The 881,531-nt window shown below is 51.4% G+C and overlaps 268 protein-coding genes and 1 non-coding gene across 269 annotated transcripts; 135 read left to right on the top strand and 134 right to left on the bottom strand.

The window, feature by feature from the left end:
* Positions 1 to 5,890: 5,890 nt before the first annotated feature.
* Positions 5,891 to 6,931, top strand: J4E93_001443 (uncharacterized protein; the record flags this gene model as incomplete). The annotated part of the gene is made up of 1 exon (XM_049339394.1): positions 5,891 to 6,931. The coding sequence occupies one exon, from the start codon at positions 5,891 to 5,893 to the stop codon at positions 6,929 to 6,931; it is 1,041 nt and encodes a 346-aa protein (XP_049203351.1).
* A 204-nt stretch (positions 6,932 to 7,135) lies between these two features.
* On the bottom strand, positions 7,136 to 8,811 carry J4E93_001442 (uncharacterized protein; the record flags this gene model as incomplete). The annotated part of the gene is made up of 2 exons (XM_049339393.1): positions 7,136 to 7,390; positions 7,444 to 8,811. The coding sequence occupies 2 exons, from the start codon at positions 8,809 to 8,811 to the stop codon at positions 7,136 to 7,138; spliced, it is 1,623 nt and encodes a 540-aa protein (XP_049203350.1).
* A 492-nt stretch (positions 8,812 to 9,303) lies between these two features.
* J4E93_001441 (uncharacterized protein) lies at positions 9,304 to 13,178 on the bottom strand (the record flags this gene model as incomplete). The annotated part of the gene is made up of 4 exons (XM_049339392.1): positions 9,304 to 9,977; positions 10,027 to 12,801; positions 12,854 to 12,941; positions 12,987 to 13,178. The coding sequence occupies 4 exons, from the start codon at positions 13,176 to 13,178 to the stop codon at positions 9,304 to 9,306; spliced, it is 3,729 nt and encodes a 1,242-aa protein (XP_049203349.1).
* A 262-nt stretch (positions 13,179 to 13,440) lies between these two features.
* On the bottom strand, positions 13,441 to 16,670 carry J4E93_001440 (uncharacterized protein; the record flags this gene model as incomplete). Its single annotated transcript, XM_049339391.1, has 6 exons — positions 13,441 to 14,470; positions 15,087 to 15,214; positions 15,266 to 15,483; positions 15,533 to 15,818; positions 15,863 to 15,942; positions 16,013 to 16,670. 6 exons carry the CDS (start codon positions 16,668 to 16,670, stop codon positions 13,441 to 13,443), a joined length of 2,400 nt encoding a protein of 799 aa, XP_049203348.1.
* Positions 16,671 to 19,259: 2,589 nt separating this feature from the next.
* J4E93_001439 (uncharacterized protein) lies at positions 19,260 to 20,777 on the top strand (the record flags this gene model as incomplete). The annotated part of the gene is made up of 1 exon (XM_049339390.1): positions 19,260 to 20,777. The coding sequence occupies one exon, from the start codon at positions 19,260 to 19,262 to the stop codon at positions 20,775 to 20,777; it is 1,518 nt and encodes a 505-aa protein (XP_049203347.1).
* A 778-nt stretch (positions 20,778 to 21,555) lies between these two features.
* On the top strand, positions 21,556 to 22,371 carry J4E93_001438 (uncharacterized protein; the record flags this gene model as incomplete). The annotated part of the gene is made up of 3 exons (XM_049339389.1): positions 21,556 to 21,697; positions 21,759 to 22,028; positions 22,088 to 22,371. The coding sequence occupies 3 exons, from the start codon at positions 21,556 to 21,558 to the stop codon at positions 22,369 to 22,371; spliced, it is 696 nt and encodes a 231-aa protein (XP_049203346.1).
* Positions 22,372 to 22,560: 189 nt separating this feature from the next.
* On the bottom strand, positions 22,561 to 24,304 carry J4E93_001437 (uncharacterized protein; the record flags this gene model as incomplete). Its single annotated transcript, XM_049339388.1, has 2 exons — positions 22,561 to 23,522; positions 23,845 to 24,304. The coding sequence occupies 2 exons, from the start codon at positions 24,302 to 24,304 to the stop codon at positions 22,561 to 22,563; spliced, it is 1,422 nt and encodes a 473-aa protein (XP_049203345.1).
* A 694-nt stretch (positions 24,305 to 24,998) lies between these two features.
* J4E93_001436 (uncharacterized protein) lies at positions 24,999 to 26,701 on the top strand (the record flags this gene model as incomplete). Its single annotated transcript, XM_049339387.1, has 4 exons — positions 24,999 to 25,078; positions 25,128 to 25,154; positions 25,220 to 25,731; positions 25,779 to 26,701. The coding sequence occupies 4 exons, from the start codon at positions 24,999 to 25,001 to the stop codon at positions 26,699 to 26,701; spliced, it is 1,542 nt and encodes a 513-aa protein (XP_049203344.1).
* Positions 26,702 to 26,906: 205 nt separating this feature from the next.
* J4E93_001435 (uncharacterized protein) lies at positions 26,907 to 27,848 on the bottom strand (the record flags this gene model as incomplete). Its single annotated transcript, XM_049339386.1, has 2 exons — positions 26,907 to 27,197; positions 27,252 to 27,848. The coding sequence occupies 2 exons, from the start codon at positions 27,846 to 27,848 to the stop codon at positions 26,907 to 26,909; spliced, it is 888 nt and encodes a 295-aa protein (XP_049203343.1).
* Positions 27,849 to 28,227: 379 nt separating this feature from the next.
* Positions 28,228 to 30,035, bottom strand: J4E93_001434 (uncharacterized protein; the record flags this gene model as incomplete). The annotated part of the gene is made up of 3 exons (XM_049339385.1): positions 28,228 to 28,239; positions 28,291 to 29,920; positions 29,992 to 30,035. The coding sequence occupies 3 exons, from the start codon at positions 30,033 to 30,035 to the stop codon at positions 28,228 to 28,230; spliced, it is 1,686 nt and encodes a 561-aa protein (XP_049203342.1).
* A 32,561-nt stretch (positions 30,036 to 62,596) lies between these two features.
* J4E93_001433 (uncharacterized protein) lies at positions 62,597 to 63,820 on the bottom strand (the record flags this gene model as incomplete). Its single annotated transcript, XM_049339384.1, has 1 exon — positions 62,597 to 63,820. The coding sequence occupies one exon, from the start codon at positions 63,818 to 63,820 to the stop codon at positions 62,597 to 62,599; it is 1,224 nt and encodes a 407-aa protein (XP_049203341.1).
* A 775-nt stretch (positions 63,821 to 64,595) lies between these two features.
* Positions 64,596 to 65,156, top strand: J4E93_001432 (uncharacterized protein; the record flags this gene model as incomplete). Its single annotated transcript, XM_049339383.1, has 1 exon — positions 64,596 to 65,156. The coding sequence occupies one exon, from the start codon at positions 64,596 to 64,598 to the stop codon at positions 65,154 to 65,156; it is 561 nt and encodes a 186-aa protein (XP_049203340.1).
* A 489-nt stretch (positions 65,157 to 65,645) lies between these two features.
* Positions 65,646 to 67,547, top strand: J4E93_001431 (uncharacterized protein; the record flags this gene model as incomplete). The annotated part of the gene is made up of 3 exons (XM_049339382.1): positions 65,646 to 65,857; positions 65,906 to 66,304; positions 66,359 to 67,547. 3 exons carry the CDS (start codon positions 65,646 to 65,648, stop codon positions 67,545 to 67,547), a joined length of 1,800 nt encoding a protein of 599 aa, XP_049203339.1.
* A 259-nt stretch (positions 67,548 to 67,806) lies between these two features.
* J4E93_001430 (uncharacterized protein) lies at positions 67,807 to 68,667 on the bottom strand (the record flags this gene model as incomplete). Its single annotated transcript, XM_049339381.1, has 1 exon — positions 67,807 to 68,667. One exon carries the CDS (start codon positions 68,665 to 68,667, stop codon positions 67,807 to 67,809), a length of 861 nt encoding a protein of 286 aa, XP_049203338.1.
* A 625-nt stretch (positions 68,668 to 69,292) lies between these two features.
* Positions 69,293 to 70,491, top strand: J4E93_001429 (uncharacterized protein; the record flags this gene model as incomplete). The annotated part of the gene is made up of 2 exons (XM_049339380.1): positions 69,293 to 69,297; positions 69,519 to 70,491. 2 exons carry the CDS (start codon positions 69,293 to 69,295, stop codon positions 70,489 to 70,491), a joined length of 978 nt encoding a protein of 325 aa, XP_049203337.1.
* A 16-nt stretch (positions 70,492 to 70,507) lies between these two features.
* Positions 70,508 to 72,072, top strand: J4E93_001428 (uncharacterized protein; the record flags this gene model as incomplete). The annotated part of the gene is made up of 2 exons (XM_049339379.1): positions 70,508 to 70,512; positions 70,560 to 72,072. 2 exons carry the CDS (start codon positions 70,508 to 70,510, stop codon positions 72,070 to 72,072), a joined length of 1,518 nt encoding a protein of 505 aa, XP_049203336.1.
* An 836-nt stretch (positions 72,073 to 72,908) lies between these two features.
* J4E93_001427 (uncharacterized protein) lies at positions 72,909 to 74,676 on the top strand (the record flags this gene model as incomplete). The annotated part of the gene is made up of 4 exons (XM_049339378.1): positions 72,909 to 72,990; positions 73,046 to 73,551; positions 73,605 to 74,126; positions 74,182 to 74,676. The coding sequence occupies 4 exons, from the start codon at positions 72,909 to 72,911 to the stop codon at positions 74,674 to 74,676; spliced, it is 1,605 nt and encodes a 534-aa protein (XP_049203335.1).
* Positions 74,677 to 74,976: 300 nt separating this feature from the next.
* Positions 74,977 to 76,526, bottom strand: J4E93_001426 (uncharacterized protein; the record flags this gene model as incomplete). Its single annotated transcript, XM_049339377.1, has 2 exons — positions 74,977 to 76,059; positions 76,110 to 76,526. 2 exons carry the CDS (start codon positions 76,524 to 76,526, stop codon positions 74,977 to 74,979), a joined length of 1,500 nt encoding a protein of 499 aa, XP_049203334.1.
* Positions 76,527 to 76,864: 338 nt separating this feature from the next.
* On the top strand, positions 76,865 to 80,102 carry J4E93_001425 (uncharacterized protein; the record flags this gene model as incomplete). The annotated part of the gene is made up of 3 exons (XM_049339376.1): positions 76,865 to 77,170; positions 77,947 to 78,895; positions 78,952 to 80,102. 3 exons carry the CDS (start codon positions 76,865 to 76,867, stop codon positions 80,100 to 80,102), a joined length of 2,406 nt encoding a protein of 801 aa, XP_049203333.1.
* Positions 80,103 to 80,647: 545 nt separating this feature from the next.
* On the bottom strand, positions 80,648 to 81,883 carry J4E93_001424 (uncharacterized protein; the record flags this gene model as incomplete). The annotated part of the gene is made up of 2 exons (XM_049339375.1): positions 80,648 to 81,155; positions 81,204 to 81,883. 2 exons carry the CDS (start codon positions 81,881 to 81,883, stop codon positions 80,648 to 80,650), a joined length of 1,188 nt encoding a protein of 395 aa, XP_049203332.1.
* Positions 81,884 to 82,807: 924 nt separating this feature from the next.
* J4E93_001423 (uncharacterized protein) lies at positions 82,808 to 83,469 on the bottom strand (the record flags this gene model as incomplete). Its single annotated transcript, XM_049339374.1, has 5 exons — positions 82,808 to 82,902; positions 82,953 to 83,027; positions 83,082 to 83,102; positions 83,156 to 83,385; positions 83,447 to 83,469. The coding sequence occupies 5 exons, from the start codon at positions 83,467 to 83,469 to the stop codon at positions 82,808 to 82,810; spliced, it is 444 nt and encodes a 147-aa protein (XP_049203331.1).
* Positions 83,470 to 84,407: 938 nt separating this feature from the next.
* J4E93_001422 (uncharacterized protein) lies at positions 84,408 to 85,998 on the top strand (the record flags this gene model as incomplete). Its single annotated transcript, XM_049339373.1, has 2 exons — positions 84,408 to 85,147; positions 85,458 to 85,998. The coding sequence occupies 2 exons, from the start codon at positions 84,408 to 84,410 to the stop codon at positions 85,996 to 85,998; spliced, it is 1,281 nt and encodes a 426-aa protein (XP_049203330.1).
* Positions 85,999 to 86,468: 470 nt separating this feature from the next.
* J4E93_001421 (uncharacterized protein) lies at positions 86,469 to 87,317 on the bottom strand (the record flags this gene model as incomplete). Its single annotated transcript, XM_049339372.1, has 2 exons — positions 86,469 to 87,275; positions 87,312 to 87,317. 2 exons carry the CDS (start codon positions 87,315 to 87,317, stop codon positions 86,469 to 86,471), a joined length of 813 nt encoding a protein of 270 aa, XP_049203329.1.
* A 736-nt stretch (positions 87,318 to 88,053) lies between these two features.
* On the top strand, positions 88,054 to 90,538 carry J4E93_001420 (uncharacterized protein; the record flags this gene model as incomplete). Its single annotated transcript, XM_049339371.1, has 2 exons — positions 88,054 to 88,763; positions 88,810 to 90,538. The coding sequence occupies 2 exons, from the start codon at positions 88,054 to 88,056 to the stop codon at positions 90,536 to 90,538; spliced, it is 2,439 nt and encodes an 812-aa protein (XP_049203328.1).
* Positions 90,539 to 90,909: 371 nt separating this feature from the next.
* J4E93_001419 (uncharacterized protein) lies at positions 90,910 to 91,809 on the top strand (the record flags this gene model as incomplete). Its single annotated transcript, XM_049339370.1, has 1 exon — positions 90,910 to 91,809. One exon carries the CDS (start codon positions 90,910 to 90,912, stop codon positions 91,807 to 91,809), a length of 900 nt encoding a protein of 299 aa, XP_049203327.1.
* A 341-nt stretch (positions 91,810 to 92,150) lies between these two features.
* Positions 92,151 to 94,724, bottom strand: J4E93_001418 (uncharacterized protein; the record flags this gene model as incomplete). Its single annotated transcript, XM_049339369.1, has 3 exons — positions 92,151 to 93,522; positions 93,573 to 94,420; positions 94,476 to 94,724. 3 exons carry the CDS (start codon positions 94,722 to 94,724, stop codon positions 92,151 to 92,153), a joined length of 2,469 nt encoding a protein of 822 aa, XP_049203326.1.
* Positions 94,725 to 95,920: 1,196 nt separating this feature from the next.
* J4E93_001417 (uncharacterized protein) lies at positions 95,921 to 97,195 on the bottom strand (the record flags this gene model as incomplete). The annotated part of the gene is made up of 1 exon (XM_049339368.1): positions 95,921 to 97,195. One exon carries the CDS (start codon positions 97,193 to 97,195, stop codon positions 95,921 to 95,923), a length of 1,275 nt encoding a protein of 424 aa, XP_049203325.1.
* Positions 97,196 to 98,378: 1,183 nt separating this feature from the next.
* Positions 98,379 to 99,688, top strand: J4E93_001416 (uncharacterized protein; the record flags this gene model as incomplete). Its single annotated transcript, XM_049339367.1, has 4 exons — positions 98,379 to 98,406; positions 98,477 to 98,539; positions 98,595 to 99,346; positions 99,395 to 99,688. The coding sequence occupies 4 exons, from the start codon at positions 98,379 to 98,381 to the stop codon at positions 99,686 to 99,688; spliced, it is 1,137 nt and encodes a 378-aa protein (XP_049203324.1).
* Positions 99,689 to 100,270: 582 nt separating this feature from the next.
* Positions 100,271 to 100,774, top strand: J4E93_001415 (uncharacterized protein; the record flags this gene model as incomplete). Its single annotated transcript, XM_049339366.1, has 1 exon — positions 100,271 to 100,774. One exon carries the CDS (start codon positions 100,271 to 100,273, stop codon positions 100,772 to 100,774), a length of 504 nt encoding a protein of 167 aa, XP_049203323.1.
* A 760-nt stretch (positions 100,775 to 101,534) lies between these two features.
* Positions 101,535 to 103,241, top strand: J4E93_001414 (uncharacterized protein; the record flags this gene model as incomplete). The annotated part of the gene is made up of 3 exons (XM_049339365.1): positions 101,535 to 101,766; positions 101,816 to 102,196; positions 102,253 to 103,241. 3 exons carry the CDS (start codon positions 101,535 to 101,537, stop codon positions 103,239 to 103,241), a joined length of 1,602 nt encoding a protein of 533 aa, XP_049203322.1.
* A 652-nt stretch (positions 103,242 to 103,893) lies between these two features.
* J4E93_001413 (uncharacterized protein) lies at positions 103,894 to 106,296 on the top strand (the record flags this gene model as incomplete). Its single annotated transcript, XM_049339364.1, has 1 exon — positions 103,894 to 106,296. One exon carries the CDS (start codon positions 103,894 to 103,896, stop codon positions 106,294 to 106,296), a length of 2,403 nt encoding a protein of 800 aa, XP_049203321.1.
* Positions 106,297 to 106,687: 391 nt separating this feature from the next.
* On the bottom strand, positions 106,688 to 107,147 carry J4E93_001412 (uncharacterized protein; the record flags this gene model as incomplete). Its single annotated transcript, XM_049339363.1, has 3 exons — positions 106,688 to 106,977; positions 107,030 to 107,069; positions 107,142 to 107,147. 3 exons carry the CDS (start codon positions 107,145 to 107,147, stop codon positions 106,688 to 106,690), a joined length of 336 nt encoding a protein of 111 aa, XP_049203320.1.
* Positions 107,148 to 108,328: 1,181 nt separating this feature from the next.
* J4E93_001411 (uncharacterized protein) lies at positions 108,329 to 110,151 on the top strand (the record flags this gene model as incomplete). The annotated part of the gene is made up of 4 exons (XM_049339362.1): positions 108,329 to 108,339; positions 108,480 to 109,718; positions 109,766 to 109,847; positions 109,900 to 110,151. The coding sequence occupies 4 exons, from the start codon at positions 108,329 to 108,331 to the stop codon at positions 110,149 to 110,151; spliced, it is 1,584 nt and encodes a 527-aa protein (XP_049203319.1).
* Positions 110,152 to 110,492: 341 nt separating this feature from the next.
* Positions 110,493 to 111,809, top strand: J4E93_001410 (uncharacterized protein; the record flags this gene model as incomplete). Its single annotated transcript, XM_049339361.1, has 1 exon — positions 110,493 to 111,809. The coding sequence occupies one exon, from the start codon at positions 110,493 to 110,495 to the stop codon at positions 111,807 to 111,809; it is 1,317 nt and encodes a 438-aa protein (XP_049203318.1).
* Positions 111,810 to 112,612: 803 nt separating this feature from the next.
* J4E93_001409 (uncharacterized protein) lies at positions 112,613 to 116,183 on the top strand (the record flags this gene model as incomplete). Its single annotated transcript, XM_049339360.1, has 4 exons — positions 112,613 to 112,752; positions 112,833 to 113,002; positions 113,116 to 115,871; positions 115,923 to 116,183. 4 exons carry the CDS (start codon positions 112,613 to 112,615, stop codon positions 116,181 to 116,183), a joined length of 3,327 nt encoding a protein of 1,108 aa, XP_049203317.1.
* Positions 116,184 to 123,531: 7,348 nt separating this feature from the next.
* On the bottom strand, positions 123,532 to 124,749 carry J4E93_001408 (uncharacterized protein; the record flags this gene model as incomplete). Its single annotated transcript, XM_049339359.1, has 1 exon — positions 123,532 to 124,749. One exon carries the CDS (start codon positions 124,747 to 124,749, stop codon positions 123,532 to 123,534), a length of 1,218 nt encoding a protein of 405 aa, XP_049203316.1.
* Positions 124,750 to 130,491: 5,742 nt separating this feature from the next.
* On the top strand, positions 130,492 to 133,262 carry J4E93_001407 (uncharacterized protein; the record flags this gene model as incomplete). Its single annotated transcript, XM_049339358.1, has 2 exons — positions 130,492 to 131,527; positions 131,578 to 133,262. 2 exons carry the CDS (start codon positions 130,492 to 130,494, stop codon positions 133,260 to 133,262), a joined length of 2,721 nt encoding a protein of 906 aa, XP_049203315.1.
* Positions 133,263 to 133,826: 564 nt separating this feature from the next.
* Positions 133,827 to 134,916, bottom strand: J4E93_001406 (uncharacterized protein; the record flags this gene model as incomplete). The annotated part of the gene is made up of 3 exons (XM_049339357.1): positions 133,827 to 134,204; positions 134,262 to 134,711; positions 134,761 to 134,916. The coding sequence occupies 3 exons, from the start codon at positions 134,914 to 134,916 to the stop codon at positions 133,827 to 133,829; spliced, it is 984 nt and encodes a 327-aa protein (XP_049203314.1).
* A 2,037-nt stretch (positions 134,917 to 136,953) lies between these two features.
* J4E93_001405 (uncharacterized protein) lies at positions 136,954 to 138,337 on the bottom strand (the record flags this gene model as incomplete). Its single annotated transcript, XM_049339356.1, has 2 exons — positions 136,954 to 137,393; positions 137,446 to 138,337. 2 exons carry the CDS (start codon positions 138,335 to 138,337, stop codon positions 136,954 to 136,956), a joined length of 1,332 nt encoding a protein of 443 aa, XP_049203313.1.
* Positions 138,338 to 140,854: 2,517 nt separating this feature from the next.
* J4E93_001404 (uncharacterized protein) lies at positions 140,855 to 143,874 on the bottom strand (the record flags this gene model as incomplete). The annotated part of the gene is made up of 5 exons (XM_049339355.1): positions 140,855 to 142,300; positions 142,347 to 142,909; positions 142,957 to 143,056; positions 143,110 to 143,526; positions 143,740 to 143,874. 5 exons carry the CDS (start codon positions 143,872 to 143,874, stop codon positions 140,855 to 140,857), a joined length of 2,661 nt encoding a protein of 886 aa, XP_049203312.1.
* Positions 143,875 to 144,970: 1,096 nt separating this feature from the next.
* Positions 144,971 to 145,731, bottom strand: J4E93_001403 (uncharacterized protein; the record flags this gene model as incomplete). The annotated part of the gene is made up of 2 exons (XM_049339354.1): positions 144,971 to 145,409; positions 145,463 to 145,731. 2 exons carry the CDS (start codon positions 145,729 to 145,731, stop codon positions 144,971 to 144,973), a joined length of 708 nt encoding a protein of 235 aa, XP_049203311.1.
* A 777-nt stretch (positions 145,732 to 146,508) lies between these two features.
* On the bottom strand, positions 146,509 to 147,561 carry J4E93_001402 (uncharacterized protein; the record flags this gene model as incomplete). The annotated part of the gene is made up of 3 exons (XM_049339353.1): positions 146,509 to 146,871; positions 146,921 to 147,384; positions 147,435 to 147,561. The coding sequence occupies 3 exons, from the start codon at positions 147,559 to 147,561 to the stop codon at positions 146,509 to 146,511; spliced, it is 954 nt and encodes a 317-aa protein (XP_049203310.1).
* Positions 147,562 to 148,296: 735 nt separating this feature from the next.
* On the bottom strand, positions 148,297 to 149,863 carry J4E93_001401 (uncharacterized protein; the record flags this gene model as incomplete). Its single annotated transcript, XM_049339352.1, has 3 exons — positions 148,297 to 148,529; positions 148,577 to 149,626; positions 149,671 to 149,863. 3 exons carry the CDS (start codon positions 149,861 to 149,863, stop codon positions 148,297 to 148,299), a joined length of 1,476 nt encoding a protein of 491 aa, XP_049203309.1.
* Positions 149,864 to 150,249: 386 nt separating this feature from the next.
* On the top strand, positions 150,250 to 151,305 carry J4E93_001400 (uncharacterized protein; the record flags this gene model as incomplete). The annotated part of the gene is made up of 1 exon (XM_049339351.1): positions 150,250 to 151,305. The coding sequence occupies one exon, from the start codon at positions 150,250 to 150,252 to the stop codon at positions 151,303 to 151,305; it is 1,056 nt and encodes a 351-aa protein (XP_049203308.1).
* A 1,739-nt stretch (positions 151,306 to 153,044) lies between these two features.
* J4E93_001399 (uncharacterized protein) lies at positions 153,045 to 154,178 on the bottom strand (the record flags this gene model as incomplete). Its single annotated transcript, XM_049339350.1, has 1 exon — positions 153,045 to 154,178. One exon carries the CDS (start codon positions 154,176 to 154,178, stop codon positions 153,045 to 153,047), a length of 1,134 nt encoding a protein of 377 aa, XP_049203307.1.
* A 264-nt stretch (positions 154,179 to 154,442) lies between these two features.
* On the bottom strand, positions 154,443 to 155,165 carry J4E93_001398 (uncharacterized protein; the record flags this gene model as incomplete). Its single annotated transcript, XM_049339349.1, has 1 exon — positions 154,443 to 155,165. The coding sequence occupies one exon, from the start codon at positions 155,163 to 155,165 to the stop codon at positions 154,443 to 154,445; it is 723 nt and encodes a 240-aa protein (XP_049203306.1).
* Positions 155,166 to 159,383: 4,218 nt separating this feature from the next.
* On the top strand, positions 159,384 to 160,752 carry J4E93_001397 (uncharacterized protein; the record flags this gene model as incomplete). Its single annotated transcript, XM_049339348.1, has 2 exons — positions 159,384 to 159,448; positions 159,501 to 160,752. 2 exons carry the CDS (start codon positions 159,384 to 159,386, stop codon positions 160,750 to 160,752), a joined length of 1,317 nt encoding a protein of 438 aa, XP_049203305.1.
* Positions 160,753 to 161,392: 640 nt separating this feature from the next.
* J4E93_001396 (uncharacterized protein) lies at positions 161,393 to 163,401 on the bottom strand (the record flags this gene model as incomplete). Its single annotated transcript, XM_049339347.1, has 3 exons — positions 161,393 to 161,762; positions 161,811 to 161,900; positions 163,097 to 163,401. 3 exons carry the CDS (start codon positions 163,399 to 163,401, stop codon positions 161,393 to 161,395), a joined length of 765 nt encoding a protein of 254 aa, XP_049203304.1.
* Positions 163,402 to 163,973: 572 nt separating this feature from the next.
* On the top strand, positions 163,974 to 164,057 carry J4E93_001395. Its single transcript has one exon. It is a non-coding gene; the product is annotated as a tRNA-Val (tRNA).
* A 1,576-nt stretch (positions 164,058 to 165,633) lies between these two features.
* On the bottom strand, positions 165,634 to 167,001 carry J4E93_001394 (uncharacterized protein; the record flags this gene model as incomplete). Its single annotated transcript, XM_049339346.1, has 2 exons — positions 165,634 to 166,538; positions 166,587 to 167,001. The coding sequence occupies 2 exons, from the start codon at positions 166,999 to 167,001 to the stop codon at positions 165,634 to 165,636; spliced, it is 1,320 nt and encodes a 439-aa protein (XP_049203303.1).
* A 1,497-nt stretch (positions 167,002 to 168,498) lies between these two features.
* On the top strand, positions 168,499 to 169,889 carry J4E93_001393 (uncharacterized protein; the record flags this gene model as incomplete). The annotated part of the gene is made up of 2 exons (XM_049339345.1): positions 168,499 to 168,535; positions 168,592 to 169,889. 2 exons carry the CDS (start codon positions 168,499 to 168,501, stop codon positions 169,887 to 169,889), a joined length of 1,335 nt encoding a protein of 444 aa, XP_049203302.1.
* Positions 169,890 to 170,075: 186 nt separating this feature from the next.
* Positions 170,076 to 171,670, bottom strand: J4E93_001392 (uncharacterized protein; the record flags this gene model as incomplete). The annotated part of the gene is made up of 2 exons (XM_049339344.1): positions 170,076 to 171,407; positions 171,458 to 171,670. 2 exons carry the CDS (start codon positions 171,668 to 171,670, stop codon positions 170,076 to 170,078), a joined length of 1,545 nt encoding a protein of 514 aa, XP_049203301.1.
* An 820-nt stretch (positions 171,671 to 172,490) lies between these two features.
* Positions 172,491 to 174,136, bottom strand: J4E93_001391 (uncharacterized protein; the record flags this gene model as incomplete). Its single annotated transcript, XM_049339343.1, has 2 exons — positions 172,491 to 172,613; positions 172,676 to 174,136. The coding sequence occupies 2 exons, from the start codon at positions 174,134 to 174,136 to the stop codon at positions 172,491 to 172,493; spliced, it is 1,584 nt and encodes a 527-aa protein (XP_049203300.1).
* A 4,769-nt stretch (positions 174,137 to 178,905) lies between these two features.
* Positions 178,906 to 179,670, bottom strand: J4E93_001390 (uncharacterized protein; the record flags this gene model as incomplete). Its single annotated transcript, XM_049339342.1, has 1 exon — positions 178,906 to 179,670. One exon carries the CDS (start codon positions 179,668 to 179,670, stop codon positions 178,906 to 178,908), a length of 765 nt encoding a protein of 254 aa, XP_049203299.1.
* Positions 179,671 to 181,795: 2,125 nt separating this feature from the next.
* On the top strand, positions 181,796 to 182,742 carry J4E93_001389 (uncharacterized protein; the record flags this gene model as incomplete). Its single annotated transcript, XM_049339341.1, has 2 exons — positions 181,796 to 182,357; positions 182,417 to 182,742. 2 exons carry the CDS (start codon positions 181,796 to 181,798, stop codon positions 182,740 to 182,742), a joined length of 888 nt encoding a protein of 295 aa, XP_049203298.1.
* Positions 182,743 to 182,815: 73 nt separating this feature from the next.
* On the bottom strand, positions 182,816 to 183,400 carry J4E93_001388 (uncharacterized protein; the record flags this gene model as incomplete). The annotated part of the gene is made up of 1 exon (XM_049339340.1): positions 182,816 to 183,400. The coding sequence occupies one exon, from the start codon at positions 183,398 to 183,400 to the stop codon at positions 182,816 to 182,818; it is 585 nt and encodes a 194-aa protein (XP_049203297.1).
* A 1,210-nt stretch (positions 183,401 to 184,610) lies between these two features.
* Positions 184,611 to 188,948, bottom strand: J4E93_001387 (uncharacterized protein; the record flags this gene model as incomplete). Its single annotated transcript, XM_049339339.1, has 2 exons — positions 184,611 to 188,500; positions 188,558 to 188,948. The coding sequence occupies 2 exons, from the start codon at positions 188,946 to 188,948 to the stop codon at positions 184,611 to 184,613; spliced, it is 4,281 nt and encodes a 1,426-aa protein (XP_049203296.1).
* Positions 188,949 to 189,496: 548 nt separating this feature from the next.
* On the top strand, positions 189,497 to 191,143 carry ECM14 (putative metallocarboxypeptidase ecm14; the record flags this gene model as incomplete). The annotated part of the gene is made up of 1 exon (XM_049339338.1): positions 189,497 to 191,143. The coding sequence occupies one exon, from the start codon at positions 189,497 to 189,499 to the stop codon at positions 191,141 to 191,143; it is 1,647 nt and encodes a 548-aa protein (XP_049203295.1).
* Positions 191,144 to 191,615: 472 nt separating this feature from the next.
* J4E93_001385 (uncharacterized protein) lies at positions 191,616 to 193,216 on the top strand (the record flags this gene model as incomplete). Its single annotated transcript, XM_049339337.1, has 2 exons — positions 191,616 to 193,070; positions 193,121 to 193,216. 2 exons carry the CDS (start codon positions 191,616 to 191,618, stop codon positions 193,214 to 193,216), a joined length of 1,551 nt encoding a protein of 516 aa, XP_049203294.1.
* Positions 193,217 to 197,513: 4,297 nt separating this feature from the next.
* J4E93_001384 (uncharacterized protein) lies at positions 197,514 to 198,331 on the top strand (the record flags this gene model as incomplete). Its single annotated transcript, XM_049339336.1, has 2 exons — positions 197,514 to 197,989; positions 198,046 to 198,331. 2 exons carry the CDS (start codon positions 197,514 to 197,516, stop codon positions 198,329 to 198,331), a joined length of 762 nt encoding a protein of 253 aa, XP_049203293.1.
* Positions 198,332 to 202,274: 3,943 nt separating this feature from the next.
* ATG3 (E2-like enzyme) lies at positions 202,275 to 203,439 on the top strand (the record flags this gene model as incomplete). The annotated part of the gene is made up of 3 exons (XM_049339335.1): positions 202,275 to 202,798; positions 202,859 to 203,347; positions 203,397 to 203,439. 3 exons carry the CDS (start codon positions 202,275 to 202,277, stop codon positions 203,437 to 203,439), a joined length of 1,056 nt encoding a protein of 351 aa, XP_049203292.1.
* Positions 203,440 to 203,642: 203 nt separating this feature from the next.
* J4E93_001382 (uncharacterized protein) lies at positions 203,643 to 204,152 on the bottom strand (the record flags this gene model as incomplete). Its single annotated transcript, XM_049339334.1, has 2 exons — positions 203,643 to 203,990; positions 204,045 to 204,152. 2 exons carry the CDS (start codon positions 204,150 to 204,152, stop codon positions 203,643 to 203,645), a joined length of 456 nt encoding a protein of 151 aa, XP_049203291.1.
* A 1,202-nt stretch (positions 204,153 to 205,354) lies between these two features.
* J4E93_001381 (uncharacterized protein) lies at positions 205,355 to 207,466 on the top strand (the record flags this gene model as incomplete). Its single annotated transcript, XM_049339333.1, has 1 exon — positions 205,355 to 207,466. The coding sequence occupies one exon, from the start codon at positions 205,355 to 205,357 to the stop codon at positions 207,464 to 207,466; it is 2,112 nt and encodes a 703-aa protein (XP_049203290.1).
* Positions 207,467 to 207,665: 199 nt separating this feature from the next.
* On the top strand, positions 207,666 to 208,751 carry J4E93_001380 (uncharacterized protein; the record flags this gene model as incomplete). Its single annotated transcript, XM_049339332.1, has 2 exons — positions 207,666 to 208,373; positions 208,455 to 208,751. The coding sequence occupies 2 exons, from the start codon at positions 207,666 to 207,668 to the stop codon at positions 208,749 to 208,751; spliced, it is 1,005 nt and encodes a 334-aa protein (XP_049203289.1).
* Positions 208,752 to 208,969: 218 nt separating this feature from the next.
* Positions 208,970 to 209,902, bottom strand: J4E93_001379 (uncharacterized protein; the record flags this gene model as incomplete). The annotated part of the gene is made up of 3 exons (XM_049339331.1): positions 208,970 to 209,542; positions 209,598 to 209,713; positions 209,767 to 209,902. The coding sequence occupies 3 exons, from the start codon at positions 209,900 to 209,902 to the stop codon at positions 208,970 to 208,972; spliced, it is 825 nt and encodes a 274-aa protein (XP_049203288.1).
* A 783-nt stretch (positions 209,903 to 210,685) lies between these two features.
* Positions 210,686 to 211,662, bottom strand: J4E93_001378 (uncharacterized protein; the record flags this gene model as incomplete). Its single annotated transcript, XM_049339330.1, has 3 exons — positions 210,686 to 211,277; positions 211,332 to 211,451; positions 211,499 to 211,662. The coding sequence occupies 3 exons, from the start codon at positions 211,660 to 211,662 to the stop codon at positions 210,686 to 210,688; spliced, it is 876 nt and encodes a 291-aa protein (XP_049203287.1).
* A 237-nt stretch (positions 211,663 to 211,899) lies between these two features.
* On the top strand, positions 211,900 to 212,711 carry CWC15 (complexed with cef1p; the record flags this gene model as incomplete). The annotated part of the gene is made up of 3 exons (XM_049339329.1): positions 211,900 to 212,294; positions 212,345 to 212,642; positions 212,694 to 212,711. The coding sequence occupies 3 exons, from the start codon at positions 211,900 to 211,902 to the stop codon at positions 212,709 to 212,711; spliced, it is 711 nt and encodes a 236-aa protein (XP_049203286.1).
* An 806-nt stretch (positions 212,712 to 213,517) lies between these two features.
* Positions 213,518 to 214,006, top strand: J4E93_001376 (uncharacterized protein; the record flags this gene model as incomplete). The annotated part of the gene is made up of 2 exons (XM_049339328.1): positions 213,518 to 213,674; positions 213,726 to 214,006. 2 exons carry the CDS (start codon positions 213,518 to 213,520, stop codon positions 214,004 to 214,006), a joined length of 438 nt encoding a protein of 145 aa, XP_049203285.1.
* A 303-nt stretch (positions 214,007 to 214,309) lies between these two features.
* Positions 214,310 to 215,023, bottom strand: J4E93_001375 (uncharacterized protein; the record flags this gene model as incomplete). The annotated part of the gene is made up of 2 exons (XM_049339327.1): positions 214,310 to 214,969; positions 215,015 to 215,023. The coding sequence occupies 2 exons, from the start codon at positions 215,021 to 215,023 to the stop codon at positions 214,310 to 214,312; spliced, it is 669 nt and encodes a 222-aa protein (XP_049203284.1).
* A 3,013-nt stretch (positions 215,024 to 218,036) lies between these two features.
* J4E93_001374 (uncharacterized protein) lies at positions 218,037 to 218,413 on the bottom strand (the record flags this gene model as incomplete). Its single annotated transcript, XM_049339326.1, has 2 exons — positions 218,037 to 218,346; positions 218,397 to 218,413. The coding sequence occupies 2 exons, from the start codon at positions 218,411 to 218,413 to the stop codon at positions 218,037 to 218,039; spliced, it is 327 nt and encodes a 108-aa protein (XP_049203283.1).
* A 310-nt stretch (positions 218,414 to 218,723) lies between these two features.
* J4E93_001373 (uncharacterized protein) lies at positions 218,724 to 219,777 on the top strand (the record flags this gene model as incomplete). The annotated part of the gene is made up of 3 exons (XM_049339325.1): positions 218,724 to 219,149; positions 219,204 to 219,272; positions 219,325 to 219,777. 3 exons carry the CDS (start codon positions 218,724 to 218,726, stop codon positions 219,775 to 219,777), a joined length of 948 nt encoding a protein of 315 aa, XP_049203282.1.
* Positions 219,778 to 220,651: 874 nt separating this feature from the next.
* J4E93_001372 (uncharacterized protein) lies at positions 220,652 to 222,375 on the top strand (the record flags this gene model as incomplete). Its single annotated transcript, XM_049339324.1, has 7 exons — positions 220,652 to 220,783; positions 220,896 to 221,003; positions 221,061 to 221,182; positions 221,239 to 221,271; positions 221,328 to 221,625; positions 221,943 to 221,994; positions 222,089 to 222,375. 7 exons carry the CDS (start codon positions 220,652 to 220,654, stop codon positions 222,373 to 222,375), a joined length of 1,032 nt encoding a protein of 343 aa, XP_049203281.1.
* Positions 222,376 to 226,365: 3,990 nt separating this feature from the next.
* On the top strand, positions 226,366 to 227,754 carry J4E93_001371 (uncharacterized protein; the record flags this gene model as incomplete). Its single annotated transcript, XM_049339323.1, has 4 exons — positions 226,366 to 226,473; positions 226,576 to 226,946; positions 227,000 to 227,414; positions 227,464 to 227,754. 4 exons carry the CDS (start codon positions 226,366 to 226,368, stop codon positions 227,752 to 227,754), a joined length of 1,185 nt encoding a protein of 394 aa, XP_049203280.1.
* A 568-nt stretch (positions 227,755 to 228,322) lies between these two features.
* On the top strand, positions 228,323 to 229,726 carry J4E93_001370 (uncharacterized protein; the record flags this gene model as incomplete). Its single annotated transcript, XM_049339322.1, has 3 exons — positions 228,323 to 228,599; positions 228,659 to 229,201; positions 229,257 to 229,726. 3 exons carry the CDS (start codon positions 228,323 to 228,325, stop codon positions 229,724 to 229,726), a joined length of 1,290 nt encoding a protein of 429 aa, XP_049203279.1.
* A 589-nt stretch (positions 229,727 to 230,315) lies between these two features.
* Positions 230,316 to 231,545, bottom strand: J4E93_001369 (uncharacterized protein; the record flags this gene model as incomplete). Its single annotated transcript, XM_049339321.1, has 2 exons — positions 230,316 to 231,424; positions 231,539 to 231,545. 2 exons carry the CDS (start codon positions 231,543 to 231,545, stop codon positions 230,316 to 230,318), a joined length of 1,116 nt encoding a protein of 371 aa, XP_049203278.1.
* Positions 231,546 to 232,728: 1,183 nt separating this feature from the next.
* J4E93_001368 (uncharacterized protein) lies at positions 232,729 to 234,583 on the bottom strand (the record flags this gene model as incomplete). The annotated part of the gene is made up of 2 exons (XM_049339320.1): positions 232,729 to 234,480; positions 234,545 to 234,583. The coding sequence occupies 2 exons, from the start codon at positions 234,581 to 234,583 to the stop codon at positions 232,729 to 232,731; spliced, it is 1,791 nt and encodes a 596-aa protein (XP_049203277.1).
* Positions 234,584 to 238,239: 3,656 nt separating this feature from the next.
* Positions 238,240 to 240,172, top strand: J4E93_001367 (uncharacterized protein; the record flags this gene model as incomplete). The annotated part of the gene is made up of 4 exons (XM_049339319.1): positions 238,240 to 238,330; positions 238,378 to 238,580; positions 238,635 to 238,953; positions 239,004 to 240,172. The coding sequence occupies 4 exons, from the start codon at positions 238,240 to 238,242 to the stop codon at positions 240,170 to 240,172; spliced, it is 1,782 nt and encodes a 593-aa protein (XP_049203276.1).
* Positions 240,173 to 240,271: 99 nt separating this feature from the next.
* J4E93_001366 (uncharacterized protein) lies at positions 240,272 to 241,828 on the bottom strand (the record flags this gene model as incomplete). Its single annotated transcript, XM_049339318.1, has 3 exons — positions 240,272 to 240,758; positions 240,810 to 241,278; positions 241,327 to 241,828. 3 exons carry the CDS (start codon positions 241,826 to 241,828, stop codon positions 240,272 to 240,274), a joined length of 1,458 nt encoding a protein of 485 aa, XP_049203275.1.
* Positions 241,829 to 243,075: 1,247 nt separating this feature from the next.
* On the bottom strand, positions 243,076 to 244,200 carry J4E93_001365 (uncharacterized protein; the record flags this gene model as incomplete). The annotated part of the gene is made up of 3 exons (XM_049339317.1): positions 243,076 to 243,404; positions 243,451 to 244,051; positions 244,195 to 244,200. The coding sequence occupies 3 exons, from the start codon at positions 244,198 to 244,200 to the stop codon at positions 243,076 to 243,078; spliced, it is 936 nt and encodes a 311-aa protein (XP_049203274.1).
* Positions 244,201 to 244,785: 585 nt separating this feature from the next.
* Positions 244,786 to 246,390, bottom strand: J4E93_001364 (uncharacterized protein; the record flags this gene model as incomplete). Its single annotated transcript, XM_049339316.1, has 1 exon — positions 244,786 to 246,390. The coding sequence occupies one exon, from the start codon at positions 246,388 to 246,390 to the stop codon at positions 244,786 to 244,788; it is 1,605 nt and encodes a 534-aa protein (XP_049203273.1).
* A 3,840-nt stretch (positions 246,391 to 250,230) lies between these two features.
* On the bottom strand, positions 250,231 to 252,274 carry J4E93_001363 (uncharacterized protein; the record flags this gene model as incomplete). The annotated part of the gene is made up of 2 exons (XM_049339315.1): positions 250,231 to 251,526; positions 251,585 to 252,274. 2 exons carry the CDS (start codon positions 252,272 to 252,274, stop codon positions 250,231 to 250,233), a joined length of 1,986 nt encoding a protein of 661 aa, XP_049203272.1.
* Positions 252,275 to 252,656: 382 nt separating this feature from the next.
* On the bottom strand, positions 252,657 to 255,465 carry J4E93_001362 (uncharacterized protein; the record flags this gene model as incomplete). The annotated part of the gene is made up of 3 exons (XM_049339314.1): positions 252,657 to 255,216; positions 255,272 to 255,358; positions 255,404 to 255,465. 3 exons carry the CDS (start codon positions 255,463 to 255,465, stop codon positions 252,657 to 252,659), a joined length of 2,709 nt encoding a protein of 902 aa, XP_049203271.1.
* Positions 255,466 to 256,030: 565 nt separating this feature from the next.
* J4E93_001361 (uncharacterized protein) lies at positions 256,031 to 257,320 on the top strand (the record flags this gene model as incomplete). The annotated part of the gene is made up of 2 exons (XM_049339313.1): positions 256,031 to 256,409; positions 256,461 to 257,320. The coding sequence occupies 2 exons, from the start codon at positions 256,031 to 256,033 to the stop codon at positions 257,318 to 257,320; spliced, it is 1,239 nt and encodes a 412-aa protein (XP_049203270.1).
* A 2,986-nt stretch (positions 257,321 to 260,306) lies between these two features.
* J4E93_001360 (uncharacterized protein) lies at positions 260,307 to 262,205 on the top strand (the record flags this gene model as incomplete). Its single annotated transcript, XM_049339312.1, has 3 exons — positions 260,307 to 260,753; positions 260,804 to 261,037; positions 261,087 to 262,205. The coding sequence occupies 3 exons, from the start codon at positions 260,307 to 260,309 to the stop codon at positions 262,203 to 262,205; spliced, it is 1,800 nt and encodes a 599-aa protein (XP_049203269.1).
* A 2,686-nt stretch (positions 262,206 to 264,891) lies between these two features.
* J4E93_001359 (uncharacterized protein) lies at positions 264,892 to 266,149 on the top strand (the record flags this gene model as incomplete). Its single annotated transcript, XM_049339311.1, has 2 exons — positions 264,892 to 265,151; positions 265,204 to 266,149. The coding sequence occupies 2 exons, from the start codon at positions 264,892 to 264,894 to the stop codon at positions 266,147 to 266,149; spliced, it is 1,206 nt and encodes a 401-aa protein (XP_049203268.1).
* A 1,525-nt stretch (positions 266,150 to 267,674) lies between these two features.
* Positions 267,675 to 268,116, top strand: J4E93_001358 (uncharacterized protein; the record flags this gene model as incomplete). The annotated part of the gene is made up of 2 exons (XM_049339310.1): positions 267,675 to 267,921; positions 267,983 to 268,116. 2 exons carry the CDS (start codon positions 267,675 to 267,677, stop codon positions 268,114 to 268,116), a joined length of 381 nt encoding a protein of 126 aa, XP_049203267.1.
* Positions 268,117 to 268,298: 182 nt separating this feature from the next.
* Positions 268,299 to 270,132, bottom strand: J4E93_001357 (uncharacterized protein; the record flags this gene model as incomplete). Its single annotated transcript, XM_049339309.1, has 3 exons — positions 268,299 to 269,272; positions 269,325 to 270,020; positions 270,072 to 270,132. The coding sequence occupies 3 exons, from the start codon at positions 270,130 to 270,132 to the stop codon at positions 268,299 to 268,301; spliced, it is 1,731 nt and encodes a 576-aa protein (XP_049203266.1).
* A 1,148-nt stretch (positions 270,133 to 271,280) lies between these two features.
* Positions 271,281 to 272,633, bottom strand: J4E93_001356 (uncharacterized protein; the record flags this gene model as incomplete). The annotated part of the gene is made up of 3 exons (XM_049339308.1): positions 271,281 to 271,396; positions 271,489 to 272,093; positions 272,143 to 272,633. 3 exons carry the CDS (start codon positions 272,631 to 272,633, stop codon positions 271,281 to 271,283), a joined length of 1,212 nt encoding a protein of 403 aa, XP_049203265.1.
* Positions 272,634 to 273,582: 949 nt separating this feature from the next.
* Positions 273,583 to 273,948, top strand: J4E93_001355 (uncharacterized protein; the record flags this gene model as incomplete). Its single annotated transcript, XM_049339307.1, has 4 exons — positions 273,583 to 273,608; positions 273,662 to 273,714; positions 273,764 to 273,826; positions 273,881 to 273,948. The coding sequence occupies 4 exons, from the start codon at positions 273,583 to 273,585 to the stop codon at positions 273,946 to 273,948; spliced, it is 210 nt and encodes a 69-aa protein (XP_049203264.1).
* A 415-nt stretch (positions 273,949 to 274,363) lies between these two features.
* J4E93_001354 (uncharacterized protein) lies at positions 274,364 to 276,653 on the bottom strand (the record flags this gene model as incomplete). Its single annotated transcript, XM_049339306.1, has 5 exons — positions 274,364 to 274,566; positions 274,619 to 275,387; positions 275,436 to 275,633; positions 275,683 to 276,413; positions 276,470 to 276,653. 5 exons carry the CDS (start codon positions 276,651 to 276,653, stop codon positions 274,364 to 274,366), a joined length of 2,085 nt encoding a protein of 694 aa, XP_049203263.1.
* Positions 276,654 to 276,956: 303 nt separating this feature from the next.
* J4E93_001353 (uncharacterized protein) lies at positions 276,957 to 278,405 on the bottom strand (the record flags this gene model as incomplete). The annotated part of the gene is made up of 1 exon (XM_049339305.1): positions 276,957 to 278,405. One exon carries the CDS (start codon positions 278,403 to 278,405, stop codon positions 276,957 to 276,959), a length of 1,449 nt encoding a protein of 482 aa, XP_049203262.1.
* A 666-nt stretch (positions 278,406 to 279,071) lies between these two features.
* RPS2 (40S ribosomal protein) lies at positions 279,072 to 279,962 on the top strand (the record flags this gene model as incomplete). Its single annotated transcript, XM_049339304.1, has 3 exons — positions 279,072 to 279,185; positions 279,244 to 279,317; positions 279,368 to 279,962. The coding sequence occupies 3 exons, from the start codon at positions 279,072 to 279,074 to the stop codon at positions 279,960 to 279,962; spliced, it is 783 nt and encodes a 260-aa protein (XP_049203261.1).
* A 3,902-nt stretch (positions 279,963 to 283,864) lies between these two features.
* J4E93_001351 (uncharacterized protein) lies at positions 283,865 to 284,761 on the bottom strand (the record flags this gene model as incomplete). The annotated part of the gene is made up of 2 exons (XM_049339303.1): positions 283,865 to 284,700; positions 284,758 to 284,761. 2 exons carry the CDS (start codon positions 284,759 to 284,761, stop codon positions 283,865 to 283,867), a joined length of 840 nt encoding a protein of 279 aa, XP_049203260.1.
* A 4,186-nt stretch (positions 284,762 to 288,947) lies between these two features.
* On the bottom strand, positions 288,948 to 291,254 carry J4E93_001350 (uncharacterized protein; the record flags this gene model as incomplete). The annotated part of the gene is made up of 5 exons (XM_049339302.1): positions 288,948 to 289,156; positions 289,209 to 289,550; positions 289,601 to 289,763; positions 289,824 to 291,017; positions 291,078 to 291,254. 5 exons carry the CDS (start codon positions 291,252 to 291,254, stop codon positions 288,948 to 288,950), a joined length of 2,085 nt encoding a protein of 694 aa, XP_049203259.1.
* A 1,618-nt stretch (positions 291,255 to 292,872) lies between these two features.
* On the top strand, positions 292,873 to 294,767 carry J4E93_001349 (uncharacterized protein; the record flags this gene model as incomplete). The annotated part of the gene is made up of 4 exons (XM_049339301.1): positions 292,873 to 293,164; positions 293,211 to 294,354; positions 294,410 to 294,644; positions 294,693 to 294,767. 4 exons carry the CDS (start codon positions 292,873 to 292,875, stop codon positions 294,765 to 294,767), a joined length of 1,746 nt encoding a protein of 581 aa, XP_049203258.1.
* Positions 294,768 to 296,142: 1,375 nt separating this feature from the next.
* On the bottom strand, positions 296,143 to 297,888 carry J4E93_001348 (uncharacterized protein; the record flags this gene model as incomplete). The annotated part of the gene is made up of 3 exons (XM_049339300.1): positions 296,143 to 297,536; positions 297,604 to 297,759; positions 297,834 to 297,888. The coding sequence occupies 3 exons, from the start codon at positions 297,886 to 297,888 to the stop codon at positions 296,143 to 296,145; spliced, it is 1,605 nt and encodes a 534-aa protein (XP_049203257.1).
* Positions 297,889 to 299,025: 1,137 nt separating this feature from the next.
* J4E93_001347 (uncharacterized protein) lies at positions 299,026 to 302,299 on the top strand (the record flags this gene model as incomplete). The annotated part of the gene is made up of 2 exons (XM_049339299.1): positions 299,026 to 300,990; positions 301,043 to 302,299. The coding sequence occupies 2 exons, from the start codon at positions 299,026 to 299,028 to the stop codon at positions 302,297 to 302,299; spliced, it is 3,222 nt and encodes a 1,073-aa protein (XP_049203256.1).
* Positions 302,300 to 303,296: 997 nt separating this feature from the next.
* On the bottom strand, positions 303,297 to 304,515 carry J4E93_001346 (uncharacterized protein; the record flags this gene model as incomplete). Its single annotated transcript, XM_049339298.1, has 2 exons — positions 303,297 to 304,301; positions 304,354 to 304,515. 2 exons carry the CDS (start codon positions 304,513 to 304,515, stop codon positions 303,297 to 303,299), a joined length of 1,167 nt encoding a protein of 388 aa, XP_049203255.1.
* Positions 304,516 to 304,946: 431 nt separating this feature from the next.
* J4E93_001345 (uncharacterized protein) lies at positions 304,947 to 305,883 on the top strand (the record flags this gene model as incomplete). Its single annotated transcript, XM_049339297.1, has 2 exons — positions 304,947 to 305,805; positions 305,855 to 305,883. 2 exons carry the CDS (start codon positions 304,947 to 304,949, stop codon positions 305,881 to 305,883), a joined length of 888 nt encoding a protein of 295 aa, XP_049203254.1.
* A 944-nt stretch (positions 305,884 to 306,827) lies between these two features.
* Positions 306,828 to 307,751, top strand: J4E93_001344 (uncharacterized protein; the record flags this gene model as incomplete). Its single annotated transcript, XM_049339296.1, has 3 exons — positions 306,828 to 307,050; positions 307,102 to 307,601; positions 307,719 to 307,751. The coding sequence occupies 3 exons, from the start codon at positions 306,828 to 306,830 to the stop codon at positions 307,749 to 307,751; spliced, it is 756 nt and encodes a 251-aa protein (XP_049203253.1).
* Positions 307,752 to 309,235: 1,484 nt separating this feature from the next.
* Positions 309,236 to 310,497, bottom strand: J4E93_001343 (uncharacterized protein; the record flags this gene model as incomplete). The annotated part of the gene is made up of 2 exons (XM_049339295.1): positions 309,236 to 310,405; positions 310,465 to 310,497. 2 exons carry the CDS (start codon positions 310,495 to 310,497, stop codon positions 309,236 to 309,238), a joined length of 1,203 nt encoding a protein of 400 aa, XP_049203252.1.
* Positions 310,498 to 311,115: 618 nt separating this feature from the next.
* J4E93_001342 (uncharacterized protein) lies at positions 311,116 to 314,538 on the top strand (the record flags this gene model as incomplete). Its single annotated transcript, XM_049339294.1, has 3 exons — positions 311,116 to 311,677; positions 311,724 to 314,242; positions 314,302 to 314,538. The coding sequence occupies 3 exons, from the start codon at positions 311,116 to 311,118 to the stop codon at positions 314,536 to 314,538; spliced, it is 3,318 nt and encodes a 1,105-aa protein (XP_049203251.1).
* Positions 314,539 to 315,742: 1,204 nt separating this feature from the next.
* Positions 315,743 to 317,106, top strand: J4E93_001341 (uncharacterized protein; the record flags this gene model as incomplete). Its single annotated transcript, XM_049339293.1, has 2 exons — positions 315,743 to 315,940; positions 316,150 to 317,106. 2 exons carry the CDS (start codon positions 315,743 to 315,745, stop codon positions 317,104 to 317,106), a joined length of 1,155 nt encoding a protein of 384 aa, XP_049203250.1.
* A 7,600-nt stretch (positions 317,107 to 324,706) lies between these two features.
* On the top strand, positions 324,707 to 325,627 carry J4E93_001340 (uncharacterized protein; the record flags this gene model as incomplete). Its single annotated transcript, XM_049339292.1, has 1 exon — positions 324,707 to 325,627. The coding sequence occupies one exon, from the start codon at positions 324,707 to 324,709 to the stop codon at positions 325,625 to 325,627; it is 921 nt and encodes a 306-aa protein (XP_049203249.1).
* Positions 325,628 to 334,768: 9,141 nt separating this feature from the next.
* J4E93_001339 (uncharacterized protein) lies at positions 334,769 to 335,831 on the bottom strand (the record flags this gene model as incomplete). Its single annotated transcript, XM_049339291.1, has 2 exons — positions 334,769 to 335,540; positions 335,590 to 335,831. 2 exons carry the CDS (start codon positions 335,829 to 335,831, stop codon positions 334,769 to 334,771), a joined length of 1,014 nt encoding a protein of 337 aa, XP_049203248.1.
* A 395-nt stretch (positions 335,832 to 336,226) lies between these two features.
* RCF1 (Respiratory supercomplex factor 1, mitochondrial) lies at positions 336,227 to 336,804 on the top strand (the record flags this gene model as incomplete). Its single annotated transcript, XM_049339290.1, has 2 exons — positions 336,227 to 336,282; positions 336,357 to 336,804. The coding sequence occupies 2 exons, from the start codon at positions 336,227 to 336,229 to the stop codon at positions 336,802 to 336,804; spliced, it is 504 nt and encodes a 167-aa protein (XP_049203247.1).
* A 1,823-nt stretch (positions 336,805 to 338,627) lies between these two features.
* Positions 338,628 to 339,596, top strand: J4E93_001337 (uncharacterized protein; the record flags this gene model as incomplete). Its single annotated transcript, XM_049339289.1, has 3 exons — positions 338,628 to 338,770; positions 338,824 to 339,022; positions 339,069 to 339,596. The coding sequence occupies 3 exons, from the start codon at positions 338,628 to 338,630 to the stop codon at positions 339,594 to 339,596; spliced, it is 870 nt and encodes a 289-aa protein (XP_049203246.1).
* Positions 339,597 to 342,427: 2,831 nt separating this feature from the next.
* Positions 342,428 to 344,119, bottom strand: J4E93_001336 (uncharacterized protein; the record flags this gene model as incomplete). The annotated part of the gene is made up of 2 exons (XM_049339288.1): positions 342,428 to 343,844; positions 343,893 to 344,119. 2 exons carry the CDS (start codon positions 344,117 to 344,119, stop codon positions 342,428 to 342,430), a joined length of 1,644 nt encoding a protein of 547 aa, XP_049203245.1.
* A 323-nt stretch (positions 344,120 to 344,442) lies between these two features.
* J4E93_001335 (uncharacterized protein) lies at positions 344,443 to 344,851 on the bottom strand (the record flags this gene model as incomplete). The annotated part of the gene is made up of 2 exons (XM_049339287.1): positions 344,443 to 344,607; positions 344,654 to 344,851. The coding sequence occupies 2 exons, from the start codon at positions 344,849 to 344,851 to the stop codon at positions 344,443 to 344,445; spliced, it is 363 nt and encodes a 120-aa protein (XP_049203244.1).
* Positions 344,852 to 349,990: 5,139 nt separating this feature from the next.
* Positions 349,991 to 353,110, top strand: J4E93_001334 (uncharacterized protein; the record flags this gene model as incomplete). Its single annotated transcript, XM_049339286.1, has 1 exon — positions 349,991 to 353,110. One exon carries the CDS (start codon positions 349,991 to 349,993, stop codon positions 353,108 to 353,110), a length of 3,120 nt encoding a protein of 1,039 aa, XP_049203243.1.
* Positions 353,111 to 355,329: 2,219 nt separating this feature from the next.
* Positions 355,330 to 356,119, bottom strand: J4E93_001333 (uncharacterized protein; the record flags this gene model as incomplete). Its single annotated transcript, XM_049339285.1, has 2 exons — positions 355,330 to 355,653; positions 355,856 to 356,119. The coding sequence occupies 2 exons, from the start codon at positions 356,117 to 356,119 to the stop codon at positions 355,330 to 355,332; spliced, it is 588 nt and encodes a 195-aa protein (XP_049203242.1).
* A 1,487-nt stretch (positions 356,120 to 357,606) lies between these two features.
* Positions 357,607 to 359,168, top strand: J4E93_001332 (uncharacterized protein; the record flags this gene model as incomplete). The annotated part of the gene is made up of 4 exons (XM_049339284.1): positions 357,607 to 357,891; positions 357,946 to 358,280; positions 358,306 to 358,752; positions 358,820 to 359,168. 4 exons carry the CDS (start codon positions 357,607 to 357,609, stop codon positions 359,166 to 359,168), a joined length of 1,416 nt encoding a protein of 471 aa, XP_049203241.1.
* Positions 359,169 to 359,613: 445 nt separating this feature from the next.
* J4E93_001331 (uncharacterized protein) lies at positions 359,614 to 360,879 on the top strand (the record flags this gene model as incomplete). The annotated part of the gene is made up of 2 exons (XM_049339283.1): positions 359,614 to 359,762; positions 359,982 to 360,879. The coding sequence occupies 2 exons, from the start codon at positions 359,614 to 359,616 to the stop codon at positions 360,877 to 360,879; spliced, it is 1,047 nt and encodes a 348-aa protein (XP_049203240.1).
* A 134-nt stretch (positions 360,880 to 361,013) lies between these two features.
* J4E93_001330 (uncharacterized protein) lies at positions 361,014 to 361,895 on the bottom strand (the record flags this gene model as incomplete). The annotated part of the gene is made up of 1 exon (XM_049339282.1): positions 361,014 to 361,895. One exon carries the CDS (start codon positions 361,893 to 361,895, stop codon positions 361,014 to 361,016), a length of 882 nt encoding a protein of 293 aa, XP_049203239.1.
* Positions 361,896 to 362,487: 592 nt separating this feature from the next.
* On the top strand, positions 362,488 to 364,135 carry J4E93_001329 (uncharacterized protein; the record flags this gene model as incomplete). The annotated part of the gene is made up of 4 exons (XM_049339281.1): positions 362,488 to 362,615; positions 362,661 to 363,410; positions 363,458 to 364,052; positions 364,103 to 364,135. The coding sequence occupies 4 exons, from the start codon at positions 362,488 to 362,490 to the stop codon at positions 364,133 to 364,135; spliced, it is 1,506 nt and encodes a 501-aa protein (XP_049203238.1).
* A 1,529-nt stretch (positions 364,136 to 365,664) lies between these two features.
* Positions 365,665 to 367,894, top strand: J4E93_001328 (uncharacterized protein; the record flags this gene model as incomplete). The annotated part of the gene is made up of 3 exons (XM_049339280.1): positions 365,665 to 367,068; positions 367,119 to 367,271; positions 367,406 to 367,894. 3 exons carry the CDS (start codon positions 365,665 to 365,667, stop codon positions 367,892 to 367,894), a joined length of 2,046 nt encoding a protein of 681 aa, XP_049203237.1.
* A 412-nt stretch (positions 367,895 to 368,306) lies between these two features.
* J4E93_001327 (uncharacterized protein) lies at positions 368,307 to 370,593 on the bottom strand (the record flags this gene model as incomplete). The annotated part of the gene is made up of 3 exons (XM_049339279.1): positions 368,307 to 368,618; positions 368,682 to 370,533; positions 370,586 to 370,593. The coding sequence occupies 3 exons, from the start codon at positions 370,591 to 370,593 to the stop codon at positions 368,307 to 368,309; spliced, it is 2,172 nt and encodes a 723-aa protein (XP_049203236.1).
* Positions 370,594 to 372,650: 2,057 nt separating this feature from the next.
* J4E93_001326 (uncharacterized protein) lies at positions 372,651 to 374,471 on the top strand (the record flags this gene model as incomplete). Its single annotated transcript, XM_049339278.1, has 4 exons — positions 372,651 to 372,777; positions 372,830 to 373,134; positions 373,184 to 373,610; positions 373,663 to 374,471. The coding sequence occupies 4 exons, from the start codon at positions 372,651 to 372,653 to the stop codon at positions 374,469 to 374,471; spliced, it is 1,668 nt and encodes a 555-aa protein (XP_049203235.1).
* Positions 374,472 to 375,495: 1,024 nt separating this feature from the next.
* On the top strand, positions 375,496 to 376,658 carry J4E93_001325 (uncharacterized protein; the record flags this gene model as incomplete). The annotated part of the gene is made up of 2 exons (XM_049339277.1): positions 375,496 to 375,785; positions 375,842 to 376,658. 2 exons carry the CDS (start codon positions 375,496 to 375,498, stop codon positions 376,656 to 376,658), a joined length of 1,107 nt encoding a protein of 368 aa, XP_049203234.1.
* Positions 376,659 to 377,394: 736 nt separating this feature from the next.
* J4E93_001324 (uncharacterized protein) lies at positions 377,395 to 379,455 on the top strand (the record flags this gene model as incomplete). Its single annotated transcript, XM_049339276.1, has 5 exons — positions 377,395 to 377,424; positions 377,472 to 377,661; positions 377,715 to 378,338; positions 378,387 to 378,522; positions 378,576 to 379,455. The coding sequence occupies 5 exons, from the start codon at positions 377,395 to 377,397 to the stop codon at positions 379,453 to 379,455; spliced, it is 1,860 nt and encodes a 619-aa protein (XP_049203233.1).
* A 1,229-nt stretch (positions 379,456 to 380,684) lies between these two features.
* Positions 380,685 to 381,291, top strand: J4E93_001323 (uncharacterized protein; the record flags this gene model as incomplete). Its single annotated transcript, XM_049339275.1, has 2 exons — positions 380,685 to 380,954; positions 381,028 to 381,291. The coding sequence occupies 2 exons, from the start codon at positions 380,685 to 380,687 to the stop codon at positions 381,289 to 381,291; spliced, it is 534 nt and encodes a 177-aa protein (XP_049203232.1).
* A 3,112-nt stretch (positions 381,292 to 384,403) lies between these two features.
* Positions 384,404 to 385,228, bottom strand: J4E93_001322 (uncharacterized protein; the record flags this gene model as incomplete). Its single annotated transcript, XM_049339274.1, has 1 exon — positions 384,404 to 385,228. One exon carries the CDS (start codon positions 385,226 to 385,228, stop codon positions 384,404 to 384,406), a length of 825 nt encoding a protein of 274 aa, XP_049203231.1.
* Positions 385,229 to 389,694: 4,466 nt separating this feature from the next.
* Positions 389,695 to 396,198, bottom strand: J4E93_001321 (uncharacterized protein; the record flags this gene model as incomplete). The annotated part of the gene is made up of 8 exons (XM_049339273.1): positions 389,695 to 390,744; positions 390,809 to 390,896; positions 390,957 to 391,063; positions 391,128 to 391,370; positions 391,450 to 391,779; positions 392,226 to 392,939; positions 392,991 to 396,115; positions 396,168 to 396,198. The coding sequence occupies 8 exons, from the start codon at positions 396,196 to 396,198 to the stop codon at positions 389,695 to 389,697; spliced, it is 5,688 nt and encodes a 1,895-aa protein (XP_049203230.1).
* A 591-nt stretch (positions 396,199 to 396,789) lies between these two features.
* J4E93_001320 (uncharacterized protein) lies at positions 396,790 to 398,441 on the top strand (the record flags this gene model as incomplete). The annotated part of the gene is made up of 2 exons (XM_049339272.1): positions 396,790 to 397,721; positions 397,769 to 398,441. The coding sequence occupies 2 exons, from the start codon at positions 396,790 to 396,792 to the stop codon at positions 398,439 to 398,441; spliced, it is 1,605 nt and encodes a 534-aa protein (XP_049203229.1).
* A 1,311-nt stretch (positions 398,442 to 399,752) lies between these two features.
* J4E93_001319 (uncharacterized protein) lies at positions 399,753 to 400,999 on the bottom strand (the record flags this gene model as incomplete). The annotated part of the gene is made up of 4 exons (XM_049339271.1): positions 399,753 to 400,057; positions 400,134 to 400,367; positions 400,455 to 400,770; positions 400,838 to 400,999. 4 exons carry the CDS (start codon positions 400,997 to 400,999, stop codon positions 399,753 to 399,755), a joined length of 1,017 nt encoding a protein of 338 aa, XP_049203228.1.
* Positions 401,000 to 401,518: 519 nt separating this feature from the next.
* J4E93_001318 (uncharacterized protein) lies at positions 401,519 to 403,321 on the bottom strand (the record flags this gene model as incomplete). Its single annotated transcript, XM_049339270.1, has 2 exons — positions 401,519 to 403,212; positions 403,261 to 403,321. The coding sequence occupies 2 exons, from the start codon at positions 403,319 to 403,321 to the stop codon at positions 401,519 to 401,521; spliced, it is 1,755 nt and encodes a 584-aa protein (XP_049203227.1).
* A 344-nt stretch (positions 403,322 to 403,665) lies between these two features.
* Positions 403,666 to 404,820, bottom strand: J4E93_001317 (uncharacterized protein; the record flags this gene model as incomplete). The annotated part of the gene is made up of 1 exon (XM_049339269.1): positions 403,666 to 404,820. The coding sequence occupies one exon, from the start codon at positions 404,818 to 404,820 to the stop codon at positions 403,666 to 403,668; it is 1,155 nt and encodes a 384-aa protein (XP_049203226.1).
* A 1,652-nt stretch (positions 404,821 to 406,472) lies between these two features.
* J4E93_001316 (uncharacterized protein) lies at positions 406,473 to 413,036 on the bottom strand (the record flags this gene model as incomplete). The annotated part of the gene is made up of 2 exons (XM_049339268.1): positions 406,473 to 409,764; positions 409,816 to 413,036. The coding sequence occupies 2 exons, from the start codon at positions 413,034 to 413,036 to the stop codon at positions 406,473 to 406,475; spliced, it is 6,513 nt and encodes a 2,170-aa protein (XP_049203225.1).
* Positions 413,037 to 417,668: 4,632 nt separating this feature from the next.
* J4E93_001315 (uncharacterized protein) lies at positions 417,669 to 419,117 on the top strand (the record flags this gene model as incomplete). The annotated part of the gene is made up of 3 exons (XM_049339267.1): positions 417,669 to 418,036; positions 418,101 to 418,290; positions 418,353 to 419,117. The coding sequence occupies 3 exons, from the start codon at positions 417,669 to 417,671 to the stop codon at positions 419,115 to 419,117; spliced, it is 1,323 nt and encodes a 440-aa protein (XP_049203224.1).
* Positions 419,118 to 420,840: 1,723 nt separating this feature from the next.
* RPL21A (60S ribosomal protein L21A) lies at positions 420,841 to 421,497 on the bottom strand (the record flags this gene model as incomplete). The annotated part of the gene is made up of 3 exons (XM_049339266.1): positions 420,841 to 421,187; positions 421,246 to 421,340; positions 421,457 to 421,497. 3 exons carry the CDS (start codon positions 421,495 to 421,497, stop codon positions 420,841 to 420,843), a joined length of 483 nt encoding a protein of 160 aa, XP_049203223.1.
* Positions 421,498 to 421,719: 222 nt separating this feature from the next.
* RPS9 (40S ribosomal protein S9) lies at positions 421,720 to 422,503 on the top strand (the record flags this gene model as incomplete). Its single annotated transcript, XM_049339265.1, has 4 exons — positions 421,720 to 421,787; positions 421,863 to 421,961; positions 422,037 to 422,270; positions 422,323 to 422,503. The coding sequence occupies 4 exons, from the start codon at positions 421,720 to 421,722 to the stop codon at positions 422,501 to 422,503; spliced, it is 582 nt and encodes a 193-aa protein (XP_049203222.1).
* A 721-nt stretch (positions 422,504 to 423,224) lies between these two features.
* J4E93_001312 (uncharacterized protein) lies at positions 423,225 to 424,542 on the bottom strand (the record flags this gene model as incomplete). Its single annotated transcript, XM_049339264.1, has 2 exons — positions 423,225 to 424,031; positions 424,159 to 424,542. 2 exons carry the CDS (start codon positions 424,540 to 424,542, stop codon positions 423,225 to 423,227), a joined length of 1,191 nt encoding a protein of 396 aa, XP_049203221.1.
* A 974-nt stretch (positions 424,543 to 425,516) lies between these two features.
* On the bottom strand, positions 425,517 to 425,723 carry CRP6 (40S ribosomal protein S27; the record flags this gene model as incomplete). The annotated part of the gene is made up of 2 exons (XM_049339263.1): positions 425,517 to 425,577; positions 425,632 to 425,723. 2 exons carry the CDS (start codon positions 425,721 to 425,723, stop codon positions 425,517 to 425,519), a joined length of 153 nt encoding a protein of 50 aa, XP_049203220.1.
* Positions 425,724 to 427,141: 1,418 nt separating this feature from the next.
* Positions 427,142 to 428,053, top strand: J4E93_001310 (uncharacterized protein; the record flags this gene model as incomplete). The annotated part of the gene is made up of 2 exons (XM_049339262.1): positions 427,142 to 427,242; positions 427,459 to 428,053. 2 exons carry the CDS (start codon positions 427,142 to 427,144, stop codon positions 428,051 to 428,053), a joined length of 696 nt encoding a protein of 231 aa, XP_049203219.1.
* Positions 428,054 to 428,653: 600 nt separating this feature from the next.
* J4E93_001309 (uncharacterized protein) lies at positions 428,654 to 429,644 on the bottom strand (the record flags this gene model as incomplete). Its single annotated transcript, XM_049339261.1, has 8 exons — positions 428,654 to 428,766; positions 428,816 to 429,032; positions 429,083 to 429,204; positions 429,257 to 429,271; positions 429,322 to 429,338; positions 429,393 to 429,410; positions 429,463 to 429,513; positions 429,595 to 429,644. 8 exons carry the CDS (start codon positions 429,642 to 429,644, stop codon positions 428,654 to 428,656), a joined length of 603 nt encoding a protein of 200 aa, XP_049203218.1.
* Positions 429,645 to 430,886: 1,242 nt separating this feature from the next.
* Positions 430,887 to 432,625, top strand: J4E93_001308 (uncharacterized protein; the record flags this gene model as incomplete). The annotated part of the gene is made up of 6 exons (XM_049339260.1): positions 430,887 to 430,930; positions 430,978 to 431,136; positions 431,188 to 431,248; positions 431,295 to 431,690; positions 431,744 to 431,843; positions 431,892 to 432,625. The coding sequence occupies 6 exons, from the start codon at positions 430,887 to 430,889 to the stop codon at positions 432,623 to 432,625; spliced, it is 1,494 nt and encodes a 497-aa protein (XP_049203217.1).
* Positions 432,626 to 434,504: 1,879 nt separating this feature from the next.
* J4E93_001307 (uncharacterized protein) lies at positions 434,505 to 436,214 on the top strand (the record flags this gene model as incomplete). Its single annotated transcript, XM_049339259.1, has 6 exons — positions 434,505 to 434,579; positions 434,628 to 434,778; positions 434,830 to 435,098; positions 435,148 to 435,443; positions 435,493 to 436,050; positions 436,100 to 436,214. The coding sequence occupies 6 exons, from the start codon at positions 434,505 to 434,507 to the stop codon at positions 436,212 to 436,214; spliced, it is 1,464 nt and encodes a 487-aa protein (XP_049203216.1).
* A 2,845-nt stretch (positions 436,215 to 439,059) lies between these two features.
* J4E93_001306 (uncharacterized protein) lies at positions 439,060 to 440,783 on the bottom strand (the record flags this gene model as incomplete). Its single annotated transcript, XM_049339258.1, has 2 exons — positions 439,060 to 440,385; positions 440,445 to 440,783. The coding sequence occupies 2 exons, from the start codon at positions 440,781 to 440,783 to the stop codon at positions 439,060 to 439,062; spliced, it is 1,665 nt and encodes a 554-aa protein (XP_049203215.1).
* A 1,151-nt stretch (positions 440,784 to 441,934) lies between these two features.
* J4E93_001305 (uncharacterized protein) lies at positions 441,935 to 444,049 on the top strand (the record flags this gene model as incomplete). The annotated part of the gene is made up of 4 exons (XM_049339257.1): positions 441,935 to 441,968; positions 442,098 to 442,291; positions 442,339 to 443,094; positions 443,144 to 444,049. The coding sequence occupies 4 exons, from the start codon at positions 441,935 to 441,937 to the stop codon at positions 444,047 to 444,049; spliced, it is 1,890 nt and encodes a 629-aa protein (XP_049203214.1).
* A 622-nt stretch (positions 444,050 to 444,671) lies between these two features.
* On the top strand, positions 444,672 to 445,858 carry J4E93_001304 (uncharacterized protein; the record flags this gene model as incomplete). Its single annotated transcript, XM_049339256.1, has 2 exons — positions 444,672 to 445,315; positions 445,372 to 445,858. The coding sequence occupies 2 exons, from the start codon at positions 444,672 to 444,674 to the stop codon at positions 445,856 to 445,858; spliced, it is 1,131 nt and encodes a 376-aa protein (XP_049203213.1).
* Positions 445,859 to 446,005: 147 nt separating this feature from the next.
* On the bottom strand, positions 446,006 to 449,041 carry J4E93_001303 (uncharacterized protein; the record flags this gene model as incomplete). The annotated part of the gene is made up of 6 exons (XM_049339255.1): positions 446,006 to 446,802; positions 446,851 to 447,249; positions 447,302 to 448,635; positions 448,703 to 448,709; positions 448,743 to 448,751; positions 449,038 to 449,041. The coding sequence occupies 6 exons, from the start codon at positions 449,039 to 449,041 to the stop codon at positions 446,006 to 446,008; spliced, it is 2,550 nt and encodes an 849-aa protein (XP_049203212.1).
* Positions 449,042 to 449,301: 260 nt separating this feature from the next.
* On the bottom strand, positions 449,302 to 452,943 carry J4E93_001302 (uncharacterized protein; the record flags this gene model as incomplete). Its single annotated transcript, XM_049339254.1, has 1 exon — positions 449,302 to 452,943. One exon carries the CDS (start codon positions 452,941 to 452,943, stop codon positions 449,302 to 449,304), a length of 3,642 nt encoding a protein of 1,213 aa, XP_049203211.1.
* A 3,011-nt stretch (positions 452,944 to 455,954) lies between these two features.
* On the top strand, positions 455,955 to 456,686 carry J4E93_001301 (uncharacterized protein; the record flags this gene model as incomplete). The annotated part of the gene is made up of 1 exon (XM_049339253.1): positions 455,955 to 456,686. One exon carries the CDS (start codon positions 455,955 to 455,957, stop codon positions 456,684 to 456,686), a length of 732 nt encoding a protein of 243 aa, XP_049203210.1.
* Positions 456,687 to 457,703: 1,017 nt separating this feature from the next.
* On the top strand, positions 457,704 to 459,130 carry J4E93_001300 (uncharacterized protein; the record flags this gene model as incomplete). Its single annotated transcript, XM_049339252.1, has 2 exons — positions 457,704 to 458,026; positions 458,077 to 459,130. 2 exons carry the CDS (start codon positions 457,704 to 457,706, stop codon positions 459,128 to 459,130), a joined length of 1,377 nt encoding a protein of 458 aa, XP_049203209.1.
* A 3,666-nt stretch (positions 459,131 to 462,796) lies between these two features.
* Positions 462,797 to 465,414, top strand: J4E93_001299 (uncharacterized protein; the record flags this gene model as incomplete). Its single annotated transcript, XM_049339251.1, has 5 exons — positions 462,797 to 463,092; positions 463,149 to 464,035; positions 464,087 to 464,237; positions 464,297 to 464,711; positions 464,767 to 465,414. The coding sequence occupies 5 exons, from the start codon at positions 462,797 to 462,799 to the stop codon at positions 465,412 to 465,414; spliced, it is 2,397 nt and encodes a 798-aa protein (XP_049203208.1).
* A 490-nt stretch (positions 465,415 to 465,904) lies between these two features.
* On the top strand, positions 465,905 to 466,558 carry J4E93_001298 (uncharacterized protein; the record flags this gene model as incomplete). Its single annotated transcript, XM_049339250.1, has 2 exons — positions 465,905 to 466,073; positions 466,146 to 466,558. 2 exons carry the CDS (start codon positions 465,905 to 465,907, stop codon positions 466,556 to 466,558), a joined length of 582 nt encoding a protein of 193 aa, XP_049203207.1.
* Positions 466,559 to 468,191: 1,633 nt separating this feature from the next.
* Positions 468,192 to 469,625, top strand: J4E93_001297 (uncharacterized protein; the record flags this gene model as incomplete). Its single annotated transcript, XM_049339249.1, has 1 exon — positions 468,192 to 469,625. One exon carries the CDS (start codon positions 468,192 to 468,194, stop codon positions 469,623 to 469,625), a length of 1,434 nt encoding a protein of 477 aa, XP_049203206.1.
* Positions 469,626 to 469,767: 142 nt separating this feature from the next.
* On the bottom strand, positions 469,768 to 471,216 carry J4E93_001296 (uncharacterized protein; the record flags this gene model as incomplete). Its single annotated transcript, XM_049339248.1, has 4 exons — positions 469,768 to 469,848; positions 469,905 to 470,505; positions 470,553 to 470,857; positions 470,908 to 471,216. The coding sequence occupies 4 exons, from the start codon at positions 471,214 to 471,216 to the stop codon at positions 469,768 to 469,770; spliced, it is 1,296 nt and encodes a 431-aa protein (XP_049203205.1).
* A 1,344-nt stretch (positions 471,217 to 472,560) lies between these two features.
* Positions 472,561 to 473,385, top strand: J4E93_001295 (uncharacterized protein; the record flags this gene model as incomplete). Its single annotated transcript, XM_049339247.1, has 1 exon — positions 472,561 to 473,385. One exon carries the CDS (start codon positions 472,561 to 472,563, stop codon positions 473,383 to 473,385), a length of 825 nt encoding a protein of 274 aa, XP_049203204.1.
* A 968-nt stretch (positions 473,386 to 474,353) lies between these two features.
* On the top strand, positions 474,354 to 475,435 carry J4E93_001294 (uncharacterized protein; the record flags this gene model as incomplete). Its single annotated transcript, XM_049339246.1, has 4 exons — positions 474,354 to 474,441; positions 474,491 to 474,527; positions 474,913 to 475,095; positions 475,147 to 475,435. The coding sequence occupies 4 exons, from the start codon at positions 474,354 to 474,356 to the stop codon at positions 475,433 to 475,435; spliced, it is 597 nt and encodes a 198-aa protein (XP_049203203.1).
* An 882-nt stretch (positions 475,436 to 476,317) lies between these two features.
* Positions 476,318 to 478,168, top strand: J4E93_001293 (uncharacterized protein; the record flags this gene model as incomplete). The annotated part of the gene is made up of 2 exons (XM_049339245.1): positions 476,318 to 476,675; positions 477,294 to 478,168. The coding sequence occupies 2 exons, from the start codon at positions 476,318 to 476,320 to the stop codon at positions 478,166 to 478,168; spliced, it is 1,233 nt and encodes a 410-aa protein (XP_049203202.1).
* A 590-nt stretch (positions 478,169 to 478,758) lies between these two features.
* J4E93_001292 (uncharacterized protein) lies at positions 478,759 to 481,154 on the top strand (the record flags this gene model as incomplete). Its single annotated transcript, XM_049339244.1, has 3 exons — positions 478,759 to 478,767; positions 478,810 to 480,048; positions 480,099 to 481,154. 3 exons carry the CDS (start codon positions 478,759 to 478,761, stop codon positions 481,152 to 481,154), a joined length of 2,304 nt encoding a protein of 767 aa, XP_049203201.1.
* Positions 481,155 to 481,567: 413 nt separating this feature from the next.
* J4E93_001291 (uncharacterized protein) lies at positions 481,568 to 483,126 on the bottom strand (the record flags this gene model as incomplete). The annotated part of the gene is made up of 4 exons (XM_049339243.1): positions 481,568 to 482,578; positions 482,629 to 482,909; positions 482,963 to 483,007; positions 483,057 to 483,126. The coding sequence occupies 4 exons, from the start codon at positions 483,124 to 483,126 to the stop codon at positions 481,568 to 481,570; spliced, it is 1,407 nt and encodes a 468-aa protein (XP_049203200.1).
* A 1,287-nt stretch (positions 483,127 to 484,413) lies between these two features.
* On the bottom strand, positions 484,414 to 486,658 carry J4E93_001290 (uncharacterized protein; the record flags this gene model as incomplete). Its single annotated transcript, XM_049339242.1, has 3 exons — positions 484,414 to 484,797; positions 484,978 to 485,900; positions 486,196 to 486,658. The coding sequence occupies 3 exons, from the start codon at positions 486,656 to 486,658 to the stop codon at positions 484,414 to 484,416; spliced, it is 1,770 nt and encodes a 589-aa protein (XP_049203199.1).
* A 5,744-nt stretch (positions 486,659 to 492,402) lies between these two features.
* Positions 492,403 to 494,061, bottom strand: J4E93_001289 (uncharacterized protein; the record flags this gene model as incomplete). The annotated part of the gene is made up of 1 exon (XM_049339241.1): positions 492,403 to 494,061. The coding sequence occupies one exon, from the start codon at positions 494,059 to 494,061 to the stop codon at positions 492,403 to 492,405; it is 1,659 nt and encodes a 552-aa protein (XP_049203198.1).
* A 2,961-nt stretch (positions 494,062 to 497,022) lies between these two features.
* Positions 497,023 to 498,206, top strand: J4E93_001288 (uncharacterized protein; the record flags this gene model as incomplete). The annotated part of the gene is made up of 4 exons (XM_049339240.1): positions 497,023 to 497,233; positions 497,285 to 497,510; positions 497,574 to 498,111; positions 498,165 to 498,206. 4 exons carry the CDS (start codon positions 497,023 to 497,025, stop codon positions 498,204 to 498,206), a joined length of 1,017 nt encoding a protein of 338 aa, XP_049203197.1.
* A 208-nt stretch (positions 498,207 to 498,414) lies between these two features.
* On the bottom strand, positions 498,415 to 499,755 carry J4E93_001287 (uncharacterized protein; the record flags this gene model as incomplete). Its single annotated transcript, XM_049339239.1, has 1 exon — positions 498,415 to 499,755. The coding sequence occupies one exon, from the start codon at positions 499,753 to 499,755 to the stop codon at positions 498,415 to 498,417; it is 1,341 nt and encodes a 446-aa protein (XP_049203196.1).
* Positions 499,756 to 500,343: 588 nt separating this feature from the next.
* J4E93_001286 (uncharacterized protein) lies at positions 500,344 to 501,246 on the top strand (the record flags this gene model as incomplete). The annotated part of the gene is made up of 1 exon (XM_049339238.1): positions 500,344 to 501,246. The coding sequence occupies one exon, from the start codon at positions 500,344 to 500,346 to the stop codon at positions 501,244 to 501,246; it is 903 nt and encodes a 300-aa protein (XP_049203195.1).
* A 281-nt stretch (positions 501,247 to 501,527) lies between these two features.
* On the top strand, positions 501,528 to 502,607 carry J4E93_001285 (uncharacterized protein; the record flags this gene model as incomplete). Its single annotated transcript, XM_049339237.1, has 1 exon — positions 501,528 to 502,607. The coding sequence occupies one exon, from the start codon at positions 501,528 to 501,530 to the stop codon at positions 502,605 to 502,607; it is 1,080 nt and encodes a 359-aa protein (XP_049203194.1).
* Positions 502,608 to 505,417: 2,810 nt separating this feature from the next.
* On the top strand, positions 505,418 to 507,556 carry J4E93_001284 (uncharacterized protein; the record flags this gene model as incomplete). The annotated part of the gene is made up of 2 exons (XM_049339236.1): positions 505,418 to 505,426; positions 505,703 to 507,556. The coding sequence occupies 2 exons, from the start codon at positions 505,418 to 505,420 to the stop codon at positions 507,554 to 507,556; spliced, it is 1,863 nt and encodes a 620-aa protein (XP_049203193.1).
* Positions 507,557 to 510,373: 2,817 nt separating this feature from the next.
* J4E93_001283 (uncharacterized protein) lies at positions 510,374 to 511,283 on the top strand (the record flags this gene model as incomplete). Its single annotated transcript, XM_049339235.1, has 3 exons — positions 510,374 to 510,494; positions 510,554 to 510,921; positions 510,972 to 511,283. The coding sequence occupies 3 exons, from the start codon at positions 510,374 to 510,376 to the stop codon at positions 511,281 to 511,283; spliced, it is 801 nt and encodes a 266-aa protein (XP_049203192.1).
* A 4,483-nt stretch (positions 511,284 to 515,766) lies between these two features.
* On the top strand, positions 515,767 to 516,232 carry J4E93_001282 (uncharacterized protein; the record flags this gene model as incomplete). Its single annotated transcript, XM_049339234.1, has 2 exons — positions 515,767 to 515,918; positions 516,001 to 516,232. 2 exons carry the CDS (start codon positions 515,767 to 515,769, stop codon positions 516,230 to 516,232), a joined length of 384 nt encoding a protein of 127 aa, XP_049203191.1.
* Positions 516,233 to 516,963: 731 nt separating this feature from the next.
* On the bottom strand, positions 516,964 to 518,280 carry J4E93_001281 (uncharacterized protein; the record flags this gene model as incomplete). The annotated part of the gene is made up of 2 exons (XM_049339233.1): positions 516,964 to 517,648; positions 517,700 to 518,280. 2 exons carry the CDS (start codon positions 518,278 to 518,280, stop codon positions 516,964 to 516,966), a joined length of 1,266 nt encoding a protein of 421 aa, XP_049203190.1.
* Positions 518,281 to 524,711: 6,431 nt separating this feature from the next.
* J4E93_001280 (uncharacterized protein) lies at positions 524,712 to 529,700 on the bottom strand (the record flags this gene model as incomplete). The annotated part of the gene is made up of 3 exons (XM_049339232.1): positions 524,712 to 525,169; positions 525,254 to 528,710; positions 528,759 to 529,700. The coding sequence occupies 3 exons, from the start codon at positions 529,698 to 529,700 to the stop codon at positions 524,712 to 524,714; spliced, it is 4,857 nt and encodes a 1,618-aa protein (XP_049203189.1).
* A 1,934-nt stretch (positions 529,701 to 531,634) lies between these two features.
* Positions 531,635 to 533,285, top strand: J4E93_001279 (uncharacterized protein; the record flags this gene model as incomplete). Its single annotated transcript, XM_049339231.1, has 4 exons — positions 531,635 to 531,655; positions 531,715 to 531,802; positions 531,850 to 532,219; positions 532,268 to 533,285. The coding sequence occupies 4 exons, from the start codon at positions 531,635 to 531,637 to the stop codon at positions 533,283 to 533,285; spliced, it is 1,497 nt and encodes a 498-aa protein (XP_049203188.1).
* Positions 533,286 to 534,184: 899 nt separating this feature from the next.
* On the top strand, positions 534,185 to 535,077 carry J4E93_001278 (uncharacterized protein; the record flags this gene model as incomplete). Its single annotated transcript, XM_049339230.1, has 2 exons — positions 534,185 to 534,188; positions 534,305 to 535,077. 2 exons carry the CDS (start codon positions 534,185 to 534,187, stop codon positions 535,075 to 535,077), a joined length of 777 nt encoding a protein of 258 aa, XP_049203187.1.
* A 454-nt stretch (positions 535,078 to 535,531) lies between these two features.
* J4E93_001277 (uncharacterized protein) lies at positions 535,532 to 536,224 on the top strand (the record flags this gene model as incomplete). The annotated part of the gene is made up of 1 exon (XM_049339229.1): positions 535,532 to 536,224. The coding sequence occupies one exon, from the start codon at positions 535,532 to 535,534 to the stop codon at positions 536,222 to 536,224; it is 693 nt and encodes a 230-aa protein (XP_049203186.1).
* Positions 536,225 to 537,313: 1,089 nt separating this feature from the next.
* On the top strand, positions 537,314 to 538,274 carry J4E93_001276 (uncharacterized protein; the record flags this gene model as incomplete). Its single annotated transcript, XM_049339228.1, has 2 exons — positions 537,314 to 537,318; positions 537,347 to 538,274. 2 exons carry the CDS (start codon positions 537,314 to 537,316, stop codon positions 538,272 to 538,274), a joined length of 933 nt encoding a protein of 310 aa, XP_049203185.1.
* Positions 538,275 to 539,022: 748 nt separating this feature from the next.
* J4E93_001275 (uncharacterized protein) lies at positions 539,023 to 540,846 on the top strand (the record flags this gene model as incomplete). Its single annotated transcript, XM_049339227.1, has 1 exon — positions 539,023 to 540,846. One exon carries the CDS (start codon positions 539,023 to 539,025, stop codon positions 540,844 to 540,846), a length of 1,824 nt encoding a protein of 607 aa, XP_049203184.1.
* An 846-nt stretch (positions 540,847 to 541,692) lies between these two features.
* On the top strand, positions 541,693 to 543,382 carry J4E93_001274 (uncharacterized protein; the record flags this gene model as incomplete). Its single annotated transcript, XM_049339226.1, has 5 exons — positions 541,693 to 541,779; positions 541,830 to 541,886; positions 541,937 to 542,173; positions 542,224 to 542,712; positions 542,765 to 543,382. 5 exons carry the CDS (start codon positions 541,693 to 541,695, stop codon positions 543,380 to 543,382), a joined length of 1,488 nt encoding a protein of 495 aa, XP_049203183.1.
* A 529-nt stretch (positions 543,383 to 543,911) lies between these two features.
* J4E93_001273 (uncharacterized protein) lies at positions 543,912 to 547,605 on the top strand (the record flags this gene model as incomplete). Its single annotated transcript, XM_049339225.1, has 2 exons — positions 543,912 to 544,274; positions 544,330 to 547,605. The coding sequence occupies 2 exons, from the start codon at positions 543,912 to 543,914 to the stop codon at positions 547,603 to 547,605; spliced, it is 3,639 nt and encodes a 1,212-aa protein (XP_049203182.1).
* Positions 547,606 to 548,151: 546 nt separating this feature from the next.
* On the bottom strand, positions 548,152 to 548,731 carry J4E93_001272 (uncharacterized protein; the record flags this gene model as incomplete). Its single annotated transcript, XM_049339224.1, has 2 exons — positions 548,152 to 548,643; positions 548,726 to 548,731. 2 exons carry the CDS (start codon positions 548,729 to 548,731, stop codon positions 548,152 to 548,154), a joined length of 498 nt encoding a protein of 165 aa, XP_049203181.1.
* A 616-nt stretch (positions 548,732 to 549,347) lies between these two features.
* Positions 549,348 to 550,763, bottom strand: J4E93_001271 (uncharacterized protein; the record flags this gene model as incomplete). The annotated part of the gene is made up of 4 exons (XM_049339223.1): positions 549,348 to 549,586; positions 549,637 to 550,256; positions 550,304 to 550,571; positions 550,619 to 550,763. 4 exons carry the CDS (start codon positions 550,761 to 550,763, stop codon positions 549,348 to 549,350), a joined length of 1,272 nt encoding a protein of 423 aa, XP_049203180.1.
* Positions 550,764 to 550,969: 206 nt separating this feature from the next.
* NOP7 (mRNA-binding ribosome synthesis protein nop7) lies at positions 550,970 to 553,037 on the top strand (the record flags this gene model as incomplete). Its single annotated transcript, XM_049339222.1, has 2 exons — positions 550,970 to 550,994; positions 551,047 to 553,037. 2 exons carry the CDS (start codon positions 550,970 to 550,972, stop codon positions 553,035 to 553,037), a joined length of 2,016 nt encoding a protein of 671 aa, XP_049203179.1.
* A 2,393-nt stretch (positions 553,038 to 555,430) lies between these two features.
* On the bottom strand, positions 555,431 to 557,287 carry J4E93_001269 (uncharacterized protein; the record flags this gene model as incomplete). The annotated part of the gene is made up of 5 exons (XM_049339221.1): positions 555,431 to 555,689; positions 555,742 to 555,841; positions 555,890 to 556,750; positions 556,808 to 556,969; positions 557,029 to 557,287. The coding sequence occupies 5 exons, from the start codon at positions 557,285 to 557,287 to the stop codon at positions 555,431 to 555,433; spliced, it is 1,641 nt and encodes a 546-aa protein (XP_049203178.1).
* Positions 557,288 to 558,189: 902 nt separating this feature from the next.
* J4E93_001268 (uncharacterized protein) lies at positions 558,190 to 559,829 on the bottom strand (the record flags this gene model as incomplete). The annotated part of the gene is made up of 3 exons (XM_049339220.1): positions 558,190 to 559,578; positions 559,632 to 559,763; positions 559,809 to 559,829. 3 exons carry the CDS (start codon positions 559,827 to 559,829, stop codon positions 558,190 to 558,192), a joined length of 1,542 nt encoding a protein of 513 aa, XP_049203177.1.
* Positions 559,830 to 560,820: 991 nt separating this feature from the next.
* J4E93_001267 (uncharacterized protein) lies at positions 560,821 to 561,687 on the top strand (the record flags this gene model as incomplete). Its single annotated transcript, XM_049339219.1, has 1 exon — positions 560,821 to 561,687. One exon carries the CDS (start codon positions 560,821 to 560,823, stop codon positions 561,685 to 561,687), a length of 867 nt encoding a protein of 288 aa, XP_049203176.1.
* Positions 561,688 to 562,909: 1,222 nt separating this feature from the next.
* On the top strand, positions 562,910 to 564,520 carry J4E93_001266 (uncharacterized protein; the record flags this gene model as incomplete). The annotated part of the gene is made up of 4 exons (XM_049339218.1): positions 562,910 to 563,178; positions 563,244 to 563,617; positions 563,682 to 564,173; positions 564,234 to 564,520. The coding sequence occupies 4 exons, from the start codon at positions 562,910 to 562,912 to the stop codon at positions 564,518 to 564,520; spliced, it is 1,422 nt and encodes a 473-aa protein (XP_049203175.1).
* Positions 564,521 to 566,822: 2,302 nt separating this feature from the next.
* On the bottom strand, positions 566,823 to 567,808 carry J4E93_001265 (uncharacterized protein; the record flags this gene model as incomplete). Its single annotated transcript, XM_049339217.1, has 2 exons — positions 566,823 to 567,520; positions 567,574 to 567,808. The coding sequence occupies 2 exons, from the start codon at positions 567,806 to 567,808 to the stop codon at positions 566,823 to 566,825; spliced, it is 933 nt and encodes a 310-aa protein (XP_049203174.1).
* A 1,056-nt stretch (positions 567,809 to 568,864) lies between these two features.
* On the bottom strand, positions 568,865 to 570,320 carry J4E93_001264 (uncharacterized protein; the record flags this gene model as incomplete). The annotated part of the gene is made up of 2 exons (XM_049339216.1): positions 568,865 to 570,211; positions 570,261 to 570,320. The coding sequence occupies 2 exons, from the start codon at positions 570,318 to 570,320 to the stop codon at positions 568,865 to 568,867; spliced, it is 1,407 nt and encodes a 468-aa protein (XP_049203173.1).
* Positions 570,321 to 570,412: 92 nt separating this feature from the next.
* On the top strand, positions 570,413 to 572,334 carry J4E93_001263 (uncharacterized protein; the record flags this gene model as incomplete). Its single annotated transcript, XM_049339215.1, has 3 exons — positions 570,413 to 570,415; positions 570,608 to 570,948; positions 571,005 to 572,334. The coding sequence occupies 3 exons, from the start codon at positions 570,413 to 570,415 to the stop codon at positions 572,332 to 572,334; spliced, it is 1,674 nt and encodes a 557-aa protein (XP_049203172.1).
* Positions 572,335 to 575,814: 3,480 nt separating this feature from the next.
* J4E93_001262 (uncharacterized protein) lies at positions 575,815 to 578,253 on the bottom strand (the record flags this gene model as incomplete). The annotated part of the gene is made up of 4 exons (XM_049339214.1): positions 575,815 to 576,458; positions 576,506 to 577,075; positions 577,124 to 577,585; positions 577,653 to 578,253. 4 exons carry the CDS (start codon positions 578,251 to 578,253, stop codon positions 575,815 to 575,817), a joined length of 2,277 nt encoding a protein of 758 aa, XP_049203171.1.
* A 1,014-nt stretch (positions 578,254 to 579,267) lies between these two features.
* J4E93_001261 (uncharacterized protein) lies at positions 579,268 to 581,008 on the bottom strand (the record flags this gene model as incomplete). Its single annotated transcript, XM_049339213.1, has 4 exons — positions 579,268 to 579,540; positions 579,589 to 580,599; positions 580,650 to 580,724; positions 580,784 to 581,008. The coding sequence occupies 4 exons, from the start codon at positions 581,006 to 581,008 to the stop codon at positions 579,268 to 579,270; spliced, it is 1,584 nt and encodes a 527-aa protein (XP_049203170.1).
* A 1,191-nt stretch (positions 581,009 to 582,199) lies between these two features.
* J4E93_001260 (uncharacterized protein) lies at positions 582,200 to 583,611 on the top strand (the record flags this gene model as incomplete). The annotated part of the gene is made up of 2 exons (XM_049339212.1): positions 582,200 to 583,031; positions 583,088 to 583,611. The coding sequence occupies 2 exons, from the start codon at positions 582,200 to 582,202 to the stop codon at positions 583,609 to 583,611; spliced, it is 1,356 nt and encodes a 451-aa protein (XP_049203169.1).
* A 1,973-nt stretch (positions 583,612 to 585,584) lies between these two features.
* On the top strand, positions 585,585 to 587,308 carry J4E93_001259 (uncharacterized protein; the record flags this gene model as incomplete). The annotated part of the gene is made up of 3 exons (XM_049339211.1): positions 585,585 to 585,879; positions 585,941 to 586,562; positions 586,837 to 587,308. 3 exons carry the CDS (start codon positions 585,585 to 585,587, stop codon positions 587,306 to 587,308), a joined length of 1,389 nt encoding a protein of 462 aa, XP_049203168.1.
* A 2,098-nt stretch (positions 587,309 to 589,406) lies between these two features.
* J4E93_001258 (uncharacterized protein) lies at positions 589,407 to 592,540 on the top strand (the record flags this gene model as incomplete). Its single annotated transcript, XM_049339210.1, has 3 exons — positions 589,407 to 589,658; positions 589,706 to 591,180; positions 591,229 to 592,540. 3 exons carry the CDS (start codon positions 589,407 to 589,409, stop codon positions 592,538 to 592,540), a joined length of 3,039 nt encoding a protein of 1,012 aa, XP_049203167.1.
* A 796-nt stretch (positions 592,541 to 593,336) lies between these two features.
* J4E93_001257 (uncharacterized protein) lies at positions 593,337 to 594,380 on the bottom strand (the record flags this gene model as incomplete). The annotated part of the gene is made up of 3 exons (XM_049339209.1): positions 593,337 to 593,384; positions 593,446 to 594,125; positions 594,182 to 594,380. 3 exons carry the CDS (start codon positions 594,378 to 594,380, stop codon positions 593,337 to 593,339), a joined length of 927 nt encoding a protein of 308 aa, XP_049203166.1.
* A 2,877-nt stretch (positions 594,381 to 597,257) lies between these two features.
* On the bottom strand, positions 597,258 to 600,383 carry J4E93_001256 (uncharacterized protein; the record flags this gene model as incomplete). Its single annotated transcript, XM_049339208.1, has 4 exons — positions 597,258 to 598,847; positions 598,901 to 599,635; positions 599,682 to 600,236; positions 600,303 to 600,383. 4 exons carry the CDS (start codon positions 600,381 to 600,383, stop codon positions 597,258 to 597,260), a joined length of 2,961 nt encoding a protein of 986 aa, XP_049203165.1.
* A 1,307-nt stretch (positions 600,384 to 601,690) lies between these two features.
* Positions 601,691 to 603,529, bottom strand: J4E93_001255 (uncharacterized protein; the record flags this gene model as incomplete). The annotated part of the gene is made up of 6 exons (XM_049339207.1): positions 601,691 to 601,837; positions 601,888 to 602,980; positions 603,045 to 603,099; positions 603,155 to 603,248; positions 603,328 to 603,371; positions 603,424 to 603,529. The coding sequence occupies 6 exons, from the start codon at positions 603,527 to 603,529 to the stop codon at positions 601,691 to 601,693; spliced, it is 1,539 nt and encodes a 512-aa protein (XP_049203164.1).
* Positions 603,530 to 604,110: 581 nt separating this feature from the next.
* Positions 604,111 to 604,983, bottom strand: J4E93_001254 (uncharacterized protein; the record flags this gene model as incomplete). The annotated part of the gene is made up of 3 exons (XM_049339206.1): positions 604,111 to 604,581; positions 604,632 to 604,703; positions 604,756 to 604,983. 3 exons carry the CDS (start codon positions 604,981 to 604,983, stop codon positions 604,111 to 604,113), a joined length of 771 nt encoding a protein of 256 aa, XP_049203163.1.
* An 841-nt stretch (positions 604,984 to 605,824) lies between these two features.
* Positions 605,825 to 607,453, bottom strand: ERG6_2 (Delta(24)-sterol C-methyltransferase; the record flags this gene model as incomplete). The annotated part of the gene is made up of 4 exons (XM_049339205.1): positions 605,825 to 605,977; positions 606,024 to 606,200; positions 606,250 to 607,306; positions 607,386 to 607,453. The coding sequence occupies 4 exons, from the start codon at positions 607,451 to 607,453 to the stop codon at positions 605,825 to 605,827; spliced, it is 1,455 nt and encodes a 484-aa protein (XP_049203162.1).
* A 1,347-nt stretch (positions 607,454 to 608,800) lies between these two features.
* Positions 608,801 to 609,143, top strand: J4E93_001252 (uncharacterized protein; the record flags this gene model as incomplete). The annotated part of the gene is made up of 2 exons (XM_049339204.1): positions 608,801 to 608,882; positions 608,938 to 609,143. 2 exons carry the CDS (start codon positions 608,801 to 608,803, stop codon positions 609,141 to 609,143), a joined length of 288 nt encoding a protein of 95 aa, XP_049203161.1.
* A 252-nt stretch (positions 609,144 to 609,395) lies between these two features.
* Positions 609,396 to 610,780, bottom strand: J4E93_001251 (uncharacterized protein; the record flags this gene model as incomplete). Its single annotated transcript, XM_049339203.1, has 2 exons — positions 609,396 to 610,448; positions 610,499 to 610,780. 2 exons carry the CDS (start codon positions 610,778 to 610,780, stop codon positions 609,396 to 609,398), a joined length of 1,335 nt encoding a protein of 444 aa, XP_049203160.1.
* Positions 610,781 to 614,184: 3,404 nt separating this feature from the next.
* J4E93_001250 (uncharacterized protein) lies at positions 614,185 to 616,395 on the top strand (the record flags this gene model as incomplete). The annotated part of the gene is made up of 2 exons (XM_049339202.1): positions 614,185 to 614,220; positions 614,269 to 616,395. The coding sequence occupies 2 exons, from the start codon at positions 614,185 to 614,187 to the stop codon at positions 616,393 to 616,395; spliced, it is 2,163 nt and encodes a 720-aa protein (XP_049203159.1).
* A 1,842-nt stretch (positions 616,396 to 618,237) lies between these two features.
* J4E93_001249 (uncharacterized protein) lies at positions 618,238 to 618,762 on the top strand (the record flags this gene model as incomplete). Its single annotated transcript, XM_049339201.1, has 1 exon — positions 618,238 to 618,762. The coding sequence occupies one exon, from the start codon at positions 618,238 to 618,240 to the stop codon at positions 618,760 to 618,762; it is 525 nt and encodes a 174-aa protein (XP_049203158.1).
* A 4,169-nt stretch (positions 618,763 to 622,931) lies between these two features.
* Positions 622,932 to 624,365, bottom strand: J4E93_001248 (uncharacterized protein; the record flags this gene model as incomplete). The annotated part of the gene is made up of 1 exon (XM_049339200.1): positions 622,932 to 624,365. One exon carries the CDS (start codon positions 624,363 to 624,365, stop codon positions 622,932 to 622,934), a length of 1,434 nt encoding a protein of 477 aa, XP_049203157.1.
* A 1,301-nt stretch (positions 624,366 to 625,666) lies between these two features.
* Positions 625,667 to 627,545, bottom strand: J4E93_001247 (uncharacterized protein; the record flags this gene model as incomplete). The annotated part of the gene is made up of 7 exons (XM_049339199.1): positions 625,667 to 625,851; positions 625,903 to 626,093; positions 626,157 to 626,355; positions 626,415 to 626,727; positions 626,790 to 627,230; positions 627,282 to 627,309; positions 627,376 to 627,545. The coding sequence occupies 7 exons, from the start codon at positions 627,543 to 627,545 to the stop codon at positions 625,667 to 625,669; spliced, it is 1,527 nt and encodes a 508-aa protein (XP_049203156.1).
* Positions 627,546 to 628,842: 1,297 nt separating this feature from the next.
* Positions 628,843 to 630,078, bottom strand: J4E93_001246 (uncharacterized protein; the record flags this gene model as incomplete). The annotated part of the gene is made up of 1 exon (XM_049339198.1): positions 628,843 to 630,078. One exon carries the CDS (start codon positions 630,076 to 630,078, stop codon positions 628,843 to 628,845), a length of 1,236 nt encoding a protein of 411 aa, XP_049203155.1.
* Positions 630,079 to 630,347: 269 nt separating this feature from the next.
* J4E93_001245 (uncharacterized protein) lies at positions 630,348 to 632,615 on the top strand (the record flags this gene model as incomplete). Its single annotated transcript, XM_049339197.1, has 3 exons — positions 630,348 to 630,426; positions 630,491 to 632,023; positions 632,071 to 632,615. 3 exons carry the CDS (start codon positions 630,348 to 630,350, stop codon positions 632,613 to 632,615), a joined length of 2,157 nt encoding a protein of 718 aa, XP_049203154.1.
* Positions 632,616 to 632,932: 317 nt separating this feature from the next.
* On the bottom strand, positions 632,933 to 635,830 carry J4E93_001244 (uncharacterized protein; the record flags this gene model as incomplete). The annotated part of the gene is made up of 5 exons (XM_049339196.1): positions 632,933 to 633,138; positions 633,245 to 635,324; positions 635,412 to 635,528; positions 635,580 to 635,711; positions 635,762 to 635,830. 5 exons carry the CDS (start codon positions 635,828 to 635,830, stop codon positions 632,933 to 632,935), a joined length of 2,604 nt encoding a protein of 867 aa, XP_049203153.1.
* A 515-nt stretch (positions 635,831 to 636,345) lies between these two features.
* Positions 636,346 to 638,134, top strand: J4E93_001243 (uncharacterized protein; the record flags this gene model as incomplete). Its single annotated transcript, XM_049339195.1, has 5 exons — positions 636,346 to 636,392; positions 636,441 to 636,594; positions 636,644 to 636,930; positions 636,977 to 637,325; positions 637,376 to 638,134. 5 exons carry the CDS (start codon positions 636,346 to 636,348, stop codon positions 638,132 to 638,134), a joined length of 1,596 nt encoding a protein of 531 aa, XP_049203152.1.
* Positions 638,135 to 642,357: 4,223 nt separating this feature from the next.
* J4E93_001242 (uncharacterized protein) lies at positions 642,358 to 644,973 on the top strand (the record flags this gene model as incomplete). Its single annotated transcript, XM_049339194.1, has 1 exon — positions 642,358 to 644,973. The coding sequence occupies one exon, from the start codon at positions 642,358 to 642,360 to the stop codon at positions 644,971 to 644,973; it is 2,616 nt and encodes an 871-aa protein (XP_049203151.1).
* Positions 644,974 to 646,434: 1,461 nt separating this feature from the next.
* Positions 646,435 to 648,297, top strand: J4E93_001241 (uncharacterized protein; the record flags this gene model as incomplete). Its single annotated transcript, XM_049339193.1, is given in 2 exon segments — positions 646,435 to 646,440; positions 646,459 to 648,297. 2 exon segments carry the CDS (start codon positions 646,435 to 646,437, stop codon positions 648,295 to 648,297), a joined length of 1,845 nt encoding a protein of 614 aa, XP_049203150.1.
* Positions 648,298 to 649,351: 1,054 nt separating this feature from the next.
* On the top strand, positions 649,352 to 651,123 carry J4E93_001240 (uncharacterized protein; the record flags this gene model as incomplete). Its single annotated transcript, XM_049339192.1, has 3 exons — positions 649,352 to 650,043; positions 650,090 to 650,879; positions 650,926 to 651,123. 3 exons carry the CDS (start codon positions 649,352 to 649,354, stop codon positions 651,121 to 651,123), a joined length of 1,680 nt encoding a protein of 559 aa, XP_049203149.1.
* Positions 651,124 to 651,912: 789 nt separating this feature from the next.
* Positions 651,913 to 655,011, top strand: J4E93_001239 (uncharacterized protein; the record flags this gene model as incomplete). The annotated part of the gene is made up of 1 exon (XM_049339191.1): positions 651,913 to 655,011. One exon carries the CDS (start codon positions 651,913 to 651,915, stop codon positions 655,009 to 655,011), a length of 3,099 nt encoding a protein of 1,032 aa, XP_049203148.1.
* Positions 655,012 to 655,489: 478 nt separating this feature from the next.
* Positions 655,490 to 657,447, top strand: RTC5 (Restriction of telomere capping protein 5; the record flags this gene model as incomplete). Its single annotated transcript, XM_049339190.1, has 2 exons — positions 655,490 to 655,493; positions 655,625 to 657,447. The coding sequence occupies 2 exons, from the start codon at positions 655,490 to 655,492 to the stop codon at positions 657,445 to 657,447; spliced, it is 1,827 nt and encodes a 608-aa protein (XP_049203147.1).
* Positions 657,448 to 662,846: 5,399 nt separating this feature from the next.
* J4E93_001237 (uncharacterized protein) lies at positions 662,847 to 664,246 on the bottom strand (the record flags this gene model as incomplete). Its single annotated transcript, XM_049339189.1, has 2 exons — positions 662,847 to 663,791; positions 663,845 to 664,246. The coding sequence occupies 2 exons, from the start codon at positions 664,244 to 664,246 to the stop codon at positions 662,847 to 662,849; spliced, it is 1,347 nt and encodes a 448-aa protein (XP_049203146.1).
* A 5,314-nt stretch (positions 664,247 to 669,560) lies between these two features.
* On the bottom strand, positions 669,561 to 670,570 carry J4E93_001236 (uncharacterized protein; the record flags this gene model as incomplete). The annotated part of the gene is made up of 2 exons (XM_049339188.1): positions 669,561 to 670,256; positions 670,307 to 670,570. The coding sequence occupies 2 exons, from the start codon at positions 670,568 to 670,570 to the stop codon at positions 669,561 to 669,563; spliced, it is 960 nt and encodes a 319-aa protein (XP_049203145.1).
* A 1,358-nt stretch (positions 670,571 to 671,928) lies between these two features.
* J4E93_001235 (uncharacterized protein) lies at positions 671,929 to 672,753 on the bottom strand (the record flags this gene model as incomplete). The annotated part of the gene is made up of 1 exon (XM_049339187.1): positions 671,929 to 672,753. One exon carries the CDS (start codon positions 672,751 to 672,753, stop codon positions 671,929 to 671,931), a length of 825 nt encoding a protein of 274 aa, XP_049203144.1.
* A 555-nt stretch (positions 672,754 to 673,308) lies between these two features.
* Positions 673,309 to 674,280, bottom strand: J4E93_001234 (uncharacterized protein; the record flags this gene model as incomplete). Its single annotated transcript, XM_049339186.1, has 1 exon — positions 673,309 to 674,280. The coding sequence occupies one exon, from the start codon at positions 674,278 to 674,280 to the stop codon at positions 673,309 to 673,311; it is 972 nt and encodes a 323-aa protein (XP_049203143.1).
* Positions 674,281 to 675,069: 789 nt separating this feature from the next.
* On the top strand, positions 675,070 to 678,581 carry J4E93_001233 (uncharacterized protein; the record flags this gene model as incomplete). Its single annotated transcript, XM_049339185.1, has 4 exons — positions 675,070 to 675,752; positions 675,800 to 676,588; positions 676,637 to 676,903; positions 677,351 to 678,581. 4 exons carry the CDS (start codon positions 675,070 to 675,072, stop codon positions 678,579 to 678,581), a joined length of 2,970 nt encoding a protein of 989 aa, XP_049203142.1.
* Positions 678,582 to 678,777: 196 nt separating this feature from the next.
* Positions 678,778 to 679,446, bottom strand: J4E93_001232 (uncharacterized protein; the record flags this gene model as incomplete). Its single annotated transcript, XM_049339184.1, has 1 exon — positions 678,778 to 679,446. One exon carries the CDS (start codon positions 679,444 to 679,446, stop codon positions 678,778 to 678,780), a length of 669 nt encoding a protein of 222 aa, XP_049203141.1.
* A 2,704-nt stretch (positions 679,447 to 682,150) lies between these two features.
* J4E93_001231 (uncharacterized protein) lies at positions 682,151 to 682,855 on the bottom strand (the record flags this gene model as incomplete). The annotated part of the gene is made up of 3 exons (XM_049339183.1): positions 682,151 to 682,239; positions 682,307 to 682,757; positions 682,811 to 682,855. The coding sequence occupies 3 exons, from the start codon at positions 682,853 to 682,855 to the stop codon at positions 682,151 to 682,153; spliced, it is 585 nt and encodes a 194-aa protein (XP_049203140.1).
* Positions 682,856 to 684,158: 1,303 nt separating this feature from the next.
* J4E93_001230 (uncharacterized protein) lies at positions 684,159 to 685,373 on the bottom strand (the record flags this gene model as incomplete). Its single annotated transcript, XM_049339182.1, has 5 exons — positions 684,159 to 684,505; positions 684,557 to 684,712; positions 684,769 to 684,871; positions 684,941 to 685,285; positions 685,341 to 685,373. 5 exons carry the CDS (start codon positions 685,371 to 685,373, stop codon positions 684,159 to 684,161), a joined length of 984 nt encoding a protein of 327 aa, XP_049203139.1.
* Positions 685,374 to 687,610: 2,237 nt separating this feature from the next.
* J4E93_001229 (uncharacterized protein) lies at positions 687,611 to 688,957 on the bottom strand (the record flags this gene model as incomplete). The annotated part of the gene is made up of 4 exons (XM_049339181.1): positions 687,611 to 687,763; positions 687,817 to 687,991; positions 688,061 to 688,875; positions 688,931 to 688,957. The coding sequence occupies 4 exons, from the start codon at positions 688,955 to 688,957 to the stop codon at positions 687,611 to 687,613; spliced, it is 1,170 nt and encodes a 389-aa protein (XP_049203138.1).
* Positions 688,958 to 689,593: 636 nt separating this feature from the next.
* On the bottom strand, positions 689,594 to 691,277 carry J4E93_001228 (uncharacterized protein; the record flags this gene model as incomplete). The annotated part of the gene is made up of 3 exons (XM_049339180.1): positions 689,594 to 690,628; positions 690,681 to 690,995; positions 691,167 to 691,277. 3 exons carry the CDS (start codon positions 691,275 to 691,277, stop codon positions 689,594 to 689,596), a joined length of 1,461 nt encoding a protein of 486 aa, XP_049203137.1.
* Positions 691,278 to 691,942: 665 nt separating this feature from the next.
* On the top strand, positions 691,943 to 694,405 carry J4E93_001227 (uncharacterized protein; the record flags this gene model as incomplete). Its single annotated transcript, XM_049339179.1, has 1 exon — positions 691,943 to 694,405. One exon carries the CDS (start codon positions 691,943 to 691,945, stop codon positions 694,403 to 694,405), a length of 2,463 nt encoding a protein of 820 aa, XP_049203136.1.
* A 1,637-nt stretch (positions 694,406 to 696,042) lies between these two features.
* On the bottom strand, positions 696,043 to 699,191 carry J4E93_001226 (uncharacterized protein; the record flags this gene model as incomplete). The annotated part of the gene is made up of 4 exons (XM_049339178.1): positions 696,043 to 696,213; positions 696,263 to 697,884; positions 697,956 to 699,114; positions 699,168 to 699,191. The coding sequence occupies 4 exons, from the start codon at positions 699,189 to 699,191 to the stop codon at positions 696,043 to 696,045; spliced, it is 2,976 nt and encodes a 991-aa protein (XP_049203135.1).
* A 4,334-nt stretch (positions 699,192 to 703,525) lies between these two features.
* J4E93_001225 (uncharacterized protein) lies at positions 703,526 to 703,927 on the bottom strand (the record flags this gene model as incomplete). The annotated part of the gene is made up of 1 exon (XM_049339177.1): positions 703,526 to 703,927. One exon carries the CDS (start codon positions 703,925 to 703,927, stop codon positions 703,526 to 703,528), a length of 402 nt encoding a protein of 133 aa, XP_049203134.1.
* A 149-nt stretch (positions 703,928 to 704,076) lies between these two features.
* Positions 704,077 to 705,912, bottom strand: J4E93_001224 (uncharacterized protein; the record flags this gene model as incomplete). Its single annotated transcript, XM_049339176.1, has 1 exon — positions 704,077 to 705,912. One exon carries the CDS (start codon positions 705,910 to 705,912, stop codon positions 704,077 to 704,079), a length of 1,836 nt encoding a protein of 611 aa, XP_049203133.1.
* Positions 705,913 to 706,966: 1,054 nt separating this feature from the next.
* On the top strand, positions 706,967 to 707,979 carry J4E93_001223 (uncharacterized protein; the record flags this gene model as incomplete). The annotated part of the gene is made up of 2 exons (XM_049339175.1): positions 706,967 to 707,507; positions 707,627 to 707,979. 2 exons carry the CDS (start codon positions 706,967 to 706,969, stop codon positions 707,977 to 707,979), a joined length of 894 nt encoding a protein of 297 aa, XP_049203132.1.
* A 225-nt stretch (positions 707,980 to 708,204) lies between these two features.
* Positions 708,205 to 710,030, bottom strand: J4E93_001222 (uncharacterized protein; the record flags this gene model as incomplete). Its single annotated transcript, XM_049339174.1, has 2 exons — positions 708,205 to 709,882; positions 710,026 to 710,030. 2 exons carry the CDS (start codon positions 710,028 to 710,030, stop codon positions 708,205 to 708,207), a joined length of 1,683 nt encoding a protein of 560 aa, XP_049203131.1.
* A 4,858-nt stretch (positions 710,031 to 714,888) lies between these two features.
* On the bottom strand, positions 714,889 to 716,791 carry J4E93_001221 (uncharacterized protein; the record flags this gene model as incomplete). The annotated part of the gene is made up of 2 exons (XM_049339173.1): positions 714,889 to 716,519; positions 716,575 to 716,791. The coding sequence occupies 2 exons, from the start codon at positions 716,789 to 716,791 to the stop codon at positions 714,889 to 714,891; spliced, it is 1,848 nt and encodes a 615-aa protein (XP_049203130.1).
* Positions 716,792 to 719,724: 2,933 nt separating this feature from the next.
* J4E93_001220 (uncharacterized protein) lies at positions 719,725 to 720,909 on the top strand (the record flags this gene model as incomplete). Its single annotated transcript, XM_049339172.1, has 3 exons — positions 719,725 to 720,223; positions 720,272 to 720,511; positions 720,563 to 720,909. The coding sequence occupies 3 exons, from the start codon at positions 719,725 to 719,727 to the stop codon at positions 720,907 to 720,909; spliced, it is 1,086 nt and encodes a 361-aa protein (XP_049203129.1).
* A 4,749-nt stretch (positions 720,910 to 725,658) lies between these two features.
* Positions 725,659 to 727,892, top strand: J4E93_001219 (uncharacterized protein; the record flags this gene model as incomplete). Its single annotated transcript, XM_049339171.1, has 5 exons — positions 725,659 to 726,183; positions 726,240 to 726,604; positions 726,782 to 726,852; positions 726,901 to 727,377; positions 727,426 to 727,892. 5 exons carry the CDS (start codon positions 725,659 to 725,661, stop codon positions 727,890 to 727,892), a joined length of 1,905 nt encoding a protein of 634 aa, XP_049203128.1.
* Positions 727,893 to 728,142: 250 nt separating this feature from the next.
* J4E93_001218 (uncharacterized protein) lies at positions 728,143 to 728,728 on the bottom strand (the record flags this gene model as incomplete). The annotated part of the gene is made up of 2 exons (XM_049339170.1): positions 728,143 to 728,177; positions 728,233 to 728,728. 2 exons carry the CDS (start codon positions 728,726 to 728,728, stop codon positions 728,143 to 728,145), a joined length of 531 nt encoding a protein of 176 aa, XP_049203127.1.
* A 2,653-nt stretch (positions 728,729 to 731,381) lies between these two features.
* Positions 731,382 to 732,480, bottom strand: J4E93_001217 (uncharacterized protein; the record flags this gene model as incomplete). Its single annotated transcript, XM_049339169.1, has 2 exons — positions 731,382 to 731,893; positions 731,949 to 732,480. 2 exons carry the CDS (start codon positions 732,478 to 732,480, stop codon positions 731,382 to 731,384), a joined length of 1,044 nt encoding a protein of 347 aa, XP_049203126.1.
* Positions 732,481 to 733,378: 898 nt separating this feature from the next.
* On the top strand, positions 733,379 to 734,263 carry J4E93_001216 (uncharacterized protein; the record flags this gene model as incomplete). Its single annotated transcript, XM_049339168.1, has 2 exons — positions 733,379 to 733,522; positions 733,595 to 734,263. The coding sequence occupies 2 exons, from the start codon at positions 733,379 to 733,381 to the stop codon at positions 734,261 to 734,263; spliced, it is 813 nt and encodes a 270-aa protein (XP_049203125.1).
* A 152-nt stretch (positions 734,264 to 734,415) lies between these two features.
* Positions 734,416 to 735,453, bottom strand: J4E93_001215 (uncharacterized protein; the record flags this gene model as incomplete). The annotated part of the gene is made up of 2 exons (XM_049339167.1): positions 734,416 to 735,385; positions 735,434 to 735,453. 2 exons carry the CDS (start codon positions 735,451 to 735,453, stop codon positions 734,416 to 734,418), a joined length of 990 nt encoding a protein of 329 aa, XP_049203124.1.
* Positions 735,454 to 737,033: 1,580 nt separating this feature from the next.
* On the top strand, positions 737,034 to 738,368 carry J4E93_001214 (uncharacterized protein; the record flags this gene model as incomplete). The annotated part of the gene is made up of 1 exon (XM_049339166.1): positions 737,034 to 738,368. The coding sequence occupies one exon, from the start codon at positions 737,034 to 737,036 to the stop codon at positions 738,366 to 738,368; it is 1,335 nt and encodes a 444-aa protein (XP_049203123.1).
* A 733-nt stretch (positions 738,369 to 739,101) lies between these two features.
* On the top strand, positions 739,102 to 740,514 carry J4E93_001213 (uncharacterized protein; the record flags this gene model as incomplete). Its single annotated transcript, XM_049339165.1, has 1 exon — positions 739,102 to 740,514. The coding sequence occupies one exon, from the start codon at positions 739,102 to 739,104 to the stop codon at positions 740,512 to 740,514; it is 1,413 nt and encodes a 470-aa protein (XP_049203122.1).
* A 915-nt stretch (positions 740,515 to 741,429) lies between these two features.
* On the bottom strand, positions 741,430 to 742,139 carry J4E93_001212 (uncharacterized protein; the record flags this gene model as incomplete). Its single annotated transcript, XM_049339164.1, has 2 exons — positions 741,430 to 741,857; positions 741,905 to 742,139. The coding sequence occupies 2 exons, from the start codon at positions 742,137 to 742,139 to the stop codon at positions 741,430 to 741,432; spliced, it is 663 nt and encodes a 220-aa protein (XP_049203121.1).
* A 2,405-nt stretch (positions 742,140 to 744,544) lies between these two features.
* Positions 744,545 to 745,393, bottom strand: J4E93_001211 (uncharacterized protein; the record flags this gene model as incomplete). The annotated part of the gene is made up of 1 exon (XM_049339163.1): positions 744,545 to 745,393. The coding sequence occupies one exon, from the start codon at positions 745,391 to 745,393 to the stop codon at positions 744,545 to 744,547; it is 849 nt and encodes a 282-aa protein (XP_049203120.1).
* Positions 745,394 to 746,009: 616 nt separating this feature from the next.
* Positions 746,010 to 747,370, top strand: J4E93_001210 (uncharacterized protein; the record flags this gene model as incomplete). The annotated part of the gene is made up of 2 exons (XM_049339162.1): positions 746,010 to 746,658; positions 746,712 to 747,370. 2 exons carry the CDS (start codon positions 746,010 to 746,012, stop codon positions 747,368 to 747,370), a joined length of 1,308 nt encoding a protein of 435 aa, XP_049203119.1.
* A 1,777-nt stretch (positions 747,371 to 749,147) lies between these two features.
* Positions 749,148 to 749,663, bottom strand: J4E93_001209 (uncharacterized protein; the record flags this gene model as incomplete). Its single annotated transcript, XM_049339161.1, has 1 exon — positions 749,148 to 749,663. One exon carries the CDS (start codon positions 749,661 to 749,663, stop codon positions 749,148 to 749,150), a length of 516 nt encoding a protein of 171 aa, XP_049203118.1.
* A 672-nt stretch (positions 749,664 to 750,335) lies between these two features.
* Positions 750,336 to 751,388, bottom strand: J4E93_001208 (uncharacterized protein; the record flags this gene model as incomplete). The annotated part of the gene is made up of 2 exons (XM_049339160.1): positions 750,336 to 750,644; positions 750,936 to 751,388. 2 exons carry the CDS (start codon positions 751,386 to 751,388, stop codon positions 750,336 to 750,338), a joined length of 762 nt encoding a protein of 253 aa, XP_049203117.1.
* Positions 751,389 to 754,082: 2,694 nt separating this feature from the next.
* Positions 754,083 to 756,759, top strand: J4E93_001207 (uncharacterized protein; the record flags this gene model as incomplete). The annotated part of the gene is made up of 3 exons (XM_049339159.1): positions 754,083 to 756,258; positions 756,306 to 756,368; positions 756,614 to 756,759. 3 exons carry the CDS (start codon positions 754,083 to 754,085, stop codon positions 756,757 to 756,759), a joined length of 2,385 nt encoding a protein of 794 aa, XP_049203116.1.
* Positions 756,760 to 757,630: 871 nt separating this feature from the next.
* J4E93_001206 (uncharacterized protein) lies at positions 757,631 to 760,849 on the bottom strand (the record flags this gene model as incomplete). Its single annotated transcript, XM_049339158.1, has 4 exons — positions 757,631 to 760,147; positions 760,194 to 760,474; positions 760,526 to 760,610; positions 760,667 to 760,849. The coding sequence occupies 4 exons, from the start codon at positions 760,847 to 760,849 to the stop codon at positions 757,631 to 757,633; spliced, it is 3,066 nt and encodes a 1,021-aa protein (XP_049203115.1).
* Positions 760,850 to 761,266: 417 nt separating this feature from the next.
* On the top strand, positions 761,267 to 762,546 carry J4E93_001205 (uncharacterized protein; the record flags this gene model as incomplete). The annotated part of the gene is made up of 2 exons (XM_049339157.1): positions 761,267 to 761,634; positions 761,682 to 762,546. The coding sequence occupies 2 exons, from the start codon at positions 761,267 to 761,269 to the stop codon at positions 762,544 to 762,546; spliced, it is 1,233 nt and encodes a 410-aa protein (XP_049203114.1).
* A 1,495-nt stretch (positions 762,547 to 764,041) lies between these two features.
* J4E93_001204 (uncharacterized protein) lies at positions 764,042 to 767,083 on the bottom strand (the record flags this gene model as incomplete). Its single annotated transcript, XM_049339156.1, has 1 exon — positions 764,042 to 767,083. One exon carries the CDS (start codon positions 767,081 to 767,083, stop codon positions 764,042 to 764,044), a length of 3,042 nt encoding a protein of 1,013 aa, XP_049203113.1.
* An 840-nt stretch (positions 767,084 to 767,923) lies between these two features.
* Positions 767,924 to 769,072, top strand: J4E93_001203 (uncharacterized protein; the record flags this gene model as incomplete). Its single annotated transcript, XM_049339155.1, has 1 exon — positions 767,924 to 769,072. The coding sequence occupies one exon, from the start codon at positions 767,924 to 767,926 to the stop codon at positions 769,070 to 769,072; it is 1,149 nt and encodes a 382-aa protein (XP_049203112.1).
* A 1,559-nt stretch (positions 769,073 to 770,631) lies between these two features.
* Positions 770,632 to 771,625, bottom strand: J4E93_001202 (uncharacterized protein; the record flags this gene model as incomplete). The annotated part of the gene is made up of 2 exons (XM_049339154.1): positions 770,632 to 771,234; positions 771,287 to 771,625. The coding sequence occupies 2 exons, from the start codon at positions 771,623 to 771,625 to the stop codon at positions 770,632 to 770,634; spliced, it is 942 nt and encodes a 313-aa protein (XP_049203111.1).
* A 4,553-nt stretch (positions 771,626 to 776,178) lies between these two features.
* Positions 776,179 to 779,555, bottom strand: J4E93_001201 (uncharacterized protein; the record flags this gene model as incomplete). The annotated part of the gene is made up of 4 exons (XM_049339153.1): positions 776,179 to 776,421; positions 776,476 to 777,280; positions 777,522 to 778,845; positions 778,901 to 779,555. 4 exons carry the CDS (start codon positions 779,553 to 779,555, stop codon positions 776,179 to 776,181), a joined length of 3,027 nt encoding a protein of 1,008 aa, XP_049203110.1.
* A 4,620-nt stretch (positions 779,556 to 784,175) lies between these two features.
* Positions 784,176 to 785,087, bottom strand: J4E93_001200 (uncharacterized protein; the record flags this gene model as incomplete). Its single annotated transcript, XM_049339152.1, has 1 exon — positions 784,176 to 785,087. One exon carries the CDS (start codon positions 785,085 to 785,087, stop codon positions 784,176 to 784,178), a length of 912 nt encoding a protein of 303 aa, XP_049203109.1.
* A 1,694-nt stretch (positions 785,088 to 786,781) lies between these two features.
* Positions 786,782 to 788,290, bottom strand: J4E93_001199 (uncharacterized protein; the record flags this gene model as incomplete). Its single annotated transcript, XM_049339151.1, has 1 exon — positions 786,782 to 788,290. The coding sequence occupies one exon, from the start codon at positions 788,288 to 788,290 to the stop codon at positions 786,782 to 786,784; it is 1,509 nt and encodes a 502-aa protein (XP_049203108.1).
* Positions 788,291 to 789,231: 941 nt separating this feature from the next.
* Positions 789,232 to 790,044, bottom strand: J4E93_001198 (uncharacterized protein; the record flags this gene model as incomplete). Its single annotated transcript, XM_049339150.1, has 2 exons — positions 789,232 to 789,822; positions 789,892 to 790,044. The coding sequence occupies 2 exons, from the start codon at positions 790,042 to 790,044 to the stop codon at positions 789,232 to 789,234; spliced, it is 744 nt and encodes a 247-aa protein (XP_049203107.1).
* A 3,479-nt stretch (positions 790,045 to 793,523) lies between these two features.
* J4E93_001197 (uncharacterized protein) lies at positions 793,524 to 798,325 on the bottom strand (the record flags this gene model as incomplete). The annotated part of the gene is made up of 3 exons (XM_049339149.1): positions 793,524 to 798,000; positions 798,054 to 798,119; positions 798,174 to 798,325. The coding sequence occupies 3 exons, from the start codon at positions 798,323 to 798,325 to the stop codon at positions 793,524 to 793,526; spliced, it is 4,695 nt and encodes a 1,564-aa protein (XP_049203106.1).
* Positions 798,326 to 799,987: 1,662 nt separating this feature from the next.
* On the bottom strand, positions 799,988 to 807,610 carry J4E93_001196 (uncharacterized protein; the record flags this gene model as incomplete). Its single annotated transcript, XM_049339148.1, has 6 exons — positions 799,988 to 800,904; positions 800,957 to 806,024; positions 806,081 to 806,695; positions 806,758 to 806,995; positions 807,045 to 807,220; positions 807,266 to 807,610. 6 exons carry the CDS (start codon positions 807,608 to 807,610, stop codon positions 799,988 to 799,990), a joined length of 7,359 nt encoding a protein of 2,452 aa, XP_049203105.1.
* Positions 807,611 to 808,884: 1,274 nt separating this feature from the next.
* Positions 808,885 to 809,658, top strand: J4E93_001195 (uncharacterized protein; the record flags this gene model as incomplete). The annotated part of the gene is made up of 1 exon (XM_049339147.1): positions 808,885 to 809,658. The coding sequence occupies one exon, from the start codon at positions 808,885 to 808,887 to the stop codon at positions 809,656 to 809,658; it is 774 nt and encodes a 257-aa protein (XP_049203104.1).
* A 2,079-nt stretch (positions 809,659 to 811,737) lies between these two features.
* On the bottom strand, positions 811,738 to 813,069 carry J4E93_001194 (uncharacterized protein; the record flags this gene model as incomplete). Its single annotated transcript, XM_049339146.1, has 1 exon — positions 811,738 to 813,069. The coding sequence occupies one exon, from the start codon at positions 813,067 to 813,069 to the stop codon at positions 811,738 to 811,740; it is 1,332 nt and encodes a 443-aa protein (XP_049203103.1).
* A 454-nt stretch (positions 813,070 to 813,523) lies between these two features.
* On the top strand, positions 813,524 to 814,453 carry J4E93_001193 (uncharacterized protein; the record flags this gene model as incomplete). The annotated part of the gene is made up of 1 exon (XM_049339145.1): positions 813,524 to 814,453. The coding sequence occupies one exon, from the start codon at positions 813,524 to 813,526 to the stop codon at positions 814,451 to 814,453; it is 930 nt and encodes a 309-aa protein (XP_049203102.1).
* Positions 814,454 to 818,582: 4,129 nt separating this feature from the next.
* J4E93_001192 (uncharacterized protein) lies at positions 818,583 to 819,628 on the top strand (the record flags this gene model as incomplete). The annotated part of the gene is made up of 2 exons (XM_049339144.1): positions 818,583 to 818,589; positions 818,694 to 819,628. The coding sequence occupies 2 exons, from the start codon at positions 818,583 to 818,585 to the stop codon at positions 819,626 to 819,628; spliced, it is 942 nt and encodes a 313-aa protein (XP_049203101.1).
* Positions 819,629 to 821,722: 2,094 nt separating this feature from the next.
* On the bottom strand, positions 821,723 to 822,828 carry J4E93_001191 (uncharacterized protein; the record flags this gene model as incomplete). The annotated part of the gene is made up of 2 exons (XM_049339143.1): positions 821,723 to 821,904; positions 821,961 to 822,828. The coding sequence occupies 2 exons, from the start codon at positions 822,826 to 822,828 to the stop codon at positions 821,723 to 821,725; spliced, it is 1,050 nt and encodes a 349-aa protein (XP_049203100.1).
* A 761-nt stretch (positions 822,829 to 823,589) lies between these two features.
* Positions 823,590 to 824,940, top strand: JIP5 (WD repeat-containing protein jip5; the record flags this gene model as incomplete). The annotated part of the gene is made up of 2 exons (XM_049339142.1): positions 823,590 to 823,978; positions 824,028 to 824,940. The coding sequence occupies 2 exons, from the start codon at positions 823,590 to 823,592 to the stop codon at positions 824,938 to 824,940; spliced, it is 1,302 nt and encodes a 433-aa protein (XP_049203099.1).
* A 347-nt stretch (positions 824,941 to 825,287) lies between these two features.
* Positions 825,288 to 827,547, top strand: J4E93_001189 (uncharacterized protein; the record flags this gene model as incomplete). The annotated part of the gene is made up of 2 exons (XM_049339141.1): positions 825,288 to 825,360; positions 825,422 to 827,547. The coding sequence occupies 2 exons, from the start codon at positions 825,288 to 825,290 to the stop codon at positions 827,545 to 827,547; spliced, it is 2,199 nt and encodes a 732-aa protein (XP_049203098.1).
* A 559-nt stretch (positions 827,548 to 828,106) lies between these two features.
* Positions 828,107 to 828,858, top strand: J4E93_001188 (uncharacterized protein; the record flags this gene model as incomplete). The annotated part of the gene is made up of 2 exons (XM_049339140.1): positions 828,107 to 828,229; positions 828,283 to 828,858. 2 exons carry the CDS (start codon positions 828,107 to 828,109, stop codon positions 828,856 to 828,858), a joined length of 699 nt encoding a protein of 232 aa, XP_049203097.1.
* A 161-nt stretch (positions 828,859 to 829,019) lies between these two features.
* On the bottom strand, positions 829,020 to 829,897 carry J4E93_001187 (uncharacterized protein; the record flags this gene model as incomplete). Its single annotated transcript, XM_049339139.1, has 3 exons — positions 829,020 to 829,268; positions 829,668 to 829,808; positions 829,889 to 829,897. 3 exons carry the CDS (start codon positions 829,895 to 829,897, stop codon positions 829,020 to 829,022), a joined length of 399 nt encoding a protein of 132 aa, XP_049203096.1.
* A 3,572-nt stretch (positions 829,898 to 833,469) lies between these two features.
* Positions 833,470 to 834,561, bottom strand: J4E93_001186 (uncharacterized protein; the record flags this gene model as incomplete). Its single annotated transcript, XM_049339138.1, has 1 exon — positions 833,470 to 834,561. One exon carries the CDS (start codon positions 834,559 to 834,561, stop codon positions 833,470 to 833,472), a length of 1,092 nt encoding a protein of 363 aa, XP_049203095.1.
* A 359-nt stretch (positions 834,562 to 834,920) lies between these two features.
* Positions 834,921 to 836,276, top strand: J4E93_001185 (uncharacterized protein; the record flags this gene model as incomplete). Its single annotated transcript, XM_049339137.1, has 2 exons — positions 834,921 to 835,102; positions 835,334 to 836,276. 2 exons carry the CDS (start codon positions 834,921 to 834,923, stop codon positions 836,274 to 836,276), a joined length of 1,125 nt encoding a protein of 374 aa, XP_049203094.1.
* A 226-nt stretch (positions 836,277 to 836,502) lies between these two features.
* On the bottom strand, positions 836,503 to 838,779 carry NOG2 (GTPase required for pre-60S ribosomal subunit nuclear export and maturation; the record flags this gene model as incomplete). Its single annotated transcript, XM_049339136.1, has 4 exons — positions 836,503 to 837,501; positions 837,820 to 837,978; positions 838,028 to 838,619; positions 838,682 to 838,779. The coding sequence occupies 4 exons, from the start codon at positions 838,777 to 838,779 to the stop codon at positions 836,503 to 836,505; spliced, it is 1,848 nt and encodes a 615-aa protein (XP_049203093.1).
* Positions 838,780 to 838,981: 202 nt separating this feature from the next.
* On the top strand, positions 838,982 to 839,911 carry J4E93_001183 (uncharacterized protein; the record flags this gene model as incomplete). Its single annotated transcript, XM_049339135.1, has 1 exon — positions 838,982 to 839,911. The coding sequence occupies one exon, from the start codon at positions 838,982 to 838,984 to the stop codon at positions 839,909 to 839,911; it is 930 nt and encodes a 309-aa protein (XP_049203092.1).
* Positions 839,912 to 840,567: 656 nt separating this feature from the next.
* On the top strand, positions 840,568 to 841,680 carry J4E93_001182 (uncharacterized protein; the record flags this gene model as incomplete). Its single annotated transcript, XM_049339134.1, has 3 exons — positions 840,568 to 840,965; positions 841,033 to 841,245; positions 841,317 to 841,680. 3 exons carry the CDS (start codon positions 840,568 to 840,570, stop codon positions 841,678 to 841,680), a joined length of 975 nt encoding a protein of 324 aa, XP_049203091.1.
* Positions 841,681 to 841,841: 161 nt separating this feature from the next.
* On the bottom strand, positions 841,842 to 843,077 carry J4E93_001181 (uncharacterized protein; the record flags this gene model as incomplete). The annotated part of the gene is made up of 2 exons (XM_049339133.1): positions 841,842 to 842,865; positions 842,923 to 843,077. The coding sequence occupies 2 exons, from the start codon at positions 843,075 to 843,077 to the stop codon at positions 841,842 to 841,844; spliced, it is 1,179 nt and encodes a 392-aa protein (XP_049203090.1).
* A 4,101-nt stretch (positions 843,078 to 847,178) lies between these two features.
* Positions 847,179 to 848,041, top strand: SOD2 (Superoxide dismutase [Mn], mitochondrial; the record flags this gene model as incomplete). Its single annotated transcript, XM_049339132.1, has 3 exons — positions 847,179 to 847,322; positions 847,381 to 847,839; positions 847,895 to 848,041. The coding sequence occupies 3 exons, from the start codon at positions 847,179 to 847,181 to the stop codon at positions 848,039 to 848,041; spliced, it is 750 nt and encodes a 249-aa protein (XP_049203089.1).
* Positions 848,042 to 851,194: 3,153 nt separating this feature from the next.
* J4E93_001179 (uncharacterized protein) lies at positions 851,195 to 852,748 on the bottom strand (the record flags this gene model as incomplete). The annotated part of the gene is made up of 1 exon (XM_049339131.1): positions 851,195 to 852,748. One exon carries the CDS (start codon positions 852,746 to 852,748, stop codon positions 851,195 to 851,197), a length of 1,554 nt encoding a protein of 517 aa, XP_049203088.1.
* Positions 852,749 to 855,965: 3,217 nt separating this feature from the next.
* J4E93_001178 (uncharacterized protein) lies at positions 855,966 to 857,938 on the top strand (the record flags this gene model as incomplete). The annotated part of the gene is made up of 5 exons (XM_049339130.1): positions 855,966 to 856,173; positions 856,227 to 857,029; positions 857,090 to 857,210; positions 857,263 to 857,690; positions 857,747 to 857,938. 5 exons carry the CDS (start codon positions 855,966 to 855,968, stop codon positions 857,936 to 857,938), a joined length of 1,752 nt encoding a protein of 583 aa, XP_049203087.1.
* A 132-nt stretch (positions 857,939 to 858,070) lies between these two features.
* J4E93_001177 (uncharacterized protein) lies at positions 858,071 to 859,121 on the bottom strand (the record flags this gene model as incomplete). The annotated part of the gene is made up of 2 exons (XM_049339129.1): positions 858,071 to 858,708; positions 859,016 to 859,121. The coding sequence occupies 2 exons, from the start codon at positions 859,119 to 859,121 to the stop codon at positions 858,071 to 858,073; spliced, it is 744 nt and encodes a 247-aa protein (XP_049203086.1).
* Positions 859,122 to 859,880: 759 nt separating this feature from the next.
* Positions 859,881 to 861,091, top strand: J4E93_001176 (uncharacterized protein; the record flags this gene model as incomplete). Its single annotated transcript, XM_049339128.1, has 2 exons — positions 859,881 to 860,482; positions 860,533 to 861,091. The coding sequence occupies 2 exons, from the start codon at positions 859,881 to 859,883 to the stop codon at positions 861,089 to 861,091; spliced, it is 1,161 nt and encodes a 386-aa protein (XP_049203085.1).
* A 20-nt stretch (positions 861,092 to 861,111) lies between these two features.
* Positions 861,112 to 863,546, top strand: J4E93_001175 (uncharacterized protein; the record flags this gene model as incomplete). The annotated part of the gene is made up of 2 exons (XM_049339127.1): positions 861,112 to 861,117; positions 861,441 to 863,546. The coding sequence occupies 2 exons, from the start codon at positions 861,112 to 861,114 to the stop codon at positions 863,544 to 863,546; spliced, it is 2,112 nt and encodes a 703-aa protein (XP_049203084.1).
* Between the last annotated feature and the right edge of the window lie 17,985 nt (positions 863,547 to 881,531).

Raw genomic sequence — 881,531 nt, 5'->3', positions numbered from 1 at the left:
GATCTACTGCATGTGTCTCGTGCTCCAGAATCATAAAGAGGAGTTACTCGCAGGCACAAGAGCGTGCTGCGTCGCACAGAGTATAAGGCAGATGTTCGCTCTGTCTTCGTCGTGCTAGACAAGGCAGCTGAAGCTGCTTGGTAATGCAGAAAGCGCGTGCTCGCTTAGCGGCAAAAAGAGAGATAGAGGCAAAAAGAAGACAGGAGCAGGAAGTCATGTACATAGCAGAGCAAAAAGGAAAAACAAAAAGTTCAGATCATCGCTAATCGATGATCCTAATCTTTCTTTCACCTCTTGGCCGAAGCCGAACCTCTTTGTTGCCGAACCTCTGTGTTAGTGACCTCAAATGAAAAACAGGACGTACCTTAGCCCACCATATTTATATACCGCCTGATGGGTGGCGGTGAGGATCGAACCTTGGTATGAACCACGGAAAGAGGTGAGGTGCCTTTTCCATTACGCTATGCGTCTTCACCGCGGAGGTGGGATAATGGAATATAGTACAATCCAGGCCTTTATATCTTGATAGGACCTCAGATTGGGTATATCTGGTGTAGAAGTTGGTGAGACTTTGTGGGATCTTAGCGAGAGAGTTGTGCGGCGATGACGACGACGAGGCGGCAGCGTTGCGGGGATTGTATGCACACAGGGTCCAGTTTGTTTGGCCTTTGGCCCTGGCAACGGCAACAGCAATGGGACGTGTCAGCAGGCGTGTGACTCCCTTGCCAGCGTCTCCTTTCTACTCCCATGCCTCGACGAGCATCCAGGAGCTCATGAGCACTTCATGTCCCATAGAGTATGAGGTCTTGAGCTCTCTGAGTCCAGTAATGCATCTGAGATGGACTCGACTGATGCTAAGACCCATTGCAAAGGCTCAATGCAATGTCTGATGTTCATTGGCAGCACTTAGGGGTTGGCCACCTGAAATCATGAGCTTGCAAAGGGCCGTGCAGCATTGCAGCAAGCTTGCAGCGCCTCAATGCTTGTTGTGAAGCGATTCTGAAATCTCATGATGATCCTCGCAGACCACAACAACCCTTTGCCTCGACCAACAACAGACCGCAAGCTGTAACTCCTCAATGTCGATGAAGAATCACTGCGGCGCTGCTGCGGAGCTCCTATTGAGGGACAAGGCTTTCACAATGCGAGGTACTTCCAGATCATGTTCTTGTCCTTTGCCGCCTCTGTGGCCATGGTGTTGAGCCTGGCGCTGGCTTTGGTCTCCTCCGCGGCCTCAACACCATCTCCAGACCACCACGATCACCGCAACCAGCACCACCAACCCGACAACGGCAGAGCTACTGACCACCGCAGATAAGCTCTTATGATGCTGGAGCAGGTCTCAAGAGCCTTGCTCTCGCTGACTTCGAGACTGGCCAGGCCGCTGGAAGCGCTCCCTTAACAGCGGACCTCTTGTGACAGCAGTACCATCGCACGACGGGCGCGCCTAGACAGCAACACCATCGAGCAGCCTTTGCGCAACATGGCCTCCTTCCTCGCGAGCCGCATGACCCCTGGAGCCTTGCCATCGAAGCGGAGGTGTCTGCTCAACGACTTTATCGCATCCCCGAAGGCATCCCCGCAGCGCCCGACAACTGTCTATACCGGCGGCGACGACAGGGTAACGCAATGAAGTGGCTTGACGGAGACCTTCAGGCAATTCGCAGAGAGGAACGTGTGGGTATGAGGCGGCCGCCTTTACCTCCCCTCGGGGGCCGCGCCTGGAAACATCCTGAGAGCAACGAGCGGGCATCAAGCGAGGCAGGAACAGCAAGCTCGGGAACCATCTTCTCTGCTTCTGCGGCAGTGCTTAGAGACTCAGACGATTGTCCTTCTCCTCATATCGCAGCGCCTCTCCGAGCAAGAAACACCCGAAGCCCGAGTCGCCAGTAGCGCCCCACCAGCATGTCTGCACGGACAACGAAGCAGCGCCTCGAACAATGAATCATCAAAGACCTTGCAATGCAATGGACTTTCGCCTTCGCAGCTCATCGAAGGGAGCCAGACTACACGACAAACCCTCGACCGATCGGCTCTGACGAAGCGACATGGCTACAACGACCACAATGTCGCGTCTTAACATTGAGACATAAACCGGTTGAGGAATACAGAGCGCTGAGATGATCTCGAGGACATCGCCTATGGACGACTGGGACGAGGGTAGACGACCAAGCCAAGCCCCTTAGGATACCGGTCATCAGCCTGCTCGACCTGAACGAAGTAGACAAGCGGCGGCGGCGTATGCTAAGCCTGGCGACAGACCGGGTGATTTCGAGTATGGGATACCCTCAACCCGCGGCGACGCATCTCAAATCCAAGCTTGGGCGGCGTCGCGTTGCCTGCCTATGAACATCACCCAGGCGTACAGGGTTGGGCAAATCTGAGTGGACTCGACACAACCGGCCTCGATAAAAGGCAACACGATGGAGACTTCGTTGAAGTTTGTCGATGATGTTTGCTGTATCCTCCGGAGCTGCGTTACAGCAGAACTTGGCGCAATTCCATACTGGGATTTAGGATGAAGGCCGCTGTCGGTCGGCCTGTCCTGGAACATTCCGCTGTCGACCCCAACGTCCCGTTGACGTTGATGACCCGTCTTCATCCATCTCTTGCTTGACATGGTATCCCTGGCGACAGATAGAAGGACATTACTTCACAATCATCTATCATCCATGACGAAGATTGTCAACTCCTGTATGTCTTGCGGACCATCTCCTTGCACGGACGCACTAGACCTCGCAAGTACCCTCGCTGGCGCTTGAGAGTGAGAAGACCGTTGTCAAGCATGGCTGTGGACGTTCATGACCGGGAAGGCACACATGATTGGCCATCTCGTCGACGACGAGATCCAGATACCAACTGTCATCGTCGGAAGGCTAAAAGACCCATCGTCGAGACCAAGAACGCGAAGAATCCTCTCAGCTGATCATTAGACGGGGCGATCCGACATTCCTAGATACCGGCACTGAGAGAAGCTTGCAGCCTTGGCGGACGTGCCATGCTGCTGTTGTACATGGCCGGTCCGATCAGATCGACCAGTGGCCCGACACAACGCCAGACGTTGTTGCTAGCCTGAGCAGTCAAGCAGATGAACGCTTGTTCTTGCAATGTCCGGGGTTGAAGACATCCTCCTGGTGTTCTTACTGCTGGCCTCATACTCTGACCTTGGTTCATCAGCATCAAAACCCTGGGTCTACCGTGGCCGTCCGGAGGTATCTTGTCATCGTCGTTCGCGGCAGTGCCGTTCGCGCGCGCTCTTGGCTGGCGGTCACAGCATTCGACCTCCGCTACGGTATCGAGTAGAACAAGGGGACCTGTCGTATTGCGTGGGTGTCGATGCTCGATCCACGCAGTCTTGACGAGGGGCGCAGATCATAGATCATACCGCCGGCTTCCCATTAAGGTACTGCGAGCTTCAGGTGTATCCCGGACTCCTTGTGGTAGTAGTGGATGCCGTCTTTGCATGGGGTGGGAGTTGTCGCGGCGCATGCGGCGGGCCTGTCTGGAGAGGCGGTACAGACATCGCGCTGAAGTCGCAAGTAAGAGACGACCAGCGCTGAGCCTGCCCGCATTACCACCGTATCATGGTAAAGGTCGACCGTGATCCCAACTGAGGGGTGTACATCGAAAGCGAGCTCCTCGCCGTGTCGTCGGTAGTCCGCCGCGGGGGCAGACTCTTCGCTCGAGGCGTTGCAATGCGACCACACATCGATGTTGCTATCACTGTCATCACCTGCTGCCGATAGGATGAAGGCCCAGTCGAAAGCTGGTTGCGCGATCGATAGGTGGGGTGCGTATGATGGTTTGCTCGACGTGGTAGAGAGGAGGTAGAGGCGAAGACGGGTAGCTGTATGTCAGACTCGCGAGAGCATTCTAGCCGCAAGTAAAGGGAAGCTGCCATCATTCGCAGTCGCTGGAAACCAGCTCTCTTGACCTTGATCGCTCTGGTGGTGTCGCTGGTGGTGTCATGGCCGCGGAGATGCCTTAGGGACTCTGTCCGCCGCCGCTATCGATGTCGCAACTTGCGGCTGGTGCTGCAAATGGACTGGGGAGCTCTTCAATGTCCAAGTCACCCTTTTCAGGCCTCCTCTGCCTTGTATGATCGTCGTGGCGGTGGCGCGGGGATTGTAGAGTCCTGTGTCTGCGGCGGGCATCCGAACGAAGCTGCGGCGGCCTGTGAACGGGCGGGAATTTGCTACCTCGAGCATCAGATCGACGGTCTCGCGAAGACGTACCAGCAGAGAGCCGACTGCTTGTAGATGATGCTGTCGTGGCCGTGAAAGCGGTGGTGTGGATGTCGTTGGTGGGGGGGAAATTGCAGCGGCGATGAGGGAAGCCACGAAGCTGTCGTTTAGCGGCGCCGCGAACATCGATGCGAATGAGCGAGCACTGCAAGACAGCAGACCACACTGGCTGCATGCATAGCAGACCACCAACGCGTGTCTCGTGAGAGCGCGATGAGCAAGACAGCGGCGGACGAGCGAGGAGGGAGCAGAGTCGCCCTTTCTCACCCCCGAGAAGGCCGTACTATGAGCATACGCTTGATGCATCTGTAATTATCAGCGGCCGAACGTGGGCACTTCGCTCGCTTGCATGCTGCTGCTGCTGCTATGGGCGAAAGAACTGCTTGCGTGCAGTCTCCGCGTCGCCGTAAGGCGTGGGGGCCTTGAAGGCCTTCAGGAGGCGCATATGCATCTTTGACGCAAGCTGCAACACCGCGACGAGAGTTCTCAAGCCTCAAACAGATGGATCTTGATGCGATAATGATGGAAATGCCACCTCTAAGGCATGCAACGACGTCGAAAATGCACTGACGTAAACTTCGCCCTTCCCCGTTGAGGCATGGCTTCCGACATGATTCGCGCGCCATCTCGAACTTCATCCCATCTTTCTTCCTTCATCCTCGTGGAATTCTATCAGCAGCAGCGGCACGACGAACCACCTCAGGGACTCAGCATGTTTTCTGAATCGCATCCTCTGGTCACCATGATGTTGCTCGTAAGGAGATTGCCACGCACGGTCCGCACACATGGGATTTCGACCTCCAGCCCACCAAGCCCTTCACCACAACAATGCCCTGGATATATAAGTCTACTATTTTCCAGTTACTTCGCCTTCGGGCATCTGGCATTTTGAAACGATACAGAGAAGCTTAGCATGGCCCCTGCACTAGGATGACACGCTCAAAGCAAAGAGAAGAAACCATTTTTTTGCAATTTTTTAGGCTCAAGAGTTCGATACCAGCGACCGACCATTACGATCGCCCGGCGTATTGCAAATTACTCTTTTCGGCAACGCGGCGACGCAGGTGTGCAAGGAGCGGTGCACTGCCGACTCAGTTTTCTGCCAAAGTCTAGACGATTCTTCAAGCACCTGAGGCCAACCCATTGGCATCGTGGAGCGGGCCACTCCTCGATGTTCTGGTACAGCTTAGATCCTACGATGGGATATTGGCAGCCTTGCGTCAGAGCATATAGCAGTCTCAGGCATTTCATGCATGTACAAGAGGCTCAATCCTGTGAGACTCAGGAGCTGAGGAGCTGACATGTGTCTTCGCACCAAGAGCCGACAGTCACCGTACACATCGCAGGTGCTTGGAGAGCTTGAGAAGACACTGGATATACACCTCTGCTGCTACGTATGCGGCAAGCTCTCCTAGTCCTGTCGTTGTGTCGTTGCTGCCCGAGGACATGTATGGTGTGGTGGTCCCAGCGCGCCCAAGGCCTTTGTTTGTATGCAATTTCTCGCCTTTCCCCAACGATAGCTTTGACCGCACACTCACATCCCCGCGCTCCCAAAAATTCAGACTGTACAGACCTGCCACCACATCTTCTCATCTTTTCATACCACACACACACAGCGTCTATCAGCAAGTCGCAAGTCATACACAATGTCACAAGCATCCTCCCTCCTTCCGCCCTGGGCAAGCCGCGAGTACTGGTTCCCGTCAGAGGGCGCGCGCGATCACTTCGCTTCGCAGTATGGAGAGTTCATCATCAAGATGCTGAAGAGCGAAAACTGGGACGAGTTTGATAGCAGGGACGCGGTCGTCCGCATGGCTAAAGCGTACATCAAGGAGATGTATGAGGATCCATACTACGACGTTCCCGCCCCCAGGGTATACGACCCCGCGACCTTGACCGAAGCCCATTTCGTCTTCTGGGCACATACCTCGTCAGGGAGACAGGAGGTCGAGAAGTGGAGAGACCTCCGAGGAATCGTCTACAAGGCCTTCGCAGCTCCCCGTTTCCTCCGCGAAATCCTCACCAGAGGTACTCGACTACACTCCGAGTGGTCGAGTGGAGGAGTCCGACTCACCGCCGCCCAGGATTTGGCGACAATAATGCTGCGATCTGAGACGGTCGTTCTCACGGAGAGGGACATTTCTGACTGCATATGGTGGGGCTACCGATTCCATGAAAGACAGGACAAGATCGATGAATATGTCTTCAAAGTACAAGACAATTTCGACCAGGACTTCCCTGTCACCGGGATGGATTTCCGTGGCAAAACCCAATTCACCATGCGGCCCGGACAGGAGAACAAGATCTTCGCCCCATGGTACGATCTTGGCCAGATCGGATACCAGGACATCCCCGACTGGCCCGCAAATTCGAACATCGCTTCGAGATTGATGACCGACCTGCCCGCCGAGCTCATGCTCATCGTTCTTGAAAACCTCTTCAAGTTCGATCAAGACATCCACATTGTCTTCGACCACGACGAAGACGAATATATCTTCATTGTGGAGCGGGAGCACCACCTGAAGGAGTACCCGCAAGGGCTCCAGGGTGTAGCGATGCCAATGGGCAATTTCTGGAAGCTGCCATACTGTCACGAATTCTTCGCCTTTGGGGCGACTGGAGCGGCGAACCGCGCGATGATGATGGGTGTGTTCCACAGGAACAAGTTCATCCTACATGATGACTAGCCCTAGTCCGTGGGGACCTTCAAAGGTCAAACCGAGGGCGAGGGAGACGGTATAGGTATGTCGGGCGGATACGCGGGCTGGGGAGGTAGAGCGGTGTCGCTGTGGTGAGGATGGAGGACCTCCTGGGGGCTGTATGATAGTTTGAAATTTGATTTTTCGTGTACGCCTGACGTATACCACACCACTACCTCTACATGATGTTGCTCACACGGGAACCCTCTGAGATACACCAGCCCAGTACTTACACCTCTCCTCTAGCAGGTCGATGCCTCCTTGTCGTAGCCCACTCGCAGTAACCAGGAATTGTTTTCCCTCTTCCACATCCGGCACGCCTGGTATGCTCGAATTCGTCACCTTGTGCGCATTCGGATCGCCAGTCTGAATGAATGAACCCATGGCACCAGCATATCCTTGGTAAGTCAGAGCATCTGTTTGCTGGATTGAACCGATCGTATTCCACTAAACAAAGTCAGTACCCGGCATCAATACGACAGAGACAGTAGATAACTTACATATTGCACATCACTCGCATGTTTAGCCGGCGAGATAGTGTACTCGACCAACCACCCCTTCTCTGCCTTCTTCGAAAGCCAATACGACGGACATGCCAGTACGAGGTCGCGGTACAACAATCCAGCGCGAATATACGTCGAGTTCCAGCTAATTTCCTCCGCCGTACCCACCGCCGGATACAACCTCTTTACCTCCTCCCGATCTCCATCCGTGAAGTCCGGCAGAAAACCCCTCAACCACCCATCGAAAGACGTCGCCGACGCGTTAAAACCATCGCTCCCCGTCTTGGCATTCGCAAACCCAGGTGGAATAAAGTTCTCCCCCTCATGCAAATTATAACTCGTCAACACCATCTCCGCGTTAAGCCTGCCCTTCTCCACCACACTACTCAACTCCTCCGTAAGAAACCCATCGTCAATCACCGGTCCATACGTAAAAGAAGCAGTAGTATACTGCTGACTCGTACTCAACCTTAACGCACTATCCCTCAGTTTCTGCACATCCACCTCTTTCAAACACCTAATCTCATCTTCCACACCCGCACAGCCAACATCGCTCAGCGTCTGACTGTACAGATCCTCCGCCCACGCGCTATCGTACCGGTACGTCTTCGGCCAAAACGGACTACTCGCCAACGCTTTCGTGAATAATCCCTTCCTTCGATTGCCCGTAGCGATCGTCTGTGCAACGACACTGCCACCGCCCGCTGACTGACCCCAGATCGTCACGTTCCGTTTATCGCCGCCAAAATGGTGGATATACTTTTGTATCCACTTCAACGCAGCCTGCTGATCCAGTAGACCGGGGTTGAGATCGACATCCGGATGCTCGGCGATCTTCGAGCCTGGCAGGAAGCCGAAGACGTTGGTACGGTAGTTGGAGTACACGACTATGTAGTCGTTGGAGGAGGAGACGTTGAGCACGGGGTAGCCTGAGGGCGGGATGCTGAAGCTGGCGCTGCCGCGGATGAAGCCGCCGCCGTAGAAGGTTAGGAGGACGGGTCGCAGGTCTTGCTTTTTGGTCCAGGGTCGGGAGTAGAGGCCGAGGTAGAGGCAGTCTTCTGAGCCGTTCACGGTGCGCTGAGGGCACATGTCGAAGGCTTGGTCGGTGTCGTATGTGCCATTGGTGATGGGGAGTGGAGGTTGAGGCGCGCGAAATCGGTTCTCGCCTGCTGTGGACGCTGCGAAGGGGATTTTACGGTAGTATGTAAGGTTGTACTGGGAAGATGATGCGCCGCGGAAGGTACCGTAGTCGAGATGGACAATGGGATTAGATGCATTTTGATGGGGATACTGGGTTGGTGATGCAGAAACGGATGTACCGCCTGCCACGAAGGCGAGGACCACAGAAGCGACGGAGAGTAACATCGCAACCAATGTCTTTTGACGAAACTCACGATCTTAAAAGTGCGGTTGCATGTACATATACAGAATTGGAGATACCAGTCTAATGCCATATTAGCCCCTTCTCCGCAAATTACAGCAACTCATTCCCGGCGCCCGGATTGCGGGGACGGCTAAAACCAGGATAGCATGGACTGAACGTCAACAACAGACGTCCATGAGTCGCGACATTCGGTATATTTTGTGCCGAGCATTTGCGGCGGGAATTGGGCTAGGCTCGACGCTGGAGATGTTCCGTATGGCGTCGATCATGAGTTTCTCCGGCTGATATGACTAGAGCAGATGTGGCATGGTGGGTGTCGCGACACTCGAATAACCTCATGTTCAAGAAGCGATGATTGAAGATTACTGAAGAATGCATTTCCCAGGTGAAGCTTAAGCTATCTTACTCTAAACGCCGTCGTGATCCATAAGCTAAGTCGTAATCATCATAATGCCAACTGGCACGCGTCAGGCCTACTTCCTCTCGCCCTTCCTTCCGGTCTTCTTCAACCTTGCAGCAAGATCCATCATGCCGTCTGCCCAGACAGACATTTCCCTTTCTCCTTTGATCTCGTTCCCACAGAAGTCGCGCAAGAACGCACCCATCTTCTCCTCGCCATATTTCTCACCATAGACAACCTCAGCTCTCATATTGACGTCGGTCTCGATGCCCTCCTTGCCTAGACTAACACCGACTTCAAAGGTAGCCTTGACCTTTGTTTGAAGGCTCGGCAACAACATGTTTGCAGAGATTGCCATGCGCTCGTCCGAGAGGATGAACTCTTCGGTGATGTAGCTGTGCTCAAGCCAACGGACGCCCTCGGCGACTGCAATAGCGGTAGCCCAGCTATTCTTGACAAGAGAGAGGAGCGAGGAAATACGGGTCTGCGACTGAGGGATACCATGAAGGTGCGCGCGGATAAGCTGGAGGAAGAAGCGCTTGCTTGTCGTCAACGCACGAGGATGTGGCGTTGCTGAATCACCGATGTAGGCCAGCGAGATGGATCCGTTGGGTGTGTTGGAGCCGGTGGCGAAAGCAGAAGGTACGAAATAAAGTTCAAGGTCGTTCATGTGTGTCATCGTGATGCTGTTAGAGGAAGCGGATGTTATGCTCCATCCGTAGGCTTGTTCAAGAGCAGTGAGTTTCGCTAGTGTGCTGTTAGTGTAGTTCGCATTCAGGGAATGAGCATTACATACCTCTCAGACTGCTGACTTCGCTTGTAGACCAGCCGCGGCATTCCTCTCGTACACGTTCCGCTGCTTTGATCTCTTGGATGCATTCTACTTTGCGGTCCTTAGCTGCCTCGATGCGTGTCTCCTTGTCGGCAAGCTCTTGTTGCAGCTGGGCAAGAAGCAGCTTCTTCTCTTCCAACTCGGCATCAGTAGCAGTAAGCTTCTCTCTCGTCTGCTCAAGCTCTTCCCGGTCACAGCTGTTGAGTTCATCATGACGCTGCTGTAGTTGCTTACACTCAGTGAACAGACGTTCCTTCTTCTCAACTAGAGGAGGCAATGTCTCGTCAAGAAGGCGCTCCTGTTTGATTAGTGTGGATTCGTCGTGGTTGAAACCGTCCATGGTGTGGAGGAGACCAGCTTTGAGATCGTGCAGCAGCGTGCTTCGCCATGTATACCACTCTCCACGGGCCTCGAGGCGCGCATTTGTCTTGAGGTTCTTGAACTGATTGTCCATGACAGCGCGCTGATCCGGGGGTGCAGTGAGGTACTCGCTGAACAGCAGTGGATTCTCTTCTAGTACGTTGGCCTCCATTGTACGGACGAAGTGGCGACCGTCCGAGATGTACTTCTTCATCTCGTGGCATGCATGCTGATACAGTTCGTACTCAGGCAAGGTGCACGCTCCAGCCACAACGTAGCGATCCAGAGATTCTTCCTTCTCCTCTACTTCCACATCATGAAAAGCGGAAGGAGCAGCAGTATGGCGTCGCTTGGTCGTACTAAGATCCATGAAGCGAATCTTGGTCATGTCGAGGAAGTCTTGTAACGAGATTCGTTCAACTTCCGACATGTCTTCTGCCACATCACCGTCATCGTTAGTCTCTTCCTCTGGCTCTTCACCAAAAGCGACGCGCTTCATTGGGCTCACGCTTTGCCTAGGAGTCGCCTTCTTGGGTGTCGGTGTCGGCTGCTTTGGCGTTGGCTGCTTTTGAGGAGTCTGTGACTTCTTGGGCGTCATCCCTTTCTTCACTGGTGACATTAATGTCTGCTTTCGTGGGGTAGATAACAGCTTGATACTATTGCTCAGAAGTGCTGTGCTTTTGAGTGTAGGCTCCTGGCGTGGTGCATTCAGAGGGCTGAATTGTACAGCAGACAAGGACGAACGTCGTCGGTCAAGTATCGTAGCTGCAATCGGGTCCTCAGGAATCATCATGGGTGTCCTCTGCGGCGTAGGGTTTGAAGGGGTCGCAACAGCTTCCTTCTCTTTGGTCGCACTCAGCGGAGTCCGGCGCACAAACGGCGAAGGCTCGACTTCCTCAATATCCTTCTGCCTGACGATTTCTGGCGTACCAGGGTCAAGGGTGGGATATGCCACATCGCCCGTCGTACTGGGAGTGTTGTCTTGCAGGACCTGAGGCGCTGATTCGGTCTCGGCCCCCAGAATGGAGCTCCCTCTTCGCCCAGGCGACTTCTTCGGCGACTTTCGCGGTGTCGGTGTCTTGGTTGCTGAAGCGGGTATGTCGTCTACGGGTGTTTGTGGCGTCGTTGTTGAGCTGCCGGCACGCCTAATACCAGGTCCAACGATTTTTGTGAACTCCATGGAAAGGTCTTCATCTTCAACCTCCTCTTCCTGGTCTTCCTGTGCTTGATGTTTGCCATTCTTAATGCTGCCCACTGCCAATGTGAAGTCCATCGTCGCATCATCAGCGACGCTTCCAACACTAGCACGTCTAGCTGGCTCCGGCTGTGGCGCTTTCTTAATCGCTCCAATTGCCATTGTGAGGTCCATGGTAGCGTCTTCTTCGCCGTGTTCTTCGGATTGTCGACGCTGTCGCAAACTGGTACGCCGGCTTGCAGTGCGCTTTGCAGGGCTGCCTTGGTTTTCCTCGAGCAGTGAGACCCTCCTCTTAAGACTCTTCCTCCTGTTCGCTGGTTTGTAAGATGCCGCCATCGCCTGTATGCTTCCAAGTGGCATAGTAAGGTCCATGGTCATGTCATCGTCGTCGACATCTGAGCTCGCTGCGTCTGCGCGCTGTTGTTGCTGTTGCTCCGGCTGCTTTTGTTGTGGTGGCGGAGGTACGATGCGGCCTACTGCGCGCGTAATGTCCATACTCATGTCGTCGTCCTCGCCTGCTACAGTGCGTGCCGGGGAGAAAAGAGGGCTTGCATTCTCCTTGTCATATTGTGCAACGAAGCTCTTCTTTGCCCAGGGCTTGAAAGATGCGGTGACTTCATCTTGCGCGATCTCCATGCTCATGTCTCCGTCATCCTCGTCGAAATCCAGCTTCTGGGTGCCTGCCAAGTTTGCAGCCTCGCGCAGCGCAGCATCCAGTCGAGCGCTGCTCTGCGATGAGTCCTCAACATCAGGTGAAACTCCTAGACTTTCTGTGGCATCGTCGATATCCATATCCTCAGAGTCGCTGCTCCCGTCATCGTTTCCACCAGGCGAAGCATTGTCCCCACTTAGCGGGCTTGAAGAGTAGACGTCGTCGGGGTTGTTGAAGTTCATCGGCGGTATGCCTGAACTCCGACGGTTCTTCTTTTGGTGTTGCGCGCGTTGGCTCTCAGGTGACGAACTAGGCTCTGGTTGAGGCTCTTCGGCTTGTTCTGGTGGTGTAGACGGGGGTTCGGCGGGGTCCGATGGAGGGGCAGGCGATGCCGGTGTGGATGCTTGTGAGACGTTCGAGGCTCTGCGTGTGGCCTCCGATGAGGCGGACGACGTGGTCGCATCGCGCATGTACTCGACTACGTCCCATGTGTGTAGAGTGGCTTCTGGGGCGAAAGACACGCGTCGCCTTGCTAAATAATTGTTAGTCAACCTACAGGTCGATTTCACGCCCGAAACACGTACCCAGGGACTTGCGGCGCGCTTCGCGCCGCTTCTTCTCATCTTCATCGTTTGAGGCTAGAATGGACTTGACGGCGGGGATAAACGCAGACTATTTGGTCAGCATTAATTTTTACAATCGCGTGTACAAGCATACTTTTCTGCGGTTTCCGAAACTCTCCTTGAGAGGAGGCGCTTCCAATTCCCCCAGACCTCCAGGGCCGATACTCTTACTACGCGTCTTTTTCTTTGGTGATAATGCTGCTTTCTTCAGAGGCTGCGTAGACGCCTTGAAGGAGCCATTCGCGATGAGGCCGTCAGCAATGTTCTCTTTGCCTGCTTGCGCCATAGTGGAGTCGCGATTTGGTATGTGGTGGTGGTGTTCGGGATGACAGCGCTCATGTAAACATGGAAGGCGCCAACCCAAACAATGGGGTAGGGGGTCCGTGCGCATTCGCCTGGTCTTGTGACAGCGCTGCCCGCGTCGTGCATTGCATTAAGAGCTGCATGTTCCATTCTTGGTCTATCGTCTACTAGTAGTCTACCTGAACGCCTCGCTTCTATATAGATATCAATGCTCTCATGACGCTTGAATCTGTCGGCCCTCAACTTTAAAACGGCACATCCATATCCTCAACACTTTCCTCTTCCTTCTTGCCACCACCCTGCTGTTCGTGCAAGACTTCTTTGATGAACCCAATCAACGCATTGACGCTGGCCTTCTGCGTGCTTGGTAGAAAGTGACCCCCAGGGTGATACACAACGTACTTCTCCTCGCTATGTTCGCAAGCCTGGACCAATGCCAGACTCCGCGCCTCCTCAACCACGACATCCTGCGTTCCCAAGAAATGTAGCATCGGTGTCTTGATCTTAGGCTCATAGAACGCGTGATAAGGGTTCTTCCCACGCGCTGCGAAACCACTATAACTGACCGCGAACTTCAGTGGCGGATGTATTGTGCCCTCCATGTACCCAGTGTCCTCTTCGAAAGACTCTGGGAACCTCATGCCGCCCTCAGGGTACAGCTTCTCAAAGGCGGCGCGACGGCCTGGCTCGAGCAAACTCGCGACCATAGCTGCCGCTGCTCCTCCCTGTGAGAAACCCACGACACCGTCAAAAGGACCTTGTTCTTTCAACACGCTTGCGATGCGCTCCAACCCTTGCTCCATGCCTTCGTAAGTGTATGGCTCTCCTGTGCCTTTCCGCCTCCACCACGCCCATGCATCAATTTCTTGCTCCTCTCCGTCTTTTGCATCTTTACCCTCGCCATCTTTACTTGTATTTCCTGCTAGGAACGATTCGTCGGCGGGTGTTAATCGTATCGGCGCAGTAGGGTATACGAGCTCGATGCCCTTGGGAAAGGCTTTCTGTAGTGTTTTGCGCAGTGCACCAGTCTTGGCCTGGAATAGTGACCCTGATTGTGTGTAGCCATGGAGCATGAGTAGCTTTATCGGGCGATCTGGGGGCGGAGCGGCGGCCATGGTGCGCCAATGGGAGCGGACGCGGAAGTTGGCGAGCGTGTAAAGACGTGGGTCTGAGAGGGCGAGGAAGTGTTTGAAGCGCATGTACAGAATGCGCGTGGAAGATAGGGTGCGAAATTGATAAAGGAGCGTGTAGAAGGCGCGATGCTTATGAAGTTTTCTGTGTTGCCTCGGAATGATACCGATTCTCGGGATGCCGATTGCGTCATGGGCTAGCGGGAGAACACCTCCGCAAATACTCACGGCGCGAAGACACTTTGCGAGCTACACAGGATAGATGCAGATATAAGTAGTCAAATGTGTGTATACAACAGATTGACGATGATCGCAACTGCATCAGAGCAGAGAGCTTAATGGTCGCAAGGGCAGCGAGGAACAACAAGCCCTTTTATCTAGAGAAGTCGCACCTTTTCATACACTTCTTCTTGCGTCTAGCTTGATATCTACACATACATCCTCAGTCAAAGTGGCTTGGAGAACGAGATGACCTAGACACACTATCGACTCCGATATCCTCCGCCGCATTCATGTATTTTCGATATGGATTCGTGGATTTCGAAGTCCGTGAAGCCACGGAAGACGGCACTGATGACCTTCTCGATACCTCAAATCGGGGAACAAGGAAGTTGTTGACATCTCCAATATCTGAATGATCCGCATCCGAGGCAGCGGAACTTGGACTCTTCTTGCCTCGCCTCTCTGTATCTGTGTCGTCGCAGACAGTGGAGTTCTCACCCGAGTACACGGAAGGTACGGAGTGCACTGATGGCGCATACGTTGCCGGGTAGGCACTCAAGGGTAATTCAGGGTCTTTATCGAAATGCCATTGTAGCTGTCGGTGTAGTCGCCGATAGTTGTTTTCCCTTATGAGGAACGACCGTTCAATCAGATTCTCGATGTCGTTCTACAAAGCATCAGTATGAACTTTGTACTAGCAAGTATTCAAGTTCCTTACATATGACAGACTGCCGTCGAGGATATATAATCCCATGTCGTTGACTTGGAATTCGAAGCCCATCTCGATCAGCGCATACTCATCCAGGAGAGCTTTCTGAATAGTGATCGACTCTTTGCCTGGTGCTGTCTCAGATAGGCAGAACTGGGGTTCGTAATCAGGGTCGAAGAAGTAAGTATGTACCGGTTGGCTTCCGAGATAGTGAGTCTGACCTTTCTCTAGACAGTGTTAGCACATTGGTACCAGACTTTAGCAAGGAATCATTACCTGATATGCGAGTGTAACTCGGTCTCCATCCGGCTTGCCTCATAGTCAGCAGAAGCTCGCTTCCTAGTTTGAGCGCGGGTGATTCCCAGAATATAGTACTCTTGACAACCTGAACATTCGTGTTGTCGTATTCATACTGTATAAGTTGACGGTTGTGGAGTGGATGCGCGTCTTCGACGTCTTCAAAGGCAGACTCGATGCCAAAACCAGCTAGCGATCTCTGTAGTTCACCCATCCTCTGGGAGCGTCTGTCGGCTTTGGCGGGGAAGACGATCAACTGCTGACACTGTGGAATACTGTCCAAAGTCTTTGTGCTCCCCAACGAAGTACGAGAAGCATGTATTGAGGCCGCGCAGCTGTGAAAGCTGTCTCGACGGGAAGTTCTATGAGCGTGGTTGTGATGGCTCGGCCTCATATAGAAGCGCGTGAAACTCTCCAAGAACGAGGTGGAAGATGATGTCGCAAGTGGAGCTCCTCTACTTGTCGCATATTCTGTTACGTCCTCACTGCGATTGCCCTCCGCAACGCGAGTCCGTCTTATAGTCTGGTTGCTGTCTTGCTCTGAGTTCAGCTGCTGCTCTTGTATCTCACGAAGTAGCTCTTCGTAGCGCTGCAATTGCAACCTGTGGACTTCGTCGGTTCGTTGTCTTTCCGCTATGACCATGGCGTCAGCTTTTCTTCGTGCCTCTCTCTCGGCTTCCAGCCTCTCAGCATTGAGAGCTGTTTGAGCTGTTTCTTTGGCCAACTGTGCCGCTGCAATTTCTTTCGCTGCCAGGTCTCTCACTTCTCGAGCATGTTTGGCGGCTTTTACTTCCATGCTCTTCCTTTCTTCCTCCCACATGACTTCCATGCGCTTTTGCTCTGCCCTTTGAGCTGCTACCAGATTTTCGAGTTGTTTCATTTTCGCCTCGTCCTTTTCATGGGCATCCTGCATCTGCTTCATGTACACCTCAGCTGTTGCATTGGCTCGTTCCCGTTCGCTTTGGACTTCTTGCTCCTTGAATATCTTCGCCAGTTTCGAAAACGGTGAGTCTTCGTACTCAATGCGGGGTTCTTGATTGCGCTTCTGGAGTAGTGTCTCTACCCGAGCAAGAACTGCGTTCTCTCTGGCCTCATCCTCGGCCGTTCTTGTTTGCATCTCCACGGGTGGAGCAGGTGGCGGGGGTGGAGGAGGAGGCATCGGTAGAGCTGGAGCTTGAGCAGGAGACGGCGGTGAAGATTCAACGACTGGCTGATGACTTGAAGGGTATTTTGGGTATGAATCAGATGCATATGCCTGTCTCGGCGGCTCGGGAGGTGGTGGCACGTGTGGTGTCTCCTGCCATGGCGGACTGTATGCATAATTGACGAGGGGCGGAATGTGACCAGGCCTGAAGGGATTCGAATACCCCGATCTGGGTTCCTTTTGAGGATCGCGAATGTTGACCCAGTCATGGTTTGGGGCATTGAAAGCTACATCCGTTTGATCACTATGAATCGTGCGAACTCTGGACGAAGGCCGTCTGGTTCCAGCCTCTGCGCGTGGCGGCTTCACGCTAGGCTTCCTTTCTTTAGATCCACGTCGACGTGGACGACTGGTTGAAGATTTTCCAAAGGTCACATGTTGTTCACCAGGCTTTCGCCTGGGCGACGGGGGATCGTTGTAGACTGGCGACGATCCGTATGCATAACGATCATGCGGACTGAAGCTAGACGTCCCTGCGCTCCTCGCACGAGCTTGTTGGGTGTTGCGGCGGAAGTTGTACGGAGGTGCATTTGCATCGAACGTGCTGTCTTCCTCGGCACTCTTGAATGCTTCGTCGTCGGACCCGACGGGCTCATTCTCCTCTTCCCACTCGTCCAGAGATACGTCATCATCCATCTTTGCTTCCTCCAATTTTCTCAGAATGTCTTCCCTCCAGGCATCATCCTCAACAACACCCTCAACACCGTGTTGACGAGTTGAGCTGAGACTAATTTGGTTGGGCGAAAGCGTGGTCCATGAGGAGAGCAGTCGATTTACTACTAGATCGGGTTCTGTCTGTCTGCTCCACAAGATCATAGCCTTCTCATCTGGACTCGAAGGCCGCCTCGTAGGTACCGTGACAGGCTCAGAAGAAGGTATGTGGCTACTTCTTGTGGCTGTTTCAACGCTTTCATCAACCACGGATGCTTGGTGGAGTTGACGTGTTTGTGGGTATGGAGGCGGGGGGCTTGTGTCGCCAGCGCTAAATACCATCTGAAAGAGCCAGGGCGCAGTGTCCGAAGAAGCGCTCTTCCATAGGTCTATTTCAGCCGAGGAGTGTCGTTCCGTGCCTGCCTCGAGCTTTTCGTCTTCCTGCTGTGCACTCTCTACAACGTGCCTGCCCGCCTGAACAGCGCTTTCCACAATCCTACGGAACCGATTGAATCCTGGTCTACCATGGCTTTGACCGTTCGAGTCGAAGTTGGGAGATCTGATTACGTGAGTGACCACAAATCTTCGAAGACAACATTGATAATGCTTACGGCCGATTAGCCTCTTCTCCAGCGAGGCGGATCACACTTAGCTCCAGAACCAATAGCGTCTTGATTCCCTCGATCTTCTTCAAAAGACCCTTCGCTTTCACCTTGTTTGACAGCCACTTGAGCCTCACCAAGCTTCGTCGTTGATTAATTAGCAGTCGTATCTCCGCAGCGACACCTTCGTATCTCGATATGATAGCGCGAGTATTTGCGAAGAATGCCGGCTTGCATAGATTCTGGTGAGTACCAAGGATCTCTCCAAGAGTCTGCAGACTTCCAGCAAGTAGAGATATCTCATCGGCTAGTTTAATTGAGTATGTTATGCGCTGAAAGCGGAGCAGACTGCCTACCGATATCCGCTATCTCTGCAGGTGCATTTTTAAGTGTCTGGACTACGCTGGAGAGAGCAAGCGAAAGTTGGGCTGCGCTTGCACCGATGGTGATCGCCGACGCGATGATGCTAATAGGATCCATTTGAACGTAGACGATGCGAACGACAGTTCAGCGGACGCGGGGAGCGATGCGCTGGCAATAGAAATCAGAGCACGTAGCCTTGTGGCTTACACAGCCTCTTTCATGCTCTTCTCCAGGTATTACATAGCCTCGCCGCTTTGCTGCAGGCTGACGACCATCCATTGGCTGTCGGGCCCATGCAAGTTACACGGAATTGTGTTGACAGTTTTGAGCTGAACGTGTGGGGGCCATGCTGCATCTACAAGCCGGGGGCAGCAATGCGGCTAGGACGGGTACGAACGATGTTATACGGGTCTGCATCGAACAGTTGGACGTGCATGGCAAAATGGTGTGAAGCTCCGATCCGATTCCAGGATTACTCAAGAGTTGACTTGGTTCTAGGGCCCTATGCTGAACTTTGCCTACATGTTTGCGGCGTAATCATATCATGGAGCATCCGAGGCATCGCGTATTGTAGCTGCTGTGCTATTCGGCATCGCCTCCAGCTCGGAAGAGCTCCATGCCAGTCCGCTGATGCCTGGTCGGATTATTGCAAAAAAGCGACTCAATTTTTTTTTTTTGCAGCCTTGCGATTTCCGGTGACGAGCGCAGATAAGTGCTGACGGTTGTCGCTTATCAAGACGTGGTGAGGCTGAGAAGGAGACGGGGTGAGTGTGGAGTAGAAATGCGGGATGTCTGAATGGCTAGCGCGCCTCGGCTCTTGGCAGGTGCAATCCAAAAGTTATCGCTCTCAAGTCGACTGCCCGCTGGAGCTCAACCTCATGCCGCCATGAGCTTTCGACCAATACTGCCGCGGCCAATTGCAGTGCGGAATACGAACACACTATGTCCACGATGTTGGCGCAGACTCGCAAAAGTGCCGCTGCAGTCCCGGAGACCGATTTCTTTCAACCCGTCATATAGAGACGACGCCATAGTAGCCGGACGACGCGGTACTGCTTTCGGAAAGGACTACTTCCGAGCGAACCCACTACTAAAGGACACATTCTGGAGGTCAGGGCCAGAGTTACAGAGCTCGATTCTGTCCATCAAATCGGCGAATGCAAGCGGGCAGCAAGCGGCGAAGGAGGATGGCACAACGAGCACAGAAGAAGTGTTACCGCATAGGCGGCGGAAGAAAGCAAAAGAGCAGGCAGTAGAGAATTCGGAGGCGGCATATCCAATACCACACGATGCGTCATCGAAACTCGCACACATATCCTCGAGCCTCCCGCAGCAGTCGCTCAAGCGCATGATGACTACATACCTCTCGCTCTCGAAACCGCGCCTCTCCTTCCTTGTCGTCCTCACTGCGACCGCCGCATACTCGCTATACCCCGTGCCCGGTCTGCTTGCCCCGGCAGCGACAGCCACTCCTTCCCTCTCGACCCTTACACTCTTCTTCCTCACATCGGGCACGGCGTTGTGCTCGGCGTCCGCGAATGCCTTCAACATGATTATGGAGCCCGCGCACGATGCCAAGATGAGTCGTACGCGCAACAGGCCTCTCGTCCGGAAGCTCATAAGCCCACGAGGCGCCATCATCTTCGCTGTCGCATGCGGGGTGTTTGGCACCGGCGCCCTCTACTACGGTGTCAACCCCACGACCGCGTTTCTTGGCGCCGCCAACATCTTTCTATATGCGGGCGTGTACACACCCATGAAGCGCATGCATATACTGAACACATGGGTTGGCGCAATCGTGGGAGGTATTCCGCCGCTCATGGGTTGGACGGCTGCAGCGAGTCAGTACGCCCATGATGGAACTTGGGAAGAACTGCTGTTCGGTGAGGGTTCAGCTGGTGGATGGCTGTGCGCTGCGCTCTTGTACGCCTGGCAGTTCCCCCACTTCAACGCGTTGAGCTGGGCTATCCGCGACGAATACAAGAACGCGGGCTACCGCATGACAGCTTGGGTGAACCCTGGAATGAATGGACGAGTCGCACTGCGATACTCTATTCTGATGTTCCCTGTTTGCATCGGTCTGTCATACTGCGGCGTGACCGACTGGAGCTACGTAGCCACGAGCAGCGTCGTCAACGGCTGGATGGCACTCAAAGCCTGGCAGTTCTGGAAGGCCGAGGGACAGAAGGGAACTGCTAGAGGTCTGTTCTGGGCTAGCATCTGGCACCTTCCCATCGTCATGGTGCTCGCCATGGCCCAGAAGAAGGGACTTGGAGAACGTATTTACCGCAGCATTTTCGGCTATGCCGACATTGACGAAGAGGATCTGTACTACGAAGCCGGCGAATTTGAAGCAGAGGAACAGAAGCAATTGGCCCTCGTCGAGAGCAGACGAAACGCATGAGATTGGCGTACCTGGGAGACCCACATTGCATGCTCGCTGTCAGGCAAGCACATTCACCGTTCCCGCTCACCCGTTGACGATCGCTCGATCAACAGGTACATGTTTCCATACCCCACTGTATCATATGTCGTTATCACGCATCTAGAAGGTCGCGATCGGATTTAACGAAAACAAGCTTCATGTCCATAGTGTTTCGCATCTTCGTCCCGGGTTTTCTTCAAGTCCTTCCATGCCGCCACGATACTGCAACCCACACGATCAATATATTCTAGCAGCCACTGTGCATCGCTTCGAGTAGTCGCCTCGAATCGAACGTACGCTTGTGGTGCAACTAAAGACGCCATTCAATCTACCAGGATGGCAAAGCCGCTGTCGCAATATCGGACGCGGGTCATGTGTTTCGACTACCGGACAGGGGGACGTTGCTTGCCGACCAATGACTAGACATTAGCGCCACTAACCTCATCTAAACATCCATATGTTTCCCATGAATTAATTGTACTGGGTCTCGCGTTTCAACACCTCGGTTCGGCAACGCCCCATCGCCTACCATCTCTTTTACCCGCCGGAACATTATCGACCTACTCGTGCGCAAGGCGGCGAAAAAATGAAGTACCACACGCCTGAGTCTGGGGCGCATAGTACTGCAATATAAAGAAACCTGGATGTGTGACGGCTCCACCAAGCCATCAGGATGGTTGTATATATAGAGGGGGCTTTGGTACTTCGTATAGACATCAAGATACCCATCATCACATCTTCTTCACAGTAACCAACCATGAAGTGCTCCGTCCTCACCACCCTTCTCGCTGTCGCCAGCACGGCCAGCGCTCACTACACCTTCCCCGAGCTCGTCGTTAAGGGCCAGAAGACTGGTCTGTGGCAATACGTCCGCAAGACCGCCAACTACCAATCCAACGGTACGACTCCCAATCCATACCCATCACTGCCCTTCCAAACACTCATCTAACACCTCCACAGGTCCCACAACAGACGTAACCGCCGATGCCATCCGTTGCTACGAACTCTCCCCCGGCACAGGCTCAAAGACCTACACCGTCAACGCCGGCGACTCCGTCGGCTTCACAGCCGCATCCAGCATCTCGCACCCGGGTCCTCTTCAATTCTACCTCGCCAAGGTCCCCGAGGGCAAGACTGCTGCTACCTGGGACGGAAGCGGCGATGTGTGGTTCAAGATCTTCAGCCAGGGCGCTACCTTTTCTGGTGGTCAGATGAACTGGCCGAGCAACGGTATGTTTCCTCCTCTTTCCCTCCTCAACGAACATCCCACTAACATGATCATTTCACAGGCAAGCAAGAAGTCGACGTCACGCTCCCCAAATCCCTCCCTTCCGGCGAATACCTCATGCGCGTTGAGCACATTGCTGTGCACTCTGCGTCCACCATCGGTGGTGCGCAGTTCTACATCTCGTGCGCGCAGTTGAAGGTTGAGAACGGTGGCAACGGTACTCCGGGACCCAAGGTTGCTTTCCCGGGTGCTTACAAGGCGGACGACAAGGGCATTCAGCTCAACATCTACTACCCTGTTCCTACTAGCTACACTCCTCCTGGCCCCGCTGTGTGGAGTGGTTAGATGGGCGAAAGGTGAGGGAGAGATGGAGAGGATTTGGTTTCGTGTATATACTTGAGAATGAAACTTCAATGTCACATACTTTTAGCTTTGAGGAATCCGAGTCGCATGTAAGCGTTGTGAAATTGTTCTTATTGTATATTCTTGTACATTCTTTGGCCTCGTAAACCATCTCAATACTGGGCTTCAGTCCTATTTCGCGCTAGAGCCAGCGTGTGAGCTTCCGTGCTTCCTCCGACTCGAGCTCTTCTTCTCCTTATCCTTCTTATCCTTCTTTTCTTTCTCAGCCTTCTCGGGCTTCTCGGGCTTCGGGTCCTTTTCAGGCACCTCAGGCGCTACCTCCTGTACCTCCCTAACCTCCTCGGGCTTACTACCAACCCTTCTTACGGCCCTGACAATGTCATCTGCCCGCTCGATGGCGACTTCGTGGCCTACACCGTCAAGTACCTTGACCCTGACGTTTTCTTCACCCAACACTTCTCTTGCGTCCTCGGTGACTTCGTCGGCGTTGATAACGGGATCCGTTTCGCCGAGGATGAGCCAGACTTCCTTTAGTGGGCCAGCGCGGTTCTCGATGTTCTCGCGGATGACGGCCCAACGCTCTTGTTGGCTGTGGATGGGCGCGTGGCGGATAGTCGATATAAAGGCTGGTACGAAGCCCTTGTGGTTTTGTATCTGCCAATCTACAACGGAAGACACGGTAGAGTGCGGGTTCCCGGGCAGGAGCATTTGATTGCTGCTCAGGAATGTCTTGTCTCCTTCGCTCGCAGCCGTGGTGGTTTCGGCATTCTCTACCGCTTCAGGATCGCTCTCTACTACCTTGCGACCGGTCCACAATTTGCTCGCGACCAGCTTGCACACCATCCATTCAGGCATCCAAGAGCTGTTGTACAGTATTTTGCTGGAAATGGAGATGCGGTTCTTGCGGATGAGACCACCAGGAGCAACGAGGACGAGCCCGCGGACCAGCGAGGGGAAGTACGATGTGAAGTCTGCAGCGATGGCGCCGCCTAGAGAGTAGCCGACTATGGTGAAAACCGACCAGTGGATAGGCGAAGATTGTAGAGCGAGCAAGATTTGGCTGGTGAAGAGGTTGGAATCATAGTTGGTTGTGTCCGGGTTAGGGCCATCAGAGTAACCGCGACCAAACAGGTCTGTTGATATTGTTAGTATGATTATTTTGTAGCATAGCACGGACTGTTCACGATGCAGTTCGGTAATCGCATCTGCAGTGCACGTGGTTCACCGTTGGTAGGGCTGGCGGGCCGCTTGCCGAAACGGGCAAAGCAAGGAACCCCATGACACAGTCCTACGCCCGGTTCAACGTGGGGCATGCAGATGTGGCGATCATAGAAGCTGCACAGAAAAACCATCTTCTATATGTTCAGGAAGACGGTGTTTGGTTTCACGGCTTTGAAACAGCGAGGAGGAAAGTGATGGGGCAAAAGACTAGCAGTGACAGCAAGGAGGACCCACCAAAAAGCATGACACGTCGTCCCCTGCCAACCAGCTTGTGTGCCAGGTCAGTCAAGGCAATGCTCGGGGTCGAGATGCCATGGATGAGCAAAACTTTTTCTCCATCTCTGGGGCCGAACTCATACACGCGGATAGTACCCCAGGGTGAATCGACATCGCGGGCTCCGGGCAGTGCAGCTGGATGGTATGGAAGTTCTGCAGCATCCTCGGGAGACAGGTCCGGTAGCAGGGAATCCCTGGGAGAAGGAATCGGAGGCCGTCTGGCAGACTTTGAAGATGAAGTCAAAGCCCATAGGATGGATAGTCCGCCAACAGAGGCAGCGCCTATGATGGCATAGCGCTGGACCTTGGGAAGGCGCTCGAAGCGGGAGAGCTGGGTGGCGGTGATGTTGGAAACCCTCTGGATGGCAACCTCGGCGGCTTTGGGCTGCGGCTTCTCGCTGGCGAATAAGGAAAACATGGCGATACAGGAATAGATGTAGAGAGTCGGACCCTGAGGCGGTGACAAAATAAGCTGATCGCCATGGCGCTAAGGCGATCGCCGCTTCCGCTGGATGCGCCACATGGAACAGGCGCATTGTTGCCATACCGTATTTCTTTTACAGCTCGGTTCGGATGCCATCGCCTGCCGTGCATGCGGCCGGCCTTACTAGACACGCTGCCGCATGCATATCACACGAACCTTATCGCGACGTAACGTGAAATAATGCTCCGCGTACCAAGGCCGAGTTGAATTGGCGCTGATCTCGAGGCGGCTAGCCCTGCGGTTGTGGAGTGAGCCAAGTCTGGGAGCGCGTCAGCTCCATCCTCACAGCCACAAGCTGAGCACGGAGACGCTGCGTAGTCGGCCCTGCACTTCTACACATCCTCCCTGCCCACGGCGTTGCTGACCCGGGGACAAACCACTGCATTCTGACCAACCCCACTGTCTTTTATCTTCTCGCTGACCTTGCATTTCCCTTTCCTTCTCCTCTCCGCCCCTGCGCCATCCCCCAGGAGGGTCGCATGTCTGGTGCCGTCGTTTGCGGACCCCCGAGAACATTCACGCCTATATTTTCGCATAGTTCAATACTACGATACTCGAGCAGTCGACTGCCATTGAGTCTGAGAACAGCAACGAAGCATCCGCGATTGGCTGGGTCCTGTAGCGCATCATGGACGACTGGACGTCGAAACAGCTCCCTGAGCGCCTTCCCTTCTCCAAGAAGCGCCTTCCCAAGAAGGTCATCTTCTCGTGCGTACAACTGTGCATGCATAAGAGTAGTAGAAACTAACCAGCACAGATATATTGGCGACTACCTCATCATACTGCAAGACCGCCCTCTCCGCGTCACACGACCTCCTTCCCAGCTCGATCCGGCTAACAAGGCCATAGTGTTCTCATGATAACCTTCACCATTGTCGACAAGATCCCGCCCTTCCACCAGCACTTCGCCCTCGAAAACTACACCCTGCACTACCCATTCGCCGAACATGAGCGCGTACCCGTCCCATGGCTATGCGTCTACGTTATCCTTGCTCCCGCTGCGGTTATCGCACTCTACACAATGGTCATTGATGGGCTCTTCTCACACCAGACAACAATGCCCGCGGGTAGGGCTGGCATCAAGCGCCTATCAGGAAGATATCGATTCAAGGATCGGTTGTGGGAGTTGAACTGTGGCATCCTTGGCCTTGGCTTGAGCATTGGCGCCGCCTTCACCATCACAGGAGCGCTGAAGAACGCCATTGGCAAGCCGCGACCCGATCTCATCAGCCGCTGCCTCGTTGATGAAGCCAAGATCAACCCTGCGAAATACGCACTACAGACCATCGACATCTGCACGCAGACCGACAATTACATTCTTCAAGATGGTTTCAAGAGCTTTCCCTCTGGACACAGCAGCGGTATGCCATATCTTCGCTCGAGTAAAGCATGTACTAACGCCTATCAGTCTCGTTCGCCGGTCTATTCTATCTCTCCATCTACCTCGCTGGAAAGCTACACGTTCTCGATGCTAAGGGCGAGGTCTGGAGATCATTCCTCGTCATGGTTCCTGCACTTGGAGCTGCTCTGATCACAGGAACCCGTATTATGGATGCCCGTCACCACCCATTCGACGTCCTGTCTGGCGCCCTACTCGGCATACTCGTGTCCTGGGGTTCCTACCGCCAATACTTCCCTCCCGTCTCCGAGACATGGCGCAAGGGACGCGCATACCCAATTCGAGCCTGGGGTCAGGCGTCGCGCGCACCGCCGCAGCCTACGACCATGGTCGACGACGATGTACAACCGCTGCAGCGCATGGCCAAGCCGGTGGACGAGGAACGCGGAGAGGCGTCTGGTTACTCTTCTACAACGGCAGTGCCTGAAGGTAGCGGCGAACACACGGGCAACGTCTTCCGTCAACAGATCCACAACTCGCAACGCAGACGCCAAGAATCAGGATCGCAGTATGGCGTTGATCGCAGCGATACAGCAGCATCAAGCAACTACCGAACCGGCACGATGGGCTCCACCATGACGTCGAAAGTGCACACGTACCAGAACCAATTGCCAGCTACGAATCCCTTCGCAGTGGATGTCGCGCGCCAACGTCAAATGGACACTTACGACTACTCGTCTTCAGAAGATGACGACAACTACGAGTTGCAAGCAAGGACTGGCGTGTACAACCCAGTATCTGGGAGGCTGACAGACACTGGATACCACCCGCCAGTGGGTCTCTCCCCAGTACCCACACCACCGCCTCCAGCCAACACCATCATACCAAACCAGCCGAGGACGATGTCACCTACGGGAGATTTGGCGGATAGGAGAGGGGCTCCACCAATGCCTCCGCCACATGCTATAAGTACGGCGCCTCAACAGATATGATAGGAATTCGAAAAGCCTTGTTTAGCAGAACGCCCGGAGTTGTTTTTCTAGACATGCGATCAAGCATATGTTAGCATGTTAGTGTATTGAATATACGTGTAATCTTCACCCAAGCATAGTCAAGACATCATGCAAGTGAAGTCTGTATTACAACTACTATTCCAACAGCCCACATCCCCAAGAAAGAAGCAACAAAGGGATAAGCCTATCCCCTGCGTCTTGTGCTTGGACTCTTGCCCGCGGCATTCGCATAGGAAGGCGTAGCACCGCTCGAGACAGCGCGCGCCATTTCCTTCCTGTCGGCCGCGATTGGCTTTTCCAACTTCTTCGACTCCGTCTTCTTGGACGCGGGCGCGTTCCAGTAGTACACGACCTGGCAGAAGAGGATAGCGTTGAGGGCGAAACCAGCGATGAAGCCGTAGAGGATGAGCGGGTCGTCGACTTCCTGGAGAGTTGTAAAGATGCGTGAAAGTGATCCGAGGAGGTAGTTGACAACCTGATAGCCATGTTAGCACACCATCTCCCGTAATGTAGAAACATGAGAACTTACAGCAAAAGCGCTCAACTGGCCCGTCCCACCCTCACTCCAGACAGTGAGAATCTGGGGCACCTTACTCGCAACACCGAGCACACCAGCCGTCGCCTGGAACAAGCTCAACTTCTCATTATCAACCCACTGGTCATTGAACAGCGCCGCGCCTGCCGCAGCCAATCCTCCAATCCATCCCGCAACGCCCACACCCCGTCCACTGTATTTCAACACCAAACTCGCAATAGCAATATTCTGCACGAGAATAAGCGCCGTCTCGCCATACGTGCTAAACGGGAATCCGTGGCGGACGTTGTACGCGAGGCTGATGAGGTAGGAGCTCGATTCGAGGAGGTAGGACAAGAACGAGAGGCCCTCGGCGGACTGCGAGTTGAGCAGTTTGAGGAGCTGCGGGATCTTGACGATGGAGGAGGCGCCGATGATGCCGATGCCGAGGCCTTTAGAGATGGCGAGTTTGACGCATTCCGTGGCGGTGATGTCGACGTTGTAGATGAGCGTTTTGTAGCATTTGGGGCCGAGGAGCGAGATGCCTACGTCGGCGATGGGCTGGGGGAGGTTGTGCGTTATCGGTTGGATGGCGGATTTGAGGGCGTCCATGGTGGGTGGTGGTGCGCTGGGGGGACTGGAACGAGTTGTTGGGTTGTGAGGGGAGGACACTTTGCGAATACGAAGGTTGAGGGTCCAACTTTTTGGCCCGCACGCACGCTGACGCAAGGCTTGGCGCTTGTAGGGGTTCGCGTGTTTACAGAGAGATCCGTGGGAGCATCGTGTCACGTCATTTTCTGTGCTAATTGCTACATCATACATTACTACTGCCATTACTGCCATTACAACCATTACAATGCTATCCCGCCCTAGCCACGACCGTCGAAATGCGAGAAGAATGCTATGGTATACTACAAAATGGTCCGTCGAGCAAAAGGTGTCCGAAGACTCGCGAGATGGTAAAAGATCAAAGCGACGGTCCGGTATGTACTTAAAACACGTACTGCAGATATGTTAGCATCGATTCAGTCAAGACGCGAAATGTTGAACTTACCGGAATGAACAGATAAGGCACCTGCCTCTCATATTCCTTCCATGCCTCACCGTACTTCTCACGGCACTTCTCAATATCTCTCAGCGCCCTGTGGATGATCATACCCGCGAAGAACACGGAATAGAACCATGGGAACGGGCTGCTGAAGCCGGTAATGAGACCCCAGCTGATGGCGAAGAACAAATCGCAAGTGTAGTGAATCTTACGCGCCTTGCCGTACCAGCCGTCAGCCAAAATCTTGTTGCCGTGGGATGTCTGGATGGTCTTGGGGTTGGCGATGCGTCCGTACTTGAAGTAAGGGAATGTAGTGCGCTCGTCGACAACACCACGTTCTTCTTGACGGAACTGGTTCTTTTGCGAGTTGGTCGTGTCCCAGATGTAGTAGACGCCAAGGTATGCGAGGGTGAGGAGAGCGGTAAACCAGGTTGGGAGCTGGTATTCGGAAGGGTGGTGGTTGGCGATGAACAGGGTGCAGTGGCAGTACGACAGAGGTACACCAGCCATGTTCCAGAAGATAAGCATGAAGCCGAGTTTCTCGTAGTACATATCCCAGGTTGTTATGATGAGGTGCTCTCCCTTTGCGCAGGCGCCGGCGTACAGGTAGTGTGCGAAGAGCAGAAAGATGGCTTCTACAGATACGTAGCCGTACTGTTCGTACTGCTTCAAGCACGTGCCGAGCGAAAGGAAGAAGAGGATGAACCACGGAATGCGGACCTCGAGGAACATCTTGAAGTCCAGAATACCGAACAGTCTAGGGTTGAGTTCCGCGCCGAGGAAGAAGTCGACAATGGGGTTGTCAGTCATCCGAACGGTAGCGCCGCGGACGCGAGCTGAGACGTATGCGATTGTCGAGCAGAGGAAGCCTGAAAGAATGGCTACGCTCATGATGTGACCGAACTCATCGACAAGAGTGTACAGCTTGAAGACACCAGTGAAGTGGAGGGTCAGCATGATGACAACGCTGGAGTAGAAAGACCACATGGCCGAGCAGTAGTAGTCCAACTGCTTTCCACCAAGATGAGGCAGCGCCTTGCCCTTGCGGTAGACACCCGGCATGAACATGTAGAACGCCATCTGCATGAGTCCGAAGAACCAGTAGATCTGCCACGCTTTGTTGTTCGGGAACGCCTCCGTCTTTACCAGGTACCACATGTGCCCAAAGAAATCTCCGTAGCTCTGGCCCGCGGTCGGTGTAGGAAATTTGCCGTCGTAGAAGGTGGCTCCAATCCACATGTAGTACATGAGCGCTGGGAAGCAGATCATCATACTGCTCATGCCAATGGCGCCTCCGAACTCGTGTAGACCGGACTTGTCCTTTGGTGAGAAGAACTTTTCCGCCTCCATCTTGTAGTCCAGCTCGACGATCTCCTTTTCGCTCTTTGTGCGCCCGTTCGCGTTGCCATTGGCGTGTCCATTGGTGTATCCGTTGGCGTGTCCATTTCCGTTGGCATGGCCATTGCTCTTTTCCTCGACTTCGTGCTTCACATCGCTGTCGCCAGATCGGAGAGGCTTCAAAAAGTTCTCTGGCTCGGGCGTTGATTCGTATTCGCCGTCGACATCGGATGCAAGCGACTTGCGTTGCGACTTTCTGCGCCCAGGGGTCTCGACAAAGCCAGGACGGTCAGGCTTTCTGCATTATGCATGTCAGCAACTAATGCACATGTCTGCACAGTATGCACGCGCGACCTGGCATTCACTCACTGGGGCGTCTTGCCGGCCTGCGACCGCGTCACTCGCATTGACATGGCTACTGTAGGTGCGGGTGTGGCGACGCGCTGTTTCAAGGGGTTCAGACTCGAAAAAGATGAAGCCAAATTTTTGGCAAAGATGACAAGATATGAAGTAGAAGAACTGCCGCTGAAAAAGGTACAAATGCCGTCACAGCACGATCATAAAGGCTATGGACACCGCGCGAATCACCAATGGCACAAAAAGCGGCGGTGAAGTCTTTTTGTTTGTTGACAAGTAGTATGAATTCGGGGAGTTGCTCAGGGCTAGGGGTAATTTGCGCCAATCGGAGCGCATGGGGCCCGAGTCCGTGACATCAACATGGGACGCTACTGGTAATTACGGTCTATACGGATGTCATTTTGCAGTAGAGTGCCTGACGTCGTGACATAGACTTTGGAAGAGTGTACAATAGTAACAGGCAAAAGTAATGTACAGTAGGGCGATTAGAGGTCCTCTAACCTAGCTAATACACTATAGAATAGTTTAATACTTAGTATAGCTGCTCTTAGCATTAATAACTACTTAACACCTTTCTCTTATACTATTTACTATAGAGAAGAGGTACTTAGAAGTTATCTTATTCTAAGCCTCTTTTATAATTTTACGCAGCTACTTATATAATTACTACTTTCTATTTAGAAGATTTAAGTAGTAAATTTTAATTTAATTCTTTATCTTATTCTATATATTCTTAATAGAGTTAAGATTTAAAGAGAATAAAAACTAGAATATTATAAGTACCTTTCTTAATAGAATCTTATAGAGAGTATCTTTTCAAGTATAAGCTAGAGCGTTATTTTATATAAATACTAACTTAGAATATATCTTAAGCTACTTTTCTACTAGAAGAATAATTTTCTTATAATAAAACTTTATTTTTATTAACTTTTAATTCTTTTTCTAGAATAAATAAAAACTTTTTTTACTTCTAGTAAAATAACTCTAAAATATCTACTCTCTTTTTTACTAAATTTTATCTACTAAATAAGTTTCTTTAAGAGCTTTCTTAAGTAAATAAGTAACTTAAGTTCTTTTATACTAACTTCTAGTTACTTAAGTTTTATTACTTTAAAAAATACTATTTTACTATTTAAGTATTTAATTTACGTAATTCTTAGCCTAAAGCTACTTTTTAGTATAATTTACCTCTATAAGTAGTAGTTTAAAGAAAGTAATTTTTCTAGTATACTTAGTATTATAAAGAGTATAGTAAATATAATATTTTTCTATATACTAATCTAGAAAGTAGAGAAATAGAGCTAAGTAGCTTATCTAGTAAGTCTTTTTAAATAATTAGATAAATTAGATAAGTTCTTCTACCTATTTTTAGCTAAGTAAAAAAAGTCTACTAAATCTTTTTTTTAGAGTAAAAGAGCTAGATTTAATATATTTTACTTATAATAGGCTACGCCTAGAAAAGTTCTTAGCTAGAAATCTTAGAAACTTAGTCTAGTTTTAGCTAAGCTTAGAAAACTTTTCTAAAGTATATAGCTATTTAGAAAGCTTTTCTTTCTAGACTATTAAATTTATTTATTACTTTTCTAGTACTTACTTTTAGAGTTAGCTTTTTATAATTAAATTTAATTAATACTCTAAAAAAGTTTATAAAAACTTTTTTATTATAGATATAACTTTATATACTTTAGTAAAGAATATAGTTTAGTATACTATTACTCTAGTAAAGTAGAGCTATAGCTAAGAGTATATTACTTAGTAACTCTAGTCTATATTAAACGTAGAAATAGATATAAATAAAAGATAGACTAAACTTTAGCTAGTTAAAAAGATACTAAAGATATAAACTAAATAGATATTAGTTTTTCTTTTCTTAGATATATCTAATACTAACTAATTTATAAAAAATAATACTACTTTTCTAAAACTACTTATAGAACTAGTAATTACTTAAGAGATACTAAACTTTTTTTATTATAGAATTATGTAACTTAAAAATAGTATATAATATAACTCTTTTTTCTTAAATATACTTACTTTCTTTTCTTCTTTTACTCTAACTAATATATACGCTATAAAAGCTAAATAAGCTAAAGCTAAACTTTTTAGGCTATAAAATACTTAAGCTAACTTATTATAATTTATTAAAATTCTAAACCTTTACTTATTTACTAAAAACTAAAGTAAGTACTAAAGATTTAAACTTTAAATAGTAAATAAGCTATAATATAATAAAAAGAGACTAAAAAGTTAACTAAAGTATATTTTCTCTAGGTTAATAAATAGAGTAGTAAGTATTACACTATCTTAAATAAGTTACTTTAAGAAATCTAGTAATATAAATATATTTTAGAAGTTTCTAGACTAGTAGTTCTTAAATAATATATTAAAGAAAAAATTATAAAAAAAGTTAATAATATTTAAGTAAAGTAGTAAAGTACGCTTAAATAAATTTAATATAGTCTTTATAAAGCTTACCTTTAATACTAAAGAGTTCTATAATAAGTACTTTAAGATATAGTACTTTAGTACTTTAAAACTAGACTTTAAGTAGCTTATAATACTTATTATTATTCTAAATAACTAAACTATTACTTAACTAATAAATTATATAAGAATTATAAAAAAAAACTAGTACTACGTAAAGCTAAAGTAAAACTTTAATAAGTTTTAAACTAGATAGTTAATAAGTAGAAGTAATACTATAAACTAAAAGCCTACTAAAGTATATATAGAAAAAGTTAGTAGTAACTTTTTAGATAAGTTACGCGTAAAATAAGTAACTAATAAAAAGTAAGCGCGCTAAAGAAAAAAGCGCTTATATATATACTATAGTAAAAATAAGTACTATACTATATAGTATTTCTTTTTACTAGCTATAAACTTTTTAAGCTCTACTTATATTAAGATAGTAAGTATACTACGCGCTAAAGTAGAAAAGAATAGTAGTAATTAAAAAGTTTTTAATTTAGAAAACTAAACTTTTCTATCTAAAATTATAGATAGAAAAATAAAAAGTTAAAAAAAGTAGAAAGACTAGTAAAGTTTTAAAAAAAATAGCCTAATAAAACTTTAATACTAATATACTTACTAATTAATACTACTAAAGTTATATATACTAGAATTAATACTAGTTATTTTATATTTAAAATAGTCTCTACTAAGTTTATAAAGTAAGCTAACTTAATATATATAGAAGTCTCTTAATATTCTATAATTAGAATTAGAAGTAAAGTAAAATAGATAACTTATATAGCGTAAGTATCTATAGATATTAATAGATATAAGAAAAATACTTATTTATAGAAGATTAAAAGCAAGAATAAATATAATATTATTCTTAGTTACTTTTAGATAGATAGAAATAATATAGTTTTAGCTCTAGCTAAGAAATTATTTTTTATATACTTAAGTAGTACTTAAGTTTATAGTAAGAAAGAAAGAAAACTATATAATATATCTTCTTCTATTTCTACTAGTGCCTTTATAATATAGATATAAAGATTAAAAAAAGATAAAGTAGTATAAGTATAGGTAGCCTTACTAGCTAATATATAAAAAGTTCTAAATAGAAAACTAAAAGAAAACTTTAGAGATAAGCTACTTAATTACTTATAATTAGAGTTTTATATATTTATAAAAAAAGAAGTAGATAAGCTAGCGCCTTTATATAAACCTTTTATTAATTATATAATTAAAATTATAAAGAAAAATAAAAAAAATATATAAGAGACTAACTCTAAGAGTAGATACTAGAAAAGTAATAGATAAATTTAATAGCCTAGAAAAGAGAGCTTTCTAGATAGCTATATACTTTAGAAGAGTTTTTTAAGCTTAGCTAAAACTAGACTAAATTTCTAAGGTTCTTAGCTAAGAACTTTTCTAAGCGCAGCTTATTATAATAGCTTTCTTCTCTTCTAAGCGTTATATTATGTAGCTATAAAATCTATAGTTATATAATTTTCTAAGTATAAATACTATAAAATCTTCTATCTAAGCGCTGTGTTTTAGCGCCTTAGCTAGAAAAAATTAAGTAAGCTATACTATAATAAGAATCTACCTATTATACTTATTCTCTATCTTTATTATATATAAAATTAGTAACTTTACCTATAATACTTTCTATATTTATTCTTATGCGTTACTATCTTTATTACTCTCTTTCTTACTTACTCTACCTCTACTATACTTTCTAGGCTTAATACTACTATTACACTCTACTACTTACGTTATAGCGCTAGTAAGGTTAGTAAATTTCTTAGCGTATTAGTAAGTCTCTCTACTCTTTTACCTTTACTTATAAGCTTTACTAATCTATATAATAGCTTACTAAGTTAGTAAAGTATCTATATTATAACTTCTCTATTAATAAAGTTATACTACTTAATACTAATAGTAATCTAGAGAATATTAGTAAGAAGCTAATAGTCTCTAAAGTTTATATTTACTATATTTATTTCTTTAAAGAAGAGAATAATAAGTATATAGTCTATATCTTTAATAAGTCTAATAATAAGACTTATAACTAGTATAAAGTAAAGTAGCTCTAATATACTATAGTAAGTCTTTTCTTTCTTTACCTTTTTTAGGTATAGCTAACTTCTTAAAGTACTTCTTAAGCTTAAGAATACTATTTACTAGTTTTATTAATTAGTATATAATAATTCTATACTTTTATATCTTATAAGAGACTTAGTCTATAACTTTTTACTACCTCTTTTTAATAAGTACTTAAAGAAGCTACTTAAGAGTTTAAAGCAGAGCTATATTAATAAGCTCTTTCTAGTCTTAACTAAGACTCTTCTTACTAAGCTTATTTCTATTATAAAGTTTATCTAGACTTTATCTAAGAAGAATACGCAGCTTATAAAATCTCTAGTAAGTTTCTTTACTCTCTTTTTAGTATTTTTCTTACTAACTTATATATAGCTTCTTACCTTTAAGACTTTTACTAATATATCTAGTATTTAGCTCTATATAATTACTTTCTCTACTATCTTTAATACTAATTATCTCTATAATATTATTTACGCTTCTAAGTATATTATAATAATAACTCTAAGTAAGTATCTATATAAGAATTATAATCTAAAGAATAAGTACTATAATATTTTTATATTTACTAAGTTTTTAGAGTAGTAAAAGTTTTATACTACTTCTAAGAAGTCTTATACTCTTAAGAAGAAGTATAATAATACTAAGAAGAAGAAGGCTTAGGCGCGTTATAATAAGTAGTTAGATCTTAATAGTCTAAGTTAGAGCTTTAATAATTATAAGTTTAGTAATTAAGGTATTATTAGTGTCTTTAGTTAGTTATCTAGGTTAGTATTTTATTTATTAGTTACTTTACTATAAGTTTATCTTTCTATAGAGTTTTATTTTATTATAATACTCTCTACTTTTAGGTAATAAATAATTTTCTATTTTTTTCTTATCTTTATTCTTCTACTTCTATAATATTATCTTTTCTCTTTAGTATACTATTTTATTTACTAAAAGTATATACTCTATTACTTTAATAATAATAAATTTAGTTATACTACTTTTAGTAGCGTAGTTCTTTAAAGTTTTCTTTTCTAAAGTCTATTAAAAGAAATCTATCTACCTTCTTAGTATACGCTAAGAAGGTTTTCTAATCTATTAGAGTAACTATTTTACTTATAGCTATAGCTAGTTTCTATAAGAGCTTATAGTACTTAGTCTATCTTATAAAGTATTCTAGCTTTATTTTTTATTCTACTCTTCTCTATCTCTTACTAATAATCTTGTTAATGTAGTATATAGTTTATAGCTCTTTATTTACTACTTTTATTAAGGCTTCTAGCTATAGATTATCTACTACTTATCTAGGTAGTAGGTTCTATAAGTTAAGTCTTAACTAGCTAATATAGAAGATAGAATATATTCTAGATAGCGTATTAAGCTTTATATTAAATAGTAAGATTACTTCTATAACTTTATACTAGCTATTCTTCTAGTCTAGCTTTATACTAGAATGTTTATTTATAAAGTTAAGCCTATATTAGAGCTATACTCTATCTTTTACTTATAGCTGCGGCGCTTCTTATCTATAGTAGTTAGCTTATCTTTTCTATCTCTACTATACTTTAGCTATTCTAGTCTAGACGTATTTAAATACCTTCTTAAACTTATTAGTTATAGTAATAGTAGATACTTTAGAAGCTAGCATGCTATAAGCTAGCTTATTAGAGTTATTCTTCTAGATTAGGTCTATATTATACCTATATTATAGAAAGAAAGAGCTTACTTCTATAGAGGTAGCGTTTCTTCTCTTAATTATAATCTATATAATTAGATATAGCTTTACTTAGTTATTCTAGTTCTAGTTAATATATATTCTAAGATATATTTTAATAGTACTATTTATATACTCTATTAAGCTATTAGTTTAGAGGTAGTAGACTATTAAAATTCTATATTTAATTTCTAGTTTTGCGTATATTATTATCTAGAATCTACTAATAAACTAGCTACTTTAGTTAGAAACTATAGCGCTTAGAAGCTAATAGTATATAACTACTTTCTTAATATATACTTAGAAGATAGTTTCTACGCTAATATCTTTAAGTAGAATAAGAATAATATTCTTACTTAGGTAGTTAGTAATAACTATAAGATTAGTGTAGCTATTACTTTTAGATAGGCCTATAATAAAATCTATAGAGACTTTCTTCTAGATTTTGTTAGATAGTAGTAATAAATAAAAAAAGCTTTATTTTATCTCTCTCTAGAGCTTTACATAGCTATATTAAGTATAATTCTAGATATATATTTATACGTTAGTAGATATTTTTAGCTAGAAGTAATTACGTATAAGTATAAAGTAAGTAATCTTCTAACCTAAATAGCTACTTACTAGAGATTTATAGACTTCTAAGATAAGTCTTATATAAAGAAAAGAGTTTTCTAGTACTTATTTTCTCTCTTAGTATTAGAGAAGCTCTTTCTTATTTATAAAGTATTCTACTAGAGAAACTTTTAAGTTTAAGTCTAGAGAGAACTTATATTAACTACTTATAATAGCTTTATATATAATATAGTAAGTTTTATTCTTATAAGTAGCTACTTTCTATTTATTCTCTAATAAGGCTTTTTCTTCTTTTTCTTCTTTAGCTGCTATATCTTCTCTCTCTTTATTATCTCTAGTAAAAGCTAAGTAAATTATAGCTAGTTGTAGTAGTCTCTTAGTCTTAGATAGCTTCTTTTTAGTATTTATAGAGTTATTTATCTATAAAGAGAAGTAAGCTTCTCTTTTACTATATTTACGTTTCTACTACTACGTTTTACTAGACTAGTTATATCTAGGTTATAGTAATAGTAACTCTCTTAGAGAAGAACTACTATTATTTACTTACGCGCTTTATAACTACTTATTTAGATCTAAGTTATTTAACTCTAGTAGTAGCTAACTACGTTACCTCTTTAGCTTAGAGGTAGCTAGCTTTAGTAGTAGCTAACTATATTAACTTTTCTTAGGTTTAGAGGTAGTAGTAAATCTTTTATTAAGAAGAATTACTTTTAGACCTTAAGCGTTAAAGTACTATAATACTTCTACTTTTATCTTTTTCTTATTAGAAAGAGCGTTACTAGTAAAGTTAATAAGTTAAAGTAGTTAGAAACGCTTTAAGACTTTTCTTTTATCTACTATACTTACTAGAGCGTCTTTATTCTTTCTTAATAATATATCTACTCTACTATTAACTACTCTAAAGTAGTACTTAAAAGTTAAGTTATACTTACTTAAGATCTCTACCTAGTAGACGTATCTTTCTAATAGAAGTATTATAGTAGTAGCTAGTAAGAAGTGCTAAGAGCTGCGCTGTACTCTAATTAGCTGCATAGATTTTAGGTAGCTAGCTAGCTCGCCTAAAATCTATAACACTAAAATTTCTACGTAGACGCGTTCTATTAGAAGCTCTTTAAGCTACGTTCTTGTCTTAGCTTAACTTTATACTATTAGCAATATATAGTAAATATACTAATTATATATACCTATTCTTCTCTACCTACTACTTTTATAATATTATATAGTTTCTACTTATAAGTACCTATCTCTATAAAGCCTACTATAGATTACTTTAAACCTTTTATAAACTTAGACTTAGCTAAAGCTCTTATAGCTAAGGTATAGAGAGACTCTAATTTCTAGCTACTATACTTATATAATAATTATTAGTACTTATAAAGCCTTAAGAACTACCTAAGTAATACGCGCGCTACTAAGTAAGAACTCTAGATCTTTATTACTAAGCGTAATAGAATTATCTACTACTAGAAAGAGTAACTTACTACTAACTAAAGGTAGATTACCTAGTTTAAGGTTAAGAAGTCTTACCTTACTACTACTATAAGCTCTACTATATAGACTCTCTATAAAGCTACTACTCTATCTCTCTAAGCTATAGCTAAAGCTTATATAGATAACTTAATAAGACTACTTACGCCTACTACTTCTCTATATTCTAGAACTACTAGCTTTAGTAAGAAGATATCTAACCTAAAGAAGTTTAATAGAACTTACAGCAACCTTTAGTAGTTTATCTAATAGATATATAGTAAAATAAATATAAACGCTAACTATTTTTTATTAGCTACTAACTAAATAACTTACGTTATAGGCTATTTTATAAGCAGCGCGTACGTGCTAATACTACTTAAGATTTAATATAGTATCTCTTAGTTTATTAACTACTTATAAATACTAGAATACTTAGAGTAGATGTTTAGAGACCTAGATTATACTTAGAATACCTAGAATAAGCTCTTCTAACTATAGTAGAAAAACTTTAATTTTAGTACCTACTTTTCTAAATTCTAGTAACTAGCTCTAAAAAAAGATATGCTAAAAAGCGCACTTATACTCTTACTATTTTAAGAAATATTCTAGAAATTATAGAATATACTACTTTATAACTTAGCTCTATTTTAAGAGTTCTCTACTTATACTAGCTACTTATAAAAGCTTAATAACTATTACTAATAGTACTAGTAGTAGGTTACCTATAACTACTAGGCCTTACTTATTAAAACTTTTCTAGTAAGCTACGCCTTTACTATAAAGCCTGCTTTTAGCCTAAATACGCAGAATAGATAAGTAAACTCTTTCTATCTAGTAGCGCTAAATACTATACTTATATATAAACTTATAAATCTTAGCTTATAAAAAACCTCTATACTAAATAGCTACTAAGAAAGAGGTAAGTGTTTTTACTATAGCTTAAAGAGCTATTAAGTAGCGTACTATCTAAAACTTAATACTTACCTCTTTATACTTTACTAATTTTCTAGTTTCTCTACTACTTACTAGTCTCTCTGTATATTCTTACTCTAGATTACCTACTCTATTAGCTTCTTATATTCTTCTACCTACTAAATAGCTAGTCTACTATCTAGCCTAAGCTACCTATTAAATAGAATAAGCTTAAACTAAGTTACGTTTAAGCTCTAAAGTTATATAACTAAAGCTAGTAGCTCTTAGTTTACCTCTCTAAAGTATCTATTAAGAGACTCTTAGTATATAAGAAAAGTAACTAGAGGTCTAATATAATAATTCTGCCTATCTTACTAGAGATAGAAGAGAAGATAATACTAACGTATATAATAATAGACTCTAGTATAGAGAGTAAGAAGTTTATAGACTAAAGCTAGGCTAAAAGCTATAAGCTACCTCTATAAAAACTAAAGAATCTTTTTAGTATTATAATATTTAATAGAGACTTATTAGAGTAGAGTACTATTACGTACTATATTAAAGCTACTATAAGAATAGAAGACTATATAGAAACTATCTACCTAAATATAATATAGCTAGCGCACTACTTTATAATTCTTAGAATACTCTAGCTAAAATAGTATAATTTAAGAATTAGCTTTACTAGCTATACTCTAATATTTAAAAGTAAATACTACTAGAGACACTATAATATTCTAGAGAAACTAAACAAGATCTACACTTTATACTAAGTCTTGTCTAAGTTCTACTCTATTAACTTACTAGACTACTTAAAACTACTATAGAACTAAGATATTATAAAAGTATTACTTAAAGCCTACGCTACGTATACGCAAAGAAACTACTATATATTTATAGTTACTATTAAATAGATTAACTTCTACCTATTTTAAGCTAACTAAACTAAACTACTAAACTCTAAGACTCTACTACTACCTAAAATAAGAAACTTCTAGAATATTTTCTTACCTAAGAAGGTAGAGAAGCTTCTACTATACTACTTATATAACTATAATATCTGCCTACTAAAGAGTAAAACTCTACTTTTTAGACTACTATACTTAATATTCTAAGAAGAACTTAAAGCCTTAAAGAAATAGCTTAAAAAGAATCTCTAGAAGAGGTTTATCTAGCTAAGCTTCTTATCTACTACCTTACCTATTTTATTTATTAAGAAATCTAATAAAAGCCTCTAGTTCTGTATAGACTACTAGAAGTTAAATAATATATCTATAAAAGACTACTACCTACTTCTACTTATAAAGAAAAGTCTAAATAATTTAAAAGAGATAAAGTACTTCTCTAAGATTAATATTATTGCTGTCTTTAATAATATATATATAAAGAAAAGCTAGAAGTATTTAACTATATTTTAAACCTAATTTAGCCTATATAAAAGCTTAGTAATACTATTTAGCTTATTAGAAGTACTAGCTACCTTTTAGAAGTTTATTAATAATACTCTAAGAGAATACTTAGATATTTTCTATACTACTTATCTAGATAATATTCTAATTTATAGCTAAACCTAAAGAGAATATAAGAACTATCTATAACTAGTACTTACTACTCTATAAGAAGCTAAGTTATACTCTAAGATTTAGAAGTATAAATTTTTTAAGAAAGAGATAATATTTCTTAGTATTATTATAGAATGTAAAGGTATCTATATAAACCTAAAGAAGATCTAGATAATCTAAGAATAGAATACTCTATTCTACTTAACTAATGTATAAGCGTTTATTAGATTTAGTAACTTCTACTACTAGTTTATTTAAGACTTCTTAAAGATTATTACTCTGCTAGTTACTTTTATAAGAAAAAGTGTTAACTTTACCTAGAGTAATAACTACTAAAAAGCTTTTAACTATCTAAAGACTACGTTTACTAAAGCTCTAATTCTAGCTCTATTTAACTAGAAAAGAGATATTATTCTAGAGATAAATGCGTCTAACTACGTCTCTGTAGAAGTACTATTCTAGTATAGAGATAATAGAATACTATAACCTATAGCGTTCTTCTCTAAGAAATACTCTATAATAGAGTATAACTATAAGATTTATAATAAGAAACTACTTACAATTATACGCTACTTTAAAAAATAAAGACTTAAGCTAAAGAGAACTCTATTACTAATTAAAGTTATTATAAACTATTATAACTTTAAATACTTTACTACTATAAAGCTACTAAACTAATAATAGGCCTACTAGTCTAAATTTCTATTTTATTTTAACTTTTAGATTATATACTACTCTAGAAAGCTAGACGTAAAGTCTAACACGCTAACTAGAAAGTTAGAAAACCTACTTAAAGAGAGAGATAAACGCCTATAGTACTAGAGCTAAGTTATACTAAAGAAGAAGAACTTTAACTAGCTTCTAACTCTACTAGATACGCCTACTATAATACCTATTCTAGCTACTACCTACCTTAGAAATATACTACTAATACTACTAGCGTCTCTAAAATCTAAAAAGAGAGTCTACTTTACTATTAACTACTTTATCTACCTATTCTCTATTACGTGCGCTAGAGCTATAGAAAGCCTAGAGCTAGCAGCGCTAGAACTAGCCTATCTAATACTACTACCTAATAGAACTGCACTCTTACTACTACTAACTATAAGAGACTTAGTAATAAAAAAATACTAGAATAATAAGAAACTAAATTCTATTCTAGAAGCTCTCTACACTAGTTAAAGCTATTATAAGAGAATTATACTTACTAAGTATATAGAGTATAAAGACTATCTATATTACTAAGATTACTTATACGTGCCTAATAACTCTAAGCTATATACTAAGCTACTATGTATATACTATAAGAGCTCTATAGCTAGCTATATAGGCTAATTCTAAACCTATAAGGTACTATTCTAGAAGTACTACTAGCCTAGAATACTAGACTACGTTAAATAATAGACTTAGAACTACTATACTTATAGATAAGTAACTACTTTATAAGAAGTAAAGTAAGAAGTTCTAAGACTATTACTAATACCTAACTAAGTCTAGCAAGACCTATCTATAGACTTTATTACGTACCTATCTAAGAGTAGTAGATTTAACACTATCTTAGTTATAGTAGATAGACTTACTAAGATAAAGTACTTTATTGCCTATAATAGTATCTATAATATAGAAAAAGTAGTATAACTATTTATAAAGTATATCTAGAAACTATATAGCCTACCTAAGATAATTATATTAGACTAAGAGCTATAATTTATATCTAAATTCTAGAGCTACTTAACCTAACGCCTAGAGATATAGTCTCTCTTATTAACTATATACTATCTAGAGACTAATAAGTAAACAGAGAGAGTAAACTTTTTTCTAGAATAATACTTATAAAGTTAAGTCTTATACCTATAAAATAACTAAGTAAGATAGCTACTACTAGCTAAATTTATAGTAAATAATACTAATAATAAGAGTACCTATACTACGCTATTCTTTATAAACTATAGCTTCTACTCTTATCTTAGATTTAAACTAGTAGAACTTAGCTAATAACCTACTACTTAAGACGCTAAAGACTTAGCTCTAAAAATAAAAACTATTTATAAATACTTATAATTAGAGATCTATATTATATAAGCTTAGTATAAGAAGTATGCTAATAAAAAACGTACGCCTGTCTACTAGTTCTTTAAGAATAATATAGTCTAGTTAAATACTTAGAATATTAAGACTACTTATCTATAGAAGAAGCTTAACTAAAAATTTCTAGGCCTCTTTAAGATTACTAAAGTTATTAGCCTATATATATACTAACTAGAGCTATCTACCTCTATAAGAATTTACTCTATATTCTACGTTAGCTTTTTCTACCTAGCTACTATAAACCTATTACTAGAATAGTACTAAGAGCTACTCTCTTCTATTTAAGTTAAGAGAGTTAAGAAGTAGAAAGTTAAGAATATTCTAGACTTCTACTAGAACTACTATAGCTATAGAAGCTGCCTTTAGCTAAAGTATACTATAAAATAAGCTAGCTATAATAAGCTTACTAAGGTGCTAGCTAACTATATTAAGAACGCCTAGAAAGTTATAAAGAACTTCTACTACTACTACTTATATAAGCTTAGTTAACTACGTTATTAGAGCTCTACCTAGAGAGAGAAGTACTATTATAGTAGTAGCTAGTAAGAAGCGCTAAGAGCTGCGCTATACTCTAATTAGCTATATAGATTTTAGGTAGCTAGCTAGCTCGCCTAAAATCTATAACACTAAAATTTCTACGTAGATGTATTTTGTTAGAAGCTCTTTAAGCTACGTTCTTATCTTAGCTTAACTCTATACTATTAGTAATACGTAGTAAATATACTAATTATATATATCTATTCTTCTCTACCTACTACTTCTATAACAAGAAGTTTTATTTTATAAAAGTACTCTAAGTTCTTATAGTTTATAATTACTATAAAGACTTTAGCCTTCTTTAAATCTATATTAAAGTATTTAAGACACTTTATAACTACTAGTAGTTTCTTATTATAAATTATATAATTAGACTCTATAGTAGTATACTTAGTAGAGAAGTATTCTACTACTTAGAGTACTCTATTAGAATAGTACTAGAAAAGTACTCTTTCTACTATAAATCTAGAAGCGTTATACTTTAGTACTATCTCTAAGTTCTTATTAAAGTTTACTAGCGCTAGGTTAATAATAAATAAGGTCTTAAGTTTCTTAAATACCTCTTATTATTCTAGTTTCTATTAGAACGCGCTTTCTTTTCTAGTAAGCTTAGTAAGTAGAGCTATAATTAAGAAAAAGTTTTTAATAAACTATTAATAAAAGTTTATAAAACTTATAAAGCTCTAGATTCTCTTTATTAATATAAGCAGCGCCTAATTCTTAATAGCTTTAACCTTTTTAGAGTCTATGCTAATACCTTTATCTACTTTAATAATAAATTCTAAGTACTTAGTCTTCTTTACGCTAAACTTACTCTTATCTATATCTAAGTATAGACTAGCAGCGCCTAGTTTCTAAATAATAATCTTTACCTTCTACTTATAGTTCTTTCTTAAACTAGAAGACTATATTAGTATATTATTTAAGTACGTAGAGTACTATTTATTTAGATACTCTCTTAGCGTATAGTTAATATATCTTTAGAAAGTGCTTAGCGCGTTTATAAGTCTAAATAGTATTACTAGCTATTTATAAAGGCTAAATCTTATATAGAAAGCTATTTTCTATTTATTACTTTTAGCTATATAGATCTTATAGAAGACCTAAATAATATCTACTTTTATAAACTATTTAGCTTCTAAGATTTAGAAGAGCGTCTTATAGATTAAGAGAAGAGAATATTAGTTCTTCTTTATTATTATATTAAGTGTATAATAATCTACGTAAAAGTAAAAGTCTTTTTCTAGCTTTTTTATAAATAATACTAAAGTAGTAGTACTAGATCTACTTACTCTAATAAACTTCTAGTCTAAGTGTATAGTTAACTTCTTTCTTAAAATAAGAAGTTTCTCTCTACTTATACTATATAGTAGACTTTATAAAATCTCTACTATTCTTCTATCTTTTTCTATAATTTTAATTATATAATTAATAGAGAGCCTACGTAGAGGCGTTAGCTTATCTACTTCTTTCTTTATAAATATATAGAACTCTAATTATAAGTAATTAAGTAGCTTATCTCTAGAGTTCTCTTTTAGTTTTCTATTTAGAGCCTTCTATATATTAGCTAGTAAGGCTACTTATACTTATACTACTTTATTCTTTCTTAATCTTTATGTCTATACTGTAAAGGCACTAGTAGAAATAGAGAAAAATATATTATATAGTTTTCTTTCTTTCTTACTATAAACTTAAGTACTACTTAAGTGTATAAAAAATAATTTCTTAGCTAGAGCTAGAACTACGTTATTTCTATCTATCTAGAGGCAACTAAGAATAATATTATATTTATTCTTACTCTTAATCTTCTATAACTAAGTATCTTTCTTATACTTATTAATATCTATAGATACTTACGCTATATAAGTTATCTATTCTACTTTACCTTTAATTCTAATTATAGAATATTAGAGAACTTCTATATATATTAGGTTAGCTTACTTTATAAACTTAGTAAAGACTATTCTAAATATAAAATAACTAGTGTTAATTATAGTATATATAACTTTAGTAGTATTAATTAGTAAGTATATTATTATTAGAGTTCTATTAAGCTATTTTCTTTAAAACTCTACTAGTCTCTCTACTTTTTCTAACTTCTTATTCTTCTATTTATAATTTTAGGTAGAAGAGTCTAGTTTTCTAAGTTAGAAACTTCTTTATTACTACTATCTTCTTCTACTTTAGCGCGTAGCGCGCTTACTATCTTAATATAAGTAGAGCCTAAGAGGTTTATAGCTAGTAGTAAAAGATATTATATAGCGTAATATCTATCTTTACTATAGTATATATATAAGCGCTCTTTTCTTTAGCGCGCTTACTTTTTATTAGTTACTTATTTTACGCATAATTTATCTAAAGAGTTTCTACTAACTCTTTCTATATATACTTTAGTAGACTTCTAATCTATAGCGTTATAAAGGTTGTTCTAAGATAACCTAAGAGTTAGTTCTTAGAGAGTAAGTAAGTAAGGTAGAATAGGTTAGTGTACTAGTATAATTAGAAGATTAATGTAATAGTATAAGAGTATAATAGTACGTTTAGTAGAATAATATAATATTATAAAAAGTTAAGAAAGAAGTATAATTCTTAGATTAAATACTAGAGTCTTATATAAAGTTAAATATACTAAGCTATAAGAGTTTAGTATCTAAGCTATATACTTAATAAGTATAGTTCTACTTAGTAGTACTTAGTTATGCTAAGAGTACTAAGCACTAAGCAGTTCTATAGTCTAATTAGTATTACTTAGTTATACTAAGAGTACTAAGCACTAAGTAAGTTACGTAACTACTTATAGCTATTAAGTTAGCGTTTTAGGTACGCTAATACCTATAGAACTTTAGTTTCTAAGTTTCTTCTTTAAATTATAATACTATTCTCTCTTTTTATAGTAAGTTATTCTTAAGTTATATAATAGTAGTAAAGCCTAGCTTATAACTAGAGTAGCTCTACGTTATAAGTAGCGTTAGCTACTTTATTTCTTATCTTACTATACTTAAGTAGAAACCTCTTACTAGTACTAACTATTATTACTATCTCTGTAACTTTATTAATTTCTTTAGAGAAGCTATAGTTTAGAAATATTCTACTTATACGTATAATAAGCGCGTGTATAAGGTTTATATTTATTTAGAGAAGTGTAGTAAGTATCTATAGCGTAGCTAGTAGTATAATATCTATATTATAGAGTTAGAATTTAAGCGCTTAGTAGTAAAAAAGAAAAAGTTATATACTTATATTAAAGAAAGTTATAAGGCGTAAAATATAGTAATAAAGGCGCATAAAAAGGCTTTAGAAGAGTTACGCGTATAGCGCGCCTATAAGAAGTAGCTAAGGCTATAGATAGATTTATTAGACTATTACGCTAAGAATATAATAGTAGTTAAGTTCTATAAGATTAAAGAGTTAGAACGTAAGAAGACTAAGTAGATACTAGAGTTCTTAGAGTTAACTAAGAGTTTATTATTAAATCTATTACCTAGTACCTAGAGCGCCTTTAAAGAGTTACTACTTAATTATTAGAAGTCTTTTAACGTTAGTAGTATTTTATAAGATATTAATAGTAGTTTATAAAGTTTGTGTCTAGTTTCTATATATTATTACTATTATTATATTCTAACTATTTAACTAAGTACTCTATTCTATTATTACGTTATTAATGTTTAAGAATTTATTTAACCTTAAAGATATTATCTTCTTTTATTTTAAAATAAAAGGGTTTCTAGAGTAGTATTTTAGAGTCTACTAGTTCTAATATACTAATATAGAATTATAGGTAGATTTTTATATTAAGTAGAAGATTAAGTATAAACGTAACTAGCCTCTTCTAGTTATAAATTAAAAATAGTCTAACCTTAACGTTGTTAAGTCTTTTATTAAGTTGCTTAGTACAAAGATTCTTTATAAGTAAATAAACTTTATCTCTCTTCTTTAGCTAAGGTACTATTTTTTGTTTTTTATTAATATATAAAATATTCTAGCGTTATACCTTCTTAAGTGTTACTTTAAGTAACTTATATACTATCTTTAGCTTATTAGTAGTAGTAATAGCTACTTCTATCTTCTAACTAGAAAAAGTACGTATAAAAAGATTTAGGTGTCTTCTATAGTTTACGTAGAACAGAGTCTATTCTATAGACTTAGAAAGCTTATTATTATACGCTATTTATACTATAAGTAGTAATAATACCTAGTTATTCTATTATTTATTAATATAGATACGTAGATAGGCTTTTATTATATAATTTATTTACTTAGTCTATCTATCTATCTACAGATAATAAGCTGTTAATAGCTTTCTCTTAGTTCTAATAGTAGCTAACAAAGTAGTCTAGAAGTTTAAAGTAAAGAGCTTATCTCTATTACTAATAATTAACTTTAGAATGCTATAGTATTAGATAATATAATTATTAATAATATATATAAGCTATACTACTATAAAGTTCTTATAAAAGGTAATATACTTAGCTTACTTTATAAAATAATCTACTACTATAAGAATAGTATTATAGAATACTTATATTATAGAGTCTCTTAAGACTAGTAAACCTATAATAAAGTCTATAGAGATATCTAACTAAGGCTAGTTAGGTAGCTCTATTACCTGCATTTCTCTATAGAGTATGTAGGTACTATACTTATTCTTCTAATAGTCTACGTACTTAGTAATAAAGGCTATAATTCTATTTTTTATATATAGAAACTTATAGTTATATTAAATAAGTTCTATAGTTTTAGTAATACTAGAGTAACTATATATAGAGTTATTATAGTATTATTTAATAATTACTTCTTATAATTCTTCTAGTACGTTGCTAGTAACTTATAGTATTAAGTTTAGTGTCTTAGCTAGTTCTAATAACCTATTATTATTAACCTTAAGTATTACAGTATCTATAATAGATTTAGTTTTAGTAATGTTGTATCTACAGCTAAAAGCATCTACTCTACTATTATCTTTTCTAGGTGTATATATAATCTTAAACTTATACTAGCTTAATTTCTCTAACTATTAAACTTATTAGTAGTTAAGTTTCTTAGTAGTTATAAAGTTAACTAAGTTCTTATAATCTATAAATATTATAAGTTCTAAGTAGCTTTTAGTATATACTCTCTAATATTCTAGGCATATAATAATAGCTAGAAGCTTCTTATTATAAATATTATATTATTTTTTAGACTTTAAGAACTTATATAAGTAGTAAGTAATAGAATACTATTTACCTTTATGTAGCTAGCTAGCGCAGCCTCTAAGTATAAGGTCTAATATATTAGTTTTAAAATGTAATAGTTATTCTAATTAGAATATATAGAAGTATAGTAGTATAATACTTATATTCTTAAGTGTTTAGAATACGTCTTCTACTTTCTTACTCTATATAAAAGGCGTATTTTTTTATATTAGCTTAGTTAGAGAAATAGTAATCTTAAAGTAGTTTTTAATAAACTATTAGTTAAAGTTTAGAAATTCTAAGAAGAACTATATCTTCTTAACTATAGTTAGTTAGAGCTATTTCTTAATAAGCTTAATTTTTTCTTTACTTATTTATACTCTATTAATACCTATAATATAGCCTAAGAAGAGTACTTCTATTACGTAGAATATACACTTCTTTAGCTTAACCTATAAGTTATACTAGTCTAGGCACCTTAGTACTATGTAGATATATTTAATATAGTTTTCTTTATTCTTAGAGTAGATAAGAATATTATCTAAGTAAGTAATAATAAAGATATCTAAGTATATTCTTAATATATTATTAATAAGTACTTAAAATGTTACTAGAGCGTTTATAAGCCTAAATAGTATAATAGTATATTTATAGTATCTATACTATATATAGAATACTATCTTCTATTCTTTACTTTTCTTTATTCTAATAAGGTAGTAGCTGTCTCTAAGATCTATTACTATAAAGATCTTAGCTTTTAATAGTTAATTCTATAATTCTATAATATTTAGTAGAGAGTATTAATTCTTAACTATAATATTATTAAGCTTCTAATAGTTAACGCATATTCTTAGTAGTTCTTCTTTCTTCTTTAGAATAAAGAGTATTAGAAATTCTACTAGTAAAGTAGAGAGTCTAATATAGCCTTTCTTTAAGTTATCTACTAGCTTTTTCTTAAGAATATTAAGTTCTATTTTTAATAAGAAATAAATTAGTCTAAAGAGTAGTTTTTTTTCTTTTTCTAGAACAATCTTATAGTTCTAATCTTAGTACTTTAGTAAAGTATTACTATTTACTACTTCTATAAAGAGATATTTAAATTCTTTATACTCTTTTAGAATACTAGAAGTTATATATTTCTTTTAAACTTTAACTTTATAATTAGGTAATTCTTTTTCTATATCTATTAAGTTAAACCTTTATTTCTTAAAGACGTTTTTAGTTAAGATTAGTTACTTTACTATAATTATATTAATCTCTCTCTTATCTACTATTAGCTTTGTATAATACGTAGGTATACTTATAGTTACGTCTAATCTATAGTAGTTAAATAAAAACTCTCTTAACTTCTAGTTAATTTATAGGTTATATTTTTATAACTAAAGTAGGCCTAATATAATATTATAAGTAGCTAATCTAAAGACGTCTAGGTCTAGCTTCTTCTAATATCTATAGATATTAAGCGTTACTCTAGTAACCTTATAGGTAATTTTTGTTTTACCTAGTATAGGTTGCTTATTAGCAATAAATAAAGTATAACTCTTCTTCTTTCTACGTAGTTTAAGCTCTACTTAAGATACTATTTATATAGAGATATAGCTTACTTAAGCTTTTAAGTCTATAAATACTTTTATTTATACTCTATTAAGCTTTACTAGAAGTCTAATAAGCTCTAAGAAGTTTATGCTATTAATCTTCTTACTAGCTCTTTTTATTAGAAGTTTTAGTCTAAAAAAGCCTTTCTAAATCTATAGAAATCTTTAGTAATTATATATTTATTATAGTTAGAGTGTAGATAGAGGTACTAGTTATTTTAGTTATACTCTAATACTAATTATTCTCTAATATTTTTCTTAAATACTAATTACATTTAAAGAATCTTTTATAGGTTAACGTATTTAAGAAAATAAAAGGTAGTTTACTTATTTTATAAGTGTACTAGGCACTTATCTATAGTATATTTAAACTAAGACTATTTATACTTTAGCGTTATCTTATTTAGTCTAGAGTTCTATTCTACTTTATTCTTATTACTATAGTAGATTAGATAGAAGTTTATAATATATATTATTTATAAAAGTTTATTATATAAGAAGTTTCTATAGTCTATCTAGTACTTAACTTTAGTAAGACGCCTCTTTATAGATTACTTCTTCTTAAACTTTAGAAGTACTATTCTAGCTTTCTCTTATTCTTTATCTAAGAGATAATATATAGATTAGTTCTTTTATAATACTATAGTATTTATAGTCTACTTATATATCTTCTTACTATTATAGCTTATCTTCTTAAGTTTCTCTAGAAGATTATAGTATTTATTAAACTTTTTAAACTTATTAAAGAAGTTTTTTAGTTTAGAGAATTCTTTTAGTAGTCTTTCTAAGTATATAAGTAGCGTATTAATCTTAAAATCTAATTCTTTAGAGTATTAGATAATAACTTTATTATTACTAATTATAGAGTTCTTGTAGTTCTTAATAGCTTACTAGACCTAGTTTAGTTATTTAGAGGTAGGAATAATATTAATAATATATAGTAGAAGGTTCTTCTTATCTTCTATTACTTATTAGAAGAGGTAATAATAGTTCTCTTATATCTTAGCTATAATATCTAGAGTTTTATAGGCATACTTAATATTAGGTTTATTAAGATATTATAGTAGTTAGTTAATTTATAATAAGAGTTAGATTATCTAGTCTTCTTAAATATATAGTGTAAGTAGTCTATTATTATTCTTAAATAGCTCTATTTTTCTAAACTTAGTCTAGTTAATTTCTATAACCTTTTTAGATTTCTTAAATTCTTCTTTAAAGGTACTATACTTATCTAAAAAGATATCTTTTTAAGTAGTTTTATTAGAGGTTATAATAGATATACTACTTAGTCTACTAGTTAGGCTTTGCAGCTACTTATATTAAAAATAGTAGTTAATACTCTATTCTACTCTCTAGTTATTAGAATTTATAAGTTGTAAAATATTTAGCTATTATACTACTTTACCTTAGCTTTTATAGTTTTATACTATATAACTTAGCTTACTATAGGCGTAGTAGTTAAAGTTCTTTTTCTTTTTCTACTTTTTATTATAAAACTTAGGTTACTTAAGTTCTTTATTAAGGTTATTAAAGTATATAGGTTTATAGCTATTAGTAGCGTATAATTCTAGAATTCTAAGTATATAGCTTTATTAACGTTCTTAGTCTAAGTATAAATAGTAAGGTTCAGAGTAAACTTAGGTATTTTTATTTATATTCTTTAGTGCTTACGTTCTTTATATAAATAGTTATTCTTCTAGCTTTAGTTTATAGAGTTTATTATTAATATAGATAGCTTTATTCTTAAGTTTCTAAAGTATACTAATACTAGATCTACTTCTTATAAGTTCTACGCGTACCTAGAGTTTAAGACCTTACTTATATATCTATATTAAAGCGTTATTATTTTATTTAATAACTACCTAGTACTATTAGAATAGAGTAGTATAGTTAGTAGTAGACTACGTTTAGCGTAGTTATTAAATTTTCTACTTAGTAATTACCTTCTTCTAGTAGAGTAAAAAGACTTTACGCATTCTAATCTTAAAAGCGTTCTAGTCTTTAACTAAGTATTTATTATTATTATTTTTAATAGCGTTATCTATATATTAATAAATAATTAGCCTAGTCTACTCTCTAGCGTTACCTTATAGAAATATAGTAGCCTAGATAACTATATTATTATTATTAACTTTATTACTCTTAAGGTAGAAGTAATAGTTAACCTAAAGTAGCTAATCTTTAAGCTTATAGCGTTCTCTATTATAGATATTAAGTTTATTACTTTTACTAGTAACCTTTATTACGTAGAAAGTAGAGGTATCTATCTTAGTATTACTTATCTTAAGAGTGTTTAAAGTGTAAAGGTTATTTTAAGATAACTTAAGAGTTAGTTCTTAGAGAGTAAGTAAGTAAGGTAGAATAAGTTAGTATACTAGTATAATTAGAAGATTAATGTAATAGTATAAGAGTGTAATAGTACGTTTAGTAGAATAATATAATATTATAAGAAGTTAAGAAAGAAGTATAATCTTTAGATTAAATACTAGAGTCTTATATAAAGTTAAATATACTAAGCTATAAGAGTTTAGTATCTAAGCTATATACTTAATAAGTGTAGTTCTACTTAGTAGTACTTAGTTATACTAAGAGTACTAAGTACTAAGTAGTTTTGTAGTCTAATTAGTGTTACTTAGTTATGCTAAGAGTACTAAGTACTAAGTAAGTTACGTAACTACTTATAGCTATTAGGTTAGCGTTTTAGGTGCGCTAATGCCTATAGAACTTTAGTTTCTAAGTTTCTTCTTTAAATTGTAATAAGCGTTACCTCTACTTATTAACTATCTAGTTTAGAACTTATTAAAGTTTTGCTCTAGCTTTATATAGTACTAGTTTTTCTTAATAATTCTTATATAATTTATTAGTTATATAATAGTTTAGTTATTTAGAATAACTATAAGTATTATAAGCTACCTAAAGTCTAGTCTTAAGGCACTAAGATACTATATTTTAAAGTACTTATTACAAAATTCTTTAGTATTAAAAGTAAGCTTTATAAAGACTACGTTAAATTTATCTAAGCGTACTTTACTACTTTACTTAAATATTATTAACTTTCTTTATAATCTCTTCTCTAATATATTATCTAAGAACTACTAGTCTAGAAACTTCTAGAATATATTTGCGTTACTAGACTTCTTAAAATAACTTATCTAAAATAGCGTAATACTTACTACTCTATCTATTAATCTAGAGAAAATATACTTTAGTTAGCTTTCTAGCCTTTCTCTATTATATTATAGCTTATTTACTATTTAGAGTTTAAACCTTTAGTAGTTACTTTAGTTTCTAGTAAAAGAGTAGAAGTCTAAAATCTTAATAAATTATAATAAGTTAGCTTAGACGTTTTGCAGTCTAAGAAGTTTAGCTTTAGCTTATTTAGCTCTTATAGTATATATATTAGCTAGAGTAGAAGAGAAAAAGAAAGTAAGTATATTTAGAGAAAAAAAGTTATATTATATATTATTCTTAAGTTGCGTAATTCTATAATAGAAGAGGTTTAGCATTTTTTAAGTAATTACTAGTTCTATAAGTAGTTCTAGAGAAGTAGTATTATTCTCTATAAGTTAGTTAGTGTTAGATATATCTAAAGAGAGAAAGACTAAAGTCTATTTAGTTTATATTCTTAGTATCTCTTTAACTAGCTAAAGTTTAGTCTATCTCTTATTAGTGTCTATCTCTATATCTAATATAAACTAAAGTTACTAAGTAATATACTCTTAGCTATTACTCTACTCTACTAGAGTAATAGTATACTAGACTATATTCTCTACTAAAGTATATAAAGTTATATCTATAATAAGAGAGTTTCTATAAACCTCTTTAGAGTATTAATTAAATTTAATTATAAGAGGCTAACTCTAAGAGTAGGTACTAAAAAAGTAATAGATAAATTTAATAGCCTAGAAAGAAAAGCTTTCTAAGTAGCTATATACTTTAGAAGAGTTTTCTAAGCTTAGCTAAAACTAGACTAGATTTCTAAGGTTTCTAGCTAAGAACTTTTCTAGGCGCAGCCTATTACAAAATAGTAAAAATTCTATAAAGTCTACTATATAGTATAAGTAAAGAGAAACTTTTTATTTTAAGAAAAAAGTTAACTATATACTTAAACTAAAGGTTTATTAGAGTAAGTAGATCTAGTGCTACTACTTTAGTATTATTTATAAAAAAGCTAAAAGAAAGCTTTTACTTTTATATAAATTATTATACACTTAATATAATAATAAAGAAAAACTAATATTCTCTTCTCTTAATTTATAAAACGCTTTTCTAAATCTTAAAAGCTAAATAGTTTATAAAAGTAGATATTATTTAAGCTTTTTATAAAATTTATATAGCTAAAGATAATAAATAGAAAATAGCTTTCTATATAAGATTTAGCCTTTATAAATAACTAGTAATACTATTTAAACTTATAAACGCGCTAAGCACTTTCTAAAGATATATTAACTATACGCTAAAAGAGTACCTAGATAAATAGTACTCTATATACCTAAATAATATACTAATATAGTTTTCTAGTTTAAGAAAAAACTATAAGTAAAAAGTAAAGATTATTATCTAAAAACTAGGCGCTACTAGTCTATATCTAGATATAGATAAAAGTAAGTTTAGTGTAAAAAAAACTAAGTACTTAAAATTTATTATTAAAGTAGGTAAAGATATTAGTATAAACTTAAAAAAGGTTAAAGCTATTAAGAATTAAGCGCTACCTATATTAATAAAAAAAATTTAGAGCTTTATAAGTTTTATAAACTTCTATTAATAGTTTATTAAAAACTTTTTTTTAATTATAGCTTTACTTACTAAGCTTACTAAAAAAAAAAAGTATATTCTAATAAAGACTAGAATAATAAAAAGTATTTAAGAAACTTAAAACTTTATTTATTATTAACCTAGCGCTAGTAAACTTTAATAAAAACTTAGAGATAGTACTAAAGTATAACACTTCTAGATTTATAGTAAAAAAAGTACTCTTTTAGTACTATTTTAATAAAGTACTCTAAGTAGTAGAATACTTCTCTACTAAGTATACTACTATAAAGTCTAATTATATAATCTATAATAAGAAGCTACTAGTAGTTATAAAGTATTTTAAATACTTTAATATAGATTTAAAAAAGGCTATAGCCTTTATAGTAATTATAAATTATAAAAACTTAGAGTACTTTTATAAAATAAAACTTCTATTAAAAAGATATATTTACTAGGTAGAAATTTTAAGTAAATATAACTTAACTTTTAAGTACTACTCTAGAGTAGTTAATAGTAGAGTAGATATATTATTAAGAAAGAATAAAAATACTTTAGTAAGTATAGTAAATAAAAGAAAAGTTTTAAAGCGTTTCTAACTACTTTAACCTATTAACTCTACTAGTAATACTTTTTTTAATAAAAAGAAAGTAGAAGTAGAAGTATTATAGTACTTTAACACTTAAAGTCTAAAAGTAATTTCTCTTAAAAGAAAACCTACTACTACCTTAAAACTTAAGAAGAAAGGTTAATATAGTTAGCTACTACTAGAACTAGATAATTTAGATCTAAATAAGTAGTTATAAAGTATATAAGTAAATAATAGTAGAGCTACTCTAAAGAAATTACTACTTTTATAACCTAGATATAACTAGTTTAGCTAAAGGTAGTAGTAGAAATATAGATAAAGTAAGTAAGAAGTAGACTTATTCTCTAAGATAAATAACTACCTTCTAGAGCTCTCTCTATAAATAATATCTAATAGACTAGAAATAGCTAAAAATAACTTTACGTAAAACTTTATAAACGCCTAGAAGAAACTACTAGAAGCTAAGAGACTATAGTAGTAAGTTATAATTTACCTAACCTTTACTAGAGATAGTAAAGAAGAAAAAATTATAGTAGTTAAAAAAGAGAAGAAAGCCTTACTAGAAAATAAATAAAAAGTAGCTACTTATAAAAATAAAACTTATTATATTATATATAAAGCTATTATAAGTAGTTAATATAAGTTCTCTCTAAATCTAAACTTAAAAGTTTCTTTAGTAGAATACTTTATAAATAAGAAAAAACTTCTCTAATATTAAAAGAGAAAATAAATACTAAAAGACTTCTTTTTTTATATAAAGCTTATTTTAGAAATTTAGAAATTTCTAGTAAGTAGCTATTTAGGTTAAAAAATTACCTACTCTATACTTATACGTAATTACTTCTAGCTAAAAATATCTTTTAATATATAGATATATATCTAGAATTATATATAATATAGCTACGTAAAGCTCTAAAAAGATATAAAATAAGGCTTTCTTTATCTATTACTACTACCTAATAAAATCTAAAAAAAGTTTTTATAAATTTTGTTATAAGCTTATTTAAATGTAATAGCTATACTAATCTTATAGTTATTACTAACTATCTAAGTAAGAATATTATTTTTATTCTACTTAAAAATATTAGCGTAAAAACTATCTTCTAAGTATATATTAAAAGAGTAGTTACTTACTATTAGCTTTTAAGCGCTATAGTTTCTAACTAAAAGAGCTAGTTTATTAGTAGATTCTAGATAATAATATACGTAAAACTAGAGATTAAATATAAAATTTTAATAGCTTACTACCTCTAAACTAATAGCTTAATAGAATATATAAATAGTACTATTAAAATATATTATAAAATATATATTAACTAGAACTAGAATAACTAAGTAAAGCTATATCTAATTATATAGATTATAATTAAAGAAAAAAACGCTACCTCTATAGAAGTAAGCCTCTTCTTTCTATAGTATAGATATAATATAAACCTAATCTAGAAAAATAACTCTAATAAGCTAGCCTATAGTATACTAGCTTCTAAAGCTTTTACTATTACTATAACTAATAAGTTTAAGAAAGTATTTAAATATATCTAGGCTAGAATAGCTAAAGCGTAGTAGAAATAAAAAAAATAAACTAACTACTATAAATAAAAAGCGCTATAGCTATAAGTAAAAAATAGAGTATAGCTTTAATATAGACTTAACTTTATAAATAGGTATTCTAGTATAAAGCTAGACTAGAAGAATAGCTAGTATAAAGTTATAGAAGTAATCTTACTATTTAATATAAAGCTTAATACGCTACTTAGAATATATTCTATCTTTTATATTAACTAATTAAAACTTAACTTATAGAACTTACTACCTAGATAAGTAGTAGATAATCTATAGCTAGAAGCTCTAATAGAAGTAGTAAATAAAGAGCTATAAACTATATACTATATTAATAAAATTATTAGTAAGAGATAAAAAAGAGTAGAATAAGAAATAAAGCTAGAATACCTTATAAAATAGACTAAATACTATAAGCTCTTATAAAAACTAGCTATAGCTATAAGTAAAATAGTTACTCTAATAAATTAAGAAACCTTTTTAGCGTATACTAGAAAGATAGATAAATCTCTTTTAATAGACTTTAGAAAAGAAAACTTTAAAGAACTACGCTACTAAAAGTAGTATAACTAAATTTATTATTATTAAAGTAATAGAGTATATACTTTTAGTAAACAAAATAGTATACTAAAGAGAAAAGATAATATTATAGAAGTAGAAGAATAAAGATAAGAAAAAAATAGAAAATTATTTATTACCTAAAAGTAGAGAGTATTATAATAAAATAAAACTCTATAGAAAGATAAACTTATAGTAAAGTAACTAATAAATAAAATACTAACTTAGATAACTAACTAAAAACGCTAATAATACCTTAATTACTAGACTTATAACTATTAAGGCCTTAACTTAAAATATTAAGACTTAACTACTTATTATAACACGCCTAAGCTTTCTTTTTTTTAGTAATATTATACTTTTTCTTAAAAGTATAATACCTCTTAGAAGTAGTATAAAACTTTTACTACTTTAAAGAATTAGTAAATATAGAGATATTATAGTACTTATTCTCTAAATTATAATTCTTATATAGATACTTACTTAAAGTTATTATTATAATATACTTAAAGGTATAGATAATATTATAGAGATAATTAGTATTAAAGATAGTAAAGAAAGTAATTACGTAAAGCTAAATACTAAATATATTAGTAGAAGTCTTAAAGATAAAAAGCTATATATAAGTTAGTAAAAAAAATACTAAAAAAAAAGTAAAGAAACTTACTAAAAATTTTATAAGCTATATATTCTTCTTAGATAAAGTCTAAATAAACTTTATAATAGAGATAAGCTTAGTAAAAAGAGTCTTAGTTAAGACTAGAAAAAGCTTATTAATATAGCTCTGCTTTAAACCTTTAAGTAGCTTTTTTAAGTACTTATTAAAAAAAAGTAAAAAAAAGTTATAGACTAGCTCTTTTATAAAATATAAATATATAAAATTATTATATACTAATTAATAGAACTAGTAGATAGTATTCTTAAGCTTAGAAAATACCTTAAGAAGTTAGCTATACTTAAGAAAAGTAAAAAAAGAAAAAACTTACTATAGTATATTAGAGCTACTTTACCTTATACTAGTTATAAGTTTTATTATTAAACTTATTAAAGATATAAACTATATACTTTTTTTTTTTTTTAAAGAAATAAATATAGTAAATATAAACTTTAGAGATTATTAGCTTCTTACTAATATTCTCTAGATTACTATTAGTATTAAGTAGCTTAACTTTATTAATAAAAAAGTTATAATATAAATACTTTACTAACTTAGTAAGCTATTATATAAATTAGTAAAGCTTATAAGTAAAGATAAAAAAGTAAAAAGATTTACTAATACGCTAGAGAATATATTACTAAGCTTACTAGCGCTATAATATAAGTAGTAGAGTATAATAGTAGTATTAAGCTTAAAAAATATAGTAAAGGTAGAGTAAGTAAAAAAAGAGTAATAAAAATAGTAATACGTAAAAAATAAATATAGAAAGTATTATAAGTAAAGTTACTAATCTTATATATAATAGAGATAGAAAATAAGTATAATAAGTAGATTCTTATTATAGTGTAGCTTACTTAATTTTTTCTAGCTAAAACACTAGAATATAGCACTTAGATAGAAGATTTTATAGCGTTTATACTTAAAAAATTATATAACTATAGATTTTATAGCTATATAATATAATACTTAAAGAAGAAGAAAGCTATTATAATAAGCTATACCTAGAAAAGTTTTTAGCTAAAAACCTTAGAAACCTAGTCTAGTTTTAGCTAAGCTTAGAAAACTTTTCTAAAGTATATAGCTACTTAGAAAGCTTTTTTTTCTAGGCTATTAAATTTATCTATTACTTTTTTAGTACCTACTTTTAGAGTTAGCCTCTTATATTACTTACTTATAAGTAAAGCTTAGGTAGGTAGAAGTCTAGAATTATATATAGCTAGTAGTAAGAAGTGTCTATACTATAAGTCTCTTATCTCTAGTTAGTTGCTTTCTATACTTTAGAGTACTAGGCTTATTTATAGTAGCACTAGTAAAAAGAGAAAAGCTCTATAATCTATGTAAAAAGTAGAAAATAAGAGCTTTTTAGATTAGATAGAAATTTATCTAAAGTAGTACTAAATATAAGCTTGGCGGCTCTACTGTATAAAACTTTTGCCTACTACTACTGTAATAACGTTGTATTTGTTGCAAAGTACCCAGAATGCTAAATGATGCTGGAAAGTTTCCCAGGACCGCTATGTGCTTAGCGAAAGTACAAGGTTCGCTACAAAATCCCTCCGCCATCCACCGCTACACCAGTCTTCCTGTGTGGTACTTGCATGTCGTGGTATGGGCCGAGTTGCCCACTCGCCTGACGTTGTTGTAGTTGCAAAGACAGATCCAGCAAAACTCAAAGCGGCATTTCGAACCTACGAAGTCAGCAAACGATCATTGTCGTCTAAAGCAACGCGAAACTTACAGGTCATGTGGTCGCAACCATCGTTCTTCTCAATATTCCAAGTACATCCGGGACCAGGGCACTTCTTGGTCAGCTTCCCGATGGCTTGGAGACTCGCTTCTTCTTGCGCTCTCTGGTCTCGCTCCTTCCGACCAGAAGATCGATACTCAAACTCCTCGCAAGTTTCGCCTTCATGCCATGTGTTCTCGTGGATGATGCAGACTTTATGCCCACATGCTACACATGTGAAGATGTTGCCTTCGACACCGCTCATGTGGATCTGGCCGGAGTCGCATGCTCGACACCATCGAAAGTTGGCTGTATCATTGTCAGCTGTCAATATACAAAAGGGTTGTGATACGACTTACGATCTTCGCTGAAAGCTGCTCGGGCGATGAATGTATCGTATTGCTGGAATGTCTCCGGTGGCGCGTACAGCCGAATTTCGTGATATGACAGCACAGTCTTGCATTTGTTCCCTGGACATTTGGCTTCGCGCCAGCTACTGCTTTGAAGCTGCGCGTTTATCCATCCTGAGTAACAGTCCGCACACGTCTCTGGTCGATGATCACATTCAGCAAGAGAGGGTAGGTCAACAACGTGAACGCTGTCACCGCAGACAACGCAGTCACGACTCCGCAGATGCGTCCTCCCATCTGCGTAGCTGCCCGCAGTCTGTGGCGCATCGACAGGCCTCGCGTCGTACTGATGAAAAGGCGACACACCATCGATATCCATAGGCTCTCCGTACAGCGCCACATAGTCTTGCATTCGCGCTCTTTCGGGCACAACAACTTTGGGCTCGTCGGAGTCGGATTCTAGATCGATAGGATGTTCTCGTGTGCCAATGTTGGTAATGGCTCGCCGCAAACTAGCCAATCGTCCACTTTTTTGAGACGATACCCGAGGAGACGCACCTCGAGGTGCGGATGACTCAGGCTCTTCCGTAACGCGCGATGCAGTCGTATGGTAAGTCGCGTTCTCTTGCATCTGCAGGTGTTCAGCAAGCAGACGGTCCTGCTCTTCTTGAGCTCCGCGGTCTGTATCTCCATGGCGAGAACCCAGTCCGTGTGTACATCTAGTAGCTCGCGTTGAGTTTTCGTCTTCGATTTGCGCAACACGAGCTGCAAGGTCAAACTCCAGACTATCCGAGCTGTCCGAGCTATCGGGTGTTAGCGTACCCTCAGAGCTATCGCTCGATGTATCAGGACTTCGACTCCGGTGGTCAGGCCTTGTCCGTAAGAACCTCGCCTTTCGAGTTCGTCGTCGGTTCAACGATTGGCGTGATAATCCGCCCGATTGGAAAAAATTGGTGTTCTCGAAATTGCTTGTAGGGCGGTTGTAGTCTGCAGCCGCATCAAGTTCACTATCATCGTCGATCATTATGGGATCTCTATTCGTCTGGCCCTGACGAGGGTGGTCTACACCCGGCTGTGTCGTTTGTATAAACGGGTCCTCTCGAAAGCTCGGCAAGATGGGATTTGAGACCGCCATCCTGTTCCATGCTGCTTTGACGGCTACGGTCTTCGTTGAGCTGGAAGATTGGAGGGGAAGTGAAAAGTTTGTTGCACTACTAGACGTTGGCAAGTCGCCAGATACTAGTGGGACGTTCGACGTTCGCAACTTCCCTAGTCGTTCTACGAGCGCGTCTCTCACTGTCAATTGTGGGGGCTCTTTCCTATGCAGCCGGGGCACATCGCCTTGTTCAACCGACTGTATAGGATCGTAAGAAGAAGGTTGTGCGGAGATCGGGTATACAAGGTGCGGCTCGGGAAGTACGAGCGAAGCGATGCTGAGACTTCGCACAGGCTGGATGACTTCGCTTTGTTGTGTTTGTGGACGGGTCTTTAGAAGCGATCGTGGGGCAGGCTGTGACGTAATCCGGCGCGTGCGCACGTGGTCAGCGATATGCAATCCTCGCGCACACGACACTGAGAGTGCGACTGGAGGGTAGTTGGTACCAGGCGTGACGGGTGAAGACTCGGTGATCGATTGCTTAGGTTTTCCTTTCTTGGGCTTGAACTTGTGCGATAGACGTTTCCCGAACGCGAGTTTCGACGCTCGATCCGGTAGGTCAGTTGGAAAGAATCTGGATAGGATGTCAACACTTGTTCCTAACATGCAGTGTTTCTGGAAAGTTTGTGTTCACTTACTCTGCCATGGTTGCGGTTGCTGTGTCTACGCAGCGTTCAAAGCTGGCTCAGCCCTGCAGATGGTTAGGCTGTGCGCGAAGCACATGTGTAACAGCTTCTCTTGGCCCTCGAGTGGTTGAGAAATTGCAATGGGTTGAGAAGAATTCACGCAGAGTTGAGGGTGCAATGTCTGAGAGCGTCAAGAAGTGTGATGAAAGCTGAAACTCGAGGAAGGACTACGTGCGAGAAAGCTCACGAGGCTGGGATTTGCGTGGCTAGAGATATTTAGTGTCCAACGTGCAAGCCCCAAAGGACCGAAGATTCATTGGAAGGCTTGAATTCAATGATCTCTCTGGTGGTTGTATGCAGCCACTCGCATCTGTACCACGCTTGCCGACCAATTGTCGACTAGGGCGCAACCCAACCACTGGTCAACCCACCCACAATGTTAACCACGATTGCTCAGCCTACTTGCATCCGAGAGTTCTTAAACCTTCCGGGCGGGCTTCACGGTGCCAACACATACTCCAAACCCGACACCAGTGCTTCCATCTCCAACAACCCCTGTGTAGCGTACCTCGTCCCCATCATTGAGGTAGCGTAGCTCAGAGCCGTCGCTCAGTTTGCTGGGGGCTTTACCGTTCTTCGTCAGTTCGAGCAAACACCCGTGCTCGTGCTCCTGTTCGCCCGAAACTGTCCCGCTAGCTACCAGATCTCCTGTCCGTAGCCCACAGCCACCGATAGTGTGGTGCGCTAACATATGCCTGAATGTCCAGTACATCGTCTCGAAGCCAACCTTGCAGGTCGTGGTCTGTGTACCGTTTCGGATGATCTGACCTTCGAGCTGGATGTTGTAGTTGATGCTGTTGGGGTCGTCCATGAAAGAAGCTACAGGCTCCATGCGAGGTGGGGCCGAGACCTCGTGGGGCTTCAATGCTTCTAGTGTAACGACCCAAGGGGTGATTGAAGTCATGAAGTTCTTTCCGTTGAAAGGCCCCAGCGGATTCATCTCTAAGCCTTGGATATCTCTCGCGCTCCAATCATTCAGCAGAACTAGTCCGAAGATATGGTCATCCGCATCCTTGGCGTTGAGATACGTTCCAGCTTGGACGGGTTTGCCAATGACTGCTGCGATTTCCATCTCGTAGTCCAAGCCCCGTGACGGACCAAATATGATCTTCTTCTCTGGAAGAGTGTAGTCCTCGATGAACTGACCCAGAGGCCTTGTAACGGGTGCCCCTGAGACTGTGATTGAACTTGACCGGCCTGCGTAGCCCACGGGGTATTTCATAAAAGCAGGTGGGTAGGCACGAACTCCTTGCACCGCTTCTCCTGCATTCAGCACATGGTTCGCTGAAGCGCTGTAGTCCGTGAAGTCTCCGACACTGACTGGCATATGGAGCGTAACATCGCTGATGTTCTCTGAAAAATTGGCGTGTGACTTGCTCTTGTATGCTTCTTGTATCGCAGAGCGTACTTGAGTTTGTATGTCTTTTCCCAGCGCGGCAAATGTGTTCAACGTGGATTCGCGGAAGATGGAGGATAGCGGTGATGAGATGGCTTTGAGGGAGTTATGCTCCGCGAGCTCTGCGAGGAAGATGACCTCGTCACCGATGCGTGTGGCACACTGTGGTGCAGAGCGCTTCGACGAGCTTGCGATACCGTACGGGATGTTGTTGACACCGAAGTGCGAAGCGTAATTGTCTGCCATTGTGTCGTGAGTCTTAGGTATCCCTGTGTCAAGATAATCGGTCAACTTGTTAGCAAAGAACGATACACGATATCCAATTCGCAATACTCAGAATCCAGACTACAGTTACCAACATTAACCCGAACCTAAGCTCGCGAGACAGTGTGTAGGTGGGGATTACCATCTCGGATACAGCTCCTCCACATCCCATCAACTCCTATGAGCTAATATGCCCGGAGCTGGACACGGGAATGGTCTCGAGTGCGCATTGAGAGTGGAGACTGAGCGTTCCATGGTTATCCGGCTGACGTTGATGCAGCTATTGATCGCGTCCTAAACTTCGCGGGACAACCTTCGGCACGCGTTCGATCTAGTATGGAAGTAGGCAAGCGCGTTCGTTAATCGATAAGCGTGACACGCGTCACCTTCGCTCCCAAGCAGCGGCAGCCTGTGTCGCTGGCTCACATCTGACTCCAAACCGAAGATCTTCGTATATTCACATCCAACAGCTCTATTCAAAACAGTTGGAGAAGCTTGTGTACTATGCAGGACCCCGCACGGGATTTACCGAGTCTGCGCCGGCAGATGGCGGACGACGCAGGGTCTCCGCCCTCCACATCGGGAGCCTGTGTATGAGTTCACCCGTAGACGGGTCCCGCGCGACGCGTTTTGGATGTTCTTGATCATCAGGTCTTGTATCTTCTTTCAAACTACACGAAGTGTCTGTATTCGTACACTATAATTCAAAAGTCTTCACGCTCAGTTAGCTCTCTATACTCCCAGATTACCTCCAAACATGGCCTCCAAACCTCAAGTCGTTAATGACCTTCCAAAGGTTAACCGCTTCATCACAACCCACGATCCCACCACCAAGAAAGCCATATTCTCCGACGCAGTCCCAGAAGAAGCCAAAGTCGACCACATTCCCAATGCCGACTTTCGGCTTGGGTACGTTACCAAGGGATTTCCCGTCGATCTGAACAAAGACGCCGACCTCGCGGTTTACAAGCCTTACCTCGAGTCATCTCCAGGTCTGGTCGTTGGGGGAGGAACAGTGCTACGCTTTGTAGACGTAGCACCTGGTCATCTTTCACCTATGCATCGCACAGTCTCTCTTGACTACGGTGTCGTGCTGGAAGGTGAGATGGAGTTGGTGCTGGATTCGGGGGAGACAAGGTTGATGAAGAGGGGAGACGTCGCAATTCAAAGGGGCACAATGCACGCTTGGAGAAACACCAGCACCACATCTTGGGGACGCATGATGTATGTGCTACAAGAATGCAAACCAGTAGAGGTCGGTGGTGAGATTCTGAAGGAGGACTACGGAAACATGCAGGGTGTTCCAGCATCGTCGTAGTCGCAGTACTACATATAGATACATGAAGCCATCGCATCATCGCGCATATACACCATCTTGCTCTGAATCGTGCTGTGTCGTATGTAGCTTCAACCAAATGTTTTCTGACATCGTGTGAGGGTAGCATACGATTGTCCTTCATGGCCCAAGCTGGAATGGCATTGCTAGTGCAGATAACGAAAGCTAGCCTGACGCCGGCTGATTAATTATCCCAAGGCAACAAAAGGTGAAGAGCTCGTACGAGTTCAGACCGGGTGCCAGATGTTGGGTCTGTAAGAAGACGTGTTCCACCTGTTCGCGTGTCTGTAGGTAACGCGCCAATTGAAGGGTGGCACCTCCACATTCCGAATGTGCCCCTCGAACACTGCCGCCGCACCTTACCAGCGGCGCGTTGTCGGCACAAGCATCCACTACGCGTCGCAATATGATGTATATATCCAAATGCTGGATGAGGTATGTTTCTTTCTTCCTAAGTACCAAATACACAAAATGTCTGATCAGCTAGAAATCAAAGATGCTTACTCGATCGACGAGTCGTCGTTTCCCTACCTGTACGAGCAGAATGTCGCAGTGCCGCTGAAGACATCCTCAAAAGGCATCATCCGATGCAACGTGTACCGGCCAAAGTCCACGAAAGAGGGCACGAAGCTTCCTGTGCTGGTGACGTACGGACCATATGGAAAGGATATCCACTACAAGGAGTAAGTAAAAATGGACGTTCTCGGCCGTGCATTAGCTAACACCTTCAGCTTTCACGGGAAGTCGTTCGCAGAAGTCAACCCCGACCATCATTCTGATCACTCAGCATGGGAGACGCCAGACCCAGGTTTCTGGACGAAGCATGACTACATCATTGTGCGCGCCGACGAACGTGGCTTGGGCCAGTCTCCAGGCTTTCTAGACACCATGTCGCGAGGAACAAGCGAGGCTTTCTTCGATGTCGTCGAGTGGGCCGCTGAGCAGCCATGGTCGTCTGGAAAGGTCGGCCTACTCGGTATCAGCTACTATGCTGGATCCCAGTGGCGCGTGGCAGCGCGCAAGCCCAAGGGACTCGCTGCAGTCATTCCATGGGAGGGCATGAGCGATTACTACCGTGATCGATGCCGTCACGGAGGTATCTTGAGCAACAAGTTCATCGATTTCTGGTGGTAAGTATTCCTCGTAACCTGCTATGTATCGGATGCTAACTTGACATTGACCAGGAATCGCCAGGTCATCACCAACCAGTATGGTCGCCCAGGTCGCGCCGAGCGCAACTGGGGACCAGACACCGTCGACGGTAACCTCTCAGAAGAAGTGCGCGCGAAGAACCGACAAGACCAGACAATCGATACCGCCAAGTTCAAATGCCGCGACGAACTATACTATGCAAGCAAAGAGTACGACATGAGCGACATTGAAGTGCCGCTCCTCTCTGTCGGTAACTGGGGCGGTATTCTGCTCCATCTCCGTGGAAACATCGAAGGCTACGCACATGCCGGTTCTGAGTTCAAGTACCTACGAATGATCACGGGAAGGCACGACTTGCCATTCTACTACAAGGAAGAAGTAGAGATACAGCGAAGCTTCCTCGATGCTTTCCTCAAGGGCGATGACAGAGTTGGGTGGTCGGTCAAGGGCAAGCTTCCTCCTGTTGACATGGTCCTGCGCAAAGGCGACATTGGCTTCAACGACGCGGAGAAAGAAAAGGTGTATGAGAGACGAACGGAGAACGAGTGGCCCATTGCACGAACTCGTTATTCGAAGTTCTACCTGGCGCCATCCCAAACTTTGACGCAAGTCCAGCCCATCACCAACAGGCCGCAGAAGCTATCATACGAGGCGCTCGGCACCCTTGACAACCCCAAGCTTCTCCAGTTCACTACCGCGCCATTCGAGGAGGAGACTGAGATCACAGGTCACATCGTCGCACACCTGAACGTCTCACTCTCGGCTCACTCCAACGGCGTAACGCCTTCCGATATCGACCTCTTCCTCACACTACGCTACATCTCGCCCGAAGGCAAAGAAGTCTACTACACCGGTACCGCAGGCGACCCCATTCCCCTCGCCAAGGGCTGGCTGCGCGTCAGCTTCCGCAAGACCAACCCAGACCACCCGAAGCACCGCGAATACCTCCCATGGAGAGACTACTTCAGCACTGATGTGCAGCCCGTCATACCCGGCGACGTATACGCCGTGGATGTGGAGGTCTGGCCGACCAACGTCATTGTTGAGAAGGGTGGCAAGATCGTGTTTGAGGTTAGCAGCGGTGATACGCAAGGAAGTGGTATTTTCCAACACAACCATCCTGAGGACAGGAGCGAGGAGAAGTTTGCGGGATGGAACCATTTGCATTTTAGCGAGAAGGCTGTGAACTACGTCACACTGCCTATTGTGCCGCCCAAATAGATCATTAGATATGTTGTTGGAATCAAACTTCAGATATCGTCACATCAACTTGTCTTTACCATTACCGCAGTCTCATGTGTTCATCCTGAGTCGCATAAGCACAGCCACCCATTGCGAGACACCGATCATGAAGAATAACGATGATTCAAGTCTTAAGTATGGCAAGATGTGAAATCGCACATTTCTTGGGAGTGACAATGTCGTGCGATAGTCATAGATGCAACGAAAAGGAATTGGATATATGTACTACTCAAAATCTCTACTCCCATCTTCCGACAGTAAACTGGCTGTTGCACATGTTCACCAACTCCCAATCCTCGGCACCAAGCACACACTCGTCGCCGTCCCTCTTGCTCCCGTCAACCACCCCAGCCACAAAGCACGCCGCCATATAATGATCGTCCGTGGCATGCGCATCCCTGAACATGGGATGTTTCATCAACCTTGTAATACCACGAGTCAGACTACCCTTCTTCGCATCCTTCCTGCAGCAGCGAACAAAGACGTCCTCAACACTCTGACGGAACTCCAACATCGGGGCCTCTGGTGGGTAGGGCTGGGCAAAGTTGTCCGAGTATCTCAGCATCTGTGCCCAGTGGTTCCTGTACAGGTTGTGCACCGCGCCACCCGTGCCGATAATCAGGTAGCCCTCGTCTCGGAACTTGGCCAAGATATTACCCACACGCGCGTGCAGATGCGGGTCGAATCGCGAGTTCATACTGATGATCGTGGTCGGTGGGCATTTCTCAGGGAACATCCGAATGAGAATCAGATATGTGTCGTGGATCCAGTCGAAGGTCTCGTTTGGTCGCGCATCGATGCCCTTTTCCCGCAGCGCTGCTATGCACTTCTTCCCGCTCTCGAGATCGGGGACGAGCTCGTAGTCTTTGTATTTGCGGGGGTGGACGTATGCGACGGGGGATTTGATGGGCTTGGGGTTCATGGCTACGTCGATGCGGTTCACGCCGCGGGCGTCCCAATGCGCGCCCATCATAATCACGCCTTTGAAGCCGTGGGAGAGGGCTTCGTCGCCGCAAGCGTTCCAGTAGGTGGCGGACTGCGACTCCTCGCCCAGCATCATTGTTGAGCCATGGGAGAAGAAGTGTACGGGTGGAGCCATTGTGATGTGTTGTTTCAGCCGAAGCCTGAGTTGGAAGGGATGTCCAAGATAGTAGATGATCAGGTTAGATGTCCGTGTTACGAGGTCGTGGCGGCGTTGCTGCGATATTGATATTACACGGCCAAATTGGCAAACATCGTGTCCAACACGCGGCTTCACTGGAAGCTTTACCCATTATGATCAACGCTGTATAGGTAATCCCAGGTGCTTACGGCGGCAAAAGTCGTGATGTGGGGAGGGTTGGAGGAGAGGCCGAGCGTCTAGCCGAGGGGAAGAAGGCACGCCCGTGTCCTGTCGATCTCCGCATTCCTCTCCACCCACAACCTTATCTCCAGCTTCCCTCCACTTTCCTCTGTCCCTCCGTCCCGATGCCATCGTTCTTCGAAGCCACCCGATAGCACCTCAGCATGCAGACTGCCCCGACATCAGCAAATGTCCAGCTAGCCAGTGCAGAAGCCGAACCACCACGCCTATTCCAGTGTAGCACCTGCAAACGGTCCTTCACGAGAGCGGATCACCTTACGAGACACGTGAGGGCGCGTAAGTGCTTTTAGAATTAGTGAACAATGTGGTCCCGTCAGATGTGTGCCTGACTACTTGCAATTGAAGCTAGTTGGCCGTCATAATGGCGTCAGACGCGTTCGCGTTGTTGACTCGCGCCGAAAGAACTGCTTCTTCGCGTCGTTAGCATCTTGTGCGCATATGATGTTCACCATGTCCCATTCCATGCTAATCCAGCACCGACAGATACAAAATCTAAGCCTTACATCTGCCCCGTATGCTCTAAAGGCTTTGCGCGAATGTGAGTGCTTTATTGCATGCAAAAGTGATACTCCGCTGACATGTCGCAGAGATCTACTCAAAAGACATGTAACAAATCACGACACAGAGCCTGCAAGCAAGCGACAAAAGCGCGAGATCGCTCGCGACACCAGAGTCGTTCAGGCCTGTGAAGCTTGCTCTCAAAGCCATCTCCGCTGCGAAGACGAGAAGCCATGCAGTCGATGCAAGAAGAAGAAGATGCCCTGTCGGGTGCCTGAAACCCCGGTTACAGACGAAAACGACATACATGAGATTGATGCAGTTCATGCGGCGCAGGATCTGCTCGATTTGTCGAATGGCTTCGATTACCCCTCATCGCTGCCGGCTCACGGCGGCAGCGTCAATACATCTGCATCGACGACCTCAGAGACTCCAGAGCCATTTCACAACCACGCGACCCTAGTCGTTACCGACGCGAATACAATGCACCGACACTCCATAGCTTCTGGCGACCTCGAGACAAGGACAGCAGGCATGGGCGACATGCAGCCACCACCACCCAACAACGGCGGCGGCCTTGTCGCGATGAACCAAAATTACGAAGACCCGAGCGCATCTATGCCTTTCTTCGATAATTCGATTGCGCACTTTGATAGCACACCAGGGCACAATCCTTTCTTGCCCGACTACTTCCGCAGCATGCCGCCGTTTGAAGCCTTCCTCTCTGGCCAGGCCACTCCACGAGGTATCATGGACCTCAGTTTCGATCTAGATGTTGGCTTGACCGACCTCGATCTCGGTCTCCTTGACCAATACAACTTCCAGGTCCCGTTCGCTGCTGATACACCATCTACGGACGCCCATGGCGCTGAGCAACCCCCACCCGAGACGGATACCGCGCCAGTAAGGGCGGAAGCCTTCAAGCAGAGCATCTGGCGTTATCTTCCACAACGTTCCAGGAACCCCACTGCGGAACAAGTCAACTTGGCTGTCCCGGATACAGAGAAGGACAGTTATAGACGATCAAACTTCACACACCGCCGCGTTGTGGCAGAGAAGTAGGTCTAACTCAGCGATCATGGCGTACAATACACCTATACTGACGTTACTTCTAGACTACCACGTGCCAGCCGCGACCGGTTGATGGCTCTGGTTCTCGACACATGTAGCCGAGAGAACGTCAAACGTATTGCATCGGCATTTCCTAGCATGGAACTACTGGACGGCCTGATTCAGTATTTCCTCTCTTCGCCATCGATAGACGCGCCAACGTGGTTTCACCTTCCCACGTTCTCACCTTCAAAGTTGAACCCGGAGTTGCTTGCTTCTGTCGTGTCTGCTGGAGCTGCCACTCTTCCCGACATATCCTTGCGAAAGCTGGGTTACGCTCTACATGAGGCTTCCAGGTTAGGGCAGTCGAAATCATTTGAAGAGGACAACACAGCTATCAGGGATCTTCAACATCTGCAGACGTTCCTGCTGCAACTCAAAGTTGGCATGTGGAGTGGCATCAGCCGGAAGATGGAGATTGCAGAGAGCTTTCTCCAGCCGCTGATGACGATGCTTCGCCGTGGTGGTCGGTTTCGTCGTTCGACTTGGAAGGAGATTAGTCCGTCTCCTGACGATCAAGGCTCTGTTTTGGAAGACAAATGGCTGAGTTGGGTTAACCAAGAGTCCTTTCTTCGCTTGGTTCATCGCGCCTTCGAGTTCGATCGGCAGTCGTCGATGGCATTGCTTAAGCCACCACTGCTTTCCTACGCGGAGATGCAATTACCCTTGCCGAGTCCGAACTCATTATGGCAAGCCAAATCCGCGGCAAACTGGAAGATGGCGTACCTGGATAACGCATCGGCAACTGTGAAGCGACCATCAGCGACTGAATGCCTACTTGATCTGGAGCACCTCACTCAACACGACTATGCCAGTTCGACTTATCTTTACCTAATGTGGGGTCCAATATGGGAATATCGTCAAATGTGCGCCTTGACATCTAGGTCACAGTCGCTGTCAACCAACAGCCTCATTCTGTCATCGCGCTACCAAGAGCTCACAAAGCAGCTGGAAGATTTCAGGCTCAGCACACCTCCCATGACTAAGAGTGTTGAGATAACACTGGAGATGTTGCTAGTTCATCTCAACGCACCTCTCGATGACATTCAGCTCTTTGCGGGTATCGAAGGGCAAGAAGAAGCACGCAGTGCGTATCCCGGCCTTCGAGACTGGGCAAAGACTCCCTCAGCGCGTCAAGCGCTGTGGCACGCTGGTCAGATCCTGCGCGCCGCTGAGGTGCTACCAAAAGCTCTGCTCAGTAACTTCAACGCCATCGCTGTGTATCATGCGGGGCTCATACTATGGGTCTATGGCTTTCTCAGACGATCTGTAACAACCGAACAGATTGACACGGCTGTTGTGCTCAATGGGGACGACTCGCTGAGCGCCCGCAAGTTCATCACCCTAGATCGCGGTATACCAGCGATCAAGAACTCCGGATCACAACACCCTACCCAACTAAGCGATGTTTGTGGGGTCATAGACGGTTTGACACAACTGCTTCGAGCGCACCATGACGCGTCAGAACCTTCTCCGCCGCTGGTCGGCAACTTGGTGCAATTGCTGGAAGGCTTGCGATCTGCCATCAAATGAGCATGTCAGCATTTATGGTGGTAATTTGGACTCGCATGTACGACTATATGTAGGATTTCATGAAGCGCCGGCGCATTGCTACACTTCATCAACATTTGGTAATAATCGTATCCCATCCATGAGACGTTGGGTTTAATTCAACGCGCGAGAGCCAGGCCATGTGAGTGGACGACACTTGCTTCAAGCCTTTGAATAGCGATCAAGACCATCAACACTTTGTGCCGACCTCGAGCCCAGCACTCTGCACGGTTCTCTCGATGCACGTATATGCCCAATGCTTGCTCATCACGCCAAGGCAATACTGTCACAGTACACATGCAGCAAAGCCGCGCACGTTCCCCACCCGTTCTCCACATGCCAATGCATCTCGCTGCATCCTTCCAACGCACAGCCGGAAAATGTCAGATCCAAGGATTACAAACTCGATCTCGCGCCGTCATACTAACTTCTCCCTTGCGCAATCCGCTGCAACTAGCTTTCTCTAGATGCAAACCCCGCAAATCTTGGCTGTATCCAGAATGGTCTTGGTCGCCTCCACATTCCGACTTACCCCATGGGCAAGCCAGACTGGGGATGCGACGGAGTCCAAGCGTCCAATGAGAGTGTTGTGAGGCGTTTTGAAGCCTGTCTGATTTGTCGACGGCGAGATGCCAGGCGTAACACACCGACATGCCTTGCAAAGGCGTGTTGTTCAACGGTTCGACCGTGCGGTCTATTTAGATTGGAGGACTATGGCCATAAACATCACTGTTGTTGGATATTGTTGGCATCGCAGAATCATCTCCGCGACTCTCTGGCTTGGCTTTTGATTCATCAGGCTGCTACTGATTATTGCGATGGCTTCTCTAAAACAGGCGTTCGGCATCTCGAAAGAGGAGGTGAGGAATGCCCGACCGCCAGGAACCGCGACGCTCGTTGGTAAGATGTCACCAAATTTCCTGAACGTCTTTCTTGCTAACGAAGCTACCATCAGAACATCTCGAATGGACAGCATCGCAAACAGGTCACGATGAAATCCGCCTCGTGCCTCAGCCATCCGCCGACCCAGCGGATCCTCTCAACCTGCCCATGTGGCGCAAGATAGCAGTTCTGGCCGTCATGTCGATACATCCGTTCGTTGTGAACTTCACCAGTGCCTCCATCTCGAGCGCATTGCCCATCTACGCGTCCACGGGCGTGTTTGGCTTTCCGCCGAAGACGTTCTCACAGTTGACGTACTTCATCGCGTGTAACATTCTCATGCTAGGCGCGTCGAACCTGTGGTGGGTGCCGTTGGCGAACACGTTCGGGCGCCGTCCGGTTGTTCTGGGCAGCTTGTTGCTCCTGGTCTTCTCGAGTATGTGGGCTGGTCTTGCGACTAGCTTCAACAGTCTGGTGGCTGCGAGGATCTTCATGGGTATTGGAGGTGGTCCGGCTGATGCTGTGAGCCCGGATGTTGTTGGCGAGATATTCTTCGTGCACCAGCGTGGACGCGCTTTGGTAAGTCTCTTTCCCAAATACTTCGAGTGGAACGGGTCTGACAGAACTCACAGGCCATCTACACAGTCATGTTGTCCTTCGGCTCCCTCGTAGGCGCCGTCGCAGGTGGCTATATCGTCGCCGACATGGGTCTTTCCTGGCTCCACTGGATGAACGTGCTCCTCTCCGCCATCACATTCGTCCTGTGCCTATTCTTCCAAGCCGAAACCCTCTACGACCGCAAATCCACCACCGTCACTTTCTCCGACGACCCCGACAAGCAAACCGTCGAGACCAAGGAGCGAGTCGTCGTCGCAGATGCCGCTTCCCCGTCTTCTTACCCGTCTTACTCATACGCCAAGTCTCTTCGACTCTGGTCCTACCGCCCCGGCCTCGTGCAAAACTTTCTCGCTCCGTACAAGACCCTCAGACTACCAGGTGTTTGGCTAGTATCAGGATGGTACGCCGGACTCGTTGGCCTCATCGTCACCATGTCGAGTGTGGGACCTCAACTCGTTGCCGCACCGCCTTATCTATGGGGAAAGAACGTCGGACTAATCAACATCGGCGGTATCTTCGGCGCTCTTCTCGGATGCGTAAGTCCCTACAATCCTACCATCAGCGTTAACGTTTGCTAATACATACACTCAGGTATACACCTACCTCATTGCCGACTTCGCAACCAAGCGCCTCGCAAAGAAAGACCTCCACGGCTTCTCAGAACCCGAATCTCGTCTCGTTACTGCACTTCCCGCGCTCGCGCTCGCCACAATCGGCGCTCTCATCTTCGGCTTCGTAGCGCAGAACCCCTCGCCTACTGGCTGGGTCGGTCTTCAGTTCGGTTTCGGACTCGTCGCTCTTGGGCTCATGCAAGCGCCCTCCGTTGGCTTCAACTACCTGATTGAATCCTATGGGGTACTCGCTGGTGACTGCTTCGTTGCTGTTACGTGTGTGAGGGCTATTATCAGTTTTGCGTGGACGTTCTTTGTGGGCGAGTGGGTTACGCATCAGGGTGCTGCTGAGCCGTTTGGCATCTTTGGTATGTTGATGGGTGTATTTGGCTTGTTGACAATCCCCATGTTGATCTGGGGGAAGCGGTTGAGGATCTGGACTGCTAAGTGGGTTCCTGAAGGCGCGGGTTTGTAGTGAGATATGCGGACTTGGGGTACCCATTGCTGAGTAGCTCCGTTAGTGCTCACTGTATTCCGTTGTGTACAATCTCGGATTAATGTCTTCATTCAACGTGTCCTCTCTGGCTTTCCTCTTGATGTTCAAGTGAACCGTAATTCTAGCTCTTTCTCCCAAGTCTGCCGCCCGTGTTCTTGAAGAACAGTGAGCACCGTGCTGCCATCTTTATAGTTAGCGCATCACGACAATCACGCAACACGCGGACCTAGCTCTCTGTAAGAATGCACAATACCATTCGATCTATGTTACACCCCAATCTCAAACAAACGCCCACCTCCTCAATCCCGCCCTCACACCAAAGAAAAGGGCCGAGCCAATACATGTCAAGATAGGAATACCGTATACACCCAAGCCAATGAAGATACCTTGCTCAAAGTAGCCAATCGCGATCGACTCAGCGCGCTTCTTCTCTTTAATCTCTTGTGTCGCGTTGCTAAGGAGCTCAGCCGCCGCCTTCTTCGAATCCTTACCCGAAAGGACCTTCGACATTGTCGCTTGCGAAGCAGGCGCTGCGATATATGCGGGCGAGATGCGGGTGAAATGCTGGGCTGTGTACCGCTTCTCTACATCGATAGGCTGGAAAGACGGAGCAGCCGGGCCTAGAAGCAGACGGAAGGGGATGTTGTTCGTGAATGACGCGTCGGCGTTGACGAATTGTGAGAGGTATTTGCCCGTAGACGGGGTGCCGAAGTGGTATGCAGCTAGCAGACTTTGCTGGGGGTCTAGGTCGTCCTCGACGAGACTGATGGCATGCTCGAGCGATGTGATTGCTGAGACGCAGAAGACGGGCTGTTGGGACTTGGAGGGTAAGGATGAGAGGTTGGAGAGTTCGACGACAGCGCCGTTGTCGCCTTGTGTTATGGTGTTCAGCTTCCATGACTTGCTGTCTGTGAGCGCTTGGAAGGTCTCTGCTACACGCGACGACTTCTTGTGCTCTCTTGCGTTGGTGGAGCCGTTTGACACGCCACTAGATCCGGCGAGGAAGGGAAGAGCGTGTCTCAGAACATGCTCGAGGAACTCCTTCTTGATGAATTCGTTGACGAGGACTACATCGGGCGCATATGGTGATGTTTCACCGAATGCGAAGCGTGCTGTTACCAGTTGCTCGGCAGCTGATGCGAGATCTGCTGTGCGGTCTACAACTGCGACGACTTTGTTTCGTGGTGATACGAGTTGTGTGTATGTTGGCGAGCTGACTTGCGTCTCTTGGAATACTTGTAGACAGGCTGATAGTGAGTCTGAAGGAGGGTCGGATGAGATGACAGCAAAGGTATCTGATTCGAGGGCTTCGGTAAGTAGCTTTCGGAGCAGAGAGGGAAGTGCGCGAAGGTTGTTTTCGAGCTGCAATATCGTTATGTGATGTTTCATATTGAATTTTGCAGAGAACTGACCTTCAGTGCTATGCAGCTGCCGGTTGCAAGACCAGCGCTCAAAGGTGCAATGACTGAGAAGAAAGGCGTATGACTTCTTTGAGGCTCAATATACGCCACACCCCAAGGTTCCCTCTTATCACTAGCATCTTTGCCATTGGTGATCCTGTACTCGGCTTCCAACTCTTTGGCCGCGTCAATCGAGCCATAGTGCTCTTTGACCACATCCAGGGCAAGCGCAACCTCGGTGATTGCCTCTTCATCCGACACATGCGTATCTTGCTTCAGGGCATCTGCGATTGCATTGCTGTTGTTGCGCAGCGCATCGTGCAGCGATTTCAGTTGTTTGAGACGGAAGTGGGCGTTGTGGCAGCGGACAGTAAGCGCAGTCGCCTGCAGATTGGCCAGCGCAGCTTCGGGGGTGATTGGCGACGACATTGCGAATGGCAGGAACAGATTGATCAACGAGCACCAAATCTTCTAGAAGATATGTCCTCCAGACTGCGATATGTAATGTAAGCTCTAGGAAGCGTACGGATATTCTGACACGGCAGTCAGCCCATTTGCGCCGGCAATGCTGCCGACAGTACGCGGGCGCGACGAACCCCCCACATTCCGACGACTGCGACCCCTGCCCCAGCTTCTCCGCGCGTCTCCAACTTTCGGACCACGAGGGACGCGTACTTCCATCTCACGTCTCTCGGGGTAGTAATATCGTTAATTCCATACACGTCGTTGCCCAACTTTGTCCCACCAAGTCCACTACTGCTGTCAAAATGTCAGTAACAACCACCGCCAACCCGATCCACTACAACCTCGAGGCCACCCTCGCAGACTACGATCTCCATCACAGTGGGGAACAAACTGAGGGTCTCGATACAAGCCTTAATGCGCATCCCGCACCGAATACTTCGTCAACGCAATCGCAGCAGAATCCTAGCGACTGGCCGACGGAACATCGCCGTGTGCCCGCGTACCGCCCGATCAACCACGAACTCGATCAGAGCGAGCGGAGGGTCTATCTGAACGGCATTGAACAAGCATTTGTTGGAGTCATGTTCACAGGTGTGTTCCTGGAATCTGTGAGTATCTCGAGATCAATCAGGAGGTCATGCATGCTAACAATTATGCGCAGACAATGTCCAAAGCGTGGCGGAATACTCTGGGGCGATTCTGGAATGTTGGATACAAGATTGGTGGGGAGTGGTGAGGAGACATGGTGTATATAGAACAATACTTTTCCGGCGCTCGCAATGCTCAATTCAATTCTCCAACTATCATCCAGCTGCAATCTGTTATGAAATGTTTCGCAGTACTTTGTAATTCATTTCAAAGCATAAAACCCAACGCGCATGTCGATCTCGTTCAGGCATCCCTCATGACATACATGCAGCAACACCACACATGCGCATCCTCGGCTCAGTCAGCATGCGCCACCAACAACCACCCACATCGCATTTAGCCTGCGAACTGCGACGGTTCACTCCGCAGATAGTAATCTCTCTTCGGACCCCGAGCAGCGCGTTCGCAGTGCCCTGCATCATTCTACACCAACCCACCCATACTAACCCGCACATCGCGTCGCCCACAGTCGCGGGAAGTGGAGGGCCTATCCCCATCTTGAACCGATGATCAAGGCAACACGATTTGGCTTGCCGGCAGAAGTGAAGTGCGCCTAGTAGTAATCGTCGTCTAGAAAGATTTCTCGAAATACACTGTTCACCCCGTTTCTGTACAGTCCTGTTGCAACCTCAAGCATCCTGCAACGCTCCTCACACCTCTCCCATCCATCATGGACTTCACAAACGGTACCAACGGTACCAATGGTATCAACGGGCATACTTACCCATCCTCACAGCCCCTCAAGATAACAATATGCGGCGCTGGCATCGGCGGACTCAGCGCAGCCATCTTCCTGCGTCAACGCGGACACACAGTCACCCTCCTCGAAGCCTCTCGTTTCGCCAACGAACTCGGTGCAGCCGTGCACCTCGCACCCAATGCCAACGGCCTTCTCCGCCGCATGGGCTTGATCCCAGAAGCCCATGGTGCGGTAGCGTGTCGTCTGATGACGCAACTGCTGCCGAATGGCAAGGAGCTGTTTACCGTGCCGCTCGAGCACGATGCAGCGAGGTGGCAGCATCCCTGGCAGCTTGCGCATCGTGTGAGTTTGCACAGTGAGTTGAAGAGGTTGGCTACGTGTGAAGAGGGGGAGGGGAAGCCGGCTGTTCTTAGGCTGAGGGCGAAGGTCGTGGATGTTGATGCTAAGGCGGGTGTTGTTGTGCTAGAAGACGGGGAGAAGATCCAGAGCGACGTTGTTGTTGGCGCGGACGGCGTGCATTCCAAGACAAGACCGCGTATTCCTGGCGCGGAGAACATCAAGACTTTTGGAAGTGGGAAGAGCGCGTTCCGTTTCCTGATCCCCAGACAGCGAGCCTTGGACGATGAGATGACGCGCAAGTTTGCGGAGAAGGAAGGTCATCTCGTTATGATCTTCGCGCGGGATCGCAGGGTGGTTGTGTACCCGACTTCTGACAATACGTTGTTGAACTTTGTTTGTATTCATCCGACATCTGAGAGTCAGATTGATCCGAAGGAGCCGGGTAGCAGTGACTGGCAGAACCAGGGTAACTTGAACAAGATGTTGGAGGTGTACAAGGACTTTGAGCCTGCGGTGCTCAAGTTGCTGGGTATGGCGGATGAGGAGACGTTGAAGGTGTGGGAGTTGCTGGATATGGAGCAATTGCCGACTTGGACAGATGAGAAGCTGGTGCTTATCGGTGATGCTGCACATCCCTTTACACCTCGTAAGTGCCGTCCTCGCTTCATCATCGTAACGGGAGTCAAGCTGACCACATTACAGACCAAGGACAAGGCGCAGGCCAAGCCATCGAAGACGCCGCCTCCCTCGCCGTCATGCTCCCCCTAGGCACACCCCTCGACTCCATCCCCGCACGCCTCAAGCTGTACGAAAAGTGCAGATACGAGCGCGCGTCCATCATCCAAGAGTACTCCCGCGTATCAGGCAAAGACCTCGGTAGCGGACCACCCGTCGACCCCCAAAAGTTCACAAACTACAACTTCGGCCACGACGAATGGGACTTTTCCAGCCAAATGCTCCGTAAATGGGAGTGGGAGAACAAGAAAGGTCTGTTCTGGCGGATGCCTACGACTTTTGGTCCGATGCCGGGGCCAAGACAGGACTTCGCAGGACGGCCGAGAGATGGATCGAAGGCTACGTTTAAGACTGCTAGTATCAAGTTCAAGACGAGCCGGACTGTGTTGGAGAACCTCTTGCCGACGGAGAAGTTGAAGTTTGCTGCCGCTGACACGACTTGCTATGCGAGTTTCGCGGTAACGCAGCTAGACAACCTCGAGTGGCTTGGTGGTAGAGGATACAGCCATTTCGGACTGTACATCCACGGTATCCAGCACACGAAAGCGAATGGCGAGACAGTGACGGGCACATACCTACCCGTCCTCTTCGAGAATCTGGCTGATCCCATACTGAGCGGAAGGGAGGAACTAGGCTTCCCCAAGCTTTTCGCCGAGCTCGATGTCAAGAAAGATGACAGCAAGTGGACGCTCGACGCAGGCTGGATGTCATCCAAGTTCTGCAGCATGTCACTGTCCGGTCTGCAAGAACATTCCGCAACGAACGGTGAGGCGCCAAGAATTTCTCCTCCTCTTCCAAAAGACGAGGGCCTTTTGTTGCACAAGTATGTACCGGCTACTGGTAGCATGGGTAGCAAGGAGCGCGGGCAGGCTGATGTGGAGTACACCGCTTTTCTGCCGGGCGAGGAGGATGCGAAGACGGTGGAGAAGAAGGTCGAGCGGACGTTGAAGGCGAGCTCAGCTGAGATCTCTTTTGATGCTTTGGATTGGAAGGCGCTGCCGACGCTGCATCACATCGTCGAGAGGTTGAAGGAGGTCCCTGTATACGAGGTTGTTGAGGCGAGGGTCGTCGAGGGCACTGGTGTAAGCGACGTGAGCTCGATCCGGAAGCTAGCCTGAGCTGTATCATCTGTAGCTGTTATCAAATTTCATAGTCAGCATTATCCCACCAACTACAACTTCAAGAGCGTCCTCCCACCTGCAATACTGTAAAGCCTTTCATTCTTCATCTATCAAAAGGCCCCCAACTCCTACAAATGAGACAAGCGCTTGTCCTGAAGCTATAGATATAAATGGGGTATTACCAGGTCTCCATCTATCGGTTGCCGCCGCCAAAAACACCTTACTGCCATGCCATATCAATGCAACAAATGTAACATAGGAAAAAGAAGTGATGGTTCAATGCATCTCATCCGAAGAGTTTGGGAACATCGAGTCTGTGCTAGTTTGTTGAGTCGGCTTCTTGGGCGCCGCCTTTACTGGAGTGCAGTCAGACCAGTCTGAGTCTGCCGGCGGTTCCGGCACTGTACTGGCGGAGGCAGGATGCCAAGAAGGGCGAATATATGCCGCGTCGTCCGGGACATCCGCGCCTGTACTGGGTCAGTCGGAAGTCCTGCAGAAGACTCGCCGAGGCAGAACAGCCCAGGGAGACACGCAGGGAGGTTCTACGCACTCGCCACGCCCAGACCCTCGCAGAGCCTCTTCCTCCATTGCCCGCAGACATCCTCAAACCCATCCAGCACATTCGCACATGCCCGTTTCGCCTCCCTCTCTTTGAGCCGCCGATCCCAGTCCCCATGCTCAATGTATTCCTGTCCCTCTTGCGTCTTTTCGTTGTCGCGTTTCCAGTCTTGCAGCTGTTCTTTGCTGACCTTTAGCCGTCTGGCTGCATTTGCGGTGGTTTGTCGTGACATGTGGAGAGTATCGCTGACGTTTGAGAGGTGTTGGATGAGTTCGCGGCTGGAGTGGGTAAGGTGGGAGATGGCGACGAGCGGATCGGCGGAGGGGTGGGGTAGCAGCTCCAGGGTAGTCTGTATGATGGGGAGAAGTTCGTCGATATCCTCCGGGTCGGGGAGGATGGCGAAGGGACCTGAAAAGGATACGGCGATGGATGTAAGGGTACGCGATTGGTGCGTCAGATGCGTTGTCAGAGCCTCGTGCGCAGTCTTCAGTCTGGGTTTTGTTAGCGATGACTGGACATGGCTGCGAATTGGAACATACCTCGTCGCTCCGTTCTCCATCGCAATCTGGCTGCCAAGATCTCGGAGTTGTTGCGTGACCCTCTTCACCACCTCGTCAGATGGGCTTCCGTTCTCCTCCATGCCTCTCCGTGCCAGACTCTCGATAGCCGCCATCCGCGCGTCGAGCGCGGGCGAAATGCCCTCATTTTCCAGGTCAGAGTCGTCACCGTAGTCGGAGCCATCGTACAGCGAGCGTTGCCTTGTGTGCTTTTTCGTCTTAACGGCGGATCCTGGACTGAGGCGCGCCGGAGACGAGTCCTGCATGGCAACCCCACTATCCCGTACACCGTTGACACTAGCTGCACTGTCGACTCCATAAGAGCCGTCGTGTTCTACAGCCGTGCCGATGTTCTCGTCCTGTGCTTCGTCCAGTTCCTCGCCGTATTCGCCCTCCATGCCCTCGTCGTCATCGTCGTACATCTCGCCGAGCTCGTCGGCCAAGTTGCCCAAGCCATTGCCGTCTCCTCCGCCGTCGAATTGGTGCGCGGGGCTGTGTTCGAAGTCTTGCGATGAGCGCGGCGTTATGGGCGAGTAGCCAGAGTTGCGGCGGGTGAAGGACTGCCGTCTCGATGAGGTGTTGAGTGACATGTCTAGGCTGGAGGGATGTCGGCGGTGCGAAGACGCAGGGCGTTGGGTGGGAGTGCTGGGAGGAGACGACATGGTGTTGTCGTGGTATTGCGATAGTCGCCGGTGTTCCGAACACGTCGAAGGCTCGTGAAGTCGCGGAAATGAACAAAGGCGGACCGCATTAGGAGTCCCCAGTCGGAGATCTACGCGGGAGTGAACCGTGATCTAGGGCGCGCACTGCGCGTCAGCCTCGCAGCACCTGCACGACGCGGCTCTGCCCTAACAAGCCGCCAAAAGTCTATGTAATTGCGCTGGGATAGGAGGTCTGTGGCGGGGTATCGGCGTGTTGACGGCCTCAGGACTGCAGCGATGGTGCGGCCTTGGCTGTGGCTGCGGAGATGCGCCTCAGGTACCAAGTGCTATGATGCGTGATGATAAGTGGCTTGTGCCGCTTAGCGATAGAGCGCGAGCAATGAAGGCGTGCGAAATAACAACGATGAAGCCTCGGTTGCTGTCCAACCGTCGAGCCTGGTGTTTGTTGACGCTTGCCCGGTGTTTGGAATTAGTGGCTTGCGCGAAGGCTTGTGGACCCTTCTTTGCACAAGACGTGAGTGAAAGGGGTATGGGTATCCCGGTAGCAGGTGACCTTGATACGATGACGCTCGTATTTCACTCATATACTAGTATGCAGCAGTTGTGTCTGATGTAGTAACGACTGTGGATTCTTTATAGCTGATGATGCATTTTGACTCAGACACATGTCAGACAATACGACCTTTTGCATCCGAACGCTCTCCAATGCTGTGTAACCTCAACCCCAAACACTTTCAAGATGGGTATCGCGTGCGATCATCCTAAGCTGGGCCGAAACACGCTCACAAACTCCTAGACGCCTGAACATGACCTTACTCATGCCGCTATAGGTACTGCCATATAGCACCCATGCAATTCAATGCCCACAGAACTCCTGTAATGCCCCCATAATGCCGCTGAAATGGATATCGGGTGTGTATGCGATTATTGCGCGGGTTTGGTCTGCTCGAGACTGGCGATCTGCTTCTTCAGCTGTGTGAAGAAGTCCTGGCCGGTCGGCATGAGGTGTGTCATGGTGCCTCGTCTCGGTCAGTATGCCAGCCTCATTGGTGGTTCGATGACGCCTTACCTCCTTTGCCCCATGCGCCAGTGCTTCGGGTCGGAACAGAGTCGCCGGGGACCTTGTGGTATACTGAGGGTTGGTCTGAAAGCATGTTAATCCTCTAGACATGCGCGCGGGTGACGGAGTGGTTCATACTGGCTGTGCTCTCAAGGTATTCTGCAATCGATTAGCTCATGCCATATCATGTTCCAGCAATGCCATCGACGTACTCTTCTTGAGGAAATCCCTGACCTCGTTCGCATTGAACTCCTTCACAGGTACGTGCTGGTCGGGCTGCGCTTGAGCTGGTGCAGCCGCGGGACCTGGTCCTTTCCCCTGCTTGGCTCCCCATACGTTCCCCGTGGGCGCTGGCATGGCCTGCTGCCGGCCTGCATTGTCCTTGGTGGGGGTGTTTGCGCCCGAGTTGGAGTTGCGGTTGGCTTGACCCTGCCGCCGCCAGCTGTACCAGTCGTCAGTATCTTAGGCTCCCACAGCTCCGCGTGCGCATTGCTCAGACGTACCGGTTTTCTCCCGGGCCACTCATGTTCAGTATGGAGCAACGGTGGGATGTGTGGAGGGGTCGGGTCAAGATATAAAATGGTGGAAGCTCTCCAATCGCTCATGCAGCGCGCGAACTGCGTCTGTGCTGCAACGTCTAAACCAATAGGCGCCCGATGACATATTATAGCTGCGACCTCTTTCGGCCAGCTCACCAGTGCTAGCCGCTTTCAGGCCTATTTCAACACTATTCACAGCCATTATCCAACGACTGGATGGCAATTTTTGGAGCTTTCTAATCCGCGCCGATGTGTTGTACATCACGTGTCCTGTCCTCCAATGGCAGGAGCCACCGGACGTGTCCAGCCTACGCTAGCTACAGGGTTCTCAAGGCCTCCATCCATGCATGAACCACGGCAACGGCTCCTAATGGACGAACATGTTCTTTGTTTCCCATCTTTACTCACCGTCATTGTTCATGACCCGTCTCGGGATCGATTCGGCCGGCTTGAGAAAGGAAGAGGCTGGTATGTTGTGTCATCAGCCCGAACAACATTAATCGTCCAGGCCGTACACCGAGAAAGACTAATTTCCTCGGGTTGTGCAATGAGATCTCAGACGGATCAAAGGTCATGGTATGAGGACGTTTACATGGACAAGCGCAAGTCTTATCGAACGTCATACACCAAGCTCCCAGGATGGCAGGCGTAATGGTTTACAGATTGTACATGCAGATGGCTATCACCTCTGAGGCTCAACTTTCGTATCTCATCTTATTATATGCGTCGGTAAGAGAGACACAGACAAGAGCGGACCCTTAGTTTCTTCCGTATTAACGTATGAAAGCCCGCTTGCTGACTTCTTGGGTCTTTCTTTCCAACTCGATCGCCACATTAGCTATCCTGAAGATCATCAACTATCTTCTGACTTGATTACCTTTCGGCACTCAGGTTGATTCTCTGCAATAAGAGCAAGGCATCGAACATGCGAGCCTTCCTCGTCAAGTCTGCGGGCCTTGCGCTCTACGTTCATGACCTACAATCAGGAACTCTTACATTGACACACGAGCGAGCCAACAAGGAGCCGAAGGTACATATACTAGATGAAGAAGACTTCGATGACGGCGCAGACGAATTCGATATCGCGATCCTTCAAAAGCTGGAATCCGGCCTCGAAACCAGCGCAGTAGGGCTCAGCCTACGCTTGGTCAAGAACGATGGAGTGCTCAAGATAGCCTATCGAGGTAAGGGCGGTGGAGTCGTGGATTGGAAACTACAGGGTTTAGACGATGGCAAGATGGTGGCATCTGCTTCTACGCAGACTGATCCCCAAATTCCACCGGGCCAAGGGGACATGAAGACCGTGCTACCGAGATTGTCCATCAGTATGATTCAGAGGACGACAACAAATCCCACGCCAGAACGCATAGAGACCCCAGTACCGAGACTGTTCGTCAGTAAGCTTCAGACGATGACAACCACACCCACGTCGGAACGTGTTGTTCAGCCTCCACTTTCAGGACTCAGCATCATCTCAACTATAGAAACTCACCCCGTTGGAGTCTCTTTCAAGCGCCGAAAACAAATACCGGCATCCCACGCAACCGGAATGAGAAAGAGCGACCCCAAGCACCGCCTGATCCAAGTTTCATCCCAGCCCATCAACCGCAAGCTCGCAAGAGATCCAGAAAATCTCACACCGTGGCCAAATCACCTCTTCATGGCGTGTTGTCGCACACAACCCATTCACAAAGGCGAGGTCGGAGTATTACACATAGATCTAACGGAAGGCTCAGTATGGTTCGAGGGTTGGTTTGGCAGAGCACATATCAACCAACGAACTTATATAAGGAAGGAAGTCGATCTTCGGAATGCCTCAAGTGAGTTTCTAACAAGCAATCTCTGGCATTCAAGCCCTCACACAATTCCGAGTACGATCTGGATGCTAACTCATGCAATTAGCAAGCGTGCACTACGTTCCCTATACCAGATGGGTCGGAAGAGATTACTCCACCCACCAACTCAAACTCTCTAGAGTCAACACGAACCAAGAGAGAATTGTCTTCTTTGCTGCAGACTGCTCGGCTCCCGGATATCAGATATGGGGCTCAGATATCTACCAGAGCCTCGATCCTATTGGGCACTATAGTTCGGGACCACACAAATCAATAAGCATTCCGACCCTACCAGCTGAGACGACCATGCGCTTTACGTCGCCTTCCGTCATCATCCGCGCACTCCGCGACTGCATCAACCGCGCATCTCCGTGCACAACAGTCAGTGAGCCGATTGCCGAGCCTGATCTACTCGAGGTTGTTGAGCGGGGTCTGCGATACCAGAGCGTGGGGTCTCTGAATACAGCAGGTATGGTGAAGTGGATAACTGCCATTCAGGAGATGAAGAAGAGGGAGGCGTTGAAGAGGAAAGCAAAGCTTGCGAAGGAAGAGAACGGAAATGTGTCTCTCAAGAGAGGACTGGATGTCGTGGAAGAGGAGAGGGAAGACAAGAAAGTTAAAGTTGAGAGTGGCGTTGCGGATGAGATGAAGCTGGACAGTAAGTGGTTGGAGGAAGTTTAAGAGTCGTTGCTGGGCTATATCAAGATCGAGCTCGGTCAAAAGTGATTGATTTGCCTGCTGTCGCGAGCCTGGAAAAATGGTCGATTGAATGAGTTCATCGTCCAGATACTATGAGCATAAGGGATCGTGGGTCTGGTCCACAGTCAACAAGAGCTCATTAGCATCAGGGTGGTTAGGTACTCATTCAAGAACACGCGGTTGGGTCCAGTGAAGTGCGTGCACATAGCAAGACGCTCTATTCTTCTTTATCTATCGATCATGCACTGCAACCCAGACACAGAGCCACTCACAGACTATACTATCTCAATGACACATACAGGAAAATATACTATCGTATTAGAGAACAACAAGCGCTGCTCGTGCATAAATCAATACTCATTGGTATACATAAGACCGCACTTGCCTGTGCAAAAAGCCAAAATCCCAACTCAAAACCAGAACCCAATTGCACTTGCCGCGCATGGATAGATCTACGCCGGCGCAGCTGCACCCTCGCCATTCTCGCCACCATTACCATTCCCACCCGTAAGACTAGCCATAAACTCCTGATATCTAAACACCTCCGTCCTGTTGCCCAAACTCTTCCCTCCCTTAGCGAAAGCTCTCCGTCCACTGAACCCCTCAATGGCCATATCAATCTCCCGCTCCGTCAACTTCCTCTCTCCAGCCTCAGGCGCAGTATGCAACAAGGCATCTTTCAACTCCGCCAGATCAATCTGCCCATCGTCATTATCGTCGAAGGCCTCGAACGCAGCGGTCAGTTCGTTTTGGTGGGAGAGGTTGCCGAGGAGGTCGGACAGCGTTGTCAGGTAGGTGGCTAGGTTGATGGATTGCGCGCCGTTGAAGTAGGTGGAGAGTTGGGAGGGGGTCGCCGAGAGACCGAGTTGGGAGAGCATGTCTGCGACGTCGGCGGAGTTGACGTGGCCGTCGTCGTCGCGGTCCATGACGCTGAAGGACTCGCGCATGCTGTGGAGGAGGGGTGGCGGGAGTTTGGAGAGGGCGTCGGAAGAGGCCATTCGCTGCATGGGTGCTGGTCGTGCTGTGCGCTCTACTGGCTTGTATGTCTCGACGGGTTTGAAGGTCTCGACCGGCTTATAAGTTTCGACTGGTTTATACGTCTCGACTGGCTTGTATGTCTCCGCCGGCTTAGGCTCCTCAACCGGGGTGTAAGTCTCGGCTGGCTTGAGGCTCTCAATTGGCTCGGTATTCTCAACAGGCGGTGACTTCTTCCTACTGAACAGAGGCGGTGGTGCGTCGTCCCTCCCAGCGGCCTCAAACTTAGCCGCGATTGATGATGTACTTAGAGGGCGCACCGTCATCTGTGAAGAAGAGGAAACATTTCGCGTGGGTGATACATTGCGTCCAGGTGAGAGATTTCGAGAAGGCGAATTGGGCGCTTCTGGGGTGCCCGTCGTTCCCCGTGTGTTCAGCCAGGATGGCGGGTTTTGCGATGGGTTGCCCCCGATGGATAGACGGTTGGGTGTTTGCGCGGGAGATGTGGGAGTCTCTTTTGGTTTGAGAGGCGAACTGTTCGGCGTCGATGGTCGCAGAGTAGACGGTGAGCTCTCTCTGATGGAGCCTGGTCTCCGGAAGGGCGACTGGCGCGGGCTGTTGAAGGAGAGGGGCGAGGGCTTGTAGGGTGTTGGTGTTGTAGACTGCATGTTATCATTAGTATTATTCACGTAGTTCCCAAGGGTCCAGCATACCATGGTGTGTACATTCGTTTTGGTGATGTCGCTGGTCGTCGCGTTGTTTGGTGTTGTTAATGGGATGGCCTAGCAACGAGCCTATCGATAAGCTGACATGGGTAATTGGCGTGGGCATGCAGGGTTCATTCACCCTCTGCGGGCAGCATAGCGGGTCACACGCATAGTCACAGCTCCGGATACTATGCGGTAGCCATTCACGCTCCCAGATCCACGGCCTGCTGGACCAACTCCCCATCTCCGCCAGCTACAGCGCGTCATGTTGTTTCGGAACGGTTACATTAGGCTCCCCTAGCGCCGTCGATCGATAATGTAGCATCCGAGTCGCCAGGTGCCCGTACAGAAGAAGATGGAGACACTCATGGCTGAAGTAATCGCACAGCGGCCAAGCGGGCCCAATGCCGCTCAGCCTGTTTCCCTGCAGCGCCAGCCCTCCTTCTCCTCGTTCCCTCCCTCGCGATCGCCCTCTACCCGCAATGGCCACCATCCGAAAGCTCGCTCCCCGCAACCCCCCATGCTCCGCGAGGGCGACGAAGACGACTCAATCCAGTCCTCGCACGACGAGTCGTATCAGTCCTCCATGGCCGCCATTCCCAGAGGAACCGCCAAGTTGCGCTCGCAGTATCCCGCCGATGCGGTTGAGAACCATGTCGAGTACATCCTGGTCGCCTCGTTCGACATTGACCGCGGCTCCATCATGGAGCACCAGTACCCGGCGGCTATCAGTGGAGACGAGACTATGCTAGCAGAGCTCATGTTGCCCGATCAGGCCCACGTGCGCAGTCAAGACTGGACCATCTTCTTCCTGCACAAGGACACCACAGCCGAAGAGGAGGAGCGCGAAGCACGGAGAGAGCGCAGGAGGAGGAGACGCCGGCGGAAAGAGGGTCTGGAAGATGAAGGCGACAACGACGCGACTGCCGGTACCGAGGAGCAAGACGACGAATACGATGACGGCGACGACGACACAGAAAGCGAAGGGGAGCCAGACCCTGACGGGCCCCCATTGGTCTATGTCTTGAACCTGGTCAACACCAAGCAGGACAATACAGTGAAGAGGTAGGAAGAACATCTCCGTATACTTGGCAAGACTGACACTACACAGAGGCGCCATCGTCAAGGCCATGGCTATATGCACGCGCCATCCCTTCCTGCACATATACAAGCCCTTATTACTGTTGGCTCTCGAGGAATACTTCAGGGCGCCTGTCTTGGAGACCCTCGAATCTCTATACAACGCGCTCAATGCCATGGATCTCTCACTTCTCCCAAGGCTATCTCCCCTGGAGAACTTCGTGCTTGGTGCCAGCGATGCCAAAGACATGTTTGTGGAGAAGTTTGAGCTCATGGTCCGGCAGCGGAAGAAGCTCGACGCTGCAAGAGACTCCGTCGAAACCTCGTCGGATCCTCAGTCGCGGAAGAAGACGTACACTGTCCCGCGAGACACGCACGAGTTCGAGTCCAAGATCAACTACAACGGCATACCTGTCCCCGTCAAGATACCGACCGCTCTGAGTCCAGAGACTGTGGGCGACTTCTCTTTGATCAAGCTCATCCAAACCTTCTCCGCGCCTCATGCGGCGCAACCGCAGCCCTTCGCTTTACACCCGCATCTGACCACGAGCGGCGCATTCACCCATCCCATCATCGTCCTCGTCAACGCCCTCCTCACACAGAAGCGCATCATCTTCATCGGACATAATCGCCCCTCAGGCGAGGTCGCCGAAGCCGTGCTGGCAGCATGTGCCCTGGCCTCTGGTGGCATTCTCCGTGGCTTCGTTCGCCATGCGTTCCCATATACCGATCTTACCAAAGTAGATGACCTGCTGAAGGTTCCTGGTTTCATTGCTGGTGTTACCAACCCCGCCTTCTCTTACAAGCCCGAGTGGTGGGATCTGCTTTGCGATCTGCCGACCGGTCGTATGAAGATTAGCAACCGCATTGAGACGGCGTCACCCACAGAGGGGTCCATGTTCTTCCAGCAACAGGGCCTACCACTGAACGGACCAGGTGCACCACCAGCCTTTGATGGCAAAGGGGGCGGCGTCGACCCGACCGGCGACACCCAATTCATGGACAGACTTCTCGAGAGTATCGCTAACCGTCACGGCGAGAATGCTATCCGAGCGAAGTGGCGTTCGTGGGTGCTCAAGTTCACTCGCATCGCGGCCGCTTTTGAAGAGACGGTCTATGGCGCTTCGGCCTTGTACATTGGCTCCCATGAGACCGACGTTGGCGCATATGGTGTCTCTGGGCATGGCTACGTCTGGCCAGACGAGAACCATAAGCTACGCGAGCTCGCTGCAAATGTACACCGTATCGAGGGCTGGCGCAACACAAGGAGTTATTACAGTTGCGTTCAAGATCTAGCGAGACATTGGAAAAAGAGACCTGTGCGAGGTCTTGATATGGCCCACCAGCACGACAAGCTGCGATGCTTGAAACTTACGCACGATCAATCTGCGGGCATCTATCTTGCACTCGCGCGGTGCGTTGAAGAAGCGGGTTCACCACCTAGTGAGAGTGCGAATGCTTCTTCGAGTGATTTGTCGTCCATGGCCCAGTCACTTTCCATCACCAATGACTCTGAGCGCAAGGCGAATTCGCAGCTCCAGTACGACACCATTCTGCAGCTACTTTGTGTAATCCCAGATGCTGGTCTTTTCTATCTTAGTCTAGGCTTGTTTCATCCCCGACAGGATGTCAGGATGGCGGTCGTGAGATTACTAGAGAGAATCATGGACCACTCTGCTGGTCGGCACTACTGGGGTCAATTAGGACGTTTCGCCAAACTCGCCTTCTTCAGAGTGAAGAGGGAAGAAGCGCAGAAGTAGTTGCGATACGATAAGGCGTTGAAGGTGTTGGATCGCACCTCCGGTATAGTGGTGTCATGGAGTTTGTAAATGCTGTAACGTAGATATCTGAATGAATGAAATGAAGTACACATGGAGTGCCTAGCTACCCTCATGCAAACTAGTCGCCATGCAGCAAAGTCACGTCTGTCCCCAGACACGCTACGAACCGTTGGATGCGCGCGCATCCCTGCATCGCATCTCATCTCCGCCTAAATCATACTCGCCCAAAATTTCCCGCTTCACCCCTCGAATGCGCCCGCCCTAGTCGCCGTGTCGCAACGCCCATTCCGTCCTCCCTACACTTTCAGACACTTTGCGCACACAGTCCATGTGCCAATTGAATAGCGACAATGGCATCACCACCACCAAGCGAACCCCCAGCGGTTAAGAAACGCGGTCGCCCGAAGAAAGTCGTAGCCGAGGATGCGGGGGCAATACCAGCGGTCGAAGCGAGCAAGGCGGCTGTAAAGAAGGTGGCCGCGAAGCCTGCTGGAAAGGCGAAACCGGTGGAAGTCAAGAAAGAGAAGAAGGCGGTTGCGAAAAGTGCAAAGACGGTTGCTCCTGCTGCTACTCTTGCCGCGAAGAAAGATGCGCCCCAATCGACAGTTGCCCCCGAACAACCCACACCCGTTGCACCGTCTACAAGCAAGATATTAGAGGAGGTACAAGCGAAAGGGACGTTGAAGAAGGCACAGGCTGCGAAGGTCATGGAGAAAGTAGTGTCGAGTACAGACAAGAAGACTGCGCCGCCACAACCTCAGGCCCAAGAACCGACAACAAAGTCAGCGTCTTCGCCGTCAAGACCAACACCAGCAGCAGCATCCACGACGCCTCCTCCTCCAAAACCGACTACGACTCCCACCACTCCACGCCCAACAACAATCCCCCTCCCCTCACACCCCACAAAAGCGCCATCGCCCGTCTCCCCACCTCCAAACCCATACCCACGCCTCTCAAAACCCACACCATCCACGCGTCACATACCACCGAACCCCTATCCAACAAGCATCCGTCCCTCAAACCAACCACCACCTCCATCCCCACCACACCGACAACACCCCACGCGCCTCATCGAGCCCACACCCGACATCAGGCTACCACCCAAATACAAACCCGCGTCGCGCCGGGTCACAGCGATAATGGTGAGCTTGCCGATTGTGTTGGTGTTTGGGTATGAGTTGTTCGAGCGGTGGAGGGGGAAGGAAGTCAAGCAGGTTTTCAGGGAGCCAGAGAAGGAACTGAGTGAATGATTTAACAGCGGGCAGGCAACGAACGGCAGCTTGGTAATGATGATGACGATGAGTAATGCTGGGTTGATTGTGTATTTATACTATATATATGGTCTGGTCTCTGCTGCCTCTTATGTATGTTTATAGAGATACGGTACACGGAAGGGGTATCACTACTCTTGTGTGCTGTTGATATTCCAGTCTACTCTCTTGAATCGAGTGGCGACCTATCTGATCCACGGTCCATGCTGGTTGAACAAAAGAAAAAGTGTGGTGAAGAAGGTAAAAAAGGCGAATAGAATATGAAAGACTATGTATAAGAAGGGTAATCGCGAAAAGGATATCAAGCTCAATCATCCATGCTACATGTAACTCTTCTTCCTCAGGAGCATACCACGAGTCCCTGAGGGATCAATTGGCAGACCCGATACACTGCCGCGGCGGCTACCAGGTCTACTGGCAGACGGGGAACGTGTTGTGTTAATGGGTTCTACATCCAGTATCGGTGGGCCTACACTGACATCGGGTGTGGCAGGCCCTGGGGGGTGGAATAGGCGCTTGTACCGCAGCTCTGGTGAGCTCGGTACGTTTGGGTTGGAGGAGGACCTTGCGGCCGAGGTCATGGTGAGGTTAAACAGCGTATTGGTGCGACGACTGAGTGGACTTTGAGTTGGCTGTGGCGTAGGCTGTGGCATGGGCTGTGGGGCGGCTTGCATCGTGGCTTGAGGAGTTGAAGGCCAGAGGGTAGGACCGGTGAACGTGGGTGATGTAGAAGGCGAGGGTGACGAGAGCCTATCCGTGGTATCTGACTCGGGGTCGGCAAAGTAGTCGTGGTCGGAAGTATCGTTCGTGGATGACATTGGATCGAGTTGAATGGTCTCAGTCCATTCGCGCCTTGCATTATTTGCGCCGTGAGCCTGCTTCGCCACGGAAAGCGGTTGTGAGGACGCTCTCAAGGCTGCGCGAGACAAGAGAGGACTGGTGGGTGCAGACTTCCGCAGCACGGGGCTAGGAGGCTCCGTCCTGAGCTCGAAGCGCGTCATCTTATGCGTCGATTTCGCTCGCTTTCTTTGAGCGAGATCGGTATCTTGAGAGCTGGTTCGCCTAATGCTGATGTCTTGCTGTGGTGTAAAGACAAGCCGTCCCTTGAGCTTCTGGATCGTATCGTCCAGCGCGAGCTCAATGGCGACATGGTTTTGTATCCGCGAGAGCTTCGGCCATGTAGCTCGCTGTCCAGTCAGCATGCATCCGACCATGAACTCGGGCGTGGGATTGCTCAAGACTCTAGGGAAGTCCGCGTAGTTGATCTTGGGGAAGATGTTGATGTCGCCTGAGTATCGCTGGCTGAGCACCGAACGTCCTTTTGTGACAAGGTTTGGGAGGAACCCAGTATCCGCTAGCTGCTGGAGGCGGTGCATTACTTCGCCCTTACAAAGACTAGCTGAGAGACTCATCCAACTGGGACCAGTGACGGCATCTTGCTGGGCTTCTGCAGCGACAATCTCCTCCTCTTTCGCCAGAAAGGGAACAACGTGCGGGTTGACCTGCGAGACAATGAAGTGATTCACGTTGAACATCTCGGCCAACCGGGTCATCGGTAGATCGTTGTCTACCGAGCCATCGATCCATGTCGCGTCAGGGTTTGGATCCCAAGGTACTTCCAGGCCGGTCTTCGGGTCCTTGGCCAGCAGAGATGCCTTCTTGTAGACCAGCGGAACTGAGCAAGACGTGCATCTACGTAGGGTCAACACAGACACGAAGCTTCATCGGTTTCGTGAACTTACACTGCAGACCAGATCATCACATTGGGCGCTGTGATGTAGTTCAAGAGTCTGGGCAATTCGTAGAGCGACGAAGTCGAAACAGGAATGTTCAAGATACGTCGAGTCCGGTTGTATGCTTCTTGAAAGGTCAAGTCGCCAAGCAGATCACGCATAACTCTCATGAGATGTGCAATGTCAAAAAGAGCTCCGGACTTCATCAAGCGCATTGCTTTGTTGATCATGCCTTCTGGGTGATCCGGGCTTTCAAATACGTTCAGATCTCCGAAGCAAAATTGGTGCATAACCTCCGGGATCTCTGCATCAGTCTTTGCGCATAGAACTGCGCTGACGATGCTTCCCGCAGAGGCTCCCGATATGATGCGTGGAAGAAGACGAGCGTCCCAAAGACCCTTAACGACGCCGATGTGATTCATCCCAAAGGTTCCACCGCCTGAGAGTAACAATGCGCTCCTACCGAATGATTGGCGTGTCTGAAGCAATTGGTCGACTAGTCGCCGCGGCTCGATAGGACATTGATCTCCCTGTTTCTCCGAGACGTCCAGCAAAGCGGCCATAGTTTGCTGGGCCGACTCAATGTACCTCTCGATCAGACGCTTGGTTCCGATGTGCGAGTGCTTGTACAGACGCAGGTCGCCCATGTCGCCCAAACCGCGTGTGAGGGTAGTCCTGATCAAGAACAGCATCCGCTTCACATCGCAGCTCATGCGAGCATCGTCCAGCTCTTTCAGCCGGGCAGCAACCAGATCCACATTGTATTCCGGAGTGTCGTCCTCTTCTTTCCAGGCTTCGTTTCCTTCTAGGATATCGAGCTCGGTCGCGGCGGCTTTCCATTGGTCGTAGGTCTCGGCCTGCGTGGCGATCTCGTCAGCATGTGAAAGGGCACGACCAATCTGAGGAACCCACGTCTTTCATGTGCAGGTACAGGACCTGCCTACGATTTGCTTCCGCAGCATCCACGGCTAGTTCAGGAACATGGTAGTCGCCCACTGGGTCGCCCAGAGTCCCCAACGGATTCCTGGCCAGCTGCACCAGGGGTCCGAGGAAGCCACCATGGCTCTTGCTCTTCCTTATGGATTTCTGCCCATTTTGTCCTCCTCTTACGTGCAGTCGCGTACTGCCGCCTGTGAAAATGGTGTCAGACAGCAATGACATCGAGCGCCGGTACACGCCATGCGCGAATCCTACGAAGCCTGGCTTAGCCGGTGGTAGGAGGATCGGTAGATCGAGTGGTTGTGAAGGCAGCTTGCGGTGTTGTCAAAGTAGGGGAGTCGGTATCCGGGGAGTCTGTCGCGATCGAGGGAGTCTGTAGCCTAGTAATAGTGCTTTTCGAGAAGACGCGGTGTAGGGTGGCCGGAGATGGTCAACTGCGGGTGGTCATGCGCCTCGGTCGCGCAAGTCGCGGAAGGTGCGTCACAGGCTTGCCGCTTCAATACTTTTGCAATGTTGTCGCCGGACGACGAAACGAGCGCGAGAAGGGTCGGCATTGACGCCTTTGAAGTATTCGATGCGTGCAGCGCATGCTAGGGAGCGTGGGGACATGCGCATGGTACATCGTCATCGGCAAGGATCAACTAAACAAAGCCGGCGAGGGTGTCGCGTCGGCAGTAGTCGTCAACCGACGCTGATACGACACGCAGCTTCCACCTGTACCTGCAGGTCCCGTGTTGGCAGACTACTGCACATGCACCATGCATCATCTGTCTTACGTGTAGCTGGCATCAAAGGCCGAGTCTCCTCTGACCACTTGTTGCTGTGCTCACGTCCCAAGAACTCTTTATTGTGAACTGTGGGCACGCAGCATTAGTTCGGAAAGGCCGTGTAGCGCCGCGAATAGTTGCTCGTCCGAAATCGCGATCCCGCGCTGCACACGGCAGATCTGGAGAAAGCTGCAGACGTGGGGCAGCCATCCCTACCTGTTTTGACCGCCATCTTCGATCTTGTGAGTCCACGAGGCTCTATGCATAAGACAATGCACCCTCAAAAAGAATATGGGTGTGACACAGTCAGTCGTGGCCACCCGGACATTCTCACGGGGGACCGGCTTACAGCTGGCGCCTCTTTCACATGTCAGACTTACTGACCCAACCGACCCAACACTCCATGGGCGTGCAAAAAAGGAAAGAAGCGAGGCAGTTGTCCATGCAAATGATCGCCTCTGTTCTGAGAATCTATTTCAAGCTACCAGATGGATATTGGCTTTGGCCATGAAATGGTGGGTATGTAGCTGGATCGTAACGTCGTTGCCGTGTCGGGTATCATGCAACCGATGAGTAGAAAATGCCAGATAGTCGCGCCGAAACTCCTCAACGCCCTCATAGGCAAACTCATGCTTTCATGCCTGCCTCAAACTACTTCACGATTCTTGCAAGTCTCGGCTTCTCGCCTTGAGTACGCACTACACGGTACCACCCCTTAGGTTTTCCCTCCTGTGTGACTCCTAGATACACCTTGCTGACGTTGCACAAGCGGGCAAGTGCGTTCGGTCCCGGTAGCTCATCCGGTAGTATAAGCTCGGTGAAGGTTTCGAGATGCTCGCGACGCAGGCGGTCCTCCATGAACAAGAAGTTGAACATGATGCTATACGAGTCAAAAGCGATTAGGTTGAGGCTATAAGGCAGCGTCGCTGTTTCCTGGTACATCTGACGGCAGACACTATTGAGCAAGGTAAACGCCGTTGAACTCTTGACCCAGGGCTGGGATGTCGTCTTAAAGGGATTCTGCCGAACATCGTATACTGTGCACTGGTACTTGAAGATGGGTGTAACCCGCTTTACCTTTGTGGGCTTTGTGGGGTCAAACGTAAGGTGATAGGTCTGGTAGCCGATATTGATAGTCCTACCACCAAGTGCATAAGTGTAGATGAGATTCCTCACGTTTTCGGGGAGCTGCAGGAGAGGCGAGTCGGTCTGGTTCATCTTGAATCTGATACAGTCAGTTGTGTGCGTAAGGTGAGTGTTGTCTGAGACATACTTGCGGGCTTGGTCTGAACTTCTAGACAGACGTTCCCCCATTATAGTTCGCCGTGGTGCTGCAATCTCCTCAGCTTTGTATGTCTTGGGCTGATATGGCTCTTTCGGCTGCTCATTCTTAATGACACGCTCAAAGAGCCGCGATGTCTGGTTTGGCGCCGTAGGTGATGTCTTTAGTGTCGCGGGGTCGCCCCTGTTAGTTATCCCTTTGTACCGCGCGAAATTCTCATCTCTCCGCGCTTGCTGGTGGGCTTTCTTCTGGGCCTCCGCTGGTGGCGTTGGCAGAGAGCTGTTCCTCGCCCAGCTATTCTGTTCTCTCGACTTGTGGCCCGTCTTCATAAGGCCTTTGAAGTTCTCACGGTCACCCTGGACACTGCGCTGATGCGGCTTCGGGGCTTGGTGCTTCTTGTTTTCGAGAACCTTGTCAAATATGGAGCGCGGAGGGTTCATGTCGTCATCAGGAATGGAGACGGGACCGTTGAACCAGGACTTCTTCCCTCGTCGGCTTGAGGGTGGTGTTGGTAGCCGCGATCCATTTGGCTCGGCATTTGCTTTCGACCGCTTGTGTCGGTCGTCGTTCTTGTCTGCTGGATCGCGGTCGTCGGGCGCGCGGCGTTTGTTGGGGCGCCGTGAATAAGTGACTTTTCCCGCCATCTTGCGGAAGAAGTTGATGACTTTTGAGAGAAGTGCGGAAATGGCGAGTTTGGATTGGGGAGAGCAAGGTTCCCTCGCCGCAACCGAAGAAAGTGCGAGGCTGTAATTGTGGAAGGTGCAGTTTGGCCCACCTATTACCAATCAAGGGTAGCGATTCCTCAAATGAAATAGTGACGAAACGTGGAAAGAGAGTGAAGCTGGTCGCCGAGATTCAGTGTGTGTGCTTTCGCAGCCTTGAGCAGCTTACCACGCGCAACAGACGCTGCAGGTGGCTAAGCAAGCAAACCCAGGGCGTGAGTACGGCGCGTAGGAGCGATTGCGTTCCCTGACCCGTCGAACGATGCCTACGCGAAATCCCAAAGCCCAACGAACCTGTGTGCACGACGATCGGATGTAGAAATAGATCTCCGCTTGTCGCGGTCTCACGTGGGATAGTAGTAGTCATCAGAGATGGATTCGGTTAGCGGCCGGTTCTTAGTGCCACCGCTTCTGACGCAGCACAAACCTCGATGGCAACAGAGACGTAGGTAGAGATGCATTACTTTTAGGTCGCGGGCGCGACGTTTGAGCGTTGCGACGAACATCCCTCGTTGTCTTCAATCTCACCTTCGTCATGGCCTCCGCTTGGGTCTGATAAGGACAAGAAGAAGGTGTTTCAATCACTCTATACATGCGAAGCTCTGGTATCTCACAAGAGCATATCTTTAATCGGATATACTCTGCGAATTCAAGTATGCGATGTTCCGGTGAGAGACGCCGTTGCCCTGTGACGTGGCTTTACTCTTCCCAGTCCTGCCTCCTCTTCTATTCTCTAGTCTTCAGATCATCTTGTCATGTCGCCTTTCCGAGCACATCATTTTTCACGTACAGCAATATTCAGCTCTTCCATCGCATAGCTACTGTCTTGTCCGAGTGTGCCTTTCAATTGAGTCCCGCTCCTACCTGGTGATCTTTCGAAATTAGCAAGTCAACGGTTATTGCGTGGTCACCCAGCAAACGTTTCAGCTGCAGTTGCTCCAGGCTGCTGCTTCCGCTTCGGGAAGTCGCGCTCACCTCGAATCCGATCGGCGGCAAGAGCTAGCCGGCTACCTCGTCAACAACCTTGACCGCACTTCTTCTTCTATACCTGGTCTCAACATCTGCGAACTCAGTATCTCTTAGCACTCGCGCTCGCAACGTGAGCATGCCGTTCATCACACCCAAGAAGACAAGTGAGCTTTCCCACGACGCTGCAGGTCAATCTGCTGCTGTATTGACCTGACAACGCTGACCGATGTGTAGCGATCGCCGCCCCCGCCCTTGTATGGGATGCCTTTCCTCCGCCGCCCCCAGAGGCTGAGACGTGTATGCAATCCCAGACATGAATACCCTTGTCACGCACGCTGACGTAGCGATATAGGGGAACCGGATGCGGACAGCATCGCTAGGCCTGGACGTCTTCCGGACCCGCGGTTCAATCGCGATCCGGAACACAACCGCCGCAGTAAGTCGTTCCGACGGGAAGCGAAGATGCTTGCCACAAACCAACTGAGTGCCTCATCTTCACCCCCAAACGGAAGCTCTCTGGGGCGCGGAATCGGACAGTGGCCAGCTCCAGCTGCACGTAGCACCAGCTTGCCTCGAGACGTGATTCAAAGTGCTGGTCCCGCTTCGCCTCCAGCGGACGCTGTCAAGGAACAAGTTCAAACCTCAAGGCCCAGGCTAGCTGCGACCAAGCCAGTCGCACGCGTCACTGGTCCTCCCAAGGGAACGATGGAATCAATGTTTGTGCCATACACTCGCCGTCCAGAGATCCCAGCGATATCGAAGGCCTCGACGAACTCAGTCTCACCCACCAAGAGTCAACCGCCGGATTGGGCGGCCGCTATTGAGAAAGCCATCCAAGAAGGCGCCAGACAGGATACATTGACTGCTAGTACAAAGAGCCCTCGCCCTGAGAGCATACGCAAGAAGTCAATACCTCCTCATTTGAGGACCAAGACCGACGATCTCGTCCAAGCTCACAAACAGCTCAGCTCGCTAGACCTGAACCCGAACGCGAAAGTGTTCGAGGCGCCAGTCAAGGTCGTTCAGGGACAGGACAACGCCACGAGCGAGGCTTTGGCCTGGAAGGTGGCCATGTCAGAAACCGGTATCGATCATGCTGAACAAGTGAGTATCAACACATACATACAATGCATTTTCACTAACATATTATAGGGCTTACGCGTGCAGCAAGAGCTACTTGATGCGTGCATTGCCAAGAAGTCTACCACGTCTAGCATTCCACCTACGCCCGTCGCTACCACCAACAACACCAAGTACTGCGCTCCTCTCGATCACGAAGCCAAGAAGAATATCATGCTCATACGTGCAATGGAGCATGAGATGGATCTTGAGAAGGTGGCACCTGAGCGCGAGCTCATGGTTATGCAGCGCGCCGAGCTTGACAGATACTTTGTCAAGGTCTGCTCTGCTCACCAGCAGTGGTGGGAGGCTATGGGACCGGCATGAAGCGTATCACATCCCGAGTGTGCATTCGAACAAGCGGCTTATGTGGTATGCATATCCTTCCTTTCCTGGCAGGTCGACGCTGATCATAAACACATACAGGCTCTCACTTCACGAGCGGACATCGGTCCGCCACCATCCAAGGCTCGGTGCTGTTTTAGGAGTCGGAGTTTTAGGGAAGGATTATCTTGATCATTAGTATGCCCATCTTCTTGGCTGCTATGGTCAAAGTGGAAGGACTCTGCTACTCGATGGGGTAGGACACATTGGTGAACATCTTTGCACAGCAGAAGCGACGTCAGAGACTGGTCCACACCCATACCGTAACCATCAGTGGAAACAATACATGACATGAATACCATTGCGCATCTAGACACCTCATGCACTGTGAAGTCTCGCGGCAAATCCTTTGACATCACTCATTGTGGGTGGTTTGCTGATTACCGGACAATGAGCGTTTGTCTCCGAACAGAAAGACATGCGACTGACTGCTTGCTTGTGACGTTTCAAATTGCGTTTGTGATGCGTATAGAAATGACACAACTCTTCATTTCATGCTGATGATAGCTAAGTCTCACCACTGACATGTCAACGCAACGCCAAGATTCGCAGCACGAAGCAGATCCACAGGGCACCATCAGTACCAAAGTGGGAGATAGCGACTCATCGATGACCTACGAATACGCAAAGTATATGAATAACACCGAAAGAAGTGTCCCCATGCCAGACACAAAGACGCTCGAGATGGAACGAGACGGCAAACCGTGCATCGCCCTCTCGTCCTATGACTGCGACTCCACTTCTTGTAACCCAGTCGAATACAGGCCCCTGGTACATCTCTTCAAGCCCGTCAGCGAACATGAGATACGCAACCATACGACCCACCTGACTTCGACAGCCCGTGCCGAGGAAGAAAAGGCGGCACCTACGCAGTTGAGGGCAGATTTGGACGCGCACTTCCAGGTCCTACAGCGCGAATTTGAGTGCAAAAGGGGAGTCAGCTGGACACCCTTGCGGCCATGGGTTAACGAAGAGTGGGAGTGGAGTGACGATGGCAGTGAGGGGGATGATGGGTTTGACTGGTCCTGAGAATCACATGCGCGGCTGGGGAGGCGGAGCATCGTGAGGTGGTGATGAGGTATCGCTCATGTGACTTGCACATTCGCTCAGGCCAATGGGGGTCGATGTAGATAGAGTGTGGAGAGCATACGAGAGGATTTTGCTCACGTGCCTCTCAGGATGGCTAAGAATGGTAAACTGGTACGCTAATCTTGAGCAAGGGTCTCGGTCCATGATGTACCTGCGTGATTGTAGTGGTAATGCTTCCCCGCGCTGTTCCGAACCAGACTTTTGTTCTTGGGGAGGGGTTGGTGTGCATGAACTAAGGTCTGCCGGGCAGGAGGTGTTGCGAGATGTTTTTGATGCCACTCTAGGCTGGGAGCGCCTCTGCTTGCGTCCATGTATGAGCCAAATTATGGTCGCATTGGATCGAAGGAAATGATACTGGTGATCGCGAGCAAATATGCGCGGACGCGTTCGAGAACCTTGGTAGCGGGGGCGGGCCGTCTCGCGCTTCCGTCAACGGGGTCCACTACATCGAGGTGTATTGCATATGTGCTGACCTTTGTCAGCGATGGACAGTAACCGTAGTCAGTATAGAGCTGGGACTCTCGTCCCAAGTTCCATCGTCGTGCATGCCAGCCATAAGATCTGTCGTCTCCCCGCACTCTCCGTCTTTTAACCCTCACACTCCCAGATTTACCACTGATTGCACTCTGCCTTATCTAGAGTTCAGTGTCTTACAGGCCGTTCAACTTCCTCGACTGAACTTACTGATAACATCCGAATCATGACGACCCACGTTAGGAACGACAGCGATGCCAGTTCCGGTGGCTCTGGCCCCCGCAACAAGCAAGCTGCAGATGCGATAGAGATGGTCGCGACACACAGCCGTCAAGCCCAACCCAGCGGCCCCCTGGAGCTCAACGAAGTGAACGCATATGGAAAGACCGGGTATGCGTTCTCAAACAAGAAGAAATGGGCGATTTTGACTGTCGTTGGACTCTGCCAAACCAGCATGAGTAAGTGGCCTTGCCAACCATCTAGTCATACCAGGCTAACAGGCGACAGATTATAACGCAGCGGTCTACTCCAACGCAATAGGGCCACTCAACGAGCACTACCATCTCGGTAGCAATCATTTCACCAACGCCAGAGCGGGTATGGCTTGGTTTTTGATCCTATACGGTATTGGGTGCGAACTATGGGCACCCTGGTCTGAGGAGTACGGACGTTGGCCAATTATGCAATTATCCCTCTTCACCGTCAACATCTGGCAGATCATGGCCGGTGCCAGTACGTCCTGGGGTCATGTGCTGGCTGCGCGTCTGCTCGGCGGTATCTGCTCTGCCGGTGGCTCCGTCACACTCGGAATGGTTGCGGACATGTTCGACCCCGAAGATCAGCAGCTCCCTATCCTCTGGGTCAGCTTGTGGAGCTGTCTAGGTTCAGGTATGTAAACCTCATGCCGTAGAATGTCTGAGGAATGGAATGCTAACTGTCTCCAGTAATCGGCGGCATCTGTGGAGGTCCTATCGAGCAATTCCTTCACTGGCGATGGAACTTCTGGATCCAGCTTATCCTAGGCGCCACTGTCCAGATCGTTCACTTCTGCTTCGTGCCGGAGACTAGGTCGACAATCATGCTTAACAAGGTAGCCAAGAAGCAACGCAAGCAGAACCCAGATGCCAATGTCGTCGGTCCGACCGAGACGGAGAAGCTGAACTTCAAGAAATGTCTCAAGATCATGGGTCGACCATACAAGATGCTAGTCTGCGAACCGATCGTTGGCTTCCTGTCGCTGCTCAGTGGATTCAGCGACGCCCTCATCTTCAGTTTCCTCGAGTCATACGGCTACGTGTTCGGCAAGGAGGGATGGGGCTTCACTCCTAGTCAGCTAGGGCTCGCCTTGTTCGCTCTCTTCATCGGCTACTGGCTAGCAGCAGTGCTATACGTACCCGTCATCCGAAAACACAATCAGCAGCGCAGCAACGGGAAAGTGCTGAGTCCCGAGAGCCGACTATCAGCCCTCCGCTGGATCGTCCTGCTCCTGCCGATCGGCCTATTCGGGTCAGCGTTTGTAGTAACTGGCCCACCCCTTCCCTGGATCGCACCCCTCATCTTCGCGGTCCTGATCGGATGCGCAAATCTCGCCATCTACTTCGCCACGATCGACTACATGGTTGCCGCGTACGGAGGCACCTATTCCGCTTCAGCCACAGGTGGCAATGGCTTCGCCCGAGACGTCCTTGCCGGTATTTGCTCCTTCTACACCGGTCCGATGTACAAGAAGCTCGGCGTCACGAATTCGACTTGGGTCTTGTTCGCCATCTCCGCTCTCGTTTGCGCCCCGGTCTTCTTCATCTACAAATGGGGTCCTACCATGAGAGCTAAGAGTCTGTATGCTGAGCGAATCCAGCAGGAGAGAGAAAAGAACGCCGCTGCCAAACAAGCAATGCGGGAAGCTTCAGAGAATGTGTCTGAGGTGCAGGCATGAAATGGGATGGAAGAAGATGTTGTGTTGTCGCTATTTTTAGGTCCATCGCTCGTCTGCTGTTCGTTTTGTGATACCCAAGAGGGTCATAGTTTTGGATTGCGCGAGTTGCTGGTAGAATACTGTAGATATCCCAATGGACATTTTACCTTCATCGCGTCACCAGTGAATGGCTACTCGCTCATCGAGAACAAGTGTCTCTGGGGATCTTCTGGATGCCTAGGAAGAGTTTCGGCATTGGAGATTGAGTATCATAGGTGGTTACGGGTGGGGTGGGGATACTTGGACAGGTTGATAATTGCAATCGCGAAGCTCTAAAGTTGCAATTGTGGTGCATGCAAAGACGTCAAGCTTAGTGCAATAGCATGGTACCTTGGAAGAGTGACTTTGTAGTTTAGTGTGGCGCTAAAATCAGTGATGAATGATGCCTGATCGTGATTGCTGGGAGCGTGAAGAGGAAGCAGGAGCGCTAGCGTCTCACCTGACACCGCGACATCGCGCGCATGGACTCGGCGCACTTCAGCCTAGAGTCGTGAACACAGCAACGACCGCACGAGACCATTGCGCGCGCAGTCTCACCGCGAGCACAACAATGCGCATCCCACCCGCCGCCTCTCTACCCATCTTGTAGCCGTCTCGTACCGACGCCTCCGCAATGTGGTTCCTGGAGCACGAGAGCCTCTTCGGAGGCAAGCGCGTCTGGCTCCGCCCCGGATCACAGCAACTGTTCGGTCGCACCAAGTCAGACGATAAAGATGGCCCACAAGGAAAGAATTGGAAAATCGACAACAAGGCGGTCTCGCGCAAGCATGTTATGCTGAAGGTGTATGACGCAGCACCAGAAGACGGCACAAAGCTGCACAAGAGGTCACAGATTGAGGTGACCGATCTGAGTTGCAGGCAGGGAGTCACAATCGACGAGAAAACTACATTGAAGAGCCAGAAGGCCTCCGATGGGTCGATAGAATACAGCCACGAGACCCTGAAAGGCACCGAACATACCATTAGATTGGCTGCCAGCTATGCGCCGTTCAAGATCGTCTGGCGCCCAGTCGTCTTTACATATGCTTCGAAGGAATCAAAAGAGAGCAAAGCCCGCAGCGCGCAACTACACACCCTAGACATGAAGACGACAACCGATTTCGTATTCGACAAGACCACCCACGTCGTATCCGCGAAACGGAACCTTCCCAAAGTCCTCTCGGGTCTGACTTCAGCCAAATACATCGTCACTACAGAGTTCCTCGATAAAGTCCTCGTTGTGGCTACTCCATCGGTCGATGAAGAGAACAACTACCTGCCTTCGAAGCTGGAAGAGGACTTTGATGCATGGTGGCCGGCGGAGAAGGAATATATACCAGCAGCCAGCAGCGAACCAGTTACTCGGCCACATGAGATGTTGCTACCTGATTCATCGCGGTCAGAAGTCTTCTCTGGCCTGACCTTCGTATTCCTGAGCCAAAGCCAACACGATAGTCTGCTGGATCCCGTCACTGGTGGAGGTGGCAAGGCATTGCTATATGACCTACGCCCTGGTGAGACAACGGTAGAGGAGTACGTTACTTACGTCCACAACGTGGCAGGAAAGAAGCGACGCGGCAAACCTGGCGACAGGCTCCCCGTCATAACGGTGCGCTTAAATGTACTAGCAAAGGATGAGGATGAATGGACTAAGAGCTTTCGGACCGGCGTCGATCAGGCACTTGGGCAACGCTCAATTGAACAGAAGGAGTTTCTCGACGTGATTATCACGGGGGACCGTGCTCCAATACAAAGCCCACCCGAAGAAGTGATTGCTACTGTACCACCAGATGTTGCAAGCGCTCGCCTTTCTATACGTCAACCAACACCAATGTCTGAATCTAGAGCACCGTCGCAGGCTCCCGAGGACAACGAACCTCCAGCGGAGGAGCCCGCAAAGATCAATCCTCGAAAGCGCATTCACCGGCCAAAGACGAGCCGCTTCACGGGCTTTGATGATGACGAGCCCATCCCAAAGAAGAAGCTGAAGGTCGAAAATCCTCCAGTAGAAGATGTCCAGCAGTCTGCACCACCACCAGGACCATCGACGACAGCTTCGCAAGCACGCAATGCATCAGGTACACCAAGTCAACCTTCTCCGCCATCAAACGCCCGAAAGACAATCGAGAAAGAAGAGCAAATGGATACCCTGTTCCCGACGGCCGCCAAAATGAGGGCACAAAGAGCGGCTACGCGTGCGCCATCTGCTTCTGTCGAGCCCGAAGAAGGGGGCCCAGTGAAGAGAGCGTCCACTATAGCAGCTGCTCGGGAGCGACTCAACTTGGCAAAAGACAAGTCCGAAAAGGAAATCAATATCCGCGAGCATACTCGTAAGCGCATCAAAGAAGAAGAGGAGCGTCGCAAGGCAGACGAGGAGAGCTTGCGAGAAGCGCTGGAAGGTATCGACATCACTGAGCTGAAGAACCTGGCCCAAATAGAAGAGATGGACGTTCTACCTCGGCAGAACAGAGGCCCTTCGCGCAATCAAAGTCAAACCAACAACGAGCGCTGGAACGCTGAGTGGAATGGTCGCAAGAACTTTAAGAAGTTCCGTCGCCGTGGTGCCGAACAAGGCATGCAAACCCACAAAGTCATCGTCACGCTTGAAGAAGCACCAGCCAAGAAGGGCTTCGGCCTCACTGACGCCTTCTTCCTCGAAGACACCGAGCCCTCTTTCCGTTCACGCGATAGCCGGCGCGGTCGCAACGCAGCAGCGGACGATTCGTCAGAGCCAGAAGTCGGTGGCTTCACTCGTCGGAAACGGACCACGCAGTCTCAGGCGCAGCAAGAAGTGATTAATGTTGAAGACAGCGGACCGGACGACGAGGAGATTCCGGAACAACGAACGCAGAAGAGTAGTGGGCGGACGCAGAGGGTTGTGGAGACACAGCTTGAGGGTACGCAAACGCAGAGGGGGAAGAAGAGGGGATCGGACGCTGCGAGTGGGCAGCCTGCTAGTAAGAAGGGGAGATTCAGCAGAAGAGACGACGATAGCGATGATGAGGAGACTGGGTTTAGGTTCAAACGGAGAACATGAGAGTAGGGTCATCAGTCTATTTTCTCGGTTTATACATAAACGCGTATGATACCCTGCATGGAGTGCGCAGCGATAGCCAAATAAGCCTGAACTCATCGATAAAGAAAAGACGACATGTTGGAATAATTTGCATTCGTAATCTCATAGACAATGGTTTCGCCGCAACGCCGTCTGCCTGCTAATCGAGAGGGAAACTCGACGCCGTGCTCTTCATCCAACTTCCATACCGACATGGTATCGCCAAGCTGTGCCCAACGCACCACGACTCATCTAGCCAGCCCCAGCTGCCAGAGCTTCTAGTCGCCCGCCTCGTGTAGCGTTTCATCTTCCGCACATCTGCAGATCACACATTCGCCGTGACTTCGTCGCTGATTGTGGGTATACAACGCATCTATCGCTTGCGCTCAAAGTAGGAACTGGAACCGAAGAAGGCGACGCTTTGGTCCATGACGGTCTCGCCGACCCAGAGGTAGCTCTCGAACCATTTCTGGGCGCTGGGGTTTTCGCCGAAAGTATCTGGCTTCACACTGGGTCTGGGTTTAGCTTTAGCTCCGATCTTGTAGTTTTGCGCGGCTCGAAACGGGGGGTTGTGGAGGGGTGGGTTGGGTGGCGCTTGGGAGGGATTGATGGGGACATACGTGAGGCCAGTTGAGCGGCGGACGCCGGCGAGGAAGGCGGATACTGGGGTGCTGTTAGCGATGGGTACAGTAGGTGTGAGAGCGAGGGTGCGTACTTAATACCGCATCGAAGGCGTAATGTGCGACTTTGCCGAGCTGTTACTTGTGTGAGTTACGGAGCATGCGACTCGGTGGTCCACAAACGCAGTAGTAGAGTAGTAGACATACGACCATGATGGGCGACGTGGGAGGTGGCGGATGGATGTGAGGCTACGTGAGGCTGCTTGGGGAGAGCGTGGCGACTGGGATTCAGGAGGTTCGGTGGGTGTGGGTGTTGTTGTTGAGTGCAGGATGCGGGATGCGGTGTAGAGTGGAGGTGTGGCTGGTGCCCTTCCTTAGTCACTTGTCTGCATGTGATTGCGCTGGCACACGACCTCAGGGTTCCCTAGTTTAGGGTCTAGAGTACTATGTGACATGTGCACCAGTTGGTCAAGTTCACAGATGGGCAGATCCGTCGCGGGACTATCTCTCTCGACTGCCTATGCGCGTGTCCGCGATGTCCTACAGGCTCAGATGCGCAGAACGGTCCCCACTAATATGGAACTGGACCGTATTGTCGCATCAATGGGACCTTCCCTTTGACCTCGGGCAAGCATGCGGAGCAGCTGCGGGTGATTTAGGAGCGGACCCTACGACAGGTGCGCCTGCTATATAACAAGGGCCTGCCGCGACGATGTCTTGCTCTTGACCCCATGAAACCTCCAAGACACGACCATCTCCGCGCGGGTAACCCACTGAAAAATCCATTACACGCCAGCAGCCGGCCGCGCACCAGCACAACCGCCCACTAGCCGGATACGCCCAGAGCGAAGGCGCCGAGATTTTTCAATCGCTTTGCAAATACGCGTCGGATGGCTGGCTTATCTGGGCGGGATGTTCAAGGGCAATGAGGCGACAACGTGGGCGGAGTGGAAGAAGCAAATGGGCGTCACGACAGTCAACCATGGGACGTGTCCAGCAGGCAGTCGGCCCAGGGTTCGGCGCATAACGAAAGACTCTTATTCAACCAAACCGTCTCCAGACCATTTTCTGACTGCAATCTGTTTCCAATTCTCATATCCAAACCGCCGCAGGGTGCAGCAGCCCCACGTACTAAGCAGCATACTAGCGCGCTACTAACTGCCCCTCCAAAACACGCTCAACAGCCAACAAAACTTCTAGCCCGTCGCAGCACAAGATAAACCCGTCGACCGCCATTTTCCAGAGAGCAGCTTGTTCTTCTCTCTTCCTCCCATCCCCCAGCCGTCGCGCATTCAATTGGAGTCCCTCATACAGACTCTCTAACCGGCCCCGCACTCCGCGACAGCGACTCAGACTTTCAGCTTCACAGCCCTCTTCTGAATACTATAGCAGAAATGGCGAACGCGTACGTATAGAATATTCTCTTAAAACAGAACACCAGCAGTTCTTCACAGAAGCTCCAGCTGTTGAGCCCAGATCTTCACGCGTTGCAAGTCGCTTCTACATAGAAGCATCCAACTCCAACACTCACTGACAGCAACACAGTCTAGACCACCTCAACTCCGGCAGGACCAGGATCGAGTGGCTCAGCCAGCTCAACACTGAGTACACACCTGCCAAGGAGTACCGAAGAACCTCCATCATCTGCACCATCGGTCCCAAGACAAACTCCGCGGAGAAGATCAACTCCCTCCGCAAAGTCGGTCTCAATGTCGTTCGCATGAACTTCTCCCACGGCTCCTACGAGTACCACCAGTCCGTCATCGACCATGCGCGCGAGGCGGAGAGGACACAGCCCGGCCGGCCTCTGGCTATTGCCCTTGACACCAAGGGCCCAGAGATCCGAACTGGTAACACAGTGGGCGATGCCGACATTCCCATCAAGGCTGGCTCCATCATAAACATCACCACCGATGACCAATATGCCACGGCATGCGACGACAAGAACATGTACGTCGACTACAAGAACATCACCAAGGTCATCGCACCTGGTCGCATAATCTACGTCGACGACGGTGTCCTCTCATTTGAGGTCCTCGAGATCACAGACGACCAGACACTCAAGTGCAAGTGTGTCAACAACGGCAAGATCTCGTCCAGGAAGGGTGTCAACCTGCCCAAGACCGACATTGACCTTCCCCCGCTATCCGAGAAGGACAAGGCCGATCTCAAGTTCGGTGTCAAGAACAAGGTCGACATGGTCTTCGCCTCGTTCATCCGCCGTGGCAGCGACATCACTGCCATCCGTGAGGTGCTCGGCGAGGAGGGCAAGGACATCCAGATCATCGCCAAGGTCGAGAACCAGCAAGGTGTGAACAACTTCGACGAGATCCTGAGGGAGACCGACGGTGTCATGGTCGCCCGTGGTGACCTTGGTATCGAGATCCCGCCCAGCCAGGTCTTCATCGCCCAGAAGATGATGATTACCAAGTGCAACATTGCCGGAAAGCCCGTCATCTGCGCAACTCAAATGCTCGAGTCCATGACCTACAACCCGCGCCCAACTCGTGCTGAAGTCAGCGATGTCGGTAATGCTGTTCTCGACGGTGCCGACTGCGTCATGTTGTCTGGAGAGACCGCCAAGGGTGACTACCCCGTCGAGGCCGTCACCATGATGCACGAGACCTGCCTGCTCGCCGAGGTCGCTATCCCATATGTCAACGCATTCGATGAGCTGAGGAAGCTGGCTCCCGTCCCATGCCCTACTACCGAGACCTGTGCCATGGCTGCCGTCAGTGCCAGTCTCGAGCAGAACGCTGGCGCCATCTTGGTCCTGACCACGAGGTGAGTCTCCCAGCATGTTGTACATTTGTGATTCTAACGTGCATTAGTGGTACCACCGCCCGCCTCGTCTCCAAGTACCGCCCCGTCTGCCCCATCATCATGGTTACCCGCAACGAGATGGCTGCTAGGGTAAGTTTTGCTTTTTCCAATGCACAGGGATTCCCATGGCTAATTTGAGTAGTATTCACACCTGTACCGCGGCGTCTACCCATTCTACTTCCCCGAGAAGAAGCCCGACTTCAAGACGGAGCCATGGCAGGAGGATGTTGACCGCCGTTTGAAGTGGGGAATCATGAACGCCATCAAGCTCGGTGTTCTCAGCAAGGGAGATCCAGTTATTTGCGTACAGGGCTGGAGAGGAGGAATGGGACACACCAACACACTCCGCATTGTCCCAGCACAGGAGGACCTTGGCCTCGACCAAGACGCGTGAAGGTAGCGTCGGAGCGGACGTTTGGTTGTTTAGATAGAAGGTGTGGAGTGCGCTGCACAGGAGGCGCATATACATGACTCGTTTGCGCAAATGACGGTCTGGCGCATAGGGACACAAGATTTGGTGTAAACACTAGCGGATCAAGCAAACTCTTTAATGATTACCTCTTCGCACAAGTTCCAAGTGATGGTCGCATGCTAGATAGGCAGTAGCTACCTAGGTACCTGAGGCGGCACAACGTTGGAACAAAGGAGGCCCAGAGTGGAATCGTCCGTGCGCCAGCAACACTAGGCATCTGTACACGATGGTGAGTCCGCCGCACAACCCTACCACAACCCACGATGGACATATCTGCGCTAGTAAATCACGATGGGGAAGCATCGGTGCTACCGCGCCGTTCACTCTCCCACCCCCATTCCCTTCCCGCATCCTCCCCTGTCACTCCCGCCGCAAAGATACCGACGCCTAAACCCAGCCAACAGCAGATGTCGCTGAAACGGAAGCGCCATGACCCCAAGCCCATATGGGCGTATCGCGAAGGCGAACAACTTCCGCCTGAGCTCAGACAGCTACAAGAGCAACAACGTCAACAGTCACGGCCCCCTCCGCCTGTTGTAGTCCCCCAGGCCCACTCACGCGCGCAACCTGCGCTTCCATCGCACCCTCCTCCGCCGCGACCTCAGCCGTCTCCGAAAGCCGAACGAAATGGACACGCGCCCAGCGATACCGGCGCGCCTCCTTCAGTAGCCACTGCATCTGGACTCTCTCGCTTCGTGCGGCCAATGTTCCACGATGCGCAACTCTACGACGTCGTCGCGCACGAAGTATGCGAATTCATCTGGTCCACAGCCGTTAACAACGAGGCGGTACGAAACGCGATCGCAGATCCAAAGGTGCAACTGGAAGTCGAAGCGCGCTGGGGTCAGATCCTAGAAAAGCAGACCGACCAGCGACTGCGCGGGTTCTGGAGAACAGAATGCGTTATCAATACTGAGGCCTTGGATGTCAAGTTCGAGAGCACTATGACTGCTCTTCAACACAAGCGCATGAACCACGCCCTCAACGCTCAGGTCCAGCAGTCGAAGATACCCGGTGCTCCGCGCCCGCCGATCGATTACCGACATACCTACGAGACGGACATGTTCTACGAACTCGACCAGGAAGGCTTTTCCATGTTGAATCCTATAGTTCAACGTCTCATCAGCGCATCCGGCACCCGACAGAAGGTCCGCGTGACCCGCGACAAGAATACGGGCGAATTCGTGCGAGCCATGATAAAGCACCGGATAGGGAACCTCGAGATCAGCTCTCCCAAGACAGAGTGGGACTACCGCATCGGTATCAACCTCGAAATTGACTTCCCAGGCCCGATTGAAAGTCTCAAGGCCGCGCTCGAGCCGGGAAAGACGCTGGAAAGTATGCAGCGACAAAAAGACCGCATGTCATATTCATGGCTGGGCGCATACCAAATTGATCTCACACAGGTCACACAAGGGACTAGCAAGAATCATGAGCTGGAGTTGGAGTTGGATTCTGATATTCTCATCGCTGAGGCAGACAAGGTTAGGCTCAAGCAGCCTACTGAGTTTGAGGACATAATCAGCGGAATGATGAACAATCTGCGGGTTGCGTCACGCATAATCACGCATCCCGCTTAGAAAAGGGGGAAACCCGAACCCCGTGAAGCCTGCATTGATGCTAGATTCTCAATCACGCTCATCTTTGTCTCAGTGTAGGCGTCAAGCTTGTTCGTCTTCTGCCTTGTATGAGGTGCTTTGTATTATTATTATCATCTGATCTCTTCGGCGTTTTACATATCCAGAGGCACAAGGAACATGGGATCAGCAGCATTATACGGAGTTTAGTCTTTAAATCAAGATACCCAGTTTCACCTACCTTCTACGAAGCATCGCGCGCAAGACAGACCTAGGAGACTACATTGCCTTGGGACGTTAGTGAACTCATGGGTTTATACTGATCTGGACTTCAAAGTACCTGTTAAATGGGATGACTCGTTTTCATCTCTGTTTGTACCATGCAGACTGCCATCCAAGTGCATGCTCAAAGTGACGTGGAAGTCCGGAGCTTATCGTAGGAGTGATGCGCCGGTAGCGTATTATGTCATGCTCAAAGTGGACCAGGGTCGCCGCTTCCGAAACTCACGAGCTACTGTTTAGACCATCACGTACACGATTCCCCGAACACCACAAGGGCGCCACGCCATCCCCCATCAACCACCCACCCTCCATCTTCCCGTCCCTCTTTCACTGCGACCGTCCCCATAGAGTTCGCCGCAGCACCGCCTCAGATTATCCTTTGACCTCAGGCAAGCCGCAGGCGCCACAGCGCAGCTCCATACGCTTCTACCCACTTCCGCAACAACAGCTCCCTCCCTCACCACCAACGCGGACGGCCGTCCCACTACACGAAGCCATACATTGCTCCCGCAAGCCACACTACAATGGTTGGCCTCACGTCCGCCGCCGGTGTCGTCGGCTTCCTCTCGGAACCCGATCCGGCCCTGCGCTCGTTCGCCCTCCAGCGGCTGAACGAGGAGATCGACCTGCTGTGGCCAGAGGTCGCGGGGTCTGTCAGTCAAATGTAAGGAATTCAGATGAGCTACTACGCGCTCTCGTCGCTATATCGCCATCAAAACAGCTGCTAACATGGGTGCGTCATAGTGAGGCGCTCTACGAAGACGACTCGTTCCCCGAGCGAGAGCTGGCCGCTCTGGTAGCCGCCAAGGTGTACTACCAGCTGCAAGAGTACAATGAGAGCATGGTCTTCGCCCTGGGCGCAGGAAAGCTCTTCGACATCCACAAGGCAGCCGAGTTCGAGGAGACAATACTGGGTAAGACACCACGGGCAACTGAGCTTCCTATTCAGCTCATGTTTATCTCATCATGAGCTGAAACATCGGGTTCCTCATACTTCGAGCACAGTTTGCTAACTTGCTTCTTCCAGCCAAATGCTTAGACACGTACATCGCGCTGTCCGTCATGCACAACCCCCCGACACCGGTCAGCAAGGCGAGCCAGGCCCCTCCTCAACTGAGCACATCCTTCTCCGGAAACGCGGCAGGAGGTGCCAGCACTGCAGCCAGTCTTGCTTCGCCGATAACGCCCTTCTCCCAGTCCGCGTTACCCTCCAAGTCGCTTCTCTCCAGGGAAGACTCGTCGACGTTCGATCCTACACTCCCCGGAGGAGGCAATGCCGGCGTACCAGGAGCCCACCCCACCCCGATGGTATTGCAGCGAAACGTGCAGAAGAACCTCCACAGCACTGTACGGCGGATATTCGAGAGCTGCTACGAGAGCGGCAACTACAAGCAGGTCGTTGGAATCGCCATCGAGGCGCGGAATCTCGATGTTCTGCGCGAGTCGATTGTCCGCGCAAGCCAGGACGGAAAGAAGCAGGGCAAGAAGCCCGCCCAGCCCTCCGCACAGAGCGAGGACTTGATGGAATACGTTCTCGATATCTGCATGAACGTGGTACAAGAGCGAGGCCTGAGGAACGAGATCCTCCGCCTGATTCTGGATCTCCTCAACGATGACCAGATCCCGAACCCCGATTACTTCTCCATCGCCAAGTGTGTCGTATACCTCAACCAGCACTCGCTGGCTTCGAAGCTCATCCGGCAGCTGATTGAGCGAGGAGACGACAAGTCTCGCGCAGTCGCATACCAGATCTCCTTCGACCTTTACGAGAACGGCACCCAAGAGTTCCTCACAAAGATTATGGAAGAGCTGCCGGAAGCTGATAAGGAAGACGCGCAGAAACCCTCGGATGCAGGCGAGTCGGACTCTCTGCTCGCAGACGTAGATACCAGCAACTCAAAGGGGGACCAGGCGAGCGAAGATCAGATCAAGGTCTACAACAACGTCCGCTACATTCTCCGAGGAACCAAGAGCATCGAACTGAACCTCGAGTTCCTATACAGGAACAACCGCACAGACAAGGCTGTGCTCAACAAGGTCCGCGACAGCTTGGAGGCTAGGAACTCCATCTTCCACTCCAGTGTTACCTTCGCAAACGCCTTCATGAATGCTGGCACTACCAATGACACATTCTTCCGCGAGAACCTGGAATGGCTAGGAAAGGCAGTCAACTGGTCCAAGTTCTCCGCGACCGCTGCTCTGGGTGTCATCCACCGCGGCAACATCACACAAGGGCAGAAGCTTCTTGAGCCTTACCTGCCCAAGGACAGTGTCTCATCGGGCTCTCACTACGAGCAGGGTGGATCACTATACGCTCTTGGTTTGATCTACGCGAACCACGGATCCAACGTTCTCGATCTCCTCCTGAAGCAGTTCCAGAACGCATCTGAAGAGGTCATCCAGCATGGCGGTGCGCTCGGCCTGGGTGTTGCTGGTATGGCCACTGGCTCCGAGGAGATTTTCGAGGCCTTCAAGAACGTTCTGTACACAGACTCTGCCATCAACGGTGAGGCCGTCGGTCTCTCCATGGGTCTTGTCATGCTCGGCACTGGCAACATCAAGGCACTCGAAGACATGATCCAGTACGCGCACGACACACAGCACGAGAAGATTGTTCGTGGTCTAGCTATGGGCATGGCACTCATCATGTACGGTCGACAAGAGGCTGCTGACGAGCTCATCAACGGTCTCCTCGACGACCCAGACCCAACCCTGCGATACGGAGGTATCATGACTATCGCTCTTGCGTACTGTGGCACAGGCAGCAACAAGGCCGTCAGAAGGTTACTCCACGTTGCCGTCAGTGACGTCAGCGATGATGTACGAAGAGTAGCAGTCATGAGCTTGGGTTTCATCCTCTTCAGGAAGCCAGGCAGTGTTCCCCGCATGGTTGAGCTTCTCGCAGAGTCATACAACCCACATGTGCGATACGGAGCCACCATGGCCCTTGGTATTGCTTGCGCAGGAACCGGTCTCCCAGAGGCCGTAGATCTGTTGGAGCCAATGATGAAGGACTCAACCGACTTCGTCCGACAAGGTGCTCTGATTGCGCTGTCCATGATCATGGTTCAGCAAAACGAGGCAATGAACCCCAAGGTAGCGTCTATCCGAAAGCAGCTCGCCAAGGTGGTGAGCGATCGCCACGAGGATGCTATGGCCAAGTTCGGTGCTGCTCTAGCCTTGGGTATCATCGATGCCGGAGGTAGGAATTGCACAATCGGTCTGCAGACGCCGACTGGCAACCTGAACATGGCGGCCATCGTCGGTATGGCCGTCTTCACCCAGTACTGGTACTGGTTCCCTCTGACTCACTTCCTCTCGCTGAGTTTCACGTCTACTGCCGTCATTGGTCTAGACCAGGAGTTGGAGATCCCTTCGTTCAAGTTCCACAGCAACACTAGGCCCAGCATGTTCGATTACCCGCCAGACGCAGAGGTCAAGGCAGAAGAGGCGCCCGAGAAGATCAAGACCGCAGTCCTATCGACCACCGCTCAAGATAAGCGACGACGGATGGTTAAGGAGCGTCAAAAGCGCAGGGAAAGCATGGATGTAGACCACACTCCTACCACACCCAAGCCTGCGGACGACGACAAGATGGACGTTGACGAGGACCCTAAGAAGGAAGATGGCGAGAAGGCTGACGGTGCACAAAACGTGGAGTCTTCAAAGAAGAAGGTTGAGAAGGAGAAGGTTGGCTACGAGCTGGAGAACATGTCGCGTGTACTGCCGCCGCAAGTGAAGTACATCAGCTTCCCCAGCGAACGATATGTACCAGTGAAGAAGGTTAGTCATTCACCCACCACGCCGAAGATCCTTAAGCTAACCCATCACCAGCCAACACTCGGTGTCATTCTTCTCACAGACACGAAGCCTTCAGAACCGAAGACGCTCCTAGAGCTCAAGGTAAAGAAGGCCGTGCCTGCTCCTGCCCCTGGCGCGTCAGGCTCCTCAGGAGATCAAGGACCAGAAGGCATATCAGTAACAACTGCTGCAGCGCCGGTCAGCGATAATATGGTGGATGAGGGCGAGGCCGAGGCTTCGACTCCGGGTGAATTTATCTACGAGTCCGACACGAACCCGGACGACGACGAGTAAACGACGTCGTCGGACCTGAGCGTGAGCAGTGTGTTTCTGTACTATCAGCCTATTGGCGGTTGGACGTCGCAGTGGAGGACGGTAGCTTTTGCATTCATCATAGGTTATAGGGAGGCTTGTAGAGCCACCTTTCCCCGTCGCCTTTTAGACTAGGATGCATGTATAATAGCCAGAGGGTTTATCTTTGATATTAATGACTCCAGCGTGCGCAAGTGGTGATGTAATGCGAGAGACATGTATTGGCTTCCAGAACCCGGAAGAGGTATGCGGGATCACACGACACGAAGATCCCTGGTCTTTCAGGAACCACTGGCATACTATGTCGGACGTGGAGGTGGATCTCAATATGTGTAAATTAAGAGGCCGAGCAGTGGCGAGCGGGGCTGGCATGCAGCATCAAGATTGCAGATGAATGTAGCTTGCTGAAAGAGCACTGTTAGCTGTAGGTGATGTTCTCGTGAGCGTAAAGTGTTACTCGGTGCAATTGTCGCAAAGAAAAGCTGAAGACGGCTCGAGTGTTCTGGACAGCGGGTCGCACCTCCCTGCGTTCCCCGGATTGTTCGGTCCGCTAGCTCGGTCTGCGGGTGGAGGGCGGCAGGGCCGTCTTCTAGACTTCATCTTTCGCAAACATCAACATTAGCAACCATTCTTGAACGACAGCATTAAATAAAACGCAGACTGCCAAACGTCACTCTCGCCGTCGACACTGCAGCTCAGCGGCCCAGGTCTCACAAGGGAGTGTAATGACGCCTGCATCTGCCCTGTGTCAGAACGCCTGGCAGTCGCGAAGCGAAGGATTGCGGCATGGTACGAATGGGTGGCCTCGGTGGCTTCCTTGATTCTTCCATGCTTCCGCGAGGTCTCAGTCTCTGAAACTGAATACTTCCATTCGGTACAAAGGATTTTCCACCAACATGCGGGATGCGCCTCCACCAACACCAACTGACACACAGTCAGAAAGCTGTCGCATAAGCTACATGTCCTTGAGCAGCATGTGAAATGGCCACCGCAGTCTCAAGCCTCTCATCTTACCCATCAAGCCAGACTCCAACCATTGCCGTCTCTCCAGACTTAAGCGAATCCGCAGGTCTGCAAATACCCGGTCATCATGCGCTACACGGGCCCTTGCGACCCCCCTGCACTGTGCCACATACATGCGAGGCTGCGCTTTAGGGACGGGGATGTATAGCCCACGTTGTTCTTACTGGCGAGACGATCTGGATTCCTTGGTCGCGTGGATGGGCGACGGAATATATTACTGTGCCTTGCGTCCGCACTCGCAGCTCCGCGATGTTCCTGTCTGTCGAGTGCTGATGCATGGGCCATGCTGTCCATCACTTCGGGCTTGAGGACGACTTCATTGTTCAATTCATTTCAACAATCGTATTGTTTTTCCCGTGGTCGACATGGATTACCGCCACAAGAGGGATGTGCACACTTCGCATACCGAGCGCAGCAGCTCGACACAGATTCGCCAGGTGCAGAATGTTGCTTTCGCCGATGCAACAGCCAAGGCTAATGTCCGGCCATGGACAAAGGCCATGTTCAAGGTATTATGACAGAATCGTTGTTCCAGGATGTTGTTGACGGTGTAACAGCTGTATCTCTGTCTCTTAATCGCCACACTCAACTCGTGTATCAACGGATACGATGGTTCGCTCATGGGGGCCATCAACAGTTACCCTCAGTACCGTTCCTATTTCAAATTCGACGAGACCGAGGGAACTCCTACTACCGGAATCGTCTATGCCATCTACACTATTGGGAATCTAGTTGGATCATTCGTTGCTGGCCCTGCAACAGACTTTAGAGGAAGAAAATGGGGGATGTGCATTGGTACCTCGATTATCATAATCGGCGCCTGCATCCAAGCATCATGCCACAACCTAGGAGGTTTCATGGGCGGTCGCTTCGTCCTCGGTTTTGGCGTTGCTATTACTTCGACCGCTGGTCCCGCTTATGTGTCTGAGATGGCACACCCATCCTACCGCGGCATTTGCACTGGAATTTTCAATACGTTCTGGTACGTCGGCGGAATCCCAGGCACGTTTGTTCCGTATGGGACTAGCAAAATAGAAGGATCACAGTCCTGGCGTTTTCCAATATGGCTTCAGATGATATTCGCTGGTATTGTGTTTGTGAGCTCGCCGTTCCTGCCAGAAACGCCTAGATGGCTCATCGCAAATGACCGACATGAGGAAGCCCTGGATACCATGGCACGCTTTCATGGCGAGGGTAACCGCGATTCGCCTATCGTCAAGCTGGAGTACAAAGAGATGGTCGAGGATATCAGCGTTACTGGATCAGATAAGAGATGGTGGGATTACCGAGAACTCTTCAATTCACGAGAAGCTCGGTACAGGACTATGTTAGTAGTCTGCATGGCGTTCTTCGGGCAGTGGTCGGGGAATGGCCCTGTATCCTATTACTACCCGACTATACTCCAAGGTGCTGGCATAGCCAACAATCGCACACGACTGCTTTATAACGGCATGCAGAACGTTGTTTCATTTGCCGGCGCAGTTTTTGGAGCCGTCTACACTGACTCTTGGGGCCGCCGACCCCAACTCCTCGTATCCACGGGCCTACTCGTCGGCATCCTCACTATTGTCTGCGCCCTGGTTGCCACCAATCTGAAAAAGGGACCAGATGGAAAGACAATCTACGATGCCGCAACTAATACACCGGAAATCAAGAGGATCGGGCAGGCAAGAGCTGTAATCGCGTTCTTCTTCATCTTTGGGTTTGTCTATTCGACGGGTTACACGCCGTTGCAGCAGCTGTATCCGGTCGAATGTCTACGGTATGAATCCAGAGCCAAAGGGATGGCGTTTTACAACTTCTGGGTGAACATTGCAAACTTCTACAATACCTTTGTTACTGGAATTGCGTTTTCAAAGGCGGGATGGAAGGTATGTCTGATCATCTTGTCAGCCCCACAAACCCCACTGACCTTTTTCTCGCAGTACTACTTCCTATTTATCTTCTGGGACATCTTTGAATTCATCGTCATCTACTTCTTCTTCGTCGAAACACGTCGCCGCACCCTCGAGGAAATCAGCGACATCTTCAACGCAAAACAGCCAGTCAAACACTCCCTGAACAAGACCCGTATCATTGTCCATGGTAATGGAAGAGGTGTAACAGCGATGCTTGACAAAGAGGAGATGGTCATGGAGAGAGATTTTGGCAACGATATGGATGGCGCCGGGGCAAGAGTCATGGCGAGGAGGGAGAGGGATTCAGCCGGGAGTGAAGGCAGGCTTGTGAGTCATGACTCTATAAGAGACTCTCTGAGGGACAGGGTTATGGATCCGAGGAGGGGGAGTGGAGAGAGCGAGGGCATGTCCGGTCGGTATGAGATGAGTAGTTGGATGGACAATGGGGCGAAGTATACAACCACTTAGTCGACCATCTTTGTAGATATGTTTTCTTCCAATGTACATGATTCTACTATCCATGACAGTTCTTGAACAATCTAAGTGCGCAATCGCGTGAAAATAGTAAATGCACAAATGTACAGCCCCTAGAAGCAGTCAGTATGCTTCCTAACAAATATGAATGTTCACTCACACAAGACACCACATACGGAAACCCCAGTCCCGCACCTCCCCATTCGATAGCCTTAACCCACAGCACAGTCATAAATGGCGCGCCAACCAAAGATCCAAGCGTCTTAGTCAACATGACGATACTGAAGTCCCGCGCATCAGAATGCTCCAGTGCGACAAGCGACGACTTAACCAGCGACATGGTGAATACTGGCAGAGCAGAGCCCAGGGCATATATAACAAGCGCTAGAATTATCAGCTCACTTTATCCACAAGTCGCCAATATGCAAGATGAAAACATACCAGTAAGCAACATCCAGAACTTCCCCGCCACAGCTATACAAAGCACACCCAGCACCGACACCGCAATACTTACCCTCGCGCCCATCACGTTCAACCTAACATCATCGCCCCTCACACCTTTTGCCGAAATCGACGTGCGGATGAGTCGGGGGACGACTACAACAAGCAGCGTAAGGTTTACGAGTGCTTTGGCTGAGAGGAGGTATCCCGCTTGTGCGAAGGTCCAGTTGTAGCGTTTGGATATGTATTGGACGAGGAGCTTTGTGTCGGAACTTGCTAGTGCGGTGAAGAAGAAAGTCACCAAGAGAACTTGGAAGTTATGTCTCCCGAGCACTAGATCACGTAGTCGATAGAGGGTCTGAGTGATGGTATGGTAGATGGTGGGTGGGGTTTTGAAAGCGGTGCTGTAGCGGGTTGCGCTGGTATCTGTGTTCTCGAGTAAGGGCCCGGCTTCCTCTATTTGCTCCACGGGTTCAGACGTAGGGTTTCGGGTAGTGTATGGACGACTCGTGGTGTTGGGAAGTAAGCTAATCGTTGGTATTGCGCAGAGTAGGAGGGCGATGTTGAGCCAGAAGGGCAGCCAGAGGTTCTTGCTCATGGTGAAGGCTGCTAGGGTTGGGCCCATGAAGGAGACAATGTATGATGTCGAGCTAATGTAGGAGAAGTAGGATGCACTGTAGGTACTTAGTGGTTTTCTCTATATGGACGGATGTCTACTCACCGCTGAACATACTCGTTCGTCAAAGCCGAAGTAAGTGTGAAGATTGTTGACTGGAAGACGCACTCGCCTCCTAAGATATTGAAGATCGGACCTGCAAGTATGGCTTCGGTTGGTAGGAGTTGTGGAAGGTGTCCTGAAATAGTTTAGAGACTGGATCACGGTATTGCACCAAAATATTTGATTGTAATGGAGCATCGCAATCGAATAATACGTATTGGATCGATACGTACCGACAACAACAGCCCATGCACTCATCACAATCCGTGGGACAAGGTTGCACCATAGTACAGTTCTGACACCCCACTTCTCTGCGATGAAGCTGAAAGGTATGGTCACAACGAAGTCTGAAATAAATGGTATCAGCACGCAAGGCCATTGCAAACTCATGTATCACGTACCAAACACAACACTCATCGTCTCCATACTACCCTGCAACCACGCCAGCTTCCTCTGAACATCCTTGATTTTACACAACAGCTCTGATATTGAGCCATCAGGTTGAATGACAGATACATCATGTTTTTGGTAATGTTCTTGACACAATCGCAACTCTATCACTCGATTGAGTGGTAACGTGTACAAAACAGAGGACAACTGGACCAAGAGGAGAAGAAGCACAAGGGGCCATATTGCACGTTTGCGAGAGGGAAACGGCATTAGGGATGGACTGCGCGGTGACGGCAAGGGCGGTGTCGTGATGCTTGTGAGCAGTGGCGCGCTGCTGTCGACGTTAGACATAGATTCAAAGCTCAGACAAGATCATGGTATAGCACTCTTTGCATCGCTGAATATTTGGTCAAGAGTGAGATTATGGTGTGCTATTGGTGTCTTCTAACGTGCGGTATCGCGATGTTGCGATAAGATAGGCTTCACGTGAGCAGCGATAGTGAACCTCAGAAGGATATCCACAACACAACATCATTGAATTAATCCCATCGCATCTTAGACTGAACTTAGGTTCACTGATTTCTCGAACCTGTGCTCTATATGCTCGTAGCCGCGTGACTGTGTTTCTGAATGCATTGCCGGACTTTATCCCGTGGTCCTGTAGGGCTACCCCAGCCACTACATGCCGCCAACGCATCGCAATCTGCAACACACCAAATCGCGTCCCGGTGAGCTGATCCGCCTCAACACTAAGCGTACCGCGTTGATCCCTTGTCGTTCAACGACCCGTCTGACATACAGCGCACCTTCCTTTGTCGCCCAAAGCTGTTATTTGCCTCTTCCTGCGGAGACGTGGCTGGCTGTGTCAAGGGGCCTTCCTTGCACGGGATAAGTCGTCGGGTACTCCGGACAACGCCACAGCCACTGGTATCCTGACGATGCGTATGCCGAAACGGCGAGGCTGGGAGATAATCGTCGATTTCCTGTTTTCGAGTTTGCGTAATGATTTTCCCATCTGCCGTCTCTCGGTATGCATGATCATGCAGTGTCTGTGCTGGAATTGCTTTTCCCATGCTTAATTGTCATGTATCCACCTAGCGCGCAACCAGCTACAAGCAAAGTGAGGAGGAAAAGTAGCACCATAGCGCGAACTTTGTTCCTCATCCATCGACTCCGTAGTGTATTGCCGCTTTGCCTTCCATGGTCATCCAGGGATATGTAGCCTCTCCGCCAAGGTATGCTGTCCAATATTTCGAAGGACTCGACGGACGCAGGGGACGGCGGCGCAGACGTGGGGTCAGACTCGGCATAACGCGGACAGAGCGTGTTGTGTGCGAACGTAGTATCATTGTCGGTATAGGGTGAGAGCAGTTTGTAGCCTGCTTTGGACGAGTTTGCGGTAGTAATAGAGATCTGGGGCGGTTAGTAGCTGGAAGCGCTGATAGGCCCCTACAGGCGCCGTGTAATACTTACCAGAGGCATACTCGCCAGCGTTTGCAGTTGAGTAAAGGAGGGTCTACATGCTTCGATGAGCAGAGCAGGGCAATCTTAAGCAACTGAGATCGCATTGCTGGCTGTGAAACATGCGGCGAGCGGGTGTACCCTGCGGCGCGGACTGTATAGCATCCACTCGCCCAACATATATCACCAAGAATATCGCATGATGAAACACAGAAACAACGGGATACCAGGGCGAAAGCGAGCATGGAAGACCAATTCCTCAATTTTGGGCGACCGTTTCTATACTATTGACGCTCTTCGTAGCTCTTCCAGCCCGGCTGTCCAGTAACATTCTGATGAGCTTGCAACAACACGCCCGCATCACTCCTCAACACTTTTTCACCATTCCACCGCACATGCAAAAGAAAAGCAGACGACCATGAACAAATGAGGTGTCCGAAAAAAGTTTTGGATTGAGAAAGGAAGGGTATCTCGGCTCGCGTAAGCAAACAACAGTTGCGAGTGAGCCTGGTTGTGCTGGCTTGTGTATTTCCAATTTCAGCCTGTAGCCGCTTATCCTCCCCACATGCTGCAGAACAGATCAAACAACCCGTATTAGATGGACTTTATATCCAAGAAGAAAGGGTGCTCGACTTGATCTGGGCTCCACTAGCCACCGCAGGCTAAGCCGTGCGAATGGCAGCAGACGACCGGTAAATTTTGGTCGGACCTAACAAAAGAAATGCTCGAAACAGAAAAGTGACGTCTTTGATATCGCAATATAACAGTAACAAGACGCTTGTAAATGCTGGAAGAAATGACCTGCTATGACGCTCATACGAGTATTTTTGGTACAACGGAGCGCGATGGATGTGATCATGACAGTCCATGGCAGTTGAGTTTTTCGACAGCGGTAAGAATGGCCACTGCCTGGCGCGGTGGTGTTTTAAACATGGAGGTATTGGTTGTGGAAGTATTGACCCTGATGTTGCATCGTGGACTGATGTTCCGGAGTGGGTGTCGTGGGATACATTGATTGAGGCTGTGACTTGACAACATGACCATACGTGAAGTGCTCACCGTCAGGCGTGATCGGTGGGGTGGGGCATCCGTTCTGCATGACAGAGCTGTATGGGTTCTTGTTTGGCGTCTGCGGGTAAGCGTTGACATTGGGCACGGGCTTGGGCTCCTCGATGGTGACGGTCGGGGGTGGCGTAGGAGGGGCAGCCTGGCGGCGCGCAATCTGCGCTTGTCTTTGCAGGAACTCTTCGACGGTGGCGGACACAGTGGACAGATGCATGGAGGCATACTTGCGGGAAAGTACCGGGGATGGCTGATACAGGTGGTTGGACAGACCGATGACTGTTTGGGGGTCGTAAGCACCAGACCAGTCAGTGTTGCGTGCTTGGGGTCGGGACAGGACGCATCTCGCGAGGGCAAGGGCGGATCGGGCGAGGACAGATGGCCGGGTGGAGACAAACTCCTTGTGGAAGAGAGCAATCTCGGCGATGTAGAGAGCCATGTGCTCAACCTCGGCATCGTATGGGGCTTCCGAGAGGGCGATCTGGAGGAATGCGTCGACCGTGGTGTGGCCGATCATCCAGTTCAGGGTCTGCAGAACGTGCCATTCCATCTGAGTGAACATCTCGTCATCGTAGAGAGAGCAGCACATAGACTTCAACTCCCGTACGGTGGGTACGCGGTCCTTTTTGTCACCGTACTTGGCGGCAATGAGGAGGGCTGCGCAACCAACGAGCTGGTAGTGACGCTTGTAGACAACGCGGCGGGAGCAGTAGCGGTCGAGGAGGTTGACAGCCAGGAAGAGGGTCTCGGGCAACAGCTGGAAGGCAGCGTGGGCTTCAACCAAGAAGTCGAGGAGGTAGGGGCGCATGAACCACTGGATCTCGGTCTGGATGTCAATGGAGTTGACGTCTGGCAGGGTTTGTCCTTCCATGTGGATCATGTGTTGCATAATGTCTTCTTGGTATTCATCAGCGGTCTGCCTTGATAGCTCTTCGGCGATGGCTCGTTGTTGCATCTTGGAAACAGCTCGGTGGCGTTCTCTGGCCTCAGCTCGCATGGCATAGATGCCATCGTCGTGTGACTCTACAAAGTAGGAGTCGCACTGGCCGTAGCGGGATTGTTGTTGTTGGTGGTACGCCATGTTGATGTGTTCGGTATGTATCGGGTAGTATCGTCAGGTCTCCGGGATAGACGTGGTCGGGTGTAAGGGGTTTAGTGAGTGGACAGCTTCGAATGATGAGCCGGATTAGAGAGTGGCAGCCTGAAAGGCAACAGGTACAAAGAGTGTGATTAGCTGGTATGTAAAAGAAGGTCTGTAGTCGGCGATCCTCTAGTGCTGAGAGTCGGATGTGTTGTTACAGAACTGGACAAAGTTAGTGGAAGTTCTCCATCCGGAAGCTGACAGGAGTCCATACCTTTGCAGAATTAATACAATTAGTGTAGTGAGCGAATGGAGTGTACAAAAACACGAGCGGAAAAGGTCGAAGAAGGCGCAGATTTCATCCAGAAGACTGATTGACGCGGTCTCGTATATCCCTTAGTAAAAAGGGATGTCGTAGGGCAGAGCACGAGCTAACGAGTCCGCCGGGCTAGAGGTATATCGTCGAGGGTACTGGCGACTGAGATCTAGGCTGATGTGTGAGCCTTGGGTCGAGAGATGGCGATGACGATGGTGAGTACGAACAGGTACAGCTAGTAGTAGACAATCTATGAGGAAGACATGTTAGCGATTGATCAGAACGAAAAGTTATGCCCTGAGTAGTGGGTCAGACCCGTTTAGGTAAGGGTCCTGGTCGCTAGTCGGATTGAGGCCATAGCGAGGACGGGACGAGGCGGTGAACGACGGTGAAGAACTGTGGAGATCTGGCGGAAAGGTGTATAGCGACGTCTGAGCTGTCACGATAACGAAGCCAAGCTGCCAAGGGGCATACGACTGTTATATCGGCCACTGCTGCACTCCATATCCACATCCATTGTTCATCCACATGAGTGAAAGAGCAGACGTCACAGGACTTCGGGATCCGAGATTGCGCAATACTGGGGTGAAGCGTGGCAGTTCCGACGAGACGGGTTCTTTACGAGGTTGCTGAGGCAGTGGTCCGATGGTTGGGTTCGTGGCTGAACGCCCTTTGTCCGTAACCCTTCTTCGCCCACACACACGCCCGACCCTCAAATCAATGCTGTCCTTGCATGTCGTCCTCGTCCCATTCTCCCGCCTATACCCGCAATGTTTCTAATATCATCCCAATGTTCTTCGATGGTTGTGCCTTTTTTGTCGAGTCCAGTGGTCCGGGGGTTCTTCGGGTGAGTACATCCAGCATCGGTGGAAAACGCCGGAATCAAGAAACAAGGAACAAGTGACCTACCGAGATGATGCTCAATCGTCACACACGAGGCTGATGGTACAGGTATCGGGTGGATAGCTGTGTAGAGAGCGAAGGACTAGAGTACAGCGAGTTCGTGTTCTCAGCTATCTCTACGTCCAGCGAGAGACGAGGTAGGAGGGCGGCGGATGAATGAGGGCGGAAGGTACAGGGAGTCTGGACTCTTCACGATCCTATTCGAGGAGAGACGGCGGTCGGGTTTAGGGGACCGAGAGCAGGAGATGGGGAGTTTTATGGAAAGATAGGAGCCGAAACACTCAGCACCACATCAGATCCAAAGTTTCTCCGTGCTCGACCGTGGTGAAAGAGAGATATGAGAAGAGGGAGAGAGGGTGAGAGGAGAGCACGATACAGACGGACGTAGCTTGGAGAAAACGACTGGGCGAGCAAAGCCCTAGGAGGTTGGCGCTAACCGCATCTGACACACGGCAACTCGCACAGCATGGGAACAGGGAACTTGATACGCCCACAGCGCCCAGCCAGCCGATGCGTATTCCGCCGCCGTCGTGCCCCATTGTGGATCAACTATGGCGTTTTTGCGTCTGGGAAGCTTCGGCCAGGAACACGCTCATTGAACGCGTCCTAGTCCCGTGTCTTCCGCAACCATCACCACCACGCCCAGCCCCGGTGCGGTGCTGCTCCCGTCGCGGTCGCGCGCACCCGCTGCTGTGCCCGCCGTGCTGCACACCGGGCCTGACTGCAGCGTAGGACTGACTACACTCTGCTCGCACCAATACTCGCTGCTGCACTCGCTCTGCACTTGCTTTTCTCAACGCGGCACCGACGCTCTGAGCAGCGCCGTGGCTGTAATCTTCGCCTGGCCCCGCTCGAATTAGAGCCCTGCCAGGGCGCCGGTGAGGCCACTCATGCAGCTATACAAGGTTGCAGGATAGCCTACGATCGCTGTCCAATGTCGCCCTCGCCTGCGCACAGGAAACAACTTGCTTTGCACACGGCCAAGACCTGCATAGGGCGTTGTGGCCGCCGCTCTCGCTGCTTGCATCCCAAACATGCCTGCGCCAGAGTCGTGGTTCCCCTGGCATGCTATAGGAAGCTGAGGTCATGTCATAATTAGCCCATCTTCAGCCTCTCCTTTGTTGGAGCGCATCAACGCTGCAGACGACGCCTGTCGGCACGCTGCATCCTTGTCACGCGTCGCACCGCCATCACCGCCCAAGGTCGCCTCAGTCGCGTCCTCGACATGCGCATCACGGCTCCACATGGCAAATCTCAGAAACTCAGGAGTAAATTCTGGAGACTCGTGAGCCTTGGCCGACACCGCACTCTGCTCACCATTCTCTGCATGGCAGATTACTCAATAGGGGACCCTGGCACGACATGTACTGTGCGACACAGACCCCATACCGAAGCCGCCAGCCTGACCGTTGGACTCATCGTTTCGTAATGCCCTTGGTGTTTCGACGATAGTAGTTGCTAGTGCCTCTGCCCGATGATCCACGTGTTTAGTAGCATCAGCTAGCAACGCGTGTCGGAGCCTAAGTTAGCTGCTGAGATTGCCAATTCTCCTAACTCGCTGTGCGCAGGTCCGTGGGTTTGGCAAGCCTCCACCGCATAGTTTCTAGAAATCAGCCATAGCCCGGACTTGACCTTCCCTTGCTAACCAGCGGGATTATGGCGGGGTTTGCTTATACGACCGTCCTCCTATTACGAGGTCGGTTGTGCCGCATGCAAACGAGTCACTTCCTGCAGCGCTTCGATGTTGCAAAAGCGCGTTGACGCAAACATGTGCGCAGACGCGTTCATGCATGTACGATCTTGAGTAAGGAAGGTGCGCCTCAGACTTAGCGAGCCTCAGCTCTGCGCGGCCGCATCACAAAGTAACAACCGTCTCCACGTCGTGCAAGCATATACGGCCGAACTCCACAACTGACGTGAGGATCGCGAGAACGGCGAGGTCTATCGACATGATGATGCCGCGGATAGTTTACCTGCCAAACCTATCTAGCTCCGCCGTCCAACTGCATCATCACAATCCACGGCCGTTTCGCAACTCCCTTCGCACGCGTGCTGTGATTCGGCTTCGGTTATTGACAGGCGGCTGGGCCCATCATCTCGCGACGACGGATCTTAGCGTGATCTTTCGCGTTCATCATCTGAGTAAAAAAGGAAGATCCTAACCCGGCAACTCCGCATTGAAGCCTGCTCTAACATAGTGCTTCACGTCGTTGCTGCAGCTAGTGGCCAGCCGACATCCGCAACTGTACCATCGCCAGCCACCAATGCACCTCAGCACGTCCGGCTTCCAGGCATTATGTCACAGTCGCGAAGAAACGCGTCTTAAAGTACCTGAGCTGTGCGCACGCGACAAACCCAGGCTATTTTCTGATCCTACTCCGTGCACGCCTGCCTCGGTCGGACGCTCTCACGGCGCTGGACAGCCTTCAAGTGGGCCGATCCTCACATCCAGCTCATTGTCAGCAAATTTGCTCCGACTTTTCTTTCAAGAAGCGGACCTGGTGAGGAGAAAGATTGTCGGTATGACCAAATGTCAAGCGCTTTCCGCAGCAACGCTGCGCCGAGGCCCGCAGAACTGTGACCCGGTGCTGCGTGCAGCTCGTCATGGAGGCATGCTAATCTGGAGCTTCATCGCTTAAAGGCGTTACCCGGACACCGCATGCACTTGTCAAAAGATCTGTGCATGCTTGCACGACGGCGACGAGCAAACTTTTCAACGTCTCTGGATGTGGCTGCGGGACCACACTGCATGTTTCAATACTCAACATCCGCTCTTCTGCATCAAGCACCATGAGCAGTAACGGATCCAGACGGTTGCAACCAGTCTTTTCGCACGGAGTAACTGACTTGCGTTCCACGGACGATGAGGCCCGCCGCAATAACGACATACCCCGCCGGACGGTCCAAGCTCTCGCCTTGAAATTTCCAAGGTTCGACTTCTGCTTCATCGCGAGATCATCCCGATATTTGCTTCTCAGCGCGTCTTGGGTCTTGCAAAGCCCCTTGGGCGTTCACGCGTCACACGTTTAACGCGTACCGTGTGCGCGCCGTCTTCCACCATTGTCATGGACCATGAAACCCTGGGAAAGACTAGGCCTGAAGGTCGTCTTGACTCAGCCCAGTACCTGGGTCTAGGCGGAGTTGCCATCTCAAGCCAGCCCCTGGAGATCCTTATGTTACTATTATTGCGCAACTTATGTGAACAAGTCAAGCCATGTATCAAAGCTTCGCCAATAACTCAACCAAAAAGAAACCTCAACGTCGTTGCGGCGCAACAATGCAGCCTCCACCCGTACGAAGGGATGCATTTTCCCGATGAGCGTTAACGTGCCAACGCTTCTGCAAACGGTTTTGTCGTGACGTGAGCATGAAGACATTGAGTTTGGTCCGCACATGGCCCGGCAAAGCTAGTTTTGACTCGCGCAATATTGCCGGAGCAATCTCCAACATACGACTTGTCAGAAGACTTGAGGCGGTTTTGAACCACCGGAACATTAGTTCAACGTTGTCAGCAAGCCACATGCAACACTCACGCGTTGATCAAGAATCCAACGTATCTTGATTTGTCGCAAGGTCACAATCTACGATAGATGATTAAAAATGCATAGAGTCAACAGATGAACATCTGCTTGTTGAGGTCGTTCACACCTGCGTAGAAGAAAAAGCTCGTCCTACATTAGTTGTATCCAACACATAACAACTGTCTTCAAGGTATACACTGTGCTTTGTTTTCAAGACAAGAGTGTAGGGCTCAACGTGCAGGTACCTCTAAGATATGTCTTGATGCTTGGGGATACCACCCACAGAATAAGCTCCTTTCACATTATGGTACTACCACAGAGACCCGTGTTCACCAGAAATCCATCCTCTGCACATTGCTTAATTATCTCCGCATCGTGTTCGTCCTTCTGTGATACCAGCGGCGAAGGCTTGTAGCAACATCTGTTATGCTCCGTCCCCGAGCGGTAGCCGCCTCTACACCTAGCAGCCCCTGGAGGTATAGGCAGCCTAGTTTGCGGTTCGCAACCGCATGCAAGGTAGCGAGACCTGTATATCGCCCGTTGTCTTCATCCACCGCCTCATTGCATCAAATGCATTCTTGTAGGCAGGAGGATTCGGTTCTGGCGTTGGACAAGGGCGGATCGGAGCGTGTGGTACGAGGACGCCGGGCGTCGGACTCGGCAAGGTTTTAGGGACCTAATCGTGATCAATCATCTCTTGGTATGTATGTGAACGACCAAACGCTTTCTGTGAGAGGCGTTGAGCCAACAGAAGCCGTTCGAGTTGAAAGCATCGTGATGCAGTTGCGGAGTTGATGCGGAGGTCGTCGGCGTTAAGGAGGAATGTTTCTCCGTGCTCTGGACCCACCGAAAAGTCAAAGTCGGCTCGCCAAGAGTTCGAGAGAAGTTCGCGACTGAGCTCTTCCGTCACAATGAGTGTAGTATCGTAATGCCAGCGCTCTTCCATAAACGTACGCGCAGCTTCACAAATCCCCAGGCTTGATCAAGCCCTCGAAATTCACCATGGACATCCATCGATCTCGCTTCGTGCCCTACCCGCCATCTGCGATCAACGCGCTCGCCTTCTCGCACCCGGAAGCTGAACATGGACAGCAGGATCCTGTTTCTCTGAGACTGGCGATTGGACGCGCAAACGGAAATATCGAGATATGGAACCCTGCAAGAGGCTCCTGGCTCCAAGAGAAGGTCTTCTATGGCGGCAAAGACAGGAGTGTTGAAGGCCTGGCATGGACCCAAGAGCCAGATACGCGCGATGCGCATGGAAAGGTGGTGCCTGGCCGCCTGCGTCTCTTCAGCATCGGGTACTCAAGCAGCGTCACAGAGTGGGATCTCACTACAGGCCTTCCGGCGCGCCATTCGAACGGTAACCACAGCGAGGTCTGGTGCTTTGCTGCACAGCCAAGGAAGAGCGCGGCCAAGGGTGCTTCGAACGAGCAGAGCGGTTCGTGCCAGAAGCTTGTGGCAGGCTGTGCTGACGGCACAATTGTTCTTCTATCTACCGACGATAACGATCTCACCTTCGAGCGCTTCGTCTCCCGCGCGACGAATAAGAAGGCGCGTGCCTTGAGCATCACATACAAGGACCAGCATACAGTACTGGCTGGTTTCGCGGACAGCATGATCCGGGTCTTTGACACAAGGAGTGGAAATGTGATTCGGAACATCTCTCTGGGAAGTGGCCCCCATGGCGGGCCAAAGGAAATCCTAGTATGGAAGGTCAAATGTCTGTCAAACGGCGACTTCGTGTCGGGAGACTCTACTGGTGACATCCGAATCTACAGCGGCAAGAACTACAGTCAAACTCAGAGGATCTCTGGACACGAAGCCGACGTGCTCGATCTCGCCGTTACCCGCGATGGAACCAGCATCTTCAGTGCAGGCATGGACCGCCGCACCTGTTTCTACACAAGCAAGAAGGGTCAGGCTCAAGGACAGAGCGGAAAATGGCGAAAGGTATCACACCAGAGGCACCACGAGCACGATGTCAAGGCCATGACAACCTACGAGGGCAACAAGCTGAGCGTGGTGGTCACAGGAGGTACGAGAACTTGATCATTCTGCTCAGCTCACAACTAACATGCATATTAGGTATCGACACCCAGCCCATCGTCGTTCCAATCCGCACATTTGGCAAGGAGCTTAGTCGAGGTCTTCCAGCATTGCCCCCTACACCCCCGTTAACGAGCGCCCCGGATGCAAGATTACTAGTCAGCTGGTGGAGCACCGAAGTGCGGATATGGCGCGTCAAGCCTCAAGATGATGGTACGGAGAAGCCCAAGGTGGTTGCACGCCTTGCTCTGCAGGGAGAGGAGAACATTATCTCTGTGTCTATCTCCAGAGATGGTGGACTTCTCGCCGTGGCGACAGCCAGCACGGTGAAGCTGTTCCACCTATTGCAGCACGCAGGAGCCGTGCGTGTACGCAGGCTAGAGATGCCTTCTATCTCTGGCGCAAAGACTCTCAAGTTGTCATCCAACGGCAAATGGCTCGCAGCGGTCATGGCGACAGACGAAATTCAGCTGGTCCGAATTGTGCGAACAGACGATCCCGCAGATGCACCTCGCGCGCTTGAGAAAGTACAGCCCCTCTACCGACTTGATCGCGACATGTCTACACAGAGTCCTCTCAGCGGGCCCTCGGGGGCTTACGAACGATCCATTGCACATGCCGACTTCTCCAAGGACGGTAACGTCTTCGCTGTCGTTGACTTGGCTGGCTACGTCGATACATGGGTGATGGAAGGGAACGAAGACACAACTGCACCAGAGATTGACATTGACGACACTACACCTGCTGCCAATGACGATGATGACTCCGATGACGAGGAAGAATCACGGGAACAAATAACCTACCTGGGTCAGCATTGGATACGGAACCCATCTGGTCATTTGCTTCCCCGACTCGATTCAACGCCTGTCTTGCTCTCCTTCCAGCCCAGCTCTGACGCCTCCAACCGACCAGAGCCGAATGGCAATCCTGCGGTGCACCCAACCAGACACAACCCTCATCCCCACTCGCACGAGCTGCCTACAGCAGACTACCGACTTCTGCTGGTCTCTGCCGAGCACCAGCTCTACCTCTTTGACGTCATGTCCGGCCGGCTATCAGAATGGTCAAGACGAAATCCACCCTCCAGCTATCCCCACGAGTACAAACAAGTCGACCTACCCGCAAAGGGCTGCATCTGGGACGTAACAGAATCCCAACAACGGCTATGGCTGTATGGTGAGAAGTGGCTGTTCATGTTCGACCTGACCAAAGACTTCACAATCTCAGATACCGACCACGCAGGCAAGAAGCGGAAGCGCGACGCTCTCAAGAACAACAGCGGTGCCGGTGACGCAGTTCCTCAGAAGGAAGCACCCGTCACCAAGATGCGCAAGTTCCAGAGCGACGACGCAGACAAAGCTGGAAGACAGAAGTGGATGGACGTCAACGCCATACGTCGCAAGCCCGATGCCGAAGACGACGATGATGTGGAGAACACCAGCCAACCCCTCACCATCCTACGGAGAGCAAACACCCAGGAAGGGGCTGAGCAAACAAACGGCGAGACAGGAGAGGAACTAATGAATGGTGGAGGAGAAGTCGGAGCAGTCGAGCAAAGCAAGCGGAATGAGCCGTGGTGGCACACATTCAAGTACCGTCCCATACTCGGCATTGTTCCCATCAGCGGTGATGATAGCTTCCACGCGCCCGAGGTGGTGCTTGTGGAACGGCCGAGTTGGGATTTGGATCTTCCTCCGAGGTTTGTGGGTACGCATGAGCAGTAAGGGGCGTGTGTGTTAGGATAGTTGGTGGATTTACAAGAGGGGTAGATGTACAAAGAGATACCTAATCTGATGCGATGAATTGGCTATTTTGTTTTTGTCATTTTCGCTTCTCTATGCTTAGTCTGCTGCGTTCTTGACCATGGTGATGCTCGTTTCTCGTGGATAGCGATGCAGTTATGCTAAAATACAAATGCTCAAATTCAGTGCATTGTCTTGCTGGAAGATGTAGAATTGACAGGAAAGGCACGTAGCGAGGGTACAGTTTGAGGAACAACTCTACTTGACGTGACTGACCATTACACCTTACAAAGACAATATAACAACGAAGATATTTGACTTAATATTGATGTAAATGGTATTTGATGCTATCCATTCCAATATGTCAAAGCGACCCAAACCCCAAAGCCACATTGGGCCAAATCACGATAATGCTATAGTAAACGCCATGGGGTATACAAGTAACCCAGAAAGATTCCCACAAGATGGTCGTACATGTCGTCAAAGAACCAGCGTCCTCACTCCTACAACATTCCCTCAACCTAATTTTCCAAAGCTTCCCACCACTTAGACGCGCGATCTAAACGGCTCATAAGCGGTAGGCTGACCCGTAGGCGGCGTCTGCTTCTGGCTGCTAGGCCACTGCTGCATCTGATGACCCTGCTGGCCGAACGCCGGCGACGCAACCCTCTCGTAGGTGTATGGGGTCTTCTCCACCACCATCTTCTTGTGGCTGCTCTTTCCGCTGCAGCAGCATACGCTGATAAGCCAGAAAAAGCCAGAACCGATGGAGAAGGCGACTGCGAGCCAGAGAACCGAGAGCATCTGGCTACCCATGGAAGCCTTGATGTTGTAGGGCTCGAGGACCGTCTTGAAGACGCCGGTTATGGTGCCGTAGATGGCTGTCGCGGTTCCGGCGGCGGCGATGGCGAAAAGGGTTTGTGCCTGAGGAGGTTGTTAGTATGGAGATTATGTGGGGAGTTGGGCTTGGGGAAGACGTACGGTAGATACGACAGTAGTAACAAGACTGCCCCATCTCGAGAAGATGGCGAAGAAACCAATGACAAACTCGACAGCCGTGAGCACAATCGTGATGACAAAAGCCCAGTTCATCCAGCCAGCAGCCTTCTTGTACGCGTTCATGCCGCTGTCGTACTTGTCGCCGAGGACCTCTTGAATGTTGGTGCCGTTCATCCCCCAGATAGCGAGAGGATCGAAGTGGAACTGGAACTTGCGCGCTGAGCAGTATGTGATGGTCTCCTTGCCGGATTCCGCATCCTTCTCGCCCTCGCAGTAGGAGAAGAGGCCGACCTGGTAGAAGTCCTTGAGTTCCTTGGCGTCCATCTTGCCTCGGAGGGCGTCGAGGAATTTTTCCGCAGCGTCGGGGGTGATGCCGTCGGGGATCTTGTCCAAAAAGTTCTCGGGGTTCTCGACTAATTTACTCGTGTCTGCCTGTCAGGGTGTTAGTTGTATTCATGCGCAAGGCTGGGAGAAGACGTACCTTGAAGAAGTAGAGATCGCGCCCCAAGGCTGTTGCTGGGGCGTTGTTGCCAGACCATGGCGTTTGGCCCAGCATGACGATAATGAAGCATATTAAAGAAGCGAGGGTAAGGCACATAGGCGTGAGGATACACGCGAAGCGCCCGACTTTGCCCATGTTTGCGGTTGCGGTTGCGGTTGTTGTTGTTGATTTGGTGTTTAGTGGTAACCGAGTAAGGCTGACTGATGTCACTCAGGAAACAGAGTCAAAAGGCTGGCAGTAGCGATCGTGAATCCGCGGTTGCAGTGGAGTCACCCGTGGATGTGATTATGGTGAACAAGGCTAAACGTCAAACGACAGAACGATGAGTGCGACAATCCAGTGGGCCGCCACAAGCTTTTGTACAAACTACCTCAAACGCGGAGCTGAAATGCGCAAGGCAAAGTGCCCAGCCGAAGGGGGCTGAGCGGCCACACAGCTTGGGGTCATAGGGTCTGTGCGCAGCGGGGCCAAAAGTGGCTGATCCTGGGTTAGTCTTCACCAGCCTCAGTGGGCTTGCGACTGAGGTGGATTGTGACGGCCTTGGATTGCTGACACAACTCTGCTGCGGAGGATAGTGCGTGTACTGTTGGCATTCGCAAAGCACTGCCGGCGAGAGTGCGTGTTGCCAGGCCTGGGTACGGTGCTATATCGGTGCCGAGTGCCACGAAGGTGTCTTCTGATCAGTTGAAGCATGAACAAATGGCAATGTGCCTCGTTCACTACAGCATGCACAGTTGCGATGCCAAAGTTGCATTCCTGACTTATCCAACACTCCAAACATATACTTGATTATCAAGGACGAAACCTGATATAGTCGTTTCAGCCCTCCCAGCTACCGTCAGCTCGGCCAAACGCTACCCGACAAGACAGCAGTCGGAAGAACGACGGCAGTACCTCGCACAATTACCAACCACCACTGCCTTGGGTCCGCGCCTAAACTGCCCTTAGTCGACAAAACTTTGCAGAGGCACAGCGACAGAGCCTCACAACTCCTCGTCACTGAACTTTGAGAATCACTTGGCGTAGGGCCTGACGGTCATCACACACTTGGATTCCTTTGTTATTTTTAGACATTTTCTCTGCACAGCATCGCGCTCTAGCCTCTCTAGGAAAGAGCTGGAGAAACGAACGGCCCGCCTGTCACGATGCTGATCGTGCATGATTCGTGCCATCGCTCGTTCTCGCTGGAGTGAGATGTTCGAGAGAATGACTGCCATGAGACATGACGTTTGCTTTCTTGCATCATGGTTTCTTCCTCGGTTTGACGTGTGTGGAAGGCATGTTTCAATGTCGAAGGGTGGACCCTGGAGATCACTTGCCATGTTCCTGACCCAGCCTGCGTACTCTTAACGCGCGTCCCCGCAAATCTTTCACATACCTAGGTACCGACTTTGATCAGCTTCCGCCCTAGTCGCGCACAATGTCACAATCACGCAAGTTGTTGAGATGAAGTGTTCATGTGGTTTGCAGAAACATGGCCAATCTGGCTCTGATTTTCTATCTTGCATCCACCGCCCTAATGCTGCAGTAAGCTCTGCATCTTGGGCGGGACGCGCGTCGACCCCTCGTACACCGTACACATCAGCTCTCTGCCACGGATCCCCACCGCGCCCGTGTACAACACCTCCAATTCTCAAAACTGTGCAGTGCGACGAATACCTAAACGTGAAGCTCATACGTCGTGCGTACAAGTGCCAAAATGCTCGTAAACATACAGAAAAGACATAGGAGATATCGCAAGTCGTAATCCAAAATGGCAAAATGGTATAAACAGTGCCGCAAAACCCCGCGTGCACACGGAAAGATGAAGTGAAGAATGCAGTAAAGCAGTGAAATCGGTCGCCAAAGTGATGCGGGAACAATAGAAAAGCCTCTGCCGAGGTGGGTGCAGACATTAAAAGATATCGCATGTCTCTTGCGTGCTGCTCCTGGAACGCCGGCGCAAATGAATCGAAATGACCAAGAATCAAAGACTCTGTGTTATACAAGCGGGAGTGTCGTCCGCGTAACGAATGTTGCGGGGGTATGTCGGAAGGGTATCTCGTCGTCTATCGGGCTCTACATGCTCGAGAGCTAGGTGCAGCGCACCCTGCTGACTCGGCTTACGTTGTAGGCATGGCGCGATGGAAAGATACCGGGAGTGGTGAATGGAAGGTGGGATGGCGGATGCGTTCAGCGCGGGTGCTGGTTTCGAGGGTCTTGCTGGTTCTGTTGACCCTGTCCACCCTCGCCGCGCGCTCGTATCCATTGGGCGTTGCCGCTCATGCGGCCCTCCAATGCCTTCTGGGCATCGGGGTCTAGGCGGCGGGTGACTTGAGCGTTGATAATGTCTTCGGGCTTGAGTTTGCTGACAGCGTGTGCAATGGATGAGATGACGCTCTGGCGGAGCTCTTTGGCTTCGCGGATGTCTTCACCCTGCAGACGGAACTTGTCCTGCTTGGACATGTTGGCGCGGCGTGTTGCTCGGATTTCGTCCATGATGTGGAGGAGGACTGCCTCTGGTGCGCGGTTGCGCTCAGCAGCGTGCTTAGCGTCGCGGACGTAGCGACGGGTGACGTCCATGGCACCATCAGCTGAGAAGGCGATGCAGTAGGAGAGCTTCTTGCCCCAGCCTGAGAAGATGATTAGCAGATGAAAGGTGTGAGTGTGGAAGAAGCAACTTACCATCAGTGTATAACCGGGGCTTGTCCCATGCCTCTTCGCAAGCGTCTACGTGTACCCATCGCTTGCGGTGTACAGAGTAGACTTCGGTCCAGACGTGGTCCTCTGCGTTCCAGACCCAGCGTACTCTTGAGCCGACGGCGCGGCAGAGCATGCTGAAGCAATTGGCCCACTCGCCACATCGGCCTTTGCGTGTTTGCAGCAGGACGAATGCGTCGTTGTATCGTGGGAAGCGCTCGTAGTTTTTGCAGGCCTCGTGTGAGCATTGGTAAGCCTCTACTTGGTTGGCGCCACGTGCTTGCTCGTCGGGTAGTGGTGGAGTGATGCCAACGGCAACGGTTGGTGAGTAGCATCGCGAGCACGGCGGGTTGTTGACCCACGAGAAGAAGGATCGCTTGAACCATCGGAGGAGTGCGCGGACAACGCAGTCCTGGTAGCCCCAAGCGGCCTTCTTGCCGGCAGCCATGCTCTCAGCTTCGGCTTGCAGTATTTGGCTCTCCTCCTCGGCCTCGTTGTAGATCTGCTCGAGCGGGATGACGCGAAGGGCCTCATCGAGGAGTCCGGGGTTCTCCCATCGAACGGGCATGTTGGAGAGTGAGTGCAGCATGTTCTTGAAGCGGAGAGAGCGCGCATCGCGAGGCGCCTCAGGGACGAGGGGGATGTTCCTGATGGAAGCGTACGTGGGCGGGGCAGACTGCGATGGCGGCGGCTGTGGAGTGCCGAAATCCCTCGGTGCGGGCGATGAGGAGCGCGATTGAGATGAGCGTGATGTGAGTTCGTTCATGCGCTTGGTGCTGAGGACCTGACGAAACTGCTCCGTCATGTCGGCCGCCAGCCGGTCGGTGTCGACGTGCTGGGGCTGGTGAGCGCGGTGGGCGCTGTTGTGGTGTTCCATCGTGGGCGGGTGCGAGCTGCAGTCGCAATGTCGTTGTGCGCGGTGATGGCGGGTCAGGAAGGTCGTGGGCGGGTGACGGGTGTCGTGGGTGTATAGCGTGGTCGAGCGGCTGCGGATTGGCAGTGCACAGCCCGATGATGCGGCGGCGCAGCAACGAGACAGCCACAGGCAGATATTCTGGGAATTCTGCGGTTCGTGGGCGCGAAGAGAGCTGGGAGTCTCTTTCTCTCGTGCAGGCGGCTCGACAGCGCTGGAGGACGGGTGTGGGCGTCGATAGGTGGTGGAGTCGTGGGTTGGACAGGTGCGGACGAGGGTAATTGATTGAGGGATGGGGCAAGACGACGACGACTCGCGCTTACCGCTTTGGGCCGTGTTGACGCGGCCCTGTCGCGGCTTCCTCATGTCTAGAACCACAACACCCACCACCCGCACGCAGGCCCTGCGACCACGCAACCACCGTCAGATCAGCGTAGCATTGCTCCCGCTGGCCTGTCCAGGGTATCCTCCGCCCTATCTGACTTTCTGTTGCGCATGCCGCGTATCTACAATCTCTATCGCTATCCTCCTTTGCTTCTCACGCTGCTTCCACTGCACCCACTTGTTCCACGCAGGGGCAGACGCTTCGCTAAGCGTGGCAGCGACGCACTACAGTTGCGCAATCTTTGGTGAACCACTTTACCCTCTAGAATCGCCGCTCTTGGCATCAGCGTCGCAATCACCACCCGTCGACTGCTTCTCCAGCTCCGACGCTCTGGTGTGTCGCGCCAAGCAGGCCCTGCCCGGTCTCGAAGCTACTCAAGCTTTGCTGGTTGTATTGCTCGTCGAGCTTCAACTGCACTACACCAGTTTGCGATGCAGCTGCTCACTGAATTTGCCCTCACGTCGCCATGACGCGCCTTGTCCACATTACGTTATCGCTTGCAGTGGGCTCCAGCGCTTCCTCAGGCCCGCCCGTGACAAGACCTGCGTTGGCGCGACACGTCTCCCATATACAATGGGTACGCACTCATCTCGCAAGCTTTCTCAACTGCACGCGAACGCGACGACTCCATCTTCAATCTCCCCTGTCCCTCGTTGCTTCCTCTTGGGGTTACCTTTGCGGCACGCCCTAGTGGACTGGTGGGGACGTTGATCTTCGCTAGCCACGCGTCCGTCTACACGACGACTCCACCCGAACACTGACCACGACCGTTGGACATGAATTTCTGCACCAATTCGCGGAGAATTGCCAGCAGCGCCTCGACCACTTCTACTAGCATCGTCAACTTTTCCATCCTTTTTCAAAATCCCCGTGTCCTGGTCACATGGTTCGCCTTCTACAGCCCCCTGTGAGGCGCATGCGCGGCACGGGGCTTCTCGGTGGCGTATCTTTCGGGATCGACTGCAAGTCATAACCCGATTACGACGTGTGCGACAGAGCATTGCCTGCCTCATCATTGGATTCCGTACGTGCATAGGATCTTCCAGAACTAACTGTTCCACATCTTCGCAATCCTACTCATGCGCAGGGCTGAGCAGTTGCACTCTGCAGTCATACACCGTTCGTGTTGGCTCGTGCACACGCAAGAAAAGCCTACCAGAACATCTCGTACTCATTTACACTGGCATGCAAATGCACTGCAGGTACTCAAGTTTACGCGGCTGGGCTCGGAGGAACCTGAGGCACCATTTAGTAATTCTGGACACCCACAATATCTGTATCTACTGTGGAAAGCTGATAACGACTCGACCCACAACTGCTTTTTCGTTCGATGGCTTTCTAGCCACCTGTCACCGCTTCTTCCTCATCTACTCCGAGCTTGTCCGTTGATCCAACGTACGGAAGTTTCTTCATCCTCACCTCCACATCACGACATCTCTGCCTTTACCGTGGCCTATCATGAGTAAGAAAAACGTCACAACAGACCAATGATCCACGATCTCCCTCGAGGATCTTCCGCTGGCACGCTCATCAACGTCAAACTGTCGATGAATGATGAGTCACTGGGTTGCGACGGTTGAAGAACAGCCGCAGCACGACCGGGGAAGGTGACGTGGACCGTGGTTTAGATACACACCCCACGTAGCACCGAGTACGTACACGGAGATTGGTAAGGGCACGTGTACCGTGAGCATACGCCCTGCATGCGACGGTCGTGCGGAAGCCCGTACTGTACGCGTACGCGGTCAGGCGTCAACGGTGAGTTGAGACCGGTCAACACGTACAAGTCTACTCGTAGATTGCCACACGTTGCTTGCGGAGCCGCATCACGTCTATGATCTCAGGACAAGCCATGAACTCAACAAAAGAGCGCAGACATGCAGAAAAGAGCGAAAATCGGCATGAGACATGGCACCTTGTCGCTGATCACGGACAGTGCAACGGGTGGGACCGAGTTTCAGCGTTGGATTACGCAAGCATGAAGCAACCTTCATTTAGCCAAGAGGTATCTCAGTAACGACTTCGTAACACATTCCAATCCAATGGTATCCTTCCATATCCATATCCAAGCGCCTTGAACGCCAGCTATACCATCATCACAATCCTGCCTTGACAACGAGCACGCTAGCTCCCAGTCTGCCCTCCCAGACCTTCTCAGCAAGCACACCCAGTGTTGCTGCTGCACTCGAGCTACTCCTTATCTCATCTGTTGTACTCTCCTTCTCCAATGCACTGTTCCTCGCTACGTTCCTACCCAGCACGATGAGATCACCAGCGTTCCTTGGCGACTGCCCAACCTCAATGCTCGCGCGGGCAATGACATCCTGAACAGGCGCAGTGGAAGCCATAGTTTCAAAGACGACACGGCTTGCTAGATCGACAGGTAGTGAGGCGCGGAGCGAAGCGAAGAAGGCTGCATCCTGCTCGCGGGATGTGGTCGTCGTTGTGACTACTTCTCCGGCCTTTCCTAGAACCGTTGACGAAACCGGTGAAGCTTGGCCGATGACGGATTCCGGAACATCAAAGTAGACGACGGTGACAGTGACTTGAGGGTTCTCAGCTAACTGGAGAACTAAACGTAGTGCAGTCCGGTCGTCGTTTCCACCAAAGAAGGGGAAGAAGACGTGGTGGCTTCGATCCGCGATGGGTGCTGTGACCGCCTTGTCCCTGGCGCTAGACAGGCTAACGCTGCTGTACGTCCTCGTAAGCTTCAGCCGCTGCTTCTGCTCTTTGTTCTTGCTGCCGCCAAAGTTCTTGTTGATCAGCACTGCTACGGGAATACTGGCTTGTTCGAGTGTGTCGTGCACAAACGTGTTGTACGTCGAAGCAGCTAGCTTGTTCTTCGTTCCCTTATCTTCGATGATGGCTTGCTCCGACATACCGCCTGTCTCGCTCCAAGGCAGGACTAGGAAGTTGGAGTCAGACGCACGGGTAGCAAGGGTCTCTGCGAAAGACGATTCTGGTACAACAAGCACTTCGCCGCTGACGGCAAGGTTGTGGAGACGGCCAAAGGTGCGGAACGTGTTCACGACTGGGTCGTAGGCTGTGTAGGATTCTAGCTCCGAGACCTGCATGACGGAGGAGCCACGGTCGGTTAGGTTGAGTAGTCGGAGACCGTAGGCTTCTACTGGTCGTGATGGTGCTGTCTCAACGAGTGACGTTTCGCCTGTCTCTTTGCTTGTGCTGATGTCTTTGGATGGATGTGTCTTGGGTGCTGGCTTGTCCGCGTTTCCACCGAAGAGCGAGGTGAAGGCCAACAGGTTAGGCATGCTGTCCAGACGGAGATAGATGGTCATCCTCTGGATCTTCTCGGCGGCCATCTTCTCGTAGTTCACTCCATCGGCGCCTTCTTCTGAGCCGTCGAGAGGTTTGCCAGTGTCCCAGTCAATCTCGCCGCGACGCCATGCCTCGACCTTCTTCTGGTACCATGGTGGGTAGAAGTACATTGTCAACGGAGACGATGCAAAGGTAGTAACGAGGGCCATGACGACGAAGATGGTGAAGGTTCGAGTGCTGAGAATCTTGGCATTCAGTCCGATGTTCTGTAACAGTTAGTACTGGCCTTATGCTGTGAGTATGGTTACTTACCAAGACGATAAGCTCTACCAATCCCTTACAACTCATCAAAGACCCGACAGCGAAGCATTCTCGCCACAGCATCTTACTCCCACGAGCTGCAAGGGTTGCACTGAGGAACTTGGAGAAGAACGCGACAGCGCAGACGCCGATGACGTACGCCCACACAATACCAGAGTCCAGGAGACCGATGTTGGTGTTCAATCCCGAGAGAGTGAAGTAAAGCGGGAGGAAGAGTGCTCCAATCAGATCCTCAATCTTTTCAGCGACTTTGATGGCAAAACCTCCCTCGTGGGGACAGATCAGCCCCGCCATGAATGCTCCGAAAATGGGATGAACGCCGATGATACCGGTGAAGAAGGCGGAACCCAGAGCGATGAGCAAGGTCAGACTGATGATACCTTGACTGGGGCCATCTTGGAGTGCGCGAGATCGACGCAGGACGTAGACGAAGACTGGTCGGACGGCGTACACGAGGAACAGCATGTATCCAGCGCAAGTGAGGAGGACCCACAGTGCTGAGAGGCCTGAACCAGCGTTGACGAGGGCTACGCAGAGAGCGAGAAGGATCCATCCTGTAGAATGTTAGTCGAAATACTAGCGGAGAAGCTGTGCGACTTACCAACAACGTCATTCCCAACACCCGCTGAAAGGACAATAACACCAACCGGCGTCATGAGCAGTTTCAATTCCGTCAAGATACGACATAGCACCGGAAAAGCCTAGAAACACAATTAGCACAAGGACGAACCCCCTCAAATCCCACAAAACTCACAGTAATAGCCATAGCCACACCAATAAACAGCATAAAAATCGCAAAATCAATCTGCACCGTTCCAGGCTCATCCTTGAACTCATTATACAACCCCACCGCAATCGCACAACCCAGTCCAAACGGCACCGCCATGCTTGCCAGGCCAACATTGAGTGCAGGCCGCCAATTGCTGAGCAAGAAGCGTAGATCGACTTCCAACCCGATGATGAAGAGGAATAAGGTCAGACCGAGGTTGGCGACGAGGTTCAAGTTGGTCATGGACTCGGTTGGGAAGATGGAAGTTTGGAAGCCGGGGATGCGGCCCATTACTGAGGGACCGAGGATGATGCCGCCGATGATTTCGGATATCACGCGTGGTTGCCGGATTTTGGAGAGCGGCCAGTTGAGGGCGCGGCAGAAGATGATGATTATGCCTGCCTGTTGCGTACATTGTCAGTATGCTTCTCTTTGAAGATTTTGGTAGATAGGCAGGAGCGACTCCAGCTGAAGTTCTCAATTGGAGACGTAGAGCAGCGATATGGTATTGGGGTCGCGCAGACATTGAGATATGGTCGTAGTACTAGATCGGTGAAGCGTCTCACCAAGCCAAACCCTCCACACCCGATGTTTGGGGTAGTAAAGACAACATACCTGAACGATAAACAGAATAATCGGATGATTCTTGTCAAAATGCACTGGATTGACACCCTCGAGAATGCCCGCTTGCGGTGGAGCCTTGATAGGCTCCGTGGGCGCTGCACTCGCGGATGCCATAACAGAAGACATGTCGAACGAGCTCGAACCGGTGGGTCTGGTATGGTCGTAGTAGCAAGCAAGGCTGAGAAACAACGCAGAACACACCCCCACAAAAGGTTCACTACCCCAGAGTACTTGAACGTGTGAAGGAAATAGCGAATACCCCAGGCTAACATATACTGTCGTTAATATTCCAGCGAACGGCCCCAGCCCAATGCCCCGAACCTTCTAGGTCGCAAGCGGCATGGAGCGTCAGCCCAGGGTCTAGGCGTGTCTTCGCACGGCGTCTTGGACCTTTGAACTTCTGTCCGCTGCGGCGCGGGCTGCGGAAGCTAAGCAGCAAGACCTTGAAATGCCACTTGTGGAGTGAATAACGTGCTGCTGTGATTTGCGTTACCTTGCCCATGTGATGGTGAAAGTGCGTCCTCGTGCTGAACATCGCGAGCTACCCATGCTGCAGCGACATTGGCATGCCGACTTGGAAGTGCGCGCATGGCCCTTCACCGCCCACGCCCGTGTGTCTACATTGGTGGTGAGGCAGGGTCGCAGGGTTTGTGGCGTCGGCTTGGGGTTCGCCAAGCGGCGTTGTCGTCAGCCTATCTACAACAATGCGCGATCAGGCGATACCGTCGCGATCGAGCAGGGTGCATTGCAGGTTGCGATGTGATTATCTGTCAGGCAAAGATGTTGCGCCAAGGGGTGCAGCCGGTCCTTTGGTGGAGTGGAATGTGTTCAGATGACATGTGGTGAGGGAATTTAGGAGATTGGGGAGTTTCCCCGCGGTTCTGGGGTTGGTTCGTGGCACCTACCTGGCGGCGGAGCGGGCGGAAGTCACAGGGGAGTTGTGTCACGATGACTGCAATCGCGGGTTTCTGGCGCTTGGACGGGAAGGTTCGACGATGTTGGAGAAGCGTGTTGTTTATGTGGAGAGACATCTGGCGTTTGTTGATGTAGTTTCATCATACTGAGACCATGCAGACGCTTCTGCATCTTCCAGAGCCTTCACTCTCAAGTCGAACGATACTTCCGCATGGAGTAACCTTTAGTTCAATATCTACAAGCCTGAAGTTCACTATGTACAAGTCCTAGCCCTGATGCATCTCAACCATGCTTGGCACGTCCCCATCTAACACCCAATCCTCTTCCCACTAACAACAACATCATCATACCAAATCGTATTGGTATCACCACCATAGCTCTCCCACCCAAAGTAAGCGCCCGTAATCTTCGGCTTGACTGAACTCCTCGTCCACTGCCCCGCATTCGCATTCGTCGCGCCGTTGCCCACCGTCAGTCCCGGTATCGTCGCATTGTTCAACCACGTCTCTACACTGCCATCGGTGCCGAGATGGTACTCAAAGCACGTCCAGGCATTTGTAGGTAGCGCCTTTGAAGATGCGATGCCTTGTGGGCTGAGGTCGGGGAGCGTCGCGTCATCGGTTTCGCGGTTGTACATGAGGATCTTGGATTGGCCGCCTATGCGGAGGTGTTTCTTTGCACCTTGGGCGGAGTCCGGCATGGTGATGAAGGTTACGTGGGAGTCGGTTAGGGGTTTGGATGCTTTGCTGTAGATACGTTAGTACTTGTTCTTTCTCCGATAAGTCAAAGGAAGGCTTACAGGTACGTCCGTACGTAAACATCTCCAGCAGGAATCTTACTCGTGCCGACGAAGATGTGGCCGCAGAATCCTCCTGCACCGTCAACGCGGATGCTGTTCTTGCCTGTGTGCGCCGTCGTGCTGTCTAGGGTGACTTTTCCGCCTTGCGAACAGTCTGGGGCGTAGGTTGGCCATGCGGTTTGGTCCCAGCCGTTCTCGAAGCCTTCGGTGACTTGGGAGAGGGCTGGTGCCGCGAGGGCTAGAGCGAAGAGTGCGGTTTGACCGAACATGGCTTCTGTTGATATGGTGGATTTGAAGTGCTGATCTCCAAGACGGCGGCCAAGTGCTATTCCTTTATACTCTTCATTTCACAGCCCAAGCTTTTCCCTCCGTTGCTCAAGAGGTATAGTGCCATGCTTGTTACGTGCTTGTTTCCAAAATATATGAGTTCGCGATTTAGTGGACGCCAGAGTGGTTAAAGTGTCGGTAGATCGTGCGCCTTACCCCAGGTAATTGTTCGGCTTGTGCCATTTAGATTGCTTCGAAATTTAGCGTGGTACATGTTTATATTACAACGTCACCTGAGAGAAGGTTTCGCCGCCATTTCTCATACAGATTGATTGTGGCATGCAAATTCATATTGCGTCGGACCGGTGCGTGGGGCGGTGAAGTCGAGGACCGTGGCAATGCAAACACCATTGCGCATCGCGCCGAAAAGGACGTGTTTGACACTCTTTCATTCGATAGCTCGTAAGCTAGCCTCTAAAACAGTTGTATATAAGTAACCCGCAAATGCAATTCGGCCAGCGCTACAGAAACAGCTTGAAGTTGCTGAGAATAGAGGACGCCAGAGGCGCCTACAAAAGAGACCAATTTTCCTAACCAATGGAAGAGATGACAGGAGAGTTGGGGTATGTATGTCCACCGTGGGGGTATTACATATTGTACGGACCAGCCTTTGGGAAAAGACTAATGAAGAAGAGACGGTGGATGTAGTGGTGGAATGCGAGACGCGGCTGTATAGCGATCTCTCAATGCTGGAGGAATAGACTCGGCTGACTTGTCGATTACGCGACGGTGTTGGCGGCGGCCTTGTTGACTTGTGTGACAACCACAGCAATGACAACAACGACGATGATGATGAGCAGGAGAACGAGCAGGCACCACCACTTCTTGCGGTTGCGGCTGCGGGCCTTGACAATGGCACCGTCGATCTCCACGTTGGCGGCCTTGACGTTGTCGTGGATCTCCTCGCCCTTTTGCTCGATGTTGGCGACAAGTGGCTCTTGCTCCTGAACGATCTGGTCGAGGTCCTGGAATAGCTGGGCAAGCTCCACCATTTGACGTTCTATGTTCTGGATGGCTTCGTGACGCTCCTTGACGTTGCGCAGGGTGGATGAGGCTTGGCCGCGGCGGTCTGAGTTAAGGAGCTGGGGCAGTGTTAGCAAAATGATGTGATTGATGAATTGAGCTACTTACAGCCTGCTGGAAGATGGGCGCATCGGGATCTGATACTGCATCGCGGACCTCCTGTTCGGTAGCATCTGGGCGCACAATGCGGTATTGGCGCTCGGCAGCTGCTTGTGAATCCCTTCGGAAATCCGACTCGAGTTGTTGGTACTTGTTGATGGTCGCCTTGAGTCTTCGGTCGACCTTGCCGACTTGCGGAGCGTTCCTTGGGTGGCCAGAGTCGGGCTTCGACTTGATGGCCTTGACGCGGCCGACGAGGCCACGGTAGCCGGTCATGATCTGCGAGCTGAGGTTGTTGATCTCGCCCGAGGGCATGTCTGGGCGCGCCAATGACTGCTTGAAGACACGGTCGAGGTTGCTGAGCTGGGCATCGAGGTCGTCGAGGGCGCGGTCGACTTCGCGGCATTCGTCGAGAATGGCATTGGGGTTCGCGCTGGCGCCACCGCCGGGGTAGTTTTGCATCTCTACATCGCCTGCACTGTGTTAGAGATAGCCGTTGGGGTGTGGCGCATCGAAGACGTACCATAGCCGCCCTGATTGTAGTTGTTGTAGCCAGCAGGGCTGGCGTCGCGTGCGTCGTAGGGGTTACCGCCATACGATCCTATCTGGCCGTAGCCCTTGTTTCCGTACTGTTCGTCCGCAGCAGCCATGGTCAGCGTGTGTAAATGTGTAGTGTAGTGGAGTGGATGGTGTTGTAGGAGGGCACAGTCAAGCGGGTACGCTGACAGAGAGGGAACTTACGCTCATTCTGAAACAGGCCCTGTGTGGTCTGAGTGGACGTGAAGACTCCTGAGACAGCCGACTGCAAACGCGGGAAGCGGCACTAGAGTAGCGGTGGGCTCGTGACTAGGCGAAGGGTGAATTGGGTCAAACGCGCTTGAGCTCGAATCAATGTTGTCAATGCTGTACAAAGGCTGGCGACAGAAGATAAATGTGTTTCAGCTCTGCGATGTTTCCTGGGGCTGAGTGGCAGAGTGGACCGCGCATGCAGGAGGCGCTGGGCTAGCTCCATGGGGCTGGTAAGCAGCGGCGCGTCGTTGACCCGCAGCGGCGAAGAACCTCACTCTAATTTTGGCACACGCACATGCTTCGGCGTCTAGAAGCACTAAAAGCTCTTTGGGCTGCAAACTTGCTATTCGCTTGCACTACTTTCGCATTCACTCTTGACTTTCGCCTCATCTCGTAAAGTGTCTCCGAGCCGGCCACCAAGCGCTGACGCAGCTTCACGGTCATCGCAGGAAGGTCTGCGCTAGACTCAGCCTTGCAGACCGCATCTCAGCTTATGAACGCCTCCACTTCTTGGTTGGACTCCACGTCTCTGCAGCTTGGGAGCTCAAGTCTAGCCAACATATACGCCCCACCGGATGAGATGCACACCGCACATACTAAGTGGCTGGCGCGCCTGCAGTCCCCCAGCGCGTCTTCTCATCACCCCCAGCCCACGACTTCTCCTGGTAGCCTAGTCGCTGCTTGACTTCATCTACTGTCGCCTTGTCTCCTGTGTTCTTGCCAATGTTGTCGCTAATCTTGACGGCGTAACGCCCCGCAGCCGAGGCGATCTTGATCACAATGTTGAGGGGCACAGACTTGTTGCCTGTTGTTTGCTCGACAAAATCATCTGTCATGGTCAGCCATGTCTTGCATCATTTCTATTCGCGCACTCACTTGTCAGGAATGTTCCAACACCGAAAGTGGGCTGGAACCCTGCTGCTTCCGCTGCAGCCTTGTATTTGAAGCACAGCTCAAGGTTCAAAGAGTCGGAGAATACGATGGTCTTTTTATCCTTGATGCCTTCCTGGTCGTAGAAGTCGCGCATCATCTTGATGAACTCCAACGGATCTCCAGAGTCCTGTCGCACACCTGCAAACACCTCGGCATAAGTCTGTCGCGATCCTAGATTTCCATCATATGGTGCTTGGATCGGCGGGTTGGTTGACGCCATTGTCTCCACGGCATCGTTGTTGGTGGTTTGGCCAGCTGACGCCAGCGTTGTGCCACCGCCTGGGATAGCCGTGGTAACGCGAGGAATCTGCTTCTTGAAGGCTCCTAGGAAGGTCGGTGTGCCGAAGGTATCCGTGAGTGCGATGCTCAAGACGCCTGCGCCAAACGTCGCTGTCCAGTATTCCAGGGCAATCTCGTTTGCGCTCTCGTAGTTGTTGGTAATGGCAGCCACACCCATGAACCACTCATGCGCGACGGTGCCCACAGGAATAAGGCCGTGCTTCATGGCGAAGTGGACATTGCTCGTCCCTGAGAGTTTGCCTTTCCACCCTGCCTTGTCGCCCTCGTCAGCTGCCCGGCGCAAGCCCTGCAGCACTAGATCCTGAGTGTGGTAGTCGCGACGTCTCCGCGAGCCGAACTCGGAGAAGATGCATCCTCCTTCCAGCAGACTGCGCCCCTTCTGGTATGCCTTTTCGACCTGACCCGCATGGCTCCAGTCTGTCTCGACGAACTTGAAGTATGCCTCGCTGACCAGCGCGAGTAATGGAATCTCGTACAGGATGGTATCTAGCCAGAGGCCCTCGGTGTGGATGTGGAAGTCGCCGCTGTCGCTATCTGATCCGGTGTCATTGGCGGGTTGGAAAGATAGCTTAAGCTGTTTAGAGGGCTTGAGGCGGAACGTGGAGAGGAAATGGAGGTATTGCGCGTTCAGGTAGGGGCAGGTGTTCTTGAGAAAGTTGATTTCGGCGTCGGACACGGTTATATTCTCGAGTTCTGGAGGGTCAGCAGTTATCGCATAGGAGAGGAAGAAGACATACTATCTACTTGCGCTTGTAACCATTTGAAGGCTGCGCGATTCAGCTTCTTGTCGGGCGTGCGGTTTGTGAAGCCGTAGGTGACTGAGACATCTGGGAAGAACTTGAGTATGCAACATTGCATAGTCAGCTTGTAGAGATCGGTATCTAAGAGGGAAATGATGCCCTCAGGCAGGTTGGCTGTTTCCGCGGCCATGGTTGTGTGTGGGTGTATTGCGCGATTGTGTGATTCAGCCTCAGGGTTGCACTGCGATCGCGATAGATGGAGGGGTGGTGGGGCAGGCGCGAGGTTATAAGGGCGCGTAGAGTGGGTCGCGCGTAACCGTGGTTGAGAATGAGAAACCTCGTGCGATTGTAAATTGGTGGGACAATCGTCAATGCTAAACGTGTGCCTTCACCAGACAGAATATGTTCCGAGCAGTGACGGCATGCGGCGCGTGAAGTCATCGAAGGCTAGCGCCGATTGCCGTCAGCCCTACCAGTCAAGAAACCCTGGAGGCGCATGAAGCCTGGACTCGTTCCGCTCTTCACACGCCTCAGGGTCCAGCAACCGTCGCTCCTTACCTCGCATAGACCCAAGAGATGCTCGTTGCCGTCTCGATTCTGGCACTCTCGCTGTCTTTCCTCGTCTACCAGCGCCCGCCCTCGACATGGCTCGCCTTCATTACTCGCTTCACCCGCTCTGGCGCGTCGTCGATACCTGAGAAGTCGCAGCATGGCGAGACAGACCACAGCACCCCCGCGGCGGAGCAGCGCATAGAGCTGCAGACTCCAACAAAGCATGAAGATACTAGAGTGAACGCAAAGAGCCCATCTCCCGAATCCACACCAAAAGCTGCGCCGGTTCCTGAAAAGGATGCGCCTGCAGTACCTACCTTTACGCTCAACGAGCACGAGAGCTCCGACGAGGATGAAGAAGACAATCTCCCACCGCCCTCTTTCCCAGCCATGAACTCCGCCCAGCGAGCCTCGAAGCCGCCCTCGCTATCCGCCATGCCCCCTCCCTCCACCATGGCTCCACCCAGCAAGCCCTCGCTCATGGCCCCGCCACCAAAGCCCACAACCTCGCTCATGCCGCCACCCCGAGTCGCAGCTTCAAACCTGCGCGCCCCCCCCAACACCTCCACCCAGTCAATGCGCGTACCCACAACCGGGCCCCTTCCGAACCGCGGCCCGCTACCCAATCGCGGCCCACCGACCTCAAACGGCAGCCTGGGGCTACCACCGACCGCAGGCGCCTCACTCAAGACACCAAATGCGCGAGGCAAGGTACTCCTGTCGCCCGGCCACTCGCCACTCGACTGGGCCTATCTGCAAAAGTCAGGCAAGAACTTGTCGGGTGTGGACTCGATGATACGCGTCACACCCGCTATGCTCAAGGAGAAGAACGGCCGGAAGGGGAAGCCCGCGTGGTCGAGCTATCAGGGGAAAGTGTATAACATCTCGCCCTATCTGCCGTTTCATCCCGGTGGAGAGGGCGAGCTGAAGAGAGCGGCGGGCAAGGACGGGACGAAGCTGTTCATGGAAGTGCATCCGTGGGTGAATTGGGAGAATATGCTCGGCGAGTGTATGGTGGGTATTATGGTTAGTGAAGAGCAGGTGCCGAGTGATGCTGGTGGATTAGAGGATATGGATTGATACCCTATAGTACTCTGAAGACGCATCGAACGATGAGTACGCGTCAAACGACGAAGACGCATCGAACAATAAAGACGCATTGGACGATAGAGACACATCGAACGATACGATGATAGAGCCAACCCAAACAAAAGCAGTTGCAGGGCATGATAAGAGCTTCAGTGGGCAAGATTGGCTTCCCGACTCCAAGCAGAGCGCCGATGGCTTCTTTCGTAGCCTATATGGGAGAACTACTGCGAGAAGTATACTCTTTCCCATGGCCGATACATTGATGTTAGTGATAGGTGATGTTCTGATCGCTGCAGGTCTATTAGAACCGCTTCTAGAGCCAGGCCTGGTGCGCCTTCGATGGCAATGCGTATGTATCCCTACTAGAGTGAAATGCCTACGAGATCTTTAGATGTTGAGAATCTAGCAGGCCTGTGGCGAATCTCTTCACAGTGACGTTTTAGAGTTTCGTGAGGGAGGTATAAACGAGCTCATCGACCACATGCAGCGTACCTCCGGTGCAAGAGTGCGCGCATCGCCTCATAGCCATCAGTCTAGAAACCAGCAGTATATTACACCGCATCCTGTTCAGTGGATCCGAAAGGCTGTCACATCGATTTTCGGAAGCTCAAGAAATAACTCGTCATCATGTCTTCCCCAGCACAACACACCAAGCACTGCTACCGCCGCTGCCAACAGCCCACAGCCTCAACAATTGATTCTCCATCTACTGGCTTGCATGCATCGCAACCGGCTCCGAAAGGTCTTACAGCAGGATCGAATCGAAGATGTTACTACTGATCGGGCATTACTGAGCTTCTTGCGAAAGCAATACCTAAGCCACCGCGGTCGCTTCCTCCACATACTCTCCCTGAAGAGCGTCAAAGGAATCTCCTTCGTCAAATTTCGGCTTCCGATCGGTGGCAGCGTAGATGTGCGACACCACGACCCATGTTGTGTTACCAACACGATAGGATACACAACCTGTGAATGTATATCACCTAAATCCAAAGTCGAGCCTTCACCAGGGGCGGAGTATCGCTGCATTCCTGGCCCGCCAGCTACATACCCACCGATCCCACCAGTCTACCTTGCGAATCTATTCACGTGTCCCACAGACGTCCACGAAAAGGACACATGGATATTAGATCAGGTCCCCAAGCGCACATGTGGTGAGCTGCGCGGTCAGATAGGGCAGCCTGCTGAGGGGTGGGGTATCTACTACGATGAAGGCTTGGATCGCGATACGCTTGCGCTGACTATCCTTGTGGTGTTTCTTATCGCCAGTCTGCTTTTTGGTGTCCTTTGGTCGCGGTTTCAGTATGATGTTCAAGGAGCTTTTGGCGTGAGTGCGTATATGATTGCATGTTACGCTGTTCTGCTCCCTGTTATTGTCACGCGGCTAGAGAACAAGAGTTAGCCTAATGAGATTTGGTACCCGTTATGGGATTAGGAAAAAGTTGCGGCTGCTCGTACCAGAGTATTGGTAGTTCATAGCCATGGTTTCACGAGAAGTGAGTGTTGCATAGGCAAGAGCTCACACATGGTTCTCAGCTAATACACGAACAGTACAACGAACACTCAAGCTGAATAAGGGTACGTGGCAAATAAGGACAGTATTTTGTCATTCAATCTTATCACAAAATGCTAGTCGTATGCATCAGTTCAAAAAGGTAGAATGTGCGGACAAAGAATACTTCAAGTACTTTCATGGTACCGAGCCAGCCATCCCTCTCTCCTGCGAACAGATATCACTCTTTCGGCTCTTCCTCTTCGTCAAAGAGCGCGGCGATATCTGGATCGTCCGTCTCCACCATGCCTACAGCGTCCTCTGCCTCGAGGTCTTCCCATACCTCTCCCAAAATAGCAGGGTCGATCCCTGATAGATCGGTATTCGCCAACTGCACTCCCTTCCGAAACATCACGCGGAGATCCGCAGACGCCTCGGCGCGCAAGTCCTTCACTTGTCCCAGAACTTGGGCCAGACGCTTCTCCAATACCTCCACGGTTTCTGAATCCAAGCCGACGACAAGAGATTCTTGTGGCCTAGCTTCATCAATCCCCTGAACTACCACAGGCAACGGTGAGGTTGGCTGTGGTGGCAGGTTCTCTTCCTGAGAAGACGGCCGCCCAACCCTACTTGATGGACGAACGCCAGGTGACTGGGATTCTTCACCACTGAGTTCAACGGGCACTACATCGTGATTTCGATGCGCATTTCCGTCTTCCTCTTCCTCTGCCTCCTCAAGTCCAGCGGGCACTACATCGCTATTTCGATGCGCACTCCCGTCTTCCTCTTCAGCCGCACCGACGTGTTGTGCGTCTCCACGACGTAGAACACTCGAGCGCTGCATACTAGACGGCGGCGGCGGCATGAGCATATCCGAAGATGGATGTCTCCCTTGTCGCAACTGAAATGCTTGCCTGTCCATACCCATAGTGGGTCCCCCTCGGCCTCTTCCAGCTCTGTTTGAATTGACCTGGTAGTTGGGCCTTCGTTCCACCGGATAAGGGGTTTCGGGAGTCTGCGCGCATGGCCCATTGGCACGTTCTTGTCCACTCGGTGGCGTCACCGCGCGGTCTTGATTTGACCTGATCGGTGGGCCCATGGCAGCAATTCGGCGCTGGAGATTGTTACCACCCTGTTCAGGAGCTTGCACTGCACTCCGAATTGTCTCTGTTGGCACTGGGGCGTGGCGAATCCTTCCTTCCATCATGCCGGTCATCCGTCTACGGCTCACATGCCCGCTGGCCGTGACAGGCGTTTCGCCATCGGATGGGAAATCGGCGTCCCAGAAACTTGGAGTGGGCGCGATCTTCACCATCTTCTCACGCGGTACATAGTCGCTAGGCGCCTCTTCGTCTTTGCGCTTCTTCGGCGTCATTGTAGTGGTTGGAGGTGGAGTGTTGAGTGAGTGAAGATTTCCAGGGAAGAAGTGAGACTTCAGTCGTGCCTTCCTCACAACACGCCCCACTTATACTTAGCTCCGGCCACCGTGACCAAGGCAGGTATAACTACTGATCACATGTTAGGCGAAGCAAAAGTTGTAAGAACAAAGATTTCATGTCATAATACTAGTGGCAGAATAGCTACTTCACATAGCATTCAGTGCCATCGCGGGACTGCACCATAGGAACTAACTCCTCGCTCAACATCCGTAAACAATCCTGAACCCTTGTACCGGGAACGCGGGAGGCGCCACGTTCGAGAACTCCCAGTAGTTCGGCGCAGACGGGCTGTCGTACATCATTGCCATCATGAATGACATTGTCTCGTTACAAGCCGTCTCGTCGACAGCTGCAACGCCGCCGACACTCCTTGTCCTCTCAAGCGCCTGGCTTTCGCCGTTGACCGTACCGAACAACAAGGCGTTCTTCTCCGCCTCGTATGTATTCCATGTAGCGATCGCACCGGCTTCGCGCTCGACTTGGTATACGTGAAAGCTTGGGTTCGGGCCAGAGATCTTCTGGAGCTCAAGGCGGGGGAGGACGAATTCGAGACGGCAGGTGTAGTTCGACGTGCTGTTCGGTAGGCCTTGAAACTGTACACGTGTGGCAATTTCTCCAGCATCTTTGACCTGACGACGTAGCATGAAGAACTGCTTTGCTTGGTGTAGGTGGTCGACGTCGTAATCGGGGTAGCGCGCGTTGATGACCGAGAGATCGGTCGGGTAAACTTCGTGGCATACGTATTCTCCCGAACCGAGGGGAGGAGGGTTGACGGCGTTGGGATCGCCTTCGCAAAAGCGGACGGTGGAGTTACAAATTGTGTTGTTCGCGAGCGATGTCGAGTTTGGCTGTGGGTATGGTACGCCAGAAGCGTGTTGCGAGAAGAGTGCAGCGAAGCATAGAAGAGCGGCGCGGAACATCATCTTTGGATGGGAGCGTGCCGTGAATCGTCTCGTAAGGGCTGTCTTGGTAGCTGAAGTGTAGGCTTGTTGGAGCACTGAACAGGAGTGTCAGAGTATGACTAGAATCTTAGGTAGTGTGCGATCAGTAGGAAGAAATGGGTGATAGAAGGAGTGTCTTGAGTGTTGAGGGTGAGTAGCTATATATGCCAGACACGTTGTATTGTCCACCTATCGAGCTTTCCTCCACCTCGCATGTCTGGCATGAGTAGCCCTCCATGTGGAAAGCGAGATACGCTGCGTGGGTTGAGGGAACAAACTGGTAAGCTCGACAGAATCTTGGTAACTCGCTGCTACTCCGCCAAAATGCGTCTCGAAGCACGCTTGCCGTACCTAAGGCGCAATTCTCGACAATTGCCAATCCGAGAAACAGCTTTGGAGTGTTGGTGAAGGTCGTCCCATCGCGTTCAAGCCGCGTGCTGATGACGGTTATGAGCCATCATAAGCGACACCATCTTGGCCTTTGGCTGGCGATCATAAGAGCTCGGAGATATGGGAACTCCTCCGCCAACGCGACGTTGTTGGCGTTGTGTGTGTGCGAGCGGATGTACAAGGCGAGTTGGGTTGCGATTGCCGATCGTGAGAGAAGGAGCCTGGACATGACGGATGTGGGCTTAGTCAGCTGGCACTAGTCCGCGACGCGATACTGACGCGACCAGCGTGCAACTTCTATTACCCGCTCACGTACACACCATACCCGTACCAAGAACAGTCCATCGCGCCTGCATCTACCATTTCTCGAAAGAGCTATGGTAATGGCTCAAGTCATTGCCATCAGTCAACCAGGAATAATTTCGAGGCTGTTCATCACCCGATACGAAGGTGTGACAGAGTGACGGCTACTTTCGTCCGACGACAATTCTCTTCTGATCGGGTCGAACGGGAGCTCGGAAACGATGGAGCTTCTAGGTGGCGCAATGGGCCGAATTGGGCCCTGTGGCATGCCCAGCACCCTCACGCCCGAATAGACGACATGGCCGCGTCCATCCACCGCGATGATCTCCAGGGCATCTTGCTGCTCTTCTATCATGATCGAGATTGTTGAAGATCCGGTATTGTTGCTCTGCAGCTCGACTTCCCATGTTGTTGTGTGGGCAGCGGAGCATGTCAAGCCACCCCCAAGTGCACCCTGAAGTGTCAGCAGCTTCATCTTGTCTCTATTCCTCTCCCTTTCTACAACCACTAGAAACCTGCCGTTGAAGCTCGCAACTCCAGCGACAACGCTCGTGCTGACTACCCTATCAGAAATGGGCCTTATTGGTTGACGGAGAATGTGTGGATCGAAGCCAAGAGTGTCGATTGCCACGAGGAAGGTCGCTGGGAGGTGTGAACGTGGTTGGTGGTCGACGGTGCAGAGGATGTAAGGCCGACCGTTTGGAGAGATGGTAAAAGCCGCGTTCGTTATCTCATCGCGATACGCCTGCCTGGAGTCAGCTTTGCGCCGGGTCTTAGAACATGCCACTTACGCGTTCATTGCTTCTCGCATTACAGTCAACGTGCCAGCAAGGATCCAGGCGAGTGATAACCCAACAATACAAGTGATTGCCTGTTGTCAAAGCAAACACCATTGGCCCATATATGGCATCACTTCGACAGGGCGAGAACCCAACAATCTTGACAGCACCGTTGTTTTGAGGACACTTCAGGACTACATGGTCGCCCTGAACGTTCCAGGCCGGCATGTACCTGTATGTGAAGATCTTCACTGCACTCACTCCCTCTCCACCCACTGCGATGCTCGCCGTTGCTCCTCCCTCGGCAGACTGGCGTCCAAGTTGTGAGATCGACACGGATCTCGGGGTCCAGTTTCCGTCCTGGTCAATTCGCTCTTCTCTCACGAGGCTAGGCACATGGCCGTTGTTTGTGCGATACTCGTCATACACCAGCAATCGATTGTGGGTGATCACTGCGAGTAGATCCTCTGAGAGAGCAATTCCACGGATCTCTTCATCTTTCAGAATCATCGAAATATTCAAGACGGCTTTGGGCTGGATAGTCCGACTTTTGTTCGCGCTCTTCACGTCGTATAATCGTATCTGCTTCGATGAGCATGTTGCCACCCATCCTAACGATGAGATCGACGTTGCGACATCGGGCGCATTCAGAAACGACAGCCGCCTTGGTCGTTGTAGCAGATTACTCGACTGCGATCCTGATGAGGCTGAATACACCTGGAAGTAGTCCATCGCCAACGACGAGCGACGCGCCGAAGGGCCGGTAGAGCTGCTGGATATGGACATCGTCAATGCACTCTAACTGCAATCATCACTGGGAAACCGTTAGCTGGGAGTTAACCAAAGCTTCATCCCTGGAGAGCCTCGAATGTATGTAGGTCAAGGACGTAACACTATCTGACATACTCTCAGCTCGCGATCTTGTCCGCATGCGGCGTACTCGTTATCAGCTGCATTGGCAATATCCTGCTTGTATTGCACAGGAAGTCCACACAGAACGCACGCCCAGAGGAAAGCAATATCCACTATGAGGAACGTTGTCTCCACAATGTAGTTCGGCCCTATCAATTACCAGAGTTGTCGCCTAGCTGCAACACGTAGCCTGAAATGTACACCGGAACGCGACTAAAGCGCGGCTGAGAGGACGTCCTGCACCATCCACCAATGTTTGTCGACCGTGGCGCACTTAGTTTGGCCTAGCAACCTTGTGCATACGAGCATGTGCGACCTTGGTTATCTTTCCCCGATATCCCGCCTTTCTGACCAATCACAGCAATACCAAGTCGCGTGCCCATGTACCGTCCTCATCACGAAGCCTATCTCTCCAGTCACTCTGGCGTTGGTGGGCAACACGCGAGGCAGACAGGGAGGCCGACCGGTATGGTCTAAGCCCCGCCACAGGTGGTTTGGGGAGTGAAGCTGAAGACGTGCCGAATGGAGGCCAAATAGTCACGAAGGTTTGCATTTGTCGCGCAAGCATCTTTTTCTAGTCCAAGGCCGCAGTCAACCTTCATTATTAGTTCGCAAACATCCTCAGCCTGACGAGGTCGTACTTCGGTACGGATTCGCCGGGGAATCCCACGCAAAATGGCTGAAGAAAAGCGTCCCCTTGACAGATCGCCATACTATGTGACCCATTCAGAACATCTTGACCGTGTTCTCAGTAGGCCTCAACTGGCAGGTAAGCGCGAAAGGAGTGAATCAACAAGTACGCTGGTTGCTAACTCCCCAGGCATTGGCATATCCGGTTGCATAGGTGGAGGCATCTTCATTACATCTGGTGCACTGATCGCTACCACTGGATCTTTAGGGGCAGCTATCAGCTATGTAGTTGCAGGTGGTATCGTCGCTTGCGTCATGTATACTATCACTGAGATGGTTGCATGTCGACCGTTGACCGGAGCTCTCATTGATCTGCCTCACACGTTCTTAGACCCAGCCTGCGGTTTCGCTATCGCATCTATGTACGGGTGAGTATCGATAGAAAACTTCTGAAAGGCGTCGCTGACGACCATTAGGCTAGGCAAGATTTGTGCGATGGCTACTCTTACAGCGAGTTCGGCGGAGCTGACTGCGCTTCTGAAAAGCGACCCAAAACCGCATTCTGCCGGTGCTGAGGCAGCTATCAATATCGCGTTCATCGCCCTGACTACCCTTTCCCATTGCCTCGGCGTCAAGGTAAGCTATGCCCTTGCACAACGGCGGACTTGGCTAACGTTGTATTAGCTGTATGGCAAGATCGAACGAGTACGTTACCTTGAGCAAAACAGCACTAGGGGTAGTTCCGACCCGTGCCGCATTTTACAAAATCATCACTAAGCTAGAAGTATACGTTAGCTTAGAGGGTGTTCACTTGCTAAGAGTTAGCAATCTGTATGCGGCAACATGCGACACGGATTCGATCACCCTGGTGACGGCTCTCGATACGAACAGCGAACTGACGATCACTTAGGTCGTCATGTGGTTCAAACTGAGCTTACTGGTCCTTGTATGTGTTATGGGTGTGGTCTTGAACTTCTCCGGTATGCTTCCGCGCTTCAATGCAACATAGCCATGTGTCTAACGCTACCAAGGCGGCGGCCCGAGACAAGGAGAATACCATTCGAGTACGTTCAACAACTTCAGGCTACGTGTGGCAACGCTGACCAATGCAGATTATACGACCTTCGGATTCACATCGGACTGGAAGCCAATTGGCCACAATACTACCACTCCTGTCTCTCTCAAGATGGCTGGCGTTCCTGATGAAGCTTTCGGTATATCCGGCCCCGGAGGCACACTGTTCGCTCTCATGTGGGTTTCTAGCATGCCTCCAGATACCGCAGAGAGCTAACATCTTGTGAAGCACTTCAATCGTCCTAGCCATGTTTTCTTGCTTCGGAGCAGACCTTGTCGCTATGACTGTCGGTGAAGCAAAGAACCCTTGGAGGGACGTGCCCATCACCATGTCGTTCGTCTACATCGTTCCGCTCAGCATATACCCATTCGCGATGCTAGCTGCTGGAGCGAATGTCAACTACGCCGACCCGCAGCTTCCGAAGATATGGGCGAGAGGCGACTACGCTACGAAGTCAGCGTTCGTAATCGCGGCCGAAGAGTCTTCTATCCACGCGCTACCGAAGGTTTTGAACGGGTTGTTCATTATATCGGCATATACTACAGCCAATACCGATCTCTACGCCGCATCTCGTAGTGTGTTTATGCTCTCACAGCAGTACCTCCCAAGGAATATCGCAAAGATCTTTGGTCGGACTAACAATGGGCATACACCTTTGGCGGCCATTTTGCTGTGCTCAGCACTCGGGTTCTTGTCTCTGATAGGCTTGGCGGACAAGACTGGTTCACAGCCGCGTATCACACTCTCCGAACTGTACACAGGCACTGCGGCATGCATCTATCTCACTCTTTGCATCACTTTTCTGCGCTTTAAAGCTGGCCTTGACCGCTTAGCGAGGCGGCAGATCTTCGGTCGCAATCATCCACTCTACATGTCACGCCTGTTCAAGTCCAGATGGCAACCACTGCCTGCATATATCGGGATCTTCGGAAGCGCGTTCGTTCTCGTATGGTCTGGCGTTCCACCACTGGTCATTCTTGTTGCGAAAGGCAGCCTCACTTCCACGGACAACCTGAAATCTACCATCAGCCTGGCTTTCGACGTTCTTGGTGCATACATTGGCCCCTTCTTGTTCGGATCTCTGTACCTCTCGTACAAGTACATATATCCCCGAACACCCAGAGTTGACCTCCGCAACCTCACGGTGGAAGACTACGTCCTGGAAGATCTTTCCAGCATCGAGCTCGAAGGTCCAGTCTCAGCACCTCCAGTGCCGCGACATCGGTTCGGTTCGTACGAGATGGACGCTCAGCATGACGGCATCGTGAGTCCTCTGAGCACATTTGAAGACCCGTTCAAGCAGGAACAGGTGCATCTTAGTGTGAGCATGGACCCCATGATGCAGGAGGAGATGGAAGCGGAGGCTTCGAGGAATAACGAAAGAGCGCGGATAGAGCAGATTTTAGAGAGAAGACCAGCGCGGTTGGCACGTGGAGTGTGGCGAGAGATCTGGAGCTTTGTAATTACAGATAAGGACTAAGCGCAAGGAGACAGGCATAGATAGCGCGTTATCGACTCTCTTGAATCTCTGAGAACTCTCATCTCCAGAGTGAGCCTAACTTGGACAAAGTCAGTAGTTGTCGCGACATATATCACGGCGCTGTTCGGCCCTTTTCCACAATGACATTCGTATCTCGACGTCGGAATGTGGAGTACCCAAGCGCGGACATGGTGTTGTGATGGAGCGCGGCCGCCGGGAGAACTCGGGTCGGATCACGTGTCGGGCGTCGGACAATTTCGAGCGACGAGATGCACCGAGCAGCGAACAAGGCTAGCATCGGCTGGAAAGTGAGGAACGAGAATATTGTGTGTTTGACACAGTAAATTGGTATTGATGATGTTGGTATAGTACGAAATCGTAGCCCTTTGTCGGGGTCTGTTACGAGTTGCTAAAACGCTAAATGCTGAGACAAAAGTGAAATGCGTGTTCCTCCATCACTTCTCGAGGTACACGAGCAAGACACCCTGAGTTGATGTCGGTGTCTGCTCGTGACCTGGCGGTGTGGCTCTCGCGGCATTCAGCGCGCGGCTTCATCCTTCTCTTCTTCGTAGTGTGTATGCGCTCCAAGGCGCGAAGCTGGTGTTCTGCTCTTCGGGTTCTCCACCCTTCCTTGCTTCATTCACTGCACCTCGTACAGCTCCATGGCCCTCTGGAGGTCCTCAAGGCTGGCCTTGTCGCCATAAGCCTCTTCCAAGATCCTGTTCCTGTCCTTCTGGGTGGTCATCTTGGCCTCGAGTCCAGCAATTGCCCGCTCCATGTCCTCCAAGCTTGAGCGCTCGCCGTAAGAGTCCATGAGCATCTGGTTCTTTTGTTCTTGAGTGAGCTCAAGCGCAGAGTGTACTTTGCGGTTGGCCTCGTTGAGTGCATTGGTCACGCCAAAGCCTATGTTGGCATTAGCATCACCGAGCGTAAGGGGTCGGCGAGGCTGTGATGCGGTCTTGGGAAGGTAGATCATACCAATGGCTACCGCCGCCATGGTCGGGAGATACCTGGTCTTTGTTAGTGGTGATAGGAATCATATAGAGGGAGAAACGTACCATCGTGCTACCCTTCCGAGCCTTGGGACGACACTCGCACCAGGGGTGGATGTCATCTGTGCTGCGGCGGCATCTTCCATGGAGATGGCACTGCGAGCACGTGTTGAAGTGGTGAAGAGCCTCTGGCGGACCAGGGTAGATGTGCGGAGGAGGAAAGACATGTTGATGATTGTGTGGTAGTGGCGAAAGTAGTGCCGAGTATGGTGATGGTTCCTCGAGATGGTAGTTCTGGCGCGACTTATATCTTGTCGCTTGGTGTGCCCAGGTGTGGTTGTGTTTGACGTTGGTAGGTGTGATGGCCAAGACGTGTGAAAGTATCGGCCGCGGTTTGACTTCGGTAGTGTGGTGTTTGATTGATGGCTTGCTACGTGTAATGTGTTCCGGTGAGACGTCCCAAGCGCGGCGTATGCGGACTGTATATACGACAGCCTTGTGCGGGGAAATGCAGGTCACAAGTAGGCTGTGCACTCATGTCTCTCCACCACACCCGTACATCATACGACGAATCACAGCACTTGACATCACCGGGCTCCGTGACGCAAATGGACTGATGAGCTTAGTCCGACGCATTCTCGCGTCGCGTCCCCAGACCGAAAGGCCGCTGACGTACCAGGTCGTTGGGTGCTCCCCTTCAAAGGGTTTCCCGGCCGCGCATGTATCGCGGCTTCTCCTGGCGTGCCGCCTGGAAAGGGTTCGGCTGGTGAAACGGCTGCCACCGAGATCCTATCGGACGCTGAGACGACGGGACTGGGCCATGTGGGGTTAGTGGTGTGCTGATCGTGGTTAGATGGCAGTCTTTCGATTGTGGGGTGAGCACGCGCATCGCGTGGCTGGCCGAGGTTCCCGCGACGCTGATGTCAGCGTGCAGCTCCGCAACCTGTTCGTCCTGCCCAGGTGTGGAGTGACCACAGCGTCAACACCACCAGCTTCATCAGCATCTGCATCGTCATTAATGCCCACAATGATTTATTGAAAGAAAATTATCGCGATCTAGACCATGACCGCATCGCAGCCGACCATGACTCTCCAACGTCTCGACTGTCAACAATGAGCACACGCCCCACTCCGGATCTAAGAATTTCAGGCTGGTAATTTGACTTTACGGTGCAAGCACTGTTGCACCTGCTTGCGTTGCAATACGCGAAACTCACTCACGAAGCAATACCATTGGGAAGGCTTGGTACTCCTTTCGAACCACTGACTAGTTACTCGGACCTTCAAAGTTTCTACTACCGTGCGCTGGCACGACCTCAGGGCAGTGTGCGTCCACCTGTCTGATTGCATACCTGGTCCACTGTCGCTTGAGCCCCGAACCATGATCAATTATGGCCAGACCGCCCGTCTTTTCGACGCCATCAATATTCATACCGGGGATGTACTTGAGATCCACGCCACCGATCAACATGAGTCCCTCCAGTTCTGAAGCCACAAGTCTTCGCAAATCACGTTCCGCGTCTACCATTTCCAACCGTGGATCATTAACGATTTTGACAGTCCTCTTGTCGTCACGGTCCATATCGGCTGTGATCATAGCCATACCATCTTGTCCAGCGTAGAAGGGATTGGCCACCATATGCCAGATGACGCCCATGTCGGTGATGAATGGATACGTGACTGGATCGCAAAACGGCAGAGATGCAACACGGATAGTTGGAGTGTCAGCAACCGCATCGGTGCTGCGAATGACGATAAAGACTGAGACTGTGGGCATATTGTGTTATCTTGTGTAAAGAGGTCGAGATGAAGGGCTACTTTCACGAAGACCACCGCAGTCCATATATACGGGGTTAGCTTGCTACCTCAGCAAGCAGTCGGTCGTGCGTGCTCGCAATAGGCCATGTGACCAGAATGGGTGAACCTGTGAGTAGAACCAGAATGACCCTTTGGGAGAATGACCTGGTGTGTTGAGTGACGACGGAATCAGCCACTCTAAACTCATCAAAAGACTTGAAATACCGTCATGAGAAAGAGCTATTTGCATGATATCCGCTGCTTCTCGTCGCTACTCCTTGCTCCTCCTTGCTCCTGCCACTGCTCGTCCGTCGCTTCCTCAGTCCATACACTTCATAACTGCAAACTATCTTCCTGAAGCTTGAGCAGTCTTGGAGCGGCCGCTCATACCTACATAGTCTTTCGGGATTCTTGTATAGCCAAACAGAAGAAGCTGCAATGGTCTAGTGGTTATGACATTCGCCTCACACAAATAGTGCGCGCGAAGGGTCCCCAGTTCGACCCTGGGTTGCAGCATTGTTTTTGCTATTCGCAGTATTGAGCTTGGTAGTTTTTGGAAACTTGTGACGGAGTCTTCCAGTGCGGATGGAGGCCATTTGGTACTTGTTCGGCTGTCCACGATGAGCACGCACGACTGAAAGCTGACCTGATGTAGCAAGCCCGCAATTTGTATATTACTTCCGACCATTCTCATGGATGTGTTCGCGCTACTTCCCACCCCCTTCACGAGATACTTAATATGTCCATCCCAGTCTACATGGTTACTCGCACCACAAACCAGAGTGAGGACCTGATTCCGCTTGTTCGGGTTCGGTCTCAGCGGTTCCAAAATCTGGAGGAGCGCCAGTTCTTTGCCAATCAAAACATCAACTGGAATTGCGTGCTTAACCCTTACTTCAATGGAGATAAGAGCATGGCTATGATCACGGCAGAAATAGCCCGTGACGTCGAGACAACAGTTATGATAGTTAGGAACCCAAGACGGCAGATCATGGAGGCCGAACAGGATCTGCGCGAGGTGGTAGCAGCAAGTGTGCAGGAGCTCATGCCACGTGGCAACCTGACTTTAGACTTCAATGCTGGCAATGGCTGGGCTGATAGAATAGCTATTATTCGTTATGGTTTGGGGTTCCAGCGTTATCACGTCAGATTCCAGATCCATAGTGTGAACGCACACACCGCATGAGGCCGTGCAGGTAGACAGTAGAAGATATTTGGCACAGGTCGCATCAATGGAGCATCACGCACTTATGTCTTTCATCCTTTTGCGTATAGATACCATATCTAGATGTTCATATCGGCACCTGAAGCTATCATCAGAGAATAGCATGATCAAGCTGAGTGGTAGTGTCACCCGGGTCTGACCAACTTACTCTTTGGCAAACACCGAGCCTATAAGTCAACTCCCCCCTCGCGGATTACGCTGTCAACGTCTTCAACATGGCACCCAAAGGCCCCTACAAGGTAGATGAAAAGTACTACGTGATCGTCCGCTACGTAACCCCAAAAGACATCCCAGCTAAACCCAACATCCACGTCGGCTTCTCTCTCTACCCGACAACCTACAAAGGCGACGTGGAGACTTACGATCATCTATCAACGCAGAAACGACCAGGTTTTACGTACATAAAAACTCAGACTCCTCGCTATGATGACGCCGGAAACATGTTCGCACTAATAGCCAGGATTCCCACTATGCCACAAGAAGAAGTTGCTATTCACTATTCGGTTGCTGCGGGAAGCGATACTAGTGAACAAGAGGAATGTAGACATGAGGTTGCTAAACAAGACTTAGTACGGGTAATCGAGAGTTATCTTCCGGCAGGTGAGGAAGCAGAATTCGCTACTTTGGAGGGTGAAGTCAGATTCGAGCAAAGGGATGGGCGACATGTATGGTTTGGAGTTCTTGAGGTGGATGTGAAGTATACGAATCTCGTTGGTGACACGAGGCCGGCGCCTGGAAGTGGAGGATAGGTATGGTAGTCATTGGAGCCTCTCATAATTCAACATACGCATCACAACTGAGATCTACGACATGGGTACCATGTCTCTTCTTACGACACGCCCTATCTACATTGCATCCAGTGCCTGCTCACTCTAACTTTTCGTTTCCTTCTCTAATAGCCTGTCCGTAATCTCCCGCATTTGGTGTTCTCACAATGGTATGCGTGTGGTACTTTGCAGGTTCCTTGTTAGTCAGAAAGACACCAGAGTGGTGGTCAAATTCGACCAAGATAACCGGGCTCTGAATACGGAAGTAGAACGCATCGTCTTCGCCGAAACCTCCGATCCAGCAAAAGTAGGTCTCGCTCAAGTGTTGTTTGATCTGATCGAGCTTGTGTTGGCGCGCCTTCGTGGGATGATATAGCAGGAACTCTTCACATATGGCGAGGACGAGTTCTTGCTGTGACGAGTCGAGAGAAGAAACCAGAACGCCCTCGTAGGGTACGATGCGGTTGTCGCGGAAGGCACCGCATCGATGGCGCTGGTCGTCTGGCCCCCAAGTATCGGTAATGAGCTCATCTCGCTTAGTCTCATCATTATTTGAGTTGCCGTAGACTTGCTTCATGCCTTCATCTCTCATCTTCTTGAAGATCTGTGCCTTTTGTTGTTGCTCGTGGCTGAGACTCTGCATCAGCTTCCAACCCAGACTGCCTTCTTTGTGTAATATCTTGGTACCCTTCCATTCTCCGTCATCGATGATGTTGGGCTCGGCTCCTGTGAACGATGGACTCATGATAACCTGGCTTCCCTTGTAGAAGCAGGAAATATCGAGATGATGGCCATAGAGGAGCCAGCCCCAAGGAGAAGAAGCGGAGGTAGAAGGCGTACCAAACAGCAGGAAGTTATAAGAGTACTTGTTTAAGATGTTGGGTAGCTTGACAACCTCGCCTAAGAAATGGTTCACCCGCATGGCCGCGACAGCCTTTTCGTAGCCTTCTGGGGAAAGAGATGCCTCTACTACTGCGAGTATTGACTGCGCGATACTCTCCGGGACTGTAGCAGTTAGCCCAAGGTCGTAGCGTTGGTAAACTTGAGACTTACCTTCTTCGAGTCTGAGCCCGAATGGCCGCAGTAAGAACTCTGGGTTACTCCATGCCCTCCACTCTCTGGCATTGATCGGGTATGAAATCTTGCCCTTCTGCTCGCTAGTCAGAGCTGCGAGGAGCTCTTCCGCCTTCTTGACCGGGCCATCAACATTTACACCTTCGTCTCGTGCTTGATATAGACCATCCCTTACAGTGCCGTCATTCGTGATGCCTTTGTACGGCTCTTCCAATAGCTTCTCCCATACTTTAGTCAGATCGTACAGCCATGGTGGGGCGCGGTTGTCTTGCATTGACTGGACATATTCGTAGATGTTTTGCTTTGCGGCCGTCGTGAAGCGCGGACTACTGAGGTCTGGTAGATGAGCCCGAAAGCCGGCTGATGCTTGATCGAATGAGCTTCGTCGAGCCATTATGGGAAGTGGCTGTGTTTGGGTTTGTGAAATCCTTTTCGTCCTGAAGTTGGTGTCCGCAGAGTATGCTGGGCCAAAGGGAGAAGCCTTTTCCGCGTAGCTACTGTTCTAGATCACCACTACAGAGGTAGCAAGATCCAGGTGATTTATCTGGCTCCGAAGGTCACGTTGTCTTCAGGCTTGCCTTCCAATCGTGTTCTGGAGATCAAAGAGAGTTTCGGGTGAACCCTTTTCCTCTACGTGAGCTTCGCGACACGTAATGATGAGGTATTTGTTCGTCTTTGCTCACAGATCCAATGATCACACAGCGGTCGTCCGTTAAATTCTCGACAAATAAGCTGTTCTCGTCGTTGAAGTCGCGAAAGATGAGAAATTCTCAGTCTACTCGTGAGATGATTCGGGAAGTCACCCCACATCCTACCCTGAGCTAGCGCGGGGTATGCAGCCCCCCATCGCGTATCCACGGGACTGAAGTAGACTTGCGGCTCGATGTAGACTTCCCAGCCCTAGTGAATCGTGTCGCGACGCATGAAACGAATAGCAAATAATACAATGTGTTCATGCGCTTCTGGTCGGAGGCTTTTCTACACGTGTCGTTGCGACATGCGTTGGAGAGAACGCTCACAAGAGACTGTCGACACAGCTTCGAGTAGGCGACAAGGCCTATCAGGCATATGATGTTCGAGCGAAAACATTGGTATCATGTTGGCCAGGTTGCAAACTGCTTAAGTCATCGAGTGCGACGCTCGATTGATGCTTTCCAGGAATTGCAGCATCGATCCATGTCCTTGGGGTCGCGGAGTGAGAGCGACCTGGCGTCGGAGCACATACGCATCTTCAACATCTTTTGCAAGGTGGGTTCAGCGTCTTGAGATTACCTCAAGATCCTGCAATCACGACCGATGCGATGGTAAGATGTAAGAACGGCTCACCCACACTCCGCGACTCCGCATTTGCCGGATCTTGCGCGTTCATTGATGGCGGTGGGGCGCTGAGATGGAAAGACGCTAACCGTTGCCCCGCCACGGTGGGGTGTGCAGCCCGTAGCTGACAACCTTGGAACAGCAAGCTCCCCAGGCGTGGACGTATTCGGGCCGACAGCTTCCCCGATATATGTTTATCGAAGAAGTGCTTACTGAGTTGACTTAGATAAACTTCGGCTATTGCGACTGAGAGTGACGTGTAGTGCTTTCCAAGGTCCGGAGGCAGCTTCGGAGGTCCTGGTAGGAACATTCCGGCTAAGCTATCTTCCGGTGGCTGAACATTACGCGCGGGAAGGAGCTCGGAAGTTGTGGAGGGATTGAAGCAAAAGCAAGAGACCGGAATATAGAAACGTTTGAGCAGAATCTTAAGAGCTGTCGGGACGTTCTCTGCTTGTCTTCGGCAAAACCAACTCGACAACTACCAGCAACCACATTGCATCAGCAGCGCTCCATCCTTATCATACCAGCCGATATTGTACAATAAGTGGCGAGACAGAGACGCAGTATTCCTAGGATGGCAGAGAATACTAGGATAGCGATTGTTGGAGCAGGTAGACATCCCCAACATGAGATCGCCCATTCCATCATGATAGCTAACGCACCTCAGGCATGGGTGGCCTAGCAGCAGCGCTATCTCTCGCAAAAGCTGGTCACAAAAACATTACGATATACGAGAACGCAACAAACATGGGCTTTGTAGGCGCCGGCATCCAACTCGCACCAAACATGGCTCGCATCCTTGACCGATTAGGTTGCTGGGGACCGATCCGCGACGAGGCAGTTCAATGCGCGAATACATCAATTCGGGAAGGCTCGACGGACAAAGAGCTAGGGTACGTAGATTTGGGCTACGTGCGAGAAAAGTATGGCTACCCACACATGGTTGGCCACCGAGCGAGTTTGGCAAACGGCCTATACGAGGGTTGTAAGAAGGAAAGCGGCATCACATTCAAGCTGGGCTGCAATATATCCAACGTACAGTTTAGTGCGAAGCCAAAGTTCACCATTACACCAGCTCAGGGCAACGGAGAGCCCCAACAAGTCGAATGCGACATCCTGCTCGGTGCGGACGGCGTTAAGAGCTCTACTCGCGTCGCCATGCTCAAGGAACTCGGTCACACCGGCGCAGCTTGCGACTCAGGTCAAGCTGCATACCGCATCATGTTGACTCGAGACCAAATGGAGAACGATCCCGAGCTACTGAAACTGATCGAGTCCGACACGGTAACACGCTGGATCGGCGAGAAGAAACACATCATCGCCTACCCGATCCACAACAAGCAGATCTACAACATCTCCACCGCACAGCCTGATATCAATTTCGCCGGAGCACCAGACGCGCAATATACGACCAAAGGCAGCAAGAAGGCCATGTTGGACGTTTACGGCGATTTTTGTCCGATGATACATCGCATGTTGAACCTGGTGCCAGAAGGCGAAGTCGTGGAGTGGAAGTTGAGAGTTCACGATCCGTTGGTAACGTGGGTGCATGGTACAGCCGCCTTGGTCGGCGACGCTTGCCATCCTACGCTCCCACACATGGCCCAAGGTGCTGCTCAGGCGATTGAAGACGGCGCTGTGCTGGGTGTCGTGCTTTCCCCCAAGCGCATCGCAGACGGGAAGCCGCAGACTATCGAGCACGCACTTCGTTTGTATGAGAAGCTGAGGAAGCCGAGAGCGGAAGCACTCGTTGAGCTCGCGGCGCAGAACGGGAGAGACATGCATCTTGGTGCTGGCAAGGCAAAGGAGGAGCGCGATAAGATCTTTGCGGCGCTGAAGTCTGGATCTGGGAAGGTGCCGGATAAGTGGGCTGACGCAGATATTCAGGCGCAAGTTTATGGTGTTGATGTTGTGGCTGAGGCAGAAGAGCTGTGTCAGAAGGAGGGGTTGGAAGCGAAGTTGTAGGTTGAAAATTGTGCAAGTACTATAGTGCCTTTACTATCGCATTCAATCCAAAAATTCCACAAGGGATCAGCTGGAGATGCGCGTGCTTTTCATGATGTTCAGGTTATCATCAACGTGTTCGTACGCTACCCAAAGACGCGTAGCTCTTCATTGGACACAATGGCAAGGAGATATGTCCAACTGGTCTTACATCCTCTCCGACATATGACCTCTCATCGTATGGCCCTTCCAATGAGTGAACATGACAGGGATCAAGCTAACGCCTACCAGCAATGCCGCGACAATGCCAGCACTGTTCGCGATACCTACATTCTCAAACATAGGAGGAAACCAGAATGGACCGAGGAAACCCCAAATTTGCCTCACAAAAGTAACAAACACGCCAATACTACCAGCTTCTTCAGGGTAGCAATCGACCGCATATGTGATCAGAACAGTAGTAACGATCTGGTTACCTGCTGCACCTATGCCTGCACCGACGATTGGCGTCACATTCCAGTGCAGATCGGGGGCTTGCTCGATGCGAACGAGAAAGACAACCACGCCACAGATGGTGAGAAGGATGCCGAAGTAGCTCAGCCAGAGACGGAACTCTGGAGCAGGGCGGAGAGGAGTCATCTTCTTTGCGCGCCATCGCATCCAGAGATCACTCGAATGTCCACCAATTTGCTCGCCGATGATCGTACCAATAATAACACCCACGAACTGTAAGCCGATCTGCTGTGCGTTGAAGTGGAACTTCTCGCCGAAGAGTTGCGGAATCTCAACAGTCGCGAGGACCGAAGCGAAGAGAAACACCATTGCATACGCGCATGCAGGGATGACCACGCATGGGTACTTGAATAGTCGAAGTGGTGATATGAACTCCGAGGCGGTGATGGGTGTAGGATCGATGCGTCGGAACTTGAGATACATCTCTTTGTAGGCCGCAAACCCGAACTGCGCGTGTTGTGCGTTGTTGTGTCGGATGAAGCGCGTTTCGGGCCCAAAGAGCGTGTACAGGATGAGTTGAACGCCGTTGACGATTGCGAGGATCCAGTATATCCAGCGATAGCCGACGTTGTAGGTCACAAAGCCGAAAATTAGGGGCGCCAAAGGTATACCCAAGGTGATCATCACCGTCCAGATACCCATAAACTTCGCTCTTTCCCTTTTGAAGAACGTCTCGACCACAACGGCACTGCCGATCGCATTCGGGGGTGAGATGAAGAAGCTTTGGAGAGCTCGGCAAGCAGCCATGGCAGCGTATGTTTGACTCTTCGCGCAGCCAACGTTGAAGACTAGACTGCCAATCAAAGATATGATGAAGATGGGTCGACGTCCGTATCGTGTGGAGAGCGGCCGCCAGAACAGTGGAGCACCCCCGAGGATAGCGATTTGTAGAGACGTAAGATACGATGCTCTTTGGAGGCTGACACCTAGGTCTTCGGATATGTTCTCATAGGCTGGAATGATTGCAGCAGCAGGAAACGCGCACATCATGGCGTGGAAGGCGACAAAGAGGAGGTTCATCACTTTCTATTCCCATTGTCAGTAGACCTCAAACTGATAAATGCGTGATGACCTACCTTCCACTGAGGCCAGTTGTATGGATCGGCCGTGCCCATGGTGGGTATGGGGTCAAGCTCAAGCGTGCCATGTCTTTCCAACAGATACTGTCGATGCTCCTCGGAAAGGTGAGATACTTCGTCATTGTCGAGATACGTGCCATGAGTGTTTGCATGCTCTAGATCCTCACTAGTCATCGGCTTATCTGAGATGGCCTCTTTGTCGTTCTCCATGACTGTGACGTGGTCTTGGTGGTACAGCCCTAGGCGTGAGTTGCGGAATGAGTAGCAAGAAAGAGAAAGACCAGCAATCTCGAGTGCGCACGCCTCGGGGTGGCAACCCCATACTGTGTACCCGTCCTTCCCCATACTAATACCTGCGGAAGAAGACTTTCGCGGAGACCCCCAGTGGAGACCCCAGATGGTAGGATTATTGGCTGGACCCCAGCCCATTTAGTTTCAGGCAGGGGTTGCGAACCGTCGTCGTCACGGTGTCGTCGTCGCTAAGTTTCGTCATCCTATCATTTAGCGAACGGAAGCAGACTTCGGCAGCAGCACACCGAGGTTTAACGTCTTCGTCAAATACCGACGAGCGGGCATCGCCGCGCTACAGTGAACCTTTGGTATGCGCTAGGTATGCGTTGAGCACGACGGAAAAAGTCATCGGCATGTGATGAGGAACAAGTGCCCGGAACTTTCAGGCTCGCAATGTTTAGGATGCAGAATGTATCCACGCGTGTCGTGCGCGTCGAAAGTCGAGGCTCGAAGCAACGCCATCCGTGCTCAAGCTTTCGGGGAAAGCTTGGCCGGTGCCGGCGCCGTCTTCCCTCTTTCGGATCCACCCGGTCAACGCCGCGCAGCCCGCAACGCGTCAGACTCAGCAGCCACCAGCAGCGTCGACCTAGAGCTACCTAACCCAACGCAACTGTTCATATGGGATATGAATCCAAGCCAAATTTCATATATCGACTCTCTCCTACGATACGCGTTCGCGGTCCTAAACCAACGCCACAGGAAGCCACCCCACTCATCCTGCGCCGATACGATCAAGACACTAACGGTAGGGTATCCGAAACGGATGCGCTTCAGTATTAAAGACAAAATCGTCCAAGCTGACTACATCGTGGTCGCTAAAGATGAGATAGAAATATTTGAGGGTCTCGGCCAACCAAAAGCTCTGCGGAGGTGAAGAGATAAAGTCAGCGTTTGTTTCGGAAGCATCGCATTTCTAAAACTTACCTCCATGCTGTCACTCTTTGGTGGCGGGGTCGACATAATGTCTTGGAGCGCGGCGTTGCCAAATTCAGTCTTTGTATTCGCCTCGATGGCCTGGAACATCTCCCACGCGATCTCTTGATACTTGGTCTCACCCGTGAGCCGGAACATGTAGAAGATCGACTCGATTGCTTCTGGCCGGAGAATATAACGGCCATCGTGGACTGCGCTGAATGGCTTTGCGCCTGGTGTGTAATCGCACTCTGACCACGACGGACACGGGGTCATCGAAAACACTTCAGGCATAATGCCGTTCGGTGCATTTTTATACGTCCACGCGCAACCGTCAGAGATCTTCCGTCCGACGTCGAGATGGGTCTGGTTGTCGAAGAGCCGCCCACCAAGCGCCAGCATACCACCAGCGTAGCACACCAGGTGCTGCCCAGTGTTGTCTCTTTGTCCATCAGGGCCATCATGTTTCGCGGTTGCGATCAAGATGTCTGCTTTGTCTTCCACCATGGGTCGAAACATGGTGTGCGTTATCGCCGTATCCATCGCGTATTCGTACATCTTGCGATACTGACCAGCCGGCTCATTCCCGTTGAGCAACTGATACATCTTCGGTAGATACTCAAATGCCGAGTCGGCCATAGCACCCAGCCCAAAGAAAGCGTCGAAAGTCAGGTTCGGCGTTCTCATGTCTACACTGATCGGCCACATTCCAGGGAGCTTCGTGGATCCTTGCTGTGCATCAAGTACATCCGTAACCCTGGAGATGGCGTCGAAATATCGCATATCGCCTGTAATTTGGGAGAGACGAGTGAACTCCACACTAGCGGAAGCGGCTTCAGCTATGAGTACCGAGAGAGCTGGCAGCTGCTCTTCGCCGTCCGCCGCCTTCCCGGGTTTCCATCTCGACACAGGCATCCGGTTAGGCGTGTCGAAGGTCGCATAAGCCATGTCTGCTACTTCGAGAGCCTTGTTCAGAAGACGGGTGTCGTGGCAGCCAGAAACGTCATAAGCGCCTATGAAGCCTCCCAGATAGCGTATAATGATCTCGAACATGTTGATCTCACTCTCGCGATCATCGCTTGGTTTGAAGTCGATCTTCAGAGCTGCTTCGACGGCTTCGGCGAACTCGTCTTCCATCCCCATGATTGACAAAGTGTCTAGTGAGTCGACTAACGTAGCTCCCCAGCCACCAAATTGGGTATCTCGAGGCTGGCCCGACATGGGTGCCAGTTCGTCTTTCATCCATGCGCGTTCTTTGTAAGACTTCCAGCATCGTTGAAAGGTCTCCTTGACAGCCGCTCGTCTACCAGTAATCGCTTCGGCACCTGGCGACTTTGGATGCTGAGATCTTTGCAAAGTGCTCCTGGACAAGGGCTTTTGTGAGGATAGCTGCGCATACTCATCAACTGGGTGTCGGATCGAGATTGCTCTCCAGTTGAAGCGATCTCCAGTATCTGGAGTTATTGCTGGCATGGGCGGTCTTGTTGGACACGCATGCGAGCTCGGAGCATGTTCATGGTGGCCTGATGGGAAGATGGAAGTCCTCGATGGGGTGAAAGGAGCGGAAAAAGAGGTGATGGTTACAAGAAAAACGAAAGCCACCAGGAGCATCACACTCCATCTCCATTTTCTGAGAAACATGATTAATCTCTCATAGGTGCAGGCGCGAGAACTCGACGCGAAACTCATGGAAGGAGGAAGAGGAGTTGAGCAGAAACTTGACGCGCACCGTGCCATACCTTGCAGCTTGCAATGCTATTATAGTGCTCGGACTGTTTCGTGTTACGGCGCGTAAGACACCTCTTACCTGTGCCGCAAACGGTTCTAGGGGCCGTGTTACGCCCCAATCGCCTGAAAGAACATCGGCGCTTATGGTGAGTCCCCATGTCGTTTCTTACATTGATAACGCCAATTTAAAATGACATTATCGAGCGCCACAGCATTACCTCCTGGTATAAACCAGCGTTGACGACTTTGCGGTGTGCTACGCGCTGCGCGAAACGCTCGGATTCCGACTTCTGCAAGGTTGTGGCGTAGTTGATTCCTGATCGCAACAGATGCGCTTATTGGTCAAGTTCTATCACAATACGTCCGCCATGAATCCTCTTGGTAATTCCAAAACCTGTAACTTCCCTCATATGCGCTGCTAGCCCCTGATTCAGCTGCACTGTCTCGTCTTTTGGGTGTTCGGAGGCAATATACCCAGGCGATCACCATTGCGCCGAGAAGAAGCGTCTTTGCAAGTTTCTCATCTACCATTGCGCGACTTCGTGTGCTCATACCCTGCGCGAAGATGGCTCTACAATTAGCGCTGCTCCTCTTGTACACTAATCTCATCTTTGGAGCATGGTGTCAAACCATACAGGACAGCTGGACTGCGCCTGCGACTCCAAACGGATCTACGAGCTTGCAAAGTGGTGCACCATTCACTATACGCTGGAAGTCCGAGCTTCAATATGCATTCAACACGTACTGTACTTCGTGCGATGTCAAGAAGCTCGACTTTTGGGTCACAAGCTTCATGGATCAGAGCTACAAGTTCAAGATCGCTGGTGAGTGATGTCGCAGTAACTAAGTCAAAGGTTATGTAGGAAGCGTTGATATAACCAGCACTACATCGTTTCAGTGGGATGTCAACATACCTTCTTCCGCACTGATAGCCAACGACTACTGGGTGTTACGTTTCACACCCGTTGGCGCAGAAGACCCGTTCACGGAACAGATATCGTCGTCGGGATTCTATATTAGCGGGCCGCCTGAACCATCTACCATCTTTAATACAGTCACAGCTAGACCGAGCAGTAAGTCATGAGTAGCTTCGAGCGAAGTCTGTCAGCTAAACCTGGGTGTAGGTACGTCAAGTTTAACGTTCGAGTCTTCGACCACTCCAAGCAACACGAGTACAATCGCAACGCCATCTTCAGTAACAACAGACATACCATCAGCTCAAGACCCAGATTCTTCGAGTAAAAGCTGGATAGCTGGCGCGGTCGTTGGGCCGATTGTTGGGATAGCAATAGTTGGGGCGCTGTTATGGGTTTTGTTCAAAAGAAAACGGAAGAATGTCAGCACGGAACAAGTGGATGCGGATGTTGGACAAGATAAATACGTTTACCACCCGGCAGATTCCACGTACCAGGATGGAGAAGCAAAGTACGCTCAGACGATCGTGCGCCCCGCACCGTCAACGCACGTCTCCGAAATGGCTGGTGACTGGCAACATTCAGCAGATGGCCAAGATCACAGCCCTGCAGAGATGCCTGGCAGTGCTTCAGATCGTAGCCCGGCAGAGCTTTGGCAAGGGAACTATCAGTCTAGGCCCAAGTTTGTCTGTATTTCTGGCCATATGCCATTTCGGGGGTAGTCTACAAATTGGATCAGTCACACTGCCGTTGGATCTTGCAGGCACACCAAAGTAGCCCTGATCCTAGTAGTCCATTAACCAAACAACATCCCCCAAAGTGAAGGGCTCGATGAAGTAAGCCCAAGAACTACGTATCTCGACAGCCTGGCTTTCGGGTGCACGTCATACAACGACTCGCAAGATCTTTAGCGTTCACAGATCGTGCTGGCGGTGATCTGTGAATGTCGAAGCAACGCAAGCAGACAGCGCGAGCTCTGGTACGTCCCAAGGGTCCCGAATCACGTTCTCGTTCCCATTACTGTAGCATAGAAATCTAATACCCACACACAGAAGTTCTGTCTCTAAGCCTGGCAGCGCTTCAATTCATATGTGCAGCACTTGATCGAACCCACATAATATCTCTGTCGCACCTGTTGTCCATACTATCTCAACGAGACTGAACCTCACATCCTCTGAGATCGCAGGAAAGACCGCATGCAGATCATGGGAAATATTGCAAGCAATGCAAACCCAGACGCTACTTACAGCTGGTGCTGTCATCACTGTATGTTGCCTTTATGGTACGCATCGAGGCTTGCTAATCTTACCAGGTGATAAAATATGGTCGTTCGCACGCGCCGGAAACAAATGCCCAAACTGTGGGCATCGGAAGTGTTGGAGAAGGTGCGCCGTCATGGGCCTCGCGAGGACGGATGAACTTTGGACGGAGAGAACTGGATCGAAGAGGTTGAGCAAACGGACGAGGTCGCTCGTCGTGGAGAACTTTTGACTCTCTTGCCTTTATGGCACGATGGCGAGGGGTGGCACTTGCAGTGGGCATGAAGGTGGCTGGGTGCTGCGCTTGTGCCTTCCACATCGGTGATGACGTCATCGGCGCCGCTAGCTACGGAGAAACGCCCGAGGTCCTCTGCATCTGGCATCCACGACCTGCACATGTACGTAGGAGCATCGGATTCATCGCAAGCCTTCCAGCATGACACTATTTCTCATATCGGGCATGTTTTTCGGCGTGCTCGTCTCATTCGGGTACCGCCTGACGCCATTGTTGTTCAGCCCAAGAAGAGTCACTCTGGCATTTTCCCCAGCCTCGCTTCGCATGGGGGAGGTCGTGCTAGCGATCCTGTCAATGATAGCAAAATCAATTTTTTACGCAATTCCCGGGTTTCCGCGCATCAAGCTTTCAGCATTAGAGCTTGACTCCCCATTCACTCTAGATGCAGACGATGTTGTTCGGTATCAAGCAGCAGTTGGAGGAACAAGCAACTCAGGAGAAGAGCTCTCAGCACCGCAACTCATGCTGTTCCTTTCAGCCATGACCGAGCCGGCAATGCTACTTCTACTCGCCAGTCCCTGGTGTCCCATCAATCCACTAGGCGCAGTCAACGTGCGCAATAGGTTCGAGATATTACGCCCCGACCTATGCGACCTGTCGAGACTCGTGGATCTACGAACAGCCCGTCTGAAGGCGATTACAAGTAACCACCCAAGACCAGCAAGACGAGGCATCGAGTGGGATCTGGAGGTCGTGATCACCACTCCCACTGGTAGGAAGGATGGAACTATGGATATCATCTTTCGCCAGATCTTCACCATGCTAGAATTAAGAAAGTCACAGTCCAAGGAAATCCGGAACAGTTTACATGAGACCAGGTCTAGCATGGCGATACCACAGTTGTCTGAGAGCACCACACAGGTATCGATGTCAGTCGACGACCCGCTGAAATGGGCTGCGATCTGCAAGGACTACAACTTCATCCACCTATCGGGAGCGGCGGCGAAGGCCTTTGGTCTACCTGGAAAGATTGCGCACGGAAATCATGCAGTCGCTAAAGCTTTGCATCGACTGAAGGACTCGAGAAGCTCGCAGTCACCGTTCAGCACTTCCTCCTGGATGGAAGTGCAATTCAGAAGACCGATGGTCGTACCCGGTGTCTTCGATATCAGTTTACGCGAGTCTAGCCAACCTAGCAAGATATTCAGAGTTTCTCTTCAGGGAAAAGACTGTGCGACTGCGGAGTTTGGGAGCCTTCGGCAGTGAATATGCCGAGATGATATTCGGCTGCCGTCTGAAACCATTCTGGAGTGGCTGCAATGTGTGTCGCATTCTACCAAACTGTTATCCAAGTTTATGAGAAGTATACCTGCATTGTTGGTTCATTTCAACTAGCTTCAACAGCCCTTTGTTCCACTGTCTCGATCAGTGCGGCCAGAGCACGCTGATCCTCCTCCTCGAGATCTGTCTCTTGCCCACGCTGACCTTCTTCATCATCTTCAGGCCTATGAAATTCCCATTCGGGTTGTGGCGAATCCATTGACATCGAGCGACAGTCAAGGGAACAGTAACCAGCCATGGGGAGATCGGACGGGGTGTTGTAGCGGCTATCGAAAGGATAGTCCTCCGAATAGCCCAACTTGAAGTACCGAAGACGTCGGAGGCCAACTCGGAAGCGTTCGAATATTTGATGCCAACGAATATCCGGTGCAACTTTTCGACTGCCTCCAACAGGATAACCGAATTCGCTAAGCTCGTCGTCACCCTCATCATCACTCTCGGCCTCCTCCGGATGTGGAAGTAGCTGAGGAAAGTTCGCCAAAATTCCTCTTCCGAACAAGTGTACTCGACGAACAACACCGCAGCCATAAAGGAGTAGAGTCTCCAGCGTAGCTTCATGCGCAATGATCCAGTCGACCTGCCAGTCATGCGCGATAGTCCAACTGCCAAAACACAGCGACTTGAGATGTGGAAATGGTTCGACCTCTCGGAGGTCCATGAATGGCCAGACTCCCCAGAAGCAGTCGCAATCGAGCGTAAGACTAAATGTTTATTTGCAAACTCAGAACATGGCTTGCATATAGCTCGGAGCTTGTATAGGAAGACTTACCGTGTGAGTTGATTGGTGGTGGGCTTCAACCAGTACTTTGGGAGAAAACGTCTGAGACCATTGTGCGCCGCGTCTGCATAGGTGCTCTTTTGATCTTCCGGTTCCTCGTGGTACCTCAAGATTCTCAGTTGCAATTCTGTTAAGCGCGCTCTGACGGCCACGAAGTTTTCAGATTCCATGATATCCTGAGGCATTGCATCTTGTAAGTTCTGAATTGCAAGACTCTCGAAGCTCTCGCTCTTCGCTAAAGCTTGGAAACAAAGGCTCTGGATCTTTGCCCGGAAAGATTCATCCTCTTCAACCTCCGCCATAGTATTATTGAATCTGGTCTCAATATAATCGTCTACGGTGCAAAGGCTCGAGAACTTTAGCTCTACTCGTCTCAGTCTCTCCAGCTGTGCAAGTCGTGCGATGGCATCGCTGAAGGTACGGAGAATTTTGCCCTCTTCATCCACATATTTCCCGTCGTCATCGTCGTCGTCATCGTCGTCTTCTTCGTCTTCTTCGTCCTTGTACTCGTCGGGATGGTCGGAAGTATTGATGATGGCATGACGTACATGCTTTCGTAAAGAGGAATGGAAGATATTTAAGAATCTTTCTGGGTTGTTTTCGACGTTCGTGAAGGATACTGTGCGGAACAGACTCTCGGAAGCTAATTCGTGGATTCCTTTGTTCACCAGGCGAAGGGCCTTGAGTGTCGCCAAATCGTCGGAAAGGAGATCGATGCATCCCCGTTGGAGTTCGACAGGTAGTTGGATCATTGCGCTTACCTACCTGGGTGAGCAGCAAGTGTTTTGACTATAACCATGGTGGACGCGAGTGGCCCTTTTGTACCTAGGTAATTACCTAGGCGCAGCACAACACGTCATTTCGCCTTGCATGAAGCTGCAGCATTCGATAAGAGGTACATATCGCTACAGCCCAATTTAGGTATAATGTAAGTCATCTGTCAGACGTGCAAGTCTAAGGATCTTGGTTGCCTAATCATAGGTACGGTTGGGACCACGCTAGAGCCTTATAGGTATAGCTGCAGGCTACATCGCCTTTTCTTCTCGAGTTATGAGGGACACCACTTTCTCTTCACGACACTACTACCACTTCTAGCCTCTCTTAATGAACACTTTCCAGACTTTACCGATCACAATCCGTGAGCAGGTTTATCACGAGCTCTTGACCTACACTCCAGCTGGATACAACGATCCGTATCATTCAAATGCCGAGACGAGAAGTGTAGCTCGAAGAACCCGCCGCTTAGATGTACCTCCCCAGGCGTCTGCACCCTCATCGCCATTATGTAAGCTGCTCACATTGAGCCGACAAATCAACGCAGAGATCTTCCAGTTTTTAAGACGTCAACTGTGCGTGGTTGTTAAGAGTAATCACCCATGGTTTCTTCGGAGCATGTTCGACAAAACAATACCCGCGCTACCCGGGTGTCCAAGGTATTCCAGCGGCCGCCGGGTGAATTGCCCGCGCGTACCACTTATCTCACAGCTGCAATCCTGCGATGAGATTGTTAAGAAGGACTTTTCAGGTTTTCCTGTGGCAATGGAACTCGAATTTCACACGACCGGCAACCGCAACCCCAATCCTATGGAGAATACATCGTGTTTCTTGCTGCCAGCCTCGAGCCTGCCGATCTTGATCCGTATTGGCAAAGGTCATCAAAATCGGTGAGTAATTGCAGTTCTCATTATACCATGAAGGCGGATCTTAACCTGCGTCAGGTCTGGAAGCACTTCCCTATATGTGTCGCTTTTTGAGACGTTCTCACACACGCTTGAACGAGCCCAAGAGATCCTCATTGAACCTCTGCTGCTTCCCATTTCGAAGGCCCGCCTTAGATTTCACATTGTGAGCACCAATGACATGATCACTTCTCCTTGGGCCATGAAGTTAAGAGAGCACTTGATGAGAGAGTGGCCTGCTGTTTACTATCTTGACCATCTGGATAATATGAAGCATGCTCGTATGGCCTATGTATATCTTTTCGACTACATACGCAACGATACGTCGAGGGACGGGGTTCTTGAATTATGGCTCCGGACTTGCGAAATCGCTGCAGGGGAAATAAAAGCCCTCTGCCATCGCGCAGGTATATTGGAGTCGAAAGAGGAAGACCCAGCTGGTTCATCCGACAGTGTGGCATTGCTCCAGAAAGCGCGCAAGGAGGCTGAAGACGCGATCAGTTTCTTATCTGATCAGCCCATGTGTGCGAAGGAAGCGTCGCTAGTTTCAAAAAAATGGCAGCTTGAAGTTGGCAAGCTCAAATCTCTGTTGAGCTTCAGGGCACATGTCGTTTGCAAAGCACTTGGGGATATAGACGCTGCCATTGGATACCTCGAGGAAGCGATCAAGTATGACCCCAACTGTGCAGAGAACCCAGAGGACCGACCCCCAAAGCCAGTCTTTGGTGTTGGTCACTTTGAAAATCCTTGGCGCGTCTCCAGCCGAATGCCACTCGGTAATGTATACCTCGTAAGGAACCCAGTAGAGATGCTAGACAAACTGAAAGCCGAGTGTGGAACAAGCCGCGAAGAGGACGCCTCCGGAGTGGTACGATGGGAGGTCCGTATGTAAAGACGTTCCAGAATCAGATTATTGCGGGCTAAGTGCAGATCGAAGAAAACGTACCGATATCTCGACTGGTCACAGTGGAGTTCGCAAGTGACGCTAGCACCCCGCAAACAGCCTCAAGATGCCGAGGTCCATGCCATCTCTCCACCACAGCTCTGCCGACATGGCTGAATCGACCTTGACGCGTCCGCGCATCTCTGTGCATATACACATACCTCCTTGAAGCTTGCCTAAAGTCGATCGACCTCACCTCTACACCAATTTCCACCTCAGCCACCCCACAACCCTCCATCCACACCACCACCCACCATGACGCACGCCGCCTCCAAAGACGACCTGCGCGTCAGCACGCTCTTCGACTACACCTCGCACGTCGTCCTCGTGACAGGCGGCGCCACCGGCCTCGGCGAAATGGCCGCGCAAGCCTTCATCCAAAACGGCGCGCGCGTCTTCATCGCGTCGCGCAAAGAATCCGAACTCGCCTCCACAACCACCCGCCTCAACGCCCTCGGCCCCGGAAAATGCTCCTACATCGTCGCAGACCTAAAAGACAAAGCCGGCTGCCTCGCCCTCTGCACGGAGCTGAAGAAGCAGACGGACCGCCTGACGGTGCTGGTGAACAACACGGGCGCGAGCTGGGGCGATGATTACTACAACTATCCGGAACATGCGTGGGATAAGCTGTATGCGTTGAATGTGAAGAGTATATTTTATATGACGGTTGAGTGTGAGGGGTTGTTGGCAAAGGGAGCGGATGCGCATAATCCAAGCAGGGTTATTAATATTGCTAGTATGGCGGGTATTACGACTGTGGATGTTACGACTGGAGAGGGCGGGGGGTTGAGTAATCCGGGGACTGGGACTTACAGCTGTATGTTTATTGTTATTCCCTTTTTTTTTGCAGACGATCCTTATTAACGAAATGTCTAGATGGCCCAGCAAAGGCAGCATGCATCCACCTCACAAAGATGCAAGCCTCGAAACTCGCCCCGAAGAATATCATGGTCAACGTCATTTGCCCTGGCGTATTCCCCTCGCGCATGACGAACTTCGGACTGGAGAAATTCGCAGATGCGTTGACGGCGGGACAGCCGACGGGCCGTATTGGCAAGCCGAGTGACTTTGGTGGGCTGGTCTTGTTCCTGAGTAGTAAGGCGAGTGCGCATATCACGGGCAACGCAGTGGAGATGGATGGCGGAGCTACCTTGACGGGCTGGAGAGGGAAGGTCGGTGGCAGTGGGGAGAGCAAGTTGTGAATAAAAGGTGACGGGTATCATGTGATTAATTGATGGTTTGGCTACATATTTGCTGGTGTTGTTCATGTCGAATTTAAGAGAGCTGAGTAGCCAACTGAGTAACCTGATCCATAACCGCTTGATCCTCCCTGATGTTGTTCTCAATAACCTTGTCCCTCAAGTGTTCGACCGTCTGAGCCGGGTCTGTAGGAGGCTGGCCCCTCGCAGTCTGGATCCTCGAAATCTGCATCTCGAGGAAGAACTTGGGCGCCTTGATGATACCGAAGTTGCCTCCTGAGCTACGCAGACCAGCCTCAGTGGCCAGGTAAACGTTGAGCGCATCTTGGAAAGCTTCGAGGTTGGAGTCGGCGAGTGGTACAGCGGTGAAGAAGGTGCTGGTGGCGAATTCCATGGGTTTCTGGCCAGAGGCGGCGAAGTTGATCTGGGAGAAGGTTTGGCCGCCTGAGGTCACGTCGGGGACGTTTTCGATTGTTTTCGCGTTGGGGTCGCAGGTGACCTTGTCCTGGATTTGTTGGACGACAGTGGCCGTCTCGCCTGGAAGGACTTCGTTGCCGATGATGAAGCAGGCGTTGCCTTGACGGGGTATGATGTTGGCAGTAGGAGCAGCAATGACTAGGCCGCTGAGAAGCGTAAGGGCGGTGAAGGCGTGGGCGTACATCTTCGTTCTCGCTTTTGAAGGTTCCGTTATATGTATACGGCAAGAATATGAAAAATGTAACAATGTTGAATGGGTATAGCGATAATCAACGAACGTTCAATAAAAGCAGGTAAAGTACCCTAACCGGAGGGCAAGCAAAAGAACGAAAAGAGAACGTAAGTGTAAAGACTGACTGGGGCGACCGAAACCGACGAAAGATCGATACTCGAAAACCACAACGGCGGCCTCACCCTTCTCTTATAAAAAGCACAACCACCATCGTGAGATCATACCTTCAGGCGCGTAAACGGCAATAAGGCACACCTCCCTGTATCACCAGTTCACGACCAAACACTTCGCGACATTTCTGACAGGGCTGTCACGTCCACCTGGTAGGGGCCGTCGCGACGTTTCTGGTTTGAGATGATCTCTACCGTCTTCGCTTAGGCCCAAGGCGGCTGCCGAGCTCCGAAAACCTCACTGTTTCTACCAATAGCAGGTGGGTCGCTATTGTACCTCGTGGAGTGGGGCCTGGTTTTTGGCGGACATGCGAAACGCGGTTTGGCTGTTGGAGGGCATGCAGGATAGCTTCAGGAGCGTATGCAGGATGGCTTCAGGAGGGCAGGAAGGAGTTGTTCAATGCCGCTTTGCCCGAGGTGAGGGGATTGAGGCGCAGGGCGGGCGGGTTTCTGCAGACATGTGGGTGCGCGATTGAGCGCAGTCATGTAACGCGGTCATGCATACCAGTTGAGGTGTGGTGGAGGAGTCGGTACTGGTAACGGGAAACGATTCTGGAAGGCAGGGTGACTAATCGATACTAGCGCCATCATCACGGAGCCGGCACAACGGCACTGAACACCATAACACCACGCATATAAGTCGGTAGTTCGATTTTTGATCCACAATGGGGATATCGTAATCCACATACAAACAGCAGCAACACTGGTATCGACCGTATGCCCTGACACCAAGCCCTACTTTGCTTTCCCTCAATCCTAATCTCGAGCAAACGCCAGTCCGAGAGTCCGTCTATGCATGTATAAGAGCGCCCCCGTCGCGTTTCCAATTCAATGCCCGCATGCGCCATGCTTTGTGCGTACAAGGTCCGAAGAAGAGTATGTAGAATAGACAAAGGAGAAACAGAAGCCGCTCAAGCGATGCTGGTATGACCATAAATCCACTTTTGAAATCCAGAATGCGAATGAAATAAAGGAAAGGAGAGGAGTTGGTACTAGGCTGGTGAGGCCTCGAGATTATGTATAGGCCGTTCCACGTGTTCGGTAACAGGGTCTTTGCCCTTCATCGTTGGCTGGTCGTCGGACGTTCGTTGCGTCTCTTCGGCAATGTCGCTCATGTCAGACTCGCTGTCAGAGTCGGATTGTTCTATTCTAAAGGACTCGCGAAAGTTTGCTGGAGTGATCGTCTGAGACGATACATGTCGCTGCTTTGTGGTGCCTGCGGATAATTTTCGAGGAGGAAACGGGTCATTGTATTCGCTTCCTGGCGAAAGCGCGGCTGTGGTGCCATCCCGCTCGTCGGCAGAGATCGCTTCGGCAGCCTCCTGGAGTTGTTTCTTCGCCGCCAAGCGCTCTTCGGCTGTGGTGTTGTGCCAGTCCGAGCCGAATTGGATCACAGACGCCTTCTTGCCATGGACTGTAAAGCTGCCCTTGCCGCGCGCCAGTCCCTCGCTCTCGGTGTTATCGCTCGCGAGTGTGATTGTCGACGACGAGTCTCTGCTTTTGTGGCTGCGGCGGTGAGAAGAGCTGCCACGGGACTCTCGAAGAGTGCGCTGTAGACTTCTTCTTTGCTTTGTGTGAGACCTGGGCGATCCTGTCAAAGCAGCAAGGGATTGTTCGTAGTCAGAATCAATGACAGGCTCTGGTCGGGGGCTCTCTCCAGGTGTCGGCTCTGGTGACATGGGCTCTAAATCACCCGCCTCGCCTGGAGGCGGGGTCGCGTACCGAGACCCGTCCTCAGAGTCAGAGTCAGAATCGGAGCCTAAGGTGCCATCGCCAGTCGTCGATATTGAGGGTCTGTGATCGGAGGGATACATCCTCGGTGAATGTGCTGAAGAGCTCGCAAATGAGCTTCGACGATCAGATGAGCCAGGGCCAAATATAGGCCCAGGTTGAAATTGAGCTGATGGATCCCTGGGACTTGACTGCCGGGATGTCTCCGGTGGTGTCTTGAATGCTTCATCTCCACCAAATTCAGTATCCCTGGAGGACTTGGTCCCTGGACGGCCCGGTGAGGTAGGAGACAGTGGGGCCTGCTTGTTTCCACTGTTCATCGAGCTGGTCTTGGAAGTCAACCGCGCTAGTCCACTGACTTTTGACGCTCTGTGCGACAGCTGTTGTGGCGAAACTTGCGGCTGTTGTTGAGTAAACTCCGTGGGTTGGTCATCTTGCGCTTGTTTATCTGCGAGGCCTTTCCTCTCGTCTTCCAATTCTTGGGCAAGGATGTCACGATGACATTTCATCCTCCAGATATCGATACGGGTCCACTTAAGCTTGGCTGATAACCGACCGGCAGCGTGTATGACTAGTTCGCGAGTTTTGGGTTGAATGGGCGCAAGAATCTGGAGATGTCTTGCATCTCGTAAGCGTGCTTCCAACTCTTTGATAGCACTGGTGAGCTTGTCCTCGGACTCTGTAATGCGCACCTGCATGAGATCTTTCCTAGCGTTCATCATCTGCTGTGCAAACTGATTGTCGATCTTGCCACTTGTGATGGTGACTTCGCCAGTGGCCGTTGGTATCGTCTTGGTCGAGTGGGATGACTCCAGGCGCCGCATGCCACGGTTCTTCTGGCCTTCGTATAGCCCGCCAATCATGCCTCTTGACCGAACACCCAGTGTCTCAAATGCAGCAGTGTAATTGAGCACACCCAGCCACTCGTTCAGGTCCTTCTCGTTATCGGCCAAAAATGTCTCCTCGCCTGCCTTCGAGAACATGACAAACGCATTCTTATGTTTCTTGTATGTGGCGTCGACAAGCGCAACCGCACCGTCCATCGGGATGATGTGGTCTTGCTTAAAGTCGGGTAGGGCAGGCTGGAATATGACCGGGCCTGTGTCGCCGCGTTTGAGATGTTGCTCGTGCTGGCTCATCAAGTTCTTCGTCCAAGTAGAGTTCCGGAATAGCGACAATCCCGATCGAGTGAGAACGGCGCCCCATTCCTGCCATGGCGAACGGGCCTTCTTCTTCTTCGTGTCCTTTCTCCACAAAACTCCCACTTTTGTCACTGGCATTTCAACGATGCCGACCGAGGTGCCGAAGGGGTTCTCTTGGGCGGCTTCGGACATGAAGGCTTCCGGTCTCGATCGCGAGGATACAATCTGTATCACGCCGTATTTGGAGAACAGCTTGTAGATATTCTTGGTGTCCAGCGTCGCGGTCGTGCCAGTGTAGTTGTACGGGTCGTCCAGTTGCATAACGTCTCGTATCGTGGGTCGGAGTGCGTCCAGCTTGCCTTCGAAGATCAGAGTGTACGGATCGATGGGCTCCTTCGCAGCTTTTCGCGCCGGATCGTTCATCGGTCCTTTCAAGACCGCGACTCTCTTGCTTTTCTTCGAGGTGATGTTCTTCAGATCAACCTCGTCTTCAATGTGAATGAATGGAGTGTAGACAATGTTGTCGTAGAAACAGCCGAGGACGTCAGCCGAGACGCCATCGCAGGACGAGTTCTTGATGTAGTCGGGTCTTTGCATTTTCCGTTTGTTGTTCTTGTTGAAGACGTCCGTGTGAAGAATGATAATGGAGAAAGATATAAAGTAGGCTTTGTCAGTGTTGATGTAAATACCTGGGTTGCATTCGTGATACCGGTCGGCGAAGCCCTGAAGGACACGGTCAATTTGTTGTGTCTCTTTGGGCAGTTCAACCTGCATGAGCAACTTGCGGATGGCCATGTCGATTGGGTCGCCAAAGAATGCAAACTTCCGCATGTAACTTCTAAGTACGGCGAGCAGGAAGGGGTCGTCGGTCTTGCTGAGATAGCTGGCAACGACGCTCTTATCGAAGTTATTCGCCTCGATTCGTTCCAGGTATCGTCCAGGTGTCTCGCCTTCTTCACGCTCTGGTAGAATGAGTGTTTCCCTACTGATGTTCATCGAGTTCTGGTGCGATGACAAGCCTGAGCTTCCTAGAAACCCGTGAGCAGGTGAACCATGCCGGGGTGAATGGGGCTCGGAGTTCTGACGAAATCTTGAACTCAAGCCAAACAGATTGCTGAAGCTACTCCTTCCTGCCGTGGAGGTCGAAGTCCTTCCGCTGGGCCCGCCAGGTGGTGTTGGCGAGCCTGCGCCGTCGGATCGCCCGCCCAAAGATCCCATAGTGGATGAGCGCCCCCTAAGACCCATCCGTGCAGGACCATTGTTGTTTGGCGAGGAGCGAGCGGATCGGCTTGACCGGTACGAGTCGTTGCGAAAGAGAGTACCTGAACCGGGTGAGGCCAAATTCAGAGCACCAGCAGCAAAAGCAACTTGCGATGCAGAAGGGACTGGTGGCGTCTGTGTCCCAGGTTCTCCATAGTTGAGACGACGCGCGGTCAGGGGTGGACTCTCGGTGATTGAGTGATCGGTCGAGGCAGAACTCCTCGCGCCCGTAGACGCACGTGGTGTAGCAGGCGCCGTGTCGGGGAATTGCGGAGGCTCGATCTTCATAGGGAGTGGGAATAAGGATGCGCGTTGTTTTCGACGCCCAAAGCCAAATCGTGAAGAGCCAACGCGGGCCGGATGCGAGGGCCGCGAGGTAGTTTCGAAAGAAATGTGTCCGCCGGAGCTTCCATCTGATCGTGACGACTCGGAGGCCCTGGTGGCAGGCGGCGCCAGCGAGCTCGCGCTTTCCACAGACTCGCGCGAATCGGCAAGCACGTCCGGCCGGCGATGGCTGCTCGTCGAAGCACGCTCCTTCTCGTCCAAGAGGTCCCCAGTGCTCTTCTTGAAGCCTAGCGGCTTGCGCTTCTTGTCCATCGACTTTCGCAGCGTCGTCGGCTTTTCGAACGTCGTCGGGTCGAAGGAGCGCCTGCGCAGGGCGAATTGCTGCATCCTGCTCCGCCTGGGCGCGATCTTGGCCTCGTCGTCGTGGTCTGCTACCGTTGGTGCAGTGGTGATGATGGCGGGCGCTATATGGCTTCACGTCAGTACGACAGACCCATACAACATTCAACACGCATACGTACGCGCAGGAGTGCCCGGCACGCGAGGGACCGGCGGTGCATCGTCGTCCCTTGCGGCGTGTTCCTTTGCCTTGGCGGAGAGCTGGGGGTCCGAGGCATGGCGGAAGCGCATCAGACTGAAGCGCTTGGTGTTGGGCGTGTGTTCCTGTACGGGCGGAGAAGGCGGGGAGTCGTCATCATCATCATGGCCGGTCGAGGGCCGCGCCGTGTCGGTGGACGTGGGGCGGAAGCCATCCTCAGAGGCGGCAATGCGACTGGCGTCGAGGTTCTCCTGCGACCTGTCGAAGCGCGTGTCCTTGTCGGCGCGGCGGTGGAAGAAGCCGGCAGGGTCGAGGGTGCTCCGTCGCTTGAGGTCTCGTTCGCTGCGGCCGGGGCGGAGGGAGCGCAGAGGCATGGCTGCTCGCGCCGACTAGCAGCTCATGAAGGCAGATACGGGGTCACGGTGCGGTACATGGCACAGCGGAGAGGGGCAGCGAAGGGCGTGTCTGGGACTCTTAGGATGGCTCGGATGCGGCACGCCTGTAAGGCTGAGGGAGTGCTGCTAGGATTAGTCGGGGAGGTGAGATCAGATATCGATGGCGCGGGCCCGGCACGGCGTCAGACACGTAGTTGGGATAGAGCAGGCAGGCGACGTCACAGTGTCTCGGGACGTATAGGGGGAGGATAGCAGGTCGCAGGCCTTAGGGTAGCAGATCAGCTGTCACCAAGGCACTGACGAGCGCACTGGTCCTCTTTGCTGTGCAGTGGAGGCCTCCTAGCGCTCGTTGGCGTAAACCTTGGCCTGGCCGCGCGCCTCTCCAGCTCCACCAGCCACACCACGCCCACGTTTCTTCCAAGCATCGCCAGGCACACGACACCTTCTCCACCCCTTCCCGGCGCTTGCTGGCCACGACCGCCCATCGCACACTCGGCCCACCGCCCGTTTGGCTTTCCACTGCCAGAATGCGCCAGCCCGTTTGCGCGCTGCTGAGCCTGCTGCTCCTCGCGCCCTCGCTCGCAGCCGCCGCCCCGCACGATGCAGCGCCGTCCCCGTACGATGCAGGAACATTTGCTACGACCCACAATGCGTCGCCGCGACCATGGCGCAGGCTCTCCGACGCGATAATCCGCCGGATATGGAAGCTGCCAGAGGACCAGAAGAGCCTGAACGGGGAGAACACGCAGACTGTTGTCGATGCGCTGGGGGACAAGCTGGTCGCGCAGTACAGTGAAGATGTCGTCTTGCGGTTCAAGATACGCACGGCTGAGGAGGCCTCGGCGCTGTCGGATGCAGCAGACGTCCTCTTTCTTGATGTCTGGGAGTTCATTGAAGACTGGGCAGACCTGCGCGTATCCAAGGACGTCGTGCCTTCCTTGCTCGGACTGCTGCCTCCGTCGCTCAAGGACGCCCACGAACCGCTCCTCCAAGACCTCGGCCTCGCACAGGCAATCTTCAACACCTACCCGTCCACCGAGACTACACCCGTTCCCGACGACGATCGCTTCTCTTCGAATCTCCGACCGTCCCCGCGCTCAGGCAAGGGCAACATCTTCTTCCAAGACTACCAACCCCTCTCCGTCATCAACCCCTGGATGAGCCTCATGGCCTCCATGTTCACCACCCACGTCCGCCGCATAAACATCGGGATAAGCTACGAAGGCCGTGACATTCCCGCTCTGCGTGTTGGCGTGCACCCCACGAACAACGAAGAGCCGTCCAAGCCCCGGAAAACCATCCTTGTCACCGGCGGCATTCACGCCCGTGAGTGGATATCCACAAGTACCGTCAACTACCTGGCCTGGAGCTTCATCAACGCATACGGCAAGGACCGTGAGATGACGCGTCTGATGGAGGAGTTCGATTTCGTCTTCATCCCGACCCTGAACCCAGACGGATACGTCTACAGCTGGGAGACCGACCGTCTGTGGCGCAAGAACCGCCAACCCACCAGTTTACGTTTCTGCCGCGGCATCGACCTCGACCGCAGCTACTCGTATAAGTGGGACGGCGATGCTTCCCAGTCGAACCCCTGCAGTGAATCTTTCCCCGGCAACACCCCCTTTGACGGCGCGGAATCAGCGCGCTTTGCCGAATGGGCCAAGAACGAGACTGAAAACAACGTCGACATTATTGGCTTCTTAGATCTGCACTCATACTCGCAACAGATTTTGTACCCATACAGCTACTCATGCGACGAGGAGCCTCCATCAATCGAGGATCTCGAAGAGCTTGCCATGGGTCTAGCCAAAGCTATTCGCGTCTCCCGCAAAGGCCAAACATACAAGGTCACGTCAGCTTGCGAGGGCAACGTAGCCATTGCTGGCCAGAAAAAGTCCATTTTCCCGCGTATAGAATCGAGCGGCGGCAGTGCATTAGACTTTTTCTACCACGAATTGAAAGTCCGGTACTCTTACCAGATCAAATTGCGAGACACGGGCAGCTACGGATTCCTGCTGCCCAAGGAGAACATTATACCCACCGGAGAGGAGATGTTGGACGCGTTGTTGTACTTTGGGCGTTTTATGTTGGGAGAAGTTGGCATTGTCAACCAGGAGCAGCCTGCTCAAATTGTTAAGCCTTCGCTCGAGGCCGAGATCATCGAGTTGTAGCTGTACTCTACTTAATACATTTCTCAATACTGGACTACGCACATTGCGTAAAGTCATACCCGATTTCATGCATTAGTGCCCGTATGCAGATCCTTTGGAAGCGAACGCATCCATGGATGCCAACTTTGTACAAACTCGCACAAGCGCGAAGGCGTTAAAAACAACCTTGACAGTCGCACAGCGGCCAGGTTCCTGGATGTTGGTTTTTAACGGCCGCCATGCAGGCGTTCTCTTGCACGTGGGAGGCCCGTGCTGAGACCGTTAGTCCAAGCATAGATCCTTACAACGTCATGGCTCGAAGTCTCGTCGACACAAACAGCTTACGCGCCTGTCACCCACCGCATCCACTAACGCCCGTCTATGGCGCCGACTGAACTCCGCGGCATCTGCGACTGTGACATTCTCTCTTTCTAGCGACACTTTCACCTTCGCTGTTGATTCGCACCATCGTTGAATTGGCCGAACAGCCGCCATGGCGTCTAGCTCCACCGAAACGACTCCCTTGGTCTCGTCCATGTCGAGCTCAAGCCGAGCGATACCCCCGAAGCCACAGCGCACCGTCACCTTCAACCCAACCGTCACATCTACCAGTCCTAAACCACCAGCGTCGCGATCGATATCGCACAGTGCCTCATCTTCCGGCCATGCTGCCACCACCCAGGGCGGGCAGCCAATGCTGTCGACGCTGAATAGTAAGCTGCGGAGAAGGAACAGCTCTGGTGCTCCTGCCAGGATACCTCCCGCGCCGGTGCCCAAGATTGGACCGCAGCGAACGACGAGAACTGCGCAGAAGCTCAAGCTGCTTCCTGACCCGGCCGCGGATGAAGCCGAAGACGAAGAGAGTGGACGCGATGTCTATGTACAATACACCAGGATCAAGGACCCCACTGCGCGAAGAGATGCTGCCCGTCTCGGCAAGGCAGACAGAGAGCGGTTGCCCAGGGTGACGGCATACTGTACCGCGGCCTCGTACAAGCTCGATGAAATGATGCGATTCTTGAAAGGAAAGCAGAAGATCAGAGGAGCGGCGCCCAAGCGCTTCGACGAATGCATATACTCGCCCTACAACTACGGATCGACGAAAGGCCCAGAAGACGTCAGTAGCACTGCCGTACTCGACGGCTTCACGGAAGAGAGACCGAGACGGTTCTCAGACAGTGCCATTGAGGTGGAACACGAGAACGAGAGGAGAAGACAGGATCTCATCGACTTGCACGACGATGGTGACGCGCCGGATATCGCCAACGAACAAGCCATCGGCCCCAGACGGCCGTCGATCACCCACGCCGACTCTGACCCCCAAATGGACGCGCCCGACTTCGATACACGCGTCCATACGCCTGAGGTATTCCTGTTCGAGTACGGCACTGTTGTAATCTGGGGCATGACACTGCAAGAGGAGAAGAAGTTCCTGAAGGAGATCGCCAAGTTTGAAGTGGACAAGCTCGGCAAAGATGAGATTGAGACGGAAGAGTTCAACTTCTACTACACGCGCGAGTACCAAGCCCGGATATACAACGACTTCATCAGTCTGCGCGACAAGAAGAACTACATGATCAAGCTGGCGATTAGTCACGGTCTTTCCCAGAGTGTCAAGACGTCGCTGTTCGAGGACCTGGTCGACAACACTATCGACGAGACGAAGGACATTCCGGCTGAAATCGCCAGCTCTGGCAAGATCAACCTGAACAAGAAGCAGATCAACATGCAGATTGGAGAATTGTTCATTCTCCGGATTAGTATCCATCTGCAAGGATCGGTTCTTGATGCGCCCGAGCTCATGTGGGCAGAGCCGCAGCTAGACCCGGTATATCAAGCTGTGAGAAGCTATCTGGAGATGGACCAGAGAGTCAGTCTCTTAACTGAGCGACTAAATGTTATCGGAGACTTGCTTGCTGTCTTGAAGGATCAGCTAACCGTCACTCACGTGAGTATCTGAATTATGCTTTTTTGCCGTACATCCGCTGACCAACACAGGGCGAATTGCTTGAATGGATCGTTATCATTCTCATTTTTGCTGAAGTTTTGGTGGCTGCCATCAACATCTTTGTCGACCTGCACGCTGCGGACTAGATTGCGCGTGTGTTGTATATATTTCCCCGGTGTACGATATGTTGTTCACTGCGCGCGAGGGTTGGGCTTATTCAAAAAGTCAAATGCACGGCGTTGGCTGCGGGTATCTGTTTATTGCTGCAGGATTATTCCTTATCACGAAGGCGGGATGTATTTTGAGGCTGTTGGCAGGAATGAGTGAAAGCAGTAGTGGATAGTGGAGTAATACAGTGGATGTCGCATTGCTAAGCTATCTATCACGCACGCGGCGGAGATGAGCAGCTCCGCCCGCTGAACCCTGTCGCGCCCCATCTTTCCGTATGCGACCCTTTTGAGCATTTCACCGCATGCCGTCGCCCTCCACCCGTCCTGAGCCCCAATGAGCCGTCCCAGATGAGTTGGAATCTGCTAGAGCGCTTTATAGAATCTGAGCACTTCAACCAAGATCCGAGCCTCGCAGTAGCATACCTTGCGTGAGTCCCCGTCCCCATCCCATGTTCCCCGAAGCCACCGTTGCCCGCAGCACCGCCGCACGCAGCGCCCTTCACCGACACCCGTGCTGACCATCGCCATGACCGCAGCCGGTATGCAGACCACGTCGGAATCCACTATGTGCTCTGTTCGAAGCTGCGCCAGTTCGCCTACGAGGAGCTCGAGTTCTTCCTCCCGCAGTACGTCGCCGCCTGCCCACCACGACGAGACATGGACAGCTAGCTTACACACGCGGGGCACAGGCTATGCCACCTGCTCATCAGCATCGACAACGAGTCCATGGCCCTGGAGGAATTCATAATCGACCTGTGCGAGGAGTCGGTCAACGGCGCGCTTCTGGTGGGCTTCCGGATACCGTGTCTTGTTAGCCGCTGCGCCTGCTAACCCCCCCTCTAGACCTTCTGGCTGTTCCAGACCTACCTGCACGACCTCGCCAGCGCGCCCAACTCAATTGCCTTCAAGACATGTCGGAGGATATACAACCGCGTCCAGCGCATCGTCTTCGGGTCTGCCGAGCCTCAGCGCCGCGAGAAGATCAAGGAGAACGTCCTGCCCGTCACGGTGCTCTCGAGTCTGGTCCTGGCGAGCATAGCGGCGCCCTTTCTCCCAGTCCACGCGGGACCACTGGCCATTGCGCAGGCGCGGAAGCCGCGGCCCGTCGAGGACATCATCTCGGACAATGTGCAGACGGCCAAGGTCGGGAGGAGCAAGACCGTCACGGGAAGTTCCTCGCGGTCCAAGGAGAAGAGGGTAGCGCAGCAGCACTCCGACCCTGAAGATGGGCGATCCGTCAAGGCTTCGTCTTCGCGGCCTCGTGAACCCAAGGACCTGCGGAAGGCAGCTGTACGACCGCCGGCTACTTCACGGACCCCCTCGATGCAGCACCGTCCTTCGTTGCTGTCGATAGCCTCAGAGGCCCGGCTCAGCTCGTCGTCATTACCCGACTTCCGAGACCAAACGTCGTCGCCCCTGCCCACGCCCCCCGCAACTGCTGGCCTCGGTCCAGGCCCACTCCAACATGGTTCCCGTAAGCACCCCGGGCTGCCACCGAGGCCCCTTTCACCCACCGCCTTATCCCGCGCGCAGAAGATACGGCTCCTGCGATCCAACTACTTCCGGAACGAAACCCAGTTTCTCAGCGCGCTCGAGGACATTTCAAACCGCCTGGTCGTTGTGCCGAAGCCCGCGCGGCTGAGTGCTCTGAGAGCTGAACTAGCGTTGATCGCCCAGGACTTGCCCGCTGAAGTTGATATACCCCTATTATCGCCTCCGACTCTCAAGGATGGGATTCCGTCGCAGAGCCAGCATCATCGCATCGTGCGCATCAACCCCGCGGAAGCGACCAGTCTAAACAGTGCAGAGCGAGTACCGTATCTGCTCATGGTTGAGGTCTTGGAGGAGGACTTTGACTTTGATCCGGACACTGAACAGAATCAGCAGCTGCTGGAGAAACTGATGCTAGAGAAGGGCACCTCCAGGAGACGATTATTCGACATCACTCATGCTGAGTATTCCGCCTTCGACCGCACGCCGCCTAATGGATCAGACAGCGTGTTCGAACCTGCCACTGGAGACCTGGGCAGTACCTCGCTCATCAAGGACATGGATGATACCGACCTTGCTTCCGGCATGGCACGCGTGACACTACCTGCTGCAAGTGCTAATGGGAAAGCGACAGCCCCCAGATCGTCTAGTGGAGCAAACACACTGTCCTCCGTGGCCACCTTGTCTACACCACGAACTTCTGACTCGCAGATCAGCAGGTCAAACAGTCCCGGTCCAATCAGGCGAATGACCATTCCTGCGAATTTGAACCAGCGGAATCAATCAGCTGATCAACCAGACTTCTCCGCCCTTGCGACTCACATGCGCACCGCTGCCCAGATGCTTGCACAGCTCGAGGCAAGTGGTGCGAAACGGCCAAAGGGCGAAGTAGCTGCGATCAAGGCCAAGATCATCGCAAGTATGCAAAGCTTGGAAGAGCAAAACTTCTTGAACGAGGACCAGGGCCCTACGTTTGACACTATCATGGCTGAGTCGGATCCAGCTGCAATCAGTGGCGAGCCAGAAGAGCTCGAAGATGGTCTGCCCGTTGCTACCAACACCAGTGCGGGTGCAGCTCGCATGGAGAACGATCTCAAGACTGGCGGTATGAAGCGGAAGGGTGATCGTGATGATCCCAGCGCCGCGACATTTGGTGAAGAATGGAGCGCCAAGCGAGAACGAATACGGCGATCCTCTCCATATGGAAATATGAAGAATTGGGATCTGATCAGTGTCATTGTCAAGACCGGAGCCGACTTGCGTCAAGAAGCATTTGCGTGCCAGCTCATCGAAGTGTGTACCAAGATATGGGAAGAAGCAAATGTGCCGGTCTGGACAAAACGGATGCGCATCCTGGTCACCGGCGAATCCTGTGGACTCATCGAGACCATCACCAACGGTGTCTCCCTTCACTCTTTGAAACGAAGCTTGACGCTTGCCAGTATAGCAGCAGGCACGAACCCCCGGAAACGCATCGCAACGCTAAAAGACCACTGGCTCAAGACGTTTGGCGAGCCAGACTCGGAAGCCTACATTGCTGGTGTAGGTTGCTTCGCGCGCTCCCTAGCCGCCTATAGCATGATATGCTACGTTCTGCAGCTGAAAGATCGTCATAACGGCAACCTCCTCATCGACAACATGGGCCACATAATCCACATCGACTTTGGCTTCATGCTCTCCAACAGCCCCGGCTCCATGGGCTTCGAAGCCGCGCCCTTCAAACTAACGCAAGACTACGTCGATGTCCTAGGCGGTGTAACATCCCCGGCGTTCGACGAGTTCAAAACGCTGTGCAAGAAGGCGTTCCAAGCGTTGAGAAAAGATGCGGAGAGACTTATCATGCTGGTGGATCTGATGAGCAAGCAGAGCAGTATGCCATGTTTTGCTGCTGGTGCGGCGAGCGTGACGAATAGTCTGAGGGCTCGTTTGATGTTGCATTTGAGTAGGGAGGAGGCGGAAGGGTTTGTTGAGGAACTCGTTGCGAAGAGTGTGGGAAGTTATTATACCCGACTGTAAGTTTGAGTCTTGCCCTACGACTGAAGCCTCCATGTACTGACGACGTTTCACAGTTACGATACTTTCCAGTACCGCACACAAGGCATATATTGAGTTTGTTGGTCGCTGCTTTGCATTTGTGGGACTTGTTATAGGGCTATGGATGGGAAGAATGCATGGGGAACACTTTGGCAGGCATTGCATTCCATGGAGTACTCTTACTGCGAGTGGTCCGTGTTGCGCTCTGTGAATAGATGGACTGCTAGACGTGTGGAAAGCAAGATACTACACAATCCAACGTTCCCTGATTCTAGCATAGTGAATGTCGTTCTTTGATGTCGATCGATCTGGTCTTCGGAACATACCGAGCTCTACCTAGGTCCCCCGCATGTGCCGAGTTTGACATCCGGTCACACTAGCATATATGAAGCTTCATAAGGTTAAATACACCACACAAAGTGAACCGGCCCTACTACCTCGACCGTGACTTATACATCCATGTCAATAATTCGTTTGTACCTCGTCTGGAGGCTGACGGACCGGTAGTGAGGCTACTCCGATATGGATTAGTTTCTGTGCCATGACGCCTCGTTGATCATCGCGCTTGTCAACTGATCGGACAATTACACGATCTCATATGGAGCGGCTGAAGTGCATCCGAGGCTCTGTTTCTTGGGCTTGGGCTACGTGTAGATCTAGTATAAATCAACCATGAGACTGTGTATGCTGTGATTACTGATCTCAGATATCCTGTTACATCTTACTGTACAGATCCTGTCAGATCACCATGAGACTCCTCATCGCTCTATCCGCCGGTCTATTGACCGGCGCTTCAGCCACTCCAGTCGGCACACCCACCATCAACAACCGCGACGCAACCTCCGTCCAAGAAACCATCAGCCTCTGCACTCAATACGCCTACCACTCCGCCAACGGCTACGAAATCCTCAACAACCTCTGGGGCAAAGACCAAGCCACTTCCGGCTCCCAATGCACCTACTATGAGGGCAGCACCGGAAACGGAATCAAATGGAGTACCGATTGGGTGTGGAACGGCGGCCAGGACCAAGTAAAGAGCTATGCCTATGCGGGTAAGATCTTGACGAAAGGGCAGAAGATATCGCAGATTACTAGTATGCCAACGCAGGTGGAGTGGTCTTACAATCAAACTAGCAATGTGAGGGCGAATGTGGCGTACGATGTCTTTACCGCTGCGGATCCAAACCATGTTAATAGTAGTGGAGATTATGAGCTCATGGTCTGGTACGTTCTTAGCACATGCGATAACGATTCCATAAAGCGAGACTAACGTGGAGAAGGCTCGGTCGGCTGGGAGGCGTATGGCCCATCTCGCAAGCTGGAGCCCCAGTGGCTACCGTGACCATCGCTGGATACACCTTCGATCTCTACACCGGCTACAACGGATCGATGCGCGTGTACAGTTTTGTGCGGGCGGGTAATAGTGATATCAAGAGCTTCAGCGCGGATATCAAGTTGTTCTTCAACTATCTGGAGCAGACTCAGCAATTTCCTGCGAGCACGCAGAACCTGATTGGTAGGTTTTCCGATGCGAATGGAGCGTACTTGATGCTGATATGTGAGTAGTCTATCAGATCGGCACGGAGGCTTTCACGGGTGGGCCGGCGAGGTGGTCGGCTTCGAACTTCAGTCTCGATGTCAAGGTTTAAGATGTTGGATGGGTTGACAGGTTCCACTCATCTCGCTTTCGAGTGCATGTTGGGACATGGTTCGAGCAATGATTGGAGAGGAGCCTAGATGGTTAATGAACGTGACAACGATAGCAATTCTCCAGTTCCGTGTGAAAGACGAAAATGCTTGAGACTAATGTTGCTTCGAAGAGTGCGTCGTAAGATGTGTGAGAAGCTCAATCCATTCTTGACAGATGAAAGGTCTGAAACTCGCTTGAACTGCCACCGCCTGCGGCCTTCAAACGCCACTGCAACGGACTGCAGTTGCACATATGCCACACAATTGCAACAATCGTAAGCGTATCACGGTCTCAGCCGCTAGCCACATTCCTACTCTTCTAGTTAGTGTGGTACAGGGCCTCTGCTATTTCCATTGCTTTGGATTAGTATCGTAATTTTATACCCGCGTGTCGGGGCTAGTGATGCTGCCCTTGAACGACAGGAACCGCAAGATGTGGCTATGATTGGAGTTTCATCGTTGTTGTCGTCGCGGTGACTGACCTATTCTCGAATTATCTCGACACGGAGAAAGGCGAGTGTCAGGACGTTTTCCTCGATTGCGAATTTGCAGCTCACAGCATCCTCGTTGCCTGCCGAAGTCGGCTCCGATACGAATTTCCGCATGTCGCATAGTAACGTCGCCAAACAAGAAGCGGATGCTGTACGCGCGGGAGTAACAAGATGATTGGAGAGGTGCGGGAATCATCTAGTGCTCATTTCTCGACCAGAGAATGCGAGAGCCAATCGTTGTTTTCGGCACTCCCCACCGAAGTGCAAAGCGCAATCATGTGCTTCATGGTATTGTGGCAGAATGCCCATCTGCCCGTGTTCGTGTTACTGGTGAGCGTTGCGCGGAGCGGGAATGCTAGGAGCCTGGCGACACGACAGGTCTCCAACCGCAGCAAGGGAAGGTACCACTTTGCATGTTCCTTGACTTAGAATACACACAGGTTGAAAGGTGTTATATTGCTCATTCCTCTGAGTAACTTCATGGTAAAGACGCGGCTGGATAGAGTACAATGTATGCAAATCTTGGAGCGACTGTACATGCAGCTTGCTTTTGTGCAGAAGAAGATACCGGAGCCTTGGAAATCAACCATGTGCCACCATTCAACGCAAAGCTGGAGAATGGAAAATGAGCACCGCATTTACTGGCCGGGTGTTGGCGAGGATGTTACCATAGTGTTTGGTGCTCCTTCTGTTGAGCGGATGGCGAATGGCATGATAGATTCGTCAAGTGCTGAAGATATCGCTACCCATATGTCCGTGTAGCGCGTGGATCAAATCATCGAAGATTCCCAAGCCTGTGTTTCGCAACATTGTGTCAGCGAGATCGACTTTCATAATATCGATATCGTCCTGATGCATACTTGGATCTGAGCGTTGTACTTCGTCGGCGTCAACCTCCACATCGCGGCTGCGAAGGATCGTTTACTGTACTAGGATCCGTCATTGTAATAATGATAGCTTGTGAGAAGCGGTATGTATGTTCGAAATTTCGGAACGGCGTCGGTCAGGTCGAATAATGAATGAATATGCTGCTCGTGAATTGGATCAGGAATAATTGTAATTTCGTTGTCATCAGATGAAGCAAACTCAGCTCGCTGTCGAGCATGGGGCCTTTATAGACAGAGGGAGACGCTTGAGGCGACACGACACTAGACCAACGATACAGTCTCAATAGATGCACCAAGTGGCTCACATCGACCAGGCGCTATTTCTTCATGCCACAAGTGTTGATAATTTTGTGGTTAGCACTGAAGCTTTGGTAAAGACGCCGTACATCATTGTCTCCTGAGATATGCTGTGGGTGCGTTCGTTGGCAGCACAGCGTTGACGCTTCGCGACTGGCTCCGCTTTTGGGCGTGAGGATTTGTGGGTATCATGCCGCCGTGACCATCCCCTCCCTTTGAGAGCATATTTCTTCTGAGGGTGTATCGGTCACTGTAACTTTGGTGACTCAGTGGTACAGACATACGAGGATCGCCGGCCGATAGTACTTCTTATGGTCTTGGCTTGCAATCGATGCGACAGGCATGGATAGTCTGCGATATGGTACAAAACTCTTTGACATTCCCGCGTGCTTGACATTGCATTTGGAATGAGTGTGGTTGAAAGACTTCTCCCAAACGTGCAAAGGCACCCAGCTGTTGCTACTGTGGGTACGGGGCCACAAGCGGAAGTCGCGGATAGATCTGTTACACATGCTGGAATTCAGTATAGCCATAGCGGCTGTTGAGTGCTGATCTAATGGCCTCGTCGGTAAGGATACGCTTTCTGTAGCCCGAGCTCGTATGTGAACATGTGGGGCTGTTCAGGGTTGACTGTGGGCCGGCTGTGGGTTGCCGTAGATCAACTGAACCTAACCTCGATGGATATGTCAGTGAGCATACATGTTGTAGTCTCTCAAAACCCACGTTTATGCGCGTAACGCACTAGTATCATAGCAAAGACAATATGAACTCTCTTTGAAGTTGCACCAAAGAGAGAAGTGACTATGAAAGCCGATGCAACATTTGGCAGCAGACAAGGATTTGTCGTATGTTTGAAGGTCGAAAAGGGTGCGTTCGAAGCAATTGAATGCGGTGAGCGCCAAACGGGGTTAGGAGGGCTTGGGTGAACATGTGGTCCATTCTCTTTGCCTTGTAATTCCGCATTGATCGTTTTTGGACAAAATTTACCTACGAAGCATGGTGGCATCGCTTTACTTCAGCTCGATAAATTGACAGATCAGAACGAATAGTCGTACGTATCTGTTAGGTGGGCCCATCTAGGAGAGATATGACGTTCAAGTTAGCCCTAGATTCGAGGCTAGGGGCAATGTCAGGGGGATCCTCCGTTGCATTCAGGCAACGGCGTACGACAGTGCGCAGACATGGAGCACGCCCTTCATTGTCGACACTAACGCCCCCCTGTCGAGGAACGAGCATAAAGCTAGGCAATCTGTCGAGTTTGGGTAACACGAGCGCGCTTGGTCATGGAGTTGTCGCTCAAGAGGTAACATAACCGAATCGAGGGCGTGTCTTGCTGTGCTGCGACAAGGTTTTGCCTTGTTGCTCCGTCGACTATTTATGTCATTGCCACAATTCGTAACGATATCTGCCGTGAGTGTTACGAGTTCCAGGTGCTCGCACACGAGCGTGGGTGTCCTGACACCTGTCTGTGTTTCTGTGTGTCTTCCCAGCTCAAGGCAGTAGGTCGACGCAAACGAGGTTCGCCCGGGCAGATAGCAGACCGATCTGGTATGCGGAATTAGATTCCAATCTTAGGGATACCTGCAGACGGTACTACGGATATCGACAGTCCAAGTGCACGCACCCTCCGGATGACTATGGATTAGTTGGGCTCTCCAAGCGCAGCCGCATCGAGGCACGGTGTGAGCTCCGAACCTATCGCATGTAGGCGGGAAGTAGCATGCTGGTTTGTAGTCATGCCATCACTGACGTCATATTCGATGAGGCTTGAGGGCTGGTCTCTGTTGTGCAGCGTATAGTTCGAGCGCTAGGGAGCTCTGCGCCACTGTATCACGGCGAAGGCGGGTGCGTGACGATCTCGGACCCTGAGTGCGCCATCATCATGTGAAATCGAAGCGTGATGAAGTATTGTGAAGGCCGGGGGCGGATGACGGTGATGAATGTTGGGTGTTGTCGGCTGACAAGTGGGGGTGAGGAGCGTCGGCTTGGGATGATGGTGGAGGCTGCGCGGGACCGATGCGGCGCAAGGCAGCCTTCACCCCGCGCCCCTCCAGGTACCTTACAGATACACGACACAACATCGCTACCCGCTCAACCACGGCCTTGAACTCCGCAAGCAAATCAGACCAACCACGAGCAATCAACATGGCCTACAACTTTGTCAGGTCGTACATCGACACTTTCCGGGAGCGGACCGCCGCCATCAGCCACACATCGACTTTCCGCGAGACGGGTCAGATCACACCCGAGGAGTTTGTCCTCGCTGGCGACTTCCTCGTCTTCAAGTTCCCCTCGTGGCAGTGGGCCGACGCGTCATCGCCGGCAAAGCGCGTGTCGTACCTGCCTGAAGGCAAGCAGTTCCTAGTAACGCGCGGCGTGCCCTGCCACCGACGGCTCGACGACAACTTTGCGGGAGAGGCGGGCCAGGATGAGACCATAGTGAGGGACGGATTCGCTGCTGGGGAAGGCGCGACCGACGATGACGGCTGGCTCAGGACCGGCGGTATGGCAGCAAGTCAGGAAGCCAAGGTGCGCGACGTGCGGACAGTCGATGAGAGCGGCAACCTAGGCGCGGCGGAGGAGGATGACGAGATACCCGACATGGAGGATATCGAAGACGACGAGGAGGCGATCATAAGAGACCCCAAAGCCGACTCAAATACAAAGGCGTGAGTCTGACCATCTTCTCGTGGCGGCCAGCGCTGTGTGGACTGACTGATACCCAATAGGCCCCTCCGAACATACACCCTCTACATCACATACTCCGCCCACTACCGAACACCGCGATTATACCTTTCGGGCTACGGATCCACATCCGTTCCACTCAAACCACAAGAGATGATGGAGGACATCGTCGGAGACTACAAGGACAAGACCGTCACCATCGAGGACTTCCCCTTCTTCGAGAACCCTCTCAAGACTGCCTCAGTACATCCCTGCAAACACGCATCCGTTATGAAAGTGCTGCTTGATCGCGCCGATGCTGCTCTCAAGCTACGACTCGCCAAGCTCAAAGCTGGCAAGGACGTTAGCAAGCTCGATAGCGGCATGGAGGCGCTGGTTGATGATACACGGCTCCTTAAGCTTACTGAGCAAGCAAAGAACAAGGACGGCGATGAGGGCAAGGACGACTGGGAGGTTCTTAGCGAGGGTGGCGATGAAGAGGTAGCTATTCGCGTGGACCAGTATCTTGTCGTCTTCCTCAAGTTCATGGCCAGGTAAGCTCACTCCATACTCCAGAAGAGAGCATCATCTAACAACTCACAGTGTAACTCCGGGTATAGAACATGATTTCACCATGGGTGTCTAATCATCGACACGTCTTTTGGGGAACTAGTCAGGCGCTTGTGGATTGGCGGCATTGTTTTGGATTATTACTTAACTCAGCGGGCGCGAACATCATTTGGGTAGGTGGGCTATAGGCTTTGGGATCACCACGGATTCAATTAGGAATATACCAGTCGTCTCGTTCAGGATCATATGGGGTGAAGTGATGAAAACTTGGATTGCACTCTATCGTCGGAATCCTCCATAAGATCGCTTCCAGTCTCTCACACCTCCAGGTCGACGCACATCAAGCTCCTTGCCTTCGTACCCCAAGCTGCTCTCCGCGCGGTGGAAGATGGCGCATAGGCGGTCGAAGAGACTGTCTTCCTCTGAAGCCTTGGGGAGGACTTGGGGCGCTTCCACAGATCCCGGTGCCACATCTCCAGAGAAGTCCTCTTGGTCGTCGTCATAAGAGGCTTCTTCTTCGTCGGTTGGTGTTGGGTCAAAGAGGGCATGGAACTTGTGGTTCAGTCGAGTGCGCCATGGGTCAACCTCTGATGATGCGGAAGATGAGAGAAGTTCGGCAATTTCAAACTATGACAGTTAGTCACGATGTCCTTCTCATGATCGACGGCGCGCGCAACATACCTCTCTCAGTCCTTGTAGGCGATACTGCTCAGCTCGCTTTTGGAGGCGGGGCGCCGAAGGTGATATGGGCATGGCAGACGCAAAAGCGAACAGGGCCACGATGGCCATGATGATGAAAGAGCGCATTTTTGGTATGGTAAACGAAGGAATCTCCGGTTGGTGGTGTAGATGTTCAGTGAGATCGAAATGGGTTGCTGTCAAAGCTGAATGGGCGTAGTCTAGCTACAGTGAGAGACCAGCGCTCTTGTCAAAAGTAGCGAAATGAATGAAGAAAAGAATGTCGAAAGCACGAGTAAGTGTGCAACAAGGTGAGATAAAGCACGTTAATGAGTGGCGATCCAGATGTATATCCGCTGCAAGAACGGCCGGGGTAGTAGCGAACGAAGACCGGTTCGTCCAAAGTGCATCATCACCCGCAGCTTATCCAGACAAGCTCACTATATATCCACCAACCGGTAGGTGACTGGGCTGTCAGAGGTTACGTCTCCCTGTCAATTATTCCGAAACAGCGGTCCGCGCACCAAGAGAAACGATCAACAGCAGGGAGGGGATGTTCGCGCAATCTTTAGCCCGTGGTGTTGGCGCAACTGTGACCGCATTGAACACGCTGGTGCGGGTTCATCGAACCATTGCATAACTTCTAGACGCTGGGGCCCCGTGTGAGTGAAGGACCTGCCCGATGTAGTTGGAAGGAGCCAGAGATCCGTTGAGGGGAGCCAGACGTGCATCAGCGCCCTCAGCCTGTAGCCTTGACTACTCGGCTGATGTTTCCCCAACTTCTAGATCTAGATCAGTGTGTTTCGATCGCCGGCTTTGCGGCTAGGCGTGCTGTTTCGACTCGCATGATGCCTGGGATGCCATCGTCATGCCAAGTTGTCTGCGGATGTCAAGTCTGATACAGGCACGCCGGGCGGTTGAACTGGAGGATTCCGGAGATTTAGCCTGGAAGACGTTGGGCTGGACATGATGAAACGAATGTAGCAGATGGATTGCGCGTCATAACGCGGGCGCTAAGGCTAGCGTGACGCTATCGAGTGCACGGACGCGCAAGAGCGATCGAAGGCAAACAGAGCAAACACTCCCAGCCTCCACATCACGCGGACGTCATCACCGTCGCGCGACGTTGGGAACATTCTACACTCACTTGGACAGTTACCTAGACATCACATAACATCGCGCTTATCTTGGCATTTTCAAACAATGATCAGCTGGACATCTCAACTAGACAGCCGAAGGCACAGAACGCGTCTCTTGGACACGTCTTGACAACCCCTGCTTGGAGGAATCGGTTCAGCATAAAATACCCCGATATGGACGATCATGAACACTCTTCCCAGACAATACGCCCAGGATCGCAATCACCAACATCCACGATATCCGTACAGGCCCTCGACCTGAGCAGACTCCCGCCAATTGCAATCTTCAATGCGCATCTGAAGGACGAGGAAGTGAAGCTGTTCAAGGAAACGTTGCGCCAGTACGACGCACCGCTGACTACCGATGTCTCCAGGGCAAAGGTCTTCATTGGGAAGGTGGGTACCAAAAGAAGGGCCGAGTTCGAATTGAGGGCTCGAAAGCTGGTTGCTCAAGAGATTGTTGCCCCTAAACGGCCAGCTAGTCCTGTGAAGGCACAGGATCACTCGAGCAAGAGACGGAAAGTTGGTAGAGCCTCAGGTCGGTTACCCGCGGATGAGCGAGACTCTACGACTGAAGATGAGGCTGGCAACGGCTCTGAGACTGAGCAGCACCACGTTCCTCTCTCGTCCCCTTCGAGATCCGAAAATGGTTCACACCTTGCACAACTCTTCGAAACTTCAACTGAAGATATCATCTGGGTTGTCAAGTTCGACTGGGTTGAAGCTTGTGTGACTGCAGGTCACCTTCTTCCTTTGGGAGACAACCTGGTCTATACGGGCAGAGTCTCGGAAAGACCCAAGTCACTGAATAAAAAGTCCATCAAAGACATTTTCGGCGCGCACACAAAAGTAGCGTCGGCATCTCAGACACTCTTGGCAACACGACCGCATCCGGCGCAAGACATCTTAGACCGCGCAAAATTAGACGTGAAGACGATCACGAAGACAAGTACCTACAGGCCGCAAAGATTCGGGAACCACGCTTCTAATCGCTTTGATGGGAAGGCTTTTGCCCCCTCTTCCAAGCCTGCCAGTCATTCGTACGCTTCACAAGCCGCGCATTTACTGCAGCAAACGACAAGTGAGTACGAAGGCGAGGATAGCGATATTCCTGCAGCACCAGAATGGGTGAAGAAGGGCGTCAAGTACTCATGTCAGCGCTTCACACCTGGTAACGGACCCAATGAGGACTTCCTCGACCAGCTCAAGAAGATAAGAACTGCTCGAACCTTGATCGACGATGATATAGGTGTTCGTGCTTACTCAACTATCATCGCATCTATTGCTGCATATCCGTACAGACTCAGCCACCCCCGAGAGATCGCTCAACTACCTGGCTGTGACGAGAAAACTGAAGTTCTCTTTGTAGAGTGGAAGAACACCGGCAAGATTCAGGCGGTCGAAGACTTTGAGGCTGACGAATCAATGAAGGTCTTGCGTTCTTTCTACAACATCTGGGGCGTTGGAGCCAAGACCGCGCGCCACTTCTACTACAATAACCACTGGACTGAGTTGGATGATATCATCGAGTTTGGTTGGAACGACCTGGACAGAGTGCAGCAAATCGGCGTCAAGTACTACGATGAGTTCTTGGACCCGATTCCGCGTCCTGAAGTTGAGCAAATCGCCGCAGTTGTTCGCGAACACGCTGTGAAGCTGCGCGACGAACGCATTACTGTCACAATCGTAGGTGGATACAGACGTGGCAAGGCAGAGTCTGGTGACGTGGACTTGATCGTGTCGCACCCGGAGCTCGAGAGTACAGCAGGCTTGGTTCGAGGGATTGTTGAGTCATTGGAGGAATCCGAGTGGATTACTCACACTCTTACGATGAGCTTGAAGAACACTAATCGCGGTCAACATGCGCTGCCTCTTCGATCTGCGAAGGGAGCTGGCGCGGGCTTTGATACGCTTGACAAAGCACTCGTTGTGTGGCAAGATCCAGCGTGGCCGACTCGTGAGGAGGATCTTGCGGAGAACCCAAGAGCGAAGAACCCTGCTATCCACCGCCGAGTTGACATCATTATCGCGCCTTGGTGGACGGTTGGTTGCGCAGTCTTGGGTTGGAGTGGCGGTACCACGTTTCAGCGTGATCTGAGGCGGTATGCCAAGGCTATCAAAGGCTGGAAGTTTGATAGCAGCGGTATCCGAAGTCGAAGTACTGGCGAAGCCATAATGCTGGAAGGGTCCAATGGAGTTGACGGGACGCCAGAAGATGCTGAGAAGAGGGTCTTTGAAGGGCTGGGTCTGGAATACATACCACCTGAGTATAGGATAACGTATTGATGGGGCACATCACACGGTTTAGCACCGTGAAGACTGCCCTTCTACTTCACCAGTTTTCTCCCACGAAGTTCCTTTCAGGCTTCGTCACAAGGAGCCTTCACACAACCGTGCTACTTGCTGAGATATTTCCTACGTCTTACAACATCGCCAACATGTGCGAAACTTTAGCAGCTATCCCCGAATACGATCGCCTACCATCATGCAGCCTGACCGGCTGATCAAGGCCCTCACCATCACCATACAGATCCTCATCAGCCTTGTCCTCTTCGCCATCGTACTCCCCTTCTTCATCCTGTGGCGTGCCCCAATAAGCCTCCTCTACTTCACCAAGAACGAAAAGCCACAGGAAAAGAACGCAGACCAAGAGAAAGAAAGGCTACAAGGCCTGCCAGCAGACCACGAGGAAGAAGAGCCGAAACTACCCCCACCACCAGACCTCCACGAGCGCGCCCTCGCATCTTACACAGAACGCTGGACAGCCTTCAAATCCCGCCCCATCAACAAGCCCCTCGTAACCCACTGGTCGCGCGTAGCATGCCTCTCCCTTCTCACAATACAAACCATGCTTACCCTTGCTCTCCTCGAAAAGTCACTCGTGTACCACATCCCTTGGTTCGTCACACACCTCTCAGATACGCAGTACAAGACCGAGAGGAAGAAGCTCTGGTTGAACGACCTCTTGCTGCATGTAGCCTGGCTACTTATGACGTGTGCACCTGTTGTGGGTTTACTGGGCGTAGGCCTGGGTATTGCGTATTACATGTCTAAAGCGGCAAGGTACGGCAAGTTCAAGAAGGGTATGGAGAGGAAGAAGGGAGGGAGGGGATATGAGGACCCGAACAAGGCGAGGGAGGGAGAAGAGAAGAATGGGGAGGCCCATGGGGTTAAAGAGGCGGTTATGGGGGCTGTGGATCACGTTATGCATCCCCATGTTCCGCAGCTACATCTACCGCATCCACATATGCATCTTCATCACCCGCATGAACAGCGCGAGCCGGAAGCTTCGCCGTATGGGTATCCGGGGTATAGTGAGGATATCCTCTTCGAGCAGCCTGGGGACAAGGTGGGTGGATACCAAGATACGGTTCAGCAGCCGCCGCCAGTGGTGGTTCAGCCTCTGGCACCAACGGCGCGGTTCGATAAGAACCCTTATACGTTGGCTGGTATCGCGTCGATTTGGACCGGGCAGAAGGAGAAGATGAAGGGTGGGTATGATGGGAGAGACGTCAGGAAGCAGAACTTCGCTGACGACATTGAGATGGCGGATTGGGTGGGTAGGAAGTAGGCGATAGTATAAATTAGGAACTCGATGGATAGGCGAAGAGCTCTTGTTGTTGTGGCCGTACAGTCTTGCTGGCAAGGACAGAGTTAATAGCATGTTTGTATTACAATTAATAATGAAACTACCTCTCTCCATCATCTGGTATCATCGCCCATCTGCCTCAACGCCGCGCTTCGACTCGCTATGCACAACCTCAACGCCCCCTTCGTCTATCAACACACTCAAGTACTCTTCTTGCCCTGCGCGGCAGCATCCAAATGCCACCTCATAACCTTCTCAAAGATACCCTTGCCATCACCTTCCATGACATCTCCGTGGCAGGGAATAATCCTGTTGAACCCCCACTTGTTGATTCTCTCCATACTAGCCGAGAAACCCTTCCTATCGCTCGCACTAGTTCCATACCAAATAGTACGCTGCTGCCACTTCGCATCGCCCTTTGTACTCTGCAGCGCGACAAAGATCTTCGTCAAAATTCCGCTGTTCGGATCAACCCCCGATTTGCTGAACTGTTCGGTAGCAGGCAGGTTGAACATGAGATCAGCTGTTATGAGACTGCGGGTGGGGCGGTGGTGGAAGACGAGTTCCTTGTTGACGTGCGAGGGGACGTATTCCCAATCGAACTCTGCGTCGAATTCGGGCGAGATGGACTCGACGGGCTTGGAGGCGCCGAAGAGGACCGAGAAGGGGACTTTTTCATCGTTCTGCTTTGCGCGCTTTTCGGGGAGGACGTCGGGGCCCATGACTTGCGCGTTGGGGTATTCTTTGTGCCAGGGGCCGAGGAAGATGTGGTGCTGTTACGTAGAGTGTTAGCGATGATGTAGGTGTTCTGGTGGGCTTGGTACGTACTTCTGCGTCTAGGGCGGCGATGTACTTTACTTCGCCCATCTCGGACACTTTCTGTTTGACATCCTCGGTCAATGCGACGGGAGAGAAGACGGCGAGAGAACCGGATTCGAGGCGCACTGTTCTTGCGCATTAGCAGTTGCATGTGAAGCGGTCGTTGGGCACAGCATACCAATCGTTCCTCTTCCGCCAATCTTCACGCGACCGAATCTCCAGAAGGGCACTGACAGTGTGGTGATTACGCGCGGAACAACGTCGCGAATCACCATAACGCTGGCGGGGTCGGAAGGTACGAGTTTCGACGACATGCTGGGCTATGTGAATTGTAGAAAGTCTGAGTGAAGAAGCTCAGTGTGGAGAGAAGAAACGTTGTGAGGATGCGCCGGATGCTTGGTATCTAAGATAGAAGACGTAATGCGGCGAGACCCTTGATGACGCAATGTTAGAGATTTGAGTGAAGCGATTCTGAAATTGCGATGCAGCCATCGTGTCGGATCATAGCCTATATATCATTGCAGATGTCTCGGTCCGCATGAAGGATGACAATTTGTCCGCTCGTAATGAGCGTGTGGAGAGATGTCAATCGAGTAAGGTGTTGGTGTGTCGCGTGGAAATGCAGGGAGCGTGAGCCGAGGTGTCGCGCGACGCGGTTGGGCTTTGTCAGCTACGTCACCGCTTTGTGAACTCCAAAATCTAGAACTTTGGGTTTGAAGATGGCAGCATAGTTCGCGGTTGCAGGTTGAGATGCAATTCAATAAGTAGAGTTCATGATGAACTGGATTCCACAGCGGTATATAGATCATTATCCTAATATGGACTCTCGATCCGTCGCCACATTCGCATGATACTTCTAAATTCGCATCTCGCGATTTGGTCTTCGGTGTTCCCGTAGTGTTTCCAGGGGCCGCCGACCACCGACCCACATCATCAGTGGGCTCGCGGTGCGTCCTGTTCTAGAAACTTTCCTTTTAGATGGAATGCTCGGACGAACTTGAGCGGCGCCCAATATGCGAGTATTTGGAAGCGTCGCAGACTGATTTGTTGGCCAGACTTGTCGTCTTTGGTAAGGTGATTCTGCTTCGTGCGAGGTCTCATCTGGCATTCTGAGCGCTAAGCTCTGCGATCAGTCCTCCAGCATCCCTCTCTTTGGCATCTTCATCAAGCCTCTTCTGAATAAATGCGTTCATCTCCTTGACTTTCTGCAAAGCAACATTCGTGCAATTCAGCAGAGCCAGCGGGTTTATTGTCGCTCCTCCGTACTTCGCAATCTGACACAGTTCGCCGTGCTTATTCATTGTGAGGATGACCTCTCCCTGCCTCACTTGCTCTTCAGCCAAGTTTGCGTCCACCAAAAATATCTCTCCCTCAAAGTATGAAAAGGTAACACAGAGCGGCTGGTGTAGAATCGACAACGATATTGGTTCGCGCTCGCGTACACTGAGAATGGTCGCCTTCTCGCCTTCCACTTGTACGTCTGGTCTTCGGAAGTGTTGTAACGCAGCCATGACGGCTATGCACGATGCATCGATCAGCCCGCCGTCATGGTCGATGATGTGCACGTCGGCGCGGAGAGCGAAGCACTTTAAGCCAGCGATGATGCAAAGCGATTCGGTGTCAAGAGCGTTGGAGCGACGGATGGCTTTCTCGAGGATGCGCGAGAGGATGACTTCAGCGTCTGTGGGACTGATTTCTCGGTCAGATACACTTAATATCTAGTATGGGATGAAAATAACATACCGACCAACTTCAAAAGCTGGAGAGGCCATTGGAGAGAATTCTGTGACTATTTGGAAAATGCCATCGAACTTGCGCTCCGGTAGTGGTGTCGTCACATCTACTGATATGCGCGCAATCACCCTGAGAAGTATTAGCTTGCGCATATGGCCTCCCAGTAGATCATGTACCTTGTCTTGCCTAATTGTACATCTGCGACACCATACTCTTCTCCAAATGTGAGCTCGAGTGGGCGGAAGGCATCGAATGCGCGTCGATCGATTCGGATTTGTTCCTGCAGCGCTTGCTTGATAAACTCGCGCTCATTGAGCGATATCTCAGCTTCTCGAGGCATCTTGACCCCCTGCAACGAATACGTGAGGTTGTTGTTGGTGAAATGGTAGTTGTTGTAACAGCCATAGAAAATGCGGCGGCGGGGAATTGCAATCGCCGGCCTCTAGCGCGATTTACGAGTTCAAGCTTCTGTGCACCAATTCTTCTACACATCACCTACTCACCACGTCAACCACGCGCAAGACTTCCGAAACCCGTACCGGCCCATCGCAAAGTTGGAAAATAATAGAACGACACAATGACGACCGCCCACAGACCGACGTTCGATCCCGCGCGCGGTAAAGAAGCCCAGCGAGGACCCGCCTACCACCAGCGGCTACTCCCAGCGCACACAACACTCAAGCATAGACAGCCCGGACAGGGCGGTGATGCCGACATACAGCGCGATCTTCGCGCCGAACTTTTGGAGGCCGAGGCGCGTCACATCGCGAAGAAGAACGGCACCTACGTCGAGCCGGAGGCAGCAGCAGAGTCTGGCAATGCGCACAAACGTCAGATCGATGCTGTGCCAGCAGCTGAAGAGGGGGAGGAGGATGAAGCAGCTCAAAAACGGCGGCGCATAGAAGTCTTGGAGAAGTTCAGAGATGTGGATGCCGACGATAGCAGTAGTGAGAGCGAGAGCAGCGACGACGAGTAAGTTGACGTACATTCGATACCGAATTCATTGACTAACGATATCCCAGCGACGAAGACGAAGAAGATGAAACCGCGGCTCTCATGCGCGAGCTGGAGAAGATTAAGAAGGAGCGCGCCGCAGCCAAAGCCAAAGAGGAGGCAGAACGCGCCGCAGAAGAGGAACAACAACGCGAAATCGATGTCGCCCGAGGTAACCCCTTACTCAACGCAAAAGACTTCACCATGAAGCGACGTTGGGACGACGATGTCGTGTTCAAGAACCAAGCACGCGGTACCGAAGACAGGAACAAGAAGAAGGAATTCATCAACGACATGCTGCGGTCCGACTTCCACAAGAAATTTATGGTATGTGCCCCTTGATTGAGCCTCAAGTAACCTTCTAACACCACGCGACAGTCCAAATATATCCGATGAGGTCATTACCTTCAGCTATTCGTCCTTTCTGATTCTCGATTATCATGCATTGCACTGCTGGCGTTAAACACCTTGGCGTACAGGTTCTGGATCTTTCAGGTGGGCTTTAGGGAGTGTGGGATACCCCAGATCTTGGCGGACACGGAGTAGCCAGTGACGGAACAGCACCTAGCGGGACTCTTATCGCTATCATGGATCAGCGGCGACGACCACCATTTCTGGATGTCAGCTTTATCTCTGGCCTCAATCTTTACAACGAATCGATCCAATGAGTGCCGACCTACAAGTCCCGACGACGCGTTCAAGGCGTAAAAAAGGAACCATCGTGAAGTTGAACCCGGCGCCTCGTCCGATCCGAAAATACCCAAGGATCTATCAAAAGCGATCCCGGTATCGCAAACTTGCATAGCATCGACAGCTGCACGTAGGATCAGTTTAGCCACTATCTCCTCCGACCCACATAAGCGGAACTTAGCGTACTACAAGGAATACCAAGCACACCTTGGCCGGGTCTTCCACCCTCTTATAGAGCTTCTGATCGCATGATCTACGCCTCCCCCAGCAAGGTGACCTCATAAGGCTTTTTGAATTCTTAACACATGCCAATTATGCTAAGGTCAGCACACGGCAGATAGTAAAGGAAGGGTGCATGAACGATATATAGTCAACGATGGATGTCCGCGTACCTGTGGTAATAAAACACAGCCTACTACCTACCACTCATACTTCCCATCTTCGAGTACCCCAATCTCAACAACCCAAGCATACACGCAGATACTCAAACCTACCCGTAATCGCAAGCAAACATGGCAGGCTATGGAAACCGCACAGCTCCAGACTACACCGCAGAAGACCTCCAAGACCAACACAGCACCACGCGTCTCGGTCTCGTAGACTCTCACACCCCGTACCATAACCCCCACGAAAAACACGGTTCAGGAATAACAGGCGGCGCAGGATTTGGTAATTTCCCCTTTCTCTCCCTCCCACATCCCTAACACGTCCTCTCAACAGGAAACAAACGCTCCTCATCCACTCCCGATACCGACGGCTCTGAATTTCGCTTCGGCAGCCACTCCGACACAGCGCCGTACTCGCACGGGACAGCTATGGGCAGCGGGTCGACAGGCGGCGCGGGCTATGGGAATAAGACGGGGGAGATGAGCGGACCGGAACCAGATTCTCTCTTGGGGAAGGTGGTGGAGAAGGTGGGTGGTATGGTCAAGAATGATAAGATCGAGGCGAAGGGCAGGGGTATGAGGGAGAAGGAGGGATTTGGGAGGGTGGTTGAGTGAGTTGATTGGGCAATGGATTGCAGCTGCGTGTGCTTTCGAATGAAGCTTCGATTCTTTTCGCACCGGAACACAAGGTTCCAAGGTTTTGTTTGATCGCTAATCGCTTTTTTATTCATACTATGTCACTATTCCAAGTACATGAGTGAGACAAAAGGAGTGTAGACATGGCTGTATAAAGCAAGCCGCCTGAACCGAATCCATGATAGTCGTGAAATGAATGTAGTAAGAACTCCAAAGCGGTACAAATATATCTTGCAGTTTCCTATCTGTCCTTACGAACTTTCATATCTTCCGATGCCGAAATTAGAGTCCAATGCCCGGGAGGATGGGCGTAAGGATGGGTGTCGTGACTGGTGCAACAATGGAGAGTGCTGGGTTGAGGATGGGTGTTGCCGCTGGTACTACGACGGAGAGTACTGGGTCAACGATGGGTGTTGCCACTGGCGCTACGATGGAAACCACGTTGGTAACCACAGGCGCTACAACGGAAGCCACATCGGTAACCACAGGTGCTACGACAGAGACAACGCCGGAAACCACTGGCGCTACGACCGAGATCACATCAGTGACTACAGGTGCGACGATGGAAACCACGTTGGAGACGACTGGTGGAATCGCTGAAGCCACAGGCGGGACGGCAGAAAGCACGCCGGAGACGACTGGTGGGATGGCAGAGGCGACAGGTGGAATGGCGGAAACCACCCCAGAAACAATCGGCGGGATGGCAGAAGCCACGGGCGGGATGACAGGTGGAAGAGAGACCACGGGTGGGATGGTCGGAGTAGTAGGTGTAGTAGGAGCGACACATTTGAGTCCGCTGACCTTGATCTTGGAGCCGATACCAGAGGTAGTGGAGCAGCACTTCATTGTGCCACCGCAAGGGGTACCCAAAATCTGAACCGTGCCGAGGATGTTGCCGAGGAGTGTGTTGATGATGTTGAACAATCCAGCGGGCAAGCAGATCTGCTTGTAGCTCCCAGCAGGGCATGTTGGAGCTGCTCTTGGTACAAGTTCCATAGTGGGCACTGCTGAGACAGTGGCGACCACAGTGAAGACGGAGAGGATGGTGGAAGGCTTCATCTTGGTGTTGGGATGAAGATGAGGTTTGGGTTGTAAAAGATGATGGAATGATGAGAAGAAAGGTGCTCAGTAGTTGTGATGTTGTGAGTTGTTCTGATGATGATGATGGCTATGGGCGAAAGGTAAAACGTATTATATAGACACTCCAGCCTGCTCAGGTGAAGCGCTTCCTCTATCCTCTGCTCTCACGACTTGTCGCTTCCCCCGATCGAGATCATGTCTGCCCAGGCTACACCAAGCATAGCTGAACTCACTCCAGCTCGTCTGGATGCAAGAAGCCCCTCGGTAAAACGTACGAAACCTGGCACTGCTGGTGGTTGAGGTCATCGTAAGTCTCAAGCGCAAGCCTCGTTCCAAGATGTCACTTCGTCCATCGCATGATGATGGCGTGTTCAATGATAAGAGAGTACGCCACAGTTCGAAGCGAACCTTAGGGTGATGGTCTGGAGTCGTGATACCTGATTCTCAAAGAGGTCACTATCTACAGTAGTCTGCTTGAGAGAAGGAACTAATCCAGGTCTGTCGACGATCAGCACAAACATAGCGGCAAATCCGCTGTCACTCGAAGCCACCTCTACCAAGACCTCCTGTAGCAACATTCAAATTCGGACGTGATAGTTGCTACAATCACGTGGACTTGCTGTTTTTGAATATCCTCCGGCACTTGAGACTGATCCAACGCCGAATTCGGATGGCTACTGTTAATTTCCTGGCCTACGGATGCAGGTTAGCGGAACAACTGGGGATCGTACGCTCCGGGCAAAAGCAAAAGGGACTTAGTGAAAGGTACCAAGATACATGAGGCTGGGGGTTTTAGTGTTGGATCAACAGCATCTAGCTCTAGGCTCGTGTGTCATCGCGCTTAAAACGCGTGAATTGAGCCACTGACGATACAGTGCCAAAGACACCATTAGTAGCATCGTTCACCAAGGTCCGGGAGTATAGACGCCCATCTAGAGCGAACTCTACCCCTCTGACTACGACTGCTCGGCTATATCCAAGTTTTGATATGCTGATTTTTGGGCTCCACATTCTCTTGGATCATAACAAGTCCACGGGGTAGGTGTGGCCGAGACCTGGAGTTCTTGGCAACAACTGTAGGTCACTGCTCCGTGATTGTTTTTATTGGTACGGACATTTCGTCTCCAACTGTGATGAACAGGTTAACTTGTGCATGAATGTATCTGCGTATCGGCTAGCGGTGTTCCGATGGTCCCGGTAGACGTGTATCGAGGTACCCAGGCGCTTTTCAGCGCTTCGCGGCTGTAAAATGTGTGAGTTGTGTAGCTTTGCAGTGAGAACAAAAGCCACAGGCGTGGCGAGACTAAAGAAGGGTCGGGTCGATAGCGTACCGAGCCTTCTCGTTTCCATGCCTTGCCCGTCTTCCTCGGACAGCGAGACCTTCGCCCACTCCCTATCCTGTCTTTCCCCTCTTAGACATTTACACCACACATCCCCCTGGTTGCTTCCCCGCACAGCTTAGTGTATGCACTACCGTTTTCCGCTGCGTGATATGGTCAGACGGTATAGTGCAGGAAATAGCAAACCTAAGCGGACCTCATTCTTCAACACCATGAAGCCTGACGTTCTGGACCGCGGGATGGTTCTCGACATCGCTCTCACCGGACCCAGGATACCGGAAGCGAAGCAGAGCCCTGCGCTCAATTATTCCGGAAAAGCAAAGTAGTCTCGCATGAACTATCGACCTCGGATGTCTCCAGCTTGGCTGCACTGCCACTCCTTACACCAAAGGGTCTGAATAGGCCTGGAGCCTATACTCACGTTAGGTCCCCTACTTTGTGGGATTTTATGTCGATGTAGGCTGCAGACCTGTTCAAATTCGTCCCAAGATGATGGGCTGCCGTTGTCGTACCTTCCTTCCTTGCGGGTGGTGACGTCTCTCAAGGCCCATCTTCGCGCCAGCCCCTTCCGCGTAACGAAACTCGTTGTCAAGGCAGTGACGGGTTCGCTCCTTCCTAAGTATGCGCCAAAGCCGTCAACGAGGCAGAAGAGTGACACAACGGCCTGGGAGCGGGAAGACCAGACTGTGTAGAATCTCTGTTATCGTGATGGTAGTGGCTTCTATAGCAGAGCGATTAATGAAGCTGTTAGCTATCACATTGTAACAAGCGTGGGTTGGGAACGGTGTTGTCGTCCTTGCGAGGCAGACGCTGTTTCGACCTTGGGCACCCGATTCCATTCACTCAGACTCCTTCAGCTGGATACGTCATGAGCGAAGTACGGTGGGTTCATTTTGTTCCGAGAGGCGCTTGAGTGGTTGGTGTTTCATCTTAGGTTTGTATCGAGTATATGACCCATTTCATCGCCCATTCTTCCACATACGACCATAGGACAATGAGAATTAGGCTTCCCGTCCGCTCAGCCATATACAAGCATTGTACCGGCGCATTAGTACTCGGGTGGGTGACCACCGGGGAATACGCGCCGTTGTATGTTTTTGTCCTTTTTGACATGATGATTTTTTCTTTCGAACCTATGCCGAACAGGGGAAGGCGCCGGCGAGGATAGTGGAGACACCGAGGTAGCCTGGGTTGGATCATACAGTATGGACGTGGATAAGGGATTAGGAACGCAATGTATAGGCGGATAGGAAGTTGTATCTTGCAAAAGCCGCTGTATCAACAAACACGCATGGCCGGTATACCCTAGAACAGAGAAGAGATCAATCTTGCGGGCTTGTCAGCAACGCTACTAGGTAGAGGAAGTGGTAAAAGTACCATTGATAGATCGTTGAGGTATCTTTGAACGCCGTAACCCATTTTTGTCTACATCGCGGCGCTTGAGGATGCTGCCGCGACGCCCAAACTCCATGCTTCTTCCCATGCTATTCCGTGTACACTCTCCCATGTAACCGAGATCCAGATGTTCCTGTAGATTCTGCCATTCTCCGAACGCATGTGATGCGCCCAGAGCAGCGACTGAAGCCACCTCAATGATTCCTGAAGTTCTTCTTCTGGTAGAACAGATCCGTTCTACTACTACCCAGATTTATAATCTTCGGACATCCATCCCGGTCCTTCTCCAGGCGCGTACACTCGAAGCAGTAGAAGGCGTCTGAGATACCCTCGCCACCGCATACGACGCATTTGTTCTGGTAGTTGCCGAAGGAGCATTCGTCGCAGATACGGGCGAGGGTGGTCGGGCGCACGTAGGAGTCGCAAACGGGGCATTTGCCGTCGCACTTGTCGCAGAGGCGGCCGATGGAGATGCCGGACTGCTTGCGGCACATGACGAGATCGCTGCGACAGGTGTTAGTATGCGCGACTCTTTGAAGTGAGAGGGCACTTACGGATGATGGCGAGACATGGCGGAAGGTTATAGGTGTGGTGACAAATATGGACGTGTTATAGTATCTCGGGTCTGGTAGGAAAGGTTTCTCGTCGTGACGGAGGCGTGGGTATGGTGGTGGCGCGTAGACGGTGACAGAAAGTCAGTCGTGAAAGTCAGCTTCGGTGGTCCGCTGCTAGCGTGAACTGAACCCATGCTCCGTGCGCGAAGCTTCCATCGCGAGATCCCTGGGCCACCTATACCAATGACACCCACGCGTGCTTCTCTGATACTGCTAAACACATATTAGAAACGTCCAGAAACCCCCTAGACGACGCGCGACATTGTTATGGACGGACCCATTGCATCGGCTGTAGTCCTTCCGGATGAACTATCACTGCCAGCCTCACCCCCGGTAAACGGCCACAAGAGACGACAAGAATCACTATCAGAAGACGCCGCAAAGCGACCGCGACTCGAGAATGACACTGCAACCCAAGAAAGACGTGATTCTACCACCAAAGACACAAAAGACGACAAGCCCGCCCCTGTGCGACGCGAGAGAGGACGAGAGCGCAGATTATTCGGCGCCGCCTTGGGTGCACTCTCACAGAACTCTGCTACTACAGGACAGAAACGTCGCGCCGAGATCGAGAAGCGACAGCTAGCCCAGCGCAAACAAGACGACCAAGAGAGCGAACAGAGGAAGGCAGAGCGTGCAGCCAGGCGCAAAGAGCAGCGATGGAAGGAGCACAAGCTTCTCGAGAGAGATCAGGTATGCTCTGTCACTTCACATTTGATACCCTGACCAAGCGCTTACAATTCTTAGATGCGGATACGTCACGCAAATCTACTGGCCATGGCGCACTTCCTCCAGACCAAGTCAGAGCCACACCTCGTACGTTACCTTCCATCTAATCACCCTGGTTCACAGCTGACCGTGTTCACAGTACTACAAACCCTGGGAAACTAGTCCCGACGAAGAAGACCGCATACGTGACCAAATAGCCGGAGCCGAAGAAACCGTCAAACGCGAGATAGAAGAGTACGAGGCTCGCCAACAACCGGATAATTTGCGGAGACGGCGTGCTTCCGCGGAAGCAAAGGGTGATGCAGAGGGTGCTGAAATCGGTAAGAACCATGATGCAGATGCACCTCAAGAAACAACCACCACCAATGGCGAGACTAATGGTAGCGCCATCTCCCCCAAGGACCTGGACATGAAGGACCACCAGCCCGATATCCCTGATACCAATGCAAAAGTCGGGCGCGCCACTGAGGACATGCAGAATAGCCACGGTGCAACTCACGAGACCGTAGCTGACACAACCATCAAGGAAGATGACGACGAGAATGGAGAGGATGTCGTCGAAGAAGCTGCCGAGGACACCGTCATCTACTGAGCATCACCCGGAGGCCCATACCTTCTTGCCTTTACCCAGGACCGGCCCGATAGATCGCTGTTGGCGAGTCTCGATTGAAGTTATCCGCAATATCACCCTTGGTCCTGTCCCAATTTCTGCCAACCGATCGCGTTAACTTACGGGGTCTGGTCTTTCCACCTTGGATATGCGACCGTATCGTCATCAAAGTTCAAGCAGCGATAGCCACAGTGCTTCGCAGATTAATCAAAATTTGGCCAATTGTGCCACATGACTCCTGCCATGTCACGACTGCTGCATTATCCATCGATTATACATCCAGGGTATAGCTTGTGTATGCGCTCAGAGCAGTACTGTACTCCTTCCGAACATCTGGGTCACGCATAAGCCTCTGCATATACCGTTACGGCACGGACGCCGGCAAACAACAACAACTTACAGTACTCGCTTACGGTTGTGCTCGCCTCGTCCTGCATGCACACCTACTTACCTAGAATCCGGATTGTTAGATTGGACCCCACGGCGCGTGGGATTATCCGACAATCGCCCATCTCCGAGCATACCATAGTAATATACATGCAACACTATCTTCAATACAAGGAACACTAACTTGACGCTTCACGTGCAGAACCTACGCGTTGTGTAAACAACAACGAGTATCATGAAAGTGATGTCAGGGCCGAATCGATCACATACCCCACAATTGGGGTACCTCGGCATATCCGAATCTAGCAACCATCATCATGAATCTACGGCTTCGTCGCCAGAAACGACTCGCTTGCTCACCGCCATCAACACCCAAGGTTATCCTGACTATCGCTGGTATAACCTGAAATTCCAACCACCCTCGTCGCAATATATTTTCCTTTACCCTTTGTCGCACAGACATCACGTCATGCCCGTCCAACCAATTGACCCCGTGTCAGACCCTCGCGTCGAGCACAAAACTGCGAAGCTTAACGGACAGACATATCATTACCTGTATGCGGTACCCCAGTCTGGCGAGTATACGCATACCGTATTCTTGGTAGGTGATGGTTGTTGGCTGGCGTACGTCGGCGGCAAATCCCCGATCTTTCTTTGGAAAGAGACAAGGTAGTTCGGAGTACGCAACGTGATGATACTGACGATTTTGAAAGATTCATGGTTGGCCCGATCTATCGATGGGATGGAGGTATCAAATCCCGCTTTTAGTCAATATGGGGATGCGAGTGGTTGCGCCGGACATGATGGGATATGGTGGAACGGTAAGGCGAATGCAAAGGTCACGACTCGGGGAAATGTACCGAAGCTGAGACGTTCAGGATGCTCCAAAAGTGCCGCCAAACTCCATCAAACTGTATGGAATCAAGAGGGCATCAGATGACATTGCTGCGCTGGCTAAAGAAGTCAATGCGCCGCAGATTATCCTCGGTGGTCATGACTGGTATGCATCTACTGTGCGTATGCATCGAGAGATTGGTCTACTAATGTCTTGCTCAGGGGAGGTTTCGTCGTCTGGCGAGCTGCTCAGTGGTAAGTCCCCGGGCATCTTGACTACCATATACGGTACCAACTCACCACCCCCACAGGTACCCCAAGCTCATTACACACGTCTTCTCAGTTTGCACACCATACACCGCTCCTTCCGACAAGTATTTCTCCACAGAAGATCTGGTCAAAGGTCCGTTACCCCAATTCGCCTACCAGGTCCATCTCGCTTCGGGCGAAGTGGAAAAGAGCGTCAACGATGAGCAGTCGATCAGACAATTTCTGAGTGGCATGTATGGGGCCAAGGGACCAAATGGCGAGGTCACGTTCGTTCCCGAGAAGGGGATACTGGTCGAAAACTTGCCAAAGATCGGTGAGAGCAGGATTCTGAATGGAAAGGTACGTGATGATCTCTTATGCTGGAACGCGTGTCGAGTGCGGGATCGAAGGGAAACAAGAATGCATGATTGCCGTGAGAGACAAATGCGTTACCTTTTGAGGGAATGCTATGGGGTGGCTACGTCGCTCGACAGAAGCATTACCACTTCCGACACATCATGCATGAGGCGGAAAAGGGTGCCAGAAGATCGACTCGGCTCGACATCAAGATCGTCCCGCGCGAAGGACATGTCGAGATCGATCCATTGCATCACCTTGTTTCAGAAAGACAGCTGAAGGATTTACCAACAAGCGATGGTGTACTAACAGCGAATCAGTACCTAGACTACTACGTCAAGCAGTATCTCAACCACGGGGTCCACCCCACATGTGAGTTCTCCCTCCCCAACCTACCACTCATTCACCATACATCTACCCATGTCTACACACCACTTCAAGCTCAACCACTAACCCCTCAACCCAGTAAACTGGTATCGCCAACGCCGCACGAACTGGGAAGAAGACCAAGCGCTGCTCGACAAGAAGATAATCAATCAGCCTGTCCTCTTCATCCAAGCCAAGCATGACGGCGTGCTAAAGCCCGCAATGGCAAAGAGCATGGACAATTTCATTCCTAAGCTTACGAAGGGAGAGGTGGCGGCTGCGCATTGGGCGTTGATCCAGAAGCCAGAGGAGACGAATGCTATTATCCGCCAATGGCTTGAAGCGGAGGGGTTGGTGGGGAAGAAGAAGCGGGAGAGTAGTTTGTAGGAGGGGATAATAGATGATCCATTTGTTGAGGAAGTTCATCTAGCTTGAAGTACCAAAATCTCACTGAGGTGCCCAGCAAGCGGTGTATGCATGCCTGATTACTTTCTCCTGCCCGTCGACCGAGAACGGCATATCATAGTTTACCGGGTACGAACTGACAGGCGATGGAGATTGCGGCTCTATCCGCTATGGTGGCCTGACACGTGCTTCATGGCTTCCTTGTCTATGCAGCGATATCGGTATCGCATTGCGCTAGACAAGCACACGGAATCCTTTGAACTTCGCCGATGTGGAGTATATGCTGACCGTTGAGTCTTGACTATAGCTTGACCAAGATAGCGCATCTTGATACAAGCTCGACGGTTGCTAGAGACGGCACTTGATCGGTAAACGCACGTATGCGTCAGCGCACAGATACTTTGTCTCGTTGAGATATGTCTTGACGCCAATACTCATCATCGACTACAAAGGATGCCGTGGCGGCACGTTGTGTGGACACATGATCTGCATCTCTTGCCTGGAACCCAGGTACCTGCAGCCCATCAGCACACCACCGACTCAGCCCTTTTTCTTCGTTTCACATAGTTCTGCTTCGCTTACGACCAACGGCAATTGTCAAGTACCTGTAGCTCGAAAGTGAAGCGTGAGATGTGTGGTGGTATCTCGGTATCCCCGGAGGTTCTAACCATAAAAGTACCGGCAAAAGTAGTAGTAGATACGCCGCCTTGGAATTTTGGCACCGGGTTGTTCCTCTGGATTCTTGTCCCGCCTTGACTCAGGTCTGCGGATTAGCGCTGCTCGACATTCTTCCACGCGAACTTCATGGGCAAGAAGATACACTGGTGACGGAGTGCTCGAGACTTTCCTGGTAAACTGTTTGGAGATTATGGCGGATGCAGGTCCCCTCCGTCCGTGCGCAATCCGGAGTTCTGGTACCCACTGCGTATTATAACCAGTCAGGAAGCGGCGTTGTGCATTGTGGCAACCTCGTGGTCCTGAGTAGGTTGCGACATGCAATGCTTTTTTTGCGACACGATGTCGATACGGAGAGGGGCTTCCGCAGACTCCGCAGCTTGTTTTGGGCGGGGTGCTGCGATAGGGGAAACGGTACCTCTACATCCGACAGACCGCCTGTCTGAGGACTACGTATCCTTAAGCCCGGGGTCATGGTGGTTGGATGCTGTGGCGTAGACAGCTTTGCGGAAAGCGAGTAAGGTGAAATTGCTCACCGCCGCGGCACCGTCGTGCAAGCGCCTGAGATATATTCGACGTAGATCGCGAAAACGTGCTCAGGTTGACAAAGGGTTACGGAATACTGTCAAACTGGGTATGATGGTCTTCACTCACCGCCTACTGCTTTCAGAGGGCCATGCATGAGGGTCGTGGAATCGGTCGCTTGGTGGAATGACATCCCGGCGTTCTTTTACGTTCACGGACAGGGTCTATAGTAGCGTTGAATATACCTGGGGCGTTGAGGTAGACGCATGCGCAGTGCGAACGAGAAGTACCTTGCTTATCAGTAGGGCCATTATTCTATTACATCTCGTAGCTCGTCGCGCCGGAGCTGGGAGCGCACTGGCTGGATAGGTACATTAGGTATATTCGTTAGTTGCCCGAGGCTCAGTCATATCCAGATTATGGTGGTCACATAGGTGGATGCCTATTAGTGAGGACACATCTCGGCAAACCTCGTCTCCAGACACCTAGCCACATTCGCCTATCCTCAAAAAGACTTAATCGCTAGCCCCCCCTGACTTCTCTATCCTACCTAACACTACTTTAAACACACTACTGCAACCTAAGCTAAGCTACTAATATGCAGTAGCTACTTACAATTATCTACAACATCGTCTACAGCAAGCTACGTTGCTAGCCCCCCTGCATCCCTCTACGCAATAATGTAGGCCTAGTAAGTCTTCTTCCTTACTAAGGTTTCTTTTACTAACTACACAGGGCAAAGTCTGCACCGCCTGCAAGAACTACCTCGCCCGCCCTAACTATAAAGACATCGCACTAGCGTGCACTAAACGTTACCCTCTCCGCCCGTTTATGTGCGCACAAGCACAGTACAGCATGCACAACGTAAGTCTAAGAGGGGATTACTAGGCATAGTAGAAGATAGAGGGATTAGATATTAAGGACTAGCACTCTAAGATCCTTTACTGTAGACTCTAGTATTAGTCAGCATTACCTATAAGCAAATAGAATGATTAAGAGGCCGAGGGCCCTGCAACTCTTTGCCATGAGTCGAGTCCTGGGCGCATCCTGGTGTGCGAAGAAGTTAATCTCAACACTGCTGGGCATGCTCGGATCCACCATGGTGCTCTGCCGTGCAACGTTTGATGGAACAGAGAACGAGTGGTCGTTAATGTTTGTTTTGCCGTCCCGCTGCTGCAGTTTGCTCGGCAGCGTGCCAGAGGACAGTGGTTGTCGAATGGGAGAGCAGGTCGGGCGGTCGGAGAGATACGTAAACGCTTGTTGCGGGTCGGCTTAGTAACGACATCTCATCTTGCTCGTGGCCGCTTCCCTGTCAAGTGCTGGGCCTGCCATGTACCCGCGATCACCGTTGTTCCTCCGAATCCTTCACGACCGACACTCGACCTCATTTCTCGGTCGAGATGGTAGATCTGGGACGGCATTGCAGCGCGCTACCGGTGCTTCTTCGCCATTGTCATGCAGATGCTGGCACATGTCAATTTCCATGGCTTCTTGGTGGCCACACCTCGGTCAAAGGTGCAGCTGTTGACTATTAGCTATCCCTTGGGCCAGTCGTTCGTGCAGTTGGCGTTGAGGTCGCTCCGATAAGAGGCCCATGTACTTTCTTGTCCCGGCAGTTCGGTCGCGCGTAGGACGAATTTCGTCAATGGGCTGCTCGGTAGCCAAACCATGACCCATGCTCACCCTCCAACCGACATTCAGCCAACGGGTCTGCTACCACACACACCACAGTTGCCCCAGGAGGATCCCGCTAAGGGGCCGCACTACGGGACTGCTACCATGATCCCCAGAGTAGTCCAGTCTGGAGGCGCACCGTTGGGCGTGAGCCGTTCGCACATGGGCAATATATCCGGGATTTTATATTGCAAAAGTGACTTCGGGAAGTCTTCTGGAAAATCAGCCAGATACGCTAGCCAGTCAGCGGTCGAATTTTCCCGTCGGTGTGCAGGCCCTAAGGATCCAAGATTGATGATGCACCGGGGGCAGAGGACGACTTATGGTTTGAGCTTTGGCTTAGCGGTAACGACATGCTAACGCCGAGACAGGACAGCCTGCATATCAGGCTGATGTTTCGCGCGTCCTGCTCAGGGATCTGTGGTTCTGCAGGGCCACTACAACCGACAGGTTCGCTGCCGTAAATCCCAACACAACCTTTGGCAGCGGGCTCCACAGCCGTGCAGTCTGCCTTATCGCTGTTTCACAACGCCGGCGGGTTTCCGATAGACGGCCACTACACAAGACAAGACGTGTTCAAGATACACACTGCATTATGACATTGCTCCTATATCGCATCTTGCGTGTGCACGTCCCGGAGCTATACGGTGTTGATCCGGCAAAACGAGTCTAAGAATGCTTGAGTCCCTAGATACTAGCTCGCTGGGCGAATAACAAGAGCTCCCGGTCGTGTACCCACAAGAAGATCTAGCCTCATATATACACACAGAGTAACGGGATAAAGAAAAGACTACGCGAGGCCTACCGTACCAAGTAGCTCTGGTCGCGCATCCCTATCCATGCTCGTCCCGCCAGTTTGATACGCCTAGCAAATGACGTGGAACCTTTGGATCTTCCCTCATGCGATGCCATTATCTCGCCGATGCACCAACCTGAGGCAAGCCCAGCTTGTGCCAGGCCACCGTTGATCGAAATGGGCCTTCTCAACAACTATATCAGCCTCCACGCTCCCGTGGGGTGGGCTTCTGTTAGCTATCTCTTCCTCACCTCTTCCCGCTCCATTGCCACCATCCCCCATACTACCAAATTTTTCTCGTAATGGCTCCCTCAGCTCTCGCAGATATCTATCCAATCCCAACGAGGCACTACTCCAAGTCCTCGACTGTCGTAGCTTCGGTCTTACATGGGCCAAGGGATTTGCGGCTGGTATGCCTTCCAATTTCGTTACACATCCCACGTCTACCCACAACTCGTGGGGGTTTTGGTGTATATCGAGCATCTGAACGTGAAGCTAACGAATCCAATTAGGAAACTCGTACCATTACGGACCCCGCCGCCAATGAACTCCAGATCGCTATCAAGGCCACTGGACTGTGCGGGAGCGATTGTTCCTACTACAGCAAGTTCTGCAACGGTGATCTGCAGGCTTGCGAGCCGTTGTCACTAGGCCACGAATCTGCTGGGGTTGTGGTTGCCATCGGCCAGAGTGTTACCGGTTACCAGATTGGCGACCGTGTTGCTCTGGAGGTAGGTGTGCCGTGCGACAACTGCAGGTCATGCCAACGGGGACGCTACAACCTCTGCCCGAAGATGAGGTTTCGGAGTAGCGCCAAATCTGTGCCTCATTTCCAGGGAACGCTTCAGGAACGCATCAACCATCCCGCAAAATGGTGCCACAAGTATGTCGTGCATGATCGACCCGAAGCCGAACCTAGCTGACAACTTAAATCAGACTACCTTCACACGTCTCCATGGAGTCGGCTGCGCTTCTGGAGCCTCTTTCTGTGGCGATCCATGCAACAAGAAGAGCCCAGATCGAGCAGGGTGACACGGCCATTGTTTTTGGCGCAGGCACAGTCGGCCTTCTGACAGCTGCGATGGCCAAGGTGTCTGGCGCCACAACCGTTGTCATCGCAGACATCGACTACGGCCGTATCAACTACGCCTTGGCTAACGGCTTTGCGCACAAAGGATATATCGTGACCCCACAGAAAGGTGGCAACGAGGCTGCTGAAAAGTTTCCTGTAGCCAAAGAGTTGGCTGCCGATGTTATGCAGATTGCATCCCAGAACGAGCCAGACTTTGAAGGTGCTGATGTCACTTTTGACTGCACTGGAAAGGAAATCTGCATGCAAGCTGGGTTATACGTAAGTCTTTTTGGGAAACACTTGCGAACTTGATTCTGATCTCTTGCAGGCGACAAGGCCTGGCGGCAAGCTCATCATGGTCGGAATGGGTACACCGATCCAGACACTACCCATGTCAGCATCTCATCTGAAGGAAGTCGACATTATCGGCATCTTCCGCTATGCCAATACCTACCCGACCGGTATCAAGATCTTGTCTGCCGGTGTACTTCCAAGTCTTGACAACATGATCACCCACCGATTCCACGGACTGACATCGACGAAAGAAGCATTCGAGCTCGCTGGCAAGACGGTCGACGAAGACGGCAAGCTTGTTCTCAAAGTCCTCGTCGAGATGTAGAGAAGCAAACAGGCCACGAAACCACCAATATGTACACTCACTTTTGTGGCATTCATAACGACACGATAGAAACGACATAGAGAGATCGTCCGAAAGGCGGCGATCGCGGTCAGGCGTTTTGAAAGTCTGGATCAAGACTAAGATACCATTCGCTTTTGGGTTGGATTCGGTCAGGAGTTTTGGGGCGTATTTGGCGATTGATGCAAAGATCTGGAGGTTAGGCCGAACTATGAATCATAATGCCATAATCGTACTCCGGATACGAATGCTCGCCTCGGTTCGTCATGCTTGTCTCTGAAATCTGAGAACGTTGAGTGTTGTGAAAGCCAGACGATGACGGGTCTCTCCCAAGGAAAGCGCGTCGCGCTGCAGTCGCGTTGACACTAACGCTGGAAGAGTAGCGCCTTGGCACGACCCCACGAATTGTGGCAGCTGCAGCCTAAGCAAGCTCCCCACCAAGACCATATCATAGCAATTGCCTTGCTGCTCGACTGCCACTCCGACTTCCTATCACTATCTCGACCATCGAGAATCTCCGAACGCGACACCAGATTATACTGCAGCAAACATGGCCGAATCATCAGGGAATCCACTCGTTTCGACCACCCGCGCCTCTGACGCAAGTCCGACAGTACAACTTCACCCGCTGGTACTCCTCACAATAACAGACTGCGTAACACGGCACACACTACGGCAGCAGACAGGACCCGTAGTTGGAGCCATACTAGGCGCGCAGGATGGTCAGAATATCACGATGGAGGTTGCTTTCCAAGCAAAGCTCCAGTCAAACCCAGACGGGGAGACGGTACTAGACGACGAGTGGTTCAGCAAGCGTATTGAAGACTGTAAGTTTCTCGTCTATATCTCCCATGTACACTTTCGAACGAAGCTTACGTTACTGTAGTCAAGGACGTACACAAGGAGCCACAATTAGACATTGTAGGCTGGTTTACCCTCGGTCCCGCCTCCGGCCCAGAACCCCACATCCTTCCTATCCATTCGCGCATATCAGAAGTCTACACCGAGTCCCCGCTACTCGTACTCTTCCACCCAGAAAATGCCTTCTCCAAAGAGACTGCCGCTGGAAAGCTACCTCTCACCGTCTACGAGTCTCTGTCCGTCAATACAACGAGTGATCCGAATGATAAGGCTATGGACATTGACGGCGCTGTGCAAGCAAAGTCGACCAAGTTTAGAGAGCTAGTCTACTCGATTGAGACTGGCGAGGCGGAAATGATCTCTGTCGATTTTGTCGCGCGGGGTGGTGGCAACGCTACTGCAGTGGAAGGCACAACAAACGTAGCAGGTGCAGCGCCTGAGCCTTCAAGAACCGACGAGGTTACTGGGAAGCGAAACACACGCGGAAAGCAAAAGGAGAAGGAAAAGGAGAAAGAGAAGGATGCGCCCATCGACGAGTCGGTGATCCTGAACGCAGACGATGAAGAAGGTGGGTTCAGCGACCTCAAATCCCACTTGGTACAGACATACTAACCTTTGCCCAGTGCTCTCTTCTCTCACAGCCAAGATGAACGCTATTCGCATGCTCAGCCGACGAATCATGCTCCTGCGCGCATACATCGACTCGCTCCCAGCATCGTACCTCTCCGACCCGTCGCTACCCGTCAACGCCGCGCCAGACGCGCAACATCCCCTGCCTCTAGACCACTCGATCCTCCGCAGTGTATCCGCCATGCTCGCCCGTTTGAATATACTCGGCCCGCCAGACTCAGCCGCTTTCTCGCTCGAATCCCAGCAAGAAGCATCTGATGTGCAGCTAGTCAACCTGCTATCCTCGATTACAAACTCCGTCTCTCTAGCGAAGGATCTCGGCCGCAAGAGTTCCATCGTTGAACACGCCAAGACCCAGGGCAAGAACCGCATGGGCGGGTATGGCGGAGGTGGCAACTACGGCGGCGACGCCAACTTCTTCAATACTGTCATGAGCGGAGATTCTGGTGGCGACAGGTGGTGATCCCTGTCGCTCCACCAGCATGAATGAACGGGTACGCTGGAGTCTACATTAGTCTAGAAACGAACATCCTGAGCTAACGTAGACTTCTAGGTTATTCACGTCGCTGATGGTGCTCTAGATCGGCAAGGCGACGGAGCTTATGCGCGATGACTGACGGCCGTCATCCCCATGCGCTGTTTGATCCAGACGATATTCCTGACGACTTCGAGGACTTTGTCAACCAATGGTATCATGCCGTGTTCGCGATTCTCAGCATGGGGCCAGCTTATCTGCTCTTGTTTATAGTGAGCCCAATCATGTTCCCACTGATCATACTGGGGCTATGTTACTGGACAGGGTGGGGGGCGTATCGGACCGTACGCAGATTGGGTCTGGCGACATTACACATGCTGTGGGCTGTTTTACCTGCTTTACGTGATCTGATGCGTTTAGCTCGGCGATGAGATATATGCATAGCGTTCGGCGCTTGAATGGGATTTGATAGACATGGGTATGAATGGCAGTGCGTAATGGTACTGCCAGTACATGAGTAATGAAGAAAGGCACATCCGTACATAAGCTAATGCCTCTGCCCTTGAACTTTGCATCCTTACTGAAACCACCCGTTCCCCCTTCCACCACATGCTCTCACCATCTGGGGATCAGCAATAAACCTCCCCTCTGGTCCTTCAAATGCCCTCGCCTCGAATCGCGAAACAAGGAGCAAGTCACTGTAGTACTTGTCTTCGTTAGCATCTTCTTGGAGTCGCTTCTTGAGGAACTTGCGTTGTTTGTTGTAAGCTGTGCGTGTTGAGTTGGGACTTGGTGGTGTTACGGGTCGATCAGGTGTCGATGGTGGAGTATGGGGGGCGTCCGCGGGACCATCTACCCACATGTGAGGTGACTTGGTCGGCGTGCAAGGAGTTGAGGGAGCTGTACTGGACTGAAAGATGTCTAGGCTGCGAAGGATCACATTCAGATCCTCTATCTTGGAGTCTGATTGTCTTTGTGGCTCCGTGGACTCATTCACGACTACCCAGAATGCATCGATTATGAGTTCTTTCTGCTCCTTCGCACGCTTTTGTTCCACGCTGAGACCATCCATGCTGATTTTCGAAAGCATGGAGGACGCGGAAGCTTCCGGCCCCCACGCGGTGAGATCGTCATCGCCGGTCTGTGACGTAGTGTTCTCTTCTTGAGATTTAGCAATCATAGGCGTTCCGCCCTTCTCGCTGTCGCTGTCGCTGTCGTTGACATTATCGTTGTTGTCCCAACTCCATCCGCTCTGATCGAAGTTTAGATCTCCGGCCGCAGACTCCATCTCTTCAGGCGAGAAGTGATTGAGTATCCAGCTACCGTCGTCATCGTCGAGAGGATGCGAGTAATCGGTACTGACTGGGTGAATTGGATCGGTGCTCGCAACGTAGTCGCCATCGTAGTCGTCTTCATCCATTTCCGTCCAGTCCTTCATGTGCTTCTTGGGGTCAACGACGTCTTCCGGTCGTACCTCCTGGGTCAGGGGCGAGCGAGCTGTCTGATGGTAGGTTATGCTTACCCGCGCCACGCTTTTCTTAAAAGAGTGTGAAGGTATCTGCATATTTCTTGCGTCCCAGGAAGCCACGTAGTATTGCTCGTCAAGTTCTCGGACCAGAGTCGATATCTCATCGACACCAGGCATCCGCTTCTCAGTCAGCTTAGCTAAGAACAATCTCGCTCGCCCTATTTTGGCTTCCCAATGGCTCTCCCATAGCTTGTGTTCACAGGAACTGCAGTCGGTCTGAGCGTACACAGTAAGGAAGGACTCCGCTGTACAAGCAGCTTTGATACTTGTACGCGTCATTTTATGTTTAGTCCCTTTGCAGCGCGATCTTCGTAGACGTAGTAGATGCTGGCATTTGAAGAAAAAATGAATGACGTTACACATGTCCGGCGAGTATTGTGACGGAAGACGGGGACTTGATTTCGTATACAAACGAGTCGAGTTGGGAATTTGTGTGGATGTAGCGTTCAGAAAGGCATAATGATGGAGGCGTTCTGGTGGGGGAAATAGAACTTGAACACCTCGGTGTTAGCTCTTTTGCACAATCTTATTGGAGGCATGGCTCTCACATGGTCGGTCGTGATATGTCGATAAATCCAACCGGAACTGCAAAAGCGATGGTGTATGTGATGCGCCGCCAACCTCGGAGCGGGTAGTTTGCAACGGCCACTTGATTGTGGTGCTTGGTATTGGGATCACAAGTATCGTCAGAATCTCCACACGATAGCTTGTGTACTCAATTGCCGACCGGTGCGCGTCCGCAGTCGCGTGGTGTCGATATAAGGCCGAAGAAGAATACTAGCGGTCAGTTGTACGATGTTGCCATAGCTACCACTCAGACACCTTACATGCTATATCTCAAAGCGACGTGGGAAAGCGGGGACCTTCAGGTAAAGGTGAGGGCGTTGCTGATATGTAGTTAGTCGCTGTCGCGAAGGGAAGCCGGCTTTCATACCCATGGTGACGGCCTGTAGAATGCAGTGCGCAATATGGGGGTTGGAAAGAGACGCTTGCTAAGTTGTTGAACGTAGATAGGTGTTCTGATTGTAGCCAGGGAAGGAGCACCCAATCTAACGCGACACCTACACTTCACGAAGCGCAGTCACATGTGCAGCGCCAATAGACAGCCTGGCCTAATTCTATACTCAAAGACAGGACGAAGGAAAAATTGTGGAACTCATGCGATTTTGACATTGCAAGCATCGGGATCGTGCACAAATTTTAAGAAACACCAGAAATCTCATTCTATTACCACAATCCTATACCATTATGCAGGAAGAAAAGAAAATGCATCGTACTGATGACGGCGCAGCCGGATGTACAAACCTTAGAAAACCCCGAGAAGAAATGAAAAGTGGCGTTGCGTCGTTGCACGTTACGCGTGAGCGTCATTACATGTATACAAATACCCCAATCCGGTGTATGACGCATCCAAAACGGAAGGCACGATCCAGACCGATACCTAGACGGCAGCGAAGCGAGATTAGTAGCGCACCACAGGCGACGCGCTTGTGCTGCCGTCCTGCACTAGGACACCCTCCCTGACACCCTCCTTCTCCATTTTATGCATCCAGTCCTCCTTCTTGTCCTTCTTGTGCATCCAGCCGCTAAAGATCTTCTTCAATTTGGACTTTTGCTCTTCTCGGCCTGGAGTCTTGGGCTCGTTGGAGACGGTCTTCTGAGCCGTGGTATCCAGACTCATCTTACGAGAGAAGGTAGACGCTTCGGCACTCTGGTTGCTAGCAGAGAGGCTATCTCCGCTTCGTTGGCGAGTGTGGTTGCTGGAGCCTGCTTCGAGGCGCTGGTCTAGATTACTAGTAGAGGACCAGCCAGTCATCGTGTTTCCGGGGTGTGTTGGGCTGCCTGGATTGGTCCTTGTGGGCTTAGTATCCTGCTTGCGGGACGACTTCCGTGCAGGAAACGAATCGTTGAATTGCATGGCCAACGTATCGGATCCGCTCTTCCTGTGTTTCTTCGCTGCCGGAGAGCGCTCTTGATGCTGTTCCTGCGAGCGCATCATGCTTGCAATGTGTGTTGCGGCGGTTGGCGATGTGGGAGATTTCATCGACACTGTTATTTCCTCCTCCTGGGAAGGTTCTTGGTGGTCCTTCCATGTGTCCAGACCTGGTAGTGGGGGTAGCTCTCTGTTCAAGTTGATGCCGTTGGACTCGGACTTCCTGGGCTGAGCTTCCTCCGGTTTTCCTTTCGAGGTTCCTGGTCTGCTGTTGCTTCTTGAACTCAAGCGGCGGGGGATGCCCCAACTACGCCACCCTGAATTCGAGCCACTGCGTGAGAGACCTGGGTCGTCGTTGTCGGCTGCTGGACGAAGAGAGTCTTTGGACTGCGCGCGGCTCAGAGCCCGACTACGGGAGCCCGGGAAGATGTATTCTTTGACGCTTTCCTTGACGCTGGTAGCACGACTAGGTGGGCGGACCGAAGTCGATGACCGACCACGGTGGCCCTCTGATGCTTCTTGCTGCCGCTTCTTCTCCAGCTCTCGACGCATCCATTCGGCGGCTTGTGCATCTGCAACTGCTGCTGGGTTATCGGATTGGTGGGACAGTCTGTTTGTACTCCTGCTGTGGAGGAACGATGCGGAAGTGGGCACCGACGACGACATCTTGGCGTTGGCGAGAGTAGATGTGACTGCTACGGGGAGGGTCACGTCTTCATCCGAGTCATTGCGGTAGACGTTGGATCGCGGTACGTCGATGGAAGTCTTGCCGTATGACCTCAACTTCTCCTCCCTCTCCGCGTCCCGTTCGTCAAGCCATCCGAAGTCAGCTCGCTTGCGACTGCTATTCGCGCGTGCAGGCATATCTCCATATGTCCTTGCTCTTATCTCTTGGTCTGCCTTGGCGCGTGAGCGTGTCTTGGTGCTGGGTTTGCGCATCATGAATGACGTCGAAGTCGCCGACAGCTCTGGGGGCGCGCCAGTAGGCATGCGGACAGTGACCTCAGCGGCCTGTGGTTTACTCTCCTTGCGTCGGCCGAGGCCACCAAAGTCGAGCTTGGGGTCGGTGTTCTCCATGCCATGGTCGGACGGCTTGAAGTTCTGCAGGATTTCGCGACATGCTAGGCGCAGTTCGAGATCGGTATGTTCGTCGAGAACGCGGCGGTTGATGTAGGGCGATTGGTCGCATATGCTGTCTTTGGAGGTATGTCTCTTGTGTGACGACGAGGGAGTCGGCTCTGTCGCAGGCTTGTCGGAGAGGTCTGACTTGGAGGCAATCTTCTACATTGGCGGTGAGTTACCGTTGGGATGCGACTGCGGATAAAGGACTGGGGATAGTACGTACGACTGGCGCCAGATTGAACGAAAACTTGCGTTGCTTCATGGTTGATTAGAGTATGCTGTATTAGGCCGAAGGCAGGATTTCGAGTAGAGTGCGGTTGCAGAGCGCGTATATGTGATGCAGGTGCGCGACGAGGAAATGGATGCGCGCGCGGAAAGCTGGTAGAGTATGGTCGGCTAGGAATGGCTAGACAAAGCTACTGGCGACTACTGCATGCATGGGTGACCTTGGATGATATGGCGGGAGAATCGTGGTGATGCGCCGTGGGTTGGCCTGCATCGAATAGTGCAGTGCAGCGGGACCAGGAGCGAAGAACTCCCAGGCAGGACGGGACAGGACGATAGGTATACTGCGCGTCGTGGTGTGCGCCGGCCCGACCAGGAGGTGTTGGAGTTTCAGAGTGGCAGCTAGCATTAGACAGGACGCAGCCGACCACCAGCCTGGAGTCTCGATGCCTCGTAGAATAGTAATGCAGCCAATCAGCCGGATGGGCGCCTGAAGCCTCGACAGCGGCCAAATCTGCCACTCGTCAATCAAACCCACTGTCGCCCACCCGCACGCGCCTCCTGAAGACGCCCAACAGCCACAACCCGCCATGACCTGCCCTCGCAGTCCTCCAGCCAGCCCTGGACATCGGCGGAAGGAGCGATCGTGTGCCCCTTCCCAGCAGGACCAGACTATCGAAACTTAGCGGCGCTGCGGCCCCACGAATAGCAGCCAAGAAGGGCCGCGGACATGCGCTCGATCCGGCTACCGCTTTCCAGATCTCCATACACACGACCGCACTCCAGTAAACACGAGCATGCTCCTTTTGTTCGCGGGCCTGCACTCAGCACGCCAATCGCGCTGCGTCCTTTGCTGACATCTTCCTGGCCGAGCGAACGACGGCTGGACATGCGGGGGCGAGTTTCACATCGCAAAACATTCGCCATTCATCCATCACTGCTGCCATGTCCACCACTGCAATACTGTTCAACCTTTAATAGCAGGGGTGAGAGAAGCTTCCGCCGGCGAGAAGAAACTTCTGTCTGCCGACCCTGGCTGGAAACTTCCGTGAGAATATCCTGGGAATAACCCGACGGGCTATTGTTGTGCTGCCGTAGCGCACTGGCTTCTGGACAGGCCTCTTAACGGTCGCTTCATCCCTCCATTCCTTCTGCTTGAGCCCCCTCATCGTCATGGCATGCGTCATCCAAGCACTTCGTTTTGCGTTTCAGTGCTCCGTTATCAAGGACGGTGAACCAAGATCCGAGCCTGCTCAGCCAGCTGGTTCATGTGCGGGTCCCCTCTATGAAGTGCGTCGGCTAAAGCTACCAATACTCGCCGCCCAAGCTGGCACAAGATTCGCTCAACTCTCACAAACCCTCGCGGCCTTGTCACTCGCTAGGCGCGTAGATCGCAGATCGTAGATCCACCTGTTATTGTCGCTAGGGACGGTATCGTGCGACCATGGTGCGATATCGAAATAAGTCAACACTTAACCACTGCATCGGGTGGGTACATGAGCCTCCAATGCCCTAGGCCGGCACCATTCAACGGCCTCACTACCCGTGGATGAGCACTGCGCGAACATGGATTTCATCAGCAAGGCTCATTTGATGCCTGGTGCGAGACGTCTAAGCATGCGACTACTGCTGCACGCTTTTCATCACGCACACAATCACGATTGCCTCAGAGTCGTGGTGCCAAACTTTCGATCCGACGAAATTGCGCGGCGATCCCAGTGATGTTAAAAGTTATTGCTGCTGAATGCATGCTTGCCTTGGTGGTGTCCAGGCGATCGAGATTGCTCGAAACAAAGGGCCGCCGCGAAACTTTGGAAGTCCGGCACTGCGACCCCTCTAGAGTATAATTGACCGGCATACGTAGTCGCTGACCAGATTCATCTTACGCAGCCCCTATGCCTTAGTGAGCGGCCCCTCCCGTTGACATCAATCGCACACATTACAACCTTGGAATCTTGTAAAAGGTTCACGGAGGTCCCGGCAACGCCTCAACTTGTAACACTCATCTCAACAGTGATCTCACTGCAGCAAGCTTTCGAGCTTGGACTGTTGGCTTTTGGCGATGGTTATAGCTTCCACGTCAACTGACGAAGTCAGAGTCACCCACAAGCTATGGCGTCAACAGCACATACTCACACGACTGCAATGAATCAATAATGCATCGCGCTTGTAGATTGGGCTCCATGGGCTTTACACGCCATTGAGATGAAGAACTCTAATTTGCATACATCGGGAGGATCAAACTCGAAAACTCCAAGAAACCCAACGAGTACGGGAGCCACCGTCGTTCAGTACTCTGTCCTCCTGTACCTTGCACTCAAACACATTCTACACGACGATCCGCGGCATCTTCAATACAGCGAGAAAGTCAAGCAAAGTCGATACTTGGCAGCAAGCACCGAACGCAATCAAACACCGTCCACCAGATCAAGACAGGAGCGCGAAGCACAATCTCAGAACGGTACCAAAAGCGAAGATACCCCTGACGCAGGGTATAGCCTTTCGAAAGACAAGCAAGCGACAGCGCCCGACGAGCTTTCCTGTCGACCACATGCACAGAAACAACGCAGTCTCCAAGCTGATCAGGCCTGTTTGATCGAGACTAGGCCTAGAGACCCTGCACTACATGTCTCCAAGACACAGATGAGCGAAGCATGGTCTCGAATACGCGCAGTTTCTAGGTCACCAGAGAGCTCTGTTGGCCCGCATTCAAGAAGGGACAAAGGGAAGCAGCGAGACAAGAATTTACGATGGGGGGTGGTGCAGACCCACCAGTTCGAGTCGGATGAAGAAGCACATGGCAGAGAGCTATCCTCTCGGGGGAGTCTCGTAGAAGGGACGTCGAAGAGAGAGACACGGGCCACACGCAATTTTCGAGCGTCTTTCGCGGCAGAAGGAGATCGTGGTCTGTGGGAAGCTGCAGAGGGAAGAAACCGATAAATTGAGCGATTCATACACCAACTAGTCCTTGATGCCAAGTTTAAGTTCATTTTTATTGTCCGCACCACACTACATGTTATAGACAGGTGGTGATCTGGTGACAGCAATGTGGTAAATTAGTCATAGCAAACAATCCAAAAGTAATAGCCAACGCGACTCGCCAGGCTTGCACCCCATTATTTAGCTTTGAACGTTAAATCAAATGAGTCGATCTGGTCGACTCGACAGTGGCGTGGCTGCTGTTCCAAAAGCGTTAGAGCTGCCGGCTAAGCCCTTTCCCCACACTCAGTCGTCACCCTTGTCAACCGCCACTCATCCCCGCCCTGCATCACGCCCGTAATGCTCCCCCATGGGCTGAACGAGGCTTACAGAAGTATCAAGCAATACGGCCGCAATGGTCACCTAAGTTCACATTCACCCCGGGCAGTGTGACGACTGCACGTATGAATCAGGCCGATGTTGTACTACCTCGGGTCAGGATGCTCGGGTGGGTAATCACTGAGGGGAAGGGGACTTGAACTACTTCGGACCGGGAAGCTATCGACGCGATCATTCGCTGGATGGCAATGATGGTACTACACCATGCCATTTGATCGTCGGAAAGAAACCCCTGCGGCGGGTCCTTGGGGTAGGCTTTATCTCGTGGCTCCACTCGTCCTTTCGCCCATCTCCAACATTTCTAGTTCCAGTTCAGTTCCGTGATTAAACACTTTCCTTTGGCACAGACCTTCGAAAGAAGCTATACTCGTCAGGATGGGAGGATCGCAGCCATGGCCACAGGTCCCAGTGGGAAACAAAGATCACACTGATGCTGCAGTTGTCATTATCGGAGCAGGTATCTCTGGTAAGTATTCTAACAACTATATGGTTTCTATAGCTAATATCACCAAGGAATGTGCATGGCAATCGACCTCATCAAGCGAAACCAATGTCACAACTTCATCATCGTGGAGAAGAGCTCTAGTGTCGGCGGCACATGGCATGACAACAAGTACCCCGGGTGCTGCTGCGACGTTTGGAGTATGCTGTACAGTTATTCCTTCGAACAAAACCCAGATTGGACGAGAGAGTATCCCGGACAAGAAGAGATACTTGTAAGTTTTCCTCTCATATCTACCCTACATTACAGACACTAACGTTTGCTGCAGGACTATCTCCGCAACGTAGCCCGCAAGTACAACCTATACAAATACATTCGTTTCAACACCTCCGTCGAAGCCGCAACGTGGGACGACTCGAAGAACCGCTGGAAGGTCGACGTGAATGTGACTGGCGGCAAAGATGCAGAGTTCAACCCTGCTTACAGCATCGAGTGCGACTTCTTGGTCTCAGCTGTCGGTCAGCTCAACCAGCCACAATACCCGGATATCGAAGGTTTGGAGAACTTCAAGGGCAAGATCATGCATTCAGCGCGCTGGGACTGGAGCCACAGGCTTGAGGGCAAGAGTGTGGGCATCATCGGCAACGGTATGTGCAACACTATGTGTTTGGAGCAATGGATACTGACAAAGCCACAGGTGCCACGGCTGCTCAGATCATTCCAGAGATCCTACCACAAACCTCTTCTCTGACCATCTACCAACGATCCCCGAACTGGGTCATTCCGCGTCTCGACGGCCCCGTTAGCGCTCTCAAACGTGCCGTATTGCGCTACCTACCTCCCGTTCGCTGGCGCATACGCAGTTCCATGATGGATTTCCGAGAATCTTTCCACGACGCCGTCACGGATAGCAAGAGCGAGTTCGCAGAAGTAATTCGAAGCAGCTGCATGGAAATGATGAAGACACAAATTCCCGACCAGCCCCAACTGTGGGAGAAGCTCACACCAAACTACAGCCCAGGCTGCAAACGGGTCATCATATCTGACGACTACTATCCCGCCGTAGCCAACCCGAAGACTACCCTCGAGACCAACAAGATCCGTCGCATCACAGAAACCGGCATCAAGCTCGAAGACGGCACACATCACGAGCACGACACCATCGTACTTGCTACCGGCTTCCGGACAGTCGAATTCCTCCACCCCATCAAAGTCACTGGAGCCAATTCGCGCCCTTTGGCAGACATCTGGTCCTCTGGCGCTACAGCCCTCTACGGCACCACCATTCCTTCCCTACCCAACTTCGGTCTTTTCTACGGCCCCAACACAAATCTAGGCCACAACTCCATCATTCTGATGATCGAAGCACAGTCTCGCTACCTCAACACCCTCGTTTCTGCAGTCCTTGACGCGCGAAACCGCGGCCAGAGAATGGGCATCATGCCCAAAGAAGACAGGACGCACGAGTGGAACGAAGGCATTCAGCAAATTTTGAAGAACAGTAGCTTTGCCGACCCGAACTGCATGTCGTGGTATAAGAACAAAGAGGGGCGGATTACCAACAACTGGTCCGGGACGGTCGTCGAGTACCAGGAGCAGCTTGCCAAGATCGACTGGGAGGATTTCGAGACGACGGCTACTACTGATGAGGGAGAGAAGGATGCGAGTGCGACTGCTACTGGCGGTGTTAGTGCGAGTAAAGTTGTTTTCGGGACGGGGAAGCAGGAGACGAAGATTGGTAGGGTGCGCGAGGAGACGATGGTGAGTAACACTACGTTGGTGCTTGGAACGCTGAGTGCGGTTGCTGCGGGTGCGGCGTGGGTTTATCGGGGTAAGCTGCCTAAGAGACTTGGTCTGCGAACCTGAAAGCGCGATCTGGAATATGTTGGCTATGTACAAGTAAGATCAGAGTAACATGCGGGATATGCGATTGCCTTCTTCATCCGACCTTAGATCGTCGCTGCCTCAAAACCCTTGTCTCTCCCTCCACTTCCCCTCCCACCCCTCAAACCAAGGACTCTCATCCAGAGTCTGGGGCTCCCAATTCTCACCCACCAACCCTTTCTCAACTTGCTCTCTATGCCACTCTTCCAACTTCGGCTTAACAACATGCTCAACATGCCATGTCCCCTTGTACTCCATCAACTCCTTCTTCCCCTCGTTCAGCACTTTGAGCAACAACCCTGGTACACATTTCTCCTCCCTAAACTCCTCGATCGGGGTAAACAATGCTTTGAAGTTGAATACGACGGCGCCTGACAACGGTAGCCGACGCAGCGTCTGCCAGTCTACGCGGAGGTGAATGCGGGATGTGGAGAGTTCAGAGGCTGGAAGTTGTTGGTTGCGGAGGGCTTCATGGGGGTCGCCCGGGGGCATGTAAAGGGGCGTGTCGATTTCTAGACCCCAGGAGCCGCGTTGGATGGGCTTTTCGGTCGGCTTTTTGGCGAAGTATCTGTGGTGTTAGGGTTAGCGTGAGATGGTGGGGAGTGTTAATGGAACGCACCTGTCCATAGAGAACTGCATCTTCTCTTTGTAGTCTGGAATGGGCTTATGTATGTCGGCGAGTTCGAGACCGATCTTCGAGCCTACGTTCCAACCGAGCGCACTGCATATGATGCCTGCTCGGAAGACGTATAGTCCTGTTTTCTCGTTTCGTAGCATGATGGCGAAGTCTTCGGGGATATTGTTGAGAAGGACGTGTAAGGGTGACGTGGTGGTGAGATCGGTGTCTGTCTTCAAGATGCCGTTGTGGAAAGTCTTGTTGTCTGCTGATAAGTGGAAGTAATGCGGGTACCTGGCGCACACGAATTGCAGGACCATTTCCATCAGTTCTTTGCAGGCGAGCTCTGACCCTGGTAGAGCTTGAAGGACTGCTTCTCTATGCTTTTCGAAAAGGTCACGACGTTGCTTGATGCGTTCTTCATACGTGTTTTCGAGCTCGATCCACCAGTCGGGCTGCATCTTGGTGATTGCTGCCTTTGATAAGCGTAGTACGGGGTGTAGCTAGCATGACTACTCACACATCGTTTGATGGTAAGACCATCGGAACGGTCTATATGGTCGCGGCAGTGCTTTCTTGATGTCGAATTCTGGATATGGCTCTGGGTGAGGTACGCCGCTGAGTGTAGCATAGTCCGGGAAATCACCGAGGGCTTTGATCTCTTTCACGGAGAAGCCACATGGGAGATATGTAGAGTCGTCAGCGTCCAGGTATGATGTTTCCATGGGTAAGGCATTCTTCTGCCAGTCTGGTGACACTTCTTCAACCTTGTCTGTCTTTGCGATATCAACCAAAGCGCAGCGTCGTGATGGTGGGAAAGTGCTGGCGTGATCAATCTGAGAAATGGACGCTGCCCTCTTCTCTGGAGACAAAGACCTTGGAGGAGTCTTTGCGCCCGATACCCTTCGTCCGCCGCTACGAAGCCGTTGTATGATGATGTTGCGCCTTCCCCGCTTGATCAGCAGGAAGACAGAACTGAGCAGAAAAGCTGCTCCCAACAGCAATGAAAGGTTGGTAGCCATATTGAGTGGCCGTGAGGTGTTTGACAGGATAAAGATACACAATCAGCGATTGATCTGGCGCTCTTCCTTCTTCTCAATACAAGCAGTGTGGGTGGAGATGGACGACGATGAACGCCGAGTCAATGACGGCAGCGATAACTTAGCTTCGGAAATATTGTGATAGTTGAGATGAGCGAGGCTTCACCCGAGACATATTGCAATCGGAAATGAGGTCTGCATGTCTTATCGTCACGATGCGGGGAGGGGCGACTGCTGCATAGATGTGCGAACCGACCTGTGAGACTACCCTAAACAAGTAATGACAGCGCCACGATTGAACGCAAGCGAACAGCACGATGATGTCTCTCATCAGAAGGATGGGCCGTAACTCCCAGGTTGGGATGGCTGTACGCACATCACTACCATGATTGTGGTGGGGCCTATCACCGTAGATCGCCCGCTGTAACGCAACGACCCTAACCATGTATAGTATTGGAACCCCAAACATCTTGGCGTAGGGCGCGAGGGTAGACATGGCTCTCGTCCAGTGGTTTATCGTCCGACATGTTGCCAGTTCAAGCGTTGCATACGGCGCCTCTCGGGGCGGCTCTAGAATTTCCCCGCTGTCGGTAATGCAGTCGCTATCGATACCCCGGACGCGCTGATACCGCTTGTGGTGAAGAAGTCCCATGGCTTGCCTTTCTCTCGGGTACGGCTGTCTTAGCACTTTGATGGCGTGATGCCAGGATGCAATTCGATTCGATGGACTATTGGGGTTGACGTCGGATCAGTTCGGTGTGTAATCATGCAATGCGCGTGACTTTTGTTCAGTCTATGGATCGGCTTTGACAAGAGCGGTCGAAGCGTAGTAACCTACTGCCATGATAATGTAGATTTGACTTGATTCTTAGAGTCCGTGATGTATTTCGCCGCCATGCACTCGTAGAGCTCTGAAGTCTCCAGGCGAACATCAAGAGTTCGCATCGAGGAGATGACGTGGAGGGATCGAAGATGGCATACACACCGGACGAATGAGCAGCCGCTGTGAAAGCCAGATACCCTGGCTGCTAGATCTTAGCGTGGGTGAAAGTGTCAATAGTTGTGGGAAGGTTGTAAGTAACGACTGGAGATTTGGCATTCTGCGCTAGGTGCACGAGCCATGAGCCCCACAAAGATAACAGTCCCACTCGTTATCGCCTGGCCTCACGCAGCGACACAGGCTCATCGTTCCTCGACAGACAAGCGCTCCGTTGGGTGGATGCGCAAACTCACAAAACGGAGCTGTAGTCATCCCCCTTCAAATACTCTTCCATGGACGTGTACTTCACGTCGATGTCCAGATCCCACGGAAACACGACATCGGGATTGCCCCCTTCGAAGCCAAACTTGTCGAAGTACTCGTACATGTCGGCAATCTCGGGACCGTATACGGGTCCCATCGCTTTTTCCATGGCTTCTCGGGGTATCTTCTTGAAGACACATTTCACATTGTTCACCTTCCCGAAGATGTCGCACCACTCATCAAACGATATGAACGATCCAGCGCCGCTCAGAAGTGTTCCTGGTGGCAACTCAACGAGTGCTTTCGTGAAACGCCCTGGGGCTGTCAGCAGGTGGCTATGTCGAAGACGAATGAAACTGACCAGTGTCTGCAACTGGATCGACCATGGGGATCTTCCTGTCTCCACTCATGGGTAGACTAAGAACAAAGGAGCCGTCTTCCTGCTTCTCCGGTTTCCAGTTGTTTGCATAGGAGCCCAAGTGCAGCAAGCTCGTCTTGGCGGAAAGCTCCGGGTATGTCTCTTTCAGGTAGTTCTCGGTTTCAGCCTTTGCATCGAAGTGCAAGTTCCACTTGATGGTACCGTTGCTCCATTTCCTAGCTTCAGAAAGCGTGGACAATACGAAACGGTCCAGAGTACCGACATGAGCCGCTGCTGCATCGACGATAGCCTTGGCTTGAGCAACTTCTCGGTCATATGCCACTTCGTTTGCTGTACGTTTCTGTTCGGCTGCAAGCTTATGTGTCGCAGGATCATTCAGGTGACCCCAGAAGTCAGTGTTGCCGAAGATGACATTTGCACCCTTGAACCCATTCTTCAGCGACTCGAGGTCATCGAGGTTACCTGCTACGACTTCAACGCCTTGAGATGACAACTCCGTGGCGGACGCTTTGGAAGTGTCGCGAGTGATGCCGCGAACTTTCCACTCGGGCTCGTTCAGGAACGCGCGAGCAACTGACCCACCCTAGACTCAGTCAGTGTCGTGTTTATCTGGAGTGGTTGTTGATATGTTGGCGCATACCTGATTTCCGGTGACCCCAATAACGGCAATTAACTTAGTCATGACTCCACGAAGCTATTCCTGGGTCTATACTAACAAGGAGTAACTTCCATTGAGAAGTCATGGATATAGAGCTTTATAGCCTCTCGGGCCGCCATATGAAGCGTGAGATTCGCAGTCCTTGACCGGAAAGTGACGAACGAGTCGCTCCTGTTCCAGGCGTCCATTCGAATTACAGACAACAGGCTATCAGATCGGTACGACAGCTCTGCTAAAATCTTACACACGCTGCGAACCAAGAGTAGTAAGCCAATCGCATCTTCAAGCATTACAGAGAAGCGTTGGTCATTGGTCCTGGCTTACGACGTCATTGTACATTTGGGCTGTGTGTTGCCGCCGGGCGTACGAAACCCCGCACTCCTTCAAGGCCTCCATCAGCAATCAATACAAATCTGCAGACTTGGGTGAAGAGAGGGGCGGACAAGATATTGCTCCTTTAGGAAGTCAGTCATCGGCCCCAGGGTGTAGAGTTGCATAGCCAACGCTAGGACCGGTTAGGAAGGTCTCGGCACTCATAAAGCATGTAGTCGAAGGCAGGGTTTCCTCTCACTGTCTTAAGATGGAGCGATTTGTAAGTTCCTGCATCAAAGCGGGTTCATAATCATCCACAGTAGCTATCTCACATACTGCCCAGCCACTCACTCCACAGCCTTGACCTTACGATCAGCTCCATCCCCATGCGCATACGCATAAGCATCGATACTATGTTTCGCAAACGCCCTCGCAGGCAATCCCTCCGCAAACATAATATCCAACTCCTCATACGTCCTGCCCTTCGTCTCCGGAAGACGGAAGAACGTCCAGACGAAAAAGATCAACGCGCCGCCACCCCAGAAAAAGCCCGTCTTGCCCTTCCAATCACCCGCCGTGGGGTTCAACATATACGGATTGATAACATTGGTGAGAATCTGCGCGATGTAGTAGCTAATGCGAGCTAGACACACACTCTTACTGCGCAGACGTGTGGAGGAGACTTCTCCGACAATGGCATAGCAGATGGGTCCGACGGTCATGTAGTACCAAAAGAGCCAGATGATCATCATAGCGGCTTGGGCGTAGTTACCGCCGGAGGAATCACCCGCGCCTACGCTGATGAAACCGACGATAAAGAGGATGGCTGCTAGACCGCCGAGACCCCAGAGGTAAAGCTTTCGGCGGCCGACGTAGCTCATGAGGACCCAGGAGATTAGTGTGCCGACGGATGCCATGCCGAGACCACCGACCGACATCTTGAAGGAGATTGAGGTGGAGACTCCTGCTTGGACGAAGAAATACGTGGGTGTGCCGCCCATGACGGAGCCGCAGATGGGTTGGGCTGCGAAAACCATGCAGGCGATTTCTGTGCGGCGGCGGTCGATGCCTTTGAAGCATTGGAGGTAGGATGTGTTTTCCTCAAGCGACTTCTCCAGTTCGTTTGTCCGAACCATCATCGCCACTTTTTGCTTAGCCATGTCTCGTTGAGAGACAGATCCAAGGCGTATGAGCATCTTCTCGGCCAGTTCGAGGTTGCCAGTACGGACGTGGTACCATGGGGACTCGGGTGCCATCCAGAGGATTGCAAAGAGTGGGATAGGCCATGCCCATTGGATGGCAAAGGGTATGCGGTACGCCCATTGTGTGTTGTTGCCTGAGAATGCTGATTGTACTCCAGCGGAGATGAGTTGTCCGAATGCCCAACAAAGATTGACGTATACGGTGAGGTAACCTCGCAGAGCTAATGGACACACCTCACTGGCGTAGGCAGGCGCCATCGTTGCGAAGACACCCCAGGGTATACCACAAAGGAACTGACCGACGAGGAGAACGGGTGCGTTTGGCGCGAAGAAAGAGATGAAGATCAACGCGCAAATAGACGCGAGTGACACCAGCAGGACAGGACGGTAACCGAAGCGATGAATAAAGTACCCATTCGCAAACGCGCCGATGATGGTGCCCACGCTCACAGCATTGCTGAGTCCATTCTGCCATGATGCCGTTATCTCATACGTCTGAGTGCGTTGGTTGAACTCTCCGTATTTGCGCGAGAAGGACGGCTGTGCGAAGAAGGAGCTCATCAAGACGATGTCGTATCCTTCCATGATGATGCAGGTGGACAGCAACACCGACCAGAGAACGGCTCTAGGGTACTTGCGAATGGCTTGCATCAACGTCATCTCGTGCTCCTCGTCGGCTGCCGCTTTGGCCTGGTCGAACGTGACCTCATGGTGTTCCATGGTTGCGGCCTTCTCGTCCATGTCTGCCATGATGGGTCGGATTGGATCGGTGCGTGCACCAGGTATGTAGAAGCAGTAACAAGACGGTAAACCAAAGGACCCGGAATGCTGGTCTCAAGAGCTGTTGGTCGTGGTGAGGTATGTGGATCTGCGGACACGTCCACGGTATATACATAGTCGGTCATCCTACACCAAGCCGCTCAATCATCCATGCATCGAACATGGTTGCTACCCCAGGTTTTCTCCACCGGAACGCAACTACCCCATGGGGTGCATGTCAGGCTTGGCCTGTTCCTGCAAAGGCCACACTCCGGTGGAGATGTTCCTAGACGCGGCATTTTCCAGCAAGACGCGTGCGGGGCGTGACCAGTCCGCCGGTAGCGTGGATCCTTCACTAAGGCCCCCGATGGAGAAGCGCCGTGAGGCTCCGGCGTCTATTGTGCCGAAGAATACGAGAACTTGGCTGTTGTCGGTTATGGTGCATGGTACCGTGATCACGCATTTGTTGGCAGGGCCGAGGTATTGTGAGGGTGATGACACGCCAAGCGGAAGCTGTCAAGAACATGTTTCAAGGAAGTGCTCATCCGATGAGATAATATGAGAGCTCAAAGGTAGAGTCTTTGCATGGTTCACACCGTATGACATTCGCGTTATCGCTCTTTCGCAAGAAGACGAAGCAGATTTGTATAAGACCGCTCGATGCCCCATGTGTAACACGCGTCTTGGGCAGAAGACGATGGACCGTGGGCCGGATTTGACAACAGTCGAGATCCTTTGGCCAGAATCGATATACCTTCTTTCGCAATCCGTTCCGGGGCTGCTTCGTGTTCAAGACTGCCGACGTTGGCAATGTATGCGGACATCTTATGACCCATGCGCACATACGTCTGTACTAGCTCGTCGTCCAATGGCCGGTCAAGATGGAGAAACGATGGTTCTGGTTCCTCGTCTGACTCAGAACCGATGGCTTCAACGGCTTCGGGAAGATGCATGCAGACGCAGAAAGCCCAAAGGATAAGAGTCGCGATGTATATCGCGTATGGCTCGAACAGACTGCTACAACTATACCTGCGGACGTGCCAGAAGAGAGCCCCACAGTGCACCAGACACAGTCTAGCTTTGCAATGATCTCGTATTACCCACTGTAGGACCTGGATTCGCGCCATAGCGAACGACTGTCCGTCTTCCGCATCGACTAGTGCGGTTTCGTTGGATGCAGACCCCGATGCGAACCGCTGTATGGCGCTAGTGGGCGCAAGTATGATCAGGCGAGCTAGATGCAGCTGGAGAATAGTGTGATGCTCGAAACCCGAGTGGCGTGCGACCTTACTATTCGCGGGCCAATGCAGGACGTCTAAGCTATCGCAGGCGCTGTTGCGCCACTTGATGGAAGACCGCGTTGTCGGCAACCAGTCTTGTTGTATAGGTGGTGGCATATCGCTACGTCGCTGTGGCGTAGATGTTGGTGTCCACGAGTTGAGACGAATGCGATCTCGGGCTACAACATCCCTTGTATGGCGATAGATGGCACTGACAAGTAGGCCCATGCTGAACTCTCCGAGATCGACGGGTAGCCGCTTTTCCACGTACATCATCTCTAGTGCTTCCGTAAATGTAGCATTCGAGAGGCGGCTTTGATTCTGTGAAACCAAGCTTGGATCCTCCCAAATATCTTCGTGACATGGCAGGACAGCGTCAATGTCGTCAAACTGGATGAGAGGCTTGGTCTGAAACTCATATACGAACATTGTATCGAGTGTCTACTGCAATTAGCTACACGTCTTTGAGAACTGTAAGAACAAATTACCCAGATCATCATCCCAGTACGAACCATTGCCTCTCTAGACAGCCATTCGCGAGGGCTGGGGTTTTGCTCAGGATCAGCCGTCCTTGTCAGATCATGAGACTTCGTCGTCTGAACAAGCAGACGTAGTGTGTGGCACGCCTCGACTAGGTAGTGTCGTTCTATATGGGCACGTTCGACCAGAACTTTCTTGCCCGAATGCAACATGCAAGCAATGTTTAGAATTCCAGCTTGAAGAACACGCAGATCTGGGCGAGCAATGACTAGAGCACAGCTCGGGCTATAGTCAACATCCTCTGTACCTGCCGAACCTTGCGAGCCCAGACCATACTTACTCCGGGTGAGGATAGTACTCAGCAGACCAGATAGATGTTCGGTTCTTTGCGGATGCTGCGATAGCCATGAGTATTTTGAGCCGACAATTGAGACGGCGAGTAGCAAGAGCCAACTCTCAGAAGCATCTTGTGCAAAGGAAGATCTCCGCAGGAACGGAAAGACTGGGTGGAAATTGTCGAAGTATTGGCGGACAGAAGTGATGACTTGCTCATACGTGGGAAAGTCCGAAGCGCTCATCTCGCTGAGGTAATTGCGGCTTTCAACAGCAATCCCCTCCAAGAGAGTTTGGTAGGCTGCGTATGGGCATAATATGCCTTCATCAGCGGTATGAAGTGGCGCAGAGGCATCGTTGGCTTCCGCATCTTGCAAGTCGATGTTTTCTTCTGAGCAAATCGAGTGTTGCGGTTTGCCACCAAACGGGGCTCTGGCACCTGCCCCATCAACGTAGTATCTGTTCTCCGATGTCGATGTAGAAATAACAGATGCAGTATCCTTTGGTTGTTGTGCTATATCAGGTATGGTCCTACCTGGATCTGATAAGTGCGATGTTGTGGTGATCGCAGGTATTGAGGGTGTTGTTGCCGCGATGGAACAAGTCCAGTGCTCCACGGTGCCATTAGCTTGGCCTCCGAAGTTTGCGAGTAGTGCATCGAGGTCGATGGGACCTGAGTATTGTGGCGACAACCAGTTCACGTCTGACAGACTCAAACCAGGCATACCGAATGGGTCAGAGGCGAGCAAATTGTTGTCCACGTTGCTATTCCACGCCCATGCATTAACAGAGGGAGGTCCTATTGCATCGTTGAAGTCCGCTGTTCTGAAGTCGCCATTGTTGTCGCGATTGATATTGTCTGGCTGCAGGCCTTCCGTACTGAAGGCACCTATGGACTCATCCGCGCCCGAATCCGCCGTTCTGCCTCGCGTGCTGCGGAGTGTCGGATATTCGCAGGTATAGCCGCGTTGTAAGCATCTCCGGCATCTTTGACCGCGCGAACATTTGACGCGATCTGAAGCGCATCGAAAACACGCGCGTGATGCGGGAAGCTGAGTCGCAATGTCGCTGTGGTCATTGTGCGCTGCAATGTGACGACTGAGCACATCGCGACGTGAGAAAGACTTGTGGCAGGAAGGGCAGGGGTAGGGTCGTTCGCGCGTGTGGATCCTCATATGCCGTACGAGGTGCTCTTGCTTCCCGAAACCGCGACCGCATATTGAACATGCTGCATTCGACCGCTCCTGCGCTCCAGGAGAGGTCATCGTCCGGAAAGGTAGAAGCAGGTATTGTGCGGAGAGAGCGTAAATATATGCCCAGGCAGTTCAAGTTCGAGGTCAGACGAAGGGCAGGCCATCCCGGTCATCATGGTCACCCAGCCAAAATGTATGCGGGGGCAGGAGCGATGGGATTTAGTGGCAGGAGGGGATGGCGTGGCCCATAAACTGGGAAGTCATCACGAGACTGGAAGGGTGGGGCTCGCACGGGCTGCAAACATCGAGGCCACCTTCGAGATGGCAACGTCTAGGACTGACGTCGAGGAATGAAGTGCGCCTTTGACTCAGAACAAGGCCTGCTCTTGGTTTGGGGCAGTACCTGTCATGGTACTTTGGTATACGGTAAGACTGCGATAGCTTTGATGCAACTAGAACCGACAATGAAGAAGAGAATGCGCGTTGGAGTCAACTAGGCCCTAATTAAGGACTATACTAATCATTTGGATTATGTCGACATCGTCCTAAACGCGCTCAAACACAGGCATAACCTCCAACGGGCTATCAACCTCAACATCCTTCCCACCATCCCACGTCTCCGCACCCCAGTAGCTCTTCCACTTCTTCCCCGCCTCCAACTTCGGAAGATAAACCCTCGTCTTCGTCTGGCCCTTCGCCAGCACCGGACAAATCAGATACTTATCACCATACATATACTGCTCTTCCACCTCCCAAGCCCTAGCATCCTGCGGAAACACATAGAAAAGCGCCCTCATTACCGGCGACCCCTTCTGATGCGCCTCCTCCATGAGCTTCCTCGTATACTCACGTAGATCCTCACGGATACCCATGTACTTCTTGCAAATCTCATAGACAGCGGGGCCGTACGACCAAACTTCGTTGTCTGCGCCGCTGCGGCAGGAAGGGCTGTCTGCGGTCTTGGGCTGGCGTGGCTCGCGGTCGCCGTGAAGGCGCATGACGGGGCAGAAGGTACCCCATTGGAACCAGCGGACGAAGAGTTCGCGGAACGCTTCGTCGTCGGGGTTGCCGCCGTGGAAACCTCCTATGTCGGTTGTCCACCATGGTAGACCCGAGAGACCCATGTTGAGGCCTGCGGCGAGTTGGTTGCGGAATGTACCCCAGGAAGAGGAGATGTCGCCGCTCCATACGAGGGCGCCGTAGCGTTGGCTGCCGGCCCAGGCGCAGCGGACCAAATTGACGATGTTCTTTTGGCCTTCGGCTTCCATGCCTTCGTAGAATGCGCGAGAGTATTCGCGGGGGTAGATGTTGCCAATTTGTACGTTGGGGCCGAGGTGGTAGCGGTAGTTGTCGAAGTCGTAGTGTCGGTACTCTGGCTCTGCTTCGTCTAGCCAGAACACTTTGATGCCTTTCTTGTAGTAGTTCTGCTTCGCCTTGTTCCACACATACTCCCGTGCAGCAGGGTTTGTTGAATCGAAATGGATCGTCTGGCCTTGGAAGGTCATGGCCGTTCGTACACCACGCTCAGTCCGGATGAGCAGACCCTTCTCTACCATTTCCTCGTAGTTTTCTGATCGCCGGTCGACAGTTGGCCAGATGGATATCATGAGCTCGATCTTGAGCTCCTCGAGTTCTTTGACCATGGCATCGGGGTCGGGCCAGTACTTTGGATCGAACTTCCAGTCACCTTGCATGGTCCAGTGGAAGAAGTCGATTACGATGAGATCAATAGGGAGATTCCGTTTCCGATACTCTCGTGCAACTTGGAGGAGTTCTTCTTGGGTCTGGTAGCGCAGCTTGCATTGCCAGAAGCCTAGACCGTATTCTGGCATCATTGGTACCTGAAATAGCATATGTTTAGCTCCTTACTCACCTCATGGCATGAACATTGGGACTTACCTTCCCAGTGGCATCGGCATACGACTCGACAATCTGCGCTGGCGTGTCACCAGCCACGACCCAGTAGTCCAGGACTTTGGTCGACAACGCCTCGAAACTCATAATGTTCTTGCCAAACACCACATTGCCAATCGATGGGTTGTTCCACAAGAAGCCATACCCAAGCGATGAGACAGCAAAAGGTACGCTAGCTTGGGAGTTCCGGTGCGCAAGTTCCAGTTGTGTGCCTTTGATATCAAGGTAAGGTTGCTGATACTGTCCCATTCCGTAGATCTTCTCTTTGGGATCCAGACTTTCGAACCGGGCAGTAAGCTTGTAATCGCCTCCATGAATAGGATAGAATTCCCGGGCTTCGACTTCCAGCGCGCTGCATTTGGGGTCGACAATATCGCGGCGGTTACGGGCGTATTCTTCTAAGAGAACTTTGCCATTGGTGTTTGAGATGGTGATCTTGCCTCGCTTGCTGATGGTGGCTTTGACGAGGCCATTGGTCAGGGTTGCTGACTCGTCGTTGCTGGCAATGTCGATGTTGGCAGAGACCTTGGGTTGGGGAAGGAGCGCCCAGTCTTCCTGTGGCATGGTGGGCATCTTGGTGGCGCGCACGCGGACTGCGTTTTGGCCCCAGGGCTCGATCCATAGTTGTTCAGCATCGTATGTGAAAACGAGGCGGTTGTCCTTGGATGTGAACATGATGATTTTATCTGAGTAGCCGTGCAAGCCTACGGATACGTGTAACTGCCCCGGACATGGAGGGGCATAGACACGTCTTTTACATTGTAGCAGCTCCACGTACGCTTACCGATGCTGCGGGTACTCGCGATTGGGAAACCCGCCATTTGCATTCCTCCGGTGGCACGTTTCGTGAGTGAAGTCATACAACATCCAAAGTGTGTGGAGAGGGGCTTCTCCATCGGAGTCTCCACCGGGATACGCGCCGTGTGCTAGCCCTGGAGACGTCGATCTGGCGGGGTTAGCCTTGGCACTGGGGATGCCTCACTATCAAACAAAGGCATGTGCATGGATCCCTACATCAAGGGGACAGCTCCACCTATCGTGCTTATTGTTGTCTGGTTTACTTCCGCCAATAGGTCTGAACAAACTCATGTGCCCAGTCAATTACCCCGGCCTTCCAATCACCCAATGATTCCTCCACGAGCCCTTCCCATTCTCTCGCTGCCTCGTCTTCACCCTTGGCACCACCGACACCCTTTCCTAACCACATACGCTCTTGGACCTTTCTTACGCTACCCTCCCTCTCAACCTTAATATCCGGGATGTTGGCTCCCTGCATGAGAGCGAACAGGTTGAGGATGAGGTTTGACGACTTGCGCAAGGTAGACCATGCCGTGTAGGAGTACTCTTTGAAGACAAGATAGTTCGGGTGCTGCACTCCGCCCATACCTTCAATCATCTCGCGACAAAGCTTCATGGCTGGTGCAAAGGGCTTCGGGTCCCGTCCGAGAATGTATCCAAAGTCTACGTGGAAGAATGCACCCGATGGAGCGAGCAGGAGATTGTCGAGATGGCGGTCGCCGACACCCAGGAGGTACGTTATTACACAGTAACCAGCGCAGGACTTGATATAAGTGTCCATTGCCTCCTTCCGAACGCCGAGTGGGGCGCTGTCGTCGGGGTTATTAGCGCGTAGGTAGGCAAGTAGGGAGCCTTTGTGCTTCTGGCACGCTGCTGCAATACTCATCGACGGGACAAATTGGAAGGCGCCTGCGGAGGTGGAAGTAGCTAGAATACGGTAGGGTGTTAGCTTGAGATCCAGATTCTCTTTGCGAAGAAGTCGATCCATCAGTGTGATGATTTGAATGACGAGTTGATCCTGCCGTAGATCATCGCCAGTCTTGAATATGATCGGATATGGGTTTGATGTGGTCGTTTTGAAGGATAGTACCATGGGCAGTAACGAAGATTTCAGAACATTGCAGTCTTCTGTCGATATCCCGGTAATGTATACGGAAGGATCGAGAGGCAGAGGTAGTGGGTCGAAGTTCGTGAGCTCGTTCTTCGGGTCAGCAATCGCCTTCTTGAGACGGGCAAGCTTGGTAGGTCGATCTCCTCCACCAAAGCGCACGTCTTTTGATATTTTGGCCAAGATGGTGAGAAGCTCGCCCTGACGCTGGAAGGTCTTACGGGTCTCAACACCTTCAGGCGTCTTCTCCAGCTCGACCATAAAGTCGTATTCGACCTTAGCGAAGAGTTCACGATGTTCTGGCTCCTGGTCGGTGCTGAAGTCGCTGATCTCCACCATGAGATACCAATGTAGGAAGTTGCCCAGTGTGAAGCTGTTGGCTGCGCGAGTAACCAGAAAACGCGCTAGTGACGAATCATCACCTTCGCCCGGTGCTTCATATTTGAGTGCTTGCACCAGTTGTAGAAGGTAGAGCTGGAGCTCTTCGTCGTCGGCTTTCTTCAAGCGCTCGACAGCGTAGCTTCGTACTACGGGGTGGTCGAAGTGGGGTCCAAGGAGTTCGAGCGCGTCGTCGACATCTATTTCTGCCCATTTATCGAGCAAGGGTGCAGCTTGCCGGGCTTCTCGCGGGTTCTTCCAGTTCACGCACTTGACGAACTTGGTCAAGGCCCGCTTGTCGCGTAGCAAGAAGTATCGGAACTTCCAAATATCGTCTCGCTCGTGTGATGTGATCTCCTCGAGCGGTCCCTTGGAGAGCAGCAGGTTGAGCTTATCTCGAACGTGTACGTTGGGCTTGCGGTCGCGGTCGAGTGAATCGGTCTGCTGGCTGCGCATCAACTCGCGATGCTTGTCTTCGGCAGGGTTCACTCGTCGGCCGACTTCAGGGTCGTAGATCTTGATGAGCCTTCCTGCATCTGCATCGCCATATCCGATACCGTCGATGTCAATACCTGGCCCGAACGACACCTCAGGTGGAGGACGCAACCTCACGTCGGCCTCAGCAGGCAATCGCAAGTCTGATACGGGGGGCGGTGGGTACTCGACGTCGGAGAAGACAATCGCGTGGTCGAAACGGGGCAGTTCGATGTCGAGATAGAAGAGTTCCTGGTCTTCGCCGTCTGCAGAGCCGTTCGTTCCGTTCGTCTTGCTCTGGCGGTTCAAAGCCGCAGCCTCGGCCTTGAGCGCCTCTTTCCGTATTTGCATCATCTTCTTGTATACCAGGCCGTCTAGCCAGTTGTTGGTCGGCAGATCGCCCATCTCCTGCTTCTTCAGCAAGCCTTCCAGCTTCTCCATCTCGGCGACCTGCTCGTCCACGGTATCCTCAACCACCTGCGCTTTCCTGCTTTTGCGCGCCGGCGGTATTACCCACGGCGTTGTAGTATTGGTGAGGCCATCTGCTGCTTTGAAGCGGTGTATGCGACAGCGTTGCCTACCCTTGTGGAGCGTGTTGTCGTTGTCGAAGAGAGGTATTGTCGTGCCACCAAAGGGCACCGCATGGAGACTTGAGTCGGTATCCTCGGCGGGTGATAGGTCCCATATCGTAATGGCTATCTGGGCGGAGGCGGGGAGGTTCGCATACGTCACGGGTAGCTGCAGCCATTCGTTCCAGATGCGCGCGTTCTTGAAGGACTTGTAGGCGGTTTGGACGGGCACAGTGAGGGGCTTGCTATCTGCCCATATCTGCGCGGTGACGTACAGCTCGAAGTTTGGGCTACACTCTGGTCAGTACTTCACTTTCCTCTCTCACCAGGTGAGAGGCGACCCACTTGATATTTGAAGCTCGGTGCCTAAGGTCCGGCCTCTTCAACAACACCGAGTACGGGATGGGCTTCTGATTCCCATCAAGACGATCTCTGCATTACTCAGCACATATCCAGTTATACTACGAGGCTGCCTACATTCGGACATGAACCGACAACTCGGTCAGGTCAAGAGACGTCGCAAAGTTGAAGGCCTCCATCGTGCGCGGTGGGGAAGCTGATGGCTAGGGCATGCCATGGGTGTGAGGCTTGTGAAAGTCTTATCACCTACCAGCACATGACAGGTTTCGAGGTGGCTAGCGGGAACGCCCGTTCATGGCATCGTCTGGCGGGGTGAAGGAGAGACACTTGCACTGCGCACTGGATGAAGCCATGCGGGTCAGAAGCTCCACAAGCCGACGCGCATGCAGGGGTCCGCGAATGGAAAGAGCCCTTTCGCGTGCTGCACGGCTTGGCTGACGAGGCGCGGTCGCACTTGCCTCTAGCAAAGTCGCGCTAGAGCCTGTGCACTTTCGGCAACCGCGTCCCAGGCACAGGACATCGCCCGCATCACCACCACCATTGACCCGGCATACCCCTCCACCACGCCCTTAGTCCCTTTCACTTTCACGACGCGGGATGGCGCGTCTCAACACACACCTCTCGGCTACCCCCCAGACGCGCGCTTCCACCGTCGACTCTCTTTATCGCGACCCCTCCGTGGCGCCCCGAAACGATAGCAATGCGCGCACCACATCTTATTCCGTCCTCAGCCCGACGCGCTCAATGAACTCGGACAAAGAGAATGAACAGCCTGAGACACGCGCAAACACCCCGCGACGAGGCAAGGCTGGCGGCATGCGCAGCGCGTCGGTGCGTATGCCGACCCCCGACTCAGGCTCAACAACTGGGCACGGCGGTAAGAGGCGGCGAACCGATAACTACGCAATGGCTCAGCAGCAAATTTACGAGGATGGAAATGACGAGCACGAAGAGGATGAGGAAGAAGAGGAAGAAGAGGACATGCACGCAGTGGAAACGCCCTCACAGCCCCCACCTGAATCAGACGAGGAAGGCGACCAGAAGTACTACAACCCAAACCAGAATCCCGAGCAGCGAAGGAGACTGCGAGCGAACATGCGCGATAACCATCGCATGCTGGAAGGTAAGTCGAGCAACTTGGTGCACGTCGCATGAATATTACTGACCATAGCAGATAATCGCGATGACTATGTCAAATCACGCGACAGCGGACTCCTCGATGCTATCAAGACACAAAACAGCTTGTTCGGCAAGGTGCGACAAACGGCTGATGCTACGGTTGACTCCCGCTTTCTGGTCAGCGCCAGCGACCTAGCAGGCAAGAAGCTCAACAACAGCTTAGGCAATTCTGGTGTAGGCATCGATCTGGATCAATTCGTTTCAAAATGCATATACTTTATGAAATCTGGCGGTCACATTGCAGGCGAGGAAGACGCGCCCGCAATAGCCGTAGGCGATGATGACGAGGAAGATCCAGATGGGCTCGACTGGGCATTACTAGGTCGGCGAGCATGCTTCCCGCGTAACAGGCGACCGCCAACATCAAGTTTCCTGCTTGGCCCACTCTCAGTTCAGAGGCGCGTTCGTGTGACTCAAAAGAAAGCACGATCGCAACGGCAACCTCTCGGTCCAGCAACTCGACCCCAGGAGATTCAAACCGGTGACATTCAGCAAAATGAGAGTAACAACTTGACGACTTTGGTTAGAGGTATCAGGTCACGCTTGGAACAGCATATCACAGTTTCCCAGACGTTGGTTCAAGAAGAAATCGACGCAATGCCAGACGATGAGTATACTGACGACGCTCCAACCGCTGCCCTTAGACGCCACAGAATCGCCATGACCACCGAAGAGGAACCCGCAGTCAACCTGCTCGATTTCGCGATAAACCCTCACGACTTTGGGCAGACGGTCGAGAACCTTTTCTACATCAGTTTCTTGGTGAAGGAAGGAAATGCCAAGATAGTCAAAGACGCACATGGACTTCCGCTACTTTGTAAGTCTGCGAGTTCAATGGAGTCGTACATATACTAACTACTACCAGTACCTGCAGCACCCAGTGGCGTCTCAGAACACCGAGAGAGAGACGTACAAAAACATCAGGCCGTGTTCAGCCTCGACTTCCCATCTTGGCGGATGTTCATCGAAGCATACGATATCACAACACCGCTGATACCTCAACGCCAAGTAGAAGAGGCAACAGTTGGCGCCAACGGTTGGTACAATGGCTAAGTCTTCAATGCTCAGTCATCCATGGTATCCGTTTCGCTTCTACGTTCTATCTTCAACCTGGACGGTTCCCACACATTCGCCCAAGAGGGCGACATTTTGGTGTTTTTCACTGTTCACAACGTGTCTGCACGAGGCACCTCTCCTAAGCGGCGTTCAATCGAGTCAGACATGATGTACGATGATGGGCGGCATTTGTACCGTACCTTTTCTTTTGGTTTTCACATCTGCTTTGGCTTCGCCGACATCTCTTTTTACGCTTTAGTTCTAGCACCTGATACCCCAAGATTTTTACCCGGATCTTCTAAAGGCATCGTTATGTAGTTGGAGTCAAACCATGGCCATTTCAAAAGGAATATCCCAAGAAACTCTGTTGCTGATTTTACCCGTACAGCCTGATTGATCATGTCATGATAAGAGCGGAGAGCGGTCTCCGAGATCCGGTGGTTTCTTCGGAGGCATATACCCCAAGCCCATCCATATTGATATTGATCTTCATTCCTGCATGCCAATTTTCGTGCTACCGCAGCAGTCTTCATCCTCATTCGGAAGGAACTTACGGCTATAACCCATTTCAATCCTCATACGGTATTTACCATTCTCGATTGCTTCCGCGCCCTCCCGGAGTCTTGTCTTGGTACTGTGATGGGGGAGACGATGTGCTTCCTGGTTGCAAGGAGTTGAGTAAGATAATGGCCTTGTGACTGTCAGCTTGTTTCACACCAACTGTATGCAGAATGCAAGTATTGCTACGGCCATGCACTCGGACGAAGACTATCGCTTGAACGCAACCCTGGGGCTGACTGGCTGATCTTTAGCATAACCTATCGAAACCGCTATCGTTTCTGTGACTCCCACTACACTGGTGGAAACACATCGCCTGAAGCCACAACACATGATTACATATGAACTCAAGAACAAAATGTTAATCTTCATAATCGATAATTGCAAAACTCCTGTGGCGTGCGTAACGTGCGTAATCGAGATTGCTCGTCGGAGTTAACTCCAGTCGTCCAACCTAGCCGCCCAGTGTCCGCAGCAAACAACAGACACAGCCTCGTGAAGCTTTCGCAACCAAAGCAAGGCTTTCGGGTCTACCAAGCAATGCGGAGCGTCCCAAGCTCAAGTAGTCTCTTCCTTCGATCCCCAAGTAGGCAGGTGATGATCGACATGATTAGCAACGATGGTGGTTGGGTATCGATTTTGCAATTTCAAACAAACCCAGCCTCAAGTCAGTCAGCACAGCAGATGAGTAATAGCCTTGGCTCGCCTTGTCCTCTTTGGTAAGTCAGTAGTCAGCAAGCGTCCGTTGAAGATGACTGGAGGGGAGCTTCATTCTTTTGTGACAGGCGGGCTCGGGCCGACATAACGTTTCTAGCGTCCGCACGTCTGGTTGCAGTACTTGTAGCCTAGAGCTTATTTGGCACGCCAAACGTAAATGTTGTTGGTGGAAGTTAGGGATAAGGGGGTTCGGGGGGTCTTCTGCTTCGCGGTGGCCTTGGCGACTGTCCGGACGAATTGATGTCGTGATGCTTGGCAGCCATTTACTCAAAATTCTGAGTGTGCCAGATGTGGCAGGCTGCGGGATGTTCCAGGGCTTTAGCGCTAGCTAACGGTTTCGCTGCCCGGCGATGTCGTTCGATCTCTCCGAGTTCCTCTGGGTTTCAGCGCCATCCTCTCCGCATGGTTTGCGAGGCCCTCGAACAGCGTGATTTCGTAAGCATTGAGTTGGGCGCGCCTTGTCGAGATTGCAAACGCCTGTTCGGCTGATCATTGCACGTGGTGTGGGACCCTTGGTCAATAGCGCGCCCCTTAGCTGGCCAAGTCTCCAACGTTCACCAGCCTCATCTTACAAATTCTCCGCTGCACGCATGCGGTCGTTGTACGTATGCTTGATCGACAAGCTTTTCTTGGTTGCATAGGTTTCGAGGTCTTCGCAGTTGCGGTGAGAAGGATTACGTGGAGCTCGCTTCCCCGGATCTTCGCAGGTATAGCACCGAGGACGCTCGGTATCCGTAAACACCGTCAGGCCATGATCTTGTCGTTCGCATGATCAGCATACTCACATATACGCTTACTAGCCACATATCAAACATAACGATGTTTTAGCCCAGACCTCGGGACTGTTGTTCGCAGACCTTTCCTTGAGGCTCCGAAACGCGTCGATGGACGGCGAATAGCAGTCATCGGTCATTCTCCGGACACGGTGCACTGGCAGCCGTTGAGTGCCGCTGTCACTCATCCTGAATCAGCACGGCAGGTGAAACGCTATGGTACCGCGGATTGGCCGTAGCCTTGCCCGTTCCCTTGGAAGATCACGTTGTTGTTTGAGGCCCAACATGAGTCCCCAGGCCACTGGGGTCGTGATAATCGATCAGACCAATCGGCCGATTTCAGGCATCTCCCGGGCTCGCGCACGCTGCTCGAACCGGTACGAGGATCTGCATCTTGCGCACGAAGCGTTGAAGTTATGCCGATGCGTCCTTGCTCGTCTTTGCGCTCGGTGTGATGCGGTGGCTTTGGCGAGCTTCAGATGGAGGAGACAGGAGCTTATACTTTCTTTCCAAGCCTCAACTCTAGATGGGATCGACAGTAGTGCGGTCACACCCGCCAACGCCGAAAAGCGCGAGCCTCGAGTATTTGTGGATATAGATCGTAGCGACCGCCACGCTTTCCAGGTTCCCAATCCTTCAGAGTCGTTCCTTTGTTTCCTTGTTCCGTCCGTTCACGATCCACTTGTGTGGTGACTCGTGTCGCTACTCTTTCCTTATCCTCTCTTATCATGGAAATCATGATGTCCGAAACATACTCCAACGGGAGGTCTTCTTCCTCGTTGGAAGATCCGCACCCAATGGTGGAGCTGGCTCCACCACTCAACTCTCCTCCAGTCTCAGAACCACATCCCATATACGCACCTCTCACTGGAGATGCATCCGGCAAGAGGCCATCCGTGCCTTCCATTATGGGGTACCGTTCTAGGTCAACAACCCCAGGCACATCAGACCCCTCGAAGCGCGAATCATACAACCTCGCCGGCAGCACTTTTCTCATCACAAACGATGGCAGGACGCTCAAACTGCCTATGCCATCAAATTCCAAGGCCGATCCTTTGAACTGGGGCAGATGGAAGACAGCCGGGGCCTTATTCGCCGTAGCGCTCTATTCTGTTGTCTGTCTCACTGCAGCTCAAGCGGCGTCAGTCATACTCAACAGCATCCAGAAAGAGTTCCAGGACGAGGTAAGCTCCGACGTGACTACTCGACATGACTATCGCTCACATACTTCTAGGACATACCTCAATGGCAGATCAAAGCGTTGGTGACAGGCCCGACCATGCTCATGGGTATTGGATGCTTGCTGTGGGTGCCAGTGTCAATCGGGTTGGGTCGTCGGCCTACGATCCTGATAGCGACCATGGTCGTACTGGCCGCTATGGTATGGGCCGGTCAAGCACAAACTTTCTGTTCGCTCGTCGCCGCAGTCTGTTTCCTCGGTTTGGGAGAAGGGCTTGCTTTGTCTCTAGTAAGCAACACCACAGTGCAACTACGGTGCCATTCGCTAACAACAACAGGCCTTCTTGATGGTCATTGACCTCACATACATCAACCAGAGATCGATAGGAATAGCCCTCATGTGGTGCATGGCAGGCTGCTTTGGCACCTCTGGCGTTGCACTTGTACCCCTCCTAGCCGACCACGGCAACAACTGGCGTCGATTCTACCACTACTGGACCATTCCCGTCGTCGTCTCGCTCGTCGTCACCTTCTTCCTCTACCCCGAGACATACTTCAAGAGGCCAACAGTAGCTTTCAACGGACTCATCCTGCTGCAGAGTGCCACCGAGAAGCTGACCGTCTACGAAGACCGCGAGAAAGACTCTGAGATCTATCGCGACCTCCCCGAATACCCACTGCGCACCGGATTCGCGGGTTTCCGTGACCGCGTTGGGCTATCACGCTCACCCTTCGCGTCATGGGCTTCGGCGGGACGGTGCGTTATCCAAATGGGTTACTGTGCCGTCAACCCACTCATCTTCTGGGTCTTCGTTGCCTCTGCCTTCAACTCGGCAAGCATGATCTTCATCGGCGCAACGTACGCAAAGATCCTTATCGCACCACCTTACAACATACCACCCGGCCTTGTTGGCACAGTCAACGTCGCATCCGGTATCGGAGCCCTATGCGGCCTGCCCATCTTCGCCATCCTTTTCGGCAAGGTGCTCAAACGTCTATCAAGCCGCAACAAAGGTGTCCTAGAAGCTGAACACTACCTCGTCAGCTACATCCTCCCCGTCCTCACCGGCGCACTAAGCTCTCTCATCTACGGCCTCGCAGTGCAGTACCAATGGATGGCGTCTGCTTTCTACTTCGCATACGGAATCAACGGCTTCTCTTTCATAACGATGATGATTGCGAACACGCTTTGGGTTACCGAAGCCTTCCCACGGTGGGCAGCTCCTGCCATCGCTGTTGTTTTTGGAGGTTGCTACTTCCTCACTTGGGCTATGAGCTTTGCGCTTGTGCCCTGGATTGAATCACATGGATACGTGTGGGTTGGTATTGAACTCATGATTTTCCAGATTGTGGGTGGGTTGGTTGCTATGCCGGTGGCATTTTGGGGGAAGAGTACACGACAGGCCATCGCTGGTAGGTGGGCTGAAGATAGGAGTGGTGCACTTCGGCCGCTGTGAAGCGGTGGGCTGTTAAGCTGTAGTTGGGTGTCTTTCTTTACTCAGGGCATTATGTCTTGGGTATGGATTGGTGCGGATAATTTATAATCTTGAACTGCCGCTCAGTGCTTACTTCAATGCTCGTGTATCAGTGCACTGTTGTTTGAAGATAATCTCAACGCTACCAAATGTCGATAGTCGCGTACTTCATTGACCATGGTTGAGAGCTTGAACCACATGCAGGGCACTCATGGTCCAGCCCTGCTCTGTGAAGATAGCATTGTCCAACAAAAATGTACTGTGCTTCCCCGTCTTGGGCCCTGCGACGCAAAACGACGGGTACATCGAGCCCTTCTATAGCCCAGATTGTATCCCCTGTTTTTACTGTCCTCAATCGCTGGGGTTCTGATGATTGATGAATAGATGTAAATAAGACGAATCCGATCGATTGTTCTGTCAGAAATGCTTGTTTTCTTCCGGGAAGCTTCGCCGGGACTTTGGTGAATTGTTCTAGTTGCCACACTTGATAATAGTGATGCTTGTCGGATGGGGCACCGCCACAAGCTCTCTCTGCCAGGTTCTCGTTACAAGATCGACATAAGCTCGAATGGAGAAAAGGCGTGCCTGTCGGGTCGACTCGCAACCGCTGTGCGAGCCTGCCGTTCTCGAAACGAGGCATGTTGTAGGTATGCGTAGTGACCTCGTCTAGAAGATAGCCTCGAACCCGCAAACACGGGGGCGCCTCGAATCTTTGGGCGGTAACTTCGATACTTGTCGAATGATGATCATGGAATTTAGCATTCCGGTACCGGTAACATAGTAAAGAGTCGTTCTGTTCAGGGCTGAACTTCGTCTGCTGAGTCCTCTGTTCAACCCGTGCTATTGTTGGTCGCGTTCCGATGTTTGACAAAGCTTTCATTGGCGCTGGACCGGGACCGATCATTGCAAACCTTTCGATCTGTGAAGCTGTGAACTTTGGAAGCTCCACGTCGACAAAGTGCCTTGCACTCCATTCTGGTACCCAACTGGGCATTACTTCAGGATCCAGAGGCTGATAGGGAGATACATGCTTCAATACATCTAGTCGTCTTGTAGTGGACACCAAGTATTCTGCGACCTTCAAATAGACTTCTTCAGCGCCTATGGCATAGTTCACTGGAACAGCTTCTCGGAAGTATAGGGGAAGGAAACCGTAAAGAGCGAAAACTTTGTCCCTCGGATCTGTGGCCATGCAGCAGCGAGCTCGATGCAACAGTTCTAAACAGTCGTATTCGTTTCTGTGAGTCGCAGGAAGCCAGTGCAGAGCACCTGGAGAATCGTAGTTCAAACTCTGGCAATGCGAGATGAGCTCCTGAACGGTGCGTGCATCCCAATATATAGTGTGATCATCCGTGTGTAAAACGACAAGCTTCGCCAGCGATATCTCCTGAAGTACCCAGACCCTGTTAAAGTATGGGTGTTGTAGGAAATCCTCCAGCCAAGTCCTCTCGATCCTAGGATGTCCGGTGATGATGCCTCGAGCTCGTTTGTCAAGGTAGACCAAGAACGCCGACATTGTCACGGGATCGTGGAAGCCCAGGTATATTAGTACCTGCGAGGCTTTCGAATAGACTTCATCCATTAAGCCAACTTGGTGGTTTCTTTCCATTGTGCTCTCTTGGTCTATACATCTAATTCATGGTCTCATCAGCCACTTCATGCTATACAAAGCTTGCACGGGCAACCTACATTGCATCAATCCACAAGACACGAACATGATTTCGCCTTCTGAGGCATCGAATGGCCGCTTCACAATTCTTCGTGATTGCCAGTCTCTTCCCATGACAGACGATAGACCGAGAGAGGGATGCATCGCCGTCCGTTGTTGCCCAAGTATAAGAAACCGCTTCGTAAACGGGAACGTGTGCGGCTGCTAGATTGATCTGGACAAGTTCGCATACGATAGCATCATGCGTTTGTCCCGGATGTACGCGTACTAGCCGGATAAGTTGCTCGTTTTCGTATTCGAGCGGTTTGTACTTGTAGTGTAACTCAGCAATAGCCGACGACGCCGGCTCTGTAATGAGGCTGCCGCAAGATATGCAACAAAGGAATGAATCGAAGACCTGGACGTCAGGGTGCCGACACGTTTTTGACGTTTCGTCCATCGCATGAGTCGGTCGTCTATCACATGGGGCAGCCTCGTGCAAAGACAGGCAGTCGATATGAGTGCGCTAGTGCCGTCGGATCCAACTGGAAGACGTCGAAGGTTAGTCGCTACCTTAGGCCCAACAGCGGAGAGCTTGTCGTAGTTACGTATACCAGCCCTCGCTCGCTTGCGCGAAGACTGACATGCACAGCCCGAGGCATCGCCTTTATCCTAGCTGCTGTCAACGCTTGGAAGCACTACGACACTTCAATGATACCTGGGTATAGAGAATGAATTGCATGTGATTTGACCTGAATTGGACCTTTTATTGTAACACAGGACTGTGCATTATGGATGTTGTTGTCTGTGCCAACGCGTCTCGACACATCGTCGCACGGGCCCCGCGATCAGCGGAACGCTCTCCGCAACTCTGAGCCAACCCCACGGTCTTGCACAGCCGCATAGTAAGACCATTCTGCATTGTGCATTGTGCATATAGTCTTATCGGCTACTGCCTAGCATCATCATCTTTCGAAGATGCAATGAGCACTGCAGCTGGGTCTCGATTCGGCCCAGAAGATGCGCCGCCCACCGGAAGCTCATTACAGCTTCACGATACCGTCGATACACGATGACACGACACTCGATTGCCGCATATACCATCCAGATACCCTGACCAAGCCGAAAGACTCGGCCGATATCGCGCAATGGAGGAAGAGGGGTATCGTCATGGCACACCCATACGCGCCAATGGGTGGTAGCTATGACGATCGTGTAGTTGGCATCGTGGTAGAAGAGTTCTTGCATGCTGGGTGGATGGTGGGCACGTTCAACTTCAGGTACTTTCATAACAGAACTTCACTGTAGCAGTTTGTAGCTAATAAGGACTAGAGGTGCTCACGGGTCCAAGGGACGCACTAGCTGGTCTGGAAGACCCGAACTAGACGACTATACATCCTTCGCCGCATTCTTCATGCACTATATATCCTGCCTTCGACCACGTCTTACCTCCGATCTTACCTTCGCGCCCGATCAGGCTCCGATACTGTCGAATCAAGGCGATGTAGCGCCGACCCATGACGATGAATCTCCCATAGTCATACTAGGCGGCTATTCGTATGGCTCTCTCATGCTTAGACACCTACCGCCCGTACCAACCATACTACAACCCTTCTCCGCTCCAGTGGCAGGCACTGCGGCCGATGAGATAGTTCTGCGCGCTCGCAAGCTAGCAGACCAGAGCAATCTGGAATGGATCAACCTAGCTCGGGATGAAACCAGAGCTAGGCGGAAGAGCCGAGCAGGAAACGAACCGCGACCTCAGGTTACAATGGGTGGGGAAGAGACAAGTCCAGAGAAGCGCCGGAGTAGCAGAGACGTCCGAAGAAGTCTAGAGGGCGGTTCGCGGCTCGAAATCCGAACGAGGTTAAGAAGCCTCAGTCACAGGCGACGGCACGAAAGCCACGAACCGATACCGCAGCCAGAGAAGAAGAGCCCGACGGCTACAATGCCAGATGTACGCTATCTCCTCATCTCACCGCTTACGCCGCCAACCTCTACACTTGCTGCACCGGCCCTGATACACAAGTTTTGGAGCAGGTCTAAAGACGACTGTCAGGAAGTGATTGGAAAGCATATAACCCTAGCCATCTATGGCGATCAAGATATCTTCGCTTCGTCAAAGAAAATCCGGGATTGGTCAGAGCAGCTCAAGGCCGAGCCGAATTCACGCTTTACCAGTGTTGAGGTCGCAGGCGCGGGGCACTTTTGGCATGAGAACGGCGTTGAAGTAAGACTGAGGTCTGCGCTGAAGGAATGGGAGGCTGCGATACAATAACAGAATATCATGTTTTCAGGCTATCGCTTGTCTTCTTATCACCCTCTGACTACACTTCGTCCGTGTCCTCTGCACACATCCATCGTCAGCACTTACTCGCCCCAGGCTGGTTATAGTATATATGACGCTCTCTCATGGGATGAGTATCAAATTTAAACACCGACGTTGCTGCTGGGCAGCCCCGGGGTCTAGTCCTTCGTAAGCGGTGGGTGACAATGACAAAGCTTCATGAGATTACCACCCTAAGTTTTTAATCTACTCGACCACCACCACCAACATCGAATGCCTCTTCAATACAAACGCACGGTGCTAGAGACGTCTCAATGATCTGATGCGACGAGTTCGTAACAGTTGTACGATTTTCCTGGAAGAGACTGTTCCGATGCTACTTCTATCGTTCAATATCAACCATCCACAAATTTGACTCTTTTTTAGAACTTTCAACCAACGATTCGTCCAACGGCTATTCACTCGAGTAAGTTGCTTTAGGCTTGTATGAAATGTCCTGATGGTCGCATTACAGGGCTCCTGCTACGCGGAGTCAATGGCTGCTTAAGGCAATTGATAAATGCTCGAGAAAGAAAATCAAAGCAACAATACGAACGCATGAAGTCGAAGTGATCGACCGCTAGCATCCCGGTTCAGCGGCAACGGCCAGGTTGTCTTGACACAATGCTGGTCGGTTGTGGAATCGTCTCTTGGTGAGCCTCGCATCGTCATTATCAGCGCACGCACATATCAAACGCTACGATATCGTGCCGTGCCTGACTGGCGCTCGTGTTCTCGGCGTGAAAAGCTTGTTCCGGTTTGACGGCGCCACAGTAGCATTGTAGCTCGGAGATTTTCCTCTCCACTTCCTCTTCCATGCTTACGGGCGATTCATCCGGTGGGTGAAGACCTCGGGAAGCTCAGACTCTTTCCTCACCAAAACCACGAAGTCGAGATGGCGATAAGAAGTAAATGACCATCAGTAAGAAACCTGAACAATGCGCAAACTCATAATTAAGTCTTCAAAGGTTCTTGGAGTGTCAGATGTTAGTATCGTCGATACCTAGGTAACGGTCGCATGTTTTGACGTCAGCCTCATCTTACGACAAGACCAGAGCTTGTACCTTTCTAAAAATAAGCCAACTAACGCATCGAAAAGGAGAAGCGCAAAACCAGTGCGCTCGCGAGTATTGAGAACCCAGGGCTACAGTACCTCGGTGCCCTGTATGGGGAACATACGGACGATCAGTGCGAAAGAGGTAGGCAACTCCACACCGCTAGGTCCAGGATACACCTCGCATTACAACGTGAAAATAGATGCTTTCTGTAGCTCTCGTACTCGTACTCCGTAATCACGAGCAACGTGCATTTCGGTGGTACTCGGCAGCTACGGCTTTGCGTATATAATTTCGGTATTCCACTCAGCTAGACAGACATCATCAACAACATCCATCACTTCCTCGCCACTACTACTACTACTCCTACTACCGATATTCCCATTTACCAACCAACCACTTTCAACACCATCACCACCAAGATGCAGTTCACCACCGCCCTCCTCGCTCTCGTAGCCAGCACCGCCTCCGCCGCCGTCCTCCCCCGCGACAACCAAGGAGAGTGGAACGTCGAGATTACCGTCGGACCCGACGTTGGCCAAATCTACCTCCACGCCGAGTTCTCAAACGACCAGTACGCCGAGCTGAGGAACACCTGCGTCGAGGCTCAGGACCCTTACCTCCACGGCTGCGACCAGTTGACATTCGACTTCACCTACGACGGAAAGCGTACGTTTACATCTCCATATGCCAGTCTGATAGCTTCGAACTAACTTTTTTTGCCTTGTAGTCGTTACCCTTCAGGAGACTCTGCCCAGCGGTGTTGTCGTCTACGGAGAGGCTGCTATCGAGGTTACCACCGACATTGGTGGCGGCCGTAAGCGGGACGACATCGTCATCCCTGTTTCCCGCGCCGTCGTCTAAGCTGGATAGGTTTGGTGACGATGTCCTTTTGGCATACTTTCGCTCTGCAGAGAGTAGTGTATATATTTTGATCGTAATGCTATTTATTGAGTCAACGGTGGTTGAGATCAGCATATCATGAACTTTATCACTATCTGAACTATGACTCGTCACAGTACGCCAGGTTCTAACCCTTACTTCTTTCAAACAGTAACAGTGTACTCCACCGCATTCCCTGGCTCCCTAGGATAAAACTCAATCATAAAGGTCGCAGCCTGACCCGAGGCCCTCACAGCATCCAAAGCCGCTGCCTTGATAATAACACCCTGCGCAGTCCAATCCCACTGGTTACCATACGTCGCGCGCCCTTGCTGTAAGATGGGTAAGTACTGAGTCCAGTCATCAACCAGATACGTTCCATCGGCTTTGGTAGCCTTGACAGCAGCAGGCCTGTTCTGGCCAGACCATGTAATCGGGATGAGCAGGTCTTGGCCGGCTGCCGGCGCGGGTCCGGAGGTGCTGGACAGGACTGGCGTGGTGTACTGGAGGACGTTGACTTGGAGTGCGGCGCCACGGTTGAAAGTCAAAGTTAGATTTGCCAGGCTGCCGGTGGGCGAGCTAGGTGTGATGATCGACTTGAGGTATGCAGCTGAGAAGGTGATCTTCTCGCCTGAGACGGTATAGTCTTTGCCCTTGGCTAGTTGCCTGCTTCCTTTGCTAATCTTGCTGAGTGTGTTGCCGTTGAACATGAAGCCCAACGTGGCGTCTCCCACGGTCTCATTCTTGCGGTGGTAGATGTACGCAGAGCTAGATTGCGTTGTTGCAGAACCGTCTGTAGTACTTTCTGGCAGTGCATTGGGAATGCCTTTCACCGCGTTACGGTAGATGTCTAGGGACACCTCGTCGCGCCAAACATGTGTTGCGCGATCAAGGAAGTCGGCTCCGTTGTCCCAGAGGATGGTCGAAGTGTTGTATTTTGCTGCTGTGCGGAGGAAGAAGTCGAAGTATCGCCAGCGCGCTGCTGTTTCAGTGGCGACGGGTGATACGGCCCATTCGCCTATCACGAGAGGGATGTCGGTGAAGTTGCCGCGGACGGCGGCGAGGTCGGCTTCGAGTGCAGCTTTATCGGCGTCAGAGCCCCATGTGGTTTTGCCCCAGGCTTGGAAGACGTAGTCGTCTACGGCATTGTTAGCTATGACACCCCTTTTGGTAAAAGAATGGTTGCTTACAAGGTGAGTAGTAGTGATACTGTATGCCCCAGGGGTTCTTGAATTTCGGATCAGGCTTCTTAAACCACTGTGACGTCTTCACTCCATCTTCGCCAGCTCCAACGAGCGTAACAACACGCTTCGGGTTGTGACCTCCGGCATCATTGATAGCCTTGAGAAAGATATCGTTGAGCCTGTTGACCTCAGCGCCATGCTCAGCCGTAGTACCTGGAATCTCATTAATCGTCTCGAAAGCAACCTTCTCACTCTTGCAAGCGAGCTTCTTGCCAATCTGCTCCCAAAGCTTTCCAAGTCTCTCTTCAACGGCCGTGACATTCGTGTTCGCTACTGTCAAATCGGCCCAAGTCCAAGAATCGTGGTGCACGTTGACAATGGCGTACAATCCGCGGTCTGTGACCATGTCTACGACATCTGATACACGCTGTAGCCATACAGGATCGACGGTCCAGTCCGGTGATTGGGAGGTGAAGTGGTACGCCCAGGTAATGGGAATTCGAATGCTCTTGAACCCGGCTCTTTTCGCATCATCAAATGTGCTTCCGACAACTGGTGGGTTGTTCCAGCTACCTTCGGTCTCCACAGCATCGAGAGTATTGCCAACATTCCATCCGGGGTTAAGCTTTGCGAAGAAAGTACCGGCTGAGATCGATGCGAACTTTGAATTCGAAGGACATTTTACGCCAGTGCCATTCGTCGCTGCCATGTATTAGCCATCTTCTTGCGCCTCGAGATCGTGGGGAAACGCACATTGCGCGACAGCAAAAGCGCTGTTTAGCAGCACTGCTACGCTTGCATAGGAGGTTCTCATTGTGATGCTTGAGAGCTCTGGCCGAATGTCTCTCAAAGAGGCCAGTAATAAGAGAAAGATGTACCATCTCTTATGTTCATCTGGTTCGATTAACCCACCCCATTACCATTTTCTTCCATATAGCCCGACCCACTCCCCATCGCCACCTCTCTATAACTCTCGCATGTTAATTAGGTTGTTACCCCAGGATGTCGCCTCTTGCGGCTAGCGCAACAATCAAGCTTCCCACTTCATTTGCTTATATTGGACAGCCGCCTTCTTACCCGGTTTTGCAGCGCACAAGCAGAACGATGGAAGGCGCCTGGAAGGAGATGGCGAGGTCCATTGAGAAGCTTTCATTGTTCGTTACTGTTTTCGGTATGGGATCGCGTCCTATCGATATTGTAGACCCCAGTCTGGATTCATATGCAGGTCCTTGCGGGCCTGAATCCAAATTAGCCTGGGAAGCGACATTTCTCCACCAAGGACTATGGCGCCCCGATGATTGCGCTCTGGTCTCCGGCCTCCGAGGTAAGTAGCTCACATGCGAACGCAAAAGACACTGATCTCCAAAAGTGGTAATACAGTTATTCCGTATCCAAAACAGTTTGGCGAGAATGCGACGTGACAGCTGCTGACAGAGTGTAAAGTACTCAAGTCACCACACGTGTAATCAGTGCATACACGCGCAACATCTCCGATACTCAAAAGGCAGACAAGACCCCCAGTAAAAGATCTAAGACAACGATGTACCAAAAGGTGAAGGCCTCCGAGTACCATCAGCGTACAGTATGCCATTGGGGGAAACAAGAGAGAGAGTTAGCAAAACAACTGAAGAAGAGATTGATTCCTGGAAGACGTCCCGACCGCCCTAAGAACGCCGAAAAAGAAGAGAAAGACCAGGTACTAAGAAGGTCATTAACCCACAGTGTCGCATGAGACACGAAATGTATTCAAGGAAAAACGCCGCATATGATTTGGTCCAAGGTCTTATCAGACATCTCGTCTGCGGAAGGGCGGCCATGCGACTCGCGATGACGTTTGTACTCCATCGCGGCAAAATGGCGTTCGCGCATCTTGACATAATAGACTCTCCGTTCCTCTGACGAAATGTTATGCGGCTTGCATAGCTGTCTTGGTACGTGGAATTCATGCTCGCGCTCGGAGCCCTACTCGGGGCGGGGCCTCTTAGCACCGTGCGGGTTCTGCCAGCTGCCATCGTTGCCGCCTTGGTTGCCTTGGAAGAATCCTGGGTTGAATGCTGGGTTGCCGCCGAAACCGCCTCCTGTAGTCCCAGTGTTAGCGATCATCCAAGCGAAGGACCAAGAAGTATGGGGGTTAAGTCACTAGTCGGAGGATGAAAGTTTCTCGACGTACCCATTCCTCCCATCATGCCCATGTTGCCACCACCCATACCCATCATGTTGGCTCCCATGCCCATCATGTTACCGCCCATAGGCATGTTCATGCCACCCATGGGGTTTCCGCCCATAGGGTTCATGCCCATGTTGCCGCCACGACCACGATTGCCCATACCACCACGCATGTTACCGCCCATCATACCACCGCGATTGAAGCCGCCTCCGAAGTTGTTCATGCCGCCCATAGGGTTGCCGAAGTTGCCCATCGGTGCTTGAGCCCCGTAGCCTCCCATGTTGCCGCCCATGTTACCGCCAGCAGGAGAAAAGTTACGGTTATTTTGGTAGCCCATGCCTCCTCTGTTAAAGTTGCCACGGTTGTTGTTGTATCCGCCCCTGTTGTTGTATCCACCTTGGTTGCCGTAGTTGCCGGAAGTAGCGCGATCGTTCCTACCCTTGTCTCGCGCGGGAACATCCTTTGGTAGTGTCTTAAACGGATTGACGTGTGGAGGACTAAAGATCGCGGTCGGCTTCTTCGTGTGGGCTTGGTCTCTGAAGAGGTTCTCGATCTGGTGCTTCAAAGCAGTGGCTGCTTGGGGTGAATTCAACAGAGCGAAGACTTGACTGCGTGAGTGATTAGCCTGGTGTGCCTCAAAGCAATAGAGCGACTAACCCTTTGCTCTTTCCGTTGACCTTGTGCTCGTTGAATGTTACCTCGACAAGTTCGTCTTCGCAACCACTCTGATTAGCCCATCCGCGGATGTCTTCTTCGCTAATCCACCAGTTTACGTCGTTGATCATAAGCGCTGCGGTCGCGCCGGGATCGGTCGGGCGATCATCGTCTTCACCCTGCTTGCGCTTTGTACCCTGTTGCTGAGGTGCTTGTTTGTGAACGTCGAGGCCAGCCGCACCCCCTGTGGATGCTATCTGTTGGGTGCTCTGGTCGTGATGGCCATCCCCGTTTGTTGCGTCCTCTGTGGACTCTTTGATCGCTTGATCGCCGTTTTCCGCCTTCGTGGTATCCGGTGCGTTGTTTGATGTCGCAGCGTTCGCATCTGTGTTGGGGGTGTTGGCGTCGGTTACGGTGGTGTCTTGCTGCGCGGCCGAGTCTTGGTAGGAGTCATCGCCGTAGATGTCGATATCGAAGTTGTCGTCGTCAGCCATATCTGCTGTGGTATGTCAAGTCAACTGCAGTAAGCGATGAGGTTTGTTCCGGTATTCTTTCTTCAATTCGCTTTTAGGTACTTGATGTGCTAGTATCAATAGCGAAAGTACATGCAATTCTGTGATTGGCATACAAATCAGCATGATGAGATAGAGGTGTGATAACAGAAAGTATGCGTTTGCGATCCGGTGCAATGCGAAAGCGAGAGAAAAGACAAACAGCGTAGAGTGTAAGGCCATACGTACAGTGCCGCTGTCGGCGCGTGGTGACAAAGTCCAGAAAGACAGCTCAGTGCAAGACGGGGTAGTCCGATCGCCCCTGGCAGATGCGGAGATGTAAAAGGTACAGGATGTGGTGTGAGAGATGTGTGTGTGAAGCCTCAGCCTGCCTCCTGCGCTTGCTATTGCTAGCTTCCAGTACAGTGTGCGCGAAGCGAAGTTGCTGTATACAATGTCCCTTCGAATTGATGCGGCGCTGAATCGTGCGCTACCAGTAATATGAAGAAATGGAGAGCAACGAGGACGAGCTCGAGTCAAATGCCAAACACGTTCCCCTTCAACCCTTGACTCTGCGCGTGAGTCGACGTAAGCAAGCGGGTCGCAGTCGCGTGTCTCGTGGGCGGCTCTGCTGCGTAGTGAGTGACTGCGTTGAGTGACAAACCTGGGGAAGCGGATAGAGTCGACTTGTCGGCGCGAGCACGAGTGATGGTGAGCGACAGACGAGGACGCGGATGCGATAGCTCGAAGTTAGCGTCGCCGCTTAGCGTGCTTGGCGCAACACCTACCCCTGTCGGGTTTCTCCGCAAGGCCAGATTGCGTCCGTCTGGTAATTTGGCAGCTACTACCCTGAGTTCGCGACTTCTCCAGCAACCCGCGATACGTTCAACTCGACAATTCACTCACGACAACTCCACACACCCCACGAACCAACAGTCACACGCCAGTCGCCATGGAGAACGTCAAGGAATTCGCTGAGTAAGCCCGACGGCAATCGCACGATGAGGGAGTAATGGCTAACCTCCGCGCAGTATGCCCGCTGAGTTCCTCAGGGAGGGTACTCTGTTCATGAACCGCTGCACCAGTACGACCGCCTCTGCCAACCGATAACGACGTATCTAACACAACCACAGAGCCCGACAAGAAGGAGTTCATCAGGATATCGCAAGCAGTAGGAATCGGTTTCCTGATTATGGGTTAGTGACAGGTCGCATGTCCGCTCTAGATCCATCAGACTGACCATTTTGCAGGAGTCATCGGCTACGTCGTCAAGCTGGTCCACATCCCCGTAAACAACATCCTCGTCGGCGGCTCATAGACGGTCCGCGCCACAACACATCGATTCTCTTCCCTTTGCATCTTCGACCACGACACCGGTCCGTTCATCATATCATCTTGTATTAGGGGCATTGGGAGTGGAAAGACCGGCCTTTACCTTGCGGGCTCCATAGAGGACATATGGCATACTCAAAATGGCTGTACAGTACAGAGGTTGGGCCAGCGGGAGTTTGATTATATCCAAATTTAGGCATGCGCAACATTCACGTTGATCGAGTTTGCGGGCCACTTGACGTGATGTAAACTGAATTCGTGGGCCAGAGTCGACTGATTCAGAACCGAAAGTCCCCGCGTATATACGATAACCTTCCGAACTCCATCCTAGATCCCTATATACAATGCCTACGTTCGCCCGTTCATCGGAAGTCTGGGAGGGTCAGCTGATGCAGGAGCTTTCACTCCTCATTCATCATGTCTTCGTACCACATAGGATGCCTTCTCGACCTGCCCTCGGTATTGTAGAGCCGCTCATCATGGTGCAACATGTGATTGACCCGCCTTCCAATCTTCGGCTCCGCCTCATCTTCTTCAAGGCCGTCATTCCATGTGTGGACTGTGCAAGTTCCCTGTGAAGTTCCCCAGCCATTCCATGAAGTCGCTAGAGACGGTCAGCAAAAGAACCGAGGATATAAGGATATATAGATGCTTACCAGCTATCATGGGCGCATTGGGATGCCAGCTTGCATCTCGAACACAGGTCTGCCATCTGCCCTCATTCCTACCCCAGTGATCGTACATGCCAGAGAGAAGATCTGTCTCACGTGGCCTTGAGTTTCTGGTCGCTTTGAGAACATCGACTTTGCCAGCAAGAGTCGCATCCAGGTTCCAGATATAGACCGATCCATCGTAGCTGCCGGAGTAGACATATCGGGAGTCTGTGCTTCCGGGTGGTGAGAAGTGACATCGGATAAGCGTCTTCAAGACCTTGTGCCCTCGGAAGGTGACAAGCGAGCAGTCGTGTGGATGTGGGCGATAGTCGTCGAAGTCGTACGCGTTGGATCGGTACTCAAAGCGGTTGGTGTATGCGTTGGGATCAATGCGATCGGCCTTCTCTTTCGACATCATTTTCCTCAGATCCCAAAGCTTAGCGGTTTGGTCCTTGCCGTTGCTAAGTACGTATCGACCATCACCCTTGCTGTCGACATACGTTAGTCCCTCGGTGTGACCGAGGAAAACACCAGCTTCTCGGCCATCGCCCATACTTCTTCGGTCCCAGACCTTGAGTGTAGTATCGTCTGAACCAGAGTAGAGAATATGAGGCGAATTAGTGTCACCAAAGCAGACCGCATTCACGTCGTCCTGATGACCTGGTATGCGCAGTACAGACTGACGACGCTCTATGTCATACACATAGACAGAGCTGTCTCCTGTTCCTGCTACAATCTCACGTCCATCGCCAGAAAACCTTATGGACCAAATCTGGAACGGTCAGTTGCGAAGTCGAATCTGATGTGTGTATTATCTTACACCAAAGTATCCGCGGAACCCACGCGGGGTTGGTCGACCCAGGTCAGAAAAATCGAGGTAATGGGGCTCAGAATCGTCACTGGGGTCGGTGTGTGCCAGCGCGACGATACTTCTAATCGAGCTGTATGCCAGGAAGCGGTTGTCTGGACTTAATGACGCATCCGTGATAGTCCATTGACCGCCATCGTACCTGACCGTCTGCGAGAGGTCAGCTTTGCAGAGCTTGAAGTTTAAGAACATTGCTTACCTTGTAATACTTCCAGTCATATGGATTTGACGTGTCGTACATGCGCACTTTGAAGTCCTGCGCGCACGAGAAGAAGAAATTACCATCGTCAGAAAACTGTCCCGAATAACATCGCGCATTGTAGTGTATGATGGTGTCCGCCACAGACTCGGGTATCATGTCTTGCCTCAACAGCTTCGTGGAATTCTTTTGGCGACCATCACTACCGATGCCTAGCTCTCGTCGCATGATGTTGTACGCTAGCCTCTTTTTCCTCTGGAGTGTATCCTCTGGTCGTGGGTTCGTTCCGAAGTTGCCACCTTGCATCAATTCCTGGCCCTGCTCGCTGGGTACCTTTTCAAACAAGTCTCTGCCTCGTGGCCCTCGCCTTCTGCCAGAAGATCTTGTGCCAATAGGGTCATAGCCGGTGCCTGCATTGCTATCCTCTTCGTCTTCCTCTTCATCATCGTTGAGCCTTCGTCTCCGGAGCCCAGATCGTGGTATTAAGTCGGTGGCGAAAATTCGTCCTAGTCCGGCATGCCCAAGTAACTGCATTATCTGCTCACGTGTGATCATAACTGGCTGGCGAGGGTCGTCTGGATCATCGTCATCTTCGTCTTCGTCTTCTTCCTCGTCCTCATCTTCATCATCCTCGTCGTCGTCATCTTCTTCGTCGTCATCTTCGTCGTTATCGTCGGTGTATTCGAATGCGATCTCCACTCCGCTGAGGTTACTCAATCGCTCGGCAGCATCTTGCGACAATGTCAGTAATTAGACCATGAGCCATGCAGGACTGATTGAAATATACCATGAAAGCTTAGTTCGCCTTCACCATCCTCATTGTCGTCGGTCCCCTCTTCTGCAGGCACAAAGTCCATGTCGTCATCATCATCTTCAGTATCGCGCCAGAACGGATCGTTTGGATCGTAGACGATGGTTCTTGCGGTGTCTTCCTCGGTAGGTGGGCTAGTCGGGGCGTGCGAAGAACTCATATTTGCGAAAAGCTGTCCAGCAGATGTCGCAAGTTGTACCGAGGTGATTATGATGGTGATGCTCGTAACGGGCGGGAGCTTTGTTAGTAGTCACGGTAATAAGACGGGCTATCTCCGATTTCTCCACTCTTATCGATAGATTGAGCCACGCCCGCGGGCAGCACGGTGTCCACATGACGACGTTACTGGGATGAGTGAGTATATGAGCATGTCGTGTACAGTAATTCATTCATTAAAAAAGCGTGGGTACACAAAAGGGTATCTAATCGCGAACAATAGTATGACAACAACCCCGCGTCGAGCTCAGTCAGTATCTGTATCCTGATGCGAGATCATGAGTTCAGGATCGGGATCATCGTCTTCAGAGTCAAAGTACGTCTGTCTAGGCGACGCAGCCTTCTTCGGCGGGGACCGACTGATCCTGATAGCAGATCCCGTCATCTCCTCTGGCTCCCTAGCCTCAAACCCATCATGATCTATCAATGGTTCTGTAGCTCGTTCCTTGCCCTTTCGTTTCGACCCAAGAGTCTCTTCCAGCATATCCTTGCCTTGTGTGAACGCTTCGAGCTCGGCACCGATTGCGCAAACCAGTAGGTTCCAACTTCGCGACGAAGCAAACTCTAGCTTCTCTTCCAGATAGGCGATTATTGCATCCATTTGCTCGAGAAGCTTAGTAGGTTCGGGGGCACTTCTCTGCGTCGTGGGCCGCATAGAGTCTTGTAGGGTTGTTTCGTAGTCTGCCACCTTTTTCATGACGTCGGTCCACAACACTGCACCCTCGTCAAGCGCACCGCGATCTCTATCGACCTCTTCGCACCTTTCAGCCAGCCTTGTGTACTCGTCTTGCCAGTATTCGCGCGCCATTTCAAGCGTCCGTCGCTTCGCGGGTAGTGTGAGAAACGGAGAAGACGACATTGGTACGTGGTCCGCGTTTGGAGGTCGCGCAAGGAAGTTGGAAACCTCCCGATCTAATAGTGACAGCGATGTCTTGTACGATGCCAATTTTGCTTCCACAGAGTTTTCCGTGTCAGCCAGCTCGTCCAAAACTCGCCGGTGTTGTCTCTTCAGCGCCCATAGTTCTTCCTCCTTCTGTCGAATCTCCTGTTCTAGCTTCGAGGCTTCGGTTTGTAAGGTTTGTGCTCTTGCGCCAGCGTCTTCTCTCTCTATATCCCTAATCTTCTTCGCGAGCCGTACACGCTTTTGGCTCCACGCATCGGTCTTCTCCACTGTGCTCTGCAATTTCCTCAGATCCTCATCTAAGAGGTCTAGTTCCTCAGCCTTGATACTGGCAAGTTGCCTTATCCGTTTCGATATGCCTTGTCTTGCTGTGTTTAGTCCCACTTTCTTGCTCCGTGTTGCGCTGTGGCCGTTTCCGCTGTCCTCGCCTCGGTCGCTGGACCGAACACTGCTAACAGTTGGTGTGGTGCTTCCATTCGATACGCGACCGTCTCTTGCGCCAAGGCTGCCCATCAGGCCATCAGCTTGTGCGTCAAGTAGCTCTTGCAGCTGTTGTTCGAGATGTCTAGCTCGCCGTTGCAAAGCTAGTAGGTCGTCGGGAACGCGCGGCGGCGGAGAAAGGCTGGATCTTGGAGCGTTCCATAATACGGAGGAAGTTACGGGCGGTGGTATTCGAGGAGAAGGCGGAGAGTTGTAAAGTGGTAGTTCGTGTTCGCGCGCGTGAGGGTCTTCGAAGGACTTTCTGAAACGCTGCGGGGGTGAGAGCGAGCCGAGGACAGAATTAAAGATAGACATTACGATTAACCATGAGATTGCTATGCGCTCTATGGTATATTTGAAGAAGCGTTGGTGAGAAGGAGTCGTGTATGTGGTAGCGTTGGTACCTCGCGCATGTGAACGAGTCAGGCGCGCTCCGAAAGCTCTTAGTCAGCCACGTCATCCCAGACAGCTTGGGAGCATGAGACACGCAACAATAATGGGCAAAACGATCAAGCAGAGCACGGGGTGCGATCAGTCATGAGGCTTCTTCGTGAGGTGTGAGCTGCGCTGGCCATCTAAGGACGCACTGTCGTACTTGCAAGGCTCGCGTGAAGTACGTGGCAAATGACCTCGGATTGTTGCATCTTAGGGTATGAAAGACTCTATCGATACAGAGAGGTAATCACTTGGCTAAACGCAGCAACAAATTCTACAAGAATTGCGCCTTGCAGGTTGTGGTGATCACCCGTGGACTATTCACTTGGGCATCCCACATGCAGCCTGGTTGCGCCAAGCCATATACGGCTAGCCTCATCCACGACCTAAGCGAGCATTTCAATATCGAAAGTTGCAAGTGCGACCGCGACAACAGCACGCACTAATTCCCAGGAACTCCAAATCGTACGCTCTCCCACCTCTCCTCATCCTCTCAACTGTCGCTAATCGCAAATTCAGCAGCCGTATACCCCACCAACATACATCATGGCTGACGCTCCTGCCCCCGCTCGCGGCGGATTCGGTTCTCGTGGAGACCGCGGTGGTGACCGTGGACGTGGTCGCGGACGTGGCCGTGGCCGCCGTGGCGGAAAGACCGAAGTACGCATACAAAATAACTTGGAGGCATAAAGTGCGGGAAAATTGACAATTGGCATAGGAGAAGGAATGGCAGCCCGTTACCAAGCTCGGCCGTCTCGTAAAGGCCGGCAAGATCAAGAGCATGGAGGAGATGTACGTTCCGATGCGACATTGGGCAGGGAACATTCACTGACTGCGGGCAGCTACCTCCACTCTCTCCCCATCAAGGAGTACCAGGTCGTCGACTTCTTCCTCCCCAAGCTCAAGGACGAGGTCATGAAGATCAAGCCCGTCCAGAAGCAGACCCGTGCCGGTCAGCGTACCCGCTTCAAGGCCATCGTCGTCATCGGTGACTCCGAGGGTCACATTGGTCTCGGTATCAAGACCTCCAAGGAAGTCGCAACCGCCATCCGCGCCGCCATCATCATCGCCAAGCTCTCCGTCGTCCCCATCCGAAGAGGTTACTGGGGTACCAACCTTGGTGAGCCTCACTCGCTCCCCACCAAGGAGAGCGGAAAGTGCGGTTCCGTCACTGTCCGTCTCATTCCCGCTCCCCGTGGTACTGGCCTTGTCGCATCGCCCGCCGTCAAGCGTCTCTTGCAATTGGCTGGTGTCGCCGACATCTACACTGCCTCTTCCGGTTCCACCAAGACCCTTGAGAACACCCTGAAGGCTACCTTCGTCGCCGTCGCACATACCTACGGTTTCCTCACCCCCAACCTGTGGGCGGAGAAGAAGCTCACACCATCCCCGCTTGAGGAGTACAGCGACATCCTCCGTGAGGGTAAGAGGTACTAGAGGGTGTTTCTGCATGGGTTCTTTTTAGCATTCAGGGTTATGGCGCGGGGTATTACATTCAGGACCTCACGTATGTATCCAACGATAGTGCTGGGTACACCGGCATGAAAATGAACAACTTTCAATGATGACCTTGAAGTCATGACACTCCATGTGCCTGTCTCGCGAAATCGCGTTTACTCCGAAATGACGGGACTATGCGTGCAAAAGGATACACCAATACATGTGGCAAGTGTAGCCCGTTGTGAGGTCATTCCAACACCTAGGCGGGTGTAATTTTCACAGATGCGCGTAAATTGCTGCATGGTTCATCGTCTACCCTAAGAAGAATCTCGTCGTCGACCAGTCGTATCTAATACGTGCAGTCTACCCTGAACATGTACACTACGTTGTGTTTTCTGGTATTGATCCCGAACGCAGAGTATACCTTCACGGTAAAGTATGACTCGATTGAAAAGAGCTTCGTTGTACGAGCACGTCGACGAAGCACCCAAGGATGATATTGGAGTGACCAAGTTATGAGGCTACACGCATCGACATGAGGGTTCTGATACGTAATGCCATTGGGTATCGAACATATTCTCAACTATCCGTACGAAGCCATGAACCGCCAATACGATACTAATTATATACAGGAAAAGAAGTTATACTACGTGTTTTGTCACCACTGCAGCCTCGAAGATAAGCACAGTAGTATCGCCACGATGCGACAAACTACGACTGCAACAGCAGCATGTCCTTCCCATGCAACACAAACTGACCAGGCCACAATGAGCTCATCATCTCGTTGACCTGGTGTAACGCGTGGTTCACCAGAGCCGGACCGGCCAGTTTAGCGTAGGGCATGTTCTCGAGTGAAAGAGGCATGCAGCCTGGCGGAGCCGGAGGTAGTACTATTTCGTGGTTCTTCTTTAGAGTTATCGTGTCCATGCCACTGAGGAAACAGCGTACGTTGACCCCAAGAGCTCCCAGCATGTTGTTGACTTGTTCCAGGGCACTGTATACTAAAGCTGGACCGAAAAACTTTTCGTACTGGAGAGGGTCGAGACCGTAGGGTTGACGGGCTTGTTGAGGTGCTGAGGGTTGAACTTGCGGTGGTGCTGCTGGTGCGGTCATGGGAGGCGCCTGCTGGTAATGTTGCGTGACAGGTGCTGGCGCGGTTCTCATGGGCGCCGGCGTAGATACGACTGCCCTGTCGTTGAAACTTCTCACGTCGGCATTACGACGAGGACCTGATTTCGCTGCCTGAATGCGCCTCTGAAGGTCAGCCACCCGTTGTCTCTGGGTCTTACACATGCCCTCGCGCATCCAGGCTGGAAGCTGGCTTCTGATGTCGACTTTCGCCTGCCTGCCACTCAAAATTCTCGCCGCTTTTCTTTCCATCTCTCTCAGGAGATTAGCCTCGGCCAGTGTCGGTTGGCGGACGCTAGAGTGTGGTATGCATAGACGGAAAAGGTCGATATACTCGGGAGTTGAGACAGGAGTTTGCGAGTCAGTAAGCTGCGTTGCTGTTGGTCCTGCAGTTGCCCGGCTTATACTTGGTGAATTGGACTGAGCTGGCGTGAGCAGGGTATGGTTCGCCGGCGGGATCACAGCGAGGTTACTTGGTGCATCATCGGTGGGTTCAGCCTTGATGACTGGCTCTCTATCGATGATGTCTTGACCCACGACTGACCGTTCTGGCGTATCTTCAGGTTCAGAGTCCATAAGTTGATCCTGTCTATCCCTCATGTTGTCGTTGATAAGCGCCCATTCGTATCTGTCGTAAGGGCTGGGAAGTATTTGAGGAATTGCCGTACTACGGTCACCCGTGGACTCGCGACTGTGCGTGGTACGCATGCGTTTCGTTGAGCGCTCAGCCTGAAATCCCGATGGCTGTCCATTCTCTTCCTCGACATGTCGACGTTTCCCCGAGTTGACGTTTGCTGCGTATGCAGCGAACGGTGTAGTGGAACTTGATGCTTGTGTCAGTGTTGCATCTGGGACAACCGCATACTTGCTTGCAGAGAGCCCGCCAGGGCGGATAGCCTTATAACTTGTAGAGGATTCGTTCGATTGGTTCGAGGTCGACGGGGCTGGAATTGACGGCTGAGCAGTTTCGGTTTGTGATGGGAGTCCCCCGGATGCCGATTGGGCTGGGGTGAATGTAATGTTAGGTTCCGTATTTGTAGGCACCGATGAAGAGTGGCCGGGGCGAATTGATGTTGGAACGTAGCATACGCCGGCCAAGGAGATTGCTGGGTTATTTACAGGAAGCGTCGAGTTCTGGCTGGCATGATCGAAAGCCGGCATGGCTGAGTAAACCGCATGACTGTCTTCTGTCGCTTGTGAAGTGGCAGTCTCCTGTACAGCAGCAGTGTCTTGTACAGCAGCAGTCTCCTGTACAGCAGCAGTCTCCTGTACAGCAGCAGTCTCCTGTGCAGCAGCAGTCTCCTGTACAGCGACAGTCTGTCCTGGAGCGACAGCCTCTTCTGAAGCGACAGTACCTCGCAGAGACTCAGTCATCTCAACCGCCGGCTCTCGATTGTCAACTCCCACTGCCGTCTCGTCTGGGAGAGTTTGGAAGATGCCCTGCTGCGGCACCTCCATCTCACCCAACGAGACGTGACTCTCGCCGTCCTGAGTGTGAGGGACGACGTGCTGCGGCACCTCAACCTCACCCGCCGAGACGTGACTCTCGTCCGTGTTCTCCAGATCCTGTAACATCTGTGCTTCGTCGGCGGCACTGAATTCCGGGTGTGGTGGTGTTGATGTCAGAGGTGCATCTATGATCGAGGCGATTGACATCGGGTCTGGCGTGGCTTCCTTTGCCGCGTCGAAGAAGCCCTCGCTCTTCCTCGATTGCGTGCGCGTGGACCGTCGCAGGGGAGTCGCTGCCTTCGCGGGCGATGCTTTGGCAGGAGCGCTCTTCTTGGATTTGGCTGCAGCACGGCGTGGGGCGTTGCGCAACGGCTTCTTTGAGGTCTCAACCTCATCCTCTGCGCCCTCGGTATGGACGTTGTCTGATGCCATTGGCATGACATTTTCTTTCCCAATTCCTTCCTCTGCGCCAGGCGTTCCTGCCGCCGTGCTGCCTCTGAGCCAGCGCATCATGACGTGTGTTGTGAGGCGATTGCCGAATGTAAGTTAAGGTGGAAGGTGCGACCGCTGGACGCTCGGAAAGGGCACCGGAAGCCGGAAGTCGATGGAATTGCTTTTCTGTTTATCGGCACTCGTTTCAGTACCTCTCGCGATTGTGCGCGCGTCACTCAGAGTCGACGGGTGACGGTGCTGGACATATGCGACGAGTTGCGAACGGTGGGTTGCGGATGCGCGTTGTGCCCTGGTAAACTTCGGTCGCGAGTGCAACGCGCTAGCAGCTCACACAGACTGTGAGGAGATGTGCAACTATTGGGAAAATTGATGGGAATGGTTTTCGAATCGATTTGTTTCAGTTAACATTGGTTGACACTACAAGGCCTGATATTCTAGGTTGGTATCTATGACCCCAGAATGGTCACAGCGACAAATCGCTTTCCCCTGGGTTGTGCGGGGACGATGACGTTGGGCATTTATGCTGCATGCGCGTTGCGCCACACATAGTCCGGTGTTTCTAACACAGACTACAATTTCTACGAAGATCGGCCTACTCGCCGAGGGTGTGTAAGACCTTTGTCCCTATGGCTAGTTCCTGGGCGTAGATTACTTATAATTCACAGACATGGCCGCAGAGGGGCGATAGTGATTTACGTTCAGCACGCTGTTCAACACAATCTACATAGCATAACAACTGAGCTAGACTCGCACTAGCTGAACGGAACGAGTGTTATCTAAACGTGCAGCCACGATCTCTTTCAAATAAGGACTTAACCCTTAGTACTGTTTTCTCGTGAACTTGTTCCGAGTAGAAGTATGACCAAGCTTCAATTCATTGTGTAGTCAATACAATCATAGTAGTCAGAATCATACCCTGAGTACCACTGCTTAAACTCTTCGCACCAACGTCCCTCTTCTTCGACTCTATGCTTTGCTTTCTCGAAATCCTTCGGACCCTTTGGCTGGCCGGCGTTCATGCGAGATGCTTCGCGCTCAGGAGCTCTGGACACGGATATGAATCCGGTGGGGTGTTGCGGTAGTGGAGATGACGCTGGCATTAAACGGCTCGTATCTTGTAAGGCCTTCGATGGAGCGTGAATCTGAGCTGATTTGTGTGTTTGCCGCCGTTTCTCTCGCTGTCCCTGTCTATGAGCCTGAACTCTAAACCGCCGCATCGCAGCCGAAGCTTCCAATTCGGCATCGACAGTCAATTGCCCTTTCCCGAAGTTGATCCTTCTCCACCGGACATTCATCTCGAGCTGCTCTTGTGCCACTGTAATCGCAGCGTCTTGTTGCGGTGGCAAGTTCAGACTGCGTAGGGGGACGCTCTTCGCAATGTTGACACCAGGCCCAAGGCCACATAGTGCTGCGTCGATCCTTTCCTGCGCCCTGAATATTTTCGCTCGTTCTTTTCGGGTAAGTTTTCTGGTGGGTGGGTTGCACAGACGGAAAAGCCAGATATCAGGGACTGGTGGACAGGTGTTGGGAGTTGGTTGTCGGTTGGTATCGGTGTCGCCAGTTTGGTTGTGTTTCGTGATGGGCATGCCGACGGGCTTGTTCCCCAGCTCAGTGTCGGTTCTGTACATGTCTGGAGATTCTTGCTTCATTGAAGGCATAGTAGGTTTTGTGTCTTTCATGTTGGTAATGTGCGTGGCAGCAAATCCTGGAGCCGTGTTATACTGTAGTGCTGAGGGTATCAGCCGATCCTGGTTAACGTCACCCATGATGCGCTGCGTTCAGCGTCAATGGTGATAATCATCCAGTTGTTGAAAATCATAACTTGTTTACTACATGGTATGCGCGTTGCCATCGAGATAATCGTGATAAGCGCACCCGTTAGAAGATCCGTGCACCACCATCCACCCCCTTCATGTCCTTTTCGGACTGCACGGTATTTGATCAAGTCCCATACGATCTCTACAGGTACGTCAAACAACAAATCAAGTGAACAGTATGTGTTGGAAAGAGATTACTATACTAACGATTATAGTAAGCCAAGGGTAAATTCGCTTGAAGTAGAACAAATCGAGCGAAGATCGAGCGAAGGATAGAAGCTGAAGAAAAGTAAGATGCTCAATAGGATTACAAGAATTCGTAACCGTCCCTCGCCCTAAAAGGCGGGTTTGCCTGCGCCTCCCAATCCTGCCTCCCAGTACGCCCCCGCTCCGGTAACGCCAAAGCATCGCTAAGCGCCAGAAGAAGAGGGAAAGAAGAAGAAAGAGAAGTGAAGGGAGTTGCCGAGACGAGAAACGAATTGGATGGCGTTTTGATGCCGCTCGAGGGAAATTGAGCGCTGCTGAAGGATGAAGTAGGGGGATGGTTTCAGTGACCAGAGTCGCTCACACGTCTTCTCCGCCCTCGGCTACCGCCTTCAGGCCGCTGAGCGAGGACGTCTCGAAGTTGTGGGTCGTCTTTATCTTTATCGGTGTGGTGTACGCGCACATGTCTACAATCTCAATTAGCTCTGCAAACGTTGAAGTCCAAGCGTGAGTGCCCACCTCTGCAGATTATCCGGCCTTGGATATTTGTGTTCGCGATCCGGACAAAACGGGCACACGTAGCCGGGCGATTGATGCACCAGCCCGTGCCGTATCATCTCGTTCTTTCGTTTGAAGCCCTTGCCGCCCTCGCCTCGGGGACAATCTTTTACTGGACAGTAGTGTGGGCGGTTCGAGGAATGCACGTTGGTGTGAGAACTGCAAAAGTCAGCAAGTGAGACTTTACGATACTGAGAAAGTTCGAGTCTGGCTTACTTAAGAAGGTACTGCGTCTGAAAAGGAAGAGCAGTGCACCCGGGATAATCGCACTTGAAGGATCCAACGATATGCTGAGTCACATTTTGCTGTAGACCAGAGTTGAGTGGTGGCGGCAGGACTCTCGACGCAAGCGCGCCATCTAAACTCATATGTCGCGGTCGTTGTTCAATCGGCGTTTGTTGTGTACCAGGGCTGATACCCTCCGAGCTCGGGTAACTGTCGCTGGTCGATGCTGAGTGCAATGTCGCCGTGTAGGGACTGTTGTCTGACGCGGCATGCGAAGGTCTGCGAGCATCCGTGCTGAAAGCGCTTCCTCCTGAAGTGCGAAGGAAAAGATCGACACGATGTGGTAAATCGTGAGCACTCATTGGCGAAGACGCACTCAGAGGAGGGAATTGTGTTGCTGGAGAATGAGAGCTCATGGACAGTTGGCGAACCATCGATGTTGGTGATGCTCCTACAGAAGAAATTGATTGTCGATGGGGAAAGCTGATGCTATTTGCTCTTGTTGCTTCGTGATCACTCGTCGCTGATCTCGCGATGTCATCTATATGACGGAATGAGGGTAGCTGCTGACTAGGCGAAGTAGCTGCTCCATCACCCGCAGGGGAGGGCGCTTGTAACGCAGGCAGTGTGTCTGGCCCTCTCTGTTGCGGGATCGTAAGTTGTCGTAGACTGGGGACTGTTGCTGAATCATTCTCTTGGGAATGGCCATTGGGCAAGCCCCGAGCTGGCTGGCTTGGTGGTTGCAATGATGTGGCCGACAAGGCGGACGATATAGATAGTGTTCGATCGAATCCATTTGTATTCGGATGTACGCCATTCGGTGCTACATGAACTGCTGATGCTTGAGATGTGCGCCTATCTGCTGCAAATCCAAAAGGCCTAGTAGTTTCGTCTTCGATCACTGAGTCCCTGTGGGTAGCTGTCGCTTTTGGGTCGGGTGCTGAGCTGAGAACTTCTTGTAGAGTTGGTGCCGAATTGGCAGGACGAGCATTTGGTGGTACTGGCTGACCATTGCTAAGAGCGGACGGTGCCGTTGTCATGTCGGAAGAGTCGGCATCAGGCATGTCGTCATCCCCAGAGCCTTGCGAATCAGAGTCGGAGTTCAAGGCCTGCTCGCTTGCTTTTTGTGCAATGTCTGGCCGATTTGGGTCCATCTCACGAATGAGCACCCAGTCCCCTTGGGTGGGGCGAGTTCGAGGCTTGTGTTTATTAGGCCTTTTCCGATTTCGAGATTGGGGAGGACTGACACTCTGTCGATTGGGTAGGTGACGGATGACTGGTGTTATGTGTGGCTGCGGCGTCGGGGATGGTGTTGCCTTTACCACACGAGCTTCCAAGAGTGGTGATTTCGAGAAATGGTCGTCGTCCTGGTAGTATTCCACTGGTTCCACGGATTGGATGGCGTCGAGCACCTGCATCTGGACAGCGGGTTTTGCGGATAGGAAGATGGTAGTTAATTAGGTGGAATTAACTGGCGATTATCCCAACGATCGTTCAGCAAAGGCTCCCAGAGAAAGGCCCAGGCGGCGGTGAAGAGAGCGGGTGGCACAGCAAGACCAGTCTTGAATAGCTGTCTGGAGGAGAGTCAGCATGACCATGGGCTGCATTCTTCTCGCAACAATGGAGGCGGAAAGTGCTGGGGCTGCGTGTGTGTGGGATAGTGACAGAAGTGAGAAAAGCTGCGGTGCCGTCGGATGCGAGTTGGGCTAGGTGCGCTCGGGTCGAGCGACTGGGGCAGGGCAGGGGTGACAGTGTGGAAAGGACGGGTTGTTGGTCATCGGGGTGGAGATGCAGCGAGCAGAATCATGAATCGCGAATTATATGTGGAGATATGATGCAAAGTAGCGACGCCAACGGTGAAGCGGCTCTGCGCGGTGGAAAACATACCCGAGGGTGCCAGTGCGACGGCTCTTTTTCAGCCTCAAGGCGGTGTCGAAGGGGCCTGCCGATCGCAAACATCAACTCGCGCAGGCGCAGATGGGACGGGCGTGCGGTCACGGATAGCATAGAGGTGGGTAGCAGTGTGCGAGCCTCGTCTGCCCTTACAGCATCGAGGAGAGGAGGGACGGCTGGCCTTGGAGGGACTGCGGCGGATGAGGAGGCTGACTTGCGGGGGCTTGTTGGCTGGACGGCCCTGATGCGGTGCTGGAACAGGCGGAAGTCGGGGTGCTAGGTCAGCGTGCAAGATACAGCAACAGGTGACAAGAGGCAGCTGGGCAGCGAGGATGGAGGGCAGTGTGTGCAAGGCAATGGATCGAGCCAGAACCAGAGTCGCTGTGCTGCCGTCGCGCCAGTCGCCCTCCCCCAAGCTCCTGCGAGGCGCAGCCCCAGCTTACCTACAGCGCGCGAGGCTCTAATCCAATCCAGTTTTCATGAGGCTCCCACCGAAGTTTGCCATCCCCGCACCGAGCGCCGCTAGCTGCTCTGGGACCCCACAGGCCTCCAGGGCTCCAGAGCTACTCCACGGGGACCGAGCCCAGCCCCGCCTCAACGCACGCCCAAGCACGAGAAGCCTCCATCGGCCCTATTGCGAACCTGCAGCTGCCCTAACATGAACTTGCAGTTTAACCCATGGCCTGCAATAGCCTCCCGAGGTCGCTGCTATTTCTTCCGCTGCGTGGCATTTGTCAGTTTGGATATTCGCGGCACGACGTGCGTGCGGCGTGGTGCGTTGCCCTGCTGCGGCTTCACCTTCGCTTCACGCCTCGACAGGCCGCACTTGGATGGAGCGAGACGCTTAGATTAACTGCCCAGTTGCACGCCAGGCCATGCTGGTAATCCTCCTGTTCTATCGACTACAGGTGCATGCGTGTCCAGCGACCGCATGCACTGCATCCGTCTTCCCCTCTCCGCCCGCTGTCAAATGCCACCGACCGCCTATCGTACAGTCTTATGCTGCATGCGCTCTTGTCTACTACTGTGCCGCTGAGAAATGCTCCAACAGAAATGTGACAGACACGCCCACCCCCACAGTCACGGGCAACTGGCGAGTAAAAACATGCTCCTCGGTAGATCAACGCCCAAAAACAAATCGTGGCTGATAGAGCTGTTGTTGGCGCCAGAAACGGTATCCCACCCATAAATCGTCCAATCCCATTTTATCCTCGCCCGCAATAACGCACATCGGCTAAGCACGTGCATGGCCCCATCACGCTTCCGGCTTCTTGCCAAATCCAGGGATTCCACTAAACCTGGTGCCAGCGGGAAGCTTGGGTCGACCAAAGTTCTCGTCGAGGTCGAGAATCACCTTGAGCGCGTTGCGGCTGCGCAGGTACGGCAGCGGCGCCGTCGCCTCTTCGAGGCCGACAGATGGCTCCAAGCTTGCCGAATCGTGGCTAGAGCCCGGCATCGGGAGAGCTGCGGACATGTTAGTGGCCCATGTGCGCATACGGTGCGATGCAAGACTTACCTCGCTGTAGAACCTCATAGCCAGCCAGTGTGAAACCGAATTGTGGTGACGAGCGCATGATACGGGCGGGACCACCCTTGAAGAAGGCCTTGAAGCCTTCCTCCTTCCAGATGGTCGACGCTGCGTGGCGCAGGCCAGTGTATGCGACTTCGCCCTTGCGCGCCTCTACTTGTAACCTGGTCTTGATAACGTCGCACGGTGTGGTCAGGTACGCCGCAGGCATACCCGCGATGGCACCAGCGCTCAGCATTTGTAGGACACCGAGCGACTTTTGCGGGCTCTCGCCGAAGAGATCTCTCTTCAGATGGCTGTAGGTGGGGAAGTAGATGGCAGAGAAGGGGACTGTACAGGCCGTCAGCGACATTCGGAAGGCGAGAGTGGACAGAGCATACCATCACGCAAAAGACATGCGCTCGCTCCCTTGTAGAGACCGACAAGACCCAAGTTGCGGACGATCCACATAGCAGACCGCCTGGGAACACCCTCGACGTTCTTGGACAGTTCACCCTGAATCTGTAACCGAATCTTGACAATCTCGAGAGGGTTGGTGAAGACCTAGAACAGTGGGTTAGTACTCGCTGTCGATTGATGAAGTCGAAACAGGTAGTGACATACAACTTGACAAGCACCCGCAGATCCACCCGCCAACATCTCAGCAGTGAACTTGATCTGGCCCGTTGACTTGTCTGTCATCTTGCCGCGTACAAGATCGTTGACTGTGAGCTTGATGGCCTTCTCGGGCGCTACACCGACAAGCTGGGGCAGGACACCGGAGTAGAGTCCCTTGAAACCCTCGTTCTTGATGACCTTCTTTGCGCAGTCGAGCGAGTTCTTGTACAGGACGTGTCCGACGCCTGAGCTCCTCTGGTTCTGCATTCTTGTCTTGACCAGATCGATGGGGTAGACCATGAAGGCACCAAACGCACCAGCCAACGAACCGAGGGCGAAGTGGTGGACTGACTCTAGGATGTCGTGCCATATCGACTTGGTGGTCGCAAAGACCTTTTGGCCAGCCTCGGAGATACCCTGAGCTGCCAATGATCCTGCCCTGTGCCAGGATGGATCGAGCACACGGGCAAAGTCTCGCAGACCGAGCCGCCCAGACGCCTCGTCGAGACCGGCGAAGTGGAAGAGGATGTCTGCCTCCATGGGTGTGTAGAGGTTGAAGCGACTTATCCGGGCGGCCTCGTTGAGGAAATCTGTGCGGGTGATCTTGCCGTCCGAGCTCTTCTGTGTGGCATTGCGGATGATAAGCTCTATCATGTCCATCTGCTGGATGACATTCTGGAAGGCGCGCACGTTGGCGTAGGAGATCTTGCTGCCAACCGAGATGTTGCAGAGGGTGGGCAGGTTCTCGAGGAGGTAGTCGGAGAGCTTGTGGCTCGCAGTCTCGCGTATTATGCGCTGGAAGTCCTCGGGCTCGATGAAGCCGTCCTTGTTCTTGTCAAAGTAGGTGAAGCCCTGGCGCACCCGCTCGCCCTGCAGCCCTCGCAGCAGCTGGGCGAACTGGGGGTAGGTCATCGTGTGCCTGTGCTTCTTGGAGCCAATGTACAGCGAGGCCCAGCCGCCCTCCCAGTCGAAGGGCAGGCTGTCCTCGGTCTTGTGCGCCTTCCATGTCTCGTAGAAGTCGTCAAAGTTGATGTAGCCGGTGCGCTGCTTGTCGAAGAAGCGGAAGACGACCTCGTACTCGGCGTCGGGTTTGGCGAGCAGGTTCTGGAAGACGGACCAGTCGTGCATGCTGACCTTGCCCTTCTGGTCGCGGTCGGCGACCTGGAAGAGGATGCCATACTGGAACCGCTTGATCTTGTGCTGGAGGCGGGCACGTCATTAGCTTGCTTTATTCGACACATTGCAGACAGCCCTGCTTACGAAGTCCTCGCCCTCGGGCGCGACCGCTGTGATAAACTGGTCCTGGTCGAGGTAGTAGTCGCCTGACTCGTCCTTCTGGGCGTGCTTCATAAAGGCGGCGCGCGTGAGCTGCGACAGCTGGGGCTCGTCGGTGGTGCCCAGCAGCACCTCGCGTACTTCTTCCGTGACGGTCGCCATAGTGAGAGGATGACAGCAGCCCGGGAAGCAAACGTTGGTTGCAATTGACCGGGTTGAGGCCAGGTGTTAGTGAGGGAGGGTGTAGCGACTCGGATGGGGTGAGTCGGCCTCCACGCCGTCGACGACAGCTCGCGGCTGGCAGCGAGCTCGGAGGTAAGCTAATTTTTAATTGCGAGCCATTGGCGGGGGTCGGAGAAAGCGTGGGGAAGGCACGGCTGCGAACAACAACCCGAGTGCAACTACTCACGGTCTAAGGGAATCTTGAGTTTAATGAATTGACTCCTGATTCTGAAAACCTGATTGCTTCCATTCACCCTGTGGCTTACTGTGCGCAGAGGCTCTTGCCGCTGTTTCCTTGTTGTCTGCTTCCCGAGCTCGCCTCATCACTACAGCCCCTGTCAGATTCTATATAGAGAACACTCTAGAAATGAGCCTCAGTCGCGCACCGTTGCGCACCGATCCATGAACCGCTCTCCGGGAATAGGTAATCAACGCGGCGCATGGACATCGTCGGTATCGCTGCAACTGCCGGTCCCCATGAGGCTCTGTGTCGCTGGCTATGGCCCTTTACCCCGGATCGGTGCGCTGTCAAGCTTTAGCGTTACCATCGCCCAGGCACACGCGACCTTAAAACCAATTCTTATGGTACCTGAAGCACCGGCGCAGGGCGGCTGTCATCTATCTGCAGATCAGGCGCAGGTGTTACCATGGCTATCCAGACGCCTTCCTCTGCTGTGCGACATCGCCTTCGCACCTTCTGCGTGCCTGCCTCGATTCGGCTCTCGGACCACTAGTCTGATGCACCCGGAAACCATGGCCCAGAAGAGTCAAAAGATGAGTGAAAGACGACTACTTTGTCGCGCGCATCTTCAAAGCAGGTGAACATTTTTCAGAAATACTTCGAAACTGCGCGAAGCATTGCAATGGGATTCTCTGCAGAAAGAGCCATGCGGCTGCGTCAGCTGTGACGCCATCGCGAGGGTCATTCCACCGACTCCACCTTTCCTCCAGGCGTGCAAACGCATCCAGCAACCACCCATATACATCGCAATGTCGCCTGTCGCCAGCGATTCGATGCCACTTCTCCCTGTATTATTATGGGCCATGCCTCTGGTGGCGCCTTCCGCTGTGCCAGAACACGGCCGCTCCCAACAGCTACTCTGATTGATCCCACAGCTGCAATCTCAAGACAAGGCCCCGTAGCCATCTCGGAGCACGCGCGGTCTTGATAGCCAACTGCTTCAATGCGTGTCTCAGTCGTACAAGCCCATTGGCTGAAAAGTCTTGCAGCTTGGGGGCCCTCCAAGGCGGAGACAAGACAGCGGAATCTCTGGGCAAGTCTCATGCACTTGGCGGAGCCTCACCATCAGCAAGAACATGGTGGTAACACCGCGCCCCAGTGGCTGAAATTCATATATGTGCGATCCCAGCCGTCGCCAGACACTCGGCGCCTACCTTGCCATATCTTGTCTTCTGGGCAACTCTGGTCACCCCAAGCTCGGCATCAAGCCGACGCCCTGCACTGCCATGTGCTACATGTACTCTGATCATATAAGACTAGCCATGGTCCCAGGAACCAGGGTTCTGTCAAACACAGCTCTGCAACTGCATACTCAAGATGGCGTCTCCAGTCACAGCCAAGTACGATTGGATTCTTGCAATCACCACCATTGCCTTTGTGTTCTCCGCCTTCGGAAACGGCGCCAACGATGTCGCCAACGCGTATGCCACTTCGGTCGCCGCCCGTACCCTGACTATGGTCCAGGTTGGACCTCTTGCTGTGGTCACGGAGTTCATTGGCGCTGTTGCACTCGGAGCACGTGTGACCTCAACCATCAAGAACGGCATCATCTCGATCGACCGCTTCGAGGGCAACCCGGGTACGCTCATGTTGGCCATGGGATGTGCTGGTAAGTTTCCCGATTCATGTCGAAAGACTGAGCTAACAATGAGCAGAGGTTGGCAGTGCTTTCTGGTTGATGCTAGCCACACACTGGGGAATGCCAGTCTCAACCACGCAGACTGTGGTAGGCGCTCTCATCGGAGTGGGATTTGCTAGCCAGGCCCCTGTCAAATGGGCGTGGGAGTCTGGTTCGGTGTCACAGGTTGCAGCTTCTTGGGGTATTGCACCTCTGATTGCTGGTGCCTTTTCCGCCATCATCTTTGGCACCGTCAAGTACTCGGTTCTTGAACGCAAAGACCCTTTCAAGCACGCCATGCGCCTCATCCCCGTCTACTTCGCCATGACAGGAGCTATCTTGGCTCTGTTTATCGTCGTCGAGGCGCCTACTGCCCCTTCCCTTGAAGAGTTTGGCGCTGGCAAGGCTGCTGGCATCATCTTGGGAGTGTTCTTTGGATGCTTGGCAATCTGCTACATCTTCTTTATCCCGTTCTTCAAGCGCAAGCTCATCATGAAGGACCCCCGCGTCCGGATCTGGCACGTCATCTTGGGCCCTCTACTCCTCAAAGAGAGCACTACTCTGTTCTGGCCAGGCAAAGGCAACGAATACGTCACCGATTACTACGAGGATGCCTACGGCGAAGTCCACGCTGGAACGAACGCAAAGCACAATGTCTCCGGCTCCACCAACGATGATGAAATCAAGAAAGTGGATGCTGGATCGCCTTCCGGCTCCACCAAGGACGGTGGCGTCCTTCCCAGCGACCCCGAAAAGACACGCGTCGAAGAAAGCACCACTGCACCTACTCGCAAACTGAAGACGCCAGAGCCTTACGAGCGCTGGATCGTCCCTGTTCAGCATCTTTCATGGGTCAACCCTCAGAAGTGGTGGGCGTTCGCCAAGTTCGGTTTCCTCAGGGGTGTAACTTGCGACGTTATTACACACGACAACGATCTCTTGCGCGCTATTCACTCCAAGGCTATCCGTTACGACGTTCGTGTCGAGCATCTGTGGACGTACTGTCAAGTTGTGTCAGCTATGATGATGTCCATCGCTCACGGCTCCAACGACGTAGCCAACGCTGTCGGACCATGGGCTGCCGTCTATCAGACATACCTGGCCGGAGAGGTGGCCACTCGTTCGCCTACTCCCGTTTGGTTCTTGGTTGTAGCCGGTCTTCTACTTGGTCTCGGTTTCTGGTAAGTAAAGTCCTTGTGCGAACAGCTTGTGAAAGATATACTAACACTACACTAGGTTCTACGGATACCACATCGTTCGTGCCCTTGGTAACAAGATCACTCAGATGTCGCCTACCCGTGGTTTCTCCGTCGAACTGGGCGCTGCTGTTACCGTCTTGCTGGCTTCTCGACTCGGTCTTCCAGTATCAACTACCCAGTGTCTGACTGGTTCAGCGGTTGGTGTGGCTTTGATGAACTATGATCTTGGTGCTGTCAACTGGCGCCAACTCGCTTTCATCTTCATGGGTTGGGTAAGTTATATCCCTAATTCTTTAGCTCTTCGTGTCTAACAGATTCAGGTCATGACCCTGCCCGCCGCCGGTCTCGTCTCTGGCCTCCTGTGCGTCATGGCGCTCAACGCCCCTAGCTTCTAATCGACTCTATGATGGGGTGACTTCTTCACTTTCGACTTTTCTGAGAGCACAGTCTTGTAAAATAAATTGCAAACGTGCGGGCAATTTTCCGCCGACGTACAGCATCTGCTAGTTCAATCATTAATTTTTGTTCCTCGCAAGTATGTTCATATATACCATGTCACTTGTTCAATCGGATTATTCTAGAGATTGATGCTGGCTTGCTGTCCAAGGTGCCGGGAAACATGTGATATACCAACAAGATGACTCCTATCACACCAACAACACTCATCCATTCTCTCCCCTCTAGACTCAATCACATAAACCCCGGGATCCAGCGCCACCTCACCCTCCTCACATACGCCAAATACTCCCCTCTAACCCCCTCCTCCGTCTCCTCCCCACTTACAATACCCTCATCCCTCAAAAACTGCTCTTCCTCCAACACCGCCCCAGTCCTATACAACCACAAAAGCATCAACACCACACACACCAGCCCCACACTCCTCATCGGCATGGATATCCATGCGCCACTTACATCCTTTCCATGAAGCAAGTAGTCCGGCAGCCACACTACCAAAATATACACCACAGCGCCCACCCATCCCAACGCATAAGCCACATACGTCGGATGCCGGATATAGTTGAACGGTCCCGTATCAATAACGTATCGCGGTGTCACACGGCCGTAGATGACGGAGAATGCCCCCGGGCGCGTTGTTAGCGCCATCCATGTGAATAGTAGGATGCTGCTGAGGAGGAAAGTGGATGCGAGTGTTGTTCCTATGTTTGTGGATGTTGAGGTTGGCGTTGGGGATGATGTCGCAAATAATAGCGGTATAGCGGATAATTGTCCTGCGACATACGAGAAGAGCGCGAGTAGGTGGATGGAGTATGGATATACGAGGCCGGAGGGTGGGTGTGAGAAGTGGATGGTTAGTGCGTAGAATTGGGTGGCTATGAAGGTGAGGTAGAGGGTTCGCAGGAGGAGTACGTCCATGTTTTTGGTGATTGGTTAGGGTGTGAGATTGTGGGATTGACAAAAGTTGCGCTGGGGTATTCTGGTGGATAAAAACATATGAGGAAACCTTGAGCTAGAACTTCATACTGGTGTGAATTCCCTTTAGAGATAGGCGGGGTCTTTCCTCCGCGTTGAATCTGGATGTGTAGGCTTGCAGGGTCATGGTTGCACAGCATTGGCTATCTTTAGCGATGTATCAATAGCCATCTTCAAGAGACATGATTGTTTCAGAGAGAGTATGTCTGATTGAGTCGCATTGGTAAGGTGATATTCAAACATTACTTTACGGTACTTAGATACAATACAACACGCTTTGACGCGATAAATCTACTTTCACTTGTTTTCCAAATCCTCGTTCCTCATACAACTCGTCGCTCAACCCATGCGACTATTACGATGCGCCTCCATCCTTGCTTCTCCCTCTTCCTGCATTTGGTCATTCATACGCGACTCTCGTCTCCTGTTCATCTCATCTTCGATAGCCTGATTTGGGCCTGGTACCAAGCCCCAAGGTCCTTTGCCGATTTTAGCACCTCTGTATTTGACGGCCAAGCCAACGCACACGGGCCCAATGATCGTGTTCAGCAGGATAGCCCATATTGCTGTGATAAAGCCCTCCGCAGAGACATAAGGCGTATTGTTGTAGCCGATTTCCACGATCAGTAGACCGATCTCTCCACGGGCGACCATGGCCATGCCCAACAGGAGCATGGGCGAGACAGCGGATTGTACCGCGGCTTTGCGGGTGGGTGAGTAAGGTGAAGAGGTCACCTTCTCCAGAGTGTTTCCATTCTGAGCCGCGGATGCTTCGTTTTCTGCTTCTTGTGCTTTCTTGGGATCGTGCGTTGCGGCGCCCCAGATAGGGATCCAAACACCGACGAGAGCCTTTCCCACCAGCATGAGTAGGGTGTATACAACGCCTTTCCAGATAGCTTCTCCAGTCCAAAGATCCAAGAAGGGAATCGCGAATCCAATGCTCGCAAAGAAAAGAGGTCCAAGTACATACTGCTGCGCGTCTAAACAGTATACCTCAAAGGTGTGCACAAATGTCGGAGATTTATCCTTGGAGCGCTCGCCTTCTTCGCGGCTCATAACCACAAAGGGCCCTTCTGGGTGCGTAGAAGGGAGATACGTCAAGAAGGCGCCGGCGAGGAAAGCTCCGAATAGAATCGAGGTTCCTGCGAAGGCTGCAATTGAGATGAAGGCTGACAACACCAAAATCATCAGCATAATGTTCGACAAGTGGTCGAACTTGTGAAAGTGCCTTTCGACGTATCTCCGGAAGAGAGGCGCAAAGACCCATTTGGTGAGGACTGGGGTGAGTATTGCCATGGCCGCAGATGCGAGGATAGGCCGGCCGATCAACCATCCCAAGTTGACGTTTCCACCGGACGCGACATCACCCAGGTCGTGGATGACACTTGACATGACAAGACCTGTCACATCGTCAATGACTGCAGCGCTGACAAGCACCGCGCCAACTTTGGTCTGGCTGAGATCGACATCCTTGGAGGCGCTTGAGATAACGGCAAAGGTGGTGCCCAGACTTGTCGTGCTCAGAGCAGCGCCGATGATGAAGGTCTCGACGGCGCCATAGCCGAACCCAAGATACAGCAGCAGGTAGCTGAAACCTATTGGACACAGTACACCTGTAGCAGCCCCACAGATCGACAGCGTGAAGTTGGCCTTGAGCAGGTCAAGGCGAGTGCTCAAACCGCCCTCGAAGATAATCAAGATCAAGCCAATGTAGCCAAGATATAGAAACGTCTCTAAATACCGGGGCACAGAGTCAGTAAATGTCGCACAGGGGGCCTCTTCTGCAGCAGGGACGCGTACCAGCCCAATCATGTTCGAGTATATTCGCCAACGGCTCGCCATATATGATGCCAACCGCAATCGGACCAATGATGCCGGCACGGATAACCTTGGCCGAAACATACTCCGAGAGCCATAAGAAGGTGAAGAAAGATACCAGGATAAGAATTTCGACGACTTAAGCTTGCGTTAGTTGAGATCGACGTTTCGGGGTATGCAGGTGCTGAACGATTGTGACAAGGAGCGCTTACTTTCGGGCTCGTGATACTGCAAGAACGGCGCGGCGTCGGGATTTGAGGACGACATGCTACACAGACAGGGTGACACCGTGTCTGGATTGGAGGCTGGGGGAGCAGCAAGCAATAGCTAAGCCCGTGAGAAGGCTGGGCTCGAGAACACAAGCGGCGGACCCTGGCGTGCCATGACGACGTCATGTTGGAGCCGCGGCCATCACGGCGTAGAACTCTTTCGAGCCACGGCGCTATCAATCACCTCAACGGCCAAGCCCACGTGCAGGGCCCATGGAGACATCTCGCCCAGTATTTCGCCCAGTTCGCAGTGTATCTACACGCGGCTCCGGCATGTCGCTCCACACATTTCTTCACCACGAGGTCCGTGCACCGGGGAATCTCCGCTGGATCTCGACTCCGCCAGGCTGCACGATGCTCCGCATACGACCATTCACAACGCGTCAAGACAAGGCTTAGGCAAGGCTTGACTGTGCGAAACGCCTATCGTCTGCTCCACCGCGGTGTTGAAACGGAAAGTTCTGCAGGTGACGAGTCGAAGAGGCAGGTTCAAGAAGATCCTGAGGCCTGCCAAGTCCAAGGCCAAGGCCAGGAATGCCGCATACCCGATTTCCCTGCAAACGTGATGAGCACTCAATGGCTGTCTGCACTGCCAAGGGTGGAGAAGTTTTTTGGTCGCTAGCCCGGCATTCGCCTCCAGAATCGCGACGTAGTGTGCTTGGCGGGAACGGCAGCCCTTGGCACGTCTCTGGAGAGCCGATAATCCTACACCGACATCCCCACTACTCAACATATATCTTCACGACGCCTGAGACCTTTCCTTCTCTTCCTCACCACCTGTTGTCGGTACCACCTCCTTCTCGTTTGACGTTTGCTCCAAACTTGCCAACTCCTTCCCTCGTCACTTCCAATTTCAAACCCACCCTCACAAACCCCACAACTCGCCAATCACGGCGTAATTCTGGAGGAGTCTGACCCCCGCCCCCTCCTGAGGTCCTCTATGTATACTACAGTCAACACCCATTTCAACAAACCTTTCCACGTGGCTATAGTCCACGGGGCCAGAATTCGCAGAAGACTAGAGCGCTGATTGCTGTCTTGACTTGCCGATATCCGTATCACATCTACCCAATTTTAAACCCGAACACCGAACATCCAAAAACCAACTCTTTTGATTCCCTAAACACCCACAATCATGGGGAAGAAAGAAACGACCCTTGAGGGTCATGTCAGTGGACAATGCAACAAGCCTATGTCCGCGCCCGCTCACAGCCTTACGCTGGAGCAAGTCAAGACCGAGCTGAAGACCGATGAATGGCATGGTCTTGATGACTCTGAAGCCAAGCGTCGTGTCGACGACTATGGCGCCAACGAACTTGGAGAAGCTGAGAGCGTCTCCCCAGTCAAGATTCTCATCGCGCAGGTCGCCAACGCTATGACACTAGTCCTCATTATGGCCATGGCTGTCAGTTTCGGTATCAAGTCCTGGATCGAAGGTGGTGTCGTTGCCTTCGTTATTGGTCTCAACATCGTCGTCGGTTTCTTCCAGGAATGGTCTGCTGAGAAGACCATGGACTCCCTACGCTCTCTCAGTTCGCCTACTGCCCGTCTTATCCGTGGCGGCCAGCAAGTCACCATCCCTTCCGCCGACGTAGTCCCTGGAGATGTCATTGAGGTCAAGGTTGGAGACACCATCCCTGCCGATATGCGTGTCTTTGACGCCGTCAACTTCGAGACCGACGAGGCCCTGCTTACCGGAGAGTCTCTGCCTGTCCGTAAGCAAGAGGATGCCACTTTCGAAGAGAAGACTGGTCCCGGAGATCGTCTCAACGTCGCCTACAGCTCTTCCTCGGTCACCAAGGGCCGAGCTAAGGGAATTGTCTTTGCAACCGGTGCCTACACCGAAATCGGTGCCATCGCTGCCCAGCTCCGCGAGACCAAGTCCAAGGTCCGACCCGTCAAGCGAAAGGAGAACGGAAAGGCAAAGCCTCACCGTTACCTCGAGGCTTACACGCTTACCACTACCGACGCTATCGGTCGCTTTTTGGGTCTCAATGTCGGAACTCCTCTCCAGAAGAAGCTTTCCAAGCTGGCTGTGTTGCTCTTTTTCATCGCCGTCGTGTGTGCCATCATCGTCCTTGCAGCCAACGAGTTCAGTTCTCGCCAGGAAGTCATCATTTACGCTGTCGCCACCGGCTTGTCCATGATCCCCGCTAGTTTGGTCGTCGTGCTCACGATTACCATGGCAGCTGGTACCAAGTCCATGGTTAAGCGCAATGTTATTGTCCGAAACCTGAAGTCCCTCGAGGCTCTCGGTGGTGTTACCGACATCTGCTCTGACAAGACCGGAACGCTTACGCAGGGTAAAATGATTGCCCGTGGTGCTTGGATCCCAGGTGTTGGAACCTACACCATCGAAGATTCCACTGCTCCTCAGGACCCCACCGCTGGTCACGTGCGTTTCGGCTCCGCTGCTCCTAGCCAGATGGACCTCAAGTCCGGAGGCGAGGCTTGCGGTGAGCGTCTCGGTGCTGAGAAGCTTGAAGGCCACAACATCGAAGGCTTCGGTGAATTCCTCAAGGTCGCGTCTTTGGCCAACTTGGCTGCTGTCAAGCAGAACAACGAAGGCGCCTGGGAGGCTCATGGTGATCCCACCGAAATCGCTATCCAGGTTTTCGCCTCCCGGTTCGGCATGAATCGCAGCCATCTCGTCAAGGGCGACTCTGCTACCTGGGAGGATCTCGTTGAGCTTCCATTCGACTCAGACGTCAAGCGCATGTCAGTCATCATGAAGCATGCCTCAGGCAATTACGCTTTCACCAAGGGTGCCGTCGAGCGCGTTATCCAGAGCTGTACCACGTACCTCGCTGATGGCAAGGAGCAATCCCAGCCCATTACCGACGAGTTCCGTGAGGAGATCCTTTCGCACATGCAAGCTCTCGCCAGTCTCGGTCTCCGTGTCTTGGCTTTGGCCAGCAAGAAGTACCCCGGCGAAGTCGAGAAGGGTGCTGAAGTCGCCCGTACCTCTGTCGAATCCGACCTTGTCTTCCGTGGTCTCATCGGTCTGTACGATCCTCCTCGTCCCGAATCCGCTGTCGCTGTCCGCCAATGCCACGAGGCTGGTATTGAGGTCCACATGTTGACTGGTGACCATCCTGAGGTAAGTCTTGACTACAAAACGCATTTGAAACATATACTGACCCTTTGTGTAGACAGCAAAGGCCATTGCCATTGAAGTTCACATCCTGCCATCAGCCGACCGCTACAAGAAGATTTCTGCCGATATCGCCAAGTCGCTGGTTATGACTGCTTCTGAATTCGATGAACTCACTGACGACCAAGTCGATGAGCTCCCTGTCCTGCCATTGGTCGTAGCCCGTTGTGCGCCTAGCACAAAGGTTCGCATGATCGAAGCTCTTCATCGCCGCGGCCGTTTCTGCGCCATGACTGGTGACGGTGTCAACGATTCTCCCTCGCTGAAGCGTGCCGACGTTGGTATTGCCATGGGTCAAGCCGGTTCCGACGTCGCCAAGGAAGCCTCCGATATTGTGCTCACAGACGACAACTTCGCATCCATTCTCGCTGCCATTGAAGAAGGTCGCCGTATCTTTGACAACATCCAGAAGTTCGTGCTGCACGTCTTGGCCGAGAACGTCGCTCAGGCTGGTACGCTCCTCGTTGGTCTTGCCTTCAAAGACAGGACTGGTCTCTCCGTGTTCCCTCTCGCGCCCGTCCAGGTTGTCTGGATTATCATGGCCACATCTGGATTGCCTGACATGGGTCTCGGTTTCGAACGTGCTGTCCCTGATATTCTGAACCGCCCGCCCCAGTCCCTCAAGACGGGTATCTTCACCATGGAGTTCCTCGTCGACATGGTTGTCTATGGTCTCTGGATCACGCTTCTCTGTTTAGCCAGTTTCGTGCTCGTCGTCTTCGGATTCGGTGACGGAGAACTCGGCCAGGGTTGCAACGAGACCTATTCCGAGCAGTGCGAGTTGGTTTTCCGTGCCCGCGCCTGCACATTCGCCTGTCTGACATGGTTCGCTCTCTTCCTCGCCTGGGAGATGATCGACATGCGCCGCTCCTTCTTCCGCATGCAGCCAGGCAGCAAGCGCTACTTTACCCAGTGGATGCTCGATGTGTGGAGGAACCAGTTCCTCTTCTGGGCCATCATGATCGGCTTCGTCCTCCTCTTCCCGCTCATCTACATCCCTGTTCTCAACACGGTTGTGTTCAAGCACGCGCCCATCGACTGGGAGTGGGGTATCGTCTTCATCGAGACTGGTATCTTCTTTGCTGGTATCGAGTTCTGGAAGTGGTGCAAGCGCATCTACTTCCGTCGTATGGCGGCTAAGCACGGTAATGGAAAGGTCGACAAGAATATGGAGATTGAGGACCGTGTCTTTGGTCGCTACTACAGCCGCGACTCTTCTGTCGCTGGTAGCGAGAACATGCAGGAGAAGGCTTAGAGCCAAAACGATGGAGGAACTGTATAAAGTTGGTATGGCAGGAGTGGAAGGCTCTGCTAAGGGCATGCAAGGAGGCGTTCTTGCTCTCTACGAGCAAATTACCTGCCTAGCACAAAAGTTAGTTACATAGAATGTTTAGACACGATCATGACAACGTGCATTACGATCCTTAGATATAATAAAGAAGATTACCACATCATACATTTTGCCTGCTCCATCTTTTCGAACTGCAGTGCGTGACGTCCAGTAAAGCCGATGGAATTCCCTTCTGGCGCTCGGGCTTCCATGAGACCCATCGTGCTAACCGCTTCGGGCCTGACGGTCAGCATCAACTGTGTGCATGAGAAAAAGAACAAATCCAAGATCTTGTTACAATTCAGTTTTCTGGGCGGTCTGTCTATGTATACACCTAGAGCGAGGCGCAGCCGCCGAAGTAGACTGCGGTATTTTGCATTGGTGCGACGCGGTAGCTTTGCGGCATTTTACTTTACCCCGACACCTTACCTACAAACACTCCGCACCAGGCCGGCAGGAGATGAGATCGTCGAGAACACCATGAGCGCAGCGAATCGCGGGATATGATGGAAACAAGAAGGGTGTGTACATGGGTAGCTTGAGTTCTCTATGGGAAGTACCGCCCGATGAGCTACAGCCCTGGAGAGCGAATCCGCGTATGACCTCTAAACTTTGAGGGATGGGCTGATCATGGGGACAGAAGGTGCATGGAGGTATTTACGAGAGGAACAAGTATAAAGAATTCGTCTAAAATTTGGCATTCGTCATGGAAGTGGGAATGGCTACCTGCCGGTACCTCTACCCTTCAAATAGGTAGGTAGAGATGCATCTCATACAAGAAAGAAAACTGAACAGATCTGCAGACTACATGAGGCCAAAAACTTGCAAAGTAGTTGACCCAACGTCAACGTAGGCTCCAGGCTGTTCAGTTTTTCCTAGGTTGACGTGGATAATATGATACAAATCGCGCAATGATCTTCACCTAGACGACTAATCGCCCTGGCTCAGCCTCGAGCACCGCCTTGACGCGCTCGAGGAAGACGCGACCGCGCTTCTCGTCGCCCTTGAGTACGCTCACGCTGAAGACGTTGAGAGGTCCCGCGACATCTGCGGCGCCTGAAACGGACTTCTTGGCAGAGGACTTCTTGCCAGCTAGCATATCGAGGATGTCCGACTTGGGTGCTGGGGCGCGCTTGCTGGGCATGGCGGTGGGTGGTAGCGCGGTGACTTCTGGGATGAAGTTGCCCCGCGAGTACTTCGATGATACCTTGTCTAGACCTAGAACGGCGTTGAATAGTTCGTCAGCGGTCGGCTTTGCGACCTTGGAGCGAGGGAGGTCTTCGTTGGCAAGCTCGGCGGCGCGCGCAACGAAGGTTGAGAGGGGTAAGAAGACACCTATTGAGTCCTTGACGCGCTTCTGGCACTCCATCACTGCGGTGAGGGAGACGGGTAGTGCTACCTCGATAGGGAGGTCCTCTACGACTGCTGGAGCTTCGGCTGCTAGCTTCTTTGGTGCCTCCTTCTTGGGCATGGGCTTGATGTTGGAGAGGTCGAGATGCGATAGCTTAGTGAAGCGGCTCGCCAGCTCCGAAGGGTATGAGTTCTCGATCTGACCAACGTATGCGAGGACATCTCCCTTCAGCAGCCTGCCACCAGGACCGGTCGCGGGTATCTTATCAGCCTCCTCCTTTGGCAAGCCATTGACTTCGAGCAAGTGTTGTACGGAGGGGTATAGCGGGTATGTTTGCTTGGAGGCCTTGCCGCTGGAGGCTTTCTTCGAGGCATCGGATTTGGCAGTCGGGGCAGAGGTACGCTCCTCCTTTGGTACTGGCGCAGGCTCTTTCTTAGACTCCTTGGGCGCTTCAGCCTCTTTCTTAGGTGCAGGGCTCTCTTCTGCGGGTATCTCGAGGGTGGACAGATCGTCGCCGGGCTCTGCTGTGACGGCTATCCGTGTGCCGACCTGGACTGCTTTGGAACCGTCTTGGACCTGGACTTCTCATTAGCCATGCCATGATCCAAGAAGATGTCTCCCCACGTACAGTAATCTTTGCCAAGATACCATCATCCTGCGCTTCGACGTCCATCTGCGCCTTATCCGTCTCGATCTCGAGCAGCACGTCGCCGGCGGAGAAAGAGTCTCCCTCTTTGATCTTCCAGCTCGCAATGTTGCCCTCGGTCATGGTCGGTGAAAGCGCGGGCATGTTGAAGTTTTGCGCAGCGAGCGACGCCTGACTTGAGTGAAGTCCTGGCCATCATGTCAACAAATTGTCCATTCTCCGGTGTTTCGAGCCTTCTCTTGCATACCTCTCCGGGCGCCATGGCTGCGCAGCTGCTGCGAGGCAGCCCGCGCCGAGACCCTACATACCGCGGCGAGCGAAGCCATGGGAAATCAATTGACGGGCGGGGACAATGGCAGTGGGAGGGTGTTTGGCGACGGTGCTGATCTGCTGGCGGGAAATGTTGGGCGGAATAAGCTTCGGAGGTGTCGAGCGGGACGCGCTTGGGCCGCTTCTAGTTGGACTTTTTCCCGACATGTCGCGACGGCATCCACGCCCACATACTGCCGCATTGACTTGCTGGAGTATGCTTGGTGTATAGCGCTACATCGAACACACATATCACTACACTCACAATGCCCGCCTTCTCCCGGGGCTTCGATGCCTTCATGCGCCAACACACCCTCCGCCTCCCCTCATCCCTCCGCGCCGCCCTCTTCGGAACACGAGAATCATTCTTCACACCCTCCACGATACGCACGATACGGCAGAATCGCTCCTTCACCTCATCCATACTTCGCCGCTACCAATATCCCAAGACCAGCGTAGTCGCACCGAGACCCAGCTCATTCGTGAGCAACGACCCAGTCCTCCGCCAAGTCGTCCAAACCCGCCAACCAGTCCTCCTCTACCAAGCGCCCAAGAACAAGTGGTATTATCTAAAGGTGTACGGAACGGGAGCATTGTGGATCGGTGTTGGAGCATTCTCGATCAAGTTCAATGACGACATCAAAGACAATGGACTATCCTTCTTCGTCCGACCAACCTATGTCGTGGTAGGAGTGGGCTTCATCATCATCGGCTGCTACATCTGCACCGCGCCCAGCAATCGCATGCGCGCACTCGAGGTTCTTCCCAGTTTACAAGGCGGGCCGATGCAATTGCGCATGACAGTCAAGCCCGTGCCGTGGCTGAAAGAGCGCGTCATATACACAGATTTGGGGAGAGCGACAATAAGTGAGAAGACGGAGCCCATGGTGGCTGAGTTGCTCGAGGCGGAGCGGTTCAGGCGCCAGAAACTTTGGGATGACTTGGGACACATGAACATTGCGGCGCGTGTGTGGGAGGGTTCTGCGCGCTGGGTGCATCAGAAGTGGACGAACTTCTTTTTGAAGTTCAAGTTCGCTGTTCTGAGGTTCGGTATTGCGAAGGTCAAGGTGAGGGGAGACGAGTGGAAGATTGACTGCTCGGGCTACTTGCTCGAGAACGGCAAAGGTATGGCTATCTGGTCTTATTCTCGAGGTCAATACTAAACGAGGCGCAGCTGTCGACCGAATCATTCCTGAGGAATAAGTCTCGCGTACACGCACAAGGGCAATACTCCAAGTCGCTTTGAGCAAGTCATGCCTTGTCATCACTACGAGCTCGCTGAGATCACAGAAGCGCTAGTAGCATCACGGGTGGCGACAACTCCTGCTAAGCGTCCGCTGTCGATACAACGAAACTGCCCACGATCTACTACGATCCGTAGTAGAACACCGTGTACACGATATGTATATATAACGGCAGGTAACTGTAAACTACTGTAAGATACTGGTCCGGCACGAGTCTCAAAGGGCAATGCTGTCGGTACGACTCCAATATACGGATTGCGCATTGAAACGCAGCATCGACTGCTTCTTGTCGCCCGCTTGGCAGTTGCTTTCAATGTGTCACAAGAGGCGGGAACGCTGATGATGAGTGACTAGGTGCACGCTTTCGCTCCTGTCCGATTCTTCTACAGCTTACTTTCTTCCTACTTGTCCACATTCTCTCCGCTGGTTTTTGCGTGTAGGCTCTGGCCTAGATCTGCTCACAGGGCTGAAACAGGTTCTTGCGTCCTAGTTTTCCCAGCTGACCAGCCTGCAGCGTGACTGCATACAACGAATAGGAGATCTAGGACTGAACCAGCCCCCTGTGCAAAGCCACAGCGCCAATGCCGACTGACGTAGATCATGGTTCTATAGCCATGGAGCACCGAGCAAACACAGGGCGGGTAGTCGAACCGTCGACCCGATTTGACAAACAGCTTCAGCTCTTGTAATGGGAGCATCACACTGGACGACCGAAAGAAGTCACGCTCAACAGGGACATACTTTGCAGTGCCTTCTTGGTCCGTCGCGTGACCAATACCCCGAATACCAGCAGACAGCCCCTCTAGCCTGGCATATAAGGCGTTGCACACAGTCTCTCCCTCTTCACTGTTTCTTCGTCCGCCCACAACTGACGTCAAACGCGATCGACCTCGCTCCCCACGCATGCGATCGTCTCGCTCCGTATCGCACCCGAGCCCAAGGGCCTCCTCCGTCCCGGGTAGAGGCCCAAAAACAAACAAGGACAATAGTAGGCCCGCGGCCTCGAAGGAGTTGGAGGCTTGGGAGCTCATCGCGAATGGGCCACGGACTGAGGCATTGGTCAAGAAAAGTCTTCGACTCCATGTGGACGAGGCCCAGTACAAAGATGCAAACGGAGATTACCGATGTAAGTGACTACAGCTGACAAAGTGGGAACATCGCTAATGAATTCAAATAGCCGTTGCCAAGCTTGAGATACTGGATGAGCACAATCACGAGTTCGATGCCTCTGGAGTCCTCATAGGACTCGACCTAGTTCTTACCGCGGCACATAACGTTCGACATTATGGTGGAGAGAACAGTGTCTCTCGAGCAGTGTCTATCAAAGTATACATTGGATACCACCGTCAAGGCTCCTCGTTCAAAGGAACTGGTGTTCAACAGCGTTTCGGGAAAACCGCCATAGTGCTTCAAGAATGGAAACGCTCTGAGTTCGCTTCACAAAACGACATGGCTCTCATCAAGCTCGAGAGCAAGTTTACGCAGGTCCAGCCAGCTTTATACCAGGCGCCATTGTTACCGGTGGAAACAAGAGTGCTCGTCGTAGGCTATCCTGGCGAAAATAAAACACAAGTCCGCGGTTCATGTCCAGATTGTCAGACAGCTGGATGCATGTACGAAGTCGCGGGCGAGGCTACGCAGGCGACCAAAAAGCTCTTAGAGTATAAGCTATCGACCGTGAGCGGTAAGTGCCAACCCTGAAAGACATCTAGGCTTTGGAACAATGCTAACAGGAAGACACAGGCAACTCTGGAGGTCCCATCTTTCTCGACAAGATGCCAAGAACAGTCATAGCTACTCATACCTGCGCTGTCCTCAATCGAGTAGGAATTAATCGCGCCACTTCAGTGGACATGGACTTCATCGAAGCAACCAAGGCTTTCCTGAGTATACCACATTCATGTTCTCATCGACATGTCTGGATGCTCCGGCAAGGTGGTGGCCGCTTCTGGAGTATATCTTTGTCAATAGAGGTTATACCCGGTATCACTGTGCCCAGGCCTGCCCGTACAACGAGGAAAAAGCGCTCGACATAGTCTCAGTCGGGTATCAGCCAGTACACTGCATCTGAAGCTCACGAATTCAACACACGTCGGTAAAGCCTTCGACTACCATGACAGCGTTCAACACTCTGCATCACGTCGCGATCATATACAGCAATCAGCAAGCTCACGTACTCGGTTTTCGGTTATCACAGGTTGTTCTCATACTGTTACGTTTCATTCCCTTCACATTATACCCCTTGTAGATGTCATGAGCATCACTGCATATTACGATACCCCTTTGTCCGTCCTTCTCATTGTTTCTACGTGGACTATATCGAGGTGAAAGATCAGGCTTCCTAATGGATGACAAATGTTCAATGGAACGTTTCTCAGATTCGCGAGGGAACCGATATCGAAGTCTAAATTGTTCAACAGTCAAATCGCAGAGCATGTTCATTTTCTTATGCCACCCTCATTTATCCAATGATCATGAAATCAACCCCAGTATTCCACACTCTCAAAACCCCACATCCAACCAATACCCCGTACTCCCCTTCCCCTTATAAAACTGCGTGAACGCACCTACTGCCGACCTATCGTCCTCCATGTTAGCAGACGCCACCAAGTATACCAGTCGTAATCACGTACCCCTGCAACTGCTCCTTATCCTTGGCCTTCTGCCAATCCTTCCATCGCTCCTTCTCAGGCAGCGTCGCATCGCGCCAGCGCTCTTTACCCGGTTCAACGGATTTGGAACGCGGGGAACTGGAATGGATGTGCAGTTTTGAACGCCAGGAATGGGAGGAGGAGGGGCGGTCTGGTGTTGATGTTGGGGGTTTTGAGGAGGATGTGGATGTGGATGTGGATGTTGAGGTGGAGGTTGTGGATGCGCTTGTTACGTTTACGAGAGGGGTTGTGGGGTTGCTATTCTCATTCTCGGTGGAAGGGCCTGGGACTTGGAGTTTGGATGGGTCTGTCATTGTAAGAATGATGTGTATGTAATTGGAGGGGAGAGGTGTGGAGAAGGAGTGATCGGGACAGTGTGGAGGGTATGGTGGGATAAGGGGAGAACAGGTTTTATTGTATCACAGCGCTTACTATTTACTTATCATCGGTGAGGTAGAACCTGTTGATCACTGGTCGGGGCTGTGAAGTCGCACCGTCAGACTTTCCATGAGACGGGCGTAAGGCGTCCAGGGCTGAGTCCACTAGCCGCCCCCAATCCTGTGGCCAGTGTGGCGCAAAGGCTGTGGCTGTTTCGGACCGACAGCGATCTGCAAACTGTATGCGCTTCGTGTAAAGCTTTCCCATTGATCGTACAATACTCTATTCTGCTAGTTCCACCTCATCAAGATTCTTCCGTATAAACTTCGTCACAGCATCCAACCCCTCTTTCACGATATCCGTCTGATTGACGAATCCGATCCTGACGTATCCCTTGAACTCCTCACCGAAACAAGTACTGCCAGGCACAAACATGACGCCAGTAGCCTCCAGTAACTTCTTGCAAAAGTCCACAGAATCCACCGGCTTACCTTCTCGGTGAAACTTGACAAAAGCCGTAGTACCAGCCACAGGCTTCACCCACTCGCACTCATCCTCGTTCTTGAGTTGGAACTTCTCCAGAAGAGCCAGGTTGGTCCTCGCGAGTTGGATGTTGCGGGCTAGTAGGCTGTGCACTGTTGATGAGTGGAGAGCATAAGCGGCAATGGCTTCGTCGAAGTAGGACACGGAGATTGTGGTGTAGTGCCGTGCTGAAGCGATCTTCTCGATGATTTCAGAGCTGCGAGATGCTATCCAGCCAATGCGGATACCGGCGAGGGAGTAGGCTTTGGACATGGAACCTGTGACGATGACGTTCTTGTAGCCCATGGATAGGAGGGAAGGCGGGAATTCTTTGTCTATGGGGATGATAGAGTGGAATAGAGGGCGGTAGACTTCGTCGCTCATGATGGTGATGTCCTTTTCGGTCGCGATGTCGATGAGTTCTTGGAGGAAGGTCTTTCCCAGGATGGCTCCGGTAGGGTTGTTGGGGTTGTTAATGATGATGAGCTTGGTGTTGGGCTTGATAAGCGCCTTCAAGTCGTCGATCTTTGGTACCCATTTGTTCTCTGGGGTTGCTTTCCACAGGTCGACTTCGGCACCCAGTTGCTTGGGTACCTCGTAGAGGGACTGGTAGGTGGGGTAGTGGCAGACGACATGGTCTCCAGGTCCAACAAGGGAGTAGGCAGTCAGGTAGTTTGCTTGGATGGCACCGGGAGTGATGAGGATGTTGTCTGGAGAGAGAGGGTTGGTGACCTTGGCAGAATATAGTCGTGCAAGGTTGTTGCGTAGGTCGTCACTGCCTCTGATGGCACCATAGGTCAGGACACGTGAGGTGTCGAAAACCGGCTGATCTTTGTTCTCTGACAGCTCGCGTAGCTGATCGACGGAAATTGAGGCGCAACACGTCTCGGCGATGTTGTACTTGCATTTCGTCTCGTACGCGTCCATCCACTGGGCATGTTAGTTAGTCATCTCCCCACGTGGAGTGCGAGATGCGGGGAATGACATACGGACTCGACGGCGAATTCTTCAATCTTGACCATCTTGGCTCGCAAATTAGAAAATGCTTTGTGACGAGCGGAAGAGTGCAAAGAAAAATTCTGTTATATAGTTTGGAAGTCTCAAGGTCGCTATGGGGATTGACATAGGGCGCACATGATAGCCTCTCGAGGTTCCGCTGAAGCGGGCGAGCTAGTAGCTAGAGCGCTCCGACGGCTAGGTTTGGCTGGCAAGAGCGCGTCGCCGCTGATGGCGCGCGATCACGTTGATCAGCGCGTTGCCAGCGACGAGGCTGCCAGTCGCGTGATGTATATCCATATCTTGCGCTTCTGCATGTTGTGCCAGATATCGATGATGACGAGGACGATGCTGCCTGTTGGCGTGTGCCTCGGTCTAGCGGTCCGCCGTGGTGCTTGGCTGGAGACAGCCCAGCCTCCACGAATCAGCGTCTCCACAGGCCGATGATAGCAGCACTGCCATCATCTGGCCACCACCCATCGCCGCCTGTTGTGTTCCGTCACTACCACGAGCTGCCTAGCTCTTGCCGTTCCTTTGACTTTGGCAGCCACCTTCCGTCTCGTCACGTTACTCTCGAAAGAAGCAGGCACACGACAATCTAGGTAGCTATCGCATAGCTCATCCCGCGCCGCAAACAAGACGCGATGCGCCAACGAACCTGGGCGACGTCGCTCGCCGCCGTGCTGGGCCTGGCATCGACGGCGACAGCCCACAAGACGTTCGCCAACTACACCCTCGCCGATTCGCCACAGGATCTCTTCTCCATCTACGGCGACCGACCCGATGGCTGTCCGCCATGCTTCAACTGCAACCTGGAAGACTTCAAGTGCAAGCAGTTTGCCGACTGCAGCAAGGCGAACGGGAGATGTAACTGTGGACCTGGATTTGGTGGCGAAGACTGTTCAGAGCCCCTCTGCGGCGCCCTGCCCGATGGCAAGAACCGCTCACCACGCGGAGGCGCAAAGGAGTGCGAATGCTCAGAGGGCTGGTCTGGCATCAACTGCAACGTCTGCCAGACCAACGATGCCTGCAACGCCATGATGCCCGATGGAGAAGGCGGCGTCTGCTACAAGGACGGTCAGCTGGTCAAGGAGAACTTCCAGATCTGCGACATCACCAACCGGAAGATCCTCGACACGTTGAAGGAGAAGAAACCGCAGGCGACCTTCTCTTGCAACGCCGAGTCAGAGGAGTGCAACTTCCAATGTAAGCTCCATACCCTCCATCCATCTTTCATATCTAACCATTGCAGTCTGGGTCGACCAGAGAGAATCCTTCTACTGCGCCCTCGACACGTGCTCCTCCCATTTCACCGCCGAATCCGACCGCAACATCACGAAATACCGATGCGAAAACATCAAGTGCGAGTGTGTCCCTGACAGGATGCTCTGTGGAGAAGATGGCTCCGTTGACATTGGTGACTTCTTGAAGGAGTCCATCAAAGGTCCTGCTGAATTCAGAGGCATCTCCGCTATCAACAGCAAGGACAGTGGAAGTATTTTCTCGGAGCCTGCCATGAACGACCTGATCTCGAGCATTTTCGGCGACGAAAGCATCTTCCTACAATGTGACACGGGCGAGTGTCTATACCAGACTGAAGTGCCAGGTTACGAGAGACCCATCAAGAAGATCAACACTCCGTTGATCGCTGGTGTCATTGCAGGAATCGCGCTATTCATTGTGGCGGCTATCTTGGCCATCTGGTACATTACCCACCGCGCTGAGAGCCATCGATACGGTCCTATCCACCTGTCGGACGATGAGGAGGACGAGGATGCGAAGTTGCTCGCCGACCACAAGCCAGCTTCCTTCCTCTTCGAGAACGTCGCCTACAACCTGAAAGGGAAGCAGATTTTGTCTGGCATCTCTGGTGCTGTCCATCCCGGAGAGCTCCTGGCTATCATGGGTGCCTCGGGTGCTGGAAAGACTACGTTCCTTGATATCCTGGCTCGAAAGAAGAAGATTGGAACCGACAGTGGCGATTTCTATATCAATGGCGAGAAGGTCCGCGATGACGAGTTCAGAAGCGTGATCGGTTTCGTCGACCAGGAAGACACCCTTTTGCCTACCTTGACTGTTCACGAGACGATTCTCGACTCTGCATTATTGCGCCTGCCCAAGGAGATGAGTCGCATTTCCAAGGAGCAAAAGGTTGAAGACGTCGAACGCCAACTCGGTATCTACCACATCCGCAATCAGAAGATTGGCTCTGAGGAAAGCGGTCGTGGAATCTCCGGTGGTGAGAAGCGCCGTGTCGGTATTGCTTGCGAACTTGTCACCTCGCCCAGCATCCTTTTCTTGGACGAGCCCACAAGTGGCCTGGACGCCTACAATGCTTTCAACGTCGTCGAGTGCCTTGTCAACCTGGTCAAGAACTACAATCGTACTGTTGTCTTCACTATTCACCAGCCACGCTCGAACATCGTCGCCCTCTTTGACCAACTGATTCTGCTTGCGAAGGGCAGGGCTGTCTACTCTGGACCATTCGAGAACTGCCAAAACTACTTCGACGAGCTCGGCTACACTTGCCCGCCTGGTTTCAACATCGCCGATTACATCGTGGATCTTACCATGCACGCGAGCACAGCACGGAAGCCCATCGACGAAGACAGCTCACTTTTCAACCGTGACCTCAACCGCGACGGACTCACTACAAGCGCAAGCAGTGCAATCGCTGTCAAGTCCATTCCCAGCATCAACACGTCGGAGCTTGAACGCGACATTGCTGGTAGTCCCAGCAATTCTAGCATATTGCGACCCAAGAGCAAGAGAAGGACTTCGATCAAACAGCAGCAAGAACGCGAGCTATTTACGAGGAAAAAGAACACTGCTTCTGTTAACGACGGTGCAATGTCTCCCAAGACTGATGACGAAGCTCCCTACGATCGCCGAGGCGCCATCAAAGCCCAATGGATGAAACTCACTCGTCAACAAGGTGGCGTGCCTCCTCAGATACTCGAAGACCCAGACGAGCTCCCGCCTCCTGCGAACGGCGCCACTGGAACAAACTTGGACCTCCTGATCAACGCTTACGCCTCTTCCGACATCGCAGCTAGGATCCGCGACGACATTGCTAGCTCAGTAGCCAGCGCAAACCAAGCCAACGGCACCAATGGAGTACAACAACCAAACGGTTTCGTTGCCGCAGGAAAGCTCAAGGGCTTCAGGAAGGTTGGTCTCTTTGGCCAGTTCAGAATCTTGTCCCGACGAACCTGGCGTAACCTTTACCGCAACCCTATGCTCATGCTTACCCACTACGCTATCGCCATTGTCCTTGCAGTCTTCCTCGGCTTCCTCTTCTACGGCCTCACAGACGACATCAAGGGTTTCCAGAACCGCCTCGGTCTTTTCCTGTTCGTCCTGTCGCTTTTCGGCTTCAGCAGCTTGACCATCCTCACCGTCTTCGCTCCCGAACGACTTCTCTTCACCCGCGAGCGTGCCAAGGGCTACTACTCCCCACCCGCCTACTTCGCCGCCAAGGTCATCTTCGACATCATCCCTCTGCGCCTGCTTCCACCCATTATCCTCGGTATCATTGTGTACCCCATGACTGGTCTCATCCCCGCATGGCCCAACTTCCTCAAATTCACACTCTTCCTCGTCCTATTCAACCTCGCAGCCGCTGCCATCTTCCTCTTCATTGGCATCGTATTCCGCAACTCCGGCGTAGCCAACCTGATCGGCGTGTTGGTCATGCTGTTCAGTCTCCTCTTCTCTGGCTTCTTCCTCAACAAGGAGAGTATCCCTGCTATAGCCAAGTGGCTGCAATCGGTAAGCCCAACCATCCCACCCCATTGTCCGAGTTCAGCCTTGCTAACAAATACTCCCAGCTCTCAATCTTCCACTACGCCTTCGAAGGCCTCATCGTCAACGAAGTCAAATACCTCTCCCTCATCGACCACAAATACGGCCTCGACATTGAAGTCCCTGGCTCCGCTATCCTCAGCTCGTTTGGTTTCAACACGCAGGCGCTGTGGAAGGATTGTATTGGGCTGGGTGTGTTTGCGGGTGCGTTTGTGGTGCTTGCGTATGCGGCTATGCATTTGTTGCTTGTGGAGAAGAGATAGTGGGAGGCTTGGAAAGTGCTGTTTGAAACTTTTTCTTTTCTTTCTATCTAGGGGATAAGTGGAAGGCGCATAGTATTCGACTTGCATATGTGGCGTTTGGTCATTGGGACCCTTTTTTTATTGGATAGCAGACAGTAGAGTACACATTGATCATGTGCAGATGACCAGTTCCACATCCGCAGCACATGATACAGTCTCACGATCTCCCTTATGGTGTCTCTACGTCATGCTGAAGCAGCACTGATGTAGGTAAATCAGTCCACTGCTGCTTCGGATAGATGTACATGCGTCTCAACCGTTACCTGCAATTTCGGTCGAGCGCAAGAGGACTTCCGATGTTGGAAGTTGTTGAGAACGCTCGCCAATGCATTGACAACATGATGCTTATCGAATCCGAATTTGTTGATATCTGGACGTCCAGCGAAACGGAGAAAAGGCCGACTTTAGATTGATGCTGACAGACTTTTCGTTGGAGGGAAAGAGGTACCGCAGGTCCTCCCGCGCAGCGTCTCCAAAACCCCAACTCTGTAGGCACGTGCAACAGACTGTAAGCAGACAAAAAAGGCCAGATCTCCTACAAGCGACAAGCCCCTCAGCAATCAATTAGAGAATTCCAATGAAGTTCCAGAAGACGCGTGACAACGGCAGCCGTGTCGAGATTAGCCCAGTTCAGCCGGAACAAAGATACAACACTCCCGCAGCAATCGTCGAACGAGCTTCTTCCTGTAGGCGGTGGCGGACCGATTAGCCGGCGGAATATCGTTATCATCGCCTCATCAAACGCTACATTCTATCAGCACTGAGCAATACCGCTCACTATACTGCTTCTGTACCCGTTTCTGCCAGATAATGCTCCTGCTGAAAGGCGCAGCGGAGGTCAGGGCGCGCTTCAGGGCGACCGCACGAACGGCAGCGACCCTTTGCGGTGGTGCAAGGAGATGTCGGTGCTGTACAGTACCCAACATATGTACTCATCAGTTCCGTGATTAATGGATATGTTTCTTGTTTGCTCCAGGTCTAATAGCATTAATACTATGCGACTCTTCGATTTTCTCTAGTATAACTCATAGACATTGACAAACGTTGCGTATTCGTGCTGAAGCGGAAGGAGTACTCAACGCGGGAGCCGTCCAAAAAATTAGTGGAGCAAGAGCAACGGTCTTCCTAGCCTCATTGGCGGCTCATCGGGACGTCATAACGGAAAATGGGAGCGACGCTATCCAAATTGTGGTCCTCGATCAGGGCCGCCGTGACGGGCGCTTCGGGAAAGAACAACAATACACTACAACATCAACAAGCCAGCAACCAACAAAAGGGCGAAGAGAGCGACACTCCTACATCAAACCAGGCTCCAGAGACTTTTGCAGCGATGTCTGGAATCAAGAAGTATGAGATTACAGAGGTACGTGGATTTGGTTTCCTTGGGGTGCCTTCTTTGAGGTGGCGTAGGAGGGGTACTTGGGTGGCCCAGCCCCGCTGAGGTCATACAGCCGTGTCTTGAGCATCGCAACACTACCCTTTATGTTTGGCCTGTCGCTTCTAAGACGCATAAGGGCGACGCGACACCCATTCTCATTTTCGAGAGGAATACACTCACTAACAATTACCCAGCCATGGCTCAAGACATACTACTCCCTAGGCGAAGGCCCCTTCTGGGAAGAGGAGACAAACACAATTCGTTTCATGGACATTGAAAAGAAGAAGCTACTCCGCGTGGACGTGGCCAAAGGCCCCTCCAGTCTGACCACTGTCAAGGACTACGACATATGCGTATGCGCCACCGCAGACATTGAAGGCAACGACTCAGAGTTCATCTTCGGCGGCAAATACGGCTTTGGCATTGCCAACAAGAAGACCGGCGATTACCGATGGATCAAGAAAGTCTGGTCCGAGGACGAAATCTCAGCTAACAAACACGAAAACTTCCGCGGCAATGACGGCGCTGTCGACTCTGCAGGCCGCTTCTGGTGCGGCTTCATGTTCGATCCCATGGTATCTGAGTGGCGCGAAGACGGCGCCGTATTCCGGTTAAACCCCGATGGCAGTCTCGATCGCCCGATGAGCAACATCGTGATCCCGAACGGAACAACGTGGAACAAGAAGGACGACACCATGTACTTTGCCGACAGCCCTACGAAGACAATCTGGCAGTTCGACTTTGACCCCAAGACAGGCGAGATTAGCAACAAGCGTCCGTACTTCACCATGCCAGAGGACGAGCGCTATGGAAAGGGTGCTGTGCCTGATGGTCATTGCCTTGATGAGGAGGGCTACATGTGGACAGCTCTTCACGGCGGATGGCATGTACTGAGGATCTCGCCGCAAGGTGAGATTGTGGCGGAGATCAAGGTGCCTACCAGTCAACCCACGTGCCCCTGCTTTGTTGGCGAAGAGCTCTTCATTACTAGCTCTGGTGGTACGAGCGGAGAGAATGGAGGCCCGGTTGATGAGCACGCTGGTAGCTGTTTCAAGATCAATGTTGGTGTGCGGGGTCTGAAGAGGTTCAAGTTCAAGGGTGGAGCGGCTGTTGAGGGTGGAAAGGAGAATGGGCAAGTTGTTGCAGAGTAGGATGGTGTGAAAATGCCGCACAGATGGATGAGCGTGATGAGGAGCACATCTCGAAGCGATGCATCCTTCCAAACATAGCAGATGTAGATCAACATCGGAAGCATTTGGAATACGGCCTACTCCGAAGCCCTCGATGATCGAAATCGCCTACATACGAGATTCACCGATTACTGATCGCTTCTCGATGCAACATGACCGATATGGTGATATCTGCATGATGTAGCAGATATGCAGATACGAGAGGATTCGAGTTGCAGCTGAGGTCACTCGATCGCAGTACGCTAAGCTAAGTCTGGGTGAGGAAGGAGTTAACGACCGGTGGTGATCGAGACGTTATCGCTTGCCCCTGCAATACCACCATGACGTCGACTGAAGGACAGAGAGAATGACGAACAATGGCAGATCTGAAAATCTGCGGCTTTAACGCCATCCTATGGCAGCTGTAGCTTTGATAGTGAAGCAAGCTCAGAGCAGCGGTGGAGCCCAACGACAACACTCAGGTAAAGCTCAATGTAGTTTGGGACGTCGTCAAACACACTCACCGTATTAGGCATTATCTGGCAGTTTATCAACAGCGTATTACCTCTTTTCGGCCAGCTTCGAGCTCGACTAAGCCAGATACGATCTTCCGACACCCGGGTCCAAGGGATCTGAGGGCCTTTCTCATGACGACCACCCCTTGAACCTTGCTTTGACAGCCATAACAGCCTACAAGATATATCTCTTTTGAACTAGTCATGCGGCGCGACTTTCCTATCGCAGATGCTACCAAGCGCAGGTGACATCTACTTTGCGCTCTCCTTACCACAACGAGTACGTACTCAACCCAGTCCTCAGCCTGACACGTATGTCTGCGGCGCAGTAGTCCCCACGCTCCTTTGACGTCCCTCTCGCCTCCTCTTGCCCTCGCTCCTCTACGCAAGCCTATTCGTCGTCTAGGGTAGGCGAAGAGGCCCGCTTCTATCCCAGATTGAGAGATCCGCGCAGCGGGACGTTTTGAAAGCATGGCGTACGACACGTTCCGGCACCGACAGCCGATCGAAAGAAAAGATAGGCTCGTGGCGTGCATGTGAGCGTTACCTGCATGCTCCGGAAGGAGATATGTTTGCTGCACGTCGCTTGACGCGGCAACGTACGTACCCCCCAAGTCGACACAAAACGGGGCTTGGAAGGATTCGAAGGATGGAAGGATGGGAGGAAGCGCGGGGATCGCGAGATGCTGATAGGAAGCGCGCGTCTATGCATAACGCTAACCCCCGGTCATTATATCAGCCCTTTGGAAGGGCCTGTTTGTATAAGGTCATTGTCTGTGTGGTGGTAGACCGGTTCTTGGGTAGCGAGTTGCTCGGTGGAGAGGTCTCCTTGCGTAAGGGTATGCGGCACAGTTCGCGTATTTGGTTCCGCCAATCGCTTGCTAGAGGATGGGGGTTGATGAGGGATTTCAGCTCAAAACATGGTAGATGTGCAATTCTCGTTACGTTGCGACATGGTGTTTGGCTCTGATGTGCATTGTCCTGGCCGAAGCCCATCCTGCGCGCTTCTCGCTTATGTAGCGTGTATACCGCTTGTGCGCTTGGCTTGACGTGACGCGAGACGACTGTATACAGGCTAGTGGAAATCCAAGGATATAGGATGATGGATGATGGAGTGGAGTGTGGAGCGAAGGATTTCGTAACGGTTCGATGAGAAGGAATTCGTTCCGAGGATCCTGATGACGAATTTTGTGGATACGGGTCGAGGACGAGAGAACGAAGGATGCTGCGTCCCTCCGGTGCGCAACTACATCGGCTAGCTGCTATCCAACGTGACAGACTGCCCTTGGTTGTGAAGACCTGTGTGATCTGTGGAACTTTCACATGGGATGTTCGACAAAGGAAAGTAACCCAGTGCAATTTGTACACTCATCCCGAAATGGATAAAACGCCGTTATGTTGGAACTATATCCCCCTCTTTGATCAACACTTTCGGACGTCGCATCCACATTTGGCAGACATGCGTGAATTTGCTCGTGCCAGATCATCTGCAGGTCTTGAGTTGGGATGAACGTGGTTTGCTTTGCATGAGGTTCGGACATGACAAATAAATTATGCCCCACCGAATGATAGAGAGATAGAAGATACCTGTTAGTGTTCGGATTCGGATCCTCTCAGTATCCTCTCAGTGCGGAGGTGTACCTATCTTGGAGACTGTATGATGAATGTTGAGAACTCGTTGCTAGGTTCATGCCATCGCCGTCGGTGTCCCACCCAAGCGCTGACTCAGGTGCGGTAGGGCTCATTAAGCGGTGGCTTAAACAAACGGTAGGGGTTCGTATGAGACGTGAAGCGATGAAAATTCAGAAGCATGGTCTGAATCCTCATTAACAATTCCTTCTCGTGTGAAAAAGAGTTGATGTGTGATCTCGTTGAAGCATCTCGCGTTGATCTCGATAAGAGAATCCTAACGAGATGCGAAAGCCAAAAAAGGACAAAGTTCGATCCCCATGTTCATGTCGGTCGACAGAACAGGCAGCTCGATCTGGGGGAGCTGTTACCGTACTCTCGGAGACGCAAATGTTGTTGAATAGGGCCGAAAGATCATCGCTGACCGATTCGTTGTGAACAGGGTCGTGAGACTAATAAGCATCGGCCATCGCGGTCAGGCCGACCACGGCTATCCGGAACTTTTATGCAGCATCTAGCGTTTGTTCAGGGTGCAGGGCAGTTCGGAGTACTGATCTACTAATGTCGATCAAGTATCTTGCATGCATGAGTCGACTCCAAGTAGGCCTTATCACGACGTTACTGTGTACTGTAGTTGACCTGCATGCAATCTTTTGCTACCAGGAATGTTGCATCAGCCTTAGGGTATGGTGAGTCATGAGAAGATTGGGATGAGCAAACTGTTATTTGGGTTGGTATGGCGTCCTTCCAAAGGGAGTTGTGTGTGCGAGCGATACCTCGCGACTTGCTTTGACAGCGACAAAGTCAAGACCTTGTCACCTGAATACCGTAATGTATCTACCAATCTACGCCTTGGTAGCTGACGCGGTCATGTCTCGATCTGAGCCGGTCCGCACACTGGCTGGCAAGGGCATCCGAGGAATCTGCGCTTGCGCAACAAAAGAGACATCGTGATCAGGAGGACAATCAGAAGGCGCGGGTTGGTGTGTAAGGTAGTGAGCCTGACGCAGAAGATAGTTTAGCGAATGACCAACCCATGTTGGCCCAGGCAGGGTCTCGAGGTGATATTATTGTTCTGCTCACTGTAGTGGCTGGCGGCGATGTAGACCGAGCCAGAGGGTCGTTTGAGATTGCAGAGACGAAGGGCTTTCCGATCGAGCATCAAGCAACCCGTTTGGTACCTGTATACATTAGCCCCCGCCTCATATGTTATGCGTTGCAGGGTAAGAAACGTCATCTCCCGCTTCCGGGATATATAATTGATAATATCAGCCGATACGAGTAATGAACTGGCGATGCTGAGCCTTGTGCAGGCGGCTGAAAGTGTTCTCGGTTGTGGATGTTTCCTTGTGTAACAGAGAACGTCTGAAGCGAGTCCCGCAATACATCCTTCGACACGAATCTGCCACAGATGTCCGGTGCTGCTTGTTCATTCTGACGTTATCTCGGGACAACACGAATTACGGATCATGGCGTCAACAAGGGTGGGCGAGGCGTTGCAAGCGCACAAAGCTGTGTAGCAAGGCCAAACAAAAGACTGCCGCACCTCGTTCAGTTGGTTGCAGGATGGACCTCGCTTGCGTCGAATACATGCCACCTTCATCCGTGCTGGAGTTTTATGTATACTGTGAGGATCTGTGACATGATAGCAACGTCGTTTGTCTTGTTGTAATTGCTGAACAGAATTGGGCAGGCGCATTGAAGAGGCCCAAACGCCCGTGCAGAAGCTTGGGCCGTGTGTTCTATGTCAAAATGCATCCGCGGACCGTCCACTCGTTCGATGCCTCCATCAGGGTCTCCCTTCCGCTTCGACACAACCAGACGCCTGCCCAAACGAAGCATCGTGGAGAAATGGTCAAGTGCCGAAGCATCCATCGCTGCGACGAGCACGCGCCTGCCGCCACTTCCCAATGCTGGAGCTTCACACCACCTCAACCAAGGCAGTTCGATGTCGACACGCCGCGGAGGGCAGCGGCAGTTGTGCCGCCGCTATTGTATGTGGTAATGAGTGGGGTTGGGAAACTGAAAAGTGGACACAGAGAGTACCCAGCTTCACCGGACACGCGATGTACTAACTCGTGAACTGCACCGAGACTACGAGTCAGTCTACCACCCCATCTCTTCTGAATCAGTCCTCTAGGTTGATCTGGCGATACCGTCCGGCAGGTTGGAACAGGAACCAACGCTTCTCGCGGCTGTGCGGTGTACATACACTGTGATTAGCTCAGAAGGTGTGACGTGACCTCACAATCTGGTGCGGTCTCCCCTGAACTATCGCCTTGGCTGCGCAACCGACAGTCTGGAGCCGGAAACTGGTGGAGAGGATCAACCAACCGATGGCTGAGATCCATCAGTGGCGCCGTGTGGACCACGCTGTTGGTCGCAAGCTATGACGCTTTTGGTCCATATCCCTGATCATGGCCCTCACGAGGGCGTCCAGCTTGCGCCGAGGCAGGCTGCCCTGACTCCAGCTACTAATCCTGTCTCTCAAAGTCAGCGCGCACGAGGGCTCACTGAACGCTCCAGATCTTCAAAGGCTGCCCAAAAATGCCGTGAAGCCGCACACGGCTTTCACAGAGTTTGATGCGCTCCTACTCGGGCTACATATACTTTTCAGCTTCTCGCAAGCGTCCAGTCCATCTCGATGCAACTCCAGAAGGAATGACATGCGCGGCATTGAGATCGTCTCATGTCCTGCAACGTGTACGCCGTTACCGGCCCTCTGGGAATGAATTGTCATGGAAAAGGTTCGAGAAGCAGGAAATGTACATGGATTAACGCCAGCTACCAGTCGCAACGAAACTTGAGCTAGCCTTGTTCTAACCGGCGTGCGCCTGTGGGATCAAAAGGATCAAAAGGCCGACACCTGACGTGATTTGCAATGTGACAGGGGTACGGAATTGAAGCCCAACCTACTGATCTGTTTCGCCTGGCGCAAACTCCACGCTACGTTGCACACAGATACTCGCACAGAGGATGCCGCAAATTGCGCAATACAGGACTGACTTGTGTATGGAAACTGATCACTGGCGATCTGTCCGATCACAAGTCTCGTGCTGGGACACATCTGCAGCTCCACAAGCTAATTACCCCCACGACAGCGCGGGGAACTGTCACCCAAACCCTGGCGATATCGATTACTATTATCGCGACGGCAGGGCGAGGGCCTCCCTTGTTACTGATTCGATCGAGTTTCAGAGGCTCGTCATACAAATCAACAGACTGAGATCTCTATCATGCCGTCTCATCAACTTGTCGCTACCCCCACATGGCCACTGCAACACGTCCACATGCACGTTATCGACACGCACGTTTTCCAAGGCGGAAGCGATCGCTCCTCGGTGGCTGCATGGCGTGGGCATGCTAATTTCTTCTGTCATCCGCAGCGAGACGAGGCGTTGCCGCCGCTGACCGTCCCGAGACGTTAGTGGTGCTGGCCGCGGAAATGCAGGTGTACTGGACAAGAAGCAACCCACTGAAGCGATGAGGCGCCCAGTGCTCCTATCGATGTCTTGGGCCACAATGATGGTTATGCCGATCGATAGACTACCCTTTCTGCTCAACGCTGTGGCTCGCCTTTTGTGCAGTGCGTAGCGCGCGAGGCATATGCAGCACAGAGGCGAGCGTCGGGGATTTTAAATGCGCGATGGACAGCCAATGAGGCGCCCAGCAAAGCAAAATGAGGTGCACAATTCATTGCACAGCGAGCGGCAAGGAAAGGATGGCCTGGGGCACATGATGAGACACGGTCGTGCGCATCACGCACACGCTGCTACCGCAACCGCTGGCTTGACCGGCCCTAGCAGCGGTCGAGGACATGCGTGCGAGCCAGCCACGGCTCGCCATTGAGGTGCAGGAGGGCCGCCGGCAAGCTGCAGATGAGATGACAGGACGTCTTTCCGGACAGTCTCCCGCAGGTCAGTGCTGGGGGCTGCAGGGCGCGGCCGCCAAAGTGCGCTTGTGTCAGTTTGGGCCACCAGGCCACCTCGACGTCGTTGCTTGGCCGCCAGCTGCGCGTTGTTGCGGTGGGGGGCTTAGTGTGTATTCCGCTTCCGCGTATCTTCACTGTCGAACATGCAGTAGCGCGCAAGACGTGCGCAAGTAGCTTGCCAGCGTATCCCAGCAAGCCCAAGGCACCGCCTAGCGCGTCGTCAAAGCCGCCGACAAGGCATGATGTACTTGCTGCCCTTCTTCGCGCGACATGGACCAGGCGCGACAGGGGCACAATGCATCCTCGATGGTTTGCTGCCCGGCCAGCCATCCTCCGACTATTACACCGCAAATTCTTATATCACACCCGGTCCTGGCGCGACCTGTGCCGATTGCGGGCGTGACAGATCTCGACCCCCAGACTCTTTAGCAGTTCCCCCGACGCTGCCTCGCAGCTTCATTTCCTCATCGCTTCACTTTGCTACTGATCTCCAGTCCTCGTTCCTGCAGCCTTGGTCGCTTACCCCCAGTATAGCATGGCCGTCAGCCCCACACTGCCTCAACTGCCCTACTAGGAAACCCATCCACGCCTCGTGCTGCCACTACACCGTTGGGACTGCCACCACATTGTCTGATCCACCATCCTTTTCGCCTCCTTCGACACTACATTACCTCCGCGTATCTTGGGTTGTCTTCTAGGCGACCCAACCAACGTTGTCACCCTGGCTACTCAGACTCTCCCCGCTATTCGGGCCCCTCTCCCTCATTATCCACGACGTTTTCAGAACTCGTTAACTCCGCCGTACCACAACGATCCAAAGCCCGACGGCCCATGGTCGGGTCAGGGCGGCCAAGGGGGCTCTGACGAAATCTATCCCATGTCAAACCCACCGGCAGGAGAAACTCGTTCAGCGCGAACAACCCCACAGATGTCGCCCATCCAGTCTTATCCTCCAATGCAGCCTCCTTATAGGAGCCCGCGAGAAGCTCCGGCAAACCCTCCCGTTTCCCTGCCACCTCTTCGCCATCTTTCCAGGACCCCACCCACGCCCTCGGATCGAAGATATGGGAACCCTTTCGGAGTCCACTCCATTCTTAATCCCCAAGCCGAGTTGGTGGAACAGCAACGAAGTCTGAAGCGTAGCAACTCTCAAATGGATTCGCCGTCACCCGTTGATACACAGAACTCACAAAGCCTGCCCTCCATCAGTCGACCCAATAGTGTGGACTCCACTCAATCCACGCAGGAAGGACAACAGCATACTAGGCCATTCCAGCCTCCGGGACGACCGTCGATCCGGCCACCATATCCTGAGAAATCGATCAGGAATCATGGCCTGGGCAGATTAAATCCACCTACAGGTACGATCGATGCCCAGCAGTCACCTTTCTTGACGGCAAGCACCCGTCCCACGGAATCAATGACAATCCAGCCGGCTTTACCTACACCTCCTGCTGGCGGCCGCCCTCATTATTTCCCTCCTACGGCTCCTACTCCCCCGCCGAACATGATGCGTACTGAGATCCGTCGACCAAGCGTCAACTTCCCTCAATCCGGTAGTGCCAGTCCAATCGCACAGTATTCACCTTACAGCCAGCCAGCCTCTGTTGCGTCGAGCCAATACGACAACCACAGTACTCAAGGACCATACGGCCAAATGCGAAGACACACCCCAGTGCACGATTCCCGTCAGGGGTCTGTGTCCATGGAGAGCGAACGCAATAGCATGATAGCCATGGCCCCATCCAACCAGAGCAGTGTTCAGCTCATGACCATCCAGAGCCAGGACGGGTCATTGCACAACATTCAAGTGGAAACACAAACCGCATCCAAAGGCGCCGATGAGAAGAGGAGGCGTAATGCTGGCGCATCAGCACGTTTCCGTGCGAGAAGGAAGGAAAAAGAGCGTGAAGCTTCAATGAGCATATCAAGATTGGAACAGAGCGTCCGCGACTCGAACGAGGATGCCGAGTATTATCGTTCTGAGAGGGACTACTGGAGATCGATTGCCATGCAAGCTCATCCGGAACGCCACATCACCCGACCGCCGTCGCCTCGGTTGAGGCGTGTTTCGGCAGCACCGTCACGCGCACCATCTTCTACAACCGGACATGGCTCAGAGGCTTCGTATGACGACTACGAAGAGGAACTTCGCGAGGAAGAGCGCAACGTCCGAAGGAGAACCAGTAGCTATCATCCAGCTGTCGGTCCTCACCACGCCGAGGCGCCTTCCAGCCACGACTCACATGGCTATCCAGCATCCACCTTTGCACCTGTAAACCACTCTGCACAGCACACTACCCAGCCGCATCAGTACCCACAGCACCAACAGGCGCAAACCACAGGCCCTCACCATCCTGCGCCTAAACAAGCTGCTTATCGCGACTCCTTCCCTTCTGAGGCCCGTCGCTACGAGCACCGCGCATGAACAATTGGTCATACCTTAAGGAAGAGGCACTAGTGCATTGATCAGCCTACACCATCATCACCCGTCTTGCGCCCGCACGTCGATCACTCCATTTCTATTTACATTCTTCCACAAGCATGTGTCAACGATGCATGTATATCGCTTGGGTGGTTTTTTCCAGCTTCTGCAATTTTGCGAGCACATATCTGCGTTATACCCTAGCTCTTTTCGTTCTTTGTCCATCATCGGTCTTCACCAAATTGCATATAGAATCTCTTGTCCTCACGGACAATTCTCATCGCTGTCATCAAATCAAGATTGATATTCGTCGCTTTTATCATGTACAGTACTACCTCATATGCGCGATTCAGTAAACGACATGGTGGATGTGAGTGCCTGCTCACAGACACCACGGACAATCGAAACACATCTCTTTGCTGCGAAATGCCCGTACCAATTCGCAACATCTGCCATCATGACGGTCCCTTGGGGTGTTGTTCCGTCACAAGCCGGGATCAACCGCCGCTTAGGAACTGCTTCCACACGAATGGTACTAGCCATGGTAGCATTCATTTAATCGCCGTTCTCTTCGGGATCTTGCAGGCGAGACAGCCGGCACGTCTGAACCCTAATGCGACGTTCACGCCCAATGTATCACAGACCGCCTAACCGATGCAACTCGACTGTTATGTTCCCCGAAATCAGGCGACAATCAAAATTGAGTTTCGGATACGGCATGACGAACTGGGTAATGCCGCCGTTCACCTCCAGAATCTAAAAGTCCCCATCCGGCTGTCGCCTTAGCGAACGAGGCCGACGCCATACCAAGTGCAGCCTCAATTTCACAGGCGTCGCTGACCACTAAATGGTCTTCGGACAGGCGCCATCACATCATACCAGCTGCATCACTCTTGTCGCATCTTGGTGAAGACACCCGTCGAAAGTTTAAAACTCACTCTAGGTAAGCGATCCGAAGTGGCGGATGTTGAGTTCGAGACTACCATAGTAGTAGGACGGCGGTCTTCTCCGGTCTCCAGCGCTCCACGTGAGTGTACCCGAGTGTGTCATTGTGTTTTCCACGGTTTCATGGAAGGCTCCACCCTGTTAACAAGCGTCCGGCGACGATAGTGCACCTACAGTGTCACCAGACGCGACACGTTGGTGCTGCATACTCACCGCAAAGACTACCACAAGGCGCACAGACACGTGTATGACTAGAGCCTCGTGCTCGCAACACCTTTACGAATCAGTTTAGGCAGAGTCTCCAAAATCCCGTCAGACAGGTTGGTAGCCACATGACCATTGTACTGGAAAGCAGGAAGATGTGAGTTGGCCAAAGTTTAAGTTCCGTGTTTCGCTTGTCAGCTAACGGAGACGCCTCCGGCGCGGTCCGTTGGCTTGTTTGGCGCCATATCTCGAGCTTGCCCGGAACTTTATGTACGGCATTATAGCGCCCTTTGGAGAATTTCTTTTCTCGTCATCTGGGAGGTCTATTGACAGCCCGTCACTGTTGGTCACTAGGTCCAAACTCCAACAGACGCCCGTGTTTCTGTCAACTTAAACACTAGACCGCAGGCTCTGGGTGGACTGGGCATAGGATCGATATCGACAACGCTGCGTTGGACCTCTCCCGTGGTCGATTATACCACACCACAATACTTCCCAAATCGCAGTAGTCTGAACCTTCCTGAAAACGGTCCGAATAACAACATCCCATCCGCACGGTCCAGCCATCAACTATCCTGCTCTTGTGCACGTCTTTCTGTACGCACAGCGATCAAGGGACGAACATACCGCCTTCGGCCAAATTGTGGTTCTCATCGTTTTCCAGAAGCCGCTCCAAGCTGACAGAAGACGGCTTGCCATAGATTGCCTCGATGGGGAAGTCTCCGGAGAAATACAATATCGACGGCGTTCTCCCCGACACTAGAGACTGAGATGCTGCTGACAGTGTCTGTCCAGGCAGTAACATTTTGTCGTGCCCCGGTGCTTGCATGGCATGTAAGGACATGCGAGCAGCAACATCAAGCTGGTTGTCGCAAACACCGCGACTGATTACTAGCCCTGTACCAGGACCACACAACAACAGGAAAGATGTCGCAATCGAATTGTTCAAAGCGCTACTCATTGGACTCTTCACTTAGGAGTCTGGACCAATCATCACAATGACATACTTAGGGACTAGCTGTTGTGCCGCTGTATGCACGACATGGCCCTTGATCACCACCCTCGTCATCGGGCCTAATCTCAGATTTGCCGGGCCCCCGAAGCGCGCACGCAACACCTTCACCGCCATCTCTCCACTTTCGATGCCATCACATCCGCGAACGCTATATCTACCAGCATCCGGTGTAATACTGACTCGCAATGATGATGCGGGTGGACGTGCAAAGAGTAGCACTAAAAATCACTCCAAGCTGCAGCATGCGTTGCAAGGATGCAACCTAGCCTACCCACGAGCCAGCCGCTTGACCCGTGATCCTACGCATCTGGAAGAACTACCTAGGCAGAGCCGCCGTCGTACAAGGGTGTTGATTGATGACATGCCGCGACCGGGGACAAAGATCCACCCAATCACGCCGGCTTCTGTGTCTGGGATCAGCACTTGCTCACCGTTTACCTCTGCGGCGGGTGACAAGGCTGTAAGACTGCACATGTTGCAGCGGTTCCGGCTCATGATCTTCTTTTGCTGGGCTTACCCGAATACTTCTCGCTACTCGGGCCGACCGCGAAAGACTGGGCAGATGCCTCGGGTTTTGTCAGCACGTTTCGGTCGCTTGCAACTGCCGATGCGTGCTTTCGTTTTTCTGCTTCAGCATCACGGCACAAGAAACCTCATGTTGCTGGTTGCAGAGTCCATGGGGGCATCTGGGATTCACTTTCCGGATGAACTTCCCCATTTTGCATCCCTTGCAGCTGGTATCTTTTTGACTTGCATAATGGGTCCATTCATGTGGGAGTACAGTACATCCGCGGTTTAGAGGGACTCCACACACATCCAGATGACCGACTCTCGACACGTGTACCTATAGTTCACACCGCATATTCCTGCCATGTCGATACAACGCCATAGGGGCTGTCTCCATGGGACTGGATCTGCACAGCGCCAAAGTCGTTTCTCTCGGACTTATTTGTGCGCCTCTATCGATTCATCTTGTCACGCGATGACATCGCGCTCCTCCGCCTGCATGTAATATTTGCTTTACTGCACGACGATGCTGTTCCATATAGCGGGCCATGGGCGGAATTCTCACCGGATCGTACGACTGAGTCAATGACCTTGTATATCTGGCGCATAGGAAGGTTACATGGTCTTTTCGCCTTACGTTGCAGGACGACAAAGCAAATATCGCACGGCGCTCCTTTCAAACTGAATTTTGAGCACCTGCCGAATGTGTTCGCGATAAACCCCTTACACGTTCTTTGACTCGAGAAGATACGGCGATCCCGCTGCGCAAAATTGATCTTCGCAACTAGAATACGCCTAGGAATCTGCAAAACTGTGGGGCAAGACTTGCACACCCCACTCCATTACATGCATGATCGTGAGCACTTGCGCTTCGACACGAGTTCCCTAACCGTCATCGGTAGCACATATTGAAGGCAGCTTGCAACCGATATGAATCCCATTACATCAAGATTCGTTGTCAACGTACGCATGGAGTCTGGCGCAAATACCAACAACCTCAAGCGGCGGCATGCAATATGCAGCGCGTCGTGTCAGACATAACTAAACCCGTCCACTCAGGTGTCTCAGCTCCACGAGAGCCGGCGGAGCGGGTCAAGTGCCTAGGTATGGTAAAGCCGCAACGAGTCCAGCATCGCATCTTGCATCGCATGTCGCGCATCGCGTATGGCACGCTCGCCAGTTCTATAATCCCGCACGTACCCACCCTCCATGCTGCAGCTAGCCCAAACGCCGAACCGCTCTGTCGGGTCACGTATGCATCACACCAGCATAATCCTTGTCAGAAATGTGCATCGCTTTCCCCAGGACGCTGAACTCAGAGCCCAACCATGCACGCCACGCGGTGCAACACGCCGTGGCCCATGCATGTCAGCAATGACAAAGCCCTGTAAAGGAGTGACAAGTAAGCGAGCCCTGGAACCAGTCACGTGAGCAGGCTAACTCCTTTTGCGAGCATGCAACACGCAACAAGGAACGGGGATGCAGCCCAGTCGGCCCACGCGCTGCATATCATAAGATGTCAAATCACTTGCTTACTCGCACCCTCGCAAGGAAGGCAACCCAACCAATCAGAAAAATTCAAGACAAAGTTTCGCATTTGCTCACAAGGCAGGTTAAGCTTCCGCCAATCGTTGAGCTCCCCACACGCATCATCAAGAGGTGGGACCATGTGGTGGCATACTATTCTTGGCGCCGTGTGGGTGCATGTCGAGGCGAATAAACCATGAAAGGGATTTGGGTTTCGGTGCGTCGTTCGACGTTCCGATCTGTGCTTCCGTTATAACCCGCCCGTTGACCGGGCGCGCGTCATCCGCGAGCATGTGGTGCGGTTGCGAATGAGATGAGGGAGTAACGTTCGACGACCTTTCGTGCAATCGGGGACGCAAACGCAGAGTTCGGGCACGACTGAAGACTCAGCCATCCTTCTCTGTTTCACTACCTTGTACATTATGCTATTCATCCCACGCAGCTTCGCGTCGCGGCAGCCGAAGTACAAAGGTCCTTTTCCCGATCCGAGACGACTTTGAGAATCGAAGGAATGCGAGCAAAACGCGGCTCGCGCGAACCGCTGCAAAAGGGCCTCCGAGACGAACTGGCCATGCAGGGTCCTCCAAAAGCTGCTCCATAGTATGATTTGTTATTCCTACCTTCCATGTTTGCCATGTGGAAATGAAGGTGGGTGGATACCTAGGTATAGGTGGGTGACACAACGCACGTGTAGTTGCTTTGAGATAAAGGCGCGATAGGCGACAGCACGTATTGGTGGACGACAACTGTACTTTCCGACGTGTCGAGTCTGACTATTCCTGCTTTCGCAACCAGGTTTCGCGTGGCCATCCCGCGAGCGAGATCCATCCATCTCGGGAAGCAATAGACCACTCCGTATACAGCGTACCATCACACGCAGCCCCTCCCCCCTGCGCGGGAGAGCACTCACGCCACGTTTGCGCAAGCAATGTAAGTCTTGCAGCCGACACCTGGTTCTGCAGCAGAGCGGCACTGGCTACCCGTAAGATCTCGCATGCTGTGCATGTCGGCACGACCGCTTAAATCTGCCGTAAGACGGAACCTCGATATTGGACAGCACACAACGCTGAGCGTCGAATGGAGGCCCCAATCTCGCCCCCAAAAACGGAGATTGGCGAGACAACCGACTCTTCGCCACTGGTAGGACGGCTGACGACGTCGGGCGGTATGGGGCGGTTGGTAAACGGGCGCTCGGCGCTGCCGTCATCGGTGTGCGATGCTGGGGAGATGGGCGCATGCTGACGTTACATTTGCTATGGGATTGATTTGGGTGAATGCGGAGATGATCTGATGCATGCAGGTGAGTCAGGCGCGCGGTATGGTGTAAGGCTCGCATGCGCACCTGTCGTCGAAGCTCCCCCAGAGCGGGCGTTGCCTTACCAAGATTACTGTTCTGCTCGTATAAGCCAGTGATTTGAGTAGATGGCTTGCATGAGGTAGGTGAGTTTAATGCAGCTTAGCGTCTTGCAGAACAGTGCAGAGGACAATTCTCGACACACCTCTATCGCTACTTACCCAACCCCCTCAATGTTGTTATACAATCCAAGTCCCGAGCCAACCTGATGATTTTGAGTATCATGTATGGCTGGTCTGAGGAAATCTCACTACAAAGAGACCTGCTATTGTAGAATCGAAGACGCAGTGGCGACGCATCTCTTCTATACGCACAAACATGCAGAATGCTATCCATAGACCTTCATTTCGTCGGGAACGATTTCTCAGCTACAACGAAGATCCGACAAACATCATCGCACGCTCGATGAATGAGGCGGAGAGCCTGGCAGCATCCAAATTCGAAAAGCATGCCCGGAAGTGTACACACTGTCGTAGTCTTCGCAAAATGCCTCGTGATCACGAGGAGCTGTGTGCATCAGGACATCATCTAGCACAGGATATATTGAGGTAATTTGACGGCCCTAGAGACACGAATGTAGCTAGGCTGACATTGTGGCTCATAGATGTATGCACATGGGACCCGATGGCAGGGTGTACAGTACAGTCAACGAACATGACGAACCGGTCCCTATTAGGTTCCCTGCTCCGAAAGCACAGGTGTTCATTCTCCTAAGGGCTGAACGAACATCGCGCTCGGGATTACAGAGACCCTCCGTGCCTATGAATAGTTCTGACGTAGGTCTTTTGCGATCGTTTTCGAATACTGGAGGGAAGACGAAGGTTCTTCGGCCCAGGAGAAGATCAAGTTGCATTACTGCATCAACATCGGAACATCCGTATTCTATCATACCGCATGATGCTACTAAGAGCAGGCGCTGGAGATCAACACCAGAGCTTGACTCTCCGATGCGCGCCAGCAAGCGCATCAATTGGGGGTCTACCTCGTCGCTTCAACAAAACCCATCTAAGCAAGGCTTTTCCGGAGAAGACTACAGTGCCAGTGCAAGTAGACGGAGAATGTCGGAGCCTTTCACTGGCCTTCGCATCCCGAGGGCCCAGAGAGACTTCGCTATTGACATCGAAGACTCTTTTCATCTGGATCCGTGCTCGGACTCGTCTTCAACTTACTCTACAGACTCGGAACACGAAGGTGAAGGCGCTGTAGAGAGAAGACCCATGTCCCGCCTTTGGACACAGCCAGCGCCTCCGAACGAACCAGGCTCAAAAGAGACTGAGATACGACCAGAAGAACCTATGATCCCGCCCTACATTGATCTCAACTTTCAGAAGATGGTACAAAGGGTTGTAAGCCGAGACTGCATTGATATACTCAAACAGGAGTATCCTTTTCGCCATTTACATATCTATGCTCTAGCGACCTTAGGGCAAGATCGTTTTGTTACTGAGTACTCTAATATATTGCCTCGCTGCTATGGCGTTTCTGATAAAACCAACGATAGCATCGTCGGACCGCGAGGAGGATTCCATGTTCAGCCACTGTCTGATTGGAATCCCGTGGCTTCGGACGTTGCGAGATACTTGCGAGCCGTTGGTACTGACAGCAAGAGCTGGACGCCGAACACGCCAACAGGACCAAGCTTTATCCAAGAGTCGTTGGCCCGAGAAAATGAATCCCATAATCCCAAAGCTCTAGAGGTGCTTGCCAGAGACCTCGCACTGTTGACCCTACGCAGATCGTTACAGGAGATGGTCTCATCCACTACTTTATGTGCCATCGAGCTATCATCTGTGAACGATGCGTCCTTTGTGAACAATATCCAGACCTTGATCGAGGACTATACGACGGTAGAATGGGATTGGTGGCCTCTAGCTCCTTGCGTACCACATGTCGCGCCTGGAGTGCCTGAAGAGTGTCGTATTCAGTGGAAGGTACGTATGATGCCCTTAACAACAAACTTTACATGCGGTGAAGGGTCCTAACACGTACAGCTTGGTGGAGTTCCTCTGTACGAGATTGTGTCTTCAGTAGAAAAGAACGTGATTTGGTGGGTCATGCGCTCATATCCGCATGATAAGAAACAATGCTCTCACTGTCGTACCGATAGCTCTGGAAAGGTCTCAAGGCCTTGGAACATTTCAGCGGCATGGTTCAGGGCAGCTGCTGGTGGATCCTCGAGAGCGAGTCAACGCTATACTCCCATGAGCACTTCCGCAACTTCAGCACCAGTGGCCAGTTCTCAAACAGCTGGGGGAGTCAACAACAATCCTTCGGCGCCTGGTAGTGCTAGTTCACCACTGCAAGTTCTCGGTCAGCCAACCGCTGTACCGTCGAACACTGTCCCAGACCCATCATTGCGCGTCCTTTTCGGTGTGCAAGGCTCGCGATGGTCTCTTGAAGTCGAACAAATCAGTATCACGGCTGCACTGAAAGATCCGGCCTTTTTCCGCGAGCTGAAAACACGATATAGGAAGCATCGAAGTTGGATCAAAAGACTCATTTCGCCATTCCGCTTTCGATTCTGCCGCTTCGTCAAACTTGAAAAGTTCGACACTGAACGCGTCCTATCCCAAGGCGACGATCTTCCCAATCACCCCGGCTTCGAGAACGACTACGAATACGCCCCGAAACCAGGCACGATTCCCATGATATCCCCTAAGATATTCGCAGTCTGCCTCAAGGCTTGCGACATGAATTGCGGGTGGCGATTGCTCAACCCATGGCATGACTGCGTAAGTCTACCATGTCGCCCGTACAGACTAAGCTGTATACCAAAGAAGAAAAGCGAGTTCGATATACAATCCGACGACGCCATCGCCGTTGCTTGGGGACTAGAAGCTGACCATGCAATCTCCTTCGCTTTCATGGCAGTCTATCACCTCGTCCCATTACTTGCCGCATTCGGCTTCTGGATCTATTGGCTGATCAAGTTCCCTGGCGATTGGCAAAACGCAGCTGTGCCAGTGCTGACTGTATTGGCAATCTTTGCAGTATTGTGGGTGCCTTTTGGCAAACATCTTGGGATAGTCTAGCTCTGACCAACTATCCCGCCTTGCTATAACCCAGTTCACTCCAATCGCTTGAGACTAGGTAGATATTCGCTGTCTAATAGAGCGCTATGATACGAGGAATGGCATAGAGTAATTGTCGGGAATCTCAAGCGACATTGGCATCATGCGCACCTGGTGAGGGATCGCAATACAGTGATATTTCCACCGCACAAGCCCCTTACGGATCTGCTCTAGGCCCGTTCATGCACACAAAGACCATGGTGATCAGTTCGATGTACCGCCACAACTAAGCGATCACACAACCGCGCGTCGCATAATGTTACTGGGGTAGTCCAAGCCCAGCGCCACCAATGCTTGCAACAAAGCCATCTCAGCCGTCTTACAACGGGAAACGAACGCGTGGGGGCACCCGAGCCGAACGTGCATGAGCCAGGCGTACACGGTGGCTTTGTGTGCTGCATGCAATAATTCATTGGGACAAGGTGCATGGCATGTCACAGCAGTGTCACCGCGGAGATGGTTAGAAACACGTGCATCGGAGCAAGGCGATGATAAGATAACGTCTTACTTCCAAGGTTGCTTCACCCGCCACCCACGCCGAAACGAGTTCGCAAAGTATTGAGCCGCCGCAGCGTTTCCGGCATGTCGTTATTGCCGCTCTCGGTGCGCGTTAATCGGTAAGCCGCGTAATCTCGGTTTTCTTGGAGCAGGGTGTCGATGAGGGTGAAGTCGCCAATCACGCATTGACCCGAACTGAGAAGCTCCATAGCGTCGGCATGGCCAGATTCGGAGGATGATGGTAGTAGGGCGTCTTCTTCGTTTTCGGGATCCATGCCAAAGTCTGACAGCGTATCGGTTCGGTGTAACACACCTCGCTCCTCATCATCGGCATCCTGATCTCGGTTCGCATTATCATTCGTCGCGGCTGCCGTCGCTGTCGGTGCCGAGTCTGACGTGGCTCGGGTGGTAGTGGTGTTTGGTGCACCCCCACCAGCTGACAGTTTGGCCAGTTTCTTCTTCAGCTCCCGCCTCTTGACGTGTACCGAGACCATGACAAGCTGCAGGAACAGGATGCATATGTCGAGCGCCCCAAGCTTCCACTTGCTCGTGGGCCCCTGCTGCCCGATGAAATCTATCATCAAGCCGCCGTGCAGATAGCCTCGGGTGTCTTCGCCAGCCGACGGCGCGGGATATGTAAGATGTAAGAGGAAATTTACTCCAAACGATATCAGTAGCAGCGGGAGGAAGGGCCTCGGTTCGTCTGGTGGGCGGGTGACGGTCGCGGTGTCGGGGATGGGCGTCAGCAGGAAGGCATGCGTAAAGGCCTTAAACAGAAGCCAGAAGAACGAGCAGCTGCGGACTTGATTAGCGCAATGTAGCGATATGTAAACAGTAAGCGTACTCCAGGTGGTAGAGTGTAATGAGTTCCAAGTAGACGATCATGTCCAATTCCCGCAACAGCTCGCCCAGCATCTGTATGCGCTTCCTCTTCGCATCCAATTTCCTCTGCTTAATCTGCTTCTGCTTCTCTTGCTCTTCTGCCTCTTCAAAGCGGGCCAGCGCATCCTCTAAATCGGCCAAGTGGGATGCCGCGGTATTGTCATGGCGCTGAGTAGCTCGAGACGACTCGGCCTCATCGTTCATGGCGCAGCGAGGGGAGTTTGCCTGTCGCCTCGTCTCTCATTGAAGGCGACGTTGTGGTTTGGAGTGGTTAGAGATGCTTGACCCGGGCTGTCGTGGTTCGCGCAGCTCTGGTGATGTAGTTGTAGGCACCACTCGCGCGCATCGGGCCTGGAACATCAGGAAGGGCCGATGGCCGAAGTGGTGAGATAATCGATTGCTCCGCATCTTGAAGCCATACACAACCCACTCTATACCTGTTATAGCGCTTCCAGGGCTTCTGTATAGCTTCAATCTGCGCATTCAGAGCTAGCGCTATCTTCTCAATCTGCGGGTTCATGTAACGACCCTGTCATTGTGCACTTCTACCCACGCGACACTTCCGCCGCCTCCGCATCTGCATCTGCATACTACCCGCCATGTCTTTCGGACCACCAAACAGCGCGCCGCTGCCGTCTTCTTTCGACGAGAATGCGTATGTAGACCCAATCTCTCATTTAGCCAATCTCGAGGATTACATAAGATACATGTACTAACTACGTCATCCAGCGACTTCTACAATGAGAACACCCTCGACAAGATATGGCGTCGCTTCCGCGAAGAGCCCCTCGTCCCCCTCGGCTGCGGCCTAACCGTCTGGGCCATTATCGGCGCAACCCGCTCGATGCGAAAAGGCGACCACAAGGCGACCAACATGTACTTCCGCCGACGTCTATATGCCCAAGCCTTCACAATCGCCGTACTAGTAGCAGGAAACATGTACTGGCAAAAGGATCGCGTGAAGAGGAAGGAGTACGAGAAGCAGGTTGCACAGAAGGAGCGCATGGACAAGAGAGACAGGTGGCTGAGGGAGTTGGAGATGCGAGACGAGGAAGACAAGGCCTGGAAGGACAGAATGGCTAAGAAGGCGAGGGGAGTGGGAGAGGAGGCCAAGGGTGTGACTGATATGGTCGCTGAGAAGACGAAGGAGTTGAAAGATAAGACTGTCGGAAAATAAATCCACAAAGTCACGGAGAACTTGACTACCATGAGGAACCTTTCGATCAAGAGAAGGGACCGTGAAGAGATGCACTGGGCTTCTTGTTACGATTTGGACGACACACCTTCGTTGTATATACACCACATATTGTACGAGCATGACCTGGGAATTTGGAAGTAGTCCGTCTGTCACTACACGAACACCTGCGCTTCACGCGCTACGAGGCTGTGGTATTAGCCACAGGTGCAACCTTTTGTAACATAAAACGATATAACATACCCATCGAATATTTCAGGAGTTAGTATTATGTCATTCACCACTTCGAAATCACATTCAACACTTCACTTCCACAGAATCAAGCGTGGCAAGCACCAGTCATGATTTGTTCATCACTTTATCTGACGAGGCAGATCGTGCAAGGCATGGAGTTCAAGATTGCTCTTCATTCAACGCGCTTGAAGTGTTCGTCAGTCTATTTATCTGCCTTCCACCACGACCTCTAGTATCTTCCCCAAGACTGCTGAAATCCTAGATAGCCATGTCCACTACCCCAGCAAACAACCACCCCTGCTGCACGCAGTGCTCCACACCCCGAACCTACACACAATTCCTCGCACACCACACATCCACCAAGCAGCTAGACCTATTCTCAGAACAAGACACATGCGCCATCTGCCAGCTCCCCTACGGCAGCTCGAACCTCGCCCTCCAAATGATCGACAAACCGCTCGCCATCACAAACCTCTCCGGCTGCACGCACATCCTCGGATCCGCTTGTATCCACCAAATGAGCCTCGACACCTCATCCGGGTCTTCGCGGCGCTGTCCCCTCTGCCGAACAGAATGGTGGAAACAACCAGATTACTATTCCGACAACGTCAGCGAGAGGGATAAACACGATATCTCAGAAGCCATAGCCAGATGTTGGCAAACGGATTATAGTACTGCGAGGTACCATATTTATGGGGAGCCGGAGTATGCTGACGTGTATCCGCCACGCGCGCTAGATGAGCTGCAGCAGAAATTGGATTTTAAGAGGAGGATTGGTCATGCTGTTAGGACGGAGTTGATTGAGAAGAGGATACAGGATTTGAGGAAAGAGTCGGCTGTTGAGTTGGGTGATTTAACTTATGATCCGTATAAGGTTCTGAGGGGTAACGTGATGGTCGATCCGTTTATGTTTAACAATTACCACTTGCGAGTACCGGATTTGGGATTCGCTGTCTTCAGGACGCTAGTTTCGACACGGGGGATTCGGTTTCTGGAGATGTATCGCGATGCGACGCGCGGGAAGCATAAGATTGGGGATGTTTCTAGTTTGCTGGCTGTTGAGAACGAATGGATGAAGATGTTTCCGAAGGATGAAAGGGATTGGGTTAGACTGATACTTCATGTGCTGTGGATAGCGGATCTGGATGATCCAGAGGATATAGAGGACCCAGAGCTTATAGAAGATCCAGAGGTTGTAGTGGATCCAGAAGTTGAGGTTCCAAAGACCAAGCGGAGATGGAGGATGCTGTTGCGCAGGAGAAAGGTCCGTTAGTATGGCTGCTTGCATGTGTAAGTCTTCCAAGGTTGCAGAGAGACGCAATGATCAAAGTATTTTCATCATTGTGAGTATGCTTATCGACTACGGCTCAATATGACCTCGAGACTGATACATGATAATCAGTTGTGAATCTAGGGATGTCGCTCTCCACGCGTGTGAGTTGAGTCGACGAGGGAAGGCATGGGCAACTAGCGCCGGAACATGCCGGTCGAAGTCTTGGCAAAGGACACGCTTACGTCTGTGTCGGCGCAACATTGACAGTTCCGCGTTCACTCTCTCCGAATCAGCAACGATGAGGGTTCTTCAAGGCTTCGTTTCCTCCCTTTTGCTTTCGAGCGCGGCTATTGTCTCCGCAGCTTCTTCATGGAGCTTTGAGGATGCCACCGTGACTATTACCAGCAAAGGTGCTGGTGTTGGCGGAGGTTCAAAGGACAAGTGAGCTTAAGCTTGTGTTATGTGCAATTATTGCAGGGCTAATTGGCGTCTAGACTGAGTCCTTCGACACCGCTGGGCAAATCTGTATCGTTTGGCGCAACGGATACATTGAAGCTTGTCCTCACAACCCTCGATGGAACCACCGCGAAGCGACCTCATCAGGCATTCCTTACTCTGACTGAACCGACGACGGGCTTGGAAGAGTCTTTTGTATTCAATGTGAAGGATAGTGGCAAGGGAAAGGTCGATTTGGTAGGCTGAGCGTTGCAATGGCTGCCAGCACAGCTAACACACCCAGTCTCACAAAGACCTACCCCACCAATTCCTGACATCCGAGAAACCAATCGTCGCATCGATTGTTCTTGGATCATTCGGCTCTTCTGCGCCATACAAGAGCAAAGCGTTTGACCTCGCCGTTTCCCGCGACCCCAGCGTCCCTCTCAGCGTCCCCGAGCCGCCCGTCCGCTACGCCGCCGAGTCTGAGATCCACCACATCTTCAAGGATGACCCCAAGTCTCCACCCAAGATTATAACGATTGTGTTCGCGGCTGCTGTTGCCGCTGTGCTGCCCATCCTTCTCGGTGTATGGGCTACGCTGGGCGCGAATGCCAGCCACCTGAGCAAGGCGCTGGGCAACGCACCCGTGTCGCATGGGCTGTTCTATGGTTCCATACTGGCGATGGAGGGCATTTTCTTCCTGTACTACACCACCTGGAACCTCTTCCAGACTCTGCCGGCTGCTGCCGTTGTAGGAGTTGTTGCTTTCCTGAGTGGTAGCCGGGCTTTGTCTGAGGTCCAAGAGCGGAGGCTAGCTGGGCAAAGATAAGTAGAGCCAACTTTGGGTATGTTCACTTACATCGAATACAAAACCTCACGGCTATGAGGGAAAACAAGAGGGGCAAAATATCACTGTAAGATCTAAGGATGCGCGATGGTGTAGAGAAGACTATAGCATGTATTTGCAGTCATCCGCCATAGGAAATATAGGCTGTGGCCATTGCAACACTGGAAAATCTATGCGTGATTGCTAACTTACTCTCGTATTGTCCCCTAACCTCGTATAGGTTCGCTGAAATCATAGCCTCAAATTTGGGGGCCGTATGTAAATACTTAGTGCGATTGGCTGCCGTGTTTTCCATGTGCAGCCTCCTTTTCGCAGCGGCTTGGAGAAGGCGCAGCTCTGCTCAGCCGCAACCTGCACCTGCGTCCCCCATCACTACAACACATCGATGTTACCTACAGCCAGCTTTTTCGAGCTCACCACATACATCTTCCTGTAATCGCATCTTGCGGCGTTCCAGTGGCCATGGACACTGTTGATGATGTACACACAGGAGCACAAGAGACGCAAGGCTGGGACAACACGTCGACCTCTCTTTATGCGGACGAGACACTTGTTGAGCATATAGCACCCTCCAGCAGAGATCAGGTCAATATCCAGGATTGGTCTAAATTGGACAGGGGATCTCATATCGACTTCGGCGACGAAGAGACTGTTCCTATTGTACAAGGTAAGTACATATGCAGGGCTTTCTTGGTACCAGGACCCTAACTCGAGCATGATCAGGACGATTCCTCGGCCGAGGAGCAATGAGCGACGTTTATGAGACGACTATTCAAGGCTACAAAGTCGCTCACAAGAGGACACTCTTCAGACGACGTATTGGAGAGAGAGAAAGAAAAGAGGTCGAAATACTAAAGCGATTGTCTCACGTGCACATCGTGCAGCTCATCGGAACATACGTCCAGCGAAAGCATTTGGGTATTCTCCTGTACCCGGTGGCTACATGCGACTTACATACCTTCTTCGAAGATGTCGAGGCTTGGTCCAAGGTTGTAGCTGCGGATGAGAGTGGATCATCTGGGACGCGACGTGGCTCTCTCGACTCCGACGTGAAAACTCGATTAGAAGCTCTCCATTATGATTTCCCAGAAAGTGGCGGAGGTAGCTGGGCGTCCATCGTTTATTCCAGGATCGGCTGCCTTGTGTCCGCAATCGCCTATTTGCACGATAAGCAGATTAGACACAAGGATCTGAAACCATCTAACATACTTCTTTCGGCAGGTCGATTGTGGTTGACAGACTTCGGTAGTTCAACAGACTTTACACTGCTTTCGCAGAGCGCGACGGACAATGAACGCGGAACCCCCCGTTATTTTGCTCCAGAGTAAGCTTATCGACACCGCATCTTATCCAGCAAGTACTGATCAGACCGTTAGAGTAGCTGCATGGAAGCCGAGTGGACGAGCAGCAGACATGTTCTCTTTGGGTTGTGTTCTCCTCGAAATCCTCTCCGTGCATAGAAGAGGCTCGCTACAGCTCTTAAGAACACATCGAGGAGTCGACCCTGCCTTCCATGCAAACACAAAGCATAAGTCAACGTGGCTGGAAACTGACAGTGAAGATTGCACCCGCAGAGAAGACTATTTGGAATACGCGATCAGCCGCATGCTTTCAACGAGACCCAAACGCCGACCAAAAGCTATCGAGCTTCTGCATGGCATCGTAGCCTACGATTCGTACCGAAGTGAAGGATCAACGCCATCTGTCTTTGGCCACTGTTGTAAGAGGACATTGGTTGCACGAAACCTTTATCATGACATGGTAATAGATGCTGCAAGAGCTGCAAAGCGGATAGGAGAGCTCGAAAGACAGCTGGCTGAGGCTAAGAAAAACAAGACTGGATATGAGCCGCAAAGAGACGACGTACTGAAAGCATTACATTTATCACATCAAAGGGAGCTGGAAAGAGAGCAAAAAGAGCAGGTTCGCCTGAGGCGTGCATGGCATGGCCATTTTGCGCAGTTGCAAGCAAACCAAGAAGTTGATTTCATGCAATGTCGAAAAGAGCTTGAAAAGGAAATGCGTCTTCGTGACAAGGTTGAGGCGCAACTGTGGGGAGAACTAAAGCAACGTCGAGAGAAAGAAGACATGCGTGTTGATAAGGTACGAGCGCAGATTGCAACGTTTCCAGATTCAAACGAATCCGAAAGCCACACCTCGAACGCAGAAATTGTGGATGCCGCCGAGACAGGGCTCGAGAAGAATTACGATGGGCCCAGCGGGAACGATTCGATAAATCAGTGGACTGAATACAAACCGACCTCTACGGCTCGCAGGGATGCGAATTGGTTTGCGGTTAAATGGGTAAGCAAACAAGCCATAGTTTCCGATGACCTTCCGGCAAGCCATGACACAACACTCCCTGAAGGAAATGAACGAGGCACCATACCAGACATACTGAAGTTTCAGCGCGAACTCAAGGAGGACCTCCACCAAGTGGAAACCATCGCTGGTATCCATAATGATGTGGATCATGCTTCGACACGTGTAATGTCGGGTGTGCCTAAGAAGCTGCGGAGGCGCCCAGTGCCAGAAATTCGAGTCACGTACGATATGCACAATCTCAGTACAGACAAACTTTCAACCCAAAGTAAGATGACTGAAGCGGGTAACGCTTCTAGTGACAGTCAAACACCTAAAGAAGTGTCACGTCGTGGTCCTGAGAGACGCGAAGAGCGTAGAAAGATGAGCAGTGCCAGTGGTACCGTGCAAGCTGGTCAGATAAGCCATACTGGGGATTGAGAGGTCTCAACTGCATACGATTTTGTTAAGACGCATCCATACTTACTGCGTCTCACGCTGATATCTCTTCCCTACATCCAGCTCAGCAATCCCTCAACATTCTCCCGCCCAACAATGCCCTCATCGACCATCTGCTCCAAAACTTTCGGTACATCCGCAGTCCTACCCTTCCAAGTATCCTTCGTCATCTCCGAGCCACTCGCCACCGCCTTCAGTATCTCCGCTACAACCGCTTTGGCATCCGCTGTGCTGCGCACTCCAGCCGCACCAGCTTTATCCGCATAGCTCCTCCCTCCTCGGTAGAAGACACCAGCATTGGAGGCCAGAGTCGGTCCGCTCTTCGCCCAAGCAGGCTTTGCACCCTCGAAGAGCGAGATGCGAAAGCGGAAGAGATCGGTGTCACCTCTTGCTATGAAGACATCGGCCAGTCGCGATGGAGATAGAATGGAAGTGTAGGGTGCGCCGGATAGTTTGGTGAGCAGATTCTGGGTCTGCGTGAGAGCTGTCCATTGGATATCGACGTCTGTGCGAAATGTGGGTTCTGATGGTGTATATTGGGCTCCATCTGCTAGTGCTGAAGCGAGATCCATGAGCGCATCCGCATATGCGGACTGTACGTTGATTCCCGCGAGATCGGGACTCGCGTTCTGCGTCGCGGTTTGTACTAGACTGCTGAATATCCGCTCTACAGTTCCCGCGTACTCTGTCGAAGTGGTTCTGTCACTGCGGTATTGCATCTCCGCGACGCTAGCTTGGAAATTCGCAGCCGCGAGTATTGCATCGTCTTTGGGTGTTGTGGTTGCGTCTTCTGGGGCGGATATGGACAGTGTAGGACCTGCTTTGGGCTCATCGACAGCTTTGGGATCGGGCGACTTTTCGATGAGGTCGATGAGTGTTGGGATCTTGTTAGTAGCTGTATCTATCCCGTCCTGCGCTTTCTTCTCTATACTTGATAGATCTGTAGCGGGGTTGTATAGCCCTAGTAATGTCGTCAAGGCACTGAGCTGCGCTGTGCATGTCTCTAGGATGCTTGTCGGTGTTAGAGGTTCTTCAACAGTAGCCCAGTCTCCCGGTGTTTCAGAAGCCCCTGATTCGGTCTCCATGTCTTGTTCCTGAGTCTCCGCTGGCTGTTGACGTTCACCCTCCCAGGCATCCTTGTACTCTCCTGAGGCCTCGATTTTGGCAATTTCGGCCTGCATCTGAGAGTACTCTTGCTGCTGGCTCTCTAAGCATTTCGTGAGGATACCAAACGCCTCTTCAAGCAGCGGTCTCGCGTCTTGCTTTCCGGCTGCCGGTGAGCTGGCTTCCAAACCGGCCTCTGCTAATGAGGTAAGTACTTGCGCAGCGTTGAAAAGAATGTCGGTGTTTGTGGGATTCAGTGAGATTGCGTAGCGATGCGACATCAAAGTCTCCTCTAGCAGCGCAGTTCTGTTTCCGAAATGTGGAACAATGCGCTCATCTTCTGAGATGGTGTACTGCAGGTTCGCTCTAGTACTGTTAGCATTGCGCGAATGAGCGAAAAGGACGACCGCTCACTTGTTGTATGCAAGATCGAATGACTGGGGATGACGTTTCAAGCCCTCATTGTATGCGTCTATCGCTCGATTGAAGAAGCGAACGGCTTTCGCGGCGTCTCCTGCACGCCATTTCCCTGCCGCCTGTTCGAATTCGTCCGCAGCTTCGAGGAAGTCGTTCTCTGTCTCCGGCTCCGGCGGCTTGACCTTGCCCTTTGGCTTCGGCTTCAAGAATTTCTTCGGCGGCATACTGATGATCGAGTGTAGTAGTGAAGAAGTTGATGAGCAATAATCTAGAAAGTGGTGTTGTCATAAACTCAGATATGCGTAGGTAACCGATGTTCAAGTGGCAAATTTGCGCAATCGCGTTTGACGATTGCTAAGCAAATGCAGTGTGGTGCGCAGAAGACGACTTCCAATGTTTTGCGCAAGCCTTGAGAGAACAGCACCTGCCACCAATGCATTCCTTCCCGCTATGTTGGCTGCACCAAAACTTTCTGATTGATCGCCCCGCCCCCACTTGCCTCAGCCTCGCGAACGCGACTTTCCACGCTTCCACACCTCCATCACCATTACCTTAACTTTTCCACGTCAAAGTCATCCCACAACAATGTCTTATCGGCCAAGAACCCATCTGCGTTGAACAAGACCCCTTCTTCTTTCAGCAGCTGCAACTTTGAATCTTGGTTCTGCCCACTGGGCGCTTTCTCCCAGTCGCCCTTGTACCCGCCAACGAACTGTCAAATCAGTGCTAGACCTCTCATATGGATTTGACACACGTACACCAGTACTGGCGATACACCGATGGCATGGTACCTCTGGACAAAACGGGTTGACGCGCAGCGCACCACCCACTGCGCGAGGGGAGCTGTTCAAAGCCTTTGAAATGGCGGCATACGTTGTGACGCGACCCTCTGGGATCATCTGGAGGGCCGTGTAAACCCGCTCTTGATATTGAGTAACCTTCTGCTGTTTTGACATGTTGACAGTTGAGATGTAGCTCCATCGACGCGTCCTTCAGCGATGTTGATTTGGCGCGCGATCACGTGACGTGCTGTCAAACTGACCAGTTATGTGTCAGGATATGTCAGCTACCCAAATCAGGTGTTGTACGCATCTTTGAAGTAGAAGAGGTGGTAAAGCAGGCGGCAACTACAGCGAGCTTACAATACAAGAACTCTTCCCACCGCAGGCGGCTCCGTCGGAAGCTCTTGTGAGCACTCCAAGACGAGCAGAGGTGCGTCGAAGCGTACTGTAGAAAAAGAAAAAGAGATCTAACAAAAAAAATGCCCATAAGACGCGTCACGCGCATGCCAGAGACTGGTACTACTGGACATATCCCTGGCTGTTGTCTCAGTGCCTACGATCGCTAGCATTACGACCAAGGTAGTCCCCGTCACATCCCGGACTTCCAGCTCTCCAAGAGAATTTCTGTGATCAAGAGACACAAGACATACGCAATGAGTCAACGCCGGCATCGGAGCCTTCTCTGAGGATGATGTAGGGCATACCAACGAAATGTGTGGACTCACCCGTGTGATCGGCCTCCTCACTTCGCACGACACACTTCAAAAGGATACACGCCCGATGAACTGCGACTAGCAGTGTTGCGAGGCGTCAATAATAAGAGTCACACCCGACAACTGCCCTATGGTCTCACAAGTGTCTCCGAACGGCTCAACGACCAGCCCGGTCCAGCATCTTTAAGTTTCGCACTAGACAATCATCATCACTCTCGCACGGGCACTTCGCAACGACTTGCTCAAGATTGGTACCGCAGCGGGCCGAGCTCCACCACAGCTCACAGGGCTATACAGCACTTACGCCAGATGATTCGCAGAGGTAGAAGTGACCGCGCCGTGCCGCCCTCCCTTACCTTCTCTGCTCGATTCAACTAACGGGTGCGGCCAAAGCATGAACCTGGACGGGGTCACCGTGGGCCCGCAGTGGTCACTGCCTTACAAACGCGGACTGTCAACGAAATATCTCATATCTTTGATAAGTCGGCGGCTATCAACAGCTGGTGTTTGGATCGCAACCAGTAGCCTAGGTGACTAGGACGGACCTAGATGCCAGTCATTGCGACATGAGAAACTAGTAACGTCAAAGTATGTCTGGCACTGAATAGGTTTTGTCCGGATGTTCTAGACTCGACGACGCTGACGTATGTGTGGAAGTAAGCAATATCTCTTGGGGTCCACCAACAGCACCACGACAACCCTTCAGATGCAGTGAACAGGATACCAGCATCTATGCTGATTAGGATCATCGGAAAATCACATCGGTCAGGCTTCGTGTCGTAATCACGAATGGTTAAATGGTTTGCGCGGATGAGGCCTCTGAACCCCCCCTGCTTGTAGCCGCTGCAAGTGACAGCGTCGAAAGCCGGATCCGTTCTCTCATTGGCAGTCGTCCTTCACCAGACTCTTCTCTATTCAGTAAAGCGTCGTCACATGACCGTCAAGTGCGGTGGCTACCCGTTTTTCTCACATTTCTCACATTGATGGCGTGCGAATGAGCGTGCAGAACAGGGATCACCAGGTGTAGTGGGATTAAGCGCGACCTGGGCAGTGGGACATGGCCGACACAAAGCGGCCCTTCTCCCGGATCGTGGATGAGACTGTTGCTATTAGCAGAAGATGGTATTTTCGCCATCGTAGAGAAAGGACAACTTGTAATGTTCCTGATGGCTCGCGACCTACGAGGCTTTTGATGCGTTGTCAATGTGGCGAGGGCGATCGGCTGCTCAGCCTCAAACTAAGAGCCGAGTCGATGCACTTAGCCACATCTCAGCTTGCCAGAAACGGGCCTTCCGGCTGGACGGCATAATGCCACAACCCCATGAGCGCATCTGCAGGATTTTTCGCCAATGCATGAAAGTGGTCACGAGAATAGCAACAAGAGTTGCAGGAACCGTTGGACGTGCATTCGCGAAAATCGCTCAGAGCAGCATATGACTCTTCCGCATGGGCAAGCCGCCTGTTGCCCTGCGGGTCCTGATTGAACAGTCAGACAACCCTCGACGGTGGAAGGCTTCTCAACGAATGTGCTCTCTGTCCTGTTCAAGACAGGTGCATGCGAGCTCCGAGTGCCTGTATCGGTCCTTTTCGAGTGCGATAGAATATTCGATGGCTGATCATCGCGTGGTTTGGAACAGCTGAGGATGGTTGGAGGCATACTATTGCAGCTGGAAGCGCAGTTTTACAAACGAGTGTCGTCGCGACTTGATGGCCACACATATAGGCCCTTCGCTAAGCTTGCAGCCTCAGCTTCCCATGATGCCAGCCCTGTCACGAGACGAGCGTGAAAAATTGATAGCAAACACGAGGCTTCTGGTAAGGGTTGCTGAGTATCTGAAACGGCATCAAGTTGGTGGGTAAACGACGAGTAGGGGTAACCTGACAGCCAATTGGGCATGCCGCTTGGCTGGCGCCGCACAAGGTCTGTCTACGAATCGTCACCCACCATGGCCATCCAGCAACTCAACTGGCTGCCTTCTTTCATCAAGCCAGAGGCCTCCACCCGCCTATCCAAGCGCAAGCGCCCGTAATAGCCCACCATGTCTCCGTGCCGGACAAGCCCAACTTCGCAAGGCCGCCGGCGCCGGTTCTTTGCGATCAAGTCTACGCGTCGTGATGCGTCCGTCGCGACGTTATACATATGCAAGCCTACGCACCCCGCAACCGCAACAAGCGTCGAATCGCTCCTAACCAACAGATTGCGACGTTGAGCCTGCCAGAAACACTACACTATCGCATCAGCCAGGCCTACCTCGTTTGAGCATCTGGACTGGTCCTCCGTTCTCGACACGGCTCACCCGCGAAAGCCCCACTGAGGCGACTTAGGGTGCAAGCCCCGCGCTTGGACAGTCGACCCTGAGGGAGGAATAGGCGGGACGCGCGAGTTGCCGTTGGAAGCACGAGTATAATATCACTCGTCGTCTCGTTGCTCCTTGTACGCATCGTTGTCGATTTTCCTGGTCCCAATTGCGAATCCCTGCACAGCCCCATCTCGGGCTTTGCCGCTGCGCCACACCCTACGATCTCGGTCCCGCCGATAGATGTGGCACACGAGAAAGAGTCGCAACAACTCACCGTAACTCTGCACGGGGACGTAGGACTGCATGTACCTTGTGGCTGGATGACTTATATTCATGGACTTGCAAACTCACGTCTTTGTAATATTTCCGAATCGCCACCTCCGTCCCGTTACTCTAGCCCTCCCGCCATCAGCCGCTCGTACCATCACGGCTTCCCGAGCTGAAACTGCTGACGGTCCCAAACCTTCGACTGTCAGGTTACCCCACGTCAAAGCCATCGATTTCCAGGGTCTCATAGGTGGATAAGCACATGCTTTCATGAATTTCTCGGCGTACACAGGGTTCCGTTGCACATCTACCCGGGCTACACAAGGTTACCCGAAATGGCTTCCTATAAGTCACACTACCCTCCCCCAAGGAGGACAGAGGACCGGGCGCCAACTACTCGGTTGCCTCAACGATCTGTCACTCCTACCACAACCACTTCACAACTACCCACCCCAGGCCAATCTAAGCTGCAAAAGAGGAGGCCTTCAAGAGACGACGAAGTGAACGCCAAAGTCTCGACGAGTCAACCAGGTCCCGCACCAGCACTTAGCTCGCGTCAAAGGAAGACCAGCCGGTCTACGCCTATGTTCCCTCAACACCCAAGTATCGCAAACTCGAAACCCTCACAACAAACGTCGACATCCCGGCTACCAAAGCTTGAAGTTCCCCCAAGCATACGCACACCCTCGCTCGCCTCAGGCTCGTCTGCCTCAACCATTGAGAGTCCTCGGTCGAATGTGCTCAGAAGAAAACAAACGAGCGTTGGGTCTGCAACCGGCAGGCAGGTTACGCGGATAAGAGACGGGTCAATATCATCTCAAGATGATAGGCAATTAATGGAAGGAATACCCGGGGGATATAAGGATCCTTTCTCTGAGACAGTCCTGGGCATTTCGATACCGCCATCATCCAACGTCTTCGCTCGTTCAGAGGCTCAGGTCGATTCCTACAGTAACCCACTCTACGACTATGAGATCGGCCCCACAGACATACTCCCCCTCCCAACACCGCAGTATGCTCTCTCTGCAACACCTTCGTCTCGCTACACGGATTCCCCTGGACCTTTCAGTGTATCATCAACTCCTACATCAATGTCGTCTTACTCTCCCGGTACAACGCTATCGAGAGCCTCGAATCGAACACGGCAGGCGAGCCCTCTGCAGAGCAGACCGCCAGTCACTCGACACAAGACTCCGGACGAAGTCAGCACTCGCCATCCCCACACACTATCCACCGTCAGAGAGTCTTCTACCTCATCATCATCAGCAGCATCCACTGTTGTTACTGATGGCGCCAAATACAAGGACGTCCAGTCACCCAATGGTCTCGCTACTCTACCACAGAGTCCTCGGACGTCTGATGTAATTCCAAGAGCAGAAGAACGACCTCGCATGCAGGCGCCCCCTGAGTTTGCTCATCTCGCCGATCAGTCGCCCGCGTCAATGCCAACATCAAGGCGACCGTCAAGACCCAGCAGAGATGGTACACCGGAAATATCGGGGCTCCGTGGCCCATCACCAATCATCCAGAGCAATATGCTCAACTTTCCATCTCAACACAAAAGAACCGCTTCATCGGAATCTAGAAATGGACTTACTGCTGGAAGATCTAAAATTAGCATGCCAACGAAACCTTCTTCCCGCAACCCTTCGCCAAATCCTTCCTCAACATTGCCAGCAGCTACCAAAGGCCCAGTTCGTGGATCGACACCCGACGTTCAGCAAGATCGGAAGCCACGAAGGACCAGCACCGGACCAGCACCAGCACCTGCGCCCGCTCCAAGCCCAAGTAAGACTTCTCGATTTGGGTTCTTCACGCGTCGTACCAAGACCGAGCCTACCCCATCAGCGAAGTCTGAAAGCAAGCTTCACAGGAGAGGGCCAGCTGCAGGCACCGGTCACGAAGGCTATGGAAGATACGCAGTGAGAGGTCGAAGTGGAAGCTCAGTCAGTACAAACAGCATTGGACGATCCGCCAGCGCCGGAACTACTTCTGAGAGCTTGGACAAAACCCCCTCAACTCGCAAAAGCAGCATGACTAGCACCACCAGCGGCGAGATGGATGACTTCTTCCTCAATCGCCTCGCTCCTGTCGTCATCCGAGGTACTGGCACTAGCTCAGAGCTGTCACGAAGTCCCGAGCCGATGCACTCCACCAGCAGTCTAGACGTCTCAGTTGGTCATGGTTTGGAACTGAACAAGACAGTGAGCAACACATCGCAGTCAGCCCTAGAGAAGAACAGGCCAACATTGCTGCCTTCCGCTATGCCGGACAGTTCACGCAACGGATCCCCGATGAAGAAGATGACTATGGGATTGCGAAGACCTTCCGAGAGTGATGATGATACTAAGAGGTCCTTTCTACCTTCCATGGCCTCGAAACGGACCTCACGAGCTCTACAAACCGCACAGGGCCCTAGCGCACCGTCAGGATCGAACAGTCGGATCACTGGGAAGATTCGAAAGAACTCGATAAGCGAGACTGCCGCTGAGATCAAAGAGGGCTCTTGGTTGAAGTCGTCAAAGAAAGGCAAAGCCGAGAAGGAGGCACCGAAGCCTTCAAAAAGGTGGAACTTCTTTCAACGTGCCCATGCTGGCCCACGCGCCCCAACACCAGCTGCCCCTACCGCCAACCCTTCAAACCAAGCAACAGTCTCTCGCTCCGTCGCACATTACGCGTTGATGGACCAGTCCGGGCTTGAATTGGACGACATTGAGCAGCTGATGCAGGAGGTTGATGAGGGGACTGAAAGCGCTCTCTCCGATGACGAGCCGGGAAGGAAAGAGCGAATGCAGTCCATGCTGCTGCCGCCTAAGCCAGTGTTGCCATCTACCCTGGCAGCACCCCGCTCGGCTTCGCCCAAGGTCTTTCTGCGCCCAGAAGCACAACAGCAACAACCGGAACAACAACAGAGCAAACTGAGTATCGATACGAATGTTCGATCGGCTTCCCGCAACTCGGAGCGTTACTCGCTGGGTGACCTGACTCCTGTTACGGACCTCTCTCGACCCTCATCACCGTTCCATGAACCTTCGCCGATGCGCGATGAAAGCTCTGCGCCGCCAATGGATGTAGCAGTTCCCTCTCGCATGCCCGAGCCTGAACAAGAGTCGGTTCACGATGCACCTGCTGAAGAAGAATTTGTCCTACCTCAGAATCTTCCCTCGCCTGGCCCGCCGCCTACAAGCCCACCCCCTCGACCAAGTCGCTTGGCGCAAGTTGGTCGTATCCCTCAGGTTGTCTCTAGCCGTCGTCAGGCACCTCGTCCGTCTTCGCGTTCATTTTCTCGTCCCTTTGTGTCGAACCAACCTCGTCCAGCAGCTCCTCCACGAACGTCTTTCGATTCCATTGGATCTGTTGTCGCAAGTGCTGGTCCGGTGGAGCCATATCCTATTCTGCACGGTCTAACCGCTCTGACCCACGGATCGGCTATCGCTACCATTAGCCCTATGGAAGATGAGGCCAACCGTCGAAGCGAATTTTTCAAGTTCCCACCTCGTAAAGACTCCGAGGTATCCTACTCAAGTAGCTCAGGTATCTGGAGCTTTGCACCCGCTGCCGGTACTGCTGTCGTGCCCAGTCCTAGTGCGCCTCTGTCAGATGATGAACTCTGGAACGAGTATGACGACCTGATCGACCAGGTGCTCTCGCCTGTCACCTCTCGCACGAAGGAAGAGAACAACAGCCTTCGCAGTCACCCTTCTCTCGAGCCAATGCCTTTGAGACCCAAAGCGCCACGCAACATGTCAGGATCAGAGAACGATGAGGTTGCCAATCCCTCACTTCATCTTCGTCGCTCTCGTCTGCTTGCTGTTCTACACTCAACACAGTCACCTACTTCGTCGATCTCTTTCTCGGAATTCATCTCTGACTACGGCGAGCGCAAGATCAGCGTCATTGACCCCGTTACTGGCAGACTGAGCTTGCCCTCTAGTCCTCAGCTATCGGCAGGGACTGCCACAAAGCGTTCAACTCGCTCCAGTCTCCCAGCCTCGTTGTCGCAGAGTGCTCGACAGTCCAAAGCCACCATTGCTTCAAAGTCCAGCAAAGATCGCGACAGTGCCAGCACCACTCATTACCGCGACACGCGTATGATGGACATTGCCGAAAGCCAGGCGGACGGGCTCTTGTCGATGGCAAACCTTCGATTTGGCGCTCTCATGACAAGCAAGTGGCTCTCGTTCGGACGCGTCTTGTTCAGCCCCGTGCACTTTGAATTGGAAGACCCAAGCGAGGACCGCGTACTTGTCATCGATGGTCTTGGCAAAGACTGGTCTTACTACTGCGCACTCACATACCCTGAAGCGACTGTCTATGATATGGGCCCCGATCCATCGCCCACTGCATCAACCGAAGGCGCTTCTGAGCCATTGTCAACACTCAGCAATCACCGTCACATCTACCACCCGTCCCTCGGCAAGGCTTTCCCGTTTCCCATGCACTTCTTTGCCTGCGTCGTGCTTCGCTTTCCGACTGCGCTTCCCTCATCGGAACACCGCTTCATCCTTTCTGAATCCAAGCGCGTCCTTAGACCTGGTGGTTACCTTGAGTTCTCAGTCCTTGACATGGACCTGGTCAACATGGGCAACCGCGCTCGTCGCGCTGTCCGTGGGCTCAAGATGAGGATGCAAGTAGCAGATGAGAGCATTTCGCTTCGCAACATCAGTGACGAAGTCATGGCTGGTATCGGGCGCAAGGGTTTTGTTGAGTGCAATCGTTGCGTTGTTGGTGTTCCGGTTGCCGGCAAGCTCCCCAACCTCGATGACGTCAAGCAGAACATCACGAAGAGGAAGGGCAGCACGGCCAGCTCTTCCAGCAAGACAAACAACATGCCCGCGCCGAAAGGACCCAAGCCTGAAGTATCCTTCTCCGATCTTCTCAACGCCACCTCGTCCTCCGAGTCAAATGATACTGGCATCACCGATATGGTGGCGCGCGTAGGCAGATGGTGGTACTCTCGCTGTTACGAGTCGCTCGTCCTTCCCGAAGCCGGCCAACCTGGCGCCGCTACTTCCGGCAATCTTCTAGAGACCAGTATCTGGCGCGATCAAAGCCTCATCAACGAGTGCGAGAAGCGCGGAACTAGCTTCAAACTCCTCATCGGCTACGCGAAGAAGCCCGAGGTAGGCGTCCGACGAACCGTCAGCGTCTAAACATCTTCCATTCTTCCGAGCTGCGCTCTCACAGTCCTGGTGGCTATTTCCTTCACTACTACTCATAATGAGTTTCTTGTATTTATGGGTTTCACTGGCGTTCTGCTGCGTTCAAGCGTTTGACTTTCCCTTATACCCTCGTTCTGTTCTTCTTTCACTCAGCTTGCATAGCAAAATGGCGGCTTAGCATTACAACAACAACTACAAAGAACGGCGCAAGCCTGGACGCATCATCACGACAACGACACGCACACATCTATGTAATATCTTCTTCGACTGCTTTGGTACATGCTGGCATTGGACAACGTTCGGGAGGAATTGAAAGCGAAGGGTGGTTTGGTGGAAATAATACCCAGGGATGTCGATATGATATGAAGCGCTATGTAGATACGAAATCACGGTCGCTGCTCAATACGAAGAATGAACACTATCCAAGCTCTACATCTCATATGTAACTAACAGTGACTATGTCGACGCTGCCTAAAAACGTATCAATTTAGATGCAAGGCCTCCACCAGAGGACGATACACATCTTCCAACCCTATCCTATCATCCTGCTTGTTCGGGTCCCAATATCTGCACATCACCCGTAAGATCGCCAGTTGCCGTAGTCGCAGTTACATGAATGCCAAAACCTTCCCAGGGTCCTTCACCATTGAACATTCCCACCGCCCCTCCACGTTGCCAGTTGCCCATGACTTCCCTGCCATCTGCTGACCACTGGAGGGGTAAGCCGAATCCAGATTTGCCGGCACCGCGCGAGAACCATCTGTACGTTATCGTTCGGATACCGCTGGGTACGCTGAGATTGTAGATGCGGACGCAGAGATTTTGGTTGATGCCGATTGGCGGGCAGGGGGTTTCGAGCCAGCACTGTGTTGAGTCCATTCGTTCCGGGTGGTAGTGTTCGAGTTTGGTTTGGTGGAGGACGATCATTTTGTTCGGTTGGGTGGTTGGGTGCAGTGAGTGCTCAAGGAGACAGATGTTGGGAATGATGAGTTGGATTCTAGCTGGGGAGTTTGGACGATTAAATAGTATTAGTTGACCAAATGGCTGTCTACACCAGCGGGTGGATGCATAGCTCCTCATGGCCGTATGAGCGACTCGTCGTCCCCCACACCAACAGCAAAAGGCTGTATCAACGATAATTCCAAATTGGAAGCCTTCAGCTGGACCTCTGTAGGTATCAGCCAGCCATCATTCCTGGTTGATCGAACTACGGCGATCAGACATCAACACTTGTGCTAACCTGAGGGTGTGCGGGCATCAGGTAGCCACAGTATTGCAAGAGTGGTATCGCTAGACCAATGTTGGTGACGACAGCCGACAGTGCGGATGATGCAGCTCTAGTGCGACATGGACATTTGTCTAGACCAAGGCACATATCCAGGCGATCGAGTAGGTTTACCACATGTCTTGCTTGTCATTGACATGGGTGGCGACTCCGATGGCGCGCTATTCAGCTGGATTGAATTGTGACTGAATAGTGAAGTTTTTCGGTAGAATTGATGATTGATCCACAGGATCTGAAAGAGTGGAGGACTGTTTCAAAGAAGAACTGTTCAAATTGCCTACTTCGCATACTAAACTATATCAGAGAGCGAAGCCAACAATATTGGATACGTATCCGCGCCAGTCTGACTGAAGTACATGTCCTTGTTCTGCTCGTCCTGTTGGAATGAATACCTCAAAGACGCAATGAAACTTCTGCGATCTGCCTCAGACACGAAAGCTGGAAACGTTATTTCCATGCGCAGACCCCAAGCCAGAAGCAATTTTGTCGTTTTACAAATTGGTTCTCGCAAGTACGATGGCGCATCCTCCGACAGCTTACCCAGGTCACGAAAGTTTTGGTTCCACAGTCCTCTTTCCACATCGAGAGCTACGGGAGCTGTGGAACCACCTATAAACCACAGCTGTATGCCGATTATCTTGTATAGGCCCATTGTACTGGAGCTTATGTCGAGTGGCTTTGCTTGGTCGAGGTCTGGATGACCAAGCCCTGCCCACGTTAGAGTATCCACCTCCGCCATATGAACATCGTGAGGCCCATGTAACTTTTTGGATTGGCTGAGCCACGCCGTGTACTGTCGTTCATAGTCGCTGAGGGAATGCTGGGGACGGTAAAAGATATCCTTGGTATCTACTTGTAGGGGCGTTGGTAATGCGACTTGATCTTGGCTCAGAGCAATACAAGGCATGGTATTACTAACGAAAAGTTAGCCAGGTTTTATAGAAAACAATTGAAGGGCAAGTACAGACCTCTTTTTGTATAACAGTCGGTCGTTTGCAGACTTCATGATATCGAGCTGCTTCAGCATGTCTTCCATTTCGGGTGTTTGCAGAGACTTGTACTCGTCATACCGCTGTTGCTCGATCTCCCATGCATCCAGATACGCTTTGTTGTGACTCAATGCATCCACGAAAGACGTTGCGCCCGTGGGCGTATAGTCGCGCAGGGCGGCTCTCCACGCCACTTCCTTCTTCGCTTCTGCGTCAAATAACGCCTCTCGAGAGTTACATATATCCGGGGTCTCGGCACCCTGAGTCATTTCAGTAGCTGTCCCTGGTGTTGTATCGGCTTTTAGTGACGAGTCTGACGTACAGCTGTAGCATAACGGAGGTACCTGCGTGATGTGAGTCTCGGCACAGGTGGAAGGCGAACGTGAAGCGTTACCTGTAGACAAGCTCAAAGTACGATCGCCCATTAGACGCGGAGTATGACGGGCGATTGATGGTTTGTACTACATCTGATTTGATGAAGATTTGGTAGTTCGTCACTTCTTGAGGTAGCGTCCTTCCTTCCGGGATGCCAGGCTGGCCTTGCGCAGCCACAAACATTGCCTGCCCCTCATCTTCGAGGCTGCCAGTCCCTCCGGCCAGGATGGGTAGGAAGGTGTATGATAGTGCCTTCCAAAAGCGCGACGGTTGCACGCTAGGTTTTCGGGGTAAGCCGTCAACAAGTGAGAAGGAGAAGTTATCTTGGAACTCGAAAGCTTGAGTGTCCATGCCTTGAAGCTGAGCTATTCGCTGGTCGTTCAGTAAGGGATAGGAAGGAAAACATTGACGCAGTATCTATGTAGAGCATGCAAATCAATGCAAATCATGACTACATCTCGAGGTCACATTTCGAGCTGAGCCCGAATACGGCCTGTGATGCATAGTCGTGCAAAGCGCTGCATGGGACGAGAAGCATTAGCAGCGCGGCCGCCGTTCTGGACCAGATGAGGGGTGAGGATGATGCTCGCCTGCAGTATGTGGCGCAGCTGAAATGGCAATAATTCGAAATCAACAGCCTGCGTTGGTCATTCTCGTGCAGTGGTGTATTTTGCAGGAGGCCTCAAGCTGGAGGGGTTCTCGGGATACTAATGCACTGGTGGGGAAGCTAGTTCCTGCACTCCGCTCATCACATCCGCACCTGCAGTCCGGACGATGATCCGCAAGGCAGGCTTGCTCAGCCTTACCCGCCGAGATATCGCCTAATGCGTATCCGTCCTGTGCGAAGGTGACATCGTGCAGCACACACGCATTACCCAGCTCAGCCATCTTGCCAGACCAAGCTGATTAGATTACGCACCGTTCCTGGCCATCTCTCAATCTGCATCTTCCAGTGGTTGATAGCTAACTGGAATGAATAGCGGGTATCATTCGGGCGGACCGATGTAAAGCACTACAGACCTGATCTCAGCTATATTCCATCAAAACAAAATGCGCCACGGCCTCGGAACTATGGATCGCGGAGCTGTGAAGCATACCTAGGTCACAGCACCGGACTGTAAGTCCACATCACGAGAAAAGAGGGGGTCAATTGCGCGAACACTGGACAGTCTCATCGGTGCTTGCAGCCAGTCGCAATGTATTCTTTCCCGACTCGTGGATGTTTGCAACAGACAAGTTCTGTGCAAATGCTGGAACCACATGCCAATTCCGATTCTGACAGTATTTGCAGATTCACGTGAATGCACTTGTGGCAACTTTTTCTAGAGAACGCGTCCTTCTGACTTCGCTCAAGCCCAGCTCTCCCACACCATTGCTAATCAAGCTCAGACATACCTATGTCACATGTTCGAAGTTTAGGCTTTCGATCTGGCCGGTTGCATGAAGCTATACACCACCGACGCAATCAAACTCAGCGTGTCGAAACGGCGCCTCTCGATGCGACGTCCTATACTCGCTGTACCTACGCGGTGTGACTCTGCGACTTCTCATAATTGTGGCGCTAACGGATCAGACAGGAGCTGCGTCTTCAGCCAGCCTCTTGACTCCTTTGCGTAATCTGCGGAGGACTCTGGACAGAACTGACCATCGTTACAGCACCTAAAAATGTATGCACAAAATGGCACTAGTCTACTTTGGCCAACTCTCAAAGGTCAATTACATATATAGTTCCATTGTAATCACAAGAAAACAGCAACATCCTCGAAATCAAATCATCACTGTACCTTATATCTTACTATACACCCACTTTTCCAAGTCTCTAAATCTTGCTATCAATCATGTCTCAAGACCAGGCCAACAAGTCGTTTTGGCTTGCATACTGCGATGCCATCAAATCTCAACTTGGAGACAAGACTGGCGAGCATACATCCTACTTCTTCAGCACCAGAGCTCAGCGTGGACCACCCGCTGGACCGGCGAGTCTGATCGATCCGATGTACGCCAACATGGGTATCTACGAGATCGGCGATAGTCAACTGTACACCGACAACTTGTTCTACGCCCCTACCAAGTCGAAGTCATACTCTCGTGCGCTCCTGGCATACATGGAACATGTTGACCTTGTAAGTACTGAGATCGCCTGCATTAAAGAGACGAAGACTCATATGAGGAATTAGGGCGATGCACCCACTTCTACTAACAAGCTGAACTTGGCCACAGCAATGCTCAACCAGACGTCAGCGAAAGAAGCATTTGATGCCGCAACAGAGAAGGCACAAGCAAAGTGGGACAAACTCAAGGAGAAACCAGAGTTCATGGTTCCCGGTGACACATGGTTCACCTGGAAGAGCCGTGAGCAAAAGCAGCTCAACGCGCTAGAGTCGAAGTACAACAGCTCCGTATCTGCTTTCGACTCTGCTACTCGAGAAGTCTTCGGTGACATGGCAAACTCGTACATCCAGGACAAGCAGCGAATTCGAGACGCTATATACGGTGTTACACCGTCCCCAGGGTGAGTTGAATAACGTATCAATAAGACCTTCAGGACCTGACAGCCCATTCAGCATTAACATGCCCGTTACGACGCTTGGAGCTCAGGATGCCGACGCCATTGTGAGGCAACTTGAGAAGGACGGCGTCGTGGCACCACCCAAACATGACTACTACGTCCCACTGTACTCCGCCTCAGACTACGCCGGGCAAGTGGCAGATTGGTTGGGCATGGCGAAGAAGGAGAACAAGCCGCGCGGTGAAGCAACCATCGACTTCAACAAAGGCAACAAGGTCGACGAGAAGAGCTTCACGCATACCAGTGGAGGCGGTGGCGTGTCAGTTGACTACGTTCCCTGGATCTCACTGGGTGTCAACGCCAGCGTGGACAATAAAGAGAGCTCCATGTTCACTCACGAGGACCAACTCAAGACTACCCTCACTATGTCTTGGGACGACCAGTTCCGAGCGATCAACGTTAACCCAGGTTCATGGTGCGTGTATCCCATTGCCTCCGTTTCCTTTCAACATATTACCCAGACAGCCACTTACCAGATACAGGGACATTCGAGGCAAAGATGCCTACAAGCTCAAGAGCGGCGCCCCAGAGGAAGTCAAGGGCCTGGCTCGCGTCGTACAGTTCGTCATCGTCTCGAACCTCGCCTTCGAAGTCCAGTTCTCCGGCAACACGATCAAGGAGTTTGACAAGCAGGTCTCAAGCGCTGCATCCGGCGGCGGAAGTATTCGTCTCTTCGGCATCCCCATTGGCATCAATGCGCATGGATCGAAGGATAAGAGTGACACTACACACACGGCCGATTGGGACTCCGCCTCGGGAAAGCTTTCTATCAAGCCTACACCCGACGGAGGCTTCGCTAGCATCATTGCAGTGATTGGAGAGAAGGTTTGATGAGTGAATGCGGTGGTTGGAAGCTGAGGGGAGAAGGGACGGAGGGGATCATCGGGGCGGCAGGTGCTTCTTTTGCCATGTATTCAGATTTGCTCCCAGAAACTTGCCTGTCATTACCGGTAATACAATGTTGTTTATTTCGCACTCAGCTAGACGACGCGAAGCCGCGTGTGTACCAATGCGCATGCTCTGATGGAGGAACGCAAACAGGTCGTCCTTTGCCCAAGCTTCCTTGCACGCCAAGCACACTAATCCCAAATCCTACAAGCGCCACGTGCTAAAGCCGCATTCATCAACCAATCACTCCAACCATCCTCAAGCACCTCCACATCTTCACATCAGCTTTCGTTCCCTTCCAAGCACTCTGCATTCGCGCGAACCTAGGTCGATTCTCAGTGTAAAAGAGTTGGAAATTAAGGTCAAGAGCTGGGAACCACAGGTCATAATGAATCAAAACTTCCAGGGTGCGCCCGATCGGGAGGACATCAGGCTGTTGGACCAGCTGCGCAGTCAGTTGATGCCGATGATTAAGGGTATGGATCGGTTGCAGGCTGAGATGCAGTATAAGATGAGTCGAGGCGAGGTTGTAGATTGGTAAGTGAGCGGGTGGTAGTGAGTTCACGTTGGGATGCGGGCGTGTTTGTTATGTAGCTTTGTCTCGTACACGCGTCTTTTGGTGGAATAACTTCGCGTCTCATTTGTTGACTAAGCGCGATGAGATCTCCGTTTATCGCATCTTTCTCAAGCCGGCCTTGAAGTGTGGAACTTGGACTATCACCGTACCCAGCGAGACACGTGCTGACGAGATGCTAGGCCACAAATCCAGCAAACAACCCGGACAGTAACGTCCTACCTCAACTCAATCCATCTCCTCATTAACGGCGGCTACCGCCACCAATCCAAGCTCGTCACCCAAAAACATCACATCCCCTCAAAAGATGCCGCCGGCAACCCCGTGGTCGACATCGCCGGCAATGCAGTCCTCGTTGAGCGCGACGTGCGACGGAGAATGACTAGCATCCAAGCTCTACCAACCAACACAGCAAAATTCGAAGCTCTTCATCCATTTCCCAACCCCTCTTTCCCGATGAATGCCGGAGGCGGTATGGCAGCAGGAATGGCAGGCACGTTACTACGAAAGAGGCTCGAGCCCATGGAAGAAGGCTGGGTCGAAGAGCGAATTCGAAAAGCGTCAGAATGGTGTTTTGTACCCGAAGAATGGGGTATCGCACCACGGAAGCCAGACACTACCACCACTGCCACAGAGGAGGAAGACGACGAAGACGCTGTGCCTGAGTCGGAACGACTAGATTCTGAAGCTATACCTACTACACGCGTCAAGAACGTGCTCTCCGCGGATGAGATTGTGGACCTCTGGAAACATGCGCATCAGGAGGTCTTCGATATCAAGTATCTCAGGCAGAAGTATCCGGCTAGTTACCCGGATCCTGGCGCGCAGGGTGCGGATGACGGCGAGGAAGAAGGAGAGGAAGGCGACGAGGACGAAGAAGAAGAAGAAGAGGAAGAGGAGTTTGAAGATGTCATGGATACGTCTGGGGGAGCGGAGACGGAAGAAAAGGATGCTGCGAAACCGAAGGTGGTGAAAAAGAAGGTCACGGTAGGGAAGTTGCCGGTGCATGAACCTGTGGATGGGGTACCGGTGCTTTCGCTTGGGTTTGCCCATAAGTTTGCGGAGATTGGTGAGGTATAGGAACATGGCGGTTTTGACATCATAAGAGATTAGTACAAGCATGTCAATAGCGTTCATTCTAATAAAGACGCCTGGGGTATCATGATTCCTGCGCCTGACACCCTAGCCCGCTAACACAAGGACTATCTATACGTCTACTCAGGTCTGAGCGCATACATTCTGACCGGGAACAACTCCCTAGGCATTCCTCTTTGTTGCTCCGTCGCCACGATTTTCAGTCCTGCTTCCTGGAACAGAGCCCTGAACTTCTTATCTGACCGCGTGACGCTCGAGTCTTCATCGTCGTAGATGTCCTTGTGATGGATGTCGGTCGACATGTTCTCCTTGACTACAATCCAGCTCCGACTTGTCGCATCGCCCTCTGCCTTCTTCAAGCCTTCGCCACACCTCCGCATGTAGACAACGAACTGGGCGTCTGTCAAATGTCCTACACACCATTGGTTCCAGATCACATCGTATGCGCCCGGCTCTGGTATCCAATCTTGCAGCCCCAGGTTTATGACTTCTCCCACCTGGCCCTTGCCAGATTTTGCGTCTCCGTCTCCGGCATACTCGCCATTCCCTAGACTTTGTACCAGCTCATCTGTGAACTTCTTCACTGGCTCTACTATATCCACTTGTCTACTGACGCCCAACAATAAACCTTTCGTTATACGTCCAATACCCGCGCCACAGTCCGCAACACGCTCCAGAGGCGGCAGCGGCTCTTTCGAACCCTGCGCCTTGCCCCGGCGCAATTTTGTGAGGAAATTTGAAGAACCCTGCAAATCGATGCGCGAAGTCTGAGGAAACCCGCCGAGCATGCCATTGACGTCTGGCGAGACATTATTCCAGTATTCGAGCGCGTGGGCAACGTCTATCGAGGCATCGGGGCGTTCGGCTTCAGGGGTAACGGGGAGCGTCGCTTCTTCCACCATGTCTACGGTGGGGTCTGCGAGGGCAAGAGGGAGCGCGGCGAGTGTCTGCGGCAGTCTGAGTAAGTGGGTTTGTATCTTTGTGGTGCTGCCTCGCGACATTGTGTGACAAACGTTGGATTGCGGCCGGTGTGTAGTCGGTGGGGAGTTGTTGATTCGCGCAGGATCGGGAATAAGGAAGTTGTTGGATGCGCGCGCGAGGTTTCTCGTGGTGGTGGTGGGGTAGCGACAGGGCTGTTGCCGACTCTGGACGCCGACGCGTCGCGCGACGACTGCCCAGCCCGCTTTGCCTACTCACATGACGGCACGCGTCTGTTCAGCCCGTGGACCTCGGGGACGTGTTGCATCAATAACCGTGGTTGATAAAGCAGATGAGAGAGGCCGATACTGGGAAGACGGGCGTCTGAAAGAGGCAGTTGCATGCGGATAAGCTAGGTACGGGCATCGATGGCGGGGTCCACACTATCAAGGGAAGCTACGGCTGTCCCGCGGGTCGTCATCAGCGTCCTACATGTCTGCAGCCTATAGATAGCTAGCTGTCTCCTCGCCGGCCAAGGAGATGTCCTGTCTCTACTCCGCCCTCACTCGCGCTTCACTTCGCTCCAAACCATCTGTTCCCTTTCAAACTTCCATACACAGAGCTCCTACAAGTTGTTACCGTCCCTTGTGGAGACACTACAGTACTCAAACCAACATGTCTGACCTCTTCGTTGAGCTTGCTGCGCCGAATGGTCGCAAGTACCAGCAGCCAAGGGGTCTCTTCATCAACAATGAATTCGTCAAGTCAAAGTCCGGCGAGACCATCACTTCGATCAACCCGAGGTACGCTTGCTGCCTTCATCGGTAGCTATGACTAACATGGTACAGTGATGAGAGCGAGATCGTCTCCGTCTATGCCGCTGGACCCGAAGATGTGGACATTGCCGTAGCAGCTGCGCGGAAAGCGTTCAAGAACCCGGACTGGCGGGACATGGACACTAATGCCCGAGCTGACCTTCTCTACAAGTTTGCCCAGCTGATTGAAGAGCACAAGGAAACGCTTGCCACGATCGAGACATGGGACAACGGAAAGCCTTACTCTGTCTCGCTGAACGACGACTTGGGTGAGGTTGTTGGCACTATCAAGTACTACGCAGGATATGCCAACAAGATCCACGGCACGGTCATTGACACCTCGCCTCTCAAGTTGGCTTACACAGTCCGTGAGCCTCTTGGTGTCTGTGGTCAGATCATCCCATGGAATTTCCCTCTTGCGATGGCGGCCTGGAAGCTAGGACCTGCTCTCTGCACTGGTAACACAGTAGTCTTGAAAGCAGCTGAACAAACGCCCCTGTCTATCCTGTATCTCGGAAACCTGGTCAAGGAAGCTGGCTTCCCGCCCGGTGTCATCAACTTCATCAACGGCGAGGGAAGGAAGGCTGGTGCAGCATTGGCCCAACACCTCGACGTCGACAAGATTGCATTCACAGGATCCACAGCCACTGGAAAGGAGATCATGAAAATGGCAGCTGTCAACATGAAGAACATCACTCTCGAAACAGGTGGTAAATCACCTTTGGTAGTCTTTGACGACGCAGACCTTGACCAAGCGGTCAAGTGGAGTCACGTTGGTATCATGTAAGTCGTGTGTACGTTCGCCTTCAAATTGAGCTAACACGATGTAGGTACAACCAAGGTCAAGTCTGCACGGCAACATCAAGAATCCTGGTGCAAGAAGGCATCTACGACAAGTTTGTCGAAGCTTTCAAGGAGCATGTGAAGACCACTTCTGTGGTTGGCGACCCCTTCAAGGACGACACATTCCAGGGTCCGCAGGTTACCAAGACGCAATTCGACCGCGTCTTGTCATACATCGAGTCTGGCAAGTCGGAGGGCGCCACTCTCATCGCTGGTGGAGAAGCGTACAAGAATGTTGGCGGCAAGGGCTTCTTCGTCTCGCCCACTATCTTCACCAATGTCAAAGACAACATGAAGATCTACCGCGAGGAGGTGTTTGGTCCTTTCGTCGTCATCAGCTCGTTCAAGGAAGAGGAGGAGGCGATCAACCGTGCCAATGACACAACATACGGTCTTGGTGCAGCCGTCTTCACTGAGAACATCACTAAGGCTCATCGTGTTGCCAGACGTATTGAAGCGGGCATGGTCTGGATCAACTCGAGCAACGATTCCGATATCCGTATTCCATTCGGGGGTGTGAAACAGTCTGGTATTGGCAGAGAGCTGGGCGAGGCTGGTCTGGAGGCATATACCAACAAGAAGGTACGTTACGCTAGTAAACACACATGCAGGTCGCGCTAACATATAAATAGGCCATCCACGTCAACCTAGGAAACAAGCTATAGCGGACTTGCACGGGTGCGATGTCAAGATGCTATTGATAATACTGGAGACGGCGGCGATGCATGTGGCGTCTTGCATACACCAGTCTGGTCACATGTGCACCCAAGATATCCGCCCTTGGCGCCACGGCTTGGACAGTTGACGTGATGGAGAAGGTGGAGAAGACTACCTCATGTTCAAAATGCAAACTTCAAATGTCGGTGTAAAGCATGATTGATGAGGCTTTTACTTCCATGCCACGTGTGACGTCGTGCAGCACGCGCTCAATTACCCCTTGGGCAGCAGGAGAATAAATGTCGCAACAGCGGGATTTCTGCAGTGGCCTTGGGCGCATGGGTAACTGTGTATCTGTGCCGCACAGCGGAACAGGAATGCTTGCGTAAGCTCTCGAACGTGACTGGCGGAGCGGTGGGTTCCGAGGAGCGTTGTAACTGCAGCAGCTTCGTTTATTCCCATAGCTTGGGCGAACTGCTGGCAGTGGGCCCATGGTGATGCCGTTCGTGGGGTCAGTGGGAGTGGTTTTCTAAACGTGACGCGTGATTTGCAAGTGACATCTATGGATCGTGGGCGCCTGACGGTCAGCCGTGAGGCGTGTCAACTGGCCATGCCGGCATCCGTGATGTGTCGCTCCAGGACGTGGTCGGATATACCGAGAGAGGCGGCGGTTCGCTTTGTGTGCCCAGTCGTCATCCTTGTCGGCTTGTCCTTGCCTTGGCAGCCTCTCGTCTCCAACTTCGCTACCGTCTGCAGTGCTCTCTCTCCGCAGCCTTTGCCCCTCTCACGATAGCCGTTCCAGCAGTCGCGCATCGCTGTGATCTCCGTGTTTTTGCCATCTGGGTCGTGTACAGCCTCAACGCTGGGGTTGTCTGGGCTTCTGCTAGTTTCCCCCATTGATTGCGCTAGTGAGCTTCCAACGCTGCTATTCACCGGTCCGCAGAGCCCGAAGGACGCCAGCTCGCCCACCAGCGTCACTGCCCATGTCCTGGCTCCAACTAAGGTTTGCGGCTGACATCGCAACTAAATCCCCGCTCTGCTCGCGTAGAGGTTGATATCACCGCTGCCACCACGACGCCCGCACGCAGACGCTTCAGCACTGCCCGAACGTAGTGAGCCTGCCCGACCCGCTCACAGCCCGCATACCATCGATCTGGCGCGCACGCTGGAAGACGATCGCTCCCCCGTCGCCTCGCCCAGCCTCGCCTGCCAGTCTCCGAGGCAGATAACGACAGCGCCGACGGAGGCACGCTTCCTTGCTTTTCTCGCCCGCCTCTACCGGCCGCCCTAACATTGTCTCTGCGCGCTGCCTACCTACTTCCTCACACATCACCTGAGAGCGTGTTTGCACGTGGCGTCATCGCTCCGAGACATCCTGGGAAGGCGCCAGGGCTACCATCGGCTCGTGCTTTCACTTTCCAACCCAACCCGCCGCCGCCGCTTCCCCAGGCTGTGAGACAGGACACCACTGCTCTCACCAGGCATACACACATTCCATACTCTTCTCCACACGCTCGCTTAGTCCGCAACCCGCATCATGGGTAACCAGCAGTCGAGCGGCAAGGACAAGAAGGGCGAGAAGGGCGGTGCTGACGGCGTACCTCTCGGCCGCGAGTACTACCGCTCTTTCGAGAGATCCGACACCAAAGACTCTACCCGCTCCCTTCGCAACTCATTGCGCAACAAGATCCCCGGCACCGGCAAATCCGACAGCCCACGGAACTCTATCGCGGCCCTCAACGACTCCAACGGAAAAGCTGACAAGTCAGATGCTGCTTCCACCAAATCAAGAGGCTCGCGACGGGGCTCGGTCGCTTCAGCTTCAGCGACCGCTCCCACGGATTTAACTCCAGAAGCCGCTGATAAGGCCGAATCAGACCAAGACGAACCGCAAGCGCCGCCCTCGCCCGTCCACGGCGCGACACTCGGAACGGGACATGAAGGTGTGAGCAAGGCACAGAAAACCGGCGAAGTCGACCACGTCTCGGACGTGCCGCCGACGGGAGCAGCACAGCCTTTGGCCTCTGCTCAGCCGGGAGAATCAATCCTACAGAAGAAGGACCAACCCATACCCAGGCTTCCAGAGCCTCCCGCGCCCACCGATGGTTCAGGTTCTCCCATGGAGCTCACTGCGCTCAAGACCATGGACCTTGACGACATGATCCAGCGACTCTTGGACGCAGCCTACGCTGGAAAGGTCACCAAGACGGTCAGCTTGAAGAACGCTGAGATCTTCGCCATTTGCTCTGCTGCCCGCGAAGTCTTTCTGAGTCAGCCCGCGCTGCTTGAGCTCGCTCCGCCTGTCAAGATTGTTGGCGACATCCATGGCCAGTACACCGATTTGATCCGCATGTTCGAGATGTGCGGATTTCCTCCCAACTCGAATTACCTGTTCCTCGGCGACTACGTAGACCGCGGCAAGCAGAGTCTGGAAACCATCCTACTCCTGCTCTGCTATAAGCTCAAGTTCCCCGAGAACTTCTTCCTCCTCCGCGGCAACCACGAATGCGCCAACGTTACACGTGTGTACGGCTTCTACGATGAATGCAAGAGGAGATGCAATATCAAAGTCTGGAAGGCTTTTGTGGATACATTCAACACACTCCCTATTGCAGCTATTGTCGCGCAGAAGATTTTCTGTGTTCATGGTGGACTGTCTCCAAGCTTGTCGCATATGGATGACATTAGGCAAATTGCGCGACCTACCGATGTCCCCGACTATGGCTTGTTGAACGACCTCCTATGGAGTGATCCTGCGGATATGGAAAACGACTGGGAGTCTAATGAGAGAGGCGTTAGTTATTGTTTTGGAAAGAAGGTCATCATGGAGTTCCTCGCAAGACATGACTTCGACCTTGTTTGCAGAGCTCACATGGTCGTAGAAGATGGTTATGAGTTCTTCACTGATCGAGTGTTGGTCACTGTGTTTTCAGCGCCAAACGTAAGTGATTCTACGAATCTCGCAACTGAACTCATGCTAACTCTATCCAGTACTGCGGCGAATTTGACAACTGGGGTGCCGTCATGTCGGTTTCGGGAGAACTGCTCTGCAGTTTCGAGCTACTCAAACCTCTCGATTCGAGCGCGCTCAAGAGCCATATCAAGAAGAGCAGGAATAAGCGTCAAAGCATGCTCAACTCACCAGTACGTATCACAACTGAGCTTACTGAATTCTTGTTTAATTCAGGGCTATCTATTGCATTCATAGCAGGACTGACTTTGGCTTGTAGCCCGCACACTACGCACCTCAAAGTTACTAATTTTGTACTTTGGTGTAGGATGTCCAAGACATTCCCTCCCCTGGATCTCCGATCATCGCGAAGACGGCAACGATACAAATCGAGGAAGATATTCAGGAGCGCGCAGATGCTGTTGAGACAACGGGCGAATCAGTGAGACGAGGCCTATCCCAGAGATTGCGACGCGTACGGAGGAGGCCTGGATTGGAACAACTTGGCAGTCAAGACGACGGTGCTCCCGCAACTGTCCCACGGAAATACGGTCACAACAGAGCGAACACGTGGGCCCACGAATGGAGTCCTTTTCCTACACTACCCACGAGCCGTAGCGCACCACTGCTTTTACAGCGTAGACAACGAACTGACGCGGGGACCGCGGATGCAGAGAGACGAAAACAGAAACTTGAAGAACAGCGGGCCTTGTGGGAATCAACCCTTCCTCGGATCATGTCAGACCATGTTGGTTACTTCTCAACCGGGCATCATCTCGATTACGTTCATCCTGAGGAGACGCCACCGCCGTCGTAAAAAATCATTGTGTCCGGCTGTTGTTTGGGAAAAGGTCTTGGTCACTTGGATCTTATCGGCTTGTCACGCGCCATAACGCTACCTGCTTCGTTTCAAAGACACCACGCAGCTTTTTCGATATTCTCATCTCTTTACTTTACTTCACTTTATCTGTTTGCGCATTGACAGGCGTCGGCGTACAGTGGCATGCTGCATTGCAGGCTTTTGGACTACCAAATTACGACTGATTGGATCGAGATGTATATTTTCTCTGTATGCTCTGGTTGCGAGAGTGAGGGGTGTGGATAGCATACTGATGGCACATCACCGTCTTTTGAGTAATATTATTCTCAACACTACCTATTCAGGCTAGTTCATCGGTGAGAACAACAATCATGCATGTGCCGTTGACGCGGATGTGACTAACGAAATTCTATGTCGAAGCTGGACTAGGGGGTAGATCTCCTGTCGCCCAGTGACTTGGACTACTTCCCATGACATACTCCATGGTACCTCCATTCTCAAAGACATCTTCCCAAGCTACCCATGCTTTGTCCCAAGTTTCGCCATTGACCTTCAGGCTCTGTACGTACGGCGCGGTATTCCGATCGCCCCCATCGCTGAAAGCAGTAGTAACAGTAAGCGTCTTCCCATTCCCAAGATCGAGCACAAGTTCCGAAAACCAAGGCGACAGAACAAGAAACGTAGTCTGCCCCGTCACCGGGTAAAGACCAATCATCTGCCACTACACGTACTGTTAGCCATCATCTCCAGCAACCATCAAAATGAGAATGAAGAGATTACTTACGAGTAAATTCGCCTCCATAGCCCCCGCATCCGAATTCCCAGGCAACCCCTCCACCCCCTCATTATACAAGTCCGACACACCCCTACTCCTCTCCACACTCCTCCACTGCTCCCCCCTGACGAAATTATAAAGATACGGCGTAATAAAACTAGGTTCATTCCCGGCATCAAAAAACCCCAACTCGAAGATCTTGTTCAAACGATCCACAAACTTTTCGTCGCCGCCTACCCGCCTTATCAACTCGGCGACGTCGTGGATGGCGTTCATACTGTAGATCCAACTATTGTCTTCATAGTACGCGTCGGGCCAGTAGCAGCCACCGCAGTCGGCGGGGTCTTGTTGTAGAAACTCGCCGTTTGCGAGGCGGGGGACGAGGAAACCGGTGTGGTTGTGAGATGAGGCGGAGGGGTCCCATTGGTTACGCCAGTTACGGGAGCGGTTTACATAGGTTTCTGCGTCGGAGGTTTTGCCGAGGCCGGCGGCGACGACGTGCACGGCGTAGTCGTTGGTTGAGTATTCCACGGCACGCGATACGGCGCGGGTGAAGGCTGGTGTTATGTATCCGTACTCGAGCCAGTCTGGAAGTGCGCCTCGTCCTTCCTTGGTTGAGGAATCAGGGGCTTGGGGGTCGAAGTTGTTGGGTGGGACGACTTCAGCGTCTGTACGCATAGCGGAGAAACCATCGTCCCAGTTTATCGCGCCCCGGACGCCTTTGATATAAGCGTCTGCGAGTACGTTGTCGGCGTTCGATCCACCTTGTACGCGGCCGTTGTAGTTTGACGAGCGCGCGTCGGGGAGGAAGCCGTCGTGGCGCCAGATGTCGATTAGAGAGCGGAGGAACTCTTCGTAGGCGGTGGGTTGGAGGATGTGGAAGAGGGAGGTGTGGCAGCGGTGCGTGTCCCAGAAAGTGAAGATGTCGTCGTAGTAGGGTTCGGTGGACGTCCAGGATGGGTTTTCGCCCGTTCGGTTCGAGGGGATGAGGAAGGCGCCGTAGAGGGCGCTGTAGATGAGGGATAGGTCGGACGTGTCGAAAGAGGAGGTTTTCACCTTGCTAAGGATTTCGGTGTTCCATCTGTTCTTTGCGGCGGTGACGAGGGTGGTGAGGGAGGTGTCTGAGGTTATTTCTTCTAGGTTTGAACAAGCCTGAGAGGAAGAGATGAAGGAGATGCCGACTCGAGATGTTACTTCCGGTCCCGTGAACGTGAACACGCCACCGAGACGAGCGGTCCCTGATACCGGGGTGCTTGATGCATTGGCATTTCCTTTGAAAGTTCTCGATCGTAGGGGTTGCTGGTTGAACTTGCCACAGAAATAGATCGTCCAATCTGGCGACAAGTTCCAACCGTTGTTGTAGACACCGTATCCTTCGTAGTGCCCATCTTCTTCGATCCTGAAGCCACCACCCGAATAGTGTTGTTCCCAACCAAGACCCCTAAAACTGGGAAGTACGTGCGAAACATCGACCACAATAGATGACGATGTGCCGTTTGGGAAAGAGTAAGAGTAAAGCCCGGCATGCTCGGTAGCACCAAGCTCTACTGAAATGCCGTTCGCCAGCGATGACTTGTAATATCCAAGACTCCCTTGATCTGGTGATGCTCGTGGTTGTGACAGATCTGCAAGGGGGTCCGGCACCTCACCGACCACTGGCATCTGACTTACGACGCCGTATTTTGGCGCTCCTCCCGTACCAGACTCGTGCATCATACTAAAGCCAAAGATGTTGCCTTCGGGGAGATAGCCAGAGTATGCGTCGGTGTTCATGTTCTGAACGTCAGGTCCAAGCTTGACCATGGCGAAGGGTGCGGCCACGACCCCAGGAAATCTATTTCCACCGCCCTGAGTTCCTTGACTGGGTTTTGTGAGTGGAGTACAAATAGTATAGAACGTGGTACTTACAAGACATTGACATGTTTGCTGTAGTCCAGTTGTGCCTGCACAGATCCGGTTGAGATTAGTATGGAAAAAGTACAAATGCCTGCGAAGAAAGACGATCTCGTAGGAGACGACATCTCTGCAGTCGCAATGCAGAGTATGCCAAAATGTAAGATAAAGATGGTGCTTTAAACGTAGAAGTAAACAGTACACGAGAGTGTGGCGCTAGGTGTGTTGCTAAGTATGGATCACCACCATACCAACGTTCTCGGTACCGCCAAATCAGTACTCAAAGACGCGCACCTCAGGGAGTTCGGATTCCAATGAAAGCTTACTCCCTTTGCGTGGGAGTATGGCGCAGTCTTTGGTGTGGCTCAACTGTGGCTAATACGTGCCGTGGGTGCCGTGAATGCCGATCGGTCCGGACGGGTCAAGCAATATAGGGGGCTGAGACGGTGAGAGTAATGAAAGAACTGGAATGAAAGCGGCTAAAACTCGATTATAAGCCATGCATCTTGCCATCTACCGGGCAATGTATGCTGTACCATGAATATTGGGGCGTTGTAACGAGATGGCCTGCTGACCAATGAGAGCTCATGATACCAACATGTGAGCGACAAGTCGCCAGTGTGTTATCGACACCTGCAGCACCGCTTAGACAAGCGGGCATGTCTGACGTAGATATATGCTTGAAGGCCTTGTATATGATGCAGATTTCCCGTTTTGCTGTGATAACAAATAGCAGATGGTCAGTTTCACCGTAATCATTCGACATAGATGGGCCGAATGCGACTAATCAACAATCAACATATGAGATGACTGTTTGCATCGGTACCTATGATTCGGTTCCGCAACGGTAATGATCTGTGTGTCGTGCTCGGAGAGGGGTTCTTGACATGGTCTGCGCTGGCAAACTACTCAGTCTTTTGACCAAGCCTCGAGGTTCTGAACAACAGGGCTTCTGCCACCCCTTGTGATAATCCAAACAACATCCTCATCGCTGTCGTTGACCTCTTGGTGCTCTGCATACGCTGGTATAAGTGCAAAATCCCCTGGTGCTAGCTCTTGTCTTTTACTGCCGTTCGATCCGCTGACTAGGGCGCCATGACCCTTCGCGGCGTACACGATGGTATCTGCCAAGATCTCAGGTACCACTCGTACAATATTACGAAATCGCTCGAGCGCGTATGAATGGGTGCACGGGTGCAATACAGGACGTACCCTCATCGCCGTGGTGGTGGATCGCAGAAGCTGTATGGGGTTTGGCGATCATGACTGCTAACGTCAGTAGTCGAAGTCTTGATGATCACATCAGTCCTACCAGTTCCACAGATCTGGTCCGACATGTCTACAATTGCGGGCATGCGAATCATGCCATCGGTTTGGGGGCCATCTGGGGCTTGGAAGTCAGACCCCTTCTTCACCTGGACTTGTCGAGACATCCTGTATTATACATGCGCTGAGTTACGAATAAGAGGTGAGAGGTAGTCTCCATGGCTGAACTTGACTGCGCATCGAGTTCTTGAAGGCGACCTCGGGACGAAGAATGACGCGGTCGTGATGCGGAGACCCCACGAAACGCGTTGGAAGGACGCGCCATAGCTTCATGGTACTCCTCACTCGACGGCATGGGGCGTTCCGTGCGTTTGACTAGGTGTCAAAGTAATCAATGCGACAACTCGCTGAGCATCTGAATGTCAGCCTCTTCTGTTCGGCATGTGAAGACTGACATGTCGACACGTGAGCGTCCCAATGCGGCATACCTCGGCATTTGCGCGTATGACGTGAAGCTCCAAACAGCAAGTCACCCGGTCCGTGACGGCAACGACCAATTGCAGCGCTCGCATTCCAACGCACGAGATCATCAGACAGCGGCTTGCTGCACTCCAGAACGCGCTATGGGCGGCCGACTTTCAGCAGCTGGCGGGTTCCCCGGATTGCCTTGGCGTGGAGTAGTTCCTGGCATGTGAAGACGTCCCGAAACTTGCTAAGCCTCTTATAAGTCAGTAAGGGTTGTCCTGTGATTAGCGACACCTCATCCGTCTGCTCTCCTTACTACACCTACCCCTCTTGCATATTGACACCTAGAGCAACATGTCGAAGCGCTTCTCAACCGCTGATGTCGCGTCGCACAAGACAGCGAGCGACTTGTGGATCATCGTAGATGAAGACGTCTATGATCTCACGAACTTCCAGGAGGAGCACCCAGGAGGCAAGAAGAGTATGTCAAACCTCGATGCACGAATATCATTCGCGAAGCTGACAACAACAAGTCCTCCAACGCGTCGCCGGAAAGGACGCCTCGAAGCAGTTCTGGAAGTACCACAATGACAGCATTCTCAAGAAGTACCAGAAGCAGCTCCAGGTCGGATCGCTAGACAGCAAAGCCGCGCCTCCAGCTCCTCCAGCTACCGCTGCGCCCGAGCAGAAGAAGGCGCCGAAGAAGGATGTGGTCAAGCCAGAGGCCAACTCTGGTGTTATCGCGCCACAGCCAACCGAGGCTGCTGCTGAGGAGTCGGAGCCTTTCGATGCCTACGGCGATCTTATCCCATACGCAGACCCGTCATGGTACCAAACAGTAAGCCCGCCTACAAATCGCGCATTGGCATCGCTGACACCAGATCCAGTACCACTCGCCCTACTACAACGATACCCACGTAGCCCTCCGCGATGAAGTCCGCCAATGGGTCGAGGAGAAACTCATGCCCAACGTAACCGAATGGGACGAAGCGAAGAAGGTGCCCGACGAAATCTTCCAGGAAATGGGCGAGCGCGGATACCTCGCCGGTATGCTCGGCATGCACTTCCCTACAGAATACACAGACAAGCGGGTCCAATGTGTGCCCACAGAGAAGTGGGATCACTTCCACGAGATGATCATCACCGATGAGCTGTCAAGGACAGGCAGCGGTGGTCTCGTCTGGGGTCTGATCGGAGGATACGGCATTGGCGGACCTCCTCTGTTCAAGTTCGGCAAGAAGGAGCTCGTCCAGCGCATTGGTCCAGACCTTTTGAGCGGAAAGAAGAGGATCTGTCTCGCCATCACCGAGCCTGGTAAGTTCATTCATCCCTTCCGCACAACGTGACCGAATACTGACTGCAACAGATGCCGGTAGCGACGTCGCGAACCTGACCTGCGAAGCCAAGCTCTCCGAAGACGGCAAACACTACATCGTAAACGGCGAGAAGAAGTGGATCACCAACGGTATCTGGTCCGACTACTTCACAACCGCTGTCCGCACTGGCGGAGAGGGCATGAACGGTGTCTCCGTGCTCCTGATCGAGCGCAGCGCCGGTGGCGTCTCCACTCGCAAGATGGACTGCCAAGGTGTATGGAGCAGCGGCACTACCTACGTTACCTTCGAGGACGTCAAGGTCCCCGTCGAGAACCTCATTGGCAAGGAGAACCAGGGTTTCAAGGTTGTCATGACAAACTTCAACCACGAGCGTATCGGTATCATCATCCAATGTCTGCGCTTCGCCCGCGTCTGCTACGAGGAGAGCGTGAAGTACGCACACAAGCGCAGGACTTTCGGCAAGCGCCTCATCGACCACCCCGTCATTCGCCTCAAGCTCGCGCACATGGCACGCCAGATCGAGGCAAGCTACAACTGGATGGAGAACCTCATCTACCAGTGCCAGAAGATGGACGAGATGGAGGCCATGTTGAAGCTTGGTGGTGCTATTGCCAGTTTGAAGGCGCAAAGTACCACGACATTCGAGTTCTGTGCTAGGGAAGCCAGCCAGATCTTCGGTGGTCTGAGTTACAGTCGTGGTGGACAAGGCGCGAAGGTCGAGAGACTGTACAGGGATGTCAGGGCTTACGCTATTCCTGGTGGCTCGGAAGAGATCATGCTTGACCTGAGTATCAGGCAAGCGCTGCGGGTACACAAGGTGCTGGGTATGAAGCTATAAATTGCTTTAGCGACGTGTTTAGTTATCTGTAAAAATATCATATATCATATTCCGTTTTGAATCTTGTGGTCGTTCGGTCTTGTGGATGTTGAGAATTGGAAAAATGCATGGCTTGCTAGTCGCGCGCACGTGGCTGGGAGATGATTCCGATCTTGACTTGCCAGCTCCTTCGTCGCGAAAGCACGACGCGTCGCCTACCCAGACGCCTCGTTCGCGACCCCTGTCAGTGGCCATCACATATATTTGCGATCATTTAAGCTACACGCACAGCTCAAACTGGGCCATTCGTGACATGTTGCCAGCCTCGAGTTCAGGATGCCCAGGTGTTTACCCCCGCGGAAGCCCCACCAGTTACAGCTTCATTTACGGCAGTTACTGCCCAGCTGCCGACAATATGTTCGATACAGCCTGTGACCGCATCAAGATTACAACCCATGACCTTACTGGTGGTCTCGCAGAGGCAAAGGATCCCACTACGCCATCCCTAGGCATCGACTCAAGTGTCCTGATCTCAGGTTTTACCCATACAAAGGATAGATGACAGATGTGCAGGGTGCAGCGACCCCACGTGTATACTTTACACTTACTGATGAGACACGTGTGTGCGGAGGGCTCAGTAATCCCACGTATGGACAAGCTGATCAGGTGTTCAGCCGCAGTACAACAGGCAGCCCTTGCTGTGGCACTCCAACTGATTTAATATGCCGACCTCGCGGCGGTCCTCATAGCTGCACAAGATGCGGGGTACGAAACAATACACTTGAAATCCGGGACAGACAGAAACCCAACTCAATCTATGATCATCTCGAGATCTTGGAAGGCAACAGATCATGTATCATCGAGATGAAGGCCAATTAACATGTCAACAGGGAGTGCATCCCGACTCGTGTCTGATGAACGCGCGAGAGGTTGCTATAAAGCATGAAACCAACGTTGAAGAATGCGCAGTACGGTATAACACAGCCCCGACACAATCAGAGAACACGGCATCTTCATCACAACTACCATCACATCCATCATCAACATGGCTCCAGTGACCGAAGTACCCCGAAGGGTCGAATGGAACGGAAAGCAGGTCCCAGTCTACCCCATGGAGACCATCGACTTCTCTGCCATCCTTTCGCAAGAGCCCGCTGAGCTTGAGAAGCTTCTCGAGTGCTGCAAGAAAGAAGGATTCTTCTACTTGGACCTCAACAATGTCGATGGACGTCGGTTCATCGATGACCACCAGGAGTTGCTGAAGGTCATGCACCGTTTCTTCGAGTCTCCTATTGAGATCAAGAACGAGTATGGACTGATCGCACCTCACCTTGGGTGAGTTACAAAGCACAGCATGCCTCAATGTTCATGCGAGTACTGAAATTTCTCAGATACGAGCCTGTTGGCTCACGCAACGGTTCGCTGGAAGGCAAGCGAGACGGCTACGAGATGGTCAAGATCTCTCGCGATGAGATCCAACGCGAGTCGCCCCACATTCCTCGCAACATCAAGAACAGCTCCGATCTCAAGGTCATCGAGAATGCCATTTCTGGCAATAACATCATGGGCAAGGCCATTCTGGCAGCTTTGTCAACAGCGTTCGGCCTCACGGGTGGTGCGCGTTTCGAGAACTTGCACCGCAACCACCGCCCTTCCACAAGCACATTGTCCATGATGCACTACATCCCTTCGCACCCCGTCAAGGACGGCAACGTCGGCCACCAAAAGCACACCGACATCAGCTCACTGACAGTACTCTTCACCGAGCAGTGGGGTCTCCAGATTCGCCCACCGGGCAGTAAGGAGTTCGGTTTCGTAGAGCCCAAGAAGGGCCAAGCCATCATCAACGTTGGCGACTCTCTTCGCTTCGCCAGCGGCCACACCTTCCAGTCTTGCATCCACCGTGTTGTACCATACGACTACACCGAGCATCGCTACTCGGTTGCATACTTCCTCCGCGCTGAGGACGAGACTATGTTCCAGGACAGCGAAGGTCGATACGTCACCTCGCGCCAGTGGCACGACGAGAAGTTCCTCGCTTTCCTTGCGTCGCCTGCGGATCAGGCGGCTGCTCCCAGCTCTTTGCTCTTGGGTGGTATGCAGGAGGATGAGACTGATGTCTACGGTCTTCCTCAGGCGAAGCCTGTCGCTGTTAACGCAGCGAAGAGCTCTGGCGTTGAAGTGAGTGCTGTCGAGGTCAGCGCTTAGTGGAAGCTCTGGGCGATAAGATGGCTTGCGAAGGGTGTTCTCTGTAGCTTCAAATAAATTGTATATAGCTATCAACACGCTTCGCATAAGAATGCTCAAGAACCCGCTACCCTTGTCTTCCGCCAACCTCAGATCACTTGCGTATGACACTGCCCATCCGACGAGAAGATCATATGTAGCGTTACATCATACCTTGTTTACATAAGAGCGCTACCGCCATAAAGATGAACATACCCTCAATACCCCACAAATTCGAATAAGAACATAAATTGCATCGACTGGGATCGAACTAAAACTAACCTGAATGTTGGCTAAAGCGGTGCATTTGCCGCCACTTGGCACTATATGAACATTCCTCGACCTGGATAACCCTTCGATATCATCACCTCCGAATGATTCATGGTATTAACCACGATGCTGTTCATTTTAGCTTTGTTTTACTCCAGAAGTGTTCTTGCATGCGATAAAGAGCATCACTACCGGCATCATGATCGTCACTTACAACGGCGCGATACGTCCCCCATATTTCCTCCAACATTGACGCCAAACGAAGAGCTTTTGGTCTCGTCTTTCGAGAACACGTCTATAGCGTCTTGGTCAAGTTATTACTGTAACAATCTACTCGCTAACCCTCATTTCGACGGTGACTGCTAATGACCTACCATAGCACACAAGCGAAATCTAGCAGGCGAGAGTGACACGGTTCCAAAATGGACTGCTGAACGATGGGCGGAGCATGGCTTCGAAACAAGACTGGACAGTTACCGTAAGTTATTCAAAGTATCGATTCAGTTACGAAAACTGACTAAAGAGAAAGACGTCTACCTTGACTACCCAGTTCACCGAGCTTTGTCACTTGACTATGGCAACGGTAGCACATATCACGCAACGCTCGAAGAAGAAGTTCTTGAAGAAGACGAAACTACGGGTGATGCTGACAGGGTTCCTGCATTTCATGGGTATTCCGGCTCAGGTAACGCGTCAGCTGAGTACGTCTACGTCGGTATGTATTCTCCGTTTCAGAAGGTATGCAATATCAGGTGCTAAATGTACTAGGCCGAGCTTCTCAAGAAGACTTCAAGCGACTGCTTGACCTAAACATCAAACTTCACGGCAAGATCGCCCTGGCCAAATACGGCGGCCCATTTCGCGGTCTCAAAGTGAAGAACGCGCAGGCTTTCGGTATGATCGGCGCTGTAATCTTCACAGATCCCGGGGACGACAGAACCATGACTGCTAAGAACTTTGCCACGTATCCGGACGGGCCTGCTAGAAACCCAACAAGCATCCAAAGAGGTAGTGTTATGGATTTGAGCACGTACCCTGGAGACCCATCAACGCCGGGATACCCGTCTAAAGAGGGTGTGGAGAGGAAGGAAAAGAAGACTGTGCCTACAATTCCAAGTTTACCGATTTCGTGGATTGAAGCGAAACCGTTGTTGGTCGCGTTGAATGGTCTTGGTTTTGATGCGAAGACTGTTAATCGATCGCACTGGATAGGTGGTATAGACGGTGTTGAGTACAGTTCTGGGCCGTCAAAAGCTGTGCTATCAATGAGCAACATTATGAGGGATGAGATCAATTGGATTCATAATGCTATTGGTATTGTCAACGGTACAATTGAGGACGAGGTTGTTATCGTTGGTAATCATCATGACTCTTGGATGATCGGCGGAGCAGGTAAGTTGGGAACGCAAGTTGGTTTTGGAACAAGACTGACGTCTACAGCTGATCCGCATTCAGGTTCGGCGATTCTCATCGAGTTGGCTAAAGCAATCGGTGCTTTAATGAGGACAGGTTGGAAGCCAAAGCGGACGATCGTGCTATGCAGCTGGGATGCTGAGGAATACGGCCTGGTTGGAAGGTAAGCCACCGAAGTTGGACCAACGATGATCACTCCAGCTAAGAAAGTCACAGCACGGAGTGGGTAGAAGAATACCTACCCTGGCTGAAAGCATCCGCAGTATCCTACCTGAACATCGATGTTGGCATAGCAGGTACCATCCCAGATTTCGGCGCCACTCCCGATCTCCATACCCTCACTACGTCCACAGCACGGAAAGTCATCTGGCCGCATGGCTCAAACCGCACCCTATACGATGAGTGGGAGGAAAAGACCGGCGAGATCGACACTCTGGGTGCACAGAGTGACTATGCAGCTTTCGTTCATGGCGTCGGCATCTCTGCTATCGATATGGGCACCACACGAGCGCCACTTGACCCGATTTATCACACGCATTCGAACTTCGATTCCTACCACTGGATGACCAAGTTTGCGGATCCGGGGTTCGTGATGCACAAGGCGATCGGTCAGTTCTTGACCTTGATGTTGTATCAATTGGTCGATGGAGAGGTTGTACCGCTTGAGCCCGCGAATTATGGGGTCGAGATGCGGGCGTGGCTTGAAGATCTGAAGGGCGTTATCGGGGCTGCAAATGCGACGGCTGCAGTAGAAATTGGAGAGCTTGAGAGTGCAATTGCGACATTTGAGGATTCAGCGCAGCAATTCAATGCTGCTCGTGGATTGGCCGCGAGCTCGAATAGTTCGCTTCTGATCAGACAGCTCAACCACAAGGCGCGCGATTTTGGGCGCGGGTTCGTCAGCCAGGGCGGGCTTCCGGGCAGAGAGTTCTATCGACATCTTGTCTTTGCTCCTGGGGTCGATACTGGTTATGCGCCTGTTACTTATCCTGGAGTGACAGAGGCTGTTGTTGCGGGCGATCTTGTTCTAGCAGGGGACTTTGTCGGGAGGACGGCAAAGGCGATCTTGGCTGCTGCAGCCATTCTCACACCGTAGATGCATGTTAGTTGTAGCATGTCAGACAATGTTGGAGATGAGGTGGCGATAAGCTTACTGCAGTCGGTGCAGCGTCCTTTCGTACGTCATCCTGTGTCTTTCTTCGCTATGGCAGGAGCAGACGGAGCCGTGACGTCACGCGGCTAGACATTCATGCCAACATTAGATCCTGACGACTGTCGTCCAGACCTGCAGATGAGCGGTGCGAGTTGATACAATTCGAGATGCAGACGTCGGTAAGCGTAGCGGGAGGCTGGAGCCCAGAATAGATTCCCACTTCGCGACGCGTCCTCATTGGTCGAGCTGAGCACAGCCACAAAGGCCATGGTGACGAGCACACTTTCCCGCATGTCTCTGACACTTCACTGTCGAGATTATAGGCCCGGGTAATAAAGGATGTATGTATGCACCCAGCCTCGCGTGAGCTGTCGCCTTGCACGATGTTCTCTGAGACAGGCTACACATTGACCGGTGAAAATTTCCAGATACGGCCCCCAATGCCAGGGCGCCTGATGCATTGACAACCATAGCCTTTGACAGTCGCTGACATCCATACATTGCAATGCTGTCCAGTAATGAGCTTATAGCTGATCATGCGAGATGTGGTTGGACAGAGTTCGTGTGGTCTCCAGCTCGACATACTCCACGCTTTGATGTCGCTACAGACGGGTACAAGCCGCTGCCTAGGTAGGGCAAGGCTTCTATCACGACTGTGAATGTGAGTCACAGTACTAAACTTGAATTCTATCGGCGAGGTATACACAATATCGGTCTAACCCCATCAACATCAGTCAGGCCGAATGCAGCAAACTCTCCGATTCAACCCCAGGCAACCACCCGTATCCGTAGATCCCTTTACCACAGCAGGGCTGGCCCCCAAATGGACCCATACATGTGGTACGAATCTGACAGCCATAGGGCTGCGCCGCCAATGTGTCTGCCTTGGACGCCGCGCGACGACTTGAAACTGCTCTTGCCAATGTGAAGGTGGCACAGACGAGGAGGGCAAGGCCAATAGCCAATGACGTGGGTGTACAAACGAGCGCAAACACGTAAATAGTGAGGTGGTACCCGTCGCGACTTCTCTTTCTCTTCACCTCTCACTCCAATTAATACGCGCCGGGAAAACCTTTCCTCTTACAAACGAAACCGATACCACCACTGCTGTCGCAGCGACCCATCATTCACCACCATCCGCACACGGCTCTCTGCACATACGAATCAACAACATGGCGATCGCGAACCCACTTCTCAACTTTGTCGTTCGCGGCTTCCAGGCTCTTTTCGGTATCGTCGTACTCGGAATATCAGTGTCACTCATTCGCGGCCACCACTGGGGTGGTCTCCCCGCTAGTCTAGGCTTCTCAGCCTTTGTCGGTGGCGTCACGATCCTAGGAGCAGCGATTGGAGTCGCAGGACTGTTCTTCAGCTTCTTGGATGGTATGATTGGATTGATAGTCGACGGCGTTGTTGCTGTCATCAACGCGGCAGGTGGTATCGTAAGTGCTAGCCCGAGTTCTGAAGGACCTCTGAGAATTACGCAATTGGATATTTCGGCTGACAAAGATACAGGTTCTCGCTCTCAAGATCTCTGGTGTGGATTGCGATGCCGACACAAGTTTCGAGAACGCCGCCAAGCTCGTTCTCAACGACATCTTTAATGGCGGCTGCATAGCCGATGGCAAATGCTGGTACTTTTACCAGGAAAACGACCCCAACACCATGAAATCTAGGTGCAAGTCGACCCAAGCCGACTGCGTCTTCATGTTCCTCACCGTCATTGTCCTCGCGGTGACTGCCTTGCTGGCTTTCTTGCGCATGAAGAAGGGCTACTAGATTCGGAGAAGCACGATGGTGAGTGTTTCTTAATTGACTCATCTAGTCTCGTTTCGCTAATTCTAACAGCGACCACCAAGCATTGTAGCGATGATCCAACTTAACCACACTTGACGTAGTGTTGCGCATGTCTCTGGAGGATTTCACGACGGTCTCTTTCTCGTATCACGATACCCTACTATAAGCGATTTAATCATCTGTGCATTTTGTCACATGGAGAAGCGTTTCGACGCTCTTCGTAGTTTCTCACTAAGCAAGGTACACTCCTTATGATAGTCGATGCAGTCCAGACACGGCCTATGTGCGACACACGCCGTTCATGAACACGAAGTAATGAAAGACGAAGTTGTGCCCACTCTTGAGCCGTTCCTGTGCGACTGTGCTGTTAAAATTGTTAAAGCCAAGGCGGATGAACGGTGGTACGGTTGCGAAGAGCACCGAGTAGTAAGTCTTGCCGTGCCCTGTGAAGCCGGTATTCTACAGGTCTGCTTCAGGAGAATCTGCCCTTCTTCTGCTTGAGGTCGTCTCTTCTGATTCACCCATATCTCCGACGCTTCAGCCAGCGGACGTCATATCGACTGCGATGCACAGGTCCTCGTTCCTTCCCTTTCTGATTGCACGCGGGCTCCAAGCGACCTTCAGTGCCACCGTATTCGTAATCACTATCTGGTTGATCATTGGCTCAGTCCACGAAAACATGTCTTTTCCGGCCATTCTGGGGTTTTCAGCCGGGGTGAGCTTTTCGAGCTTGATTGCTTCGCTGTTCCTGATGGTAGCGGGCCTGCGGGGGTCCTTACACCCATGGATCAGAAGCACGATCGATGGTGGTTTTCTATCGTTATATATGGCTATCGGAGCTGTAAGTACATTCAGCTACTGCGCAATGCTTCTCTACAGGAGGTTGGTCCATCTTTCTAACGCCCTGGTGATAGATGATAGCGTCTGAAGTAGCAGGTCAGTCTTGTGAAGAGGCTATGGGCTATTGGATGTCCGAAAACGAGGTCATATGCGGAGGATTTGGTAAAAACGGGTATGGTAGCCATAGGTGCTTCTATGACTACTGGGCCGAATTCACTCCCCTGAGGGTTCGCTGCATTCTCTATCAGTGTGACGCTGCGTTCATGTTCTTGAACGTGGTAGTAATAATAGTCACCTGTGCGATGATATACGCAAGAACCGATGAAGGCTGGAGGATCGGCAGATGGAGTATTGAAAAGGTACGCAGTTCATATGAGCCTCTTGGCGCACATAATGCAATACCCTTGGTAGCGATTTCAAATAGGGCACGTTGGTATGGCAGAAAATGAGTGTTGCACACAAAGAAATAGTACGGAGAGCTCTACCCAGAAGGTACGAAATTGTGATGCACGCACCCTTGGTGTGACTGTACAACATTGTCGTCGCAGAACATGTCGCAGGAACCCGCAAGGCTGTGTAGACATCCTGTCAACCTGTTTGTATCATATGCCTGACTTTCCCGCTTGTTCCTTTCTCTCATCCCAAATCCACTGAAGACTAGCAGCATTATCATCAGCGTCATCAGCATCAACCTCCTCCTACTTCGTCCTCGATATCTTTTCACAATGGCCTTCACCAAGACCCTTATACCTTCGTCCATCCTCCGAGGCCTTCAAGCCCTCCTCGCGATCGTAACCCTAGGCTTGAGCGTAACCCTCATCAAAGGTCACGACCCTGGTCACCATAAGGAAGTATCAGGCGTACCGAAACTCCTTTTCCTCGCAGCGTGCATCGGCGGTCTCACTCTTGCCGGAGCCATCACTGGTTTTGTGTTGGCATGCACAGAGTTTCTGCGAGGCTACTTCGAGGTACTCATCGATATTGTAGTCTTATTGGCAAATCTTGTTGGTGGCGTAGTGAGTTTTGCTGCCAAAGGCATCACATCAAAAAATTAAGCTGACGACTGCTAGCTCCTAGCCATCCGGCTTCAAGGCAAAAATTGTGCGGACACTAGTGACTGGAATCGGTATGAAGACGGCTCCGGTAAATACGGGCTTGTGGGTATCGACATTTTGAGTGGCGGCTGCAATGAAAACGGATGCATATACTGGTCCCCAAAAGAAGCATGGCATCTCAATACCCGATGCAAGCAAAGTCAAGCAGACTCGGTCTTCATGATCCTGACGGTCGTGGTGCTATTCGTAGCACTAGCTCTGACTTACCTGCGTATCAAGAGGACGCATTGAAGCGAGGCTGAGCGGGCTGGATGAGAGGTGGTGAGACCTAAGCAAGAAAGAGCAACGAGGACAGGCAAGCAAGGAAAAGCGCATGTAGCCAGAGCAGATTCGCAGAAACGAAAAAGCCCATGTAATGTAACGCAGAGACGAGAAACCCATGTAATGTAATATCGTGTTTCAATTCAATTACTCACTAAACGTGCCCACTACCTCCCAGACTCCTGTTCCCTCATCTGCAGCCGCATCAACGCCTCGCACGTCCGTTCAGCCTTCGGGTATCCGCGTCACCAAACCACACAACTACGCCAACCCATAAAAACACAATGTTCCTGACTTAGACTGGGCATGACTGCAGCGCAAATTAGCTATGTTCTGCCTACGAAATGTCGCTCCAGTATCTTACGCTGCCGCAAGATCCACAGGTCTTGGCATCGCCGCTAATAGTAGAGCCGCACTTTGGGCAGTCGCTGTGGAAGTTGACAAGTTCGATTGTGGACTGCATATTGAATGTTTGTCGTGCCTCTGCTGAGTTTCTTTCGTGTAGAGTGTTGCGATGTAGTCGAGTGATGGAATGCTGATAGATGATAGAAGTTGGAGGGGTAAAGTGGGGTTGATATACAGAGCTTCTGCAGGGCCAGGCAGCTACTTCAAGCCGAGGCGGCTAGTGCACATGCCGTCAGATGACTGGCACGCGGTAAATGCGGTGGACCTCGCGATTGGAGGTAAATGAGACGCGTGGGATGGGTGTTTCGCCATACGGGCGGCAAGGTAGACGGCTCCGTCCGATAGGAAGCAAGTAAGTGGAGTAGGTTAAGAAAGACCGAGGACCTTGAGGCATGATTCGCGTCTCCTTCATTCGATGGGAGGAAAGGCCGAGGAGAAACTCTAGGCAGGCTTCTGATTATTACCTTTAGATCCTACCTAACATGGCAGATGACCTGTCCGTTGATAACAGCGAACCAGCCTTCTTCCTTCTTCTCCATCTCTCTCCATGTCGCTGCGATCTCTTCTAGATCTTGCTCCGTCGCATATCCACTGTCCAGAGCCCGCTGTTTGTAGTCGCTTTGCACCGTTCTATCGGCCCAGAGTCCGCACCACCATTCTCTCTCATCTGGTGTGCTGAATGTCCAGGCGGCTACGCTAGCCTCGATATCGCTCCTTGGAAAGCCCGCTTGCAACGCTATCGCATGCACGTATCTGCCCATGTTCGGATGTGCCTTGAGTCCAAACGCGATCTTGATGTATAGTTCCTTCCACTTTTGCATTCCTGGGTGCTCGGGGTACCAGTCCATTGCGCTGTAGTTGCACTCTCGGACTGCGACGATGCCGCCTGGCTTCGTCAAGCGCTTCATCTCTTTCATGGCACCTAGCGGATCTTGTAGATGCTGCAGCACTTGATGCGCATGTACAATATCGAAGCCTGCCTCCTCTATGCCATCGAGCTTGTTCCACTCATGTATATCTCCAGCCTCGAACCGTATATTTGTAATGCCCTTTTCCTCCGCGTGTTTTCGCGCCTTCTCGATGACTTCGGCGGAGGGATCGATGGCATAGACGAAGCCTTGTGGGACGCGCGCAGCAAGGTCAACGCTGATGGTTCCTGGACCGCAGCCCACGTCGAGGATCTTGAGCGAAGGGTTGTTGAGGTAAGGAAGGAGGTGAGGACACGAGTTCTCGACAGTGCGCCAGCTGTGGGAGCGGAGGACGGACGCGTGATGGCCGTGAAGGTATGGTCCGGACATTGTTGCTAATTGAGGTAATCGTGATAATCGTGTCCAAGCTGTAGTAAGTAGTCAATTGAGGGTATGATGAGCAGCTCTAGCAACGGAGAATAAGAGTCTTGTTATACGAACAGTCGTTCCTGCAGCCTGGGTTAGTCGCGGAGTTAGTTGGACATATCGCGCGTATGGTCGGAAATAACGTGTATAAGTATTTTATACTCCGAAGTCGGTACTAGGACACTCTGTCTTTACTTCGAAGTGTTCGAGAGCCAGGATGAGGTGACAATGGAAGGGATGGTTGACAGGCCACACCAGGGCATCTCCAAGTCCGAGCATCGGCCATCTCGGTACCATCGCTTAGTCACCCATCCGATCAGCCACCTCCATACCTCCACCATCTACTCCAACATCTCAAAGGCCAAGTCGCGCATTGCCAGAATGCGTACAAGGCACATCACGTACCCAGCATGAGTACCACAGTCCAATCTGACCCTACCCAACCCTGCCGACCACCCCAGCCACCTGAGCACCCACCAAAACACCAACCACCCTAGTCCCAAAACAGACAATGGTAAACCCTCCCAAAACCTCACAACCAAGATATTACCCACACATTACACACGCGCGCGCATGCTGCCGTGCCCCAAAACCTCATCCTCGGGTCAACTCGGTCCCACTGCTTGCTCACTCTCATCCTGAATATACCGCATCGAGTAGGTCTTCGCACAAACCGTGGATTGCGGGAAACGTGCATTGTCCGTTTTGGATGTGGTCGGCATGTATGTTTCGGGTAGCGCTGCATGTGGGCATGCAGGGAGTGGTGAGTTTGTGGTTGGGCATGCAGGTTTGAGTGGTGCGGGATGGATGAATGGATGGATGGCTGATGGGGCGAGGCGACGGATGGGGTAATGGGGAGCGAGAGGACAGGGGGTGGCTGAGGGTATGTAGGGACTGGGATATATATTGGAGAGTGGTAGGCTAATTGGTTTGTGCAGTTGTATCTTGGTTTCTGCGGCTGAGGTTGTGAGATGAGGCAATTGTACAGAATGGTAATGCGTATGCTAAGCTAATCGCAAGAAGAACGATGATAGTATAAAGCGGGAAACGTATTTTTCGTACCAAAAGAGGTGAGGGTGGTAGTACAAGCCCAAGCGAACCACAAGGAGAACAAAGAAAGACCCAAGCAATGCCGCACTACCCATCAAACCAGCAGAACACCAACTCGCGAAATATGCGACTACCTCCTCGAAAATCTACCATCAAATGAATCAGCCTCGCGATCATACCCAGACAGACTCTTTCGTCTCCGTCCGCCCTCCGCTAAACTAGCGCTCCTCCGACTCCCCTTACTTCTCACCGAAGTAGAATATCCAATCCCGCTGTCCCTACGACTACCCGGCTGTTCGATAACCTCCACAATATCCTCTTCGTGCTTGAGCTGCCTGGTATCGTGATCATCCGAGAGATGTTTGATAAGAGCCTTGACATCTCCGCAAATAGTATCCGAGTCCGCGTACTTGGAGCAAATGACACAGCAGTATTGGCCGTCAGGTCCGTCACGATGACACTTGACGACGAAGCGGTTCTGGACCTGGAAAGTTCGTTCTGTGTCGTCGGCCCATTTGGAGATTTCCCATGCTTTCCCTGGTGAGAGGTGGAGTTCGCCTTTGCAGTGTGGACAGTAGGGGTCCCGGTCTGATAGTATGCTGTTGGCAAGTTGTTGGGTTGGGTTCCGTTGGAGATCGTATGCGTATGCACAGTATAGGTTGTTGGAACTTGAGATCATGGTGGGCCCGGTTACGGAGGTGGCGTCAGTGACGGATTGTTCTGGCTCGACGTTGTCTCGCCATGCTAGCACTGTTGTGTTGACAGGGCTGCTACTTCGTACGTGTGAACTCCGCGATCGTGGTTCCGGGTACTTCATGAGAGCCGTGGATGCTGAACTCATACTAGCGCCAGATTGAGGCAGTGTTAGTGCGCGAGATGGTGCATGTGATTGCACGTGCGAAGGCATATGTGAAGGTGCCTGGGACATGACGTGGGATGGCGCGTAAGACGGTGCGTGGGATCCTATCAAAGACTTCGCACGAGATCGCGTACGGGATGTCACATGTGACGGTACATGCGATGGCGCATGGGAGGTATGATGGGATGAGACGTGTGATGGCGCATGAGAAGCATGGTGGGATGGCGCATGCGAAGGCGGGCGCGATGTATGATGTGACGATAAATGTGAAGGCGCATGCGATGTATGAAGGGTCATTGCTTGTGATGGCGCATGAGACGGGCTCGAACGTGCCGTGAACGAGTGCATCGACCTCGGTGTAAGTGGCCTCTCATCTTGTTGACGTTCCTGCAACGCAGCCAATATCTCGACCGACGTTGCAGCTGCTACTCTGGATGCCGCGTTGATATTGGCTAGCTGATGCGCGATGGTGTCGCCGGAGGTGGGTCCGTACAGGAAGGTGGTGACCAGCACGCTTTGGAGGGTAATGATCTGTGACTGGAGGGCTGTATGCGCGGTTACTGGTAGTGTGTTGTTAGCTGATGGGGTCGCATGGGGTTCAGAAGAGGAAGAGCGCGCATACCATCGCCCATGGCAAACTCGGCCCCCAGAGTTTCACATCCAATATCCATCTGCCTCATGACCACAGCTTTGTCCGTCACGATAGCCTCATCACTACCCAATCGGTCATCCTTCACGTACTCGATCCGCCTCGAAGCAGGGTATCCTTTGCTGCGCAGATTTTGTTCATAGTCTCTTTGCTCTTTCGCCGTGAGCGTTCCGTAAAGATCCCTCGTGGCATCAAAGACATCCAAGAGTGTGTTCACGAGCGACTGCACGACATTCGCCGGATCTTCGGAAGGGTTCTGGAGTCGGTCGTCAGTACGCCCATTCATCAAACAACATGCCTTGCTTGCATATATACGGGCCGAATAGGAGGTATGCTTACTATGATAGCGACGCTCATGATCACACTTCGCTGTTTTTACTTGTTGTCGTTTCCGTTCCTGCTTCCTGCCGCACCGTACTTCCCTGATATGTATAAGACAGAAACAAACCTGACTCGCAATCAAAAGGGGAGCTGAGACAGGCGGATCTAAAGTAGCTTAAAACTAAGAGTTGAGGCCCTAAGAAGTCACGTTCTAGGCACCACCGCAAAGGGGTCCTCAGTTACCTATACAAAACGTCCCACGCTCTCCAACCCACAGACCCCTTTGAATAAGCTCCGCAACGGATTGCTTCCCCACTCAAGCCCTACTTTGTTATGAATCGCCTCATGCTTGATGATGGCTTGGACAGCTGGCAGGGCGCCATTGGTGCTGAGCGCACTTTTGATTGGAACATCCACCGCTACGGGCCGCGCCAGGAACGCGTCCGCATGAAGCTTGACGTCATTCTCCAAACGTAGCGCCACGCCGATGGGAATTGTGGGTGTGACTTGAGTGCCAGTGCGCGGGGTGGATGCGTCGTATTACTTCTCTGGGTCGCGGTGGAGGTGATAAGACCCAAATGCGGGTATAACGCCTTGTGTCATACTCAAACGGGTCCATTGTACGGGTGGGTTCTGCCCACGGTCTCGACGTTTCTGAGTTTTCCCGACATGCAACATGATATAGAGTGGGAGCGGTCTGGGGAGTCGCAAACTATTGAAGTGACTGTATCGTGCATGTCGCTCGGGAGCTGGCATTGGGACGCGCTGGTTGCGCTTGGGGAATGCGGTGTCGGAACACGTCATCGGGCGCGAGCAAAAGCGCAAAACGCGACCTAGCTATGTACGCGCCTCCCGCGACGATGCTTCTCGGGTATGGATGAGAACGGTCCTTTTTGGATCGAGGCTCTGTTTTGGGCGCCATCGTGTGATCGGGTGCGAGAGTAACAGTGACACTAGGGGTAGGGATCGTGGCAGGCTCTCGATCATCGCCGTGGTTAGCGTGGCACTAGCGCTTGATGGTCGTGCTGCCGGCCTCACAACATCGGGGTCAGACACCGGAAGCTATAATGTCCATACGAATTAACATGCAAATGAATACAGTATTAAGTTTGTGACCGGAAGATCTAGTTTGCACATAACGGTAACCCGCGGGTCGGGACTGTCAAAGATTCACCTAGTACGAATACAGTCAGCTAATACCTCAGGGAGAACAGCCAAGGAGTGTGACTAAGCTATCATATTCACACGACCGGCATGTAAGCCTCGAATATCCGTCTGTTGAGTCCTAAGACACTGTCGTGTAAAGGACGCACTACTGCGATACATAGTCATGCTTGCCCAGCACGAGCGGTGAGTCTAGGACAGCCAGATCCCAACACCATCAAAGACACCGAGAAGGTACCACATGCCTCTTCTACCACCTCCAAAAATGCCAGGGACGGTATAGATGTGCGTCTAGTTGCATCATCTAGCTCTTCCGAAGACGAGCAGAGAGAGATTGTTGCCATCCCAGTGACGCTCTCGGAGGCCTCCGACTCCCATAACCTTGCTTCACTCTGCAGATTCCTCCGGCTCAATACTCCTACTCTTGCTATCTTCGAGGCTCTTCTCTTTGATAAACCACGCAAAGATGGCGCTCCCTGCAACAAGCACAATGCCTACACACAATGCGGCCCTAGTAGCTCTTCCGTAACACTCCCGGACGATGCTCTTGAGTGCCGGATCCAGACCCCTGTAGTAAGCCAATCCAGCCCTGACACGCTCCGCAATCTCAGCCGCATCGTCACCCTGCAGCCTTTCCTGGAGAGATTTGCGGAGTGTCTGGTTAAACGCCGTAGCGCACATGGAAACACCGAAGACAGACCCGAGAGAGCGGAATAGGTAGGAACAGGCGGTGGCAACGGCTTGGTCGGTGTGTGAGGCATTCGCGATGAGGCCGATGAGTGTCGTCGTTACTCCTGTGCCGTTGCTAAAAGAGCATACGCATGTAGCCACCACCATCACGGGTAAGCTCTCGGTTAATAGGCCAGCGAATAGGAGGATGAATGAGAGCCCGATTGTGAGGTTCGTATACGCCATGACGGTGACCCAATAGTACTTCGCTGTACGCCTCATGTAAAAGCCGCTGAAAAGCGAGCCGCTAACACCGAAGATGATGGAAGGGACAAGGAACAGTCCGGCTTTGGAAGCGCTGTAGTCGCCCATGACCTGCCAGTAGAGCGGTATGAAGAATAAGGCAGCCAACCATCCCCCGAAAGAGAAGAAGTTGCAAAGATAGCATGCGAAGAGCGTCTTATTGAGGATGATCCGGCCGGGGGCGAAAGGATGGCTTGCGACATACTTCTCGACTAAGACGAAGACGACGAATAGCGGCGTAGAAGCAAGACCGACGATGGTAACCGGGTTGTTCCAGGACACGTTGGAGCCACGATCAAGACCGACAAGTAAACCGAAGACGGCAAAGATCAGGATGACGGCGCCCAGAAAGTCTATTCTCTTGATCTTCTCCTTCCAGTGCGAGTGGTCTTGCTCTGGGAGATCAAGCACCAATGACACAGCAATGAAGGCAGCAGCGCACATTGGACCTTGCGCCAGGAATGCCTAAACGTAGGTGTATGAAGTCAGTACATGTCTCACATGCAGTTCGTACAGCGATATTTCTTACCCATCGCCATCCAATGCTATCCGCGAGTAACCCGCCGAGGGGCGCCCCAGCCGAAGCACCGAAAGCGTAGACCAAGTTAACATAACCCCTAAACGTGCGCATAATCATCAGTCTCCATCTCACAAACACTTCATACCTCGCCACTTACTGCCACTGCCCCCTCTCTCTCAACCCCACAATATCACTCAGCAAAATACTCGTGCACACACTCATCCCACCACCCCCTATCCCCGCAAAGGCCCTCGCAGCAACCAACTAAAAAGGTAAGGATACAAAGTCAGTGTATGTATCACATCCAGTTCGTACGGCCACAGCTTACCTCACCGATGGTCCTCGCGAGTCCACAACCTACACTTCCGATTCCAAAGATGAGATACGCAGACAATAGACATTGTTTGCGGCCAAAGATATCAGAGAGCTTGCCATAGAGAGGCTGGAACGCAGATAACGTGAGGAAATACCCCGTCGCGATCCATGATGTAGAGGATAGGGCGTGTAGATCCGTGCCGATGGTGCCGTAGGTGGTTATGACGAGGGTTTGGTCTGCGGAGGATAGGAAGACCTGTTAATCCACTCATTAGTATGAAGAACTTTTGGACGGGGACATGCAGGTATGAAGATAGGACAGGAGGCATACTTACACCAATAGCAATAGCAGGAAATATATACTTCATCCTCTTCCTGACTTCAGGCAAGCCCTGGTGTTTGAACGCGTCGCCATGGCTGACTTGGCGCTCGATGTCTCCTCCATCTTCTGCGTGTAGCCCTTCTGGCGCGATACCAGTTTCTACGACGGTTGTAGGCGCGTCGTTCGTGGGGTTTGGCAGGAGTGGGGTGGTTTCATGCGCAGGGACATGCTCGTCGCGTGGAGGGTTCGGCGTCATCGCGGCGGGGTCAGGGTCGGGATGGCTTGCAACGTCGAGACGCTGGATACTGCTCAAGACATGGAGGAGTGTGAAAGCGAGCTTTAGCTATATGTCTTTGACGCGCAAGTATGACTCTTCAAAGTTGTCATAGCGATGATCGGTAAGCTTCACGCGTTGTTGCTGGGACAAGTTCTTGAGTCCGCGTTATGTCCGTAGGGCGTAGTGGGGCGGGCTGGATGAGATAGGCAGGTCGTTGGATGGATCACGGGAAGTCGCGATGACACGAACGCGTTCACAGATAAAGGAGATGCAGCTGCAGAAACCGTGAGGTCGCTAATGTACACGTAGACTACAGTAACTATAATATTTCCGCAGACCGGTCCATGCATGGGAAAGGCAACAAGGTACAAAATGCACACTTCATAACAGACGATTATCATTAATCGCAGCGCGTTTATAGTATTACCCGAACGCATCAAGCGGTTTGGTATCTCCTCAGCTGTGGTGAAGTTAGCGAATGTTCTTATGTTCACATGAAGGGAGCAACTTACATCCAGACTCAAGTATTTGCTCGTCATCTTGCCCTGGTCCCGCATGACGCCCACCAGCGTCTCACTCTCTTGGAAGAAACCTGCCTTCAAAGAGATAACGATGAATTGCATACCGGGGCTAGCATGCTCGCGCACGTACTTGGCCACTCTGCTAACGTTGACGTTGTCCAGTGCTGCATCGACTTCATCGAGAACGAAGAACGGCGAGGGCTGGTAGCTGTGAATGGCGAACAGCAGAGCAAGCGCGGCAATTGTCTTCTCACCACCAGAAAGATGCTCCATGTCGCGGAAACGCTTGAGCGGCGGCATGGCGTGGTATTTGAGACCTGCGAGGTACGGCTCCGAGCTGTCTTCCATATCGAGATACGCCTGTCCTCCAAGCGGGAACTGTGGCGACTTGGTCAGGTCCTTGTAAGTACCACCAATGTTCTCGGATATATGGTTGAAAGCCTTCATGAAGAGATCGTAGCGCTTGGTCTTCACTTCCTCGAAAGCTTTCTTCGCTGCTGCTGCGCGCTTGCGCGTCTCTGCGAATGCTTCGTCGACGGCTTTGAGACGCGCTTCTGTTGCAACGAGACGTTCAGCAGCGCGCATGTTGGGTGTAGCCTTGTTGATGTCGGTTTCGAGGTTCGTAATCACATCATTCAACTTGGCTTCAGCGGCCTTGAGCAGATTGCTAGCTTGCGATTGCACGCGCTCATCTGGGTCGTCCTCCTGCGCGGTGTTAGTACATTTCATGAGAAACACTTCAAACCTGGAACTTACACTCTCAAGTATTTCAACAACCTCCGTCTTCAACTCATCGTCGAGCTGGTCAAAGTCGACCTCGATGCCATAGTCATCCACCTCCGCGGCCTGTATCTGGGTCGAATCAGGGTCCTCGTCAACGTCCATAGCGTCTTCATCTGCGTCTGGCCGCGGCATATCAGTCATCGGTAAGGACGCCAGTGGTTTAGAGTCTTCCGTGAGTGGAATCTTAATCTCGTTGACACGGCACTCCTTGAGCACATTGTAGCGGTTCGTCGCGCTCGACTTGATCTTTGCATCCTCCTGGTCGACCTCCTTCAGCACATTCTTGACCTTTTCATTGCGCTGATCTAGAGTGCGTCGTGCCTCCTTGACAGCTGCAACGCGTTCAGCCAGTTTCTCCTCCAACCGCTGTCGGTGATCCTGCAGCGTTTCCAGCTCAGCCTGAAGTACGTCACGGGCGCTTTGCAGCTCTTCCCGCTTGGCTTCGAGCTCGGTGATGTCAGCAGTCTTGCGCTTAATCTCCTCCTCGGCTTGCTTCAGGCGTTCCTCTACACCTCGGGCCGATGAGTCGACCTGCTTCATCAGATATTGAAGTCTGCTACGCTGTTTGCTGAACTCCAGACGCTTTTCAGCTGCTTCCTGCTGCACAGTACCCTGTTGAGCTTCGTAGTCGCGAATGGACTCATAGCCGAGCCGTTGGCAGAACGCGGCGAAGACCTGGTCATTGACCTGATTCACCGTGTCTTGGTAGGTTTGGAGTTCTTCTTCCCGGTCCTGCAGCCGTTGTGCCTGCTTCTCGTAGTTGGGTCGAACACCCTTCAACTCGCTCTTGTGATGTGCTAGCTCCTTCTTAACGCTCTCAATGTTGCGACCAAGCGCTTTGGCTTCTTCCTTGGCTCGGAAAATTTGCTCCTGTAGATCGAGCAACTCGACTTCGAGAGCCTGTTCCTGGGTGTACTGGCGGTCTTGTTTAGGGAGCGCACGGAGCTCTTCTTCATACCTGTTCTTCTTGTCTACAAGCGTCTGGTAGGACCGCTCGTCCCATTGTTGCTCGCTTGAATCGTCGTCGCGGTCAAGCTCACCACCCGTCTGTGTACCGCCTTTGCCGATTACACGACCATCCAGGGTGACTGCCTTGACTTCGATGCGCCTTGTATATCTGAGCTCTTTCGCAAGCTTCTCCGTGTTACAGATCATGGTGTTGCCACATGCCGCAGTCATAGCGCGCTCGTGTTTGGGCTCATAGTTGATACAGTCGATAGCAAGTCGCATGCCCTCGTGCATACCCTTCAGTTGGGGATCTACCGCCTGAATCTGAATTGAGTCTAGCGGATTGAAAGACATGACACCGATGCGTTCTGCCTTGAGATATTCGATGCATGACTTGGCGGTGGTTTCGGTGTCGACAATGACAGTATCCATCTGGTGTCCGAGTACGCGACCGATAGCCTTACGGTATTTCTGCATCTTGGGAGTGATGAGATCCTTGTATCGGCCGTGCACTTTCTCAGATCCAAAGCGGGTCTTCAAGCGATCAATGGTTCTGCGGGCCTCCTGTTGCTTCCTTGACTCCCGACGGCTGCCTTCGACGATGCTGAGTTGCTTCAAGACTTCTTGCAGTAACTGGTTCTTCTCGTAGTATTGCATCTCGATCTGCTTTCGGTCGGCTCGGAGTCTGTCGAGCTCCTGCTGTTTGGCGACTCTTGCGCTTTCCAGATCCTTGACTTGCGTCTTGGAAGCCTTCTGGCGCTCCTCGAGCTGGCTGATGTCGGCATTCAGCCTCTCGACAGCCTTTTCGTGGTTGTCGACGCTCTGCTGGAGGTTCTTGACATGGTCGCGGTCGGTCTCAACCTCGCGCTTGAGCTTGTCTATCTGCATTTGGTCTCCGTGGGTGCGCTTTGTAACGTCGCTACGTAGTCGGCCGTATTCTTGAAGGTCCTGCTCGGAAAGCTCGCGGCCCTGGTTCTGGGCAGCCGCCTTGAAGTCATCCTCCCACTTCTTCTCGGCCTTTTGGACCAGATCGAGGTCCTTCTGGCACTTCTCGACAGCCTTCTTCTCAGCGTCGCGCTTCTTGCGGAGCTCCTCGAGTCTGCTCTCGTATTTCCGACGGGTGTCGTTGGAAAGGCGGATCTTCTCTTCGATAGGAGCGAGCTCGTTGGAGGCGTCCTCGATCTCCTTCTCCTTGGCCTTGGTATTCCGGTCAGTCTTGGTCAGATCTCGCCTGATCTTGGCCTCGGCCTGCCTCTCCGCCTCGTGGCGCTGGTGGTATTTCTCGACGCTGCGCTTGTGTTCCTTAAGCTCTTCCTGGTGGCTGGCGATCTTGTTCCGCGCCTTCTCCATAATCTGCTGGTCTAGGTAGAGCTTCCACAGGTTCTTTGTGACAACAGCTTCGTCGCGCTCGGCGAGCTTCTTCTCGTATTCGTCGGCCTCGGCCTTTTGCTCCTGATATGTCTTGAGCTCTCCGTTGATGCCGCGACGCTCGTGCAGATGTTTCGCGTTGTCTTCGGTGGCGTTCTCGGACTCTTCCTTGAGGCGGTCGTATTCGGCCTTTTGTTCCAGACTGCCAGAGATGCGCTCGACCTGTAGTGTCAGCTGTTCGGGCGCGGTCGTCGCAAGTTTCTCCACGTCTCCCTGGAAGACGAGGAAATTCCTCGCCTTGACCAAGATGCTGTGCTCCTCCAGCGCCTCGCCGTACTGCTTCTGGGTGACGATGCGGTTGTTGATTCGGTACTCGCTGGAGCCGGAGCTGGTGATGGCGCGCTGCCACTCGTGTGTCTGCTCGGCATCGTCCTCGAAGACGGCCTTGACCCAGGCGTTCTGGGGATCGTTGCGCTGCGAGCTGGTTTGCGAGTCGCCGTTGTCCTGTGTGTCGCCATTGGACTGGCCGTTCGCGTCGCCATTCGCATCGCCGTCGGCTTCGGTGACGGTGCCATCGGCGTTGATTCTCGCTTCCTGGATGATCCTGCCGCGGTAGACCATGTCCTTCAACTTCTCGGAGCGCAGATGGGACGACCGGACTCCCAGGACGAAGGAGATGGCGTCCATGCTGTTCGACTTGCCCGAGCCATTGGGGCCGATGATGGAGGTGAAGTACGAGTCGCCAAAGAGGAGCGTATGGCGTCCGCGGTACGACTTGAAGTCTGCGCATGTTTAGTCTGTGGTTGCAAGCAATTGCGCGTCGGGGGTGCCTACTGTAGATCTCGAGCCGCACGAGTTTTCCCATGATGGCGGTGGGGTTGCGCGACACCTAAAATGGCGATTGCGCTGTGGGAGGGTCGTGTTGGGCGGGTGGAGAGTCGCGGGGCGGGCTGCCCGTGATAATCGTCGTGTTGTCGCGCGTAGTCGCGTTGACGGCCAAAGCGCGCTAGTGGCTCGACGTGCATGGTGGCCCGCAGTGACGAAAGCGTGGCCGCAGGCAGGGGAGCTCTACGCCGGCCCTGCTTGTCTACCTACATTTTCCTATATTCGCTGCAGTCTCGGGGAACCTGCGCCGTCTTTCTGAACCCTCTGTTCATCTTGCCTCCCCTCGTGACCTCTCCCATCTCGCATGCCACGGGTGCCTGCGATGACGTTGTGAAGCTTGCCAATCACCAGCTTGCATTCACCCACGACCTCTCCCCCAGAAGCCCCGAAGTTCTGAGAGGAGCACGATTCTCGACCCCCGCACATCACTCGCCTTGTCATGAGAGCATAGGGTCTGATTAGATCTGATCTAAGCCGCCCCTTCCCACTGTACGCCCTCTTCTATGATATACCGCCTCTGCCCTAAACATGGACCGGGGGCACTCCTAGCAAGATACAGCAGCTAACAGCGATGACGGCTGCAGGTTCCCCCCCGCGTCCTTTCAAGAGACCCCTCCACCGCCGAACGCCCTCTAGCCTCGAAATCGTTCAAGAGGAACTCCCCACCATGGCGACCCCGGAAGATGCAGACATAGGCGGTATTCCCAAATCCAGGTCGGAACCGCAGCTGGGAGTCTCTGAGCTTTCGGCCCGTCCGACTCCAGGCGACTCTGCGCTGCTGGATGAGCCTGTATCCTCCGCAAACCAGCCACTGTCCACGCCTGGTCTCTCCCGCTCTGCCTCTTTCTCCAACAGCTCCTACCACGATGACTCCGACGTCGAAGATGCCGCCTTCTTCCCGCCCGTCGAAAAGCTCACCATGTTCGACTTTGTCGAGAACCTCGCCCTGTCGCAGCGCATCGAGAAGATCCAGAGTTCCATCGCCTCCCAGACGGAGAAGATCAAGAACCAAGCGAAGAACCGGGGCATCACAAAAGATCGCGTTGTGGAAGAATGGCGGCGCAGAGTGCCGTCGGAAGCGGAGCAGCTCGAGAAGTACAAGAGGCGCATGCGCCATTCGGTCGACCGTCTGAACCGCCGCTGGAACGAATCGCTCACCGTCACTGCGCGCGAAAAGGCTTCCTTCATCGCCGCCGTCATGAACATATTCGTCTCAGGATACCTCGTGGGCTGCCACCCCGACCTGTTCCCACACTGGTACACCGCTCAGCTGCTCTACTTTATGCCTATCCGCTTCATGACCTACCACAAGAAGGGCTACCACTACTTCCTGGCCGATCTGTGCTACTTCGTCAACATACTACTGGTTCTGAGTGTGTGGGTCTTCCCGCAGTCTAAGCGCCTGTTCATCGCGACATACTGCCTCTGCATGGGAAACAACGCCGTCGCTATTGTCATGTGGCGTAACTCGCTCGTCTTCCACAGCATGGACAAAGTCGTTAGGTAAGTCGCACATTCCTCTAACATCAGTCATCTACTAACCTGCCTAGTCTCTTCATCCACATCATGCCCTGCGTCACGCTGCACTGCCTTGTTCACCTGCTGCCCCCGGAATACCAGCAAGAGAAATATCCCGCCATCTACGACATCCGCCACTCGGACCCAACCTCGCCTCACCACTACAACCTACTGCAAATGATGGTCTGGGCTACTTGCCCATATGCTGTCTGGCAAGTCGCCTACCACCTCCTCATCACAGTACGACGCCGCGACAAGATCGCCGCTGGCCGGCCTACGAGCTTCACATGGTTGCGCAAGTCGTACGCCAAAACGTGGATCGGCAAAATCGTTCTCTCGCTACCCGACTTCATGCAAGAGCCAGCCTTCATGTTCATCCAATACAGCTATGCTGTCCTCACGATGCTACCATGCCCTGTCTGGTTCTGGTACCGCTGGCCCAGTGGTTTGTTCCTCACCATCGTCTTCATCTGGAGTGTCTACAACGGCGCAACCTATTACATCGACGTCTTCGGTAACCGCTTCCAAAAAGAGTTGGAACAGCTGAAGAAGGACATGGCGAAATGGCAGGCATCGCCCGAAGGTGGTTTCACGCCCTTCACGCCAATGGAAGGGGGCAACGAGAAGCAATTAGGTTACATCCCTCCTCTCGAAGGCAGCACCAGCGTCAAGCCAGTGGACGGAGAGACAAGGGAGAGGAAGTAGCTTGCTAACAAGCCTTTTCATTTACAGATTCACGACGACCATGTACCTGCGCAAGTCCTGTTTTACGTACTGTCTACACGATTCCAGAATGAGACGATCTAGGCGTTTGATTTGCTCCAAGTAGTTTTCTTTCCGTACTTGCGTTTGAGGGCTGCATCCGCGCGCGCGTTTGATTTGTTGCATTGCGTAGACTGGTTGGTTGGTTGATATACCCCCTTTCCTTCGCTAAGTCTCGTCACTCTTCGTTATAGCTATACTTAATCCTCAAGCTTCTATCGATATTTCAGTCTGATATTTCACAACATCTTTATATACGCTACCATCGTCCTTGTCTATACCGAATGTATACTAACGACACAGCATCCACTGGGCTATCTATCCAGGATTACTGTATTTCGTCCCATCATACCAGAATATGTCTCCTCTTTGACGGCCCAGGGTTCATATACGTCTCGCCAGCCGTCATGTCCCTACTCAAAAGATCGATCCCAACACGCCCCTTCAGTCTTTAAGATACGTACAAAGACCGTTGCAATGGTCAAAATCGCAATGGTGGTACTCTTCCGCAGCGGGTGGAGGCGAAGGACGAGGCTCTTGCTCTTCACCCCTTGTCTCACCGCGGTGTTCACGCTGGTCTTCAAGTCGCCGAACTAGAGCTTGGAACGCATTCCAGGTCTCTTCTCGTCCCCGTCTCTCCCTCTCTACATCACTGGTCAATCCGAGTGCGTGCCGCCGCATGGTTCGCATAGTGTATTGGAATGCTTCTCGGATTTCTCGCGCCTGCTGGGCCGCGGCTCTACTCGCTGCTGCTGCAGCTAGCGCCTGCTCTGCGGCCTGTTCTGCAAGTTGAGCTTGAGCTTGAGCATAAGCATAAGCTTGAGCCGCTATCGCAGCTTGTGCCTGAGCATTCCTCGCAGCTTGGGCTTGGACATGTGCCGCGGTTTGGGCTTCGGCTTCAGCTTCTCGTGTCCGTGTCTTCGCAATAACGGCGTTGATGGTGTTGGTCGTGGCATCCTCGATGGATGTTTGGAGGCGGGATGGTGATGGCATGTTTGGTGTGCTGCTGTCTTGCTTTGAGTGGGTGGATGTTATTGGGGTTGCGTGGAGCGACAAACCATTTAGTAAAGGAAGTATTTCTCCATTCTTTTATCTGCTCGAGGAGCACCAGATGCTGTTCACCATCTACAATCCACCCGAAAGAGGCTGACACTCCTTCACAGTACACTTTCCCGCCTGCGAAACGCTGACTCACGGAGCTGTCCCCCATATTCTACCGCATTTCACCCCCTCTCCCCCTCCCTCTCCCCCAATCTAGTGAAAGTACTTCCAAGTCATCCCCCTCGTCACCTTCCACCCTTCATCCAACACCTTCACAACCCCCTCATCCGACGGCCCCTTCTCAAAGTCCCTAAGATTCATCTCCAACTGCCCCTTACTACTCGCCCCAATAATAACCTTGTCTCCAAACTCTTTCTTCAGCTGACTATGATGCATCATCCACCTGAGCGCCGTTTCACTCTCCGTCTGGCCTTCAGGTAGTTCAGATCGCAGGCTTTCGATCGCGGTGAAGAACTCGTCGTTCCAGTAGCGTGCGCGGTACATTTTGCCTTGCATGCCTGTGGGGTATCAGTATTAGCTCCGAATTTTGCGACATGGTATAAAGGGGAAGATCGAGGAAAAGTATTGACCTACGGTTCGCATCAAACCGACTTCCGGCTTCAAGAGCATCATTCTGCGTCTCGCGCTTGTACCGCGAGGTCAACCACCCGCCCGCCAATGGATTGAACGCATAAAACGACATATTGTATTTGCGCAGACAGGGGAGGAGTTCGTGTTCGATGCTGCGGTGGAGGGCGTTGTATACGCCTTGGTATACGCTGGGTAACTGGTACCCGTTTGCTTTGCAGATCTCGCAGATCGCAGCGACTATGGTCGACTGTTAGCCTGGGATCTAGGATGCGAAACGTAGGAGGGTTGCAAGAGACGAATGGACTGGACTGGACACAGACATACCCTCCCAAGCCATAAAATTACTAACCCCCCACCTCTTAAACCTCTTCCCCCCTCCCTCCTCAAACAACTCATGCACCGCCCTCGCCGTCTCCTCAAGCGGCACACTCCGATCCGGCGCATGCAAATACCACAGATCCACTCCTTCCGCCCCAAGCGCAGTAAGACTCTCCTCCAAACTCTTGCCCATATCCGCTTTCTTAGAGTGCGTAGGCGTCCGCCCGAAAAGTCCATGGACGTTGGGGAAGAACTTCGTGTCCATTACTAGACCGCGCTTTTGCCAGGAGAGTTGGGCGAGGTATTCTTCGGATGTGCCGTCCTGGGTTTGGTTGTTAGCGGTGGGAAATGAGGGATGGGAATATGGAGAGGGGAATGGGTGTGCGTACGCCGTAGAAACGACTCGTGTCTACTTCGTTATGGCCGTGGGATTGGAAGGTATCGAGGATAGCTGCGCAGTCGGATAGGTCCGAGGTGCGGACTTGTTCTTCGCCTTCGCGGCCGAAGGTCATGCAGCCGAAGACGATGTCGAGGGGGGTTTTGGAAGCCATGGCTGGTATCTTGGGTGAATATTCTGGTGTTGCGAAGTTGGTGCTGGTGTGCAAATCATTGGAGTCCGAGAGTACTTATATTTCTAGCGACCCCATCATTACACATCTTCCATGTGGAGCTGTGGAGATAAGTGGTCATGATATGCAGGGTCTTGGCGGAGTTTGACGGAGTTAACGCGGGTTGCAACTCGGGACTGAAGGCAAGACTCTACGATGTCGATCGGCACTGCGTCCTCTTCAAACGATAGGTTTGGTGCTTCATACACGCTTGTTTAACTATTGTCGCTGTAGAGCTGATACGACCTTCTGGGACGGAGTTAGGCTTCGTTGATCAACGAGGCGGTGCGAATGAAGTCAGGTTTTCGTGACCATGTTGACAAAATTTCGGGATGGGGAAGAAATAGAGTAGTGGTATCTGTTAACTTATGGGTATTAGAAGTAATACTAACAAAGCTACATCCACCCCCAATGCATCACACCCTTCCCCATCATCCCTCCCAAACTCTACCATTAGAAAGTTTACCTTGACCCAGCATTAGTAGGATACTGATACGTAACCGGCTCACCCTTGATATCATTCTCCTCCCTCCACTGCAACCGATCGATCTCACTCACACCAGGACCCCTATAAACACTCCCATAAAGCCCACTAGCCCAGTCCTTGCCAGGCCCCTCCTTCGTCTCCTTCGTCGCCTTACGGCTATACCACTTTCCATAAGCCAACAGATAGTACAACCTAAAGCTCAAGAAAGCAAACTTGTCGCGCTCGAGATCAGCAGGGTACTGCGCACCGAGATCAACAGCCGCAGCGATACCGCTCATGACAGCGACTTCGTGAGCGTTGATGAGCGTCCATGCTGCTGCAAAGCGAGTGTGCTTTCGGCCTTGGAGGAGCCACATCCATGGTACTACGAAGACGTAATGGGTCCAGGAGTGGCAGAGCTGGTGCCACCAGTCCTTGCGGATGATCTTGTCTTTGTTGATTTCGTCGATGCTCCATAGATGGCCGTCGCGCGCCTTGTTCAGGTAGATGGTCTGGAAAATGTGCTTGTCGAAGGGGACGTCAGGCGGGAATTGACTTTGGTAGTTTGTGCAGTCGAAGCACATTTCTAGTTTTGATCGGTCTTGCGGGTACATCTTGATGTAGTACATGGGCTTGAAGTTCTTCTCGGCGTATTGGTTGCGGGCGGTTTGGTCGGCGCCGGAGAGTTCTTTGGCGGACTTTTCTGGGTCGTAGAAGTTCTCGTAGTGCTTGTGCATGTAGTCGCTGTCCCAGTGCGTGACGGTGATGTCGTCAGAGAATTTGGCGGAGCCGAGGACTTTCTTCTCGCGGAACGAGGCGGTGGGTTCCAGGATGCGCTTTGCGGTGTCGGCGAGTACGCAGAGAATGATTTCGTCATAGTGCTCTTCCTTTTCTTGCGCGTCCGCATCGGCGTTGTGCTCGTCGTCGTAGGGTACGTGGACACTGTTCGGGTTGTGCGAATCAGGCATGGGCGTGCGCTTGATCAGCCTGACAGTAACACCAGTATTGTCTCGCTTTACAATCCGAGTAATCTCCGTCGATAGCCTGACATTGACGCCTCTCTTGAGCAGATCCTGCCTCCAGCGCTCGTAGAACTCGCTGAACTTCGGGAAAACGACCATAGGCGGCAAATTGCTAGCAATGCTACGTTTGTCTACCGGATACCACATGCCATACGTTGGACTGGTGCAAAGGCGTTCTAGGATGATGCTGGGTACATTTGGCGTCTCGTTACCAGTTCCAAGGAAAAGTGCAATCATAGGCATGGCGACGGTGTTGGTGAACTCTTCGGAAAACCAGAACATTTTGAAAAGAATCTTGATCGGGATCAATGCGAAGAAGATCTCAAACCAACGGACAATCTTGATCATGGTATGGAATCTGCGAATCTCCTTCTGGTGGCGCGCAAGAAGCTCCGTGGGGAAGACGTTGGTCCAGAAGATGTCGTCCTTGCCGAAAGAAACTTGGAGGTTGACCGGGTCTGCGTGGTGGCCTTGTCTCGCGAACATTGTCATGGTGTGGTGGAAGATGTAGCTTCCTCCCTGGACACCCTGGTTTAGCCATTCGGCGCCATGGCGCTCTTTGTCGACTCCAATGGAAAAGGCCTGGCCACCACAGTAATCTACTGCGTCGATAAGGGTAACATCGAATTTGTCGGGGTGTTCAGAAAGATGGTGGGCACACGACATTCCTGCCTCAAATCAACCACAATACGTCTCAAAATACGCGTTCAACATACCAGCCGCTCCAGCTCCTACCACCAGCACCTTCTTCTTTCCATCCTTGTTACCGCCTGCCATATTCGTGGTGGGCAGAATAGGCGTTCTGTCAGTTGAATGTGGCATCGAAGTAAAAGGCTCAGCACTTATGCGACGCACGCTGCAGCAACGCAAGCTACTGCGGGCCTGTATTTGTCTGCAGCTGTCACGACATCAACCTCGAACAAATGCGTCATGAAATCTCAAAGCGGCATGGTCCGATCTTGACTGGCTGCGGCTATCGGTCGATCGTGCATCGCCAAGCGCTCACCAAACTTCAACACCACGCTAGATGATGATGTCATCCAAATTTGCGATTATTTTACATGACGGCAACATAGATATCTCGGTGCAATTTCCCTAGTCCCCAACGCGTGACCTCGTGTCTACAGCGTGTGCATTCCCTTTAGCGCCCTATCCGTCCAATCGTCCACCACGTCACCTGTCTGGTCGCCCGTGTTTTCAGAACGCGTCGGCGGATCCATAATGGGGAATGACACTGGATGTGTCGCCTGACTCAGGTCGAAGAAGTCTAATCCCAAATCGGCCGTCGCGTCTGTATACCAATCGTTTCCTATGTCGAGTATGTCGGCGTTATCCGTTCTTTCATCGGCCGCCATGTCTACCACATAGTCCAGAGACCCCTCCTGTGGCACATCCGGTACTGTTGGCGAATCGTTATTCTGAGTAACACCAGTTATCGTGGCAAATTGCAACGCAATGCGGCCAAGAGTTTTGTATGTAGGTGCGAGCTTCTGCATTCCGCGGACCTGGTCGAGCACAGTCCGCACCGTCGCTTTACGTTCAACGTCCCTCGGTGAATCTGTTTGGCCCTTGGGTCGCGCAAGAAAGTCTGCACATACAATCAAGACAGCGTGGAATACGAAGAAGAAGTCTAGCCAGGAGTAACCGATAATCTCGAATATCCCCAGCTCGATGCCGATGGTGATGCATTGGAGGCTTTTGTGTACTGATTCAACACAGTCCTCCGCCAGAATGAGGGTCGTAGACCAGTCTTCTGAAGTTGGGGGCGGTTTGTTCTCCAGGAAGCAGACGTTGCTTTCCACTTTCTGTATGAGGAAGTCTCGGGAGATGACACAACGCGTATAGTAATAGTACACGTGCAGCAATAATGTCATTGCTTTCAGATCTGGGTGCCCTGGCATATGATCTATCGACATGTGCGGAGGTATCTTTGCGAAGAAGTTGTCGCACTCCCGAAGTAGGGCCATGGCGACAGCGATGGTCGGGGATCGTTCTTCGGCAGAAGTTTTGTCGAAATAGGCACGTTGTCGAATGCGGTACGATGTGGACACTAGGTCGGAACAGAGATTCATGAATGCTGCGGTGATGCGCGTCTGCTCTAGCATTGGTGCGTCTGGCACTTTCATCGACATCTCTCGGTCATCAATCACTGTTGGGCGGCCCAATATGCCACACAGCGTCTTTTCGAATATGTAGAGGGACCACCAGACTTGTCGGCGGGTGTTGCATTCGATAGGTTCAAACTGTACGTTCGTACTATCTCGGTGCATTCCCATAGTAATGGCCTGATATGTGTTAGCAGAGCATGGGTGTCCTGTAAAGCATATAACGTACCATACGTGCAGCAAGACCTATCAGTAACCACGAGCTGCTCTTCTGCCCGATGTTATGGTGATGCATGTTGAGAAGAACGAGTGCTTGGACATTGTCCAGACGTGTCGATGTCAGAAGCGTCCGAAAGTAGGTTTTGGCGAAGGCGAGAAACTTGTGGCGCAGTGCATTCATTTGCTCGACATCATTTGCTTTTGATTTCTGGCAGCCAAACGACAACACCAAGGCCAAGGAGACTAGCCACCCCATATCCTTGCACTCTTCGAACAACTGCGTCTTCCGGGAGTACGTAGCCTCCAGTCGGATCTGAAACGTAGTTCTATTGAAAAGGGGAAAGTACACATGTATGTGATCGAAGTAGACTGCTACTAGAGCGTCGGCGACATGCTTTGGAGGTATCAAATCACCAATAGTATCTAGACGTGATGAGTGATCATCATGTTGCGACGGATCGTTTGATGCCTCCATCTCGGTCCTAGATCTCTTGCGGCTTCCATGGCTGGAACCTGGACGCTGACTGTATGATGGTGGAGCGAATTCGTCTTCAGACGGATTCGTGCTGCTGCGTTTGAGAGCTGACCCCGATCGGCTCGAGGGGTTTGAGGTGAATGATCGGAGGCCAGGAAAGTCGGCGCCTGATACGGCCTTCCATCGGGACGCGAGCGTGCGGATAGTGGATGCAAGTCGGAAACTACTCGACGGCCCGAAATAGTGTGAGGCACCACGATTCGTACGAATGATCTCGTCAGTCTGGGAAGATACTTGTTGCGTTATGGGCTGACGAAGGCGTTCTTTGCTTGTGGACAAGGCAGTAGTGCGCCGAGCAGAGTGCAGGGGATACGTGGTAGTCTGCGAGCCCAAGTATGCAGACGGGACAACTGGCGATGGCTGCAATGAGTGTTGCTGTTGTTGTTGCTGATCCAGCGAGGAAGTCTGTCTATCGCTACTGCTACTGCTGAAGATGTCTGCGGGAGTAAAGTCGTCGCTTGCTGGCATAGCAATGTTCCTGGTCGTGGCGATCTTGAACAGGGTCTCTGTGTCCTGAACATTCTCATCCGGAAAGAGGCCTTTGACTAGCGACTCAAGGGCTCTGTAGCGTAAGCTGAGGGTCTCCACACTGCCATAGACCCTCTGTTTACGTGGAAGCTTCGATTCACACACCACGCCATTCGCCTTGCAGTCTGCACATGGCACCTCGGCATTTTCGCGTATGCACCGTGCCCGTCGGATTTTGCAGCGGTCGCAGCTCACGAGGGCTCGCTTTCGTGATGACCCTGATTTGGCCGGGCGTTCGGCCATGGCTTCGACTTCGTCGCGAACAAGACCGGAAAGTGTAGCGGGCGTATTGACGCGCGAGAGATTGTGGAGTTCCGAGATGCGAAGATCGTATGATCACGTCGTCGCGCCCGCTGACAGCAGACCGTGGCCCTCATGCCGCCGACCAGGCCATCGGAGTTGCTTCCGTACCAAAGTTTACGCGCGTCACAATAAGGTTTACTGAGCGCGACCCAACTGGAAGGACCTTCTTTTGTGCTTATTAGAACTATCGCTCTATGCGTTCATTATTTATGCCGTGGTCTTGCCAGACCTCACTGCGCTAGTCTAGATACACCGGAATCCCGTATACAACTGCTGCAGCCCCGTTCAGGTACTTCAGGTAGCAGGCCTTTCTCGCATCCCGCACTGCCTCGTCTAACCCAACGCCCTTCTGCGACATCCGACCCGCGTTCGGACGATCATCCACCAATTTGCCGGACTTCTTTCCCTTCTTTGCACTATCTGAGCCTCTTGCAATCTCGACTTCCTCGGCCAATTGCGCAACTCGACCCTTGCCCTTCGCCTTCTTCGCGGGGGTTTTTGCGGGCGCTTTGGATGGTGGCGTATCTTCCTGTGCCTCTGGCCATAGTCCCCATAGTTCGCCCGCTCTGACGGCAAAACGATCGCAATCCTTGTCAGTGACATCCCACAGCATGCCGAGTACTGCTGGTGCGCCCGCAGTGAGATATGCTGCAAGCATACCCGAAGGCTCGAAAATGCCGTTTTCAGTCAGATGTACAGACGAACAGCCGAAGAGGAGAGTGGTCGCACAGCCAGGTCTTCTGTCCCCTTCATCTTGCTCGCCAGGATAGAGACGTCGCACTGATTTCGACTTGACGTACTGTGCACCACTGCCGTGACCAAAATACAACACCAAATCTTTCTCGCGCAGTGAATCTTCGAACTCTTTCTCGGACGGTGCGCGGTTGGCGATATGATTCCAGGGGCCTGCAAGCTCGTCCAGATGCGGTTTGATGGTTTTCGAAGTATGGGACAAGTCTCCGGATGGATTCAGCATGCTTGTACCTCCCGTACATGTGGCTATGTAATGTCCCGGAGCAGCGTCCTGCTGAGTTGTGGAGGACCGTGCGGAGAGTATGCGTTCGCGAAGGGCAGCAAGCGAAGGTAGCCGCGAGATAGAAAGCGGTTCCAGGCAAGGCAGCGACTCCCACGGGAACGCATGCAAGTTGTTGTCCAAGATGAGTATCGTGTGACGAGAAGCAGCGTCAGTCCTGTGAGACGCGCTGTGATAGGCGCGTAGTGCTTCGTACGTCTCCACGACCATGGCATCGAAATCGAGCTCGTCGTACGCGTTGCGCTCACCATTGAACTGAAGGATGTCTACAACGAAGTATATGAGATCCATTAGTGCTTCGTCCAAATCGAGGTCCTCATTGGTAGCGTCGCCCAGCCCAATGAACAACTCCAGTACTCTTGTATCCAAGACTGGTCGCTTTTGAGTGCTCTTCTTCTTACGCGAAGGCAGGTGCTCGTTGAGGATGTCTTCCAAAGCCTTACGGAATTTGGCAAGGAGAGCTGGCTGTCGCTCGTGTTGTGAGAAGATGCCCTTGAAGCCACCCAGCCAGATGTTTTCCATGTTGATAAGAAGCTCACGAAGTCGGGTGTCCAGAGCTTCGCGTTCAGCCCACCACTGGTGTCTTGCTTCCCTAGAGGTCATGTCCTTGGCAGATCGCGTACTGAAATCGCTGAGTTCGATGATTTCATCAAAATCCCTCTTGCCATCCTCGAAAGAGAACTCTTCCTCGTCCATCTCGCGCGAAGCGTGGCGAGCCAACGGTAGGCGCAATACGAAAGGAGACAAGCCACGCTCAAACCGGGTGATGAACAGCTCATCGCGGGCCTCACTAAGTGCCAGAGATACAGCAGACCAAGTTTCCGGAATGATGTCAACGTACTCCTTCTGAAAGCTGGAAACTGAGCTGAAGGCGAAATGCGATGAATCAGCGGCTGGCCATCGCAGGCAGTCATCCCGCGACAGTTGTTGCTTCTCTGCCTCTGTTGACTCTTGCACGAGGCGCAAGGCGTTGACTTTGGGGAGCTCGCTCATGTAGGCTGCGTATAGAGGGTGGAGAGATCCTGGCAGTTCGGTCCCCGAGACAGCCGACATCAAAACGGTGACATGTCCTAGCGCCATGGACGTTTGGCGGAAAAGGTGATTAGACCCATTGCTAGCACACAGGCTGTGTGCTTCGACGAGTCGCGCACGTGCTTCGCGAAGCGTATCCATAAAGTCTACCTTGGCTTGCTTCTTCGCTCGACCAGTCTTAGTAGTTGCTGAAGACCCCACAGTTGCCTTCTTGGTGGTGGTGACGTCCGAGAGCTCTTTGAGACCGAACGCAGGAAAAGCGATGGTCGATTCTGGCAGAGTGTTCACCGTGAAGTCTTCAGCAATCTGCTTCGCACTTTGTGCGAGCTTTGCTTTGAAGATAGCCCACATGTGCGACACCTCTTGACTCAGTCCGGTCTGAAGTTGCTCTGCCTCATCAAGAATGCTCAGGGCTTTATCGAGATCGTCGTGAAGGAGGCTAGCAAGGACAGCTCGGTCTCTCATGCTCGCCTGAAAAGCGCACAGCGCGGAGCACTGTTCGGCAATACTGGAAACTTCAGGTACTACAGCCTTCCCTATTTGACGTTTGGTCGTTGTGACAGCCTTCGCAGCTGCCCCAGTGGCCTTGGCCCTAGCGCCAGCGGTGGATCTTGCAGCCGCTCGCGGTGCAGCTTTGGCTGCGGGTTTACGGCCTCTCGTGGCTGGCTTCGCCTTGACACTCTCCGTAGTCTCCAAAGTCATGGAAGAGACCTGATCTGCAAGTGCGTCAACCGAGGGTGAGGAGGATTCCAACGTCTTGATGTACGATGGCAAGCTCAGCTCCTGAAGAAGCTTCTCCATGTGATCATAAGACTGGATCTCTTCCTCGTATTGACCGTTCCAGTGGTGCATCCTGGCCACGGCCGAATGGTAACCTGCAGTTGACAGGCACTTGCGGGACAAGTCAGGCTTAAGGGCACTGAGAATCGTCTCGGCTTTGTCGGGTCTTCCACTCTGGGCCCAACAGTCAGCGCGCCAACTAGCATTGTCCGTGATGAGAGTTGCAGATCCTGTAGCCGCAGCGACCTTTTCAGCCTGTTCAGCGACGTGAATAGCTTCATGTAACAGGCCTTGATGGGCGAAGATCTGAGACTGTTGCATCAAAGCTCGGTATAATGCGGGAACCAAGGACCAGAAATCAGGCCCATTGAGAGCGTCATGCGTTACAGACATGACGAGAGGCGCAATAGGTTCTTTGCTGTCCACGGGTGTCGTTTTCTTCGCATTGGCCCGTGATTCGAGGGCGGCCCAGATGCGACGATTGATTGTGACGCACTGTCTTGCATGCTGAGCCGCTGCCTTGTATGAGCCAGTAGCTGAGGCGAGAAGCGACTGGACATAGGATGCAGCCGCCACTATCTTGTTGAATCGTAGTCTGCCGGAGAGAGTTGTTGTTGACTTTGCGAGATCCATGAATTGTCGATCGTTGAGCGCAAGGGATTGTGCATTCGTCATCATGGTCAGACTGCCAGATGGTTAGTATTGCGGTATCAAAGCTATGCACTTCTCCACATACCATTTGGTGGTGTTTCCGATACCCACAAGATACTCAGCATATGCCATGTGCCATTGCAATCTAACCTCTACAGAGGGACCATGGCGTTCGATCAACGCCTCAGCCTTGGCCAAGGATAAACCCGCCTTGCCAGTATAACCAAGGTGGAGAAACTGCAGACCGAGGGCACACAGCGTGGTGATCAGCTCGGATGCATCAGAATCGTTCCGTAGCTCCAAAACTCTGACCAAAAGATGCAGGAGTGGTAGAGCGGCATACTCCTCTCCTTTCGCGTTCAGGAATTCAAGACAAGCTTGGAGATCTTGCAACCAGGTCTCCGTATTGTCGACTCTATCCGTGAGTACTTCCCAGGAGGAAGTAGAGCCGACGAGCGACTCCCATGCCGCAAAGCACTGCTGGAATGTTTCTGTTAGAGGAGAGGCCTGCTGCATCAATGTCTTGAGATCGCGATGCGCTTTTAGGTGAGCCTCGTAGTGCTTGAGTCCTCTGTCTTCACTATCTGCTGTCTGCACGCTGTTGTTGTCTGTGGCATCGAATGAGGTCGGGTGCTGAGACAAGATCTGCGGGTCCTGTTGGGAAAGTTGAAGAAGTGTGACAGAGAGCCTGAGATGCCGAATCGGGTACGTCCCTGGTACGTAAAGCTGTTGCAATCTTTCCACCAGAGTACATATCGACTTGTTGAGATTGGAGTCCCACTGTCGATTCTTGGACAACGTTCGTAGGTAGAGACCAAGCTGCAGTTCCAGGATGGCTCCTCTCGCTCCAGGTTCCAACTCACCATTGTCGTAGAAGGCTAGCTCATCTGGCTCTTGAGGACCAAACCTAATGAATGAGTGATGGAGCGTTTTCAACACCCGGACAAGAGCGTCGAAAGATCCCTCAGCGCTGAAAGCCTTGTGCAGGGATGATGTAGATGTCTCCTTGGAAAGTTGCTGTAACGTATCGACAGTGAGATGATTTTGTATACATTCTTGGAAAGCCTTGCGAGAACGGTCGACGTGGTTCAGATCCTGCAAGGCTTCACCTAGATGCTCCAACTTCATTGAAAGAAGCCCATTTTCTCGCTCGGAAGGAGACCGGGGCTGCAAAAGATCAATCGAACGCTGCATGGCTACAACAAGGGCTTCGGTATTACATCGTGCTCTTCGTAGTTGTGAGTATAGAGACCAATATGCATTTGACAGTTTGACCAGGTATGCACCGACGAGAGGAGTGTTCTCCTCTGCCGGAAGAGTACCATGTTCGATCTCTTCATCAAATCGGCGTACGATATGCGAACATTCCTGAAGAATGGTATCAAGCTCTTGCCATTGGTCTTGCGTCTTTATCGTCTGCTTGCAACATGCCATCAAAGAGTCAATAGTGCTCTTCGCACATTTCCAGGCCAGACCAATTCGTTCAGTGTGCCGGTTCTGCGATTTCGTGTCTGATTCACTCGATGATGCAGTACCGAGAAACCTGGCAAAAAAATGCACGGTTGCTGCAATAATGGGTACAGCACGCTGTTCGATCGGAGTTCTTTCCGTACTTTCTGAAGTCTTCGGCGTACTTGCGATGAGTAATCGTGTCGCAGCGCGTCGCAGAGCATTCACTTCGGCAAACAAAGTTTCCAGATCGGACACTGATCCACCTAAGCCTCCATGCAAGACATCAAGTGCAGTGGCAATGGTTTCCTCTAGGTCCGACTTCTTCTCGCCCTTCACATACGCTTCAAGATTGATGATAGCGATCCGTATCGCTCTTGTTGTTTGCTTTGCCGCGGACGTATCAAGGCTCGAAGCCTCCTTTGACGACCCTAGCCACCGAAGGGCCTGATCAGACAAGCCTGCACCTTGAGCAAGAGAGGAAAGAGTCTTGTTGGATGCGGCCGGTGTAGCGGAATCGGTCGGGAGACCTGCCAGATCGATGTACAAGGTTTCGGCGAGTTTGAACTTCTTGCTAGGCGTGAGTTTTGATCTGCGAGCGAAAGCAACCAAACACTTTGTAAATGGTTCCAAGAGTTCCCGATCAACGTTGCCTTGATGCTTGGCCAGGCCCCACCACTTCTTTCGAGTACTGAAGGCCAAATGCTGTAGAAGAAGTGTCGTCTCGGCGGATGGTTGTAGGTTGTTACCGTCTTCTGCGCTCGATATACTCGGACATAGGGACAAGATCGTCTGTGCCAGGGACTCCAGTTGTCTCGCCGCCTTCGCTTGGCCGCTCGAGGTCTTCGCAGTGTGCAAGAGCAGATTAACAGGTGACGAAGGGTTGGTCATTTTCAGGTATTCCCACGTGGCTTCGATAGTCCGAGGCCTCTTCAGCTTCGCAATGATGCGCAATGTGTATATCTGAAAGTTCGCTACCAATGACACAGCAGGACTCTTCGGGTCGATCGTCGCAAAATCGAGAAGTAATGCCATGCTCTCTTTCTCTGCAGTTCCCTGCTGCGGTGGGCCAGACTTGGGCTCGTCCTTTGCTGGGTCCTGACCAAGATATTTATCCAGCTTCTTCTTCAGCCCTCTCAGTTCTTTGACCGCCATGTTGTCTAGGCCCAGCGCGACAAGCTTGCCAATAAGCACGAGCACGCCGTTCTCGTACTGCAATTCTTGTGCGTCCTTGCCCAGTACCCTCTGTGCCTCTGGTGTACCCAAGTATGCAAACGCTGTTCTTGCGCACTCTGCTGTTGCTAGAAGACCAGGGTCTGGGCCTGGTGCGAGGAAGGACGAATACGACGACGACCGACGCGGAGCACGTTTTTGGGGCGAGTTGTTGAGCTGAGAAATGGAGCGTTCTCCAAGAGGCTTTTGAGACATGGATGAGCTTGTCGTATGACCGAGTCGCGGTCTTGCCGGCTTGCGCGCATCGTCGGCGGTTGTTGGCTTCGATTTGGTAGGGAGGCGCGCGGCGACTGCGGGCAGCGGGTTCTTCAGCGCATCGGCGAGTGTCTGAAGAGTCGTGTTGGCAACTTCAGTTGCTAGTACGTATTTCTCCTTTGGCGCAAGAGTCGAGTTCTTCTGCTTAGTGATATCCGCTGTCGCTGTGGCCGTTGCCGTCGCGCCTCTCCGCCGTGCCGTAGCCTGCACTTTGACTCTTATATTCTCCTTTTGTGGTACATCCTCCTCTTTTCCGGACAGTAAGTCCTGGAGCGCGGCTACTGTGGTGTTTGCGCATGTCGTAGTAGACCGCAAGTCTGCCTTGATTCGGTCGATGCGCGCGCGTGTCGTCTCGTCTTTGGTTGCCATTTTCGGCGGCTCGGCAGTTTTATCGTATGCGCAAAGTTTCAAAAGGTCCGTAGATTATACATTATTAAGAAGACGGGTGGGCTGGTAGGTATGGTGTCGTTCAATGTCGTCGCGGACGTCACCCACAGACCGCGCCCAAACATCTCGAAAACACGCTACCGCATCTGGCTAGCGTTGGGCCCCCTCAGCCCTATCTTTGAGAAGGCGCGACCGTTGAGCCGCAATGCATGCGGCTTCCATTTTTATACACGAGCCATTCCAACTCTCACAGTACTCTTGGAGTCTCTACCATCGCCTTTATCGTCTAGGTACAACTTTGTTGCGGACATCCGTCACTGACCTCGACAGACCTTGGCTTCGAGCAACCCGCGCAAGATGCGGCGTGAAGCACACCCGCATTTGGACAACAGCCAATATTATGCGAATCGTTAGGCAGAACATTGGCTCATTTCGCACAGCACATATCTATGTCAAGCGACTATCGTAGGAAGCTAGGCAATGACACTGTCAGCAACGACCTCCAGGCAGCGGTGTGCATACGCTATTGGGAAGTCACGAGGATGCTTCTACACTCCCCTCCCTTGTACGGGTGCCTAGCGTTGTTTTCTCTGTTCTCAAATTCTGATTTGCTAAACCCTTGTGCGTGGCCTTTGCCACCCTTGCGAGGAGGCCAGAGGGGCTTCGCTGTTGGCTCGGCAAGAACCTCAAAAACCACGCCAGGCACCCGTACAAGGGGGGGGAGTGTACGTGTTGGATGCATCAACAAGAGCCCCCTTTGAGCTCTACACAAAGATCCTAGGAGCACAGACTGCAACAGACTTGAAGACCAGTCTCGATACCTATTATGGGCAACGTGTATTGGCTATAGTGACATGTCAACATCTTCACACCGATGGTTGTACAGTTCCAGCCTGTTGGTAGTATTGAACATCCGACCAGTCGGTCGTGGATGAGATAGGGATATACAAATTGAGGTCATGATCGACTTCGCGTAGACGAATGTTTGTTTCCACCCCGGCGGAATCACGCCACAGCAATGCAGACTGTGCGCCGTTGAACTACGTCTTCCTGACTGAACCTTATTCCAACTATATCACTCGACGTTTGATATAGCTGCTGCGCAGAATGTAACAGTGTGGGGAACGAGTTCTCGTCGTTTGTTGGTGGGGCATCTATGGTGATCTCAATTGGTGCTTAGCAACGTTGGAACACTCTCACTCAGACGTACCTCCGTAGCGAGCTCCTGTGACCTCAGCTATCTGACTACATCACCGACGCCTTGGTAGTAACAGGGCGTACCTGTAGCAAATAATGGTGAGCAGACTCTTCTTGAAACCTTGACCGCCTCTCGCTTGCTCTACACCGGCTTAAGTTTGAGTTGTACTCAACGAGAGTTGCTGTACGAGTATGCTTCCCGCGATAAGAGAGAGCCAAGGTCCAAACAAGGGAGTCGCCGGCGATGAAGTGATGCTGCGGTCGATACGAAGAGGAAACCTGTATCTCACTTTCAGCTCCGGACTGCCACGGCGCTGCGTAGTAGAAGGATCGTGCCTAAAGTCACCTTGGCTTGGTCCTTGGTCTTGAAGCCGAGGCCTCTTAGCTAGCCTGGCTCCTCGCTACTCCGCCGTTACATAATGTTAGCAAAACGGTGCTTGTGACCATCGGGTATCGAGTAGTAGCGCCATCGATCTTAGACGGATGACCGATGATAGCGAAAACGACTTGGCTTGTGCGCCTCTGGTGTTCATTCCCTACGGACAGGTAGCAGACATTCATTTCACACTTTCAGATCTAGAGAATTCAGACAACCGGGTCTGCTGCTCGGCAGTGTGCGTAAACGTTAATGATCAGTAAACGACGCCTAGGCGACACGGTCTCTTACACTGTCCTCATATCTGGGTGCATCAGGGCTATAAGCAGGCCACTTGGCGCCATGCCAGATCTTGAGCCACGGCCGTTGTATCTGGATGTTGTTAATGTGGCTTGCAGATACGAGAGATGCCTTTAAAGAGAGATTGGCTGACCGGCTAATGTTGTACTACTTGTTGGAGGCTGGGATTTCTTCGGCTCACCAATCTCTACCAGGCTACGACTATGACCAGACGGAAAATTCAAGTTGTCGTGTCAAGCCTCGTCGCCTTCCATCCAAGGTTCCAAGGTTTCAAGATTTGCTGATGGTTCAACACAGTCAGCTCTTCCGTTCGCGTATCGAAGCCGCGGTCCTGTTCGGCGACGGGCGCGGAGTCGCTTCACAAACTATAATTGCCGTTGATATAGCCTTTATCCCACTACGATTGGTGTGGCAGACGGGACGCGTTGCAGGTTTCCAGGTATCGCGCATCGTTCCACGATGTACTAGGGCCAAAGAGGGAGACGGCCCCGCCGTCGTTCGGCTTGCGGGGTAAACTCAAGTCCTCCTGGTACCTCGCGTGTACCTCAAGCCTCCTTGCCCAGGTGGTCTCGACGCTGGTTATATTAAATGGTACCGGTCCTACGGGCCATCTGGATCGAGCGCGGATGGAGAGTGGAACTCGGTCGTATATCCAAGTACGCTCTCTGCCATCATGCATCTTCTTGGTACGGAGAAGCCAAGTCTGGGGTATTATGAATCGACTCTGTTAGTACCTTTGCAGACCCTGTTGTCAGTACTCAGACGCGCTGCGTAGCATCCCGAGAACCCGTCCAACAATGGAACCCTGCCGTCCTCACCATTTAGACGCCTTGGTAGTGGATGTAGAATGCATCAGCTGTAGACTAGATACGCCACTCATACGATGATGACAGAGCTACTCTGCGCGCAGGTAGCGGTTCATGCGTACGAGCTTCCTGCAGGAACGCTGTTTCACCACCGCAAAACAATTGCACGTGGCGATCGAGTAAGAGATGTGTAAACCTGTCTATCGTCATCCAACAATAGATGATCGTTCCGCGGCACAGCATGACGCCGGAAACTTCTGGAACGCGTCAAGGCGGTCCACGTAACAGCACGCTTGCTTTTCTGACCAACAGGGCGGTACATTTTGGCGCCTCAGAACTGCAAGTTTTGATTGCGGACGAGTATGCATGCGGACGCAACTCAGCGCTTCGACCGCGTCGGCCTGCAAGCCTGGTATTCGGGATGGCGCAAGTAGTTCTCATGTCTCCCGTCGTCCGTGATGGTACGAACCACGGTAGTTGCTGCCCGGTGGTAATCTGGAGGCGGCAGTCAGCATCCGCGCGACTCGTAGGCTCAGCGAACGCATTTTGAATAACGGTGTGTCAAATGAACCCACCGGCATATGCCAGTTCGGCCCGCGCAACGAATACCAAGGGGTGAACATTTCTCCAACAATCAACCCCCTGGCTAACAGCAGCCTGGCGCACATGCGGTTAGCAGCAGTGTGCCTGGCATCGCATCCTCCGCAGTCGCCTAATTGCCCAGCCAGACCCTCCCCCGCAACTGACCACGGCAAAAGCAGACGCCAATGTCGCATTCGACTCAGCGGAGGTTGGACGACTCGTCGAAAAGGAATCCGGACCGCACAAGCTGCGGCGCAGTTGGCAGAGGCGAACGTCTCATCAAAGACCAACCATGGCGTTCGAGCAACAAATTGCGCAAAACTATGCGAATACGCATCAGCACGGCGAGACCGCGGATGGCACCGCTTTGTGGCACTGCAAATCTTTGTCGCATCCGGCCTCGTCGCAGGCATTGCTGACCCTGAAGACCATTCGGAAGTCAGAACAGGGGCGTGCTCCACGTGGTGGCGGCGCATTGTTGTTGTTCTTTTCCGTCCTTTGCCGCTTGAAACTCACACGCGACAGCATTTTTGTCTGTGTCTACCCAGGTACACAGTAAAAGTTACTGTACCCTGACAAGGAGCACCCAGCCTGTCTTCGCTGAAGCAGTGGAGTCGCCCGGCGGGCCCGAGTACGACACGCCTCTCGAGTCGTCTCCCTGTATCAGAGGGGCACCTGAAGCCAATATTGGGCGTCCGCTCGGCTGGCAATACACTCGCTGATTGACAGGGGACGGAAGCTACCTGGACGCAATGGCCCATGTCAAACTTACTCTCATCAACCCTGCAACTGTAGCGTGCTGAGAAGCTTAGCGATCGTCTAGGACCCGTCCACGCCGTCCAACATGCCGCGTCTGGGGCACCTGCATTTCCGTTTGGCCCGGTACAGAAGTCAGTTGGACGATCTCCTTCCTTTCAAGTGTTCGGTCCATATCAGGGCACACTGCTCCACCCAGACTAGTTGTTGGCATCTATTGACATTATCTCCTTATATCCTTCGCACATGCCCTAAGCTGTGGATCTTTCTCGCGGAGAATACCTTTAGTGTTGACACCCCTCTTGTGCATACAACACAGCCAAGCCGCAGCCCACCTGACCTACGCAACTTGTCTGACCGTTCAACAACGTCCTGTCACACGGTAGCCTCCTGATTGGCGTTCGACAGATCGTGGGGTGATCACTGGATCTCACAGGGCACGAGACCGAAATTGCTTCGTTACAGGCGCAATTCGACGTTTTGCTGCTTGCCGACCATGATCTCTTGATGAGCTGAGAACAGAACTACGTCCGGCCATCTTATCGGGCCGCTCCCACTCGCAAACGACGATCTGTTGCAACTATGGCGCCCTACGATATGGCTATTATAACCTCTGCCCTGGAAGACCGTTCTCTCGACAAGCCATACTCCACAGCCTCGGACAGCATGGATCCGCTCAGCTCCGTCTACAGGGCGGGGCTTATTCCCCTCGGCATATTCGCCATGATGAGTTTATTATCAGTTACGGCCTTGCTCGGATTTATCACTCAACGAATGATTTCATGGCGGAGACATTACAGACAATACGTCGGATACAACCAATACGTTATCCTCATCTACAACCTCCTAATCGCGGATCTGCAACAATCAATCGCATTCTCGATATCCTTCCATTGGCTCCGAATCGGCAAGATCGTAGCACCCACTGGCGCATGTTTCCTCCAGGCGTGGTTCCTGCAAATTGGGTAAGCATCATCCTCATAAGACGTATATGTGAGATAGATTCTGACTCTGTACTCCTGTGTCTAGAGATGTCGCCAGCGGTTTCTTCGTCCTCGCAATCGCGATACACACCTGGTTGGGCGTGGTGAAGGGATACAAATTGCCATACTTCTGGTTTGTGGTGTCAATCCTCTCGATCTGGTTCTTCGCATTGATCCTCACGATAATTGGACCTGCGATGTACCAGGAGCGATACTTCGCTCGTGCTGCAGGATGGGTACGCATTCCTCTCTCTGAACCACCTTGTGTCAGAGAACTGATTGGACTAATTCTGATTAGTGCTGGGTGTCCCACAACTACCAAGAGGAAAGGCTTTGGCTACACTACCTCTGGATCTTCATTGTCGAATTCGGCACAATAATCATCTACGCCCATGTCTTCTTCCACCTGCGCGGCCGTATCCGGAGTATCATGGCGAACGACACTAGCAAGCTCACGCGAGCGACCAAGTTTATGGTCATGTACCCTTTCGTATACGTCCTACTTACATTGCCCATCGCCGTGGGCCGCATGGTAGCGATGACCGGTCATCCAATGCCAGATCTTTTCTACATCATCGCTGGCTCGCTCCTCACATCGTGCGGCTGGATCGATGCGCTCTTGTACACCTTGACACGGCGAGTTCTAGTCTCCGGAGACTTGAGCACAGGGCACTACAACAGGACCGTTACGGCGACTCTCACCAACGCGGCACGACCAGGCGACGCCGATCATTACGGCCTACATTCGATGAGCAACAAAGAACCCACTGCCCGTACCGTCACCATAGTAGGTGGCAGCAACAGGCTATCGCGAATAGTCGACCACCGCCGCGGGCGCAGTTACACAACGCGGTCACGACTCGAAGACACGCTACACGAGGACGATAGTCCAACGCGAGCAGGATCACAAGATTCGATAATCAAGAACACACCCACGGGGCACGGCATCAGTATTGTCACAGAGACAAGTGTACAGGTGGAGACCGCTGAGGACAAAGAGTTCGAAGCCGGAAGGCCGCGGTCGAAAGACTGGAACGACGACTACAATCGAAGGTCGTCATGAGAAGGGTATACTCTACATACCCCTGGCCTGGTCCTCAATGAAGTGATCACGTCCGTATGCTCGCAGAAACAACTGCGCTACACACTGACCCCTTTGTCATTACCTTGACTCGATACTACTTGTACACTATCGTTTGTTCAGCACGAAAAGCGTAGGCGTTGGACTGGCGCGACTTCCTGTTTCCTTTGTTTCTAAGCTCTGTTGTACTACACAGTCTACCAAGAGGTAGCATTGAGATACCCGAATACAAATAACAACTACAATTCCAAAAATAACGTGCACTCTCCAACTTCGTCCACCACTCCATAGTGTCTCCGTGTCCGAGAGTGATGTAATATCGCAGTACTGTCTACGCTGTTATAAGACAGTAGTACTACATTCATCACAACCGACCGTCAGCCCTGACTGTACTACCCAGTCTTCACGTAAAACCACAGTCATCAATCCCACACATCCAAACAAAACAAGACCGGTCAATCCAACATCCGTTCCACGTTTCACGTTATCGAAAGTACTAACCTTGCGAAGTTCTTAGCAGATACTCGGAGTGCGGTGCGAGGCTCCTCGCGAAACCTTACGCCTAGTGTATCCCGACGAACGACGGAGTGCTCACCGAAATCCAGGACAGCGTTACGCTAAGCAGTACCGAGGTCCAGATCGATTGAATCGTATCGTATCGTTCGTATCACGGGCGTGCTTCCTGTGTTGCACGAGATGAACGCCGACTTAAAGGGCGCTGAATTTGGCTTTGTAGAGACGAGAATCACTCCAGTCGGGGAGGAAATTGGACATTCGCCTACAGGAATTGCAGAAGTGGATGACCTGAAGCTCTACGTTGCATTGATGATCTGCTATTTTTCGTCGCAGCACTAATCTATCCTACAGACGTCTTTTCAGTTTCATCCTTGATCGGGGTGAGGAAGGGTGTGTCTTGGGAAGTGTTTGCAGTGGTCCGGGTTGTCATGCCGACAAAACAAAGGATACCTAGGTATTATGTCAAGCGAGCGAGAGAAAGCATACTGATCGCTTACCTTACATAACACGTACCATCTATCGCCCAGACGTACAGGATTAAGCTATGCTGGTACGCGTGGTTCATGATGGCGATCGCAATAGCTGGAAATCTGACGGTACGTTGCTTGATGAGATTTCGCATGTAGAGGAGGCGAGACTGGAGGAGTATGTCATAGCGCGCTTCTAGCACTCAGTAAGGATGGCAATGGCAGGCGTTGGCTATAGAAGTGAGCTTTCATGGTGACAATGTTGGGAACATAGTAGGAAACTGAACGGGTGTACCAGTCTACATTCCTACCAAACAGAACGTTCATAAACTGCTGAGGCAATGTAGACCTGTTCGTTATTCTTGATTGACATTACCCCCCATGTGCGTAGATACACGCCCAAGTCGTTCCGTGAACGGTTTGGTCTCGACTGGAGACTGCAGATGGTAGAAGTTGGTGGAGCGACTCGTGCGGCGATTACAGTAGGACTTCACACTTCAACACAAGACACTGCATGTACTGGGATTGGAGGATGATGTTTATTGGCGTGAGGGGTCACTCAAAGCCATTTTGGCACACCACTGTGTCTGCACCATGATATCGCCGGTTTCCATGCGTAAGAAAGTGCAGAAGGAGAATAATCGAGAAGTCCGAGAAACCACGCCGTTAACCATCCGTATCCCATTTTGCCAGCCAATCCACCCGGAGCCACTTCTCCACGTCTAGATGTAGGTCTCGTAAGGTACGGGTGTGATGTTCTCCGGCTTCTGCTCCTTGAGGGAGACAATGTGCTCGGCGCGGGGCTGTGCGGGCTGGCGCTTCATCTGTTGGGGCTCGCCAGTCTCCTTGGCCTTTTGTTGCTTGGCGAAGTTGAGCTTGACGCGCTTGAGGAAGTCCTCTCGTGAGCGGGAGTGGCGGACATGCTCGATGCGGACGTTGATGCGCTTCTCCATGTATCGGTTGCCGACTTGCTTCTGGAGGATGACACCGACGGCGGACTTGGTGACGTTGTAGACGATACCGGTCTTGCCGTGATAGACCTTGTAGGGCATACCCTTCTGGACGGCACCTGTTTTGCATAAGTCCTCCGCTTCAACCGCTTTCGCTGTGGATCTGAGGTTTCGTACCGTTGGCTACGACATCGACAATATCACCGACCTTGTACTGCTTGAGGTAGGTCGAGAGCGGGATCATTCCCTTCTTCTTGAAATCGCGCGAGAAACTGTCGCAGCGTCAGTAATCGTCCGAATGAATAGAGTGCGCCTTGGACTCAGACTGCGGTCTGGTCCTTCGGTCGCATGGGGAGTCGCATGGGGAGTCGCAATCATTCCAACTTACGCATAGCGCGTACCCGCGCGGAGACCGGCTGCGTGACCCATTGTGTGTTTGAAGTTGGGCTGGTGGTTAGTAGCTGAGCTGGTAGAGAACAAAGATGTTCAATATTGGAAGAAACGAGGCAGTGTGCGGTGGTCCGACCGCTTGTCGCGCATTCGACCAATCGGGTGCTCTTGGCAAAGACCCACATACGCCCACCACCGGCTGCCGAATTATGAAAATCATCTGCTCGTTCTCTATCGCAGACTCAACCATCGACAACCACAATGGCGCCTCCCCGATCCTACTCCAAGACGTACAGCGTCCCCCGTCGTCCTTTCGAGTCCGCTCGTCTGTATGTGCAACCCCATGGCCACTGAGCGAGAGCGTGCTCCGCTTATGTCTGGGACACAAGTTAATGTTGGGTTAGGGATACTGAGCTCAAGCTCGTCGGCGAGTATGGTCTCCGCAACAAGCGCGAGGTCTGGCGTGTCCAGTTGACTCTGTCCAAGATCCGTCGTGCCGCTCGGTGAGTGCTCATTGTCCTCGTCTGCGCGCAATTGATGCGCAGTCTGTGAGATGCGAATTCGCTAACATTCCGCAGTTCGCTTCTTACTCTTGACGAGAAGGACCCCAAGCGTCTCTTCGAGGGTAACGCTCTCATTCGCCGTCTCGTACGTGTCGGTGTCCTTGACGAGTCCCGCATGAAGCTCGATTACGTCTTGGCCCTCAAGATTGAGGACTTCTTGGAGCGCCGTCTCCAGACCTGCGTCTACAAGCTCGGTCTCGCCAAGTCCATCCACCACGCCCGTGTCTTGATCCGCCAGCGCCACATCCGGTATGCATTCGCCCACACTCGCTCAAGAAGCGCGCGACTAACAGTATCACAGTGTCGGCAAGCAGATCGTCAACGTCCCCTCCTTCATGGTCCGCCTCGACTCCCAGAAGCACATCGACTTCGCTCTGACCTCGCCATTCGGTGGCGGCCGCCCTGGCCGTGTCAGGAGGAAGAAGGCCAAGGCCGCCGAGAAGGGTGGTGACGAGGACGCCGGCGAGGAGGACGAGGAGTAGACTTGACGCCAAAAGGAATGATTCATGGACGACAGGCGTTAGGCACGATGGGATGAATCTCTTTGATAGTCATCCTGTCCTGGAAAGCACTATATCCCTTGTGGGTCTCGGCTGGTGGATGATCTACATATACTTCACGTAGACACTGCCCAAAAATTTTCAACTGCCATCGTCTGTCTTAGTTCACTTACAATGCCCGTGAGAATGTAAATGATGCTTGTCCACGTACAGTTTGTAGGATCTCACAACACCCTGGAGCCTACATTGATGCTACGTCTTATCATTTACTCGTTGTTGTCCTAGTGTAGGCTGCAGGCCTACTCAGTTCTTTCTTGTATGAGGTGCCAGTCTCACCTCATTCATGGAAAAATCCGAACACTGTGGAGCCTACATCAAGATAAAAACATGCAAAGTAGGTGACCTAACGTTAATGTAGGCTCCCGACCTGTTTAGTTTTCTTCTTGTATGAGGTGGTCTGACTGATGATCTTGCAACGATGTCTGCCCTGTGGCTATGTTGTTGGCAAAGCCCAAGCTATTTGCATAACGTTTGATCAGCTCGCTGCATTTTGTACAAAAATATTGACGATCCTAATACTGCGCGTGTCTTTATCCTACAGCATGCACACATTGCAACTAAGCAATCAACAGGTGTAGATACGTTCTCACAACGCAAGCTTTCGATCAATATGCCTCAATGTACTCTTTCCTATTGAACGATTCTAGTACTCAGAGTCATCAGTATACAACCGCGTCTGCGGACTAGGTCTCTTCCCCTCCAACGACAGCCCAGCCGCAACCCTCTCCTCACCCACCTTGGCCCGCGCCTCCTGCATAATCCACAACCCAGAACTAGTTCCCAGCCTCGTCGCGCCAGCCTCCAGCATCTTGACTGCCGTGTCCAGGTCCCTGACTCCACCACTCGCCTTGACCTCCATCTTCTTCTTGCCTATTTTGGCCGATGCGAGGTACTCTGCCGCGGCTACCATGAGCTGCACGTTGGGCAGGTTAGCGCCCGGTCCGTTGAAGCCAGTAGATGTCTTGATGAAGTCGAAGCTAGCTGCTGCAGCAAGATGAGATGCAGCGAGGATTTGCGCGGAGGTCAATTGCGAAGTTTCGAGGATCAGTTTGAGTGTTGTGGGGGCAGGGCAGAGGCTTCTTATGCTGGCCAATTCTCTGTAAATGGCGCTGTAGTCTGGGATATCGTCTGTGTCTTCCTCGCTAAAGTCGCTGGCTGAGCTGCTTCCGGCATTCTTGGCCGTGTTGGCAGCGGTGATGCTGTCGATTGCTGAGTCACGAGCACGCTCTAACGGTGGAGAATTACGTCGGTTGTGCTTGGTGAGGAGGGAGTAGTTGAGGACGACATCGAGTTCCCTTGCGCCCGCTGCTACGGCGGCACGAGCTTCTTGCAGCTTGTATAACGTGTCTTGAGTTCCTTCGTGGAAGCCTACAACACAAGCTACGAGCACGTCTGTGCCCTTGAGGTTGGAGACACAGCGTTGGACGTAGTTCAGGCGCACACAGACAGACTGGGAATCTCGTCAGCTTGGTTTTCTCGGGGGCGATGAAGTGAAGCACGTGTCCCAGCTCCAAACTCTAAGGGTGCGACTGTGCCTCATCCCGAATAAACACCCTCAAACCTGCGGTAACACATACCTTGAAGTTCTCCGTCCTTGCCTCGGCGCAAAGCCCATCGATCGTCTTTGTCGTCGCGTCCAACTTGAGTACCGTGTGATCCACCGTCTTAGCCAACTCCTTCAGCGCCTCATCTCCATTCCTCATCCGCGGGCCCTCGTAAACCTTCTTCGCCCTCTCTCCACTCTCCACCTCTTTCAAGACATCCTTAATCGTCTGATCAATTTGCGCTTTCCATTCCTGGTTCGTAAAACGATCCGTCATTATCTCGATGGGGTTCGATTTATCGTCGCAGAGATCCGGGTTGGCGGCGAGGAAACCGCGGATCAAAACTTCGGATTCCGTCAGAGGGATGGGGTGGGGGTTGGTTGGAGCTGCCGCGCCTGCGGTGGATGAGGTGGGCATTTTGAACGACGCGCTTGCAAATGTTTATTTATTGATCTTGTGATTGTCCACTGATTTATTTTAGTGGCTGTCGAACCGTGAGCCGCGGATGCGCGAGCGAACGAGAAGGCGAGTGGAAGTATTGACGATGACGTGGGGTGGCTTGCTCTCGACTCGTGTCCAATCGTTAATTGAAATAAGCACTTTAGGCGAACGGTTATGCAGCGGCGTTGTCTCCTGGTCTTTAAGACAAAGTGGCTGTATCGACGACTATTATGTAGGAATCTTGAAGTTGGCGGAGGTCGGCGTTTTGCTCGTCATGTGGCTGCTTGTAGGGAAGGTGCTATGAACTGGGTAGGGGTCTCGGCCATACTTCCCCACTTGGAGAGCAGAATCATTCTGCCAAGAATGATGTCCTTCTTCTCTAGGTAAGAAGCAAGTCTCTTTGCGATACTAGTAAGTTGTGACCGTTCCATTCCACGCGGGGTGGTACAGTACCCGTATACGACCTGGTGTTTAGTGTAGACGGAACGTAATAAAGTCAGTGTATAATACACAGACATGGCCCTGCGTGTACACGTTGTTCACAAGATAGGTTTGAATCACTTGTTCGTACGCCAAACGAATGTGAGGAATTGACGCTTGATTTACAAAGGACCGCTAGCATGCGTAGGTATCCTCGATTGCAAGCCGGTCCTCACCTCGGACGACTGATCCAAAGGCTCTGAAATGCTATCTCTCCTCCCACATGCATGTACATGAAAGCTGAAAGACCATGCCGAACAAAAGGAAATAGATTCGAGGAAAAGGGTGGTCCATCAGCGCTGAGATATCCGGAACTCCCGTTTTTGTGACTTTTGCATTGACTCGAGTCGAAAGATCCCTCTTCTATCCTGCGGTCGAGTCGATCGGCGCCAATGAGATCTACACCCCTAAGCCATGATAGTCGTCATCGTAACCCATCAATCCCCGCTGTCATCACATCGACGAATCGTCTACTTCCTTCGGAAAGAGCAGCCCTCGGTCAACCGCGCCTTGCCACCAGTGGGCTGGCACCTGTGAATGCGTTAGCCCATGCCCTGTATCCATATCCATTTGTCCCAAACTTACAGGACCTGCGAGCAGCCCTGGCAGACGACGACTGTGTTGGCGTGCGAGAAGACGGTGGTGATGGTGAAGCATCCGGGGCACTTGACGTCCATGAAGAAGGAGCGGGGAGCGGGCACGAGGGTCTTGAGCTTGTGCTTGCGGGCCTCACTATATGCTTGTCAGTCGCAGGTCGGAGGCGAAAGGGCGGGAATGTATGCGTACGCGGCCGGGGAGGGGTTGAGAAGGTCAACTGCGAGAACCTGGGATACTGTTAGTCCAGAGTCCTCATTGAGATAACTTTTGCGCAGGGCGAGGCGGCGAGAGGCTGCGAATTGAAGATGCTGTGGCAAACTCCGGGCATCTCGTGTGCCTGCTCAGAATCCTCTCGCGCGGCCCTCCAGACCCTCGGGAACTCGAACTCACCATTTTGACGATTTATGGAGAGTCTTTTGGTTTGGTTGATTGTCGTTGATGGCTTGTCGATGAATCGGGCGCGAAAGTCACGTAGTAGAAGGGGGGGTTGCTCGGAATTCTCAATCGACCATTGTGCACCAAGCGAGCTGCGCTAGTGGATCTTGGCGGCCCGTGCACACTCCAGAGGACTTCCATACCTTTTCACTTCCCCGGATCAACATAGTTTCACGATGCTTTGCAAAATTTTAGTCTTTTCTTGCACACTGCTGTTCTTTCATTGCACTACGGAACATTGGTGTTGTTGTGCTGCGTGTTGTCCAGTCTATGACGAAAGCTCGCCCCAGAGCGGCAAAATAAATGTCCACGTGAACTAAGCATAAGCAGACCGCCATTAGGGGTGGCTACAATTCATGATGCATTGTACAAAGAGTGTGTAAGAGTAGACGTATACACTACCTTCGACGCTATCCACTTGTTAAGATCAATACTATGTATTCTGCAATATGCGACGCACACTCAAGCCACCCGTGCGTGGACCTTGGCCGCTCATCCTCAAGTATAGTTAAGCAGCTAATTGCTGACAAACCCTTTCTTCAGGACCTTTTTTCAATTTACAACGTCGAAATGAAGTGAACAGGTGCAATTGGCCTGCATGCAGCTACCGTACCGTCAACCTTCCACCTCCGACTAGCAGAGTGCACCTCCAAAACCACAAGTAAACGGTCATGTCCCAATCGGACCGATTCCGGGTATGATGTATCCAAGCACACGACACAAAGGAGCTGCCCAAGGCAAAAGTTCGGGAGAGCTCTGACTGGTCAGAAGTCGTGCCGTCAAATCTGTGGAGCACTCTGCTTTTGACCAGGGATGTGAGAACAGCAATCGCAGACTTTCTGTGTGGTCATTTGGTCCAGCTGAGCTCGACTGAGCGCTAAAGTGCGAGGTATTGCCCCATTGCATCTGGGGTGACTTCCCTTTTACCCCACTTAGCGTCATTTCCAAGCTCTCGTCGTACGTCGTATAGCTGGAAGCTGCGACTACTATAAGTACGACGAGGAAACAACAAAGAGTGAAGAACAAGTAATTCATTCAATTCACTGAAAATCTGTGTCTTAATATGGCGGCACAACAAAAGAACACACAAGAGATAGAGAAGGCGAAGAAGCTCAACCATGTACCCTGGGATGAGGAGTACGAGAAGATGATCTCGGGCATGCTGTATGTATACACATTCTACTGTCTACGATCAGTTCAAACTACCTGAATGCAATATTTTCAAGAGGTCAACATCCACCCTATCAAAGAAAAAGACTAGAAATCATGAAGCCTACATCAACACCAGGTCTTCCCACTTACTCATTGTTATCCTAATGCAGTCTGCAAGCCTGTATAAGGTGCATCTGCTTCTATACCACAAACCCCTAACACAACTAGCTACAACGCCTTCACCCCCTCCCTAAACGCCGCCCGCTTCAAAGCCCGCGCCTTCGCCCACAAATACAACACCTGGTTCCCCGACCCCGCCACCACCGACTCAAGCAAAGGCTTCGACATCCTCGCCGCCGAACGCCTGAAGATGCTCAAACAGATCATCGGCCATGTAGCCGACGATGAGATCTTCATCGAACCCCCCTTCAACATCGACTACGGCTGCAACATTTCCCTAGGCAAACGTTTCTACGCAAACTTCAACCTGACTATTCTGGATTGCTCGCTCGTTACGATTGGGAATCGGTGCATGTTTGGGCCTAATGTGTCGATTTTTGCGGCGACGCATGAGACTGAGGTGCAGTCGCGAAGGGACAATATTGAGTATGGGAAGCCGGTTGTGATTGGTGATGATTGTTGGATTGGAGGTAATGTGGTTATTCTACCTGGAGTTACGATTGGCAGGGGAGTCACAGTAGGGGCTATGAGCGTGGTGACGAAGGATGTACCCGATTTCTGTGTCGTCATGGGACAGCCAGCGAAGGTGGTTAAGAAGGTGGCAGAGATTTCGGCGGAGGAGGGCGATGTTATGGCTTCTTAGCAGCTTGAGATCCGACAAAGGAAATACATCTTTCAACGAGCACAGCATCACTTAGGTTGAACGATAGAACTGTGAAGAGCGTGAGCTGTTGATTGTGTTCTATCCAAAGTGACACCCAACTCGCCCTGAAAGTTCAGTAAACTCGGCTCATCTATTCAAGAAGCTCTCGCTGCCGGGAGCATAGCCGCATGTAGACCCCGCCAAACCAAAGGAAAGAAGTGAAGAAAGTCAGCGCCGAAGCTAGACCGGAGCAAACATGTACAATAAAAGTATAAGAGCGTCGAAGCAGTATGAAGGGGTTCGAGGGGAAGGTCTATGCAGAGAGCACTACTCGCCAATCCGCGCTCCCGTCCTGAATATGCGTCCTATCCAACCGGACTTGGACCAGCACCAAACAGTTTGCCACCTTTTCCCAGAAGCGAAGAACTAGCAGTAGGTGAAGATATGAAGGATGTAAACGATGCGAGTCTGAGGACGGAAGTGCGATCACAAGAATGGTGGGATGTTGCGCGTCTATCCAGAGATGATGTAGCGTTCGATTTGGCCGAGAAGTCCGTGGCAGAATGCGGTCGGGGACGATGGCGGAAGTGTTGTAATAGCTTAAAGGATTGTGCAACCGCCGCTCTTGTCTTTGCTGGTCTTGACTTGCAGAGCGACGCGGGCGGCTTCAGTGAAGGCTTCGTTGACACCTCTGTTCTTCATGGCAGAACATTCTAAAGCGGTCAGATAACTGTCATGATTCCGAGAAGTAACTTGACTTACCCAAGTACCGGAGAGCCTTGATCTTCTCCGCGACGCGCAGACCCTCGTTGTAGTCGATGCAAGGCTTCTCGGGCTGCTGGTCATCGGCGTCGTCGTCCTCCTTCTTCCGCAGATCACACTTGAGTGCCACAAGAACGAGCTTAACGCCGGGGCAGTTTTCGGCTATTTCTCCGACCCATTTCGTTTCTACGTTCTCGAGCGAGTCCGGCGAGTCGACCTGTGCTGTGTAAGTTGCGAGCCAGATAGAATGGTGTCGGATGATTGTACCGAAAAGCAGAGCATGATCGCGTGCGTGTCATCGTAGCTCAATGATCGTAGCCTATCGAATTCTTCTTGTCCGGCAGTGTCCCATAAGCTGAGCTCAACGTGTGTGTTGTCGATGTAGATGTCTGTCGCACCATGTCAATCGTGTTTGTAGAACTTGCAGATAGGCGCACAAACCGTGTACATAGTTCTCTAGAGTAATTGTTAGCGATGTGTATAGATAGTGTGAGGCGCGCCCTTACCGAATACTGTGGGCTCGCTGAGAGGGCCTCATTAGCCTCGTTCGTATCTCAATACCAGGCACAATACTCACTATACTGTTGGAAAGTAGCTACCAGAAAGTCAGCAAGCTGCGGAGATGGCGCAATGGTGATGTTACATACCCTCTTGTGAAGACGTTAAGTAATGAGGTCTTGCCGCATGCACCGTCACCGCTGGAGGTACGTTAGCTTGTTCTGTCGCATCATGCCTCGGTCGCGCGAACAAAGAGGCATCCCCGCCCATAGCAGACGTACAGAAGCACCAGCTTGCGCTGCACAGACTTTGTTCCACCGCACATAGGCATCGTGAAGGTCGGAGGGAGAGTCGGCGATTGGGTCGTGTCGTCGGCTCAGGGACGAGAGGCGCGCGCGCGTTGGTGCAACAAAGGACGACGGTCGCGGTCGTGGCAGCGGATGTGGTGAGGACGAGAGCGAGAGTCGCACCGGAGACTGGTAACGGATGACGATAAGGATGTGTGAGGTAAGAGGGAAGCCGGGAGGGATCCAGATGCTGGGTTGGAGATGCAAGCGATGGATGGATGGAGTTGAAGATCCACACGTCGCTAAGACTAAGCCCGAAAGGTCGATTGGCACTGCTCACCTCCGCGACCACTCCACGGCTTTGACGCTATCCATTTGGCAACCAACACGGACGCGAGGCGATGTGTTTGCCGGCTGAGCCAAACAAATATTCGCCCAAAGTCATCTTAGAGAGCTGTCAAACTTATTAGTGTCCCTGGGGAAACGGCCGCGAGCAAGTGCCAGCGACAGAACCTCGGTGCACAACCAGCAAGGAAGAATTGATCGATGAGACTAAGAAGACGGCCAGGACCGTGAACCGAGTTAAGGGATCTGCTAGTGACGGCGAGTGGTTGAGAATGGATCTGGGATTCTGGGATAAGAATGCCCGGGGTCTGAGCCTTCTCCACAGCTGGAAGCCGGACCGAAAAAAGAAGGTCGCGAACTTAGCATATGCCGTCTAATGCCTCAGTCGCAGGCCTACTGCACGCCACTATACTCGAATATTGCACAGCCTCGTCCAGACTCTGTGCGACTTTGAGGCTTCATAACTGTTCGTGTTCACAACCGGAGATTTACTCAAATGTCGGAGTGTTATATTCATCATTGCGTCAGTGCGCCGGGAGATGAGATGGAGGAGCCGGGAAATGGCTTGGAGCCGATTGCTGTAGGAACCAAATCGATCGTAAGTACAGATCGTAATGACGTAGTTGTGCAATGTTGGTAGGAGATTCGAACGCGCAGCCTCAAGACCGCCTGATACATTCCTTCAGAGAGAATGGAGTGAATGTTGCGATGCATGTCAAGGATACTGCAGCTGGCTGCGTCTGGGAGCTTAGCCCCGCGAAAGTGGGGCTCTTCCGCAGGCACCTACCGCCGCCTCACGTAGGCAAACAAGTCGCGAGAGCTCCAGACAACACCACACCGCAAATACCTCGATCCACCGAATTAATAGCACAACGCACGCGTCTCACTCCAACTTGAGAATACGACTGCGATCCAACTAAACCATCACCCACGCCACAACCATGTCTGACGATGACGACTTCATGCAAGACTCCGGCGAGGAGGAGTAAGTCGCCATGACATCCTGGCAATATCCCGTCTAACAAGCTGTAGGTACGACTTCGAGTACGAGGACGACGATGACGAGCAAAGCGGCGATGTCGATATCGAGAACAAATACTACAATGCGAAGCAGCTAAAGGCCGACGACCCCGAGGCAGCCATAGACGAATTCCTGGGGATGCCCGCGCTAGAAGAAGAGAAGTCGGACTGGTAGGTAACATGCAGATCTGGGGGAACGAATGCGTGCTGACGGATGCGCAGGGGCTTCAAAGGACTCAAGCAGGCAATAAAGCTCGAGTTCAAGCTTGCCCGCTACGACAAGGTAGATATTGCCATCACCGAGTAAGACCTCTAGCTGACATGTACAGGCTGTCGAGCACTACAAAGAGCTTCTTACATACGTCAAGTCGGCCGTCACGCGCAATTACTCGGAGAAGTCCATCAACAACATGCTCGACTTTATAGAAAAGGCCGCAGAAGACGCCGACGCATATCGCTGCATGGAGAACTTTTACGCCCTGACCCTCGACATCTTCCAAAGCACCAACAACGAGCGGCTCTGGCTAAAGACAAATATCAAGCTCGCGAGGCTGTGGTTGGATAGGAAAGACTACCGTCAGCTTACGGAGAAGCTCCGGGAGTTGCACAAGGCCTGTCAGAGGGAGGATGGAACAGATGACCCGAGCAAAGGCACATATTCATTGGAGGTCTACTCGTTGGAAATTCTCATGTATGCAGAGACCCGGAACAACAAGCGGCTAAAGGTAAGGCCCATCCACATTGAGCTTTGCCTGCATTATCTCTAACATTATGATAGGCACTATACCAGCGAGCGCTCAAGGTCAAGTCTGCAGTTCCGCACCCCAAGATTATGGGCATCATCCGTGAATGTGGTGGCAAGATGCACATGAGCGAAGGCAAGTAGTATCGGCCGAAGACATCGAGTCAGTACTGACCAATTGCAGAGAACTGGAAAGGCGCGCAAAGTGACTTCTTCGAGAGTTTCAAGAATTACGATGAGGCTGGATCGCTCCAACGAATACAGGTCCTGAAGTACCTGGTTCTTGCGACCATGCTGTCGGGTTCAGACATCAATCCGTTTGATTCGCAGGAGACCAAGCCCTACCAGAACGACCCGCGCATCTCCACTATGACGGATCTAGTCAACGCCTATCAGCTAGAGGACATTCACGGCTATGAGAAGATCCTGCAGAACAACCAGGATCTGCTCCAAGATCCGTTCATCGCCGAGAACATTGACGAAGTTACGCGTAATGTGCGCACCAAGGCGGTCGTCAAGCTTGTCGCACCCTACACCCGCTTCACACTAGCCTTTATCTCGAAGCAGCTCAAGATCTCTCTTGCCGAAGTGCAGGAAATCGTAGGCTTCTTAATCGTTGACAAGCGGTTGCGCGGCAAGATCAACCAGCAGAACGGAACGGTGGAGATTGAGAGTAGCACAGACATGGACAGGGTGCAAGCGATGAAGGAGTGGAGCAGCGCCATCGGAGCCCTATGGCAGACGGTGCTGAACGAGGGCGATGGTTTCAAGTCGGACGAGAGCGGTTCGCAGTTCACGCCTGGTGGTGGCGGGCCTCAAAGCATGAGCGGCTGGAACTCAAGCTCGATGGGGGGCAAGTCTGGTCGAGGCAAAGGCAAGGGTCCAGGACGCCTCCCGGGGGTAGTGAGCAAAGGATGACTTGCAGCATCGGTCGCGCGCGGTCCACAAGACGACCTGTAACTGGGTTTCCGGGCAGGGCACGGAGAGTGGGAGTTGCACAGTACCGTCACCGAGGCGTTTCTGACCTGAAATAATTGAGACATGCGGTCAGGTTGCTCAAGAGGGAGATGTGGGTTGGTTCGTCGGGTAGCACCGGGCAAGAGTTCCCGTGCACATGAGCGGTAGGCGACTCAACATAGTAGGCGGGCGACGGACATGTTCGGTCACGCAATCGAGTGCAATTACCCACAGGTCAGCAGCGGTGCGAAGTCCTCTGTATGTAACATGGCCTCGTTTTCTCACGGCACCTAGCCAAGGTCCCGATTGCGCGGTCATGGCGGTAGCCTGCCGCCAACTAACGCCTCGCCATCTCGATGCCTATCGGCCGTGAATCGACTATCGATGTGACGCATGGTGATCTGAAGCTTCACTGCACTCGTACATAGACGCATCACAGGCGGGTTTCCCAGCCATGGCACTGCGCGCCGGGGAAGCGGGCACAGACGAGGAGAGGGGTTGCAAGCGAGCCTCTCAGCTAATGGCAGCGCCCACGCCGTGTCCGCCCTGACTCGCACGCGGCGTGGGATCGGTAACTTGACAAGAGTTTATCTCGGGTGTGCGGGCACTTGTTTTTTCTGTCGCAGAAGCGCCACCAGCCACGGAGCGGCAGAGCGAATCATGCCATGCAGGCGGCCACTGCAACAATACGCCAGAGGGTCGTCTTGGCATGTTGCTCGACGCCATGGGTGCCTCGATGCTGCTGTGTTGAGTGCACTCGACGACGTGATACAGCCTCTGCTCGTCGGCGCATGCAACGCCAGCCCTGGGCTTGCAATTGTTCCGGTTGGCGGCGCTGCTCGAGGGCTTGCTACGCCTGGCGAGAGGTCCCATGTCGTCATGCCTGCTGTCTCGTGACTCTGATTCTTCCGCGGCTCTTTGCTCGGCGATTCCATGTTTGATGTGACGGAGCATCAAGAGTGCACTTCAATCTCCAGATGCTAACCCATGAAGACTAGTGGGCGCGGAAATCGATATCACACCCCGGTGTTGGTGGGCAAGCCTAGCCAGGTCGTCTTGGAGCATGTAGCAGGCCTCTGTCGAGCATCTCATAGTACTTGCTTTTGCGCGATGCTCCCTGGCGCTGATTATGTGGAGTGGCATTCCTCTTGTACGCCCTCGCGCCCTGCCATGTCTCCCCTCGCAGGTATCCGGTGCAACTGAAATTGGCCGTTTCAGAGCGGCTGGACCAGAGTGTTGCAGACTGTTTTGGTGCCTGGCAGCTTCAATTGCACTGGCACGCGCGAAGATCCCCTCCTGTCTCTCCCATATATTGGCGTGTGCCCCTGGACGCCCGTGAGTATCACAGCAACGACCACAGCCTCCAGCCCTCCGCCGCCGGCCTCTGCACCTACTAAAGACGCTGCTGCCCTCGCCAGCAGCCCGCCGGCGAATTGTTGCTGAGATCGTTTGCGCATTGCCGAATCTGTCGTGGAATCCTTCCATCCAATTACTAGCCACTGAGGCCAGTCACGCCCACGGCCATCCAGGAGCCAACGGAGCGCACACGGCGGGGAACGGACGGTGCCGGCAATCTACACACAATCGCACACACACTCCCAAACACGCATAATAGCAGGACGAGATGAGCAGACAGTCGGTGTTGACGGGCTACCACCCTCACAGCCAGCATCACCCGCATGCACACCTACACCAGGGCCACTATGGAGTTCCGGCTCAGAACCACTACCAAGGTGGCCTAGCGTTTGCTATCCGCGCGCCGGTCCTTGCTCCCGGGAGCTATAATCATCACACTGGCCACCATCACCCAGGCCACCAGCATCGCAACCCCCACCTCAACATGGCCGCGTATCCCTCCGACGACGAATATGCCCACCTGCAGAAGCTGTCGAGCGAGTACGAGCCCGAAGCCACTGTGAGTTGAACTGCGACAATATTCGCCCAAGCGCGCTGACCGCCCAAGGGCCCACTGGTGAGCGAACGCCAAAGCAGCGCTGCCATCACGACGCAATATGCCACCGCAGATCCCGTCTTCCAGGTCAAGACCGCTGCGTTGCCCGCCAAATATGCCTACTTCCGCACATGCCGTGGCGATGGCCACTGTGGATGGCGGGGTGAGTGCCCATCGCTTTCCTAGTGCTGCTTGCCCGTGCTAACAAGAACAGCAATCGCCTTCACCTACTTTGAGGCCTTGCTGCATGTGGGCGACGTGAGCAAGCTGGACCATGAAAAAGGCCGCCTCAACTCGCTGGGCAACTTGCTCTCAAATATCGGCTACTCGCGCGATATTTGGATTGACTTTGCCGAAGAGGCGTTCGAGCTCATGAACAGGCTCGCCGAATCGCTGCGCGCTATGAATGGCCAAGCCGATAGCATTCTACTGCGTACTTTCAACGACCCGGGCGAGTCCATGGCAATCATCACCTACGTCAAGGTTTGTATCCTACATCTCTCATAATTCGAATCGCTAATTCCCCCTCCAGCTCCTAGCCAGTGCATGGGTGCAGACGCACGCAGATGATTTCATGCATTTTGTAGACAACGGCGACGTCAAAACATACTGTTCCAACTTCATCGAACCCACTCAGTGCGAAGCCGACAACGTTGGTATTGCCGCCCTCGCCGAAGCGCTGATCAAGCCTGCTGGGTTTGGTCTCGAAGTATGGTATCTGGACCGCTCACCAGGCGAAGAGATCAACCGCAGCTTCTACTCAGAACCAACAGACGCCCACCATCGCCCCATCCCCGGTGCGCCCATGTTAAGACTGCTTTACAGGCCGTAAGTACACCTTGCATGGCACTATCTTTCGTCTACTAATTCTACCCAGTGGCCACTACGACATCCTATACAAGGCTGGAGACATACCACAAGTCCAGCACCAGCCTGTTCCCCAACAGCAACCACTTCATGTTGCCCTAGCCAACTACACTGACGAATTCATACCGACCGCTACAAATGTCGGCGACGTCATGAACATGATCCCGGGAATGTACCCCTCTGGTGTCGGTCTAGGCCAGCGATGGCCTTCACTTTCGTACGACTTCAGCCCCAGTCCCACATCTCATCCTCAGGTTACGCCTGTCCAGCCATACGCCCCGACGCCGACGCCTGTAACGCCGGTTAGCACTTCCCACTTGGACTTTGTTACACCACTCCATTCTAGCAACGCAAGCCAGTACAACCCGCCGAGCCACCACAGCATACATCTCGACCAACCTCCTGTGACACTCCCCATACACCCCCCACCGCCACCTGTGAGCATCGACCGAGGAGCTCCCATGGGCGTTGAGAGAGGCGGTCCTTTCCGGCCTTCAATGTACGAGTTGGAACCAGGGTTTGGCTCTTCGATGCAAGTCCAGCCGTTTCAAACGTCCATCTTTCGCAAGTGAGTATCGGCCCGATAATGCCTGTTGACCTAGACTGACGTGCACGAGTTCCCACTTCAACACTGCGCATTTCATGAATCCCGACTTTGAACCCGAGCAATGGTGTCCGGACGGCGAGTACTCCATAGGGAGTAAAGGTCGCCACAAGTCCCACTCATCCTGAACACTTTCCTACGCCCGAACTCGATCCCCGCGCTCCACTGGTGGCCCTTTCCCGATATCTTAGCGACTACTAGCGTGGCGTTCATCGAGCTTGCTCTACTTTCTCGGCATCTTGCATCATCCTTCCACGGCCTCAGCACACTTACGACGAATGACGACCGATACCATATTTAACCTGTTTCGGAATATCACCAAGTACCTCTACACATGCAAAAGCGACGGTACTCACAGTGCCTACATTCGGGCTATATGGCCACACGCAGATGCTTCCAATCTAGCATCCATCCACGATCTATTTCCATCAAGCGAGGGCGGAGTACTGTACCTTCTTTCTTCCTTACAAGCCAAACCCGCAAGGATCTACGACCGTGACGAATACCAAAGACTATCTGCCTCAGGGTGATCGACTTTAGAGTTGAACATCTTTATTGGTTTCTGTCTGTTCTCTTCTCCCATGGCATTATTAGCGATCACTGATCACCTTCGACATATTTTAACCATACACCTTCTCTCAGTTTAATACAAACACTATTCGGTATGCGCGGTCTTCCCATGACTGTGATTGCCGCGCCCCACTACACTGGAAAACCCATGATCGCGGCACAGAACCCGTCTGCGTCTGCCCCTCAATCCCTTGGCCTGAACGAACTGTTGCAAGCCCCCACGAATACCTTCGTTGAGAAACCTACAACTTCAGGATGTACCTCGGCCTGCGTGCGATCAGGATATGGCAAGCTCAGGCTGCAGGAACCCATGTCCCAGAAGCTACACACAGTAGCCATGGCCAAGGACAAGGTACCTCTATCACTTTGCAGATGGCTTTGTCGCTGCTGGCATCACAATGGACAAGGAGGACCGTTAAAAAACAAACCAATATAAACCCAGGTATCCCACTTACCGAACATGACGACGTGATGGATATGTGACTCCACTATGACATGGACCCTGAACAAGGAAGCCCACCCTGCGTGCCGCAGAAGCAATTCGCATAGCAGGAAGAGATCCGAGGCCATGCAACCTCATCACACTATAGTGTATCCCGCCAGTCTGGCTCTTTGCAACGCTCAACCCCGTCGTCGGCGAACAAATCTCAAACCATTCCTTCCCAATCCCAAGCCAATATACCGAATCATTATTCCCAACAAGATCCAGCCCCCACGTTGCATCTCTCACGCCTCGGCACGCATAAGATCGGCGGGTGGAAAATTATCTCCACTCCCTTTTCTCCTGCCCCCAATCCATCGGACGATCATGCCCTACACTGCAGTACTCTGATCCTTTGCATGTTATAAACGGTCTAAACGCCCGTCTCCGCGTCCACCCATCCCATTCCCATCGCAGCAAGATCGAACCATTATGCATGTGCTCGCAGGGATCGCGCAACGCGCGTTGCCCCATACGCGACTAGCCTGGTATAACTTGTGTGTGTGACGTTGATTACTCATACAAGTACAGTTTTGCTTTTTCGGGGAGATGGGAGAAGCGAGGCAGAGAGAGTCTCTAGAAAGTTCAATGGAGGGGGAGTGAGTGAAGCTAACAAAAGGTGCAGAGAAGAGTCATGTTTACGATCTCGGAAGCGAGTGGCGGGGGTTCAATGCAAGATACGCGGTTCGCTGGATGAAGCGAGTAGGTGAGGCAGGGGTTTTTGTAATATTGAACTCGTTCTATTGTCTATGTGTGTGCGTGTGTGGTGTACAGCATTTAACAGTACAGGGGCAGCGAGCATATGGGAAGCACATAGCGCTATTCGTTCACCGTCTTTTCTGTACGCCTTTTCCCCACCACCGGGGAAGAAAGTGTGTGTGTGTGTTCGTTGAAACAAACAGGATTGCGTTGGCGGCATCTTGGAACGGCTGTTCGCAGGATCGGTGGGAGGGTGGGTAGTAGTTCGATAGTCGGCTGGTTTGGCCCTTGCGAGTCAGGTGTGCAGCAGGAACCACGCTCCACACTATAGCGGGACGGCTGGTATAGGGCCCGCGCGAGGTCACACATTATGCGAGTATACTCACACCGCTCGAGACATGCCTTGACTCTTGCTCTGTTTCGTCGACGGAGAAAAGTGAAGCTTGCGGCTCACGCACAGCGAAAGGCGAGGTTTTGCAATTGCCGGCCGGATGATGAGGTCGTGTCTCACGGCAGCCAACTACATTGCCTCCACCTTTCATCCAAAGGCTGCTCATTAACAGAGAGAGGTCCGTGGAATGAAGCATGAACCTGCGGCGTAAGCCGAACAGTAGCACAGCAGGACGGGTTGAAGAGCTGCGTGATCGAAAACCGGCCGCAGCCTCTGAACTTGGCTTTTCGTCCCGCGGTGCAGCTGACGTTGATCCAAGCGTGACATTGAAGACACGGCGTCGTGCTTGCGCAGTACAATCATGTTCGTCAATAGTAGCACAATTGCGAAGAGGAAACCTGCACGGGCTACCCCGCTCCGTGTGATGACGGCTTGAAGAGGGCTTGGCTAGGTGTTCAAGAACTTTGACCTGGGCGTGTTTGTGGTTTTCGCGATACAGTAGCAAGTCCGTGGATACGAATATTCGTCTTGGTGGTCTGAGATGAGCAGTCTCGGAGTTCACCGGCTGGGAAACGTAGGCGAAGGATATCAATGCCGCGGTTTTCCGATGTGGTGTTTCGGACTCTTGCCATGTCGTGATGTACCTGCTAGGCGATGAAGACACTAGACGCGTAAACGTACTACATATCGAAGTCTAGTGCTGCGCTTGTACCAAGACTGCGGGCGCAAGCATGTGCAGCATCTATTCCATTCTATGCCGCAGGAGCCGCCTTATCGCGAGGGACCTTTGTCGGTATCGTGGCCTTGTACGCAGTCCCGCTATCGTCGGTGCTCAGGACTCGTCAGCTGCATCGGTATCATCCGATTCAGACCCGGAAGTGGCGTCTGTGCCGTCGTTCATCTCCACATCCCCGTTGGTCTGCTTGCGAGTTGCGCCGTTAGCACCCATTCTCCTCTTCGCTTGTGCTTTGGTGCGTTCGGCCCTCTTCTTTTCTTGGCCCTTGAAGTAGTCGTTCTCCTCGCGCAGTTCTGAAAGTTGCGAGAATGTAACTTTTTGGATGCGTTGCAGACTTGCAAGCTGCTTCTTCAACTCCTTTACCTCGGCTTGCTGAGCGTTGCCTGAGGGATCAGAAGCAGTGACACTACCTTCGTCCAGCGCCATGAAGTCGGCTGTCGAGGCTGAAGCGCCCTTGGGCTGAGCAGCCCACGAGTCCAGCTCTGCTAAGCTCTCCTCCAACATACTGGCGGGGAAACTGGAGTGCGTAAGAGCTTCCTCGAAGGCGCTTCTTCCCGCAGATCTCTTCTCAGTGGCAGAAACGTGGGTGCTGCGCAGCCGACCCGTCAGCTGCAGGTTCAAGGTATAGTTTGGCGGAATCAGGCCATTTGTGCTGCTCGTCAGCCCTGCATCTTGTTTCGGCTTGACAATAGCCTGGATCTTAAAAGTCGGTTCCGGTGCGTTGGGAAAGCCAGTCGGCGGGAGGAATCGAAGGTTTGAGACAGGACCAGGAAGATTGGCAGGGGTAGAAAGATAGTTGGACTTTGCAGTATCCCAGAGCGCTATCTTGCCGCTGGCATGGCCCGAGATGATTGTTGTGCCGTCCCAGCTAAGGCTCAGACAGAGGGCCCCGCCGAGCTTCTGCGACTCTGCATTGAACCGGCTCTTCGGCGGCGGCTGAATTGGCCGGTGAGACGAGGCACTATCTCGAAGGACGTCTGTTGAAGTAGTCTTCTGGACGTCATCGTAGAAGTCGATGGTTTGTAAGCTGCCGTCAGCGTACGCCACATAGAATGCCCGGTCCGCAGGATCAAGAGTGACTGCAGTCGGTATCTCAGGCAGCAGATATGTCCGCAGAGCTTGCCCATTGTGGTAGTCCCATACTATAGCAGACTTGTCTTCTGATATTGACACGGCGATGTTGGCAGTGCTCGAGCTGTGCCCGCAAGCGATAGACGATATGGGACCGCGGTGGGTGGAGAGGGTTTGGAACGGCGAACGCGAGGCGTCGGGAGAGAATGATAGTATCGTGGGGAGCGCCCACACGTGAATCATGGCATCCGAGGAGCCTGAGAGGAAGAAGTTGGAAGACGGGTCGACAACAATACTCGTGATTGGCTGGAGATGGGACGTGGACGTGGAGACAAGACGGCCTGAGCAGACCTGAGATATGTATTAGAGAAGTTGCACACTACACCTAGCATTCCAAACTCATGACTGACCTCCCAAGCTAATATGCGCCCGCTCTCAGTCCCCAGCAAGAGCACGCTGTCCTGCGCCGCGAGCGCGATGCTGTGTATCCTCTCTGGGAAGGGCACGAGGGCCTCCTGATTGCCCTTTTCTCTGCTGTAGACATGGACGATCGCCTTCTCCGACTGCGCAGCGAAGATATGTGAGGCGCTCACAGCTATGCCATTTGGCGCAGACGCGCTCTTCTTGAGAGCCTGTCTTTGGGCAACGAGTGGCTGGAACTCGTGGACGAAAATACCCGCATCTTTGGTGACGCCCGTGTTCGGCTTAGTCGATGCCGATATGGCGGCGACGAATTGTTCGGTAAGCATGGCCGGACGTAGTTGCGGAAGATCGTTGTCGCAAGTCGAAAGTTGCAGCTCTAGAAACTTTTTGGTGGAGCATCCGAAGACTGAGGGTCTGTGCACCTAGCCGCGGCATCGTCCCAATCGGGCAACTTGTCGAAAGCCGTCGATTGCGTGTGTCTAGATAATTACCACGGCTGTCTGAACCTACTCGTCACATCGGTAGTAGCTCTGAACACCACACCCGTGCAAGAGATGCAGCGCTCTATATCGGAATTTTTCTGCACATTTCTCTGCATAAGTCAAATTCCCCGATGCACTCCTTCAATGAGTTGAGCGACGCGTTGCACCTGCGGGGCCGTTTCGCTGCTGCGTTGGCAATGCCTCCATCCCGCCAATGCCCTGCGTCGCCATCTGCTATCACGAGGCCGAGACAACGCCCAAAAAAGCCCTCAAAGCTACCCCGCGTACGATCAGGCTAACTTCTTAGCCACATGTAAGGGCTTACATAGGGCTGTTCAGCCGCTCACCAAGTGGATTCTGCTGCGTCAGCTCGTCGCTTTCTCGTAACATCACGACTTATGGAGTAAGGTGAACCTTCGTGCGGAGCTGAACCTTGCTCATATTGGCGCTGGTTCGATTAGCATGTGTGATGTGATGCGATGCGAGTGTATATATGCACACAGCTTACGAATGATGGATCCTCCCCTAGATACGACCACGGGTAGGCCGACAAAGAACTACCCCGCGTGAACCCATCGCCAATCTAGATCCCCACACGGACGTCTCAAAGAACAACCACGAAGGCTAATGCATTGCTCGGCCCATCCGTTAGGTATCGCCGTTTGCCCAGTAATGACTGGATGCCTGGAGCAAGCTGGCACGAGGTCCATCGGTGTACTCTCGCCTATTACAACTGTATGTGGCTACGATCTGGAGGATTTTCGGACATGGTCCTCAAACAAGCTTCGTGGCGGCCCAGAATTCAGCACTGCCTGTGAAAGGCACAGTAGTGCGCAGCCCCGCGCAGCTATCAGCCTTGACTTCACACTCCAGACCTTTGTAAAGTACCCTATATCAAGAAGCACTGCTCCAGTACTGAAGTACGCGATCATATATAACCTGTCTCATTCCTGCAGTCTTTGGGCTTTCTGAAGCATTACAGGTATTGACCCAATATGTCTCTCGCGGAATTGACAAGCAAGTCATATGGTATGTACACCTTCCTTTGCTCTTAGAAAGATTGAAAGTGTTCTTCACTTCATCTGCATGAATTGCATCTGAAAGGCTCCCTGGACGTCTGGTCAGTATATGTCGTTACTAACTATTCGATACTTGCAGACTACATCGTTGTTGGAGGTGGCACCGCGGGCTTGGTCATCGCAGCTCGTCTCACAGAGGACCCCAATGTTTCTGTAGCTATTCTCGAAGCTGGCGGCAATGGACTGAACGACCTCTTGATCGATGCGCCGAACATGTTCACACAGCTCTGGGGCAAACCACAATATGATTGGGATTACAAGACTGTCCCTCAGGTAAGTACATAATGTGCCGCAATTGGCTCCATCTTACAATCTGGCAGGAGGGAACAGTCGGTCGGGTGCACGGCTGGGCACGAGGCAAAGTCCTCGGTGGAAGCTCGGCTATCAATTACAACATGTTCAGTATGGCCTCCAAGCAAGATCTGGACAACTGGGCAGAGTTGGGCAACAAAGGCTGGTCCTTTGACGATATGAAGGCCTACTACAAGAAGTTCGAAACGTATCACCCAGCATCAGAGACCTTCGGAAAGGGCATCGACAACAAATACCTCGACAAATCACTTCGTGGAACCACTGGGCCAATTCATATCAGCTTCCCAGAAACAGATGTAACCTGGGGTCAGGACGTTTGGCCGAAGACTGTAGTAAACGCTGGATACTCACCCGCGAAGGACCCTCGTACCGGTTCGGCGATTGGCGGCTTCAATCAGCTCAACACTATTGACCCCAAGCACAACAGACGAAGTTATGCTGCAAGAGACTACTATGAGCCCAACGCGGACAGGTCAAACCTGACTCTGGTCACCCATGCGCTGGTCTCTAAAATCGAGCTTGACAAGACCGCCGAGAGCGTCAAGGCCACCGGTGTTCAATTCACCGTTGATGGCACTACGCACACAATGAAGGCGAGCAAAGAGGTCATAGTCTGCGGCGGGGTTGTCAACTCTCCCCAGATTCTAGAACTCTCCGGAATCGGGTCATCTACTGTACTTGAGAAGGCTGGTATCGACGTCCTCGTTGATCTTCCAGGCGTTGGGGAGAATTTGTCCGATCATACAGCCACTGGCCTCGTGCTGGTAAGTGTATATGTTGCTTTGCTTGATTCCATACACTGACCTTCTCCAGGGTGTGAAAGATGAATACCCAACCGCCGAAGCTCTCGTCCAGAACCCAGCTGTCATGCAGCAAGCCCTAGAAGCATATATTACCCACAAAGCCGGTCCATTTGCAGGAGCGCCCACAACAACAGGCTTCGCCTCTCTTGCAAAGATTGAACCCGACTTTCCAAACGCAGAGTCGCACATCCAATCTCTCCTCGAAGACTTCCGCAGTAAGCATCCCGATGCCGATCCTGCAGGTCGGGATCCCCTCCTCGGTCGCCAGCTCCTCGATCCCAAAGAAGCAGTTTGTCAAATCGTCATGCTACCCACAGGCGCGCAGATGCAAAACCCAGAGTCAGCTGCCAAATTATTTCCATCCGTGGAAGAGGGTATGTGGTGCACAATTGGCGTATGCAGCACGCGCTCTCTGTCCCGTGGTACCATTCACATTAACAGCTCCGACCCAACTGCGCATCCTATAATCGACCCAGCGTATTTCTCTCATCCCCTCGATCTCGACATGATGGCCCGAGCGCTCCTTCATTGCATCTCTTTCACATCCGTAGAGCCGCTTGCCTCAACCCTCCGCCGAGACACCGATGGCAATCTCATCACGTCTAAAACCGCCGGCCCAGTGCCGAAAACACTGAAAGAAGCCAAGACCTTTGTGCAGAATAGTACGGTGACGGAGTACCATCCCGTTGGTACTTGTGCCATGTTGCCGAAGGAGAAAGGCGGTGTTGTAGATGCGGAGCTAAAAGTTCACGGCGTCGAGGGACTGAGGGTGGTGGATGCTAGTATCTTCCCGACCCATGTACAAGGAAATATTGTCAGCTTGGTGTATGCTGTTGCGGAGAAGGCGGCGGATTTGATCAAGGGTGTGGATGGCATGGATGTTGTGGAAAGGATAGACAGTCTGCGCGTTGACTAAACATGGAAGTTCATTGCAATTTTGAGGAAATGCAATTGATTCCCACGATAAGAAAGAAGCAGCAGCATCCTAAGGTATGCCAGTTGACTTAACTCATTGCGCGCCTAAACTAGGCTCAATGTACATAGTGTCCGTGTTAGTACTTGCAGGACTGGTGAACGCCAAAACGCACAGGTAAGAGAGAAACCACTTTATCGAGAATTACATCGACAACAACCTCCTGAATTGTGGTATCGGCCTCTTGCACTAGGCAGATACATTATCGCAAACACGGCAACCAAAACATGGTTTTCGCAGCACGATCGTCGCAATGACGTAGCGCCTAATCTTACAACCGCTCCTGCGTAAGTCCAAGCGCTCCTTTGAACTTGCCCAATCCGATTCGGCAGGAACACTGCAACTTGAAACCTGCTTTGTCGTTTCTTGTTGCAAGACGCGAGAGATTACGGTAGTCGTCGATCTATAAACAATTTCGATTCTTCACTCACTTTCTCGTCTTTCCGGAAAATTTACTTCAACCTTCACTCTCGACGGAATCTCTTAACAACCATCTCCGGTTTGACGACTTATTTCCTCTCGAGTCCAGAATATCCAAATAACAACCACCACATCACGAACGAAAATGTCAACACGCAAATCCAGCCGCGCAACCAAAGCGGTGAAATACACCTCCGCATCTGAAGGCTCGGATTTCGAGGACAAGAAGCGAAAGCCCAGAAAGACTTCCACTGCTACCCCCAAAAAACCTGGACCCACAAAAAGGACAAAAGCAGCACCAAACGCGACCACCGTATCAGGAAAGAAGGCCCCCATGAACCCCAAGCGCACCGCCGAATCCGACAACGACGACGACGACGTTTCCACCACCGAAACCGCCCCCAAACCCAAGCGCCAAAAGAAAGACCCCGAGACCCTCGCCCAGGAAGCTCGCGAGAAGCAAGCCAAAGCCGACAAAGCGCTTTACAAGCAGAACTGGCAGGACTGGCTCGCATCCCACACCGTCGAAGGCGAGATGCTAGAGGAGGAACCCGACAAGGAAGAGGCCATCACGCAGACCGATGCGCTGAAGCAATATGGGCTCAAGAAAGAGGAACTAATGTCTTTGCCGCGGTACGAGAAGAAGAACCCGTTGTACGGCGGGACGATGAAGTTGTTCCTCGAGGAGAACGTGAAAGAGTTGGGGTTCAGGAAACTGGCGATCTTGGAGGGAGTGGAGGGGGGTGGTGAGGAAGTGGTTAGGAGGGGAATGGAGATTTGGGAAGCAGAGTGAGTTTGACTGTGAGATATTTGATAGAGAGGATGTGGCTAACAGGACCTCTTAGGCATAAATACGATCCTGAGTCTGAGAATGAAGAGAAGCCAATGAAGCCAGTGAAGAACGACAAGTCCGCGCCGACAAAAGAGAAGAAAGACACCTCAGCCAAACCCGAGAAAACGAAGAAGGAAGCACCAACCAAAGAAAAAACACTCAAACAGAAATGGTCCGCATACATATCCGCACACACCATCGCCACTGACGATAACCTCACCGAAGAGCCATCCGACGTCATCAACCAAACAGAGTGCAAGAACAAGTACAGTCTCACGCCTCAGGACCTAGCTTGTCTGCCGTTCTTCCCCAAGAAGAACCCTGTGTACGGGAAGATTATGAAGTTGTTTGAAGAGAGCGAGGTGAAGAAGTTGGCGTATGTGAAGACTGCTGTTCTGGCTGGGGTGGAGGATGATGGTGAGGATGATGAGGCGTTGGTGAAGGAGGGGCAGAAGATTTTTGAGGAGCAGCGAGAGGGCGAAGAAGATGACGAAGAGTAGGGGTTGATTGGTACGCGGTCACGACTGATGTCGTCTGCAGCGACATGCAACAGCAGTATTCGTGAATTTACGAGATTACCATCCTGAATTTTCTCTTTGCATACGCTTTTACTACCCTAACTCCAGTCTCACCCACTCCTCATGCCCTCACCACTTAATAGCCTTCTTGAACACAGGGACCTCCTCGAAATTATCCACACTCCACTTCAACTTCCCATCCCCCGTGATCCAAGCACCCTGATCGGTAGCCTTCAGTCCCGTCTTCTCGTTCTCGCTAATCTCGTGCTTACTCGCGCCAATACTGTCCTTTGCCAACCAAACAACCGGCGTCTTACTCGTGAAAGCAGGGTTCAGGTAGGCTTTCTTCAGGTCCTCGTCGCTGTATTGAGGTTCCTCGTCTTCGTCAAAGTCGCCGTCGCGCAACCAAGCCTTCAGGGCAGTGTAGCTACCGAAGACGTGTGGTTGTAAGAAACGAGCGACAGGCGAAACGACCTTGGACGGCACACGCGTACGTTCGCTCACGCGATCGATCCTTGACTCGGCATGCTGAAGAGCTTCAGATTCGCCTTCCTCTGCCGAAGACAGTAGTGGTGCCTGCACACCGTCTTCAGAGTCGAGCGCGAGATCCGCGGGTAGATATCGTTCGAGTGGAGCGAAGTAACGGTTCGTGATATAGTTGAAGATGGCGGTGGCGAAAAGTAGAACGACAAGCATGATTAGAGGACCAGTCGCTTCGCGTAAACCGAAGAGACCGATAAGGCACAGCTCGGCGATGTAGATTCCAGTGAGAAGATGCTGCAGAGAAAGCGTGTACGCATGTCCTTTAGTGTCGATTTTCGGTGTCGCGGTATACAACAGCTGGTACTGGTAGCACCAGTAGAAGATCACAAGACCGATAGCAGCGACGCCAAGAACGAGAGGCGCGATACAGGAGTAAACGATCGCTGCGAAAGATCAGTAACAGGTTGTCTGTGACTTCTGAGATGACTTACCGATGACGACAAAGTTGCCGTACTTCGGGAATAGCTTACCCCAAGCCATACCTCTCATTGTGATGAAGCTAGTGTACTTCTGACGGGGGGTCTTATCGAAGAATCTGTCGAAAAAAACATACGACAGCACGTCGGTGTAGTTCAGTATGTTACTTGGGGCATTGGTCAAAGCCTGGACGATAAAGTACGCGAGATAGGTGTTTGATGCTCTCGGCAAACGCTCCGCGAGTTGCTGTGGTACTCGGCTTGGGTCTTTGACGATTTGCGATACTACCGCTGCAGCACCTGAAGCGAGTGTGGTGACAAGGAAGACCTGCAGTACTTGGAAGACAAAGTACCACTTGAGCACCTTCAGCTCAATGACAGTCTTAGTCGGCTCTCCGAATTTTGTAAAGATGTCTGCATTATGTCAGCCCGAAGGTAGCAATATAGGTCAAAGGAGGACACTTACACCTAAAGATTTTAGGTACGTAGCTAGCCAACGCGCTCAAGGCCAGTGAAGGTAGGAGACCACTAAGTAGGCTCATAAGTCCGGATGGAAGCTTGTTGAGGAACGCGAGCCATTTAAAATTTTCGGCGAGATATTCAACGTTTGACAATGCACCGACTACTCCAACTGGAATGGACCAAAGTATGATGACAGCGACGACTAGGGTGATGGCGACTCCACTCTGAGATATCCGACGCGCAGGTGCTAGGTTCAGGTTGGCCCAGATAACTTCATTGGGCGTAGTACCGACAAAGCGAGGGGTGAGAGACAGAATGTCAGACGATGCGATCTGTTGGTAGGCTCTCTGAGCCGCGGGCTGGGTGCGAAACTCAACGAAGACCGCCGCAGCTCCACCAAGACTCTCAGCTGTCTCGTTCGATTCGCGAGCCTTCTCGATGTCATTCTCTTTCTCCTTAATCTGGTCTCGGAAATAGCTGATGCTGTCAACTTCCTTGCCAACGACTGGTGTCTTGGACTTGTGTGTAGGTCGTAGGGACTTCTTCATCTGCTTGGGAAGCTGTTCATATTTGATGTTCCGATTGTGGCTCTTCCCAACTTCCTTGTTGACATTCAAGATCAAGGACATTTCAGCGCCCTCCAGCTCCTCGACTTTCGAGTTCCTCTCTGAAACGAGCGACACAAGCTTCTCGCCTTTGGTAACTGGCCAGATCCTGACTGCATCATCGCCGAAGAACCGCTGCATGTTGCCTTCGTCGAGAGCCGCGGTAGGTGCCGAGAGGTAGAGCACAGTGCGTGAAGACAGCCTCTTCGCGTTCGGCTTTGACAGATTCCATGCTTGTCGCAGTCCGATGAGCCATAGGCGTTCTCGTGCAACAGTGAACATGACAAAACTGAAGAATATCCATGCCACAACGGCATGCGCATAGAGATGGTCCTTGTTCTTCACATTGCCAATACCAACGCGATTGAGTTCCTTGGAATTGCCGCCACCAGTATAATTGGCAGGCAGAAGGATAGGCCAGGTAATGACAGCACCACCGACGCAGATGAATATCAGAGTCCTCATAAACCGCAGGAACAAGTACGAATCAAGCGACTGGTGGTAAAGCATAAACTTGTCGGGAACGGTCCTCATGGTGTGGACCCATTCGAAGTAGCCTGGCGATTTCGAACATGGCGTACGATCCTTTTCCGGTACTGTGCCGATGAACGTGCGTGGTGAGTAAATCTTGGGGAAGCGGCGCCAGATGAGGACAAACGCGACCATGTACAAAGTCGCAATCACGGCCGTGGGCACGAAAGCCGCAGCGAGTGACGCGAACGAAGAAGGGCCGCTAGACTTCGTGACAGGGGATGTTAGTACACGCGTTTTGAGTAAAGTCGGGGTGTGGACGCAGGTACGTACCGACTGGACATGGCTGGTGCCATGGTCTTTGGCGACGAACACCGTCTGAAGATCCATGCCGGGCGTCTGTTGTGGGGCAAGAACTGATTAGCAATGCCTCATAGCCGATGCAGGACGAGAAATTGCAGATTGGCAAAGCGGAAGAGGTTGTGACGGAGGCTTTGCGCGCTTCTGCCTGTGTTGACTAGTGTTGCGGAGAACGATGGGTGAAGCCTGTCAAGCAAGGACGCCGATGACGTAGACGCGTCAGTGGCGCGGATTCATGCAGGTCACGTGCGACTCACTTTGAGACAGCAAACCAACATCACCGGCCCCAGGCCCATCCAATCACACATTGGAGATGTTCAGAAAACCTAAGGCGTCCAGTACAATTAATGCGCTCATGCTGAACCCGGTCAACATCATTACAATTTTATATGTACGCCTACGTAACCAAGAAAGCCCCATCCAATATTCGTACAACAGTCTATAACGCGCGGTATCGCAGTATACAAGCCTGTTACCCACTATCCAAAACGCCCACAAAGGAAAGATCCCGACAAAATACTCAACGCCGTCGTATGCAAGAAAACAAACTGAGTAGTACTGGGCACACCTAGAGCCACAGCAGCCATCTGATCACTCCAACCCCCATACCAAATACTCTCTTGACAGATCCAACGAGCACGACGATAAGCCAAAGACACCACATGAGCGCAACGAGAGCCCATTCAACAAGCATCCATCCGAACCCTCGGATCCAGCGCATCCTGCGTTTGCGCGTGCGAATCATACGGTCAATTTCGTCGGTGATCTGTTTTACCTGCAGGGGGCCTTGTCCGGAAACCTCACTCGTGATGCGCACAGCTTGGTCTCCGCTTTCTAGGATACGCGGCATGAGGTCCGAGTCAACCGTAGATTGCAAAGCCGAGATCTGGTTGGTGAGTTGCTGAATGGCTTTATCGCGGAAACATTCAAGTGAGGACTGTAATGCCTTGGTTGATGACTCCAGATCCTTGACCAACATACGTGCAGCGAGAACGTGCTCTTCTTTGCGCGGAACAGGGTAGAGTCGCATCTTTGATGTGGCGGCAGCGCGAGTTAGGAATTCGGGTGGCGGATCTCTTACGCTGTGCGCGCGTCGGTCGATTTCCGTTGCTTTGACACCTGAGCACAGGAATAGAGCGCGCACCCGAGCAATGTCCGCTTGGGTAACAACATTTGCATTCTTGTTACGATCAGCAGCATTGTCATCGCCGTCGGCAATGCTCCAATGTCTCCCGTTAAGCCCAGGTCGAGAAGCACTACGTTGCCTATGCGAGCCCTGTGCGTTTCGAAGTCCAGTGGGAGGGAGGCCCACCATGTCACCCCCAGGTCGAGCGAGCACTTCGTTGATTCGCTCCTGGCTATGGCTTTGGGTAAGAGTAAGATCTCCCGTGGAAGAGTTCCCGGAGATCGTACCAAGATCCATGCGAGGTGGTAAGAGCCGATCGATTCGAGGTGAGCGACTGTTCTTTTGCTCTCGCGCCTGACGTGAGATATGATGCTCATAATCTGATTCCTCATCTGGGATTGTGTGAATTGGCCGGAACGATGGTAGATCAAGATGATTACGGTCCTTGCCGGTAAGACTACCGTCTGTCCCTGCAGTGACGGTCCGACTCATCGGTGGCCGTTTGGTTTGCCTGGCTTTGACAGTGCCATAGTCGTCAAAATCCACAGAGTTGCGGTCAGAAACAGTGTCTGCATCCGAGTCGTCGGCTCGGTCTCTTCTGAAGATGATATCACCAACTTTGGTGCCCTCATTCTTCACGCCCTTGAAGAACCTTGTGACAGCTGAATGCGGCTCCTGGGTGTCCCTGCGACGTAGCTTATCCGGGCTAGGCAAGCTACTGACGCTATCATTCTTGCGGTGACCGAGTAGGCTCATCACAGCACCAGGAGCTGCAAGGATGGCTGTTCCGATGTGTTTGTCCTCTTTGTCGTCTGGAGTTTCCTCACTGGTCTGCCGAGATCTGGCCTTCCTGTCTGTTCCAGCAGAGTCTGGGCGGAATTCATGTTTGTGATCATCACTATGGTCATGCGAATGGAAAATGCTGTTGAACTTGCCCCGTTTCGCTTTCCTCGTCTGTGAGTTTGATCGACTGGGAGGTGACGAGAGATCGCCTCCAATGTGTGGGAAACGTTTCGCGTGTGGGGTGTTTGGAGCTGAGCTGTCTTGGTCGTCGAAAGACGAACGAGGCTCATTATCGTCAATGGAAAGAGAAAGATTTGTACGAGCCTTCGGTGGCATCTTGAAGTTGCGCCGCTCCTTCATGTATGCGAAGCCGTTCGTGGGTCGAGGGACTTCCAGCGAGGCTCTAGATGGCCTGCTGTCTGATGTGATCTCTTCATTCCGCCCCCATTTGTTCGGTGTATCTGGCGTGAAGTCAGGGGTTGACTTGGGCTGTGACTCTCGAGCTTGTTGCTCAAGTAGCAAAGCCAAAGGCCCGGTGTTGTGATCTGGGTCGGTGACTATACGAGTCTTTCGTTTGCGAGTATCTGATTCTGACTCTGAGCTGGAGCTATCGTCGTGGCTGCGCAGCCGTGAACCCCGTCTGGAATGCTTGCCGCCTCTGGGGCTATCAGTTCGCAGCGCCGGAAGCAACCTTCGCTTGCGGCCACGTTCGCTGCCCTTGTCGCTCTCGTCACCTGTCGTGTGGTCGACTGCGATGCTGGGCAAGCCATCAATCCAGCTCTTCCTCCGGTTGTCAGGGTAGTCTTTGCTTGCGCGTGGTGAAAGGAAGTCTTTTGGCTGCACTTCCTTGGGAGGCGGGAATACCTTCCGACCGTAGCGATTCTCCACAAGCAGCTTGTTGTCGCCTTGTTCCAGCCAGTGCGCGTCCGCAAGTAACTCTTGTGGGCTGAAGATCCAGCCTTTGTGAGGCCTCGCAGGCTTGCTCGGGGCAGGTCCGACTTCATGATCGTGGTGTATCTTGGGCAGCTGTACTGCATCGTTCTGACGGTAGCCGGCTCGCTTCGCATGCTGCTCAACGCGATCCACCCATTCGCGTACCTGCTCAACGTCGTCGAATTCTTCCGAAGAGTGGTCGAGCGTCACTCGCTCCCGAGCCCTGCTCCGGCGGTTTCGTATGTATTGGAGAGGGTTGTACGGTCGGCCGAGTTCGTGCTGTTTGCCAGCGTGAGACGGCACACGGGTGAGCTGTGCCTGGGGACTGCCTGGAACACTGTTGGAGGAAAAGACAAAGTTGCCTGGGTTATTAGCATCGGGCTTAAGAGGCGGTAGGAATTCCAAGAGCCGAAGATACTCCATGCGAAGCTCGATGTACGCGCGCGCTTTCTCGACTCGAGCAAGCGTGGCAGGAGAAGGGTTTATATTCTGCGAGCCTGGAAATGCGATGGATGCGCTTCTCTGCATGGAGGTAGACATGTGGCGGGTCGGAGAGCTCTGGCCGCCCATTGGGGATATGTTGCGTGAAGTCCGCCGTTGCTCGTTGAGATACTGCTTGAGACTGCCGCCGGCACCATAGTTGGAAAAGCTGCCCTCTCGCTGTGAAGCAGAGGGAGCCCGTGACTGGGATGCCAGAAGCTGCCCACTGCTGATGTGTCTCCGTCGACTCTCGCTCAGGTTCAGCGCCATGTGTACCAGCTGGTTCGGGTCAATGGCCTGCCGTGGCTGCGCGGTGTTGGGCGAGGGGTCGCGATCACGGGCTGGAGGCTGCATGTTGTATGCGCTCCTCCTCGTCTTGCCCATCTGTATGCGCTCGTCGTGGCGGTCTTGGGAGTTGGTGAAGTCGATGCGGGATGCTGCACCCGGGGCAGGACTGGGGCCATCTCTTTGTACCTCTCGCGACAAAGGCGAGCTGGATACATCCTTCTCGTGTGTGCCATTGTGTCGCGAGCTGCGCTTGCCCTTTGCATCCTCCCGGTGAGCCTCGTGGTTGCCATGCCGCTGCCGTGGCCCGCTTGGGAAATTCGAATCTAGAAGGAAGCCGCCAGATCTGCGAACGCGCTGCTTTCGGCGCGCAAAGTCTTCCTCATGCACCGAGTCCCTAGCCAACAGGCTGCCCGATGCTGAGCTGCCTGCGTCGTTGGTTGCGCCTGTGCCGGGTCTGAAATCTTGGCTCCGCCGCGGGGAAGAGCTCCCTTCGCCGTAGTCGGTGTATGCGCCCGAGTTGCTGGCGATGTATGTGTGCGAGGATGTCGTCCAGCGGTCCGAGTCTCCCGACGGCCGGCCATGGCTGGAGCTTGCTGACATTTCTGGTGATGGCGCCTATGTCACCTCGAAGGGCCAGGGGGGCGCATGGCGGATGCCGACGGCTGCGCGAGCAGAGGTGCGGCCGTGTCCGGGGTATCGCGACCAGGCGATGTTGCGATGCGATGCCTACGTAGCAGCGTATGAAATCATATGTGGGGTGGGCGGCTCGATGCTGTCTGGAGGATGGCCTCGGTAGGAGAAGCATGATCGCCTGCACCCCTGTTTCTAATCCAAACGTCAAGAGTGGGCCCGTGTGCAACAGCTCCTTCACATGCTATTTTGTCTTCACACTCACCAGGCCATCCGACTTTCTCATAAGACACATCGGAATCTGTGTGCTGACTGTCATTTTGAGCTGCTTGACGGGTATGGAAGGTCAATTTTCGTCCTAATGGGGATGGTCAGGAAACCTAGCCACGAACACCTGGGCATCAAACAGCCAGGTCGTCTTCAATAACACCTTCCTTTGCATCGAAGCCACATGATACATAGACTGGCCTTGCCAGACGTTCTAGCCCATTTGACCACATCGAACAACTTCAGGCGTCCAGCAATACCGGCACTATGGTAGCGACTTGTCTTTCCCGTCTTAGTATCAGCGGCAGAATCTAGGGTAGGCTAATGTGTTCGTCGGGTAGTTCGCATGTGCAAAGAAGATCAGACACAGCCGTCCACCTCATACAAAGAAGAAACTACACGGACCTGCAGCCTACACTAAAGTACAACAAGCAAGTTAAGACACCTAGCGTCAATGTAGGCTTGAAGGTGGACCTCTTCACACCCATAGCGAGACGATAGGCAGCGGGTACCTTCCCCGAACACCACACTGCTTTGTGCGGAGAGCACAGATAACGATCTGCTAATAGGCTCTCCTGTACTACTGCCGCTCGGCCACGGCATGTACCCGAGATATCCTACAGATCGACAGAGAGCCTGCTCCAAAGGAAGCCAGCTGCCAGCTTTGCAGACTCTGGTCAAGTATACGTAGATATGTTTTGGCGGATGTCTGCACACATTGTTGGGGCCCAGTGTGAGTATGTTTGCGTACTGCTCCAGTGGGCTGAAAACATCTCAAGAGGTTGACTACATGTTCAGCTCTGCTCCGAACAACTGACAGTCGGTTGCACTGCCTTCAAAAGACGGAACAGATGAGGTACAGTCCGCATCCGTCGTATTAGAGGCATTGTACTCGCATCTGCAGCGTGAGGCTGAGGAAAAAGCACAGTTGGCCCGGAGAGAGGGGCAGAGCCGAAGCTGACGGGCTAGTACGACTGCGCATAATGAGTGTAAGGGTAAACAATGTGAGCCATGTGGTTGAACCTGTGAGCCGGGAAGCAATCTCCTCAACAAGGCATCGGCAGGGCATGTATGGCTCATCGATTCGCAAACGTGGTTTTTCCTGTACTTTGCAAAAATGACGAGTATCTCGAGACATGAAACGTCGGCCCAGCCCTATGCAGGCTAGGAGGCTTACGAATCGATAAGCGTTACTCACACCCTTTCCCTCCGCAGGGCGCGCGTGCTTCAGCGCTGGGCGGAAAGGCTGACATGTTGCGCGCTGGAGCCTATCAGGGTCGCATCGGAACGGTGTCAGAGCTGCATCATCGCGATGGTATGCCACAAGTCAGGCAGATCGAATGTGGTATTCATGCAACAGAGGATGCATGGTGTTTTGCGACCAATGCTCGAATAGGGCAAGAGGGGTACCACGCCCGCGGTAGGGTCCTTTGATGCTAATCGGTGGATAAGGTTTCGTGGCCGCTGGACGTCAGCCTCGGGCCATCTGTCGACCGATCTTACATCTAGTGCCCATATACCGCATATCGGACGACGGAGAGGTGGCCTAGTCTGACTTCAGCAAGGCGAAGGATCAGGGCCAAACTCCGTGTCTTCGTACAGTCTGATTGCGCCCCACCCGACAGACTCGCAAGATGGAGAGCGCAGGATCAACACCGGCCGAGCTGAAGAAGGCTGCAGCCGATCGCGAATGACGGAGACGTCGTGCTTCCTAGGTGCAAGCCATGCCTCTGCAGCTGGACTCGAGGCTTGCTGGAGACACCAATTGGCTCCTTGGATCGGCGACCCTTCGTAAAGCAAGCAAATTCCCACGCTCGCTGATTCGTCCAGAGCCTCGGCTCCGCTTGGGCCAGCCAAAGGCGTCTTCCGGTACAGGCCCGGAGCAAGGCTGAACAAGGAAATAACTTGAGACCAGTGCTGCGAATGCTGATGCTGCCTTGCCAGAAGCATCTAGAGGGTGTCGTGATGTCGGGTGATGATGCGATGTGAATTGTCAAGGTCCAGGTTACTCCCAGGCTGCGAAAGTCGGTCGCGAGCCGGAACATCGAATTAGGAAAAGCATGACCAAGCCATGAACCACAATGCTCGCTCGCCCTAGCCAGCCCGCAACCCTCCGCTTTCTTGGACGTGCAGTTCGTTGCGAGACGGAATGATCCGAGCAGGGTTTGGACGGCAATCCTTCGTTCCTTTTGATTATCTGGCCCAACTGGCCCAGAAACCGGCCCAGCTCAAGCAGGCTGCGTCACCTGATTCGCCATGGGCTCAGCACACGTCGTTCAGCCTGAGGCAGAAGACCCAATAAGCACTCAGCTCGCCAGCTTGCCGTTTGTAGCGTGGCTTGCAGCTCAAGGCTCGTCCACTCACCTTGGGAAACGAGGCTGACTGCGCCATTCCAGCCTCGTGCGCACTCCACTGGGCCCAGCGAAAATCGGGATATCTTGCTGCCTGGCCCCCCGCCCTTTCTAGATCGACTTGGAAACACATCACACGTCCCTAGTACCCCAGGACTACACCTGCCATTCTCTGAACCTGTCGGTTTTAGCTGCCGTTAGAGCGACAGGACGCGCCCCACCAAGCGAGCCTCCCCAACACTCAGCTGTATCGGACCGTGTGACGGAATTGCACAGCACTACTGTATTTCAGCCTGGTCGGAACCTACCTGGACTTCATCTGGCGCCATCAAGTTGATGCCTCCTACAAGAACCAGAGCCAGGATGAAAGAAGATGCGGCGACCACTACCCCTACCGTCACGGATACCAAGGCTAGCGAACCAATAGAGCCCACTCCAGCACCAAGGGAGACCATTGTGACAGCACCCAGCATTCAGACGACGCCTGCTACTTCGCCCACCTTTGAAGCAAATTCCAAGCCTCCATCTCGCAAAGTATTGCGACTCAAGTGTCCCCTCTGCGCGGACTATCCCGATGGCTTCCGCAGTGAGCATGAGCTGCGACGTCATACCAACCGTGTCCACAAAAAGGCACGTAAAGTCTGGGTGACAATCGACACGTCGCCCGACAAGTCGTTCCTAGCCAACTGTAAGGCATGCCAGACTGGAAAGAGGTACAACGAATGCTACAATGCCGCAAGCCACCTTCGGCGCATGCATTTCCACCCCCACAAACGCGGTGAAAGGAAGATGACTGCAGCGGAGGCTCGACGCGGCGGGAAGCCTGGCGACTTGGATCCTCCCATGGAGGTCCTCAAGGCCAACTGGCTGCGGGAAGTGGACGAGATACTTGGAGACGACAATGAACCTACCGAGGAGGACGCAGCTTCTACATCCTTATCGCCGACTCAGACTATGCCGCCGCAGATACAGCCACAACTGCAGGCGCAGATTACTCCAAACAAGTCAGAAATAAAGGCACCACCGACACCAACTACACCTTCCACTCGGTCGATGGCGATAGATAGCATAGTTGAAAAGCAGAACGCTGCATGACGCGGGCGCATACTAGACGGCGTGTGGAAGGAAACGTCGATCTGCATTCTCATGTAGGCAGCTGAGTCGTTGTTCAACAGAGGAGAGTCTGACAAATGGACTCGATCAATCTGCATTCTCTGGCACTGCTCTTTCTGCGGATGCGCCAACTCTTTCGCCCGACAGCGCTCGGAAAGCCAGGAGTCGGAACAACGGTCGTCTACGAAGAATGCCGATCATTACTGATTGCGCAAGGTTGATCTTGGAGGAAACTCGGAGCGGTAAAATTATTTGGCGTTGACGGGGTTGACGTTGGATGGCGGCAGGCTGGCATAGATGCGCAGCAACTGCACAGCAGTTGGGTTGGATTTTAGGCGGGGGCAACGTTTCAGTTTGACGGCGCCGTCACGATTAATCAGATGGATGTGGGAGGGTGTGTTCTTCTTCTTAGACCCGCATTATGGGCTGTTCGATGCTGCGTTTATAGTGGCGATCTTGTAGTACATACATAGTATGAACAAATGACTTTGAAGGAGAAGTGTACGAAACGTAGAAATTCTTCGACAGAATTAGTTGCAAAGAGAAGAGAGGAGTGAAGGAGGTCCGAATAGGATGTGAGGTGCAATTAAGATACATGCCGATCAACGAAGGGGTGGCGGAACGGTACACCCGACTCAAACGGCTCGTGCGCAGCAATTTGAGTGCTGCATCGTGAATCCTTCGCAGCCACCACACCACCGTTGCAGCCACCACGAGGTATGTCGCTGACGTGTCTACCATGCCACTCTCTACATGAGGCTGATTGTCCTGTCTAGCCGCATATTCCTCCGTGCGTACGCCATCGCCTATTATGCGCTTCCTCGCTCTCCGATAGCCTTAGCCTTGCCCGCGGAGTCTTAGATCTGGCCATGGCTGTGTCGCCTACACACGCTCACGTATCACGACTCGTTACCGCCGCAGAGACAGTGCGTGCCACTCGCGACACATAGTGTAGAACACAAGGTAGGGCTCGGGGCATAGCACCCACATCGGCGGACTATGGCCTTCCGCCGCGCATACGGTAACCTGAGGAGTCTATACAGCATCCCGCCCCCGGGCGCTGGGCCTTCGTTTGGGTTGACTAGACCGCAGTATAATTCTGTAAATCTGGGCAGCCTCTACGCCCGCAGCAAGTTTAAGTTCCCGACTGGATGGGCATACTTTGAGGATGGGTCTGTTTTCATACTTCCCTTTGCGTGGTTCCCTCACGACATCTTCGAAGCGCGCATGAAGATAGCTGCGCAGTTCATAAGTGGGCCGACGCCGAAGATGCAGGAGATACAGCGAGAGAATCCGCACATGAAGCGCTTCATCATTATCAAGTGAGTACCACGGCTTGCAGTCTGGATGTATGTGCTAACAACCACACCAGTAAGGACACAAGACAGTTACGCGAGAACACATTCCGCATTCTAGCTCGTAACGCCCAAGATGGGCAGAGAGTGTCTGTCGCCGACCCGCCCTTCGAAAATGTCGAACTGACCCTCGACCCCACCGAAAGCCGCCCGATATCCGCACGCTTCAACGACGCCCCCCAATTGAAATTCAAACACAGATTACGGAACAGCGAGGCTCTGGAGACGTTTCGCGGTACATTGGTCGATGGCGTTCTACAGCCAAACGTCCGCCTGGGAAATGGTCTGCGCTTGTCCAACAACCCGGAGATGCTGAAGCCTCAATTGACAGCAAAGAGGCGGGCGCGAAACCACGAGGCTGCTAGGCTTCGCGAAAGTGTCGGCTTGCCTCCAAAGGCACCTGCAAAGCTGCTGAATGGGCTGGATGTGCGGTCTTTAAGAGACCGACCTCTGCCCACGAGCTCGGACAGGCCTAAGCCATTCCCTCAAACACCGCCTCGAGACCGCGACATAGAGCTTCGAGAAGCCCAATTGGCTGAAAGGGAGCGCGATCTCATTAGATTACAGCAACAGCTCCTGCGGCAGACGATGCGCCTCCAGAACTCTCCGCCGCGTCGAGAGCGACATGCTCGGTCTCAGCCCCGCGACGACAATTACACAAACACGTACCGAACACGCGAACCCATCGATGCACGCACGTACACGGAGTCGGATACCACCGTTGCAGATATCGAATCAAGGAGAAAGGCACTCGAACAAGAAGAAGAGCTCCTCAGATACAAGCGCAAGGCATGGCTTCTTGAACAGAAACTTGCCCAGACCACAGCACGTCCTCCGCGTAGACGCCCAGCTCGCCAGTATGATGACGAAGCCCAAGACTACGACGACACGAAAAATTCTTCTGAGGTCCCGCCCGAACAAGAAGACATACCCGATGCGCAACATCACGGTGACGCTTTGTCCGGTCACGACCTAGACAATGCGTCGCCGACTGAAGCGCTCCAGAATTTGCGATCTCGCATTCAGCTTCCTACGAGGCAAACGATGCGGTCACATCGGTCGTCCCGCTGAATGAGCATCAAGTCTCTTGAGCATCAGACCTTTACTCTGACAAGTCCAACTACGAAACGATTCCAGCTGTGAACGCAACGCGAACCAACAACATAACACTTCAATAACCGAAGGAACGACTCTCATACGATGAGCACGCATACTGCTACATCAATGTACTATACGTAACCAGCACACGATACCCTGTACGAACGACGATAGATCCAACGATAGATAGACTTGTTAAAACATACTTCACTCCCATCTCTTCTTCGGCGTACTGGGACGTACTCCCCTCAACAAATTCCAGAGCACCAGGAATGCACCGCTTCTAAGATTAGTAATCTTCGTCGTTTTCATAAAGTCACTGATGTTACTGTGCCTGTTGAATGTCCGACATTTGACGATCGTGTCGGTTCGGGTACGGTATCCCCTAGACCTGGATGCCTATCTCAATCTCTTCTACCCCGAGAACAGGGTCTTGGGACTAAAACTTCCACTAGGTGTGAGTTTTGGGTTGTTCAACTCGTAATGCAACGAGTGTGTTCAGTGTGGCAGCGAAGGCAGGTGTCTGTTTGGGTTGCTCGAGTGGTAATTTCAAATGCTAGCGAAGGCAGCTGAACCATGAGCGCGAGTCCCGTGATGCCTAAAGACTCCAGGAACACATTTGCCGTCACTATGAACGTCATCACGTCCAAACCGATGACGCTTCGCCGAGGACCATAACGGGCAACCGACGCGCCAACAGGGAACCATCATGTCCGTTCTACGCACTATGTCCGCCAGGTACGATAGAACGCCGCTCGGATGCAGACGGGGCCGTCGTACTAAGAATGAGACATGTCAGGGTATCCCTTGCGATCGAACGGCATGGCAGGGGACCAGCGAGTGAACCACGTCAGGGCAGTGATCCAAGCATCCTGTTCAAGGGAAAACATTGAACATTTAGCTTGCATACACGGCGATGCTTCGGATGTAGCTGGAGTACGTTTTCAAATCTTGCAGGTATCTCGACTTCACAACCTCCGTCATTAACGTGCCCGAGGGGAGAGGAGCATATGATCCACTTGGAAAGACTTTTGCAAAACTCTTGTACTATCGAGCGGTGCCACAGCCCGCCACAGTCACTTGGCCCTCCGTAGAGTCGCCGAATCCGTGTTCTTGTCTTCGCCGACGTACTCTTCACAAAAAGCTTGTAGCTTGCTCCACCTACATTGAACCTTCAGGATGCGCGTGCCTGACAAGATAATGTTTCACAGGACGGCGGGCGCATCACAAGTATCACCAAGAAATGAAGTGGTGATCAGTATAAAGAAACATAAATCCATTTCCACTTCATCTTGGGTTTCAAAACACTTTGTGTTTAAAGACATAAACCTACCAATATATTCGTGGTCTTGCAATATATTGTCTTTATAGCAGGACCGAAGCGCGATATTGTTCGCCAATTGAAGTTGACGGACTCTTCACCGGGAAGCATGGGAATAAGAACCGAGGAACAATGGGCTATGCTCTGAACGTTGCCTGACAGTGACAGAAGACAATCAAAGCTAAAATCATGTGACTGACAAAACGAGGAATCAATGTCGCGATTGGTAGGAATGCCAGAGTGACAGAGTGACCAATGCACGTGGCGGTCTGGGGTTCAGGACAGAAGGTTTGATCTAAGGTATATCGGCTGCTACCGACATCTATCTAGGGATCTGAACTAAGATGACGGAATCGCAATACCTGACTAGGACACAGCCGATGGTTGGTAGCCCGTCACCCCGTACACCCACCCGAGCTGTCGAAGGTTTCCCAAGTTTCCCAAGATTCAGGGGAATTCATCGATTCCCTTCGCGACAAAGCTAAATGCGCGGGCATCTAGATTTCGGATCTAGGCGCACCTCTTCGTTGGCCTGCATTTCGGCGGGGTTGGCCGTTGATTGGCTGCTCACGTGGTGCAGGAGAAACAATAGGCTTCCAAGGTTCATTGCGAATCTAGTGAACATTAGCATGTACAGTCGACCATGAGCGCATGACGCTTGCCCACGCGAAGTTGTCTGCACAGCTCCAGCCCACATTTCAGATTGCATGCGACAGCGTCGCCCCACGACACGTGCCGTCTGGACACCGCAGCTTGGCTCCACTGCCCGCAAAAAGGAACAAAAAGCTGTTCGGACAATATCCCAAAAGCAATCGACTCCCATCGGGCATTATCTCCCTGCATCGACACGTCGAGTCGAGGCCACCCACGGCTACCGTGGATCCACTGTGCCATACACGTCATGCTGTAACGTTGTCGGCTCGGTTGCAGTAGTGGATAACAGAGAAGGTTATTACGCCGCTGATACGCCGTGGAGTTCAACACCAGGGCAACCTCTGCTGGAGTGGAGTTTCGCACCCATGTTCCAAGAAACCCACTGAATGCGACTGACTTCCTAAAACGAAGATCTGCGTTGCGAGTAATGCACCGCACTCATCTGCCATGTCGAGTCAGAAAACTCCACAATCCGAAAGCGACATCATACCATCCAAGTGGAGTCCCTCTTCGGACATGAGCATCTGGAGAGGGAATTGAGGGTGGTAAGCCGGGGATTCACTCCCGTCTTCTCTAGCGCAAAGTTTGCGGGAAGCGCGTCAAGTTGACAACTGACAGCTGAAGAGGAAGACCAGGGCAGTCGGAAGAGCATCCCTTAGGCTGGTTAACTACCCCGAGGTTGTTGTTATACGGAGCACGGGCGGCTGCAAACCTTTGCCAGCACAGATCACGGCTGCAGACAGCTAGACCCAAACCCTGGAGTTCCTCCAACGGGGACACGTCCAGGATTATGACAGTTCGACGTGTCGGATGTTAAGACCGACCACACACAGGAAACACATCACGATTGCAGATTCTCTTTAGCCATGGCGGTCTGCAGATTTGCACAGGGATCAGGCGTCGATGTAAGGTATGCCGCGAGGTGCACAAAAATGTACTCGTGGCTGATGCGGGGGGCTGGTTATGCGACGCCCAACCCCCCAGCTTTGTTTCGACTGCGACAACATCGAATTGTTGGACCTGTCAGCATCGTGAAGTATTCCATCGTAGATCTCAGCTTACAGCGCCGATAGCCGGCAGATAATCGATAGCACCCGCAACCCCTGTCTTAGGTCGACTCCCTATTTGAGCTCACCAAGCCTCAATCCTTCGATCATCTGCCGCGGGAGGCAAATCTCACGATCGCCGACATCTCATTGTGCCTTGCATTAGCCCACACTATCGGCGCAATCGGCATCCTTGCGGCCGGAACATTAGCCTACCAGACTAAAGCGATCTTTGTGGTGCCCAAAGCAGACGCCGGCGAGTCGACGTCGTAGCACCACCAGCCAGGCACGCCAGGCGACCGACTAGTACCTAGCTATTCAGAGACAAGGGACCTATAACGTGTCAGCGGTTTTTGGCTTCTCCGGTATGTTTACCCTACAGAAATTCTCTCTTCGTCATCGATCTACGTCTCCCCTTCCCCAACACGCTGTGCCGCCCCCAGTTATCAAACTTTCCCACTTGTCCCATTTGCTTTTTTGACGGCCGCAACGTGGTAGCGTTCCACGAATACAATGGCCCTGTTTAAGAACAAGATGCGATCAGCTCACGGAGTGTTCTCTTCCAAACGGCCTACTGATCCTGCCAGGACGTCGAATACCACTATCAATTCAGCCAAAATGGGGAGCTCAACCGAGTTGGCCCCAGCGTATGTCGATAGCGTCATGGCACCCGATACGGATGCCCACCCCAATGTCACCAACGGCAGTGGCGGTGCGTTTAATGAACCACTGGTCCTGGACTTTGCAACCATGCAAGATGCTTCTGATTCAAATGCAAGGAGTGCCCCTCTTTCACCCGTCACTAGACCGGCTGATCCCGAACGAAGAGAAAGTTGGCTTTCGGATGACGATACTGCTCCCGCTCCACAGATAGACTTTACAAGAAAGGATATCCATATCCCTTCCCGCACCAGGTAACCCCCTCTTCTCCCCCCTCGTTTCTTCCTTCCTTTTACTCATTCCCTCCAAGTTCCAGCACTCCTCAGGCCAACAAGAAGCGCATATCATTGCAACGGCGACTGAGTGCTGAGCCTTCATCACCTAATAACGGACGTGTAACGCCTAACAACGGACGTGCAACGCCAGACATGCAACAGACGCGTACCCGAAGTATGTCACGCACGTCAAGTGCCGTGCCACAGAACATACTGTCTTCACGAATTCCCATGAACGAACAGCCGACCACGATACGAAGCTCAGCCGACTCAGTCATATCATATGAGTCTACCGCGCCGTCTTTCGCAACGCGACAACTGGGTCCTCTCCAACAGAAAGCTGATATCATCGAGGACGGAGACCGGCTATCGCCATTACTGGAAGATGATCCCCAGTCATTCGACCTTGTCAGCGGACCCATCGAGAACTCGCGATCACAATATTCTCTCGAGACTAGATCCGAGCAACTCTTTTCGAAGGAACATCTGAAGGCCATCTTCGCCGACACTGCATCGCTACTCCGATTTACGTCATTCCTGAGCATCGCCCGGCCCAACTCGCTTCCCACTCTCATCTACTACCTCGACGCTCTGAAAGCGCTACGAGCCATCAGCTATGCCAATGCCGTCGCCGAAGCCCTGGAACCCATTCCGGGCTTGGACTTCACCGAGACTCCAGCGCGGACGACCATGAACGCAGTGTTGGAGGAAAAAGCCAATCGGGCCTTTGACGTCCTGGTTCGCGACGATCTTCCGGCTTTCATAACCCACGTCTTCATTCAAGTGGTTAGCGTGAGCATTGCGAAACGCGTAACGGGGAATTTACCTCCGATGCTTCGTGAGGCTAGCGAGGGTCTGGCCGAAGTATTCTGCCTGACAGACCCATCTAGGACTGACAACCCGATTATCTTCGCGTCGGAAGGTTAGTTTACCGTTGCGCTACGAGACAGACCGTTTGTTAACCTGAAACTAGAATTTCACCGCACGACTCAGTATGGTGTTGGCTACGCTATCGGGCGCAACTGTCGCTTTCTCCAAGGCCCGAAAACGAACCGGGCCAGTGTTGAGCGCTTTGGCATCGCGGCCCGGGAAGGCAAAGACCACAGTGAGGTGTTCCTGAACTAGTAAGTGCCTCGGTCACTCTTGCGATTCCATTGGTGAGCATTTGTTGACTTCAACACAGTCGCCGTGATGGATCGCCATTTATGAACCTTTTGATGATTGCGCCTCTTCTTGATTCGCGCGGAACCCTACGATACTTTATTGGCGCGCAAATCGACATTTCTGGTCTCGTAAAGGACAGCACCGATCTTGAGGCTTTCCGGCGCATGCTCGATGAGGAGGAGGGTCAGAAAGAGAAGGAGCCACAGAAAGATGAATTCCAGGCGCTCAGTGAGATGTTCAATAACACCGAGTTGGACACCGTGCGCAAGTACGGCGGCAATATGCATAGGGAACATCTGGAAGAGCAGGACGATGTGAGCATGCAGCATAAGCCCAGACTGCTGATCCAGGACCAGTCTACCTATGACGTTGACAGGGCGGAGAAGCCAGCGATCAACAAGGCAGACGGCAGATTGTCCGGCCCATACAAACACGTAAGTGGACTGTCGTTTCTACATGTGACGATGCGGGGAGACTGACATAATTTAGTACCTCGTTGTGCGCCCGGCACCTTCCCTGCGTATTCTCTTCACATCCCCATCTCTCCGTGTCCCCGGCATTCTCCAGTCGCGTTTCCTCGATCGCATTGGTGGAAGCAACCGTGTCCGAGACTCCCTCAGCGACGCGCTTGCAGATGGGTCCCGCGGTGTCACAGCGAAGATCCGCTGGCTACCGCACGCCGTGTCGGACCTTGAAGACTCGTACGAAGAGGGCCGACCTCGGTGGATACACTGCACTCCTCTGCTCGGACAGAACGGGTCCGTGGGCGTCTGGATGGTGGTCCTCGTCGACGAGAAGGAGCACTCTGCACCGCATCGCCGATTCCGCCAAGCACCGCCCATCCCCAACGATATCCGCGGCAACAGCCTAGCGGGAGAAAGGCGACCTTACCAGACTCCGCGATTCGATGAGTATGGCAACGATACCAGCAGTCAGTATAGCAACTCACGCGGGGCATCTCCGTACACGAACGGTAACGGCGTATCCCGTCACTACGAGAACTTGCGCAACCCTTCGACCCCGACTCGAGCGCAAAGCCCGATGACTTATGACCAGCGCGGAATCCGATCAGGCGCGTCGTCGGTCAAAGACTATGTCAATGGGGCACAGGCTAGTGTTGATTCTTTCCGCATCTAGCACTGCTGATTCCCTTTCAGGAAGAGGAAGAGGAAGAAGCAGCGCTGGGAACGGCAACACCAGTCCGCATGGAGATAAGAGACGGCGCAACAAGAATATACTGAGAGAAACATGTCATGAAGAGTGTTGAGACCAAGCATGAGATCATCGCATTAAAAAAAAGATGAAGGATATATAGACCGGGTGGTCGGGCTGTACTGCGCTGTTGTTCATCTGCTCTATACCCATTCTGTAAACGTAACTTAAGCATAGCATCGATAGCGGCGTTCATTTTCATATGTCCATAATTCTTAATATATATCACCAACAAAATCAAGTCAATGGGCAAGTGATAGAGCGCATTTGCGCAAGAGCAGGCCAGCGAGTCTAAGCGAGTCTTCGCCGCGGGAGTGCCGCCTTGCATCATCCCTCCAACACCTCGCATCAACAACAACCCCACCACCACCCCCGACGTGTCGCTGCGTGCCAAAACACGCCCCCTTCTCCCACCATGGCGACAATTCGACCAATGCGACCAACCGACCTCCTCCGAATCTCCTCCACCAACCTCGACCACCTCACAGAAACATACAACATCGGTTTCTACCTCGAGTACCTGACAAAATGGCCCGAGCTATGCCAGATAATAGAAGGCATGGACGGCGAGATTGAAGGCTACAGTAAGACCCCAATCAGGCATCATACCAAATGCCGCATATAAAGACGCGCAACACCAACTAACACCCCCCAAGTCCTAGGCAAACTCGAATCCTCGCCCTTCGACCCCCCGATAAAACCCTACGCGCCCTCCACAACCGGCATCCAATACCCCAACTACCTCCCCTACCACGGCCACATAACCGCGCTCACCGTCGCCCCCTCCGCGCGCCGCCTCGGCTACGCAACCGCTCTGTCGTCTGCCCTCGAACAATCGTCCGACGCGGCCAACGCGTGGTTTGTGGATTTGTTTGTCAGACGCAGCAATGAGATTGCCAAGGAGCTGTATCGCAAGATGGGGTATAGTGTGTATAGGGTTGTGAAGGATTATTATAATGATGGCGAGGATGCGTTGGATATGCGGAAGAGTTGTAGTAGGGATGTTGGGGGGGAGTGTGTTAGGGGGGATGGGGAGGAGTGGGAGGTTGGGGCTGAGGATGTTTGGTGAGGCTGTGGAGGGAGGAGCTATATTTTTGAAGGGCAAGGAAGGTGGTGCGGGATGGGAAGGAGGATGCTGTATATACCCTGGTGCTGTGGAATTGAACGGCGGATGAGGCATGGTGGATGCATTGATATCATTGATATCAGTTATGGTATAGATGATGTGAGTGAGAAGGGCATGCATCTATTGCGGCTGCTGACAAGAACTCAGTCCGAACAACTGTGAGAGGATAGCCTCAACGAAGCATAACATCAAATTGTTAGCGTCGGAATGGGAAGCTTCCGCTCCTGTCCATCAAAAACCCCTCGACATAATGCTTTCCACAGCCCACAACACACCCTTCCAGCAAGCCTGCTCACATGCTTTCCCGCTCACTCACCAATCCACCACAGCCAAATACCTCAAACCCAAATTCTACCTCCCTCATGAACCGCTCCTCACTACTTCCCTCCATCCGCCACGGCCCCACCCTCTCAGACCAGCGATCCCGATCCCCAAACTCAGACTGGATGTAACGTGCCACAACCAGGAAGAGGATCGGTCACACGGGATCTCGGCAGCCGGGATGCAACCGTCAGCGTCAAACGGAATTCCCGTTCCCGCGAATACGAGTCTCGGGGTAGACGAGAAAACGGAAGGGAGATTGCGTTTGCAGGGCCGCTGGCAGAGTAGTATCGGTGGGGTTTGTGGAAGGGGTCTGCTGGATTGTAGGAATCGATAGAATGGTATCCGAGGATATTGTTGAGGGGCCTGTTGTTGTCTGACTAGGCATGGGCGTTACGAATGTGCGCGCAGTGGGGCGTCGGCTTCGTGATGCATGTTTCCGTCGCAAGACACTCTTGGATGTGTAACCTTGGATGGGCGTACAAACGAAGGACCGGTCGGTCCGTGCTAGGTGAGCAATCATATCGTAGCAGTAGTCGTCTGATGACGATGGGCATCGGTAGTGAGCGCTATAGTAAGAATATTTGCTGTGGGGAGTTGTCGAGAGAGAGAGAGACTGAGGGCAAGAAGTTGAGACCAGATGACAGTAACATCTCAGACATTTCGGCACCTGCTTGTCGCAATACTATATGTAATCAAATGAAGGATGAAACTGTTTTCAATCTGTTGTTCACAGAGCACGGTACCGAATGCTATTGTAATCCATAATTCATCTAGGTGGCTACATTACATCAACACACAATAGAAATGTAGAAACCGTGCAATGTATGCGCCTATTGAACTATTTGCACTCCTCCCAGCACAATGACTATTCGGGATAATCGGTCATATGCCACTTATCTTTACTGGCGTATTAAGACAATACCAATATTTTCCCTCTCACTTCATACCTATTGTGCGGCGCGAGTAGATGCCTGAGGTCTAGCGTTGTTCCCATGAACTTCTCTCACTTTTGACTCCACCTCAATACTTATTCCCATATCCACACCGCCGGTATCCACACCGCCGAGCCTCTGGTGGATATAAGATCTCAGAGTTGTAGCATCCTTCTACCTTCATCCTTCTACCTACAACCCTCTACCTTCAACCTTCAACCTTCAACCTTCAACCTTCAACCTCGCGCCTCATACATTGCAGCCACTTCCCACGACGCCCACTCGACTACCAATTGCTGATGCCTCATTGCCACATCAAAATGAGCTTCAGTATCAACTTCTCGCCAAGCGCATGGCAAGATCCTCCCTCCCTTCATCATCCATTCCTCATTCAGATCCGCGAGGCCGCGTCCAAGTACCGCCTTCAATCCGCCGCACACTTCAACATACCAATCGACGTATGCCAGGCGACTCACGACTCAAATCCAGACCGTTTCGCCGATATCGACGGAGACTTCCAAATCTGCGTAGGGTTCTACAACTTTGGCACCGACCCTGTCTTCGCCGTCTGCCGTCCCAAGGTCGCGAAACGTGGAAGGAACAAGGGCAAAGTTGTCAAGGGTGCCGTTCAGGTATGGATGAGGACCAAGTTCGTACCGGTGGGGCGATTCTTCGAGGCTGAGTTCTCGCCGTTGAATGGGCCTGTCGCCGACGAAATCATGTTCCAATGGTGGAATGCCAACGGCCGGACCTTCAATTGGACTGGCCTACCCACTGAGGTAAAAGAGCGTGTCCTAATGTTCTGCCTGCACCAATCTCCTCCGCTACCAATTCAGAAGAAGTCTCGAGGCCGCATCCGCCAGGTCACGCAAGGCGCACCAGAAGTCATCGGTCAGCTGGGAAAATGGGCATCTCTCCTCACAGTCTCCCATCAAGTACGCGCGATCAGCCTGCGCCTGTGCTTTGCGGGAAACAGTGACCTCGAGTTCGGCGATGGGCTTTGTATAGTGGCTGAGAGCGTGCTCAGCTTCCAGCGCAGCATCCGGAGACTAGACAAACATCGTCAGTTGACCGCTGTGAACAGTCTCCCGTCCGATGAGAAGGCCAGGGAGTTGGAAACACTATACAAAGCGTTCCCAAAGCTCTATCCGCACTTGGACCGATTCGCGACCTTCAGTCATGGCATCCGCAAAATCTACTTACAGCTGTCTTTCATCGACGCGCTTTGTTTCTTCAAAGTCACTGCTGGATCATTCGCACAGCACTGGATGCCACATAAGCCAAACTTCGAAGTCCTCGAGAAGCTTCCACACCTGAATGAGTTGATCTTCCAACTACCAGATGCCACTGGGTATCTCGAGGACGATTTGAGAAAGCTACCAGTCAGCATCTTCTACGGCGAACCATTCAATTGTCCCCGTACGTTACATCGCTTGATCTACGAGAGCGCCGCCGAGGTCCTAGCTCCATACAAAGTTGTCAAGCTTCATGGCTTCATGGACGAGGAAGAGGAAATCAGGTTCTTGAGCCTTCGCGACTTTGCGAAGAAAGATCTAAAGATTACTACTGAGGAGCTCCAAGAGCTATACGAGGAAGACGAGGGTGGTATAGAGTTGGAGAAAAATGTTATTCCTGGTGTTAAGAAGGAAGAGACGTATGGAGAGAAGCAAGAGATCGTCCCCGATGAGTTCTGGCCGCCCAAGTGCCGGTGCGAGACACCGTGCCGGGAGGTTCTCCATCCGAGCTCTGGCTGAGGACGAGACGTGATGAAGAGGGCTTTAAGCGACTGTTCTAGTCTTTGTGCAGGTGGTATAGAGAGCGGATGTCGGTCTCGATCCCCAATGTCATCAACTTTGTCCAGAATGATTCTCCCACTTTACTAAGATGGCGATATGCCTACAACTTGCTGAGTAGGACTTTGTCATGAAACAGCCGGCTGATGAACATGAAAGCCGATCCGATGAGGAGAGCGGCACCCTGTTGATGGTCAGTAAATGCATGGGCTATCTGCTCATAAGTAGCAGGTAGCTTACCGAAAATACTATCAACCATCTATACCCGTCCTTAGTGTCATGATTTGTGATGAGTGCACCGCCAATCGGTGTACCGACAAGACTAGCTATAGCAATGACGCTGTAGAAAGCTCCGATGCGCGCACCTAACTTGTCATTGGGTGTGAGGTCGCCAATTATGGAGGGCGGAAGAGCGGTAACATTGCTGGTCAAGAAGCCGTATACGCAGACGAAGAAAATCAGAGTAGCCATGGAGTTGCCAAGTAGCCAAAGGAAGAGACAAAGGCAACCAGAGACGAGGGTAATGGGCCAGAGTAGATTCAGTCTACCGATTCGATCTCCGATGAAGCCTCCCAAAGTTGCGCCGATGATGCTGGAGCCGTTCAGCATGCACAAGAAGTAGTCGCTAACTTTGTTACCGGGGTATACCGTGTTTGCGTATGGCTTGAGATAGTACGCGGGGATCCAAAGGCCCAGTATAGCAAACCACGTTCCAACGCATAGTACAGCATAGCGTGTATCGACGAATCCCTTGAAGTCGATAAGCGAAGTTAGCCCTTTGCGACTTGGTTTGCCACTGGGCTTGCTTGTAGAGATATACAAAGCGATCAAGTAGCAAACACTGAGACAGTTAGCTGATGGAAGACTGACGCGGCGGCTGTTACATACGCTATCTTGACAGCAGCAAGACGTAGCGAGTTTGGGAAGCCCAATCTCGGCAGGAGCTTATCGAACATTAGCGGGAAGCCGATGCCGCCCAGGGCCGATCCTGTAGACACTAGCCCCATAGCCAAAGCACGTCGCTCTTTGAAGTGCTGACCAACTACCGTGACTGCTGGCTGTACACCGAAAGCAATGGTAAGACCCATCAGCAAGCCTTGTGTCATCAGCACTAACCAAAACTGTCCAGGATGTATGAAGGACAGTATGATGAGGGCCAGCACAGTACCAGCGCCTGAGCCAAGGTAAAGGTTCTGATTATGGCGTCAGTCTTCTTCTATGAGTGACGGGAGCGAGTACTAACCTGAACGCCATATCGATCGCAAAGAGCACCAGAAAGAGCAGCCAGTAAGTTCATGAGCGCCATTTGAACCGTCCCAATGAATGCGATAGTCGATGGTGGCGTGTTTTTCAGGAAGTCGCTGCTATAGTAGTTCTGGAAGAAACCGAAGCTGTTCATAACCCCAAAGGAGGCATAGTACACCAGTATGGAGCCGAAAACCGTAAGCCATGCCGCACGCCCACCCTCGCGCTCCTGAACCTTGCACGATTCGGAATCCGTGCTGCTCTCGGTATCATGACGTCCAAGGGTGTCGATGGTCTTTTCGGTCATTGCGTAGACTTCGAGAATGGCGAGCTCGAGGTAAAGATAGAGGTTGATCTACAATCTTCACCGGTTCTTCGTCCAGCACTATATATAGGCTTCGTTAACCTCCCACGCAATTCATCAACATAACGAGGTCTAGTGGAAGCCGAGCTTGCCAGGTCATAAGAGTACGTCGGAAGGGAAGTACCGTTTACGTTAGCCGTTTTACCCATAGCCCCAGTATACGCTCTTTCTGTTGGCTTGGTATGTACGTGATCGTCATGAACCATGTTGGAAATGTGGGTTCGTGAACCTTGAACTCATTGAAAGGTTGGCATGATCGTCATGAAGCCAAACGCTGTCATTATCGACGGGTCGGTGATCGATTTGAGCATGGCTGTTGGCGACGTAGCAAGAGAACTGGTGGATACGTACAGCTCGGATGTAGCCCGAGACGTTACGTGCGGAGTGCTTTCAGGCCCACTGGCAATGACGCCTTCGACGACAGTAGACATGTCATCTCGGCTGCGGTATGCCCCTGGTGAATATGACTCCAACGAACATGCTAGCCGCTTTGTGCTACACATGACGGAATGCGATTGGAGTACTTGAAGCACAGCTCCACATGTGTATTGACTGATGATTCCCAAGAAGCCGGTCGTTCCTGACAAATAAGTAAGCTTGCAAGGTCAAGATATCGTGCATCGTGCATCGTGCATCTGGCAAAATGGTCGCGGCGTTCGATTCCTGTACGTCGTTCGTGAGCAACATGCCAAACCCGTGTCTTCCGTTCAGTTGCACAAAAAGGTCATATGTAAAGCTCTTCTCAGTATGAGGACTTGGTCGGCACTGTAATCAGCAGACCCGGCCACATAGGGATGTTGGGAGGCTGTTGCTATGTCGCAAGCCACACGTTGATCATTATCCGACCAGGTCGTTGGTATGTAGAAAGATCTCAACAGGATCATGATATATTTTCATAACGGCTCCGAAGAACTAGTTTTGCTGAGTCGACATGCTTTAGCCTTCCAAGGATCTCGTGGCTTCCAGGGCTTGCACCACTGCAGACAGTACGCGACTTCAGAATCGTCAAGAACGTCCGCCTGTTTAATAGTACCAAAGAAGAAGGGTATGATTGCGAGTGATTTGGTGAGTTAATTCGGTCTCTCCAAGGGTGGTCGGCGTTGCACTTGCGGGGAGCGGGCTGTGAGTCCGGATGGAATCAGGGGATGAAGGTGGATGGTTCACGGGTCGGGCACGGAAATAACAATTAGCGCGGCGCTAGTACGGAAGTACAGCAAACCAACCGTGCCTGCCCAGGTGCCGACATCACTATCGCATCTCACGAAAGCCGGTACGGTACATATCACGATGACCGACATCAAAGATCCCGAGAAAGCGATGCCTGCTTGGTTCGAACAAAACCCTTCAAACGACAATATCCCTCCCGAGACCCAGCGGCTTCTCGAATCGTGGAGTGGAATCCCATCAGATGACGTATTTGATCATGTTGTCCGACTTCGTGAGAAAGCCTGGAAGGTGCATCCATATCCTTGCATCGGGCAGTTTCGGTTTCTCGACCCCAGTTTCTCCGAGCTCCCAGACGAGCGCAAAGAGATTGTTGAACGCCTACACAAAGGTCAAAAGCTGCTAGACATGGCTTGCTGCGTTGGCCAGACTATTCGTACGCTTGCGAACGATGGAGCACCGACTGAGAACCTATACGGTTGCGATCTACAGCCAGACTTCATCGACCTGGGTTACGAGTTGTTTCGCGATCGAGAGAAGCTCAAGACGAGGTTCTTGATAGCAGATATTTTCGACCCTCAATCAGCGCTCACGAATCTCCAAGGCCAGATGGACATGGTTTATGCCGGATCTTTCTTCCATCTGTGGGGATATGAGAAACAACTCGAAGTCTCCAAAGCCGTTGTCGCGTTGCTACGCCCTCAACCAGGCTCTATGATACTCGGTCGACAGGTCGGAGCCACCGAGCCCCTCGAGAAGGACGGTCCTACAGGCACAATGTATCGACACAACGTTGAAAGCTTTCAGAAGATGTGGGAAGAGATAGGCAAGGATCTCGGCATCAAGTTCACCGTGGATGCCAAGCTCAAGCCGCTGGGTAAAGACCACCTCAAATTCCATCTGGACGACACTACAAGGCGGCTGTGGTTTGTCGTACGCCGTGGATAGCGCGCTTCATCTCTACACACCGTTCAAGGAAAGCATTAGACGCCGATTATCAATACATGACCTAAAAGTCTACATTGTCTTGGGGTTTCAGCAGCTTTCGTCGTTGCACTAATGTAGACTACAGACTACAGCGCACCTGTTCACTCTCTTCCTCGCATAATTTGGTTGCTTCCTGGACCGTTCATGAGAACACTCAAACCGAACTTTCCTAAACCTTCCTATGCACCGCTGTCGGTGCGTCCGCCTCGGTCCGTACCTGATCAGGCATAAACTTTAGGTTATTCGAAGTGTCTGGCCCGCATCTTCTAGTACAAAGCCGTACAAATGGCGTGGATTCAGGAAGTCAGATCAGATCTATATGCATCTTAGCGAAGAGGTCTAATGCAACATTCCGCACCAAGTGGACACTGTCACTATTTTTGCGCTGCAGCACTCACATATTCGCTCAACGCAGTCCGATTTTGCCGGGCTGCGTAGGGATAAAGGGTCCAACTACGGCAGCCCTGTCCGCACTTTTACTTTAAGCCTAATTCCCCATACTTTTCGATATTTCGCCCTCAATTTCGAGCAGGTTGCTGATTGGTCAATTCACTCTCGGACCGTAACATCGGGAAAGCCACCTGCCTGGCTGCAGGAAGAAGTGCAAACTTCTGCTCGGTAAACATCAGTCGATCAACATCTGCCGGCGGGAGACGGTCACGTTCTCGTGTTCATTTATGGCGGTAGCAGGAATGTACGCGTTCTAGCCCATCTTGTCTGAGCCAGAACACCGAGGCAGGCAAGGGGTCTGTGGTTCATCTATCCAAATGAAATGCGAGATGCAATACTCAGCTCAGCCGCTTCGTTAGTGGGAAATTGTTGCAGTCGTAGGTATAGATATTGTCTATAAGACATGGACGTCCAGCATCAATCCCGGTACCAGCTCATCCCTCCGAAGTCGACTTTTAGCCAAGGCCAGAAACGACATTATGAAGTTTTCCATAGGTTTGGCGGTAGCGCTCACTGCGAGTGTAGGAGCGTCTAGTCGCATAAAGAGGCAGTTCGGATATCCTGATGGTATGAACTCGTTTCGCACAATGACAAAGCAGTCTAACACCATCATTAGTGGAAGACTGCGGATTGGACGCGTTTGATGGGCATACGTCTGAAGCGGCACTCTTCTGTAGCAACATCCTTCGTTCGGGGACGGCAACTTCTACCATAACCAGTGGCGTCACATCCACGACTACTACCACTCGGAAGACCACAGTAACTGTGCGCCCGACGCCTACTTCTACTCCGACGCCAAGTGCTACCCCTAAGCCAACGCCATCGTCTACGCCGAGGCCTACATCGTCGTCGACTCCAACACCGTCTTCGTCTTCGACGCCCAAGCCGTCTTCCTCTTCAACACCCAAGCCATCCTCTTCGCCCACTCCTATACAGCCTTCCTCCACGATCGTATCCTCAACTCTCGTCTCGAGCCCATCTCCGTACGTCCATATAGCACAAAATTCCACACACTACATAGAGCTGACATCTCCACAGCACGCCCACAGGCACACCCAGCTGCGGCATCGTCGCATACGTCAAGACCACGCCAGCCTACTACTTCGAGTCCAGCGGTACAAAGAACACGTTCCAAGCTTGCAGCGCGCTCTGCAAGGCCGATAGCAAGTGCCTGAGCTTCGGTTATGGAGAAGCGAACTGCATGCTTTTCGATGTAACCGCGTAAGCCCACTCCTTTCACTTATCCCAATCTCTTGCTGACTGTATCCCTAGTATCGACAACACCAACTACAATCCCATGAGCCCGTACACATTCTACGACGCCGCATGCCCCGCAGAGCTACCCGTACGTAAGCGCCAACTGGATATCTCGCTTGGTGGGCCAGGTGGCATTCACATCTCGCTTGGTCTCGGTAGTGGCGAGATCTCTTCTGCTTGCTCGTGCTTCATTACGAGGGGCCCTGCTAGTACGACAGTTACAAGGACAGTTTCCAGCGCGGTTGTTAGGACGAGTACTGTGATCAGCACTGTCACTAGAACGAGGGCAGCTGGTGCTGAGTAAACTAGACCATGAGGAGGGAGGGAAAGCTGTTGACGAAAAGACTGAGATAGTGTTGCATATTTACTTCATTGTTCATTGCGTGTCCCCTCCCTGTGCGTCTTTACACAAGCTGCTTTGATAAACGGATTGGACATCGTATAGCCCAGCACGTCGCGCTCTGCATACTAAGACTTTCATTACAATCATGTTGTGTTTCCCCCGTCGTCCCAACGATAGCCCTTTGTATGCTAGCCAAAAGCAACTAATTTCGTATGTTCGCAGAACGGCGGTCTCAGGATTGTGGAGGACGACGCACTCGACGTGGTAATTGGCCGCTATGGGATACGGCTGGGATTTTCCTGGAATAGCCGGTCTAATTGAGACTATCGCGCGCGCGATATGTTCGCTATTGGAGGGTTGGCGATCGAGGAAGGCTTCGGTGAAAGCGATAGACTACGTTCTTAGCTGTAGCTTGTCAGCGACTGTACATGTAGACGCGGTGTTCTATATGACATACCCTGTGTATGTTATTAGTATCGCAGCTGATACTCAGCGAGGACATGCCTCTGGCGATGTCTCTTCTCATTGTCCAACGCGCTCTGTAGAGAAGTCGCGCTTCGTCGCGAAAGGGGACGCGTCAAATGGCTTCACGTATCGCGATCGCAGCCTACCTGCAGCAATGTCAATTCAATAAAGGATCCATTGGTCCCCCAGTTTCGGTTTGGGGTCTGTCGCGCCAGAGATCGGCCAAACGATCATCGCATGGTGTAGACTTGGTAGAGGCGTGGATCCCCGCGTGGATGAGGGGCGACGAACACGAACAAAAGCTTAGCTCAGCTCCAGATCTACAGTACATACAACCTTCACACAACCAACCCACCACAAACCCAACAAACCCCCACAATGGCGCATTTCTCCCAAATCACAAACCTAGCCGAATACGCCGCCTGCATCAAAGCCACAGCCGGCAAAACCGTCCTCCTAGCCTACTGGCCCGAAGACGAAACCACTAACGAGGTAGCCACGGCCCTGCAAAAGCTGCTCCCATCAACATCCTACGAACAGTACGATGTAGTCGACATATACTGCTTCGACATGTACTCACTGCCTGATCTGGGCAATATGCTAGATGTGAGCTTTGTGCCGACGCTGATGTGGTTCATGGATGGGGTTATGGATGCGATTGTTTGGCATGAGGGGTGTGCGATTGAGGGGGAGAGTGTGGAGAGGGGGGTTAAGAGGGTGGTGGATAGAATTAAGGGTGGGGATATTGCGGGGGAGGATAGTGATGATGATTGGTAGATTGGTGGGGGGTGGAAGAGGAGGATGATGACTTCATCATGTTGAAACCTGTGGCTTGGAGAAGCATGGAGAGGTCTGCGGAAGGAGGTTGTGAGTACTGAGCACCGGCTTGAGAGTAACCTCTCTCGACTCCGTTCCTATTTCTGGGAGCGGGATGGCTCGACATGGGGAGTCGGCCAGTGCGGCTGCCTTCGGACTTATGCTATGGAGTTCTAGAAAATGGCCTCTGTTCGATTGACGTCTGTCGACTGATATTCATCACTGGAAAACAACACATGTTAGTACGTCCTCATTCCAGCCAGCTCTTTCTATCAGCTTTCTTACAGACTCCAAGCCAGTCGAGCCTAGCTTGCTCCTCTCTACAGTATCAATACTAGCAAAAGCCGCAGCTACCATTCTACTGTTGAACCAATCTACGACAGGAAAGAAAATAGCGTCAATTTCGCGCTCTCTAACCTTTTGGTAACTCCACCTTTTTGACTCACGCTAGCCTTCGCAAAACTTTAGAAAGTACTACTCTCTGCTCCAGCTCCGCGATAAACTGTCCCATCAAGCGGTTTGCTTTACAAAGTTCTAGAAATATGCGATCTGGACCCATTTGAAACCATACAAATACCAGCCCCCCTGCTCTACTTCTACTTAAATATCGATCCTTTGCTTAGTATTACCCCGATATTCGCCTTTCCTACACCAGGTACCCAAACGACAATGGCGGGAGTCAACAGGGAACAAGTACTGATCGATGCTTTGATCCAGGAGATACGGCAGAAAGATGAAGAGATTGAGGCCATGCGAAAGCAGAAGCGCGACGACGACTTAGCCCTCCATATCGCCCGAGGGAGGATTGCTCAGCTTGAGAGGCAGATAAACTTGAGACCACAGCCCTGGGCAAGTGCGTCTGAGACTGGTCGAGGAGAGCACAACAACGATGAGTCTAGCCGTCCTTTCGCTGGTAAGGTAAAGTCTACTGCTGCCGCTGCCACTGGTAAGGCGCTCAAGGGCAAACAGCCAGTCATGCCGACTACAAAAGCATCGCTTTCGTCCGAGAAGTTTCAAATCCCCGGAAAGAAAAGGAAAAAACACTGGTACAATTCCTGGCTGAAGACCAACATGAAGATAGACTACAGCAACGACAGGGTTTACGAGATGAAGCTCCCGTGTTTCGACCCCGATTTCGCCCATGTAGGCATTGCACGTCCAGTAGAGAACCCTGAAGATCGGCACAAAGAGTGCTACCATTGCCTTCAATCGTATGAACTCAAGGATTTGTGGGATCACTTGGATGTCTGCTGGGCTTTCTGGAAACTTGCCGTGCGCTGTGGGCATTGTGACAAGATCTTCAAACTCAACGATGCGTTCTTCCTTCAGCACGAGCGTGAGTGCCTGTCGCATTTGGATCCTACTGAGATGTGTAAGGGCCATTTCACGCTGGCGGCGGATGCTAGGGTATGACGCGGAAATCAGGAATTGCGGGCTTAGACCTCGTAGTGTCGATGTTTGAGGACCTTACCAGGATAGGAGGGATTGCGAAGTCAGTAGAATGAAACAAACACACGGTTCTCTCAATATTGACATGTGGTTGCTATGTGATATTGTGATTTGGAATGAACAACGCCACATGGCGCAGGTGTGCAGATACCTGGAATGCTCACCCACACGTTGAACAAAAGAAAAAACATAAGTAGTTCTCTGACGCGTTCCCACATAGAGTATCCACAGCATGGCAAGCGACGCGATGTCAACCTAGAGAATCATGCAGGTTCGGGTTGTATGATGCGTCATCGGACTAGGCACGCTCCGATGCCTACACCCGTGCTTTGATGGCGTCGTAGAGTATCTAGACGCGGTGAAGCTCTAGACTACTACCATCTAAACTCTGATACTTCCCGCCATGCCTACGCGCCTCTAGCACGTCTTCGGCATCCGTCAGTCTCGCCATGAAGTGTTGATGATCGCGTCTAGGGCTCTCGCCAAGACTTGCACGGTACCGGGAGACGGCTATCTCAAAAGCTCCTTATTCACTACCCCGGGTGGCTCCACTCATGGCCGCCGTCCATGCTCAACCCACGAGTGCACACGATGCCAACGACCAGGCTCTATGGCCTCAAGCCCCCGTGCAGCTCCAAAGAGGGCGGCAGCCAAAGGACTCGCAGGCCAAGATCGTGGCATTTGGGCCAGTCCGCTCTCTCGACCAATTCGAGACGTCATTGCGCGAATACCTGAGGAGTCCCCCCAAGGAGCCTGAGCACACCGAGGCCCAATTCGCCTTCGATATCGACACGTCCTTCGTAGTCCCGTCGGCGACTAAGCAGACGCCGTCCCAGCAGCCTCAGCAGGCAACTCAGCCGCCGCCGCAACAACAACACCAACTACCCCACCTCGCACATCAATACAACCATGCACCACCTGGCTACCAGTCTGCGCACTTCCCCGCGCAGTACCACTCCCTCTCGGACCCAACTGTCGCGCTGGGGCACAGCTATGCCGAGTCTATTGAACCCAACAATGGCGCGTCCAAGACGGCGGAGCAGAAAGTCGCATTGAGCGTCAGAGAGGCGTTGCAGCCGACGCCGGACGCCAAGGAGAAGATGCGCAAGCAGAGGGCTGTAGCCAAGTGCTGCGTGGACAGAATACAGAGGATCGACGGATACCGCTACAGCTTCCACAACTGCTGGAACAGCAGGGAGGACGACAGCTACCGCTTCTCCTACTACTGCAACGACTCGCTGCTCAACAAGGACCGCGCTGCGAATGGCAAGGGCGCGAAGCAGGGAAAGCGCGCCACGAAGCCTGTCTACGACTGCAAAGGCGTCTTGTCCATCAAGTTCTCGGCCACCAAACAGACGCTCGACGTCTTCTACAAGCATGTGCCTATACACAAGACATACGAAGAGCGCGCCCCACCGCCACGAAAGGACTCGAAGCGCCGCAAGTATCTTGAGGAGAACGACCCAGAAGCGCTTGCCAGGCTCGCAAGCCGCTCGAGGCAGCTGAGCAGCGAAGACCCCGACACGCCCAGGGTGTTGAAGAAGAAGCGATCCGACCCTCCACCAGAGCCCCCGAGGCCGTTCAACACAATCGAGAGCGATTTGAGGCAACAGAGTCTGCGTTCGTTGTTGGAGCTGATCCAGCCACCTGCAGAGTCACATCATACGATTATCGAAACTCCTCCACCTCCTCCACCTCTTCCGCCGCCGCCCCAGCGTCCCCCTCCGCAAAGACCTCACCCAGGACCACGCCCCACACTACACGTCGAAACGCAAGCCATAGCAGCAACACAACGGAAGCGTCCAAGGAACAGTTGCGACGTCTGCAAGACAAAAAAGACCAAGGTAGGACATCGCCCATGGCATGTTCAAGTAACAGAAGCTGACATACACAGTGCGATGGCATAAGACCTTCCTGTTCGACCTGTAACGACAAGAAACGAGTGTGCTTCTACTCTGAGCCAGCCAACGGCGAGGATCAGCGCCCACCCATCAATACCCCCGAACCCGCACGTCAATCTACGAACAATGGCATGTCCGAGCTCGAGATGCTGAAGAAACAGCTTGAGGAAGCAAAGGCCAAGATACGAGAGTTTGAAGAGGAGAAGCGGGCTTCGACTACTCCTGTTCAGACGCCGCAGATGGGACCGCGGCCTCGATCGCAGCAAGCCAAAGCCCACCAGCCGCCACCGCAACCCACACCACAACCACAACAAGTACATATGCAGCAGCAGCAGCCACAGCAGATGCAGGTCCCACCACAGCCTCGCCATCGGCCACATGTCGCTCAAGCACAGGCCATGCCTCATGCTTCCCAGCAGCTCCAGCGTCAACAGTCGATTCCGAACCACCGCCAACAACTGCAGCAACTCAACCAGGGCCTACCGCACGGCATAAGAAGCCCACAGCAGCAACTGGCCTACAAGATAGGTAGTCAATCACCTCAACAACGCCTACCGAACGCACCGCAACAACCCCAGCAGACGCAGCCACAACAGCTCGGGGCTCAGCAACAACCTCTAACACCCCAACAACAGTTCCAAGCAGCAGCAGCACAGCAGATGCAAACCACGCAGCTCCAAACACACCCAAACTACTTCACCGCCAACCACTCCACCCACTCTCCGTACGGCACCCTCCACCGAACCATGCCGCAAAACGCACTGCCGGTCAACACCATGGCTACTCAGCCCATGGTGGCCCAGAACAGCATTTCGGCACAGACGAACGCACACCTCCCGCAGACGCAACCGCAACAGCCACCCGCACCTACCATCGATACGAACAATGCGTTTGGCCGCGGTGACTTTGCATGGGCGCCGAATGGATACTATGGGTACCAGAATGCTGGACCGCAGCAGCAGCAGCAACATAATCAACAGAATCAACAACAACAACAGCAGCAACAGGATCAGTGGGCTGCGGCAAGAGGGCCAGCGGTGTTCAGATGAGCACCGCGTAGCCCGATTCCTTTCAGAGAAGCGGCTGAATACTATTTTACGACAAATATTGCAGTTACCTTAGCGAGTTATCATGATCTAGCAAGTTTGGCGTTGAGCAAGGATATATACATACAGATACCAGATACCCAGGATATACGAATATGAATGAAGGAATGATCACGCACTGCATACCACACATACAGAAGAAGTAGAACGGTGAACATGTGTCTTGATAAACGTGTTGATTCGTCCGTCAAACTGCGTCATGTATTGATTCCAACGCCAGAATGCCGCTTAATGGCCTTTCTCCCAGAGCCTGTATATGTACGCCATGCCGCTCCCAAAACGCCTTGCAAATGCTAGCCGCCGCGCCGTCTTCCTTCAGTAGCATGGGCCGGAGTGGTCTTGTCATGAATGGTCTACTAGAACCCAATCTTTTGACCTATACCGCGGAACGTGTCGCTGATGCCACCGCCCATGCCAGACGACTTATCGTTCATCTTCTGAGACGAGATTTCCATGCCCGCTGCCTGCATGTTGAGACGCGTCAATCGGAGACGCAGGGTGTGGTCGTATGCTTCAGCCATTTTGAGCGCGTCGGCGTGTACGTCGTGGCGGGGATCGGTGGGTGGGCAGATGAGCAGGCGGTCGACGAGGTCTATCCGCGCATTGAGAAGGCGTTGGTTGATCATTTCCTCCAAGTCCTCGTCGATGGTCCGGCCCTGTGCTGGCGGGAACTTGGAGGCCATCTCATCGAGCGTGACGCAGCTGAAGGGTATGAAGTACTGGACAATGCTCTTCCTCCGAATTCTGCTGTAGATTGTGTTGAGCATCTTGGAAAGGTAAAGGTCGAGGAGGTAGTCGTTGCGGTAGCCTTCGAGCACTTCGAGACAGGCGCTGTACTTGGAGTTGCAGAAGAGGTTGATGGCGCGGCGGATGTGTGGTTCCAGCTCGAGGAAGTTGCGGAACTCGCTGTTTGCTAGCACCTTGTTTTGTAAGTCGGTACGGTCCATGTAGGCAAGCGCGCAGAGACCGCCATACACGGCGATGTCGTTGCCTGAGATGACCTCCTTCTGCCATGTGATGTTTGCTGCTGGTTCTGCAGTCAAGTATGCCGCTGAGGTGCCGAGGAAAGCTGTCGCAGCTTCGCGGTAGTTGCCAGTAGCCATGTGACATAGACCGCTGCAAGCAGAGATGATGGGCTCCAGCTTGGCCTTCTCGTCGCCCTTGAGCTGTGTGGCCTCGGACTTAGCGAGGTTGGCTAGTACAGTCGTCCATGACTTCTGTGCGATACTAACGTATACGAGGCGGAGGGTCATATCGGCAAGGTGCTTGGGCGAGGTGCAGTGTTCGCGCATCTTCATGTAGGCCTTGTGTGCGCTACTGAAGTCGCCGGTGTCGTAGTAGAAGTGACCGAGGTCTTCATTGCCCATCTGCAGAGTGTGAGTATATCGACACCTGTTTCCCCCCTGTCTCCACTTACTCGTATGCTCTCCTTGATCAGGTTGTTCTTGTATGACTTCAACTCGTGCTCTAGCCGGTCGTGCTCCTCGCGCACCATCCTCGTTTGCCTCTCAACCCATGTCGTGTCGACCACGGAAGCAGGATCTTGTGGTGCTATGCGACTGTATTCTTCTACCAAGCCTTTGTATAGATCAACATTCTTGCCCTTCTTTGCCTCAGCGATGGCAAGGTGGTATGCGTCGGCGGCGAGGTATGGCGAGTGCGCGCCGATGTGGTGGAGGCGGTCGATTCGTGTGTACCCTACAAGAGGAATTAGTATACAGATAGCTAGAGAGGCATTGTGAGAGACGTACCGCTGTAGTTGGCAATGTATGATTCCAGGTCAAACTTGGGAGGGTCTATCGGAGTTAGCGAACATGCGCCATTGTTGTATTGATTATGTCATACCCTTGACCACGATTTCGCCCTTTGACCTCTGGTCCTGGAAGAAAGGCGATTGCTCGATATTCGAAGCCATGGTGGCAGTGTTGTGAGAGGGAGAGAAGGCGTGGTTGCGGCGTACTGCTGGGAGTTGATGGAGCTACAAGCTGTCTAGGTCGCTGCTGCCTTCCCACCGCGGGGAACTGAGCACGGACCTTCACTCGCCGCTCTGCCCACTTTCATCACGACGCGCAGTCACGGGGGCGCTTGTGGCCTTTCCCTTCTCCCACCTGCAAAATGGAATGAGCAGACCAAGCAGGGCGCGACATTATGGCCGCGGAGTTGTCCAGACATCTTAAGCGTTGTTTCTGAAGACGACACCGCATATGCATCTAGACTCGACAATAGCCAGGACGAGGCCGCGAGAATACATATCGTTGAAACACGGCCATGCAGGCACTCGATGCTTGCTTATGGCTCCAATGCCTAGGTCTGCAAGCCTCTAGACTCACCCTCTCGCAGAACCTCTCTAGCTACGAAAACAAATCCAGTTCAATGCCCTCCCTACGCGCTGGCACCGCTTCCCCCACGAGCACAAACCCGCAGACCCTCCACGCCACCGCAATAACCAAACATACCCCCATCAAAAACAACCCTTCGTTCAATGCATCCTCCACGCTTGAACGGACCCGATATTCCGGTATCGAAAAATGACCAGCCGTCCGTCCCATACTTTATCCACACACAAGGTCAGCTGTGGCTGAGGCTGAATCCAGGCCAACGCAACGGGTAACGCCCTGCTGCTTGCCCTGGATAAACCGGTCATCGGAAAGTTGTGGCAGCTTACATTTGAGTAACGGGAACGAGAGCCGAAATTCCCAGAGACCGTACTCTGGGGATGATCTACGACGCAGGTCCGGGGCGTGGTTGATGTCAGCTCCTTCTGCGCCCTGGGGTAGTTGCACCTCCTCAGAGCTTGGGTTGTGTGGGTAGTCGGTTTTGAGGTGGTGAGGATGTAGAAGTTACGTGTAGTCAAGCAATGAAGTGTTTGACGCAGTCACAGATCATGTGTGTGTGCAAATATAATGATGATAATAGTCAATAGATTCAGATACTATGTCTTCGCGTCCAGCACGTCCATTACATCTCGCTCGCAAGCGCAAACTCCAAAAGCCCGAAAGCAAAGCTCCAGTGGTATCGATCAAGAAAAGTACAAGAATACAAAAGCTACAAGCTTGGTATTACAGCAAAGAAGTTCGTTGGGGGTGTTCGTTCATCCATCATGCCGTGTCTGTGTACGGGCTGTCTTGCAACCTTTTGTAGATCCCATCCGTATCGCTCAAAACGCTCGCAGCAAAAGCAAATGTCGTATCGCTATTCGTACTCAGAGAGCCCACTCTAGTGGTGCTGTCTCCATGCTCACACCGTTGAGGCCGCCGACGATATTGTCGGGCACCCAAGGTCCTCTCTCCTCCCTCGTCGCGGAATGCAGGGCATCTGCGCGGTTGAAGGTCTGCACGTCCAGATCTGTGACGTAAGACTTGCCGTCAGGCAGCTTCATGCGCACTTCAAACTCTTGGTCGAGCATCATGTCGTCTTTCCATAGCCTTCTCTGGCCGTCGTATACGCACAAGACGCGCTTCTTCATCTTCATCTTGTCGGTTGCGCAGCCCCAGGACACGGGGTAGTTCTTGCGCTTCTTGCGTCCAGAGCCGGTGATGGCTACGCCACCTTTGGAGAAGGTAAGGCCGGCGCGAGGACCCGACTTCTGGACGCGAGAGGAGGATTGGTGGTTTGGTAGGTGGTTGCCACCCCCGACGTGCTGCGTTGCGCCGACACCTCGGGGATGTGTTAATTGTCAATGTTGTTTGGAGGACTTGATTGCGCCTTTGCCGGAGCGGGCGCGACGAGAGCCGTAAGTGGCATCTTCGTGGTCGTCATTGTCGACCTCGTCTTCTTCGAAGTCATCCTCTTCGTCTTCGTCGTAGTTGGGGACAGTGTACTCAATGCTCTTGGACAGACCATTGCGATCAAGCGTCTCGGTGACATCTGGGTCCTCTGCAACCGATGTGAGCAGGCGTTGGTTGATAGCCTCGCTGGGGTCGGTTTGCTGAACAACGCGGAGCACACAGTCGTCCAAGTGCTCGTAGAACTCTTGCGCGTTGGCAAAGGTGACCGAGCAAGTGGAACAAGTACCAGCAACACTGGGCTGCGAACCACCGAAAGCCTTGCGGCCAGATGGGCTCTTCTTGCGGCTGTTGGGAGGGTTCTGCTCGACACCGTGAACAGATGTAAGATGCCTCTTGAAGACATCAGCGCGGTTGAACGACTTCTCAGCCGCTGAACCGCTACCTGGACAGAAGCCGCAGACCATTGTACCCTTGTAGTGTGTGAGTGTGTGGCGGTTCTTGTCATACTTCCTTGCGAAACCTTTCGAGTAGTATTCGCAGGTCGCGATAGGGCATTTCTCTGGTCGTTCAGCACGATGTGTGAGCATGTGCGCCTTCAAGTCTTTGAAGACGCGTCCACACTCGGGCAGTGGGCACATGCCCTTTTCGCGGGTCTCATCTTTGTCGTAGCTACTTGTGCTCTTGCGGCTGGTGCCTGAGTTTTGTGATTGGACAGAGACGACGGAGCCTCGCCGTTGTCCGCCAGGTTGAGGGTAAGGCTGATATCGTTGAGTGTGTAGGTATGGGCTGGCGCTACTCCTCCCGATGGTTGCCGAACTGGGACGCTGGCTCTGCGATGAGGGCTGAGAGAGAGCTGGCGAAGGCGGCTGCTCAATAATGGGGAAGTAAGGAGATGGAGTAGTCCTGATCTCAGGGTATGGGCTCTGAGGTGCGAATGGGAAGGGCTGAATGAGATTAGGATCTGCTTGAGTTGCGTTAGTTGTTGTTGCATGCAGCACTGGAAGGCAACCAACAAGACTGAAAAGGATGAAAAGAATGCGGAACTGAAGTGACTGAAGGAGAATTGACTGATGGAATACTGGGTGTTGTGACCCTGTCCGGTAGAAGAGAGTTCCTCCGCCCATTTGATCTGGACGACCATTTGGCTGAAGCTGGAGTCATAGGCGTCTTGAATACATGTCGCGTAATGATTGGCGATGAAGGAAATGTAATGAAAGAAGCAGGTGAGGTTTTCGGTAGAGGAACAGTTGACTTACCCACATACGACTTATCAGTCGCTACCATCCCCGAATAATCATAGCCAGAAGAGGCTCCGAGTCCCATGTTGGACCAGGAATCATTGTACCGCGGAACAAGCGATGGGGAGCCCATCGCAGAAGACGACACTGAAGCGCCAGATTCGGAAGACGCCGAAAGCACAGGGGGGATTTCGTGGAATGAATGTGAAGTGGAATGTGGAGAGCCTGCTGGGGTTTGGTACTGATATGGCCTGACACCTTGTGCGATGGCATCGTAATGGTATTGTAGATCTTGTGGCCGTTGGAGGTCTGCAAGAGGAGCCATTGGGTCAAAGGGGGCACTGAAGGCGTGCTCCATGGCATATGTTGAGGCAGGCACATAGGGTTGGTTGTGGTGAAACTCTAGATGCTGATCTTGAGGGTTGGAGTAGAGCTCGAAGTCGTGAGACATGTTCGGTGTATATTGGGCGTAGTCAACCATGATGAAGAATGTGGTAGGTGGAGCAATGCAGGTTGCAGCAGATAGGAATTGAACTGCAGCCGATGCCTATATCCGTAAACGGAGTCAGCATAAGCACTGAGTAGGTGCGATCGGATCGATGGTGTTTGGTTGGTAGGGCTAGCGCAAATTATAAGTGACCGACAGGGGAAAGCTTACCTTCCCGGAGGAAGTGCCGATCAAATCCTAAGGTTGTCGTATGAGTCGGCGAATAGTCAAAGGGCGTCGAAACTCTGCTGATCTTTTACTGCATGTGGGTACGGGAGTGACAGCGCGTAGTCCCTCTCCGTTGAGTAGTCCTGGAGGCGGCTGGCTGAAGCGAAGGACAAGTCAGAAGCCGGAAGGACTATGATCCTGAAGGGTAATCCACAGCGTCGGATAGGGTCTGGATGAAGCAGTGTTTGCGTTGATCATAGGCCTGGATGGAGGACGATGCCTTGGGGGGCGAAGTTGGTTTATACATAAGGCCCAAGACAAGACCGCAATGGCCCCCAGCGGGAAACAGTGCACGAAGCTATACGACGGCAGGCCAGGCCCCTGTCCTGGAGGCTTTACTGCCCTATGCGCTTGGGCCTCTGGCATGATGTGGTAGATTAGGAAACGGTCAGGCCACGCTAGGAAAAATAAAAAGAAGGCAGAAGTTACCGGCCGCCGTCAATTCACGTCCCCGCCTCGATCGCGCGCTCCGGCCTCCCAGTGGTAGCACTAACCCCTTGGGAGTCGCGGTGTGCCCGACCCCTGTCCACGCAAGTCGACGCACCAACAGAGCAAGCCATGCCGAAAGTGACGAGGGGTAGATGGACGTCAGCGAGTAGGCGAGCAGCGCGTGGGAGCCTTCATGCTGCATCTGGGAAAGACAAGCGCAATAGGGATAGACCCTGCTGGAAACGCACGCTTGATCACCGCTTCGGTCGGGGAGCCATGGGGGGACTGGGAAGCTGTCCTGCCATTCCGCACGCCTGGTGGCCCTTAGCGCATCTGATACGCGATCCTCTCGCTTTGCCCGGACCGCTGTGGCTGGTGACGCTAGCATGCGGCTGTGCAGATGGTATGACGTCTCATTGGACGTGGGGCGCTGCTAATCTTAGACCATTGCCCTTAATCGGGTCCTTAAGCGAATCCTCGTGGGGCTCGTCGCTGCACTGCCTCTTCAACAGGCCCTGTATCGCGCTGACCTCACCGAGTTTCTCATCGTCACATCGTCACTGCGGGACTGACTCCAGCATGCCCACTCTTCATGACTAACCAGCCTTTGATGTCGCGGTGCGTCATGGCACAGTGTGACCGCCTACATCGCAAGGCTACTGTGGCATGGCGTGACATGGTCGTCTGAATAATCTTGGTTGCGATTCGAAGTATGGGCGCGGTGGACAGCTATCGCATGTGACTGCGCTTGCGCTGGGCGTTGTCTGGTCGCGAGCAAACACGCTTGCCCTACAACCGTAACCGTTTCGTAGCCTTGGACCGGGTGTGGGGAGCCAAGTCAGAGCAATCTCGCTCTGGGACCTTGCGCTGCCACGGCACGCCATGTGCACACGCCCTGTGTCTTTGACCAAAGGCTCCCGAGGACTAGCTGTCATACACGGACCTCATGTTCCGTACCATACTAACGCGGCATCTGGTAGTCAGCGTGACATCTTGTTCCGCGTGGCCCCTGGACCCTCCTGGCCCGACGAAATGGATAAGGTTGTGGAAGGCGTCAACCGCACCCTCGCTGGTACGAGCCCTCCTATCAGCAACGCCGCCTGGTTTTTGCCAAGTATACCGGCCGCAGTGCAACTGGCACCTGTTCATTGACTGCGTTGCAACACCTTGACCATGGAATGTAACAGCGCTGTTCAACATCGGCTTCGTACCCGTCTGACGCCATCAGCAATATTCCATGCGTCAGTATATCATGTCGCCATGGGCGCAACACTAATCATTCCACCTGGTGTATAACAGAGAGGCCGCTCATGGTGGCTTTGAAAAGCTAGTGATGGCATATGCGGGGTGAACAGCCTTGGAATCCGTGCCACTTGGTCAGTTGAGACTACTTTAGTCGCAGATGCTACTCTTGTCAAGCAGTCCTCGACCCACGCCCTCAACGCGGTAGTGGAGCCGTGTATTTTGACAGGGCATGAATCCCCAAAGTAGTATGTGGCTGACGCACGTCAGTACAGCGAGCGATCGTGGTTGCAAGATGCAAGGCCAGAACCTATTTGGGTTTTGCCGCAGGATTATGATCCGAGCCTCGCGGGATGTTCGAATTCAGAGTACGCAATCGATTTAGCTATGCGCCCGCTCCAGAACCACAGTTGAGCCATGCATGAGCCAGCCAGACAGCATGTTTCGGGGTTGTGATAGCGCACTGCCGCAGATCAGTACTCGGGCAGGCAAACGACATCGTCCACGCCGACTGTTGAGATTCCGTGGTCTCGAGTCGACAAGAACGCATACTGCAGTATCCAAAGAGCTTGTTAAAAATGCAAAAAGTATGGGAAGTCGCACCGCCACAAATTGTTGCAATGGCCAGAACGTCCAGCGCACGGCATTGACCCTGCTTGTCTTGCGTGCTTGGGTATGGGCATGCGGAACACAGCGATGAGAAGGGCCGACACAAGACAAGCTATAGCGTAAAGGGCCTGTTTCGCGAAGATCCTGGTCGACCTCTTGTTGTGTGTTGCACATTCAACTCCGAACAATTATTGACCAGGTCGTGATTGTACCCGCCTGTATGCAAGACGTGTTTCATTTTCTGTTAATGGTGTTCGAAGGCATATGTCCTATTGGTGTGCTGGCAGGTCTGCAGAGGCTTTGGCGACCTCCGGAATATTGACAAGCGATTCCTGTCGAAGGATAAGCGTGGAGAGGCTTTCCATCGCTACCACCAGCTCCTAAACATACGATCACCCCCAAATGACACGGCGGGTTGAAGTGGGCTTGGAATAGTCAACACACCGTTTAGACCTGGGGCCGGGACGGCGATGGCGCGACGTTCTCTTGCGTCGTTGACTAGCCACGCGATGTAGACTCGGGCGTTTCTTCAGTAGTCTTACTTTCTTCGCTTGTATCAACACCTGATTCGACCAAGGTTGAATCGAGCCTTCGTCTGTAATGGGGTACGGTGCTAGATTCACTAAGCGGTATACCCGCTTCTGGAAGGCCACACAAACATGCAACAGCAACAGCCCATGGACAGACACTTGGAACGCCCAAAGCCACTGCGACGGGTGATCAGCACAGGATTACTTGCTACTGAGTACCAATAGTTCGGAACCCTAGTTAAGATATCACGATCTTAGGGTTCCATGCCATGCGAACGATGCTAGAACGAATGGCAAGCCTGTATCCTCGGCGGGCTGTAATCATGCTTGACTGATAGCGCTGTGCGCCATCGTACACCAAGTCGTGCGAGCTCGGGAGCCAAATTTGGGCTCGTTACGATCGTACACCTCGCATTGCGAATGCACAGTTCCGAGGAGAAAACTGCGAGTGTGGGCGGCATGGCCCGTTACAGGGCCTAAAGCGCCATATTGATTATGGACTGCCGCCGGCCGGGCTCACCGTGAGGGAGTAGCGAGGCGTGAGAGGTAATTCGTTGGCGTCGGTCTCGCCTATGCACGCGCAACCCCGCAAGCAAGCCACAAACCCAATTAGGAGGGTGAAAACACCGGCCAGATGGTTGATCATCCTTCCCGCGCACCGTGAGCCGTGCCATGCTGTGTTGGGACGCGACACACATGACGGCCCGAAAGCGAACAAGGATGCGGAGTAAACGTACGAGGAGTTCTGCTGTCGCTGCCCGCGCATGCTTTTCTCGTCACCCATGCGTGTGTCCAGACCGTGGCTTCGGCTGATAGATTACCTTCCATGAGCAGAGCCTCATGATCATCGCAACCCTGCTGCAGCATGCGTATGGCTGGATCCTCTCTCAGGCCTCTGAGTGTCGGGGCAGACACTGGAGATGTCCACACAGTGCTGAGAAGTGGTAACTGCCGGATTTCTCAAGGTAGTCGAGAGCGGAACAGAGCTGACCGCGTATCTTCATTCTTCAATGGAAGCGCCCATAATACAGTTTGTTGTTCTTGAGTGCGCCTTATTGTTGACTTGCGCAATGGAGCCCGCTAAACGTGTCGCTGGGCTTGACTGTGACTGCTATCCAGCAAGCACGGTTACGGTACCAGAAGGTTTTGCTTGCCTGGCGCCGCCCCGTATCTGCAGGCTGGAGCGACTGCCTCACGGTGCACATGGGCGCCCTGGGCTGGCGAATTTCCGCCGTCGCAGTGGGGTTGAAGGGGTTGAGAGGGCTAAGGCCGAGCAGACCCTGACCAAATGTAATCAGACCACCTGGCATCTGAGCAAAAGCAATTCTGCGCTGGGAGGGGGACTTGTGGGACCATGAGATAGCAGAGCTAATCTACCCTTCTTCAGCACGGTACGTTGCTGGAGGACGCGAGAGCGAAGGACTTGATTGGCGCCAACCTTGGAGTCCTCCTTTAGCACGCTGACACGTTCTGGCCCCCATTCTTCGCCAACCCCAGTCCTGCAGGAGAGTATCAAACCAAGCGATACACTCCCCCATGCGCGCGCGATTCCATAAGCTGGTGAAGAATCTTGGCTGTGAGGGTCCAGGGTGTCTGCACATGGACCGAATTGTCCTCCTTGGTGATCCGGCATACGATATCACAGTGCCTGCTCGCCGACCATTCTATAGACCCTCGCTCACAAGGGTACTATTTCGAGAGCGGTAGTCCTCTGAGCGTGGCTTTGGATCGGCAGGATCAGCGGGATCGAAGGATGCGCTGCGCGTGTTGCAGCCCTCTCAGGGCCCAAGGTACCGACCAGTGTGCCATCGTTCCATGCGGAGGACGTGAAGATTTATGTAATGTAGAAGAACCAGAGAAGAGATGTAGTTGAAGTAGAGTTGATGTGGAGCGAAGGGTCCCAACACGTCGGGTCTCCTTCAGCTCTGGTGGAGGAAGGTACGAATGAGGCAATTGCGCCTAGTGCTCGAACGCCATTCCCATCGAGGCTACGGAGACTACTCTGCCGATATTGCGCGTACCATATCGTAGTTGAGGCATGTTATGCGCACTGTTTTGCTGTGGAAAATGAGGTACCTGCTGACCTCAAAATGGGCATGACGTATTCGATGGGCCCACATAAAATCTTCACTTCCGGATATCATTGGCAGCGACGGAGTGTCAGCAACACGTCGCAACAAGAAGTCGCATAATACATTCAGCGCCGATCTTTCGTTCCAATACTTATAAAGTTTTGTTGCATTGCGACAATGATTGCGTCGCATTTGGGCTACCAGGCCCTAGCGGGGAGCTGTAATCTTCCCTAGCAATTACTTACCAGCGCGGCACGAGAATGATCATCCGCCAGACTGCGACATCATCTAAGTGGAGCATGTTGGTTCGCAGCACGAAGTCAAGATATGAGCGTCTTCTTAATGAAAACAAGTTGCAAATTTCTATCCTGGTAATGCATACACATTCCAATCATGAATATCAACGCTGAGCTACTTCGAATCAAAGCCGGGGTATCGAAAACAACAAACGCCCATTGGAAACGAAAGAGATATTGTCTGACTCGACTATTTCATCGCACCGACCTCCGTACTGGCGTTGATTGACGAATAACGAGGCGCAAAGGTTGGCTTGCACCGGTAGCCGTCAATGTGGCGAAATGGTTTATGTTGTCCAGTGTTTTGGAGAACGTCAGCTAGCCCTATTAGCCTATCCCTTCGCTCGGCTTATGATGATATCTTTATTTTGCTCGCGTAGGATGGCGCCTGCATCTTTTTCTGCCTTCTTCACGTCCCTCCCAGACCAATCATTCTTCCAGCAGCTAATCGCTGTGTACAGCTTGAGCCAGGAATGGTAGTAACCGAACAAAGGGTAAGCCGGAATGACAAAGAACAGAAGGAAGTCAAGAGGATGCTCTCGAAACCATCGCCAAGTCTTGACGAGCTTAGTCGCCCATATAGCCAGGATCAGGCAGACAAGTCGTGCGTTGCCATTCGAGGAGTTCTGATACAGTCCGGATCGCCAAAAGTTGAAGATGGCCAGACCATCCCAGACAACCGCGAAGTTGTACATCCACGGGAAGTACACTGTCCACACTCCGATGGGCCATTTCCACCAGATGGTCCGATCTGAAAAGAGCGCGATGGGATTTTGTCGGAAGGTCGTACGGCTCCAGCGTTCACATTGATCCACGTACTTGAAGATCTCCACGCTTCCCAATCTCGTCATCACAGTGGCCTCTGGCGAAGATTGGACCTTGATGTTCCATCCACGGTTGATGACCCACCGAGTAATGAAGTTGTCATCGTCCGCAAGGAGGGGCCCGATACCCTTGTTGGTTAGACCTTTTCCTTCGAAAAATTTGAGGAGGTAGCCAGCGGGTGCTATGTGCCAGCTTTTGAGGTAGCTCAACCACTCGGAGACCCACGTAAGGACGTATTCCTCCACAAACTCTGCCCTAAATTTTGGATCCTTCGTTATAGCGGTCAAGATGGCGAGCGTACGACCGGAAATGGCAAACACGGCGCCATCACCAGCATTTGATGCCCTGATCTCATAGCTATGGCGATCAAGATACTGCGCACCAACGGTGTTCCAAAAGCCAGAGCGATACCAGCTTAACCAAAACCGCATGCGACTTCTTCCCTTGTGTGCGTCTTCAGTGTGAGAAGGGCGTATGTATTGCACCCGCTTGCGTGTTCCAACGAGACCAACTTTTGGATCGTTAAAAGCTGGTAGAGTCGCTTCCAGGAATTTCGGATGCCATACAGCAGTGTCATCGACCATGATAGTGATATCTGTATCTACCATCCCGATAGCTGTATCAGTCTGCTTGCGCTTGTTGGATTGAACGATGTTTTCGTACTCGATCTTTGTTTTACCTTTCCAATTGAATATTGGCACTACGGCATCCCATATCTTTTCGTAGCCGCTGTCTCCTTTTGTGAAGGCTTCTGTTACTGCTTCAACCTTTCCTTTGATAAGATCTCTCGCTTCTTTATTATTTGCAACAAAAATAAGTCGCCCAGGCTTGTTCCGAAGTATGCCTTCAACCATCAATGCGAACACCGGATTGTTCGCTGGGCCGACTGTGGGTACAATCACTGTACAATGTTTTGGCTTGTACTTCAATTTATCGTATGGCACGTCGGCTGCCTTGTATTGAGTATAGAAGAACCGGGTAACGATAGCGCGCCAGTATCGAAAGACTACCAAGGCTGAGAACCAGAGGAGACCCTTGTCCTTAACCGACATGCTCTTGTTGATCGTAACGTGGAGGAGTAACATCGGTACGATATGGAGGAGGTTCCATAACACATTGGGCTTTTCTCCAGGCGTGTTCTTTCGATTCGACTCTTCGTCTCTCATTGTGTAGTAAACTATCCAAAAGGACCAAGCTCCTAGTATGAGGAGGTTGAATAAGCTGTAGGGACGCCACCACGATGCGTTTGACCCAACACTAGGGTTGTCTTCTAGCATCCACAGCCATGAGGCCCAACCGAAGGATATGGCACCGAAGATACAGGCAAGTTTATGCATGTTCTCCGTAAGACTCGGATCGGGAGATGTGGGTGGGCCAGATGAAGGCGTTTTGCTCGTAGTAGCCGTATCCGTGGACGTGGGTGGGCCAGGAGAAGCCATTTCGCTCGTAGGATTCGCACCCGAAGCGGTGGGCGGGCTGGATGAAGCCATATTGCTTGTATTATGGATGTAATTCTGGTTGCAGTTTTTCTCTTGTTGCGTTCTGCTGCTGTGTGAGAAGTAAACACCTGCAGGACTTTGTTCATATAGTTCAACAGAGTCATTGTACCACCAGGAGTAATGAGTGAAAGTCGTGGGCCATGGTGGTTGATGAGTCCTTCACAGCGCCCTCAATGACTGTCATGATAAACCCTCTCCGCAAGTGTAAGAGGGTGAACTGCCACCACGCTGATCACAGTGTGACTGGTATGGGTAAACACCTATGCGAGTGTACACTGCACAAGTATTTGGCAGTGAAACAGTCAGAACTTTGAGTAAAATCGAATTTATCGCAATCTTGACTGATCTATTGTGTAGATATGTTCATTTTGGTATATTGTTGTCGATGGCTGTCTCTCGTTTAGATAACAGTGAGTACCCTGAGCGGCTGAGCCGCAGTGAGGTTGGCTCGATAACTCCATCAGATATTTGATCCAGTGTGTATCTCAGCGAAATTGTTCATCAATTTACATTTTTGCTATACACCACGCGAATATTACGTGGACAAGATACCTAAACGAAGGTTTGAGCCGCTGGAAGTGGACGCTGATGAATTATTCATAGAAGATGCGGCTGTCATGTTCCCCGCAGGACTTTCTAGGCATACATAGATCGGAACATCCTCACGAGTCATCCAACACCTGGGCATCGAGCGCTCAAACTACTACATCAGCACGTTCCTCAAGTGTGAGCAAGAACACCATAGCATATATGTAACGAATACAGTCAAAACCTAGCGCATCTTTGAGAATGTATTCACAGCGCATGGCTGCTATAGTATACTAATACAAACATTAAACCATCTAGATTCCAATGACAATTCCTGGTAAGCTTTTTGACGTGTATATGCTTCACCACGGTTCACTCATTTTCTTGGCCTTCCATGCCTCGTGCGCACAATGTCATGTATATATTGATAGAACCCATGCACCATATAGCCCTCGCCATACTCGGCAATCATGACTCGGAACTCACTACTTACATCCTTCATACACATAGCGCAGTAATTATGGTGACTGGTTATTTGCACATGGACAGACGGATACTTATCTCAGCCATCAGTGACACCAACTGCTAGCTACTTCAATACATATGACTGGAGTCCATGCCTTCATCGGTAGACACCCTATTGGATGCAACAGAAAGCACGGATATGTGTCTAACAGCGGGAGGGTTATATCATTTCTTTGTTCCCTCAAGCCGTGCGTGAAGACATGCCGTGTCCCAACACAGTGCCGTGTAAACGCGCCAATAGCAGTGAGCTCAGTACACCTGGCGAATGAATGATAATAGTAGCGTTCAGATAGCAAAATGGCTCCAGCTGTGACGATGACATGTATTCTCCGTGCAGATCTTGACGATAGCATCTATGCTTACGGGAAAGCCGCTCCCGCACTCGCGGCTGCAACCGACCTCGGGACTCAGCAGCTTCTCCTACTCACAGAGCGCACCTATCTTTCCTTTCCCAACGATTTGATCGTTATTGACTCACGAGCAGGTAGTCAACAAGTCCGTTGAGCGGTGAAGGACTGTCGCAGGAGACCAAAGGACCAGGCGCTTCGCACTTCTAGTCGACCCAAGCAGTGCTACCTCGAACCACGCGAGCTCCCCGCATGGGATGAGAATCCGGGGTCGAGACTCAGACACCGATGAACCTGCCGTAGAGAGCGCTTGTGTGGCGTGGGAACAAGCCAGTGTGACCTCCAACATCAGATGCCTCGTCCATGGGGATAAACCTTGCGGGGTCTGTACTACGACACACCAAAAACTCATCTAAATCTCGTCCTTACCGTTCACAAGTCGACTATTTCTTGTCCCGAGACTCTCTGGAATGTTTCTAGTTCTGGAATGCAGATGTGGTCGGGCAAAACAGGCAGTCGCGGGGTGAACGCGCTATTCCCGAAAGAACATCGGGAAGGTATGTCGACGCGCCACGTGAACGTCTGGAGAAGGGAAACAGTGACCTTGGCCGCACCCGACTCCTTTTCACACGTTTCTGTTTGTCACATTTCACATCTCCATGTTACTTTTCCCCCGTTTTGCTGTCGCTTCGCGATGCGGTCCGCGGGAACAAGACCAGTTTGATGAACTGGCGATGGCTCTCCACCACTCACGAGCGCCAGAAGCCGTTTACCAGCAAAACTACTGAAACCGCCCAACGACCAGCGAGTCTAACCGCCACTACTTCTACCACGAGGCTACAAGTGTCTAGACTCCCATCATGCGGCACGTCCACGTTTTCTGGGGTCAATTTCGAACTGCTCAACTAGGCGAATTACCCGCGAACCGCTCGAACCTTGCACCTTCGTCCCTACAAGTGCTGCAACATCGCGAGGCTTTTGTCCCTAATCTGATCATCGCGCCCAATGGTATGTGTATACAGCGAGCCAGTAGGTCATGCAATCTCCAACGAGGATCCCCCTCTGCTAAGTGCAGCCGACCTAGATGCATCTTTGACGGTGAGCAAGGGGTATGGCAGCATGCTCATCTTGGTCGCGAAGAAGGTGCGCATGGCTATAAGTATATCACGAAATCCTGGTTTTGATATCTATCTGTACGACAATATATCTTGATCACACATACGATACCATGTCTCTCAAATCTCTCCTGCTATCTCTCCCCATCCTGTGGCGCGGTGCCACTGCACTACCAGCCGGACCTGGCTTTTGGGCCAACGGTTCATCATATGTCTACTCCTCAGACGATATCCATGCTTCGGCTGCATACAATCTGATCGACACGTACGATGCCAGTAACTGGGTAAACAAGTTCGACGTCCAGGATATCGGTGATCCTACGCGTATGTACACTGGCTATTCATTCAAGCCACTTGTGTCTGACATCCATCTAGATGGCTTCGTAGACTACGTTAATGGGCAGCAAGCTCAACAGCTTGGCTTGCTAAAGACCCAAAACGGCCAGGTTTACATGGGTGTGGACTCTACAACGCACCTTGACCCCAACGGCCCTGGCCGAAAGAGTGTACGCGTGCAGAGCAAGACAGCCTACAACCGCGCGCTTGTGATCGCAGACTTCGCACACGTGCCAGGTAGCGCATGTGGCTCGTGGCCTGCCTTGTAAGTTCCTGGCCTGCGTATTCTCGTCTTCCATGCTGCACAACACTAACCATGTACCTCTAGTTGGATGGTTGGTCCCAACTGGCCTAACCAAGGCGAGATCGACATCTACGAAGGCGTTCACAAGGCCCCCACCAACCAAGTCACTCTTCATACCTCACCTGGCTGCAACCCAGGGATCGGCTCAGGAGGTGAGACAGGAAGCCGCGGAGGCGGGGACTGTGGTGCCGGCGGCGGCTTCAACGGCTGCGGCATCTCCGCCAACAATCCCGTCACGTATGGCTCACAGTTCAACGCCAACGGCGGTGGTGTATATGCCACACTATGGACAGATGGTGGAATCAAGGTGTGGTATTTTGCTACCCGCGACATCCCAGCAAACATCCGGAGCGGAAACCCCGATCCTGGAACCTGGGGTACCCCAATCGCGAACTTCGGTGGAGGATGTGACTACAATGCCAAGTTCAGGGACTTGAACATCGTGTTCGACATTACCTTCTGTGGAGACTGGGCTGGGGGTGTTTGGGGCTCGAACCAATGCTCCCAGCTTAACCCCAGTTGCAATGCTTATGTGGCCAACCAGCCCCAAGCCTTTGGTGATGTAAGTCTTACTCTTCTGGTGTTATTGAAAATGGATATACTAACGATAACTAGACATACTGGCTCATCAACTCCGTGAAGGTCTACAGCGTCTAGATACCCACGACTCCGCCTTCTTTTCCCATCCTCCAGCTTCGCCTTGATGGCAATCGCATTCGTTCGATGTAAATACTTTTGCTTTTGACCCCTTGCTGCTTTGGAGGATCACGCATCTTGGACAGTCGCTCTATACCACTCTCGTCTTTATCAAGTTATCATTCTTGTAAATACCTATACCTACCTTCTATCAGATATCCCATAGTTTCTACTGCAACTCAATAGCTTGCTTCAACGCTTCAACTTCGCCTTTCTGCCACTCAGTGATCTTGCCTTGCCACTTCTCGCCCTTGCCGCCTCCCTTCGCCGTGCTTACAACCTCCTTCACCTTCGCCGCCATCTTCTCTACCAAGTCTGGTTTGCCGAACACGACGATAGATCCAGAGCTCTTGACCTCGCCCGAAGATAGGACTACGACAGCATCTCGTTCCTTCACAACATCTTTGACTTCGAAAAGAACAAGGTTGATGAAGTCAAGGCCATCTGTTGCGCGATGCATGAATGCCATATCGTGATTTTGAAGATGGTTCTTGATGCGATCGCCCTCGAATGCAGCTATCTCGGCTAACAATTTCTTCTCCTTCTTCTGTCCTTCAGAAATTTGGTCGCTCATCCTCTGTACTTTTGCCGCAACATCCGCAGGTGCTGAACCAGATGACAACGATATAGCGATGGAGCGAAGGCCACTGATCGACTCCGTAGCCATATTGATTGCGCGATCTCCAGCTGTGAAAAAGAGTCGACAGTTGGTGCCTCGTACCGACTGCATATGATGTAGCAGAATGACATTGATGTGAGACGAGTTCTGCAAATGCGTCCCGCAACAAGCATTGTAGTCCATATCCCCAATCTTGATAAAGCGGACGACTCCTTTCTCTTTGTCGTAGTCTTCAGGCAGGCTATCGCTTCCTTTGCCTTCTGGTGTTTCCACAGTGATCGGCATGCTCTCTCTAATCTTGGCATTGCAGTTCTTCTGGATAGTCTGGAGTTCCTCTTCCGATGGTTTCCGTGGCAATTCTACGTAGTTCATTTCTCCGGGCTGACCCATGCTCCAGCCCAGCGTAGGCAAGTCCATGGAGTCCATAACGGCTGAGAGGAGATGTTGGCCAGTGTGTTGTTGCATGAGGTCCCAGCGGCGGGCGAAATCGACGGTTTGACGGACTGGTGTACCAGGCTCAAGAGGCGTTGGAGAGAAGTGAATACAGCGTAGACCATGGCGTTGTATGCTTCTTATTGGAACTTCTTCCTTGTTTTCGTCTTTCAATGTTGTGAGGACGCCGTAGTCGGTATGCTGGCCACCGCCTTCCGGGAATAGCACTGAGTCTGCGAGCTCGATAAGCCATGTCTTGCCGGATGCTGCGTCTCCGTTCTCAAGACCTTTGGTGGGGTCTGTGGACTTCTTGGTCTTCGATTTTCCGTTCTGTTGTGACTTGGGTGGCACGTATTCTTCGCATGATACTACCTCCGTCTCGAGCGTCTGGAGATAAGAATTCTTTTGGCATTGCAAAGCGCCGACAATGGCGGGAATGGGGGCCGCAGTGACGCCCATCGTGATAAATCTGTAGGATCGGAATGTAGAATGAGGATGTCGGATGGAAGTTGCAGTATGACTGGACGACGAATGTACCCTGGAGCGAAAGATAGAGAAGCCGAGGGAAATAGTGCGTTTAGTCAGAGCGTTGACTACAGACATGGAATGTCACTGTTTTGAGCCTTTCAATGTGTATCAATCTGCTCAAAAACAAGATGGAAATTCTAAGGTCCTCTTCGGGCTGCATAGTCGTCAATCAATATGATGAAGATACCAATGGTGATAGAGAGGCCGTATTAGAGACTAGACTGCAACGGGACTAGTCTCTTTCTTCCCGATCAGCGCGCTCCAGGGCTACCCGTCACGATACCCCTCTGGACTGTACATCGTCGCATCGCGCATCGAACACGGCCTTCGAAAACTTTTCCTTATATGTTGACGTATTCATGGCGGTAATGAGCGTGATGGGAACGACGGCGGGGCCTGCACACCCACCGCTTCACGGTTTAGAAGCGATGATGACGTACTTGAAGCCAAAAGTCGCGAAGCTTTCGAAAGACTTCCTGATCACTACTAATGAACAGACTACTGACCTCTCTTCTTCAAATGTCGCGACCGAAGAAGCCCACGCACGCAGCCGTAACGCGATTCGTTGAGACGTTCCTACCGCTGAAGGAAAACGATGTCCAGCGACTCTACCACACACCCCGAAACCCTCGATACGACCCCGAGACCGCCGTGGTCGAGCAGATTGTATTGAGCGTCACCCCTACGCCAGGGGTATACTCGTTGATTGGCTACCCACTAGACGAGAGCACCATTGGCGCAACGACGCTCCTCCCAAAGATATACCCCCGGCCGCCGCGAACACTATGCTTTCTGCACCGACCTTTCCAACTCGATAGGCGCAGCGTGCGCAAAGGGACACTTGTCCTTTCGAGCCATACATCTTTCGATGAAGTGCTCACTGTTGGATGGAACACGGTGCTGGCGGAGCGCCTGGGCATGGCGACGGCGGACTGCCTCTGCGTGCAAGGCTACAAAGGAGATCCAGAGAGAAAGATTGGAATCATCGGCCAGGTCTCTAAACCTCTGGATGCGGTGTTAAGCCAAATACAGTATGAGTTTGGGGCATCGGAGCTCGCGCACGAAGGGTCCTCGGACGAGATACGCATCATTGCGATCATGAACGCCTTCAACGAGGACGAGGTGCATCGTGTTCTAGCAATGACTCAGGAGCGCGGTTGGATAACGGAGGGTGAAGACGGCGGACACTTGCTTTACCTGACCGGTCAACCCAGAGTCAGCGGCATGGAAGCGGCCAAAGCGCTGGGCATGTTAGTAGCCTGCGTAGGACATCGGCAAGGGGAAGATTGGGGCATTCGCTTCCTGGGCCAAGAGCTTAGGAAAGCGTTCCCTGGTGCGCGTGTGGAAGAAGTGTATGAGGAGGAGATACAAGTTGTAAGAGAGAAGAAAGTGCCTGTGACACAAGATACCGCGCCGCAATGAGTCACCTGGCAGATGATTCCAACAAACTGTCCACGGGTCCCAACTGTCTCTTACCTTACAAGTTTTCGGTCTTTTACCGCAAGTGCTGCCCTCATGCCGTTTCCGTGCAAACGGGGTAGTCGCGGTGATGCGTACCTTTCCATTTTTAAAGACTGCGGTAGCCTCGCGTACTTCAACTACCATGTCTTGAGCCACCCCCTCCACCATTTCCTCACGCTGTCACTTTATTCCCAATCGTTTGAATTGATCTCATTGATTTCCCTGGGTTTTTGGCACTGCAAATGCAGCTTCTCAGGATGCCCTTTCCTTACTTTGACAACATCAGCACGGACTTCACCGGTGTATGGACAAGCCCACGAAAGCGAAAGGCCCCATCGCCCGAGCGAGAGCTTCTGGAGTTACCTCCATTGAAGCGCAAGTCGAGCGCGGCATTATGTCCTCACTCCATGACCATTATTCGAGCCACCAGGCAGCTGTCCGCAGAGAAGGCGCAATGTTCAATCTGTCTCGAAGACTACCTCAGCACCCCAGACGGCCGCGAAAAGGTGATACCAGTCAAGATTGGGTGTTCTCATATCTTCTGCCGAGAGTGTATTGAGACGCACCTCTCTTCGAGTACGAAGTGCCCACTACCTTGGTGCGAGGTGCATCTTCCGTTACGACCAGACGCATGTGAGCTATGCGCAGCATGGGCTAGAGAGAATGTGGCTGCTGGATCACTCGTGGTGACAGTACGTGCTAGAGAGATGCTCGGCAGTATCAAGGATGCGCTTCGGCAGCTCGCTCAAGACGATGACGCCTATACACTACCAAAGCAAGCAGAGAAACGACTCCTCGCTCACGTTCGCACCACCCTGAAGCGATACGAATGGCAGTTCCATACTGGTATCGATCTTGCTGAGCTGCTCGACCCCTTCCTGCTTGCCATTAACATCGAAGATGCGCGCCAACACTATGGTACAGAGCTCAGCGCGCCCAAACTCGAGCGTACCCACTTTCCACCCCGCGAGCACGATCCCGACGACTACCCACCTGGCGAAGAACCCTGGATTGCGGCCTTCTTCAGGCAATGGGCGTTGGACTACGAGAAGGAGAACGGAGAGATGAAGGAGGGCTGGGGCGTCTGGTCTATGAAGGCAGATGATGAGGAAAGTTGGGAGTGGCCATACAAGCGGATACAGGCACACGAGACTGGCAGTGATGGGCATATTGAGTACCTTGTCAAATGGATAGGGCAGCGTCACTTGGCGTCTTGGGTCAAGAGCGAGCAGCTGGTCGTTGAGGCTCGCGACATCTACGACAAGGCGCATGGGGTATCTCATCGCTCGGAGGAAAATGATGGTTCAGATACCCTTCAGTAGCTTGACATGTCGATGACATAGCGGGAAGCGATTGACATCACTGCTAAACTTCCTGTACTTTCATCACTTCCAATACTCTAATTGTCATATTGATGAAGCTTGGGCATGCCGGAATTTGTAGCGCATTATGAGCCTATGAACGAGCCATGTCACGAATCTCTACCATATACTCTCAGTTGAAGCATACACATTCTTGTATAATATTCATCTACACGGTTTCGATGCTATGTAGGCAGCACCAACTCTATTATGCTCTAGTGCTTTGTTACCCTGCGATGACGTGGTTTTTGCTAGTAATAAGGTTTCCTTTTCCTTCTAGCCTCCTTGCCCAATGTACTCGAGTCATTGTGCGGCTACGCACATGTCGTTCCTTCCAGCCGTGAGTCGCTGTCGTCTAGGAAGGATCGTGTTATCAAGGAGTTGTATCGTAATAGCATCGCACTGAGAAGTTATGTTTTCGAGTTCTCTATCGTAGAATCGAGCGTAGAATCCCAGGGTCTAGTGTACCAACGTAGCGGATTGGCCGTCTTCTTGAACATCTACGAATCCCTCGGTCAGCAAGACATCTGCTTAATACACGGCGTCGTAAATACGACGTATATCGGACTCGCATTATAATCATGTTGACTCAAGAGCGCGCTGAGAGTGTCTAGCCTCCGATTGGAAAACAATGACGACGGTGCTAGAGGCCGAGAAGCAACGTTTCGGCACAGTCTACTACTACTGCATCTATTCCAGCCCGTTCTTTTCGGCACAGTCCGATGCACTACCGGAACGTCTTCGACTACTGCATTCACGCTTTCCAAATAATTCCTTGGGTTCAGCCTCACCGATCATCCGATATGAAGACACCTAGACGGGCCTGCTAAGCTAACAGCGCCTCTAATATTGAGCATACGACTCTTGATTTGTCGCCCGGCATTCCCTGCGCTAATTTGTTTTGGCGACCGTGCTTAAACGTTGATGAGATACCTCTGCAAGCCTCGTCAAGGAAAAGGTTACGACGCCCTTGCATTCCGAGAGTTGCGTGTCGCACGTTGACCTTTGCTATTTGCCGTTGCTGCCTGTGGTCTCAGAGGTGCCCAACGGCTTTTCGTCTCGAGTTTCAGCCTATCTTCTCATCTCGGATCCCGCCCCGCACCCGGCCGTCGCCTGGTTTCTCCTTCAGGGCTGCAACTTGTTTCACCCACAAGAACGCCTCCAGTTTTCAGGTGCTGCAGCTGCATCGACGGCGCTCGACGTTAGAGACGCCCAACATTGTTTCCTTGCTAGCGACCTGCAGGCACCTGAGACTGACGATTTACGCCAAGCCTCTAGGCTACATCCGGCATAGAGCGCTCCACAGAACCTCGCTCAGGCTTGCTGTCATCTCTGTATCGCGCGGGCCCTGAAGTTCAGCAAGACGACGCGTTGTCTTCCTTCTCTGCATACGTCTACCCTTCCCCTGGGTCTCATCTTCCCCGCTCCTAAGTGTAGCCTCCTAAGTGTGGCGCTCACCCTCAAGTAAGACCTGTCTTCCTTTTATAAGCTTGCACCCCTCACTCTCTTTCGTCTGGATGACTTCCAGCCACTGCTGCGTGCAGCCAGTGTCAACATGTATCCGAATCCTCTACCTGCAAAAGCTGGAATTTTTTCCTTGTCCTACCCTAAGGCGCATTTGTACCACCGTAGCAAGTCGCACTACCTGCAGCAAAATCCTCTTCCCTCATGTGTAAACATAGCTTTCCCATCTGGGTCAGTGAGATTTGCTGGTAGCCCGGCCCTGCTGGTAACTTGGGAACATTTCAAAACTGTGGCGATTCCTTCTCTTTCAGTATTACTTTCTCGGATCCTGCAGACCCAACGCTAACATGTCATTACCATTAGGCCTTTCTTACCCATCCATCGGTTCTAGTACCGAGCCATTGGGTGACACCTCTTCGTTTTGGAAAAAGTCTAGAAGATTACACATCAAGCAAATCTTATCGAAGAAGAGAAGATCTGTCGACTCCACGGGCTTTGCTTCCAGCGCATATCGCAGGATCCAATCGGAAAACACACCCGAATCCGGTCGTCCTCCGACCTTGTCGCACGTGCCCATTGTCTATGATCAGATTGTAACACCCGAAAGTCCTTGTACGAATATTGATTATAGCCCTTCGCGATCGAGTGGCAATCCTAGCCTCGCTGGCTCTCCATTGCCGAGCGACAAACCCTCCAGCGAATCCAGCGTTTCGCCTCGTCATGTGGAGATTGTGATACCAGATTGGGCTTTACTTCTACAAAGAGTCTCATCGTCTTCTATCGATCCCCTTTTCGATCTTGGTGGATTTCAGCGCGCACCTCCTTCTTTGCATATCCCGACCAGGATGGCTAGCCGGACCAACACCCTGAACTCTCAAACATCGGCACCCTATCTATCGAGTCGAAACAACAGCCAAACCAGCTTGCATCATGAAGACGGCCAAGATGGAACATCATCGACCCGGACGCCTGGTATCTCACAGTCACCAGCCATGCTTGCAGGCCTTGCGACACCAACGAGTTCAACCGCGGGGTTGTCGGGCTTAGTCTGCAATGTACATCGCACAACAGGAAGGGAACCGCACCCGCTCGTAGGCGCCACCACCACGATATTAGGCGACAAGCTGTATGTTTTCGGCGGCCGTCGACTTTCTCGAACAAGACCGCAGCTTACATCGGACCTGTACGAGCTTGACCTCGTCAAGCGCCACTGGACAAAAGTCGACGCCAAAGGTGACATCCCGCCCCCTCGCTATTTCCACAGTGTCTGTCCGCTTGGCGACACGAAGCTGGTTTGTTATGGAGGCATGTCACCTGTAAGCCCGTCTTCTAATCAAGCAACTTCCGTGATACAAGGGGCTCCCGCCGATGCACAACCGGAGGTGGTGGTTATGTCAGATGTTCACATCTTTGATGCGCCGACAAAAACTTGGATGCACGTTTCTACAAGCGAATCTCCACAGGGTCGCTATGCTCATTGCGCGACCATACTTCCTAGCTCGGCCGTTTTCAGTTCGACCGGAGCTGCGGTGACAGCCATACGACACAACCCACCTTCATCGAATCCGAACCAAGGTTCTCTGGGAGTGCAGTTAGATGGCGAGGGCGGTGCAGAAATGCTTGTTGTGGGTGGCCAGGACAGCGCCAATCACTACATTGAACAAATCAGTGTGTTCAACCTCCGGAGTCTGAAGTGGACGGAAACAAGCACATTAGGCAGGAGTTGTGGCGCATATCGAAGCGTAGTCGCGCCGCTCACTAGCATTGACCCGAACGATATTGGTGGAGGAACACGACAGGGCAGTGAGGCAAGAACACCGGAAGAACGGGGTCCGAACAAGACTGGCGAATCGTCGATGCTCATTTACTCAAACTACAACTTTCTGGATGTCAAGCTCGAGCTGCAAGTACGGCATCCCGATGGTACGCTGTCCGAGAAGCCAATGCATGGCAATTTCTCGCCACCAGGTCTCCGCTTTCCGAACGGTGGAGTCATCAACAACCACTTTGTGGTAAGCGGCACGTTTCTGACATCGTCGAAACAAGAATATGCGCTTTGGGCTCTTGATTTGCGAACGCTGAGTTGGGGACGAATCGAAGCCGGCGGCAACATCTTCAGCCAGGGAAGCTGGAACAGGGGTGTGCTCTGGAACCGTCGGAACTGTTTCGTCATTCTTGGCAACCGTAAGAGGAGCTTGGTCGAAGACTACAATCATCGGCGCATCAATTTCTCGAACATGTGCGTTGTTGAGCTAGAAGCATTCGGGCTCTATGACAACCCACGCAAGGTGACGCCTGCGTCAGGGTTCAACTCTGTCAGCGCACCGCCACAGCATGATAGACTTGATATGCTTGCTGGTGGCCGCACACTGTTACCTGCAGCGACCGAGCTAGGTCAGATGGCATTGGGTATGAAGGAACTTGCCGATATGGATTTCCTCGCTTTACATGGCGAGCGCATACCCGTAAATTCCCACATCATTGCTCGACGCTGGGGTCCTTATTTCAACCAATTACTCCGCGAGAGTGCTCAAAGCGCAGAGAAAGAAAACGCTGAGGCGGCTACTTTACGGCCTACTGCCACAATGCATCCCTCGAGGAACTCAAGCATTACTATTACACCTTCTATCCGAACGAATTACTCAACAGCCACAACACTCACCGCCAACACTATAACTCCGTCGGAGGCTACAGCTGTATCAGCGAACTCTTACTCCTCATTAAGCCCACCAGAACCTTCATCACACTCACCATCGCAACGGCCTCGAACATTATTCCTACCTCACACTCATCTCACACTTCAAGCGCTTATACATTTCTTATACACATCATCACTACCACCACACAACTCCGCCTTATGCTCACCGCAGATTCTCTGCTCTCTCCTCCAATTAGCGCGACCGTACCATATCGATGGTCTGTTGGAAGCGATTATCGAACGACTTCACGTTCTATTGGACAACAGGAATACCGCGGCCATCTTCAATGCTGCGGCCATGGCGGCTGGCGGTGGCTCCGGCATTGCTTTCAAGGGCGTCAACGGTGTGTCAGGCACGAATGGGACCACCAATGGCTTCTCCAATTCAAATTCGAGCAACAACAGTACAGTCGCGGACGTCGAACGAAGTCTGGATGCTGGTCTGCGCGCACTCCGCGTCAACACAGACGTAGATCGAAACCATGACGATGAGGTCAGTTCGGCGGCGTCTGAATCTACGTCGGCCTCGGCCTCGGATAGCGGTTTCGGGGATGGAAGTGGTATTGAAGACAGAGAAACCTGGAACGGCGAAATGAGCGCAGTGGTAGGGCTCCAAAAGCGAGGATTGCGGGGCCTGATGGAGGGTCGCAGGATTAGGGAAATGGGGAGAGGAAGAGATAGAAGCAGAGACGATGGTGGTTCCATGGGCAATGGGGATGGGGTAGGCCTTGGCTTGCAAGGCGCATGATCAAGACGACGAAAGAAGAGGGGAGGCAAGAATGGTCATCTACATAGCGACAGGGGGTTGGTAGAGACTGGCGTTTGTTCCTTCTTCTATGGGAAATTTTCATGATGATATGGGAAATTTAGGATCTTGATATAGGTGAATCAATATGATAAGTACTATGGTATCTACGCTTACGTCCCAATGTCGTTCCATCTTCACTTCATGTCCTCTTCTCGAACTCCTCTTGAGCTCAATAACACTCTAGTCTTCATTACATTATGTGCGTAGCCGTGGCTGCCTGAAAGGACTGACAAAGTACAGGTCCCGGTCTACTCGCTCTGACCATCTTGAAGCTGTCGTCCTAGCACTGGAATAGCTGAGTAACCCCCAGGAGTGCAAGGTACTCGTCTTCCAACTGCTGGTACTGGTTGAGTCAGAAGACTCGATATGATATACCGTGTTTTCCCGGGAAAGAGCGCGAATCGTACTTTACTCAATTTGAGTAGTAGCAAGGCGATGATGAGTTGAGCCAGCCACGAGCTTGGAAAAGCGTCTCTCTCATCCGCCTCTCAAGCATAATGAAAGTCCTCTTTCCTGTATCTCCGCCCCTCTCAACGCCCCACCCTAGCAGCCTCAGGCACCCTAGGCATATAAGGCGGCGGCGCCTCACTCGAACACCTCCCATCCCAACTCTCCGCCTTCCCGCCAATCACCCTCCCAGACGGTAACCGCACCGTCGCTACCCCATCTTCACTCCTCAACACCCTGAGTCCACTCCCCGGTCCGCCGTTTATGCGCAAAGCACGTTCTTGATCGTGTCTTCGACTGCGGCTGCGCACGTAGACTAGACTGAGGACGACGCCGACGAAGGCGCCGACGAAGATGATGATTATGAGGAGGACGGTGCGGTGGGTGTTGCAGGAGGAGTCGTAGGTTGTTTCGCAGTATTCTGAGCGTTTTTGGTGGGGGGATGGTGGGATTGATGAGTGGAGGATGTGGGGTGCCATTGTTTGTGTGGATGGTGTGTGGATATGGATGTGTGTAGTATAAGGGATGTACCAGAGGGGGACCGTATACACACGATACAGTCGAGTCTATGGTACGTACGTAAATGTCTCGATATGAACGAAACCCCAAAGCGCGAACCCACACCCTACATATCCCTTTTCCCCCCTCCCCTCTCCCAGTCAATCACCTCCCTCCACATACACAGCTAACAACAAACCTGAAGGCGCAGCAAGCAGCCTCGCACGACTTTGTCAACCTGCCAGGTTCCCGCTTACATCTAGCACCGCGCCTCAATAAACCTGCGAGAGACATTTCATTGCGCCGTGCGTTGCCTCAGGCGTCTAATCGCAGTTTCAGCATGGGCGTTTTCTCGTTGGATGATGGCGTTGCGGATGGGTGAGGTGCATGCACTGCCCCGCGGCGTTGGGCCTTGTGAACAGCCTCACCGGCTGGGATTCAGCAAGTGTGCGAGCGAGGCGCTGTAGAGCGTGGTATGCGCGCAGCGGGCGGCTTTCAGTGACATTGTTAGAGAGATGGAAGGGCACAATGGGGGTATTCTGGTGGGTGAATGGCGTTGGGGGAACAATGCGCTGGGTGCAGCTGCGACCGGCATGCCTGAGGCCCGCGACAGCATTCTTTCGAATGCACAGCGGCTGGCGTTTTGGCCGACTTCACGCAGCGCGCATATCTCTTTGTGAATCCGCCCCAGGCGTTGCACTACTTCAGAGTTGCTTATCAACTTCCGTTCTCAATTATTGACGTTTCAACTGCACTGTGAAGGTTGTTGGGCGGCGCTTCGCGACACAGAACTGTGCCGTACTGGGGGGCTTAGCTGTGCTTTCTTCGCGCAACATCGACCTGGAATTTAGGCATCGTGTAATCGTGTGATTGCGCGATTGTGCCTAGGCAGTCTACAAGGCGGTTGCTGAGCGATCAGGCCCTGGGCGGTTTATCACAGAAGGCAGGGCAGGGAGGGCGCAGTTGGCGAGGCTGTTGCAAGGTGAGTCAACACGTTGCTTTCGGCATGTAGATGACCTGGATGGTCAGCGAACGCAAACGATGTGGAATGAGAGCATGTAAAGGTGTCTCAATTGCATACGCCGTCAGCTTGTGTATTGCACGACCTCGTAGTCGGACATGGCTTTCAGGTTCTCTCAAACTGGTAGTGAAAGCCATCACAGCCTTCTCCGACTCTAAACGCAACGAATCCATGTACGCATCTACAGCTAGATTCATAGCGAACTCATATAGTGACATACATTGTCACCTTGGTAGCTACCCTAGCGACCTGGTGCTGTCCGAAACCACGTTGACTGACTTGGACTGTGCACTCATACGCGTGTGTTAAACTTCACGCGCACCATGGACCTTTATGTCCCGAACCCGAACTAGATACTCTCGCCTCGAGGCCGAGCACCCAACTGGCTCAGGGTCCACGCCACGCTGGTCGACGTGGGTGACGTTCCAAAAAGTTCACTTGGAATCCCCCGCGGGGACCTTTCGGTATGCCCGATTAGGCAATCCACAGAAGATGCCGGAGAGGCTTCCCCGCAAACAGAGCATCGCGGTCTTCCACAATCGTCCATGCATGCCGTGGAGGAAGACAGTCCGAGGCCAGACCTATACCAAGAGAGTCCGGTGACCAGACTTCCGCCTGGAGCCGGTTTAAAAGTCCACAATGGCCCCGGCTTGCGTGGAATTGACGAAGCGATCTCGCATTTCTTCTTTTGTATAAATACCCTTCCGCGAGCGACGTTGTTTACGCATACTTTGATCTTCAGTTCTGTTTCATCTCTTATTGCAGATCGCTGATATTCAATGATTTCAACCATGCCTGCTACTCAAGGACTTCCAGAGTTTAGCCTAGCGGCAAAGGTGGTGCTTGTATCTGGTGCTGCCCGAGGACTTGGTCTGACACAAGCCGAAGCGTTGCTGGAAGCTGGCGCAAGGGGTATACATCTCCACATGTCCAGAGTGGCTAGAAGATCCTGAACTGACATGCGCCTGTAGTGTACGCACTTGACAGACTCGAAGAACCCTCAGCCGACTTTGCGCCAATCGCCGAGAAAGCAAAGAAGGAATACGGAACCTCACTCGAGTACCGCCAAATAGATGTTCGGGATGTGAAGAAGCTCCACGAGATTGTGGAGGAAATCGCCAACAAGGAAGGCAGACTGGATGGGTTGATCGCTGCTGCCGGTATCCAACAAGAAACAACCGCGCTGGAGTACACTGCTGAGGATGCGAACCGCATGTTTGAGGTCAACATCACCGGCGTAATGATGACTGCGCAAGCAGCGGCGAAGCAGATGATCAAGTTTGGAAGTGGAGGAAGTATCGTGCTCATCGCCAGCATGTCCGGTACTGTCGCAAACAGGGTATGGCGGTCCCAACTTCTTACCGTTTCTCACACTAATCAAGTCAACAGGGCCTCATCTGCTCAGCATACAACGCGTCCAAAGCTGGCGTGATACAACTCGCTCGCAACCTCGCATCGGAATGGGGCGAGCACAACATTCGCGTCAACACAATCTCACCAGGATATATCGTAACGGCAATGGTGGAGGAACTCTTCAAGAAGTACCCAGAGCGAAGAGACACATGGCCAACGCAGAACATGCTGGGTCGTCTGTCGAAGCCGGAGGAATACCGTGGTGCAGCAGTCTTCCTGTTGAGCGATGCGAGTTCTTTCATGACTGGCGCAGACCTGAGAATGGATGGAGGCCATGCTGCGTGGTAGAGTAGATAGTTAATTGCTAATACAGAGTTCAATGTTCAAAGCGCTGTTACTTTGGGAACGTGTGAAGGTGTTCTGTCCAATACGGAGCTTCGGAAGTCCGTGGGGTGGTGCTGAGTAAGCGGGGTGGCCGCGATTGTCGCAATGTGGGCAGGAGGGCTGGGGACGTTCGCTTTCGCCAGAGCGCGTTTGGTCGTTCTTTCTACGCCATGAAGACTTCAAACGGGTGACAACAGCACTACTGGTAGGGAAACACCTGCCATGTGCTACTCAACGCCTATTCCATCATATTTACACTGCGGCGTAACCAGCTACCGCCCGTCCAAGACCAAGCATCGTTACGAGCATGACGGCGTCTACGCCCTCTATCCTATCCCGCTCTAGGAACGCTATATTGTTCCTCGCCGGCGTATCCGCTGCATACGCGACATATCTCATTGTCACCAACGTCCAGAGCCCAGGCCCAGGCGATGGCCTCCAGCGCAGCAATGCGGTCCGCAGACGGCGCCCACGAGACCAACCCTCGGCACCCTCACTTCCTCTGAACGAACGAGACATACCATTTCTAGGCCTATACGACCTACTCGGTTACCAAGTACCGCTTGACCCTCGCAATCTGGGCACGCCGAGCGAGTTACGCGACACGATCCTGCGCGCGCAGCCACACGCCGACAATGAGACGATAGAGCGTCTCACCGAGAGCTTCTACAACGAGTTCCTCGACCGTTTACTAGTCGTACTCTACCCAGACCGAGCTCTGTCCCCGTCGCAGGCAGATGATATCCGTGTCTGGCTGAACCATCGCAACCCAGATAACGCAGGAGTGGATCGTGCTGCAGTCGCCCGCGCTGCGGCAAGGCATGCGCAGATATTCCCTCCTGGCGACAATCCCGCGTTTGATGACGCCGAAAGCGTCGCAGCTACAGACCTGTCGTTGGGAAGCGACGAGGACGCGGATGATGCTATTGATCCGGAAGGCCAGACCCTCCAGCGCACTTTATATCACATTGCGGAAGACCGCGCAAGACTAGAGGGCGTCATACATCGTGGAATCACATGTAATGGTTGTGATGAGAAGCCCATCCGCGGAACCAGGTGGCACTGCGCCAACTGCCCGGACTTCGATCTGTGCTCCAACTGCGAAGCAACCAACTCGCATTACAAGAACCACATCTTCTACAAGGTCCGCGTACCTGCCCCATATCTAAGCCTACAGAAACAGGAACCCCTCTACCCCGGCAAGCCTCACATGATGAGCCCCTCGATCGACCCGGCCCTCAAGAGACGCCTCGTAGCCGAGACTAAGATGGAAGCAGAGGAGATTGAGGCACTGTGGGACCAATTCACTTGTCTTGCAGGCTCCGAGTGGGCGGGTGATGCAACTGGGGTGGGATGGGCCATCGATCGACGCGACTTCAACCACGCTTTTATCCCTCGCTACAACGGCTTCGTCGCCGCACCGAACCTCGTTTACGATCGTATCTTCGCATACTATGACACGGACAAGAATGGGCTCATTGGGTTTGATGAGTGGGTCAAGGGTCTGGATGGCATGCACGACTCTAATGTGGATGTCAAGGCCAGGATAGTCTTCAACGGATACGACATCGATGAAGATGGCTATATATCGCGCAAGGATGTACTACGCATATTCAGGGCATACTACGCCATCGAGAAGGAGGCTACACGAAACTACATCTCAGAGCTGCAGGACGAAGTGACTGTACGAACAGCTTTGGACACAATACGGTCTAGTCAGCCCCTTGGCTCTGCTTTTACGCCCCGCAATATGGCTGCCTCGGGCACAAATAACCCCCGCCTACAGCAGAAGCGGGAAGAAGACGAAGCAACTACAACTCCACCGCTGCTTGAGCACGATAGCGATGTGGCAGACCGGGCTGAGATCATAGGGACTGCAGGTTGTCATCACGTCGCCCCCGTCTATACACCGCAAACGCCAGCGGAACAACAGGCCGGAATCGTCACTCGGAGATGGGCCCGCAGACAATACTACATCGACGAAGAAGAAGGTTTAACGCGGCCCGAAGGGTTTGAGGAATCAGACCCTGATGAGCCAGAGACTGCCGATGGTGCGAACGGAACGACTGAAGCCACAGACACAAATGGAGACTGGGCCCGCAACAGGAGCTCGCGGTCATCTTCAAGGGTACGCTTCCAGGACGACGTAGAGATGGACACACGCTCCAACGCCTCATCATCCAGGCCTGTCGGAGAGCGTTGGGGTGGGTATGAGATACCTGAGCCCGAACAAGATCTTGGCAAAGAGGTACTGTATCAGGTTACGCAGCAGGCTTTTAACGAATTGCTTAACCCGCTTTTCCTTGAGAAAGAAGACATGGCCATGGATGCACATGAGATGCGCAGCGAGCGTCGCGCAAAGGCAGCCGCTATCGACGAGCTGACTTTGTACCACTTCTCAGAGAGTAAGGCTGCTGTTGAAGCCATTGTTCACGTCGGTGCCTTTCGATACTCCAAGTGCATGATCGACAAATTCTGTCGGGCGCTTAACCATGCACGCCCTGTTAAAAGCTTGTTCCGCAACGGTACCGACGACACGCCATGCACTCAAGAAGAAGCATGCAGAGTGATCGAAGAACTTTACGACAGTGTGGAAGCGAAAGTGCTCCAATCCGTGAAGGTTTCCAGGCCCACGAACGTTGACAACATGACGACGTGGAACACTTTGCTGATCAGGTCACGGCTTCGATCAGAAATCGTCGATGCTACCATGGAGTGTATAGACAACAAAGGCTGGCTGATACCACCACTTGTGGATGAAAGTCCGCCTGGTATCCACAGAGATCCTACTATGCCTCAATTCCGGCCGAACTCGTCCGATCTTCCATCTGCAACGGCCTTGCAGACTACCTCGAACAGCTCTTCAAATAGTAGTGTCATTTCCGACACTGATACATCTTCGATAACCTCGGGCGAAGATATTATGAATCGTTGTTTCTTCATCACGGCAGGCCACGATGCATTGGAACATCATCCAGGGCAAATCTACGTTGGCGAAACTGATGCCCTGATACATGATATTATGAGCTGTGCTGAAGAAGCTCCCCCAACTGACTCCTCGGCGAATCAGCAAGACAAAGAAAAAGACCCTTACACGATCAATTGGCGATGGTATACCGACAATCCAGAGTTTTACTATCTCTTCACTCGAAACTCTGAGGGCGTGGATACATTTCTTTGCGCTTATAACCCGATCAATCATTCCGCGAGTCCACATGACCCTGAGGCGAATCAACTTAAGCCGTTGCTGCGCTCGATTCGACAGCTCGCTATGAACCCGAAGTCTAATCTACATCTCATTGTGCTAGCGAGTCTTGAGGCTGTTGAGCAAGAGATCGACGAACGAAAAGGAAGCGGACTGGTCAGCTTCGAGGAGTTTCGGGAGCATATGAGGCAGGGCAGATTGAAGTTCCTGGAGGCTTGGATGGAATGGGTAAGCATGTGAACTCGTGAGCAAGAAGATGGGCGTCCTGCTATGTCCACTTCACTCAGACTTCATATGCTTAAAGGGGATCTTGCAATTCCGATACACCTTGGCTCGTCGTTCAGATCACGGCGCTGACGATTACATCTAGCCTAGGGCACGAGCTGTTCTTGGATTTGACTGACATCGCTTGTGTAGTTCCTAGAACTAAAGAATCTCTCATTACGATTTCACAGCATGGCCGCTTTGGACTGAGGGGTTAGTCTGGTGCCGATTCTGGTTGGTCGAGGTGGCACTATGACGAGGGATATACATACCCACATGAGAAGGAGCGGAGGAAAAGCAAAGAAGTGCCATTAGCTCAAAAAGCAGAGGCAATTAGGCCCCCAAAATACCCAGACCTTAGGTCTACAAATGAATGCACCACCAGTCCCGATGTTTTCGTCTCGGCTGCTACTCCGACATATTTCATTCGCTTCGCTTACCTTAGTCTTCGATCTCAGCTGTATGCAAGCTCGCCCACCAAGCCTCATGCAACACTGGATATCAAATTCCACATTGAGCCCGATGCACCGCGAAGTCACGGTCCGGTACTGGAAGTGGTTCGTCTTTACCGTGACGATAGCAAGCCACAATCTGATGCACAGCCTTGCGATGGCGTCCATCCGAGCTTCTCCGAAGGTGATCATTCTCTAGCTCACGAGCTTCCAACTGTAGAAGACCGTGTGGATTTGGCAAAGTAGTGAAGGAAGGAAGTTATCCTTCTTCGGTCATCTTATCGTTTCCCATTTCGAGGTTGCAAAAACGGAAGATGGGCTCAACAAATCGGATACTCCAGCCCTATGATACGAAGCCAATACCGTCAAGCCTAGCGTTGGCGTTCGAGGTACTTTAGTGGCGTGCGTCAGTAGTGATCCGTCAAGAGCATCTAAAGTCCTCCGTCAACACACATAATACGCTTCTACTCACGCAATCCTATAAGACACCGTGACAACAAACCCACAGTCAAGCCATACAGCCATTATGAAACCCTCAACCTTTTTCACCTCAACTATCTTCACCCTCGCTGCTGCCTCATCCTTCCCCAGCCCCGAAACACTGGCTACCAGCGACATCTGGATAGGCCTAAACTCGAACAAATGTCTCGTCAACGCTGAGGTCATTCCCCAAGCCAAGTAAGTTTCTACAAGCAACAATCAATGCCTTCCCTGGAACCTCCACTCTCTCTCTATACATCCACCTAACGACCACACCCAGTCTCGCCGCCCAAAAAGCCGTAGCCAAAGAAGTCATCGCCGCCTACAACGCCTGGGACATCGAGCGAATCCTCAGCTACCGAACCCCAGACTGCAAGCAAAACATCCTCCCCGCCAGCTTGAACCGCACAGCCATGACCAACGACGAATACCGCGTGTTTTTCGGAAGAATCCAACCTTTGTACAAGAACTTCATTGTAAACACCCCCTCCCACCTCTTCAACACAGCCTAACAACTGACCAACACATCTACAGGCTAGGGTTCTTCAAGAAACACACGACCCCGACGCACATACGTGTATCATACATGCGCGTAGTACGGCGACGACGGCGATTGGGCCGTATGGGAATGAGTATGCGCTTATTCTGACTTTTACGGAGAATGGCACGAAGGTGAAGTATTTCGATGAGTTTGTGGATTCGGCGTATACGCTGGATTATGGGAGGAGGTTGAATGCTGCGTTGGCGAATGGGACGGGGACGAGCCTTTAAATTGGACTTCAGGACACAGAGATTGGACTACACCATACAAGAAGCTTTCCGTAGCTTTAACACAACCAAATTCACGAAGTTGACGGGATGTAATGAGTTATAGGGGAATGCAGAAGCATTAACGGCACAGCGTTGAGTGGTATGTAGTCGTAATGTTCGTCTATCTTGTCTATATATTTGGGCGGAGCCCTTTGTCCATGCATATGCCGCGCTGGTATAGCGACGGCGCTTCTAGTAGTGGTGATGATGATGATCGCTTTTACCGTGTCCCGTTAAGCACGGCCCGTCAGTCGCACCGTCATAGGGACATTATTCTGTGTTTGCGAATAACGGGCCCGACAGGCTTCCTGCTCTTGCCCTTGCACGACGCTAGTTGGTGCAGGTCCTTGGACTTTACCATGCATCTTATGTGCATGCAGACAGCGGATGTATGTTGTAATGATAGTTTGTTGCTGTGTCCAACAAGGCAGCCTCAAGGTGCGATGTGAGGTATTGCTTGTTCCTTCAAACTCAGATTGCGACTTCTGTCCGTATCCGTCGTCTCTTCACTCCATCTTCCTGTCGGTGTACGAGGTCGTGTCATACGTGCCTCGGCGTCCATCTCTTCGAAGTCTTCCGGCTGTGCCGGCTCACTTGTGACCTTAGTTGTAGTGACCAGCTTGATATCCTTTGTGCCAAATCCACAGAGGTCGTCCGAGCTTTCGCTTCCCGAGGGTAGCGTTATCCTACTCTTCGATCGTCCTCTCCTTGTGTGTGCATTCGTCGCTATGATGGTGGTTTCACCTCCAAAGCGCTTGGGCTTCTCGATCCAGAATGCGGCGAAGGTATCCATGACGTCGTCGTCAGAGGGTGGCTCATCGGAGAATATCATGATGCGTCGTGTGCATGCGTATAGAAGTACATCTAGCCAACCGTTCGATGTGATCATTGCTCCTGATAAGCAAAGGCGAGCAAGCGAGGGTGGGTTGCCGGACATGGACGCCATTCGGGCGGAGGCTAGGGGAATGGTGCATACGACGTAGACGAGCGGGTATACGACCATGAGGTTTGCGATGGAACGTACACGCTTGGCTTCTTCGGTGGTGTAGTAGCCGGCGCGGATTCGGATCGACAGCATCGCGTAGATGATCGCGTAAATCAGGACGTTGCCGAATTCACTGTAACAAGCGTTAGAGAAACAATGCGTCTTTTGTGTTTCGAAAACTTACAATGCGAAGATCCAAATATAGTGGGTCCATAACCGCAAGTCTTCTAGGTCGTGATGGATCCAACACCATACTCCAGAACGAACGTAGATGCTTTGCCCATGCATACCAAGGCCAATTGAAGATACTCCCAAGATGAATGCCCACAGGAGGAAGATGCAGATGTAGAAGTTCCGCGGCTTTAGGCGGAAGTCTAGGATGACGGAGGCGAAAGTATGTAATCCGATAACGAAGCACCAAACTCCACTTCCCAAGTCACCAGTAGACACCAGCCAGCCCTGCGCAAAACATATTGGATTGGTGACTTCAACGGATCCCAGTCTTAGCCACTCGACGTTCAGTAAAAAGGCAAGCGCCTGTTGAATGTCCGCCCAGAGGAGGTTGAATATCAGAATGACGAATTGGTTGCTTCTTTTCGACCGTAGTTGCCAGGATACCAGTTTGTAGGTGAGTAAGAAAAGCAGTGCTACTGATGCGAAGAAGCTGATGAATCCCAAAGCGACAACCGAACGTAACCACGGATGAATATGCGCGGGTAGTACGAACGATGCCGATTCGACGTCCAGGGGTTCCCGAATGGTCATTGCGATTGACGAACGATTGATCCTGCAACGTTTCGAAGGGTATATAGGGTACACCTAAAAAGAAAGAGGCCTCCGGCTGTCCAAAACTAACATGTCGAACCTATAGTCAAAAATATATCGTAGGCGAAGTAAAGTAAAAATATGGCGTTTGACCGAGCACCAGCGCAGGCACAGAGAAGGACCACCCCGGGGGCAAGCGGCAATGATGTACAATCGGCTGTAGGGCCCCAGCTTGCTGAGAGATGCCATGAACCCACGACAAGGAGTATCGTAATCTACAGATCCACTATAAGCTGGGGAGAAGAGAAGCGATGACCCCGGTCCCCACCCTTCAACGCTAGCGTCGCTCGTGGCATCCACATGGTCCTAGCCGCAGCGTGGGAAGGTGCTTGCTAGCCCACAAGCGTTGCAGCGGTTTCTATGCGAAACGTGGCAGGAGGTATCCCCGAAGCGTGGGGATATGCTCTAGAAGGCAGTGGCTTCAAACTTGCGCCCGCCGTTATGTCGTCTTTTGCTTCGTGGTTTCTGCGCAACACGGTGGTCTGTGGAGCAACTCACCCGAAAGTCAACAACAGCTGAACCTCCCACCTGGGATGAGGGGAACAGAGCGTCATCTGACAGGCGTGCGATCATGCATACCACCGACCCAAAGACCGACCTGCGGCACGGCCGGCATTACTGTATTTTGAGTGTCGAAAAGTCTCGGCACCACTGGAGAGGGTCAGTGGCTTCGGCTGGGCCACGAGGAGCACTTCCTTCGGTTAATGTGAATGTCAAAACTCACATCGTGGTTGGTGGATGGCAGCGGGAGCTTGTGTAAACACCGGATGATTACACACTCAGAAGCAATGAGCCGTGTTCTTCTCAACGACATCGTTCACTCATCGAGTCCAGGTCTCATGTCGCGGCGCGACTGCGGTGGTGATGAAGGTCACTACCATCTGATCGGCGCTAGCTCCGGATTATCCCCCAGGACAAGATCATCAACACCAGGTTCTCCTAACCAGGTTCCCTCTGTGTGCAAAACCTCCGTCACGAAGCGAGGCACTGAATCTCACTAACATGATACGCTCTGAACACTGTACGTTCAATCTCACGCAAGCTTCAAACATCGGGCTATCCGAGCGTAGTGTCAATGGCCCGCCTGGCCCGCCTATCCCCAAAGCAGCCGGACTGCCGACGGGCTCTGCGCACGGCTGCACACCAAAACCATGGCGTGCGCAGGTTGACGACAAATGTGGTACCCTTCGACGCATCCACGGGAGATGGACGTGGGTATCTTTCTAGAAAAAGAGGTATGGAAGCCTTGGTGTGCACAGGCATCGTAACGCATTCGAACCATGCGACACACGACTTGGAACACAAGATACAAGATCTTGATTAATCAACAACAGCTTCTCCAATGAGCTCTTCTTGTCATGCTTTGAGGAGGGCCTTCTTTTGATGAGTATGCGCGCACGGCCCGTTAGCCTTTCTTTTACCCCGGGAAAAATGACTTGGCCGAGCACAGTCGCAATCCTTCTCAGCCAGCCAAGTGCCTACGCCCGATCATGCGTAATATCGCTCCTGACCTTCCGTTCGTGGAAAGTTGCACCAGGAGCTTCAGCCTTGTATGACAACACGATGGTACGCTGCACGTCAAACTTTCGGCATCTGCGTCCTTTTTCGCCTTCGGCCCGCTTCCCATGACATTCTACCGCGAGCGACAGATGCTACCGCTCTGCTGGGCTCCGTACGAACCGAGTTTGGAAGGCAAGCGCGCATGTGAGAGGCCGTCAGCGTCCAGAGCACGGAGAAATCAAAAGTGTGCCTACTATGATGTGAAGCACGGAGCATCGTTTACGCAGGTAGAGAGCCTAGAAGTCAAGAATGCTTCTTGCTGTTCTAAGATGCTTGTTTTTCGCTGCTTTGGGCTACAGCGTAGGAGAAGACCTACTCACATCTGTTCGGTTTCTTCCTTGCATGGGCAACAGCTTCGTGTCGCTGACATGCACATCCGGCGCATCCGAATCTCTGCGCACGCACCGAGGTTTTGCAGATCTGACACCGATGACTTTCCTTCTAGAAGGTTTCTGCTATAGTTTAGATGCGTCTAGATACGCGTCACGGTTCTGCACTAAGCTCGCTTGAGTGCATACTGAAGGCGTAAGGCGTTGGAAAGGGGTAACGACTTCGGAGAAAAGGTAAAGTATTTTCCGCGCAAACCAGTAGTTGCTAACTATGAAGCGATGTGTTAAACGAAGGAATATAGAATGTCCACTTCGCGATGGACCCGCACATTCTATTACCGTAACTTATTTGAAGTGAATCGTGGCCTGGCAATGTTGGCTTCGAAGAAACGAAACGAACGGCACCCATGGAAACGCGACCACTGGCGATCGTGAACCAAGTATGAAATATGGTCGTCGAGTCGCGATAGAGTTGCCCAATCGAGCCGCACGTACGCTGAATAAAAGATCTGGACTTCGAAGCCAACGCCGTAACAGATACACCAATATACGGAAGGAAACACACGCAACAGCCTGCGCCATGCCTCTGTCTCTTTATCCCCCACTCCGTTGTTCCGACTCGCTGTTGCTTCACTCAGCCTGTGAGCTTCACTTCCTTTTTGATCTTACTTTCCGAAGCTCCCGACCCTTCTTTTGTACCCTTTCTCCAGACTCTGCTTTGGGTCTGGGTGATCTTTCCTCGGCTCGGTTGGTAGGTTGCTCTTGTGCTGGCCATGGCATTTGCTGTTGCCCCTCGCTCATATATCCGCTGTCGTTCACACGTCGATCATTATTATCGTAGTACATGGGTTGCGCCTGGCTGTCCCGTGAACCCATCGGTGGACCTGGGTCGTATTGCGAAGCAGTCCCAGAGTTTGAGACATCCGAAGAACTGCGTGGTGACTCGTCATCGATGCTGGGCCGAACGCGTACTACCTGACCGAATTCGGTAGTCGCAGGTCTTGGGTCTGTCCTGTTGGTATAAGCTGTCGGAGGGACAGCGTTTCCGGTGGTTTGTGCTGAGCTGCGGCTATTAAGTGCTTCCAGAAGGGTGCGATCGCTGGGCTGTTTCTCGTTTCCCAACGCACTTACGCCTTGCGCAGTCTGTGTAAAACAATCGATTTCGAAGTCCGCATTTGGAATTCTTTTGCCATTGAAGATCGAGTTGAAGCCACTGTTAGTGGAATTTGTGATCACCACCTATGTTACTGTCAGTAAAGCTCGTTGCGAAGTCGTTGGAAGAGATAGTTACCCGGGGACGCCTAGTTCGCTTTTGTTTCCCTCCATTTGACCTAGGTATATTTCTCTGTCCTTCCGAGTCTGAGTCGTCGGAGGCATCCTTCATAGAAGTACCCGAAGTTCCAGTCATAGGGGTCTTTGAAGAAGACATATTAGACGTCTCAATAGTCTCCCGAAGGCCTATGAGGGCGTCGTGATGTGTTTGAGAAATGTACAAATGAAGCAACGTTCTCTTTTTGTCGAGAGATTGGAACGCTGATTTGATCTTTTCGTGGGCCGTGATTGGGGTCCAGTTGATACCAAGGACCTTGTTAGGCCGTAGAAGGTGTAGCGCCTGGCACGCGAGGGTAGAAATCGCTATCAGCACAGGAAGGATGGAATCTTCGTTCGTAATACTCTGCCGTGAGAGACGCTTGATTATCCCCAATAGGATGCTAATATTTGACTCTTCTTCGCGGTAGGTTGAGTAGCCGTCTTTCAGTTCAGCGCATAACTTCTCCAAGCGGCCGGAGGACAAGGCTATATAGACCAGCAGCTGGCTTACACTTGCCGCGCACCCAACAATCTCCATGACCATATATGCCCCAAGGCCGATACGTCGCACAAGTCCAAACGGCTAAAAGGAAGGCTGTTGCAAGAATGTGCATTTTGTTCCAAAAGGTGCAGGATGCGGCCACCATATATTCTACCGGTGAAGGAGCACAGGTGCGACCACGTTTGAGGTCTCAGAATAGTGTCGGTCTGGCATGCCGTGGCCACTCAATGAAGCCATATTCGGGAGCACAAGGCTAGATTCGTAGCCACGGACCGGTCAAAGCATGCTGACAGAAGAACGCCGACATACATCCCTTCTATTCTGGCGATAACGCCATCATATGCATAGAAGCCCAAATGTAATACGCGGATCTGAAATTTCGTAGAGAAGATCACTGATACGCTATCTGCGTAGCTCGATGAGGAGTAGCGCCACCAACTTCACATCGTTACACAGCTCAAGTCAACAGCCACACACATTACCTCCTCGGAACGGAACATCGCCCCAACACGTTTCGATTATCCAGCCACAGACTGGCAGATATGCAGATCGGATATCCGAAGGAGCAAAAGGCGTCGCGACTACAGTAAGTAGCATTGTGCGGCACTTCGCGACTGATCTTTTGGCCCTCGACCCCAGACTCAGCCTTGCGGTGCCAAGCTACGAGTGCACCTTGCAACACTGCCTTACAGGGACATCAATGATTCAGACGTATTAGCAGTTGAGTATTGGTGCATATTTCGATCATGCGAAAGGGAGTACCTCAATGAAAGAAGTGTCGATGTCGAAGCAATTCATGCCCATGAGCCGTTTACTGCCCTACCTTGTTCGCCTCCAGCCAGGCCTTCCAACTATATGAGAGCATTTATTGGCCGAGATCTGATCAATGACGATGAGTAGGCATACAAAGAAGGCAAACCGTAGAGCCCTACTTTTCCTGGAACCCGATTAGGGTCGAAGCCGACTTCGGGGCGGCCTTCAGGGTCCTTCATACCCTCCAAAAGTATCAGGCTGGCGCTTACGCAAGGGATATATGCTCTGACTTCGACTGCTTCATCCTACCGATTGGGTGTCTATACACTGGGGGCATAAAGTGCTATTCACGGAGCGTCCTTCACCGGAGCTACGGCCCCTAGCAGTGTACCAGGGGCAAGAGGCGCTACCTATGTGTTCCAGGACATCGTATGACTTTGAAACTTTAGGCATACTTGCACCCCGTATATGCGCTCTCGCTCGTCCACGTATTCCCATCTCTCGCCTAACTTCTCCGATGGTGCAGCCCTATCATGGCGAATAATGCGCAGTTTGATCTTCGCAACAACAATGACGATGGCCTGACTTCTATGGGAAACACAGCACCGCAGTCCAATCAAAGAGTTACAGTCAACATTCATAGACAAGATACGAGAACAGGCTCACAGGATGGCAGTCGGAATTCGGCGTCAACCCAACGATCATCACGCCGGAATGCCAGCATAAGCTCGCAAAGTCATAGCGAACTTACTCAGCAAAAGAAGAGCCTGCACTACGGCAGACACCATCTAAGACATCCCGTGGCTATTGCAATGATCGTTGTTGCGGTTGTAGCGATCTGCGCCATCCTGGGCAGCGTTATACCCACACAAGTCAGAGCAAACAATGACAATCATGCAAAGAATCCAGACGTAAGTATACGAGATCCAAACACGGTAATTGCAATGATTTAACATGCTCAGTCATCACCGAACCCCCTACCTTCTCCAGACGCCCCATCATCAGCATCAAACACCACCCCAGGCACGACGATGCTTACTACTACATCCAAAACCAGCGATACCCTCGACGCTATTCTCGGCAATCTAAGTCCATCCGCAACGGCATCCACACCCGCACAAACATCTTCAAACCAATCCCAACCCCCAACCGCCGAAATCACGCCAAAGCCCTCAATCTTGGCCCCTATGGCGAAGTGTGAAGAAGATTCCGACTGCGGCACGAGCCCGTATCTCTGTCACACCAGAAAAGATACTGAAGAGTCGACTACACTAACATCGATTTTCTGTTGCGCACCGCATGTATCGGGTTGTCCCGGCTACAATTGTAGCAAGTCGAGCTTCAACGATTGTCTGGATCCTTACCCTTGTGACCCGAATGGAAGCACTTGCTTGTACATGACGTCTATAGGATGAGACTTGTTCATGAGAGTGGCGCATGGATGGCATATTGGATACCACTGTTTTCTCTGTTTGTCATGATATCTTAGCTTTTGGTTTACAGCGCGAATACTAGACCATACTCTTCTTATGACAAGCACTTGTTTCATGTTACGCAGTACAAAGAAGTTATTCATGTGCGGCAAGCGCTATCAATTCGATATCTACCCTTCCGCCACCCCAGCGCCGCACGTCAAATGCGCGATCAGACCTACCACCAGAAAGACCCTCCTACCCCCAATGCAAACCATGCATGCACCCCTCAACAAACAAGAACAAGGAAAAGTGGGGTCATAGTACATGAGTAGGGTAAAGCTGAGAACGCGTAAAAGAATGCCATAACCTCCCAAGAAAAAAACGCGTGCCAACGCAACGCTCAGATAAGCCTCCCTGTCTGCGCCAAACACCGTGCGCGATGCCGACCAAACGGACCAAACTACCCGACTAAAGATGGGTATGTACAGATAATGCCAATGCTCAACGACGCGCTTGTGTCTGCGAGAACCAGTCGTCTTGTGTGGAGTGGTACTGTCGCCGTAATTCGGCTTCTTCCTCTTCTTGGCTGGACTTGAGAATCTCTTGCATCGTCTCGATGTCTTTGATGATGACGTTGAATGCCTCGGTGACCTCCTTGAGGACAAGGTTGCGATTGTAGTCTGAGCGGTGCTTCCATATGGCGTCCATGAGCGCGGCGTTGATCTGCTCCAACTGCTCGAGCGAACATCCAGAGGTGGAACGGACCAGCTTGTCATGCAGCGCGATGACCATACTGTCATCGAGAATGAGCTGCGGCTTCGGCTCCTCGTCATTGAGAATCTGGTTAAGATTCGAGTGATGCGGAGGTGCGGGCGCAGGCATGGAAGTAACATGCTGAGACGATTGAGAGGGTTGCGACGGCTGTGAGTTCGACGGCTGGCTGCTGACGTAGTGGACTTCTGTATTTGAAATGTGGTCAGTGCTGTGCTCTGGGGAGAAGCGGGTGGAGACCTGGAGTCGCTGGTGGAAGGGGGTTGGCGAACCTTGTGTGTCGGGAAGCTGCGACCCGTTGGGCTCCGGCATCATCTCCGAAAAGTTGGGCACGCCAGATGGTGCAGCGCCGTTGCTACTCTGAGTGCCAAACTTGTTGTCCGAGGATCTGTTCGACGTCTTCTGACCAGAAGTCGTTGTGGATGCACTGTTGTGGTAGTCGTTGGGATGCGAGTTCGGTGCCATGAAAGTCCGCCCGGACATCTGCGACTTTTGCGTTTGGGTCCCCTGGCCCTCAATTTTGCTTGGTGTCTGGAATTGGAAGTCGTGTTGTGTATTGGCATTCAGATCCTGACTGTCAGTCATATGCGTGTCGTCGTTGGAAGGCGCTGTAGAGCCATTGGTTGCATGCTGTGTGCCTTCGCCACTGGTGCCATTGGATAGGCCTTCAGTGTAAGGAGCTCGCAGCGGAGTTACCGGTGGCATGGCCAAACGACCAGGTACGGGCTCACCCAGGGTGATAGGCCCTGATGTCTCGGTGGTACCGATGGACTGCTCTGGAGGTACGCGTGCGACGTCTTCGAAGTCCTTGTTTGCGGCGATGGCTTTTTCTCGCTTCTCTTGCGCCTTCCTCTCCCTCTCAAGTTCGCGCTGGTAGACCGCTTCACACTCTTGGAGAAGCCCTGGATTTTGGTGCATGAAAAAATTGTCCAGATCGACCTCAACGTTCGTGATCATCTCGTTGCCCTTCAGGGTTCGCTCTGCATCTCCAAAAGTCCTTGCATCCTTTACTAGAGTCTTGATATCGAAGAGGTAATCTGCGGGACGCTTGTAGTAACCATTGGACAGGCGCTTCTCGATTGTGCCGAGGTCCAAGTTGTAGTATTTGTTGCCGCTGTCGACGTGTAGCAAAACGTCGACGCCTTTGGAATCTTTCGAGAACTCCCATGGACGCACAACGCCTTGCTCTTCTTGTTGTTCACGTGGCAGGTCTGATCGCACATGATCAGAATCTTGCTCCTCGAGCAGATAAGCGTACCAGGATTCCTCCAGGATTGGCTTGAAGAACTTCCTGTGACTCCTCTTCAATTGGTCCATGATGGGTTGGATGACAATCTTCATCTTGTTGAGGGTGAGTCGATCCTGTTTCTTTTGGGCCTTCTCGCGGGCTGCAAGCTCCTTAGGGTCGACCACTGGAGCAACGATGGGTGCAGCCTCAAGTTCAGGTAAGATGCGCTTCTTCCTGTTGTCCGGATCAGGAAAGTCGGCCGGAGACATGCGGATGTAGTGACTGATGTTGTTGAAGAACTCTGCCCGCCCTTCCTGGTCTGGCCGCATAAGGTGGAACTGGTTGGATTGTGAGAAGGAGAAAAGATCCATCATCATCTGGCGATCAGGCTTTTCCTTCTCATTGAGTAATTCCATGACACCAAGCAGCATGATCGGTTCGTTCGCGCCAACGCTTCGCAGTAGTAGCTTGAACGTCTTGATCGCTTGTGCAGGCAGTGTCTGATACCAAACATCGACTGAAGGGATGTAGATGACACTGGGCTTGTGTCGCCTGACTTCTGTAAACAGCTGGGTGATGGCTGCCTCAGGTGCTCGCGTGGAGTCCTCAAGGATAGTCGGAAGGTCGAAAGACTGAACGTGCAGACCTTCAATCTTGTTCAAGAGAGCAGCTCCAAGATATTGCTGCCCCATACCTTGAAGACCGCTAATGAGCAAACGGGGTCTGAAGATTCTGCTGCTCTCGAAGTTGCGCATGGTGGCTTCGCGCTCGAAGCCCTTTTCGTCTTCGCGATCATCGTACGCTGCTTCCTCGAGTGCACTGAGTTTCTTCCTCCGTGGGATAAGTTCGTCTATGCGCTTCAGGATCGCAGCTAGTGGCTTCCGTAATAACGGCTCGATGTTCTTTGCCAGTGGTGCTGCACTGGCCGTGACTGTTCGTTGAGAAGATGGAACCATCTTATTGACCGAGATCATGAAATCCTTCGCTAGGATCTTGATAGTGCTGGGATCAATCAAGAGCTTCTTTTCAGAAGTGTAAATCTGGGGGTATGTTCCCTGCACGGCATTGAGAGCCGCTTCTGTGCAAAGCGCCCGAAGGTCGGCACCTCCGTAACCTTTAGTGAGTTCGGCAAGTTGATCCTTCATTTCCGGCTTCAGAGGTGGCTCCCATTTCTTAGTGTGAATGTCGATAATGGAACGTCGGCCCGCGACGTCTGGCAAAGGAAAGTAGAATTCGCGGTCGAATCGGCCAGGGCGTCGGAGTGCAGGGTCTACGGAATCAGGACGATTGGTGGCGCCGATCACGATGACCTGTCCACGTCCATCCATACCATCCATGAGAGCGAGTAGAGTAGCGACAATTGAGGCGTGGATTTGCTCTTGCTTACTGGAGCGAACAGGCGCCAATCCATCAATTTCATCGAAGAAAATGATACTTGGCTGGGTTTTCCGCGCCTCCTCAAACAGCAGACGAAGCTGCCTTTCAGCTTCTCCGACCCATTTACTCAGGGCATCAGCACCCTTACGCATGTAGAAGGTAACTTTCTGTCCATGATTGCTGACGCTCGAAGCGAGAGCTCTGGCAAGAAGCGTCTTACCAGTACCGGGCGGACCGTGGAACAAAACACCACGTGGCGGGGTGATCTTGAAGCGTTGGAACACCTCAGGATATAGCAAAGGAAGCATGACCATCTCCTTGAGCTTGTTGATGTGGTCGTCCAGTCCACCAACACCATCAAAGTTGACGTTCGGGTCAACTCCGAGAGGGTCTGAATCTGCGAGAGCCTTCTTGTCTTTGACCTTGCCCAGATTGGCGGGGCCGCCGCCAGAGTCTTGCTTCGGGTCTGCATTGTGAGTCTGAGGGAACCCGAAAGTAGGCGCAGTCGCGGTGGTTGGCGTCATGCCAATTGCGCCGCCGACAGGCTTGGGCATCTTCTGGTTCTCATCGTCGCTACTATCGGAATCACCACCTGCAGCTCCCATGCCAGCCTCGACGCCACCACCAAAGGGGCCCTGACTGCGCCACAGGCTTTTGTATGTAGAACGTCCGCCTCTTGCCCTAGGTCGCTCAGGAGCAGGGCCATCATCGTCATCGTTCTCGAAGACAGCGTTCTGCTCCGGCCGAACAACCCGGTAATCCACACCTGCAGCGCGAGCGCGGCGTTTGGGCGCTTCCTCGTACGCCACATCCTTGTCAGGATTACGTCGGGAGAGGCGCCGTCGTTTGTTGTACTCCAAGTCTTGTAGCTCATCCTGCAGTTCGTCTTGGTCTAACCCCGACTCATCGGAAGAGGAGTTGCGCCTGCTACGCTGTGACTGCCGTGTTTTCCCTCGTTGGCGGGTCGATCGCCGTCCAGAGCCTGACGCACTTTCGGATGCAGACTGCTTCTCCTTTTCGTGTTCCGACTCGGACATTTCCTCTTCCTTTTCGTCCTCTGCTGCAGGTTCAAAGTCACTGCTTTCGTCGGCGCCTCGTTTACGCTTGGCTGAAACAGCACGGTTCTGGGAGATGTTAGTTGCGGCAAAGCCGATATAGCAAGTCAAACATACCCTGGTGTTGCGACCGCCACGGGTGACGGGGCCCTCCTCTTCGGAGTCCTCAGCAGCGGCTTCGTCATGCTGCGACTCTTGGATGACACCTTCCATGTCATCATCGTCTTCACCCTCGGCATCGTCCTGTTGAGCTTCTTGCGCAGGTGAACTGTCCTTGCTGGCTTTGACTTGGGTCTCTTCGTCGGCGAGAAGCGCGTCAAGGGGACCAGGGCTGTCGTCGCGTATCATCGACGTCTCCTGTGAGGCCTCCATTATAGCACTGGGATGCTGGATTCGCGGGCCTTTGCCGCCTCGTGTGGCACGGGCGATTACGGGCTCGGGGCTGCGCGTGCCTTCGCGCACAACCTTGACGTGCCTGCCAGAATCCGACAGCTGGACAATGGGCTCCTCCACATCGTGCGACAGGCGAGTACTACGTCGCGTGCCATGCACTTCAGGTGTCTTTCCGCGCGCAAGGGATTTGCTACCTGTGCGAGTGCGCAGATTGCGACCGGAGGCGTGGTCGGGCATCTTCAGCTTCACGATGAGCGAAGGCTTCTCGACCTCTTCGATAGACGGCTGCGCTCGGCGTCGCGATGCCGGCTTGGGCGAATCGTCTTCGGATGGCGTATCTTCGATCTCGTCCTCGCTCTCCTCGTACTTGATCTGCTTCTTGGTGGCGCGGCGCACGCTTCTGCCTGTCGCAGGGTTGATCTCGGGCTCCTCCGACTCGGAGCGCTCTGAGAAGGAATCTTCGGACTCTATCTCGTCGTCCTCGTCAATGTCCGAGCCGCCGTATGCGCGTCGCTGCCGCTTGGATGACTTCTTCTTAGCTCCAGGCGTGTGTCGGGTGCGGCGCCGTTGGGGCGCGGCGCGTTTTTCCGAGTCGTCGTAGTCGTAGTCGTCCGGGTCGGAGGCGTTGGGGTCGATGTCGAACTTGCGCTTCGCTCGGCTAGACATGGGGACTCGTCGCGGTGAGGCCTAATGCGGTCCTGCGGGATGTTGTGAGTGAGCGGCCCCGGGGATGCGTCGCGGTGAGAGCGCGCTTACACCGCCTATGTAGATTTTCTAGGCTTCAAGATGACATTAGATGCAGGGGAAGTGTCTCCTGCATGTGCGCCGATGATGGCGAAGGTATGCGCGATGCCGCCTGGCGTGTCGCCTGGACGTCGTGTTGTTGTGAATGTGGGAACGATGTGGAGCGCGCGATGCACCGGTCAAGACGACGCAGAACTCAAAGAAAGCGACTTCAAACAGAATTAGTGTCGTGATAAATGCCACGGAGAAGCGAATAGTCGAGATAGACAGACGTGGTCGAGGGGCGTGTGGTGTTGGGGTGCGATCGCGAAGGCCCGTCCAATCCTAAGCGCGCTAAAACCTAACCCGAGTTTAGAGCAAGGAACACTTTTTAGATGCACAACCACAACAATAGCGAACGCCTTTCTTTCTCGACTTTAACAATACAAAATGTGTCAAAATGCACAGCAAAAGTCGAGTTAATGTTCAGTGAGCGAGTTCCGCAGCTTTTCGGGAGTCTTTCGCCACATCCTGGACTACTATTTGAGCTCTTTCTTTTCGACTTGCAGCTCTTGCTGCTGTCGGTTCCTGCATGATCGACATGCGGCTCTAAAAGCTTAACGCGTTTAGAGCTCGCTGCCATGTGTGGGGAAGAGCGAACTATGCACGTGCACCACGTGCTGGAGCGACCCAGTTCAACGCCACCCCTGAGCTGTCAACTCACGACGCTTAAGTCTGGAATTAGTTTACATTTGCAGAGATTGGATATTTGTTTTCGTTGTAGATATGTCTTTCACGACTGTTGCTGTGGTCGTGGGAACACGTCCATACTCCAGCGGTGACCAATAACATTCTCAAACAGTGCGACTTACATGTTGATAATTCTTTGCAGGAGGCAATGGTTTTCATCGAACAATTGTTGTGTTTGTGGGTTCAATGTGCATGTTAGGGTGGGTGCCTTCGTACCCTCCAAGGTTGTCGGGTGATTGCTCCATGTCGCCACGAACATCGACTAGACTTAGGCCGCATTCGCCCTGAGCGCTGTCTGAGTTTTTCGTACATAAATTCCAGGAAAACCATGGTTATATTTACGCTGGTTCATGCGATCTTATGCGCCAACGCCGTCGGGTAGGGTATCGGTGTGGTCTTGGAGCCTCTACACTCGTGCATCGTCAGGGCCCATCTCAACAATCGCTAGAGACCAGCACTGAATGAGCCCCACGATCTTGACGAAGGAACAGTCCAACCACTTTCGATACCAGCTTCTCTTCAACTCAACAAGTAATCTCCCTCATCTAATTCAGCTCCCAAGGTATGGCCGATATGCTTCACTAATGTTGCAATGCTCTATCTCCGAACAAAGTACACGCTCTTGACGCTGTATACGCCATATACGCGAACACTCTGCCTAGCATGTCACCCTTCCTTGAAGTCATAGCAAAAGTTACTCGAATTTCGCATGCAGCTTCTTCAATTGGGATCTCCTTGATACACAGCTCATTATTCTTACGTTGTCATTGAGCACTGCGGAGCTGCCTCCGAGCTGTCCGCATCCATCCCACCAGAAGAAGCCGAACCCCGCAGTTTGGCCATAGCTCTGCCCAACGTCATAGGCTCTCGAAGCTCCGCCAAACCTATCGGGATCCTAGTCTACGAGAGATTGACGTCTTCAGGTGGGCTAAGCTATCTTTATTTCCACGCGTGCCGCCTTTAGAGTGGCCGAGTTCGCGGTAGTTTATAATCGATCTTCACACCCACTTCCAGACGCCATGCGCTCTATTGTGACAGCAACTCGATTTCTCGGACGTCAACAAGCTTACAGAAGTCACTTTCAGAAGAGATCATTACCATCAATTGTCTCGCGAGGATACGCAAACATGGGCCACTCAGTACCACCGGTACGTTCCTACTCCGTTTGCGCGATCATCCGCGACGACCAGCTACTGACCGCATACAGCTCAACGACAAGTCTCTCCTAAGGAACCAGACATATGTCAACGGAGAATGGATAGACGCAAAGTCAGGCAAGACCTTTGAGGTCAATGGTATTCCTACCCCACCGTCCATCCAGAGTCCCTCTAACACGCAGCAGACCCGGCAACAGGCAAGCTCATAGGCACCATGCCTGAGATGGACCGCGCAGACACCGAAGCCGCCATCGCAGCAGCAGCCGCCGCACTCCCTTCCTTCCGCAAACTCACCGGCCGCGAGCGCTCACGGCTCCTACGGAAATGGTACCAATTGATGATGGATAATGCGGATGATCTGGCGAAGCTCATAACCTGGGAGAACGGAAAGCCTATGGCGGATGCTAAGGGAGAGGTCAACTACGCTGCGTCCTTTTACGAGTGGTTCGCAGAAGAGGCACCACGCATGTATGGAGCCACCATTCCGGCAACGGTCGCTGGTAACCGGGTGTTCACAATCAAGGAGCCTGTTGGTGTTGTTGGATTGATCACACCGTATGTATTGCGATTCACTTGAGAGAGAGATATGGCTAACGTTGCCAGATGGAACTTCCCTGCAGCTATGATCACGAGAAAGATTGGACCAGCTCTGGCAGCTGGTTGCACCGTCGTCGCAAAGTCTCCCGGCGAGACACCTTTTACAGCGGCTGCTCTCGCCGAGCTCGCGCACCGAGCTGGAATCCCCAAGGGTGTCGTCAACTTCGTTACAGCGCTCAAGAACACACCTGAAGTCGGCGAGACAATCACATCAAGCAAGACAGTCAAGAAAGTGTCCTTCACAGGATCGACCGGTGTCGGCAAGCTTCTTATGAAGCAGTCTTCGGATACGCTCAAGAAGCTATCATTCGAGCTTGGCGGAAACGCACCCTTCATTGTCTTCGACGATGCCGATCTTGAGACAGCTGTGACCGGAGCTATTACATCCAAGTTCCGTTCTTCAGGCCAAACTTGCGTATGCGCCAACAGGATTTATGTTCAGTCCGGCATTTACGATGAGTTCTGCACAAAGTTCACTGAAAAGGTTAAGAGCTTCAAGGTTGGTGGGGGCTACGAAGAGGGCACTACACATGGACCTCTCATCCATGACCGTGCCGTCGACAAGGTGGATGCCCACGTCCAGGATGCCGTCAAGAACGGCGCCAAGGTCCTGTTCGGTGGACAAAAGCTACCTGATCTTGGTGAGAACTTTTACCAACCCACTGTCCTCCGCGACATGACCAAGGACATGCAACTCGCCAAAGACGAGACTTTCGGCCCTGTCGCCGGACTCTTCCCCTTCGATACCGAAGCCGACGTTGTCAAGCTCGCCAATGCAGCTGACGTAGGACTCGCGGGCTACTTCTTCAGCAAAGACATTCAAAGAGTTTACAGGGTAGCTGAAGCTCTGGAGGTCGGTATGGTCGGTGTTAACACCGGTCTCATCTCCGATGCTGCGGCACCTTTCGGAGGCGTGAAGGAGTCCGGCTTTGGACGAGAGGGAAGCCATCTTGGTATCGAGGAATACACTGTCACAAAGACGATCACAATGGGCGGTAATGGCCAGCCGCTCCAAGGAGAGTAGAGAATCAATACAGACTGATTTGCGCCGAGGGGTCGAGAAGCCCCGCCACACGTTACTTCATTTCCTCCATATGCCTGACAACAAGTACAGATCATGAGGAGATTTGTGCTCAGCCTCGACAGATACCGCAGTGCAGAACCATTCGTCGAATTCATGAGGAAGGAATGTGCCGTGCATGCTGCAAAAAGAACTATCGAAGGGAGCCGCTAGCGTGTCATGTTCGCGACTTTGGAGTTTAGCGTAACGCGTAGCCCAGCGCAACGCGTACCTGTGCCATCCTGTCCTTTCGGCCGTTTAGCACGTAGGTATCGAGTACTTTGTTTGCCTTCCAACTCTCTATCAGATTAATAGCATCGAGCCACCTTGCGAGGACGGCATTTCTTACGACTAATCGCATCGTCGATTTCACATTCCTTCCTTCGACGATCCTTACCTACCGGTGCCATTTCCGACACGCATCCCTGAGAGCATCGCCATCGGCCGTTTTACCCCTCTCCGCCACCGTCACGCCAAAGTTCAGATTTTATCACTTTCTAGCTCATTGACAACTACAATGGCGCACGTTTCGTACGACCAAAGCCATGTCTACATCAAGTCGGAGGCAGGCCTCGACCAAAAACAAACCTTGACCCCCGGACCGAGTCCGACGATCTCAGCTGCACCGTTTCCGCCAGGTCCGAGCAATGTCAAGATGGAGGCGACTCCGAGCAATATGAAGATGGAGCAGGCTCCAAGCAATGTCAAGATGGAGCAGACTCAGGAACCGTATAATATCAAGCAAGAGGAATATCGCCAGCAGGAGCGGGAGAGCACCGTAGGTACTATGGATGCAACTACACGCACGACGAACTCGGTGCTACAAGGGAACAACGTGACTGTCGGTCAGGCCGTACCAGCCCATGGGTCAGCTTTTTCGACGCCTGTTCCAGATACTAAGCCTGCGATTGCCCCAGCTGCTTAGACGACTGCCGCTCGGACCACTCAGAACTCCTTGGCGTCTAGCAGATACGCCCGACCAGAAATCAAGGCCAACCCATCTCAAGCGTCATTGAACCGCCTAGCATCCAAGAGACTCCTCGAAGACGATTCTTTCTGTACAGGATCACCAACTTCCAAGCGCATAAGAGCCGAGCCAACCCCCTCCGTCTCCGGCACCGGTATCCCTCGCATCAGGTTGGAGCCCTCCAGCTCTAACCTAGAGCCTTCCAGCTCCAACCCAGAGCCAAACGCCCCTCCTATGCGCCGCACACCGGAGAACGATATTATCGCAATCTGCAAAATCGGCTCATCCCGCAACTTCACCGCCTTCGAACTCGAGCAACTTAACATCATCCAAACGAAAATCGACTGGGTCTTCAACCACGGCGCACTATCTTTTGATGTCCACTCCGCGATTAAGAAGATCCCGCATCAACCATTTGAATCTGATGGCATTAGTCTCAAGCGAGAACAGAATCGCCTCATCACCGAGTTGATGAAGAGGATGAAAGATGCTAATCCGATGGCGACTCCTAGTAGGAGGAAGACTAAGAATTGTCGGGCAAGGACTGTCAAGAGTCCGTCGGTGCCTGCACAACAGGCGGCGGCGCCGGTTGAGAAGGTTGAGAAGGTTGAGGAGGCTAAGAAGGTTGAGAAGATTGAGGAGGTTAAGAAGGTTGAGAAGGTTGTGGGCATGTTGGTGTTGAATGATGAGTCTGGAAATACTGTCGCTCAAGCGGCTTCTAATTTGCTTGCGAGTAGGGGGCTGAAGTTTACGTTGTGTGAGGGGGAATTGCGGTTATTAGAGTTATAGATGTGGTATGTTTGGTACCTTCTTGTAGAAAATTTGTAGCCGGGATGGCTTTCTTGTATTACTAGTAGTAGGAGCGGGCTCTCTGGGTTGTGTGCGGGTAGACTTCTGGTCTCCGCCAAGCACTCTTTGTAATTTCATTTGTTGTACCGAGGTAATTTCCGTCCAGTGTAATATTGGTTCTATTGGAACAATTGAACTGCTTTTTTTGGTACACCTTTCCTCTGATGAGTGACTCAGACAGTCTGGGTGCGATAACCTCGAAATCTGGTTCCATCCCATCCCATTCCATGGTACTGCGATGACCCATAACGATGAGTGACTCACAACTCCCGTAACACAAACGACATACACACTGCATTCATCTTCCTATTAAATAGCAACAGCCCCTCTGATGAGTGCAACTTCGTCTCTCACATATCAAAACTTCGCACATCCAGAACACGCGCACGACACTATGAGCCCAATGTCAATAAGCAGGAAGCGTAAAACCCACCCAAGAGTGGGCGACGTTCGCAACTATATAGCCGCAGTCAACGACGAGCACACAAGGAAGAGGGTCAAGAGGGAGGACGACGGAGGCTCACGGCCCATAGCCACCATCCCATCAGGCACGAGACGTGCCCGCGAATTACCCCTGACCTCTATCCGAGCATTCTGCGAGCCTCACAACCGTCATTTGGAACCCCGGGAGATCGCTATCCTTCAAGGCCTACAAACCGCAATAGACAGAGCTATGGCCGGCGCCGGCGAATCGTTGAATATCACGACCAACATACCCAAATCCATCTATCTCAGCGCGCAACAAAGGAGAACACTCAGGATAGCACAAGAAGTGATGGAAAGGGCGAATTTCAAGAAGAGAAAGGAGAGACATGAAGTCAGGGCAATTGCTATCAAAAATCCTGGTTCATCTCCTCAGCAGATCGACGCTCGTTCTTCACAGAATGATGCTGGCTGGAGTGTTCTCACATTGCCGGTCTTGCACGCTGCTGAGACGCTGGAGACAGCGCTTTTCGCAAAAGCTATGCTGAGGGAGGTTAACAGGCTACTGGCAGAGAAAGAGGGGTTGAAAGTGAGGGTCTCGCTTGCGTGGAGTGATCGTGAGACGTCGGGTTGGAAGTTGAGGGATGAGGGAGATGAGAAATGATGGCACCTGGTACGGATGGGTTGCAAGTCTATGGTGGGAGGTCTTTTCTTGCTGTAAGCACGGGATGGAGACAGGACGGAATCACCTGGGCAGTGCTGCCATGGGCAGTCCACTATTGACTTGCAGCATGCGTTGCACCAGTGGGGGTTTGATGCAGTAAGGGGTGGGACCGAACATGCCGTAACTGAAATGGGCATCGCGCATCTCCTCGCCAGCACCCACGGCACCTGGGCAAGGTTGCAACAAGTTCGAACGAACGACCAACAAACGACTAATGCCATCAATGTCAATCGCAATCGAAGCTGAACCCGACGATCGAGCAGTGTGAAGATGACCTTGGGCTCAGCTGAGAAGAAGAAACGACGAGGAGACGCCTGTAGTTTCCAGGGTTGCTCACAGCGATATCTCGCGATGAGCAGCGCGGGGTTTCAATGCGCCAACGCGGCTCAGCGTATGTAGGAGTATTGATAACCATGCATCCGCAGGATCCGAGAGGAGACTCCGTTCATACATTCATAAAGAAGAATTCTCGCTTTTAGATTCCATATCGAACATCTGTTCAATTGCTCATTTCCCAGCCATCTCGTGCCCCTCGTTCCTTCCCGTTCTGACTCGCTAGCGTGTCTTGCACGTGAACCTCTCTACGCGTATCCCCAGGGTCAGCGCGTCACTTTCAAGTACTGGATGAAATAGGAGGATCTTAGTTAACGAGAACTTATTGTCGATAAGAAACTTTGGGTCGCTTACGGCAATCTTTCAAACGTCCCACTTCAACAATCTACTCTACCAAAACGATATGAAGGACGGCAAGATTACAAGCTGGCTGCGGCGAGAGCAACCTACGCGAAGTCAAACGAAGGCAATGCCTACTTCCTCACAGACAGCTCCGAATGGCCACGTTTCGAAGCCCAAGGCGGGAAAGATACCACTCGCTGCAAGGATCACTCGAAGTGCAACTGCCGCACAGAAAGTACCAATTGCTGCAAGAGTCACTCGAGATGCAACTGCCGCACAAAAAGTACCCATCGCTGCAAGAGTCACCCGAAGTGCAACTACCGCGCAGAAGAAGGCAGGCGGCAATGCGGCGCCATGTGGTCGAGGAAAGGACAAGACACCAAGTAGGAGGCGGACGAAAGCGCAACTAGATCAGGAAAGACTTCAACGCGCGAGGAACGATGCTGGTGCCGCTGCTAAAGCAGTCGAACGCACCTGCCTAGAAGAGAACGTCATTACACTGCCATTATCAGTTGTGATGAATGCCCCAGGGGCGCGCCTTCCTGCCGAAGTAACATCGGCAAGCAGCAACAACAACTCACCACCTGCTCTCATCACCGCATCACCGCTCACCTCAGCGTCTCACCCACATCTACTCGAAACCACACTTCAAGAACAGCTCTTAGAGGAAGACAAGCAGCAGCAGACCAGAGAAGTAAGACTACCCAAGCAACGGACTACGATGACAAGCAAGAGAGCAGCCAGGAGGCAGCGCAAAGCCCGGAAAGCCCGCGAAGAAGCTCATGAAGAAGCCCTCGTCTTCATCAAAAGCGAGTCCGTCGACGGTTCCCAAGACGCGCCGCGCAACTTCGCCTACGGTGCTTCAACCAGATCGTCGTCATATCAGCACTCAAGCTCTCCCGCGCGTCAGCCATGGGCTGCACCAAAGCGAAACAGCATCATCGACCTAGTCAGACTATGCACCTACCCCGGCCAGACAATCAATCCAAACTCAGTCAACCGACTCTTCATCCTCCAGCGGGACATCGACGCCGCTATGGACGGCCAGGGTCGTCACGTCTGGATTCTGCGAAGACTCCCACGCGACATCACCTTGACGGTAGAACGAAAGGAAGCTATCTGGCTGGCACAAGGGAAGATCAACCGGGTCGTGGATGAACGGGGACGCTCACGTAGACGGCTTAAGCTCGATCGATACGTGCCAGTCAACCGCTGGGTCACGATCGATCGCTACATTCCTGGCATGCCGTACCCTCTCCCTCTGCGCCGCAACGCCATGCCGCGCATGAGGGTATATTCGAGGTCATATGCGTAGCGGTACGGACGTCGTTTTGTTGCTTTCTCTCTGGAGAGGGACCGCGAGGTTTTGCGATACGGTAGACACGCACAGGATACTACAGGGCGTGTCTGTGTTCGCTTTCAGAGTGGCACGTGAGAGTCGGGCGGGCTTCACGTCTCTTCAGCTCTTCTTTGTCATCATTGCAGGAGGTTCATTAATTGGCTTGCCATCTCGAGGAGGCCAGGTCTTCTTCTTTCGTTCTACTTCGATACCGCTACATGGACATCTACCCCTAGCTTCACAGGTCCGCACTTTTCCCAATCTCAGCAAAGCAAAGAATTTAATCAATCTTTCAAACTTCTTGATTTCCGTACAAATTGTAAACCATGATCACCCAGCTTAATGATTCGGCTTTACGGTTTCTTTTATTCGGCGAAATACTCTTAACTGGTAATCATTCGATATGAAATGGCTGTGAGTGGCTCAACGGTACAAGTCATCACAAACCATGGTAGAATGAGGTCCTGCACATGGATAGATTATGAAAACTCTACATATCTTCATACAAAATGTAGTGCCCAAAGAGCAACGTTGATTGCACTCATCCGCCAGGTGAGAGTACACAGGTACATTCTGCACGTACCTTCAGAACGACTCAGTGAAAGAACCACCGACTGCCCTATTACCTGACTCATATCGATCGCGCCTAACTAAACAACTTTACTGACACGGCTGCTTCCCCACTTCACACGTCGTACATCCGAAACAAACATATCATATTATCATGGCGCCGATCCCGTTCGTTACCGCCACCGACGCCCTTCACTCCGCCAATGCGATAACCCGCCCGCTCACCGAAACCAGAGCCAGCGCTCTAATCTTCGGCCCGGGACTCTACCCTCACTTTGTCAACTGGCAAACCAACATCGACGACCCTGAGCAACGGGCGCTTTACCCGACGTGTCAAGCATGGAAAAACACCGTAAAGGCAGTTCAGCAGGAAGACATCGGCGGTATACCCAGTCCGCCAATCTTCAAAGCGTTCATGAACACACCGCGCGTCAAAGAGCATTTCCACGGTCGCGACGAAGATCTCGCCCACATCTTCACAGACGTCGACGACGAAGAGGCAGAGAGAGGACCAGAGGACCTCCTCATCGCGCGCGTCTGCAAACACACTATCCACCCCGGTAACCCATGCCTAAAAACCGAGATTTGTCCCGTCTGCATCATGAAACAATGTCTCGCGTCTCTCGAACGCATCGCCTTTGTGTGGCGCATCGTCGGTGGACCGTATAGGCCCGGTCGAAACGAAACGGGGGTGTACATGGTTGACCCTGGAGAGCTTGCGATATATCTTGCGGTCAAGAGCTTGTGGATCGTGGAGAAAAAGAGATGGGCGAATCTGGTGGGGGTTTATGAGGATTATGCGGCGAGGGAGCGAGCGTGGGAAGAGGATTCTAGACGGGGTGGCTTTGAGATTCCGGGGGCGGTGAGGGAGGCGAGTACCTGTGTTGAAGCGTTGGAGCTGGCGGGCCAGAGTCCGTTCCTTGTGGAGGGGTGGAGTGATGTCTTCGTCCCGACGAAGCGTTCGAGAAAGTGCGGCGCAGGGGATGAACTGCAAGGCAGTTCTGTTAGCAGCGGTGAGCAGCCATGTTCTCCACCCGAGACGCCTAAGATGGATTCAGAAACGTTACCGTACTCCACCAGGACTTCCGATGGGACAGAGGAGGCAGACGACAACACCGCAGACTACTACCTCAGAGACCATTCAGACTCGCCGCCTGCTGACCGCACAGCCGCCCGAGCGGACTCTCCAACTGCCTCTCCCCGAACTAAGACCTCCGCCAATCCGACCGTCTACACGTCCTCTCCCCCACCGCCATCCTCTCCACCCCAAAGTCGGTCCTCTTCCTTTGTACCATCCACCCCCATGTTCGGTGTATACTTCCCGGACGATCTCCCTTCTCCCTCCACCCGACGATCGTTGTGCTATCTTCGCACCTCTAAGTCCTATAAACAAGGCAAACACGCAAGTCCATACGGTAGTATTAAGGTCGATACGAGTTTCGCGAACAACTCCGCATATGACGAGTTTGGAGTCGCCGAAGAAGAGGAGCTGGAAATCTCGACAGAGGCTCTGGACAAACCTGTTCAAGAAGCTGGTGAGCGTTTTGCGGGTTTCACAGACGTTGACCTAGACTCGGAAGACGAGGGGAAGGACAGTGATTGGAGTGACACTACTGATGAAGGAGATGGAGAAGACGATCTCATGACGGTTGTGGGTAGAAGCACCGTGGGTGGAAAGAGGCTGCCGGGTCAGACCGGGGATGTGAACTTCCGACGACCGGTGTTTACGTTTAGTTGGCCACACCGAAGAGAAGAGGATGAAGAGGGCGATACAGTCTCCGACACAATCTCTGACACTAGTTCGGATGAGTTCGATGACGACGAGGTAGAAGAGGCGATGAGAGATATGGATAATGTGGGTGCGGTATCGCTGGCCGAGCCGGATCTCCTGATAACTCCCCGTCGCCGAAGTCATGACGAGTTTGTTGAATGCGAGGAGGTGGATGAAGAGAGCCACGTCAAGAGATCGCGCCTTTAGGAAAGGCTTCTTTGAATTTCGTAAGCGTTGGATATTGGGTACTTCGCTAGAAAGCTATATATAAGTACTCGTCTGGAGGAGCAACGTTAGAGGTATCATTCACGGTGGAAACTCGAAGTTTGATGGAGTCTGGTAGCCCTTCGGCATTGGGCAATGGCTGTACGTGACCCTACTGTGGAACACGACATCATGCACTGGGTAGAAACGCCTTTTGGTCTCTGGAAAGAGATTATAGAGGGCCAATTCCGCAGAATTAGAGATAGAATGTCGAAGACGGCCGAGATATAGGCCAGAGAAAGTCATCAACAGGGCACAAGGCCGCAGGATGTTGAGTAAATACGGTGCCACTCATTGTATCCGAAATAAGGAAGACATAAATCGTGGATACCAGGCCAGAGGCGCAGGAGACAGACATAGATCCCAGATGCCGCCATATGATCGAAGCAGCGGTTTCGACGGTGCTCGCGGTTGGGGGAGATATGGAGGTCTCGGGTATCAATTTGGACGTGATCTTTGATGCACAAGCATATAAATCAGAGGAACGACGTATGCAAACTAAAGAGGGCGAAAAGCGATGTCTGCATGCGCGATGGAAGAGACGCGCCTGCTGCACGATGAGGCTCATCGGCGGATGTTTGGACCTAGCGCAAGGCGGTGGCCAAAGCGCCCCAGCTCGGAGCGTGGGTCTCTACATCACTGACGAGCCGCAACACGACCAAACAACGTCGCCGCCCCATCCCACACCTTCCCCTCTCGCATTCGATACTTGCATCCGCTGTCTCTACTTCACCTTGGAGATAGCCAATACCCCGACACCCGACAGATAAACCCCACGACCCCGCCACCATGTCTAGCGGAGAAGTGCTCAAGGCCGACAAGGACTTTACCAAGGAGGTCGATGCGGCTATTCCAGAGGCGGAGAAGCTAGCTTCTGTACGTATGACGGCTTTCAAAGTTGACGCGAAGCTAACACAGTTGATCAGAGCAACCCGCAAGCTGGAATCGACAAGCTGCTCACGCTTGAGAAGCAGACCCGCCAGGTACGCATCCACGTATCCCATGCGCATAAGCGTGTGCTGACTCCTTCTAGGCCTCAGATCTCGCCTCGACTTCCCGCATCATAATCGCCATCGTCACAATAGCAAAGAATGCGAAGGACTGGAACTTGATGAACGAGCAGGTCCTGCTCCTCTCCAAGAAGCATGGACAGCTAAAGCAGGCCACCACCAAGATGGTGCAGACAGTCATGGGATTCTTGGATGAGACTCCGAATCTAGAGACAAAGTTGTCCGTCATCGAGACGCTACGGACAGTCACAGAGGGCAAGGTAGGCGACCCCAACGGACAGCGTGCGTACCGGTGCTGACATGGTGGTAGATCTTCGTCGAAGTCGAGCGTGCGCGAGTAACCCGCATCTTGTCCAACATCAAGCTGGAGCAAGGCGACATCGATTCAGCGACGGACATTCTTTGCGAACTGCAAGTCGAGACCTTTGGCTCCATGACCCGTCGCGAAAAGACCGAGTTCATCCTACAACAAGTGGCGCTATGTATAAAGAAGGGCGACTGGACACAGGCCGGAATTTTGAGCAGGAAGATCAGCACACGGTACTTTGCGCGGAGACCGAAGAAGACTCCCGAGCAGCTGGAGAAGGACCAGAAGGAGCGGGAAGAGAAGGAAAAGAACCGAAGCGCCGACGATCCACCCATCGAGCCAGAAGACGATGTAACGGATCTGAAGCTCAAGTACTACGAGCAGCAGATTACCCTGGCCAAGCACGACAACAAGTACCTGGACGTCTGCAAGCACTACCGTCAAGTACTGGATACCGAGGCTGTAGAGGAGGACCCCAACAAGCTCCGAGCGGTATGTTCAGAAGCCTAATCGAGTTTTCAAGCTTTTACTAACATACTTGCAGATCCTCCAGCGCGTCATCTACTTCATCATCCTCGCACCGTACGACAACGAACAGTCCGACCTGATTCACCGCATCCAACGCGACTCTCGCAACTCCCAGATCCCACAAGACGCACAATTAGTTAAGCTCTTCACTGTGCCAGAGTTGATGAGGTGGCCGATGGTTGCGAAGCAGTTCGGGCCCCACCTCACGGAGACAGATGTCTTTGATGCAGAGAAGGACGACTCAGATGACCCCAAGGCATTCCAGAGGTGGCAGGATCTCCGCAAGCGTGTCATTGAGCACAACGTTCGCGTCGTCGCCAAGTACTACACACGTATCCAAATCCCACGCTTGACAGAGCTGCTAGATCTTACCGAGGATGAGACGGAGAAGAACATCAGCGAGCTTGTGTCTGCAAAGACCATCTATGCCAAGATCGACCGACCCGCCCGTATCGTTACCTTCTCGAAGCCCAGGGACGCAGACGATGTGCTGAACGAGTGGAGCGGAAACATGAAGAGCTTGTTGGGTCTGCTCGAGCGCGTTGATCATCTCATCACCAAGGAGGAGATGATGGCGCGTATCCAGCCCACAAAGGTGGACAAGAGCAAGGCTGCCAAGGGCAAGGCGAAATAGGATTCGCGAAGACCCTCAGGTATCGGCAATCGATGCACGAAGTTTGGGCAGCAATTGGTTGTCTAATGGTCTTGCAAGATGCAGCATATACGATGATGATGGACGAGAAATGGCTACATTAGTCTACGATTGAGTGCGTATGCAAGATGAGAACGAAGCCTAAGTGTTTACCCATGCGCTGCATAGGTTTACGCTTGACAGGTCGGACTGTTGGTCTAAGCGCATGAAGGAAGAACCAGACAACTTAGGCATCTGCTATAGGATAGTAAAACAAATGAAAGCAAACACTGAAACAAGAACTTGGTACGGGTAATGTGCTGCGTATACGACACTTTCGTCCGAGAGCATTGGTTGTAACTGATGGACAGCAACTGGGCGTTGCATCATGTGCCAAGCCTCTTAAGTGCCGACGCGGACTAGCGCAACGCGTCCGACGCGTCCCTTCCTTCCCCAGGATTTGGCAGCGACAGCCGTTGAAAGTACTGGACTCTCAATACCTCACTTTTTGCATCCCCATACCACCGCAACCATGGTCCGTGGCGTCGAAGGTAACGAGATGTCGACACCTCGCGCTTCACAGAAGAAGCAACCCGCCTCCGCGTCGCAATCGGCCAAGGGACAAAAGTCCATCCTAGGGTTCTTCCAGAAGAAGTCTACCAACTCACCAAGCCCCGCGCCGTCCGATGCCACACCAGTCAACAAGACGCCCACATCGCAATTGGCGAAGAAGGCGTTCGACAAGCCGCCTGCCGCAATCACTCCCGTACCGAGTAGCGACGCTCCCGATTACTCGAGTCCTATCAAACAGGAACATGAATTGACAGTAGGGAGAAACAAGGAGAACATACTGGCCAAGCATACAGATGCCGTTCCCAGTAGCCCAACACGCAAGGTACGCGAGACATGCCATTGCGTATTCGACTGCACTTACTGACACTCTAATTCAGGCACGAAAGCCCGTCAACTACGCCGAGTCAGATGACGACGACGAAGATGTGCTGGGTCCAATTGCAAACAATGCAAGAGGCAGAGCTACGAAACGCCAGCGGGTCACCGTCGAAGACGATTCAGACGACGAGTTCGGATTAGACGCGGCCACACAGAAGGCAATGCTAGAGGAAGACGACGACGATGTTGATGACTTCGTTGTCCCAGACGATTCCGATGAGGAAGTCGTCTCGAAGAAGCGCAAACGTTCAGCAGCACCCAAGGCTCGTACTAAAACATCCCCAGCATCGTCACCACCTATCATCGAGACAAAGGATGAAGAGGATGATGGCGACGTTGTCATGAATAGCACGTCTACCGCACAACAATGGATCTACGATCCAGACAACCCAATGGTATTCAAACCTCGCACAGCAGTACAAGCCACGAAGAAGGACCCCAGCAAGAAGATCAAAGAACGACCGAGCGCTTCTGAACCCGAGACGAGATACCCATGGCTCGCGCATCAGATGGACGCTGACCGGCATCCCGTTGATCATCCCGACTACGATCCTCGCACACTATACATTCCCCCAGGTGCTTGGGAGAAGTTTTCTGCTTTTGAAAAGCAGTACTGGGAGATCAAGAGCAAGTGGTGGGACACTGTCGTCTTCTTCAAGAAGGGCAAGTTCTACGAGCTCTATGAGAAGGATGCTTCTATAGGCCATCAGCTCTTCGATCTCAAATTGACTGATCGTGTCAACATGAGGATGGTCGGTGTACCAGAGGCTTCCTTGGACATGTGGGCTACCCAGTTTGTAGCAGCAGGCCACAAGGTTGCTAGGGTTGACCAAATGGAGTCGGCTCTAGGCAAAGAGATGCGTGAACGCGACGACAAAGGCAAGACTCCAAAGAAGGCTGGCAAGGAGAACAAGGTGATCCGAAGAGAGCTAGCTACGGTACTCACTTCGGGTACGCTTGTAGATACCGGCATGCTTCAGAGTGAGATGTCGACATACTGCATGGCCATCAAGGAGATCGATCGCGACAACCTGCCAGCCTTTGGAATTGCCTTTGTGGATACTGCTACTGCACAGTTCCAGCTTTGCGAGTTCACAGACGATGTCGACATGACCAAGTTTGAAACCCTGATCGCCCAGATGAGGCCAGGTGAACTACTCTTGGAGAAGTCATGCGTTTCTGCGAAAGCTCTGCGGATACTCAAGAACAACACGCCTCCCACAACGATTTGGAACTACCTTAAGCCCAACAAGGAGTTCTGGCCAGCGGATATCACCATCCGAGAAATTGAAGCGAACCACTACTTTGAGTCACCTACAGAGGATAACATTGAAGCATGGCCACCGGTCCTCCGTGAAGCCCGAGAGCAGGAGCTGATCATGTCGTCATTTGGTGCTCTTCTTCAATACCTGCGGACGCTGATGATTGAGCGCGATCTGGTCACACTTGGAAACTTCCAGTGGTACGACCCCATCCGGAAAGCCACAAGTCTGGTTCTCGACGGCCAAAGCCTGATCAACCTGGAGATTTTCGCCAACACGTTCGATGGATCGACCGAGGGTACTCTGTTCGCTATGCTGAACCGCTGCATCACCCCATTCGGCAAGCGATTACTGCGACAATGGGTGTGTCATCCCCTCGCAGATGCAGCCAAGATCAACGCTCGTCTAGATGCCGTTGATGCGCTGAATGCCGACTCTACCATCATGGACAATTTCAGTGCGTCCCTTAGCAAGTTGCCAGATCTCGAGCGTCTCATTTCTCGTGTGCACGCGGGCCGATGCAGAGCGCAAGACTTCCTCAAGGTGCTGGAGGGCTTCGAGCAGATTGAGTATACCATTAGCCTGTTGAAGCAGTTCAGCGAGGGTGAAGGTATCATTGGTCAACTCATCTCTTCTATGCCTGACCTTGCTGCGTCTCTATCTAAATGGAGTTCAGCTTTCGATCGAGACATCGCACGGAAAGAAGGACTGCTCATTCCTGAGCCTGGCATCGAAGAAGACTTTGACAACAGCCAGGAGGAGATCGACACCTGCAAAGCAAACCTTGATGTACTGTTGAAGAAGGCCCGGAAAGAGCTCGGCTCTAATGCTGTTCAATACAACGACATCGGCAAGGAAATCTACCAACTAGAGGTACCCAAGAAGGTCAAAGTTCCCAATAACTGGGATCAAATGTCTGCTACAGCTAAGGTCACTCGCTACTACACTCCCGAACTGAGGAAGCTGGTGCGAGCACTACAAGAAGCGCAAGAGACGCATGGTCAGATTACACGTGAGGTTGCCACTCGCTTCTGTCAACGCTTTGATGAGGATTACAAGGTCTGGCTCGCGGCAGTCAAGATCATCGCTCAACTAGATTGCCTGATCAGTCTCGCAAAGGCGTCTGCTTCACTGGGAGAGCCCAGCTGTCGTCCAGTTTTCGAGGAGGGCAATCGAACTGTCGTTGAGCTAGAAGAGCTTCGTCACCCATGCATGCTCAACACAGTCGACGACTTCATTCCCAACGACATTAGACTAGGCGGCGACTCTGCCAACATCAGCCTACTGACTGGTGCCAACGCAGCCGGTAAATCGACTATCCTTCGTATGACTTGCATAGCGGTCATCCTCGCACAAGTCGGTTGTTATCTACCTTGCACATCGGCCAGACTCACACCTGTTGACCGTATCATGTCCCGCCTTGGAGCCAACGACAACATCTTCGCAGCTCAATCCACCTTCTTTGTCGAGCTGTCCGAAACACAGAAGATCCTCTCGGAAGCCACGCCCCGTTCACTTGTCATTCTCGACGAGCTCGGTCGCGGTACATCTTCCTATGACGGTGTGGCCGTTGCGCAAGCCGTTCTGCACGACATTAGCACACGCGTGGGCTGCGTGGGCTTCTTCGCCACCCACTACCGTTCTCTGGCTAAGGAGTTCGAGTTTCACCCTGAAGTGGTGAACAAGCGTATGCGTATCCATGTGGACGACGCCTCCAAGTCCATCACCTTCCTCTACAAACTCGAAGAGGGTGTCGCAGAGGGCAGTTTCGGTATGCACTGCGCGGCCATGTGCGGTATCCCGAGCAAAGTTATCGAGAACGCGGAGAAGGCGGCTCGAGAGTGGGAGCACACGAGTAGGCTGGGAGAGAGGATGGAAGTCAATAAGGACGAGGGTGGTGTCTATGTGCCGCTGGGTCTACAGAGTGACGTTGCTTGGACTCTCAGGGAGGGCTTGGAGGGAGTCGGTGATCGGGCGCTGGATGTGCTGCTCGAAGCTATCTCCGCGCTCTGAGTGTCTGATATGTGAGAGAAGCATGTAAGATAGATGTATTGAAGGCGCAACATGGGCGATCGGGAACGGAATGTATTCATATGGGAAGGGGGATCGGATCTAGGTCAGGCTAGTATTCTGCTGTAATCATGTTCCGTCAGTTAGCGTATCGCAAGCCAGTTCACATGTTCAGAACATTCCCTTTCCTGGAGGTGATGACTACATTGTGCTTGATGCTTAGTAGATGAAGAACACATCGAATACATCCAGCCAGGCTACGGCATCATTGTAAAACTGGATGGATACTTAAGGCTCATGAGAGCCGGGAGGTAGTCAGTACATGCCGCGATGTCACATTCCCCCAGTAAACTAAGTGAAGTACACCAGGCATGTATGAGATTTTCTGAAATGACGGCAGTTACTACGATGTAGTCCTCCGACCCTACGTTGAACTCGCCATACAAGCCCAAACTTTTCCGTCATCCCAGCCGAATGAGCACGCGAACGCCATCCTAAACCACGCCCAAAGACCCTCCCATCCCCACCCCCACATACCCCCCAACCGTCCTACTCACCCTCCTCCTCCAACTGCACAGCACGGTACCCGTTCGACGCATTCCTTCCCGATCCCTTAGCAGCACCACTAAAAGTCTCCATGCCATCCAGGAAACCGTAGCTCACGCCCCTGGCATCACGAGCGGAGACATCTTCCTCCACGAGATCGAAGCCGTCGTCAAAGGCAGGCTCTTCCTTCTTGACTTTGGGTCCACCGAGGCCGAAGTCATCGTCATCGTCGTCGTTGGCATCGGAGTGAGAGGGGGAGGAAGTAGGTTGGCGGGCACGGCGCTTGGAGGCGGAGGTTGGAGCGGCAGTCGCACCCCTCTTCTTGGGTGTGGACGTGGTAGCGGTTCTGGGACGTCCACGAGCTGACTTTGCAGCAGGACTGTCCTCGGAGATGCCGGCGGTCTTGTTCTTGAGCTTGCGCTTGATCTTGCCCATGGTGAAGCCCGCGCTGCCGGGGGTGTAGCCTGTTAGGGCGGCGAGCTTGTTCATGTCGACCTGAAGTGAAGTGTCAGTTGAGTGTGCTGAGTGGGAGGGTGGGAAGGTGGGAAGGTATACTTTGGGCTCTTGCTCGAAGCACTGCCATGCTAGGGCGAGGACCTCGTTCTCACGGGGGGTCAGGTCGTCTTTGGCCATGGTGGAGGGTGCTGGTGCTGGTGCTGGTGTTGGTGGTGGTTGTCTTGATGTGTTTGTAGTTGTTGGAGTCCGAGTTGGAGTACCGATGAGAGAGTGGTGGAGGAGTGAAGAGGGATGAAGGATGAAGACGGGGAGATACGAGCCTTATGTGCTGGGCCAGAGCAGCGAGATAGCGGCTCTTAACAGCAAGGAAATTACTTTTCTGTAGCTACTAGTAGTTGTGGTGAGAGTGATAAGCAAAGGTGAAGGAGAGCTAGAAGACCAGCTTCACCTCGCTTTTAGTGACCTAGTAGATTACTGTGTGGCAGCATATGGTGCAAGTGAGTTTAGCTTGACAAGGATACCACGTGTCTAGGCAGCCATTTCCATAGGTGCGAGGCATCTTGCCTGCGCTGGACGTTGAGTGGTATCTTCAAGTTCGGAGAAGCTTGGCGTGGTTCACGATGAGACCTCCCTGGTTATGCTATCGAAAGTCACGCTCGATTACCACAGGACATTGCAGATATTTTCCGGTCTATTCTCGAGTCCATTAAAGATGACAAGACATAGGCCAACGTACGAAGAAGTTATATCCTACGTACTTCTTTACCCAGCAATTCGGGTCTCTCCACGTCCAGCTCATCCCTCAACGCTGCGTATAGCGAATCTCCTAGAATAATGGACAATCCCAAGCTCCAGACCAGCGTAATGGCATAGAAGAAGTTGGCGTTTCCCGATCCTGCGTAAATCCAAAGGTGGTAGAAGGCAGGGCCCAAGAACGATGTATATAAGATAGCGGATGAAGCCAAGAACGTGTAGCGCATGACTGGGATACGGTTAGTATTGCTACAAGAGATTGAAATAGGGGAAACTCACGAGGGAACAGATGGCGAAACATGGGTACCAAAGAAAGGTAGAGCGCAGCGTCCGCTATGCTTGGGTATGGTGTGAAGATGGCGAACACGCCGGTCAAGCTGCAAGCAACGAATAAAGGCTGCTTGTGGAGGCGAATGGTAAGACCTGGCATATACGACGCCGCGTGTAGCCAGAATACGCCGAGGAAGAACTCGCGGAACGAGTCGAACATCTCGATGAAGAAGTACCACCAAAGTCCAACATTCGGCGTGAGGTCAGGTAATAGAAGACGCACGCCGTACGTCGCCGAGAGAAAGTCCCACGAGCCCATCAAGAACGCAGAGCCACCGAGCAAGACGCCTATTGCGACCGTGACACCAACAGTATGGGCTATGATGAAGGACGCGACGTCTGGCGCGGTGCTCTTCTTCAGGGTCTTCGCATCGTATAGCAGAACCATAAGCGGAGGGAATAGAAGGATCGGGTGCATAGCAAAGTACGATGCGAAAGCCGTGGCTAGTATAAAGGTGAAGCTGGCTCCTTGGGACGCCTTGGCCATGGCCGTGAGGATGAAGAGGTTGGTGAGGGCCGAGGTGGAGCGCGCGACGCAGGTTAGAACTGTGAAGGGATTGAACAGGAAGCTGGATGATGTCAGTACATATCCTACATAGAGGTGTAGTAGGCTTACCCTGCTGCAATAGCCACACTACTCCATCTCAAGTCCTTCCGCGGGGAAGCGAACAATCGCGTGACTGACGCGAAGCCGCTCTCTGCCACCTGATATAAGGCATTCGCGCTTAATAAATCTACGATGGTAAAGAAGATGTTGGTGGCCAGCGGGGCATGGGCCGGGTTGGGGAAGAGGGAGAAGAGCGGCAGCAAGAGGGGCGCCTGGTGGTATACGCCGCCGTCGTAGGGAGAGACATTGTGAGTGTAGAGAAAGACGCCCTCTTGCACTTGTAGGCGTCAGTAATGTTATGTATACGTAATTGCAGGTACATACATCTCTTGAAGCCATTCACTGGTGTTGACACCTCGACACGTCCGGCGAGGAGGTCTGGCAGGGCGGGAAAGACAGTGAAGAGGAGCAGGCGCACGGCGGCGGCGGCTGCAAAGAGCAGCATCTTGTGCTGCTTGTCAATGGCCATGGTCACGGGCAGCTATGCATTCATTGGCTCCATGGCGGTTCTCGACACCTCGGCGCTGGAGTTCTGGCAAGATGCATGTCGGTGGACCCTGGTCGCGCTAACGCCGGATCCATGTCCGCTAGTTGGCCGCATCTCTAACTTTTTTGCGCCCGCCAAAAGTTCGCCCGTCTGCACCGACAGAATCGCGATTCCATACTTTCTCTACAATGGCTGGTCGCTCAAAAAAGAAGGGTATGCATCGCCGTCAATCATCGAGAGGAATATCTTACTAATCCATTCACAGGCACCTCCGGTGCGGCCAAGAACTACATCACCCGCACGCGCGCCGTGAAGAAGCTTCAGATCTCGCTCCCCGACTTCAGACGACTATGTATCTTCAAGGGAATCTACCCCCGTGAGCCGCGCAACAAGAAGAAGGTCTCGAGGGGCTCTACCGCCGCCACCACCTTCTACTACACCAAGGATATCCAGTACCTGCTCCACGAGCCGCTGCTGGCCAAGTTCCGCGAGCACAAGGCTGTCGCAAAGAAGATTGGTCGCGCCCTCGGTCGCGGCGAGTCTGGCGATGCATCGCGCCTCGAGAAGAACCTCATGCCCAAGGTCAAGCTCGACCACATCATCAAGGAGCGCTACCCTACCTTTGTCGACGCCCTGCGCGACCTCGACGATGCCCTCTCCATGCTGTTCCTCTTCGCCAACCTGCCCTCCAGCGACCACGTCCCCGCCAAGACCATCGCCCTGTGCCAGCGACTGACCCGCGAGTTCGAGCACTACGTAATCACCTCCCACGCCCTCCGCAAGTCCTTCCTCTCCATCAAGGGTATCTACTACCAGGCGACGATCCAAGGTCAAGACATCCTCTGGCTGGTACCATACAGGTTCGTTCAGCGAACAGGCGGCGACATCGATTTCAGGATCATGGGCACTTTCGTCGAGTTCTACACGACCCTGCTCGGCTTTGTCAACTACCGCCTCTACACTTCGGTCGGCCTGGTCTACCCTCCCAAGTTCAACGCAAAGAGCGACGAGCAGGGTGGTGAGCTTGCTGCATTCCAGCTTGAGGGCAAGGCCACCGCTACGAACGACGCAAACGGCCACGATGAGAATGGTGCGGTCAACCCTGAGGCACAGGCGATTGCGGACAGGCTTGCAGCTATGCCCGATGCTGAAGAAGAGGAGAGCACCACCGCCGTAGCCAAGGTAGCCACAGAGGACGATGAAGAGGAGGCCAACGACGAGATCGACAAGTTCGAGCCTACTGCGCCCGACGCCGATATCCTGCCCCAACCCCAAGCAAGCAGCGCCGAAATCGCATCCTTATTCGCGCCCTTCACCTTCTATCTGGCACGAGAGACACCCAGAGCATCGCTCGAGTTCATACTAAAGGCATTCGGCTGCAAGAGAGTGGGTTGGGACGGAACGCTAGGCGATGGCGCTTTCACAACCAACGAGTCGGACCCGAACATCACACATCAGATCGTCGATCGACCTGCGCTTTCCAACGGTGCTCCTGCACAGGAGGACGGTGCTGCTGCCCCCAAGGCCCAATGGCCATACTCTATGATGCCTGGACGCACCTATGTCCAGCCACAGTGGGTTTGGGACAGCATAAACCAGGGCAAGCTGTTGCGACCAGACCACTACGCCCCTGGCGCAGATCTGCCTCCCCATCTCAGCCCTTGGGTCAAGCCAAAGAAGGGCGAATACGACCCCAACTTGCCTCTCGCGGCCCAACAGCCAGAGGGCGAGGCTGAGGCGTTTGAGGACGATGACGAGGAGGCCACTTTCGACGTTGATGGAGACGAAGACATGGACGCCATCGTTGACCGTGAAGGCTCAGTGGAAGTTGGCGAGGGCATGGATGTCGCTGACGACTCTGAAGACGACAGCGATGACGACGAATCAGACGAGGCTGGCGCGGGTGGTGAGGAGTTCGACGGCTTTGACTCCGATGCCGAGTCGGACATTTCAGAAGGAGAGGCTGCCCGTCTTCAGCACCAGCGTGAACTGGAAGCTGAGGCCACTGGCAAAAAGCTCGAGGTCAAGAAGCCGACCAAGAAAGAGGAGAACGCTGTCATCCGCAAGAAGGCAGAGAAGAAGAAGCGCGCTGAAGAGGAGGAGCGCGAGAGGCAAAAGATGATGTTGTCCAACAAGAAGCGCAAGCTGCTCAAGCGTATCGAATACGGCGAGAACAAGCGCGAGAATGAGTCCGAGAACCTGCGCAGAAAGCGCGCGAAGGTCGAGAAGGCCAAGGCTGCTGCTGAGGCCCTGTAGGTTTGAGTATGTGTATATGATGCATCAAAAGCTGGGGCCGGCGTTCTTTGGGCAGGAGTTTGGCGCGCTTAACGAACCTCTATATGCTGCATGTAGTAAATCGATACCTTTTCTGGCTCTACATCATGGCCGTAGCTGTTGAACATCTATCCTAACGAATTTGCTGTGATCGCTGGTTGGGACGCACGGACTGGGGCTGTCAGATGCGTGGCGCAGCCATCTTTGACCCAAAAACATGATGAACACTCGATGACTCAACCAGAGGATATATGAACCATGGCTGCACCCATATTGCACTTGGTCTCTAACATCCAGCTGCAAGCCCATACGACCAATACACGCCCAATCCAACAGCATGTAGCCACGCCCACTAGTCCGCGAATATTGACAATGGTAGACCAGGGCCGCGATCCAAACTCAACCATAGTTGACATCGCAACAACGACAATGCTCAACCTGGACAACATGACATAAGACAACTCTTCTTTCCTGCACGTCAGGATAAATTTCATCACCGTATGTCAAGACCACAATAACCCCCTCTTTGGACTCTTCCCACAAAGACGTCGCAAGAGCACGCAAGCTCCGCAGATCAACTCGAACACAAAGAACTAAAGACGGAAATATGAATCCATAACATGACCCCCTCTCGTTCTCGATCTGCTCCACGGAAAAAAACCCAGCTCCACCATCGTCGCCGCTACCCAAAAGCGCAAAGTGCCGAGCCGCTGCCGAATAGCACCACCTTCCGGAAAAATTGTGCATGTCCAAATTTGCACACTTGGAATCTTTCGGTGGCATAGAAGTTTGAAAAGGTATAGAGAATCTTTCAAGCAGTATGGAAGCGAGGCTGACACAGAAAGACCAACTGGGGTCATTGCTTTCACCTGGGGCAACAGGCTTCGCTGTCACGTGATTGCGCGTTCACGTTCACTCCGGTTAGACGCTTGGTTGCTATTGTGGTATCGAGACAATAGGCTCGGTTGTGGTCACCCAGCTGTCACCTGGAGTTGATATCGATCCTAATCTTAGGACTTCATCTGCTCCTACTACCCATACGTCTATCTTCCTGTCCTCGACACAGCGATCTGAAGTCAGCAATACCTCTCATCGGACTCCGCGTTAAACCTCTGGAAATCGACGTATCCAGCAAAAGGTCACAAACCTCACATCCTCCAACCGACCATGGCAACGTCACCACCAACCCCCCTCTTCCCCTCCCTCCCCCCAGAACTCCGGAACGAAATATACGCCTACCTCTCCCACCCCACCCCCACCTCCATCCCAACAAACAGCCACCTCCCCCTCAGCCTAAAAACCTTCCACTGCAAACACACAACCACAACCCTCCTCCCCATCCACCACAGCAGCACGCCCGGCCTGCTCTCCCTCCCCGCAAACCAAATCCCCGAGTCCGGCGAATACACATCCTACCTCCTCTCCAACGCCATAACCCTCCTCATATCCATCCACTTCCTTGGCCGCATAAACACCTTCGTCCCCTCGGACTGGGACAAGAAAATCCAAGCCCATCTACGCAAACTGGCGAAATCGTTTCCGTGGTTGGGGAAAGTGAGCAGGTATGAAGTCAAGATACTATGGGACCCGGTTGATGGCGCGCTGAAGAGTAAAGGGGGGAGGAGGTGTGCGGGGGATGTTTGTCTTGGGTTGGTTAAGGGGGTTACGGGGTTGGTGGATGAGGGGGTGAAGGGGAAGAAGGGGTGGTTAAACGTGGGGGTGTGTCTTGATCATGGGTTTGCGGTGGGGAATGCGTTTGCGGAGACGAAGTTTGGGTTGGATAGGTTTTTTGGGGGGGAGTTGGGGTTTGGGACCGTGGTTAGGGAGGTGAGGATGACGGGGGTTACGCATCGCAGGGGGACTGAGGCTTTTCTTCTGGGTTTTCGGGCAGTGGAGAAGGGGGGTGTGCTAGAGGAGAAGAGGTTGATTGAGGTGGAGGAGGGGAGGGTTGGTTGGGCTGAGTTGACGAAGGGGCCGTTGGTTATGAGGAGGACTACGGGTGTGGGGCTGAAGGGGAGTACGACGGAGTTGGGGAGGGATGAGATGGACTTTCCCATGTGTCATCTTATGGCGGAATCTGTTAAGATGTAGTGAAAACTATGACGAATCGTTGAGATTTCTGCGAACGGCTATTGATCATCCCGGGGGCTACGAACAACTTTGTTCTGGTTGGCGCAGTAACGATGACACTGGTTGCTACATACACAACCACAGACTTTCCAATCTACACTATTCTGCCATCCAACACCCCATTCCCAGATCCATGTACAATTTCTTCCCATGCTCCCCTACTCCTACACTCCCATCTTTCCAGTCTTCCAACTCACCTCTCTTCTTTCCCCCTCCTCCAAATGCCCATCCACCACATCCCCTGCTTACGCCCAAGCCCCCACCAAACTCATCAAAAAGGCCCCCAAGAACACAAGCAAACAAGCATAAACCCTGCGCTTGCCCTTAAGCACCTTCCAACTCTCATCGCTCAGGAAGTCCTCCGACATGAGTTCCACAAGCGAGGCGAAGATGAGGAAACCAGCTGAGATGGCGTTCATGATACCGACGACGAGGAGACCGATTTCAGAGTCGGGCGAGTACAAAGTGTGTGTTGCTATGCCGATTGCCATGCCGCCGGGTGTGCTGGGTGTTGTGTTAGTAGGAGGAGATAGATGGGGATGGAGGGAAGACTTACGTGCAGCCATATGCGAGAGCCATGAGCCAGGGCTGTGCAGCGCGTGGCTTCCATTTGATGTCGGCGATGCGTACACCGAGTGCCAGGCCTTCGAAAGTTTCTATTAAAGTCAGTATGTAGATACTGTTAGTTTGGAAGGGGGGCCTACGATGAAATACTATAGCGATCAGCAGCACAGTGAAGTCGTTACCGACTGAAACAGCAAGCGACATTCCAATGAAGATGCTGTGGAACAAGATACCCATTTCCAAGAGAAACACCTGCATAATGGCTTTCTTGTGTACTTGCTCCGGGGTGAGCACATGGTCGTGCTCTCCAGTCTCTTGGTCCTCCTCGATCGCATACTCGTCATTCGCTTCTTTGCTACGGGCGCCCGGGGTTTCCGCTTCAGATCCGCCCACAGATTCAATAGCATCGAGTCGCTGGCCATCCTCACGGTACCGGGAGAGCGTTCTACTAATGCTCCCGACTCTTCCACGCAAGACACCCAGATCGCGGACTCGCATGCTGGTATCCGAGTACGTCCTCTGCATCGCTGGCTGCGGTGGAGCAGGCGCTTCATTCTCAGTCTTCGGTTCTTCCTTGCGGCGAGACACAGCCTCCGCACCCTCGTTACCGCCGCAGACATGTTGAGCTGGGGAAAAGATCATTTCGATTAGGGTGACGAAGAAGACGCTAGCTAGCATAATCGCGCCTGGCATAGCCTGATAATCGGTTGTCCAAAAGCTCGACAGACAGGGGTCGTTCAGTGAGCCAAAAGCGGTAGGAAGTAGATGGACGAAGGCAGTCGCGACCAAGACACCGGTGCCGAAATGCTTCGCGCCGAAAAGGAAGGCAGGTGGGATGCGCAGGCGCGGAAACTTGAGGACGAGCATTGGGAAGGCACATCCAGTGCCTGAAACGAAAAGGATGATGAAAAGGCCGGCGACATGTAGACCCAGATCGTAGTTGGGCTGGGCTTTGCCATCTTCGCAGGTACTTCGCCTGGGAAGACGCTGGTTTGTCGGCTCTGGGAATTCGATGTTAGTGTTGACGCTTTGACGCCATTGGGGCTGTTTCATCTCACCTTTTGGTAAGAAAAACTTGGGTGTGGACAGATTTCCAGTAGCATAGGAGATCAGCATCGAAGTGCAGATTACTGATACCAGCCACTTTGCCCAGCTGAAGAAAGTGGTAGTGAGGCCAGCTTGGTGCTCGCTCACGTGCGCGATGGTTCGGGTGCAAGGTCCTGCAACAGAGTCAGCATCTCAGCCTCCATTGTTGAGTCATCACGATGCTGCGACAAACCTTTTGGGGACCCTTTGACACCCTCGCCAGTGTGGCTTGGCTTTCTCTTCTCCATCTCTTGGCCATTGAATTCGTCGAGTTCACACCGCCGCAAACTCCGCGTGCCGCTGCGCAGTCGATCTGCCTCTCCCAATTCTCTTGCATTTGCGATGCCGTTCAGATCCTCGCAGGTCGTCAGATCAGCAGCGAAGCGTGGCGGATTCTGATTCCATCCAGGGTTCCAAAGGACGTCGTCATCGGTTCTGGAAGGGCAGTTCATTTTGGGACCTCGGTTGCCAAGCTCTCCTTTCCGGTCGTGGAGATGGTCAAAGGTGCGTTCGGTGGTAGTGACAGCCGTCTAGTCCAGTGGAGCGCGAACGATGAGTTAATATGTTCGAAGGATGACGTGGAGATCACTGATGATGGAAATAGTCGGGAACATATGACATCCCAAAGAACTAGCAGTGGTCACTATGGTCGGTTAGCGGCTCTTCCGCCTTGTCGTTGCCCAAACAGAAGCCAGCGCCGAGTGCCAAGACGACCAACCCCAGGCCCGCCACGCGACAACGGCCGAACGGGTGCTCCTTCTTTTGATGGGTCTCGTGTATAGCAGCTGTCGATGTTTCAAACTTCATCTTTTGGAGACAATGTATAGCTATCTTCTTGTTCTCAACATGTTGTTAACAGCTGCGGCCACTGCGACCGGATGTTCGGCTTGCGCTTCGACACGTAATGGTGCGCGGCCGGTGGAGATCACGAAGAAGATCGGATCCGATGTTGCCCGAAGTAGAGTGATGAGTACCCAGCCGTGCAGCCGATGCCGAAGCGGTAAATCCTGGGGTAGTCTGGGCCATGAAGTACTCTCAATGCTGACTACAATGTGCAAAATTATCTCTTGTTTGACTAACGCATGTTGGCAGTGCTGCTAACTCTGGGTTCAACATCTTAGAAGAGACACGATTCATATCATAATCTCTCGAAAGGGGAATTGTCTCCAGCCGGCAGGTGAGCACGCGACCTGCACTCAGCTCAAGCAACGTCTATTTAAGGTCGGAATAGGTGTATATGTGGTGCAGAACGTGTGATGTATAATACATGCAATTCTTTTGAACGATTCTTAGTGCGTGTTGAAGCACTTTTTCATCTCTCTCTTATCTCTTTGGTGTCTATGGGTATCTCTCTTCACTGCGCCTTGGTTGTCTCCAACACTTCCAGCGCACCGCCAACCAGATGCAAGCTCCCAGTCACCAGCACCATGACTTCTGCATCAGCCCCGGCTTCCTTGGCATAGTCTTGCGCCACCTTTCGTGCGGTTACGACTGCCTCTTCGATTGTGCGCAGCACATGCACTTCTGCAGTGCCGTCTATCTCAGACCATGTGTTCGCGAGCGCCTTCTGAACTGCCAGCGTGTCTACGTCCTGCTGATTGGTGTTTATCGAAACAAGATCAGGCTTGTATCCCTCGCTGAAGGTTTGGTTGGTGGTAAAGATAACATGAGTGAAAGGAGACTGTGATCCCGAAGTGATGCCGCTCTGTAGGGCTGTATACAAGGCTTTGGCCAGCGCATTCGCGTCTCGTGTCTGTTGGTTGAAGATCAATATCCGAGGGACCTTGGATTGAGAGGTGGCAGTGGAAGTCGCCAGTGTTATCTGCTCCGCGAACCATTTGCCAGTGACCTCTATGCTTTCCATAGTGTGGGCTCCGTCGATATGCCATGCGACGTTGGTCTCGCGTCTGATCTCACATCTACCAGCCCATCGCACTTGCTCCAGTCCGCGAACGAACTCGGAGGGGAGCTCAATATGCGGAGCAATGGTTGGATCGGGTACGGAAGTGTGGCCAAGTGCTCGCAGATGCGCAGCTGCGGCAGCTATCGCCACGGATGCGTTGATCTTCTGGAAGGCTGCACCTAGCCCAAGCTTGATCTCGTTGTTCGCTAAAGCCGGATGCACATCGATAGTGTGTAGTTTCGTGCCCTTCGCGGCTGCCCGTTCTTCCAAGACTGTCATAGCTTCCTCCTTTTGGCGCACTGTAAATGCAATACTGCCTTTCTTGAAGATTCCAGCTTTGTGCCAGGCTATTTCTGGAAGCGTAGAACCAAGCATCGCTGTATGGTCTATTCCTAGCGTTGTGACGGCTGTGACGGTGGGTTTCGTGAGGATGTTCGTGCTGTCGAACTCGCCGCCGATTCCACATTCGATAACAGCGGAGTCCACACCCTCCTTCAGGTATGCGTGTAGCGCCATGAGCGTCAGATAGCGGAAGTATACTGGCTTGGTAGGGACGTCTGCTGGCGCATTCTCCGCCTTTGCCGCTGCTTCCAGCTTGTCCCACACCTCGAAGAAGTATTTGGCGAACTTCTCCTCTGATATTGGCTCATTGTCGATCTGTATGCGCTCTCGTACGAATCGTAGATGCGGGGAGGTGTAGAGACCGATCTTCGAAGGTGGGGTCTGCGCGTCGCCGGGGGTGGTGTATTGTGACAGGATAGACGAGATGAAAGCACTCGTAGAGCCTTTGCCTTTCGTGCCGGCGATGTGTATAGGCTTCAACCGGTCGAACTCTGAGGGCTGAATGCTTCGTCAGTCGCGGTCTTCGGGTGGGGTCGTTGGGAGCCGCACACCTCATATCCAGCTTTGCGACACCATTCAATCATCTCCGGTATCGCCTGCTGGTTCATACCCCGACCAGACTTGCGAATCGCATCCACTATGGAGAAGTTGGACTGAAGCGTGTTGAGCGCGGCAACCGCAGCCTGTAACTATCAGCTCAACTCACATGTGCGCTGCTACTAACATACCGCATAGTCGCGCTTCTCCATTTTGGCAGCGCTGTGGTAAAGACGAGCGATTGGTGAACCGCGCAAGAAGCACGTGCGTGTCCGGGCTATGAACATGAGGGCATCGCGGTTGATGCTTGAGCTCAGGGCCGTCTGGTACTTTTGTTTTTGAGAATACCGCCGATAGCCGATGACGCATCAGCTCCGACCCTCGTTCTCACAAACCTCAATCGGGGCCTGCGATCCCCTGCATGTCTCTCCATACCTTCCTTCACTAACAATTCGTCGGAGCTGTCAGAGCCAACCAACACTAACGGTCCGTCTTCTCAAAGACTAATTCGAATGCTACATGGCTGTACTCACCACTAGGACCAAATTATAGCTTCACTGGATTGTACGCGGGGAGATGTTTACGTGTGAAAAACTTCACTCGACGAGTACTGGATGCAACAGAGCTTCCCATGTGCGTACTTTTGCTCAGAGTTACTGCCTTAACCTCTGGACTTAATCTGCCTTCTGTTTTACAACAGGTAAACACAGTGAAACGCGTCGTGGAAGACGTGGCTGTACTGTTGACATTAAAGTACATGGTAGCGCGCATCAATTGACCTATTGTAAAACCAGGAACGAACCGATTGTTCGTCTCAAAGTTACTTCCGAGCACGCTCCACTGGACGCGATGTGATTGTCCGGTTGAAACACAATACCAGGGTTCAGCAAGAGCGATCCGGGCGCCGGAAGCAGTCTAGCTCCGGTGGTCAAAGCTCTCTCACTCGATCCATCCGTGGATCCTCGCCGACTGCCAATCCATTGTTTCGACCACAGTCAGCGCCTTTTATCAAAAACTGCGCTTCTTCTTCCTCCTTCTCTTTTCCCCATTATCGCGCTGTACGGGAAGATACATTGATTGACTTTACCACTCTCTTTGCGCATACGAACACGTTCGCAGCTTCCCAGCTTACGCGCCCCTGTCCCTGTCGCGTCACGCTCACCAACGTCGCTCACCTTCCCTATCACAACCACTCGCGCAGCCATGTCGGACTACTCTAAGATGAAGAACGACGAGCTGTCGGCGCTCCTCAAGGAGCGCAAGCTACCTCACACCGGCAAAAAGGCAGAGATGGTCGAGCGCCTACAAAAAGACGACGAGAAGTCCGGCGAGAAGCCTGCCGCTGGCGCTGAAGACGAGATCGACTGGGACGACGAAGCTGATGATACCGCTGCTGCGCCAGCTGCTACCACCACAGCGACAGAAGCGACCGTCATTCCTAACGCAGAGATTGTCGCAAACGCTGGAGGCGAGGGCCAGCCCCCGAACCCGCAAGCCGTACCTAACCAAGTCGCCGACATCGACCCTGCGCAAACCGACGACCTGACCATCGACCCGCCCGCGGAAGGCGCCACCGAAGCCAGCACAGAGCCCAAGCCAGAAGAGAAGAAGGAGCCCACTCCTGATTACACACGCGGTCTTGCTGCCACCAACCTCGATGAAGAGATTGAGAAGCGCAAGAAGCGCGCGCTGAAGTTTGGTACCAAGTTCGAGGACGATGAGGGTCTCAAGAAGCTGGAGCGCGCTAAGAAGTTCGGAGAGGTCGGCCCTCCCAAGGGTCTCGACGAGGCTCTTCCAGAGCGCCGCGAGAAGCGCCAACGAGAGGCCGGAGGTGACGAAGCTGGTAGCAACAAGCGCCGTGAGGGTCGCCGCGACGGCGGACGAGAGGGAGGTCGTACTGGAGGTCGTGGAGGACGCAGAGATAACCGCCCTCGTAGCAGAGACAACCGCCCACGTGAGAACACACGCGAGAACAGGACTGGCGGTGGTCCTGGCGGAAGCTGGATGAGCGAGAAGGATAGGGCTGCCGCCGAGGCCAGGAAAGCCAAGTTCGCAAAGCCAACGGCTTGAGCTTGGAGATATGATACTGATCGTTTTCTGGATTTCACTTCCGAGCGGCCGACGAGCGACCTCGAAGACGGACCTTCGATACGGCGCCTAGACTCGGACTCGGTGGAAGAGCTTGGACAGCACCGGCGCACTCCTTGTATAACATATTTTGCGGGCTACATTCTACCAATTTGCCGGACCATCTGCGATTGTCGCTTCTTCAGACACATCTCGGATACATCAATTCAAAGCTCATTAATCTTCACCGCCGCCTCATCGTCCTCGCGATTCACTCTTTGCATATACAGCTTCTTGGACTTACATGGCGAGCCTTTCCCATGTCTGTCCGCTACCAGAATCATGAAGCCGCTAGCAGACCTTGTCTACATGGCACAACTCCTGCCTTCCCGACAGCGCAGCTGGTTCAGTGGTCGATGTCGCACGAGAAGCTGAGAATTGGTTACGACGTATGACGGGCATATTGAGCAGCTTCGCCCATATACCTGATCGCAAATCAATGTTCGCAGCACGCCAACACTTGAACGCTCGCATTCCGCGTACGCTGACAGCCAGCCACGCATCTAATGCGATGCAAGGGCATCTAGATTCACTTATCCAGTGAATATGCATTGCAGTCCCAGAAGAACCGCATTTATAGATCAAGTGATTGTCAAGCAACTAAGCGTTGCTACAAGCTTCGGTTACCAACACACCGACATTGTGGTCCTCTTTGTGATGCTAGTGCCTCTCAACGCCACGAAACCCGCTGCATATTCCCGACCTCGGCATGGGGCTTTTATCCCCGCACACCAACTAACACCGCCAAAGAGGAAAGAAAACGCTTAGCAAGCGTCACCGTTAAATGGCTCCCAGGCACTAAGGGTGTTTGTGGGGATATTTAGACGGTGGGAGTCCCCGCGCGTAAATTCCGCGTTTCTGATCTGCATTCGTTGTTTCGCCTCCTCGACTTCCGTTGACGTGTTGCTTGATTCTTTTGACATCAGAATCAACAATCGGACCGCAGCCTACTCTACCTACTTGTTCTGGAACTTTGGACGTGCTGCATGACTCGGAACACAGAGACCGGAATCGGACAAAGAGTCGGAACAATCGTATGATCGGCATATACCCATGGGCAGAAAATTGGTGACCAAATATTGTGCATCGGCATAGCTAGCGGAGCTTAAAGGGTCGCCCCGAAGTGTTGAGGAACAAGAAGCTTGACGACGCAGCTTTGCACGCGATGTCCCAATCAGATGTTGAGGAGAAACATGTCGTTAGAGACAAAGCTGTCTCGCAAGAAGACATGAGTCGTCCCTCGTCTTCGATCCACGATGATATCCATCGACAAGTCGAGACAGCAAACAGCCACGAGGTAGCAGGAGATAAAGAAGCGCAAATAGACGCAAGATCAACATTGACTGCCGAATCCGCTATTCCTCCACCTCCAGATGGTGGACTCCATGCTTGGCTGAAGGTGTTTGGAGGATTCATGATATACATCAACATCTGGTATGTTAACGCTTGCATCATCTCTACATCTCAGATGGAATGAGCTAACATTACTATCCACCCAGGGGCTTCACCCTAACCTACGGCGCCTTCCAAACCTACTACCGCACCACACTCCTCACTTCCTCCACGCCAAGCGCTATATCCTGGATCGGCACCGTACAAGCCTGGCTGCTCATCGTCATCGGCACGCTATCCGGACCTTTATTCGACCTTGGCTATTTCCGCAGCATGCTGCTCGTTGGAAACTTCCTGGTCGTGCTAGGCATCATGATGCTCAGTCTGAGTACGCAGTACTGGCAGGTATTCCTCAGCCAGGGCGTGTGTATGGGCCTGGGAGCTGGTTTGTTATACATACCTAGTCTAGCCATGGTGGGAGTGTGGTTTAGCAAGAAGAGGGCGTTGGCTATGGGTATTGTTATGAGTGGGATTGCTGTCGGTATGTCTCCCCAGGACTATTCCCTCCCTTCTTCAACGCAACAGGACTAACGATACAACCCCAGGAGGCGTAATCTACATAATCATGTTTGACCGGCTTACCAAGACCGCTGGTTTCCCCTGGGCTATCCGCGCTATAGGTTTCGTCGCTTTAGCCGCTGCTCTCCTTTCCATTCCTGCTCTGCTGTCTGGCTCCGCGTGGTTGAAACATAAGCGTAAGCGTCGTGCGCTGTTCGATAAGTCCGCGCTCCATGACCGTCTCTTCCTCATCTTCACTGCGTGCTCTTTTAGCACGTTTCTCGGCTACATTGTGCCTTACTTCTACATCCCGACGTACGCGCGCGAGCGACTGGGTAGCTCGGAGAGTACTGCGCTGTATATGCTTGTGTTGGCCATAGCGGGCAGTTTCTTCGGGAGACTGGTTAGTGGTGTCGCGGCGCATTGGGTCGGGGCTATCGTTACATGGGGGCTTTGTGCGTTTGCGAGTGGGTTGTTGGCACTGGTTTGGATCAGTATAGAGACTGAGAAGAGCTTTATCGCTTTCAGTATACTCTGGGGTATGTGTTTTTCTCACTTCTACTACCTGGGTTGTTACATTGGACTAATGGTAAACTTAGGTTTCTTCTCTGCGGCTCTAGTCACAGTACCCTCCGCGGCTTTCGCAAACATCACACCCGATCTTTCGCGGCTGGGAACGAGGCTGGGCATGAGTTGGAGTGTGTCTAGTATTGCTACGCTTATCGGTGCGCCGATTGCTGGGGCTCTACTCAAGAAGACGGATGGGCGCACGAATTTCATTGGGGTGCAGGTTTGGAGTGGCGCTTGTTTGATGGTGGGGACGGGTTGGTTGGTGGTGCTTTGGACTGTTACTGTGAAGACACAGAAGAAGGGTTGGAGAGTTTAGCATATGAATCTGATGGGCCTATGATGTCTTTCGCAACTCAAAGACTCCATTCGATGAACCTTTTTCGACAGCTCTATGAGCACTTCATCAATACGGCAACGTATTCACCATCTCCGATCGTTGTGAGTGGGACGGAAGCTGATATTGTAGCTCTCTAGTTCGATTCTGAAACCTCAAATTCGGTAGAGTGTGCTAGTTTTGCTGCTTCGCTCGACAAGCCGTGTCGGAAGGAACCGGTGGCTTGCTTCCCAGCTGCTGTACAGGCGGGTTGTGGTATCGGTACCTGGGTACGACACCGATGACGGCCCGCAATCGGCCCTATATCCTGGCTCGTATCAACGGCGGAGTGAACGTCAGCGATGTCGTTGTTTGAAGCATTTTCTTGTGTGCGCGCTCGTCTTGTAATGATCCGATTGCAATGACTTTCAGTGGTACTTTGGGTGGTTGGGTATTGATGATTCGGATTTGCCGACGCATTCTGAGCTGCCCAGGTGGTACGTCTCCACGTTGTTTGAAGGTTCCAAGGTTTGCTGATGCATGAAGGTGGGACGCTGATGTCTCCCGATCGCGCTTGCATCTCTAACAAGTCCTCACACTCAGTAGGGCTTACTAAAAGCAAAAAGCGTATGCGAAAGTGAAGCGTTTAGATCGTCTCCCATTGGGGGCCTGCTTCCTTCCACAAGAGCCCCTCGATCGCGGCTCCACATTTACAGCCCCTGGATCTTAGCCTTCTAGGATACGACAACCGGTAGCAGAGCATGATGTTCTCATTCATCATCGCTTCGGATCTAGATGATGTCGCTTAGCCATCCCAACGCTCGTGTTCTGCCGTACACAAGACGCGTGGGTGGCGCGACGCCGTGAAACCCAAGATCCTGCACCCTTGCTACTCATTATCCATGTAGCGTGATATCACACCGCTATAGCGTCGGTGCGGAACGGGTCGCCGACCACGATCCCCGCGGTGCGTCGTGCGTTAGTCTTCGTTTCGAGATCTCTTGCACCACCCCGACGGGAAAAATCGAACACTTACTGCCAAGACAAAACTTCTACACAAGCTGCACAACAGAACAAGAAGCCTTAGATTTTTTAAAGAAGCTCTATACTATACTTTGTATAGAGTAGATTCTTTTTTATTAAGCTGTTATTCCTAAATATTGTGTTGTTGTGACGTTGTAGGGTTGTGAAAGTTAACCTCGCTTGTTAGTGTCTCGATATTCCTGTCGGGGTGGTGTTGGGTTCTTCATCCTCCTTCCCAGCCGAAATGAGCTAGTGAGTATCCCTGTATCGCGTGGGGTTGTTGACGTCTCATTACCCTTCTATAGCTGTACAACGTATCTAGCGAGCGCGTCATCATGGGTATCACGGGAATATGACCTACATGAATGCATGTAATACATCAATAATCATACGACATTTCTCTAGGCAATATCGTCGACCTTAGAGCTACCAGGCTGAGTGTGCATCGCCGAGGATTTTCGGCATCGATCTTGCTGAAGAAGATAGATCTAGAAAGGAAGGTAAAAGCGGCAGTGCTATAGGTACTGGATCTTATCAATTTTTCCAGAACCCCGTGCCGGACGTTGGGCACCGAGGAAGTCCGCCCTGTCATGTCTCGTAACGAAGGACGATCTAACGTTCAGCCTGCTTGGTGATAGATCAAATTAGGCGACCCGGAGACCCGGAAACCTGGTCATGATTACTTGCACGTCAGCCTTCGATACACGAGATCACTGCGAGCGTTCACTCTGAGAAGAGTGGCTTCACAAGTGATTTGTCTTATACATCTCTTCTGGAATTCAGTCAAATCATGTGAACAACAAGTTGATAAACTTGTGTGGAGTAGGACGGTGTCGTATTGCTTATTTGCGGCTGGTATAGCCCTAGTGAAGGCTCGAGCTTGATCTAGTTTACATTTGCGGGAATATGTACGACGGCATTAGGATCTGAAACCGAAAGATCCAGCGCCCCTGTAACCCTGCGCCGCGGGGCTCAAGGCTGTCTTGGTACACAGAACATGAGGCAAGACAGCCGATAATGGACATAGCTCCGCTGTCATCCTCACTTCGATTACTCTTTCCCTATAACAAAACCGAACAGTGGGATACTCCACAATAACGCCCTCGCGTGCAAAACTTTTGTGACAGCATCATGTCACTACGCCACACGGCTGTTCCTCGTGGCATGAAAACCGCAGATGATCCCCTAAGAGACTATTTTTGTCGCAAAACTGAAGTCATGTTCCATTTCATAGCTATCAATGCTACACTATATTAGAAATTAATTCGTCATATTGACTTCATCAACGTACTCTGTACGACCCGTTCACAACCATGGGTTCAGTTCGTCCAACCACCGTGGTATCGGTATCCATGCGCACGTGCAGCACCATACCCATGTGCTCGCGCCCATTCAGCGTGTTTGCCGCGTGTTGCGCCAACTCCTTCGAGGCAAAATTGGCGGTTGCCACGCCTTTGAACACGCCGGTGCGGCTATCTCTCATGAGTTGGATTTCGATGGCGTATCCGACGGTTTGCAACAGCAGCGCATTGAGGTCGTCAGATGTGCATTTGTAGCTGAGGTTACGAATGAAGATACCGCGCGCTTCAGTCAAGACTGCTCCACCCCGGACATTGACTGGCATTCCGTTCGTGCTAGTCGAGTATACCGGTGGTTGCGGCAGCGCATAAGCTGGATAAACTGGGGCATGGGTATATGCGACTTGCTGGGGGGAATAGGTTTGCATCTGCGGGTACATTGCGTACGGGTACCTGGCCTGTGTTGTCATGTATGGCCCAGATGCTGCTGTCGTGCTCGCGCGGGCGCCGCCAAGTTGGTTCACTCTTCCGATGTCGATGCCACAACGACCAGTCGAGTGGCCTCCTTCGGGCACTTCAGGGAACAATGTGGAGCAGTTGCAACGCATTAATCGGTAGCCGTCACCCTTGCGACTCGTTTCCCACACATGCACCAGCATGCCCTTTGAACGGTAGTAGACTTCTACGGATGGAGTTAGCGTCGTGTCACCCAAGTTTAGCAACTTCGGTACGCACTGTATACTGCATCGGCATCCTCTCTGTCCTTGAGACGACACCACCCCTGCATCTCCCCTCGTCGTTGACCCTGGCTAGAATATACATCAGCCCATCCCGGCTGCTCTTTGACCACCTTGCGAAGGTGATCTTTGAATTCTTGCCAGCCAGTCAAGTAGGGAGCATAACGTGTTGTCCCAGAGACAACAAGAAGAAAGTCTTCATCTCCATACTTCTGAGATTCTGTGTAGGACATTGTTGGGATGTGTGGGTGGCGACTGTATCTGGAGATATCTACCGCCAACGACAAGTCAATATGTAATCGGACTAGAATATGATTGATCAGGGCTCATTCGATAGCAAATTGAAGATGGGGGTTGGGATGAGAACGATCGGGGAACTTGAGATTTAGATCGCGTAGGACGAGATCCGTTCTTCTGCTTTTAAACCACCATCAGCCATGATCTCCCGTTCCGGCATCGTAAGAATAGGGAGCGCATATCCTTGTGATAGTCGGCGAACTACCTATAGGAAGCCTCCCCGTCCCGGTCTGCAGTCAGATCTGGAGCAAGAGATTGATCCTTGAAGCTCAAGCCATGGCGTTGATGCGGCGCCTAGTCCCGTTTCCAAGAGATCTAAGCCATCAAGATTCGATCCTTAAAGTGCAAGGATGCATGGCACCGCTATCCCGTTAACGGGGCTAGGTGCCGCGTAGAAGCCGCCACTGGCTTGCTGATAGCGTCATCAACTTCATCTTGGAACATGCAACCGTGCCTATTGCATTCCCCTGTTGCGCCGCTTCAAAATCTGTGAGGCCGTTGCTGAGGAATTGGATCGACGTGGGGTGTCGCATACTGCCGTTGCCGATCAAAAACAATTAGTACCATACTTCATTTAGTAAATGGGACATGTTGAAGACCCAGAAATCCTGCCGTTCCCGCTGCTGTCAATTTTGATCGGTCTTTGCATGCATCCAGTGATAGCGGCGTTGCGGCACGCCTCGGACGTTGCCGCAGCTATGGCTGCTTGCATACTAGATAGCCGTTGCTGGATGAAGCATAGTAAAGGAACGGGTTAGTGATATCACCTAGGATTAGGTTCCCTTAGGGCATAACTCTTCATCGTTTGGGGATAATACAGCGCCAACTATGGGTCAGATCTAGTCGAGTCAGCAACACCCTTCCCAATGAAGGATTAGCACCAGGAACGAGCTGCACGTTGTCATTCTTACTCTAGAAAACCATGAAGTACGTATGCATGCCCCTGAGTATGCTATATAGCCTCCATCGAGACGACATTGCATATAGAAGGATCAAGACAAACTCCAGACGATAAGCTTCTGATCGAACCCCCCACTTATCAAGAACTCGGCCTTCCCTTTGTCGTCTGAACCAGGGCGACTAGGCCCTACCATTTGGCCAGCCCAGAGACATCGTAGCTTTGACCCAGGCTCGTGTGCCTCCAATGATGAGATCAACTTTCCACTCTTGGTTTCGATGCCACGAACCACACCATCATCAGAGCTCACGTATACACCAGAGCCATCAGGCCGCCAGACGAGACGCGGCGTGGAGTAAGCGGTTTGTGGCGCTAGAGTGGAGACATTGACTAATATAGCCGCTTCTTCTTTATCTGCAACGAGCAGCTCAGCCCGGGCTTGCGACGCTTGTGTGACGGGTCCATCCGAGTCTAGACTAGTACCTGTATCCGACACTGAGGAACGAGTGGGAGGAAGCAGAAGCTTCGCGACCAATAGCTTCATATGCGGCGTGCTGGAGGTCGCGATCGCGACAAGATATGGATTTGTAGGGCAGACCTGAATATCGGATGGCGTGAATGCAACCCAGGCATTGGAATGCGGAGCAAGATTCTGCTTGCCGATCAGTGTGAACGTTGGTGACTCTGGGCTAGGTACAGCGTAGAAGTGCAGAAAGGTCGAGTCTCTTCGAGCAACTACCAGGACTGGTGTTCCGTCTCCGGGTAAGGTGACGAATGAGGTCGACTCTGGAATGCTGGGTAACGACAAGGTTGCTATTGGATTCCCTAGTCGCGGCTGATCGACATTGGGATCAAGCTGGTATAGGACTACTTTGGCATCCCATCCCGCGCTGGCAACTAGCATGGAACCGCCTTCTGAAGACCAGGTGGAGATTTTGACAAGATACTTGGAGTGGTCTTTACGTTCTTCCAGTATGGCGTTGGCGGCTGCATCGAACAGCGTCAGCTTGCCAGACATCGAAGCTATCAGCAGTCGTCTGGAGTCTACCGGAACAATGTCTAGAGTTGGAGAATCCTGGAAGCTGGAAATCGTCTGGATGCAGTCAAGCGATGATGTGCTCGGATCCATCAGGTGTAATTGACGGTCAGCCGTGGTGACGGCAACATACTGTTGTATTGCTGTCGTTGATGGTAGTAACAGGTCGAGAACGGAAATGCTGAGTATGTTGGATCGACTCGGTAAAGATTCTACAACTTTCGGCTTAGCAGGCGCCTGGACGGTCCATGCTTGCTTTGCATCATCGACACCAAGCTTCTCAAAGTTGAGGCTTAAGTCGAAAGTCTTCTTCTCTTGCAAGATAGATTCGATAGTGATCGGATTGTCAGCAGCTGAGCCCGTATCTGAAGGCAAGTCGGCTTCCTGAACAAAGCTGTTCAAGGTCTAGATCGGTGTTAGCACCTTCACGTAACCTGGGTAGGGATGACGTAACCTGAGTGTATCCATTCGCTCTCAGATACCGCGCGACAAGTTCCGCTGCAGATGGAAGCATATCGTCAGAGTTTTCACACACCTACGGCTCGTTCCAAGTGGTCGCGCTTGATGGCGAAGTTGATATGTCACACGTAGACATTGTGGCGTTCGATGGTGTGTTGATGAAGGTCAAGCTAGCCTTATCGATAGCGCAGCCGCTAATTCCGCCCCCCACACGATCTTGCAGAAGTTTCCGAAGTCTCGACGGGCGTCAGACATACATCAAGGAAGCACTAATTGATTTGACAATAAACATGGAGGCAAGTGCTAATGAAAGCAACTTCACGACAAGTCTGACTTTCTTAGAAAAATACTAATCTTCGTGAGAGACTAACAAAGGAGGTTGTGTCGGCTCAGCAGGCTACGGTCGAAGAGCCGTACAGTATATCGAGCCGTCTTCGGCTCTCAAAAGCGTACCAAGCACTCGGCTATCCAGATCTCGCTGCCGGCGATGCCTACAAAGCCTTGATCTTAGTGGACGAAGTACTCGATGAAGGCGAATACCACGACGAAGCCTTGGAGGCAGCACGAACAGACGTTATCTCTGAGCATATGACAGGATTGGACTTGAAGGAGGAGGAAAAGAACTCGTCTTTAGAAGATGATGACATTTTGACATGGGCGCAAACGCGCTGGTCTAGGAGCGCGTACGTAAACTGTCCTAGGTTGGATGTACTTTCGAGCGGGAAGCTAATCATCACAGTCATGATATACTAATCAGCTGCTTATTGGACTGTGGATGTCTACGCAGTGCATCCGACTATATATCTCGCGCAAGAAAAGCCTTTCCGGAAGATCCGGTCTTCAAGGACTACGAGAAGTTTTTGTGGAACCATTTACGGACTTACTTCGAGCGTCAAGGGGAGTCTGCCGAGAACGTCGATGTAGAAGACTACCCTGACAAGGGCTTCGTCCGCCGCGAACTATATCCCTGGAATCATCATGAGCCGGACCGCTTCTCTCCAGAGTGCCTCGACTTCCTTAATGAGGAGCTTGCGGATATAGCACCAAAATTGGAGGTCAGAGTCTCTGAGTTGCCTATTCTCAGCACTACTACGACGACTAACGGAACGAACCCGGAAACGAACTATACGAAACAATTGGGCTTATTTGCGAAAGACGACATAACGCCTGGCGCGACCATCTTAGAGGAAAAGTCGCTACTTACCGCTATATCAAGGCTCCATGAGTCGTATTGCGATGCTTGCGTCATACCACTTTCGAACGGAGACAATACAGTGATATCCTGCGAAGAATGTGAAGAAGTGTTCTTCTGTAGCGAGGAATGTCACGACCTAGCTCAAGACCAGTATCATCCAGCGCTGTGCGGTGTCAGTGTAGACCAGGGCAAAGTACCCGCACGTGAAGCGGCAGACTACCTCTATACACTTCTACTTGTCCGCGCACTAGCACTAGCGGAGACCCTGGATCTCCATCCTCTGGAGTTGAAGGAAGTGCGGTACATTTGGGGTGACTATCATGGCAAAGATCTCGAGACCGTGTGGCAAGCGGATGCTTCGGGTCGCCTTAGCGATGCTTTTGCACACGTACCGCAAACGCTTCCCTTCTCGTTCAAGAACAACATACTCATGCCGTTGCATGTTTTAGAAAAGATGGACATCAACATCTTTACCCAAAGTCACCGCTATGATACCTGGGTCTTCAACACTCTGTATGCGAAGTTCCGCGGAACAGCGTCTGCACAGCAGGGGCTCGATGGAAGGCCTGAGATTAGCGCTGTTCATCCTATGTGGTGCCTCGCAAATCATAGCTGTGATCCCGATGTCGCCTGGGAATGGCGTGGCTCAATGCGCTTTTGGACCCGCGAGGAGTTGGTTGATTGGAAGGGTAGAGACCCGAGCAAGGGGCCTGGTCTCAAGAGAGATGAAGAGGTGTTTGGCCACTACTGCGACGTACGTCTGCCGGTGAAGGAGAGACGGGAATGGGCTTCTGGAGCACTTGGCGGAGATTGTATGTGCGCTAGATGCGTCTGGGAAGAGGCGGAAGAACGGAAGCACAGTGCTTCGCAATAAGAACCCTGCAGCCGCCATGCAGTGTCGAAACTGGTGGAGACTCGAGATACTGTACGGTCGACATGTGAAACTGGCGGCTTCGCATTACAGTACATTTGCAGGCCGACCAAGTGGGCTTATGTCGCAAGCCAAACGCCAGACAAAGGAGCGCAGGATCGATTCAACACAGACTTGTAAGTCGTGGAGATCTGGTACAACGCTCGTATACGGAAATGGCAGCAACTCAAGATATCGGCAATCGCGTCATGCGGGATCCATCTGCCGGCCAATCCCAGTATTCGTGGGGGCCGCTGTTCTAAGCTCGCCCGGCAGGACACATGATGCAGCGGCAAGAATCAGGCCATAACCCAACGCCATGGTGACACCATCACAACTCCGTCATGGTGCATCTCGGGGCCCTGCATCACGGCGCACCTCGTGGGAGAGATTCACCGTTTACGAGTAACCATAGTCGCCATGCGCTTGTCTCATCCCTTCGGTTTTGCGAGCCTATCACGACCGGCTTCGGTCCCCTTCACGGCATGACGGCATTACGGGATATTCAGACAAGCGCCATACCTGGGCATTCAGCCGAAGTGTTTGTGTTGCATTATTTCGGCACTCTTCCTTGTCTTTCATTACTCGGTTGCCCTCTTACACCACACGATCGGTGTGCTCCCTGTACTGGCCTCATTCTTCCAGCGTCTAGTTCCTACTTTTGGGTCATTTGCACCAACATCTCACGCGGCTTTCAAGCCAAATCCCCAAGATTGCGCACCTCGCCATGCTGTCGGGTCTGTATTCTTGGCATACACCACGATGCGTGCGTCCGTTCCACAACCTTTGACATCGAGCAACGAAAAACACGCGCTACTGTCAAGCTGACACGAATACAAACCCATCTCCTTGGGTCTTGTTTTTACGGATAGATTCCCGCGGCCCGCTGGCGTCATCACCTGCCGCTGACCCCCTGACAAGCAAGCTTCACTGGATGAGCGGAGCCGCATCACGTGGCAACTAGGAACTATGGCTACTTTGACGGTGTAGTGATTCCAAATAGTACAGCTTACTGCAAAGATACGGCGTTCCATGCAACGGGACCTCCTTGGTTAGGCAGGAGGTATGAATCCCTGTTACCGAGCCATAGAACGAGTGCGGTTGCGAGCAGCCGTACAGATCCTGTCTGCGTCTACCAAGAACGATATCATAGCACCCGTCGTAATGATTGCCATCAGTATCTCATGTTCCACTGCTTCTACATCAGTCTCAACAATATCCGGCGGATGAAAAGAACCTTGTCATGTCCAGAAGAATTTCGGTTACACATCGCGACCTACATCGCAGGCAGGACTCATATGCATTGTACCAAGAACTAAGCTCTTCGTTCATCTGCGATATGGCGATAGCAATAAAGCAAAAATCGCCATATGTAATCGTCATCATTGTCTGAAGAGGATCATAGCTCGGCAAATCCAAGAAGGCACTGAAAGTGCCGAATCTTCAACAGCAGCGCTTAGCGTGCACGACAATATGATGCACCTAAGTTTCAATTCAACGGACCATTGCCACCATGATATGCAAGATGTCATATTCTATTATTGCACTTCGAGAAGCTATGCATGAGATGTTGGCCGATGTGGTGGCATCAGGTCTTGTCGACCGCCAGATGCTGTCAGTGACGACGTTCAAACCCACAATAGTTCGACATGACTGATCGGCACTGTGAGTTCCAATCGACAGCCCACTTCACAGGAATTATGAGAACGTTAAAGTCCTATGATCTTGTATTCACCTTTGTTGAACTGTTGAGATGTCACATCCGTGGGCCCAATTACAGTCACCTCCCAGTGCAGCTGCACGGCGAGTAGAATGATCATCTATGAAAACTGGCATGATATAACCAAACGCTGAGGGATGTCCGCGGTAATGCATATAGTGGCGGCTGGGACTCAATCTGCTGGCTGCTTAGATCAAAATAGCCCAACTAGCACTCAAACGAGAGTTCCATCTCCGATGCTCGCACAAAAGGTCGTTGAGTTACCCATTACACCCAAACACTCGAACTGCATCAACAACCCATGCGTCTGTCAGATTCGCATCTGCGCCCCAACACCCCCCATACGACCTATCACACCATCTCACAAGAAGCCAGATCCCTCCCCACGATGATCGATCCAGCCCCAGTACTCATGACAGCCAAGTACTGTCATGACCCTACTAGCGGGACGCGATAAGCGGTAGTATAGTATGCCTATACCTACAGGGTTCCATACACCCCCTTCCGCAGCTTGCCTCTCATCCGCAGCAAGCCCCCATCCGCAAAAACCGGATGGCAAAACACTGCCCAGATGTCCGGTGCGCATCTCCGTCTCTCACTCACCGCCACGACCCTCAACATATACACGTATGATGTCAGGCCATGTATCCCACAACCTGGGACTTGCTGTTTACGGGAACCTGCACTGCAGGCCAGCGTCGTGGTCCGCACTTCCACACCTCATTCACGCACATCCGGTGGAACGGTTGCATCATCGAAGATGGGCTGAGATCGATTGCAGACTGTCAGAGCGAGCTGCGCCGTCCGCGGAAAGGTGGGTCGTGTTGTTTATTGGATCTGATCGAGTTCAAACTGCATTTGCACACCCCCAGCAGTGAGCAGCCAGTCACTTACAGTCCCCACAAGCACCAAGCCTCCTCAAATCTGGCAATACCGAGAGTTAACCGCCATCCTCCGCTTGTCTCTCCCATGGATAGACGCTCGTCCGGTAATCTCGTAACGAGATAGCTCGCAGACTCCTTCACTTCGCGAGACACTCCTAGCCAAATGGATCTAACATATTTCACGCCCAACGATCTTTCTCCGCGGCGAACTAGTGATCGGACGTGTCAGCTCCGTACATACTCCACTGGAGCGCCTCTAGCCCATAGATCCGATATGCGTGACACCCAGCGTTCTTTCATCCATACAATCCGGTCCTTTCAGATGAGAAGGATCACTGATTCAAGAGCTCACGACGCACTTCCACATAGCCGTTGGAATACACCTTGTCATGTTGACGATGAGGCTGCGTTCGCGAGTGGACCGATGAGATTGAGAAACCTCATTCTATGACGTGATGCTATCAATTTCAGTCAGGCTTGGGCATGGCATGATTTTCTCGCTCAGTCTACCCGACCCACGGTAAATGACTTGACCTATGTTTGTGAGCTATGCATACGCGCTCCTGATCGCCATACTGAACACGTCGCCATCAGGATCCACGTCATCAAGCCGGGAAATCGAGGACACATCCTAATCATTGCGACAAGTGGCATCCCAGACATTAAACTCGAGTACGCTTTCCTCGTAGAGTAAGATTCTATTCCCTAGACTCGAGACGTCCCGTCAAGCTACAATGCAGAGATATGTCTATAAGGTATCACAGCATACATAGTCTAAAGCCCACTATCGGGTGGGCATACAACAAGCAACACCATCCCCATGGGCGCCGGCGCGGTCAACTACTCCGAGTTGGTAATCCACTCCCACCAACCAAGCTGAGGCAGCCCAGTCTCAATGCCGCACGCCCTAACGACAGCCACGACGACAGCACCCAACACACTCATACCGCCGAGCACCTTGACAAGCACGAAGCTCTGTCGCCTTAACTCGTCGCCGAAGTTGCACAGGCCGAGCGGATCTCGCGAGTCCAGCCCAACAGCTTTGGCATAGCGTTGACTGACCTTGACAGTTTTCTTCTCGTCGCTATCGCGTCTGACGAGCGCCCATTCAGCTCTCGGTAACTCGCCGGGCGATGCGACGATCGTGCCCTTCGATACCTCTTCGCCGACGCGCTCGAGCAACCACTTCGCCCTGTCGTTACTCTGGAGTTCCTCGAACCGTTCTCTTTCGTTTCGTCGGCTGCGCTGCAGATCCGTTGCCCATCTTGCTATCCGTACTTCGCTGAGGCGCTGCTCGCCTTGCGCAGTGTTGTATCTTGCTAGTGAGAAGTTTCCAAGTGGCTCGAGGGATTCGGAGTTGGCTAGGGAGGGAGAGGAGGCGAGGAGTGGGGATTGTAGGTTCGATGGGTAGAAGGGTGATCCTGATCCGGGTACCAGGACACCCGATGGTGATGCAGCGGAGAAGACTGAGGATGCTGCCGATGCTGATAAAGAGGTTAGCTTGTACAATGTGGCGGGGAGATGATCTTACAGTTCAGGTTGGCTCCATTTAGTCCGACCGAAGCCGTTGTCGGGCTACGTGGTTGAGCTAGACTTTGCAGCATTACAGAGTCACCAGGTAACTTTATCGTGCGCCGCCATGCGAGGAACTTCTTTGCCGCTGAATGCCGAAGCCACGCAATAGAATCAGGATCGAATACCTGGTTTACTAGTGTAGCGAGTTCAGAAGGAAGAAGAGGCTGCACGTAGTCGGGCGACATGAGCAAGGATGCATCCATGTTATCGTGGTCTGGACCAGACGTCGAAGAGACGGCGTAAGGGTAGGTTGGTGTAGTGAAGGGGTATTCAGCTGCCTCACTCGGCGCTCCTGAAGCCGAAGTCCTGGCGACTGGAAGGCCTTGTACGGCGAGTAGTGCATCGTCCATAGCTTTGCCGAAAAAGAAGGGTCTGAGAGCAGTGGTTTGCAGCCGCGCAAGAATCGACGTCTTCAGAGCTACCACTTCTTGCGCTGAAAGTGTATCTGATTTGGCGATGACAGGTACGACGTTGGTAAAGTGCGATAGCCGTTGCATGTACTCGACATCTTTCGTGATGTCCCGATCTGCATAAAGTCAGCGATGATGGCACTACAGATGATACTTTGGCTTACTTGGTGGAAGTAGGTATATGACAACGTCAACTAGGACGCCTCCACTACCACTGACCACCCCAAGCACGTCATTGTCATCCAACGTTGTCACTGATGAGGTCTGGTATAGCAGCGACTCGACGTAGTCTATCACCATGCTCATATCCTTCTCTGCAGAGCCCTGTGAGTAGCCAGGGGTGTCTACAAAACAAATGTTTCTCTCCAAGACTGTATCCATACTGCTCTTTCTTCTCCGCAGAATGCCGCTCTCTTCGGTATCAGTCCACCAATGAGGGTAAGGCTTCGTGCTCGCATGTATCTCAGTCACCCGTGTTGTGACCGCATGCTCGGCTTTCTTTGTGCGAGACTTCGACTTGGTCGGGCGTAGGGGTGCGCTTGGCTGCGAGGGCGATAGAGGATCTACGTGTACGATGTCTTCGCAGGCCTGGACGATGGATCGAATAAGGGACGATTTGCCGACACCTGCATCGTGCTTGTCAGCATAGCCCCTTCTACTAGAATGATGTCGCATATCGTGACTATGACGAACCTGTTTCGCCCGCCACCATGACTCTCAGCTTTCCCATAGCCTTGCCTCTGGTAGTGAAAGGCCTCCTGGTTGGCATCTGCATCTCAGGCATGACCAGCTGTGGGAAGCTCGCCATATCCTGCTGTACCTCTACCTGCTCTTCCTCCTCTCCACTTGAGACAACGGCCTGGCTCGCAGCATCATCCATGGCAAACTCCTCGTCAGATAGCTTGAGCGACGTTATCGAAGCCGACCTCGGTGTGCTCCCCATAGCGGACGTGGGGAGTGGAGAAGGAACGTCGACGCTGGGGGCGGGAAGTTTAAAGTGAGTGATCGTGTCATTTTTGGTGTAGTTCCTCCTAAGTTTCCGTACCGAGTTTATCCTGGATTTGTCTGGCGGTGTGACTGAATCTGTGGAAGAGCTATGCGACTCGGATCTTGAACTCTTTGCCCCATGCTGCGTCTTACTAGCCTTTTCTGGATCTGTACCTTCTGGGCCGAAAGCAGCCTCCAAAGTGTCTGCAAGACTCTGTACGCCGAATGTACTATCGTGCTGCTTTCCTGTAGCAGTCGCGCTGTGAGGAGGAGCCATGGTGTGCTCCAAATCCCCGACGCGCTTCATGACGAATGTAGTGGGGACATTGCTCGAAGGGGCGGTAGGATGATCGATGCTTGATTTACGAGACCGCGGCCGAACAGTAGAAGGCAGGGCGTCGCCGCCCAGTAGCGGTCGCATACTTGCAGAAATCCCGGGGCATATGTTGCAGAGTAGGTGAGTAGATTGGGTTGAAAGCGAGAGTCTTGGTCAGCTTCGAGAGATACCGAGTGGTGATGTGATGCACGTCGCGCGACGGCCCCGCTTAGCCCCGCGCGATCTACTGCGACCTTAGCCTCGTGATAATGCGCCAGCGTTAATTAAGTGGAGTGTGAGGAAGAGCAGTAGCTAGATTGTCAGGGTATCAGGGTACGAGTCTTTCGCATGCACGAAACGCAGGTTGGCGCGGCTTGAAGCTTATGGGCTGTTGCTGATGCAGGTGATTGCGCGTCTTCGAATCAACGGTCAGCGCAGCACTAGGCACATCCCGCGTCGCACTACACCCATCAGGTGACGTTATCAGCAATCACCAGACAACCTCACTCTAGCCCATCTACACCGTGTTGGAGCGTATATCATTTATAGTATTCGTACCAGATCATCTCACGATTTGACTGCCCTTCCCCGTCCGATCCTGTTGTCGCCGAAGCTATGCTGTACACCCATTACACCAGATGCTATGACATCCCTAGCCCGTACCCAGGAACCCCCAGATAGCCTTCCCTAAACATTACTTGACGAAGAATGCGACCGCGAAGAAGGGAATATGTTCGAAAACGGCTGAACGGATATACACGGATACAGAAAGGAAACATGCAGAAACGAAACCACTCGCTATGCAAGGGCTCTGAGCCCTAAGACGAACGCGTACGCCCAGACTTTTCCTCGAAATGAAATGACTTTTATACAAGCGCTGAAAGGGGGTCGGTACAGTACATGGCTAAAGCCGTCAGTCGTGAGGCCATCGAGTCAAACCGACTCAACAAGAGATAGAAGAAGAATGGCAAAAGGAACGAGGGAGTAAGCAGCGCGTGGAGCTTCTTATGACTCCTGAGGGGCAGCGCCGCCGCGACCACCACGCATGGGGCCACCGCGTCCCCGAGGCTGGAAGTTGCCACGGGGTGCCTGACCACCCATACCGCCACGGCCGCCGCGAGGAGCACCACCGCGAGGGAATCCTCCTCCCCTGTTGAACTGGCCGGGGTTCTGACGGCGTTCCTCGACCTTGATCTCGATGCCGTTGATCGTGTGGGGGTTGGCAGCGACGGCAGCTTGGAAGCCAGCGGGTGTCTTGAAGTCGACGAAAGCGCAGTTCTGCAGGGTGTTAGTCGAGGTACGATATGGTGAGGTACATTTACTTACCTTGCCACGGCTGATGTCAAGGTACTCAATCTCGCCGTACTTGGTCAGAGCAGTCTTCAGAGCAGCGTCGTCGACCTGGCTGTAGACGTTCTTGATGTAAGCGCGCTTCTGGTCAGGGTCGGCGGCGGGTCCTGCGTTCTGTGCGCGGGACTGCTCCTTCTTGTGTCCAGTGGCTGTTTGCCAGCCAGCAGCCTCGCCCTGGCTTGTCGCGGGGGATTGGTCACGAGCAGGTGCTGAGGTCTGGCTGGGGGCAGCAGCAGCGGCAGGAGCAGGCGCGGCGGCAGCGGCCTTGGGCTGCGAAGGAGCTTGCTGGCCAGCGGGGGCGTTCACGACGGGGGTAGCGACCTTGTGTGCTGAGGCGGCGAGGCTGGCCCAAGTACGGGGAGCAGCAGGCTTAGGGGGACCAGAGGGCATAGCAACGGGGGCGGCCTTTTGGGCGGGCGCCGGGGCGGCAGCGGCAGGCTTCTCAGGCTCGGCGGTCTCCTCAGCGGCGGGGGTTGGCTCGGCGACCTTCTCCTCGACAGCAGCAGGTGCCTCCTCAGCAGCGGGCTGCTCGATCTCCTCTGGAACCTGTTGAGCTGGGGCAGCAGGCGCAACCTCCTCAACAGACGGCTCCTCTTGCGCAGCCTGGTGTAGCTTGTTGTCCACCTTGTTCAGGTCCTCCTCGCTGGTCGCGATCTCGTCGCTCTGGTTGAGATCGGCATTCTCGGGGACGGCAGCGGTGGGAGCGGGCTCCGTGACACCGTTGGGGGGCGCGGCCTGCTCTTGCTGGTCCTCGTCCTCCTCGGGCTCGTCGGCGAGGTAGCGGAAGATGTCGTTGAGGACGAAGTAACCGTTGGTCTGCTCGGCGAGGACGAAAGTCTGCACGAAGCGCTTGTGGGGCTGGCCTTGGTTGGAGATCTCGCCAATGACTTGGATGACGATGTTGGCATCGGAGCCCTGCGAGTCGACGTTGGTGACGCGGACCTTGGTGTCCTTGAACTCAAGCTCCTTGATGCGCTCGTTGATGGCCTAGACGCGAGTCAGCATGCATCGACTGCAATTGGGCATGCTTCACGTACCTTCTGGCCTAGGCAGACGTTGACCTTGTCCTCCTCGACGCCGGAAACATACTGGGAGCGCTTGTTGTAGAAAAGCTGCAAGTTGGGTCAGTCGCGTGGTCACCAAGAAAAGCCTTTCCGCATATGCGACTTACGTAGAGTCGGTCCGGGCTCTTGCTCAGGGTGGTGTAGTACTGCTCGACAAAGTACCAGCCGACCTCGTCCTTGGGGATCTCTGAGGCGGCGGCTTGTTGTGCGGGCTGGCTGGGCGTGGGCTGCTGCGAGGGTGTGAAGTTGGAGGCGCCGGTGGAGTAGCTGTTCTCGTACTGCTGCGGCGCGTAGTTGCCGTTGACGGGGCCGGATGACTCGGTGGATGCCATTTTCAATGTGCGGGTGACGGCGAGGTTATGCGGCGAGATGGAGGGCGAATTGCGTCGAGTTTGCGCGGAGTGTGGTGGGGGATGAGATACGCGAAGCAGAGGAATGGCGCCTAGATCCTAAGACAGCAAGTCGACGTTAGCATAGTAAAAAGCTATCCTCGGGCTAGTTGCGCGTACCGGGCCGTGTGCACTGAAATGGGATGGAATCCGTCAGAGATGCAGGAATAGGCGGGCGACGAGATGGCGATACGCGGGTGTAGATGGCCGAATATGCGAAGCTCCCCAGTAGATGATCAGGATGGATTCAGGGTAGTCAGGGTTTGGGCGTGGGTTGGTCGTTGTGCGCGTTCAAGCAAGAGTGCTAGTGAGGACCACACTGATTCGGAAGGCAAAATGCGAAGGAACCAAGTCTGTGCGTCGTTGCCCGATCAAGCGAACCGGTCCTGCACCTCCACATGTCATCGCCATCGCTGCCTCGACCCGACGACTCTCGACAGACTTCACCATGAGAAGTGCTTTACTCACTATCTTGCTATATTCACTCGTCGATCACATTGCATTCACTCGCAAGCTATGCGTGATCAATGCCCTGCGCATCTTATCAGGGCGCCAACTCATGTAAGCGATTGCTGATCTGAGCGCAGAAGAATGATTCACACGTACCCATGATGAGAATTCATGTTTGGGTGCCGCATGCACATATAGGATGCATCTTCAGTATGATGATTCGAGGTCGGACGCGGGTCGGAGATGCCGTCATCTCCGACATCTCCTACGCATGTCCGCTGCGCGCGCAAGAGCGAGATCCTTTCAACACCGAATTCGCCAGCAAATCTCTTCGAAAGACCGAACTGATCGTCTGCAATGTGGGTCACTAATCTTCGTCCCGCAGCTGCCTTCGCTGTTGTGATAATGCGAATGTTGTGAGATATCTCGCCATTGGCTCGGCACGTCGGTCTGCGTCAAGGGCGAGGCCGAGCGCGAACAGGCGTGCAGGCCTACATGCAAACCTGCCCCAATAATAGCTTGATATCGAATATGCGGATCATAAGGATTCCAGGTAAAGAGCGAAGCGCCGCTACGCCTCTCCGTGTCAACCTCATTGACTACTTAACCATGGCCTAGCCCAGCTTTAACTACACCAACCCCTTCACTATCAACCTTTCACCCTTAGCACTACCGTCTAATACCATGTCGCAGACTACAAGCTCAGTGGCATCGTTGCACGATGAAAAGTCACGACTTCCCCAATCCGATGTCGAACAACCGCCAGTACCAGTCGATGAAAAGCGACCCGAAACGACCGAGCCTACAGCGGCCGTGAGCCCATTCCATCCAAGTCAGTTCCCTGATGGCGGAAGAGACGCCTACCTGTGTCTCCTCGGAGGCTTCTGCTGTCTCTTCTGCTCATTTGGATGGCTGAACTGCGTCGGAGTGTTCCAAAGTTACTACCAACGGAACCAGCTCAGCGCGTACTCGCCGTCTACCGTCGCCTGGATCGCTTCGCTCGAGATCTTCGTCATGTTTGCGCCTGGACCTATCGTCGGTTTCCTCTACGACAACTACGGCCCCAAGTACATATTATTGTTCGGTACTTTGTTCCATGTGCTTGGTCTCATGATGACCAGCCTATGCACCGAGTACTGGCAGTTTATCCTCGCGCAAGGAATCTGCAGTCCCCTAGGTCTGAACTGTATCTTCCAGGCAGGAACGAGCACCATTCCTACATGGTTCTTGAAGAAGAGAGGCCTGGCATACGGAGTCATGGCGGCTGGCAGTGGGCTAGGCGGCATCATCTTTCCAATCATGGCAACACACCTAATCCCCGAAATCGGCTATGGCTGGACGATGAGAACATTTGGCTTCCTCATCCTCGGCATGATGACCATCGCTTTCTTTACTGTCAAATCTCGTCTACCGCCGCAACCCAGAACCTTGGAGTTCAAGGTGTTTGTCGAGCCATTTAGGGACATCCGCTTCGTCTTGCTGACGATTGCCTCATTCTTGTTCTTCATGGGACTGTGTAAGCTATTCCCCTGTACGAGCTGCCAATAAGACGCGTACTAACCCCATATTTAGTTATACCCATCAACTTCATAGAAGTTCAAGCGATGGCAGCTGGAATGTCAACTTCCTTGGCTGGATATCTTTTAGCTATTCTCAACGCCGCGAGTATCTTCGGCCGTATCATCCCCGGTGCCCTCGCGGACAAGGTGGGAAAATTCAACATGCAATCGCTCTGGTGCCTGGTCGCCGGCATTCTGGTCCTCGCACTGGCTCTCCCAGCGTCAGGCAATGCGGCATTCATCACCTTCGCTGGCCTCTACGGATTTGCTTCTGGTGCTTTCGTGTCACTGTTGCCTGCCCAGATCGCTCACATTTCCAAAGTCGAACAGATTGGCATCCGTGTTGGTGTCGTCTTCGCCTGCATCTCAGTTGCGGGTTTGGTAGGTAATCCAATCGCAGGAGCTATCGTCGTTCAAAATAACGGAAAGTACTGGGGACTCAACGTCTTCTCTGGTGTTATGATGATGGCGGGAGCGAGCATGTATGTGGTGACGAGGATGTATATTGCAGGATGGAAGGTGTTTGCACTAGTCTAGTTGCATTTCGTAGCCAAATAAAGCGTTGTTCACACAGGGAATGGCCAACTGTGTTGCATTGCAAATGTGTGAGAAGTTCTACTGTGACCTTGGGGCTGTCGCGATCTTTATCCGTACTGGGTCCGTGTGTGAAGCGCACAGACCTTCGACCGCCGATTAGAACACCAGCAGCGACGCAGCGGCGCAGCTTCCTACTCTCCACCATTACACTTTATGAACCATGTCGATGCGTCCAGACATGTCCTGGTCAAACGTTAATCATCAGCCTACCGGCGCTGAAGCTTGGTCAAAGCGTCCGGTCTGACGAAGCAGGGGTTGTCCGTTGTACGAAGGTTTGTACGATTCGCACATGGCCTCGTACATCAGCTTTCATGACCTTCAACCGTTGTACGCACTACTCGCTGCGCGCTACTCACTTTGATTTGATTTCGCTTAAAATCGTCCTTCTTCGTTCAAACTCGCTCCTTCGTACCTGAGTTGTCGTACAAAACAAGACGATCAAGCAGAACAAAAGACAAAGCTAAGATTGTTGTACGACGGTATAGGCCTATCACATACAGGATACCAAGGAGATCATTATGCCCAAACAGCGCCAGACTTGTACGCGATGCTCTCAAAGACGGCAGAAGTGCGATCGAAAGGCGCCTTGTACGAGGTGCGTACAGAACAATGAAGGTCATCTATGCACGACCAAATGGGTCAACGGATACAACCCAAATGTGCACCGCAAATACCCCAGAAAGCTCTCGGCGGCCGGTTCAAGCGAGACTTCTTCATCTGGTCCGTCACCCGATGCAAACGTCCAGGTTGCACTACCCGCGATCCATCAACAAACGACGGGTACTCAATCGGGTCGGGACGAGCCGCATGAGGATGCAGTTTGGCGAACCGGGTTGCCGGACATTTCGATTAACGCTATATTGAATGAGAAAGATTCCGACGCGAATCAAAGCCTTTTCGACAAGAGCTTCCTTTACGCCCGGTCGAAACGACCGCTACGAGATGGACCCAACGGGTCGACCTCTATTACGAGCTGCTACTCGACCGCAGCGAGAATAGTGGAGACACAGTACTTGCAGTCGATTTTGCCGCCGAGGGGAAAATTGATGCTCATTGTGGACTACTACGCACAGTACATGATGTACTGGAATGGCGGCATCTATCATGCGCCAAGCTTTCGAACGAAGTTGCTTCAGGCCTATGGCCAGTCGTATGAGCTCGATTTGCAAAGCCTTGACTGGAAATGGACAGCACTCTTGTGTAAGTTACCTGAGTCCCCAATGACGCATGACTGCTTCACCTGATATGCTCCCAAGGCGAAGAGCATCGAGACAAGATTCAATGTTCTCAGTTGATCTTAGACGCCGCTAATTCAAATCTTGTAGTTGCAATTCTCTCATCTGGGATCATCGGCTCTTCAGAAACAGTTTCGATGTCATGGGGCTTCTCCATGGATGAAAAAGTCCAGCTAGCACGGTTGTGGGGTGCAGCATCCGTTTCGTGTCTGAACCTCGGAAATTATACATCGCAATACAGCATCTACTCGGTCCAGGCAATTTATATCATGCACGCGTATGAACATCTAGCTGGTTCAACTAATCAATGGATCGCTCTTCGTGGTGTGGGTGTAATCATTGCCAAAGGGCTGGGTTTGCACAAGTAGGTGACATACATCCTCTGGAAGAGACTCTAGTAACTGATCAATTAGACTTGGGCCCCATCCGGACGACGATAGGATAAGTGAACTGGACCCAAAGCGGAAAGAGGCTTTCATCGAGCGTGAGATCGGCCGTAGAGTGTGGTACGGAGTGGTATGCCAGGAGTGGTACGTCTATAGTCCGGTTCATTCTATTTGTTCACCACCCACTAATTAATTCTATAGGTTGTGTTGTACTTCATCTGCCTCTTACACCCTGACACTCCAATGGCGGCATTTCACGAGCTCAAGACCACGTGAATTAGACGAAGAAACCATGACGCCCATCACCGATCCAGAAACGCCAACAATAGTAGGTGTCACAAACTGTTCCTTTGACAACGCTGCGTTACTTCTCGACGTCCACAACGCTATGGTGGAACTTGAGGACAAAGATGACGCTATCAAGTACGCCACGATTCTGAAGTTCGATGGCGAGATGCGTGCTTTCTGTGCAGAGAAGCTGCCGAAATGCTTTTCTCCTCGGACACCCAACAACCCTAGCTGGCCCCCATGGGTCATCTGGGCGCGGCGGCTGCACCAGGCTTCAATACATCACAAGATCATTATGAGTAAGTATGCACCATGGCCAATCGCCCAAAGATCTACACTAACTCTGTCCCCTGTCATTAGTCCATCAGCACTTCTTAAGCAAGAGCTTCAAGGACGTCCGCTACACATACAGCCGGTGGGCTTGTATGAGCGCTTCGCAGAGTCTCATCAGCCTATACACCACTCGGGATGCACAAGAGCCGCAATGGTGGGTTGAGCAAGCCTTCATCATAACTGCCGGCATTTGCCTCATTTTGGAGCTCTTTCATCGCGCTGAGGCAGATGCGGAGGTGCAGGAGTGCCAACTACATGTCACGCGGGCCATCAGGTACTTGCAATCATTCCACACGTCAAGTGTTGCAGTACATGGCGTGCGTCTCCTCATGTCACTCATGGCAGAGTACGAAAAGCTCAGGGACGGGTCAGACGAAAGGACCGCAGTATCAGCGGATACAGCAGCCACCCAAAACTGTTCCTATATCCCTGGCAATACTGCTGGAATTCCGACTCCGGACAATGACCGCGCGACCCAACAGCTGCCTCTAGATCCCGAGGTTCCGCTATCGTTCGACGATCCGACTATGTGGAATTTCGATATCGATAGTATGAGCTTCGAAAATCTGATGGACTATCTACCTTCAGAAGGCTCGTTGAACACTAACGTCTTCAATGCCAGCATGTTGTCGGCTAATGGATGGCCGATGTGGTAGCTCTTACCTCACTTACCAACGCACGTGCGGTCACTCTTGCCAGTTTCGCGCTCGTTGCTTCCGTCGCGAACGGTAAGTGGTCTGACACCGAGGTGGCTCCTCTCTTGCCAATCTTCTTGAGGGCAATGTTCAGTCTCCACAAGTCGCCAATCTAACACCTGGACACCACTGGGTGAGCGTTTTGAATCGGTTGCGTATACACCCACTTGACAATGTGAGTTTATTGTAGCTCGTTGCAGACACGCGCTGACAGGTGCAGTCATCCAGCGGCGCCATTATGTCTCAGGACCCCGAACTCGACAAGATGCTCGTGCTGGACGCACTGAGTAGCGGCCTCAACATGTCCATGACAGAGCTCCTCAGCATCCTCGGTCGACAAGCCCCGATCTCAAACCTTCTTCTCGGACCCGTCATCAGACCACAGCAGATCCCCGTGACGGCGGCATCTCATTCTGAACCGAGCATGCATCTACAACAGAAGGCACCGGCGGCAGAGCGGCCACAGGAAATGTTGAGGGAGTTCCACATCGTATACTGGACCGCTTTGGCTCTCGTCAGCCTCATCGCTATATCGGCGGTCTGGACGAAAGTTCATATGGCGGCACAGAAGGGTCGGAAGTCGTTCGAGGCCAAGAAACCCATGTCGGATGTTGAGAAGTGGCACATGCGGCGTCAGAAGGCGCGCGATGAGGCATCCATGGCGCTGGGGCAGGTGGATGACCAGTCTCCGGGGACGTGAATGCGTTGCTAGAAACAGAACGCGGAAATGGTTTCGCGATGCGGGAGGGCTCCACTGGGAAATCATGCGCTTTCTGCTTTGTAGTTGTACGTGGAAGATGGAAAGTGTGGATGGAGTATGATAGTGTATCGTGCGAGACGCGAGAATCGAAATCGCGTGTAACACAAGATCACTGAATAATCCATTGACAGTTCAACTTACCACCGTCTCGTAATCACCATTCTTGTTGCTGTTGATTTATCATAGTCGCGCATCCAGTCAAACCTCGGCAACTCATCGTACCCCACACCCGTAGACGCGTCGATCTCCCGGCATGCATATGGTCTACTACGCTCGCTGTATACTGCAATACTTTAACAGGCATTTTGTAGGGATACGCCGCTAGATCAAGATTGAGATTCTATGTGTTGATCCGCAACGATGAAGGCCATCCACATCGACAAATTCGTCTCCGTGAGCAACCCATCCAAGTAACACCACCATCCTCCCTAACAAACACCTACAGAACGTAACCAACCTTAAACCAACCACCATCCCCAATCCATCCCCCAAATCCCCCCAAGACATCCAAATCCAAATCACCCACGCAGCCGTAACCCACGTCGACCTCCTCTACGCCCGCGGCCTGCACCAAAACAACAAGCGCCACGTCCAACCACCCTTCATCCTAGGCACAGAATACGCGGGCGTCGTAACCCACAGCCCGCCCTCTTCTTCCTTCCGACCCGGCACCCGCGTCTTCGGCGGCGGCCTAGGCGCCTACGCACAGCAAATCAGCGTCTCTGAACCCTCCATCCGACGCGTCCCACCGGGATGGACGAACGCTGAAGCCTGCGCTGTTGGCGCAAGCGGTGCGGTGAGTTACGGCGCTTTGATTTCCGTTGCGCGGCTTAAACCCGGAGAGACGGTGTTGGTGCTTGGTGCGAGTGGGGGGTTGGGTGTTATGGCTGTGCAGATTGCGAAGGCCGTGGGGGCGAGGGTTATTGCTGTTGTTGGGGGGAAAGAGAAGGCTGAGGTTGTGAGGGGGGTTGGGGCGGATGAGGTTGTTGATTATGGGGATGAGGGGTGGGAAGAGAGGGTGAGGAAGTTGGGGAATGGGGGGGAGGGGGTGGATGTCGTGTATGATGGGATTGGGGCTGTGGAGAGTGGGATTAGGTGTTTGAGGTATAGGGGACGGTTGGTTGTTGTGGGGTTTGCGGCGAGAGGGGGGGAGATGGAGAGTTTGAAGGTTAATAGGGTTTTGTTGAAGGGGGTTGCGGTGTTTGGTTATGTGAGTTTTCTCCGTTTTGTTACCTGGGTATCGTCGTGCACTTGGGGTTCATTTGGTCAATTCGTGTGCTAACTCACGATAGCGGTTCGGGGAAGATGGGAGGAGAGATCCGCAGAGGACAAAGGAGGTTTGGGATGACTTTATGAAGTTGGTCGAGGATGGTAAGATCCGGCCTGTTATATATAAGGAGGATTATTGGGGGTTGGAGGCGGTTGGTAGAGCGCTGGAGGATGTGAGGGAGCGGAAAGCTTGGGGAAGAGCTGTTATAAGGATATGTGAAGCAGAAGAGGATAAGACCGAGCAGAAGGCAAGGTTATGATATTGAGATATAGATGTTGCTACTCAAGATGTCGACTGCACGCGATTCCTCTGTGGGCAGTAGGTAGCAATCTCCTATTTGATGGTAGTAAATGTAATGAGTGTGTCAAGAATGCTCATTTGCAGCTTTCATCCAGAAACTACTGTAACCATACTGGATCTGTACCGCTTTAAGGGTGAAGTCAACGCGTTGGTGATGCTTCACCCTGGAGGCGTGGCGTCGAGGCCATCAAGAGCGCACGGACCCTCGCGGCGCGCCGGCTTAGCGCGGTTTCTTTGGACGGGCCTTGTTCGACGTTCCCATGTTTAAAACATAGCCCGTCAACTTCGACGCTCGCCGTCTGCTCTTACTTCTCTCCTTTTTCCTCTCCAACTGCGCGCCGCCGGTTGAAAACCAATCAGCGGATAAAGTCACCCTCACGTCCGTTTGATCGCCGCGGTCACACCCCCGAGCTTCGCGACAGCTCTTAGGAAGGACACGCTCCTCTATCACCACACCCATCGATAAACATGGCATCCTACGGCAGCGACCCCGAAGAGGAAGAGGAAGACTTCAATCCCGCGCCTGAAATAGACGAGGATGACGTCGCGCCAACCACCAAAGCCTCGCGCAGGCCGGTAGACGAGGACGAAGAGGACGAGGTCGATGCGCCAAACAGGACAGGCAACGACGATGAGGATGAAGAGGGCGGCGGCATAGATCTCGACGATGACGATGACGAGGAAGATGACGAAGAAGATGAGGACGACGAGGATGTTGTCGTGGGTCCCATCATTCATTTGCGCTGTCCAATTACTGACTATCCTAGGCCCGACCTGCCAAGCGGAGAAAGAAGGCCAAGCGCAACATGTTCATTGATGTTGAAGCCGAAGTCGACGAGGACGAAGAAGAAGAGGAGGAGGGCGACGACGAGGGTGTTGATGAAGTCCACCCCGATGATCTCCTCGAGCCCACGGGCGCCGATCTCGACGACCGCCACCACCGCGAACTTGACATGCGCCGCGAAGTCAATGCACAAAAGGATGTTGAGGAGCTTGCCAAGGAGTTCGATGAGAAGTACAGGCGGCGTGAAATGCAGAGCGCTCGTCGCGGTGGTGCTGGTGCCGTACCCCTGGCCCTACCCACTGTCGACGACCCGTCTATCTGGGGCTGCAAGTGCCGTCCTGGAAAGGAGCGCGAGATCATCATGTCTATCCAGAAGCGCATCGACGAGAAGATGCGCACAGGTCAACCAGTACAGGTCTACTCAGCTTTTGAGCGAGGCCCTACTGGGCCCCAGTCTGGTTTCCTCTACGTCGAGGCCGACTCGAAGCAAGCTGTGGTGGAGTTGATTGAGGGCATACAAAACGTCTTCATGGGCTCTGGCCAGTTCTCGATTCCCCCCAAGGAGCGTCCAGATCTGCTCCGTAAGAAGAAGCGTGCGCCGTTGGAGGTTGGCAAATTCGTGCGCATGCTGCGTCCCCCCACATACAAGGGCGATCTCGCAAAGGTCGTTGAGGTCTCGACTAACGGTCTTGACTGTGTCGTACAACTTGTACCACGTCTAGACTACGGTCTGAACGAGGACATCAACTCCGCCGCTGACAACAAGCGCAAGCGCGGCTTCTTTGGTCGACAGGTTGAGCGCCCACCCGCGAAGCTCTTCAACGAAGCCGAAGCGAAGAAGCGACACATGAAGCATCTCAGCATGACCGGATCTGGCAACCAAAGGGCATACACATACAAGGGCGAGGATTACCAAAACGGCTTCCTCATCAAGGAAGTCAAGGTCAACTGGGTCAGCACTGAAAAGGTCAACCCTAAGATGGAGGAACTGCAGTTTTTCGCGATCCAGAATGCCGATGGTACCGAGACCATGGATCTTTTGGCCGTCCAGGCCGCACAGAAGGCCGCAGACTCCGGCTCCGCTTTCGCTGCAGGAGACAACGTCGAGATCTACACCGGCGAACAGAAGGGTATCCGCGGTACTACTGTCACAGTCATCGGTGACATTCTTACGCTTCGAGTCAGCGAAGGTGATCTCAAAGGGAGAAGAATTGACGCTCCCGTCAAGACACTACGCAAGCTCTTCCGCGACGGTGACCACGTCAAGGTTATCGGTGGCAGCAAGTACGTCGACGAAGTTGGTCTAGTCACCAGAATCAAGGATGATAAGATCACCTTGCTTTGTGACTCCACTCAGCAGGAAATCACGGTCTTTAGTAAAGACCTGAAGCGCGCTGCTGATTCGGCAAACGTCGGTGCTGACTCCAACTTCGATCTCTACGACTTCGTACAGATTGAGTAAGTTATCTCCTTCCGATGATTTGACAACGAACTAACATTCTGCAGTGCCTCAACTATCGGTTGCGTCGTTCGTGTCGATCGCGAAGTCCTACGAATTGTCGACCAACAAGGCGATGTCCGCACACTCCTCCACACACAAGTCTCGCAAATCGTGGGAAGGAATAAGCATGCTGTAGCAACCGACCGCGACGGCTCTGAAATCCGACACGAGGACGACGTCAAGGAGTATGGAGGCGAGGGCCGTCAGGGCAAGGTTCTATACATCCACAGAGGCACACTTTTCGTACGAAACCGCGAGCTTGTCGAGAACCAGGGTATCTTCGTGGTTCGAAGCAACAACGTCGTCACCATGGCAGCAAAGAGTGGTCGCGCTCAAGCGCAAGGCCCAGATCTTAGTGGCATCAACCCTGCCCTAAACGCAGGCCCGAACGGCAACGCGGCTGCTATGCCACCACCCCGCGCCACTTTCGGCCGTGATAAGCTTATTGGCAAAACGGTTGTCATTCGAAAGGGCGCCTACAAGGGTCTGTTGGGTATTGTCAAAGATACCATGAACGATGAAGCCCGTATCGAGTTACACACGAAGAACAAGCAAGTCTCGGTGAAGAAGGAGCTCCTGACTATCAAAGATCCCATCACTGGCGCCAGTGTCGAAATGGGAGGCAAGTTCCCCAACCGCTCACGTGGAGGCTTCTCTGGTGGTCAGACAAGCTACGGCGGTGCAGCTGGCGGACGCACACCTGGCTGGGGCAACTCTGGTGGTGGTGGTGGCCGTACGCCTGGCTGGGGAGGCGGCGGCGGCGGTCGCACGCCTGGTTGGGGAGGTGGTGCCGCTGCTGGAGGCCGTACTCCTGGTTGGGGTGGAGATGGCGGACGCACCGCTTATGGTGGAGGAGACGGATCACGGACTTCTTATGGAGGCGGCGATGGCTCTCGAACAGCATACGGCGGTGCAACCGCATATGGAGGCGCCACATCGTATGGCGGAGCGACAGCCTACGGCGGCAATGACGGAAACCGTACCTCGTACGGTGGCTTCAACTCTGGAGGTCGCACACCTGGCTGGGGTGGATCATCCGGAAACACCGCTTCAAAGTCTGGCGGTCTCTCTGCTCCTACGCCTGGTGCTTACAACGCCCCAACACCTGGTGCTTACGCTGCTCCTACTCCTGGTGGCTATGGTGCTTACGCTGCGCCTACGCCTGGTGGCCCGCCCATGGATGCTCCTACGCCTGGCAACTATGCCGCGCCTACACCTGGTGACACGTCTCGTGGTGGATATGGTATTGCGGCGCCCACACCTGGCGGTTGGGATGCTGCGACGCCGGCACCTAGTGGCGATCCTGGCTACGATTAGGAACGTAGACGGTAGTCGGTAGTGTAAGATAGGCAGTGGTAGTGTGGGTTGTTTGCGCCAATCTGGAAAGTGAGGGGATTCTGCGCAAGGCAGAGTACAGCTGGGTTTTTTGTATTCGTTCATTGCATTGCTGGAGTTGGCAAAACAGGATATTTTGAAGTCAGATCACAATTCCAAATATTCTTTTCTTGCATGTGTCGGTACTCTGCCTTGTAGTCTTCTTGTGCGACGAAGCGTGCGTCCAGTGATTTTGACTAGCTTGTGCATATCTTATTCAAGGAGGGATTGAAAAGATGCAGGGAAGTCTGGATCAGTATTAAAATGAAAATTAACAAGATAACGCATTTTGACTTTCTAGATTGTTAGCTTTAGGTAGGTGTTCGATGATCCGCGGGTATATGCGTTCACACTTCCTCCAGGGTTCATCGCGGCCGTCCCTCGTTTCATCATCACACGCTACATTCAACAAAGCAATGTCAACGCCATGTTGTACTAACGTTTATGCGAACATCCATCGATCAGTCAAGAGAACTACACTCAGCTAACGCTCCGAAGTAGCCGAGGGAGAAAAATTGGCAGCTGAACATGTTACATTGCTGTAATAAGTCTTATCTAAATCATGATCTAGTAGACTAAGAGAAAAAGGAAAGCTGGTATCACCCCGACCACTCTCTGTGTAAATGCGAAATAAATCAAAAGAAGATATGAAAATCTGAGTTGTCCACAACTCACTACAACACCACTCACTCCGCAACCATGCAACAAGATCTTCTATAAGGAGAAAGGAATATTACATTTAGTACTTGCGTACACGCCTCTGGATAGTAGGAGTACCGACGGTGACCTAAGCAAACGAATTAGTATATATGATCTGACAAAGCTATTGCAGGGAGGAAAGAGCATACCTTAGCATCAAGGAGACCGAGATCAGCATTAATCTCAACATTGGCACGGGGCGTAGCGTTCTGAGCAGGAGGCATCGAAGTGTTACCAGCCGCAGCACCAATTTCCAGAATGTTCATTCCACCAAGCGCGTTCTGGATGAAACGAGAGTTGAACTTGACAATCTTCTTGATAGCGTTGAAGTCCTCAACAGAAACCGGAAGCGGGTCCTTGACAATGAGGAAAGTAACGCCCTCAGCACAGGGAGGGGTAGTAAGCGAACCGCTGTACGTCTGGATATCAGACGTCTTGAGCGTCTCAACAACGTCGGTGAAGTCGATACCGGAGGAGATTGTGGTCTTGGTACCCGGAGTGGCGATGTCGGCGAGCGAGGATGACAGCGATTGGATCATGGATGCGGAGTCGCCGGTGGAGAGCTCGAACATGAGCGCGATGACGGCGAGTTGACTTTCGTCGTCGACGCCCTGGTGCACCATGTGGATCTCCAACGGGAAGTATTCGTCGTTGATGTGGTGCTCGGAGGGGGTGTGCATGTGGAATTGGACGAGGCGGAAGTTGGTGCCTGCGTAGCTTGTTGTGCCGTTGACGACGACTTCGATGGTCGTGCCGAGGTTCTCGAAGATTACTTCCGCGTCGGGAATGTCGAGGACGGGGCGGTCTGATGCGGCGGTGATGGTGGCATCTAAAGAACAATGTTAGTGGAGGGCCTATAAGTAGTATAGAAAGAGAGAGACGTACCAATGTTGATGGGAGACTGGTTCTTGCCAGACTTGCAAGCTTCGTTCTCAGGAGCAAGCGAAGCCCAGTTGAAGGGTCCGTTCATGGGTCCATAACCAAAGGTGTTGACCTCAACGGTGTCTGCGCGCTTGAACTTGGAGAGGCCGTGAAGGCAGGTCGCGGATGCGGTCGACGCAAGGAGGAGTGCGGAGAAAAGCATGATGAGCGATGTACTGGACTGGACTGTAAAGAGTGAAGGGTGCTGTAAAAAAGAACACTGAATGAATGTGGAAAGCTGCTGCTGATGTTTCCAAAACACACTGCGGGAGGGGTCGTTCTTAAGCAAAAAGACAAGATAGTGTATGCCTCAGTGCAAGAGATTAGACAAGAGTACGCGCAAGAGGCCTTGGTAGCGGATGCTGATGTCGACCGTGCAACACGAACGAATGTGGAGTATAAGAGCAAGACAGGATCAACCTAGTCGTATTACAAGAAAGGCAAGAGAAGGACAAGACCCGAATAAGCCCGAACACCTGGAGGCTGAGCCAAAGAGAAAGTAGGTACAAGGAGCAGTTCGGCGGGAAAAACGGACCGTATTAGAACGAACAAGATGGAAGAACGGAAAAGGCGGCTAGAATGTCAACTAGAAGGCTTGAGATGCAGAGCTAAGCACAAGATATACCTACAATCCATGAGCAATGCTGTACAAAAACGTTGCTCGCTCAAACTCGTTCCGGCCGGTCGCATGTCTCTACCTTGCAACGAAAATCCTCCGCAAACTAGACGCGCAGGGCCAAGAAGACCAAGTCATACGTCAAGAGACCTCCAGAACGCCGTTTCTTGGCCAGTGTATACAAGACATGCGAGGAAGGAGCGGGAAATTTCCATTACAGGTAGGTGCCAAGTTGAGTATGTGGTTAAGGAGTCGCCCAGAACGATATTGAGGGGCTAAACAGGGGTCAAGACTTGTGACATTTGCTTGGTATGCTGAGACGTTGACAGCCGCCCTGCGTGGTGGAAGCGAGCATGGCCCATGTTGGACCCTATGCTGACAGGAAAGTCGGACGTGCTCTGAGATGACGGATAGCAAGAGATCTGTCAGAAAGAAGGTTCATCGGTAGCAGTGCCGAATGATGCTGATGCACCATCATCCCAATTGCGCAAGAAACCCTGAAAATAATTAGTCGACATAACAACAACCTTACTCCAATCCTTCGTCCAAGAACTTTTCTCCACATCCTGCGCGCGCCAAGTCCAAGAATCGTGTGATTTCTCCAAAATAACCCCAAGCGACTGCAAAGCAAGGCAGCCGAAGAGCCGTCGAGCCTGGCTTCGCCACATGATGGTACTAAGTAGCAGCAAATTACCCCGAAGGAGCTGAAACGCTTGCAGAAAGCGCGCTTTCTGGACACGTCGCTTGGCGAAAGCCCTCCAGGCATATTCGAGGCTCTGCTTTACGACGTGCGACAGGGATGCGCGGCATGGTGTATTTTATCCATGGGTTCCAAGTGGCCGAACCAAGAGCGAAAGTCGTCGTCGATGCGATAGGTCGCACACCGCTGCTGTTGTATCAGATTGTGATCAAACCGATCAAGCGTTCGCCCACTTGCTCCTTTGCACTCGCGAGATCAGTCCACTTGTGAAACTGCGGGGTTATCGTGAGTGCGCGTCTAACTCGAAATGAGGCAATGAAGGAAGGGAGGCGAGTCTCCAATGCGTTTCTCGTTGCGCCTCTAGGCCCCAAAACCAACATCTAGATGCTGTCGTGAGGCATATCTTGAGGGGCTTGGCAGGCAAAGATACATAGTACACGGCGTACGCGGACGCCAAGCCGTGATGATGGCGCGTATGGAGGTGATATTGCTTGATGCTGAACAGAATTGCTCGCCCATGGCACCGGAATACGGATACGATAGGTAGCCGGCCGCGGTGAGCCTGCGCGCCACGTGAGCCTGAGCAGTAGCCACAACCACCATCATCATTCCATCACAGTCATACCACTTCCCACACTGCACACCCCAACTAACCGTCTTACTTTCCCGACTACCAAGAATCACCACCATGTACACGTGCAAAGAGCAAAGATCGCCGCCGTTCACCCCACTCGACAATCGGCCGTTGACCCAAACCACGCGGTCCGACTCGCAACCTTGAAATCTCCGCATTCCAAGCACGTAAGCCACGCCCCCTTCCCTGTCCTTAGCTGTAACGGCGAGCCGCGCGGAAACCCAGTGGACCTGTGACCAGCCAACCCTATAACGTCTGCTGCTTGCAACACCACGCCCAGCATCACCATGCCGATCTTGGCACTATATTCAGATCTCGTCGACGAGGTCCTGTACAAAATGACCTGACTTTATCGGTCTTATCGTCGGAACGACGCGCTATGCTCGACTTTCCTTTCGAGCAAGAGAACCCTGCCAAGTGATTCCACGTGGTCCGTCGCATTCGGGCTTATGCTTGCGAGGCGCCTTCTCCTCTCATGCGACGGTCTTGGTCGGTCTTGTTGTCGCATAGGCAGCGTCGTGGTGTCTTGTATACTTGTGTGCCCAGCTTTGGGTGGGCGGAGGCGGAGTATTATGTCGTACTGTCGCCAATGTTCTTGCTCATTCCGTGTCTCCCCCCTCGGGCTGCCTTCCCGCTCTTGGCACGTCGGCCTTACTAACGTCGTGTTGTGGAACACAACGTAGGCTTAGACGGCCTTTGTCTGGATCTTGTGCTGACGAAGCTCATTGTTTGGATGATTGTTGCTTCTCACTTCTCACGTGTACCAATCATGCACTCAGCGTTACTGTTGCCGGTGGCTTTCTCCTTTCTCGGGGAGGGGAACTCACTAGGTCTCACATCGGTCTTGTTGTCCACGTGGGAGGGATGGTGACGAAGTGACCGGTGACATACCGTCGGATTCAGATTCAGTGCTTACCCACCACAGGGTGAGTGGATCTGGATAGGATGCAATGGAAGCGTCATGAAAGCCAGTTGCTGCATGTTTCTCGGAAGAATAAACTGACATCACACTGCATTGTATCTTGGAACCATTCATATAGTTATACAAACATTATGATTAGATCTAGTGTTTTGTCTATCCTACCCCATATCATCCAACATGCCTAAAGCGCTCATAACTCGTATCCTCTTCGTGAGGTCCACGGTTGAAATATTCCACGCCACCGTCCCTTTCGTCCGCACTGACAAGCGGCTGGCGGCTAGTCGTACCGTGCAGTACGGCGTCAGCATCAAACGGCGTCGCCGGAATGTCGACATCGATGCCAACTTCTTCGAAGCCTTCCTCAGGTCGCGGCGTCTTCTGGTATCCCTTAGCGTACGTCGTCCCCTGTTCTAGCTCCTCCTTATCTCCTAGTCGTGTTCGACTTGACGCCCTCGACCCTGACGGTGAGTCCCGGCGTCCATACGGACCCATTTCGGTGAGCGTGGTGAACGTAGAAGGAGTGCCAGGCCTTGACATGTCCTCGGGTCGGCCGTATAGCTCCCCGTCACCTCCAAATTGCTCACGGAACTCCGCACGCTTCTTGAAGTTCTCAAAGTCGAGCTCTGACTCGGTGACGACTTCCATGTGCGGCATCTCCGTTCCACCAGTCGCATGCTTGCCTGGCTGGTGAGTGTCCATTTCGGTCATGAAGTAGTCGCCGAAGCGGTCGTAGCCTGGTGTGGATGGCATGGCACGGTCGGTCGAACGGCGGTGAGGTGCATCGAAGATGTCACGATCAGCATTTGTACGGTGCCCGTATACCTCTTTCAGGAGGTGCTGAGACTTTGCGTGGACCATTGGCGTAAGCAGTTTCTTGTAGAGCGCAGGATGACCATAGCGGGACGAGACCTTGGTGCTCTTCTTCGATTTCGGGTGATCCACGGAATGAGAGCCTTCGACATCGGAATAGGGGAGTGTTGAGTAATACAGCAGTTTGTCGTCGAAAGCGCGCCTGCAGTACCACTTGAAGCCGAACAGCAAGAACGGAAGCGGTATCATTGCGTAGAGCATGTTGCCAGTCCTCACTTGAACATTGTCGAAATCGATCGACCCGACACCGTTCGCTCCAACAACCAACGCGATGACCGCGTTTGCGAAACAAACCGCGAAAAGCATGCGGTTGACAAGGAGCTTCCAGAATCTGCCGCCCGATTCGGTCTTGGTGATGAAAACGTACTGAAGCAGATACTTTTTGAAGACGGAATCCATGGCGATATAGAAGGCTGTAACCGGGAAGATGATAGGCTGTAGTGTTCCCATGCAGAGGCCAACCGTCGACACGAAGAGGTAGTTGTTGTAGTAGTCGGCATAAGGGAACGGTTGCGGTGCACTGAGTTCGATGAGCTCCCGCGGAGTTGGCGAGAAGAAGGTACGCTGAATCCAGGACCAAGCGAAGATCCAGGCTTGCGACAGATCGATAGCAGCACCGAGGTTGCGTTGCATTTGCCAGGTAAGCCAGAATGTAGACACATTACACAAGCCAGTCATAACCTTGGTGAACAGATGACCATCCTGAATGGCTTCCCACACGCCTTGATCCTGGGCTGCAATGACGGCAGCAACGAACCGCCAGGCCGAACCGAACACGGAGAAGACAAGGAGGTTGTTGAACACAAAGAAGGAGTAGAGGCGGGCAGTGACATGGCGTTCTCTGGATGTCTTCGACACATCACCAGAGTGCGTGAACAGTCGTCGAAACTAAGGATATCATGTCAGCTTACATGTCAACTAAGGTTCGCGGGTATACTAACCACCACGGGTACTCCCATATACATTAGAGTTTGTACCAAAGGAGCCAAGATACCCTGCGCAATCGCCCAGCCAGTGGGATGAGCTTGGAGGTTCGTCATAAACGCTGGCCAAACAAGTCCCAAGTGGGAGAAGTCTGACAGGAAGACCGATGTCAATATGTTAGGAACGACGAACGCGATGGTGAACAAGACGACCCAGAGTCCGTCCCAGAAGGCGCGTATCCTGCGAGTTCTCCGTGTCATCGGAAGATTCTGCCAGAGCAGGTCGTGCGGTTTGGGCGCAAGGTAAACATCGCAGCCAGCGGGGCCTTTCTTCCTCGTCGCATACGCAACTGCATGCGCATCCTCGATATGTGCGTAAGATGCGAATCCATATGGCATAGGGTTTCGCATATCGACACCCTCCCGCACTTCCTTGATCGTCGTCTCCAGCCTGGAAATTCGATCCGTGAGGTAATCGATCGCATCTAGTTTTCCTTTGCCATGGACTGCCTGATCGTCTTTCATAGCCTTGCACGTCGGGCGCTTGGCGGGTAGCTTATTCGGGTTACTTAGGTACTCAGCCAAATGCTTCTCGAGCAGGCGGACAGCGTCATCATGCGCCTCGATTAGCTTGGGCAAATCCTTGACATTGCGTCCAATAACTGTCCGGGGTATACTATCGATAGGCTTCGCCTGTTCGACAAGCTCGACAAGCCCAGCGTCGGTCCGCGATGATTCGGGAACGTGTGTTAGCTGTCTGATGTCAGCTTGATCCCTGGAACGTATTAGGGAGACTTACCAGTAGCGTTCGCGAATGCAAACTGGACTTGTATTCCTGGGTATTGAAATACGCGCGCCTCAGCTTCAAAATGGCCCTGTAGTTCCACCAGAGGAAGAAGCAAACAGTCCCCTGGATGATATACGCCACCACAACGTACGCCCAGAACTTCCTTCCAAAGATATACTGCGGAGTGAACTTCATCAGTGTCGGTATCTCCTTCCACTGCTTGTACAGCGGCGAGCCTCCCACAACGTTGACCGGTATTAGAATGCCACAACCAACAGCCGTCAACACGATGAAGATGTTCCGGAGCATTCGAAGGAACCGTAGAAACACGACCGCATCCAGACCAATAGTGTCCACCAACTCCTGCTCTTTCACATCCCTAACCGCAGACAACCAACTTAATGGCTTCTTATCCAAAGGCTTCGGTCGGTGTTTCTCATCGGCGTGTTTCGCTCGTGGCGCGTAGACTCGCGAGTTGCGGGGTCGAAGGAAGCAGAACACCACGACCAGCAGACCGGATATAACGAAGGAATATACAATAGCGGCGTAGATGGAGTTCTCTTGGATCTACAACACAGTCAGTATGTGTTTCGCGACGGTGAACATATGGCATGTTCGTGGATGTGTACTCACTTCGCCTTGGAACGGATCCGCAATCAAATCGAGAAACTTATCAGTCCCACTCTCGCCATTCTGCCTTCTCCAGACATCCATACTGGAACTTCCCTCCTCCTCTTCAAACGAATGTACTCAGTAGAAGTCGATGTAATTTTCGGTCCCAAGAATCCTGAAAAAAAGGCAGCGAATGAGAAAAAAGGTGTCGTGGTGTGGTATGGTTGGACAAGAAGAAGAAAAGTCACACAGGGAATAATGTTCACATGAGAAAGCCTAATTAGATCCACGCAGCACAAGACCAGACCCTCCCAATAAACTCCGGACGCGTAACGATCCCCCAGATCCTCTTTGTTGGGAAAAGCGGCGCATCAGGGTGCTAGAACACTCTTTCTTCCGCTCGTCGCCGCCGAAACGACGTCATTCCCGCCGCTAAACTTGTGGGCCTCAAACACTGTCAAAGAAACAGTCCGCGTCACAAGCTTTCGTGCGAGTTGCAAATACGATCTGGACTCTTGCATGCAACTAGGAGCACCCCACGAAACAACTATTTTTAGAACTTGAGCGCATGGTCGAGACCTTGGGACCGAAAATTTTGGTGCACTACTACTTTATGCTATAGAGGACTTGGCAGGGTCCCCCAAAGTAGCAAGAATTGAATGTGCGATAACGCCTATCGCATCGATGCAACCCAGATGATGATCAGCTCGAGCGCAGTGCTGTGGTGGAGTTCTCATGTGGAACGAGATGAGTGGAGCGAGCGAATCGTATCGTTACGTCATCGTTCGAGACCAATCTGTTCCGCGAAAAGGCCACGCAGAAGGCACGCAATGCTGCACTAGAACCTGATCTTCGTTGCGCCCTGGTCACTTGATACACATCTTCTGCTTTGCATACGTGCACCTTTAAATATTAGCTGCTACATAGCCCTCACAATTTCTTCTGTTGCACTAGAAAGATGTTATGGAGGCAGTGCAAACCCTTTCTTGTGTATAGGGTCTACCTTCACACGGCCACGTACATATCATTGTGTGAGCGGATGCAAGACACGGATCATAGCTGTTGATCACATTTCAAATTCCAAATGAGCAACGCATGGAGACGTGGACAGAACAGCATCGTATACGTTCAAACCCGACCTGAGCTTGCTGCCCACTCAAGCCAATCCTACTCTTATCTCCATCCGTCCATCCACGCAAACGCTAACCACCGCCAAACATGCTACCTATACCATCCCAAAGCGTCTCCTCGCAAACGTCAGTAGATACGCGATTCACGCTTCTACCAAATCCCCACTTCCACCCTAGAAAGAAACGAATCTATGGATATCAAGAACACCGAAAACAAAGAAAGGAGAGGATATGCAAAATGTGCGGGGAAAGGAATTGCAGAGAAGTTATTATCTACTCTCATGCCTTCTCCTTCTTCTTCTCCTTCTCTTTCTTGTCGTGGTGATGGTGATGCTTATCGGCTTTAGCGTCTTTCTTAGCTGCGGCTTCGGCCATAAGTTGTTCAAAGGCCATGAAGTCGCCTTCTTCTTCGGGGTCACGTTCGGCCTGAATCTAATTAGCATCTGTTTGTCTGATGGGACAAGAGTTGGACATACCTTCTGGAACATTTCTCCGATGATCATGAGCGCATGTGCACGCTCCACCCGCTTCTCCAGCTTGATTTTCTTATCGTTCAAGACTGTATCGCAGACGTCCCGCAGTACGCTCTGAATCTCAAACTTGCTTCCCCTCCAGGCTGCGGCGAGAATCTTGCCAGTAACCCTCTTCTCGTACTCAGCCTTCTTCTCATCTGTCCATGCCTCGCCACCTTGCTCCTCCAGCTTAGCCATTTCTTCCATGGTAAGCTGCGCGTCGATCGCAGCAGACATGGTGGACCAGGTGTCCTTGACGAGCGTTCCCTTGTCCTTGATGCGTGAGAAGAAACCTGAAATGCCGAGGAACTTTTGTGACTTGAGGAACGAGGAAGCCTTCATGATGTATGTGGCACCAATGGCGTGAAGGATTTCAAGACCAAATGACTCCATCTTGAGGTTCTCGATCTCAAGGTGAATTTTCTCCTTGAAGGCAGCGGTGACGTCGGTCGCCTTGTCGGTCTCAGTCCACACTGAAATGCGGTCGACGAGCTTCTTGGCGAGGTTGGAAACACGTTCGTCGCGAATCTTTTTACGCTCCATCTCGTATGCCGCGAGCTCTTCCCGCTGCTCCTTGGTGAGACCAGCCTTCTTCTTCTGCTTCTCTCGTAGCTCCTTTTCAGCGTCGGTCATGCCTTGTGCCTCCATGCGTGCGTCTTCCTCCGACTTGTCCATGATAGCTGCGCGGATTGGTATGCCTTGTGTTTTCGGGGTGCTCGTTCGGGATGGGGGCGACGCCGCCCTGGGCGCGGTAGACGACTCGGCGGCGCTCTCAGCGTATACTGGAGGTGCTTCGGCGTACACAGGTGGTGCATCTGCTGGCTGTGCTGCGGCGCGCTCTGCTGCCGCTTCAGCTTCCTTGGCCTGAGCGGCAGTACTTGGGGCGGCGGTCTCTGTGGTGCCAGCGACTGGCGTAGTACCAGCTGCGGCAGCTGCTGGGTTCTTCTCTGCTTCGACCTTTTCGGCTTCTGCTTGCGCGGCGGCTTCCTCTTCCATCTCGCGTTGAGAAATTTCCATGGTCTTGGTAAGGTCCTTCATCAACGAGATCTCACCGATCCTGTACGTGTCAGCTCTCGATACAGTACAGGTGTGGCTACAGCAAGCCATAAAGTATGACCTACCAGTCCACGAAGGCCTCTCCACCAAAGATCATGGTGAAGAACTCGGAGGGATCCTCTGTTATGTTGTCAGTGGCGTGTCTTACAACCGTCGCTCGTAATATTGTCCGTACCGAATCCGCTACTAGGCATCGCGCCCTCCTTGCCATATTTATCGTATGCTGCGCGCAGCTGGTCGTCGCTGAGTATTTGGTATGCTTCGCCAATCTGTATTGCCATGAGCCCCGCAGTCCTCTCACAGTAATGAGCAGGCTCGCCAAACACCCTACTCGTGTCGTGAACGTACTTCTTGGAACTTCGCGTGTGCTGTCTCGTCACCGGGGTTCTTGTCTACACGAAAATCAGTCCGCGGGCCTTAGAGGAGGGTTGCTGCGCAATGTACCGGGGTGAAGTTTGATAGCGAGCTTGCGGTACGCCTTCTTGATTTCGAGTTCCGTCGCGGTGGGCGGCACGCCTAAGGCGTCGTAGTATGCAGTCTCAACGACCATGGTTACGAATGTGGGTTACGAATGTGAGTGACCTTGGGTGCGTGGTGGGAGAGAACAAGAGCACATGCGTTGGTTGGGCGCGCGTCGGCGGGCTACACATGCCCGCCGTGAAAATGCTGCACCGCCACAGCCGACGTCACCACGCTAAGACCATGCGAGCGCCTTGACAGGCAGTCACTCATGCGTGAGCACTGATTCTGCATTCGTCCTGTAGTAGATGGAGACAAGAATTTACCTGCAAATAATTGCTTTTCAAATATATGTTCACTCTCATTCGTAGATATGCTAGATAAGAGAGCTAGTCTATACAAGCTCAGAACCCCACCCGTTCGAGGCAGACCCGCCATGGCCGTATGATTCATGTGGAGAACCCAGTGTCACCCTTCGCCGCCCATGCAGACGCCATGCTAGAAATCCAGTCCGTGTATCATGAACCGTTAAGTGAGATACTTTTAGACCAAACAGGGAATAAATCGAGAAAATGCAGCCCAGGGGTGGAGTGCGCCGTGTGTCCGAGGACGACGGAGGATGTTGCAAGTAGCAAGCATCGTGTGGCAGACTTGGATGTGTGGTGGAACCTTTTAGACGCTGAACTTGGCCTTCGCACGAGTGCTGCCCGCGTTGGCAGCCTCGGTGTGGCCAGAGAACTCGACGACGTCGTTCTCCTTGAGCTGGAGCGCCTGCTTGAACCGCTTTCCGATCTTCAGCAGAATTTCCTTACCCTTCTCCTGAGTCCTGGCCTTGCCTGGATCACCAGGGATGGCGCGGCCGACAGTGCGTGTCCACAGGCCGATACGGTAGAAGCCTCGCCTAACGTTGACGACGACACCCATGACCTCGTTGTCGTCCTCATCCTCGAGGTTCTCGCCGATAGCAGCGAGCATGACGTGGAGCCAGAGCGCATCGATGTTGACCGACTTCTTCTCCCTGAACTGGAAGGCCCACTTGCCTCCGTGCTTGTTCTGCGGGTCTTCCCACTCGGGCTTGATGCCCTTCTTGAACAGGTGGTAGTCGGACTTGAGCGCGAGGTCGGATGTGGGGGTAATGTTGTTCTGCGCAGTGTTAGTCTTGCAGGTTGCGCTTGCTATGCAGCGTGACCTACGTAGATGCCCCAGAACTCCTCAACCGAGTCAAACGAGATGACTTCCTTCAACAGCTCGGCCCAGTTGTCGCCCTGCACTTGTTAGCATGAAACAAGCCATGGGCGAGGCGAGACATTGTCGTACCTTGCCGCTCGGGGGCTTGGTGAACCACAGCGTCCATGTGTTCATAAGCGGGTGCTTGACGTTGAAGTTCTCGGGGTCGTGGAAGACGGTGCGGATCTCGCCCTCGCCGCCGGAGTTGGTGGTGGAAGATTGTTCCTGGCCCTCGCCCGAGTTCTCGGTAGGCGAGATGGGGATCGTGTCCAGCGGCACCTGCTGGTTGGCGTGCGACGCTGATGCAACTTCGGCCATTGTGGAGATTGTGCTTGGGGTTTGAAGGGTGATTATGTGGTAATGGGGCGGTAGAGAGGTTCCAAAGACGATGGTAGCGAGTCGTGTGGTAATTTAAGGCGATTGGTGGTGGGCGGGATGAGGTGAAGGTGGGGCTGTCGCAATCGCACCGGGCGATTATACGGGACGTGTCGCGGGCTTTCACTGCCTGTCTTGCGTTGGGCGAGGGAAAGGTCGAGTGCGGTGTGGCTGTTTGCGGCGGGCGTGTCTGTCGGGAAGAATATGCAGTGCAGTCGCAATTCGTGTGAACCCTTTAGGCTTGCTTGGCACGGACCACCCGCTACCCTCCCGGGCAGTTTCAGAGATGACACAGGGAAGGCATAAAGAAGCAACAGCTTGATGTCATAGCAGAACTAACTTCAGGGCATATTGACTAGCTGATCTTTCCAGCAATGCACTTTGTACGAGAGGGTCACGAAACAAGAGTCGCCAAGTATTTCTTTTTTCATGTTGGGCTGCATACAACAATCTACCAGAAGATATCTGGGGATCTTCAAAGTGTTCGAAGAGAGTTTGATTTTTGAAGATGTCCACGTTACTACTCAAGACAAAGTCCACAATAGACTTTACCTCAAGCAGCCTCGTCGCCGAGCAAACGCGTTTCAATCTAAGCACATCTACGGCCCAACCTCAGCTATGAAAGAGCAGGGTTGGAATTTGACATCCGTGCTATGACATCACGTTCACCACCAACCAAGCGCGAACATGGCGCGAAAAGTATACATTAGTAAGTTATATATGCCCAGTTTCCCTAAATGGCAATATTGGTCGCCCGTATGATACATGAAATCGTGGGACCCGCTCATAGTTCGCTCTTGTTCAGTGTCTCGTGGACTTCTGTCACCACTTGAGGCGTCTTGTCGAGGCCCATTACTCCCATCAGCTTGCCGAACTCCATCTTGAATTGTTCGTAGGCGATATCGAAGCGAGCACCACAGAGCCAGGCGACGAAGAGCTAAAAGCTGTTAGCAAAGTCAAAGCAGCATAGTGGAGATACGTACCATGAAAAATGTGATGACCAGAACTGTACCAATAACCGCGGCGACGATGTAGACCAAGTCCCAGTTGGCCTCGGAGTCCTCCTTTCGTTTCCGCTCTGCCTCCTCGATGGTGGCAGGCGCCTTCTTGTCCACGGGTGGCTGTTGCGACGGGAATATCGACTCGATGAATTGCTCGATCTAGGATGCGTTAGTATGAAGACTTTCAGTAAGACTATCTCTGACTTACCCGTCCGAGAGTGATGCTGATCTTGAGGAAGTTGGGGTCGTGGGGGTTGTTCTTCCTCGCAATCTTGCGAGCATACCGCCTGAAGACCTCGCAGACAAGCTGCAGGTTCTGTGTCGACTCAACCATCAACTGGCACGCCTCGCCCTTGGTGATCTTGACGTTCTTCTGGAAGAGAGCGTAGTTCTGGAAGCATGTCTCGAGCGTCGCGATGGCCATGGACTGTGGGATAGCGCAGAAGTTGAACACACTCTGCTCTCGGAGACCTGCCAGGTAGTACAAGCAGTCATCTGCCCGAGTGAGCGCAGTCAGGATCATCTCTGAGCTACAGTTCAGGGCCTTCTGCTTGTTCTCGGGCTTAAAGAGATCCTCAAAGTTGTCCACGTGCTTCGACCAGATCTCCCTAGGCCAGAATCGTCGTCCGTCGTCCAGATCCTCCTTGATGTCACGAGTGATGTTGACCTGCTGGAGGAATTGACCCATGGACTCCATCAGCTCCGGTCTCTTGAGCAGCGCAGCGTTCGCCAAACCAGCCTCAACGAAGAGGCGCGTGCAGCCCTCACCAACCAGACCTGCGACGTAATGGCAGTACAGTTCGTAGTCCTTGACGGTGTTGACGCCGGCGTTGAACTCGGCGTTGTTCGCGTAGTCTGCCATGCCGTTGCCCATTTTCTTGGTAATATCCTTGATGATCTCCTGGTAGACAGGCTTGATCTTCTTGAACTCCTCAATCACCACGTTGAACTCGACCAGGAGCTGCCTGTCCTTCTCGTTGGGACCGTTCTCTGTGTAGTTCCACCCATCCTTTTCCAGAATCTCGTCGAAGTTGCGGAGGATCGGTTCCTTCTTCTCCAGAGGAATCGTCATGTCATCCTCGATTGTGTCCAAACCGCGCAGGACCAGGTAGAAAAGCGCGACAGGCACCAGAAGGTCGGGGTGCAGTTCGAGGATGACGGCGGCAAAACTTCGACTTGTCTTGTTGAGGAAGTGGAAGCATCGTTTAAGGGATTCGCATTCTTTCGATTCGTCGCGCTCGTGTACTGCGTTGTGCCATACCTTCCTGGAGAGTTGTTAGTAATGCCCAGGTTTGCGCAGATCTCTGGAGGCAAACAGAGAAGTCGCGATGCGTAGTATCTTACCATTGAATGATAGACCGTAGCTCATTGGGGTGGACGACGTAGTAGAGCATGCTCAGAGGGCTCGGCATGATGGGCGAAAGGAAAGGAGTCGTGGATTGGGGGGTTGATTCGGATGGGTCGACACGTGTGGTATTGTCGCGAGATGCAGACCAATTCGGCGACAGAAGAAAGAGTCCAAGAAGAAGAGATTGTCACACCTTTACCCGCGAGTTGATGTGTGTTTTGGGCGCGCGGTGTGTGAAGTATGGGAGCGTCTCCGCAAATTACAACAATTGGACCCTGTAGCGCACGGCCTTAGCAACCCGCTGTCTGCACCTTCCCCTCGGATCAGGGATGAGAAACACCGAAAACACCGAACGACGCATCTGGATTTTCAGCGTCCAACAGCCCTGTAGAATTAGTGAGATTGGTGGGTCGATGATGGTGTTCAATCAGCATTGCAGCCCTTTTGCCTTTCTTCATTGCGCTGAACCCCGAGCTGGTCTCTTCTCTATAGCCAAGAGAACAACATTCAGGTAGGCAGGCACAATGGCTTTGTGGCAGAGAGTGTCGTAAGTCAACATACACTCTAGTCTGGACGTTCTCCATGTCGAGCCCGAGATGTGAACCGTACAGCAAAACGTGAAGGTAGGCCGATATTCTGATCAACTTTTGCCTTCATTGTCGGCTTTCAACTTGAAATGTGGGCGAAGTTCTTCTCTGCGCACTATGAAGTACCTGAGCCCATACATGTCTCAGGACACAGAATACTTGTATTCTGCATAATACAGTTGGGACCAGGAATTCAAATTACCCAGTCTCCATGAATGACTGTGATGGCAACATTAAGCTTGAAATGAAGTGCGCTCTTCTCTTACCCGATCGAATGCCGCCCCGCCACATCTATCACCAATGCGATGCCTCTTCAACCCAGTGAATACAAAGAACACCCCAAATGCCTATATTGAAATACAGACTCAAATTTCAAACTTTCCATACCACATTAGCGCAACCTGTCAGTTTCCAGCCCTGTAGTCGTTCGCATGCCCGCCCTGCGATGACGCCACACCCAAATTATCGATAAGCGACACCCTTCCTTCCACCCACCCCAGAAACGGCAGGAGCAACCCAGCATACACACATATTCAAAGCCATGACATCAACACAATCTGCCCCAGTCGCTCTACCGCGTGTCACAATCACGTATTGCACGCAATGTCGGTGGATGTTGCGGGCTGCGTATGTACGTTTGTTATATTATACGCTGATGAGATGCTCGCTAACGCGCATCCAGTTTGGGCAAGAACTCTTGTCGACGTTTGGGCTGCAGATTGGCGAGATTGCGTTGGTTCCTGCGACGGGAGGGCTGTTTACTGTTGAGTTGGTATGTAGGAACTAAGGTTTGTCGTAATGATCACTGACTTGCCAAGACATATATGCCACCAACGGAAGAAGGTCAGGATGTTGAAGCCAAGAAGGTGCTTCTTTGGGATAGAAAGACCGAGGGGGGCTTTCCAGGTTCGTGATCTCAGCACAAGCTTGTTAGAGGTAAGGAGTGGCTAACATGTCGCAGAAACGAAAGTGTTGAAGCAATTGGTGCGAGATCACATCGATCCATCACGAGACTTGGGGCATTCGGACAAGCATGGAAAGAAGAAGGAAGACAAGACAGAAGATACAAAACAAGAGTCAGAGGCGAAGCAAGAGCAGGGTCAAGCGAGCGAAAGTGAACAGGTCAAGAGAAATCCAGATGGCACTGTCTGTGAGGACTGTAAATGAGTTTGACGGGGTTTCATTTGCTACACAGTAGACCGAAGTTCGCAAGACAACCCATTTCACCGCATATATTCCAGCCATATGCAGGAGTGTTCTGTAACGACAACGGACTCAGATCCACCCCTGTACCGCACCGGTGCGCATGTAAAGAAGCAAAAAGACGGTGTACCCCTATGCACTATCTTTGGAGTCGTGGCTTACAGTAGCAACATCAGGGTCCACTGTCGTGGCTCGAGCTCGCATTGCTCATGCTTACTACAGACTACGCTTGTCGACCTTGTCGAGGCGCTTCATGAGGCGAATGTCCATACGGTGCATGTTTTTGCGCATGTGCTCCAGCTCGCTACGCAGTTTCTCCGTCTGGCGGTTAGCGTCCGCCATGATTTCTGGAACGCAGGAGTGGTCGTTCCTCGTCGTGCACCCCATTCCTGGCTTGGGCATTGATGAAAAGTAGGTACCCTCCTCGTTGGGGACGCCCAGTGCTTCTACCAGGTTGTCGATTCGGAGACCGTGGGACTCAGAGGCGAGTTCGAGCTCCTTGTAGTGCTGAGCTAGATCGTCAATTTTGATGGAGTAGAGCTCGCCGGTGAGGTTAGTCAAAGCTTGCGCACGCTGGACGAGTGAGAGGACCTGATAGTGCGTGCCGTTGAAGTCGGCCGGGAGTGCGAGACTAAAGCCATTGGTGCCGTACATGTGCGCTGCTGCGAGAGCAATGACAGCGCTCGTCGCTGCTCCGAGCACTACTTTGGCAAGAGTCCACCAGGAGCTCTCGCATGAGGCGCTCAAGCGGGCCTCGCTCTCTGCAATCAGCTTCTCGATGATGGGAATATCGCGGCTTTGATTGGACTCGTCGATGAGCAGCTTGTTGCGGAGCAAATCGAGAGCCGCATACACGCTATATGTTGCCTTGGATCCATGCTTGAGAAGCTTTCTGAGCTCTTCCGTAATCTTAGCCTCAGCGTCAGTCGATACGCTGGTCTCCTCGATGTAACGGGTAAATTGTTCGTTCATCGCACCCATGCAGAATACAGCGGCCTTGCTGACAGTGAGTGACATCTCGGTAGCCCGACTCAGATATGTCTTGACGAAGCTAGCAGGAAGATGAACATCCTGGAACATGGCGCCTGCTTCGTCAAGATTGGCAACCGCACGATCGATGCCGCGGTAGCCTTCGAATCTGGCCCACTGGTGGATCGGCTTCCGGTCTTGGTTCTCGGTCTTGACGTATTCACGAAGCTGAAGCATGGCCCTTTCCACTCCAAACATAGAGCCGAGGATGCTATCCGCAACCAGACAGAGTTGCTGAGGCTAATACAGGGTTAGTCAGGTGCCTCGCATGCAGAAGAATGGATACTTACTGTAGTCGAAGAAGCAGAATCCTCCAGGCTCACCTCGTCCAGGCCGGTCCTCTCGTTGTGGGATGCGATCGCATCATCGATCGCAGCGCTTGTTTCTTGCTCCTTGTCAGACGCATCCTCGTCACGACCAGCCTCATCAGCTATGGATTCATCGCCTTCCACGTGCTCCTTGTCATCTGTCGGTTCTGTGTCGGGAAGGTGCAACGAGCTGTCGCTTGTGTCGTCCTTGTCGGCACTTCGCGCTATGCTTGCCTCGCTGCTAATGCTGCCAGTGCTACTCATGTTGGTGATAGTTCGAACGACTGGGAGATAATCGCGAGAATAGTTGAGTGGAGGGAGATGTGAAATAGTGATTGTCAAAGTCTGAACTATTGATACAGGTGGCGCGTCGACTGTTGGGGGAAGTAGAGTCGTGGTGAGCGTGATTTGCGCTCGGCGGTGATTGGACAAGCGCGCTCACTTTACTAGCGCGGTTTCCTCTTTGAGTTGTATGTAGGGAAAGCGCAAGGCAACCGCCCTGGAAAGGACGAGTAAGTGTAGAACCATTGTATAGAGTAAATGAAATGTTGAAATGGAAATTTTAGAGAAGAGATTGCATTAAAATGACTTGTTTGTAAAGAAATCGCAGAGTAGGCTGTTGAGACGAAAGCGAACGGTGTGAAGTGTAAGCCCGCAACTCCGAGCGCGACGCCTGACACAGCACCTGGGCAAAGCGTGGAGGGCAATAAGCTTGAGTTCTCTCAGAGCGGCCTACGAATTGTTGAATGAGGCAACACAGATATCTCCAAGGTGTTGCGAAAGTCGAAGAAGGTGCTTGTTGTCACAACATCCAAGCCTAGGGATGAGTGAAACAATCTAACGAGGTAAACAACAAATACTGTTCTCAGTAAGCTGAGCCCTCCAGATTTCTGTCAACATAAAGCTCAAAGACATGATGTGCTCCATCTGCAGCAGCAATGCACGATACGGTGTGCTTCATGAAGATTGCATTGTGTCCGCAGACGCGGGATGCTCGCAGGTGGAGATCAAAAGGACGCGCGGTTGCTGTACATATGCAGTCAAGGGTCACCTGCATGCTCCATCTGGTCGCATGGTCATCGATTGTCTGGTCGTACACCCATAACTTAGAGCCGGGGAATTAGCTGGTGGCCGTGGTAGCATATGCAATGCAAAGTGCTTATTTGTAATGCATGAATCCTGCGTATCAAAATGGACATATTCCCTAGCTACAGCAATGCTGCGCAGTGTTATCTGCTGGCCAAAGACTTGTGGACCTCGAGATAATGTCCGAGCAGATTCGTGTGGTAGTATGCTTTGGACGAGACTGTATGGCGGGAAGACAGTCTCGGAGTGGCCGGATGTTGTTGCCGCATGCCGTGCGTTCGGGACATTCTGTAGGCGTCAAGCAATGCGTACGTGCAGTGGTCGGAGGCCCAAGACTAAATCCTCATACATGGCGGTGGCACGACCGTCAGGGTGATTGATAGGCCAAGACGAGCAAGCCTCCAGCGCAGATGCTGATGCCGTGCTCCAGGTCCTATGTTTCATGATCAGCAGCATACGTGCTATGATTACAAAACCTGCGGTGTGAATTTTGCATGTGTTTGCTGTACTTGATAGAGTTTCTATGATGAAAAAAGAAGTGTGGTAAAGCGGGGGATAGGCCAGCGCCCATCGTCATCGGGCTACTCGAGCATCTTCAAGACGGTGTCAACACAGATAACGCGGTACGTCGATGGGCAGGCGGCTGTTGCGATCGGAGGCCTATGGCAGTGGATTGAGTTGTGATGCGTGGACGAAGGATGCCAGCTGCTAGCGCAGTGAGGAGAGCCGAGCACCCTTGGTCGACGATCATGGCGTACGCCACGACTTCCCCACTCAACCTCTCGACGCGACGTGTCATTCGTCGCTCTTCGCATGATAGCATGAACGACTCTGCTGTACGTGTCGAACGCGATATCTGATCCCCGCGAAGTCCGACATTACGCATCCATGTTGACCGATCGCTCCGACGATGCCTAGGTGGAGTCGGCGATAGGTGAGGTTTCTTTGCGATGCCACAGAAACGCCACCCCTCAGTTGGCGAGATCGTCAAATTGTCCAGTACCGCCCGGCGCCGTGCCATCCGAGAACTCTTCTCAGATCCCCAGAATCGTCTAATTCCCCGCATATGCTCTACCGTACTGAGGCTTGTGAGATCTGGGCTGAACTCGTCTCAGCTATGTGCATTGGCATCCTGAGGCTGAGCGCGGTGAATGCAAATTCGTCGGTCTCGAACACAACTGATCACGACGACTGCAGTGACTACATGATCTGGATCGAAAGACAAATGCTTGACAGCTAGATATCTGACGCTAGGAAAGCAGCCCGCGCAAGCCACGAGCGGTCGATCCCCCATCTGGGCAAGATCGCCCCATCAAGACGCTCAATCGGGCTCGCAAGACGCAGCCTCGCCAACCAAAAGACGCCATCATGAGCCGGACGGCGACGCGTCCCAGCCGTCACGATAGCTGAGAGCGCGACAAGGGTTTGTCGACATACAATAGTTGCTTTGTCCCACGCCCGGCTGCGACAGACTCCTGCTTAGTTTCGACTCCATCACGGCAGACTAGGCATCCCTGCCGCCGCTCGTTGAGCAACTCAATCTCTGGTACTACACATGCACACTCCTATTTAGATCAGCATGGCTTCGGAAGCGATCCCGTCTTGTCAGACTAGCATTGGGGAAGAGCCTCATGGATATCTAATCCCCGCCCGCACATCGTCCCTTTCTCGCACCCTTTGTTTCGATGACCCTAGGACCTTGAATCAGGTAGTCTCCGCGGCATCGACAAGTGGATCAACACTACCTCACCATACCAGCCCACCTACAGCCGCACGTCATAGCTTCGCGGTTGGCGATCGCGTCGCCTCTACATTAGTAGAAGATAGTACCGGCAAGGGACCTCCCAAGTCCACCGAAACGCGACCAAGGTCCGCCAGCTGCCTTGTAACATTTTCAAAGCCGATGCATCCAACCAAAGTACAACGTTGGTCAGGCTTGACCCGTACTGTGAGCGATTGGGATCATGGACTACGCAGGGTATGTACGACCCAATCACAGTAAGACTAAGCTAACGATGCGAAAGGATCCAGAATTATGGTATGAGGAAGGGGATTGCCTCGTTCATCTACATGCCAAAGGAGTCTCGCGTCGTGGTCCGTCCTTCTGCATTCCGTTCAGGCTTCTACGACAAAAGAAGTGTGAGGCGATGCTCCAGCTATGTGATGCGCAGATCGCGTCTGCTCCAGGATCAGCTTTCCAGCACCTGAGGCGAATGCCCAGCTCTCTTACCAACGCCAATGGGGAACATGGCATCGTCGAGCTCTTCATTCCGGCTCCAGAGGAATTATCTCGAGAGAATTCGTTCAGACGGCATATTGCGACTCGCAACTTCTTCGCCTTCCTTCTGGGTAAACCACTGGTAGGCGATCATATGGGCCAAGCATTCGTAGATGTCCAGGAACGTTTACACCACTTCCGTCCAAGTCATCCAAACAATCATCAAGACTTTCTGGACTACGCTGAGAACCAAGGGTACCGGGATCTGGTGGAATGCACGGACTATGCCCTTGCAAGCCTCTACTACGCTGAGCATTTTAAACTTAGAGACATCTGGGTCGATGCTTTTGCCCATTGCGTCGGTATGAGCGACAGCTTAGTTCTCAGTCCTGAATACGTGGTATGAACCCCGTCAACTGCTACAGGCCGCTGTACTAACACATTGTAGCTGACTTCGAAGCTCACCAAAGCATTGATTACCCGCGCGCATCTCGAAGTCGATGGCCATCTCGGGCGCGTATCGACCGCACTGAGCAGGTTTCTACAGGAAGACCTCTCGCCGACTCACCTCGGATTGACGGACGGGGCCAGGAGCCATCTCGATCGGTTCCGCCGCTTCTTGCATACCTTCTACGTCGATAAATTTGGCTATTGGCCACCACCACGAGGCGCCGCTTTCCCCAAAGCTCTATACAAGTCAATGTACTATGACTTTCAGAACTTGTACGACTACCTCGTAGACACCGAGTCAACTGCCGATATCTCCTCCCAAAGACCAGCTATCGGCGGTATCTGTGTCTTGCAGAACATTGCAACGTTCGATCAACGACATGGCTTCAAGTCTCAGCCGCACCCGTTACCTCTCCTACCAACATACACTTCGCCACTGAAGAGAACAAACTCCCAGAAAACGAATTCTCAAAAGGCCTTGAGACAGCTGGTTCTGGCCTCGCAGTATAACAAGACGCATGTGCAAGATACCATGCATGGTGCTCTAGCAGCGGCGACGAACGTTCTAGAGCCCAGTGCGATGGATTCCAACATCGTACAGGCATATATCCACTTTGAGAAGGCGCATGCTACCACCCCAAGTCAACGCCAAGGCAAGGTATCAGCGACGGATGCGCGTAAAGTCAGGTGGCTCTTGATCTACGGCACTTTGCAATATCTTGTGTCTGCTCTGAGGGCGCCAAAAGAAGTTCGGGATACTGAAAGCCCGGACTATGCCTTGTGCTACGTTGCGGAACCCACCTCGACTACCAATAGCGTTGCTACAACTCCTTTGGCGTCACCTCCAGCTAAGGCGCCTGTTGCCATGGACGAAGGTCTTGATGACTCTCAAAGCAGTTTATATTCGATAGAGCCAGATTGCCAAAGGGAAGATTACTTTACACCGCAAAACATGAGTCGACGTGGATCCATGGAGGTTGCGCCCCTTAAGATATCTCAACTACCTCGTTCGTCCTCTGTGCGTTCTCTAGCGCGGCGATCACTTTCTACTCGAGGCTCGCGGAGCAACAGTCTCACAATGAAAACTACACAGAAGCCTGCTGGCGTTGTTCAAGAAACTAGTGACATGTCGAAAGACTCTGTCCCATCCTCTCAGGACCACGCTCGCAAAACCTCTTCTGTTTATTCCGAGCATTCCACGGCAATCACTGCAGAGAGCGGACCTGTACTGGATACCTCTTGGCTCCGATCACGAACGCCCTCAGTCACTCGTAGCAGGCAGGGTTCTACAGCAAGCACAGCCGCACGTCCCCGAACGCCTCTACTCGATTCTGTTCAGCTCGAGCGTGCTACATGCCCACTGTACCTAGCCCGCACTGGTGAGCCTCCTAGCCGTTCAGACAGTACCAGCTCTACAGCAAGCTCCCTATGGAGCGAAGGCGCGAGTGTGGTTTCATCCAAGTCTAGTGCATCTGCGGGCAGCCCTACTCGTAAAGTCAGCGCTGCAGAAGAAAGTGGGCTTCTGGGTGGACTGGTCTCTTTTGAGTCGCCAGGAACCATGTCACTCCCGGCACAAAGTCATATACATCCTCTCCTGCGACAACAGTCTCCTAAAGTCGAGTTCGAGTTTGGGTTTGAGAAGGAAGAGTCAGAAGTCACTCACGATGTTCATGAGCACTCTCAAGTCGACTCAACCATTGGCATGGCTGTCTCCACTCCGCCCTCACCCACTCGACCCCGTATGAATCTGTTTCCCGACACACGACCCACTTTCACTGCCGAAGAGGCACGCGCTCTCATTGCCGATAAGAGACCTAACCTTCCTTACCGAAACAGATCCAAATCTACCTCGTCAGTTTTGGATAATGCTACATCGCCGGTGAAAGACTCAAGGTTCTCCACGCCTGCGAGCGCGACACCCACCGGCTACTGGGAGCAGTATAAAGCTACTCTCATACAACAAAAAGCACGAACCAATCCTGGAACACCCACAAGCTCTACTTCGCCATCCATGGCTAAGATCCCGACCGCCTTCAAAGCGCCCTTCTCGCGACTCAGACCCCGCAACGAGGAAGACCGTGGCGTCAAGACAGAGCGCCGATTGTCAACTCTTTGGCGACACTAAATGCAGCGCAACTTCCAAGGTCTTCTTATCTTCTGTGCTTTACTTCCTTTGCTGTTAGCGAGCTTCATGCATGGTGTTCCGGCGTTCAAAAAGGTCGCAACGAGCATGTTATATACCCTCTCATTTGTTTGGTGCACTTCTCTCATTTTAGTACAACAGTAGTCATACCATAACCAAACGATACAACGATCTTCTACGTATACGCCTCTGCGTCCTTGCCACTTCCTCATGGGGTTTTGTCTCCAATCTCTAAACATGCAATTATCGTTATGAGACAGGCCGCGCTTGCAGCATAGCAGAGTCGCCCTAATCACACTCCTTCATCATGTTCCACAACAACGCTTATGTCTGCAGTCAACACGGATATTGCCTAAATGTCTGACTGGACAAGACTTGCGCGGAGAAATGTACCGCCTTCTGAGAGCAAGTATCCCGTACAACTGTCGAGGAAGGTCGCTAATACTTGCGAGGTTGGGATAGTTATCGTACACGAGATTGCGATCATCAATCGTTGATTCGGTGCGACTTCTCGAAGCCTGCTCCCCACAACACTGTCATGTGATACATCAGTGTTCGCGTTGATAGCCCCGATGAGCGTCCCTTCGACTGCGCAGTAGCTGTGCAAATTGTTTGGTAGCGATAACGACGTACAGTACTAGGTCGCGTCTCAGCAAAACGCGGTTTCCTATTGCCGAGGCGCTTGTTCTGGCGTGCTCAGAGCGACCACGAAACGTTCATCGTTACCTTGACGGATGTGCTATCTTGAGAGCTGCCAGCACGAAAAAAAAAAAAGCATTCCACACGTAGGTTTCCACGTGCAGCGTGTTGTCCTGAACATTGACATCGAACTTTCGAGTCTTGCACAGCGTGCCCAATGACATCATGCCATATTTAGATTAGGGGCCCGCAAACTTGTCGCACTATCGAAAGTCTCAACAAACATGCGCTCCACAAACGCCTCCTGACACGAAACACACCACACGAGGTTGAGGTGTTTTTCCCATCATGCATACCGTCGCTAGGTGCAACGCATGTGCCGCTATTTTAGGAACCGGGCTCGCGCACTCACCACGACGGCCATGCCGACCGGATTCGCATTTGCGAACGGAATCTGATGTAATGTGGCGCTAGATTGAATGGCGAAGCCTACGTTACGTCAACAGCCAGCCTCATCGGCCACGCTGCTTGTGGCGTCAGCGGGTGTGGCGTGCGGCTCCGGCACCCTGCATACCAAAGTTGAGGCTCAGCTTCGCGGACCCAAAATTGTCACCGCTCGCAGGTGGTTCCTGCATCACTAATGCCAAGATGAATTCCACGTTAATGTGCTGGCCCTTCACAGGAGCAGTTGCGGTGAACGAAGTCATCACCACAGACGTCTCAGTCAAGGCAGAGCTCACCTAGGCAACGTGCCGACATGCGAAAACGAGAACAATGCATCAAGCCGCAATAGCCATCACAGCATGCGCAACTGCAGTATACGAGGTACCTGCCTTGTTGTTCGACGATCAATGCCACTTACATCACAGAAGCCTGTTAGCGGTCAAGGGGTCCACACGTTAGGCTCGGAGATTTGTGCCTACGCCGGTGCACGCCCGTCCGGGGGGCAACATCATTGCCCGAATGCAACCCACCACGGTGAGAAATACGAGGAGGTATGACCGAATCCATGAGCATTGTTGGTTGTTGGTCGAGCGCTCGATTAAGTGACGTTCAGATGGTAATGAAGATCTTCGTGGAGATATAAGTACGGCTTCAGCCACCCCATCTTGTATCCATCATCCAAGCAGTCAATCTCTAAACACCTTACCTACCAACACCACCAAACCTCTCAAATCAGACAAAATGCAGTTCCTTACCCTCGCCGCTCTCTTCGGTGCCGCCGCCATGGCCGCACCCGCTCCCCAGACTTCCGACTGCCCTAACCCGGCTCACTGCCAGGGCCCACCAGACGTCAACAGCTACGAGAACGTCAACTTCAAGGACTACACCATCCGCAAGAACAACGGCACCCTCCAGTCCGTCTCATTCAAGATTGACGGCCGCAACGCCACCGACCTTTCCTGCGTCGGCGGACCCTACCCTACTCTCCCCGCTCCCATTGTCAACTGCGGCGACAGCAAGTACCGTTTCGCCATGACCAAGGACATCAACGGCGACTACCCCATTACTCTCTACCACGAGCTTGGCCCTGCGTACGTAAATCAAGTGACACAGAACTTGGACGATAGACTAACATGTGCGAACAGTTTCGGCTTCTGGGGTCAGGGCGTTGTTCCCACCTACTGCCACGCTGGTGGCAACGGTCCTAACGACTTTGTCTGCTCCCAGGTCGCTCAGTACACCATGGTTATTGCTGCCTCTGGTTAAACATCGAATGAAACGATGACCGGAGTTTCTTTGTACATACATACACTTCATAAGTAATATTATACCAATCTGTATATTCATCAAACATTACGGATTTAGTTGTGCAAGGTCGAATTTGCATTTGTGTGCGTGATGTCGTGATTTCAGATAAGGCGGATAGCCACGGCGTACGGGAGACTTGATGATGGGGAAATTTCTGTGACATCGTATGAAGGGAAGACACAGCTTGTATCGTTTGTTGTGTGAGTCTCACCGCCATCACGAGTGCGGGTGAAGAATACTGTAACTGTTACAAGCTGCATTCATTGAGTGACTCCTTCACGGGCCCAGCAGGTTGGAATTGTCTTGTGACCAGCGCGCAAAAGGACACACCCACAGTGACCGACTGACTGACGGGTCCACAACTTCAAGCGTCCAGCATGTCGAATATGTATCGCAACTCGACACTTCATCAGCATCGCCTGCCCTCAAAAGCCATCTCTAACACTCCTACTATCCATATACCCCTTCTCTACAATCGAGAAAGAACACTTGTACGAACTCAAAATGAACAGCAGCAATTTCAGCATCCTCCTAACGGCTACCTTTCCCGCCCTCGCCATATCTTCCTTCCTCTTCTCTTTAGCGATATACTTCCGGGGTCCTGAAGCACATCCGGAGACTCAAGATCGAGTGGACAACCTTGAGGATCTTGAGGATATTGTACCAGCACTCATCGAAGAAGTCAGGGTTTTGAGAAGAATGGTTGATCGAGAAAGGCAGAGAACGTGGAGGCTGGAAAACGAAGTAAGAGATATGGAGAGGCGACAGTGGAGAGGCAGCGAGACGGCCGACGATGCTGAAGATGAGAAAGAAATGGAAGACGATGGAGACGGAGAACTGCAAAGGCTTTATGAAGGACAAGTACCTGTACGAAAGCCGTTCGATGTCGACGAGTTTCTGGAAGAGCAGCGAGCCCGAGAGTACGCTTGCCGTATGATACAGAGGTCGATGATGAACAGGATCTGCGGCTCCGGCCGGCATCTCACTGAAGGAGTTCCTGAGTTCCAAGCTCCTGGGGTACGGCTTCGAGGCGGAGCCGATATCATACTAAGCGACGACGAAGCACTAGAGGAAGCAGCTGCCACAGAGTTGCCGCCCAGCCCTGAAAGGACCTCCACGCCCGTGAACGATGCAACTAATACTATCACACAAACCTCCCGCCAGCATGGACGTGAAGAGACTCGCGCAAGAATGCTAGGCCATGAAGACACTCACGCTCCCGCAATCACCAGGGGTAGCTACACTCCTTTAATAAATGGGTTCCATCAACCTTCTCGTCCAGTTGTCGTCCATGAATACCCCCAAACGCCCTCACTTCCTCTGCATCAAGCAACGTTTAGCTTCAGCCGTCAGCCAAGAGTCACCCACAATTCACCACCTAGGTTTATCCCCCCTTCCCCTCAAACACATCCTCCACGTCAACGTCTCACGAGAATAGCGATCCAAAACGAGACGGAAGAAGCGCGACGTGCAAACATACTTACGCTGATCCTAGAGAATACTAGACCACGCATTGCACCACACGACATCGCTGCCATTGTTGAGATATACACCAGATCATTGGCTGATGCTGATAGAAATCGTGCTGCCTTAACAAACTGGGATGTCCAAGAAGTTCCACCCGGGGAAATCCATTTGAGGTCTACTCGCTCCATGACCACTTCAACTATTACTGGAAATATAACTACGTTTAGGACTGTAGATTCGATCATCAGAACAGAAAGTAGGCCAACGCAAAACAACCCAGCCAATAACCACACCCTCGCCCCTTTCACGGACATACATGTCCCACACCCTCCCCTCACCAACGGCCATCGCGAAAGTCATACTCTCCTCCCTACCCTCACATTCACTGACTTCATACCTGGACCCACAGGAGAGTTCTACATAAGCCCACAAACAGCAGATCTCGTCACTCCTCTCCGCCAAACACTGCAAAGAGTACTTCCCGTGCTCAGCAGACCCGTCATCGATGAAATCGCGGCCAGATACGCTGTAGCTCTCGGGTTAGGCCTTGCTAACCGAGCACGGAATGTTATGATCAGACCCAGTTCAGCGTTTGTAAACGGAGGGGAAAATCGACCTGGAGTGGAGGATCTGAGCGTGGATGCCGATGAAGATACGTTCAGCGGTCACGAAGAAGTCTTTGAAAGAAGACTGCGAGAGATAAGAAATGACGGTGGTGCTGTGAATTCCTTTTACATCAACGGCGGTATTGTAATGCGGGACGCTGATAACACCACTACGCACGATGAAGCTGCAGAGCGGCTCACCGCCGGCCCAGAAGACATCCGCCCGCGCCCACGCCTCTCCACCCCTGAACTCAATGAAGCAATCGGAAGCTGGGGCTCTGTGACTCGCACTCCCGGCGGCCTCGTTTTACGCCTGCGAGGCGAAGGTGCAGAAGATGAGGAAATTTATCACCTTCAACGCGCACATGCGGACTATGGTAGAGATGTTGCGAGGGCGTCATCGGAGTCTTCAACGCGCTCTTCGAGGAGTGCGTCGTTAAGCGGAACCACACTCGTCAACTCCGCCGTTGGAAGTACAAACGGCGACACTGTTCCCACTTCCAACCCCCCTCCCCCTACGAATGTCGAGCCATCAGATAACGTGGAACTCTACCGTAACGGCGCTTATGAGACCCCTACTGCAACGCTTAGGCGGCGTCGCTGTGCGAGGGATATGAGGAGAGCCGGTCGTGCTTCTTCTCTCGCGGAGAGGGGGGGTGTGGAAGAGGGAAGTGCGGGGCGTAGCGAAGGGAGTAGTGAGGATGTCAGTGAAGATAGTATGGATGCGGAGATCGCGGAAGTGGAGGAGATGTGGCGGGAGATTCGCAGACAGAGGGGGACTATGGAGGAGGAGATGATGAGGCATATGGCGGCGAGGGAGCGTGCGGCGCAGGCGGGCCAGATGGATGGTGTGGGGATGGACCGGGTTGAGACAAATCGGGTGGTTATGAATGGGGTCGAGAGCGATGGGAGCGATGCGAGTGAGGAGATTTCTGAAGGTTCTGGATCTGAGGCGAGGGAAAGGAGGCTTGATAGCGAGTAACCGTGGTAGCGACATCCTCCACTATTGTACGCTCAACGTTTTTGAAGGTAAAGTTGACGTCGCATGTCTCTGCGTTCTGTAAAATGTAGCCAACTATTCTACACTCCAATAGACCCATACACAATGTATAACATCTCTACGAAAGCTCAGATGTCATACGACATTAGCACTTCGCCAAATGTTCTCGATAAATCATGCCGAGAGCCATTCCTCGCAATTACCCCTACTCCTGTAATCGCCAAAGGCCCGTAGTATCTAAGAAAAGCTGTTGCGTAGAGTTGAGGACCCGAAGGGGTTGTCGAGACGTTCTCAGCCACTGCGTCGTCGCGTCGCCGCAGGTCGACGACGCGTATAGAACTCAATAGTAGCCTAAACATCGACGTAAAAAGTCAGTAAACGTCTCACATCCGTTCATTCCATTAATAGTACTAACAGTGCCTTGCAGAACGCCTTCCAGGAAAGCCGCCTCAACATCATGAGTACGATGAGCCTGCGATACGAGCGACACAGCGAACGCTTTAGCGATCAACCCGGACATGTGAGGTGTATCGCTTGTCCCCTGCTTCAGCTGAAACGAATCCACCAACGACGAGACCAGTCCTTGGATATGCGCAAGGCTGACGCCGACGCGGTGCATCTTGAAGGCTCTGCATACCACAGCCATAGCGCGTGCGGTGCGGATGTTGATGATTGTGTTCCTGTTGCGCAATAGCGAGGAGACGTATTGGGTTTTCCGACCGGATCGTATATCCCGCAAGTTGAGGATGTCATCGCAAGCTTGGTTGTGGCGCGATAAAACAGTGAGGTCGGAAAGCGGGAAGTGTGAGAGTACCGCTGCAGATGGAACGGAAGCCCAAACCATTCGCTCTGGGTGACTTTCAGTAAAAGCGCGACATGTACAGCGTATTGACGACTCACCTGCGTGACCCTTGTATCGTGCCCACCATGCCTGACCTTCTGCTTTAAGCATCCGCATCACATCTGCTGCTGGCAGAGTCTTGTGCGGTTCTGTGAGCAGTGGATGATCGAGTGCAACTAAAGGAAATCACCGAAGTTAGCATGAGACCAAGATGTTACTTTACGTGGGACTTCAACATACTGACGGCGATCCTGGGCTCAAACATTGTTGAGGCCTTGACGAGCGCCTGCAAAAGACTCGTCGAAACTGATACGAATGCAGACGCTCCGCCACTCATCGACAGATGCAGGTTCGTCAACAGCATGAGAGCCTGTTGACCTTGTCCGTCTGGTGAGAACGGCGGTGGAAACTCGCCCCTCCAGATCGAAAAGGCTTGGCTTACGAAGCCTGTCTCGTCGTCGAACATCGTTCGGCTGTTTGCATCCCAAACGCGGAATCCAATCGTATTTCTCCCAGGGGGAGCCCGTGGGCGTGACTGGGTGGGCGTGATAGGCGGTGTGTGATAGCCATCAACGTCTGACCATGTTCCCTCATCGTCTTGCTCAGCTAATGTCATCCCGCCGAGCTGTAGAGCCTGCAGTGGTAGATCTTCCGGAGCCGGCGTGCGAAGGGCGCGTGCTCTCTCCTTTTCCCTCTTTAGCGCACGTCTAACTAGGGATTTGTAATGCTTTCTCGTCTTGGGAGACTTTGCAGTTCTCGCCAAGCCAGACTCGATTCTCACCTCGTGTGTACGTCTTGACAAGTCAATGCCAGACTCGCAGGCGGTATCTTCGATGATCGCGTGGATCTCGTCGTACTTGTGTTCGGGGTCGTGGAAGGGGACTTTCATTACTCGATCGAACTCGGGGTACGCACGACCACCATACAGAATGAGGTGGCTTTCGAATTGATAGCGAATGACATTAAGCCTGAGATTGAGGCCGGTAATGGCATTGAAGACCTTTGGGATGGTTGCCACGTTTGTGTCTTCGTACCATCGATAAAGGATGGTTAGTAGCTCTCGTTCGTCTTCATGCCAGTGATGGGGAGGGTCTCGTTCCAGCCTTCGCAGTGCTGCCAGCGAAGTGAAGTCGCTAGGCTCAGAGGCCTGTTGTACATTGTCGTTGGTGAGGCGAAGGGCTGGCATACCGAAGTCTAGAGTCCTTCGTACTTCTGGTGTGTATGCGGTGTTACCAGTGTCGAGATGGTGGCTTGTTCTTGCTGGAATTTGAAGTATAGCAGGAACAGCTCTGTCTTCGTCCGACGGACAAGGAGTTGACAGTGGTAGTGTGCTTTCAGAATCGTACGAAGGAGAACGCTGCTTGGATTTGTCCGAAGCGGAGGTACCGACTGTTGACGAGCAGACTGCATTGGTCACTTCTCCAGGCTCGCTCTTGATATATGGCACAAAGACATCTTCGATTGAAGGAAGCAACAAGTCTTGCTCGTTGTCATCGCGACTGCTGGCCAAGGACGCTGAGACGGTGTCAGTAGCTGCTTCATGGATAAGGAAAAGAAGGATGACGAGTGACCACTTGCCTTGTATATCATCCTCAGTCACAGTGTGCGATTGCTTTAGTGGGCGTGGCTCTTGCAGTGCCGGCGGCATCGTGGCTGCCACCGCCGGCTCCCACAGCATCACACCGGCATCTGCTGCTCTCCAAACGTGTCTCGTCATTGCGATGGAGTACGCGTTTGCCGATCCAGATGCAACGAAGAGTAGATGAAACAGCACGCTGGCGGTTCTGGAAGCGATGAGTGAAGGTTGTAATCGGCTGAGGTTAAAAGAGAGAAGATATTATATAGTTTGAAGAGTTTTCAACCCACCAGGCAGCCAGCTCGGGGCGCGTCGGACTCAAGTCGCGTGTACGCGCCAGAGAAACGTGTCGCAGCGCGTCCGGCGTGTCATGAGCGCGGTTGCGCGTGGTGAGGTGAGGTGAAAGAGGCGGCTCCATACGGCGCGTTCTCAAGAACAGTGAGCCAGCGCACCCACATGCGTCAAGTTGAGAGCCGGGCACGCGAAAGGAGTTGTTCTTAAGTGTTAGTAGAGCCGATCCATCGTGGCAAAGTGGGTGGGTAGAGCTCAGGTCGATGTAATAGCTGAGTGTGGAAGTTGACTGTTCCGCCACAGCATTAGCAGTGAGGCTTGCCGGTGTGACCTTCACCATGTCTTGACTTGTCAGCACGGATTCAGAGGAAATATGCGAAAATCGAAGATATCTATGATGATTCAATCAGATTTCAAAGCAGATACCTTCCCACGCTACGTTACATTCGTTACTGACGTCGAGAAGCCGAAGGAAAAAGAAAACAAGAGCAGAATGCAAAGCGCACAACTTTTGGCGTGGCGTAACAGAAGACCTAGACGGAAACCACCTTCCCCTCACAAGCGGTATGCGAAATAGTCGGGAGGGGAGCTGCGCCGGCGCTAAGCTTTGACAGATCGAAGTAAGAACTTGGAAGAGATAGACGGCCGAGAAGATTGGAAGTTCCCTAGTCCCGTTGGTTGCCGCATGATTCGTCCCGCCCATTGCAAATAAAAGGCGAATGCGTGAAATACGGCTAGTCGGGTCCAGAAAAACCGCCTGCAACGATACGGCACAGTCTGGCGTTCGCACAACCGACGAAGATGGGGTTGAGGTGACCAGGTGACGGGTTGATGGGTTTGCGCATAAGCGCCCGTCCATGGTGCTGTGGCTGCTGCTCCACATGCATATGCGGTCCGTAGACCGCATACGGGATCCGAAACGTGATCGCGCCTGCATACGAAAGCTCCAGGGCTAGGATACGGTTCGATGGGTAATTGCTTTTTCTTTTACGCCCATTCCACCAACACCGCCCAACAAATATCTTCGCGGCTTTGCTTCGCATAGCTTCGCATCCTTTTCTGGTGGTCGTTTTCGACGCCGCTCATTTGTGGCCATGCTGCTCGGTGCAGATCTTCCTTACGACCCACTTCTCCCAGAACTTGCGCTGCTGATTGGTGACCATGATTCCGTCGTCTGCTAGGACGTCGACGCCATCCGTTTGTCCTTCGCAGTTGCACCATGTAATCGAGGCTGGGGTATCGGGCATGGGCGGGAAGGAAAGGGTGCCTGTAGAGGTCAGTATATGTCTCACATGCACTTCCTACAGCCAGAACTTACCACCCTGTTCAGGCTCGTCGGTCTCTGCGTCAGATTCCGTGTCAGCTATTGAACTGCCATCAGCGTCATTCTCATTAGATGGATCATCGTGCTCGTGTTCGTATTCGTAATCGCTTTCGTCGCTGCTGTCGCTTCCAAGAGGGTCGTCTTCTGGTACTTCGGCTCCCATAACGAACTGCTCGTCGAAGTGCCTGGATATTGATGTAAACAGTCAGTAGATGTCTCACAACCGTTTGTACGCGGATATTACTTGCTTCTCGTATCCGATACGCCTGAGAGAAATCCAGTCAAGCCTTGTGAGCTCATCACGTAGACAGGGAAGCACGTCTTTCCACATACTGCCCTCTTTCAAGAGTACATCACGCAGACGCAGGCCACGCAATGTATCTCGGTGTCGTCGGGCAATGCCCAGAATTTCATCTGCATTGAGACGCCAGGCTTGGATCCCAAAAGCTGCAAAGACGGGATATCAGGTTAGTGTATGTCTCATGACGCAGAGACGCAAAACGTACCCTGCAGCTTTTCCCACTTCACGTTGTGGAAAAGCTCTTCTAGCCGCAATGTGAGTGGTCGGTATGAAGGAAAGCCAATGTGCACGGCTTCAATGTTCTTAGCCGCAGTAAACAATGCCTTGGACAGGGAGGTGAGATGTCGCATCCGAACGTCGAGGTCCGTGCTGTCATCGAAATGTAGCTCTAAGCAGGTCAGGCGTTCGGCAAGGATTCCCAGGGTTGATGGCGGATTGCTAGCGGCACCTAGGACGCTCTGCGGGCTTAGCATGGGTGACGAGAATCGCGAACATGGCGACTCGGACTCAAGGAGGGCCTGAAGACCGAGGTCGAAGTTAGTAAATGTCCCCTATCAATCCGTACACGGATATTACTTGCTTGACCGATTGTTTTCGCGCTATGCAAGCATGCCGGCGGCCATGTCGGTACTAGACCGTTCAACTCGTTGTGACCCCGCATGTACGTGATTAACACGGCATCTTCCTGGTCCTGCAGGCGTAGGATCTGGATATGCTGGAGTGAAGTGAATCGCTGGAGCGCGAAATGCAGGATATGTGCATCTTTCCTGCTGTTGAGAAGGCTGGTCTGCTCATTCACCTTTTTCTGAAATTTTTCAATATCAAGGGAGCTGAAACTCTCGGGTCGTGTCTGCAAAAGCTCCTGTATGCGGTCTCGTCCTTGGTCGTAGAAAAATGGCACCATGTAACTGAACTTCTTCACACGGCCGGCAATGTGAGGCTGGCCGGCTATTTTCTCTAATCTTTCGAGTCCCTTTCGCGAGAAACGTGTCGTAACGCGCGAGAACTGATGAATGACACCCTGCAGAGGCTCAGTACATGTCTCACGTGCACTTCGTACAGCCGGACTCACCAAATTGCTGAATCTTCTGCAAGTCAATCTACAAAGGTGAGGATACGAAGTCAGTGTGTGTCTCAGATGCACTCCACACAGCTATGCAACTTACCTAAAGCTCGCAATCGTTTCGGCATCGTCGGGCTCAGGTGGGAGGGGCAGCTTGAAAGATTCCTGCGACAGATATGCGCGGCGCTCCAGGCTTATCGGTTTTTCTGGTTCGCTCGCAACATATTCGAGGATGATGCGAAGAAGCTCGTCGGCGAGATCGAGGATACCCATTTTAAGTGGTCACATTCATGACGGCCGCTCCGAAGAAGCTCTGCTCACGAAGCTTCCCAGCGCGATTTAGGAGCGCACCGCACAGCGGATATACTCTCAATGCAGGGCAGCAGCGTTCGGGCCGGGTCGGGAGGAGGGAATGGCAGGTGGTAGTGAGCGTAGCGACAGCGGGACAGTCGAGTCAACTGACAACGTGGTGTTATCCGACGGCCGGCACCGATCTATGGGATAGCAAGCGAAGGACAGCCAGAGGGGCGTGGTCGGAGAAAGAAATGCATGACCTCTCTGCCAGCAGTCAGCTAAGCGTAGAGTTGCGAAGACGACCTGGGACTGGACACGCCGCCTGCAACTTGCAGCGTGCACCCCGGTACGCCCTCGCCCAAACCGCGATGCATTAAACTGCAACGGGCTTAACGTCTCACATGATCACTAGCGTCTGCATTTACATAAGCAGGACGGTAAACATGCATGGCTCCTCCCGCGATGAAGAGTCGAATGGTCGCTGTGGACTACTGCACAAATTCGCTAGGGCTGGCTGTTACGCCTGCGCTGATTCGAGGCCCAGAGGCCTGCTCCCCACAGCCCACTACACGAATTTCCATCCATGGATGGTCTCGATGCGTTGCCAACGAAGCATGCATCTGGAGGTCGGCTGATTGGCGTCACAAGCGCTTCAGATGCGTCATCCGGCCGATTCCACTGCCGTGTACTTGGGATGGCGCAAACGCCATTGAAGCGATGGGCATCTCATGACGACACGGAGCTTTAGGAGCCTCATAGTGGGCTGAAACGGGTGTCGCTATGTCTCGCAATGTGCGTACGCTGTTGCAGTGCGTCATCTGTCCTGCTCTCAGGGGATGATAGCATGCAAGTCGCATTTCAGTACACGAGGTACTGCGTTCAATATGTAGATAGTATACAAGCATCTTGAGGCGCAAGCGACCCGAATTCGGTCATCGCACAAATTCGGGACGGAGAGGACATGGCCGCAATCCCGCTCGTACATGCGCCGATGACGATGCATGCGTGGAACTGCCGGTCAGATCGACGTGTTGCTTCACAAGCCTATACTTGCCCTGGTAACGTCATGCGGACCTGCGCGGTCGTGTAGCTATGGCGCACGCAGCTGTCGTAGAGCGTCGCACAAAAAATGACACTAGATGACCTCCTGCCTTGTCGACTTGTCGACCTCTCGTGCCGACGAAAACTCTACTCACATATCGCCTGGGCCTGTTCCAGCACGGCAAACACTCAAAGACGTGTCTCTCCATCAACCCGTCCAAACACACCTATCGGGTCACGCTTTCGCTCTGGATTGAACACGTTCGCTTCGTTTCCGACGAACCTCGGTGCTGCTCAGCTTGCTCTGGAAGGTTTCATCGATGCTGTCTTCTTCGCTGGCATCGAGAACAGCAACCTCAAAGACCTCAAGGGGGTCCCATCCCTGCTCGCTGCGCTTGTTGTTCACTGCAGCACCTCCGCTCCTTGTCTCGAGCGACAGCACCAAGGCAGAGATGTCTTTGTCAGTGATGGTTGGGCCGAAGGGATCCCAAATCTCGACATATTTGATAGTAAGCCCGAAGGGATAGCTGACGTGGACGGCATGTCCGTTCGGCCCGGGTTCTTGGATCTCTTCAACACGGATGCGCTCGTCATCTGGAGGGCCAAAGTAGAGGAGGGAGGAGAGGAAGTCGTGTGCTGATTGCTGACGTTCTTTCCAACTTTCGAGATGCTCTGCAAACTTCTTGTTTACTAGTAGAGCATCGCCGGTGATTCCGACTGTAAGTACGCTAGGCTGGGCATCGGAAGTGGATGGCTGTCTCCTTCCGAGCATAAAGGCAAACATTGTAAGCAGTAGCTTGTGGCCGATGTGAAGGTGATCGAAAGTCCCTCCGACGGCAACAGAGAGGTGGTTGATTGCTTTGTCTGTCTCATCGGCAGACGATACTGGTTCTGGTGCCTCTACACTGACAATACCACCTCGAACTTTGGACACGGGTACCTGGGCTTTAGATAGAGAGAGGAAACTCTTCAGTACGCGCTCCCCTTCTTCGCTTTCGACCGAGTAGACGGCGTCCCATGATCGCGAACTCCGGGCTAGTGTATGGATATCAATTGCTGGCCCTTGGAGTTCCTGCTCTGGAGTGGCATCTGGTAGGGGCTTCGTCAGTTGGCCATCCCTGGGGTATGCGACTAGTACAACGCGAGCATCAACACCCTCTGAGTCTTCGGTATCGATAGCTTCCCTGCTCGCAGTGATGCAGATGAGTTTGTAGAGATCGGCTACTAGCTGCTGGGTGGTTGCGTAGTGTAGGCCCCGGGGCTCATCAAGATGGCCGTACAGATGCGGGCACGGTGATGCAATTTCTAGAAGTATGGATTCATGGGATTTGCGCGGAGACCTGGCCAGCTCTTTCAAGACGGTGAACAAGGGCGAGTTGTAGGCGGCCTTGAGTGCTGCATACGAGGGTGGTGAGGGTGCAGGCGGCAGCAGCAGCAGTGCACGGCGGACTGGTTTGTGTGCTGGCGGCATGGTTGCAAGTTAATGTATCTGGAGTTGAAGGTCGAAGATCATGAATCATAGCCATGGAAGCGAGCCTGTGTCACATGGAGGTAACCCGAAGCAGCGTGAAGGGAGGGCGGAGGGGTGGTGGGGAACTTTTGCCGAGAAACAGCCGCGGGCGCCCAGCAAGTCGAGGCCAACCGCAGCGGAGCTCTTGACGATTGACTACGCGCCGCAACAGTCCCGAGTCTGTCTCTCTTTCCTCTGCCCGAGCCCTAGCAGGAGCAATTGCAGGCGCCATGCCTTTCGGAAACCACCACCAGAATGCGCACAACGACCCGGCGCAGGGCATCTTTGCAGCGGCGTCGGCGCTGGGGAGTATGTAGATGCCGGCCTTGGGCACCGCCGTGAACGTGGGCTGATGTGTATCTCGCAATTGTAGGCATAGGAGCGCCTGGAGGCAATCTGCGAGGGGCAACCCAGGGCACCACGCGCGCCGGCACCGACGCCTTCCTGCCCCAGAGCAGCGCGAACCAGCCGGCCCAGGGCGACGCCTACCTGCCCTCGACCGCACCGCCCGCAGCCAACTCGAGCTTCGACGCCCCGCGACGGCGCACCAACGAGGAGCTGCACATATCTGCTGGCGGCGGTCAGGTGCCCCCATCAGCGTCGGCGCAGCCCCAGCAGCAGCACCTGTACAGCTCGCCCGACAATTACCGCTCGGCGCCCAACATCAACATCGACCATGGAACCCCTCAGACCTCGCAGTATGGCTCCCCGGCTGTCCCCGGCGCCCTCCAGCCCGCCCAGCAGCCACAACAACAACAGCCGGGGCCGCCGCAGCAGCAGCGACCCGCGCCCGCCAACGCCTACACGGCCCCCGTCGTGCCTACCCAGACGCAGATAGCCAGCAACGCCCAGCAGTACACGCTGCCCACGCGCTCCAACACCATCAGCCAGCCCCAGCATTCCCCTCACTCGGCCCATTCCTACTCGCGCTCGAGCCCAGCTGGCCTGGGCCCCGACCAGAAATACGTCCCCTTCTCCAACACTCCCGAGCAGAACAAGTACCAGGCCGGCACGCCCGCCCAGAAGTACTACCCCACGACGCCCTCCGGCGCTGCATCGCAATCACCTCTGGGCCTCGCCGACATCCGCCCGCGCGCAAACTCGACCATGGACCACGAGGGCATGGGACACGGCAACACCATGGTCAGCGACGGCAACAAGGTGCCCTCCAACAGCAACTACCTCGCCCCCTGGAGCATCTACGCCTACGACTGGTGCAAATGGAACGTCCCGGGCGGCAACAGCGCCGGCAAGATGGCCGTCGGCAGCTATCTCGAAGACAACCACAACTTCATCCGCATCCTCGACACGCAAATAGCGCCCCAAGACACCTCCGCCCCCGGCGCGACACCCTACGGCCTCGAATACAACGCAATCGCTGAAGCCACATGTTCCTTCCCCGTCACGCGCATACTATGGGAGCCGCCGTCGTCGCAGAAGCAGTCGACAGACCTTCTCGCAACGTCGGGCGACCATCTGCGGTTGTGGTCGCTGCCGCAAGCCTCCGGAAACAACATGAGCAACACCATCACGCGCTCGTCCTCCGTAAACACGCGCGAGCCTCAGCTCCCTAAGCTCACGCCGCTCGCGCTCCTCTCCAACTCCAAGACCCCTGAACACACCGCGCCGCTCACATCCCTCGATTGGAATACCATGTCGCCCAAGCTCATCATCACCTCCAGCATAGACACGACCTGCACCATCTGGGACATACCCTCGCTTACCGCCAAGACCCAATTGATTGCCCACGACAAGGAGGTCTTCGATGTGCGCTTCTGCGCAGGAAGTGTCGATGTCTTTGTGAGTTGTGGCGCTGACGGCAGTGTGCGCATGTTCGACCTCCGCAGTCTAGAGCACAGCACCATCATCTACGAGCCCTCAGACAAGGGCAACGACAAAGACAAGGGTCAGTTTCTGTATTCACTTTCGACGCCAATTGCTAACAAGGTACAGGCTCGCCGACAGGCCGCATGTCGCCCACCAAAGCCCAGCAGACCATGTCGTACGCGCCCCCGCTCCTCCGTCTCGCCGCATCACCCCACGACTCCCACCTCCTCGCTACCTTCGCCGCCGACTCAAACCTGATCCGCATCCTCGACGTGCGGCAGCCAGGCCAAGCCCTGCTCGAACTGCGCGGCCACTCTGCGTCCGTCAACAGCATAGAGTGGAACCCATCCCGGAGAGGCATGCTCGCCTCCGGTGGAGACGACTCCCTCGTCCTCATCTGGGACCTGCTACACGCAAACAACGGCGCGACAATCAGCGGCGAACACGCTTCAACACAGCCTCCCGTCGTACAGCCTGCGACCACCCACCCCGCCAACGGAGCCGCAGGCGCGCAGAATGTGCCCGTGGGCCAGAAGGGACCCTATGCCAGCTGGCGGTGCGACTACGAAGTCGGCAACATTAGCTGGGCACCTCAGAGCGCTCTGACAGGGCAAGGCGGCGAGTGGGTCGGTGTCGCTGGTGGACGTGGTGTTTGGGGCGTCAAGTTATGATAAGGCACTCGATTCCTTGTTGATAACCTCAGTTCAGACTTCGTACGACTGCCATGTTTTGCCTTGGAATGCCCAACTGTATGAATGACGCGTTGTTTCTGATTAGGGCAACGGGCGGGGTGGATAAAAGTGTACAGCTCTTGTTATCTTGCTCTCTGAGCACAATAGTTTGGTGGTGGGAGGCGTTAGTGGTGCGGTTTTGCATGCATATAAGATACCTGGAAGTGAAAGACTTGTCTTTTCTACATGACGACTTTGGATGCGATGATGTTTTGCCTTTGACTCTTTCCCCTCCTCATTCTCTTCAAAGTCTATACTTATCGTATGACGACCTCCACAACAACCTCATTACTCCATCCAGCCTTTGAATCAGTCTCCTTCCACGCCCGCACCGTATCAATTTCAAGCACGTTCTCGCATTCCTTGCTGACACTGACGCAATGAGCCGGGACGGGGCGGCCGAACAACACGGCGAAGAAGTCGTTTTCGATGGAGCGCTTTGGGAGGTCTGAGATGTATAGTGCTGTGTTCCGTCAGTAAACATCCAAACACAGCACAAGTAGAAGCGAAGAAAGGAATGCTGAGAAAGAAATGGGCAAGTAGAAATGACGGAGAGAAAAAGAACATACCAAACCTCCCCAAAACCTTACAACTCGTCCAAACCCTCAAGCGTCCCGAACCCCGATCCACATACGCATCCGCACTAACAACCGCCGCCGCCCCCGTCATCTTCCCCACAACCCCCAAATTCGCAACGTGCACCTTCCTCGGTCCAGCCGCCTCACTGCCCTCCCCCCTCTTTAGTTCAAACTCCATAAGCGGAAACGCAGATAAAATCTCCCAGCCACGAACCGGAAGTTCGAGGTGAACGAAGGCATTGTTAGTTGCTACGCTCGTGGGAGCAGTGACCTGGCCGTCTGTGTGCGAGCGGATGATGTAGGTTCCCTGCTCTGCGCCGGGGAAGGCGTCGAGGGCGATGAGTTCGGAGAGGGGTTTGGGGGTGCAGTTGAAGACACCTAGAATCGACACTCCAGTATGTGCCATGCCGACGTAGGTGGTTACTTTGAGGAGGACGGTGTCGTCGTAGGCGTTGTAGGCTTGTGTTGTTTTGCCCACGGTATGGGGACGTAGGATCACCGTGTCGCCGCGTGGTGTTTTTCCTGTCATCTGGTTGATGAGGGAGATGTCGTGTTGCCCGGGGACGTCGGTGATGTAAATGGGTCCGCCGGAGACGCAGCGTGCGGCGGCGTGGAAGGCGGCGTAGTCGTGGCTTGTTTGAAACATGTCCCAGTCGGGGAGTATGTTGAGGTATTGCGTTATGATGGAGTTGTGGGCGTTGCAGAAGATGTGCCAGGGGTGGCTTGCAGGTACCTCAGGGAAGAAGTCATCTGAGTTACGCAGGAGCATGCGTGGTTTGTTCGAGGGTAGTTGCGAGTGGAAGATTAGGGGCGGGGCTTGCGACATGCAGGATATGGCGCGCGCGGAGAAGGAACGGAGTTGGGCGATGGACCAGGCGTCTTGGTAGGATTTGATTAGTTTGCGGCGGTCGTCCGAATCGTGGAGCTCGTCGAGGAAGAACTGGGCGTCGGTTTTTACGGAGTCGATGCCGCAGGAGGAGAGGAATTCGTAGAAGTCTTTATAGAAGCGGGATACATCTTCTTCGGCTACGACGGTGATCTTACCGCCGGACACGCCGTCTTTGAGTTGGACGAGGCTAGTTTTGTAGTCTTTTGCTATCTTGCCTTCGGGTGCAATGCCTCCCCAATATCCGAAAATCGCATGCCATACAGCGATGTGGCGGATGTGGCTGTACTTCTCTCGTATGTCGCTGACTGTAGCTTTGAGACCACGAGGGAAGCCTTTTTTGGTTGCTTCGAACTCTGTCATGGCGTTATCGAATTGGTCGCCGCCTTCGGTGTTGAGTGACTGCCAGTTGTCGTCGATGATCAAGTTGCTGATATTGATTTCGTTCTTGCGTAGTGACTCCAGTGCCTCGAAGATTTTGTCTTCAGTAAGCTTTTGGCCTAGACCATTCCACGTGCAGTACGTCAAGCCATCATACCAGTTCTCCAGCCATTGCGGTTTGAAGTCGTCAATCAATGCCTTCTCTTCTTCATTGACCAGTCCTGCCGAGACTTGATATGCCATCACGAGTTTGCGAGCATAGTACATCGAAGCTGCCACCGCATCGTCTAGCTTCATGCCTACTGCAGCAACAATACGCACAGTGCCATCTTTTTCACTGTCGTTCCTGGCGTTCATGACGACTCTGCCCTCACCGTCATGATTGAGAGTTGTCAATACCTCATCCAACCCACTCACGGCGAGCAGTGCCAGGTGGGTACCATCGTGACGCTCGAATGCGGCCAACATGGCATCCTTGTCAGGTTGAAATCGATCCTTGCCTTGTCTCGGAGCAAGCCATGGAGCCCATAGTCGTACTTCAGCGAACCAGCGGGAGAGATTCGTCGGTTTTCCAAGCTTTTCGCCTGACAGACCGGGCTGCTTGCCTGATGCTGCACTGATGGGGTAGGTAAGGTCCCACAGAACGGTGTTGGGCGTATCGCTTTGTTCTTTCGATATATTAAGGAATGGCGGTAGGCCCTCGAGATAGTAAGTCAAGTCTTCTTTCAGCGCATCTGGTGACTGGTAGATGAGGCGAGCGTCTGAGGTTGAGAATTGTTCGTTGGCCCATTTCCACGGTTCGTTCTGGGCATGTTAGCGACAACGTTTCGATAAATTGTTTTACACAATCAGTGAAATGAGCCTATAGTAAGCTGACCGTCGAAGACGTACCTCTGACGCTCTGAAAGTGATGGTATATGACAATGAAGAGCCGTGTTTGGGTCTTCCGGTCAAGTCGATTGTGTAGTAATGGCGTTGGACATTTGACTGATCGGGCTTGACTACCGTCTTTACATAGTTAGCTTCTGACGAGGCTAGGTGGTACGGTCATATGCTTACCACAGATGCCTCATTGTTTGGCTTCAGACTAGTACTTGTCCATTGATCAAGGGTATCAAAGTTGTGCCAGAGTGCGACTTCCCATGTCTTTTCCGAGCCGGCCGAGCTCTCGATAACTACAGTAATCCTTACCTGAGTGTGTGATTAGATGAGGCTCAAGTCGGGAGATAGATTGAACACACAGATTCTCGATCAGAGGGAATGGTAGTCGTCTGGCCCAGCGGAGGATGGCAGCTGAGTGCGGCGTACATGGTTTCGAATGCAGAAAGTCAGGATAAGCTATGTAGTTAAGTAGATGATGATAGAAAGCACACGGAAAGACACGATGGACGGGACGGATGATGAGGAGAGTATTGAGTTTGCATTGACCGACAACTAAGGTTTCCAGCAGCACAATGATGCATATGCAGGCACTAAGAGGCCGAGGAGGTGCAGGTGACGTGTGCGGAGGTCGGGGTAGCTGCGAGGTGCACTAACCTTGGAAACCTCCAACCAATCGGCGTCATCGAATTCCCATCTTGGCATTTGGGAACATTTTGGCATGGGCCCAAGTTTTGATGCCGCTCAATGGGCAGCCATGTCAGCCTTGCGATGTCTATCGAGGCCCCGACCTTTTGTCTGTCGCCGATGCATACGACATCAACATGCGCTTGCCCGTGGTGAGCGACCGGCAGCGAGATGGGCCGACGAGGAGCCCGATCCAGTAATAAGACAGGCGCAATGGGAGGAACACGCGGGACAAGTGCGGGCGGGTATGCACCAGAGCATGTTGAGTGTACTTGAAGAGCGTGGATTTGTAAAGGATGTCGCTGGGTGAGCATGAGGCGAACAGCTGCTCCCAATTATCGCTAATTGTCACAGCGGACGCCAGACGCTCGACTGGCTGCTCACCGAGAAGCGCATCGGCGCATATGTCGGCGTAGACCCAACAGCCCCCTCTCTACATGTCGGCCACCTCCTTCCGCTTATGGCGCTGTACTGGATGTACCTCCATGGCTACTACACCGTCAGCTTGGTGAGCCACCCGCGACTCGATGCACACAACGCGAGTTAATCATGGCTAGTTAGGAGGAGGCACCGTCCAGATTGGCGACCCTTCTGGCAGAACAACGGCTCGGTCTCGGCAAGGCGAAGATGTGCAGTCTATGAATGTGGAGAGCATACAGCGCCAATTGGACAAGCTGTGGACGAATGTCAAATGCCTGGGCATCAAGTACCAGTACTCCCCCCTGATCAGCCGAAAGCAGGATATCCTCAACAACAGGAGATGGCTGTCCCAGCTGAGTGCAGTTGAGCTGATGAGGGATCTGGGGTCTGGTATGCGCCTAGGTGCTATGCTCAGTCGCGACTCGTAAGTCCTCCATCTCTTGAGTGGAGAATGCCTCTCACACGCCTAGGGTCAAGCTACGCATGGAAAGCGGCGAAGGCATGGCTATATCCGAGTTTAGCTACCCCCTCTTCCAAGCCTACGACTGGTGGAGCATGTACCGGAACCAGGGCGTCCAACTACAAATCGGCGGATCTGACCAGTACGGAAACATCATTGCCGGCATGGGCGCCGTCAGTCATATGCGCAAGATACATCGCATGGACAACGGAGCAGAAGGCGACGAAGACCCAAGCGTAGCAACTTACGGTCTCACCACACCACTGCTTACCACAGCGTCTGGCGAGAAGTTTGGTAAGAGCGCGGGCAATGCAGTCTGGCTTGACGGCCAGATGATGAGCTCGTTTGATCTGTACCAGGTACGTCCTCAGTAGCTCTTTGCAGTCTCACTACTGATAGTCTGTTACAGTACTTCCTCCGCACTGCCGACGCCGACGTCGAACGCTACCTCAAGCTCTTCACCTTCCTCCCCCTTGACGAGATCCGCCTCCTGATGAACCGCCAAAATCAAGACCCCTCAAAGCGTAACGCCCAACACATACTCGCCCGCGAGATCGTCGAGCTCGCACACGGAGCAGCAGACGCGAAGAAAGCCGAAGCCGCACACAAGGACGCATTTGGTCAGGGAGCCCATACATTCTCGCTATTCTCGCTGAGAAACGCGATTGCCAGCGACAAGGACAACACCAGCGAGCCAAAGGAACACATGAAGAAGGAGGACACAGAGCTGTTCGAATACAAAAAAGCCTACGCCGCCTCCTCCGCCGCACAACCTACTGCCAGCAGCCCACCCGAACGACCCCAGCACGACAAGACAAACATCGTCACACTCCCCCTCTCCATGCTCCAAGCAGGATCTTTCCCCCACGTCCTCCACGCCGCCGGTCTCGCAACTTCCAAATCCGAAGCCAGCCGCTTGATCGCGAAGAAGGGCGCGTACGTCCTTGTACCCAACTCTGGTGAGCTTGATAACCCTACTGCGTTGAAGTGGGCGACTATCGAGCCGGGCAAGGAGGTCAATCCGTATCACTATCTTGTGGATTTCGAGGCGCTGGTGCTGAGGGCGGGGAAGAGTAGGATTCAGATTTGTAGGGTGGTTAAGGATGAGGGGGTTGAGGAGACCGAGAAGATGGAGGAGATGGAGGGGAAGACAGAGGAGGGACAATAAATGTAGAAGTCAATATCGCGTTTACTGCGGATGAGATGGTTGTACGAATGAAATGTCATATACTCCACTCCATCACACTGGCTATCCAATTCGTCTACTGTGTCAATGCGTGTTCCGTGTCAAATATACAAACGATACTCAATACTCAACACCCTCTTGCTCCTTTCACGACCCCAAACACCGACCAAACCTACCCACTCCCCTCACACCATGCCTCGCATGCTGGAACCTCGTTCCAACACCTATCTTGCACGGCGCAAGCGGACTACCTTGTACCTCTGCATCAACCACTTCCTTCCCCTTCCCCTTTCCATATTCCCGTCCTACGCCGCCATTATCGTTCTCGTTCTCATTATCATTCATCGTATACCGCAACCCTCGTCGTTCTTTAATCGGTGACGTACGCGCAGAATGGTAACGAGACGGGCCGCGCTCGATGCAGACGTTCGGGCTGAGAGGGCTGAGTTGAATCCCGCCGTCTTCAAGGATCGGGCGGTTTGCTGCGGGTTGGTGAGGGCGGATAGTGACGGTCGTTGGAGAGGGCGTTTGTGTCTTGGTTGGGGTATGTGGTTGATTGCGAGGGCGCCGTGGAGGGAGGGCTTTGAAGAGGGGGGAGATGCGCAGGGTAGAGTCGGGTTCGAGGAATGGGTCTGGGATTGTGGTTGTGCTGATTTGATGGGGTGATTGCGTGATGTCTTTGTTGAAGACGTCGTTCTCAGTGAGTCTCGAAGGCGATGAGCGCAGTGATGGGTGGCCTGTAAAATGATAATCGAACACATCTTCAACGCCGCATGTCTCTTGCTCGTATAGAGATGTGCTCGCAAGCCAGTCGTTGACACGATCCCTAAGCGGACCAGTAAGACTGGCAGTGCGGTTTCGAGAGCCCGCGATGAAGTATCCAGAGTCGTCCGACCACGCCTCTGAACTCTGCTCAGATATGCGAGGACTGTTCGCCTGCGTCGCGTGCGATACCATTCTGAACGACGCTCTCGACATGCTCTCCGACTTTGAACGTTGTACTAGAGAAGATGCGAGATTCAAGTGCTGCTCATCCCTACCGTGCTCGACCGGTGGCGAGGCCTTTCTGGAAATGTTTGGTAGCTGGGGATATGATACGCCTTGCTCAGGCTGAGGGGACTGATGATCACGGCCTGCATCTTCGAAGATCTGTCTCATCCGCGCGGCATGGCCAGCGCGGGCTGGTGACTGTACCAGTGTTGAGCCATTATTCGCACGCCGGACACGAATGTTGGCTAGTCGAGAAGGCGAGGGTGGAACTGCACATGGTCTCGAGAGCGTGGATGCTGTCGCTGTTTGAGCATGGCCGTGGTTAGTGAGGATGTCGTTCGTGGAAGACTGGCTGTATGCGCCATGTGATGGCCCGAGGGCTACACCTCCGTCTGGAGAGGCCCCAATATGCGGCAGTAAATGCCCAGAGCTCTGATCGGGTGTCACGGGTTTGCGGAATGTGCGGCTGCATCCAATGGCGATACCCTACAATGGAGTTAAGTAACTTGTAGCAGTTCAGTCCTGCACCCTCGACGAACTTGCTGAAAGGCCACATTGGTCGGCTGCGCGATTTCTCCATCTTCGTCTATAGCCATCCGAGTCATCTCGGACATGGTGAGCTTGGCTGTTCGCGTGGGGACTCGACGTTGCACGAGCGATGACTCGAGGACGGGTTCAGTTGTCGTACATGACTTTGTGGCTGGGAGGTCAATAGGGAGGCTGCAGCAGTTGCACCAACGCTCCTACATACTGCAGTCACCCGTCATGCCTGCCAATTGAGCCCGAGCAGTTACTTCCCCGCCATGTTTTGGTAGCACAGGCGCATACCAAGATTGCAGATACACTTTTCTCACGAACAAGTCGCACATATGTGGAGTGTAAACATTTTTCCGCAGGATTGAGTAGATTCAATAGTGTGGACATGAGTCTGGTCGTGTAAGATCGATATATGACGTGTGCGGTACACGGGGATGCCCAGGTGGGGATCTTCGCTGATCTGGTAGCGACGACCGCAGCTTCCGTATGCACAGAGCACTTGCTCGGGTCGAGTCGAGAGAGGCCTCGTCGGATGTTTCTTTTTTTGCCCATAATTTCCGCCACGCTGACATCACGTGGCAGAATGAGTCGGTGCCTGCCCAACGGCCATCGAAAGTTCTCCGCGAACTCTACCGGTAATTGCGCGAGATAGTGTCAGCCTTGGAATATTTCAAAGATATCACGTCAAGGTTTTGGCGCGGTAGGACGAGACGCGGGACGGTGTAATCGACGCACCAAGGCCGCTGGATCTCGCTTGTCGATCGCTATCTCTGGGACGCCTCGAATTGATTACTCCCAGCTGTCCACCTTCGATCCCGCCATCACGGTCACCGTGGTTCGGCATCTAATATCAATCCCGTCTTCCACAGCCATTCGCTGAGCCTCGCAAAATCAACTTCGATGGCGACCCTGCGTCCAATCTCGCTGGCTCGGCCCTTTCTCCGATCACTAGGATCCCTAGCAAAAGCACTTCAGCGTTGCAACGTCGTTGCGTACACCGTCAACGGCGCCCGCAGGCAGAATGGTTCGCACTCCTGCAGGCACCCTTTGTGAGCGTCGCAGTAGGCGTATTGCCTGGCCCCAAAAAAGCGTCATGCATGCAGGAACAGCACGCGAGGGCTAAACTGGGCTGTCTTGGCCGGGACGACACTCGAGACCGAGTCGTGGGCCCGCCTCGTCTACGCAAGGTGATGCTATGTAAAACACACCACGGCCGCAAGCATCTGAAGCATCCTACAACATTACCGGATCGCCCCAAGTGCTGACAACCACGAATAACCACGAATAGCTCCTCAGGCGCGCCTCGAGAAAACCTTACTCTCATCACAGTGAATGCAGCGGACGTTTTCGAAACGGCGCACGCTCTCGCACCAGCGCACGTTGGGCGCAACTTAAGACCCTCTCCTCACCTCGTGCTGAGGCGGGAGCGTGTGCGTTGCCCGCGACTGTCGCACCATGCTGATTTCGATAGACGGTGACCAGTACGAGGCCCCTGAGTCGCCCGCGCATGTCGTGGCGTCTTCGCTTCCTGCACTACACCTTCTAGTCCGTGCTTCTAACTCTGAACCATGCCAACCTTGCGTGTTCCACAATCTGCCCTGCCTGCCACTCCAAAGTTTCTGTATTTGCGTGACATGTCGTCGCTGTCTCTCGTGCCTTTTGCCTATCCTCACTCTTTCCATTCCATCTCGGCCTGAAGCCATTCGCGAGCTCGAAGCTCTTGCGCCACCACCATTCTGTCGCATCCTAACTATTATACTTTCTTTTTACTACTTTCGACACCTCCGCGTAGCTTAGTCCCCGCTTTTACCCTTTGTACATATTCCTTATACTTGGCTCAACGGCCTGTCACTCTATTCAACCGCCTTCGTTCACCGCGTGCTATCGATAGCCGTTCTTCCGACAACGCTCGTCTGACTTGGCTGGGAACCTCTTACTGTAAGTACATGGATTTTCTATGAAACCCCATCGGGATCAGCGCCACGGTGCTGCAACAGACAACGTTACACTTTCCCTTCTTCCTCGCTTCTCCGTCTGCTCTCGTCGTATTTGGCATGTTATTGCTGGGCTGCATAGGCTCTTGGGCTATAGTGGCTCGGTTATACTCTGCATCACGGTGTACTCTCCGTCTTCAGAGCCCTTGCTGTCCTTATTGAGTCCTTATTGAGCACCACCGATCATGCAAAGGACTCGTTCTGATCTGTGAGAGCAGGTTAGTAAATATCTGATACGGTGTATCAGTCGCCTCCTGGTTCCTGGATCTCTGAAACCTCAGGCAACTGGCTGTCGCTCACGCAAGGAATCGCTGCTTTCCGCGAGTACCGACACGTATCAAATCACCGCGTCGGTTCCCGGAGTCTACCCTACCTTCACCTCTTTGCCCGTAATTTGGAGAAGATACCTGGACCAGCATTTGGGAGTTTGAGTACCCCAGGGCCTGCGTGTCATACATGTCCGCATTGGCCATCAGCTGTCTTGCAACAAGTGCGTATGCGTCAACAGTCGCACAACAGTACCCACATTCAACACTCTTACAACCCACACGTTGCCTGGAGCAGACTCGACGACTCTACCAGTTCCGCGCTCCGAGGGCGTGAACCTCGCGTCGCACAATAACCTTTTACAGTCAGACCTGTGTCGCGTGGCACATTTACTGTCGACATCTCGATATCTAATTCATGAGTTACGATCCAAGACTGGGCGCCGCAGCATACGGTGCGACAGGCGCAAGCAGCGATGGAGACGCAAAGAAGGGTTCGGTACGGGCGGCGAGAGAGAGGATGCATGCTGCGCAAAAGAGGACCCAGCTCCCAGACACGTCGAAGATCATTGGCCTTCCTCGGCGACCGAACCAGCTCGTCATGCAGAACTCTCAGGAACGGGTAGAACAGTCACAGCAGCCGGCGCCTTCGGGAAGCAGAGGTGACATTGATTCGGGATCACCGTCACCACAATGGCCACTGCCGAACACCACCAGAGACAAAGCAGAGCCTACACCTGTCTTACCACCTCGCTCTCCAGAAAGACTAAGGCCACCGCCACAGTTTGCACGCCCTGTATCCGACGAATTTCCTATACAGCAGCTCTCGCCCGATCTTCCCTCGCCGAACTCTCCAACATCAATATATCTGCATCCGAATGCCGACACCTTCTCACCTAACTCGTTTCGATCTTCGCGCCCAATCACTACTTCGTCGATAGCCTCGGACTCCTCGATAGGCTCCATACCCGACTTTCCTGTACCCCAACCGCCTATGCCAAGTATCCAACAAGCGCGACGCTTCCCAAGTCTCGGTCCACCGCCCTCTTCGCGAAGAGGGCCTTCGTCGTACTACACGCAAATGTCGTATGTGTCACCTATCGTCGAGGAGTCGGAGAACAACTCTTCAAGGATACAGTCACAACGCGGTTCCTTTGCTTCTAGCAATGTATTCCCGACTAACAAGGATGACTTCTACCCCGATGACGATCTCTACTCGGATGATGGCGAAACCATAAACAGTCGCGATACCATCTCACCGACCCCGACCGACTCCGACGACCGAAGCGGCCTCGTACAACAATCACCTGCTCTTCTGCGACAGGCGAGCTTGGGTAGGAGGACCAAGCCATCGCTTATGACTATCAAGTCAGTGGACAGCTTTGGAAACAAGAAGGGTGGACCTGAAGGGAAGAAGCCTGATGGTTCTAGACTTGGCGCGGGGGCCATGGGCATCGGAGCCGCAACACTCGCAGCGAGGGATGGTAGTCCGTCGGGTATTTCAAGACATCCTCTCAGCAGGTCCGTCTCCATGGACTCCATAGACACGATAGAGGACTTCAAGAGCAAGGCCGGAAACGTTGGGACTGCATCACCACTCCAACAGGAATTGCGACACCCCGGGATGTCCGAGCGTGCTGGTATGCGACGGCCCGCGAGGCTCGACATGGACGCCGTTCGGGACGCTGAAGCGCGCGGCAGCTTGACGAGTCTGCCAGATCTCATTCGAAGAGCCACGCGCCTGGCAGCGAACCTTGACCGCGGACGGACAGCAAGTCGACTTGGGTTAGACTTTTGGGAAACTGGTGCTCCCGACCGGAACCAAGTCCGTCAGTCTGGATTGTCTGAGATGCTGGCCGCTTTCCCACCACCTGGTCAAGAAACTCCCACCCGCTCTGGCCGGGGTACTCCCAACGGTCGCAATGGCAGCATGTCGAAATGGCCGTCAGGTGGTTACGGGCGCAACGGTGCTACCGACTCTGGACTCAGCAACGAAAAGCAAAAGCCGCGTCGGAGGTGCTGCGGTATGCCCTTGTGGACATTCATCACACTCCTCATAGTCTTGCTCTTCGTCATCGCTGCCGCCGTCGTCATCCCCGTGTTCCTAGTCGTCCTGCCCAACCAGAACAAGGGCGCCAATACCTCTGCCGCACAAGAGACTCAAGGAAGTAACAACGGAGGCAACAACGGGGGTAACAACAACATGAACAATCCCAACGCACCTGCCGCGCCACTTCCCACATCTGGGCCGGGTCAAGGGAACGACCAATGTAGCGGTATCATTACCTGCCAGAACGGTGGTGTCGCCATACTCAACGGCGATCGATCGTGCAACTGTGTATGCATCAACGGCTTCACAGGAAAGACATGCACGAACGACGATGCTACAGGTTGCACTACAACTAGCATCGAGGGCACCGCCAACAACGCCACTATGGGCTCCGGTATTCCTCGCCTGATCGAGGTGACCGCTCCCAAGTTCAATGTTCCTTTGGATGCCACCCGCGTCTTGTCGTTGTTTTCTCAGCTCTCGCTCAGTTGCGCTGCTGAGAACGCCCTGATCACGTTCAATGGTCTTGCTTCTCGTTCAATTCCTCAGCGTCTTCATTCGATGGACTCAAGGACCGCGCTTCACCCGTCACGTACCCTCCCAGTACTCCACCACCCTCATCCTGCGCAGGTTCTTGGTCAGATAGCCAAGCGCCAGACGGTTGGTCAGGTCGACAAGGCTGACTCACCGAATGAACAAGCCAAAGCCCAGACGGACGAGCTCGTAACACAGCCCATCTCGAGCAACATCAATGCTCTCGACTTTGCCCGTGTAGCGGTGCTCCTTGCGCTTCAGGAAAGCAAAGACCTAGACGTGGCCGCGAGCGCACAGGAGTCCATACAATCCCTACTCACAGACGACCGCAACGGGAACTCCAACAGCGGCAGCATCGACGTCGGCCCCTTTGAACTAGACCTCGTCAACTTCACAATCGAGTTCCAGAACGGCACCACGATACGCGGACCACAGAGTACCTCATCCTGAGCTTGAGCATCTACACTTAGACCCAAGATTTTGCTTTTCACCTGCATAGCGATACCCTTTTTTGTCTTTTTGCCATCACACCATACATCATCTCTCTTTCCCATTACATTTCCATCTTGTCGCAAACTCAATGTACGATATCAAAAGGGCGGGCGTGTGCCCTTGGACGGCACAGCGCAGGGCGTATCTCTTTTTCCTTGGTTTACTACTCCTTCATACAGTGTGTTCTCTTTATATACCCGTCCTGTGGACGCTTTGTCATGACCGATGGACTGGATCTAATGTATTTTTGTTACGGTTGGTGGGAAATACCCTGAGGTGGAGTTTGGTGTCAACGGCAGTCGCGATTCAGTACCGGAAGAAGAGGATAGTGGGTAGCATAGCGCAGAGACTACATAACTCAGGTTGATGTAGTGGAAATGATATAGTTCGTCAAAATTTCTTGGTCGTTTTGTGTGTGCAGTGGGCGTTGTTGGGTTGCTGATGGGTACAGGTAAGGACCACGCATCTGGACAACATACTAACAGTATCCCAGGTCACCATGTCTATCTGCTATGGGTACGGATTTCGTAGACAGGCTTCTGGTGTTCCTCCCGCTACCTCGCGTCGCTGATGTTCCCGCGTCCCCACGGCTCCTTCCATCCACCCATCGCAACTTCCCCTTTCACTCCACCACACAAACCTTCCAACCACCAAACACCCGAAGTCTACCACAACACAACTCAATGAAACAAACATTCCGCCACCCCGCTTATGGTCCCCCACCTCCACGACTGCGCAAAAAAGGGTCCAAAACAACACTCGTCGCTGACCTAATCGCACTAAAGCCTCGCTGCCTGGAGTGCATAAAAGCTCACTGCCCCGCCGCCGCTGCGACTTCTTGTTTACGCATTGGCGACTGAAGATTATTCCATCTTGACGACTTCTTGATCACACCTGTTTCTTGCCACTCCCACGAGCTTGCTTGCGCTTAGCTCGCAGTGCGACACCGTTCACACTGACACCTCAACCCACGATACTTCAGTCTTTCTGATAGTGCGCGACAACAACCGCCAACACCATGTGGTGGGCTGACGCCTTACTGTACTTGGTGGGTATCGCCGTCTGGAATCGTGCGAAATGGCCGTTACCTGCGTCCAATGTCGAGATGGTCGTTAAGACTTATCTTGTGCTTGAACAACCTCTACCTACCATCACCGTCGTCGTCACTGAAACTGTCGGAGGTGAGTCTCAACTGGTCGATCCTTACTTTTACATAGAAGATGACTGACATCCCCTCTAGTTGTTGCTACCGCCATTACCCACTCCATCCCGGCCATTCCGTCCACCTCCTCTACCCCTGTTCCCGAGTCCGACCGTTCTACTATAGACGGCTACGCCTACCCCTCCCCTGACTACACTCGAGCTGAGTCTCGCGCCCGAGCTCGCTCTGATGAGCTTCATCAAGATCGTACGACTGCAATGCACGTAATGTGGACGCCTCAGTATTCCACATTCGATGTCATCGCAATCTTCGCCGCAGTCTTTTCCGCCGCCGTCATGGCCTCATGGATCGCTATCATCGTCAAAGGCAAGGATCACGTTATGCAATCATTGGGTCAGATCCCTGAATACATTGACGCTTCCTTTCGACACACTGGCTGCCGCATCGGATATGCTTGTCTGATCCTGGCTTGGGTATGCTTGATCACCGACTACTTGATCGGATGGTCAGAAGGATACGTAGTATGGCCGAAGATAATCAAAGCCCTTTTCTCGTATCCACTCCTCCTCATCGCCCACTTCCAACTGCCGCCCATCGAGCACATTCTCTTCCTGTGTGGACGGTTTGCAAAGACGGTTGCAACCGCCCCAGGACAGTGGATTGCTAGACAAGCGAGACGTTGGTACGAAGCCCGGACAAGCACGCGTCGCATCGACAGAGTATTCGATCGACCTATCACCAGGATTACCATCGGAGAGTGCCTTTTCCCAGACCTTGCCGCCGCCAGACCAAGACAACCGGACACCAAGTTCTCTCAGATAATGAAGGCCGCTTTGAGCGACATCTTCTTCTTCGGCTGGAACCTCATCGTTATCGTGATCGAGCTCCGTATCAGATCTTGGATGCAGATTTGGTCACACTCTCGCGATGTCATCCTGGTCACGATGGAATTCTTTATCGGCGGGGGCGACGATAAGTTCCTTTGGAACGTCTGGCTAGGATGCTACCAGACCTTCTTGAAGGGCATCCGCGAGTTTCTCTCCGTATTCAAGGGGCTGATCAAGACGGCTCTCGGTGGGATTTGGGTGGGCCTCAAGCTGGTCAAAGCGGTCTACAATCGTACCCTCATCCGTCTCTTGGAGAGGAAAGTGCGTGAAAATCTGACGCCCCGCGAGATCAAGACTTACGAAGACAACGTCCACAATGCTTACTGCGAGGCGTCCACATACAACCACAGCCAGATCGCGCTGCTTTTGCTGCGATTCTGGAAAGCCCTTGATGACATAGCTCGTTTGGAAGCTCAGATCAAGTACATGGAGCAACACTACGACTCTATCAACAGCCGCGAGATCGGCGAGAAGTGTGTTGGCTACCGTGCAACGATCATCGAGCTCGTTCACGACAACAACTACTTCCGTCTTCTGCTCTGCGCCATCTTGAACGCTCTATATAACGAACTCCATGGTCGAAGGCCCAACGATCTCAACGCCAAACATCCTTACCAGCCCAGCCAGCTTGAGTTCCGCGTTAAACCTGACCCGCTCACTGGCTTCTACATGGGTTACAGGGAACACTCGATTCGGGCCGTCAACAAATGGGATCTTGGCCGCGAATACTTGAAGCAAGTCGAAAACTTCGGCATGAAGTACGAGAAGGAGCCCTTCCGTATGTCAATGATTCTTGCCTGGAAGGCCAACGGCCCTGGTAACGTTCCCGACAACTTTGATCCGTTCGTCAAGGATCACTGGGTCTTCTCTGGCGCCATACCTGGTCTCAACATCCCGGTCTACACGTCTGAACACAACCCGTTCAACATTCACGACAAGCGCTTCCCTGTATACATGAATCCTGAGGGTCTTTTTGGACCCCAGATCGAGGACTTTGCCGCCAAGGGCCAACTTGCGCAGTGGGGCGATCCTGAGGCCATGAAGCCCAAGGTTGCTCCTTTCAACGCCGCCGAGCTCCGCAAGTTTACTGCGAAGATGGACTTCGGTACTGCTCCGCTTCGCAAGCACAAGATGGCTTCATTGCCCAAGATGCCCGCCTACTCGAGTGATCCGTGCCCGACTGGTGAGCCCAGGACGACGGACTTCCCGCTCTACAGGAAGGACTTTGCCTAGACACGGACAGAGCTCTGACCGAAGATACCTACGAATATGAGAGAAACGATTTCAACGTCACGATTCCTCATCACACGCCAACGCCACTCGAACACCCTGGACAACACCTACTGAAACCCCTTCCACCTCCCCTCAGCCCTCCACCTCAATACCACCACCGCCTCTCCTCCCTCTACACAAGACTCAACACTGACAAGGTAGCGGCCCTGTGCCACCTATATGGTGAGTAGCGCATTCGTGCGCCTCACCGGGTGCCCCACCGCGCCGCTACCAGCAAACCCTTCCCGCCCTCTATGGAGTCAAGACAGTGAAGCTCAAGCACACGCTATGTGTTGTTTGGATTGCCCGACTGTCTTGTTACACCAGCTCCTCACCTTTATCCGATGCAGCAGGTATAGCCCTTTACGGTGCCTGAGTGGCTGGACCGGGGTTTACCCCGAGACAGTCTCGTTCTGAAGGATGGTGGGGTGGGAAGGGTTTGTCTGTGTTGACATGCATGTGCTGGACGGATGGATAGGCGCTTGATGGTTGTGAGATGGATGCTGAGATGGTATGGATGCGGGTTAAGTGGGTGTAGAAGGGGTGGATGAGTGATGTAGTGTGAGATGAGGAGGCTGTGGAGATGGTGTTGTGGATCTTGGACGCGATGGCATCTTCAGGATGTTTTCTTTTTTACGATACCCCTTGCTACTGTTGCTTTTGGGAGCCTTTCAGGGCCGGCGTTCGGCGGGTGTTTTGGAGTCTGGCTAGGAAGATACCCACTTGTTTGTATCTTGTACTGAGATTCGCGTTACAACCGCGTAATCAATGAAGTCATAGTACGAGTATCAAAGCTGTTCGTAATCATCGATGACCACTCTCCATGTTCGTGCGTATATGTGAATGAAGTTGTGGTGATGACGGCAGGGCAGGTGCAGCCGCGACTCAGGCTGCCCCTCCATGCCCCACCCAAAGCAGCTCTCAGTGCTCAATTACCTGTTCCTGAGCTGCCAGGCAAGTTTACAACAGCCACACCTCCCCGCTAGCCCACCGACATACCCTACACCCCTCCAATATGCCCCAAGAAGCCTCCAAGATCTCCGACCCCGACGCGACGTCGCAGGCAGCGGCCGAAGCTGTCGCCGAATCGAGTAAGCAGGCAGAAGCCGAATCCGCTGACGAGAGCGGCGACGACGCGACCGAGACGGTTGAAGACGCAGAGGGCGCGTCGGAAAAGAAGAAGAAGAGCAGGAAGCGCAAGATCAAAGATGCCATCAGCGGCAAAGGCAAGGCTGGCGAGACCACCGACCTGAACGCGCCCGCTGGAAACGTCCTACCGAAGGAAGCGATGAATATGCTGCTCGCGAATAACCCCGGCCTGGCGAATGAACTGCAGGGCAAGGCAAACAACAAGGAGGAACTCGCGCAATTGATCAAGAAGCTCAACATCAACGAGATGCTGACGGGTCTGGCGCCGCAGGGCAGCCAAAAGGACATGGCTAGCCACGCTTTCTGGAAGACACAGCCCGTACCCAGCTTCGAGGAGATGGCGAACAAGGAGAAGATCAAGGACGGGCCGATCAAGGAAATCAAGATTGAGGAGGTAGACAAGAACCCCAGCCCAATGTACCCTGGCTTTGAGTGGGTCACAATGGACCTGGAGGACGAGAAGCAGCTGGAGGAGGTGTACGAGCTGCTCACGAACCACTACGTTGAAGACAAGGATGCGACCTTCCGCTTCAAGTACTCGCCGTCATTCCTGAACTGGTAGGTCATTGGAGAGAGGTATTGGCGGCTTAGCTAACACAAGCAGGGCCCTGAAAGCGCCAGGCTGGAAGAAGGAATGGCACGTCGGTGTCCGCGCAACCGCCTCAGGCAAACTCGTCGCGTTCATCTCAGGCATCCCGATACAAATGCGAGTCCGCGACAAGGTCCTCAACTGCTCCGAAGTCAACTTCCTCTGCGTCCACAAGAAGCTCCGCTCCAAGCGGTTAGCACCCGTCCTCATCAAAGAGATTACCCGCCGCTGCTACGTCGAAGGCACATTCCAGGCCGTATACACCGTCGGCTCTCTACTCCCCACACCCGTCTCAACAGCCCGCTACTTCCACCGCGCCATCGACTGGGAGAAGCTTTACGATGTCGGCTTCTCTCCTCTCCCCCACGGTAGCACCAAGCAACGCCAGATCATACGGTACAAACTCCCAGACACCACCTCCACTCCCGGACTTCGCGAGATGGAAGCCAAGGACGTTGACGCAGCTGTCGACCTTCTGAGGCGATACCTAGAGCGCATGGACATGGCACAGGTCTTCAACAAGACCGAGTTCGAGCACTGGATGGCGCCGAAGGAGAAGCCTAAGGAGCAAGTCGTGTGGAGCTATGTTGTTGAAGACCCCAACACGCACAAGATCACCGATTACTTCTCTTTCTACAACCTTGAGAGCACAGTTATTGGCAACAAGAAGCACAACACCATCAAGGCGGCGTATCTGTTTTACTACGGTACAGAAGTCGCATTCGACAAGGAAGACAAAGACAAGACAAAGCTCAAGCAGCGACTAAACTTGCTGATGAAGGACGCGTTGATCTTGTCAAAGAAGGTGAGCATTTCAGCCTTCCCACCTCAGCACTTGCTAACATAACCAGGCCGACTTCGACGTCTTCAACGCACTTACCCTACTCGATAACCCGCTGTTCCTAGAGGAGCAACGCTTCGGCGCTGGCGACGGCTCCCTGCATTACTACCTCTACAACTACCGCGCTGCGCCGATACCGGGTGGCATTGATTCGCGGAACCAGTCGAGCAAGGACCACATGGGCGGTATCGGGTTGGTCATGTTGTAGGCGTCTGAGCGTGCATCTGCAGTGGTGTTTGAATAGCGGTTTGCTGCTCGTATTGGGAGGGGTTCAGGATCATTGGCATGCGGTTGGATAGTCGGCTCATACCCTTGATACGAATGAGACAGCGATCTGGGAGATTCAGATGTATCGACCGATTCCTACCTATTCTTTGGCATAATTGTTCATTCTGATATCAATGCCCATGTGACTGCGCGGTCGTAGCGCGCTTCTGCAATTATGTACCTACTCCCTGGAATGTAGTTAGGCAGCGACGTCACATGCTCAGCCCCAACTCCGCGGGTCTCAGCCGCGCCGCCTGTGTAACAACAGTTAGTTCCCATTGGGCAGGCGCGGCTGACCTGACCTGCCATCGCCCAGGCAAGTAAAGGTGACTGCGTCTATCCGTAGTTAGCCTTGTTTCCGTTTCCGACGCTGCACTCTTTCGCTCTTACGGACCTGGCCTTCCCTACACACCTCATCGCTACATCAGAATTCTTCCGTCACTGTGCCCGCTCGCTACACGCCAGCTTGCACATGAGCAGCGTTTGCGGTTTGCGGCACGTGCTGGGGTAGCACTTGATCCAGCCTCGCAGAACGCATATTTGTGCGAGCATTGTTTTACCCAATCTTTAATGACAATCAACTTGCTCGCAGCATACAGTGTCTCGTTTCGAACGTATCTGACGACAGGAAGACCGTGACGACCTCCCGGCCTAGCTTCCAGACCGTTGCTATCACCCAAAGATCTACGGAATACTCCAGACTCTTCGTTTATTGTGAGAGGTTGGTACGATGGCGGACGAAGACCCGATCGACGCAGACATGGAAGACTCCGATGAAATCCTCGCCAGTTATACAGCGAGCGATGTCAGGCGTGCGGAAGCAGAAAAGGACGATGTAAGGGCTACAGACTACCAGCCCGAGACGACGTCGAACTACGTTACCCTAGACACCTTCGCGGAACTCACAAATCACCTCAGGACACGCAAATGCCGCGTATGCGACGAACTGTTCTTTTCCTCGGAACTGGATATTCGGAACCTGTTTCAAGACTGGATGGACGGTACAGTGGATAAGTTATCCTGCAACCTGAGATGCAGTACCTGCAACACGCGCTCATGCATCGCATGCGAGCCAGTCGCCTTCGCAAAGTCATCCACGATCGGGTTTGCCTCACAGAACGTGTCATGGTGTTGTGTGGGCGGCCGGTTATTCCTGATATGGGCACTCCTCTGTGGATTCGATCGGCGCATTTGGGAGTCCAGGAATCTCGGGAACATATCCAAGCAAGACAAACCGGAGTCCAAATCAAAGGCCATGAAGATCCAGAAGTCTACCCGCGGCGGAGGTCCTTTGGGCGGTCACAGATTTTCGAGAGAGTCCATGCCTAGTGGTAAGGGCTACGGCGGGCATACCTCGAGCTCTAGTGGACATGATCACGACATGTACGACGACGACACCTCCGAAGACGATGGCGAAGTCGAATATGACATCAACGGTGAGCCTTTCAATGCTGAAGCACTGGAAGACATGTATGGGAAAGCACCAACCCCGAAAGGCTTTGAACACATTATGAACTCGATGAAGCCCATACCCAACAAACCCAAACCCAAGAATGCGGTGGGCAGAAAAGACGACTTCATGTTAAAGGCGCGAGTTACACAGAAACAAGAAGACTACTTCAGCATCAAAGTCCTGGATTTCTTGACCGATCTGCTTCCGTCTCTCGAGCGGGAGACCTGCTTCGATTTCGATCCTCCCGGCGCTATCTTGGAAATGCTCAACAACAGCAAGATTCTCCCATACTGCGCAGAGCTTCTACGCAACGACTCGTTGACCGACGTAACCAACCGCAAATACCTCTATCAGGCGCTGTTCTCCTTCCTGACTATGGTTGGCTCGCATTCCAGTACTAAGGCAGCGCTCTTTGGCCCTCGATATGCGCGACCTGAGACAATAGACTTGCTCACACTCTCTTTCAACGACGGGGTACCCGACGCAAAGGAGAGGGTGACCACTCTAGCCGAATGTCTACGAAACCTCACTACTCAGAGCTCACTGATGCTACAGAGCTTCAATACGAACCCGAAAGCTTTCGAGGATGACGAGGACCTGACAATGTTTTACGTTTGCGACCACATTGAAATCTTTACCAAATTCATTCAAACGCATATGATCACAGCGACCGATAGCGTAGGCGGCAAGGCGACCGTCGTGGTACCTGATGGCCTCGGTTTGAGGGATGTAGACTCCAAGCTGATGTCAGAAACTCATTACTTTTGGAGCACAGCGAAGGGCCTCATCGACTCCCAGCCGGGAAGGTTCAAGCGGTTGATCACAGAGATTACGACGCTACAAACGGGCCTGCCACCGGGCATCTTTGTACGCTATTGCGAGGATAGGCCCGATATCCTCAAGTGCGTCATTGTCGGACCTGGTGATACACCGTATGAAAACGGCCTCTTCGAGTTCGACATCTTCTGCGGCGCGATGTTTCCGAACCTCCCTCCACAGGTCAACTTCAAGGGAACAGCGGGCGGTCGTCTAAACATCAACCCAAATCTTTACGCAGACGGCAAAGTCTGTTTATCCTTACTTGGTACATGGTCTGGAGAGCCATGGAATCCTGGGGAGTCGACATTGCTACAAGTACTGATCTCAATACAAGCAATGATACTGTGTGAGGAGCCATGGTACAACGAGCCAGGAAGGGAAGCGGGCTATACTCGCAGCCCCACCGGGCCTTCAGCCATGTACAACAGAAAGATTCGTGACCATACCGTACGCACTGCCATTCTAGCTTGGCTCGATGAGCCGCCACCACTTTGGAAAGACGTTGTCGATTTCCACTTCAAACAGCAAGGCAATACCATTCTCCGTACAGTGGAAGAGTGGGTCAAAGAGAAGATGCCTGAATCTAACAAATCGGCTTTTGAGCGGACAATCGAAGAGGAAATGTACGCCTACGACGAGGCTTTTGCGGAAGCCATGGCTGCTCGTTACCAGGTTCCAGAAGCAAGCGATTTGGGCACCATGCTACCACAGCTGCAAACTGCATTGAGAAAACATGGCGCTACATTCATAGTCGAATATGTCGCTCCTCCTACCCCGAAAGCCCCAAAACGCAAAATGGTACCGGCAAGTCATTTCGGGCCTGGCCTTTCGCCTTACCCACCTGGACCGGGGGGTCCCACAACGAGCTCGTCGAAAGCAGCGACGGGGGCTTCCATGGCAGGGTCGTCAGGAGCACCAACGTGGGCTTCAGTGGCAAAATCCTCGCCAGCCCAGACAGACACTCAATCCATGTTCGAACATCTGGATAATTTCAGTAAATTCATGGACACCGCAAGTCCGGAGGTTGCGGCAAGCTTCTTCCGCGGTAAAGGCCAGCATCGTGGAGGATTCGGTAGGGGCCATACAACTGCCGATACGAACGGACCTGCTGTGGAAGGTTCCGCTGAATCGCCTCGCTATGAACTTAGGTCTTCCACACGTGGTCGCGGCAGCAGCGATGAACCTAGTACTCGTGGTGGACAGAGCAGTTCCAGCACCGGCCATTCGCCTTACAACAGCAACACCATGAACTTTATACGCGGACGAGGCGGAGCTTCTCATAGCGTCCAAGGCTTCGGCCGTGGGGGCTTCGGCCGCGGGGGTCGTGGCAGTGGTTTGGATGGTTCCGCTCCTGTGTTTCCTCCTCCGCCTCCTGCTGGTCCTCCGCCCGCTGGGTTTGGCAGTATCGGCCACGGTCGAGGTGGATATCTTCCAGGTGATAACTTCACCATGGGAGATGCGCCGACATGGACTCGCGGAGGTGGACGCGGTCGTGGTAGAGGTGGCGGACGGGGTGATCGGGGTGACCGTGGTGGACGCGGACGGGGTAGGGGATGAACAGGTGCCCTGCAGACTACATCAGTATCAGAACGAGGGTTAGCAAAACCTTAACGCAATGCAGGTGTCTAGCTTGTTTGCTTCAATCATTTCCTGAGGGTGGACGTCTAGTCTTTCTCTTGAACGGTGTGATGGTTTCGGTGAAAGATTCTTGCTCAACGCGCTGCTCCATCGCGTACCAGACATGCATGGAAAGAGGCAGTATATTAGCGACGGCATTCTTCGTATTTTGTAAAAGTAGCCATAACGCCATGAAAGCTGGGTCTGATAATGTAGACGCGACGAATCGATACGCGGTAGATGCACCTCGATGTGAAAGAGAACTGATAATGTACGCGTCGAACTCCCAGAATCTCGGTGTTATCGGAGATAACCCACATTCCGTCATCGCCCATCGAACAACAGCATCGCGACGCGACGACCCAGGAGCTTCCCCGCTCATGCCACCTCGCGCCGAAACCGCCTAGCTACCGCGATCATGGGTCAAGGAGCATCGCACGATACCCCGCAGCTGACGCTGGGTAAGCACAGTTCCAACCTTCCTACTATCCCTCAATCCACACCCGCCGCTACAAAACTCGCCGCCCAAACACCCCAAACTAACACCCCACAGAACAACTCTCCCAGACCATCGCCCACCGCTTCGCGTCAAAAAGCTTCTCCCCCCTCGAACTCTACTGCTTCAACTCCGTCTTCCGCTCCCTCGCCGACACCGAATCCGGCGTCCAATACTGGAGCGAAAGCACGCTATGTCGTTTCCTCGAACTGCCAGATGCGCTGGGCGTGGGCTCTGTTGTCTTTCAGATGGCTAGCTACCTGGGCGCATTTCCACTGCCGAGTCAGGCCCCGGCTATACTTACACAAGAGGCGTTACTGAAGGTTGTTACGATATTGACGGAGAGGTATGGGGCTGTGCTTAAGAAGAGGGGGAAGGAGATTTGGTTGAGGGAGGTTTATCGGAGTTTGGCGGTTTGGGATAGGGGGATGAGGGAGAGTTTGGAGGGGAAGGAGAAGGAGGTGGAGGGTGAAGCTAAGAAGGTGGAGGGCGGGAGCAGTAATATGGGGTGGGCGATTGATGCGCCGGACGAGGGAGAGGAAGGGGAGGACGAGGACGATGATGAGTTGGTGCTTGCTGCGTTGGACTCTATGGACGCGATCGATGCGTTCAAGCATGGAAAACAGACGAACGTTCATCATTCGATTATACCGACGGACAACTTCCTCAAGCTGGTGGAGCTGCTGCTGCTCATTGCGCCGATCGATGCGCAGCAAAGTCTCTCGTCACTGGCACCGGATCTCTCAGATAAGAGGGTCGAGGAGTTACGGCAGGCGGCACATGTCATACTGTCGTCTTTCAACGTCGAGAACCATCCGGGTGTCACATATCGCACGTTCAACACTGTCGTTTCAACAACGATGCCATACTTGTTCAACGGCCTCAACCCGCTGTTCGAGCACTTCCTCTTCGCAAAAGACTTCGATCTCTCCAAAAAGAAGGCAGGCCCTGGCTCGCCCACTCAAGAAAGCAAACCTGTGATACCTCCACCAAAGGCAGAATTGGAGCCAGTCTTACGAGAACCAGGAGAGATCTTGAACCTGACTACACTCAGCCAACTCTCCTTCTTCATCAAGGGCAGCAATCTCTTCCGCAGACTACGTCCACTATACAGCGGCAACACCCACGGCTTCAGCATGGGCTCCTTCGAAAAACAAGTCTTCAACTGGCGCGCCCCCACCATCCTCCTCGTAAAAGGCCGACTCCTCCCCACAACGCCCTCCAGCACACGCGAACGCGCCTTACAAGACATGCTCCCACCCGCACGCCACCCCTCCAGCATAACCCCCACCTCCCACAACCAAACCCTCATCTACGGCGCCTACATCTCCTCGCAATGGAAACACACCGGCAAAACCTGTTTCGGCGACTCCTCCACCCAGCTCTTCCAACTCTCCCCTACACACGACATCTTCCCCGCTTCTACGTTTAGCAAAGACTACACCTACTTCTCCAAATCGCCCACCCACCCCGCTGGCCTCGGCCTCGGAACACCCATCCCCACACAAACCGCCTCCTCAACACAATTCTCACATTCCCCGTTCCGGCCTGGCCCCGTCTCCCTGCACCTCGACGACGCGCTCGAATTCGCCGTCTTCACGCACCTTTCGGAAGGTGGGGGCTCGTTCCTGCCGAGCAAGTTGCCCGGTAGGAAGAAGGGGGATTGGCAGGATCGCTTTCAGATTGAGGACTTGGAGGTTTGGGGGTGTGGAGGGGATGAGGTTGCGGAACAGCAGAGGAGGGAGTGGGCGTGGCAGGAGAGGGAGGCGGAGGCGCGCAGGAGGGTTAATCTGGGGACGGGGGATGCGGAGATGGATAGGGAGTTGTTGAAGATGGCGGGGATTATTTCGGGGGAGAGGAGTGGGGGGAGTATGGGGTGATGGTGAGGGTGGGTTATGATGTAATGATATACACGAGTGTTATGGCTTCGAGGTTATCCTGCAAGTGCAGTCGAGTTCCATTTGTTGCTGTAGCTGAGTGTCCCGTCCCAATCTCGTAGTGCCGTGTTAAACGCCCGTGATGCCTTGGTATGCATACATATGATACAGCTCCTCCTCATTCTCAATCTTTCATTCTTATCCGCCTTCCATCACCCATCAACCCCACGTATATCCACAAGCCCATCTATCCTTGCCTGCACACTATTAGCATCGTCCCCATCCCCAATTCCATCCAACCCACGACCCAAACTCACCTCTGCTTATGCTTCGGATTCTTCGAGCAAATAATATAAACATATCTTCCCTTCTTCCTCCTCACACTCTTACACCCATCACACAGCTTCTTGACTGAACTCCGCACCTTCATGCCGCGCGTTTGTATCCTTCCTCCCATGCTCATTCCCTCGAAACTGGAAACCAGGTCGCGAATTCCCGTGCTGGGCGAAGAGCGCAGGGGGGAGAGGCTAGGGCGCACGCAGGAACATGTTGGGGTGTGGATGTGTTGGGTGCGTGTGCGGAGCGTGCTGCGCAGGGTGCGGAAGGTGGATGGCCGCCGGATGGGCAGGGTGAGGGCGCGGGATAGCATTGTGTGGTTTGCGGGATGGGGAGGGCCACGGGTGGCGGGGAGGGTTGTGCGATGGCGGGTGGTGGGCGGCGTGTAGCTTTGGCGATGGCTCTGGTGATGACGGCGATCGTGTTGCGGCGGAAAATATATGCCAAGACGCTAGTGGGGTTGGGGAAGTCGCGCTGCGATGGGAGAAGGCTACGATGACTTCTGAACTTCATAACCTCTCCACTGATGCATGCTCGATTTTTCCGGCCTTAATCAATGATAGACAAAATCTCGTGTCTTGTGTCCCGGTTGCATCTATATTGCATCACGGGCCTAGGAAGCCTACGCATCATGTCCGGACCGAGCGATTCCAGGCCTATCGTACCATGTGCAAACCAGCTACTGATCCGATCATTTGACGATCATTACTCATACTGTGGGTTCAGAAAAGCCAATAAAAGCGTTTCCATGGAAAAGACCAAACTGTCGTGCGAATGAGTTGCATTTCTTGGTCGAGGGTCAGCTAGCTTCGTCAGGTGATGCGTTGCTGCCTTCGATCCTACTGATACAAAAGTCGCAGGTGCCCGGCTTTGACGAAATACTACTTCTCACACCATTTCATCTTACTGGAAGTTTGAACGTCTTCGAATCCCTCCTCACCCATTTCAGACCAAGACAGCCGCCATGACGACCGTAACATCCGACCCCACATCCGCTCCCGACCTTTCGGAACATGCCGACCAGCAACAATCACCCCTCTGCCGCCTGCCTCGCGAGCTGCGCGATCAAATCTACGAGTACTACTCTTATGATGAAGAGGGCTTGGAATACGACTACCCTTCCAAGACGTTGAAGTATGCCAGTGGCAAAGACCTCGATCTGCCTCGTACTTGCAAGATGGTAGCTAATGAGATGAAGGGTATCCATCTACAGGTGAATGCCATCACGTTCACTCCTTGCTGTCTGGAAAGAGAAGAGGATAGCTTTCGTGGATTACGCTCTCTGTCAGCCCGATTCGAGCATCTATTGCACTTGGTCCAGTGGACTAAACTGTTAATGCTTCATTATGCCGTTGAGTGCGTTACCGACGATATGATCGCTCAAGTCGTTGAAGCCTGTCCAGGTATGAGCGGTGTTTTCTGGGCTATCATCTACTCTTTAAGAGAAAGACCACACCCTCGGATATGGGGTATGCTCTGGACCCGGAGACTTCCTCGGGATGAATTTACGGCGTCTTTCTGCGAAGCCGTACAGCTATGCCTCAATCTCATCTCCAGCGACCCCAGATTTGACGATCTCGCGTCTCAGGTATTTGACCCATCGGATCCTCACCCTGGCCGCTACCCTGGCCCCTACTCCCCTCACTTTGTGAAAGACTCGCTCCAGCAGATCCTAGCCTGGCAGCCTGATCCCTGGCTCATCCCGACGGTAGAGGAACTATCCCGAATGGAGCAACTCCTGACGCCGCAAAGCCAAGAAGAAGAAAAGGACTGGGCCAGGCAGCACTCCCACATAAAGCTCTATTTTTCCGCCACTGCTATTTGTGCTGCGACACTAAGGAGACTTCCGTCAAACGTCCGGACGCACGTAAGATCTATTATCCTACGCGAAAATTGCAGAGCCGTTAGTAATCCTGACGCACATGCTGAGGGGTTGATCCCCTTTTGCAAGGAAAATCTGCGACTGCGCATCCTGTCCATGGCGGGATTGACGACTAATCTCGCCCCATCTTTCTGGGAGGACTTTCGACCAGCTGAAGATGCTTACGTCGATACATTGTGCACAAAGTACTTTTACATCCGAATTCTCGTGGATTGGTTAACACGTACGGCTGACCTCCACCGGCGTGGTATGCCGAAGGAATCGTTCACAGCCACGCTTGACGTGCGTTCCCAAGAGGCTTTTCGTCTATGGAGATACGTTGAAAGAGCAGCAGCAGTAGCACTGCATTTAGTAGAGAGGCTTGGTCCCCAACACGAGCTCATCAATAAGTTCATCGACAGCCACGGCAAACCATCCTACGTCCTGATGGAAACATTTGCTAAGACCTGGCGCCTACCTCTCCACTTGTCAACCGTGTTTAACGACGTTACGAATGGGCGGTCTTTGATTCGACTCGATCTACCAACTGACGAGCTCTTGAAACCATTCATGCCAACCGAACCGTTCTCCCAGTGGACCAGCGACGACTTTATGTTGTGCTATGGTGTTTACGAGAACCAAAAGTTTCCCGGCGACGAGGAACTATATCTAAGGACCTTCCTGGGGGATTCCAGCGATCGCACATCATGATGTGTGTTGCTTTCGACGTGCACTTTTGGGCTACGTGCTACTCGTTGAGTAGATTGCCTGCTATGCAACGACTTCATGTTCGCTCAGCATCTGTTGCCATGATTCGGTTATCATAAGCATGATATTAGATCATTTATCAATCAACAGAAAGCAAACCTTCGCTAAATTGATCTGGTTCCAATTAACGTACCAAATAGAACATGGCGTGTACAACTTATGATTGAGGATTTGTGCTTCTTCGCGGTAGGCTTGCAGGCAAGTAAGCTAAAAGAAGGTATATGCTGGGACCAAACATTCTGTAAGAATTGCGATAGTATCTCAGACTTCCAAATCGTCCAAATGTGTTTATATAGGCATGCTATCTCATCTCAACGGTGACCAAGTCGCGCGAGAGCTTGTTCCCAATATTTCGCATATCTGCAGTACCATGGTGCATCGGCGATAGTAAGGGCTCCACATCTGTGGCCTCTCCGGGATAAAGTCCCAAGGTATCGGCGCGAGGTCACATGACGAAGGCTGCCTACTGTAGCGTCTGAGCGCGAGCTCTATTCAAAGCCCCGCATCCCTCAGCACCTAGACTCGCTTTACCCAAAACCAAACAACAAATATCTTACCAATTCAAGTCATCATCATCAACATGATCGATCAACACATGTCGCCACTATTTCGACTACCAAGGGAACTCCGCGACGATATCTACTCATATTGCGCTTATGACGAAGACGGCCTATTCTACGACTATCCATCTCGAAGACTACGCTCCAAGGTCAACGAAAATCTTGGGTTGCTCTACACATGCAAAGCGATTGCCTTGGAAATGCAAGGTCTTTCGCATCGAGTTAACACCATCACTTTCAAACCATCCAGTGGCCCAGACGATGTAACGTCCAACAGCTGTCGATCAATAGCGTCTCGGTTCGAGCATCTGCTCTACGTTACTCGCTGGACAAAGATACTCATGCTCCATTATGTTGCTAAATGCGTCACTGAGGACAACATCACAGAAGTCACAAAAAGATATCCGGCCCTCAGCAACATTTTCCGCTCAGTCCTCCGCGCCATTCGATGTGGCTTCGATTTGCGCCTGATGTCATGGCACTCGCACATGCCACGAGATGTCTTCTCAGCATCCCTCTGTGATGCAGTGCAGTACACTCTGGATCTGACTGCGGGCCATCCTGATTTCGAAGAACTCATCTCCAAAGCGTGCGAATTGTCGGAGTACTATCCCTGGTCTCAACCACCCTTTATACAAGGAACACATCAACAGGTCCTCGAGTGGCGACCAAACCCATGGCTAATCCCCACACATGATGAACTTTGTCGTATGGAAAACTTGTTAACTACATTCGAAGGTCCAACCAAAGAACGCGCCAAAAAGCATCAAGAAACGAACGTCTATTTCTCAGCAACCGCAATATGCATCGCCACACTTGGCAGGCTTGCACCCAACGCGCGCAAACAGCTACGCGCGATAAATCTCCAAGAAGATTGTAGAAGCGTTGCAAACCCCGAAGTTCATGCCGAAGGCCTCATCGGATACTGTACGGAAAATCGTCAGCTGCGATTTCGCATGCAAGCAAGCTTTTCTACTATGCTTGCTCCGTCTTTTTGGACGAAGCCCGCTCAACTGCTGAAACATCCGGCTACCGGTACCATGGCTCAAGTGCACGACTATATGCGCATTCTAGTCGATTGGCTGATGCGCACAGCTGCATTAACCAAGCTCGGGATGCCAAAAAGATCTTTCAGTGTTGTTCTTGACGCTCAATCACAAGAGGGTGCTTATCTTTGGCATTACGTTTCTAAAGCCGCATCTGTAAGAGTTCACCTTTCAAAAGAGATGTTGACCTACGATGGTTACGAAGAGTTGATATTGCCCGCCATGTATGCAACGTTGTGGCGTCTGCCCGCAGGTCTCACATCTGTCGTTGAAGACATCATCAACGGTGTGTCTGTAATTCGACTGGAGACTCCCGCTAGAGAGCGACTGCAGCAAAGAAATCCAGTCAAACCATATGCGACATGGTCATTTGGGGATTGGTATTCAGCTTATGCGCCTGTGAACGATGAAGTTATGTTTCCTGGAGATGCAGATGCATACTTCCAAAGATATTTCAAGCAACTTACATAGCGATCGACACGGCGTTGGCCACCCGCCTTCCATCTCAGACCGAACGGAGTTACTGAGACTTTGTCACTCAATCTCAAATCAAGTCTTGTTGCGACAACTAGGGGCAGTTGATAGGTCATGTATTGGTTTGGGGAGTTCTGAGTGAACATGTGAAAAGAGCATTCGAAGTATGACAAGGTTGTATCAGCTTGAGGCTACTACGTAGAGAGACCAGCCGCCGGAGCACGTTATTACTTCCAACCGAAATGCAATTACAGGTGGGGAGTGACTTGGTTCTCGTTGCGCACTGTATTACGAATAATTTTTCACATTTTCTAGATCGTAAGCTTAGCTTAACTGAGTAAAAGTTGCCAGGTATTCTCAACTTGTCGTCTTCAAAGTCGCGAGCCTTGATCTCACCGGCACGTTATGCTCGGCGTTCTGCGTATTCGGAAATCCCTCCAACTCCACACCCTTCCTGAAGATCACACAATGCGTACTTCCACCATAGTGAAACATGCCAATCTCATCGCCTTTCTTGACGTGCTGGCCTTCCTTGACAGTGGTCTCGCATGTCGAGACCTCAGTCATTCCAATGCCCATGAAGCACACTAAGCCGAGGTCCTTGTTGTCAGCTTCAAAGAAGATGATAGCGCGCGTGGCGGTTGCTGTAAGGTAACCCTGGCCTGTTTTTTCGCCGCCCTCGTCGATGTCACTATCAGCAGAGGGATCACCAAGACCTTCGAACAATGGCTCGGAGAAATAGGTACCTTCAACGAGGTACGACTTCACGACCTTACCGCTGACAGGCGCGTGCCAGCGGTGGTAGCTCAGCGCAGAGAGGAAAGCTTGGTAGATAGTGCCGCCAATGAACTGCTCGTGCAGTGGGTCCATCGCGAGCATGTCCATGAGCGAATAAGGTTGGCCCTTCATCCAGAAGCGGTCGCGCTTGGAGATGTTGCGGCCTACCTTGTAAGGCTTCGATTCACAGGCATTAGCGATGACGCTATCGTCGTCGGGACTGGCGACGGGCCGCTTGTCTTCGTGGAAGTGGCGCGTGAAGAAGTCGTCCCAAGATTTGTACCCATGGTGCTTCTTAGACGGATCGCAGTGGAAGAACTCTTCGAAAGCATAAGACGTCTGGCCAACGTTGGCGGTCAATGCGAGATCGTGAGTGCCGTGATCGCTGAGCCAGCCGATCTTATCGTCACTAAGCACGTATGCTGACGCCGGCGACGCGAGAAACTCTGCCCATGCATTGAGAACCTTTTTGATCATTTTGTTGACTTCTGGATCGAGGAAGAACGCAAAGCCAGATGGCGTGCCCTACGTGCTACAGTCAGCAAAGGTCCCATGCGGGGTTTGTTGGAGATGCATACCATCGGCCAGTCGAGGATCGCGTTGAATGGCGTTCCTACCATGCCAACAGAGTACTCGTGATCACTCCATTCAGGCGCAGTTGTAAGGATATGATTAAATAGCTCCAGCATATGATGGTAATCGCGGACTTGCTTATGGCCCACGGGATCGTTCTTATACGGTTTCTTTGTGGGTATCTCTTCAAACATGGAATTGATGAGAATGTAGATGCGTGTGTTGTTTTCGATCATGTCTTTGAACTCTCGCAAAACAGGGTGCAGCTCTTGAGGGTTGTTTTCCACGCGCTCGATGATGCCCGCTAGCCACTTTCTGTGGACGCGGTGGTCTGCCGGAAGCCAGGAGCCGGTCCTGTGAACACGGTGTTCGTCAGGGACATTCTTGGTGTTCTCTTGATGCGACATGATTGAGTCGTAGAATATGGGGATAGAAAGGTCTCAACGTCAAGTTGATCTCGTGAGGTAAGGTAAACTTCAGTGTGAGGGCGCAGTGTAGAGTTGAGCATCATGTCTACGTCATCTATACGCGCAAACGTAACAGCCTGCGAGCTACCGTATCTGCCCGGGCAGGAAGCATACATCACATACGCCTGGTTTCCATGATCGATAGTGTCGACTTGATGGCATCGCTAGTGGGAATAAGTGGGGTGAACCATCGCTTCAACCGTATCCGGCTACGCGAAGCCGCTTTTCCGGTCGTACAGATCCAGTCGCCGACGGGACAGCGGACATCGTGATACCTGGTGCTTGTGATATTTGTGATGTGCTGCGTTGCGCCATCTCACCCAACTTTCGCATCGTGAAGTTTGGTGGAGAGCATGCACCATGCAACGATATAGCACAATCATGGAATTTCGTCGGCTAGTACCACCGATCATCTGTATTCGAAACGAATGATAGCCAGTGTGCACGATAATGGACCGAGTGGTCTATACGTTCGATTGACTAGCAAATCTCAATCATTCGCGTCTGCTTCAGAGTAGGTCTTGCGACGCTTGGACCCCATCGCCCCTTCTTACTGCCTGGATTCCAACAATCGAGCTCCATTGCAGCCCAAAGATAACACTCGCTCACTACCCTATACGAGAAGTTGCCAGTGTTACGCAGTATGAAGGGAGTGCGTGCACCGTCGATTGCGAATATTTCGTCTCCAGGTTGAAGAATTCCAGAATCTCTCCGGTCAAAGCTGGCAATACCAACGCTGAAGTCACTGAAGAAAGCAGGGTGGCCTTCCTGTAAGGTTTTGCAGGCCTCGAAGAATTCCAACATATCTGCAGCTGCGACGTGTGGATGCTTCCGCTCAATGTCATCAACGGTAAGACATGTAGATGAGACAACGAACCTCCGCACGTCATAGCCTAGACTTAAGAGGAAAGAGTCTGCATCACGTGGCGTCCCTTCCTTTACTTTGAAGTAGCGGGCGAACTTCTCGAAGAGAGCGTAGGAGATTCGCCGGAGATTCGATTGCCCATCGAGCCAGTGTATGTCCCGATCGAGTCTCTTCATCTTCCCATTGGCGTCCATCTCCCAATCAATCTCGCGCCGATCTCGGCGGCTCTGAACAGGGAGCACAATATCTCTTTCAAGCAAGCGATCGATATAATGTGCCCGTACGTGGAAACGTGGTAGTAAACCAGACAAACTCGCAGAGGGCGTTCTGATTACGCACGATTTGTCTCTGTGCTCGGAGGTATCCTTATATTCTGATGGCATGCACACTTTGACGTCGACATCCGCACGCCAAGGTGCAGTATAGGGACCTTCGAACCGGGGTAAACTAAGAGGAGCAGTCCGGGTTGGACTAGTGACCGTTGGCATTTCCAGGAAAGCTTGTAAATCACAAATTCGCAGAGATGAGCCTCGCCGTCCATCTAAACTCTGATATTCGCCAGGCCTAGACGCTATGGTAGCGTATGATAGTATATCGAGTCTGCGACACACCACAATGATGGCAACAACCACATGTGCGTACACCGAATTGATACCCAAAGAATAATCCACGGGTATGAGGGTCCTAGCTTGGGGCTCTAATAAGCTTAGGACTGCGTAAACTTGATCGCGCACATCAGTGGCCTTGGACCTCATGCCTGCGCGTAGACATGCGATGATTCCAGCTTCAGTCTTCTGATATCCAGACCATCCGAGAACAGGGGGAAGCTTGAAGTTTTCTTTTTGGCAAAGATACTCTAAGCGACGCATGGGAATTGATTTGAGGGGGTGAACATGGTCGTTCACGTGGAGGTATACGACTCGCGCCAAAGCTACTTCTTGGATCACCCAGGCTCGGTCGAAGTATCTCAGTGATAGAAGGTGCTGCAGGTTGACGCATAGTGATGTGTCAGCGTCTGCATACTTTCTACTTATACTGCTGGTTAGCCAGTGAAACAGTTGGTGATAGTCCGGGGAAAAGTTTGCTGGTACAGAGTCCTGAATGCAGACATGAACACTCCGAGCATTGGAGTAGATCAAGTCCATGAATCCGACCTGATGGCTGCGTTCGTCTATGTTCGCCTGGTCGATGCCTATAATCGCCTTTTGTGTCAGCAAGATCTGATCTACATTTGGAAGGGGTAGCATTACGTACAGATAGCGTCAACCCATAATTTCCGTGTACCACCAGGCCGTCTCATTTGAAGAAGAACAGCATGACAGTTTGCAGTAACTGCAATAAGGCCACCTCGTACGCATCGAACAGCCTTGCAGAGAGACGCGTCTCCGTCCTCAGTGGCCCACGTATAGGATACAGCGTCATATACAGGATCATCATCCAGATTGACATGAACAATGTCGCATCGAAGTGGATCTTCAGAGTGGCCTGAAAGGAGGATTATGAGTCGAATTTCGCGCCCGACTTCATAGTTCAACCTTTCGTATTTGTAAGGAGCTGTAGTGATGGTCATGCGACTGAGGGCTACTGAAGACAAGCCCTCGAATACAGCTTCGCCACAACCGAGGCAGCACCTCAATCCGTCAAATTTGCGTACATCTAGATGTTTGCACGATGACTCCGACATGTTGTTGTAATCTGGTACGTTGCGTTGTGCGGGGTCGGTCGCGCGCGCGTTCAAACTTGTAAGTGATCTGAGGAAATGGCGACCTAAGGAACCCGAGTCTTATGGGAACACGCGCTTAGGTGACCCTGAGTTCCGGGTTGTGGCATGGTGCATGCATTGCGCCGGCTGTGCTTGACCAATCAGTGGTTACCACAGCCACATCAGGCTGAGACTCAGCCTCATGACGAACCCAGTAACAGAGCCATCAATATATATTGATCATCTGCGTACCCATCGCGTCCATATGGCGAAAAGGATCAAAATCCCATCTTTGATCAAGCCCTGTCCCCGCTGTGGTCCAACAATCCTGGTGCGACAAAGCGAAAAGGTGGCAGTCACCCACGATGACGAAGCTTCGACGACCAGCCATTCTAGGCTGCACGTTGAACTCAGATCTGAGAATAAGCGGGACTGCGCAGCCATCAACCGCCCATACGGTATCGCCCACCTGGAAGTCATGGCTCGTTACTGCGGGGAGGTAGCCAGCCCGAAAGATACGTTTATCTTTGCTAAGCAATTGGAGCTCAGCGCAGAACTGTTGCAGACCGATCCAGTGTACATCTCGAGCGCTTTTTGCTTGGGGTTGGGGTTGGCTGAGACGAGTATAGTGGGGATCGAAGAGCCACATATATTGGTCAGGCCATGACCGCATCTCGAAATCTCGTGGTCCGGTGTCACTATTCATCAACGTGTTCAAGTCGAGACCGAAATCTCGAGCACCTTGCCATCTTTTGCTTTCGCTATCCCCTTGCATGGTCGTGCTGTCTATGGTAGCGAGGCAGTGTGCGCGAACTCCAATGGACGGTCTCGAGTACAGGTTAGCCGGCCAGCTGGCGGGCATGTCAACCACTGATTCCCAGTCGATCTCAGGCTGCTTGGTACCGTGCATTCGGCTCCACATCAATTTCCCCAACGATTTCCAGGGCCCTATCTTCGGGCTTTGAAATTGAGGACGTATTGTGATGTCGCCTGTCCAGTCTGTCCAGTCCGGTACCCAGGTCGGTAGGCCTCCTCGCGGAGTTCTGGCTGTTTGCGATGCATATGCTAATATCTCAAAATCTTCTCTGCAGATGATGATTGCGGCCGCAGCGCGTGTCATAACCTCGTCCACGCTCTGTGAGTAATCGATCGGCACCAAACTCTGCAAGCGCTCGCCGACCAAGCCCAAAAGCCCATATATCTTGTCCCTCGGATCTGTCGACGAGCAATTGCGTGTCATATGCAGCATTGTGAGTAGGTCCCTCGTTGGCGCACTGACAAGTGGGTCCCAAGCTAGCGGACCGGGTATCTGCAATCCAGATATTTTGGCTCTTCCTCGAATACGGCTCATTAGATTAGTGTCCATAGGACATGATGTGTTGCCCGTGACCATCACTAATTTTTGCGCCAGCGCTGCTTCTTGAATCACCCATACCCGGGAGGCCCATCTCTTTGCAAACAGTTTCTTCAGCGCAACTTGTCGTCTCTCGGTATCTAGCCATAGGTTGCGAGAACCAAATCCTAGGTCTTCTTCTCCTAGGTAGACCAAAACTTGCGAAGCGCCTGAGTATATCCTTGCCATGATGGAGACCTGCTGGTTTCGCTCTTGCATGTTGCTTTGATCAATAGCGAGTGCGTCGACCCACAGCATTCTTTCTTGTGAGGTAGATCTGAGCCTGCGCAACGCAGACGCGCAGCTTAATGTCACTGGCAAAATCGACGATTGTTCCTCTCCAATGTAAGCGCAATGAATCCGTTGTGACAAGCTAGCGTCGCCATCTTCGGATGCCCACGTGTAGGAAAGGGCCTCGTATTCGATGTCATCATCCAGGTTCGTGTGGAGGAGATCGCATCGGATAGGATCGTGAAATTCGCCGGGGTAGAGACACAAGAGGCGAATATCTTCACCCTCGGAGGGGTCCAGCGGCCGGTATCGGAAGCTGCGGGAAAATTTGGGTTGGTTGAAATGCGTGGGTTGATCGAGTGGCATCGCGACGCGCTCTTCGGAAAGCGCGTGCGAGTTTCTTGGTATGACTGAAGAGAAATTCAGTCTATGCGTACGCGTATGTCGATCCTGCAGATCGGGTTGGCAATATGCCGAGTTGTGGTAATGGACCGCATCGCGACAGGTTTTGCCGAGGCCGGGCACATAAACCTCGGTGCACACGATATATGTATATCGTGGGATTCTAAAAATACACAGGGTTTGCGAGGAGAGAACAGTGGAGAGCTTGCGGTATGACGCAGAGTGTGCGTGCGGTGCTTTAGGAGGTTGCTGTGGACGCGTGGCTGTGGCTGCTCGGCTGTGGCTGGGCTGTTGATGACGCAAGCCTCATGCTTTCGACGCAATCGGACCAACATGCAAGCACAACACCATCAAACCTGATGAAGTCGTCTACTCCTTCTTGGTTCTGTCTGAAAAGTCCATCTAAATAAGGATACTAATGGCTCGGCTTTGCCAAAACCCCTTATAGTGAGCTGTCGTCTCGCAGTCTGAACCAAAAAAGCAACTGCACGTTTCAAGTAGCGCGATAATGTTGGCACATATGTATGCATTGTGCAAGTATATACAGTCAAGGTATATGTAAAGGTGTATAGACAAAAAGGTATAGACATGAAGGTGTCCAAAACGGACGAGCAAGCAGCCGACGTTGAGCCAGATCTGTGCCCACAGTTGCGACAAGCGCTTATACAACAGGCCATCCGCTGGACCAGTTGATCTTGTTGATACCGAACTTCTTCTGGCCATCGCCGTAACCAATACGGGTGTCGACGTAGTGGTAGTAAAGGACAGGGCCTTCTACAGGATCATAGTAGACACCCTGGCCACCAGGTCCGTAAACAAAGCCATGGGACTCCAAAACAGTGGTGCCGCCGCCCTTGGTGCAGTCGACACCGTTCTTGTCCTTGAAGCCACCAGTGGCGCTGGTAGACCTGCAGACTTGGATCTTGTACTCCTGGCCCGCGGCGGGCCTGTTGGCATCGAAGCCGCAGCACTTGCCGACGGAGAAGAATAGGTAGTGGTAGTTGCCGTTCAGAGCAATGAACGGAGCTTCCTGGGCGTGCTCTCCCTCGGGCTTGAAGGCGATGTTGGTCACGGTCGAAGAGCTGGTCTTGACGGGTGGGTTCGCCATGTTCTGGACGAAGAGATCGTTCCAGAAGGAGCCGAAGGACATGACGAACTTGGATCCATCCCAGTATAGCGCACCATCAATGGCGTTGTAGTTTTTTCCCGCGCTCGACTGAATGCCAGTGGCACCAAGATCGGTCCAGGTGTTCATGTCCTTGCTGGTAGCAACACCAATGGCGGAGTTCTGAACTCCGAAAGAGGATACAGTGTAGTACAGGTAGTATGTGTCGCCGACCAGGGTCACGTCAGGAGCCTGAGTTCGTCAGCCTATCTTCAAGCAAGTGTATACATGATGGAACGTACCCAGAGATCGTCCCTGCCAGCCAGGTTGATCTTGGAACCAGCGGGGATCGCGGCACCCTTGTAGGACCACGGACCGGTGATCGAAGGCGCGGTGTGAATGGCAATCTTACCACCCGTAGAGAAACGATAGTAAGTGCCATCGGCACGACGAATAAGGGCCGGATCGTGAGCGTTGTTGCAAATACCGGAACAGGCCATGGGGTCAGCATAGCCGTAGACGGCGGTAGCAGCCGAGAGCAACGACGCGACGATAGAGTAACGCATCCTGGCGATTGGTAGCGAATGGAAGAGGAAACAAGAAGCGAAAGATGAATGAAACAAACAGACAGGTCTGGTAAACAACCTATATATTACCGGTGGTACTTTTAGACCTCTCGAAGAATCCCAAAGCGGACCATTCCGAAACCTTTAGCATAGACTAGACGTGGAGAGGTGAGATTGCCAGTCCGGCGCTGACCTGCATTCTGAATGGTGGAAACGACATTCTCGGTATGTGCATGAAGAAGCCGGTACGGAGAATTGGTCAAAAAGTGTCTAGGCCTGCATGTCCAGGCAATCTAATGTGAGGGGTGCAGGTGGTGTTTCACGTTTTGCAGGTCTGCCGCGATGCCTGACTGGTGGATCGTACGAGAAAGGGCTCCACGTGTAGAGGCTCAAGGGAGGGGCCTGCACTGTGTCGGATAGCGACCGGCTCGAAATTAGTTAGGTGTTGACACGCGCCACATCCATACCTGATCCGCCCACACGTGTGGCTTTCCGCACGTTACGGCACGGGCAGAGTGAAACGTGCCGAGTGCAAGGGCTGGGTTTGTGGCGCGCCATAATATCGAGCGGTTCCAGAACTGATCCCCTCGCTCCAGCAGCCTCAAAAGGTTCGAAAAGATGTCGGGAGCTGAATAGAACGACCTGCGGATGTTGTGGGAGTTGCAAGTGGTAAGGGCATCATGTTCGTGGTGGTGAAATGTTCCGAGGCTCTCTCCTAGCGCCACATCAGCCGCCGCTAGCTCCTTATGGCCCATCTGTCTCCTGCTTCTTCAGGCTACCACCCTCCGCAAAGATCTTCGTCGCGCATGCATCCATCGCAAAGCCAAAGGCGTCCATTGAACTCTATTAGAATGGCCAGTGTTGTGCAGCATCCATTTGTTGATTTTCTATGGTCATGCGGGCCGACATAGATCTACCGAATCTAGAAAATCTCACCGCTCACCGCCGAAATAGGACTAGCGGGTATCCCATGGATGTCATCCGGGGACACTAAAGACATAGCTCTTACTTTAACTCAATCAACCCTTGGCTTCGTTGCTGTCCGATTACTATTACTAGTTCAACATCGAAGACCGAGCATAGTATCTTGACACTACACTTACGGCGTCGAGCAGATTTAGTTGAACGAGGGTTGCACGGGCGAGGGAACAGCAAAGGCAACCAACGCAGCATTCTTTTCTCATCATTGCAGTATGACAGATTGGTTGCGGAAAACATTGCTACGAACGATTAACTGATTACATATCCCCAATCTAACTCTTGCAAACAATAAAATGATGCTGACGTTGACTCAACACCCAACGGCATCTTTGACCGCCTCTATCTAGGTCGTCCCCGGATAGCGCCATGTTGACACCCTAAGGAATGAAGACGTCGAAGGCAGACACTGGCGCGCCGCTTTGGCTTACACCGCCTCCAGGGATGTACACCTTCCCTTCCACGCCGACAGCATACGTGCCATGCCTAGGAAGCTTCATCTTTGCAGCCTTCACCCATCGGTCCCGCACAGTATCATAGACCTCGACCTGATCAAAGACTCCGGTCTCCGATAGCGTACTGCCCTCACCGCCGAAGACGTAGATGTCCTTTCCGACGACACCGGTTGCAACACCACCCCTAGCCGTAGGCATGCGCGCCGGGCTAGTCTTCCAACCGGCATCCAGATTACAAAGATCAAGAAAGAAGACCGTGTCGCGGAGATTCTCTTGTCCGCTGTCTCGTCCACCAAGGACGTACATCTTTGAGCCAACGACTGCGGCTCCAGCGTGATCTCTGGCTTCCGGGATATACTTCGCAGCCTCTGGAACGGCGAGCCACGTTTTGGTCTTGGTATCGAAGATGGACACCACGGAGACACTGCGCTGGCTGCCATGTTCGAAAAGCTCAAGCTCCGACATGCCGGCAGCGAGATATATCTTAGACTTGTAGGTACCGACGGCGGCACTCCCTGTATCTTCGCCGGTAAGTATGCCTGGAATCGATTCCCATGCATCTCTGAGAGGGTCGTACACCCATGAGTCTGGTACTGAGCCCCAAACCCTGGTTGTCTCGTTGCCTGCCTCCGCCAGGCCGCCTAGGACATAGATCTTCCCGCTCACAACGGCTGCATTGGCGTGATTAAGGCCTCGTGGCATGCTCGCTTTCGTGGTCCATGTGTTGTTGGTGATTGAGTAGAATTGCATCAGCGGAGTAGTGTGTACAGGTGGGAAGGACGTATTGGCTGGAATAACACCGCCAAGAATTGCGATGGTAGATGGCGGGAGGAACACCGTGGTGTGTTCCTGACGAGGAAAAAGAGGGACAGGGGCGAGTGGTTTCCATGTGGGTGAGAGCTCCTTGGAGGGCATGGATGATGCAAAAGTGACAAGGCAGGCTCCTGCCAACAAGATAGAGCTGGCTATGGATAGATACATGGTCGTTTTGTAGGGGTTTTGATGGTCGTTGTGGTAAGTAGGTAATGCAGTATATGGCAGCTAAGAGATGACACGTTTATGTGCTTATATATTCTTGACGTCGCTATCGTTGAGGGAAGACTTACATTGCTATGTTAACAGTGAAGAATATGTTGAACATTGCCCTGACAAAGCCGACTGAAAGTCCGCATCTCCGAGTGACGAAATCGGACATGAGACGGATTTTGAAGATAGGCCGGCTGCGCATTACGCCCTGCAGTACCAAGTCTTGGAGAATATCGCTTGCAGTGGAACTTGCGAATACTCATCCATCCACCGATATACTTACGCCTCAGCGCTTTGTCGAAAGATCTCCTCCGAGTGTTCCTTCCAGATCGTAAAATGTGTCTTGCCCTCGAGCGTTCGCAGTCTTCCGCCTCCCAATCTCTCATCGATCCACCGCGCAACCTTCAACGGCGCCTGCGCATCTTGATCGCCATGTACTAGCCAAACCCGTTCGCTGTCTACGTCCTTCAGATCAAAGCCCCATTCTCTCGTAAGCGCAGTACCATCCTGCATGCATCCGCCAGCGCCTTGCTTGAAGGCCTCAAGTAATGATGCAACAACGTCGTCAAGGTTGGTCTCTCCGCTTTTGTCGCGAAATTGCTCTTTCTCTTCTGGGGTCGTGGCTTGGTCTTCGAGGACACGCTTGAGGCGAGAAGGGTCTCTAGTGAGGTAGGGACGAATGAGGATGTGAGGCAGGAAGACATGGAGGGCCCCTTGTCGTAGCAGCCATGGAGTTATACCCATGAGCCGCCATGATAGATAGGGTACAGTGTCTAGAAGTGCCTCGATGGGTCCAACACCGCACACTACAGTCGTCCCTCGAAGACGCTCCTTAGGGATGAAGCGTGCGCATGCCAACGCGTATGGTCCGCCTCCGCTAGCACCCAACACGCTGAAGCGCTCAATGTTGAGATGGTCTGCAAGGCTCACAACATCCGCAGGCCAGTCAACGATACCATGATCTGCAAGAGTTGAATCTCCACAGCCTGGACGATCAATAGCGATGAGACGCGCGCCGATGTCCCTACAGAGCTTGTCCCAGCTCCTCCCGACCAAACGGCAGCCTGGGAGACCGTGGAAAAGGAAGATGACAGGGTGCGACGGGCTCGTAGATCCATAGGTTGCGAAGCCAAGAGTGCGCCCGTCAGAGAGGCTGAGCACTTGGCATTCGTTGGGTCGGAGTTGCAGTTTGGCCGGATCTGGAGGCGATGAGGGAGCGCGATCTCCGAAGAGTGTAAACATCCTGTTCATGTAAGGTTTGTTGTTCGTGAGGTAGCTTAGCGAGCAGTGATGAGATGATGGACGTAGAAGGTGCGAAGCTCGAGGCTCATATAGCTTCAATGACGCAAAATTCCCGGAAGCTTGCTGACATGGCGATATACAGACTACATGTCACACACGGTGAACGAAACGCCGTTGAATGATGCACCGATGAAGATGGCTGGCTGTCTCGCAGTCTCACATCGCGCGTGGTCTGGTGAGTAAGCATCAATGACTGCTGCCTACTGCACGTGAGACGAACATGCCGTCCGCGGCAGTCGCGGCAGCCGCGCCAGCAGTAAAACAGTCGATTGCTGCTCTCTGAGATATCTTCTTGACATTGCGAGGTCGATAGCGGTGGCACCTCATACAAGAAAAAAACTAAAAAGGTCTAGAGCCTACATCAATGCCAAGTTACCTATCTTGTTGGGTTTTAAGTTCATGTAGGATGCAGGCCTGTTCAGTTTTTTACCTGGTTGGTGTGGTGGTGGTGTTGAGTTGACGATGACGACGCGCGCGGAGCCGCTAGCTCAGGGTCGGAGGATCGGCACTTCAGCCTATCTTTAGCATGTGCATCACCACGGGGCTCCTCCTTTCATCCCACCTGGTCGCATTCCGCTGTGTCTATTGCATATCGTCTGTCTTTTTTGTTTCCTGTATTCTCGATACATTCTTGTCCTATTCAATTGCTCCTTTGCAACCTCGGATGCTGGCTCTGTGTTCCGCGGCGCAGCAGTCGCGTTTCTTCCATTTTAGTTTGAGATACCCTCAATAGACATTATGAGCCCCATTATCCGACGCATTGCTGTGCTATTTGTATTCACTACCTTTGTCATCCTTGCCTTTCGCCAACTCAGCGCCCGAAACGGACTCCCTCTGCCAAACTTCACCTCGTCGACCCGAATCGATCACGCCGTACAATGGAAGAGCATACCGGTGCGAAACCCGGTATCATCGCTCGCTCCTCTCCCCACTGGCGCCCCTGTCACCATCCCGAGAATTCAACATGAGTTTGGAATTGAGACGGAACACACCAAGGCGGAGAGACTGCATAGACAAGCTGCTGTAAAGAAGGCATTTTTACACAGTTGGGGAGGATACAAGACCCACGCGTGGCTGCAGGATGAAGTCACTCCGGTAACAGGAGGCTTCAAGAACGGCTTTGGACAGCGAGGAGCAACTCTGGTCGACACCCTGGATACCTTGATCATCCTAGGGTTAGAAGAGGAATTTGAGGAGGCCGTACATGCCATCAAGAAGATTGACTTCACCACTGCAGGTGTCGCGCGTCTGAACGTCTTCGAGACTACGATCCGCTACCTGGGGGGTCTTCTAAGCGCATACGATCTGAGCAAGGCGAAGCACCATGCATTACTACACAAGGCGACCGAGCTGGGAGATATGCTCTACGCTGCCTTTGACACGCCGAACAGGATGCCCATCACCCGATGGGACTGGGAGAAGTATGATTTTGCCATGCCACCGACCCACACAGACTAACAGAAACCAGTGCTGCTCTAAACGGCCACCAAGAGGCCGACACGCAAGCGCTCAGCGCCGAGATAGGATCGCTATCCCTCGAGTTCACCCGCCTGTCGCAGCTTACCGGCGATGCGAAGTACTACGACGCGATAGCGAGGATCACCGACGTGCTCGAAAAGCACCAGAACCGGACGAAGATACCTGGCCTATTCCCAATACTGGTCAGTCCAGGTCGGGAGGAATACAACGTCGACGGATCGTTCACAATGGGTGGCATGACTGATTCGCTGTACGAATACTTGCCGAAGCAGCACTTGCTTCTCGGAGGTCTGACAGACCAATACCGCAAGCTATACGAGCGCGCCATCGAGCCAGCGAAAGAACACTTGTTCTTCCGGCCTAGGATACCCCAGGGTGAGAACATTCTCGTCTCTGGCGATGCGCGAATTAGCACCTCAGGCTCTGTCAAGCTCGAACCCAACGGCCAGCACCTCGCTTGCTTTACGGGTGGCATGGTTGCTTTGGGTGCCAAGATCTTCAATCGGACGGATGAGCTAGACGTCGCTCGCAAGCTAGTGGACGGATGCACCTGGGCTTACGACACGATGCCCACGGGTATCATGCCAGAAACCTTCCGGATGATGCCTTGCTTTGGAGAGGAAGATTGCGCGTGGGATGTGGAGAAATGGCATGCCTCTGTCAGGTACTCCTACTCCAACAACATCCACGCCGAGCATTACGACGTTCAAGATGTCATCAAGGAGGTGGGACTGCAGCCTGGTTTCTCTAAGATTGGGGACCCGCGATTCTTGTTACGGTAAGTATGCGCATCACTTCCAACATGCATAGCTAACATCAGTCACAGCCCGGAAGCCATCGAGTCAGTCTTCATACTCTATCGTATCACCGGCGACACCACCCTCCAAGACACTGCCTGGCGCATGTTCGAGTCCATCAACAACGCCACTCATGCAGAATTCGCCCATTCTGCCATCGCCGACGTCACGATACCACAAGGGCAAGAGACACTCAAGTTGGATGAATGTGAAAGCTTTTGGATGGCGGAAACTCTAAAGTATTTCTATTTGATCTTTAGCGAGCCAAGCCTTGTCAGCTTGGACGAATATGTATTGTGAGTATAGCCTTTGTGAGGTTGAAGATGACGCTAACGATTCTGTAGCAACACTGAAGCACATCCACTGCGCCGGCCGCATTAGAAAGATGGCATCACCTATCTTAAGCGTATATATAAATTTACTGGGAAACAAAATTTCCCACATTTGTGTACTACAATAATGTATTCCACGAAAACGAAAATATGTTGCCGACGCTGGAATGGAAGGGGCGGGTCACGCTCTCGTTCCCACCAACCCGACATCTGCACATGGGACAGATCATGTTCGTCTCCAAGCTATCGATGAGACACTGCCTTCCAAAGACATGCCCACACGGAGTTCTAACAGGGTCGTTGTCCGGCCTGTTTTCACAGAAAGGCAGAGCATAGCTCGCATGCAAGCGCTCCGTGATTTCCCGCTCTTCATCGTCGAGGTAAGTGGCAATCGATGGACCGGGAAGCAAGAGAGCGTGCTGAGCTTGAAGCAAAGGAGTTTGCGGCGCGAGAAGCAGAAGAGAAGGCAGCCCAAGAAGCTCAAGAACAAGCAGAGCGTGAACTCAAAGCACAGGCTGCTGCAGCGCGTGCAGCGCAAGAAGCAGAAGAACATGCCGCACAGGAAACCCACGACCGGGCGGTACGAGAAGCTCAGGAGTTTGCAGAACGCGAACTCAGCGAACGCGATGCCGCAATGCGCGCAGCACAACACGACACACTAGGCGCTGTATTGGAAGCAAAAGAGAAAGCAGAGCGCGAAGTCAGAGAGATGATTGAGCGTGTGGCCAAAGAGACAATGGAGCGCGTGATCAAGGAGACGATCGAGCGTGTCACTAAAGAAACCGTAGAACGTGTCACCAAAGAGACCGTAGAGCGGGTCACTAGAGAGACTGAAGAACGTGTCACCAAGGAGACCGTCGAGCGTCTCAAAAGGGAAATGGCAGAGCGTGACGCAAAAGCGGCTACGGAGCAACAAACGCAAGCCTCCACAGAAGCAGATAAGATGAACGGGTACAAGAACGAGAATGAGCTGTTGGAGCCTTCGTCAACGAACACGTCGCCCGTCGAGCCCTCGATCACCGACAGCTCAGCAATTCCCAAGGAGGCCAAGAAGAAGGCGACTCGCCCACCAGCCACTTGCTACACCTGCAACGAGGAAGGCCATTTCGCCCGCGATTGTCCTATGAAGCATGCCAACGCCACCGACGATAATCCACCTCTACTTCATACTGGTACAGATGCTACGCCGAAGATCGAAGTAACGAGTAAGCCGCCGCCACCAACGCCTGCACCCGCAAAGCTTGTGGTTAAGCTTCCAGCCTCTCGTAAAGCTAAAGCAAAAGAGGTCGCGAACGACACCACTGCTGTACCTCCGGAGGCCAATCCACCTTCCATGGACGCCGCGGCGCCTCAAAAGCCTGCTAAACCAATCAGAGCGCCAAAGAAGAAAGCTTTACGACCAGCACCTCCGGAGGGCCAAGGCGTTAATGGCGTCCCTATTTTGATTGATCAACCCAGCATTCTGCCTCCAACCAACGGTACCGCAAACGTGTCTTTTTCGGGGCAAGCAGGCCAGCCAGCCAAGAAGCCGAAGGTGAAAGGCCCATTGGCTTGCTATGTGTGCAAAGAGGTAGGACACAAGGCGAAGGACTGTCCTGCGAAGAGTGAAGGACACATGTTCAATGTCGTCAATTACTGGTAGAGGCATCGCCTCGTCACCACACGGGATATAAAGTGCTTTGCACGGCGTTGAATCTATGGAATTGATGTGATGATACCCCACAGCGATTTATTGGTAAACATGAACGAACACCTTGGCTAGCACGGTAACATGAACAGCCTCTTAGACCCAGACCCCAAAACAATATAAAAGAGAAGTACCACCACCATCTCACTTCTCACAACTCATTCCTCTCCCCCTTCGCCCTAACCTTCAGCGCTTCAACCGTAAACCTAACCTCCTTCTCCCCGGTCATCGTATGCCCAACCTTGCCAATCACCGCCCCATCCCTCGGCTCATTCGAGTAACTCTCCAACCCATCAAACACGCCCTCACACTCGCTCTCCTCCGCATCATCAACCCACAGCGGCAGAATCGGATAAATCGCGCCCGGCGCAAAGAACACCATATCATCCTGCACACTATAATGCCTCTGCAACATCTCGGTCTTCAGCCACTCCCGCACTTTATAAGGCACGTCTGCCATGTTCATCTGTATGAGTTCCCGGCCGGTGCCGTGGACGTCGATGCCGCCCCAGGACCCTGCGTAGAGTTGCTTGTTGTAGAAGACTTTTAGTTGGGGGGCTGCGTCTTTGAGGTCGGGGTAGAGTTCGTTGAGTTTGTAGATTTTGGCGTTGTAGGTGGACTTGGAGTGGCAGTGTTGGGTGTAGGGCTTTAGGGTTGTGGTGTCCCATTGGGCGGTCCAGAGGGCGCCTACGGGGGTGGGTTCGTCGGCGGCGGGGGTGGGTTCGTCGGCGGCGGGGGTGGAGGATGGAGATGGGGCGTCTGAGTTGGCGTAGGTGGTTGCTGCGAGGAGCGCGGGTGGGAGGAGAGAGAAGAATCGCATGTTGAATTCGCTCGAATACGTGTACGAGGAAGTGGAGTGATGCCAGACGGTCTGAAGATGCAGTCGCGAAGGTTATGGCGTGCTGATTGCCTGTAGAACCCAAAACGTATTGCAGTCCAATCCCGGCTATATATTCCATCACCCAAATTTCTTGCGTTCTGTCCTTTTCACTTCGCGCGAGGTCCCATGACGTCTCCGCGTTCATGTTCCGCTTTCCATATTAAAGGCCAGGGTTGTTAGCGACGCGACAGGAACGCGATAGATTAAAAGAACACGGTGGAGGCACGCTGTGATGCTGATCGGCATACAGCTCGCCGAGAAAGCGCCCAGTGCAATTCTTTTCGTGGCTTGATGCTTGTGCCTCAGGATGGCGGAGGTTGGAATGTGGGGGAACGTGGGGTGACGATTGTCGCCGAAGATCAAGCGCCTGCACGTGCGGAAGGGCTGAGTAACGCCGCTTGTCTAGATGAGACAGAATTCTTGCTCTTTTCGTTTCCCTTCTCCGACTTCCCTTACGAGCTGGCCGTTCATGATACTGTCGACATAGGCTTCGCCTAGCATGAGAAATTTGTCGCCTTTTGGTCGCAACACGTATGGCACGTTACCCCCATAGAGCACCACGACGATGTCACCCTTGCGCATACATTTTGGACCAACCCCGTAGTCTTTTTTCGATGTCCAAAAGAAACGCCGTTTCCAGGTGCGACGTTCAAGCTCTTCAAGGTATTGACGTGCGTCGTCACGCAAATTGTCAAAGTCCGCGGTTGGTGTACGGTACCATTCGATGCAGTGTCTGAATGCTTCGTAGTGCGCGCAACGTGACTTATCATCAAGCATGTTGAGATCTCGATTCATCATGCTCATACCAAGAGTCAGTGTCCGAGCTAGCACCGGCAAAGTCACGTCGCCCATTGGGTTATTCCAATCGATCCCCTCGTAAAGCTCAACGACCTGGTAATACGTTTGAAGCCCACCAGACTTGGAGTCAAGAGATATGAGGAATGTCCTATCCACTGCCGTCACTTCGGCGTGGAAGATACCGGTGAGACATAATTGCTCGTCCCCAGGACCTTTTGTATCGACGATCTGGGCTTCACGTCCGCTACAGGCGCCATATCCAGGAACTATAGATGAGCTGCATACATGATGAACATCGACAACAGGAAGATCCCAGCGTGGTGCCCATGACCGGTATCCGTCGTCTCCGTCGTAATCTGGATGATGTACTACGTGCGCAAAGACCTGTAGGTGTCTAGTACTAGAGATCATTTGTAACGCCGTATCGGTAAAAACACGTGCAGCACTCTTCTCGTAGTCTGGCACCATTGGACCACCGTCTACCCCAAATCCAACAAGACCGATCAGGCCATACACCTTGTCCCGTGGGTCTGTTGATTGGAAACCGCGGAAATCCGATAATATTTCGAGGAGTGACCAACTACTAGGGTTTAACTCGTAAATGACGTCCACGTACCCCGCGAAGATCTTTGTGAGTAGATCTTTTGAGCCATCAATGCCGTATAATCCCTTGTCGAACATGCATAACGCTGTTAGGCCGACCTCGGCCCAGGGCAGACTTTGCTCGCCCCAAAGTACAAGAGCATTTTGTGCTAACTTGATTTCCTGTACACACCAGACTCTTGAGAATAATGGGCGTGTGAACATGTCTAGCAAACCCTCAAGTACTATAGGTGTGAAGATGATCATTGGAATTTCAACCGCTTTGTGTGCTTCCTCATCGTCTAGGTCCATATCATTTTTCAAGCTGAACTCTTTGCATGCATCCGCAATAAATTTGCAGCACCGAAACACTTCTCTGATGACGCTCTCATTACCGTGACCGAGCCAGACGTTAACCTGCGTTGCTTGCGAATATATCTTGCTCATCAGAGGAACCTGGTGGCTCTTTTCTTGATTGTCGTCCTGATTGATGCAAAGAGCGTCGGCCCAGATAATTCGGGTAGTATGCTCAAGCCTCAGCCTTGCTAGAGCATACGAGAGTTCTGGTCGTATATTGAGACGTTGGTCGTTGCATAAGATCGAGACGCTGGGTGGATCAGTCCCCCAAACGTACGACAGGGCTTCGTAGACAGGTGCGTCGTCGAGGTTGACCAGCTTGAGTGTACATTCCAGTTGTCGGTCTCTTTCAGGGAAAGGTTGGATATGAAGAACACGAATCTGGTTTCCAGAGAGTAGTCTTTCAGCGTAGATTGACGAGGTTGGTTCGGTGTACGTAACATCCATTGCAGGTTGTGGTTGCCTTGACAAGGCTGAGCGGACGGCACCTGGGAGATAAGACGCCTGAGCCTAGCTAGGCCGCGATAATGTCGTTTGTCGGAAGGCGCTGTTGCCGACAACTCATCCGTATGCGTATCCGTAGGTGCGACTTTGGAATATGTGTAAGAGTCCAGTGACTGCAGTGCGGTGGTAGTGGGGCTGAGGTTCTCGTCCGACGAGATGGAAGGCAGCACTACGCTAGGAGGCACATATGATGACTTACATCCTACCCCGCTAAAAGCTTGTCTCGCAACCTTACTCAGGCCGCCAATCATCGCATCGGTGTGTCACGAGTAGAATGAATACATAGCCACCCAAGAAATCTATTACGAGCATTAGGTCAAAGGGAAGTCTTTTCCCGCCTAGATCTATGTTTGGCAATCGCATATACTCTTCCTCCAAACTGAACACCCTGTCTAGCATGTATCTAGACTTTATTGTTTCTCGCGAGTGGCTTGAGTCCCGGCAGCGCAACAACAATGATCGAAAGAGTCATCTCCACCATACTTAGAGGATCTGAAAGAGATAATGTTAGTCTGATTGTCGTGCACAGAACATGTAGCACACAGAATGGCGAACTTACAAACCAGGTTTTCCTGTCCTGTTCCAATCTTGAGGCAGGCGAAGCGCACAATGCTCGACGCAATGGTGAGCGCACCGAGCGCGAACGTAAGACCCACACCAGCCGACGACCTCAACACACCCTTCATCAGGAGCACAACAGGAACGGCGTAGACCGCGAGGTAGCAAGCCAAGTTGAGAGTAAAGTTCAAGATGAACGGCTCTGGCGCGTAGAAAACGGAGCAAGCGCCCTCTTCCTGAGACCACTGCACAGACACCGGTGTGCCGCAGAAGAAAGTATCATCGAAGAGGATAGTCAGGTAGCTCGCGACGACAAAAGCCGTGATACCGAAGAGCATCTTGCGCAGTCCCGGGTGACCAGCAAGGTTGAAGAACGCCCAGTAGAACGCCAACATGCTGAGTTTGGGGAAACCCATGCCGACATCGTAGAAGTAGTTCGAAGCGAATGAGATCTGCGCAACGAGTTAGATGTGCGCGCAGTGTGACTACCAGAAGGACAACTCACCTTCGACAACTTCACCGACGTCTCATACTCATCCAACACACCCATCTGATACGTGAGCGTATCACAAACAATCAACCCCAACGCAACCAGCGCCGAAGCCAACAACAGATAATCCGACGCGTCCAACCTCGACCGCAGACGAAACAGACGCGTGTACATGCGCGCCGCAACGAAACAGTATGCGAAGATCAGGAGGATCCATTCTGAGATCTATCACAATTGTGACAAGTCAGCACCCTGTTTCCATCTCGTAGATCAGTTCGTTGGTATCACCCAACTAACTTACCATGCAGTCTTTCCCATCAATGTAGTGTGCCATTTTCGCTGCTCCTGTGCTGTGGTGTGACAGTAACAGTCACGAAACAGTCAGGATAAAAGGCCGTTGGATGAATTGTTACGCCGCACTCGCTTCTCAGCGTACTGCAAGGAGATATGTATATTGAGCCAATTCCCATAACATGCAGGGTACTATATTCTGCCGCGCATCTGGCATGCCCATAGCTTCTGAGGGTATGTCTGGGCGACGAATTCTACCGCCTATCATGCGAAACTGGGGTCGGACTTCTGTCCTCGAATTGGAGAATCGCATGGCAAATGGGTGAGCCCTGCATGCAGGCGCGCGGAAGTTTGCCTGGAATAGAGGCGTTCTGGCTGCCGTGGTAGATGGGCTGATTCCAACTGTGATCCTTGCGCTTTACACACGGCTGTACCGTGTCGGTGGGTTCGGTCCACGGTGGGAGGGGCTTTTCAGGCGCATGGGACGAGCGTGTGAGGTCTTATTTCCTGGGTTGTGCAACGGATATCTGATTGAGCATCAAGGCTGTGTAACCTCTAATTCGTGGTTATGTTTTGTTCGGCCCTTCGCTGCTGATAAGCTTGGTCAAGCATCGTAGCTTCCTTTGGTGTTCGGTTAGGCGAACCGGTGGATGAATTTTGCCAAACGAGGCCTCCCACTGCAGGCGAAGCTCTCGGCCAATGCCGATCCACAGCTTCGACGGCAGCAATGCGGCACGGTCAAGAGTATTTGCAAAGGTGACTGAAACCTATAGAGACACGGAGCCATGGACTATTGCGGCTCGGCTGGATGAATATACCGCTCGGCGGCGTTCTGGTGGCGTGTGCGGACCGCAGTGGGCGGGATGGTAGCGCAATCATTCCGTGTTGATGCGAGTGGTCAGCCCAACGACAAGGGTCTATTAAGTAACATATTAAGTAACACTACGATGTTGAGATGACCCGGCTGCTAAACCTCGTACAGACAGATTTCGTTCAATCCTTCGAAGTACTTTTGCTTTTGCTGCTACCAGCGACTAGCTACATCTCAATAGAATGGACTCCTGAACCACCCTCATGGGTACTTGGCAGGAATCTCGTGTTCCTCATCAGGCGACTTTGAAAACTGCACGCTAACGCGGCGCGTCTCGTAGATGACATCTTTCCTTGACATGGTGTTCAGCTCTACTTCGCTGCCCGAGTCTTCATCTGTATGCACGCGGGCGGTGTGCTTGCCTCTTCTGGAAGGACGCAAAAAGTTGTGCGACCCGGATGCTGGTGTTTGGTGTCCATATGTACGAGATCCAGAAGAGTGCGATTTCTTGTTCGAGGAGAAGAGGCTGCCGCGTCGTAGGAAGGATCTCATTGACGGTAGGGAGACTACCATGATGGCGACAGCCATTTCGGTCATGGAAAGGACGTCTATACATGTGTTAGCGACAGTTCGAGTTGTGTCTGACTGCATGCACTTACAGACGTTGGTCCAGGCATATATGACCTCTATCGTTGCGAACCGAAGCACACTCATTGCTATCGTGACGATACCAAGTGAAAATGTCGCTACAAGACCCCAGATCTGGCGACGACGGAGCTGTAGTGAACGAAGTAGGGGGAATGGTAACGCGAAGACTGTTGGTCCATTGTTAGTGCCTTGTTCGCCCTCTGTATGATACAGGATTGCCTACTGAACACGTCGGAGGTGACATTAAGGCTCCAGTCGATCCTGAAAACCTCCTTGGAGCTGAAGGTATTACAGGCTGCCTCATCAGGGGACCAATTCGAAGAAACCTGGCGCCCGCACCAGAAAGTATCAAGAAAGAATGTCGATACCATGGCACTTGCAGTGAAAAGGGTCACTGCGTAAAGTGCTTTTCGCAACCACGGCATCGTCGGAGGGATGAGCCTAAAGTATAGCGCGAGGATTGCCAACTTTGGCCAGTAGATGCCAGTGTCGTAGAATGCATTGCCGGCGAATTGCACCTTCTTGAGCGCGATCACACGAGCTGTCGATGCCTCTGCATCATCCGTCATGCCACCCCATATGTACGTCAGGTAGTCGGTGACGAAAAGGCCAACAGCGTCCAGGATAGACGCTATCAAGAGACTGTCACTAACAGTAGGATACTGTCGTTGTAAAAGGCGGGGAACCAGTCGACCAGAAGCCAAGAATATGGCCAAGGCCATGAGAGTAGCTTCGATGGGCTTTGCAGATACGTTAGCAGAGTCATGACAGCAAAAAGAAGTACTTGAAACATACAATTACAGCCTCTGGAGCAACGCCGTTAGCCATGATGATGTCGAAATAGCGAAAGCACCATGAACCAGCCGATGGTGTCCACGCAGAGAGGAAGTGATCAGATAAAAACTATCACTCCGCGATTTCAAATTCGCGACCATCGCTTGGGTATACACCTACCAACATGTACGACGGACCCGATAACCCTCCATGTGGCAAAGGTACCTGATTGCTGCAATCATACGCACACAGGCACACCCGACCGCTCGGCTGGCAATATAGACGGAAATAATCAGTATGTCTGCATAGCGGGACCTGCAGTCACAGAAGCCATACGGAACGACATGGGTATATAGGACAAGACAGGGATCTTTCGTTGGGCGGGATGTGAATGGATGGCGCCGAAACCGAAGGATTGATGCCGAACCCGATGGCGTGTTGCCGATACTATGCGAGGCTGGATTTTGTGTGAGATAGTATGCGGTTGCTCCGCGCCGGAAAGGGTTCGGCACAAGTGCAAGGCTGTCATGTCGAGACATTTGACCGTGATTGTGAAGATCTTTCCTGTTCTGCTCACCTCAACGTCTTTCCGTTTTTCTGGAACGTTAATAAGACCGCCTTTTCGAACCTATAATCTGACGGCCGGATGGTGTGACAATCGGGCTGGTGTCGCAATCGTGTTGTGCTGTAAAGATCTTCTTGTGCATCTTCTTCCTCTCGAATGCCTCTGACATCGCACAAACTCCGTAGCAACCCCATCAGCTGCCGCTCAGTTTCCATCAGACTTGTGATGGTGATCAGTTGTGAAAACGTCCCGCCATCGTGGCATTGACGCGCCGCCTCCATTGCAGGTACTCGAAACAGGCACCAACAACACTCTCATGCTCTATCGTTTCAAAAGTAATTCTTCCATCGCGAAGGAAAGGTCGATGTGATTGATGCACCAGGAAACCGTGCCGTAGGGAGAGAGATCGTTGGTGTGATGGCTTGGATCGCCTTACAGTTGGGGCAGATACAACGGGCGAGCGCCGCCTCGCCTCGTCGTCGTGCGCCAAAGCGACGACGTAATACCCATCCCAGACCTCATCAGCACAAACGCGATTTTTCCATCGAGAAGGAAAGGTTGATGCAGGTTCTAGGAGCCGTGCCGTGGGCATAGAGATCGTCGAGCAGACCTCGGGGGACAACGCGCCAGCGCCGCCTCGCCTCGTCGTGCGCCAAAACGTTGACGTAGTACCCATACCAAACCTCACCAGTACCAAAAGCGATTTTTCCATTGAGAGGGAAAGGTCGATGCAAACACCAAGAACCGTGCCGTAGGCTGGCTGTACAGTAGGCACAGAGATCGTTGGGGGCAGCTACAGATACAACGCGCTCGCGCCGCCTGGCCTCGCGCCAAACCGATGACGTAATCACCAACCCAGCCTCACCATCCCAAAACCCTCAAACACCAACGCGCAGATCCACACCAGCAAAACCCACGCCGCAACACCATGTCCGCATTCGTACTCAAACTGCACCAAGCTCCCAAAAGCGGATAGCTCAACACTCGGAACACCATGCCCTTTTGCCTGCGATCCTTCCTGAAACCCGCCTCTTACAACGACAATGTTTCTTACACGGACAGACTCCTCGCGCAGATCTTCTCCTACAGCACACTCCTCGGCTACATCCTCCTCCCATCCTACTTCCCGCAACTTCAACTCCAACTCGATACCATCGACGAATACGCCGGATGCATAGAATACGAAGAGTACTGGGACTGTCCTGAAATGTACGAGTCCCTACCACCCACAACCATCCAGATCCCATCTTCATTCTACGTCTGCGCCCTAGCCTGCTGCACCGGCCACCTAGGCATCTTGTACTTATGGCAGAAATACCAGAGACATGTTCAGTGGTGTATAAACTGGGTTTTCTTTCCTTTGTTCGTGAATAGTCTTGCGGGTATGGGGATGGCGGGGAGTAAAGCCGTGGGCGCGGCTGAGGGGCAGTATAGTGTGATTTTGAAAGTGGCGATGGTAGTACCGTCGGTTTTATCGGCGGTGGCTGCGGTGTTGGCGTTGTGGTATTATGGTGGTATGTTTCGGGCTGCGAAGCGGAAGCAGGATGTGGATGTTGGGAGGTTGGAGAAGGAGAAAGGGAGGGATGAGGAGAGTTAGGAAAGCTAGGAAAGGGGAAGTTTTGTATGGATGGTTGGATTGGATTGGATTGAAAAACTGGTTTAATAAGTATTGGGGTATCAAGAAAAAGAATGCCGTCTATCATGGAAATCTCATCCCGGACGCATATCAAGCATCCTTACCCTCCTCCTGCTTCCTCCGAAACATCTTAAGTCTCCACTTCTGTGTACTCCCCGCATGCGTGATAGCCTTGTACATGTTGAAGAGAAAGATGCCGATGAAGACGATTGTAACGAATGCCAGTACGACGACCACGGATATCTGGAGAGAGTCAGCTACCACAACGTTTCATCTCGTGCGATGCGAGTACGTACCATGCTGAAAACAACAAAGTAATAAGTGGCTTTGAGGAAATGGTGATTTTCTTTGAGTTCGTCCAGACCCACTCCAACTTGCATGGCGGATAGAACCAGACTAAAGAACACGAACACGATGAGGATCCAGGAGAAGTTTCGCTGGAAGAATATGACGTAGCGATTGTATCCGTAGCTGTGAGAGGTGTGTTAGCAGATGAACCTACCCAACCGTTTGCTTTCAATGGACAGGAGATTGACTCACAGATACCCTCTCACGAAATGCGTATGCGCAAATCGTGTCCGATAGATGCTGTTGATTCTCCCCAGCCTGAGATCACCGAACTGGTAGCGTTTGTTGACTTGCTGTAGCGTGTTGATATCCACATGGTCCATGAAATCTTTCACGAAAGCTTTCCACCAGTGCCAGGTGACAAAGCTCGGCAGAAGCGTGTACTCGTGCGCGATCTTCAAATCCAGCGGTGTCGTGATAAGCCACACATAGCTGACCAGAAACCCCGCCGCACTCTCCCACAAGCCTTGTGATATCTCACCATCGGGATCCGCATCCGCAGGCTTGCAAATATACTCCTGCCAGAACTCATAGCTGAGCATCCATTCCGGCAACGGCTTGACTATAAGCTTGGTCGAGTACTTCAGTAGATGCAAATCCATTTGTTGTGTGCCTAGCACTTCCATTCCTAACATCGTGTATCTGTGCAATGGCCTGGCGCGCATGGGCCGGCCTGCCATCCATAGGTGTCCATGTATGCGGTTCAAGCGAGAGAGATCGAGGTCGTATAAGAGGAACTGACGGGGGTCGTCGTTGGCGAGGTATGCTTCGTTGTTCTTGCCGCTTATTGTGGGAAGGGACTCTTCTGCCGTGAGCGGTATTGCTATGACCGAGTCGAGCACGGGCTCACGCGGTTGTGGGCCCGTCGTGGTCCGACCCAGGCTGGTAGTAATATGCCCATTCTGATGCGCGGTGTCGGATGGCGATGTGGGGTTACTGAGTGTGGCAGCGGTGGCCGTTGGGGGTGGGATGGGACGGGGAGAGAAGGGCGGCGTCAAAGCGGTGCTCTAGTACCTGTAAGCATTCGTTCAGCGCATACCAATGCTGTCAGGCTCCACCTACCGTCTGTATCGTGATCTTATCAGCCATACTGTCCATTAGCGATAGGATAGTGGGTTATGATAAGAGTGGAGTGCGGCGCGGTGCTCTATATGACGCTCGACGCCGACAAGCCTGCTGCGGCTGTCGCACGAGGCTCACAGACGCAGGCACACCTGCGCGCATCAGGCAGGCACCTCATGACGCAGGGAGGCATCAACTGCGCCTTCTCGACGGCGCGCGGGAGCTACGGACTGGAAGGTGGGGGCTGAAGGCGGGGCTAGACTGCCTCGAGCTGAAGTTTGGCTCACGGACGCAGATGCGCCATGGGGGTTCCATTGGTGAGCGGCTTCGTCAACACTATTAATAGTAGCGAACAGGTACCGAGCCACCACCATGAAAGAAGGCGCGGTCTGGTTATCAACCTCACTCAATTCAATGTGTCTCGTCATGTCGCGAATCAGAGTATAGCATGAAGAGCATTACACATCGTCATAATTCTGCCATTAGAGTCCGAATGCAAACCAGTCGGATAGAAACACAAAAGCTACTCAATTTGAACTGCCCAAGTTTCTTCCTAATCGTTCTGCTTGTGATGCCGTCATGAGTGCCAAATTACCGTAACGCCACCTTCTAATGCAGTTTTGGATATCATTGCAGCCTTCTCATCTCATCGCATTGACCAGATCATTTGCAGTAGTTTGCAGGAAAGCTGCCCTGCTTTCCATTGACTTCGCCCTGCCACCAGTCCTGCGAGCTTTGCGTCTTCTTAATGACGCGAATTCGGTCGCCTTCTTTGAAGTGCAGATCGCCATCCGTGAGACTGTCGAAATCGTACATGGCTGTCACGTATTCGTACTGGAAAGATGCTATCTTCTTTGGTGGCGGTGGGGGCGGCTTCTTCTTCCCTGCGGCCGGGTTAGGTGACGATGGATAGCCGGTTGGAGTTGACCCGTTCGAGGCAGAGTATATCTTGTTGTTATTGAAGTAAGAATCACCGTTGGTTCCATTCGAGTACGAGGAAGCCTGAGATGTCGACGAGAGACGGCGGTCATACATACCCTGCCCAGCGCTCAGATGCGGTGAACCGCCGATCTTGGGCTTTGAGGCGCTGAGAGAGCTGTATGAGGGCTTGTTAGAGAGGCTTATGGGTGGGCCATTCTCGGAGGTCGACGACAAGGTTTGCGATGGTCGTGGAGGTCTTCCGCCGCCTGTAATGGTGGGCACGCTGTCGTTGCTGCTGGCTCTCCGACCGGGCATGACCTTATTTCTAATGCCCAGGCCTGTCAGTGTCTCGCCCTTGTCTGGTAGTCTCATTGGCAGATGGACCGCCTTGCCCGTCTTCAGTAAGCCCAAACTAGTCTCCATCTCCTGGCGCAGTGGTGTAAAGTTGGAGTCCCATAGTGGGATAACTTCCTCTGGCTCTGGTGGTGGATCGGGGTATCCTTGCTCATGTGAATACTGGTGTAGTACAGTGTACAAGTTCCCAATCAAGTTATTTTGTAGCACGATCTGGTTCGCTAGGAGGTGGGGTAGAATAGAGAAGGTCGCAGCATTCAGGCGTGGCAGGCGGTCTCGGAGGTTCTCGTCGGCGAGTTGGTATGCGTGTGTGGAGCGCTCGAGATCGATTTCGTGTTTGGCAAGAGCGCTGTTCTCGCGTTCCGAGCGCGTCTTCTTGGCTTGAAGGGTTTCGCAGCGGCTTTTGTAGCGCTCGTAGTCGACCTGCAATGGCTTTGTCAGCATGGCTCACAGGGTGGTCTGTAGGCTGACCGACCTTTGCGTCCTCTCGCTTCTTGATAGCCTTCTCCATGGGCTTCAAGGCATCACGAGCCAGCTTCGCTGGGATGACCAATTTCCTGTCAATGTCCTTGACTTCCTCCATCATGTCGGTCTTGAGTTCGGAAAAGGCCTCGTGTAGGCCATGGACACGCTCCAGGACGGCGGGTGGGGTTTCGGCATGTGCATGGGTGGTGTTGGAGCCCTCGCCGCCGAGCGGTTTGAAGATGGCGTATATGAGCTCGACCGACGTGAGTTGGTGGTTGAGGATGTTGGTCCACGCGTCCCGCCATTGCTTCGCTGACGCTTCGAGCTGAGAGGAGGGTTAGTTGGAGATTCAATGCCAGCGAGTATAATCGACCATAGCATGCATAGCAGTCCATTGACGTGGGTGGTCGGTACTGGATGTGATGGGTTTTGGATGGCTGGCCCCACTAGTTCATAGGACCGAGCAATGTGAGATGTTAAGCCACACCGAACGTACCTTTTCCAACATAACCTGCGAGTCGGTGAAGTCCTTCAGCATGGCCTCGACATCGGCCTCGTTGGGCGTCCTCGTGAGGAAACGCCCGGTAATCCTCTGCATGCGCTGCATCTTGCGATGTGATGGCAGCTACTGTGTGCGACGCTGGCCTGAGGTAAGAAGGACAGAATAATACGAGATATGGGCGGAGGGCAGTAGGTAATGCTTGCGCGTCGACTAGCGGTGGCTGTGCTCACTGCTGTGTGTTGATTGAGGTGAGAGTAAGCAGGGGTACCGAAGGGCCCCGCACCAGGTTGTCGCGACAATTCGCTGGCCGCTTGGACCGATTAGTTGTCTAAAGTGGAGTGTGAAAGCCTCGCGGGGAGGAGTGATTTGCTAGGTCCCCTCCTCGACGCGGGAAGCGAATTCAAGATTGCGGTTACACCTGTTGCCCGTGTTTGGTACCGTCAGCTGTGTGCCGGACGGCATCATGGTGCGAGGCCACCCAGCGTTGGGCCGCCGGGTACGAAGACGTGTCATGACTGAAGTGGAAAAGCTTGGGGAAACGCGTACCCCTGGTGTATTTCCGGCGAAAGCTCAAGGCATTAGGGTCTTAGGGCTGGGTAGCCGCTGCCGTAGTCTGCAGGCGCTAAACCACGTGCTCGCGCGCGGAACAGCAGGCGCGGTTTGTTCCGCCGAGGCGCGTCACCGTCACACCTCTCGACCTTCATCCTCACGACGACCCCGCCTATGCCGCCCATGCCCCTCCCGACGCGTCTCGACCGAATGCACACGCGATGACGGCGCCTCTACGTAACACGCAGCATGCGTCGGCCATAGCTGCCATCACCGCATCCCAGAACAGCGCGCCCGTGGCAGAATTTCGTTGCCTCTACACACAAGACGTCAAGAGGAAGCAGAAGCGGTGGCAGGATGGCTATCTGAAGTTTCATACCTTCAACAGCCGCGTCATGGTGTACGACCAGGCGAGGAACTTTCTGGGAGATACCTATCACAAAGACAGCAACGAGCTGCAGGAGGGGGATGAATTAAGTCTGAACAATGGCGCTCTAGTAGAGGTCGCCGAGGCCATGGGCATCACACATACCGACCTGACTCAACTACTTGAGAAGAAAACGAAAGAACAGCCACCCCGCCCGACTGCTCCTTCCCAGCCAAAACCGTTCCAGAGACCATCGTCAGTGGCACCGACCAATGCCCAGCGAAGCGCATCGCAACTACGTCACAAATCGCTCAATACACTGCTTGGGACACCGAAAGGGCCAATTGGAAAGGCTCAGCCCATGAAATCTCCATACGAGGCTCGCAAGGAAAAGGAAAATGAGCTGGTTGAGGAACCCACTCCGAAAAGACAAAAGACTGGCCAGCCACGCACAAACTGGAGAGCATCTAGCCCAATCCAAGAAGACAGCCCGATAGCGAAGAGAGATTCGGCCATACAGGTACAACCGTCAGGCGCATCGAATGCTCGGAAACCTGCAAAGTTCATACCACCGACAGCGACTGTCATCACGATAGAGTCAGAGTCCGATCCCCACCCGGCGGATTTGTCCGATGTCACCCTCCCGAGCACACCACCAAAGCTTGCCAGAGCAAGAGCACGATCTAGTGCACTTCATACCCCAGCACCACAGCCCGCTGTACCTCCGCAACCACCCGTACAAACCCCTAAGATACCCAAAGGCAAGGTGCCAGTACCCAGTGTACGAGCGTTGGAGACTCCGAAGCAACGAGCGCCACCGTCTTCACCTCCAGTGAGCGCCTCAAATCGCCTGACGAACGTCGACTTCGCGTTACAACCAACAAAGCAGCCACCCAAAGACCCCACTCCGCCACCGCCACCACCACCTTCACCTCCTCCTACCCGCAAAGCGAAATCTCTTCGATTGTCGGCGGGTGTAAAGCGCGGAACTTTACTGTGTCAATCGCTGCCTCAGAAGACCATAAGGGCAGCTAGTGAGGCCAGAGCGACCAGTTCCAATGTCAGAGCTCGATCTGTATCACGCGTCACGAGCAAGGAGCCATCACCTGCAATATCACAGAACAGTAACCCGCCACAAGAGGTCGCCTCTGCAGCGTCGAAACGGGTGGCTAAAGCCAAGCGAAGAAACAGAGAGGCACAGGATGGTGATGATCTCGCGCCAAAGAGAGCCAGAGTCTCCAAATCTCCCCCATTACCATCGCCGAGTGTTCTCGAAGACCCAGAAGTTACACATGGTCTCATGGATCAGCAATTGATCATCCCCTCGTCGCCACCTCAGCCTGAGTCCGTATTCTCTCCGCCAGAGACATTCGCCAAATCCAAGCCCACCACTACCAAGGAACTGACGGAAAAGACCCCAATTGAACCGCCACCTAGACGTCAACCTACGAAGTCAAAATCTCCTCCACCAAATAAGGCTGTTCGAAAAGCACAGCCAAGAAACAACGTTGTCGATAAGTCTGCGTCAATACGTAAAGCTCAATCGCCCCCTGTACCTGTTCTTGATCCACCGACACCAGCATCGCGAGACGTCTCGCCAGCGCACACTGAGGTGTCCGAAACACAATCACGCATATCATCAACTTCGCCTCGCAAAGTTCCACTCTCAACCGGCGGCTTCCCTAAGCGGCCACCGAAGCGATCCAAAAAGCAATCAGCGACAACAACCTCAGCACAAGACGAACCGCCTCCAGCTCCTCGTAATGAATCCGTACCTCTCCCCCCACATCCCCTCCGAGCAAACAAAAAAGGCCCCATGATGAGCACAACCGAACTAGCCTCCCTCCTCCAAAAGCCCCACAACCTAGCCAAAGCCCTCGCCGACCCCATCGAAGACATCTCAAACATACCCAGCGCAGGAAAATCACCCAGCCGAAACTTCAGACGCGTAAGAAGTGAAAACGACGCACCCATACCCAGCACAGCAGATGACTGGGAGAAGCGCAATCTGCCCAAGACATCCAGCAACATGGCAGATAACGATACCGTAGACGATCCACTACTCATTACCCCCGTCGTGACTGCTGAGGAACCGAAGAAGAAGAAAAGCAGTGGATTGGATGCGCTTATCAAACGGACTGACCCCAGGAGGAAGTTCAAGAGGACGCAGAGTTTGCAGGTGGAGACTAATGTGCTGCCTGCTGCTGCTGCGATGGGAGAGGTGGAGTTGCCGAGTCCGGTTGTGGATAGGGATGTTGGGCCGTGGAGTACGGAGGCGGGGGATCTTTTTGATTGGAGACCGCCTGGGAGGGAGTAGGGTTGTGAGGGGGAGTTAGGTTGTTGGTAGAGGCGGGTAGATGTGTTATGTGAGAGTATGTAGCGATGATACCATGATATTGATACCCTGTGGCGTCGCAATAGTAATCGCACCTGTTCTTCCCCTTCCCGGTGATGGTGGTCATCATCGCAACAATATCGTCAGCTGCATTCGAGTGTCTTCCCCGATCTTCTTCGTCTCCATGGAATAGCTCATTCTCGTTTTTGGAACACTCGGACGGAACTCGGAGGGAATCCCCGACATGTAAATGTTTGTAAAGCCACCAAGACGCTGGGAAACAGTGACGAAGTAGCCTCCGGGAAAATCATGTCTCTCATGGCATGGCATATCCAGCCCGGCTTCACACATGCGCTATCATCCTGTTCGTTTTGATCCACAGTCTCTCATGGGATTGAGGAGCTTATCGTTCTGGTCGCCAGAACATAAGTTCGATTCCTCTACATTTTGAAGGAAGGCGAGAGACGCGGAACAACCATGTAATCCCTGATGTCCTTTTTTGTTTTCCCTCTCGGTATCGCAGATGGCGATGAGACAGACAGAATACAACATGCCGGGACCAGAATCGATCTTAGACTTCTTTTATCGGAGCACGAGAAAGCGCACATGACTTTGGCGCGTTCAATTTTTCTGGTAAGAGACGAAGGTCTGGACAACGCACATTAGGATCTCGTCATTGTATTTTGAAAACACCGCCCTGGAAAAACGAGCCTGGAGGAAGAAAGACAGAGTCGTAGGGGGGTCGCTTTTATACGTCGACTGACCGGAAAGGTAAAAGCGATGTCGGCACGGTAACACGGCCCTTCGTACGCACAGTCGAGCAAAGACGAACATGTCCACTTCGTTTGTTCGTTTTCAATCTTGGATATATCATGGAAAAGATATATAAGCCCCTCGCTCCGGCAACGCATTGCGTGCGTTGAGTGCGTTGAGTGCGTTTTTGGTGAACTCGAATTCGGTATGTATGGTATCGATGTATTTAGAAAAGTATTGGTCTGAGTGACGCGCTTTCGTAGCTCGCACCGGACGCCACATCCAATCGTCTTTCGAGAACTTAGGAGGGGGGAGAACGACATGCGTGTGACTGTAACTCTTTTCGGTTGACTGAGAGCAGTGGGCTGTCGTTATGCGATGGATAAATCATTTTTTGACTGAAGCTGTCCAAACACATATGTCAAGCCTTTCGAGATTTTGATAAATCGCAAAGATGGAGTGGTGGATAGGAAGAAGAAAATGGCAACCGCGAATGGCGTTTATGTACTGCTCACAAACACAACCCACTGACCAAAAGCCTGAATCTGAAAAAAGCATGGCTCATCATTCCCCACATAACTACCAAAAGATACCCCAAAACGCCAGCATGCTAGCTTCACGCCCGCACGACTTTGCGCCCCATCCAGACATTACCTGGACTCCACAAACACCCATGGCGATATATAAACCACGCAAAAGCAATACTGACCTCGAACACTTCAAAGGCCCGTTGCTTGGGAACACACAAAAGAGGATATATACGCAAACACCTCGTTTCCTAGCCAAAAGCACCAAAACGCCCGACTCTGCGACACGCACACATGAGCGACGAGATCCATAGCCAATCCACATCTTGACCACCATGTCTACGATGTCTTGGTTTGCTTCTTTGCTGTTCCAATGTGCGTGTTGTGTACCTTTGTTGCGAATTTGAGACTGGTAATTGTCTCTTGGAGATGTGCTTGTAGCGGGCTGACCATGACGAACATGAGGGTTTTCGAGTTGCCGCCGAGCGAGTATTGGAGGAGGTATGTGAGCTATGTGAATGTTAGTATGTAAGTCGTCCAACGTCACCGTGTAACATACCTTGGAGTTCCTGTATGGTACGTGTGTACCCTCCTTTGACCCAAGAGCGTTGATAACGTCGCCCAAACAGCTCAAACTCTTGTTGATGTTTTGCGTCTCCTTGAGACGCGCACCTTCAGCCTTGGAGTGCTCGAGTCGCTCAGATCCGGCAAGATCGACTAAGTTGAGTGTGCCTTCGCTCCTCTCACCGGTGATCTCGTTCGTTCCGACGAGCTTTAGAATGAAAACTGAGTGGCTTCGACTAGACCGCATGTTGGCCTTGGTAGCAGCTACTGTCCTGTTCTTGTCGGCAGTCTGCAAAATCTCCTCAACACGTTTCGGCCCGTCAAGCTTGACACTGACTGCGTTCTCGAGGATCGTCTGCTTCTTCGCCGCATCATGTCGCACCTCGACCTTCTTCTTATCCAGATCCTCTGAGCGGCCGAGCAAGTCGTTGTATGTCTCGTTGTAGACTTCGAGAAAAGAGCCTTCCATGTTGTATGTCCAACCCTTCTCTTGCAATCGCTGCGCTTCGTTCCAGATCTGGGCTGTTGCACGAGGGATCATGCCGTCAGCCGAGGACATGGTGAACGTCTTTCCGGCTCCTGTTTGACCGTAGCAGAAAATGCAGACGTTATAGCCATCGAGAGCGCTCTGCACGAGCTGACTGATCTCCTCGAAAACTTCGCTGTTCTGCGAGGTTGGACCAAACACACGATCGAAAGAGTAGGCATAGGCGGAGGTGATGTCCTTGCCGGTCGCACTTTGCTTGCTTGGACCGAGGACTGCCACTTCTTTGCTGTCGGTATCCGTGTCAGGGAACGAGATTTGCGCTGGGTTGCTTTCTGTGTCATGGGTTGGCCGCACGCGACACATGACTCTGATGTTGCCCTTAAGTTCCTGCACCTGGTTGAAAAGCTTCCGTCGTAGCGTTTCCTCTTGACGAAGTTTGTCCTCCGCTCTTGCCGCAGCCTTGATGGCATCGTCCATTCGCTTGTGAAGTTCGTTGAAGGAGTTTGCTTGCTGCTGGCTGTCTGACTCAAGGAATTTAATCTTCTCCATCATTGCCTTGTTTGCCGCATCCAATGTGAGGTTGTTAGTAGTTGATTCTGTAAGTTGTGCTTGGAGGCCATTCTTGAGCATCCTCTCACGATCGAGTTCGGATTTGACGTTGGTGAGCTCGCCCTGGACAAGTTGGGCTTCGCGTTGTCTCGTGTCTGCTTCCATAGCAGCCGCTCGGAGTTTTGAACCGTACTCCTCCTCGATCTTTTGTGCTTCTTGTGCGCGCCTGCTTCGCTCCGACTCGGTGTCGGCGTCCAGCTTCTTCCGTAAGCCAGTTAGTTCCTCATTGTGTTCTTTCAGCAGCTTATCGATTCGTTCATCAAATTCGTTGCGCATCTTCCTTTCTGCCTCGTCTCGTTCCCTCTGCATTCGGTCGGTGTCCTTCCGGTGCTGCGATTCCAAATCTTCGACTTCGTTGCGTAGTTTTCGCCGTACATCGTCGACTTCGTATGTGTGTTTTTGTTGCATCATCTCAAGTTCCATCTTGACTGACTTGAAGCAGCTTCGCGTATCGTCGAGCTCGGACTCTAAGCCTTTGTTGACTATTTCTAGGCGCGCGCGGATGGCCTCGAGTTCCGTGACTGTTGGAAACGGCGTTAGCATGTTGGCCTTTGAATAGAGGCGAGACTGAAAGACAGAATTCGTAACATACCGCGACTTTGAAGTTGTTGGATTGATTCCTTGTAGTCAGTAGCCTGTCGCACGTCTGTCTCCATCTTCTCCTTGAACATGCGGAAATCGCGCTCCATAGCCTCCATGCGGTCGTTATAAAAGTCTGGACAGCGATCGTTAGTGAAGCGATTCAGAAAAGGTGCTTGTGCTGATCTGCGCGGCGTAGATGGAGGCCGATACGGTGACGGGTCTACCTGCTGCTGCCGAACAGGCGTAGGTGTGGGCTGGGGAAGATGGGACTGGGGTTTCTTTGGCTTGAGGAAAGGATTCGTCCCGTTGTCAGAAGTCATACCACATCCGACCTGACTGCCACGCACGTCTGCCTTGGCCACGCCCAATGTGAGCGCGCCAACCGCGGTGCAGATGTCGTCGCAGTCGGTGTCGGCGGGTTCTTCGATGACCGGAGTGACGGGGCGGAAGTGGGAAGGAGATGAGACTGCTCGCGGACCTGACACACGAGCGATTCTCTGTTTGGATACACTGAGGGAGGTTGTGCGCTTCTTCAATTGAGGAAGCATGCCACCAGGCACTCTTGCACTGGGGTAGGGGTTCGTAGACATAAGAAATGGTTGCACACCTTTGCGCTCTGCTTGCTCGCTGTCGTCATCGTCATCTCTGCTCAGCATTGCTGTCGCCGGACGCGGCCCTTGCTGGTAGGACTTGCTCCTAACATGGCTTCCGTGACCGTAGGCTGATTTTGGCCTCGCTGCCCCGGTAGTCTTAGGAGCCCCACCAACACTGCCACTGAGCGTGGAGGCGGCAGGATGTCTCGCTGTCGGTTTCGAAGTAGCGCGCGACGTGGACGCTGCGAGTCCACGTGCGAGGGTACCTTTGATGCCATTCGACGTCTTGGGCGGCGGGGGTATTCTTCGAGAAATGGGCTCGCCCGCTTGCTCTGCGAGCGTCTTCCGTTGCTTGAACGCAGGCTCGGGTACTGGGAGAGTCAGCGACCTGTCCGGTGCGACTGGTATGGAGAGGGGCAGTTTACAGCCGGAGGGCTTGTGTTTCGCCGTGGGTATCGGCATTCCACTGCGTGCGTTCGCGCCGGCTTCGTGCAATTCGCCTAGGGCTTTAGGAGGCGGCGACGTGATGTGGGAGAAGGTAGACGGCGGTTTGATGCCCGAGCGCTTCGCGATACCCTACAATGGTCGTGAGATTAGACTCGAGCCGGGCAAGGGATGGGGATACGTACCGTATTCTCGTTGGCAGTCTCCATCATTAAATCGTATGTACCTACGTCTAGCGAAGGGAAAGATAACAGTAAAGCATACCCCGGCGCGGCCAAAAGCACAAGCGCGTCGTCGTTGTCGTTGACGTTGGTGTTGCGGATGTCGGATATCGATTGTTTGGGCCTGCGCTCGGACGGTAAACAGAGGAAGGCGCGATCCCTGTCATCGCATGCTAGTTTCGGTTAGCCGACACACCGAGAGCAACGCCCACCTGCATCTCGACAACTTGAGCGTCCTGCATTAGGTCATTACCAGCGTCAATTACGCCAGCCTTGGAGTGCGAATTACGGTCGAATGTGGCCTTCCCAAAATCGACTCGATCCAGATTAGCCGAATACGGCACGATATCAACAGACAGATTTTGGCAAGCAGACGTCAGGGTAAAGGTTCAGTTCGACTCCGCGTCGAGCAATGGCTGCATCCTTCTTCATCCGAGAGCGACGCGTGGAGAACAACACAGAATTACGTTGTGACTTGCTAATGGAGCTGTTCGGCTGTGGCTGCGCATGTGATGGCTTGCAACCCCGCGCTTCAAAGTCAGGCTTCTCTTCTTATCCTCTGCTTATCGTCAACCTGGGGACCAGAATGTCTCGCCTCTTCAAGCCCCTCCCTATCTCGTTACATCTCAAAAGATGCCCTGAACATATCTCCTTCACGTTCTGTTTGAGTTGTTTGTACTGACGTCATCCCAATGGCCGCCACGGAGCATATATTCAACGCCGAGGAGTCGACGCTTTGCGACAAATGTTCCGTCTTGCGCATCAACGACAGAGAACTAGCTGGCCACAGGACTCTAGACGACAATGGAGAAGAGGTGTTGGATTTCCGTGGTGACGCCGAACCCTTCCGGATGCTGTCATTGGATTACACATACCCCGACCTTTTACCAGACTTGCCTTACATGAGAGCTTCGGCTGAAGCAGGATGTGCGTTCTGCGCCATGCTACGCAGTGCCGCGCTTGAAAATAACATCGCCGAACTTGATCAAGTCACATTCCAACTAAACTATTACTGGGATTTCAAAGAAATTACTCGGTACTGGGTTTGCCTACTTCGGGCGAGTATGGAAGTTGTTCTCAATTATGAGCCTCGAAGCTGTTTGGTCTATACGGTAGGTGATTTTGATGTCGACTGCAAAGAAGGTAATATTTGACCCGATCCACTGGACGTTCTCTCTGATTGTACCAGGTGATTGCCAGAGATAGCTCAGAACAGAGATCGCTCCATGGGCACAAACGCTGTGCGAGGGAAATGTCGCTTGGATGAGAGGACTTCTGAACCAATGCGACGCTGAATGTGGTTCAGCACCGGCATCGATTTTCCTGCCAACACGTCTCATCGATCTTGGGAACAACGACCAAGGAGGAAACATTGCTTTGTTGAGTGTGCTGGTGCAGAAATGCGGGCACAACGCGGTTAAGTAACACAGTATATAATCGCAATGCAGGTGTATTTCCTAAACACCTTATTTTACAGTAGGCAGCAGTGTATATATTCTTTTAAAGGTTCTAGGAATTAAAACTAAGCTATAAAGTTCGACGCTCTTAAACCTTATGCAAAAGCATAAAGGCAAAGAGCCAGGATTTGACCTAGGAACTACAGAGAAAGGGGTGCAATAGAGTATCTACGCGTTCTGTATGTCCCTAGGAGGACATTTAGGAGTCGCAAATGCATCTCATTGCTCCCCAGAAGCCCTATGTAGAAGCAGGAGGTAGAGGGGGCTACAACCGTGGAGGAACGGCGACAAACGTCCAAGGACTTGAGCATTTGAAGCTGTTTCCAAAACGACAAGGAGGAAACATATGCTTGATAGCTACCTCGGATACGCAATTAAAGCCATCAAGCCGTTACGCCGCGCTTAGCTATTGCTGGGGTACAGAAGAACAAGCTGCTCGACAGCTTACTACTACAACTGCGGTCTTGTCGCAGCATCTTAACGGTATTCTCTTCGATGAGATGACCCCCGTCATGCAAGACATGGTCAAGACAGCAAGAGCCTTGTCGATTAGGTATATCTGGATCGATGCACTTTGCATTATCCAAGATGACATGGAAGACTGGACACATGAGGCTGAGCGCATGGGGTCCGTTTATGCGAATGCTTATGTCACCATCTGCGCTATATCAACCTCCTCTTGTCTGGATAGCTTCCTTGAACGACCTGCCGCACCAGTCAGCGTTGCCTTCCAGTCTTCCTTACAGCCCGGTGTGAATGGTCTTCTCAACCTGCGCCCTGAACGCCATACGCGTCGGGGACCGGGAGGAGACGTTGCCATCACCCAGCGTGACAAAGACCTGAACTGTGGCGCATGGTCCCTCCGCGCTTGGACGCTACAAGAAGAAGAGTTGTCACAGAGGCCACTATACTTTGGAGCTCGTCGAGTCCATTTCTCATGCCCGACACGAAGAACCACTGAAATGGAGCCCCTTCCATTGGATCGTGTATCACTCTTCTCCCATGGACTGCAGCGGTACAAGCAAGGGGCCCCTGACGGAAACATTCTCAGAGATTGGCACAGACTTATAAGCTCATATGTCTATCGCCGGAGCACCAAGTCTAGAGATCGGTTTCCGGCAATAGCAGGACTGGCAAAGCTTATGGCCGAAGCAACTAATTGGACTTACATTGCAGGGCTGTGGAAGGATGCACTACCTGAAGAGCTATTTTGGTACGCCCATCAATTTGATGACTTTACTAAAGAGCAATTATTCGCACGGTCAATATCCGAAACACCCGATACATATATCGGCCCTTCATGGAGCTGGACGCACTGTTGCTACATTCGGTTCAGAGAATTCAATCCAACAAGGTCAGAGGACTCACTACTTTGCTACAGTAGGACCGTAGACTTTCGCTCAGAGTGTCGCCACCTTGGGGCTACATGTACGTCTGAAGGTACTAGTGCGAATCCTTATAGGCGACTTACCGAATGCAAACTTCGGATCGGCGGCAAGATCATCAAACCGGAGCAAACTTGGAGGCTGCGGAACGGTGAGAGGTTAACACTGACGTATGGCTTCTACGTAGCCGTCTGTGAAGTGGATTGGATGGTGGACGTGGAAAATATAGAGCAGGACGATCCAGGCGTCTCCCTCTTGTTACTTGGAAGTGATTACGGACGGGTAGACTCTTGCATGGGGGCAAAAGACTGGAATGGCAGGGAAGAACCTTCGCGTATATTCCAGTTCAACGACGCCGGCGAGATGACCGAAGAGAGTGCTCGAGCCTGCGAAATACCAAGCAACCGTAATGCACACGGGCTGCTCATACACCCCATTGGTGGCAGCGCCAGATACATCCGAGCCGGCCTGTTTCATACTACGGAAGTCGGCGCATTACTTCCGTTCATGGAACGCCCATTTGAGGATGTGGAGATCGTTTGATTACGGATTAGAACGTCTAGCGTGCTTCAGACGACGAGGACATTCACGCTACCTATTACGGCTTCGGAGGTTTTGAAAACCTCTCCACTTCTGTCGAATTTGACACATTCGGAACACAGAACGGCAGGAACCTCAGCAACCAACACACCGATGACGCTACTCATGACCGGCAACGACGGAGGAAAGGCGGAAGAGGCAAGACCTGACAAACACAAAACATGATTTGTTCGTTTAGTATTCTGTATCATACACAGTTTCTTTAATAGTAATCCAAACGTCTTTCCTTGGAGAATGCCAGACGAAGATCGCGTGCCCATGTCGCAACATTTCACCGCACAAAATATTCACCCACCCGAGCACGACAACACGGTGAACTATGAATACACTATCAACGAAATTCCCGAATACTCTCACTTGTCCTCGTCCTTCAAAACAGCTCTTAATACGGCTCGTTGGAAACTTCTCCTCCGCTTCTATTCCCCCCCTCCCCTTCCGCCTCCTTCCCCTCTACACGCTCCCCTTCCGTTTCGTCCCTTTTCACTTCCTTCCGCCCCCTTTCTCCATCCGGAACATCAGGATCCACAATCCTCAGCTTCGGACTCCCCATCAAGATTCCAGCCATCAATTTGTTTGGATTCGTCGTCTCTCCCGACGGCTTATACGGCTTATAATTTTTCTCGGGGGATGTGTCAGACATTACGATATATGATTCGGATCTTTATTTTCTAATGAGGGCTAGTGGGGAGGATGGGAATGTGTGTAACTGGGGGAATGAGGCGGGTCAGACGAGAGAGACAAGAGGAGAGATTTATATAGGAGACATTCATTAGCGTGACGGATGGTTACAAACGGCTACGTAGACCAAAACAGGTCGTGTAAACGCGTTGCAATTATCTTTTGTCTGCCCGCGACCAATAGTCTCGTCATCGTTATCGCATTATGGCTCGTACAAGTCCATATTATCCTGCTCCTCCGGCAAACCCCCAACGCAAGGCGTTTTGACGAACTCATCTTCATCCACACCCTCGTTTGTCAGCTTCACACCTTCTCCTTCCACGTCTTTTTCATCAACTTTCGGAGGCTCATCAACGTTTGGGTCTTTGGCATATGGAGTATCATCAGTCTGTGTTCCTTTCGACTTGGTAGTTTCGGCATCCACCGGTACGTGGACGGGCTTCGTTCTTTCACTCTTCATGCGAGACTGCTCATCCACGTAATGACCCCATAGGTTACGCCTTCTCTTTCGCTCGTTGACGTGTTCGGCAAATCGGTCTATCTTGTTAGTTTCTGATGCCGTAGGCTTGATCGTAGGCTGTTCGGTAGGTTGATCTTCGGCCATGGCGTTGTCAGAATAAGGTTTAGATTGTGAAGGGAGATGTTGGCACAGCTACAAATTTGCAGTGGATTTGAGCGAGGATATATACGTGGTGGTAACGCTACATCAGCAGTAGTCCTACTCTAACGTCGGCGCTCATCTTCCAAACGCACTCACCACCAGTCCTGACCCCTCCGCTCTCTGTCCGTCGCAGCGCTGGCATACATCCCCCTCTTAGCCGTTTGCATCCCAAGTCTACAAAGACCAACCAGATGCTGCACACCCACCAGCACACCATCAATCACCTGCACATCACTTCCAACCGCCGCTTCAACAGCAGCTTTCATGTTCGTCATGCCAGCGCATCCAAGCGTTAGCACGTCTGCGCCATCCGCAACCAGCTTCTTACCTACGTCGCACATGGTACTAAGCACTTCCTCTTGAGGCTTCGATTCCAATTCCAAAACCCCAAGATCACAGCTTCTTACGCCAGCGCAGAACGACTCCAGACCGTAGTGTCTCACAGAATCCTTCAGCGTGTACTGCGATCGTCGTGACGTTGCGATGATGCCAAACCGACCACCCAGCGTTCGTGCTGCGAACAGTGAGGCCTCCATGATACCAACTACTGGCTGCGAGAGCTCTTCTCTAAGGACCTTGATGAGCGCGTGATCGCTGTAGCAGGCTACGAGGAACGCATCGTACTCATGTGCGATAGGCATGATGGCTCGGGCGGCAGCAGCTGCGGACATGATGTTGTCGAAGTTTCCTTCGATGGCTGATGGCGCTGGTTTAGGGGCTGTAAAGCCGTAAACGGTGACGTCAGGTGGGAGTATTGATTTGAGCATCTCTAGACATGCGTTTGTCATTGATTCAGTAGCGTTGGGATTGCAGAGAAGGATGCGAACGTGCTTTCCGGATGGGGCGCCTGTGACGGATGGCAACATCTGATGGTTACCATCGCTCGCTGCAGCCTTTGTTCCATGATGCGCTTTTTCCGATTGTGCCAGTCGCGGCGGTTCGACAACTCCCGTTTGCGAAGTCAAGATACCATAATGCTCCGTTCGCCGATGTCTCGCAAAGTCAAACGTCCGCGTTTTGCCCGGCAGACATCGATCAAGGTCGCAATCGGCGACGATGATTTCATCCTCCTCCGTCTTGCTCTCAGCCATAATCTTTCCATCAGGCCCAATGATAGTCGAGCCTCCCACTAGATCGTACTTGCCATCATCCAACCCGCATCTCGCTGCACTAACGGAGAAGCACGCATTGGTGTAGGAGTGGGCCTGCATGACTAGTTTGTGATGGAAGATGGCCTCCGCGCGTGCTTCAGCTGGACTCACGTCGGCGGATGCACCCCACATCTGTGGGGCGAAACCTGGTGTGTTGAAGCCGACGAGAACAACTTCGACGCCTTGGAGACCCAAGCACCTCCAAGCTTCTGCCCAACGCCGATCATTGCATATCATCATGCCAAATATGGGCTCGCCATGTTCAGGTGTGGTCTGCACCAGGCCGGGTACTCGGAAGGCGTGAAACCCTAAATTACCCGGCTTGAAGTATCTCTTCTCAAGCTGATTGACTGCATCGGGTTCGGGGAAAGGGTCAACGTCTCCGGGTAAATGCACCTTTCGATACTTTGACAGAATAGATCCGGACTTGGCGTGATAATAGACGCAGGAGTTGTAGTGATCGCCGTCATCTGTGGCCTCTGCGAATCCGATGCAGATATCCACCTCCAACTCCTTGGCTCGTTCAAATATACGCTTTGTGTTTTCTGCGGTAGTGACATCGCCATGCTCGAAGAAAGACTCGAGTTCCGCTTTATTGGTGATGAGATAACGAGGAAAGAAGGTAGCGAAAGTACCTTCTGGGAACAATACAACTTGTGCGCCTTGTTCAGCGGCTTGAATCAGAAGATGAACAAGTCTGTTCAATGTGCTTTCACGCATGTCAGTGCGATGGACTGCGCCAACCTGTGCAGCGGCTATGCGGATGGTGCGCGACATGCTGTTTCGATAGGCTTTGGAGGAGTTTAGACGCGTTCTGAGAGCGCACTGGTAGCTCGAAAGGGTGGTCAATCACGAACGTCGACATTGCGAGGATCGCGGGTAGTTATGCGTGTCGATGAGCTTATCAAAGGTGGGATGAGAAGATAGGTAGTGTTAATGTTCTGGCGATAGAGGCGGCGGCCAGTCGTGGGAGGCCAGGATGGTCTTAGCGCCCCCCGCACTTCCCGCGGTCAAGCCTTCCCCGCTGTCCGCTTGCACTTCGGCTCTTCGACAACCACATCTCACCTACTTACATGTCGCATCCCTCTTCTATTAGCTATCGCAGTCCTGCCGATCTCTTCGGCTTCGTCTACTAATGTGCTTTCTCTCATCCGCGCCCGACCAGAGACAAGGCGGTGAAAGCTATATTTAGCATTCCTTCTATAAGCTAAACTACGTCATCACGTGAGCGTCAAGTACACCACATCATGAAGGGAAGCACGATAGCACCCAAGCAATCTCGGCACCCGCAACTAATCTGCAGCCATCTAATTGTCGCCCATACAACCAACCCAGTTCCCAGATGTACATCTGGACCCGAGTTCGCAAGAACAACAATTCATTCCCCACTGACGGTTAAGGCGTGCCTAGCGGAGCCCGCCCAGCCGTGACATCCAGCTTGGCATGCCTCAAAGCCACACGACCCGCCGTAGTTGCAGCATTTCGCTCCTGATTAGTAAAAATCTCCAGGACGCCTGACAGTGCATGCATCGTGTGTCGACCACAGACTTGGCGGCTGATTCCTGTGGTACCTTTCTACGTCAATCGCAGGCTTAGCGTCAATATCGCATAGCCGCGACCGCAAATAACAACACATAATCAGGCGTCCTGTTGCACCACAGCGAAACAAACAAGGCTGACTACGATGTGACGTCAGTTGGGAAGGAGATCCAGAGCCGTCAGAATCATGGGGTGGTTGGCCTTAAGATATACAAAAACAACTCGACGCGCTTGTGGAACGTCGATTATCACCACTCTCAATATCGAAAACTCTTCACAACATTCCACAATCATGGCTCCACGATCATATCGCCTCAGCAGCGCTCTCTTCGCAGCATCCCTCCTAACCACCTCAGCTCGCGCCCAGAACAGCAGCGAAATCCACCCCAACTCCGACAGCTGCGCCAACCTGAACGGCGACCACTACGAATACCCCGTAAACGGCAGCGGCACAGCAAACGTGTCCGACCTGCGCATCTCCGTCACATTCGGCGAGTCCCGCAATCCAGACACTCAGAGCAGGGCATTCAACGCCCAGCAAATGGTGTACCTCAGCGCTCCCGCCGACAGTCTCGACCAAACCTGCGTGTGGTTCTTTCACGGCGTCGATAATGTCAGACAAGGCGACGACGAGAGCGGCTGCGATGGCGTACTGCCGCAAGAATGCCTCGACTATCTGGAAAGCGAATTGACGCTCCCGGATGACGCTCTAGAGCAAATGACCAACGGCACCAGCGGGGCCGCTTCATTCGTATGTCCTCCACCGCACTTAAACGAAACAGAGATGAAGGAGATTTGTGGATCGGGTTTCTTGAGTAGCATGGGAATGATCGGTACGTCGGGTTTAGCTCCAAGTTGCCTTCTTAATGCGCCCGGTGTTTTTACTAACCCGCTTTGTGTACAGGAGGCACTCTTAACACAACAAACATGACCTGTGACGTCGCGCCTACAGGCGTTCAGCTTCCAGAGGGCTACCACACAGCACCGCTTGTTGGCTATGGTCCCGCCGGTGTTGGCAATTCGAGTTACGATCACGAGTTGGACAATTTCACGATGTACGACGAGTACATCACTCGGCCCCATCCTGTTGTCGTCGCGTCCGTTGCGAACGGTAAGGCGAAGACGAGCGTTGTTTGCATCGCGCCCGACAACGTGCTAGAGGGGAGCCGTGTACCCGCTGAGTCTGTCAACCGGCCTAGCGGAGATGATGACGAGAGTGCTGCAGCGGGCTTGGCATGGGGACGAAACACGGGTTTGGCTGTGCTGATGGCGGGTGTGGCGGCTATGTCTTTTGTGCTTGAGTAGGCGGATACATGAAGGCCTTCACGTGGGGAAGGTACTGTATTATTAGAGGTGACGAATACCATATACTGGCAACATCAAAACAGGTTTCACGAAGAGCTTAGTAGTCGGCAAACGCCATGTTTGTCAACTCCAGATTATTTTCATGTGGTATCGTGCCGCACTTGAACCTATTTTTGCACATCAACTACCTCGACAAAGTCCACCGAGGCATACCCCAACACCCTATCACCCGGTAGATACCTCACCCATCCCGAGGTCTGCCATATACACCATCTCCTTAACCGCAGCCTTCTTGCCATTGTAACCACCCCTGTCAGCGGCAACCACAGCCTTAACCGCATCCTCCATGAGTCCCGCAACCCCCTCGTCGTCTCCAACCGCAATATCCCGGGCATGAAGCCAAACTAAAAGTGTCTTGAAGTCGGCAAACGTATCTTTGGAGCGATCGTCGAGGATACTTGGATGGGATTTAGCCCACACGAAGAGCTCTACTTCCATACAGGCTGACCTGTAGACATCGAGATTCCTGGTCTGGGGCTTGGTGTGAACGCGAGCGAGGTCCATTAGTCTGTCTAGTTCGGTCTCGTCCGTGATGTTGTCGAAGGAATAGGTGTTGTAGGACCAGGTGCGTAGGCGGAGGAGTTGTGCTGCCATATCCTCGCTTCGTATTTCTGCTTTGTTGCGCCATTGGCCTGTCTTGTCGCCCCACCTGTTTATCTTGACACCCCGCCTGACCGTGTGCTCGCTCTGCTTTTCCGAAATCCTCTCCTGCTTAGAGACTATGTCCTTCCTCAGGAACCTTCCAGCCCATTCACCTTCGGATACCGAGTTGTGGAGAGATGATAAGCCTGCATCCGTCCCCATTCTCATTGGCCTTGCTATCTTGGCAGGTTTCGTACCTTCCCTTTCTCGTTCGCGGGGGTTGCAACGCAGGTTATTCAGATACCAGTAAGCTCGGCTAACGTCCTCAGGAGCGTACCAGAAGTAAGGGGTATTGAAAGTGCCGGATCCACGGAATTGGGCGGGTGAGCTGCGGATCAACCAGACGATAGCCATCCCAACTCGAAGGATCAAATGCGGGAGGCCGACATTGATTTGAGTCATGGCAGCGACGGTGACAGTATGGAGTCTGAAGACTTTATTGTCGTCTTTGTGCCATACCCATGGCTCCAAACTGTCCATGTATGCTGCAACAGTAGTGGCTAGAGCCCCACCGTCATTACAGATGATCCGCAAGACGTCGGTCAGTTCGATTTTGGCGCGCGTGAGCGAGCTGAGGCTCTCGATGTATTCCCAGCGCTTAGGATCTGATTCTTCCCATGTGCGCATCTGTGCTGTGTCCGAGAAGCAAAGGTAACCGCAGATTTTGCGTCGCCCGAAGCTTGCACCAAGGCAAAGAATCTGCCAGCCGACTCCGTTACCTTGAGGGTCCCAGGTAGTCACCCTGCTAGCTTGTCCAAGCCCGACAGGGACAGGATCGAGAATAGGGTCGAAGTAGCGCCCGTCGTTCTCCGTGGTATCCCTGAAATTCGAATTGCTTCCGGTACTGCAACTACTGACATCTGGTTCAGGCGAGCTCTCTTCTTCGAGCTTGATGCGCACATGGGACGGAGACGGCGAGCGGGAGGTAATTTGGTCGAAGCTACGCTTGGCTTTGAGCTCTTGAGGAGGTTGAGGCAGCGCCCGGGGTGACGATGATACTCGATTGTGCTCTTGCAGTGATACAATCGATACACTGCCTTCAGCCTGCGTGTCCAACGAGCCATCTGGTGCGAGCGTCATATCTTGGTGTGGAGTGACTTGAGGTGAGTGAGACAATGGACCGTCGTTGCGAAGAAGCTTTTGGCGATCTGGGTGAACTCGCCCATCCGGATCGTAGCTTCCGCAACCCGAGATGCTGCTCCTGGGTGCTCTTCTACGCAAGGGACGTGGAGGCAATGGAACATCCTGTGCGAGTGTCAGATCATGGCGTGGAACGGCTTGATGTGAGCGAGAAGATCGACGGTTGTTACTGACAAGATCTTGGTTACCTGCGTGAGATCGCACCTCATCGAACGGGAAGTTTGGAAAAATGTCATCCCACTCTTTGTTTATTTGTGCAGATTCTGCTTCGCTAATGCCAGGAAAAGGCGCGTTGTTTTGGGAAGCGTCGGCCTGAGGTGAGAGACGCAGTGCATCGGCGTTGTCGGCGGGCACCTGATCGTCGCTTGGTGATTGCGCCATCTTCAAAGCAATCGATATGCAAATGTTGATGTGAAGATGCGAAAGTGGAATGAGGCAGCGGAGGCAGTGTTTGGAAATATAGTCGTTTGCGCGCTAACCTGATTGGGCGGCTTCCTCTCTCACCACGACGACCCCGACTGAGCGACCACCTTATACAAGAAAAAAACTAAACAGGTCTGCAGGCTACATTAAGCTAAAAACTTGCAAAAGCAGTAACCTAGCGCTAATGTAGGCTCTAGGCTGTTTAGTTTTTTCCTAGGTTGGCGTGCGACCGCGCTACTCGACCGACTTTGAGCCCTAATGGCTAGAAACTATAAGGCTCGGCTCGAGGGCCCAAATCCATCTCTGCCAATTCATGGTAAAGTTCATCTTGATCTTGATCCTGCTCGTCCACGTCCCCAGTATACACGACACTAGATGCTTCTTCCTCGTCGTCGATGTTCTCAGTGTGAACGACACCCGCATCTTCTTCCGTTTGATGTTGATATTGATCTTCTTCCTGCTCATCCATGTCCTCAATGTGCATCACACTCGATTCACCCCCCTCCTCAGCCGCACTCTCATGATACCCGTTCTCCGTGGGTCCTGTAGTCATCGGCGGTAAACCATGTTCTTCCGCGTGCTTTAGCCAGTGCTTGGTCCAAGACGCCTTTCCACGCAACCAGTTGGCGTCTACACGGAGACAGTACAAATCATACTCCACACCAGAATTTCCTTCGATTGCAGCCAGTAGCCAAGGACTTATGTCATCAGGCGAGAGGTTAGCGGTGCCGAAGTCTTCAAGTAGCCGGGCAGATACATCTTCGGGAGAATAGCCCCAGCTTTCGTATAGCACCTCAGCTAGTTCCTTGAGAATCTGCTCTGTTTCGTCGAGCTTTGTGTAGATGGGTCGAGGCGAGCTTTTATTTCCCTTTTTTTGTTTTGAAATCTTGCTTCGGCTGCACCGAGCTGGTGCCGGTACACTATTTCTATGCTGTCAGAAACGCTGTAGCCGCAGCGAGAGAATCGATCGAGTCGGACGAGGAATGGTTGTTCTTCCGTGATATCAGGTGCTTCTGTGAGATCTTGTAGTTGGCCGCGGAGATATTCTCTAGATGGACCATGGGGCTCGTGACTGAACTCCCGCCTAAGTCTGTCTATGTTCATCCTGAGGTCTTGCACCCTTTTGCGCACGTTGAAGGCATCTTGGTATAGGACTTGCAGCCCTTTTATTGTTTCCTGGTGTGTACGAATCTCGCGGCATAAAGCTCGGGCTCGGGCCAGGGGGTCGTAGCGAACGAGTTCGGTCTTACACAGCGGACACGATCGACGAGCGGCCGTAGCAGCGACGTCTCCGTCAATCCAAGTGCAAATGCAATCTTTGTGGAAGAAATGATTGCATTTCCAAATCTGTATGACGTTGCCACGGGGAGTTTCCTCGACCGTTGCTGCGGCGATCGCAGCAGCAAGGATTCTATCTTGGGTCGTCATTCCATAGACGTGCTCATCCGATGGCTCATCCTCCCTTTGGTCCTGATGGGCAAGATCGAGCCGGCATATAGCGCACTTTCCATCGGCGGGTGGGTTGTCCACAGGTACCAGTTCATTCTTCACAAAGTCCTCGTAGTTGCCGTGGAATCCCCATGCCACGGGGGATGTCGTCATAAGAACGGCGTTGTTCGTTGGGGGTTGTGTGGGGTTGTTCATTTAAAATAATAGCCATGAGGGTTATGCATATTGGGAGCAATTTCAGAAGTCTATAAGTACTACATACCTGAGAGGATTCCTGAAATCGGTACCCCAGGGTTTGGGAGTATGTTTAGCGATGACATCGAGTGGTCAGCAAGCCACTCAAGAACCCGCAGCGCAAGATATCGCATCTCAACCACGAGTATAGTCGCGAATCAGATGTCGCAAAGGTCAGAGATTGGCTCTGATGACTGTACCATTGAGTTGGAAGACAGTGCATGGGCCACTAGTTCTGGATTCTGATTTTCGACCCTCACATTTCCGTTGGGCGAGAGGCATATTTACTGGGTGTCTTTTGTTGAGGTGATCGATGTTTTCCACGGTAAACAGATGAGCTGTACCACGAGCGCGAGTCCCGTGTTAGCACGACGCCCTCACGAACCATGCGAGACGGATCCGAGAACTCTACTAACGCTTTGTTATACCCGGCAAGATCATCAGAGGATGCGATGCATGATCGTTCTGTGAAACGGTACAGCATCCTGCGCTGTACTCTTAGAAGGTCAGTCTGATGCACAGCCCTCTCGCCAGCGGTAGCCATGCATTGCCATCGCGGTTCCATCGTGGACTCCTTCTCTTACGCGGCATTGCGATCCAGAAGAAATGCGGCTTCCTTGCGATAATCCATCGCGACGTGCAGCTTCGTCGATCATGGAGGCTGAAGACGTAGAAGGTTGACACGTCGTCAAACGGCGACGATCCTGCCTTGTTTTTCAGCCAATGCCCAGCCCCAGCCGCGTCTGGGCAGTCGCGAATCGCGTCACCGCTTTCTCCGCCAAACCTCGTACCTCAGCTCTTCCTCAGCTCTTTCATCCCAACTGCTCTGCGCAGGAAGAAGCATCAATCGCATCTCGCATCATCGACGCGAGACTGCCTGAGCTACTCAACAAGCCTCAGGTCTACCACGTTACCGTGGGTAGCCAATCGAGAGCTCCGCAGAGCTCCAGGGCCCTCCACCAACCACAGCCCTCCTCACTCCCGAATACCCGGAATCCTCCCACCAGGTGCCATCACCATGTCGTCCGCCCGCCACGGCCACGACAACTCCCACAACGTCTCGCGCGTCCTATCCGACCACTTCAACAGCCGGTCAAACAATGATTCCGAGTCGACCCCTCTACTACACAACATCATCCCTTCGCACATCCACCCCGATGGCGAAAGTGGGCGCAAGGGCTTCCACCCATCGCACTTCATCAACGTAGCATGGCGATCTGGTAGCAATGCAGCGAAATACACCAACCTCCTCTGGCCCTTCGTCATTGTAGCCATCGTGCTACACTTTGCCGCGCCAGGCATGCCGATTGCCATCTTCGCGACTAGCTACATCGCCATGGTGCCTGTGGCCAATCTTTTGGGCTTCGCGGGCCAAGAGTTTGCGAGGAAGATGCCAAAAGTTTCTGGTATTCTGATTGAGACTGCGTTTGGTTCGATTGTAGAGATTATTCTCTTCATTATCTTGATTGCCAAGCACCACTCTCAGGATGGTTCGAGTGAACATGGTAATCTCATTCCTGTTATTCAGGCTGCGATTTTGGGATCGATCATCACCAACTTGCTGCTCTGCCTTGGACTGTAAGTAGTCTGCAGTAAACACGCGTGTTACGTGTGCTAACGCGGATTTAGTTGTTTCTTCGTCGGCGGCCTCCGCCAAATGTCGCAAAAGTTCCACGCTTCCATTAGCGAAGTCGGGTCTGGACTCCTCCTTGTAGCTGGCTTCGGTCTGCTGATCCCATCAGCCTACTACTCCGCGCTCAAAGGCTCCGCCGTAGCAAAAGCATCCAAGCACCACGAGTTCACCGAGAAGATCCTGCAGCATAACGTCCTCAGAATCAGTCAGGTGACTTCTATCCTGCTCATCATCGCTTTCTGCATATTCATCTGGTACAACGCGCGCTCCCAACACTCGCTCTTCGATGAAGTCCTTGAAGCAGATGAGCACGCTGATCTGGATCACCACGAGGACCTCGCGAAGCCTAAGTTCACGTTCACGGAGTGCATCGTTGCACTCATCCTCTCCCTCGCCATCGTCACCCTTCTCGCTGTCTTCCTCGTCGAGCGCATCGAAGACGTTGTCGAGAATGGCGTCCCAGACCAGTTCCTCGGTCTCATCATGCTGCCGCTCGTTGAAAAGGCAGCTGAGCACCTCACTGCTATCGACGAAGCATGGGATGGCCAGATCAACTTCGCGCTCTTCCACTGCATTGGCCCAAGTATCCAGACCGCACTCTTCAACGCCCCGCTTGTGGTTCTTGTCGGTTGGGCAATGGGCAAGGACATGGATCTCAACTTTGAGATTTTCATGATTGTGTTGCTGGTGTTGGCTATTGTTGTTGTTGGTAACTTCCTGAGAGATGGAGAGTCGAACTATCTGGAGGGGGCTATGCTTATCGTAAGTCTATCCTTGTCTGAGTACTGGTGATTGGACGCTTTTGCTAACGATTCAAAACAGATCGTCTACGTCATCGTAGCTGTAGCTGCGTGGTACTATCCCAACCCCGATGTCGCTACTTCGAATGGTGCCGAGTAACGGGAGACGGTACGAGAAGAATTGGAGGGGCGGGGACTGCGGCATTTGGTACGGCGGACCGGTGGTCGATTCATACTGAGGTATTTTGGATCACCGGGGTTTGCAAGGTAGCTGGGGTTACTTTTTCTTGTTGCAAACTGTTATGTAACCAAAAAGTGGCATTGAAGAAGGTCATCTTTTGATTACATAACAGTTTCCAACAAGAAAGAGTAACCCCAGCTGCCTTGTGAGCGATGCCTTGGTCAATTACCGCGGCGTTGGGGCGCGGATGGTTTGCAAGGAGGAGCACGCGATTATGGATTGCCACATGATCACTGTATGATACACCACATGATACTCAACAATAAGTTACTATACAACATTACTTCATTCGCGTGAACCCATTCTTTACCAACAGGTTTTACACGCCTCACCACCTTCCATCTTATCTAATACCCACAATCCGCCCCCGCCAACTTAACAAGCTTAGGGAAATCCGGAGTACCGAACCCAGTAACCGGGTCCCAACCCTCAGTAACAGGAAAGCCCTCAACGTTGCAACCCCGGCTGAACCCCTTGGTGATATCAGTCAAACCCTTGTACCCCTTCTTATACAACCACGGGTTCATGAAACCCAGTGCAGGCTTCCCAGCCGCCAACAACGCGTCGTTGACAAGCGCAAAGATACCACCTGTCAACGGGCACGACGCAGAAGTACCAGAGATGGTACCTTCGGTTCCGTTCCAGAAGTACGCGAAATACAGACCCTGGGCTGCGAGATCGGGGTAGCCGCGACCGGTCTTGTTGTACAGTCCCTCGTACGTGTCGCCGAGCGACTTCACGTACTTGGGAACGACCTTGTCCTGGTACCAGGGGCGCGCGAAGTAGTTGCTGAAGCCGCTGCCGCTGGAGTAGAGATCGCGGAAACCAGCGGTGGTGTTGCGGGAGGGGCGGTACGCAGATTCCTCAGGCTCGAAGTTCATGGTGGCGCCGACAGTCGTGACGTAGGGGCAAGATGCGGGGAACGCGGGCTGGAACTGGTATGTGTTCTTGCCGTCGTTGGTGTAACAAGTGTCTGTTCCGCCGATACCGCGGTCGCCGGACGAGAAGAAGAGGGTTGTGCCGCGGGCGCCGACTTGGGCGAATTGGCGGCATACGCGCTCGGCGTAGCTCTTGGGGATCGTTTGCTCGGGCTCGCCGTAGGAGGTTGAGATGATGCGGGGAATGGAGCGTTGGGTCAACAGCCAGTTTACCCAGGCTAGGTAGGGCTCGTTGGTGTTTGTCGGGGTGGAGATGTCGGGGACGAATGGGGGCTGGCCGCCGGTGGAGTAGGAAGTGATGGGTGTCTTCCAGCTGATTCCTGAAATGGCTTGGACGTCGAGGTTGGCTTCGCGACTGATTCCCTCAACAGTCGATTGGTTGTAGGTCAAGGGACCGTCTTGAACGGGACCGTTGTCGATGGAGATCTGCTTGAAAGCGTATGCTTGCGAGACAGCTTCTGGGCGGTACTTTTCAAGGAACATCTTGGTGTCTGGGCGAATGGGAATCTCGCCGAGGTAGTTTGTGAAACCGATGCTGTTCTTGCGGCTGGCCTTGGTGTGGTACCACTTGGTCTTGTAGAGAGTTTGGAAGCATTCCGGGGTGACGGATGTCACGTTGCACACAGCAGAGATGGACGAGTTCTGGGGGGTGTGGTAGCTCTTAGGCACCTCAACAGCCTCATCAACGAACGTCGCGGCGTGGGCAGCGCCGCGGAAAAAGGATGTGGTGGGTTGAACAGTGTCGATGTGAGCGTGTAGGTGGCGTGGGAGAGACCAGGCCGTTGTACGCGCAACGACAGAGCCATCCTTATGCTTGTAGTTGTGGTATTCGGTGTCGAGCAGACTCTCGACCATCTCAATGGGAAGATGGACGATGACCCAATCCTTGGCCGAGCTGTAGCCCAGGTTGCTGGTGTCGATTCCGCTCTCAGCGAGCCACTCGTGCACCAAGTCGTGAGTCTCAGAGCTAGGCGCAACGAGCTCATCGACCTCATCGGCGCTCAGATGTTGACCGTAGCGGGCGTGGTCTGGATCAGAGACTACGCGTCGTTAGCTCAGATGTCGTCGCGAAACCTCTCAATCTATCAAACATACCCTCATGAAGATGGCGGTCAAGCTCCTCAAACCGACCCTGCTTGAGACCAATCTGCAGCTGAATTGTCTTGCCGCCATGCGACCTTTCAAGCTTGGTCCACTCCCTCGGCGCATAATGCGTCTCCTTGACGACATACGGCGAGCGAGCCTGAATTGGCGAAGCCAGCGCATCCCGCGCGGCAACAGCAGCCAACACAACAGTCGCGAAGATCTGCATTGTAGCGATTGTATAGGCGTCTCAAGAACAGAGGCAGACACACGCGCGCCCAGTCCCACCAAGCAGCCTTGACAGCTATTTAAGCTCCTGCGAAGCTCCGCCCAGACTCGCGTCATACAGCTTCATGGTACCTTGGCGACCCTAGGGCAGGGCGCCCCATGTGGAAGGACGATAGTAAAGCGCATAGTACATGCATGTCGATCGCCGTATCGTCGGAACAAACTTGACTGCTTTCCTATCGCCTAAGGTGCGAGCAAGCTAGACAATCTCTTCATCGCGACAAGCTCAGCGTTGCCAAGATGGCGAAAAGAACAACCGGCGTGTCCATCGCGCGTTGTGATTCGTTCGTGGTGTGTGATAACGCAAATAGCGATGTTCACAAAGGCGGGGGTGAGGTTGGAATGATAGCAAGGGCATTTGACGCGAACGCTCTAGCCTCGGAAACGGTTGCGCTAAGGCCGAATTAGGCAGCTACAAAACCTCGACATCATCGTGCCGCGAGATAAACAAGCAAACTCAAGCCACTAGCTGCTGGGGCCGACGGGGTGTTAGCTGCTCTTGGGAGAGCTTGAATCGCTCTTGGAAGGTGACGGGGTGGATCGCGTTCCGGACCTGTCTCTTGTGCAGTATGTACCCCGCCGCCAACCCGGTTGACGGCATCCTGACTGACCCAGCGGCGTCTTTACGAGTCTCTTGTCGGGGCGATGGACAGCATGGTGCTCGCGCTTATCTGTGGCTTGATATGCGCGCGTTCGTTGGACATGTGGCCAGCGCGGCAGTGTGGCCGTGATAGATGCTTCTTGCATCTCGTTGCATCGCGCGCCCACGTCACCGCATATCCGATCGCTCAGCATCGTGTCTACCTGTGTTATTTTTACCGTCAAGGCATGAAGCACGTATCTACGAAATGCTTCCTAATGTTCGTTCAACTAATACAACTCCCAGGGTAGGCCACTTCCGCCCCGACGATGCGCCTACCTTTACACGCGACCCGCATCTTTGAATTCCCGACATCTCTTCAGCATCGCTTCCATAGGCAGAAACATGGCCGCCATGAGACGCGCAAAGTCTACACATCTGCTACCAAATATGCAGGTCCATCGCGCCATAAACTCGTCCAAGATCACGTCCGTCGTCTTCGTGGCCGCTATAAATGCCTCAAGATAGTCCTCTTCGCGAAGCATTATGCGCATGCGCTCCGCTTTCCAGTAGCTCATCGCATGAACGACCACTCTAAAGAGGTCCTTGTTAGATATGAGGTGATAATGCTGGAACGTAAAGGGGTCGGGATTTGGCGACTCCACGAGAGAGTCATGAGCTGAACTCTTCTGCATCAGAGATACATTCGGCTCTTCGGATGCATACCAAAAGTGGCGGTCATCTGGAGCTTGGGCCGGCGGGTTGCTCCGCAACTCGGAGATCATTGTCTTGATTCGCGGTGACCAGTATATTCGCTCGCAGTCTTGGACATACTGAGCATACTCAAAGAGCTGTGCAAATCGCATTAGTCTCATATCAGGGTCCAAATTATAATTGCAACTTCGAACCAGCTCGTTTGCCGACACGCAATCTGTATGGCATAGGCGGGCCACCTGCATCTCGTTCTCCATCTCTTTAGTGGACCGTTGAGTCGGCATTTCAGCGAGAGGTCGCCTGCTTGTACGACAACTCGCCTTGAACCAGGATGTCCTACAAAGCGGACAAAGATTGAAACCTGGGCCTCGGGATCGAAAGACTTGTTTCAAGCATTCTTTGCCGAACACATGATGGCAGCCAGGTACACCGCACACTTGGACTGGCAGGTCGGACAACCCCGTATCCGCATTTGTGGTACCAAAAGCCGCTCGACAAATGCTGCATCTGCTATCGTCTTCGTCGGGGACACATGGCTTGAGGTGTCGGAGGAAGCGTAGGTAATTCCTGTCAGAGTCACATGCGCCGAGAGAGACATTTGAGAAGTAAGAGTTCGTTGTCGTGGATGCCATGATACTGAGCAATTTTTGCGAACGGTACCTGCAGTCTCAAAACGCTGATGGGTTGGTTGCGATTAAATACGATCGTCTGCGCACTTGTTTGCCAGTCACTGCAAGTCTCGTGATCTCCCGCACCGTCGGATCAGTCTGGTGATATCGGGAAGATGCCACAGTAACCCAAGGCGACCCAGATATGCTTGGTACTTCTCCAGTGCCTTCGGCACAGCGTCATTCAACCGAGATGAATACCTGAACAGATTCGTTGCAGTCTACATTGATATGAAAACAGACAAAAGTAACTTTGAAGCCAATGTAAACTTCTAGAAATAGGTTTCTCGAATGGAGTGGCGTGGACGATCTAACAGCCTTTAGGGAGATGTTTCGCGGTGAGTCTACGACTTCTATGTACATCGGTCAACAATCCAGTCGCCAACGCAATTGTTACGATAGAGTAGGTGGAAGATCTTCGCAGCTGCGAGAAGAGAAGTGCTGAGAGACAGGTTGGACTTCTCAGGTTCTGCGAGACCTTGACTGGGCATAGCCAGCGAGCATCCGTCGCCGAAGTGGTGACTGCCGCATTTAATGTGTTGAGAACACGTTAACCTAGAACAACCCTGCATGTCCTAGTGTGTACACCAACGTCAGGTGGTCCACTATGCTTGTTCTTATCACAAAGTTGGTATCCGCGTTCTTATTCATCTTGACATGTAGGGCAGTGGAAGCCTTCTTCTTGTCACCCGGAGGAGTCTTGGATTTCTCTGCTTCAGCAATACCGAGAAAAGGTTTAAACCAGCCAGCCTCCGCTCGCTGTTACTAGAATGACCGATTGCCGTATTCAGTTTGACCTAACGCATGCATGCTATCATCAAACCGACTATAACGCCCACTATATAACGCACCTTAACCCAAACTATCAAAGTTCATAAACAGCTCTATCATCTTAGACATTACGACGACAAGATGACGGAAATGTACTACGCGCTCGACTACCCAGGAGTGTACCTCAAAACCAACTTCGCAGAGAGCAAAGTACGCATGGCAGTTTTGCAAGAGAACTCGGCAGACACCGGCGAAGCCCCGTTGTATGCTGTCTGGGACTCCCTCTGGGGCTTATCTGATACAATGGCTCGTGCGACCAAGGATATGTCCGGAAAAGAAGGACTGCGCGTACACAGCGTCTTGGTGATCGAAGAGGAACTCTGGGAGGGCGTAACGATCTTGAGTCAGCCACCAGGAAAGAACGAACGTCGTCTGCATGTCTACCCTATGAATGACTTCTATCGCAGTGTTCTCAATCATACCGCGAAGAACGATGCCATGCAAAATCCCGCACTTCGATACAAGCCGATGCCTAGGCAGCTTGTTGCGCCGAAGAACAAGGCCCAGGAGGAGAATGTGGATGATGAGGAACTGGTCGGCAGCAGCGGTGTTCAGGGGCATGGCTACACTACCCGCAAAGGTGAGGCGCCGCTTCAAGAAGTGAATACTGCTAATCTTTCGTGAACAGCCAAAGGTAAGGGAAAGCAGAAGCAGGCGACTACCGACGAAGACATGGACACATCGAGTGAGGACGAAGAGGACCAACCTTTATACTTGTGCGTCCGCCGGCAGGGTACAAGTCCATACTACCTCATCGCCGAAGACGACAATCTCTTCCTTGTTCGTTGTGAACACGCTGGAGACTGGGAGCGCATGCTGAAAGAAGGCCCCAAAGGCAACCTGGAGTCCTTCACCTTTGACAGCGCTTGTAAGTATTTTGCAAACTTACCTGTACAGGGCAGTCGCTAACACCGAACAGCCCGAGTTGAGCTATCTTCGTTTCCCAAAGGCTTCAGCATCCGACTGATCGACTGTGGTATGATCTCGAAGAAGAAGCCGGCGAACGCTCCAGTCGGTACCACGAATCGCGATTCGGTTGACGACAACACATTTCATCTGCTGCACCCGGAGACAAACAGGCTGAAACACCGTGAGTACTATTACTCTTACAATAGGCACGGCAACTCGGTCGAAGAGGCGAAGATGTATCCAAAGTGGGACGACAGAATCGCTAAGTATAACGAGAGCGTGCTGGATGAGTTTCTGAATGCGTTGCAAGACTTAGTGTTGGATGCCGCTGGCTCGTGGACCGACAACAGGCCTTGATTGGTATGTCGTGGCGCGGTGTGCGGGTCTCATGGATCGGCGTGATGGACGTGAAAAGAACATCGTGGGTGTTAGAACATGTATCCAGTGAAGTCGTGTAAAAAGTGTACACCATGTCGTGAATCGTGTTATGGTCTTCCAATGGGCATGAGCCTCTAGTAGGGATTTAATCCAATTAAAGATAAGATCGAAGGTGGCAAAGCTATTCCACATTTAATTATTAGCCCTACAGCATAGATTTTAAGCCTCTCAAAACCTTAGATTTTACAGGTATTTAGTCCCATTGGTGGGCTATAATACGTTTCACGACATGGTGTAGCCCGAAATGCTAGAGATCTAAGACGCGACGTGACAGCAGAAGCGAAGACAGCCAGGAGTAAGTCTTGTGCTCGAGCTCCTCCCCTGCTCCACGCACGCCCCACCGCCAAGCCCCCTATCCCCTTCCGTCCTCCCTGCGTCCCCACAAAATACCCGTCCTGTACCTCGGTGAAATTCCCCGAACACCAGCATGTCACTTACCCCATTACCACTTCCCCCCGTCATTCCCTCACTCAAATCGCATGTTTGATAAACCGGATTGCGTATTTGTCGATCTATCCCATGGGATTTTACACCGAAGTTGCCTAGTAGGGTAGGTACGGGGAAACTGGGGATGGAGGTGTGAGTTACTGAGGAAGATGCTCCGTGGCCAATGGGAGGGAGGGATTGGGATGGAGGGCTAGGGTGGATGGGGGTTAGTGTCGTAGAAGGTGAGAGATGTAGCATATGGGTAATGAGGTGTTGTTGGTGGCCATGCTGCGACGGTGGATGAGGAGCTTATCAATGGTCATATCTACATTTGAACGTACTTTTGCGTGTATATGAAACTTGCAATGTGCTCAGATCATGGCGGTCGTCGCAGACATGTTCAGCGTGCTGTCACGTGACGAGATTCTGCCCAGGTGCACGGTATCACGAGGGCGCCTTGATGACTTCATCGATGGAAGGTACCTAGGTATGCGCAATGCAAGACAAAAATGCTTTCCAGATGCGAAGACATGTATTCTACTATCACAACGATGGAAACTACATGCGATGCGATAATATGTGATGCATGGGTATTGTGTTGCCAAAAACGCCAAATGGACTGTGCTGGGCCGGAGCCGAATGATGGGATGCGAACGCCCAAAACTACCGATGATATGCCGGGGGGTATACTACTACAAGACTATCGAGTACATGCGAAGAAGAAAAGAAAATATCGCTACACAACGTGTGATAATGCGCCACTGGTCTGTCTGTTGCCGAGTCTGCCGGGACCGCATTGGCCAGGTGCAGTGGCTATGCGTGGCTTGAACGAGATGCGAGATGCAATGCTCATGAATGAACACATCAACGACGCGACCGTCTCCGGCCACTCGACTCGCCACTCCGATGGCTTGGTCTAGCTGAGGCCTGCGAGCTGCTTACGCAATCCCAATTGAAAGGTATCTGCGATGTCGGAATCGTAACACCTTCATACCGTCGCAGCCTTTCTCGTCGTGGAGGTGGAGAAGGTTGCGCAAATGCTTCTTGCCGGACTTCCTCAAGCGCCTGGTTGGTCGCAGCCAATACAGCGAACCGTCTGTCAGGCACGCGACGGGCAGCTGTGTTGGGTGTGCGAGAACGCGCTTGGCGCGGCGAAGAAGCTGACTGCTCGTGCTGACGAGAACGGTGGTGGCGGTTCTGAGATCGTGATGACTCTGGACTTGTCTGAGATTCAGTCGAGGAGCGATGCTGGCGAGACGAGCGGTTGCTACGGGGCGAAGAATCCAGGGTCTGGTAACTGCGGTGTTCGCGCTTGGGTGTCTTTGGCGGGGAGGGCGCAAAGAGTGACCACCCCCGAGATGGTTCTGGTCGGACGTTCTTCTTGGATTTTGAATGTCTTACAGGGTCGCGCTTGGCTCCGCGCCCGCGCAGAGTGCTTTGCGACGTTTGCTTTGGGTGCTGCCGCCGACGGTGTTGACTTCGGTGGGGGCGTGGGTTCAGCAGAGCCTCTTGTGATGAGTTGACGCTACTTGGCTCAGCTGCACGGCGATACACCTGCGGCACTTCGACGTCAAGTGTAGAGCGGCGTCTCTCGCGAGTTCGGTATGCATCTTCGTACTGGTGTTGCGATCGCGGACGGTGCTCCTCCCTCTCTCTTTCGTGGCGCGGCGAGCGCGGAGATCGCGGGGTAGAGTCACCAGATCTTCTCCTTCTGCTCGAATCCTTTGAACTGCGCTTCTCTGAATATTCTGCAGCGACTGGCCTTCCCTCTCCATGAAGCGCGCTATCCGCCGGTCGGTCCCGCCTCTTCTTCTCGTCCGACGACGACGAGTCCTTACGCTTTTTGTTGCCTGGGAAGCCAAAGTTGAAGGACCAACACATGGCGATCAAGATGCAAGTCTCGAATCGCTATGCGCCTAAGGTTCAAGTCCAGTATCCAGGTTCTGAAGAGGTGATGACTGCATGCATGCAGATGCCGAAGTTCGGAAAGCTAAATTCGACGATGGGGGACGCGGGTGATACTTAAGACGCGCGACACAAGCCAATAGACGGGAACAATCTAGCGTTTCAAGGGAAGGAGACTTGAGAGAAGCGGATTGAGAATTATGATATCATGTGAAGACAAAGAGTGTTCCGGCCGGGCAAGGGAGCAAGTGCACCGCAGTCGCGGCGTGGAGGCCAAATTCCAATAGACGCATGGCCATAAGCTAAATCAAGAAAGGATTCAGTCAAAGTACCTTGTATCGAGGGTTTGCGCTCCAATCAGGGCACAGCCCACTTGATGGTGTGCGAGAAAGTGACTGATTCGTAAGTTTGCACACAGTGGCTTACTGGGCCACATGACACCTCGGGCTCCAGCTGATCGCCTCATTGTCTGGCGCACTGCAGATGTCGGTCTGCAGTGAAATGGAGTGTAGAACACTGGAACACCAGCGCAGGGCCGGCTGTCAGTCTTATAAGCTGCAGCGATCTGCCCGCGACGTTTATGCTTCTTTGTGTGCGGCTTCTGTGCGTACCTGCGTCGCTGCTACGTGGCACCTGTGCTGTACAGAAGAGCAGCGGGACGGTTGCGGGACGATCCTGGGTGCAGAGTTCGGCCATGCTGCGAGGGTGATGGGCATTGCTAGCTGCAGCATGGTGCATGATGGTGCAGGTTAGCTGCATGATGATGACCGCCTGACCAGCCGAGCGCTGCAACATGTTGGGTTCCTTATCCTTATCGGCCCATCAGCGACGTCATTGGTGCGAGAGCGCCCCACCGCCCCGAGCGAGCTGTGAATGCTGGCCGCGATGCCTCGCAAGGTTTCAGCCATTCCTCATCATCGCCTTCAAGGGTTGCACGGCCGCGGGAGTGTGCTGTTCCTGCTTTTGCACGTCCTTAGCACAGACGGCGTTCGCGAGACACACGCTCCGCCTCGACGCCTTGCTGCAAGCAGTTCGCGCGCGTCGCGGAGCCTTGGTAGGTCCGAGATAGCTGTCCAATAGTCGCGCGAAGACGCCTTTTCCCAACCAAGTCGTGGCGTTTCCAATGAATCGAGGAACCATTCGGAAGCAAGGCAGAGCAATCTATATTGCAATTGCCGTGACCGACACCATCAGAACGATGTCGGCGGCGCCGGAGTATTGATAGCAGCCTGGGTTGGAACATGTCGCATGCTATACGATGACTCATCCAATGAAGAGCTGGGCCTGAGCCAGAGCTGATTGACCCTCAAGAGGTGGGGATGCGGTAGAACCCGAGATCAAGTGCTTGCGACTCGTTCCGATCGCACTTGCACCAGTCCTGTCAGTTCGGTGTCGGGCTGTTGCATGGCGACTTGGCATGAAGTCGCGTTGATAATGTGTTGCGTCATACCGGAGAGGGACTGGAAAGATGTTCAGAGAACATCGCGAATGAAATCCATGCGACGCGAAGGAAGAACGCGTGGAAACTTTGGAAACATTCCGCTGGCCTTCCGAGGGTAATCTACCCACGCTATGTGGTCACGCTAATCTTCACTTGTACCGCGCTCACTTTTGCGAAAGCTTCGAAACATATGGTGATCTGATGCGCGCATAAGACGACGAAAGGCCAGATCGCCGTATAGAGGTAAAAAGGAAGAATTGTTGAGACGAAGGCTGAAGCTGAAGCAGTGCAACAACTCAGCCGCAATGTTATCGCGATTCAGCTGCCCTATCAGGCCGCCTACATAACTCTCAATCTTCTGTTTCTCAATCAATCTACCCTACTATAATCTATCTGCCTTTCCAGCCAAGAACGAAGGAAACACCTAAATGAACGGCTTACGAACGGAAGCGCGGGAGCGATTTCTGGCAGAGCAGAGATTTGAAGAAGACCTCGAAGCAACCGACAACGAGATCTCGCTTTTGACTGTGGCCAAATGGACGAAAGGAGAGACAGTTGTCCAACTGACAGAAATTCATTGCTCCCAGACTTCGAGAATCTGCGACCAGATCAATGCACCCATTTCCAACAACGGCAACGAGAAACCGACAGCAACGATGAGGCTAATAAGCTTGGAGCGTGATCATAACGGAGTATTTTCCAGCAACCAGCAAACGTTCCTTTACATCTTTGACGCTTTCGGATTTGATCCGTACTGGCTCAACATGATACTATCAGAAACATACGGATTCTTTTCGCAACGGAAGCAAGGTAGCGCACACTATACCTACTACCTACACACCGTGTCGTATACGATGTTGTGGACTTGCGACCCCTATGAGACCATCACCAAAGCGATGCTCATACTGCGAGAGCAAAACCAGTATCCTCAGCAGATCTTGAGGGGCTTTATACAGGCTATCGAGCACCACAAGGATCTTGTGAACGATCTGCGCTTCTGCTCTTTCGTATGCGCTGTACAGATGGTCCGTTGGATTGAGAGCACTGCTTTCGAAAATTGGGGCCGTATACGAGCTATTGAGCTTGCGACTGGACACGGCGCATGGCATGAGAGGGACCGCGACTCTCTTCCAAGTACCGATGATTTAGTCACTGAATCCAAAGAACTAGGCTCCGTACTGACAGTACTCGCAAATGTCTTTCGGCACGCTTGCATTGCGAGGGACATTCTCAACGATCTGGCATCAGCCCAACAGTCATCAGCCCACCAACTAGTAGCTGCGCAATTCTCGGACACTACAAGCACTTCAGCCCCCTTGGATGACATCCTTGCTGCCGCATTGCTTCTGGAAGGCCAGACGAAATCGGGGGAGTTGCAGGCAGGCTATCTTCAAGAGCGTGGCCGGACACAACAGGCTGTAGTACGTGGATACAAAAGACCCAGGGCGTTGTACCACCAGCTGATCATAAGCACTAGATCTTCAACTTGCTCACACGCGAGGATGCGAAAAGTAGTCAGGATGTCGCAATAGCAGCACGAAAGGACAGTTACTCGATGAAAACCATCGCGGTTACGACTATGATCTTTCTGCCTCCAACGTTCTTCGCTACCCTATTTGCTATGCCTGTACTGGATTGGAACGGACCGAGGGTTATGCAACGAAGCTTTGGGATCTACTGGGCAATCTGTTTGCCGACTACTGCAGCGGTACTTTTGGTTTGGCATTGGATGTCATCCGAGAAGACGATCTTCGCCAAGGCATGGACGTGGATCAAACATGGAAGGCACGACAGCGACACGGAGTCTGGATCTGACGAAGTCGGAAGGAAGAGGGAAATTAAGTATACATATCGATAGTGTATCGACATCCATCAATGGGGAAGTTTCGTTCGGCTCTTCTCATATCTCCGCGTCTTTATCTCCGGGTGGGGCACCCCGCTGTCGTCATCTCGCGACAACGACGGCAGGCGTGAAGCTCTCCATCAATAATCCTTACTCCATACTACTGCACACCTCAGACAGAAAGCCAAGATGCCTCTCATCGCGCAGAACCCCAAAGACCGAGTCATCCTCGGATTGATGACATTCGGTACGCTTCGCCGATCAACACCCCAACACCATGACTAATGCATCCCAGGTCCCGACGAGACCAGCGGCGCGCGCATCACAGAATTCGATGAATTTACTAAGCATCTCGACTACTTCCAGTCCCAGGGCTACGATGAGATCGACACGGCGCGCATGTACGTTGGCGGCATGCAAGAGGCATGGACGCGCCAGGCGGGGTGGAAGGACCGCGGCTTTACTCTCGCCACCAAGGTGTATCCTTATGAGGCTGGCGTTCACAAGCCCGACAGGCTGAAGGAGCATTTCGAGACTAGTCTCAAAGAATTGGGCGCAGACTGTGTGGACATCTTCTATCTGCACGCGCCGGACCATTCCGTGCCATTTGAGGAGACACTCGGTGCTGTGAATGAGCTGCACAAGCAGGGCAAGTTCGTCAACTTGGGTCTTTCGAACTTCGCTGCGTGGGAGGTTGCGGAGGTGTACAACATCTGCAAGGAGCGGGGCTGGGTAAAGCCGACCATCTACCAGGCCATGTACAACGCGATCAGTGAGTATCTACCTTCTCATGCGCAGGGCATTGTCTAATAGTTGCAAGCTCGCGCCATCGAACCCGAGCTCATACCAGCGTGCCGCAAATACGGCATCGATATCGTCATCTACAACCCTCTAGCCGGCGGTCTCTTCTCCGGCAAGATCAAATCCAAAGACATCAAGCCCGACGAAGGCCGTTTTGGCACGAAAGCAGACCGCGTTGGAAGCATGTACCGTGACCGCTATTTCAAAGACGCCACTTTCCAGGCTCTGAAGATTGCTGAAGATGCTGCGCAGAAGCACGACCTAACCCTGCTCGAAATTGCGCTGCGATGGTGTATCCACCACTCCGAACTGAAGACCCGAGTCAAGGGAGGCAACGACGGTGTGATCATTGGTGTTAGCAGCTTGAAGCAGTTGGAGGGCAATCTTGCGGATTTGGAAAAGGGCCCGCTACCTGAAGATGTGGTGAAGGCGTTGGATGAGGCTTGGATGGCTGCTAAGGCTACGGCGCCGACTTACTTCCGGTAGGTCAAATGCAATCTGGTCGAGTGCACAAGCTATCGTATAACCAGCTGTAACACCGCGCGCGTCCACCTCTTCTGATTTGTTTCAACGTGTCGCATCTCGGCTAGCCATTAGAGCCATCATGCATACGACAGCACACATTGCGTTCTCGGCTTTGCGTGGTCTGGAATACGTCTATCTTGCAGATGCAAAAGCCTACATACATTCGTCTCCCAGGTACAGTCCAGAGTCTTCATAACGCACACTACTACCATCAGTCCCCCTCCTCTTTCTTTACTTTTACGTCACCTATTGATTACTTGTTAGTGAGATCTTTGGAAACAGTGCATGAGCTGCAACTTACTATGATTGTCTCCGTCTTTTGGTCTAAGCAACGCGTCTGGGATACGAAGTCTGCCCAAGTTAGGCCCCCAAATGGGCCGCTTGTGTCCGTTGTCCCGAACATACTTCAGAATCTTCTTGTCGTCTTCCTCCAAGGGATGTATTTCTAGACGTCTCACAAGCCCTTTCTTCGGCTGAATCAGGATCGTCAGACCAGCTTCGAGTTCGGCTTCAACGACTAAAATGCCGTGAATACGGAGTCCCGATACGGCAGCCATGTCTCTCTGAGGGTAATCCGGCGGGCCGGGCGGGGGCAATTGGGTATCCCAGGTAACATATGTATCTGCGCCTTGCTTCTGCACGAAGGTCATATGCGCTAGGATATCATATTCCCATCTTGCAACATATAGTCCTGGGACTGGAGTAGGGAGGTAAAATTCTGAGGACTTGCTTTGTTCTTCCTTGATCTCTTCGAGGGCTTTTCGTATGACCGCCATAGGGTTTTCGTAGCGTTCCATACTGTACGGGTTTCTCGGTGAACAGTGACGCTGACGGTCTGGCGCAATATAGCTTACAGCTGACAGCGAGTTTGATAGTAGCATGCATGCGTCAGATCAAGCTGACTACGACAATCAATCCCTCTAATCATGGCAAGCGATCTCCAAACGTCGCGACATCAGCATCCGATGCGCTCCATACGTTTCCGTCACCAGCCGTCCCGTGTTACGCTGTATTAGGCATGTAAAACACATCATGGCGCAAGTCTCGCCCTTGGTTTCGCGCAAACTAACCACTTTTCATTCGGTACGTATAACGAACTACTCACATTCGCTCTGACACAGTAGCTATATAACAAGAGCAAAGTACAACAAGGTGGGCACTCAAAACTTCACAATCCATTCACAACCACGACCGCCATCATGCGCCATCATTCCTGAAGTGCATTTTCTCCGTCACAGATAGCTACCGGTAACCCCTGTTGTCTACCATAGATTATTGGCACCCTCATCATAACTCAATCCGTATTCCTAAGGAAACTCTTGGGCAGCCAACGACCAGGCTTCAAGTCGTGGAGCGTTTCATTGGCCGATTCCACGCCTCCCATGATATTGCGATGGTAATCCGTCATGGGCGAAACGTGCAATCGCGTGACACGGCCCTCCATCGGTTGAATCAAGACCGTTAGCTCATCTGTAACCTCTGCTTCCACAATCGTGATCCCATGGAGGATGATGCCGGTACCCCAAGGCAACTCTATCCTAGGCTCTACGAATATGTCATCATCCTGCCATGTGGAGTCCCAGAGAACGAGGGTATTGATGCAGTCTGAGGGCACACGATTCGTGGTAGACGGTTGTACATTTTCGCGCAAGATTGTAAAACGGGTTGGGTCATCGATGTGGACCGCTCTCATGTATACCCCGGGTGCTCTTTTGACCTTGTAGTACCAGCGCTTTCCTCCAGTATACTTGTCTTGGAAGGCGCGAAATGCCTTTTCCAATTGTGTGAAGGCTAGTCGGGCCCTTGTTACGTGTTCAACTTGTTCAATGTCGTCGTTGGTGGACATTTCTGGGTATAGCTGTGCGATGGATGCAGATGTGACAGCAGGACGTCCGGCCTTGTAATAGCCGAGTTCTCGCGAAAAGTTTGACTATAGCATACATGTATGGTCCAGAATGACCTTAGCGCCAGTCGCGCTTGACCTCGCAGCAAGCACTCACCGCATGTCACAGATGTCGACTACTGTCATTTGAGATTTGGAGCCACGAGTGGCGGGGGCGAAGTTGTGCCAACACCGTCGCCGAGGCGTGAGATAGATAGCATGGCGACTTCCTTCGTAAACTGCTCGCCAGCCCTTTCATTCTTACCTAGGTATCACGAGTCTGCATTCCATCACTATACTCTACTACTGTAATTCGTTTTACAAAACATCAATCTGTCGTGATTACAATGAAGTTTGGTTTTCGGGGGTGGCACGCACATCGTTCGCACCGTCTTGGGTGATGAAGACCTGGCCGTGACAGCAGGGTCGGCCCCAAGGGAGTACTGCAATATTACATGAATCTTGTCAGACATCATTGTCTTCATCAGTGCGACTCGCTTCTCCATTTTATGTCGCCAGCTCACTCATCGTCTGCTGCACTCTACCCACTATTTCCATCACTTTCCTCCATCTCAGCTTCCTCACCATCATCATCCTCACTGCTCCCCCCACCTTCCTCGCCTTCCGCCTCATCTTCTGCATCTATGTCAACAAGCTCGCCGTCCTTCTGCTTGCACATCCGTATTCGGCCCTCCCCGATGACATCCTCCAGCGCATCCATAAACTTCGGAAACACCACCACATTATGTGTCGCATAGTCTTCATAATGCGTCCCCTGCGCCATACTGCTGTACCTCCCAGGCCTCCCATGCTTCAGTTGAGCATGCCAACGATCGTCAGGTAAGTGCATGTAAAATTCTTTCCAAGGCTTTGTGGCAAAGCTACTCGTGGTGCTGTTGCCGTCATATAACTTTCCCTCTATGGGGGGCCCCTTGAACCGTGTAGTATAGCCGCAGTTGTTGACGCGTAGGGTGTATCCGTATTTGAAGCGGTAGTATTCGATGTGGAAAGCTTTAGCGCCGTGTTTCCTCGCAAGAAGATCAACGGACCTTTTCTTGCCTAGCTGCATCTTTGGTGCGTTTGGGTCTTGTAATTCGAGATTTAGAGTGACCCGGCCGGTATTGTGCTCGTAGACATAGAGGTGCAACGCTGGTAGATTGTTAGCTTTGTCTCGACAGCTTGCTAAGGTGGTATAGAGTGCTTACAGTCATCGCCTGCCTCTGGGTCTTCTGTGTGGACGTGCTCGGCATTTTCGTGTTCGGTGGTCTCATGTTCAGTGTTCTCAGACTTGGTAGCCTCATGTTCGGCGGTCCCATGTACGGCGATTTCATAGCCAGTGTTCTCGTGGTCGATGTTGTCACGTTCGGGGTTCTCCATGCTGATAGGTTGAAGTCTGATGGGGATGAACTGACCAAGATGCACTAGGCGACAAGGCGAGCCTTATGTGTCGTGAATACGGCGTGCAGATTGCTCAAACCCGTTTTCCAGCTTGGACATGATTGCAATAACCATACCTGCGCAAACAACTACAAAGGCCGCGTGTTCAAACCTACTCCCCCTTGTCCAACCTATTCAATGTCTCCATCGCTGTCATCATCCTCCGCGTCTCCATCTACTAAATCATCGCCATCCTTCTTGCACCTCTTCATGTTATCCGCCCCCACAAGTCTTTCCAATGCATCCATAAACCGAGGAAAGACACCAGCGTTGTACTCCGCCTGCTGTGGGTTATGCGGACCATACGCCCTTCTTTCACGACCAGTCATGACTTCATGAGAGAAGCCTGCATGCCATACGTCCTGCGGAAGATGAACATGGTATTCCTTGTAATTATGCCGTATTTTATCATCTCCCCGGCCGGTTGTGGTGAAGAGATCGCAGTCGTTAAAGCGGAGGGTGCGACCTTCTTTGAAAGGGTAGCATTCGATGATGAGTGGGTCTTCACCGCCCCTGCCTCTGAAATGGATGGTCTTCCGGTGTGAGGTGCCTTGTGTGGGGTTGAGGTATAGTAACATGGTTTTCTCGTCGAGGGTAAGGGTTGCGTGGCTCGTATGATGCTCGTGTACGTGAAGGAATAGCGCTGAGGATGGTTAGTACCTGACTGTGATGTTATGTATGTACTCCAGTCTACTCACAGTTGTCCATATCTACAGGCGCAGTGATAGCGGGTGCAGAGGCAATCGCTGCGTCGCCGTCTTCTTCCTCTTCACTTTTCTTGTCCACTGGGCGTGGTGGGATGGGATTTTGGAACACATCGGGAGACACCTTCGCTGGGTCATTAATCCTCGCGTACTCCTGAATGAGCTTATCATACTCGTGGACGGAATCTTCGGGTACACTACGGATGATAGTTATCGTCTGGTCTAGTTCATCGTTCGCTATGATGGCGCCGCTGGAGAGAACGCTGCTTGAGAATGCGGGCTTCTTTGTATCGCCGAGGACATGTTGTGTTGAAGTCCACGAAGAGTCCCATACGAGATACGTGTCTTCGGTGTGCTTGTCGTGCTTAACTACAGTGGTCTGGCCAGAGGGGTTTTCAGGCGGGGCAGTGATGTAGAGTCCTGAGATACCATGCTGAAAGAAGTCTTCGGAGGCGATCACGTCTGATTGTTGTTCGGTCAGTTCGGGGTTCTCTTCGGTGTGCTCAGTTGGGTGTTTGGTGTCCATATCGACGTTGGTGAGACTGATCGAAGTGCTAGGAACAGCATCGGCCTCTTGAGAAGACGAGCGTTATGTACTGCCATCACGCTGACAAGCTTGCTAAGGTCACTTCTGACGCTTGAAGATGCTTGCTGTCTATCAGCAAAGAGCCTGATGACGGACGACAAACACTCGATGACATTAGTGATCATCTTCCCCGCCAGTGTGACGGGACAGGAGGAGGGACAACACCGCCGCAGCTGCAATACGGACAACAGGCTCTGGCATCTTTGAAGGTAGTATAGTCATCGAATGCGGTAAAACTGTTGTTTTTAGTGCCCCCCATGGCTTGCAAGCGATCGAGGTGAAAGTCTAGAGAGGTTCTTCGAGCGGGTCGACGTTCGTGCCATTATTGCGTACTCCCTCGTGCCTACTAATGCAATGTCGCGTTCAATTGTCGCGAAGCTCACGAAATCGATCGAGCGAGATTCATAATGCTGTGAACTGTGGCTACAGCGTAAGGTGTGATGGTGGTGTCAAAGTCGCGATGTGGTTGCAGCGAAGGCGCAGCGTTCCATTCCGTTTCCGAGCGGAGCAATGGCGTCCGCAACTAGTACATTTCGGGTAACGCGTGACACCGCGTTCGCGCTCTCCTCAAGTGCTCTCGGTCGGTGTCTACTCCGATGCGCATGAGCAAGGATGAGTCGATTGATTGCAAACATTTGAGCATTCCGTCGGATAATTTCGCGCGAGTAAGCGCTAGGAAAGGGCGTAATGCTACTACCTTCACGCAGGTCTACTGTTCTGGTATCTACATAAGTGTGTTGGAGGGCGCCTGCCTGGGTAGTTCAGTGCCACTGTTGTCACACCCCCTCATCTTGCGCATGTCTCGACGTTAAGGACTTTAACCACAACACTCGCAAGCATGACGGACCAAAAAGCAGAGTTCATCAAAGTGCCGACGGATAACTCAGATGGCTTCCAGACAATGCCTGTAGAGCCCTCAAGGCGGCTGTCGGAATCGGAGTTGCGTATCGAGAAATGCACGCCTGATGATGCTGAGAAGATCGTGAGTTCCCCCATCACCCTTCACCCAATCTTCCTTACTCATAAATCTCATCAAACTAACAACCCCACCCAGGCCGAAGGCCTCTACCTCTGCTTCCCAGATGACTGGTGGGCCAAAAAGGAACCCCCAGAAATCCGACCAGCCGGCTCAAACAGTCTCCAAATTCGGATCCAACGCATGGCCCAACGACTAACCCCCGCCATCACCGATCCCCACCATTGCTTCATGAAAGCCGTCTACACCCCCACCGGCGAAACCGTAGGAATAGCAGGCTGGACCCTTCCCTCCAACCCCTCCGTGCACAATCTCTTCCGCCGCAGCGCCGCCACGCATTACGGTTGGAAAGAGAAGCAATGCTGGACTGACGAAGAAATGGACGAAATGTGGAGTCACGTCAGCAACGAGAATTGGAGCGAGCGCTTCGGCAAAGACGACGAAATGAGACGGGAAGCAACGGGCGGGGAGAGGCATTGGTATCTTGCGCCGCTGCTTACGTGGCCGGAATGGCAAGGACGGGGTGTGGGGAAGAGGTTGATGGAGTGGGCGTTGATGCAGGCGGATGAGAGGGGAGAATTGATGTATCTGGAGAGTAGGCCGAGTGCGAGGGCGGTTTATATGCATCTCGGGTTTGTGGAGTGCGGGGAGTATAATATGATCAGGCGGCCGAGGGGGAAGGAGGGGGAGAAGGGGGAGAAGGGGGAGGTTGCGACGAAGGGAGCGGACGCTGATGGTGCGATATGAGCCGACTCCTGCATGATAAGACGACAGACGAAGCCGCAGGAAGGATATCGTATGACTAACATATGTCACTGTGCAAACCTTGGAGATAGCCAAGCAGCTACAAGACGAATGAAGAAGAAACAGTCATTTGACCTACTCCATAACCTTACTATCTACCGACCATTCGCTGCTAAGGCGTAGTAGCCTCCTCGTCCTAGACGTTGTTCCTCCATCCTATCTCGATACGCAATAGCAGCCTTAATCCTCTGCGCCCCTTCGCTCAGCCCCTTCCTCAGAGAAGAAATCACATCAAGCGCCAATTGGCCCGCGCCACCTAGCGCCCTCTGGAACGCTGGTTGCAGCTCCAGGTGTTGGATCTGAGCCATGATGTAATTCAGTACCTCCTCTCGTAGGGAATCACGCTGCGAAGGGGTATCGTGGTCTTGAGTGTTGTCGCTGTTGTAGACAAAAGAAGCCAGGGCGACGATATCTTCGACCCGCTGCGGGGTTGTTACGAACTTTTCTTCCATGCATAGTTGTAGTGCGACGTGGAGCTTGGATATGGCGAGTTCCTTCAATGCGGGGATGAGGTAGTAGTCAGCGAGGCAGTACATCTTGGCGTGGAAGAGGAAGAAGTCCTTGTGCTTGTAGTTTATACGGCCCACATGTTGCTCTTTCATGTGCGAGGCGACGTCGTCCCAATCTTCTCCGTAATAGCATGGACATTGCTCCTTGACGACAAAGCGCTCGTAGGGCGTTGGGTAATGCCAGGACTTATGCCACATCTTTTCAGGAGTGGTTGCTTTGGCATAGTCTTCTTCGCTTATTGTAGGAAAATACTTGTCTAAGATCTCGCACGATCTAGCCTCCATGTCGACTTCGATATGGGAGTCGACTTCGACATGGGGGTCAATTTCGCAGGGAAGGACGTTGTAGTCACCGCGGTATGCGTATTCGACGAGACCCAGAAAGACCTCGCGATCGACATGGGGCAGAGCGGCGCACTTCTCCTGCGCTTCCTTCATGGATCCGTTGATAAGGCGGTCCAAGGGCTCAGATACCTGTGACATGACGCCGGCATGGACGGTGACAGGCTCGCGGGTGTCTCCTAGTAGGAACGTGAACTGCGTAGAAGATAACATCCTGGAATGTGTTAGCAAGATGTCAAGAATGCTGAAGTGATATACTCACTCTGTGAAGGAGGGTGCCATTGTTTTCGAGGCGTTCGGTAGGTCCAGCGGTTGTACGCGACGAGTTGAGAAGTTGTATGTGTAGGTAAAGGTAGAATTGGCGCCGCGATTTGTAGGCGGCGTGGCGATGCGCAGAGGACTGCGCCCCTTGCCAACTTTGGAGTGACGACAAGGTAGGCAAGACTCGCCGTATCCGCGGCCAATTAGGCCTGTAATGCCATTGGATCAGTGAAAGTATAAGAGGGTTGCAAGTACACAGACTCTCGAAGAAGTTCTTGTACAGTGCAATCCAGGCTGTGAAACGGTACTGGAAGTGTGAAGCCGACACTTCCCATTCACTCGACACTCAAGGGACGAAAGGCCGGGTGAAAGGCATTGTTGAAAGCTGCATATTGTGCAAATCGCTGATATAATGACACCCTCCAAGGGCGACAACCTGGAAACGTGCTTTCGTACCTTCAACCGCATATCTCTTAACTCTTCATTCCAAATCGACCACGCACGCTTGCAAATCCTAGAATAAGAATAGCATCGTACCTGACGGCATGGAGATGTCTCTTGAATCAATGAACGCGCACTCCTCACACACGAAGACCTCAGGCATCTCGAAACCCAAAGGCTTCCTAGATCTTCCCGGTGGTAGGTGATGACGATGAGCTTGCCGGCACTTTGCTAATCATTGTTCCAGAACTACGTAACCGTATATATGGTTACTGCCTCTCAGGCGTCGGACTGTCGACAGCGGTCGGTTTGGGCAATGTATGCCGAACCACTCGGTCGGAGTACATGCCTTTGTACTTTGGCTCAGTCAGGACTCGTATCCACTTTGTGCTAGTAGAACGCTTCCTCCGGACATTCTATAGTGATACGTCGGCCTTTGCTCCACTTCCCGCCTGTAAGCTACTCGTCGGACTCAGTCGCGATCACGGCTGGGGACCAAACACCAGTATCGACCTCAAATGGCTAGGCGAGTACCTGCGTAGTCACCCTAAGGCCGAGGTCTTTATTGAGAACAGACCGATCAGTCTTTTTGAGGCGATTGATTATGTTCCATCGCTCTTGGAACACTATTTGTGGCTTAAAGATATGGATGCTCTTACCCTACACGCACAGCCAGTGTCGTGTCATACTCCGTCTGGTGTGCGTAGGCACGCGATGGATTGGGTGTTGACATTAGTCATGAAGCCAGAGGCTGCGCGCCGCATAAGGTGCTGCAATCGGGACCGGGTGGACTACTTTGGAGGGATCTTGACGCGTCTGCGTCTCAGGGGTGGAATTGGTGGAGAGAGGATTAGCTCGCTTGAGTTCCGGGTGTCTGGCGGGGGTGAAGATTGGCAGGTCAAGATGGCTATTTAGTAGGCGTGGTGAGGTACTGATGACTACGGTAGAATGTATCTTCGTGGGCTGTAGCCAGAGTCGGTGTTACCATGATACTCGTGATGGTGATGTTGTGATGTCGGATGGAGAGACGTTCGAGGCCGCCCGCGGAGGCGCGCATAGAACGGCCGGCTAGCCGGATTGGAGCTGGGACTAGCGCCAATTTCCGCGCGCCAGGCCCGCTCATGCAAACATGACGGACTCAGTCTCGCACCACCACCACCATGAGGGTGCGATTGACGCCGTTGCGCCTCTTGTGCGTCGCCATAACCCTCGTGACCTTCCTCTTCACGTCGCTCGTCTTCCGGCTATGGCGGGGCGAGCGCGGCTACGACATACTGCAGGAGCGGCCCCCTCCCGCTGGGCCCGCGCCCGTCTCTCCGGTGCACTTTGGTGAGGAGTGCTCGCCCTTCACCGCCGGCGTCATGGAGCGCGTCACCATTGTGCTCAAGATTGGCGCCGGGGAAGTTGCGACCCAGCTGCCGCTATATCTCAACCGATTGGGAAGGTGCAAGCAGGACCTGCTCATCTTCTCGGACCGCAAGGACTCGCTCAACGGCTTCGAGATTGCCGACGCCCTCGCCCACCTGCGCCCGGAGTACAAGTTCAACAACCCCGACTTTGACGTATACGACCGCATACAGGCGACAAATAGCACCCAGGACAAGACGGAGGAGGGGTGGCGGCTGGACAAGTACAAGTTCCTGCCCATGATGGAGTGGACGTCATACATGCGGCCCGAGTCGGAGTGGTATGTCTTCCTGGAACTGGATACATACGTCAACTACGACAATCTCTACCGCTTTCTCTCCAACTTCAACCCGAAGACAGCCTACTACTTTGGCTCTCCCGTCTGGCCGAAGAAGAAGACCACCTTCGCACACGGCGGGACGGGCTTTGTGCTATCGCGCGCGGCGCTGGACAAGATCATGGCACTGGGCAGGATGTTCGGCGAGAACAAGCACTTCCCTGGAACACATTTCTTCGGCGTCGACGTCAAGAAGCAATGCTGCGGAGACGAGATGCTAGCGCAGGTGCTGAAGAAGAGCGGAGTCCCCCTCCGCGGATACTGGCCCATGTTCAACGGCGAGAAGCCCTTCAGCATGCGCTTCGACAACGAGCAGTGGTGCGAAGCCATCATGACGATGCACCACCTCGGCGAAGACGACTTCACACGACTCTCCCAATGGGAACAAGCGCGATCGCATCCCGAACGACCGCTCATGTTCGAAGAGCTCTTCACAATGATCGAGCCACACCTGCAGGAGAGGGCCGAAGACTGGTCCAACATGTCCGAAGACGTCACATACCGGAAAGGCAAGACAGCCTCCAAGTCCTTCGACAAATGCCAACGGGCTTGCGCGAAAGACGGCCGCTGTCTCCAGTTCGAACACGACGGCATCGAATGCCGCCTCGGATACTCCATTCGATTAGGCCACCACCAGAGCCGCGAGGGTGAGCGCTCGTGGGTGTCTGGGTGGATGCTAGGCAGGATAAAAGCTTTCAAGCAGGCTCGCTCGCCTTGTCAGGGCGCACGTTTCGTTCATTCGAATCCTTGAGCGCGGTTGCTGAGATGGGATGGACGAAACGACGATATGATATATCTTTCCTGCACGATTTTACGGCATTGTACGGCGTTTGATACCCCAAAGGCGTTTTTGAGATGGCACGCTATTGTATATATTGTGCAGGTTGTCGGCATATACGCCATGGGTTGGAGGGGTCATGGGTGTGTTGGCAGAGACATGCCGCAATGCGACGCAGAGTAATGGAAGGAATTCTGTGCAGAGGCCCTGCGGCGCCACGAGCGAGTGGGCGTATGAGGATTTCGAAGGTCGGTCTTTGTACGCAACGTCAGCCACGTCTTACGAGAACCGACATACACAGTGCGATCTCGTCGCACCTCAGATCGAATGATTGGGCGACTTTGGCACATCTTCGACCTCAATCCGTGCTTATGGTGCTTTCGAGGCCCATCGCTGTTCGCGAAATGCCAAGACAGGAATGATAGCTCCAAGCTATTGAAATGAAGGGACGGACCAGTGTGTAACTACTCAACGATCATACTTAATACGACAATAATCGACATTCGCAGCGAGAAGAAGTTTTTCGCGTTTCGTCAAAGAGTCGTCAATTGCTACTAACAATCTAGGATCATGAGGTGTGATCATGCTCAAACATCACGAGGGATTCGAGCAAGCTTCTTACTGTACTGACGAGATATAGAGACCTTCTCCGCACAGGCTTATTGGCGTTCACAATACGACCACTTTCCACTTTCAACCTCCGGACATGGCGGGCACTGACAACGCAAGTAACCAGGGTGAAGAGGCCGACATCGAGAAGTACTTTGTACACAAGGTCCCAGGACTGTACATTGCTATTGATCCCAAGAACGACAACGGTCAAACGTCGGTAGTCAGATACGGTAAGAATGACAACCACATATACCCGGTATGGGACTCTACATGGGACCAGACGCCAGACACTGCTCGCATGCCGAAAGACCTGGCTCTTTTGACCACCGAAGGCCCCCGTAACGTTCTTGCTATACCCGCACAGCTAGAGCAGACGGTTGCGGTGTATCATAGCCCACCTGGGGGCCAACAGACCACAATTTACATACATCCCACCGACAGTGTTGACCAACACATTCCAAGTTATATGAGGGAGCTACGTGCAGTGGACGAGTCCGAGGAGGAGCTTGCGAAGCCGATCCCACCTTCTGTCCCTGAATCAGGAGAGGAGGATGTACTCAGGAAGAAGCTCTGTTTGATGGTGCAGTCTGCTTCAGAGAATCAGGGAGGTGATGACCAGGATAAGCGACGCGCATTGGTCGACTTATCTGGTCCTGCTGATCCATCCGGTGCTGACCCTGGAGACACCAGCGACGCACCATTCCTATACGTCTACGAGCACAATTCATCTAACGCAAAGCTGACATTCGGCCCGCAAAGCACCCTACAAGTCATCCGCGAAAAGAAGAAATCCGACGACCTTGCCCTCTACCTGAAAGAACAGGACGGCGACGCACCTCCCCATGTCGAGTACTACCGTTTCAAGCACGGCTACACGCTGCGTTTCAACGACTGCGGTGCGACGATCCAGAAAAAACGACCGAAGACCATAGATAGCAACACCGCTACCACGGAAGAGAAGAAGACGAAGGGCAAGACGGCGGAGGTTCTGTGGTACAAAGAATTCCACGTCTACTTCCCGCCCGACCGCTGGAATACTGGGTTTCACCACGACACCTGGACGCACGACTATAAGGAGGGATATGGCACGTACAACGAAGAACAAGCAAAACACAATGTAGTGGCATTCCCGAAGTTCATGGATGAGCTCGACGCACGTTTCCGGGATGAGAAAGTCGAAGAACCAGAAGGCAAAGCGGGAAAGCTCAAGAAGCAACGAAGGAAGAAGGAAAAGGTCGCAGAGATGCCGGAGCTAGAAGACGAGGAGGGAAAGAAGGTGTGTATCTTCAGGCGCAGGAAGGAAGGAGAAGTGCTTGTTCCTGATATCAGTGTAAGGGTATCGGGGGAGGAACAAGAGCGGATTATGCAGGAGAGAGCGGATGAGAAGGCGAATGGAGACGAAGATGGGGCTGCGGAAGAGGGGGTTGAGCAGCCTGAAGGGGAGGGAGCAGATGCGGGCGTAGAGGAGGGGGATGATCAGATGGAAACGGAAATGGTCATGGACTAGTACAAGAGGCCGCACGAGTAACATGAGAATATATGGGAGATTCTCAAAGAGAAAGACTACTTCATCGAGCGTATCGTGAGCGATTCGCAGCTCGCACATTGCTATTAGAGAAAATGCCTGGCGCATACCTAGCTAATTTTACTTTCATCTGTAGTTTCCCTGCGTATAGCAACGTCACGTGTAGGCGGAGGGGGTCAAACCTTGGAATGCGCGTTACCCAGAGTGGCCTAGATGCAGACGTCATCGTTCCGCTCGGAAACGCTCGGGAACTGAACGATGCACTTCAGCTGTGCATATGTCGCGACTTTTGTCGCGCCTTCACGGGGACGACCGAGATAGAAACCACGTTGTTAGTGACTAGCACGTCGACGCCCCTATTAGCATGAGCGATCGACCTCCACGCCGCATGCGATGCCACGACGCGACGAGTACTGCGCAGAGACGCGCACCCGTCAGAGTGCTTAATGCTTCAGCTTAAGCATTTCCAAGGTTATGTTGTGGCATCGCGACTTCGTTGGTGCATGCGACGCAAGAGTGGTCCTCGATGCTATGTCATCATGTCTGCTCGCCAGTAACCCAAACAAATCGCGACGCGCCAATGCCTCTCTGCTGTCGATTACCTGTGATGGCCGCATCTGGATACAGCAATGAGCACACACGTTACCAAGTCACGAAGACTAAGAGTTGAGTACGTCAACACGGTACAGCTGCTGCTGCAGGGGCCGCCGGACCGCCGTTTTCACGAGCTACGATGATCTTCTTGGGTAGCAGAGAAAGCTCGACGAAGGAAGAGTGTCATTATTCATGCCTATGTAATGCATCGTGGCGAGCGTCACAGCCTTGCTGGGTTGGAAAAGTGGGTTTTACCCAAGGTACCCTAGGTATGTATAAGAACGTAATGAAGTTTGCCCCCTCCTACTGGGAAGGCTCTACTGGCTGCCAGTGGTGATTCCAAAGGTGATCGAGGAGATCAGACCCATTGCCCGCGAACGAACGAGCACAGCCGCGGACGTGGATTGGGCATTTCCAGCGAAAGCCATCGGCACATTCCTCCATGTGGCTGGCCGTGAAGTGATTTTCGAACCCGGTCTTCGACTCCCAGTATTTCCTGGTGCTTCCCTCATGAGGCTTGCACTTCCATCCGTTGCCTGGGCAGCCCCTTCGTACAATGGCTGGTTGTGCTGGCTCTTTGCCTTTGCGTGAAGCACGAGGTTTCTTGGAGGCTTGAGCCTGAGGGCTGATCTCATCGGAGTGTCCGCGCTTAGTGCTCGGGCGCGAGTCATCGACGGGTTCGTATACGCCGTTCGGAGGCGGCTCGACGAACAGGTGGGCTGAAAGGTGCACTGAAAATGATTAGTGTTGTATCGTAGTATAAGCCGCATCTACTAACCGACTTGTAGGACCCTTCCAGGGAGCTCCTCCGTAGGAATCGTCGCAACGATAGCGAGGTATTGAAGGTTACCAGACCACGCCGCGTATGCGAGCCCATTGAGGTTGTTGGAGAACACCATGTGCTTGAAGGTCTCGACACATTGGGAGATGAGCAATGGGGCTGTACCTCTTTCCAAGAGAGCGAGTATGGCCCGGTTCTGCTGGGCGAGGGGAGGGGAACAAAGAGGGGCCATGATGGAGTTCGTATGCTGGATCGATCCATACCAGTAGGGCGTATTGTCGTATGCTACCACGTGCTCCAGGTAGCCGCGTTGAGGAAAATCGTGCGGTGAGCCCAAGTGCGATGGTGTGGCCGGCCTGGCCTGGTTCAAACTCTCACCCGTGCTAGAGTACATGCCAATGGTCGGGCTGTACTCGGCTGTAGTGCCAGGAGACGGTACCACAGAGGCCGGTGATCCGAACTGAATGGCCATGGAGTGACTCGTCTGGTCAAGGAAAGCCATGTTGACGGACAAAGACAAAGGAGGTTTACTTGATGGATGTAGAAGTGTTGGCGTATTGTATTCGGCAAAGTTCGCGTAGGGAAAGAATGTGATGGTACTGGCGACCGTGTGGGTATAAATGTTAACGATAGTGAGCGGGAAATTGAGTTGACAGACTACCAAGGCAGTGGTGGAGAGACTGTAGAATGTATCAAAGGAGTGTGTTAGATCTCAAGGATTGCAAGAGATGCAGATTTGGCCAGAATTTCGGGCTAGGTGCCGACACCAAAGACCATATATGTCTACGAGGCGCGTGGTGTGTGTCCATGGTGGTTTCTGCGAGTTTTGCCATGAATTCTAAGAATGTAAGCTTCACTAGGTCAGGGCTGAACCCATCCCCAGGTGGAGCAAGAGTGCGACGTGGAGAATCGACGTGCATAGCGTTGAAGACGGGTTCATCACCACGTTGACATGGGCCGGCGCCGAGCCCGTACCAGCCAGAGCGGCGACGTCGTTGCCAACGCGGCAATCAAAGCCAATCAACGATGGCGAAATGAATGAAGATTGGAGATCGGCGTCGGCTACGGAAGGGCAGCGTTGCGCGATCACAGATTGCCATGTTTGGTGTGTTGCTTTTTCAACGTTGTAGGTCGCCGTGACGTCTCTGCCCCTCTGTTAGCTTGCTCTACGGGGAGCTTGGGCCGCTTCCACGCCCGGACTCGGTACACTTTTCGAAACCTAGCGTCTGGGCACGGCGCTGGGAGCCTTTCCCTCTGCTGGGCGGACCCTGGCTTCCGCTGCTCATTATAGCAGCGACGTCTATCAACCTTGATCAGGTATGTGTGAACGTGGGACAAGTTCGCTGTTCACCAAACTTTGTGAGATAGATTGTACTTTACCGGCTGATGTTCCGTCTCGTGCATGTGACCTCCAGAGCTTCTAGGACTACCTAGTATCTCACATTCGGCTTAACGCTGACACTTGCAAGTCGAGAAAACAACTATGAAGGCTTTCAATTCGCGCTCTTCAGCTTCCCAGAATTGCTCTTCACGGAACCCATACCATCCAACATTCATCGCAGAACCTTCAAAGACCAAACACTTTCTTCCATTGAGTTCTCATGTCCTGTAACGTACACACGACCTCGGTGTACACCGCACTTTGGAGCGCTTCGCCATGGAGGTCATCGTCACAGGAGAAGTCGCAGTATAGACATTTGCGCACGACTTGCAGGTACCGCGAGCCTAAAGTAGTGATCGAATGATGTTGTTCATCCAGCAATTTTCTCGCGGCGATGATCTCACGGGTTTGAGGCGACCCCTCCAGTTGCGGCGTCGTGCTATCCGTCTGAGCACATATCTCTAGTAGCGCGACGCCGAGTTTAGCTAGTGTCAGGTTGCGGATGCCGAAATTATGTTTCAGTTCAAGAGAGGTTTGTTGTGATGCACTGTCCGGCGAGGTCGGATCTGGGAAGCGGTTGCTCAGATGCAAGCTGTCCAGTGCATTGGACACATTGTTCGCGTCGGGTTGAGATTGATCCGTGAAGTATGCTACATCTTGAAGAGTCCATGCTTGCGGCAACCAAGAAGTTGAATGATATTGAAGAACAGCCTCAGCCAACTTTTGCGCGAGTGTGATCTTTTGCAGGATCTGGAAGCGTTGCACGAGGTTCTTGATCGGTAGCGCTCCTTGTCGCCGGCTGCGAGAAGGCACATCGTTGGTTGCGAGTTTACTGGCATCGTAGAACATGAAACGGGTTGTTGGCTCACTCTTCGCGACTTCAAGAAAGCCCACGCAGCTGTCTTGACATGCCGATGGAGACGAGCGCACTCTCGTTACATGACAGCACACGCTTTTTGTTGTCTTTAGATCTAGCATGACGAAAGATTGTGCTTGTGTTGCTACCGTATGGCTTGTTGGTGGTGTTCGAACACATTTAATGTTGTCTTTGGGATCATTGATTCGGACTCTTTTCTTCGACTTGGCTTTGATGGGCGGCGCTGGGGTAGTAGCTTCCGACGCGTCGTTGATCCCACAACGAGACGCGTTCGCTAGTGCCTGTGGAGGTAACGTTGGAGCCGCACACATCGCGAGGGATGTAATGGACCGAATTTGCAGCCATATTGGGACGTTGCTGGATGGACTACACTTCGTCGTTAGTCAACAGCGCTTCTACCTCCTTTCGGGCTGCGAAGAATATCCGCTCTGACATACTTTTGGATTGCCGTATTTGGCTTTGGCTGGCAAGCGATGACAACGTCGAGTTGCACGTTATTGTACTCGCCTTTGGCGTCGAGCGATAACTTCGCCTGGTGTCCACTGTGAGAGGTGTTCGTGCAAGACCACGAGTCGTGAATGGACTCTCCTAACTGTTGTGAGGCGACGCGGATCTGCTGGTAGCTCCTTGGCACGGCTTTGCGGATGATGCAAGCCGAAGGAACATTGCGACGCTTCTGCATCTTGCGCCTCTGCTTACACAACTTGCCCAGCGACTTATTCCATCTATCCAACGAATCGAGCTGTCGGAGGTACTCGTTCTCCTTGCGAGCTGTATTGAACGCGTTCCAAAGCTTCCGTGCGAACTCGTGTTGGGACTGTTTTGCGTTACCCAGGCCATTCTCGAGCTTGGACAGGCTGTTTCGTGTCTCGCGGAGGATATCGCGTTGTCGCGTCGCGATGCTCTCGCATAGCTCGTAATCGTGCTGCATCAAATCTCGCAGCCGCTGTTCGATCTCCTTTCTTTGTTCCTGCCAGCTCCTGTGGGTCGGATCCTCCATCATCTCAGAGACATCGCTCGGATGGGCGATGGCAGCCTGCAGCAGATGGCGGCATTCGTTGCTAAAGTTCGCTGCTGCTACTTCAAATCTCAGCTGGATGTCGTATGCAACTTCCGCGTGTCGTGAGAAGGTCGCCAATGTGCGCTTGGCCGTGCCGTATGACTTCAGGATCTCGACAACAATGGGCACAACACCGAAAACTAGACCTGCGATTTCGATGCCGGACATGGTGTGAAAGATGAGTCTCAAAAGACATGGGAGTTGATGAGTCTCGGGATGCGCACTCTTCCAAGGTTGATTGAGCGAGGCGCAGTTTGGCCCCCAATGCGATAGGCGCATACCCCTCCAATGCGCAGCCCGTTCACGTGTGGCTGCTCAGCCGTGTCGGCATCCTGGCAAAAGCAACATGATCTCTCTCAGCTGGTGCGCATGTCCTAATCCATTGTCTTCCCGCCATTGAGCATCTACTGACCGTGCCCGCTGGTAGTCGGCGCGCATGCTTCCACCAAAAAACCGTCGTAATGCATCGGCTGCCGAAGAAGGCGGCTTGGTGAGGGAGCCCCGGCAGGCTGAAATGGAACGCACGCAAGACACCTCGTCGTCTCCAGCGAGTGAGCCAACCCATTCGCCTCCAACACAATCGCCGGCAAGGGCTCCGGGCGCCCATACCTTCTCCAATTCTGGTTCAGAGAACGACCTACCGGTCCCTTTCGGTCGCGCAGGCAAAATCGCTACTCCGGGGGCTTTGCCTAGAGTTACTTCCACCTTTTGGAAAGATGAAGGCTGCCATTGTTATCATGTCGAGACTAGGGGTGTCTCCGTAGCTCGTCGCGACGACAATCGTATGATCAACGGCACAAAGCTACTCACATTGGCTGGTATGACAGCAGCACGCAAAGGCGCTTTGCTGAAGAGTGAGAAGACTAAACACGTGGTTAAACTCGGGCCAACACATTTCAAAGGCGTCTGGATTCCGTTCGAGCGTGCCTTGGAATTGGCGAACGCGGAAAAGGTCGTCGACTTGCTATATCCCTTGTTCGTGGATGACATCGGGTCACTCGTATATCAGACTTTGGATCAGAAGCTCACGCCTTATATCGACTCTCAACCCCAATTCGAAGACGTGAAGGAAACGACTGGGAGTAGCAAAGCTATATCAGCTCACTCTTCTGTGAAGAAAGAGGAGGACGAGGATTCACAGCCGCTCGCCCTGCACACTGTGCAACATGTCGAACTCCAGGAGCTAGGAATTCTTGGGTCACTATTCAGATCTCTCACAGAGACGCTGGGACTCATCATGAAGGAGTTAAGGAGCCAATCTAGTGATGCTGGGCATTACATTTCTCTAGAGTCTACCTGTGCAACTTTGTTATTCTGGGGTACCGACCTTGGACTGCCGCGAGGCGAGCTCGACAATGTGCTCCAAGGCTCCCCCCAGTTGCGCGACACTTGCCTGGCCGTGCTCGTATCCATCTCTCGATTTGTGAGCAATTGTAAGTGAACTTCACTCATACCACTGGTTCGCCTTAACACTAACACGGGTCAGCTTTGATACACCTTGTCGTCAGTGAGCATCATCGAAAAGAGATTTTACAGTCGACCGATTTTGCGACTGTTCTGGAACAAGTCACAGACATGATTGGTCGACAACATGATTTCGCTTATCAGCCCGAGCAAGACGCGGAGACGATGTGTCAGACCCTCAGTACGAAGATTGATACACTGGTCATGTTGGCACCCAGCCTGGAATCACCGGCTGAAGAAAACTTCGACGAAGAGCAGCCTCGTACTATCAAAGACATCGGAGAAACCCTACCGGAACAGGCCTACGCTAGCAGCGTTGCGGAAAAGTTCCCTCTCGCTCCACCAGAAATGGTGGCCCAACTTGGGAAGTTGAACTGGGATCGATATAATCACATCCTTCGTCTGCAACGAGAAGCAATGAAGCAGGAGCTTCAAGAGACCACTCTCGAAAAAGCGAAAACCATCTTCCACGACTCTGGTCTGGGTACATCGGTACCCGCACAATCAGATGCGGGAGTAAAAGCAGAAGCTGTCTACGAACCTTCGGTGATGTCGAGCAGAGCTGAGGCAAGTCACAAGCGTGTACCACCATTGCCCGCCCAAGCGCGGTCTGGCGAACCTTTCACATGCGAGATCTGCGAGAAGCAGGTACAGTTCCAACGAACCAGACCATGGAAGTGAGTTGATATATCTCTATGCTTCCTGAATCACACCAAAGCTAATCACATTACCTCAGGAAGCATGTCTTCGAAGACATTCTAGCCTACGCTTGCTTCTTCCCCGAATGCCACACCACTCGCGTCTTTTTCGAAAACGGCGATGGGCTAATGAGCCATCTACAAGATCAGCATGGCATGGACGTTCGAGTCTCAGACGTTACATGCCCCTTGTGTGTTGAGTTTACTTCCAGAGACCGCGATGTTTTATCGCTCCATGTCGCGCGTCATATGGAAGAGATAGCCCTTGCTATACTACCTTCTGGTGTCGACTCGGACGCTGAATCAGTAGATGGCTCAAGTCACGACGGTAGCCGTCGAAGCAGCCTGAATGACGTCTCATCGATTGTTGTGAATGGCTTCTCTATACCGATGAACCCAGGTGTTTCTTCCCGACCTCCTGGGAAGGATCGTAAAGCATTACCATTCGAACACTTGGAAGCCCAGCTTGGAATTGTGCGACAAGGCGTAGATGGTGTTGATCGGATTGCATTCGAGTACTCTCACGATGGGGTCAAAACAGATTATACCATTCGACACGACATCGAGAAAGTTGACATCGAGAGTTTACCTCATGGATTCAAGATAGACAACTGCATCTATCCTCGGGCTCTGGTTCCAAGAGATCAGTACAAGGGTGATGATCAGGAAAATGAGAAAGCGTGGAACGCTATTGGCTGGGCGCTGGCTGAACTGAATCCGCCCCTTCAAGGACGCCGGGGAGTACTTCAAGCAGCAGTACGGCTTGCCTTTGACGGGTTGAAGACCAAACTGAAGCCTACTGCTAGTGATCGTACGACGAAAACGGCCCGTCGAAAACCTGTGAAAGTCGGGCGTGCTTGTGACAGGTGCAGAATATTTAAACACGCATGCGAGAAACAGGAGGGTGCTGCTGCGTGTAGCAGCTGCGAGCTTGTCATGGATATATCCCACGAGACGGGCAAGCAGATATGTACATTCACTGGCATACGGGCCTCTCGAGAACAGTCGAATCCTGGCGTCCGAGACGGTCTGGGCAAGAACTAAAATCTCCGCCCGGATAAGCTGACGCACGGAAGGAAAGCCCTGTATGCGGCACGGAGCTTTCTTAAACACTTCCCTTGTAGAAGACCCGCATGATTAGCCATGTGTAACATTATCAAATAGCAAAACCAATCTTGTAGCTGGGATGATGGGTATAACTTTATGAAGCATCGATGGAGAGACTACCAGGCGTTGGATTAGCCTGCCAGAGGATTGTTCAGGCTTTCCCGTTCACCGTTCGCTTATGATAGTGCATTTGTCTTCAGTAATACATCTGCGTGTAATGTCCATCCATGTCATTACTCTCTTCCCGAATTTGTCAATTTGATGACGGCCGCTACGATGTACTGCATAGAGAACTTTAATCCTACCATCATGGGACAATTCTGTCTTGACAAAGTGGGCTACCCTAGCTTGCGGAAACCGCTGTCTAACGCTTTTTCATAAGCGCGGATCCTTGCTGTCTCATACATGATGCTAATTTGTGGGGGTGACATGTGCTCACACCGATACTAAAGCGCCATGCAACTTTGTTCGTAGTCCTCGCGCTACATCCCCATAGATTTCCACCACTGCGCTATCAACGAGTTACCCTGTTGAATTCAAGCGATGCACCGGCAATGAGACACATCGTCACCATCATGATCTGAGAGCATGTGCCCAACACGTAGTATCATAACATCCGATTACCCTCATCTCCCACGTACTTCCTGGAACTTTTACGCGTACTTCCTCCCCTTCCTCAGCGGCGCAACGTCCCCATCCAACCGTCCAATAGCCAACCTCCCGATCTCACCGCCCTCTTCGACATCCCCAAATTGTATACGCACATCCTTTAGTAACCGCGATCGATCAGCTGCGTCGAGATATGTCCCCGTCCCCGGTAAAGTTACATAAGGATTATCTCTCGCAGCCAGACTAGAGAAGTTCATGAGCACGTCTGGGCCGTGCGGGAGAAAGGTGCGGAGGTAGAACGGCACCAGACTCGCTACGATGAGCACGGTCGACGAGACGATAAGCGCAATGACCCAGCCGAAGTGGGCGTGGAAAATTTCCACGTTACTTCTTCTTGTTCCTGTACTTGGCCATGCTCTCGCTAGATCGACCCTATCCTTCCAGGTCTCCATATCCAAGTTCTGGAAGTTGCCTTGATCTTGATAGTACCAAGAGACATTTGCGTCCGATCGATTGGTGGATGCGTCGAAGTTACGCATGAGCGAGTTTTTGCTGTTCATCGTCGCCCAATATGCATTGAGTACCTGATTGAGATGTATGACCTGATCCGCCTCAGTAACCCAATCATGATCCGAACCCGCCCCGACGAGGCCCCTGGGGTTCACGAGATAGTTTTGGGAGAATGATTCCATGCGAGATTTCTCAGTACTGTCAGAACCCGCACTCTCGTCATCTCTACGGGATTTGTCCGCGCCGGTTTCATAAGTTTGATTGAACGTATTGAATAGTGCGGATTCCCAGGGTGTGTTCTGAAATCCTATCAGGGGACCCAGTTGGGTGTGTGTTGCCGGTGGGTGTGCGAGGCGAGAGCGTCGAATGCGAACCGCAGCACAGGCATCGTATGTAGAGCATGTAATCTCGGCCTCCACATACGTCGTTGCAATCGTACAATTCCAGATGCGAATCGTATCTGAAGTAATGACGAACGTGAAAGGCTCGACTTCACCAGGTGGGACCTCCGCGCGTCTTGTGACATTTATGTTCCAGTACACGTACCCTAGCCACCTTGTGGTGTTGAAGGTGAACTGGGATTCCCAATCATATGGATATGGTCGGTCATCAACTTCTGGATCACCCACGTCTGAAGAACCAAAGTCTGGATCACCAACGTAACCACATGTCAGATGAAAGTATTTCGCCTGAATCGTGGTGGAGTAGTCAATGAACTCCGGTCAGTCCATGCCACTTATTGGAACACCAATGAACGAAGAGTAAGATTCTAGAGTGCCGTTCACTGTGCTGTACCAGCCTCCGTCTCCGGAAGGTGATTTGCCTTCGTAGTGCTCGATCCGAGGTACTTTGACGTGACCCCAGGTATCGCGTGGAGAGCCTTGTGCAGTAGACTGACTCGTGAGGGCAGTGAGGTAAGGGAAATCCAAGAAGGTCGGCTTAAAATACTCGTCATCAGGCAGTAGCCACTGGCTAGGCACCACATAGAAGAACTCCGTGTGTTCAGGAATGTCCGTTGGTCCGTAGCTTATCTGTCGAAAAGACGCTTGACCGCCCAAAGGAGATAGTATCCATATAGCTATAAGACCGAGGCCTACATAGCTGATTGCTCCAAGGTGCAATTGAGAAATCACGGTGCTGGTGAGCGAAGAGCTACTAGCAAGTGTATCCAAAGTGCCGATTCGTTCGCCTTTCCCAAGCCTCCAAAGCAAGATTGCAAACGTCGCTCTCCCAACTACAGAGGCAAAGAGTATAGGATAGATCGTCGGGCCCTAGGACGAATAAGCGAATGAGCATTCTAGTACTACCGAACTCCTACGAACCCATATTGAAGCTTGTTTGATCCTCTCGGCTGCGTCTTGGTGGCGGCTAGTAGGTTTGCCGTTGTACCAGATGACGAATAAAGCAAAAGACAGGAATGCGACCGAGAGAGCCAGTAGAAGCAGATCAGTAAGAACCTTCCAGGCAGTGGTACCGAGGGAGTTCTTGACGGGTCGAGGTGATGTCGGCCAGCCGAGAGAGAGGTCAGGTTGCTTCTCAAGCAGAGGGGCGTTCGGTAGCTCATGGTTCAAAGCAGTACTGGGTAATCTCTCGCGTGAGCTGCGGAGACGATCGTCTGAGTTGGCGGCATCTCGCTCGTTGTGGTGAAGGAGTTCCAGCTGAGGTGCATCGGTACTGATCCGCGACTCACGACGTATTCGTTCCTCACTGTTGGCGAAACTGAGTTCAATTTCAGAAGTGCTGTACTGGTACTTGCTCTGCTGTGTGGTCGCCATAGCACAGGAGCAAAAACAACAGGGCGACAGTCAACAGTTTGCAACTGCAGAGGGTACATTATGAAAACTAGCTTGTAAGCTCGCGTAACAGACTAGGCGGCATTTATGTACGTGCAGCGTAAAAATGTTACATAGCAACGCCACAGCCGCATCTTTTGTCTGACAAGGCTGTATCGAACCTCGGGATAAGTCCTATTTGGGTGGCATTTTGCGCAGCAAAAGCAATTAGCAATAGCTAGCCGACTTACTTGCAATCTGCGGTCTCCAATCAGAAAGTTAAAGGCCCAAAGCAAGGGTAGTGGGTGGACATTTCGAGCGTAGCAACAGTAGCGTTCGACGTAGCCGCCTGTCACAGCCCACAGCCCCACATGATTACGGCTCAGAGATTGCGAGTCAGCCGCCCAAGGCTCGCTGCGCAGTACCCGGAAGACTGACTAGGAGGCTTATAAGCTGTGTCTATCCGTGAGGCGTTGACATGCGACTGCGACAGGTCCGTTCGGTTATGAATTGCGCAATTGTATTTGCGACTTGTAGCAAAGAGTTGCAGAGCCTTTAGCTTAAATTTCTAGAATATAGACTTTTCTAGAATATAAAGCTTATTACTTAAATAGTCTAGACTAATACTTAGTAGAATAAGATGCCTATAATTAAGTAATACTAATCTTTTAAGTTTAAGCTAGTAACTCTTATCTACTTTACTTTACCTCTATTATTTTTTTTAAATAGTAGCTCTCTAGATTTAGTTATAAGTATAAGCGTAAATAATAAAATACTATATACTCTTAAACTTATAAGCTAAAAAATACTACTATAGATTATTAATACTAGTAAAATTTATATAATTTTAGTATAAAGTATAAATTTTTTTTTATTTTATTAGTAAAAGCTATATAATAAAAGTATTAAGTAAGCTTATAATATAAAGACTATAGTTTTTTTAAAGTAAAATTTTTATAATAAAAAGTAAAAGCTTATAAAAAAAAGTATAGTAGTAGTAGCTTAGCTATAGTAGTATATTTAAAGTTTATAAAATACTAGTAATTAAGTCTTTTTAAAAATAAGTTTAAAGCTAAGTAGCTAAAGATAAAGTTTAGTAAGATATAGCTTTATCTAATAGGTAGCCTTGCACGTAATCTCTATAGACTATAGAAAGAGCAAGCTTTAGGCAACTTGTTGTAGAGTAGGATTCGAGGGTGCATAGTGGCGCTGATGCGGGCCCTGTGCAGCCGCCCGGGTGGCAGCCTGATAATCAGGCCTCCAGACTCCCCGTGCCGCAGCGCCATACAGTTATGCCCTCAGTGACATTTTCAACCGCCGCCTTGCTTAAAATTTTGGGCACTATAACGCCAAATCAGCCAATTAGCTAGACTTGCTGAGTAACGTAGATACAGCTAGTTAGCATCTGCTACTTGGCGGTTGAAAACATACTGGGGACATGATAGGTAGTACATGGATTGCGCGACTCGATGCGAATCTCAATATAGATCATAGTCGATGGAGCGACTTGAAAGCCGTCAATAACGTATCGATCCCAGAGTTGATGCCAATCTAGCAGAGCGTGAACAGAAGATGTGTTGGAGGTCTTGTCAGGCGCCTCCTCAGGGCTGGAACGCGATCACGTGATGCTTGGCAAATGCAATTGCCGAACCCCCGACAATCTAGATCCTTCCATTTTCGCTTCCGCAGCAGCTAAATCGCCGAGCGATGCAAGGCGTCCCGGCGGAAACCTTCATTGTTATACCATCACGACATAATACTACTGGATTCACGACGACGAACTGCAGACTGCGCTCTCACATCATGTCGCAAAAAGATGGTGATCGGTACTGCTCGTAACGCGAAACCTCCTGCCTGGCAAGAGATGGCAGGCTGGTCATGGGCGCGCGATAGGCTCTGTCTGGCTCAATAACGCCACAAGTGCTATCCACGATATGCAGCCCCCGCGCCTTTCGAAAGGCTTGTACGCGAACTCAGCTGTCTTCAGCTGAGACTTTAGCTCTCCTAGCAGATACATTGTTGACATGTTAGGGTTGACAATGCCTCCATTCTGGCCTTCTTCAACCTCGCTTCCGAATCACTCACGCAATCTTATATCCTGACTGCAGCAACTGGCGGTTAGATTTGGACAACGGATATGTAATATGGCGATTGGATGGCAGCCCCGACTTACGGCGCTACTCTTGTTGTACGGCTTGTGCTGGATTTGACAAGCTCTGATCGCTAACCCGCATGATCAGGCTACTCTTCCAAGTTATCAATATTGCGAGCGACATAGTGTTCTTCAGGACGAAGATAAACCTATCGCCAACGAATCTCGAAAATGAGCCACTTGAGCAAAACCCTGGGCCACCTCTTGACGCATCATTGATCAGCAAAGCGAAAAGACTTCTTATGAAGGCTGACATAAGTCGAGTTCTCATCCCGCTCCTCTTTACTACACTGAGTGTGGTAATAGTATCTGTGCTTTTCTCTGGCGCAAGCGACACATATCGCGCCACAGAGAATGCATGTAGCACGAAGCCGGATGCCGACATCAGTGGCGTCGGCGTACGCGCCTCTATCTGGGGACAAATTGCAATGCTGATCTTGATCAGTAGCTCGGGCCACCTGCATAAGAAAGAGACAGCAATCAAAGAAGTTGCAGGCGGCCTGATTCTCACACATGTTTCTCTCGCCATCGCCATTATTGTACAGATGTACAAAAAGACATTAACATCCGTCGATGCGGCGATCGGCGCAGTCATCTTGGACGCCCAAAACATCGCTCTACTCATCCCTGTCACTGCCAAACAGACCCTCGCAGCTCGATGGCAGGTGCTCATACTTATACCAGCCCAGATCCTCGGTCTAGTATTCCTGCCAGTGCTGGTGGTCAAGTTCACCAAGGGACGCTTCGCATCGCAAGACTGCAAGTGTCTTACTATCTTCTGGTGGTCCCGGTTAAGCGATTGCAACGCCTTCTCCGGTAACGAGCTTTCTCTCTTCTGGATCTATTACACGCTTCGTTGGATGATGTGGATCCACTCGTCCTTCCATTCTTTGTACAACGCCGAGTGGTTTCACAGATCTGAGAAAGAAGGGCGTATTCCAATCTTGAACCGCGATGGTACAAAGCCAAAGACGTATTGGGATAAGGCTATAGCTCTAGCGCGTGAACTGCGGGATTCAAATCGACAAGTAACAAAGGCTACTCTACAGGCTGGCCTACTGTATAGACAATACTCTGCGACGATATCAGTATCGTATACGGCATACGCTCTATACTCGCTCACGTCTATGGTAGTTGCCGAAGTTACCATTGGAGAGTACAACCTCCAACCAAGCTCCAACGCCAACTCGATCGGTCAGATAATTGCCGTCGTGGTCTCGCTCGCTACTCTCCTTCGGGTCATTTGGAGTTTCCAGAGCCTCTATAATGACGCCGAGAATAGTTCATTTCCGGACTTCATCTTCTCATTGCTTTCGCGGTCCCCGTCGAGTTGCTGCTTCGGCTCAGATGTAGAAGAGGTGGGCGAAGATCCAGCTTCCATCCTGTCGAGACCAGATGAAGAGGAGCTTGGGAGAATATCAGATACCGATAGTGGACATGATGGCTCAGGAGAATCGCTACCTCCGCAAACTCCCGCACGATCTTCACAATCATCCCGTGGAGCGGTTGACCGACCTGATCAATATCTTGGGCCCAATCCTGGATCACCTCACCCAAGTAACAGCAGAAATTCCTCCGATAGCGCCAACTTGCCAAAGACGCAGCCACATTTGTCTTTGGGACAGAACGGTCGAGCACAGCGACTTCCACCGAATCGTGCAGTGCCACAGCCAAAACGAACCGACTCTTACGGGCCAGCATACCGATTCGAGTTCCGCCAGCCATTCCATCTAGATGCTGTCAAGCTGCTCTTCCTGCCTACAGTTACCCAATATCTGGAAGTCCGGAGAAAGGTGAAGGCTACAACTCCAATGAGCGAGCATCCGGTGTCGCCCCCTGTCAAACTCCCGAAACCTGTTCAGCCGATGGCCCGTACACCATCTCAACAGCCACAACAACATATGAGTAGGGAGAAAGCTCTTCCATCGTCCTTAGTCGTAGAAGTACCGCATCCAACAGAAACTTCAACTTCCGACGATAATCAACACCCCGTCGTGACTAGCAGCAAGCCTTCCGATTTGATAGGCGTCGAAATGATACCGAAGACAGAGCCCCTGAACACTTCCGATGAAGACCCAATTGGCACCAGTCACCAAGGTTCCTGGAAATATGGTCATCCCTATGTACACGTTGAGGAAGATAAATATGTACCCATCCAATCAGGTCCTCTCGAAAAAAGAGAAGTATCGTCAACACAAGAGCCTGGGGAAGATAGTCCAGCGCCAGTCTCGATATTTGGTGATGGACGAATATTCCCTGCTAACCGTTTTGTTTCCGATTATGATCTTAACAAGACGAGCCTGAAGTCAAAGACAGAGCAACCTGATATCGCAAACCAGTCAAAGGGTGGCGGAGAACCACAAGAACCGAGTGTGCAGACTGAGAAGGGTCGTGCATCACCCCTGTTTATCGTTGCAAACGATACAGGGTCAGATATGGACGGCCCTAGAACGATAGGCCAGTCTGCAAAGTCGGTTGAGCCGGTCGATGAGACCTCTGCCCAGTTCAAGGATGCCAAGAACGTGATCGCCAGACCCCTCTTCCGTCCACACGAGAACTGGGAGCCGGAGTCAACACGATCCTCGCCCAGTGAGATGAAGCCGTTTGCGTGGAGAAGACGGAGACGAATGCAGGCGATTCTTCGCTGGGATTTTGTGCTTCATGAACTGGGAATTCTATCGAGAAACCCATCAGGAGGACAAGGCAGTGTCGGTGAAACTAGTCAGTGTTCATGCCCACAAATACCAATCCCGCTAATAACATCGTAGCAGAGACCGCGGTCCCCGATTGGGAATTGCCTCGCAAGGGACTCCCACTCGACGACATCATGTGTAAGACTATCTGTCACTGGCAAGCAAGATCGCGTATCCCACGATTCGGATGTCCAGGCACGGATGGAGCGTGCGGAAAAAGCAGCGTTGTCTGGGTAGACTTTTCGGAGTTTGCGGTCCACTACTTCTCGGACCATGTTCTCGGTCCGCTGTACGACGGCCCTGCAGTGTGCTACGAGTGCAGAGAGACGGAAACGACTTCACCTTCTCGCAAATATCACGAAAATGCAATTACACTCGCACAGCACATCTGGAGCAGGCATTTGCGAAAAGAGGTCCGCGACCCATCACTGCCACGAATGGCGAAAGCAAATCAGGCGAAAGCGAAATCGGCGGAGTCTTCAAAAATGGCTCAAGAGGCCCAAGCAACGACCGAATTTCAAACGTCTAGTAGTGAACAGCAAGGGAAACTTGGCGCGCTTGAACTAGCGGCCACTGACAACCCTGACAATGCCGAGAGGAGACTTCACCCGCGCACCTTTTCAAGAGCCGAGAGGAGACGTAAATGGTTCTCACAATGGCGACAGCGAGATGAAGATCCGGAGCCCGATCCCGCAGCTCCTTCAGTTTCCAGTAAAGTAAAGAATAGAAGGATCGGACCCAGCGAGCAGGACGAATGGGTCAGAGAAATGCGCAACGACTCTAGATTACTCCATGGTGGCAGAGAAATGAGCAGCATTTCTAGATTACTCCATGGTGGCAGAGGACTGAGGTAGAAGATCCACGTTTCCATCCCGCTATTAGTACGCCACGTAGCACATTTGTGGAGAAAGAAACGCTTGCGTGCTTGGGTGCTGAGCTTGGTTGGGGTTGGAGCAGGCGCGCTTGTCGTAGTGGTAGTATCTTAGTCTGATCTTCTTCAATGATTTAACGGGGGTGCATGTGTAGTATGACATTATAACACAATTTACGAATTAAAGTAAGGAAAGCAGCGGACAGTTACTTTGCATTACAAGAACTAAAGCTTCAATCGCAAAGAAAATGAATTTCCTACTTCCTGCTTCCTGCTTCCTGCTTCCAGACTCGAAAGCTCGGTTCAGCAATGATACCAAAAACCACCCATCAGCGCTCCTTACGCGCAGTAGCCAGACCACCAAATGAATCACCATGGTAATCTTACACAAACCCCCCAACTTCCCCTTCCCCTTCCACCTTCACTTCTTATCCTTATCCATCGCCAAAACCCTCTCATAAAACTTGTCAAAACACGCATCAAACCGATCCGACGGCTTCCCCTTCACCCCCCGCGCAAAAAGAGCATACTAGCGCTTCCTCTTCTTCTTCCCCTCATCCTCACTCGCATCAGCCGCAGCCTCCTTATCCTTCTTCGCCGCCTTCTTATCCAGCTCATCCCAGCTCTCTCCCTCTGAGAATTCGTCTTCACTACCCTCATCACTCATCTCCTCGGAAGCGTTCTCGTCGAAGTCCGATTCGTCAGACGACTCATCTGAGATAGCCAACTCCGACTCACTAACTTCGAAGGCGGACTCCTCTTCCTCTTCGCCATCGCCCTCGTCGTCGGTTTCGTTGGAGAGGAAACTCCAGCCGCCGTCGGCGAAGAACTGGTGGGGGTCTGACGTGACGGTTTTCATGATGGTGGCCCAGTTGAGGTTGAGGGGACCCTCGGTGAATGGGATGTCGACGGAGTCGAGCCAGTCTTTGACGGGGTCGAGGGACTCGACGGGGATGGTGTTGATGTGGACGGGTGGACGGTTGTAGTCCTTAAATACAACCACCATGTCGAAGTTCCTCAAACCAAACTGTACACGTTCCAAGTGTACGATTTCGATCTCGGAGAGGGTGAGGCAGGTGAAGGGGGGTTCGGTGAGTTGAACCAAGCAGTCGGTTGTGGGTTGTACGAGGACGGAAGAACGGGATGGGACACCGTTGAAGCCGAGCTCGCGGTAGGGAATGTCGACGCTGACGTTCTCGTTGCGCGCAGCATCAGCAATCTTCTCGGCGAAGTTCTTGAATTCCTTGTCGAGAGCCGCACGACGTCTTCGCTCTTCTTGTTCTTGCTCGAACTCTTCTTCGTCACCAAACTTGTGGCGGCGTTTGCGGTTACCTGTCTCGTCGAATTGCATCTCTGTGGCTTCGCGGACGAACTGGACATCCTTTGTCTTCTTTTTGCCCAACATTATTGGGTTCTTGAGGTGGACGTGGATGATAACGATAAGCTCGTGTTGTGAGGGTTGAAAGAAGAGGTGCTTCATATTGCTGAAGAGGACGTCGATCTTGGCTGTGCCGTTGCCGTGGACGTATCGCAGACCGTTCTGGTGAATCTCGACACTTCCGGGAATGCGCTTGCCATCGAGCGCGGGGCGGATGAAGATAAGGTCGAGCATATGAGGCTTGCGGGTCTTGAGCGGGATGAGCTTGTCTTGCTCAACGACGTCTTCCATCTGCTTCTTCTCAGTCTCCCTTCGCACGACGTCCTTCTTCAGCTCTGTGATGTCCTTGGTGATTTGATCAATCCGGTCAACATCGTGCGACTTAAAGGTCAAACTACGAATGAAGTGTGCGTTGGGGTCTTCGAATGGCTGGTCGTCCTTTCGGCCAACACCCTGACCTGGTGAGAGGAAGTTGATACGGAGAGATGTGAAGTCCGCCTCGGGGGTGTGCGATGCGTTCTTGATGGTGTGAATGTGGAAGGGAACGGGTCGGCCCATGATCGGCAGAAGAACAGTGAGGTTCTTTTTGTCAACTACGATCTCCAAGTTGGCGACCGAGCTGGGGAACTGGTTGTCGCGCTTGTAAGATTCGAATTTCTTAAACTTCTTCTCTTCAGTGCCGTTCAGCGACTTTGCGCCCTCGCTGTACTCGGCAAGACCCTGCTCCTGCTTCTTGGCGTGCAGCTCTCGTTGATGCTGTCGCCGTTGCTCCTCCTTCTCGGCATCTTGGTTTGTTGTTCGCTCGTGACGTGTGCGGGTCTTGGTGATGTTCGTCTGGGCGATAGCTGGGCGCTCCTTCTTGACCTTGGGCTTGGCCTCCTCCTCTTCATCGTCGAAGAAGAACGAGACAGCGTCCAGATCTGAGGTAGTGTCCTTGGTAAAGACTGCGCAGTCGCCGGCGCTGACGCGGACGGTGTCTACCAAGACGAGCGAGTAATTCTTGCTCTTCTTGTCTTGTGGCTTGCTGTTCTCCAAGTCCGCCAGACCAGTCTGAACTACCAAGGTCATGCCGTCTTTCAGGACACGGGTGTTCTTGCCGCTCAGGAGCAGCGAAGAGTCCTTGTTCTCGGTACCGATACCGTAACCGAGGTTCTTGGGGAAGTGCTTCTCCCACTCTGGCTTCTTTGACTTGAGATGCGCGAGCGCCTTGTTGTAGACATCCTTGGCCACCACGCCGTCCTTGATTGACTTGATGACCAGGTCGTGAATCGCCAGAAGCAGTTTGTAGGCAGTCTCTTGCTCCTTGTTGGGGCCGACCATAAATGTGCGACCGATCATAGCGCCGTATGTCTGGTAGCGCAGACCGAGGACGGAGATGATGACGCCCGCGTGCAGGTTGTTCTCATCGGGTTCGGCCGCGAACTTGAGGTCGTATGAGCCGCCACTCTGGATCGTAGGCTGCAGGCACCAATCCAGTTGCATCGAGTCGAATGTCTTGGACAGCTTCTGCTTCTCAAAGAACTTGGCGTCGTCAATTTTGTTGGAGACCTTATCGGCGAGTGCGCGGTGGGAGATTTTCTTCTCGGAATCGAGGATGTCGGACATTTCTTCGACGAAGTAGTTGGACATGAGGGCGCTCGAGGCGCGGGCGGCGTCGCGGATAGTTCGCTAAAAGGTCAGTAATGCCAGTGCGGAGTCGTAAGCTTGGGCTTACCAGCTCCTTCTCGTCCTTGACGGACAAGGCAGCGTTGGACATGATGGAGGCCAGATCGACCTGGTCCTCCTCCTTGAAGCCAGCCTCGTCAAAGGCGGCCTTCCACTCGTTCGCAAAGGCGTTGTTGGCGTTGTCCTTCTTCAGCACCGCCACCTTCTTGCCCGCCTTCTTCATCGTCTCGAGACATGTCTGGAACTGCTTCTTGTTCTCCTCGGCGTCCTTGCCGCGGACGAGAATCTCAACCGGCACCTTGCCACCTTTGAGCGGTTCGAGGTAGGAAGCTATCCTCATTAGTGAATGTGCTCAAACTCAAGTAGTGGCGGCAGACTCACCCTTCTTCTTGGTTGTGACAATCTGGAGGAGATCGGGGGTCAGGATGAAGAGCGTCGCGGGAAACTCGTAGCCTAGCAGCCATAGCTGGGGTCTCATCAGCTCACTGTCCATCCATCACATGTCGAAATGCGCAATCTTACCTGGAACGCCGCTGGCTTCAAATAGATACCCGGCTCGCTCGCCTTGCCCACGAGGGTTGCGATAGAGCTTGCGCCCTGGAAAACAGCGTCACCGGAGCGCTTGTCGGCCTTCCATTTGGTGACGAGGGCGTTGAGGCGCTCATGAAATAGCGCCTTGTCGATGACAATGTCGTTCTCCGCCATGGTTGGGGATGCGCTGAAGATATCCTCCAGGCGGTTTGGCGTAGCTGCGAGGGGAGAAGGTGGAAGAGAGAAGGCAGCGATGAGAAAGTCGCGAAAGGATGATGCGACGCGAGGTACGCGCTGGGGGGCCGTGCGCCTCTCAACTCCACAATCATACTAGCGCCAACCTCACCGAGCAAAGTTCCCTACAGCTAGCATTCATAAACCCCACATCTTCCTAGGCAACATCCTTCCACGTCACGTTCTCTTCCTGTACATACTTTGGTCATCTTTTGTTGTTGTAGACTCCCACATTTTGGTCACGTCCAAAGTCACTCCCCATCTTGTGACCATCCCACGCGGCTGCCTCATCCATCTCAAAACCCTCACCACCCCACCCATGCGTCTGCAAACCTCCCCAACCACCAACACTATGCGATGACGACCGGCTCCAGTCCTCGCGCTGGAGTCTCCCTCCGAAGCGATGCCTCCAATGACACCACGACCACTACGCCGGATGCCCCGCAAGCCCCCAACAAGGCACCAGCGACGGGTGTGCAGGCCGCTGGTATGCGAGCCGTAGCTGCGAGGATGGTTGCCTTTTACTTCCGAGCACCAGTCAAAGCCTTCTTCAGGGGGAGAATAGACTATATGAGCTATGCGAGGGCAATAAATCCACATGTTATGGCGGATGCGAAATGGTCATGGAGGATGACTACGCCGGCCGTATTGGCGCATGCTATACGCACTGAGGGATGGGGGTTCATACCGAAGCAGGTGCTGCCACCGCTGATGGCTAACACTTGGTATGTACCATCTTCCCCGCGAGCACATCAATACTAACACCCCCCAGTATCGGCGCAGTCCTCTATACAGCCTACCTGCACTCCCTCTCCGCCCTCCACGAACCGTCCTCCTACCAGACCAAACGCGTCTACCCGCCCCCTCCCCCCTCCATAACCTTTACCGCAGGCTTCATAGGCGGCTCATGCCAGTCCGTTATCGCCGCCCCCTTCGACGCCTTGCAAACCCGATTCCGCACCGCCGACATCCTCGAAGGCCGCCACAAAACAATGTGGCACTACGCCGGACACAAACTACGATCTATCGGTGTCCAAGGCATCTTTGCCGGGTGGTCGCTAAGTTTCATAAAAGACGCATTCGGCGCCGCAGTCTTCTTCGGCACCTTCGAAACAGTGAAAAGCCAAGCTTATCTCGAGTTTGTATCAAGATACTACGGAAGTCGCACGCGCGACACTCTCCTCGAAAAGTCAATCCCCTACCTCCAAGAAGACCACGACGACCGCCCCGTCATCCGCCCGCATTACATGCTCGAACCCATGTTCCTCCTCCTCGCCGGCGTCTCCGCATCCATCACCTCCCAACTCATCCAGCACCCCTTGACCGAAATCCAAGATGTCCATTACCGGCGTCTCGAAGCCCTGGACTTCCAGGCCCACCAAGACAACAAGCCTAGTCATATCGTCCGCCGCTACTACCACGCCTATGAAGAAACGTTTGCTCAGTGCAAGGTTTTAGCGAAAAGGGCTGGCGGCTGGAGGAAGTATCTTTACAGAGACTTCTTCATGAGCACGATCAAACAGGTCCCGAGTACTGCGGCGGGACTCATTGTGTTTGAGATTGTGAGGCGGAAGTACAGTTTTGAGAATGAGGAGGTTATGATTATGCATGAGGATGCAAGGATTTTGCTTACTTGAACAGGTGGGTGGTGTACGGTGGGGGAAGCAAGAGACAGAGTCAACAGCTCGTGTCAATCGGAGCTCAGATGCTTGGGTGGGGTGTACGCGATATGGTGGTAGCACCTCCTATGTGGGACAAGACGAGTGACCTCAGATCATCTTAAAGGAAACTCGCCTTGTCTTACATAGGAGATTCCACCACTATATCGCGTACATGTCATTCAAACCTCCAGGTTGCTATCTAGGAAGATTGCGAGGAGACTGCGAGAGAGATGGAACCTTGCCCACCCACACGGACTTCGCCTGTTGCCTGCTGCTTGAAGCTCAAGATTGTAAATGAAACAAGGAGGAGGGTCGTCGTCAGTCTCAACTCTAACGCTCATGCTCAGCTTAAGTATATACGCTTCTTCGTTTCATACGTTCTCGGATGTATAATGGGGGGTTTTGACGTGAACTACCTACTTGAAAACCTCCTGTTACTTCTGAGGGAGTATGGAATTACTGGTAACTGGTGGATTTACTCGGGCTGGGTGGGAGAGTTGGGGTACGAGATTGGGGTTTGAGAGAGGAGGGCAGAGGACAGAGGGAAGAGGTAGCAAAGTAACCGCCGACGTCGCTTCCAACACTGCTGCTCAGCCCGAGTAGATGCAGTCGTTTGCTCTATACGTTCTCAGAAGTGACGGGGAGTGTTCTAAGTGAATCATTTACTTGAAAACTTCCTGTCACTTCTGAGGGAGTATGGGGGAACTGGCGCATCTGCTTGGGCTGCGTAGTAGGATGTGGTGGAAGATTGGAGTGAGAGGGCAGAGGGCACAGGTGGTAGAAGTGACCGCCGACGTTGCTTCCAACACTGCTACTCAGCATGGGTAGATGCAGTCGTTTGTTGCTTTTGTTCCGAGAATGTGAGGAACAAACGACTGCATCTATTAGGGCTGGGTAGGAGAGTTGGTGTAAAGGCTGGCTGATGAGGAAGGGAAGAATAGGGCAGTTTTGCCTGAGAGGGGAGGGGTGTTGTTCGCAGTCTGAGAATTGTTTACATATGATACCCAAATACAGAATAATTACAGTCATAGACTTTGTATGTATATAGAATAACACAACTCGCATCGCATCGCACCATCACAAAACCACCGTGAGCGTCTTGTAACTAACGCAACAGCCATCCCCTCAGCCCACCCGCCCCTTCCTCAACTACCCCCAAACAACTCAAATACCAAATACGGTATCACCCACCCAGCCTAGCCAACCGCTCAACTCTCTCCGTCTCCCTCTCTTCTTTCTCCCACACCTTCTGCGCTTCCTCGGCCCTTTCTCCGAGCCGACGCCCTATCCCGAGCATCTCCATACCGAGTATATACCATGCGAACGTCCGGCCGGAATGCCATTCCCCGCGTACGAATTGGAGTTGGCCTACAAACCACCTAAGCAGCGATAGCATAGGTCAGCGCTTCGTTCCTCAAAAGACTGAAGAGAAGGAGAGGAATGATGTACAGCGGAGGGGGAAGGGATGGACTTACTGGAAGAAGATAAACCCAATGACCATCCAACACACAACCCCCAACTTCATATTCTGCTTATCGGACAGAATGTTCCACGCTTTACTCTTCAGGAGATGCGAGTTCGTCCCACTCGTCTCGTTCCCACCACTCTCAGCCTGTGGCAGCGTGCGCCAACACCCCACTCCTACGGTCATTGGAAGTGTTGTGGTAACGCCGTTGGGTGCGGTGAGCGTTGACGTTGAGATCTGTGGACAGTCTGGGTCCCAGATTATGGGTTGTGTTGGCATGGGGAGGGGTCCTGTGCCTGTTGGTAAGGGGGGTGGTGTAGGCACAGGTGTGGCGTTTGGGCTGGTGGAGGGAAAGGCGAAAGATACGCCTGAGGCGAGGGAGGGAATTGTCGTTTTGGACTTGTGAGTGGATTTGGATTTAGATTTGGAGGAGGCGGTGGGCTCCTCGTCAGCGTCGTCATCTGTGTTGGACGTCGCGTGTTTAGTGGACTTAGGCTTGTGGGAGGTGCTTGTAGTGGTGTCGTCGGCGGAAGTGTCGACTTGGGACTCTTCGTCATCGTTATCTTCAGGAGGAGTATCACCGGCTGCTTTGGAAGTAGGTGCAGCTTCCTCGTCGTCGTCTACGTGTACTGTCTTTGAAGACGTTGCCTTTTCCTTGGCATCTTTGGATGAAGTGAAAGTTGGTGTAGCTTCGTCATCATCGTCTGTGGGTGTCTTTCTGGTGGATGTCGCTTTTCCTTCGACGTCTTCGGATGCGGTGACAGTCGGGGTGGTCTCATCATCGTTATCTGCAGGTTTCTTCTTGATGGATGTGACCTTCTCTTCAACGTCCGTAGATGTGTCGGCGGTCGGCGCGCTGTCATCTTCCTCAACTGCTGCAGTCTTGGTATGTAAAGCCTTGCTCTTCGTAGACGTAGGCATCTCGTCATCTCCAGCCGCCCCTTCATTAGTCTCAGTTTCTTCGTCAGGTACCGTCTCCTCATCAGCCGGTAGCTCTTCTTCCTCCTCCTCGTCTCCATCCTTCACATCGATACCTTCATCATCCGCATCTTTATCCTCTTGCTTATGCGCAAACTTCGTAGCAATAGCCGTCTCCTCTTCTGCTCCATCAGTACCAGCACTGACCCTGGTGGGCCCATCATCTTCTACATCGATATTGAAAAACCCCTCGTCTTCCTGCTCAGGCTCTTCACCAGGCCCACTGAAGCTTCTCGAATGAATGACTTTGGTAATAGTCGTGGGGTACCACATGCGCCAGAGTAGGGAAGGTGGTTTCAGTCTACCTATCGCTGCGTTACTCGACGCTGTGGTAGAAGCTATAGCAGTAGAGACTGCACCCTTCCAGCTGTAGTCGGAGGTATGTGTCATACTGTCATCTGTTGATTGACGATAAGTATCAGCCCCAACACCTATCAAGGCCGGCGTTGGCGCTATTAGTATTCCACGTCGCAGAGCCCCGTTCATAGAGTCGGTCGTCTTGATCGAAGTCTGATCAGCAATGTGTGCGGTTGATGGTGGGTCTGGAGCAGTCTCTACAAAGCTCTTTATATACGAGTAAAACGAGTTTATGCTTGCTTCAGTGAACGGCTCGTCTGTAGTTGTGCTAACAGGAACAGCGGCTGGTGTGGCCTTGGGCGTCGTGGATGTGTCTAGGTCAGCAGGGTTTGCAGGGTCTACAGCTGGACCTCGATACTCCTGGACCGACTTTGCAGATTCGGGGATATCCTCAGTCTCATAAGCATCGGAAGTCTTCGACTTTGCCTTGGTCGAAGGTGAGGCGCTCTCTTCGGGTTCAGAAGGTTCGGCGTTCGCAGCTTTTGACATCGTCGGTGTAACTGAAGCTTCGACCGTCTTTGACGAATCTTCGTCAGCTCCGCTCGCTGTAGATTTGGTCTTGTGCTTGCTGGATACATCAGTCGCTGATTCCGAAGTGTCCAAGTCACTGTCAGAAGCCGCTATAGAGGTGGACTTGTGCTTTGAAGACTTTGTTGCCCCAGATCCACTGCTGCTGTCGTCCGCTTTGGATGTCTTAGACACGGTCAGACCTGTACCTTCATCAGTGGTAGCAGATCCCGACTCGGAGGCTATATCCTCCGTAGGTACATGTTTTGTGGACTTCGAAGTCTCTATCTCATGAGTGATATCGAAGGTGTTCAGCGTAGTTGTCTTGCTGGTAGAGGTCGCAGATGTTGCTGATGCCGAGTCATCAGTGTCAGTCTCCGAAGCGGTGACTGTCGTAGACGCGTGTTTGGATGACTTCCACACACTCTCCGACGTTGTCTCGCTGGGGACGACCTTCGATGTCTTTCCTTCAGATACCGAAGCTGATGCTATTGAGCTCCCAGAAGCTTTGCCACTCGGTGAACTGTCGCCACCCTCCGCGTTCTTGAAATGGTGGCAGAAGCTAGCAGCCGCTTCTTGGTGTACAGGTATAGCCACGATCTTTGTAGAGTTCCGAACAGCTAGCTGCAGTGCTACTTTTGGTCCACCCTCAGAGTCCGGTTCTACCTCGCTTGTGCAGAACGCAGAGGCCGTGCTATTGGACATGAACACCGAAATGTAGCCTTCAGATGCGAGGTCGATCTTGATATGGTAGAGGTCGGTGTTCCTTCTATTCACGGTTTTTGCTCCCAAATGGAGAGCGTCTTCGCGTTCGGTGTCATCGTCGAAATGTACGAAGCCGACTTGCCTCGCGTTGAAACTCACAGGTAGGCCAGTAACCGGTAGTTGCGAAATCGTAGGCCTCTGCCCTCCTGGCCCCCTCGGCCAAAAGAATGCTGTTGCCATAGATGTCGCGATGTCGTCGTCCACATCCTCGGAAACCTGCCCATCAGAAGTAGATATAGAGGAGTCGGACACCACACCGTCACTCCTAGCATTGTGGTTCTTGACGCTTACAGATAGTTTTCGCACTTCGGTGTGATAGATGGTCTTTGTTATCGTATGTGCCGCACGCTCGCTGCGTCTGATAGGAGCTGCTAGAGCGAAATCGAAAGCCAGAGCATGGGTGCTCAGCGACAAGGTCAGTATGCTTACAAGGAGTTTCATGTTGAAGCCGCGCTGCGGTATTATGCAGAGAGAAGGAGAAGAAGGAAACAAGGGCGAAATCAGTGCCCCAACTATAGTGGTGATGCATCTGCATTGAAAAATGTAAGCTCTGTCATTAAATACCTACCTTGAAGCGCCTGGCCCCCTGGAATGAAGTTCGTAGACATCAATCGAGCCTGCAAATGCAGCTGTGAATTCTGAGTGCGATATCTCACACAATGGCAATACTATTGACCGCCCATTTCAGGCGCATACGTGAAATGCTGATGACATGTCAATGTCGTGTAAAGCGTAAGCTCGTCACAGTAACGGTGGCGTGCTTCGCAGTAGTAGCTGAGGATCATCAGGCATAACCTCTGGGCTCGAAGTAGTGCGTGGTTCAATGTTGTTCCCCATGACGTGATTCGAAGGTTCTGCGCGTTGAAGAGGTGATGGAGAATGGAGTGACGAGGAAGCCGCGCGCCGAATCCGAGCCGCTCGGCTTAGTAAGCTAGCACGGCACATCACGCATCGTTATCCGATCATCCAACACCATTTCCGCCTTCTACGCACCAAATTGAGCCGCGCATTTTCTCCGCGCAATGAAAACCAACATCATGTGGTGTCGCCGGCAAATCAGCAGCTCTAATTGAGCTTTTCCAATGAATTCCAGTAAGCAGTATAAATTGACTCAGGCGCCAATGAACCCCTCAGTTCATTCCGACACAAGTGCCGAGATAGCTACCTGCGGTACGCGGTGATGCATCATATAACCACAGCGCCATGCTTATCCAACGTCTCTCTTCATCTCGTCATCTTCAATTCTTGGCCCGTTCTTCTTCGCATACGTTCAGACGCACCATGGCTTCGCTCCCCATCAAGCTCGCCGTCCTCGATGACTACCATAACCTAGCAGCCCAGCACTTCGCCCACATCGACTCCTCGAAAGTCGAAACAACCGTCTTCAACGATACCTTGCCGTCGTACGCGCACCCGAAGATATCCGATGCCGATCGCAAAGCCCTCGTCGACCGCCTCAAACCCTTCTCCGCCCTCTCCACCATGCGCGAACGCACCCCGTTTCCAGGCGAACTGCTCCGCCAACTGCCGAACCTCAAGGTCATGTTCGCGACGGGCGGCAACTTTCAGAGTTGGGATCTGGATACAATGAAGGAATTGGGCATTACGGTATACGCAGCGCCTGGCAAGGGCAGGACGGACGGGAAGGGTAGTGGTACATCTCCGCGATCTTTGCCGGTCAAGCAGGGGGGCGGGCATCCTACGACACAACATGTTTGGGCGCTTATATTGGGGCTTGCGCGGAACATAGCTGCAGACGATGCTGTCGTCAAGGGCAAGGGTGTGCCGGCTGGGTGGCAGACGGAGCTCGCGATGGGGTTGCAGGGGAAGACATTGGGATTAGTCGGCCTGGGAAGAATCGGAGCACATGTCGCAAGGGTTGGCGTTCTCGCTTTCGGCATGAAAGTCGTGTGCTGGAGCGCGAACCTGACACAGGAGAAGGCCGATAAGTTGGCGGAAGAGTGCGGGCTGCCTGTGACTGGCGGAGGCATGACAGATGCGAACGAAAAGACATTCAAGGTGGTTACCAAAGAGCAGCTCTTCACATCTTCTGATGTAGTAAGTCTGCACTATGTCCTCAGCGAACGCTCACAGGGTATCATCGGCGCACAGGAACTGGGGTGGATGAAACCAACCGGCCTCCTGATCAACACTTCGCGAGGCCCGCTTGTCGACGAAGCTGCATTGCTGGACACCCTGTGCCATGGGCGCATTCGTGGCGCCGCGCTAGACGTGTTTGACATCGAACCACTTCCTTCTGACAGCCCTTGGCGTAGCGAAGACTGGGATGTCAAAGGCAAGAGCAGGGTGTTACTCACGCCACATATGGGATATGTTGAAGAAGGTACTCTGACGACTTGGTATGAAGAGACAGCAGAGAATCTGGAGAGACTGATAGAAGGGAAAGAGCTGTTGCATCGACTAACCTAACCCAGTCTCAGTTCTACTGGAATCCCCTTTCTCTGCTCTTCTGTCAGCTCTATATCGAAGATCTCTTTCAAAGCGGCAATACGCTCCTCCTCTGTCGCACACTCTCGTACGATCTCGCGGTCAATCCCAATACTCTGTTTGACCCCGCCTTCAAAAAGCGTCACACTGCCCACGATCCTCTCTCCAGCATCGTCCATGAGCATCTTCGTACTAGTAACATATCTCGTAAAGAAAGAATTCGGATTCGTAGAAGTAAACCACGACATGATCTCGTAATCCTGCGGCAAAAACTCCGTCTCCGTAAAACAATAAACCGGCGTCCATTTCCTGTCACCCTCGTCGCTGCTCGGATCGTAGCAAACGTCATAACACCACAGTTCATTCGAGTGGTCTCCATACGACTCTGCAATAGCGCGTCGTTGGACGCGTATGAGCCTGGGAGCAATACTCGTCGTTTCGAATCCATCTTGCAATGGATACGGGAGATTGGGACCCATGGCCCCCATGCCAACGTCTGCGACGTACCAGCCCGCATCGAATCGCACAAGGTTCAGCATGTGGTTCCAGCCATCGTATGTGGCCGCTTGCTGCCGACGAACTTCTGGGTAAGGGCTCATGGCCCGCGACACGCGGCCGCCACAGTTGCGCACATGGAACCCGAGGGAGCGGAGAACGGTGGCGAAGAAGGTGTTGTTTTCCATGCAGCGACCGCCGCGTCGCTGCTTGACTATCTTGGCATACAGGGCTCGTATGTTGAGTGAGACGGTCTTTTGTGCGGAATAATGAAGCTCGAGATTCTCAAAGGGGACATGGCAGGTGTGGTGTCTCATCAGAGCCTGTAATAAAGGAAGGCCGTGCTCTTTGGTAGTGGCCAGCGTCTTGTCCATCCATATGGGCGCATCCGAATATTTCTGAGGGAGACTGATGCGCTGGAAGTAGGCTTGTAGTTCAAAAGCATTGTATCGTGGTTGCTCATTACCTAGTGGCAGCTGAGTCAAACGAGAGGGCACGGAAGTGTCTGGCATATTGTAGAGACCCGTAGATTGACCAGAGAATAGCGACTGTTGGCTTGGGTTGGAGTAGAATGCCAGTAGTGAATCCAGGCGCCTGTTATCTGATCGATGTCGTAATTAGAAACGGGAGATGCACCCTGAGCGTAGTTTCTAGTCGCAGAGTCTAGCACTCTCATTGCAAACTGTTCGCTCTATCTGTCGTGCCCCGCACTTGCTGCTGGGCTTGTTCGGGCTAGGGAGATCTTCCCGGATTTACCGGTGCCGGGTCGCACCGCGGAACGAACGGGTTTGACGCGGCTACGCCAGGTCAACTTGTTCACATGACAAGCGCCTTTGACCGCGTTATGGCTTTGATCAAGTCGCTACATGAAATGCATGGAGCCATCGGTTTTACGGCCTCTTCTTCCAATGTTGGGTGGGGTAAATTCGTGTGGACCCCGAGGTAGCCGAATTTGTGGCGCAACTGCCCATATCGAACCTCATTGATAAGGACATGATCGATAGTGATAACATTGTCTGGGTATTCCAGGACATAGCTCATAACTTTTATGGCTTCAAGTCCAGCTTGCGCATTCTCGATAAGGCTTCGTCTACATCACCCTGCACGTCGTGGAACCAGAGCCAGTCAAATCGACCTTGCTGAAGGCGAGGCAAGATCTTGCTCATATCGTTCCCTGCTTCTTCGTGTTGGAAGAATATCATACGAGCAACCTCAGCCGCCTGCTCCAGTTGCTTCTGGGCGCGCGGCCTTCGTATCGAGTCGTACGCGCTGAGACCAGCAACGATCTTTGCTTCGCTAATTGCTTCCTGTCTCGATGATTTGACAAGCTCTGACAATATGTTCGAAAGGACTAGAGCGTCTTCAACGCCTTGAGCAGCGCCAGCTGCCTGAAACGGCAATGACGCATGTGCGCTATCGCCTATAAGAGCCACACGGCCTCGGTAATATGTTGAAGTTTTCAAGTGGTGGAAGAAACCCCATCGGATTGGGTTGGCCTTGGCCAAAAGTTGGCGGAAGCGGTCATCGACGCCTGGTCCCTCGAAATCGGCCATCATGGCTTCATGTGAGACCTGCTCTGTCACAGCGTTGTCTAGTTGCCAGCCTCGCTCGTCTGTGACACACAAGAGGTAATTGAACTCCTGTAGGAACTAGCGATGAGTACGGCGACATTTCTTTGCTTGGACATGGATACTGACATACCTTTCCCTCTGATATACGGTACGTTACTGCGCTGCGCTTATGGCCAAAGTAAAATTTGGCTACGTGTGTCAATTCTCCCAGAATAGCTTCGGCGTCAGCCATTGGAATGACAGCACGGTAGCAATACGCATCAGCGTAGACTGGCGCTACTTGGTCTGGAAATTGCGGCTTCAGGACATGCTCGCGGACTGTGCTCTTGATGCCGTCGGCCCCAGCAAGAATGCTCGCTTCTGCAACTTCTCCATCGGCAAAGGTAAGGACAAGCTTGGATGAGAGCTGTTCAATGTTGACGAGGCGCTTGTTGAACTTGACATTTGGTCGTGGAATGAAGCTGGTCATGATGTCAAGCAGGGCCTTTCGATGTGCCTAGTGCCAGTCAGCAATACTCGTGTTGATGGCGATGGGTTGAAGCACATACAGACTTGCGCTCGAAATCAGGATGGCCCCATGCTGACTTGCCGTACCATGCTTGGTCCTTGCCTGCAATAGCAGGTTAACAATAGGCACAGCGAGAAGTGGTGTGGCAAAGAAGAGGTCCATACCCAAACCCTCACTAAGAAGCATGCCCTCAAAAAAGATGTCTTGTTTGTCGGCACCCTTGTTCCCTACGCAAATCCTCTCATACAAGGGACAGAATTCAGGCTCAATCAGATCCATGGCTCGCATGCCATTTGGCGCAAAACCGATACCAGCACTTTGATCAAGTAAGCAAAGGAAGCCTAGGTGAGAGGCCTGGTGATGAGGACATACCCTACAGCTGAAAACTCCTTGGCGTCCTCGTAGAGGGTGAAGGGAACGGATTTCTTGTGCAGCGCCATCGCCAGGGCGAGGCCACCAATGCCCGCGCCTACATAGCCTGTTAGTACAATAGAATAGAAGATAGGTTAGTGTGCAAACATGCATACCGACAATGGCAACGTGAAAGTCGCTGTTCATGTTTCCGACCATTGTGTACAGGATGGTACTTGTGCTGCGACTTTGGCGCAACGATGACGTACGACTGTGGAGAGCGACGGACAGGCGATGCAAGGATTCAGTAGGTAGGCCGCTGGGTGTATCGAGGAAGTCATCACTTGGGTGGTGTCGTGATGCGTCGTAGCCCCGTTGGCTCCTGGCGTGACTAGATGGCAGGCGGGCGTGCCGAGTTTACCCCGGGTTGACCTAGTTAGACGCTACCACGCCCCGGACGGGAATAAGCAGACACGTGATAACCCGTCTGTGGATTGTAAAGTGGCATGTCCAGACGCTCCCTGCCATCTCCATCACAATCATCATCATCACCACGCCGGATTCGGAGTCAGCCGCGTATATGGCTGCATCGACTAGCTAACAAACGCCAGCGCATTGATTTCGCATGCAACGCATGCCGTGTGCCCGAGTCGAGGTGCGATGAACGGCACCCCTCATGCTTGTCCTTTTTCGACGACTTTGATATGCGAGTTTCCTCCCTTATGGATCTCGTTGGGAGCGTAAAACTTGCGACTGGCTCGTTTCCCTTGTGTGTCATAACAGAACCAGGGTAGTGTCACCCGCTACGAACCACACCCAGCTTTCTACCCAGCAGATATTCGTATATATAGCGACTTCTTTGCAAAACTGAAACTTGCGGATCAAAACAGCACTTCAGATCGACTTACCAACCAAAACTGAACACCGGCCTTTTCTTGTCCCGCTTCCACAAAGAACTACTATGTCGACTCCAACGCAAACTAGCACCGGCGTTACGCCTCCTCGACCAACACACCACATCTGAGCGGACGGTACTCGCGGGCGCCGAATTCGCTACCCACCACCACCGCGGCCGACGCCTAAATCACCATCATACGCCCAGGTCAAAGAACTCTGCGCTATCTGGAAGTTCAAAAGATTCGAGGAACAGCCCGCCGCGCACTTCGACCGTGCCGAAACATACCTCTATGACATCAGCACCGGACCTTGGGGTAGCGAGGCCAGCCGGAGGTGGCTCTTACATTGCGCCCTGTTGACGGCAATTGAAAATTTCATTGCCGCGCTGGGATTCCCAGGTATGGGCACTGCCTTCGGGACGAAGTACATATATACGGCGCACTACACGAATGACGATAAGATTCCGGTGCTGCCGGAGTGGCTCCAAGAATTAGTGATGGTCGAAAAAGGTTCTCTGGACGGTTATACACCAGAGTGAAGCAGGGCAATGGCAGGACGACTACATCGGATTAGCGGCCCGAAGAAGTCGTGATCATGATGTCCTTTGGCGACCACATCGCACCCGCGGAGTGAGAAAATCGTGATCATCATGGACTCTAGCGACTACATGGCTGATGCTATGTCACGAATGTGCGCAATATCTGCGTACTTGAGGGATACAATTTATCCAAACGATATTCTCGGTCACTTTCTAGCTGCGTGAAGCGCACAAACATCCTCTTCCCCTACCCGCTCTTTTCGTCTGCAAATTCAAGTTGCAGCCCAAGCAGATGCGCTTCGATCATGTAGCTGTCTAACGACAGAAACGCACTTGACTGCTCAGAGTGCGACTCTGGGCGTTTCCCAAGATGGATTCCCAAGGGGATCTTGATGGACTTGTCCATCGAGTACACCAAGCTTAAAGTCCCCGATGCTCATGTCATGGCGCAACCTAACCGGCCTTTTCTTGTCGTCCCAAGGCAATGCGCCGAAAACATTGTCAACCGGGGAATCGTCCGGTGTCAGCAAGCCTTGTTCTTTCGCCCGTTTGTTTGGGCTTGCGAGCGGTGATCTTGATGCGGCATTGCGCTTGGTGGGAGATTCGGAGGTCATTGTGTTTATGAATGGCTTGCAGTAGTACTTCAAAGGCTGTTCGAGAAAGGGTGAGAAGCAGTTTTGAAGTTTGCGCCCGTGGTGGATCTCGCGTGTCGTTGTGGCGATCCAATATGTAGCCCCAATGGGATCTTTACAGAATTTTCGATGGCATCTAATGCCCCCGAGTCTCCAGCAACGCCAAACGCCATGCCGTCCAACCATTCGATTATACCGACCCATCTGTGTATGTCAAGGTCGATGAGGTCCTTGTACTCAGCGAGTAGATCTTGCTCGTCGTCCGTCTTGAAACCCCCTTCCATGGTGGGTCGTTCTGGTTGTGGCTTGTGCTTATAGGATGGGAAGCGCCATCGGATTTCATTGAATTGATCCATTGCTTTATCGCTGGAAAGCTCATCCACTCGTCCGAAGGAAAGATCGAGTAGGCCCAAAGCCTACATCAGGATAAAAACGTGCAAAGTGTATGACCTGACGGCAACGTAGGCTCCAAGGTGGTCGGAGATCGTGTCACCCAGACGAATGCGATCCAATGTAAAGCGGTACCCTCGGGTGTATATGTCATGTTGAGATCGGGGACTATCTTGACGAACGGAATCTGTAGCCAACTTGGCAGTTTGACTATCGAGTCTTCGGATGCTGTGGCGACGTAGAGGACCATGTCGTCGGCTTCTCGAGAGAGATAAGGCGTTGCTTTATGTTCTTGATATCGATACGGACAGTAGTGGACTCCATAGTAGTATTGAAAGGGACGATGGATAAACTTCGCGCAACTATAGCAGGCAGATTAACATTAGCATAGATAGATTGAGTCTTGATTGTGATAAATACCCAAAGAAATGCAATGTTTGCAGGGGTCGAGAAAAGAAGGCAAGCGACAGTAGGATATTATCACGAGTTGTTGACTCTGGACGTGGTTCACTGGTGAACATTCGTCCCGTACGCGCAAGTGACTGCTGCGTCGGTTTGGTCCCGCAATGACGCTTGAAAATTCCAGTCCGCTATAGCGGCTTTGAAGTCCGCGAGAGTTGCCTCAGTCCGTATCACGGGTGCATTGTAGTTGTTCGCCCATGGCCTATTATTGGGATCGTTCTCGACCGGGGAGATATTCGGGGACGGATAATCTTCGTCCTTAGGCCTTTTGCCAGAGCCTTCCGGCTGTTTCTCGGAGGATGCGACGCGCTTGGTCGGAGATGATGTGGACATGTTTGTAGTGTTGTATCAGAGTTTGATACGATGAGTTCTGCGATGGGAATAGTTGTGCTATGTCTGGATGTTACGGTGCGTGGTCAATCTGGTGCGATGTTAGAGGCAAGGATTTCTGAGGGTCGCTACCCTACCTTGTATCCGCTCTTCATTCGCACGGTTCGTGACCCAGAATTTGTCACCGCCTGCAAGAACGTGTCCTGCTGTGATAGCGTAGCGCTGGTTCCCTTCAACCTCTGGCTCAAGAGAAGATATTGTTTGTAAAAGGCGGTAAAACATCATGTGCGACGTGATGTATTCGCATTGGCCTTGCGACTGCTCTTGTTCCTTGTGAAATTGACCTCTGGTGAAGATCAATTTGGCGGCGATGGCGACGAAGTTGGCCTCTTGGTCTTCCTACGACTTCGGGAAATTCCAACGCGCTATCGCAAGCTTAAAGTCCCCGATGCTCATATCATGGCGCAACCGAACCTTGCAGGGGAGTCGCCGTTGTGTCTCTAGATTAGGAACGTTAACAAGAAGGGACAATGACACAGGTGCCTTCGATGGTACGTACTCGAAGTAAGACACCTGGGTAATATTCGACGTAGGCCGCAGAATAGTACGTGTGTGGTGAGGTCACGATGGGCTGCGATACCTACGTCGTCTCTTGGTATGATGTAGGTTGGTTGGCATCGGCCAGAACGTGTTGATGGTGCGATGCAGAAGGTGGCGTGAGGGAAGGAGATTACATTCAACATCAACATGGCAAGGACACGATCATTGGCTGGGAGGAAGTACATTCGGCAGCGGGGGCAAGTGCACCCACAGCCCTTCCGTATCTGTCATAACTAGGCAACGGCTATCTAGTTGTTCTCCATAACACAGCCGTAGCCCTCAAATGTAATACTGATATCGCGCTAAGGGTACATTCAATCGGCAAAAATGTCAACTTCCTCGTCGTCGTCCTCGCCTTCGCCTTCCCAATCGCTGTTTAGGAGTGCGGCCATGAACGCCGCGTCGTGCTCATTCAACTTCGGGACTGCAATAGCACTTGACTGCTTCCTCCGATCATTCGGAGGTCCACCGTGTACCGGCAGGCTCGCATAGCCCACGATAGTGTCGGCGAAGCGCTCGTCGTGGCGGAAGCCGCGCCATTTGGCATAGCAACGTTGCTGTTGGTGTCAGTATACTGAATCCATAGTAGTAGTGATATGTTTGGAACTTACAGCCGGAGTCATCCAGGAAAGCGCTTCGTCGTCGTCTTCAAGCGTAGAAGGATCGCAGTAACGCATCTTGAGCGTCTGCTCGCAAGCGAAGACATACTTGGCGCGGAACATGTCTCTGACCGACTTCAGCTTGGCCTTGACGTCTTCAGTACCGAATCCGAGGTTGTAGATCTTGTCCCAAGGGATTGACTTGCCGACGTCTCCCCACATCGCGGCCGCCATACGTTCCGGGTCCTTGTCAAAGTCGCCCTGCCAAAGAGCTTCGAGCTCAACTGGGGTAAGGTCTTCGACGGCCTTGTCAGCATTCACAGCCTGTTCCTTCCACTCGCAAATGGCCATGGCTACTCTGGGGTAGATGAAGTCGCTCATGACCTCGGCCTGGAACTCCGACTGATAGTCCCTCGTCCGCTGTCTAGCGCGAGCAAACTGATCGGACGACTTATCGCTGATCCCGCAGCCAGCGAGCAGCGCGATGGCGTCATCATCGGTGAGCTCGTGCTTCAAGATGTAGACGATCTTGGCGGCAGGCTTCAAGGTCGAGCTCAGCATCATAATGTCCTTGAGCGGCGGCGAGGTACCAAGGAAGGGCTTCAGCCAACTGGCTTCGCTTGCCCAGTCGATGCTGTTTGGCTGGAAGCTACCGTAGCTGCTTTGTGTCTTCGCGTAGTTGCCGGCGACACGGCCGCGGTTCCGAACGATGGTCTTGGTGACTTTTCCGGTGTCGATGTGATCGGAGGCCTCACCTTGCGAGGCGGCGGCGGCGGGCGCGTGGCGAGCTCGGACGAGCTTTGCTGCTTCGAAGATACTGTGTGCGACCATGTTGATGCAACGGGCGAAGTGGTGTGACAATAAGATCAAACGATGTGTGAGAACGAAGAGGAAGAGTAGTTGCAGGTCGGAGTCAATACTTTATACTACCCTAGCGCAGTGGGGTTTACGAGACTGTGTTCAAGGTGAGAGCGAACTCGCGGTGACGCTTTTTCCGCTGCCTTCACCTCGCCCTACAGCGACTAGTCGCCGCCACATTGACCGCTATCTGCTCTTACATTGTTCGCCGAGGACCCTTCCTCTTCTGTGAGCCGCGCTGCATGCCCGCACTCTTCCTTCTCGGCGTATGGGTAGTCGCATCCTGGGGTAGAGGCTCACACATCTGCTCGAGCGAAGCAAACATCTCAGGCTTGAGGACCCACTGCCCCGACTCTTCGTCCTGCACGTAAGGCTCTTGCAGAATCCACTCCCGCCACTTCTTCATGACCTCGACTACATGCACTTGACTGGCTTCAAACCATTCTTTGTGCAGCCTACCGCAGCCTTCACACTGTCTTCGCAGTCTACACCCCTTCAGCTCGGTGTGTATGAGTTGCTCGACGCGGTGAACGTGCGGCATCACCACCTGACTCTCCGCACTGGAGTGATAGTCGTGCTGGTGCTTGCACTTCGCGTTCCAACTCTTGAGTCGCTTGGCCAAATCTTTGGTGTGCCCGATCTTTACCATGCCAAAGAAGGCCTTGTCCCAGAAGAGGTAAACGTAACCCGGAGTCAGATCTTTGGTACCCAATGGAGAGGCGGCCTTCTCGTGAAGAGCCGAAAAAACGCAAAGCCCCCTGGTCTTCTTTGGTTGATAAGTTCTGAAGCCTGAGGAGGGGGAGAAGCGAGCGATTGTCTCAACCGTTGGCAACTTGGACATGGGCTTCAATTCCCGCTTGGGCTGTGTGGGTGGCTTAGATTTTGTCGCAATGATGTTAGTTCGAGCAGCGTGATCGTTGGAAGCGTCTAGGTCACTGATCGTGCTGACCCATTGCATAAGAGTGGAATGGTCCAGTGCCGTCATGCGTGTCGTGCCTTCAAGCTTACTGCGCAGTTGCGATAGCCTGGACCCAGCCTTGAGTTGTGTCAACGCCGCATCTTGATGCCTGACGCACATGACTGACTGCACAATCGCCTCGATATTGCGAAGCATACCGCAATAGTCGTCTTGTCTGTTGCACTTCGAGACATTCTTCACTGCGCTAATAGCATCAATACGCGACCCTCTAGGCTTGGCCATGTAACTGCATCGTATAGATGGGCTTGTTACGAGGGACGCGGGGCAGTAGCCCGGAGCGCTGGCCAGTCTTGCGTGAAGGTCGTGTGGGACGAGTTGTTCTAGTAGCTTCGAGAACTTGCTGTCCAAAGGCGGATGGATGCGACCTTGAGGAGATGTAACGATGGTTGTCTCTTCACGAATAGCGGTATGTATAGCTGAAGCGATTGGTGTGGTGGAGGCTGTCTTGGAACGTGTTCGTGAACTGACACTGGTATTCTGCGTGAACACGAACGTGGGGTTGCTGTTGAATTTGACGGTAGCAGCTGCGACGCTTGCCTTGGAGACTGTGATGTGCAAGTCAGACGTGATCGCTCTCAACTTCAAGATGTCTCAACGTACTCTCTTCAAGCACCAACGTGACGCCTCGGAACAACTTCGGTTGGAAAGGGTCATCCTGCGCCGCTGTCCCTTTTTCTTGGAAGAAGGGCTGCGGAATCGCTGAAGTCACTCCAACGCCGAAAAAAGGCTTGGGAATTGGGGTGAAAAGCAGCTTTTTAGAAGAATCAGGAGGTGTTGCAGGTGTGAAAGGCGCCAGGATACTTCGTGGAGAAGCGCTGGTCGTCCGCTTGGTGGGCGTCTCGGGTAAATCCCACATGTCGTTGAACCCTGCCGGAGACGACGTGGTCGATACTGTCGATGCTGGTGACACCCAGGAGATCTTGTCAGGGTCTAGTAAGGATAGCACACCGCAGCTACTCTTCTCTGAGACCGGTGTGGGTAGGAACGTAGCGCAGGGCTTCCGAGCTGTATCATACCCACACTTGGGTGTCGGCAGACCGCCTGGTTGGATGCTAGGATCTTCAGTAGCGAATGTCATGATGATGGCTCTGCGAAGACACTGGGCGGCGTGATCGATGGGAAAATGTAAGAATGAATAGATGAAGTGGTTGAGATGAATGGGTCGTTTGGTGCCAGCGGAAGCTGAGTCCTGCCAGTATATATCCTCAGCCTCGCGGAGCCAAGTGTATTGCCTGAGACCACCACGCCTACCCATCTTACTGAAACCTCTGAGATACTGCGATGTCAGCCCCAGTCGTTGCAGTGGTATGATACCGGAAGCGCATGGGCTGCGGCAACGTCCACCCGCGTAGACATATTACCATGATGGGCAGGTGTAATCGCTTCCCAAACATCCATGAATGACTCGAGAACAAGATGGATTCGCAACCATGAGGCTTGTGAGTTTTGGATCTTTGGTGGCTGCATGACCCGTGCCGCAGAGCCGCAGGTGGTTGCCTTGCTCAGCCTACCATAACCACTGGGTGCAAGGACCCATCGTTAACAATCCTCCGATGAGACTGTATTTACAGCTCGGTCTCTTCGGTGATGAGATCAACTGTCAGGAACAGGCTGGATTCGCCGATCGAAAGACCAGAGAATCATCAAGTTGGTCTGGGTCGCAACCATTCGCGATGATTAGGGTAGCATTTTGGCCCCAATCAGGAACAAAGCTTTGAAACCGCTCGCGTAGCGCGTCGCTGAGTACACTGTAATTCTAGCAGGCTGCAAAGACCATCTCGAGCTCGTGTCGTGTTAGATGCTCTCCTACCATTTGCCGTCTTTCGACCAAGACGTGGGGTTTGAAACAAACGTCGTTATCTTGCCGTGGACCGTGCTGGAAAGCGCGCCGTCGGCGAACCTCACGGAGGCGATACACATCGAGATAATGCAGATTGAGCGGCATATGAAGCATCGGTAGGCATGCTGACAGATTTTCTGAAACAAAGATAGATGCAGTGAAGTCCGTGAGTACATCGCGCTGAGTGAAAGCGAAAGCGAAGGGGATGGAGGTTTGTTGTTCTCGGGGACGCGTCGTTGGCACGTGCGGGGCCGCCACGTGGGACGGCAACCGCCGCGGATCGGCTCTCTACGGCCGAAACCCTACCTAGGCAGTCACCGCGCGCATCATGAGTGTCGACGCGACAATTACGACAGTAAGGATCCTCGCGAGAACCAGCTATACTCTTTGTTCAAACAAGACGAATCAACGATGAGTTTCGCACATGGTGTATGTCTTGAGCAGTCCACGCGAGCCCAATCCTTCTCCAACATTCCCCTCCAGCAGTCCGCGGAGCAGGCACGATAACGAGAAGATACGTCATGTGCCTAGACGTATCGAAAGCCTCATACAACATGTCCCTTCCCATTCTTTCTCTGAGGAGTATTGCAGCGCCTGATCTTGGACCGCTAGATGGTTCGTCAGAAGCATCCAGGATCCCACTGGCTAAGCTCTCGCGGCCATTGCTGTCAAGTATCATACACCGCCTTGAGCCCGACTGACTTTGAATAGATACTGAATACCACTCGCATTTGATCGTGAGCACGTAAGTTAGATCAATGTTATCCTTTGGTGCTGGATCGGTCCGTTCCATCTGGATGAACTGAAAAGATGCATCCCTCATATTACCCAGCGCTTTAAACCGAACCGCAGAATCCGTAGATATCCAACTCCAGGAAGGCTTTGAGAAAGTATCGATGTCCAACCCAGAATCCTCTTGTTGACTGTCTTGCTCAATTGGACAATACCACAGGAGCTCATATCCCAAGTTTTCAATCCACATACCCGCCGCATAGGTGTAGCCAGTATTTCTTTGGAACATGCTTGCAAGACCTGACAAGGCGGGTAGCTTGTCTGAACGGTAGGTGAGGCGGCAGCGCGAATACTCCGACACAATGATTTGCCAGTCTGACGGTGGGGAGACTGGAAACGAGGGGTCGTCGTCGAGTGGCCTGACCAGCGGGTCCCTTACTTGGGGGCATTCGAAGCTTTCGTAGCGATATGGAGTGGCTTTGCGCAGGACTATCCGGTGATTCCCCTCCCGCGCTGTGTGAGCGAGACACTCCCAAAACATCTCACTGTCGCTGTAGTACAACAGCCTTGGCGACAAAAGACGCTCTTGAAGCGCCCATGCCCTCTTGCAGAGTGGCGCAGTCTGGAATACACTTTCCCTCGTTCTTTCATGGTAGTTGGAGTTGATGATACCGTGCGCCGCCGCTGATGTACCGTCGCGCGGACCAAGCATACCGTGATGGCAGTCCGGGGAACTGAGAGCATACAGCGTTAGATACGAGTGTCGGTAGATGCTGCCCATTTTCGCTGCTTCTTCCGACCAGTCATCTTTGCAGTCCTGGAGTATACACAGGCTATCTATCCAAAGGTATTGTATGCCTAGCCTCCGAGTTACTTTGACTGCATCACGGTACAGCTTAGGAAAAGACTCCATCGGTATACCCCGGCAATGTTCCTCGAGTGTGCTAGTAGTCGTGACAAGGGGCTGTTCACCTCCCCAACAATGACTCAACGTCATATACGAGGCTTTGCGACCATCGGAGATATATAGGAAAGGCGTTTCTGTGTGGACGTCAATTACCCGCGTTGGCAGTGGTGTCTGATCACCTTGGTAACAACTGTGGTTCATATCGCACTTTCCGACCCATTCTTTGACCAAATTATAGCTAGCTTCCGAAGAGGGATCAGGGGCGATCTCACGAGCATGCTGTCCGTAAACGTATGCGATGTAGCCTGATGTGAGATGTTAGCGTTGATTAGATGCTAGTGTAATTTTCTCGTCGTACTCTTGCCTCTCAGATGATTCAGGAATCCGTCTCCGGTTTCTGTCCGCTCAGCAAACCATAACAACAGAGAGTGTGAAGGCAGCTGCTCAGGCCGATCAAGCGCAGGAGGATTTTCGCGATCGGCTTCAGACTGTGAAATCCCCATGCGTATTGAACGGCAAAGCCAGCAGCCTTCGGTAGCTGAAGCCTCCAGTTCTGTTAGATCGTCAAAGTGTCGCACTCTTGATCTTTTCCGCCAAGATCTTAGGGCCGTACACTTCTCGCAGAGAACCAACCCGATGATGGGCCTGATATATCCTTTGAGCAAAGCCGTCTCGTAATCCGGCTTGAAGTAGTTGTGAAGGACTTGATAGAGCTTTCCACCGAGCACGTGTATTGCGTAGCAGCATGCATATTGGAAAAGTATAACCCCTACCTGAACTGCCAAGATCACTGCCAAGGCGCTGCGTAGGTTTTTGAACACATCCATGTTCATGGCAAGACAATATTGAACTAGCACAATCGAGTTCGATACGGATATTGATGTGTTCGTTGTGCTCAGCTGATGTAGTTGCGAAAGTGCGAACATATCTGTTGGTCGCTCCGCCCGTCAGCCGCACTCCGCTACGCTGGAAGTGGTTTAGCTCATCGTCCGATATTCCAAGCCACAAGCTAAGGGCTGCTGCGGCTGCGCCTCGCTCGCCCAAAAAGCCACCGGGCCAACGCGTGTTAGGTGAAGTCCATCCGGCAGTCATCACTAGGTATCCTGATCAATGCCTTCAGCTCAAATCATCTTCAAACCGAAGTGTGAAGAATTCCTCTTGCAGCCGCGTAGCCGCGCCACATCCACACATCTCCCACAAACCCAAGCCATCTGTAGCCCTTTCAGAACCTGCGGCTTTTCACAGGCACTTCGGTTGTCTTATTGAAGTTGATGGCACTCATCTCTACCGAGGTGGTCCAGCATGTCCGAAACCTCGGAATACCATGGCGGCACTACCTACGCATTCAGATCTTTATGGTCGTAATGTTCACCGCAATTTTCTTCTTCATCTCCGGTAGGGAGCACCGCTGAGGGTATCTTAGCCAAATCGCCGAGTTGTATTAACACCAAGCAGTCCCAGAACAGCAGATATCTCTTGACAAAAGGAGCTGGGGTGGATGGGACGAGCGCGCAAACTCGGAGCGATGCTACAAGCAGGAACGTACAGCGATGCTGCTAGCGTTCTGGCTCGGGGTGCTTGGTATGGACCAATGGTATGCGCGTCACTGGATTCTGGCTGTCTTCAAGATGGTTACTCTAGGTGGGTTTGGTGTTTGGGCGCTTGTCGATATCAACTTATGGATCGTTGGCGGATACTATGGTACCCCAGGATGTCCAGGTGGTAGCAAGAAAGGATGGGCCTACTGAGCGATGGCGTGCAGGATGTATCGTAGTACTTCGCTGCGAGAAATTGCCCAGGTGGGGTCTACTTGACCGGGCACCCAAGTAGGTAGCCATCTAGGATTTGAGTCTGTCTACTTCTTAACTTTGTCGACGTTCACTCCCTGGTAGCGCGATGCTTTCCAATGGTGTCTGGGCGTGAAGACAGAGTCGAGGGCGAAGTTGATGGGCTTCAGTGGAGGCGCGTGCGCCGAAAGCGGGGCCGCGGGTGAGCTATGACGACTGCTAACCCCTAAATCGCGATGCTGAGTTCCCTAGCACCTTCTGGCCTCTCCAAATCCATGATCACGAAAGACTTTATCGCTACATCGTGGGCAAGTATCACAAAAGTAATTTGCGATATGTTTGCTTCTGAGTTGGCTTGCAGAAACGGACCGCAAAGTTACGCAACTCAGGCAGCCGCTAACGTACGCAGCGTGTCAGAGGCTACCTAGGTTCCTATGCTCCCCTTTCCGTCTAACACTAGTAAACGGCACTCATAAGACAAAGATCGGACTATGCAACGTCTATTCGCAACTAGATTTAGATGATAAATATTCCGAAACGACGAGTTTCGATGGTCATGACGAGCCCATCGTTGGTCTCTTGGTACAAGCAGGTGCCATGGACCCGATATCACTCTCCAGAATCTAGAATCGCTTCAACTACTCCATACGCCTCCTTCACCACGGCCCTAGTTTCTTCGTCCAACCTATCTTCATCGGTGCTCAAATCCCACAGCCTCTTCTCCCATAATCCCCACCGCTCTGGAGTCAATCCATCTTGACTCGGCCACAGCTCTGTCTCGTCATCCAGTGGCACCGCAAAGTGCTCTCGTAGCTCCTCGTGATCAGTATTCCAGAGCGACCACCCTCCGTCTCGTAGCCATATCGCCGCGACCCGAATATCCAGCGCCCGTACTTGCTCGAGTGGTAAGCTGTGCGTGTTGGAGTCAAGCTCCGGAGGTGCTTCGTGTACTCGTTCGAGGGCGTATCGACACGCGTAAAACACCGTCATAGGATAGCCCACACCTGTCTGTCGACCATGTTTCATTAGTGTCGCTGAGAAGATGCACATGCGGAGGTATAGCTGGTCGGGTCTAATCCTCATCGTGCTCCCAAATGGATCTTCTTCGGTGCCTGGATCGCGTATACCATTCCAGTTGCGTCGTCCTAGGAGGATAGAATGCGCATCTCCCCAGTACATATCAAAGCCAGGTAACTTCGACCAGTGCAGTTGGCCGTCGTGTTTAGCTTCCCGACACAACCGTAGAACTTTGGGCTTCGAGGGCGGTTGCGCGCGAATGGCGTCCAGTAGAGCGATATGAGAGTCGTATGGTGGCGGACAAGACGTGACGGCGATGAAGAAGGCGTCCCAGAGCTCCCAGATCGCTTGATCGGCATCGTGGCTTGCGGTGATAGCGTCGATGATCTTTTCCACCGAATGACCGAAGAGCAAAGGGTAGTCTCTTGATGTCAGAGCTTCTTGAATAAGCGACGAGAAGCGATTTGGCAGGGTGGTGCCTGGGATGTCGAGGATGCTCGTCATTCTGGCCGAAGTGCAAACTGCAGGCTGAACTAATAGAAAGTAGGGTTGCGATGTTGAATATCCTATCCCTTATAACGTCGGTCTCAATGTGATTGCGTTGATGTAAAAACTGCATCAAGCGATGGTTTTGCATGTCATATATCTGGACCCTCCCGAGGCCAGGCAACTGCAGGCACGTGACTTGGTAAACCATGGTCGACCTGTCCGATATCGCTTCGATGCGGGAGCTGGCCGTTAGAGATCAAACCCTCGAAATTTCGGACGAGTTCACTAGGAAGTCGTGAAGGCTGACAGTCGATGGAATACCTACTGGTCCGTCTATGACTGCTTACTACGCCCGATCACACAAGTGCTCTCTTAGCGGGTTGCCCGTACCCCCACGCGCGGTGTGACCTCTTAGCTCATGTAAATTTCGTTGTCTAAAAACTGAATGTTCCAAGGCCTGGTTGATGCGAATATGGTAATGAATGAAGCCCTTCTTTGTCGGAACCAAGAATCTTGGACTGACACAAAAGCCTATCGAGGAATGATACCAAGGTAGATGAGCAACTAAATGTGGGTTTCCATAATGGACTATCAACTTCTGAGCAAGTCAATTGTTGCGGTATGTCAGACGACGGTCACATTCTTGTACGCCCGTTGCCCGGCTTCACAAAGCATCCACTCGACCATCGACAGCATCAAGCACCTCATCGATTATAGTTGCCACCAACAGTCTTTCGAGCAAGCCATGTTTCTCACGTCAGATGAATCAACGGTACTCTCCTTCACAAACGTCGACCTCAGGATGCATAAAGAGCAGCGCAATCTTCCATTTCATGTAGCACACAACCACCGAGTACAACTACAACAGCTCTTCACTCCATACTTATACTATCAATCATGCAGCTACAAGCCCTTCTACTCACCATCCTTGTCACTTTGGCTGCCGCCGCTCCGGTTGCAGAGCCTCAGCGCGGTGTCCCTGACGGCGGTTGTCGTCTAGCCATCCGAGATGCAGAGCCTCAACGCGTCGTCAACCCTGGCGGCTGCCGTATGGCTGTCCGTGACGCTGGAACAAATGCACGATTCCGTGGAGGCGGCGGCCTAACTGCCCGAGATGCTGAGCCTGGAAGGGTAGGCCCAGGGGGACACAGTGGCGGATCGGGAGTTAAGGATAGAGCTCCCGTTCCGCTTGCGATCACCGAAGCCCGCGCAGTCCGTGGGCCAGGCGGGTGGGGCGGTAGCAGTCCCTAGAAGCGCGATGTCTCCTTTCCAGTAAGTGATACCCAAGGCATAGTTAAACTCAAGCTCTCTGGAAGTGGCTAACATGTCTCAAGTTGGAATGAAGGGCCACGATGAGGGTATGACAGTTGGAGCCAGCAGGGCAGAGACTGGTTGGAATGTCGGTGACATGCTATGCGTTCAGTGAACTGGGGAAGACCGAGATTATTGTGTGGATCGTGTACACTGTCGCTATGTTGTATAGGTTAGCTTAGAGAGAAAACGACACCAATTGCGTATCGCATCAGATCGAACATGAGTACCAACGTCGCGACCCGAACATGTCAATATGACTAGGTGTAATATGCCATTCAGGTACATACGATCCTACCACAACGCGCCTGAGGCTGCTCCTATCCATGAAGCTGGACCATGCATGCATTCCAGACACTGCGGTGACGAATCGTTCGATGTAGTAGACATGAGATGAACTACACGTCAACGCTGGGTATGCTTTCCTTCTCAGCCTCCTCCAACTCCACCGTCCACAGATGATACTTCGACCTCGCTCTAATTCTCGGACCGAACTGAAAGAACAGCCACGGAACGGGAGCCATAACCAAAGCGACAAAACCCAGCGTACTGCTAGCCCACGGCGTCCCCATCTTGACGTACATCTGCCGCGCAAACAGCGGGAAACCAGCCGTAAACAAAGACCGCATGACGGCATTAGCAGCCAGTGCGCTTGCCGAGAAACGCCCATAGCAGTCCGTCAAATATGCGTTGGTGCCCAGGAACAGCGTGACAAAGCCAATGCCGAAGGGTATGCCAGAGAGAATGCATACAATCCAGTGGGTAGGTGGATTTGCCGTCCATCCGAACCAGAAGAGCGCCACGGGGATGAACCATGCTGTGATGATGACATGTGGAAGTCGCGCTTCTGGCTTTGGTCCTCCGAGCTTCTTGACCCATATGCCGTGGATGTCGTTAATCCAGGGTGAGCTCGCCGTTGCGATTGCCATGCCGAGTCCGATGCCCAGGAAGGATAGACCTGCGACGCCTTCACTCCAATGACGAGTCTGCCGGAAGACTACTGGGTAGGCGGTGAAGTCAAGGTACAGGATACCCCAGACGAAGGCTGAGTAAAGGCCGAGGACGAACAGGATGGGCTCCGTGAAGAGCATGAGCCATGGTCGAGTTAGGTTGGTGGAGTATTGTTCCTTGAACGATTGCCGTGGGGAATTCCTGCCGGCCTTTGCCATTTTACGTTCTAGCAACGTTGTCGTGTATGTCTCGGGAAGGAAGAAGAGCATGGCGGTATACACGATCGCGGCAATGATAGTCACGGCCCAATAAAGCCATCTCCAATCCAGATGCTGCGAGATAAAACCTCCCGCCACCGGCCCTAGGACTGGACCGAGGGAACTGCCCGTCGTGAACAGTGCAAATGGCACCGAACGATGGCTTTGGGGCCAGATGTCTGCCAAACAGCCGCCGCTGTTGGTCACAACGGGTGATCCAAAGAAGCCACTGAAGAATCGCAGTATCAGAAGAGCAGGAAGATTAGGCGATAGCGCACAGCCGATGTTGAAGCAGAAGAAGAGGAACATGGTGATGCGGAAAACGATCTCTCTTCCCAGTGCTTCTGAGAGCGGTGCAAACAACATTGGGCCCGAGGCAAAGCCGACCAGGAATGTCGTTACGCCTAACGTTGCGACGGTCGGGGAACATGCGAATGTTCTGGTGACACCAGGGAGTGCTGCGGCGTGAACACTTGAGCAGAATGTGATATTCGCGGTCATGAACACAATGACTATCGTCGCCATCCACTTCTTTCGCGCGGGCCAGTTAAACGGGTGTTCTTCGGGGTCGAGTTTAATCTGGGAGCAGCCGTCTTGCACATTTTGATCGTTGAGCACTGCCTTCTCGGCTGGTACGCATTTGGTGGGGTGAGAGCTGAGACTTTCAGGGTCTTGACTAATCCTGGCATCTTGCAGCATTGCGGACGACGAAGAATGACGAGAATGAGAACGAGTGCGATATGATGAGAGATGAACTTGGCTACACTCTGGCCTGGCTTCATTTATGGGCCTAGAGGTGAGAGAAGCACTCATGGGGGTTGGCGGAGCTGTCAGCGTCTACTAGTCGAAACAATTGCTGGTGTGCCAAGTTCAGTGTGCCGTGAGTCATATCGATCGTGGCTCTGTTGGCTTTCGTCTTGTATGGCGTGTGACTGGTAGACATGGCAAGGATACTCAGGAGGGTACCAAAGCTCTGCATGTCGTGATGCGCTCGACCGGACTGTAGGCGAAGGCGTAGGATTTTGGTCGGGCGGCAACAGACGGTGACGGGACGATTCGCTTCGATCTAAGGCTTCCCGCAAACGATTCGCGGTGCGAAATGGCAATGGATCGGGAACGTAGTTTCCGGGTGATTTCGCACGTGCAGGCTGAGAAAGGATGCAGTGCGGTACTCGGTGTCGATGCGCAGAAATGGCATGCCCGAGTTGTATTACACCTGGACAGGCTCCAATAACGGGCGCTAACTCGACCCCGTGGGGTACCTGGTGAGGGAAGCATGCAGAGTAGAACAGAAGACGAACATAATGGTGGTGGGCTAGTAACACTCTCATTCCAACATAGACTAGCTTCTGTTCCATATCTTGGGGATTCAGTGCGCCCTTAATGTGCCTCGGGAAATCGTCAAGGGCTGAGTCTGGAAGGGTCTTCGATTAAGCGACGTACGCAACGCCAAATAAGCACACGAACATTGGTGGAGAAACCAGCCTTGTCAACAACGCCCTGTGACAGCCATGACCGCCTCTTCCAATCCTTCGTTGACATAAAGATCAGTAAGGCGCAGGGCGTAAAGTGGAATAGTCGCCAGATGTGGCACAATCGAGTACCTCTCAAAGCAGCAGTCAACGGCTATTTCATTGCTGCTAAAAGCGCGGTGGCATCTCCTCGAGTTCATATCTCGAGTGTGTTGGTAGTACGTTCTGAGTGTTGCGAGGAGGTTGGAGCGGCTCAGCATCGGATGCTGAGGTCGCTCTTCCTGTACGGGATTCCTTGTTCGACTTGAAACGTCCCCACATTGATCCCTCCGTCAGAGCTTTCCAGTATCTGTTTGGAGCGGCAATGATGCGATTATGATCATGCTGGTCCGTCAGCGATGCCGTCTTTGTTCCTGGCACTGGTTCAATATAAACATGGCCACCTTCATGGTTGATGAACCAGCCAAATTTGTAATCCTTGCCCTCGGGCCCGCCTCCGCAGCTCCCTGCAAGTGCTTGGGTGGGAGGTGAGTTCACAGCGAGTGCGAACAGCTGTGCTGGCTGAGTAAAATCGGTCACAAATCCCGGTTGCAGGATAAAGTAGCATAGCAGATACACATTGAGAAGGAAGGTGGCAATGAGAACCACAACCCATCCTTTTGATGCATTGTCCACGCCACCCGATGCGTACTCTTTTGACTTGATCTTGGCTCTGAACCACTGGTTCAGTGGGTTGTCAAGTTGTGGATGAGAATAGTTCTTTAATCGGTCAGTCTATTTTTCCACACGCGTGTTCCATGATTGGAGAACTCTCCATTCAAGACTTACCCAATAATTCACAAGAGGACTGTCTCGCAACGACATGAGGATGGTGTCACTAGCTGTTATAGCCAATGTCTCGGCTAAGCTGGGAAGGAGGGGATTGAGCTTGACCTGCATGCTCGAGGGATTGGAATCTTCTGGGGCCAGGGCTAGTGACATTAAAGTGCGTTGAGAGCTAGCGTTACTGTCCGTAAGACCCAGGCCCAAGTTGATGCTATTCGCCCAGTCATTACCTATATCTCTCCAGTTGGGGAGGACCAGAGTTTGTGTGGCATACGTAGCATCCTCACCATTCTGGAAATATGCCATGTTGCTCGCCCGGTCTTCGCATAAAGCCTCCAATGTGGACTCAGAACCAGACACAGTATGAAGTGTACTACAACGAGGTGTTATCGCGACTTCTAGCTTGCAGAGTGGATATACACCAGTCGAATCCTGACGCTGAGTCCTTTGGTCCACTCTGTCCTGACAAATATATCGCAGTTCCTCCCCAAAAATAACTTGTACCGTTGAGGATTGTGTTGAATGGCAATGGATACCGCGCGAAGACTGGCGGATAGTTGTGCATCGCATCTTTGGTCCATCCGAATAGTTCATCGACTACTGTCTTATTTGTGGTTGTCGCATTGTCGCGTGGGCCTGGAATGTTCGTCCACTTGGCTACTTCCAAGTCGCTGTTTGGCCAAGCATCGTAGATTATAGGTTCCAGCTCCGTTTCGTTCATATGGACGCACAAGACTTTCATTACGGGCGAAGACACTGACGCCCATAGAGAATATGGCTCGATGGAGTCTGACGTATCAGATTGAGGCAGATGATTCCTCTGATCGTGTGCTGCGTTAGACACGCCAATGTGGGGCAAGGCAAGGGAAACGTTGTTGATAACGCGTTTGTACCTTCTCGATGCCTCCGCAGTGTCGACGACGTTGATCCATTGAGGAACAATCCTTGCATTGGCATATGGGAAGCCAATCCAAGTGGGCCGGTGCTCCTTGATGATGATAGTCTGTTTTTGGCGCCTTTGACGTCTGCAACGTCTTCCCAGTGGGCAAGGAACTGCGCCAAATTATAGAAGCTTTTACCAGCGCTTTCAGCTTGCATGCAGCTCGAGCTTGCTTCTATATCGGCTATCGGCGTTTGACAAAGACTTTGGACGTAGTTTATATTAGCGAAGTCGGTCTTAACCGAACCGATCATGGTCTTATCATGCCAATCGCCGTGCTTCGCTACAGGCTGTACAAGAGCAGTCGCAGCTGTTACGTAGAGCGTAGATAGAATGGTGCTTAGTAAAGTCAAAGTTCCGAGTGCAGAGAATCCAGCATATCGCGCGATCTCGGATGAGGTGACAAGGGATCCAGGCTGCACAACCCAGCGCCACATGGACAGCTCTGAGATAGATACCCCTTGGCCCTGGCTATCCTTCATGGCTCTTCGACTAATTTTCTGCCCCAGGAAAGCTACGAAAGCAGTGACGAACGATAACTCGATTGTCTTGGCCACAACAGATGTCCAAAGTATGGCTGCGGAGATGCTTATCTTCGCTTCCGGGCCGTTGCCAATATAACTTCCATAGCGTTGACCTTTCAGCGCTAATACAACAAAGAAAGCCGATAGAGCAGTCGAGACGCTGGATATGAAGATGATGGTACCACTAAGCCATGTAAGTCGAGAACTACGAAAGTTTCGTCGCGTTGGACAATCCTTGTCTGGGCGGAACTCATGTTTCGTGCTCAACGGTGGGTTTAGCGAGTCGCTTGGGTCAAGGACAGTGTCTTCGTCTGCGGGATGTAGATCTGCGAGTACGTCGGGTCGCGGGGCTCGCTCATCGCTGTATTGCATACGTTCGGGGTTACTAGTATGGGCGACTGCTGGACTGTAACCCTGAATTAGTGAGGTTTTAGACCCTTCTCCGACTGCGGCTCCGGCCGCTGAAAGTATACTGATAGTGCGCGACGCGCCTCTCGCCGCTCGGTCGTCATTGCTATAGTGTGGCGCGATTTCGCCAGTGTTGCCAGGACGCGCATGAGCATCGCTTTTGTACGCCTGTAGGCGTAAGTCTTCGAGGGGAGTATATATGTCGGTATGTCTTGATGCAGGCGATGCGATACTCGTGTTGGCGTAGGTAAGATGGTGTTGAGTGTCCTGGCCGTCTGCCATCGCCGAACGGACCTCGGGAGGGTCTAGCGCGCTAGCACAATTTGGTTAGCAACTCCCACTAGCGCGCAAACTCGGTCTAGTATACCTACGATCTTAAGATGTGGGCAACGTCGTCCTCTTTCGGATACTTTGGGGTCTAAGTTCGAGTAAAGGATAGGATAGCTAAGACGAGTACGAGATAGCCAACGCTACAGGTTCCAGCGCAGAGCCTGCGTCCCGCTGTCGTGGCGTTTTAACAGCCCCCAATGCACCTGGTACATTATGTCCGGCTTGCATGTGGCTTGCATGCGATATTGTCTTCGGCTCAGCCTTGCTCGGGGGCAGACGAGCCGATGGCTGCTATACAGACAGCCAGGTTGGAGTGCGTTGCTGGCCAACATTGAAGTTTTCACCACTCTAGTATAAATACGAGTATTTCAGATCGGCAGGCGCAGGAGCAGCTTTCAACCTTCAGATCATGATGATGTGAATACCTCGAGATCCACGCCAGCGTTCCAGCATTTCAGTGGCGTTATTGGCTGGTGGTTGCGCTCGTGATTGGGGCCCTCGGGTGCTTCGCCCCCACACCTCAACTCATCTGAGGAATTGACGTTATCGCAATATAATCTGCCCGACCGTCCCGAGGTCTTTCTTCGGAGCATGATGCATGACAGGATGCAAGACGACCTACTCAATGCTTCTGTCAAGTTCTTTGTTCCCGGCTTTCTGTGTAGTTAAATCTTGTCTAAGGTCATAGTATTCACACGGCAAAAGGCGTAGGTTCCGATACCCGAGAGATGAAGAAGCAACAAGTATATCGCAGCTTTCAACATGCACGGCAACGCCAGTAAGAGAGTCTCAATACAGCTGAAACTATACGCGTATCCCGTTCCGTTCCATGTATACGCAATGCTGCATCCTCGATGTGCTCGCGGTCTCGACATTGCTTCAATCTTTCTTATCCGATTGCACAATGAGGATATATATTAATTATCCACTCATTCTTCCATATACGACCATAGGATCATGAGAATTAGGCTTCCCGTCCGCTCAGCCATATACAAGCATGATACCGGCAGATTAGTAGTTAGGTGGGTGACCACTAGCGAATCCCCGCTGTTGTATGTTTTTTGCCAAAAAGTCAGCATCTTCTTTTTGCCCATCACCAAAGTAAAGACCGCCAGAACATCTAATCGAGCGACTCAACAGTCGTGGGAACACAGTGGGTGGCGTGTGGAGAGCGTTGCCAAATGGCGACGTCACTTTTCTTTTGGAAAGACGAAGCGTCTCGAGGCTGTCGCGAAGCGCATACACTATTGACTACTGAACATGTAAGCAAGGATAGAGGTATCTTTGCTAGACACAATTGCGAAACGGCAGCCTGATTCACACGTGTGACCTAGTAGATGACACGTTGTTTGAGAGTGCAGGCTCGCACACCACTAGCATTTCAACAGCGGGATGAAGTAAACAATGCGATTCATCTCGATCAACAACTACATCTACGTCGCAGTACCATTCACCGCCACCGTCCCATTCGCAACCCCACTACTAAAGTACGCGCAATGGATAAGATACTTCGACGTCTCCGCACTAAAGCCCTCCAACGCAACAGCATCAATCTTCTCCAACGAGAAAGCGCCATTATTCATCTTCGTGTAATCACTCAGCGGTATCCGCAGAACAACGGGACTACCGTTCATACTGCCATACGCAGACGTCGCAACACTCAGTCTCTGTATCGCCGTCTGGCCATCGCAGCCGAACCCGCCACTTTGCAACTGCACGTTGAAGCTCGCGCCTGCACTCGCCGTGACGTTGAGAACGAGGTATTGGGACGCGGAGACGTCGGCGCAGTTTTGGAGCGAGTACCAGTATGACCCTGATACGCTGGGTTGAAGAACCAAAGCGCCGTCTGTGACGACGGGCGCGACTTCCATGGTACCGTCGTCGCTTTGGACGTAGCCGTGGTTGTTGCGGTTTGCGACGCCAGGTGTGCAGTAGTTCAGCCATGCGTCTTCGGGGCAGTTGCATGTTTGGAGTGAAGGCGTGGCTGCAACGTTGATCAGACTGATGCAGCCGACCTTGACGTCGACGTCAGAGGGGTTGAACGCTGAGAGCGCGACGCTGTCGAGTCTGCTGGTGTTCATGCCGGAGAAGTCGGCAAAGGGGATCTGTGCGACTTGGTATGCGTCGGCGCTGGTGAATGTGACGAAAGAGGTGATGGGGACGGAGGAGGGGGGCGAGAGTGTTGTGCACTCCTCGTCTGTCTTCCAGCGCATCGTGACCCGGAACGTGGTGCCTGCAGGAGCGGCGACGGAGAGTTGGATGCCGGTCGCGTTCAACGTGTTCGCGTTGTAACATCCGCTGTTGTCGAATTGGGAGTACCAGTATGAGCCACTCGTAGATCCCAAGACGAGGGAGCCGTCGCTGTCGACGGAGTACGAAGCGAGAGAACCTTCATCGGTCATCTGGCTGAGGAGTCGATTCACGCGTGGAACTTCTGGCACGAATGTGCAAGTGTTCAAGATGGTACCTGAGCAGAGCGCGCAACCAGGACTGTCCGCTGGTCCTGTGAAGACCAGAGAGTGAATGCGGTACGTCGAGCCAGGAGAATTGAAGTTAGTCATAACGAATGACTGCAGGTATTCATGGTTGAAGGTAGCTGGGAAGCGCGAGAATGGGATCGTGAGCTGAGTCGATGCGGCGTTGAATGTAATCGGAACGTAAGACGTGACTACGTTGGTGTTGCAGCTATCAGTGCCGTACTTGAAACCAATGTTCGCGGTTGCGTCTTGTGGACCTGAGACAGTGAGAATGATCGCGTCATAAGAGCTGTTAACCGCTCTGCATTCGGTCGGCTTTGCGAGCAACGAGTAGAAGTATGATGTCGCGTCTTTGGGTACGAGGTCAACATATCCGCGGCTAGTCTGCTTGTAGGATTGCATCGTTCGGTCGTCAGAGATAGCCGCACCCAGGGCATTGGTCTGTGTCTTGAACTCATTCGGGTCGCAGAAGTTCAGCACAACAAAGCCAGTCGGAGCTGGGCAGCGTGGACCGGCGCCAATCGTGGAAGGTCCACCAAGAAGAGAAATCCATCTCATAGTGAAGTTGCTGGCAGATGAACCACCGTTGGGCGTAAAGTTACTTAGTGTAATGCGGCTGACCGAGTCGGTGTTGATACCCGAGAATGCCGTTAGGGGAATGGTGATGTTGGAGAAGTTATCCTGACCCAATGTGGCGTAAGACCTGGTGTTGACAGTGGAGATCTTGCCATCGCCGGAATTAATCACCACATCGAAAGAGCCACCGGACGGGCCGCGCGCGTTCAAAGAGACGCCAGTGTATGCGGTAGCGTTCAAGGTAGCTCCATCGACCATGGTATCCGTGTAGAAGAATGAGTCTGAGCTCGACGGCAGCAACTGCATTCTGCCCAGCTCCGAGAGCTTTGCAAACGTCATCGAGTTATTGTAGTCGGTCTGACCAAAGATGTTGTTAATACCAGTGATCCATCGATCTACATTTTGGAACGACTCAATCGCAAGGCCTGGAGTGCGGTCCTCTCCTGGTGCTGTCACACATCGCTTTTGGATCTTGAGGTTATCGATGTAGATGGGTGTCTGGGCTGGCGAGATGTTTCCAATGCGTATTCCGCGAACATGCTTCATCTCTTGTCCCTTGAAGTCAGCCAACGGTATGGTGACAGTATGGTTCGAGCCATCGGCAGGAGCATATCTGGTAACGTCCAAGTAAGTGGCACTTGGCTGCTCGAAGTTGCATCCAGTGTCGTACGAGACTAGTTGGACGTAGAAAGTGCTTCCAAGAGGAGCGACCATGTCGAAGTACAAATGGGTGTAGACGGTGGCGTCGAAACAAAAGCGTGAGATCTCAGTGTAGTAAGAGTTGACGCCGCTGTTCGTAGTCGCAGTGAGCTGCAAAGTACCATCCACGTTGTTCGACGAAAGTCCAGTTGCAGCCGTTTGTAACAAGAGCAGATTGACGTTGTTGCTGCCAAAGTAGAGTTCGAGGAAGTCGTCGATCATCACATCCCATGCTATGCACTCCGTATCTCCAATCGGCTTTGGCGTAAAGTCAGGGCATGTAGAGGCGGTTGCGTTGCTGGCCCCGACAGCGAACTTGAGGGTGTAAAGGCCCTTTGCCGTATTTCGCAGTACGACCGCATTAGTGGTCTTGTCGTACGAGGGTTGCTGGCAGACCGAGAGAGAACCTGAGGCAGACTGTATAGCATAGTTTCGTGGAACCTGCAGAGTAAGTCCTTCCGTGCGGCCGTCCAAGCGGACTGTCATCACCGCGGATGAGTTGTCCGCTGCTGTGATGTCTAGAATTGCGCGATCTCGGTTGGTCCACCAGTTGGCCATACCTGTCTGGTTGAAGAAGACTGCATAAGGACGTACCCTATCATGGAGCGCGCGCTGGATCTGGATCTTATCGAACAGGGCGTCTGAAGGATGAATCAAGATGTTGTAGTGTCCGCCATACCGCGCCATCTTCTCAATGTACTTGATCTGGTTTGCAAAGTCCGAACCCGGGAAGTCGGCACTGCTCATATTGCCGTCACCATCAGACCACTGGAGAGGGAACTCGTAGTACGGAAGCTCCTGGAATGACTCGCGGTTGTGCGTGACTTGGAAGGGAAGATGGGTGAGATGAGAGTTGCCTGCGCATGACGAGCCACCAATGATGCCGTTTGCGACGCAGTGCGTGGCTTGATATTTACTCCACGCAAGATTACCAGGACGGTAGGTCGTCATGTTGTAGCCTGTTTTGAACTCATCGTGGAGTATGTGTCGGATCAACCAAGCACTCACGCGGACCTCTCCTGATGCGGAAGCACCTGATGTGTAGAAGGAGAGCCCACTGGTACCTCCCTTGGTGCAGACCTCTCCATTCGTGGGTGTACCGTCAGCATTTGGTCCGCACTGGTGGATAACCGGGTAGTAACCGGTCTCAGTTCCTTCAATGAAGCGTTCTTCAAGCGTGCCGTAGTCGAAGCCCGCCGCATTGGGCGAGTGACTGACAGTATGGCTACCAAAGTCGATGAACGGGTTTCCATCAGGAGCAGTTCGGAATCCACTGATCTGGTAAATGTAGGGAACGCCATACTGGAAGTAAGCGGTCTCGTAAGCATCGGTGATGTACTTGGTATGAAGGTTCAAGTTGCCCGCGGCACCTCGGTCTTGTGCAGCAGCCGCAATGCCCTGGCCATGTGGATACGAGACGTAGGTGTCTATGTCCCAGGTAGTAGTAAAGGCGAGTCCTTTGTTGTAAGGAACAGACCACAGGCTCACGAAATGAGGACTGTTGGTGACGATGTTCTTGATGACGCGAGTTCCAATGTCATATCCGGGGTAGTAGTGTCCATCGTACCATGGCGAATATCCGCCGTTTTCGGCCTGAGCCTGGATGTACAAGTATCCAAGGTCCATACCGAAGCTGTATACGTATCCAATGGCGCCCGACGGCTGGTGCTTGACGATCGCTGCGCTGGTAGCAGATGTATCTGCGCTGTCCACACCATCATTGCGGACCAGGTATTTGCCGAGCGTTTGAGAGCCGTTGGTAGGTGTATAACCAACGTTGATCAGACCAGTTTCGGTGTAGTTCTCAAAAAATGGCATGTTGACATCGTAGTACTCGGCAAAGTCGAAACCTTGGAGGGCTTGAACCGGTGTCTCAGTGTTCGTCAGCTGCAGGACGGATCTGGCACCGTTCGTGTCTACGGTTGACGCAGAAACACCAGCAAGAGCCTGGAGAGCGGTAGGGACTTGGTTCATGAAGATTAATCTTCCACCCTTCGCCACGAAGGACGTCAAGGTCGTGACATCCGCAGAGCTCGGGCTGTAGCTCACGCTCGGAGAGGTGTAGATGAGTAGATTCCGGCATTGTGACGATATATTAAGCGACTGAATGACCTTGACTTGCAGACCGACTGTCTTGAGAGACAGTGTCAGAGGAAGCCTGGGTTGATGTTAGCTATTGCATATGCGCGTGGCTGATGAGACAGGATTTACCAATTGGGGTCTGCTTTATAGCTCGGTAGAAAGATGTTCAGCCCAGAGTCCGGTCCAGCTGCATGTCTGTCATTGACGAGTTAGTGATGAGACATCATGCTATGCCTTTGATCTTCTTACCTTGATTGCGATGGTACAGTGGCTGGCTGGCTATCTTCACCCAAATCTGGACTCGCGCCATCAGGCTGCGTGAGCTTGTAAATGTCTGGCGAGCTGAAAGCCTGACATATCTGCAGTATAGCAAACAGCGGCAGAAGAAAGAATGAACGCATACTTGATGCTTCCCTTGGAGAGAGGGGTAGGATTCGCAGAAGGACGTAACGAAGAACAGAAGTGCAGAACCCGACCTTTTGGTCAAGTTCCCAAGAGAGAAATTGACTAGAAGCACGGGAGAAATCGCCTTATCCGAGACCGAATACCAGATTGCGAGCCATGCTGGACTAAGGCGCAAACTTCATCAGGCGGAATCTGGGAGAAATTCGTCAACCTATCCACTTAGGGTCTTCTAGCAGGGCACCAACAGCGACTACGGCAGCATGATCGCCGGTACCTGCGCTATTAGCATGCATCTAGGGTAGGAACTCGTGTTCATTGAGTTTGGCGTGGCCCCGAAGTCCGCACAGACGCTGCATCTCCATAAATAACGAGTTCTCTTGTAGGCCTCGGCGCCGGTTTCAGATTTGGCAGCGGGAGCAACGATGATGCGTCGAGGCGTCATGGCGAAGAGGCGAACACAGTCGATTTGGTCGCGATTGAGATACCCTTATGACAAAAAAGGAGAGGGTTGGGTAAAGAGTATTGATTGCTTGAGTAGCGCTTACTAGCAGCGATGCGTACTTACGTCATTTTGGAACCTTCGCGCCCGAAAAAGGAAGTAACAGGGCTGGCTCCTGCTACACGTACATACGAACAAATCTTGAGATACGAGGTAATTGCGCTCGCTGCATCGCCACAGTCTAGCTGAAAGTTGAGAAGCTATGTCGAGGATGAAACGAGGGTACCGCTTCGGCTCAGCCGGCTTCCCGTTTTTCACGGGAGTCCAGGCCCGTGGATACCTAGGTACGACCGGAATTCTGGAAGCTGTGCGAATGACAATATCTCGAACGCAATCCGGCGGCACTTTTGTGTGGACACACATCGGTCATGAAGCTTGTTGCTACTGAAGGGTCGCTTCGTAGCCTCAGGTCCGCACGCGTTTCGGTACCCAGCACTTGACCATTTGGGCACCAAAGAAGTCGAGTTGGAGACGTCAGGTGGCAAACTCAATTGCAAATTACTGGCTCCTGAATACACAACGTTTGTGTTTTCGCGAAGGCCATAGCAAGGTGCTGACTGCATCAAAGGTTATTGTAATCACTTGTGCACGTGACTCTCAGCTAATGCCAAGCCGCTACCTGCCCTGCATCGCGTGCTCGTCGCGTGTCCCGCTGTAACACCCTGCCGACCCAGCAGGCAATAATGTACAACCCCACTACCGCGTGGTACTACACCGCATGCATTGGCGCGACCCAGCGGATTTGATCTTGTCGCAATAGACGCACACGACAAACCTGAAAGCACGATATTAGCCACAACGACGAGCCAGCCATAGCCACAGCGAACTTCCCGGCCCTCCCTACGACCTGGCTCCGGAAGCATGAGACATCCGTACGCGCACTATACACTTGAGAGCAAGGCGATGGGTCGGATAGAACTCGTACGGCAGCAACGAGAACGTGCTAGCACAGAGCCTGCTTCCGCAACTAGATGGTTGATCACCATGCTACTCCGCGTCTTGCTCTGTACCCTGCATACTCGCTGAAGAGGGTTAACATCTTGTACCCTGAGCCAATATGCTTGCGCAGAGCTTTAGAGACGTCTAGACCCATGAACTGGAGTACCTCTTCTATTGAGAGACGAGCTTCCCAAGAAATCTGATTACTACCCTACCACGTCTACGGCTTACTCAACTGCTCCTTCCTAAAAAACTTAAAGAACCCCAACGGAATAACCAACTGCGCCGCTAACCCAATCCAGAACCACGGTTTACTCAACCCCTGCACCACTCCCGCCGAGAAATCCGGAAACACATCTCCAGGCCCATTCGCATTGGGAGCCGTAGCCTTCGCCAGCATCGTAACGGCCGTACCGAGAATCTGCGCTAGGACGAGGGATACCGCGATATGGATCCTCGTCAGGGTCTGTAGGAGCATCATACCAAAGCCAACACCCTGAATAGCGTCGAGAAGACCGAGCCAGAGCCAAAGACTGCGGCCGGCGAGCGCACCGGCGACGGGGCCGCCCGGCATCCAGGGGACCCAGTTACCGATGCCGGAGACGCCCCAGAGCATTTGAGCCCAGCGTGGTGCGCCGAGGCCGATGGCGAAGATGGGTAGGAACCAAGAGTGGCTACCGCTCAGCTTGGCGAAGAGGAATAGGAAGGCTGCCCAGATTACAACGAAGAAAGCGAGGACGAGCAGGCCGACTGCCCACTGTGGCGCTGCGTGAGAAGACCAGAGGTACGCCCAGCTGCGTCCGTAGGGTGTGCTGAGGAAGTAGTTCTGCAGTACTATCATGACGAAGAACCAGCCTACGAGCTTCCTTCGCAGGAGTGTCTTGTAGAACGAGGGGATCTTGCCGGGGGACTGATGGTAGTATGATGGCAGAGACGTGATGAGGAGAGCTCCGATGGTGAACATAAGACCGGCTATTGGCAACGTGATCATCGCAGCCTTTGGCGAGGATGTAAGCGCATTGCTTGCGTCGGAGTTCGCGAGCGTGCTTCCCCAGTAGAAGAGTGCTGTGATGTATAGTTGCTGCGTTCCCTGGATCATGCAAGCTCGGAAGATCCAGGATTTGATCGGTGCACCACCTGAAGAAGTCAGTACGAACAACCCATGTCGAAAAGAGAAAAGAGAGCTTACCTTCATCACCAAAGTTCAACGCGAAGAATATCGAGCCACTAGCCGAAGCGGAAACATACAGCCCAGTCGCAACATTCTGCACCCAGTCTCTCGCCACTCCAAACTTCGCAAACGGCGCAACACCGACGAACAAGAAAGCAGCACCGTAGACTGCAAAAGGCGTGGAGAGAACGAACTTCGAAGGCAGCGTGCGGAACATGACCCACCAAACACACGACATGACGATGAAGATCGCACCGACAATATACAGTTTCTCAGGACCCTGACCCTGAGGACCAGTCAGAAGAGTAATCTGATACGAGTTCGCCGCCATAATCTGTCCGAGCGCAAGGAGAATGGAGTAAATGGGCCAGTCGCCGATTCGCGTCTGCAGCCAACGCTTGAGGAGCGACGGGCGCTGGTAGTTTGCACCGAGAAGGAATTCGTCCACTTCACCTGAGGGCCGCGGAGACGTCTCTTCGCTTTCGCTCTCGTTCATAGACGGCGATTGATAGTGCGAGTAACTCGAACTCCGACTGCCGTTACTGTGCAGACTCTCTCGGGGCCACGCAGGACGCGGACTGATACCCAGACCAGCTCGGCTGTCTTGAGAACGCGCTCGGTCACCGCGACCCAGTCTCTCTGCGCGCATCCGCTTGAACCATTCTTTCTCGCTGTCGACGAGGAATTGTTCGACGCAGAGGTCGTTTTCAGATGTCTTGCCGCTTAGTGTACTGAGCATGGACTCGAATTTGGTGTAATAAACGCCGGTCTTGTCTTCAAATGTTGGATCCACTTTCTGTAGGCTGAAGTCTGTTGTACTGGCGTTCTTGATGGTGCTTAGGTCGAGAGCGGAAGATCGGTTTCGTCGATGGTGCGATGACCGCACGCGCATGGGGAGGCTACTTGGGTCGAGGAGACCGCTTGTGGGTGGCGATCTTATCAGCATGTCGTCGGTCTCGTCATCTGCAAGTGGGCTGCGAGATCTGCCACGTCCCCGATAACTTGTGTCGACAGGCGGCGAATCTAGTCCGTACGCACCGGCAGTGTTGCCTTCAAGAGCTGCTACGGCAAGGCGGCGCTCAGACTCACGGTAGTCGGCTTCTGCTTGCTCGCGGCTGATGAACATCTCTTGGTCGTGCAAAGACCCTTGACTGGACGTTATCGCGCCTTCTGGGTCATACTCATGGATGTCTGGTGTTCTGGACGGCGAGCGCCGCTTGTGAACCTGTGTAATGGCATCACCAGAGGGATTCATCCTTGTTTCGTGCCCAGGTCCAGAACGGACACCGAGCGAGAGACCACGGCGAAGTGTCGTGGAGTAGTTGTCAGGGTCATGCACTTCGGTGTCGTTCTCAACAGGCGTTTCCTCGTAATTCGATAGCCTGTCTGTACTGACAGCTCGAGACTGAGGAGGGAAGAAGCTTTCATCCGGGAACTGCAGCGATGTTTGCGAAGCCGCAGCCCGTGATCGCGGACGGAAGATACCCTTGGACGATGAGTCTTTCTTCTCGTTGTGGATCTTGATGGCGGTCTGCTGGAGGGTGTTGAGATCTTCCACCCACTTCGCGACTGGAAAGCGCTGTTTTGCGGATCTTGCTCTCATGATCGCCCTTGTCTCGGTCTTGGACTCCAGGGCGTCTTCGATGGCAGACTTGAACTGGTGCAGCATGTGTTTGGTGGTTGTTGATTCGACCGTGAACCACCATCCAGGCATCTGGCCAAGACCGCCGACGCGAGCACCCACACCAAGCGCTCCTTTCCTACCGAACTCGACAGCGACTAGACCGAAGGGCTCATCGCGGGAAGGGATCAGGGCGAATTCAGCTCCTGTAAAGATGAATGGCGGAAGTGCTGTGAACTCTGGCTTGGAGAACACGCGTCTTGGGTATTTCTCCATCATCTTTCCGAGCTTGAGGGCTGCAAACTTTCCGTAGAGGTCGATGACGGGACCTATGCAGATGAGCTGCACGTTCGAGTGCTTTTCGAGGACAGCGGGGAAGACATCGGCGATGAGATCGACACCCTTCTGGTTACTCCACCGCCCAACAAACACGAAAAGCTCAGCCTTGGGGTCCTCCTCCAGACCAGCCCACTGTTGAGCCTGTATTCTCAGATCACCACGACTAGCTTCGTACGCCGGATCAACAACGATATTCTCATTCTCCTTCTCCGGCTCCCAAGGAGCGGTGTCACTAGGATCAGGATTTGGTAGTCTGCCAACTTCCTTCAGACCCCAGAAAATAGGGTACCGAGCGTAGGAACGTTTCCCGTATTTGTTGGACACACCGACAGCGCCGAAGCCACGTTGATGGATGCGAAGGTAGCTTGCACCAGCGTGCAGAAGATTGAAGACCTCGCCGAATTGGACATACTTTTCGACGACCGAAGGCTCAAGATTGTACACGCGGCAGACTTCGTCGCGCTCCTTTGGTGTGCGCATCGGCCATAGCCCTTGAAACTCTGCGTTGTGTAGGGAGAGCGCACAAGGTATTGTTCGTCCTTTGGAGAGCAAGTACAACGGCGCCGCGGCGCCATGATAATCGTTGATATGATACAGATCGATAGGGAACCTTTCAATGGTCAGAGCGATGCAGGCGTTCCAGGCGCTGTAATACACAGCCGAGTCCAGATCATCCATACGGGGTGGGTAGGGCTCAGTTTTAGTCTGCTGTCGAAAGATCGGCGCATCCAGCAACACGTATGTGATGTTGTTGAGCTTGTGATACTGGACCTGGATCTCGTACTCAGTGTCGAGAATGGTCACCGTCATGGGCTCCGCTGGTTCATCGATGGGATATTCCACACCGCCGACGCAAGGAACGACCCAAATTAAGTCTTGATGTGGCAAGTTCTTTCCCATGAGCTGTGCCATCACGCCCAATCCACCGATCTTGATCTTGATCGCCCAGTCCTCGATGTCGTATTCCATGGTTGCGATAAGAATCATCGGCCTCTTCTTGCTAGCGCCAAACTTGCCGATAGCCGCAGCCGGCATAGGAGACGAGTCTCGCGACCTTGGAAAGCCAAGTCGCGGTGTAGACCGTTTCAACTCGACAACGTCATCAGACTGGATACTTTCGAATTTATGACCGCGGCGCCAAAAGGCCAAAGATGCGAAGAAAGCGAGACCCTGCGCACTCACACCCGTCTGGTTGAACTTGACACCATAGAAGGCGCCCTTGTAGATCCAGATACTGACTGCAGCTGTTAACACGGGTAGAGACCAGAGAAGAGCGAACATGATCAGTTGTATGAAGCGATTGCCTGTGTAAACAAGCTTGTATGCCAGGGTAGCATCATCGATCTCAACGCGATACGCCAGGTACGGTCGAGGTGGCAGAACAGACATGTTGAGCACGTTCTTGGCGAGAGAGTCCGGGGGCAGTCGGTCCAGGACACCATCGTTGTCAACGTCGCCAAAGACGAAGCCCGCGTCGGGTTTACCGCCAGGATTCATGCCCCAGACGTTGACTTGCGCGATCGAAGGCCATTCGGTCATGATGTGCAGCTTCCATTTCCCGTCTTTGCCAAGGTCGAATGAGCTGTCAATCCCAGCATCAAATCCGAACTGATTGTACGGTCCGTGGGCAAACAGATGTGGAAATCGTCTTGGTTGGCCCTTGTAATTCGTGTCGGTGTGCTGGATGTGATCGCTACTACCGGTCACGCGGTTCCAGTATTGGAGAGTAACGTGCTCGCCCTCCCATCTCTGACGTTTGGTACCGGACCAGTGTTGCGTTTGAAGGTCGCTGTTGCCGCCTTTATAGTCTTCCCATTGGCTCCAGGTCGATCCCCAGTTGGTGGAGTATCGCCACTTGTTAGCGCCTGGAGCGACGTGCGACACGTGTAAGCCCTTGGAGTCTTTCTTGAGTATGCCAGTAGTGTAGTTTGCGATGCGAGGAAAGACCATAGGGTTGTTCTTAGCTCCGATCCGGATCATGAAGCGATCGTTGGCGTTCGTGAAACGCTCTCCATCCTTGGTAGTGGCGTTCTTGACCGTGACAGTGTGGATGCCGTGAGAAACATCTTTCAGAGTCGCTTTCCAGCTCCATTTCGAGGTGGAGCCACCGACAAGAGTCGATACTAGCGACGAGATATCAGCACAGTCGACAGTGTCTTCGTCAACTGTTGCAGAGAAGTCATTCTCGGTATCAGATGTAATGACGAGATCCTTGGTAATCTCATCGCAATCCATCGCTTCGGAGAATTGCAACTCAATGTCAAGTGAATCGTTGTCTCTCGCCCCTTTCGTCGACTCGATTTGGGCATCATGGCCTGGCGAGAACTTCGTGATGACGGGAATGGGGTCTAGCCAGCTGGCCTTTGGCACATACGCCCGGAAGTCATACGCCTTCATATCGAGCTCGTCGACGCAACCATTGAACTCCTCTGAGCCGTCGATGCCCAAGGCGGTAGAGCTGTTCCCGAGTTTGATCTCATCGTACGGAGCGAACAGGTTTTTGACTGTCGTTCCAGCGTCAAATGCGGATATGAATGCTTTGTCCTTGTCTTTGCAGTCGAACTTGTAGCTGACATCGCGATCCTCGTTGGAGTAGACGAGCCAGATCTGGGAGCTTTCGCTTCCTTTGGTGAGGTTTTGTACGTCCGGATACTGGTTCCTCATGACACTCCACATCCCGAACTCTGATTTCGTTCCGTTCGAGCCCGGCAATTGCACCAAGCGAGTCTGATTGGAGAGCGATTGCAGAAAGTAACCGTCGTTGAGGACCGGATACTGGGTACGGCGGTGATACATGTTCTTGATGATGTTGTGAACAGGATGCGAAGGGTCTCGGTGATCTTGGCTAACGGTGTCGTCGTTGCAGCCATCAAGCACTGCTTCAAGTGGCATGTCGTAGTATTGCGAGCTGCCAAGGCGGTAGCAACCGTGGTTTTGCCACCCCTGTGCTGAAGAGATCGGCTGTCGACCGAAAATATAGTTGGCAGCAGTGCTGTCAAGGATGTAGAAAGCCTGTTCCTCGCCCCAGAGAAGCTTTGGGATACCAGGCATGTGGATCGTTGTGACAAAAAGGCCGAGCAGCATTCTCTCGGTGCCTTGCTTGATAGCAGGCCAACGGAAGACATCCTGATGTTGTTAGTACTTACGATAGGAATGGTGCAGAGATGCTGGAGAAAACCCACCTGGTTCGTGACCCCATACATGTGTCGCGGATCAAATTCCCCACTTTCGGCATTGACGAAGTCGTTAGTGGTGAGAAGTGTATTCCAAGCATTGACGAAGTTGACGGGAACATCGTATCCTGCTTCTAGATTGCCGTCTAATCCAAGGAACCGAGTAAGCGATCGATATGTGCTGTAATGAAATGCAGCTCCGTCTAACGCCTGTTTGCCATGTGCTCGCAGGAAATACTTGTCATCCGAGTTGTTGGTCAGGGTGACGGCTTGAGTGATGTTGTCAGGGACTTGGTCAGGTTGTCGCCCGCGGCCAAGGTAAATGGACGCAAAGTTGTTGCCTCCTGTGATCTCGCCGGGCATGAAGAAGTTGTTCTTCCCATACTTTCGCGCGCATTGCCGGACGAAGTCGCCAAACTCAGCTTGAGCTTCGACCGTGACTTGTGTAGCTTTGTCGAATCGGAAGCCATCGATGTCCAGCATCGCTATCGTTATGCACGAAAAGTGTTCGATCTTTTCTCGGACCGAAGGTACCCATTCTCGTAAACGGTCTTGAACGGATGCGAACTTGGAAAGCTGGCGCTGCCAGTCGGGGAATACACCGAACGCTTCGGTGTCACCATACTACAAGAAATGGGTCGTTAGTAGAGCTACTTTGCTTCTCGTTGTTGACTCGTGTAACATACCTGATCGAACTCGCTGTCGTAGCACCCGACAAGCCTGCTAAACGTCTTATCCGAATCCTTCAACACCGGCTGCCCTGACTCGTTCCAGAAGTTGGGGTATGCGCATGTGTCGTTATACTTGTTCCCGAAAGAAAAGTCTAGATACTGGCGGCTCGACTTCCACTGCACTTTGTGTTCTTCCGGACGAAAAGGTGCTGTCTCGTTGAGGAAACCCTCGAAGCCAAGGAGGTCACCCATGCTACATACGCGGTTAGCTAGGGTGATCGGGTGTCACTTGTGTTACGTACGTCGACATTGTGTGATCCAGTATCACATACATCCCCCGCTTGTGGATGGCGTCGACAGCTGCTCGCCATGCTGCTATATCTCCGTAATGCTTGTCGAGAAGCGTCAAGTCTAGCGGCGAGTAGGAGTCTGCCTTCCATGGATTGTTTATGAAGGGCGAACCGGCGATGTAGATGCCCTGTACGTCTTAGCTCGAAGTTCATGGAGCAGTAGGCTTGCTTACCTTGATACCCAGTCCTTGGATGTAGTCCAAGCTATCTACCAACCCCACCAAATCGCCTCCATGTCTCAACTGATTACTCTGCGAGTCCTTCTCGTACACTGTCCCGTTGATATCGTCATTTGTCGGGTCGCCGTTGACAAATCTATCCAGAAACAAGGTGTAAAATGGGAATCGCCAATTCTTTGGTGAGGGGTGAAATGTGTGGTCCTTCCATTCGCCTGAGTAGTCGAGGGGGTCTATAGCTGCTTCGTTCTCATTAAGGTTGTACCCAACAAATTCTTTATCGAATCTCAAGCAAGAGACGACGGAAACCAGAAGTAGCTGCAAGAGCGTGAAATGCAACATGCTGAACAAAAACGCTAGGAGAAGTGTCTGGAGACGGATGCAGCCGTAAGCGGCGCCATTCGGAGACCTTTATCTCGATGACCACGCGGGCTTCAGGAACAGCCTTGCGCACATCGGCGAAGGACACGGCGGTGTTTGACAAACTGCACGCTTCGACTCGCTAACGCCAGCCAGATACCGCAGTAAGTGCAGTTGCTGTAAACCAAAAATAGCGGTCGCGACATATCGTCTGAGTACATCGGTCCCGCTCTTGATCACCGCATGAGACAGAGCTCAGCCATCGGCGTGGCTCTGGCATGTGCATCGTCTCAGATCCTACTGGTCGGTTACCGAACGTTACAGCGGTCTGCTATGGTAAGGGAGTTGCATTGCTGATGATTGCCGTCATCATCTGATGGAAACCTCAGACTAGTTTGCAGTGAGACTCCTCTAGAAGGTGGTGTGATGGACAAATGTCAGAACGTAAAGCTGCAGAAGGGAAGTGCAACAGATGGCTTAAGGCTGAGATGGCCGCTTTCGGTTGGTCCAGTAGTGAAGACGGTGAGGTTGCACAAAGATAAGCAGCGTAAGATGCTTATTGGGACGGGGAAAGTCAGACACCGCCGACGTTGCACATGCTGGCTTGTCAGCAACGGCTTAAATTACAGCTGAAGCAGATAGACCTGGTATTCTGGCCAGTAGCTGAGAGCGTGCATGAAACCTGTCGCATCCTTGAGCTTGCGACCGTCCTCAGCCGTGGCAACATTCCTCATTCGCGAGCGCGGGCAAACGACTTCCGAGGGATTGAGGGTGGACGCCGGTGTGACGATGTTGAGGCTGAGAATTGCGCTCGTCGCTCACTAATCGAATTCCAAGATAGAGTCGACGAAAAACAAAGCATGGTACGATGAGGGTATCCTGCCCTGGTCTGCGATTGCGCATAGGCAGTGCCGATGAGGGGAGCCTGAGGATGAGATGAGAGTAGCATCTGGCGGGCAACCGCCGGCAAGCCATCACACCTTTCGCAATCAATGCGACACCAATATAAGAGCATGCTTTCGATGAGGAACTATCACAAACAAGATGTTGGAGGTGTTTGGGATGGAAATGATTGCAGGCCGCTGGTGTTGGCAGGATCCGGGTGCAGTCGGGCCGACTCCTCATCGCGCTCAACGGGCCTCGTCGCTGCCTGCTGCTGCCTGGACTATCACCACGCCCGCCTTGGCACCGTATGAGTATATGTTACCCAGCACCACACATGTAGAAGTTAGTATCATCGCAGATAGTTTTGAACAATGGCTACGACAGCAGCCCCAGATCTCAGACGTTCAAAGCGCAAATTGGACCAGCAAGCCGCCAACCCAGTTCCCAACACCAACAATGCGCCGGCGCCCAAGAAACGTGCGCGTAAAGCCACAACATCTGACATCACACCCATACAAACCCGCCCAGTCTACACCACCTTACCGCCCTTCCTCGCTCTCCCACGAGAGCTGCGAGATGAAATCTACAAGCACGTCCTAGAATCAGACAACACATCAACACTCAAATCCGGGGCCCGCAACATCGTCACACGCTGCGGCCTCGCAGGAGTCAACAAACAGATCTGCGACGAGTACATCGATGCCGTCCTCTTCTACGCACCCGTCATAACGACAACGGTGCGCAACCACAACTTCGCACCTATCGTCACGTTCCTGAACCGCCTGTCGCAGGCTCAGCTGAAGAGATTGAGTAACGATGGACTTCAGGTCGCCGGGGCATACGACAGTCATGCGGTGCCGATGCGCAAGATACGCATCATACTGTCATATACCGCTGGTGCGAAGGATAGCCATGCGCAACTGAATCGCTGGCTGGACAGATTCGATAACCCTGATAAACGGGGTTTGGGGATTGAGTTCGAGTACGAAGGCGATGGGACGTGGGACAAGGGAGGATACAAGCAGAGACCTAGGCCACGGGTTGGTGCAAGTAAAAGGTGGATAGAAGAAGCGCGAAAGGTCAGAGAAGGCGGTCGTGGTCGAAAACGGAATGGGTGGTATGCAGTTTATGGGCGAAGGTGCTGAAGTTCAATGTATTTCTGATGTCGAAATGCGTGGTCGCGGTGTTGTGTGAGCTGGAGTGTGAGATCTGTGGGGACATCTTCCTCACGTGATCGTGCCGTCGGCTTCTGCATCCCACCTGCCTGCGTGCATCTAGATCCGCAACCTTATCAGCAAGAACCTCGTGTATGCGCCGCTTTACCCGCAAGTTACCTCAACCAAGCCATCTCCTTCCTCGTTCCCTTCCCTTCGCAATAGCCCAGCGCACCTATACACACTTTCCAAGGTTCGCTCCCGCCCGCACGAAGCCAGAGCACTCACGCGGTCCAAGACCCGACGCGTCGCGCCACATTGCTGTCACTCCGTCGCGACACCGCTAGCTCCAAACTCTGTCGGTGAACACACTGCGCCTGCAGTAGTTTTCTGGCAGAAGCTCAAAGGGCGACTGCATCCTCGTATATGTACTCAATGCTAGCTCCGGGCTGCGGTAAATGTAAATGCTCGAAAGTCTAGAATCTGCGAACGCTGCTAGGTGGATGCCAGACCTGCGATAACAGCGACGAGATATGCGCAAGACATGACATGCCAGAATTCTGCAGCATCGCAAAATGACGTGCGTCAACTTGTCCTTCATGTCGCGAAACAGGTATCCGGGACCGCCGCACTGTGCCACGACATCCCGAGGTCCCTTCGCTCCGCCGCAAAACAACACAAAAGGGGCCTCCGGCGCATGCGCACTCCTTTTTCCCACGATCCATCTCTGTCGGCACATGCACTAGGCGAGATACGCAACACGTGGACTCCCACGGGAGAGTCGCTCGATCTAGACTTTTTCGCCCGCCCTGCATATATTGTTCTTCGTTAACGAAAGGATATTTTATAGTTGACCAATGAGGCAGGAGCGTAAGGTGGCATGAGTATATTGCATCGCATATGTTTTTTCTGTCGAGATTGTCGAAATGTTCCGTTCCTGCCGCTCGCGACCGCATCGTGTATGTGAGGTCCAGCCCAAATGGACATGGCAATGCACTCCAGACTTGTCTACCATTTACCCGGGTCTCTCGACAATCAAAAGTGTGTCGCGGCTCATCGGTCGTGGCATCGTGTAAAGTTCCGATGTTCCGGACCCCGCCAGCACGCTCAGCTCTTGTCTCTGGTTGACGTTACGCGACGCGCATGCCCAGCTCCCACGGTTGTCAATTAATCTCGCACAGCGCCCGCAGAAATGGTTTCTGCCACGAGGGCGCGCACGCGGGGAACCGGAGTGCATGTCGTACTTCATATCTAAATTGATGAACTTGGACCAGGGCACGAAAGTTTGGAGCCGAGCTAGCAAGCTTGCTCGCTTGACAGATGCCGTGACTAGTAGATTGATGGGCAGAAGCAATTGCTGTTTAAGAACAGACTGGTTTGTCTTTCTGTCGATCTGGACTGGATTCTGTTGTGTTACTTGCTTCTTCCCATTCTTGTTGGGTTTTGGGTCGATCATAACACGACTTTGGGACACTTCTTGCATCTATCGTCGCTTTTGGGATTCCTTGCTCTATCGTTCGGCACCTGCATCGCATAGTTTTCAAATATCATGAAGCTCTCAGCTATCATCGCGGTCGTCGCCGCATCCGTGGTGCTTGCGTCGCCCGCTGCCGTACGTTCTCCCATCCCTCGTCTCCATCCTCTCATCCCATCCGAGGTCATTCCCGTCTAATCATCAACATAGGTCAGTCTCGAGCGATCTGTCAAGGAAGTCAGGGACGCAGATGGAACTACCAAGGCGGTTTCTTGCGTTGAGTGTCCTTGCGATGGGTTTCTTGGGATATGCAAATGCGTATGTATTGACTATCGAAGAAAGAGGATGGGGCTGATGAAGACAGATTCCGAATGGATGCTGCTGCATTACTTGAGCATGCAGGGGGTTGATGGGGTAGGGTGACTTGTGCATTATCGGCGTTGAGGATTACTACATACAAAATGGCGGAACTGTTTTGCGATTCAGAAGTGAGAGAACGATGGCTGAGCGGAAAGGGAAGAGGAGGATGCTCGCGCATAGTATAGATACCTTCATCCATCAAAAGCATCAACCACATCCACCTTCCCAACATCATCTCATCCCGTCTCCCCACCTTCCCCACCCTTCTCAGCCTCCTCCCTCTCCTCCTCCGGTCTAACCCACTTCCGAAACCCAATCGTCATAATCCCACCAATAGCCACCTGAAAAGCCTGAAAGATAATCGCCGGAATCTGCATCTTACTCTGATCCACCGGATCAATATTAATATACATAACGCTCGTCAGCGGGACCACCATCGCCAGCGCCTTCGCAGGACAGCAATAGCAACAAGCAATAACATCTTTCTTAGGCAGCCACATAGTCGCAGCTACGAAGCAGATAGCCAGCCAGATGAAGTAGAGCGCGATGGTGATGAAGACGATGAAGATGATGTTGGAGGGTTTGACGGCTGAGAAGGCGCCGGAGGAGAAGGCTTGGTCGAAGGTTTGCCATACCATTGTGAGGAGGGCGATGGAGGAGAGTTTGAGCAACTTCCACTCGAAGAAGACCTTTTTCGTGAGCTTGGGAAAGAGGCGTTGGACGATTTGTCCGATGAGCATGGGGAGGAAGAGGGAGAGGCCGAGTTGCATGAAGACGCGCTGGTAGATCCCGGCGTAGCCTGAGCCCCGTTGCAGGACTTTGCTATACCAGGATCCGGTTGAGAGGTACATTTGCAGGATTATGGGTGTGAGGAAGGGACAGAGGAACTGGCCGATTACGGATTGGACGACTGTGAGTGCTGCGTTTCCGTGGGCTTGTCTCGTCATAACGACGTTGCTGGACATCGTTGTGGGCGCGCTGCCGACGAAGAGGAAGCCGATCAGGAGCCATGGGTCCATGAAATTGGGGTTCGTGGCACACAGGCTGACGATGGCGAAGGTAGCTGCGGAACAGACGAGGTAGCATTGGAGTTGAACGAAAATGTGCAGTTTCCATCGCATGTAGTTGGCAAGCATGACCCGGGTATCCAGTGTACAGCCGTTGATGAAGAAGATGACTGATACGGCGAGGTATGTGATTACGGTCCGTTTCGTGCGTTGCTGGGAGGCTGGAACCTGGACTTGGGAGGAGATGAGGACGACGGCGCCCATGGCGAGGAGGAACCATTGGTCTTTGATGAACCACTTGAGGACTTCGAGGGCCTTTGCGCGCTTGGGTAACTTCTTCCTGACTGTTGACTGGTCCCCCTCTTTTGTCTCGGATGCTGTAGCTTCGAGGGGCTCGTCAGCTTTCTGGGTTTCGAGGAATGGCGGTCCAGTGTTGATTGAGTCCATATTCGTTGCTTCTGTAATGCTCTCTTCTGCTATCGTTCTTTTGTTGCCTTCCGTAGACGACCGGCTTGATGGTGTCGCTGCTGTGCGCAGCTCGAAGTCGTTATGCTTGTCCATCGAAGCTGCCATTTAACGTGTCCCTAGATACCCAGTCACAATACTCAAATCTGCTCTGCATGCGTCTTGGCCTTGAGATATGTGACTCTTCGGTAATATGACGGGCCTAATCATGTAGCCGATTTAGCGCATGCCGACGCGGGAAGTTTACCCCAATGACGCGTGGGCGGGTGAACCCGGGTTCCTGCCATCATCTTCTTCAAGCGACAATCATGCATCGCGAGGCAGTGAGAACGGTGAATCGGTTGTCTATGTTCCCAGAAGTTGAAGGGTGAATGATGGCAGATGACAGGCAATGAGGCGGCCCGGTTAGTCAGCTTGAACAAAGGCATCATCCCCGCCATTCATCGCGGCGTAGCACGGCGCATACAGTCCACCTCGCACGCCTTTCGCTCTCACAGCACAACATCCACCCAGGCTTCCAGCCACCCGTCACTCGCTTCTTCCTCTCCCAATGACCGCCCCTCATTCTTCCGGTGCCGGTGTCGACTCCAACCGCAAACTCATCTGGGCGAGCGTCTACCGCACCCTCCTCCAACACGCCCTTCCCGACGCGCGCTTCAACCATGACTACATGTCCTTCACCCCCGACTTCCGCGGCTCAGCGTCCGCCATCGACCGCCTAACCACGCTCCCATGCTACCAATCCGCCGCCGTAATCCTCATCACACCCGACAACAGCCTCGAGCAACTACGATGCCGGGCGCTGAAAGACGGAAAAAAAGTCCTCGTCGCTACATACCGCCTACGCCGCGGTTTCGTCCTCTTACATCCCGGGCATATAGCCGAGAGTAAATACGAAATCGCGGCTTGTCTAGACGGCATGGAGAAGCCTGGGGTGGGGCGGTCGGTGTCGCTGGCGCAGATGCGCGATGAAGGACTAAGGGTGGATATGTGCGTCACGGGGGGTTTGGTGTTCAACGCGCAGGGCGTGACGATCTGGGAAGGGCATAATCTATTTGAGATACAATGGGCGATGCTATCGGACCTAGGTGTTTTACACACGCAGACACCTGTTGTGGCAGTCGTACATGACTGTCAGGTCGTTGATGAGATAGCGCTGGGTGTGGAGAAAGTAACACCGATGCGGAAGGGAGAGGTACAGTGTGACTTTGTTGTTACACCGGATGCGATGTATGAGATTGAGGGTGCGGTTAAACCTAGCGGGGGTGTAGACTTTGATGCTGTAGATCCGGAGGGCGTGGAGAATATTCCGCCGTTGCAGGAATTGAGGGGGATTAGGATGATGGAGAAGATTATGCAGAAGGAAGGGTTTGTATCTGAGAAGGCAGATGGGGAAGGGGAGGGTGAGGGGAAGATGAGTGAGGAGGAGCAGATGGGGGTTAGTATTGTGGAGAAGCTGATGCAGAGTTATAGGGCGTAGGAAATGAAGATCATGACGATATAGACATGTGCGAGGTAGGTCGACAAAACACTTGAAAGGGATTATATTACCAGGCTATAAGACATGCCCGTAAAAGACGGAGCGAAAGCAATGTATCTGCTTCGAGGCGGATGTGAACATCGAACGCCAACGCAATGGAAAAGATGCAAGCTGACCTCCTCCTCCTCCCGCCGTTACAGACACCATCTTCCATGTATACACAACCTACGCCCTCTCCTTCCAACACTCCACCCCAGTAACCCTCCCCACCTTCCCCCCATCAAGCAAAACCCTCTCCCCACCCATCCTCACAACGACTCCTTCACTGCCCCACCCCAAACTCGCTTTACACACCACATCCGCATCATCCCTCTCTACTCCCCCTCCTTGCAAATCCGTGCCCTTCTCGACCCCAAGTATCTCGATGGCTTGGACGTGTTCTGGCCGTGTACTAAGATCGAGAGACACGTCGATGGGTATGTGTATTGACCATGCGTTTTTGGATGTAGATGTGGAGGTTTGTGGGTTTTGGGATGAACCGATTGTGTAATGCGAGGGCGAGCCGATGAGGGAGAGAGTAACGAGGGGTAGGGCTTCTGAATGTTCAGGTGAGGGTAGTGGGGAGGCGGCTGTAAAGGCGATGAGGCCTGCGATCGAGAGAACGGTTTTCATGTTGTGCCGTGTTGATGTGCGTGTAGTCGCAAGTTGACGTGTCGCTGTAAGCCGGTTTCGCAGTCCGTTTGTTTATATCGTTGAGTAATACTCGGTCCGAAGATGTCTGGGATATGGTATGTAGCACAGCGTGCGCCTCACCACCTCGCACCCACCTTCTCATATACAATACCTCTCAACCGCGCCGCAATGTCTCCACTGTGCGCGAAACAACCTACCAGTGGCACAGCCGTCCTCCAGCGGTTGGGTAATCTCAATTTACCAAAGAGAAACACCTACGCCACAGCCGCTGTCACCCACACGGCATTCCTTCGGCGGTGCAATGCGGAGAATTGTCTGGCGTCGTGATTGGGGCGGCTGCGGGACGTAGCCGCTAGGATTTTCCGGGGGCCTTCGTGTTGGTGAGTGGGCGGGCGCGTCGTGCCTTGATGCGCCCGAGACTGTGCCGCATTGGCGCATCTATGTACATATGCAACGCATGCATGCATAAGTAAAAGCAAATTGCTTATCATAGGAAAAGGAGAGGGCGAAGGATGCGAAGAAGCAACCATCAAGGTTATCGCATGGACTTACTTCAAGAAGTGGAAGCTTGTGTGTTGTGTTATCTGGAGATAAGAAAGTGAAGATGTGCCGCAAAAGCAAAGTTGTGTTCTTGCTGGGCAATGTCAATACCTTGTCCGCGAAGAAGGGGATATCTCACTCCAGTTCGGCCGTAACAGCAATGCAATAGTGCAGCCCGATCCCCTTCGGAGTGGGTGTACTTGGATTGGAGGGTGATGATGCTCATGTTATGCTTCTTGTGTAGGCCATTTGTTCGTGTCTGTATGAATGCCTCGTTCTGGTACAGCTTACAAGATCGGCAGTTCATTTGTTGATGGGTTGCCGTGTCTCGTTCGGGTTGTGATAATCGCCTCTCAATTTAGCAGTCGTGGCAGCTGCATCAGAAATCGCATTCGGACTAGACGACGGCTCGGCCTCCAACATGTCCGCATGTTGAATGTCGCCCTTATTCCAGTACCTTGACAACGTTTGTTGCAGTACATGACCTGCCTGCTTCGATTGTTAGGCCTCTAGCAAACATCTAACGAGTTCCCTGGTTTGAAGGCATAACGTCCACCATCGTGTAAACGGATAACAGGACGTCGGACATAAGCGCGAACTAGATGACAAACCCGCAAGTTCGTCCGTTACCAGCGGGTACCGACTCACATTTTAACCAAAGTTTGTTGCCATGACTGAACCTTGCGAGCGTCGTCCAGAAATGTTCAAGATTTTCACTTAACCCAGTCAACCATAGGATCGTTGCTCCCGACTGCAAGGGTTGCACGAATGCGTCGATGGGGCGGCTCGAAGGTGGGTTCGGCAGGCCAAGGGTATGAAGAGTTCTTCGTCGCACTCGCAGGGGAACACCGTTTTACTCTCCGAACTCCAATACACGGTCGCCACTTTGGAGGCCGGAGTTTTTCCCCAGGAGTCTGCTCCGCCGGACGCCTAAACCTTCGTTGGGAGGCCTGGTGAGCGTTCCTCGGCAGTTTGAGACGAACTTACCAAACGGGAAGAACGTTGAGCTGAGACCAACTGGCTTTGAGAGGACCGGACGGGCGTGGCATCGGGAGATAAACGGTTGCGGAGTTGTTTCCAGGAATTTGGAAGTGCTGTGCTACCCTGATGCATGCGACGCTCATGTCGCCATTGTTCTGTGGATTCGGGGCCCACATATGGAATTTTGGTCGCTAGGATGGTGCCTGCGAGACTCATCGACCTGCCATCCAGCGTTACCCGCGTTGAAATTCAATCCCGATGCCTGTTTGTCGAAAAATTGAAGCAGTAGTCGTCGGACAGGCAATTGACAGGCGTTCGGACGACTAGCCGTTGTTGTATATCAGATCCCAAGTCCAGGTTTCAGTCGCGAACCATGGCCGTTCGTGCGACGGACTCTGCATCTAGGGGACGACAGTAGCGCTGGCGATGATGCAAGTGCTGAGCTAGATCCAGGTCCTCCAGTGCCTACAGCAAGTGCCGATGCCCGCGACGACGAGTCAGTCCGCGCACTAGATACTCGTGAAACCCTGCAGACTCAATGTGAGGAAGCCGAGGCACCTGAGTAGTCTGGCGACAGTCTTGACTTATACAACTGAACGCCAAAAGCCACCGCATCTATCATCGTAACATGGCTTGCGGTGTCGGCGGACTCTGGCTCTCGCAAACCTGTCAGTGGGGCTCCACGCAGGTTCAGGAACCGCCCGGTTAGCGGTTACAAGTTCCCGTCTTTAGACGTGCAGAGCACTTCCTCATCGAGAGAATCGGCAGTCAGCGTAGAATAGCTGAAACCAACGGTTAAAGAGATACTGCGCGATGATGCAGCCGATCAGCGGCAGCAAGTGGGAGCTCCGAGGAGTCTGTGAGGTTGAGTGTTGACTCCAGGGCTGTCAATGGGCGTCGGAGCTAGCTGGGAAGCGGAAGGCACGGAAGATGCAGCCCTTGCGAGATTTTCGGTGACTAATCCCCTTCTCGGCTAGCCTTCACGTGGCCGGTGAACATCGCGAAACTCCTTCGAGCGGGACGCATCTAGGCACCACCAAAAGCAGGACAGAGCAACCACTGCCGTTACCCAAGCCGCGCTTTTGAGTTTTGCTACTGCAAGCTGCCTCCCAGCCATGGTGGCGTCCCAGCCTATGCGAGGTACAAGTCAGCCATGTGTACGAGGCTGCCCAGCTGCTGCACATGTGTACGCTGATCTCCTATCCCCTCCGTCATGTCCCTATTTGAGTTCAATGAACAATTTCGTTTGCGGCAGTCAACACTACTGCCGTCAGCTTCTACGCGTCCCCGTATGCCCTGTCAACGCATGAACGACTTCGCCAAATCCATAGTCCCACGTCCGAGCTCCGCGGGACAACGACCCTGTTGGTAATGGTCGCTCCTTGAAACGGACCAGACCCTGGAACGAGTCCTGGGAGCCCGCCCGCAGACCCACTTCACTCGTGGCGGCATGCATATGCGGTGTCTTCTATAGCCTCCACCCTGCTTATTCGGTCAAGTGTCTAGCTGCGTAAAAGATCCTGAGCCCCCCATTACCGACCGAACGGTGTGCTCATTCTGGGGCTCCTCGCTGTATGAGTGTCCACTGCTTCGTCAATATACCACACCACAATGGCTATTCCCAACAGAGGCCCCGAGCTGCTCGCAGTCAACATCGCCTTCGTCACCACTGCAGTTCTGGCGTGTTGCTTGAGGATCTATGTTCGCGTTTGCATGGTCAAGGCATTTGGCCGAGATGATTATTTGATGGTACTCGCAACTGTAAGTATAGACAGATACGATAACTGGGTCCCAGTCTGACTAAGTCTCCAGCTCTTCTTCATTTCGTACACCACATCTTCATGCATCGGTATACACTATGGAACCGGAAAACATCATCATGACCTGCCCATCGAGGGCGTTCAAAACGCGAAGCATGCGTGGTACTTTTGCTATCTGTTCTACTCGGTTTCCATGATCTGTTCGAAGCTTTCCATTGGATTCCTTCTCTTGCGGATTAGTATACGAAAGCTACACACATGGTAAGCAATCAAGCAAATGAAACTTGTGACAACACTTACTAAGAATATCAGGATCATCTACAGTGCCATGTGTGTCTCGATTATCGCTGGAGGCACTTTCTTCTTCGTCTGTCTCTTCCAGTGCTACCCAATCTCGTACATGTGGGACCGCACTTCGCAAGAAGGGAAGTGCGTCGACAACACAGTCATCACCGCTCTCGGCTACGTCTACAGTATCTTCAGTATCATCACCGACTTCACCTTCGCTATCATCCCAGGCTTCTTGGTATGGCACTTGCAGTTGAAGAGGAGGACCAAGGTTGCTTTGATCCCGTTGATCACCATGGGTTGCATCGCAAGTGCTGCGGTCATCGCGCGCATGCCCTTCGTTCATTACTTCAACTCTCCTGACTTCCTCTGTACGTTCTCCTACCGCTACTTGTGGTACTGGGCACTAACGCTGTCAGGGTCCACACTTGACATCGCTATCTGGTCATCGGTCGAACAAGGTCTCGCTATCACAGCCGGTAGCCTTGCAACACTCCGCCCATTATTCTTCATCGCCATGCACAAGCTTGGTCTCTCCACCCGACCAACGGGAGCCTACCGTCCGTCCGCATACGGCATGTCCGCCCCTCTACCCGGAAACGCCGCTGGAAACTCCAAAGCCGACAAGCTCCGTCCCGACATGTACAAACTCTCCGCCACTGTACAGACTCGCACTTCCGACGATGAACCTATTCCGAATTCGAATAAATGGTATGGCGGGAAGGCACCACCGAACTCGAAGAAAAGTACGCGCGTGGACAACTCTGACAACGATAGTCAAAGGAGTCTAAGAATCAAAAGCGCTCGGAGCAGTGCGGAGGAAGTCGACTACCAGAACGGCATCATGGTCTCCAAGTCTTTTTACATCACGGATGAAGAGCGGGGATCGGTTTTGTCTGCGCCTTACAGATGATGAGTTTCAGCAATATACCCACTTTCACGACTTTCCATTTGTCATTCCGAAGACATGCGGTGTGGCCTACCTCGCGGAGGAACTTTATGTCGCATCGGCGGACTCCATATTTTTCAGATACACCTGAAACGGAGTACCGTGAACGAAATGAGTTCAATGCTGTCTCCCAACGGCGGTGATGATGGCGTTCACACAATCACAGTCGTAATCACAGTCGATGTAATCAACGACGCAGATATGTCTGAGTGCCCAGGTCCCACCTCCGCGGTACTTCCAAAGCCGCGGGAAGAAGCAAGTATCAGGGCTGCACGACACCACGAAAAAGCCATCGTGAACCCGAAAAAGTATGCGAACGCCCTGCCTCGGCAATCGCAGTTACCGAGCATTGCGAGATCAAAAAGCAGGTTCGTCTGGAAGCACACCGCCCCACAGCGGCTCGAGTCTGGGTCATACTTGACTCGAATATACCACGGCAGGGAAGCGACGACACCAACTGCCGCATCACGGCTCACGGCCTTCATCTTTGTATACCCCATCCCTGTACATTACCAAAGCGACATGACATTTTCCAATACCCTGTATATACTAGTAACATACTTAATAAGAAACGCTAAGAACATTCCACGCACGTTGCGAAATCCATTTGCGACACGGGTAGTCTACCTGACGTTGATTACCTAGATGCCATGACGACGAAAAAGACGTCGCGATGCGCTACCCCAAGGCCAGCTTTGTCGTCTCGAAATACTAAGCTTGCCGCAGTTTCAAAAGGAAGGGAGTTTGTCGTTACCAGATTACAACTGCCGCAGAGCCTCAGACCATCACAGCAGGGTGGGGGGTAAGCTTACGTGCAGCGCCATCCTTCCTCACTACGACATCGCCATACATTCTTCTGACCGCCACTGTCGTCTCACCATCACACCACGTACCAGCATCACCTTCGCAATGATCTACCTCCTACCCATCCATCCCTTCGCTGCCACCAACCCCCCCATCTGCATATCCATCCCCATCGCAACCAAAGGACACTCCGCCGACGCCTCCCGACCGGTGACCGTCGCACCACCCCTCTAACAACCGACGCTCTACACTACAGAAATCTCCACAAAACCTTCCAAATTGTTACGAACGGCGGTTCCTACCGTTCCGTCTCGATTGTCCTATCACCTGGCTCCCCTCTCAACCTACTACCACCACCAGTAGCTTGCCCAGACCCCGAAAGTCCGAAAGTGCAAAAGCGCGGAATTGCGACAAAAGGCCCGATTTGCAGCGATCATAACGCCTAGCTACTGGATTAGTGTATTAGTGTACCACCCGCCAGTCTGGCCTTGACGCGGGACCTAGCTGGCCTAGTTCGCTAAGATCATCGCTAAGATCATCGTTTGAGGTGCGGGCTGGAAAAGGTCCGATGGTGTGGTGGGATGTGATGTTCAGGAGGGTTGGGCATGCACGCAGGGAAGAGGGGTGTAGTGTGTAACCTGCGTGCTGGAGGTTGGTAGTAGTGTATCCAAGGCTGCAGGTGGCAAGTGAAACCGCAATGACGATGACGAACTAGATGTACGCATGGAACGATGAACGATGATGGGGTCAATGGAATGTGACCAATCGGTGAGCTTGGTGCCCTGTGACATGCCGAAAGCTGAGAGGAGCATAGAGTTCGGTGGCTGGGTAGCCGTTGAGAAGCAGGTTAGGAAGCAATCGTGCATGAGGCCGCTAGGGGCATCGGAATAGACATGAGCGAGTGACATCTGCGGAAGTGACATTTTTACTATGCAAGCGAAGCCCGTGTTCAGGCGGAGTTGACACCGGTGACGGGCGGCATATGTGGTGAGATTCACAACTTAACTCTCTCCGTGTTTCCACGAATGGGCATGATTACTCATACACAAGCGACAAGACCTTACGCTCGAGCGCAAAGCCCAGACGGAAAGCCAAGATGAAGAGACGGGTTGCAAGCGTCGCGGACCGCGATCAGAGTTGGAAGAGATGCATCTGGAACACAATGCAAGAGTCTGGAGTTTGGTGGCTGAGATTGCGGATTACACGTCGGAATTTATGTCTACTTCAGTCTACATCCGAAAGTGATCAACGCGCTCAAGTGCAGCACGAGCAGTCACTGCAGCTCGAGTCGCGAATAGTAGGCGGCGCCGCGCACGTCTTCTGCGGTGTGTACGGCAGCGTCGTAGTAGCAGGCGGGGGAGCATTGAGTGTCGATGCCTTGACCAAAACGGGTATGGCAGCGCCAGTCGAGAGACGGAATTCGCGATGGCCAAGAACTGGGGTTTCGTTAGTACGAAGATGTCGGGACGACATTGAAAAGATGGGGACGTACCGCGAAGCAGACTTCCGATCTCCCCGGAATGCGAGGAAATAGAGATATAAGTACTGTCATCATTGCTGAGAATATCATCAAGCACAGCTTTTGAGCGAGCATCTTGGTTCGCGCGCGGCTCAGCGAAGAGCTCAGTCCAGTATAGGTCCTCCTCTGCAAAACCCTTTTCGAACTTGAAGCCAGGGAAGTTCTTCTTGATGAAGGACTTGCTGTGGCGGCGATCGCAGGTATGCGCACTAATACCTTCACGCAGGAACTCCTTCACGACAGGCACGAAGGGATTCTCTTTCGGCAGCTTAACGCCTTCGAAAGTGATCTTCGCGGTATCGAGACAACGGTACAGGGGGCTGGTGTAGAAAGTCTCGGGCGGAGTGATCTTCTCATCTTTGATGAGATGGTTCCAGAATTTGTTCACCACTTTCGCTTGCTCGATGCCGTCGATGGTGAGCTGTGCATCTGCCCAGGTAACGGTGCCGTTGCCGTCGAGTTCAGACCAGTAGCAGTTCCAGGCTGGGGTACCGAAGTAGGATTCTGCGGCGTTGTGGAAGCCTTCGCCGTGGCGGCCCATGAAGAAGAGGGCGTAGCGCTCATTGCGCGGTGCCTTCTTGTTTAGGGTGGAGATGTAGTGGGCGAGACGCTGCCATTGGGTTGAGTGCTTGCGGTCTGGGCAGGAAGAGTCGCTGGGGTAGGTTCGGTTGATTAGACCGAAGTTGCTAGTGAGGAAGTTGAAGGTTGAGGGATCGGTTGTGGGCTCGTCTTGTTGAAAGATGCCTGTTACGACGGTGTAGTTGATGGATTTTGCGTGGTGGTATGCGCTGACTGAGGTCGCGGCGGTCAGAAGACCGTAAAGAAGCGATGAAGCGAGCATGATGGCAGATTAGGAATAAAATTACTGCAGGTAGATCCAACGCCTGCTGTTCGGATGAACGATGGTTCCCGGCTTCTCTTTAAGACATATGTGATGTCGGACGTCTTTGCTCCGATTGTACAGCGGCAGACATGGTTGGAGATGTGGATGATGTTCACAGCCAATCATTGATAAACGTGATTCGGCTGCATTGCCAGACGAGGCTTAACGCATGGCGAAGAACGTTGACCTTCCTGTCGCGTCGTTGGCCAAGGACTAGCTGCGATGGGGCAATGAAGATCAAAGACCCGGTGGAGAAGAAGCGTGTCGTATGGCATGGCCGTGATTGGAAGGGAACCTTCGTTCAAGATGTTCACGATGCTGCGAGGGACGCACTTGTGGTCCGTAGACCCGGTTTACGGTGCCGTCCAGCTTATTTGGGATGAGATGAAAAATTGAAGGGTAAGTCCCTTCGAGATGCTGGACTTTGTACGAAGCAAGACAAGAAACCTGGTGGTGTTGACGACTTGGTCGTTTGTTCACTCATGTTCTCTCAAACGATGTCCATTCGAGTCTGCAAAATGCTGGTAGGAATGACGAGGAATAACGATGAATGAAGTTTACATATGCATAGATTGCGCGCAGGTGCAGTTGGTGTTGGAGAATCGGGGGAAAGTGAAAGCCCGCCATGTGCGTGTGTACCTGCCAAGGCCGTCGGCTGCACCTGCCCTGCAAGAGCTGAGCCGCGGCTCCACAAAAATTCCAGTTGTAGCTGTCGCGAAATGTATTCAACCAACTCCCGCATCATCTTTAAGCCCAAGATGTTCGAGAACTTGTGCGCGCTCCCGGTGGAGCACGATATCTTTGTGCAGGCGATCCACCCAGAGGAGCCTATCATATCCGTCGGCTTGGCTAGCGGCCATGTGCAGACCTACAGGCTGCCCTCCGGCGCAAGCGACGACGACGACAATGACGAGACGAAAGCTTCCGAAAAGGGCTTTGGCACCATAGACAAGCTCTGGGACACACGGCGACACAAGGGAAGCTGTCGGACACTCGGATACAGCGTCGATGGCACCTCCCTATACTCGGCAGGCACAGATGGCATGATCAAGGTCGCAGACTGCATGACTGGTCAGGTCACTGCGAAGATTTGTGTACCGCTAGATCCGTGAGCACAAGAGACATTGATGTCACGTGAGCGATACTGACACCAACAGTGCGAATGGCGGCATCGATGCGCCCACCCTCGTCTACGGTCTCTCACCGCAATCCCTCATCCTCACCACCGACTCGGGCTCACTGCACATCTACGACATCAGGAACCTCAAGGGCGGCGAAAAGGTCTCACTAAAGCCCGAGAACACACACCGCCCCCACGACGACTACGTCTCCTCCCTCACACCTCTACCGCCCACCCAAGCGAGTACCAGCGGATGGAGCAAGCAATGGGTCACAACAGGAGGGAGCACACTGGCCGTCACTGATCTACGGAGAGGTGTCATGGTTCGCAGTGAGGACCAGGAAGAAGAGCTGCTCAGTTCCGTTATTGTGAGTGGGCTGCCAAAGAAGGGCTCAAGCGTGGGCGAGAAGGTCATCGTTGGCGCAGGCGACGGTGTCCTCACGCTTTGGGAGCGCGGCGTCTGGGATGATCAAGACGAGCGCATCATCGTCGACCGCTCCAAGGGAGGCGGCGAGAGCCTCGACTCCCTCACTGTCGTACCAGACGGCGTTGGACCCGGCGGAAGGCACATCGCTGTAGGTCTGGGCAACGGAGACATTCGCTTTGCCAAGCTCGGCCCGAATAAGGTTGTCGCAGAGCTCAAGCACGACGAGCTGGCCAAGGAGAGTGTTATTGGTTTGGGTTTCGACGTCACCGGCCGGATGATCAGCAGTGGTGGAAAGACCGTCAAGGTCTGGGGCGAGCAGACCTGGCAGGACGTGGATGAAGACGACGAGGAAACGACCAACGGCAAGCGAGATCACGAGAGCGAGGACAGCGACGATAGCGATAAGGACATGGACGACAGCAGTGAGGACGATGAGCCCAAGCAGAAGCGCAAGAGGAGAAAGAAGGGCAAGGGTGGACAGGCCAAGGGCCATGGTATCACGCAGTTCTTAGGGCTGGACTGAGATGGCGATACAAGGTGACTCTTTGTCCAGCTAAATGCTGACTGTGGTCATTCTGGGGAGCAGCTCATCGTGAGCATGCAGGGGACGCATAGTTGAAGCAAGGTAGAAACTTTGACTTCATTATTAGCGCCACAAAGGTACGCGAAGCAGCTACCACATGTCTAAATAGCAGTCCATTGACGCCAACACAGTAATATACAGGAATTACTAATTCTCACACACTTGTTGTCACCACCTCCTGCCTCTGTCGCAATTGCCCCCACTCCCAGTCGGGCCTAGTCCCAAATGTCGTACCTGCTGAAACTGCCACCTCACTTCCTTTCTCACGCCAGCAACAACACAACACCATGGCCAATCCTCAGAAATCCTACCAGCATATCGAGCATGCCTCGACGTGTCCATGCGCGACGAACGCGCTAGGTGCAGTGCTTCCACCCCAGCTCATACCGCCGATATCGCTTACTGACTTGCCATGTGTCAGATGACTGCAACTGTTTCTTCTCTGCGCTTTCCAAAACATCCATTTTTCAGGCTGCTACCTTTGATGGGCCCGATGGCGTCGATGGCCAACTAGATGAGATTGCACAACATCACATTCGAGATTTCGTGGCACAGAAGAGGAGCGAGCGTGGCGAAACACCGCATGAACCACCTCCAGAACTCTACCAACCCCTAGGAGACGGCGAAATCCGCGTATTGGAATTGCATCCTGGCGAGCCCGGAAGTCCGCTGCGAGGCACTCTACACGTTGTCAGTATCGACTTTTCGCACCCTGCAAGAGAGGAGCAATATACACAGCCCTTCGACAATCCAGCAAACACCAGTAGAAGAACTTTGACTTACACTCGACACACCAATCATGCCGTATCACTCGATACAGGCAAGCCGGTGTGGTACACTGCCCTCAGCTACGTCTGGGGTCCACCAATCTTCGATGATACCATATCCTTTGAACATGGACAGTTGAACATCTCCGCAAGCCTGGTGGGGGCTTTGAGCCACTTGAGATCAACTGAGCACAGTGTTGTCTTGTGGACAGATCAAATCTGCATCAATCAGCCCGACATCGCGGAGAAGGTGCAGCAGATCCCGTTGATGGGCTTGGTCTACACACATGCTACAAACACGCTCATATGGCTCGGTGATGACGGTGAAGAGGACTCGGCTCTTGCATTCGATCTGATGGAGACTGTTTTTGTGCGGTTACAAGGGACCGATGCCCAAGTGACGCCAGCGGACTTTGAGAGGCTGGATTTTCCACCTAGCCTTGATCGAGCGTGGTGGGCTGTTCGTCAAGTCCTGCGCCGCCCCTGGTTTGGCAGACTATGGACCATTCAGGAAGCCGTGCTTTCGAGACATCTATTCGTCAAATGCGGCAAGGTCGAGGTGTGCTGGGACGACTTTGCTGCGTGGTGTCACGATCTGGCAGAAACGCATGTGCTCAGTTGGCTGGCTAGCAATGCTGAGCTGGATGAGAAGTACAACACAAAAGCAGACGTCAAGATATTACCACCACACGGCGCTGACGTGGTGAACTCGGTCCAGGCAGAGCGCGTACATGGCCTGACAGTCGTTACGAAAGAAGCATTACTGACCATTCTGGTTTCTACACGTTATGCGCAAGCAACGAACCCCAAAGACAAGATCTACGGTGTACTGGGTATAGCACATGCCAATATCGTACCCGACTACAGTCCCGATGTTTCTGCGAGAGCGGTCTATCACGAGGCCTGTCTAACGGAAATACCTGATCGCGTTTACGAACTGCTAAGCTGTGTCGATCACGACGAGCCGCTTCGGCCATCGTGGGTTCCGGATTGGAGCACTCCACGTGTGACGGACGTACTGGGCTATTCGACGAGGTCCTGGGCTTTGTACTGCGCGGGTGGTAGGCCCGTTACAGGCGCGCAGCCACCCAAGGCTATCGTGAGCGAGGATAAGCAAGAAATCACACTGAGCGGTAAAGCATTCGATACCATCGCTATCCTAGGCCGTGTTAGCGAAGACCCAGTTCTGGACATCGACGATCCGCAACGGGGCAATGGTGATCTAGCATCCTACGCTGAGCTTGTCATGGGTGCTGGCCGGACACACACATACCTTGTACAAGGCAGCTCGACCTACGACGCCTTTATGCACACACTACTGGCCGGACGCGATGGCTCTGGCGTTACACCACCTGATGCAGATCACAGCGAGGTGTTTGGGCTCATCCTCGATGCCACGACAGGCAAGTCACTTTGCCTACCTGGTCAAACTATGAGCCAGCGGCGGCAGAAGGGTCACTTCAACCTGGACAGTCTCAAGAGCAGGAAGCCGGCAAAGACCCTGGAAGACTTGCAAACGGCGTACCGGGCCGCGCTGAAGATGCGCCGCTTTGCTGTAACCGAGAAGGGCTACTTTGCATTAGTGCCGAGGGGGGCGCAAGTCGGTGATGAACTTGCTGTCTTCGATAGGGCATGTGTACCTTTCGTGATCAGGAAGCAGCAAATCGAAGGATTTGCCGAGAAGTTTGAGCTGCTTGGTGAAGCTTACGTCCATGGCATTATGAAGGGCGAAGTGATGGCCAAGGAAGACATTGAGCTTCAAGACATCACGCTTGCTTGAGCGCATCCTAGGCGGTCCATCTTCCCGACAATCCCCATCCATCGCGATCAGGTCGGCACTTTTCCACTAGCGCCGACAAGTCAACCAGGTCACAAGCAAGCCTCTTTATATGGGGCGGCACTCTATCCTCGGGGGGCTTGGCGCCTCCAATCTACACACGGCTAAGCCATTGGCTAAAGCCAACCTCGCTTAGGACTTCTAAGAACATTCGACACACGCTCTACATTGCTTAATATAATCGCGTGGCAACTCCAGCGACACGGCCTTTATCATCCGGGTTTTGGCTGGCATAGCGTTGTGGTGTTCAGGCCTTTGCCGCGCCGGCTCGCGATGCGGTTGGTGGATGCAGAGGAAATGCTCCGCTCATCTGGGGTGCAGAATGTAGGCTTGTTCGCATCTGGGTGTGTGTATGCGATATCACCAGGCATGTAATATATGTAAACCTTGAGTCTGGGTTCAGGTCTTCGACGTCAGGGCGAAGACGTTATTTATAAGTATCCCGACTACAGCACCATTGAAACATCAATCACCTCCACTCGAAGCAACGTCAACCACCACAATGAAGCTCTCCACCCCACTTGTCCTTGCTGCTGCTGCCAGCTCAGCATCTGCTCACACAATCTTCGTCAGCGTCAACGGCGGCGCTGTAGGAGATGGTGTCCGCGTTCCCTCATACGACGGCGTACGCACCCTATACTTCCAACCCATCCCTCCCCCCATCTAACCTTACCCTAGCCAATCAACGACGTATCTACAAACGACATAGTCTGCAACGGCGGCCCCAACCCCACCGCCAAAACCTCCACCGTCATAACCCTCCAAGCCGGCTCCACCGCCACCCTAACCTGGCGCCACACCCTCACTTCGGGTCCCTCCGACGTGATCGACTCCTCCCACAAAGGCCCCGTAATGGCCTACATGAAGAAAGTCAGCGACGCCAAGACCGACTCCGGTGTCGGCGGTGGCTGGTTCAAGATCGCTGAAGACGCTTTCGACGGCTCAAAATGGGGTGTTGATCGCTTGATCGCCAACAAGGGTGTTCAGACTGTTACGATCCCTAAGTGCATTGCTCCCGGACAGTATCTGCTCAGGGGAGAGTTGATTGCGCTGCACTCGGCGAGTAGCAGTATGGGCGCGCAGTTTTATATGGAGTGTGCGCAGATTAATGTTACGGGGGGTGAGGCGAGTAAGACGCCGAGTACGGTTTCTTTCCCGGGCGCGTATAAGCAGAATGATGCGGGGATTCTTTACAATCTTTACACTGGGAGCAAGACGTATACGAGTCCGGGACCGGCAGTATTCAAGTGCTAGGTCGTGGAGTGGGAAGAAGAGGATATAGTTATATCGCAGCACAACAAAATCTAGACTGGTTAAAGATTTTATGCCAAAGTTGAGAACCGTCTTTCTCCAAGCAGATTATCTAGTATGTCTGCCGTTTCATCCCCAATTCCGTCGCACTCTTACTCCGATCCTCAGGCGAAGAGATCAAACTCATCGTCTTCACTCTCAACCACACACACCATGTCCTCATTGAGGAGTATGGTTGTTGCATCGTAGTCATTGCCTTTGGGAATCGCAATGCTGCTTGACTTGTTCTTCCTATCCGTGCCTGCGGTAGGCACAACGGGGAGCTTGTCGAAGGGAACAGTGACGTTGAGGTATTGGAGGATACGACGGAAGCCCTCCCGGTATCTCCTTGTCCCCCGGGAGCGAGAGGTTGGCTTTGTAGACCTGCTTCAAGGGATGGTGTCATTGGTCTTGGTGATGCGATAGCACGTGGCTTGCGCGGTGCCTATTTGACTTGTTGACGATAATGGCTGCGACGGATAGTTTGCGCTTCGTGGTGTGAGGGGTTGGAGTGGACGATTGTTCTTAAGTGTTGGTGGAATGACGCATGTAGTGATGAGCCGGCTACGAGTTTGACACAACAGCTAGGAGGCACAGTCACGTAGAAGCAGAAAAGATACAATTCATTCCGAACTAACGAGATCCAACCTCCCGTAGCCATCGTAGTCTTCAACACGCCCACGTCGCTTCCCTGTCCATCTCAAATATCCAGTGGTAATCACCAACACAAGATCTTCACCACATCACGCCGGTACTAGATCCCCTTCGTTCACCTCATACTCATTTGACCTAGGCACCGGATTGTACTTTTTCTCGATAATGTACTTTGCGATCTCGCCCAGGCCGACAAGGACTCGTAGTACGATGTAGATTACATCGTCGCCTTTGAGCTTGACGGTATCGCCCTCTTTGAACTGTTGAACGTACGGTGGAGTTAGTATAGGGTAGAGTTTATACTTTGTGTGCGTTAGAGTAGAGTGTGTTTGGTACGTACTTGAGGCATGGGTCTGTGAGGGATCGGGGGTATAGATGAGAGGTGATGTGCTGGATATGGTATGTTGTTTAGGTGTTTGGGAGATAGGCTAATTTATGGTTGTGTTGGGTTTGGTGGTCTTTCAACTTACTTGCGATGGAGACACTTGTTTATGAGCCTCGTTGTCTTCTCATGACGTGTCAATATGCAGTACGGTACCTCTCGAGATCAAGCTACTGAAGGGATGCAATTAGGTGCCAACAAAGCCGTCATCTATGCGAAAGATTTGCCTGCAACAGGCTCAAAAAGGTATGCCTGCAGCTGCGCATGGGCTGCCTAGGTATGCACTGCCAGCAGAGCAGTTCGTGCAGTTTCTACTGGTACGACGGCAGAGCCTAATGAGAAGTACGTGCTCATTCGTAGTTGCATCGCCATGGAGAAGATGGTTTAGCAAATCCAGGCATTCGCCATTGGGTGTTCCCATGAGAAAAGTGTTCGCGGCCGCATTTGGACGATCCGGTGAGCTGCAAACGGCTGCATGCATGAGCTACACTATCCGTTGCGAATAAGACATAGCCTGCATGTATGGGTCTCACGTAAGCGCCTGCATTCTTGGAATTAGCGCATGCCGATTTCTCGTAGCGACTTATCGGTCTGAGTGTGGCTTATAGAAGTGTCTGCACGATCCGTACCTGGTGATGCTAGCTTCTCTTTCAACATACTCGAAGGTTTCAGTGGGTTGTTGTTAGAAGATGTCCGGACGGAATGATGTTCCATTCGACCTTTCTATCTCAATGTAAGGGAGAAGGTCTGCGGGAAGAGTGACAAGAAAATGCGCACAAGGATTCCAATTTTTGCCCCATTTTCTATGTCGTCTTTGGCATTGAGACTCGTCTCTCCGATATACATTCGAATATGATACGTCGGGTAGCTCAGATCAGCTTGAGTGTCCATATCTCCCAGTCAGCAGCATGAATATCATGGTCGACATCGTAGAAATGATCATTTTCTTGCATGACTACCTGCATTAGACCAACACGCTTAGCAACTCTTGCTTTTCGATCAATCCATGTAAGTACAAGCACGTCGACATGATCAGAGAATGTCATCAAGTACATACAAAAGTAGTGAGCTGAAGTCAAGCCTTCACTGTCAAAATCGTCAACATATAGTTGCCATTTCGGCGGTTTCCATGATCGTGACTGCGCTTCCAGACTATCGTCAGCGGCATCCCCGTTTTTATCGCCTATGAGAGAGGGGTGGCGGCCGTTGGCTTTGACTGAGATTCGGAGCAGAAGCCGATCAAGCGCTGCGTACTTGATGCATGCGCCTTCTACAATGATGTAGGAACCCTCCAGGACAGCGCCACATATGCTGCTCTTATTCTTTAAAACTATGTGTTGTTCTATAAGTTTGAGACCGAAGAGTCTGACTAGTTCCTGCTTCGTTCTGTAGCTGTGGCATTTGTACCTCGGCGATTGGGTTTGGTAGATGTCTAGTTGTCTTTCCCTGCCAACAAAAATGACACGGCCATCTAGACTAGCCCAACTCCAGCTTGGCGCTCTGTAGTTCTTCTGCGGAGAAAGATAATCCTTGTGTCTTTTCCATGCAAGGTGGTCCGCTAGATGCTTGCTCCAAATCCCGGCAAGGTAAAGTCCCAAGCTCCTGTTTTTGTTTAACAAAGTTGCGATGCCGGCCACAGCGTGGAGCTTGTCGGACGCAACCGTTAGGTTGCGAAGCGAGTATGCTTCAACACACTCATGCCATGCTTGCAAAGAACGCGGGATATCGTTTCTCGTGGCGTCAAGAAAGTTAAGGCTCCGGTTTAGAGGGATACGAAACCGGTCGCTTGCTCCCATCAATGCCTCCGTGAGTAATGGTTGGAGCCGACGCTTTTGCAGAATCGGATAGTAGTGAGAGCCAGGTAGGTTCAAGATGTCCAGCCCCGAAGCTTCGGATACTAATCCTTCTGCGCATTCCCAGATCATCTGTCGTTGCGTGTAGTGAATGATACGGGGAGCAAGCATTCGTTCTTGTGCAGCCCAACCACGACTGGATAAGACTGAAGCTGCGATATCTGTATCCGGCCGAATCACCCCATACCGCAAGGAAAACTTCTTCTCTTCACCCAAGCCAGGAGAAAAGATGACATTGCGTCTTGTGAGGAATCCTTCGCAGCTATCTTTTGCAGCAGTCGCAGATATCATCAGTGATGACAGACCATAGTATGAGGCCATCATCGGTGCCTCGTGCTCCCAGTCGTCGACATTGTCTTGAATGATGCATAGTGCGTCGATCCAGAGGTATCGATACCCTAGTTTGCGTGTGACCTCGATAGCGTCTTTGAAACTTCGTGGGAGAAGCGCCAGACTTATTGCCTGTTCATACTCAGTGATGAGAGGTGTTGTCAACTTCGCTGGCACCTTCTTACCCCAGCAATGGGACAAAATTGTGTATTGGCCCACTTTGCCTTTGGAGATCAGCAGCTTGGGCGCTGCAGAAGGGTCGCTTGGTACTTCAATCACTCGAGAGGGCAGTTGTGCAGACGTCAGTTTAGGGCAGCCCAGATGCTTTGAGCATTGATCAATCCACGTCTTCACACCATGGAAGCATCTTGTGTCCGATGGATCGTCGGGTACTGGCAGTTTGGGATATATATGCTTGCGAGGATTTGGATCTGGATCTATTTTAGTTCGAGTTTACAACCATTGTAACCAAAGACTAGCTCACCCGAGTTCCCGTCCCTTGTACAGAGATCCAAATCGACTGCATATGCATAGGACCGGAACCCACCGGACCGGAACCCATCCATTCCATCCGGGTGGCGAATGCATAGACTTGGCCCATAACATTCGAGTATCAGATCATCTGATGGTGATACAGTACTGCTCAAATTTTGGGAGCTTCGAAGAGTAGCACAAAAGAATGCGCAGCCACTGCAACCACCTCGGCCAGGCCCAAGGCTACGGGCCTTGCTTAAAACCTCGGCATAAGAACCAATGGGATGTGATCCGAAAAACCCAGGGGTGAAGTCAATTCGCGAGCAGTCGCTGCACAGTTCTGTAGTCATCTGATACTTTGGCATAGACTACACCTGCTTGGAACTTGTCGAGTGTGGTGTGTAAGGAAGTAATAAGGCTGAATCTATACAAGGGTGCGGGGTAAGATTGCTGCACGTATGACAAGCACACGTGATCTTCAATCCTTGGATGCAGGGCTTGGATCTCAGCCGCATAATCGCCCCAAGGAATCCTAATGAATAACATCTCGGTTTAAGACGAGATATAAGCGCACGAGGTCTTAAAATCTTAGTTGTACTAGGGGGAGGCGCAAGGAAAGAGCGGGCGTTCGAAGCCGTCCGAATGAACTCGTCCCCACCCCAGCTTGACATCCAGGCACCAGAGCGTCGTAGCTCTGATATCGCACTCACGCCAGCTCAAGCTCAATCAACGAGTCCAGACTATGCGGATGCCGCCAAACCCCCATCATCTTCAACCCCGCACCTTCATACATCTTACGATGCTCCTCTTCCGTCCGGTGTCTAGCCCCAAGACTAGCCATGAGCTCCCAGTCCAGACATGCTACCACGCATTAGCAACCCATCACACTCTCACACTAGAGAAGGCGAAGAACTTACTCTGCACCCAATGTGCGCCTTGATCCGGCACCACGAAATCGTTAACGAGAACCTTGGAATACCCCTTCGTCATGGCCGGCACGATCGCTTTCAAGATCTCCGTGTTGACCTCGTCGTTCCAGTCTTGGATGATGGAATGTAGATAATACGCCCTTGCACCTTTGACAGGCTGCTCCGTCATGAAGTCGTGTGGCATCGCTTCAGCACCAGGCCCAAGTTTCGCAAGCTCAACGATCTCAGGCCTGTCCTGCAATACCAGCCCACCTGGTAGCTGGCCCCCGAACGCCTCCCTCAGCCCCTCAATATCATGTCCAGACCCACCACCAACATCAACAAGGAAAGGCTTGTCCTTCTCCGCTCCACTAATCAACCTCTCTTGCACAGGGTAGTAGTCCTCCGCAAACCACCTCGGCCTTCCTTTACTCCAACTCCCCATCATACTAGCAAACCTTCTCCCCATCTCCGGATTCTGCTGAAAATACTCAAAGTAATGGCTCCCCTTACAATTGTAAGTATGCTGGAACGGCGCGTCAAGCCCCGAGTCCGGACACTTCCAGTCCCTCTGTTCGAAATACGATTTCATAGAGTGATGTACGGGTTGAAAATCTTCGGCAATGTACAAAATGGAGTCTTGGTATGATTGCTCTGCGAAGGCAGATGAGGTGGGTGTATTGGCAAAGGTATCAGGACCTGTTTCGCGCACCGTGCCCATGGCGGCGAGGTGCCGCAGCATGCGTGCGACGATGACGGGGTCGACGTTTTTGTCGCATTTTTTTGCGATATCTAGACTGCTGGCTCCGGAGTCTGGAACGGAGCGCATGGCTTGGAAGAGCTTTACTTCGACGGCCATCCAGAGGGTGGAGAGGTGGGCGGGTTGCGCCCAGAGTATTTGTAGCATGTTTTCGGATGGATGGCTGACTTCTGAGATGAGGCTACGGCATGCGTCCAGTAATCCTTCTCTTGCGCCGCTTTCGCCATTTTTGAAGCCATTGCTCAGTTGCGCGATGTTGTCGAGCAGGGAGAGAGCAGCCTTGCTCGGAGTCGGATCCGCGGCCATGATTAGGTTTGGGAGAACGGAAGATCGCGATGATTGGGAGAGGGGGAACACCAGCCTTGCGTTCTAATTGTCGCGACAAGTTGTCGGGATGCTAGCATTCTGAATCAGTCGCACTACGCGTGCCCCTCATCGGACGAACCTTTGCCGAACTGTTGGCAGGTGGCACCCGCGAAGCGTGGTGGCGAGGCGGCGGGCTGCATGATGGCCCAAGTCCAGAACCCCAAATCCTGGACGTTTTCCACGTTGTGCCCACGTTTGTGATCCTTCCATCCTTGCGTCAGCCACTCCACCAGCTAGCCTATCCTGAGCCCCAGTGTGACAAAGGGATTGCCTGTTTCGCGATAGAATCGTTTGTAATCATGTCGCACCAACAGGACGTCGAAGCACAGAATCCACCTGCACCAACGGAGCCTGCGCATCATTCTGCAGCGGTCGATTCGGGGATTGACGCTGGCTCGTCGTCTGAATTCGATCAAGAGAATAACGGGGAGCATGCACTTGAAGCGCAAGATGATACTAGCGAAGCATCGACGGATGAAGGGTGCGTACTTGCTTCTTCTCTTTGTTTTCTTCAAAATGTCTCCCACCTACCTCTCCGCAAAAATCATGGAAAGTACGAGTTCAATGACTAGCACGAATAACGACCAAATCCCCGTCTGATTCAAAAATGCACCCTCTCCTTCATTATGACACGCTTTGAGAAGACAGCATCTCTCCACAAAGTCACGTGCTCAAACAATTTGTCGGACAATCCATTAACCAACCGCATCAGCTACGCCGACTCCGACACATCCTCCTTCCTCTCCAGCATCCTCTCCTCCGTGCGCCGCGGCGTAGAAATAGAAGGCCGCCTGTACCCCACCTACGGAAAACACGACTACGGGATGCCAATAGACGAAGCAGAACTTGACCGCAACGACCTCCAGCACCATAAATACACCCTCTTACTCCGAGACCGCCTATTCGCAGCACCGATCCCGGATGCTGTATTAAGTACTGGAAATTCAAGGATACTGGATCTAGGTACTGGCACAGGAATCTGGGCAATAGACATGGCAGACAAATACCCCAACGCCTCAGTCCTAGGCGTAGACATAGCAGCCACCCAACCAACCTTCGTCCCCCCAAACTGCTCCTTCGAAATCGACGACGTAGAAGAAGAATGGGCATACCGACCTTCCCACTTCGATTTCATACACGGCCGCGATCTCATGACCGCTGTACGCGATTGGCCGCGTCTAGTATCCCAAGCCTACACGCATCTAAAACCAGGCGGCTGGATCCAGCTCGCGAGTACGATACCGGGCGGGCTGTCGGATGATGGGACTATACCGCCGGATTCAGGGTATTTGGAGTCGGCCCGTGTGTATTTTGAGATTGCGGAGAGGATGGGTGCGCCGCTTGATGCGCCGAGGGAGTGGGGGAAGCAGATGGAAGAGGCGGGGTTTATTAATGTGACGGATGAAGTGTATAAGTTACCTATGGGGCCGTGGCCACGGAGTAAGCGGCTGAGGACGATAGGGAAGCTGGAGCAGATTATGATTTTGGAGGGGGGTTTTGAGGCGTATATGCTACGAGGGTATACGCAGGTGTTGGGGGGTCGGGCGGAGGATTTGCAGATTATATTGGCTTTGGCGAAGAGGGAGGTTAGGGATCCAAGGATGCATACGTATGTGCAGTTTCATGTTACGTGGGCGCAGAAACCGCCCGTGTAGTGGGAAACGAAGAGAAGTTAATACCAGAAGAGCCTCGTGAGATAGGTGGTGTCTGTGACTTGTGATATGCAAACAGAGTCCCGGCCTGCGATAAGGCTCCCGCACAAAAGGACACAGACACAACGCAAGCTGTCATCACCAATATCAGAGGTAGGGAGAGTTCAATGATTGAGACATCGTAATATCGGGGTATCATTTGAATCATAAACTAACTATCCTTTTGACCTTACGTGGTCTTTTGCCGCTTTTTCGCCTTCGAGAGCGCCGATGTTATGGCAGCGAGCTCTTTCTCAACCTCCTCATCGTCCTCACTTTCCGCATGGACTTCGGCGGCTTCGTCATCGTCAGCAGCCTCGAGTGTGGTGCCACCTTCTTCGTCGTCATCCGACACCTCTTCCTCATCATCCTCCTCGCCATCCATTTGTAGGCCGTCTTCGTCACTGAAACCACTAAAGTCAGAGTCATAATCGGACTCGTCTTGTTTGGCGCCAGCCTTTCCAGCGACACTACCGGTAGCCTCGCTCTCGCCGCCTCGTTTCCGCTTCTTGCTCATCTCACCAAGCTTGCCTTCACGCTTCGCGTTGATGGGTCCGCTCACTGCTTCTTCACCCTCCTTGTATGGTGGTGGAGTGAACCAAGGAAGCTTTCCTCTTATCCAGTCGTTCAGAACCATCTTTGCGGCGCCATCAATGTCGGCTTCACCTCCCTTCAGCAGACGACCGCTCTTGCGGCACAAGCATTCCAAAAAGGCGACAGCATCGCCTTTGTAGTCTGAATCCTTGATATCGTACGTTCGCTGGAGATGTCGCGGTTGTACACGCTTCAGGACCTCTTCGATGTATTGTGCTGGATACTCGACGTTCTCGACACGTACACTACCGCGAAGGAGCAGATCTTGATCGGTGTCGTTCTGGTTTGGTGGTACAATACCAGGACAGTCGATCATGTAGATGCGCTTCATCAGGGTAATGTATTGCCAGACCTTGGTTTCTCCAGCGATGGGCGCGACGACGCACACCTTCTTCTTCCGCAGGGTGTTGATGATGGACGATTTACCGGTGTTTGGGTAGCCAACCATACCCACGGAGACCTGTTTACGGTCGCCGTGAAGAGAGCTGAACTGGCGGAGAAGGGCAATCAAAGAACCCTTACCGAAGCTGTTGTTGATGGAGGCGTGGAAAGCAAGAGTGGGGAATTCTTTGCTGAGATGACGAACCCATGCAGCCTGTCAAGTGTCAGTGTGTGGTCATCAACTTGAAATGATATAATGCGTCGACGACGGAATGTGCGAAATATTACTAAGAGTACCGCCATGAAGCTGCTAGTGCAGAGACGGTCCTCAACTCAAACAAATCACGCGTGACTCTATTGATCGGCAGCCAAGACGGTTACCAATCGACCCGCGATCAAGACGATCTTAGGCCAGCGACCCACTTTTGCTCTTCCCAACTTGTAACAGAACCGTATTCATGGAATAGGAAAAGGTCCTTGACTTAAGGAGGGTGCATGTGGTGTATGGGGTGGAGAGAGGATGTGAACTTACAGCAACCTTGGAGGGGACGAGATCGACCTTGTTGAGCACAAAGACCAGATGCTTGTGGGGTGCCTCGGTGCGGATGTATTTTTCGACAGAGCGGCAACGGGTGCCATCAGGGTCGCGGGCGTCTAGGACATGGAGAATGACATCGGAGGAATCGATGACCTGGGGTATGTTAGACATGGCTTATGAGAGGTGGTGCTTGTAAGCTTACCTTGTACAGCTCGTTCCAGATACGCTTCGATGTGCCCTTCATGAAGATGAACTCGCGCGCAGACGTGAGCTCGCCGTTGGGGTTGTCGGCGAAGGACTCGTTCTGCTCTGCCTCGCCAGACGTACCCGACAGCAGCTTGGCGTTCTCGAGGCGCTCCACGTAGGTCTCGTGCATACTTCCTGTGCGACCAGCCAGATCCTCAATGGAGCTGAAGTCGAGCTTCGGGCGCTTCCGTTGAGCCTTGGGACCGAACGTCTCTGAGAAAGGCTGGCTGCCAACGGCGATCTTGGCCGCGTGCTGCTTGAGGCCTGGGATCTGTCCGGGTGTCTCGATCAAGCTCATGGGGAGCTTGTTGCGCTTCATCAGGAACGTGGTCGGGTCCGAAGACTGCGCCTCCACGGCGGAGCGGAAGCTGTCGAGGGCATCTTGCGATATCACTCGCGTGTTGTTGAACCACTTCCTGTTGGGCTCAACACGGGCGACAGGTGCAGCGCGGTTCTGGTAGACGGCGGCCTTGGTGATGTCTCCCTTGGCATTGCGCTCCGCTGTGCCGCCTGTGAGGCGCTTGAGGAGCTTGACCTTCTTCGCATCACTGCGAAACTGTCAGTATACCTGTACATAAGGACCCTGGCGCAAAAAGATTGCGCGACATACCGGTAAAAGTTGGCGCCCTTGGTCTTGACATTGCCCATGCCATCGCCCGTCTTGCCCTCGCGCTCCTTGCGGTTGTACTCTTTCTTCTGGACACCCATTGCGACTGCTTCCTGTGGTGTTGGCGGATTGGGAAGAGTGAAGAGTAGAGTTCGCGAGGCATGGGCAACTTTTTTTGAGAGGCGGGAGCTAGCCGGAGTGGGGCCAAGGGGCTTGGCGCCGACAATTTCGAAGCAGGCGCGACGACACCAGCGCAGCACCTCCGCATCGCCGCATCCAAGTGCACGAGGCAGGACCACCGCAATGCCGCCCAGGATACCCGTCCGCTACCCGTGGGCCTCTCCTTCACCCTCTGCAGCCGCCAATGGCTGGAGCAGCAGCCTGTGTGTGCGTGCCTTCTCCTCCACCCCATCTGCCCTCGCCCTCGGTCCGCAGTCGCCAAACTACATCGACGTGCCGAAGCCGCTGCAGCCCACCTACCCAGCCAAGCCCGCAGTAAAGGGCCACCTCCCCATCCCAAGAGACGTCTTCAAGACGAGGAATAAGCACCCAAAGGAGTCGGACATCTTCCTCGACCGGAGTACGAAGGAGCCCAAAGAAGTCAAGACCCCCGGACCATACAGCCGGGATGTCGACTACCGGTTATACAAGCAAAGGCTGGCGGAGAAGCGGAGAGAGAATCTGAAAGAGGGTGTCAAGGCGCTGCATGAGCGAAAGGTCACATCAGAGGCCGAGTACATGGCCAAGATCCAGGCCATCGGTGCGAAGAGGCGGGAATTGGCTACGGCACCCCGGCGCGAAGTCGACATCTTGACAGAAACATCGGTCGCCAAGGGCATCCGCGACTTCCTCACCGACAGCCTGCCCCCGCGGCCAGACATTACACAGGCCCGCAGCCGAGCATACAAGCGCCGAGTAGCCCGGATACAGGAAATCCGCGCTTCCCGCCTACACGATCTGTACACCAACGCGCGGAAGTTCATCGTGGACGAACAACAATTAGACGAGGCGATAGAAAAGGTCTTCGGATCTGATGAGCAGCCTGTCGCTTGGGACGCCAGGGGCGTCATGGGCCCACGAGAAGATGGCAGGAACGGTCTCAGCCCATGGGACGGACCTCTGCCTGAAGGTGTCGGTGACATGCTCAACAAGCTCAAGGGCGGCGAGGGTGTTGGCCTTGCCAAAGAGCGCGTCAAGAAGGTGGCCGAGGAGCTTACTGGTGGTAAGATGTAAGCTCAGTACGGAGCTATGTATCATGTACTTCATGTGTATACCAATATTTGGACGTCTCGATGACTCTTGGCACGCACCCTCTCTTTGATCAAACACCGTGGTACCACCTTTCACTCCGCATGCGCCGCCGATAGCGGACAGCGAGCTAGACTGCTCAAGCGCTAGCGAGGTGAAGGAGATACAGCGGTCCGTCATCTTCCACTCAACATTGTCATTTCGCGACTTCTAACAAACGAACGAAATACATTCTGACCCACACATCACGACCTAATCACCGCGAACGATCACTTCTATAGTCTTCTGATTGCATCCTCCGCCTTCGTACCGCCTGCCAGTGAGGCCTGCCTTCTCTAGGTCAATCATTTCGAGTACCCACCCGAGTCGTGACCGAAGTTCTACTCCAAGCGTTTGTCAAGGTTCCCGACTTTACCTCTGCAAAGGCGTTATCAGCGCTATACCGGTGAGCGTGATCCATGGGGCTACTACTCTATCCAACTACTTATACATCCACTCCTTCACGCACTCTCACTGCACCTCTTCACAAGATTCACTCACTACCTCAACATTGATTCTACCCCCTCATTCAAGCCCAGCGACTATACCAAGCGCACTCTCCTGCACCCTCACCGCGCATCCACCCAGCCCAGCAGCCCGTCATGAAACTCCTCGCTCTCCTCTTCGTCTTACTCTTCAGCGCCCTAGCCCTCGCCATCCCCTTCCCCGACGACACCCCCGCCTCCACCGAAGGCAGCAAGCCGAAACACGACCCCCTCACCCAGACCCCCGCCCACGAACGCCGCGGCGTAGCGTACAATGACGTCGCCTACAACAAGCTCTTCCAAGGCGATGGAACCCACGTAACGTGGCGCTTCAACTGGGACTCCTCATCCGCCCTCTCACCTGCCTGGTTCCGCTTCGTCCCCATGCTGCATTCACTGCGCGATGACCATACGGGCCGCTGGAAAGACAATGCCGAGGCGATGGCGAGGAAGAACTGGGAGGACAATGAGTTCGCGACGTGGTTGATGGGGTTTAATGAGCCGGATAACTGCATGTAAGTACGGTCTTTGCTTCTGGTGAGAATAGGTGCGTTGCAGAGGTCTTGCTGATTATAGTAAAAGTCCTGACGCGGGCGGTTCTTGTATCGACGTCCCCACTGCCGTTGCTGGCTGGAAGAAACACATGGAACCGCTCTCCAACTTCAACAGCGCGATGTATCTCGGGTCACCGGCTGTCACTAATGCAGCAGCCTCTGATACCACGGGTCTGGGTTGGCTGGCCAAGTTCCTGGAAGCCTGCGACGGCTGCACCATTGACTTCATCAATATCCACTGGTAAGTCTCTCATGCTCTTTACAGAACCACCGATCCCTTCAAATACACCAATACTCAAATGTCTCGCATAGGTACAACTCCGTCCCCAACTCCGCCCAAAACTTCAAAGACCACATCGCCAACGCGCGTAAAGTCGCCAAGGGCCTCCCCATCTGGGTCACCGAGTTCCGCGCCGAAGGTACCGACGACGAGATCAGGGCCTTTTTGGACGATGTCATGCCATGGATGGATAAATCGCAAGATATCCATCGTTATGCGTATTTCATGGCTAGACCGGGCAAGGGTATGCTGGTTAACGATGCGGGCGATGGGTTGAGTGACATCGGAAAGGAGTTCGCGTTCTTCCATAAGCATGACTCTGAGAAGGACAGGAACGGGAAGAGTTATGGGAAGGGCTGGGATGGGACGAGGTATTGGGAGAAAGATGGGCAGTGAGGTGGAACTGGGAAGGGTGTCTTTTGGGGACCTTGGCAAGGAGATAGACTCGTGATCTAGACGAAGAGTTTGGAGAAAGCCTGAGATGGAGGGCCATATCTCATTCACCATTTCTCTTACCATCTTCATAACCTTATATATCTTCCCACATATCTTATTACCTAGCTCCCCGGACTCCAAGGCTGCCCAATAGCCCTCCTAAACCCCCCTTCAAACACATCAATCGTCTGATTCATATTCATCCCACTCGCGATCGCCAGCTGCAGCATAATCCTCGCTTGAATCGGATGCACAAAGCCTGCCTTCGCAAAGGTCGGTGTCCGAGCCGGACTCGACGGCCCATGTGGACTGCGCGTCCCAACAACGACCTGAAGCCCTTTCTCCATCGCTTCGGTAATCTCGTCCCCGCCATTCGGTACGCCGCCGTTTCCAGTCCCGGCTATGACGACACCGTCCGCGCCGTTGGCGTGCGCATCTAGTACGAGCTTGCCGTCGAACTCGCGGGCTGCGTAGAGGATGTCGACTTTGGGTAGTGTCGGGTAAGTAGGATACGCACTCACAGTCCCAATATCGAAATAATACTTCCACAACGGCTGACTCGGCGAGTTGAAAAAGACCGGCAAACTGTTAATAAAAATGCCCAAATCCCCACCCGACGTAGGACCAAAAGCATCCGGATTAGTCGAATGCAGTTTCGTGACCCAGTAACCGGGTATGATGCGTGCGTTGAACGCTACCATGAGGCCTCGGTTGCGTGACTCGGGACTTGCAGCTAGCATGACTGCGTCGAAGAAATTCGCTTCTCCGTCCCAGGAGAGGTGGGTGAAGGGTCGCATGCTACCTGTTCCGACGATGGGTTTCCCGCAGTTGACGAGTGAGTCCATGAGAAATGCTGTTTCTTCGAGCGAATTTGTGCCGTGCGTGTATACTGCGCCTACGATATCGCTGTCTGGTGAGCATAGCGCGTCGTGTGCGAAGCGCGTCATGTTCATGACTAAAGCGTCGTTTGTGCCCGTTGACCCATCTTCGGATGTCCAGTTGGACACGGCGAGTTGCGTGTTGTTGAGGAGGTACGGGTTGCGTGCTATTATGTCTTCGCCGGTTTGGCTGAGCTGGCCGTATTGCGTGTCGTCGAGCGCGCCGTAGATGGAGCCTCCGGCTATGGTGCCGCCGGTGAAGAGGACGCTGGGGTGTGTTAGGGAGGATGGGGATGGGGATGTGATGGACTTGGGTGATGCGTACAGGACTTTGGGGAGACTGCTGTTACCGCCCAGCCATGTTAAACCGAGTCGCTCGCTAGCCGTTGTTGCCTGACGTGGTTGGGGTTGTGAAGCTGTTGGTGCGGTATTCCCGACCACGCTTAAAGAAGCAGCGAGTGCGACGTTGGAGAACCGCATGATGATTAACTATCGATAACCAAAAAGACCCAATGTTGTAAACCCTGTGCTTTTTGTACCTTTATACTTCCGCCCATCCCACTCTTGCCGTCGCCCAACTCCTCCGCTTACATCCGCGGGCAATTGGATCTGACATACCGCCGGCTACGAGCCGTGTCTTCTCATGTAGCATCACGACATCGTGCATGTTACTGTCTTGGCAAGTATATATGAGGAAGGTGTGAAGCTTGTGCTGCAAGTAGTCATGAAGTTGTTATCGTTCCTGCGTTATCGTTGAGAGATGGGCGAAGCTAGGCTGTGTTGGGGGCTGGGCAAGGCCCCACGTTTGCCAAGAGCGGGGTCGGAAATCATAGACTACATTGCGCTCTCTCGTACTAACGAGAACGTCGGAAATCCTAAGGTTCGCTGTTACTACGATCTAGAACGAGTAGGAGATGAAGTCAGGGCGCTGCGAAGACTAGGTTGTTTCCGCAGAAGAAGGATCAGTGGATGTCGCTAAGGAAAGCGGAGCTGTCAGTGTAGTGCATACGGGACACATGTCATCGTCAGATACGTCAAAGCCGCTCAAAGCTTCTGCGTCGATGGCTGCGCGTCCGGAAACCGCATCTGGAGTTAAGCACCACCTTCCGTCAAACGAGGTCATCTTGCCGAAAGCGACTGAAGATTGTGGGCTTGAACTATCTGCAAGTATTAAACTTAGCGAGAGCTCTACTGCCACTTCAAATCAGACTTTGTCATCCAGTAGTGAGACACCGACCGCGACTACAACAACCGAGCAAGAGTATGCGATACACAGTAGGAACGATACCCCTCCTGATGTCTTCAAAAGTTTCATCAACGAGCTCGACGGAGGGAAAGGACAGCTTTACATCTGGGAGGCTCTTGGTGGGCAGCTGTACATAACTATGCTCAACGCCACACAAGCAGAAGAGTTGCCCAAGAATCACGACCTCATCGAATATATCTTTCGTAACACGATCGTGGAGGCTTTCGAGCGTAACGAAGGAACTCAAGTGACGCGATCTGTGCAAGCCGGAAACGAGGCTAACCCAGTAAGTGATCCACCAATGTTGTCTTATCTACTCACATAGTCAGGATGGACGCCCTGTCGCTCATGCAGTTGATACTGTCGTCACACCGAATCTGTTGACATTGGGCGAATTCGACTTTGAGCGGCATGGAAAGGAGCATTTCTGAAACGGCGAGCATGGAACAATGTAGGATGGCTGTATTAGGTCATTATCCAAAAATGAAGAAGCACCATCACATGCTGCCAGGACTTTGGTTGACAGTGGGTCGTCAGTGTATCATCACACTATGCGCTTCAGATCTCGACATGATTCGTATCTCAATGTTGCTAGCAGAGATCATCAAAAAAACATTCATATCGAGACCATTCGATGACGCAAAGGTACAAAGACCGTGGAATGTACCTGCATCATATTCTCCAGGGAGATACCACCTCAGCGACCCATTCCTTCTTGTCTTTTTTCATAAACTTACCTACAGATTCGATGGCCTCTTCCAGCAAGCAAATAGTGCCATTCATTCTTCTTTCGCTTCTGTTTCGGCTGTCAGTGCTATGGAGGTGACATGCGGCGATGCCAAAGCCTTATGGAATCTTTCCGCGGTGACCACGGCATTACATCCCGCCATCACCGACGTCTGGAGCCTCGAAGGATGCCACAGGACTATCAAAGACAGCACTGACACCTATCTGCAAGTGCTGAGTACATGTCAGACAGATATAAGGACTTTGGTCATGCCAGTCAATTCGGTTCTTAGAGACGATACGAGGCTACGTGCAACTGATCGTGAGGGACGAATGTTGCGCGCAAGCTTAACAGCATGATTTGGCAGCATGTGTGCGTCAGATTGACCATGAACAGTTCAACTGGCTCGCCAGAAAAGGCAAGACATAATCAATGACGATCCCCTCAGTTGGATAAAAGGCAAGGGTAGAGTGCACTTCCGTGGAAGCTCTGGCGTCACCGTTGTCAATGTCTAACAAAAAGTCCGACCAACGCTCAAACCCTGGACGAGATGACCCTAGGACTCTTATCTCGAACTAATAGTGACTTCATTGACGATATTCGAGCTGGAGACCTAGACCGGCTTACATCCAATGATTAGGTGGACTCGTGCGAACTACAGATGTGTGTCACACATACCTAGGTAGCTACCGGCTGATAGATTGGCGAGACCAGTGGCGCACAGACTGCCTATAATCGCGGGTACCGACGTACGCGTGTACCTTGGTACCACCGGTTGCGAAAACATTTCGCGCATGCATAAGTATCCATGCAGCTGACAACATTTTCCATTGCAACGGCTCTCTCAGACACCAGCCTAATTGCCAACGTTCAACAATGTCCGACACAGGCGATCTCGACATCACCAGGAATGTATGCGAATGGATCACAATCACCGCGCCAGAAAGCATACATTACGCAAGCTCACAGTCCAACCAACTATGGCGTACCGTGCTTCGGGCTCTCATTGATCTGAAGAGGTGTGACGGGGTACAAGAGTGTGACTGGAGTCGCGTCCTAGAGCAGCCGTCTGAACTATACCTATGGATATCCTGGACCCACAAATCTGCGTACGATGCGCATGTCGACATGGATAGACATCGCCATCCCCATCAAAAGCTGGAGTTGCTGTCATCCTCAGTAGTAAAAACAAAGATCATACAGTATGACATGCCCGGTTGCTACTCTGGAGGCGCCCGGTTAGCCCGATCCTGGCCGAGTGTCACTTTGATGCAGTTTCCGGGCAAGCTCACTGAGAAGCAACGCGATCAGATCGAGTCCAGTCCGAGCATGGCAATGTGCACTGAGAGACACAACCCGTTTATTGATCAACGGAAACTTGGCGGCTTTGTGCTCCTCGAGAGTGATAGTCACGGCGAACTTGTTACGCTGGGACAGGACACATATGTCATACTCGACCGTTGGGAGAGTCCTGCCCGTGAAGAAGAAGTAAAAGGCATCGGTAAACCCAGAAAGCACAGGGCGCCGACCCGCGATCGGTGTGATCGTGCTCAATCACCGCCTCCTCGTTTCGTCGACCAAATGAGGGCACTGGGTTGTAGCACGATCGAGACCAGGCACATGCGCTTCACCCACATGCATGCCCCTACCGACCCGCACGAAGTAATAGAGTTAGTCGCAGAGGATATGGAGGCGAAAAGCTTCGAGTTTGACTGGGAAAAAGGCAGGAAAATGTGGAAGAAGAGAAAGAGAGTGAGAATGTCGCGCATGAGGTATGGGTGCAGGTGTGGTACTCTCACGACGGAAAGTGAAGCAGCTATAAAGAGGCAGATGCTGTTAGCTGAGGACAGGGATGTCGACGCTGAAAGAGGAGACAGGAGGAATGGTCTGCGAGCGAATGCGCAGTTGAAGCTGAGACGGAGGGACTACAAAGACATGTGCTGAGGTATCTGCCGCTGTAGCGATATCGCTCGCCAACGAGAGGCATGTGTAGCCTCGTTGGTACAACTATCGCACTAGAGTTGCGTTCTTCGTCCGCAGTAGCAATCGATTACGCTGTAGAGACGATTACGACATCAATCTAAGCTCAACCGAGCTTAGATCGTGTTTCATAACGGCGTCAACTTTGGAATCCCCGAGGTCCGACCGGAACAACACGTACTGCCGTTCCCTCACCTCATCTCCCACTCAACACCGCGCCTTCGTTACATCGTATCTCCGTCAAGTTGCGCAACAAGAGCTGTGCTAACTGTAGTCCGTCATTAATGCGAGCATTGGCATCGCCTCCTGTTTGCTGCCTCGCCATTAAGGCTACTCACACGTGAGCAGCTACCTGTAGCTGGCCATCGCACGTTCTTCTCTCTGTCAGATCAGCAGGTGTTGCTGCAAAAATTTAATACAACGTCGGTCTTTACATCGTCTATCTGTGTTTCGATTTCAGTACCGACATAGTGGAGCATTTGAGTGGCATCGCGCTCAATTGAGGCAGTTTCTATGCACTAGACCCAATAGGGCAGCATACATCCAGAGCACCCTGTTGGTGACGACCTGGCAGTCTGACGAACGTACCCGGCTTCTATACGTATCGATTGCGTGAGGGGCAGGCACGATGCGGGGCATATCGACGTTCCCAACCATTCTCTTTCCTCTTCTCTCTACATCCACAGTCTTTGCCTCAGAACAACAGCCCTTCGAATTCGGCGCCATGTCTGCACCCCAGTACACCCTTCCACCGCTACCATATGCCTACGATGTTAGTATAGCCTGAGATGACTTCATTACCCCGCCCACAGTATGCTCATAGTCCATAGGCATTGGAACCGCACATCTCCGCCCAGATCATGGAGCTGCATCACAGCAAGCACCATCAAACATACATCACGAACTTGAACGGCCTTCTCAAGACCCAGGCCGAAGCTGTCTCTACCTCGGACATCACCTCGCAGGTCTCCATACAACAGGGAATCAAGTTCAACGCAGGCGGACACATCAATCACTCCCTCTTCTGGCAGAACCTCGCACCTGCAAGCTCGGATGAGGCCAAGAGCTCCTCTGCTCCTGAGCTGCTCAAGCAGATCAAGGCGACCTGGGGTGACGAGGACAAGTTCAAGGAAGCCTTCAACGCCGCTCTGCTCGGCATTCAGGGAAGTGGTTGGGGCTGGCTGGTCAAGACCGATATAGGCAAAGAGCAGCGTCTGTCTATTGTGACGACTAAGGATCAAGACCCTGTCGTTGGCAAGGGCGAAGTTCCGATCTTCGGTGTTGATATGGTGAGTTGCTGGCTCTTCGACCCTCGAGGCCACAGGCGACTAATTTGACATATAGTGGGAGCATGCGTACTACCTTCAGTACCAGAACGGCAAAGCTGCATATGTCAAAAACATCTGGAATGTCATCAACTGGAAGACGGCGGAGGAGCGTTACCGAGGATCGCGCGCCGATGCTTTCAGCGTGCTCAAGGCTTCTATGTAAGCGGGCGGAGACCTCATGTAGGGACAGCACGAAACGATGTGAATGATATGATGGTTTTGCGATCGCAACTTGACATACATACATACCTTCACTGGAGAGCACCATGGTGGATCTTAGCGCCCGAGCTTGACCAATCGGGTACTCTTCCGAAACTTGCTCAAAGACACGCATTCACTCTCAGATCTCAAACATTGCAACACATGCCGCTGAAACAGTGCTCAGACTACAAAGCCTTTGCGTCTCTACTACTGCCGTCTATCATTCACTCGTATTTCCCTACCCCTCGGCGCCGGTCGATCTGAGGCTGAACTTCCTATACTCGTATACTTACACACTGTCCATCCATCCAACCACGCTCTTCCATCGTCATTCTTCTACTGTTGGAAAGGCCGAGTTTATATCTCTGTATCCTTCAGGTCTCCTTCACCAGTGTCTAGCAATGTGCAACGGCAGCTCAACGCGCGTCAGCCAAGGAGGCTCGATAGCAGTACTGCGACCAACATCCCACCTAGCACGCACACACCAAGAACAAGAGATGGTCCTATTCTTTACCAATCCGCTCTCAAAATGCGGGACCAACGTTGAATGCCAAGGGCTTGACGACGTTTTGCAACAGGATAGCCACCGGCTGGTCATACAGTGAGTTTAGTCCGTCACGGTTGCGTCCTTCCAAAGGGCTAGCGCAATACTGAAGATACTATCAGTTGTGACGGCGATCTCTGCTCGTCAACGCAACAAGGTGCATTGGATGCTTTGTACTCTTTCGAAATAGAGTCGCCACAAAGAGGTTTCATGCAACTACCAGAGAAACTGCACCTGGGCGTTGGCGATAAAGGAATCATCGGAAGAAGAATCTCGGTCATGACAGGGTCAACACAGCAACCTTTGACTTTAGCAGAGGGTATTGTAGGATGGAATTGAACGAGTACCAGTTGTGAACACAGTATTTGGCCAACTGTTTCATGATGGAGCATCTATCAGAGTGAAGCGAGAGTGATGACCAGCACACGTGACTCTTGTGCGCTTTAAGAGAGCCCTGAAACTAGTTTATTGTTGTAAAGACAGTCTTGTGAGAACGAAACGAGATGAGCGGCGAAGGGAAGCGCATGACGCAGAAACACAAGACGAAGCGAATGTCAGATAAGAAACGGAACCAAATGTAATGAAAGAGACGACGCAAGAAACAAGCCTCCATCAATGAGGCGCATACCAGCCCCACGCCACGAACTGTCGCAGAACACAACACAAGCCGGGCCGCCTGCGGCCATAGGCTGTGACCGAGCATGCTCATAATCCACCAGCCCAACTCCAACTAGTCGTCGCATTCAACGTCGCAACCCCCGCCACTGATACATTTGGGATTATTCTTCTTCTCCGTGCACTTGCATTCCTTTGTGCAGAAAAAGCGAGAGGCTCCGCAGCTGTGGATACACACATTCACAGCGCCCCGGCAGCTATCACAAGCTGCTTTGATCTCCTCAGGGGTAAGAGGCGTAGGCGTAGGCGTAGATGCCGCCGTGGATGCTGGCTTTGGAGGACAAGTCGTAATTTCGGTGCAAAGCTTACAATGCTTGTCCAATCCTTTTGCGAGACAGTTGCATATGTCGAAACAATCGTGATCGAACGGGTCACACTTTTCGAAACATTTACCAAGCTCAACTCGACACATAGCACAGTTGTCATCGGCCGTGGCGGTCGGAGCTAGCGTGGGTGATGGCGTTGCTGAAGATTGGAGAGATGGTGTAGCGGACGAACCGTCAGATTCGAGCGATGTGGTGACCAGCTGGGTGGAGCTAACAATGGAACCGTGCCCTGTCCTGGTAGAGGAGGAGTTGCTAGTCGAGAATGCGTCGCTGGTTGCGGAAGGTTCGCCGTCTGTGGAAGAGTCGGCAGCAGTGTAGGGTTTGCTGACACTCGCGGAAGAAGCCGATATCGTACCGGAGAAGCTGAGGGTGTCAGTCAAGGTCTCATGATCAACCGCAGGCAATCTCACCTCGTAGATGTGGCGAATGTAGATGAGAGGGAGCAAAGTCCGTCATCTTGGCGTCTTCCATACTTATCGCGACGTTGTACACACGAAAGCTCGCCGTGAGCAGGGTCACCTCTAGCGAGATTGTAAATGACCTTGACTTTGGAATCGGGAGAGGACCTCGGCCAGGCATGTGACGTAATCAAGCCCTTCGCGCCCCACACACCACCTGGTGGCGCTGCTTCGAAGATTTGCAAGTTCGGTAAACCATTGTAATACGCGATAAGGCCAGACTGACGTGTTGTTAATGGGAAATTCCGAAAGAATAGCAATAGGCGGTACGTACGGTTATCGCGGCAGACTGGCTTGTACCTGCCCCCGTGTCCCAATTGACGGCGTCAAGCGGGGCTTTGATGTTGTCCCCAGGGGCGTAGACGTGCACAAGCCCGGTACTGTCGGCGATCATCTGCGGAATGACCAGCCCATCTTCATTCACACCTCCAACAATGACCATACTGTCACCGGGTTTGGATAGTGCGTGTGGCCAATTTTCCTTCACGTCAGATGTGGCTGGAACGTTACCGGCAGCCACGACGACGGGAGTCTGCTGTTCTTTGCAAAAGTCAAGAAACCTTTGCAATACCCTTTGCACATTGGCACGACTGTCAGGTGTGAAGCGGCTGAATCTGATGCCTGCAGATTGTTAACTCAATGACACAAAGCATATTTGGCTGGGAACTTGAGATTCATACCCCATGACATGTTGATGACTGATCTCACCTCAGGCTCCCCAGCCTGTCTCGCCGTCTTCCTTGTGCTGATGTGATCCCTAACATACCTACTCCAATACCGGACAGATGCTTCACTGTGTTGAGTAGTGCTTTTCCCATCTCCGAAAGAGTGCCTATATTGGCCTTTGACTTTGACTAAGAATAGATCCGCCTTGGGCGATACGCCGGTGTTGATGCCGGCTGCAAGGCTTGCCATCCTGATAGGAGCTTTAGCGTCCTCTTCCCTGATAGAGTGTGTACCTGCGGATTGTCTTACATGTTTCCGTGTGTGCCGCCCCCAATTGCTTCATCTACGCCACGTCCACTATCCCTGATTTCGCGTGGGATAGTGAACGTGTTTGGCAGAATGTGATGGTCAACCTTCCTTGAATTTGGCAGAAGGTCCTAAATTGGTCAGACTAGAATGTTGATAGACAACGGTACACATACGGGCGTCGCAAGGTCGAAGCCATCATCGAGGACGTATATAGTGGTCCCTGCCCCACCCGTATCGTCGGCCAAGTAGTCAGGATAGTTCTCAGGCCTCAGAGGTACCTCGTCGGGACCCGGAGGGGGTGCAGAGAGCATCTTCTTCCACCAAGGTGCGTTGGATATCGGACTGCCCATGGCTCGTGGGGCATGTGCAAGTGCAGACATAGAATAGGCATTCACCGGATACGGAGCGTGAAGCGACTTTGACGCTTCTGATAGCAACACGTGCTTGGTCTGCACTACACTGAAAGCTCGGCTTTCCTCTGCGAAGTCCTCTAGCTCTTCTTCCGGCACTCCGCCCTCATTGAGACCGACCCATTCAATCCAGTCATGCGAATCGGCTATCTCTGCTGCTTGCGTACTGTTGAGCATGGTGACGTACATGTAACTGCCAATACTGTCGAATCTGGCCAAGAATCCCTCACCTCCGTCAAGGGTGTCAATGAGGGTTTTGAAACTTGTCCAAGGCGTGCCATCTTCGGAAGAAATCACGTACTCTCGTTTGAGATCGGCTGTGGGTGTCGGCGTCTCACTACCAGATGACGATGTCTGGCTCGAAGTAACAGTAGAGCTCGCGCTCTGTGTTGTGGAGGTCATGTCGGTAGTCGACTGCAGAGAGGTGGTCTGCGCGGTGGAAGTTCCCTTGGTACTCTGCGTCGAGGCTGTTTCGGTAGGCTTGTCTGTCGCACTAGGCTGCGCTGTCTGACTCGGTACTTCGGCGTCTTCCCAAGGAAAGTCCTGGAAGGCCTCCATGGCAGTTTTGCACTGAGCTAAAGTACCACCAGCCTTTACAAACTCGCCCGCGCCCGACATGACTCTGGATTGGACGTCAGATGATAAGTCGTCAAAGTTCTGAGCTAAGTTCTGCGTCGACTTCATCCAGTTCAAAGACTGACGAGCGAGTTGATGGGCACGAGTGAAAGTGTCGAAAGCACCTTTCGTGAGCTCGTTTCCGGGGAACGACTTCTGAATACCGTTCAAGGAGGAAACAAACTTGCCCATGTCACCAATGGCTCCTGTAAGTGGACCGGAGATAGCACCAGCTGTCCCTCCAGCAAATGCTAGGGCACCTGAGGTGACGGCATCCACACCGCTGATAGCACCGCCGAGCGCGGATGTCGCACCTTTTGCAATGCCTCCAAGGGCACCGAAAAGGCCACCGACCCCACCACCACCGCCATCATTGTCATCGTCGTCCCCATCAGGTGTTGTAGCTTCGGCAGGCTTGGCGCTGATACCTCCAGGGAGTGGGGTCTCGCTGCTCAAGTCCGAGGGTAAGGTCACGGTCTCATCTCCGATGATGATCTTGCTGGAAAAGAGCTGTGCAACGGAGCCATCAAGCAGCATTACTTCGATTGAGTCCTCATCCGTGGAGGGAAGACTGTAGCCAATGCCACCAATGACAGCTTCGAGACTAGTACCAGATGGGATAGATACAGGGGCAGTAGAAGCTTGCGATGGCTGGTTCGAAGACATAGCCTCAACGTTGCTGGTCTGAGGTTGCTGACTGGCAGTGATGACAACTGTGCTTGGTGCACCGTTGGAGGCCGTGATAGTGGTTGTTACCAGACTCGGGGTCGGCGTGGCAGATGTAAGTGACGAAGATAGCGCAAAGTTCGAGGATTGCGAGCTTTGGAGACTTTGCGAGCGTTGAGAAGCGGATGATCGAGCAGCGGACGAGTGAAAAGATGATGGCTGAGGACCAATTGATAAAGTTGTAGAAGAGGAATTGGAAGCTATCCCGCCTGTGGTTGGTGCGACAGAGGGAAGCTGACTCGTTGCAGTCAGGCTGATCGTGCTGGCGTATACGACGCTAGAACTGTTCGAGCTAGGGCGACCAAAAGCGCTTGAAGAGTTGGAAGAGGTTGCTGTCGATGGGATGACGAGAGAGCTCACAACTACCGGCGCTGTGCCTGAAGACGGGTGAACTCTGGTGGAAGACGTCGTCGATGTGCCGAGAATAGCCGAAAAGGCAGTTCCTAGCGAAGATGCAGGTGCTCCAGAGGGAACGATACCGGTCCTGGAAGGATTGGAAGCAGGTGGTTGAAGATCCCTGGGTACCAAACGGTCTTCGTCTGCACATTCATTAGTCATTAGTCATTCAGCAATATATCAGGCCCCACTGACCAAGATCAGGAAGGCCGTAGGGTAAGGATGCGTGAACCCTGCGAAGAATCAGTACGAGAGATAGTGCTTGAAGTAGCTTCATCTCCGTATTCAGGTCGTGAGTGCGTGTGGGTGCTGGTGATTATAGTATGGATTGCAAAGTATAATGTTTCTGAGGATGCTGCGAGATAAAGATACATTGCCAAACATGCCTCTTATATCTGAGAACTGGACGGATGCTTACCGGTCAACTGCACCCCTCCATCAAGATGAAAGCACTTCGATTGGGGCCACTGAAGGTTTCCACGTCAGAAGCTGTACAGGTCTCAACCCGAGACCCTCGCCGCCGCCGTTGACTAACAATGGTGAGCTGATCGTAAGAGTTCAATGTGGGCGCTACGTCAGGACTGCAGCGCTTCTGGGGGCGATGCAACTTGATATGGAGACGGAGGACCAACACCGTCGCGGTTTTGGTCGAAGGTCTCACACAGAAGCTCTTACCGCGTCTTGGAAGGCGAGATGATGAGCAATATGCGCCAATGTGGATTGAACGATTGTATCAGAATGGGTCTAATATGTCGACTGTCTTCATTTCCGAGAGTGTTACAAGAGCTCTGCCGCCTCCTTCTTGACGAACCGATGATTCAACTGATGTGATCGTGCAGCGAGGGGGCCATTCGGTGGTATTTGTCACCACCCGACTGTGTCTCTGTGTTATCAGTGAGTTGCTTAAGCGCCGTGACTCTGCACATGTATATGAGAATCCTTCGGATGCGATATCAGCGTATTGACTGACAAGCCAAAGTGCCGCACGTAACCATGCCACCAGATGAGACCCTGCCAACAGTCGCCGGAATATGGGGCGAAGGACCTTGAGAACAGGAGATCGCCCCAACTGTGAGTGCTGGCTAGAATCTGGTCGTATCGCTTCAAGAGTGGCACGACTTCAAACCTGCGGCGTTGCTGAGGGCGATGTAACCCGATAGAGAGACGCCCAAGCTCTTCACAAAACGGGTAAGCAGAGCCTCGAAGAACACTTGTTCAAGATCGCTAAAGCTGCCCCACCAACCTGTAAACAACAAAGCTGAAGCCCCAAGGCCAGCTAAGGGGAGTATGCCAGAGATGGGGATAGAGCACGTGACTGTATATGCCACACAACAACACCTAGACTGTAGTCGACGAATGATGGGGCGAAGAATCTTCAACGTACAAGAGAGCCCCAACAAGTGCGATGGAAAGGATGATGAGTATGAGAAAGCAGGAAGGCGCGGGAAGGCAGACTGCTGAGCCACAGACGTGCATTCGGGCTAGTATACCGCCACAATCAATCTGCAGCATCGCACAACATTGTTGTCCTTGGTGCTGCGTGTCTCAGTTCCAGAATGTCGTCAAAATCCTGGAAGTAGCTTAGCGATGAGGTGGCGTTGGAGCAACGTGAACGGGAAGCTGTGCACTCTCGACGATGGCGATGGCATCGGAGGTCGGCAAGTGCATGACGTCGCTGCTGACCTCATCGTGATTGGCTGCATCCTCAGCCAGTGGGCCCGAACGCTTCAACCCACAATTTATGTGGCCATCTCCGCGTCGTCAGCTCTACACGCCCGCTCTAAACCACGGCCAAGTCTCGCTCATCCAATCGTCACGGATATAAAGGTCGGAACCGACTCTTCGATCGCGTCCCGTGACTGACCTGGCGATAAAGGCTCCGATCTTACCGCAGCGCCGCAGCGCCGTGATCCTTCGCACCATGTGAACGCCGAGGGTTGAGCATTTAGGCAAAATGCAAACGACGCGCTAACATCCCGCTGTGGAGTCTCCACACTCATGGGCTGCCAACTCGAAGAGGCGGGGGCTGGCGGCATGGGCGTCCGCGGACCGGCAGATACGCGCTGTTAATTTAACGACGCGCGGTGGCTGCTCGGTATGCTTCTGGGTATGCAAGCTGGACGAGAAAGCTTGTTGCTCTACCAGATATTCGGATCTAGATGGCATTCATTTTGAGCAGGCCATCGCAAGACAGAGGCATCAGGTTGAAAAGGCGGTCGGTCTCGTGCCAGCTCCAACACGTAACGATCTCACAAAACGGTCGATTCAGCCGTGATTGCTCAGCATCTGTGCGGCCAAACGCGTCCTCCCCGCGTCGCCTCCACCCCCCGCGACTCTTGTCAATAGTGCGCCCAGCCGTCAGTGGCTTCTAGCCTGCTTCCTCACGGGACGTTACAAGCAATGGAGCTCCAATGCCAGGACAGCCACCAATGCTTGAATCGCTGCCGCAGCCCGAAATAAGCGTTGGTGCCATGGAGCTTAACCGTCTCTTTATCCGCCATGGGAAAGCTTCGCAACATCAACCACTCAGCGTGTAGGCCCGTTACCCGAGACGATGGTATGCTGACTTGGGTGGCCGCCCGAGCGAAATGGAAATGCATATGTAGGACTGCATTCCCCATGTCTTCCTCGATCTTGGGATTCAACTGTCAAGGGCTTGCGCGAAGAGCTTACTGACTAACCCTGCACTTCTGTGCCTTATCCCATTCTTTGACGATCTTTACTTCGATCTTTCTCTCACGAACGCATTCAAATCGTCATCATGGCTCCAGTCGGTGGTGGTGCCGGCGACTTTGAGGTGGCCGCTCTGGCTCGCCGTCAAGCGCTCGCAGGTGCCTCGGGACCTATGGCCCTGGTCAAGAATGCCAAAGTGTTTGGTATCGCATGTTTTGCCTGCTTGGGTGGACTCTTGTATGGTTACAACCAAGGTGTCTTCTCCGGTGTGCTGACCATGCCTTCCTTCAAGGAACGTAAGTGAAATCTCATCCTCACAACTGCAGGCAAGTCACTGACAGATGCTCAGACATGGGTGACTACATTCAGGATCAAGAGACCCTTGAATGGAACTCCTCAAAGCAGGGTTGGCTCGTATCCATTCTCGAACTTGGCGCCTGGTTCGGAACGATGTACTCTGGGTTCATCGCTGAGATTCTCTCACGTAAATACGCCATCCTCGTCAGCGTCGCAATCTTTATGATCGGTGTCGTCGTTCAATGCACCGCTTCCGCCGGCCAAGGTCACGATGCTATCCTCGGTGGCCGTTTCGTTACCGGTATGGGTGTGGGTGCGTTGTCCATGATCGTTCCCATGTACAATGCCGAGATCGCGCCTCCAGAGGTCCGAGGTGCGCTTGTTGGTCTTCAGCAATTGAGCATCACTCTGGGTATCATGATCAGTTTCTGGATCGACTACGGCACCAACTACATCGGTGGCACCGGAAGAGACGGACAGAAGGAGGCTGCTTGGCTCCTCCCTCTTGCCCTACAACTTGCTCCCGCTGTACTTCTCGGTGTTGGCATGATGTTCATGCCTTTCTCTCCCCGTTGGCTCGTCCACCACGGCCGTGAAGCAGAGGCGCGCCGTGTACTCGCCAACCTTCGTAGTCTACCTCAGGAACACGAGCTCATCGAGCTGGAGTACGCCGAGATTCGTGCACAAAGTCTCTTCGAGAAGAAATCACTGGCCGAGCGTTTCCCTCATCTCCAAGATATGAGCGCGTTGTCTGTCTTCAAGCTTCAGTTTGTCGCTATCGGCAGTCTCTTCACCACTAGGGGCATGTTCAAGCGAGTTCTCATCTCCACGCTCACCATGTTCTTCCAACAATGGGTAAGTGTTCCATTGCGAGCTGCACATGAGCCATGTACTGACTGGTAAACCAACGTATAGACGGGTATCAACGCCATTCTGTACTATGCTCCAAGCATCTTTGAAGGCCTCGGGCTGTCGGGCAATTCGATCAATCTTCTCGCCACAGGTGTTGTCGGCATCGTCATGTTCCTCGCAACGAGTAAGTCTTCCGACAAACACCATTTGACGTCCTTGCGCTAACGCCTTCATAGTCCCTGCTGTTATGTACGTCGACAAGCTGGGTCGTAAGCCCGTACTGGTCAGCGGTGCCATCGGCATGGCTGCCTGCCACTTCATCATCGCCGGTATCTCTGCCACCTACGAGGATAGCTGGGCCAGCCACCAGGGCGCTGGATGGGCTGCTTGCGTCATGGTATGGCTCTTTGTCATCTTCTTCGGCTACTCATGGGGTCCATGTGCTTGGATCGTCATTGCGGAGATTTGGCCCATGTCCAACCGACCATACGGTATCGCCCTTGGTGCTTCGTCGAACTGGATGAACAACTTCATTGTCGGTCAAGTCACCCCGGATATGCTTACGCATCTTCGCTATGGCACTTATGTCTTCTTCGGTATCTTTACTGCCATGGGCGCTGCATTCATCTTCTTCTTCTTCCCGGAGACCAAGGGTGTTTCTCTCGTAAGTTTCCTCACTCGAGCATCTGCATGCGTGCTGTTTGCTAACGGCCCTCCCAGGAAGAAATGGACACCCTCTTTGGCTCCGCCGGCACAGCAGAGCGCGAGAAGGAGCGCTGGGCCGAGGTTCACCGTGAAGTCGGACTTTCCGACCTCCTCGCCCGCTCTGGTCTGGTGCATGACGACGGTGTCGCCGACTTCCACAAGGGTAGCATGGAGAAGGAGAAGCCAGAGGTTCTGGAGCAGGCATAATTCATGCTTCAGTAGACCTGTTGATATGAGTAAACTTGTTGGGTGAGAGGCTATCGGGAACGGACGACTTATATATACTCTTTCGCTTAGCAAATCGTTCATTCTTGATATACCGGATCGCAAGCCTCAAGGCTAAAGACGATCATTCCCTATGTTTACCGTCGCCCCCGTATCTTGCCTCGCGACCTTGATCTCACCCTGACGCCTCGTGACAGTCCTGACCACTGGTTTTTTCAGCACCTCCTTCCTCGCCCTGACATTCCGCTTCCCAGTATCATTTCCACTCTCCCTCTCCACTTCCTCGATAGTCTGCTCCTTGATTCTCATAGCCACCTCTTCCCATACGCCCGGCACACCCGTCTTCATCGTGTACAACCGTCCTTCTTTGACGTAGAATTTGAAGCGTGGCTCACTCATTACTTCCAGCATGCGCTTGAAAATTCCCTTTTCTCTTTGCCGTTTAACCCACGCTTCGCTCTTCGGTAGCTCGATGTTTGCTAGACGTAGCTTTTTTGGTGGCAGAGCGCGGAGTTCGTGCAGAAAGGTGGTTGTGTGTTTGCGGAAAGGGAAGATTCGCAGCGTAACAAATTCCAGCTTTGTGTTCGCGGTGGCGGCAGGGTTTTGACGGAGGCTCCTGGCGAAACGAAGGAGGTCCGGGCGGGAGCGGCGGGCGTAGTTGGCGGTGTGGGGAATTTGGAGGAATACTTGGTGGACGAAGGGGGCGGTTAGGTAGGCGAGGGTCAGAGTGGGGATGGTGCCGAGGATGCCGACTGGAGGTTGTTAGATATGACCTGTGGCTTCTGGGTATTCGGGTGCTAAGAAGGGAGTGTGGGTGAGGGAGAATGTGAAGGAATACAATGCCACTACCACGTGATGAGTGCTGTTTCGGACCTGCCAAGATGGGTCGGACAAACCAGGGACATAGAAGATATTTGCCCTCGCATGATGAAGCCAGATACAGAGCGAATCGATGTGACGAGAGAGGGGAATTGGGTCGGTGCATTTGGCAAGAAAAGTGGTGTAGATGAAGAGATTTGGGTCGTGACAGTTCACCAGGCATTAACAAAGTTCACTTACCGGTTATAGCCTGCATCTTCCGTACTCTCTCATCAGGTTGATTCTCGTTGTTCCATAATGGAGGCACACCGAAGACGAGGGTAGTGCCGAATTGCAACAAGGCCATTGCTTTCCAGAAGGATATCCACGTAGTTCGTGCGTCGCCCGCATCGTAGATCAGTAGTCTTTCCGCATACACTGGACATGTTCGTTAACGATGGTTGCTTCTTGTTCGTCGTCCGACTACGATAGAGCTGTACATACTTTTCTCTTTCTCTTTTCCTACTGGATCGGATGCCGACCTGGGCTTCTGTCCCCGTTGTGATGGTAATGTAGGATCTTTGCGTATTGTGGTAAATTTCCGTTGGCAACTCCTGCAGATGTACCCATTAAAGCGAGATTGAGCGACTAGTCGTGTGCCTCTAAATGTAGGCGCTGTGCTTCGAAAAGCGGCCGCAAAGGCAAGAAGCCGTGGCTGCATGCTGTCTGCAATCAACGGCTGTGAAGAAAATTGCACACGTGTGTGGGTTTCGTCAGGCCTCGATACGCTGGATTCCTTCGCTGCGCGACCGCGAGGTTTGGCCGCTGGATGTCTGACTTAGCAGGAGGCTTACTCAGCAACGAAGCCGTAGGGACGTGTAGGGACGTGGATGGGCTGCGATGGTGCTTTGTGGAAATGTCACGCTGTCACGTGCGATGATCGGCTTGCCGCGGCAACTCTAGCCGAAGCGGGTCAAGCTCATGTGCGGAGAGATGCCACGGTTCCCTCGACCAGCTGCAAGCGGCCCACTCAACGACCGGCGCCGTCATGCTCCTTTCTCGGTCGTGAGCTATCTTTTGCAGTGTTTTAACTTTGTCGAGGTTCTTCATGTGACCAGTCGCGAGCATGTTGTTCGCATTCGCGCTGCTGTCGCTCGTTTCCATATTGTCCCTCGGATACGCCTACCAGGGCCTCAGCGACAACACACTCAAGCACCTGCCGGGACCGGGCGATGACTTCGATATAAAGAAAGGCTCTTTGCTGGCGCCGATTCTTGTCCCCAGAGTCTCTGGAACGAAAGGCAATGTCGCCGTACGCCAACACTTCCTAGACTTCTTCAAGTCGCAATTGCCGGAATGGAGGCTGGAAATGCACAACTCCACGTCGACGACGCCCGTGAGCAAGGGCAAGGAAGTCCCTTTCGTGAACATCATTGCGACACGCGATCCGCCGGGTAGCTCCGAGGGGGACGTCTCGAGATTGGCTCTCGTGGCCCACTACGACAGCAAGTACACGCCGACTGGCTTCATTGGGGCGACCGACAGCGCGGCCCCATGCGCCATGATCATGCATATAGCGCGCAGCATCGATGCGGCGCTGACGAAAAAATGGGCGGCGGCTGACCCTGACGACTTCGACGTGGAGCACAAGGGTGTGCAGATACTGTTGCTGGACGGCGAGGAGGCGTTCAAGAGCTGGACCGACAGCGACAGTCTCTATGGCGCAAGGTATGACACTTATGCATCACATCATGGAATCATTGCTGATGAACGCACAGAGCCCTCGCAGAAGACTGGGAGTCGACGTTCCATGTCGCATCATCGATATACCGCACCCCGCTCGATTCGATCGACCTATTCCTACTACTTGACCTTCTGGGCTCCAAGGGTCCAAAGGTCCCCTCATACTTCAAGACCACACATTGGGCCTACAAACACATGGCGACTGCCGAGGCACGCCTGCGAAAGCTAGGCTTGATGAAGTCTTCCCCGAACCACGAGTCCAAGATGGCGAAGCGCGAGAACAAGAAGCCGCGCGATGAGCGCCCATTTCTGCCCGATGCGAATAAAGGGAACGATCAGTTTATGGGCGGCTTCGTACAGGACGACCACGTTCCGTTCATGGCTCGCGGCGTCGAGATCTTGCACATGATCCCTACGCCCTTCCCGCATGTATGGCACACGATTGAAGACGACGGAGAGCACTTGGATATGGATACAGTCGAGGACTGGACGAAGCTGGTCATGGCCTTCACTGCAGAGTGGATGGAGCTGGAGGGCTATTTCGACTTCAAGGCAGAGAAGCGGAAGCTCGATGGCGAGAAGTCGGAACTGTAAGCACCCTCCCGTCAACTTGAATGCATGTAAGTTAACGTACCGTAGTGAGATACCCTAGACCCTACGAATGAAATGTTTCGAACGTATAATCGAGCTGTGCAGCGCATTGTGACACATTTTGAACGACTCGACACCACGCTTGGAAATGCTTACAGAGACAAAGCCAAGTCATGTTCACAAAGCAGACCTCCCGCATGTCTTTGACCCGTGACTCGTTAAAGACACTAGCTTGACCAATACATGTGATCTCTTGAAGTTGCATTCGCAACAATGTCTCGAGCATCACTTCGGCATTCAACTCACATGGTATGCGCTTCTCGTATCCAATACTCGCTGTCTGAAATACTAGCATTTATCCGTCTGCAAACATTTCACTGAACACTACACAACCGCCACCACGATGCCAAAAGGCAAAGCAAAGAGGCGTAACCCGCGACCGTACCACGGCTCTGCAGAGCCGTATGAGACTCACCAAGGCTCATCACACAGACGTGGCGGTACGCACAAAGTACACGATGAGAACAAGACTGACTCCGTCTACGACAACTTGAACTACAAAGAGCTAGTCGAAACAGCAAAGGAGCGCAGTATCTACCGCAAGGATATGAAGAAAGTAGAGATGGCTTGGGCCCTAAAGCACGACGACGAGAATAAGAAGCGTGCTGAACAGGACGCCCGTATTGCACGGCAAAGGAAGCTGGAGGAGGCGAAGAAGGAAGAGGAGAGAAAGGCTGCGGAGAAGAAGGCACAGCTCATTGCTAAGCAAAAGAAAAGAAGAGAGAAAGAGAAGAGGAGAGAGCGTGACGAAAGCGTCAGTGATGACACTGTCAGTGATGCCGACTCAGAAGACGACGAAGACGCAGGGAATGAGTACAACCGCGAGAGATTTGGTCAGGCGCTCAGTGAAGAATCGTGGGATAGCAGTTCTTCAGAGTCAAGTGCTGCACCAGCAGACCAGATCTACGAGACTGGATGCAGACTTCGCCTGTTCGAATGGCCAAACCAAACCATGCCATCCGTCAAACCCGGAGGTTGGGACTACAAAAGATGGTGTCCGCTGCCCTTGCCCTGTCCCGTGCCTTATGCACCTCTAAAGATTACAACGATGTATAGCAAGCAAAAGCTCATATTGCCAGGGGCAAAATACCCACCAGGCGTCGCCCCAGACTTCGTCCCGATCCTAAACCCCTTGATCCGATCCGCAGCACGTAATGGTCATCTCCTCGGCCCACTCCGCAAAGCCAGCATCGAAAGAGGTACGGATTGGGCTCAACGCACCCTCGTCCAGGGCTGCAATGGCCACATGTACTTCCACCTCGGTTCGCGAAACGAGACCAAAGTCCTAGCCGACACATACAACAAGTGGTATCTTGAGAACAGGAAGTTGCTGCGCGTCAAGGGAAAGGGTAATGGAGATCCGAGTGATCGCGCTGCGCGGCACGCTCAAAGGCAGAGGAACAAGGCGAAGAAGACGGCGGAGGTATATGAGGTGTCGCAGTATCGGCCGCTGGCTATGTGTTATGTGCCCGCTTATGTGGACTACGGTGAGCCGGTTCGAGACGATGTGGAGAGGAAGAGCTTGGAGAACTTGTTCTTTGTCAGGTTTCCCGGGTGCGATGTACCGCATTACTACTTCTGGGCAAGGGAAGGGGAGTGGGATGATCCTACGGCGGTGAACCCGGAGTGGAGCGCTCAACAGTGGACAGACAAGGGCACTATGCGCACGGAAGAGATCGAAACCGGAGGAGAAGAATTGAGGATTAGTCGGCCTATTGAGACGCAGTTGGTACGTATACGCAAATCATCGACTGACGTCCCTTTCTCCCCGCCTTTCTCAAGCCCGTCAAATATCACCGAGACCATCGCGCTCGTCGAGCACCAGATCCACTGCGACGGCCTGTCCGGAACCCTCGCGCGCTACCGGCAGAAGTGGGCTGTGGATGGGAAACAACGTGCTTGGAACACCTTTACCGCAGCGTTGCCGAGGCTTTGGCCCAGTGGCGAGATACCAAGCGTGCCACCCGTACATAGCGAACCGGGAGTGAAGCTTTCTGTAAAGCTGGCTACGATTGATTGCATGAAAGAGTATGGCGAAACGCCGTTCAGTCCGTTGAATGGTACTGAGGCGTGGACGAGAGATGATGATAGAGTGTGGGATGTTGTTGAGGTTAACGTCGAGGAAGACCCCGTATCACCTATCACTTCACCCAAAGAATACGACGATGCCGACGACACTGAGGGTAACGATAAGGAAGAAGAGACTGGTAATTCTGAAAAAGACGACGGCAACGCAGCAGACGAAGAGACGTTGCATCGCCGTGATAGCGTGATGTCCGTGTTGGATTTCACGATGTCAGATTCCGTTGTGGCATGGCTGGAACAAGTCAAGGATATTTCTGCAGTGTCGCCTACACCGAGCGAACCGTTTGATAGAGATATAGAACTATACGAGTAGGAAACAAGGTACCTACTAGGTAGCAACAACTTAGGCGGTGGCGTTGCGATCAACAGCTTATACCCGTTCCGCTGCACACTAAAGACAGATGTTAAAGTGTAAGTAAGTAGATATAGAGTGTAAAATATAAAATAGCTAAAGTTTTAGAATATATTAAGTAATAAGCTATTTTAAACAAACTAATTAATATATTATACTTTTATTAAATATAAGAAGTAATTATTATTCTAACTATTATATACTTAAGTTATAGTTTAATATACTTTCTTATTATTTATTAGTAAACTAATTCTAAAGTATAAGCTAGTCTAAGAAAAGTAAAGTCTATTACTAGTATATAAAAAAGTATAAAATTCTATATAAAGTAGTATAAGTATTAAGTAAGCTAACTACTATAGCTCTATTACTATAGTTTTAGATATATAAAAGTAGTAGTATTTATATATTCTTTAATACTTAGTACTTAGTACTTAGTATCTAGATTAATTATTTAATTATATTATTATAATATAAATAAAACTATATAAATACTAATAATAATATTAAGACTAATACTAGCTTATCGTTTTTACTTTTTAACTAATACACTTTACTAATTAACTTATATATATTTATACTTACTATATTCTTAACTTCTTTATTATTATTCTTTACTATATATAATTATTATTATAAAGTATTAATATAGAGTAGAGTAATAAAATATAGTTAGTAACTCTATATAGTAATCTTAATATAAGTATATTTTCTAAATACTTTATACTTACTTTATATAGCTATAATAATTAATAAAACTTTCTTTATAATATTTACTATAAATATAGTACTTAAAGAATAGTAATAATCTACTTATAAAGAAGTAATAGTTTTTTTCTCTTTTTTATTTTAATTAGAGTCTTAAGCTTTTACTAATTAGAGTATACTACTATTTTATTATAAATTCTATATTTTTATTAATAATTACTCTACTTATAGAGCTCTTAAAGTTATTATAGATAGAATAAAAGCGTATATATTAATTAGCCTAACTCGAAAATATTAGTAATTAGCTACGCGTAGTAAAGTAATTACTATAATTATTATTATAATAGGTATTTAAGTACCTATTAAGTTAATTATATACTTTCTCTCTTTTATACTAGTATATTATATACTTTTTTACATATATTACGCTACTCTTACTTAATTTTATAAAAGTAGTAATTATAATTATAATTATTTAAATCTATTATTTCTAGCTTAATTTTCTTTATAGTTATAAGCTTAGCGCTTTAAAGTATAGATCTTATTCTCTTTATATAATAATAATACTAGAAATAATAGACTTTAATACTATTTGAATTTTTATTTAATTTTTTACTGTATAATAAGTAAAGTAACTAGCTTTTTGTAGCTCTTTATATATTAACTATATATACTTACTATAGTACTTATATATTAACTACTTATACCTACTATAGTACTTCTTTTTAATATCTCTAAGTATATTAGTAATATATATACTAGTTACTATCTCTTCTATATATAGCTATAAGTAACTATAGCCTCTTAGTAAGCTTAATACTTATTTTAATAAGTAGTATAATTTTTAAAAAATACTTTACTTAGTTTAAGTAGTTTATATAGCTTAAATAAAATACGCGCTCTTTAGAAGTATAAAAGAAGATTAATTTAGTAATACTTTTCTTTAAAAATAACTTTTTTAAAGCTTTTAATTATCTTATCTACTTAAAGAAAAATACTAGTAAGTATAATAAGAAAGTACTTAAGAAAAGAAAACTAGTAGTATAAAAGCTTAAATTTACTCTTTTAGTAAGTACCTAAAGTAAGCTTAAAAAGCTTAAGAGATAAGTTAATATAACTATTAATTTACTTTTACTACTTTTAGTATAGATTATACTATTTAACAGCTATAACTAGTTTTTTAATATTATTATAAAGTTTTTTAAGATATAACTATAGCTTTATAATAATATAACTAAGAAGTAAGTTTAAAAAAACTACTATACTTACTTAAGTAAAGCTAAGCTAGTAAAAACTAATCTAAAGTAGTAGTACTATAAGTAGAATACTCTTTATATATATAAAAAGGCTTATAAGCTTTTTAGTATAAATAGCGCGCTTACTACTTATAACCTTTTTTAATATACTAATACTTAAAATAGTAATAGACTAGATAATTTAAATAAAGTATAATATAATTACTACTTAGGCGCTTAGTATAAAGATATTTATACTTTTTTAGCTTAGAATATTTTTTTTAGCGCTTATATAGTATTAAATAGCTTACTTTAAGTTATATAAAATTTTAACTTTTATTAGAAAAGCTCTATTTACTAATAAAGCTAGCGCTAAGTTTAAGTTACTAAACTAGACTAAGTTTACTACTTACTTTTACGCTACTTTAGAGTTTTAAACTTACTACTAGCTTATTAAAAAGTACTATAATATGCTTACTACTATTAAAGCTAAGTAAAAGTACTTTTAATAGCTTTTATAAAAGAATAAAAATACTATTATTAAATACTTAAGTATAAAGTACTTTAACAAAGCGTATATAAAGCTTATTAGTAATAGATACTTTTTTTTAAACTTTTTAGATAGCTTATATAATAATAATAAAAATACTCTATAAGTATAGTTACTATACTTTTTAACTTAAATATACTTTAGCTAACACTAAGTATTTACTCTACTATAGACTATAATACTTACTTTCTTTTAGCTAGTACTATTTTTAATAATTAAGTAGTAATTTACTTAGTTAATTACTTCTTACTATTATTAAACCTTAAACTAGCTAAAAGCTTTAAAATAGTTAAAGTAAGTATATAAGCTTTTTTTATTCTTAATTATAGTATATTTATCTTAAAAAGCTTTATTAAGCTTATAAGTAGTAAACGTATTAATTTTATACTTACTAGTATTATAGTTATAAAGCGCTTCTATATTAATATAGTTTTAGAAGCTTACTTTAATTAATTTTAAATTTAGTACTTAGGTTTTAATAATACTTTTTATACTAGCTTACTAGTAAATAGTACTATAGTAGCTACTTTATAGTATAAGCTAAACCTTATATTTATAGAATATAAGCTTATTACTATTTATAATACTTTTATTATAAATATAATATTTAAAATAAAGCCTAGCTTTACTTTTTAGCTACGTAGTAACTTAAAAATCTTTTAGTATACTTATACTAAGTACTTAAGCTTTAAAGCGCTTAAGGCTTTAGTATATAATACTTAGAAAGTAAGAATTAAAGAGTTTATACGCGTATAGTATAAGTTCTATACTCTAACTTATATTAAGTAAGTTATCTTTTATTAGCTAAAGAAATAAGTACTTTAACTTTTCTAGAAAATCAAATAAAATCTTTTTAATATACTTAAAAAGCGCTTAAAAAAAAAGTAAATTCTACTTATTAAGAATAAATAAAGTAATAAAGTCTATTTTTATTTACTCTTCTTTAAAAAGACAAAGACAATAATAAAAGCTTTAAAGAAGTTCTAAGTACTTATTTAAACTTATTATTACTTACTTATTATAAAACATTAGCTTTAATAATAACTCTTTACCTAATTTATAGTATAGTAACTTATACTATAAAGTATAGATAAAAGAGTATAGTATTATACTAAAGTCTACTTTTTTATATAACTATAAGCTTAATAAAGTTACTAAAAGAGCTAAATAAGAAATTATTACTAAATAAATTAAAATAGAAGAGAAAACTAATTTACTTAAGTACTTCTAGATAGAAGTAGTGCTTACTACTACTTAGCTCTATAATATAAGCTTTTTATATACTTATACTTTATACTTTTCTAATAAAAAGTTAGAGTAGTAGTTTATAAAATACTTTAGATAGTACTAGTCTAAGCTTATAAAAAGAGCTTCTACTAATTTATAACTTAAATAGAGTAAAGTATATATTTATAAGTATTATACCTATTTCTTAAATAAAAATAGAGTAGCTAGACGTAAGCTAAAAAGCTTTAAAACACTATTTAAAAGCTATATTAGTTATTTAGTAGACTATTAAGCTTCTAATATATACTATATATAGATTTAATTATTAAAAGTGTAAAGATTATAATAACTTAGTTATTATTATCTTTTTATTATTAAGCTTTGTTAAGATTGCACTTATTATTATTTCTTAACAAATTAGAAAAATCTCTAGTAAATCTAATTGCTTACGTAATTAAGATTTTAGTAGCTAGTTTTAATCTGCTATACTAGGAAATTTTAAAACACCTCTATTTGTCTTAGCCTAGCTATTATTAGAGTTATTACGTAATATAATAACTCTTATCTTTCTTATCTCTCTTTCTATAATTACTAAAAGATCTAGTAATAAACTAATTATTAGTCTATGCAGTATAACGCATAGACTAATATAATTAGTACTAGTCTAGATTATAAATCTAGAAGATAAGAAGAATTTAGCAGACTTAGATTATAAATCTAGGAATTAAGTAGATTTAATTATAAATTCTTATCTTTAGGCGGAAATAGGCAGATATTTACGCAACTATTTTAGTAGCTATTTTCTATAAAAGAAATAGCAATTCTCTATAGTTATTCTTTACCTAGCAACAATATTATTACCTTTTACCTATTATCTGCAATTACTGCAATCTTTATTAGTTATACTATTTATTATAGTATTTAACTACTTTGTTCTAACAAAGCTATATTCTATTATTAGAGAATAGTTTCTGTTACCTCTCTATTCTTTACAAAAAGAAGTTTTTACTATATATAACGTAATATTTAATAAGTAGCTTTTTTATAGTAGTAAAGAGTAGAAGTTTTCTAAGAAGAATACTTATATTATAGTTAATATTTTTTATAAAAATAAGTAAAAAAATATAGTAAAAGCTTATAATAAGCTTTTATTACTCTCTTAATAAAGTAATATAGATATTAGTAAGCTACTACCTAACTAACTATATAAGCTACTTAATAGCTTATTAAAAGCTTATCTAGAAAAGTTAAGTTTTATATAAGTAGATCTTTAGGCTAGAGAGATATAGAAAGTATATATAAAGTTTACTAAACGCGCTATAAAACTATTATTACTAAAAGCTATACTAAAGTTTTTTAATATAATAAGTATTACTAAGTAGCTTAGTAATAGATATATTAATTCTAATAACTACTAGTTTATAATAACTACTAGTTTATAAAAACTAGATTACTAAGCTTATTAAGTGCGTAGAGAGATAACTTCTAAAGTAATAGTTTTCTACTATCTATAACTATAAACATTTTATTAAAAGAAGAAGTAGCTAATAGCTTTCTACTTAATTTATAAAACTTACTTAGTAAGTATAAGTATATAAAAAAGGTTTATAAACCTTTTATATATAGAAGTAAGTATTATTTAGATAGTTATAATAATTATAATAATCTTAGAGGTATAAGTATTTCTACTTTACTATTTAACTCTAAGTAGCTTAATAATCTAGAGACTTCCTATAGTACTTTTAATTAAATATTAAGCTATATATATATAATACTATACTATATTATTACTACTATAATTATAAATAAACTTAATAAAGATTAAGTTTATTAAAATAACTTTCTAGTACTTCTAATACTTTAGAAGTACTTCTAAAACTATCTTTATAGAGATAAGTTTAAAGTAGTAGTATATTAAATAATTAATATACTACTTATAGCTAATATCTAGAAATAAGTAAAGTATATAAGTAGTAAAAAATACTTTTTACTACTTAAGTAGGTTTTTATATATAAAGTAGATAAAAATAGCTACTTTATTAAGTATAAAGCTTACTTTATAGTATATAGAGATATATAGACTAAAAATATACTCTACTTAACTTATACTATAATACTTACTATATAGTTTTTTACTTAGTAATAGCTATTACTACTAAGTTTAATATAGATATCTAGTAGCTTAATATTATAGAAGCTTTTTTAAATACTAAAGTTAGTAGTAAAAGGCTAGTATACTATAAGCTTTTAGATAGCTTTTTAAGAAAAAGCTATTACGCTAAGCTTAAGAAAGCTTTTTATAGTATATATAAAAGCTCTTTTCTTTAGTATACTAACTTCTTAAATACTTTTTTAGAGCTTAGTCTATAAGCTAATAAAGAAAAGCTATATTTATATTAAATACTACTTAGCGCGTTTTTATACTTTTTTATATAAATAATATTCTACTTATATTTACTAAGTTATATAATATAGAGGTAACTAGACTACTTTATAAGATTAAGAAAACTTATAAGATTAATAATAGAAAAGTAGTAAATTAGTTCTTAGAAGTATATATTATATATAACTACTTTATAAGTACTATTTTACTACTTTATAATATCTACTTTAATAAAGTAGCTAAGAGGTTTAGTTTTAAAGAAAGTATATACTTTTTAAAAATACCTTTACTAGCTAGTAAGCTTATAAAGTACTAAGAAGATACTTCTAAGTAAAATATTAAAAGCTACTAGAAGTAAGTTAGCTTAGTATTATATTTTACTATTATAATATACTCTAATATTATATATATAGTTTTATAGCTTTTTTAGTCTTTAACTAACTTTTCTTTAGCTTATTTTAAAGTAGTAAAGTACTTTATTATATACCTATACTACTTATAATATTAAAGTATTATATATAGTAGAAAGAAAAAGTTAGATAAAAAGCTCTAGATCTATAAAAACGTAAGCTTTATAAATAATACTAAAACGTATTAATCTTTTTATAAGTTTATTATAACGCTCTTTAGTAGCTTAATTATATAGTAAACTACTTACTAGTTAACTATTATAACTTTAACTACTAAGATAGAGCTTTCTACTCTTAAAGCTATTACTAAAGAAACTATAGCTTTAAAGCGCTTATTTATTAAGCTTTCGCTACTTATTATAAGCGCTTAGTAAATTTTCTATAATAATTAGTAGACTATTAAACTTATAGTAGAAAGTAATAAAAAAATCTCTACTAAGCTTTACTATATTAATATCTAGAATATATAGCTCTACTAGTAGTATAGTAAAAGCTCTTTTAAAGTACTTTATAAGCCTACTGTTAATATATTAGTAGATAGCTTTACTAAGTACTTACTTAAGTAAAAGTTTAAAGCTTTTAAAAAGTAGCTAAATCTAAGATAAGTAGCTTTTAAAAAGTTTAAATAAAGCTTATAGTTAAGTAATAAGTATAGAAAAAAGTAGTAAGTTTAATTATATATTTATAAAGTAGTACTAAACTTTACTTTAGATACTTTATAACTAAATAAAGAGATTTTACTTTTTCTTTAAACGCTTACTATTCTTTTATATAGTTAGTATAAAAAAGCTTTTATTAAGCTACTATAAGCTTTAACTACTTAGCTTTACTAGCTAAAACTAAAAGCTTAAGTAGAGAAAATACTTACTTAAAGCTTTTAACTTTACTAGAAACTATTAAAGCTATATTATCTACTTTAGTCTTAGCTTTTATATAACTATATACTACTCTATACTACTTAATCTATATTAGTAGAGTATTAATTTAATAAATCTTTTTATTATTTAGAAAGAACTTAATTATAGTATATAGCTTATTCTATTTAAGTCTACTTTTTAACTTAAAAAACTAAATAAACTTAAGAGCTATTAGCTTTATAAAAGCTAGTCTATAATTAGTTAGTATATATAAATAGTAATTAAGAAGCTTAAAAATTTATATAAAGTTATATAAGTACTTATAGAAGTACTACTTATACTAGATATTTTTTTTGCTTTCTTTGTTAAAGTAAAGTCTTTTACTATAACTAGTAAGTATACTTTAAATATACTTAATATAAAGTATTACTTATAGTAGATATAATAAAGAGAAAGTACTAATAAAAAGCTTAAACTACTTTTTTTTCTTCTCTTGTTCTTTACGTACTACTATATCTAAGACTTACTTTTTCTAATTCTAAGAAGTAGAGGCCTTTTTAGTAGTAGTAGTAATAGTAGTAGTATTATAACGTGCGCTATAGATAGCTTAGCTAGTAGCTAAAGCTACTTAGTATTATTTAGTTTATTTACGCTATATAGTAATATACTTATTAGCTAAAGAGTTTATATAAATAACTATAATAAAAGCCTAGTAATAGATTATATAGCTTATAGTCTACTAGGCTATTAGCTTATAGTTAGACTACTTACTAAAAGTAGTAACTAGTACTATAAGTATTTAGAGTACTTTAGAGATAATTTTATAAGCTACTCAAGCTTTATATAGTAGTTTATAAGCGCTTTTAACTAAAATAAAAGTTTTAAAAAGTACTTACTATTAGTTTATTAGTAATTATTAAGACTAGAAATTTTAGTAGACACTAGCTTTATTATTATTACGCACGCCTAAAGCTATATAGCTCTACTTAGTTACGTAATACTTATATAAGTAATATACTACTAAAAATAAGTAATTTACTTACGCTATAGCTTACTTAGAGAGTATATTAGTATAAGTATTTAAGTATCTATTAAGCTTATTATATACTTTCTCTTTTTTATACTAGTGTATTACACGCTTCTCTATATATATTATACTACTCTTATCTAATTTTATAAAAGTAGTAATTATAATTCTAATTATTTAAATCTATTCTTCATAGGTTAATTTTCTCTATAAATATAGTATATTAGTATTTTGCGTATACTATAGTAGTAAGCTAATATAATACTTATATTAGGTTAGTACTCTAAGTCTTAGTAAGAAATATTAAAACTTTAGATAGTTATATATACTCTAAGGTAGAATATAATATAATACGCGTAATGCTTTAGATAGTAGTAAAATAACGCGTACGTAGCGTAAAGTGTAATATTATAAAACTAAATAGAAGTAATATAATATTATTAAAAGCGTTATACACTAGCTAGCGTAGGCCTTTAGAGCTTAGTTAGCTTTATACTTTAAAAGATCTAGTTACTACTTCTAGCGTTAGCTAGAAGTAGTATAGCTTAACTCTACTAGAAGTTATAAAGAATTTTTAGTACCTTAGTCTATACTTATAACTTATAATAAAGTAGTTAAAAAAAATCTATTTTTTTAGTATATAGAAGATAGTAATAATTTAAACTTTTACTCTTAGAACTCTATATTCCTAATATTAGTACTTTCTAATCTTAAACGCTAACTTAACTTTTTACTAAAGCTTTACTAAAGCTTTACAAACTAGAGCTAAATACTAACTTAGTAAGAATAAGAGCTATCTAATACACTACTATAAAATAGTATTAAAAAAACTTTATACTTTATTAGCTATATAAGACAATAGTTATATAAAACTTAAGTATAACTCTATATATATTATATATATTATATCTACCTAGTAGTTATATAATTTTTTTATATATATTAGTTAACTTAAGTAGTAAAATAATAAAACTTTAGATAACTATAAAGAGATAAATTATAGAAATAAGTAACTTTATAAGCTAATACTATAATATAGCTATAAATATTTTTATAGTTATAAAATGTATAATTATAAAGCTTATTTAGATATAAGAGTTAATATCTATAAACCTTCTCTAGTATATAATAAAACTTTAATACTACTAGATATTAAAATAGCTACTATAATAAATATATATATTTAATATTATAGAACTTAAAGATATATAACTTATACTAGACCTCTAGTAAGTTCTATTATCTAGTTTAGGCTCTAACTTAAAAAGGTTTACTATTACCTAAGCTTTTAAAATATATTTTAGCTAAACCTAAGTTACTTTAACTTAGAATATTATTCTATAGTATATATTATTATAAGTATCTAGTATATTAAGCTTTTATTATACTTAGTATAAAATAATATAGCTAAATATAGTTACTTTTAGTAGAAGCTAAAAAAGCTATATAGTATAAAGTAGCGCTTTACTAATAGCTTTTATCTAGAGTCTTAGTAGTAGTAGTAGCTTATTAGACTTACTATAGCTTACTAAAGCGCTTTATTTATAAACTTTCTAAGCTTCTATACTTAAAGGCTATTATTTTCTAAGTATAAGTCTTTTTTTTAATAAGTATATAAACTCTTCTCTTATCTTCTAAAATAACTCTAGATTAAATTAGTAAACTAATATAAACGCGCGCGCGCGCGTATATAATAAGTAACTTTAATAATATATAGTAAAAAGTAATAATAAAGAATTAGAGAGATTTATAGATATAGTAAGTATTAATATAGATAAGTAGATTAGTAGAGCGTATTAGTAAGTAAAAGAAAAAAATAAGCTAGCAGTATTATTATTATTATTATTAGTATTTATTAAGTTATACTTATATTATAAGAATATTATAAATTGTAAGTAAATACTAAGTACTAAGTGCTAAGTAATAAGTAAATACTACTACTTCTATATACCTAAAACTATAGTAATAAAGCTATAGTAGAAAGTAATAGTAATATAAGCTTATCTAGTAAACCTAAAGATAGACTTAGAAGTAGTAGTAAGTAAGCTTTAAAGCTATTAAAAGCTATATAGCTATAGAAATATCATAATATACTAACTAACTATATTCTTAACTACATTCTTTTTTCTACTATTTTATAGATTCTTTTAGTATTAGTAAGTATATTAAAAGCTAATTTAAATACTAGTGTAAAGAATAGAGAAGTAACAGAAACTATTCTCTAATAATAGAATATAGCTTTGTTAGAACAAAGTAGTTAAATACTATAATAAATAGTATAACTAATAAAGATTGCAATAAAGTAATTGTAGAGTAGATAATAGGTAAAGAGTAATAATATTGTTGCTAGGTAGGAAATAACTATAGAGAATTGCTATTTCTTTTATAGAAAATAGCTACTAGAATAATTACGTAAATATCTGCCTATTTCCGCCTAAAGATAAGGATTTATAATTAAATCTACTTAATTCCTAGATTTATAATCTAAGTCTGCTAAATCCTTCTTATCTCTTTAGATATATAATTTAGACTAGTACTAATTATATTAGTCTATACGTTGTATTATATAGACTAATAATTAGTTTATTACTAGATCTTTTAGTAATTGCAGAAAGAGAGATAAGAAAAATAAGAGTTATAATTTTACGTAATAACTCTAATAATAGCTAGGCTAAGATAAATAGAGGTGTTTTAGAATCTCCTAGTATAGTAGATTAAAACTAGCTACAAAAATCTTAATTACGTAAGCAATTAGATTTACTAGGAGTTTTTCTAATTTGTTAAGAAATAATAATAAGAGCAATCTTAACAAAGCTTAATAATAATAAAAAGATAATAATAACTAAGTTATTATAATCTTTACAACTAGTTATATTACTTTACTTATAAAAGCTTAATTAAGCTTTTTAATTACTACTATATTAATTATAATTCTTTTAAACGCGCTACTATTACTATATATTTAAGTTTTTTAAAAGATATTATTCTAAACGCTATTATAAGAGCTAATCTAAACTATTTTACATATATTTTACTAGAAACTAATATTAATACTTTAAACAGCTAGTTTACTAGTATAAAGCTATACACTAGGCCTATTTATATTTTTATTACTTTTATTCTTCTTATCTTTATTTCTATTACTTTTATTTCTATTACTTTTATTTTTATTATTATTTATTATTCATTACTAGTATAGAACTTTTTAGAATTTTTACTTTTAGTTTTACCTTTTAACAGCTTATTATTAAGATATATTAGCTTTTAAGTAAGTACAGACTACTTATAAACTAATTATTAAAATTAGAGAGTAGTTATAATTATTTAATCGCAGACACGTAATTACTTAGCTCTTAGGTATATACGTAGAGATTTTATTCTAACTTTCTTTTATAGTAGAATAATTTTAATATACTTATTTATCTCTAATTATATATTATCTCTAGCTTTAATAGTTTTAAGCCTAGCTACTTAATAATAGAACTAATTCTTACTACGTATTAAAGATTACTAGAAAATAGATTAATTAATTTTATTTTTACTCTACTCTCTCTAAACGTTCTGCAATTAGAACTTTTTTTACGTAATTACTTAATTACTACTTATTTTCTTATTATTCTTTTTATCTCTATATTAATTCTACGCTTTAACTCTATAAATATAAGTAATTATAATATAGCTATTATAGCTATAGATATACTTCTTAAAAAGTAATCTAACTAGAATACCTAGTTTACACTTTTTAAGTAATACTATAATAAGAAAAGTATCTAAGAAAAAATTAATTCTAATCTTTTAGATATTAAATATATAGATACTTAAAAGCTTAAGTTCTCTAACCTTTAAGTTCTAGAGCCTATAGCTTTAGCTTCTCTTTCTATAGATCTAACTAAGAATTAAAAGATAAGTATAATAAAGCTACTTATAAGTATAATACTCTTTTACAAAATTATAATTATAAAACTAAGAATAGTACTACGCTTATAGCTTACTAGAACTATAAGTCTAAGTAGTAGTTAAGAAAAAGTAAAAAGATTAATAATATTAAAAACTAGATTATATATACTATTACATTACGCCTAAGCACCTATTACTTATAACTACAAGTAATAATTAGAAAATAGTCTAGTTTTTTATAAAAACTCTTAAGACTATACTTACTTCTACTAATTAAACTATATAATATATAGTTTATATAAAGTATAATGCTTATCTTAAGAAGACTTAAAGAAGTACTACTAAAAAGTAGTTTACTAACTAGTTAATACTCTACTAAAAAGTAAAGATCTTTAAGCTCTTAGAAGTTAAAGAACTTTTTATAATTACTAACTTTCTTACTATAGTTAAGAAGTTTAACTCTAAGTAAGCTTACTAGTAGTAAATTAATTAACTATTTACTATAGCTCTTAGAAAGAATATATTAAGCTTTAATAATTTTAGTAAAGTATTTAGTATTATTCTCTAGAAAATATTAATTACTACTAGAAAGAAAAAAGCTAATATAATTTTTAATGTAGTTATAAATTAACTCTCTACTTCTACTAAGTTAAGTAGAAAGTAGTTAAGCTTACTACTTAAGCTTTACTTTTATAAACTTAATATAAAGTATAAGTAAAAGCTTATCTTATACTTTTAATTATAGACTATAATTACTAAATCTAAACTACTAGGCGTTCTACTAATAAAACTCTTAGCTTAAAATAAGTAAAAGATCTAAAAGTACTATTATAAAAAAAAGTAGAGTAGCCTATATAAAGAGGTTAAGTAATCTAGCTAGAAAATAAGCGCTTTAGCTTCTAAATACTTAGATAATATAGTCTCTATAATTATTTACTTTAAGAAGCTAATTACTAAGTTTAGGCCTTCTATCTTTAGTATAAGCTTTAAGCTTTATACGCTCTTAGCTAGTATAATTCTTAATAGTAGAGCTATAGTCTACTTAGTTAATAATAAAGCTTTAATTAAGCCTAATTTCTTTATTAAAACTAATAAAGAAATAGTTAAAGTAAGTAGCTAGATTCTTCTAGTAATTAGTATTAGTAATTATATACTTTATTTTATTCTTAGTACCTCTAAAAACTTAGAAAAGCTAATCTTATACTTATAAGTATTAAGATTATCTTTAGTTTCTATACTAATATTATCTTAGAAGAGCTTTTTAAAAATAGTAGTATATAGTATATAAGCTATAATTATATAATTAAAATAAGCACGCTAAAGGCGTTTATTATTCTTATAACTCTTAAGTATAGATTTAACCTCTTATTTATTAAATATAACTCTTCTATCTATTCTTCTAATTTTATTATTATAAATACTATTACCTACTTATAAGTTCTATAATTATATACTAGTAACGCTAACCTTTAGTATTAAAGATTAAGCTACTTAGGTAAGTAAGCTCTTAAAGCTTTTATTAAAGCTATTTAAAATATAGAGATTACTAGTATATAGCGTAGTAAATATAATAATTACGCTACTATTTATATATCTTAAAGAATCTCTTATTAGCCTTATAAGCTATTACTATAACTATTCTTTAGAATATTATAAAATCTATTTAACTTCTCTATAAGCTATACGCTTAATAAATAAGCTCTAATTATTAAGAAAAATTATTTAAGTAACCTATATAATTATAACTTAAAAAATAAAACGCTAGACTCTATAATAGAAGTTATTATAAGCTTTATAGCTATAGTTAAGCGCTACTATTAGTAGAAGATTATAGAAATTTATTAGAATAATAATACTATAATACTACCTTAGAGAAAGTACTCAAAATATAAGAAATAGGCTAAAGAGAAGAGAATTATAATTATAACGCCTCTACTATATACCTATAAGCCTAATAGCTTAGTAGAGAGAGCTAGCTAAAAACTTATTACTAAGTTAATTAAAATGCGCATAAGTACTAATCTTCTAGCTAGACTCTAGCTAGTAATTATAAACGTAGTAGCTTAACTCTATAGAATAAGTTTATTATAGCTTTATAGCTATTAATTTCTAGATTAGATATTATATAATTAGTTTAAAAAGTATTTCTAATATTATTAGCTACCTAAGATTAGATACTAAGCTACTAATCTTTATCTAGATTAGAGTAGAATCTATACTTATAGCTATTAAGTATATCTACTTAATAGTAATTATATAGTAAGAAAGCACTATTAAGACTTTAAAGTTAAGCTTTATAGCTATATAGAATATTTTATTAGCTATTAAGCTTCTAATATATATTATATATAAGTACTAGCAATTAATTAAGTAATTATAACTTATAATATTACTTTTAATAAGTAGAAGCTCTATTAAAGTAAATATAAAGAGAAGCTAACTAGAAATTAAGCACTTAAGTAAGTTAAAATACTTAATAATAGTAAGCTTATTAATTCTATAAAGAAGTTTAATATTCTTTCTATTAATTAAATAGTAAAAATAGTAAAGCTATTAACTACTAAGTAAAATCTTAGAAGTAACGTAGGCTATAATTAAAGTAATAAAGTTAGCCTACTAATTAAATATAATTAAAGCTTTATTAATTTAATAGAGATAGAGTATAAAGCTAGTATTCTATTAGAAATTTCTAATAATTAGTAGCTTTCTACTAGGCTTACTACTCTAGAACTTATACCTAAGTATAAAATTTTAGAGATAAGTAATTAAAGTAATTATAAAGTTTCTAATAGTGAAAGAGTAGTATATACGCCTAAAAAAGCTAATCTATTAGAGTCTAGAGGTAGAAAGCCTTTTATATATAAATTAGAAGATTTAACTCTATCTATTAAGTCTATTATAATAGACTCTAGTTCTATAGAAATAGATAAAAGACTAGCTTACCTAAAGTAAGTACTAAAGAGACTAAAAAGTAAGCTACTTAAATTAGTAGCCTTCTTTTAATAATTAATATAGCTATAGAATTAGCTAATAGCTAAATTCTCTACAACGCGCTATAGTAAAAGAATTATAGATAAAGAGTCTAAGCGCTTTTTTTCTATAAATATCTATTAACTATTAAAACGTCTAAAAAGTAAGAGTAAATAGCTTATCTAGCCTAGTAATTAACTAGAGAGTAATAGCGTAGGTAGCGTAAATATAGTAATTATAGACTTAGTTAATAAGTAAGCCTAGATTAACTTTTATAAAACTTACCTCTCTAGTTTTTAAAAAGTCTAGAATAATTAAGCTAGCTATAAAACTATAAACTCTATTATAATAGCTACCACGCTTAGTAAGTATAAGCTAAAAGCTACTTACTAATACTATAATAATCTCTAAGAGCTGCCTAGGTTATAGAAATAACTAATCTAGTATCTAATATATATACTCTTTAAAAATACCTCTAAGAGAGAGATTAATTAGCTAAGTAAAAAAAAAATCTAAATAGAAATCTATAGGTTATAAGCCTAAGATTAGCTACTTCTATTAAAATAAGTATAAACTTATAAGTATAATTAAAATAGCTATCTTCTTAAATATAAAGCTTAAATTATAGTTTATAGTAATCTCTAGAAAAAGAACTTAATTAACTCTACTTATATAGTAATACTTACTATAAAGTTCTTCTACACTATAATAGTAATTACTACCTAAAGTAATCTAGAAATTAAATAGTTTAATATTATAGAAGTATTTCTTAATATAAAGATTATAGTAAAGAACCTAGTAATCTATAAGATACTAAATAGCTTTAGAAAGCTAGAATTATATATATAGCTTAACTACGCGCTTTATAAATTATAAAACTTTTTACTATTATAGTATAAAAAGTTCTTAGAAATACTAAGAGCTATTAGTATAATAGCTTCTTAAAAAGAGCTTTACCTCTTTTTTAATTAAGAATATAAAATTCTTATTTTCTTCTATATTAATAATATTTTATTACTCTATTATAAAAATATAAAGTAATAAGTAATAGCTATATAAGCTAAGATCTCTAGTAAGTATAAGATTTAAGATTAGAGAGATATAAAGTAGTTTTTTAGTATTTATATAATTAAAGACTAATTTCTAAAAATAATTATACTTATTTATAATATATATATAGATAAGATACTTAAAAAGTTTAAGCTTAGAAATAGATCTTTCTCTTTAATACTTCTACTATTAGAGAAGCTAATTAAGAATACTAAAGAAGTAACTAAGTCTAAGATTAAGAGATACTAGAAAATAGTTAGCTTTATACTTTATATAGTAATTATACTCTAACTAGATATAGTATATACTATCTTAAAGCTTTTATACTTTCTTATAAACCTAAGTAATAAGTATAAGAAAGCTATAAAGTAAGTAATTATATATTTCTACTATACTTACTTTAATATAATTTAGTATAGTAACTATAATAGACCTAATCTAACAATTATAGAAGATGTATTCTTTACTAATAACTTAAAGATCTACTAATTATCTTATAAATATATTACTATATTATATAAAGGCGTAATTTTCTAGAAAGCTATAAAGTAAAGTATAGTTACTACCTCTACTATAGAAGTAAAGCTACTTACTCTTAAGTATACTACTAAAAAAGCTATAGCGCTTAAGCGCTTTTTTAAAAAGCTAGCGCTTAATCTTAAAAAACTCTAGATAGTTTAGTATAATAATAAGTAAATAATTAAGCTAGTTATTAAAAAGAATAAGTGTATTAATACTTAGCTTAGGTATATTAATATCTAGAATATATAGCTATAGTAGAAATATACTAAAGAATTATTTAAGGTTAAGTATTTAGAGACTATAATTATGCCTATAGATAGATTAACTAAATTACTTATCTAGTAATAGTTAAAGAAGTTTAAATAGCTACTTAACTTATAAAATTTATAATATTTAATTCTTAAGAAGTAAATAGAGTAGAGAGATCTTTATTTAGACTACTACTACAAAAGTTAATTATATCTAAGCTAGATCTTAGTTGCTCTAAACAGCGCCTAGTTATAGAGAAGTAATTACTAATAATTAACGTAAGCATAAAGTAGCTAAATTACTAAACTTTTCTGCTAGACTAACCTATATAGCTACTAACATACTAACTACTATAGTAGTAATTTCTTTAATTATAACCTTTATAGTTATTCTTATTAAAGGCTAGCTTACTATTTTAGCTATTCTTAAAAATTTTAACCTAAGCTTATAGATAAGTAGTCTTACTAGCTTAAGCCTATATATAAATCTTAAGCTATATCTAATTATACTTAGTATATATTATTACTTTCTTATACTTAGCCTTAGTTAGCTAACGCTAAGTATAGTAGTAGAACCTATTACTTATAATACTAGATATAGAGCTATTAAACTACTAAATACGCAGCTAAGAATTATAATACTAAGAATAATTATTATATAGCTAAGACTAATAATTACGCTACTAAGACTAATAATAACTATACTAATAAGGCTACTAATTCTATAGCAGCTAATTCTTAAAATAAAAAGCCTATAGCTAGAAAGTTAGTAGTAGTAGCTACTAAGTTAAGCTCTAATAATAATATCCTAAGTATTATAGTATTAGATAAAAGGCTATAAGTAGATAACTTTAAGCAGAAATTA

This window comes from Alternaria ventricosa (genome assembly GCF_023758065.1).
Source record: "Alternaria ventricosa strain BMP 2768 chromosome Unknown scaffold_2, whole genome shotgun sequence".
Lineage (NCBI taxonomy): Eukaryota > Fungi > Ascomycota > Dothideomycetes > Pleosporales > Pleosporaceae > Alternaria > Alternaria ventricosa.
The sequence above is the reverse complement of the archived record's forward strand: the minus strand, read 5'-3'. Positions and strand labels throughout refer to the sequence as shown.